The sequence below is a fragment of the Pongo abelii genome, chromosome 19 (genome assembly GCF_028885655.2).
Source record: "Pongo abelii isolate AG06213 chromosome 19, NHGRI_mPonAbe1-v2.0_pri, whole genome shotgun sequence".
NCBI classification, from domain to species: Eukaryota; Metazoa; Chordata; class Mammalia; order Primates; family Hominidae; genus Pongo; species Pongo abelii.
Window position 1 is genome coordinate 23,373,753 of NC_072004.2, and position 1,153,433 is coordinate 24,527,185.

A 1,153,433-nucleotide genomic window follows, 5' to 3' on the forward strand; every position below is an offset into this window, starting at 1 on the left:
TTCTTTTCTTCCAGTTGCAAAAGAGCAGACACCCTCCTGAATCATAAAGCTGGTTTTGATAAATTGGTGAACTGAGAGCATACACAGTATTATTAATTCTGTTCTAATTTCTGCTTCACTGTGGAGTGTCTTCACAGCATCTTAAAAGATTATTGCTATGAAATATTCTTATACATGTAACACATAACCTCTACAATTCTGCAGTTGTACTTGGCTGTCTTACCTAATAATCAGTTGCTTTGCTTCATAATATTTAAATTGGCATCTCTAATTTCCAAAAGGCATAAATACTCGTATAGATTTTTAATTAAGCCAGAAGAAAGTAGACTTTGTTTACTAACATAACTTATATGTAAAGATTTAATAAATCTCCCTGCTTCTTTTCTTTTGCATCATAACAACCACTGAAAATAATATTTCTATAGAAATTGGGTGTAAATGAACAATGACTTTTGTGGCCAGACGTGAATGGCCCAGGGGCTCCTGCACTCCAGGTCCCACTGAGCCTGCCACACAGCTGAGCACATCGGTATTTCCACACACCTATAGTGCACACTGTCCCAGAACACAGATCAGATGCTCTCCTTTATTTAAATGGATAGATTAGACTATTGTCATTGTAATTAAATTAATAAATACATATTTATACACTGTTAAAATCTGGTTGGATTTGTGTCCCTTCACAAAACAAATTACTTAAATGAAACCACAGAGTTAATATAATTGAGTACCTTTGCTTCTATGAGATGCTCTTTTAAATGGAATTAGAATCTAATTTGAAATGTCAGTTAAAAGTTTAAATATTCAACTCAATTACATTTAGATTTTTGTTTTGTTTTGTTTTGAGATGGAGTTTAGCTCTTTTCACCCAGGCTGGAGTGCAATGGCTCAATCTCAGCTCACTGCAAGCAGTTTCTCCTGGGTTCAAGTGATCCTCCTGCCTCAACCTCCCAAGTAGCTGGGATTACAGGTGCCTGCCACCACACCTGGCTAATTTTTGTATTTTCAGTAGAGATGGGGTTTCACCATGTTGGCCAGGCTGTTCTCGAACTCCTGACCTCAGGTGATCCACCCACCTCGGCCTCTCAAAATGCTTGGATTACAGAGCCACCACACTTGGCCCTTTTAGATTATTTTACTTTATTTTAGTTATTTGTTTTTATGACTTTATTGTTATAAAAATGCTAATTAAAAAATCAATCAATATAACAAAGAACATAGAAGGTGATCAACAAGCATTCCCACCTCCGTGATCTAGAAATACCTGTCATCAATCCAAAAGCTTACTCATGGTGAATCCCTTCACACCAGTTCCCAGTACAAAGTAACCCCTTGCTTGTAGAAAACATTATTATTATCATTATTATTTTTGAGATGGAATTTGTCTCTTGTAGTCTAGGCTGGAGTGCAATGGTGCGATCTCAGCTCACTGCAACCTCTGCCTCACAACTTCAAAGGATTCTCCTGCCTCAGCCTCCCAAGCAGCTGGGATTACTGGTGCACACCATCATGGCCTGCTAATTTTTTGTATTTTTGTAGAGACAGGGATTCACCATGTTGGCCAGGCTGGTCTCGAACTCCTGACCTCAGGTGATCCACTCACCTCAATCTTCCAAAGTGTTGGGATTACAGGCAGGTGCCACCACACCCAGACTAGAAAACATTATTCAATAGCAAACAATAGCAGTATGCTTGGGGGTTTTAGGATTGATTATTTTCAAATCTCTAGAAAATCTCAATGCATTACTTTGGGCTATAATCTCAGGGCAGAGTCTCATCTGTTAATGGTGGGCTGGTCTAAGGGTCCTTCCAGCTCTCAGATTAATGGTTTCCCATGTTGAACTGCTCCCTGCCGCCCACCCATCCTCGGTTTTGTTTGTTTGTCTTTACAGAGACAAGGTCTCACTATATTGCCCAGGCTGGTCTTGAACTCCTGACCTCAAGCGATCCTCCTGCCTTGGCCTCCCAAATTGCTGGAGTTACAGATGTGAGCCTCTGTGCTCAGCCCATCGTTGGCTGTTCAAGTGTGGAGGTAAACAGTAGATGCCAAATTTACCTCCAGGTCAGAAGGGGCAGATGACCCAGGGCAGAATCATAACCCTAACCAGGCCTCCCACTGCATGAAGACATTATGTTCTGAAGCTTAAACCTGGACAAAGGTGTGACCAGTAGCACTGTGTTCATGAATATCAGGTCAAAAATTTAAAACTGGGACTATCCAGAAGAACCTGGTAGATGCAGGTGCAGTCCACAGTCCAATAGTCAGCCACGATAACAGGCCACCTGTACTTTCTCTTTATCATGGAGTCCTTGATGTAAAAATTGATGACACTTTCTTGCTTCTGGTGGGCTTCCCTTTTTCATTTTCCATAAGTAGCTTTCTCCATCCCACCTCCCAACAGGCCACAGTCAATTCAGGATATTTTAACCATGAAAATGAGACTCCATAACATGAATTTAGAGGCCAGGCAGGGCGGATCATGCGTGTAATCCCAGCACTCTGGGAGGCTGAAGTGGGAAAATGGCTTGAGCTTAGGAGTTTGAGACCAGCCTGGGCAACATGGTGAACCCTGTCTCTAACAAAAATAAATAAATAAAAATAAGCCATGTATGGTGGTGCATGCTACTAGTCCCAGCTACTCAGGAGGCTGAGGTGGGAGGATTATGGAGCCAAGGAGGTCAAGTCTGGGGTGGGCCAAGATCATGCCACTGCAATCCAGCCTGGGCAATGGAGTGAGACATTATCTCAAGAAAAAAAAAAGATTTAAAGGACAGGCTGACTTTCTTGTTACAAGCCAATGCTCATTTGCCATTCCATAAATCCTAGGACACCTCTTAAGAATTATGCTAAATCTACTCTACCTGTGCTCTATAAATGGAACAACAACACTTGGATGATATCAGAGCTGTTTACCACATGGGTTACTGAGTATTTTAATCCCACTGTTGAGACCTACAGCTCAGAAAAAAAGATACATTTCAAATACTTTAGCTTTTTGACAATGTACCTGGTGACTAAAGAGCTCTAATGGAGATGTACAGGGAAACGCATGCTGGTTTCATGCCTGCCAACACAACATCTATCTGTAGCCCATGGATTGAGGCATCATTTTGACTTTCAAGTCTTATTATTTGAGAAATATATTTTATAAGGCTGTTACTGCCATAGGTCATGATTCCTTTGATGGACCTGGGCAAAGTAAATTGGAAACCTTCTGGAAAGGATTCACTGTGGTAGATGCCACTAAGAACATTCATGATTCACCAGAGGAGGTAAAAATAGCAGCATTAATAGGAGTTTGGAAGAAGTTGATTCTGACCCTCATAAATGACTTTGAGGGGTTCAAGACCTTAGCAGAGGAAGTAACCACAGTTGTGGTGAAGATAACAAGATAACTAGAATTACAAGTGGAGCCTGAAGATGTGAGTGAATTGCTGCAATCTTTTTTTTTTTTTTTTTTTGAGATGGAGTTTTGCTCTTGTTGCCCAGGCTGGAGTGCAATGGCGTGATCTTGGCTCACCGCAACCTCCGTCTCCTGGGTTCAAGTGATTCTCCTGCCTCAGCCTCCTGAGTAGCTGGCATTATAGGCATGTGCCACCACATCTGGCTAATTTTGTATTTTTAGTAGACATAGTGTTTCACCATATTGGTTAGTCTGGTCTCGATCTCACAACCTCAGATGATCCATCCGCCTCAGCCTGGGATTACAGGCACGTTCCACTGCGCCTGGCCGAATTGCTGCAATCATAATGGAAATAAATGGAATTAGTTGGAAAAAAGTTTAGCTTGGGGCTCAGGATAGGCTCTCCCTTTACTACCACATTCCTGTGCAGAGCACCAAGGAATCAGAGAATTCTACACTCGACTTTGGCCTTGTGGGTTATTATGGCAGTCTATTTATTGAAGTAGGAGAATAGAACATATTTAACTATTTGTTAGCTTCATTTATAACTCATAATTATTTAGACATAATGCAAACGTGGGCTGGAATTCATGTTCTGATTTTTTGTGGCCTTGAGCTAAGGAAGAGGGAACCAGGGAAATGGGCTTTATATGCTTGGATGGCTTCATGGAATCCCCAACTTCCTTAGCTTCTGTGACGACTCAAGATTGTTACTAAAATCCACTTTGTATTATCTTTAAAAACCAAGGGATATTATTTTTGCTTATATTATATCACATATCATATCTTACATATAATGTTATAATATATAATGTAATATAATTAATATATCATATATCATATGTATATTATATAATCATATATCATATGTATATTATATAATCATATATCATGTATATTATATAATCATATATCATGTATATTATATAATCATATATCATATGTATATTATATAATCATATATCATATGTATATTATATAATCATATATCATATGTATATTGTATAATCATATATCATATGTATATTATATAATCATATATCATATGTATATTGTATAATCATATATCATATGTATATTGTATAATCATATATCATATGTATATTATATAATCATATATCATATGTATATTATATAATCATATATCATATGTATATTATATAATCATATATCATATGTATATTGTATAATCATATATCATATGTATATTATATAATCATATATCATATGTATATTATATAATCATATATCATATGTATATTATATAATCATATATCATATGTATATTGTATAATCATATATCATATGTATATTGTATAATCATATATCATATGTATATTGTATAATCATATATCATATGTATATTATATAATCATATATCATATGTATATTATATAATCATATATCATATGTATATTATATAATCATATATCATATGTATATTATATAATCATATATCATATGTATATTATATAATCATATATCATATGTATATTGTATAATCATATATCATATGTATATTGTATAATCATATATCATATGTATATTGTATAATCATATATCATATGTATATTATATAATCATATATCATATGTATATTATATAATCATATATCATATGTATATTATATAATCATATATCATATGTATATTATATAATCATATATCATATGTATATTATATAATCATATATCATATGTATAAAATAATGTATTATTATTGCTTATTATGAGTGAGCAAAGAAAGTGGTTTCTTAGGATGGAATCTACTCCTGGTGAAGATGCTGTGAACATTGTGGAAACAACAACAAAGGACTTAGAATATTCCATAAACTTAGTTGATGGAGGAGTGGCAGGGTTTGAGAGGATTGGTTCCAATTTTGATATAAATTCTACTGTGGGTAAAATGCTACCAAACTGCATAGCATGCTACAGCGAAATCTTTTGTGAAAGGAAGAGTCAGTCAATGCAGCAAACTTCATTGTCATCTTATTTTAAGAAATTGACACTCCCTCTCCAGCCATCAGCAACCACCACCCCGATCAGTCAGTAGCTATCAACATTGAGGCAAGACCATCCAGCAGCAAAATGATGATGACTTGCTGAAGGCCCAGATGATGGTTAGCATTTTTTGGCAATCACATATTTTCAAAGTAAGGTATATACATTATATTTTAGACATCATGCTATTGCACACTTAATTGACTACAGTAGTTTAAACATAACTTTTTTTTTGAGATGGCATCTGGCTCTGTTGACCAGGTTGGAGTGCAGTGGTGCGATCTTGCCTCACTGCAAACTCTGCCTCCCAGGTTCAAACAATTCTCCTGCCTCAGCCTCCTGAGTAGCTGGGACTACAGGCACTCACCACCATTTTTGTATTTCTGGTAGACACAGGGTTTCACCATGTTGGCCAGGCTGGTCTCGAACTTCTGACCTCAGGTGATGCACCCACCTCGGCCTCCCAATGTGCTGGAATTACAGGCATGAGCCACCATACCTGGCAACATAACTTTTATGTGCACCAGAAAGCAAAAAATTTTGTGTGACTTGCAAAAAATTTCGTGTGACCTGCACTGTTGTGATATTCACCTTATTGTGGTTACTTAGAACGTGTAATATCTCCAAAGTGTGTCTGTATCCCTAAAAGCAGAGCTGGAGTAAGGACTTGGGTGTGGGTGGTTTATTTGGGAAGTGATTCCAAGAAGCAGGAGTCAGAAGTGGGAAGAGTGAGCCAGGCAAGAAAGAAAACCCAAAATAATGGCATGCTATTGAGGCTCCTGCCATGCAGTTTTTTCTGCAGGACCTTCCTAGAGGCTCTGGAATGTTATCCAGAACTGTCCACCTGAAACATGAGCCTGGAGCATTCGTCCATCTGTCCCACACTGGTTGAAGTCTTCCCCTGAGGCTGTTAACCTGCAAGTGTTTCTGGGCTGTATTTGTGCTCAGGAAAAATCCTACAATAATGGAGATGCCCTAGGGCAGAAAGTGTAGCTTGAGTTTGCTGGCAGCACAAGGGAAGCCTGCGCTTCCATGGAACTTCCCATGGTGGCTGAGACTGAATGAAAGGTGAGCTGAGAAGACATGATGCAGGCACCATTGCACTAAGCAATCATAGCCTTCGATCTGGGCAAGAAGACCTCTGCCCTGAATCCTGCGCTTGAGAAAGTGCCTCTCTGGTCCTCCACTGACTGTACTCCAGCCCACCCAGAGCTCTCACCCTGTCTTCTAGGGCACACACTGGGCACTCAGGCCCCTGGCCAAATGTGCCTGAGCCTGCATGGCCTCTTCCCTGGGTCCATTTCACAGTGCAAACTGTGCTTGTCCAAATGGTGCCCAAGGCTCTGCTGTCTGAAGGGGTGAGAATTGTGAATGGAGCTTGAATGGGGCCTAGGGAGTCCCCCACACAGGGGTATGCAAGGCTTCTCAAGAGAGGACGGGGCTAGCTACGATGAACGAAAAAAGTTTAGCTTGGGGCTGAGGATTGGCTCTCCCTTTACTACCACATTCCCATGCAGAGCACCAAGAAATCAGAGAATTCTAAACTCGACTTTGACCTTGTGGGTTATTATGGCAGTATATTTATTGAAGTAGGAGAATAGAACATATTTAACTATTTGTTAACATCATTTATAACTCATAATTATTTAGACATGATGCAAATGTGGGCTGGAATTCAAGTTCTGATTTTTTGTGGCCTTGAGCTAAGGAAAAGGTACCCAGGAGATGGGCTTTAAGTGCTTGGATGGCTTCATGGAATCCCCAACTTCATTAGCTTCTGTGACAATTCAAGATTGTTACTAAAATCCACTTTGCATTATCTTTAAAAACCAAGGGATATTATGTAGGTCAGTAGTTAGAAGGCATTTGACTCAAAATATCTAGGAACCAAAGGATACAAATGACTAAAAGCAGGAGGATTATTACCTGAAGGGGTGGAGGGTTGATCTCAGGATATCACCTGTGAGATCCTTCCTGCTGGCTCAGTGCTGGCTGAACATGAGGCAGGAGAGCACCAGGAACAACACATATCTGGGACAGGAGGGAATGCGGGGAGGAAGGAAAGAGAAATAGGCCTTTCTGTTTTTATTGACACATGACAATTATACATATTTCTAGGGTACATGTGATATTTTGATACATGCATACAACGTGTAGTGATCAAATCAGGATAATTTGCATATCCATCACCTCAAACATTTATCATTTATTTGTGTTGAGAACATTCCACATCTTTCCTCTAGTCATTTTGAAATATGTTATTGTTAATGATCGTCACCCTACTGTGCTATTGAACACTAGAAAATCTTCTGTTCCTTCCATCTAACTGTATTTTTGTGCCCATTAGCCAACTTCTGGGAAGGGCAAAAGAGTGAGTGGATGACAAGGGCCGTTTTTAAGGAAAAGTAAATTTTACGAGAAGCGAAGACATTTTAGGAGGAAAAATAAAAAGGTGGACCATGGGCTTAGAGTGGGGACTGCAGAAATTGAAAGGCAAAGAGAAAAAACCAACTTAGCTATGTGAAAATACATCTCAATGTCATTCCTTTCACAGATCCAATGTCTGATATTCTTTTGGGAAGCTGGATATGAGGTAGGAATCTTTCTTTGAGTCATACATTTTTATCATTATGATTATTGTTGAATGATAGCTGACAATTTTTGAGAGCAATTATTGAGGACAATTATTGAGCTTTGACAAGCTCTTTTCAAAGGACTTTATATATATTTTCTCCACTTCTAATTGTTAGATATTCTTATTATTCCCATTTTGTAGATGAGGGATGAACAGGCATAAAGCCTGTGTGGAGGCAGAGAGCAGCTAAGTAACCTGACCATGGCCCAACAGCAAACAAATGATGGGGCCACATGCAAATCCAGGCAGAACCCTTCTATTATATGAAGCTCAATGTTTTCTTGTTTTCATCTTGTTATGAAAACACCTATTTGCAAAGGGGTTTTGAAGCTACTTTAAAACATTTTGTGGCTGTGTGTGGTGGCTGACACCTGTAATCCCAGCATTTTGGGAGACAAAGGTGGGCAGACTGCCTGAGCTCAGGAGTTTGAGACCAGCCTGGTTAACATGGTGAAACCCTGTGTCTACTAAAAATACAAAAAAATTAGCCGGGCGTGTTGGTGTGCACCTGTAATCCCAGCTACTCTGGAGGGCGAGGCAGGAGAATCGCTTGAACCGGGGAGACGAAGGTTGCAGTAAGCCAAGATCACGCCACTGCATTTCAGCCTGGGCGACAGAGTGAGACTGTGTCTCCAAATAAACAAATAAATAAATAAGATTGAATTTTGAGCTCCTGATCATGTCCCTAGATTGTACTCGTACATATTTTGATGTCTAATAAGATTTATTCTTAGTGCATTTTTTAAGTTAAAGTATTTATTGAGCATCTACTGTATATCATGTGCTGAGATAGGCAACAGTGGTGCAGGGAACATACGGCACAGTCTCTGATCTCAGGTAACTTTCACTCTCATACATATGTATTAGGACACCAATACATGTGTGAATATAAGATAGTATGATATACATTGCAACAAATAATTATTTACTGTAAACCTATTTTATAGCATTTTAAACTTAAACTACTTTCACCCTATTTCCAAAAAAGTATTGCATAACTTTAAATGGATTCTCAGTTTGAAATCATCTTACAAACTGCAGTAGCATCTGCTGGTGAAATACTGCTTTGTATCTATTAGAATAGTCCAAACAACTGGGAGAGAACTGCATTATTAGAGCTGTAAAAGTTATTGTCTAGAAATCTCAGAAAAGAAGAGGAAGTTCTATGGTAGATGAATAAGATGACATCTAAACTGTTCTCTTAAGCTACTGAAGTTCTGTGGCTATCTCACAGCACAAAGTTCAAGTGTATGCCCACAACTCCTCATGCCACAAGATGTGACACCTTTCCAAACTCTTTTTGCAAAAGTTTCCAATTGTGTCTCTTATAAGAGTAATTTTTATACCCACATATTCTGCATTTTGTAGTGCACGCAAAGACAAGATGGGAAGGGGCTTCCATTTGTTGATGCCAGCTGCTCTATGGACCAGGCCCTGCCCATGCATCCGTGTTGGTTCTTTTATCCCCACATCAGCCGTAGCCCATAGGCATTAACCTCCATTGTACAGACGAGGAAATTGAAAGTCTAAGAGAATATGCAGTCAACCCAGAGTCATGCAGCTTGTGTATGTGAGGGTTGGAATGAAAATCCAATCTGTGTGAGTCCCAAGTCCCCTTCCACCATATGGTTTCCATTTCATTTTGCAATCAGCTTGGCTGGGATATGTCTGCCCTAAAAGACAGTAAGTAGGAATACCTGTCTCTATACCTTAACCTAACAACCATGGGCTTGCTTTTTGTATTTGGAGGTGTCATAACATTATAATAACAATTTGATTTTATTTGAATAGTGAATATTATACTACTCAGTCTAGAGATTTATGACATCCCAGTCTAAACTGGATGATAGCAATGAAGCTTCTTCAAGGAGACAAGTATGAGTAATAAGGTAGAAATAAGTTGAATTTCTATGGAGTTGCTACTTCTGAATTTAAAGCTAGCTGAGGTTAAGTAGATATTCAAAAAGATCGCTATAATCTTCACTTGAATAATATAAACATTTATTATTTTTTACATATTTATTTATTTATGGAACATAGATGTAATTTTAAAACAGAATTTTTGCAAATTGTATTAAAATACATTAAAAACATAACACATTATGACCCAACAGAGTTTTTCAAAGTAACTCAGTGTTAGTTTAAAATGTGAAATTTAATCGATATAATTCATCATAGAATACAGTGTGTATGTCAGTATAATATATATCAAAATTGGAAAGAAGTAAATTTATCTTTGTTTTTTAATAAGATGAATTTACAATTTTAATGAATTTCAACTTTCATTTTAGATTCTGGAGGGTACCTGTATAGGTTTATTACATGGGTGTATTGTGTGATGCTGAGATTTGGGGCATGAATGAAGGTGTGAGTGCCTGTCTTGAACTTGCACCAAGATCAACCTCCCCTGATCAGCAGAGGGTAAACTAACTTGAATTACACTTGAATTTTTTAGGAGAGCAGGTCACAAAGGGCAAATTGTGTCCAGAGACAAAAGTGCTCGATGGTCTAAAATGAGCCTGCCATATCACTGTGGGTACAGGTCTTCACACAAATATATTTCAGAAAGGGGTCAAACCCTTGTTTAAAGATAAGTGTAAGCTGGGTGTGGAGGCACACGTCTATAATTCCAGCGACTCAGGAGGCTGAGGCAGGTGGATCCCTTGAGTTCAGGAGTTTAAGACCAGGCTGGACAACATAGGAAGATCCCATTTCAATTTTTAAAAATGAAAAAAAAAATAGATAAACTTAAGCATATTAAATTTTTAAAGAGTTTATTTGAGCAAACAGAGATTCATGGATCAGGCAGCTCCAAACTCAAAGTGGTTGGAGGATCTACCAGAGGTGTTTGTAGGGAAGGCTTTTATAGGGTGAATATAGAAGTAGAGTAGAGAAATTGTTTCATTGGCAAAAATTTGGGCAGTTGCATTATTTGAACTATCCTGGTGGTAGGTCTCTCATTACACAGCTAATACTCAGCGGGCCACTTGTTGATGGGCTAAGCTTTTCATTTTGTCTATGTAGGAACCCAGGCCATGGGAGCTATCTCAGCCTGATGCTCTCCCATTAAGTTATTTTACACCTTCTCTCTGTATCAGGGTAAGTGGGGGTCTTCCCCAGGAGGCTTCTTACCACCCTGTTTCCCTCAGCAAAATGAAACTGTCCCTTTTGCCTCTGTAGGCAATCTTCTGAACAAGGTTTTCCTAATATTCTTATATCATCTTATTTTATTTTATCCTTTTCTCTGTACCTTGTTTACACGCTTCTGGAACACTTGTACACCTTGCACCCATGCCCTGCATTATTTAGGCAATCCTAAAAGAAGACTTCTAGGATGGATTGGTGGAGAACTGCTGGCATATTGAGCCCTCTCTCTTTGTATCTGGAACTTTCATAATTACCTTAGTTCTCCATGCCAATTTTGCAATTATCTTTGTTCTCCACTTCAAAATACATTTACCTCTGAGAGAAGCTGAGTACATAAAAGGGACCTTGTCCAGTGGTACTTATGAGGCAGGAGATGTGATATATTTAAAATTATAAACTAAAAGCTTTCTGACACCAAAAGCATAAGTAAAACACAAAAAAATAAGTAAAGTGGACTTCATCAAAATTTAAAACTTTTGTGCAATCAGAGGACAACTGGCAGAATGGAAGAAAATATTTTAAATAATATCTTTGTAAGGGATCAATATCCAGAATATATAAAGAACTCCTACAACTGAGCAATAAATAAACAACCCAATTAAAAAATAGGCAAAGGACTTACATAGAAATTTTCCCAAAAAAGATATACAACTGGCCATCAAGCCCATGAAAGACGCTCAACATCACTGGTTACTAAGGAAAAGCAAATCAAAACCATAATAAGATACCACTTCATACACATTAAGATGGCAATCATCAAAAAACCAGGGAATAATAAGTGTTGGTGAGGATGTAGCCAAATCGAAACTCTTGTGCATTGCTGGTGGACTCTACAGCGGTATAGTCATGGTGGAAAAGAGTACAGCGGTTCCTAAATTTAAAAAAAAAATGGAACATAGGCTGGGCTCAGTGGCTCATGCCTGTAATCCCAGCACTTTAGGACACCAAGGTGGCCAGATCACGAGGTCAGGAGTTCAAGACCAGCCTGACCGACATGGTGAAACCATGGGGTTTCACCCCATCTCAACTAAAAATACAAAAATTAGCTGGGCGTGGTGCTGCGTGCCTGTACTATCAGCTACTCAGGAGGCTGAGGCAACAGAATCTCTTGAACCTGGGAGGTGGGGGTCACAGTGAGCCGAGATCACACGACTGCACTCCAGCCTGGGTGACAGAGCTAGACTCCATCTCAAATAAATAAATAAATAAATAAAAATGAAACATAGAATTACCATATGAGTCAGCAAGTCCACTTCTGGGTTTAAACCCATAAGAATTGAAAGCAAGGACTTCAACAGATATTTGCAAATTCATGTGCATAGTAACATTATTCATGATAGCCAAAAGGTGGAAGCATTCATTGACAGAGGAATGGATAAACAAAATGTGGTATAGATGTACAGTGGAATATTACTTAGCCTTAAAAAGGGACATTCTGACGCATGCTACAACATGGATGGACTTTGACATAATGCCAAGTGAAAGAAGCTGGATACGAAAAACTAATACTGCCTGATTCCACTTATGTGAGGTATGTAGCATGTAATATTCATAGAAACCAAAAGTAGAATGAAATTTCCCAGTTAATGGGAAAAGAGATTAAGGAGGGGCTATTGTTTAAAGAATGCAGAGTTTTAGTTTGGGAAATTGAAAAAGAAAAACTTCTAGAGATGATGGATGGTGGTGACAGTTGTACAATCAGGTGACTGTATTTAGTGACACTGAACTATGCACTTAGAAATGGTTAAAATGGCAAATTTTATGCTATGTATATTTTGCCAAAATAAAAATTACAATCTTTTTTTAAAATTAAAAGCTTTAGAATAATTAATTAAAATAAAAGTAATTAAATCTATTTTAAAACTAAAGCTAAAATGAATTCTCCTTCAATCCCAATAACTATGTGCCAAAAGTGCTACTTCTGCTCTGATCATTCTACCTACTGTGAATATCCATGTGCGACTTTTCATAAAATAAACTTGAATGAGCATTAATTTTTTTATAATTCTCTTTCTCTATCCACTAGCTACATTCTACATCCTACAAGTTGCACACCACACCTGATACAGATGAATCATTTTTCTGCTCCCTCTCACAATTCCCTCTAGTATCTGTGATTTATATACGCCCTCCTGCTGCTCTAGGTCCAATCTCTGTGCAGTTGGATGTCTTGGTATTGGTAACTCTTGACCTGGGTAAGCAAGAAACACAGTGAAATTGATGTTTTCTCTTTGAAGTTGACCCTGAAATAGGAGAATCTTTGGGTGGTCCATCCATGTCCATTCATTCCTGTTAACAATGTTAACAAATATTTTCTGGCTTAGGACATTAAAGAAGGAGAATTTTATTTTTTAAAATTTTATTTATTCATTTTTTCATTATTATTTTTTTGAGACGGAGTCTCCCTCTGTCCCCCAGGCTGGAGGGCAGTTGCAGAATCTTGGCTCACTGCAACCTCTGACTCCCAGGTTCAAGCGATTCTCCTGCCTCAGCCTCCCAAGTAGCTGGGATTACAGACACGTGCCACCACGTCCGGCTAATGTTTTGTATTTTTAGTGGAGATGGGGTTTCACCATGTTAGCCACAATGGTCTCAATCTCCTGACCTCGTGATCTGCCCGCCTCGGCCTCCCAAAGCGCTGGGATTACAGGTGTGAGCCGCCGTGCCCGGCCTAAAGAAACAGAATTCTATTAATTTATCAGCTGAGTTTGCGTTACAGCAGCTTACAAAGAATTTGCCATTGTTTGAGGTTGCAGTGAGGACAACATGAAACATCTGATGAAAAACTTTCACAAAACCTGGTCTCTTTCCAACAGCTTAGCTATGTGAGAATAGCTTTTATAACATGACAACCGTAAAAATAAAACCATTTTAAAGTTAAAGCTGTCCTTCCAGTTTCCATTTCAAATTTTATCCCAAGAACTGAGGTGCCGTTCAGTAAAAGGCAACTACAGGCTTCTCAGCAGTAAGGCTAAGTATTTGTTTTATGTTTTCTGGTGGTGAATTTATTTCTTGTCTTTGAGTTTGCAATGACAACTATAAAAGTGATTGTCAATAGTATTAGTATAATTTAATTTCTAATAGAATGAGTTTTCCAAGTATGTGTTAGTCAGAGCTATGATATTCCTAATAATACCGGAACTTATTTTGTGCTCTATGATGATGATATTAGTCATCTGTTTTCTCAGCAATATTTTACAGTGCTTCAGACTATTAATACACTAATCTGTAGTTTTGGCTGGGTGCCGTGGCTCACGCCTGTAATCCCAGCACTTTCGGAGGCTGAGACTGGTGGATCACTCAAGCTCAGGTGTTCAAGAGAAGCCTGAGCAACATTGCGAAACCCCTTCTTTACTAAAAATACAAAAATTAGCTTGGCGTGGTGACGGGTGCCTGTAATCCCAGCTACTTGGGAGGCTGAGGCAGGAGAATCATTTGAACCTGGGAGGCAGAGGTTGGAGTGAGCTGAGATCGCACCATTGCACTTCAGCCTGGGCAACAAGAGGGAAACTTCATCTCAAAGGAAAGAAAAAGAGTAAATAGTAAGATCGGGCATGGTGGCTCATGCCTGTAATCCTAGCACTTTGGGAGGCTGAGGTGGGCTGATCACCTGAGGTTGGGAGTTCGAGGGCAGCCTGACCTACACGGAGGAACCCTGTCTCTACTACAAATACAAAATTAGCCACGCTTGGTAGTGCATGCCTGTAATCCCAACTACCTGAGAGGATGAGGTAGGAGAATTGCTTGAACCCGGGAGGTGGAGGTTGTGGTGAGCCAAGATCATGCCATTGCACTCCAGCCTGGGCAACAGGAGTGAAACTACATCCAAAATAAAATAAAATGAAATAAAATAAATAAAAAATAAATAAATAAAATAAAGAGTGAATAGTATTCCTTTGTGTGTGTGTATATATACATATATATATATCTATATATATGTATATATATCACATTTTCTTTATCTATTCATCCAATGCTGGCCTCCTACGTTGCTTCTATATCTTAGCTATTATGAATAATGCTGCAGTGAATATGGTAGTGCAGTTATCTCTTCAGTTTGCTGATTTCAATTCCTTTAGCTATACACCCACAGGAGGGATTGCTGGAACATACGGTAATTCTATTTTTAGTTTCTGATGAATCTCCATATTATTTTCCACAATGGCTGTATTAATTTACATTGGGAAATGTAATTACTTTTGATGCTGTTGGGAATGGACTGGTTTATTCAATAAACCGTGTTAGATACATTAACTAATAGTGTGTAGGAGTTAAGTTATATTTACTGAATTCTTTACATTAAGGTATAGTTAAAACAGACTGAATAATTAAATGTAAAAATGATCTGGAGAAAACCTTTTGTTTTGTTTTGTTTTCTTTTCTTTTTTTGAGATGGAGTCTCACTCTGTCATCCAGGCTGCAGTGTAGTGGGGGGATCTCAACTGACTGCAACCTCACTCTCCCAGATTCAAGTGATACTCCTGCCTCAGCCGCCTGAGTAGCTGGGATTACAGGTGTGTGCCACCATACTCGAATAATCGTATATGTTTTAAAATAGGAATAGATTTTCTAAGCTAAACTGAAGGGAAATGCTAAGGAAAGAGTGAGATTTGACTTGATAATTATGTGTCTGAATGAATCAGCCAATTAATAAAATGAAAACAGGCCGGGGACAGTGGTACATGCCAGTCATCACAGCACTTTGGGAGGCCAAGGTGGGCAGATCACTTGAGTCCAAGAGTTTGAGACCAGCCTGAGCAACATATCAAAACCCCATCTCTACAAAAAATACAAAAATTAGCCAGGTGTGGTGACTCATGCCTGTAGTCCCTGCAACTTGGGAGGCTGAGGTAGGAGGATCACCTGAGCCTGGAGATGTAGAGACTGCAGTGAGCTGTGATCTTGCTACTGCACATCCAGCTTGGGCAACAGAGTGAGACCCTGTCCCAAAAAACCTCAACTAAAATGAAATGAAAACAAACACAAGATAAAAATTGATGGACTTATTTTAACACATAGTATGATGAACACACATAGATAACAATACTAACCCAATGGATTTTTGTCAGTCAAACTCATGGCCACTAGTCTAAAGGAAATAGGAATAATGACTATGAATTCACAACCATTTGCAACATTAGAAATACAAATTATCATCAGATATATCAGACTCACAATTATTTGACCTTTAAAGAATTCATCCTGCTCTCCATAATGAATAAGAAAATATTGATAAGTCTTTTTTCCCTTAACTTAGCCTTTTGTGCTCCTGAATCTCTGAATTTGTGTTTATATCTGAAAACTCTTTTTTTGTAATTATTTTCTGCAGCTTTTTTCTCTTCACTTGAGATATCTCCTATATTCTCTTTACACTTTTCCACAAATGACTCAATTTTTTCATAAGCTTCATTGATGAGTTCCATGTATATGATGATAGTGTAATGATAAATTATCCATGTGGTTTCCCTCCAGTCTTGTTCATTATTCAAGTGACTCTCCTTGGTTTAGCAACAGGCTAGGAGGTATCTATGACATTTTGTTCAGGTTAAGCAGAAAGAAGAAAACAAAATCTACATTCTCTTTTTCATATTTTAAACACAAGCCAACAAATAATTTGGAAAGACCCATGATTAGACAGGGAGGATTTTATGCTCCTTCAAGAGTAATTGAGTTTGTTTAATTGTATGGAGGAATGAGCATATCTCAAGGGGAATCGAGAAGAGATAATATTTGGATGACAGAATCATTAAGAAGTGGCTTTGTACCCTGGCTACAACACTGCACACGGGAAATATTCAGGTGCAGTGGTGCATGCCTGTAATCCCAGCACTTTAGGAGGCTGAGGCAGGTGGATCACCTGAGGTCAGGAGTTCAAGACCAGCCTGACAAACATGGTGAAACCCCATCTCTACTAAATACAAAAAATTAGCTGGGTGTGGTGGCACATGCCTCTAATCCCAGCTACTTGGGAGGCTGAGGCAGGAGAATCACTTGAACTTGGGAGGCGGAGGTTGCAGTGAGCTGAGATCAGGCCATTGCACTCCAGCCTGGGCAACAAGAGAAAAACTCTGTCTCAAAAAAAAAAAAAAAATCACAGCCCCACCAACTTTTTCACATAGGATGATTAAGGATTCCAGAGCCCACGCTACCTCTAGGGGCTCCTACCCCTGTCACACCACACATATATCTTGACAGGGCCTGTTACAGAGAAGAAAAGCCCCAGTAAATTAATATCACAATCATCACCACATACCCACCAAAAAACTCAAATTAAAATTTTGACAAAATTAAATGTCAAGAAGAATGCGAAGATTTTGGAATTATCAGACATTGTAAGACTGTCAGTTGGTGTGCTAACATTGGGATGAAACCAATAATACCTAGTAAAACTGACGATATGTTTATCCTGTAACCTATGGTTTCACCTCTTGCTTTATACTATACATAAATACACACTAATGGTAACCAAATAGAAATACAAACATGTTCACAACAGCATCATTTGTAACTGACAAAAATGAACACAACCCACATGTCCACCAACAATGAAGGGAAACACACTGGTGTACTGTATTTTCACTTATTTTTATTTTTCATATTTATTTTATGTATATAAATATAAATTTATATTTTTTTTGAGACAGCGTCTTGCTTAGTCACCCAGGTTGGAGTGCAGTGGTGCGATCTCGGCTCACTGCAACCTCCGCCTCCCGGTTTCAAGCAATTCTCCTGTCTCAGCCTCCCGAGTAGCTGGGATTACAGGCATGTGCCACCACTCCCAGTAAATTTTTGTATTTCTAGTAGAGATGGGGTTTCACCTTGTTGGTAAGGCTGGTCTCAAACTCCTGTCCTGAGGTGATCCACCTGTCTCGGACTCTCAAAGTGCTGGGATTACAGGTGGGAGCCACTGTGCTTGGGCTTTTTTTTTTTTTTTTTTTTTTTTTTTGAGACTGTCACTCTATTGCCCAGGTTGGAGTACAGGGCACGATCTTGGCTCACTGCAACCTCCACCACCTCCCAGGTTCAACTGATTCTCCTGCCTCAGCTCTCGAATAATTGGGATTACAGGTGCACACCACCACACCTGGCTATTTTTTTTTTTTTTTAACAGAATCTAGTTCTGTCACACAGGCTGGAGTGCAGTGGCTCAAACTTGGCTCACTGCAACCTCTGCCTCCCAGATTCAAAAGATTCTCCAGCCTCAGCCTCCCGAGTAGCTGAGACTATAGGCATGTGCCACCACGGCTAATTTTTTGTATTTTTAGTAGGAATGTGGTTTCACCATGTTCACCAGGATTGTCTCCATCTTCTGACCACGTGATCCACCTGCCTTGGCCTCCCAAAGTGCTGAGATTACAGTCATTAGCCACTATGTGGCCTAATTTTTGTAGTTTTAGTAGAGACGGAGTTTCACCATGTTGGCTAGGGTGGTCTGGAACTCCTTACCTCAAGTGATCTGCCTGCCTCGGCCTCCCAAAGTGCTGGGATTATAGGCATGAGCCATCATGCCTGGCTGGTGTACTGTTTTAATAGAATGCAGAAACAATGCTAACTGTGAATCCTAAATACTTAATATTGAGTAAAAGGGGCCAGATGCACAAGGATACAGACTTTTACTCCAACTATGTAAGAGAAAAACCAGGCAAAATCAGACTTTACTTTAGGCATACAAAAATGCATAATAAGGCCAGGCACTTAGGTCAGGAGTTTGAAACCAGCCTGACCAACATGCAAAACTCCATCTCTACTACAAATACAAAAATTAGCCAGGCATGGTGGCACATGGCCCGTGCCTGTAATCCCAGCTACTTGGGAGGTTGAGGCATGAGAATCATTTGAATCCAGGAGGCGGAGGTTGCAGTGAGTCAAGATCATGCCACTACTCTCCAGCCTGGGTGACAGAGTGAGGCTCCATCTCAAAAAAAAAAAAAGAAAGAAAGAAAATACATAATAAAATTATAAAGAGAACCAAGGAGAGGACGGCAGATATCCACAGGTGGATATCTGTTGTATCTGTTACTAATAAGGGGAAGGAAGACTTTAGGATCAGTTAGGGGCATACAGAGGACTTCTTGGTGGTGATAGTGCTCTATTTCTTCATCTGGATAGGTATCACATAGATGTTTCTTTAATAACTGATGTATCCATATCTTTGTTTGTATATGTTAAAATAAGAATGAAATAGAGGAAAGGATGGTGAAAGGAAAGAGATTTCTCCATTCATCAAAATTTTAAAGTCACGTTTTTCTTCATGTTCTTCTCCAAGCTCAGTCTGAAATGGTGAAAGCAGCCAAGCGCGGTGGCTCACGCCTGCAATCTCAGCATTTTGGGAGGCTGAGGTGGATGAATCACCTGAGGTCAGGAGTTGAGACCAGCCTGGCCAACATGGTAAAACCCTGTCTCTACTAAAAATACAAAAATTAGCTGGGCATGGTGGCGGGCACCTATAATCCCAGCTACTCGGGAGGCTACAGTGAGCTGAGATCATGCCACTTGACACAAAAGGGTGAAACTCTGTCTCAAAACAAAACAACAACAACAATGACAAATGGAAACAGGAAAACATCCTAAATAATAGAGGACTTATTAAACTAGGGTGCAGCCACTCAAACTGTGTATTGATTTGTAGATTAAGGAAACTATGACCCTCCCTAGGTACTGATTTAGAGTGACATTTCTGTGAAAATAGAGAAATACTTATATATGCATAGAACACATATATGTATTTAAAATTGTATATGGGTATGACATATACATACATATTTGTGTGTATGGCAACTGCAACCTTGTACATGAAAATAACTTCTGTGTTCAGCCCTAAAAAAGAACTAGATCTTTCCATTTGCCACAACATGGATGAACCTGGAGGGCATTATACCAAGTGAAGTTGGCCAAACACAGAAAGAAAAATATTGCATGACCTTACTTATATGTGGAATGTTAAAACGATTTTCACATACAAAGGAATAGAAGGCTGGAAGCGGTGGCTCACACTTGTAATTTCAGCACTTTGGGAGGCCAAGGCGGGAAGATCACAAGGTCAGTAGTTCAAGTCCAGCCTGGCTAACACAGTGAAACTCCGACTCTACTAAAAATGCAAAAAATTAGCCAGGTGTGATGGCACGTGCCTGTAATTCCAGCTACTCAGGAGGCTGAGGCAGGAGAATCTGTTGAACCAACGAGGCAGAGGTTGCAGTGAGCCGAGATCATGCCACTGCACTCCAGCCTGGGCAACAGAGCAAGACTCTGCCTCAAAAAAAAAAAAAAAAAAAACCAGAGTGGTTACCAGGTAGAGAGGAAGGGAGGAAAATAAGAACATGTGGGTCAGAGATACAAAGTAGCAGACATGTAGGATGAACAATCCTATACATCTAATATACAACATGAGGACTATAGGTAATAAAATTGTACTGTATGTGGGATTCATGGTAAATGAGTAGATTTTGCCTTCCCTTGCCACACTAAATAAAATGTGGGTAGCTGTGAGATTATAGATATGTTAATTTGCTTCACTATAGTAGCCCTTTTACTATGTATATGTATCCTATAACATCATATTGTGTACCTTAAATATACACAATAAAATATATTTAAAAAAAGAAAAAGATTGGTCAGGCATGGGGGCTCACACGGGTAATCCCAGAACTTTGGGAGGCCGAGATGGGCAGATCACGAGGTCAGGAGTTTGAGACCAGCCTGGCCAACATGGTGAAACCCTGTCTCTACTAAAAATACAAAAAAATTGGCCAGGTGTGGTGGCACACACCTGTAATCTTAGCTACTCAGGAGGCTGGGGCAGGAGAATTGCTTGAACCTAGGAGGCAAAGTTTTCAGTGAGCTGAGATTGTAGCACTGCACTCCAGCCTGGGTGACAGAGTGAGACTCCATCTCAGAAACAAAACAAAACAAAACAAACAAAACAAAACAAAAAAACAAAAAGAAAACATTTTGGCCAGGAGTGGTGGCTCACCCCTGTAATCCCAGCACTTTGGGAGGCTGAGGCAAGTGGATCATGAGTTCAGGAGATCGAGACCATCCTGGCTAACATGGTTAAACCCTGTTTCTACTAAAAATACAAAAAAAAAAAAAATTAGCCAGGTGTGGTGGCGGGCGCCTATAGTCCCAGCTACTCAGGAGGCTGAGGCAGGAGAATGGCATGAACCTGGGAGGCAGAGCTTGCAGTGAGCCGAGATGGCACCACTGCACTCCAGCCTGGGTGACAGAGCAAGACTCCATTTAAAAAAAAAAAAGAAAAACCGAATATCCCGCGATGCAAACTAGCAATAATCTACTAGTGAAAATGCGTTGTGATGTGTGGATTCATCTCACAGAGTTAAACCTTTATTTTCATTCAGTAGGTTGGGAACACTCTTTTGGTAGAATATACAAAAAAGACATTTTGGTGAACAGTGAGACCTAATGTAAAAAACTGAGCACTTTGGGATAACAACTAAAAACTATATATCTGTAAAAATGGTTTGTGATGTGTGGATTCATCTCACAGAGTTAAACTGTTGTTTTGATTCAGCAGGTTGGAAACACTCTTTTGTAGGATCTATGAAGGGACATTTTGGAGCCGACTGTGGACTATAGTGAAAAACCTAATATCCCAGGATAAGAAGTGGAAAATCTATCTGTTAAAATAATTTGCGATGTATGGATTCATCTCACAGAGTTAAACCTTTTTTTAAATTAAGTTAAACCTTTTTTGTTGTTGTTGCTCCCCCACAATTTGGAGTCCTTCAACTTGGGCACTGGGCCATGTTGCAGAGAGCTTGGGCAATGAAGGGAATGCAGGGATGGAGTTGGTAGCAATTTCTGAGTCATCTGTCTGCAACTTTTTTGCAGCTGAAATTGTGGGACCCTATCCACACCTCAACAGATTGTACCCTCACCTGTATCTAACTTAACTGCTGCTCACACTCTTTGTCCCAGAATGAAATCACAAGATGATGGAAGAGTGCCTACCTCACGAAGTGAAGCACCTGCTTGGCTGAAAACAGAATTTGAGGTGGTTTCAGGAAGTCCTACGGACAGAACTGCTAGGGTCTGGCACTGAGTTGGCTGCAGGACAATGAGGCACTGGGAGGTGTCTGCTCTTGGGTGTGATATGCTCCTGTTCTTTATTGAAGAATGGCTGCTTTGTATGGGAAGGTGATTTGGATCCCTGTTGGTCTTAGACCGCAATTCACTGCATTCAGGAACCACGGGAAAACAAAAAGCACGCAGCCCCATAGCCCAAGCGGAGCCACACAGACAGGTGCACCAGAAGGTGGCGTGACTCGAAAAAAAAGGGCAGTGGTTCATGAGCCAAATATGCACCAGAAGGTGGAGTGATTCGAAAAAAAAGGGCAGCGGTGCATGAGCCAAATATTTTTTAGCAGATGACAATTATACACACACACACACACAGACCCACAAACACACACATACAGCCACACACTCACACACAGACATCCAAAACTCACAGCACTCACACAGAAACACACAGCTTGGCAGCTTCTGAGGCTGTGTGGTTCTGCTTCGCCAGGAAGTCCATCCGGCAAGAGCGCAGTCCTGAAAAACACAGGCGGACTTTACCTAGAAATCAGTGAGGCAACTGTCAAGGAGACACCCCGACACTGAGTAGGCAGGCCTGACGCAGCCTGCGGATCTTTTTGGACCTTAGGGATTTCGCAGTGTATTTCTGAAGCTCCGCTTGAGGTTTCCTCAGGCTGACTCCCTACTGCCATCTGCTGGGATTGTAGGACTATCACTTGGATCTTTAAAGGAAAACAGGTGAGACTCCAACGCAGACGCACGTCCACAGAGGTCTTCCTCTCCGCCAAGCCACAGATACCTGCAGCCAGGCAACGGTGACATTCACTTGACGCGAGCCTTCCCTCACGGCTTGTGCATGGTATCCCGAGACTGAAGCATGCGCATTCGCGAGGCAGCCTCAGGAGCTGAACTGTCAGGGCTGTCAGCCTGCCTAGGCAGAGAAAAATAGTATAGGCAGAGCCAGCCTGGTCTCGGGAATAAAGCTGTCTGCGACAACCACAGCGAGACCCTATAAGTCTCCACCATAGCGCCTCCTGGGGCCATATCCGTGGTCAGGCACCAGTGGAGGAGGAGAAGTTTCTAGAATTTAAGGTGGGCACTGGAAACGGCTCTTCTGTTTCCATTGCTGAAAGAGGCTGTGTGACGGAATTGGGTCCCATGGGGATGGGAATACAATCTGGTAAGATGAGGGGTCTGGGGGTGATGAAATCATCCCTTATACACCGGAGGTGGGTGTCACTGAAAGATGGCCTGGCCCTTGAGCTCACTGCCACACTTCATTCTGGGCCTCACAGATGCTCGTGCTTCTCAGCACAGCAGTCTGGGAATGGAAAGAACCAAGACAAAAAGAAGTCCAATGTGGTACCAGGTCTTTGAAGTAGAACTGGCAACACACAAGAGCAAATGAAATTGAGAGATTGTCTCAGAGGCCATCCGGGGTGGTAACAATCCTGAAGACGGTGTTCAGGAATGCTGCTGAGGGTCATTGCTGACACCACAGGGAAGCTAAGAAAAATCAGTGCTCGCCTAAAAGAACCAGAGGGCCTGCGGTAAAGTCCAAGCCACGTTGAAAGATTTCTGCTAGAAGACCCAAGAGCCTCCTGCAAAGTAAAACCAACCCTAGCCCCTACAACTAGACCACTATCCACCACCTGGAGTGCAGCCAGCCTACCCGAAGTCCCTTTTTCTCCTTGAAACCCCTGGCAGCCAAAAGATGTGTGGCAAGAGTCAGGTCCATCCAGCAACAGCCCAATGATAAACCGCCTCCACAATGAGAAAGGATGTGTAGATGAAATTAAACACAGCCTAGATTACCAGGCAAAAGCCAGACACGGCTGCACGCTCTCATCCTATAGGAATCATGCCGCCTTCTGATAGAAGTGAGAGAAAAGGCCGGGCGCGGTGGCTCAGGCCTGTAATCCCAGCACTTTGGGAGGCCGAGGCGGGCGGATCATGAGGTCAGGAGATCCAGACCATCTTGGCTAACATGGTGAAACCCCGTCTCTACTAAAAATACAAAAAATTAGCCTGGCGAGGTGGCGGGTGCCTATAGTCCCAGCTACTCGGGAGGCTGAGGCAGGAGAATGGCGTGAACCCCAGGGGGCGGAGCCTGCAGTGAGCCGAGATCGTGCCACTGCACTCCAGCCTGGGCGATAGCAAGACTCCGTCTCAAAAAAAAGAAAAAAAAGAAGTGAGAGAAAAAATAAGTTCCTGGATGGTAGATATAACACGAATTTACGATTACAAAAATATCACAGCTACCCAGTCATTAAAACGTGACAGTGTTTAGAAGGAAACACTCATGAAATGGATCTCCATGAGTGTCGTTTTCTGGCGACTGGGAAACTTTTACTGAGGAAGACTTTGAGGCAGACCCAGGAAACCCTAGACCCACGAGGAACATGGAAGTGAGGAATAGAGGAGGCCAGGGTGGAGGCCACATCCCACCCAGCATCAATCCATCCCACTCCTATGTGGCTGCGTGAAGGAAAGCCAAAATTGGGAGCTGGCCCAAATGGCCCCAGTTTGTACTCCAGCTGTTCCTCTCATGTTGGAGTCCTCCCACCTAAGCACAGGGCCATGGTGTAAACATCTTGTGCAATGAAGAGAGCAAGGATGGAATTGGAAGCACCTTCTGCCATCTCTCCGCACCTTTTTGCAGGGAAAGGTGTGGACCCCACCCACATTTCACCAGATTATATACTCACCCCAATCTGAACTTACGGCTGCTCACCCCTCCGTCTCGGAATGAAATCCGAAGACGATGGAGGATTGCCCACCTCATGACGTGAAGCACCTGTTCGGCTCAAAACCGAATTCGAGTTGGATTCAAGCGGCCCTGAGACAGGATTGCGAGCGTCTGGTTGCGAGGTTTCGACGATCGGTTGGTCCCAGGACAAAGAAGTCATGGGAGGTGTCTGCCCTTGGGTGTGGTGTGCTCCTCTTCTTTCTTCAAGAGTGGCTCTTTTGCAGGGGAATGTGATTTGGACCCTGGCGTGTCTCGGCCAGCCCCGCAATTCACCGGGGATTAAGGAAACACAGAAAAACAAAGGACATGAAGCGAGGCAGCCCAAGCAGAGCCACACAGACAGGTGCACCAGAAGCTGGGGCGAGATGAAAACGAAAGTGCTGCAGTGTGTGAGCCACACTGCTTTCAGCAGACACCACTTAGACACACACAGACACACACACACAGCCACTTACACACGGAGACATACAACACTCGCAACACTCCCAAAGCAACACACAGCCCGGCAGCTTCTGAGACTGCGCGGTACTGCTCTGCCACGAAACCTGAACGGGCACGAAACCCTACCGGGAAGAGCAGCCCCAGAAAACACAGGCGGGCTGTACCAAGAAATGACAGGCGGGCAACTTTCAAGGAGACTCACTCTCACAAGATCTAGGCAGGCCTAACGCATCCTGCGGGTCGATCCTTAGGGATTTCGCGCTGTATTTCTGAAGCTCCGCTTGAGATTTCTTCAGGTTGATTGGCTACTGCCATCTCCTAGGATGTGGGACTATCACGTGGATCCTTCAAAGAAGACAGGCGAGAGTCCAAAGCGGACGCACCCCACAGAGGTCTCTTTCTCCGCCAAGCCACAGATACTTGTTGCCAGGGAACAGTGGCAGTCACTGTGACGCGAGCCTTCCCTCACTGCTTGGGCATGGTGCTCAGATTCTGGCGCATGCGCATTCGTGAGGCAGCCTCGGGAGCTCAACTGTCAGGGGTGTCAGCCTGCCTAAGCAGAGGAAAATGGTTCAGGCAGATCCAGCCTGGTCTAGGGAGGTGTCTGTCCTTAGGTGTGGTGTGCTCCTCTTCTTTCTGCAAGAGTGGCTTCTTTGCAGGGGAATGTGATTTGGACCCAGGCATGTCCGGCCAGCCCCCCAATTCACCGTTCATTCAGGAAACAGAAAAGCAAAGGACAAGAAGTGAGGCAGTCCAAGCAGAACCACTCAGACACGCGCACCAGAAGGTGGGGCGAGTCCAAAACGAAAGCGCTGCAGTGTGTGAGCCACACTGCTTTCAGTGGACACCACTTACACACACACACACACACACACACACACACACACACACGGAAACATACATCACTCGCAACACTCCCATAGCAACATACAGCCCGGTAGCTTCTGAGACTGTTTGGTACTGCTCTACCACGAAGACGAATTGGGGAGAGAGCAGCACCAGGAAACACAGGCGGGCTGTTCCTAGAAATCACAGGGGGCAACTTTCAAGGATACTCACACCAACACCGTCTAGGCAGGCCTGACGCATCCTGCAGGCCCTTTTGGATTCTTAGGGACATCGCGCTGTATTTCTGAAGCTGCTCTTGAGATTTCTTCAGGCTAACTCTCCACTGCCATCTCTTAGGATTGTGGGAATGTCACGTGGATCCTTCAAAGAAGACAGGCTAGTGTCTAATGCGGACGCAGGTCCACAGCGGTCTCCTTTTCCGCCAAGCCACAGATATTTGTCGGCAGGCAACGGTTGCATTCACCGTGACGCAAGCCTTCGCTCACCGGTTGCACATGGTGCCCTGAGACTGGCGCATGTGCATATGCGAGGCCTGAGACTGGCGCACGCGCATATGCGAGGCAACCTCGGCCCCTGAACTGTCAGGGCTGTCAGCCTGCCTAAGCAGAGGAAAACGGGACAGGCAGAGCCAGCCTGGTTCGCGAAAAAGCTGCCTGCGCCAACCACTTCGGGGCCCTTGGCAGTCTCCCTGGTTGCTTCCCGTTGGAGGACGAGGAGTGTCAAGCATGTGCGGTGGGCGCTGGAAACTGCTCTTCTGATTCCATTTCCGAAAGAGGCTGTGTGCAGGAATTGGGTCCCATGGCGATGGGAATACAGTCTGTTGAGTTGATGAGGGGTCTGTTGGTAATGGAATCATTCCTGATACCCCTGAGGAGGATGTCAGTGAAAGATGGCCGGCCTTTGAGCTCACTTCCTCCTTTCATCCTGGGCCTCCCAGACGCTCCTGCTTGTCTGCACAGCTGTTTGGCACTGGAAGGAACCACGACAGAAACAAGTCCAATCTAGTACATGATCTTTGAACTGGAACTGGCAACCCACAAGGGCAAGTGAAGTTGAGAGAGTGTCTCAGAGTCCACTTGGGGTGATTGCAAGGCTGAAGAAGGTGTCCAGGAGTGCTGGTGAGGGTCACTGTGGAACTCTGATAGTAGCTAAGAAAAACCAGTACTGGCCGAAGAGAACCGGAGGGGCTGGGCTGGAGGCCAAACCACGTTCAAAGATTTTTCCAGAAGACCGAAGACCACCCTGCAAAGTGAAAACAACCCCAGCCCCCACAACTAGACCACTACCCACAACCTGGAGTGCAGCCAGCCTACCCCAAGTCTCTTTTGTTCCCTGAAATCCCTGGCAGCCAAAAGATCCATGGCAAGAGTTAGGAGTCAGCTAAAAGCATAATTATTAAGTCCCAACAATTGTCTGTGGATGGCAAAAAGTTTTAGGACACTAACTGTTAAAGCCAAAATTAAATAGAAAAGTTTGTTACTTCTGTTCCATACAAGAATTTTACATAACAGTTATAATTATTTATAATGTACACTAAGAAATATTACAATTATAAGAGTTTCCCATAACTTTGGAATATATAATGATAACCTATTTTTACAAATATAGCACAAAGAAATTCTAACACCATTTCATATTTGATCATGCTTCCTGTATGATTTTTATATTATATAAATCAAATATGTCATGTTTGGACTTTAGGAGACCTAATAGCTAAAAGTTCAATTAGGTCAGAAAAAGACACAATTTATAATGTGATTATGGAACATTTGTCAAATATCAAAGGTTTAAATCATTTTATATTATAAAATAGAATTCTAGGTTACCATAAGTTATACATTTAGTCAAAATGTTAACTCAAAACTTTTTAAAGGATAAAACCTATACTCATTAATAGAGGGAAAACTTAGCTTTCTAAACAATCACTTTCTTTTTCTTATTTTTCTTATAGCTTATGCAAAGGCCAACAAACTTTTCATCATTATTGAGTATCACATGAAAATCTTGTTCTAGAGGGAGAGCCAAATTTCACCTTTGCATCATGGTACTATTAATGTCAAACTCAATTCTTAATATAACTTTATAGACAAATCTATCCAAGTTTAATGTTTGACCATGAGGTAAGAGTCTCAATAAACTTTCTTATAACCCTTTACAATTTTCTCTTAAAGAGCAGATCAATGTTCCAAGAAAACTGCGTTGTGCTTTTATTTTAATGTTCAATTTATGAAAAATCTGAATACTTTTTTAACTTTAGCTAATATAGACATATACATACACACAGAATTTCTTCTACAATGTTAAATGTTTTACAAACCTTCCACAACTTGCTGAAACCTTCAGCTTTATTCTAACTTAAAACAATCCTGTAACCCACTAAAGAAGCCTGCCCACCCTCCCCCACCACCCAAATTTGCCTTCTTATAATCTTTTACCTAAACACCTTGGATGTAAAACTGTTTCTTCAGTAGTCTCAATTACATGGAACAATGCTAACTATTGGCAACTTCTAGTTTTAGTGAAAAATTTGGCAAATGTGAACCTAATATGAAATTCTAAGAACCTCCCTCCCCAACTATATGAATGAACTCCTCTTCTCGGCCAAGAGCCTTGCAGAGTTAATCAGAAAATCTAGTTCAGGCATTGTGGAAGAGGGGATTAGACATGCCTCATTATATCCCTCCAGTATTAACATTAACACAAACATTAAGTGTGATAAGAAACATTTACAATCTATTTTCTCAGAAGCCTGCTACCTGGAAGCTTCTTCTGCACAATAAAACCTTGGTTTTTACAACCCTTTATCTTGACTCAGACATTCCTTTCTACTGCTAATAACTCTTCTAACTAACTACCAATCATAATATGTTTAAATCTGGCTGAGTGTGGTTGCTCACACCTGTAATTACAGCACTTTAGGAGGCTGAGGAGGGTGGAGCCCTTGAGCTCAGGAGTTTCAGACCAATCTGGGCAACATGGTGAATCCCAGCCTCCACCGAAAAAAATACAAAAAACTTAGCCAGGCACGGTGGCATGCATCTGTGGTCCTAGCTACTTGGAACACTGAAGAGGTAGGATCACTTGAGCTCAGTGGGTAGAGGTTGCAGTGAGCCAAGATCACACCACGGCACTCCAGCCTGGGTGACACAGTGAGATCCCATATAAAAAAAATACAAAAATAAATAAAAATAAAATAAAAAGGATATGTTCAAATCTCCCTATGACCTGGAAGCCTGCACTTAGAATTGTCTTGCCCACTCAGATCAAACCAACGTAAATCTTACATGTATGGATTGATGTACTGTGTCTCTCTAAAATGTATAAAAACAAGCTGTGCCCAACCACCTTGGGCACATATCATCAGGACCCCTGAGGATGTGTCACAGGCATGTTTTTAACCTTGGCAAAATAAACTTTTTAAATTGACTGAGACCTGTCTCTGATATTTTGGGTTCCCAACTAGTAACCACAGAGAGATTCTGAGTGGAGGTGCCCCTAATCTTTGACAAATCTCCTCTCAGTGCTTCAAACCAGCTTGATCTATCCTTATGGCTCAAACCAATGAGATAATTGGCTGAGGCCTGGGGGCCCCTCCCTCAAGAGAATCCCTAATATCCCCAAATTTGGTTGACATCTAAAGTTTATTTTGCTGTACAACTTCTTTTATGGAGTTTTGCTTGCTTCCAACAGTGAAGTCAAGTTTTCCTCCTTCCATACTGATAAAAGGCAGGTAACTCCTTTCTGGGGTTTCAGCTCACCTCCAATAGAAAAGGTGAGTTTGAGTTTCTTCTTTCTTCTAAAATGGCAGAGAGCAGTCTTCAGCCAGGGCCCCATTCCTAGATATCTAGCTGAATTGGGTTTTATTTGTTTTGTAAATTCTCCTTAATGACTAAACGGTACAACTGACAACCAGCTGGTCTTAATTTTCTCTTACTATTAGAGCATTCAGTGATCATATTGTTGGCTTTTGTTGTTATTTTTCCAGTCTTTCTCCCATCTGATGTGACCAACTCTACTAGACCTGGTCAAATCCAAATGAAAATTCCAAATTATAGAGAACAAGGCCTCTGAATTGTCTGAAGTTTCTCACAGCTGCAAAAAGAAAAAACCCTGCACTTGGTTTCTGTGTTGGCTTCTTGTCTTTCTTTTCTTTCCCCTATTCCTCCTTCTCCTTTTCAATCTTTTGTACCAAGAAAAATATCTATAGCAGGCTTCTAATGACTTCAACTCCTCAAAGAACTCAAAACAAAGATGCCACTCACCCCTTTTTGAAATGCTGTGTTTTCTCTGTGGAGTTTCAAGAGCCACGGGCAGATTCTTTTTAGGTCTAAAGCTCTGCTTTCTGGTATCACATTATTTTACCTTTTTGGTTTTGGGGAGTAATAGAGATTCCATTGCATTGTGAGAGGATTTGACCTTGGCATGTGTAATGGCAGATGAGAGCTAAAAAGTTAGGGGTGACTGAGGACAGTATACAGGAAGTGGTCTTAGCTATATATATATAGCTAATGTGTATATATATATATATATATATATACACACATACAGCTAATGTGTGTGTATATATATATAGTTAATGTGTATATATCTATAGCTAATGTGTATATATATACAGCTAATGTGTATATATGTATATTTATATATATGTATGTATTTCCCCTTGGACGTTGTTTGTTTAGCATCCTAATTCTAGTTCAGAGGTGCATTCTAAAGAGTCTTTTCCATTGCCTTTTCTCTTCTAATTCATCTTTATTGGCTTGTCTGTCCATTTGGGTGAGAAACTGAAGTGTCATTTTTTTTGATAAATGAGAGACTGAGTTTCCTCAGGTCCAAACAGAAAAGGCATTTTGATTCTCCCAGCTGAAAGTTACCTTTGGGTGACTGAGGGCTGATTAGGAGTGTCTAGGGTGTTGATGTCCTGCAATGTTGCCATGGCCCTACAGGGAACTCCCAACAATTTAATTTTAAAAAGCTTCATCCAGGAAACACATATAGGAGCTGCTCACTCCACATTGTGAGCTCTTTTGCAGGTGGTAGACCTCCAGAGAGAGAAACTGAGGCACATAAGAGGCCAGAAATCACTTAGTGTTGACACACTGTGGAGTCCTATTCACAATCAGTACCTTTTGATCTACTCCACTAAATCCTAGGCCACAGCCCAGTTCTTCCTTTTAAGAAAAATCATGGGAAACAAATTAAAAATGAAGAAAGACAAGGAGAACAACCTCTCTTGGGCACCCTGTTTGGATTTATGGTGTGTCTACTTACAAGTGGTTGTGTAAATGGAAGGGCATGCCAGGTTTTCTAATACTCCAGATTGTTACACATGAGGTATGATCTTATGCACATTTTAAACTGACAGGCAAATTACATCAAGGAGAATTCAGAGCTCAAAGGTCGACCTGCAACTATTAAGTTCTCCACTTCTCGGCTTTTTTTTTCTGCCTGTTTAAGTCTGCTCTGACTTTAGACTATTAATAGTCTACTTTAAGACTTTACTTTAGACTGCTAATAGTCTAAAGTAAACTAGACTTTACTATCAAAGGAAACTACTGAGATAAAATCTAGTGTTTTCATCCAGCTTTTTCTGTTATTGTTTTTGCTAACCAATGAGTTTGTATTAATATCTCATCCTAGAGTTCTGATGTAAAAACTATAGGCTACAAATCTTTGTTTGTATGAGTGGGTATGTGCATGTTTAAGTGTATGTGCACTTTTTTATGTATTTCTGGCCACAAAGTACCAAATTTGGCTTAAACTTAAAGAGTACTCATGAATTTAATAATCAGCCCAAATGCTTTTCAAGCTCACAAGACTTATGCAAAACCTTTAATAAATAAACTAGCTTTAAAATAATTGGCAAATCAATATTAGAAATGTCAAGAATTGGCAGCATACATTTTTGTTTGTATTTATTGATTAAGCCATTTCATACTTATTCTTGCCAAATACTATATAAGACATCAAAACTGTAAACCCAGCCAAAACTAGAATGATCTTTGCTTGTATAATTTTTAAAGAAATAAGACACTAATATCATTATTATTGAAAACTGAAAGATATCAGTTTCAGAAAACTGAAAGATTCAAGTTAAATCTTAAATAATTTGTAAAGTAAACATATAATTCATCTCTTTTTTTATTTTTTATTTTTTTTGAGATGGAGTCTCACTCTGTTGCCCAGGCTGGAGTGCAGTGGCATGAATTCAACTCACTGCAACCTCTGCCTCCCAGGTTCAAGCGATTCTCATTCTTCAGTCTCCCAAGTAGCTGAAATTACAGGCGTGTGCCACCACACCTGGCTAATTTTTGTATGTTTAGTAGAGACAGGCTTTCACCATGTTGGCCAGGCTGGTCTCAAACTCCAGGCCTCAAGTGATTGACCTGCCTCAGCCTCCCGAAGTGCTGGGATTACAGGCATGAGCCACCACACCTGGACTATATTTAATCTTAAAGTTCTTACTTAGGTAATTACCTGAAATTCACAGGCTATAAAAATGGTTGAGAGAAAAATAACCTTAAATGTTGACGATCACAGTTTTCATAAATAATCTAGGTAAACTATTAAAATAATTAGGTGATATGATTTGGTTGTCTCCCTACCCAAATCTCATCTTGAATTTCCACGTGTTGTGGGAGGGACCCAGTGGAGGTAATTGGATCTTGTGGGCAGGTCTCTCCCCTGCTGTTCTCGTGATAGTGAGTAAGTCTCACGAGATCTGATGATTATTACAGGGGGCAATTTTCCTACACAAGCTCTTTTTGCTTGTTGCCATCAGTGTAAGACGTGACTTGCTGCTCTTGCCTTCTGTCGTGACTGTGAAGCTTCCCAAGCCATGTGGAACTGTAAGTCCAATAACCCTCTTTCTTTTGTAAATTGCCCAGTCTCTGGTGTGTCTTTATCAGCTGAGTGAAAACGGACTAATACACTAGGGAAATGTAATGGAATAAATATTTAGAAACAAACTTGTCATAATTTAGCACCTAAAGTTATGTTAAATATTTTATTAAATGTCTGAATTTCTAGGTACTTTCTAATTTAAAGGTATATGTATTAGTAAAACATTCTTGTTTTACTAATGTAAAGTAACATTCTTGTTACTAATGTGTTTTTAGTAACAAATTTTGGTCTAATTCTAAACTTATTTAGATGTTTTGTATAAAACAAGGTAAAAAAGGAAGCAAGAAACAAGAGCAATGTTTAAAAAAAGGTTAAAAAAATAAGGATTTTTTTTGTAAGAAAGCTTAAACAAAAGTAAATTTATGTGAGAGTCTCGTATGATAAATTTTTTCCTAAAATAAAATGACTGTGTTTTGCAAGGAAGATAAATATTTATGACCAGCCAGAAAATCCAAGCATTTTCTGAATGACCTAAATTATATCAAGGTTAGTAAAAAACAATAAAAAATTTTAAAAATGTTATGTGATTAATTGGCTATAATTAAAAAATATAATTAAGTGTTTCTAGAAATTGAACTTTGATATTATAAATACACTCATACAAAACTAAATAATTGGGTAAAACACAATTTCATTAAAATATTGTTAATACAAGAAGTTTTTAATTTTTAAATTCTATAATCTATTTCTTTTTGAAATTATTCAAATTGCTATCTCAGAAGCTGTACCCTGTTACTTCATCTTCCCTCTTTTAAGAAGGCCTTGGATGGTAATTCTCCACTTTAGCATTTGCTGTAGCTTTTTAATTAATAGTCTAAAGTAAATGAGATAATTTTTGAAAACAGGCAAATGAAAAATCTTTTGGGTCCTCTTTTGTCTGCTTGTCTGTTATATCTACTTGTTTATATGTGTCATCATGAAGTGATATTTCACTGTTAAACTGCATGAAAAATCGTGAATCAGTTGACCTAAAGAAAAGGGCCAATCAGATTGATAGAAGCTAGCTCAGATGCTTTTTAATTCACATGACTTCAGTAATCTTTTGTAAGATTAATCTGGTAAATTTAATCTTAAAATTCTCTTCATTAGTTTAAAATCTTAAAGCCAACATTAAATTAAAATCTCAGTTTTTTACACTGGGAATTTTGGTTACTGAAAGTTAAAATAGCAGGAGTGTAAAATGTGTTTTTGGTGAGGTTTATAAAAGACAAAGATGTGGATTTTGCTAAAGAAAATGTAACTTTTTCCTAGTTAGAAAACTATTTAAGAGTCACTTTAAAATAATATATATTATTTATATGTAATATATATACATATATATGTATATATATACTCACACACACATATAAAACTAAGTGGATGAAAGAAAAAAATTAAGCACCAGGGTACACCTTGAGACCTGTGGTTACCAAGAAGATAGTCAATGTGGGGTAAGGGCAAAATCAAGTAACTATTAAACCATAGGGTACAATGCAAAGAAATTGCTCCGTATTGTAGGTTAGTATCAGTTTCTTGAGCTTTATTATAATAAATTGCAAACACAACGACTTTAAGAACAAAATCCTTAACTGAAAATGCTGCAGAGTAAAAGAGATTGTTTGGGTTGATGCAGGACCTGCAGGTCACTATTAAACAATTGCTGATGAGAATATGTGATCCAAGTGCACAGGAGGGTATTCCTGCAACCAGCCTAGGGGACCAGATAAATACCACTATAAGGTCTATTCGCTCTGAGAAGGAGACTGCCCAACTCTCCCTACAAAATATCAAATGGAGCTCCCCAGATGAAGCAGTTAATATGCTTCGTATGCAAGCCCTGTGGGACTGGCTTCTATGATGTCTGGGATATTTCCCCACCAAATATGACTATTTCTTAGGTCATAATAAATATAGGGGTTAAAAAGGCCCCTTTTTCATTGGCACTCTGGGTAACATCGCTTCAGCACAATCATGTGACAGAGAAGCCTTATCAAATTTGCTGTCCCTCAGGGCTCCTACAGATGCTTGATAAATGATTAGGGTAATAAGCAAAAAAATTGGAAGGAAAAGGAAGTCAAAGGATCTGCCCCAGAAGAATCACAGATATGTTTGAATTCTTATTCATTATTTCCTCTAGATAGAAATTTTTTTAATCAAAAGGCAAAAGTTATAATGAGGAAAATGATATTGCCTGGGGCAATGTTGAGACAAATAAGATGAAGATCAACCAAAGACCCTGAGTCCTTTGGCCCAAATCCCTGATAGGGATTCAAATACTTTTGATATAGCATCTTGCTACCTGAGGAATGCAAGGAGAATAATACTCATAAGCAAAGAGCATCTGTTTGCCCATAGGACTGACTGTAACTATGTGAAGAACTGCTACATATTCAACAGTGCTTGATAGGCAGTGCCATCTCACAGGAGCTGCTTGGCTTGTGGATAGCAGTTCCAAGATGAACAAATGAAATTGTGTTTGAAAGCCACTGCTCTTGTTAAAGAAAAGTGAAGCAAATGTTTTTATTTTGAGTTATTTGTAGTTTAGAACAATTGGGTAAAGTATGTTTTTTGTGAGCAAATTTACTTTTCTCTAAGTTATCCAAAAGTTGAAAGCTATGAGTGTTCTGATTATATGACAATATAGTTGTTTGCTTCAGTAAGTACATCTTTTATTATAAAATGGGACAAGTAGGGACACTGGTTATTTTACCCAGGCTTTGACTAGAATAACACAATTTTAGGTAAAGTTCCAAAAAACCCAACTTAATAGGAGCCTATGTGGCCAATTTCTTGTTTCTGCACTTTATGTGATTACTCAGGCTGTACCAGTCCCTTCTCACACTGCTATAAAAATACTACCTGAGACTGGGTAATTTATAAACAATGGAGATTTAATTGACAGTTCTGCATAACTGGGGTGGCCTCAAAAACTTACAATTATGATGGAAAGGAAAGTAGGCACCTTCTTCACAAGGTGGCAGGAGAGACTGTGTGTGTGTGTGGGGGGGTGTGTGTAAAAGAGAAAATGTCAAACACTTATACAATCATCAGATTTCATGATAACTTACTATCATGAAAACAGCATGGGTGAAACAACTACCATGATACAATCACCTCCCACCAGGAGGGATTGCAATTCGAGATGAGATTTGGGTGAGGACACAGAGTCAACCATATCACAAGCCAATCATAATAAGCCTAAAACATTTTTCACACAAATTGGTCTTACTATGACTTCTCTTTAATAAAAAAGGAGAGCAAGGGAGAGAGATAGAGAGAAAGAGAGAGAGAGATTGTTTCAAGGGAAAAGGGTAATACTTGTTACTAAATGTCAGCTCTGCCTTTTATTTTCTTGAGTACAAATTGAATCATAAAATCTTTCTATTTTATTTTATTTTACTTAAGTTCCGGGACACATGTGCAGAATGGGAAGGTTTGTTAAATACATGTGCCATGGTGGTTTGCTATACCTATTGACCCATTCTCTAACTTTCCTCCCCTCTAGCCCCCAGTCTCTGACAGGCGCTGGTGTGTTTTGTTCCACTCCCTGTGTCCATATGTTCTCGTTGTTTGACTCCCACTTATGAGTGAGAACATGCGGTGTTTGGTTTTCTATTCCTGTGTTAGTTTGCTGAGGATGGTGGCTTCTGGCTTCATCCATGTCCCTGCAAAAGACATAACATCATTCCTTTTTTATGGCTGCATAGTATTCCATGATGTATATGTTCCACATTTTGTTTATCCAGTCTATCATTGATGGGCATTTGAACTAGTTCCATGGCTTTTCTATTGTAAATAGTGCTGCAATAAACATATGTGTGCATGTGTCTTTACAGTAGAATGATTTATATTCTTTTGGGTATATATCCAGTAATGGGATTGCTGCATCAAATGGTATTTCTGGTTCTAGAACCTTGAGGAATCATCATACTGTCTTCCCCAGTGGCTGAACTAATTTACATGCCCACTAAGAGTGTAAAAGCATTCCTATTTCTCCATAGCCTTGCCAGCTTCTATTGTTTCTTGATTTTTTAAATAATCACCACCCTGACTGGTGTGAGATGGTATCTCATTGTGGTTTTGATTTGCATTTCTCAAATGATCAGTGATGTTAAGGGTTTTTTATATGTTTATTGGCCATGTAAATGTCTTCTCTGATGAAGTGTTTGTTCATGTCCTTTGCCCATTTTTTGATTGGGTTGTTTGTTTTTGTCTTGTAAATTTGTTTAATTTCCTAGTAAATTCTGGATGTTAGACCTTTATCAGAAGGTAGATTACAAAGTTTTTCTCCCTTTCTGTTGTTTGCCTATCCACTCTGATGATAGTTTCTTTGCTGTGCAGAAGCTCTTTAGATTAATTAGACCTCATCTTTCAATTTTGGCTTCTGTTGCAATTGCTTTTGGCACTTTTCTCATGAAGTCTTTGCTCATGCCTATGTCCTGAATGGTATTGGCTAGGTTTTCTTCTAGGGCTTTTATGGTTTGGGGCTTGACATTTAAGTCTTTAATCCATTGTGAGTTAATTTTTGTATAAGGCTTAAAAAAAGGGGTCCAGTTTCAATTTTCTGCAAATGGTTAGTGAATTTTACCAGCTCCATTTATTGAATAGAAGATTCTTTCCACATTGCTTGTTTTTGTCAGGTTTGCTGAAGATCATATGGATGTAGATGTGTTGTGTTATTTCTGAGGTCTCTGTTCTGTTTCATTGGTCTACATGTCTGCCTTGGTACCAGTACCATGCTGTTTTTGTACTGTAGCCTTGTAATATAGTTTGAAGTCAGCTAGTGCGATGCCTCCAGCTTCGTTCTTTTTGCTATTCCAAACAATTGAAAAGGAGTGACTCCTCCCTAACTTATTTTATGAAGCCAGCATCATCCTGATACCAAAAACCAGGAACACACACACAGAAACACACACACACACACACACACACACACACAAACTTCAGGGCAATGTCCCTGATGAACATCGATGTACAAATCCTCAATGAAATACTAGCAAACCAAAATCAGTAGCACATCAAAGCACTTATTCACCACAATCAAGTTGGCTTCATCCCTGGGATGCAAGACTGTTTCACCATACACAAATAAATAAACCTAATCCATCACATCAACAGAACCAAAGACAAAAACCACTTGATAATTGCAATAGATGCAGAAAAGGAATTTGATAAAATTCAAGACCCTTTCATGGTAAAAACTCTCAATAAACTAGGTATTGATGGAACATATCTCAAAATAATAAGAGCTATTGATGATAAACCCACAGCCAATATCATAGTGAATGGGCAAAAGATGGAAGCATTGCCCTTGAAAACTGGTACAAGAAAAGGAAGACCTCTCTCACCATTTCTATTCAACATAGTATTGGAAATTCTGGCAAGGGCAATCAGGCAAGAGGAAGAAATAAAGTGTATTCAAATAGGAACAGAGAAAGTCAAATTGTCTCTGTTTGCAGACGGTATGCTGTTATATTTAGAAAACTCCGTCAACTCAGCCCCAAAAGTCCTTAAACTGATAAGCAACTTCAGCAGTCTCATGATACAAAATCAACGTGCAAAAATCACAAGCATTCCTTTACGCTAACAATAGATGAGCAGAAAGACAAACCATGAATGAACTCCCATCACAATCACTAAAAATGAATAAAATACCTAGAAATACAGCTAACAAGGAATGTGAAGGACCTCTTCAAGGAGAACTACAAACCACTGTTCAAGGAAATAATAGGACATAAACAAATGGAAAAACATTCCATCCTCATGGATAGAAAAAATCAATATCATAAAAATGGCCGTATTGCCCAAAGTAATTTATAGATTCAATGCTATTCCCACCGAACTACCATTGACATTCTTCACAGAATTAGAAAAATCTACTTTAAATTTCATATGGAATCAAAGAAGACTGCATACAGCCAAGACAATCCTGAGAATCATGAAATTTTTCATAGTTATAATAATCTTCCAATGATTGCAAGATTATAATTTTTCTTCATATTTTGTAATGGTGACCTAATGAAATTTTTTTTTCTCTTTTGAAACAAAAATACTCTTGATGGTCAAAATATTAATGTTATTTATCTCTCCTTGTTTTACTTCAAGGGAAACCAGAATCATGGCATTCTGAAGATTAGGGATGCAAATCTCCGTTATTTGGCATCCCACTGGACCCGATCTGTTTTTCATTGCAAATGTCCTACTGCTAAGACTCTGCAAGGACCCTCGCTCGAGGCCCAGAGACTGTTGCAGAAGAGATGGGTGCATGAGATTGTAAGGGCTGGTTTTTAGGGAGTTAGCGCAGACCCTCCAGATCAAGGAGGGTACAGAGGTGCCTAAACAGCTTATAAAACAAAGGGCTTTGCTTTCTCAGCTATTATGTGGCACCTTTTTATCCACCCCAACCATAAAAAATGTCCTGCTTCCTGGAATTAAAAGAAAATAATTACTGAGATGATAAAGATACCTCATGACCAAGCCTCCTGGGTATAATACTCCCAGTTATAAGTTCTGCAGATACATATATATATAATTATTTTTTAGAAAAATACTCATGTTTTGCATAGTTAATTGCCATAAGTCTGTAATTAAAACCAAGATTATAGTAGCTCAATGCATAGAAATTATTGAAAAGTCAGTTTTGGTAAACTCGCCGTTGACTTTTTGTTTTGGCTCTTTAAATAAATCTTTTAAGGGGTAATTAATGCCTGTCCGAGTCCATTCCTATCTGGCCTAGAACACTTACTTGTCTATAAGTCTTTTGCTTTTAAATCCCTCCACCACAGGGAGTTCCACTGAAGGACAGGATGGACACAGGGCAGGCAGCCATGCCACAGAAGCAATGCTAGGGGAAAAAAAATCAGTATCCGTTGATGTTGACTCTGGCAAATATTGGCCATAAGGGGAAGGATGTAAACCAAAAATAAAATTCTAAGCCCCTCAACCATCTGAATGTACCCCTCCTCTCAGCCAAGGGGATTCTGGAGGGAAGCTGAAAATCTAGTACAGGCCACGATGGAAGAGAGCATTGGACATGTCTCATTATATTTCTCCAGCATTAACATCAACACAGACCTTAAGACATCAACATCAGACCTAAGAGTCTGATCAGAATCATTTAACATCTATTTTCTCTGAAGCCTGCTACCTGGAGGCTTTATCTGCATGATAATATCTAGGTTTCTACAACCCCTTATCTTCACCAAGACATTCCTTTCTACTGATAATAACACCTTCAACCAATTGACAATCAGGATATGTTTAAATATACCTATGACCTGGAAGCCCCCACTTTGCACCCTCAGATCAAACTAATGTAAATCTAATACATGTATTGATTTATCGATGAAAACAGTCAAACTCATCCAGGCACAGTGGCTCACACCTGTAATCCCAGCATTTTGGGAGGCTGATGCGGGTAGATCACCTGAGGTCAAGAGTTCGACAGCAGCCTGGCCAACATGGTGAAACCACGTCTCTACTAAAATAGAAAAATTAGCCCAGCATGGTGGTGGGCACCTGTAATCTTAGCCACTCCGGAGGCTGAGGCAGGAGAATTGCTTGAACCCAGGAGGCGGAAGTTGCAGTGACCTGAGATCGTGCCATTGCACTGTAGCCTGGGTGACACAGCAAGACTCCATCTCAAAACAACAACAACAACAACAAACCAGAAAAACAGTCAAACTCTGTAAAATATTTGAAGAGATTTGTTCTGAGCCAAATATGAGTGACCATGGTCCATGACGCAGCCCTCAGAAGACCCTGAGAACATGTGTCCAAGGTAGTCAGGGTGCATCTTGGTTTTGTACATTTTAGGGAGATATGAGACTTCAAATACATTTAAAAAAAAATACATTAGTTTTGTCCAGAAAGCCAGAACCACTCAAAACAGGGGTTTCCAATTAGTTTTGTCCAGAAAGCCAGAACCACTCAAAACAGGGGTTTCCACGTTATAGGTAGATTTAAAATTTTTCTAATTGACAATTGATTGAAAGAGTTATCAATAAAAAGGAATGTCTGGGTTGTGATAAGTGGTTGTGGAGACCAAGATTCTGTCATGCAGATGAAGCCTTCAGGTAGCAGGCTTCCAAGATAACAGACTGTAAATAGTTCTCATGAGACTTAAGTTCTGTGTTAATGTTAATGGTGGAGAGGTAAAATGAGGCATATCTGACCTCCACTTCCAAAAATATCTGAGACAGGTCTCAGTTAATTGAGAAAGTTTGTTTTGCCTAGTTTAAGGGCATGCCCATGACACAGCCTCAGGAGGTCCTGACAACATGTGCCCAAGGTGGTGAGGATACAGCTTGCTTTTACATATTTTAGGAAGAAAATGCATCCGTCTGTAAACACAGAATAAAATTCTAAGGTCCCTGAACCATCTGAATGGACTTTTTTCTAGGCCAGAACACAATGAAATTGAAGAACCCAAACATTCCTTTCTATTGATAATACTTTCAGCCAATTGAGCCCATTCAGACCACAGCAAGGTGCCAGGCCAGGCAAGGGCTGACCGGAGACACTTGCCAGATGAGCCACTGGCAAAAGGCGCAGCTCCCTGGTGAGGGAGAAACACCAGGGACTAGGAGAGGTCCAGAAGGCCCTGAAGGAGTTTTGATCGGCCTGGCCATCTGCACACTTAGTGTGATGAGCTCTGACATGGCCTTGCATGGACGGATCAGGCAGGACACCCCAGTTGAGGAGGATGGCAGGAGTGATGGCACAAGGGAAAGGGTGGGCACCCCGAGGTGACAGCTCCCCACTACCTCCACTCTGTGCTGCAGCTCAGGGGCTGGCTCTTCTGCTGCAAATCAGCCCCTCTGTACAAGCCCTGGCCTCATTCCCTTGGTTCCAGCTCACCCAGCTGACCAAAGGGACTCGCCTGTACCCCTGCATCTGGGCCTACATCTGGCTCCTGGGTTGTCAGAGATGTTTGTTGGGCCAACGAGTGCACAGATGGAAACACAGACAGAAAGACAGATGGAGAGATGGTGGGTGGCCAGACAAAGGTGCAACTTGGTGAGGAATGTGCATTAGGGAATCATGGAAGAGCAGAAACTGTTTGAAGATTCCAAGTGGCAAAAGTGAGGAGGCAAAGCAGGGCTGAAGGGCCTCCCTCAGAGCCCTCTCCCACCCTGTGGTATCCCCAACCCCTTGGTCCTTCTTGTGGGAGGCACTCACTTTTTGCCCAGCCTCTTGTGGCTATAGCCCAGCAGGTCCCAGGTGGCACCAGCCAAGATGAAGGTGGCATTGAGTGCTGAAGCCTCCCTCGCCATGAAGGGATGATGAGTAGTGGGTGGGGCCTCAGGAGGAAGAAGGCCACCAACCCTACCTGGCCCCTAACCTGCTGCCTGGGGTAGGCAGGTACCAGAGGCATGGGGTGAGGCATGTTGCAGGTCGAGGACCAGGGCCACCTCCCTGCCTGAACCCATGGACTGGCTCAGGGGCCTGTCAGATAAATCTAGAGTTGAGTTGGAGGCAGGGGCAGGGGTTTGTTCCTGGGTTCAAGACCATGGAAGGAAAGGTTAAGAAGAAGGCCAGCAAGTGGGGAGGCAAGTTAAAGTGGCTGGCAGGAGAGAGAAGCCAGGACAGGTGGCTGTGGCCCTGTCCCTGAATGCAGACCCAGGAAGGAGCTAAGAGGCAGGATTCATGCCAAGCAGGCCTACCCAGCACATCTCTCCCTCACGGACATGAGAGAAAACCCTCCAGCTTGGCCCTCACATCTGCGAAACCCACAGTAATGGGGCTGACATCCTCTACCCTATGCAAGAGAGGTTTCCCGAGCACTGGCAGCAAGCGAGTGTGCACAGGATGGTGAATCCACACAGAAAACTCTGTTCTCATGTTCTTTGGAAGCACCAATTTACATTCTGACAGTTTTGTGGGGAGATGAGACCAGTAAAAGCCAGGGGACCCTGCTCATTAAGAGAACCCTTAGTGGTCTCTGCTTGGAAGCAAGGATGCAGAGAAGGGTAAGATCAAACCCACGGCTGTAGGTGATGGCTCGGGCCCTCACCTGGATTCTTCAGGAAGGACCCCCATGAATGCACCTTGAAAGGTCAGCTCCATGGGTCTCAGCTGGCTGGGCCCATTTGGGAGTTCTGTCTTTGGGGAAGGATGCTGTCCTAGGCTCTGTTCCACACTGGCCCTAGGCTCAGGCAAGGATTCAAATCACAGTCAGCTTCATGCCCAAGGAGGGCATGGCACCGCCTCCTCAAGGGCCACGGCGGGAGGGTGGAGGCCTTAATTCCATCCTGCAGGATCCCAGGTCAGGGACAAGACCCAGGGATGCTGCTTCTGGGTCTGAGCCCCAGGTATGGGTCAAGAGGGCTCCAACTTCAAGGATGAGGTTATTCTTGGTATAAGAAACTGTAAGTCTCCTAGGACATTCCCTCTTTGTAAGCAGGAAGCTGCCCCTTTGCTTCCAAGACAAACAGGTATGAGGCTGATTGTCCAGCACCGACCCACCCTAGGGCTGGAAAGGCTGGGAGGGCAGGTGGGCACATCCCCAATTTGAAGGAACCAGGTGTACTCCAGGGCAGTGGATGAAAATGCTAGCATGGGCCTGTGATTAGGCCTGAGAGGAGGTTTGGCTGCCATCAGTGGAGCTGGCTATCAGAGGATGCCTCCCTTTGGATTCTGGCCTTCAGCCTTTTCAGACCATGGTGATCGGGGTCCACCAGGAGAATGATCTCGGCTGTCATCCAGGCTTCTGGGTAGTACTGCTCCTGCAGGCAGCATTGCCCATGACATAGAAACACCTGTGCGTGGGGGCCCGGCACAGGCTGTTCTTGGCCAAAGTAAGAACAAGCTGGAGAGCCTGGGCAAAAGCCTAGTTGCCCTCATCTTCTTGCTCAGGCTCAGCAGCAGGCAACCCCAAGAGCAGAAGTCTCCCTCCATCTTGGGAGGTCATCGTCCCCTGAATCTTCCTGGAGTACATGGTCCAGGTCCGCAAGGGCTCATCCAAACACCTGCAGCTTGGGCAGGCAACCAGCAGATGAAGGTGACAGGCCCTGCTGCCACCAGCCAGGATGGCCAACCATCAGTAGCCAAGTGCCCTGCCCAGGATGCCCTGCATCCAGAAGGGTGCTGGCTTCCTGGGCAGTGGCCTTCACAGAGGACACAGAAGGAGGGAGGGAACACAGGGTCAGCCCAGAAAGGCCATCGTTCCCTCACTTGCAGAGCTCCTCTCTATAGCCAGCCTCTGCTGGCTCCCTGGGGAGTGTGAACTCCTGGGCTGCAGAGGGGCTGCCCACTTCTTCCAGAGGGCCTGGCCATGGATGAGGGCCCCGGGTAGAAGACACCCTTCCTGCAATGCCCACTCCCCTGGAAGCTGTAAAGCCCAGCTTATACCCTTGGAGGGTAAGTGGCCAACTCAGGGCCTGGCATCCTTGTCCACTGCTACTCTTCCTGGCCCCCAGATCAGGCACCTGGATTTACCTCCTCATGCTTCTCCCCCGGCTGCCCCACTGCTCCACCCACTTGATCCAGCTTCCCTTGCCTGGGTGACTGCCATGACCTCCTTCCTCTGCTCCTCAGCAAAGGACTCTCTCCAACAGGCCCTATGATACACCCAGGCAGTCAGCTCACCTCATCTACATTCCACAGGCTGCCCCAGCCTTTAGGACAGTGGCAAACATAGCCTCTGTCCATCCTGGTCTCTGAGCACCCCTTCTTACCCCAAGGTCACTTGCTAACCAATGAGCGGCTGGGGGGCCTCCTTCTCCCACTCCCACTGCATTGTGTCCAGAGTAGCCAGCACCAGCCCCAGGTGTCAGGGGTCAGTGCATTTGCCTCTGTGGGAATGGCAGAGTGGGTGCTTCCTGAAGGGCTGTGCTGGTATTGGCCCATAGCCTCCATGTGTCCCATGGGGCAGGGCCAAAGGAGGCAGTCAGTAAGTGCCATCCACCCCAGCCTGTCTCTCCCTGGGGACTGCTGGACTGAGGGTCCAGGTGGCCCAGCTCTGAGGTCTGTTGCTGGCCAGGCCTGCCCACCTCCCCTCTGTCCCCCAGGCACTTCCCTTTTCAGAGTCACGTTTGAAGCTGACTCTTTGCATCAGGGTTCAGGCAGCTGCCCACACACATCTCCTCATCTCTGACCATTTCTTCAGAGTCGACTATGAGCAGAAATCACCCAGACACCCCACAGGTAAGTCCGCTTGCCTCACATGGCTCTTTCTCTTCTCAGGAACCTACAAAGGCTCCCAGTGCCTGAGGAACAACATCTGTTGGAGACCCTGCCTTTCTTGCTGACCCTGTCACCCTCTTCTCCAGGCAGCCAGGTGATCCTCGGCACTCCTCCCCTCAAAGGAAAGCAGAGTGCACCCCAGGATTGAGCAGGGGCGCTGCTGCAGGGAGCAAACCCCACACCACTGAGGCCTGCTGTCCCTGCTGAGAAGGGGAGCAGTCCCAGGGCCCCACCTAGGTCCAGGGTCCTGGCACTATTCTGCTGGGCTCCCACAGGGAACAGCGATGGTCTCTTCCCACCAGCCTGTGAGTGACAGAAAGGCAGGACTGGGGCATGAACCCCAGTACCCCAGCTTGCTGTGTGACCCCCTGTGAGCTTAATCTCTCTGTGCCAAGCTGACCCCTGATGCAAAGATAAGAACCCACGGTAGTCATGAAGTCTCGACCAGCGCAGGCCTGGCACATCTCGGCCAGGTCCATGGCAGCAGGAGGGCACAGCCTCCGACATCTATCAGCCCCGCAGGGAAGGGCTGTCCCTCTGACCTCAGGATGACCCTCCTGTTGCTCGCGGGGAGGAGCCGCTGGCAGCACAGTCACACTGCCACCCAGAGGGGCAGCCTGTGGTCAGGGCGCAAAGCAGAAATGTGGGCACAATAACTTCCGTTTATCTTACAGGTCAGCCGGTGTGGCATGGTGACTGCCACGTTTCCAGTGTGGTTTCCTGTCACTTTCAAAACGGCTCCAGATAGTGCTGCCCAGCCCCCGCCTCTGAGCTTGGAGACCCCATCTGGCTTCCTCCTCTAGACTAAGAAACCACTGCTTCAGCTGGCTACGCACCTGCCAGGTCCCTCCTCCAAGCTCTGACACCACATCTAGGCCCTCCTCATGGCTCAGGAACCCCCAGTACCTCCTCAGAGCTCTGAGACCCAGCCGGGCCCCCTCCCCTGAGCTCCAGGTCCCCATAAATTTCTCTCAGCCCTTTCTCCTCCACATGGGCACAGCTGCTGCTTCTGCATCATGGAACTGATGCTCACACTTGTCCAGCTCAACCCCTGCATTAAATCCCTCTGATTCACCTCGCGTGGTTTCTGTTTTCCTAATTGCCCCCAAGTGATAGAACCCACTGGAGTCACTGAAGCAGAAGCAGGTGAAATCCTGCCCCAGGTCCCACCAGGGAGTGATTTTGAGTCCCTTGGACCCCAAAGTGAGCTGTGCCCTTGGGCTCCCCACCCATGCCTCTTCTTGCCTGACTTGGGGTGGGCCTCCTACAACAAAAAGCTGCCCCAGGCTGGCTCTATCCAGCTTTAAGGGGGGCCGTTCCCTCTCCTGTGCCCGAGCCACCTGAGGCTTATACAAATAAGCTGACTGGTAGGTGGCGCTGTTGGCACTAAGCCTGCCAGAGACCATCTTCCTGGGTGTCTCTTACTCTCTTACTCGGACCTGGGTGCCTCTTACTCCCACCCCGTGCCACCCCAAACCCAACTGAAATCAACCCACTGCAGGGAGTGAAGAGCTGCCCAGGCAGTGGGCCCAGGGGTCCCATGCCCGTAGTGCTGGGGAAGGGCTGGGATTGGAGATTCTGTGGGGTGCTGTGTGCACCTGGGCGAGGCCCTGTGGTTTCAATGCCTCCACGAGACATAACAGGAAATGCTGAGGTCCTGGGCGTCCGTCTTGGCCAGGCATCACAGGTCCCAAGCAGTGGCCCATTTTTCTTCTTGAGCTTGAGCAGGAACAGGGTGGAGCGTGGGAGGGAGGGGGCTGCCTCTGAAGGTGGGGCAGGGTGCAGGGTTTTCTGCAGGCAGGTGCCAACAACCTTACAGCTGCCTGTCAAGAGTTCAGGGAGGACCGACAGTGGGTGGGCCTGGGGTAGGGCTTGCAAAAGAGGTGATGAACAGGCGCAGCCCAGGAGGAAGAAGCTGGGAGCAGAGGCCACTGTGATTCCGGGCAGATCACCATACATATCCTCATTATTAACTGTTATGTAGAATAGCATAGTGTGGGTATAGTTTATTTAGCTATTCTTTTTTTCACAGAAATTATGATTGTTTCCAGTTTTTTTGCTATTACCAAGAGTGTTCACAATGAACATTCTTGTACATACCTCTTTATACGTACGTATGTGTATTATTTGAGAATAGAGAAGTGGGATTGCTGAGCTGAAAGATATGCATTTTTTTTTTTTTTTTCTGAGATGGAGTTTCACTCTTGTTGCCCAGGCTGGAGTGCAATGGCGTGACTTGGCTCACTGAAACCTCTGCCTCCCTAGTTCAACCGATGATTCTCCAGCCTCAGCCTCCCAGGTAGCTGGGATTACAGGCACCCGCCACCACGCCCAGCTAATTTTTTTGTATTTTTGGTAGAGACAGGGTTTCACTATGTTGGCCAGGCTGGTCTCCAACTCCTGAACTCATGATCCACCCACCTCAGCCTCTCAAAGTGCTGGGATTACAGGCATGAGCCACCACGCCTGGCCAAGTTTTAATTTTTGATGGAGTCAAATTTATTAGTGGGTTTTTTTTTTGTTTTTTTGTTTTTTGTCTTAATGGCTCTCCGACTTGGGTTTTCTGGTTTTTTTGTGATTTATTTCTTTTTTCTTTTCTTTTTCTTTTTTTTTTTTTTTTGAGATGGAGTTTGGCTCTGTTGCCCAGGCTGGAGTACAATGGCATGATCTCGGCTCATTGCAACCTCCACCTCCCGGGTTCAAGCAATTCTCCTGCCTCAGCCTCCTGAGTAGCTGGGATTAAAGGCTTGGCCACCACGCCCAGCTAATTTTTGTATTTTAGTAGAGAGAGGTTTTCACCATGTTGGCCAGGCTGGTCTTAAATTCCTGACCTCAGGTGATCCTTCAGCCTCAGGCCTCCCAATGTGCTGGGATTACAGGTGTGAGCCACTGCATCTGGCTGTGATTTATTTCTTGTTTGAAAATATCTTTCTGGGACTAGGTGTGGTGGTTCACACTTGTAATCCCAGCACTTTGGGATGCCACATGAGGAAGGCCACTTGAGGCCAGGAGTTTGAGACCAAACTGGGCAATACAGGGAGATCTCATATTTGCAAAAACATTTAAAAAATTAGCTTAGCAGAGCCGGGTGAGGTTGCTCATGACTGTAATCCCAGCACTTCCTGAGGCCGAGGCAGGTGGATCACGAAGTCAGGAGAATGAGACCATCCTAGCAAACATGGTGAAAGCCCGTCTCTACTAAAAATACAAAAAAATTAGCTGGGAGTGGTGGCGGGTTTCTGTAGTCCCAACTACTTGGGAACCTGAGGCAGGAGAATGGCGTGAACCCAGGAAGCGGAGCTTGCAGTGAGCCGAGATCCTGCCACTGCACTCCAGCCCAGACAACAGAGCGAGACTCCGCCTCAAAAAAAAAAAAAAAAAAATTAGCTTAGCAGCGCAATGGCTCACACCTGTAATCCCAGCACTTTGGGAAGCTGAGGCGGGTGGATCACCTGAGGTCGGGAGTTCGAAACCAGCCTGACCAACACGGAGAAACCCTGTCTCTACAAATACAAAATTTGTATTTGTACAAAATACAAAATTAGCCTGGCATGGTGGTACATGTCTGTAACCTCAGCTACTCGGGAGGCTGAGGCAGGAGAATTGCTTGAACCCGGGAGGCAGAGGGTGCAGTGAGCCAACATTGCACCATTGTACTCCAGCCTGGGCAACAAGAGCGAAACTCCATCTCAAAAAAAAATTAATTAATTAATTTAAAAAATAAATAAAAAATTAGCTTAGTGTGGCACATGCCTGAGTCCTAGCTATGCAGGAGGCTGAGGTGGGATGATAGCTTGAGCCAAGGAATTCAAGGCTGCAGTGAGCTGTGATCAAGACACTGAACTTCAGCCTAGGAGACAGAGCAAGACCCTGTCTCAAAAAAAAAAAAAATTCTTCCTTACCCAAGCTTATAAACATATTTACTTGTATTTTCTTCTACTACTTTTACAGACTTTTGTTTGTTTATTGGTTTTGTTTGTTTGTTTGTTTAAGATGGAGTCTCGCCTGTTGCCCAGTCTAGAGTGCAGTGGTGCAATCTCAGCTCACTGTAACCTCCACCTGCTGTATTCAAGCAATTCTCCTGCCTCAGCCTCCTAAGTAGGTGGGATTACAGGCACATGCCACCATGACTGGCTAATTGTTTGTATTTTTAGTAGAGACAGGGTTTCACCATGCTGGCTAGGCTGCTCTCAGACTCCTGACCTTGTGATCCACCCACCTCAACCTCCCAAAGTGCTGGGATTATAGGCATGAGCCACCACACTCGGCTATGTGTTTTTTAAACATATAGTTCTTTGATCTACAAAGAAATTTCCCCAACCTTGCTAGAGAGGTTGACATTCAAATTCAGGCAATTTAGAGAACTCCTGTGAGACAGTGGAAAAGACAACCATCCCCAAAACGCATAATCATCAGATTCATCAAGATCAATGTGAAAGAAAAAATATTAAAGCAGCTACAGAAAAGGGTTAGGTTACTTACAAAGGGAACCCCATCAGACCACAGCAGACCTTTCAGCAGAAACTCTGCCACCCAGAAGAGATTGGGAACCTATATTTAGCATTTTTAAAGAGAAAAATCCAACCAAGAATTTCACATCCTGCCAAACTGAGCTTCGAAAGTGAAGGGGAAATAAAATCCTTTTCAGATTTGCAAATGCCGAGGGAATTCATTACCACCAGACCAGCCTTGCAAGGATCCTTAAGGAACCCATTATATCAACCACACTCTCAAACCACATCACAATAAAATAGAAATTTATACCAAGAATCTCTTTCAAAACCATATAATTACATGCAAATTAAACAACCTGCTCCTGAATGACTTTGGGGAAAATTTAAATTAAGGCAGAAATAAAAAAATATTTGAAACAAATGAAAACAAAGATGCAACATACCAAAATCTTTGGGACACAGCTAAAGCCATGTTAATTTGGAAGGTTATAGTGGAAAGCACCCATATGAAAAAGTTAGAGATCTGAAATTGACAACCTAAAATCACACCTAGAGAGACGAAAATAACCAGTAGCATATTAAAAAACTAATCCACCAGCTTTATTCCTGGAATGCTAGGTTGTTTCAATATATAAAAATTAATAAATGAGATTTATTACATAAATAGAAATAAAAATAAAAACCACATGATTATCTCAAAAGACACAAAAAGGACTTTTGATAAAATTCAAAAACAATATTAAATACCCTCAAAAAATTAGGCATTAAAGGAACATATCTCAAAATAATAAGAGCTATCTATGGCAAATCCACAGCCAGCCCCATGCAGAATGGGCAAAAACTGGAAACACTCCCCTTGAGAACTGGGAACAAGACAAGGATGTCCACTCTAACCACTCCTATTCAATGTAGTACTAGAAATTCTAAACACAGCAATCAGGCAAGAGCAAGAAATAAAAGATATCCAAATAGGAAAAGAAGAATTCAAACTCTCTTTGCTGATGACATGATTCTATTACAAAATGCTAAAGAATCTACCAAAAGGCTCCTAGAATTGATAATCATTATAAGTAAAGTTTCAGGATACAAAATCGATGTGTAAAAATAAGTAGCATTTCCATACACCAACAACATCTATGCTAAGAGTGAAATCAAGAACACAATTCCACTTACAATGGACTCAAAGAAAATGAAATACCTAGGAATACAGCTAACCAAGGAGGTGAAAGATCTCTACAAGGAGAACTACGAAACGCTGCTGAAAGAAATCAGAGGTAACACAAATAAATAGAAAAAACATTCCATGCTCATGGATTGGAAGAATCAATATCATAAAATGGCCACAGTGCCTAAAGCAATTTGCATTGCTATTCCTATCAAACCACCAATGTCATTATACATGGAATTAGAAAAAAATGATTTTAAAATTCATAAGGCACTAGAAAAGAGCCCAAATAACCAAAACAATGCTAAGCCAAAAGAACAAAGCCAGAAGCATCACATTACTTGACCTCACATCATACTATAAAGCCACGGTATCCAAAATAGCTTGATGTTGGTACAAAAATAGACACACAAATGAATGGAACAGAATAGAAAAATCAGAAATAAAACCACACACCTATAACCATCTGATCTTCAACGAGGCTAACAAAAACAAGCAATGGGGAAAGGACTCCCTTCTCAATAAATGATGCTGGGATAACTGGAATTCAGTCATACACACGTTATAAAGGAGTTTAAAGTGTTACTGCAAATACATAATAATATAAATAAATTAAATTGTTCTCTATTTTTAAAGAGCTAAATCAGGTAATTTTAGTAAATGTGAATTTCCAGTTTGAAGCCGTTGCTTTAAACACAAACATTTGCATCTGTTTTTTCTGAGAGTTAGGAGGGGAAATAATAGCAAAAGTATTTCAAGCAAAGAAAAAACAGCCTAATGGTAACTGTCAATTGGCCATAATAAGTAAAATCCTAAAGTGGCAGCATGGACTGCTGAGCAGCAAAGTGACGTGCACTGTGGAACATTTGCAGGGTTCAGTAACTGGCAACATGAGGTAGGTTAGGAGAAAGGGTGAAACTTGGAAGATCGCTTGAAAGTTGGATTTTCTACTTCAAACAATCAGAAGAGGCTGTCTCTCATCATCTTAGAAAATTGAAATTTATTACCCAATCAGGTAGAAAAAGTATCTGGACCACAATGTTTCTGGCCACAGTTCTACCACAATTGAGAGGAAGAAGAATACCACACCAAAATAGGAAGTAGGGGCAGCTAAAGAGTGAAAGATTTATATTTTCAGAAACCTGATTATTCCCTCAAAAATGACCTGATACATTGACTCTGGGTATTTTGCAGTAATATTGTCTAGCTAGGTCACCACATGTGCAATCCACAAACAGCATGCCTGTGTACACATTCTCAAATAAGATTTAATTACTCTGTCTTAAACATGTGTCAAGATCACAGATACCAAAGGAATGTTCTAATATTAAACAGAGACACTTAAAGAAAGCCACTTGGAAAAAACAGAGACTATGAAGGGAGGTAACTAAAAATAAAATAGAAACAGAAAAAAGCAAAAACTTTCATCACCATTTCCGAGATAAAAGAAATGCTATCATGTCTGTGAAACAAGATTATGGTACTACATAAATACTCAGAGAACAAAAGAATTTAAGCAGAGAAATGAAATTTAGTGGAAAAACTGAAAGATATTGTTGTGATACTCTAAGAACAAAAGTGAAACTTAAAATTGCAAACCAAACCAGAACTTTTGTAGACCATATATACAAATATAATATAGACAAATTATACATGATAAGTATATGTATATTGATATATGCTTATATATAACTATATATACAATTTGTCTGTTAAAGTGTAAAGAAAAGCACAATAACACTACACTTAATTGTAGCAAGCAGTGATTCATGAATAAGGCTGCTCTAAACCAAAAGTGGCTGTGCTGAAGGAATGCCAGGGGAAGGCTTTTACACAGAGAACATGGAAGTCAAGTAACGACAATTTCTGACTCATTAAAGTCAAATATATTAACATTATTATCAATACAAAAATAGACCAATAAGGCCTTATTAGGTCTATCCTGCTGCGACATTCATAATTAACTATAATTAACTGATGGCTTTTGATTGGTTAGCCTTAAATATTAGTTTTCTTTAATATGGGTATGTAGGAGAGACAGCTCAAGTTAAATTATGTTTACAAACCAAGCAAGATTAATATAATATCACTAATGAGGCCTTAATAGCAAGATTAATATAATATCACTAATGAGGCCTTAATAGCAAGATTAATATAATATCACTAATGAGGCCTTAATGGGTTTGTCTACTCAGGGGTTCTCCAGTCGTCATCTCCATTTTACTTTAACTACATATATGTACACATACATGCACACATGCACTCACGTATATACGTGTTATACATATATGTATGTGTATACATTTACATTGTATAACAAACATATATATGTATATTTAGATATATGTTATACATCATAATTTTAATATACATTAATAAAATACCCCTGATGTATATTATATAGAATATAATAATGTAATGCATAATATAAATGCATTGATAATAATGTTAATATATATTTTAATATATTATTGAATATATAGTTAATATATTGTAAATTTAATTTAATAATGGAATACTTAGAAAGAACACAGATATAATAGAGAGTAGACAATCATTGAACAAATAATTTAAATTTCTAAGTTGCAAGGTCCCATTGAGAGACAAAAAATGGATGAAAATAGATCCATTCTCGGGCAAATAAGCCTGAAATTTAAGATTACTCGGGAAAAAAGAGAATATCCTGGTGAATTCAAAGAGGAAAAGCTAATATAGTAATGATGAAAAGTTAAATTGACACTGGATTTCTCAACAGCATCTCTGAAGCTGAGAGAGAATGATGCAATGACTTTAACTTCTGAAGCAAATTTGATTTCCAAACTTAAATTATGTCCCATGCTAACAATTAGTTGAAAGCTAAGTGTAGATTTCAGATGTACAAGGTCTCAGAAATCTTAACTCCTATGGACTTTTCTTTAGGAAACTACAGTAGAGCATACAACGAAACAAAGGAGATACTAAGAAAGGAAATAATATGCAATTCTGAACAAAAGGTGATCCAGCACCAAAGTAGGGAATGGGTAGAAGCCACGTGACACTGTCAAGATCCTCCTTCAGTACAGGATTATGTGTTACTCCCAGTGCTGGGAGGGCCACCTGCAAACAGCCCTGAGCTGCCAGCCTTTTGAGAGTGCCTTAGCTGAAGGGAGGAGCTGGCCACTCATCGTACCTTGGGATAGCTGTGTACTTTTGTATATAATTTCTATATTTCTAAATGTCATGCTTATACTCTCATTGCTCCTTGTTTTTTCTGTTTTTGTCATTAAAACAGAGCTCGAGTTGGCTACTGTGTTTTTTTTTTGTAATAGATAAATTTTGTAGATTATTTGATTCTTCAAAATGTATGTATGTTTAAAAATCAAGCTTACAATGTAATGCATTATCGTGATCCAATTGGAATCACTGGGATATATATCACCTCATGCATTTATAATTTCTTTTTATTAGAAACATTCGAATTTCATTCTTTTAGTTATTTTGAAATATACAATAAACTATTATTAACTATAGTCACCCTACTGTGCCGAACACTAGGTTGTATTGATTCTATCTAACTTTATTTTTTACCCATTAACCAATATCTCCTCATCTTCTCCTCCCCACAACACTTCCAGCCTCTGGAAACCATTATTCCATTCTTTATTCAAGATTTTAACCTTCTTAGCTTTCACATATAAGTGAGAACATGCAATATTATAAAATTAAAATAAAAAAAATAACTTATATCAAACAAGTATAAAAATGGTGACCTAAATGGAATAAGTCATGAGGTAAAAGGCATTTTCATCCCTTTTGCATTACTAAAAAGGGTGGCTATTCTAAACATCACTAAGAGTAAAGACATTTCCTGATATAAAGATGTTTCCAGAGTTTAAGAATTAGAAAAAAAATTATTGCTTCATACCTGCTTTATATATTTACAGTTTTCATAATCATTAATCTGATATATCAGAAATGAGGTACTTGCCTAAAAAAATTATAGATAGTTTTGTTGAAACAGCAGCATAGCATATTATTTGTAGCAACTCTACAATATGGTAATAATTTTATTATTCCTTTAGTCTTCTTGATGATATAAAACACTTTTTGGTGAGTATATGCTCCTCTAGAAAATCAAACACATATAACTATACTATTATGATAATAGTTTCAGAGACTAAAATTTTTATTATAGATGAAGAAAAACTCCTTAAATTATAAATCTAGGTAACTGACAATGTTTTACAGAGTAAATAAAATACCTTTGAAGTATTTATTTAGTTCAGTAATATATTTACAGTCCACTATTTAAGTATTAGAATTGTTGAAGTATTTAAATATTTACTACTGGGAAGTCACTCACTTTCATTTTTGAAGGATAAAATTCATTACAAATATAATATACAGCTTGCATTTTCCAAATTCTATTTTGTTTTAAAAACATAAAAAGAAGCCAACTGATCAGATAAAGAACTTACAGATATTTCCAAGATGAACTACCACAATGCTTTGCTTTCTTCTGCTTGTAATGAAAAGTTGAGTTAACTTGAGCGAGATCTTTTGTGTCCGTGGTTTAAGGGCACATTCCTAAAAAAGTTTATAAAAAGTATCAAAAAGTATCAAATCCAGTTGTATGTGTGTGTGTGTATGTGTGTGTGTGTGTGTGTTTGGACCCAAATATGAAATGCAAATTTTGTGTTAACTCTTTTTGTACCATCTGTCCCTGACCCACTGTACTTCCTAAGTTCTTCTGTAGCTTCTGCCCACACCCAATACTATGTATCCCGAAAGATTTGTATACTGCCTGATGATATGCTCCTTTTTAAATTATTTTATATGCAGTATCAATGTATTGGCCAATATTATATTCAAACTCTGAATTTATAAACGTGAGAAAAACACACCCCTACTAGCGGGCAACTTTCATTGCAGTACTGTTTGGATTTTAATCTTTATTTTAACAAGCCAATGGATAGCCCCATTTTTTAATATTGTCTAACATAAATATGTTCTATAAAATAAAATAATATATCTAAAATTTCAGGGGTCTGATGGCATACATATATATATATGATGGCACCATATATATATGATGGCATATATATATATATGAGTAGCAACAGATTAACTACTGGGAGTTTTCCTCATTACAGAAGTAGCCCACTCATTCTAAAGATAAAGATGTTGAACAGAAGATGAGTACAAAAGCTGATATTTTATAATTTACCTATTGTACAGCACACGTTTATTTAATGTGTTTTTCCCTGAAGCTTTGTACTCATTTTTTTTGCATATATCTCGAGCCAAACAATTTATAAAAACCAATTAGTTGGGATTTTTATATATTGTCTGATTTAGAGCCATTAACCCATTTTAGTGTCTCGGGTTCACAATTTCTAAGACAAGGGTAAAAATAATCACACGCTGAGTGATATTTAATGGCTAATAAAAGTACCATTTGAAAAGGGAATTAGTAGTATAACCTTTAAGCTCAGGCTCTCTTAGGTGTAATATACAGCCTTACGAGAAATAGTTTGCAATTAATTGTGTAAATTCAAGTTTTGTCTTTTCATCACTGTGTTCCCTTTTCAGAGAGTCAGCTATGTAATTACCGACTCAGATGAACACAGATAATTGTAACAAGTAACTATAACCAATAAGCTCCAGAAAACTGCTTTTATATCTTTTACTGATTTTTCTGTATTTTGTCTTTCTCATTCCCCAAGAAAGGTGAGAGTAATTTATTTGTCCCATCAGAGTATTTTATGTCATTATTATTTCAGACTATCATGACTAGCAGGCTAGAGGTTGAGAATTAGGTTTGAATAAAGTTTGAAATGACATTATAATTTTAATTAAATAATATATTTGATAAAATGACTTAAAATGTGTTCTCTTGAAATGAGCATTTTTCATAAAAGAATACAAGAACAACTCACTTGTGTTTAAAATTCTATCCAAAGAGGAATAAACTTTTTTATTTGGTTATAATAAACATGGCAGATAATGTATTAATATGTAGTAATTTTAACCTTCATTACCAAGACTTTTAAATAATCTGAAATATTTGCATCAAAAGCATACAACTGTGGACAATGGTATCAAAACGATATAGAAAAGCACAGCTGAGCACTTTCAAATTATAAATAAAATTTTCTTACACATGGAAACATATTTGAAAAAAGATTATTATGACCATTGATCTCTCTATTAGTCAACATAATAAACCAACGCCAATCACTGTTTACTGTTCATTTAGACCAAGTTACATATATGACAAAGTTACTTGCCTATCTGAATATTAGGTACAAAGTTACAGTTAGACAGGAAGAATAACTTCTAGTGTTTTATCACACGGTAGGTGACAATAGCTGACAATAATGCTTTATATGTTTCAGGATAACTAGAAGAGATGATCTGGTATGCTATCATCTCAAAGAAATGATAAATGTTTAATGTTAAGGATAAGCTAATCACACTGATTCAATCATTATACAATGTACACGTTACTGAAACATGATACTTTAACTCACAAATATGTACAAATATGTGTCACTTATAAGTAAAATAAAACAACAAAATCCAAAACTGTTTAAAAGCAAAAAAAAAACCCACAAGATGAATGTTGTGAGTATTACATATATTACAAATGATACAACCATTATTTTCAAGGGTAATATTTCTTCTCATATTCTATTTATATGCTGATTATTTTCTCTAATTCCAGATTCATATATCATTGTGTTTTAATTACATTTTATAAGTGTGTATTTTGTAGTTTATTTTTGTCTACCTCATGAAAGTTCTTTTCAAAAGTCACCATCAAACAATTCAGAAAAAAGACTTGTTTTAAGTGTAATGTTGGAAAAATTAGCTGATTTTATCTAGTGAATAGGCTGTTATGACTTTGAGGGAAAGAAGTAGATACTAATAATACTTTAATAATAATAATAATGAAATGTGACAGACTCATTTACTAGCTGAAAACACTATACACTATTTCTAATGAGCAAGCTGATTAGATATGATTGAAATAGATTTTACACTTACAAAAAAAATTATACTACCTAGAATACATTTTGGAATCTGGAGTCTTTGAAGTGCTATTTGATTCTATAATCTCACCATACGGAATATTCTTGATTTATATTTTACATGTTTTCAAAGTTCATAAGGTCACTAGGGTATAAGATGTTATAACAATAAAATATTTATATTTATCTTATTTAAAGTTGCATATTCTTGTTTGTCTTAATGTTTTCTCCCTCCAGTCTTACTCTCTGCCAGTACTTTTGTTTCACTAACAACGACACTCATTTTATTATATGAGCCTTTTTGGAAATCTTTTACCGTATTGCCATCCCTTAGAGGATAAATCTATCTACCAATGTTATGTTCACAGCTGCTCTTCACCCTGTTGTAGTTTTTCATCCCAGTGTTATCACTTCCTTCTCAACACTCCTTGGCATTAATGCTTTATTCTTCCTTTGCTTCCTTTGCCTAGAATGCTCTCCCCTCCCTCCCACATTATGCATCTAGTCTAGTGGCATGTCCTTTAACTTTTACAGCATAGATAAGGCTTTGCCTTTTCTACAATAACTTTTTTGAAAAATGTATTCAGTGTCAAGTGACTGTGGCTTCTTTTCTATTTACTCATATTTTTTTTACAATTAACTGTGCATATTTAAATTATAGAAGTTGGTAAGTCTTATATGTAAAAATGCATTGTATTAATACAGAGAACAAATCCATTACCTTCAAATGTTTTCTCATGTTCCTTTCCGTCTCACTCTCCTAATGCTGCCTATTTTTCATCCCCAAGGAAGCATTGCCCTGATTTTTGTCAATATGGAATAGTTTGTGTTCTCTATAATGTTACCTACATGAAACCATTTAATATTGTCTTTTTTGGAGACAGGTAATAGCTTGACTTCTTTTACTCAGTATAATTCTTGAGATTTATCAATTTTGTTGCATGTATGAAGAGTTTTTCTCTTATTGACAAATACTCTTCCACTGTATGGATATGTCCATTTTTTTCACCATTCCCCTATTCATAGACATTTGAGTTGTTTCCAGTATTGGGCTACTAGGAAAAAATTAGTTATGAAGATTAGTGTACAAGTTTTTGTATGGACATATATTATCATTTATTTTGGGTTAATATCTAAGGATGAAATAGCTGGCAGGTATTATATTCAATGTATGAAGATGCTGCCAAACTATTTTCCAAGGTGGTTATAAAGTTTGATTTTTTTACCCAAATGTGTGAGAATTTTATTTGTTCTCCATCCACAGCAACATGGGCTACGATCAATTTTGTTGATTTTAGTTCCAATAATATGTACGGTTTTCTCATGGTCATTTTAAGTTGTATCATCTCATCCCAGTTAAAATGACTTGTATGCAAAAGATAGGCAATAAAGAATGCCGGTAAGGATTTGGAGAATAGAATAATCTCATACACCATTGGTTGGAATGTAAAGTAGTATTACCACTATGAACAGCTTGGAGGTTTTTAAAAAAAAACTAAAAATAGAACTACCATATCATCCTGCAATACCACTAATGGGTGTACATCCTAAAGAAAGTCAGTGTATCAAAGAGATATCTATACTTCCACGTTTACTGCAGCAATAATATTGCAGCAATTGTTTATTGCAGCAATAATATTGCAGCAATTGTTTATTGCAGCAATAATATTGCAGCAATTGTTTATTGCAGCAATAACATTGCAGCAAGTGTTTACTGCAGCAATAATATTGCAGCAAGTGTTTATTGCAGCAATTGTTTATTGCAGCAATATTCACAATAGCAAGGTATGAAATTGGCTTAATTTTCCATCAATAGATGAACGGACAAAGAGAGTGTAGTATATATACACAATGGAGCACTATTCAGCCATAGAAATGAATGAGATCCTGTCATTTGCAACAACATGAATGGAACTGAAGAACATTATGTTAAGTGAAATAAATTAGGCTCAGAAAGACAAATATTATACCTCTTCACTCATATGTGGAAGCTGAAAAAATAAACTCATGGAGATAGAAAGTAGAAAGATGGTTTTCAGTGGCTGAGAAGGGTAGCAGAACAAGGGGATAGAGGGGAAATGGTTAGTGGGCACAAAAAAATACAATTAGAATGAATAAGATCTAGTATACAGTAGCACAATAGAGTGACTGCAGATAACAGTTGTTTGCTGTATATTTTTAAATAACTGAAAAAGTAGACTTGGAATGTTCCTAACACAAAGAAATAATAAACAATTGAGGTGATTAATATCCCAGTTACCCTGTTTTGATAATTACACATTGTATACCATTATCAAAACATCACATGTACCCCATTAATATAGACACTATTATGTACCCATAATAATTAAAAATAAATTAATAACTTTAGCCAATGGAAGGGTTTTATAATTTGTACTTATATTGTTTAAATTAAAAAAAACCATGCTTTTCAAAAAACATAAGATAACAAAAAATTAAACCATAGACAGAGACAAAGTTTCAAGTAATATTTCTAATAAAAAATTCTCAAAATTTAGTAATTATCCATTATTTTGATATAGGCCTTCCTCTGATGAATTTGATTCAACTTTTCACTTGCTTGCCTCTTAAAAGATTTACATTCCTTGAAATTAGAGAGTTTTTATATTCTAAAATTTTTTGAGTGATTGTAATAGCCCTCTCATGTAAAAGCCTCCAAAAGTTTGATAAACGCACATATAATTTGGCGTTGGTTATATAAAATCTGTATTTTTACTTACATATTTTTATTCTTGTAGTCAATAGTATCAATGAATGATAAAGTTAAAAGGTATATATTCGTATTTTTTTTTAAATTGCCAGCTAATAGGTAATGGCTTACATATGTAAATATGTATAAAGAAATAGAAGATTGTCTTATTTTTCAAATAATATTTGTGAGTAAAGATATACAAACTTAAATATATCATTAGAAATAGCTCTGATATATTTAGGCATTTGAGTGTTATTTTAAACCAGGGGAAAATTTTATGTAATCTCTTCATGTTCTTCACTGTAACATTTTAAATAACAGTTAACAAGACTATAATTTATTATTTGAATTGAAATATTGCTTTCTATGGAACTGACTTTTCAACGTCAGTGTAAAATATGGAGATAGGTTAAGAAGTTATTCTGATTATGGTAATTTGATAGCACAACACGGTGAATACAGTCAACAATAATTCATTGTACATTTTTAAATAACTAAAACAATATAATCAGACAGCTTGTAACACAAGAAAGGATGAATGCTTGAGGTGATGGATATTCCATTTGTCCTGATGTGATTTTGGTGCATTGTATACTTATATCAAAATGTCTCACATATGCCCCAGATATAAATACCTATTATGTAGCCACAAAAATAAAAAACAAAACGTTAACAAATGCACACATGGGTGCATTTGAGTTAAAATTTAGATGATTAAAGTCATATAGAAATTTTAAAAATCTGTCAAAAGTGGCCCGGTGTGGTGGCTAATGCCTCTAATCCCAGCACTTTGGGAGGCCGAGGCAGGTGGATCACGAGGTCAGGAGATCAAGACCATTCTGGCCAACATGGTGAAACCCCATCTCTACTAAAAATAAAAAAATTAAAAAAATTAGCCGGGTGTAGTGGTAGGTGCATGTAATCCCAGCTACTCAGTAGGCTGAGGTAGGAGAATCACTTGAACCAGGGAGTCGGAGGTTGCAGTAACCAAAGATCATGCCACCGCACTCCAGCCTGGCAACAGGATGAGACTCCGTCAAAAAAAAAAAAAATTTCTTCAAAAGTGAGAAGGAACTAGTAACTCTAAGATACATGGAATAGGAAGACCAGTGTTGAAGTCTTCAATTATACCAATGGTTTATTACATAACTCCTGGAGCCAAGATTAAACATAATTCCAGGGCAAATAAATGTTTATTTATTTTCAAATAAAATAAGATAAAACTCTGACTAAATGTATGAGAATTCTTCACATGAATCACAGATATCTGACTATGAAAATGAAGCAAACACGCTATTAGCCATTCTTGGAAAATGTTACAAAAAATTATTCAAAAATGTTACCCAAAGATGATTAGGAGGTTCTTAGTTTGATTTGGAAAGGTGAAATCACCTTGTATTAAACTCTTACTAGATCTTAATACTTATTAATAATTGAAATTAATAATTTATATAAGCTCCAATGCTATTCAGTAAGCACTTTTGATAAGCATCTGGGGCTAAGCTACATTTTGTAGCATCTTTCAGTGTCGTTGAATTTTGCAAATGAAAATATTTTAAGACAAATTGCTCTAAACTTCCAATGCCAGCCCAAACCATAGTGACCGTTCTGCCAAAACTAAAACACTGGACAACATATGCGAAACAGTAGCTTTCAAGACATTCACCAAAGGTTGGTAAATACTTTCTTTCAGCTTGCTTGACTAAAAGAACAAATCTACAGCTGAAACCTATGAGCTTCCCATGGCCTTTCCAACTCCATCTATATCATTTCCCCTCAGAAGCATAAGAACCAGTCCACTGAAGGTTCCTCATTAACCTAATTAATGATATTTGATGTAGGTATCTGCTTCCTAGTCTTTCTGTAATACCTCAATTCCCGAGTTGGAAACTTCCTAATATTTACATCGTGTGAGCATTTCCTTTTCGATTTTTTAGTATTATACTTTTCAGAATTTTCTTGGTCAAGAATAAATGCAGACAGTGTATATTTTGCCACTTTTTTCTCTATAATTACAAGTGGAATTTAAATTCTACAAAATTAGTTTCGCAGGGAAAAATATCTTTGTTTGTGTCTAACTAACCTTGTTGATTTACCCAGAAAGTATGACTTCCATGTGTTTCTTCCACATCATCGAAGTTCTATAATGCCAACTATTGTACCATCTCCTTATCAGTGTGCAAAGATCCACTCACAGAGGATTTTTCACTGAGTGAATTTGTTTGTTTCTTGGGGGAGAATAGAACAAGTTGATGTTCTCCCATGGGACCTAATACAACCTTATGAACCTCTCTGCCCTGAAACACTGCACTATTCCAAACCATCTTGGCAATGTTGATGATTTGTAAAAAGCCAGACCAGCTCTAATTCTTAATGAGAATTGTGAGAGAAATATGAATTAAAAGCTTGACTATATGCCATAGTTCAATTTAACACTCATTTCCTGAGTTTCTTAATTCTGGTAAGATTGTGCAATTAACATAATAATATTTAACTCTGGATTCACATAATTTCTATTTTACCTTTAAATTTAAAATATCATGCTTCAGTTAAGCAAGACTCTAAGGTTATAAATTATTTCTTGATACATATCTAAAAATTGAAGTTAAATCCACAATGGAAAGTTTTCCATAGCTTGAATTTTTTTATGTATTTCCAACTGAATTGTATCTTTTTTATATATAAAGATTATTTTATTACAATATTTTGCTTTATTTAGTTTTCTCTATTTCTTATACCTTGGATATGTATTAGACATAAACAAAGATATGCTTTTAGACATAAATTGGTATTTTACATTTCTGATATTGATAGGGTTTTTTAAATCATTCTTGCTAGTATTTGGTACTGATTAGCTTCATATCTTTATATATATTACTTTATGTTTTTATTTCTTTATCTCTAAAATAGAAATAATGGTGGTATCTGCCACAAGATAGTCTACAAGATTCCTGCTTATCTTGAATTTCACTTTACTTTCCTTTGAAATTTAAAACCACACTTATTTTAATAGCCATTTGTATATATTTCCATTTATAATATTTTAAGTAATAAAATATTATAAGCATATTTTAAGTAAATAAACTTGCTTTCTATTTCTTCTTGTTCCCAAATGCATCTCTTCTACCACTAGAGTTATACTAACATAAATCATAAGTTACAGGAAGAGTTTATATTCTTACTATAGAACTAGAACAATCAGCTGTGCCTCTAGGTTGCTTGAGGCAGATGTTATTCCAACTGACTTGAAAAGGATACTGATCTTCTGGGACCTTGACACTGATTGTACAACCGAAATGAAATATGTCTCTTTGGAAAACTCTATACTTGTCCAATATTGGAAAGTAACCTTCTTGTAAGAAAGTTAATGCCCAGATCCCCAAATGACTTGGCCTCCTCACTAGCTGTGCAGCAGTGAAGTGTAAACTGGTAGCAGGTAAAATGCTACGTTTGTTGTTTATAAAATACTCTAAAGTTTGAAAAGCACTTTTTCCTCAGCCCCAAAGGAATTTTATGAGAAAAAAGTGAGCTAAAAATATTTAGTATCTAGTGAAGAAAGTCTATTTTAAAAAATATTAAAATTGTATATTAAAACTGATGAAAATTATGGTAATAAGACTCAAGATTCTCCTCTGCAAAACTCAGGTAGGAATTATTTTCTTTGAAATTTATTATTTTAGTTTTGATGGAAATGTAGGATGGAAACTTTCTTCCAAAATTTTTAATATTATGTTATTAAGCATATTAGTGAAAATAGTTGCTCTAATATTTTTACTCTTAGAGCATTTTGATAGAAAAAGTTTTTTCCATTTCATACGAAGTATGCTGGATTATATGAAATAGTTACAAATTATTTATTATTCTTATGTTAAAAACCACACATGTTAAATTCTTCCCATCCCACTGATCTAACTCACAATATTCTTTGCACATAAAATATTTTTTCATCTGATATGTGTCTTTTAAAATAATTGCGGTTCTCAAATTCTAACGTTTTTACAAATAATCCTTTGATTCATTATCTTATACCAAAATAATCTCTTTTTTCCTCTGAAAGTGTATCTATAGGCCAGGTGCAGTGGCTCACATCTGTAACTGCAGCAATTTGGAAGCCTAAGGCAGGCAGATCACTTGAGGCTAAGGGTTTGAGACCAGCCCGGCTAACATGGTGAAACCCCTTCTCTACCAAAAATACAAAAATTAGTCAGGCATGGTGGCTCACACTTGTAATCCCAAATACTCAGGAGGCTGAGGCAGGAGAATCGCTTGAACCCAGGATTGGGAGGTTGCAGTGAGCTGAGATTGCACCACTGCACTCCAGTCTGGATGACAGAGCAAGACTCTGTCTCCCAATAAATAAATAAAATGAAAGTGTTATCTACAATTTTGTACATATTTCTGCACTTAATACATTTTAATTTACATGATTTATACCACTGACCAAAATATAATTTCTTTGAAGACAGCATGGTATTCCTGTTTTTATTTTCTAAATAATCTAACAGAATAAAATAGAGGAGCGTATAGGAAAGAATTTTATATTTCATTCACTTCCTTCTTATTGTAATTAAAGAAACTAATCGCTTTAAATTTTTTCTGTCTTATTAATAAATCAATAATTTTAATGTGTGTCTCAAAGCATGTTTTTAAATACAATAGCATTTCTGACACATAAAAGTCAGTATTTAATTGTCTATTCCTTTCCCATAGAAGTATACCCCTGATATATATACTAAATAAATGGATAATAATATTGTCAATATATATCACTGTTCTTGATCAGGTACAAATGTTGTTATGGGGAAAACACTTGAAATTTCAAGATCTTATTGAAAATTTGGGAGAGCAAGATGATTTTTTGTAAATTGAAGATTATGAGGATGGCAGTTGTTTTTCATCTTCCCTCAAAATAAAATGAACATAATGAGTTGATTAATTTTCTGGTAGTGTTACTAAAAATGTAAATGAAGTTGAGATTTCAAAATGAATTATACATTAACGAAACTTTTGCAATTCAGCATTGGTTTTCTGTTTTTTTCAAATATCCACCCTTCCCAAAATCAACGGGTTTTGTCAATCAAATTTTCTTCCACTCTCGTATTGAATATGTGATGTATAATTAAAGCTCATTAATTAGGCTTATTTCCTGGGAATCCCACTTTTAAGGAGACAGAACAAAAATTCTAGCTTATTCTTTCTTGCAGAAGAATTAAGAAAATGATGTTCAATATACCTACAAACTCCCCACTACCTTTTCTAGGTTCTTTTCTTTGTATAATATTCCCTTGATTTGGAAAACCACAGTTTACTATTTCAAGCAATTTTTTTTATTTAAGTTAACCTCATTCCATGTTTGTTACTTGAAATAAAAAAACTTAAAGTAACAATATAACTTTAAGGTAGACTTTACAAAGCACTTACCAGTTTCTATTCATATTTCCTGCAGATATTTCTAGGCTTGCTTAATAAATAGGCTCAGTCCTTCCAGTTTAAAAACTAGCCTTCTCAAAAAATGTGTCACACCCTCATAATAAAATTGTATGTTTTTAAAACTGCACTTATCACTGAAAAGTGTTTTTTAAGTATAGTTTTAAATGTACTGCCATCACTGAAATACCCCGCATTCATTCTTCAGCACACTAGGTTGTGTGAGAATTCTGAAACAACTGGCTCAAAGTTGTCAAATTCAAAATTAAATGTCAAGTGACCAGTTGTTATACATACTATTAATAGACTCTAACCCTCTGCAAAGCTGCTTGTTGTTCTAGACAAATATATAATCAAGGCATCACATCGTCTTTAAACTGCTATGTCCATTGCACAAATAAAATCATCTGTTTTGGGAGGGGTTGATTGGAGGAATAAAATAACAAAAAGAGTGGTGAGCTGCATGCAGGTAGGTATTATACTAAATGTGCATGTGATTTTTTTCATTAAAGTACATAATATTTAATAGATGTTTATTATAGTTAATATTTCTGTAAACATCTAATATTTGATTCAGTTCAAAAACAACTCTATTTTCAATAATATTGTATATTACACATTGTTCAATTACTCATACATGTAATATACTTTTGAAATCCAAAATTTAAAAGAAAGATAAGTATATGATTACTGATCATTTAAGTACTTTCTATTTTTTTATTTTTCTATATAGAGTTAGGCTGTCGACTGCATATAATTTCTTTTTTACTCAGACTAGACATGTGGGTTTCGACCATAAATTCTTGTTAAGAAAATAACAACTCAGTAAAAACATGTCAGAAATTTCATGAAAATTGTTTATAAAGTTATAACACTTCAAGGGAACTTTTATGAGTATTAAAATTCTATATATAATTAAAACAATATTTCCAAAACAACATTTGTTGGTGCCATGTAGTTGTACTGAGGTAAAAAAAACCAAAGGAGTAACCAGGTATTAGTGACAGTACTGCCTTCTCACTGCTACAGATTTGTATTCTTTATATAAGTTAAGGCATTTCAATAAAGAATGTAAAAATTAGGTGATCCTATGTTGTAAGTTGCTCACTTTTCTGCGACAGGCAATATTATTCCCAAGGTAAAATCATTTGTGTGATTTATAGTGACTTTCAACTTTATTAAAGTGTTCTTTATAAAAAACAGCCTGAATAAAGAGGACAAAGGAAAGAAAATTTAAATACAGAAGGAAAGGTTCAGTAAAGAGAGATGTCAGTTTACAGGTAAGTGGACTTTAGTTTCTAATAACTAAATCTGTCTCCAGTAGTTTTTATTTAATCTAAAGAGTTATTAGTTAAAGCTGTAAAATTATTCAATAAGCTGATTTAAAATTTAAAGTGGAGTATATTATTCGGTTGTGCCAAATTTATCAAATCAATGCAACAATTGAAAAGAACAGTATATATTTTATTTTTATATTTATAAATCCATTTGTTACTTAGCACTAAATTTAATTTTTATGACTTGTCAACTTAATATTATCCTTGAAAGCTACCATATATAATATACTTTTAGTTTCAGACACCAAATAATTTGTCACTGTGGACTAATGCATCCAACCTCAGAAGACGACTCCCATTTCAAATGGCACATTTCAAATATTATGTTTGTGTTGTAGATTTCTGAATAAATTCTGTTTTGAGAAATAATTATTTACTAAAAATGTTTGAACAGCTCATAGATAATAGGTTGATGACAGATAGATAGATCTATCATATAGATTTATGGATTTATTATATTTTGAATTTAATCATTGTACTTTGATAATAAACGTGCATAATTTGGGGAAGAAAATTTACAAGCTTGATTTCAAAATGAATTGAATTTCAATGTAACTTGAAAGAATCTTATGCAAATAGATCATATCATTGCATTGTTTCACAAGGATCTACATACACATACACACATGCTCATGTATACAGTCTTGCATTACTTAACGAGGGGGATATATTCTAAGAAATGTGTCATTAGGTAATTTTATCATTGTGTGAACATCATAGCGTGCACTTACACAAACCTAGATGGTATCACCTACTACACACCTAGGTTACATGTTATAGTCTATTCTTTCTCAGCCACAAATTTATACAGCATGTCCCTATATTAAATACTGTAGCCTGTTATAACCCATTGGTAAGTATTTGTGTACGGAAGCATAGAAAAGATTCAGTAAAAATACAGTCTTATAATCTTATGGGACTACTATTGTATGTGCAGTCCATCATTGACCAAAATGCTGTTATGTGGTGCATGACTCTATATAAACATACACTCTGTGCACATAGATATGTATACATCTATAAAACTAGGTTTTCTGAGAATATACTAGCTTCATATTTCATGTTTCTTTATTAGTCGATTATTACATATCACTATTTTTCTGAGTAAATAGTAGGCCATGTTCTTTAAAGTTTGCCTTATATTAGCTCTGAAGAGACTTAGGCTCATGACATGGAAAGAAATCTAGAAGATTTAAAGTAAATAAATAGTACACACTGAGTGATGGAACCCACAATTCCACATTCTGGTAATTTTTTTGGTAACTTTTACTGTATGTTTTGTTTGTGGTTTGGGATATTTTAATTTTCTTATTTATTCGTTTTGTTAGTTAAATGATTATAAAATTAGCATATGTTATGTGATACTCAGACAGTTAAAACATATTTTATTTTAGGAAAAAAATGGCATGTAAAATACAAGCACACATACATCTTGCGAAAAGTACTTTCTCAAGTTTTAGTTTATCTTTTATATTTCTGATATCTCAAATTCCATTAGAAGAATTATTCTTCTCCTCCATCTCATTCTCCTTACCCTTTCTCTTCTCTCTTCCTTTTCCATTGCAACTCCTTCTCCTCTACTTCTTTTTCTTCTTCACAAACTTGTTGAAAATTTATGTTACATCAATAAAAAGGTCCTTAAAAAACTAACTCCAGGATATAAATTTTATAAAGAATATCTCATTTAATCTTGACAACACATATTATTTTAATATTATTATTGTCCCATTATTTGGATTAAAGAAAAACAGCTTTGGAAAATAAATTTGTCAACTATGAAACTGATAGTATATAGCAGAGACAGGATTGTAGTATAGGTAAATCTGACTTTAGAGACTATGTGTCCTATAGTGACACATAGAAACTGTTTCTGCTGTTAATTCTATGGTAGGAAAAAAATCGATGCTATTACCTGCATATTAACATGATATATAGCTAATATAAAATTCAATTTAAGGCCATGAACATTTTCTAAATCTTATCTGTATATTGTTAAATAGATTTCTCATGGAATTAATCAATGTCATGAAGAGTATGACTTCTTGAAAATCATTGCCTCACGATTTGATCATGGTGACCACATAGTAAAGTCCAAGGCAAGAAATTTTCCAATGACTATGTCTTGTGACAGCTATAAATGTCTTAAGCTACAAATTGGATTGATACATTAAGATCTATTTTCCCTTATATATTAAAAATATAAAACATAGATAAATAATATATGTTGTATATATAATATATATAAATTATGTATAATTTATATGTAATATATAAATATTAAATATATTTATTAGAAATATATTAAAATATTTAAAATTTTATTATAATGATTTAATTATAATTTAATATATAATTTAATTATAATTTAATAAATATTTATAATTTAACCCTAACCCTAACCCAAACCCTAACTCTAACCTAATAATCCTATATTTATTTAATTATATTAAAAATATTTATAATTTTTAATCAGTCCCGTAAAAATTGTGTTAAACTAGCTTGAAAAAGAATTGTATAACTTATTAAGCTAATAGATATATATTTAGTAAATGTTATGATTGTGTATGAATCTTTTCTCCCTGTTTGTCTTAAATAATGTTTAAAACCATTGATTTTTTATTTTACGCTGTACACCATCATGCTAATAACCACTCTATTTGGGGAAACATTAAAATTTGGCAGATCTAAAACTTTTATGACTATGTCCATGTGGCAATTCTTAAATTATTATGCAAAGCCCTGATAATTTTACAATACATTTAAACAACTGATTTTCTACACTGGCCATAAATATCAATCAGGCAACAATTAGATCTTCTATGAAGCACGCTCTTATGATGTGTAACTATCTTCGGTGCTTGCTCTTTATACTCCCAGAATACACATACCATGTAAGCCTACAGAAGATACTTAAAGTCAGGTATATTGGAGCTATGAACTAAAGTTTAATTAAGCTCATGTTTCCCTTCTTTCAATAATTATTGTCTTACATAGTCTATTGTTCAATGTCTGAAATCCTTTGCTTCATATAGTACTTTAAGTTTTATAATTTTTATAACAGAAATTGCCTCAATACTTGTTACTCCATCACAGTTAAACTGTAGTATATTTTTATGGAATTCAGCTAGAATATTTAGTATCCTCATATCATTAGATTATATTTAAACAAGTACCTACATTTACATGGATATAAACATGCAACTAAATCAATAGTGATTCTTTGATATGATTATCAACATGAGCCTGAGGGACGGCCAGGCCACATTGTACTTTGTGCCCATTACAAATGGCAGCCCTTACAATATCATACACCTTGTGACAACGTCTTTGGCAAGTGGACAGGATGTCGTATTGTGTGTGTGTGTGTGTTTACTACCTTTAAGCTGTTGTGCCTGCGCCAGACAATATGTATATTAACTTTTACAGCAATAATTCCACTGGCATATTGAAGAAATCACTTGTTTTTATTTGGTATCCATCTTAGGAAGTTGTATTAGTATGTTTATAAGTAGTTACTGCTTTCTACTTCCAATTGGCTGATACAATAAGGCTTTATTGTAACCTTTTCCAAAGGTGTTCTCTGATACATTTTTCAACAAATCATATTAACAAGGGAATTACATACATTTTAATTTTGTCTGGAAGCTTACCCAGAGAAGTTTGTTAATGTTGAGTGATGTGTAAATATCTAAATTTATTCATATCTACATCAATTCCACAATTAGCAAATACAGCTTTAAATATTATCTGTAGCAACGTACATTTTCTGAAATAAAAATTTTTGTGATTTTACAAGTGTGAATCAAAAAAATGTGAGATTAAGGTTTAGCTTGCTTAAATTTAACTCTCTGATGTTACTAGAGCTTTGGAAAGAAACGTAACAACTCCCCTTTTTAGAATATTTCAAATCAGATCCAGGAGATATTCTTGCTCTTTCACAAAGCAGATAATGATTTCAGGTTTTTTTTGATATTATGGACTACTAGCCTCAACTGTGAATAAGTTTTCCTTTTCCCTGTCCCCTAGTTTTCTTAATTTTTCCCTATTTATGCTATCTGTTCTTTTATTTCAATATAATTCTTCCATTAGCTTTCAGGTCTACCACGTAAGACTGCAATATGTATCCTTAATATTTTACCACTTCACGAAAAACCTTGGAGCACTATAATTGTCCTGTCTACAAATATTGATGGTAAAGTATCTTTAAAACACAATGTGGATAAAAATATAGAAAGTTCTTTCCTTCTCAAAGGGGTGATAAACTGCTTTGGAGGGCAAATGTAATCTGCAGTCATTTTATTAAGGCAGTGTTTAAAAACAAACACAGATTGAATGGGTTTAGCCCTAAGACAGAGCAAGCAATTTCCTATTTGTGACACCAATTCTTACTATTTTATTACACCCAGACTGATCATATATTCATATAACCTGCAGGCAGGAATCTGATTTTGTGACACCTTGCAAAATACACTTTCACTAACAGAAGAAATGTGGAAAAAATATTAACAAACTAATAATAAGATATATAAGATGAAAGTAAAAATAAATATATAAGGTTTGAGGTAAAAAATCTGTTTACATTATGTTAAAAGACTTTGAGATGATAATTTTACAACCCAGTATGTTAGTTTTTAATTAAAAGATAATGAAACAGAAAAGTTAAAAATGAAATTATGCACAGGCAATGTAATTGAAGTCTTGCAATTGTCCAAGCTATTATCCAAGAATTTCTGTCAACTGGACTTTATGAACCAGAGAAATTATTTGTTCTGTCTGTATTTGTGAAATATAAGGTTATATGCAATCTGTTCCAAATCACAAAAGAAAATCACTATAAACATCAGTAGGATTTTGAAATAAATCCTTGCTTTTTGGTAAGCAGTTTGTGAGAAACAACTCTTGGCTTGCTAATGGGCCATAATATATGCTGAATGGATATGAACATAATAGTTAATCCAAAGTGCCCATTAAAAACTCTAAAATACCTCTTCAACTTTGTTATATCTGCTGTGCCCAGAATAATTTATTCCATTAATAAATGTAGGTATCACTAATGTGACTTGGCTTGAGGATGTTCTGAATGCATTCTAATTTACATAAGAAAGTTTCAACTTCTCGGCATGCCATCACTTGGCTGCATTGCCAGCTCTCCCACATCCACACTCACGACACCATCAGAATTCCCCTATGACCTGTTAACTGACAAGAAATACATTTCATCCTGTTAAATACATGGCGCTACAAAGTATGGTTGTTATTAATTGGAAATAGACAGTTGTGATGGTAATTCTTATATTTCAACTAATTTATTTTTCCTCCCTCTCCCTTTAAAATATGCATCATTTGAAGTTTTTCAAAGCAGATGCCTTGACAGAATTAGAAATTTTCAAGATTTATTAGGGGAAATTCTGAAGAGAATGAAGTGGGAGATAGCATCAGTAGGCAGTGAGAGCATTCACATTGTGATACAGGTCTGACAGCTGTGAAAGTGAGAGGAGAAAATGTCTGGGAAGAACTTCAGAGTGCAGATCAGCCAAAACTGTATGGTTTCTTGAGACAAATTTTCCTGTAGGAGGAGTTCCCTGTTAAGCAGAAATGGTCTGAACCTAGTACTCTCAGCATGTTCAGGATGTGAACCATGTTCATGCGTGAATGTGTTGCTGGAACTAAAGCAGTTAGGTTTGTCAGTCAACTCTCCTCACTGCAGTAGGTTCCACTGAAGGAGATCTGAGCTGCACACTTCCATAAGCACCATACATAAGCTCCTTTCAGAAGGATGAAGTTGGTTACTAATGCGAGACAACGTGGCTTACCTGCTTTAAACTTCAGTGTTTTCAAGCACATCATCCAAGATCTTTTCTTCACAAGTATCAGTACATCACCCCTTTCTTATCTGAGCTATGGCCATAGAGTAGATACTTGCCAAGGCTGTAACTAATTATCTTTGTAACACTATTAACTCTCACCATTAGATCCCCTCTGCGATTTTCAGCATTTGTGTGTTCTTGTTGGACAAAATTAAGAGATCTTCAAATGCTGCCATGATGGCATTCTGACTTTCATATTCTGCCCTGAGCTGACAGTTGGGTACCCTGGTATGTTTACTTTCTAGAGTTTCCATAATTTACAGTAGTAAACTTATTCCACATTGCTTCATTGTCCCTCATATCTCTCAATTCTTAGAGCTATTGCATAAGTCAGTGAATCCTAATTTAGCTGGAGCTTATCCCTATTTATTACAAGTAGGAGTCTCCATAATTTTGAAGATACATCATGAGGAGTTATCAATACTCCGAATTTCTAACAGCAATTATTTACTACTTTATCAGTTGTTTTGTTGATAAGTTATCTAATTCCAGAATATTTTACAGAATCTTTGTCTACTTTTTTAGATTGTTTCTTATACCAAATAGACCATCTCTTTTTTGTTCAGATTCCCACAGAAACAGGACCAGAGACAAAAATTCGATTGCAAGTGGGTTATTTGGGAAGTGATGCCAGGAAATACTGTTAGGAGCGGAAAAGTGAAAGGAGAGAGAGGTGTGCATTATCAAGCTAGTTACCCATATGGGCAACTAGAGCTTGATATTTCTAGGGAGTTAGAGGGCGGTGTACAATAAGGGCTTTCTAGTTATTCCATCACAGAAGTGAGGAAGCTGTGGTATTATTTACCAACTCTGTCTATAATTGTTCATTTGCAGCTACTGCCATTGTCTATACCACTTCAGCATTTTTGCCACTGATGTACTTAAAAAACATCTTTCTGTGACCAGAAAAATGACTTCAGGAAAAGCATTACAAGAGTTCGTATCATAAAGCTTCTGGTGTGCAAAAGTAAATGCTAATGAGAATGTGCTGAGCACCAATAGGACTGTCAACAGATTATGATAAAAAAATTTAAAAGTAATGTCTGTAATACAGAAAAGAGAGGCAAAATAGTAAAAACTGAAATGCATGCATGCTTCATCTATTCCAAAAGTTGGAAACATTATCGTAAATAAAATAAGCCAGACACAAAGGATAAATATCATATGATTCTGTTTACATGAAACACCTAGAATAGGAAAATTCATAGAAGCAGAATATAGATTTGAAGGTACCAGGGGAAGGAATTGGGAGTAATCGCTTAAGGGGTAGAAAGTTTCTATTTTAGATTATTAAAAAAACTGAAATAGATAGTGGTGATGGAAACACAATATTGTGGACTTATTTAATGGCACTAAATGATACACATAGAAAGGCTAAACTAGCATTTTTTAATGTTATATATGTTATAAGAAAAAGTCAATATAAAGTTCATGACCAGCCTGACCAATATGGTGAAACCCTGTCTCTACTAAAAATAGAAAAATTAGCTGGGCATGCTGGCAGGAGCCTGTAGTCCCAGATACTCAGGAGGCTGAGGCAGGAGAATTGCTTGAACCCAGGAGGCGGAGGTCGCAGTGAGCCGAGATCGCGCCATGGCACTCCAGCCTGGGTGACAGAGTGAGACTCCATCTCAAAATAAATAATTAATTAAGATAAATAAATAAAAATAAATAAAATAAAAAATAAATTTAAAAAAGAAAAAATGATAAAGGTCATCACAATTCAAAGGACAGGAAAACATAAATGAAAGAGTACATGTTGTGAATGGGAAAAACAATTGGGATTTTCAATATTTTGAGTGGTTATAAAATAACAGTGTGATACTTTATGAAAAGAAATAGACATCTCTGAAAAAGGAAAACCTCAATATCTCATTTCCAAGTTTGTATACAAGAAACTTATGCAAAGAGTTATGCAAGGAGAAACTTGGATCCGTACTCTTTGCAAATTTGTTTCTGATAGTGCAGACTGAAAACAACCTAAATATACACTAATATGGGACGGAATATTTTATTTTTGGTTCATTCAAGCCATGGAATTGTTTAAATACGTTGAAGTGAATAAGCTTTGTGAATAAACCTCAGGAATATAATTAAGTAAAAATAGCCAGAATGATGAAAATCATATTACAATTCTGGGAAAAATTAAATATTTTGAAAAATCTTACAATATATTTGATAAATAGGGTTACATATGTCAAATGTTTTAAAAAGTGTCCAAAAATTAATTCTGACTTCAAAATAGAAATACAAAGGTTCAAAGGGGCTCCTTTATACTGCAAATGTTCATTTTTAAAATAAAGAATTTAAAACAAATAGGATTACATATTAATATTCATTTAATATGATGTTGGTTAATGCATATTCATTATACTTTAAAGTTACTTTTTTCTGAATGCTTGCCTTTTTTATAAAATAGATTATTATGTTAATTATAGCCTGTACTTTTAAAATCAGAATTAATAACCCCCTTTTCAATTAGTTTATTATGACTTCAATTACATTGCCTGCGCATAATTTTATTTTTAACTTTTCTGTTTCATTATCTTTTAATTAAAAACTAACATACAGGGTTGTAAAATTATCATCTCAAAGTCTTTTAACATAATTTAAACAGATTTTTTACCTCAAACCTTCTATATTTATTTTTACTTTCATCTTATATATCTTATTATTAGTTTGTTAGTATTTTTTCCACATTTCTTCTGTTAGTGAAACTGTCTTTTATTTGCCTGTGATAGGCAAAGAAGACGGGCATGTCTTCATGTCTTCTTGAGATCTGTGCCATTTGTAGGGCTCACAAATTGTCACTGCTCCTGACAGCATGATGAGAGGCATATGCTATATAATCTATGCCTAACATGGGTATGTTTCTAATACTTGTGGTACTTTTTCTTTTTTCTTTTCTTTTCTTTTTTTCTCTTATTTTCTTTCCTTTCCTTTCTTTTCTTTATTTTTCCCTTTTCCTTTCTCCTTTTCTTTTATTTTCTCTTCTTCTTTTTTGGTAGAGTTGTAGTTTCACCATGTTGCCCAGGCTGGTCTTAAACTCCTGAGCTCAAGCAATCCGCCCTCCTCGGCCTCCCAAAGTGCTGGGATTACAGGTGTGAGCTACTGTGCCCAGTGTTGCCTGTGATACTTTTAAAATTTGTTTCAGCTAACAAGGAATACATTCTGATTTAATTTACAATATTGTTTACTATTAATGTTTAAGGATTTTTATCTCAACTGTGAGTAAGTAAAAGTGTCCACTTCCGTAGTTGACCCTTAAGCTGGTATTCATCTTTATCATCTCTTTCCCACATCATTCACTGTAGATTTTGCTTTTTCTCACACAGCCTTTTATGTAAATTAATTCACCTACAAGTTTGAATAATACAGCCCTGTGCCATTGTTTCCAATGGTCTCTTCAACAGCCCCGTAACTTTTAACATTCAAATAGAAGTGCCAAGAGACACCCCAGAGAATAACAGGTTTCAGACATACTCCTCTCTTTGTACATTGCTATCATGAGTGCGAGCTCTGCATAATTACCAGGCCTGACTCCTCCCATTGATAAACAACTCTTTTTTATCTCTCCTTGAGCAGCAGCATGAGGAGTCTATGTGGCAGTTATTGCTTCACCACATTCTGCCCCCGCCGGAAGTACCACTGACTTCCTCAGGAATCAGGCTTTCCAACTCACCAGAGTATAAGACTGTGAAAATATGAAGCATAGTTGCAATACTGCTAAGAAAAGCCATTTGTACTTTCTTCCACCCCTTCCTTTTTAGACTTACATAATTTAACTCTGTGGAACACAACACATAAAGTGGCCACTGATTCAATGCAGAACGCTGCCTCTGAGGTGATGCCTTAGCTGAGCAATCCATAGGCCATTCCAATATTCTACCAGAACAGCTCCTTCCAGTCATAGAGTATTTAATACTTCAAGTGATCTTTCACTCACTAAGCACCTAATTGACTGTGAAAAAATATTACTCTGAGGCAATGCATGTAGGGTCCCATGTTATGAATTATTCATTAGGTTATTAGGGGTTGTGTTAGAAAAATGCAAAACTCTCAGATAGTGATACTGTCAAGGAACATATTAGGGAAATAAACTCATATCCAGACTATGCATAATTTCTGATAAGAATAAATAACTCATCTTCCAGGGTAGAAGGGATTGATTATTTTATTTATTTTATTTTTTGAGACGGAGTCTCCCTCTGTCGCCCAGGCTGGAGTGCAGTGGCGTGATCTCGGCTCACTGCAAGCTCTGCCTCCCAGGCTCACGTCATTCTCCTGCCTCAGCCTCCCCAGTAGCTGGGACTACAGGCGCCCGCCGCGAAGCCCGGCTAATTTTTTTTTGTATTTTTTAGTAGAGACGGGGTTTCACCGTGTTAGCCAGGATGGTCTCTATCTCCTGACCTTGTGATCCGCCCGCCTCGGCCTCCCAAATTGCTGGGATTATAGATGTGAGCCACCGCGCCCGGCCAAAGGGATTGATTGTAATCAACACAGCAGTGAGTGATGGGCATATCTTCTTGAGATCTGTGCCATTTGTAGGGTTGAGAATTGATCACAGCTCCTGACAGGATGATGACAGGAATATGCTATGTGATCTGTGCCTAACATCCCTCAACATTAGCATTACTGCACTCTTCATGAGCCTAGAAGATTAAGTCTAAAGTGGCAGAGGATAGAAACTAGTTGACATCATTGGCTATGTTCTTAACATGTGTTGAGTGCCTCCTCTGATGCAGGTACTTTCTGGGGTCCATCGATGTGAGACCCAAAGTTTCACAAATTTTGTGCTCACTTCCATGTGTCCATCCACATGCCTCTTCCCCAGACTTCAATATATCTATCTGATTTTCTAATGCTCTTTTCATGACTCTTATCAACAAGCCAAGCCATTTAATGCTTTACAGCAGTCCGCATACCTGGGCCAGATTTCTTGGGTCACTTTACACCTTTTTACACTCATATCAAGTGGACAACAAAGAGTAATGCTTGTAACATTACTTGCTGAGAGGATTCACTTCATTAATGTATTTCAGAACCACATCCTCTGACTTGTGCAATATTACAATTGCAGTCTATTTTCATCTCATTCCAACATATCAAGTTGACCCATATGTAAACTAGGACCAATTATATTTCCTCTTCTATGAGATGATTTTAAGAAACATTCCCTCACCCATAAGGTTATAGACATGAGCTTAGAGAAATGGTCAATGCAAAAATAGGCGATGCATGCAGGGTCCCATGTTATGAATTATTCATTAGGTTACTAGGGATTGTGTTAGAAAAGTGCAATGTGCCTTCTTAACCCTGATAGCAAATTGTCATTTTAGTTATTTGATAGATTGCTACTGTACCTGATAAGTTTAGCAGATTTAATAATGCTAAAGGGTAGTTCCAGTCACATCATCACTTAATTTCTACAGGTACTCAATCGCTGTTAGTATCAGGTAGTTAATAGAATTCTAAGATAACCTCCAAGATTCTTGTCTCCGACCCGGTACACACCCTGTACATCTTCTCCCCTTGGTTGTAGGAATTCCCTGTGGAAATTATGGACTTTGATTTCTGTGATAGGGCAACGTTATATGGAAAGGTGAAAGGATTTTGCATATGCAATTAAAGTCCCAAATCAGTTTATTTTTAGTGAATTGAAAGGAAGACTATTCTGGGTGGGTAAGAATCAGTTTGGTGCAAGATGTTAAAAGAGGGGCTGAGATCATTGCTCATCTGAGAATGGTTATCCTGCTGGCTTTAAAGGTAAGTTTCTATATTGTGAGGGGGATAGAGGGATAGGAATTGAAAATGTCCTTTAGGCATTGTGAACAACATCCATGAACGGCCAGTTAAGAAAATGGAGACCCCAATTCTGCAATCAAAAGAACTAAATTATACCAACAGCCTAATGAGCTCACAAGAGGGCTATGAACTCTACATAACAACGCAGCCTGGCTAACACCTTGATTTCTACTTTGTGAGACCCTGACCAGAGAATCTAATGGTAGTTTGTCTGGATTTCTGACCTACAGAAATTGAAGCAATAAATAGGCATAGCTTTACCCTGAAAATTTGGAGAAAGTGTGTCTTGCAGCATGTAAAACTAATATAGATCATTAGCACACTAGAAGCTTCTTTTCTAATATCACGGAGTCTGTTCACTATTGAAGCAGATATTGCCCAGGGGATGAAGTTTTCATTTAAAAAATTCTCATTATCACATCTTCTCACTGTCACATTGCCTTTGCCCAATTCTCTATCATCTTCCTTCCTTCTTTTTATTCTATATATCTCTTACACTTTACTTTGTATTTCATTTTCCCTTGTTTGAGATAAACTTTTTGATTTATCTTTCAGCTCACTAGTTGTATTGTTTCTCAATTCATATATTTGAAGCTACTTACCAGACACCAGAGATTACATGGATGTGAGACTTTTATTTAAAGTGAATCACGTGGTGTAGCAATAGAAAGAGAATGAAGGCAAGCAATGGAGATCCAATTGGTAACTTCAGCGTAAGCCTTCACTTGGGCCAGTCTTACAAGCTGCACTGTATTGAGACTAGCTTGAATGATCAATATTTATGTAAAGAATCTTGGATTTGAGAGAACACATCTAAAAATCTCTCTCATTCACTCCGTGGTCAAACAGGCTTATTAAACTGAATAGGGTAATTACAAAGCAACAGTAAAGAAACTAACTAGGTGTCACAAGAAAAATTTCAGACATTGAAAAGTATATCATAAATGCCACTGCCCTTATCTTAGCCAAGAATAAAACCAACAAACCAACAATCAAACAAAGAAAGGTATCTAGGCATCCCCAGAGAAAGAGACAGAGTTTTTGTCAGCCAGCCTGAAATTAGTTCTACTTCTATATTAATCCTCCCACCTAACAGATTACTCTGCTCAGTCTTTTACTAAACTCATCTCATAGTTGTATTTTGCACTACTTACTATTGATATTTTTAATTGCAATTTTTTTGTCAAAACTTTCCAAATTATTTCCCTTTTGGTGTGTCTTCTCTATTATCTTGAACATATTAGTAACAGTAATTTAAAATTCTTTCAATTCTCAACAACCCAATCTCCTGCAGATGTGCTTTAATTAACTATTGTTGCTCTTCAGTTTTGGTCAGTAGAATACATCTTTTAGCATGGCTCTGGCTCATAATTTTTTATTGCATAATTGGCAGTGAAGATGAAAAATTCTATAGAATTGGGAAAGTGATGTTTCCAAAAAAGACACTTTATGTTTTAAAGTGGATACCAGCCTATCTTCCCAATTTTGTACAAAGTGGGCATTTGGGTTTGTAAGGTCTGTTATTTTATTCTTTTTTTAAATTAATTAATTAATTTATTATTGTTATACTTTAGGTTTTAGGGTACATGTGCGCAATGTGCAGGTTAGTTACATATGTATACATGTGCCATGCTGGTGCGCTGCACCCACTAACTCGTCAAGTAGCATTAGGTTTATTATTTTTCTTTTTGCTTCATTTTTTCTTTACATTCTTAACCATACATCTTTCAAACTCTTGGTCAGCAAACTACCGTAGGTCAATTTTTTTTCTCCTGCTTCTGATGCCTTTGTTACTTTTATACAAATGTTAGGCACTGAGTTTAGAAACATGACAGGAAATTTTGAGGGACTTGATGTTAATTTACTCTAGTAATAAACTTTTGCTTTAAGCAAATTGTTGTTGTAAAGGTGTTGTATCCACCTGAATCTGTGATTAATCTCACTGTGAAGATTGGATATTTCAAGTATACCTTTTATAAGATGTACTCCTGATGAGGCCCAAATGAAAGCCAAAAATGCTAGTTAGGTCTCATGTTTCTTAGTGGAGATTGAAGTCCAACTTTTTCACCCTTGCCAGCCTCATATGAATACCAAGAGCTATGCTGTCTATCTCAGCAACTCTCATGCTATTTTCCAATAGTCACACATTGTTTGGGGAAAACAGACAAAAAAAATGTGCTCACTTCTTTAAGCTTCTCTTCTTTGCTTTCACCTTCATCATAAACCCTTGTTGCTTCCTTTGATTGCCAATCTCTTTATACAAATTTAAAAATATTTTGTATACATATTCTGTTTACCTTGAATAAGTGCTGGTATAAAACAAACTATACTTTCATTTATAATTCATTTCATTTAAAAAATGAATAGACTATTAATGACCTTCAAGAAAATGTTATTATACATGTACTTAAAGCCCTAAAAATAGATAAAAAAGTAAATAAGCAGAAAAACATTTGAAAATACAGTGGTCAAAAATTTCCAAAATATGTTGTAAAATATAAACCTACAAATTAAAGTGCACACAAATCAACAATGATTACACAGAACTGCTTAAGCCCTCCAAATGGCTGAACATAAAACATGAAAAAGGCATTTTAGGAGCAGTCAAATTTTTTAAATGATGTTTTACATAGAAGATAAAAACAACAAACATTATAGTTGACTTCTCATTAGAAACAGTGGTGGTTGGAAGAAGATGAAATAATATATTTTTTTAACTCTGTAAAGTAATAAAATACATTATCCACTTAATTTCATGTCAACATAAAATCCCTTTAGATAAGGGCATTTTAACCTAAAATGCCAATTTTATTAATTAAATTTGAGATAATTTACTAACTGTAAACCTATACTATTGGACATAATAAAGGAAAATTATCATGCTGAAGGGAATCGACATAAAAGAAAACTTGAATTGACCTAAGAAAAAGAACATCTTAAGTAGTAATGTGTCAGTATATATAAAAGATCATATACAGATAGAAAGATAGGTAGATAGATAGATAGATAGATAGATAGATGCATAGATACATAGATAGACAGATGACAGATAGATAATATTTCCGTTAGTTCAAAATCAAGACATAAATTAAAAACATACATCATTGACTTCTGGTTCCAAAATGGTAGCAGAGAAGCAGGTTGGCTTCACTCCCTCCCACAGAAAACCAAAGGCAAATCTACATCACAGACACTATTACCAGTAATATTTCAGAAGCCAAATATGGTTCCTGGGGCTACAGAGAAGTTAAAAAACAAACAAACAAACAAAAACCCCCAAAACTCTGAGCAGGTGGTAAGAGAGAATCAGACTTCCAGATTTGCAGTGATGCTTCCCTGACTCTTCTCTACACAAAGTGTGTAAAAATTTTCCATCAACTTATGGTTTCTATGTGAATAAAACCAACAAACAAAAAACACTAATAGATAAAAATATTTGAAGGTATAAAACACATTGGTAAAATTAAGTACACGGACAAACCCAGAATAGTCTAATACCATAATTATGATGTGCAATTGATTTATAACTGTAGTATGAAGTGCAAAAGACAAATCTATTACAAAATAATATTTAATATTAACCTATTCAGAGATAGACAATATAAAATATATAAATTGAGGCAAAATAAACTCAAAATGTGAGGGGAATGAAGATAATGTTTAGAGGGTATTTTTATTGTTTTTGTATTCTTATCTGTGTTATTTCAGAAAAGATCATCTCTTTAGAAACTTTAAAAAAAATTAATAGCTTTGTGGATACAAGTGTTTTTTGGTTACATAGATGAATTGTATAGTGATGAAGTCTGAGATTTTAGTGCACCCTGAGAAGTGTCCATTGTACACAATATATGGTTTTCTAATCCCTTACCCCACTTCACCCTCTCCCTTCTGAGTTTCCAAAGTTCATTATATCACTCTGTATGCCTTTGTATACCTATAGCTTAGCCCCCATTATAAGTCAGAACATGCAATATTTGATTTTCCATTCCTGAATTACTTCACTTAGAAAATGGCCCCCAGCTACATCCCAGTTGCTACAAAAGAAATTATTTTGTTCTTTTCTATGGTTGAGTAGAATGCCACAGTGTATAAATACTACATTTCCTTTATCCACTTATTGGCCAATGGGCACTCAGATTGGTTTCATATCTTTACAATTATGAATTTTGCCAAAAATTACATGTGCAGATGTCTTTTTCATATAACTTTCCCTTTTGGTAGATACCCAGTAGTGAGATTGCTGGACCAAATGATAGATCTACTTTTAGTTCTTTAGGACATCTCAGTACTGTTTTCCATAGAGGATGTACTAATTTACTTTCCCAACAACAGTGTATAAATGTTTCCTTTTCACCACTTCCATGCCAACATCTATTGTTTTTTGACTTTTTAATAATGGCCATTCTTGCAAAGGTAAGGTAGTATCTTATTGCAGTTTTAATTTGCATTTCCCAGATGATTACTGATTTTGAGCACTCTTTCATATGTTTGGTGGCCATTTGTATTTCTTCTTTGGAGAAATGTCTATTCATGGCATTTGCCTACTTTTTGATGGAATTACTCGTTTTTGTTCTTGCTGATTGTTTGAGTTCCTTGTAGTTTCTGGATATTAGTCCTTTGTCAGATGCATAGTTTGCAAATATTTTCTCTCATTCTCTGGGGTGTCTGTGTACTCTGATGATTATTTCTTTTGCTGAACAGAAGCTTATTAGTTTAATTAGGTCTCATTTATTTATTTGTGATACATTTGCTTTTGGGGTTTTAGTCATAAATTTTTTACCTTGGCCAATTTCCAGGAGAACTTTTTCTAGGTTTTCTTCTAGAATTGTTGTGATCTCAGGTCTTAGATTTAAGTCTTTGATCCATCATGAGTTGATTTTTGTATAACATGAGAGATAAAGATCCAGTTTCATTTTTCTGCATGTCACTATCTGATTTCCCCAGCACAATTTATTAAATAGGGTGTCCTTTTTCTAATTTATGTTTTCATAGATTTGTCAAAAATCAGTTGTATGCATTTGTCATTGTTTCTGGGTTCTCTATTCTGTTCCATTGGTCGATGTGTCTACTTTTATATCAGTATCATGCTTTTTTGGTTACTGTAACCTTTTAGCATGATTTGATGTGAGGTAATGTGATGTCTTCAGATTTGGTATTTTTTCTTTTCATTAGGATGGCTTTGAATATTCAGAATTGTTTTTGGTTCCATGCAAATTTTAGAAATATTTTTTCTAATTCTGTGAAAAATGATGTTGGTATTTTGATAGGAATTGCATTGAATCTGTGGATTGCTTTGAGAAATATGATCATTTTTGAGATACTGATTTTTCCAATCCATAAGCCTGGGATGTGTTTTCATTTTTTCATGTCATCTATGATGTCCTTCCTCTGTAGTGTTTTGTAGCTATCTTTGTAGAGACCTTTTACCTCTTTAAGTGTATCCTAAAGTATTTTTTTTTTTTTTTGCAGATATTACAAAAGAGATTCAGTTCTTGTTTGACTCTCAGCTTGGTCATTGGTGTATAGCAGAGCTAGTGAATTGTGTAAATCGAAAAATAATAATATTGTTGAACAGTGATATTTTGTTTTCCTCTTTTTCAATTTGAATGCCCTTCATTTCTTTCTCTTACTTGATTGATATCGCTAAAACTTCCAGTACTAGGTTGAATAAAAGTGATGAAAGTGGGCATCCTTGAATTGTTCCTGTTCTAAGGGGGAATACATTCAACTTTTCCTCTTTCAGTATAATGTTGGTTGTGGGTTTATCATATATAGCTTATATATTATCATTATTATTATTATTATTATTATTATTGAGATGGAGTCTTGTTTTGTCACCCAGGCTGGAGTGCAGTGGCATGATCTCCGCTCACTGAAAGCTCTGCCTGCTGGGTTCATGCCATTCTCCTGCCTCAGCCTGCGGAGTAGCTGGGACTACAGGCGCCTGCCACCACGCCCGGATAATTTTTTGCATTTTTAGTAGAGTCGGAGTTTCACCGTGTTAGCCAGGATGGTCTCTGTCTTCTGACCTCGTGATCAGCCCGCCTCGGCCTCCCAAAGTGCTGGGATTACAAGCGTGAGCCACCGCGCCCGGCCTAGCTTATATTATTTTAAGGTATGTCCCTTCTATGCCTAATTTGTTGAGGGTTTTCATCACAAAGTGATGCAGAATTTAATTAAATGTTTTTTCTACATCTACTGATATGATCATATAGATTTTGTTATAAATTCTGTTTATGTGATGTATCATATTTATTGACTTGTGTGTGTAAAGCCTTCTCTGTATCCCAGAGACAAAACCCAATTGAACGTGGTGTATTATCTGTTTGATGCGCTATTGGATTCTGTTAGCCAGAGTTTTGTTGAGGATTTTTGCATCTATATTCATCAAGGATATTGGTCTGTAGCTTTTTGTTGTCGTCGTTACATTCTTTCCTGATTTTGGTATCAGGGTCATACTTGGCTTCATAGAATGAGTTAAGGAGGACTTCTTTTCTCAATCTTTTGGAATAGATTCAGTAGAATTGGTAGCAATTCTTCTTTCAGCGTGTGCTGAAATTCAGCTGTGAATTTATCTGGCCCTGGGCTTTTTGTGGTGTTGGCATTTTTTATTTTTTTTACTACTGATTCAATTTCACTGCTTGTTATTGGTCTGTTCATGGTTTCTATTTCTTTCTGATTTAATCTAGGAGGGTTGTATGTTTCCCAAAATTTATTTATTTCCTCTAAGTTTTCCAGTTTGTGTGAAAAGAGGTGTGCATAGTAGTATCAAATCATCTTTTGTATTTCTGTGGTGCCAGTTGTAAGGTCTTCATTTTCATTTCTAATCGAGTTTATTTGAATCTTCTCTCTTATTTTCTTGATAGAGCTAGCTAATTATCTATCAATTTTTATCTTTTCAAAAAATCAACTTTTTGTTTTATTTTTGTATTTTTTGTTAACTTTTCAATTTCATTGTGTTCTGCTTTCATCTTTGTTATTTCTTTTCTTATGCTAGCTTTGAGTTTTGTTTGTTCTTCTTTCTTTAGTTCTTTGAGGTGTGATGTTAATTTGTCAATTTGTAATCTGTTTTTGATGCAGGCATTTAGCACTATAAGCTCTCTTCTCAGTACTGGTTCTGCTGTATCCCAGAAGTTTTGATAACTTTTGTCACTATTATCATTTATTTCAAGATATTTTAAAATTTCTATCTTGATTTTATTGCTTACCCCAAAATCATTCACGAACAGAACGTTTAATTTCTTTGTGTTTGTATCGTTTTGATAGTTCCTTTTGCAGTTGATTTCTAGTTTTATTCCACTGTGGTCTGAGAAGATACTTGATATGATTTCAATTTTTAAAACTTCATTAAGGCACGTTTCTTGACCTCTCATATGGTCTATCTTGGAGAATGTTCCATGTGCTGATGAGAAAAATGTATAATCTGCAGTACTTGGGTGGAATATTCTCTTTATATCTGTTAGGCCCATTTGTTCTATAGTGTAGTTTACATCCATTGTTTCTTCATTGACTTTCTGTCTTGAGGGTCTGTCTAAAGCCATCAGAGAGTGATGAAATTCCCCACTATTATGTGTTGCTGTCTATACCATTTCGTAGGTCTAGTAGTATTTGTTTTATGAATCTGAAAGGTCGAGTGTTAGGTGCATATACATTTAGAATTATAATATAGTGTTGTTTGATTGATCATTTTATCATGATTTAAAGACCTTTATCTTTAAAAAAAAACTTGTTTTAAAGTCTGTTTTATCCCATTTAAGAATGGCTACTTCTACATGCTCTTGATTTCCATTCACATGAAATATTTTCTTCACCCTGTTGCCTTGAGTTAATATGAATCCTTAATATTTTAGGTGAGTCTCATGACCACAGAAGATAATTTGGTTTGTGATGTTTTTTATCCATTCTGCCATTCTGTTCTTTTAAATGGAGCATTCAAGCCACTTGTGTGCAATATTAATATTGAAATGTGAGGCCCTGTTTCAATCAACATGTTAATTGTTACCTAGACGGACACTTTGCTTGCTTCATTGTGTTACTCTTTTATAAGCACTGTTTTATGCTTTCAAGAAGTTCTCCGCTGGTGCATACCATCCTTTGTTTCAAGATTTAGAACTCCTTTTAGTATTTCTTGCAGGTCTGGTCTTGTAGTAACAAATTCCCTCAGCATTTGTTTGTCCAAAACTAAGTATATTTCTCTATCATTTATGAAAATTAATTTTGCTGGATGCAAATTTTTGGCTAATAGTTATACTGTTTAAGGAAGGTACACATAATCCCTTCTGGCTTGTAAGGTTTCTGCTGAGAAGTCTGGTGTTAGTCTGATAGATTTTTCCTTTATAGATTACCTGCTACTTTTGTCCCACAGCTCTTAGAATTATTTCCTTCATGTTGACGTTAGATAGCCTGACGACTATAGGGCTTGGTGATGTTGTTTTTGCAGTAAATCTCCCAGGAGTTCTTTGTGCTTCTTGTATGTGGGTATCTAAATCTCTAGCAAGGCCAGGGACTTTTCATCCATTATACTCTTAGATAAGTTTTCCAAATTTTTGCTTTCTCTTTTTCCGCAGGAAATCCAATTATTCTAAGGTTTGGCCATTTTACATAATCCGGTATTTTTTGGAGACTATTTTTCATATCTTTTGATATTATTTTCTTTATTTTTGTCTGATGATTGGGTTATTTTAAAAGCCTTATCTTTGAGTCCTGAAATTCTTTCTTCTACTTGGTCTAGACTATAGTTAAAACTTTCCACTACATTTTTAAATTTCATAATTGTGACTGTTGTGGGGTGGGGGGAGGGGGGAGGGATAGCATTAGGAGATACGCCTAATGCTAAATGGTGAGTTAATGGGTGCAGCACACCAGCATGGCACATGTATACATATGTAACTAACCTGTGCATTGTGCACATGTACCCTAAAACTTAAAGTATAGTATTAAAAAAAAAAAGACTTCCTGATGGAGACAACAATGTGGCTTTCAGGCCATGCTCCTCCCAGTCTGCCCACAAAGCCAGGGTGCCTAGCTCTTATGCTTGTGGCTACAGCAGACTTCCCACTTGACCCTGGTTCTGGACAAGATAATTATTCCCCACTTGAGGCTATATTACATATTTCCGTTGGAAGCTTCTCTCACCCTGAAACCGCTGCCTGAGTTACCTGGCAGACTTCTGTGAGTTTCCCTGTAATGCAAAATCAGAAACTGCTTCCCTCGGTTTGTGCTACATACTGGGGATGATGGCAAGGCCCTTCCCACTGCTGCTCCTTTTACAAGCCCACTGCTTCATAAATCTCTTCCAGCACAGGGTATGGTTAGACCTTCTCTTGTGACCTGGATTGCCAAACTAATCACTAGGAGTGTATATTCTAGGGGCAATTTCTCCCCCTCTAACACTCTGGGGACTTAAAAGTTTCTGCCTGGCTCATTGTTTAGGCAGAAGTCTGACGTTTTTTTCTAAGGGTCTGTGGTTTACTGTTAAGTTTCTGCATTGCTTCTTGGAAAACAGTTTGCAATATGGACCTCTACACACAATTGTGTTTTTCCAAGTAGGAGATGCATGCTAACACTACTTCCAATCTTCATCTTAGATGGCATCTCTTTAAAATAATATGTCATATCTAAAATTATTTTCTATAAGCCTCATGATAACCACAATTCAAAAACCCTTAATAGATTCATTAAAAATAAAATCAATAAATTAAAATATACTACCAGGGAAAATTGTTTAACCACAAAGGAAGACAGGAAGAAAAAAAATAAGTAAGAGAAGAGTTATGAAACATTCAGAAAACACACAATAAAATATTAGTAGTAAGTTCTCTACTTATCAGTATTAACACAGAATGTTAGTAAACTCAATTCTCTAATTAAAAGGCATAGAATTCTGAGTGGATAAAGAAACAACACCCAATTATATGCTGTCTACAAGAAAACTACTTCTCCTACAAAGACATATACATACTAAATGTAAAAAGGTGAAAAATAATATACCATGTAAGTAGAAACCAAAAAAGAGGAAGGATAGCTTTACTGATATCAGATAAAATAGAGTACAAGTCAAAGACTATTAAAAGAGACAAAGAATGTCACTATATAATAATAAAAAGGTCAATTCAGCAAAGGAATAAAACAATTATAAATATCCGTCTACCACAGGAGCACCCATGTATATAAAGCCAACAGTAATAGATCTACAATGAGAGATATATATCAATACAATTATGGTAGGGGACTTCAACACACCACTGTCATTAACAGACAGATAATCCAGACAGATAATTAATTAAGAAACATTGGATTTAAACTACATAGTAGACCAAATAGTTCTAATGAATGTTTATAGGACATTTCATATGGCTGCTGGGGAATGCATATTATTCCAATTACCAAATGGAACGTTGTCTAGAATAGACCACATTTTAGGCCACAAGAGATGTCTCGACAAATTTTCAAAAAACTGGAAATGATATTAAGTACCTTTTCTGATCACAAAGGAATAAAACTAGATATCAATTAAAAAAATGAAACCTCAGAAGATATACAAAACACAATAAAATTAAACAATACAATTCTGAAAGACCAGTGGGTCAATGAGGAAATTAAAAAGGAAACTAAAAAATTTCTAGAAACAAATGAAAATGGAACTATAATACACTAATATCTGGTACAGAGCAAAATCAATGCTAAAAGGAAAAAAATTAGGAAGAGCTCAAATAAAATTCCAAATAACATACCTCAAGGAACTAGAAAACCAAAAAGAAATCAATCACAAGGTTTGCATAAGGAAAGAAATAATAAAATCAAAGTATAAGTAAATGAAATTGAGAATAAAATAATTATAGGCTATTAACAAACAAAAAGTTGGGTTTTGAAAAGATAAATAAAAATCAATAAATTGTTATCTAGACTAAGGAAAAAAGAAAGTGGACTCAACTAAAAAGAATCAGAGACAAAACAGAAGACATAACACATGAGACCACAGAAGTACAAAGAATCATTAGACACTATTGTGAGCAACTCTCTCTAACAAATTGGAAAACCTAGAAGAAATGGAGAAACTTCTGAACTCACACAGCCTACCAAGATTGAACCATGAAGAAATGGAAAACCTTAACAAACCAAAAAACAAATAATGAGATCAGAGCTCTAATAAGACTCCCATCTAAGAAAGCCTAGGAACTCGTGGCTTCACTCCTGAATCTACCAAATATTTAAAGAACTAATACCAATCCTACTAGAGTTATTCCAAAAAATTGAAGTTGATTTAATACTTCCAAAATCATTGTATGAAGCCGCCATTACACTGATAGCAAAATAAGAGAAGGACACAACCAAAAAAAGGAAAGAAAACTACCAGCCAGCCAGTATCAACGATAAACATAGATACAAAAATCCTCACCAAAATGCTAGCAAACTGAATTCAACACCACATTTAAAAGGTCATGACCAAGTGGGATCCATCCAAGGATGCAAGACTCATATAGCATATGCAAATCAATAAACATGATACATCACATTAGCAGAATCAAAAACAAAAGCAAATAATCATTTCAAAAAATGCTGAAAATGTATGAAATAAAATTTAATATTACTTTAAAATAAAAACACTCAACAAATTGGTTATAGAAGAGCATAGCTTAGGATAACAAAGGCAATATATGACAAACCAATTGTTAACTTCATAAGGAAAGCAGAAGACATGAAATGCTTTTCTCAAAGATCTGTAACAAGGTAAGGATATCCACTTTCCCCACTTTTATTCAACATAATGCTGAGAGTCTTGGCTAGAGCAATTAGGCAATAGAACAAAGGAATAAAGGGCATCCAAACTGGAAAGGAAATAGTCAAATCAGCCTACTTCTCAGATGACATAATCACACACTTAGAAAACCTGACGACTCCACCAAAAAGCTGTTAGAGCCAGTAAGCAAATTCAGTAAAGCTTCAGAAAACAAGATCAACATACAAAAATCAGTAGCATTTCTATATGCCAACAGTGAACAATCTGAAAATCAATAAATCAATCCATGTATAATAGTTACAAAGAATATAAAATGCCTAGGAATCATTTTAACCTAAGAAGTGAAAGATCTCTAGAAGGAAAACTATAAAACACTGATAAAAGAAATTCAAGTGGACACACCAAAAAATGGAAATACATTCCAGGCTCAAGGACTGGAATAATTAATATTGTTTAAATGACAATGTTACCCAAAGCAATTTACAGATACAGTGCAACCCCTATCAAAACACGAGTGACGTTCCTCTTATGAATGGAAAAATCTCCTAAAATTTACGTGGAACTATGAAAGATCTGAAGTACCAAAGCAATCCTGAGCAAAGGGAACACGGTTGGAGGCATCACACTAGCTGACATCAAAATATACTACAATGTTATTATAAACAAATCAACATGATACTAACATAAAATATTCCATATAGACCAATGGAAAAGAAAACAAAACCCAAATATAAATTCACACATCTAGAGCCAATTCTTCTTCAACCAAACACTAAGTATATTCAATAAGGGAAAGATAGTGCCTTCAAAAAACTGGTGCTGAGAAACCTGGATATCTATATGCCAAAGAATGAAACTAGGCCCCTATTTCTCACCAAATGCAAAAATCAAATAAAAGTGGATTAAAGACTAAAATATAATGCCTGAAACTATAAAACTACTAAAAGAAAACATTGTAAATCTGCTTCAGGACATTGGTCTGAGCAAATATTTTTTTGTGAAAGACTTCAAAAGCACTAGTAACCAAAGTAAAAATATGCAAGTGGAATTGCATAAAGATAAAAGCTTCTGCATAGCAAAGGAAACAACATAGCGAAAAGACAACCAGCAAAATGAAAGAAAATATTTACAAAGTATGTCTGACCAGAGATTAATAACCAGAATATATAACGCCCTCAAACAACTCAATAAAAAAAATATGCCAGCCACAGAATGACACACATTGCACGCTCTTACTCATACATAGGAGCTAAATTTAAAAAATAAACTTATGGAATTGATTCAGGGAAAATGGCAGACAGGAGACAGGACTAACTTGCAGCATCCACTCGGATGGACAAAGCAGTGTGTGGAAACCCATATCTTGAACTTTTTCTCCAAGAACTACTGCAGGAACATATTAGGAATTAAAGAGAATCCACAGACCCTCTGAAGGAGGTGCGTTGCTGTGGGTTCTGTGGTTCTGTGGGACAGGTGAGAAATTGTGAGTCTGCTTGCTTTCTCCGCTGGGGAAAGTTCTCAGCCCTGCTCACCAGCTGCCTGGAAGTAAACTCGGTGCTGTTTTGGGAACACAGTGGGAGTGAGACCAGCCTTTTGGGCTGTGGGCTGCATGGGAGCTGGGTCAAGACTGTGAGGACTGTGGCTGCCAGCTTTTCCCCACTTCCCTGGTGACCTGTGTGATTCAGCAGAGACAGCCAAAATCCCTCTGGGAACATAACTCCCTTGGTCTGGGAACCACACTCCATCCCATATGGCAGTCACAGCAAGCCCCATGGAAGGAGTCTTGAACACAGACATGCCTAACCCTGACCCCACCTGATGGTCTTTCTCTACCTATCCTGGCAGCAGAAGAAGAAAACATAATCTCTTGGGAGCTCTATGACCCTGCCCACCACCTGATTACCCCTAACCTACCATAGCGGATGTGCTCTTGACAGCACAACCTCCTGCTTGAAAATGCAAAAAACACAAAACTAGTGCACTTAACAAAAATGCAACAAAAGACCCTCACAGAATCCACTTTACTCCTCTGCTACCTCCACCAGAGCAGGTGCTGGTATCCACAGCTGAGAGACCTGGAGACGGGTCACTTCACAGATCTCTTTGCAGACGTTTCCCAGTACCAACTCCGAGCCTGGTAACTCTGCTGGGTGGCTAGATCCAGACGAGAAGTAACAACCATTGTAGTAGAGCCCTCAGGTAACCCCATCCTTAGGGGAAAGGGGAGAGCACCATATCAAAGGAGCACCTTGTGGGACAAAAGAATTTGAACAGCAGCCCTTGAGTCACAGAACATCTCTCTGACATAGTCTACCCAAATAAGAGTGAACCAGAAAAACAATTCTGGTAATATGAGAAAACAAAGTTCTTTAACACCCCCTAAAAGATCATACTAGCTCACCAGCAATGAATTCAAACCAAGAAGAAATGTCTGAATTGCTAGGGAAAATAATTCAGAAGGTCAACTATTAAGCTAACCAAGGAGGCACCATAGAAAAGTGGAGTCCAATGTTAAGAAAACAATTAAAAAAAAGATACAAAATATGAATGGAAAAATCTGTTGTAAAATAGATAGCGTAAATAGAAAACCATCACAGCTACTGGAAATGAAGGACACACTTAGAGAATTGCAAAATGTACCGGAAACTCTCAGCAATAGAAAAGAACAGGTAGAAGAAAGCATTTCAGAGCTTGAAGACAAGGCTCTTGAATTAACTCAATCCTACAAAGATTAAAAAAAAAAAAAAAACAAAGACTCAAAGAAGTTTGGGATAAGGTTAAACAACCAAATCTAAGAATAATTGGTATTCCTAAAGAAGAAAAAAATCTATAAGTTTGGAAAACATATTTTGAGGGAATAATTGAGGAAAACTTCCTTAACCTTGCCAGAGATCTAGACATTGAAACACAAGAAGGTAAAAGAACACCCGGTCAATTCATCACAAAAAGATCATCACCAAAGCACATAGTCATCAGGTTATCTAAAGTTAAGAAAAATTTTAAAAATCTTAAGAGTTGTGAGTCAAAAGCCTCAGGTAAACTATAAAGAAAATTCTATCAGATTAACAGCAGATTTCCTGGCAGGAACCCTACAAGCTAGAAAGGATTGGAATCCTAAGTTAACCTTCTTAAACAGAACAATTATCAGCCAAGAATTTTGTATCCAGCAAAACTAAGCATTATAAATTAAGAAAAGATACAGTCTTTTTCAGACAAACAAATGTTGAGTGAATTTGCCACTACCAAACCGGAACTATAAGAACTGCTAAAAGGAGCTCTAAATCTTGAAACAATTTCTCAAAATACACCTAAATAGAACCTCATTAAATTGTAAATCTCACAGGTCTTATAAAAAACACAATGATAAAAACCTAAGGTTTTCAGGAAACAAACAGCATAATGAATAGAATAGTACCTCACATCTCAATACTAATATTGAATGTAAATGGACAAAATGCTTCACTTAGAAGATACAGAACAGCAGAATGGAAAATAATTCACCAACCAAATATCTGCTATCTTCAAGAGACTCACCTCACACATAAGGACTCGCATAAACTTAAGGAGAAGGGGTGAAAAAGATATTCGATGTAAATGGAAACCAAAAAACAAACAGGAACAGCTATTCTTATGTCAGACAAAACAGACTTTAAAGCAGCAGCAGTCAAAAAAGACAAAGAAGAACTGTGATGATAAAAGGAGTAGTTCAACAGAAAGATATCACAATACTAAATATATATGCACCTAACACTGGAGCTTCCATATTTTTAAAACAACTACTACTAGACCTAAGAAATAACATAGACAGCAACATAATAATAGTGGGGCTCTTCAATACTTCACTGACAGCATTAGACAGGTCATCAAGACAGAAAGTCAACAAATGAACAATAGACATAAACTATGCCCTAGAACAAATGTACTTAATAGTTATTTACGGAACATTCTACTCAACAACTGCAGAATATATGTTCTTTTTTTTTTTTTTTCCCAAGTCTCACTCTGTTGCCCAGGCTGGAGTGCAATGATGCAATGACATGATCTCTGCTCACTGCAACATCCACCTCCTGGGTTCTAGTGATTCTCCTGGCTCCACCACCCAAGTAGCTAGGATTACAGGTGTGTGCAACCACGCCCAGCTAATTTTTGTACTTTTAGTAGAGATGGGGTTTCATCATGTTTGCCAGGCTGGTCTCAAACTCCTGATCTCATGTGATCAGCCCACTTCAGCCTCCCAAAGTTCTGGGATTACAGGCATGAGCTGCAACACCCGGCGTGACATTCTTTTCACCAGCATATGGAACATTCTCCAAGAAAGATCATATGATAGGCCACAAAACAGTCTCAACTAATTTAAGAAAACTGAATTTATAACAAGTACTCTCTCAGACCACAGTGGAATAAAATTGGAAATCAAACTCAAAAACAACCCTTAAAATCCTGCAAATACATGAAAATTAAATAACCTGCTACTGATTGATTTTTGGGTGAACAATAAAATCAGGTGGAAATTAAAAATTATTTGAACTGAATGATAATAGTGATAAAGCCTATCAAAACCTCTGGGATACAGTAAATGTGGTACTAAGCGAAAAGTTTATAGCATTAAATATCTACATCAAAAAGTCTGACAGAGCACAAATAGACAATCTAAGGTCACATCTCAAGGATCTAGAGAAACAAGAACAAACCAAAGCGAAACCAAACAGAAGAAAAGAAATAACCAAGATCAGAGCAGAAATATATAAAATTAAAACAAAAAAAGCAAAAGATAAATGAAATGAAAAGTTAGTTTTTTGAAAAGATAAAATTGATAGACCATTAGCAAGAGTAACTGAGAAAAGAAGAGAGAAGATCCAAATAAACTCAATTAGCAATAAAACAGGAGATATTATAAGTGATACCACAGAAATACAAAAGATCATTCAAGGCTACCATAAACACCTTTATGTGCATAAACTAGAAAACCTAGAAGAGATAGATAAATTCCGGGAAATACACAATCCTCCTAGATTAAACAAGAGAAAAATAGGAACTCTGAACAGACCAATAACAATCAGCAAAACTGAAATGTTAATATAAACATTACCAACAAAAAAAAATCCAGTACCAGATGGGTTCAAAGCTGAATTCTATCAGTCATTCAAAAAATAATTGGTACAAAAAATATTGACACTATTCCACAAGACAAAAAAAGACAGAATCCTCCCTAAATCATTTTATGAAGCCAGTATCACCCTAGTACCAAAACCAGGAAAGGTCATAACGAAACAAGAAAAATACAGACCAATATCTCTAATGAACATAGCAAAAATTTAAACAAAATACTAGCTAACCAAATTTAACAGCATAATAAAATGCTAATCCACCATGATCAGGTGGGTTTCACATCAGGGATGCAAGGATGGATTCATATCTGCAAGTCAATAAATATGATATGCCACATAAACAGAATTAAAAACAAAAATTACAAAAATTACATGATCATCTCAATAGATTCATTTGACCAAATACAGCATTCCTTTCTATTAAAACCCTTAGCAATATTGGCATAGAAGGGACATAGCTTAAGGTAATAAAAACATTCTATGATAAACCCACAGCCAACATTATACTGAATAGGAAAAAATTATAATCATTCCCCCTGAGAACTGGAAAAAGACAAGGATGGATGCCCACTTTCACCACTTCTATTCAACTTAATACTGGAAGTCCTATCCATAGCAATCAGACAAGATGAAGAAATGTAGGACACCCAAATTGGTAAAGAAGTCGTCAAAATTTCACTGTTTTCTTATGTCATAATTGTATACCTAGGAAACCCTAAAGGCCTATTCAAAAAGCTGCCAGAACTGATAAATGAATTCAGTAAATTTCAGGATACAAAATTAATGTACACAAATTAGCAGCTCTGCTACACGCTAACGGTGACCAAGTGGAGAATCAAATCATTTATAGAATTCTGATGGAACCCAAAAAGAGTGTGCATAGCCAAAACAAGACTAAATAAAAAAAAAAAACCACACACACAAAAAACAAATCTGGAGGCATCACATTGTTCAACTGCAAACTATATTATAAGGCCATAGTCACCAAAACAATATGGTTCTGGTATAAAAACACTTATATAGGCCAATGGAACAGAATAGAGAATGCAGAAATAAGACCAAATACTTACAGTCACCTGATCTTCAACAAAGCAAACAAAAACTTAAAAGTGGGTAAGGGACAACCTATTCAACAAATTGTGCTGGGATATTTGGAAAGCCACGTGTAGAAGAATAAAACTAGATCCTCATCTGTACCTTATGCAAAAATCACCTCTAGGTGGATCACAGACTTAAATCTAAGACCTTAAACCACAAAATTCTAGAAGATAACATTGGAAAAGTCCTTCTAGACATTGGCTTAGGCAAAGACTTTATAACCAAGAACTGGAAAGAAAATGCAACCAAAAACAAAGATAAATACACAGGTCCTAATTAAACTAAAAAGCTTCTGTGCAATAATGAAATCACCAGCAGAGTAAACAGACCACCTGCAGAGTGGGAGAATATCTTGTTAATCTATACATCCAACAAAGAACCAATATTCAGAATCTACAAGCAACTCAAACAAATCAGCAAGTAAAAAACAAACAATTCTATCAAAAAGTGAACTAAGACAATAGGCAATTCTCAAAAAAAGATATACAAATGCCAACAAATATGAAAAAATGCTCAACATTACCAGTTACTAGGAAAATGTAAATCAAAACCACAATGAAATACCACCTTATTCCTGTAAGAATGGCCATAATTCTTTTGGAGGCCGAGGCAGGTGGATCACGAAGTCAGGAGTTCAAGACCAGCATGGTCAACATGGTGAAACCCTGTCTCTACTATAAATACTAAAAATAGCTGGGCATGGTGATGGATGCCTGTAATTCCAGCTACTCAGGAGGCTGAGGCAGGAGAATTGCTTGAACCCAGAAGGCGGAGTTTGCAGTGAGCCGAGATCATGCCACTGTACTCCAGCCTGGGTGACAGAGCAAGACTCCATCTCAGAAAAAATAAAAATAAAAAAATTAAAAAAAAATAGATGTTGGTGTGGATGTGGTGAAAAGGGAACACTTTTACACTCTTGATGGGAATGTAAACTAGTACATCCACTGTGGAATACAGTGTGAAGTTTTGTTAAAGAAATAAAAGTAGATCTACCATTTGATCCAGCAAGCCCCCTACAGGGTAACTACCTGGAGGAAATGAAGTCATTCTACGAAAAATATACCCACACATGCATATTTATAGCAGCACAATTCACAATTGCAAAATTATGGAACCAGCCTCAATCCCCATCAATCAAAGAGTGGTTTACTATGGTATATATACCATGGAATACTACCCAGCAATAAAAGATAATGAAATAATGGCATTTGCAGTAACCTGGATGAAATAGGAGACCATTATTCTAAATGAGGTAACTCGGGAATGGAAAAACAAACATCACATGTCCTCACTTATAACTGGAAGATATACTATAAGGACACAAATACGTAATACAATGGACTTTGGGGACTCAGAGAAATGACTGAGAGTGGGGTGAAGAATCAAAGGCTATACTTTGGGTCCAGTGTACATGGCTCAGGTGATGGGTGCTCCCAAATTTCAGAAGTTACCACTGAAAAACTTATTCCTGTAACCAAATACCACCTGTTCCCTAGAAATCAACTGAAATAAAAAAATGAAATTTTGGAGTTAAAAGATAGAATGATAGATTCCCCAGGTTGAGAATGGTTTGTGTGTAAGAGGGGGAATTAAAGAAAGATTCATTATTGGGTGCAAACATACGGTTAAGTAGAAAAATAAATTCTAATGTTCAATAGGAGATTAGAGTGACTATAGTTAGCAACAATATATTATGTATTTCACAGAAACTAGAAGAGAGGATTTGAAATAATCAATATTCAAAGACAAATATTATTTGTTCTCACTCATAATTGAAAGCTAAAAAAAATTGATTTATCAAAGATAGACTAGATTGGTGGTTATCAGAGGCCAGGAATGCAAGGGGGCAGAAGATGAAGAAAGGCTGATAAATGGAAATAAATATTCATTTTGACAGAAGAAATAATAAGTAGTGTTTGATAGACCAGCAGGGTAAATATAGTTACCAATAAACTATTGTGTATTTCAAAATAGCTAGAAGAGGAAAATTCAAGTGTTTCCAGCATAAAGAAAATATAAACATTTAAGATGATGAATGTTCCAATTCAACTGATTTGATCTTACAAATTGTGTGATTGTGTTAAATTATCATATATACCTCAAATATTGCACGTCTATTATGTATTATTTAAAAATTTAAAATATATATTGGATTGAGCCGAGAAAAAACAGAAAATTTAGATGAGATGATCTTTTCAATAACAAATGAGTCAAATAAAACCAACTAAGAAAATATTAGAAACAATATAACATTAACATTTTCTTACATACAAATGGATTAACCTTTGAAATTAAAAACTAGAGATTGTTAGACTTGGGAAAACTGCTGAGAGGCAGTATATCCTTCCTATAAGAGGCATACTTTAAATATAGATATGTAGAGACTAAATGCAAGATAAGCCTTCCAATGCATACAGTATGCAAATGAAATATAGTGTGATGATATTTATTGAAGCAACAGTGAAGTCAAGAAAATGAATATTACCAAAATAATGGATATTTTGCAATGATGATAATCAAATTACTTCAATTAGCATAACATCAAAATGAGTATGCTGCTAAATGCAAAGCTTCAAAATACACAGAGATAGCTAACAGTACTATTGGGAGAAAAATACAAATCCACAGTGACATTTACATACATTAAGACTCCCCATTTTAGAATCTACTTTTAAAAATAACTGAATCCATAAAAGTATAAATTATCTGTATGTACTTAGTACTTAAACATTTTCATTTTATTAATATCTTGGACCCTGTATTAGTTCATTCTTACAATGCTATAAATACATACTTGGGACTGGCTAATTTATGAAAAAAAGAGGTTTAATTGACTCCCAGTTCCCCAGGCCGTACAGTAAGCATGGCTGAGGAGGCCTTAGGAAACTTACAATCATCGAGGAAGGTGAAGGGGAAGCAAGCACATCTTCACATGGACACCAGGAGAGAGAGAGAAAGAGATAGAAGTGGGAAGTGCTAAACACTTTCAAACAAGTAGATCTCATGTGAACTCACTCACTATCACAAGAACACCAAGGGAGAAATCCACGCCCACAATTCAATATCTCCCACCAGGTCCCTCCCTCAACAATAGCGATTACAATTCAATTTAAGATTTGGGTAGGCACACAATGCCAAACCATATTATTTTGTCCCGGACCCTCCCAAATCTCATGTTCTTCTTACATTTCAAAACATGATTATGCCTTCTTAATAGTCTCCTGAATTCTTAACTTATTCCAGCATTAACTCAAAAGTCAAAGTCTAAAGTCTCATTTGAGAAAAGGCAAGTCCTTTCCACCTGTGAGCCTTGAGACTGTAAATTTAAAAAAAAATTGTTATTTTCAAGATATAATTGGGGTACAGTCATTGGGTATGAATTTCCATGCAAAAAGAGTGAAAGTGACAAAAACAAAGGGGCTACAGTCCCCATGCAACTCCAAAACTGAGCAGTGCAGTCATTAAATCTTAAAGCTCCAAAATAATCTTCCTTGATTCCATGTCTCACATCCAGGCCAAGTGACACAAGGGGTGGGCTCACAAGGCCTTGGGCAGCTCTGCCCCTGTGGCTGCTTTCATGGGTTGGCATGGATTCCCTGTAGCTCTTTTCAGTCACACTGTGAAAACTGTTGGTGGATCTACCATTCTGGGGTCTGAAAGTCAGTGGCCTTCTTCTCACAGCTCCATTAGGTAGTGCCTCTGTGTGAGGGCTCCAAACCCACATTTCCCCTTCACACTGTCCTAGTACAGCTTCTCCAAAAGAGCTCTATCCCTGGAGATGACTTCTGTCTGGACATTTAGGTGTTTCCACACATCCTCTGAAATCTAGGAAGAGGCTCCCAAACCTCAGTTCTGTGCACCCACAGGCTTAATACCATGTGGAAGCCTTGGTTGCCTCCAGCTTGTACCCTCTGAAGCAGTGGCCTGAGCTGTACCTTGGCCCCTTTTAGTAACAGCTGGGGCTGGAGGGGCTGGGATGCAGGCACCATGACCCCAGGATGCACAGAACAGTGAGGCCCTGGGCCTGGCACACAAAACAATTTTTGCCTCCTAGGTCTCCAGGCCTGTGATGGGAAGGGCTGTCATGAAGGTCTTTAAAATGACTTTGAGGCATCTTCCCTATTGTCTTGGGTATTAACATTTGGTGCCTCTCTGCTTTTGCAAATTTCTGCAGTCTGCTTGAATTCCTCCACAGAAAATAAGTTTTTCTTTTCTACCACTTGGCCATGCTTTAAATTTTCCAAACTTTTAAGCTTTGCTTTACTTTTAAATATAAGTTCCTGTTTCAGATGATCTCTTTGCTCTTGAATATGAGTGTATGCTGTTAAAAGCAGCCAGACCATGTCTTGAATACTTTGCTGCTTAAAATTTCTTCCACTAGATATCCTAAACCATCTCTCAAGTTCAAAGTTCCACAGATCTCTAGGACGGGGGATAATGCTGCCAGTCTTTTTGCTAAACCTCAGCAAGAGTAACCTTTTTACTCCAGTTCCCAATAAGTTCCTCATCTCCATCTGAGACCATCTCAGCCTGGACTTCATTGTCCATAACTCTAACAGTATTTTGGTCACAACAATTTAAAAAGTCTCTAGGAAGATCCAAACTTTCCCTCATCTTCCTGTTTTCTTCTGAGCCTTCCAAAGTTTTCCAACCTCTGCCCATTACCCAGTTCCAAAATCGCTTCCACATTTTCAGGTATCTTTATAGCAATGTCCACTTTTCTGGTACCAATTTTCTGTATTAGTCTGTTCCCACACTTCTATAAAGACATGGCTAATTTATGGAGAAAAGAGATTTAATTGACTAACAGTTCCACAGTCTGTACAGAAAGCATGGCTGAGAAGGCCTTAGGAAACTTACCATCATGATGGAAGGCACAGGCAAAAAAGGGCCATTTTCACATGACTGGAGGAAGAGACAGAACAAAGGGGGAAGTACTACACACTTTCAAACAACTAGATCTCATGAGAACTTACTATCATGAGAACAACAAGGGGGAGATCCACTTCCATGATCCCATCACCTCCCAACAGCTCCCTCCCCTAACACTGGAGATTGCAATTCAACATGAGATCTGGGTGAGGACAGAGCCAAACCACATCAGACCCTAAATCGAAGAACTATAAAATGAACATCTTTTAATGTCCCCATGATATGCTAAGTTAGATCACATACTGTGTCAAAAAATATGTAAAATTATCTCAACAGATTAAAATCTTAGAGTATGTTGTCTATTTCTAATAAAATTAAATTTGAAATCAATAATAAAAAGACATTAAAAAATCCTCACTTGATTTTAAATGAAGTGACACTTATAAATAATACCTGGCCAAAGCAAATAATCACAAGGGAAATTAGAAAGTGTGTCATACTAAAAAATAATAAAATCGCAAAATAAAATTTTTGTGATATGCTTTCAACACAGTGCTTAGGAAGAAATTTATAAATATAAATGTACTCATTGGATTATGTCAATTTTCTCATTTTATGTCTCCTAAACTTACACTTTATAATTCATTGCAAGAGTTCTATTTGTTAAAATTCTTACAGTGATAATGCAAATTTGAATTCTTGAGTTTTGCTTTAAACAACCACAATGTACGCCTTTTTGTTACAAAAATTTAAAAAAATAAAGTTTCCCAGTTTATACTTTATATTGTTGATGTGCAGAAGAGATAAAGGGAGGGCCTCTAATAAGTACAGGATGAAAAAAGTTAATGTTCCTCCTGGTTTTGCTGACTGTGGGCTCCTCTGGTTCCTTAATATCATATTCTCCAGATCAGGGATTTTGGGGCAAGAAATCTGTTCAGCACAATTACATCTAGTAGATGTGTTGGCCTGTGTTGGCCTGTGTTGGCCTGTGTTGCAATAAATAATAATAGACCAAACCTCAATACAGTGGAACAGCTGTCACCACAGCTAACAGTGGAGGCAATCATGAGGTCAGACGAGAACTGTAACTGGGGAGCATACATAGACCCAGCTGCCAGAGCTAACAGCACATATATATTTATATCTGGGTGGCTGTAGCTGCCAAACCTTTTCCACAAGCAGCTTTGTGTATTGACTTCAAGCCTGATAGAAAGACGGAGAAAAAAAATTGCACATTCAACAATGCTAGAAATAGAAAGAAGAATGTGTCAAATAATGGTGTAAATGTTTGATGTATGGTGAATATTATTTTCAAAGAAGAAATATGTTTTTAAAATGTTTAGTTCTTTTGGTCAAGGACTATGTCTAACTTTTTTTTGACAATTTTCATTAAGATTATTATTTATTTTATTTAGTTCTCAAGATTCTCATTGTGCTTAAGTGTTCAATTCTATTTGAACATGGAGGCTAAACTATTTCAATAATAGATACATATTACTGAAAATTATTTACTTAATTGAGATACTAAAATACTTTTTTCTATACTTTATCAAATCTATGTTCTAACTAAAAAACACTAACATTTATTGTATTGGTTGTCATTGTTCCCTTACTGTTTACATTACATTGCTAAGTAAAATGATAACTTCAGGATTGGCACAAGGGTAAATATTGCATAGAAACCACAGACCCAGGTGAAAGGTAAAATATCTTAAACTATTTGATGTTGCCCACAGTGCAGGTCATAGTGGCATAACTTTATCTGAACTTCATGTCTCTACAAATACCAACAAGATGCAAAAGAGATGCTATGATTAGAATGACTGCCCTGTGAGGTACTTTGAGGAATTTCTGCCCTCTGACTTTAAGTAACATATAAACTGTTGACCACAGATGACAATTTGGGACAGTTGTTTTATGCCAGTCTTTCCATGTACAAGTAGAATAATGGGGAAAAATTGTGCACTTCCGAGTGTTTGCTGAGAGCCAGGGTGTATTCAAAATCAAATGGCCAGGCCTCAAACAAGCGTGAGATTTTGTCCTGAAATTCTTTCTCATGAGAAGATACACTCAGTATTATAGTCACATCTTTAATAAAAAAAAATTAAAAAATTCTAAAGAATCAAAAGCTATTTCAAGTGTTTTAATAAAGTGTTATTAAAATTCATATTCCTAATATATACTTTGCAAATTTATTATCTATTTTAATAAACAATGTAATCATAAGACTGTTGTGTTCGGATCAAGTAGTCTCAGTTTACGATATGGGTCTTCACGTAAATTGGCCTAAGCAAAGAATGAGCTTGTCTTTCCTGATTTTTTTGCTCTTTGTGAAAATTGTATTTTTCAATGCAAATGGTGTAACTAGCATTTTGTTTAATATATTACTTACTTGTGAATTGTTTACAAACTGTTGTCTCTCTTGTGTCCTCTAAATTGAGAGACTGAAAACTGGGTATATTTCTATGTATGTTTAAATATCAGGTATAACAAAAGTCAAACTAAAAGATCTTTATTTTTTCATCCATCTTGCCATCAATTGACAATTCCATCATGTTGCAGAATCCTTTCTTTGTATAATGCCTAATTTTAGTGGATAAATTTCAGTGGATTAATATACCCAAGTAGTTTGGCAACTTTGGATGATAAATTAATGTGCTGAAAAAGATGCAAATTAGAAAAGAGTACCTACTAGAACAATCCCTAAAGGGTGTAACTATACATAAGTATTAGAAAGATAAACGTATGGAGAAATATTTATTAAAAGTATAAACATCTAAGGAATGTGATATTTAAATGCTGTTCTGGAACTATTTTATTACCATCCACTACTTACAGACCTCTGAGAAAGATACCTGTTTTGTATTTGAATAGTACATTGTTGAAATCTTTTAGTAATTTGTTTTTTATTCATTTTAGCCATTGAGGTGTATATACTATTATATTTTTTACATTTTGAGGAAATGCCTTTTATGCAATTTCTAATAAAGTTCTTTGCCTATTTTTCTACTGAATTGACTGTGTATGTGTGTGTGGATACAATATCACAGTATGAGTTCTATGTTATATATATACATATATGCAATGGAATTAGTGCTATATCATTATATCTGAATTGTACTCTCTCTCATTTGTTTTTTGTTACTTTCTTAATTGTATTTGTTTAGGACAGGTATTTTAAATTTTATGATAGTTAATTTATAGTGTTTTCTTTTTTTATTTTTAAAAATTTCACCTATATTGAGGTATGGAAAATAATACTCTCTTTTTCTCTAGGAGTTTTGTGGTTTATTTCCCAGTTTAGATCTCTAATCCATATAAAATGGTTTTTCTTTATGGTGTTATGTGGAGGTAAGGATAAAGTTTTCAAAACATATATCCTACTGTGATTTTTAATTTGGGAGAAACAGAGAAAGAGAGAGATATTAATTTAGCCTAAATTGACAAACTTGTGTTTATATCATAATGGCCCATATTTCTAAGTGGTACTTCAAGTGTAAGAGCAAATAGTAAGAAGACATACCTACTGAGAGAGCAAAATTAAAACTTGATTAGATCAATCACAGAATGGGTAGAAATGATCTGCTTAAAATCTGCTTTCGCAACCTACTCATCTGACAAAGGGCTAATATCCAGAATCTACAATGAACTCAAACAAATTTACGAGAAAAAAACAACCCCATGAAAAAGTGGGCAAAGGATATGAACAGACATTTCTCAAAAGAAGACATTTATGCAGCCAAAAGACACATGAAAAAATCCTCATCATCACTGGCCATCAGAGAAATGCAAATCAAAACCACAATGAGATACTATCTCATACCATTTAGAATGGCAATCATTAAAAAGTCAGGAAACAACACGTGCTGGGGAGGATGTGGAGAAATAGGAACACTTTTACGCTGTTAGTGGGACTGTAAACTAGTTCAACCATTGTGGAAGTCAGTGTGGTGATTCCTCAGGGATCTAGAACTAGAAATACCATTTGACCCAGCCATCCCATTACTGGGTATATACCCAAAGGACTATAAATCATGCTGCTATAAAGACACATGCAGACGTATGTTTATGGCGGCACTATTCACAATAGCAAAGACTTGGAACCAACCCAAATGTCCAACAATGATAGACTGGATTAAGAAAATGTGGCACATATACACCATGGAATACTATGCAGCCATAAAAAATGATGAGTTCATGTCCTTTGTAGGGACATGGATGAAATTGGAAATCATCATTCTCAGTAAACTATCGCAAGGTCAAAAAACCAAACAGTGCATGTTCTCACTCATAGATGGGAATTGAAAAATGAGAACACATGGACACAGGAAGGGGAACATCACACTCTGTGGACTGTTGAGGGGTGGGGGGAGGGGGGGGATAGCATTAGGAGATATACCTAATGCTAAATGGCGAGTTAATGGGTGCAGCACACCAGCATGGCACATGTATACATATGTAACTAACCTGCACATTGTGCGCATGTACCCTAAAACTTAAAGTATAATTAAAAAAAAAAAGCTTAAAGTTAATAAATGCTTTCTTTAAAAAAACTTTTTAGTTTTAGAGGTACAAATGCAGGTTTGTTACATAGGCAAATTTGTATCATGGCGATTTTTGCACAGATTATTTCATCACCCAGGTATTAAGCCTGGTACCCATTAGTTAATTTTTCAGATCCTCTCCCACCTCTCACCCTCCACCCTCTGAAACACCCCAGTGTGTGCTGTTCCCCTTTATGTGTCCATGTGTTCTCATCATTTAGCTCCCACTTATAAGTAAGAACTTGTGGGGTTGGGTTTTCTGTTCCTGGGTTAGTTTGCTAAGGATAATGTCCTCCAGCTCTATCCATGTCCCTGCAAAGAACATGTTCTTGTGCTTTTTTATGGCTGTATAGTATTCCATTGTGTATATGTACCACATTTTCTTTATCCAGTCTGTCATTGATGGGCATTTAGGTTGATTCCATGTCTTTGCTGTTGTGAATAGTGCTGCAATGAACATATGTGTGCATGTGTCTTTATAACAGAATTATTTATTTTCCTCTGGGTGTATACACAGTAATGACATTGCTGGGTTAAATGGTGTTTCTGTCTTTAGGTGTTTGAGGAATCACCACACTGCCTTCCACAATGGCTGATATAGTTTACACTCCTCCCAACAGTGTATAGGCATTTGGTTTTCTCCACAATCTCACCATCTGTTATTTTTTGATTTTGTAATAATAACCATTCTGACTGGTGTTACATGGTATCTCATCGTAATTTTGATTTGTTTCTCGAATCATCAGTGTTTTTGAGATTTTTGTCATATGTTTGTTGGCTGGCTGCATGTATGCCTTCCTTAGGAAAATGTCTGTTAATGTCCTTTGCCCAATTTTTTTATGGGGTGTTTGTTTATGGAAGTGCTTGATATTCAATGAAAGCCTCAAAGTATTTCTCCTATTATTCATATTTAGTAAATGACACTCATAAATATTATAACACATACCAGGAGATGTGGACAAATAATGAAAAGCCAAGAGGCAAAAAAGAAATTCATCAGCAGATTATCTAGATTTTGGAAAGATTGAGCACAAATATTAAAATAATTGTGATTAATATATGTCACAATATAGATGAATGAACAAATAATATTGCCACAAAACTGAATCTATTAAAATAATAAATTATTTGTAGATTTAAAATACAATGTCTTAGTCTGTTTTTTGTTGTCATAAAGGAATATCTGAGCCTGAGTAATTTATAAAGATAAGAGGTTTATTTGCCTCATAGTTCCACAGGCTGTTCAAGAAGCATGCTGCTGGTGACATCTGCTTCTGTTGAGAGTCTCAGGCTGCTTCCACTCATAGTGAAAGGCAAAGGGAAGTCAGCAGGTGATGTGTACAGAAATCATATAATGAGAGAGGAGGCAAGAGAGAGCAAGAATGTACCAAGTCCTTTTAAACAATCTCCTTTAATGCAAACTAACAGAGTGAGAATTCACTCACTCCAGAGGGGGGGAATTAATATACTCATGTTGGATTTACCCCCATTACTCAAACATCTCCCATCAGGCCCCACGTGTAGCACTTGGGTTCAAATTTCATATTTGGCTTGGGGTGACAAATATCCAAATCATAATATCCAATAATATAAGATTCCCAAAATATAATCACATTAAGAACCAAGTAGAAGGCTAAAGTGTCATTTAAAACATCCTAACAGAATAATAGTGAACTGAGTTACATATAAATAGAAAATACTGGACTAGGCACGGTGGCTCATACCTGTAATTTCAGCACTTTGGGAGACCGAGGTGGGTGGGAGTTCGAGACCAGCCTGGCCAATATTGTGAAACCCCATCTCTGCTAAAAACAGAAACATTGGCTGGGCATAGTGGCAGGCTCCTGTAGTCCCAGCTACTTAGGAGGTTGAATCAGGAGAATCACTTGAACCCGGGAGGCAGAGGTTGCAGTGAGCTGAGATGATGCCACTGCACACCAACCTGGGTGACAGAGTGAGATTCCATCTCAAAAAAAAAAGAAAGAAAAGAAAATATCCCTCTTGATGTCCAGAGACAAAAAAGAAGGGAAAACTTTATAAAAATACAGGATAGGATGGCTATGGTCTAAATATTTATGTCTCTCCAAAATTCATATGTTGATATCTTCTATGGTTTGAGTATGTCCCCCAAAAAGCATGCATTAGAAACTTAATATCAAATGCAAGTGTTGGGAGGTGAGGCCTAATAGGAGGTGATATGGTTGGCTTTGTATCCCCACCCAAAACCCATGTCGAATTGTAATTTTTAATGTTGGGGGAGGAACCTGGTGAGAGATGATTGAATCATGTCGGCAAATTTCCCCCTTGCTGTTCTCATAATAACGACTGAGTCCTCATGAGATCTGCTTGTTAAAAGTGTGTAGCACTTCTTCTTTCACTCTCTCATGCTCCACCATAGTAAGACATGCTTGCCTCCCCTTTGCCTTCCACCATGATTATAAATTTCCTGAGGCTGCCCAGCCATGCTTCCTTTACAGCCTGTTGTACCGTGAGTCAATTAAATCTCTTTTCTTCATAAATTACCCAGTCTTAGGTAGTTCTTTTTAGCAGAGTGAGGATGGACTAATGCAGGAGGTTTTTAAGTCATGAGTGTGATGCGTATCACAGATGGATTATGCCTATTACAAAAGGGCTTGGGGCTGTAAGTTTGATCTCCTGCTTTCTCCCACCCTCTCCTTCACTTTTACTGTCTGTCATGGGATAATGCAGCAAGAAAGCCCTTGCCAGAATCCAGCCCCTCAATCTTAGCCTTCCTACCCTACAAAACATGAGTCAGTAAATTTCTGTTCATTACAAATTATTTAGTCTCAGGTAAAAAATGAACTAAGACAGAAAACTGGTATCAGAGAAGTGGGGTGTTGCTATAAAAATATATAAACATGTGAAAGTGGCTTTGGAACTTGACAATGAATAGAGATTAGAAAAGTTTGGAGAAACATGCTAGAAAACCCTAGATTGCAATAAACAGAGGGTTAAGGAGTTTCAGCAGAATTGCTGAGTGCTCAGAAGCAAAGAACTGTAAGGAAAGATTGAAACATCTTAGAGATTACCTAATGATTTTGATCAAAATGTTGGTAGGAAAATGAATGATAAAGCCAATACTAATGAGGTCTCAGATAGAAATAAGGAATAACCTATTAGAAACTGGAGGAAAGGTCATACGCATTATAAAGTGACTCAGGATTTGGTTGTTTCCATGCCCAAGGGCATTTTGAAAGGCAGAATGCAAGAGCTATCAACTAGCATATCTGTTGGAACGCATAATCTAAACAGCAAAGCATTCAGGGTGCTATGTGACTTTTTTTCAATTTTGTACAGTAAAATAACAGGACAAAACGTAATGTAAAGACAGAATTTTAATTAAAAAAAAAAAAAGTGGTTAGAGATTTGAAGGATTTTCACCTTGGTCTTGTGGTACAGAATGAACAAGCATTTTTAGTAGAGGGAACCTAGGTTGTAGCCAAGAGAATGTTTAATAAGAAGTTGAGTATGGATAGTATAAAGCCAGAGGTTATTTATTAAGACAGTGGGAGAAGGACCCCAAAGATATTTGAGAAATCTTTTAGACTGCTCTTCCCATTGCAGGCCCAGAGCTCAAGAATGGCAGAATGGTTTCAGGGGGCAAACCTGGGGTGCCTTATATAAACTCATTGCCCAGGTCCACCTCAGAACTCTGTTCCCCGCATTCTGGTGCACAACGCTCCTTGGTCACCCCAGGTAGGGCCCAAGATAACCCAAGTGTGGCTCACACCAGAGCACTGGAAGATGCAAGTAGCAAATCTTGGTGACCTCCATGTGGATTTAAGTCTTTAGTCTCATATAATGCAAGAGCTGTAGGTGCATGTCCTCCTCCATCTAGATTTCAACAGATACAACAAACAGCCTGAGAGACAAGGCAGAAACCTGTAGCAGGGGTGGAGCCATTGAAGAGAACTTTTATTAGGCCAATGCCCTGTAGAATCATAGGGTCTGAGCCACTGCAAAGAGTCCCCATTAGGGCAGTACCGCATGGAGTTACAGGGGTGGGGTTGTCACCAAGTCTCAGGACTGCAGAGCTAGCTGTGTGTAACACCAGCCTTGGGAGAACCACAGGCAAGAAGAACCTTCGACCCGTGACAGCTGCAACATGGGCTGAGCCCTCCAAAACCATGAGTTTTTGGCCCTTCAAGGCTTCAGAAGTCCAACCTCTACCCCAGTGTGGCAGAAGTATGGAATGGAGCCAAGGAAGATTATTCTGGAACCCTAAAGATGTGACGTTTCTCCCATTGGGTTTTGTACTTGCTTGGGACCAGTTAACCCCCTTTTTATGGCTATTTCTCTCTTTGAAATGAGAATGTCTATAAAATTCCTGTCTCATTATTGTGTTTTGTGAAGATTTTACTCATTTTACCTCACAAGCTTATGGCTGGAGAGCAATATGCCTCTGGATAAATCATGATTTGAGTCTCACTCACATGATGTTACAAGAGAATTTCAATTATGGAGTTGGTACTGGAATGAGTAAGAATTTGTGGGTAGTGGGGTGGAATGAATGTGTTTTGCACTTTGAAAATAACACAAAGTTTGGAAGTTAGGGTTGAAATTCTGTGGTTTGACTCTGTGCCCCAAAATGCATGTGTTGTAAACAGAATCCCCAATACAATAGTGTTGGGAGGTGGGGCCTAATTGGTGGAGTTGAGATAATGAGAACTCCACCCTCATTAATAGATTATTCTATATTATAAAAGGGCTTGAGGCTGCAAGTTCAATCTCTTCTTTTTTGCCCTTCTGCTTTTTACCATTAGATGATGCAGCAAGAAAGCTTTTGTGACATGGCAGCCTCTCAGTTTTGGACTTTTCAGCTTCCAAAACCATAAGCCAATACATTTCTGTTCCTTATAAATTATCCAGTCTCAGATATTCCATAATTAAGACAACACTCAAACATTAATGCAATAATATTAAGAGGTGAGGACTTTAGGGTGTGATTAGGTCATAACAGCAGAATTCTTATGGATAAGATTAGTGCCCTTGTAAAAGAGGTTCAAGGGAGCTCATTCTCCCCTTTTCACCTATGAAGAATTTTGCCCTCATCTGACATTGATTCTGCTAGTGCCTTGATCTTGGACATTCCAGTCTCCAGAACTGTAAGAAATAAACTTATGTTACTCGTAAATTACCCATTCTAAGGTATTTTTGTTATAGCAGCTCCAACAAACTAAGGCATAGTATAAACTGTTTCAATAAATATTTAGTTTGTGTCTTAAGAGGAATGATGAATAGGAATAAGGTAGAGATAATATGTGATGAAAGATTGGTCAAAAATATTCCTTAACAAAATAATTTATTTTTAAATTAAAATTTGTACCTACTTCAAGAAAGGTAAATCAGTTTTTTATTATTGTATATTGAAAAAAAACTTCCCTCAAAATATAAACATTTATTTAGCTTATAATTCTGTGGTTAAACTATTTGCTTTGGGATGACATGAAAGGTTCTTTTGTCACCAGCTGGGAGCAACCATGTATGTAGAATCATCTGACATTTAGACAGCTCTGTTTCTGGAGAGTGAGTAGCATTAGCTGAATTGATGGGAGTAACTAGTCTATGTGGTGTTTGGTCTTTCATTCCAGTCTTGATCAATGTAAGGAAGCATCCAAAAGCATCAAGAGACTGTAAGCTCCAAGGTATAAACATTTTTCCAAGTTTCTGTTTCCATTGATCTTCCTTTTCCATTACACAATGCAAGTCACATGGGCAGAGTAGGAGTCAATGTAAAAATGTCTGCACAAAAAATACAGGGATGCAAGAATAAATTAGGGGCCACTACTATAACTATGCTACAGACCATCTCTAATCCTAATGATGGGTAACTTTCCCATAGAAATGCTTCCATCTTTGACAAAATACAGCAGAATCACATTTAATTATGGGATTACATTTGAAATCTAGAACCATGCATAATTCAAACAAGTCAGTAACTCCTCATTTGCAATTCTTCTTAATACAGAGATCTAAACTCAAAAGAAAGGTACAAATCTAAACTAAAAAGAAAAACTATCTGTCCACCAAACACTCAACATATAAAGTGAAATAAAGATGAATTAACTATAATAGACACCTTCATTTTGTCTGGTTAGTTACTCTATGGGAAAGGAATAGTCATTGACATTGTTAAGATCTTGATATTATTCTATTCCAAGGGAGTATTTCCCCATTTCTTGTTTTTTATAACTTTTGGGCTCACTTTTTTGGCTTTTGGCTTCTCCATTTGGGGTATCAATCATAGTATATTAAAGTGGTCCAAGTTTGTAACCGAGAAGCTTTCTCAGCCCGCTTAATTATCATGCAGAGTTTGGAACCCAGAAGTCTCCTGCACTTTACTCAAATCTGAGACTGTATTTGCTGCTCCCTTAAAGCCTTTGCAGAGTGATGTAACAGAAACTAACAAAGTAGGGATATCAAATAATTTGTCTGTCCAATGAAGGAATCATTAAGCTAATAAAAAAGACAGAATCCATTTTTCAAGAACTCCAGAATCTAATTTTTAAAACTTACGGTAATTGAAGGAGTGCTTTAAAAAGAGAAAGGCTGCTAAACTTCAGTAGAAAAATATTGTAGTGCTTTCGCTTACCCACTTACCATTTTCTCCCTATTTGCCGGTAGGGAAGCAGCTGTGGGGGCAGCAGTAGACATTTCTGGCATGGCTTGCTGGTATTAGAATTTAATAGGATCTGTTCTCAAAAACGGTGCGTATGCATTTTGACATATCTGGTGTTTCCCTGAGGAGTCAATGCAGTGGCTGACCATTGTTTCATCCCTCTCAGACTGAAACAATAGTCTTGGTAGTGATGGTGCCTGTCAAAAGTACTTAAAAGACATAAACTACTCATAGTTGTCTGAGGCAAGAGATGGCATATGGGGCAAGTAAAAGAAAAATTCAAAAGGCTGGGAAGGGGAAAACTAAGAAGAAAAATTCTTGGTGGATAAAGAATTTGAAGAGATATTGTGTATAGTATGGAATTTGGAGTGTAACATGCATATATACCAACAGCTGAATGCATGCTTAGAAAAGACCTAAAATGATTCTACAGTTATAAAACTGATGGATCTGTGGGTTCCATGCAAGATTATGAAGGCTGGTTTGTCTTAGCATTAAAGGAGTGCCACAGCTTACAGTGAATTTGCAGACTGAGAGAGATTATTGTACGTTTATTTTATTTGTTGATTGGTTTTCTCCATATGTTTAGCCAATCTTGGTCAAGTGATCAACTGACCACTAAGAAAATAGAATAAAGACTTCAGAGGCCACACACAGACATGAATACAGTATCTGCAAAAAATAGTTTGGAGAATTCATTTTAAAGTCAGATGACTGCAGCAAATAACAGTTGACATCAGTAAACCCTTGAATTATGTATAATCTAATTCCTAGAGTTACTGCATTACAATCTTCAAAATATTTAGTTTTCAATAATCACAAAAGTTAAAAATCATACAAAGAAATGGAAAAGAATGACCAACTTATAAAGAAAAAATTAAACATGTCAGAAGCCATGCCTGAGGAAACCTAGACTTTGGACTTGCTAGACAAGGCCTTTAAGTCAATTATCTTAAATATATTCCAGGAGATAAAGAAAACTAAAGAGAAAGAATGAGGGGAAACCAATAGAACAATATATAAAAAGATAAATATCAATAAAGAGCTATAACTACTTAAAAAGAACCCAGAAAATATTTTTTTAAATTATACTTCAAGTTCTAGGGTAAATGTGCACAACATGCAGGTTTGTTACATATGTATTCATGTGCCATGTTGGTGTGCTGCACCTGTTAACTTGTCATTTACATTAGGTATATCTCCTAATGCTATCCCTCCCTACTCTTCCCATCCCACGACAGGCCCCGGTGTGTGATGTTCCCCACCCTGTGTCCAAGTGTAAAAAGAACCCAGAAAATGATTTAAACTGAAGTGTATAATAATGGAAATGAGAAATTAATTAGGAGAGTTCTACAGCAGATGTGAGCAGGCAGAAGAAGAAATAAGTAAACAAGAAGATAAGAGATTTAAAATTATCCCATCTGAGGAAGAGAAAAAAATAAAAGATTAACTGGAAATTAACAGATGGGTTTATGGGACACCACATAGCATGCCAAAATACACATTATGAGAGTAACAGGGAAAGGGGCAGAAAGAATATGTAAAGAGTTGGGCAAAAACTTCCCAAATTTGATCAAAGGCAGTAATCCATAATCCAAGAAAGCAGACACACATGCAACAGGTTAAACAAAAAGAGATCTACACCAGGACATATTACAACCAAAACGCTGAAAGCCATAGTCAACGAGAGAATTTTGAAAGCAGCCAGAGAGAATCAGCTCATCACATTAAATGGATTTTTTTTTTTCTTGAGGTGCAGTCTCATTCTGTTGCCTAGGCTGGAGTACAGTGGGGCGATCTCAGCTTACTGCAACCTCCATCTCCCGGGTTCAAGCGCCTCAGCCTCTTGAGTAGCTGGGACTACAGGCATGCGCCATGATGCCTGGCTAATTTTTGTGTTTTTAGAAGAGATGGGGTTTCGCCATGATGGCCAGGCTGGTCTTGAACTGTTGACCTCAGGTGATCTGCCCACATCAGCCTCCCAAAGTGCTAGGGTTACCGTGACTGGCCTAAATGGATTCTTAGTAAGATTTCTTACCAGAAACCATGGAGAGCAGAAGGAATTGGGATGATTAAAGTTCTGAAAGAAAAAAAAACAGTCTACTAAGAATTCTGTCTGTGACAAAACTAAACTTCAAAAATGAAGACATTTTGAGATATTCAAAAGCTGGGGCAGTTTGTCAGTGGTAAACACGACTTACAAGAAATGTTAATGGGAGTCTTTTAGGCTGAAATTAAGTCACTAAACAATAACTCAAAGCCACATATAAATATACTATTATATATATATACACATATAAATAAATATACAATACACACATACATAAAATGAAGAATTCAACAAAAGTAACTTCATAGGTAAGTACAAAAGTATTAAAGTATTTTTGGATGTAACTTCTTTTTTGTTTCCTATATGATTTAAAAACAAAAACTATAAATACAGGTTGATGGACACACAATGTATAAACATGTAATGTATAATAGGAGCAATCTAAAAGTGATGACAGCTGTATAGGAGCAGAGTTTTTAAGATATCATTGAAACTAAATTCAAACGCAATTGTTAGAAATGTAGGATATTAATTAAAATTCACATACTAACCACTGAGAAGTTGCTCAAACACAAGAGAAGGCAGTATTAAAAGAAATGAGGAACAATAGTATGTGTTTATACATGTTTTTATATTTGTGTATGTGCATATATATGTAAATGTATATAAATGTATGAATGGGTGTGCATATATATAAATATATATAAATATAGGCCATATAGAAAGTAAATTGGAAAATGGCACAAATGTCTTAGTTTGTTTGTGCTGCTATTAAAAAAAATGCCAGAGAATAGGTAATTTATAAAGAACAGAAATTCATTTTATCTTGGATCTGGAGTCTGGGAAATCCACGGTGAAGCGCTGGTGATGAAGCACTGGCATATTCAGTATCTAGCAAAGGCTCGTCCCTCATAGACAGCACTATCTACATGTCCTCACATTATGGAAAGAATAGAAGGGCAAACAGGGTGTTCTTCCATGGGGGAATGGACACAAGTATAAACAGGAATGCACATTTTTGGCTATACAATATGTTACACTAGAAAAGAAGTCTTAATTCAAAAAGACTGAGATTATACAAGTTATTTTTTCTGATCGCTATAAAATAAAGCTACAAATAAAAACTGGAAAACTTATAAATGCATGGAAATTGAACAACTTACTATTAAGTAACCAATGGGTGAAAGAGGAATTCACATGGGCAATAATAAAATACTTTGAGTTGAATTTAAACAAAAATACAACATATCTAAATTTAAAGGATGCAACAAAAGCAATGCTCTGAGGAAAACTTATAGCCGTAAATGAGCACATTAAAAAAAAGTCAATAAATACCCTAACTTTACCAAGGAACTAGAAAAAGAACAACAAACTGAAGCCAAAGCTAGCAGAAGGAAGGAAATAAAGATTACAGCTTAAGTAAATAACATAGAAAATGGCAAAACAGAGAAAATCAACACAACCAAAACTTCATACTTGGTAAAAACAAAAAAAAAAACACGACACACTGTTATTTAGACAAACAAAGAAACAAAGAGAGGGGATACAAAAACTAAAACCAGAAATAAAAGCAGAGATAGTACTATTTTATTTGTCGATAAAGAACATGGAGATGTTTCTCGAACCTAAATAGAAAGGTACAGGGCCTGGACACAACCAAGAATCTTTACATGGATGGATCTGATAATAAAATAATATATACCCCTTCTCTATCTATTATTTTAAATATTCATTAAAAATAGTATCTTACATTAGATCATAGATTTTCTAATGCACTTGTGACCAAATTGTTTATATGTACGGGGTCCTGTCTGCAAAATAAACAAAGAAACAAAAAAACGTTTGCTTGAGGTTCTGCAAACCTACAGACAGGCCTGAAAATGACTCCTGTCTTAGGTCTGCTGTGGACTTTGAGTTTAGCTTCACTGTCACAGTTCATCCACCTTAAGAAATCTTAATATGTATTATCAGGAGAAAAGTTTGTTCATTCTTCCTTGTATATTAGCTTAGCAGTTTTCTAAGTCTTTTTCACTGTTAAGTCATTTACCATGACTTTTTTTTCTAGATGAGGGTTTAGCCAAATACCTTAGCCAGCCCTTGACAGAAATAGTATATCCTATATTTCAATTTTTAATTTTAAACTTTATGCTGCTATGCTTAAAGTTTGTGTATGTCTCCTAGTATACATATGCAAAAAATTTATCTGGGGTGTATACATAAGAGTAGAACTAATGTGTCACCAGCTATTCATATTCTCTACTTAAGTAGATATTGTCAAGTAATTCCCCAAATATATTAGCACCATGTACACTACCTCTAGAATTTTTCTATTGCCCTATGTAACAAATTTCATATTTTCAGAATTAAAAATAAAAGCCAATCAGATAAGTAGGTTGGCATTACCTATATATTTGAAATCATATCAAGTTTTGATCAGTTTGAATTTCTTTCCTTAATAGCCAATTGAGTTTGTTGTTTGTTTTCATAACACACTTGCTCATTTCATTAGTCTATTTCTCAAGTTAGATTTCTGGGGTTTTGTTGATTTGCATACTAATACTTTAGAAGTGTTACAAATACCATCAACCAATATGTAACTTGTCTGACATTTTTATGATCTCATAAATAAAAAAAACTATTATAAATTTGATGTACTTAAAATCATCCATTGTTTCACTTGTGATTTATGGTTTTTATATATTATTATTCTACATCATAAAGATGTCTTATGATTATTTTTGGAGGGGGAAAAAAGAAACATCTGAGAAAGAAACACAGTGAATCTGAACAAAAGAAATTATATATTGATTTAAAAATAAGTAAAATGTAGAGGTGTTAATTTTCTTCATAAAAATAAATATTAAAAAGGAGCTTACTGTTTCCCCCTAAAGTTTACCAAACATTTCAGATTGTTGTACTTAGTATTTCAATATCTATTTGAAAGTTTAGCTGATGGTTTAATATATGAAATATGAATGACTTTCACTTTAGATAGCTAAAATGCATGGCTGAATTACTACAGAACAACAGGAAATGTACCTGGTAGTTCAAGTTCAAACTATGACATTAGCTTTGATGTAACACATATGAATTGTAAGTAATTGATTGTTTTTGAACCCTATGAATTTTGCTTCAATTAATTTTTTTCAAAGAATTCTATTAATATAATCATAAATGATATCTCCCTTTTCGTGTTGTCCAGGTTCAATTCCCTTTGGCTGTCAAATAAATACTCCTTTTATTTTGTCCTTTGCTACTTTATAGATATAAGCTTCAGAAGGGGAAATTCCTTATGAAACATTTTACAAAACAAGGTTTCCTTTAAGCTATGAGCTGCATTACAGAGATTTAAAAATAGACATACCACAAGTTTCAAAAGCACTTATTTTTTATTAGTTTATTTACCAATCTTGCTACCCATTCCCTTTCTTTGCAACTTTCAAAGCTGTAGAGCTATAGAATTACAGTGCGATATGAGGAATAGAAAAAAGATAAACTTAAATAAGGCTCATCCTTTGAATCTTTTATTAAAATAAATTTGTTGTATATATATTTTCAAAAAAGGAAAGAAAATTAATACAGATTATTATGTGCCAGCCATTGTTCTAAAAATAGTATTAAAAACTATCAATTGGCCAGGAGTGGTGGCTCACACCTGTAATCCCCACACTTTGGGAGGCCGAGGCGGGTGGATCACGAGGTCAGGAGATCGAGACCATCCTGGCTAACATGGTGAAACCCCATCTCTAATAAACATACAAAAAAATCAGCCGGGTGCAGTGGCTGGTGCCTGTAGTCCAAGCTACTAGGGAGACTGAGGCAGGAGAATGGTGTGAACCCAGGAGGCGGAGCTTGCAGTGAGCAGAGATCATGCCACTGCACTCCAGCCTGGGTGACAGAGTGAGACTCTGTCTCAAAAAAAAAAAAAAGCTATCAATTAAATAATAAAAATAATAAAAATATTGATTTATTTTAGTCAAATAAAGAGTTGTAACTATTTTGAAACCATAAGCCATCTTCTTTTACTCTTTATATTGAGGTATAATGGACAAATAAAATGTGTATATTCCAGGCATACAATGTGTCGTTTTTGTATATGTGCACATTGTGAAACCATTACCACAATCAAGCTAAATATATCCATTAACTGCCACAGTTACTCTGTGTGTGTGTGTGTTAACAATACTTAAAATCTACTGTCTTATTTCAAGTATGCAAAACATTATTATTAACTATAGTTATCATGGTATATATTAGGTCTCCAGAGCTTATTCATCTTAAATTGGAAGTCTGTATCCTTTGACCAGTATCTCACTATTTCCCAAACCTCCAACCCCTGATTGCCACCTATAAATTAATTTTTTTTGGAGTCCACATATAAATAAGATTATGCAGTATTTTTGTTCCTATGTCTGGCTTATTTTACTTTACATAATTTCATCCAGTTTCATCTTTATTGTTGCAAATGGCAAGATTTCCTAAAAAAAAAATACCCAAGTCTTGGAAACAAATAAGTTTGTGTGTCTATGGAAAAATAAGTTGAATTTTTAAAATGTGGTTACGGGTATTAATGGAATGCCATTCAGTTTTTCTTACTTTATTAAAGATAAAATAAATTAAAAAGAGAAAATTTGCTTGTAAAACCCAGATATTACTCATTGCTTACAAAATATTAATTGTTTAAAAATGTTTAATGTGCTGCTGACTTTTTAAATTTCTGCATAAAACATAAATATTATATTTGAAGGTAATATAACACATAGAAGGGAATATCTATAAGTGCATATAGTTAGACATATGTGATCAAATATATCCATAAATGTAAAAATAGGCATAAGAATGTACACAAATATACATAAGGATAGTAACTTTCTTTGTTGCTCTCATTTTTTTTTTGTTAATAAATAGCTACTGGTGGTAGGCTTAGAGGTTCATGCCTATAATCTCAACACTTTGGAAAGCTGAGGGGGAGGATTGCTTGAGCCCAGGATTTCAAGATTGGCCTGGGCAACATGCCAAGACCCAGTCTCTACAAAAAATAAAAAGTTGAAAAATTAGCGAGGTGTGGTGGCATAAGGCTGTAGTCCCAGCTACTCAGGAGGCTGAGGCAGGAGAATTGCTGGCTCTCAGGAGGTTATGGCTGCAGTGAGCCATGTTTGCACCAGTGCACTCCAGCATGGGCAACAGAACAAGACCCTATCTCAAAAATAAATGAATACATACATACAGGTAGCCATTGAAAAATTTTCAATAATACTGAATTATGTATTGATAAAATTAAAGATGACTATTTTGAGTTTTAAAAAGTAAAATGATAAAATCTATGTTGAGTTTATCAAATAACACAATGACTTTGAAAGCACCTGTTAAAATGCTGTGTTATATAAACAATAACCATTTTAACTGAATGAATTTCCACACATGGCCTTAATATACAAAATATTTTTTAAAAGTTGTGACTGCATCTAAATAATATGCATTATATATAAAATTATTTTTAAGATACCCGGAGAGAGAAAGACAGGAAGTGAGTGGAAGATAGAAAGGGTAAGATAAATATATGAGAAATGAGAACGAAAAAAAAAGGGGAAAGGGAAAATACAGAAAATTTTCAAGCTAAAGATATTGAGTCAAAATCTAGACCAGCAGTCTCATTTCAGAGTGTGAACAATAGCTACCAAGTACATCAGTAACACAGCTATTAGTACTTGACGAATCTACTGAATAACTTCTAGAGTGACAAATTAGAATTAAAGAAAACTGTCTAGTTGTAAATGAAAAATCAGCACTGTAACAATATAAGAGCAGAAACTTTAAAAAAAATCTGCTACGTCTTTAACAAAAAATGACAAAATAATCATAATTAGCATCAGCATAAACAAAAACAAAACAAAACAGGATTTTAGAGCAGCAGTCCACTTTCATAGGAAACAATAACAATAGGATTAACATAGTGTTGTTGTTTCAAAAAATTCACTATATCTAAAAGAAAATCTCTAAACATCTGGGTGATATCCCTCATCTTGAATTCTGTAGTTTAATTAAGACTCTTGGAGGGCCTTTACCTTATCTCTTCAAAAATAAGTGATATTATTTTAGATAACTAAAAAAGTTCATAGCAGACATTATACATTCTTTGCTGGTAGTGATTAGTTTGACGAATGCTTGAAATATGTATCTAAGAAGTGTATTAGAAGGGAAGATAGGAAAGTTTGTATGAAGAACTTTTGTAGGACTTCAAGTTTGATTTCAAATATTCCACAGTCTCTTAACACTTTTGATTTAGTACCTCATCTCATCAGGCATAGTCAGAATTCAAATTCCTGTGTGCCCCACAGCTCCCATTCTAAATATTCTCAGGCAAGCATGATCCAAGGGTGCAGTTTCCAGTTTCAAGTGACCAGCATTGCAGGGCCTTTGTGTTTTGTTCCACTAGAAGACTACCAAAAGAGTGCTATATGTGTCCCCAATATTTCACCGAGTTTTGATGAAATACTCCTCACAATGTTGAGTTGTCCTTCTGCTCTCAATTTTCTTATACACTCTTGTAACAATCACTAAACCATGCAATACATTTGTGTGATTAAAAGCCAGGATCCTGGCAGGAAAGAGAATTCATCACAAAGACTTGCAACAGTGGAAGTTAATAACACCCAAAAGGGACAACAAGAGGAAAACAAGGACAAAATACTCCAGTCCTTTATACTCTTCTTCCCCTTTATCTTCTTTTGATGCCTCCTTTTTGTCAAACTTAACTTGATGTCTGCTGAAAACTAAGCCTGAGAGATGAAATCTGCAGAGATTAGCATCTGGACAGAAGGATGGAGCATGTATATAAGAGGCAGAGAAAGAAACAGAAGCAGAAAATCACTATATTTTTTCTGACAATGAAGAATTTTTGCTTTATCTAACTCATTACCCAAAGTAGAGTTCTTTTCAGGAAGGTATTTAATTACACATATCAATAGTTCTCTTTGCCAGATATAATCCAAAACATGCAAATTAAAATAGAGGTACAATATGCAAGGTATACCAAAACAATGAAAATACCAAGTGAAAAGAACTATGACTGAGTCAAGGATTACAGAGAAATAAGAAAATATCACTTTAATTAGTCAAGGGGAATTCATACAGTGTTGGAATCTTGAAGGATTACAGAGAGATAAAGTATCACAGAGGGGGAGAGTGTAAGAAAGGATAATAATCTAAAAAATATAGATGGGTTTTAATAAGATTTAAATGTTGGTAACATGGAAGAAACTACGAAGAAAATGATAGCTCAATTAAGCAAAAGGAAAGTCATGGATAACCATTTACACTGAGATAAGAAATTTTAATTTTACTTTACAGAAATTGAAATAATTGAATCAGGTGAGTGGCATGGTTAGCTTTCTATGACAGAAAGACTGCTCTGTAAGTTTGGAAAGAGGCAAACTGGAGGCTAAAAGCAGCCCAGGCATTAGCAATCTGGGAGAGCAATGTACGTTTAAATCACAGATGTGAAAGTGAGCATGAAAAAGGCGGCTATATTTTATGTGGGACAAAGTTGAATCTGTACCTATTATTTCTCAGAGTAACTACTTTTACTTGTATTGACTAATATCTATAGAACACTTTGTTTTAAAATATGTTGGTGAGTCTCTAAATAGATCTATAAAAATGTTGGCAGTGCTCATGTGAGTTTAGGGTGAGGATTCATTGGTGGGAGTATTTTTATTTGTGAGTATTTTTATTTATTGTTTTCAGTGACAACTTTTATGAATTGTTTACTGGGACAAAAATTATCTGAACTGTAAAAGAAATAGAGATTTTGTCTAACATCCATCAGGGTTGTTACCAAGCGTATGTAAACTGTGGAAGCCCTTATCTTGGAGAATAGCTTAAAATAGGCATTTGATAAATGTATCCTTCCACCGCGCTTTCTTACATTACTCTGAGTGGAATCTGTAAATGCCTGAGTCTGCTGAGTTATGCTGAAAGAAAATAATACTTGAATTGCAAAAAAAAAAGTTCGGTATAAGTTAGAAAGCTATTTTGTTTAGTTTTCTGTATACACTCATATATTTACATAATCAGTGTTTATCAACTTGCATCATGTTTTGTGATGTGTGGATATTAGATAAAAATATAGGTATATATATGTACATATAGGTATACATATATTTACACACACATATATATATAGACAGAGGAGCGAGCAGTAATTTTTATCTTTTATGTAAAGATTGCAAGACAGTGTTATCTTAGTCGAATAAACTGAGGCATTTATGTCTTCCTGTTTATCGAAATAGTACTCTATTGCCATATTGTCTTAGCACAAAACATAAAAACATAAGATATCTTTTTCTGCCAACCTATTTCACAGAAGCTCATTTATCCATCTATTCATTCACAGATTGAAATACTGAGAGACTTTATGCTAAACCTACAAAGAAGCTTTTCTTTAGAAAAATATATTTCAGCAATTGCTTAGTAATGTAGATCAAGCTGTAAATATAACATGCTCCCTAGAAATACTCTAAGGGGAAAACAAATATTGCATACCTTTTTGGGTTGTTCATTCAAAAAACCAAAGTAGCATCTGTTTAGGTAGGGAGGGATAAATGGATTTTCGATTAAAGGGACTTTTCAACAAAAACAGTAGAAAGGAGACCTTTCATTTGAAGAAGTCTTTATAACAAACAACACTTTGTTATCTTAGTAAGAAAGACTATTTTCTTCTCAGGAACCAATACCTAACAACTAAAAACAGAAGATAAAGATGTATTGTTCAGAGCAATTACGCCGGCAAGAAACATGAATAAAGACAGTGGCTTTGTGTCATTTTCAAACACATCTCTTGAGGAAGAAACCAGAAACACTGTAGTTATGAGGCTTCAAAAACTGAAAGTAGGACATTTAAAAAAATATGTAAATCTACTCTTCGGTTCCATTTTTATCTTGAACCAAAAGATTAAGAATAAAAAAATCAAAGCAACTAAAAGTTATAAGTTCAATACACAAAATAAATATTTTCATTTTAAAATAGTCAAAAAGCATGAAGTGAAATAATTACATAATAAAATTGAAATTTTTCTAATATGTATGTTTCTCTAACTGCATAAAATAGACTATTCCATTTTATTTTTAAATTTTTCCATAACACTTGTTTCTTTCTATAATACTACATGAGATATTTGTTTCTTACATCTGCTGTTGATTTTCTCTGTATCTCTACATCTCTATTCATTATCCACCTAATCTTCATTTAGGCAGACATATTTTGTCTGCTTTTTTCTGACAATATTAGATGCTATATTAGTAGAACCTGGTGATTGATTCTGTGTTAGGCTTATGGTAATTAGAAGGAATCAATGGTGACATCTTAGCTTCTGGTGGTGTGTGTTGTCATTTAGCATAACTTAGAATGCCAAAGGAGGAGTAAGTTTTCTTGGTAAGACGATGACTTGAGTTTTGGAAGCTTGTATCTGTTGTTCTTGTGGCTCATCCAATTGTAAATGTCTAATACACAGTTTAAAAAATGTTTTCTGGGTCTCAGAAAAAAAACCCAAAGTCTGAGCTGGGCAGTATTGGATGAAATAAAATAAGTTCAGATATTGAGATTTGTGTGAAAATAAATTAGCATATTTTAAAATGAACTGTAGTAATACATCAAAATATTTGCCTAGGCTTCATTAGTCTAAATATTTGATCCATACCATGAGGAATTGATTGTGTTCTGTTTACAATTGTTTATTTTTGTATATAGGAACAAAATTGATAAATGCATGCTGAATAAATAAATGTGCTAGGAAATGAGTATCAATGCTTAGGAGTTATTTTGTTACCACTCAATCTTTAAACATATTTTGTTTTTCTAGATAGGAGACCTAACTCAGGTTAGCACATTCTCATATTCGTTCATTGGGCATTTTATATTAAAGCACGGTTTTTTTTTGTTTTTTTTTTTTGAGAAGGAGTCTCACTCTGTCGCCCAGGCTGGAGTTCAATGGCACAATCTGGGCTCAGTGCAAGCTCTGCCCCCCAGGTTCATGCCATTCTCCTGCCTCAGCCTCCCAAGTAGCTGAGACTACAGGCGCCCGCCACCACGCCCAGCTATTTTTTTGTATTTTTAGTAGAGACAGGGTTTCACCGTGTTAGACAGAATGGTCTGGATCACCTGACCTCGTGATCCACCCGCCTTGGCCTCCCAAAGTGCTGGGATTACAGGCGTGAGCCACCGTGCCTGGCTATTAAAGCAATCTTTACAAGTTCTGATAATTTATACAAGTTTTGATACATGGCTACCCAATGCTAGTCCAACCCAGGGCCAGAATTCACTGGCTGCTGTTGCATGTACTTGCTGAAACCAAATAAACTGCCTTTTTATTGAAAGCATTATAGAAATCAATTTGGGTTTATCATCACATATTTGAGGCTTTTTATCTGGGCTATAACAAAAAAAAAAAAAAACGGGGAAGGAAGCATGGACAAATGGTAAATTTAAAGATTAAGCAGAAGGTATTTATTTTATTATGAAGTCTTTCTGGGGACCTCAAATTAAAATAAAATTTAATGTAAAACATTTGTTATCATATTAGAGTTCCCAGGTATGGAAACATTAATATACACACAAATCATGAACTAACTCAGAGATTACTCATTTAACTTTCATTGTATATATTATAAAGCAAGGACTTCACATGATCTTAACCAAAAGGCTGAGAAGCAATAAAGCAAGGACTTAAAGTAATAAATGCATAGTTAATTTTATATCTACAAGCTATATTTGTCTCTTCAGCCAAGAATGCTAAGAAGGTAGTCACATCAGTTGTGAAATCTACTGTGTGATCTGGCAATTTCCTCTTTAAGAATCAGACTTTAACAATCAATTCATTTCAAAGAGGCCAATAAATATCCAGAGGTTCTAAACACAGAATATTGCACATACTAATTAAAATTTTCGAAGATTGCCTAATGAAATTGTCTTACATCTCGGTGAAGAGAACAACAGTTTCCTTTGATTCAATTATCATCTGATATTATTAGTAGTGCTTTTCAGAATTGTTATCACTCTTCCTGATAGAGGAGGGCACATTTATTCATTTGAGGTGTCTCTATGTAGGCCATTACAAGAGAAATAGAATTCAAATGGTTGCCTTAAATTCTTTACAAAGAGACAAAATCAAATTCAATTAGGATAAGTGCACTTGAATCAAGACAAGGTATAAATAAAATACCTAAAATAATAATACCTAGACTCAAAATATAAATCATGGCATCATGAGTAGGTAATACAGTTCTATGTTTAGCACATCAATAAGTTATTACCATATTTAGGAGCTCAGATGGGTGGAAAGACATAACAGTGTGCTTAACTATCAATCTAGAATTCAAAGTTACACATAATTAACTATATCCTTTAACTTTGGTAGCATTACTAAATTTCATAAACCATTTCTTAATATTTTAAAAACAGTATTAGTATCATATTAATATGTAAACATGTAATACCCATCAATTTGTAGGTACCCTTATAGCACTTAATTTCATATGTCGAAATCTTGTAAACTTGGTTGTAATGACTGCAGTGCAAAAGTAATTAAGTGTACCAGACAGCAACACCTATCAGGTAGTCAAAGCATTTCCCATTGTATAATGAGATGAAGCAGAAAGAGTGTATCTTAAGACAATGTGCAGAGCAGCCCCATATGCAGAGGAAGCAGTGAGGCGAATTTTTTTCTTCTTCTTCAGAGAAGTCCCAGGAAACGGAAATTAAGCAAGCTTCAGCCTATTATGTAGTGCATTTTCCATAAATAGAGAATGAAACCTTACTGCTTTAACATGCTTCAAAAGCCCCAGTGGAGACAGTGAAGTAAAGTGATACAAGTTTTGCGGCAGATTTCAGGGTCCCAGGGAAGTGGAGTTGACTGTCAGTGACAAAGCTGTTTTATTTAAGTAGGAAAAATGAATCATTATCACCTTTGACTAGAAAAATAACATTATCACCCTCACACATGGAGCACTGAAAACCGACATTTCACAATTCCACTTGTAAGGGATTTACTAAATGTCTTTTGTGTCATATGAAGCACACAGGTTTTCATTAACTCCTTGTTGTAGAAGGTTCTATCACGGGTATTTGTTTTTTTGGACACGCTCATGGAATTTTTTTTCTGTAGCTACAGAAAGCCTTCAGTTATCCCATTTACCAGCAAGATGAGTCCTTGCCTCATTTTCACCATTCAGTCCAGAGGTTTCTAATGAACACATTTTTAAATACGGATTGGACACTATTCAAAAGACTGACCTGCCTTCGAAACAAGGGCTTCCACATCTCCCAGATATGTGACTGTTTATGAAGGTGTGTCAAGAACCTCCACGTTTTCCCACTTCTTCCTTGCAGTTCAGAGACATTTGATTCTCTATCCACTAGTTTAATTATGCATATCTTAATTACCTTGTAGGCATTTTGTGAAATGAATAAAGTCACTCCTAATTTTGTTGATCAAATCACTTTTTGTCTTTAGACAAAAGTTGTGTCCCAATGAAGACATTTTATGCAGCTACCAAGTACTATATGCTGGAGGCTGAGTTCAAAGTATAAAAACTCTCATTCTCTAATCTTGAGGAGCTAATGATCTTGTATCTAGGCATGGGTGACTGACTGAAAGAATGAACGAAATTCTGAAAAATTGAGTAATGAAGTATATACATCATGGACCCCAAGAAAGCACTAGTTTAATCTCCTTGATAGGATTGAGAAAGTTTTCATATATAAGGTAGAATTTTAGCTGGAGTTTGGAAGATTGGTCAAATTTAGTTTGAAAAGAAGAGGTAAATGGTTGTAATTTAATAAAATAGGATGAGCTAGATTTGTCTGTTGTTTTGGTATGCATAGATACAGTTTAAAATCACATGAAAACCATGCTGGTATAATGAAACTTTTTCTGTAGGCAATGTAAGATTATGTAGAAACATTTATTAGCTTTCTCATTCAATGTTAACAGGCTAGGGGTGACAGAGGAAAAGACAAACCAAAAGAGACAAAGGGGATCGTTATTCTCAAAACAAAGTTCTTGTAATTGTAATTTTTGTACTTCTAACGACGTTTTCATGTCCTCTAAAGAAACCTAATGTGTTGTACAACTGCTACAAATTGTGTTCATTAGGAAAACCTACAATTCATTGTGGTTTAATGTGTTTTGTTTTATAATTGTGGCTAAAATAAAATGACTTTTTATATATAATAGAAACTTTCATATTAATAAGCATCTGTCTAGTCATATTAGGAAGAATAACAAAATGGAAGATAGATTTTGATTCAAGAAAACTGGGCGCACTTGGGTTTCAATCCCAACTATTACTTCTACTTGCCATGTGACAATGTTCAAATTATTTAGGCATTTTAAGTCTTCTTTTTCTCAAGTCCAAAACTGGTTTAAAATTTATATCTCAGATGTTGTTAAATATTAAATGAGATAATGTATGTAAAATGTTTGGAGAAAATACTACTTATTAAACTTTACTGCGATTCATGAGCTCATGAAAATATCTTTAAGATGGAGGGTGACTATAATTGTCATATTTAGCATTATATATATTGCAATTGTATTTCCCAGCTTTAGGAGAAACTAAAGCAGACTAATATATTGAATTTCATATATATATGTGGAATATATAGATTGATTTCCATATATGTGTGTATATATAAAGAGACAGAGAGCGAGAGAGACAATGACAGAGAAACAGAAAAACAAAAAGTCTATGACCTGAATTCTGTTATAATTGGTATAGAGTACAAAAGACTTAAGCAATTGTACATTACTATTTATTTCCTTCCCTCCCAAGAAAAATTAAATAAAAAAATTATACTCACTTTAAGATCTTATACTTCAATTTTCACAATTTTTTCCTTTACCTGAGGTTATCATCTTTGAAATTCAATATTGGGGCCCCTGTTCTCATATTTAAAACTTTGGCAACAGGCCCACAGACTTTTTCTTAACCTTAATTTATTTTTTAATCTTTGTTGAAAACTTCTAGTGAATGATGCATCCAATACCATACCTCTGTTCTTGAACTTCTTGTTTCTAATAACTATTCCTCACCATCATTTCAGATACCTATTCCAGGGACATATCTTTTTTATACCTATAATTATTTTAGCTGGAAAATCAATCATGCAAATATTCAATTCCTTAACTCCTTTACTTTCCACCTTACAGCTTATTTATTCAAATATTCCTACTCTGATTTTATCAGAAGCCTGAATTTATTAAGCCATAGGTTATCACCAATTTCAAAAATCCTCTTCTTAGTATGATTCTTTTTTCAGCTTATATTCCATGGCTCATAGTTCAATAAGATTTTTTACATTATTCTAAAGGCCCGTGCTTTTTTTTTCTTTCCATTATACTAATCTGAAGAAAAAGCTGATTTCTGTCTACATAAAATATCAGGACACATTATTCCTACTACAAAATGATCATCCCAAAATTGAAATAATCCCTCATCACTTCAATTCTAGCAAGATATCAGGTCAACTAATCTTCATTCTATTTCAAATCTTTCAAAGATTTTTCATACACTTCAAAATCTATTTCTATCTTTTCTATTAGACAAGTAGTCATTTTCTCTGAATATCAAATTTATATACATATTTTACATTTGGATGCAATCTGTTCTGTTATAATAAAGTAGCTGTTTCTTCTGCTATCTACTCTTTGTATTGAATTACATATTTTTTTGTCTCTCAAGAAAATTATTCTATCAATTCTCTTGTCTCTCTCTGTCCTTCTTTCCACCCTATTTGTTTTCTTCCTTTGAAGCTTCCTGAGACATGCAATCCTGTTTCACCTTCTATTTCCCCAGCATATAATAATGCTTATCAGTTACATGTAATATACACTTTTATTTAGTAATAAATGCCAATATAAATAATTTCAAAGAAGATATTACAGTGCTATAAAGTAGGAAAGTTTAATTGAATGTTAATTCTGCCTTTCAAGAGACTCATGTATGTGTTCATTAAGCATCAATTATTGTGAACATTACACAGATTTAGGATTTAAGAATTCTATTTTAAAATTGTTATTGTGTTTAAATACATATAAAATAAAATTTTGTATTTGACCTTTTTCTCAATGCATAATTCAGAAGCATGACTTGCATTCACAATGTTGTGAAACCATAATCATTACCTATTTTTAAAACTTTTTCATCACCCAAATAGAACTGCATAACAAACAATAACTTTCCATTCTCTCTTCTCTCAGCCCCTGAGAACCTCTAATCTCTTTCTCTATAATTTTACTTGTTGTAGATATTTTATACAAGTGTGTCAGAAAATATTTGTCCTTTTATGTCTGGCTTTTTTCACTTGGTATAATGTTTTCTAGGTTATACCTGTTAATGGCAATACATCAGAACTTCATTCCATTTTCTGGCTGAATAATATTCTACTCTATATATACATCAACTTTTGTCCATTCATTTGTTTGTTGATGAACACCTGGATTGTTTTCATCTTTTGGCTCTGTGAATAATGCCACATTAAGCAGTGACATACAAGTATGTGAAACTTTGTTTCCAGTTTTGGGGGGTATATAACAAAGTCTAAAATTGTTTGGGTTATATGGTAATTCTATGTGTAGCTTTCTGAGAGACCGTAAAACTCTTTTCAACAGTGACTGCACCATTTTACATTTCTGCCAGGAAAGTGCAATTGTTCTAATTCCTCCACATCCTTGCCAACACGCGTTATTTTCTTTTATTTTATTATAGCTATCCTAGTAGGTATGAAGTAGTATCTTATAGTTTAGGTTTCCCTAAAGACTAACAATATTGGACATGCTTGCATGTGCTTATTTGTATATCTTCTTTGTATAGATGTTTATCAAGTCCTTGGGTCATTTTATAAATTGGGTCATATGTTATTTTGTTGAGTTTTAGGAGTTCTTTATATCTTAGGTATTAATTTCCATAAGATATGTGTTTTAGAGATATTTTATCCCAATCTATAGCTTTACTTTTTCACTTTCTTGATCATATCCTTTAATAAATAAAATATTTTAATTTTGTAAAGTCAAATACATATATTTGACTTTCAAATTTATATACATACTTCTACATTTCGATGCAATCTGTCCTGTTATACATTGTTTTTGTATTATACATTGCTACTGTATTATGCATGCTTTTGTATTATACATTGAGAAGAAGGTATAATAGGAAATTTTATTTTATACATATTTAACCACAATAACAATTTAAAAAACAGAATTCTTTTTTTTTTTTGAGATAGAGTCTCGCCCTGTCCCCCAGGCTGGAGTGCAGTGGTGCGATCTGATCTCGGCTCACTGCAAGCTCCACCTCCCGGGTTCACGCCATTCCCCTGCCTCAGCCTCCCAAGTAGCTGGGACTACAGGCGCCTGCCAGCACTCCCAGCTAATTTTTTGTGTTTTTAGTAGAGCCGGGGTTTCACCGTGTTAACCAGGATGGTCTCGATCTCCTGACCTCGTGATCCACCCGCCTCAGCCTCCCAAAATGCTGGGAGTACAGGCTTGAGCCACCACGCCTGGCTAAAATATAAAATTCTTAAAGAAATCCTAAATCTGTGTAACGTCCACAATAATTGATGCTTTATGAACTGGTACATGAGTCTCTTGAAAGTCAAATATTATATATATTTAATTATATATACATATATATATATATAGTTACTCATGCTTTGGTGTCATATGTAAAAATCCATTGACAAATCTAAGGCCCAGAATGTTTATGCCTATGTCGTCTTCTAAAAGTTTTTTGATGTTAACTCTTACATTTATATCATTGATTCATTTTGAGTTAATGTTTTATATGGTGCGAGGTAGGGGACCAGCTTCATTCTTCTTAATGTGGAAGTCCAGTTGGGCCAACACCTTTTGATGAAGATGCTGCTTTTCTATTATGGACTTGTCACCCTTTTCAGAAATCGGCTGCTAATAGACACATAAATTTATTTCTGACTCTCAAATATTGAATTGATCTGTATAACTATCCTTATGCCAATCCCAAATGGTTTTTATTAGGGCTTCTTTGTAATAATTTTTAAAATTTAGAAATTGTGAGTCCTCTAAATTTTTCTTTCTCAAAATTGTTTTGACCATTTGGATCTCCTTGCAATTTCATGTAACGTAAGGATCAGCTTTTTGCATTTCTGCAAAAAAAAAAAAAAAGACTGTTGCAATTTTGATATGGATTGTCTTGAATTTGTAGATAACTCTACGTGGTACTGATGTCTTAAAATATTAAGTCTTCGACCCCATGAACATGGGCTGCCTTTCCATTTAAATAAATGTTTAGTTTTTTTCATCAGTGCTTTATATTTTTCAGTGTATATTAAAATGTTTGTTAATCTTTCTTGGTTAAATTTGTTCTAAAGTATTTTAATGTTTTGAATGATATTGTACATTGAATTACTATTTAAATTTCCTTTGCAAATTGTTCATTGCAAATGTGTAGAAATACATTCAATTTGTGTATGTTGATTTTGCACCTGGCAATTGGACTGAATTTGTTTCTTAGTAATTTTCTTGTGGATTTTGAGAGATTTTTCTACATATAACAACATGTCATATGTGAATGGATATATCTTTATTTTTTCCTTTTAAATTAGGGGACCTTTTATTTATTGTCCTTGCCAACTTGCTCTGTCTAAAACTTCCAATATAATGTTGAATAGCAATGATGAAAGTGGGCATCTTTGTCTTGTTTCTGTCTTAGTGGAAGGCTTTCATTTTGACTTTGGGTACAATATACAGAGGGCAAAAAAAAGGAAAAACTGTGCTTCTTAAAACCTCTTAAAACAAATTTGCTAAATATTTTATTACTGATTATTTTTAAATGATGTTTTATATCCTAAAAATTCAGGAACCACGTATTAAAATATTTAAAATGTTAAAATACTAGAACAGTTGCCTAGGACCAAATTTACCCAACATCAAAAGCTTATCAAAGCTCTTCATTTTATAACTTTCAGGAGGATCTCATATATGTGAGTGGAAACACTTACATTAATTGTAATACAACATTAGTTGAAAGTATTTTCAAGTTCTTAGCAATTTTTGCTGTTAGTAGATCTTAACAAATATTTCAAAGTTTTTTGCTTTATTGCTGAGTGAATAATCATGTATAAAGTTATCCTCACTTCATTGTTAAAGATTAAAATATTATCTAGGCTTTTATAAAGCACATTAAGATTGCATGCAATGCACTAAATTAACAAATATGGTTTTTAAGAAATAAAAATAGTTAGATAAAATGATGATGCAATAAGGATATCTTAGAGAGTCAGTTGCTTTTATACAAACAACAATAATGAGCATAGCTGAATGTGCTGATTCTCTGAATCCATGATAAAAATAATAGATTTTTATCTTATCCATGGACAACAATCCATGATTCTCTGAATTCACGATGAAAAAACATTTTATTAACCTTTAGACTACAAAATCAATAAGAAAAAAGTGAAAACTTTAGAGATTTCAGACAATTAAAATAATTGAAGGATGTCAAATTCACTAAGCAGTCTTAGGCATTAAAAAACAATGGCATGACGCTTTCAAGTAGATCAACAAAAGTAAACAAAAAAATAACATGGGGTTTGAGGATTCACTTGTGGTTGTAATGGATAAATTAAAATATCAAAGCTAGTTTCTTCTCATTCAGAGTTGCAAACACTAAAATAACCAAAAGATTATAATAACCAATATGTTAATTAAATATATCTGTGATTATATAAAACACATTTCTGTTTGAAAATATTGCTGAAAGTGCACGCATTATTTGTCAACAATTTATTTCCCAAATTAGAATAGTTTATTACACTCTGAACAATTTATATGCTTTAAATGTAAATAATCTAATTGTGGTTGAATTTTCAAAATCGCCTCTATGTAAAATTCCAAAGTTGCTTATTTTCTCCTTCAATAAAATGATGTAAAGTATTAGTTCACTTAATATAATGAAAGTAAAGAGTATTGTTCACAAGTTGATCGTAGAAGAAAAACATACAGGCAGCTCTCCATGTCATTGGTCAATACCATATTTTCTTAAAAGATCAGAGTCTGGAAGTATAGATGTAAAGTTGATTTCAATACATCTTGTCTTAAAATGCAGGCTATCTTAGTCAGCCACTGAAACTTTCCACCTGGGACATGTATATAAATGGATCAGAGTTCTGTTGGCTGAAGTAATTTAATCAAATTCTGCACATTTACAACTGGCTTTATACTAAGCTGTTTGATTTGTCCTTCTTGAATGTATTATAGATTATTAAATCTATTTAACATCTTATCTAATGTCAGTAAGTTTTACAGATAATTCTGGATCACTTTACTCATCGAATCTAAATGTTCCTCCCATTACAAACTTAAATAAAAATACTCCAGTGTGCAGCTTTACTAGAAATTTCATCAAATATCTCACCTTCACAGATAAAAAGCTGCATTGGGAACAACATAGATTTTATTCCTTATAACAGATATAAGATCCTTGAGAATAAAAATTTTATAAGAGAATAATTTAACATATCTCATATTATTTCCCTAACAAGACAACTCCTTATTAAGGTTTAAAGAATGTCAAATGAAGCGGGATTCTTTCATTTACATTATATCGCTTAATAATTCTACAAAATAAGAGAACATTGTATGGTCCCAGAGGTACAGTAAGAGATTTGAATATACACTTAGACAAACCTTCTAGATATAGGTAAATTTCTTTAATTCTCATAAAATTACCAACGAAGAACCAATCCATTGCATGATTCACTTAAATCTTTATAAATTAACATTTTTGGTATGTGAGTGTTATTCCATATGTCAAAAAATATCCTTTATAATTAATGGCACTGTTTAATACAGTAATTTCAAAAATTGATTATCACTTATTACAATTATATTAATAACACTCATGGTAATTATACGATCATAATCATGGTAAAATACTTATTGAGAACTGTAAGTTCTAGGCACTGTATTACATACTTTACAATTTTCTCATATGATTCTTAAAAAAACAAGTGGTAGCTGTTATTATGAGCATGTTTTACATATAATCACATAGGCTAAGGATGTTAAGTATACTTTTTAAGGTAACAAAGCTACTAAGCTTTGGGAACAGAGATTCAAATATCAGTCTGACCCAATAAATTGCATAATAAATACAAGTGACAAGGAACTAATATCAATAAGTTTTTCAAAATGCAAACCACAATCTCTTAATAGTTCATGAACTCAACTAAGGCTCATCATCAGTATTCTTTAAAATAATAAAATTTAATAAGTTATAAATATTAGACCATATCATAATAGTAAGGATATAATTGATTCATGAATTTATTTTCAGATATATTCCACTGATGAATTAACACAAAATGAGAGTTAAACATTTTTGCAATGCTGAGTTCTATTAACTCCATGAAGGAGTACATGCACCATTTAAAAAATTACCAAGTCATCTGCAGAAGGCAAAAAGTCAGTTTTTAAGTGCTAGAAAGTGAGAGTTCATGAACGTTGTGCTTATTAAGCATTAAAAATTAGTATGCTGGAGAGGATAGAAATCAAATGACCTGCATATAGGTGGATAAAATGAATTTCACTCTTCATTGATCAGGAAAAAGTCTTCACTTTGTGTCCAGTAAGGGTTTGTAATCTTGGGGATATTCAATAGTCATGGTCCTTTACAAGCTTTGATTGATTAATTACAGCAGTGATAAACACAATAATCATTTTTGATATTTCATAGGGAATTGCCACTATAGGTTGTATGTTCAAAGTAAGCAACAATTTTATTATGGTCCTTTCCTTAATCTCTGTTGTAGAGAAATGATACAAGGAACAATATATGGTCAGACATTTTTGGTCAATACTTACATCTTGGGTTTAGATTTTTAGTGGATATGTTTTGTTTATCCATATACCTTCAATTTCACTTTAATGCACGATCCATAAAATAGCTACTCTACTAGAACTGTTAATAATACCCTGATCACAGCAACAATTAATCATAATCATATTCTTTCATTTGTACATGGCTGAATCATTAAAAAAAGATCCTGAGGGCAGGTGTGTCATATTCTGGAAAACCAATTGGCTTCCTTATTAATTTTACATAGAGTCTTCTTAACCTACTGTCAAGGATTTCAAAGGGTTAAATATTTAATCTACTTACAAGTTAACAAGTTAGCTTGCCACAATTTCATGGACAATGGGAAAAGATAAAATATTTCTATGTGAGAGACAAAGGACGTTATTACTGATAATGCAGAGTTCAATGGGGAGATACATATGGGTTACTTTCCCTTGCCCCAGAGTCCAATGGGGAGAAACACATGGGCTCAGGTAGAAGCCAGCACACAGAGTGAGTTGTGTTCAGAAAGAAGCTGAGTTTTAGGGAATGTGGATCTCTTATAATGGGTAGGAAGCATATCTACCCTTCACTCTGGTAGAAGACATCCCCTTCTATTTTCTAAGGCTCTTAATATGAGACCAACAGCAACATGCAACATACATGAAAAATTTTCTCTCAACGCTTACCTTGGAGCATTTATCCAAATAACAGGAGACTAAATAGTATAGAAAATATTGTGATAAGTAAATTCCGTTTTGGAATTGTGAATAAAGTGATTCTGTTGTTCAGTACTCTTGCAAGAAAAATGTGCAAGAAATTTTGTTGAACCTGTATCGCAGGGACAACATATGGCTTCCTTTGCTGTGATTTCTTCTGTCATAGAGCTTCAATGCAGTATTCAAATATAGGAGTATCAAGGCCAATAAAGACAACTTCTCAGGAATTAGCGGATACAAATATCTCTGATACAGCCTGAAAGTTTTATACTTCAACAGGCATGTTCATAGATCATGTGAAATACTACCATTATAGATTTACAAAAATTTAAACAGAGCATATCAACTCTAAGATAGTAGACTTATTTGTCTCCACAATCAATATTGTGATACAATATATCTTGGTGCATATATATGCAAGTCATAAAGAGCACAATCTATAGTTTTTGTAGTTATCTGAGGAAATTGAGAGTTGTTTTAACCAAATAATTCTAAATTGACAGCAGGACAAGTATAACTAGTTCACACAGTTCAAGGATATTTTTTCTTAATTAGTTGAGTGCATATATGTTGTTAGTGATTTCCTGTGATATGGAACAATTGTCAATATTTTCAGTTATCTGGCTTTACAGAAAGAATATTATATAACTATGATATTAATGTCATATAAGAAATAAGGTAATAACATCATATGCTATAAAATGATGCTTATTTTAACTAAAGATTTTTTTTAGCTAAAAACATTGGTTGCTGAAAAGTTTCAGCCTGGAAGAAGTAATTACCAATGTTACTAACGTTGGGCTGATGAGAAAACAAACTTCTCTGGATGAACTTTATGAAAACTGTAGTTGTAATAATTTTAGCAGAATATTACAATAATAGAAAAAGTATGACAAATTCAACAGCTTAACTTGTGTGGCAAATTATACCTGCCTTGAATCATAAAAATTATTTGTTTTTTTAAACACCTTTATTGAGGTGTAACTGATATACAAAAGCTTTCACATATTCAGTGTATACAATTTGACGAGTTTGAAAATATGCATACACCTGTGAAACCATCAGCACAATCAAAGTAATCTCTGAGAGGTAGCTGCTCTCCCATGTATACTACAGCATTATTTACAATGGTCAAAATATAGAAACAACCTAAATGTCCACTGACAAAAAAGAAGATAAAGAAGATGTGATATGTCACCGAACAATGGAATATTGTTCAGTATTTAAAAAGATGAAAATGTTATCTTTTGTGAAAACATGGATGAAAGTAGAGAACATTATGAAAAGTGAAATAAGCCTGTCAGAGAAAGACATATGTTGCATGATTCCGTCTATACAGGATATCTAAAACAGTCAAACTCAAAGAAGCAGAGAGTAGAACGGTGGCTGCCAGGGAATGGGTGAATAGGGAAATGGAGACTTGTTGCTCAATTGATATAAAGTTTTGGTTACCCAAGATGAAAAAGTTTTAGAGATCCGCTGTACAACTTTAGATTTATAGTTAACAATGTAACATTTAGCACTCCAAAGTTTAAGAGGGTAGATTTCATTTTACGTGCTTTCGCCATGCCCACACACACACATTCAGACATGTGAGCATGCAGCACGCAAACACAAAAGACAGTAATTCATCAAAATGTATACATTAAAATGTGCAGTTATTTTTATATCAATTATAACTCAATAAAGCCTTAAAAAGAACAAGATAACATTAGATATCAGAAATTGTAAGAAAAAAGTCTTTTTTACAATATTTCTTTAGCCTCATCCAATTTGCAGCAAATTTGAAGTGACAATTATTTCATAGAAAATAATTACTATCTTAAGATTTACTTTGATTAGTTATATTTATAGAAATTTAATACCTTTTTACAAATATAGAACAATTTTTAGTCACTGAATGACTTGCATTTTTTATCTCCTTTATCTCCTAACTAAGATAAGCAACCAAAGTGTTCACCTTTAATGCAGCTACAGTTTCCTTTTTATTAAAAAAAAAATATATTGTTTCCATAATTAAAGACACAACCAGGCAGTTATTCTTAGAAGAAGCCAGCTAGACATTTTAAGCATTAGTAATTAATTTTAAAAAATCTTTGTGAACTTTGTGCTATTTTAAAATTACGTATTTATAAGTTTCAGTAAACCAATTAGCATTAGAGTTACCATGAAATTTAAGAGACTTTGTAATAAGTTTCATTGTTTTTTTTCTACTTAGTTTTATGTAGACCTGGGCTAGATATTCCTGGACTATGCATATATAATGACAGACTTTAAAAGCAATTTAAAAGGCCGACTGTTGTCAAATTAAAAAGTCCCCACAGGAGAGTGAGGGTACAGGGTAATAACGGTTTGACACTGTAGTTCCTATGTTAACCACATAACAGACCGAAATGTTATCTGTGACAGCTAAAATATAGAATTAGGAAAGCACCAGAAAAGAGAGCAACTGATTCTCTTTTCCCAAGCAATCACCAAAAAATAAGAAACAAAATAAGACTGAAAGCTCAGTGACAGATGACTGATGGTCAAAATCATATTGGCCATGCAGGGTGGCTCAGGCCTATATAATCCCAGCACTTCGGGAGGCTGAGGCAGGCAGATCACAAGATCAGGAGATGGAGACCATTCTGGCCAACATGGTGAAACTCCGTCTCTACTAAAATACAAAAAATTAGCCAGGTGTGGTGGCAGGCGCCTGTAGTCCCAGCCACTCGGGAGGCTGAGGCAGGGAAATCGCTTGAACCCGGAAGTTGGAGGTTGCAGTGAGCTGAGATTGCGCCACTGCACTCCAGCCTGGCAACAGAGCAAGTCTTTGACTCAAAAAAAAAAATTCATATATAAGTTATGAGCTATGGTAATTCAAAGCTACAGTTTCTCAAACTGTCCCAGTAAATGTAATCAATTTAAGGGGGTCTCCAAGAAGAATCAAATCTTAGTTAGTCGCCACTGCAATTGTACCTGAAGACCAAAACAGAGGACCAAAAGGCACAGGTAAGAATGTTGTTTCCGGTCTTAAGGCTGGCAACACCAGCACCACTAAGTGAGGCCGACAAGGCAATTTTGGTGGATCTCCTAAAATGTCTGATAAAATAAGACCAGGGCTAAGTACTACTATGACTATGACTATGACTATGACTACGTCTACAACTAATCATACTACTACCTGTAATAATAATTACAAACCTGCTGAGTCTATTAACTTGCCAGGCAAAGGAACACTCAACAGTTAAGAAATTTACTAAGTCTCTGCAGCGTATAATCAGGGTTCCTTAAGTGATTAAAAAAAGGGAATTCACAATAGTTACGCTAAGAGCCAAAACTAAAACACCAAATTAAGTGAAATGAGTTTATATGTCTGCACTGTCCATTCATCAGGAAAGACTTTAGTTTGTTGTAATAAATAAATGTTCATTCAGGTCACTCAAATTCATGACATCTTACCAGCTTTAGCTGGTTAGAGCCAGTTATCATGTAACGAAACAATCAGTTTTGTTATATTCTAGGGAAGTGGTATTGTAGATATGTTTATGTGTGAACTAGATTGGTATGTAAACTGCATGTCTTAGCATGAGTTTCTGCCAAAAAAATTGAGTACCACTAGTTTAGATGTTGGGCAAAATTAATTATTTGTCATATATTTTTTGACTCTTCTCTAGATCCTAAATGCTTAGAAAGTTAATTATTTTAAAATCACAGTTTTTTAAAGATAAAATAAAAAACACGCTGATAGTCTTTATGAGGAATTTTTGGCTAAAATTAGGTTAGAATATACGCTATGTTTCCTTTTCTTTGCTGATCTGTTTGTAGTAGAGGGATATAAGAAAATGAACTTCTCATAATTTTGTAAATGCATCAAATAAAGGAGAATGGACAAAAGCTATCAGTGCTGCACATTGTTAAAAGCAGCTTTACTAACCTTGGCGTAGAAAAGATGTCCAAGGTGTTTATCAGCAAATTGAATTGCAAATGAAAAGCCAAGGAAAAGTTCTACAATGCAAAGCTGAAATCAGGATCAGATCATTTTGAGGCATCTGGGTTCCCTTTTCACAGGTATATACATAAGCTTGATTAGACAGGAGTAAAATGGAAATCATGAATTCACAGGCAGGGGTACATACGTTTAAAATAATGAAATTGGTCTGCATGGAGTAGCTTAGCTAGCAGATTGTCACAGTATGATCTCTCATTAGGATATTTCCTTGAAGCTTAAGATTGTTAGCGCAAACAAGGCAAAAATATCCAGGTGATAGTGGCTAGACACAGGTATTCATCTTCAAACTTAACTGTTCTTTGAAGAATTATATGGTCCACAGAAATCCTGATAGATATACTGTGAATATCAAACACAATAAGTATTATCACAAACTGTAAATAAGCACAGTGGCCCCAGCTTACTTAAAGTTTATGAGACTAATTGTCTTCCCTTACATACAGATATTTGAATAAGCCATGTCCAAAGTATATTTTACTTCTGAAATTTATTTTTGCTTAAATTGGAGCTAATGTCTGACTGGCTTTGCAGTTGAGATATTCATATAAATATCCAGTGTCATATTTAAAGCCGGATTTCAAAATTCTTTATGGTTTTGACTATTTCAGCTTCTTTGTATGTTTTGGAAATACAATAGAATTCAAAAATTCAGATTTTTTTGGTTGCAAAATTGCATTTCCTAATATTAGGACTCAAATATGTCATATGAAATCTAGAGAAAGTTTTTACAACTCCTGTCAATTTTTCAAGAATTTGAGTTTGTTTTATGCATTAATATATTTGAAAATGTTTACATTTTAATGAATTAAAATCTCATGTTAAATAATATAGTTTACCTCTATTGATGTAAATCCTTTATCTCTTCCTTTATATACATTTTAGAGTTTACATGCTCTAAAAGTTACATGCTATTGTCTCTAGCAAACTCCAAGTGGGTTGTTCACTGTTCAAAGTCTTTTGAAATATATATTTTTTCCTTCATAAGATACTGTATTAAATAAAATATTTAGGTCAAACCCGTATTTATGCCTCATAAAGGTATATTTGCAGAAGGCATGATGATGAAAGAGCTACTTTTCCTTTTTTAGATTTTGAATAAAAGACTGTGCTTCGGGAAGAAAATAAGGATGTAAAAGTGAGCAAGATTAGCTACGATAGCTATAAATGAGTGTCCTTCAGTAGTAATCCAACTTCTAGTCTAAATATTAGTGAGATAAGAGGCCAGGCAGTGTTTCTATTCAATTAATCATGGCTACCTTTCTTATACAATTCTTATTTCGTCATTAATTTTTAAAATATTCTTTTACTCCTTAATTTTAAGAATACAAATTATAAATCTTTTGTGAGTACAAATAACAACAGCATATATGCAAGCAATAATACTTAGTAAAATGGATAATATCAACCTGTCAGTAATTCAATAAATGCAGTATTATTTATACCATTGAAGGTCCTTTATGCTCATCATAGAGGCAATACCCCTGCCGCCCTTTTAGAGTTAACCACTGAGCTAATTTGTGTGTTTCTACTGCTTTTCATTATAACGAAAATACACACCAATACACCCACACATGTTCTTATGTATGTTCTTATAATTTAATACATATTAATCTGTCAATTGTAAATATTCTCAAAAAATGTTTGCTAGTTGTACCAGTAAATAATGCAAAAACATTTGTCACAGTTTGATGTATTAGCTAATTTGAACTAATGATTATTTTCTGTCTCTCTGTCATTACTTGCTATTGTATGTCCTCCATTAGAAACTCCAGGAAAGCACATATATGTTTTGGCTCTCTTGCTTTGTTGTGGGAATGAAGGACTGGAGAGACCACAGGGTGAGACAGGAGAATTTTATTGAGTGCAGTGAGGCCCAGCAGATTAACATCCAAAAACTGAGCCAAGAACACACACAGGTCTTGGCTTTTATACACACTTCAAAAAGGGGGTTGGCTAGTTTGAAACAAGCTTACAGTGGCATGAAGCGTAGGGGCACAAAAGCAAGTGTGCAGAACGAAGCAGAACAAAGACAGCTAATCAAACTGTGACAGGTGCATAACTCAGGATTACATATGACATCTTGCTATGTGGCTGAGATGGCTGTTACCTAGGTTTTACTCAAGTGCCTTGCACGGGCTTATCTCATAACCTTCGCTATGGTGCCCAGGTGGCTGTAGTTCAGGCCTGCTCAGGCTTCTCATGAACCTCAATGTGACGCCTAGATAAAACAGAATACTTGAAGGTACTAGTTACAGAGAATAGAAATCCATAAACTCGTAGGTTTACTCACATCACAAGAGAAGGGAAAATTTGTTTTTTCTTCTCCCTATGTTGAGGGAGTGCTGGGAGAGTCTCCAGAGCACATTCCTTTGAGCCCTGGTTTCTTAGATAACATTATTGGAACTTTTGCCTGGGTCTGGGTTTTGCCTGTCACTGCCTTTGGGATGATCAGCCTAATACAGACAGCTTATTTCTTTCTCTTTTTAATTTTATTTTTCTTTCTTTCTCTAATTTCTGTCTCAGTTTAATGCTCAAATTCCCCAAATTAGCATATATTAGGAAAGAAACAAAATGCTCACAACCCTTTTCTCTTTTTTCATTTACAGCAATATTTATGCAAAACATAGTTTATCTGCATCTAATTTTTCATATATGACTTCATTGAATCCACTCCCACCATTTTTTTGCTGCTACTACCCCAGAGAAACTGCTCTTGTCCTGGTCTCCAATTGTCTTCATGTTTCTACCTTCAGATTTTCCTTCTACTTTATTTCTAATTCTACTCCTCTCTGAACATCTTAAAAAGTGTCCCAAGTTTCAAACTCTTCTATTTAGAGTCACTTTCGTGATGTTACTACATGTTTCTTTTTTTTATACTTTTGAGTAAAATCTGTACACTTAGAACTCCCAAATTTATAAATTCAGCTTTGCAATCTCCTTTGAGTTACAGACTCTCAGGCACAGGTGCCTATTTAACGTCACTTCTCAGATGCCTACTAGGCATACAAAATGCCAATATGATTCTTCTATTCACCCCTAAAATGTGTGCTTCTTATACTCTTTCTCATTTCAGTTAGTGACACATCCCTTCTGTTACTTAGGCCAAACTCTTTGAGTCATCCATAGTGTTTTAACATCTTCTCACATTACAATTTAATTCCTAATTCCTCAAAAAAAAAAGAAAAGTGGGTTCTTTCTAACAACATATCTGAAATTTGACCAATTCTCTCTATCTCTGCTGTTTTCATCATGATAAACTCTGTATTGTTCCTTTCCTGAATTATAGTGAGTTTCTCCTAATTGATTTTTTTTGTATCATACTTGACTCCAAGAACATACTCTCAATTCAAGGGCTAAAGTGTCCTTCAAATTATGTTACATCGTGTTGCTACTATGTTCAACACTTCCCGATGACTTCCCAACTCATCCACAGTGAAATTCCAAATCATCACAATGGCTTACCAGGCCTATGAGATGCACTCTCACCACATCCTCATTATTTATCTAATCACATTTCTTCTTTCTCATTCATTCACAGACCTTTCTTTGAAGCTAACAGTCAACTTGTGATTATTCTGTTGTGTTCTACCTATTGTGTTGCTGAATTAAAATGCTCTTCCTCACAATATGAAAATGGCTCATTCCCTCAACACATTCCATTTTTTAGTCAGCAGCATTTTTATGAAAGTATTTCCTTACTACCCTATTTAAAATTGAAGCCCTTAACACTCCTAATTATCTGTTCCTGTTTTTTGTTCCTCACAAAAAACATGACACATACTTTTAAAATTTCAGTTGTTTCTCTTTCAATGTGAAAATGTATGTACTATGACGTTAGGGAAATATTGTTCATTTTGCCATCACAAGCAAGACATGGTGTTTAATAAGCATTTGTTGAATAAATAAACAAATATTTGTTGAACAAATAAATGACTGACTGATTTCACTGTTCCTAACCACTAGGACCATCTCGATCAATGTGAAGATATGAAAAACATCAGAAAGAGAAAAATGTTGTCAACTGTTGCCAGAGCACCGTAAAAGTCAAACACCACACCACATTCTGCCCTCACATAGAATTAACACAAAATAATTTTGTAGAAAGGAGAGACACCTTAACTAACAAGGTTAAATTTGAAATTGGTGAAAGAAAGAAAAGCACATACATATATGATCTAGAGACAGAACCCATGTTTTACAAGGGAGAATAAAACAGTTACATTTATTGTATGCCTGAATTTCATGGTTTCACTGTATCATATTGGCTGTATATGGGACTAATTTCTGATTACAAAAAAGTCTTATGCCGTTTGCATAGAGATTTGAAAACACAAGGCTAAAACTATAGGGTTATCATCCTAAATGCATGTTTGTAAATGTTTTCTAGAATTGTGACCCCTTGGTGATATTGCTGGGCAGAGAAGTTACTTTCAGAATTTATTGCTTATTTTATGAAACATAGATTCTGATAACACTAGCTCTAAATGTCTAGTTACTCTAGAGTGTTCTAAATTTTATGTCAAGATAGGTTGCAAAAGGAGACAAAGGAATAGAATACCATTTTTGGAGGGTATTGATGAGCCTAAATTTGAGGCTCAATAAATCATCTATAAACAGAGGCACATTTCTAGTTACTAAAAGGCCAAATTTGGAATTAGGTCTTTTTTTGAATTTGAACTTTTATCCCAAATGAGCAGTGTCAAGGCAAATATTTCACTAGACAAAGTTAAACAGCAGCGAATACTTTATCCAAAGGGTGTTGCAATTGTGGAGAGGCCAGCATTCAATCTGGGCTCTACTCTACACAAAGAACTGAAGCATTTTTAAGATGTAAGGTAAGAGGATCATAAGCCACATGTGTTTGCTAATTGGCTTTACTGAAAGGAAAAATGGACATTTTAATGTTTTTATGACAGGAAGTAGTTTCACAACTTGGCTCAAGGCACCAGTACTAATGTAAGTTTTACCCTCCCATAGAAACTGGTAGATAGGGGTACTCAACTTGATGATTACATTTGAAAGGGATGGGGCTCAGGTCCTTGAGAAAATGCCCCTGGGTTGTTAAACTGGTAAGAGGCTGCAAAAATATTTACATTTCAAAGGGACAGAGAAAGAATTGACAGTTTCAAGTGTTCTAAATCAAATGGTATACAAAAGGGAAGGTCAGTGGCCTAGAACAGGAACAAGCCTGTATAAACTTTCGAAGCTGAGAGGAATAAATACTAACATTCTCTTGGTCATGACTACTGCGTACATCAGCATCTGCTCATCCCTAAAGGCAGATCAACACTGCCAGCCGAGCAAACCAGCATGCCTTTATCATCTTGTGGTTTGTAATTGACTGAGAACCACATGCTATAAACATTTTTTGTTTTTTCACAGCACTGACTTCTCAAGATGACAACTTTTAGATTCTCAACATTTGTAGATAGTCTTTGTTGCTTTTTTTCCCACATGACACACTTTTTAGTAACTCTATGGGATATGAAACTAATAACTGAATTGCAATGGTGATGACCCCAACCTATTAACTTCAGCCTTCAGTAACAGCAGGGACATGCCAGGATATAGACAAGAAAAATATAATTGTCTTCAGTATTTTTTCTTCTCACTAAGCATAGTCCTTGTTGGAAAGGACATAGTCAAAATAATCTTTATAATTTATTTTAAGAAATTTTCTGTGGTAGTTCTACATTAGTATGAACCTTTGTTTTAAAAATATTATTGTGTGTGTATATATATATATAAGATGTAAATAATGATTTTGATACACATATAGATAGTAAAAAGGATTTTTTTTTAGATAAAACCCTGAAGACAGTATAACATTATTGAGTTTTCTACGGAATTTTATTGTATTTCTTTTTAATTATAGTTTTAGTTGACATGTAATAATTACACATATTTATGGGGTACATAACAATATTTCGATACATGTATACAAGGACCTTAGTATTTTTCATTCTAATTATAATCTTTAATGGGGGGATGTCATTAAGAGTATCTTCATAATTTATTTCAAGAAATTGTCTCTAGTGGTTCTACATTTTATTAGTTTGAACATATTTTATATCTAGACAGCTTTCCCCAGTGTATGTGGCTCTGTGCCTCATTGTCAGAGCTGATAGTAATTCCAACCACCATCTAAGTTTGTCATTTGTTTACAGCATTTATTTCTCACAGGAGAATAAAGCCAAAATTTTTTAATCAAGTTAGAAGACATCGTTTGATAATTACATTGCTTTTTAATGTGTATGAATCTTAGCACCTTGAATTAGGAAAGATTGTCAATGACTGAATTAAACTGATAATACCTAAAAAAAAAATCCTGACAATTTTATAGTACTTATTATGTATTATACATTAATTAACTCATTTATTCTTCACAATATTACTAAAGACAATATGTTATTGTTATTTTCAAAATAAGGAAACTGTGGCACAAAATGTTAAGTAATTTGCCTAAAATCATAAATTAGTACTTGACGAGTTTTGATCCCAAGCTGTCTGAATTTAATTTTATAATCAAAAATTCATAAACTGTCCTGCATCTCCTAAAACTTCTAAGAGAACCACATATAAAATTTAATTTTAAATATAACTTGAAACATGTCATTTTCCTGAGTGTCTGTCTTATCTAATATATAATATCAGAATCAAATGTTGATACTACTTAATAATTTTATGTAACAAAATATAAAAAAGACTATTAGCACAGATTGTGTGCATTTCATCATGCCAGTATTATATCATTAACATATTAATTTCACTTATAATGCAATTAGATATTGTGTAAGTTTTGTCTCAAATACAATTATGCAAAAATTCTATCTAACACAAATTCATTTTAGTTTTACATGTTTTGTCTCAGCTGATTTAATTTTGTGGAGGGAACCAATATTTTACAAACAATAAAACAGAAATGCGTAACACCAGTTAATACTGTAAATCGACATCTGAAAATACCAATATTTTATTTTAAAAATATTCTAAGATCTATATCTGTATCTAGCTATGCTACTTAGCTTGTGATAATCACTTCACAATGTATACCTACATAAATCCTCACATTTTCAGCCTTAAATATGTACGTTTTATTTTTCAATTCTACCTCAGTAAAGCTGAATGTATATAAATTCATTTTTTATAGCTATATATAAAATAAAATATATACAACTATATATATTTTATAATATACATATTATTATAAAAAAGCTAAAATGTATATATATTTGGGGAACCAAAAAGAAAAAGCATACGAAAAGGCATTTGTCCAAATATATTTTACTTTAAAAATCAATGAGGAAACCACATTTTAAAAGGTGTATAATTTATGAAAATAATTTTTCTGTTCTTTAATTGAGTTGACATACACCCACGCATCTTTGAAAATATAATTCTACAGGCCGGGCGCGGTGCTCACGCCTGTAATCCCAGCACTTTGGGAGGCCGAGGCGGGTGGATCACGAGGTCAGGAGATCGACACCACAGTGAAATCCCATCTTCACTAAAAATACAAAAAATTAGCTGGGTGCGGTGACGGGTGCCTGTAGTCCCAGCTACTCTGGAAGCTGAAGCAGGAGAATGGCATGAACCCAGGAGGCGGAGCTTGCAGTGACCTGAGATCCCGCCACTGCACTCCAGCCTGGGCAACAGAGCGAGACTCCATCTCAAAACAAAAAAAAGAAGAAAACACAATTCTACATATTGTAAAACATTTTATTTTAAAAAGCAGCATGTGCTTTGCTTTCTTTTCCCCCTAGTTATTTTGCATCTGACGCGCAATACTAGATGCTCCATTTATTGGCATATCTTGTGTATGCATCTGCATGTATAAAGGTGGCACATTTCTTCTTTATTTTAGGATGTCCGGATTAATGGGAAACCAATTAGACTTAAATTGAAGGGTCAGAGGTTTCTGGTGTCTTTCTTAACGTTGCCTAGGGGGATACTTCTCACCGCAGAAATTTCACATTCAATCACAGTATACCCTGGGGTCATTTGTCATGGTCTTGACAGGTTAGATAAATAGTTATTAAAAATAAGGACAAGTCTGAGGTAGCTAAATTAAAAGCAAAATACCAGTTATAGTGTTACTTGAACTAGTTAAGTTCAAATAGAGCAGAATCACAACTGTCAGATTATAGATTTACAAAAGCATATTTTGACTCTATGGTAAAAGGCAATTTAAATCAAAAATCTATTTTTGTACAAGGTTATTCTCAGGACCTGTGAGAACCTGTTATCTTCCTATCACATATATGATTTGTTGAGCAGGATTGATTAAAAAAATGAATTAAGTCAGAATAAAAAACAAAATGGGGAGGAAAATTAGAGGAGTGCATGATAAATGAAAACTATGAGTCAATTCAAAGTGACTTTTATTAATTTATGAGTACAGAAGTGTTAGTTCCTTTATTTCTGACTAGAAATTTTTAGCAACAAGTAGAATCTAATTAATCATTCATTATGCATTATTAAATATGTATTAACCACTGTGCTAAAATTATGTCATAGTTCCTACAGTCACAAAGTATAATCTACTTAAGTCATTCATTAATTGGAAGAAAAATCATTGTTTTCTTATAAAATACTATCATAGAGAAAACTGGGAGACCAACTTTTAATAAATATATAAATAAACGAATACATTTATTAATATAGTGTTACATATTTTGAAGAAAATTTAAATATAGAGATATTACTTATGGGGTCTGGTGGGATGGGCAGCATTGTATATAGTGCTTAGAGAAGATCTTTCTGAAGAGCTAATGTTATTTATGAGATTTAAATGGTGAGAAAGAGACAGAGCTTAGAAGACAAGAGATTTAGACAGAAAGATTATCTAGGGCAGAGGCTCTAAGGCAAGGATGAATGACAAGAATGTTTAAAGGGAAGATCAAAGAGCAAAGTGGAAATGATAGAGTATAAGTTATCAGCAAAGGTGTTATAAGCACTCTACAGAGCCTCAGTGGCTTGTACCTAAGTAGAAGATAGGTAAAACTTTTCTACTCAAGAACACTTGAGTTGATAATTTATGACAATCAATGACAAAGCAGGGTGCAAACTATTTTGGTAAAATATCAAATAGTAAAAGTTTTAGGCTTCATTGGTCAAAAGGCAAAATTGAGGATATCATTATGTCTGCTTATATATCAAACAAGAAGACACATTTCCACATTTTTGTTGACCAAAATAAAAACATAATAATAATCAGACTTATTATATAATATGAATCTACTGATAAAAACAACTGAATTCTTTACTGGGAAATAGCATTTTGCTTAATTGAGATTCAGGGTTTATTTTATCTATCATCAAAATTGATTGCAAATGCTCATCTGTTAATACTCATCTATAATGAAATTTTACATATTTTATCTTTGATTTTTTTTTTTTTTTTTTGACATGGAGTCTCACTCTGTTGCCCAGGCTGGAGTACCGTGGTGCAATTTTGGCTCACTACAGCCTTCGCCTCCCGGGTTCCAGTAATTCTCCTGCCTCGGCTTCCAGAACAGCTGAGATTACAGGCCTGCACCACTACACCCAGGTAATTTTTGCATTTTTAGTAGAGATGGGGCTACATCATGCTGGCCAGGCTGGTCTCGAACTCCTGACCTCAGGTGATCCGCCTACCTTGGCCTGCCAAAGTGCTAGGATTACAGGAATGAGCCACTGTGCCCCACCTGATATTGTTTTTAACACAGAGATACCGCCAAATAATTGATATCAGTTCATAAGCATATTATTAATTTTAATTGAGCACATAAAACATTTGGAAGGTATTCTACTAGATTCTTCTCTTGATATTTGCCTTTTAGCGTATCATTATATTATTATATTGCAGAGTTTTCACTTCCAGTTGAAGGTTAGGTAGGAGTTTCTCAATTGTATAATTACATTCATTTTGAAATATTAAACTTTCTTTTATAGCTACATCAATTTTCAAATACCAGTCCTGAAATTGGAGTTTGAACTCAGAGAAAATACATTTTACTGCAAATTTGCATGGGAATGAAGAACAACCTTTTTGTTATAACTTATGAAAGCACAGAGAGAATGTACAGCAGATTGACATGTTGCTAAATGATCTGTCTAGTTGTTGAAATTACATTATAGTACTCAACAATTTTCATATAAGCACTATTTTGCTTTGTAATTTTTGAATTAATCTTGATAAATATCTACAAATGTTTACACTAAAAGCTAATTTCAAAGCCTTTCAATGAAGTGATTGGGGTGATTCTTCTTTAGAAAAATTTCAATCATGTCGATCTGTCCAAATAATCAGTATAAAATGTTACCACTGCTAAATGATCTAATTATTATGCAGGTAGGTTAGGATTCTTCAATTTTCCATAAAAATATTTATAGAATTGACAATGGTTACATAGACAAGAATGAATGAAGTTCATGTGATAGATTGAAACATTTTCTTCAACTATATGCTGGTAATAAGGAGTGACAAAAGATTTTATATACCTTGCATTTTCACATACTATAAATTTTTCCAATTATGTACTTTTCGATGCACATACATTTTAACCACCAATATTTGTAAACCATCTTAGCAGATTCCATTTCTGGATATACGAAATTAGTTTTAACTTGACATATTTGAAAAAATTCAAGTGAGAATATTTTCACTTGAATTTTTTCCTTGTAGACTACAAAGAGAAATTAATTCTCCAAATACCTCAAACTGGTCATTAACCTACTGAAAAATCTATCACAGTTGAAGAGTGTTAATAATACCTCTCAACTCATCAAATACCATGGACCACCACCCTAAGTCATATCCTTTACTTTTATTTAAAATAATTATATAATATTCTGCTCTAAATTTCATCTTGAATGAATTCGATAGCTACTCTTGTATACTTGGCATATGTCATGTTCCTTTGTTTTTCAACATTGAAATTTCATTTATATCTGGAAAATAAGACTTACCTATGAGGACAAGGGACTTATATATTGTGAGTTAAGAAAGTCATTTTTAGAAAAATTCTGCCGGGCTCAGTGGCTCATGCCTGTAATCCCAGCACTTTGGGAGGCAGAGGCGGGTGGATCATGAGGTCAGGAGTTAAAGACCAGCATGGACAAAATGGCGAAACCCCTTCCCTTCTAAAAACAGAAAAATTAGCCAGGCGTGGTGGCAGGAACCTCTAATCCCAGCTACTTGAGAGGCTGAGGCAGAGAATTGTGTCATCCCTGGAGGCAGAGGTTGCAGTGAGCCAAGATTGTGCCACTGCATTCCAGCCTGGGTGACAGAGTGAGACTCCATCTCAAAAAAAAAAAAAAAAAAAAAAAAAAAAAATCCACATTCTTAAAATCCAGGGCAAGTTCCTCTGCTTTAAATTTGGCCATTTGATTCTTTCATATGGGACTTTGTAGTTGGGGCAAGTGATTCAATGGTTGAGAAATAGTTTGAATTTTATTAATGAGTATAGGCATTGTATATAGGATTTTTTTTTTTTTTTTTAAATACAGAATCTTGCTCTGTCACCCAGGCTGGAGTGTAGTTGCACCATCTCAGCTCACTGCAACCTCCTCCTCCCGAGTTCAAGCTATTCTCCTGCCTCAGCCTCTCAACTAGCTTGGAGTACAGGGCACGCCACCACTCCCAGATAATTTTTTTGTAGTTTTAGTGGAGACAAGGTTTCACCACGTTGGCCAGGATGGTCTCCATCTCCTGACCTCATGATCTGCCCACCTCAGCCTCCCAAAGTGCTGGGATTACAGGAGTGAGCCACCGCACCGGGCCTGTAGATCAAATTTTTGAAAGAATCTCTATTCTTTTTTTGATCTTTTCGAGCAACAGCCCTTGGTACTAATGTAAGTATCATGGAACACATGTAACCAGAATATTTATTTCTCTCAGTCAGTATGACATTATGTGATCCACAAAGTATAAAGACAGGCATTACTAGTAGCCCTTCATCATCAAGTCCACTTAGAGAACCCTAACATAGTCTCTTAAAATTGACTATGATTGTTTTAAGGGAAAGAAAAAAAAGTTCTAGCAGGGCTTCTGTTTTGCTCTGCAGAGTGTGTTTATTCCAAAAAGGGATGTTACTAAAGTAGGATAGGAATATAAATGTTTCCCATGGAAAGATTTTGTATAGAACATCTTCACTGCTCACTTTGGTATAGAGGAGTAAGTCACAAGGTTAGGACCTATACCAATAAATAAGCAATGGCAAATAAATGCCCTGGATTCATGTGACATTCACAGATAATAGCCTAAGTTGCATTTTTGTCTTCTGTAAAATAACCATAATTATCATAAAGAAAACCATCTTCCAGCTTTAAAAAAACGTGTCTCTCAGGGCCATTGTAGCCAAGAATACTAGGAGACATAGTTATACCAATGAAATATAAACGAAATGCACCGGAGAAGCATTTTGAGAATACTCTTTTAAATATACCTAATTGACTAGCATGTATTATTTTTCCCAGGTCTAGAAAATAGGTGCAATATTTAAGTGGAAGAGCCTTTCTCAGACTATGAAGCAACAAACTGCAGTCAAATGGTAATTGAATATAATTTTATGGAGAGTGTAAGGGTTTTATACTCATGGAACTGTTCTAAATATACTGGCATACTTTCACTTAAGAAAAATAAAATGTCAAATTTATTTAAACCATGTTTTATTTAGATTTAATTTTACTTACAGCTCTTTTATCATATAGACAATAGGACAGATCTGACTAGATATGACACATAGAATAATTTGGATTTATTTTCTTCACCTTTTTTTTTTTTTTTTGAGATGGAGTCTCACTCTGTCACCAGGCTGGAGTGCAGTGGCACGATATCAGCTCACTGCAACCTCTGACTCCCTGGTTCAAGTGATTCTCCTGCCTCAGCCTCCCAAGTTTCTGGGATTACAGGCATGTGCCACCACAACCAGTTAATTTTTCTATTTTTAGTAGAGACGGGAATTCACCATTTTGGCCAGGATGGTCTCGATCTCCTGACCTTGTGATCCACCCACCTCAGCCTCACAAAGTGCTGGGATTACAGGTGTGAGCCACCGCACCCGGCTTTCTTCACCCTTTTGCTTTCTGCCATGGCATCATGCATCAAAAAGGCCCTTGAAAGTTTTACCAGCCCTTTCACCTTGGACTTCCTGGTCTCTAGAATGGTAAGAAATAAATTTATGTGCTTCATAATTTACAGTCTCAGGTATTCCATTATAGTGACACAAAATGAATACATGCATAGACAATGATAAATAATAACAAATGTTTTGAAAGCTGTTTCTTTATATTTTGGAGGGTGATCAGCTACTCCATCTATGACATCACAAAAATAATTATAGATTGATTGCAAAACAGTTGTGGAACATTCCTTCAGAGGTCATAAACCTTAGAATTGTATGGGTAATTAAAACTAGTCTGGTTTTCCAAATTAGGGTATTTTAATGGCTTTTAGTATATTACATTAACTTTTGAGAAGGCTATGTTTTGATATTATATAAATAGATTACAATTTGAAAAATGCTGAACAGGATAAAATGCTACCATGTTTTTCAAATAATTATCTGTTTCTTTCCAGGGCCGTATAGCTTCATCATAGTAATCCCTAGCCCAAAATAAGTAGCCAGTGAGTCACTAAGAAAACTGGAGTACTGAGGCTGCCTATTGGGAGATGATCAATCTATCAACAAGAACTTCTTATCTTGTTGAAAGTCATTGACATTTAATGAGATATGACATAATGATATTCCACCAAATACAGTAAAATTTGGCAGATTAATCTGGGGAATTTGACATCTTTGTAATGATTTTTTTCATCCCATCTGTTATAATTACCATATATTGTGTAACACAAATGTATACATACTGCTTTAGCTGCCTTTCACAAGTTTCAAAAAGTAATATTTACATACTGAGTTCTAAGGAATTTTATTTATATTATTTCTGTATGCGCTTATTAAATTTTTATGTCCAAAGGGTCTTTTATGTTATTTTACTGTTGTTACTAATGTCTATAGTGATAACAATATGGGTGAATAATAAGGCCTATGATACTAATTTTTTAATAAGATATGACCAGCACATTATTATCCAAATATATCATGGAGTTTTGAAACCGTGTATATGCTTTAGTTTGGAAGGGCTGTGATATGGTTTGGCTCTGTGTCCCCACCCAAATCTCATCTCGAATTTTATCCCCATGTGTTGAGGGAGGGACCAAGTGGGAGGTGACTGGACCATGGAGAGAGATTTGCCCTTTGCTGTTCTCCTGATAGTGAGTTCTCAGGAGATCTGATGGTTTAGAAGTGTGGCACTTCTCCCTTCACTCTTTCTCTGTCTCCTGCCTCTGTGGGAAGATATGCCTTGCTTCCCCTTTGCCTTCCACCATGATTGTAGGTTTCCTGAGGCCTCCCCAGCCATGCAAAACTGTGAGTCAATTAAACCTATTTTCTTCATAAATTACCCAATCTCAGATAGTTCTTTGTAGTATTGTGAAAACAGACTAATACAGGTTGCATTTTATGTATTTTCTTCAGCTTAAACGTATTTTGTTGTTTAAATTTTTATACATATATTGAACTATATATACATTTACTTCATCATTGACATAGCTATCCTTGTTCTATGATTTTTGCTTTGTATATTTTTAAGCTCTTTTATTACTGTAAATTTAAAACAAATGTATCTAATATGTACTAAAACTTTTTGAGTCTGTATTGGTCTTGATCTTGAGTTACAGGTTTTGTTTTGGTTTGTTCTCTCATCATTGTTTTGCCTTGAAGTTTATTCTACTGGTAATAGCCTATGTAGAATAAGATTCTTGTGATTAGTACTCACCTGAGATATTTCTCAGTTATTATACTTTTGACCATCTTTAAGCATTAGAAAGTTTTTCTTTAAATAGCGTAAATTTGGATTTTATTTTTTTATTTAGTCTGAAAATTTTTTTGTTTATTTTAGAGACAGGGTCTTGCTAGATTGCCCAGGTTGGGCATCACCTTCTGGGCTCAGGCAATTCTCTTACCTTAACCTGTCTCATACTCTTCAGCCATGAAACTGTGTTTATGCATGAAACTCAACTGGCAATTTTTTTTTTCTTAGAGGGAATTTTTAAGGCATTTTACCATTAATCTTTTTAAAATAGTTAATATTTTCATCTATTTCTATAATTTTATATTTTGCTTTCTTTTACACATCAATTTTCATATTATTTTTTAAATTTTGACTTAGAGTGATAGTGATAGGTTGGTTTTTAATTTATTTGGCCCCTGCCCCAAATCTGAGGATTGGCGTTTTTCAACAATTCTGAGAAACAATCATTCTGATGTGGGCTACGACTTTATTTACATAGGCTGTACACCAAGTAACCAATGGGAGACCTCTAGAGGGTTTCCTCAGAAAACTGTGTAATCAGGCTCTTGAGCACCTTTTCTCAGGCCAGCTCCTACCCCGTAGAGTGTACTTTCATTTTTTTGTTGCTTCATTCTTTCCTTGCTTTGTTTGTGCATTTTGTCCAGTTCTTTGTTCAAAACGCCAAGGATCCAGACAAGCTCCACCAGTAACAATTAGATTGTGTCTCTAGAAACTTAGTGGAGACTTTTAGCTTTTATTTTCGATTTCTACTCAATATTATTGTCAATATGGGCAAATACATTATCTTTTGTTTTTGTTAACAAGTGGGCATTTTTGTGCACTCAGGAGATCATTCCCTGTGGGGTCTCGTCTCTAAACTAAACTTTCACTCTTTATAGGCTCCAGGTTTGGTAGTTTCTCTCTCAACTTGTGCAAAAAAAAGAAAAGAAAAGAAATATATATATATGTATATATATCCACTAAGATTCAGTTCTAGGCCAAAAGTATTCAACAGATGTTCTGTGTTAATACCAGTTACAGTACTATCTTACTTCTCTGCATTTGTGTTTATTATTATTATGATTTATGGCCTTTATTTTTATCTATTCAGCTAAGCGTTTTGGTTTTCTTAAGCCATCCTATGTCTCTAATATTTGTTTAGACTTTAAATATGTCGTATCTTTTTGCATATAGAAATTCAAAAATATGACAAATTCTTGTTTTGTAAGCTAGATATTTACCATGTGTTTTTATATGTTTCTTTTGAATTTTTGTGTTATCCTTCTCCTATGTATGCAATGCCCATATACACAAACTTAGGAGGGCCAATATAATAATGCATTGTTTAACATTTTAACAAACCTCCCCCCTAGAAATTATTTTTCCCATAATACTTACTGAGACGAAAGCATAAAAACTAGTTTAAGATTAAACAGTTATTAAGTGGAAGAAACTGCATGCTGAACTCTTTGTACATAAACAAATAGTGGACTCATCCAACTACACCATAAAAAGACATGTCAAAATATTATAAAATTTTAAAGAGCTATATATTGGGAAATACTCTAAAGAAGGAGGTAATAAAATGTGAATTGGGTGTATTGAGATCTCATTTATAATTTTGAGAAAATGGCTTCATATTACAATGACAAAATTTTGTTAATTACCCAATATAAATGTTGTCAAACTGGATACTTCCTTTAAAATTTATCAATTTATTTATAATTTATAATTATTTATAATTTATCAATTATTATTTAAATTTACAGTTTAGGAACTAATTGTACTAAAAATAAAGTATAAATTGTTTCCACAATTTCAGGATTCAAAATTATGTTTTTGTATTACAACTGTTATGTTTGTTTTTGGAAGCCAGTAGTTTGATATACATTTTGTATGTACTTCATTTATATCAAGAGGAAATCTTCTTGAAACATTCTATGAATATCAAGCTTTATGTATCAAACAGTATTAATCTAAGCATATATTTTGGAAAAAGGAAATAACAAATTTTTCTTAAAAAGTAACAAATTATTTCATTTATGTATCAAAAATTTCTGTAAATAAAGTGAAATCACACATATTAAATAGAAAAGTCCCCTTAGTGTTGAAAAAAATCTAAACATTAGATGTTTGATTTATAATTTTAAGGAGTTTTCTTGTACATCATCCATCTTTATAAAGGTGAAATACTCTTTTGACTTGAAAGTTATGGTATTATTTTATGTTTTTTATATAATCCGATCTCAGATTCAATGTGATATAGAGTAAATTTAACGAGAAAGTTATACTTTGTTTACAGTATAACTTGTACTTAATAGCTTGAAGGCACTGAAACTTAAAATTCAGTATATGTTTTCATTAATGATAAAATAATGTCACATCTAATTTACATAATTGTATAAAGCTTTGGAATATTTAAACTTATGCAATCATACATTATATGTGGTGGCACAAAGTGTTAAATATTATTGCATGAATCATTTTAATTATATTTATTAAAACTTTTCATCTCCCAATAATTTTTTGACACGTCAGTAAAAAATTAAAATGATAAAAATGACGTTTTGATGTTATAATTCAAAATTTCCATTGTCTTGAACATATCAGATTGACTAAAAGGAATATTAGCACATCTACTACAATATAGAATTTACTGGTTTTTAAATATATCAAAAATACCTAACTATTTGTCATTCATCATGTTTTATTCCTGATTTAAAACTGAAAACATAATGCATGAAAATATGTATTTTTAATTTTTGGGTCATGTACTAATGAAAGACATACAATCCTAAGAAATGTCTTTATCCAACCTGCCTGAAATAATATTCACATGGTCTTGATTTTCTCAAGAGTTTATTTACTTTTTACATCATCATAAGTTTAATTTTAATAAGATAGTAGTATGTAATTAAAATTTATAAGTGCATTATCAATTCCAATTTTCAGATTTTATACATGATCGTGTCATTTTAAAAGGCATCGCTTCCATGTAAATAAATGTAAATAAATGTAAATAAAGTGAGCATTCCATATATATTGTAAAGATTATATTCGTAATTGGATTATCTATCTTCAAGGATAAGGAAAAAGTTTTAAACACAAAACATTAAATATAAGGTGAAGGTGTAATATTGACTTATTTGTAATTAGAAAACTAGATCAAAATGTTCTCTTAGCAAAAGTAGGTGAACCCTTCTGGAGTAAATTACTAATATAAATTATTTGGAGGTAAACGTCAGTTTTGCACTTAATGCACACTTATTCATATTTCTTTATAATGAATGATTACTAGGAATTCATATACTATGCACAAGTAAGCATTTCCACAGGCTGTCAACCTAAAATATGCATATGCAAAATATTAGGGCTGTATACACGTATTGTTTTAAAATAATAGTTCACTTCCATAAATTTTGAGATTTTAATACAGAAGATAAAAATGCTTTATTGTTTCTGGTTTTATACAAATAACATTTATCAGTTCACACCATTTGTAACTGATAATCTATCTGTACTTAAAATTTTCAAGCTTCCTTGTTAATTTAAATATTGTTATTCTTCCATGAAGAAATCTATCATTGTATCATTTTAGAGATAAGTCTTGGTAAATTTCTAAAAGTCTGTACTACAGAAGAATTTTCTTGAGGTTTTCACATCATCCACTGTAATAGGTAATAACTGGTACCTAAATTTTTTCCTTAAGCATTGGGAAATGAACACAGTTATTGACTCACATAAAAATATTTATCCTGTATCTCATATTTTAAGTTGGCTGAATGTCAATATTTGAGTCTAATGTATTTGCAGAAAATGTGTAAGCTATATAAACACAACACTAAAAAATGACAAAGGAAGTTTCCTGTTATGTTGAAATTGAAACCTAATTCACTTTAGAGTCTACAATTTTTTTGCACTATATTTATTACTGTTTTTAAAAAAACAAGCTCTTTTATTTAAAGGTGAATATTTAACTTGGTTAAGATGTGCAAATATGATTATCTAATTGAGATAAAAGTTGAACAATTCATTGTCTCAAATCTATTTTACTTTTTTTCATGTGAGTATATATCTATTTTTGAGCCAGTGTTTCCTTAACCTTAAATGCAGTGCATATGTCCTCAGAGTAAAACACTCATGCCCAGTATTTCTCCGTATTTATTAAAAAAAATTATCTAGACAACATATAATTTTACTACTAAATTGGAAAATGCATTTACTTAGGAAAATGTGCCTTACTCTTCCTGTGAAGCTTGACCTAATTTTCTTCTTTACCTCACCCATTTCTCTTTTCAAAAGATCTCAGAGAGGTCCTTCCGGATAATTCCATCTAAAATATCCCTGTCCCAACTCTACTTCCCTCACACACATTATATCTTTTACTCTTAGAAATTTGTTGTATACTTATTTGTTTCTAGATAGTTATTTTTGTGCTGATAAGAATGCCAGCTCTGTAAGGACTCTGTCATTTCTGCACCTTATATTCCTACTAAGATAATTACCTGGCACACAAAAAATCAATTAGCATATGTACAGTTGTAATACATGGAGAAACCACAAAAATACTTCCTCATAAAATTCTCCTAATCCAATATGAGTAATTTTAACTTTTCTTAGCATTTTTATTACAACTTTCTTAGAAGAAATTTATGAACTGAATTTTAGGTGTGTTAAATATCAGCATCCTGTACAACATCTGATTGTCAAAATCTATTATTGTTTGGGTGTGTACGAATAAAAAGATGCCATCTGTGCTAGTAAGGAAGATTTAGGAGTTACTATTAATATAATAGTGGGGTCAATTAAAGTTAATACAATTGCCCAGTGAAGTATAAAACATAGAAGAAAAGAGAATATAGTCAAACACTGAAGAACACTAGTATTTATGGTGGGGACAAAGGAAAGGAAATGGAAGAAGCTGGTCCAGGCTGTCCAACAGATTTTGTGTAGGGTGGGAGCTCATTACACATTTTTCTACCAGCAACCAAGAAACCAAACAATTCAGGTACTCTGCTTTTTTTTTTTTTGTCTCATCTACTATCAAATCCAGAGTCTCAATGGCTCCTCCTGCCAATAAAAAGTAGTAATAAAGGGGAAAAACTAGTGGAGATCAGTATTGTGGAAATCAAGAAGAGAGCAATTTTCAAGAAGAATAGGTTATGAAATATCGAAGAGAAATCAGAAAAATCAGAAAAGTATCTATTAATTTGTTCAATACTAATTTTTTAAAAACTTAAGGCACGGATCAATTTTCATTTACTTCAATTTTCCCCGAGGTTTGCTCTACTGAAAAGATTTTATCTGCTGTGTACTTCTTTTTCGCCTATCTCCTCTGAAGGACTCTCCTTAACAACGAGCTTCCCGATATGTGTCCTGCTCATCACACTAAGACATCATGACTCTCTTGTGCTCTAATTTTTATAATTTCAGTCACTAAGATTTGAGAGGTTTAGATATCTTACCAAAATTTTGAGGGATGCCAAGAGGTGTTACATTAAGTACAGGCCAGAGTATCTATTTTTCTAATTCAGTTTGACTAAAACTTTTAAATTTGTTCCTTTTTATATTCTCAATGTAACAAAGCCTGCAAGCCTGCCATCACAAGACTTTCTCCTTTGCACGTATGAAGTTCAAATCTCCTTCTGCCCTGGGAGTATATTCTTCCTACGAAATTCCAACTGCTTCATGTTGCATACACTGAACAGATCAACCCCTTTACCCCACACCCCTTTAGCTGATCCTGTTGAATAAAGAGTGTATTGTTCTTTGATATTATCTAATGCTTCTTTGCGAGCATAACTTTGTCAGATTCTTGAAGGACATGATGTGGATACAACAGAAATGACTGAGTCTATACCATATTATCTAGAATACAGTGGCATTTGATTAATGTTTGTTGAGTTCTTAAAAACATATTTTTCTCTTAACAGTACTGGCACAATTTCGGTATTTAAAAAGTATGTGTGTATTTTACAGCAGTTTGTCCTGCTCATTCTCTAAATAAAATATAAAGTTGTCTGTCAACTTCAGCATTTCCATATCTCCTCTTTCTCATTCCCCAAGCCACCAGGAATGACTCTAATAGTTTTATACACTTGAGCTTAAATATATCTAGAGCAAGGATTTCTTTCTAAAATGAGTAACATGAAAATATATTATGTGGCAGTCTACTGTGTGATGATACAACTCATTAATATATGTAACAGTAACTTGTGCAACACCAGTGTAATCCACAGGAAAAAAAAGATAAATAATCTTTATTTGGGTATAATCGTAGAGTATCATTGAGAAGAACAGAGGATGTTAAATGCTACTTCAGATGTCAGGTAGAATAGAGAGCTACTAATCACATGTAGCAGAAAATGCAAAGAGTTGGTGAAAAGAGTGTCCCAGTTGTCAGTCCTCAGAACATGTTTAGTTTTCTACAAGGGCCCACCAAAACAAACAAACATACATGTGGGAAATGTTCTTTGGGTACTCTTAGTGTTAACAGTGTGGAATTTATGTAAGGCTGAATGTTCACAGAAATAGATTGGAGTCTAATAAATACTTTTTTTGTAATTGTTTTTAGTTACCTATTTTTAATCCAAGAATGGTGTAGCCTAAAAACATACAAACAAACAAACAACATAAAACGCTGGGTGCCATGGCTCACGCCTGTAATCCTAGCACTTTGGGAGGCCGAGGCGGGCGGATCACGAGGTCAGGAGATCGAGACCATCCTGGCTAACACGGTGAAACCCCGTCTCTACTAAAATATAAAAAATTAGCCAGACGTGGTGGCATGTGCCTGTAGTTCCAGCTACTTGGGAGGCTGAGGCAGGAGAGTCGCTTGAACCCCGGAGGTGGAGGTTCAGTGAGCCGAGATCATGCCACAGCACTCAGCCTGGGTGAAAAACAAAAAAAAAAAAACAAAAAACAAAGAACAAAAAACAAAGAAAAAGCAAACCAAAACAAACCTATTTTACGTTTATATCGACTGATTGCTAGATGAGTTGGGATTAGGGCCAGTTTAATTCAAAGGTGAAAACAATCATTTACATGAGTTGCTTACATACACACACACAGAAATTATCCTCTTTTTAAAGTTTACTGCTTTCACAATATTATGAGTCTTCTGCTTGCCTTGGGATAAACACTGTAAGCTGTTTTTTTTAATTTCTGTTTCCTAAGTTACCATAAAATTTTGAGTAAATAAAATATTTAGAGGTAAGAATGAAATACTGTCTACCTACTTAAGTGAATATAGATAGAAGAATATAAATATATATAATAAATATATATACATGTATATATACATGTATATATATTTATATATACATGCATATATTTATATATACATACATTATATATACATACATATATTTATATATTTATACATACATATTTTTTATGTACATGTATATGTATTTTATGTACGTATTTTATGTATGTATGCACATATATACATAAATTTATATATCTATATATACATATATAATATATATCCACATAAATATATATACATAAATATGTATATAATATATAAAAATATATACAGAAAATATATATAAATATATACATAAATATAAATATATATACATAAATGTAAACATATATATACACATAAATGAAAGGTATTACCCTGGGGCAGAGGGAAGTAAATCTTGTGAGGTTCCCTGAGCGCATTTGGACATACTGTGTACCTGAAGATAAGGGGTATATTGTTGCATAGTTTCCAGTTCTTAAGCAAGCTACCATGTTCCCAACACTTGCAAATGTTAAATCTGAATGCTGAGCCAAACTAAAACATATTCCACTTATAACTGTTGAAGTTATATGTGCTTATTATAGTTGATATTTTGGCCAACAAAATATTTGCATAGGAACATAAATATTAATTGTATGTACCACGAGATGCATGCTTAACCTTGGTCAACAAATATTTAACGTTAGAGATGTTAAAATATTTTCCTATATTACAAAAAGGGAAGAATTGAAAAGCTTGTTTATTTTTTCTGAAAAATAAAGAGCTAAGAACTGTGTTTGGCACCGTGGAAATATGAAAAAATAGTATCTATGATTAAAAGTTTTCCAATAATATTATAATTAATATTATTATTTTATCTTTTATTCATTCCTATTGAGTAATGACCGTATGTAATTTCTCCTACTAAGAATAAGCAATAAATTGGTAAATAAAGCTTTTATAGTGTACTTCCAGAGATATATATGTAAGAAGACATTTGCAGGCTGGGAATATATATGCAAAGGAAGAAGTGGGTATTGCCATTACACTGTATAGAAAGGGCACCTAACAATTTTGGAGCCAACGGATTTATTATCAGTGTAATTAATATCTACTTTGAAATATGTATCATAATTTGCCAGGTGATGATTGGGTGAAGTTTTGCAGGAACCAACTGCATACAAAAAGAAAAAATACTGGCAGCGAAAGAGCATAATTAGTGGGCTAGTAGGTGACACCAAAAAAAAATTTCTTAATTTGCTGTGGTTTCACAATGGCAATGTGGTAATCATAAAAACAAACCCTTCTTCAGAGATGATTAGTGAGCTATTTACAGTATTGCACCATTGCAGTTATTTATGATCTTCAAAGTAAACATAAGGAACTACAGAGTAAAAAATGAAACACTATTGGCAAAATGTTGAGAACACTGCAAATAAGGCATAGGCACATGAGTCTTTAGTAAACCTCGCTCTAACTTGGTGTGTATGAAATATCTCCATAACAAAAATTTGAAGAAAAAAATTAGAAGTAAAAATTAGAAGAAAAACCCAACAGAGAATGAAAGAGAATTTATAATCTGTGAAAGTTATTTGAATTCTAAAAACAAAAAATCGCAATATATAGATGTGTTAATTATTCCTAAGAAAACTATAGACAACTTCAAAATTATAGGCAATAGGTTTTCATAGAAAAGTAATTATCAATGACTTATATAATTAGTAATCATGAAAATGTAAATTAGGACCAAAATGAGATGTTTCATATCAAATTGACAACAATTAAGAAGCTTACTAATAAATATCGAGCATTAGTAACAATTTTCATCAGTAGATAGTTTCATTGCTCTTACTAGGCTTTTAAACTGATACAAGTACATTAATAATGTGACAGCCATGTAAAGTTAAATATCCATAAACTTCCAAAAGCAGTAATTTCACTGTTAGAGTCATAGATCTTTGGTAACTCTTGTACGTCACCACCAGTGTTTCCATAAGAATGTGATTGTAGTTAAGTGGGAGAGAAAAAACGGTTCAGAGGACTGACTGGCTGTATACAATGTAGTATATTTGCCAAAGAAATACTATAGATCAGAGAAAATACAGTTATAGAACACATCTCACAAATAAAATATATGAATGAAAAAGAATGCTGTAAGACTATTTATAGCATAATTTTTATTGTCAGCAAAATTATAAAAGAACCACATAAACACCTAAATATGTACACAAATAAATGCAGATGAATATACCCATATGCATATATATTATGAACTTTAGGAACTTTACATGTGTGATTAAATATTTTTAAATCTAAAAAATTTCTGCGCATATATATGTATATATTCAGGTTATTGGTTAACCTGGGATAGAGGAAAACCTTAGGATACAGTAAAAAGAAACAAAAATCCATATAGCAATACCATTGGCCTTCTGCTTGATGGGTTGAGTAGGTGATTCCTGAGACTTTATTTATTTATTTATTTATTTTTAATTATTGTGCTTTAAGGTTCACATGTGTGATGCATAGTTCTGACTAGTGTATTCCAACTGGATGGTTGTAATTAATTTGTCCAGATATGAACATGTGACCCAATCTAGACATAAAATTAAATCTTAGCTATTCCCTAGATGAGAGAAATAAAATTCTGACCACATCATTTTATTTCCTGACTCTAAAACTAACTATAATTCTAGACTTTTTAGTTATACAAATTGTGTTTGACAGCTCTCTCATATCAACTTGTGAGATCCAACTATTAAATTTTTAGAAATTTTTTGAGGTCATTTTTAGACAGAAATTATTAAAAATAAACATGTTAATTTATAATTAAATTATATTAAAAGTAAGGAAAATTAATTAAATTCATCACTTCCTAAGTATTTCACTATATTTTGCTGTGATTTATGCTACCGAAAATATTTACATGGATGTTTATATCATAGCAACACTATATAATGGCAAGCTAATGTGCATCTCTCCAGCTTCCTGTTAGTGGCCTTAGGTTGCAGCTTGTAATTCAGTCATAAAGAGAGTATTTACAGCATGAAAATTAACCCCGCATATCAGGGTTAGATTTAATATTTTGTTGATTGTGTAGAATTAATAAAAGTAATTAATAAAAGTAAAAATAGAGAATGAATAAAAGTATGGAAATAATGCAAATTATTTTTTAAATTGTGTCTGTAACCATTACATTGTGAATCACCCCAACATACAAGGACATATCCTTGTATTAAAAAATCATGATTCTCAGGAAAGTGATTCTATCATTGGTGAACAAGTAAAGGTTTTAATTAATTTTACTTTTATCTTACCACTAATGTATAAAAAAAAAACCAATATTCATATTGAAACTCTATTCATTTGCTAATTGCAGTCACTTATCTATGGATTTAAGAGTTTGGCAAAAATTAACAAAAACTCCCCCTGAAAAGGGAACTAATATTTTATTACTTGTGCATTATATGCTATGCATCTTTATATTAGTAAAACATAAAAAATTGCATATAAAACTTTTTTGAGCGATAACTTTTTTTTTTTTTCCTGAGATGGAGTCTCACTCTGTCACCCAGGCTGGAGTGCAGTGGCTCAGTCTCAGCTCACTGCAAGCTCCGCCTCCCGCATTCATGCCATTCTCCTGCCCCAGCCTCCTGAGTAGCTGGGACTGCAGGTGCCCGCCACCATGCTCGACTAATTTTTTTTTGTATTTTTAGTAGAGACGGGGTTTCGCCGTGTTAGCCAGGATGGTCTCTATCTCCTGACCTTGTGATCCACCCGCCTCAGCCTCCCAAAGTGCTGGGATTACAGGTGTGAGCCACGGTGCCTGGTGCCCGGCGGAGAGATGATTCTTAAATATTTACTTGCTCACACTGGTTACAAGCTAGTTATTAAGAGAGTTAAGTAGTATTTTTACCATATGTTCCTGAGTCAGTTGTACTTGTTAAAGGAGTGTTGCAAGTAATAAACTTTAGCAAGCACAATTAGATTTATTAATTGAGATGAGATATGTAGCAGAAAAGTGGTTTAATTTCCAAGTAGGAAGTGGATAATACCTGTTGAATGATGTATACATTAAATATTAAAGAGTTAACTGCTAAAGCTCAGATATCAGATCATGTGCCTATCTATAAAGATATTTTAATGTGTCTTGTTATAAAATGCCAGAATATTTGTAAAAGAAAAAAAATCAATATGCTTGCCAAGAGAAGTTGTATCAAATAAAGACAGATAAATGTGTTTATTATAGGATTAAGAAAGCTGAATTCTCCATTTTAAATGGTATATTGTATAAGAAAATTCAAAGAGGAGTGAGATACAGCAGAAAACAAAATTGGCATCTGGGGAAATCTGGTATTAATGCTCCTTACTAGTTCTTTCTGGCAACTTTATAACCATGCCTGACAAAGTGACAGTTACTCAAACTTTAAAGAGCCAGCTTCTGTGACCAGCATGGGGTGCATGGGAAAAGATTATTTATATCTCTCTTTCTGGCCTAATACTTCACATTGCTCTTGGACAGAAAAGAATGAAGATCATTTAAATAACGTCTAGCAACATGCACTGAGTTTTAACTACTTTTGTTAAGAGACGGAAACCTCCAGATTGTGGTTTTGTTTCAGGAACCATGGCTCAATAAAATATCTACCCCTTTTGTTATTAATTTATGAAGCACATAGAAATAAATTGACTAGAAGTAAGTGAATTTTTAGGTGTTGAATTTTTTTTTTTTTTTTTTGAGATGGAGTCTCACTCTATCACCCAGGCTGGAGTGCAGTGGCGCAATCTGGGCTCACTGCAAGCTCCGCCTCCTGAGTTCATGCCATTCTCCTGCCTCAGCCTCCTGAGCAGCTGGGAATACAGGTGCCCGCCACCACGCCCGGCTAATTTTTTTATATTTTTTTAGTAGAAACTAGGTTTCGCCGTCTTAGCAAGGATGGTCTCAATCTCCTGACCTTATGATCCACCTGCCTCAGCCTCCCAAAATGCAGGGATTACAGGAATGAGTCATCGCACCCAGCCAGATTCTGAATTTTTAGAGAAGCTACAAGCCTACTCAAAAAAAGGCTATTATTGCTCAACCTCTAAGGCAAATTCTGTGATGTGAATCTCAAGTTGTTACTTACTAAAGTATGACATTTCTCAGGAAGACAACTTTTCTCAATACCTTTCTAAAATATGATCAACATTTAAAAAAAAACAAACAAGACCTGTCTATCTGATGTCTTCAAGAGACCCATCTCACATCTAATGGCATCCATAAGCTCTAAGTAAAGGGTTGGAGAAAGATCTACCACACACATGGAAAATATAAAAGTGCAGAAGTCACTGTTCCTACATCAGATAAAACAGACTTCAGACCAATAAACAGTGAAAAAGAGCAAAGAAAGGCATTACATAATGATAAAGGTTTCAATTCAAGAAGACGACTAAAGTAGACTAAACTATCTTAATTATATATGCATCCAATATTGGAGCACCCATATTCATAAAACACGTACTTCTATATCTACAAGGAGCCCTAGACAGCCCACAGAATAACTGTGGGAAACTTCAACAACTCACCAACAGTATTAAACAAATCATCAAGGCTGAAAACTAACAAAGAAATTCTGGACTTAAGATTGACATTTGGTCAGCTGGACCTAATAAGACATCTACAGAATTTTCCATTCATCGATGACAAAATACACATTTTTCTCATCTATATATAGAACATATTTCAAGATGGACCACATGCTCAGCCATAAAGCAAGTCTCAATAAATTAAAAAAAATATAGAGGTCATACCAACCACATTCTTGGAACACAGAGGAAAAAATATAAATCAATGCCAAGAAGATATCTGAAAATCACAAAATTGCAAGGAAATTAAACAACTTGCTCCTGAATAACTTTCAGGCAAACAACAAAATATAGGCAGAAATGAAAAATATTCTTTGAAATAAGTGAAGAGAGACACAACATATTAAAATTTCTCGGATATGGTGAAAGCAATGTTAAGAGGAAAGTTTATAGCTAAATAACTACCCCAAAAATTTAGGAAGATCGCAAACTAAAGATCTAACATCACATCTAGAGGAACTAGAAAAAGAATAACAAGCTAACTCCAAAGCTGGCAGAAGAGAAGTAGTAACTAAAATCATTGTGGAGCTGAATGAAATTGAGACCCCAAAACCCGTACAAACAATTAACACAGCCAAAAGTTTATTTTTTGAAAATATAAACAGGACTGTTAGACCACTAGCTAGATTAACAGAACAGAGGGAAGGTCTAATTATGCACAAACAGAAACAACAGAGGTGACATTACAACTAATCACACAGAAATACAAAAGATCCTCAGAGACTATTATAAGCACCTCTATGCACCCAAACTAGAAAACCTAGAAGAAATAAATTTCTAAGAACATGCAGTCTTCCGAGATCGAATTGGAAAGATATTGAAACACTGAACAGACCAATATTGAGTTCTGAAATTGAATCAGTGATTAAAAAAAAACCAACTAATCAAAACAACTCTGGACCAAGTGGATTCACAGCCAAATTCTACCAGATGTATGTAGAAGAGTTGTTACAAATTCTACTGAAACTATTTCAAAAAATTAAGAAGAAAGGACTCCCCGACAAGTCATTTTACAAAGCCAGCATCACCCTAATATCAATGCCTGGCAAAGACACAACAACAACAAAGAAAACTACAGGCCAATATCTCTGATTAATAGAGATGCAAAAATCTTCAACAAATTACTAAGAAACCAAATTGAATAGCACATCAGTTAATTCACCAAGATCAAGTAGGCTTCATTCCTGGGATGGAAGGTTGGTTCAACATGTGGGATTTAATAAATGTGATTTGCCACATAAACAATTTAAAACAAAAAAAAATGACCATCTCAAGAGATGCAGAAAAATATTTCAATAAAATCCAACATCTGTTCATGATAAAAATTCTCGACACTAGATATTAAAGGAACATGCTCCTTAATAACAGCCATCTATGACAAACCCATGGCTCACACCATACTGAACAGGCAAAAACTGGAAGCATTCCCTTAAGAGCTGGAACAAAATATGGATGGCCACTCTCACCACTCCTATTCAACATAGTTCTGAAAGTGCTAGCCAGAGGAATCAGCAAGAGAAAAAAAAAAAGGATATCCAAATAGAAAAAGAAGTCAAACTACCTCTCTTCACCTGATATTATTCTACACCTAAAGACTCCTACAAAAGTCTCCTGAACTGATAAATTGTTTCGGGAAAGCTTCAGGATACAAAACCAATGTAAAAAATCAGTCAAATTTGTGTACCCCAGTAACATTCAAGCTAAGATTGAAAACAAGAATATAATGTCACTTAAAATAGTTACAAAAAGTAAAATATCTAGAAATACACCTAACCAAGGAGACAAAAGATCTCTAAAAACTGTAAAACACTGGTAAAAGAACTCATATATGACACAAATGCAAAATTATTCCATGCTCATGAATTGGAAGAATCAATATTGTTAAAATGGCCATATTGTCCAAAGCAATATACAAATTCAATGCTATTCCTACGAAACTATGAATACCATTTTTCACAGAATTAGAAAAAAAAAACGATTCTAAAATTCATTTGGAGCCTCTAAAAGCCTGAGCAGTCAAAGCGATTCTATTAAGAAAGAACAAAACGTAAATATCTAATATCCAAATTGTAGTTGTAGGTAAGCCATGGCATTTTGCCTATGCCCTTTCCTTTTCCCTCCGTAGTAGGTTTTACAATTGCAAATGTCTCACGTGTGTGCATACATATCTGTGTATGTGTGTGCATGAGTGTGCGTAAACTAAGAAAGCCCTTTTAGTCCACATTACCTGGGAGCAATTAATAGTCATATGATAAAAATAAGTATACAAAAATAAAAATTACATTTACAGAAGCTAAAAATCAACAGATTGTAAAAGTCAACACAATATTCATAGAAATGTGGAGACACACCCTCTATTTCCATAAGATGTCCAAACAATGTTTGAGTTAAGCTTCTCGAATTCTTAATATGTTACACGGATGTCAGTTCATAAGCAGTACACATAGAACAGGGCGACTTGTATAATTCCTGAAGGGCTAATTTACAAATGGATGGATTAGGGTTGGGGTAGACATACCACAAAGGATAGTGAAGTAAACTGTCACTTCCTAGCAGCCATTTCCTTACCACAAGCACATCTGAAGGAGAAGGTACATTACTCATAATCAGAAGTAGAACATCCTGTACTGTCTGTGCTTTGTTTGAATCAGTGGTTAAAGATGTAGCTACTCACAGAGAAGAAGCAAGATGAATTAGTGTATTGGTCTAACTCTTCATCCTTCGCAGCTCCTGTTAAGGGTTCACCATGAGCTGAGGCCATTTAGAAGTCAGAGGACCCAGAAGACATAATGTACATTAAAAAAGGTAATGGGAAAAAGTGGCACATGAATTTAAAGGAGTAAATAAGGTATCTTTCACAGTTTAGAAACATTAGCTTTCATAGAGATAACTTTTTCAAACACATACATGAGATAGTGTCTCTAAAATGCTTAGGACAACGTCTGGCTTGCATGAAAGAGGTTCAAAAAAATTTTCAGGTTTGGCAGGGCGCAGTGGCTCACGCCTGTAATCCCAGCACTTTGGGAGGCGGAGGCAGCGGCAGCGATCACCTGAGGTCAGGAGCTTGAGACTAGCCTTGACCAACATGGAGAAACCCCGTCTGTACTAAAAACACAAAATTAGTCGGGAGTGGTAGCGCATACCTATAATCCCAGCTACTCGGGAGGCTGAGGCAGGAGAATCGCTTGAACCCAGGAGGCAGAGATTGCAGTGAGCCAATATTGTGCCATTGCACTCCAGGCTGCGCAACAAGAGCAAAACGCCGTCAAAAAAAAAGAAAATTATTAGATTCATTGTTCTTCCTATATTTGCAAAATTTTCCAGCAAGAATGAGTAAATAGAAGAATCAAGGGCCCTTTTGTCTCAGAAGAAAGCATTTGCTATGTTAAAGGGACACAAGCTGCATGTTGATGATACATCATTACATAAATATTTGACATCTGCTCCTTTATGAAGTAATTGGCATCAAGATTTAATCTATCAAATACATTTACTATGTGCCATTTTGTATAAAACATATTTATATTGCTTTGAAATGAGCAGATATTTGCAATGATACTTTCCTTGATTGGAGAGTTCATATTACTTTAATTTGGTCTGATAATAGTGGGTAGCAAACTCTGATGGTTGTGGGACACAAACTCTGTTAACATTGCTAACAGGTACACATTCAACTAGTTTTGTATATACTTAATAGTTTTTGATGCTTCCTGGTGTACCTCTTGCTGTGGATTTCAAGCTAGTGCCAAAGATCTTGTCTGCATATACATATATTGAGGAGATATAGCAAAGTAAATAGTTTCTGCAGGACTCCATGTCATTGATTTCACACCGTGATAGGCAGCAGTTGTTCCAGGATCTCTGCTAAAACTCCTCATATCTAATAGCACTGCAAATAAGAGAATGGACTTTATTCATGCCGAAGTCAAACAGAATCCTCTAAAAATTTTAGGGAATAATGGTTTTAATGCAAATATTTCTTTTTTGATTTCTAAAATATAGCTTTAGAAATTTATTGGAAAAAAATATATATCGTCTACTCTTGATACCTTGAAGAAAAATCTGTCCCGAATTTTTGTACATGTTTTTCTCTAGACATAAATGAAAAAGAATTTTAGAAGACTACTTTACCAGAACTGTTAACATCTAGCATCTTTCAGTTGTATGTGATTTGGGGAAAGAGAAGAGGAAAGAGATAAAACGTATTAGATACATTTTTGCCAATGACAGTTAGTAGACAAAATTAAAATAATATGGGCATAACATCTCTAGCCAAGCACAATTTCGTTGCAAATATCTGTTCAGCTCAAAGCAATATAAATCTATTTTATACAAAATGTTATGCAGCAAATATATTCAATAGCTTCAATCTTGATGACAATTACTTTATAAAGGAAAAATATTTCAAACATTTATGCAATGATACATTGTCAACATGCAACTTGCCCATGCCAAATATACACTTCATTGTTTTCATTATCAACAATAATTCTTTATATCTCCTCTTGTTCTAGCTGCCACTTAATTTGTCAGCAGAATTTTCTAGAAAGGTCTTAGAGATCAAGAATGTTTTTTAAAATGCTGATGATAGAGAAAAAGGACACGATTAGGAAAGAACAAAGTTGGTAATAACCAATTTTAACATTTTTCACAATACAAAAGTAAAACAAAAATGATAATAGATTCATGTTATGACATGTAAAAAAAAGTATGCTTAAGAAGTGTTTCTGTTTTTTGTTTTGTCTACCTACTGGCAACCTCCTCTGTCTGCTGTGAAATGCTGCTAGGAAAAGACGTTGTAGAGAACTTATAGATATTTGCATAATTTTATATCTCATTTTAAAAAGTATGCCAATGACCAATAGATGTATACTAATTAAGCTAATCTGCGTGGATCAAATTGAGCACCCCAGATTTCAAAAAATATTTAAAATAAATTACCTATGTGTATCTTGATTCTGGTAGAGGCTGTCCGTAGACTTGCTGGTCAGTGAGTAATTACATCATAGTAAAAACCATGTTGGTTCAATTAAACAAAATATTATTTCTTTAAAAATATAACAGTATGCCTCAAATATGTATGTATAAAATATATTTCTACTCTGATATACAAAAACCCAATTTTCTAATATATTGTGTACAAGAAGCATGATAGTTTGATGTTGCAAACCAGTTGGGTGGTCTGTTAGATTTTACAATAAACATACTGCTCAGTAGGATCACAGAGGAATGTGTGGGAATCAGGTAAGAGTGATGAGATGAATATATTGGCAACCTGGAGGTTTCAAAAAGACATCTGAGCAATTCTTCTAATTCTTTATATTTCCAAACTATATAGCAAAAGCAGAATTAAGCACAGAAAAAAATGGTAAGACAAAAAGAAGAAAACATGATATCCTTTCATTGTCTAGCATGATTTTTTGCATGATCCATGGAATAAAAATATAAAAAATTAACTTTCATAAGCAATATAATCTAACTTGCTTATAAACAAAAAAAGCTGTCTTGATCATTAAGATCATGTTTAATCTGCATTAATTTTCATTTAGGGAATTTTATAGATTCTTTGAAGTATCAAAATATCTGTACATAATTATAGCACCAATTATATGAGTCGCAGAGGTAAATTCTGCTTGAGCAAACGTAAGAAAAGAGAGCGTGTTTTCTTTATTTTTTTGCTTCATAGATACTTTTTCTTTTTAGAATAAAACTCTCTTCAACCAGAAAAATATATTTCAATATGGTTTTTAATTTAAAAATAAGTCATGTGGTTCTTCATGATTAGTCTCTGATTTGAAAGCTTAGTCATTTGGGAAAAAATAAATACTGTTCAATCAACACTACAGTATTTTCTTCTTTAAACTTTTTATTCACATCTTTTAGTTTACCAGTACCAATCCTGAAATACCTAAGACTGAGGGTTTAAACATTTCGCGTCTTTAATATTCCTTTTTAAATTAATGCCCCTTTTAACATCCAGAACTCATTGCCTAGTGAATTCCTTAATGTAGTCTCCAATGCATAATACATAGCTAAGCTTGCATTGAACAGGTAATATCATCTCCTTTTTGATTGATTAAAAGAAGTAATACAAAGTATTAAGTAAAACACTAATTGAAATATAAATATTTTAGATTATATAACCATCAAAAAATTATTCATACATGAAATCGAAACCATTTCATTGCATGTATTTTACTGATTACAGGATTTGTAATGCATGTTCTACCCTGTGAAGAATAAAAATATCTTTCCAGAGTATCAAATATGTCATTGAGAATTTTACAGAATATGCTGCCTGGGAAGAAGTAGAATCACCTGACATTGTTAAACACTGGCAAAGACAGAAATAACAGCTTGTGCCAATGCACAATGCCTGGAAGTTTGTTGATATAGATGAACATGGACAGATATTTCTTTAAGCAGTATCATCATTGGTTTTCCACTTAACAGAAATGAAGGACCTCATATTTATGACATATTAGAAATCATGACAATGAAGTTGTTCATTTTTCTTCTAATACTTTTCTCTATCAAATAGACACTACTAGGAGAGTGCATAGTGAGTACTTACCGACAGGGTAGAGTTAAAGTTATCCATTCTGTTTAGGTGATCTTGCCCAAATCATCGTCCAATATAGTATTCCACTCTTGCAGTAAAGAGTGGTTATCCACCGATTTTTAAAGTTCTAAGTCTATATCCTTATTGGAAGATGCGGACAGAAGAGGGAATTGTTTCAAGTTTATGAGTGTACAGTAGAGAAAAGTAGCACATGCTTGCATTTTACTTAAGAGTTGTCTGGGTGGTCATAAAATCAAACTACCTGTTTAGGGATAAGAAGTACTTAGTTTTAACAGACATCGATAAGACAGAACACATCTCCAATGACCCCAGAAGGAGAAGATGCATGAAGAGCTATTGCAAAAGGTTAAAACTAAAGGAGAGAACAGGGATCAGAGAAACAGGAAGATGTGTACAGTGATAGTTCTGAGAAAGGTTATTTTACCTTAAAATGGCTTTTTTTGTTTTTGTTTGTTTTTTTTTTCTTTTTGAGACGGAGTCTGGCTCTATCACCCAGACTGGACTGCAAGCTCTGCCTCCCGGGTTCACGCCATTCTCTTGCCTCAGCCCCCCAAGTAGCTGGGACAACAGGTGCCTGCCACTACGCCAGGCTAATTTTTTGTATTTTTAGTAGAGACGGGGTTTCACTGTGTTAGCCAGGATGGTCTTGATCTCCTGACCTCGTGATCCGCCCACCTCGACCTCCCAAAGTGCTGGGATTACAGGCGTGAGCCACCACACCCAGCCCCTAAAATGGCTTTTAAGTATTTCCTTGAATGAAAACACCAGATATATTCAACACCAATACTAACACAACAAGACTTGGCAGCTGGGCACGGTGGCGCACACCTGTAATCCCAGCACTTTGGGAGGCTGAGGCAGATGGATTCATTGAGGTCAGGAGTTCAAGACTAGCCTGACCAACATAGTGAAACACCATCGCTACTAGAAATACAAAATTAGCTGGGCATGATGGCGGTTGCCTGTAATCCCAGCTACTCAGGAAGCTGAGGCGGGAGAATTGCTTGAATCCAGGAGGCAGAGGTTACAGTGAGCCAAAATCATGCCACTGCACTCAAGTCTGGGTGACAGAGCAAAATTCCATCTCAAAAAAAAAACAAAACAAAACAACAAAACAAAAAGTCTTGGCAAACAAACCATTGTCATTCTTTGGATAACAATTTTTTAACCATTTCCAATTTAAGGTCCAAGTGTCCTGACCCCCACGTCTGTAAGAGATCATTGCTAGTCACAAACATTCAGGAAAACAATAATCCTAGCTTGTACTTCTCAATAACTAATTAGAAGTGTCTCTTCTGCAATTTGATTGAATCATCTCCAAGGAAAAACACTGTTGTAAAAAATAAATATACATATAATTATGTATATATAATGTACAATTTTAAATATATTTCATTACATTGATATTTTAAATATATATTTCATTACATTGATATTTTAAATATATTTCATTACATTGATGTACTCTCAAAAATAGTAAACATGCAAACTAAACTCCTAACTGTTGCTTAGACCACACTATAGATACATATAAGTCAATAACCTTTCTCCTGAACTGTAATCTCACTGAAATAAACTGATCTTTAACCCAAAGAAATGTGAAGATCATCAGTATGGGATTACATTTCCTTTACAATGGCTTTAATCAAGTGTAACTATAGTGCTGAGTATAACTACAATTGCATTAAATTGCAATTTAATTGAGAATATTCAAGAGTCCTTAAATTTTCAAAATATAAATAAAACCTAACAATATTAAAACTGATTTTCAACAGAAAATGTTTTTACCTTGTATTGAAATTATTAAACACACTACAATTACCCAACTTAAACCTATTCCAGGTAGATATTCTTCTGAATCCAGAAGCTAGTAACATATATCTGTACATAACATCTTTACAAGATAGTTTTAAATATGACATATTTACAATCACTTAAATTTTGTTTTTGCTACCGATTGACTAGTGATAATTCATACAATATCCTCATTTTTCAAGTAATAAGCTATTTTATAGTAGTTAGCATTGAGATTACTCCACAGTCAATTTTCCTCAAACTATATTTTCTTCCTCTGGAATCCAAATTAATCATAGATGGTAATATCTTTCGTGGAAGGACAACTAAGGAGAAGACTTATTGGGTGATTAGTGGACAATTATCTTAGTTCTTTTTACAAAATAAGACGACTTAATTTTTAAAACAAATTCAAAATCTTTTTTATATTTGAATATCTTATCCACAGCTTGGTTATGAAAACTTTATTTTTTATGTTTCTACACTGTAGTTTTGAGTTACCTTTGTGCCATAATCAATTATGGACAAAAAATAAAAATACTAATAGAGCACAAAATTTAAGAATGAAACATAATCCTTACCCCACCCCTTCACCATTTCTGAAAAAGAAAATAATAACAAGAATGACTATAAAAATGCATATGTAGCATAAAAACTATTTTCATATCCTGATTCTATTGCTGATAAGAAGGATATGGCATCTCTGTGGCATTTTAAAAATATAGCCACGAATACTTTGAATGCCCTGACATCGAAGGGTAGACATCATGTTTCTTCCCCCTAAGTCAGACAGGCTGTGATTGCTTAAACTAACTGAGCATTAAAGTAATTCTATGTGACTTCTGAGGCAAGATTATTAAAGGCAATACATTGACCCATTAACTGAAACACTCAGGAAAGCTACCTGTATGATTCCACGCTGTGAGGGAGCTCAAGTTACATGAAGAAGCAATATTCAGACACTCTGGTTAAGAGATTATTTTGAGCCCAGCTTTTAAGTCATACCAATGTAGAAGCCAAACATGTAAATGAAGCAGCTTTCAGAAGATTTCATTGTCCAACGTTGAATTCATTCCTAGACATCTAGGACTTCTCAGAGGCCCCAAATACTGTAGACCACAGAAATGTCACCCCACTTTGCATTTTCAACCCCCTGACCCCAAAATATATGAGGATGACAAAATGGTTATTGCATCATGCCACTGAATTTGAGCAGTTTGTTTTGCAGAAATAACTAGCAGAAGCAATCACAAATAGAAATGTTTTCTTTCTCCACAATTTGGAAGATGATGGTCTTAAGAAAGACAAAAAGGAAAGAGGAGAAAATGTGGCATAGGACAAACCTGAGTCTTCCATTTCATAGCTGTCAATTTTGGCAATTGGTATTTAAATCATGGATGATATTTTCATATTCTGGGCATTTACGAAAGGTTAAATTAGATAGCATAATTAAAGTATCAGACACAACTGTGCTTTCAACAAAAAAATGCATAATTGTTTCATCCCTCCCCTTACTAAATAAATTTTAATAGGTCTTTTTATAGGTGAAACATTAGTGCCAGAAAAGAATTTCAAACTATGTAAATAACAAAAAAATAATGTTTGGCTTTTTTGAAACTAAGGAAAATTTCATAGTGCAAGAGGTATTGGTAATGCAGTCTATAGAGATAAAAAATCATTCATTTTAATAAATACATGACAATCTCACAGGAAGAATACGAAGTTTGAGATACACAGGTACATACACAGGTAAATAAAAGGGTTGCATTTCCAGTCCTCATGGAATTTAGAATCTAGCAGGTAAATAAATGGGAATCACAAACAATTTTTAGCCTGATGAATTTTTAATAAAAAGACCACAATACTATAGGAATATAGAGCAGCAAAATTTGCCCTTGTCTCCTCGAAAATAAACCATTAAACTGATTCAAAATAATAAACAGTAGCTAGTAAATACTAGAGAAGTATGCCTTGCAGCAGCAGCAATAGACATATAAGCTGTGAGAAGAAAGAATGCAGAACATCTTGGCGAAATCGAGAGACAACTAGTGTGTGTGGGTCACAGACACCAGTAAGCATACGTGACTGGAGAGAGAAGTCAGGGCTATATGAAAAGGACCTTTAGTAGATTACCAAATTTCTCTTAAGGGCAATAGTGTATTATTCAAAGGGGTTAAGCAAGTGATTTCAGATATTAGTTTAAAAATGTTAGCTAAAGAATGCACAATCTGTATGACTCTCCAGACTAAAACTTTTAAGGATTTTCATACTTTTCTTTCCCTTTTGATGCTCATGACATACCCTCATTCAAAAAAGGTTTGGGCATTATTCTTCTATAATTATATAACAGACATAAGAATACTTGATGTATGATTTGTACTGTCATGCCCTGATTTAGGAAACAGAAATATAAAGCCTTTTTATCACACACATGATACAACTGGAAAAACTATTTAAATTTATCGCTATGTTGTTTCATGATTAAAAAAAAAAAATCTACAAACTGAGTTTACACTCCAAACTCTATCCCAAGTATAGCAGGAATTTCACAGAAATTAAGAGGATTGGTTAAGTTTTGAAAAACTAGTATGTAGCTTTATATAATTACTAAACTGAAGAACAAAATATTATATTATGATAAACCTCTCATATTATTTTTTGTCATAGTTTCAAATGTCTATATATTTGCTTCACATTTAACTATTGACACTTGTGGTTTGAAAGCCTCTTAGTCTTTCTTGCTGTCTAATGGATGTTTGCTTAATAGGCCTTGATACTACTGTAGGCTTGAATTTCTATAAATCTTACCTCCAGAACACACAATATAATAACTACCTATCCTATACAGAGGGTCCAGATGTTCTACCTGTCTTTCTGGTCTCATTCATAGAACTTATTTCTCCTACTGGGACACTCTTCTCATGAGAAAACAAACAAAAAACAAAAACAAAAACAAGTCTACTTCCTCTTCACTCTCTTGCTTCTGCTCCCTGTCTCATGAATTCAGTTTGCTGCTTCTTTGCTCATGGAAAGGTTGCTTGGATCCAGAATGTGACTTTCCTTTCTGTGGTACTGGCTCTTCTGCTAGCTTCTTTCCTTTTATCCTTTTACTAAAAACTATTCGAACATATTTTATTTTCAGCATAATTTCTACCAACATTCATCAGAATTAGTAAGGAATCTCTGATTAAAGTTTATGGCTATGTAAGTTAAATGAAAGTTGAGTATATTCAACATGTATAAATATTGGCATAAACATAGCATCCAAGGACATACTCTTACAAGATAACTGAAACACTTAACTTTGATATGTGAGGGCTTGTTTTGTAAATGAAACTCTACACCCACACACAAACATAACATTTACCAGAAAATTTTCAAGTTATTTTTTTCAAAGGAATGTCACCTACTATGATCACAAAAGTTGGATGTCAGGAGTAATTAATTATCTCATACTTTTAACCACAATTCTTAGACAGTAGGAATTAAAAGTTTTAAATTGGGACATAAATCTCAAAAAAAAGTTAAATTGGCTCTGTGGGATCTTATGTATAACTAAGAATGCTTATATTTTTCATCAAACTATTCTCTTTTAAAGGTTTGCTTTATAGCCAATTAGTTTTGCTGTATTCCGAGTCATATTTAATAATGAGAAAATAACGTTTTCTATATGTTGTTTTAGAAGAGATGGAAAAGCACTTCAGAATTTTGATACATAGTTGTTTTCTGACAAAGTAATTTTTCACTTTGTTACAAATTGGAGTGTGTCAACATCTACTCTATATATTAAAGTCTATTCAACACATGCATAATAGAATTAATATAATTCCATTATATCATATATAATGGAAATAATATAAAATACAAATGACTGTGCAAATAAGTTGACAAATTGTTGAAAGTTATTTGCTAGAACATGAAAGTCAAGTAATAGAAGTTGGGGAATACCAAAATATCATGTGCTTTTTTATCTGTCTGGGGAGATTGATTACTTAATCCACTTCTTTTTAAAGCTTCACGAGCACTCAAATATATTTTGTAACTCTTTCTGAATGAAAAGATAATATTCATACAATGAATGTTAGAGTTTCATGTTCATCTTCCTATTGTCTTTTGTTTAACAACAAAATAACCTTTCAAAGATAACAATATAAAACAAAAATTATTTGAATATCTAGTAGACTTCTCTTGGAGAAAGAAATACACTGAGACCCAATTTGCTGTAGAGAGTGAGATTCCAATGCATATTTTAGAAGAAAGAAGAGAAATTAAAGAAAACCTTAATTTCCTTGCATAAGAAATAAATGCAGAAGTTCCACCTCTAGAATGGCAATGTGAAGAGCTCCATGGATCTTTTATAAAATTGTTGAAAATTATAAAACAACCATCACCTATGTCACTTGAAAAGTCATAATGGTACGTAGAAAATGATGAAGTATTTATTCAAGAAAATCTACTGAAACTCACTAAGAACAGTGAGAGTTTTTTTGCATTTGATCCACAACCCATTCTTACCTCTCTTTCTCACAGCCTATCTTGATATAAACTCTACTCAATGCAATGTAGCCAAGAACACAGAACTTTTACTAGACCCTATTGAGGGGCTATAGTATCTTTTTGGGAGTAACAGTACATTAGAATTTTTCATTTCTACCCCCACCTGCTGCCACTACCTGTTCTTGAGGTTAAGCTTTTGCTGAATATGGTCAAGAAGTAGGTTGTCACTTCCTCCTACCAGCTTTAATTCATGGAATGAGGACTGTTTGGGTGCAACACACTGAGAACACTGAGCCCTGATTGCCTTCTTTCTGGTTTGTAAGGCAAAGTTCTCATTCCAGGAGTGGCAGACTGAGATTACCAACGGCTACTTCTCATCCCAGTGACCCAGTCTCAAAGTAGGGCTGTCACTCCGAGATGAGAATGCTGCTCTCTTTGCTGCAATCACCAGAGCCAAAGCTCAGAAGTTTTGCCCAAAGGAAGGGGCAGAACATACAGCAGAGAGTGTAAAGCTTTTCCCAAAAGAAGAGTCTGAGGAAATTTCAACTTCATTGAACAACAATGAAGTGGTGGTAAAAAGCAAGTAAGAGAGACTGGCACTTTATTGCAGACATGCTTTGAAACACAGGTCAGCTAGTTTACCAGGAATAACCCATGAAAAAGACAGCTAAGAAGAGCCCTTCTGGTGTCAGGAAGAAGCTTCAAATGCTGAACAAATGAAAAGACCTGAAATAATAAAGACTGTTAATATAACAAAAACTGTAAATACCTAGTATGTTTCTTTTTATCTTTTTTTGAGATATAAAATTATGTCAAGTGCGTTAGTCTGTTCATGCTGATACATATATATACCAGAGACTGAGAAATTTGTAAAGATGAAATTTATTTCTCATAGTTCTGCAGGCTGGAAGTTTAAGACCAATTTGCTGGCAGGTTTGGTGTCTGCTGAGGTGCCTTGAATACTGCATCCTCCAGAGGGGATGAATGCTGTATTTTCATATGGTGAAAAGGATGAAAAGGCAAAGGGTCCTAATTCCCTCCAGCCCTTCTATAAGACACTCATACCATCCATGAGGACAGGTTCCAGCTCTTAATGCTGTCACATTGAAATTAAGTTTCAACATGAACTTTGGAGAGGACAAAACAACAAACCATATCATCAAGTAACAGTTATAACAAATTATTGGGTATATAGCATATATAGATGTAATGTGTACGGCAATAATAGCACAAACAGAAGGAGAGCCAAAGTATACAAAAGTGAACAAAAGTAAAATTTATATATACATAGGTCACTAGAATTGCTATGCATCTAAAATTGATTCTGTTAAGATGTATACAGTAAACCCTAAACAAGGGAAACATTGAAAAAATATAGATAAATTATTAAATTTAAATTAAATGTTTTTTAGAAAATACCTAATTCAGAAGAAAGCAGTAGAGGAGGAATAGAGGGATGAAAAAAACATAAAGTATACAGAAAACTGAAGTAAAATGATGGATGTAAATGTAACTATACTAGTAACCTCAAGTGAAAATGAATTTAAATATTCAAATAAAGGAAATATTGTCAGACTGGAGGAAAAACAAATTAATTAAACAAGATCCATCCACATGTTGTCTGCAGGAGACACACTTTAGATCCGAAGATGAAAATTCATACAAAAAAAGGATGGAAAATTTGTATGATGCAGGCAGTAACCCCAAGAAAGCTGGAATTGTTATATTAATATCAGAAAAAAATAGACTTTGAAACAAAAGGGGTTAGAGGTAAAGAGAGATTTCATAAAAATAAAAGGACCAATATCTCAAATATAAATAATTATAAGCATATATATGTGTGATGAAAGGCTTCAAAATCCATTGACATAGAAACCTCCAAAAATGAAGATTAGACAATTTAACATACTTCTTGCAGCCTTGGATACTCACTTTCACAAATGGATAAAATGACTAGGCAGAAGATCAACAAAGAAATACAACACTTGAACAATACTATAAAATAACCAGACTGATTAGATATTTAAGGAACACTGTAACAACAGTAGATTCTCAAGTGCACACGCAACATTATCCAGGAATACCATATCCCAGGCCATAAAATAGACCTCAATGAATTTAAACATTGGAATAATACAAAGCATATTTTCAGACAATAATTGAGTAAAATAATAAATCAGCAATAGGAAAATTTGGGAAACTCAGAATTATGTGGAAATTAAACAACATGCTATTAAATAACCAATGGGTCCAAGAAGAAATAAATTAGAAAATACTTTAAGAATGCATATCTCCTATGTGATGCAATAAAAGTAGTTCTCATACTCAAAAATTACATTCTCTAACCTGCCACCATAAGGCACTGAAAAAAGAGAAAATTGAAACTACAGCAACCACAAGTAAGTATTAGGGTATACAAATTACTGAAACAGAAAAACAATTGAGAACCTCAACAAAGCCAAAAATTGTTTCTTTGAACACATCAACAGTGGCCACAATTTATATAGACCAACCAACAAGGAAGAGAAACTATTCAAGTATTAATGAAATTTTTAAAAGGACACTAAACAAATAAAAATTTATTATAAAAGTACCCTATGAACAATTATATCTAAAATTTAGATATTTTTTAAGAACTGGACAAATTCTAAGAAAGATTCAAATTAGCAAAAATGAGTCAAAGAGAAATACAAAATCTTATCAAGTAAAGGGATTAAGTTAGTAATCAAAGCTACCACCTCGGGAAACTGACAATAGCAACAAAATCTTCTAGCCAAGAATGCCTCTACCAAACTTTTAAAGTTGAATTAATACAATTATTTACAAACTCTTGCAAAAAAAAGAGAATACACTTCCCAGTTTATTCTATGAAGCTAGTTACCCTAATAACAAAACCAGACAAAACATCAAAAAAAAAAAAAAACACAAACACAGAACAATATCTTTAACAAAAATAGATGAAAAAAATCCTCAGCAAAATGCTAATGACCAAAATCCAGCAATACATAAAACATAATATACTATAACCAGGCAGGACTTATCTCAGGAATGGAAAAAAATATAAAATAAATGCATCATTAACTAGAGTCAATTATACTGAGTTTCATTTTCCCTATTGATTACCTACTAAGTTGCTTCCAGTTTTACAGTATTTTGTATCGCCATTCCTAGACTCATATCTGGACTGTTTCACAGTATCGACTTTAGAGAATATAGAGGGATAATCTTGAAAATAGAGAAACAATATTGTTCATTGATTTTAAAAGCATATATATACACACAAGTGGTCAAAAAGTCATTTTAGCCAAAATGAATTCCATGTCAATGTAAATAAAATAACGAAATGATACCATCAATCAAAAAGAGATGAGAAAATGGAGGAAATGAATATTGGAAAATAGAGTCACTGACTTAATTGTTGGATTTCTGGTGAAGCAGGAAAACAAATTAAATTCTCTTCTGTAGAGTTATCCTATCTAGGGCCACATGTCTTTAACCTGGCACCAACGAAGTACTAAAACCATATAACAAAACATTCTTTTATTAATTCCATATTCATCAAATGATTTTCTGGTATACATTTGGGTCCTCATGTAACTTTATCTAGAAAGGACACTTTTGTTAATTTAAAAGGAATATTTCAGTTCCTACGCATTTCTTTACATTAACTGGCTTAAACACCGATCTCCGTTAGTTAATGTTAGTATACCCCCTACCCAAAACTGGATTAATAATCAGGTATCTGGGCAGGAAATGCTGTGCCGCAGGGTCTACCAGCAGTGAATGAGTAAGGAAATGATTTTGTGTCTTTCTGTAGTAAGGCATTCATAGCTTCTGTTTTACAAAGCATAATTATAGCTACCAATATTCTGGAGCCATAAATCATCAGTAAAAGGCTATATTTGTGTGCAAAACATTTGATATAAAAAGTTAAGGCTTCCAGTCTTATTTTATTTTGTTATAACTTTTCTAATTACATGGTACTATATTTTCAGATATGAGTACACACAATGAGAACAATTAAAAAAACAAAATTACCATTCACAGTTTGCCTTCTTTTCATCAAATTGGTCTCATGTCATATAAACGTTGTTTATTTTAGAGATGCAGTGTTCCTCTGTATTCATACCATCATCACTCAAGATGGTATTATGGTGAACATTTGGGTCATTACACTGGCTTATACTTTAACAGACTGCTATGAAATTGGATATTATCCCTTAAGCTCCAATGTCTGTATGGCCCTGATAATGCTGAAAATGCAGTCCTCATTGTACCTAACCTTAGGAAATGAATAAATGGCTATATGGAGTCCTGCCTCCCTTTGTGCTTTTGTATTCCTGAGGGCATGATTTTATAATACTTCACAGAATATGTCAAAGACTAATTGTGAAATATTTGGATGTAAGTTATTTGGATGTCCCTGATTACACAACATCTGCATGTAAGATAATACACTATTTTCAATTATGATTTTGTCAAGTTCTTAAAATACAGGATTGGCTTTTAACTGAAACTATTTCTGTGTGCCGGCGTAATACCATTTGTGCTATTTTCTTATATTTATTCTGTATATTAAAGAGACATTAATTAAAAGGGCTTTTGTGCTTATTTTAGACAATAAAGAAATTTATTATGAAAGTTTGCACATAAATATGCTGGATAGTCATTTCATAATAAAGTATGACATCATTTTATTTATGTCTCCCAAAGGGTAAAGATCATTCAAGCAGAAATGTCTCCTGTATCGGTATTTATTCACCTAAATAGACTGTTTTGGTTAAAATTTTAATGAAAAGTCATGCTTATATTACTGTATAATTTAGTATATGCATGGATATTTATCTGTTCAAAGTAGAGATGTAGTTGACATGAAGGGATGTCTGCCTAGTTCACAAAAGTATGACCATAAAAATATCATTTCTATGATACTCACTCCTTATGGGAGCCATCCCTTTGTCACTCCAACCTTGAAACTGTAATGTCAGAGATTATAGTATCTACTTCCCTGTGCAGTACTTTTTGATCCAAGTAATAGGTCCATGATCTGAGAATAGTCAAAGTGCATCTCAGATTTTTCAAGGGTTGGAGAGGGTGAAGGTTTCACTTCTGATGGTATATGTTGTAAGAATGAGTCTGTGTCTGTCAGTGCCAAAGAAGGATGGAATAATAAAGCTGATGCTCAGAGAAGAGGGAATGAGAGAGGTAACATTGACTATTTAAAATCCGTCCTGAGGTCAGACCCACAAATGCATTTTCTGTTATTTTATTTCAATGCTGATAAAACCTTTTTATGTTTATAGTTAGGTCAAATTAGTTTTTTGTATTTCAATTGAAATAACAGGTGTAAAAAAACACAAAAGTACCCCATTTCCCCTTGCAGATGTATTGTTCTGAAGCTAGACTGATGTTGAAATACTCGAGGTCAACTTAAAATGATACTATTTTACTGATGCCTTCATTTTTAGTATCTTTTCCTTAGATTTTTCAAGAGGTAAAAACATCTACTACAGATGTGTTACCTTTTGAGGTTGCTTTTCGTCTTGTTATCTGGTGTGTGTGTGGCTGGGACAATGGAACACGATGGAAAGACTGAAAATGATACAATTCTAAAAAGCTGTTTTTACAGTTTGAAGCCTAGCCTCAGAGTAAAATCCCAATACTATCATGCAAAAAATTACTAGGTTTGCACCAAGGATGAATAGGTTGGAAAACTAAAAAGGCCTGTGAGGCCCTATAAGAAGAACTTTATTAGTGTTTAATAAAGGTAAAGGTAAAGTACAACAGAAATAAAATGCAGGAAATCATTGAAAGTCTGTCTTTCGGGATCCTTTCTCAGTCTCACGGACACATTTTATCTGTATATTATGAACCTTCAAGATTTGAGCTTACTATAATAATTTAAAGTGCAGAAAAGTCTTTTTGGCAGGCTCCCTCATACATTGCTGGTCATATACTTAAGCCACGTTGTGTAAACCATCAAACTAAACATTCTCAACGATGTAGACCAGTTGGCACTAAACTTAAAAGCAACATATTACAAATCACTAACTAGCACATGCCATTTTCATCTTGCTCACGGTCAGTGTTATGCTTCCAATGCATCTCTAGATATAAATATCAAGCTGTTCCAGTCCAACTGTAAAAGCCCTCTCTTATGTAACCATACATTGACATATATGAGAATATAAAATCTGTTGAGGAAAAAGTATCAAAGGATTGAGAAATCTACATAAATTTTAAAAAGAATTAAGAGAAAGCCAGGCTATATTTAATGTCATCAAAGATAATTCTAGTGCATTGGCAATTTTTTCACATGACTTTTCTTTCTTTTCCCCTTGACTGATTCTCTCCTAACTAGTTTTAATCAATTTTATAGAGTAATTTGCATATAAGGCACACATTTGTCCAGTTCAGTTTTACAAATTTATAAAGCTAGATAATCACCTACACAATCAAATATAGAATATTCCCTTCACCTACACATTTATTGCACGACCTTTGCCAATGAAATTCCCCACTTCAACCCCAGAAAGGTTTAATGCATTCTGTCTTGGGAATTTCAAATTTTATTAACATGGAAGCATACAGTATTTATTATTTAGTATCTGCCTTCTTTCCTCTAGTATATGATAAAAATTCCCCTTTAATTTTTTTTTGTATAAAGGAATGACAATCCTTCAACTGTAAAAACCAAAGAACATGCCACCCAATTAATCACATGCCTTAGGGTATATTTCTGAGAAATAAGATACATATTTTAAAAGCAACTTTATTAAAACTCAGGGCTATTAATGTATGTATACAAATACAACACCAGAAAATAAAGTTGTTTCCAGGCCGGGAGCAGTGGCTCTCACCTGTAATCCCAGCACTTTGGGAGGCCGAGGTGGGCGGATCACGAGATCAGGAGATTGAGACCATCCTGGCTAACACGGTGAAACCCTGACTCTACTAAAAACACAAAAAATTAGCTGGGCTTGGTAACCTGCGCCTGCAGTCCCAGCTACTTGGGAGGCTGAGGCTGCAGAATGGCCTGACCCCGGGAGTCGGAGCTCGCAGTGAGCTGAGACCATGCCACTGCATTCCAGCCTGGGCAACAGAGTGAGACTCCGTCTCGAAAAAAAAAGAGAAAAGCTTCTGCAAAGCAGAGGAAGCAATCAGTAGAATAAAGAAACAGGCCGGGAGCGGTGGCTCACCCCTGTACACCCAACACTTTGGGAAGCTGAGCCTCGCCAATCACGAAGCCAGGAGATCGAGACCATCCTGGCTAACACGGTGAAACCCTGTCTCTACTAAAAAGACAAAAAAAGTCCCGGTGTGGTGGCAGGCGCCTATAGTCCCAGCTATTCGGGAGGCCAAGGCAGGAAAATGGAGTGAACCCAGGAGGCAGAGCTTGCAGTGAGCGGAGATCGCGCCACTGCACTCCAACCTGGGCGACAGAGCAAGACTCCGTCTAAAAATAATTAAATTAAAATTTAAAAAAAATGAAACAACCCAGAGAATGGAAGCAAGTATTTGCAAACTATGCCTCAGGCAACGGGTTCATACACGAAATACATAACTCAAACTGCTCAAAAGCAAAAATACAAATGATCTTATTTAAAAAAACTACCCGAAACTTTGTCCCCCACCATTATTTCCCTACCTTCTTTTCCCGACCGCCTTTGGCCCCCTCCCTCTCACCACCCTTTTTCTTCCATCTGCCCCCAAAACTTCCATCATTTTTTTCCCACCCTCATTTCACAAAGCCTTCTCTACTCTCGTGCTCAACACCCTTTTCCCCATCCATCTACCCAAACCCTTTCCCCAGTTTCTTCCCACCGTCTTTTCCCCTTACCCCTGGCCACCCTCTTTTTCCCCCTCCCGCTCTCATCACCCTCTTTTGCTGCTTTAAGCAAAAACATTTTCCTCCGTCTTTTCCCAAAACCTTCTCTCCACTCCTGCTCACTACCCTCTTTTCCCCCTTCATCCACCCAAAAACTGTTTTCTTCATCATCTTTCCCCCTGTTCCTCCTTGCCATTCTCTTTCCCTTCTCCGTCTACCCAAAAACATTTCCCTGGTCTTTTCACAAAGCCTTCTCCCCACTCCTATTCACCTCCCTCTTTCCACTTCCATCTACACCCCAAAACTTTCCCCCTTTTCAAAGTCTCCCCCCTTTACCACTCGTGCTCTTTCCCTTATCCTGCTTGCCACCCTGTTTTTTGCCCTCCATCTACCCCAAACCATTTTTCCGTCGTTTTCCCAACCCCCTATCCCTGGCTCCCTCTCGCCACCCACCCTCTTTCCTCCTCCTCGTCACCGTCTTTCCCCACTATATCTATCCAAACAATTTTTACCCACCGTCTTTTCTTTCCCCACCGTCTTTCTTTCCTACCACTGTCTTTTCACAAAACCTTGTCTTCCTCTTGCTGGCTACCCTCTTTTCCCTTCTCCCACTTGCTACCCTCTTTTGCTCCTCAACACAAAAACTCCCCCCCACCCCACTGTATTTTCTCCCCACCGTCTTTTCACAAAACCTTCTCTCCCTACTGCTAGCCCCATTTTCCCCCCATCACCTCCCCGTTTTTCCTTCTCCCACTTGCCACCCTCTTTTCCACCTCCATCTACCCTTAAACTTTTTACCCACCATCTTTCTGCAAAACCTTTCTTCCCTCTCACTCCCCACCCTGTTTTTACACCTCCATCTACCCAAAAACTTTTTTCCCCACCATCTTTTCGCCGACATCTTTCTGCAACACCTTCTCCGGCTAAGCTATCCTTTTTTCGCTTTGGCACTAACTACCGTCTTTACTCCCCTCCATCTATCCCAAAACTGTTTTCCTTCTCCTACCGCTCCAGCCGCGCTGCTATCTCTCCGTTGCTGCCAACAACCGCAGCGAGGCGAGCCACGCTGCCCCGGCTGCAGCCTCCAGCATACCGCAAGTGACTCCTGATTCCTAGTCCTCTACGTCGGGCAGCGAGCAACTCCACAGCAAAATACAGGAACCTGAAAACGCCTGATCACTCTTCAGCATCATTTATATACTGCGGTTATGCCCACGGAGGTTCCTGGACTGCATGTTTTGATTGGATGAGAAAAAAACCTCCAGGCTTACTCTGATTGGACTTTATGATCATGTTCTGACTGGATAAGAGCAAGTCTGAACACAACCAATCACAGAATGAAAATAAAGTCCAATCAGAGTAGGCCTAGAGGTTTTTTTCTTGTCCAACCAGAACATGTAATCCAGGAACTGTATTTGCATAACCTCGTATATAAAGTATGCTGAGGTCGCGTCAGGTCATTTCAGGCTGTCTTGTGTCCAGCCCTGCTGGACACAGAAACTTGCCCTGCTGGATATGAAACCTCATAATACTAGAGTAATTTGAAAAGTGTGGCATTGGCACAAGAAAAGACAGACAAATCAAATTAGTCTAGAATTGTGGACAAGTAGGAATATACTTTATAATGAAGATGGCTTTGTTTTTCTTTCTTTCTTTTTTTTTTTTTTTGAGATGGAGCCTCACTCTGTTGCCCCGGCTGGTGTGCAATGGCATGATCTCGGCTCACTGCAACCTCCACCTCCCAGGCTCAAGTGATTCTCCTGCCTCAGCCTCCCAAGTAGCTGGGATTACAGGTGCATGTCACCATGCCTGGCTAATTTTTGTATTTTTAGTAGAAAAGAAGTTTCACCATGTTGGCCAGGCTGGTCTCGAACTCCTGACCTCAAGTGATCCACCCGCCTCAGCCTCCCAGAGTGCTGGGATTACAGGAGCCACCGCTCCTGGCCTTCTTTTTCTTTATTTGCTTTTTCAGTTCCATAGACGCATGCAAAGAGTAACATAACAAATGTCCATCTACCTACCATCTGTGATTACAAAACTTAGTATTTTATCATTCTTGGTTCAGAATTATTTAATAAAGACAATACTTCCTCTGCACAAATGCTTACCTTAAAACCACTCTTGAATTCTTTTCACAATTGACTTATCAACTCTCAAATTTAAAACCATGTGTTTTTGTCTTTATATTCCTCAGACATTTATAGAAAGGTATTTACTGAGCGGTTACTATGTGCCAGATATTATGCTGTTTTTATATACTGTTTTTACTTTATATAGCTAATTACATTATTTGTCACATATTAACCTATTTTAAATATGAAAAGAAATGATGTATTAATATTTTCAAATCTTGATAACTTTTATTAAGTAAATACTTGAGAGGAAGCTTTTACAGGTAATTGTGGTTTTATTTATGTAGATATAGTTATAATTTATTAGAAGTACACTTGGTGTTTTAGTTCTTATTAATTCTATTTTTTTCCCATCCTGTTTAGATGGTTTCCTAGAAACATGATTATTTATTGGCGTTGATCTCACAGTCTGGTGAGGACTTCTTTGCTGATAATGTCAAGTTCAGGTTATCCTCCCAACCAAGGAGCATTCAGCACAGAACAAAGTCATTATCCTCCTCACTCTGTAAGGTATACATTTCCCAGCACCCACCACCAGCAGGTAAGGAACAAATACTATGCCAATTGCACATGTTTTTTGTGTTTTTCTTTACTTTTCCTATTTAATACACATGTTGGTAGAAACCACCAAATTTACCCTTTTTTTTTTAAAGTGGCAAGAGCTATTTACAAAGACGAGGAACCAAAGGTTGGGAATTAATTATTTCTGTCTTCTTACTGTGGCTTTATGCCGATTTGAAGAGTTGAACTTGTCTTTGCTTTTGATGACAGGAGTTGATGATAAATAGAAAACTTATCAATTCTCTAGAATTTCTAGGGTAAGACCTTTATTTATACTCCCAAGTTGTGGTTGAGTTTTAAGCTGGCCAGATAACTTGGCATGTCTCGAGTGATGGCCAGGATAGAGACCCCTGTCTTCTTGAGAGACTGATGGTAGGAAGATGTGTATAGTAGGTAGGAAGGAAGGGATGGTAGACAGGAAGGAAGACTTTATCATAGGAAGAGTTTGTAAGAGATTGATTTACCTTGTGAAAAATAAAGTATGAGGTGAAATAATCATCTCAGAGTAGACCAAGGATATGGGTATAAGAGGTTTAAAGAAAAATAGGAAAGGACGGGAAAAAACGGTCATCTCAGAGACTGAGAAAGCAGATTTGTCATCAGAATGTACTACGGGGTCCTACTGAGGACTCCTGTGAAGTGCAGTCATGATTGCAGTTAGAATGGACATTCCTACGTTGTTCCTGTGTAGGGAGGCATTTAGTCTTTCACCATTACGTGTAATGTTAGTTGCACGTTTTTGTTGATGCCTTTTTTGGTTGAAGAGGTTGCTTTCTGTTCCTAGTTTCAGAATTTCTGTCATGATTGGATGTTGAATTTTGCTTGTGTCGTCCCCCTACCCCAGTGTTATTCATCTGATTACCAATTTTCCGGATTATTGTTGCTGCTGGTTTTTTCATAAAATCAGGCCGGGCGCAGTGGCTCACGCCTGTAATCCCAGCACTTTGGGAGGCTGAGGCGGGTGGATCACTTGAGGTCAGGAGTTTGAGATCAGCCTGGCCAACATGGTTATACCCCATCTCTACTAAAAATATGAAAAAATTAGCCAGGCATTGTGGCAGGCACCTGTAATCCCAGCTACTTGGGAGGCTGAGGCTGGAGAATCGCTTGAACCCGGGAGGCAGAGGTTGCAGTGAGCCAAAATCGTGCTGGTGCACTCCAGCCTGGGCAACAAAAGTGAAACCCCATCTTAAAAAAAAAACAAAATCAACTTTGCAGTTGAGTTTATATATATACACATATATCTATATTAGAATGCACTTATTATATGTGTACATTGTAACAAATTTTGACAAATTCATGAACTCATAGAACCATCACCAAAATGAAGATGAACAACATTTCTAACACTCCAGCACGTTCCTTGGCACCCCATCCTCCTTGGCACCCACCCGTGTCAGTCCTCCTCCCCCACTTCCTACTAACCTCAGCTCCTAGGAAACCACTGATCTGCTCTCTATCATAAAACATTGTATATGTTCTGAGCTTCATGGGAACTCTTTTGTCTATGACCTCTTTTGCTTCCCATAGTACTTCTGTGATCTACCCATGTCTGGCATGTCTCAGTTCTTTCCTTTTTATTGTTGAGTATGGGTATACCACAATTTGTTTACCCAGTCACCTATTACAGTTTTTGATTTGATTTTATTTTATTATTATTATACTTTAAGTTTTAGGGTACATGTGCAAAATATGCAGGTTAGTTACATATGTATACATGTGCCATGCTGGTGTGCTGCACCCATTAACTCATCATTTAGCATTAGGTATATCTCCTAATGCTATCCCTCCCCCCTCCCCCCACCCCACAACAGTCCCCAGAGTGTGATGTTCCCTTCCTGTGTCCATGTGTTCTCATTGTTCAATTCCCACCTATGAGTGAGAACATGTGGTGTTTGGTTTTTTGTCCTTGTGATAGTTTACTGAGAATGATGATTTCCAATTTCATCCATGTCCCTACAAAGGACATGAACTCATCATTTTTTATGGCTCTCCAAAGGATACTGTTAAGAAAATGAGGCAATACTTCTTTTAATTATCTAGATACAACAGATATATAGATATGTGTTTTCTAAGTAATTTTACTTCTATAATAATCAAAAACTGGACCATCGAGGCTAGGTCCAGTTTTTGATTATTATAGGTAAAATTACTTAGAAAACAAATATTTGTTGTATCTAGATTATTAAAAGAAGTATTGCTTCATTTTCTTAACAGTATCCTTTGGAGAGCATACATTTTTTATTTGTATCAAGTCCGATGTACTTTTTTTTTTGGAGATAGAGTCTTGCTCTGTTGCCCAGGCTGGAGTGCTATGGTGCCATCTCAGCTCACTGCAACCTCTGTCTCCCAAGTTCAAGAAATTCTCCTGCCTCAGCCTCCTGAGTAGCTGGAATTATAGGCATGTGCCACCACGCCCAGGTAATTTTTCTATTTTTAGTAAAGGTGGAGTTTCACCGTGTTGGCACGGCTGGTCTCGAACTTCTGAACTCAAGTGATCCGCCCACCTCAGCCTCCCAAAGTGTTGGGATTATAGGCATGAGCCACTGCACCTGGCCTTTTCTTTCTTTCTTCCTTCCTTCCTTCCTTTCTTTCTTTCTTTCTTCTTTTTCTTTCTTTTTCTTCTTTTTCTTCCTTTCTTTCTTTCTCTCTCTCTTTCTCTCTCTGCCCTCTTTCTCCACTTTCTTTCTTTGAGTCTCACTCTGTCACCCAGACTAGAGTGGGCAGTTGTGTGATCCCGGCTCACTGCAACCTCCTCTTCCTCGTTCAAGCAATTCTCCTGCTTCAGCCTCCCAAGTAGCTGGGATTACAAACACCTGCCACCATGCCTGGCTAATTTTTTGTATTTTTAGTAGGGTTTCGCCATGTTGGCCAGGCTAGTCTCGAACTCCTGACCTTAGGTGATCTACCCGCCTCAGCCTCCCAAAGTGCTGGGATTTCAGGTGTGAGCCCACTATGTGTGGCCGGGATTGATACTTTTTCATCTTAGATATTTGATAGAATTTGTCAGTGAAACTGTTGGGCCCAGAATTTTTTTTTGTGGGAAGAATTTAAATATGAACTCAATTTCTTTCATAGTTATAATTCAGATACTCAATTTTTTCTTGAGTCAGTTTCGGTATATTTTGTTGTTTAAGGTATCAGATTTATTGACATAATTTGTCTCAATATTTCCTCATCATTTCAGTGCCTTTGAGATATGTTGAGATGTTGTTCCTCATGTTCATAATGTTTGTTTTTATTATTTTTTAATCAGTCCACCTAAAGGTTTATCAATTTAATAGATTCTTGAAGAGCTAGCTTTGGTTTCAATCATTTTCACTATTTTTTTATTTCACTGATTTCTACTCTTTATTGTTTTTTTTCTTCTCTAATTGCCTGTATATATATCATTTCTGACATCCTTCTTTCTTTTTGTGTCTTCAAGTTTTCTTCTGATATTATTGTGTTTTTGCCTGAAGCACTTCATTTCTCTCAGTTTAGGTCTTTTGGCAATTAATTCTCTCAGCTTTTATTTGCCTGAAAAAGTTTTTATTTCTGAAGACAATTTTCTCTAGATATAGAATTCTAAGTTGACAGTTTCAGTATTTTAAGAGATGTCATATCATTGTATTCTGGCTTGTATGGTTTCTGACTAGAAGCCTGTGGTCATTCTTCATTTTTGTTCATTAATATATAAAACACATTTTCCCCCCTGTGGCTACTTTTTTTTTTTTTTTGAGGCATTATTGCTCTGTCATTCAGGCTGAAGAGCAGTGGTACGATCTCGGCCCACTGCAACCTCCGCCTCCCGGGTTCAAGCAATTCTCGTGCCTCAGTCCCCTGAGTAGCTGGGGCTACAGGCACGCACTACGATGCCCAGCTATTTTTTTTTTTTTTTGAGACAGAGTTTCACTCTTGTTGCCCAGGCTGGAGTGCAATGATGCGATCTTGGCTCACCACAACCTCCGCTTCCCGGGTTCAAGTGATTCTCCTGCGTCAGCCTCCCAAGTAGCTAGGATTATAGGCATGCGCCACCATGCCTGGCTAATTTTGTATTTTTTAGTAGAGACGGGGTTTCACCATGTTGTTCAGGCTGGTCTCAAACTCCTGACCTCAGGTGATCCATCCGCCTCAGCCTCCCAAAGTGCTGGGATTACAGGCATGAGCCACTGTGCCTGGCCCCAGCTAATTTTTTGTATTTTTATTAGGGACAAGTTTTCACTATGTTGGCCAGGCTGGTCTCGAACTCCTGGCCTCAAGTGATCTGCCTGCCTAACATATTCTAATATTTTTCCCAGTGTCTTTTTGTTTCAATTTTTCTTTTTTTTTTAAAGCATACTGAAGTTTAAAATGTTTTTACTGCCATCAAATCTTTTTTCTATAATGTTTATTAACCTTTATGCCTAATTGCCCTTTCTTCCCTGATATCAGATAAATAAGTACCCACACATTTTCTTTGAGTTCTCATGCAATGAAGAGTAATTTAAAAGATAATAAATGTATCTACAATTTATTTTCAAATAGTTCAGCCAAAATGAAGTTTTAGGCACATACACAGAGACAAACAGAAAGCAAATATGTTAAAATGTTAACTACTGGTGAATCTAGATGAAGGATAAATGAGTGTCCATTATACTGTTCCTTCAACTTTTAAGTGAATTTGAAATTTTTCAAAATAGTAAGTTGGATGGGGAAAAATTCTTTGCTGTAAGCTAGAAATTAGCTAAGCTTCTAGGTGTTTTGTGACCCACCTAATCATGTGAAACATCTTTATCATACAGTAGTCTGTGGGGTTTATAAGAAATGTTCTGCTGCATTAAAAAAAAGAAATTTAAAATTATAGTGAATAAAGGTCATCTTCCATGGCTGAATACATTACCACAAATGTAATTTATTGAATTTCATTTTTTAGCAGAAAAGTGTCTTAAAAACTGATTCATTAAAATGAGACATGTTGTGTTGTAGTGTGACCCATTTCCATGTTATAGTTGAGAAACTGGATGTTCAGAAAAATTAAGTGACCTAGGTACCTGAGTTGGAATTAACCCAGGACCCCTGACTCTAGTCCTGCTTTTTTCCTCTAAAGTGTAAACCATTACTACTACTGCTAACTAATACTTCTCTTTCCGTCTCCCTCTCCCCATTCTCTCCCAACTGCCCACCTCCAGAAGTAGGGATTTAAAAAGAACTAACATTTCTTAGATTTTTTTAAAATGTTAAGCCTAGGTATATCATTTATAGAAGAATTAAATAAGCTTGAAAGAAAAAATTACCTACAGTTTTACCACTTAAAAGTTATTAACATTTTCATGTTGATTCTTCCCTAATTGTGTGTGTATTATGTTAATTTTAATTTAATTTTATTTTATTTTATGGGTTTTTTTATTTATTTTTTTTGATGCTGCTCCTTGTGGAACAGGGCTAACCCATAGGCAGTGTGTCCAGAGTCAGCCCGTACGAATATTTTAATGTGCTCACTTTGTACATTCTGTTTAACTTTACTTTTGCTTAAATACGTGCTTAGCTTCTTTTTGTGCCAATAAGTTTACAACTGTATTGTTAGTGGCTACTTAGTATTCCACATGTGAATAAATAAAGTTCACTGATTAAATGAAGTTATTTCCTTAATCAAACATCATACATTCAGGTTACCTGTTTGTTCAGAAGTACGGTGTTGTGACATGCATTTTTTTTTTTTTTTTGAGACGGAGTCTCACTTTGTTGCCCAGGCTGGAGTGCAGTGGCACGATCTTGGCTCACTGCAACCTATACCTCCCAGTGATTCCCTGCCTCAGGCTCCTGAGTAGCTGGGACTACAGGCGCATGCCACCAAGTTCAGCTAATTTTTGTATTTTTAGTGGAGATGAGGTTTCACCATGTTGGCCAGGCTGGTCTCGAACTCCTGACCTCAGGTGATCTGCCCACCTTGGCCTCCCAAAGTGCTGGGATTATAGGTGTGAGCCACTGCAGCTGGCCCATACATTATTTAGGTTGTTTTTTTTTTGTATGCATTCTTACTTATTTCCTTAAGGTAGACTTCTTTTAGTATAATTAATTACAGACCAGGTTGATTTTTAAGGTTCAGTGGGTATTTCCAGATTGTCCTGCAAAAGAGTAGGGCCAGTTCTTAACTCCTGACAAAAGTGTATAAAGGTACCCACTTCTTGGCCGGGCGCAGTGGTTCACGCCTGTAATCTCAGCACTTTGGGAAGCTGAGGCAGGCAGATCACCAGAGGTCAGGAGTTCGAGACAAGCCTGGCCAACATGGTGAAACCCCGTCTCTACTAAAAATACAAAAATTAGCCGGGCCTGGTGGCAGGCGCCTGTAATCCCAGCTACTCAGGAGGTTGAGGCAAGAGAATCACTTGAACCTGAGAGGCAGAGGTTGCAGTGAGCTGAGATTGCGCCATTGCACTTCAGCCTGGGGGACAAGAGTGAGACTTCGTCTCAAAAAATAAAAAATAAAAATAAAAATAAATAAAGGTACCCACTCCTTCTGTATCCTTGCTGACACCACGTTTATTGTTTTACAAAAAGATTGTTAATTTGATGAATGATTGTTTTTAAGTTATTATTTGTTAGTAAAATTTAACATTTTTTATTTGTTTATTGGTTATTTTTCCTGTTTTGTAAATTGTTTTTTCATATATGTTGCCCATTTTTTTGTTGGTTTATTTTATATTGAGTTGTTAGAGTGCATGTTTTGCAAATGTTTTCCCTGTTCATTCATTTGCATTTTTAATTTGTTATTACTGATTTGATAAGCAGAAGATTGTGTTTTTGCGTGTGTGTGTGTTTTTTTTTTTTTTTTTTTTGAGACGGTGTCTTCCTCTGTCACCCAGGTTGGAGTGCAGTGGTGCCATCTCTGTTCACCGCAACCTCAGCCTCCCAAGTAGTTGGGATTACAGGCTCGCACCACCACATCTAGCGATTTTTGTATTTTTAGTAGAGATGGGGTTCTACCATGTTGGCCAGGCTGGTCTCGAACTCCTCACCTCAAGTGATCTGCCTGCCCCGGCCTCCCAAAATGCTGGGATTACAGGTGTGAGCCATCGTGCCCAGCAGAAGATTGTTTTTTATTTTGTCCATCAATCTCTATTTTTTGAAAACTAATGTCTTTTATATCTTTTGCTTTTGGCCTTCCTGAACCCAAGATAATGTGAATCTTTTTTTTTTTAACTTGAGGTTTTTTTTGATTTGCTAATAAGCCTCTTATAAATGTTTGCTATTACTTGACTTTGTTTTTTTGATGTAAGATATGAGGTAAGAATCTAATTCTTTTTCTTCAGGATTGGTATCTGGCTGTTTCAACCCAAGATTGTAAACTTCATGAAGGCAGATATCTTGTCTGTTTTGATCCACCACCCTATTCCTGTTATATAAGTAGGCACTTGAGGATTTGGTTTCTTATTAAATATTTAATATTTAGAAAGGAAGTCAGTGGAAAATATTTCTTTGTAATATTAATTGTTTGGGCATGCATCAGAATCACCTGAGGAGCACTTTTGAAGTCTGCTGAATCAAAATGTAATCTCTTTTGCTATTATATATGTTTCTGTAACACAAATTTACTCATATGCATATAGTGGGAGAATGATATTCATGTATCATGAAAGCCCTGGTGGTTCACCAAAGATCTTTCTTTATGCATTAACATTTCTAAGTTCTCAGGAGTACGCTGTCTCATAATGAAAGAAAAAGGCTTCACAACACATGAAGACTTAAAAGTATTTCAACATTCTGCATTTAGGTTTCATTTAGTGCAAGTAGTAACTGGTTTAGTGAATTTAAGAACTGTTGTGCTTTTCACAGTGTTAGTGAAGATTCGAGCATTGAAAAGACAATGTGAAGACAAATTTTCTTGTATGTTTTTAACGTTGATAAAGGAGGGAGGGGGAGAAAAAGAGGTTGATAAAGATGGTTGTATGCCAAGTCTGAGGTTTTTTTTCTTTTATTTGAGACGGAGTCTCACTCTGTCACCCATGCTGGAGTGCAGTAGTGCAATCTCAGCTCACTGCAACCTCTCCCTCCTGGGTTCAAGCCATTCTCCTGCCTCAGCCTCCTGAGTAGCTGGGACTACAGGTGCCCGCCACCACGCCCAGCTAATTTTTGTATTTTTTAGTAGAGATGGGGTTTCACCATGTTGGTCAGACTGGTCTTGAACTCCTGACCTTGTGATCTGCCCGCCTTGGCATCCCAAAGTGCTGGGATTACAGGCATAAGCCACCATGCCCGGCCACTGATATTTTGTTTAGATGAAACATACTGGTTTATTTTGGAAGCCAACGACCTCACGGATTTACATCTTAAGAGAGGAATCATAAACTGTAGAGCTTAAAGCTGCCAAAGATTGACTGTATGCCAGATGCAAAGGATACTGGAGCTTTAACTCTATTAAGTCTATTAGAATTGTTATTGCTTTTATTGGTGCTTTCCTTACAGAATTGTACAGGTTTTAGGGTGTAGCCATAATCTTATTTTCCCAGAAGGCCTCTTAGATTCAGTGCATACTATTACAGAATATGAGGCTTTTCCTCAGTGTATATTAGCTGAAATATCTGTACTAAGGTGTTTTGAAGCAACTGTCCAGTTATCTCCTGTATGCATTCTTGGCTCAGAACTATTGACTTTTCACAGTTCCTTAATCATTATTTAATACATTTTAGGATTCTGTAATCCTGTGAACTACCCTCATTGTAGGTTTCTCATAGTCTAAGTAAAATTAGTACTCTAAAAGTTATCTGTTTTATAATATTGCTTATATCTTTACAGCAGACTGGAAATTAATAGGGTGTGTGTGGATGTGTGTTGGAGGGTAGTGGATTTTGGGTGAAGGGGCTTTCATTCTGCTACAGCTCTGCTGATTTGGAGGTGTAATGGGATGTTTTTGGCTAAGGAAATGTTACGTACGCTGTAGTGTGGGCTTTATGAAAGTAGGCCCAGAGATAGTAGCAGCTGAAGTTCCTAGGTCACTTCTCTGACTTTTGTACCTCAGTTTTGGTTTGGAAAGCCTGAAAACTTTTGATAGGAACACTTGGCCATGTTATAGTTGTTAAGTTGGGTGGACACACAGGTTTTGCCTGGAATAATACTATTTCCCAGCCAGTTGTTCAGACCATTTGAAGAGCCATTGCAAGGAAACGGCTGAGAAGTTGGTATCTTCCTTTGTCGTGATTGCATTATTTACCTATAAATTCTCTATAATTTCAGTATTGTTACACTAGAGGCTGATCAACACTAACTCACCTGACTTTGTATAGCTTTTAGGCTCTTCAAAATAGTACATGGTATATCTAAACTATAAAAGTGAGGTGAGAATTTGCATATATGTAAATATGAAAGTTACTACTAAAGGTTTCATTGGACACATAGTACACATGGCTCTGCTGTGGTTTAAAACCGACTTTTTCATTTAAGGCAATCTGGACTCTATTAGTGAGAAATAAATTGTTTTTCTTGGTTTTATTCTCTAAAGGATCCAGCATTCGGAGGCAAACATGGAGCTCCATCCTCTCCAATATCAGGGCAACCATGTGGAGATGATCAAAATGCTTCACCTTCAAAACTTTCAAAGGAAGAGTTAATACAGAGTATGGGTCGTGTAGATCGAGAAATTGCAAAAGTAAAACAGCAGATCCTTAAACTGAAAAAGAAACAAGTAAAAGTCTTTGTCTAATATATTCTAAGAATGTATGTTTTTCTCCCTACAGAAGGTATTTTTGAGTTTTCTATATTTTGAAACTTTACATAAAAGGAATCATGCGTTATATATTCTGACTTGCTGGTTTTTGCTACTATTGTGGTTTTCTTACATTCATTCATTTTCCTTGCTGCACTGTCTGATTATATGATTGTAGACAGTGAAATTTGTGTGTCCATTCTATTTTTGATTTTTTTTTATAATCCATACAATGGTGCTGGTTTTTGGTTCACATGTAGAGATTTTCCAGGGCATGTGCCCAGGAATGGCAGTGCTTGGCCCAAGATTACGCACAGTGAACTATTTAATAGAGGATACCAAATTTGCTAAGAAGTAACACCATTTTACATTCCCACTGGCAGCTTATGTGAGTACTGGTTTGTGCACATTCTTGCCTTTACTTGATACCATTTTTTCAGTTGGATATGAGATAGTCTTCTGTGGTTTGGAAGGAGGCTGAGCTTATTTTCATTTGTTTATGGGTTATTTGGGTTCCTTATGTGCATGTTCAAGTCTTTTGTCTATAGTCTCCTATTTCATCATTGAAACTTTTAGGATTTCCTGAAGTCCCTTGTCAGATATGTGTATAGAAGATTTGCCTAGTTTGTGGCCTGTAACTTCACTTTTAGCCCAGTATCCACTCTAAGTGTACACGAAGTGCATTTTTTTTTCCGGATTTGGAGTCTCACTCTTTCACCCAGGCTGGAGTGCAGTGGTGTGATCTTGGCTCACTGCAACCTCTGCCTCCCAGGTTCAAGCGATTCTCCTGCAACAGCCTCCCAAGTAGCTGGGACTGTAGGCGCTTTAAGTGCTTTTAATGTATTCATAAAGTTGTATAGCTATTACCACTCTCTAACTCTAGAATACTTTTATCATTTCAAAAAGAAACTCCATACTTACTAGCAGTTACTCCCCATTTCCCCCTTTCCCCAGCCCCTGGCAACCACTAGTCTATTCTCTGTCTCTATGGACTAGCATATGCCAAATATCAGAAAAAACAGAATCATATGTGACCTTTTGTGTTTGGCTTCATTTATTTAGCATGTTGTTCTGATTCATCCATGTTGTATCTTGTGTCAGCACTTCATTGCTTTATATGCCTGAATCCCATTGCATGAGTATACTATGTTTTGTTTATCCATTTATTTAGTTGATGGATATTTGAGTTGTTTTCATTTTTTGACTATGATTAATAATGTACTGTGATGAGATTCATGTACTCGTTTTTGTGTGGACATATTTTTACAATTTTCTTTATATATCTAGGAGTAGGCATATGGTAAATCTATGTTTAAATTTTTGAAAAACTTCAAAACTATTTTCCAAAGTCTCTGTACCATTTTATATTATTACCAGCAGCGTATGGAGGTTCCATTTTTTTCCTACCTCCTTGCCAACATCTGTTATTTTCCTTTTTTAAAAAAATATAGCCATCCTTGTTGATGTGAAGTAGTATCTAGTGGTAGTTTTCATTTGCATATCCTTAATGACTAATGATGTTGAGCATCTTTTCATGTGCTGATTGGCTATTTGTATATCGTTTTAGAGAAATGTTCATTTAGATTGTTTCCTCATTTAATTGGGTTGTCTTTTTGTTATTCTAAGAATTCTTTATATATCCTGGACATTAGTTCCTCATCAGATGTATGACTTAATAGATATTTTCTCTCATTCTGTGGGTTCTTTTCACTTTCCTGATAGTATCCTTTGATGTTCAAAAGTTTTGAATTTTGTTAAAGTCCAGTTTGTTTTTTCCTTTTGTCACTCTTGCATTTGGTGTTGTATCTAAGACCCACTGCCTAATTCACGGTCACAGATTTATAACTATGTTTCCTTCTACGAATTTTATAGTTTTACCCCTTATATTTGGGTCTTTGATCCTGATAGTGTTTTTCTGGTGAACATAATTTGTTTAGGTTTTATATGAAAACCAACTGGGGCTATTAAGGTAGTTTTACTATATTATCTTTAGAAGTTTTATGGTTTTGCTTCTCATCTTATTCTTAATCCACTGGAAACTACATGTTGCATAGTCAGTGTTCATTTATATTTACTCACATATTTGTCTTCTTACGTGCTCACCATTTCTGCTCGCAACTCAAGTCTTCCATCTAGGGGAACACCCTTCTACTGAAGAACATCTCTTAGAATTTCCTTTAGTGAAGGTCTCTTAGTTAGCAAACTCAGTATTTGTTTGGTTTTTATGACTTAAATATTGTCTTATATTTGGCCTGTTTATTAAAAGATACATTAATTTCGTATATGATTATTTTTTCTTAGTACATTGTCTTCTTGCTTCCAGTTTTAAGACATTATCTCTTGGTCTAAATCCACATTCTTTCATGGATAATGTGAATTTTCTCTCCGGTTGTTTTCAAGATATTCTTTTCTTCAGGGTTCCATTATTTTTATGATGATACATTTAGGTGGTTTTTTTTTCCTTTTAAATCTGTCCAACTTGAGCTTCTTGAATATGAAGGGTAGAGTTTTTCATCACTTTGGGAAAATTCCATGCCATTATCTTTTTTACAAAACTTTTCTAACAGTTTATTGTTCTACTTCTGAAATACTGTTAGAAGATATCTTATCACTCATGTCTTTCATGTCTCTTGTTTCTTTCTTATTTTTTACTTCTTTGGGCTTCATTCTGAGCAATTTCTTCAGCCTGTCTTCCAGTTTACATTTTCCTTTTCAATTATATGTAATCTGCTGTCAAATCTGTCTTCAATTTCAACAATTATGTTTTTATTTCTGGAATTTGTTTGGCTCCTTCTCAAATCTGCCTGGTCGTTTTTAGAATGTTTTTTTGCTTTCATTGAGTTGTATTAAATTTTCATTATATGCCCAACAATTCTATTTAAGTCTTTATCGGTTTGATTTTGCTGAGTCTCTTTTCTTTTGTCTTTATTTTCTTTACTTGTACAATGGTAATAATCTAGTAATAACACCAACTAAATCACATGATTGTTGTATGAATTGAGATAATGAATATATTGCATAATATGTGGTACGTAGTAAATGTACATGCAATCCATCATAATAATTAGAAATAATGAAATATAATGTATGATTATTATGAAATGTACCAGAGCCACAAATTTTATTGAGCGATGTGAAAGACAACTAGAGAAAACAAAGAAATATGCCATAGCTGGATGGAAACAGTAATAATAATGTTCTGTGTTCATCTTGGACTAAATCATGTCTCATACAATTTCAATAAAATTCCAATTAAATTTATTTTTAAAACATGGCAAATACATTGTAAAGTTAATGTAAAAGAACAAACAGGGCCAGGCTCAGTGGCTCAACCTGTAATCCCAGCACTTTGGGAGGCTGAGGCGGGCATATCACGAGTTCAGGAGATCGAGACCATCCTGGCTAACATGGTGAAACCCCATCTCTACTATAATACAAAAAATTAGCCGGGCGTGGTTGCAGGTGCCTGTATTCCCAGCTACTCAGGAGTCTGAGGCAGGAGAATGGCGCGAACACAGGAGGAGGAGCTTGTGGTGAGTGGAGATCATGCCACTGCACTCCAGCTTGGGCGACAGAGCGAGATTCCGTCTCAAAAATAAAATAAAATAAAATATAAAAAGAAAAAGAATTTGTATCTTGTTTCCTCATTAATGTTGGTTGAAAGCATGTTTGCATTTGTCTTTGACTTGTGTTTTATTAACATCGATTGGCATATTAAAAGTCCCTCTGAGTTTACCTTCTCTAAAAAAATGTAAGAAAAAGGGCCTGTGGGAAGGACTATGGGGCAGAGGGGCCTGTGGGAAGGACTATGGGGCAGAGGGGCTTGTGTGAGCACATGCTGGGCAGGAGGAAAGAGGTAATGACCAGGACCAGGGAAATCCCCAAGCCCAGCAAGTCAGGGAGCCAAATGAAAGCCTTTCATCCTGTATCGGCCACCTAACCCCATCGACACTCCAAGTGAGCATTCTTTTTAGAGATACTCATTGTCCTATTTTTTTTTTTGTAATCTTGTAAAGGAATCTGATTTCTCCCATTAGCCTTTCACCAGACTAAAATTTCACATTAGAATGCTATTCTTTAGAAGGCATCTTCTTAGATTAGGCTGCAAGGAGATTGAGGAAGTTACTGTCAGTCACTTATACCCCACAGGGACATGCATTCACCAGAGCTTTGGTGGGGGAGTAGAGGAACTCATTACAAGCAGGTCTGGATGCTGCACGAGTGTAAAGGGGACAGAAGTTCCAGGACACCTAGGCCTGGAGATAGCGCCAATGCTGGGAGGTACCGTTATTATCCCCATTTTACAGAGGAGGAAACAGACACAGGCAGGTAATGTGATCAAGACCATGTTGCCCCGCAGTACAGGAGGCAGGATCTAAACCCAGGCAGGCTGCCTTGCCATCAGAGCTCTCACCCATAACCTCATGCTCCCATTAAGCAGGATTGCCCTGTGGCTAGGGGCACAGCCTCTGGGTTCATGTTCCAGCTTCTCTACCATTTCCAGCTGTGTGACCTTGGGCAAGTTACTTGTCTGTGCTCAGTGTCCTCTGCATAGTGGGTATAGCAATACCTGCCTCATGGAGTCCCTTAATTGAGTTAATAGCTGTAACATGCTTAGAATGGTGCCATGCACATCGTCACCATCCAGTACATATGAGCCATCATGCCTGAATCCCAGATGGACACATATCCTTGAAGGGTCTAAAATCTAGGATCCTGAAATGCCTGGCAGTGGGATCCTGAAATCCTCTGGCAGCATTCTAACGTCTTTTGACTGCAGAATTGTACCCTGCTTCCCAGGGCTAGAAGGTGTCGGATAACCTGCTCACCCAGTTCAGCCCCAAAGTAGGCAAAGAAAATTTTGTCACAGGCTTGCCTGGGGCCCAGCCCCTGTAACCTCCTCCATCCCTCCTTTGCATGCTCCCTCACCCAGATTCACACATGCACTCCAGGTCTTCTGGACCCCAAGGGAAGGAGAGAGGGTGGGGAGTGGGTTCACTGGTCCACCGAAGCCTGCTGCCTCCAGCCCTGCTGAACTGGTGGGTCCAGGGAATGGGCCTGGAGCTGAAGGGGTATTGCTCTCCCTTTAACTTTAAGCCTTCATTTGCAGTGACCTAAGAGCTTCACTTCTTCCTGTGAGCCTGTCTGGATGTTTATGCTGGATGGCACGGGCCCCTTTTGGCAGGGGTGCACAGGCCAGGGCGTGGCTGGCAGCCATGACAGGTGAGGAGACCTTGGCAGATGAGAAGACCTTCTGCTTCAGCTTCAATGTATGGGTCTTCTCCTGGCTCTCAGTACATTCCTCCTGAGTCATGATGGGCCCCAATTCAATGAAACCTTCTGCAGCAGCATCATGGTGTCCAGGAGTTTAATCTGTAGCATGTGCCAGTGCTACCCCAAGGTATATGGTGGTGGGGCTGAGTGGAGCCAGAAGGGCTGGATCTTGTTCCTTTCTTCCTTGTATGAGTCCCATCCTTCAATCATCTTCTTGTTCTTTTCATTTTGACTCCCTATTTTATTCTGTCTTCTCTTCTGAACATCCATCCATTCATTTATGCATTCATCCATCTATTCATCCCTCCATTCATCCCAGCATTAATCTATCAATCCATGCATTCATCCATTCATTTATCCAACCACCCATCCATCTATCTGTCCATCATTTAGCATAAGGATTGATCAGAAGCCTCCTGGTTCTGGAGCCACGGACCAGACACCATGGGGAGACATGATGAAAAACAACATATGATTTGTGTGCTTGAAACAAAAGTTAATGAGTACTTACCACCTGCCTGGCAGTCCTGCATTCAGGGTGCAGTTCTCCGCTCATCCTGAGCTTTTTGGTACCTTCTGTAGTTTCATTTTGTAGTAGAGAATGCTGAGCCTCACAAAGTGTGGTCGCTCAGCTGCATAGTGGAGTTTGGATTGGAGCTCAGATGTGTGTGACTTAGACATCACCCTCTGCCTTGAGTCCTCCACTCCAGGGTCCCACAGCTGCTGAGCATTCTGGGGTTGGTCAGCTCTAACCTTGGTGGCATGCATTGAGCAACTCTCCATATTTTGGAGTCTTAATGTATTCTTAGCCTTAGTGATGGCAAGGACCCTGCTTTGGGAGACCTGGGTTCTAGTTCCAGTTCTGTCCCAAACTTGCTGTGTGATCTTTGTCTTTCTGAGCCCAGTATTTGCATTTGCATAATAGGACACAAGCACCAATTTTCACAGCCTCACGGGGTATTACAGAGGTCAGAGAAGAGAAGAGACATGAATATTTGTAGACTATAGAGTGTTTTGTTTGGGTGAAGGGCTGTCAGATCCTGACAACCCTCTGGAATGAAGATGTTAGAAGTTGTAAGCCTTCAATGCCCAGAGAGGTGGAGTGACTCTTCCAAGGTCACATAGTTAGCCAGAGACAGACCTAGGGGAAAAAAGAAGAGAAACATGGATTCTAACTTGGGCTCTGTCTCTAACTGCCTGGGAGACTGCTCAAGCCCCTTCCCTCTCTGGGCCTCAGTTTCCTTGTTTTTACAATATGTGAGAAAGGATGAGGGGATGTATGGGGAGGATATCTGGGGGCCCTGCTAGAACTCACCTCTAGGGCCCAGGCTTGGGAATCCCCAGAACCCCCATATTGTCCTTTACACCTGGGTGGCTGTGCTCAAGGGCTCAGGGAGGGGGGACTCTTGCGGCCCTGGACTTCCTAGCCCTTCCCCTTCTGTGGGCCCACCCTAGGCTGTCAGCATGTTACGTGCTGGAAGGGTCTGAGCTGGTTTGTAGTCATTTCCGGGGCAGTTTATGGTCGCCTCCCCTCTGTCCGTGCCATGTCCTGAGCAGAGGCCCCAGGGAGAAGAAGTCCTGGGGGCCAGAGCAACCCATGTCACCACTAGCCATGGTAGTCCTCTTCCCCATGAGGAGGGTGCACCCTGGGAGATGGCATTGGGTGGAATGGAGCATCTGTCCTGACCTCCCCGTTAAGCAGAGGTGGCTCTGGGGCTCTGGGCAGGGATACTGGAGTGGCAGTGGGAAGCGAAGTGGGGGAGGAAATATTGCTGGGTACTAATGAGTCACAGTTGATAGCCTCATGTCTTCATGTGCTGTGGAGGCAGTGTGGTGGGGTGCAGATGGCATATGTTTTGGTGATCTACAGGCTTACATTCAAATAGCTGTTACCTGATGTTCCACGTCTGTGACCTTGGCAGGGGGAGCTCCTCAACCCCGAACTTTGCACAGCTGAGTGGGAGAAACCAGAGGGGTCTTGTGTTGTCGGGGACCTGGCATCATGCCTGGCTCAGAGCACTTGCAAAATCTTCATTCTCAAGATTGGCATTCGTAGCTCTGGGGGATACACACAGAGGTCTCTGTATGTATGGGCAGGCACATGTGGATAGGTGTGGGTCTGTTTGTGTGTATGAGAGTGCATGTTTCAGGGACACAGGCTATCAAAACCAGCACAAGTTGAGACTAATAAGGGAAGGGAGGAAAGCGCATGGTAAACCAGGAAGACACGCTAGAGATGAGGCTTCCTGCACCCCTCATGGTCTCTTGGTGCCTGTGCCATTGTAGCCTTCAGTGCTCATGCTTGTCCTACCCTCAGGGTCCTCCCCTGGATCTCAGTGTGTGGCCTTTGGAAAGCTTCAGTAAATGGGGAAACGTAAATATAAGGCAATATAACTAGCTAATTAGGGTAATTAAGTGAGGAGTAGCCATTTCCAACATATATTAAGCTGTCCCTGATTTTTAGGGCCTGGAGGTCTAGTGAGGGAGACAATTTGCAGCATGATGGGGAGGAAGTAGGATTCACAGAGAAGGTGAACTGGGCTTTGTAGGTGAAGTAGAAATTCAGCAGGCAGAGAAGATGTAGGAAGACGCTCCAGGCAGAAGAGCAACAGGATCAAAGCCATGTAGTGAAAGAACAAGGCAAGTGGGTCAGCAATGCTACTAGAGGGGGAGGGGAACAAGTCAAGGTGGAAATGGAGGGGCCTCAGCTCCTCAGTGCCTGGGGTGTCATGCTAAGGGATTTGGATCTTACCCTTTAGTCAATGGGACAAGGGAGGGACATGACCAGGTTTGCAGTTTGAGAAAATTATCAGGATGGTATCTGGAAAGAGGAAGGTCTGGGGCAGTGAGACCAATGGGAGGCTTCTCTGCTCAGGTGAGAGAAGGTGATCATCTGGATTAGGGAGAATTTGAACCCAAGGCTGTAGAAACTGAGAAGACAGTTCCAGTTTACCATATGTGGAGTACCTGCTGTGGCTGGCAGGGCACCAGCACTTCTACTCAGGTTATTTCATTAAAATTCTAAAGTAGACCTGGTCAGCTCTGGAAGCCACCTGGGCCTCAGGCATGAGAGAGGAGAAGGAATTGGGGCAAATCTAGTGGGTGGGTGCAGTTGGAGATGCTGAGCCTATTAGCAAAGATGGGACAGGAAAGTGGGGAGCAGGGAAAGGAGTGGCAGGGAGAGTGAGGTCTTTCCCTGCCTGGCTGCAGCCTTTACCCATGATCCTCCCATTCCTCATTCCTGCCAGATCTGCTGGACCCAGGACCAGGACCCTGGTTGGTGTTGAAGGTTCTGTCTCCTCTGTGGGCTTCCCTCCCTCTGCTTCTTCCTTCTGAGGATTGCTCAATGTTCTGCCTAAACACGAATCTGACTGCATACTCTCCTGCTGATAAATCTTCAAGGATGCCTCTTATTCTGGGCAAAGCCTGAGCTTCTTAGTTTTATGTTCTGGGGGTCTCCATTGTTTGATATGCCCTCCCCAGCTTCCACTCTGCCTGTTCCTCCTCATCAAAGTATCTGTATTTTAATATGCTACCTCCTCTCCTTTTCCTCCAAGATTTTCATAATTGTGGTTGTGATGATGATGATGATGGTGATGATGGTGATGGTGAAGATGGTGATAATGACAGTGATATTTGTGTTGAGGATGATGGTGAGAATAGTGATGGTGATAATGTTGGTGATGGTGAGGAAGGTGATGTTGAAGGTGGTGACCATGATAGTGATAGTTATGCTGAGGATGATGATGATGATGATGCTGAGAATGGTGAAGGTGAGCATGGTGATGGTGATGATAAGGATGGTGATGGTAAGGTGATAATGATGGTGATGGTGAGGAGGATGATGGTGAAGGTGGTGATAATGATAGTGATAGTTATGCGAGGATGATGGTGATAACGGTGAGAATGGTGAAGGTGAGCATGGTGATGGTGATGGTAATGGTGGTGATGATGAAGTGATAATGATAGTGATGGTAAGGATGGTGATGATGAGGTGATAATGATGGTGATGGTCAGGATGGTGATGGTGAAAATAGTGGTGGTGATGATGATGATGGTGATGGTGAGGATGGTGATGGTGAAGGTGGTGATGATACTGTGATAGTTATGGTGAGGATGCTGCTGCTGATGCTGGTGAGAATGGTGAGGGTGAGACTGATGATGATAATGAGGATGGTGATGGTGAGTATGGGGATGGTGATGGTGCACCCTTTGATTTGGCAATTCGGCATCTAAGAATTGTTCATTTTTTCTACGTTTTTTCTGGTTTTTTGGGTCAAGACTTCCCTATGTTGCCCAGGCTGGCCACGAGCTACTGGCCACGAGTGATCCTCCCACTTTGGCCTCCTGAGTAGCTGTGATTACAGGCATGGAACAGGGTGCCTAGATTTACCCTAGGAATTTATCCTGAGGAAATAATCAGACAAGTGTGCCAAAGCGGTACTTAGAGAAGGGTATTTATTGTTGCACTGATGATAGTAGGTAAGATGTGCGAAGAATGTAAATGACCAGCAATAAGAGATTGGCTAAATAATTGTGCTACAGCTAGACAAGGGGCTGGCTTATGGCCATTCAGAACACAGACCCTCCTGATTGAGTCAAATCTCCCATCACTGCTCTCACACACCACACATCTCCGTCCTTTTCAGCACAAATTACAATCGTAATTTTACATTTCTTTGTGAACCTCTTTGATGAATTTCTGTATCCCTCATTAGATGCTAAGGTCCATGGAGGCAAGGGGTATACTATGTTCATTATTGTGTCCTCCATGCCAAGTTAAGTTCCTGGAACACAGTACACTCTCAATAATTTGTTGTTAACTGAATGACTGAATCTGTATTTCTTAGTATGGAAAGATGTTTGAAATATGCAATTAAGAGAAAGAGCAGATTATAAAGCAGCACGCATGCTATAGTACACACTGCAAATTCCCTCCTTTCTTGATCTTATTTGGGGGACCACATGCGCACTCTCAGTCAATGAATTATGATTGATCCAAAGTCAATCATGACAATGCTATTCTCTACTGCTAGGGATGGTCATGAGATCAAGTTCTGGCCAATCAAAACACAGATTTCCAGACCTAAAGAGGAATCCTCTGGGGGTCACCTCTGAAGTTCTTGCTTTTCTAATAAGAATACAGAAATTACTGCTTTTGCTGGCCTTGTAAACTCATGTAGTGGTTGGAGCTGCAGTAGCCGTCTTACAGCCATGAGCTAAATTCCAATAGACTCACAAAGATGCTGGGCCTAACATTGTTGAACCAGTGAACCATAGCCAGGAACCATAGATACTCTAACTATGTAAGAAAAATGAACGTGTCTTTGTTTAAGTGACTGAACTTTCAGATTAATGCACTCCCAACAGATACAGAGCATGATCCCATCTATACCTCTATGTGCAAATATGAATACAAAAATAATTAAAGTGATTATCTCTGTGTGGTAGGATTCTCCTTCATATTTTTTTATTTTATAAAGTTTTCCCAAAGGGCATGTAAATAATAATCAGACAAATATTTCTGTACATTCAGAAAATAAACAATGGTACTAATTTTATTTTTAAAAAATAAACGAAATATTGGGGCCCCAGAAGGTAGTTCACTACCATATGGTAAGTTAATTAGCCACGACCGAGATGAACACTTCTGGGTATCCTGGAGGACAGGTTCTACAGCAGTGAGAGGTCCCCTCCGGAAGAGTATGTGGTTCCAAACTCCTGAGGGAGGCGGGGCAGACCCCAAGGAAGTAGATGAGAACCTGAGTGAGGCTCTGTGGGGAGAGAGGATGTTCCTCAGCCCTCACAAGGACATGTCAGTTTCACCTGAGATTAAGCCCCAGCCTTGGCTGGGCAGCCTGCCAGGCAGGTTCTCAGCAGCATGGGGTGATAACAGGAGGAGGGGAAGCCTGGCAAGCTGGGGCAGCTCTGGAGTCTTCAGGTGTGGCTATCTCCAGCAGCAACTGTGTTGGCTGTAAACACAGATTTCCAGGAAGCAGAGCGTTGCCATCTCTCCCATCACAAACCTGGACCATCAGGGATGTTTCCATAGCAGCATCCATGCCAGTGAGACATCTGGACATGATCTGTGATCCCCTCTCCCACTTTTCCTTTTCTCTTAGAATGGGACAGAGCAGCCTGGAGCAGCTAGTGTCCTGTAGTGACTCCAGTTTGCTGCTCTCTTCCTCATCTTCTTCCTCCTGTCCTCTGTCTCCTCTGCATCCTTCACCTTCTACATCAGGAAGCTCAAGTCACCGGGCTGAGCCTGGGCTTCTCGTCTAAATCACGGAGTGCCAGTCAATGCCTCCCTTCCTCTTCCCAGGGAGCAACTTCAGTCTTCCCTGCCTCCAGTGGGGAGCTAGACCCTGCTCCTTATTCCCTGTGGGACCATCCGCAGCCTGTTTCCTCACCCCTGTAATGGGACTGCAGTCCTCCCTGCCCACCTGGCAGTGCTAATTCCAGGCCGGGAGCCCTCCTGGGAAAATCACCAGTGTGGGTGATACGGTGGGTGTTTGTGTGTGTGGAGGAGTGGGGCTGCCACCTGGCCATTTACAGACCCCACCCCTCTCTCCCTGTGTTTGTCGCACGTCAGGAATCCCTCTCCTTTGTGCCATGAAACATAAGGCATTTTCAGATCCATCATCTCACTGAGCCTTGCATCTCCTTGGTGAAGTTGGAGTTATTGTCACCATTTTACTGATGAGTAAACTGAGGCTCAGAAAGGGGAAAGTCGTTGTCAGGGTTCCGCTGTGGACTTATAGCGGAGCTGGGATTACGATGCGTGTTCTGGATTCCTGGCGGGGTCCTGGCCCATCTGCAGCTAAGGCCTGTCTTTCTGCTCCCATGAGGTCCCTTTTCCATTCCTTTCCTCCCCATGACAGCCACTGTCACCACCACTCACGGTGTCTGCTCACTGTCACACCACCCCTCGCTGACCCCTGCGTCTGGGCTGGAACCCACCATGTCCATCAGATGGATTTTCCTCAGTGGTGGTTGGGCTCCAAATCCACTCTCCCCAGACTGACACAAATTGCACTACAGGGGGCCGCAAGTGTAGGCATTTCTGGTCTAGAGAGAGAGAGATGGTCCCATAGAAATGTCAACATCACTTGGTGAAGAGGAGAGTGGAAACACAGGACAAAGTTCAGGGAGTGACATCAGGAGGAGGTGGCCCTTGAGTTGGGTCTTGAGGGATGTGTAAGAGTTACCAGGCAAGCAATGCTGGGAAGGGCATTCCAGGAGGAAAGAGCAGCATTCTGCAAGGCTCAGACTTGTCTGGTGGCTACAAGGTAGAGCTGGGTGACCTGGACCCCTTGAGACAGTGCTCCCTTTTCAGGAGGAAATCTGCAGTTCCCATACTTTGGGATGTCTCAGAGTCCCCTAGAGATCTTGGGAAATTCCTGGGTCCAGTTCCCGGGCATTCTAGTCCAGGCAGAGGAATCCGCACTTCTCACAGGCAGGGGCTGTGACCTCACCCCACAGTTCTGATGCAGTTGGTCCCTGGATCACTCTTGGAGAAATACAAGCAGGACTGAGAGGCTTTGACCCAAGCACAGTGCAGGGGGTGGGATGGGGATAGATGTGGAATGGGCCAGAGGAATAGTGGTTGGAGCTATACCCTCCTGGACCACCTTGTCAAAATTGTGGCTCTCCCATCTCCCTTTCCCACTGACACATTCTATCCTCTTTCACTTTTCCTTTATTTTATTTCATTTTATTTTATTTTTTGTAGATACAGAGTCTCACTATGTTACCCAGACTGGTCTCAAATTCCTGACCTCAACCATCCTCACATCTCGGCCTCCCAAAGCACTAGGATTACAGGCATGAAGCACCATGCTCTCATCACCAACTCACATGCTGAACATTTGACTAGTTTATTTATTACCTGTTTCACTCTACTAGCATGAGGTCTACATGAGGAAAGGGACTTTGTCTATGTCATTCACTGCTGTAGCCAAGTGTCTACAATGTGTAAGGTCATGGAAGCTTTTTCTGTTTTGGTTTGTAATTCTAATTTTGGGAAGCAGAAGATATGTGAGTGGACTCAGTGGCTGACAGGAAAAGGGAGAACAGTCTTGGTGTGCACAAGAGTGACAGGGAGGCCTAGACAGAGAGATGTCAGAGGACAGTTCCTGGAAGAGGCTGATGGAAAGGTGGGGCAACTGGGGAGGGTCTGTCTGGACATGAATTCCTTTGAAGCTGGCAGGGAGGGAGGAAGTGCATGGGTGGAGAGGAATGCCTGAAGAACACCTCCTTGGCTTCCATATTCTTCATGAAGTGACAGGTGAGGGGCTTCCTGGGAAGAGAGGGCAGGAGGGGAGCAAATGTAGGCTGGTGATGGTGGGCCTGCAGCAGTGCCCCAGGATGAAGGGGTGAATGCATTACTGAGGCTGGACCCTGGTCATGATCCTTGCCTTGGCCTCAAGACTCATTAAAAACCAGCCTCCTCCAGTGAGCTTAGATCGTGCCACTGCACTCCAGCCTGGAGACAGAGTGAGACTCCGTCTCAAAAACTAAAACAATAAAAAAGCCTCCAGTCCCAATGTGCCCAGCTGGACCATGCGCTTCTTCCTGGAGGCGCCACCAACACAATTGGAACACAAATCCTGAGTCACTGCCTCTAGAAAGCCTGCCTGGATTCAGTGCCCATCAGACTGGGCTCCTGCAGCACCTGGTCTGCCACTACTATGTGACTTGCCTCTGCCTGCCTCTTACCACAGGTGCCTGTGTTTTTACCTGCCTCAGTGAGGGCTGTTGAGGACCAGGCCAGGCTGATCCATCTTAGGGGCTACAGCAGGTGCCAGCAATGGCTGGGTTGTGTCAGGGCTGGGCAGTAGGCAGCCCAGGTTCTCACGCTGGGCACTGGGTGCCCTTTGTGGGCTCAACTGGGCATGACCACTGCTTCTGAGTGGCCAGAAGATTCCTGGGAGAGGCCTGGTTATCTTGGGCTGACCCTCGCTCCCCAGATCCTTCCTCCCTCCCTTGCTGAAACCCTTTTGCATGTCCTCAAAATCCTGCTCCAGCACCAGCAGTCCCCTGGTTTTCAGCAGCCTCAGGGAACTCTTCCTTTTCTTCCTTGCTGTGAGTAAGAGGCCCAATCCCCTGAAGACACTGCTGCCTTGCAGTCCTCTGCTGCAGCCCTTCCCTGGGCCTGAGCAGGATAGGTCCTCCTTGCTTCTCATTGCCTCCGTCTTTCAGCTCATCATCCTTCTCTCCCATAAAAATACATTCATGTGCCACAAAATGATGTTTCCATCAACCCAGACCCCATGTGCAGTGGTGGACCCATGAAACTATAATGGAGCCGAAAGACACCTACTGCCTAGCCCAGTGACATAACAATTGTAACGTTATGGCACAGTTACTTTAAAAACATATTTATTTAAAAAGATTTATAATTCTGTAGAAAAATAAATATATATCTCGTAGTGTAGCCTAAGTGTCCCGTGTTTATAAAGTCTACAGTAGTACACAGTCATGCCCTACGACTTCACCTTCACTCACCACTCACTAACTCACCCAGAGAAGCTTCCAGCCCTGCACGTTCCATTCATGGTAAGTGTCCTAGACCAGTGCACCATGTCTAGGTACCATACTATATTTTTACATAGTGCAATACTATGTTTTTACTGTACTTTTCATGATATGTTTGGATGCACAAGTACTGACCATTGTGCTACAACTGCCAACAGTATTCACTGCAGTAACCTGTGCCCAGGTGTGCAGCCCGAGAGCAGTAGGCTGTGCCATAGAGCCTAGGTGTACAGTAGGTACAATATTGAGGTGTGTGTAAGCACACTCTGTGACGTTCGCCCAAAGAAAAATTACCCAAGGACACGGTGACACACGAAGGGAATCAGTATTGAAGCTCTTGCCCTCAGATTGCACCCAGGACAACATCCCTATGCAATGAAGACTTATCTCCCAGTTCATGGGCACTTTCTCCTGCTGAGGTGATGCCAACATGCACATAGAGAGTCCTCTTCATGCTCAGGCTCTTGGTCCCTCCACCCCTAGAGACCTTGTCTCCACCCTCCCTGAGTCACCCACTCCTACCTGTATATTCTTGTCCTTGTCACTGCAGAAACTGTAGCTACTCCAGACCCTCAATTTCAAACACCCTTTTTTTGACCATCACTTTCCTTTTTCCCGCTGCCTCCCAACTCCAACACACTTCAATGACTCCAAATTTTCACTTTTGTGTCTCACTCACTTTCTTGTAAATTTCCCCTCCTCCCAGCTGAGACTATATGGTCCAGCCTGTCATCCACCCTCTCTAACACTCTCCACTCTCTTGCCCTACAATTGATTGTACTCCCAGGGCAAAATTGCACTCTGCTGAAAATCAGCCACCCGCTCCCTCTGCTCCTGCACTCAGGTGGCTGAGCACAGCCAGAGAGAAACACACATGCCTTTTGCTCTCATTTAATCATGAAGCCCAAACCTCCAGGTGGCCCTGGATGATGTCCTACAAACTCACTCATTTCCTGAGTCCATAAGTCTGCCAGACTTCTTTATTTGTTATCTTCATAAAAATATATATAATCTAAGCACATTATGAATACCAACTGATTTAATTATCACAAAACTCTATGAATCTGTTCTATAATAATCACCATTTCACAGCTGAGGAGATGCTGGCACAGGAAGAGATGAAGTGACTTGCCCTGGAGCCCAGGCACCCAGTTCTGGAAGTGCTGCCCTGTCCCCAAGCAACAGTATCGTGCCTTCTCCTTCCTCCTTAAACCTCTAAAACCTTCCCCAGCCTTCCTTACACCTGCTGCCTTGCTTCCTATTTCAATTTGAAAATAGATGCAATAAAGAGAGAACCTTCCCTGGATCCCACCCCCACATCTCCCCAGCTGCTTGCCTCTGTGCTTCCTTCTCCACCTCCGCTTGATTGTAGCTGGAGTGTCTGCACTCATGTTAGGGGAGACTTTTCTCCATCATATCCACAGCTCAACCCTCAGGTTCTTTCCTGAGTTTCCGCTTTGCACACTGCCCAATTCCGCAATGCAGCTCTCCCACCCATCTCACACCCTGCATGCTTACTTATTCGTCATCTGTTCTGCTCTACTACAGTGAGGGCTACACAGGGGCAGGGATTCTGGGTAACTTATTCACTGCAGATTCCAGCATATGGAGCAGTACCTGGCACCTAGAAGGTGTTGGTATTCAATGAAGTCAGTCATTTTATATGTCAGGTTCTGGCCTGCTGCTGGGGACACTAGGGTGATTCAGATAGGTCCCTGCTTATACCAAGTTTACAGTCCCATAGGGGAGACAAACACATTACCTGACAAATTTGCAGGCAGCCATTTATATTTTTCATCTTACAAAGCAGCCCTTATTGTACTTGAGAGGAAATGTACTCAAGCCGTGAGCTGTAGCCCCACCTCCCCTACTTCAGGACAGAAAGCCCCTGGCTCCAGCCCTTACATTCCTGGGCCTCCGGGGCTACCTGAACTTTAGGAAACAGCTAGTAAGGAAGTCCAAGTCCACTTTGACTCAGAGCTGTGGGATGTCAACAAGGTGCTTCCCCTCTCTGGTCCTCAATGTCTTTGTCTATTACAAGAGATGATGGTGCCAGCTCAGCAAGCTCCACGGGGCTGGGGCAAATGGGACAGAGAGGGTGACAATGCTTTGTGGACAGAGAGGAGGAGTTCTGAATGGCTACTGGAAAGGCACCATGTTTATCTGACAATTTCAAACATGGGAGAACTGCAGAACACAGACATCAAGACTCCCCTGTAATTCCATTTGGATTCTAAAGCTTAGATGTTGTTTTGTTTAAGCAGTGGCAAACATTATGTATAGATATAGATGTGGGATCATAAAATGTGTTTAAAGTTATTGATGTGGGATGACTTTGCCTATCAATATACAAGCATTTATTTTGTTTTAATAGCTGTGAAATATCCCACTGTATGAAGAGACTAAAATCGTCCTTCCATTGTGGATATTTGGATTGATGAACCATTGGACCAAAACAGAGAGGGCAATCAAAGCATTTGACAGCCTGGCAGATCAAAGTGAGAGGTTTATTACAGAAGACAGTAATGCTCAAAGGGGAGGAGAGCTAAGTGAATCCACCTACTGCAATCAGAGCCCAGAATCCCACCACCCTAAGAGGCAGGAGACAACGTGGCTAAAAGGGCAGAGGCCCCCAGGGCTCCCAGCAGTGCCAGATGCAAACTTGTCATCCCACCCTGTGTGTGGGCTTCCTATGCCCTGGACAGTCTTTCCTAAGGCAGAGGCTGTTTTAAGAGCTTAGAGCACCCATTCTACAGCAGATTTTCTTATGAATGAGGTCCGTGTTCTGTGCTCCTCACCTATCCTGGGCCCTTTTCCCAACTTGACTTTGGGTAGTGGGTGGATATAGGCCCCAGATAAACACCAGGCCCCAGGTGGACATCAGGGCTCAAGTGGACACACAGGCTCCAAGTGTATACCAGGCCCCAGGTATATACCATTTTCCTGGTACGTATTAGTAACCAAGGGGATTAGTAACCAAGTCCAGGTGTACATCAAGCTCACAAGTGGACACCCAGGCCCCATATGGACACCAGCCTACAGATGAGCATCAGGCTGCAGGAGGATACCCAGGCCTTAGGTAGATATCAGGCCCTATAAGGACACCAGGCCTCATGTGGACATCAGGGCCTAACTGGGGACTCAGGTTCTAGGAAGACACCTAGGCCTCAAGTAGCATCAGGGCCAAGGCAGATACTAGACTCCAGGTGGACATCAGGCCCCAGTTGGACACTAGGCCCTAGGTGGACACCTGGGACCCTGGTGACCATCAAGCCCCAGATTAACACTAGGCCTTAGGTGAATATCTGATCCTAGTTGTATATCAGGCCCCAGGAGAACATCAGTCCCCAGGTGGATATCAGCTTCCAAGTTGACATCAGGCCACAAGTGGACACTGGACTTGAGGTGTACATTAGGCCTCAGATGGACACCCAGGCCCCAGGTTTACACCAGGCTCAGGTGGAAATCAAGGCACAGGTAACACCATGCCCTAGGTGGTTACCTAGGCTTCAGGTAGACATCAGATCCCAGGTGGACACCTGGGTCTCAGGTGGTCATCAGGCCCTAGGTAGAAACTCAGGTCCCAGGTGCACATCACGTTCCAAGTGGACACCCAGGCCCCATGGTGATACCCAGGTTCCAGGTGGGCACTGGGCCCCAGATGAACACCAGGCTCCGGATGGATACCAGAACCTAGGTGGACACCCAGCTCTGAGGTGGATATCGGGCTCCAGGTGGACATCAAGCCTCGGGTAGATATCTAGTCCCCAGGTGGACATAAGGCCCCAGTTCAACACCAGACCCTGGGTGGATACCTAGGTCTCGGGTGGATGCATCTCCAGCTGAACATCAGGCTCCAGGTGGACACCCAGGCCCTAGGTGAACACTAGGTCTTAGGTGGACATTAGGCCCCAAGTGGACAACCAGGCTCCAGGTGGACACCCAGCCTTAACATGGACATCAGGCCCTAGGTAGATGGCAGGTTCAAGGTGCATATGAGGCTCCCGATAAACACCAGTCCCCAGGGAGACCCTTGTCCCCAGGTGAACACCAGCACCCAGGAAGACATCCACCTCTACCTGCACATCATTCCCCAGGTGTATACCTAGGCCCTATGGGAGCACCAGGCCCCAAGTGAGTACACAGATCCCTGGTGGCCTTTAGGCACCAGGTTGACATGCAAGGCTTAAGTGGACATGAGGCCCCAGATGAATGCTAGTCCCCAGGTGGATAAATAGGCCCCAGGCATACATCAGGTCTGAGGTCTATACTCAGTCTTCAGGTGGACACTAGGCCCCATGCAGACACCAGACCCCAGATGGATACCAGGCCCTATGCAGACACAAGTTTGCAGGTGGACAGCAGGCCCCAAGAAGACATTATGCCCTGGGTTGACACCTAGGCTTCAGGGGAACACTAGGCCACAAGTGGTCCCCTATGCCCCCGGTGGACATCAAGCCTTAGTGGAATTCCTAGTCACCAACTGAACATCAGGCCGCAGGTGGATGCCCAGGCTCTAGGTGAATACCAGGTCTCACATGGACATTCGGCCCCAGGTGAACATCAAGCCCCAAGTGAATACCTAGGTTCCTGGTGAACATCAGGAACCAGGTGGCACTCAGGTCGTACACTCAGGCCGTAGGAAATCAGAACATATGTGGACACTCAGGGCCCAGGTGGCTATCAGGCCCCAGGTTTATATCACTTTCCTGGTAGACATCAGTATCCAGGTAGATACTGGACTTCAGGTATACATCAGGTTCCTAGGTGGACACCCAGGCCCCAGGTGGACACCAGCCTACAAGTGGACATCAGACCACAGGAGTACACCCAGGCCCCAGATAGATATCAGTCTGCAGAAGAACACCCAGGCCTCAGGTGGACATCAGGTCCCAGGTTAATTCCAGACCCCATATGGAACTCTGGCCCCACCTGGACACAAGTCCCTAGGTAGATACATAGGCCCTGTAGGCCCTGGGGAACATCAGGCCTTAGGTGAAGTTCTAGGCTACAGGTGGACATCTTGCTCCAGTTGGACATCTGGTCCCAAGTGCATATCAGTCTCCAGGTGGACACAAAGTCCCAAGTTGGACATCAGGCACCAGGATGACTTTTGTCCTCTGGTGAACACTAGCTCCCAGGTTGACATCAGGCTACAAGTTGACACCTAGGGCCCAGATGGACACGTGGCCCCATATGAACACTAGTCCCCAGTCAGCTAGGGCCTGGGTCCACCTGGAGCCTGATGCTTAGCTAGAAACTGCATATCCACCTGAGGCCTAGGTATCTACCCAGGGACTGGTGTCAAAGTGGGCCCTGATATCCACCTGGGGACAAGGTATCCACCTGGGGCTTGATATCCACCTCGAGCCAGATGACCTTCTGGAGTCTGATGTCCACCACAGGCCTGGGTGTCCATCTGGGGCCTGGTGTTGATTTGGATTCCAGCGTCTACCTGGAACCTGGGGTCATGTTGTCCACTTGGAGCCTGGAGTTTTCACCCGGGGCCTGGTAGACATCTGGCCCCAGTAAACATCAGCCTGGGGCCTGGTTGTCCACTTAGAGCCTGGAGTTTTCACCTAGGGCCTGAAGATCACCTGAGACCCAGGTGTCCAGCTGGGACACCAGACTCCAGGTGTACGCCCAGGCTCCAGGGTACAACAGACCCCCAAAGAACTCTGGGCCATATTAAACATCAAGTCTCAGGTGGATGCACAGGACCCATGTGTACACCAGGCCCCAGGTAGACAGTGGACGCCAGCTGAACATCAGCCCCAAGGTTGACACCCACACTACAGATGGATATCAGGCCCCAGGTGAAAACCTATGCTTCAGGTGTGCATCAGTCCCCAGGTGAACATAAGGCCACAGATAGACATCAGGCCTCAGGTGCACATCTGGCTCCAGGTAAACATCAGGCCTTAGGTGGATACCCAATCCCCAGGTGGACATCAGAGACCAGGTTGACACAAAACAATCCCAGTGGGTATCATGTCCCAGTGGACATTCAGGCTCCAGGTAAACACACCAGCCCCACCGTAACCGTAACCACCGTAACGAGAAATGGTAGGTCTAAGTACCATCATGCTCCTTGCTCACAAAAGGATGCTTAGCTATTTTATTCAAAATACAACTCCATTCATCACTCTAAGCAGCGATGTGTAGAAAGGAAAAGAAAAATAAACCAGGCCTCAAGGAATCCATCCAAAATGAGGTAGATAATATAAGGGACAGAAATCCCCAAATGAAATGTTATAGTTGACATAGAATAGTCTTTAAAACCCATTAGTTTTCTCGCACATTTGATACAGAGCATTATTTCCAGAGACTGAACTTAGAAAGAATTGCTTAAGACTAGAAGTCTTGTTCCGGCCTAGATTCCACACTGTTGAACATCTATACTTAGTACACCACATTATACATAGCACTGACATGACCTGGGTGCATTTAATTTTCTAATACTTGTTCATCTCTGGCATACTTTATATATATATATATATGTACAACATATATTATGTACATACATACAAGTACACACACACACAAAGTATATAAGGGTAGGATAGTATAATTGTGCAGTAACGTTTCTTGTGAAAGTGGTGGAAAGTGAATTGCGTTGGCGACATGCTGGAATGTGCTTCCATTGGCAGACGTAAGGCTTTCAAAACTAGTCGTTTTCATTTTTCTTTAGCAACTGGGAATATTGATAATTGAAGATGTGTTGGTATAAGAATAATCATAATAATCACAATGAAGTGGTGTTAATAATTATATCACAAGATATAATAAACATTACAGATATTATAAGATGTCAAAAAAAAGATGTCATAAAATCTTTGAGATGATTGACACGTTAAATGCGGCCTCCTGTGCCGCCCTCGGGCGCCACTCTCGTTGGGTTCTTGGCGGTGCTCACCCTACTCCACCTGCTCAGCCTAGGCTCCTGCGCCCCCGGAGTCGCGCCATGGGAGCGAGGACCTTGCCTAGGCCCTAGACAAGGACAATGAGGAGGGGGTGCACGTGGAGTCCCCGCGGAGAGGCTGGATGCCGTGCAGGAGCCTTTGCGGGAGTGCACAGCCTCCTCTGGAAGCCTTGGTCGCTGCCCAGTGCCTGCTGCGCCCTGCGAGCTCCGCGGCGGTGGAGCCAGGCCTGCGCTGCCGGCTCTCGGCCCCGCCTGCGGAGCCTCTGCTCTTTGTCTTGTCCCTGGGGCCCGGGCCTCAGCTGGCCCGGGGTTCCTGATGTTAGCTGACGATGGGCTGGCCTCTGGGACTGGGTCGTGGGCCTCGCGCAGTGGCCGCCGCGTCACCAGCGCCAGGCCTTCCCGCGGTGCTGCTGGCGATGCGGGAGGCCCGGGCTCGGGGTCTGCTGGGCCCCCTGGCGCTGCGAACCCCGTCACCTTCCGTCGCGGCCACCATGCTGCCCGCTGGTCAGCCCTGGTCTGCAGCCTTCCTGGGACCCCTCCGGCCCCAAGGAGGCATCACTCACAGCCGCTTGCGACACCAGGGCCGTCTGAACCTCCGCCAGGGCTGCGCCGCCCAAGTGGCTCCAGCCAGCCAGCCCTGGCCCATGAACGAGACTTTCCGCTCCCCGAGAAGATCGCCCTCGGCAGGGATACACGGCTATGAAGGATGCAGCGGATACCTTCCAAAGTTTGTGGACACTCTTCTGCCACACCAAAAGTTTCGCCATCAGCTGCGATGCCGACTGGGGCGCAGAGACCCCTCCGGGAGGTGGACCAGGCAGTGCCTTTGTTGGGCATCCGCAGTGCTGACCACCCCAAGTGCAGATCCCCACTTCGTGTTCCTCCTACTCCACGTTCCACATCCAAAGTTCTCTCACCATTTCTAAGCAGGAGAAATCAAAAGAAACTGAAATCAGAAAGAAAGAGAGAGAGAGAAAGCCATGAGCCAAAAAAGAGCAAAACCTTTTGGAAAGCATAAAACGCCCCAAAGCCAAAAACTAATTCTTATCTCTTTTAAACCTTCTGCACTTCGCCAATGATGAATGATTTATTTATTTTTAACCACTGGCAATTCGTAATTATTAACTTCTCTGGCATTAATGAATAGAAGTTGAATCACATGTGGTAGTATAATTTGTATTATATGAAGCTTTCCATATTTTAAAAAATAATTGTCCAGTTTTTCTCCATGGATTAACAATTAATGGAAAAATTTCAACATTGCTGTGTTAATGTCTCCTGAGATAATTAGATGTGAGTAATTTTTATAAACAGAATTTCCTGGGTGGAATTTCTCATCTTCAGGAGCTCCATAAATAACCATATCCCAAGAGAACTGTGAATTTGGGAACTGAAAGAACTGAGTCCCAACTGGTCCAGCCTGGAAGCTTTTGGGTGATCACTCTTGCAGGTGACTTCACTGCCTTCTGTTGAAGGGCCAGTGACAGCCTGGGGGTTTCAACTTGCAAGAGCCTTACCATTTTAGGGTTAGCATTAACAATGAGGAAAAGGCATACTTTTTTGATATTCTCTGTATGTAATAAAATAGTTACCAAAACAAAGCAAAGTGTGAGTGGTGACTATTGAGAGGACCCTTTCTATCTTTGCTGGATTCCCAGAGATTTCTGGGTTTCTTTTGGAGTCAATAGTATTTCCATGTTAATTCTGAGCTCTTAAAACCCACAATATGAGTTGCAGCCAGTGACTAGAGTTGCAGCCAGTGACTAGAGTTGCAGCCAGTGACCAGTGTTGCAGCTTGTTAAACTGATCACTGGTGGTAGAGCCTTTTCATTCTGCTCACTTCTTAAAAGGTCAGCTTGGTCAGGGATTAGTGCTACCCTGCCAGAAATAAGCAGTTAGGAATCAAGTAAAGGAGTCAGCTAAAAGCGTAATTACGAAGTAGTGAGGTCACAGCCAGATGGTTGTTTATCTCATTTTCTCTCTGCTGCTGATTTCAAGGCTTTATACCGTGTTTTGATGTAACACAGAATGTATACTATGAAGGACAAACAGTCTGTTAGCTTCTTGGAGATATACTCCGTTACTGGAGCAGGGGACAACAATTTGAAGGACATTATTACTTAGTTTAATCTGCCTTTGGCTAGGATAAACTTCAAGTTCCAAGGGCTGGGTTCAGTTGTTATGCAAATTTAGACTGTTGCGGTAAAATTTCCAGAAAAAAAGGATAGGACTCTTTAGATGAAATAAGAATTTAACTGTATTTGAACCCTGTTGAAGGCCAGACAAGTTTAGGCAAAATCCCATGACTGATGAGTCCCTTTAAATTCCAACATATAATCGATGTTGGTAAATATGATACGTGCACTGGAAAAGGACGTGTATTCAGTAGTCGTTGAGTGTCGCGTTCTGTATATGTCGGTTTATGTCAAGTTTGTTCATTGCGTTCATCAAATCTCCCTTTCTCTTATGGATTTTTTTCTGTTGATTCCATCGGTAATTGAAAGGTATGTTAAAATCTACATTGTAGATTAGTCCATGTTTCTTTTAGTTATATCAGTTTCTGTAGTAAATAATTTGAAGGGATATTTTATATTTAGACATATTTAACATTGGCATACTTTTCTGGTGACTGACATCGTAAAACCTTTTTTATCTTAGCAATATTTCTTGGCTTAAGTCTAAACTGTCAATAATAACATAGCAACATGAACTTTGTGCTGATTAGTGTTTGCAGGCATGTTTTCCATTGTTTTACTTCCAAATGTCTGGATTATTGTTTTCAGATAAATTAATTAAAACATAAAAATTAAATATACTATAAAACATTAAAAAGTGAATATTCTAAAAATCCAGCCAGAGATGTTTCACTTTTAATTGAAGTGTTTAGGACCACGGCTCTCACACTGTGTGCTAAGGTGCTCTAAGATGCTGTGTTTAACTGACAGGGGCACCAGCGGATAGCGTGTGGGTATGTGTATGTGTGTGTGTGTGTTTGAGATGGGGGTCTCACTCTGTCCCCCAGGCTGGAGTGGAGTGGTAAGGTCTAGACTCACTGCAGCCTCTGCCTCCCTGAGTAGCTGGGACAACAGGCAAGCACCACCATGCCTGGCTAAGTTTTGTAATTTTAGTAGAGACGGGGTTTTGCCATGTTGCCCAGGCTGTATATTTTTGAGGGAAACAAAGCAACATTTGCTGGAGACCTTAAGAACTACTAGCCTGAGGCAGTTCATAGTTTCAAAAGTAGTTAGAAGTGCATTTCTTTAGCTTTAAGGTGGGTGTTGTTAATTACCGTGATGAAAGGAAGTATTGTGCTAAAGTCAGTGTGGAATAGGAATAAGGTCCAGTGGTTGAGATCCAGTCCGATTTTAAGATTTGAAAATTTGTGCTGTGTGCCCAACAGGCACACACATCCCATTAGTAAGTAAATTGGGCTTTTTTAAGAAAGAAACAAAAATACTGTTTCTACTTCCATTGCGTGTTATTTTTTATATGTACTTGCAAATCCATCACCAAAATAAAAATAATGAACATATCCAGCACTTATAAAAGTTTCCCCTTGCCCTTTTATAATCCCAAACTTTCTGTATCTTCCTACCTTACCACTCTCCCTGACAATCACCAATCTGTCACTATAAAAGAGTTTGCCTTGTCTAGACATTTATATAAATGAAGTGTAGTATGGACCCTTTTTTGGAGGGGTCTGGCATCTTTCACACAACATAATTATTTTGAGATTCAGCTATATTGCAGGCATCAATGGGTCATTAATTTTATTACTGAGTAGTATTCTATTGTGCAGATCGGTCACAACTTATATATCCGTTTGCCTGTTGATCGGTTTTTGCATTGCTTCCAGTTTGGGACTTACACAAATACATTTGCAATGAACATTCATGTACATAAGTTCTTATAACTTTGAGTAAACATTAGGAGTGTAATAGCTAATAGGTTTAGGTTTAGTTTTAATAGACTGTCAAAATGTTTGCCAAAATGGTTGTACCATTTTATATTTTTATCAGCAGTATCTAAGAATTCCACACTCTTGCCAACACTTTGTATGGGTCTTCTTTTAAAATTTTAGACATTTTCATGTGTGTACAATAGTATTTTATTGTGGATCCATAATGCCTAATAATATGTAGTATCTCTTTATGTACTTATATGCCATCTGTATATATTTGGTAAAGTGTATGTTCACATTTTTTTTGCTTCTTCCTTTTTTGTTTTTTTCTTTGCTTATTTTCTCATTATTAAATTTTAATAGTTTCTTTATATACTCTGGATTCAAATCCCTTATTAGATATGAGACTTGCCGGTATTTTCCCCTTGAGTTTTCTTTTTTGTTCTCATAACACTATCTTTCAAAGAGCAGATGCTCTGAATATTGATGGGGTCCAATTTATTAATTGTTCTTGTGCATTTGGTTTTTGGGGCTTCATCTAAGACATTTTTGATTAATTGAATATTACAAAGATTTTTTTCTGTATTTTCATCTAAAAGTTCAAAGCTTTTAATACTTTATTTTATATTTAAGTCAATGGTCCTATAAGTGACAGAGCTTTAACCCAAGTCGCTGTCATGCATAGCTGGACCCAGGGGCTTATATAAAATCATCAAGAAATGTTCTCCTTCTTTCTCTTGACACTTTTCCTTTTGTTTTAGCCTCATTTTTTCCTTCTGAAGATGACTCTCCTCTCTCTCTGTAACAAGAGATAGTGCGACAAATAACCCATTTTACTTTGAACTCGCAGACCACAGTGGTAGAAAAAGCAAGAGTCCTTCCTGATGATTCCAAAAAAAAAAGTACTGAAACAGTTGCTATGATCCAAGGGTAGAGTCTTTTGCCAGAGCTGGGCATCATGATCACCTCTAGGGCTGGGGCTGGTAGGTTGGGTCAGGCCCAGTTGGTGCTCATTGAAATGGTCCTCAAAGAAAAGGGGGGCTCTCAAGAGGAGAGTTGCTTAACACCCCTCCAAAAAATAGCCACTGTGTACATACCTACAATTCCTTGCCATTTTATAAGCAACTGATTGGGTGGAAAATGACTAGAAATTCAGTTGTCATTAACTTTCCTTTATAATGTCAGTAGAATGAGCCATACATTTCACATGTTGTGGGTTATGTCCATGATGGTCATTTCTGTATATTAGGTATCAATTTGGAGTATCATGTGAAGAAATATACTATTTTGTGACGTTATTCTTAAATTAATATTTTTAGGATAAAGAATTATAGGATGAAAGAAAAGTCTAGGATAGAAACAAAAGAATAGGGAAAATGGGAGCATGGATATACTGCAGAAAATGGCCAAACAGGAAAAGTACTTGTGAGAGGTATTGAAGTACATAATTGATATCACATAGACCTCCAGGAAATTACAACTACTGGCATAAGAACAAACTATCTGAATAGTCTTTGCTAATACTGAGTCTTTTCTGCTTGCAAAAGAAGTAAGAATGGTAAGGAATTGGGACATTGTTCAGATAGGCCTGAATGCATTTATTCATTTACCTGTTGATGGGGTTTGGGGGTATTAATGAAGGATGTTAATAAATAATAATGGGCATGTTAGGTAATCATAATTGATTTGTCCAATTGGTCTGAAGAAAATTTTGCCTACCTTCTTTTTTGTCGAGGGATTCATTTTTAATGTCATGTTGGATTCTATGGCTTACTGAATGTGTAATTGCCTATTTATGGATTCTGAAGAATTTTATAAAATGTATTTGCCAAACATTTTGAAAACTTAGAACTTCTCCAAGGAAGAAGTTCTTTAGTGCTTAGTGCTGCCCTGACAAATATGGTAGCCACAGCCATGTGAATATTGAGCACTTGAAATATGACGAGGCTGGACTGAGATGTGCTGTCAGGGTAAAACACACACCAGATTTTGAAGACTTGGTAGGAAATAAAATTAAACATATCTAATTAATAACTTTTATATTGGTTAGACATTGAAATAATATTTTGTATATATTTTACATATAAATATACATTCATGTGTATGTGTAATTAATATCTTCATATGAAATACTTCTCAATTACAATTGGAAGAATGATGACTTTGTGGTGGAGAAATCTGGCACAAACTTGATCATGTGCCTCCTGCTGTGGTGTCCTAGGAAGACCACAGCAGTATTTCTGTGGTTTTCTTGTGAAAGATACATGACCTAAGTCTGGATGTGGAAACACATCAGATGGAAAAAGACGAACACATCCTTCATAAATGCTTATGCTCTTTAAAACTCTTAAGGTTATGAAAAATAGGGCAAAACAGAGGAACTGTTTGAAGTTGAAGGAGCTTAAGAGACATGACAATTAATGCAATGGGAAATCCTGGATTGGATCCTGGATCACAAAGTTCAAAAAAAATGTATTTAGGGCACAACTGAGAAAATTTGGATGAGATTATAGCATCTGTTGATTGGACAGCAGTGTTGGGTGAATGCTGATATCCTGATATGGATGATTATGTTCTGGTTATGAGAACTTTTCCCAGATTCCTCATCGTCTGCCCAGTGGGTTCATGGACAATGTGGCGATGGTAGCAGGAGAAGATGCTACATGTTTCCAATAACATGAACTTCCCTGCAGCAGTGCTGCCTACTGCCCAGATGAGTGCCCTGACTGCTGACAATGAGCAATGCTGAGACCCTGGAAAGAGGAACTGCCTTGCCTAGACCGGACAGATTTCTGGTAATGTTGTAATAATATTTTCTCCCTTCCTTCATGGAAGTGGTAAAGAATTGCCGTCACTGGAATAGATGCATATTGGAATATGGACTCTGCTTCATATGCTTCTCATAGCATCAAATTATTTACATTTGCTGAGTTCTTATTCTCTGCTATCATACAATTACTACTGATGATGGAGCTTATTTTACAAAAAAAGAAGTGATGCGATGGGCTTCAGCCCATATTTATTGGTCTTGTGACATCCCACATCACCCAGAGGAACATGACCTCACAAGAATCAGTTACTTCACCAACTGTGAGACCCTGAGGGGCTGGGTTTCTATCCTACGAGATGTGTTAGATGCCCTGACCCAAGAGCCCTCCTACCCAGAATGCATGGTTCCATGAAGCAAGGATCATTGTGATGGTGGTGATGATGATGGTGAAGATGGTGATGGTGAAGGTGGAGGTGGTGATAATGAAGTGATAGTTATGTTGAGGATGATGAAGGTGATGATGATGGTGAGAATGGTAAAGGTGAACATGGTGATGGTGAGAATGGTGATGGTGGTGATTGTGATGGTGATGATAAGGATGGTGATGGTGAAAGTGGTGATGATAACAGCGATAGTTATGGTGAGGATAATGGTGATGATGATGAGGATGATGATGGTGAGAATGGTGATAGTGACGATGATAGTGATGGTAATGTTGATAATGATTATGATTATGAGGATGGGGAGGGTGACAATAATTATTATGGTGAGGATGGTGATGGTGAAGGTGGTGATAATGATAGTGATAGTTATGGTGAAGATGCTGGTGTTGATGATGGTGAGAATGGTGAGGGTAAGAATGGTGATGGCGATGATGATAGTGTTGGTGATTGTAAGGATGGTGATGGCGATCATGGTGATGATGATAATGGTGCTGACTGGGCTATGAGGTAATGGAGGCAGAAAAGTGGCAGTTTCTAGGAAGTATAGAGCCAGCTGGGAACTGCAAGGCAACCTTAGTGGGAGTGGAAGATGTCGGGCCTCTGCCTCATTTCTAGACATCTGGGGAAAGCTCACCCCTCACAGTAGTTCCAGGAACCCCTCCATCCAGCATTTCCTTCTCGCAATCAGCATGGAGCTTTTGGGGTGCAGAGAAGTGTCTTCTATTCACTGCACTCTGTGGGAAGGGAAAAGGGGGAGTGGTATTTATGAACCCAGTATAATACAGTAGGGTCTCATCTAATATATTTTGGGAGAATTTTCAGCTGAAGAGAGCAAGCCTCAGAGAAGTCAGGTAACTTTATCTTCAATAGCATCCAGTTGTGATTTATTGAGCAGTTACTATGTGCCAGGCAACATGCTGGGTGGTTCCTTATATGTTATCTCATGAAATCCTACAGCAACACAAGAAGACAGGCATAACTACCCCATTATAAAAACTGTGGTAAAATAAACTAAAATTTACTGTGTAACTATGTTTAAGTTTACATTTCAGTGGCACTAAATACATTCACAATGTTGTGCAACCAATTTCCAGAATGCTTTTCATCTTGTAAAACTACAATTCTGTAACTCATTTAAAAACAACTTCCCAATCACCACCCTCCCCAGGACCTGGTAGCAATCATTCTCCTGTGTGTCTCTATGGATTTGACTACTCTAGGTGCCTTGAAAAAGTGGAATAATACAGCATTTGTCTTTTTGGTCTGGCTTATTTTGCTCAGTCTAATATCCTCAAGGTTCATTCTTGATGCAGCAGGCATCAGAATCTCCTTCATTTTCAAGGCTGAACACTATTCCACTGTATGAATAGTCAGCATTTTGTTGATCCGTCCATCCATCCATGGACACTTGGGTTGCTTCCACCTTTTGGTTATTGTGGATGATGCTGCTCTGAACATGGTTGTGCAAGTATCTCTTCCAGGCTAGCCCCATTATACAGAAGAGCATAGAGAGATTCTGGGAGGAGGGATGACCTGCCCGGGGCCTTTGGTGAGGTCCTGGTGGAGGATCTTCCAGACCTCAAAGGCAGAGCTCCTCTCCTCACCTCACTGCCTTTCTCAGGACCTGCCTCCTGCCCCACCACACAGTGCCCACTCCCTGGTACTAGACTTCCTAAGGCCTCTTGATCCCTGAAAATTCAGGGACAGGAACTGGTGGGCACAAATACAGTCTCTCACTTCTCTGTCACCTACTGCAGATTCTGTGCCAAACAATACATGATAATGACCTGCTTTCCACTCTTTCACCAGATGTGGATGAGGCGCCTATTGCATGCCAGGCATGTGTGGTCACTGGACGGAGACCCCTGGGAAATGAGAAGATGTGAGCTCCTCAAGGCCAGGGGCAGCCCTTTCACTTGCTGCTACCATGTGAGGGATGGAGGGGAACCCTGAAGCATTGGAGAAGTGCATGAGTGACCTAGCTCAGTTGATGATATCATAGTAACCCTGTTTATTATCACCTACCGTGTGCCAGGCATTGTGCGAAGTACTTTGCACACATTACCTGCTGTAAAGCTCAGAGACAACTGTAGGAGTGAATCTGTTATACCTCCCACTTTACAGGGGAGGAAACTGATGCCCAGAGATGTGAACCAGTCTTCCCCAGGCCTTGCAGCTAGTCTGTGGGATGCAAATCCAGGCGGTCTGACTCAGAGATCCCTTCATCCTCTTGGTTTTTGCCCCTGCAGCCCTCTGGCCTGTCTCCAGAGCCCTGTACCCTGGGCCACCCCGAAGATGACCTGGACATGGGTTTCAGCAAAGGCAGCAACCCCAGCACATCTCCATTTGATAGGGAGGAACCTCAGGCCCACCACAGGAGCCCTGGGCTTCAGGTGGTGTAGGTGCTGGCTGAACCACAATGCACCCATGTTGGAGGATGCACCCTAGGATGGGCAGCAGCAGGAGGTCTCCCTGCCCAACAACTGGTAATGGTACCTGAGAACAAAGGAGGAGAAGGAGGCTTTGAACACAGGTGTGGAGAAGCCCAAGGAGGAAGAAGAAGACTTGGACTATGGGCTGCTGGATGGCCTCAAGGACCCCCTCCCAGAAAAGGAACTTTGAGACTTATACCCAGGGCTGAGATGAAAGTGCTCCCTATTTTCTGTCCTGGTACTGCTGCAAACCTCAGTGTGACATCACAGGGCCTCATTTCCCTATTTGTAAAATGGGATTATATAGGGGTTCCAATGAGACACTGGGCCGAGAGCATTTTGAGAATTGTAAAAAATGTACAGTGAGGGAATAATTATTATCAATGGACAATTGCTCTTCCAATAGTTAGTATTCTTTAGCAAATATTTGAAGGTAAAATATGATTTGTTGAGGAGGTTTGCAGCAGCTGAGACCCTCAAGAGTCTTTTCTGTCTCCGTTCAAAGCTGGCCTCTGACAGGGACCTTCTTGGTGCCACCCCTGGGCCTCTCATCCTTTGTGCAGGCTTCTCAGGGTTCTTATTTCTATTGCATCTTGTGGTTCCCTAGTGGATGGTGTGCTCCATCTTCACTCAGAGCTAACTGCATCTCCTCCAGGCCCATGTCCCTTGTGCAGCACCCACTGCTCCCTCACCAGGATTCAAATCCTTCTGTGACTGACCTCTGTTGACCTCCCTCATTCTTTCTGCTCCTCCAGTTCCATGCCTGTGCCCCTCAATCTCATGGATCACACTCTCACCCAAGCTGTTCTCCATCGGGATTTCCTTGGCTCCCTTTTCTGCTCGGCAAATTCGTGTTCATCCTTCCAAGCCCTGCACAGATGTCCTCCTCTCAAAGCTCTCCCTGAGGTCACACAGTCCAGGAACAAGGTAGTCCTTGCTCCTCTGCTGCCTCTGGGTTTTGTGCCTTTATCACTTTGGTGTGACTGCCTGCCTCTTCCTGAATGGAGGCATTTTGGCTTTACTCACCTCAGTATCTCCTGGGTCCAACTGGGTGTCTGGCCTGGCCCAGAATCGGTGCTCATCGAGGGTGTATAGAACTCACAAGGACCAAGTAATGTCTTGCAAATAATACCACCCTCCCACACTTCTCCAATGTTTACCTTCTAAGCTCCTTTATTCTTTGACATTCAAATTTCTAAATGGCCTGTATGTATTTACAAAGCCTGGGAAAACGCCTTCAGAGGACAAACACATCCCACTGGCAGAATGTATTTGCATTGACTAGGATTATGGATGAAATTCAGCTTTCTGGCAAATGAATCATTTGGCACTGGCTGAGTATCTGCTCTGTGCCGGATACTAAGCTGTGATCTCTAGAAAGAGACATTTACTACTGACACAGTCCTTGACTCTGAAGAGCTCAGAATCCAGTGAGCTTGATTTCTTGTAAGTTAGAGACAGAGTTCAGAGCAGAAGCTCAGGCAGGAGGAGAGAAGTAAAATGGACATACCAGAGGCAGTGACAGCCACACAGCTGTCTGGGGACACTGAGTGCAGCAACAAATAGCTTAGGCTGCCTTGGCAGCCCACAAAGGTATCACGGTTTGCTATTGCAGCATCTCAGTGATGCTTTTGTTATGCTGATCTCTGCAAAGCCCCTCTGTGCCCCAGCCCAGGATGGTGGCAGCCATGCTGTGGAGAAAAGGGCAGTGACCAGGACCACAGGCTCAGAGCTTGTACCCTGGACCACCTGGGAATGTGAGCCCTTCACATGTTCTCTGCCTCTGTGTTCAGGTTGGGGGTCCTGGCCAAGGAAGGGAGATGACCCCCATACTGAGTCAAAAGGACACACTCCCGGGAACAGACTGTCTCTTCTTTCTGGGTAATTTCTGCCTCTGCAGTGAATGGTGAAACCAGACACATCCTCTCTGTTGGTGTGACACAAAGACAGGCGTTCCTGCTCATGGGCTGAATCTTCAGTTGAGGGGAGGTGTAGCACACTCCTGTGGTCTGCTGACTAAGGCAGGGACAAATGTCACCCCATCAGAATGAGTGCCAGACCAATGGCTAAAATAAAATCATTTCCAATATTCAAAGGAGTCACCTTCATTCATCTACAAATACTTTTCCTTTTCTTTTCTTTTCTTTTTTTTTTTTTTTGAGATGGAGTCTTGCTCTGTCACCTAGGCTGGAGTGCAGTGGCATGATCTTGGCTCACCACAACCTCCGCCTCCTGGGTTCAAGCGATTCTCCTGCCTCAGCATCCCGAGTAGCTGGGACTACAGGCGCCCACCACCACATCTGGCTAATTTTTGTATTTTTCATAGAGACAAGGTTTCACTATATTTTCCAGGCTGGTCTTGAGCTCCTGACCTTGTGATCCACCCGCCCTGGCCTCCTAAAGTGCTGGGATTACAGGTGTGAACCACCGTGCCTGGCCCAAGTTTTTTTCTATAAAACGACCTATTGCACTCAGGGTAGGGTAAATGAGGCATCATGCCTGCTGGCAACATGGGCCCTATCTGGAAAGCGAGTGCCCACCACCATGGCACAGTGCTGTGCAGTGCCTGTGTGGTGCTGAATCTCAGGAGCAGCCCCCATCCTGTGAACCACAACTACAGGGACCTTAGACATAAGCAAAGACCTCTGGTGGCCAGGCCTGCCAGCAAGCAGATGCTGACTCTGTCCCGGGGGTCTGCAGGGAGGTCGGGCCAGTGGAGAGGAGGTGAGACCCATGTGTGGTCTCCCCCACTCCTGCCCATGCTATGCAATGGGGGCGACCACACACCCGATCTGCCTGGGAGGGTCCTGGTGTGCCCACTGCCTCACTGAGTTATGAGGGGTGCTGCCTCTCACATCTCACCGGTATCGCATTTGAAGGACAAATTATGTCTTCCCTTCTCCACCCTGCGGAACTCCGTTTCCTCATGTGCAAGTGGGGGATGATGTGCTTACATGGTTCTGCAGTGGGGGTATCGATGGGATCCATCTGCCAATACCCTGCATCCAGTGACCACCTGGAGCACACCTGCAGCTCGCAAGCTGGGCTTCCTGCTGCAGGGAGGTGAGGAAGCACTGCCTGGAGCCAGGGAGCTTCTCTGAAGGAGGTGTTGGAAAGGACTTGTTCCAGAATTTGGGCTTGTATTGGAAGCTTGGGGGAGGGTTGAAAGAAGACTTTGCTCCAGATTGGATGCTGCTAGAGGCAGGGTGTATTCTATCATCTGGCATCTTCCCCAATCTTACCTAGAAGGAAGGAAGACAAGACCAAAGCTAACGCTGCAATTGACAAAGAGGTAGCGGTCATGACATAGACATAGGAGAGGGGGTGTGAGGTCATTTTTGTCCATGTTTTGCATGAGCTGAGCCATGATAGCTACCAAGTGACCTTGCTTTGTCTTGACCCATCATGGTCACAGAGCGACCTTGTCTGATGCTGACAACCTGTGCAGTTCAAAAGGAGAACACCAACGCCTTGCCAGCAGTGGTTGCTGTCCTCCTGAGGCCTCGCTGCTCCTCCTCTGGGACCGACTGCTGACCATGGGAGGTGTGGAGTGGGATGGGAATATGCCGTGGGTTTTTTTTTTTGCAGAGCAAGGGCAGAGGACTCTGATGCCTTCAGCTCTGGCTTCCCCTGCTTCCTACACCACCCGCAATCCCACCATGCTGCTGCAGTCACTGCCAACTCATAGTGCCTTCTAAGGGCCCCAGTGTCTCTGGGACACCCCCTCTCCCCTGGGAGGGAAGCAAGGTGCTCATGAAGGTCCCAGGTGGAGGTGCTGAAAGAGTGTGGAGGTGGCTTCTTGAGTGTCAAAGTCTGGGATTCCAGCTTTCAGCCTCAGGCTCCAGGTGTGTGTGCTGAAATGGAATTTTCTGCTCTCATTCACTCTCCTGTCTGGTCAGAGGAACTTGGGGAGTTTCCTCTCTAGGGGAGGGAAAGGCCCTGGAGAGGTGGCCTTGCCGTGAACTGGGAACGGGTGGGCACGGGAAAGCAGGGGCCTGGGCTCTGCCTACTGCTCGCTGACAGCTTGGGCACAGCACTGCCCTCCCTGGGCTCCTGTCTCTTTTCTCTGTATGATTAGGTGGAGGTGGATGGGATTCTGCTTCTACTCCTGGTCCTTGGGCACCATGTCAGGTACTCACACACTTATGACCCCATCTGGTCCTTGGAACAGCACTGGGGGATGGATCTGTCAAACTCACGTTGCAAATGTTTGTTCTAAATCCCACACTCTGAAGTCAGAAAGACCTGGGTTTGCCCTCAGCCACGGACGGTTGCTTGCTATGTGACCTTGGACAAGTCACTGCCCTTCTCTGAGCCTCAACACCCACATTTACACAGGGGAAGAATAATACCTCCCTCTTGGGCTGCTGTGAAGCAGAGCTAATGGGTACATTGCCTCAGGCACATTGAAGGTGCTCAAAATGTTGATCTTTCCTTCCCTTTCTAGGTCTCCATTTCCTCATCTACACAGTGGGGAGCAGCACTACAGCAGTGGCACGGTAACACCTACCCTCGGCAGCCCCTGAATTTTCAGGGTTCTGCTCTCCACGACTACAACCCACTGGTGAGAGAGCAGCCCACGGACACATAAGCAAACCTCTCCTTTTTTGAAGAGACTCACTGGCACACCGTCCGTGCAGGCCTGAGGCTGGGATCCCGCGCTGCTTCCCCGGCCCTCTGCCGGCAGTTTCTTCCTCCTGGACGACCCTCCGTGAATCCCGGCCTCCAGAGACCATCCTGTTGATGCCCTGGCCAGGACTGGTCTTAGCCCCGACTCTGACTAATCCCTCTAGTCCTAGGTACCCGGGAGGTGGAGGCAAGAGAATCACTTGAACCTGGGCGGCAGAGTTTGCAGTCAGCTGAGATCTCGCCACTGCACTCGACTGAGTGACAGAGTGAGACTCCGACTATAATGAAAAAAAAAAAGAAAGAAAAGAAAAATGATCCCGGAGCGGCGGCTGCGGGGACTGGGGCGGCGGTGGGTGAAGTGAAGTTTGGGAGAGGGGTCTCGTCGACCCTCCCCGAATCCAGGCCTGAGGCTGGGATCTCGTGCTGCCGCCCTAGCGATACGCCTGAGATTTCTTCCTTCTGAGGTTTTTTCCTGGTGGTCGACCCTCGGAGAATCCCAGGCTCCGGAGACCATCCTGTTAATGCCGTGGCCAGGACTGCTCTCAGACCCGACTCTGACGCACTATCACACGGGGCTCCTACTTCGCAAAGTCTCAGGGACCCATCCCCGGGCAAAGGTGGCAATCACTACGACCAAAGCGGTGGCTCAGGCCTTGCGCTTGCGCACTGGCGAGGCCGAATCTCCGCTTGCTCCGGAGAGTCAGGCTGCTGATCCTTTAAAAAATGGCGGCGACGCGCGGCTGAGGGGACTGGGGCAGCGGTGGCGGCGGCAGCGCAGTCCGAAGCCGCGGGTGGGAAGAGGACTACGAGAGGGTCCTGGGGGAGACCTAAGGGTTGGACCCATAGAGGTCCTGTCATCAGGACTTTCTTGATCGGTCTTCTTCTTTGGTTCCCTGTGGAGGAGGAGTTTCAGGGTGCGGCTGGGCTCTCTGGACTCCTCTTCAAATCTGACTATGGATCGCACGGGGTGATCAGGAATGGGGTTACAATGCAGTGAGGCGGGAAGGGTCTCACTGGGGCACAGAAAGATCCTAAGGGCTGCAAGGTGTACTGTCAGCTGAAAATGCACTGACCTATGAGCCCACCGCCTCCCTCCTTCCTAGGTGGAGCAGTGGCCTGACTTCATCTCCAAGGTCCGGGACTCTGGCATCCTGACACTGCTTTCCGCGGCATGTGCAAGGACAGACAGAGGCGAGTCCAAGATGGAGCCAATGTGACCACAAGTGGCACTAATGTTTCCCAAGAGCAGATGGAGTCAGTGTGTGTCTTTGATTGCAGTATGGGGCGATGCTGAGACGGATAGTGACGTCCAGGTGTGCGCAGGTGGGTCACTGGGACCTCCCACACAAATCCAAGGAAAAGCCAAGCACACTAGAAAAGCTGTGAGACAGGGCCTGTGCCTGAGTCCAAGCCACATTCAGGGATGACTGCCAGAGGGGCCAAGAGGTTTCGACAAACTACACCGCACCGACATCCCGCCACCTGTAGGTACCCCTGACTCCACCTCCCCTGCACCCAGCAAAACCCAGTCCCTTTGGCTCCTTGACATCCGTGGCAGCCAAAAGATTCAGTGCCTGAAGGCACTTTCCCCAGGAGCAGAGGAACCGGATGGCCCTCAGGAATGAGAGAGGAAGGGCAAGTGGGATGTAACACTAACTTTCCTTGAAGGCAAAGGTCAGCCATGGTGGGGTTGCTTCGCGCTCTTCCTGGACTGACCATGAAGCAATTACTTGGGACATGCAGACCAAGGGAGCTTCCCTGTCCAAGACAGGTACGGAAGCCCAGAACTCCAGGATCATCACTCCCTATCATCCAGAAATCGGTTTGGAGAGGGAAGCAATCATAAAAGGGACCCCAACGAAATTTCTCCCTAATGGACTGGGAAGTGTTCTTTGTTGAAGACATTGAGCCAGACTAAGAAGCCTCTAAGCTTCACAGGAGCTGGGCAGACAGAGCAAGAGGGAGGACACAGCAGAGGCCAATGTCACAACACAATGCCACTATCACTAGCATCCAGGAAAAAGTGCCAAATGGGTGACTTGGTGAGGAAGGCCAGTGTTTGAGTGACAGACATGCTTGCCCCATCTTGTTGCCATCTTCCTTCTCCATCCCAGTGTATAGCTTTGGGTAGATTTCTCAATGAGGGCAAAGGGCGAGAGGAGTGAGAACCGTCTTCTTGAAGGTCTGTGGGCACACTCCTGCGGGTGGACAATGAGCACCTGTGAGGCCTTTGTCCTTGGCGGGGATGCCGTCATCTTGGTCCTAGCAAGGAGGCAGCACACAATGGGAAGGGTATTAAAACTCCTGCAAGACAGGCCGGAGGCACGAAGCCCCTTCACTGAAGCACAGCCATGGAGAACTCCTGCTATGCCAAAATTCAGGGACTGGATATTAAGACAACAGTGGAAATCACTGTGAAGAGAGAGTCAGCTACAGCCTTGCGGAGGCACATTGGCTGGGCCGACTAAAGCTCTGGTGTTGGAAGTCAGGCTGCTGCTCCTTTAAACAATGGCAACTTCCCGGTAGCAGAGGGGCTCCTGTTGAAGCCTCCGCAGCGACTGGATCCGGGGTCCAGTTTGGGGCAGCCTGGGAGAGGGTGCCGCGGGTGTCCTGTCCCAGGGCCAAACCCCCAGGAGTCCTGTCCTCCGGACCTTCTTAAGGCGACTTCCACCGAGGGAGGGGGAGCTTCAGGACTCCTGCTGGGTTCTCGGGACTCCCATTCAGATCCGATTTTGGCCCCCTCCGAGTGAGATAGGATGGGCTCACCACATCTGGTGAGGCAGGCAGGGCCTCGTTGCAGCACAGAATGATCCCATGGGTCTCAAGGCGTGGCGTCAGCTCAAAATTCACTGATCCAACAGCTCTCTGCCTCCCTCCTCCTTTGAAAGAGCACTGGCCTGCCCGGCTTCTAAAAGCCCTGGGGCTCCGGAAGTCGACAGCAATTTACAGGACACGTGCAAACAGGAAAAGGGACAAATCCCAGGTGGAGACCATGCGACGACACGTGACACTGGCCCATCCCACAGCAGATGGCATGAATGTGTGTAACCAGAGGAATGTGGGGCAACACCAAAACAAACGTGGTGTCTAGATATGTGCCCAGTGGAAGGGGGGAAAAAGTGACACTTCCATCACAGCAATGGAAAATTGAAGAATACCCGGGAACGAGGAGGGGGCCTGTGACTGACTGGAGCCACATTTTGAAATTAATGCCAGAGGAGCAAAGAGGTTTCTGGAAAACGCACCCCACTGCCAAAGCCCCATCACCCAGGTAGCCCTCACAAAACGTCCCCTGCACCAAGCTCCAGCACCAGCCCCAGACACAGCCCCAGCCCCAGACCCAGACCCAGAGCCAGCCAAGTCCCCCTGGTTCCCTGACATTTGGTACAGACAAAAGATCTAGGGAGCCAGTCCACACAGGAGCAGAGGAGACGATGTCCCTCAAGAACGGGACAGGAAGTGCAGAGGAAATGCGACACGATCCGTGCAAGAAGACAAGGCCAGTCACGGTCGCCTGGCGCTCATTCTGGGCATTCCACCAACCCATGAGGGGAAACATGGAAACAAGCAAGCTTTGCTTCCTGATAAATTTACGGAAGCGAAGAGCTCTACGGTCATGAGACCTGCCTAATCAAGCAGAAACAGGTTTGGAGAGAGAAACAATCATGACAGGGATCTCCAGGAAGTGTCTCCCTGACAGACTGGGAAGTCAAGGACAGGGAAGTCCCTGACAGACATGGAAGACATTAGGCAAGAGAGATAGGCATCTAGGCCAGGGGAGGCAGAGCAAGAGAAAGGAAAGAGCAGAGGGAAGACAGAGCAAGAGGGAGGACAGAGCAGAGGCCAGAGTCGAGGCAGGATACAGCATCATGCAACATCCGTGGGCATAAGGGGAGGGGTTCTAAAAGGCAGGGCCTCGCTGCAGCACAGAATGATCCCATAGGTCTCAAGGCGCAGGGTCAGCTGAACCTTCACTGATCCATCAGCCCTCTGCCTCCCTCCTCCTTCGAAAGAGCAGGGGCCTGCCCCGTTTCTAAAAGCCCTGGGGCTCCGGAAAGCCGACCGCGCTTTACAGGACACGTGCGGGCAGGAACAGGGGCGAATCCGAGGTGGAGACCATGTGACCACGCGTGGCACTGGCGTATCCCACAGCAGATGGTGTGAATGTGTGTCACCGGAGGCATATCGGGAGACAGCGAAACAAACGGTGGTGTCCAGGTATGTGCCAGTGGAAGGGGGGAACAAGTGACCCTTCGGTCAATGCCAAGGGAAATCAAAGAACACCTGGGATTCGGTGGGTGGGGGGCCTGTGCCTGACCCAAGCCAGGTTTTCAAATGCCTATCAGAGGAGCAAAGAAGTTTCTGCAGAATTCGCCCCACACCCAACCCTCCTCCTCCCTGGTAGCCCTGATGTAACTTCCCCTGCAACCAGCCACAGCCCCAGCCCCAGGCCCAGCCCCAGCCCCAGCCCAGTCCCTCTGGTTCCCTGACATTCGTTTCGGCCACAAGATCAAGGGAATCAGTCCACCCAGTAGCAGAGGACAGGAGGTCCCTCAAGAATGAGACAGGAAGTGCAGAGGAAATGCGACACCACCTGTCCCAGAAGACAAGGCCAGTCACGGTCGCCTAGCGCTCATTCTAGGCAATCCACCCACCCATGAGGAGAAACCTGGAGAACAAGGAAGCTTCCCTGTCTGAGACACGTATGGAAGCCAAGAAATCCAGGGTCATGAGACCTGCCCAATGAAGCAGAAAGACGCTTGGAGAGAGATACAATCATGACATGGATCTGCAGGAAGTGTGTCCCTGACGCACTGGGAAGTCATCTTTGTTGAAGACATTTGGCCAGAGCGAGAGGCATCCAGGCCCCTGAGAAACACGTGACTCAGAGCAAGAGGAAGGATAGAGCAGAGGCCAGGGCCCCGGCAGGATACAGAGCCGTGCCACCGCCAGGGGCATAAGGGGAGGGGTTCCAAAAGGGTGGCTTGTCCAGAGAGGCCAGCATTCCAGGGACAAGGATTGTTGCCATCTCCCATTCCCGGCTTCTTCTTCTACACGGTATCGTGGTGTGGCTTCATTCCTCAGAGAAGAGCCGTGAAAAGATACAACCATCTTCTCTGATGTGGTTCTGCTCCCCTACTGCAGGACAAAGAGCTCCCGTGGGGCTCTTTTCCTTGGTTGCTGTGTGGTCATCTTGATCTTAGAAAAGAGGCAGCTCATGATGGGGATGAGATTTCAATTGCTCCGGGACCCATGCATCTCCTCACGTGGGCCAGGCCTTCACACACACAAAGCGGATGCGCGGCGCCGAAAACGATTGACAACCGGCCTCATGACCCAGGCAGAGACGCAGAAAGAGGCTCAGCAAAGACAGGCCGAAATGCCAGAAATCGCTTTGTGGTGCACAGGGCACATTCAGCCAAAGACACACACGCACAATGGCACACACACACTAACCGACAGAGAGAGGGAAAGAAAGACACAGAGACTGAGAGACAGAAAGAGAAGAGAGAATAGGAGAAACACACACACACACACACACACAGAGTCATACAGCAGAGGCATTGAAATACACCCCCCCAGGCAACCCCCGAGGCTGTGGGGTTCTGCTCTCGACGAGAAGGACCCTCGGGTGGGAGAGCAGCCCAGGGGCACGCAGGCCGACCCATCCTCGAGATGACGGCGGAACGACTTTTGGGGAGACTCACCCCAAAAGCGTCCGGGCAGGTCTGAGGCTGGGATGGCGTGCTGCTTCCCCCGGACTCCGCCTGGGGTTTCCTCATCCTGGTCGGCCCTTTGCGACTCCTGGCATCCGGAGACGTTCCCGTCGACCCCGTAGAGATGTCAGGCCGGAGCCTCAGAGCCCCGCCACCCAAGCACTGCCACGGAGGGCTCCTGCTTTGCCGAGCCTCAGGGACCGGTTTCTAAGACAACCGTGGGAAGCACTGTGACGGCAGAAGCCGCTCGCGCCTCCCGCATGCGCATTGGCTGGACCGACTCGCGCTCCGCTCCTGGCAGTTGGGCTGCGTCCCCTTTAAATAATGCCCCCGCTGCGCGGCTGCAGCGAGGCTCCTGCTGCCGTATCCTGCGGCGGCGTGAGGATACCGGGTCCAGCTTGGGACGCAGTGGGAGAGGGGACCGCCGGTTCCCTGTCCCAGGGCCAAACCCCCAGCAGCCCCTCCCTCAGGATCTCCCTGAGCCGACTTCCACCGAGGGAAGGGGAGCTTCAGGACGCCTGCTGTGTTCTGGGGACTCCCGTTCAGATCCGATTTTGGCCCCCTCCCAGTGAGATAGGATGGGCTCACCACATCTGGTGAGGCAGGCAGGGCCTCGCTGCAGCACACAATGATCCCATAGGTCTCAAGGCGCAGCGTCAGCTGAAACTTCACTGATCCATCAGCCCTCTGCCTCCCTCCTCCTTCGAAAGAGCAGTGGCCTGCCCCGCTTCTAAAAGCCCTGGGGCTCCAGAAAGCCGACCGCGCTTTACAGGACACGTGCAGGCAGGAACAGGGGCGAATCCGAGGTGGAGACCGTGTGACCACGCGTGGCGGCTGGCGTATCCCACAGCAGATGGTGTGAATGTGTGTCACCGGAGGCATATCGGGAGACGGCGAAACAAACGGTGGTGTCCAGCTATGTGCCAGTGGAAGGGGAGAACAAGTGACCTTTCGGTCAATGCCAAGGGAAATCAAAGAACACCTGGGATTCGGTGGGTGGGGGGCCTGTGCCTGACCCAAGCCAGGTTTTCAAACGCCTATCAGAGGAGCAAAGAAGTTTCTGCAGAATTCGCCCCACCCCCAACACTCCTCCTCCCTGGTAGCCCTGACGCAACTTCCCCTGCACCCAGCCCCAGCCCCAGCCCCAGCCCCAGCCCCAGCCGCAGCCCAGTCCCTCTGGTTCCCTGACATTCGTTTCGGCCACAAGATCAAGGGAGTCAGTCCGCCCAGGAGCAGAGGAGAGGATGTCCCTCAAGACTGAGACAGGAAGTGCAGAGGAAATGCGACACCACCTGTCCTAGAAGACAAGGCCAGTCACGGTCGCCTAGCGCTCATTCTAGGCAATCCACCCACCCATGAGGGGAAACATGGAGAACAAGGAAGCTTCCCTGTCTGAGACACGTATGGAAGCCAAGAACTCCAGGGTCATGAGACTTGCCCAATGAAGCAGAAAGACCTTTGGAGAGAGATACAGTCATGACACGGATCTACAGGAAGTGTGTCCCTGACGGACTGGGAAGTCATCTTTGCTGAAGACGTTTGGCCAGAGCGAGAGGCATCCGGGCCCCTGAGAAACAGGTGAGGCAGAGCAAGAGGGAGGATAGAGCAGAGGCCAGGGCCCCGGCAGGATACAGCGCCGTGCCACCGACACGGGCATAAGGGGAGGAGTTCCAAAAGGGTGGCTTGTCCAGAGAGGCCAGCGTTCCAGTGACAGGGATTGTTGTCATCTCCCATTCCCGGCTTCTTCTTCTACACGGTATCGTGGTGTGGCTTCATTTCTCAGAGAAGAGCCGTGAAAAGATACCACCATCTTCTCTGATGTGGTTCTGCTCCCCTACTGCAGGACAAAGAGCTCCCGTGGGGCTCTTTTCCTTGGTAGCTGTGTGGTCATCTTGATCTTAGAAAAGAGGCAGCTCATGATGGAGATGAGATTTCAATTGCTGCGGGACCGATGCATCTCCTCACGTGGGCCAGGCCCTCACACACCCAAAGCGGATCCGCGGCGGCGAAAACGATTGAAACCGGCCTCATGACCCAGGCAGAGACGCAGAAAGAGGCTCATCAGCAAAGACAGGCCGACATGCCAGAAATCGCTTTGTGGTGCACAGGGCACATTCGGCCAAAGACACACACGCACAAGGGCACACACACACTAACCGACAGAGAGAGGGAAAGAAACACACAGAGACTGAGAGACAGAGAGAGAAGAGAGAATGGGAGACACTCACACAGACACAGACACACACACCGACACAGACACACACACACACGCGCGCACGCACACACACACACACACACACACACACACACACACACACACACAGAGGCATACAGCAGAGGCATTGAAATACACCCCCCCAGGCAACCCCCGAGGCTGCGGGGTTCTGCTCTCGACGAGAAGGACCCTCGGGTGAGAGAGCAGCCCAGGGGCACGCAGGCCGACCTATCCTCGAGATGACGGCGGAACGACTTTTGGGGAGACTCACCCCAAAAGCGTCCGGGCAGGTCTGAGGCTGGGATGGCGTGCTGCTTCCCCCGGACTCCGCCTGGGGTTTCCTCATCCTGGTCGGCCCTTTGCGACTCCTGGCATCCGGAGACGTTCCCGTCGACCCCGTAGAGATGTCAGGCCGGAGCCTCAGAGCCCCGCCACCCAAGCACTGCCACGGAGGGCTCCTGCTTTGCCGAGCCTCAGGGACCGGTTTCTAAGACAACCGTGGGAAGCACTGTGACGGCAGAAGCCGCTCGCGCCTCGCGCATGCGCATTGGCTGGACCGACTCGCGCTCCGCTCCTGGCAGTCGGGCTGCGTCCCCTTTAAATAATGCCCCCGCTGCGCGGCTGCAGCGAGGCTCCTGCTGCCGTATCCTGCGGCGGCGTGAGGATACGGGGTCCAGCTTGGGACGCGGTGGGAGAGGGGACCGCCGGTTCCCTGTCCCAGGGCCAAACCCCCAGCAGCCCCTCTCTCAGGATCTCCCTCAGCCGACTTCCACCGAGGGAAGGGGAGCTTCAGGACGCCTGCTGTGTTCTGGGGACTCCCGTTCAGATCCGATTTTGGCCCCCTCCCAGTGAGATAGGATGGTCTCACCACATCTGGTGAGGCAGGCAGGGCCTCGCTGCAGCACACAATGATCCCATAGGTCTCAAGGCGCAGCGTCAGCTGAAACTTCACTGATCCATCAGCCCTCTGCCTCCCTCCTCCTTCGAAAGAGCAGTGGCCTGCCCCGCTTCTAAAAGCCCTGGGGCTCCAGAAAGCCGACCGCGCTTTACAGGACACGTGCAGGCAGGAACAGGGGCGAATCCGAGGTGGAGACCGTGTGACCACGCGTGGCGGCTGGCGTATCCCACAGCAGATGGTGTGAATGTGTGTCACCGGAGGCATATCGGGAGACGGCGAAACAAACGGTGGTGTCCAGCTATGTGCCAGTGGAAGGGGAGAACAAGTGACCTTTCGGTCAATGCCAAGGGAAATCAAAGAACACCTGGGATTCGGTGGGTGGGGGGCCTGTGCCTGACCCAAGCCAGGTTTTCAAACGCCTATCAGAGGAGCAAAGAAGTTTCTGCAGAATTCGCCCCACCCCCAACCCTCCTCCTCCCTGGTAGCCCTGACGCAACTTCCCCTGCACCCAGCCCCAGCCCCAGCCCCAACCCCAGCCCCAGCCCAGTCCCTCTGGTTCCCTGACATTCGTTTCGGCCACAAGATCAAGGGAGTCAGTCCGCCCAGGAGCAGAGGAGAGGATGTCCCTCAAGACTGAGACAGGAAGTGCAGAGGAAATGCGACACCACCTGTCCTAGAAGACACGGCCAGTCACGGTCGCCTAGCGCTCATTCTAGGCAATCCACCCACCCATGAGGGGAAACATGGAGAACAAGGAAGCTTCCCTGTCTGAGACACGTATGGAAGCCGAGAACTCCAGGGTCATGAGACCTGCCCAATGAAGCAGAAAGACCTTTGGAGAGAGATACAATCATGACACGGATCTGCAGGAAGTGTGTCCCTGACGGACTGGGAAGTCATCTTTGCTGAAGACGTTTGGCCAGAGCGAGAGGCATCCGGGCCCCTGAGAAACAGGTGAGGCAGAGCAAGAGGGAGGATAGAGCAGAGGCCAGGGCCCCGGCAGGATACAGCGCCGTGCCACCGCCACGGGCATAAGGGGAGGGGTTCCAAAAGGGTGGCTTGTCCAGAGAGGCCAGCGTTCCAGTGACAGGGATTGTTGCCATCTCCCATTCCCGGCTTCTTCTTCTACACGGTATCGTGGTGTGGCTTCATTTCTCAGAGAAGAGCCGTGAAAAGATACCACCATCTTCTCTGATGTGGTTCTGCTCCCCTACTGCAGGACAAAGAGCTCCCGTGGGGCTCTTTTCCTTGGTAGCTGTGTGGTCATCTTGATCTTAGAAAAGAGGCAGCTCATGATGGAGATGAGATTTCAATTGCTGCGGGACCGATGCATCTCCTCACGTGGGCCAGGCCCTCACACACCCAAAGCGGATCCGCGGCGGCGAAAACGATTGAAACCGGCCTCATGACCCAGGCAGAGACGCAGAAAGAGGCTCATCAGCAAAGACAGGCCGACATGCCAGAAATCGCTTTGTGGTGCACAGGGCACATTCGGCCAAAGACACACACGCACAAGGGCACACACACACTAACCGACAGAGAGAGGGAAAGAAACACACAGAGACTGAGAGACAGAGAGAGAAGAGAGAATGGGAGACACTCACACAGACACAGACACACACACCGACACAGACACACACACACACGCGCGCACGCACACACACACACACACACACACACACAGAGGCATACAGCAGAGGCATTGAAATACACCCCCCCAGGCAACCCCCGAGGCTGCGGGGTTCTGCTCTCGACGAGAAGGACCCTCGGGTGAGAGAGCAGCCCAGGGGCACGCAGGCCGACCTATCCTCGAGATGACGGCGGAACGACTTTTGGGGAGACTCACCCCAAAAGCGTCCGGGCAGGTCTGAGGCTGGGATGGCGTGCTGCTTCCCCCGGACTCCGCCTGGGGTTTCCTCATCCTGGTCGGCCCTTTGCGACTCCTGGCATCCGGAGACGTTCCCGTCGACCCCGTAGAGATGTCAGGCCGGAGCCTCAGAGCCCCGCCACCCAAGCACTGCCACGGAGGGCTCCTGCTTTGCCGAGCCTCAGGGACCGGTTTCTAAGACAACCGTGGGAAGCACTGTGACGGCAGAAGCCGCTCGCGCCTCGCGCATGCGCATTGGCTGGACCGACTCGCGCTCCGCTCCTGGCAGTCGGGCTGCGTCCCCTTTAAATAATGCCCCCGCTGCGCGGCTGCAGCGAGGCTCCTGCTGCCGTATCCTGCGGCGGCGTGAGGATACGGGGTCCAGCTTGGGACGCGGTGGGAGAGGGGACCGCCGGTTCCCTGTCCCAGGGCCAAACCCCCAGCAGCCCCTCCCTCAGGATCTCCCTGAGCCGACTTCCACCGAGGGAAGGGGAGCTTCAGGACGCCTGCTGTGTTCTGGGGACTCCCGTTCAGATCCGATTTTGGCCCCCTCCCAGTGAGATAGGATGGGCTCACCACATCTGGTGAGGCAGGCAGGGCCTCGCTGCAGCACACAATGATCCCATAGGTCTCAAGACGCAGCGTCAGCTGAAACTTCACTGATCCATCAGCCCTCTGCCTCCCTCCTCCTTCGAAAGAGCAGTGGCCTGCCCCGCTTCTAAAAGCCCTGGGGCTCCAGAAAGCCGACCGCTCTTTACAGGACACGTGCAGGCAGGAACAGGGGCGAATCCGAGGTGGAGACCGTGTGACCACGCGTGGCGGCTGGCGTATCCCACAGCAGATGGTGTGAATGTGTGTCACCGGAGGCATATCGGGAGACGGCGAAACAAACGGTGGTGTCCAGCTATGTGCCAGTGGAAGGGGAGAACAAGTGACCTTTCGGTCAATGCCAAGGGAAATCAAAGAACACCTGGGATTCGGTGGGTGGGGGGCCTGTGCCTGACCCAAGCCAGGTTTTCAAACGCCTATCAGAGGAGCAAAGAAGTTTCTGCAGAATTCGCCCCACCCCCAACCCTCCTCCTCCCTGGTAGCCCTGACGCAACTTCCCCTGCACCCAGCCCCAGCCCCAGCCCCAACCCCAGCCCCAGCCCAGTCCCTCTGGTTCCCTGACATTCGTTTCGGCCACAAGATCAAGGGAGTCAGTCCGCCCAGGAGCAGAGGAGAGGATGTCCCTCAAGACTGAGACAGGAAGTGCAGAGGAAATGCGACACCACCTGTCCTAGAAGACAAGGCCAGTCACGGTCGCCTAGCGCTCATTCTAGGCAATCCACCCACCCATGAGGGGAAACATGGAGAACAAGGAAGCTTCCCTGTCTGAGACACGTATGGAAGCCAAGAACTCCAGGGTCATGAGACCTGCCCAATGAAGCAGAAAGACCTTTGGAGAGAGATACAATCATGACACGGATCTGCAGGAAGTGTGTCCCTGACGGACTGGGAAGTCATCTTTGCTGAAGACGTTTGGCCAGAGCGAGAGGCATCCGGGCCCCTGAGAAACAGGTGAGGCAGAGCAAGAGGGAGGATAGAGCAGAGGCCAGGGCCCCGGCAGGATACAGCGCCGTGCCACCGCCACGGGCATAAGGGGAGGGGTTCCAAAAGGGTGGCTTGTCCAGAGAGGCCAGCGTTCCAGTGACAGGGATTGTTGCCATCTCCCATTCCCGGCTTCTTCTTCTACACGGTATCGTGGTGTGGCTTCATTTCTCAGAGAAGAGCCGTGAAAAGATACCACCATCTTCTCTGATGTGGTTCTGCTCCCCTACTGCAGGACAAAGAGCTCCCGTGGGGCTCTTTTCCTTGGTAGCTGTGTGGTCATCTTGATCTTAGAAAAGAGGCAGCTCATGATGGAGATGAGATTTCAATTGCTGCGGGACCGATGCATCTCCTCACGTGGGCCAGGCCCTCACACACCCAAAGCGGATCCGCGGCGGCGAAAACGATTGAAACCGGCCTCATGACCCAGGCAGAGACGCAGAAAGAGGCTCATCAGCAAAGACAGGCCGACATGCCAGAAATCGCTTTGTGGTGCACAGGGCACATTCGGCCAAAGACACACACGCACAAGGGCACACACACACTAACCGACAGAGAGAGGGAAAGAAACACACAGAGACTGAGAGACAGAGAGAGAAGAGAGAATGGGAGACACTCACACAGACACAGACACACACACCGACACAGACACACACACACACGCGCGCACGCACACACACACACACACACACACACACACAGAGGCATACAGCAGAGGCATTGAAATACACCCCCCCAGGCAACCCCCGAGGCTGCGGGGTTCTGCTCTCGACGAGAAGGACCCTCGGGTGAGAGAGCAGCCCAGGGGCACGCAGGCCGACCTATCCTCGAGATGACGGCGGAACGACTTTTGGGGAGACTCACCCCAAAAGCGTCCGGGCAGGTCTGAGGCTGGGATGGCGTGCTGCTTCCCCCGGACTCCGCCTGGGGTTTCCTCATCCTGGTCGGCCCTTTGCGACTCCTGGCATCCGGAGACGTTCCCGTCGACCCCGTAGAGATGTCAGGCCGGAGCCTCAGAGCCCCGCCACCCAAGCACTGCCACGCAGGGCTCCTGCTTTGCCGAGCCTCAGGGACCGGTTTCTAAGACAACCGTGGGAAGCACTGTGACGGCAGAAGCCGCTCGCGCCTCGCGCATGCGCATTGGCTGGACCGACTCGCGCTCCGCTCCTGGCAGTCGGGCTGCGTCCCCTTTAAATAATGCCCCCGCTGCGCGGCTGCAGCGAGGCTCCTGCTGCCGTATCCTGCGGCGGCGTGAGGATACGGGGTCCAGCTTGGGACGCGGTGGGAGAGGGGACCGCCGGTTCCCTGTCCCAGGGCCAAACCCCCAGCAGCCCCTCCCTCAGGATCTCCCTGAGCCGACTTCCACCGAGGGAAGGGGAGCTTCAGGACGCCTGCTGTGTTCTGGGGACTCCCGTTCAGATCCGATTTTGGCCCCCTCCCAGTGAGATAGGATGGGCTCACCACATCTGGTGAGGCAGGCAGGGCCTCGCTGCAGCACACAATGATCCCATAGGTCTCAAGGCGCAGCGTCAGCTGAAACTTCACTGATCCATCAGCCCTCTGCCTCCCTCCTCCTTCGAAAGAGCAGTGGCCTGCCCCGCTTCTAAAAGCCCTGGGGCTCCAGAAAGCCGACCGCTCTTTACAGGACACGTGCAGGCAGGAACAGGGGCGAATCCGAGGTGGAGACCGTGTGACCACGCGTGGCGGCTGGCGTATCCCACAGCAGATGGTGTGAATGTGTGTCACCGGAGGCATATCGGGAGACGGCGAAACAAACGGTGGTGTCCAGCTATGTGCCAGTGGAAGGGGAGAACAAGTGACCTTTCGGTCAATGCCAAGGGAAATCAAAGAACACCTGGGATTCGGTGGGTGGGGGGCCTGTGCCTGACCCAAGCCAGGTTTTCAAACGCCTATCAGAGGAGCAAAGAAGTTTCTGCAGAATTCGCCCCACCCCCAACCCTCCTCCTCCCTGGTAGCCCTGACGCAACTTCCCCTGCACCCAGCCCCAGCCCCAGCCCCAACCCCAGCCCCAGCCCAGTCCCTCTGGTTCCCTGACATTCGTTTCGGCCACAAGATCAAGGGAGTCAGTCCGCCCAGGAGCAGAGGAGAGGATGTCCCTCAAGACTGAGACAGGAAGTGCAGAGGAAATGCGACACCACCTGTCCTAGAAGACACGGCCAGTCACGGTCGCCTAGCGCTCATTCTAGGCAATCCACCCACCCATGAGGGGAAACATGGAGAACAAGGAAGCTTCCCTGTCTGAGACACGTATGGAAGCCGAGAACTCCAGGGTCATGAGACCTGCCCAATGAAGCAGAAAGACCTTTGGAGAGAGATACAATCATGACACGGATCTGCAGGAAGTGTGTCCCTGACGGACTGGGAAGTCATCTTTGCTGAAGACGTTTGGCCAGAGCGAGAGGCATCCGGGCCCCTGAGAAACAGGTGAGGCAGAGCAAGAGGGAGGATAGAGCAGAGGCCAGGGCCCCGGCAGGATACAGCGCCGTGCCACCGCCACGGGCATAAGGGGAGGGGTTCCAAAAGGGTGGCTTGTCCAGAGAGGCCAGCGTTCCAGTGACAGGGATTGTTGCCATCTCCCATTCCCGGCTTCTTCTTCTACACGGTATCGTGGTGTGGCTTCATTTCTCAGAGAAGAGCCGTGAAAAGATACCACCATCTTCTCTGATGTGGTTCTGCTCCCCTACTGCAGGACAAAGAGCTCCCGTGGGGCTCTTTTCCTTGGTAGCTGTGTGGTCATCTTGATCTTAGAAAAGAGGCAGCTCATGATGGAGATGAGATTTCAATTGCTGCGGGACCGATGCATCTCCTCACGTGGGCCAGGCCCTCACACACCCAAAGCGGATCCGCGGCGGCGAAAACGATTGAAACCGGCCTCATGACCCAGGCAGAGACGCAGAAAGAGGCTCATCAGCAAAGACAGGCCGACATGCCAGAAATCGCTTTGTGGTGCACAGGGCACATTCGGCCAAAGACACACACGCACAAGGGCACACACACACTAACCGACAGAGAGAGGGAAAGAAACACACAGAGACTGAGAGACAGAGAGAGAAGAGAGAATGGGAGACACTCACACAGACACAGACACACACACCGACACAGACACACACACACACGCGCGCACGCACACACACACACACACACACACACACACAGAGGCATACAGCAGAGGCATTGAAATACACCCCCCCAGGCAACCCCCGAGGCTGCGGGGTTCTGCTCTCGACGAGAAGGACCCTCGGGTGAGAGAGCAGCCCAGGGGCACGCAGGCCGACCTATCCTCGAGATGACGGCGGAACGACTTTTGGGGAGACTCACCCCAAAAGCGTCCGGGCAGGTCTGAGGCTGGGATGGCGTGCTGCTTCCCCCGGACTCCGCCTGGGGTTTCCTCATCCTGGTCGGCCCTTTGCGACTCCTGGCATCCGGAGACGTTCCCGTCGACCCCGTAGAGATGTCAGGCCGGAGCCTCAGAGCCCCGCCACCCAAGCACTGCCACGGAGGGCTCCTGCTTTGCCGAGCCTCAGGGACCGGTTTCTAAGACAACCGTGGGAAGCACTGTGACGGCAGAAGCCGCTCGCGCCTCGCGCATGCGCATTGGCTGGACCGACTCGCGCTCCGCTCCTGGCAGTCGGGCTGCGTCCCCTTTAAATAATGCCCCCGCTGCGCGGCTGCAGCGAGGCTCCTGCTGCCGTATCCTGCGGCGGCGTGAGGATACGGGGTCCAGCTTGGGACGCGGTGGGAGAGGGGACCGCCGGTTCCCTGTCCCAGGGCCAAACCCCCAGCAGCCCCTCCCTCAGGATCTCCCTGAGCCGACTTCCACCGAGGGAAGGGGAGCTTCAGGACGCCTGCTGTGTTCTGGGGACTCCCGTTCAGATCCGATTTTGGCCCCCTCCCAGTGAGATAGGATGGGCTCACCACATCTGGTGAGGCAGGCAGGGCCTCGCTGCAGCACACAATGATCCCATAGGTCTCAAGGCGCAGCGTCAGCTGAAACTTCACTGATCCATCAGCCCTCTGCCTCCCTCCTCCTTCGAAAGAGCAGTGGCCTGCCCCGCTTCTAAAAGCCCTGGGGCTCCAGAAAGCCGACCGCTCTTTACAGGACACGTGCAGGCAGGAACAGGGGCGAATCCGAGGTGGAGACCGTGTGACCACGCGTGGCGGCTGGCGTATCCCACAGCAGATGGTGTGAATGTGTGTCACCGGAGGCATATCGGGAGACGGCGAAACAAACGGTGGTGTCCAGCTATGTGCCAGTGGAAGGGGAGAACAAGTGACCTTTCGGTCAATGCCAAGGGAAATCAAAGAACACCTGGGATTCGGTGGGTGGGGGGCCTGTGCCTGACCCAAGCCAGGTTTTCAAACGCCTATCAGAGGAGCAAAGAAGTTTCTGCAGAATTCGCCCCACCCCCAACCCTCCTCCTCCCTGGTAGCCCTGACGCAACTTCCCCTGCACCCAGCCCCAGCCCCAGCCCCAACCCCAGCCCCAGCCCAGTCCCTCTGGTTCCCTGACATTCGTTTCGGCCACAAGATCAAGGGAGTCAGTCCGCCCAGGAGCAGAGGAGAGGATGTCCCTCAAGACTGAGACAGGAAGTGCAGAGGAAATGCGACACCACCTGTCCTAGAAGACAAGGCCAGTCACGGTCGCCTAGCGCTCATTCTAGGCAATCCACCCACCCATGAGGGGAAACATGGAGAACAAGGAAGCTTCCCTGTCTGAGACACGTATGGAAGCCAAGAACTCCAGGGTCATGAGACCTGCCCAATGAAGCAGAAAGACCTTTGGAGAGAGATACAATCATGACACGGATCTGCAGGAAGTGTGTCCCTGACGGACTGGGAAGTCATCTTTGCTGAAGACGTTTGGCCAGAGCGAGAGGCATCCGGGCCCCTGAGAAACAGGTGAGGCAGAGCAAGAGGGAGGATAGAGCAGAGGCCAGGGCCCCGGCAGGATACAGCGCCGTGCCACCGCCACGGGCATAAGGGGAGGGGTTCCAAAAGGGTGGCTTGTCCAGAGAGGCCAGCGTTCCAGTGACAGGGATTGTTGCCATCTCCCATTCCCGGCTTCTTCTTCTACACGGTATCGTGGTGTGGCTTCATTTCTCAGAGAAGAGCCGTGAAAAGATACCACCATCTTCTCTGATGTGGTTCTGCTCCCCTACTGCAGGACAAAGAGCTCCCGTGGGGCTCTTTTCCTTGGTAGCTGTGTGGTCATCTTGATCTTAGAAAAGAGGCAGCTCATGATGGAGATGAGATTTCAATTGCTGCGGGACCGATGCATCTCCTCACGTGGGCCAGGCCCTCACACACCCAAAGCGGATCCGCGGCGGCGAAAACGATTGAAACCGGCCTCATGACCCAGGCAGAGACGCAGAAAGAGGCTCATCAGCAAAGACAGGCCGACATGCCAGAAATCGCTTTGTGGTGCACAGGGCACATTCGGCCAAAGACACACACGCACAAGGGCACACACACACTAACCGACAGAGAGAGGGAAAGAAACACACAGAGACTGAGAGACAGAGAGAGAAGAGAGAATGGGAGACACTCACACAGACACAGACACACACACCGACACAGACACACACACACACGCGCGCACGCACACACACACACACACACACACACACACACAGAGGCATACAGCAGAGGCATTGAAATACACCCCCCCAGGCAACCCCCGAGGCTGCGGGGTTCTGCTCTCGACGAGAAGGACCCTCGGGTGAGAGAGCAGCCCAGGGTCACGCAGGCCGACCTATCCTCGAGATGACGGCGGAACGACTTTTGGGGAGACTCACCCCAAAAGCGTCCGGGCAGGTCTGAGGCTGGGATGGCGTGCTGCTTCCCCCGGACTCCGCCTGGGGTTTCCTCATCCTGGTCGGCCCTTTGCGACTCCTGGCATCCGGAGACGTTCCCGTCGACCCCGTAGAGATGTCAGGCCGGAGCCTCAGAGCCCCGCCACCCAAGCACTGCCACGGAGGGCTCCTGCTTTGCCGAGCCTCAGGGACCGGTTTCTAAGACAACCGTGGGAAGCACTGTGACGGCAGAAGCCGCTCGCGCCTCGCGCATGCGCATTGGCTGGACCGACTCGCGCTCCGCTCCTGGCAGTCGGGCTGCGTCCCCTTTAAATAATGCCCCCGCTGCGCGGCTGCAGCGAGGCTCCTGCTGCCGTATCCTGCGGCGGCGTGAGGATACGGGGTCCAGCTTGGGACGCGGTGGGAGAGGGGACCGCCGGTTCCCTGTCCCAGGGCCAAACCCCCAGCAGCCCCTCCCTCAGGATCTCCCTGAGCCGACTTCCACCGAGGGAAGGGGAGCTTCAGGACGCCTGCTGTGTTCTGGGGACTCCCGTTCAGATCCGATTTTGGCCCCCTCCCAGTGAGATAGGATGGGCTCACCACATCTGGTGAGGCAGGCAGGGCCTCGCTGCAGCACACAATGATCCCATAGGTCTCAAGGCGCAGCGTCAGCTGAAACTTCACTGATCCATCAGCCCTCTGCCTCCCTCCTCCTTCGAAAGAGCAGTGGCCTGCCCCGCTTCTAAAAGCCCTGGGGCTCCAGAAAGCCGACCGCTCTTTACAGGACACGTGCAGGCAGGAACAGGGGCGAATCCGAGGTGGAGACCGTGTGACCACGCGTGGCGGCTGGCGTATCCCACAGCAGATGGTGTGAATGTGTGTCACCGGAGGCATATCGGGAGACGGCGAAACAAACGGTGGTGTCCAGCTATGTGCCAGTGGAAGGGGAGAACAAGTGACCTTTCGGTCAATGCCAAGGGAAATCAAAGAACACCTGGGATTCGGTGGGTGGGGGGCCTGTGCCTGACCCAAGCCAGGTTTTCAAACGCCTATCAGAGGAGCAAAGAAGTTTCTGCAGAATTCGCCCCACCCCCAACCCTCCTCCTCCCTGGTAGCCCTGACGCAACTTCCCCTGCACCCAGCCCCAGCCCCAGCCCCAACCCCAGCCCCAGCCCAGTCCCTCTGGTTCCCTGACATTCGTTTCGGCCACAAGATCAAGGGAGTCAGTCCGCCCAGGAGCAGAGGAGAGGATGTCCCTCAAGACTGAGACAGGAAGTGCAGAGGAAATGCGACACCACCTGTCCTAGAAGACACGGCCAGTCACGGTCGCCTAGCGCTCATTCTAGGCAATCCACCCACCCATGAGGGGAAACATGGAGAACAAGGAAGCTTCCCTGTCTGAGACACGTATGGAAGCCGAGAACTCCAGGGTCATGAGACCTGCCCAATGAAGCAGAAAGACCTTTGGAGAGAGATACAATCATGACACGGATCTGCAGGAAGTGTGTCCCTGACGGACTGGGAAGTCATCTTTGCTGAAGACGTTTGGCCAGAGCGAGAGGCATCCGGGCCCCTGAGAAACAGGTGAGGCAGAGCAAGAGGGAGGATAGAGCAGAGGCCAGGGCCCCGGCAGGATACAGCGCCGTGCCACCGCCACGGGCATAAGGGGAGGGGTTCCAAAAGGGTGGCTTGTCCAGAGAGGCCAGCGTTCCAGTGACAGGGATTGTTGCCATCTCCCATTCCCGGCTTCTTCTTCTACACGGTATCGTGGTGTGGCTTCATTTCTCAGAGAAGAGCCGTGAAAAGATACCACCATCTTCTCTGATGTGGTTCTGCTCCCCTACTGCAGGACAAAGAGCTCCCGTGGGGCTCTTTTCCTTGGTAGCTGTGTGGTCATCTTGATCTTAGAAAAGAGGCAGCTCATGATGGAGATGAGATTTCAATTGCTGCGGGACCGATGCATCTCCTCACGTGGGCCAGGCCCTCACACACCCAAAGCGGATCCGCGGCGGCGAAAACGATTGAAACCGGCCTCATGACCCAGGCAGAGACGCAGAAAGAGGCTCATCAGCAAAGACAGGCCGACATGCCAGAAATCGCTTTGTGGTGCACAGGGCACATTCGGCCAAAGACACACACGCACAAGGGCACACACACACTAACCGACAGAGAGAGGGAAAGAAACACACAGAGACTGAGAGACAGAGAGAGAAGAGAGAATGGGAGACACTCACACAGACACAGACACACACACCGACACAGACACACACACACACGCGCGCACGCACACACACACACACACACACACACACACACAGAGGCATACAGCAGAGGCATTGAAATACACCCCCCCAGGCAACCCCCGAGGCTGCGGGGTTCTGCTCTCGACGAGAAGGACCCTCGGGTGAGAGAGCAGCCCAGGGGCACGCAGGCCGACCTATCCTCGAGATGACGGCGGAACGACTTTTGGGGAGACTCACCCCAAAAGCGTCCGGGCAGGTCTGAGGCTGGGATGGCGTGCTGCTTCCCCCGGACTCCGCCTGGGGTTTCCTCATCCTGGTCGGCCCTTTGCGACTCCTGGCATCCGGAGACGTTCCCGTCGACCCCGTAGAGATGTCAGGCCGGAGCCTCAGAGCCCCGCCACCCAAGCACTGCCACGGAGGGCTCCTGCTTTGCCGAGCCTCAGGGACCGGTTTCTAAGACAACCGTGGGAAGCACTGTGACGGCAGAAGCCGCTCGCGCCTCGCGCATGCGCATTGGCTGGACCGACTCGCGCTCCGCTCCTGGCAGTCGGGCTGCGTCCCCTTTAAATAATGCCCCCGCTGCGCGGCTGCAGCGAGGCTCCTGCTGCCGTATCCTGCGGCGGCGTGAGGATACGGGGTCCAGCTTGGGACGCGGTGGGAGAGGGGACCGCCGGTTCCCTGTCCCAGGGCCAAACCCCCAGCAGCCCCTCCCTCAGGATCTCCCTGAGCCGACTTCCACCGAGGGAAGGGGAGCTTCAGGACGCCTGCTGTGTTCTGGGGACTCCCGTTCAGATCCGATTTTGGCCCCCTCCCAGTGAGATAGGATGGGCTCACCACATCTGGTGAGGCAGGCAGGGCCTCGCTGCAGCACACAATGATCCCATAGGTCTCAAGGCGCAGCGTCAGCTGAAACTTCACTGATCCATCAGCCCTCTGCCTCCCTCCTCCTTCGAAAGAGCAGTGGCCTGCCCCGCTTCTAAAAGCCCTGGGGCTCCAGAAAGCCGACCGCTCTTTACAGGACACGTGCAGGCAGGAACAGGGGCGAATCCGAGGTGGAGACCGTGTGACCACGCGTGGCGGCTGGCGTATCCCACAGCAGATGGTGTGAATGTGTGTCACCGGAGGCATATCGGGAGACGGCGAAACAAACGGTGGTGTCCAGCTATGTGCCAGTGGAAGGGGAGAACAAGTGACCTTTCGGTCAATGCCAAGGGAAATCAAAGAACACCTGGGATTCGGTGGGTGGGGGGCCTGTGCCTGACCCAAGCCAGGTTTTCAAACGCCTATCAGAGGAGCAAAGAAGTTTCTGCAGAATTCGCCCCACCCCCAACCCTCCTCCTCCCTGGTAGCCCTGACGCAACTTCCCCTGCACCCAGCCCCAGCCCCAGCCCCAACCCCAGCCCCAGCCCAGTCCCTCTGGTTCCCTGACATTCGTTTCGGCCACAAGATCAAGGGAGTCAGTCCGCCCAGGAGCAGAGGAGAGGATGTCCCTCAAGACTGAGACAGGAAGTGCAGAGGAAATGCGACACCACCTGTCCTAGAAGACACGGCCAGTCACGGTCGCCTAGCGCTCATTCTAGGCAATCCACCCACCCATGAGGGGAAACATGGAGAACAAGGAAGCTTCCCTGTCTGAGACACGTATGGAAGCCGAGAACTCCAGGGTCATGAGACCTGCCCAATGAAGCAGAAAGACCTTTGGAGAGAGATACAATCATGACACGGATCTGCAGGAAGTGTGTCCCTGACGGACTGGGAAGTCATCTTTGCTGAAGACGTTTGGCCAGAGCGAGAGGCATCCGGGCCCCTGAGAAACAGGTGAGGCAGAGCAAGAGGGAGGATAGAGCAGAGGCCAGGGCCCCGGCAGGATACAGCGCCGTGCCACCGCCACGGGCATAAGGGGAGGGGTTCCAAAAGGGTGGCTTGTCCAGAGAGGCCAGCGTTCCAGTGACAGGGATTGTTGCCATCTCCCATTCCCGGCTTCTTCTTCTACACGGTATCGTGGTGTGGCTTCATTTCTCAGAGAAGAGCCGTGAAAAGATACCACCATCTTCTCTGATGTGGTTCTGCTCCCCTACTGCAGGACAAAGAGCTCCCGTGGGGCTCTTTTCCTTGGTAGCTGTGTGGTCATCTTGATCTTAGAAAAGAGGCAGCTCATGATGGAGATGAGATTTCAATTGCTGCGGGACCGATGCATCTCCTCACGTGGGCCAGGCCCTCACACACCCAAAGCGGATCCGCGGCGGCGAAAACGATTGAAACCGGCCTCATGACCCAGGCAGAGACGCAGAAAGAGGCTCATCAGCAAAGACAGGCCGACATGCCAGAAATCGCTTTGTGGTGCACAGGGCACATTCGGCCAAAGACACACACGCACAAGGGCACACACACACTAACCGACAGAGAGAGGGAAAGAAACACACAGAGACTGAGAGAGAGAGAGAGAAGAGAGAATGGGAGACACTCACACAGACACAGACACACACACCGACACAGACACACACACACACGCGCGCACGCACACACACACACACACACACAGAGGCATACAGCAGAGGCATTGAAATACACCCCCCCAGGCAACCCCCGAGGCTGCGGGGTTCTGCTCTCGACGAGAAGGACCCTCGGGTGAGAGAGCAGCCCAGGGGCACGCAGGCCGACCTATCCTCGAGATGACGGCGGAACGACTTTTGGGGAGACTCACCCCAAAAGCGTCCGGGCAGGTCTGAGGCTGGGATGGCGTGCTGCTTCCCCCGGACTCCGCCTGGGGTTTCCTCATCCTGGTCGGCCCTTTGCGACTCCTGGCATCCGGAGACGTTCCCGTCGACCCCGTAGAGATGTCAGGCCGGAGCCTCAGAGCCCCGCCACCCAAGCACTGCCACGGAGGGCTCCTGCTTTGCCGAGCCTCAGGGACCGGTTTCTAAGACAACCGTGGGAAGCACTGTGACGGCAGAAGCCGCTCGCGCCTCGCGCATGCGCATTGGCTGGACCGACTCGCGCTCCGCTCCTGGCAGTTGGGCTGCGTCCCCTTTAAATAATGCCCCCGCTGCGCGGCTGCAGCGAGGCTCCTGCTGCCGTATCCTGCGGCGGCGTGAGGATACGGGGTCCAGCTTGGGACGCGGTGGGAGAGGGGACCGCCGGTTCCCTGTCCCAGGGCCAAACCCCCAGCAGCCCCTCCCTCAGGATCTCCCTGAGTCGACTTCCACCGAGGGAAGGGGAGCTTCAGGACGCCTGCTGTGTTCTGGGGACTCCCGTTCAGATCCGATTTTGGCCCCCTCCCAGTGAGATAGGATGGGCTCACCACATCTGGTGAGGCAGGCAGGGCCTCGCTGCAGCACACAATGATCCCATAGGTCTCAAGGCGCAGCGTCAGCTGAAACTTCACTGATCCATCAGCCCTCTGCCTCCCTCCTCCTTCGAAAGAGCAGTGGCCTGCCCCGCTTCTAAAAGCCCTGGGGCTCCAGAAAGCCGACCGCGCTTTACAGGACACGTGCAGGCAGGAACAGGGGCGAATCCGAGGTGGAGACCGTGTGACCACGCGTGGCGGCTGGCGTATCCCACAGCAGATGGTGTGAATGTGTGTCACCGGAGGCATATCGGGAGACGGCGAAACAAATGGTGGTGTCCAGCTATGTGCCAGTGGAAGGGGAGAACAAGTGACCTTTCGGTCAATGCCAAGGGAAATCAAAGAACACCTGGGATTCGGTGGCTGGGGGGCCTGTGCCTGACCCAAGCCAGGTTTTCAAACGCCTATCAGAGGAGCAAAGAAGTTTCTGAAGAATTCGCCCCACCCCCAACCCTCCTCCTCCCTGGTAGCCCTGACGCAACTTCCCCTGCACCCAGCCCCAGCCCCAGCCCCAACCCCAGCCCCAGCCCAGTCCCTCTGGTTCCCTGACATTCGTTTCGGCCACAAGATCAAGGGAGTCAGTCCGCCCAGGAGCAGAGGAGAGGATGTCCCTCAAGACTGAGACAGGAAGTGCAGAGGAAATGCGACACCACCTGTCCTAGAAGACAAGGCCAGTCACGGTCGCCTAGCGCTCATTCTAGGCAATCCACCCACCCATGAGGGGAAACATGGAGAACAAGGAAGCTTCCCTGTCTGAGACACGTATGGAAGCCAAGAACTCCAGGGTCATGAGACCTGCCCAATGAAGCAGAAAGACCTTTGGAGAGAGATACAATCATGACACGGATCTGCAGGAAGTGTGTCCCTGATGGACTGGGAAGTCATCTTTGCTGAAGACGTTTGGCCAGAGCGAGAGGCATCCGGGCCCCTGAGAAACAGGTGAGGCAGAGCAAGAGGGAGGATAGAGCAGAGGCCAGGGCCCCGGCAGGATACAGCGCCGTGCCACCGCCACGGGCATAAGGGGAGGGGTTCCAAAAGGGTGGCTTGTCCAGAGAGGCCAGCGTTCCAGTGACAGGGATTGTTGCCATCTCCCATTCCCGGCTTCTTCTTCTACACGGTATCGTGGTGTGGCTTCATTTCTCAGAGAAGAGCCGTGAAAAGATACCACCATCTTCTCTGATGTGGTTCTGCTCCCCTACTGCAGGACAAAGAGCTCCCGTGGGGCTCTTTTCCTTGGTAGCTGTGTGGTCATCTTGATCTTAGAAAAGAGGCAGCTCATGATGGAGATGAGATTTCAATTGCTGCGGGACCGATGCATCTCCTCACGTGGGCCAGGCCCTCACACACCCAAAGCGGATCCGCGGCGGCGAAAACGATTGAAACCGGCCTCATGACCCAGGCAGAGACGCAGAAAGAGGCTCATCAGCAAAGACAGGCCGACATGCCAGAAATCGCTTTGTGGTGCACAGGGCACATTCGGCCAAAGACACACACGCACAAGGGCACACACACACTAACCGACAGAGAGAGGGAAAGAAAGACACAGAGACTGAGAGACAGAGAGAGAAGAGAGAATGGGAGACACTCACACAGACACAGACACACACACCGACACAGACACACACACACACGCGCGCACGCACACACACACACACACACACAGAGGCATACAGCAGAGGCATTGAAATACACCCACCCAGGCAACCCCCGAGGCTGCGGGGTTCTGCTCTCGACGAGAAGGACCCTCGGGTGAGAGAGCAGCCCAGAGGCACGCAGCCCGACCTATCCTCGAGATGACGGCGGAACGACTTTTGGGGAGACTCACCCCAAAAGCGTCCGGGCAGGTCTGAGGCTGGGATGGCGTGCTGCTTCCCCCGGACTCCGCCTGGGGTTTCCTCATCCTGGTCGGCCCTTTGCGACTCCTGGCATCCGGAGACGTTCCCGTCGACCCCGTAGAGATGTCAGGCCGAAGCCTCAGAGACCCGCCACCCAAGCACTGCCACGGAGGGCTCCTGCTTTGCCGAGCCTCAGGGACCGGTTTCTAAGACAACCGTGGGAAGCACTGTGACGGCAGAAGCCGCTCGCGCCTCGCGCATGCGCATTGGCTGGACCGACTCGCGCTCCACTCCTGGCAGTCGGGCTGCGTCCCCTTTAAATAATGCCCCCGCTGCGCGGCTGCAGCGAGGCTCCTGCTGCCGTATCCTGCGGCGGCGTGAGGATACGGGGTCCAGCTTGGGACGCGGTGGGAGAGGGGACCGCCGGTTCCCTGTCCCAGGGCCAAACCCCCAGCAGCCCCTCCCTCAGGATCTCCCTGAGCCGACTTCCACCGAGGGAAGGGGAGCTTCAGGACGCCTGCTGTGTTCTGGGGACTCCCGTTCAGATCCGATTTTGGCCCCCTCCCAGTGAGATAGGATGGGCTCACCACATCTGGTGAGGCAGGCAGGGCCTCGCAGCAGCACACAATGATCCCATAGGTCTCAAGGCGCAGCGTCAGCTGAAACTTCACTGATCCATCAGCCCTCTGCCTCCCTCCTCCTTCGAAAGAGCAGCGGCCTGCCCCGCTTCTAAAAGCCCTGGGGCTCCAGAAAGCCGACCGCGCTTTACAGGACACGTGCAGGTAGGAACAGGGGCGAATCCGAGGTGGAGACCGTGTGACCACGGGTGGCGGCTGGCGTATCCCACAGCAGATGGTGTGAATGTGTGTCACCGGAGGCATATCGGGAGACGGCGAAACAAACGGTGGTGTCCAGCTATGTGCCAGTGGAAGGGGAGAACAAGTGACCTTTCGGTCAATGCCAAGGGAAATCAAAGAACACCTGGGATTCGGTGGCTGGGGGGCCTGTGCCTGACCCAAGCCAGGTTTTCAAACGCCTATCAGAGGAGCAAAGAAGTTTCTGCAGAATTCGCCCCACCCCCAACCCTCCTCCTCCCTGGTAGCCCTGACGCAACTTCCCCTGCACCCAGCCCCAGCCCCAGCCCCAGCCCCAGCCCCAGCCCAGTCCCTCTGGTTCCCTGACATTCGTTTCGGCCACAAGATCAAGGGAGTCAGTCCGCCCAGGAGCAGAGGAGAGGATGTCGCTCAAGACTGAGACAGGAAGTGCAGAGGAAATGCGACACCACCTGTCCTAGAAGACAAGGCCAGTCACGGTCGCCTAGCGCTCATTCTAGGCAATCCACCCACCCATGAGGGGAAACATGGAGAACAAGGAAGCTTCCCTGTCTGAGACACGTATGGAAGCCAAGAACTCCAGGGTCATGAGACCTGCCCAATGAAGCAGAAAGACCTTTGGAGAGAGATACAATCATGACACGGATCTGCAGGAAGTGTGTCCCTGACGGACTGGGAAGTCATCTTTGCTGAAGACGTTTGGCCAGAGCGAGAGTCATCCGGGCCCCTGAGAAACAGGTGAGGCAGAGCAAGAGGGAGGATAGAGCAGAGGCCAGGGCCCCGGCAGGATACAGCGCCGTGCCACCGCCACGGGCATAAGGGGAGGGGTTCCAAAAGGGTGGCTTGTCCAGAGAAGCCAGCGTTCCAGTGACAGGGATTGTTGCCATCTCCCATTCCCGGCTTCTTCTTCTACACGGTATCGTGGTGTGGCTTCATTTCTCAGAGAAGAGCCGTGAAAAGATACCACCATCTTCTCTGATGTGGTTCTGCTCCCCTACTGCAGGACAAAGAGCTCCCGTGGGGCTCTTTTCCTTGGTAGCTGTGTGGTCATCTTGATCTTAGAAAAGAGGCAGCTCATGATGGAGATGAGATTTCAATTGCTGCGGGACCGATGCATCTCCTCACGCGGGGCAGGCCCTCACACAATCAAAGCGGATCCGCGGCGGCGAAAACGATTGAAACAGGCCTCATGACCCAGGCAGAGACGCAGAAAGACGCTCATCAGCAAGGACAGGCCGACATGCCAGAAATCGTTTTGTGGTGCACAGGTCACATTCGGCCAAAGACACACACGCACAAGGGCACACACACACTAACCGACAGAGAGAGGGAAAGAAAGACACAGAGACTGAGAGACAGAGAGAGAAGAGAGAATGGGAGACACTCACACAGACACAGACACACACACCGACACAGACACACACACACACGCGCGCACGCACACACACACACACACACACAGAGGCATACAGCAGAGGCATTGAAATACACCCACCCAGGCAACCCCCGAGGCTGCGGGGTTCTGCTCTCGACGAGAAGGACCCTCGGGTGAGAGAGCAGCCCAGAGGCACGCAGCCCGACCTATCCACGAGATGACGGCGGAACGACTTTTGGGGAGACTCACCCCAAAAGCGTCCGGGCAGGTCTGAGGCTGGGATGGCGTGCTGCTTCCCCCGGACTCCGCCTGGGGTTTCCTCATCCTGGTCGGCCCTTTGCGACTCCTGGCATCCGGAGACGTTCCCGTCGACCCCGTAGAGATGTCAGGCGGAAGCCTCAGAGACCCGCCACCCAAGCACTGCCACGGAGGGCTCCTGCTTTGCCGAGCCTCAGGGACCGGTTTCTAAGACAACCGTGGGAAGCACTGTGACGGCAGAAGCCGCTCGCGCCTCGCGCATGCGCATTGGCTGGACCGACTCGCGCTCCGCTCCTGGCAGTCGGGCTGCGTCCCCTTTAAATAATGCCCCCGCTGCGCGGCTGCAGCGAGGCTCCTGCTGCCGTATCCTGCGGCGGCGTGAGGATACGGGGTCCAGCTTGGGACGCGGTGGGAGAGGGGACCGCCGGTTCCCTGTCCCAGGGCCAAACCCCCAGCAGCCCCTCCCTCAGGATCTCCCTGAGCCGACTTCCACCGAGGGAAGGGGAGCTTCAGGACGCCTGCTGTGTTCTGGGGACTCCCGTTCAGATCCGATTTTGGCCCCCTCCCAGTGAGATAGGATGGGCTCACCACATCTGGTGAGGCAGGCAGGGCCTCGCAGCAGCACACAATGATCCCATAGGTCTCAAGGCGCAGCGTCAGCTGAAACTTCACTGATCCATCAGCCCTCTGCCTCCCTCCTCCTTCGAAAGAGCAGTGGCCTGCCCCGCTTCTAAAAGCCCTGGGGCTCCAGAAAGCCGACCGCGCTTTACAGGACACGTGCAGGTAGGAACAGGGGGCGAATCCGAGGTGGAGACCGTGTGACCACGGGTGGCGGCTGGCGTATCCCACAGCAGATGGTGTGAATGTGTGTTACCGGAGGCATATCGGGAGACGGCGAAACAAACGGTGGTGTCCAGCTATGTGCCAGTGGAAGGGGAGAACAGGTGACCTTTCGGTCAATGCCAAGGGAAATCAAAGAACACCTGGGATTCGGTGGCTGGGGGGCCTGTGCCTGACCCAAGCCAGGTTTTCAAACGCCTATCAGAGGAGCAAAGAAGTTTCTGCAGAATTCGCCCCACCCCCCACCCTCCTCCTCCCTGGTAGCCCTGACGCAGCTTCCCCTGCACCCAGCCCCAGCCCCAGCCCCAGCCCCAGCCCAGTCCCTCTGGTTCCCTGACATTCGTTTCGGCCACAAGATCAAGGGAGTCAGTCCGCCCAGGAGCAGAGGAGAGGATGTCCCTCAAGACTGAGACAGGAAGTGCAGAGGAAATGCGACACCACCTGTCCTAGAAGACAAGGCCATTCACGGTCGCCTAGCGCTCATTCTAGGCAATCCACCCACCCATGAGGGGAAACATGGAGAACAAGGAAGCTTCCCTGTCTGAGACACGTATGGAAGCCAAGAACTCCAGGGTCATGAGACCTGCCCAATGAAGCAGAAAGACCTTTGGAGAGAGATACAGTCATGACACGGATCTGCAGGAAGTGTGTCCCTGACGGACTGGGAAGTCATCTTTGCTGAAGATGTTTGGCCAGAGCGAGAGGCATCCGGGCCCCTGAGAAACAGGTGAGGCAGAGCAAGAGGGAGGATAGAGCAGAGGCCAGGGCCCCGGCAGGATACAGCGCCTTGCCACCGCCACGGGCATAAGGGGAGGGGTTCCAAAAGGGTGGCTTGTCCAGAGAGGCCAGCGTTCCAGTGACAGGGATTGTTGCCATCTCCCATTCCCGGCTTCTTCTTCTACACGGTATCGTGGTGTGGCTTCATTTTTCAGAGAAGAGCCGTGAAAAGATACAACCATCTTCTCTGATGTGGTTCTGCTCCCCTACTGCAGGACAAAGAGCTCCCGTGGGGCTCTTTTCCTTGGTAGCTGTGTGGTCATCTTGATCTTAGAAAAGAGGCAGCTCATGATGGAGATGAGATTTCAATTGCTGCGGGACCGATGCATCTCCTCACGTGGGCCAGGCCCTCACACACCCAAAGCGGATCCGCGGCGGCGAAAACGATTGAAACCGGCCTCATGACCCAGGCAGAGACCCAGAAAGAGGCTCATCAGCAAAGACAGGCCGACATGCCAGAAATCGCTTTGTGGTGCACAGGGCACATTCGGCCAAAGACACACACGCACAAGGGCACACACACACTAACCGACAGAGAGAGGGAAAGAAAGACACAGAGACTGAGAGACAGAGAGAGAAGAGAGAATGGGAGACACTCACACAGACACAGACACACACACCGACACAGACACACACACACACGCGCGCACACACACACACACACACACACACACACACAGAGGCATACAGCAGAGGCATTGAAATACACCCCCCCAGGCAACCCCCGAGGCTGCGGGGTTCTGCTCTCGACGAGAAGGACCCTCGGGTGAGAGAGCAGCCCAGAGGCACGCAGGGCGACCTATCCTTGAGATGACGGCGGAACGACTTTTGGGGAGACTCACCCCAAAAGCGTCCGGGCAGGTCTGAGGCTGGGATGGCGTGCTGCTTCCCCCGGACTCCGCCTGGGGATTCCTCATCCTGGTCGGCCCTTTGCGACTCCTGGCATCCGGAGACGTTCCCGTCGACCCCGTAGAGATGTCAGGCCGGAGCCTCAGAGCCCCGCCACCCAAGCACTGCCACGGAGGGCTCCTGCTTTGCCGAGCCTCAGGGACCGGTTTCTAAGACAACCGTGGGAAGCACTGTGACGGCAGAAGCCGCTCGCGCCTCGCGCATGCGCATTGGCTGTACCGACTCGCGCTCCGCTCCTGGCAGTTGGGCTGCGTCCCCTTTAAATAATGCCCCCGCTGCGCGGCTGCAGCGAGGCTCCTGCTGCCGTATCCTGCGGCGGCCTGAGGATACGGGGTCCAGCTTGGGACGCGGTGGGAGAGGGGACCGCCGGTTCCCTGTCCCAGGGCCAAACCCCCAGCAGCCCCTCCCTCAGGATCTCCCTGAGCCGACTTCCACCGAGGGAAGGGGAGCTTCAGGACGCCTGCTGTGTTCTGGGGACTCCCGTTCAGATCCGATTTTGGCCCCCTCCCAGTGAGATAGGATGGGCTCACCACATCTGGTGAGGCAGGCAGGGCCTCGCTGCAGCACACAATGATCCCATAGGTCTCAAGGCGCAGCGTCAGCTGAAACTTCACTGATCCATCAGCCCTCTGCCTCCCTCCTCCTTCGAAAGAGCAGTGGCCTGCCCCGCTTCTAAAAGCCCTGAGGCTCCAGAAAGCCGACCGCGCTTTACAGGACACGTGCAGACAGGAACAGGGGCGAATCCGAGGTGGAGACCGTGTGACCACGCGTGGCGGCTGGCGTATCCCACAGCAGATGGTGTGAATGTGTGTCACCGGAGGCATATCGGGAGACGGCGAAACAAACGGTGGTGTCCAGCTCTGTGCCAGTGGAAGGGGAGAACAAGTGACCTTTAGGTCAATGCCAAGGGAAATCAAAGAACACCTGGGATTCGGTGGCTGGGGGGCCTGTGCCTGACCCAAGCCAGGTTTTCAAACGCCTATCAGAGGAGCAAAGAAGTTTCTGCAGAATTCGCCCCACCCCCAACCCTCCTCCTCCCTGGTAGCCCTGACGCAACTTCCCCTGCACCCAGCCCCAGCCCCAGCCCCAGCCCCAGCCCAGCCCAGTCCCTCTGGTTCCCTGACATTCGTTTCGGCCACAAGATCAAGGGAGTCAGTCCGCCCAGGAGCAGAGGAGAGGATGTCCCTCAAGACTGAGACAGGAAGTGCAGAGGAAATGCGACACCACCTGTCCTAGAGGACAAGGCCAGTCACGGTCGCCTAGCGCTCATTCTAGGCAATCCACCCACCCATGAGGGGAAACATGGAGAACAAGGAAGCTTCCCTGTCTGAGACACGTATGGAAGCCAAGAACTGCAGGGTCATGAGACCTGCCCAATGAAGCCGAAATACCTTTGGAGAGAGATACAGTCATGACACGGATCTGCAGGAAGTGTGTCCCTGACGGACTGGGAAGTCATCTTTGCTGAAGACGTTTGGCCAGAGCGAGAGGCATCCGGGCCCCTGAGAAACAGGTGAGGCAGAGCAAGAGGGAGGATAGAGCAGAGGCCAGGGCCCCGGCAGGATACAGCGCCGTGCCACCGCCACGGGCATAAGGGGAGGGGTTCCAAAAGGGTGGCTTGTCCAGAGAGGCCAGCGTTCCAGTGACAGGGATTGTTGCCATCTCCCATTCCCGGCTTCTTCTTCTACACGGTATCGTGGTGTGGCTTCATTTCTCAGAGAAGAGCCGTGAAAAGGTACAACAATCTTCTCTGATGTGTTTCTGCTCCCCTACTGCAGGACAAAGAGCTCCCGTGGGGCTCTTTTCCTTGGTAGCTGTGTGGTCATCTTGATCTTAGAAAAGAGGCAGCTCATGATGGAGATGAGATTTCAATTGCTGCGGGACCGATGCATCTCCTCACGTGGGCCAGGCCCTCACACACCCAAAGCGGATCCGCGGCGGCGAAAACGATTGAAACCGGCCTCATGACCCAGGCAGAGACGCAGAAAGAGGCTCATCAGCAAAGACAGGCCGACATGCCAGAAATCGCTTTGTGGTGCACAGGGCACATTCGGCCAAAGACACACACGCACAAGGGCACACACACACTAACCTACAGAGAGAGGGAAAGAAAGACACAGAGACTGAGAGACAGAGAGAGAAGAGAGAATGGGAGACACTCACACAGACACAGACACACACACCGACACAGACACACACACACACGCGCGCACGCACACACACACACACACACACACAGAGGCATACAGCAGAGGCATTGAAATACACACCCCCAGGCAACCCCCGAGGCTGCGGGGTTCTGCTCTCGACGAGAAGGACCCTCGGGTGAGAGAGCAGCCCAGGGGCACGCAGGCCGACCTATCCTCGAGATGACGGCGGAACGACTTTTGGGGAGACTCACCCCAAAAGCGTCCGGGCAGGTCTGAGGCTGGGATGGCGTGCTGCTTCCCCCGGACTCCGCCTGGGGTTTCCTCATCCTGGTCGGCCCTTTGCGACTCCTGGCATCCGGAGACGTTCCCGTCGACCCCGTAGAGATGTCAGGCCGGAGCCTCAGAGCCCCGCCACCCAAGCACTGCCACGGAGGGCTCCTGCTTTGCCGAGCCTCAGGGACCGGTTTCTAAGACAACCGTGGGAAGCACTGTGACGGCAGAAGCCGCTCGCGCCTCGCGCATGCGCATTTGCTGGACCGACTCGCGCTCCGCTCCTGGCAGTCGGGCTGCGTCCCCTTTAAATAATGCCCCCGCTGTGCGGCTGCAGCGAGGCTCCTGCTGCCGTATCCTGCGGCGGCCTGAGGATACGGGGTCCAGCTTGGGACGCGGTGGGAGAGGGGACCGCCGGTTCCCTATCCCAGGGCCAAACCCCCAGCAGCCCCTCCCTCAGGATCTCCCTGAGTCGACTTCCACCGAGGGAAAGGGAGCTTCAGGACGCCTGCTGTGTTCTGGGGACTCCCGTTCAGATCCGATTTTGGCCCCCTCCCAGTGAGATAGGATGAGCTCACCACATCTGGTGAGGCAGGCAGGGCCTCGCTGCAGCACACAATGATCCCATATGTCTCAAGGCGCAGCGTCCGCTGAAACTTCACTGATCCATCAGCCCTCTGCCTCCCTCCTCCTTCGAAAGAGCAGTGGCCTGCCCCGCTTCTAAAAGCCCTGGGGCTCCAGAAAGCCGACCGCGCTTTACAGGACACGTGCAGGCAGGAACAGGGGCGAATCCGAGGTGGAGACCGTGTGACCACGCGTGGCGGCTGGCGTATCCCACAGCAGATGGTGTGAATGTGTGTCACCGGAGGCATATCGGGAGACGGCGAAACAAACGGTGGTGTCCAGCTATGTGCCAGTGGAAGGGGAGAACAAGTGACCTTTCGGTCAATGCCAAGGGAAATCAAAGAACACCTGGGATTCGGTGGCTGGGGGGCCTGTGCCTGACCCAAGCCAGGTTTTCAAACACCTATCAGAGGAGCAAAGAAGTTTCTGCAGAATTCGCCCCACCCCCAACCCTCCTCCTCCCTGGTAGCCCTGACGCAACTTCCCCTGCACCCAGCCCCAGCCCCAGCCCCAGCCCCAGCCCAGTCCCTCTGGTTCCCTGACATTCGTTTCGGCCACAAGATCAAGGGAGTCAGTCCGCCCAGGAGCAGAGGAGAGGATGTCCCTCAAGAATGAGACAGGAAGTGCAGAGGAAATGCGACACCACCTGTCCTAGAAGACAAGGCCAGTCACGGTCGCCTAGCGCTCATTCTAGGCAATCCACCCACACATGAGGGGAAACATGGAGAACAAGGAAGCTTCCCTGTCTGAGACACGTATGGAAGCCAAGAACTCCAGGGTCATGAGACCTGCCCAATGAAGCAGAAAGACCTTTGGAGAGAGATACAATCATGACACGGATCTGCAGGAAGTGTGTCCCTGACGGACTGGGAAGTCATCTTTGCTGAAGACGTTTGGCCAGAGCGAGAGGCATCCGGGCCCCTGAGAAACAGGTGAGGCAGAGCAAGAGGGAGGATAGAGCAGAGGCCAGGGCCCCGGCAGGATACAGCGCCGTGCCACCGCCACGGGCATAAGGGGAGGGGTTCCAAAAGGGTGGCTTGTCCAGAGAAGCCAGCGTTCCAGTGACAGGGATTGTTGCCATCTCCCATTCCCGGCTTCTTCTTCTACACGGTATCGTGGTGTGGCTTCATTTCTCAGAGAAGAGCCGTGAAAAGATACCACCATCTTCTCTGATGTGGTTCTGCTCCCCTACTGCAGGACAAAGAGCTCCCGTGGGGCTCTTTTCCTTGGTAGCTGTGTGGTCATCTTGATCTTAGAAAAGAGGCAGCTCATGATGGAGATGAGATTTCAATTGCTGCGGGACCGATGCATCTCCTCACGCGGGGCAGGCCCTCACACACCCAAAGCGGATCCGCGGCGGCGAAAACGATTGAAACAGGCCTCATGACCCAGGCAGAGACGCAGAAAGACGCTCATCAGCAAGGACAGGCCGACATGCCAGAAATCGCTTTGTGGTGCACAGGACACATTCGGCCAAAGACACACACGCACAAGGGCACACACACACTAACCGACAGAGAGAGGGAAAGAAAGACACAGAGACTGAGAGAGAGAGAGAGAAGAGAGAATGGGAGACACTCACACAGACACAGACACACACACCGACACAGACACACACACACACGCGCGCACGCACACACACACACACACACACAGAGGCATACAGCAGAGGCATTGAAATACACCCACCCAGGCAACCCCCGAGGCTGCGGGGTTCTGCTCTCGACGAGAAGGACCCTCGGGTGAGAGAGCAGCCCAGAGGCACGCAGCCCGACCTATCCTCGAGATGACGGCGGAACGACTATTGGGGAGACTCACCCCAAAAGCGTCCGGGCAGGTCTGAGGCTGGGATGGCGTGCTGCTTCCCCCGGACTCCGCCTGGGGTTTCCTCATCCTGGTCGGCCCTTTGCGACTCCTGGAATCCGGAGACGTTCCCGTCGACCCCGTAGAGATGTCAGGCCGAAGCCTCAGAGACCCGCCACCCAAGCACTGCCACGGAGGGCTCCTGCTTTGCCGAGCCTCAGGGACCGGTTTCTAAGACAACCGTGGGAAGCACTGTGACGGCAGAAGCCGCTCGCGCCTCGCGCATGCGCATTGGCTGGACCGACTCGCGCTCCGCTCCTGGCAGTCGGGCTGCGTCCCCTTTAAATAATGCCCCCGCTGCGCGGCTGCAGCGAGGCTCCTGCTGCCGTATCCTGCGGCGGCGTGAGGATACGGGGTCCGGCTTGGGACGCGGTGGGAGAGGGGACCGCCGGTTCCCTGTCCCAGGGCCAAACCCCCAGCAGCCCCTCCCTCAGGATCTCCCTGAGCCGACTTCCACCGAGGGAAGGGGAGCTTCAGGACGCCTGCTGTGTTCTGGGGACTCCCGTTCAGATCCGATTTTGGCCCCCTCCCAGTGAGATAGGATGGGCTCACCACATCTGGTGAGGCAGGCAGGGCCTCGCAGCAGCACACAATGATCCCATAGGTCTCAAGGCGCAGCGTCAGCTGAAACTTCACTGATCCATCAGCCCTCTGCCTCCCTCCTCCTTCGAAAGAGCAGTGGCCTGCCCCGCTTCTAAAAGCCCTGGGGCTCCAGAAAGCCGACCGCGCTTTACAGGACACGTGCAGGTAGGAACAGGGGCGAATCCGAGGTGGAGACCGTGTGACCACGCGTGGCGGCTGGCGTATCCCACAGCAGATGGTGTGAATGTGTGTTACCGGAGGCATATCGGGAGACGGCGAAACAAACGGTGGTGTCCAGCTATGTGCCAGTGGAAGGGGAGAACAAGTGACCTTTCGGTCAATGCCAAGGGAAATCAAAGAACACCTGGGATTCGGTGGCTGGGGGGCCTGTTCCTGACCCAAGCCAGGTTTTCAAACGCCTATCAGAGGAGCAAAGAAGTTCCTGCAGAATTCGCCCCACCCCCAACCCTCCTCCTCCCTGGTAGCCCTGACGCAGCTTCCCCTGCACCCAGCCCCAGCCCCAGCCCCAGCCCCAGCCCAGTCCCTCTGGTTCCCTGACATTCGTTTCGGCCACAAGATCAAGGGAGTCAGTCCGCCCAGGAGCAGAGGAGAGGATGTCCCTCAAGACTGAGACAGGAAGTGCAGAGGAAATGCGACACCACCTGTCCTAGAAGACAAGGCCAGTCACGGTCGCCTAGCGCTCATTCTAGGCAATCCACCCACCCATGAGGGGAAACATGGAGAACAAGGAAGCTTCCCTGTCTGAGACACGTATGGAAGCCAAGAACTCCAGGGTCATGAGTCCTGCCCAATGAAGCAGAAAGACCTTTGGAGAGAGATACAGTCATGACACGGATCTGCAGGAAGTGTGTCCCTGACGGACTGGGAAGTCATCTTTGCTGAAAACGTTTGGCCAGAGCGAGAGGCATCCGGGCCCCTGAGAAACAGGTGAGGCAGAGCAAGAGGGAGGATAGAGCAGAGGCCAGGGCCCCGGCAGGATACAGCGCCTTGCCACCGCCACGGGCATAAGGGGAGGGGTTCCAAAAGGGTGGCTTGTCCAGAGAGGCCAGCGTTCCAGTGACAGGGATTGTTGCCATCTCCCATTCCCGGCTTCTTCTTCTACACGGTATCGTGGTGTGGCTTCATTTTTCAGAGAAGAGCCGTGAAAAGATACAACCATCTTCTCTGATGTGGTTCTGCTCCCCTACTGCAGGACAAAGAGCTCCCGTGGGGCTCTTTTCCTTGGTAGCTGTGTGGTCATCTTGATCTTAGAAAAGAGGCAGCTCATGATGGAGATGAGATTTCAATTGCTGCGGGACCGATGCATCTCCTCACGTGGGCCAGGCCCTCACACACCCAAAGCGGATCCGCGGCGGCGAAAACGATTGAAACCGGCCTCATGACCCAGGCAGAGACGCAGAAAGAGGCTCATCAGCAAAGACAGGCCGACATGCCAGAAATCGCTTTGTGGTGCACAGGGCACATTCGGCCAAAGACACACACGCACAAGGGCACACACACACTAACCGACAGAGAGAGGGAAAGAAAGACACAGAGACTGAGAGACAGAGAGAGAAGAGAGAATGGGAGACACTCACACAGACACAGACACACACACCGACACAGACACACACACACACGCGCGCACACACACACACACACACACACACAGAGGCATACAGCAGAGGCATTGAAATACACCCCCCCAGGCAACCCCCGAGGCTGCGGGGTTCTGCTCTCGACGAGAAGGACCCTCGGGTGAGAGAGCAGCCCAGAGGCACGCAGGGCGACCTATCCTTGAGATGACGGCGGAACGACTTTTGGGGAGACTCACCCCAAAAGCGTCCGGGCAGGTCTGAGGCTGGGATGGCGTGCTGCTTCCCCCGGACTCCGCCTGGGGATTCCTCATCCTGGTCAGCCCTTTGCGACTCCTGGCATCCGGAGACGTTCCCGTCGACCCCGTAGAGATGTCAGGCCGGAGCCTCAGAGCCCCGCCACCCAAGCACTGCCACGGAGGGCTCCTGCTTTGCCGAGCCTCAGGGACCGGTTTCTAAGACAACCGTGGGAAGCACTGTGACGGCAGAAGCCGCTCGCGCCTCGCGCATGCGCATTGGCTGGACCGACTCGCGCTCAGCTCCTGGCAGTTGGGCTGCGTCCCCTTTAAATAATGCCCCAGCTGCGCGGCTGCAGCGAGGCTCCTGCTGCCGTATCCTGCGGCGGCCTGAGGATACGGGGTCCAGCTTGGGACGCGGTGGGAGAGGGGACCGCCGGTTCCCTGTCCCAGGGCCAAACCCCCAGCAGCCCCTCCCTCAGGATCTCCCTGAGCCGACTTCCACCGAGGGAAGGGGAGCTTCAGGACGCCTGCTGTGTTCTGGGGACTCCCGTTCAGATCCGATTTTGGCCCCCTCCCAGTGAGATAGGATGGGCTCACCACATCTGGTGAGGCAGGCAGGGCCTCGCTGCAGCACACAATGATCCCATAGGTCTCAAGGCGCAGCGTCAGCTGAAACTTCACTGATCCATCAGCCCTCTGCCTCCCTCCTCCTTCGAAAGAGCAGTGGCCTGCCCCGCTTCTAAAAGCCCTGGGGCTCCAGAAAGCCGACCGCGCTTTACAGGACACGTGCAGACAGGAACAGGGGCGAATCCGAGGTGGAGACCGTGTGACCACGCGTGGCGGCTGGCGTATCCCACAGCAGATGGTGTGAATGTGTGTCACCGGAGGCATATCGGGAGACGGCGAAACAAACGGTGGTGTCCAGCTATGTGCCAGTGGAAGGGGAGAACAAGTGACCTTTCGGTCAATGCCAAGGGAAATCAAAGAACACCTGGGATTCGGTGGCTGGGGGGCCTGTGCCTGACCCAAGCCAGGTTTTCAAACGCCTATCAGAGGAGCAAATAAGTTTCTGCAGAATTCGCCCCACCCCCAACCCTCCTCCTCCCTGGTAGCCCTGACGCAACTTCCCCTGCACCCAGCCCCAGCCCCAGCCCCAGCCCCAGCTCAGCCCAGTCCCTCTGGTTCCCTGACATTCGTTTCGGCCACAAGATCAAGGGAGTCAGTCCGCCCAGGAGCAGAGGAGAGGATGTCCCTCAAGACTGAGACAGGAAGTGCAGAGGAAATGCGACACCACCTGTCCTAGAGGACAAGGCCAGTCACGGTCGTCTAGCGCTCATTCTAGGCAATCCACCCACCCATGAGGGGAAACATGGAGAACAAGGAAGCTTCCCTGTCTGAGACACGTATGGAAGCCAAGAACTCCAGGGTCATGAGACCTGCCCAATGAAGCCGAAAGACCTTTGGAGAGAGATACAGTCATGACACGGATCTGCAGGAAGTGTGTCCCTGACGGACTGGGAAGTCATCTTTGCTGAAGACGTTTGGCCAGAGCGAGAGGCATCCGGGCCCCTGAGAAACAGGTGAGGCAGAGCAAGAGGGAGGATAGAGCAGAGGCTAGGGCCCCGGCAGGATACAGCGCCGTGCCACCGCCACGGGCATAAGGGGAGGGGTTCCAAAAGGGTGGCTTGTCCAGAGAGGCCAGCGTTCCAGTGACAGGGATTGTTGCCATCTCCCATTCCCGGCTTCTTCTTCTACACGGTATCGTGGTGTGGCTTCATTTCTCAGAGAAGAGCCGTGAAAAGGTACAACAATCTTCTCTGATGTGGTTCTGCTCCCCTACTGCAGGACAAAGAGCCCCCGTGGGGCTCTTTTCCTTGGTAGCTGTGTGGTCATCTTGATCTTAGAAAAGAGGCAGCTCATGATGGAGATGAGATTTCAATTGCTGCGGGACCGATGCATCTCCTCACGTGGGCCAGGCCCTCACACACCCAAAGCGGATCCGCAGCGGCGAAAACGATTGAAACCGACCTCATGACCCAGGCAGAGACGCAGAAAGAGGCTCATCAGCAAAGACAGGCCGACATGCCAGAAATCGCTTTGTGGTGCACAGGGCACATTCGGCCAAAGACACACACGCACAAGGGCACACACACACTAACCGACAGAGAGAGGGAAAGAAAGACACAGAGACTGAGAGACAGAGAGAGAAGAGAGAATGGGAGACACTCACACAGACACAGACACACACACCGACACAGACACACACACACACGCGCGCACGCACACACACACACACACACACACACACAGAGGCATACAGCAGAGGCATTGAAATACACCCCCCCAGGCAACCCCCGAGGCTGCGGGGTTCTGCTCTCGACGAGAAGTACCCTCGGGTGAGAGAGCCGCCCAGAGGCACGCAGGCCGACCTATCCTCGAGATGACGGCGGAACGACTTTTGGGGAGACTCACCCCAAAAGCGTCCGGGCAGGTCTGAGGCTGGGATGGCGTGCTGCTTCCCCCGGACTCCGCCTGGGGTTTCCTCATCCTGGTCGGCCCTTTGCGACTCCTGGCATCCGGAGACGTTCCCGTCGACCCCGTAGAGATGTCAGGCCGGAGCCTCAGAGCCCCGCCACCCAAGCACTGCCACGGAGGGCTCCTGCTTTGCCGAGCCTCAGGGACCGGTTTCTAAGACAACCGTGGGAAGCACTGTGACGGCAGAAGCCGCTCGCGCCTCGCGCATGCGCATTGGCTGGACCGACTCGCGCTCCGCTCCTGGCAGTCGGGCTGCGTCCCCTTTAAATAATGCCCCCGCTGCGCGGCTGCAGCGAGGCTCCTGCTGCCGTATCCTGCGGCGGCGTGAGGATACGGGGTCCAGCTTGGGACGCGGTGGGAGAGGGGACCGCCTGTTCCCTGTCCCAGGGCCAAACCCCCAGCAGCCCCTCCCTCAGGATCTCCCTGAGCCGACTTCCACCGAGGGAAGGGGAGCTTCAGGACGCCTGCTGTGTTCTGGGGACTCCCGTTCAGATCCGATTTTGGCCCCCTCCCAGTGAGATAGGATGGGCTCACCACATCTGGTGAGGCAGGCAGGGCCTCGCTGCAGCACACAATGATCCCATAGGTCTCAAGGCGCAGCGTCAGCTGAAACTTCACTGATCCATCAGCCCTCTGCCTCCCTCCTCCTTCGAAAGAGCAGTGGCCTGCCCCGCTTCTAAAAGCCCTGGGGCTCCAGAAAGCCGACCGCGCTTTACAGGACACGTGCAGACAGGAACAGGGGCGAATCCGAGGTGGAGACCGTGTGACCACGCGTGGCGGCTGGCGTATCCCACAGCAGATGGTGTGAATGTGTGTCACCGGAGGCATATCGGGAGACGGCGAAACAAACGGTGGTGTCCAGCTATGTGCCAGTGGAAGGGGAGAACAAGTGACCTTTCGGTCAATGCCAAGGGAAATCAAAGAACACCTGGGATTCGGTGGCTGGGGGGCCTGTGCCTGACCCAAGCCAGGTTTTCAAACGCCTATCAGAGGAGCAAATAAGTTTCTGCAGAATTCGCCCCACCCCCAACCCTCCTCCTCCCTGGTAGCCCTGACGCAACTTCCCCTGCACCCAGCCCCAGCCCCAGCCCCAGCCCCAGCCCAGCCCAGTCCCTCTGGTTCCCTGACATTCGTTTCGGCCACAAGATCAAGGGAGTCAGTCCGCCCAGGAGCAGAGGAGAGGATGTCCCTCAAGACTGAGACAGGAAGTGCAGAGGAAATGCGACACCACCTGTCCTAGAGGACAAGGCCAGTCACGGTCGTCTAGCGCTCATTCTAGGCAATCCACCCACCCATGAGGGGAAACATGGAGAACAAGGAAGCTTCCCTGTCTGAGACACGTATGGAAGCCAAGAACTCCAGGGTCATGAGACCTGCCCAATGAAGCCGAAAGACCTTTGGAGAGAGATACAGTCATGACACGGATCTGCAGGAAGTGTGTCCCTGACGGACTGGGAAGTCATCTTTGCTGAAGACGTTTGGCCAGAGCGAGAGGCATCCGGGCCCCTGAGAAACAGGTGAGGCAGAGCAAGAGGGAGGATAGAGCAGAGGCTAGGGCCCCGGCAGGATACAGCGCCGTGCCACCGCCACGGGCATAAGGGGAGGGGTTCCAAAAGGGTGGCTTGTCCAGAGAGGCCAGCGTTCCAGTGACAGGGATTGTTGCCATCTCCCATTCCCGGCTTCTTCTTCTACACGGTATCGTGGTGTGGCTTCATTTCTCAGAGAAGAGCCGTGAAAAGGTACAACAATCTTCTCTGATGTGGTTCTGCTCCCCTACTGCAGGACAAAGAGCCCCCGTGGGGCTCTTTTCCTTGGTAGCTGTGTGGTCATCTTGATCTTAGAAAAGAGGCAGCTCATGATGGAGATGAGATTTCAATTGCTGCGGGACCGATGCATCTCCTCACGTGGGCCAGGCCCTCACACACCCAAAGCGGATCCGCAGCGGCGAAAACGATTGAAACCGACCTCATGACCCAGGCAGAGACGCAGAAAGAGGCTCATCAGCAAAGACAGGCCGACATGCCAGAAATCGCTTTGTGGTGCACAGGGCACATTCGGCCAAAGACACACACGCACAAGGGCACACACACACTAACCGACAGAGAGAGGGAAAGAAAGACACAGAGACTGAGAGACAGAGAGAGAAGAGAGAATGGGAGACACTCACACAGACACAGACACACACACCGACACAGACACACACACACACGCGCGCACGCACACACACACACACACACACACACACAGAGGCATACAGCAGAGGCATTGAAATACACCCCCCCAGGCAACCCCCGAGGCTGCGGGGTTCTGCTCTCGACGAGAAGTACCCTCGGGTGAGAGAGCCGCCCAGAGGCACGCAGGCCGACCTATCCTCGAGATGACGGCGGAACGACTTTTGGGGAGACTCACCCCAAAAGCGTCCGGGCAGGTCTGAGGCTGGGATGGCGTGCTGCTTCCCCCGGACTCCGCCTGGGGTTTCCTCATCCTGGTCGGCCCTTTGCGACTCCTGGCATCCGGAGACGTTCCCGTCGACCCCGTAGAGATGTCAGGCCGGAGCCTCAGAGCCCCGCCACCCAAGCACTGCCACGGAGGGCTCCTGCTTTGCCGAGCCTCAGGGACCGGTTTCTAAGACAACCGTGGGAAGCACTGTGACGGCAGAAGCCGCTCGCGCCTCGCGCATGCGCATTGGCTGGACCGACTCGCGCTCCGCTCCTGGCAGTCGGGCTGCGTCCCCTTTAAATAATGCCCCCGCTGCGCGGCTGCAGCGAGGCTCCTGCTGCCGTATCCTGCGGCGGCGTGAGGATACGGGGTCCAGCTTGGGACGCGGTGGGAGAGGGGACCGCCGGTTCCCTGTCCCAGGGCCAAACCCCCAGCAGCCCCTCCCTCAGGATCTCCCTGAGCCGACTTCCACCGAGGGAAGGGGAGCTTCAGGACGCCTGCTGTGTTCTGGGGACTCCCGTTCAGATCCGATTTTGGCCCCCTCCCAGTGAGATAGGATGGGCTCACCACATCTGGTGAGGCAGGCAGGGCCTCGCTGCAGCACACAATGATCCCATAGGTCTCAAGGCGCAGCGTCAGCTGAAACTTCACTGATCCATCAGCCCTCTGCCTCCCTCCTCCTTCGAAAGAGCAGTGGCCTGCCCCGCTTCTAAAAGCCCTGGGGCTCCAGAAAGCCGACCGCGCTTTACAGGACACGTGCAGGCAGGAACAGGGGCGAATCCGAGGTGGAGACCGTGTGACCACGCGTGGCGGCTGGCGTATCCCACAGCAGATGGTGTGAATGTGTGTCACCGGAGGCATATCGGGAGACGGCGAAACAAACGGTGGTGTCCAGCTATGTGCCAGTGGAAGGGGAGAACAAGTGACCTTTCGGTCAATGCCAAGGGAAATCAAAGAACACCTGGGATTCGGTGGCTGGGGGGCCTGTGCCTGACCCAAGCCAGGTTTTCAAACGCCTATCAGAGGAGCAAAGAAGTTTCTGCAGAATTCGCCCCACCCCCAACCCTCCTCCTCCCTGGTAGCCCTGACGCAACTTCCCCTGCACCCAGCCCCAGCCCCAGCCCCAACCCCAGCCCCAGCCCAGTCCCTCTGGTTCCCTGACATTCGTTTCGGCCACAAGATCAAGGGAGTCAGTCCGCCCAGGAGCAGAGGAGAGGATGTCCCTCAAGACTGAGACAGGAAGTGCAGAGGAAATGCGACACCACCTGTCCTAGAAGACACGGCCAGTCACGGTCGCCTAGCGCTCATTCTAGGCAATCCACCCACCCATGAGGGGAAACATGGAGAACAAGGAAGCTTCCCTGTCTGAGACACGTATGGAAGCCGAGAACTCCAGGGTCATGAGACCTGCCCAATGAAGCAGAAAGACCTTTGGAGAGAGATACAATCATGACACGGATCTGCAGGAAGTGTGTCCCTGACGGACTGGGAAGTCATCTTTGCTGAAGACGTTTGGCCAGAGCGAGAGGCATCCGGGCCCCTGAGAAACAGGTGAGGCAGAGCAAGAGGGAGGATAGAGCAGAGGCCAGGGCCCCGGCAGGATACAGCGCCGTGCCACCGCCACGGGCATAAGGGGAGGGGTTCCAAAAGGGTGGCTTGTCCAGAGAGGCCAGCGTTCCAGTGACAGGGATTGTTGCCATCTCCCATTCCCGGCTTCTTCTTCTACACGGTATCGTGGTGTGGCTTCATTTCTCAGAGAAGAGCCGTGAAAAGATACCACCATCTTCTCTGATGTGGTTCTGCTCCCCTACTGCAGGACAAAGAGCTCCCGTGGGGCTCTTTTCCTTGGTAGCTGTGTGGTCATCTTGATCTTAGAAAAGAGGCAGCTCATGATGGAGATGAGATTTCAATTGCTGCGGGACCGATGCATCTCCTCACGTGGGCCAGGCCCTCACACACCCAAAGCGGATCCGCGGCGGCGAAAACGATTGAAACCGGCCTCATGACCCAGGCAGAGACGCAGAAAGAGGCTCATCAGCAAAGACAGGCCGACATGCCAGAAATCGCTTTGTGGTGCACAGGGCACATTCGGCCAAAGACACACACGCACAAGGGCACACACACACTAACCGACAGAGAGAGGGAAAGAAAGACACAGAGACTGAGAGACAGAGAGAGAAGAGAGAATGGGAGACACTCACACAGACACAGACACACACACCGACACAGACACACACACACACGCGCGCACGCACACACACACACACACACACAGAGGCATACAGCAGAGGCATTGAAATACACCCCCCCAGGCAACCCCCGAGGCTGCGGGGTTCTGCTCTCGACGAGAAGGACCCTCGGGTGAGAGAGCAGCCCAGGGGCACGCAGGCCGACCTATCCTCGAGATGACGGCGGAACGACTTTTGGGGAGACTCACCCCAAAAGCGTCCGGGCAGGTCTGAGGCTGGGATGGCGTGCTGCTTCCCCCGGACTCCGCCTGGGGTTTCCTCATCCTGGTCGGCCCTTTGCGACTCCTGGCATCCGGAGACGTTCCCGTCGACCCCGTAGAGATGTCAGGCCGGAGCCTCAGAGCCCCGCCACCCAAGCACTGCCACGGAGGGCTCCTGCTTTGCCGAGCCTCAGGGACCGGTTTCTAAGACAACCGTGGGAAGCACTGTGACGGCAGAAGCCGCTCGCGCCTCGCGCATGCGCATTGGCTGGACCGACTCGCGCTCCGCTCCTGGCAGTTGGGCTGCGTCCCCTTTAAATAATGCCCCCGCTGCGCGGCTGCAGCGAGGCTCCTGCTGCCGTATCCTGCGGCGGCGTGAGGATACGGGGTCCAGCTTGGGACGCGGTGGGAGAGGGGACCGCCGGTTCCCTGTCCCAGGGCCAAACCCCCAGCAGCCCCTCTCTCAGGATCTCCCTGAGCCGACTTCCACCGAGGGAAGGGGAGCTTCAGGACGCCTGCTGTGTTCTGGGGACTCCCGTTCAGATCCGATTTTGGCCCCCTCCCAGTGAGATAGGATGGTCTCACCACATCTGGTGAGGCAGGCAGGGCCTCGCTGCAGCACACAATGATCCCATAGGCCTCAAGGCGCAGCGTCAGCTGAAACTTCACTGATCCATCAGCCCTCTGCCTCCCTCCTCCTTCGAAAGAGCAGTGGCCTGCCCCGCTTCTAAAAGCCCTGGGGCTCCAGAAAGCCGACCGCGCTTTACAGGACACGTGCAGGTAGGAACAGGGGCGAATCCGAGGTGGAGACCGTGTGACCACGCGTGGCGGCTGGCGTATCCCACAGCAGATGGTGTGAATGTGTGTCACCGGAGGCATATCGGGAGACGGCGAAACAAACGGTGGTGTCCAGCTATGTGCCAGTGGAAGGGGAGAACAAGTGACCTTTCGGTCAATGCCAAGGGAAATCAAAGAACACCTGGGATTCGGTGGGTGGGGGGCCTGTGCCTGACCCAAGCCAGGTTTTCAAACGCCTATCAGAGGAGCAAAGAAGTTTCTGCAGAATTCGCCCCACCCCCAACCCTCCTCCTCCCTGGTAGCCCTGACGCAACTTCCCCTGCACCCAGCCCCAGCCCCAGCCCCAGCCCCAGCCCCAGCCCAGTCCCTCTGGTTCCCTGACATTCGTTTCGGCCACAAGATCAAGGGAGTCAGTCCGCCCAGGAGCAGAGGAGAGGATGTCGCTCAAGACTGAGACAGGAAGTGCAGAGGAAATGCGACACCACCTGTCCTAGAAGACAAGGCCAGTCACGGTCGCCTAGCGCTCATTCTAGGCAATCCACCCACCCATGAGGGGAAACATGGAGAACAAGGAAGCTTCCCTGTCTGAGACACGTATGGAAGCCAAGAACTCCAGGGTCATGAGACCTGCCCAATGAAGCAGAAAGACCTTTGGAGAGAGATACAATCATGACACGGATCTGCAGGAAGTGTGTCCCTGACGGACTGGGAAGTCATCTTTGCTGAAGACGTTTGGCCAGAGCGAGAGGCATCCGGGCCCCTGAGAAACAGGTGAGGCAGAGCAAGAGGGAGGATAGAGCAGAGGCCAGGGCCCCGGCAGGATACAGCGCCGTGCCACCGCCACGGGCATAAGGGGAGGGGTTCCAAAAGGGTGGCTTGTCCAGAGAAGCCAGCGTTCCAGTGACAGGGATTGTTGCCATCTCCCATTCCCGGCTTCTTCTTCTACACGGTATCGTGGTGTGGCTTCATTTCTCAGAGAAGAGCCGTGAAAAGATACCACCATCTTCTCTGATGTGGTTCTGCTCCCCTACTGCAGGACAAAGAGCTCCCGTGGGGCTCTTTTCCTTGGTAGCTGTGTGGTCATCTTGATCTTAGAAAAGAGGCAGCTCATGATGGAGATGAGATTTCAATTGCTGCGGGACCGATGCATCTCCTCACGCGGGGCAGGCCCTCACACACCCAAAGCGGATCCGCGGCGGCGAAAACGATTGAAACAGGCCTCATGACCCAGGCAGAGACGCAGAAAGACGCTCATCAACAAGGACAGGCCGACATGCCAGAAATCGTTTTGTGGTGCACAGGTCACATTCGGCCAAAGACACACACGCACAAGGGCACACACACACTAACCGACAGAGAGAGGGAAAGAAAGACACAGAGACTGAGAGACAGAGAGAGAAGAGAGAATGGGAGACACTCACACAGACACAGACACACACACCGACACAGACACACACACACACGCGCGCACGCACACACACACACACACACACAGAGGCATACAGCAGAGGCATTGAAATACACCCACCCAGGCAACCCCCGAGGCTGCGGGGTTCTGCTCTCGACGAGAAGGACCCTCGGGTGAGAGAGCAGCCCAGAGGCACGCAGCCCGACCTATCCACGAGATGACGGCGGAACGACTTTTGGGGAGACTCACCCCAAAAGCGTCCGGGCAGGTCTGAGGCTGGGATGGCGTGCTGCTTCCCCCGGACTCCGCCTGGGGTTTCCTCATCCTGGTCGGCCCTTTGCGACTCCTGGCATCCGGAGACGTTCCCGTCGACCCCGTAGAGATGTCAGGCCGAAGCCTCAGAGACCCGCCACCCAAGCACTGCCACGGAGGGCTCCTGCTTTGCCGAGCCTCAGGGACCGGTTTCTAAGACAACCGTGGGAAGCACTGTGACGGCAGAAGCCGCTCGCGCCTCGCGCATGCGCATTGGCTGGACCGACTCGCGCTCCGCTCCTGGCAGTCGGGCTGCGTCCCCTTTAAATAATGCCCCCGCTGGGCGGCTGCAGCGAGGCTCCTGCTGCCGTATCCTGCGGCGGCGTGAGGATACGGGGTCCAGCTTGGGACGCGGTGGGAGAGGGGACCGCCGGTTCCCTGTCCCAGGGCCAAACCCCCAGCAGCCCCTCCCTCAGGATCTCCCTGAGCCGACTTCCACCGAGGGAAGGGGAGCTTCAGGACGCCTGCTGTGTTCTGGGGACTCCCGTTCAGATCCGATTTTGGCCCCCTCCCAGTGAGATAGGATGGGCTCACCACATCTGGTGAGGCAGGCAGGGCCTCGCAGCAGCACACAATGATCCCATAGGTCTCAAGGCGCAGCGTCAGCTGAAACTTCACTGATCCATCAGCCCTCTGCCTCCCTCCTCCTTCGAAAGAGCAGTGGCCTGCCCCGCTTCTAAAAGCCCTGGGGCTCCAGAAAGCCGACCGCGCTTTACAGGACACGTGCAGGTAGGAACAGGGGGCGAATCCGAGGTGGAGACCGTGTGACCACGGGTGGCGGCTGGCGTATCCCACAGCAGATGGTGTGAATGTGTGTCACCGGAGGCATATCGGGAGACGGCGAAACAAACGGTGGTGTCCAGCTATGTGCCAGTGGAAGGGGAGAACAGGTGACCTTTCGGTCAATGCCAAGGGAAATCAAAGAACACCTGGGATTCGGTGGCTGGGGGGCCTGTGCCTGACCCAAGCCAGGTTTTCAAACGCCTATCAGAGGAGCAAAGAAGTTTCTGCAGAATTCGCCCCACCCCCCACCCTCCTCCTCCCTGGTAGCCCTGACGCAGCTTCCCCTGCACCCAGCCCCAGCCCCAGCCCCAGCCCCAGCCCAGTCCCTCTGGTTCCCTGACATTCGTTTCGGCCACAAGATCAAGGGAGTCAGTCCGCCCAGGAGCAGAGGAGAGGATGTCCCTCAAGACTGAGACAGGAAGTGCAGAGGAAATGCGACACCACCTGTCCTAGAAGACAAGGCCAGTCACGGTCGCCTAGCGCTCATTCTAGGCAATCCACCCACCCATGAGGGGAAACATGGAGAACAAGGAAGCTTCCCTGTCTGAGACACGTATGGAAGCCAAGAACTCCAGGGTCATGAGACCTGCCCAATGAAGCAGAAAGACCTTTGGAGAGAGATACAGTCATGACACGGATCTGCAGGAAGTGTGTCCCTGACGGACTGGGAAGTCATCTTTGCTGAAGATGTTTGGCCAGAGCGAGAGGCATCCGGGCCCCTGAGAAACAGGTGAGGCAGAGCAAGAGGGAGGATAGAGCAGAGGCCAGGGCCCCGGCAGGATACAGCGCCTTGCCACCGCCACGGGCATAAGGGGAGGGGTTCCAAAAGGGTGGCTTGTCCAGAGAGGCCAGCGTTCCAGTGACAGGGATTGTTGCCATCTCCCATTCCCGGCTTCTTCTTCTACACGGTATCGTGGTGTGGCTTCATTTTTCAGAGAAGAGCCGTGAAAAGATACAACCATCTTCTCTGATGTGGTTCTGCTCCCCTACTGCAGGACAAAGAGCTCCCGTGGGGCTCTTTTCCTTGGTAGCTGTGTGGTCATCTTGATCTTAGAAAAGAGGCAGCTCATGATGGAGATGAGATTTCAATTGCTGCGGGACCGATGCATCTCCTCACGTGGGCCAGGCCCTCACACACCCAAAGCGGATCCGCGGCGGCGAAAACGATTGAAACCGGCCTCATGACCCAGGCAGAGACGCAGAAAGAGGCTCATCAGCAAAGACAGGCCGACATGCCAGAAATCGCTTTGTGGTGCACAGGGCACATTCGGCCAAAGACACACACGCACAAGGGCACACACACACTAACCGACAGAGAGAGGGAAAGAAAGACACAGAGACTGAGAGACAGAGAGAGAAGAGAGAATGGGAGACACTCACACAGACACAGACACACACACCGACACAGACACACACACACACGCGCGCACACACACACACACACACACACACACACACAGAGGCATACAGCAGAGGCATTGAAATACACCCCCCCAGGCAACCCCCGAGGCTGCGGGGTTCTGCTCTCGACGAGAAGGACCCTCGGGTGAGAGAGCAGCCCAGAGGCACGCAGGGCGACCTATCCTTGAGATGACGGCGGAACGACTTTTGGGGAGACTCACCCCAAAAGCGTCCGGGCAGGTCTGAGGCTGGGATGGCGTGCTGCTTCCCCCGGACTCCGCCTGGGGATTCCTCATCCTGGTCGGCCCTTTGCGACTCCTGGCATCCGGAGACGTTCCCGTCGACCCCGTAGAGATGTCAGGCCGGAGCCTCAGAGCCCCGCCACCCAAGCACTGCCACGGAGGGCTCCTGCTTTGCCGAGCCTCAGGGACCGGTTTCTAAGACAACCGTGGGAAGCACTGTGACGGCAGAAGCCGCTCGCGCCTCGCGCATGCGCATTGGCTGGACCGACTCGCGCTCCGCTCCTGGCAGTTGGGCTGCGTCCCCTTTAAATAATGCCCCCGCTGCGCGGCTGCAGCGAGGCTCCTGCTGCCGTATCCTGCGGCGGCCTGAGGATACGGGGTCCAGCTTGGGACGCGGTGGGAGAGGGGACCGCCGGTTCCCTGTCCCAGGGCCAAACCCCCAGCAGCCCCTCCCTCAGGATCTCCCTGAGCCGACTTCCACCGAGGGAAGGGGAGCTTCAGGACGCCTGCTGTGTTCTGGGGACTCCCGTTCAGATCCGATTTTGGCCCCCTCCCAGTGAGATAGGATGGGCTCACCACATCTGGTGAGGCAGGCAGGGCCTCGCTGCAGCACACAATGATCCCATAGGTCTCAAGGCGCAGCGTCAGCTGAAACTTCACTGATCCATCAGCCCTCTGCCTCCCTCCTCCTTCGAAAGAGCAGTGGCCTGCCCCGCTTCTAAAAGCCCTGAGGCTCCAGAAAGCCGACCGCGCTTTACAGGACACGTGCAGACAGGAACAGGGGCGAATCCGAGGTGGAGACCGTGTGACCACGCGTGGCGGCTGGCGTATCCCACAGCAGATGGTGTGAATGTGTGTCACCGGAGGCATATCGGGAGACGGCGAAACAAACGGTGGTGTCCAGCTCTGTGCCAGTGGAAGGGGAGAACAAGTGACCTTTAGGTCAATGCCAAGGGAAATCAAAGAACACCTGGGATTCGGTGGCTGGGGGGCCTGTGCCTGACCCAAGCCAGGTTTTCAAACGCCTATCAGAGGAGCAAAGAAGTTTCTGCAGAATTCGCCCCACCCCCAACCCTCCTCCTCCCTGGTAGCCCTGACGCAACTTCCCCTGCACCCAGCCCCAGCCCCAGCCCCAGCCCCAGCCCAGCCCAGTCCCTCTGGTTCCCTGACATTCGTTTCGGCCACAAGATCAAGGGAGTCAGTCCGCCCAGGAGCAGAGGAGAGGATGTCCCTCAAGACTGAGACAGGAAGTGCAGAGGAAATGCGACACCACCTGTCCTAGAGGACAAGGCCAGTCACGGTCGCCTAGCGCTCATTCTAGGCAATCCACCCACCCATGAGGGGAAACATGGAGAACAAGGAAGCTTCCCTGTCTGAGACACGTATGGAAGCCAAGAACTGCAGGGTCATGAGACCTGCCCAATGAAGCCGAAAGACCTTTGGAGAGAGATACAGTCATGACACGGATCTGCAGGAAGTGTGTCCCTGACGGACTGGGAAGTCATCTTTGCTGAAGACGTTTGGCCAGAGCGAGAGGCATCCGGGCCCCTGAGAAACAGGTGAGGCAGAGCAAGAGGGAGGATAGAGCAGAGGCCAGGGCCCCGGCAGGATACAGCGCCGTGCCACCGCCACGGGCATAAGGGGAGGGGTTCCAAAAGGGTGGCTTGTCCAGAGAGGCCAGCGTTCCAGTGACAGGGATTGTTGCCATCTCCCATTCCCGGCTTCTTCTTCTACACGGTATCGTGGTGTGGCTTCATTTCTCAGAGAAGAGCCGTGAAAAGGTACAACAATCTTCTCTGACGTGTTTCTGCTCCCCTACTGCAGGACAAAGAGCTCCCGTGGGGCTCTTTTCCTTGGTAGCTGTGTGGTCATCTTGATCTTAGAAAAGAGGCAGCTCATGATGGAGATGAGATTTCAATTGCTGCGGGACCGATGCATCTCCTCACGTGGGCCAGGCCCTCACACACCCAAAGCGGATCCGCGGCGGCGAAAACGATTGAAACCGGCCTCATGACCCAGGCAGAGACGCAGAAAGAGGCTCATCAGCAAAGACAGGCCGACATGCCAGAAATCGCTTTGTGGTGCACAGGGCACATTCGGCCAAAGACACACACGCACAAGGGCACACACACACTAACCTACAGAGAGAGGGAAAGAAAGACACAGAGACTGAGAGACAGAGAGAGAAGAGAGAATGGGAGACACTCACACAGACACAGACACACACACCGACACAGACACACACACACACGCGCGCACGCACACACACACACACACACACACAGAGGCATACAGCAGAGGCATTGAAATACACACCCCCAGGCAACCCCCGAGGCTGCGGGGTTCTGCTCTCGACGAGAAGGACCCTCGGGTGAGAGAGCAGCCCAGGGGCACGCAGGCCGACCTATCCTCGAGATGACGGCGGAACGACTTTTGGGGAGACTCACCCCAAAAGCGTCCGGGCAGGTCTGAGGCTGGGATGGCGTGCTGCTTCCCCCGGACTCCGCCTGGGGTTTCCTCATCCTGGTCGGCCCTTTGCGACTCCTGGCATCCGGAGACGTTCCCGTCGACCCCGTAGAGATGTCAGGCCGGAGCCTCAGAGCCCCGCCACCCAAGCACTGCCACGGAGGGCTCCTGCTTTGCCGAGCCTCAGGGACCGGTTTCTAAGACAACCGTGGGAAGCACTGTGACGGCAGAAGCCGCTCGCGCCTCGCGCATGCGCATTTGCTGGACCGACTCGCGCTCCGCTCCTGGCAGTCGGGCTGCGTCCCCTTTAAATAATGCCCCCGCTGTGCGGCTGCAGCGAGGCTCCTGCTGCCGTATCCTGCGGCGGCCTGAGGATACGGGGTCCAGCTTGGGACGCGGTGGGAGAGGGGACCGCCGGTTCCCTATCCCAGGGCCAAACCCCCAGCAGCCCCTCCCTCAGGATCTCCCTGAGTCGACTTCCACCGAGGGAAAGGGAGCTTCAGGACGCCTGCTGTGTTCTGGGGACTCCCGTTCAGATCCGATTTTGGCCCCCTCCCAGTGAGATAGGATGAGCTCACCACATCTGGTGAGGCAGGCAGGGCCTCGCTGCAGCACACAATGATCCCATATGTCTCAAGGCGCAGCGTCCGCTGAAACTTCACTGATCCATCAGCCCTCTGCCTCCCTCCTCCTTCGAAAGAGCAGTGGCCTGCCCCGCTTCTAAAAGCCCTGGGGCTCCAGAAAGCCGACCGCGCTTTACAGGACACGTGCAGGCAGGAACAGGGGCGAATCCGAGGTGGAGACCGTGTGACCACGCGTGGCGGCTGGCGTATCCCACAGCAGATGGTGTGAATGTGTGTCACCGGAGGCATATCGGGAGACGGCGAAACAAACGGTGGTGTCCAGCTATGTGCCAGTGGAAGGGGAGAACAAGTGACCTTTCGGTCAATGCCAAGGGAAATCAAAGAACACCTGGGATTCGGTGGCTGGGGGGCCTGTGCCTGACCCAAGCCAGGTTTTCAAACACCTATCAGAGGAGCAAAGAAGTTTCTGCAGAATTCGCCCCACCCCCAACCCTCCTCCTCCCTGGTAGCCCTGACGCAACTTCCCCTGCACCCAGCCCCAGCCCCAGCCCCAGCCCCAGCCCAGTCCCTCTGGTTCCCTGACATTCGTTTCGGCCACAAGATCAAGGGAGTCAGTCCGCCCAGGAGCAGAGGAGAGGATGTCCCTCAAGAATGAGACAGGAAGTGCAGAGGAAATGCGACACCACCTGTCCTAGAAGACAAGGCCAGTCACGGTCGCCTAGCGCTCATTCTAGGCAATCCACCCACACATGAGGGGAAACATGGAGAACAAGGAAGCTTCCCTGTCTGAGACACGTATGGAAGCCAAGAACTCCAGGGTCATGAGACCTGCCCAATGAAGCAGAAAGACCTTTGGAGAGAGATACAATCATGACACGGATCTGCAGGAAGTGTGTCCCTGACGGACTGGGAAGTCATCTTTGCTGAAGACGTTTGGCCAGAGCGAGAGGCATCCGGGCCCCTGAGAAACAGGTGAGGCAGAGCAAGAGGGAGGATAGAGCAGAGGCCAGGGCCCCGGCAGGATACAGCGCCGTGCCACCGCCACGGGCATAAGGGGAGGGGTTCCAAAAGGGTGGCTTGTCCAGAGAAGCCAGCGTTCCAGTGACAGGGATTGTTGCCATCTCCCATTCCCGGCTTCTTCTTCTACACGGTATCGTGGTGTGGCTTCATTTCTCAGAGAAGAGCCGTGAAAAGATACCACCATCTTCTCTGATGTGGTTCTGCTCCCCTACTGCAGGACAAAGAGCTCCCGTGGGGCTCTTTTCCTTGGTAGCTGTGTGGTCATCTTGATCTTAGAAAAGAGGCAGCTCATGATGGAGATGAGATTTCAATTGCTGCGGGACCGATGCATCTCCTCACGCGGGGCAGGCCCTCACACACCCAAAGCGGATCCGCGGCGGCGAAAACGATTGAAACAGGCCTCATGACCCAGGCAGAGACGCAGAAAGACGCTCATCAGCAAGGACAGGCCGACATGCCAGAAATCGCTTTGTGGTGCACAGGACACATTCGGCCAAAGACACACACGCACAAGGGCACACACACACTAACCGACAGAGAGAGGGAAAGAAAGACACAGAGACTGAGAGACAGAGAGAGAAGAGAGAATGGGAGACACTCACACAGACACAGACACACACACCGACACAGACACACACACACACGCGCGCACGCACACACACACACACACACACAGAGGCATACAGCAGAGGCATTGAAATACACCCACCCAGGCAACCCCCGAGGCTGCGGGGTTCTGCTCTCGACGAGAAGGACCCTCGGGTGAGAGAGCAGCCCAGAGGCACGCAGCCCGACCTATCCTCGAGATGACGGCGGAACGACTATTGGGGAGACTCACCCCAAAAGCGTCCGGGCAGGTCTGAGGCTGGGATGGCGTGCTGCTTCCCCCGGACTCCGCCTGGGGTTTCCTCATCCTGGTCGGCCCTTTGCGACTCCTGGAATCCGGAGACGTTCCCGTCGACCCCGTAGAGATGTCAGGCCGAAGCCTCAGAGACCCGCCACCCAAGCACTGCCACGGAGGGCTCCTGCTTTGCCGAGCCTCAGGGACCGGTTTCTAAGACAACCGTGGGAAGCACTGTGACGGCAGAAGCCGCTCGCGCCTCGCGCATGCGCATTGGCTGGACCGACTCGCGCTCCGCTCCTGGCAGTCGGGCTGCGTCCCCTTTAAATAATGCCCCCGCTGCGCGGCTGCAGCGAGGCTCCTGCTGCCGTATCCTGCGGCGGCGTGAGGATACGGGGTCCGGCTTGGGACGCGGTGGGAGAGGGGACCGCCGGTTCCCTGTCCCAGGGCCAAACCCCCAGCAGCCCCTCCCTCAGGATCTCCCTGAGCCGACTTCCACCGAGGGAAGGGGAGCTTCAGGACGCCTGCTGTGTTCTGGGGACTCCCGTTCAGATCCGATTTTGGCCCCCTCCCAGTGAGATAGGATGGGCTCACCACATCTGGTGAGGCAGGCAGGGCCTCGCAGCAGCACACAATGATCCCATAGGTCTCAAGGCGCAGCGTCAGCTGAAACTTCACTGATCCATCAGCCCTCTGCCTCCCTCCTCCTTCGAAAGAGCAGTGGCCTGCCCCGCTTCTAAAAGCCCTGGGGCTCCAGAAAGCCGACCGCGCTTTACAGGACACGTGCAGGTAGGAACAGGGGCGAATCCGAGGTGGAGACCGTGTGACCACGCGTGGCGGCTGGCGTATCCCACAGCAGATGGTGTGAATGTGTGTTACCGGAGGCATATCGGGAGACGGCGAAACAAACGGTGGTGTCCAGCTATGTGCCAGTGGAAGGGGAGAACAAGTGACCTTTCGGTCAATGCCAAGGGAAATCAAAGAACACCTGGGATTCGGTGGCTGGGGGGCCTGTTCCTGACCCAAGCCAGGTTTTCAAACGCCTATCAGAGGAGCAAAGAAGTTTCTGCAGAATTCGCCCCACCCCCAACCCTCCTCCTCCCTGGTAGCCCTGACGCAGCTTCCCCTGCACCCAGCCCCAGCCCCAGCCCCAGCCCCAGCCCAGTCCCTCTGGTTCCCTGACATTCGTTTCGGCCACAAGATCAAGGGAGTCAGTCCGCCCAGGAGCAGAGGAGAGGATGTCCCTCAAGACTGAGACAGGAAGTGCAGAGGAAATGCGACACCACCTGTCCTAGAAGACAAGGCCTGTCACGGTCGCCTAGCGCTATTTCTAGGCAATCCACCCACCCATGAGGGGAAACATGGGGAACAAGAAAGCTTCCCTGTCTGAGACACGTATGGAAGCCAAGAACTCCAGGGTCATGAGACCTGCCCAATGAAGCAGAAAGACCTTTGGAGAGAGATACAGTCATGACACCGATCTGCAGGAAGTGTGTCCCTGACGGACTGGGAAGTCATCTTTGCTGAAGACGTTTGGCCAGAGCGAGAGGCATCCGGGCCCCTGAGAAACAGGTGAGGCAGAGCAAGAGGGAGGATAGAGCAGAGGCCAGGGCCCCGGCAGGATACAGCGCCGTGCCACCGCCACGGGCATAAGGGGAGGGGTTCCAAAAGGGTGGCTTGTGCAGAGAGGCCAGTGTTCCAGTGACAGGGATTGTTGCCATCTCCCATTCCCGGCTTCTTCTTCTACACGGTATCGTGGTGTGGCTTCATTTCTCAGAGAAGAGCCGTGAAAAGATACAACCATCTTCTCTGATGTGGTTCTGCTCCCCTACTGCAGGACAAAGAGCTCCCGTGGGGTTCTTTTCCTTGGTAGCTGTGTGGTCATCTTGATCTTAGAAAAGAGGCAGCTCATGATGGAGATGAGATTTCAATTGCTGCGGGACCGATGCATCTCCTCACGTGGGCCAGGCCCTCACACACCCAAAGCGGATCCGCGGCGGCGAAAATGATTGAAACCGGCCTCATGACCCAGGCAGAGACGCAGAAAGAGGCTCATCAGCAAAGACAGGCCGACATGCCAGAAATCGCTTTGTGGTGCACAGGGCACATTCGGCCAAAGACACACACGCACAAGGGCACACACACACTAACCGACAGAGAGAGGGAAAGAAAGACACAGAGACTGAGAGACAGTGAGAGAAGAGAGAATGGGAGACACTCACACAGACACAGACACAGACACCGACACAGACACACACATACGCGCGCACGCACACACACACCCACACACACACACAGAGGCATACAGCCGAGGCATTGAAAGACACACCCCCAGGCAACCCCCGAGGCTGTGGGGTTCTGCTCTCGACGAGAAGGACCCTCGGGTGGGAGAGCAGCCCAGGGGCACGCAGGCCGACCCATCCTCGAGATGACGGCGGAACGACTTTTGGGGAGACTCACCCCAAAGGCGTCCGGGCAGGTCTGAGGCTGGGATGGCGTGCTGCTTCCCCCGGACTCCGCCTGGGGTTTCCTCATCCTGGTCGGCCCTTTGCGACTCCTGGCATCCGGAGATGTTCCCGTCGACCCCGCAGAGATGTCAGGCCGGAGCCTCAGAGCCCCGCCACCCAAGCACTGCCACGGACGGCTCCTGCTTTGCCGAGCCTCAGGGACCGGTTTCTAAGACAACCGTGGGAAGCACTGTGACGGCAGAAGCCGCTGGCGCCTCGCGCGTGCGCATTGGCTGGACTGACTCGCGCTCCGCTCCTGGCAGTCGGGCTGCGTCCCCTTTAAATAATGCCCCCGCTGCGCGGCTGCAGCGAGGCTCCTGCTGCCGTATCCTGCGGCGGCGTGAGGATACGGGGTCCAGCTTGGGACGCGGTGGGAAAGGGGACCGCCGGTTCCCTGTCCCAGGGCCAAACCCCCAGCAGCCCCTCCCTCAGGATCTCCCTGAGCCGACTTCCACCGAGGGAAGGGGAGCTTCAGGACGCCTGCTGTGTTCTGGGGACTCCCGTTCAGATCCGATTTTGGCCCCCTCCCAGTGAGATAGGATGGGCTCACCACATCTGGTGAGGCAGGCAGGGCCTCGCTGCAGCACACAATGATCCCATAGGTCTCAAGGCGCAGCGTCAGCTGAAACTTCACTGATCCATCAGCCCTCTGCCTCCCTCCTCCTTCGAAAGAGCAGTGGCCTGCCCCGCTTCTAAAAGCCCTGGGGCTCCAGAAAGCCGACCGCGCTTTACAGGACACGTGCAGGCAGGAACAGGGGCGAATCCGAGGTGGAGACCGTGTGACCACGCGTGGCGGCTGGCGTATCCCACAGCAGATGGTGTGAATGTGTGTCACCGGAGGCATATCGGGAGACGGCGAAACAAACGGTGGTGTCCAGCTATGTGCCAGTGGAAGGGGAGAACAAGTGACTTTTCGGTCAATGCCAAGGGAAATCAAAGAACACCTGGGATTCGGTGGCTGGGGGGCCTGTGCCTGACCCAAGCCAGGTTTTCAAACGCCTATCAGAGGAGCAAAGAAGTTTCTGCAGAATTCGCCCCACCCCCAACCCTCCTCCTCCCTGGTAGCCCTGAGGCAACTTCCCCTGCACCCAGCCCCAGCCCCAGCCCCAGCCCCAGCCCAGTCCCTCTGGTTCCCTGACATTCGTTTCGGCCACAAGATCAAGGGAGTCAGTCCGCCCAGGAGCAGAGGAGAGGATGTCCCTCAAGACTGAGACAGGAAGTGCAGAGGAAATGCGACACCACCTGTCCTAGAAGACAAGGCCACTCAAGGTCGCCTAGTGCTCATTCTAGGCAATCCACCCACCCATGAGGGGAAACACGGAGAACAGGGAAGCTTCCCTGTCTGAGACACGTATGGAAGCCAAGAACTCCAGGGTCATGAGACCTGCCCAATGAAGCAGAAAGACTTTGGAGAGAGATACAGTCATGACACGGATCTGCAGGAAGTGTGTCCCTGACGGACTGGGAAGTCATCTTTGCTGAAGACGTTTGGCCAGAGCGAGAGGCATCCGGGCCCCTGAGAAACAGGTGAGGCAGAGCAAGAGGGAGGATAGAGCAGAGGCCAGGGCCCCGGCAGGATACAGCGCCTTGCCACCGCCACGGGCATAAGGGGAGGGGTTCCAAAAGGGTGGCTTGTCCAGAGAGGCCAGCGTTCCAGTGACAGGGATTGTTGCCATCTCCCATTCCCGGCTTCTTCTTCTACACGGTATCGTGGTGTGGCTTCATTTCTCAGAGAAGAGCCGTGAAAAGATACAACCATCTTCTCTGATGTGGTTCTGCTCCCCTACTGCAGGACAAAGAGCTCCCGTGGGGCTCTTTTCCTTGGTAGCTGTTTGATCATCTTGATCTTAGAAAAGAGGCAGCTCACGATGGAGATGAGATTTCAATTACTGCGGGACCGATGCATCTCCTCACGTGGGCCAGGCCCTCACACACCCAAAGCGGATCCGCGGCGGCGAAAACGATTGAAACCGGCCTCATGACCCAGGCAGAGACGCAGAACGACGCTCATCAGCAAAGACAGGCCGACATGCCAGAAATCGCTTTGTGGTGCACAGGGCACATTCGGCCAAAGACACACACGCACAAGGGCACACACACACTAACCGACAGAGAGAGGGAAAGAAAGACACAGAGACTGAGAGACAGAGAGAGAAGAGAGAATGGGAGACACTCACACAGACACAGACACACACACCGACACAGACACACACACACACGCGCGCACGCACACACACACACACACACACACACAGAGGCATACAGCAGAGGCATTGAAATACACCCCCCCAGGCAACCCCCGAGGCTGCGGGGTTCTTCTCTCGACGAGAAGGACCCTCGGGTGAGAGAGCAGCCCAGGGGCACGCAGGCCGACCCATCCTCGAGATGACGGCGGAACGACTTTTGGCAGACTCACCCCAAAAGCGTCCGGGCAGGTCTGAGGCTGGGATGGCGTGCTGCTTCCCCCGGACTCCGCCTGGGGTTTCCTCATCCTGGTCGGCCCTTTGCGACTCCTGGCATCCGGAGACGTTCCCGTCGACCCCGCAGAGATGTCAGGCCGGAGCCTCAGAGCCCCGCCACCCAAGCACTGCCACGGAGGGCTCCTGCTTTGCCGAGCCTCAGGGACCGGTTTCTAAGACAACCGTGGGAAGCACTGTGACGGCAGAAGCCGCTCGCGCCTCGCGCATGCGCATTGGCTGGACCGACTCGCGCTCCGCTCCTGGCAGTCGGGCTGCGTCCCCTTTAAATAATGCCCCCGCTGCGCGGCTGCAGCGAGGCTCCTGCTGCCGTATCCTGCGGCGGCCTGAGGATACGGGGTCCAGCTTGGGACGCGGTGGGAGAGGGGACCGCCGGTTCCCTGTCCCAGGGCCAAACCCCCAGCAGCCCCTCCCTCAGGATCTCCCTGAGTCGACTTCCACCGAGGGAAGGGGAGCTTCAGGACGCCTGCTGTGTTCTGGGGACTCCCGTTCAGATCCGATTTTGGCCCCCTCCCAGTGAGATAGGATGGGCTCACCACATCTGGTGAGGCAGGCAGGGCCTCGCAGCAGCACACAATGATCCCATAGGTCTCAAGGCGCAGCGTCAGCTGAAACTTCACTGATCCATCAGCCCTCTGCCTCCCTCCTCCTTCGAAAGAGCAGTGGCCTGCCCCGCTTCTAAAAGCCCTGGGGCTCCAGAAAGCCGACCGCGCTTTACAGGACACGTGCAGGCAGGAACAGGGGCGAATCCGAGGTGGAGACCGTGTGACCACGCGTGGCGGCTGGCGTATCCCACAGCAGATGGTGTGAATGTGTGTCACCGGACGCATATCGGGAGACGGCGAAACAAACGGTGGTGTCCAGCTCTGTGCCAGTGGAAGGGGAGAACAAGTGACCTTTCGGTCAATGCCAAAGGAAATCAAAGAACACCTGGGATTCGGTGGCTGGGGGGCCTGTGCCTGACCCAAGCCAGGTTTTCAAACGCCTATCAGAGGAGCAAAGAAGTTTCTGCAGAATTCGCCCCACCCCCAACCCTCCTCCTCCCTGGTAGCCCTGACGCAACTTCCCCTGCACCCAGCCCCAGCCCCAGCCCCAGCCCCAGCCCCAGCCCCAGCCCCAGCCCCAGCCCAGTCCCTCTGGTTCCCTGACATTCGTTTCGGCCACAAGATCAAGGGAGTCAGTCCGCCCAGGAGCAGAGGAGAGGATGTCCCTCAAGACTGAGACAGGAAGTGCAGAGGAAATGCGACACCACCTGTCCTAGAAGACAAGGCCAGTCACGGTCGCCTAGCGCTCATTCTAGGCAATCCACCCACCCATGAGGGGAAACATGGAGAACAAGGAAGCTTCCCTGTCTGAGACACGTATGGAAGCCAAGAACTCCAGGGTCATGAGTCCTGCCCAATGAAGCAGAAAGACCTTTGGAGAGAGATACAGTCATGACACGGATCTGCAGGAAGTGTGTCCCTGACGGACTGGGAAGTCATCTTTGCTGAAAACGTTTGGCCAGAGCGAGAGGCATCCGGGCCCCTGAGAAACAGGTGAGGCAGAGCAAGAGGGAGGATAGAGCAGAGGCCAGGGCCCCGGCAGGATACAGCGCCTTGCCACCGCCACGGGCATAAGGGGAGGGGTTCCAAAAGGGTGGCTTGTCCAGAGAGGCCAGCGTTCCAGTGACAGGGATTGTTGCCATCTCCCATTCCCGGCTTCTTCTTCTACACGGTATCGTGGTGTGGCTTCATTTTTCAGAGAAGAGCCGTGAAAAGATACAACCATCTTCTCTGATGTGGTTCTGCTCCCCTACTGCAGGACAAAGAGCTCCCGTGGGGCTCTTTTCCTTGGTAGCTGTGTGGTCATCTTGATCTTAGAAAAGAGGCAGCTCATGATGGAGATGAGATTTCAATTGCTGCGGGACCGATGCATCTCCTCACGTGGGCCAGGCCCTCACACACCCAAAGCGGATCCGCGGCGGCGAAAACGATTGAAACCGGCCTCATGACCCAGGCAGAGACGCAGAAAGAGGCTCATCAGCAAAGACAGGCCGACATGCCAGAAATCGCTTTGTGGTGCACAGGGCACATTCGGCCAAAGACACACACGCACAAGGGCACACACACACTAACCGACAGAGAGAGGGAAAGAAAGACACAGAGACTGAGAGACAGAGAGAGAAGAGAGAATGGGAGACACTCACACAGACACAGACACACACACCGACACAGACACACACACACACGCGCGCACACACACACACACACACACACACACAGAGGCATACAGCAGAGGCATTGAAATACACCCCCCCAGGCAACCCCCGAGGCTGCGGGGTTCTGCTCTCGACGAGAAGGACCCTCGGGTGAGAGAGCAGCCCAGAGGCACGCAGGGCGACCTATCCTTGAGATGACGGCGGAACGACTTTTGGGGAGACTCACCCCAAAAGCGTCCGGGCAGGTCTGAGGCTGGGATGGCGTGCTGCTTCCCCCGGACTCCGCCTGGGGATTCCTCATCCTGGTCAGCCCTTTGCGACTCCTGGCATCCGGAGACGTTCCCGTCGACCCCGTAGAGATGTCAGGCCGGAGCCTCAGAGCCCCGCCACCCAAGCACTGCCACGGAGGGCTCCTGCTTTGCCGAGCCTCAGGGACCGGTTTCTAAGACAACCGTGGGAAGCACTGTGACGGCAGAAGCCGCTCGCGCCTCGCGCATGCGCATTGGCTGGACCGACTCGCGCTCAGCTCCTGGCAGTTGGGCTGCGTCCCCTTTAAATAATGCCCCAGCTGCGCGGCTGCAGCGAGGCTCCTGCTGCCGTATCCTGCGGCGGCCTGAGGATACGGGGTCCAGCTTGGGACGCGGTGGGAGAGGGGACCGCCGGTTCCCTGTCCCAGGGCCAAACCCCCAGCAGCCCCTCCCTCAGGATCTCCCTGAGCCGACTTCCACCGAGGGAAGGGGAGCTTCAGGACGCCTGCTGTGTTCTGGGGACTCCCGTTCAGATCCGATTTTGGCCCCCTCCCAGTGAGATAGGATGGGCTCACCACATCTGGTGAGGCAGGCAGGGCCTCGCTGCAGCACACAATGATCCCATAGGTCTCAAGGCGCAGCGTCAGCTGAAACTTCACTGATCCATCAGCCCTCTGCCTCCCTCCTCCTTCGAAAGAGCAGTGGCCTGCCCCGCTTCTAAAAGCCCTGGGGCTCCAGAAAGCCGACCGCGCTTTACAGGACACGTGCAGACAGGAACAGGGGCGAATCCGAGGTGGAGACCGTGTGACCACGCGTGGCGGCTGGCATATCCCACAGCAGATGGTGTGAATGTGTGTCACCGGAGGCATATCGGGAGACGGCGAAACAAACGGTGGTGTCCAGCTATGTGCCAGTGGAAGGGGAGAACAAGTGACCTTTCGGTCAATGCCAAGGGAAATCAAAGAACACCTGGGATTCGGTGGCTGGGGGGCCTGTGCCTGACCCAAGCCAGGTTTTCAAACGCCTATCAGAGGAGCAAATAAGTTTCTGCAGAATTCGCCCCACCCCCAACCCTCCTCCTCCCTGGTAGCCCTGACGCAACTTCCCCTGCACCCAGCCCCAGCCCCAGCCCCAGCCCCAGCCCAGCCCAGTCCCTCTGGTTCCCTGACATTCGTTTCGGCCACAAGATCAAGGGAGTCAGTCCGCCCAGGAGCAGAGGAGAGGATGTCCCTCAAGACTGAGACAGGAAGTGCAGAGGAAATGCGACACCACCTGTCCTAGAGGACAAGGCCAGTCACGGTCGTCTAGCGCTCATTCTAGGCAATCCACCCACCCATGAGGGGAAACATGGAGAACAAGGAAGCTTCCCTGTCTGAGACACGTATGGAAGCCAAGAACTCCAGGGTCATGAGACCTGCCCAATGAAGCCGAAAGACCTTTGGAGAGAGATACAGTCATGACACGGATCTGCAGGAAGTGTGTCCCTGACGGACTGGGAAGTCATCTTTGCTGAAGACGTTTGGCCAGAGCGAGAGGCATCCGGGCCCCTGAGAAACAGGTGAGGCAGAGCAAGAGGGAGGATAGAGCAGAGGCTAGGGCCCCGGCAGGATACAGCGCCGTGCCACCGCCACGGGCATAAGGGGAGGGGTTCCAAAAGGGTGGCTTGTCCAGAGAGGCCAGCGTTCCAGTGACAGGGATTGTTGCCATCTCCCATTCCCGGCTTCTTCTTCTACACGGTATCGTGGTGTGGCTTCATTTCTCAGAGAAGAGCCGTGAAAAGGTACAACAATCTTCTCTGATGTGGTTCTGCTCCCCTACTGCAGGACAAAGAGCCCCCGTGGGGCTCTTTTCCTTGGTAGCTGTGTGGTCATCTTGATCTTAGAAAAGAGGCAGCTCATGATGGAGATGAGATTTCAATTGCTGCGGGACCGATGCATCTCCTCACGTGGGCCAGGCCCTCACACACCCAAAGCGGATCCGCAGCGGCGAAAACGATTGAAACCGACCTCATGACCCAGGCAGAGACGCAGAAAGAGGCTCATCAGCAAAGACAGGCCGACATGCCAGAAATCGCTTTGTGGTGCACAGGGCACATTCGGCCAAAGACACACACGCACAAGGGCACACACACACTAACCGACAGAGAGAGGGAAAGAAAGACACAGAGACTGAGAGACAGAGAGAGAAGAGAGAATGGGAGACACTCACACAGACACAGACACACACACCGACACAGACACACACACACACGCGCGCACGCACACACACACACACACACACACACACAGAGGCATACAGCAGAGGCATTGAAATACACCCCCCCAGGCAACCCCCGAGGCTGCGGGGTTCTGCTCTCGACGAAAAGTACCCTCGGGTGAGAGAGCCGCCCAGAGGCACGCAGGCCGACCTATCCTCGAGATGACGGCGGAACGACTTTTGGGGAGACTCACCCCAAAAGCGTCCGGGCAGGTCTGAGGCTGGGATGGCGTGCTGCTTCCCCCGGACTCCGCCTGGGGTTTCCTCATCCTGGTCGGCCCTTTGCGACTCCTGGCATCCGGAGACGTTCCCGTCGACCCCGTAGAGATGTCAGGCCGGAGCCTCAGAGCCCCGCCACCCAAGCACTGCCACGGAGGGCTCCTGCTTTGCCGAGCCTCAGGGACCGGTTTCTAAGACAACCGTGGGAAGCACTGTGACGGCAGAAGCCGCTCGCGCCTCGCGCATGCGCATTGGCTGGACCGACTCGCGCTCCGCTCCTGGCAGTCGGGCTGCGTCCCCTTTAAATAATGCCCCCGCTGCGCGGCTGCAGCGAGGCTCCTGCTGCCGTATCCTGCGGCGGCGTGAGGATACGGGGTCCAGCTTGGGACGCGGTGGGAGAGGGGACCGCCGGTTCCCTGTCCCAGGGCCAAACCCCCAGCAGCCCCTCCCTCAGGATCTCCCTGAGCCGACTTCCACCGAGGGAAGGGGAGCTTCAGGACGCCTGCTGTGTTCTGGGGACTCCCGTTCAGATCCGATTTTGGCCCCCTCCCAGTGAGATAGGATGGGCTCACCACATCTGGTGAGGCAGGCAGGGCCTCGCTGCAGCACACAATGATCCCATAGGTCTCAAGGCGCAGCGTCAGCTGAAACTTCACTGATCCATCAGCCCTCTGCCTCCCTCCTCCTTCGAAAGAGCAGTGGCCTGCCCCGCTTCTAAAAGCCCTGGGGCTCCAGAAAGCCGACCGCGCTTTACAGGACACGTGCAGGCAGGAACAGGGGCGAATCCGAGGTGGAGACCGTGTGACCACGCGTGGCGGCTGGCGTATCCCACAGCAGATGGTGTGAATGTGTGTCACCGGAGGCATATCGGGAGACGGCGAAACAAACGGTGGTGTCCAGCTATGTGCCAGTGGAAGGGGAGAACAAGTGACCTTTCGGTCAATGCCAAGGGAAATCAAAGAACACCTGGGATTCGGTGGCTGGGGGGCCTGTGCCTGACCCAAGCCAGGTTTTCAAACGCCTATCAGAGGAGCAAAGAAGTTTCTGCAGAATTCGCCCCACCCCCAACCCTCCTCCTCCCTGGTAGCCCTGACGCAACTTCCCCTGCACCCAGCCCCAGCCCCAGCCCCAGCCCCAGCCCAGTCCCTCTGGTTCCCTGACATTCGTTTCGGCCACAAGATCAAGGGAGTCAGTCCGCCCAGGAGCAGAGGAGAGGATGTCCCTCAAGACTGAGACAGGAAGTGCAGAGGAAATGCGACACCACCTGTCCTAGAAGACAAGGCCAGTCACGGTCGCCTAGTGCTCATTCTAGGCAATCCACCCACCCATGAGGGGAAACATGGAGAACAAGGAAGCTTCCCTGTCTGAGACACGTATGGAAGCCAAGAACTCCAGGGTCATGAGACCTGCCCAATGAAGCAGAAAGACGTTTGGAGAGAGATACAGTCATCACACGGATCTGCAGGAAGAGTGTCCCTGACGGACTGGGAAGTCATCTTTGCTGAAGACGTTTGGCCAGAGCGAGAGGCATCCGGGCCCCTGAGAAACAGGTGAGGCAGAGCAAGAGGGAGGATAGAGCAGAGGCCAGGGCCCCGACAGGATACAGCGCCTTGCCACCGCCACGGGCATAAGGGGAGGGGTTCCAAAAGGGTGGCTTGTCCAGAGAGGCCAGCGTTCCAGTGACAGGGATTGTTGCCATCTCCCATTCCCGGCTTCTTCTTCTACACGGTATCGTGGTGTGGCTTCATTTCTCAGAGAAGAGCCGTGAAAAGGTACAACCATCTTCTCTGATGTGGTTCTGCTCCCCTACTGCAGGACAAAGAGCTCCCGTGGGGCTCTTTTCCTTGGTAGCTGTGTGGTCATCTTGATCTTAGAAAAGAGGCAGCTCATGATGGAGATGAGATTTCAATTGCTGCGGGACCGATGCATCTCCTCACGTGGGCCAGGCCCTCACACACCCAAAGCGGATCCGCGGCGGCGAAAACGATAGAAACCGGCCTCATGACCCAGGCAGAGACGCAGAAAGACGCTCATCAGCAAAGACAGGCCGACATGCCAGAAATCGCTTTGTGGTGCACAGGGCACATTCGGCCAAAGACACACACGCACAAGGGCACACACACACTAACCGACAGAGAGAGGGAAAGAAAGACACAGAGACTGAGAGACAGAGAGAGAAGAGAGAATGGGAGACACTCACACAGACACAGACACACACACCGACACAGACACACACACACACGCGCGCACGCACACACACACACACACACACACAGAGGCATACAGCAGAGGCATTGAAATACACACCCCCAGGCAACCCCCGAGGCTGCGGGGTTCTGCTCTCGACGAGAAGGACCCTCGGGTGAGAGAGCAGCCCAGGGGCACGCAGGCCGACCTATCCTCGAGATGACGGCGGAACGACTTTTGGGGAGACTCACCCCAAAAGCGTCCGGGCAGGTCTGAGGCTGGGATGGCGTGCTGCTTCCCCCGGACTCCGCCTGGGGTTTCCTCATCCTGGTCGGCCCTTTGCGACTCCTGGCATCCGGAGACGTTCCCGTCGACCCCGTAGAGATGTCAGGCCGGAGCCTCAGAGCCCCGCCACCCAAGCACTGCCACGGAGGGCTCCTGCTTTGCCGAGCCTCAGGGACCGGTTTCTAAGACAACCGTGGGAAGCACTGTGACGGCAGAAGCCGCTCGCGCCTCGCGCATGCGCATTGGCTGGACCGACTCGCGCTCCGCTCCTGGCAGTCGGGCTGCGTCCCCTTTAAATAATGCCCCCGCTGCGCGGCTGCAGCGAGGCTCCTGCTGCCGTATCCTGCGGCGGCGTGAGGATACGGGGTCCAGCTTGGGACGCGGTGGGAGAGGGGACCGCCGGTTCCCTGTCCCAGGGCCAAACCCCCAGCAGCCCCTCCCTCAGGATCTCCCTGAGCCGACTTCCACCGAGGGAAGGGGAGCTTCAGGACGCCTGCTGTGTTCTGGGGACTCCCGTTCAGATCCGATTTTGGCCCCCTCCCAGTGAGATAGGATGGGCTCACCACATCTGGTGAGGCAGGCAGGGCCTCGCTGCAGCACACAATGATCCCATAAGTCTCAAGGCGCAGCGTCAGCTGAAACTTCACTGATCCATCAGCCCTCTGCCTCCCTCCTCCTTCGAAAGAGCAGTGGCCTGCCCCGCTTCTAAAAGCCCTGGGGCTCCAGAAAGCCGACCGCTCTTTACAGGACACGTGCAGGCAGGAACAGGGGCGAATCCGAGGTGGAGACCGTGTGACCACGCGTGGCGGCTGGCGTATCCCACAGCAGATGGTGTGAATGTGTGTCACCGGAGGCATATCGGGAGACGGCGAAACAAACGGTGGTGTCCAGCTATGTGCCAGTGGAAGGGGAGAACAAGTGACTTTTCGGTCAATGCCAAGGGAAATCAAAGAACACCTGGGATTCGGTGGGTGGGGGGCCTGTGCCTGACCCAAGCCAGGTTTTCAAACGCCTATCAGAGGAGCAAAGAAGTTTCTGCAGAATTCGCCCCACCCCCAACCCTCCTCCTCCCTGGTAGCCCTGACGCAACTTCCCCTGCACCCAGCCCCAGCCCCAGCCCCAACCCCAGCCCCAGCCCAGTCCCTCTGGTTCCCTGACATTCGTTTCGGCCACAAGATCAAGGGAGTCAGTCCGCCCAGGAGCAGAGGAGAGGATGTCCCTCAAGACTGAGACAGGAAGTGCAGAGGAAATGCGACACCACCTGTCCTAGAAGACACGGCCAGTCACGGTCGCCTAGCGCTCATTCTAGGCAATCCACCCACCCATGAGGGGAAACATGGAGAACAAGGAAGCTTCCCTGTCTGAGACACGTATGGAAGCCGAGAACTCCAGGGTCATGAGACCTGCCCAATGAAGCAGAAAGACCTTTGGAGAGAGATACAATCATGACACGGATCTGCAGGAAGTGTGTCCCTGACGGACTGGGAAGTCATCTTTGCTGAAGACGTTTGGCCAGAGCGAGAGGCATCCGGGCCCCTGAGAAACAGGTGAGGCAGAGCAAGAGGGAGGATAGAGCAGAGGCCAGGGCCCCGGCAGGATACAGCGCCGTGCCACCGCCACGGGCATAAGGGGAGGGGTTCCAAAAGGGTGGCTTGTCCAGAGAGGCCAGCGTTCCAGTGACAGGGATTGTTGCCATCTCCCATTCCCGGCTTCTTCTTCTACACGGTATCGTGGTGTGGCTTCATTTCTCAGAGAAGAGCCGTGAAAAGATACCACCATCTTCTCTGATGTGGTTCTGCTCCCCTACTGCAGGACAAAGAGCTCCCGTGGGGCTCTTTTCCTTGGTAGCTGTGTGGTCATCTTGATCTTAGAAAAGAGGCAGCTCATGATGGAGATGAGATTTCAATTGCTGCGGGACCGATGCATCTCCTCACGTGGGCCAGGCCCTCACACACCCAAAGCAGATCCGCGGCGGCGAAAACGATTGAAACCGGCCTCATGACCCAGGCAGAGACGCAGAAAGAGGCTCATCAGCAAAGACAGGCCGACATGCCAGAAATCGCTTTGTGGTGCACAGGGCACATTCGGCCAAAGACACACACGCACAAGGGCACACACACACTAACCGACAGAGAGAGGGAAAGAAAGACACAGAGACTGAGAGACAGAGAGAGAAGAGAGAATGGGAGACACTCACACAGACACAGACACACACACCGACACAGACACACACACACACGCGCGCACGCACACACACACACACACACACAGAGGCATACAGCAGAGGCATTGAAATACACCCCCCCAGGCAACCCCCGAGGCTGCGGGGTTCTGCTCTCGACGAGAAGGACCCTCGGGTGAGAGAGCAGCCCAGGGGCACGCAGGCCGACCTATCCTCGAGATGACGGCGGAACGACTTTTGGGGAGACTCACCCCAAAAGCGTCCGGGCAGGTCTGAGGCTGGGATGGCGTGCTGCTTCCCCCGGACTCCGCCTGGGGTTTCCTCATCCTGGTCGGCCCTTTGCGACTCCTGGCATCCGGAGACGTTCCCGTCGACCCCGTAGAGATGTCAGGCCGGAGCCTCAGAGCCCCGCCACCCAAGCACTGCCACGGAGGGCTCCTGCTTTGCCGAGCCTCAGGGACCGGTTTCTAAGACAACCGTGGGAAGCACTGTGACGGCACAAGCCGCTCGCGCCTCGCGCATGCGCATTGGCTGGACCGACTCGCGCTCCGCTCCTGGCAGTCGGGCTGCGTCCCCTTTAAATAATGCCCCCGCTGCGCGGCTGCAGCGAGGCTCCTGCTGCCGTATCCTGCGGCGGCGTGAGGATACGGGGTCCAGCTTGGGACGCGGTGGGAGAGGGGACCGCCGGTTCCCTGTCCCAGGGCCAAACCCCCAGCAGCCCCTCCCTCAGGATCTCCCTGAGCCGACTTCCACCGAGGGAAGGGGAGCTTCAGGACGCCTGCTGTGTTCTGGGGACTCCCGTTCAGATCCGATTTTGGCCCCCTCCCAGTGAGATAGGATGGGCTCACCACATCTGGTGAGGCAGGCAGGGCCTCGCTGCAGCACACAATGATCCCATAGGTCTCAAGGCGCAGCGTCAGCTGAAACTTCACTGATCCATCAGCCCTCTGCCTCCCTCCTCCTTCGAAAGAGCAGTGGCCTGCCCCGCTTCTAAAAGCCCTGGGGCTCCAGAAAGCCGACCGCTCTTTACAGGACACGTGCAGGCAGGAACAGGGGCGAATCCGAGGTGGAGACCGTGTGACCACGCGTGGCGGCTGGCGTATCCCACAGCAGATGGTGTGAATGTGTGTCACCGGAGGCATATCGGGAGACGGCGAAACAAACGGTGGTGTCCAGCTATGTGCCAGTGGAAGGGGAGAACAAGTGACCTTTCGGTCAATGCCAAGGGAAATCAAAGAACACCTGGGATTCGGTGGGTGGGGGGCCTGTGCCTGACCCAAGCCAGGTTTTCAAACGCCTATCAGAGGAGCAAAGAAGTTTCTGCAGAATTCGCCCCACCCCCAACCCTCCTCCTCCCTGGTAGCCCTGACGCAACTTCCCCTGCACCCAGCCCCAGCCCCAGCCCCAACCCCAGCCCCAGCCCAGTCCCTCTGGTTCCCTGACATTCGTTTCGGCCACAAGATCAAGGGAGTCAGTCCGCCCAGGAGCAGAGGAGAGGATGTCCCTCAAGACTGAGACAGGAAGTGCAGAGGAAATGCGACACCACCTGTCCTAGAAGACAAGGCCAGTCACGGTCGCCTAGCGCTCATTCTAGGCAATCCACCCACCCATGAGGGGAAACATGGAGAACAAGGAAGCTTCCCTGTCTGAGACACGTATGGAAGCCAAGAACTCCAGGGTCATGAGACCTGCCCAATGAAGCAGAAAGACCTTTGGAGAGAGATACAATCATGACACGGATCTGCAGGAAGTGTGTCCCTGACGGACTGGGAAGTCATCTTTGCTGAAGACGTTTGGCCAGAGCGAGAGGCATCCGGGCCCCTGAGAAACAGGTGAGGCAGAGCAAGAGGGAGGATAGAGCAGAGGCCAGGGCCCCGGCAGGATACAGCGCCATGCCACCGCCACGGGCATAAGGGGAGGGGTTCCAAAAGGGTGGCTTGTCCAGAGAGGCCAGCGTTCCAGTGACAGGGATTGTTGCCATCTCCCATTCCCGGCTTCTTCTTCTACACGGTATCGTGGTGTGGCTTCATTTCTCAGAGAAGAGCCGTGAAAAGATACCACCATCTTCTCTGATGTGGTTCTGCTCCCCTACTGCAGGACAAAGAGCTCCCGTGGGGCTCTTTTCCTTGGTAGCTGTGTGGTCATCTTGATCTTAGAAAACAGGCAGCTCATGATGGAGATGAGATTTCAATTGCTGCGGGACCGATGCATCTCCTCACGTGGGCCAGGCCCTCACACACCCAAAGCGGATCCGCGGCGGCGAAAACGATTGAAACCGGCCTCATGACCCAGGCAGAGACGCAGAAAGAGGCTCATCAGGAAAGACAGGCCGACATGCCAGAAATCGCTTTGTGGTGCACAGGGCACATTCGGCCAAAGACACACACGCACAAGGGCACACACACACTAACCGACAGAGAGAGGGAAAGAAAGACACAGAGACTGAGAGACAGAGAGAGAAGAGAGAATGGGAGACACTCACACAGACACAGACACACACACCGACACAGACACACACACACACGCGCGCACGCACACACACACACACACACACACACACACACAGAGGCATACAGCAGAGGCATTGAAATACACTCCCCCAGGCAACCCCCGAGGCTGCGGGGTTCTGCTCTCGACGAGAAGGACCCTCGGGTGAGAGAGCAGCCCAGGGGCACGCAGGCCGACCTATCCTCGAGATGACGGCGGAACGACTTTTGGGGAGACTCACCCCAAAAGCGTCCGGGCAGGTCTGAGGCTGGGATGGCGTGCTGCTTCCCCCGGACTCCGCCTGGGGTTTCCTCATCCTGGTCGGCCCTTTGCGACTCCTGGCATCCGGAGACGTTCCCGTCGACCCCGTAGAGATGTCAGGCCGGAGCCTCAGAGCCCCGCCACCCAAGCACTGCCACGGAGGGCTCCTGCTTTGCCGAGCCTCAGGGACCGGTTTCTAAGACAACCGTGGGAAGCACTGTGACGGCAGAAGCCGCTCGCGCCTCGCGCATGCGCATTGGCTGGACCGACTCGCGCTCCGCTCCTGGCAGTCGGGCTGCGTCCCCTTTAAATAATGCCCCCGCTGCGCGGCTGCAGCGAGGCTCCTGCTGCCGTATCCTGCGGCGGCGTGAGGATACGGGGTCCAGCTTGGGACGCGGTGGGAGAGGGGACCGCCGGTTCCCTGTCCCAGGGCCAAACCCCCAGCAGCCCCTCCCTCAGGATCTCCCTGAGCCGACTTCCACCGAGGGAAGGGGAGCTTCAGGACGCCTGCTGTGTTCTGGGGACTCCCGTTCAGATCCGATTTTGGCCCCCTCCCAGTGAGATAGGATGGGCTCACCACATCTGGTGAGGCAGGCAGGGCCTCGCTGCAGCACACAATGATCCCATAGGTCTCAAGGCGCAGCGTCAGCTGAAACTTCACTGATCCATCAGCCCTCTGCCTCCCTCCTCCTTCGAAAGAGCAGTGGCCTGCCCCGCTTCTAAAAGCCCTGGGGCTCCAGAAAGCCGACCGCTCTTTACAGGACACGTGCAGGCAGGAACAGGGGCGAATCCGAGGTGGAGACCGTGTGACCACGCGTGGCGGCTGGCGTATCCCACAGCAGATGGTGTGAATGTGTGTCACCGGAGGCATATCGGGAGACGGCGAAACAAACGGTGGTGTCCAGCTATGTGCCAGTGGAAGGGGAGAACAAGTGACCTTTCGGTCAATGCCAAGGGAAATCAAAGAACACCTGGGATTCGGTGGGTGGGGGGCCTGTGCCTGACCCAAGCCAGGTTTTCAAACGCCTATCAGAGGAGCAAAGAAGTTTCTGCAGAATTCGCCCCACCCCCAACCCTCCTCCTCCCTGGTAGCCCTGACGCAACTTCCCCTGCACCCAGCCCCAGCCCCAGCCCCAACCCCAGCCCCAGCCCAGTCCCTCTGGTTCCCTGACATTCGTTTCGGCCACAAGATCAAGGGAGTCAGTCCGCCCAGGAGCAGAGGAGAGGATGTCCCTCAAGACTGAGACAGGAAGTGCAGAGGAAATGCGACACCACCTGTCCTAGAAGACAAGGCCAGTCACGGTCGCCTAGCGCTCATTCTAGGCAATCCACCCACCCATGAGGGGAAACATGGAGAACAAGGAAGCTTCCCTGTCTGAGACACGTATGGAAGCCAAGAACTCCAGGGTCATGAGACCTGCCCAATGAAGCAGAAAGACCTTTGGAGAGAGATACAATCATGACACGGATCTGCAGGAAGTGTGTCCCTGACGGACTGGGAAGTCATCTTTGCTGAAGACGTTTGGCCAGAGCGAGAGGCATCCGGGCCCCTGAGAAACAGGTGAGGCAGAGCAAGAGGGAGGATAGAGCAGAGGCCAGGGCCCCGGCAGGATACAGCGCCGTGCCACCGCCACGGGCATAAGGGGAGGGGTTCCAAAGGATGGCTTGTCCAGAGAGGCCAGCGTTCCAGTGACAGGGATTGTTGCCATCTCCCATTCCCGGCTTCTTCTTCTACACGGTATCGTGGTGTGGCTTCATTTCTCAGAGAAGAGCCGTGAGAAGATACCACCATCTTCTCTGATGTGGTTCTGCTCCCCTACTGCAGGACAAAGAGCTCCCGTGGGGCTCTTTTCCTTGGTAGCTGTGTGGTCATCTTGATCTTAGAAAAGAGGCAGCTCATGATGGAGATGAGATTTCAATTGCTGCGGGACCGATGCATCTCCTCACGTGGGCCAGGCCCTCACACACCCAAAGCGGATCCGCGGCGGCGAAAACGATTGAAACCGGCCTCATGACCCAGGCAGAGACGCAGAAAGAGGCTCATCAGCAAAGACAGGCCGACATGCCAGAAATCGCTTTGTGGTGCACAGGGCACATTCGGCCAAAGACACACACGCACAAGGGCACACACACACTAACCGACAGAGAGAGGGAAAGAAAGACACAGAGACTGAGAGAGAGAGAGAGAAGAGAGAATGGGAGACACTCACACAGACACAGACACACACACCGACACAGACACACACACACACGCGCGCACGCACACACACACACACACACACAGAGGCATACAGCAGAGGCATTGAAATACACCCCCCCAGGCAACCCCCGAGGCTGCGGGGTTCTGCTCTCGACGAGAAGGACCCTCGGGTGAGAGAGCAGCCCAGGGGCACGCAGGCCGACCTATCCTCGAGATGACGGCGGAACGACTTTTGGGGAGACTCACCCCAAAAGCGTCCGGGCAGGTCTGAGGCTGGGATGGCGTGCTGCTTCCCCCGGACTCCGCCTGGGGTTTCCTCATCCTGGTCGGCCCTTTGCGACTCCTGGCATCCGGAGACGTTCCCGTCGACCCCGTAGAGATGTCAGGCCGGAGCCTCAGAGCCCCGCCACCCAAGCACTGCCACGGAGGGCTCCTGCTTTGCCGAGCCTCAGGGACCGGTTTCTAAGACAACCGTGGGAAGCACTGTGACGGCAGAAGCCGCTCGCGCCTCGCGCATGCGCATTGGCTGGACCGACTCGCGCTCCGCTCCTGGCAGTTGGGCTGCGTCCCCTTTAAATAATGCCCCCGCTGCGCGGCTGCAGCGAGGCTCCTGCTGCCGTATCCTGCGGCGGCGTGAGGATACGGGGTCCAGCTTGGGACGCGGTGGGAGAGGGGACTGCCGGTTCCCTGTCCCAGGGCCAAACCCCCAGCAGCCCCTCTCTCAGGATCTCCCTGAGCCGACTTCCACCGAGGGAAGGGGAGCTTCAGGACGCCTGCTGTGTTCTGGGGACTCCCGTTCAGATCCGATTTTGGCCCCCTCCCAGTGAGATAGGATGGTCTCACCACATCTGGTGAGGCAGGCAGGGCCTCGCTGCAGCACACAATGATCCCATAGGCCTCAAGGCGCAGCGTCAGCTGAAACTTCACTGATCCATCAGCCCTCTGCCTCCCTCCTCCTTCGAAAGAGCAGTGGCCTGCCCCGCTTCTAAAAGCCCTGGGGCTCCAGAAAGCCGACCGCGCTTTACAGGACACGTGCAGGCAGGAACAGGGGCGAATCCGAGGTGGAGACCGTGTGACCACGCGTGGCGGCTGGCGTATCCCACAGCAGATGGTGTGAATGTGTGTCACCGGAGGCATATCGGGAGACGGCGAAACAAACGGTGGTGTCCAGCTATGTGCCAGTGGAAGGGGAGAACAAGTGACCTTTCGGTCAATGCCAAGGGAAATCAAAGAACACCTGGGATTCGGTGGGTGGGGGGCCTGTGCCTGACCCAAGCCAGGTTTTCAAACGCCTATCAGAGGAGCAAAGAAGTTTCTGCAGAATTCGCCCCACCCCCAACCCTCCTCCTCCCTGGTAGCCCTGACGCAACTTCCCCTGCACCCAGCCCCAGCCCCAGCCCCAACCCCAGCCCCAGCCCAGTCCCTCTGGTTCCCTGACATTCGTTTCGGCCACAAGATCAAGGGAGTCAGTCCGCCCAGGAGCAGAGGAGAGGATGTCCCTCAAGACTGAGACAGGAAGTGCAGAGGAAATGCGACACCACCTGTCCTAGAAGACAAGGCCAGTCACGGTCGCCTAGCGCTCATTCTAGGCAATCCACCCACCCATGAGGGGAAACATGGAGAACAAGGAAGCTTCCCTGTCTGAGACACGTATGGAAGCCAAGAACTCCAGGGTCATGAGACCTGCCCAATGAAGCAGAAAGACCTTTGGAGAGAGATACAATCATGACACGGATCTGCAGGAAGTGTGTCCCTGATGGACTGGGAAGTCATCTTTGCTGAAGACGTTTGGCCAGAGCGAGAGGCATCCGGGCCCCTGAGAAACAGGTGAGGCAGAGCAAGAGGGAGGATAGAGCAGAGGCCAGGGCCCCGGCAGGATACAGCGCCGTGCCACCGCCACGGGCATAAGGGGAGGGGTTCCAAAAGGGTGGCTTGTCCAGAGAGGCCAGCGTTCCAGTGACAGGGATTGTTGCCATCTCCCATTCCCGGCTTCTTCTTCTACACGGTATCGTGGTGTGGCTTCATTTCTCAGAGAAGAGCCGTGAAAAGATACCACCATCTTCTCTGATGTGGTTCTGCTCCCCTACTGCAGGACAAAGAGCTCCCGTGGGGCTCTTTTCCTTGGTAGCTGTGTGGTCATCTTGATCTTAGAAAAGAGGCAGCTCATGATGGAGATGAGATTTCAATTGCTGCGGGACCGATGCATCTCCTCACGTGGACCAGGCCCTCACACACCCAAAGCGGATCCGCGGCGGCGAAAACGATTGAAACAGGCCTCATGACCCAGGCAGAGACGCAGAAAGAGGCTCATCAGCAAAGACAGGCCGACATGCCAGAAATCGCTTTGTGGTGCACAGGGCACATTCGGCCAAAGACACACACGCACAAGGGCACACACACACTAACCGACAGAGAGAGGGAAAGAAAGACACAGAGACTGAGAGACAGAGAGAGAAGAGAGAATGGGAGACACTCACACAGACACAGACACACACACCGACACAGACACACACACACACGCGCGCACGCACACACACACACACACACACAGAGGCATACAGCAGAGGCATTGAAATACACACCCCCAGGCAACCCCCGAGGCTGCGGGGTTCTGCTCTCGACGAGAAGGACCCTCGGGTGAGAGAGCAGCCCAGGGGCACGCAGGCCGACCTATCCTCGAGATGACGGCGGAACGACTTTTGGGGAGACTCACCCCAAAAGCGTCCGGGCAGGTCTGAGGCTGGGATGGCGTGCTGCTTCCCCCGGACTCCGCCTGGGGTTTCCTCATCCTGGTCGGCCCTTTGCGACTCCTGGCATCCGGAGACGTTCCCGTCGACCCCGTAGAGATGTCAGGCCGGAGCCTCAGAGCCCCGCCACCCAAGCACTGCCACGGAGGGCTCCTGCTTTGCCGAGCCTCAGGGACCGGTTTCTAAGACAACCGTGGGAAGCACTGTGACGGCAGAAGCCGCTCGCGCCTCGCGCATGCGCATTGGCTGGACCGACTCGCGCTCCGCTCCTGGCAGTCGGGCTGCGTCCCCTTTAAATAATGCCCCCGCTGCGCGGCTGCAGCGAGGCTCCTGCTGCCGTATCCTGCGGCGGCGTGAGGATACGGGGTCCAGCTTGGGACGCGGTGGGAGAGGGGACCGCCGGTTCCCTGTCCCAGGGCCAAACCCCCAGCAGCCCCTCCCTCAGGATCTCCCTGAGCCGACTTCCACCGAGGGAAGGGGAGCTTCAGGACGCCTGCTGTGTTCTGGGGACTCCCGTTCAGATCCGATTTTGGCCCCCTCCCAGTGAGATAGGATGGGCTCACCACATCTGGTGAGGCAGGCAGGGCCTCGCTGCAGCACACAATGATCCCATAGGTCTCAAGGCGCAGCGTCAGCTGAAACTTCACTGATCCATCAGCCCTCTGCCTCCCTCCTCCTTCGAAAGAGCAGTGGCCTGCCCCGCTTCTAAAAGCCCTGGGGCTCCAGAAAGCCGACCGCTCTTTACAGGACACGTGCAGGCAGGAACAGGGGCGAATCCGAGGTGGAGACCGTGTGACCACGCGTGGCGGCTGGCGTATCCCACAGCAGATGGTGTGAATGTGTGTCACCGGAGGCATATCGGGAGACGGCGAAACAAACGGTGGTGTCCAGCTATGTGCCAGTGGAAGGGGAGAACAAGTGACCTTTCGGTCAATGCCAAGGGAAATCAAAGAACACCTGGGATTCGGTGGGTGGGGGGCCTGTGCCTGACCCAAGCCAGGTTTTCAAACGCCTATCAGAGGAGCAAAGAAGTTTCTGCAGAATTCGCCCCACCCCCAACCCTCCTCCTCCCTGGTAGCCCTGACGCAACTTCCCCTGCACCCAGCCCCAGCCCCAGCCCCAACCCCAGCCCCAGCCCAGTCCCTCTGGTTCCCTGACATTCGTTTCGGCCACAAGATCAAGGGAGTCAGTCCGCCCAGGAGCAGAGGAGAGGATGTCCCTCAAGACTGAGACAGGAAGTGCAGAGGAAATGCGACACCACCTGTCCTAGAAGACAAGGCCAGTCACGGTCGCCTAGCGCTCATTCTAGGCAATCCACCCACCCATGAGGGGAAACATGGAGAACAAGGAAGCTTCCCTGTCTGAGACACGTATGGAAGCCAAGAACTCCAGGGTCATGAGACCTGCCCAATGAAGCAGAAAGACCTTTGGAGAGAGATACAATCATGACACGGATCTGCAGGAAGTGTGTCCCTGACGGACTGGGAAGTCATCTTTGCTGAAGACGTTTGGCCAGAGCGAGAGGCATCCGGGCCCCTGAGAAACAGGTGAGGCAGAGCAAGAGGGAGGATAGAGCAGAGGCCAGGGCCCCGGCAGGATACAGCGCCGTGCCACCGCCACGGGCATAAGGGGAGGGGTTCCAAAGGATGGCTTGTCCAGAGAGGCCAGCGTTCCAGTGACAGGGATTGTTGCCATCTCCCATTCCCGGCTTCTTCTTCTACACGGTATCGTGGTGTGGCTTCATTTCTCAGAGAAGAGCCGTGAGAAGATACCACCATCTTCTCTGATGTGGTTCTGCTCCCCTACTGCAGGACAAAGAGCTCCCGTGGGGCTCTTTTCCTTGGTAGCTGTGTGGTCATCTTGATCTTAGAAAAGAGGCAGCTCATGATGGAGATGAGATTTCAATTGCTGCGGGACCGATGCATCTCCTCACGTGGGCCAGGCCCTCACACACCCAAAGCGGATCCGCGGCGGCGAAAACGATTGAAACCGGCCTCATGACCCAGGCAGAGACGCAGAAAGAGGCTCATCAGCAAAGACAGGCCGACATGCCAGAAATCGCTTTGTGGTGCACAGGGCACATTCGGCCAAAGACACACACGCACAAGGGCACACACACACTAACCGACAGAGAGAGGGAAAGAAAGACACAGAGACTGAGAGAGAGAGAGAGAAGAGAGAATGGGAGACACTCACACAGACACAGACACACACACCGACACAGACACACACACACACGCGCGCACGCACACACACACACACACACACAGAGGCATACAGCAGAGGCATTGAAATACACCCCCCCAGGCAACCCCCGAGGCTGCGGGGTTCTGCTCTCGACGAGAAGGACCCTCGGGTGAGAGAGCAGCCCAGGGGCACGCAGGCCGACCTATCCTCGAGATGACGGCGGAACGACTTTTGGGGAGACTCACCCCAAAAGCGTCCGGGCAGGTCTGAGGCTGGGATGGCGTGCTGCTTCCCCCGGACTCCGCCTGGGGTTTCCTCATCCTGGTCGGCCCTTTGCGACTCCTGGCATCCGGAGACGTTCCCGTCGACCCCGTAGAGATGTCAGGCCGGAGCCTCAGAGCCCCGCCACCCAAGCACTGCCACGGAGGGCTCCTGCTTTGCCGAGCCTCAGGGACCGGTTTCTAAGACAACCGTGGGAAGCACTGTGACGGCAGAAGCCGCTCGCGCCTCGCGCATGCGCATTGGCTGGACCGACTCGCGCTCCGCTCCTGGCAGTTGGGCTGCGTCCCCTTTAAATAATGCCCCCGCTGCGCGGCTGCAGCGAGGCTCCTGCTGCCGTATCCTGCGGCGGCGTGAGGATACGGGGTCCAGCTTGGGACGCGGTGGGAGAGGGGACTGCCGGTTCCCTGTCCCAGGGCCAAACCCCCAGCAGCCCCTCTCTCAGGATCTCCCTGAGCCGACTTCCACCGAGGGAAGGGGAGCTTCAGGACGCCTGCTGTGTTCTGGGGACTCCCGTTCAGATCCGATTTTGGCCCCCTCCCAGTGAGATAGGATGGTCTCACCACATCTGGTGAGGCAGGCAGGGCCTCGCTGCAGCACACAATGATCCCATAGGCCTCAAGGCGCAGCGTCAGCTGAAACTTCACTGATCCATCAGCCCTCTGCCTCCCTCCTCCTTCGAAAGAGCAGTGGCCTGCCCCGCTTCTAAAAGCCCTGGGGCTCCAGAAAGCCGACCGCGCTTTACAGGACACGTGCAGGCAGGAACAGGGGCGAATCCGAGGTGGAGACCGTGTGACCACGCGTGGCGGCTGGCGTATCCCACAGCAGATGGTGTGAATGTGTGTCACCGGAGGCATATCGGGAGACGGCGAAACAAACGGTGGTGTCCAGCTATGTGCCAGTGGAAGGGGAGAACAAGTGACCTTTCGGTCAATGCCAAGGGAAATCAAAGAACACCTGGGATTCGGTGGCTGGGGGGCCTGTGCCTGACCCAAGCCAGGTTTTCAAACGCCTATCAGAGGAGCAAAGAAGTTTCTGCAGAATTCGCCCCACCCCCAACCCTCCTCCTCCCTGGTAGCCCTGACGCAACTTCCCCTGCACCCAGCCCCAGCCCCAGCCCCAACCCCAGCCCCAGCCCAGTCCCTCTGGTTCCCTGACATTCGTTTCGGCCACAAGATCAAGGGAGTCAGTCCGCCCAGGAGCAGAGGAGAGGATGTCCCTCAAGACTGAGACAGGAAGTGCAGAGGAAATGCGACACCACCTGTCCTAGAAGACAAGGCCAGTCACGGTCGCCTAGCGCTCATTCTAGGCAATCCACCCACCCATGAGGGGAAACATGGAGAACAAGGAAGCTTCCCTGTCTGAGACACGTATGGAAGCCAAGAACTCCAGGGTCATGAGACCTGCCCAATGAAGCAGAAAGACCTTTGGAGAGAGATACAATCATGACACGGATCTGCAGGAAGTGTGTCCCTGATGGACTGGGAAGTCATCTTTGCTGAAGACGTTTGGCCAGAGCGAGAGGCATCCGGGCCCCTGAGAAACAGGTGAGGCAGAGCAAGAGGGAGGATAGAGCAGAGGCCAGGGCCCCGGCAGGATACAGCGCCGTGCCACCGCCACGGGCATAAGGGGAGGGGTTCCAAAAGGGTGGCTTGTCCAGAGAGGCCAGCGTTCCAGTGACAGGGATTGTTGCCATCTCCCATTCCCGGCTTCTTCTTCTACACGGTATCGTGGTGTGGCTTCATTTCTCAGAGAAGAGCCGTGAAAAGATACCACCATCTTCTCTGATGTGGTTCTGCTCCCCTACTGCAGGACAAAGAGCTCCCGTGGGGCTCTTTTCCTTGGTAGCTGTGTGGTCATCTTGATCTTAGAAAAGAGGCAGCTCATGATGGAGATGAGATTTCAATTGCTGCGGGACCGATGCATCTCCTCACGTGGACCAGGCCCTCACACACCCAAAGCGGATCCGCGGCGGCGAAAACGATTGAAACAGGCCTCATGACCCAGGCAGAGACGCAGAAAGAGGCTCATCAGCAAAGACAGGCCGACATGCCAGAAATCGCTTTGTGGTGCACAGGGCACATTCGGCCAAAGACACACACGCACAAGGGCACACACACACTAACCGACAGAGAGAGGGAAAGAAAGACACAGAGACTGAGAGACAGAGAGAGAAGAGAGAATGGGAGACACTCACACAGACACAGACACACACACCGACACAGACACACACACACACGCGCGCACGCACACACACACACACACACACAGAGGCATACAGCAGAGGCATTGAAATACACACCCCCAGGCAACCCCCGAGGCTGCGGGGTTCTGCTCTCGACGAGAAGGACCCTCGGGTGAGAGAGCAGCCCAGGGGCACGCAGGCCGACCTATCCTCGAGATGACGGCGGAACGACTTTTGGGGAGACTCACCCCAAAAGCGTCCGGGCAGGTCTGAGGCTGGGATGGCGTGCTGCTTCCCCCGGACTCCGCCTGGGGTTTCCTCATCCTGGTCGGCCCTTTGCGACTCCTGGCATCCGGAGACGTTCCCGTCGACCCCGTAGAGATGTCAGGCCGGAGCCTCAGAGCCCCGCCACCCAAGCACTGCCACGGAGGGCTCCTGCTTTGCCGAGCCTCAGGGACCGGTTTCTAAGACAACCGTGGGAAGCACTGTGACGGCACAAGCCGCTCGCGCCTCGCGCATGCGCATTGGCTGGACCGACTCGCGCTCCGCTCCTGGCAGTCGGGCTGCGTCCCCTTTAAATAATGCCCCCGCTGCGCGGCTGCAGCGAGGCTCCTGCTGCCGTATCCTGCGGCGGCCTGAGGATACGGGGTCCAGCTTGGGACGCGGTGGGAGAGGGGACCGCCGGTTCCCTGTCCCAGGGCCAAACCCCCAGCAGCCCCTCCCTCAGGATCTCCCTGAGTCGACTTCCACCGAGGGAAGGGGAGCTTCAGGACGCCTGCTGTGTTCTGGGGACTCCCGTTCAGATCCGATTTTGGCCCCCTCCCAGTGAGATAGGATGGGCTCACCACATCTGGTGAGGCAGGCAGGGCCTCGCAGCAGCACACAATGATCCCATAGGTCTCAAGGCGCAGCGTCAGCTGAAACTTCACTGATCCATCAGCCCTCTGCCTCCCTCCTCCTTCGAAAGAGCAGTGGCCTGCCCCGCTTCTAAAAGCCCTGGGGCTCCAGAAAGCCGACCGCGCTTTACAGGACACGTGCAGGCAGGAACAGGGGCGAATCCGAGGTGGAGACCGTGTGACCACGCGTGGCGGCTGGCGTATCCCACAGCAGATGGTGTGAATGTGTGTCACCGGACGCATATCGGGAGACGGCGAAACAAACGGTGGTGTCCAGCTCTGTGCCAGTGGAAGGGGAGAAAAAGTGACCTTTCGGTCAATGCCAAAGGAAATCAAAGAACACCTGGGATTCGGTGGCTGGGGGGCCTGTGCCTGACCCAAGCCAGGTTTTCAAACGCCTATCAGAGGAGCAAAGAAGTTTCTGCAGAATTCGCCCCACCCCCAACCCTCCTCCTCCCTGGTAGCCCTGACGCAACTTCCCCTGCACCCAGCCCCAGCCCCAGCCCCAACCCCAGCCCCAGCCCAGTCCCTCTGGTTCCCTGACATTCGTTTCGGCCACAAGATCAAGGGAGTCAGTCCGCCCAGGAGCAGAGGAGAGGATGTCCCTCAAGACTGAGACAGGAAGTGCAGAGGAAATGCGACACCACCTGTCCTAGAAGACAAGGCCAGTCACGGTCGCCTAGCGCTCATTCTAGGCAATCCACCCACCCATGAGGGGAAACATGGAGAACAAGGAAGCTTCCCTGTCTGAGACACGTATGGAAGCCAAGAACTCCAGGGTCATGAGACCTGCCCAATGAAGCAGAAAGACCTTTGGAGAGAGATACAATCATGACACGGATCTGCAGGAAGTGTGTCCCTGATGGACTGGGAAGTCATCTTTGCTGAAGACGTTTGGCCAGAGCGAGAGGCATCCGGGCCCCTGAGAAACAGGTGAGGCAGAGCAAGAGGGAGGATAGAGCAGAGGCCAGGGCCCCGGCAGGATACAGCGCCGTGCCACCGCCACGGGCATAAGGGGAGGGGTTCCAAAAGGGTGGCTTGTCCAGAGAGGCCAGCGTTCCAGTGACAGGGATTGTTGCCATCTCCCATTCCCGGCTTCTTCTTCTACACGGTATCGTGGTGTGGCTTCATTTCTCAGAGAAGAGCCGTGAAAAGATACCACCATCTTCTCTGATGTGGTTCTGCTCCCCTACTGCAGGACAAAGAGCTCCCGTGGGGCTCTTTTCCTTGGTAGCTGTGTGGTCATCTTGATCTTAGAAAAGAGGCAGCTCATGATGGAGATGAGATTTCAATTGCTGCGGGACCGATGCATCTCCTCACGTGGACCAGGCCCTCACACACCCAAAGCGGATCCGCGGCGGCGAAAACGATTGAAACAGGCCTCATGACCCAGGCAGAGACGCAGAAAGAGGCTCATCAGCAAAGACAGGCCGACATGCCAGAAATCGCTTTGTGGTGCACAGGGCACATTCGGCCAAAGACACACACGCACAAGGGCACACACACACTAACCGACAGAGAGAGGGAAAGAAAGACACAGAGACTGAGAGACAGAGAGAGAAGAGAGAATGGGAGACACTCACACAGACACAGACACACACACCGACACAGACACACACACACACGCGCGCACGCACACACACACACACACACACACACACACACAGAGGCATACAGCAGAGGCATTGAAATACACTCCCCCAGGCAACCCCCGAGGCTGCGGGGTTCTGCTCTCGACGAGAAGGACCCTCGGGTGAGAGAGCAGCCCAGGGGCACGCAGGCCGACCTATCCTCGAGATGACGGCGGAACGACTTTTGGGGAGACTCACCCCAAAAGCGTCCGGGCAGGTCTGAGGCTGGGATGGCGTGCTGCTTCCCCCGGACTCCGCCTGGGGTTTCCTCATCCTGGTCGGCCCTTTGCGACTCCTGGCATCCGGAGACGTTCCCGTCGACCCCGTAGAGATGTCAGGCCGGAGCCTCAGAGCCCCGCCACCCAAGCACTGCCACGGAGGGCTCCTGCTTTGCCGAGCCTCAGGGACCGGTTTCTAAGACAACCGTGGGAAGCACTGTGACGGCAGAAGCCGCTCGCGCCTCGCGCATGCGCATTGGCTGGACCGACTCGCGCTCCGCTCCTGGCAGTCGGGCTGCGTCCCCTTTAAATAATGCCCCCGCTGCGCGGCTGCAGCGAGGCTCCTGCTGCCGTATCCTGCGGCGGCGTGAGGATACGGGGTCCAGCTTGGGACGCGGTGGGAGAGGGGACCGCCGGTTCCCTGTCCCAGGGCCAAACCCCCAGCAGCCCCTCCCTCAGGATCTCCCTGAGCCGACTTCCACCGAGGGAAGGGGAGCTTCAGGACGCCTGCTGTGTTCTGGGGACTCCCGTTCAGATCCGATTTTGGCCCCCTCCCAGTGAGATAGGATGGGCTCACCACATCTGGTGAGGCAGGCAGGGCCTCGCTGCAGCACACAATGATCCCATAGGTCTCAAGGCGCAGCGTCAGCTGAAACTTCACTGATCCATCAGCCCTCTGCCTCCCTCCTCCTTCGAAAGAGCAGTGGCCTGCCCCGCTTCTAAAAGCCCTGGGGCTCCAGAAAGCCGACCGCTCTTTACAGGACACGTGCAGGCAGGAACAGGGGCGAATCCGAGGTGGAGACCGTGTGACCACGCGTGGCGGCTGGCGTATCCCACAGCAGATGGTGTGAATGTGTGTCACCGGAGGCATATCGGGAGACGGCGAAACAAACGGTGGTGTCCAGCTATGTGCCAGTGGAAGGGGAGAACAAGTGACCTTTCGGTCAATGCCAAGGGAAATCAAAGAACACCTGGGATTCGGTGGGTGGGGGGCCTGTGCCTGACCCAAGCCAGGTTTTCAAACGCCTATCAGAGGAGCAAAGAAGTTTCTGCAGAATTCGCCCCACCCCCAACCCTCCTCCTCCCTGGTAGCCCTGACGCAACTTCCCCTGCACCCAGCCCCAGCCCCAGCCCCAACCCCAGCCCCAGCCCAGTCCCTCTGGTTCCCTGACATTCGTTTCGGCCACAAGATCAAGGGAGTCAGTCCGCCCAGGAGCAGAGGAGAGGATGTCCCTCAAGACTGAGACAGGAAGTGCAGAGGAAATGCGACACCACCTGTCCTAGAAGACAAGGCCAGTCACGGTCGCCTAGCGCTCATTCTAGGCAATCCACCCACCCATGAGGGGAAACATGGAGAACAAGGAAGCTTCCCTGTCTGAGACACGTATGGAAGCCAAGAACTCCAGGGTCATGAGACCTGCCCAATGAAGCAGAAAGACCTTTGGAGAGAGATACAATCATGACACGGATCTGCAGGAAGTGTGTCCCTGACGGACTGGGAAGTCATCTTTGCTGAAGACGTTTGGCCAGAGCGAGAGGCATCCGGGCCCCTGAGAAACAGGTGAGGCAGAGCAAGAGGGAGGATAGAGCAGAGGCCAGGGCCCCGGCAGGATACAGCGCCATGCCACCGCCACGGGCATAAGGGGAGGGGTTCCAAAAGGGTGGCTTGTCCAGAGAGGCCAGCGTTCCACTGACAGGGATTGTTGCCATCTCCCATTCCCGGCTTCTTCTTCTACACGGTATCGTGGTGTGGCTTCATTTCTCAGAGAAGAGCCGTGAAAAGATACCACCATCTTCTCTGATGTGGTTCTGCTCCCCTACTGCAGGACAAAGAGCTCCCGTGGGGCTCTTTTCCTTGGTAGCTGTGTGGTCATCTTGATCTTAGAAAAGAGGCAGCTCATGATGGAGATGAGATTTCAATTGCTGCGGGACCGATGCATCTCCTCACGTGGGCCAGGCCCTCACACACCCAAAGCGGATCCGCGGCGGCGAAAACGATTGAAACCGGCCTCATGACCCAGGCAGAGACGCAGAAAGAGGCTCATCAGCAAAGACAGGCCGACATGCCAGAAATCGCTTTGTGGTGCACAGGGCACATTCGGCCAAAGACACACACGCACAAGGGCACACACACACTAACCGACAGAGAGAGGGAAAGAAAGACACAGAGACTGAGAGACAGAGAGAGAAGAGAGAATGGGAGACACTCACACAGACACAGACACACACACCGACACAGACACACACACACACGCGCGCACGCACACACACACACACACACACAGAGGCATACAGCAGAGGCATTGAAATACACACCCCCAGGCAACCCCCGAGGCTGCGGGGTTCTGCTCTCGACGAGAAGGACCCTCGGGTGAGAGAGCAGCCCAGGGGCACGCAGGCCGACCTATCCTCGAGATGACGGCGGAACGACTTTTGGGGAGACTCACCCCAAAAGCGTCCGGGCAGGTCTGAGGCTGGGATGGCGTGCTGCTTCCCCCGGACTCCGCCTGGGGTTTCCTCATCCTGGTCGGCCCTTTGCGACTCCTGGCATCCGGAGACGTTCCCGTCGACCCCGTAGAGATGTCAGGCCGGAGCCTCAGAGCCCCGCCACCCAAGCACTGCCACGGAGGGCTCCTGCTTTGCCGAGCCTCAGGGACCGGTTTCTAAGACAACCGTGGGAAGCACTGTGACGGCACAAGCCGCTCGCGCCTCGCGCATGCGCATTGGCTGGACCGACTCGCGCTCCGCTCCTGGCAGTCGGGCTGCGTCCCCTTTAAATAATGCCCCCGCTGCGCGGCTGCAGCGAGGCTCCTGCTGCCGTATCCTGCGGCGGCCTGAGGATACGGGGTCCAGCTTGGGACGCGGTGGGAGAGGGGACCGCCGGTTCCCTGTCCCAGGGCCAAACCCCCAGCAGCCCCTCCCTCAGGATCTCCCTGAGTCGACTTCCACCGAGGGAAGGGGAGCTTCAGGACGCCTGCTGTGTTCTGGGGACTCCCGTTCAGATCCGATTTTGGCCCCCTCCCTGTGAGATAGGATGGGCTCACCACATCTGGTGAGGCAGGCAGGGCCTCGCAGCAGCACACAATGATCCCATAGGTCTCAAGGCGCAGCGTCAGCTGAAACTTCACTGATCCATCAGCCCTCTGCCTCCCTCCTCCTTCGAAAGAGCAGTGGCCTGCCCCGCTTCTAAAAGCCCTGGGGCTCCAGAAAGCCGACCGCGCTTTACAGGACACGTGCAGGCAGGAACAGGGGCGAATCCGAGGTGGAGACCGTGTGACCACGCGTGGCGGCTGGCGTATCCCACAGCAGATGGTGTGAATGTGTGTCACCGGACGCATATCGGGAGACGGCGAAACAAACGGTGGTGTCCAGCTCTGTGCCAGTGGAAGGGGAGAAAAAGTGACCTTTCGGTCAATGCCAAAGGAAATCAAAGAACACCTGGGATTCGGTGGCTGGGGGGCCTGTGCCTGACCCAAGCCAGGTTTTCAAACGCCTATCAGAGGAGCAAAGAAGTTTCTGCAGAATTCGCCCCACCCCCAACCCTCCTCCTCCCTGGTAGCCCTGACGCAACTTCCCCTGCACCCAGCCCCAGCCCCAGCCCCAGCCCCAGCCCCAGCCCCAGCCCCAGCCCCAGCCCCAGCCGCAGCCCAGTCCCTCTGGTTCCCTGACATTCGTTTCGGCCACAAGATCAAGGGAGTCAGTCCGCCCAGGAGCAGAGGAGAGGATGTCCCTCAAGACTGAGACAGGAAGTGCAGAGGAAATGCGACACCACCTGTCCTAGAAGACAAGGCCAGTCACGGTCGCCTAGCGCTCATTCTAGGCAATCCACCCACCCATGAGGGGAAACATGGAGAACAAGGAAGCTTCCCTGTCTGAGACACGTATGGAAGCCAAGAACTCCAGGGTCATGAGACCTGCCCAATGAAGCAGAAAGACCTTTGGAGAGAGATACAGTCATGACACGGATCTGCAGGAAGTGTGTCCCTGACGGACTGGGAAGTCATCTTTGCTGAAGACGTTTGGCCAGAGCGAGAGGCATCCGGGCCCCTGAGAAACAGGTGAGGCAGAGCAAGAGGGAGGATAGAGCAGAGGCCAGGGCCCCGGCAGGGTACAGCGCCTTGCCACCGCCACGGGCATAAGGGGAGGGGTTCCAAAAGGGTGGCTTGTCCAGAGAGGCCAGCGTTCCAGTGACAGGGATTGTTGCCATCTCCCATTCCCGGCTTCTTCTTCTACACGGTATCGTGGTGTGGCTTCATTTTTCAGAGAAGAGCCGTGAAAAGATACAACCATCTTCTCTGATGTGGTTCTGCTCCCCTACTGCAGGACAAAGAGCTCCCGTGGGGCTCTTTTCCTTGGTAGCTGTGTGGTCATCTTGATCTTAGAAAAGAGGCAGCTCATGATGGAGATGAGATTTCAATTGCTGCGGGACCGATGCATCTCCTCACGTGGGCCAGGCCCTCACACACCCAAAGCGGATCCGCGGCGGCGAAAACGATTGAAACCGGCCTCATGACCCAGGCAGAGACGCAGAAAGAGGCTCATCAGCAAAGACAGGCCGACATGCGAGAAATCGCTTTGTGGTGCACAGGGCACATTCGGCCAAAGACACACACGCACAAGGGCACACACACACTAACCGACAGAGAGAGGGAAAGAAAGACACAGAGACTGAGAGACAGAGAGAGAAGAGAGAATGGGAGACACTCACACAGACACAGAGACACACACCGACACAGACACACACACACACGCGTGCACACACACACACACACACACACACACACACAGAGGCATACAGCAGAGGCATTGAAATACACCCCCCCAGGCAACCCCCGAGGCTGCGGGGTTCTGCTCTCGACGAGAAGGACCCTCGGGTGAGAGAGCAGCCCAGAGGCACGCAGGGCGACCTATCCTTGAGATGACGGCGGAAAGACTTTTGGGGAGACTCACCTCAAAAGCGTCCGGGCAGGTCTGAGGCTGGGATGGCGTGCTGCTTCCCCCGGACTCCGCCTGGGGATTCCTCATCCTGGTCGGCCCTTTGCGACTCCTGGCATCCGGAGACGTTCCCGTCGACCCCGTAGAGATGTCAGGCCGGAGCCTCAGAGCCCCGCCACCCAAGCACTGCCACGGAGGGCTCCTGCTTTGCCGAGCCTCAGGGACCGGTTTCTAAGACAACCGTGGGAAGCACTGTGACGGCAGAAGCCGCTCGCGCCTCGCGCATGCGCATTGGCTGGACCGACTCGCGCTCAGCTCCTGGCAGTTGGGCTGCGTCCCCTTTAAATAATGCCCCCGCTGCGCGGCTGCAGCGAGGCTCCTGCTGCCGTATCCTGCGGCGGCCTGAGGATACGGGGTCCAGCTTGGGACGCGGTGGGAGAGGGGACCGCCGGTTCCCTGTCCCAGGGCCAAACCCCCAGCAGCCCCTCCCTCAGGATCTCCCTGAGCCGACTTCCACCGAGGGAAGGGGAGCTTCAGGACGCCTGCTGTGTTCTGGGGACTCCCGTTCAGATCCGATTTTGGCCCCCTCCCAGTGAGATAGGATGGGCTCACCACATCTGGTGAGGCAGGCAGGGCCTCGCTGCAGCACACAATGATCCCATAGGTCTCAAGGCGCAGCGTCAGCTGAAACTTCACTGATCCATCAGCCCTCTGCCTCCCTCCTCCTTCGAAAGAGCAGTGGCCTGCCCCGCTTCTAAAAGCCCTGGGGCTCCAGAAAGCCGACCGCGCTTTACAGGACACGTGCAGACAGGAACAGGGGCGAATCCGAGGTGGAGACCGTGTGACCACGCGTGGCGGCTGGCGTATCCCACAGCAGATGGTGTGAATGTGTGTCACCGGAGGCATATCGGGAGACGGCGAAACAAACGGTGGTGTCCAGCTCTGTGCCAGTGGAAGGGGAGAACAAGTGACCTTTAGGTCAATGCCAAGGGAAATCAAAGAACACCTGGGATTCGGTGGCTGGGGGGCCTGTGCCTGACCCAAGCCAGGTTTTCAAACGCCTATCAGAGGAGCAAAGAAGTTTCTGCAGAATTCGCCCCACCCCCAACCCTCCTCCTCCCTGGTAGCCCTGACGCAACTTCCCCTGCACCCAGCCCCAGCCCCAGCCCCAGCCCCAGCCCAGTCCCTCTGGTTCCCTGACATTCGTTTCGGCCACAAGATCAAGGGAGTCAGTCCGCCCAGGAGCAGAGGAGAGGATGTCCCTCAAGACTGAGACAGGAAGTGCAGAGGAAATGCGACACCACCTGTCCTAGAAGACAAGGCCAGTCACGGTCGCCTAGCGCTCATTCTAGGCAATCCACCCACACATGAGGGGAAACATGGAGAACAAGGAAGCTTCCCTGTCTGAGACACGTATGGAAGCCAAGAACTCCAGGGTCATGAGACCTGCCCAATGAAGCAGAAAGACCTTTGGAGAGAGATACAATCATGACACGGATCTGCAGGAAGTGTGTCCCTGACGGACTGGGAAGTCATCTTTGCTGAAGACGTTTGGCCAGAGCGAGAGGCATCCGGGCCCCTGAGAAACAGGTGAGGCAGAGCAAGAGGGAGGATAGAGCAGAGGCCAGGGCCCCGGCAGGATACAGCGCCGTGCCACCGCCACGGGCATAAGGGGAGGGGTTCCAAAAGGGTGGCTTGTCCAGAGAAGCCAGCGTTCCAGTGACAGGGATTGTTGCCATCTCCCATTCCCGGCTTCTTCTTCTACACGGTATCGTGGTGTGGCTTCATTTCTCAGAGAAGAGCCGTGAAAAGATACCACCATCTTCTCTGATGTGGTTCTGCTCCCCTACTGCAGGACAAAGAGCTCCCGTGGGGCTCTTTTCCTTGGTAGCTGTGTGGTCATCTTGATCTTAGAAAAGAGGCAGCTCATGATGGAGATGAGATTTCAATTGCTGCGGGACCGATGCATCTCCTCACGCGGGGCAGGCCCTCACACACCCAAAGCGGATCCGCGGCGGCGAAAACGATTGAAACAGGCCTCATGACCCAGGCAGAGACGCAGAAAGACGCTCATCAGCAAGGACAGGCCGACATGCCAGAAATCGCTTTGTGGTGCACAGGGCACATTCGGCCAAAGACACACACGCACAAGGGCACACACACACTAACCGACAGAGAGAGGGAAAGAAAGACACAGAGACTGAGAGACAGAGAGAGAAGAGAGAATGGGAGACACTCACACAGACACAGACACACACACCGACACAGACACACACACACACGCGCGCACGCACACACACACACACACACACAGAGGCATACAGCAGAGGCATTGAAATACACACCCCCAGGCAACCCCCGAGGCTGCGGGGTTCTGCTCTCGACGAGAAGGACCCTCGGGTGAGAGAGCAGCCCAGAGGCACGCAGCCCGACCTATCCTCGAGATGACGGCGGAACGACTATTGGGGAGACTCACCCCAAAAGCGTCCGGGCAGGTCTGAGGCTGGGATGGCGTGCTGCTTCCCCCGGACTCCGCCTGGGGTTTCCTCATCCTGGTCGGCCCTTTGCGACTCCTGGAATCCGGAGACGTTCCCGTCGACCCCGTAGAGATGTCAGGCCGAAGCCTCAGAGACCCGCCACCCAAGCACTGCCACGGAGGGCTCCTGCTTTGCCGAGCCTCAGGGACCGGTTTCTAAGACAACCGTGGGAAGCACTGTGACGGCAGAAGCCGCTCGCGCCTCGCGCATGCGCATTGGCTGGACCGACTCGCGCTCCGCTCCTGGCAGTCGGGCTGCGTCCCCTTTAAATAATGCCCCCGCTGCGCGGCTGCAGCGAGGCTCCTGCTGCCGTATCCTGCGGCGGCGTGAGGATACGGGGTCCAGCTTGGGACGCGGTGGGAGAGGGGACCGCCGGTTCCCTGTCCCAGGGCCAAACCCCCAGCAGCCCCTCCCTCAGGATCTCCCTGAGCCGACTTCCACCGAGGGAAGGGGAGCTTCAGGACGCCTGCTGTGTTCTGGGGACTCCCGTTCAGATCCGATTTTGGCCCCCTCCCAGTGAGATAGGATGGGCTCACCACATCTGGTGAGGCAGGCAGGGCCTCGCAGCAGCACACAATGATCCCATAGGTCTCAAGGCGCAGCGTCAGCTGAAACTTCACTGATCCATCAGCCCTCTGCCTCCCTCCTCCTTCGAAAGAGCAGTGGCCTGCCCCGCTTCTAAAAGCCCTGGGGCTCCAGAAAGCCGACCGCGCTTTACAGGACACGTGCAGATAGGAACAGGGGCGAATCCGAGGTGGAGACCGTGTGACCACGCGTGGCGGCTGGCGTATCCCACAGCAGATGGTGTGAATGTGTGTTACCGGAGGCATATCGGGAGACGGCGAAACAAACGGTGGTGTCCAGCTATGTGCCAGTGGAAGGGGAGAACAAGTGACCTTTCGGTCAATGCCAAGGGAAATCAAAGAACACCTGGGATTCGGTGGCTGGGGGGCCTGTTCCTGACCCAAGCCAGGTTTTCAAACGCCTATCAGAGGAGCAAAGAAGTTTCTGCAGAATTCGCCCCACCCCCAACCCTCCTCCTCCCTGGTAGCCCTGACGCAGCTTCCCCTGCACCCAGCCCCAGCCCCAGCCCCAGCCCCAGCCCAGTCCCTCTGGTTCCCTGACATTCGTTTCGGCCACAAGATCAAGGGAGTCAGTCCGCCCAGGAGCAGAGGAGAGGATGTCCCTCAAGACTGAGACAGGAAGTGCAGAGGAAATGCGACACCACCTGTCCTAGAAGACAAGGCCTGTCACGGTCGCCTAGCGCTATTTCTAGGCAATCCACCCACCCATGAGGGGAAACATGGGGAACAAGAAAGCTTTCCTGTCTGAGACACGTATGGAAGCCAAGAACTCCAGGGTCATGAGACCTGCCCAATGAAGCAGAAAGACCTTTGGAGAGAGATACAGTCATGACACCGATCTGCAGGAAATGTGTCCCTGACGGACTGGGAAGTCATCTTTGCTGAAGACGTTTGGCCAGAGCGAGAGGCATCCGGGCCCCTGAGAAACAGGTGAGGCAGAGCAAGAGGGAGGATAGAGCAGAGGCCAGGGCCCCGGCAGGATACAGCGCCGTGCCACCGCCACGGGCATAAGGGGAGGGGTTCCAAAAGGGTGGCTTGTGCAGAGAGGCCAGTGTTCCAGTGACAGGGATTGTTGCCATCTCCCATTCCCGGCTTCTTCTTCTACACGGTATCGTGGTGTGGCTTCATTTCTCAGAGAAGAGCCGTGAAAAGATACAACCATCTTCTCTGATGTGGTTCTGCTCCCCTACTGCAGGACAAAGAGCTCCCGTGGGGTTCTTTTCCTTGGTAGCTGTGTGGTCATCTTGATCTTAGAAAAGAGGCAGCTCATGATGGAGATGAGATTTCAATTGCTGCGGGACCGATGCATCTCCTCACGTGGGCCAGGCCCTCACACACCCAAAGCGGATCCGCGGCGGCGAAAATGATTGAAACCGGCCTCATGACCCAGGCAGAGACGCAGAAAGAGGCTCATCAGCAAAGACAGGCCGACATGCCAGAAATCGCTTTGTGGTGCACAGGGCACATTCGGCCAAAGACACACACGCACAAGGGCACACACACACTAACCGACAGAGAGAGGGAAAGAAAGACACAGAGACTGAGAGACAGAGAGAGAAGAGAGAATGGGAGACACTCACACAGACACAGACACACACACCGACACAGACACACACACACACGCGCGCACGCACACACACACACACACACACACAGAGGCATACAGCAGAGGCATTGAAATACACCCCCCCAGGCTACCCCCGAGGCTGTGGGGTTCTGCTCTCGACGAGAAGGACCCTCGGGTGGGAGAGCAGCCCAGGGGCACGCAGGCCGACCCATCCTCGAGATGACGGCGGAACGACTTTTGGGGAGACTCACCCCAAAAGCGTCCGGGCAGGTCTGAGGCTGGGATGGCGTGCTGCTTCCCCCGGACTCCGCCTGGGGTTTCCTCATCCTGGTCGGCCCTTTGCGACTCCTGGAATCCGGAGACGTTCCCGTCGACCCCGTAGAGATGTCAGGCCGGAGCCTCAGAGCCCCGCCACCCAAGCACTGCCACGGAGGGCTCCTGCTTTGCCGAGCCTCAGGGACCGGTTTCTAAGACAACCGTGGGAAGCACTGTGACGGCAGAAGCCGCTCCCGCCTCGCGCATGCGCATTGGCTGGACCGACTCGCGCTCCGCTCCTGGCAGTTGGGCTGCGTCCCCTTTAAATAATGCCCCCGCTGCGCGGCTGCAGCGAGGCTCCTGCTGCCGTATCCTGCGGCGGCGTGAGGATACGGGGTCCAGCTTGGGACGCGGTGGGAGAGGGGACCGCCGGTTCCCTGTCCCAGGGCCAAACCCCCAGCAGCCCCTCCCTCAGGATCTCCCTGAGCCGACTTCCACCGAGGGAAGGGGAGCTTCAGGACGCCTGCTGTGTTCTGGGGACTCCCGTTCAGATCCGATTTTGGCCCCCTCCCAGTGAGATAGGATGGGCTCACCACATCTGGTGAGGCAGGCAGGGCCTCGCAGCAGCACACAATGATCCCATAGGTCTCAAGGCGCAGCGTCAGCTGAAACTTCACTGATCCATCAGCCCTCTGCCTCCCTCCTCCTTCGAAAGAGCAGTGGCCTGCCCCGCTTCTAAAAGCCCTGGGGCTCCAGAAAGCCGACCGCGCTTTACAGGACACGTGCAGGCAGGAACAGGGGCGAATCCGAGGTGGAGACCGTGTGACCACGCGTGGCGGCTGGCGTATCCCACAGCAGATGGTGTGAATGTGTGTCACCGGAGGCATATCGGGAGACGGCGAAACAAACGGGGGTGTCCAGCTATGTGCCAGTGGAAGGGGAGAACAAGTGACCTTTCGGTCAATGCCAAGGGAAATCAAAGAACACCTGGGATTCGGTGGGTGGGGGGCCTGTGCCTGACCCAAGCCAGGTTTTCAAACGCCTATCAGAGGAGCAAAGAAGTTTCTGCAGAATTCGCCCCACCCCCAACCCTCCTCCTCCCTGGTAGCCCTGACGCAACTTCCCCTGCACCCAGCCCCAGCCCCAGCCCCAGCCCCAGCCCCAGCCCAGTCCCTCTGGTTCCCTGACATTCGTTTCGGCCACAAGATCAAGGGAGTCAGTCCGCCCAGGAGCAGAGGAGAGGATGTCCCTCAAGACTGAGACAGGAAGTGCAGAGGCAATGCGACACCACCTGTCCTAGAAGACAAGGCCAGTCACGGTCGCCTAGCGCTCATTCTAGGCAATCCACCCACCCATGAGGGGAAACACGGAGAACTAGGAAGCTTCCCTGTCTGAGACATGTATGGAAGCCAAGAACTCCAGGGTCATGAGACCTGCCCAATGAAGCAGAAAGACGTTTGGAGAGAGATACAATCATGACACGGATCTGCAGGAAGTGTGTCCTTGACGGACTGGGAAGTCATCTTTGCTGAAGACGTTTGGCCAGAGCGAGAGGCATCCGGGCCCCTGAGAAACAGGTGAGGCAGAGCAAGAGGGAGGATAGAGCAGAGGCCAGGGCCCCGGCAGGATACAGCGCCGTGCCACCGCCACGGGCATAAGGGGAGGGGTTCCAAAAGGGTGGCTTGTCCAGAGAGGCCAGCGTTCCAGTGACAGGGATTGTTGCCATCTCCCATTCCCGGCTTCTTCTTCTACACGGTATCGTGGTGTGGCTTCATTTCTCAGAGAAGAGCCGTGAAAAGATACCACCATCTTCTCTGATGTTGTTCTGCTCCCCTACTGCAGGACAAAGAGCTCCTGTGGGGCTCTTTTCCTTGGTAGCTGTGTGGTCATCTTGATCTTAGAAAAGAGGCAGCTCATGATGGAGATGAGATTTCAATTGCTGCGGGACCGATGCATCTCCTCACGTGGGCCAGGCCCTCACACACCCAAAGCGGATCCGCGGCGGAGAAAACGATTGAAACCGGCCTCATGACCCAGGCAGAGACGCAGAAAGAGGCTCATCAGCAAAGACAGGCCGACATGCCAGAAATCGCTTTGTGGTGCACAGGGCACATTCGGCCAAAGACACACACGCACAAGGGCACACACACACTAACCGACAGAGAGAGGGAAAGAAAGACACAGAGACTGAGAGACAGAGAGAGAAGAGAGAATGGGAGACACTCACACAGACACAGACACAGACACCGACACAGACACACACATACGCGCGCACGCACACACACACCCACACACACACACAGAGGCATACAGCCGAGGCATTGAAATACACACCCCCAGGCAACCCCCGAGGCTGTGGGGTTCTGCTCTCGACGAGAAGGACCCTCGGGTGGGAGAGCAGCCCAGGGGCACGCAGGCCGACTCATCCTCGAGATGACGGCGGAACGACTTTTGGGGAGACTCACCCCAAAAGCGTCCGGGCAGGTCTGAGGCTGGGATGGCGTGCTGCTTCCCCCGGACTCCGCCTGGGGTTTCCTCATCCTGGTCGGCCCTTTGCGACTCCTGGCATCCGGAGATGTTCCCGTCGACCCCGCAGAGATGTCAGGCCAGAGCCTCAGAGCCCCGCCACCCAAGCACTGCCACGGAGGGCTCCTGCTTTGCCGAGCCTCAGGGACCGGTTTCTAAGACAACCGTGGGAAGCACTGTGACGGCAGAAGCCTCTGGCGCCTCGCGCGTGCGCATTGGCTGGACTGACTCGCGCTCCGCTCCTGGCAGTCGGGCTGCGTCCCCTTTAAATAATGCCCCCGCTGCGCGGCTGCAGCGAGGCTCCTGCTGCCGTATCCTGCGGCGGCGTGAGGATACGGGGTCCAGCTTGGGACGCGGTGGGAAAGGGGACCGCCGGTTCCCTGTCCCAGGGCCAAACCCCCAGCAGCCCCTCCCTCAGGATCTCCCTGAGCCGACTTCCACCGAGGGAAGGGGAGCTTCAGGACGCCTGCTGTGTTCTGGGGACTCCCGTTCAGATCCGATTTTGGCCCCCTCCCAGTGAGATAGGATGGGCTCACCACATCTGGTGAGGCAGGCAGGGCCTCGCTGCAGCACACAATGATCCCATAGGTCTCAAGGCGCAGCGTCAGCTGAAACTTCACTGATCCATCAGCCCTCTGCCTCCCTCCTCCTTCGAAAGAGCAGTGGCCTGCCCCGCTTCTAAAAGCCCTGGGGCTCCAGAAAGCCGACCGCGCTTTACAGGACACGTGCAGGCAGGAACAGGGGCGAATCCGAGGTGGAGACCGTGTGACCACGCGTGGCGGCTGGCGTATCCCACAGCAGATGGTGTGAATGTGTGTCACCGGAGGCATATCGGGAGACGGCGAAACAAACGGGGGTGTCCAGCTATGTGCCAGTGGAAGGGGAGAACAAGTGACCTTTCGGTCAATGCCAAGGGAAATCAAAGAACACCTGGGATTCGGTGGGTGGGGGGCCTGTGCCTGACCCAAGCCAGGTTTTCAAACGCCTATCAGAGGAGCAAAGAAGTTTCTGCAGAATTCGCCCCACCCCCAACCCTCCTCCTCCCTGGTAGCCCTGACGCAACTTCCCCTGCACCCAGCCCCAGCCCCAGCCCCAGCCCCAGCCCAGTCCCTCTGGTTCCCTGACATTCGTTTCGGCCACAAGATCAAGGGAGTCAGTCCGCCCAGGAGCAGAGGAGAGGATGTCCCTCAAGACTGAGACAGGAAGTGCAGAGGAAATGCGACACCACCTGTCCTAGAAGACAAGGCCACTCAAGGTCGCCTAGTGCTCATTCTAGGCAATCCACCCACCCATGAGGGGAAACACGGAGAACAGGGAAGCTTCCCTGTCTGAGACACGTATGGAAGCCAAGAACTCCAGGGTCATGAGACCTGCCCAATGAAGCAGAAAGACTTTGGAGAGAGATACAGTCATGACACGGATCTGCAGGAAGTGTGTCCCTGACGGACTGGGAAGTCATCTTTGCTGAAGACGTTTGGCCAGAGCGAGAGGCATCCGGGCCCCTGAGAAACAGGTGAGGCAGAGCAAGAGGGAGGATAGAGCAGAGGCCAGGGCCCCGGCAGGATACAGCGCCTTGCCACCGCCACGGGCATAAGGGGAGGGGTTCCAAAAGGGTGGCTTGTCCAGAGAGGCCAGCGTTCCAGTGACAGGGATTGTTGCCATCTCCCATTCCCGGCTTCTTCTTCTACACGGTATCGTGGTGTGGCTTCATTTCTCAGAGAAGAGCCGTGAAAAGATACAACCATCTTCTCTGATGTGGTTCTGCTCCCCTACTGCAGGACAAAGAGCTCCCGTGGGGCTCTTTTCCTTGGTAGCTGTGTGGTCATCTTGATCTTAGAAAAGAGGCAGCTCACGATGGAGATGAGATTTCAATTACTGCGGGACCGATGCATCTCCTCACGTGGGCCAGGCCCTCACACACCCAAAGCGGATCCGCGGCGGCGAAAACGATTGAAACCGGCCTCATGACCCAGGCAGAGACGCAGAACGACGCTCATCAGCAAAGACAGGCCGACATGCCAGAAATCGCTTTGTGGTGCACAGGGCACATTCGGCCAAAGACACACACGCACAAGGGCACACACACACTAACCGACAGAGAGAGGGAAAGAAAGACACAGAGACTGAGAGACAGAGAGAGAAGAGAGAATGGGAGACACTCACACAGACACAGACACACACACCGACACAGACACACACACACACACGCGCGCACGCACACACACACACACACACACACACACAGAGGCATACAGCAGAGGCATTGAAATACACCCCCCCAGGCAACCCCCGAGGCTGCGGGGTTCTTCTCTCGACGAGAAGGACCCTCGGGTGAGAGAGCAGCCCAGGGGCACGCAGGCCGACCCATCCTCGAGATGACGGCGGAACGACTTTTGGCAGACTCACCCCAAAAGCGTCCGGGCAGGTCTGAGGCTGGGATGGCGTGCTGCTTCCCCCGGACTCCGCCTGGGGTTTCCTCATCCTGGTCGGCCCTTTGCGACTCCTGGCATCCGGAGACGTTCCCGTCGACCCCGCAGAGATGTCAGGCCGGAGCCTCAGAGCCCCGCCACCCAAGCACTGCCACGGAGGGCTCCTGCTTTGCCGAGCCTCAGGGACCGGTTTCTAAGACAACCGTGGGAAGCACTGTGACGGCAGAAGCCGCTCGCGCCTCGCGCATGCGCATTGGCTGGACCGACTCGCGCTCCGCTCCTGGCAGTCGGGCTGCGTCCCCTTTAAATAATGCTCCCGCTGCGCGCCTGCAGCGAGGCTCCTGCTGCCGTATCCTGCGGCGGCGTGAGGATACGGGGTCCAGCTTGGGACGCGGTGGGAGAGGGGACCGCCGGTTCCCTGTCCCAGGGCCAAATCCCCAGCAGCCCCTCCCTCAGGATCTCCCTGAGCCGACTTCCACCGAGGGAAGGGGAGCTTCAGGACGCCTGCTGTGTTCTGGGGACTCCCGTTCAGATCCGATTTTGGCCCCCTCCCAGTGAGATAGGATGGGCTCACCACATCTGGTGAGGCAGCCAGGGCCTCGCTGCAGCACACAATGATCCCATAGGTCTCAAGGCGCAGCGTCAGCTGAAACTTCACTGATCCATCAGCCCTCTGCCTCCCTCCTCCTTCGAAAGAGCAGTGGCCTGCCCCGCTTCTAAAAGCCCTGAGGCTCCAGAAAGCCGACCGCGCTTTACAGGACACGTGCAGGCAGGAACAGGGGCGAATCCGAGGTGGAGACCGTGTGACCACGCGTGGCGGCTGGCGTATCCCACAGCAGATGGTGTGAATGTGTGTCACCGGAGGCATATCGGGAGACGGCGAAACAAACGGGGGTGTCCAGCTATGTGCCAGTGGATGGGGAGAACAAGTGACCTTTCGGTCAATGCCAAGGGAAATCAAAGAACACCTGGGATTCGGTGGCTGGGGGGCCTGTGCCTGACCCAAGCCAGGTTTTCAAACGCCTATCAGAGGAGCAAAGAAGTTTCTGCAGAATTCGCCCCACCCCCAACCCTCCTCCTCCCTGGTAGCCCTGACGCAACTTCCCCTGCACACAGCCACAGCGCCAGCCCCAGCCCCATCCCAGCCCAGTCCCTCTTGTTCCCTGACATTCTTTTCGGCCACAAGATCAAGGGAGTCAGTCCGCCCAGGAGCAGAGGAGAGGATGTCCCTCAAGACTGAGACAGGAAGTGCAGAGGAAATGCGACACCACCTGTCCTAGAAGACAAGGCCAGTCACGGTCGCCTAGTGCTCATTCTAGGCAATCCACCCACCCATGAGGGGAAACATGGAGAACAAGGAAGCTTCCCTGTCTGAGACACGTATGGAAGCCAAGAACTCCAGGGTCATGAGACCTGCCCAATGAAGCAGAAAGACCTTTGGAGAGAGATACAATCATGACACGGATCTGCAGGAAGTGTGTCCCTGACGGACTGGGAAGTCATCTTTGCTGAAGACGTTTGGCCAGAGCGAGAGGCATCCGGGCCCCTGAGAAACAGGTGAGGCAGAGCAAGAGGGAGGATAGAGCAGAGGCCAGGGCCCCGGCAGGATACAGCGCCGTGCCACCGCCACGGGCATAAGGGGAGGGGTTCCAAAAGGGTGGCTTGTCCAGAGAGGCCAGAGTTCCAGTGACAGGGATTGTTGCCATCTCCCATTCCCGGCTTCTTCTTCTACACGGTATCGTGGTGTGGCTTCATTTCTCAGAGAAGAGCCGTGAAAAGATACCACCATCTTCTCTGATGTGGTTCTGCTCCCCTACTGCAGGACAAAGAGCTCCCGTGGGGCTCTTTTCCTTGGTAGCTGTGTGGTCATCTTGATCTTAGAAAAGAGGCAGCTCATGATGGAGATGAGATTTCAACTGCTGCGGGACCGATGCATCTCCACACGAGGGCCAGGCCCTCACACACCCAAAGCGGATCCGCGGCGGCGAAAACGATTGAAACCGGCCTCATGACCCAGGCAGAGACGCAGAAAGAGGCTCATCAGCAAAGACAGGCCGACATGCCAGAAATCGCTTTGTGGTGCACAGGGCACATTCGGCCAAAGACACACACGCACAAGGGCACACACACACTAACCGACAGAGAGAGGGAAAGAAAGACACAGAGACTGAGAGACAGAGAGAGAAGAGAGAATGGGAGACACTCACACAGACACAGACACACACACCGACACAGACACACACACACACGCGCGCACGCACACACACACACACACACACACACACAGAGGCATACAGCAGAGGCATTGAAATACACCCCCCCAGGCAACCCCCGAGGCTGCGGGGTTCTGCTCTCGACGAGAAGGGCCCTCGGGTGAGAGAGCAGCCCAGGGTCACGCAGGCCGACCTATCCTCGAGATGACGGCGGAACGACTTTGGTGGAGACTCACCCCAAAAGCGTCCGGGCAGGTCTGAGGCTGGGATGGCGTGCTGCTTCCCCCGGACTCCGCCTGGGGTTTCCTCATCCTGGTCGGCCCTTTGCGACTCCTGGCATCCGGAGACGTTCCCGTCGACCCCGTAGAGATGTCAGGCCGGAGCCTCAGAGCCCCGCCCCCCAAGCACTGCCACCGGCGGCTCCTGCTTTGCCGAGCCTCAGGGACCGGTTTCTAAGACAACCGTGGGAAGCACTGTGACGGCAGAAGCCGCTCGCGCCTCGCGCATGCGCATTGGCTGGACCGACTCGCGCTCCGCTCCTGGCAGTTGGGCTGCGTCCCCTTTAAATAATGCCCCCGCTGCGCGGCTGCAGCGAGGCTCCTGCTGCCGTATGCTGCGGCGGCGTGAGGATACGGGGTCCAGCTTGGGACGCGGTGGGAGAGGGGACCGCCGGTTCCCTGTCCCAGGGCCAAACCCCCAGCAGCCCCTCCCTCAGGATCTCCCTGAGCCGACTTCCACCGAGGGAAGGGGAGCTTCAGGACGCCTGCTGTGTTCTGGGGACTCCCGTTCAGATCCGATTTTGGCCCCCTCCCAGTGAGATAGGATGGGCTCACCACATCTGGTGAGGCAGGCAGGGCCTCGCTGCAGCACACAATGATCCCATAGGTCTCAAGGCGCAGCGTCAGCTGAAACTTCACTGATCCATCAGCCCTCTGCCTCCCTCCTCCTTCGAAAGAGCAGTGGCCTGCCCCGCTTCTAAAAGCCCTGAGGCTCCAGAAAGCCGACCGCTCTTTACAGGACACGTGCAGGCAGGAACAGGGGCGAATCCGAGGTGGAGACCGTGTGACCACGCGTGGCGGCTGGCGTATCCCACAGCAGATGGTGTGAATGTGTGTCACCGGAGGCATATCTGGAGATGGCGAAACAAACGGTGGTGTCCAGCTATGTGCCAGTGGGAGGGGAGAACAAGTGACCTTTCGGTCAATGCCAAGGGAAATCAAAGAACACCTGGGATTCGGTGGCTGGGGGGCCTGTGCCTGACCCAAGCCAGGTTTTCAAACGCCTATCAGAGGAGCAAAGAAGTTTCTGCAGAATTCGCCCCACCCCCAACCCTCCTTCTCCCTGGTAGCCCTGACGCAACTTCTCCTGCACACAGCCCCAGCCCCAGCCCCAGCCCCAGCCCCAGCCCAGTCCCTCTGGTTCCCTGACATTCGTTTCGGCCACAAGATCAAGGGAGTCAGTCCGCCCAGGAGCAGAGGAGAGGATGTCCCTCAAGACTGAGACAGGAAGTGCAGAGGAAATGCGACACCACCTGTCCTAGAAGACAAGGCCAGTCACGGTCGCCTAGCGCTCATTCTAGGCAATCCAATCACCCATGAGGGGAAACACGGAGAACTAGGAAGCTTCCCTGTCTGAGACACGTATGGAAGCCAAGAACTCCAGGGTCATGAGACCTGCCCAATGAAGCAGAAAGACCTTTGGAGAGAGATACAATCATGACACGGATCTGCAGGAAGTGTGTCCCTGACGGAATGGGAAGTCATCTTTGCTGAAGACGTTTGGCCAGAGCGAGAGGCCTCCGGGCCCCTGAGAAACAGGTGAGGCAGAGCAAGAGGGAGGATAGAGCAGAGGCCAGGGCCCCGGCAGGATACAGCGCCGTGCCACCGCCACGGGCATAAGGGGAGGGGTTCCAAAAGGGTGGCTTGTCCAGAGAGGCCAGCGTTCCAGTGACAGGGATTGTTGCCATCTCCCATTCCCGGCTTCTTCTTCTACACGGTATCGTGGTGTGGCTTCATTTCTCAGAGAAGAGCCGTGAAAAGATACAACCATCTTCTCTGATGTGTTTCTGCTCCCCTACTGCAGGACAAAGAGCTCCCGTGGGGCTCTTTTCCTTGGGAGCTGTGTGGTCATCTTGATCTTAGAAAAGAGGCAGCTCATGATGGAGATGAGATTTCAATTGCTGCGGGACCGATGCATCTCCTCACGTGGGCCAGGCCCTCACACAACCAAAGCGGATCCGCGACGGCGAAAACGATTGAAACCGGCCTCATGACCCAGGCAGAGACGCAGAAAGAGGCTCATCAGCAAAGACAGGCCGACATGCCAGAAATCGCTTTGTGGTGCACAGGGCACATTCGGCCAAAGACACACACGCACAAGGGCACACACACACTAACCGACAGAGAGAGGGAAAGAAAGACACAGAGACTGAGAGACAGAGAGAGAAGAGAGAATGGGAGACACTCACACAGACACAGACACACACACCGACACAGACACACACACACACGCGCGCACGCACACACACACACACACACACACAGAGGCATACAGCAGAGGCATTGAAATACACACCCCCAGGCAACCCCCGAGGCTGCGGGGTTCTGCTCTCGACGAGAAGGACCCTCGGGTGAGAGAGCAGCCCAGGGGCACGCAGGCCGACCTATCCTCGAGATGACGGCGGAACGACTTTTGGGGAGACTCACCCCAAAAGCGTCCGGGCAGGTCTGAGGCTGGGATGGCGTGCTGCTTCCCCCGGACTCCGCCTGGGGTTTCCTCATCCTGGTCGGCCCTTTGCGACTCCTGGCATCCGGAGACGTTCCCGTCGACCCCGTAGAGATGTCAGGCCGGAGCCTCAGAGCCCCGCCACCCAAGCACTGCCACGGAGGGCTCCTGCTTTGCCGAGCCTCAGGGACCGGTTTCTAAGACAACCGTGGGAAGCACTGTGACGGCAGAAGCCGCTCGCGCCTCGCGCATGCGCATTGGCTGGACCGACTCGCGCTCCGCTCCTGGCAGTCAGGCTGCGTCCCCTTTAAATAATGCCCCCGCTGCGCGGCTGCAGCGAGGCTCCTGCTGCCGTATCCTGCGGCGGCGTGAGGATACGGGGTCCAGCTTGGGACGCGGTGGGAGAGGGGACCGCCGGTTCCCTGTCCCAGGGCCAAACCCCCAGCAGCCCCTCCCTCAGGATCTCCCTGAGCCGACTTCCACCGAGGGAAGGGGAGCTTCAGGACGCCTGCTGTGTTCTGGGGACTCCCGTTCAGATCCGATTTTGGCCCCCTCCCAGTGAGATAGGATGGGCTCACCACATCTGGTGAGGCAGGCAGGGCCTCGCTGCAGCACACAATGATCCCATAGGTCTCAAGGCGCAGCGTCAGCTGAAACTTCACTGATCCATCAGCCCTCTGCCTCCCTCCTCCTTCGAAAGAGCAGTGGCCTGCCCCGCTTCTAAAAGCCCTGGGGCTCCAGAAAGCCGACCGCGCTTTACAGGACACGTGCAGGCAGGAACAGGGGCGAATCCGAGGTGGAGACCGTGTGACCACGCGTGGCGGCTGGCGTATCCCACAGCAGATGGTGTGAATGTGTGTCACCGGACGCATATCGGGAGACGGCGAAACAAACGGTGGTGTCCAGCTCTGTGCCAGTGGAAGGGGAGAACAAGTGACCTTTCGGTCAATGCCAAGGGAAATCAAAGAACACCTGGGATTCGGTGGCTGGGGGGCCTGTGCCTGACCCAAGCCAGGTTTTCAAACGCCTATCAGAGGAGCAAAGAAGTTTCTGCAGAATTCGCCCCACCCCCAACCCTCCTCCTCCCTGGTAGCCCTGACGCAACTGCCCCTGCTCCCAGCCCCAGCCCCAGCCCAGTCCCTCTGGTTCCCTGACATTCGTTTCGGCCACAAGATCAAGGGAGTCAGTCCGCCCAGGAGCAGAGGAGAGGATGTCCCTCAATAATGAGACAGGAAGTGCAGAGGAAATGCGACACCACCTGTCCTAGAAGACAAGGCCAGTCAAGGTCGCCTAGCGCTCATTCTAGGCAATCCACCCACCCATGAGGGGAAACATGGAGAACAAGGAAGCTTCCCTGTCTGAGACACGTATGGAAGCCAAGAAATCCAGGGTCATGAGACCTGCCCAATGAAGCAGAAAGACGTTTGGAGAGAGATACAATCATGACACAGATCTGCAGGAAGTGTGTCCCTGACGGACTGGGAAGTCATCTTTGTTGAAGACATTTGGCCAGAGTGAGAGGTATCCAGGCCCCTGAGAAACAGGTGAGGCAGAGTAATGGGGAGGATAGAGCAGAGGCCAGAACCCCGGGAGGATGCAGCTCCGTACCACCGCCACGGGCATAAGGGGACGGGTCCCAAAAGGGTGGCTTGTCCAGAGAGGCCAGCGTTCCAGTGACAGGGATAGTTGCCATCTGCCATTCTCGGCTTCCTCTTCCAGATTGTATGGTGGTGAGGCTTCATTTCTCAGAGCTCCTGTGGGAATCTTGTCCTTGGCTGCAGTGTGTTCATCTTGATCCCAGAAAAGAGGCCGCTCAGGATGGGGATGGGATTTCGATTGCTCTGGAACCGACGTATCTCCTCACGTGGACCATGTCTTCACACACCCAAAGCGGATCCGCGGCGGCGAAGACGATTGAGAACCGGCTCCATGACCCAGGCAGAGACGCACAAAGAGGCTCAGCAAAGACAGGCCGACATGGTGGAAAACGGTTTGTGGCGCACAGGGTACTTTCGGCCAAAGACACACACGCACACGGGCGGACACACACGCAGACACACACGCAAACCGACAGAGAGAGGGAAAGAAACACACAGAGACTGAGAGACACAGAGAGAAGAGAGAATGGGAGACACACACACACAGACACACACACACACACACACACAGACACAGACACTCACACAGAGTCATAGAGCAGAGCCATTGAAACACACACCCGCAGGCAACCCCTGAGGCTGCGGGGTTCTGCTCTAGACCAGAACGACCCTCGGGTGAGAGAGCAGCCCAGGGGCACGCAGGCCGACCTGTCCTCGAGATCACGGCGGCAGGACATTTGGGGAGACTCACCGCAACACCGTCAGGGCAGGCCTGAGGCTGGGATGTCGTGCTGCTTCCTGCGGACTCCGCCCGGGGTTTCCTCATCCTGGTCGGCCCTTTGCGACTCCTGCCATCCGGAGACGTTCCCGTCGACCCCGTGGAGAGGTCAGGCCGGAGCCTCAGAGCCCCGACACCCAAGCACTGCCACGGAGGGCTCCTGCTTTGCCAAGCCTCAGGGACTGGTTTCTAAGGCAACCGTGGGAAGCACTGTGACGGGAGAAGCCGCTCGCGCCTCGCGCATGCGCACTGGCTGGGCCGACTCGCGCTCTGCTCCTGGCAGTCAGTCAGGCTGAGTCCCCTTTAAATAATGGCGGCTGCGTGGCGGCAGGCGAGCTCCTGCGGCAGCTGTGGCTGGGGCTGGATCCGGGGTCCAGTTTGGGGCCGCGTGGGAGAGGGGTCCGCGGATGTCCCAGGGCCAAGCCCCCAGGAGTCCCGTCTTCAGGTCCTCCTTGAGCCGACTTCCTCCGATGGAGGGGGAGCTTCAGGGCGGCTGCTGGGTTCTGAGAACTCCTCTTCACATCCGAGTTTGGACCCTCCGGGTGTGAAAGGATGGGCTCAGCATATCTGGTGAGGCAGCCAGGGCCTCCCTGCATCACAGAATGATCCCATGGCCCTGAAGGCATGGTGTCCGCTGAAAGTTCACTGATCCGTGATCCCTCTGCCTCCCTCCTCCTCTGAAAGAGCAGTGGCGTGCCCCACTTCTAAAAGCCCTGGGGCTCCTGCAAGCCGACACCGCTTCCAGGACAGGTGCAAACAGGGACGGGGCGAATCCGAGGTGGAGACAATGCGATCACGCTTGGCACTAGTGTATCCCAGAGCAGATGGTGTGAATGTGTGTCACCGGGGGCATATGGTGCGATGGCGAAACCAACAATGGTGTCCACGCATGTGCCCCTTGGAAGGGGGGTAAAGGTGACCTTTCCATCAATGCCCGGGAAAGACAAAGAACACCTGGAGGCCACCGCCATGGGCATAAGGGGAGGAGTGCCAAAGGGGTTACTTGTCCTTAGAAGCCAGGATTCCGTTGACCGGAATCCTGCCGTGTCCAGTTCTCAACTTCTGTAAGATTTCTGTGTGGGGCTTCGTTTCTCAGAGAAGAGCCACAAGGAGATAGCACTGTCTCTTTTCACGTGGGTCTGCTCCCCTCCTGCAAGACAAGTAGCTCCAGTGAGGCTTTTGTTGTTGTTGTTTTCCTATAGTGTGATCATGTTGATCGTAGAAAAGAGGCAGCTCAGGATTGGTATGAAATTTCAATGTCTTTTTGGAAGACGCATCTCCTCACATCGTCGAGGCCTTCAGAAACCAATGTGGAACCGCCCCGGAAACGATGGACAACTGGCAACATGAGCCAAGCAGAAATGCAGAAAGAGGCTGCATAAAGACACGCTGACATGCAAGAAACCTCTTCGTAACTCACTGGGCACATTGTTCCCAACACACACACACACACACACACACACACGGGCACACACACAGAGACAGAGAAAGCAAGAGACACAGACAGAGAGTGAGAGACATAGACAGAAGAAAGAATGGGAGACACAGGTCCACAGACATAGAGCAGTGGCCGAGAAACGCACACCCCCAGGCAATCCCTGAGGCTGCGGGGTTCTGCTCTTCAGGAGTACGACCCTAGGGTGGAGTGCAGCCCACGGGCACACAGGCTGACCTGTCCTCGAGATCACGGGGAGCACGTGTTTTGGGGGCACTCACCTGAACACTGTCCGTGCAGGCCTGAGGCTGTGAGGCTGCGCTGTTTTCCCTGGACTCCCTCTGTTCTTTCTGCATCGTGGTCGGCTCTCCGTGTATTGTGGTGTCCTGAAACTGTTTTGTCGACCCACAGGATTGGGCAGCCTGGAGCCTCAACACCAACGCACTGCCACGAAGGGCTCCTGCTTTGATAAGGTTCAGGGAGTCGTCCTCAGCCAACCGTTGGAGTCACTGTGACAGGATAATGGGCTCGCGCCTCGCGCATGCGCATTTCCCAGGGCAACGCCTGGTTTGCTCTTCAAAGTCCGGCTGAGGCCCATTTAAACAGGTTCTGTGATGCGTGGACGGGGGTTTCTGTGGCAGTCGCCTTGGTGGCTGGAGCGGGGATGTAGTAGGGGGAATCGTGGGAGTGGGGGCTTCCGGCTCCCCAGGGCAAGACCCCGGGAGTCCTGTCCTCAGGACCTCCTTGAGCCGATTTCTACCGGTGGAGGTGGACCCTGCTTGAGGGTGCCGTTTCGGGTCTCCGGACTCACAGGCTGGCGTGCATTGTTGTGATCACAGCTCACTACAGCCTCAATCTCCCAGGCTTAAGCAATTTTCTTGCCTCAGCCTCCCACGTACCTGGGACTACAGATATGTGTCCGCACACTCAACTACTTTTCTTCAAAAACATTTTTGTACGAATGGGGACTTACTATGTTGCCTGCCTCATGTCAAATACCTAGGCTCAAGCCGTCCTCCTGCGTTGGCCTCCCAAAGTGCTGAGATTACAGGTGTGAGCTTCACATGCAGCTAAATTCTTATATCTTAAATCCCTACCTCCCACAATAAGCAGATGTTAGGCACACTTATTTTATAACTTTTTGTTGTTTATGTCTCTTTTTGTCCCTGGATACAGGGATTAGCAGCCAAATTTCAAATCGTTAGGGGCATTATGCTGTGTCCAGGAGTGGCTGAGGCTTCAAGGCCCTGCTGCTCTAACATAGGCCTGCTGAGGAGTACAATTCATCTTGTGTTTCTGTGTTGTTTAACAACCTTCCTGAGCTCCTCTAAGTCAGTCCATCCTGCCACAACTGGGAAGAATCAAGAAAATCTCCAGGAGAATGTTTCTCACTTGCCTGTTGTCAAGTAGAAGACAGGTCTGCTGACCATGGCAGGCATGGCAGCGCATGGCAGTGAGCGCCCGTCACTATGTTTGCTGTTCACTGCATGTTCCACCTGAACTTTCCCATCTGCTCAGTGAGTCTTGATAGTGGGGTAAAGGGGTTTCACTCTCAAAGACCAAGGCTGACCCTCTCTGAATACAATGCCATGACCTAGTTACTGTCACTGTGGTTTTGTCTTCAGGGACTAAAGGATACAATAAGAATTTGTTCCTTTAATTTTCCTGTTGATGCACAAAATACTTAAGTGCTTCTACATAGGTCTGCACTTTTGTGCCACAGAGCACTAAGGAAAGTCCCCACAATAAAGGTGCTTTTCACCTGAGCTGCTACGTGTTACAGTTATGCAGCTAAAGGTTAAAAAAAAATCAAAGCTCCCCAAATGTTGTGGGTATGACAGCTGGTCCAACTTCACGGTCTGTACTTTCCCTCTGTAACAGTATGGATAAATACAGAGATAACTAGCAACTGATACCCTAGTGTGCCAAGCAATCAATGTATCTGTGTGATTAAAAACCAGCATTTAACCATACTCTAGATACTTTAAAAATCACCTCCACACTCATGGACTGTAATTCTACTTTGCTTCCAGATGGCAGTTACAATTGGAAAGGAAATACCTAGTTTACAGGAGGCATTAATACTTTATTGTTGCGGAAATGGAACCCTTAAAAGAATGTATTCTGGACTTTCTGACCTGGATACTAATCGTGGAAAATATGTATCTAAGAATACACTCGGAACAGAAATGTGAAAAACCAAAAGTAAGAGATATTATGAAGGATCAAATATAAAATGACCCAGTGCTAAAGAGGCAACAAAGAAAATTGTAGAAGAAAATGATAAGAGGCATTATGCCTTAATGAGTTTGTGCTACTATATAAGAAAATACACTAGGCTGGGTAATTTCTGAAGAACAGAAATGTATTTCTCACAGTTCCATAGGCTAGAAGTCCAAGATCAAGGTCCCAGCAGGACTGGTGTCTGGTGAGGGCCTGGTCTCTGCATCCAAGATGGTACCTTGTGCACTGTGTCTTCAGAAGGAGATGCACTGTGTTCTCACATGGCAGAAGGCAGAAGGGCAAAACAGGGGAAGCCCACTCCCTCCAGTCCTTGTGTAAGGATCCTAAACTCATTCGTGAAGATTCTCCCTTCATGACTGAATCACTACCTAAAAGCCCTACTTCCTAATCCTATGACATTGGTGATTAATTTTAGGGGGACACATTCAGAGCATAGCACCCTATATTCAATTTCTTAAAAATTATTTTGTTGTTTTGCTTTTCTGTTTTTCAAATGGCTTAAAGTGCACAAAATTGGATTAATCATAATCCTTGGCTCATAGCACACCTTGGCTCCTATTTCATCCTTGTTTGTGCCTGGGCCTCTGTGTAAATGTATTTGAACAATACGGTAATCATTTGTGAACCCACAACACAACCAAAGAACTAAGGTTCTGACCCTAACATCTGCTCTTCCTCTGTCCTTTTTCCTGATTTTCACCCTTCAGCCCGAGGGTAACTACTACCCTGAATTTATGTTTAGGATTCTCTTCCTTTAAAGAAAACATTGTTTTATTGCATACATATGATTACCCTAAATGACATATTATTTAGTTTTTAAGGGTATAATTTATTTACCCATTCTCCTATTAATTTACCCATTCTCCTATTAATGAACATTTGACTTATTTGCAGATTTTTGCTATTATGAATGGCATTACATGAACTTTTTTTTAACTACTTCTGGTACATATTGTCAAGAGTTTCTCCAGGGCCTATGGTAGAGGAATTACTTTGTCATAACGTATGAGAATGCTCAAATTTATAAGATAATCCAAATTGCTTTCCCAAGTGGTTGTTCTAATTTAAACTCTCACCTCCTGTATTAGTTTGAGATGATCTTGTTGATTCAGTCTCTCCATATTTGGTGATATGGTTTGGCTGTGTCCACACCCAAATCTCAGCTTGAATTCTATCTCCCAGAATTCCCACATGTTATGGGAGGGACCCAGGGTTAGGTAACTGAATCACAGAGGCCAGTCATTCCTGTGCTATTCTCATGATAGTGAATAAGTCTCATGAGATCTGATGGGTTTATCAGGGGATTCTGCTTTGGCTTCCTCCTCATTTTCTCTTGCTGCTGCCATGTAAGAAGTCCCTTTTACCTCCTGCCATGACTCAGAGGCCTCCCCCACCATGTGGGACTGTAAATCCAATTACAGTTCTTTTTCTTTACACCTCTTTTTCTTCTCAGAATTGAGTGTCTTTGTCAGCAGTGTGAAAACAGAGTAATACAGTAAATTGATGCCAGTGGTGTGGGGTGCTCCTGAAAAGATACCCAAAAGTGTGCAAGCGACTTTGAAACTTGGCAACATGCAGAGGTTGGAACAGTTTGGAGGGCTCAGAAGGGCACTGGAAAAGGTGGGAAAATTTGGAACCTCCTGAGACATGTTGAATGACTTTGACAAAAATGCTGATAGTGTTTTGAACAGTAAGGTCCAGGCTGAGGTGGTCTCAGATGGAGATGAGGAACTTGTAGTGAACTGGAGCAAATGTAACTCTCGTTGTTTTAGCAAAGAGAATGGCAGCATTTTGCCCCTGTCCTAGAGATTTGTGGAACTTTGAACTTGAGAGTGATAATTTAGGGTATCTGCTGGAAAAAATTTCTAAGCAGTAAAGCATTCAAGAGGTGACTTGGGTGATGTTAAAGGTCTTCGGTTTTATAAAGGAAGCAGAGCATACAGTTGGAAAATTTGCAGCCTGACAATGTGGTAGAGAAGAAAATCCCATTTTCTGAGGATAAATCCAAGCTGTCTGCAGAAATTTGCATAAGTAACAAGAAGCTGAATGTGAATCCCAAAAACAATGGGGAAAATGTCTACAGGATATGTCATAGGTCATCACAGCAGCCCCTCCCATCACAAGCCTGGGGCCTAGGAGGATAAAATGGATTTCTGGGCTGGGCCAGGTTCACTGTGCTGTGTGTAGCCTAGGGCCTGGTTTCTCTGCATTTCAGCCCCTCCAGCCATGGCTGAAAGGGGACAACATAGAACTCAGGCCATGACCTTGAGAGTGCAAGCACCAAGCCTTGGCAGCTTCCACGTTGTGTTCAGCCTGCACATGCATATAAGTCAAGAATTGAGGTTTGGAAACCTCCACCTAGATTTCAGAGGATGTTTGAAAACACCTGGGTATCCAAGCAGGAGTTTGCTGCAGGGGTGGTGCTCTGATGCAGAACCTCTGCTAGTGCTGTGCAGAAGGGAAATGTGGGGTCAGAGCCCCTACACAGAGTCCCTACTGGGGAACTTCCTAGTGGAGCTGTGAGGAGAGGGCCACTCTTCTCCAGACCCCAGAATGGTAGATTGACTTACAGCTTGCACCATGAGCCTGGAAAAGCTGTGGACACTCAACATCAGCCCATGTAAACAGCCACGAGGTGGGCTATACCCTCTAAAACCACAGGGGCAGAACTACCCAAGGCTGTGGGAGCTGATGTCTTGCATCAGCATGACCTTGATGTGAAACATGGAATCAAAGGAGATCATTTTGGATCTTTAAAATTGGACTACCTTGCTGGATTTTGGACTTGCATGGGGCCTGTAACCCCTTTGTTTTGGCCAATTACTCCCATTTGGAACAGCTGTATTTACTCAATTACCTGTACCCCCATTGTATCTAGGAAGTAACTAGCTTGATTTGGATTTTACAGGGTCATAGGCAGAAGAGACTTGCCTTGTCTCAGATGAGACTTTGGACAGTGGACATTTGGGTTAATGCTGAAATGAGTTAAGACTTTGGGGGACTGTTGGGAAGGCATGATTGGTTTTGAAATGTGAGGACATGAGATTTGGAGGGGCCAGGAGCAGAACAATATGGTTTGGCTATGTCCCTACCCACATCTCAACTTGAGCTGTATTGATCAGGATTCCCATGTGTTCAGGGAGGGAACCAGGACAGGTAGTTGAATCTTTGGGGCTGGTCTTTCCCATGCTATTCTTGTGATAGTGAATAAATCTCACAAGATCTGATGGGTTAGTGGCTTCGTCTTTTGCTTCTTTTGCCTCCTTCTCATATTCTCTTGCCACTGCCATGTAAGAATTGCTGTTCATCCACCGCCATAACTCTGAGGCCTCCTCAGCCATGTGGATCCCTTAATCCAATTAAGCCTCTTTTTCTTCCCTGTCTCAGGTATGTCTTTGTCAGCAGTGTGAATGTGGACTAATACATTTGGTATTGTCAATCTTTGTAATATTTTTGGAGAGAATAGATGGTAGTATCTTGTGCCTTTCCCTGATTACTAATGAGGTTGAGAAAATTTTTATGTTTTGCAGGCTTTCTCTTTTGTGAAATCCCTATTAATGCCTTTTCCCAATTTTGTGTTGGGTTACTATTTTTAAAATTAATTCATAGGAGCTTCTTATACTTAGTTGATATGATATTAATTTTTGTAGCTTATAGGTACTGCAAATATCTTCTCTAATTTATAGTTTATGTTTTGACTTTTTACTTTTATTTTTTAATTTCTATTTTTTGTTTTTGAGACAGAGTCTGGCTCTGTCATTCAGGCTGGAGTGCAGTGGCTCACTGCAACCTCCACCTCCCGGGTTCAGACCATTATCGTGCCTCAGCTTCCCAAGTAGCTGGGATTACAGGTGTCTGCCACTAATGCCCGGCTAATTTCTTGTATTTTTAGTAGAGATGGGGTTTCACCATGTTGGCCAGCCTGGTCTCAAACTCCTGACCTCAGGTGATGTACTGTTGGGATTACAGGCTTGAGACATGGTGCCCAGCCTATCTTTCCACTTTTTGATGTAAAAAGTTCTTAATTTTGTGATAGTCAAAATGTCTAATCTTTTTTAATGGTTAAGGGGCTTTTTGTGTCTCATTCACTTACATTTTCTACTAAAAGTTTTAAAGTTTTGTTTCTGACATGTAAGTCTTTGTCCATCTGGAATTTAATGTTTGTATATAGAGTGAAATAGGAATATAATTTCACTTTGTTTCTTATATCAATAACCATTATTTTTCTATTCTATTTATTGAAAAGTCCTTTCTTTCCTTGCTGATCTGCCATGTCACCTACGTCACATATCGAAGATTAAATTTGTGTAGATTTGCTTGGGAGCTCTCTATTCTGTTTCATTCATCAGTTTATCAGTGAGGACCACACTGTCTTAATTGTTGTAGCTTTATAAAAGTTCTGATATTTGGCAGGACAAATCTTTCCTCTTCTTCAATGTCTTTGATATTCTTGGCCCTTCCCTTTTCCATATATATTTAGAGAGAGAGAGAGAGAGAAAGACAGAGGTCTCACTTTGTTGCCCAGGCTTGAGGACAGTGGTGCAATCATAGCTTACTTCAGACTTGAACTCCTGGGATCAAGAGCTCCTCCTACCTCAGCCTCCCAAGTAACTGGGACTCTAAGGCATGCACCACCACATCCAGCTAATTTTTAAAAAAATTATTATTTTTTGCAATGGTGGGGATCTTGCTATGCTGCCCAGGCTGGTCTCAAACATTTGGCCTCAAGCAATCCTCCCACCTCAGGCTCCCAAAGTGCTGGGATCACAAGAGTGAGCCACCACACCTGGCTTCATTTTCCATATTTAAAGACCATTTTTAAAAAGCTGCTCAAGACTGCTTTTTTCTCTTGGTGTTACTTGCAACCCCCTTACTTAGCCTTGGAAATAGTGTTAGTGAAGAAAATCTAAAGAGTCAAAAAATAAAATATTCTTTCTTTTCTTCCAATTGCAAAAGAGCAGACACCCTCCTGAATCATGAAGCTAGTTTTGATAAATTGGTGAACTGAGAGCATACACAGTATTATTAATTCTGTTCTAATTTCTGCTTCACTGTGGAGTGTCTTCACAGAGTCCTAAAAGATTATTGCTATGAAATATTCTTATACATGTAACCCATAACCTCTCCAATTCTGCAGTTGTACTTGGCTGTCTTACCTAATACTCAGTTGCTTTGCTTCATAATATTTAAATTGGCATCTCTAATTTCCAAAAGGCATAAATACTAGTATAGATTTTTAGTCAAGCCAGAAGAAAGTAGACTTTATTTACTAACATATCTTTTATGTAAACGTTTAATAAATTTCCCTGCTTCTTTTCTTTTGCATCATAACAACCACTGAAAATAATATTTCTATAGCAGCTGGGGGTAAATGAACTATGACTTTTGTGGCCAGAGGTGAATGGCCCAGGGGCTCTTGCACTCCAGGTCCCCCTGAGCCTGCCACACAGCTGAGGGCATCGGTATTTCCACACACCAATAGTGCACGCTGTCCCAGAACACAGATCAGATGCTCTCCTTTATTCAAATGGGGAGTTGAGAGTATTGTCGTTCTAATTAAATAAATAAATACATATTTATACACTGTTAAAATCTGGTTGGATTTGTGTCCCTTCATAAAACAAATTGCTTAAATGAAACCACAGAGTTAATATAATTGAGTACATTTGCTTCTATGAGATGCTTTTTTAAATGGAATTAGAATCTAATTTGAAATGTCGATTAAAAGTTTAAATATTCAACTCAATTACATTTAGATTTTCATTTTGTTTTGTTTTGAGACAGAGTTTAGCTCTTGTCACCCAGGCTGGAGTGCAATGGCACAATCTCAGCTCACTGCAAGCACCTTTCCTGGGTTCAAGCGATTCTCCTGCCTCAACCTCCCGAGTAGCTGGGATTACAGGTGCCTGCCACCACACCCGGCTAATTTTTGTATTTTCAGTAGAGATGGGGTTTCACCACGTTGGCCAGGCTGGTCCCGATCTCCTGACCTCAAGGGATCCACCCACCTCGGCCTGCCAAAGTGCTGGGATTACAGGTGTGAGCCACCACGCTTGACCTTTTTAGGTTACTTTACTTTATTTTAGTTACTTATTTTTATGACCTTATTGTTATAAAAATGCTAATTTTAAAAAATCAATCAATATAACAAACAACATAGAAGATGATCAACAAGCATTCCCACCTCTGTGATCTAGAAATAACTGTCATCAATCCAAAAGCTTACACATGGTGGATCGTTTCACACTAGTTCACAGTACAAAGTAACTCCTTGCTTGTAGAAAACATTATTATTATCATTATTTTTGAGATGGAATTTGACTGTTGCAGCCCAGGCTGGAGTGTGATGGTGAGATCTCGGCTCACCATAACCTCTGCCTCTCAGGATCAAAAGATTCTCCTGTCTCAGCCTCCCAAGCAGCTTGGATTACCGGCGCGCAACAGGTTGGCCTGCTAATTTTTTGTATTTTTGTAGAGACGGGGATTCACCATGTTGGCCAGGCTGGTCTCGAACTCCTGACCTCAGGTGATCCACTTGCCTCAACCTTCTAAAGTGTTGGGATTACAGGCAGGAGCCACCACACCCAGACTAGAAAACATTATTCAATAGCAAACAGTAGCAGTATGCTTGGGGGTTTTAGGATTGATTATTTTCAAATCTCTAGATAAGCTCAATGCATTACCTTAGGCTATAATCTCAGGGCAGAGTCTCCTCTGTTAACGGGGGCTGGTCTAAGGGTCCTTCCAGCTCTCAGATTAATGGTTTCCCATGTTGAACTGTTCTCTGTCACCCACCCATCCTCAGTTTTGTTTGTTTGTTTTTACAGAGATGAGGTCTCACTATATTGCCCAGGCTGGTCTTGAACTCCTGGCCATAAGTGATCCTTCTGCCTCGGCCTCCCAAAGTGCTGGAGTTACAGATGTGAGCCTCTGTGCTCAGCCCATCCTTGCCTGTTCAAGTGTGGAGGTAAGTAGTAGATGCCAAGTTTACCTCCAGTTCAGAAGGGGCAGACACCCCAGGGCAGAATCATAACCCTAACCAGACCTCCCACTGCATGAAGACATTATGTTCTGAAGCTTAAACCTGGACAAAGGTCTGACCAGTAGCACTGTGTTCATGAATATCAGGTCAAAAATTTAAAACTGGGACTATCCAGAAGAACCTGGTAGATGCAGTTGCAGTCCATAGTCCAATGCTCACCCATGATAACAGGCCACCTGTACTTTCTCTTTATCATGGAGTCCTTGATGTAAAAATTGATGACACTTTCTTGCTTCTGGTGTGCTTCCCTTTCTTCTTCATTTTCCATAAGTAGTTTCCTCCATCCCACCTCTCAACAGGCCACAGTCAATTCAGGACATTTTAACCATGAAAATGAGTCTCCATAATATGAATTTAGAGGACAGACTGGGTGGATCACGCCCGTAATCCCAGCACTCTGTGAGGCTGAAGTGAGAGAAAGGCTTGCGCTTAGGAGCTTGAGACCAGCCTGGGCAATATGGTGAAACCCTGTCTCTAACAAAAAATAAATAAATAAATGAATAAATAAAAATAATCCATGTATGGTGGTGCATGCTACTAGTCCCAGCTACTCAGGAGGCTGAGGTGGGAGGATTGTGGGGCCAAGGTGGTCAAGTATGGAGTGGGCCAAGATCATGCCACTGCAATCCAGCCTGGGTAATGGAGTGAGACCTTATATCAATTAAAAAAAAAAAGATTTAAAGGACAAGCTGACTTTCTTGTTACAAGCCAATGCTCATTTGCTATTCCATAAATCCTAGGGCACCTCTTAAGAACTATGCTTAATCTACTCTACCCGTGCTCTAAAAATTTAACAACAACACTTGGATGATAGCAGAGCTGCTTAGTGCATAGGTTACTGAGTATTTTAATCCCACTGTTGAGACCTACAGCTCAGAAAAAAAGATTCATTTCAAATACTTCAGCTCTTTGACAATGTGCCTGGTGACTAAAGAGCTCTAATGGAGATGTACAGGGAAACGCATGCTGGTTTCATGCCTGCCAACACACCATCTATTCTGTCTTCCATGGAGTGAGGCATCATTTTGACTTTCAAGTCTTATTATTTGAGAAATGTATTTTATAAGGCTGTTACTGCCATAGGTCATGATTCCTTTGATGGATCTGGGCAAAGTCAATTGGAAACCTTCTGGAAAGGATTCACTGTGATAGACGCCACTAAGAACATTCATGATTCACCAGAGGAGGTAAAAATAGCAGCATTAATAGGAGCTTGGAAGAAGTTGATTCCGACCCTCATAAATGACATTGAGGGGTCAAGAACTTAGCAGAGGAAGGAACGACAGTTGTGGTGAAGATAGCAAGAGAATTAGAATTACAAGTGGAGCCTGAAGATGTGAGTGAATTGCTGCAATCTTTTTTGTTTGTTTGTTTTTTTGAGATGGAGTTTTTCTTTGTTGCCGAGGCTGGAGTGCAATGGCACGATCTCGGCTCACCACAACCTCCGCCTCCTGGGTTCAAGTGATTCTCCTGCCTCAGCCTCCTGAGTAGCTGGCATTATAGGCATATGCCACCTCATTTGGCTAATTTTGTATCTTTAGTAGACAGGGTGTTTCACCATGTTGGTTAGGATGGTCTCCAACTCCCAATCGCAGATGATCCGTCTGACTCAGCCTCCCAAAGTGCTGGGATTATAGGCATGAACCACCGCACACGGCCAAATTGCTGTAATCTTAATGGAAATAAATGGAATTAGATGGAAAAAAGTTTAGCCTGGGGCTCAGGATCAGCTCTCCCTTTACTACGACATTAGCTTGCAGGGCACCAAGGAATCAGAGATTTCTACACTCGACTTTGACCTTGTGGGTTATTATGGCAGTATATTTATCAAAGTAGGAGAATGGAACATATTTAACTATTTGTTAGCTTCATTTATAACTCATAATTATTTAGACATACTGCAAATGAGGTCTGGAATTCATGTTCTGATTTTTTGTGGCCTTGAGCTAAGGAAAAGGGACTCAGGGAAATGGGCTTTATATGCTTGATTGGCTTCATGAAATCCGCAACTTCTTTAGCTTCTGTGACAACTCAAGATTGTTACTAAAATCCACTTTGTATTATCTTTAAAAACCAAGAGATATCATTTTTGCTCATATAATATGGAATATTATAATACATATTATATTCTGATATAGAATATTATAATACATATTATGATATAGAATATTGTAATATATATTATATTATGATATGGAATATTGTTATATATATTATATTATGATATAGAATACTGTAATATATATTAAATTATGATAAAGAATCTTGTAATATATATTAAATTATGATATAGAATATTGTAATATATTTTTTATTATGATATAGAATATTGTAATATATATTCTCTCATGATATAGAATATTGTAATATATATTCTATTATGATATAGAATATTGTAATATATACTATTATGATATAGAATATTGTAATATATATTCTATTATGATATAGAATATTGTAATATATATTCTATTATGATATAGAATATTGTAATATAATATGGAATATTATTATACATTATATTATAATATAGAATATTATACAGAATATTATATTATAATATAGAATATTATAATATAATATAGAATATTATAATGTATATTATTTTATAATATAGAATATTATAATATATATTATGTTATAATATAGAATATTATTATATGTTATGTTATAATATAGAATACTATTATATATTATATTATAATATAGAATACTATAATATATTTTATTAAAATATAGAATCTTATTATATATCATATTATAATATAGACTATTATTTTATATCATATTATAATATAGACTATTATTATATATCATATTATAATATAGACTATTATTATATATCATATTATAATATAGAATATTATTATATATCATATTATAATACAGACTATTATTATATATCATATTATAATATAGAATATTATTATATATCATATTATAATATATAGAATATTATTATATATTCTACTATAATATATAGAATATTATTATATCTTATATTATAATATATAGAATATTCTTATATCTTACATTATAATATATAGAATATTCTTATATCTTACATTATAATATATAGAATATTCTTATATCTTACATTATAATATATAGAATATTCTTATATCTTACATTATAATATATAGAATATTCTTATATCTTATATTATAATATATAGAATATTCTTATATCTTATATTATAATATATAGAATATTCTTATATCTTATATTATAATATATAGAATATTCTTATATCTTATATTATAATATATAGAATATTATTATATCTTATATTATAAAATATAGTATATTATTATATCTTATATTATAATATATAGAATATTATTATATCTTATAATACATAGAATATTATTATATCTTATATTATAATATATAGAATATTCTATATAATATCATATAGAATATTATAATATATTATATTATGATATATATCATATCATAATGTATAATAATATATAATATCATAATATATTAAAATATATAATATCATAATATATGATATTATAATATATAATATCATATAACATATATTATTATACATCATAATATAACACATATCATGATATTATACATCATAATATAACACGTATCATGATATTATACATCATAATATTACACGTATCATGATACTATACATCATAATATTACACGTATCATGATACTATACATCATAATATTACACGTATCATGATACTATACATCATAATATTACATGTATCATGATACTATACATCATAATATTACACGTATCGTGATACTATATATCTTAATATTACACGTATCGTGATGTTACATATCATAATATTACACGTATCGTGATGTTACATATCATAATATTGCACGTATCGTGATGTTACATATCATAATATACCACGTATAGTGATGTTACATATCATAATATACCACGCATCGTGATGTTACATATCATAATATACCACGCATCGTGATGTTATATATCATAATATACCACGCATCGTGATGTTATATATCATAATATACCACGTATCGTGATGTTATATATCATAATATACCACGTATTGTGATGTTATATATCATAATATACCACATATTATGATGTTATATATCATAATATAGCAAGTATTATGATGTTATATATTATAATATACCATGTATTATGGTATTATATATTATAATATAATATGTAGTATGATATTTTATATATTATAATATAATATGTAGTATGATATTATACATATTATAATATAATATGTAGTATGATATTATACATATTATAATATAATATGTATGATATTATACATACGATAATATAATATGTATGATATTATACATATGATAATGTAATATATATTGATATTTTATATTATATAATGATATATATTATGATATTTTATATTATATAACTTTATATATATTATGATATTATATATTATATATATTATAATATTATATATTATGATATTCTATATACTATTATATATGATAATATTATATATTATGATATTATATATGATAATATTATATATTATGATATTATATATGATAATATTATATATTATGATATTATATATGATATTATATATTATGATACTATATATTATGATATTATATATTTTAATATACATTATGATATTATATATTATTATACATTATGATATAATATATATCATAATATATAATATTATAATATATAATATCATAATATATAATATTATAATATATATAATATATAATATCATAATATATATAAAGTTATATAATATAAAATATCATAATATATAGTATTATGTAATATAAAATATCAGTATATATTACATTATCATATGTATATCATACATATTATATTATCATATGTATAATATCATACATATTATATTATCATATGTATAATATCATACATATTATACTATCATATGTATAATATCATACTACATATTATATTACAATATGTATAATATCATACTACATATTATATTATAATATGTATAATATCATACTACATATTATATTATAATATATAAAATATCATACTACATATTATATTATAATATATAATACCATAATACATGGTATATTATAATATATAACATCATAATACATGCTATATTATGATATATAACATCATAATACGTGGTATATTATGATATATAACATCAGAATACGTGGTATATTATGATATATAACATCACAATGCGTGGTATGTTATGATATATAACATCACGATGCGTGGTATGTTATGATATATAACATCACGATACGTGGTATATTATGATATATAACATCACGATACGTGTAATATTATGATATATGACATCACGATACGTGTAATATTAAGATATATAGTATCACGATACATGTAATATTATGATGTATAGTATCACGATACATGTAATATTATGATGTATAATATCATGATACATGTAATATTATGATGTATAATATCATGATACATGTTATATTATGATGTATAATAATATATGTTATATGATAACATATAATAATATATGTAATATTATAATATATATCATAATATATATTATGATATACATTATAATATCTATTATTATATATTATAATATATAAGAGTATAAAATATATTATAATATGTAAGATTATAATATGTATTATATAATTATAATATTATATATTATAATTATATATATCATATTATTATATATTATAATTGTATTATTATATATTATTATATATAATGTAATATAATATAATATAATATATAACATAATATAATATAATATGATAATATATATTATTATATATAATATGATATAATTAATATATAAGATAATTTATATTATATAATAATACATATAATATATATATAAAATAATATATTATTGTTGCTTATTTTGAATGAGGAAAGAAAGTGGTTTCTTGGGATGGAATCTACTATTGGTGAAAATGTTGTGAACATTGTGGAAACAACAACAAAGGACTTAGAATATTCCATAAACTTAGTTGATGGAGGAGTGGCAGGGTTTGAGAGGATTGGTTCCAATTTTGATATAAATTCTACTGTGGGTAAAGTTCTACCAAACTGCATAGCATGCTACAGTGAAATCTTTTGTGAAAAGAAGAGTCAGTCAATGAGTAAACTTCATTGTCATCTTAATTTAAGAAATTGCCACTCCCTCTCCAGCCCTCAGCAACCACCACCCCGATCAGTCAGTAGTTATCAACATTGAGACAAGACCATCCAGCAGCAAAATGATGATGACTTGCTGAAGGCCCAGATGATGGTTAGCATTTTTTGGCAATCACGTATTTTCAAAGTAAGGTATATACATTATATTTTAGACATAATGCTATTCCACCCTTAATTGACTACAGTAGCTTAAAGATAACTTCTTTATTCAGATGTCATCTGGCTTTGTTGCCCAGGTTGGAGTGCAGTGGTGCGATCTTGGCTCACTGCAAACTCTGCCTCCCAGGTTCAAACAATTCTCCTGCCTCAGCCTCCTGAATAGCTGGGACTACAGGCGCGTACCACCATTTTTGTCTTTCCAGTAGACACAGGGTTTCACCATGTTGGCCAGGCTGGTCTCGAAATTCTGACCTCAGGTGATGCACCCACCTCGGCCTCCCAATGTGCTGGGATTACAGGTGTATGCCACCATGCCTGGCAACATAACTTTTATATGCACCAGAAAGCAAAAAAATTCGTGTCACTTGTGCTGTTGTGATATTCGCCTTATTGTGGTTACCTAGATCCAAACCTGCAATATCTCCAAGGTGTGCCTGTATCCCTAGAAGCAGAGCTGGAGTAAGGACTTGGGTGTGGGGGGTTTATTTGGGAAGTGATTCCAAGAAGCAAGAGTCAGAAGTGGGAAGAGTGAGCCAGGCAAGAAAGAAAACCCAAAATAATGGCTTGCTATTGAGGCTCCTGCCATGCAGTTTTTTCTGCAGGACCTTCCGAGAGGCTCCGGAAAGTTATCCAGAACTTTCCACCTGAAACATGAGCCTGGAGCATTTGTCCACCTGTGCCACACTGGTTGAGGTCTTCCCCTGAGGCTGTTAACCTGCAAGTGTTTCTGGGCTCTATTTGTGCTCAGGCAAAATCCTACAATAATGGAGATGCCCTAGGGCAGAAAGTGTAGCTTGAGTTTGCTGGCAGCACAAGGGAAGCCTGCGCTTCCATGGAACTTCCCACGGTGGCTGAGACTGAATGAAAGGTGAGTTGAGAAGACATGACGCAGGCGCCATTGCACTAAGCAATCGTAGCCGTCGATCTGGGCAAGAGGACCCCTGCCCTGAATCCTGCACTTGAGAAGGTGCCTCTCTGGCCCTCCACTGACTGTACCCTGGCCCACCCCGAGCTCTCACCCTCTCTTCTAGGGCACACACTGGGCACTCAAGCCCCCGGCCAAATGTGCCTGAGCCTGCATGGCCTCTTCCCTGGGTCCATTTCAAAGCACAAACTGTGCTTGTCCAAATGGTGCCCAAGGCTCTGCTGTCTGAAGGGGTGAGAATTGTGGATGGAGCTTGCATGGGGCCTAGAGAGTCCCCCACACAGGGGTATGCAAAGCTGCTCAAGTGAGGACAGGGCTACCTACGATGAAAGAAAAACGTTTATCCTGGGGCTGAGGAACGGCTCTCCCTTTACTACACATTCATGTGCAGAGCACCAAGAAATCAGAGAATTCTACACTCAACTTTGACCTTCTGGGTTATTATGGCAGTATATTTATCAAAGTAGGAGAATAGAACATATTTAACTATTTGTCAGTTTCATTTATAACTCATAATTATTTAGACATACTGCAAATGTGGTCTGGAATTCAAGTTCTGATATTTTGTGGCCTTGAGCTAAGGAAAAGGGGCCCAGGAAATGGGCTTTATATGCTTGGATGGCTTCATGGAATCCCCAACTTCATTAGCTTCTGTGATGACTCAATATTGTTACTAAAATCCCCTTTGTATTATCTTTAAAAACCAAGGGATATTATGTAGGTCAGTAGTTAGAAGGCACTTGACTCAAAATATCTATGAACCAAAGGATATAAATGACTAAAATCAGGAGGATTATTACCTGAAGGGGTGGAGGGTCGATCTCAGGATATGACCTGTGAGATCCTTCCTGCTGGCTCAGTGCTGGCTGAATGTGGGGCAGGAGAGCCCCAGGAGCAACACATATCTGGGACAGGAGGGAATGCGGGGAGGAAGGAAAGAGAAATAGGCCTTTTTATTTTTATTGATACATGACAATTATACATATTTCTAGGGTACATGTGATATTTTGATCATGCATACAATGTGTAGTGATCAAATCAGGATAATTTGCGTATCCATCACCTCAAACATTTATCACTTATTTGTGTTGAGAACATCCCCCATCTTTCCTCTAGTCATTTTGAAATATATAAGTTATTGTTAATGATCCTCACCCTACTGTGCTATTGAACACTAGAAATTCTTCTGTTCCTTCCATCTAACTGTATTTTTGTGCCCATTAACCAACTTCTGGGAAGGGCAAAAGAGTGGGTAGATGAAAAGGGCCCTTTTTAAGGAAAAGTAAATCTTACAAGAAGGGAAGACATTTTAGAAGGAAAAATAAAAAGGTGGACCATGGGCTTAGAGTAGGGACTGCAGAAATTGAATGGCAAAGAGAAAAAACCAACTTAGCAATGTGAAAATGCATCTCAGTGTCATTCCTTTCACAGGTCCAATGTCTGATATTCTTTTGGGAAGCTGGATATGAGGTAGGAATCTTTCTTTGAGTCATACATTTTTATGATTATGATTATTATTGAATAATAGCTGACATTTATTGAGAGCAATTATTGAGGACAATTATTGAGCTTTGACAAGCTCTTTTCAAAGGCCTTTACATATATTTTCTCCACTTCTAATTGTCAGATATTCTTATTATTCCCATTTTGTAGATGAGGGATGCACAGGCATAAAGCCTGTGTGGAGGCAGAGAGCAGCTAAGTAACCTGACCACAGCCCAACAGCAAATGATGGGGCCACATGCAAATCCAGGCAGAACCCTTCTATTATATGAAGCTCAATGTTTTCTTATTTTCATCTTGTTATGAATACACCTATTTGCAAATGGGTTTTGAAGCTACTTTAAAACATTTTGTGGCTGTGCGTGGTGGCTGACACCTGTAATTCCAGCATTTTGGGAGACCAAGGTGGGCAGATTGCCTGAGCTCAGGAGTTTGAGACCAGCCTGGCCAACATAGTGAAACCCTGTGTCTACTAAAAATACAAAAAAAATTAGCTGGGCTGTTGGTGTGCACCTGTAATCCCAGCTACTCTGGAGGCTGAGGCAGGAGAATCACTTGAACCTGGGAGAGGAAGGTTGCAGTAAGCTGAGATCATGCCACTGAACTCCAGCCTGGGCGACAGAGTGAGACTCTGTCTCCAAATAAAAAACAAATGAGATTGAATTTTGAGCTCCTGACTATGTCCCTAGATTGTACTCATACATATTTTGATGTCTAATAAGATTTATTCTTAGTGCGTTTTTTAAGTGAAAGTATTTTTCGAGTATCTACTGTATATCATGTGCTGAGGTAGGCACCAGTGGTGCAGGGAACATATGGCACAGTCTCTGACCTCAGGTAACTTTCACTCTCATACATATGTATTAGGACACCAATACATGTGTGAATATAAGATAGTATGATAGATATTGCAACAAGTAATTATTTACTGTAAATCTATTTTATAGGATTTTAAACTTAAACTACTTTCACCCTATTTCCAAAAAATGTATTGCATAACTTTAAAGGGATTCTCAGTTTGAAATCATCATATGAACTGCAGTAGCATCTGCTGGTGAAATACTGCTTTGTATCTACTAGAATAGTCCAAACAATTGGGAACGAACTGCATTATTAGAGCTGTAAAAGTTACTGTCTGGAAATCTCAGAAAAGAAGAGGAAGTTCTTTATTTCCTTCTTCTGCCTAATTGCCCTGGCCAGAACTTCCAACACTATGTTGAATAGGAGTGGTGAGAGAGGGCATCCCTGTCTTGTGCCAGTTTTCAAAGGGAAGGCTTCCAGTTTTTGCCCATTCAGTATGATATTGGCTGCAGGTTTCTTATAGATAGCTCTTATTATTTTGAGATAGGTCCCATCAGTACCTAATTTATTGAGAGTTTTTAGCATGAAGGGTTGTTGAATTTTGTCAAAGGCCTTTTCTGCATCTATTGAGATAATCATATGGTTTTTGTCTTTGGTTCTGTTTACATGCTGGATTACATTTATTGATTTGCATATATTGAACCAGCCTTGCATCCCAGGGATGAAGTCCACTTGATCATGGTGGATAAGCTTTTTCATGTGCTGCTGGATTCGGTTTGCCAGTATTTTATTGAGGATTTTTGCATCAATGTTCATCAAGGATATAGGTCTAAAATTCTCTTTTTTGGTTGTGTCTCGGCCCGGCTTTGGTATCAGGATGATGCTGGCCTCATAAAATGAGTTAGGGAGGATTCCCTCTTTTTCTATTGATTGGAATAGTTTCAGAAGGAATGGTAGCAGTTCCTCCTTGTACCTCTGGTAGAATTCGGCTGTGAATCCATCTGATCCTGGACTCTTTTTGGTTGGTAAGCTATTGATTATTGCCACAATTTCAGATCCTGTTATTGGTCTATTCAGCGATTCAACTTCTTTCTGGTTTAGTCTTGGGAGAGTGTATGTGTCCAGGAATTTATCAATTTCCTCTAGATTTTCTAGTTTATTTGCATAGAGGTGTTTGTAGTATTCTCTGATGGTAGTTTGTATATCTGTGGGATTGGTGGTGATATCCCCTTTATCATTTTTTATTGCATCTATTTGATTCTTTTTTTTTCTTTATTAGTCTTGCTAGCGGTGTATAAATTTTGTTGATCTTTTCAAAAAACCAGATCCTGGATTCATTAATTTTTTGAAGGGTTTTTTGTGTCTCTCTTTCCTTCAGTTCTGCTCTGATTTTAGTTATTTCTTGCCTTCTGCTAGCTTTTGAATGTGTTTGCTCTTGCTTTTCTAGTTCTTTTAATTGTGATGTTAGGGTGTCAATTTTGGATCTTTCCTGCTTTCTCTTGTGGGCATTTAGTGCTATAAATTTCCCTCTACACACTGCTTTGAATGTGTCCCAGAGATTCTGGTACGTTGTGTCTTTGTTCTCATTGGTTTCAAAGAACATCTTTATTTCTGCCTTCATTTCATTATGTACCCAGTAGTCATTCAGGAGCAGGTTGTTCATTTTCCATGTAGTTGAACAGTTTTGAGTGAGTTTCTTAATCCAGGGTTCTAGTTTGATTGCACTGTGGTCTGAGAGACACTTTGTTATAATTTCTGTTCTTTTACATTTGCTGAGGAGACCTTTACTTCCAACTATGTGGTCAATTTTGGAATAGGTGTGGTGTGGTGCTGAAAAAAATATATATTCTGTTGATTTGGGGTGGAGAGTTCTGTAGATGTCTATTAGGTCCGCTTGGTGCAGAGCTGAGTTCCATTCCTGGGTATCCTTGTTAACTTTCTGTCTCGTTGATCTGCCTAATGTTGACAGTGGGGTGTTAAAATCTCCCATTATTATTGTGTGGGAGTCTAAATAAAGGGTGTTCAGTTAGGAAAACAGGGAGTCAAATTGTCCCTGTTTGCAGATGACATGATTGTATATCTAGAAAACCCCATCGTCTCAGCCCAAAATCTCCTTAAGCTGATAAGCAACTTCAGCAAAGTCTCAGGATACAAAATCAATGTACAAAAATCACAAGCATTCTTATACACCAATAACAGACAGAGAGCCAAATCATGAGTGAACTCCTATTCACAATTGCTTCAAAGAGAATAAAATACTTAGGAATACAACTTAGAAGGGATGTGAAGGACCTCTTCAAGGAGAACTACAAACCACTGCTCAATGAAATAAAAGAGGATACAAACAAATGGAGGAACATTCCATGCTCATGGGTAGGAAGAATCAATATCATGAAAATGGCCATACTGCCCAAGGTAATTTATAGATTCAATGCCATCCCCATCAAGCTACCAATGACTTTCTTCACAGAATTGTAAAAAACTACCTTAAAGTTCATATGGAAGCAAAAAACAGCCTGCATCACCAAGTCAATCCTAAGCCAAAAGAACAAAGCTGGAGGCATCACGCTACCTGACTTCAAACTATACTACAAGACTACAGTAACCAAAACAGCATGGTACTGGTACCAAAACAGAGATATAGATCAATGGAACAGAACAGAGGCCTCAGAAATAATGCCACATATCTACAACTATCTGATCTTTGACAAACCTGAGAAAAACAAGCAATAGGGAAAGGAATCCCTATTTAATAAATGGTGCTGGCAAAACTGGCTAGCCATATGTTGAAAGCTGAAACTGGATCCTTTCCTTACACCTTATACAAAAATTAATTCAAGATGGATTAAAGACTTAAATGTTAGACCTAAAACCATGAAAACCCTAGAAGAAAACCTAGGCATTACCATTCAGGACATAGGCATGGGCAAGGACTTCATGTCTAAAACACCAAAAGCAATGGCAGCAAAAGCCAAAACTGACAAATGGGATCCAATTAAACACAAATTGGGAGAACATTTTCTCAACCTACTCATCTGACCAAGGGCTAATATCCAGAATCTACAATGAGCTCAAACAAATTTACAAGAAAAAAACAAACAACCCCATCAAAATGTGGGCAAAGGATATGAAGAGACACTTCTCAAAAGAAGACATTTATGCAGCCAAAAGACACATGAAAAAATGCTCATCATCACTAGTCATCAGAGAAATGCAAATCAAAACCACAATGAGATACCATCTCACACCAGTTAGAATGGCGATCATTAAAAAGTCAGGAAACAACAGGTGCCGGAGAGGATGTGGAGAAATAGGAAAAGTTTTACACTGTTGGTGGGACTGTAAACTAGTTCAACCATTGTGGAAGTCCGTATGGCGATTCCTCAGGGATCTAGAACTAGAAATACCATTTGACGCAGCCATCCCATTACTGAGTATATACCCAAAGGACTATAAATCATGCTGCTATAAAGACACATGCACATGCATGTTTATTGCGGCACTATTCACAAGAGCAAAGACTTGGAACAAACCCAAATGTCCAACAATGATAGACTGGATTAAGAAAATGTGGCACATATACACCACGGAATACTATGCAGCCATAAAAATTGATGAGTTCATGTCCTTTGTAGGGACATGGGTGAAATTGGCAATCATCATTCTCAGTAAACTATCACAAGGACAAAAAACCAAACAGCACATGTTCTCACTCATAGATTGGAATTGAACAATGAGAACGCATGGACACAGGAAGGGAAACATCACACTCTGGGGACTGTTGTGGGGTGGGGGGAGGGGGGAGGGATAGCATTAGGATATTTACCTAATGCTAAATGTCAAGTTAATGGGTGCAGCACACCAGCATGGCACATGTATACATATGTAACTAACCTGCACATTGTGCACATGTACCCTAAAACTTAAAGTATAATAATAATAAAAAAAAAGAAGAGGAAGTTCTATGGTAGATGAATAAGATGACATCTAAACTGTTCTCTGAAGCTACTGAAGTTCTGTGGATACCTTACAGCACAAAGTTCAAGTGTATGCCCACAACTCCTCATGCCACAATCTCTTTTTGCAAAAGTTTCCAATTGTGTCTCTTTTAAGGGTACTTTTTATACCCACATATTCTGGATTTTATAGGGCACGCAAAGACAAGATGGGAAGGGGGCTTCCATTTGTTGATGCCAGTTGCTCTATGGACCAGGCCCTGCTCATGCATCCATGTTGGTTCTTTTATCCCCACATCAGCCATAGCCCATAGGCATTAACTGCCATTGCACAAATGAGGAAATTAAAACTCTGAGATGATATGCAATCTACCCAGAGTCATGCAGTTTGTGTATGTAAGTGCTGGAATGAAAATCCAATCTGTGTGAGTCCCAAGTCCCCTTCCACCATATGGTGTCCATTTCATTTTGCAATCAGCTTGGCTGGGATATGTCTGCCCTAAAAGATAGTAAGTAGGAATACTTGTCTCTCTACCTTAACCTGACATCCATGGGCTTGCTTTTTGTATTTGGAGGTGTCATAACATTATAATAATAATTTGACTTTATTTGAACAATGAATATTATACTACTCAGTCTAGAGATTTATGGCATCCCAGTCTAAACTGGATGATAGCAATGAAGATTCTTCAAGGAGACAAGTATGAGTAATAAGGTAGTAATAAGTTGAATTTCTATGGAGTTGCTACTTCTAAATTAAAACTAGTTGAGGTTAAGTAGATATTCAAAAATATTGCTATAATCTTCACTTGAATAATACATTTATTATTTTTTACATATTTATTTATTTATGGAACATAGATGTAATTTTAAAATAGAATTTTTGCAAATTGTATTAAAATATATTAAAAACATAATACATTATGACCCAATAGAGTTTTTCAAAGTAATACAGTGTTAGTTTAAAATGTGAAATTCAATCAGTATAATTCATCATAGAATACAGAGTGTACGTCAGTATAATATATATATCAAAACTGGAAAGAAGTAAATTTATCTTTGTTTTGTAATAAGGTGAAATTAAAATTTTAATGAATTTCCACTTTCATTTTAGATTCCGGAGGGAACCTGTGCAGGTTTATTACATGGGTGTATTGTGTGATGCTGAGATTTTGGGTACCAATGAAGATGTGAGTGCCTGTCTTGAAATTGCACCCAGAGAAATCTCCCCTGATCAGCAGAGGGTAAACTAACTTGAATTGCACTTGAATTTCTTAGTAGAGCAGGTCACAAAGGGCAAATTGTGGTCCAGAGACAAAAGTGCTCGATGGTCTAAAATGAGCCTGCCATATCACTGAGGGTACAGGTCTTCACAGAAATATATTTCAGAAAGGGGTCAAACCCTTGTTTAAAGATAAATGTAAGCTGGGTGTGGAGGCACACATCTATAATTCCAGCTACTCAGGAGGCTAAGGCAGAAGGATCCCTTGAGATCAGGAGTTTAAGACCAGCCTGGACAACATAAGAAGATTCCATCTCAATTTTTAAAAATGAGAAAAAAATAGGTAAACTTAAGCCTATAAAATTTTAAAGAGTTTATTTGAGCAAACAGAGATTCATGGATCAGGCAGCACCAAACTGAAAGTGGTTGGAGGATCTACTGGAGGTGTTTGTAAGGAAGGCTTTTACAGAGTGAATATAGAAGTAGAGTAGAGAAATTATTTGATTGGCAAAAATTTGGGCAGTTGCATTATTTGAACTATCCTGGTGGTAGGTCTCTCATTACACAGCTACTACTCAGTGGGCCACTTGTTGATGGGCTAAGCTTGTTTCATTTTGTCTATGTAGAAACCCAGGCCATGGGAGCTATCTCAGCCTGATGCTCTCCCATTACAATATTTTACACCTTCTTTCTGTATGAGGGTAAGCGGGGGTCTTCCCCAGGAGGGTTCTTACCACCCTGTTTCCCTCAGCAAAATGAAACTGTCCCTTTTGCCTCTGTAGGCAATCTTCTGAACAAGTCATTCCTAATATTCTTATCTTATTTTATCTTATTCTCTTCTCTGTACCTTGTTTACATGTTTCTGGAACACTTGTGTGTCTTGCACCCATCTCCTGCATTATTTAGGCAATCCTAAAAGAAGAATGCTAGGATGGATTGGTAGAGAACGGCTGGCATATTGAGCCCTCTCTCTTTGTATCTGGAACTTTCATAATTACCTTAGTTCCCCATGCCAATTTTGCACTTATCTTTGTTCTCCACTTCAAAATACACTTACCTCTGACAGAAGCTGAGTAAATAAAAGGGACCTTGTCCAGTGGTACTTATGAGGCAGGAGACATGATATAGTTAAAATTATAAACTATAATCACTGTATAATTATATAATATATATAATCACTATATCACTCCCAGGTTCAAGTGATACTCCTGCCTCAGCCTCCTGAGTACCTGGGATTACAGGCATGTGCCACCACACTCGATTAATCCTATATGTTTTAAAATAGGAATAGATTTTCTCAGCTAAACTGAAGGGAAATGCTAAGGAAAGAGTGAGATTTGACTTGATAATGATGTGTCTGAATGAATCAGCCAATTAATAAAATAAAAACAGGCTGGGGACAGTGGTGCATGCCAGTCATCCCAGCAATTTGGGAGGCCAAGGTGGGCAGATCACTTGAGTCCAAGGGTTTGAGACCAGCGTGAGCAACATATCAAAACCCCGTCTCTACAAAAGATACAAAAATTAGTCAAGTGTGGTGGCTTATGCCTGTAGTCCCTGCTACTTGGGAGGCTGAGGTAGGAGGATCACCTGAGCCTGGAGATATACAGGCTGCAGTGAGCTTCAATCATGCCACCGCACTTCCAGCCTGGGTGACAGAGTGAGACCCTGTCCAAAGAAACTAAACTAAAATGAAATGAAAGCAAACACAAGACAAAAATTGATGGACTTATTTTAACACATAGCATGATGAACACACATAGATAACGATACTAACCCAATGGGTTTTTGTCAATCAAACCCATAATCACTAGTCTAAAGGAAATAGGAATAATGACTGTGAATTAATAACCATTTACAATATTAGAAATACAAAATACAAATTATCATCAGATATATCAGACTCACAATTATTTGACCTTTTAAGAATTCATCCTGCTCTCCATAATGAATAAGAATATATTGATAACTATTTTTTCCCTTAACTTAGCCCTTCATGCTCCTGAATCTCTGAATTTGTATTTACATCTTAACACTCTTTTTTTTGTAATTATTTTCTGCAGCTTTTTTCTCTTCACTTGAGACATCTCCTATATTCTCTTTACACTTTTCCACAAATGACTCAATTTTTTTCATAAGCTTCATTGATGCATTCCATGTATGTGATGATAGTGTAATGATAAATTATCCATGTGGTTTCCCTCCAGTCTTGTTCATCATTCAAGTGACTCTTCTTGGTTTAGCAACAGGCTAAGAGGTATCTATGACATTTTGTTCAGGTTAAGCAGAAAGAAGAAAACAAAATCCACATTCTCTTTTTTATATTTTAAACACAAGCCAACAAATCATTTGGAAGGACACATGATTAGACAGGGAGGATTTTATGCTCCTTCAAGAGTAACTGAGATTGTTTAATTGTATGGAGGAAAGAGCATATCTCAAGGGGAATCCAGAAGATATAATATTTGGATGACAGAATCATTAAGAACTGGCTTTGTACACTGGCTACACCATTGCACACAGGAAATATTAGGGTGCAGTGGTGCATGCCTGTAATCCCAGCACTTTAGGAGGCTGAGGTGGGTGGATCACCTGAGGTCAGGAGTTCAAGACCAGCCTGACAAACATGGTGAAACCCCATCTCTACTAAATACAAAAAATTAGTTGGGTGTGGTGGCACATGCTTCTAATCCCAGCTACTTGGGAGGCTGAGGCAGGAGAATCACTTGAACTTGGGAGTCAGAGGTTGCAGTGAGCTGAGATAGTGCCATTGCACTCCAGCCTGGGCAACAAGAGCGAAACTCTGTCTCAGAAAAAAAAAAAAAAAAAAAAAAAAAAATTCACTGCCCCACCAACTTTTTCACATAGGATGATTAAGGATTCCAGAGCCCATGCTATCTCTAGGGGCTCCTACCCCTGCCACACCACACATGTATCTTGACAGGGCCTGTTACAGAGAAGAAAAGGCCAAGTAAATTAATATCACAATCATTGCCACATACCCACCAAAAGACTCAAATTAAAATTTTGACAAAATTAAGTGTCAAGAAGAATGCAAAGATTTTGGAATTATCAGACATTTTAAGACTGTCCGTTGGTGTGTTAACATTGGGATGAAACCAATAATACCTAGTAAAACTGAAGATATGTTAACCCTGTAACCTATGGTTTCACCTCTTGCTTTATACTGTACATAAATACACACTAATAGTAACCAAATAGAAATACAAACATGTTCACAACAACATCATTTGTAACTGACAAAAATGAACACAACCCACATGTCCACCAACAATGAAGGGATACACACTGGTGTACTGTATTTTTATTTATTTTTTTATATTTATTTTATGTATACAAATATAAATTTCTATATATTTTTTGAGACAGACTCTTGCTTAGTCACCCAGGTTGGAGTGCAGTGGTGCGATCTCAGCTCACTGCAACCTCTGCCTCCCAGGTTCAAGCAATTCTCCTGTCTCAGCCTCCCCAGTAGCTGGGATTACAGGTGCATGCAGCCACTCCTGGTAAATTTTTATATTTCTACTAGAGATGGGGTTTCACCTTGTTGGTAAGGCTGATCTCAAACTCCTGTCCTGAGGTGATCCACCTATCTCAGACTCCCAAAGTGCTGGGATTACAGGTGGCAGGCACTGCGCCTGGGTATTTTTTTTTTTTTTTGAGACTGTCACTCTATTGTCCAGGTTGGAGTACAGGGTGCCATCTTGGCTCACTGCAACCTCCACCACCTCCCAGGTTCAACTGATTCTCCTGCCTTAGCCTCTCAAATAACTGGGATTACAGGTGCACAGCACCACACCTGGCTAATTTTTTTTTTTTAACAGAGTCTTGTTCTGTCACCCAGGCTGGAGTGCAGTGGTGCAAACTCGGCTCACTGCAACCTCTGCATCCCAGATTCAAGTGATTCTCCAGCCTCAGCCTCCTGAGTAGCTGAGACTACAGGCATGTGCCACCACTCCTGGCTAATTTTTGGTATTTTTAGTAGAGATGTGGTTTCACCGTGTTCGCCAGGATTACCTCCATCTCCTGACCTTGTGATCCACCTGCCCTGGCCTCCCAAAGTGCTGAGATTACAGTCATTAGCCACCACATGGCCTGATTTTTGTAGTTTTAGTAGAGATGGAGTTTCACCATGATGGCTAGGGTGGTCTGGAACTCCTGACCTCAAGTGATCTGCCTGCCTCGGCCTCCCAAAGTTCTGGGATTATAGGCATGAGCCATATGCCTGGCTGGTGTACTGTTTTAATAGAATGCAGAAACAATGCTAAGTGTGAATCTTAAATACTTAATATTGAGTAAAAGGGGCCAGATGCACCAGGATACAGACTTTTACTCCAATTATGTAAGAGAAAAACCAGGCAAAATCAGACTTTACTTTAGTCATATAAAAAATGCATAATAAGGCCAGGCACTGAGGTCAGGAGTTCTAAACCAGCCTGACCAACATGCAAAACCCCATCTCTACTACAAATACAAAAATTATCCAGGCATGGTGGCACATGGCCCATGCCTGTAATCCCAGCTACTTGGGAGGTTGAGGCATGAGAATCTCTTGAATCTGGGAGGTGGAGGTTGCAGTGAGTCAAGATCATGCCACTACACTCCAGCCTGGGTGACAGAGCGAGGCTTCATCTCCAAAAAAAAAAAAGACATAAAATACATAATAAAATTATAAAGAGAACCAAGGAGAGGATGGCAGATATCCACAGGTAATGTGGATATCTGTTATATGTGTTACTAATAAGGGGAAGGAAGACCTTAGGATCAGTTAGGGGCATACAGAGGACTTCTCAGTGGTGATAGTGCTCTATTTCTTCACCTGGATAGGTAGGTATCACACAGATGTTTATTTAACAACGATGTATCCATATCTTTGTTTGTATATTTTAAAATAAGAATGAAATAGAGGAAAGGAAGGTGAATGGAAAGAGATTTCTCCATTCATCAAAATTTTAAAGTCGTGTTTTTCCTCAGGTTCTTCTCCAAGCTCAGTCTGAAATGGTGAAAGCAGCCAAGCGTGGTGGCTCATGCCTGTAATCTCAGCATTTTGGGAGGCTGAGGTGGATGGATCACCTGTGGTCAGGAGCTAAGACCAGCCTGGCCAACATGGTAAAACCCTGTCTCTACTAAAAATACAAAAATTAGCTGGGCGTGGTGGTGGGCACCTATAATCCCAGCTACTCAGGAGGTTACAGTGAGCTGAGATCACACCACTTGACTCAAAAGAGTGAAATTCTGTCTCAAAACAAAACAACAACAACAATGACAAAGGAAACAGGAAAACATCCTCAATAATAGAGGACTTATTAAACTAGGGTGCAGCCACTCATACTGTGTCTTGATTTGTAGATTAAGAAAATGATGACCCTCCCTAGGTACTGATTTAGAGTGACATTTCTGTGAAAATAGAGAAATACTTACATATCCATAGAACATATATATGTATTTAAAATTGTATATGAGTATGACATACACATACATATTTGTGTGTAGGCATCTGCATCCTTGTATGTTTAAATACAATCTGGCAATTGCATTCTTTGGTATATACCCAAATATTTGAAAACTTATATCCACTCAAATCCTGCACATGAATGTTTACAGCAGCTTATACACAACTGAAAAAGACTGGAAGTAACCAAGATATCCTACAATAGAGAAATGGATAAACTAACTCTGAAACATTCATACAATGGAATGTTCTTCATGAATAAAAAGAAATGAACTACCAAGGCATGAAAAGACATGGAGGAATCTTAAACATGTATTTCTAAGTGAAATAAGCCAATACAGAAAGGCCACATAGTATAGAGTTCCAATTATATGGAATACTAGAAAAGGCAAAACCAGGCAGATGGTATTATAAAATGTTCAGTGGTCGCCAGAGGCTTGAGCAGAGGGAAGGATGAATAGGTGGAGCACAGAAGATTTTTAGGGCAGTGAAACTTTTCTGTGTGATGCTATAATGGTGGATATATGTTCTTAAGCATTTGTCAAAGCCCATAAATGGTAGAACACAGAGAGTGAATCTTAATATTAGCCATGAACTTAATAATATCCATATTGGCTCATCAAGCATAACAAATTACCACACTAACAAGATGATAATAGAGGAAGTGTGTGTACTATGGTGTGAGGTAGATATTAGAGCTCAATATGCCTTCTGCTCTATTTTTCTGTACACCTACAACTGTCCTAAAAATTATCTCAGTTATTTATTTATTTATTTTTATTTATTGAGATGGAGTCTCACTCTGTCACCCAGGCTGGAGTGCAATGGCCTGATCTTGGCTCATGGCAATCTCTGCTTCCCGGGTTCAAGCGATTCTTCTGCCTCAGCCTCCTGAGTAGTTGGGATTACAGGCACCAGCCACCATACCTGGCTAATTTTTTGTATTTTTAGTTGAGACGGGGATTCACTGTGTCAGCCAGGATGTTCTTGATCTGCTGACCTCGTGATCCACCCACCTTGGCCTTCCAAAGTGCTTGGATTACAGACATAAGTCACCACACCTGGCCTTATTTATCTTTTTGAGACAGGTTTTATCTCTTTCACTCAGGCTGGAGTGCAGTGGTGCAATCATGGTTCAATGCAGCCCCAACCTCCAGGGCTCAAGTAACCCTCCTGCCTCAGCCTCTTGAGTAGCTGGGACCACAGGCATGTGCCACCATGCCCAGCACATTTCGTAGACCTCTGAAAAGATGCTCAACACCATATATCACAAGGGGATTCAAATTAAACAACGATGTGATACCATTACACATCTCTTAGATTGGCTTGAATGCAAATACCAACACCAAATGCTGGTGAAGATATGGAGTGACAGGAACTCATCTCTATTTCTGCTGAGAATGCAAAGTGGGACAGCCATTGTGGAAGGCCATTTTGCAAGTTCCTGCCAGACTAAACATATGCTTACCATACAATCCGGCAAAAAAATGAAATTTTAAAAATATATTTTATATACTTAAAACATATACATTTAAATAAATATATAATTTATATATATTTTAAAAGTATATATATTTTTATTTTTTGTAGAGACAGTCTCTACAGACTATAGCCTGCAGAAGCTATTAATTTTAAAAGCATTTTAAACTCTTGAACAAGAAATTATTTGAAGAGTGAAAAATAAAATGATAGAGTATTGATTGGTAAATTCCAAATGTTGTATATTACATAATTTGGATTAATTTTAAATTCCAAAAAGTGAAACTTTGAAAAATATTTTTAAAATTTCCTAATCTGAAGTCCATCCTAGTTCAACACATTCAAGAGCTGATTTCAACGGAGAGATAAGTGGTCAACAAGTTCTTAGGTTTTGACTTTGTTTTCTGACTATTTGTGTTTGTGAACGGTGAATTTTTAGATTTTGTTCCTTTCTTCTTAGGGTATTGACTAATATTTTATTAAGTCAGAGAGACAGTAAATTAGAATTATCTGTTTGTCCATTTTATCTGTTATAAATATTTCCTCCAAATTCACTTATCTAAAGTTTTTGGTTTATTTAGTGGTGTGCGGTGGCTCACGCCTGTAATCTCAGCACTTTTGGAGGCTGAGGTGGGGGATCACTTGAGGTCAGGAGTTCAAGATCAGCCTGGCCAACATGGCAAAACCCCATGCCTACTACCATACAAAAATTAGTTGGGCGGCTTGGCATGGTGGCTCACTCCTATAATCCTAGCACTTTGGGAGGCCAAGGTGGGCAGATCACCTGAGGTCGGGAGTAAAGAAACAGAGAGTAAAGAATTTCTGAGACCAAAAAGTCTGAGAACAGCTGCTCAATATATTCATTCAACAAATATTTGTCTCCTTACCTTGTGCGTGGTACAGTTCTAGGCTCTAGGGATAAATAGCATTGAACAAAATTGGCAATATCGCCTGCTCTCATTAAGTTTACATTCTAGTGGACATAATATAAGAACAGAGATGATTTGTCAAAAATCAGTCCAGGCACAGTGGCTCATGCCTGTAATCCCAACACTTTGGGAGGCCGAGGCAGGGAGATCACTTGAGGTCAGGAGTTCGAGATCAGCCTGGCCAATATGGTGAAACACTGTCTCCACTAAAAATTCAAAAATTAGCCAGGGCTGGGTGTGGTGGCTTACCCCTGTAATCCCAACACTTTGGGAGTCCAAGGTGGTTTGGATCACCTGAGGTAAGGGGTTCAAGACCAGTATGGCCAACATGGTGAAACCCCATCTCTACTAAAATACAAAAAAAAAAAAATGTTAACCAGGAGTAGTGGCAGATGCCTGTAATCCCAGCTTCTTGGGAGGCTGAGGCAGGAGAATCACTTGAACCTGGGAGGCGGCGGTTGCAGTGAGCCGAGATCAAACCAGTGCACCCCAGCCTGGATGACAGAGCGAGACTCCATCTCAAAAAAAAAAAAAAGAAAGGTTTTAAGTGCTATGGAAAAAAAAGGGAAGTGGTAAATAGTTTCAATTTCAGATAGGATGATCTCTGACAAGGCAAGAATCATTGTAAGACATGAAGAAAATTAAGACAAAGATCCTTGCAGGCATATCGGGGAAGAGCTTCTTTTCTTTCCTTTTCTGTTTTATTTATTTATTTATTTTTTTTAGACAGAGTTTCACTCTTGTTGCCCAGGCTGCAGTGCAGCGGCACCATCTCAGCTCATTGCAACCTCCACCTCCTGGGTTCAAGTGATTCTCCTGCCTCAGCTACTCTTCCGAGTGAAAGGTGACCAAGAGAGCCATTGAAAATAGTGAGAGTGGCCGGGTGTGGTCCCAGCCCTTTGGGAGGCCAAGATGGGTGGATGATGAGGTCAGGAGTTTGAGACCAACCTGGCTGAGAGTGTGAAACCCCGTCTCTACTAAAAATACAAAAATTAGCCAGGCATGGTGGTGTGCCCCTGTAATCCCAGCTACTCCGGAGGCTGAGCCAGGAGAATCACTTGTATCTGGGAGGTGGAGGTTGCAGTGAGCCCAGATCATGCCACTGCACTCTAGCCTGGGTGACAGAGCAATATTCTGTCTCAAAAAAAAAAAAAAAAAAAGAAAAAGAAAATGGTAAGAGCACCATGTTTGAAAAGTGGTCCAGGCACTGGGGTAAGGGGTGAGTGTCAGCCAAGTCATCAGCTATCAGAACAGGAAGCCATCAGGTAACAAATCAAGTTGATATATTGAGAAGGAGCAAGATCTACCTATTATATAATATAGAGATAAGCACTTAGATATATAGATTAGAAATAGTTTAGAAAATTTAAACATTTGATTATTCAGGAAGTAGACCTGGGAGCATTGGAGAAACAGGGTGGGGGAGTAGACTGCATGGAAAGCTCTGTCTTAGTTTGTGATTTTTCAATTATACACATACGTTTCTTACATAACATGGAAAATTCAATTAAAGAAGAAACAACATTGTGTTCTGAGGTCCCAAAGGTTTAGTGATTAATTAGAAAGACTCACAAAACCGAGTGAAGCTGTTATACTCACACTTTATTACAACAAAAAGATACAGATTAAAATCAGCAGCAGAAAAACGTGCATAGGGCAGAGTCCAGGAGAGACAAAGCACAAGCTTCCAGTTGTCCTCTCCCAGTGACATCGTGTGGACAGTGCTTAATTCACCCAGCGATATGTGGCAAAAAGTACAGAATATACTCCCCAACAAGAAGCTTACCTGAGCCTTGGGGTTGAGCATTTTACTGGAGGTTGGTCACATGGACAAGAGCACCCACTTGGATGACCTTAGTTTCTCTGTCTCCACCCTTCCCAAGGTCAAGCTGACACTGCATGGTCCAAGGTCCTCACAATAAATCACGTTGTTAACTCCCAGATAGGCAGGAGATTCCAAGGACTTAGAAGTTATTTCCCGTGAGCTAGGATAGAGTCAAACCTTTCTTTGGAGTGTGCCAGGTTTGGGCAATTCAGGCCTACTAAGTTTCCTTGACTTCACACAAGTGATAATATGTAGGAAATGAGTAGTCACATATATTGCTGGTGAAAGTACAGTGTTATATAACCCTTTGGAAAGAAATCAAGTGTGTACCACATAAACATTATATTTGGTTTGTTTTTGTCTGAGACAGGGTCTCACTCTGTCACCCACTGGGGTGCTGTGGCATGATCACAACTCACTGTAGCCTCGACCTCCCAGGCTCCAGCTATCCTCCCACCTCAGTCTCCTGAGTAGCTGGGAGCACAGGCACCTGCAACTACACCTAGCTAATTTTTGTGTTTTTTTGTACAGATAGGGTTCACCATGTTGCCCAGGCTGATTTCAAACTCCTGGGTTCAAACAATCCCCTACCTTAGCTCCCCAAAGTGCTAGGATTACAGGAGTGAGCCACTGCACCCAACCTATATTTGTATATACATTAAATTGTATATGTTAGGCCAGACATGGTGGCTCACGCCTGTAATTCCAGCATTTTGGGAGGCCAAGGTGGGTGGATCACTTGAGGTCAGGAATTTGAGAGCAGCCTGGCCAACATGGTGAAAACCCATCTCCATTAAAAAAACAAAGTTAGCTGGACATGGTGGCAGATGCCTGTATTCCCAGCTACTCAGGAGGCTGAGGCAGGAGAATCACTTGAACCAAGCAGTGGAAGTTGCAGTGAGCCGAGATCATGCCACTGCACTCCAGCCTAGATGAGAGAGCAGAACTCCATCTCAAAAAACAAAACAAAAAATTGTATATGTTACTGTACGTATGTGTATGTATTAAGTTTTATATACACACATTAAATATATATACATATATTACACTTTATACACATACATTTGTTTCCTCTTGCAATTTGTTTCAGCAGAAGTAAAAATTAATAAAGATATAAGTAAAAGAATATTTACAGAAGCACTATTTTTGGTGGCAAATGTATTTTAATGTCTTAAATGCTCATATAATGAAAGATACTTTAACTCTTACAAAGAATGAGTTAGCTTTTTATCTACTATAAAGGCATCCTAATATCTTTATACCTAAAGTGATATATGTGGCCAATTGTTATAATAAGAAAGGAGAATGCTTTATAATTAAAGAAAAAAGAAAGAAACGTTATATAGTAGCCCTCCCTTATCTGCAGGAGACGTGTTCTAAGACCCGCAGTGGATGCCTGAACCTAGGGTAGCATTGACCCAATTGCTGTCCATCAGAACACATTTCTGTTTATGATTTCCATGCACAAATTTAATGCCTTTTTCATCTTAACTAAGCGCCTATCACACACGTGGCTGTACTTTTTAGAGCTTGGGGTGCAACAAACAAGACTAACAGAAATTTCCTTTTCCTTCTTACATTTTCTCCGCTAGAGGATTTGTTCTTACCATCCATCTTAGCAACCTGAGCACACTACTTCTCTCTTTTTCTTTCTTTCTTTCTTTCTTTCTTTCTTTCTTTCTTTCTTTCTTTCTTTCTTTCTTTCTTTCTTTCTTTCTTTCTTTCTTCCTTTCTTTCTTCCTTTCTTTCTTTTCTTTCTTTCTTTCTTTCTTTCTTTTTCTTTCTCTTTCTTTCTCTTTCTCTCTTTCTTCTTTCTTTCCTTTCTTTCATCTTTATTTTTTTCTCTTTATTTTATGTACTTACTTGTTTATTGAGATGGAATCTCAGTCTGTCACCCAGGTTGAAGTGCAGTAATGCGATATTGGCTCACTGCAACCTTCTTCTCCTGAGTTCAAGAGATTCTCGTGCTTCCGCCCCACAAGTAGCTGGGATTAAGGCGCTCGCCACCATGCCCAAATAATTTTTGTATTTTTTGTAGCGATGGGGTTTCACCATGTTGGCCAGGTTAGTCTCGAACTCCTAACCTCAAAAGATCCACCCGTTTCAGTCTCCCAAAGTGCTGGGATTACAGGTATGAGCCACCATGCCTGGCCTATATATTCTGTTGTTTGCTGGCCAATACTTATATGAATCTTGGAGAACATCATGGAAAGATGCTCATCATCTTGTTACTTGGTTATTTCAAGAGTGGAACTGGAGGGGGAATATGCCTTTCCTGTGTATTTATTTGTAATGTTTCATTTTCATTATGAACATGTATTATTTTAATATGTTTGAATATTAATAAAGACAGGTAAATATATGTTTTTACCTGCTTGAATATGATTTTAATTCAAGCTGAAATCCTCAAGGCAATCACATATAATTAAATAGATGGAGGAAAGAAAACATTTAAAATCCCTGAAGGAAAAGGAGGGAAGTCCGGGCAAGGAGGCTCATGCCTATGTCAGCACTTTGGGAGGCCAAGGCAGGTGGATCACTTGGGGTCAGAATTTCGAGACCAGTTTAGCCAACATTGTGAAATCCTGTCTCTACTGAAAATACAAAAATTAGACAGGCATGATGGCATGTGCCTGTAATCCCAGCTACTTGGAAGGTTGAGGCAGGAGAATCGCTTGAACCCAGGAGGCAGAGGTTGCAATGAACCGAGATTGTGCCACTGCAGTTCAGCCTGGGTGACACAGCGAGACTCTGTGTCAATCAATCAATAAAAGGAGGGGGAAAACACAAGTAAAAAATAAGTGATTCGAAAGTAGCAATGTACCATAATGCCTAAATTTGTGGGATTGGTGGGGTGTGATGGCTCCCACCTGTAATCTCAGCACTTTGAAAGGCCAAGGTGGGTCGATCACCTGGTCAGGAGTTTGAGACCAGCCTGACCAACATTGTGAAACCCTGTCTCTACTAAAAATACAAAATTTAGCAAGGTGTGGCGGTGGACACCTGTAGTCCCAGCTACTAGGGAGGCTGAAGCAGGAGAATCACTTGAACCTGGGAATCAGAGGTTGCAGTGAGCTAAGATTGCTCCACTGCCCTCCAGCCTGGGTGACAGAGCGAGACTCCCTCCAAAATAAATAAATAAGTAAATAACACTTTGTGGGACCAATTCCAGTCGAGTCCAGGGGAGCACAAACTGGCGACCAACATCCCCCCTCAGGTCCCTTCAGGGTCGAGAGAGTGCCTCTGGAACAGACTGGGAAACTCCAGCAGGCAAAGTAAGGGGCCAGGAATAGACACCACCTGACACATTCTCCATGTTCCTTCCACCCACCCCTCTCCCCACCAGAATTCCATCGGGCTCCAATTCTGCACTCTCCCCAAGAACCTCAGATTGAAACATTGCAAGGAAGACACCGATACTCAAAGTCACAGGCTTAGGAATCTGAGCTACAAAGAAAAATGAGCCCCTGCTCCCCCAACTACCCGGTACTCCCCTCAGCACTGCTGCCCTGCACCTGCCCCCTCCTCCATAATTTGAGCTGTCCTCACAGAAGCTGGAGAGATGGCCCACCTGTCAGGAAAGAGAGGACCAGCATGTGGCAAATGCCTGGGGTATGTAGGAGCAGATGGTGAGATTAGCACAGGGATGTAAGAAACAAGTGGTTCTCAGACCAAAGAAGACTTTGCGGGAGAGGGCACATTAGGCCTTCATAGGGGCGTGTGCTGGACAGGAGCTCCCCCAGTTACCGAAATAATTATCTGAGAAAGGCTCTGATCTGACCCAAAACGCCCTTGAATCCCATGGCAACGCCTCAGCATCTGGCAATAACAGGCTTCTGTGCCCAGAATCTCTATGTCTGGAGGTGCTGCCTCCACCAGCCTCTCACAGTCCAGAGGTACCTCCCATTGGCGCCTGATGGGTTAGGGAGGCTGTTCTTCCAGCTGTGACAGATCCAGCTGAGGAACGCTCCCGGGTCTTCTTAGTTGTTTCTTCCCACACACCTGCCACTCAAAGCCACAACCCACTTGCACGCCACCTTGAGGACAACTTAAAACGACCGTCTAGATCTGAACTGCACTGAGGGAATGGTCAGCTTTACTCCCATTAGATGGCTTGGCCCACAGGACCTAATGACCACCCAGACAAAAAGTTCTTCCTAAAAGCTGCATGTGTCTGTGCTCTCTAAGAGGCAAAACTACATCCTAAAGAAAAAGCCAGCCCACCCCCACCTCCACCACAAAACAAAACAAAAACAAAACCCACCACCAACCCACCTTTCATGTGAGGAGTCCTTGAGAAGGGCCTCTCCAGCCAGGACCAGGCAAGGGAATCTGTGCACTTGGCCAGACCCAGAACACACAGTGTCAGGGACCTGACAGTCACACTCTGACCCCCCATAGAATTTTCACCACTGACACACAGATCAGGATGTGTCAGCCTGAGAGATGACACCACAAATCTGGCTTTCACAGACTGATTCCACACACATCCCATCACTGACACCAGATTCCCTCATCACTGACCCTACATATCCACAAGAATTGATTCCATGGACCTCATCACTATCCCAAAGACCACCCATCACTAGAGATCATCATCTCTCACCCCAGGGACCCCACAGATTACCCATCCCTGATTCCAGGATCTATAGAACCTCATCTCTTGCCCCCACAGACCTATTAATAAAAGGATACATTTATAGGGGACTGTGTTGACCATTTTACACATCCATTGCGCGTGTGTGTGTGTGTGTGTGCGCTGATTAATGGACTTAGGTAAACTTTAGCGTTTTGGTAGGCAATGCAATTTTTCAATGCCTTTTCTTTCTTTTTCTTGTACATCTTTAAAGGCCTTACTCCAGTAAGTGTGCATTGCAGTTTATTAATGGCTATCCCTTATTGAGTCCTTGTCATGGATATTTGTTATTCATCATAATTCACAATTCTTATAATTCAGAGACACCAGAGATTCACATAAGAAGAAAGGCTTTGGATTTTTATTTATTTATTTGTTTTGGTTTCTGTAGATTATCAAATTCATTCATTTGTATCAAGTGGCTAAGTGTATACTTTGTTTTCTAAAAAAAAAATTCCAATTAATTTTTTTTTTTTAACACAGGGTTATCACTCTGTCACCCAGGCTGGAGTGCAGTGGTATAATCATGGCCACTGTAGCCTCAACATCCTGGGCTGAAGTGATCCTCCCTCCTCAGCCTACGTAGTAGCTGAGACCACAGGCATGCACCAATATGCCCACCTAATTAAAATTTTTTTTGTAGATATGTGTGTCACACTATGTTGCAGAGACTGGTCTTGAACTCCTGGGCTCAACTGATCCTCCCACCTTGGCCTCCCAAAGTGTTGAGATTACAGGTGTGAGCCACTGTACTCAGCTGATAAAATCTTAAACAGAGGAAAATACTTTGGGACCTAATGTAAAATTTCCACTGAGATGATGCGTCAGAAATTAAGGTAGAATAAGATGGCCCTAGGGCATCAAAACAACAGAAACTAAATCTTGGGCTGGGTGCAGTGGCTCACGCCTGTAATCCCAGGAATTTTGAGACCAAGGTGGGGGACTCACTTGAGGTCAGAAGTTTGAGACGAGTCTAGCCACCATGGTGAAACACTGTCTCTACTAAAAATACAAAAATTAGCCTGGAGGTTGCACTGAGCCAAGATTGTGCCAATGCACTCCAGTGTGGGCAACAGAGGGAGATTCTGTCTCAAAAAAAAAAAAAGAAGAAGAAGAAGCAAAATCTTAATTGCTTCATCAATTGTAAAAAATATGGACTGGACTCTGGAGGAATAATACACAAAAAGACACATAGGCACTATTTTTTTTGAAGTTTTATTGAGAAATATTGATAACATACCACAGAAGCCACTGATTTAAAGTGTAAAATTCAATGGTTTTCAGTATATTTGCACTGTTATGCAAACATCACCACAACAAATTTTAGATCATTTTCATTACCCTGAAGTAAACACCATATCCCTACATTTCCCCCCAACTCCCCTAACCCTGGGCCACCATGAATCTACTTTCTGTTTCTATGTATTGGCCTATTTTGGACATTTTATTTAAATGGAATTACATAACATGTGGTCCTTTGTGACTGGCTTGTTTCACTTAGCATAATATTTTCAAGGTTTATTCAATCTTGCATGTGCAGAGGGGGCACATTACATAAGGATAAACCTGGGATGGGGGGTGCTTACTGATTGATTTGGAAACTTCCCTCCAAAATTGTAAAGGGAAATGATTGGTTTCAAATAGAGGAAAAACCTATTCAGGCTAGAATCCTGTTTTCAGCAGTTTGTAATGTGGGGTTTTATTGCAAAGAATGGCAAGATTTTTAGGCTTATTTTCCGCAAATTCTCCCTGTGTTTGGGGAACAGTCACAGAATGTGTAGGAATGGGCTTCTAGGCTGTGTGGCTGGAGATTCGCGTCCAGGAGAACTCAGGTCCCAGGGTAGGCAGAGAAAAACAGTGGAAGAGTGCCAACAGAATGCTTTGAAATGGAAAATTTTAAATGTTCCCTCCAAAAGGAGTCCCAGATAACCACACAAAAGAGGACTTTGCTGGGCAGGTCCATCGCAATGGTTCAATAGCAAGACACAGACAGACTGGGAAAGAAGGAAGTTTATTTCTGCAGCCACTTACAGGGAGAAGCTCCAGGTAACTCACCAGATCAACTCAAAGTTACAAGTTTTTTTTTTCCTAGTGCTTATATACATCTTAAGCTCCATGTGGGATTGCACCTACAAGCAGGAGTGTTTCATTCAATCAACATCTAATCTTTAACTTGGGTCTAGCATCTGGAAAGATTTCTTTAGAGTCTTGGAAAGTTTCTGAATCTTAAGACAGGCCGAGGTGAATGTGTAAGAATGCTATCATTATTCGATCAGACTTTAGGGTCTGAGAAAACCCAGGCGGGGTCTCAATGGGTTTGTTTTCACATTCCATCCCTGATACTCAGGCACCAGTTTCTCCATTTCTTTAACGTTAACTTATGCATTCATCAAAATTATAGTAAAGGGTTAGTAGAAACTGTTCTTGTTGCTATGGAAACCTGGCCTGCCACACTGCCATAGGAACTGAAGCCCAGTACAGAACATTGAAAATGCCTGCAAACACTCACTTTACTGACCAGTCAATTAAATTGCAGAAAAGCAAGCTCACGCTGCCTCCCTGATCTGTCCTCCAGAATTACTAGTTAGAAACGTGCACATTGTCCTAGGTTCAGTTTTGCAAAGATGGAGCCTGGCAGTGAAAGCATTTGTTTGAGTTCATGTATTAAGGTTTGCTTTGTCTATTTCTTTTATATTTATTTATTTGTTTTTTTTTTTTTTTTTTGAGACGGAGTTTCAGTCCTCTTGCCCAAGCTGGAGTGCAATGTGGTGGTCTCGGCTCACTGCAACTTCCACCTCCTGGGTTGAAACGGTTCTCCTGCCTCAGCCTCCCAAGTAGCTAGGATTGTAGGCATGCACCACCATGCCCGGCTAATTTTTGCATTTTTAGTAGACATGGGGTTTCACCATATAGGCCAGGATGGTCTTGAACTCCTGAGCTCAGGCAATCCACCTGCCTCGACGTCCAAAGTGCTGTGATTACAGGCATGAGCACCCTCGGTTGGCCTATTTTATTTTAAGATGAAGTCTCGCTCTATCACCCAGGCTGGAGGGCAGTGTCACGAGCTCGGCTCACTGCAACCTCTGCCTCTGGGATTCAAGCGATTCTTGAGCCTCTGCCTCACAAATAGCTGGGATTACAGGCGCCTGCCACCATGCCTGGCTAATTGTTTATTTTTAGTAGAGACGGGGTTTCACCATGTTGGCCAGACTGGCCTCAAACTTTTGACCTCAAGTGACTCGCCCTCCTCAGCCACCAAAATTGCTGGAATTACAGGCGTGAGCCACCACACCCGGCCCCATTTCCTTTATTTTATTTATTATTTCGAGAAGGAGTTTCGCTCTTGCCATCCAGGCTGGAGTGCAGGGTTGCGATCTCGGCTCACTGAAACCTTCACTTCCTGGGTTCAAGCGATTTTCCTGCATCAGCCTCCGGAGTAGATGGGATTACAGGCGCATGCCACCACGCCCAGCTACATTTCCTTTATTTTATTTTTTATAATTTACTAGCCTGTTTGTTGAAAACAAGACTGGCGGTGCTCAAGGTTGTGTCTCGGTGATCACGGGGCGGTGGGCGTGGACCAGGTGGGAGGGTCTCCAGTGCCTGGTACAAATCTGCAAGGAAGGGCAGGAAACGGCACTAAGGGTGTTAGTAAAGTTTTGGTTTGGCGGGGCGGGTAGGCGTTCCAGCGCAGAAATGCGCAGGAAAGGTTTTGCTGTGCTTGTAGGCAGGTCATCCCCAAGCGCTTCTTATTGGCTTGCAGTGAGACCAGATCGCGCCACTGCACTCCAGCCCGGGCTACAGAGTGGGACTCTGTATCAAAAAATAAATAAATAAATAGTGAATTAATATCCATTGATGTATGAAATGGCTGCATGAAAGGAAAACTAGCCAAGAAAAGACAAGGCAAAAAAAGTCAAGGATCAGTATGAAAAATTAATATATTTTAAAAGATTTGATTTTAAAGCAACAACACGGGTTTAAATTTTAAAATGAAAGTAGCTCCAAGATAGAGGAAACAGGATGGCTTCTGAAGAAGGGAATGTTATTCTTTGAAATGGAAAGAAATTATGACAAGAGGGTAGCAAAGACTGAAGAGGGGGAGGTAAAAGGGGGTTCTTGGCCAGACACAGTGGCTCACACCTGTATTACCAGCACTTGCGGAGGCCAAGGCAGGTAGATCACCTGAGGTCAGGAGTTCGAGGCCAGCCTAGCCAACATGGTGGAACCCCGTCTCTACTAAAAATACAAAAATTAGCTGGGCATAGTGGCAGGCACCTATCATGCCAGTTCCTTTAGAGGCTGAGGCAGGAGAATCACTTCAACCCGGTGCCGGAGGTTGCAGTGAGCCGAGATCGCATCACTGTTCTCCAGCCTGGGTGACTGAGCAAGTCTCTCTCTCAAATTAAAAAAATTTTTAAAAAAGTGTGTGTGTCGGGGGGTATCCTGACTTTTCTCCATGTGTCTTAGGCCACAACTCTTACACGGGACCTTGCGGAAGAGATTCCTCAACCAATACCTTTATGGTGCTGCCTCCCTGATGGGCTGGGTTCTAAACAGCACTGCCTTCCCCATCTGCTCAGTCCTTACTCACCTGGACACCTTCCTCCTGGTACGTTCCTTGAAACCATCCAGGGCCCTTTCCCTTGCTCCAGTAAGGACATCACATCAGGCTTTGGGATATAGAGACCTGTTTATAAGAAAAGAAGTGAGATGGCCAGGCATAGTGGCTCACTCCTGTAATCCCAGCACTTTGGGAGGCCAAAACAGCTGGATTGCTTGAGGTCAGGAGTTCAAGTACAGCCTGACCAACATGGTGAAAGCCCGTCTCTACTAAAAACACAAAAATTGGCCAGGCATGGTGGTGGGTGCCTGTAATCCCAGCTACTCAGGAGGCTGACACATGAGAATCGCTTGAACCCAAGATGAAGGTTGGAGTGAACCAAGATCACGCCATTGCACTCCAGCCTGGGAGATAGAGTGAGACTTCATCTCAAAAAAAGAAAGAAAGAAAGAAGGAAAGAAAGAATGAATGAAAGAAAGAAAAGAAAAGAAAAGAAAAGAAAAGAAAAGAAAGAAAAGAATAAGACATAATCGTGCTGTTCCTGAATTCAAAGTTAGTCCCTTATACTCACAAAGGACAAGAGGAAGGTGTAAAGGTCTGAAGCATGGAGAAGATGGAGGGACCCCAAAGAGCTGCCCATCTATTAATCAACAAAACACAAAACAATTCTCTAGGCAGCAGGTGAAAAGTCACCCAGGCAAGTGAAAGCTACACCCAAAATTCATGAGTTATTTGGGGATAGACATCCTTACCTAATGAGACCAGGCTGCTATAGTTCTCCATCATTACATCTCTGTATAAGTCCTTCTGAGCAGCGTCCAGGCACTCCCATTCCTCCTGAGAGAAGTCTGTAGACAGATCCTGGAACATGCCCAACCCCTGAAATGACAAACCCAGGCAGCACTGTTGAAATTAAAGGAAAGGTTTTTAAGATGAAGGAAGAGATGGAAGGGTGCTGAAGTATGGAGAGAATATAGTGAGCAGACCGGCTAGGCTGAGAGTGGAGAAGAGTAAAAAAAATAGTGTAACTTCAACAAAGTACCTCCATGTTCATGAATATTCCTATTGTGGCTGGCAAACCTCCTTCATAGAATGGGACATTCCCAGTATTCCATGGTTAGAGCTGGGAATGAATAAAGTACATTGATATATTATTTCCCAAATAAATGAAATAGAGTTGAAAAGCACACAGGAAGCTGTAGGCCTGCCAAAGCTTCAAGAATATTACAGTAAACATCTGATATGCAAGTTACTATTTACAACAAAAGCTTAATAAATAAGCACTTCCCACTTACCATTTTCTTTCTTGTTTTTTTTTCTCTTGTTTCATTTTTTTGTTGTTGTTTTTTTTTCACTTTGAGACAGGGTCTCGTTCTGTTGCCCAGGCTGGAGTGCAGTGGCACAATCACAGCTCACTGCAGCCTCAACCTCCCAGGCTCAGGTGATCCTCCCACCTCAGCCTCTGTATTAGCTTTGACTATAGGCATGTGCCATCATGCCCAGCTAATTTTTTTTTTTTTGTATTTTTAGAAGAAACGAGGTTTTGCCATTTGGCGAGGCTACTTTCAAACTCCCGAGCTCAAGCAATCCACCTGCTTTGGCCTCCCAAAGTGCTGGGATTACAGGCATGAGCCACCACACCCAGCCTTGTCTCTTTTCTTAAAGGAAGACAGGATCTTTCAAAAATGTCTACAAAAAGTTTAAAAACCTCTATTGGCCGGGCACAGTGGCTCACACCTGTAAACCCAGAACTTTGGGAGGCCAAGGTGGATGGATGACCTGAGGTCAGGAGTTCAAGACCAGCCTGACCAACATGGAGAAACCATTTTAGTCTCTACTAAAAATATAAAATTAGCTGGGTGTGGTGGCACATGTCTGTAATCCCAGCTACTTGGGAGGCTGAGGCAGGAGAATCGCTTGAACCTGGGAGGTGGAGGTTGCAGTGAGCCGAGATCTCACCACTGCACTCCAGCCTGGGCAATAAGAGTGAAACAATGTCTCAAAAGAAAAACAACAACAACAACAACAAAACCTCTATTGCACTTTGATAATTAGTACTTCCATAAAATAGTATAGATAGTACTTTGATAATTAAATGTACATTGGCTGGGTGTGGTAACCCACACCTGTAATCACAGCACTTTGGGAGGCCAAGGCAGGTGAATTGCTTGGGCTCAGGAGTTCAAGATCAACCTGGTAAACACGGCAAAACCCTATCTCTACAAAAACATATATCATATACAAATTAGCCCGATGTAGAGGGACATGCCTCTAGTCCCAGCTACTTGGGAGGCTGAGGTGGGAGGATTGCTTGAGCCTAGGAGGTCAAGGCTGCAGTGAGCTGTGATCCTACCACTGGACTCCAGCCTAGGCACCAGAGCAAGATCCTGTCTCAAAAAAAAAAAAAGGCCAGGCGCTGTGGCTCACGCCTGTAATCCCAGAACTTTGGGAGGCGGAGTAGGGCAGATCATGAGATCAAGGGATCAAAACCATCCTGGCCAACATGGTGAAACTCTGTCTCTACTAAAAATACAAAAATTAGCTGGGCATGGTGGCGTGGGCCTGTAGTCCCAGCTACTTGGGAGGCTGAGGCAGGAGAATTGCTTGAACCCAGATGGTGGAGGTTGCAGTGAGCCAAGGTCGTGCCACTGCACTCCAGCCTGGTAACAGATCGAGAATGCGTCTCAAAAAAAAAAAAAAAAAAAAGAGTGCGTATCATGATAGGAATAAACTGCACACAGGTCAGACAAAAGTTACAAGGGCATCTGCCAGTATAAACAAGCTTCCTGTCAGACACCTGGTCATGGGTCAGATACTTGAGCATTAGGCTGTGGGCCAGGAAAAAGAAATTTCTGGTGAAAGGCTACTCTAAAGACCTACAGGCCCCTCCGCTAGAGCCCCATTAGAGTGAGGTAGAGTTTATAGCCATTCTCCTGAGAGACCTCAAGACCCAATTAGAAGAAAACCATAACATTTATTATATACAAGGCATTTTCCAAAGAGTAGTTCAAAGAGAAAAGATATTGTCTTCCTTTGGGTATAAAAAATATCTCAAGATACACCAAAACTGTTTTGGTTTTACTGAATAATTTTTGTGCATATGTGTTTAGCTGCAAGTGGCTAACATGCTGTGATTTTCTTTCCTTTCCTTTCCCTTTTTTTTTTCTTGAGACAGTCTTGCTCTGTCACCCAGGCTGAAGTGCAGTGACCTGATCTTGGCTCACTGCAACCTCAGCCTCCCACAGCTGGGATTACAGGTTCCTGCCACCACACCCAGCTAATTTTTGTATTTTTGGTGGAGACGGGGTTTCACTGTGTTGCCAAGGCTGGTCTCAAACTCGTGGCCTCAAGTGATCCACCCACGTTGGCTCCCAAAGTACTAGGATTACAGCTGCGAGCCACCATGCCTGGCCAACTCTGATTTTCTAACTTGCCTCATGTATTAGGTTCATACTGGGAAAAAAACAGGTCAGAGCCATTGGAGCCACGTGTACAGATGTGCAATAGCTCTGCTAGCAACACTGCTGCTTGCTTCAGCTCTTAAGACAAGAGCTCTGCCCTTGCTCTGGCTGTCTCTGATTCCCCCCAACAGATGCACAATCATGTCACTCCATTAGATTGGCTTTGGATATCCCATCATTAGATTAAAACCAGCAGGCCAAAAAGATAACTTGAGGAAATGCTTTCACATCCACAGTATTCTCATAGGGCCAGTATCATTTAGACATTTCAGGACCGTGGTTGCAGGGGACAGAATGAAGTGTCATCCTTAACTGGCCATCCAATGTCATCAGCATGAACAGGAGGACTTTATAGGATATTATCTGATGTTTTCTGAACATTACCTTACAAATGCTGCTTTATTTATAACTTAAGAATAGGGACCCTGTCTTTTAAAGCTTTATACATCCTCAAGTAAAGGTTTTTCATATTAAATCCATTAATAATATCTAAGGGCTGGCGTGGAAATTACATTTCTAAGTATTTATCCAAAGTAAAGATTTTTTCTCTTTTTTTGAGATGGAGTTTTGCTCTTGTTGCCCAGGCTGGAGTGCAGTGGTGTGATCTTGGCTCACCGCAACCTCTGCCTCCTGGGTTCAAGCGATTCTCCTGCCTCACCCTCCCGAGTAGCTGGGATTACAGGCATGCACCACCACACCCAGCTAATTTTGTATTTTTAGGAGAGACGGAGTGTATCCATATTAGTCAGGCTGGTCTCAAACTCCTGACCTCAGGTGATTCACCCACCTTGGCCTCCAAACGTGCTGGGATTACAGGTGTGAGCCACCACGTCCTGCCAAGAATTTTTTTTTTTGAGACAACTCTCAATCTGTTACCCAGGCTACAGTGCAGTGAGGTGATCACAGCTCACTGCAACCTCTGCCTCCTGGGTTCAAGTGATTTTTGTGACTCAGCCATCCAAGTAGCTTGGAATACAGGTACACACCACCATACCCAGCTAATTTTTTTTGGTATTTTTGGTAGAGAGCAGGTTTCACCGCGTTGGCCAAGCTGGTCTCAAACTCCTGGCCTCAAGCAAGGCCACTTTGGGAGGCCAAGGTGGGCAGATCATCTGAGGTCAGTTCATGACCAGCCTGGCCAACATGGTGAAACCCTGTCTCTAATTAAAATACAAAAGGTAGCCAGGCATGGTGGCAGGTGCCTGTAATACCAGGTACTCAGGAGGCAGAGGCAGGAGAATCACTTCAGCCTGGGGGGCAGAGGTTGCAGTGAGCCAAGACTGTGCCACTGCACTCCAGCCTGGACAACAGAGCAAGACTCTCTATCAAAATATAAATAAATATAAAAATATAAAAAATCCAGGCACAGTGGCTCATGCCTGTAATCTCAGCACTTTGGGAGGCCGAGGCAGGCGGATGACTTGAGATCAGGAGTTCCAGACCAGTCTGGCCAACATGGGAAAACACTGTCTCTACTAAAAATACAAAAATTAGTTGGGTATGGTGGCTCACCCTCTAATCCCAGCTACTTGGGAGGCTGAGGCAGGAGAATCGCTTGAACCTGGGAGGCAGAAGTTGCAGTGAGCAGAGTTCATGCCATTGCTCTCCAACCTAGGCAACAAGAGCGAAACTCCATCTCAAAAAAAAAAAAAAAGGATACAAAAAATTAGTGGGGTGTAGTGGCACATGCCTGTAATCTAGGCTACTCAGGAGGCTGAGGCAGGAGAATCACCTGAACCTGGAAGGTGAAGGTTACAGTGGTCTGAGACTGCAGCACTGCACTCCAGCCTGGGTCACAAGAGCCAAGAGCAAGAATCCATCTAAAGAAAAAAAAAAGAATTTCTATTTGGGGGACAAAATAAAAGAAATGGAGTGAAAGGGATGTAAGGAAATTGAAAGTCAACAGGCTAATAATGCCAATAAATAATGATGAAGCAAAGAAATCAGTATTGGCTAAATAAAACCAACGTGTTTTTTAATATTTATTCAAAATTTAGACAAAGCTTTCCAGTACACTGAGACACTTCTACTATCAAGACTATAATATTAGCTGAGCCCAGTGGCTTATGCCTATAATCCCAGCACTTTGGGATGCCAAGGCAGGAGGATCACTTGAGCCCAGAACTTCAAGTCAAGCCTGGGAAATATAGGGAAACACTGTCTCTGCAAATATAAAATGAAATAAAATAAAATAAAATAATAAGCCAGGCATGGTGGTATTCATCTGTGAGCTGTGACCACCCCATTGCACTCTAGGCTGTGTAACAGAGCAAGACCCTGTCTCAACAAAAAAAACTAGAATATAGAATAAATGACATTTGGGAAAGTGGAATATTAGGTGTTCAATAAACATAGGTTATTCCCTCCCTATCTCCATAGAATCATCAATTTTTTAAAAAAGAGAAGTTTTGATTAGAATCTAAAAATATCGTTACTTCTCTTTCCAAAAAAGGAGGGAGGATTTAAATATAACAATTTCTTGGTTATTTCTATTTATTTTCATTGTTGCTTAATATTACTCAGTAATGAAAATGCAATTGCTCTCTTTCAAACATAGTTTTAATTAGTTGCACAAAATGCCACCTTATAGTCTGATGTCCTTCAAATTTCCGTATCTATGAAGGCTAAATTTGGATATTATCATCTCAAGGATATTATAATCTCTGTCTTTAAATCTATCTAGGGTTCTACCTTTTCTGTAAGCCTTAGTGAATCTCATTATAGTCCTCCTTCCCTTTAAAAATGGAGTGATAGGCCGGGTGCAGTGGCTCTTCCCTGTAATCCCAGCACTTTGGGAGGCTCAGGTGGGAAGATTGCTGGAGCTCAGGAGTTCAAGACCAGACAGGGCAACATGGCAAAACCCCATCTGTGCAAAAATTGCAAATATTAGCCTGGCCAGGTGCCATATGCCTACAATCCAGGTACTTGGAAGGCTGAGGAGGGGGGATTCCTTCAGCCCCGGAGGTCAAGCCTGCAGTATGCCCTGATCCTGCCACTGCACTTTTGGAGGCTGAGGCAGGTGGATCACCTGAGATCAGGAGTTCGTGACCAGCCTGGCCAATATGGTGAAACCCTGTCTCTACTAAAAATACAAATACTGACTGGGTGTGGTGGCGGGCACCTGTAATCCCAACTATCCAGGAGGCTGAGACAGGAGAATCACTTGAACCTGGGAGACGGAGGCTGCAGTGAGCCGAGATTGCACCACTGTAGTTCAGCCTGGGCAAGGCAGAGTGAGACTCTGTCAAAAAAAAAAAAAAAAGAAGAAAGAAGAAAAAGAAAATCAGTGATAGGTGAGGCAGCTCATGCCTGTAATCATAGTACTTTGGAGGCAGAGGGAGAGGATCACTTGAACTCAGGAGTTCAACACCAGCCCAGACAACATAGTGAGTCTTCTTCTCTACTGAAAATTATTTTTAATTATGCCACAGTGCTAGTGTGTGCCTCTGGTTTCAGCTTATTTGGCAGGCTGAGGTAGAAGGATCACTTGAGCATAGGAGATCAAGGCTGCAATGAGCTGAGATCGTGCCACTGCACTCCAGCCTGGGAGACAGAGTGAGACCCTACCTCAAAAATAAAAATAAATACATGAATAAAAATTCAGTGATGGAGTTGATGGATTTGAGGTTGAGGACCCCCAATGTGAACCCATTTGGAAAAAACTCAACCTGTGTTCTTCCTCTGCTTCACACCAAAACCACAACAATCAACCCAGAAGACTTCTGTGGCCTCAAAATATGAGGAGATTTCTCCCTTTCAGCAAGCAAGGAATCAGTTCTGCAGCAGACACCACGTGGGTATCCACCAATTCAATTCTGACACTATCTACCATGAGACAGTGTCACCCTAATCATTGAGGGCTCAGCCCCCAAAACTGCCCCCCTTTCAGACACCAGTCACAAGTCCCAGACTCTGGAAATTCTGACTGACGGGTTTTATTTGGAGTTCCTACGACCCCCTCTTTGGGTGTGATTAATTTGCTAGAATGGAATGGCTCACAAACCTCAGGGAAACACATTTACTGTTTGATTATAAGGATATTCCAAAGGATATAGATGAAGAGATGCCTAGCACGAGGTATGGGAGAAGGGGCACAGAGCTTCCATCCCCTCCCTGGGCATGACCCTCCAGGAACCTGCATGTGTTCAGCTCTCTGGAAGCTCTCCGAATCCACTCCTTTTGGATTTGTAAGGAGGCTTCATTACATAGGCATGATTGATTAAACCACTGACCACTTGCCATCAACTCAATCCTCAGTCCCCTCCACTCCCCAGGGGTGGGAGGGTAGGGGCTGAAAGTCCCAACCCTCTAATCCTGCCTTGGTCTTTCTGATGACCAGCCCACATCCTGAAGCTGTCGGTCAATCACTAACATATAAAAAGCCAAAGCCTGGGTGCGTTGGCTCACGCCTGTAATCCCAACACTTTGGGAGCCCAAGGCAGGCAGATCACTTGAGGTCAGGAGTTCGAGACCAGACTGGCCAATATGTTGAAACCCCATCTCTACTAAAAAAGAAAACAAAGAAAAAAATTAGCCGGGTGTGGTGGCACATGTCTGTAGTCTACTCGGGAGGCTGAGGCAGAAGAATTGCTTGAACCCAGGAGGCAGAGGTTGCAGTGAGTGGAGATTGCACCACTGCACTCCAGCCTGGGTGACAGAGCAAGATTCCGTTTCAAAAAAAAAAAAAAAACAACAAAAATCAACAAAAAAAGCAAGCATGTAGCACATTCCAAGGATTTTAGGAGTTGTATGCCAGGAAATAGGGACAAAGACCACATCTGTATTTGACAAAATCACAGAACCATATGAGTATTTAATTCAATACAGACATGGAAAGTGGCCCAAGCATTTACTCACAGATGACTGGGCAAATCCCTGGTCCTGTGGGTACAAACTATTGATCAAACCCCAATCTCATTCCTACGCCTAAAATACAGCAAAGTGAAAGATCTTATTACCTATTTGGACTGAGATTAACACCACCCCTTAAACTGCATGGCTTTCAATCCCAGGGCTATGGCATGTGATGCCACATAGAATATGCACGAATCTTCTCTCCAGCAATTGAGTTGTTAGGATAAAGACTCTTGGCTTTGCCTTCTTTCTCTCACAGCCAAGAATGTTAAGGAAGGAGGACACAAAGGATGAGGTTGGAACGGAAGTTTAATAAGCAAAAGAAGAAAGCTCTCCCCAGCGGAGAGGGGACCCGAAAGAGGGTTGCCAACTAGGAGGCTGAATCTGGGGGTTTTGTGACCTGGGAAGGGGAAGAATGTGCTCACTGGTCTGTGGGCTGTCTTGGAGAAAGCACTACTTCGTTTGGCCCGGTACCTTAGCCTGGGACCAATCAGCGGCTGAAGTGAAAGCTTGGCCCAGGACCAATCAGGGGCTTAAGTGAAAGTTGGGCCCAGGACCAATCAGGGGCTGAAGTGATGATTCATAGAGGTTCGGCTCACAGTCCAAAGCATGTCCAGAAAAGGAAAGTGGCCACCGGAGCCTGTTAGTCCAAGCTGCACCGTTTTGTAAGCCCCCACCATTTCACAGACCCTGGTCAGAGGGAAATATTCCACTGGGGTTTGGGTTGCGAGAAACATCCTCCTCAACCGCCTGACTTCCTTATCACATCCTGCTGGGAAAAGGCCCAAGAAACATCCTTATCAACATTCTCCCAGGCAATCAGCCATACTGCCCAGACCCCTCCTGCCCAGGCCTATAATTACTCCAGGCTGTAAGTGGCAGTGGGCTCTGGCATTTAGTTGGTCCCCTCCATAGAGCCGCCAACTCTCTCTCTTTAACCTTCACCTTCCCTTCAAAATCTAACAGAGCTCACCGTATACATGCCCACAAAAAACTATTTCCGGGAAGCCCGCTGGTCACGCAAAGGACAAAGGCATTTCTATGTTGGGCCTCGGTTCCTTATCAATGCAGCTGAGGAATGTCTTTAGGACAACCCCCTTTGCGAGTTTTCCTTCTCTGTGCCTGAAGCCTGATTTTTCAGGCTGTTTCTCTGTCTAAAGGAGTTTTACCAAGGACCCGCCCTAACACCCTAAAGGGTTTTTTCTCTCAAGGGGACACACAAAGTTCCAATCGCACACATGCCTCCCCACATCCACTTACCCTCTGCCTCACAGCCAATCACACTCTCCTCTCTCACACAGACCACGGGGCCACACAAGTTGCACCTGCACAGACCTGAAACTCATGCACACACAGTACTGCACACAGGCAAAGTTACACACCCACCCTGGGACACGCAGCCCCAACCATACAGTCACCGGTTTTCCCAATCCGCACACACAACGCGGCTCGTCCAGGACACACACATCCACTCCGAGCGCGCACAGTCACAAGCGCCCACCTTATCACCCAGAGTCAGCACCACACAGCCACAGTCACAGACCACGAAGACCCACGGCAACCATCGCAATCACACACGCAAACTCCTCTCCTCAGCCCTCCACACACAAAAAGACCGGAGCGGGATTCCTCACCCTCAGCTTTCTCTAGTTCCGCTTGGGGCCAGCCTGGCCAAGTTACTCCGGACTCCAAGGCGCGGCAGCAGCTAATTGCGCCCAGCGAAAGATTCTGCCACCTGGCTAAGAGGAAGCCGAAATCTCGCGAGACGTGGTGTTGGCCTGCGGGATCCTCCGGGAAATGTAGTCCAGAGCCCGACTGCTCCCCTACAAAAAATACAAAAATTAGCCGGGCCTGGTGCTGGGCGCCTGTAATCTCAGCTTCTTGGAAGGCTGGGGCAGAAGAATCGCTTGAACCTGGGAGGTGGAGGTTGCAGTGAGCCGAGATCGCGCGAGACTCATAAAAAAAGTAAGCAGACGTGTCTGCTGCCCGCGTGAGGTTTACATTCTAGTCTGGAGAGAAAAAAAAAAGATTTTAAATTAAAAGGGGAAAATGAAGTAATTTTATATTGTGATAAATACTATGAAATAAATCAATAGGTGGTATAAGCAGTAACTTGAGGGATACTTCCCGTAGCATTGATAGGACTGGTGTCTGAGAGAGAACCCTCGAGCTTTGGTGGTGAGGAGCCAGCAGTGTGGAAGGGTATTCCAAGCAGAGGCACAGTTACACTGAAGACCCTGAAAAATCAGAGAGCACTTGGAGCATTCCAGAAACAGAAAGCAGCCTGGTGTGACTGAAGCTTAGCAAGTGAGTGGGAAATTAGTTTAGATTTAGGATGCAGAGGTCGGCATTTTCCGATTCATATGAGAAAATGATAGTGCTGAGATTACAGGCGTGAGCCACTGCACCCAGCCCCAAACCAAGTTTTTATAGCAGCAAGAATAGATATTCTGGTAGGGTCAGCGTCTAAAGATTTTACAAACAATATCACTTCTTCTAGTTTGCAGTCATTATTGAAATAACAAACATAATCCTATTGTCAGGCCTTACTCTCAGTAACTGATTTCATTGATCTGAATAGGAAACTTACTCGATTAATCAGCTACTCTTTGGTATTACCTGACATCTCATTAATGCATCTTTGAATTGAATTATTGCTCAATAGGAGTGATTGTGAAATAGTGGCAATGTGTTACATCACTATTGAAGTTACCGTCTCTAATGTGGGTCTTATGACAGTTTCAGCAAGTATAAAGCACTGTGGGGTTTTACAATGATTTCTGTAATCTTTTCTTTTTTTTTTTTGAGACAGAGTCTCGCTCTGTTAGCCAGGCTGGAGTGCAGTGGCATGATCTCAGCTCACTGCAAGCTCCGTCTCCGAGGCTCAAGTGATTCTCCTGCCTCAGCCTCCCGAGTAGCTGGGATTACAGGCGTGTGCCACCATGCCCGGCTAACTTTGTATTTTTAGTAGAGACGGGGTTTCACCATGTTGGCCAGACTGGTCTGAAACTCCCAACCTCAGGTGATGCACCTGCCTCGGCCTCCCAAATTGCTGGGATTACAGGCGTGAGTCACCGCGCCTGGCCTATTTCTGCAATTTTATAAGGCAATTATTTCATCGTAATTTGTTTGCTTATCCTTTTTTTTTTTTTTTTTTTTTTTTTTTTGAGATCGAGTGTTGCTGTATAGTCCAGGCTGGAGCATGGTGCTGCAATCTCGGCTCACTGCATCCTCCGCCTCTCAGGTTGAAGCGAGTCTCCTGCCTCAGCCTCCCGATTACCTGGAATTACAGGTGCACACACCATGCCCGGCTAGTTTTTGTGTTTTTAGTAGAGACAGGGTTTCACCATATTACCCAGGCTGGTCTCCAACACCTGGACTCACGTGATACACCCACTTTGGCCTCCGAAAGTGTTGGGATTACAGGTGTGAGCCACCTCACCCCGTGGCTTGTCCTTCTTAAATAAGAAGTAACAGTGTTACAGTTCAAAATTCTATTTTAAACTTTTTAAATATTCTGTTTCTCGACTTTATCAGGATGTTTCTTTTTTTGATGATCCACAAATCTTGATGATTTCATAGCCCTGTTTGTAAAAACAAACAAAAAACAAACAAATAAAAGCTATTATTCATAAGAAACAAGCTGTTTTGAGTTAAATGGGCTTTTCAATAAAACCATAATCTACGCTAGGCACCATGGCTCATGCCTGTAATCCTAGCACTTTGGGAGGCTGAGGTGGGTGGATTGCCTGAACTCAGGGTTTCGAGACCAGCCTGGGCAACAGGGTGAAACCCCGTCTTTATTAAAATACAAAAAATTAGCTGGGTGTGGTGGCATGTACCTACAGTCCCTGCTACACAAGAGGCTGAGACAGGAGACTTGCTAGAACCCAGGAGGTGCAGGTTACAGTGAGCCAAGATCATGCCACTGCATTCCAGCCTGAGCAACAGAGTGAGACTCCATCTCTAAAAACAAAAACAAACAAACAAACAAAAAACAAAACCAGTTGGCCAGATATTCCCTCATTCAGATGTAGTCAACTCTTTTCATTTCAACACTTAACACAATTAATGCTAGGTTGAATTACTTTCATAATAAAGTAATATTTCAAATTATTTCATAATATGAAATAAAGTATATATTTCATAATATGAAATAAAGTATATATTTCATAATATGAAATAAAGTGTATATTTCATATTATGAAATAAAGTATATATTTCATAATATATGCTTTCAATATAAAAGATAAACTATTTTACATACTTCCCAAAGCACTGAGGATCAATCATAAATACTATCCACAAGGCAGTCAACAGACACACACAGACCACCTCTCATAAAACTTTGGGATAGAGTATTCAATTAAGAAAAAGTCTTCCAGGTATAGCCATCAATTTGCCATCATTTTGTAGCACTGATCTTGCAATGATTATTTTTTGAGGTGGAGGCTCACTCTGTCACCCAGGATGAAGGGCAGTGGCACGATCCACTCACTGCAACCTCTGCCTCCTGGGTTCAAGCGATTTTCCTGCTTCAGCCTCCCATGTAGCTGGGATTACAGGCAGGTGCCACCACTTCCGGGTAATTTGTTTTGTATTTTTAGTTGACACAGGGTTTTACTATGTTGGCCAGGCTGGTCTTGAACTCCTGAGTTTCAGTGATCCACATTCCTTGGCCTCCCAGAGTGCTGGGATTACAGGTGTGAACCACTGTGCATGGCCTGATCTTGCATGGATTTTTTGTCTTCCATAAAATGATTAATGCTGCCCATAATATTTGAGAGAAATTAAATACCAAGGAGTAAAATTTTGTGCAATAGGCCAGGCACGGTGGCTCATACCTGTAATCCCAGCATTTTGGGAGGCCGAGGCAGGCAGATCACTTGAGATCAGTAGTTCTAGACCAGCCTGGCCAACATGGTGAAACTCCATCTCTACAAAAAATACAAAAATTAGCTGAGTGTAGTGGTGTATGCCAGTAATCCCAGCTACTTGGGAGACTGAGGCAGGAGAATCGCTTGAACCCAGGAGGCAGAGGTTGCAGTGAGCAGAGATTGCAACACCACACTCCAGCCTGGGTGACAGAGTGAGCCTCCATCTGCGAAAAAAAAACTGTGGAAGGCCACAAACCATTGCAACAACTATAATTCATTTTACCTTCAATAACCAATGTTCACCCTCTTAAGGGCAATATCACTCCCATTAAGAATGCTTGGCCAGGCACAGAAGCCCATGCCTATCATTCCAGCACTTTGGGAGGCCAAGGGGGGCAGATCCGCCGAGGTCTGGAGATCCAGACCAGCCTGGCCAACAGGGTGAAACCCTGTCTCAACTAAAAATTCAAAAATTAGCCAGGCATGGTGGCATGCACCTGTAGTCCCAACTACTCAGGAGGTTGAGGCAGGAGAATCACTTGAACCTGGGAGGTGGAGGTTGCATTGAGCTGAGATTATGCCACTGCTCTCCAGCCTAGGTGACAGAGTGAGAACCTGTCTCAAAAAAGAAAAAAAAAAAATGAATGCTTCCAGTAAGGCTAAATAAATATACAAATTAGGCATGTGGCATGTGTGTTAGTATATGTACAATATATTTCCTAGTTCTGCCCACTAAGAGGGCCTAGAAGCAATGACACAGCCATAGCAATGAGCAAACGTGTCACCCCGATCTTGGTGATTTTGTTTTTGTTTAGTTTTTAAAAATAGAGATGGGGGTCTCACTGTGTTGCCCAATCTTGTCTCAAACTCTTGGCCTCAAGGGATCCTCCTGCCTCAGCCTCCAAAAGTGTTGAGATTACAGACCTGAGCCAGCACACCCAGCCCAAGATTTTGGTGCTTTGTAAATAATACTTTTCAATAAAAGAAACCAAGGATCTTTAAATAAATGGTTTATTCCACATCTGGGTCAGGGAAAATACCAGATGAATCAAAACACTTTATGGTGCCAGAAAGTTGGGAATTAGTCCCACACCCCAACCCCGATAAAGGCATGGTATAAATAGAACACAGGAGCCAACCTAAAGAAATGCCCAAGGCCAATGTTTTTTGTTTTTTGTTTTTTGTTTTTTTCTTGATGCAGTTTCACTCTTGTCGCCCAGGCTGGAATGCTGTGGTGTGATCTTGGCTCACTGCAACCTCCACCTCCCGGGTTCAAGCGATTCTCCTGCCTCAGCCTCCCGAGTAGGTAGAATTACAGGTCCCTGCCACCACACCTAGCTAATTTTTTGTACTTTTAGTAGAGATGGGGTTTCAGCAGTTTGGCCAGGCTGGTCTCAAACTCCTGACCTCAGGTGTTCTCCATGCCTCGGCCTCCCAAATTGCTAAGATTACAGGCATCAGCTCCTGGCCTATGTTCATATTGTTTTCAATATCATAACCACATACAAGTTCAATTGCACATATACTATGTTCTCTACAAATATGCAGTTTGGACCTGACTCATCTTGGTACTCTACAACAAGAGCATTGCATTGTCACACAGGTAGACAATGAATTGACTCAGAATCACAAATACTTGTACTGGGGACATGTAGGGAGAAGCGAAGCCCTAGGAAGAGTACCAGGTCATCATCTGGGAAAGCAAATATTAGGAGTATTTGGGGTGTGAATAGTACTGTATTGAATTACAATTCATTTCAAAATATATTTCACAGATTATCACAAACCAGGAAATAAGTTGTGTGTATTTTTCTTTGTTTTGATTTGTTTGTTTGTTTGTTTGTTTAGAGAAAGTTTTACTCTTGTTGCCCAGGCTGTAGTGCAATGCCACGATCTTGGCTCACCTCAACCTCCACCTCCCTGAAACCTCTGCCTCCCAGGTTCAAGTGATTCTCTTGCCTCAGCCTCCCAAGTAGCTGGGATTACAGGCATGTGCCACCATGCCTGGCTAATTTTGTATTTTTAGTAGAGATGGAGTTTCTCCATGTTTATTATTATTATTATTTTTTTGAGACAGATTCTCACTCTATTGCCCAGGCTGGAGTGCGGTGGTGAGATCTCAGCTCACGGCAACCTCTGCCTCCTGGGTTCAAGCAATTCTTCTGCCTCAGCCTCCCAAGTAGCTAAGATCACAGGTGACTGCCCATGTGCCTGGCTAATTTTTGTATTTTTTTAGTAGAGTCGGGGATTCACCATCTTGGCCAGGCTGCCTCAGCCTCCTAAAGTGCTGGGATTACAGGCGTGAGCCACTGAGCCTGACCAGTTTGGGTTTTTTGAGACAGAGTCTTACTCTGTCATCCAGGCTGGAGTGCAGTGGCATGATCGTGGCTCACTGCATCCTCTGCCTCCCGGATTCAGGTGATTCTTCTGCCTCAGCCTCCCGAGTAGCTGCGATTATAGGTGCATGCCACCAATCCTGGCTAATTTTTTTGCATTTTTGGTAGAGATGGGGTTTCACCGTGTTGGCCAGGATGGCCTCGATTTCCTGACCTCATGATCCACCCACCTCGGCCTCCCAAAATGCTGGGATTACAGGCATGAGCAAGGATGCCCAGTGAACTGTGACCATTTTCAAAGCCATGATTTATGGGAATAGCAGTCCTTTCTCTTTGTGTAAATAAACAGAGGCCACCAAAATAAGAACAAAGAGAGGCTTATGCATACAGAACTTGCTACAGAGTAAGGGTTCTGTTTGAGTTCCATTTCTTTAAGTTGTTTATAGATTCTGAATATTATTAGGCCTTTGTTGGATACATCATTTGAGAGTATCTTCTCCCATTCTGTAGTTTTGCTCTGTTGATAGTTTGTCTTGTTGTGTTTATGCTTTTATTTTACTTTAATTTTTTTTTTTTGAGGCAGAGTCTCACTCTGTCACCCAGGCTGGAGTGCAGCGGTGTGATCTCAGCTCACTGCAACCTCTGCCTTATGGGTTCAAGCGATTCTCCTGCCTCAGCCTCCTGAATAGCTGGGATTACAGGTGTGTGCCACCACCACCTAATTTTTGTATTTTTCTTAGAGACAGCATTTCACCATGTTGGTCAGGCTGGTCTCAAACTCCTGACCTTGTGATCTGCCCCACCTGGCCTCCAGCTTTTGGTTTAATTAAGTACCACTTGTCTATTTTTGTTTTTGCTGTGATTGCTTTTTTGGAATCTTAGCCAAAAATTCCTTGCCAAGGCCGATGTTGAGAAGACTATTTCCTAGACTATTGTCTTCCAGGATTTTTATAGTTTGAGGTCTTATATTTAAATCTTTAATCCATTTGGAGTTAATTTTTGTATATGGTGTCTGGTTAGGGGGCCCAGACTCAGTCTTCTGCATGTGGGTAGCCAGTTATCCCAGAATCATTTATTGAATAGGGAGTCGTTTCCCCATTGCTCGCTTTTGTTGACTTTGTCAAAGATCAGTTGGTTGTAGGTGTGTGACTTTATTTCTGGGTTCTCTAACCTATCCCATTGGTCTATGTGTCTGTTTTTGTACCACTAGTATGCTATTTTGGTTACTGTAGCCTAGTAGTATAGTTTGAAGCTGCATATATGATTCCCATTAGCAGTGGACTGGATAACGAAAATGTGGTAATTATACACCATGGAACACAACATAGCCATAGAAAAAGAAACCATGTCCTTTGAAGCAACATGGATGCAGCTGGAGGCCATTATCCTAAATGAATTAATGCAGCATCAGGTAACCAAATACCCCATGGTCTCACTTATAAGTGGGAGCTAAACATTGAGTACACATGGACACATAGATGGGATCAATAGACACGGGGGCCTGCTTGAGTGGGGAGGGTGGCATGAGGCTATGGGTCAAAAAACTATTGGGTACTGTGGTCACTACCTGGGTGATGATCTCATTTGTACACCAAACACCAGTGACATGCAATTTACCCATGTAACAAGCCTGCACATGTACCCCTTAAACATAAAAATAGAAAAATTAAAAATAAATAAATAAATGAGGTATGTCTATTTGTTGAATGTTGTGAATGGTAACCAACAGAGCCATTGAAAATAGTGAGAGTGGCCGGGTCGGTGGCTCACGCCTGTAATCCCAACACTTTGGGAGGCTGAAGTGGGTGGATCACGAGATCAGGAGTTCGAGACCAGACTGGCCAAGATGGTGAAACCCCACTTCTAGTAAAAATACAAAAATTAGCCAGGCTTGGTGGCTCGTGCCTGTAATCTCAGCTACTCATGAGGCTGAGGCAGGAGAATCACTTGAATCTGGGAGGCAGAGGTTGCAGTGAGCCAAGACTGCACCACTGCACTCTAGCCTGGGCAACAGAGCAAGACTCTGTCTCAAAAAAAAAAAAAAAGAAAAAAGAAAAAAGAAAATAGTGAGAGCACCACATAAGGAAAGTGGTTCAGGCACTGGAGTAAGGGGTGAGTGTCAGCCAAGTCATCAGCTATCAGAACAGGAAGCCATCAGGTAATATATCAATATATCAAGTTGATATATTAAGAACGAGGGGCCAGGCGTGGTGGCTCACACCTGTAATCCCAGCACTTTGGGAGGCTGAGGCAGGCGGATCACAAGGTCAGGAGATCGAGACCATCCTGGCTAAAACAGTGAAACCCCGTATCTACTAAAAATACAAAAAAATTAGCCAGGTGTGGTGGCGGGCACCTGTAGTCCCAGCTGCTGGGGAGGCTGAGGCAGCAGAAGGGAGTGAACCTGGGAGGCAGAGCTTGCAGTGAGCTGAGATCGCACCACTGCACTCCAGCCTGGGTGACATAGCAAGGATCTGTCTCAGAAAAAATAAAAATAAAAAACAGAAGGAAGAGGATCTACCTATTATATAACAGAGATAAGCACTCAGATATATAGATTATAAATAGTTTAGAAAATTTAAACATTTGATTTTTCAGAAAGTAGACTTGGGAGAATTGGAGAAACGATGGGGGAGTAGACTGCATGGAAAGCTCTTTCTTAGTGTGGGATTTTCAGTTATGCACATAGGTTTCTTACATAATGTGGAAAATTCAATTAAAGAAGAAACAACGTTGTGTTTTGGGGTCCCAAAAGTTCAGCGATTGATTAGAAGGACTCATAAAACTGAGTCAAGCTGTTATACTCATAGTTATAATTTGTTACAACAAAAGGATACAGATTGAAATCAGCAGCAGAAAAGGGTGCATAGGGCAGAGTCCAGGAGAGACGAAGCACAAGCTTCCAGTTGTCCTCTCCCAGTGGCATCATGTGGATAGTGCTTAATTCACCCAGCGATATGTGGCAGAAGGTACAGAAAATACTCCCCAACAAGAAGCTTACCTGAGCCTTGGGGTTGAGGGTTTTACTGGAGGTTGGTCACATGGACAAGAGCACCCATTTGGATGACCTTAGTTTCTCTGTCTCCACCCTTCCCAAGGTCAAGCTGACACTGCATGGTCCAAGGTCCTCACAATAAATCACATTGTTAACTCCCAGATAGGCAGGAGACTCCAAGGACTAGACGTTATTTCCCAGGAGCTAGGATAGAGTCAAACCTTTCTTTGGAGTATGCCAGGTTTGGGCAATTCAGGCCTACTAAGTTTCCTTGACTGCACACAAGTGATAGTGAATATGTAGGAAATGAGTAGTCGCATATATTGCTGGTGAAAGTACAGTGTTATATAACCCTTTGGAAAGAAATCAAGTGTGTAGTGCATAAACATTATATTTGGTTTGATTTGTTTTTGTCTAAGACAGGGTCTCACTCCGTCACCCACACTGGAGTGCAGTGGCATGATCACAACTCACTGCAGCCTCGACCTGCCTGGCTTCAGCTATCCTCCCACCTCAGTCTCTTGAATAGCTGGGAGCACAGGCACGTGCCACCACACCCAACTCACTTTTGTGTTTTTTGTACAGATAGGGTTTCACCATGATGCCCAGGCTGATTTCAAACTCTTGAGTTCAAACAATCCCCTACCTCAGCTCCCCAAAGTGCTAGGATTACAGGAGTGAGCCACTGCACCCAACCTATATTTGTATATACATTAAATTGTATATGTTAGGCTGGGCGTGGTGGCTCACATCTGCAATTCCAGCACCTTGGGAGGGCAAGGTCGGTGGACCACTTGAGGTCAGAAGTTCGAGACCACCCTGGCCAACATGGGGAAAACCTATCTCCACTAAAAAGACAAAGTTAGCTGGACTTGGTGGCAGATGCCAATATTCCCAGCTACTCAGGAGGCTGAGGCAGGAGAATCACTGGAATCCAAGATGTGGAGGTTGCAGTGAGCCAACATCATACCACTGCACTCCAGCCTGGGTGACAGAGCAAAACTCCATCTCAAAAAACAACAAAAAAAATGGGTATATTATTGTATGTATGTGTGTATATTAAGTTGTATATACACATATTAAGTATATATACATATGTTGCATTTTATACACATACATTTGTTTCCTCATGCAATTTGTTTCAGCAGAAGTAAAAATTAATGAAGATATAATTAAAAGAATATTTACAGAATCACTTTTTGGTGGGAAAAGTAGTTTAGCATTTTAAATGCTCATATAATGGAAGATACTTTTAAAAATAATGAGTTAGCTTTTTATCTACTATAAAGACATCCTAATGCCTTTATACCTAAAGTGATATCAATGGCAAATTGTTATATAAAAAAGGAGAATGCTTTATAATTAAAGAAAAAAAGAAAGAAACATTATATAGTAGCCCTCCCTTATCTGCAGGAGACATGTTCTAAGACCCGCAGTGGATGCCTGAACCTTGGATCGCATTGACCCAATTGCTGTCAATCAGAGCGCATTTCTGTTTACGATTTCCACGCACAAATTTAATTTCTTTTTCATCTTAACTAAGCACTTATCACACACATGGCTGTACTTTTTAGAGCTTGGGGTGCAACAAACAAGACTAACAGAAATTTCTTTTTCCTTCTTACACTTTCACCATTAAAGGATTTGTTCTTACCATCGATCTTAGCAACCGGAGCACACGACTTCTCTCTTTCTATTTTTCTTTCTTTCTTTCTTTCTTTCTTGCTTGCTTGCTTGCTTTCCTGCTTCCTTGCTTCCTTTCTCTGACTCTTTCTCTCTTTCTTTCTTTTTTCTTTGTTTCTTTCATCTTTCTTTCTTTATCTTTATTTATTTATTTATTGAGATGGAATCTCACTCTCTCACCCAGGTGGCAGTTAAGTAATGCGATATTGGCTCCCTATAACCTTCATCTCCCAGGTTCAAGTGATTCTCGTGCCTCTGCCTCCCAAGTAGCTGGGAATACAGGCGCCCGCTACCACGCCCAAATAATTTTGTGTTTTTTTTAGCGATGGGGTTTCAACATGTTGGACAGCCTAGTCTTGAACTCCTGACCTCAAATGATCCACCCGGCTCAGTCTCCCAAAGTGCTGGGATTACATGTGTGAGCCACCGCACCTGGCCCATATATGCCATTGTATGATTGCAAATAATTATATGAATCTTGGAGAACATCATGGAAAGATGTTCATCATCTTGTTATCTGGTTATTTCAAGAGTGGAACTGGAGGGGGAATACTGCCTTTCCTGTGCATTTATTTGTAATGTTTCATTTTCATTATGAACATGTATTATTTTAATATGTTTAAATATTAATAAACACAGGCAAAAATATGTAATTTTAATTCAAGCTGAAATCGTCAAGGCAATCATACATAACCGATGGAGCCAATAAAACATTTAAAATCCCTGAATGAAAAAGAGGGGATGCCGGGCACGGTGGTTTATGCCTATAATCCCAGCACTTTGGGAGGCCGAGGCAGGCGGATCACTTGGGGTCAGAAGTTTGAGACCACCTTGGCCAACATGGTGAAACCCTGTCTCTACTGTAAATACGAAAATTAGCCGGGGGTGATGGCATGCACCTGTAATCCCAGCTACTCGGAAGTCTGAGACAAGAGAATTGCTTGAACCTGTGAGGTGGAGGTTGCAGTGAGCCGAGATCATGCCACTGCACTCCAGGCTGGCTGACACAGTAAGACTCTGTCTCAATAAATAAGTAAACAAACAAACAAATGGAGGGGAGAAAACACAATATACAAACCAAGTGATCTAAAAGTACCAATATATCATAATGCCTAAATATGTGTATTTGGTGGGGCGTGGTGGCTCCAATGTATCATAATGTCTAAATTTGTGGGATTGGTGGGGCGTGATGGTTCCCACCTGTAATCCCAGCACTTTGCGAGGCCAAGGCCAGTGGATCACCTGAAGTCAGGAGTTTGAGACCAGCCTGACCAACATTGTGAAACCCTGTCCCTGCTAAAAATAGAAAAAAATTAGTCAAGTGTTGTGGCGGACACCTGAAGTCCCAGCTACTAGGGAGGCTGAGGCAGGAGAATCGCTTGAACCCAGGAGGCAGATGTTGCAGTGAGCCGAGATCACCCCATTGCACTCCAGCCTGGGTGACAGTGTGAGACTCCCTCAAAAAAAAAGTTTGTGGGACCAATTCCAATCGAGTCCAGGGGAGCACACACTGGCAACTAACAAGCCTCCTCAGGCCTCCTCTGGCCCCCTCAGGGTCTAGAGAGTGCATCTGGAACAGACTGGGAAACTCCAGTAGGCAAAGTAAGGTGCCAGGAATCAAGACACCTCCTGAAATATTCTCCACGTTCCCTCCACCCACTCCTCTCCCCACCATTCTTCCACCCGGCTCCAACTCTGCCCTCTCCCCAAGAGCCTCAGATTGAAACGTTGCAAGGAAGACAGAGATTCTCAAAGTCACAGGCTTGGGAATCTGAGCTACAAAGAATAATGAGCCCCTGCTCCCCCAACTCCTCCGTACTCCCCTCCGCACTGCTGCCCTGCACCTCTCCCTCCTCCATAATTTGAACTGTCCTCCCAGAAGCTGAAGAGGTGGCCCGCCTGTCAGGAAAGAAAGGATCAGCATGTAGCAAATGCCTGAGCTACGTAGGAGCAGACGGCAAGATTAGCGCAGGCATTTAAGAAACAAGTGGCTCTCAGACCAAAGAAGACTCTGCCCGAGAGGGCACACTAAGCATTCACAGGGGAGTGCGCTGGACAGGAGCTCTCCAGTTACCCAAAGAATTGTCTGAGAAAGGATCTGATCTGACCCGAAAGGCCCTTGGTTCCCACGGCAACGCCTCAGTGTCTGGCAGTAATAGGCTTCTGTGCCCAGACTTTCTGGGTCTGGAAGTCCCGCCTCCGCCAGCCTCACACAGCCCAGAGGCACCTCCCATTGGCTCCTGATGGGTTAGGGAGGCTGTTTTTCCAGCTGTGCCAGATGCAGCCTGAGGACAGCTCGTGTGTCTTTCTTAGTTGTTTCTTTCCGCTCACTTGCCACTCAAAGCCACAATCCACTTGCACGCCCCCTTGTGGACACCTTTAAGCGACCGTCTAGATCTGAACTGCTCTGAGGGAATGGTCAACTTCGTTCCCATTAGATGGCTTGGCCCAAAGGACCTAGCGATCGCCCAGACAAAAATGTCTTCCTAAAAGCTGCATGTGTCTGTGGTCTCTAAGAGGCAAAACCAAACCCTAAAGAAAAAGCCAACCCACCCAGCCCTATCACAAAACAAAACAAAACAAAAACAAAAACCGCCGACAACCCACCTTTCACATGAGGAGTCCGTGAGAAGGACCTCTCCAGCCAGGATCAGGTAAGGGAATCTCTGCACTTGACTGGACCCAGAACACCCAGTGGCAGGGACCTGACTGTCACACTCTGACCCCATAGAATTTCCACCACTGACACACAGATCAGGATGCGTCAGCCTGAGAGATGACACTACAAATCTGGCCTTCACAGATTGATTCCACACTCTCTCATTGATTCCATACACATCCCATCACTGACACCAGATTCCCTCATCACTGACCCTACATATCCACAAGAATTGATTCCATGGACCTCATCACTATCCAAAAGACCACCCATCACTAATCTACAGACCCTCATCTCTCACCCCAGGGACCCCACAATTTCCCCATCCCTGATTCCAGGATCTATAGAACCTCATCTCTTACCCTCACCGACCTATTAATAAGAGGACACATTCACGGGAGACTGTGTTGACCATTTTACACATGCATTGTGTGTGTGTGTGTGTGTGTGTGTGTGTGTGCTGATTAATGGACTTAGGTGAACTTTAGCATTTTGGTAGCCAACGCAGTTTTTCAATGCCTTTTCTTTTTCTTGTACAACTTTAAAGAGCTTAGTCCAGTAAGTGTGGTTTGCAATTTATCAATGCCTATCTCTTATTGAGTCCTCGTCATGCATATTTGTTATTAATCACAATTCACAATTCTTACAACTCAGAGACAACAGAGACTCACATAAGAAGAATGGCTGTGGGTTTATATTATTGTTATTTTTTGGTTTCTGTAGATTATAAAATTCATTCATTTGTATCAAGTCACTAAGCGTATATTTTGTTTTCTTAAAAAAATGTAATTAAAAATATTTTCTCTGGAATGCAGTGGTATAATCATGGCCACTGTAGCCTCGACCTCCTGGGCTCAAGTGATCCTCCCACCTCAGCCTACCTACTGGCTGAGACCACAGGCATGCAACAATACACCCACCTAATTAAACAATTTTTTTTTTTTTGTAGAGATGGGCGCCTCACTATGTTGCAGAGATTGGTCTTGAATTCCTGGGCTCAACTGATCCTCCCACCTTGGCCTCCCAAAGTGTTGCAGTTAGAGGTGTGAGCCACTGTACCCAGCTGATAAAATCTTAAACAGAGTAAAATACATTGGGAACTAATGTAAAATTTCCACTGAGATGATGCATCAGAAATTAAAGTTGAATAAAATGGTCCTAGGGCATCTGAAACAATGGAAACTAAATCTTGAGCCAGGTGCAATGGCTCACGCCTGCAATCCCAGCACTTTGGGAGGCCAACGTGGTGGACTCATTTGAGGTCAGAAGTTCGAGACCAGCCTAGCCAACATAGTGAAACACCGTCTCTACTAGAAATACAAAAATTAGCTGGGAGGTTGCAGTGAGCTGAAATCGTGCAACTGCACTCCAGCCTGGGAAAGAGAGGGAGACTCTGTCTCAAAAAATAAAATAAATAAAATAAAAATAAAGAAGAAGAAGAAACAATATCTTGATTTCTTCATCAAGTGTAAAAATGTGGACTCTGGAGGCACACAGGTACTCTTTTCCTTGAAGTTTTATTGAGAAATATTAACATATCACAGAAGCCACCCATTTAAAGTGTAAAATTCAATGATTTCAGTATATTTGCACAATTTTGCAAACATCACCACAGTAAATTTTAGATCATTTTCATTACCCCAAAGTAAACCCCATATCCCTCCATTTCCCCAACTCCCCTAACCCTGGGCCACCACTAATCTACTTTCTGTCCTATGCATTCATGTATTTTGGACATTTTATTTAAATGGAATTACATGTGATATTTCGTGACTGGCTTCTTCCACTTAGCATGATATTTTCAAGGTTCATTTAATCCTGCATGTGCAGAGGGGGCACTTTACGTAACGATAAACCTCAGGGGGTGCTTACTGATTGATTTTGAAACTTTGCTTCAAAATTGTGTGTGTGTGTGTGTGTGTGTGTGTGTGTGTGTGTGTGTGTATATATATATATATTTTTTTTTTTGAGACAGAATCTGGCTGTGTTGCCAGGCTGGAGTGCAGTGGTGCAATCTCGGCTCTCTCCAACCTCCGCCTCCTGGGTTCAAAGGATTATCCTGCCTCAGCCTCCTGAGTAGTTGGGATTACAGGCATGTGCCACCACACCTGGCTACTTCTGTATTTTTAGTAGAAACGGGGCTCTTCCATGTTGGTCGGGCTGGTCCTGACCACCACCATGCCCAGCTAATTTTTTTTTTAAGACAGGGTCTCACTCTGTTACCCAGGCTGGAGTGCAGTGGCACAATGTCAGCTCACTGCAGCCTCGACCTCCAGGGCTCAAATGATCCTCCCACCTCAGCCGCCCAAGTAGCTGTGACCACGAACATGTGCCACCACTCCTGACTAATTTTTGTATTTTTAAAATACAAAAAACCCTGTTAAGACAGGGTTTTGGCATGTTGTCCAGGCTGGTCTTGGACTCCAGAGCTCAAGTGATCCACCTACCTTGGCCTCCCAAAGTGCTGGGATTACAGGTGTGAGCCATTGCACTTGGCCTAATTTTTTTTTTTTTTTTTTTTCTGAAGAGATGAGGTCTTGCTGTGTTGCCCAGACTGGTCTCAAACTCCCGGCTCAAGCAATCCTCCCGCCGGGGCCTTCCAAAATGCTGGGATTACAGGTGTGAGCCCCCACACCACCCCATTCTTTCTTTTATACTGAGAATTCAGAATTTTTTTTAAATGTGTTTTCCACTTACAGCATTTCTCAGATTGAAATAGCCATCTTTCAAGTGTTCAGCAACCTTATTGGACAACACAGCTCTGGAGGGTGATTTTATGTACATTCCCACTGCTCTCTCTGCCTCCTTGATTCCCGTCTACCCCACACCCCTGCAGTCTGTGACTACCGTGTCCCTCTCTCCTCTCTGTCTCTTGTATTCCTTTAATATGGAGAATTATTTCCAATTCCTTAACATCATGCCCTGATTTTTTTCTGTCTTACATTCAAGGGTCACAGTTTTCTTCTCACCATCATTTCAATCTTTTCCCATAAGATGTGACATGCCATTTTGTCTTGGTTGAGTATTTATTTGCAATACATGAATGATTGTTTTATTTGATACATTAGTGACCTTTTCTTTTCTTTTTTTTTTTTTTTTCTGAGATGGAGTCTCACTCTGTCGCCCAGGCTGGAGTACAGTGGCATGATCTCAGCTCACTATAACCTCTGCCTTCCAGGTTCAAGTGATTCTGCCACCTCGGCCTCCCAAGTAGCTGGGATTACAGATGTGCACCACCATGCCTGGCTAATTTTTGTCTTCTTAGTAGAGACAGAGTTTTGCCATTTTGGCTAGGCTGGTCTCCACCTCCTGACCTCAGGTAATCCACCTGCCTTGGCCTCCCAAAGTGCTAGGATTATAGGTGTGAGTCACCTCACTTGTCCAGTCTGCACTATTCCTTAGTGTCAGACAATTTGAGCCAAACAATGTCTTTCTCATTCAGATGTGACCTTCAGGGTCTAATTTTTCTATTTTTAGACAAGGTTTCCTTCCTTTCTTTCTTTCTTTCTTTCTTTCTTTCTTTCTTTCTTTCTTTCTTTCTTTCTTTCTTTCTTTTCTTTTCTTTTCTTTCTTTCTGTTTTGTTGAGACAGAGTTTCACTCTTGTCACCCAGGCTGGAGTGCAGTGGCATGATCTCAGCTCAGTGCAACTTTCACATCCTGGGTTCAAGTGATTCTCCTGCCTCAGCTTGCTGGGTAGCTGGGGATTACAGGCACCTGCCACCACACCTGGCAATTTTTTGTATTTTTAGTAGAAACTGGGATTCACCATGCTGGGCAGACTGGTCTTGAACTCCTGACCTTAGGTGATCCACCCACCTCAGCCTCCCAAAGTGTGGGGTTACAGGCATGAGCCAGCGCCTGACCTCTCCTGGCTAATTCTTTGTATTCCTTAAGAGACGGGGTTTCATCATCTTGGCCAGAATGGTCTTGATTTCCTGATCTCATGATCTGCTGACCTCACCCTCCCAAAGAGCTGGGATTAGAGGTGTGAGCCACTGCACTCAGCCTCAATGTAGCTTTTTATCAAAGTATTTATTTAGTAAAAATTAATCAAAGGACACAAGCATTTCAATACTTAGGTTATTTAAGATGAAATTTGTGACCAGAAGAGTGCCAGACACACATGAAATGTTGTGTGCATGAAGGAACCACAAATTAGATAAACAAATTTGAAGGAACCAAGTAACAAATAATTTTCTGTTGTTTGTTTTGGTATGTTATTTTGGGAATGTGATTAATCATGTATGTCAAGGGCATTGGGAAGAATTTCCAGATACTCTGATAAGAATGACATCTTAATCATATGAAATAAAGCAAGGCTATCTTAGGAAATTAGGTATCACTGCCAAGGACCTTTACATGAGAAGATAAATTAAAATTACTATTAAATTTGTAACAATCAGATGGGCTGGCAGTCAAGATGTGTCATTTTTTCTCAGTATTTTTTCTTTTCCTTGATTCAATAAAACAAACTTAAACGCCAGCTATCTGCAGAACCCTCACTAGACTATGTTTAATGATATGTGAAACACAGCCTGTACACTCACAGATCCTTGCCATGTCCCGTTCCCATCCTCTCAAAACCTGTGTTACCCTGTGGCTAGATTTCTCAATGAGATGAAAGAGAGAGACGAATGGGAACCAGCTTTTTTCAGGTCACTCTACACAGCTCCTGCAGGTAGACGATGACCTCTCCGTTGAGGCTTTTATCCTTGGCTAGGGGGTGGAGGCCTTAATCCTAGAAAAGAGGCCTCAGGGTGGGGAGGTCATTTAAATCCTTATGAGATAGACGAAGCTCCCCACCTCACCAGACCTTCACAAACCCAAACTGGAACCACCAGAAAAACGACTGACAACCGGCCACACAACCCAGGCAGAGACGCGGAGACAGGCTGACCAGAAGAAAGGCCGAAGTACAAGATACTGCCCTCTGGCGCACAGGGCACATGTGTCCCAACACACACACACGCGCACACAGGACACAGAGCGAAAGAGCGAGAAAGGGAAGAGAGAGAAATAAGAGAGAGACTTACGCACACACACAAATGTACAAAGACATAGGGCAGTGGCACGGTAACACCCACCCCCAGGCAGTCCCTGAATTTTCCGGGTTCTACTCTCCGCAACTACCACCCACTGGTGAGAGAGCAGCCCAGAGGCACACAAGCAAGCCTCTCCTTTTTTGAAGAGACTCACTGGCACACCGTCTGTGCAGGCGTGAGGCTGGGATCCCGCGCTGCTTCTTCGGCCCTCTGCCTGCGGTTTCTTCCTCTTGGACGACCCTCCGTGAATCCCGGCCTCCAGAGACCATCCTGCTGATGCCCTGGCCAGGACCGGTCTTAGAGCCAATTCTGAATAATCCTCTAATCCCAGGTACTCGGGAGGTGGAGGCAAGAGAATCATTTGAACCCCAGCGGCAGAGTTTGCAGTGAGCTGATATCCCACCACTGCACTCCAGACTGGGTGACAGACTGAGACTCCAACTGTTAAAAAAATAATAATAAAATAAATGATGGTGGAGAGGCGGCTGCGGGGACTGGGGCGGTGGCTGGTGAGGTGAAGATTGGGAGAGGGGCCTCATCGACCCTCGGCAAATCCTGGCCTGAGGCTGGGATCACGCGCTGCCTCCCCTGTGATCTGCCTGAGGTTTCTTGCTCCTGAGGTTTTTTCCCTGGTGGTCGATCCTCCGAGAATCCCGATCTCCGGAGACCAACCTGTTAACACCCTGGCCAGGACTGCTCTCAGCCCCCACTCTGACGCACTATCACACAGGGCTCCTACTTCGCCAAGTCTCAGGGACCCACTTCTGGGCAACAGTGGCGGTCACTGTTACCAAAGCGGTGGCTCGGGCCTCCCGCATGCGCTCTGGCGAGGCCGACTCCCCCCTTGCTCCCTAGAGTCAGGCTGCGGACCCCTTAAAAAATGGCGGCGACACGACAGGCTGCGGAGACTGGGGCGGCGGCGAAGTCCGAGATGGCGGGTGGCAAGAGTACTAGGAAGGGGCCTGCAGGAGACCCTGGGTTGGACCCATAGGAGTCCTGTCATCAGGACCTTCTTGATCGGTCTTCTGTTTCAGTTCATAGTGGTGGAGGAGCTTCAGGGTGCCGGCTGGGCATTCCAGACTCCTCTTCGGATCTGATTATGGATCCGAACGGGTGATCAGGAATGGGATTACAATGTAGTGAGGCGGGAAGGGTCTCGGTGGGGCACAGAAAGATCCCAAGGGCCGCAAGGCATACTGTAGGCTGAAAATGCACCGACCCATGAGCCCACCGCCTCCCTCCTTCCTGGGTGGAGCAGTGGCCTGCCTTTATCTCCAAGGCCCGGGGCTCTGACATCCCAAAACTGCTTTCCGCGACATGTGCAAAGAGAGACAGAGGCGAGTCCGAGATGGAGCCAATGTGACCACACGTGGTACTGACGTCCCCCAAGGGCAGATGGAGTGAGCGTGTGTCTCTGAGGCCGTATGGGGTGATGCCGAGACAGATAGCGACGTCCAGGCATGCCTCCGTGGGCCACTGGGACCTTCCACACAAAGCTGAGGAAAAGCCAAGCACACCTGAAAACATGCGAGGCAGGGCCTGTGCCTGAGTCCAAGCCACATTCAGGGATGCCTGCCAGAGGGGCCCAGAGGTTTCGAAAAACGACACCACAGTGACACCCCGCCACTGGGTAAGAACCCCTGACGTCACCTCCCCTAAACCCAGCAAAACCCAGTCCCTTTGGCTCCCTCACATCAGTGGCAGCCAAAAGATTCAGTGCTTGAAGGCACTTTCCCCAGGAGCAGAGCAACCGGATGGCCCTTAGGAATGAGAGAGGAAGCACAGGTGGGATGCAACACTGCCTTTCCTAGAAGGCAAAGGTCAGCCACGGTGGGGTCACCTCCTGCTCTTCCTGGACCGACCACGCAGCCATCACTTCCGACATGGAGACCAAGGGAGCTTCCTGTCCAAGACAGGTATGGCAGCCCAGAGCTCCAGGATCATCACACCTGCCCAATCATCCAGAAATAGGTTTGGAGAGGGAAGCAATCATGAAACGGACCCCAAAGAAATTTCTCCCTGATAGACTGGGACGTGTTCTTTGTTGAAGACGTTGAGCCAGACTAAGAAGCCTCTAGGATTCCAAGAAACTGGGCAGACAGAGAAATAAGGAGGAGAGAGCAGAGGCCAGCGCCCAGGCAGGATACGGCAAAATGCCACCATCACGGGCATCCGGGAACAAGTGCCAAATGGGTGACTTGGCCAGGAAGGCTAGCGTTTGGGTGACAGAAATGCTTGCCGCATCCCGTTGCCGGCTTCCTTCTCCGTCCCTGTGTCTAGCTGTGGCTAGATTTCTCAACGAGGGCAAAGTGCGAGAGGAGTGGAAACCATCCTCTTGAAGGTCTGTGGGCACCCTCCTGTGGGTGGACAATGAGCAACTGTGAGGCCTTTGTCCTTGGCTGGGGTGTGGTTGTCTTGATCCTAGCAAAGAGGCAGCTGAGGATGAGAAGGGTATTAAAACCCTTGCGAGTCAGGCTGGAGGCTCAGAGCCCCGACAATGAAGCAGGGCCACGGAGAACTCCTGCTTTGCCAAGCCTCAGGGACTGGATTCTAAGACAACCATGGAAATCAATGTGACGGGAAAATCAGCTAGAACCTCGTGGATACGCATTTGCTGGGCCGACTCGCGCTCCACTCCTGGAAGTCAGGCTGTGGCCCCTTTAAACAATGGCGACTGGCGGTGGCAGGGGGAATCCTGCTGCAGCCTCGGCGATGGTGGGATGCAGGTTCCAGTAGGGGGCAGCAGGGGAGAGAGGGCCGCGGGGGTCCCAGGGCCAAACCCCGGGGAGTCCTGTCTTAAAGACTTCCTTGAGCTGACTTCCACCGGTGGAGAGAGAGCTTCAGGGCACCTGCTGGCGTCTCAAGACCCCTCTTCAGATCCCATTTTGGATCCCTCCGGGTGAAGAAGGTTAGGCTCACCACATCTGCTGAGAAAGGAAGGGCCTCGTTGCAGGACAGAATGATCGCATGGGCCTCAAGGGGTGGTGTCAGCGGAAAAATCACTGATCCATGAACCCTTTTCCTCCCTCCTCCTTTGAAAGAGCAGTTGCCTGCCCCACTTGTAAAAGTTCTGGGGCCCTTGCAAGCTGATACCTCTTTCCAGGACACATGCAAACAGAGACAAGGGCAACTCCAAAGTGGAGCCAATGCCAACACATGTGGGACTGCTGTATCCCAGAATAGACAGTGTGAATATGTGTCACTGAAGTCATATGGGGCAATGGCGAAACACAAGATGGTGTTCAGGCATGTGCCAGGTGGAAGGGGGGCACAAGTGACCTTTCCATCAATGTCAAGGAAAATCAAAGAACACCTGGATCCAGGAGGGGGACAAAACATTCAGGGAGTCAGTCCACCCAGGAGCAGAGGAGAGAATGTTTCTCGAGAATGAGACTGGAAGTGCAGAGGAAATGCAACACCACCTGTCCCAGAAGACTAGGCATGTCACAGTGGCCTACTGCTCATTCTAGGCAATCCACCCACTGATGAGGTGAAACATGGAGACCAAGGTAGCTTGCCTGTCTGAGACACCTATGGAAGTCAAGCTCTCCAGGGTCATCCAACCAGCCCAATCCAGCAGAAACAGGTTGGGAGAGAGAAACAATCATGACATGGATGTCCACCAACTGTCTCCCTGATGGACAGGGAAGTGAGCTTTGTTGAAGACATTCAGCCAGATCAAGAGGCATCTAGGCCTCTCAGAAACAGGGGAGACAGAGTAACAGGGAGGCCAGAGCAGAGGTCAGAGCCCAGGGAGGATACAGCACCGTGCCACTGCCTTGGACTTAAGGGGAGAGGTGCCAAACGGGTGACTTGTCCAGAGAGGCCAGCGTCACAGGGACAGGGATTGAGGGATTGCTGCCATCTCCCATTCCCGGCTTCTTCTTCTACATGGTATCATGGTGTGGCTTCATTTCTTAGAGAAGAGCTGTGAAAAGATACAGCTATCTTCTCTGACGTGGGTCTGCTCCTCTCCTGCAGGACAATGAGCTCCTGTGGGGCCTTTGTCCTAGGCTGGAGTGTGGTCATCTTGATCCTGGAAAAGAAGCTGCTAAGGATGGGGATGATAGTCCAATTGCTCCGGGACAAACACATCTCCTCATGTGTCCAGGCCTTCACAAACCCAAAGTGGAAGGGCCAGGAAAATGATTGACAACCTGTCACATGAACCAGGCAGAGATGCAGAAAGAGGTTCACCAAATACCGGCCGACATGGAAGAAATCGCTTTCTGGCACACAGGGCACATTTGTCCAAAGACACACACGCACAAGGGCACACACACACACACACACACACACACACACATACAAACTGACAGAGAGAGGGAAAGAAACTGACAGAGTGACAGACAGCGAGAGAGGAGAGAATGGGAGTAACCCCCCCACACGCACACACAGACACATACACAGTCAGAGCAGTGGCACGGAAACACCCCCTCCTCAGCCCACAGGCAGCCCCTGAGGCTGCGGGCTTCTGCTCTCAACGAGAACGACTGTTGGGTGAGAGTAGCCCAAGGCCACGCAGTCCGACTTGTCCTAGAGATCATGGGGGCACAACTTTTGGGGAGACTCACCCAAACACCGTCCGGGCAGGCCTGAGGCTGGTCTGTCGCGGTGTTTCCCCTGGACTCCGTCGAGGGTTTCTTCATCCTGGTCGGCCCTTTGCGAGTCCTGGCATCCGGAGACATTCCTGTCGACCCCGTGGAGAGGTCAGGCTGGAGCCTCGGAGCCCCAACACCCAAGCACTGCCCTGGAGGTCTCCTGCTTTGCCAAGCTTCGGGGACTGGTTTCTGACAACCGTGGGAATCACTGTGATAGCAGAAGCAGCTGGTGCTTCACACATGCGCATTGGCGGGGCCAACTGGGTCTCCGCTCCTGGGGATCAGGCTGCGTCCCCTTGAAACAATGGCGGCCGTGCGGCTGCAGGGGCGCTCCTGCTGCAGCCTCAGCCACCGCTGGATCCGGGATCCAGTAGGGGGCGGCGTGAGAGAGGAGGCCACAAGTGAATAGCGCCAAACCCTCAGGAGTCCTGTCTTCAGGACTTCCTTCAACCGACTTCCACCAGTGGAGAGGGAGCTCAAGGGCACCTGTTGGGGTCTCAGGACTCCTCTTCAGGTCCGATCTTGGACCCACCCGGTGAGAATGGAGGGGGAGCTTCAGGGCGCCTGCTGGGGTCTCGGGACTCCCCTTCAGATCCGATTATGGACCCCTCCGGGTGAGAAAGGATGGGCTCACCACATCTGGTGAGGCAAGCAGGGCCTCGCTGCAGCACAGAATGACCCCATGGGCCTCAAGGAGTGGTGTCAGCTGAAAATTCACTGATCCGTGAGCCCTCTGGCTCCCTCCTCCTTTGAAAGAGCAGTGGCCTGCCCCGCATCTAAAAGCCCTGGGGCTCCTGCAAGCCAACACCGCTTTACAGAACCCGTGCAAGCACGGACGGGGGGAATCCGAGGTGGAGACAATGTGACCACGCGTGGCACTGGCATATCCCGGTGCAGGTGGTGTGAATTTGTGTCACCGGAGTCATCTGGGGCGACGGTGAAACAAACAATGTTGTCCAGGCATGTGCCCGATGGAAGGGGTGAAAAAGTGACCCTTCCATCAATGCCAAGGAAAATCAAAGAACACCTGGGAACCAGGAGGTGGCCTGTGCCTGAGTCCAAGCCACATTTTGAAACATCTGCCAGAGGAGCAAAGAGGTTTCTGCAACATTCACCCCACTCCCAACCCTCCACCGTCCAGGTAGCCCTGATGCAACCTCCCCTGCACCCAGCCCCAGCCCCAGCCCAGTCGTTTTGGCTCCCTGACGTTCGATACGGCCAAAAGATCCAGGGAGTCATTCCACCCAGGAGCAGAGGAGAGAATGTCCCTCAAGAATGAGACAGGAAATGCAGAGGAAATGAGACACCACCTGTCCTAGAAGGCAAGGCCAGTCATGGTCGCCTAGCGATCATTCGAGGCAATCCACCCACCTATGAGGGGAAACATGCAGAGCAAGGAAGCTTCCTTGTCTGAGACACATATGGAAGCCAAGAGCTCCAGGGTCATCAGACCTGCCCAGTCAAGCAGAAACAGGCTTGCAGAGAGAAACAATCATGACACAGGTCTCCAGGAAGTGTCTCCCTGATGGACTGGGAAGTCATCTTTGTTGAAGACATTCAGCCAGAGCGAGAGGCAACCAGGACCCTGAGAAACAGGGGAGACAGAGCAACAGGGAGGCCAGAGCAGAGGCCAGAGCCCAGGAGGATACAGCACCATGCCACCGCCACGGGCATAAGGGGAGGGGTGCCACCAGGGTGGCTTGTCCAGAGAGGCCAGCGTTCCAGTGACAGGGATTGTTGCCATCTCCCTTTAATGGCTTCCTCTTCCAGACTGTATTGTAGTGTGGCTTCATTTCTCAGAGAAGAGCTGTGAAAAGATACAACCATCTTCTCTGATGTGCGTCCGCTCCTCTCCTGCAGGACAATGAGCTCCTGTGGGGATTTTGTCCTTGGCTGCAGTGTGGTCATCTTGATCCTAGAAAAGAGTCCGCTCAGGATGGGGATGAGATTTCAATTGCTCCGGGACCGACGCATCTCCTCATGTGGTCAAGGCCTTCACAGACCCAAAGTGGAACCGCGGCGAAAACGATTGACAACCGGCCACATGACCCAGGCAGAGACGTAAAAACAGGCTCATGAAAGAGGACAAAAATCAAGAAGTCGCTTTTTGGCACACAGGGCACTTTCTTCCAAAGTCACTCGCAGACGGGAACACACACACACACACACAATGACAGAGAGAGAGATAGAAGCCCACAGAGAGTGAGAGACAGAGAGAAGAGAGAATGGGAGACACGCCCACACACACACACACACGTACACACACACACACAATATCATACAGCAGTGGCACGAAGCATACACCCCCACGCAACTCCTGAGGCTGCGGGGTTCTGCTCTCTGCGAGAACGACCCTTGGATGAGAAAGCAGCCTAGCGACACGCAGGCCGACCTGTCCTCGAGATCACGGGGACAGGACTTTTGGGGAGACTCACTCGAACACCGTCCTGGCAGGCCTGAGGCTTGGATGCCTCGCTGGTTCCCCCGGTCTCTGCCTGTGGTTTCGTCATCATGGTCGGCCCTTTGCGACTCCTGGCATCCGGAGATGTTCCTGTCGACCGCGTGGAGAGGTCAGGCCGCAGCCTCGGAGCCCCGACACCCAAGCATTGCCACGGAGGGCTCCTGCTTTGCCAAGCCTGGGGGACTGGTTTCTAAGACAACCGTGGGAATCACTGAAGGCAGAAGCCGCTGGCGCCTCGCGCATGCGCATTGGTGGGGCCAACTCGCGCTGGGCTCCTGGCAGTCAGGCTGCGTCCCCTTGAAACAATGGAGGCTGCGCGGCGGCAGGCACGCTCCTGGTGTAACCTCGGCCGCGGCTGGATCCCGGATCCAGTAGGGGGCATCGTGGGAGAGGGGTCCGCGGGTGACCTAGGGCCAAACCCTCAGGAGTCCTGTCTTCAGGACCTCCTTGAGCCGACTTCCACTAGTGAAGAGAGAGCTCTAGGGCTCCTGCTGGAGTCTCAGGACTCCTCTTCGGATCCGATCTTGGACCCCTCTGGGTGAGAAAGGATGGGCTCACCACATCCGCTGACCAGGCAGGGCCTCGCTGCAGCGCAGAATGTTCCCATGGGCCTCAAGACTGTAGTGTCAGCTGAAAATTCACTGACCCATGAGCCCTCTGCCTCCCTCCTCCTTTGAAAGAGCAGTGGCCTGCCCCGCTTCTAAAAGCCCAGGGGCTCCTGCAAGCTGATACCACTTTCCAGGACACATGCAAACAGGGACGGGGCTATTCCGAGGTGGAACCAAGGTGACCACGCATGGCAGTGGCGTATCCCAGAGCAGATGATGTGGATGTGTGTCACTGAGGTCATATGGGGTGATGGCGAAACAAGCAATGGTGTCCAGGCATGTGCCCAGCTGAAGGGGGGTACAAGTGACCTTTCCATCAATGCCAAGCAAAAACAAAGAACACCTGGGATCCAGGAGGGGGCCAAAAGATTCAGGGAGTCAGTCTACCCAGGAGCAGAGGAGAGGACGTCCCTCAAGAATAAGACAGGAGATGCAGAGGAAATGCGACACCGCAGCTGTCATAGAAGACAAGGCCAGCCATGGTCGTTTACCGTTGCTTCTAGGCAATCCACCCACCCATGAGGTGAAACATGGAGACCAAGGTAGCTTCCCTGTCTGAGACACATGTGGAAGCTAAGAGCTCCAGGGTCATCAAACCTGCCCAATCAAGCAGAAACAGGTTTGGAGAGAGACACAATCATGAAACGGATGTCCACCAACTGACTCCATGATGGACTGGGAAGTGATCTTTGTTGAAGACATTCAGCCAGACCTAGAAGCATCTAGGCCCCTCAGAAACAAGGGAGACAGAGTAAGAGGGAGGACAGAGCAGGGGCCAGAGCCCAGGCAGGATACAGCACTGTGCCACTGCCACGGGCATAAGGGGAGGGGTGCCAAACGGGTAACTTGTCCAGAGAGGCCACCATGACAGAGATTGTTGCCATCTCCCATTCCTGGCTTCCTCTTCAAGACTGTATCGTGCTGTGGCTTCATTTCTCGGAGAAGAGCGGTGAAAAGATACAGCCATCTTCTTGGACGTGGATCTGCTCCTCTCCTGCAGGACAGTGAGCTCCTGTGGGGCTTTTATCCTTGGCTGGAGTGTGGTCATCTTGATCCTAGAAAAGAGGCCACTCAGGATGGGGATGAGATTTCAATTGCTCCAGGACCGACACATCTCCTCACGTTGTAGAGGCCTTCACAAACCCAAAGTGGAACCGCCAGGAAAATGATTGACAACCGGCCACATGACCCAGGCAGAGATGCAGAAAGAGGCTCACCAAAGACCGGCTGACATGCAAGAAATCGCTTTCTGGCGCACAGGGCACATTCATCCAAACACACACACGCACAAGGGCACACACTCACACACACAAACACACACTGACAGAGAGACGGAAAGAAATAGACAGAGAGTGACAGCGAGAGAGGAGAGAATGGGACACACACACGCGCGCACACAGTCATACAGCGGTGTCACGGAAACACCCCCACCTCAGCCCTCAGGCAACCCCTGAGGCTGCGGGGTTCTGCTCTCCACGCGAACGACCCTCGGGTGAGAGAGCAGCCCACGGACACACAGGCAGACCTGTCATCCAGATTACGGGGGCACGACTTTTGGGGAGACTCACCCGAACACCGTCCGGGCAGGCCTGAGGATGGGATGCCTCTCTGCTTCCCCGGACTCTGCCTGTGGTTTCGCCATCCTGGTTGGCCCATTTCAAGTCCTGGCATCTGGAGACGTTCCTGTGGACCCCGTGGAGAAGTCAGGCCGGAGCCTCAGAGCCCTGACAACGAAGCCCTGCCACGGAGGGCTCCTGCTTTGCCAAGCCTCAGGGAGTGGTTTCTACCACAACCCTGGGAATCGCTGTGACGGGGAGAGGCAGCTCGCTCCTCGCGCATGCGCATTTACTGGGCCGAGTCTTGCGTAGCTCCTGGAAGTCAGGCTGAGGTCCCTTTAAACAATGGCAGCTGCGCGGAGGCAGTGGGGCTGTTCTTTCTGTAGCAGCGGTGGCGGCTGGGTACGGGGCCCAGTATGGGGCGGCGTGGGAGAGGGGACCGCGGACGTCCAGTACCAAACCGTGTCACCTGGAGTGACTGGCTCTCCAAGGGCCAGCTGGCCATCGTATCCTGGAGATGGTCAACAAAGCTTTGACCCTGACCAGAAAGGAAAATGCTGGCAGTGCCCTGGACTGAGGACAACCAGCACATATCATGCTTTCCTGGGAAGAGCCCATACACAAAGGCTCCTGGAGAAGCAAAGGGCCTGTCACCAAGATGATCAACATCTGGGGATTGTGACCCTGGGGACTGGCTGTGTGGGTGTACTGTGTGAGCTGCCCCAAAATGCCACCCAGAAAGTGGAAATGGCCCTGGAAAGCTGTAGCAGGCAAACCCCTCACTGGTGAGTTATTCTCCACCTGCCTCCCTCTGTTCCTGGCAGCCCTGCCCCATCTCGATTTTCAACCCCAGCTCTGTCTGCCTGGAGGGTGGCATGGCCAGCGTTAGTATTTCCTTCTACAGCTCAGTGATGGGCTCCAGCAGCCCTCACCATGCCTCAGAACCTGAGGCCCTTAGGGAAGGACAGGACATGCTGCAAACACAAACCCGGTGAGAGAGGGTCCTCCGGCCACAGAGGTCACAGGTAGGGGTCTACAGACTCCAGTTCTCAGTTCCTGACCAGGTTTCAACCATCAGCATGCTCTTTAACCTTATTATTTCTTGTCATTCCCATCTGTGACATGGGGAAGGCACCCACCTCAGAGGTTTTGTGAGCAAGAAATGAATATGATTAAAGTGCCTTTCCTGGTGCTACACATAAAGCCAGGCATGAGTCCTCGTGCAGCTGCCCCACACGTCCAGGTCCCACAGGCTAGCCCAGACCCCAACATTGGGCCAGTTCTCAACAGATGCCTGGATGCCAGGCCCCCCTGGAGATACTGGGACCCTGGCCTGGGCCTGGACAGAAGGTCTTGCTGTGCCATTTGGAGATGACCGCATAGGTGAGGACTGGGGCCTATGTGGCCCTGTGAAGGGGTGTGCCCTAAGGCGGGGCTTGGGCGCCTCGCTGGGAGGGCACAGGATGGAAGGTCCGGCAGGTGAGACCCAAGGCCACTCTATACCACGTTTTGAACAAACCTGTCACTCTCCACCTGCAGACTCAGCTCTGCATATTTAAGACACTATTGGGCCCTTAGTTAAAAAATGATATTTTGCTTGCACACTCAGCATTCTCATCCAACATCAGTGGGGAATCAAAAATCTTTTATTTGGAAACAACAAGTAAGGGAAGCAATGTTGAAAATTTGTCATGGCTCCATAACCCACACCACCTCTGGGGATTAATTATTTTCTTAAAATGCAACGTGTACTGTTAGTTTAAATAATCCCAACTGTGATAACACTCTTTAAATCTTCAGTAAACCTTTGCATTTAAACCACCTGCAGTTGAGAGTAAATCTGTTAGGTGAGAGAAGAGTGAGCACTCAGTGGAGGTGAAATAAAATCAGGTAATAAGAACTTAGATTGTGGTCTCTTGACACCTCCCGCCCACCCCACCGGAATGTGGCAGCTGAACAAGGAGACATGGCAGGCCTGGCCACAGTGCCCAGTGGGGCTGCCCACCCCAGCTCTTAGGAAACTGGATACTTGGGGCCAGTGGCCACCCAGAGCCTGCTGTCCACCTGGGTCCTAGGGGTAAACCTAAGACCTGTGTCCACCTGTGTCTTAGGAGTAGACCTAAGACCTGTATTTCCCCTGGGGCCTGATGTCCACCTGAAGACTGGAGTTCACCTGTGCCCTACTGTCCAACTGGGGCCTGAGGTCACTAAGGTTGTAGGTATCCCTCTGAGGCCTGGTGCCCACTTGTCCCTGATTTCTACCTGGATCCTGGGTATCCACCTGGAGCCATATATCCATCATAAGCCTGGTTACCTTCCTGGGGCCTGAGCATCAACTGGGGACCTAATGTACACCTGGAGTTCAGTGTCCACCTGGGGCCACAGTTCTATGAGGAGCCTGGTCTTTACCTCGGGCCTATCTCTCTCTCTCTCTGTGTAATCTCACTTTCTATGAATAGTTTTGAAAAATAACTTTCTGGGTTTTTTTTTGTTATTGCTCTTACACAGTTAAATTTCACATAAATGGACACATTGATTTGTTTCTCTCTTCTCATTTTTTCTTATCACCTTGCTTCAGTTGCTTTATTATTTCTATTCATCACCACTTGAAGGGCCAATCAGAGGATACCAAAAACGACTTTATAAGGAACAGTGGTAAAGAAACATTGATAAAAAATATGAAAATCTGTAACATAAGTATAATTAAAAGTATAATTTTGAAATTTTAATTTAAACAAGTGGGATAGGGAAATAGGTAGAAAATTAATTTTAACTAGTTCTTTGGTAAGCCAGCACAATAATATTGAAAATCAAAAGTAAAAAAGCTGAAAAGGATGTAAATAACACGGTCAATAACTTTATCTAAAAGTATACAAATGTACATTTGTATTTCATCATGTTTTCAAATGTAGGTCATGAATTAGACAACAAATGAGTAATCAATGTATTCTAAATCGTCAATATCATATTGTATTCCTCAAAGCCAGCAATAATTAAAATTTTCAGATATTTGGAAATCACTAAGACCATTATTAAGCAATCTTGAAGTTAGAGAGAAAACAGTAGGTGAATTATGAAAACAATGTAGTATAATGATAAATACCTTTAGATATGTAAGTTTTTGAGAATGCATTTAAACAGAAATTGGAGGTATATTTCTATCTTTAAGTACATTTTTTAGAAAAAACTGAAAATCTAATAAAATCTGAAAATCATCCATCTGAAAACCTAGAAAAAGCATACAAGTAAACAAAAATCATAACAAATTTAAGTAACATAAACTAAGAAATAACAGAAGACAAAATATTAAAATAAGAAAATAATTTTTGATATTAGTAGCAATACTAATTAAGAACATAAGATATGCAGATGAAACAGAATTTTGAAAAAGCTATTACTGGAAATGTAACATAGATAAAAAATGTGGCCTTCAAATAGCAAGAAAAAATGTTTATCCTGGTTCCTTTCACAAATTCCTCCAAACTCTCAGATACACAGAAAGCAACAAATATGAACAAATGGAAAATAGAAAAGCACAACAAAATAAACCTGTCCATTTCACACACTCCTATTAAGTTGGTGTAAAACTTATTGCAGTTTTTGCCATTAAAAGTAATGTCAAAAACAGCAATAATTTTCACGCCAACCTAATAACAATCTTTTGTTTATAATTTGCCTTTTTCTGCATATGGGGCTAATCCAAGTATTTAGTTTCCATATGGGCATTATGATCGGCATGGGTTTGTGGGTGGTGGACATATAGTGTTGGCACAATTTGCTATGTAGGGTTTGCTCTTAGACATCCAGATAGAGTTACCAGGCAGTAGCCTATCTATTCTCTGAGTCTGGAGGTCTGAGAACAGGGTGCGTAGGAGAATATAGAGAGAACTCTGTGAGGAATTAGAGATATGGGGGTTACACTCTTGACCTACGTGTAGCCAGCAAGCCCTATTCAATGTGCTAAGTTTAGAGAAAGGCTCAGACAAGGGCCTAGAGCATGGGCAGGAGAATCCACAAGCTTCCCAGCCAGGGCCATGCCCAGCACAGCCTTGAAAGGAGAGAACTGGGGTCCTGCAGTCCACGTCTGTGGGCACCTGGAATTACGACCATCCCACCTGCCCTAGTGTAGACAGGGGCTACAGGAGATGAAGCCTCCGTTTTCTCCTGTATATAATGTGAGGTGCTTAGAGCATGAAACCATAGGGTTCCACATGCTCTGATAGTGCTTGTTGACCTTGGTTTTTTATGAATGACCCCGTGTTTGCTGAGACACTTGAAAAAAGCTATTCACTCTGGGGGTCCTTCAGAGCAGAGAGAGGCTCGGTGGTTCGGGTGGATGAGGATTTGGGATAGGACAGAATGTGCCCAGGCACTGGACCCTGTGTCAAAAGTCCCGGAACACGATCAAACCTCATTTGGAAGTTGGGGGAAATTGCTGCCCTGGCTGTGGTGAGGACGCCTCGAGAGTGAACTGCACATCCCAGAAACTGGAGGCAAAGAAGGAACAAAAGAGACTGCTGAGGTCCTTCTTACTGCCCTTGGAGCCTGCAGATCCTGCTCCTTTGCCTCCTGGGACCCTAGAGAGCCACTGACTTGAGGAATCCTAAATGCAGGTCCCTGTTTTGTTCTGTGATGCTCCTGCCTGAGGCTGCAGTGCTGACGCTCGCTATGGGGTGGGTGGGAGGACAGTGTTCTGTGTTCCTGGTGTCCACTGAGCTGTTCTCATGCATCTGGAGCCAGGGGAGAGTCATGCTGAGGTCATGCAGTTCCTGTTCTTATGAATGATCTCCACATTATGAGGTGGCCAGAAGCAAGAAGAGGCATTTGACATCCTCCCATTTATTCACTCAGCAACTCTGCCCTTAGCATTAGTCCTGTGTGCCAGGTGCCCTGGTGGGCCCAGCATACGGTACTGAAAATGTCCACGTGGTCCCTACCCCCAGGGGCCACAGTCTGAGGACAGGTAGACATCAAGCCCCAAGTTGATACCTAGGTGTCTGGTGGACATCATGCCCCAGATGGACACCCTGGCCAGAGGTACACTTCAGGTCCCAAATGGAAATTCAGCCATAGGTGGATATCTGGCCGCAGGTGGATAGCCAGTCTCAGGTGGACATCAGGCTCCAGGTTGACATCAGTCCCCAAGAGGATATCTAGGCCCCAGGTGGATGCCCATTGCATACTTGTAAATTGTCAAGACTGTCTTTTTTTTTTTTAAAGCAAGTGAGAGCTATCATAAAGCATGATAACTTTTAGTAGATTTTGAATATTCCTAAACTCCATGAGAAATCATAATACATATTTTAAAAATCAGCGTGTATATGGAATGAGTATTTTTAAATGTATCTTTCATGTTAAAAGATTTAGAATAAAATGTTACAAAAGTTATCTGTGTTATTCATAGAAAATGTAGACAATGAAAAAAATCAGAGACTAAAAATACCTATATTTTTGGCTATGAGATAATCGGTGCTATGGCACATTCCTTCTAACCTTATTGCCATAGATTTTTTATACCTAATATTGATTTTATGCCACACATTTCATTACATATGCAATGGAGTATTACTTATTCATTACTAAATCACAAAGAGTTTGATTGATTGTGTGTATATTTAAAAAGGCAAAGGAGAGAGATAAATTTACATAATTCAGGTTTTTCCACTTAGCATTTTATCAATAAACATATGTGGTTGAGTGCATATGCATGAGAGATTTGGTTCTGCATTTATTTTGGATGGTCTCATGTCCTATGTGCTTATCACTAAATATGATTCTATTGTAAACCATATGCATTTATTTTTACATATGTCCTTAAAGGAACAAAAACATTTACCTTTGATGTTAAAGCAAATGAACAACAACAATCTGTTCTAATGCCAGAGGAACAGCAAACTGAGGGTGATTGTAAAATTATATATATGAATACATCACTTTAGAGGACCCTTAATTTTTTTCCAAGGGGATCTTTGACTATATGTCATTTGTATTTTATTTAATGATTTTATAATTTAACCCCTAAATTATAAATCTAGAATTTAGAAAGTATATTTCCTTGCTGGATTACATTTTTGGAAATATTATTTTATATGTGTACAAATATTACAAGTCATTGTAGACACTGGAAAAGTATATTACTATTTAAAGGCAATAAAGATTCTACAATAAACTGTTATACCAAATAAAATTGTTGGTGCATTTTTTCCAGTAGATTTTGTACATATTACATATTTAACCTTTTTTATTCAGCACATAATTTTTGAGTATTTACTAAGTGTCTGCATTACGAACTGTGTTTAAAGAGTGAAATAACAGACATGGCCTCGAACATTAAAAATTAAAGTTAGGTCCCCTATTTATATATTTAAAAATGGTAATTATGAAAACTTGTTGAGATTTTTACCTAGATAACATTACAATAATACGCTTGATGTTAATATTTGCAAGTGAGCAAAAAAGAAAATAAAAAGATGGTTTAATTCATTCAATGTACACTTTAAAATTGCAGAAAATAGTCAAGTTTCTTTGCTTTGCAATTGAATGTCTATGTGTTTTTCTCTGCAACTTGGCTTTTGTGGAGTGAGAGAAACAATTATTCTTCCAGCCCAATAAAGGCAGAAGAGTAACAATAAATCTAATATTTTAAATGCTGATCAAAAGATAGTAAACATGTTATTTCAGAATACTGAGATCAATAAGTTGATCTACAAAAAAAGCCAAACTGACAGTATAACTGAATAAGAAAAGGCCCAAAAGAGACAAAATACTTTTTGTTTTGTTACCTCGGTATGACACAACTTACCCTAACTATAAAGACCCTAAATTACCAAGATGGGTGGCTTATAATATGGAGAGTAAACAAAGTCATTTCACTTTTAGCATTTTTATTTCTCTAAGAATAAAATGTGTATGAGGAATTTATAAAAAAAATTGACACTATATGTTAATACTGCAATGAGCACTTTTCGAGAAAAGACTTTTTTACTCTCTTACCAACATGATGTTAGCAGTATTTATTTTCTCCAGAAATAATGCGGCAATAAAAATATCAGTATGTGGGTAAAATTGGTGTAGTTTCTTAAAGAAATGAGTTAGGCCACAGGCTAATTATGTGTATTTCACTGGTATTTGAATGCCTACAATCATATTCTTTATAAGGTACAGAGAAGATTTTCCAAAAAAACAAATATGCGAACCTGAAAAGTAATTACCACTTGGTAGTGACAATATGGATAGGGTAAAGGGCATCATCAGGAAGCAATGAAAAAGATACATTTGCAGTTAAATTTGAAAACCATGATGTTTAACACATATGGTAATAAAAAATACTTTCTCCTGTTTCAAAATTATTATAGACTTCAAGATAGAAGCTAAAATATCTAGGGATAATGATATGGTTAATCACAAATTAAAAATTAAAGGATATTTTGAGTATTAAAAGTTAAGAATGAGATCTTATTACCCAATGAAAAGGGAATAATTCATTATGCTCCATCTACATTGAATTAAAAGGCCCCATAACCTGGGTAATTTAAAAGTTTAATTTGATTTAAAAGTCTTGTTTTGTTCATCAAGCTGAAGGGTTTGCTCTCAGAAATATTCTAGGATTGCATATCCCCAACTCTGTATGAAGTATACAAAGAATGTTATAAGGGCCACCATCTAAATGTTATTATGTAAATAATTTAGTACCATTTCATTTGCCTTTGTAGATTTAAATATGTAAATGGCTTTCTCATATTAGGAAACATCATTTTTCAAAACCCAGATAAACATAATATATTGCAGGAGAATAATTATTTATTTATTTAAAAAGAAATGCTGGATGCTAAGTCCAAAAGACATAAATTATTTTATACTAATAACTACTAACATTTTATTCATTAACACATAAAGGTCAAAGATTTTAAAATAATCTTTAAATGATTAGCAACATGTTGATCTTTTTCTTTTTTCATAAACCTTTTTGAGTCTTACAAACACTAAATTATACAAGCAATATTAAATATTAAATTCAATGAACTTGAATTAAAATATTCAAATTTACTAGAATATGGACACTGGAAAAATGAAAGTAAACAGAAGCATAAAGCAGCATATGTAAAATTAAGAAAGCTACTGAGAGTGTTTAAAGTACATATTCATCTGTAGTCTAACTTCTGCCATAAATAAGGTGTCTTCTCAGTAAAACACAAACTGTTCATGAAGGGAAAAAGCATGTTGTATTAGGGAATATTCAACATAATTTTTTTAGTACTAACTTGTGCCTTGAATTTTATTTGATTTTGTGTTATAAAATTATGCACTTGATAATTTCTTTTTTCTTAAAAAAATGTATTTACAACTCTATTCAAAAGCAGTTTTTTTTTTTGGTTTTTTTTTTTTGAGACAGAGTTTCGCTCTTATCACCTAGGATGGAGTGTAATGGTGTGATCTTGGCTCACAGCAACCTTTGCCTCCCTGATTCAGGCGATTCTCTTGCCTCAGCCTCCTGAGTAGCTAGGACTACAAGCATGCACCAACATGCCTGGCTAATTTTGTTTTTAGTAGAAATGGGGTTTTGCCATGTTGGCCAGGCTAGTCTCGAACTCCTGACCTCAGGTAATCCACCCACCTTGGCCTCCCAAAGTGCTGGGATTACAGGCAAGAGCCACCATGCCAGGCCTCAAAAGCAGTTTTTAAAAGCAAACACAATATAACACCAAAGTTGATGAATCTATGCTCACTGAATTTTGCCAGGTTTAAAAAATTATTTACAGAATACTGCATCAAAAATAAGGCAATAACCCAAAATATACCATTAAAGATGTATTCACTCCTACAACTAGAAAGAACTAATCTATCTGGTAGCAAATAATACTTCATTCAGTTTCAGCATGTCTGAAATCTTTTTTTTTTTTTTTTTTTTTTGAGACGGAGTCATGCTCTGTCACCCAGGCTGGAGTGCAGTGGCGCGATCTCAGCTCACTGCAAGTTCTGCCTCCTGGGTTCAGACATTCTCCTGCCTCAGCCTTCCACATAGCTGGATTACAGGTGCCCGCCACCACACCTGGCTACTTTTTTTGTGTTTTTGGTAGAGATGGGGTTTCACCGTGTTAGCTAGGATGGTCTCGATCCCCTGATCTCGTGATCTACCCACCTCGGCCTCCCAAAGTGCTGGAATTACAGGCGTGAGTCACCAAGCTCGGCCTCAGCATGTCTGAAATCTTTAAGGAAAAAAGTGATAAAACGTGATCCTCATTCTTCATTACACTCTTAGAACACTTGAGGGAAAATAATTTCCAAAGCACAAATTGGTAAAGAGGTGTAATCTTTCAAAAAGATATTCAGTGTTCAAAATCCAAGAATGCAATATCAGGCTGGGCGCAGTGGCTTATGCCTGTAATCCCAGTACTTTGGGAGGCCAAGGTGGGTCGATCACCTGAGATCAGGAGTTTGAGACCAGCCTGGACAACATGGTGAAACCCCGACCCTACTAAAAATACAAAAATTAGTGAGGCGTGGTGGTGTGCACCTGCAGTCCTAGCTGCCTGGGGAGCTGAGGCAGGAGAATTGCTTGAACCTGGGAGTTGGAGGTTGCAGTGAACCAAGATCATGCCACTGCACTCCAGCCTGGGTGACAGAATGAGATTCCATCTCAGAAAAAAAAAAAAGAATGTAGTATCGGTATACACAGCTAATATACTGAATGAAAGAAATAGAATAATTTGAAGAGCTATCCTGACGAAAAAGGAGTCATGAGGAAAGTTGTATTCATGTCTCTGAATGAAGGAAATTGCAATGTGAGAAATTAGTACTATGACTACTATACTAAAAGCTTATTGCTAACATGTGTTGAGTTATTAACGTGTGTTAGGCAGAGTACCATACAATTTAAATGTGTTATCTCATTTATTGTAGGCAAAATGTAATTTTGAACTCTGGGATTATAAATGAATTAACTGGAATAAACTTCTATTTAAGTGGTCATCTATAAATTGGTATCTAGGAACAGGGTGATACAGTGCCCAAGTTTTCTAAGTATTCTTACTAACAGTTGTTTTTCTTGGATATTGCTCTTTTTTGGTCATTTTGATTTTTTTTATTTTAGAAAACTAATAAATTCACTCTTCTTGGTACTGACACTTGGGTTTCATAGAAGAAAAAGTAGTTAAATTCTGTACTTTTAATTTTATTTCATTTTTTCTCTTTTAAAATTATTTTTAATTGGCATGTAATAATTGTACAGGTTTATGGGTTACAGAGTGATATTTTGATATATTTATGCAATGTGTAATGATCAAGTCAGAGTCATTAGAATATCCATTACCTAAATCATTTATTATTTCTTTGCAGGAGAATATTAAAAATCTTTTCTTCTAGTTATTTGAAAACACACAATAAATTCCCTTTAACTACAGTCACCCTGCAGTGCGGTAGAGAACTATAACTTATTCCTTCTCTCCAGCTGTAATTTTGTATGTGTTAACCAAATTTTTCTTATACTCCCCTTTCTCTTTCCTGTATATGGTAACCAATACTCTACTATCTAAGCTTCCATACGTGAGAACATGTAGTTATGTGCTGTTTATTTCTCTCTTTTTTTTTTTTTTTTTTTTGAGACGGAGTCTTGCTCTTTCTCCCAGGCCAGACTGCAGTGGCGCTATCTTGGCTCACTGCAAGCTCCGCCACCCGGGTTCAAGCCATTCTCCTGCCTGAGCCTCCCGAGCAGCTGGGACTACAGGTGCCTGCCACCTCGCCCGGCTAATTTTTTTTTGTATTTGTTGTAGAGACGGGGTTTCACTGTGTTAGCCAGGATGGTCTCGATCTCCTGACCTCGTGATCCGCCTGTCTTGGCCTCCCAAAGTGCTGGGTTTACAGGCATGAGTCCCCGCTCCTGGCCTGTGGTGTTTATTTTTCTATACCAGGCTTATTTCACCTAAGCTAATGCCCTCCAGTTGCATTCATGTTGCCACAAATGACAGGATTTTGTTCTTTATTATAACTCAATAGTATTCCATTATATAGGTATGTTACATTTTCTTTATTCATTCATCTGTTGATGGACACTTATGTTGATTCTATATCTTGGCTATTGTGAATAGTGCTGTAATAAACATGGGGGTGCAGGTAACCCTTTGATATATTGATTTTCTTTCCTTTGGATATATATTGAAAACCATACGATTAAATCAATAAACACAATGAAAGCATTTGGCAAAATTAAACATTCTTACATGACAAAAGCCTCTCAACAATTTAGTATAGAAAACATATGCTTCAACACAAAAGGGCATAAAGACAAACCCACAGCTAAGATCATACTGAATATGGAAAAGGTGAAAAATGAAAACTGGAGCAAGAAAAGGAGGCCCACTTTCACCACTCATATTTCACATACTGAAAGTCTTAGCCAGGGCAATTCAGTTAGAGAAAGAAATAAAGGGTGTCTGAATTGGAAAGGAGACAGTCAAATTGTCCCTGTTTGCAGACAATGTGATTTCATACACAGAAAAAACTAAAGACTCTACCAAAAACTTCTTAGAGTGATAAATGAATTTAATAAATTTAATAAAGTTGAAGGATATAAAATCAACATACAAAAAACAGTAGCATTTCTATATGTTGCTAGTAAACTAGCTGAAAAAAAATTCAGGAAGCTATTTCTTTTACAATAGCTACAAAAATGTAGCTATTGTAGAAATAAACTTAACCGAGGAAGTAAAAGATTTCTACAACAAAAATTACAAACATCAATGAAAGAAATTAAAGAAAACACAGAAAAGGAAAGACATCCAGGTTTACGGACTGAAATAATTAATATTCTAAAATGACTCACTATCCTACGTGATTTACAAATTCAGTATAATCACTAGCTTGTATTTTCAAAAGCACCTTAGCTGCATATTCTTAAGTCATTCAAATGACAATGCCTGGATTTAAGTGTAAGAGGTATTTTTATATCTATTTTATATTGGGCACAATATAGTGTGCTCGACCTCAAATTTGCTCAAAGATTGGAGCAGGTACTGACAGCGAGGAGAACCCAGACAGTGGGCGCAGGCACTTCTGAGCCTGTGGGGTCACGGGGGCCCTCCCAGGCACCAAGAGTGCAGAGTGCCTGGGTCTGCAGCCGTGGCTTGAAAGGCTCCAGCTGTACCTGGGAGGGTGGGGCTCCTGCCTTCTCCTGGCTCCCAAGAGCACAGGACTGCCTGGGTCGCAGACCCTCCTTGGGCAGCTGCAGTTGCGCCTGGGGAGTTACTGCCCTGGCAATTTGGAAGGGGCTGGGCTCCCACTTGTCCCCAGCTCCCACTGGCTCCATAGAGTGTGCAGCCCTGGCCGTGACTCCTCTCTGCGTTTTCCCTGCAGTAGTGCACGGGCGAGGTGCAGGTGGCATGGGGGCCCTGGCTAATGCCGCACAAATGAACCTGATGCTCCTGGGGCCAATCCTGCAAGACCCGGCTGCCAGCGCTGATGGGTTCCCAGATGTGGTGGGAAGCGAAGTTGAGGCCACCATGGAGGGTCTGCACCTGGGAGTGGGTCCTGCCCAGCCATTAGGGGGCGGCTCAGTCAGATGCCTTGGGACAAAGGGAACGGGGACCTACCACTGCCACTGCTGCTCCTGCTGCTGCTCCTGCTGCTGCTCCTGACAACACTGCCCGTGCGGCCCAAGTGCTACTGACATGATGGCAACTGCCACTCCAGATGGCCAGCCGCTCCCATCAATAGTGTCCATATCTGGGAAGAAAAGTCAGGAAATAAATTATTGGTCAATAAAAATAATAGCAATAATAGTCCATGTTAAATTGACTGATCAACAGTGTTTGCTTTTGTTTAGGATTTTATTTTTTGCTTCATATTTATTAAACACATTTTATTTTATTGAGAACAAAATGTTAGATTTTTGGAAATTCATTTAGTACTTGTAAGTGTACTCTAGCAATGAAATTCTTAGCCAAACAGTTTAGACTCTAGTTAATATTTTATTGGTCAGAAATATTGTGTAATTTTAAAAATCTTGGTATATGTCTACATATGTTTAGTTGCAATTTAACTTTACCTACAGTCAGGTTTAATAGCTATCCTTTTATGAAAGGATGATATCTTACCCTTTGTAGATCCACAGTGCCTATCAACAATGTTTACTTGCAACATGTTGACAACTAACAGAAGCAAGGTATTAATTTGCTAATAACTTATTATCCTGGGGGACAGTACTATTCATTCCCAGGCACTTAAATTTCTACCAAGACACATTTATATATAGCTGGAAAGAAATTAAAGAAAGCACAAAAAAGGAAAGACATCCAGGACTGTATTATTTTTATTAATTAATTATTAAATTAACGTTTCAATTATCTTGAGTGCTTTCTCATATGAGATTTGTCTGGAATAGTAACCTACCAGGACTTCTGCTTTGGAATTTCCTTTTTTCTGAATTTCTTTTTTTTGTGTGACAACTTAGCATTTTTTTAATATCTTTCTAAGTTGATACTGTTTTATTATTTCCTTCAAGAATTGAGAATGTACTTACATATTGAGCATACGAAATTTCCCATTATATCAAATCTTTATTTATTACAAAATTCAAATAAGCTAATAGATCCTAATGTTGCCATTGTTTGCATTTTCCTCTAGCCTAAAATTATTTTTATTTCAATTTTTGGAAAATTATAACTCTTGTTTAATATCATCTCCCAACTCAAAACCAGATAAATAAAGCAATAAAGAAAACAGAGGCCAGGCACAGTGGCTCATGCCTGTAATCCCAGCACTTTGGGAGACCAGGAATAGTTGATCACTTGAGCCCAGGAGTTCAAGACCAGCCTGAGTAATATAACAAAACCCTATCTCTACTAAAAATACAAAAATTAGCCACGTGTGCTGGTGCATGCCTGTAGTCCCAGCTACTTGGGAGGCTGAGGGACAAGAATCACTTGAACTTGGGAGGCAAAGGTTACAGTGAGTGGAGCTGGTGCCACTGTCCTCCAGCTTGGGTGGCAGAGCCAGACCTTTTCTCTGAAAAAAAAAAAAAAGAAAAGAGAAAAAAATGTTTCCTAATTAGTAAAGATAGTTTATAGACAAGATCAATAATAAACAAGATGTTTATGAATAGCCACAATTGCATAAGTTGGAAAACAATCATTTAGGTAAAGTTCTGGTGGTGTTGTATGTCCCTGTATGTGTGATAACATTTATCTATTAATCTTAATGTCATGCAAGGACAGTATCTTGATTTCTGCACTCCAAATTATTCCTTTTTAGTAAATAAAAAATAAGTTTATCAGCTAGCAAATATTGCTTAAAAACTTGAAACACAAAAACATTGATATTATATGTATATATTTGTCAACACATAAAATATTCTGCATTTGTCATTTGCTCAAGTCTGAATGCTTTGGTTAGAAAAAAAGCTTCTAAATTTTATTTCTAGAAGATCACAATCTAAATTTCATATTCCCAAAGTTAATAAACAAACATAGTTGATAATTTTTCACAGCTGAAAGATAGGCATTATGATATATAAAATAGAAAAAAGTGAAGATTTATGTGGTTTAGCTGAGTCAATGAGTCAAAAATGTGGAATGCTGAAAAAAATAATGAAGTATTTTATCCCATTCATAGAAGCACTTCTTCAAATTATAATTTTCAGAGATGATCATAGTACATTCAAAATTAATTTTTAAATTTTGGTAACTGCTTTAATAAGGGTGATTGAGAAACTGCAGTGTATTAAGAATATAATATTAGGGAACTAGGAACATCAGCCCTGACTCAGATTTCACCCGTAACTACAGAAAATGATAAAGAGAGGTTGGGGTGACATGATTCATATATTTGAATGTCTATCATGCTGAAAATTTCATTTTATTTTAATTTCTTAATTGAAGGATAAAATTTTATGTATTTATTTTGTACAACATGATATTTTGAGGTATATTTACGTTGTGAGGTGACTAAATCTAGCTAATTAGCATATGTATTACCTTATATTGTTATGAATTTTGTGGTAATTAACATCCAAAATATATAAGAAATTCAAACAACTCAATAGCAAGAAGGCAAATGAACTGATTAAAATATAAGCAAAAGATCTGAGCAGACATTTCTCAAAAGAAGACATACAAATGGCCAAGTAGGCATATGCAAAAAATGTTCAACATCACAATTATTATGGAAATGCAAACTACAGCTCCACTCTGCTGTCATCTCACACCTATTATAATGGTTATTATCAAAAATACAAGAATTAAACGTGTTGATCACGGTGTGGAGACCAGGGAACCCTTGTACACTATTGGTGGGAATATATTCACTTCGTGTAAAAGTAATTGCAGTTTTGCTATTACATTCAATGGCAAAAACTTCAATTACTTTTGCACTAACCTAATAAATTAGTACAGCCGCTATGTATTAAATATTAAGTTTTAGGCCGCTAAGTATTATGGTTCTCCAGAAATTTAAAAATTGAACTACTATATGATCCAGTGATCCCACTGCTGGGTATCTACCTATCCAAAGGATATAAAATCAGTATATGGAACAGATATCTGCACTCCCATGTTTATTGCAGTATTATTCACAGCAGTCATGATATGGAATCAACTTGTGTCCATCGATGGGGGAATGGATAGAGAAAATGCGGCATATACATACAATGAAATACATTCAGCCACAGAAAAGAAGGAAATTCTGTCATTTGTGAAAACGTGGATGAACCTGCAGAATATTATGAGCTAGGCCAGAAAGACAATTATCACATAGTCTAATTTGTACGCGGAATCTAAAAAAGTTAAGAAGTAGAGAGCAAAATGTTTTTTTGCCAGCAGCTAACGTGGTTGGGAATGGAGTTTTGTAGATGTTGGTCAAAGGATACACAACTATAGTCAGAGAGAAGGAGTAAAATTCAAGAGATCTATTGTGCAATGTGCTGACTATTGTTAGCAACTTAATGTATTTTTGAGAAATTCTGAGAGTGGATTAGTGTTCTAAACCAAAATGATAACTATGTGAGATGATGCTGGAAACTAATGGAAACATTTCTTTTTGTATGAAGACAGGACTGTGAACAAGGGTGATTGTAGCATTGTTGGTTGAAATGCAGATGAAGGCCATTGACTTCTTTCAGTGTTCTTCAAGAGCTTTGGAATGCAAGGAACCAACGTGGTATGGAGAAAAAAATGTTACGTATAGTGTCAGAAAACTCAGATGATAAACTTAATAAATGCATGAATTTGGGAAGATAATTTACATCTCTCAGGATCAGTTACTTCATACCAAGGTTTATACGTGGGTTATTAGGAAGTCTGATTTAAATGATGTAAGTGAAATGTCTGAAACATAAATTATTCTCAGTAATATTATAGTTATTTAACACAACATTTTAATGGGCATATGGTGTTAATGATACATTAAATTATATTTTAATATTTTAAGAAAATATTTTCATAAAGGAGTTTCATTCTTGTTGAAGAGGCTGGAGTGCAATGGCATGATCTCAGCTCACTGCAACCTCTGCCTCCTGGGTTCAAGCTATTCTCCTGCCTCAGCCTCCCGGGTAGCTGGGATTACAGGCATGCGCCACCATGCATGGCTAATTTTGTATTTCTAGTAGAGACGGCATTTTGCCATGTTGGCCAGGCTGGTTTTGAATTAGTGACCTCAGGTGATCCACCCACCTTGGCATCTCAAAGTGTTGAGATTACAGGCGTGAGCCACTGCAGCCAGCCGAAAATAATTTTATTACACTTAAAACACTAATAAAACTTATTTAATCTACATTTTCTTATGTTACAAAATTATGGTTGCAGTATGAATTCAGATGGTTTACACGTTAAAATTACTAACCTCTATGGCTGAAAAAGTTACCTATAAATGTTCATCGCCTTTAATTGATATTCACTCATATATGAAAATATATCACACTAATCAAATTGCAGATGTAGTAATAAAAAAGCAAAACTGTGCTATGAGTTTTGAACACCAATTTAATTTGACAGAACTTAAGTGACCAGAAAGAAAATAGAATTATTTGCAACTGCGGAACTTGCTGCTGGGTTAAAATTGAAAAAGCCCACCTTTTGACACTCCCCTCCCCCACATTGGCAACTGTTGGAATCAATTGTCATGCTCCCAAGGCAAATTATTGTCCATAATATCACAAAAAGTAATGAGAGCAAAAGAATTTCTGTAAGAACATGAGGCTTTCCTAAGCACTAAACTAACAAAGCTTGAACTTAGCCAAGAAATGGGAAGCCGCAGACACTGCACATCAGCAAAATGTGCAAGATGGACATGCAGAAGTGCAATCACTGACTTATTTATTTTCCACTCTAGGGGACACCAATATGAAAGTGAGTAATATCGGATAATCATTCCCAGAACCAATTAAACATAGCATGCCATTTCTTGTGGAGAATATTTCATGCTCAGGGAAATTAAACCATTTTATTATGATTAAGTTTCCTTAGTCAAACATGCTTTAAACTTACATTCTCACACTGTTAACTAGGTGGGTATGAATTTACTTTCCTATGGTGTACAGGTGATTTCTGGAGGGAAATAGATGAAGTGCTCATGTGGAATGGAACTAGAGTATGGTTCTTTTTGTATTCTACTTTGCATTAATTGAAATATGTAGTGTATTGATCTCATTTCCCAAATGAATAAAACGGAGTTCTGAAAGCTTATGTGATTTGCAAATTGAGGCAGAGCTGATAACACACAGTGTTGTTTTGGCAGTGCAAGTTTCTGACTTCAAATCCATTTAGACCACACAGTGTTATCTATACAGCATAATTATCACCAGATCTAAAAAATCAAATTCTAAAACAATACAGACTATATTTTGATGATGTTTTACTATATGATCAAGAACAATAAGTAAGGATACATTTAATTGACTTTAGTATGTTTCATCGGTTTAATTTTTATGACTGCACTGTGAATTATAGGCATTTTAAACTTATTTTAATTGTATTTTCCAAATGTGAATTGGACAAATATTTAAAATTGTTGTATTCTCACCACAAAAATGGTATGTAAGGCAATGCATATGTTCATTAGCTAGGTTGAATCATTCCACAATATATATACTTTAAAATATCATATTGTACACAACATGTACAATGGTATCTACAAATTAAAAATGAAAATAATAATAATAAATTATGTCTTAGGCAAATATTCACTGATATTGGAAATAATATTTATGCATCTCATTGACTCAATTTATACTAAAAGGCAAATAGCCATCTTCCTTAATAATAGTTGTAGTATTTTCATAGCCATCTCTGTTTATCTCTGCAGTTTACTGTGGAGCAAATTTTCATACTTCTCTTCAACACTCAGAGGAATACTTCAAAGGAAAATTGAGATATGAAAGTTGGTTGAAGGTTTTATGGGGTAAACTGGGTTATTTGTGGATAGATGTCATAGCACACAACCGTGTAGCAACTTATACTCAAGTACGATTCAAATATCTCCTCCTCACAAAATGTCTTCTGCTCCCTCGATTCCTTTCTTTAGGCATCTCCTGGTCTCTCATGGGAAGAATATATAATAATAGTCAAGAGGGCTTGGGAGGAAAACAGACTAGTATTGGCTAATCCATTACACACTCTGGGTAAATTGTTTGAACCATATTCACACCCTGTTAATAAAACCTATCCCATATGGTTAAAATGGATATTCAATAACATGTCTTTAATGTGTTTAGCACAACACCCAGCTAACTGTACCAATTGTGATAATGGTAACAAAGAAGTGGTCTGAAGCAAACAGAGAGGGAAAGCCCTTATTCCACTTCACATAATCTCCATCATTCTTGCCCCAAAGAGTATGTAACATACAATATAATTAAAAATGAGTATACGACATTTAAGATTTCCAGGCTTATCTTCTGATCAACTTGCCATTAACTTCTTCTGCTGCAGATATTATAGACACTTTATAAAGTAAGCACTCAAAATCCTCGTCTCCCTGGTCGTCCTCATGTTTGTTTGCCACTGGCATCCTAGAGAATGAACTGGCCTTCTCAATAACACTTTTTTTTTTTTTTTTTGAGAAGGAGTCTTCCTCTTTCGCCCAGGCCGGACTGCAGTGGCACAATCTCGGCTCACTGCAAGCTCTGCCTCCCGGGTTCACGCCATCCTCCTGTCTCAGCCTCCCGAGTAGCTGGGACTACAGGCGCCCGCCATGGTGCCCGGCTAATTTTTTTGGTATTTTTAGTGGAGACGGGGTTTCACCTTGTTAGCCAGGATGGTCTCGATCTCCTGACCTCGTGATCCGCCCGCCTCGGCCTCCCAAAGTGCTGGGATTACAGGCATGAGCCACCGCGCCCGGCCCTCAGTTACATTTTGACTTGATCTGTCAAGGCGCTTTCGTCAGTGCTTCTGGGCCGCAGCCGCCACCTACAGCCTCCACAGTGCCCTGCGTCCCGGAACTGGCCCCACTCCAGCTCCTGAGCACCAAGGCCACAGAAGCTGAGGCCCCTGACGGAGGCGCCAAGGCCCTGGGGTTGGTTGCCCGAGTCCCGCACCTGTCTCCTGAAAGGCCAAGGGTGGCCTGCACCTCGCTGACGGCTGTTCCTTGCGCTGTTCAGCCCCTCCTGGGAAGCCAGTGGCAACCCCTGCAGCATGCACTCAGCTGCTCCTGCCCCGCAGGTGGGGCTCACTTGCCTCCAGCCCCACTCCAGCTCCTGAGACTAGAAGGAACCGGACGAGGAGGTGTGCAACCTGACCAAGGTGGTCCTAGCGGGGAGCTTCGCTCCAGCGCTCTTCCGGGGAGGCTGGCTCACTTCTGGGACATTGGCCAACCAAGGCCTGCGACCATCTGCCGAGCCGCTGCCCGACGCCGCCCGACCCTCCCTCGCCCGCCAGGGCCCAACTCCCGTTGGACGAATCCCTGCTGCACAGCGGGCTCTGGTACCTGCCGTGCCTCATTTAACGGGACGCCAGGGCCAGGCGCCTCTGGCCGTGCTTTCAGCCCCAAGATTTCTGCGGCTTGGATCCCGCTGTGCGAGCTGCTCAGTGAGATCTGCTGCTGGAGGGTTGGCCTGCATCTAGGAGGGGTTGATGGTGTCTCATCCCTGCAGTCCTATGGAAACAGGCTGTCTCAGAGAGGGGAGATGGGCAAGCCAGCTGTGGATACCCGGCTGGATGGCCTGGACGCAGCCCTCAGCAGCCTGGAGGAGAAGCTGGAGGGCTAGGTACCCACAGACGGGCTGGAAGCCTGGCCACTGTCACAGAAGTCAAGGAGTGTCCCCAAATCTCCCAGCCCCAGAAGCTGACCCTGAAGGGCTGAGGCCAGCACTGGGAGCTGTTCAAGCAAGACATGCAATTCTGCCATGAGAGCCAGGCCACGCCCCAGTGGACACCCACCCCACACCCTCGGCAGCTCAACCTCAAGGGCTGTGAGGGCATTTCTGGTGTTAGCGTTTCTGGCTGCAAGTTCTGCATCCAACTCACAGGAGGCAAGCGACTCCCACCTTCGGGGCAGGAGCAGCCAGGTGCATGCCGCAGGGGCTGCCACTGGCTTCCCAGGAGGGGCTGCACCATGCAGGGAACAGCAGCCAGCGAGATGCAGGCCTTCCAGCAGAAAGGCACCAGGTTAGGCAACCACCCCCAGGGCAGTGGCGCCATTGTCAGGGGCCTCAGCCTCTGTGGTCTTGGTACTCACTCCACACCCCTAACCCTGCACTTCCACAAAAGTTCAAGGCCAAGCAGCTCATCCCACGGATCCTGGAAGCCCCCAGAATGTGGCCTGGCTCTTGCCGACCAGGCCCAGTTGTGCCTCTATCAGGCCCGGCAATCCTTGCCTGACTTTGGCATCTACTACCTCATGGTCAGGCTCAAGAGCAGAAAAGATCCTGGGACTCATCAACAATCAATAGTTCACATCGACTTGACCGTTGGTGATGTGGTGACCTGGCGTTTCAGTGATATGTGGTACTGGGATGTCAAACTGGGATACCAGCAGGCGGTTATCAACATGGCCTTCAGCTGCGTGTCTCCCATCTGTCCAGTTATGCACAACCACATCAGGGGCTACATTTTCCTGTTGATCCAGTGTGGGCCCCTGGGGAGGAGCTGGATGAGGGGATCTCTTCCTGCAGCTCAGGGGTGGAGGCCTTCTAAGGGCTGTCTGACTGTGCCCGTCCTGCTCATCCTCTGTGGCTAGGCTCCCAAGCCCACACCCACTGGTTCTGGCTGCCCCACACCTGCTCCAGGCAATCACTGAGCTGGGCATGTTCACCTGGTGCCACTGGCTTTGTGCAGGCCAGGGACCTGGCTGAGCCAGACTCTGCCATCATCCAGGTTAGGGACAGGGGTCCTGAGCTCATAAGGCACCCGCTTCCCTTGTCCAAGAGGCTGAGGCCAACACCCCTGACCTCTCTGTAGTCCCTGAGCACACAAAGAAATCCAACTCTAGCTATGGGATGATGAGTCCTGGTTTCAAACTGAAGTTTATGTCTTCTTACTTTTAAAGACTAGTAATCACTGTAACTCCCCAAGAAGATAAGGTGTCATGAATGTATTTTTTAGTTGTCGTAGACTTATTGAAGTGAGTTTTGCAGTTCTAGTAATCCACAGAACACATTTAAAAAAATTGAATAATCTACCTTTGTTTCAGTGTCAGGTACTGATCTTGGTATGGCATTGGAAAGTAAACATGATGTAAAAAATTGCTGGTCTTATATAATTTATATTCTAGCAGGTAAGAGAAACAAACTGTGCATTAGTAAAATATACAGTGCATCAGGTGGTTCTAAGGAGGAAAACAAAGCAGGGCAGAAAAATGAAGTGCTTAGAAAAACTTTTAGTAATATGATTAAGGTAGGCACCACTTTGAGGAAACATTTGAGCAAAATGATGAACACGGTAAATATTCATTAGGAAAAAATGGAATTTTTGTAAACTGAGAGATGATGTAGGTGAAGAATTTGACAGTTATGGATATATTAATTTTGGGATTTCCATTAAATAGTTAATTGGAGATGTTAAGTAAGCATTTAAATATATAAATCTGAAACTCAGGGGAGAGTTCTGGCCTGGATGTAAAATGTTGAAAATCATTGCTATATTGTTCTTTTGGGCATGTTCAGCTGCATGGGTGCTGGCAAGGATTAGACACACAGACAGTTGCATTTAACCAAGGTTGTAATTTTGGCAGTAGAGTTGAATAAAGCAAGGGAAAGATAAATGAATTGAAGTTGCATAAGCTCTACAAATTTCAAGTTGATAATTAACTTCAATTTGTTTGAGGTAGATGGGAAGCAAAGGGATTATGGATAGTAAAAAGTTGATAGAAACAGTAGATCATTGTTTCTTTGAAGCTCACACTTTGTTTCTAGATATATTGTTTTATGGCCAAATGGAGATACTAGCATAAAAAAATAGAATGGTTTTTATTAAATAACATTAAATGGAAAAATGTATTTGGAGTTGTCACTTTATATAAAAAAGTTGAAGAGACATAAGAGTTTTAGTGATTTACATGTTTATAAGGTATTTTTAAAGAGAGATTTGAGGAACGATGAAGGTTAAATGATTAACACACAAACTAAGATTAAATGAGCTGGGCATGGTGACCCATGCCTGTAATCCCAACATTTTGGGAGGCTGAGGTGGGTGGATCGCTTGACCCCAGGAGTTTGAGACCAACCTGAGTAACATAGTGAGACCCTGTCTCTACAAAAAATACAAAAATTAGCCAAGTGTTGTTTCATGCACTTGTAGTCCCAGCTACTGAGGCTGAGTTGGGAGAAATGCTTCAGTCTGGGAGGTTGAGGCTGCAATGAACTATGATTGCACTACTGCACCCCAGAGTGGGTGACAGACTGAGATCCTGTGAAAGAAAAGAAAAGAAGATGAGAGAAGGGAGAAAAGAGGAGGAGAGGGGAGGGAGAGAAGAGAGAAGAAGAGAAGAGAACGAAGAGAAGAGAGAGAAGAGAAGGGAAAGAAAAAGTAAAAAGGGAGAGAGAAGAAAGGAGAAAGGGGAAGAGAGAAAAAAACAACAACAACAACAACAAAAATGACAATCAAATCAAACAACACATAGATTTACTGAAGCAGAAAGAAAGACCTGAGTCTATAGACCAACAGGTTGGAGCTCCAGATGACAGTGCTGAGAAAAAAAAATCCCCATGGAATCACATGCTAAAGAATACGTGTTTGATTAGGAACTCCAGAGAAGGGGTAGATGCCAATAATGAAATGGAAAGAGTAACAAGGGAAGAAAAAGGAAATTAATAACTAGAGTGATCAATAACCAGAGGAAAAAACCCACAAGGTAAACCAATAAATGTAAAATAAGCCAAAAGAAATAAAATCAACTACAGTAGATCAATTGTTTAATGAAATGTGAACAGATGAATTCCCACTGAAAGACAAAGGTCAGCTTGGGTTTAAAAATACAGTGATAACTGGGCAATATGGTGAGATCCCCATCTCTCCAAAAGAAAAAAAAATACAAAAAATTAGCTGGATGTAATGGTGCATGCCTGTAGTCCCAGCTACTGTAGAGTCTGAGGTGGGGGGATCACCTCAAACTAGAAGGCCAATGCTGAAGTAAGCTGTGATGGTGCCACTGCACTCCAGCCAGGGCAACAGAACAAGACCTTGTCTCAATCAACACCATCACCAACAAAAAAACCCAGTGATGTATATATACAAGAAAAACACTTAAACAATGATAATGGTGGAAAATAAAAGAATGCCAAGAGATACCAGGAAAGTGCAAAAGCTAAAGTAAAATCAAGAGTGGCCATAATAATAATAGAGGGGTGGAATTTAAGGTTAAGCACTGAAATGGGATAAAGAGGGACACCGTGTAATGACAGGCACAATTTGTAATGAGAGAACACTCGAAATCTGCATGCTCCCAACAGCATCATGGTAAATACAAAAAGCAAAATCTAGTAAAAGATGAGATTTATAGAGAAAATTATAGAGAACACTCAAAATCTGCATGCTCCCCACAGCATCATAGTAAATATAAAAAGCAAAAACTAGTAAAAGAAGAGATTTATAGAGAAAATTTGAGTGGAAGGCTAAATCTCTGTTAGAACTAGAGTAAAAGCCTCCTCCCTCAAAGGATACAAAAGAAGTGAAAGTTTGAATAACCAAAAACTTGATTTGGTATATATGGGACCTTATATCCCTTAAATAGAAAATACACATTTTTTCTATATCTATGAAAATCTGAGAAAAATCATTTGTTTGGCCACAAAGAAATTCATAATAAATTTTAAAAGTGGAGAGTTTACACATTTGGAGAAAATGAATGCTTTCCTAGTAAAATATAAAGTGCCCCTAATGAACTAGATAATGAGTAGAAACTTAATTACCACTGACGAGAAAAACATCTCCCACTGAAAAAAGTACCAGGTCCAGATGGTTTCATGAGAAGGAACTGTAGAAACCTTTAGAATTCACCTCTGTCAACACCTTCCTCCTCTGGGAAGCACTCCTGGATTTCCCTCTTGCTGATAAGATCCTGGGAGAATGGCTTCTCCATCATGTCCCTGACACAGCTCCTTGAAGATGTACCATATCATATCATAACCATATGATATCATATCTGCATATCACATCCTAACTGGATTTGATGGCCATTCTGTCTGGGACAATAAGCTACCTGAGTGTAGGAATGACACTTTTTTATTGGTTCCTAGTGCCTGGTACAGCAGCTGACACTGGGTGACTAGGTGAATACGGTAAGTGAAAAAGCAGAATGCACAATCATCAGTACTCTGTGATGCCCCTATGGGAAATCCCCAAGACACACACATAGGAAGGAGAATAAATGAAAAGAAACCAAAATGCTAACAGTAATTAGATTGAGATTTCCCCCATTATCCAAATATTTGTGATGGAGTTAAACAATTTTTATAGGGGTGAATAGTAATTTATACAACCACCTGGGCCAAGGAGTAGAAAAGGAGGAGGAAGGCTCAGAGGATCTTCAGGCAGGCCCTTCTGCTACCTTGGCTTCCTTTCTCCAGCCAGGTGGTCCAGCCCCCAGGCAGACATGAAGGCCCTGACAGGGGCCTCTGCCCCACCACCTTCATGCCTCATAGGGGACCTCTAGCTAGGAGAAGGTGATGAAACAGGGTGGGTACCCATCGGGAGCCTAAGCTGGAGAGAAGGGTCCCGTGGGTCTTACCTGGCCCAGGCAGCAGCTCTGGAAATTCTATCAACACTAGATTCCTTCAAACAGAGCCTCCTAAATTTTAGCAAGAGCTCCTATGCCCTTCAGCCCCAGGGCCTTAGTCTTGTCAGCCCCATCTTCCCCTCAATATAAACCAACAGCCACTGTCCCCTCACTCCGTGGCCCAGATCCAGCTCTGAGTCTCCCTGGCATTCAGGCATGGAGCCCCAACTGCATTCCTGGTGATCAGCTACCCCTGGTCATGACCAAGGTCTTTCCTATGCCCCAGAGCCTGGCACTGACCATCCATCTAGGCTGGCATTCCAGACTAATGCCCACCCTCCCTCTACTGGACACAGTCAGCTCTAGGAAGGGCAGAGAAAATCCATCTAGAATGAGGGCAACTGCTGTGGCTGAGGAAAGATGGGACAGGGCAGATGAGCTTGTCCTGGTCCATCTCAGGCCCCTGCAGGCTGCAGGGAGCCAGGGACTAAGAGGTGAATAACAGGTGTAGCCTTCAGGGAGATCCCCAGAGGACCATGGGACCTGAAAGGAAGGGAGGGGTGGATGGAGAGAGCTCTTGGTGGACAGGAATGTGAAGCGAAGATGGAGGGAGACCCAAGAACCTGCTCTCTCAGAGGTCAGACACTAGACAGGCAGCGGGGCTTCTGGGTCAGCCTGGGTCAGCAGGTGAGTCTGGGGAGGGAAAGGTTGGGCCAGGCGTAATCCAGCTGAACCACCCCAGGGAGGCTTCTCCAGCTTGGGGGAGGGGGAGTTGCTGTAGGAAGAAGTACAGGCAAGGGGACTCACTGGAGTCCCCTCAACCTGGCTTCAGCTTCCTGCTGATACCAGCTTCCCTTTCCAAAGGCCCCCAGCTGGCCCCAGAGTAGAACAGATGGGTCTGTCCTGGAGCCAGTTTCTTTCTCTCAATCACAGCGACTTTGGGCTGCCCTTGAAGTTTGACCTAGGAAGTGGGTGCAGGGCCTGGATCCAGAGAGGAGGGGTCACCGGATGGGTTATAGGATGGGGGAAGGGGAGGTCCAGGTGGAAGTTCAGGAGGGAGGGGAGAGAGTGAGGAAACTGCTGCGGCCCTCTCCTGGTCCTTCATGGGTGAGGGCTCACTCACAGTTCCCACAAGAGGAGGAGGAACAAGGGCTCCCAGCTCCTTCCAGTCCGGGCTACCAGCTCAGATGTGGGGCCTCCAGAGCTGCTTGTACAAGAAGTTGCAGCAGCTAGGATCCACCATCCTGGGCTTTCCCCTATTGAGGTGGGAATGATGACTGCACCCTGAAATCCCCGAGTCAGGACCACAGCAGTGGGGAGGAGGCTCAGAGGCCCCTTTATTCCACAGGCTTTTGCCTGGCTTCCCTGGGATTCCTGAGTGGCCTCCTTTGAGGGAGGGGAAGAGTTGTCCCTTCTTACCTTCCCCTTGCCACCCTCTCTCTCCTTCAAGAGGGCTTGCTTTCTGCCCTCTCCTAGGCAGCCAGGGAACAGGAGACATCCCTCTCCTGGGACATCAAATTCTCCAACTACACCCTCAGCTGCAGATGGCAAGGTCATGATTTGGAATTCCTGTCTCCAACCCTGCTTCCCATGCCCACAACAGGGCTGGGCACACAGAGGATGCTCAGAAGAATGAGCACGTGCTTGCCTTTGGCTTGCATTCTTCTTGCCGAGTCGAACAGTGTGGTCAACCCTGAAGGCCACCTGGCTGAAACTGAACCCGGTGGCCTGGGTGGGTTTTATGGGCAGGAGACCTGGAACTGTCCTGGACACAGCCATTTCCTGGCAGCGTGACCTTCGGCCAGTCACTAAACCTCTCTGAACATCTGTTTGTACTCAAGGCAAATGGAGGTGCCTATGTCTGCCTTCCAACTTGTTAGAAGCTTAACCCTGGGTTCAAGCCTTTGAGTAAGAGGCCACAGTACTCTTCACCCCTTTGGGACTGTGTCTTATCATATTTTATGTCCCCTGTGTCCAACACAGTGACCAGTACATACCAAGTACTCAATATGTGAAATTAGAGTGCATGGTGAATGACAAGACTGTGCCATACATGGCAGGAGCTCCTCTCTTCTAGGGGTCTGTGGGCTTGCCCAGTAGCCTGCCCTAAGCCATGAGCCGATGCCCAACAGACAGGTGTCCCCATACACTCCCCAATGACCCTGTGTCACTGCCACCCTCACATCGTTGCCCCCTCTGTTCTGCTCCACCTCTCCTTTCTTACGAGATCCCTTCTCAGCAATGATCTCCTGCCCATCCACCTAAACTTGGGGATATTTCCATCTATGACCCTACACCCTGTCTATCCACACCATCTCTCTCCCCTTCTGCCTGTTGTCTACACTCTCGATCTGCATCCTCACCTTCACTCCTGACCCACTGTCCTCTGCCTTCAGCAACACCCTTGACCAGCTGGCCTTCTGGTGGCCACATTGGATAGGTGTACTATGGCCTTCATCTAACTTGACCTTTCTGTAGCCCCCTTCTTCTGGACACTTCTTGCCCTTTGGGCCGGCACTCTTGTGCTTCTCCTCCTTGATCTGTGCCTGCTGCTTCCTCTCAGGCTTCTCTTTTCCTCCCTTTGTCTGGCATCTACCTTCAGGCAGGCCCGGTGTTTCCTCCATTCTACTCTTCCTTAAGTCATCTCCCCTCAGTAAATAGCACCACTGTCTGCCCATGACTGCAAACTGGGAAGCTAGAACTTGGTCTGATTTCCCTTAGATGCCCCTTGACCACCAGACCCTGCCTACTCTACTTCTCAAAACCTCCGGTCATTGCCACGTGCCCATGGTACCACCAAGGATCTTAGCCATTCTTGCAGCCCTGGCCATGGCAATTTTTTTTCTCAATCCCACTCCCTTCTCTGCTAAAAGCCTTACAATGGAAACAGGATGGCATGCACATTCCTGGCAAGGGCCCATGAGACCATGCCCAGGTGGGCACTAGCCACTTGCAACTCCCTACTCCACTCTTGAACCTGACCCACATATCCTCTCCTGCTGGCCTCCCATCTAAGAGGGTGAGACCCCCAGGACCATGGCTGTGTCTTAGTTCTCTCTAGATCTAAAAGCTCACCTGGGTCTTGGCAGGTGTTCAATTAGTTCATGCCTAATGATTAGGTGAACGGACCTGGAGGATCATGGTGGGGAAAGGGGATAGAGAGGGCCGGCTTTTCCTGAACCCTCTGAGGAGATAACAGGCAGGCTCACCTTTCAGGATATTCCTTCCCAAAATGCTGCTGGAAAATATAAGATCAGGGGTGGAGGTCCAACTAACTCCCGACACTGGACTTTGTTGGGGATAGAGTGTCAGGGAGGCCCACAGCTGACTCCTGAATAAAACACAGTCACAGGGACTGTGGTATTATTGTACCCATCACATAGTAGGGGTGGGGGTGGGGGAAACAGGACCAGAGATACTGAATGACTTGTGGAGGTCACACAGTAAATTAGGGACACAATTGGGCTCAGGGAGCAGCCTCTTTGGCCAATGTCCTAGTTCCTTCCTGCGAAAGTCCCTGGCCCCATCACCTGCACCCCTCCCGCACAGGCCACTGCAACCATGAACCTGCTGGGAGACACAGGAAAGATGGGCAGAGGCACTATCCAACAGGCACCCTGGTACTGGGATGATGTCTTCTCAGAAGATGCTGGGACCTGGGATGCGGCGTTCATCTTAGGGCCTGGGCCCTGGGATGTTGGCCCTTGGGCGGACCTGCAGAGCACTGGCTCATAGGTAAAGGGCTGCCACTCCTCCACCCTCCTCAACACACACCCTGTGTACTCTGTCTGAGCCAGATACTGGGCCAGAAGTGAGGTTCAAAGGTCATGGCCATTTCCCAACCTCCAGGGACACCTTTCAGAGGGGCAGACACTCCCACCATCACCAGGACAGAGAATGTGGAGAGGCCTGGAAGTCTGCCACCACGAGCCAGTGCAGGAAACAGAGGGGTGCCAGGACAAGAGCACTGGCATCCAGCCACCCATCTCAGAGATGCTGCCTGGCCGACTGGCAGGGGCTCCAGACAGGGACCCGCTTAGTCCCTATGCCCTCCTGCCAGTTGCTGTTTTCCAGCCTGGTCACAAGGTGACGGGCTGCCTCTGCAGGAGCCTGAGTGAAGGTGGCACAGACCTGGAGGGAAGAAGACCAAGGCCTACCCAGAGAGTCTAGGTGGACCACCTGCTGCTGCCAAGCACTTCCAAGTCTCCCCTTGCATAAGGCTCACAGCAACCCTAATTGTGTATTGTGCTTACATATAGGGATGTTGGGCCTGGAGGAATTAAGTGGCTGTCAACAGCTGGCAGGTGACCCAGTGGAGTCAAATTCATGTTTTCCTAGCCTCAAAACCTGAACTCTGCATTATAATGAGAAGGGTGGATGGAAGACCTATTAGCAGGCTCAGGGGAACGGTGCCTCCTTCCTCTGGGCATCCAGGACTCAGGCCTGGCACATGGCAGGCATCAATGTTCATTGTAATGACATCAACTACAAAGAAAGAAATCAAAGGCACCCAAGGTTCAGAGGTAATCTGTCCACCCCACTCCCTTTGGGCGAAAGAACAAGCCAAGACCCTGAGAAAGGAAGTGAAAGCCAGGAAAATAGGAGGCCAGTGCAGAGGCCACATTCCACCCAGCATCCATCCATCCCAATCTCAAGTGGAATGAAAGCCCAAATCGGGAGCTGACCAGAATGACCCAAGTTTGCACTCCAGCTGTTCCCTGCATGTTGGAGTGCTCCCAACTGGGCACCGGGCTATGTGTGGACTGCCTTTGTAATGAAGGGAATGCGAGGATGGACTTGGAAGCACCTTCTGTGTCATCTGTCTGCATCTTTTTTGCAGGTGAAGGTGCAGGACCCCATCCATACCTCACCAGATTGTATCCTCTCCCCTACCTGACCTTATTGCTGCTCACACTCTCCATCCCTAGATGTAATCCCAATACAAGGGAGGAGTGTCCCCCTCACGATGGGAAGCACCTGCTTGGCTGGAAACCCAATCCGAGGTAAATTCAAGGAGTTCTGTGAACAGGACTGCTAGGGTCTGGCTCTGGGTTGGCCACAGGATAATGAAGCACTGGGAGTTGTCTGTTCTTGGGTGTGGTGTGGTCCTTTTCTTTCTAGAAGAGTGGCTCCTTTGCAGGGGGAGGTGACTTAAACCCCGGCGGGTCTCAGCCAGTCTCCCAATTCATCGCGGATTCAGGAACCACAGAAACGCAAAGGACATGGAGTCCCACAGCCCAAACAAAGCCACACAGATAGGCCACGAAAAGATGGGGGAAAAAAAATCTGTAGTGCGTTAGCCACATTCCTTTAAGCCGACTCCACTTACAGGCGCGCACACACACAGGCACACACACACGCACACACATACACAAAGCCACACACACACGCAGACATCCAACACTTGCAACACTCCCTCAGAAACACACAGCCTGGCAGCTTCTGAGGCTGGGTGGTTCTGAAGGAAGCCCCACCTGGAGACAGCAACCCCGCGGAAAACAGGGGGCTATACCTAGAAATCAAAGTGGGGCAAGTTTCAAAAAGACTCACCCTTACAACGACTAGGCAGGCCTGAGGCATCCTGCAGATCCTTTAGGATCCTTAGGGATTTCACGGTTTAGTCCTGGGGCTCTGCCTTGCGTTTCTTCAGGCTCGTTCACATCTGCCCTCTCCTAGGATCCTCGGACTATCCTGTGGATCCCACGGAGAAGACAGGTGAGAGTCCACCGCCTTCGCACCTCCACGGTGGTCTCCTTCCCAGCTAAGCCGCACAGATTTGTCGTTAGGCAACAGTGGCATTCATTGTGATGCTAGCCAGAGCTCACAGCTCAGGCCTGGTGCCCTGAAACTAGTGCATGCGCATTAGCGAGGCAGGCCGGAGCACCGGACTGTCAGAGCTGTCAGCCTGCCCAAGCAGAAGAAAATGGTACAGGCAGAGCCGGCCCGGTATCGGGAAAAGGGCTGCCTGCCATAACCCACTGCGGGACCCTAAAAGTCTTGACCTTAGGGACCCCTCGGGTCGTCTCCTTTGTCGGGTCCCGCTGGACGAGGAGGCGTTTCAAGAGTGCGAGTTGGTCGCTGGAAACTGCTCTTCTGACTCCCTTCCTGAAAGAGGTTGTTTGCAGGAATCAGGTCCCATGGGGATTGGAATATAGTCTGGTGAGTTGTTGAGGGGTCTTTGGGTGATGGAATCCAAACTGAGACCCCAGAGGCCGGTGTCAGCAAAAGATGGACGGGCCCTTGGCCTCACTGCGTTACTTCATCCTGGGCCTCGCAGAGGATCTCTGGGAAAGGCAGAAACCGTGACAAATGCAAGTCCAAGGTGGAGCAGTGTTCTCACACCTCGAACTGGCCTCTCATGGCTGCAGATGAGGTTGAGACATTGTCTCAGAAGTTGTCTGTGGTGATTGAAAGCCTGAAAAGGGTGCCCAGCAGTGCTGTTGATGGGCACTGTTGACCCTCCATGAAAGCCAACAAAAATCAAGGCTCGCCTGAGAGAGCGAGCTGACTTGTGCTGGAGTCCAAGCAATGTTCAAAGATTCCTGTCAGAAAACCCAAAACGCTCCTGCAAAGTGCAAACAACCTCAGCCCCAAAAGGAGACCATGACCCACAACCTGGAGGTCAGCCTGCCTACCTGAAGTCCCTTTTGCTGCCTGAAATCCCTGGCAGCCAAAAGATTTATGGCGAGAGGCAGTCCCACGTAGCAACAGCCCAATGAAAGAACCTCTCCACAATGAGAAAGGACGTGCCGATGAAATGAAACAGAGCCTAGATTATCAGGCAAAAGCCAGCCATGGCTGCCTGCTACTCATCCTATAGTAATCATGCAGCCCTTCAATAGAAGTGGGAGAACGAGAGTTTCCCTGTTGGCAAATGTAATGGGAATTTATGGTTTTAAAAGTATAACAGCTGCCAGTCATTAAAACGTGACAGCGTTTAGAAGAAAACACTCATGTAATGGATTCCCATGAGGATCATCCTCTGTGAACTGGGAAACATTTAGTGTGTAAGACATTGAGCCAGCCCCAGGAAACCCTAGGCCAACGAGGAACATGGAAGTCAGCAAAAGAAGAGGCAAGTGGGGTGGCCACATCCTACCCAGCATCAACCCATCACACTTCTATTTGGCTCTAGGTATGAAAGCCCCCAAATCAGGAGTTTGCCAGGATGGCCTCAGTTTGCACTCCAAATGTTCCCTGCACCTTGGAGTACTCCCACCTGAACACTGGGCCATGGGTGTACTGTTTGTGCAATTAAGGTATTGAGGGGATGCAGTTGGAAGCACCTTCATCTGTCTTCACCTTTTTTGCAAGTAAAGGTGTGGGACCTCATCCACCCCACAACAGATTGTGTCCTCTCCCCTAACTGACCTTATTGCTGCTCACACTCTCTGTCCCTGAATGAAATCCGAAGATGATGGAGGAGTGCCCCGTCATGACGGGAAGTACCTGCTCGGCTGGGAACCAAATTCGATGTAAATTCAAGGGGCCCCGCGGACAGAACTGCTAGTGTCTTACAGTAAAACACTGGTATATGTCCTTTCTTGGGTGTGGTGTGTTCTGTTCTTTCTAGAAGCGTGGCTTTTTTTTTTTTTTTTTTTTTTTTTTTTGCAGTGGAGGTGATTTTGACCCAGGTCGGTCTCAGCCAGCCTCCCAATTCACTGCGGATTCATGATCCACAGAAAGATAAAGAACACCGCATATTCTCACTCATAGGTGGGAATTGAACAATGAGAACACATGGACACAGGAAGGGGAACATCACACTTCGGGGACTGTTGTGGGGTGGGGGGAGGGGGGAGGGATAGCATTGGGAGATATACCTAATGCTAGATGACGAGTTAGTGGGTGCAGCGCACCAGCATGGCACATGTATACATATGTAACTTACCTGCACATTGCGCACATGTACCATAAAAGCTAAAGTATAATAAAAAAAAAAAAAAAAAAAGAACACCGAGCCCTGCAGACCAAGCGGAGCCACACAGACAGGACAACAAAAGGTTGGGAGACTCAAAAAAAAGAAGCGCTGCAGTGCATTAGCCACATTCCTTTAAGTCGACTACACTTACAGGCACACACACACACACACACAAAGCCACACACACATGCAGACTTCCAACACTCGTAACACTCCCACAGAACACACAGACCGGCAGCTTCTGAGGCTGCATGTTTATGAAGGAAGCCCCACCTAAGAGAGCAACCCTGAGGAACACAGGTGGGCTGTATCTAAAAATCACAGTGGGGCAAGTTTCAAAAAGACTCACCCCTACAATGACTAGGCAGGCCTGAGGCATCCTGCAGATCCTTTTGGATCCTTAGGGATTTCACGGTTTATTCCTGGGGCTCTGCTTGACGTTTCTTCAGGCTGGCTCACGTCTGCCCTCTCCTAGGATCATGGGACTATCCCGTAGATCCCACAGAGAAGACAGGGGAGAGTCCACCGCCTAGGCACCTCCACAAAGGTCTCTGTCTCCGCCAAGCCGCAGGGATTTGTCGCTAGGTGACGGTGGCATTCATTGTGACGCTAGCCAGAATTTACAGCTCAGGCCTGGTGCCCTGAGACTAGCGCATGCGCATTAGCGAGGCAGTCTCGGGCGCCCAGATGTCAGAGCTGTCAGCCTGCTTAAGCGGAGGAAAATGGTACAGGCAGAGCTGGCCTGGTATCAGGAAAAAGGCTGCCTATGATAACCCACTGCAGGACCGTACAAGTCTCGGCCGTAGGGCCCCCTCGGGCCGTCTCCGTGGTCGAGTCCCATGGAAGAAGGAGGCATTTGGAGAGTGTGAGTTGGTCTCTGGAAACTGCTCTTCTGACTCCCTTCCCGGAAGAGGCTGCGTTCAGGAACTGGGTCCCATGGGGATTGGAATATAGTCTAGTGAGCTGTTGAGGGGTCTTTGGGTGATGAACTCATACCTGAGACCCCAGAGGCAGGTGTCAGCGAAAAATGGCCGGGCCTTTGACCTCATTGCCTCCCTTCATCCTGGGCCTCGCAGGGGCTCCCTGGGAAAGGCAGGAACTATGGCAAAGGCAAGTCCAAGGTATAGCAGTGTTCTCACACCTTGAACTGGCCTCTCACGGATGCAGAGGAGGTTGAGACATTGTCTCAGAGGCCGTCTGTGGCGATTGCAAGCAGTGAAAGGGTGTCCAGCAGTGCTGTTGAGGGGCACTGTTGACCCCCCATTAAAACAAGGGAAAATCAAGATTCGAATGAGAGAACGAGCTGACCTGTGCTGGAGTCCAAGCAACGTTCAAGGATTCCTGTCAGAGGACCCAAAAGTCTCCTGCAAAGTGGAAACAACCTCAGGCACCACAACGAGATCATAATACACAACCTGGAGCACAGCCTGCCTACCCGAAGTCCCTTTTGCTCCCTGAAATCCCCGGCAGCCAATAGAACTGTGGCGAGAGGCAGTCCCACCCAGCAACAGCCCAATGAAAGAGCCTCTCCGCTATGAGAAAGGACGTGCAGACGAAATGAAACAGAGCCTAGATTACCAGGCAAAAGCCAGCCACGGCTGCCTGCTTTTCATCCTATAGGAATCATGCAGCCCTCCAATAGGAGAAGGAGAACAAGAGTTTCCTTTTTGGGGGATATGGTGAAAATGCTTTGTGATGTGTGGATTGATTATATAGAGTTAAACCTTTGTTTTGATTCAGAAGGTTGGATACACTCTTTTGAAATGTCCCCTCATTTGGAATGTCCCCTCATAGATTTGTACAATCTTTTGAAATGTCCCCTCATTTGAAATGTCCCCTCATAATTTTGTACTATCTATGAGGGAACATTTCAAAATTTTTTGAGGCATATAGTGAAAAACTGAATATCCTGGGATAAAAACTACAAAGAAGCTATGTATGAAAATGCTTTCTGATGTCTGATCTCATCTCACAGAGTTAAACCTTTCCTGAGATTCAGCAGGTCAGAAACACTTTCTTTCTAGAATCTATGAGGGGACATTTTTGAGCAAATTGAGGCCTATAGTAAAAAACTGATTATCTTGTGATAAAAACTAGAAACAAGCCTTCAGTGAAATGATTTGCGATTTCTGGATTCATCTTATGAAGCTAAATCTTTGTTTTGATTCAGCAGTTTTTAAGACTTTTTTTGTAGAATTTGTGAAGGGATATTTGGCCGCCCTTTGATACCCATTGAGAAAAACAGAATATCCCCTGATAAAAACTTCATTCAAGCTATCTGTCAAAAGGCTTTAGAATGTGTGCATTTATCTCACAGAGTTAACCTTTGTCTTGATTCAGCAGGTTGGAAGCACGTTTTTTGCAGAACCTAAGAAGAGACATTTCAAAGCACATTGAGGCCTATAGTGAAAAACCGAAAATCCCGTGATAAAAACTACAAACAAACTATCTGTGAAAATGCTTTGTGACGTGTGAAATTATGTTACACATTTAAAGATTTGTTTTAATTCAGTAGTTTGGAAACACTCTTTTTGTAGGATCTACGAGGGGACATTTCAGAGCCCATGCAGTCCTATAGTGAAATAACGAATATCCCATGGTAAAAACTAGAAACAAGCTGTCTGTGGAAATGCTTTAGGATTTGTGGGCTCATCTCAAAGAGTTAAACCTTTGTTTTGATTCAGCAGGTTGGAAACACTCCTTTTGTAGAATCTACGAATAAACTTTGTGGAACCCATTGAGGCATATAGTGAAAAACAAAATATTCTGCAATGAAAACTAAAGGCTTGCTATCTGTGAATATGCTTTGTGATGTTTGGATTCATCTTACAAAGGTAAAACTTCCTTTTGATTGAATAAGTTAAAAACACTCATTTTGTAGAATCTGCAAAGGAAAGTTTCAGAGCCCATTGAAGCCTATACTAAAAAACCAAATATTTCACGATATAAAGTAGAAACAAGCAATCAGTGAAACCACTTTCCTGTGTGTGAATTCATCTCACAGAGTTAAACTTTTTTTTTTTTTTAGTAGGTTGGAAAAACTCTTTCTGTAGAATCTGCAAAGGGACATTTTAAAGCCCATTGAGGCGTATAGTGAAAAACTGTATATCCTGTGATAGAAAGTAGAAACAAGCTATCAGTGAAAATGTTTTGCAATGTGTGGATCTGTCTCACAGAGTTAAACCTTTGTTTTGTTTCAACAGGTTGCAAACACTTTAATTGTGGAAACTATGAAGAGCCTTTTCGTAGCTCATTAAGGCCTATAGTGAAAAATTGATTATCCCACCATAAAAACTAGAAACCCTATTTGTAAAAATGCTTTGCAATGTGTGGATTCATCTCACAGAGTTAAACTTTTGTTTTCACTCAGCAGGTTGGAAACTCGTTTTTGGTAGAATTTCAGAAAAGTTATTTGGAAGCCCATTGAGGCCTATAGTGAAAAACTGAATATTTGCAATAAAAAACTAAAAGGAAGCTTTTTGTGAAAATGCTTTGCAATCTGTGGTTTCATCTCACAGTGTTAAACCTTTCTTCTGATTCAGCAGATTGTTAACACTTTTTTTTGTAGAATCTAGGAAAACACGTTTCGGAGCCCATTGAGGCCTATAGTGAAAAACAGAATGTCTCATGATAAAAACTAGAAGCAAGTGATCTGTGAGAACACTTTGTGATATTTGGATTTATCTGATAGAGTTAAACCTTTGCTGTGATTCTGCAAGTTGGATACACTCTTTGTACAGTCTACGAAGGTACATAGACCCCTTGAGAAGTATAGTGAAAAAACAAACATTCATCAACAAAAACTAAAAAGAAACTATGTCTGAAAATGCTTTGCAATGTGTGATTTCATCTCACAGAGCTAAACCTCTCTTTTATTCAGCAGATTGTGAACACTTGTTTTATAGAATATACAAAGGGACATTTCACACCCATTGATGCCTATAGTAATAAACCAAATATTTTTTGATAGAAACAATAAAAAATCTATCTCTGAATATGCTTTGCCATGTGTGGATTCATCTCGCAGAGTTAAACCTTTGTTATTATTCAGCAGGTTGGAAACAATTTTTTTTGGAGAATCTAAGAAGGGACATTTTGGAGGTCATTGAGACCTGTAGTGAAAAACCGAATATCCCGTGGTAAAAACTAGAAACAAGCCACCTGTGAAAATGTTTTACATTGTGTGGATTCATCTTGCAGACTTAAACCTTTTTTCTGATTCAGCAGATTGAAAAATTTCCTTTTGTAGATTCAAGAAAGAAACATTTCAGAGCCCATTGACAAACCAAACATCACACAATAAAAACTAAAAACAAACTATCTGTGAAAATACCTTGAGGTGTGTGGATTTATCTCACAGAATTAAACCTTTGTTTTGATTCAGCTCTTTGGATACACTCTTTTTGTACAATCTATGAAAAGAGTTTTAGAAGCCTGTTGAAGCCTACAGAGAAAAGCTGAATGGCCCACTACAACAATAACAAATAACTATGTCTGAAAATTATTTGCCATGTGTGATTCCATCTCACAGAGTTACACCTTTTTGTGATTCAGCACGTTGATGAACAACCCATTATCCCATAATGAAAACTAGAAACAGGCTCTAAGTAAAAATTTTTGGCAATGTGTGTATTCATCTCATAGATTGAATCCTTTGTCTTGATTCAGCAGATTGGAAAATATCTTTTTGTAAAATCTATGAAGGGATGTTTTGAAGCCCATTGAGGCCCATAGTGAAACACTGATTATCCTGCAATAAAAAGTAGAAACAATCTATCTTTGAAAATGCTTTGCAATATGTGGATTCATCTCACAGAGTTAAACCTTTGTATTTATTCAACAGGTTAAAAAATACTTTTTAAAATAGAATATACAAAGGACATTTCATACCCATTGATGCCTATAGTAAAAAACTGAATATTTTGCAATAAAAATAATAAAAATTCTATCTCTGAAAATGCTTTACAATGTGTGGATTCATCTCACAGAGTTAAATCTTTGTTTTAATTAAGCAGGTTGGAAACAATCTCTTTGTAGAATCTAAGAAAAGACATTTTGGAGCCCATTAGGGCCAATAGTGAAAAACCAAATATCCCACAATTAAAAACCAGAAAAAACCTACCTGTGAAAATGCTTTGTGATGTTTGGATTCATCTGATAGAGTTAAACCTTTGTATTTATTCAGCACATTGGAAACAGTCTTTTTGTACCATCTCCGTGGGACATTTCAGAGGCCATTGAGGCCTACAGTGAAAAACCGAATATCCCACTAAAGAAACTAGAAACAACCTATCAGTAAAAATTCTTTGCCATGTGTATATTTATCTCACAGAGTTAATCCTTTGTCTTGATTCAGCAGGTTGGAAACACTCTTCTTGTAGAATCTGCAAGGGTACATTTTGGAGCCAATTTTGGTCTATAGTGAAAAACCAAATATCCCGCAATAAAAACTAGAAACAAGCTATCTTTGAAATTGCTTTGCGATGTGTCAATACTTCTCACAGAGTTAAACATTTGTTTTGATTTAGCAGGTTGGAAACACTCTTTTTATAGAATCTATGAAGGGACATGTCAGAGTCCATTAAGGCCAAGAGTCAAACACTGAATATCCCACGATAAAAACCAGAAAGAAACTGTGAAAATGCTTTGTGATGTGTGAATTCATCTCAAAAAGATAAACCTTTGTTTTGATTCAGCAGGACGGAATCACTCTTTTTTTCCCTTTGTCTACAGAGGTACATTTCAGAACCCATTGAGGCCTACAGTGAAAAACTGAATATCCCACAATAAAAACTAGAAACAAGCTATCTGTAAAAATGCTTTGCCATGCAGGGATTCATCTCTCAGAGTTAAACATTTGTTTTGATTGAGCAGAATAAAAAGACTGTTTTTCTAGTATCTACAAAAGGACATTTCGGAGCCCGTGGACGAGTATAGCAAAAAATCAAATATCCCGCAACGTAAAATAGAGAAAAGCTATCTGTGAAAACGCTTTGAAATGTGTGCATTCATTTTACAGAGTTAAACCTTTGTTTTGATCCAGCAGTTTGGAAACTCTTTTTGTAGAATCTATGAAGTGATATTTCGGAGCCCATGGAGAAGTACATGGAAAAAGTAAATATCCTTTGATGAAAAGGAGAAAGAAGCTATTTGTGAAAATGGTTTGGGATGTGTGGATCCATCTCACAGAGTTAAACCCTTGTTTTGATTCAGCAGGCTGGAAACACTCTTTTTGTAGATTCTATGAAAGGATATTCCAAAGCTAATTGAGACCTATAGTGAAAAGTTGACTATCCCACGATGAAAACTAGAAACAAGCTATCTGTCAAAAGGTCTTGTGATGTGTGGAATAATCTATTATAGTTAAATCTTTGTTTTTATTCAGCAGGTTGGAAACATTCTTTTTGTAGAATATACCAAGAAACATCTTGGAGCCCATGGATGAGTATATTGAAACATTGAATATCTTGCAATAAAAACTACAAAGAAGCTATCTGTAAAAATGCTTTTTATTGTGTGGATTCATCTTACAGAGTTAAACACTCATTTTGATTCAGCAGGTTGGAAACACTCTTTTTGTAGAATGTGCTAAGGGCCATATCAGAGCCCATTGAGGCCTACAGTGAAAGACCGAATGCCCTGCCATGAAAACTAGAAACAAGCTATCTATGAAAATGCTTTGCATTGTGTGGATTCATCTCACAGAGTTAAACCTGTTTTTCAGTCAGCAGGTTAAAAAAACTCTTTTTGTATAATATATGAAAAATACTTAAAAATGTATTGAAGCCTGTATTGAAAAACAAAATATGTGGAGATAAAAACTAGAAATAAGCTGTCAAAATGCTTTGCAATGTATAGATTCATATCACAGAATTAAAACTTTGTTTTGATTAAGCAAGTTGTCAACAGTCTGTTTGTAGAATCTACAGGACATTTTGGTACACATTGAGGCCTATAGTAAAAGCTGAATATCCCATATCAAAAATGAGAAACAACTTATCTGTGAAAATCCTTTGTGATGTGTGGATTCAACTCATAGAGGTAAAACTTTGTTTTGATTTAGCCTATAGGAAACACTCTTTCTGTAGAATCTATAAAGGGACATTTCAGAGCCCATAGAGAAATAAATGGAAAAAGTGAATATTCTTTGATAAAAAGTAGGAACAAGCTATCTATGAAAATGCTTTGGGATTTGTGAATCCATCTCAAAGAGTTAAATGTTTGTTTTGATTCAGCAGACTGGAAACACTCTACTTGTAGATTCTATGAAAAGACATTACAAAGCTTATTTAGGCCTATGGTGAAAAGCTGAATATCCCCTGCTGAAACTAGAAACAGGCTATCAATCAAAAGATATTGTGATGTGTGGAATCATCTCTCAGAGTTAAACAGTTGCTTTTATTCAGCAGGCTGGAAACACTTTTTGCAGAATATACGAAGGGACATTTCAGAACCTATAAATGAGTATACTGAAACACTGAATATAATATCCTGCAATAAAAACTAAAAACAAGCTACCTCTGAAAATGCTTTGCATTGTATGGATTCATCTCACAGAGTTAAATATTTATTTTGATTCAGCAGGTTGGAAACACTCTTTTTGTAGAATCAACTAAAGGCCATTTTGGAGCCCATTTGGGCCTACAGTGAAAGAACAAATATCCTGCAATAAAAACTAGAAACAAGCTATCTGTGAAAATGCTTTGTGATGTGTGGATTCATCTCACAGAGTTAAACCTTTGTTTTAATTCAGTAGGTTAAAAAAAAATCTCTTTTTGTAGAATCTACAAAGAAACATTTCAAAGCCCATTGAAGCTTGCAGTGAAAAACAAAATATGTGGAGATAAAAACTGGAAACAAGCTATCCATCAAAATACTTTGTGATGTGTGGATTCATATTACAGAATTAAAACTTTGTTTTGATTAAGCAGATTGTAAACAGTCTGTTTGCAGAATCTACGACAAGACATTTTGGTGCACATTGAGGCCTATAGTAAAAATTGAATATCTGCGTTAAAAATGAGAAACAAGCTATCTGTGATAATGCTTTGAAATGTGTGGATTCAACTCACAGAGGTAAACCTTTGTTTTGATTTAGCATTTAGGAAACGCTCTTTTTGTAGAATCTATGAAGGGACATTTCGGAGCCCATGGAGAAGTAAATAGAAAAATTGAATATCCTTTCATAAATAGTAGAAACAAGCTATCTATGAAAATGCTTTGAGATGTGTGGATCCATCTCACAGAGTTAAATATTTGTTTTGATTCAGAAGGCTGGAAATGCTATTTTTGTAGATTATACTAAAGGACATTACAAAGTTCATTGAGGCCTATAGTGAAAAGCTAAATATCCCGCAATGAAAACTAGAAACAGGCTATCTGTAAAAAGGTCCTGTGATGTGTGGAATCATCTCTCAGAGTTAAACCTTTGTTTTTATTCAGCAGATTGGAAACACTCTTTTTGTAGAATATACAATGGGACATTTTGGAGCCCATAAACAAGTACATTGAAACACCAATATCCTGCAATAAAAATTAAAGACAAGCTACTTCTGAAAATGTTTTGCATTGTGTGGATTAATCTCACAGAGTTAAACATTCCTTTTCATTCAGCAGATTGGAAATACTCTCTTTGTAGAATCTACTAAAGGCCATTTTGAAGCCCATTTAGGCCTACAGTGAAAGACCAAATATCCCATGATAAAGACTAGAAACAAGCTATCTGTGAAAATGTTTTGTGATGTGTGGATTCATCTCACAAAGTTAAACCTTCATTTTAATCCAGCAGTTTGGAAAACTCTTTTTGTAGAATCTATGAAGAAACATTTTAAAGCACATTGAAGCCAATAGTGAAAAAAAAACGTGGAAATAAAAACTAGAAACAAGCTATCTGTGAAAATGCTTTAGAATGTGTTAATTCATATCACAGAGTTAAACCTTTGTTTTGATTAAGCAGGTTGGGAACAGTCTGTTTGTAGAACCTACGAGAAGATATTTTGCTGCACATTAAGGCCTACAGTGAAAAACCAAATATTTCACAATAAAAATGAGAAACAAGCTATCTGTGGAAATGCTTTCCAATGTGTGGATTCATCTCATGGAGTAAAACCTTTGTTTTGATTCAGCACATGGAAAGCACTCCTTTTGTACAATCTACAAGGGGACATTTGGGAACCTATTGGGGTCTATAGTGGAAAACCAAATATCCCCATGATAAAAGCTAGAAACAAGCTATTTGTAAAAATGCTTTGCAATGTGTGGATACATCTCACAGATTTAAAGCTCTGTTTTGTCAGCAGATTGGAAACACTCTTTTTGTAGAATCTACAAAATGAAATTTGGGAATCCACAAAGGCCAATAGTGAAAAACCGAATATCTGGTGACAAAAACTAGAAAAAAGCTATCTGTGAAAATGCTTTGCAATGTGTCAATTCATGTCGCAGAGTTAAACCTTTATCTTGATTCAGCAGGTTGGAAACACTTTTTCTGTAGAACCTAAGAAGGCACATTCAGAGAACATTGAGCCCTACAGTTAAAAACTTTATATCTCAAGATAAAAACTAGAAACAAGCTATATATGAGAATGCTTTGTGATGTGTGGATTCAACTCACAGAGTTAAGCCTTTGTTTTGATTCAGCCGGTTGGAAATATTTTTTGTAGAATCTATGAAGGGACATTTCAGATCCCATGAAGAAGCATATGAAAAAAACCAACATCCTGTGATAAAAACTAGAAACAAGGTATTTGTGAAAATTCTTTGAGATCTGTGGATTCACCTCACAGAGCTAAACCCTTGTTTTGATTCAGCAGGCAAAAATCTCTCTTTTTGTAGTCCTGAATGGACATTTTGGAGCCCAGTGTGGCCTGTAGTGGAAAACTGAATACCCACGATAAAAACCAGAACCAAGCTATCTATGAAAATTCTTTATGATGTGTCATTTCATGTCACAAAGTTAAAACTTTGTTTTGATTAATCATGTTGAAAGCACTTGTTTTTGTAGAATCTATGAGGGGATATTTGAGAGCCTATTGAGGTCTGCAGTGAAAAACCAAACCAAATATCCAGTGATAAATACTAGAAACATACTATACATGAAAACGCTTTGTGATGTGTGGACTCATCTCACAAAATTAAACCTTTGCTTTGAGGAAGCAGGTTTGAAGCACTCTTCTTGTAGAAACCATGAAGGTACATTTTAAAGCCCATTGAGGCCTATAGTCAAAAACTGATTATCCTGCAATAAAAACTTGAAACAAGCTGTCAGCGAAAATGCTTTGTGATGTGTGGATTTCTCTCTCAGAGTTATATATTTGTTTTGATTCAGCCAGTTGGAAACACTATTTTCATAGAATCTATGAAGGGATATTTCAGAGCCCTTTGAGGCCTGTATTAAAAAACCAAATATCCCACAATTAAACCTAGAAACAACCTATCTGTAAAAGTGTCTTGCAAAGTTTGGAATGATCTCTCAGAATTAAACCTTTGGTTTGATTCTGCAGGCTGGAAACACTCTTTTTGTAGAATCTACATAGGGATTTTTCAGATCTCAATGGGACCTCAAATGAAAAACAGAGTATCCTATGAAAAAACTAAAAATAATCCTTCTGTGAAAATGCTTTATGATGTGTGCACACATCTCACAGGGTTAAACCTTTGTTTTTATACAGCAAATTGGATACTTTTTTAAGAATCTACAAAGGAACACTTAGGGGCCTATTGAGGCCTCTAGTGGAAAACCAAATATCTCGTGATAAAAACTAGAAACAAGCCATCTGTGAAAATGTTTGTGATGCGCAGATATTTCTCCCAGAGTTAAGCCTATATTTATATACAGCAGGTGGAAAACATTCTTTATGCAGAATCTAAAAGAAGACATTTCTGAGCTCTCTGTGGCCTATAGTAAAAAACAAAATATCCCCCTATAAAAACTAGAACAATCTGTGAAAGTGCTTTATGATGTGTAGATCTATCTCATACAGTTAAAACCTTGTTTTGATTCAGCAGGTTGGAAATACTTTTTTGTAGAACCTACAAAGGGAAATTTTGGATCCCATTGGGCCTATAGTGAATAATCAAATATTGCACGATAAAAACTAGAAAAAAAACTATCAGTGAAAATGTTTTGTGATGTGTGGATTTACCTCACAGAGTTAAACCTCTGTTTGTATTCAGCAGGTTGAAAACCCTCATTTTGTGGAATCTACAAAGGGACATTTCGGAGACCTTTGAGGCCTATAGTGAAAAACCGAATATCTCATGATAAAAACAAGAAATAATCTATGTCTGAAAATGGTTTGCAATGTGTAGGTTCATCATACAGAGTTAAAACTTTATTTTTATATGGCATTTTGGAAACACTGTTTTAGTAGAATCTAAGAGGGAACAATTCTGAGCTAGTGAGGCCTATGGTAAAAAAACGAATATCTCGTGATAAAAACTTGAAACAAGCTATCTGTGAAATTGATTTGTGATGTGTGGATTCAACTCAAAGAGTTGAACTATTGCTTTGATTCAGCAGATTAGAAAAATTCTTTTTGTAGAATCTTTGAGGGGCACTTCTGAGCCCACTGAGGCTTACACTTAAAAACTGAATATTCCATGATAAAAACTAGAAAAAATGATATTTGTGAAAATGCTTTGCAATAGGTGGATTCACCTCACAACATTAAAACTTTTTTTTTATTCAGCAGGTTGGAAACTCTTTTTTTGTGCAATCTATGAAGAGACATTTTAAAGCTGATTGAGCTTACAGTGAAAAACCAAATATCCAGTGATAAATCTATATGAAGCTGTCCTGAAAATGCTTTGCAATGTGTGATTTAATCTCACAGAGTTAAATCTTTCTTTTGATTCAGCGGTTGGAAACATTCTTTGTGTAGAATATTCAATAAAACATTTCAGAGCAATTTGAGGCCTACAGTGATAAACTGAATATCCAGCAATAAAAGCTAAAAACAAACTATGTTTTAAAAATGCTTTGCAAATGTAGATTCATCTTACAAAGTTAAATTTTCTTTTGCTTCATTAGCTTGGAAGCTTGGTGTTTGTAGAATCTATGAGGGGACAATTCAAAGACAATATTGACCTGTAGAGAAAAACCAATATCCTGCAATAAAAACTAGAAACAAGCCTCTGTGAAAATGCTTTGAGATGTGTGGATTCATCTCAAAAATTTAAACGTTGTTTTGATTCAGCAGGTCAAATCTGTACAATCTATAGAGGGATGTTTCAAAGCCCATTGAGCCTTAGTGAAAAACTAAACATCCTGTGATAAAAACTAGAAACAAGCTATCTGTGAATATGCTTGGTGATGTGTGAGTTTATCCCACAGAAGTATACCTTTGTTTTCATACTGCAGGTATGAAAAACTCTTTTACTTGAATCTAAAAGAATAAATTTCTGAGGCCTTTGAGTCTTGTAGTGTAAAACCAAATATTCCATCATAAAAACTAGAAATAAGCTATCTGTGAAGATGCTTTGCAATGTGTGAATTCATCTCTCAGTGTTAAACCTTAGTTTTGTTTCAGCAGGTTGGAAACACTTTATTTGTAGACTCTACGAAGGGACATTTTGGAACCCATTGAGACCTATAGTGAAACACTGAATATTTTGCAATGAAAACTGAAAACATGTTATCTATGAAAACGCTTTGCATGTGCAGATTCTACTCAGACAGGTAAACCTTTCTTTATATATAGTAGGTTGGAAACACTGTTTTCGTAAATTGTAAGAGAGGGTAATTTAGAGTCCATTGAGGCCTATAGTGAAAAATGCAATATTCCGTGAGAAAAACTAAAAAAAGTTTATCTGTGAAAATGCTTTGTAATGTGTGGATTCATCTTACTGATTTAACCATTGTTTGTATTCAGGAAGTTGATAATAGTCTCTTAGTAAAATCTAAGAAGGAACATTTTGAAGCCCATTGATGCTTATATTGAAAAACCAGTTAATACACGATAAAAACCAGAAACAAGCTATTTGTGAAAAATGCTCTGTGATGTGTGGATTCATCTCAAAGAGTTAAAATTTTGTTGAGGCCAATCCTGAAAAACCAAATATTTTGTGGTATAAACTATAATAAAACTATCTCTGAAAATGCTTTCTGATGTGTGACTTCATCTCACAGAGTTTAACTTTTCTTGATTCAGCAGGTTGGAAACACTTTTTTTTGTAGAATCTATGAAAGGGCATTTCAGAGCCTATTGAGTCATACAATAAAAAAGTGAATATCCCTTGATAAAAACTTAAAAAAGCTGTCTGTGAAAATGCTTTGCAAGGTGTGAGTTGATCTCAAGGCTTATATTGAAAAACCAATATCTGGTGATAAAAATTAGAAATAAGCTATCTGTGAATTAGCTTTGCAATGTGTGGATTTATCTCACAGAGTTAAACCTATGTTTATATACAGAGGTTGGAAACACTCTTTTAGTAGAATCAGAAAAAAGTCATTTCTGAGCCCTTTGAGGCCTGTAAAGAAAAATCAAATATTTCCCAATAAAAACTGAAAAAAACTATCTGTAAAAACACTTTGCCATGTGTGGATTCATCTCACAGATTTAAAGCCTTGTTTTGATTCAGCAGGTGGTAAATGCTTTTTTTGTAGAATCCACCAAGGGACATTTCAGAGCCCATGAAGGCCTACAGTAAAATACCAATAAAAACTAGAAACAAGCTGTGTGGTAAAATGCTTCATGATGTGTGGAATCATCTCACATAATTAAACCTTTGTTTCTATTAAACAGGTTGGAAACACTCTTTTAGTAGAATCTATGAAGGATCATTTTGGAGCCCATTGAGGCCTATAGTAAAAACTGGATATCCCATGATAAAAACTAGAAACAAGCTGTCTGTGAAAATGCTTTGTGATGTGCAAATTCATCTCATAGAGTTAAACCTTACTTTTAATTCAGAAGGTTGGAAACACTTTTTTTTGTAGAATCTAAGAGACATTTCAAAGCCCATTGAGTCCTATGGTAAATAACCAAATATTCCCTGATAAAAACTAGAATCAAGCTATCTGTGAAAATGCTTTGCAATGTGTGGATTTTTCTTACTGAGTTAAGCCCTCGTTCTGATTCCATAGTCTGGAAACACTAATTTTGTAGACTGTATGAGAGGACATTTTGGAGCCCCTTGAGGCCAATTCTGAAAAACTGAATATATCTTGATAAAAACTATAAAGAAGCTATCTCTGAAAATGCTTTATGATGTGTGATTTCAACTCACAGAGTTAAATTTTTCTTCTGATTCGGCAGTTTGTAAACGCTTTTCTTGTAGAATCTATGAGGTGATATTTCAGAGCCCAGTGAGTGTGACAATAAATAAATGAATATCCCTTGACAAAAACTACAAACAAGCTATCTGTGAAAACACACTGAGATGTGTGAATTCATCTCACAGAGTTTAAACTTTGTTTTGATTCAAAAGGTTGGAAACACTTTTTTTGTAAAATCAACCAAAAAATATTTCTGAGCCTGTTGAGGCCTATAGTGAAAAACCAATATGCCATGATAAAGTCTAGAAACAAGCTGCCTGTGAATTATCTTTGAAATGTTTGGACTCATTCCACAGAGGTAAACCCTTTTTTGTTTTTGATTCAGCAGGTTGTAAACTGCTGTATAATCTATGAGGAGACATTCTGGAGCCCATTAGGTCCTATAGTGAAAAACCAAATATCTTTTGATAAAAACTAGAAACAAACTAACTGTGAAAATGTTTGTGATATGTGGCTTTATCTCAGAGTTAAACCTATGTTTATATACAGCAGGTTGGCAACACTCTGTTAGTAGAATCTAAAAGAAGAAATTTCTGAGTCCTTTGAGGCCTATCATGTAAAAGCAAATACCCCCAATAAAAACTGAAAAAACATTATCTGTGAAAATGCTTTAAGATTTGTGGATTCATCTCACAAAATTAAACCTCTGTTTTGATTCAGAAGGTTGGAAACACTGTTTTTGTAGCATCTACAGAAGTAAATTTCGGAGCTCATAGTGGCCTATACTAAAAAAAACAGATATCCTGTGATAAAAACTAGAAACAAGCTGTGTGTGAAAATGTTTTGTAATGTGTGGATTCATGTCACAGAGTTAAATTATTCTTTTCATTTAGCAGGTTGGAAACACTGTTTTTGTAGCATCTATGAAGGGACATTTCAGAGCTTATTGAGGCCTATAGTGAAAAACCGAACATGCCATGATAAAATCTAGAACAAGATCTCTGTAAAAATGTTCTGCAATATGTGATTTCATCTCACAGATTTTAATTTTTGTTTTGACTCAGCAGGTTGGAAACACTCTTTTTGTAGAATCTATGAAGGTACATTTCTCAGTCAGCTGAGGACTATAGTGAAAGGCTGAATATACTGTGATAAAAACCAGAAAGAAGTTATCTGTGAAAATTCTTTGCAATTTGTGGATTTATCTCATGATGTTAAACTTTTCTTTTGATTCAGCAGTTTGGAAACTCTCCTTTTTTACAATCGACTAGGAGATATTTCAAAGCCCATTGAGGCTTGTCATGAAAAACCTAATATCCTGCTATAAAAACAATAAAGAAATTATCTCTGAAAATGCTTTGCAATGCGTAATTTTACCTCACAGAGTTAAACCTTTCTTTTGATTCAGCAGGTTAAAAACACTCTTTGGCCGGGCACGGTGGCTCATGCCTGTTATCCAAGCACTTTGGGAGGCCGAGGCAGGTGGATCACGAGGTCAAGAGATCAAGACCATCCTGGCCAACATGGCGAAATCCTGTCTCTACTAAATATACAAAAAATTAGCCAGGCATGGTGGCAGGCACCTGTAGTCCCAGCTACTCAGGAGGCTGAGGCAGGAGAATGGCATGAACCCGGGAGGTGGAGCTTGTGGAATATATGATAGGACATTTCAGAGCAAACTGAGGCATATAGTGATAAACCAAATATACTGTGATAAAAACTAGAAACAAGGTATCTGTAAAAATGCTTTGTGATGTGTAGATTCATCCTACACAGTTAAAACTTTGTTTTACATCAGCACTTTGAAAACACCCTGCCTGTACATTCTACAAGGGGACAATTTGGAGCCCATTTTGGCATGTAGTGAAAAATCAATATCCCACAATAAAAACTATAAACATCTATCTGTGAAAATGTTTGTGATGTGTGGATTTATCTCAAAGAGTTAAAACTTTGTTTTGATTCAGCAGGTTGGAAACACTTTTTTTTTGGTAGGATCTAAGCAGGTACATTTTGGAGATATTTGAGGCCTATAGTGAAAACGGAATATCTCACAATAAAAACTAGAAGCAATGTATCTGCGAAAATGCTTTGTGATGTGTGGATTCATCTCACAGAGTTAAACCTTTCTTCTGATTCAGCAGGTTGGAAATACTGCTTTTATAGAATCTATGAAACAATATTTCAGAGTCCATTGAGGTCTACAGCAAAAAATCCAATGTCTCACAATGAAGACTAGAAAAAAGCTATCTATGAAAATGATTTGCGACGTGTGGATTCATCTCACAGAGTTAAGCTTTGGTTTTGATTCAGTAGTTTTGAAACACTTTTTTTGTAAAATCTATGAAGGAACATTTTGGAGCCCATTGAGGCTTATAGAGAAAAATGGAATATCCCGTGATAAAAACTCAAAGCAAGCTATCTGTGAAAATGTTTTGCCATGAGTAAATTCGTCTCACAGAGTTAAACCTTTGTTTTGATTCAGTAAGTTGGGAATGCTCTTTTATACAATCTATGAGGGGATATTTTGAAGCCCATTGAGGCATACAGTAAAAAACCAAATGTCCCATAATAAAAAACTATAAAAAGCTATGTCTGAAAATTCTCTGTAATGTGTGATTTTATCTCAACTTTGAAAATGCTTTCTGTTGTGTGGGTTTCTTTCACAGAGTTATACCCTTGCTTTGAATCAGCAGGTTGGAAACACTATATTTTCAGAATCCATGAAGCAACATTTCAGAGCCCATGGAGGACTATATTGAGAAACCAAATATCCTGCAATGAAAACTAGAAATAAGCTATCTGTGAAAATGCTTTGTGATATGTGGATTCATCTCATAAAGTTAAACTTTGGTTTTGATTCAACAGGCTAGGAACACTGTTTTTTTGTAGAATCTACAAAGGGACATTTTGGAGCCCATCGAGGCCTATGGTGAAAAACTGAATATTCCCTATAAAAAATAGAATGAAGCTATCTGTGAAAATGCTTTCTAATATGTGGATCTCAGAATTAAAACTTTATTTTGATTCAGCAGTTTAAAAACACCCTTTTTGAAGCATCAACAAAGGGATATTTCAGAGCCCATGTGCATGTATATTGATAAACCAAATATCCTATGACAGAAACTAACAACTATTTATTTGTGAAAATGCTTTGCAATGTGTGGATTTATCTCAGAGAGTTAAACCTTTATTTTCACTAAGAAGGTTGGGGCAGTTATTTTGTAGAATACACAAAAAACACATTTTGGAGCCTATTGAGGCCTACAGTAAAAAATTGAATATTTCACAACAAAAACTAAAAACAATCTGTTTGTGAACCTGATTGGCAATGTGTGGATTCATCTCATGGAGTTAAACCTTTGTTTTGATTCAGCAGGTTGGAAATGCTTTTTTTTTGTGGAATCTATGAAGGGTCATTTTGGAGCCCATTGAGGCCTATAATAAAAAACCGAATATTTCATGATTTAAGCTAGAAACAAGCTATCCGTGAAAATATTTGTTGATGTGTGGATTAATTTTACAAAGTTAAATCTTTGTTTTTATTCAGCAGGTTAGAAATGCTCTTTTTGTAGAATCTGTGAAGGGACATTTCAGTGCCCATTGAGGCCTACAGAGGCCTACAGTAGAAAACAAAATATCCCACAATAAAAAATAGAAACAAGCTCTATGTGAAAATGCTTTGTAATGTGTTCATTCATTTTACAGAGTTAAACCTTTGCTTTCATTCAGCAGGTTGAAAAAACTCTTTTCTAGAATCTACAAACCAACATTTCTAAGCCGATTCAGGCCTACGGTGTAAGGGCGAATATCTCGTGATTAAAACTAGAAACAAGCTATCTGTGAAAATAATTTGTGCTGTTTGCATTCATTTTACAGAGGTAAACCTTTATTTTGATTCTGTAGGTAGGAAAAACTCTTTTTGTAGGATCTACAAAGGGACATTTCAGAGCCCATTTAGGTCTGCAGTGAAAAATCCAACATCCCATGATAAAAACTAGAAACAAGCTATCTGTGAACATGCTTTGCGATGTGTGAGTTCATCTCACAGAGTTAAAACTTTGTTTTGATTTAGTAGGTAGAAAAAACTGTTCTTTTTTATTATTATACTTTAAGTTTTAGGGTACATGTGCACAATGTGCAGGTTAGTTACATATGTATAGATAGACGCAATAAAAATGATAAAGGGGATATCACCACCAATCCTACAGAAATACAAATTACCATCAGAGAATACTACAAACACTTCTACACAAATAAACTAGAAAATCTGGAAGAAATGGATAAATTCCTCGACACATTCACCCTCCCAAGACTAAACCAGGAAGAAGTTGAATCTCTGAATAGACCAATAACAGGTTCTGAAATTGTGGCAATAATCAATAGCTTACCAACAAAAAGAGTCCAGGACCAGATGGATTCACAGCCGAATTCTACCAGAGGTACAAGGAGAAATGGGTACCATTCCTTCTGAAACTATTCTAATCAATAGAAAAAGAGGGAATCCTCCCTAACTTATTTTATGAGGCCAGCATCATCGTGACACCAAAGCCGGGCAGAGAAACAACAAAAAAAGAGAATTTTAGACCAATATCCTTGATGAACATTGATGCAAAAATCCTCAATAAAATACCAGCAAACCGAATCCAGCAGCACATCAAAAAGCTTATCCACCATGATCAAGTGGGCTTCATCCCTGGGATACAAGGCTGGTTCAATATACACAAATCAATAAATGTAATCCAGCATATACACAGAACCAAAGACAAAAACCACATGATTATCTCAATAGATGCAGAAAAGGCCTTTGACAAAATTCAACAACGCTTCATGCTAAAAACTCTCAATAAATTAGGTATTGATGGGACATATCTCAAAATAATAAGAGCTATCTATGACATACCCACAGCCAATATCATACTGAATGGGCAAAAACTGGAAGCATTCCCTTTGAAAACTGGCACAAGACAAGGATGCCCTCTATCACCACTCCTATTCAACATAGTGTTGGAAGTTCTGGCCAGGGCAATTAGGCAGGAGAAGTAAATAATGGGTATTCAATTAGGAAAAGAGGAAGTCAAATTGTCCCTGTTTGCAGATGACATGATTGTGTATCTAGAAAACCCCATTGTCTCAGCCCAAAATCTCCTTAAGCTGATAAGCAACTTCAGCAAAGTCTCAGGATACAAAATCAATGTACAAATATCACAGGCATTCTTATACACCAATAACAGACAAACAGAGAGCCAAATCATGAGTGAACTCCCATTCACAATTGCTTCAAAGAGAATACAATACCTAGGAATCCAACTTACAAGGGATGTGAAGGACCTCTTCAAGGAGAACTACAAACCACTGCTCAATGAAATAAAAGAGGATACAAACAAATGGAAGAATGTTCCATGCTCATGGGTAGGAAGAATCAATATCATGCAAATGGCCATGCTGCCCAAGGTAATTTATAGATTCAATGTCATCCCCATCAAACTACCAAAGACTTTCTTCACAGAATTGGGAAAAACTACTTTAAAGTTCATACGGAACCACAAAAGAGCCCACATCACCAAGTCAATCCTAAGCCAGAAGAACAAAGCTGGAAGCATCACGCTACCTGACTTCAAACTATACTACAAGGCTACAGTAATCAAAACAGCATGGTACTGGTACCAAAACAGAGATAGAGATCAATGGAACAGAACAGAGCCCTCAGAAATAATGCCGCATATCTACAACTATCTGATCTTTGACAAACCTGAGAAAAACAAGCAATGGGGAAAGGACTCCCTATTTAATAAATGGTTCTGGGAAAACTGGCTAGCCATATGTAGAAAGCTGAAACTGGATCACTTCCTCACACCTTATACAAAAACTAATTCAAGATGGATTAAAGACTTAAACATTAGACCTAAAACCATAAAACCCTTAGAAGAAAACCTAGGCATTACCATTCAGGACATAGGCATGGGCAAGGACTTCATGTCTAAAACACCAAAAGCAATGGCAACAAAAGCCAAAATTCACAAATGGGATCTCATTAAACTAAAGAGCTTCTGCACAGCAAAAGAAACTACCATCAGAGTGAACAGGCAACCTATAAAATGGGAGAAATTTTTCGCAACCCCCTCGTCTGACAAAGGGCTAATATCCAGAATCTACAATGAACTCAAACAAATTTACAAGAAAAAAACAAACAACCCCATCAAAAAGTGGGCAAAGGACGTGAACAGACACTTTTCAAAAGAAGACATTTATGCAGCCAAAAAACACATGAAAAAATGCTCACCATCACTGGCCATCAGAGAAATGCAAATCAAAACCACAATGAGATACCATCTCACACCAGTTAGAATGGCGATCATTAAAAAGTCAGGAAACAACAGGTGCTGGAGAGGATGTGGAGAAATAGCAACAATTTTACACTGTTGGTGGGACTGTAAACTAGTTCGACCATTGTGGAAGTCAGTGTGGCAATTCCTCAGGGATCTAGAACTAGAAATACCATTTGACCCAGCCATCCCATTACTGGGTATATACCCAAAGGACTATAAATCATGCTGCTATAAAGACACATGCACGCGTATGTTTATTGCAGCACTATTCACAACAGCAAAGACTTGGAACCAACCCAAATGTCCAACAATGGTAGACTGGATTAAGAAATTGTGGCACATATACACCATGGAATACTATGCAGCCATAAAAAATGATGAGTTCATGTCTTTTGTAGGGACATGGATGAAATTGCAAATCATCATTCTCAGTAAACTATCGCAAGGACAAAAAACCAAACACCACATGTTATTACTCATACATGAGAATTGAACAATGAGAACACATGTACACAGGAAGGGGAACATCACACTCTGGGGACAGTTGTGGGGTGGGGGGAGGGGGAAGGGATAGCATTAGGAGATATACCTAATGCTAAATGATGAGGTAATGGGTGCAGCACGCCAGCATGACACATGTATACATATGTAACTAACGTGCACATTGTGCACATGTACCCTAGAAATGGATATTTTAAGAAAAGGGCAATAAACCCTAAAATAAATCTCAAAACTTTTTTTCATTAATTTAAGTAGAAGAAACAGGATGTTTTTAGCTACTTATTCATCTTAGAAATTCTTGCATGGTTTAATTGGCCCTGCATATACATGGAGTGATAGGTGGTAGTTCCCTCCCTTCTGCTCCGAATTAGGGGGCCGGAATACCACTTCCCTTCTTTTCTCATGGCCTTATTGGCATTACACTGTGTTTTGATGATAGCTGGTTTAAGGCAAAAGACATAAAGGGAATACTAATGGTCTGCATTTACGTGGTTTAAAGAAATCATATATTGTTGTATATTAAAGGTATCAATGTAAATATAATTATGCCCTTTTGCTACATTAAAACTTGACTGTAACATTGAGGGCTATGGTTTGAAAACAGGTTATGTGAGTGGAAACGCATGGTTCCTGAAACTATTTTCACATTCCCTGAGGTTTAGTAGAAGCTTCAAATTTCCTGTTTCTCCAATTGAACTTCAATGCTTATCTAAGGTCCATGTTAAAGTAGCTGAAAAGCTTTCTTTTGAAAAAGAAAGATATCCATAGCTAAAGTGTAGTTGGAAACCTCCATGAAATTCTTTACCTTCACATACCATATTTTTATGTTGTTTCCTCTTTATAACAATTTAAATCAATCTTGAACATTTTGTTGACTTTATTATGTTTTCTTTGCCCAGATGCTTTCTTCAGTCTACAACTCCCACATTTTCCATAACACCACTTATCACATTGTACATTTATTTTCTTAGCATTATGTAGAACAAAATTTCACAACTGGCCATGAAACAAGGGCACAGGGAGAACTGGGGCAAACATAGTATTTGGGAGTGTACCTCAGTGAGAGAGAAATATATCTAATTGATATAGACAAGGTCTAGATAATAAGTAAGCAGCAGGTGTCTCTTTCATGCACAATCCCCCTCTAAAAGCACTTGAAAGGGTTAAATTTTGAGACAAAAGAGACAATTCTAAAACTTCAGGATCTCGGCTTACTCTTGGTCATTGCTCGTGTTCTACCAGACATTGTCCCAAACAGCTAAAAGTGTAAGCCTTGATCTCTGTGGTATTTTATAACTTCAAAACAAAGGAGCTCAGAGACGGAAAACTGAGGCTCAGAGAAGTCAGGACAAGGTGGTATCACAAAAGAGGAACACTTGAAATACCAATTGATCTTTCCTCCTACTTTTAAGTTGAATGGCTCATAAATTATCTCATATGTCTCCACATATTACAAGAAATAAAACTATATGGTTGCATGGTCCTATGACTAAAATTCCCATTAGAAATCTACAGACAAAAATCTCTTCTTCATGTTTCTCATATGAAGTCTAAGCTACATCTGACTTCAGTGAAGATGGCAAATAGCTGTTCCTCTTCCTTAAGCTCACCTTATATTTAACAAAAACTCTATTAAATAGCCCTTCCTCTCTCTTCCTTAAGCTGCAATTAAATTATATGTTATCATTATTTTAGGTTGGCATTTATCTTACACAATTAGCCTCTTTTTCTGTTCTGTGTCTTTTGACAAGGAGTTTTGTAGGTCATAACGTGAGTCAGTGCAACATGAAGATAAATTGCTTGGAGTAGGGAAAAAACAGAAAAAAAAATGGGATTGACAAAGAGGAAAGGAAATTGGTCAGGTTAGCTAATGAGCCAAGAATGTGAGAACATATATTTACTTATCTTTTTTCTTCCTTTCTGCATCTATAATGTATCTCCATTTAACAACCTCCTGGGCTTACAAATGTATAACAAGAAAAAAATAAGTGAAGATTACTTTACTGTCCCTAATTACCAATTTTGCCCTGGCAACCATCTACTAAAACTAATAATAAAAAGAAGCATGATTTGTTTCTCCTACAGTTGGCTGAATTTAGTTAAATTAAAAATAAAGTGTTATTGACATTAGCTTCAGAAAATAAAGACCCAAGCTGACTTGAGCAGTGATTTAACCAGAAAGCGATTAAATTCTATGAATATATATGACGGGCCTTATGTCTGAAGATTTTTATATTGACTCTTCTTATGGGCCTTGTTTTAAAAGATGCCAGAAAAAATATCTAATAATCTAAGGCAATGGCTAATGGAAATACTACTGTTACAGCTCAAGGGTAACATATTTGTTTAAGAAATAGGTGTACTAGCCTTCCCTGAGACTCTTTTTCTGTAATTAATGATTAGTTGTATTTGTACTATAAATGATGGCGTTTGGATAATGATTACTGACCCGTATGCAGCTCCCAAACCACAGCAAACTTTGAAAATTCAATTACAAGTCCAGATGCTGTATACTGCATATGTAAACTGTTTCAGGAAGGAAGATTGCATATTAATAATTTAGTCTATGTGGGTTATCTCTGCAGGCTAGTGGATATTTTGCAGAAATAGTTCTTGGGGAAAGCAAAAGGTATACGTATACAGACACTAGACTGTTTCAAGTTTATTTCAACATACAGCTACATTACATGTTTACTCTTATAATTAGTATTTTTGTGTCAATTATTAAAATCTCTCCATTTTTTAAAATTACTTATTTGATTAATATCTTTCAAAGATAAAAATAAGTCTGAAGTATCAAGCTGTGTATTCTTGATGCCACAGAATATTATGTCATTTTTATGTGCTCAAACTGACTTCCTTCTGATTATAGAGTACAGAATATCAATTGACATTTTTTGGAAAACTGTAAAAACCAACACTTTCATAAATGAAGACCACCACCAACCAAAATTTATATCTAGTAGTAGACATGTACAATTTTAAAAAAAATTAGCATTTATTAAGTTTTACTGCTTATTATAGTTATTAATTAAACTATTTACCCAATCATGTATTTTCTAGACACCTCCTATGAACCAGGATCTGTACTTGCTGTCCCAGTTATAAAGTAAAACAGCCTGTCCTTCCTGCACTCAAGGAGACAGCTCCGTAAGTGGGGAGCTTGTTGAAAATGCAGAATTTGGGGAACTATTCACAGAAATTTTATTAAGTTACACTGAAAAAAGCCTGAGAATAGCTATGATCTCCTGTCTGGTGATTTGGATGTGATAGTCTCTTAAACATATTTTGAAATACACTTGCCCAAAGAATGGTGAAATACCCAGCCATCCCTCCTCATGTGGCTGCTGAGGGAGATATATGCATAATAAAAAAAACTGCCAAAAACAAAGTCTCCTGTTCCTTTTTTTTCCATTTATTTTTTTCTACCACTTCAGTTCACATCTTATTTTCTTCCATTTAATAGTTTTCTGCTGTTAGACAAGAGGAAATTTGGATGCTCCATTCCACACCAAATGAATCAGGACCTCCAGGTGAAAAAAAAAAAAAGTGGAGATCTGCTTTCTCTTCTTTTTCTTTCTTCTTTTCATTAATTTCTATTTGGAGAAACACTGGTCTTGGAAATGAATTGACATAGTAACGTGACCTTAGACAAATCAATTAAGTTTCTTGACCCCTGACATTTCTTTTATCTGTATAATGCTATTTTTACTAAGGATTTATTAATGTCCTTCCAGCTCTGGTATTTTCTTATTGATTCCAATTACATTTCAGCTTTATTCATTTTCTTTTTGATACAAATTCCTTTGATGGGAATGTCTTTAAACAAAAGTTTTGAGATTTAACAAAACTGTAATCTTTGATAACTTCTACATTTATCATCCTCCTTATTTTAAATTTATTTTCTCTTGTTTATCACTAGCTAGTCTTCAAGTCTTGAAGTCAACTCAGACTGGAAAATATATGAAAGCCCAGTTCTTGTTTCTTTCCTATGTGCATTTGCTTTTTATAGAAATCTGGAAAAATTAACAAATTATAAAATGGTTTAATAATTATTTCAAATATCTTTTCTAGGGTTTCTAATTGCTTTTCATTCATTGGATATGACAGTTCCAAATATATTCACCTTTGTAAATGAAGAGGATTGAATTTTAATCGGAAGAATGAGAAAATAAAAGTGCTATGATTAGAAAAGCTTGAGGATTATTCTAACCAGCAAGCAAACATCTTTAAAATCTTCAGAAGAATTGCAAAATTAAAAAAAAAATTATGTGGCAAGAACTCTCCATTGGATAGATAAATACAGGTAATAGATATCTTTGAGGTAAAATAGAACCTCAAATTAAATAGATTAATGTAAGAATTTAAAAAATGCTGATGAACTTGATATATTACAATAATGCTTCCTGGGCTGAAGGAAATATAAATAGGAGCAAGCCACAGTGGAAAAAACATACAATCTGTCTCACTGGGTGAGAGGGTTGTCCGGAAAACATCTGACACCTGGAATGACCTTTTCTCCAAGTATGCAAGTCCTCCAAATATCCTGAGGCTAATATAATGCCATCAAGTAAATGAACTTTGTTTATATACATGGGAACTTTTTAAGAAATCAAAACAGATTAAAATTCTCGAAAGCAGTATGATTGATCAATAACTAAATCTATCCATAACTGAGAATTTGCACAACCTGGGCAACAAGCATTTTCCAGGAATAAATTGCTATTCATCCATAGTGTGTAAATGACTCTTCCAAACGATTTTGAGCGATGTCACCATTTTATCTTATTTTTTACTTCCTGTTCCATCTTCCACTGTCTCAAACTCTCTTTACTTCGTTCCTCAGGAACAGCTTTCATCTGCTCTTACTTCCTTTAAATATGTGATAATCTTTGCTCATTGACTCTATTTTCCTAAGATATGGTTGTTCTAATTGATTTTACCTCAGCTGACATTAGGAGCATTGTAAAAATTAATAACAATCTTACACAAGAATCTTTCTTAATACTATGAAATATAATCAGGTTTAACATTTTTATAAATCTCTTTGTTTAGAGTAAAACAGGTGATGATATGGCTTTATCATCAAGGGATTCACCTCAGTGCTAACCTAAAAAGAGAAGAAATTAGTTCTGATATAGGATCCAAACACAATTAAACATTTTAACTCATTCATACAACAATCTGTCTCAATCAACTGCTACTCTTCTGTTTTACAATGAATTTCCTTCTTTCAATTATTTTCTAAGAAGCATTCTATTTTTGTCATAAAATATTGATTTCCCTGAACAAAAATTCATGAAGGTACCGCATAAGCGTGAAGACTTTAGATTTATGTATGATTTCTGAGCAGGGGCTATTAATTTTTGTTGACTTTGAGAGAACATTTGAATTGATTAGTATTAACTATTTTTAAATCAGTAGAGACTGAGTTATCATATACATATAGATGTGTATATGCATATGTGTGTATGTTTCTTCTTTTTTTAAATAGTGGGAGTAATGGGGTAAGATAAACTCGTATAGACTAAAGAAAATAAACTCGTATAGATTAAAAAACTAAGTTGACAAATTTGAATTGTAGTATACAGAAGTACAACCTATTATAAATGTATATATGTATTAAGTATGATGAGTAACTACTCCTGTAATAACTATGTCTCCAAAAATCCTTCCTGGAAAATTGTTTTCTCCTAAATGTGCTGCTGCAGTTAACTTGTATTTTCCTATTGAAGCACTATTGCAATATGCTATGTTGCTTACTTGCTTGAGTACACGTTACTTGAGTAAACTCTGTGACAGCAGGGAGGGACCACACCTCTCTTTTTCTCATTCTTTTTTGTCCAACACCTTGTCTAATATATGAACAGAGTTGTGGCTTCATAAATACCCACTGAAATAAATGAGCCGCATATTTTAGGCCCTGGTCACTTCTGCAAAGTCATGCTCAACCTCAATGCCAGTAATCTGGTATGTTATTTTTTGTTATCTTTTTTTTCTAACAGTGGAATAAGTATTGCAGTGATTTTATATTATTATGTCCTATGTTATTGACCTTAACACTTCCATTGGATACCTTAACACCATCTGTTCTATGCATCACTGCAGAGAAAGGTTGATGAAAGATTGATACCTGTCATCTTAGGAAGTCATTTGTGCACTGATTAAAGCAATTATAGGTGGGATAGTCTCTGAAAAATGTCCATTTTCCTTTTGTAAAGTAATTCTGTTATTTATGTCATGTCTCCATTGATGAGCCCACTGTCTCTCAAACTATTCACTAGCCAGTTTCTAATTTTATAATCTCCAAACCTTTGGAATTTGCCAACACAATAGAGCATTAGATGATTTTCTTGGACTTCATGCTTGATCTGCTTCAATCTATACTATTTGTTATAAACCTTGATGACTGACAGATCAGACCTATCATCTTGGATCCTCTGTAGTGGCATAATTTTGTCTTTGACAGATTATAACTTAAAATGGCTGAGAATACTTTGTCAACTTTAAAGTGTATCTGCAACATTTTCAAGTATATCATTTTTGTCTTAAGTACTACAAAATACATTTCCCTTATGAGAGTCAGTTAACTATTTTTAACTAGTTGCATTAAAAAGTGAAAACTAGGTTGCATTAAAAAGTGAAAACTAGTTTTCATTTCTAAATATGCTATTCTCTTCTAAGTAAATTAGGATAAAGTACTTTCTACTGAAAATCAAAATTATAAATCTGTTATCTTCAAACTTACTATGTACTTGTGAGTTTTTTATGTTAGGGAGTGCTTGAGTATAATGGGAGATGAATATAAAACCTCGTTTAAGAAACAATTTTGCATCTGAAATGATGCCTAATAGCTGAGGCAGTAGAAGTGGTGACCATTCCTGATAAAATTCTTCTTCATGAGTAAAAAAAATTCAAGACCAATGTATTATGAATCTGATTTTTTTCATATTTATACCAAAATAAAGAATGTTACATTATGAAATCATGGCTTGTTTTTACTGAGAGTGTTAAATTGTGGAGAACCAGTTATTTTCTCATAAGGCTTTTTGTCTGTGGTTACTGTTCAGTTACAATTGATGTCCCTAATGGCAGCGGAAACATCCATATCCACCATATCAGTCACATTCCAAGTAGCTGACTGTTGAATGCTTGGTGCATTAAGTAAGAGGCATCGACCAAGAATATTGAGAAAATTAAAGGGTTGTTAGAATAGAAAAAAGTTGAAAAAATATGGTTAGTGAGAAATCCTTTAAATTTGACAGAAAAGTTGATTTCATCGAGAGTAGAAGTGTGGTTACAGTGTCATTTTTAACATAAGTTGAATATGTACTTAATTTTTAGTAGGAATGGTGTATTCTCTGAATTTGTAGATAAAAGTTATTTTTATTTAATCAGTTTCTACAGCCTTTCACCTTTCTTATCCATTTTATCTATCTATAAATGTTTATCATTTATTATCTTGTATATCTTCTTTTACATTTCTTATATGGATCTCTTGGAGTGAAGCGACCAGATGGTAGACACTCTTTATGAGTAGCTGTGATGTGGGTGTGCTGGGAAGGGAAGGGCATGGTCCCTTTAAATGATACGGAAGTGGGGAAGGGAAGTGCTGGGTAAAGGAGGGCATGGTCCCTGCCTAGGGCTTCACCTGCCTTCTGCCCAAATGTTGCATTTCCTAAGACCACTCTTGGCTGCTATGCCCCCATCCTGTGTCTATAAAAATCTCTGAGACCCTAGCAGGCAGACACACAAGCGGCTAGACATCGAGAGGATGTCAAGAGGAGCATGCAGGTAGAAGATACCGGCAGTCCAGCAGGCCATCGGCCAGCAGAATGATGCAGAATTTGGCCAGAGCAGTTGGAGAAGCTCCACAGCCCCATATCAGGGAAAAACCATCTCCCTTCTGGCTCCCTCATCTGCTGAGAGAGACTGCCACTAAATAAAACCTTGCACTCATTCTCCAAGCCCAGGTGTGCGCCAATTCTTCCAGTATATCAAGGCAAGAACCTGGGGTACAGAAAAGCCCTCTGTCCTTTCAAGAAAGTAGGGGGTGTAATTGAGGTGGTTAACACAAGCCTATAGACGGCAAAACTAAAAGAGCACCCTGTAACACTCGCCCACTGGGGCTTCAGGAGCTGTAAACATTCACCCCTGGACACTGCCATGGGGTCAGAGCCCCACAGCCTGCCCATCTGTATCCTCCCCGAGAGGTTTGAGCAGGGCACTGAAGCAGCAAGCTGCTTCCTCTGTCACATGCCCTGCAAGGGGGACAAGGAAACCTTTACCCTTTCAGGTGCTATCACATTAACTGTATAAGTAGTCATTCCACAAATATAACTTGAGCTAAATTTAATAGATGTATTACAGAGATTAATTGGAATAAAAAATGCTTCAAGTACAATCATTTCTTTTCCTCTGTTATCTGGGACATAACCAAAAGTTAGAAGTTCAATATTAAAAAGATGATTCTCACACAAACCTAGGATAAACGTATTATAAGACTATATATAACTCATTAATGAGGGAACCAAAAAGAAGGTAAAACTGGTTTAAAATACATTTTGTGGAACTGGCATATAAAGAAAGACAATGTAGGGAGAAATGTTAAAATAAGACTGCTAGATAAAATACAGCACTTGTTAACGGCCTATAAAATAATATGTTAATCTTTCATGTTTTCTTTTCTACAAAGAAAAATCTACAAGTTGGCAGTAAATTCATACAAAGTTATATACATATATTAATTGTTCTGTTGGTGTGTTTGTAAGCCAATGTTCAAGCTTTAATGTTCAAGTTTCAATGTTCAATGTTGAGCATTGAAAGTTACTTCCACATTGTCTGTGCTTTTTTTTTTTGAAGTTTTTAATGATTTTGTTAAACAGAGTCAATAAACTCTTAAATAGGGCCTAATAAAAATGTCTGCTTTTTCCCCAACTGTTTATATGGAAGAAATCTTTAACTCCTTTATCCAAAAGAAAACAACTGCTATCATGTTTGCCTCTCTAGGCTGTGAATTGTAGACTTGAATCCCAAAATCTAAGGGCCCACCATAAACTGCAACCAGAATGTAAGAAGACTTAATGAATTCATTTTCTCAAGAATTTTGCAGAAGAGTCTCGGTAGAGGAATTAAGAAATTAGTCACTCTAATATACAGACATTGGTGAATAAAGAGTAATAGATGAGACCTATATAAGGGGTCTGGAGAAGAAAAACAGACATTTCTTTCCAGAGCCTTGGGGTGGTGGGAGGGGAGAGGGACGCAAGGAGAAGCATATGAATACACAGCCATACTTGGATTGTTTTAATCTCATTCCAGTAGAATTGAATGACTGGTTTGCAAGAACACTGCTAAAGGTCAAAAGTATAGGCTACTCCGAAGTAATCTCTGAATATCTAAAAGATGCTGTGTAAATCAAGCCCTCCAACATGATTGTATTAATATGTTTAAATGCATATGCAAAGGCAAAGACATGTTGTCTCATTTGTTAATTACTTCAAAGCATTAGGTCTTGGGTTCACTAAATTTTAAAACTTGATATTTTTATATATTACTGTATCTAAAAAGAAAAGCAAAAAATATGAAAAAGCAAAATCAAATATTTTATAATATAAAGTGAAAAAAGGGCATTATATCAAATTTGATGTATTGCGATACTAACATGTCACATCTAGTTTAGTCAGATGTCCTGTTAGGCTTCATTGCCTACATGCTACCATAACTAGAGGTGACAGTTTAGAACATTTTATGTGTTAAAAGGCATAAATAGAAGTAAATTCTTTACAATATCAGGCAGGGAATTTTAAGTCAATTGGTCTAGGCTATCAAATACAAGTGAAAAAATTTCTAAGTGCACAAGGAAAAGGAAAAGCTTAGCTTCAAAAGTTGTGCTACTTTATGCTATCAAATTACGTTTGAAAGAGGACTGATTATTTCAATGCTGAAACATATACACACAAGGCAAAAGATCATTTTTAAACACAGCAGGCTTCTCTAAGTCCTGCTACAGGATCCTACTTAAAATGGCAAATGCAGATTTCATTGTGATGTTGATACTCTCTTCCTTCCCCCAAGGCTTGCTTTTCAACTTTTCTTGCTTGCAAATTTTCATCCTATGGTGTCAAGTAAGCATTTAGAGGATTTCACTTGGGATAATTCATTCTTACAGTCAGACTCAGTTGTGTGTGCAACAATGGCCTATCTATTCTGACATTATCGGAAATGAAGAAATGATTTTTTTTCTTTCAGCAGATGGTAAGCCTCATAAAATCTTTGTTTCAAACACCTTAAGAGTCCCTATGTATTTCCTAGCTACTTTTAGCTTAAAGTATTGTACTATTTGGTGACATGTTCAGCGTAAAAATATTTACATCCTATAGATTCAAATAAAAAATTGCTATAAATCATAGGCAAAAATTAGTGGTTAGATCATCCGTTAGAATATCTGCCAATGACAAGGTTATTTCAATATCTAGATTGATTTTATATGTTGAAAATAAAATGCTACAACCCTTTTCTCTGGAGGGCAAATTTAAAAATAAATTTAACCTATTTATGGGGGCATTAATTTAAAAATCAGTTACTTGTTTTACAAATGAGGTGTGGAAGAAATACAGAATGTTAGAATTTAAGTTTTTTTTTAAAGTATTCAGCCTACTATATCATTTTATTTATGTATTTTATATTGCGATGAATATACATTTAAACAGGGACAAGTAATTTTTCTAAAAGATAAATTGAAAAGATAAAAGTGAGAATATCCAATGAGTAGACATAATTTCAGCACACTGGTATCACAAATTTTAATACCTAGCCTTATAATTTCTAAAGAATGTATTATTAAAAGAAAGAAAATTATTATTTAAAAGATAGAGTAAACTTTGCTCCCCCAGGCTGACTTCCGATGTCCTTGATTTTTTTTTATACTTCGTATTTTAGACAATTTTATCTTCTTATTTTCTGTTCACGATATCTTCTACTTCTAACTATGTTGCTAGCCATATTTCATCTATGTTAATAAATACCTAAAGATATCCAGTGACCTTTAGATTACATCATTTTCATTGATAGGATCCTAATTCCCAGCCCCAAGTTCTTCCTTCAGACAATGTTGGTTCTAATTTTCAGAATTTGAGCGAGTAGAAGAATAAGAAAAAGACTTGGTGTTCGGGACAAGGGATACATGTTATAGTGACACAGTTGAGAGTATCAGAAAGTGTATAGAACTAAATTGGCCCCACAACAGTGGAGGGCCCGAATGTTTAACAGCAATGACCCCTACATAGTAGAGTTTCAGGTGACAATTTTATTTTCAGATTAATTGATTAGTTGGCTTGCCTTTATTGGATAATTTTACTATTTTGGACTTGTATTACCTATAAAATATTGGCAAATTCATTTTTAAAAAAGACACTTAGAGATGACTGGGATTCCATATATTTGGAGTAGCAGAAAAATCCCCAATTAAACAGTGACTACAAACTATTGGAAGCAAATCTAATGAAGTTCACTATCTACCTGGAATATATGGATTTGGGAAGAAAAGCTTCATCAAGCCAGATAGACCTAAAATAAACAAAAATAAAGGCATTTGCAACTTTTTCTTTTGATAAGTTTTTTTCTACTAATTTTTCATGTGTCCCCAGCTTCAGCTTATTACTTGCCACTCTAGTCTTCTCTTTCTTTTTTCATTATTGAAACATAGTCAATCACATGTTTTTGTCTAATCAACTTACTATTTATTGATCTCCTAAAGAAGACATTCTTCATATATTAGAACCCTGTTCTACAGTTTTTATCATAGATTGATAGTACCTCTCACTTATTTTCATGTTCTAGGCAATGGGTAGCTTTGTTCTGCAGCTAAAATATTCTATGAAACTATGATCAAAAGTGCCACGAACAAAAGTGAATGGACTTTTGATGAGAATGTGGGGTTCACTAAGTGTGTTGCATTCTATATGTAAAATGTAAGTTTTGGAGTCAAGATTGGAATACAGATTTTAACATATATTATAATCTACCATTACAAAGTAAAAGTAATCTGCCATTGTTTTTAGTGGCAAAACCACAATTGCTTTTGCACCATCCTAATACTTTCCATATATGATCTTAAATAGAAAGATATAACTAGAGACTTACTCATATTTAAAATGAAGATAAATAATAATATTGATAAAGTTGTCTTATTTTATCAAATGAGATAATATGTAAAATTTTAAGCACAATGTTTGAAATATAGTAAATTTTCAATGAATATATTCTCACTACTAGTTAGTATTTTATACTGTAGGTGTGTATTTTTGGAAAGAGTATGCAATAAATATTTAGCAGTTCTTTTTGTCAATTTTCTTTGATGGAATAATGTTTCTAAGTTTGAATCAATGAGGTTTAGGTGAACCTGATAAATCTGCAAATTGTAGAAGTTGTCCATGACCCAGTTCTGAGTAGTGCATTCTAACTGGATGGTTGTAATTAATTTGTCCAGATATGAACATGTGACCCAATCTAGACGTAAGATTAAATCTTAGCTATTCCCTAGATGAGAGAAATAAAATTCTGACCACATCATTTTATTTCCTGACTCTAAAACTAGCTATTAATTCTAGACATTTTAGTTATACACAATTGTGTTGGAGAGCTATCTCATATCAACTTATGAGATCTGACTATTAAATTTTTGGAAATATTTTGAGGTCATTTTTAGACACAGAAATTATTTAAAATAAACATTTTAATTTATAATTAAATTATATTAAAAATAAGGAAAATAAATTACTTAAATTCATCACTTCCCAAGTATTTTGCTACATTTTGCTGTGATTTATGCTACCGAAAATATTTACATAGATGTTTGTATCATGGCAACACTATATAATGGCAAGCTAATGTGCAGCTCTCCAACTTCCTATTAGTGTCCTCAGGTTGTAGCTTGTAATTCAGTCATGAAGAGAGAATTTACAGCATGAAAATTAACACCACATATCAGGGTTCGATTTAATATTTTGTTGATTGTGTAGAATAAAAGTAATTAATAAAAGTAAAAATAAACAATGAACAAAAGTATGTTAATAATGCAAATTATTTTTTAAATTACGTCTGTAACCATTAAATTGTGAACTGCCCCAACATACACAGACATATTATCCTTGTATTAAAAAATTATGATTCTCAGAACAGTGATTGTATCATTGGTGAACAAGTAAAGGTTTTAATTTTACCTTTATCTTACCATTAACGTATATAAAAATAGTAACCAATATTCATATTGAAACTCTATTCATTTGCTAATTGCAGTCAGTTATCTATGGATTTAAGAGTCAGGCAAAAATTAACAAAAACTCCCCCTGAAAAGGGAACTAATATTTTATTACTTGTACATTATATGCTATGCATGTTTGTATAAGTAAAACATAAAAAAAAATTGCATATAAAATTTTTGAGTGATAATTCCTTTTTTTTTTTTTTCTGAGGTGGAGAGTTGCTCTGTCGCCCAGGCTGGAGTGCTGTGGCGCAGTCTCGGCTCACTGCAAGCTACGCCTCCCAGGTTCACGCCATTCTCCTGCCCCAGCCTCCTGAGTAGCTGGGACTGCAGGCACCCACCACCATGCCCGGCTAATTTTTTTGTGTGTTTTTAGTAGACGAGGTTTCACCGTGTTAGCCAGGATGGTCTCGATCTCCTGACTTCGTGATCCACCTGCCGCGGCCTCCCAAAATGCTGGGATTACAGGCATGAGTCATCACGCCCGGCCAGATTCTGAAATTTTAGAGAAGCTACAAGCCTAGTCAAAAAAAGGTTATTATTGCTCAACCTCAAAGGCAAATTCTGTGATGTGAATCTCAAGCTGTTACTTACTAAAGTATGACATTTCTCAGGAAGACAACTTTTCTCAATACCTTTCTAAAATATGATCAATGTTAAAAAAAAAGAAAACCCAAGACCTGTCTATCTGATGTCTTCAAGAGACCCATCTCACATGTAATGGCATCCATAAGCTCCAAGTAAAGGGTTTGAGAAAGATCTACCACACACAGAAAATACAAAAGTGCAGGAGTCACTATTCCTATATCAGAAAAAAGACTTCAAACCAATAACAGTAAAAAAGAGCAAAGAAAGGCATTACATAATGATAAAGGGTTCAATTCAACAAGACTAAGCTATCTTAATTATATTTGCACCCAACATTGGAGCACCCATATTCATAAAACACATACTTCTAGATCTACAAGGAGCCCTAGACAGCCCACACAATAATTGTGGGGAACTTCAACAACTCACCAGCACTATTAGACAAATCATCAAGGCAGAAAACTAAAAAAGAAATTCTGGACTTAAGCTTCACATTTGGTCAGCTGGACGTAATAGACATATACAGAATTTCCCATTCATCAACGACAAAATACACATTTTTCTCATCTGTATACAGAACATATTTCAAGATGGACCACATGCTCAGCCATAAAGCAGGTCTCAATAAATTTAAAAACTATATAGAAGTCATACCAACCACATTCTCGGAACACAGAGGAAAAAATATAAATCAATGCCAAGAAGATATCTTAAAATCACAAAATTGCAAGGAAATTAAACAACTTGCTCCTGAATAACTTTCAAGCAAACAACAAAATATAGGCAGAAGTGAAAAATATTCTTTGAAACAAGTGAAGAGAGACAAAACATATTAAAATTTCTGGGATATGGTGAAAGCAGTGTGAAGAGGAAAGTTTATAGCTAAACACCTACCTCAAAAATTTAGGAAGATTGCAAACTAATGATCTAACATCACATCTAGAGGAACTAGAAAAACAATAACAAGCTAACTCCAAAGCTGGCAGAAGAGAAGTAGTAATTAAATCATTGTGGAGCTGAATGAAATTGAGACCCCAAAACCCATACAAAGAATTAACAAAACCAAAAGTTTATTTTTTGAAAATATAAACAAGATTGTTAGACCACTAGCTAGATTAACAGAACAGAGGGAAGGTCTAATTATGCACAAAGAGAAATGAGAGGTGACATTACAACCAATCACACAGAAATACAAAAGATCCTCAGAGACTATTATAAGCACCTCTATGCACAAAAACTAGAAAATCTAGAAGAAATAAATTCCTGAGAACATGCAATCTTTAAAAATTGAATGGGAAAGATATTGAAACACTGAACAGACCAATATTAAGTTCTGAAATTGAATCAGTGATTTAAAAAAAAAAAAAACCTGCTAATCAAAACAACTCTAGACCAACTGGATTCACAGCCAAATTCTACCAGATGTATGTAGAAGAGTTGTTACAAATTCTACTGAAACTATTTCAAAAAATTAAGAAGAAAGGATGTCCCCCACAAGTCATTTTACAAAGCCAGCATCACCCTAATATCAATGCCTGGCAAAGACACAACAACAAAGAAAACTACAGGCCAATATCTCTGATTAATATAGATGCAAAAATCTTCAACAAATTACTAGGAAACCAAATTCAATAGCACATCAGTTAATTCACCAAGATTAAGTAGGCTTCATTCCTGGGATTCAAGGTTGGTTCAACATGTGGGATTTAATAAATGTGATTTACCACATAAACAGAATTTAAAACAAAAAAAAATGACCATCTCAAGAGATGCAGAAAAATATTTTAATAAAATCCAACATCTGTTTATGATAAAAATTCTCAAGACACTAGATATTACAGGAACATGCTCCTTAATAACAGCCATCTATGACAAACCAATGGCTGACATCATACCGAACAGGCAAAAACTGGAAGCATTCCCTTAAGAGTTGTAACAAATTATGGATGGCCACTCTCACCACTCCTATTCAACATAGTTCTGAAAGTGCTAGCCAGAGGAATCAGCAAGAGAAAAAAAAAAAAAAAAAGGCATCCAAATAGAAAAAGAAGTCAAACTCTCTCTCTTCACCTGATATTATTCTACACCTAAAGACTCCTACAAAAGGCTCCTGAACTGATAAATTATTTCAGAAAAGCTTCGGGATACAAAACCAATGTACAAAAATCTGTCACATTTGTGTACCCCAATAACGTTCAAGCTAAGATTGAGAACAAGAACATAATCTCATTTAAAATAGTTACAAAAATTAAAATACCTAGAAATACATCTAACCAAGGAGGCAAAAGATCTCTAAAAACTGTAAAACACTGGTAAAAGAACTCATATATGACACAAATGCAAAATTATTCCATGCTTATGAATTGGAAGAATCAGTCAGTATTGTTAAAATGGCCATATTGTCCAAAGCAATCTACAGATTCAATGCTATCCCTATGAAACTATGAATATCATTTTTCACAGAATTAGAAAAAAAAAAGACGATTCTAAAATTCATTTGGAGCCTCTAAAAGCCTGAGTAGTCAAGGCAATTCTATGAAGAAAGAACAAAAGATAAATATCTAATATCCAAATTGTAGTTGTAGGTAAGCCATGGCATTTTGCCTATGCCCTTTCCTTTTCATTCCGTAGTAGGTTTTACAATTGCCAATGTCTCACGTGTGTGCATACATATCTGTGTATGTGTTTCCATGAGTGTGCATAAACTAAGAAAGCCCTTTTAGTCCACATTACCTGGGAGCAATTAATAGTCATATGATAAAAATAAGTATACAAAAATAAAAATTACCTTTACAGAAGCTAAAAATCAAGAGTAAAAGTCATCATTCTTAATATTCATGGAAATGTGGAGACACACCCTCTATTTCCATAAAATGTCCAAACAATGTTTGAGTTAAGCTTCTCGAATTCTCAATAGTTTACACAGATGTCAGTTCATAAGCAGTACACATAGAACATGGAGACTAGTATAATTCCTGAAGGGTTAATTTACAAATGGATGGATTAGGGTTGGGGTAGAGATACCACAAAGGATAGTGAAGTAACCTGTCACTTCCTAGTAGCCATTTCCTTACCACAAGCACATCTGAAGGAGAAGGTGCATTACTCATAATCAGAAGTAAAACATCCTGTACAGTCTGTGTTTTGTTTGAATCAGTGGTTAAAGATGTAGCTACTTACAGGGAAGAGGTAACATGGATTAGTATATTGGTCTAACTCTTCATCCTTCGCAGCTCCTGTTACAGGTTCACCATGAGCTGAGGCCAACCAGGAGTCAGAGGACGCAGAAGACACAATGTACATTAAAAAAGGTAATGGGAAAAAATGGCACATGAATCTAAAGAAGCGAATAAGGTATCTTTCACAGTTTAGAAACATTAGCTTTCATAGAGATAACTTTTTCAAACACATACATGAGATAGTGTCTCTAAAATGCTTAGGACAATGTCTGGCTTGCATGAAAGAGGTTCTAAAAATTTGTTAGGTTTGGCGGGGCACAGTGGCTCACACCTGTAATCCCAGCACTTTGGGAGGCCGAGGCAGCGATCACCTGAGTTCAGGAGATTGAGACTAGACTGACCAACACGGAGAAACCCCGTCTGTACTAAAAACACAAAATTAGTCAGGAGTGCTAGCACATACCTATAATCCCAGCTACTTGGGAGGCTGAGGAAGGAGAATCGCTTGAACCCAGGAGGCAGAGGTTGCAGTGAGCCAATACTGTACCATTGCACTCCAAGCTGGGCAACAAAATCAAAATGCCGTCAAAAAAAAAAAAGAAAATTAGATTCATTTTTCTTCCTATATTTGCAAAATTTTCCAGCAAGAATGAGTAAATAGAAGAATCAAGGGCCCTTTTCTCTCAGAAGAAAGCATTTACTATGTTAAAGGGACATAAGCTGCATGTTGATGATACATCATTACATAAATATTTGACAACATCTGCTCCTTTATGAAGTAATTGGCATCAAGATTTAATCTACCAAATACATTTACTATGTGCCATTTTGTATAAAACATATTTATATTGCTTTGAAATGAGCAGATATTTGCAATGATACTGTCCTTGAGTGGAGTGTTCATATTACTTTAATTTGGTCTGATAATAGTGGGTAGCAAAATCTAATGGTTGTGGGACACAAACTCTGTTAACATTGCTAACTGAGGTACGCATTCAACTATTTTTGTATATACTTAATAGTTTTTGATGCTTCCTGGTGTACCTCTTGCTGTGGATTTCCAGCCAGTGCCAAAGATCTTGTTTGTATATACACATATTGAGTAGATATAGCAAAGTAAATAGTTTCTACAGGACTCCATGTCATTGATTTCACACCGTGATAGGCAGCAGTTGTTCCAGGATCTCTGCTAAAACTCCTCATATCTAATAGCACTGCAAATAAGAGAATGGACTTTATTCATGCCAAAGTCAAACAGAATCCTCTGAAAATTTAAGGGAATAATGGTCTTAATGCAAATATTTCTTTTTTGAATTCTAAAATATAGCTTTAGAAATTTATTGGAAAAAAATATATGTATCGTCTACTCTTGATACCTTGAAGAAAAATCTGTCCTGAATTTTTGTACATTTTTCTCTCTAGAAATAAATGAAAAAGTATTTTAGAAGACTACTTTACCAGAACTGTTAACATCTAGCAACTTTCAGTTGTATGTGATTTGGGGAAAGAGAAGAGGAGAGAGATAAGGTATTAGATACATTTTGGCCAATGACAGTTAGTAGAAAAAATTAAAATAATATGGGCATAGCATCTCTAACCAAGCACAATTTCATTGCAAATATCTGTTCAGCTCAAAGCAATATAAATCTATTTTGTATCAGCTCAAAGCAATATAAATCTATTTTATATAAAATGTTATACAGGAAATATATTCAATAGCTTCAATCTTGATGACAATTACTTCATAAAAAAAATTTCAAACATTTATGCAATGATACATTGTCAACATGCAACTTGCCCTTGCCAACTGTATACTTCATTGTTTTCATTATCAACAATTCTTTATATCTCCTCTTGTTCTAGCTGCCACTTAATTTGTCAGCAGAATTTTCTAGAAAGGTGTTAGAGATCAAGAATGTTTTTTAAAATGCTGACGATAGAGAAAAAGGACATGATTAGGAAAGAACAGAGAAACAGTGGTAATAACCAATTTTAACATTTTTCAGAATATGAAAGTAAAAAAAATGATAGTAGATTCATGTTATGACATGTAAAAAAAAGTATGCTTAAAAAAGAAGTGTTTCTGTTTTTCATTTTGTCTACCTACTGGCAACCTCCTCTGTCTGCTGTAAAATGCTGCTAGGAAAAGATGTTGTAGAGAACTTATAGATCTTTGTATAATTTTATATCTCATTTTAAAAAGTATGCCAATGACCGATACATGTATACTAGTTAAGGTAATCTGAGTGGATCAAATTGAGCACCGCTGATTTCAAAAAATATTCCAAATAGATTACCTATGTGTATCTTGATTCTGGTAGAGACTCTCTGTAGACTTGATGGTCAGTCAGTAATTACATCATAGTAAAAATCATGTTGGTTCAATTAAATAAAATATTATTTATTTAAAAATATAACAGTATGCCTCAAATATGTATGAAATATATTTCTACACTGATATACAAAAACCCAATTTTCTAATATATTGTGTACAAGAAGCATATAGTTTGATGTTGCAAACCATAGTTGGGTGGTCTGTTAGATTTTACAATAAACATACTGCTCAGTAGGATCACAGAGGAATGTGTAGTAATCAGGTAAGAGTGATGAGGTGAATATATTGGCAACCTGGAGGTTTGAAAAAGACATCTGAGCAATTCTTGTAATTCTTTATATTTCCAAACTATATAGCAAAGGCAGAATTAAGCACAGAAAAAAAATGATAAGGCAAAAAGAAGAAAACACGATATGTTTTCATTGTCTAGCATGATTTTTTGCATGATCCATGGAATAAAAATATAAGAAATTAACTTTCATAAGCAATATAATCTAACTTGCTTATAAACACAAAAAGCTGTCTTGATCATTAAGATCATGTTTAATCTACAATAATTTTCATTTAGGGAATTTTATAGATTCTTTGAAGTATCAAAATATCTGTACATAATTATAGCACCAATTATATGAGTTGCAGAGGTAAATTCTGCTTGAGCAAACATAAGAGAGCATATGTTTTCTTTTTTTTTTGCTTCATAGACATTTTTTCTTTTTAGAATAAAACTCTCTTCACAACCAGAAAAATATATTTCAATCTGGTTTTTAATTTAAGTCATGTGGTTCTTCATGATTAGTCTCTGATTTGAAAGCTTAGTCATTTGGGAAAAAGTAATTACTGCTCAATCAACACAGTATTTTCTTCGTTAAACTTTTTATTCATGTCTTTTAGTTTACCAGTACCAATCCTGAAATATCTAAGACTGAGGGTTTAAAAATTTCGCATCTTTAATATTCTTTTTTAAATTAATGCCCCTTTTAACACCTAGAACTCATTGCCTAGTGAATTCCTTAATGTAGTCTCCAATGGGTAATACATAGCTAAGCTTCCATTGGACAGGTAATATCTCCTTTTTGATTGATTAAAAGGGAGTAATACAAAGTATTAAGTAAAACACTAATTGAAATACAAATATTTTAGATTATATAACTATCAAAAAATTATTCATACATGAAATTGAAACCGTTTCATTGCACGTATTTTACTGATTACAGAATTTGTAATGCATGTTCTACCCTGTGAAGAATAAAAATATCTTTCCAGAGTATCAAATATGTCATTGAGAATTTTATAGAATATGCTGCCTGGGAAGAAGTAGAATCAACTGACATTGTTAAACACTGGCAAAGACAGAAATAACAGCATTTGCCAATGCACAATGCCTGGAAGTTTGTTGATATAGATGAACATGGACAGATCTTTCTTTAAGCAGTATCATCATTGGTTTTCTACTTAACAGAAATGAAGGACCTCATATTTATGATGACATATTAGAAATCATGACAATGAAGTTGTTCATTTTTCTTCTAATACTTTTCTCTATCAAATAGACACTACTAGGAGAGTGCACAGTGAGTACTTACCGACAGGGTAGAGTTAAAGTTATCCATTCTGTTTAGGTGATATTGCCCAAATCATCGTCCAATATAGTATTCCACTCTTGCAGTAAAGAGTGGTTATCCACTGATTTTTAAAGTTCTAAGTCTATATCCTTATTGGAAGATGCGGACAGAAGAGGGAATTGTTTGAAGTTTATGAGTGTACAGTAGAGAAAAGTAGCACATGCTTGCATTTTATTTAAGAGTTGTCTGTGTCTGGGTGGTCTTAAAATCAAACTCCCTGTTTAGGGATAAGAAGTACTTAGTGGTAACAGACATCAATAAGACAAAACACATCTCCAATGACCCCAGAAGGAGAAGATGCATGAAGAGCTATTACAAAAGGTTAAAACTAAAGGAGAGAACAGGGATCAGAGAAACAGGAAGATGTGTACAGTGATAGTTCTGAGAAAGCTTATTTTACCTTAAAATGGCTTTTTTTTTTTTTTTTTTTTTTGGAGACAGAGTCTGGCTCTATCGCCCAGACTGGACTGCAAGCTCTGCCTCCCAGGTTCACGCCATTCTCTTGCCTCAGCCCCCCGAGTAGCTGGGACAACAGGTTCCTGACACTACGCCAGGCTAATTTTTTGTATTTTTAGTAGAGACGGGGTTTCACCGTGTTAGCCAGGATGCTCTTGATCTCCTGACCTCGCGATCCGCCAGCCTCCACCTCCCAAAGTGCTGGGATTACAGGCGTGAGCCACCACACCCAGCCCCTAAAATGGCTTTTAAGTATTTCCTTCAATGAAAACACCAGATATATTCAACACCAATTCTAACACAAAAAGACTTGGTAGCTGGGCGCGGTGGCACACACCTGTAATCCCAGCACTTTGGGAGGCTGAGGCAGATGGATTCATTGAGGTCAGCAGTTCAAGACTAGTCTGACCAACATGGTGAAACACCATCTCTACTACAAATACAAAATTAGCTGGGCATGATGGTGGTTGCCTGTAATCCCAGCTACTCAGGAAGCTAGGGCGGGAGAATTGCTTGAATCCAGGAGGCAGAGGTTACAGTGAGCCAAAATCATGCCACTGCACTCAAGTCTGGGTGACAGAGCAAGATTCCATCTCAAAAAAAAAAAAAAAAAAAACAAAGCACAACAAAACAAAAAGTCTTGGCAAACAAACCATTGTCATTCTTTGGATAACAATTTTTTAACCATTTCCAATTTAAGGTCCAAGTGTCCTGACCCCCATGTCTGTAAGAGAACATTGCTAGTCACAAACGTTCAGGAAAACAATAATCCTAGCTTGTACTTCCCAATAACTAATTAGAAGTGTCTCTTCTGCAATTTGATTGAATCATCTCCAAGGAAAAACACTGTTGTAAAAAATAAATATATATATAATTATGTATATATTATGTACAATTTTAAATATATTTCATTACATTGATATTTTAAATATATATTTCATTACATTGATATTTTAAATATATTTCATGACATTGATGTACTCTCAAAAATAGTAAACATGCAAACTAAACTCCTAACTGTTGCTTAGACCATACTATTGATACATGTAGTCAATAACCCTTCTCCTGAACTGTAATCTCACTGAAATAAACTGATCTTTAACCCAAAGAAATGTGAAGATCATCAGTATGGGATTACATCTCCTTTATAATGGCTTTAGTCAAGTGTAACTATACTACTGAGTATAACTACAATTGCATTAAATTGCAATTTAATTGAGAATATTCAAGAGTCCTTAAATTTTCAAAATATAAATAAAACCTAAATATTAAAACTGATTTTCAACAGAAAATGTTTTTACCTTGTATTGAAATTATTAAACACACTACAGTTACCCAATTTAAACCTATTCCAGGTAGATATTTTTCTGAATCCAGAAGCTAGTAACATATAATATCTCTGTATATATCATCTTTACAAGATAGTTTTAAATATGACATATTTACAATCACTTAAATTTTGTTTTTGCTACCGATTGACGTGATAATTCATACAATATCCTCATTTTTCAAGTAATAAGATATTTTATAGTAGTTAGCATTGAGATTGCTCCACAGTCAATTTTCCTCAAACTATATTTTCTTCCTCTGGAATCCAAATTAATCATAGATGGTAATATCCTTCGTGGAAGGACAACTAAGGAGAAGACTTAATGGGTGATTAGTGGACAATTATCTTAGTTCTTTTTACAAAATAAGAAGACTTAATTTTTAAAACAAATTCAAAATATTTTTTATATTTGAATATCTTATCCACAGCTTGGATATGAGAACTTGTATTTTTTATGTTTCTACACTGTAGTTTTGAGTTACCTTTGTGCCATAATCAATTATGGACAAAAAATAAAAATACTAATAGAGCACAAGATTTAAGAATGAAACGTAATCCTTACCCCATCACCCTTTCTGAAAAAGATAATAATAACAAGAATGATTATAAAAATGCATATGTAGCATAAAAACTATTTTCATATCCTGATTCTATTGCTGATAAGAAGGATATGGCATCTCTTTAAAAAGAAGATAACTGTGGCATTTTAAAAATATAGCCACGAATACTTTGAATGTCCTGACATCGAAGGGTAGACATCATGTTTCTTCCCCCTAAAGTCAGACAGGCTGTGATTGCTTAAACTAACTGAGCATTAAAGTAATTCTATGTGACTTCTGATGCAAGATTATTAAAGGCAATACATTGACCCATTAACTGAAACACTCAGGACAGCTACCTGTATGATTCCATGCTGTGAGGGAGCTCAAGTTACATGAAGAAGCAATATTCAGACACTCTGGTTAAGAGATCATTTTGAGCCCAGCTTTTAAGTCATACCAATGTAGAAGGCCAACATGTAAATGAAGAAGCTTTCAGAAGATTTCACTGTCCAACATTTAATTCATTCCTAGACATCTAGGACTTCTCAGAGGCCCCAAATGCTGTAGACCACAGAAATGTCACCCCACTTTGCATTTTCAACCCCCTGACCCCAAAATATATGAGGATGACAAAATGGTTATTGCATCATGCCACTGAATTTGAGCAGTTTGTTTTGCAGAAATAACTAGCAGAAGCAATCACAAATAGAAATGTTTTCTTTCTCCACAATTTGGAAGATGATGGTCTTAAGTAAGACAAAAAGGAAAGAGATGAAAATGTGGCATAGGACAAACCTGAGTCTTCCATTTCATAGCTGTCAATTTTGGCAATTGGTATTTAAATCATGGATGATATTCTCAGATTCTGGGCATTTATGAAAGGTTAAATTAGATAGCATAATTAAAGTATCAGACACAACTGTGCTTTCAACAAAAAAATGCATAATTATTTCACCCCTCCCCTTATTAAATAAATTTTAATAGGTCCTTTTATAGGTGAAACATTAGTGCCAGAAAAGAATTTCAAACTATATAAATAAAAAAATAATGTTTGGCTTTTTTGAAATTAAGGAAAATTTCATAGTGCAAGAGGTATTGGTAATGCAGTCTATAGAGATAAAAAAATCATTCATTTTAATAAATACATGACTATCTCACAGGAAGAATACAAAGTTTGAGATACACAGGTAAATAAAATGGTTGCATTTCTAGTCCTCATGGAATTTAGAATCTAGCAGGTAAATAAATGGGAATCACAAACAATTTTTAGCCTGATGAATTTTTAATAAAAAGACCACAATAGTATAGGAATATAGAGCAGCAAAATTTGCCCTTGTCTCTTTGAAAAAAAACCATTAAACTGATTCAAAATAATAAACAGTAGCTAATGAATATTAGAGAAGTATGCCTTGAAGCAGCAGCAATAGACATAAAAGCTGTGAGAAGAAAGAATGCAGAACATCTTAGCAAAATTGAGAGACAACTAGTGTGTTTGGGTCATAGACACCAGTAAGCACACGTGACTGGAGAGAGAAGTCAGGGCTATATGAAAAGGATCTTTAGTAGATTACCAAATTTCTCTTAAGGGCAATAGTATATTATTCAAAGGGGTTAAGCAAGTGATTTCAGATATTAGTTTTAAAATGTTAGCTAAAGAATGCACAATCTATATGACTCTCCAGACTAAAACTTTTAGGGATTTTCATACTTTTTTTTCCCTTTTGATGCTCACGACATACCCTCATTCAAAAAAGTTTGGGCATTATTCTTCTATAATTATATAACAGACATAAGAATACTTGATTTATGATTTGTACTGTCATGCCCCAATTTAGGAAACAGAAATATAAAGCCTTTTTATCACACACGATACAACTGGCAAAACTATTTAAATTTATCGCTATGTTGTTTCATGATTTAAAAAAAAAAGAAATCCTACAAACTGAGTTTACACTCCAAACTCTATCCCAAATATAGCAGGAAATTTCATAGAAATTAAGAGGATTGGTTAAGTTTTGAAAAACTAGTATGTAGCTTTATATAATTACTAAACTGAAGAACAAAATATTATATTATGATAAACCTCTCATATTATTTTTTGTCATAGTTTCAAATGTCTATATATTTGCTTCACATTTAACTATTGACACTTGTAGTTTGAAAGCCTCTTAGTCTTTCTTGCTGTCTAATGGATGTTTGCTTAATAGGCCTTGATACTACTGTAGGCTTGAATTTATATAAATCTTACCTCCAGAACACACAATATAATAACTACCTATCCTATACAGAGGGTCCAGATATTCTACCTATGTCTTTCTGGTCTCATTCATAGAACTTATTTCTACTACTGGTACACTCTTCTCATGAGAAAACAAACAAAAAACAGAAACAAAAACAAGTCTACTTCCTCTTCACTCTCTTGCTTCTGCTCCCTGTCTCATGAATTCAGTTTGCTGGTTCTTTGCTCATGGAATGGTCGCTTGGATCCAGAATGTGACTTTCCTTTCTGTGGTGCTGGCTCTTCTGCTAGCTTCTTTCCTTTTATCCTTTTATTAAAAACTATTCTAACGTATTTTATTTTCAGCATAATTTCTACCAACATTCATCAGAATTAGTAAGGAATCTCTGATTAAAGTTAAGCATTATGGCTATGTAAGTTAAATGAAAGTTGAGTATATTCAACATGTATAAATATTGGCATAAGCATAGCATCCAAGGACATACTCTTACAAGATAACTAAAACACTTAACTTTGATATGTGAGAGCTTGTTTTGAAAATGAAACTCTACACCCACACACAAACATAACATTTACCAGAAAATTTTCAAGTTATTTTTTTCAAAGGAATGTCACCTACTATCATCACAAAAGTTGGATGTCAGGAGTAATTAATTATCTCAAACTTTTAGCCACAATGCTTAGACAGTAGAACTAAAAGTTTTAAATTGGGACATAAATCTGAAACAAAAAGTTAAATTGGCTCTGTGGGATCTTATGTATAACTAAGAATGCTTATATTTTTCATCAAACTATTCTGTTTTAAATGTTTGCTTTATACCCAATTAGTTTTGCTGTATTCCGAGTCATATGTTTAATAATGAGAAAAAAACGTTTTCTATATGTTGTTTTAGAAGACATGGAAAAGCACTTCAGAATTTTGATACATACTTTTTTTTTGACAAAGTAATTTTTCACTTTGTTACAAATTCGAGTGTGTCAACATCTACTCTATATATTAAAGTCTATTCAACACATGCACAATAGAAATAATATAATTCCATTATATCATATATAATGGAAATAATATAAAATACAAATGACTGTGCAAATAAGTTGACAAATTGTTGAAAGTTATTTGCTAGAATATGAAAGTCAAATAATAGAAGTTGGGGAATACCAAAATATCATGTGCTTTTTTATCCGTCTAGGGAGATTGATTACTTAATCCACTTCTTTTTAAAGCTTCATGAGCACTCAAATATATTTTGTAACTCTTTCTGAATGAAAAGATAATATTCATACAATGAATGTCAGGGTTTCATGTTGATCTTCCTATTGTCTTTTGTTTAACAACAAAACAACCTTTCAAAGATAACAATATAAAACAAAAATTATTTGAATATCTTGTAGACTTCTCTTGGAGAAAGAAATACACTGAGACCCAATTTGCTGTAGAGAGTGAGATTCCAATGCATATTTTAGAAGAAAGAAGAAAAATTAAAGAAAACCTTAATTTCCTTGCATAAGAAATAAATGCAGATGTTCCACATCTAGAATGGCAATGTGAAGAGCTCCATGGATCTTTTATAAAATTGTTGAAAATTATAAAACAACCATCACCTATGTCACTTGAAAAGTCGTAATGGTACGTAGAAAATGAAGTATTTATTCAAGAAAATCTACTGAAACTCACTAAGAACAGTGAGAGTTTTTTTTTGCATTTGATCCACAACCCATTCTTACCTCTCTTTCTCACAGCCTATCTTGATATAAACTCTACTCAATGCAATGTAGCCAAGAACACAGGACTTTTACTAGACCCTATTGAGAGGCTGTAGTATCTTTTTGGGAGTAACAGTACATTAGAATTTTTCATTTCTACCCCCAACTGCTGCCACTACCTGTTCTTGAGGTTAAGCTTTTGTTGAATGTGGCCAAGAAGTAGGATGTCACTTCTTCCTACCAGCTTTAATTCATGGAATGAGGACTGTTTGGGTGCAACACACTGAGAACACTGAGCCCTGATTGCCTTCTTTCTGGTTTGTAAGGCAAAGTTCTCATTCCAGGAGTGGCAGACTGAGATTACCAACGGCTACTTCTCATCCCAGTGACCCAGTCTCAAAGTAGGGCTGTCACTCTGAGAGGAGAATGCTGCTCTCTTTGCTGCAATCACCAGAGCCAAAGCTCAGAAGTTTTGCCCAAAGGAAGGGGCAGAACATACAGCAGAGAGTGTAAAGCTTTTCCCAAAAGAAGAGTCTGAGGAAATTTCAACTTCATTGAACAACAATAAAGTGATGGTAAAAAGCAAGTAAGAGAGACTGGCACTTTATTACAGACATATGCTTTGAAACAAAGGTCAGCTAGTTTACCAGGAATAACCCAGGAAAAAGACAGCTAAGAAGAGCCCTTCTGGTGTCAGGAACAAGTTTCAAATGCTGAACAAATGAAAAGACCTGAAATAATAAATAAGACTGTTAATATAACAAAAGCTGTAAATACATAGTATGTTTCTTTTTATCTCTTTTTTTAAGATATAAAATTATGTCAAGTGTGTTAGTCTGTTCATGCTGATACATATATATACCAGGGACTGAGAAATTTGTAAAGAAGAAATTTATTTCTCATAGTTCTGCAGGCTGGAAGTTTAAGACCAATTTGCTGGCAGGTTTGATGTCTGCTCAGGTGCCTTGAATACTGCATCCTCCAGAGGGGATGAATGCTGTATTTTCATATGGTGAAAAGGATGAAAAGGCAAAGGGGTTCTAACTCCCTCCAGCCCTTCTATAAGACACTCATACCATCCATGAGGACAGGTTCCAGCTCTTAATGCTGTCACATTGAAATTAAGTTTCAACATGAACTTTGGAGAGGACAAAACAACAAACCATATCATCGAGTAACAGTTATAACAATAAATTATTGGGTATATAGCATATATAGATGTAATGTGTACAGCAATAATAGCACAAACAGAAGAAGAGCCAAAGTATACAAAAGTGAACAAAATAAAAATTTATATATACATAGATCACTAGAATTGTTATGCATCTAAAATTGATTCTGTTAAGATGTATACAGTAAACCCTAAAGTAACAAGGGAAACATTGAAAAAATATAGATAAATTATTAAATTTAAATTAAATGTTTTATAAAAAATACCTAATTCAAAAGAAAGCAGTAAAGGAGGAATAGAGGGATGAAAAGACATAAGGTATACAGAAAACTGAAGTAAAATGACGGATGTAAATCTAATTATACTAGTAACCTCAAGTGAAAATGAATTTAAATATTCAAATGAAGGAAATATTGTCAGACTGGAGGAAAAACAAATTAATTAAACAAGATCCATCTACATGTTGTCTGCAGGAGACACATTTTAGATCCGAAGATGAAAATTCATAGAAAAAAAAGGATGGAAATGTTATATGATGCAGGCAGTAACCGCAAGAAAGCTGGAATTGTTATATTAATATCAGAAAAAAATAGACTTTGAAACAAAAGGGGTTACAGAGGTAAAGAGAGATTTCATAAAAATAAAAGGACCAATATCTCAAAAATAAATAATTATAAACATATATATGTGTGTGATGAAAGGCTTCAAAATCCATTGACATAGAAACCTCCAAAAATGAAGATTAATTAGACAATTTAACATACTTCTTGCAGCCTTGGATACTCACTTTCACAAATGGATAAAATGACTAGGCAGAAGATCAACAAAGAAATACAACACTTGAACAATACTATAACATAACCAGACTGATTAGATATTTAAGGAACACTGTAACAACAGTAGATTCTCAAGTGCACATGCAACATTATCCAGGAATACCATATCCCAGGCCATAAAATAGACCTCAATGAATTTAAACATTGGAATAATACAAAGTATATTTTCAGACAATAATTGAGTAAAATAATAAATCAGCAATAGGAAAATTTGGGAAACTCAGAATTATGTGGAAATTAAACAACATGCTATTAAATAACCAATGGGTCCAAGAAGAAATAAATTAGAAAATACTTTAAGAATGCATATCTCCTATGTGATGCAATAAAAGTAGTTCTTATACTCAAAAATTACATTCTCTAACCTGCCACCATAAGGCACTGAAAAAAGAGCGAATTGAAACTACAGCAACCACAAGAAAGTATTAGGGATATACAAATTACTGAAATAGAAAAACAATTGAGAACCTCAACAAAGCCAAAAATTGTTTCTTTGAACACATCAACAGTGGCCACAATTTAAATGGACCGACCAATGAGGAAGAGAAACTATTCAAGTATTAATGAAATTTTTAAAAGGACACTAAACTTAAATAAAAAATTATTATAAAAGTACCTATGAACAATTATATCAAAAATTTAGATATTTTTTTAAGAACTGGACAAATTCTAAGAAACATTCAAATTAGCAAAAATGAGTCAAGGGGAAGTATAAAATCTTATCAAGTAAAGAGATTAAGTTAGTAATCAAAGCTACCACCTCGGGAAACAATGACAACAGCAACAAAATTTTCTTCTAGCCAAGAATGCCTCTACCAAACTTTTAAAGTTGAATTAATACAATTATTTACAAACTCTTGCAAAAAATATAGAGAATACACTTCCCAGTTTATTCTATGAAGCTAGTATTACCGTAATAACAAAACCAGACAAAAGCATCAAAAAAAAAAAAACCACAGAACAATATCTTTAACAAAAATAGATGAAAAAAAGTCCTCAGCAAAATGCTAATGATCAAAATCCAGCAATACATAAAACCTAATATACTATAACCAGGCAGGACTTATCTCAGGAATGCAAGAAAAATATAAAATAAATGCATCATTAACTAGAGTCAATTATACTGAGTTTCATTTTCCCTATTGATTACCTACTAAGTTGCTTCCAGTTTTACAGTATTTTGTACTGCCATTCCTAGACGCATATCTGGACTGTTTCACAGTATCGACTTTAGAGAATATAGAGGGATAATCTTGGAAATAGAGAAACAATATCATTCATTGATTTTAAAAGCATGTATATGCATACAAGTAGTCAAAAAGTCATCTTAGCCAAAATGAATTCCATGTCAATGAAAATAAAATAACGAAATGATACCATCAATCAAAAAGAGATGAGAAAATGGAGGAAATGAATATTGGAAAATAGAGTCACTGACTTCATTGTTGGATTTCTGGTGAAGCAGGTAAACAAATTAAATTCTCTTCTGTAGAGTTATCTTATCTAGGGCCACATGTCTTTAACCTGGCACCAACGAAGTACTAAAACCATATAACAAAACATTCTTTTATTAATTCTATATTCATCAAATGATTTTCTGGTATGCATTTTGGTCCTCATGTAACTTTGTCTATCTAGAAAGAACACTTTTGTTAATTTAAAAGGAATATTTCAGTTCCTACGCATTTCTTTACATTAACTGGTTTAAACACCGATCTCCGTTAGTTAATGTTAGTATACCCCCTACCCAAAACTGGATTAATAATCAGGTATCTGGGCAGGAAATGCTGTGCCGCAGGGTCTACTAGCAGTGAATGAGTAAGGAAATGATTTTGTGTCTTTCTGTAGTAAGGCATTCATAGCTTCTGTTTTACAAAGCATAGTTATAGCTACCAATATTTTGGAGCCATAAATCATCAGTAAAAGGCTATATTTGTGTGCAAAACATTTGATATAAAAAGTTAAGGCTTCCAGTCTTATTTTATTTTGTTATAACTTTTCTAATTACATGGTACTATATTTTCAGATGAGTACACACAATGAGAACAATTAAAAAAACAAAATTACCATTCACAGTTTGCCTTCTTTTCATCAAATTGGTCTCATGTCATATAAACGTAGTTTATTTTAGAGATGCAGTGTTCCTTTGTATTCATAGCATCATCACTCAAGATGGTATTATGGTGAACATTTGGGTCATTACACTGGCTTATACTTTAACAGATTGCTATGAAATTGGATGTTATCCTTAAGCTCCAATGTCTGTATGGCCCTGATAATGCTGAAAATGCAGTCCTCATTGTACCTAACCTTAGGAAATGAATAAATGGCTATATGGAGTCCTGCCTCCCTTTGTGCTTTTATATTCCTGAGGGCATGATTTTGTAATACTTCACAGAATATGTCAAAGACTAATTGTGAAATAGTTGGAGGTAAGTTATTTGGATGTCCCTGATTACACAACATCTGCATGTAAGATAATACACTATTTTCAATTATGATTTTGTCAAGTTCTCAAAATACAGGATTGGCTTTTAACTGAAAGTATTTCTGTGTGCTGGCGTAATACCATTTGTGCTATTTTCTTATATTTATTCTGTATATTAAAAAGAGACATTAATTAAAAGGGCTTTTGTGCTTATTTTAGACAATAAAGAAATTTATTATGAAAGTTTACACATAAATATGCTGGATAGTCATTTCATAATAAAGTATGACATTATTTTATTTATGTCTCTCCAAGGGTAAGGATCATTCAAGCAGAAATATCTCCTGTATCGGTATTTATTCACCTAAATAGACTGTTTTGGTTAAAATTTTAATGAAAAGTCATGCTTATATTACTGTATAATTTTGTATATGCATGTATATTTATCTGTTCAAAGTAGAGATGTAGTTGACATGAAGGGATGTCTGCCTAGTTCACGAAAGTATGACCATGAAAATATCATTTCTATGATACTCCCTCCTTATGGGAGCTATCCCTTTGTCACTCCAACCTTGAAACTGTAATGTCAGGGATTATAGTATCTACTTCCCTGTGCAGTACTTTTTGATCCAAGTAATAGATCCATGATCTGAGAATAGTCAAAGTGCATCTCAGATTTTTCAAGAGTTGGAGAGATTGAAGGTTTCACTTCTGATGGTATATGTTGTAAGAATGAGCCTGTATCTGTCAGTGCCAAAATAAGAAAGATGGAATAAGAATAAAGCTGATGCTCAGAGAAGAGGGAATGAGAGAGGTAGCACTGACTATTTAAAATCCTTCCTGAGGTCAGACCCACAAATGCATTTTCTGTTATTTTATTTCAATACTGATAAAATCTTTTTATGTTTATAGTTAGTTCAAATTAGTTTTTTTTCTATTTCAATTGAAATAACAGGTGTAAAAAAACACAAAAGTACCCCATTTCCCCTTGCAAATGTATTGTTCTGAAGCTAGACTGATGTTGAAATACTCGAGGTCAACCTAAAATGATACTGTTTTACTGATGCCTTCATTTTTAGTATATTTTCCTTAGATTTTACAAGAGGTAAAAACATCTAGTACAGATGTGTTTCCTTTTGAGGTTGCTTTTCATCTTATCTGGTGTGTGTGTGGCTGGGACAATGGAACACGATGGAAAGACTGAAAATGATAGCGTCCCAAAAAGCTGTTTTTACAGTGTGAAGCCTAGCCTCAGAGTAAAATCCCAATACTATCATGCAAAAAAATACTAGGTTTGCAGCAAGTATGAATAGGTTGGAAAACTAAAAAGGCCTATGAGGCCCTATAAGAACCCTGTTAGTGTTTAATAAAGGTAAAGGTAAAGTACAACAGAAATAAAATGCAGGAAATCATTGAAAGTCTGTCTTTCAGGATGCTTTCTCAGTCTCACGGACACATTTTATCTGCATATTATGAACCTTCAAGATTTGAGCTTACTATAATAATTTAAGGGAAGTGCAGAAAAGTCTTTATAACAGGCTCCCTCATACATTGTTGGTCATATACTTCTTAAGCCACGTTGTGTAAACCATCAAACTAAACATTCTCAACGATGTAGACCAGTTGGCACTAAACTTAAAGCAACATATTATGAATCAGTAACTAGCACATGCCATTTTCATCTTGCTCACTGTCAGTGTTATGCTTCCAATGCATCTCTAGATATAAATATCAAGCTGTTCCAGTCCAACTGTAAGAGAGCCCTCTCTTACGTTGCCATACATTAACATATATAAGAATATAAGATGCATTGAGGAAAAAGTATCAAAGGATTGAGAAATCTGCACAAATTTTAAAAAGAATTAAGAGAAGGCCAGGCTATATTTAATGTCATCCAAGATAATTCTAGTGCATTGGCATTGTTTTTTCACGTGCCTTTTCTTTCTTTTCCCATTGACTGATTGTCTCCTAACTAGTTTTAATCAATTTCATAGAATTTGCGTATAAGGCACACATTTTAGTCCAGTTGTTTTACAAATTTATAAAGCTAGATAATCACCTACACAATCAAATATAGAATATTCCCTTCACCTACACATTTATTGGACGACCTTTGCCAATGAAATTCCCCACTTCAACCCCAGAAGGTTTAATGCATTCTGTCTTGGGAATTTCAAATGTTATTTACATGGAAGCATACGGTATTTATTATTTAGTATCTGCCTTCTTTTCTCTAGTATGTGATAAAAATTCACCTTTGATTTTTTTCTTTGTATAAAGGAATGACAATCCTTCAATTGTAAAAACTAAAGAACATAACACCCAACTAATCACATGCCTTAGGGGTGTATTTCTGAAAAATAAGATACATATTTTAAAAGCAACTTTATTAAAACTCAGGGCTATTAATGTATATATACAAATACAACACTAGAAAATAAAGTTGTTTCCAGGCCGGGAGCAGTGGCCCACACCTGTAATCCCAGCACTTTGGGAGGCCGAGGTGGGCAGATCACGAGATCAGGAGACTGAGACCATCCTGGCTAACAGGGTGAAACCCTGACTCTACTAAAAATACAAAAAATTAGCTGGGTTTGGTAACCTGCACCTGCAGTCCCAGCTACTGGGGAGGCTGAGGCTGGAGAATGGCGTGAACCCAGGAGTCGGAGCTTGCAGTGAGCTGAGACCATGCCATTGCATTCCAGCCTGGGCAACAGGAAAAAAAAAAAAAAAAAAAAAACAACAACAAAAAACAGCTTCTGCAAAGCAGAGGAAGCAATCAGTAAAATGAAGAAACAGGCAGGGAGCGGCGGCTCTCGCCTGTACACCCAGCACTTTGGGAAGCTTGAGGGGTGCCAATCACGAGGCCAGGAGATGGAGAACATCCTGGCTAACACGGTGAAACCCTGTCTCTACTAAAAAGACGAAAAAATGTCCGGGCGTGGTGGCAGGGGCCTGTAGTCCCAGCTACTCTGGAGGCCAAGGCAGGAAAATGGCGTGAATCCAGGAGGCAGAGCTTGCAGTTAGCGGAGATCGCGCCACTGCACTCCAACCTGGGCGACAGAGCAAGACTCCGTCTAAAAAAAATTAAATTAAATTAAAACTTTAAAAAAATGAAAAAACAACCCAGAGAATGGAAGCAAGTATTTGCAAACTATGCATCAGGCAAGGGGTTCATACACGAAATATATAAAGAACTCAAACTGCTCAAAAGCAAAAATACAAATGATCTTATTTAAAAAATCTACCCAAAACCTTTGTCCCCCACCATTATTTCCCTACCTTCTTTTCCCGACCGCCTTTGGCCCCCTCCCTCTCACCACCCATTTTCTTCCACCATCTGCCCCCCAAACTTCATCATTTTTTGCCCACCCTCATTTCACAAAGCCTTCTCTACTCTCCTGCTCAACACCCTTTTCCCCATCCATCCACCCAAACCCTTTCCGCAGTTTCTTCCCACCGTCTTTCCCCCTTATCCCTGGCCGCCCTCTTTTTCCCATCCCGCTCTCATCACCCTCTTTTGCTCCTTTATCTAAGCAAAAACATTTTCCCCCATCTTTTCCCAAAACCTTCTCTGCACTCCTGATGCTCACTACCCTCTTTTCCCCCTTCATCCACCCTGTTCCTCCTTGCCATTCTTTCCCTTCTCCATCTACCCAAAAACATTTCCCCCGTCTTCTCACAAAGCCTTCTCCCCACTCCTATTCACTTCCCTCTTTCCCCCTCCATCTACACCCCAAAACTTTCCCCCTTTTCAAAGTCTCTCTCCTTTACCACTCGTGCTCTTCTTTCCCCTATCCTGCTTGTCACCCTCTTTTTTGCCCTCCATCTACCCCAAACAGTTTTTCCGTCATTTTCACAACCCCCTATCCCTGGCTCCCTCTCGCCACCCTCTTTCCCCCCTCCATCTATCGAAACACATTTTTACCCACCGTCTTTTCTTTCTCCACCGTCTTTCTTTTCTACCACTGTCTTTTCACAAAACCTTGTTTTCCTCCTGCTGGCTACCCTCTTTTCCCTTCTCCCACCTGCTACCCTCTTTTGCTCCTCAAGCCAACCCCCCCCCCACTGTATTTTTTCCCCACCGTCTTTTCACAAAACCTTCTCTCCCTGCTGGTCGCCCCGTTTTCCCCCATCACCTCCCTCTTTTTCCTCCTCCCACTTGCCACCCTCTTTTCCCCCTCCATCTACCCTTAAACTTTTTACCCACCGTCTTTCTGCAAAACCTTCCTTCCCTCCCACTCCCCACCCTGTTTTTACACCTCCATCTACCCCAAAATTTTTTTCCCCCACCATCTTTTCGCCGCCATCTTTTTGCAACGCCTTCTCTGGCTAAGTTATCCTTTTTTCGCTTTGGCACTACCTACCATCCTTACTCCCCTCCATCTATCCCAAAACTGTCTTGCTTCTCATACCGCTACAGCCGCGCTGCTATCTCTCCGTTGCTGCCAACAGCTGCAGCGAGGCGAGCCGCGCTCCAGCGGCTCCAGCCTCCAGCATACGGCCAATGACTCCTGATTCTTAGTCCTCTATGTTGGGCAGCAAGCAACTCGACAGGAATATACGGGAACCTGAAAACACATGATCACTTTTCAGCATCATTTATATGCTGCCCTTATGCCCACGGAGGTTCCTGGACTGCATGTTTTGACGGATGAGAAAAAAACCTCCAGGCTTACTCTGACTGGACTTTATGATCATGTTCTGATTGGATAAGAGCAAGTCTTAACACAACCAATCACAGCATGAAAATAAAGTCCAATCAGAGTAGACCTAGAGGTTTTCTTCTTGTCCAATCAGAACATGTAATCCAGGAACTGCATTTGCATAACCTCCTATATAAAGTATGCTGAGGTCGCATCAGGTCATCTCAGGCTCTTCTGTGTCGAGGGGAGGAGCTACTCTGTGCCTAGTTTAGAGGACTAGAAGAGGCCGCAACCTTCCGCCTGCTAGAGGTTGGAGGATGGATGGAGGCTGAAGGATGGATGGAACCTGGAGCCTGGGTCACTACCTCGCTACGGTTGGTGGTGGCGATAGAGCAGTAGGAGGGCGGTGGGCAGCAGGAGCTTCTCCTGCTGGGCTGGAGGACTAGAAGGAAGAGGCACCACCACATGCTGGAGGCTGAAACCTGTGCCACCATGGCTCGCCTCGCTGTGGTTGTCGGTGATGTCGGAGACTGCAGCTCAGCCACAGTGGTAGAAATGTGATGGGGTAGGTGAGTTTCCGGGCCTGCCCTGTACACCTCTGGGGGCAAGGGTTGGGTGTCTCTTTGGGGCTCACTGCTAGAGGCTACCCTGCCTGTGGCAGTGGTCTGGTTGGGGGCACTCTCCAGGTTTGCATTGCTGGCTGTGGGGCAGGTTGGCTGGCTATCTGGGGCTATACTGCCCGTGGTGGCAGGGGTGGTGGGGGATGCAGATTGTGTACACTAGCGTGTATTGCGGTGGCTGGTGAAGGGTTAGGGACGCTGTCTTCTGCTGCACTGCCTGCCGCCAGGGGTGGGTTGGGTGGAGTTATCGGGCTACGATGCTGGCAGTGGGGGGTGTTTTAGGGGCGTTGTTGGGTGCTGCACTGCCTGTGACTGGGGGGTGCACCATCAGGAGCTGAACTGCCCATGGCTGCATCAGATTGTAGGCACTATTGGGTGGTATGCTCCCTGAGGTGTGGAGGGTATTGAGGTTACATTGCCTGAAACTGTAGGGTGTGTTGGATGTGCTATCCGGGGGCTACACTGCTAGTGGCAGGGGGCAGATTAGGGGTGCCATGGGGGCTACACTGCCAGTGGTGTTGGCGAGCTGAGGAGGTGGCTGCGGCAGCAACAGCAGTGGCCTCCTTCTTCTGGTAGCCTCCAAGTAAGGGATAGTTCTCCTTTTCTCGGACTCCGGACTCTAGAAGTCGATTTTCTCCCGTGTGAGCTAGATTGCACAGCAGGGCCCCCACACCCACTGTGGTTTCCCGGCCCGCCCTCATGCTGTGTTGTGAAGACCACCTGGGACTACGAGGCAGGGAGTAGTAGGCACCATGGGGGAAGTGGGAGACAGGGCACTGTGGGTGGAGGTGTCAGGAATGGGAACCAGCCCTTGGGTGGGGAGGGCTGGCTGGGTCTGAGTTTCTCCTACTCAGGCTCCCCCAGGAGGACAGCCTTGGTGGGCCCAGCAATTGTTGGCCAGCTGGACTTGGCCAGGGGCCGGTTTCAGTGAAGGCACTCACTCCGACCCCAAGCCCCAGTTCCTGGCCAGCTTTTGCCAGAAGGAGAGGTTGGACTTTGGAAGGTGGCTGTGAGTGCCTTCAATGAAACTGATCCCTGACATCCAGTCACCAGCATGACAAGGTGAGGCTCTAACGGTTCCACTCCCTGAGTCCTGTTTTGTGTTCTTCTGGCTTTGCCTGCCCATCTGCTGCAAGCCAGGCTAAAGGAGGAGAAGGAGGAATCGCCTGTGGTAAGGTGGAGCAGATGACGTGGCTCTGCAGCTTGCCTCATGCAGTTGGGTGCAGTTGGTGGTGGAGATGGAGACTGCAGCTCGACTGGAGCGGTAGGAGGGCACCCACGGGGGCCAGGTGGTAGGAGCCTGGTAGGGTGGGCTGGTACGTTGAGGGTGACTGGTTGTGTTGGCATTGGCGCTAGTGGTGGTAGCAGTAGGAAGTCTGGGGCCCGGGACGGGGGAGTAGGAGCACTGCAGGGCCCATCCCTTTCTGGGGTGGGGAGGAACCTGTGGATGCTGTAACGAAGGTCTCGGTGGCAGTGGTGGTGGTACGCCTAGGGCAAAGAGGAGTCCTCCCCCTTCTCCTGCAATCTTGGGAGTGTGCCCTCCTCCTGCTGGTTCCTGAGCTAGGCGTGAGTGGCAGCATTATCTCATTCTTAACAAAATTTAGGGGGTGACTATTTGTGTATCCTTTTGCTTGTTTTCTGTTGTAATACTCTTGGAGTTACTCAAATTTTATGAATCGAGGAGAGGATAAAAGGTATCATAATAGGCCTTCTACTTCTCACACCTGTTCTTTTTCCTTTCTTCCATTATGTATTTTCTTCTCATTTTCTTGTTTCTCTTCATTTTCTTTTGCTGCTGCTTCTATTTCATGTTTGTATTCTTGTTTCTCCTCCTGTTTTTTTTTTATGCCAAGCAATGGCCTTAAAACACCAAAACTCAGTTAAAAATAAAATACTTATCACTGTTGTATTTTTTGAATAACTGATCCCTTACTATGTTTTAGAGATGAGGAAAAAAAAAAGTCAGTTGTATAATTAGTTACTTGAATAGCTATGCTTTCATAATTGTGTCAACCCACTTATGCCTAGTGTTCCACGCTAAGCATGTGGGAATTACTTATATCCTACTGCTAAATGTCATCAACAGGTCTGATTTTTCACTTATGCAAAAATTCAAAACATTGCAACCTCTGCCATAAATAGGCTAATGCGTTCAGTGTTACTCAAGGAATAAAAAAATGAAGCATCACATAAAATATTGGTAGCAAACAGCCATTTCATGTCCCTCACATATTTTTTCTGGAGCTATGCAAGAGTCACAGGGGTAATAAATTGTAATTTATGAGATGATTAAGTGAACCATATTCCCTTCATATTTTTCTCTGCCACCATTTTCAAGAGTATTGTCATCTGCACGAGCAAACCTGGTTCATCACCACACCTTTGCAAGAGGAAAAAGAAGGGGGGAGAATCATGTGTATAATGTTGTTAAGGCAAATATTCACAACCAAAAACAAGGTTTTATTAACTTTCACCTTTAAGAACCTGCAGTGTTTAGCCCTCTTTGATTCCTAGTATTACTACCTTTGATATGAACTCTTTTTAAACTGATCACTCTAGAAGTTTATGCATTTTGTATCATTTTTCAAGCCAACAGAATCATGTAAGGCCTATAATTCTGACACTTTTTAGTTATTTTTAAGGCTATGAGCATGTAAGATACTCTTGATATATGGAAGAATATGTATAAATACCACTAGGTAGCTTATTTTGAAGAGATAGCATCTAAATATTTGTCCAGAGTAGATTGGTTGCAGTTTCTTAGGTGTGTTTCTTAATACTTTGCCTCAATGTTTTAAATCATGTAGAAATTTGAATACAGTTTAACTTCATATAGTCCTTTGTTTATAGGTTTAATATTTCTAAAGACTAAAGACATCACAGCTCCGTTTAAGATTCAGTAATATTAATAAAATTTTAGAAATATAGGGTTAGAATCCAACAAATTCAGAGGAAATTTGTTAAATTATATAGCTGTAGAGCAGGAATGAAACCCAGGTTCTAAGCTCTAAGGGGGCCATGAGGTACCATACAGGTGCATCAGTGACTGGGCATAGATTAGGCAAAATTACAGGATGGTTAAGAGAGTGAGCTGTGGAGCCCAACTCTATGTAACGTGAATTTTTAAACTGCATGGTGCCACAGTTTTTCCATCTTTACAGTGGGGACTGTAGTAAGTTTTTCTTTTTCTGCTCAGTTGTCTGTCTTGTTGCCAGCTGTTCCCTAGTCTGTCTTGTTGCCACTCCGTGCCCACATGACAGGACCTAAGGTAATTTCTGACAGGCTGAGACTCGTTAAAGAAAAACAGAAGGTGCTAGTAACCCCATTTTAGGAGAAACCTCTGTTGTCCTCATGGAACCCCCAAGAACTTCAGGCAGACAGGTCTCTCTCAAAATCTAAGGCTCTCCTCTGTTTTGCTTTGTGTTATCTGACCTTTTAGGAGTCGGTGGGCATCAGAAATCAGTTGGGGAGAGAGATCTAAAGAAAGTTGTGGATATGAAGATGCATTTATGGTAAGAAAAGTTATGAAGGAAAGAAATGTTACATGAGAGGATCTGGTATGGCAAATTTTTGTCCTAAAGTAGAATGACTAATTATGAAAGAGGGAAATACAGGAAAAGTCAGAAAGTTCGTGTCATAGATGATCTGTGGAAATTGTGTTAGAGTTCATAAAATGAAAAAGAAAAACTTACAACTGCTAGATCTTTTCCTGTCTAGAAATGTTGTGTATGTGATGTATATATAAAGGAGCCCTACTTACTTGGCTTAGAAGAAAAGGAAGGCTCTTAAATATTTTTTCAGAAAAATAGAATCTCTAATGCCTTTTATTTCACATGACTTCAGTAATCTTTGGGAAATAAAGACAGTGTTAAAATCATTATTTAGTAGAGACAGGGTTTCTCCGTATTGGTCCGACTAGTCTCTAACTCCCGACCTCAAGTGATCTGCCCATCTTGGCCTCCCAAAGTGCTGGGATTACAGGCTTGAGCCACCACGCCCCGGCCTACAAATAGGTTAAATTATTTTGTAAATTAGCTCTTGTTTGTTTTGTCTACTCTCAGACTTCTGGATTTTTTTTTAAGTATGAAGGATTTCAATTGTCATATTAATATAAAAGCTTAGATAAATAGCACAAACATGAATTTTTTTTTTGACAGAGTCTTGCTCTGTTGCCCAGGCTGGAGTGCAGTGGCACAATCTCAGTTCACTGCAACCTCCCCTTGCCAGGTTCAAGCGATTCTCGCGCTTAGCCTCCCAAGTAGCTGGGATGACAGGCATATGCCACCATGCCTGGCTAATTTTTGTATTTTTAGTAGAGACGGAGATTCGTCATGTTGGCCAGGCTGATCTCGAACTCCTGGCCTCAAGTTATCTGCCCGCCTTGGCCTCCCAAAGTGTTGATATTACAGGCATGAGCCATCGAACTTGGCTGACTGTATTGTTTATGAATTTTTTTACATCAAAAAGCTCATTTGTAGTATTCATTTTCTGTATGTATTCATGCCATAAAATTTATTTTATTTTATTTTAATTTTTTAAAAATACAGATGGGGTCTGATTGTTTTGCCCAGCCTGGTCTTGAATTCTGGGCTCAAGTAATCCTCTCACCATGGCCTCCCGAAGTGCTGGGATTACAGGCATGAGCCACCATGCCCGGCCTAGAAAATTTATTGTAAAGGAAAAGGCATATTTTTATTAAGCTGATAATCTTTACATAAATATTGAAGCATGGCATATTTCTTTATTCCACTTGGGCTATTTCATGTTGCATTAAGAAGAATTTTTTGTTTGTTTTTTCTTGTTACTATGCTTGTTTCTGGAATACTCCTTTCCTCCCTTACTCTTCCAAACTCTACTACGTCTAGATTTATCCTATTTTTCAAGGGTTTGATCACATATTACATCAGCCAGGAAATGTCTCTCCTATTCCCTCTTCTCCAAAATGTATACTTTTTTTTCTGGAAACTCTTGATCCTTTGCCTCTAGACCATAAGCCCTTTGTAGGCATGTGTGAATCTGAGTTTTTAAATTTCTTTTTCCTCTTTTCCCACTCCCAGAATAACACCCTGTGTCCAGGAGTAGTAGATACTTGTTGAATGCATAAAAGAGCTTGGCAGCTAGAGTTAGTGTGGATGCTGTAGAAGATGTTTGATACAAATGTGGCAGTTTGATGCTGAATAGGTTTTGGAAATTAAAAAACAGGTAGAAATTTCACCAATGTCAGTGACTAACATAGCTGTAATTAGTAAATTATCAAAATATTTCTTTTTTTTTCTTTTTTACAGAGAGGGTCTCTCTCTGTCCCAGGCTGGAGTGTAGTGGTATGATCATAGTTCAATGCAGCCTCCGAGTCCTGGGCTCACGCGGTCCTCCCGAGTAGCTGGGACTACAGGTGTGTGCCACCACACCTGGTCAATTTCTTTTATTTTGTAGAAACAGGGTCTCATTATGTTGCCCAGGCTGACCTCAAATTGCTGGGCTCAAGTGATCCTCACACCTTGGCCTCCTGAAGTGCTGGGATTATAGGTTCAGGCCACTGATCCCAGTTAAAAGCATTTCTTTAAAAAAGAAAAAAACATTCTGTTTATTGGGATTTGGGGGAGGAAGAGAAAGTAAATATGGGATTGGTTCATCCTAGACAGCACTCATGGTTCTAGATAATTTTAGAATGCAATAATGTTTTAATTTATATATGCAGGAAATTTTGGAGTAGTTTCAATCCTAGGAAAAAACTGGGAGTTAGAAATATGGGAAGATTGGCCGACACGATGGCTCATGCCTGTAATCCCAGCACTTTGGGAGGCTGAGGCAGGTGGATCACAAGGTCAAGAGATCGAGACCATTCTGGCCAACATGGTGAAACCCCGTCTCTACTAAAAATACAAAAAAAAAATAAAAAAAATAAAACTAGCTGTGCATGGTGGCACATGCCTGTAGTCCCAGCTACTCGGGAGGCTGAGGCAGGAGAATCACTTGAAACTGGGAGGTGGAGGTTGCCGTGAACCATGCCACTGGACTCCAGCCTGGGTGACAGAGTGAGACTCTGTTTCAAACAAAAAAAAAGAATATACCATAATTTGCTTAATCAACTTATGGTCACTGGATTTTTTTTTTTTTTTTTGCCAGAAAAACAAAGCTGTAAACAATTGTGTGTGTGTGTATGAATATTTATGCACATGTACATATGTATATGTATTTTGTGTACTTGTACAAACAGCTTTGTAGGATAGATACCTAGAAGTGGAGTTGCTGAAATCAAAAGATGTGAATAATGTAGATTTGGATAGATATTTATACTTTTTCCTTCCAAAAGGTTGTTGTACCAATTTGTAAAGCTACCAGTAGTATTCAGGTATGCCCCATACCCTCTCCAATACTAGATATTACAGTTTAAAACATTTTGACAATTTAGGAACTGAAAAAATGTGATTGTGATTGGCCTTTTATCAATCACTATTGAGGCTGAACATTTTTTAATATGGAGAGAGTTGTATTTCTTTCTTTCTTTTTTTTTTTTTTTTTTTTTTTGAGACGGAGTGTTGCTCTTGTTGTCCGGGCTAGAGTGCAATGGCTTGATCTCAGCTCACCGCAACCTCTGCATCCTGGGTTCAAGCAATTCTCCTGCCTCATCCTCCCTAGTAGCTGGAATTATAGGCATGCACCACCACTCCCGGCTAATTTTATATTTTTAGTAGAGATGGGGTTTCTCCATGTTGGCCAGGCTGGTCTCAAACTCTCGAGCTCAGGTGATCCACCTGCCTTGGCCTGCCAAAGTGCTGGGATTACAGACGTGAGCCACCGCACCTGCCTTTTTTTTTTAGACAGAGACTTGCTCTTGTTGCCCAGGCTGGAGTGCAGTGGCACGATCTCGGCTCACTGCAACCTCCGCCTCCCATGTTCAAGTGATTCTCCTGCCTCAGCCTCCCAAGTAGCTGGGATTACAGGCATCTACCACCATGCCCAGCTAATTTATGTATTTAGTAGAGACGGGATTTCACCATGTTAGTTAGGCTGGTCTTGTACTCCTGACCTGAGGTGATCCACCCACCTCAGCCTCCCGAAGTGCTAGTATTACAGGTGTGCGTCACTGCGCCTGGCCATATATCTTTTATAAATTGCCTACTTTTGTTCTTTGTTTGTTTTCTGATGGGGCTACTGGTTTTTAACAGGTTAAAAGTTCTCTACATATTCACTTTTTTATTTCTTTCTTTTTCTTTTCTTTTCTTTTTTTTTTTTTTTTTTTTTTTGAGACAGAGTTTTGCTCTTGTTGCCTGGGCTGGAGTGCAATGGCGTGATTTCAGCTCACCTCAAACTCCGCCTCCTGGGTTCAAGTGATTCTCCTGCCTCAGCCTTCTGAGTAGCTGGGGTTACAGGCCTGCACCACTATGCCTGGCTAATTTTGTATTTTTACTAGACATGGGGTTTCTCCATGTTGGTCAGGCTGGTCTGAAACTCCCGACTTCAGGTGATCCACCCGCCTGGGCCTCCCAAAATGTTGGGATTACAGGCATGAGCCAATGTGCCTGACCTTATTCACTTTCGTACGTGTGCACATATCCCCCTAACTATTCTTTTGTAATGTTATGTAGTCAGATAAATCCAAACCCGGCACTGTGTTGCGCGGGACCTTGGGCACATGATTTAACCTCTGTACACCTTAATTTCCTTATTTGTACAATGGAGACAATGTAAATAGCATTAAGCATAGTGGCTGGCACAAAGTAAGTAAATAATAAATGTTAGCTGTGACTCTTATTAATTTATTTATGTGAACTTTGTGTTTTGTGCTCTACTTAAGACTTTCCTTGCTCCGAAATGTAAAATATTCACCTATCTACAAAACTAGAAAAACAAAGTGAAGAACATTATATGCCTCTATGTGTCTTTGCTTTAAAGATGAAAAACAATGTATATATTTTTGCTTGTATATCACAGGATATATGATACTTGGAAACATTGGTTGTCATAGTAAGAAGAATGAGTGAGAGGAAGACTTTTTTAACTGCATGCATTTTTGTATTTTTAAAACAAAGAAGTCCCCAGATTGTATTTAATACTTCAATGGTTTCTTTTTTTCCTTTTCCTTCCCTTTTTCAAACTTCTAATTCTTTGATCCATCTGGCATTTATTTCTGGTATAAGAAGTGAGACATATTTTGGGGGATAAAATTGTGTGTGAATTCTACCCCAACTAGCTAGTTGTGTCAGCACCATTTAGTGAACAATCTGGTTTTTGCCCCACTATTAGGATTGTAGCTTTTGTCATTTACTATATGTGTTTGGGACTATTTCTGGTTGGTCTTGTTATTTTGGTCTCTTGTGTATTACCATACACTTTAAATTACTGTCATTTTATAATTTTAATACAGATGGGGTTAGTTACCTGTTCAATACTCTTTTTTTTTCAGACTTTGACAATTCTGGTCTATGTGTTCTTCTAGATGAACTTTAGAATCATTCTGTGACATTCAAAAGGAAATCATAGAGATTTTTATGGAATACTGAATATTGATTGGGAGTACTGAAATTGTAGGTGAAGTTTGGGGAAATTGACATCTTCATGTACCTTCTGTCCTGTGTTCTAATAGATTTTTATGTCTCTCAGTAGATTTTCAAGCTTTGCTTCAAATAAGTCCTGTACAAGTAAGTCTTGTATATTTCTTGTTTATTTATTTTAAAAAACATCAGACCTATGAATGGGAGTTTGTTTATTTTATTCAACAAATATTATAGAGAATTAAACAGGTAGTTTTTATTCTAGTGAGAGAAGACAGAATATACTCAAATAAAATGAAGTACATAATCCGTTTCAGATTATGATAAACCTATAAAGGAACCAAAAGGGTGATGGGATTGAGAGTAACTAGTGGGAGCTTACCTTATATGTAGGGTGGTTGGAAAGACTCTTCTGAGATGACATTTGAACTGAGACCTTAAGTTTGAGGAGGAGCTAGACACCTGAATGAGCCAGGAACAGTGTTCCTGGCAGAGAGTAATGAAGGACGAAGGTCCAGCTAGGAAGGACCTGGCAGAGAAGGGCTCCTGAAGAAACTGAAAGGAAACTTATGTTCCTAGGGCCTAGTGAGCAATCTGGAAAGTAAGCAGGCCAAATCAAGTAGGGCCTTGGGTCATCGTAAGTGTTTAGACTTTATTTGCAGTGCGTAGGAAATCCTTGGGGAATCTGAAGCAGGAGAGTGACATGTTCTGATTTAAGGTTTAAAAAGAACACTTGGCTTTTTGACTTGAGAAAGTATTGAAGTGGGAAGCCCAGTTAGGAGTTTTTGCAGCAAGAGGTAAGGATGGTGGTAGTTAGATGGAGAGGCCTGGGAAGCTTCAGAGTCTGTGTGTGTGCGTGTGTGTGTGTGTGTGTGTGTGTAAGGAACAGCTAAACAACTTGCTGTTGGAGTGGGTGCTACTGAGAGCTAAGTACTGCTAGCTGCTGCAGAAGCTGTGTAGAGCAGAACAGAGCTGATCTTTGCCTTCACAGGTGTTTGATAGTTCTGTTTGTTTCTAAGGTGTGTACCAAAATAAAGTAGGCTAAGAGCATTTGACTTTAAGATTTGTGGAGCTCAGGATTGCTGAGGGGGATGCAGCAAAAAACAAAGTCTGTTAATAACCCTTGTTTTATATTGCTTAAATACCTGTAGTCTCTGTTAGTGGGTCAAAGGGGAGGCAGCAGCAGACGATCTTTAAGGTATGTGTCTTTGAGTTAGAAAAACATAGCTTGAGGAAGTTATGTAGCTTCCCTACAGCCTTAGAGCTAATAGTGGAGCCAGACTTTTAGGTGAGCTCATGAACACACCAAGTCTTAGCACACTGCCTAGTATATATCTAGAGCTCAATAAATGGTAACTCTTTTAGTAATATCCACTTAGATATTGTTATATCTATTAATTCAGGCCAAATATCTACATTAAAATTTTTCTTATCTCAATTTCTTTGTTGTTCTTTTGTGTTAATCAAGGAGGGAATTGGCATGTAGTCATCCATTTTGCTTGTGAAATATATTTGTTCTTTTGTTTGTTTGTTTGTTTGTTTGTTTTGAGATGAAGTCTTGCTCTGTCATCCAGCCTGTGCAGGGGTGTGATTTCGGCTCACTGCAATCTCTGCATCCCAGCTTCAAGTGATTCTCACGCCTCAGCTTCCTGAGTAGCTGGGATTACAGGTGTGCACCACAATGCCTGGCTAATTTTTTGTATTTTTTTTTTTTTGAGATGGAATCTCACCCTGTCACCCAGGCTGGAATACAGTGGTGTGATCTCTGCTCACTGCAACCTCTGCCTCCCGGGTCCAAGCGAATCTCCTGCACCAGCCTCCCAAGTAGCTGGGATTAGAGGCACATGCCACTACGCCCGGCTAATTTTTATAATTTTAGTAGAGATGGGGTTTTACTTGTTGGTCAGGCTGGTCTTGAACTCTTGACCTTGTGATCCTCCCGCCTCAGCCTCCCAAAGTGCTGGGATGACAGGTGTGAGCCACCATGCCCAGCCATATTTTTTGTATTTTTAGTAGAGACAAGGTTTCACCAGGTTGGCCAGACTGGTCTTGAACTCCTGACCCCAAGTGATCCACCTTCTTCTGCTTCCCAGAGTGCTGGGATTAGAGATGTGAGCCACTGCCCTTGGCTGGTTTTGAAATATATTTGTTCTTAGAAGTTGAGTGAGTGAGTGTTGTTCAGTTCAGAGAATTAGTTCAATGTAGTGCCGACATACCACAGAGTTCTCAGTTGGATATTGTTACATCGTACTGCTGTCTTGGGACAGCACTTTATGTAGAGGTAAAGTAACATCATCTTTCTTTCATTTAAGCATTACGTATTTTTCATTATTTTTTGAGATAGAGTCTTGTTCTGTTGCTCAGGCTGGAGTGCAGTGGCACGATCTTGTCTCACTGCAACCTCTACCTCCTGAGTTCAACTGATTCTCATGCTCAGCCTCGTGAGTAGCTGGGATTACAGACATGTGCCACCACGCCCGGTTAGTTTTTGTGTTTTTAGTGTAGATGGGGTTTCGCCTTTTTCGCCAGGCTGGTCTCAAACTCCTGGCTTCTAGTGATCCACTTGCCTCGGTCTCCCAAAGTGCTGGGATTACAGGCATAAGCCACTGTGCCTGGCCAGAATTACTTATTGAATATGTGTACCCATAGATTTATCAAATAATTATATCCTTATTAAAATTTTTCTTTCAATATCATACTTTATAAGAGGTAAAATAGGTTAACTAAAAAGCATTTTCTTTAGCTTCCATTTGTTTCTCAGCCTTTAAGTAAGATGTTATGATGTCAAAAGAGGCTGCCAATAAAATACCTTGTCAATGGCATTCCGCCAGATTAGATCTTAACCAAAAGGCTGAGAAGCAGTAGCTTTTTTTTCCCCCCAAAGGGAAGAATGCTTTAGTTTATTTTACAGGAGAAAATTTATTCCAGTACAGCACCACTTTGGTCTTGTATAAATTACAGGATTCACTTAGATAATTTCTAGTCTTTCCTCTCCTGGATGCTGGACTCTGTAATAAGTTTAGGAGGTCAGCTTTCTTTAAATTATCCCCAGGTTGGAGGATTTTAGGTGTTGGGATGCCCAGGGTGGTGGTCCTTCTTAGCCTTGTCTTGCCTAACATACTTTTAGAATTGGTCTAGAGCTGGACAGCTTCGTGGGAACTGGTGTGACCTAATTTGCTTCAGTTTAATAACTAATATTTTAGCATTTGAATGTCATAGAGGCATTGCCCTATCCGATACTTTTGTATCAGGAGGTTTTATTATTTTATCAGTTAAAAATTGCATATTTAGGGGGATCCTTTTTCTGCTTTAGTGAAATGTAGGCTTCACCTCTATTGTGATGCTTGGTGGATTCATTCTTGCTCATCTGAAGTGGCAGCTGCCGTCCTGCCACAGTGAAATATATTTTTAGCTTTTTTTTTTTTTTTTTTGAGATGGAGTCTCGCTCTGTTGTCAAGCTGGAGTGCAGTGGCACGATGCCAGCTCATTACAACCTCTGCTTCCCGGATTCAAGTGATTCCCCTGCCTCAGCCTCCTGAGTAGCTGGAACTACTGGTGTGTGCCACCATGTCCAGCTAATTTTTTTTTGTATTTTAGTAGAGATGGAGTTTCACCATGTTGGCCAGGATGGTCTTGATTTCCTGACCTTGTGATTCGCTGGCCTTGGCCTCCCAAAGTGCTGGGATAACAGGTGTGAGCCACTGTGCCTGGCCATTTTTAGCTTTTTTTCCAAGGTAGCTTAGGCCACCTTGAACACCTTGGCATAACACACTTTGATTATGCAAATGTTGTGGACCAAAAGCCGGGAGTTCCTGCTGAGAGGAAAAATTGCTTGTTTTTTGGCAGGATAGTATTTGAAATTTTCTTGTTGCAAGATTTTCCTGTTGAGTAAATATGTGTGTGTTTATTTAATATGAGAAGATTTAAAAAGGAACTTAAATAGATCAATTTCATTTTGCAATATTTTATTACCTGTTTGCAATATATAAGAGGCTAGTTCTGGGTTTATCTGTTTAATTCAGTTAGAAGTGCTATTGTCTTTTATGACAGTGACATATAATTATTACTATATTATTCTCATCCTAAAACATTATATGTTGATATTTAAGAGATGAGGAAGTTGCTTATAAAATCTTGATCAGATTTCTTAAACAATTCATAGAATTTTTTTAGTTCATGAGTCAACCATGTAACTACCCTGAGATAATGAGTTTTGGTGCTAAGAACTGAAATTATAATTTGATACTGCCACTTAAGGTGCTCCCTTCCCCTTCAGTCTGAACTTTAGATTCTTTCATTTCGGTGGGTTTCAAATGTAAAGTATTCTGCCCAGGTATCTTAGTGAGCCAGGACTGGAGTGAAGGGTGGAGGGAGGGATGGGGAAGGGCAGGGGGAGACTGAAAAGATGAATCCTAGCTCTCCCATTCTCGCTAGATGAGAATGTTTCTCCATTGTACCTTTTGTACACTTAGCTTTCATTTAAGACTTTGGAGGAAAACATTCTGGTTAAAAAACAAGATCTGAGCGCTGTTGCCGTGTAGCTGGTGGATAAGTTTTGAGGAAGGAGGTTGTAGTGGTCTCCAGGCTGCAGTTCATGTGAGGACAGGAAGGGCTTGCTTTGACCTGTCGATTTGTATGCCAGTAGGGGCTAATTTCCTGATTTTGCTAGTGTTTTTTTTTTTTTTTCTTCTGTATTGGGCGAATTGTACTTTTAAATAAAACTGACTTTTTTGGTTTTTTTTTTTGAGATAATAAAATTAAACATCTTTAAAGTCATACCACAAAACTAGGACAACAGGAAGGATTACTGAGATGAGGGAAAAAATGGAGAAGTCACTTAACTTGTGACTTTGAGTGACATTGAGTGTAATAGTTGAACTCAGGACTCACCATAGCTGAAAGTTAAACAATCTGCATTAAAAAATTGTACCTCATGGGTTTCTAATCATTTAGGCCACTGTTAGAAAAAAATGGGATGACTCTGAGTTAAAATCCTTTTTTTTTGCCTCTGCATTCCATTTATAGCTTTATTTATTTGGGATGTCTGAGTTGAGAGGAGAGCGCAGAGATAGATCACTTAAAGCATGTTTTAGGACAGCAGATCAGAATTAGTTGGAAAACTTTTACAAAATGCATGAACGTTCATATAGTGAAATACTCTTTTGTTTTCGAACAGAGTTTCACTCTTGTTGCCCAGGCTGGAGTACAATGGCACGATCTCAGCTCACCGCAACCTCTGCCTCCCGGATTCAAGCGATTCTCCTTCCTCAGCCTCTCAAGTAGCTGGGATTACAGGCATGTGCCACCATGCCTGGCTAATTTTTGTATTTTCAGTAGAGATGGGGTTTCAGCATGTCGGCCAGGCTGGTCTCGAACTCTCGACCTCAGGTGATCCACCCGCGTCAGCCACCCAAAGCGCTGGGATTACAGGCGTAAGCCACCACGCCTGCCCCATATAGTGAAATACTCTTTAGCAACAGAAAGAACCATAGATGCATGAGAATAATTGCCAAGTTGTATGGTTTTTTTTTTTTTTTTTTGGAACGGAGTCTCGCTCTGTCACCCAGGCTGGAGGTTGGTGATGTGATCTCAGCTCACTGTAAGCTCTGCCTCCTGGGTTCATGCCATTCTGCCCACCTCAGCCTCCTGAGTAGCTGGGACTATAGGCTCCAGCCCCCATGCCTGGCTAAATTTTTTGTATTTTTAGTAGAGACGGGGTTTCACCGTGTTAGCCAGGATGATCTTGATCTCCTGACCTCGTGATCCACCCGCTTCAGCCTCCCAAAGTGCTGGGATTACAGGTGTGAGCCACCGCGCCAGGCCAACCATGATGTATTAAGTAATAAAAGCAAGATACAGAACAGTGTGTTTCTAGTATGCCACCATTTACATAGGGGAAAAAGTGTGAGTGTATGTATGTGTAGGATATTTTTAAAGGACACTCTAGAAACTAGTAACTTTGGTTGCCTTCTGGGAGGGTAACTGGGTAGCAGCTGGAGGAGAAGGGCGAGGAGATTTTTCACTTTGTATTCTGTGGTACTTTTAAAAACTCTTAAGTCCAGCATATAATGTTTATTTCCAAAAAGATCAACCCTCCCCACAATGCCACATGTTGGCTTTTCCCCTTCCACCTGGAGCAGTTGCAGGTGTATAGATGAGGAGGAAGCTCCTCAGGTGCTTTTAATGTGTGGTCTCACGGAACATCTCAGCTCCTCCTAGTTCACTACTTGCTGAGAAAGCCGCAAAGCATTGCAGAAAACATTAGTTTTTCCCATTTTGCCACAGACAATTTTGTGATATTGGAGGAATTATTGACTTTCTCTGCTCTTCACATTTCTCACCTGTCAAATCAGTGTTGGGTAATCTCAACCTTCCAATCCTTAAGATTTGCTGATCTCCATGCCTCGGGCCTTGGAAGGGAGCAGGGAGAAAACAGACTGAGGGACAGCTGGTCAGTCTTCTGACTTTTCTCCTGGTCAGCTTTCACAACAGCAGGAAACGTGACATCACGAGAAAGGATGATATATTTATTTAAAATATTTATATATCACATGGTACCACATGCAATTTTTAAAGTTCTTTCTTTTTTTTTTTTTTTTGAGATAGAGTCTGGACCCCTCACCCAGGCTGGAGTGCAGTGGCACCATCTCAGCTCACTGCAACCTCCACCTCCCAGCTTCAAGTGATTCTCCTGCCTCAGCCTCCCAAGTAGCTGGGTTTACAGGCGTGTGCCACCATGCCTGGCTAATTTTTTGTATCTTTAGTAGAGACTGGGTTTCATCATGTTGGCCAGGCTGGCCTTGAACTCCTGACCTCATGATCTGCCCGCGTTGGCCTCCTAAAGTGCGTGAGCCATGACGCCTGGCCTTAAAGTTCTCTCTATAAGTTTTTTCTTTTATTTTTTGAGTCAGAGTTTCATTGTGTCACCCAGGCTGGAGTGCAGTGGCACAATCACGGCTCACTGCAGTCTTGACTTCCTGGGCTCAAGTGATCCTCTTGCCTCAGTCTCCCAGGTAGCTGGGACCATGGGTGTGTACCGCCATGCCTGACTAATTCTTTTTTTCTTTTTTTGAGACAGAGTCTTGCTCTGTCGCCCAGGCTGGAGTGCAGTGGCCCGATCTTGGCTCACTGCAAGCTCCACCTCCCGGGTTTATGCCATTCTCCTGTCTCAGTCTCCTGAGTAGCTGGGACTACAGGTGCCCACCACCATGCATGGCTACTTTTTTGTATTTTTAATAGAGATGGGGTTTTACCATGTTAGCCAGGATGGTCTCGATCTCCTGACCTCATGATCTGCCTGCCTCGGCCTCCCAAAGTGCTGGGATTACAGGTGTGAGCCACCACACATGGCCGCCTAACTAATTATTATTATTATTATTTTAATTTTCTTGTAGAGATAGGTCTGGCTTCATTGCCCAGACTGGTCTTGAACACCTGGCCTTAGGAGATCCTCCGATCTTGACTTCCCAAAGTGCTGGGATTACAGGTGTGAGCCACTGTGGCCAGCCTGTAAGTTTTGTTTTAAAGTTAGATTGAATGCCAATTCCCTAGAAAATTTTATTTTCTAAATCTAACTGGATAAAGAATATATCGATAAAAACTGGGAAACTGATCAATTTGTCATACTGAATTATTTTTGGAATTTGCCCTCTTCCCAAATACCTTGAAAGGATGGAAACAGAATTGAAACTTTACTAATAAAGTATTAAATGGGTGGAGATTTTATATATATAAAATTATATATGTTATATTTTTATGTATACAATTATATAATTTTCATCTTATATTTAAATTCTATTTTTTTAAAACCACCCAATTAGGTAATAATAGAACTCTGGTCTTAAAGTAAGAGTGTATGTACACACGTGCACATGTGTATATGTGTATATAAAATTTTTGTCATGGGAGTTTTATATATAATTAAGATAGAAGTTATATATTATGGCACACTTTCATACATGTGTAATATTCTCTACCATATGTATGTAAAAAACTCCCATATTAATTATGTAAAACATAAATATTTGTGTTATCCTGAAACATAAACATAGATAATCATGTTTCAGGATGGGAATACTCAGGAGTATAAGGGTACCTGTTCTCCCATTAGTCAGTCTGTGAATTCAATATTTATGTGTTCTCATCCAGAATTTCTCTGGGACCTGACAAGCTGACTCTGATGCTTGTGTGTAAGAGGAAATGTGCTAGAATAGCTGGGAAGGTGGTGAAAGTAGCAGCAACAACAAAGCACAGTGAGGCGAAACTTGCCCTGCTGGATATGAAACCTCATAATACTAGAGTAATTTGAAAAGTGTGGCATTGGCACAAGAAAAGACAGACAAATCAAATTAGTCTAGAATTGTGGACAAGTAGGAATATACTTTATAATGAAGATGGCTTTGTTTTTCTTTCTTTCTTTCTTTCTTTTTTTTTTTTTTTTTTTTTTGAGATGGAGTCTCACTCTGTTGCCCCAGCTGGTGTGCAATGGCATGATCTCAGCTCACTGCAACCTCTGCCTCCCAGGCTCAAGTGATTCTCCTGCCTCAGCCTCCCAAGTAGCTGGGATTATAGGCGCATGTCACCATGCCCGACTAATTTTTGTATTTTTAGTAGAAAAGAAGTTTCACCATGTTGGCCAGGCTGGTCTTCAACTCCTGACCTCAAGTGATCCGCCGGCCTCAGCCTCCAAGAGTGCTGGGATTACAGGAGGAGCCACCGCTCCCGGCCTTCTTTTTCTTTATTTGCTATTTCAGTTCCATAGAAGCATGCAAAGAGTAACATAACAAATGTCCATCTACCTACCATCTGTGATTACAAAACTTAGTATTTTATCATCCTTGCTTCAGAATTATTTAATAAAGACAATACTTCCTCTGCATAGATGCTTACCTTAAAACTACTCTTGAATTCTTTTCACAATTGACTTATCAACTCTCAAATTTAAAACCATGTGTTTTTGTCTTTATATTCCTCAGACATTTATAGAAAGGTATTTACTGAGCAGTTACTATGTGCCAGATATTATGCTGTTTTTGTATACTGTTTTTACTTTATATAGCTAATTATATTATTTTTCACATATTAACCTATTTTAAATATAAAAAGAAATGATGCATTAAGGTTTTCAAACCTTGGTAACTTTTATTAAGTAAATACTTGAGAGGAAGCTTTTACTGGTAATTGTGGTTTTATTTATGTAGCTGTAGTTATAATTTATTAGAAGTACACTTGGTGTTTTAGTTCTTACTAATTCTATTTTTTTCCCATCCTGTTTAGATGGTTTCCTAGAAACGTGATTGTTTACTGGCATTGATCTCACAGTCTGGTGAGGACTTCTTTACTGATAATGTCAAGTTCAGGTTATCCTCCCATCCAAGGAGCATTCAGCACAGAACAAAGTCGTTATCCTCCTCACTCTGTAAAGTATACGTTTCCCAGCACCCACCACCAGCAGGTAAGGAACAAATACTATGAGAATTGCACATGTTTTTTGTGTTTTTCTTTACTTTTCCTATTTAATACACATGTTGGTAGAAACCACCAAATTTACCCTTTTTTTTAAGTGGCAAGAGCTATTTACAAAGATGAGGAACCAAAGGTTAGGAATTAATTATTTCTGTCTTCTTACTGTGGCTTTATGCCGATTTGAAGAGTTGAACTTGTCTTTGCTTTTGATGACAGGAGCTGATGATAAATAGAAAACTTATCAATTCTCTAGAATTTCTAGGGTAAGACCTATATTTATACTCCCAAGTTGTGGTTGAGTTTTAACTGGCCAGATAACTTGGCACGTCTTCAGTGATGGCCAGGATAAAGACCCCTGTCTTCTTGAGAGACTGATGGTAGGAAGATGTGTATAGTAGGTAGGAAGGAAGGGATGGTAGACAGGAAGGAAGACTTTATCATAGGAAGAGTTTGTAAGAGATTGATTTACCTTGTGAAAAATAAAGTATGAGGTGAAATAATCATCTCAGCGTAGACCAAGGATATGGGTGTAAGAGGTTTAAAGAAAAATAGGAAAGGACGGGATAAAATGGTCATCTCAGAGACTAAGAAAGCAGATTTGTCATCAGAATGTACTACGGGGTCCTCCTGAGGACTCCTGTGAAGTGCAGTCATGATTGCAGAGTTAGAATGGACATTCCCACGTTGTTCCTGTGTAGGGAGGCGTTTAGTCTTTCACCATTACGTGTAATGTTAGTTGCACGTTTTTGTTGATGCCTTTTTTGGTTGAAGAGGTTGCTTTCTGTTCCTAGTTTGAGAATTTCTGTCATGATTGGGTGTTGAATTTTGCTTGTGTCGTCCCCCTACCCCAGTGTTATTCATCTGATTACGAATTTTCCGGATTATTGTTGCTGCTGGTTTTTTCATAAAATCAGGCCGGGCGCAGTGGCTCACGCCTGTAATCCCAGCACTTTGGGAGGCTGAGGGGGATGGATCACTTGAGGTCAGGAGTTTGAGACCAACCTGACCAACATGGTGAAACCACATCTCTACTAAAAAATACGAAAAAATTAGCCAGGCGTCATGGCAGGCACCTGTAATCCCAGCTACTTGGGAGGCTGAGGCTGGATAATCCCTTGAACCCGGGAAGCAGAGGTTGCAGTGAGCCAAAATCATGCTGGTGCACTCCAGCCTGGGCAACAAGAGTGAAACCCCGTCTTAAAAAAAAACAAAATTAACTTTGCAGTTGAGTTTATATATATACACATATATCTATATTAGAATGCACTCATTATATGTGTACATTGTAACAAATTTGGACAAATTCATAAACTCATAGAACAATCACCAAAATGAAGATGAACAACATTTCTAACACTCCAGCACGTTCCTTGGCACCCCATCCTCCTTGGCACCCACCCGTGTCAGTCCTCCTCCCCCACTTCCTACTAACCTCGGCTCCTAGGAAACCACTGATCTGCTTTCTATCATAAAACATTGTATACGTTCTGAGCTTCATGGGAACTCTTTTGTCTATGACCTCTTTTGCTTCCCGTAATACTTCTGTGATCTATCCATGTCTGGCATGTCTCAGTTCATTCCTTTTTATTGTTGAGTATGGGTATACCACAACTTGTTTATCCAGTCACCTATTCCAGTTTTTGATTATTATAGGTAAAATTACTTAGAAAACATATATCTATATATTTGTTGTATCTAGATTATTAAAAGAAGTATTGCCTCATTTTCTTAACAGTATCCTTTGGAGAGCATACATTTTTTATTTTTATCAAGTCCGATGTACTTTTTTTTTTGAGACAGAGTCTTGCTCTGTCACCCAGGCTGGAGTGCTGTGGTGCCATCTCAACTCACTGCAACCTCTGCCTCCAAGGTTCAAGCAATTCTTCTGCCTCAGCCTCCTGAGTAGCTGGAATTACAGGCATGTGCCACCACACCCAGGTAATTTTTGTATTTTTAGTAGAGATGGAGTTTCACCATGTTGGCCAGGCTGGTCTCGAACTCCTGACCTCAGGTGATCCGCCCTCCTCGGCCTTCCAAAGTGCTGGGATTACAGGTGTGAGCCACTGCACCCAGCCCCGATGTATTATTTTTATTGTTCATTTTTTGTGCTTTTTGTGTCAAACCTAAGACATTTTTGTCAAATTCAAGGTCACTAAGATTTTCACTTACGTTTTCTTTTTTTCCATTTTTGTTTTGTTTTGTTTTTGTTTTTGTTGTTTTCTTGAGACGAAGTCTTACTCTGTCTCCCAGGCTGGAGTGTAGTGGTGCAATCTCGGCTCACTGCAAGCTCCACCTCCCGGGTTCACACTATTCTCCCGCCTCAGCCTCCCGAGTAGCTGGGACTACAGGCACCCACCACCACGCCCAGCTAATTTTTTTTGTATCTTTAGTAGAGATGAGGTTTCACCCTGTTAGCCAGGATGGTCTCAATCTCCTGACCTCGTGATCCACGCGCCTTGGCCTCCCACAGTGCTGGGATTACAGGTGTGAGCCATCGCGCCCGACCAATTTTCACTTAGGTTTTCTTCTCTAAGTTTTATAATTATAGGTCTTTCATTTAGGTAAATTACCTATTTTGAATTAAAATTTTACATGTGGTGTGGTAAGCCTTGAGTTTCAGCCTTTTCTGTGTTAAGAATGATGTTAGCTTGGAGAGTGCTCTTTACTCCTGTGTTTTCTTAAGGGGTTTGTGTAGGATTGGTACTTTTCTTTGAGATGGAGGCTTGCTCTGTCATCCAGGCTGGAGTGCAGTGGTGTGATCTTGGCTCACTGAAGGAGAATTGCTTGAACCAGGAAGAGGAGGTTGCAGTGAGCCGAGATCACGCAATTGCCCACTGTAGCCTGGGTGACAGAGCGAGGCTCAAAGAAAGAAAGAGGAGAAAGAGGTGAGAGAGAGAGAGAGAAAGAGAGGTTCAAGCGATTCTACTGCCTCAGCCTCCTGAGTAGTTGGAACTACAGGTGCTTGCCACCACACCTGGCTAAATTTTGTATTTTCAGTAGAGATGGGGATTCACCGTGTTGGCCAGGCTGGTCTCCAACTTCTGAACTCAAGTGATCCGCCCGCCTCAGCCTCCCAAAGTGTTGGGATTATAGGCATGAGCCACTGCGCCTGGCCTTTTCTTTCTTTTTTCTTTTTCTTTCTTTCTTTCTTTCTCTCTTTCTTTCTTTCTCTCTTTCTTCTCTTTCTTTCTTTTTTCTTTTTCTCTCTTCCTTCCTTTCTTTCTCTCTCTCTTCCTTCCTTTCTTTCTCTCTCTCTTTCTTTCTCTCTCTCTCTTTCTCTCTCTCTCTGTCTCTTCTTTCTCCTCTTTCTTTCTTTGAGTCTCGCTCTGTCACCCAGACTAGAGTGGGCAATTGCGCGATCTCGGCTCACTGCAACCTCCTCTTCCTGGTTCAAGCAATTATCCTGCTTCAGCCTCCCAAGTAGCTGGGATTACAGGAACCCGCCACCATGCGTGGCTAATTTTTTGTATTTTTAGTACGGTTTTGCCATGTTGGCCAGGCTGGTCTCGAACTCCTGGCCTTAGGTGATCTAGCTGCCTCAGCCTCCCAAAGTGCTGGGATTTCAGGTGTGAGCCCACCACGTGTGGCCGGGATTGATACTTTTTCATCCTTAGATATTTGATAGAATTTATCAGTGAAACTGTTGGGTCCAGAATTTTTTTTGTGGGAAGAATTTAAATATGAACTCAATTTCTTTAATAGTTATAATTCAGATACTCAATTTTTTCTTGAGTCAGCTTGGGTATATTTTGTTGTTTAGGGTATCAGATTTATTGACATAATTTGTCACAATATTTCCTCATCATTTCAGTGCCTTTGAGATATGTTGCGATGTTGTTCCTCATGTTGATAATTTTTTTTTATTTTTTTTTAATCAGTCCTCCTAGAGGTTTATCAGTTTAATAGATTCTTGAAGAACTAGCTTTGGTTTCAATCATTTTCACTATTTTTCTATTTCACTGATTTCTACTCTATATTGTTTTTTTCCTTCTCTAATTGCCTGTGTATATATCATTTCTGACATCCTTCATTATTTTTGTGTATTCAAGTTTTCTTCTGATATTATTGTGTTTTTGCCTGAAGCACTTCATTTCTCTCAGTTTAGGTCTTTTGGCAATTAATTCTCTCAGCTTTTATTTGCCTGAAAAAGTTTTTATTTCTGAAGACAATTTTCACTAGATATAGAATTCTAAGTTGACAGTTTCAGTATTTTAAGAGATGTCATATCATTGTATTCTGGCTTGTATGGTTTCTGACTGGAAGCCTGTGGTCATTCTTAATTTTTGTTCATTAATGTATAAAACACATTTTCCTGCCTGCGGCTACTTGTTTTTTTTGAGGCATTCTTGCTCTGTCATTCAGACTGGAGAGCAGTGGTACGATCTCGGCCCACTGCAACCTCCACCTCCCGGGTTCAAGCAATTCTCATGCCTTAGCCCCCTGAGTAGCTGGGGCTGCAGGCACATACTAACATGCCCAGCTATTATTTTTTTTTTTTTGAGACAGAGTTTCACTCTTGTTGCCCAGGCTGGAGTGCAATGATGCTATCTTGGCTCACCACAACCTCCGCCTCCTGGGTTCAAGTGTTTCTCCTGCCTCAGCCTCCCAAGTAGCTGGGATTACAGGCATGCACCACCATGCCTGGTTAATTTTGTATTTTTAGTAGAGACTGGCTTTCTCCATGTTGGTCAGGCTGGTCTGGAACTCCTGACCTCAGGTGATCCATCCGCTTCAGCCTCCCAAAGTGCTGGGATTACAGGCGTGAGCCACTGTGCCCGGCCCCAGCTAATTTTTTGTATTTTTAGTAGGGACAAGTTTTCGCTATGTTGGCCAGGCTGGTCTCGAACTCCTGGCCTCAAGTGATCTGCCTGTCTAACATATTCTAATATTTTTCCCAGTGTCTTTTTGTTTCAATTTTTCTTTTTTTTAAAGCATACTGAAGTTTAAGATGTTTTTACTGCCATCAAATCTTTTTTCTATAATGTTTATTAAACTTTATGCCTAATTGCCCTTTCTTCCCTGATGTCAGGTAAATAAGTACCCACACATTTTGAGTTTTCATGCAATGAAGAGTAATTTAAAAGATAATAAATGTATCTACAATTTATTTTCAAATGGTTCAGCCAAAATGAAGTTTTATACACATACACAGACACACACAGAAAGCAAATATGTTAAAATGTTAACTCCTGGTGAATCTAGATGAAGGATAAATGAGTGTCCATTATACTGTCCTTCAACTTTTAAGTGAATTTGAAATTTTTCAAAATAGTAAGTTGGATGTGGAAAATTCTTTGCCGTAAGCTAGAAATTAGCTAAGCTTCTAGGTGTTTTGTGACCCACCTTATCATGTGAAATATCTTTATCATACAGTAGTCTGTGGGGTTTATAAGAAATGTTCTGCTGCATTAAAAAAAAAAGAAATGTAAATATATAGTGAATAAAGGTCATCTTCCATGGCTGAATACATTACCACAAATGTAATTTATACAATTTTGTTTTTTAGCAGAAAAGTGTCTTAAAAACTGATTCATTAAAATGAGACATGTTGTGTTGTAGTGTGACCCATTTCCATGTTACAGTTGAGAAACTGGATGTTCAGAAAAATTAAGTGACCTAAGTAGTACCTCCTGAGTTGGAATTAACCCAGGACCCCTGACTCTAGTCCTGCTTTTTTTCCTCTAAAGTGTAAACCATGACTACTACTGCTAGCTAATACTTCTCTTTCCATCTCCCTCTCCCCATTCTCTCCCAACTGCCCACTTCCAGAAGTAAGGATTTAAAAAGGACTAACGTTTGTTAGATTTTTTTTTAAAATGTTAAGCCTAGGGTATATCATTTATAGAAGAGTTAAATAAGTTTGAAAGAAAAAATTACCTACAGTTTTACCACTTAAAAGTTGTTAACATTTTCATGTTTATTCTTCCCTATTTGTCTATTATTTTAATTTTAATTTAATTTTATTTTATTTTATGGGTTTTTTTTTTTTTTTTTTTTGCTGCTGCTCCTTGTGGAACAGGGCTAACCCATAGGCAGTGTGTCCAGAGTCAGCCCGTACGAATATTTTAATGTGCTCATTTGTACATTCTGTTTAACTTTACTTTTGCTTAAATACGTGCTTAGCTTCTTTTTGTGCCAACAAGTTTACAACTGTATTGTTAGTGGCTACACAGTATTCCATATATGAATAAATAAAGTTCACTGATTAAATAAAGTTATATATTTAATCAATCGTCATACATTTAGGTTACCTGTTTGTTCAGAAGTACAGTGTTGTGACATGCATTTTTTTTTTTTTTTGAGACGGAGTCTCACTTTGTTGCCCAGGCTGGAGTGCAGTGGCATGATCTTGGCTCACTGCAACCTATACCTCCCAGCGATTCTCCTGCCTCAGGCTCCTGAGTACCTGGGACTACAGGCACATGCCACCAAGTTCAGCTAATTTTTGTATTTTTAGTGGAGATGAGGTTTCACCATGTTGGCCAAGCTGGTCTCGAACTCCTGACCTCAGGTGATCTGCCCACCTTGGCCTCCCAAAGTGCTGGGATTATAGGCGTGAGCCACTGCAGCTGGCCCATACATTATTTAGGTTTTTTTTTTTGTATGCATTCTTACTTATTTTCCTAAGGTAGATTTCCTTTAGTATAATTAATTACAGACCAGGTTGATTTTTAAGGTTCAGTGGGTATTTCCAGATTGTCCTGCAAAAGAGTAGGGCCAGTTCTTAACTCCTGAAAACAGCGCATAAAGGTACCCACTTCTTGGCTGGGCGCAGTGGTTCACGCCTGTAATCCCAGCACTTTGGGAGGCCGAGGCAGGCAGATCACCAGAGGTCAGGAGTTCGAGACCAGCCTGGCCAATGTGGTGAAACCCCATCTCTACTAAAAATACAAAAATTAGCTGGGCGTGGTGGCAGGCGCCTGTAATCCCAGCTACTCAGGAGGCTGAGGCAAGAGAATCACTTGAACCTGGGAGGCGGAGGTTGCAGTGACCTGAGATTGCGCCATTGCACTCCAGCCTGGGGGACAAGAGCAAGACTTTGTCTCAAAAAATAAAAAATAAAAATAAAAATAAATAAAGGTACCCACTCCTTCTGTATCCTTGCTGACACCACGTTTATTGTTTAACAAAAAGATTGTTAATTTGATGAATGATTGTTTTTAACTTATACTTATTATTTCGTAGTAAAATTTAACATTTTTAAATTTGTCTATTGGTTATTTTTCCTGTTTTGTAAATTGTTTTTTCATATATGTTGCCCATTTTTCTGTTGGTTTATTTTATATTGAGTTGTTAGAGTACATGTTCTGCAAATGGTTTTCCTATTTAATCATTTGCCTTTTTAATTTGTTATTACTGTTTTGATAAGCAGAAGATTGTGTTTTTGCATGTGCGGTATTTTTTTTGTTTTTTTTTTTTTTTTTGAGACGGAGTCTTCCTCTGTCACCCAGATTGGAGTGCAGTGGTGCCATCTCTGCTCACTGCAACCTCTCCCTCCTGGGTTCAAGCCATTCTCCTGCCTGAGCCTCCCAAGTAGCTGGGACTACAGGTGCCCACCAACACGCCCAGCTAATTTTTGTATTTTTTAGTAGAGACAGGGTTTCACTATGTTGGTCAGGCTGATCTTGAAATCCTGACCTTGTGATCTGCCCGCCTTGGCATCCCAAAGTGCTGGGATTACAGGCATGAGCCACCATGCCCGGCCACTGATATTTTATTTAGATGAAACATACTGGTTTATTTTGGAAGCCAATGACCTCACGGATTTACATCTTAAGAGAGGAATCATAAACTGTAGGGCTTAAAGCTGCCAAAGATTGACTGTATGCCAGATGCAAAGGATATTGGAGCTTTAACTCTATTAAGTCTATTAGAATTGTTATTGCTTTTATTGGTGCTTTCCTTACAGAATTGTACAGGTTTTAGGGTATAGCCATAATCTTATTTTCCCAGGAGACCTCTTAGATTCAGTGCATACTATTATAGAATATGAGGCTTTTCCTCAGTGTATATTAGCTGAATTATCTGTACTATGGTGTTTTGAAGCAACTGTCCAGTTATCTCCTGTATGCATTCTTGGCTCAGAACTATTGACTTTTCATAGTTCCTTAATCACTATTTAATACATTTTAGGATTCTGTAATCCTGTGAACTACCCTCATTGTAGGTTTCTCATAGTCTAAGTGAAATTAGTACTCTAAAAGTTATCTGTTTTATAATATTGCTTATATCTTTACAGCAGACTGGAAATTAATAGGGTGTGTGTGGATGTGTGTTGGAGGGTAGTGGATTTTGGGTGAAGGGGCTTTCATTCTGCTACAGCTCTGTTGATTTGGAGGTGTAATGGGATGTTTTCGGCTAAGGAAATGTTACGTACGCTGTAGTGTGGGCTTTATGAAAGTAGGTCCAGAGATAGTAGCAGCTGAAGTTCCTAGGTCACTTCTCTGACTTTTGTACCTCAGTTTTGGTTTGGAAAGCCTGAAAACTTTTGATAGGAACACTTGGCCATGTTATAGTTTTTAAGCTGGGGGGACACACAGGTTTTACCTGGAATAATACTATTTCCCAGTCAGTTGTTCAGACCATTTGAAGAGCCATTGCAAGGAAACGGCTGAGAAGTTGGTATCTTCCTTTGTCGTGATTGCATTATTTACCTATAAATTCTCTATAATTTCAGTATTGTTACACTAGAGGCTGATCAACACTAACACACCTGACTTTGTATAGCTTTTAGGCTCTTCAAAATAGTACGTGGTATATCTAAACTATAAAAGTGAGGTGAGAATTTGCATATATGTAAATATGAAAGTTACTACTAAAGGTTTCATTAGACACATAATACACATGGCTCTGCTGTGGTTTAAAACTGACTTTTTCATTTAAGGCAATCTGGACTCTGTTAGTGAGAAATAAATTGTTTTTCTTGGTTTTATTCTCTAAGGGATCCAGCATTCGGAGGCAAACATGAAGCTCCATCCTCTCCAATTTCATGGCAACCATGTGGAGATGATCAAAATGCTTCCCCTTCAAAACTTTCAAAGGAAGAATTAATACAGGGTATGGATCGTGTAGATCGAGAAATTTCAAAAGTAAAACAGCAGATCCTTAAACTGAAAAAGAAACAAGTAAATGTCTTTGCCTAATATATTCTAAGAATGTATGTTTTTCTCCCTACAGAAGATATTTTTGAGTTTTCCATATTTTGAAACTTTACATAAAAGGAGTCATGCCATGGTGTATATGTGCCACATTTTCTTAATCCAGTCTATCATTGTTGGACATTTGGGTTGGTTCCAAGTCTTTGCTATTGTGAATAATGCGGCAATAAACATATGTGTGCATGTGTCTTTATAGCAGCATGATTTATATACACCGTGGAATACTATGCAGCCATAAAAAATGATGAGTTCATGTCCTTTGTAGGGACATGGATGAAATTGGAAATCATCATTCTCAGTAAACTATCGCAAGAACAAAAAACCAAACACCGCATATTCTCACTCATAGGTGGGAATTGAACAATGAGAACACATGGACACAGGAAGGGGAACATCACACTTCGGGGACTGTTGTGGGGTCGGGGGAGGGGGGAGGGATAGCATTGAGAGATATACCTAATGCTAGATGACGAGTTGGTGGGTGCAGCGCACCAGCATGGCACATGTATACATATGTAACTTACCTGCACATTGCGCACATGTACCATAAAATCTAAAGTATAATAATAATAATAATAATAATAATAAAAGAAAAAAAAAAGGAGTCATGCCTTATATATTCTGACTTGCTGGTTTTTGCTACTATTGTGGTTTTCTTACATTCATTTCCTTGCTGCACTGTCTGATTCTATGATTTTAGAGAGTGAAATTTGTTTGTCCATTCTATTTTTGATTTCTTTTATAATCCATACATTGGTGCTGGTTTTTGGTTCACATGTAGAGATTTTCCAGGGCATGTGCCCAGGAATGGCAGTGCTTGGCCCAAGATTATGCACAGTGAACTATTTAATAGATGATACCAAATTTGCTAAGAAGTAACACCATTTTACATTCCCACTGGCAGCTTATGTGGGTACTGGTTTGTGTACATTCTTGCCTTTACTTGATATCATTTTTTCAGTTGGATATGAGATAGTCTTCTCTGTGGTTTGGAAGGAGGCTGAGCTTATTTTCATTTGTTTATGGGTTATTTGGGTTCCTTATGTGCATTGTTCAAGTCTTTTGTCTATAGTCTCCTATTTCATCATTGAAATTTTTAGGATTTCCTGAAGTCCCTTGTCAGATGTGTGTATAGAAGATTTGCCTAGTTTGTGGCCTGTAACTTCACTTTTAGCCCAGTATCCACTCTAAGTGTTCACTAAGTGCATTTTTTTTTCCGGATTTGGAGTCTCACTCTGTCACCCAGGCTGGAGTGCAGTGGTGCGATCTTGGCTCACTGCAACCTCTGCCTCCCAGGTTCAAGCGATTCTCCTGCAACAGCCTCCTGAGTAGCTGGGACTATAGGCGCTATAAGTGCTTTTAATGTATTCATAAAGTTGTACAGCTATCACCACTCTCTAACTCTAGAACATTTTTATCATTTCAGGAAGAAACTCCATACTTACTAGCAGTTACTCCCCATTTCCCCCTTTCCCTAGCCCTTGGCAACCACTAGTCTATTCTCTGTCTCTATGGACTAGCATATGCCAAATATCAGAAAAAACAGAATCACATGTGACCTTTTGTGTTTGGCTTCACTTATTTAGCATGTTGTCCTGATTCATCCATGTTGTATCTTGTGTCAGCACTTCATTGTTTTATATGCCTGAATCCCATTGCATGAGTATACTATGTTTTCTTTATCCATTCATTAGTTGATGGATGTTTGAGTTGTGTTCATTTTTTGACTATGATTAATCATGTACTGTGATGAGATTCATGTACTCCTTTTTGTGTGGACGTATTTTTACAATTTTCTTTATATATCTAGGAGTGGGCATATGGTAAATCTATGTTTAAATTTTTGAAAAACTTCAAAACTATTTTCCAAAGTCTCTGTACCATTTTATATTCTTACCAGCAGTGTATGGAGGTTCCATTTTTTCCTACCTCCTTGCCAACATCTCTTATTTTCCTTTTTTTAAAAAAAATATAGCTATCTTTGTAGACGTGAAGTGGTATCTAGTTGCAGTTTTCATTTGCATATCCTTAATGACTAATGATGTTGAGCATCTTTTCATGTGCTGATTGGCCATTTGTATATCTTTTTAGAGAAATGTCCATTTAGATTATTTGCTCATTTAATTGGGTTGTCTTTTTGTTATTCTAAGAATTCTTTATATATTCTGGACATTAGTTCCTTATCAGATGTATGACTTAATAGATATTTTCTCTCATTCTGTGGGTTCTTTTCACTTTCCTGATAGTATCCTTTGATGTTCAAAAGTTTTGAATTTTGTCAAAGTCCAGTTTGTTTTTCCTTTGGTCACTCTTGCATTTGGTGTTGTATCTAAGACTCACTGCCTAATTCACGGTCACAGATTTATACCTGTGTTTTCTTCTACAAATTTTATAGTTTTACCCCTTATATTTGGGTCTTTGATCCTGATAGTGTTTTTCTGGTGAACAGAATTTCTTTAGGTTTTATATGAAAACCCACTGGGGCTATTAAGGTAGTTTTACTATATTATCTTTAGAAGTTTTATAGTTTTGCTTCTCATCTTATTCTTACTCCACTGGAAACTACATGTTGTATAGTCAGTGTTCATTTATATTTACTCACATATTTGTCTTCTTACCTACTCATCATTTCTTCTCGCAACTCAAGTCTTCCATCTAGGGGAGCAGCCTTCTACTGAAAAACATCTCTTAGAATTTCCATTAGTGAAGGTCTCTTAGTTAGCAAATTCAGTATCTGTTTGGTTTTTATGACTTAAATATTGTCTTATATTTGGCCTGTTTATTAAAAGATATAGTAATTTCGTATGTGATTATTTTTTCTTAGTACATTGTCTTCTTGCTTCCATTTTTAAGGCTTTAGCTCTTGGTCTAAATCCATATTCTTTCAAGGATAATGTGAATTTTCTCTGGTTGTTTTCAATGTATTCTTTTCTTCAGGGTTCCATTATTTTTATGATGATACATTTAGGTGTTTTTTTTTTCTTTTAAATCTGTCCAACTTGAGCTTCCTGAATATGAAAGGTGGAGTTTTTCATCATTTTGGGAAAATTCCAAGCCATTATCTTTTTTACAAAACATTTCTAACAGTTTATTATTCTACTTATGAAATCCTGTTAGTTGTAATATCTTATCACTCTTGTCTTCCATGTCTCTTGTTTCTTTCTCATTTTTTACTTCTTTGGGCTTCATTCTGAGCAATTTCTTCAGCCTGTCTTCCAGTTTACATTTTCCTTTTCAATTATATGTAATCTGCTGTCAAATCTGTCTTTAATTTCAACAATTATGTTTTTATTTCTGGAATTTCTGTTTGGCTCCTTCTGGAAAATCTGCCTGCTCATTTTAAAAATGTTTTTTTGCTTTCATTGAGTTCTATTACATTTTTATTATATGCCCAATAATTCTAATTAAGTCTTTATTGGTTGATTTTGCTGAGTCTCTTTTCTTTTGTCTTTATTTTCTTTACTTCTACAATGGTAATAATCTAGTAATAACACCAACTAAATCACATGATTGTTTTATGAATTGAGATAATGAATATATTGCATAATATCTGGTACATAGTAAATAGTAAATGTACATGCAATCCATTATAATAATTAGAAATAATGAAATATAATGTATGATTATGAAATGTACCAGAGCCACAAATTTTATTGAATGATAGAAAAGACAACTAGAGAAAACAAAGAAATATGCCATAGCTGGATGGAAACAGTAATAATAATGTTGTATATTCATCTTGGACTAAATCATGTCTCATACAATTTCAATAAAATTCCAATTAAATTTATTTTTAAAACATGGCAAATACATTGTAATGTTAATGTAAAAGAACAAACAGGGCCAGGCTCAGTGGCTCAACCTGTAATCCCAGCACTTTGGGAGGCTGAGGTGGGCATATCACGAGGTCAGGAGATCGAAACCATCCTGGCTAACACGGTGAAACCCCATCTCTACTATAATACAAAAAATTAGCCTGGCGTTGTTGCGGGCGCCTGTATTCCCAGCTACTCAGGAGTCTGAGGCAGGAGAATGGCGTGAACACAGGAGGAGGAGCTTGTGGTGAGTGGAGATCACGCCACTGCACTCCAGCTTGGGTGACAGAGCAAGATTCCATCTCAAAAATAAAATAAAATAAAATATAAAAAGAAAAAAATTTGTGTCTTCTTTCCTCATTAACGTTGGTTGAAAGCATGTTTGCACTTGTCTTTGACTTGTGTTTTATTAACATCGATTGGCATATTAAAAGTCCCTCTCAGCTTACCTTGTCTAAAAAAATGTAAGAAAAAGGGCCTGTGGGAAGGACTATGAGGCAGAGGGGCTGGTGTGAGCACATGCTGGGCAGGAGGAAAGAGGTAACAACCAGGACCAGGGAAATCCCCAAACCCAGCAAGTCAGGGAGCCAAATGAAAGCCTTTCATCCTGTATCAGCCACCTAACCCCATCGATACTCCAAGGGAACATTCTCTTTTAGAGATACTCATTGTCCTGTGTTTTCTGTCATCTTGTAAAGGAATCTGATTTCTCCCATTAGCCTTTCACCAGACTAAAATTTCACATTAGAATGCTATTCTTTAGAAGGCATCTACTTAGATTAGGCTACAAGGAGATTGAGGAAGTTACTGTCAGTCACTTATACCCCACAGGGGCATTAATTCACCAGAGCTTTGGTGGGGCAGTAGAGGAGCTCATTACAAGCAGGTCTGGATGCTGCACGAGTGTAAAGGGGACAGAAGGATCCAGGACACCTAGGCCTGGAGATAGCGCCAATGCTAGGAGGTACTGTTATTATTCCCATTTTACAGAGGAGGAAACAGACACAGGCAGGTAATGTGATCAAGACCATGCTGCCCCACAGTACAGGAACCAGGATCTAAACCCAGGCAGCCTGCCTTGCCATCAGAGCTCTCACCCATAACCTCGTGCTCCCGTTAAGCAGGATTGCCCTGTGGCCAGGGTCACAGCTTCTGGGTTCACGTTCCAGCTTCTCTACCATTTCCAGCTGTGTGACCTTGGGCATGTTACTTGTCTGTGCTCAGTGTCCTTTGCATAGTGGGTATAGCAATACCTGCCTCATGGAGTCCCTTAATTGAGTTAATAGATGTAACTTGCTTAGAATGGTGCCATGCACATCGTCACCATCCAGTACATATGGGCTGTCATGCCTGAATCCCAGATGGATACATATCCTTGAAGGGTCTAAAATCTAGGATCCTGAAATGCCAGGCAGTGGGATCCTGAAATCCTCTGGCAGCATTCTACCATATTTTGGCTGCAGAATTGTACCCTGCTTCCCGGGGCTAGAAGGTGTGGGATCAGCTGCTTACTCATTTCAGCCCCAAAGTAGGCAAAGAAGGTTTTGTCACAGGCTTGCCTGGGGCCCAGCCCCTGTAACCTCCCCTTGTCCCTCCCTTGCATGTTCCCTCCCCCAGATTAACACATGCACTCCAGGCCTTCTGCGCCCCAAGGGAAGGAGAGAGGGTGGGGAGTGGGTTCACTGGTCCACCAAAGCATGCTGCCTCCAGCACTGCTGAACTGATGGGTCCAGGGAATGGGCCTGGAGCTGAAGGGGTCTTGCCCTCCCTTTAACTTTAAGCCTTGATTTGCAGTGACCCAAGAGCTTTATCTCTTCCTGTGAGCCTGTCTGGATGTTTATGCTGGATGGCACAGGCCCCTTCTGGCAGGGATGCACAAGCCAGGGCCTGGCTGGCAGCCATGGCAGGTGAGGAGACCTTGGCAGATGAGAAGACCTTCTGCTTCAGCTTCAATGTATGGGTCTTCTCCCAGATCTCAGTACATTCCTCTTGAGCCATGCTGGGCCCCAGTTTAATGAAACCTTCTGTGGCAGCATCATGGTGTCCAGGGGTATAATCTGGAGCATGTGCCAGTGCTGCCCCAAAGTATGTGGTTGTGGGGCTGAGTGGAGCCAGAAGGGCTGGATCTTGTACCTCTTCCATGTATCAGCCCCATCCTTCAATCATCTTGTTATTTTCATTTTGACTCCCTGTTTTATTCTTTCTTCTCTTCTGAGCACCCATCCATTCATTTATCCATTCATCCATCTATTCATTCATCCATCTATTCATCCATCCATTCATCCCAACATCAATATATCAATCCATGCATCCATCCATTTATTTGTCCAACCACCCATCCATCTATCTTTCCATCATTTAGCATAAGGATTGATCAGAAGCCTCCTTGTTCTGGAGCCGCAGACCAGACACCATGGGGAGACACGATGAAAAACAACATATGATTTGTGGGCTTGAAACAAAAGTTAATGAGTGCTTACCACCTGCCTGGCAGTCCTGCATTTAGGGTGCAGTTCTCCCCTCATCATGAGCTTTTTGGTACCTTCTATAGTTTCATTTTGTAGTAGAGAAGGCTGAGCCTCATAAAGTGGGGTCACACAGCTGCGTAGTGGAGTTTGGACTGGAGCTCAGATGTGTGTGACTTAGGCATCACCCTCTGCCTTGAGTCCTCCACTCCTGGGTCCCAGAGCTGCTAAGCATTCTGGGGTTGGTCAGCTCTATCCTTGGTGGCATGCATTGAGCAACTCTCCATATTTTGGAGTCTTAATGTATTCCTAGCCTTAGTGATGGCAAGGACCCTGCTTTGGGAGACTTGGGTTCTAGTTCCAGTCCTGTCCCAAACCTTCTTTGTGATCTTTGTCTTTTTGAGTCCAGTATTTGCATCTGCATAATAGGACACAAGCACCAATTTTCACTGCCACATAGGGGTATTACAGAGGTCAGAGAAGAGAAGAGATATATGAATATTTGTAGACTGTAGAGTGTTTTGTTTAGGGGAAGGGCTGTCAGGTCCTGACAACCCTCTGGAATGAACATGTCAGAAGTTGTAAACCTTCAATGCCCAGAGAGGTGGAGTGATCCTTCCAAGGTCACATAGCTAGTCAGAGACAGACCTAGGGGAAAAAAATGAGAGAATCATGGATTCTAACTTGGGCTCTGTCTCTTAACTGCCTGGGAGACTGCTCAAGCCCCTTCCCTCTCTAGGCCTCAGTTTCCTTGTTTTTACAATATGTGAGACAGGATGAGGGAATGGATGGAGAGGATATCTGTGGGCCCTGCTAGAACTCACCTCTAGGGACCAGGCTTGGGAAACCCCAGAACCCCCATATTGTCCTTTACACCTGGGTGGCTGTGCTCAAGGTCTCAGGGAGGGGGGGACTCCTGTGGCCCTGGACTCCTTAGCCCTTCCCCTTCTGTGGGCCCACCCTGGGCTGTCAGCATGTTGGGGTGCTGGAATGGTCTGAGCTGGTATTCATTACTCAGAATGGTAGTCATTTCTGAGGCAGTTTATGGTAACCTCACCTCTGTCCATGCCATGTCCTGAGCAGAGGTCCCGGGGAGAAGTCCTGGGGGCCAGAGCCACCCATGTCACCACTAGCCATGGTAGTCCTCTTCCCCATGAGGAGGCTGCACCCTGGGAGATGGCATTGGGTGGAACGGAGCATCTGTCCTGACCTCCTCGTTAAGCAGAGGTGGCTCTGGGACTCTGGGCAGAGATACTGGAGTGGCAGTGGGAAACGAAGTGGAGAAGGAAATATTGCTGGGTACTAATGAGTCACAGTTGATAGACTCATGTCTTCATGTGCTGTGGAGGCACTGTGGTGGGGTGCAGATGGCATATGTTTTGGTGACCTACAGGCTTACATTCAAATAGCTGTTACCTCATGTTCCACGTCTGTGACCTTGGCAGGGGGAGCTCCTCAACCCTGAACCTTGCACAGCTGAGTGGGAGAAACCAGAGTGGTCTTGTGTTGTCAGGGACCTGGCATCATACCTGGCACAGAGCACTTGCAAAATCTTCATTCTCAAGATTAGCATTTGTAGCTCTGGGGGATACACAGAGATGTCTGTTTATGTATGGGCATGTATATGTGGATAGGTGTGGGTCTGTTTGTGTGTGTGGGAGTGCATGTTTCAGGGACAGAGGCTATCAAAACCAGCACAAGTTGACTCTAATAAGGGAAGGGAGGAAAGTGCATGGTAAACCAGGAAGACACTCTAGAGATGAGGCTTTATGCACCCCACATGGTCTCTTGGTGCCTGTGCCATTGTAGCCTTCAGTGCTCATGCCTGTCCTACCCTAAGGGTCCTTCCCTGGATCTCAGTGCCTGGCCTGTGGAAAGCTTCAGTAAATAGGGAAACAAATATAAGGGAATATAACTAGCTAATTAGGTTAATTAAGTGAGGAGTAGCCATTTCTAACATGCATTAAGCTGTCCCTGATTTTTAGGCCCTGGAGGTCTAGTGAGAGAGATAATTTGCGGCATGATGGGGAGGAAGTAGGATTCACAAAGAGGGTGAGCCGGGCTTTGTAGGTGAAGTAGAAATTCAGCAGGCAGAGAAGATGTAGGAAGACGCTCCAGGCAGAAGAGCAACAGGATCAAAGCCATGTGGTGAAAGAACAAGGCAAGTGGGTCAGCAATGCTACTAGAGGGGGAGGGGAACAAGTCAAGGTGGAAATGGAGGGGCCTCAGCTCCTCAGTGCCTGGGGTGTCATGCTAAGGAATTTGGATCTTACCCTTTAGTCAAACGGACAAGGGAGGGACATGACCAGGTTTGCAGTTTGAGAAAATTATCAGGCTGATATCTGGAAAGAGGAAGGTCTAGGGCAGCAAGACTAATGTGAGGCTTCTCTGTTCAGGTGAGAGACAGTGGTCATCTGGATTAGGCAGAATTTGAAACCAAGGCTGTAGGAACTGAGAAGACAGTTCCAGTTTACCATATGTGTAGTACCTGCTGTGGCCGGCAGGGCACCAGCACTTCCACCCAGATTATCTCATTAAAATTCTAAAGCAGACCTGGTCAGCTCTGGAAGCCACCTGGGCCTCAGGCATGAGAGAGGAGGAGGAATTGGGGCAAATCTAGTGGGTGGGTGCAGTTGGAGATGCTGAGCCTATTAGCAAAGATGGGACAGGAATGTGGGGAGCAGGGAAAGGAGTGGCAGGGAGAGTGAGGCCTTTCCCTGCCTGGCTGCAGCCTTACCCATAAGCCTCCCATTCCTCATTCCTGACAGATCTGCTGGACCCAGGACCAGGAACCTGGTTGGTGTTGAAGGTTCTGTCTCCTCTGTGGGCCTCCCTCCCTCTGCTTCTTCCTTCTGAGGATAGCTCAATGTTCTGCCTAAACATGAATCTGACTACATACTCTCCTGCTGATAAATCTTCAAGGATTCCTCTGATTCTGGGCAAAGCCTGAGCTTCTTAGTTTTATGTTCTGGGGGTCTCCATTGTTTGATATCCCCTCCCCAGCTTCAACTCTTCCTGCTCCTCCTCATCAAACTACCTGTATTTTAATATGCTACCTCCTCTCCTTTTCCTCCAAGATTTTCAGAATTGTGGTTGTGATGATGATGATGATGGTGAGGATGGTGAGGGTAAGAATGGTGATGGCGATGATGATAGTGTTGGTGATTGTAAGGATGGTGATGGCGATCATGGTGATGATGATAATGGTGCTGACTGGGCTATGAGGTAATGGAGGCAGAAAAATGGCAGTTTCTAGGAAGTATAGAGCCAGCTGGGAACTGCAAGGCAACCTTAGTGGGGGTGGAAGATGTCGGGCCTCTGCCTCATTTCTAGACATCTGGGGAAAGCTCACCCCTCACAGTAGTTCCAGGGACCCCTCCATCCAGCATTTCCTTCTCGCAATCAGCATGGAGCTTTTGGGGTGCAGAGAAGTGTCTTCTATTCTTGCGCTCTGTGGGAAGGGAAAAGGGGGAGTGGTATTTATGAACCCAGTATAATACAGTAGGGTCTCATCTAATATATTTTGGGAGAATTTTCAGCTGAAGAGAGCAAGCCTCAGAGAAGTCAGGTAACTTTATCTTCAATAACATCCAGGTGTGATTTATTGAACAGTTACTGTGTGCCAGGCAACATGCTGGGTTGTTCCTTATATGTTATCTCATGAAATCCTACAGCAACACAACAAGACAGGCATAACTACCCCATTATAAAAATTGTGGTAAAATAAACTAAAAGTTACTGTCTAACTATGTTTAAGTTTACATTTCGGTGGCATTAAATACATTCACAATGTTGTGCAACCAATTTCCAGAATGCTTTTCATCTTGTAAAACTACAATTCTGTAACTCATTTAAAAACAACTCCCCAATCACCACCCTCCCCAGGACCTGGTAGCCACCATTTTCATGTCTGTCTCTATGGATTTGACTACTCTAGGTGCCTTGGAAAAGTGGAATAATACAGCATTTGTCTTCTTGGTCTGGCTTATTTTGCTCAACCTAATGTCCTCAATGTTCATTCTTGACGCAGCAGGTGTCAGAATCTCCTTCTTTTCAAGGATGAACACTATTCCACTGTATGCATAGACAGCATTTTGTCGATCCGTCCATCCATCCATGGACACTTGGGTTGCTTCCACCTTTTGGTTATTGTGGATGATGCTGCTCTGAACATGGTTGTGCAAGTATCTCTTCCAGGCTAGCCCCATTATACAGAAGAGCATAGAGAGATTCTGGGATGAGGGATGACCTGCCTGGGGCCTTTGGTGAGGTCCTGGTGGAGGATCTCCCAGACCTCAAAGGCAGAGTTCCTCTCCTCACCCCACTGCCTTTCTCAGGACCTGCCTCCTGCTCCACCACACAGTGCCCACTCCCTGGTACTAGACTTGCTAAGGCCGCTTGATCCCTGAAAATTCAGGGACAGGAACTGGTGAGCACAACTACAGTCACTCACTTCTCTGTCCCCTACTGCAGATTCTGTGCCAAACAATACATGATAATGACCTGCTTTCCACTCTTTCACCAGATGTGGACGAGGCACCTGCTGCATGCCAGGCATGTGTGGATACTGGATGGAGACCCCTGGGAAATGAGAAGATGTGAGCTCCTCAAGGCCAGGGGCATCCCTTTCACTTGCTGCTACCCTGTGAGGGATGGAGGGGAACCCTGAAGCATTGGAGAAGTGCATGAGTGACCTAGCTCAGATGATGATATCATAGTAACCCTGTTTATTCTCACCTACCATGTGCCAGGCATTATGCGATGTACTTTGCACACATTACCTGCTGTAAAGCTCAGAGACAACTGTAGGAGTGAATCTGTTATGCCTCCCACTTTACAGGGGAGGAAACTTATGCCCAGAGAGGTGAACCAGTCTTCCCCAGGCCTTGCAGCTAGTCTCTGGGATGCGGATCCAGGCGGTCTGACTCAGAGATCCCCTCATCCTCTTGGTTTTTGCCCCTGCAGCCCTCTGGCCTGTCCCCAGAGCCCTGTATCCTGCGCCACCCCGAAGATAACCTGGACATGGGCTTCAGCAAAGGAAGCAACCCCAGCACATCTCCATTTGATAGGGAGGAACCTCAGGCCCACCACAGGAGCCCTGGGCTTCAGGTGGTATAGGTGCTGGCTGAACCACAATGCACCCATGTTGGAGGATACACCCTAGGATGGACAGCAGCAGGAGGTCTCCCTGCCCAACACCTGGTAGTGGTACCTGAGAACAAAGGAGGAGAAGGAGGCTTTGGAAACAGGTGTGGAGAAGCCCAAGGAGGAAGAAGAAGTCTTGGACTATGGGCTGCTGGATGGCCTCAAGGAACCCATCCCAGAAAAGGAACTTTGAGACTTATACCAAGGGCTGAGATGAAAGTGCTCCCTATTTTCTATCCTGGAACTGCTGCAAACCTCGGTGTGACATCACAGGGCCTCATTTCCCTATTTGTAAAATGGGATTATATGGGGGTTCCAATGAGACACTGGACCGACAGCATTTTGAGAATTGTAAAAAATGTACAGTGAGGGAATAATTATTATCAATGGAGCATTGCTCTTCCAATAGTTAGTATTCTTTAGCAAATATTTGAAGGTAAAATATGATTTGTTGGGGAGGTTTGCAGCAGCTGAGACCCTCAAGAGTCTTTTCTGTCTCCGTTCAAAGCTGGCCTCTGACAGGGACCTTCTTGGTGCCACCCCTGGGCCCCTCATCCTTTGTGCAGGCTTCTCAGGGTTCTTATTTCTATTGCATCTTGTGGTTCCCTAGTGGATGGCGTGCTCCATCTTCACTCAGAGATAACTGCATCTCCTCCAGGCCCATGTCCCTTGTGCAGCACCCACTGCTCCCTCACCAGGATTCAAACCTTCTGTGACTGACCTCTGCTGACCTCCCTCATTCTTTCTGCTCCTCCAGTTCCATGCCTGTGCCCCTCAGTCCCGTGGCTCACACTCTCACCCAAGCTGTTCTCCATCGGGATTTCCTTGGCTCCCTTTTCTGCTCGGCAAATTTGTGTTCATCCTTCAAGCCCTGCACAGATGTCCTCCTCTCAAAGCCTCCCTGAGGTCACACAGTCCAGGAACAAGGTAGTCCTTGCTCCTCTGCTGCCTCTAGGTTTTGTGCCTTTATCACTTTGGTGTGACTGCCTGCCTCCTGCTGAAGGGAGGCATTTTGGCTTTACTCACCTCAGTATCTCCTGGGTCCAGCTGAGTGTCTGGCCTGACCCAGAATCCGTGCTCATCAAGGGTTTATAGTACTCACAAGGATCCAGGAATATTTTGCAAATAATACCACCCCCCCGCCAACGCTTCTCCAATGTTTACTTTCTCAGCTCCTTTACTCTTTGACATTCAAATTTCTAAATGGCCTGTATGTATTTACAAAGCCTGGTAAAACGCCCTAGGATTATGGATGAAATTCAGCTTTCCGGCAAATGAATCATTTGGCATTGGCTGAGTATCTGCTCTGTGCCAGATACTAAGCTGTGATCTCTAGAAAGAGTCATGAACTACTGACACAGTCCTTGACCCTGAAGAGCTCAGAATCCAGTGAGCTTGATTTCTTGTAAGTTAGAGACAGAGTTCAGAGCAGAAGCTCAGGCAGGAGAAGAGAAGTAAAAGAGACACACCAGAGGCAGTGACTGCCACACAGCTGTCTGGGGACACTGAGTGCAGCAACAAATAGCTTAGGCTGACTTGGCAGCCCACGAAGGTATCACGGTTTGCTATTGCAGCATCTCACTGATGCTTTTGTTATGCTGAGCTCTGCAAAGCCCCTCTGTGCCCCAGCCCAGGATGGTGGCAGCCATGCTGTGGAGAAAAGGGCAGTGACCAGGACCACAGACTCAGAGCTTGCACCCTGGGCCACCTGCGAATGGGAGCCCTTCACATGTTCTCTGCCTCTGTGTTCAGGTTGGGGGTCCCGGCCAAGGAAGGGAGATGACCCCCATGCTGCGTCAAAAGGACCCATTCCTGGGAACAGACTATCTCTTCTTTCTGGGTAGTTTCTGCCTCTGCAGTGAGTGGTGAAACCAGACACATCCTCTCTGTTGGTGTGACACAAAGACAGGCGTTCCTGCTCGTGGGCTGAATCTTCAGATGAGGGGAGGTGTAGCACACTCCTGTGCTCTGCTGACTAAGGCAGGGACACATGTCACCCCATCAGAATGAGTGCCAGACCAATGGCTAAAATAAAATCATTTCCAATATTCAAAGGAGTCACCTTCATTCATCTACAAATACTTTTCCTTTTCTTTTCTTTCTTTCTTTTTTTTTTTTTTGAGATGGAGTCTTGCTCTGTCGCCTAGGCTGGAGTGCAGTGGCATGATCTTGGCTCACCGCAACCTCTGCCTCCTGGGTTCAAGTGATTCTCCTGCCTCAGCCTCCGGAGTAGCTGGGACTACAGGCACCCACCACCACATCTGGCTAATTTTTGTATTTTTCATAGAGACAAGGTTTCACTATATTAGCCAGGCTGGTCTTGAGCTCCTGACCTTGTGATCCACCCGCCTTGGCCTCCTAAAGTGCTGGGATTACAGGTGTGAGCCACCGCGCCTGGCCCAAGTTTTTTTCTATAAAACGACCTATTGCACTCAGGGTAGGGTAAATGAGGCATCATGCCTGCTGGCAACATGGGCCCTATCTGGAAAGTGAGTGCCCACCACCATGGCACAGTGCTGTGCAGTGCCTGTGTGGTGCTGAATCTCAGGAGCAGCCCCCATCCTGTGAACCACAACTACAGGGACCTTAGACATAAGCAAAGACCTCTGGTGGCCAGGCCTGCCAGCAAGCAGATGCTAACCCAGTCCTGGGGGTCTGCAGGGAGGTCAGGCCAGTGGAGAGGTGGCGAGACCCATGTATGGTCTCCCGAACTCCTGCCCATGCTATGCAATGGGGGCGACCACACACCTGATCTGCCTGGGAGGGTCCTGGTGTGCCCACTGCCTCACTGAGTTATGAGGGGTGCTGCCTCTCACATCTCACCAGTATCGCATTTGAAGGACAAATTATGTCTTCCCTTCTCCATCCTGTGGACCTCTGTTTCCTCATGTGCAAGTGGGGGATGATGTGCTTACATGGTTATGCAGTGGGCATATCGATAGGATCCATCTGTCAATACCCTGCATCCAGTGACCACCTGGAGCACACCTGCAGCTCGCAAGCTGGGCTTCCTGCTGCAGGGAGGGGAGTAAGCACTGCCTGGAGCCAGGGAGCTTCTCTGAAGGAGGTGTTGGAAAGGACTTGTTCCAGAATTTGGGCTTGTATTGGGAGCTTGCGGGAGGGTTGAAAGACGCCTTTGCTCCAGGTTGGATGCTGTCAGAGGCAGGGTGGATTCTATCACATGGCATCTTCCCCAATCTTACCTAGAAGGAAGGAAGACAAGACCAAAGCTAACGCTGCAATTGACAAAGAGGTAGTGGTCATGACATAGACACAGAGGAGGGGGTGTGAGGTCACTTTTGTCCATGTTTTGCATGAGCTGAGCCATGATAGCTACCAAGTGACCTTGCTTTGTCTTGACCCATCATGGTCACAGAGCGACATTGTCTCATGCTGACAACCTGTGCAGTTCAACAGGAGAACACCAATGCCTTGCCAGCAGTGGTTGCTGTCCTCCTAAGGCCTCGCTGCTCCTCCTCTGGGACCGACTGCTGACCGTGGGAGGTGTGGAGTGGGAGGGGAATATGCCGTGGGTTTTTTTTTTGCAGAGCAAGGGCAGAGGACTCTGATGCCTTCAGCTCTGGCCATCCTGAGTGTTGTGATCTGCTTCCCCTGCTTCCTACACCACCCGGAATCCCACCACGCTGCTGCAGTCACTGCCAACACATAGTGCCTTCTAAGGGACCCAGTGTCTCGGGGACACCCCCTCTCCCCTGGGAGGGAAGCAAGGTGCTCATGAAGGTCCCAGGTGGAGGTGCTGAAAGAGTGTGCAGGTGGCTTCTTGAGTGTCAAAGTCTGGGATTCCAGCTTTCAGCCTCAGGCTCCAGGTGTGTGTGCTGAGGTGGAATTTTATGCTCTCATTCACTCTCCTGTCTGGTCAGAGGAACTTGGGGCATTTCCTCTCTAGGGGAGGGAAAGGCCCTGGAGAGGTGGCCTTGCCCTGAACTGGGAAGGGGTTGGCATGGGAAAGCAGGGGCCTGGGCTCTGCCTACTGCTTGCTGACAGCTTGGGCACAGCACAGCCCTCCCTGGGCTCCTGTCTCTTTTCTCTGTATGATTAGGTGGAGGTGGATGGGATTCTGCTTCTACTCCAAGTCCTTGGGCACCATGTCAGGTACTCACACACTTATGACCCCATCTGCTCCTTGGAACAGCACTGGGGGATGGATCTGTCAACCTCATGTTGCAAATGTTTGTTCTAAATCCCACACTGTGAAGTCAGAAATACCTGGGTTTGCCCTCAGCCACTGACGGTTGCTTGCTATGTGACCTTGGACAAGTCACTGCCCTTCTCTGAGCCTCAACACCCACATTTACACAGGGGAAGAATAATACCTCCCTCTTGGGCTGCTGTGAAGCAGAGCTAATGGGTACATTGCCTCAGGCACATTGCAGGTGCTCAGAGTGTTGGTCTTTCCTTCCCTTTCTAGGTCTCCATTTCCTCATCTACACAGTAAGGAGCAACTCTATCCTGATTATAAATAAGACAATAGGTGAATGCACTCAGCAAGGCTGGGGGCAGGGATGCATAGAGAAGCTTCTTGCAAAGGTGAAGAATGTGTGCTCTGTGCCCCGTGCTGAGAGGCAGGTGAGAGGACAACAAGCCCAGCGACTGAGGCCTACAAAATGCCCCCTGCAGAGAGGGAGGAGGAGCAGTGTTCTAAGGTGTGTGGTTGGCAGCATCCCCAGTGCTTTTAGGAGAAGCAGGACTGCTTGTACTTGCTCAGGTGGGTGGTAGGTTAGGTTCTAAGGCATCTGCTGGGTATCAGATGTTGCACAAGCATCATCTCCGTGAATTCAATCTTTCCATCATCCCTGAGAGCTGGGCATTACAGGAGCATAGTGGGATTGAAACACAGGTCCTCTGAGCCTGTGCCTTTTCTACAAGGCAACTTGGTTCACAAGTAATAATAGGACCCAAAAATACACCCGCTATGCTGTGCTCACCTGATTTCATAACATCCTTGTGACCTGCGAGGTTGCTATACTGTCCTCATTTTATGGATGAGAAAACTGAGGCTCAGAGAGGCTGAATAATCTGCTCATCCTTCCAAAGATCTAAAGGGAAGAGAGGTGCTATAGCTGTGGGGCCTTCTATTCCTGGCAGGATGTGTGCAGTGCCCCAGGCCATTCTGACCCTACTGCAGGCAGGAGAAAGGGCACATGAACAAATCCAGCAGCAAGCTTCCACTGAGGGCCTCCCTGGCCTTTGCTTGCGCTAGTGCTGAGGGAGAAACAGCCTTGTTCCTTCACATAACATGGTTTCCTGCCGCCCCCAGGATAAAGGTCAGAGTCCTCAGGTCTGTGTTTGAGACTCTTCATGGTCTGCTCCCACCTGCATTTCCAGCCAAATTCTCCACTACCGCACCAGTGCAGCAGCCCTGGCCATCTGTCCCATCCCACCATCCTGCCTTGGCTCAAGCTGTTCCCTCTGTCCCATGCTATTCACACATAGAACAAGGAGAAGCTTGATAGAGGCTAGCCTGAATTTTCCATTTGAGAGCATTTTCAGCTTCTGGAAACAGACATTTAACCCAAAATTCCAGATTCCCTGCTTCTCTGAAAATAAATAAATAAATACATACATACATATATACATACATACATACATACATAAATCTGCTTTTACTCTGCACTATTCTATTTTTTGAGACAGAGTATCACTCTTGTTGCCCAGGCTGGAGTGCAGTGGTGCGATCTCCGCTCACCGCAACCTCTGCCACCCGGGTTCAAGTGAGTCTCCTGCCTCAGCCTCCTGAGTAGCTGGGATTTACAGGCATGCACCACCATAGCCAGCTGATTTTCATGTACTTTTTTTAGTAGAGATGGAGTTTCACGATGTTGGTCAGGCTGGTCTCCAACTCCTGACCTCAGGTGATCCATCAGCCATGGCCTCTCAGAGTGCTGGGATTACAGGTGTCAGTCACCTCGCTTGTCCAATCTGCACTATTCCTTAGTGTCAGACTATTTGAGCCAAACAATGTCTTTCTCATTTGGACGTGAACTTCAGGGTCTAATTTTTGTATTTTTAGTATAGATCAGGTTTTTTTTTTTTTCCACAGAGTTTAATTCTTCTCACCCAGGCCAGAAGGTGCAGTGGCATGATCTCAGTTCTATGCAACCTCCGCCTCCTGGGATCAAGAGATTCTTCTGCCTCAGCCTCCAGAGTAGCTGGGATTACAGGTGTATGTCACCATACAAGGCTAATTTTTTGTATTTTTAGTAGAAACAGTGTTTTGCCATATTGGGAAGACTGGTCTCGAACACCTGACCTTAGGTGATGAACCCTCCTTAGCCTCCCAAAGTGTGGAATTACAGGCATGAGCCAGAGCCTGGCCTCACCTGGCTAAATCTCTGTATATATGAAGAGACAGTGTTTCACCGTGTTGGCCAGGATGGTCTTCATCGCCTGACTTCGTGATCCGCTGGCCTCACCTCAGCCTCCCAAAGAACTGGGATTAGAGGTGAGAGCCACCGCACCCAGCCTCAATGTAGCTTATTATCAAAGTATTTACATAGAAATATTAATCAAACGGCACAAGCACAGATCCGATTTTGGCCCCCTCCCAGTGAGATAGGATGGGCTCATCACATCTGGTGAGGCAGGCAGGGCCTCGCTGCAGCACAGAATGATCCCATAGGTCTCAAGGCGCAGCGTCAGCTGAAACTTCACTGATCCATCAGCCCTCTGCCTCCCTCCTCCTTCGAAAGAGCAATGGCCTGCCCCGCTTCTATAAGCCCTGGGGCTCCGGAAAGCCGACCGCGCTTTACAGGACACGTGCGGGCAGGAACAGGGGCGAATCCGAGGTGCAGACCATGTGACCACGGGTGGCACTGGCGTATCCCACAGCAAATGGTGTGAATGTGTGTCACCGGGGGCATATCGGGAGACGGCGAAACAAACGGTGGTGTCCAGGTATGTGCCAGTGGAAGGGGGGAACAAGTGACCATTCGGTCAATGCCAAGGGAAATCAAAGAACACCTGGGATTCGGTGGGTGGGGGCCCTGTGCCTGACCCAAGCCAGGTTTTCAAATGCCTATCAGAGGAGCAAAGAAGTTTCTGCAGAATTCGCCCCACCCGCAACCCTCCTCCTCCCTGGTAGCCCTGACACAACTTCCCCTGCACCCAGCCCCAGCCCCAGCCCCAGCCCCAGCCCCAGCCCCAGCCCCAGCCCCAGCCCCAGCCCAGTCCCTCTGGTTCCCTGACATTCGTTTCGGCCACAAGATCAAGGGAGTCAGTCCGAACAGGAGCAGAGGAGAGGATGTCCCTCACCAATGAGACAGAAAGTGCAGAGGAAATGCGACACCACCTATCCTAGAAGACAACGCCAGTCACGGTCGCCTAGCGCTCATTCTAGGCAATCCACCCACCCATGAGGAGAAACCTGGAGAACAAGGAAGCTTCCCTGTCTGAGACACGTATGGAAGCCAAGAAATCCAGGGTCATGAGACCTGCCCAATGAAGCAGAAAGACGCTTGGAGAGAGATACAATCATGACACGGATCTGCAGGAAGTGTGTCCCTGACGCACTGGGAAGTCATCTTTGCACAAGGGCACACACACACTAACCGACAGAGAGAGGGAAAGAAAGACACAGAGACTGAGAGACAGAGAGAGAAGAGAGAATGGGAGACACACACACACACACACACACACACACACACACAGAGTCATACAGCAGAGGCATTGAAACACACCCCTCCAGGCAACCTCTGAGGCTGCGGGGTTCTGCTGTCGACGAGAACGACCCTCGGGTGAGAGAACAGCCCAGGGGCACGCAGGCCGACCTGTCCTCGAGATGACGGCGGCACGACTTTTGGGGAGACTCACCCCAACAGCGTCCGGGCAGGCCTGAGGCTGGAATGCCGTGCTGCTTCCCCCGGACTCCGCCTGGGGTTTCCTCATCCTGGTCGGCCCTTTGCGAATCCTGCCAACCGGAGACGTTCCCGTCGACCCCGTAGAGATGTCAGGCCGGAGCCTCAGAGCCCCGCCACCCAAGCACTGCCGCGGAGGGCTCCTGCTTTGCCGAGCCTCAGGGACCGGTTTCTAAGACAACCGTGGGAAGCACTGTGACGGCAGAAGCCGCTCGCGCCTCGCGCATGCGCATTGGCTGGACCGACTAGCGCTCCGCTCCTGGCAGTCAGGCTGCGTCCCCTTTAAATAATGCCCCCTCTGCGCGGCTGCAGCGAGGCTCCCGCTGCAGCCGCGGCGGCGTGTGGATACGGGGTCCAGCTTGGGACGCCGTGGCAGAGGGGGCCGCCGGTTCACTGTCCCAGGGACAAACCCCCCAGCAGTCCGCCCTCAGGATCCCCTTGAGCCGACTTCCACCGAGGGAAGGGGAGCTTCAGGACGCGTGCTGTGTTCTGGGGACTCCCGTTCAGATCCGATTTGGGCCCCCTCCCAGTGAGATAGGATGGGGTCACCACATCTGGTGAGGCAGGCCGGGCCTCGCTGCAGCACAGAATGATCCCATAGGTCTCAAGGCGCAGCGTCAACTGAACCTTCACTGATCCAACAGCCCTCTGCCTCCCTCCTCCTTCGAAAGAGCAGGGGCCTGCCCCGCTTCTAAAAGCCCTGGGGCTCCGGAAAGCCGACCGCGCTTTACAGGACACGTGCGGGCAGGAACAGGGGCGAATCCGAGGTGGAGACCATGAGACCACGCGTGGCACTGGCGTATCCCACAGCACATGGTGTGAATGTGTGTCACCGGAGGCATATCGCGAGACGGCGAAACAAACGGTGGTGTCCAGGTATGGGCCAGTGGAAGGCGGGAACAAGTGACCCTTCGGTCAATGCCAAGGGAAATCAAAGAACACCTGGGATTCGGTGGGTGGGGGTCCTGTGCCTGACCCCAGCCAGGTTTTCAAATGCCTATCAGAGGAGCAAAGAAGTTTCTGCAGAATTCGCCCCACACCCAACCCTCCTCCTCCCTGGTAGCCCTGACGCAACTTCCCCTGCACCCAGCCCCAGCCCCAGCCCCAGCCCCAGCCCCAGCCCCAGCCCAGTCCCTCTGGTTCCCTGACATTCGTTTCGGCCACAAGATCAAGGGAGTCAGTCCACCCAGGAGCAGAGGACAGGAGGTCCCTCAAGAATGAGACAGGAAGTGCAGAGGAAATGCGACACCACCTGTCCTAGAAGACAAGGCCAGTCACGCTCGCCTAGCGCTCATTCTAGGCAATCCACCCACCCATGAGGAGAAACCTGGAGAACAAGGAAGCTTCCCTGTCTGAGACACGTATGGAAGCCAAGAAATCCAGGGTCATGAGACCTGCCCAATGAAGCAGAAAGACGCTTGGAGAGAGATACAATCATGACACGGATCTGCAGGAAGTGTGTCCCTGACGCACTGGGAAGTCATCTTTGCACAAGGGCACACACACACTAACCGACAGAGAGAGGGAAAGAAAGACACAGAGACTGAGAGACAGAGAGAGAAGAGAGAATGGGAGACACACACACACACACACACACACACACACACACAGAGTCATACAGCAGAGGCATTGAAACACACCCCTCCAGGCAACCTCTGAGGCTGCGGGGTTCTGCTGTCGACGAGAACGACCCTCGGGTGAGAGAACAGCCCAGGGGCACGCAGGCCGACCTGTCCTCGAGATGACGGCGGCACGACTTTTGGGGAGACTCACCCCAACAGCGTCCGGGCAGGCCTGAGGCTGGAATGCCGTGCTGCTTCCCCCGGACTCCGCCTGGGGTTTCCTCATCCTGGTCGGCCCTTTGCGAATCCTGCCAACCGGAGACGTTCCCGTCGACCCCGTAGAGATGTCAGGCCGGAGCCTCAGAGCCCCGCCACCCAAGCACTGCCGCGGAGGGCTCCTGCTTTGCCGAGCCTCAGGGACCGGTTTCTAAGACAACCGTGGGAAGCACTGTGACGGCAGAAGCCGCTCGCGCCTCGCGCATGCGCATTGGCTGGACCGACTAGCGCTCCGCTCCTGGCAGTCAGGCTGCGTCCCCTTTAAATAATGCCCCCTCTGCGCCGCTGCAGCGAGGCTCCCGCTGCAGCCGTGGCGGCGTGTGGATACGGGGTCCAGCTTGGGACGCCGTGGCAGAGGGGGCCGCCGGTTCACTGTCCCAGGGACAAACCCCCCAGCAGTCCGCCCTCAGGATCCCCTTGAGCCGACTTCCACCGAGGGAAGGGGAGCTTCAGGACGCGTGCTGTGTTCTGGGGACTCCCGTTCAGATCCGATTTGGGCCCCCTCCCAGTGAGATAGGATGGGCTCACCACATCTGGTGAGGCAGGCAGGGCCTCGCTGCAGCACAGAATGATCCCATAGGTCTCAAGGCGCAGCGTCAACTGAACCTTCACTGATCCAACAGCCCTCTGCCTCCCTCCTCCTTCGAAAGAGCAGGGGCCTGCCCCGCTTCTAAAAGCCCTGGGGCTCCGGAAAGCCGACCGCGCTTTACAGGACACGTGCGGGCAGGAACAGGGGCGAATCCGAGGTGGAGACCATGAGACCACGCGTGGCACTGGCGTATCCCACAGCACATGGTGTGAATGTGTGTCACCGGAGGCATATCGCGAGACGGCGAAACAAACGGTGGTGTCCAGGTATGGGCCAGTGGAAGGCGGGAACAAGTGACCCTTCGGTCAATGCCAAGGGAAATCAAAGAACACCTGGGATTCGGTGGGTGGGGGTCCTGTGCCTGACCCCAGCCAGGTTTTCAAATGCCTATCAGAGGAGCAAAGAAGTTTCTGCAGAATTCGCCCCACACCCAACCCTCCTCCTCCCTGGTAGCCCTGACGCAACTTCCCCTGCACCCAGCCCCAGCCCCAGCCCCAGCCCCAGCCCCAGCCCCAGCCCAGTCCCTCTGGTTCCCTGACATTCGTTTCGGCCACAAGATCAAGGGAGTCAGTCCACCCAGGAGCAGAGGACAGGAGGTCCCTCAAGAATGAGACAGGAAGTGCAGAGGAAATGCGACACCACCTGTCCTAGAAGACAAGGCCAGTCACGCTCGCCTAGCGCTCATTCTAGGCAATCCACCCACCCATGAGGAGAAACCTGGAGAACAAGGAAGCTTCCCGGTCTGAGACACGTATGGAAGCCAAGAAATCCAGGGTCATGAGACCTGCCCAATGAAGCAGAAAGACGTTTGGAGAGAGATACAATCATGACACGGATCTGCAGGAAGTGTGTCCCTGACGCACTGGGAAGTCATCTTTGTTGAAGACATTTGGCCAGAGCGAGAGGCATCCAGGCCCCTGAGAAACACGTGAGGCAGAGCAAGAGGAAGGATAGAGCAGAGGCCAGAGCCCCGGCAGGATACAGCGCCGTGCCACCGCCAGGGGCATAAGGGGAGGGGTTCCAAAAGGGTGGCTTGTCCAGAGAGGCCAGCATTCCAGGGACAGGGATTGTTGCCATCTCCCATTCCCGGCTTCTTCTTCTACACGGTATCGTGGTGTGGCTTCTTTCCTCAGAGAAGAGCTGTGAAAAGATACAACCATCTTCTCTGATGTGGTTCTGCTCGCCTACTGCAGGACAAAGAGCTCCTGTGGGGCTCTTTTCCTTGGTTGCTGTGTGGTCATCTTGATCTTAGAAAAGAGGCAGCTCATGATGGGCATGAGATTTCAATTGCTCCGGGACCGATGCATCTCCTCACGTGGGCCAGGCCTTCACACACCCAAAGCGGATCCGCGGCGGCGAAAACGATTGACAACCGGCCTCATGACCCAGGCAGAGACGCAGAAAGAGGCTCAGCAAAGACAGGCCGACACGCCAGAAATCGCTTTGTGGTGCACAGGGCACATTCGTCCAAAGACACACACGCACAAGGGCACACACACACTAACCGACAGAGAGAGGGAAAGAAAGACACAGAGACTGAGAGACAGAGAGAGAAGAGAGAATGGGACACACACACACACACACACACACACACACACACACACACACACACACAGAGTCATCCAGCAAAGGCATTGAAACACACCCCTCCAGGCAACCCCTGAGGCTGCGGGGTTCTGCTCTCGACGAGAACGACCCTCGGGTGAGAGAACAGCCCAGGGGCACGCAGGCCGACCTGTCCTCGAGATGACGGAGGCACGACTTTTGGGGAGACTCACCCCAACAGCGTCCGGGCAGGCCTGAGGCTGTGATGCCGTGCTGCTTCCCCCGGACTCCGCCTGGGGTTTCCACATCCTGGTCGGCCCTTTGCGACTCCTGGTATCCGGAGACGTTCCCGTGGACCCCGTAGAGATGTCAGGCCGGAGCCTCAGAGCCCCGCCACCCAAGCACTGCCGCGGAGGGCTCCTGCTTTGCCGAGCCTCAGGGACCGGTTTCTAAGACAACCGTGGGAAGCACTGTGACGGCAGGAGCCGCTCGCGCCTCGCGCATGCGCATTGGCTGGATCGAATCGCGCTCCGCTCCTGGCAGTCAGGCTGCGTCCCCTTTAAATAATGAACCCTCTGCAGGGCTGCAGCGAGGCTCCCGCTGCAGCCGCGGCGGCGTGTGGATACGGGGTCCAGCTTGGGACGCCGTGGGAGAGGGGGCCGCCGGTTCCCTGTCCCAGGGCCAAACCCCCAGCAGTCCCGCCCTCAGGATCCCCTTGAGCCGACTTCCACCGAGGGAAGGGGAGCTTCAGGACGCCTGCTGTGTTATGGGGACTCCTGTTTATATCCGATTTTGTCCCCCTCCTAGTGAGATAGGATGGGCTCATCACATCTGGTGAGGCAGGCAGGGCCTCGCTGCAGCACAGAATGATCCCATAGGTCTCAAGGCGCAGCGTCAGCTGAAACTTCACTGATCCATCAGCCCTCTGCCTCCCTCCTCCTTCGAAAGAGCAATGGCCTGCCCCGCTTCTATAAGCCCTGGGGCTCCGGAAAGCCGACCGCGCTTTACAGGACACGTGCGGGCAGGAACAGGGGCGAATCCGAGGTGCAGACCATGTGACCACGGGTGGCACTGGCGTATCCCACAGCAAATGGTGTGAATGTGTGTCACCGGGGGCATATCGGGAGACGGCGAAACAAACGGTGGTGTCCAGGTATGTGCCAGTGGAAGGGGGGAACAAGTGACCATTCGGTCAATGCCAAGGGAAATCAAAGAACACCTGGGATTCGGTGGGTGGGGGCCCTGTGCCTGACCCAAGCCAGGTTTTCAAATGCCTATCAGAGGAGCAAAGAAGTTTCTGCAGAATTCGCCCCACCCGCAACCCTCCTCCTCCCTGGTAGCTCTGACACAACTTCCCCTGCACCCAGCCCCAGCCCCAGCCCCAGCCCCAGCCCCAGCCCCAGCCCCAGCCCCAGCCCCAGCCCAGTCCCTCTGGTTCCCTGACATTCGTTTCGGCCACAAGATCAAGGGAGTCAGTCCGAACAGGAGCAGAGGAGAGGATGTCCCTCACCAATGAGACAGAAAGTGCAGAGGAAATGCGACACCACCTATCCTAGAAGACAACGCCAGTCACGGTCGCCTAGCGCTCATTCTAGGCAATCCACCCACCCATGAGGAGAAACCTGGAGAACAAGGAAGCTTCCCTGTCTGAGACACGTATGGAAGCCAAGAAATCCAGGGTCATGAGACCTGCCCAATGAAGCAGAAAGACGCTTGGAGAGAGATACAATCATGACACGGATCTGCAGGAAGTGTGTCCCTGACGCACTGGGAAGTCATCTTTGCACAAGGGCACACACACACTAACCGACAGAGAGAGGGAAAGAAAGACACAGAGACTGAGAGACAGAGAGAGAAGAGAGAATGGGAGACACACACACACACACACACACACACACACACACAGAGTCATACAGCAGAGGCATTGAAACACACCCCTCCAGGCAACCTCTGAGGCTGCGGGGTTCTGCTGTCGACGAGAACGACCCTCGGGTGAGAGAACAGCCCAGGGGCACGCAGGCCGACCTGTCCTCGAGATGACGGCGGCACGACTTTTGGGGAGACTCACCCCAACAGCGTCCGGGCAGGCCTGAGGCTGGAATGCCGTGCTGCTTCCCCCGGACTCCGCCTGGGGTTTCCTCATCCTGGTCGGCCCTTTGCGAATCCTGCCAACCGGAGACGTTCCCGTCGACCCCGTAGAGATGTCAGGCCGGAGCCTCAGAGCCCCGCCACCCAAGCACTGCCGCGGAGGGCTCCTGCTTTGCCGAGCCTCAGGGACCGGTTTCTAAGACAACCGTGGGAAGCACTGTGACGGCAGAAGCCGCTCGCGCCTCGCGCATGCGCATTGGCTGGACCGACTAGGGCTCCGCTCCTGGCAGTCAGGCTGCGTCCCCTTTAAATAATGCCCCCTCTGCGCGGCTGCAGCGAGGCTCCCGCTGCAGCCGTGGCGGCGTGTGGATACGGGGTCCAGCTTGGGACGCCGTGGCAGAGGGGGCCGCCGGTTCACTGTCCCAGGGACAAACCCCCCAGCAGTCCGCCCTCAGGATCCCCTTGAGCCGACTTCCACCGAGGGAAGGGGAGCTTCAGGACGCGTGCTGTGTTCTGGGGACTCCCGTTCAGATCCGATTTGGGCCCCCTCCCAGTGAGATAGGATGGGCTCACCACATCTGGTGAGGCAGGCAGGGCCTCGCTGCAGCACAGAATGATCCCATAGGTCTCAAGGCGCAGCGTCAACTGAACCTTCACTGATCCAACAGCCCTCTGCCTCCCTCCTCCTTCGAAAGAGCAGGGGCCTGCCCCGCTTCTAAAAGCCCTGGGGCTCCGGAAAGCCGACCGCGCTTTACAGGACACGTGCGGGCAGGAACAGGGGCGAATCCGAGGTGGAGACCATGAGACCACGCGTGGCACTGGCGTATCCCACAGCACATGGTGTGAATGTGTGTCACCGGAGGCATATCGCGAGACGGCGAAACAAACGGTGGTGTCCAGGTATGGGCCAGTGGAAGGCGGGAACAAGTGACCCTTCGGTCAATGCCAAGGGAAATCAAAGAACACCTGGGATTCGGTGGGTGGGGGTCCTGTGCCTGACCCCAGCCAGGTTTTCAAATGCCTATCAGAGGAGCAAAGAAGTTTCTGCAGAATTCGCCCCACACCCAACCCTCCTCCTCCCTGGTAGCCCTGACGCAACTTCCCCTGCACCCAGCCCCAGCCCCAGCCCCAGCCCCAGCCCCAGCCCCAGCCCAGTCCCTCTGGTTCCCTGACATTCGTTTCGGCCACAAGATCAAGGGAGTCAGTCCACCCAGGAGCAGAGGACAGGAGGTCCCTCAAGAATGAGACAGGAAGTGCAGAGGAAATGCGACACCACCTGTCCTAGAAGACAAGGCCAGTCACGCTCGCCTAGCGCTCATTCTAGGCAATCCACCCACCCATGAGGAGAAACCTGGAGAACAAGGAAGCTTCCCGGTCTGAGACACGTATGGAAGCCAAGAAATCCAGGGTCATGAGACCTGCCCAATGAAGCAGAAAGACGTTTGGAGAGAGATACAATCATGACACGGATCTGCAGGAAGTGTGTCCCTGACGCACTGGGAAGTCATCTTTGTTGAAGACATTTGGCCAGAGCGAGAGGCATCCAGGCCCCTGAGAAACACGTGAGGCAGAGCAAGAGGAAGGATAGAGCAGAGGCCAGAGCCCCGGCAGGATACAGCGCCGTGCCACCGCCAGGGGCATAAGGGGAGGGGTTCCAAAAGGGTGGCTTGTCCAGAGAGGCCAGCATTCCAGGGACAGGGATTGTTGCCATCTCCCATTCCCGGCTTCTTCTTCTACACGGTATCGTGGTGTGGCTTCTTTCCTCAGAGAAGAGCCGTGAAAAGATACAACCATCTTCTCTGATGTGGTTCTGCTCGCCTACTGCAGGACAAAGAGCTCCTGTGGGGCTCTTTTCCTTGGTTGCTGTGTGGTCATCTTGATCTTAGAAAAGAGGCAGCTCATGATGGGCATGAGATTTCAATTGCTCCGGGACCGATGCATCTCCTCACGTGGGCCAGGCCTTCACACACCCAAAGCGGATCCGCGGCGGCGAAAACGATTGACAACCGGCCTCATGACCCAGGCAGAGACGCAGAAAGAGGCTCAGCAAAGACAGGCCGACACGCCAGAAATCGCTTTGTGGTGCACAGGGCACATTCGTCCAAAGACACACACGCACAAGGGCACACACACACTAACCGACAGAGAGAGGGAAAGAAAGACACAGAGACTGAGAGACAGAGAGAGAAGAGAGAATGGGACACACACACACACACACACACACACACACACACACACACACACACACACAGAGTCATCCAGCAAAGGCATTGAAACACACCCCTCCAGGCAACCCCTGAGGCTGCGGGGTTCTGCTCTCGACGAGAACGACCCTCGGGTGAGAGAACAGCCCAGGGGCACGCAGGCCGACCTGTCCTCGAGATGACGGCGGCACGACTTTTGGGGAGACTCACCCCAACAGCGTCCGGGCAGGCCTGAGGCTGTGATGCCGTGCTGCTTCCCCCGGACTCCGCCTGGGGTTTCCACATCCTGGTCGGCCCTTTGCGACTCCTGGTATCCGGAGACGTTCCCGTGGACCCCGTAGAGATGTCAGGCCGGAGCCTCAGAGCCCCGCCACCCAAGCACTGCCGCGGAGGGCTCCTGCTTTGCCGAGCCTCAGGGACCGGTTTCTAAGACAACCGTGGGAAGCACTGTGAGGGCAGGAGCCGCTCGCGCCTCGCGCATGCGCATTGGCTGGATCGAATCGCGCTCCGCTCCTGGCAGTCAGGCTGCGTCCCCTTTAAATAATGAACCCTCTGCAGGGCTGCAGCGAGGCTCCCGCTGCAGCCGCGGCGGCGTGTGGATACGGGGTCCAGCTTGGGACGCCGTGGGAGAGGGGGCCGCCGGTTCCCTGTCCCAGGGCCAAACCCCCAGCAGTCCCGCCCTCAGGATCCCCTTGAGCCGACTTCCACCGAGGGAAGGGGAGCTTCAGGACGCCTGCTGTGTTATGGGGACTCCCGTTCATATCCGATTTTGTCCCCCTCCTAGTGAGATAGGATGGGCTCATCACATCTGGTGAGGCAGGCAGGGCCTCGCTGCAGCACAGAATGATCCCATAGGTCTCAAGGCGCAGCGTCAGCTGAAACTTCACTGATCCATCAGCCCTCTGCCTCCCTCCTCCTTCGAAAGAGCAATGGCCTGCCCCGCTTCTATAAGCCCTGGGGCTCCGGAAAGCCGACCGCGCTTTACAGGACACGTGCGGGCAGGAACAGGGGCGAATCCGAGGTGCAGACCATGTGACCACGGGTGGCACTGGCGTATCCCACAGCAAATGGTGTGAATGTGTGTCACCGGGGGCATATCGGGAGACGGCGAAACAAACGGTGGTGTCCAGGTATGTGCCAGTGGAAGGGGGGAACAAGTGACCATTCGGTCAATGCCAAGGGAAATCAAAGAACACCTGGGATTCGGTGGGTGGGGGCCCTGTGCCTGACCCAAGCCAGGTTTTCAAATGCCTATCAGAGGAGCAAAGAAGTTTCTGCAGAATTCGCCCCACCCGCAACCCTCCTCCTCCCTGGTAGCCCTGACACAACTTCCCCTGCACCCAGCCCCAGCCCCAGCCCCAGCCCCAGCCCCAGCCCCAGCCCCAGCCCCAGCCCCAGCCCAGTCCCTCTGGTTCCCTGACATTCGTTTCGGCCACAAGATCAAGGGAGTCAGTCCGAACAGGAGCAGAGGAGAGGATGTCCCTCACCAATGAGACAGAAAGTGCAGAGGAAATGCGACACCACCTATCCTAGAAGACAACGCCAGTCACGGTCGCCTAGCGCTCATTCTAGGCAATCCACCCACCCATGAGGAGAAACCTGGAGAACAAGGAAGCTTCCCTGTCTGAGACACGTATGGAAGCCAAGAAATCTAGGGTCATGAGACCTGCCCAATGAAGCAGAAAGACGCTTGGAGAGAGATACAATCATGACACGGATCTGCAGGAAGTGTGTCCCTGACGCACTGGGAAGTCATCTTTGCACAAGGGCACACACACACTAACCGACAGAGAGAGGGAAAGAAAGACACAGAGACTGAGAGACAGAGAGAGAAGAGAGAATGGGAGACACACACACAAACACACACACACACACACACACAGAGTCATACAGCAGAGGCATTGAAACACACCCCTCCAGGCAACCTCTGAGGCTGCGGGGTTCTGCTGTCGACGAGAACGACCCTCGGGTGAGAGAACAGCCCAGGGGCACGCAGGCCGACCTGTCCTCGAGATGACGGCGGCACGACTTTTGGGGAGACTCACCCCAACAGCGTCCGGGCAGGCCTGAGGCTGGAATGCCGTGCTGCTTCCCCCGGACTCCGCCTGGGGTTTCCTCATCCTGGTCGGCCCTTTGCGAATCCTGCCAACCGGAGACGTTCCCGTCGACCCCGTAGAGATGTCAGGCCGGAGCCTCAGAGCCCCGCCACCCAAGCACTGCCGCGGAGGGCTCCTGCTTTGCCGAGCCTCAGGGACCGGTTTCTAAGACAACCATGGGAAGCACTGTGACGGCAGAAGCCGCTCGCGCCTCGCGCATGCGCATTGGCTGGACCGACTAGCGCTCCGCTCCTGGCAGTCAGGCTGCGTCCCCTTTAAATAATGCCCCCTCTGTGCGGCTGCAGCGAGGCTCCCGCTGCAGCCGTGGCGGCGTGTGGATACGGGGTCCAGCTTGGGACGCCGTGGCAGAGGGGGCCGCCGGTTCACTGTCCCAGGGACAAACCCCCCAGCAGTCCGCCCTCAGGATCCCCTTGAGCCGACTTCCACCGAGGGAAGGGGAGCTTCAGGACGCGTGCTGTGTTCTGGGGACTCCCGTTCAGATCCGATTTGGGCCCCCTCCCAGTGAGATAGGATGGGCTCACCACATCTGGTGAGGCAGGCAGGGCCTCGCTGCAGCACAGAATGATCCCATAGGTCTCAAGGCGCAGCGTCAACTGAACCTTCACTGATCCAACAGCCCTCTGCCTCCCTCCTCCTTCGAAAGAGCAGGGGCCTGCCCCGCTTCTAAAAGCCCTGGGGCTCCGGAAAGCCGACCGCGCTTTACAGGACACGTGCGGGCAGGAACAGGGGCGAATCCGAGGTGGAGACCATGAGACCACGCGTGGCACTGGCGTATCCCACAGCACATGGTGTGAATGTGTGTCACCGGAGGCATATCGCGAGACGGCGAAACAAACGGTGGTGTCCAGGTATGGGCCAGTGGAAGGCGGGAACAAGTGACCCTTCGGTCAATGCCAAGGGAAATCAAAGAACACCTGGGATTCGGTGGGTGGGGGTCCTGTGCCTGACCCCAGCCAGGTTTTCAAATGCCTATCAGAGGAGCAAAGAAGTTTCTGCAGAATTCGCCCCACACCCAACCCTCCTCCTCCCTGGTAGCCCTGACGCAACTTCCCCTGCACCCAGCCCCAGCCCCAGCCCCAGCCCCAGCCCCAGCCCCAGCCCAGTCCCTCTGGTTCCCTGACATTCGTTTCGGCCACAAGATCAAGGGAGTCAGTCCACCCAGGAGCAGAGGACAGGAGGTCCCTCAAGAATGAGACAGGAAGTGCAGAGGAAATGCGACACCACCTGTCCTAGAAGACAAGGCCAGTCACGCTCGCCTAGCGCTCATTCTAGGCAATCCACCCACCCATGAGGAGAAACCTGGAGAACAAGGAAGCTTCCCGGTCTGAGACACGTATGGAAGCCAAGAAATCCAGGGTCATGAGACCTGCCCAATGAAGCAGAAAGACGTTTGGAGAGAGATACAATCATGACACGGATCTGCAGGAAGTGTGTCCCTGACGCACTGGGAAGTCATCTTTGTTGAAGACATTTGGCCAGAGCGAGAGGCATCCAGGCCCCTGAGAAACACGTGAGGCAGAGCAAGAGGAAGGATAGAGCAGAGGCCAGAGCCCCGGCAGGATACAGCGCCGTGCCACCGCCAGGGGCATAAGGGGAGGGGTTCCAAAAGGGTGGCTTGTCCAGAGAGGCCAGCATTCCAGGGACAGGGATTGTTGCCATCTCCCATTCCCGGCTTCTTCTTCTACACGGTATCGTGGTGTGGCTTCTTTCCTCAGAGAAGAGCCGTGAAAAGATACAACCATCTTCTCTGATGTGGTTCTGCTCGCCTACTGCAGGACAAAGAGCTCCTGTGGGGCTCTTTTCCTTGGTTGCTGTGTGGTCATCTTGATCTTAGAAAAGAGGCAGCTCATGATGGGCATGAGATTTCAATTGCTCCGGGACCGATGCATCTCCTCACGTGGGCCAGGCCTTCACACACCCAAAGCGGATCCGCGGCGGCGAAAACGATTGACAACCGGCCTCATGACCCAGGCAGAGACGCAGAAAGAGGCTCAGCAAAGACAGGCCGACACGCCAGAAATCGCTTTGTGGTGCACAGGGCACATTCGTCCAAAGACACACACGCACAAGGGCACACACACACTAACCGACAGAGAGAGGGAAAGAAAGACACAGAGACTGAGAGACAGAGAGAGAAGAGAGAATGGGACACACACACACACACACACACACACACACACACACACACACACACACACACACACAGAGTCATCCAGCAAAGGCATTGAAACACACCCCTCCAGGCAACCCCTGAGGCTGCGGGGTTCTGCTCTCGACGAGAACGACCCTCGGGTGAGAGAACAGCCCAGGGGCACGCAGGCCGACCTGTCCTCGAGATGACGGCGGCACGACTTTTGGGGAGACTCACCCCAACAGCGTCCGGGCAGGCCTGAGGCTGTGATGCCGTGCTGCTTCCCCCGGACTCCGCCTGGGGTTTCCACATCCTGGTCGGCCCTTTGCGACTCCTGGTATCCGGAGACGTTCCCGTGGACCCCGTAGAGATGTCAGGCCGGAGCCTCAGAGCCCCGCCACCCAAGCACTGCCGCGGAGGGCTCCTGCTTTGCCGAGCCTCAGGGACCGGTTTCTAAGACAACCGTGGGAGGCACTGTGAGGGCAGGAGCCGCTCGCGCCTCGCGCATGCGCATTGGCTGGATCGAATCGCGCTCCGCTCCTGGCAGTCAGGCTGCGTCCCCTTTAAATAATGAACCCTCTGCAGGGCTGCAGCGAGGCTCCCGCTGCAGCCGCGGCGGCGTGTGGATACGGGGTCCAGCTTGGGACGCCGTGGGAGAGGGGGCCGCCGGTTCCCTGTCCCAGGGCCAAACCCCCAGCAGTCCCGCCCTCAGGATCCCCTTGAGCCGACTTCCACCGAGGGAAGGGGAGCTTCAGGACGCCTGCTGTGTTATGGGGACTCCCGTTCATATCCGATTTTGTCCCCCTCCTAGTGAGATAGGATGGGCTCATCACATCTGGTGAGGCAGGCAGGGCCTCGCTGCAGCACAGAATGATCCCATAGGTCTCAAGGCGCAGCGTCAGCTGAAACTTCACTGATCCATCAGCCCTCTGCCTCCCTCCTCCTTCGAAAGAGCAATGGCCTGCCCCGCTTCTATAAGCCCTGGGGCTCCGGAAAGCCGACCGCGCTTTACAGGACACGTGCGGGCAGGAACAGGGGCGAATCCGAGGTGCAGACCATGTGACCACGGGTGGCACTGGCGTATCCCACAGCAAATGGTGTGAATGTGTGTCACCGGGGGCATATCGGGAGACGGCGAAACAAACGGTGGTGTCCAGGTATGTGCCAGTGGAAGGGGGGAACAAGTGACCATTCGGTCAATGCCAAGGGAAATCAAAGAACACCTGGGATTCGGTGGGTGGGGGCCCTGTGCCTGACCCAAGCCAGGTTTTCAAATGCCTATCAGAGGAGCAAAGAAGTTTCTGCAGAATTCGCCCCACCCGCAACCCTCCTCCTCCCTGGTAGCCCTGACACAACTTCCCCTGCACCCAGCCCCAGCCCCAGCCCCAGCCCCAGCCCCAGCCCCAGCCCCAGCCCCAGCCCCAGCCCAGTCCCTCTGGTTCCCTGACATTCGTTTCGGCCACAAGATCAAGGGAGTCAGTCCGAACAGGAGCAGAGGAGAGGATGTCCCTCACCAATGAGACAGAAAGTGCAGAGGAAATGCGACACCACCTATCCTAGAAGACAACGCCAGTCACGGTCGCCTAGCGCTCATTCTAGGCAATCCACCCACCCATGAGGAGAAACCTGGAGAACAAGGAAGCTTCCCTGTCTGAGACACGTATGGAAGCCAAGAAATCTAGGGTCATGAGACCTGCCCAATGAAGCAGAAAGACGCTTGGAGAGAGATACAATCATGACACGGATCTGCAGGAAGTGTGTCCCTGACGCACTGGGAAGTCATCTTTGCACAAGGGCACACACACACTAACCGACAGAGAGAGGGAAAGAAAGACACAGAGACTGAGAGACAGAGAGAGAAGAGAGAATGGGAGACACACACACACACACACACACACACACACACACAGAGTCATACAGCAGAGGCATTGAAACACACCCCTCCAGGCAACCTCTGAGGCTGCGGGGTTCTGCTGTCGACGAGAACGACCCTCGGGTGAGAGAACAGCCCAGGGGCACGCAGGCCGACCTGTCCTCGAGATGACGGCGGCACGACTTTTGGGGAGACTCACCCCAACAGCGTCCGGGCAGGCCTGAGGCTGGAATGCCGTGCTGCTTCCCCCGGACTCCGCCTGGGGTTTCCTCATCCTGGTCGGCCCTTTGCGAATCCTGCCAACCGGAGACGTTCCCGTCGACCCCGTAGAGATGTCAGGCCGGAGCCTCAGAGCCCCGCCACCCAAGCACTGCCGCGGAGGGCTCCTGCTTTGCCGAGCCTCAGGGACCGGTTTCTAAGACAACCGTGGGAAGCACTGTGACGGCAGAAGCCGCTCGCGCCTCGCGCATGCGCATTGGCTGGACCGACTAGCGCTCCGCTCCTGGCAGTCAGGCTGCGTCCCCTTTAAATAATGCCCCCTCTGAGCGGCTGCAGCGAGGCTCCCGCTGCAGCCGTGGCGGCGTGTGGATACGGGGTCCAGCTTGGGACGCCGTGGCAGAGGGGGCCGCCGGTTCACTGTCCCAGGGACAAACCCCCCAGCAGTCCGCCCTCAGGATCCCCTTGAGCCGACTTCCACCGAGGGAAGGGGAGCTTCAGGACGCGTGCTGTGTTCTGGGGACTCCCGTTCAGATCCGATTTGGGCCCCCTCCCAGTGAGATAGGATGGGCTCACCACATCTGGTGAGGCAGGCAGGGCCTCGCTGCAGCACAGAATGATCCCATAGGTCTCAAGGCGCAGCGTCAACTGAACCTTCACTGATCCAACAGCCCTCTGCCTCCCTCCTCCTTCGAAAGAGCAGGGGCCTGCCCCGCTTCTAAAAGCCCTGGGGCTCCGGAAAGCCGACCGCGCTTTACAGGACACGTGCGGGCAGGAACAGGGGCGAATCCGAGGTGGAGACCATGAGACCACGCGTGGCACTGGCGTATCCCACAGCACATGGTGTGAATGTGTGTCACCGGAGGCATATCGCGAGACGGCGAAACAAACGGTGGTGTCCAGGTATGGGCCAGTGGAAGGCGGGAACAAATGACCCTTCGGTCAATGCCAAGGGAAATCAAAGAACACCTGGGATTCGGTGGGTGGGGGTCCTGTGCCTGACCCCAGCCAGGTTTTCAAATGCCTATCAGAGGAGCAAAGAAGTTTCTGCAGAATTCGCCCCACACCCAACCCTCCTCCTCCCTGGTAGCCCTGACGCAACTTCCCCTGCACCCAGCCCCAGCCCCAGCCCCAGCCCCAGCCCCAGCCCCAGCCCAGTCCCTCTGGTTCCCTGACATTCGTTTCGGCCACAAGATCAAGGGAGTCAGTCCACCCAGGAGCAGAGGACAGGAGGTCCCTCAAGAATGAGACAGGAAGTGCAGAGGAAATGCGACACCACCTGTCCTAGAAGACAAGGCCAGTCACGCTCGCCTAGCGCTCATTCTAGGCAATCCACCCACCCATGAGGAGAAACCTGGAGAACAAGGAAGCTTCCCGGTCTGAGACACGTATGGAAGCCAAGAAATCCAGGGTCATGAGACCTGCCCAATGAAGCAGAAAGACGTTTGGAGAGAGATACAATCATGACACGGATCTGCAGGAAGTGTGTCCCTGACGCACTGGGAAGTCATCTTTGTTGAAGACATTTGGCCAGAGCGAGAGGCATCCAGGCCCCTGAGAAACACGTGAGGCAGAGCAAGAGGAAGGATAGAGCAGAGGCCAGAGCCCCGGCAGGATACAGCGCCGTGCCACCGCCAGGGGCATAAGGGGAGGGGTTCCAAAAGGGTGGCTTGTCCAGAGAGGCCAGCATTCCAGGGACAGGGATTGTTGCCATCTCCCATTCCCGGCTTCTTCTTCTACACGGTATCGTGGTGTGGCTTCTTTCCTCAGAGAAGAGCCGTGAAAAGATACAACCATCTTCTCTGATGTGGTTCTGCTCGCCTACTGCAGGACAAAGAGCTCCTGTGGGGCTCTTTTCCTTGGTTGCTGTGTGGTCATCTTGATCTTAGAAAAGAGGCAGCTCATGATGGGCATGAGATTTCAATTGCTCCGGGACCGATGCATCTCCTCACGTGGGCCAGGCCTTCACACACCCAAAGCGGATCCGCGGCGGCGAAAACGATTGACAACCGGCCTCATGACCCAGGCAGAGACGCAGAAAGAGGCTCAGCAAAGACAGGCCGACACGCCAGAAATCGCTTTGTGGTGCACAGGGCACATTCGTCCAAAGACACACACGCACAAGGGCACACACACACTAACCGACAGAGAGAGGGAAAGAAAGACACAGAGACTGAGAGACAGAGAGAGAAGAGAGAATGGGACACACACACACACACACACACACACACACACAGAGTCATCCAGCAAAGGCATTGAAACACACCCCTCCAGGCAACCCCTGAGGCTGCGGGGTTCTGCTCTCGACGAGAACGACCCTCGGGTGAGAGAACAGCCCAGGGGCACGCAGGCCGACCTGTCCTCGAGATGACGGCGGCACGACTTTTGGGGAGACTCACCCCAACAGCGTCCGGGCAGGCCTGAGGCTGTGATGCCGTGCTGCTTCCCCCGGACTCCGCCTGGGGTTTCCACATCCTGGTCGGCCCTTTGCGACTCCTGGTATCCGGAGACGTTCCCGTGGACCCCGTAGAGATGTCAGGCCGGAGCCTCAGAGCCCCGCCACCCAAGCACTGCCGCGGAGGGCTCCTGCTTTGCCGAGCCTCAGGGACCGGTTTCTAAGACAACCGTGGGAAGCACTGTGACGGCAGGAGCCGCTCGCGCCTCGCGCATGCGCATTGGCTGGATCGAATCGCGCTCCGCTCCTGGCAGTCAGGCTGCGTCCCCTTTAAATAATGAACCCTCTGCAGGGCTGCAGCGAGGCTCCCGCTGCAGCCGCGGCGGCGTGTGGATACGGGGTCCAGCTTGGGACGCCGTGGGAGAGGGGGCCGCCGGTTCCCTGTCCCAGGGCCAAACCCCCAGCAGTCCCGCCCTCAGGATCCCCTTGAGCCGACTTCCACCGAGGGAAGGGGAGCTTCAGGACGCCTGCTGTGTTATGGGGACTCCCGTTCATATCCGATTTTGTCCCCCTCCTAGTGAGATAGGATGGGCTCATCACATCTGGTGAGGCAGGCAGGGCCTCGCTGCAGCACAGAATGATCCCATAGGTCTCAAGGCGCAGCGTCAGCTGAAACTTCACTGATCCATCAGCCCTCTGCCTCCCTCCTCCTTCGAAAGAGCAATGGCCTGCCCCGCTTCTATAAGCCCTGGGGCTCCGGAAAGCCGACCGCGCTTTACAGGACACGTGCGGGCAGGAACAGGGGCGAATCCGAGGTGCAGACCATGTGACCACGGGTGGCACTGGCGTATCCCACAGCAAATGGTGTGAATGTGTGTCACCGGGGGCATATCGGGAGACGGCGAAACAAACGGTGGTGTCCAGGTATGTGCCAGTGGAAGGGGGGAACAAGTGACCATTCGGTCAATGCCAAGGGAAATCAAAGAACACCTGGGATTCGGTGGGTGGGGGCCCTGTGCCTGACCCAAGCCAGGTTTTCAAATGCCTATCAGAGGAGCAAAGAAGTTTCTGCAGAATTCGCCCCACCCGCAACCCTCCTCCTCCCTGGTAGCTCTGACACAACTTCCCCTGCACCCAGCCCCAGCCCCAGCCCCAGCCCCAGCCCCAGCCCCAGCCCCAGCCCCAGCCCCAGCCCAGTCCCTCTGGTTCCCTGACATTCGTTTCGGCCACAAGATCAAGGGAGTCAGTCCGAACAGGAGCAGAGGAGAGGATGTCCCTCACCAATGAGACAGAAAGTGCAGAGGAAATGCGACACCACCTATCCTAGAAGACAACGCCAGGCACGGTCGCCTAGCGCTCATTCTAGGCAATCCACCCACCCATGAGGAGAAACCTGGAGAACAAGGAAGCTTCCCTGTCTGAGACACGTATGGAAGCCAAGAAATCCAGGGTCATGAGACCTGCCCAATGAAGCAGAAAGACGCTTGGAGAGAGATACAATCATGACACGGATCTGCAGGAAGTGTGTCCCTGACGCACTGGGAAGTCATCTTTGCACAAGGGCACACACACACTAACCGACAGAGAGAGGGAAAGAAAGACACAGAGACTGAGAGACAGAGAGAGAAGAGAGAATGGGAGACACACACACACACACACACACACACACACACAGAGTCATACAGCAGAGGCATTGAAACACACCCCTCCAGGCAACCTCTGAGGCTGCGGGGTTCTGCTGTCGACGAGAACGACCCTCGGGTGAGAGAACAGCCCAGGGGCACGCAGGCCGACCTGTCCTCGAGATGACGGCGGCACGACTTTTGGGGAGACTCACCCCAACAGCGTCCGGGCAGGCCTGAGGCTGGAATGCCGTGCTGCTTCCCCCGGACTCCGCCTGGGGTTTCCTCATCCTGGTCGGCCCTTTGCGAATCCTGCCAACCGGAGACGTTCCCGTCGACCCCGTAGAGATGTCAGGCCGGAGCCTCAGAGCCCCGCCACCCAAGCACTGCCGCGGAGGGCTCCTGCTTTGCCGAGCCTCAGGGACCGGTTTCTAAGACAACCGTGGGAAGCACTGTGACGGCAGAAGCCGCTCGCGCCTCGCGCATGCGCATTGGCTGGACCGACTAGCGCTCCGCTCCTGGCAGTCAGGCTGCGTCCCCTTTAAATAATGCCCCCTCTGAGCGGCTGCAGCGAGGCTCCCGCTGCAGCCGTGGCGGCGTGTGGATACGGGGTCCAGCTTGGGACGCCGTGGCAGAGGGGGCCGCCGGTTCACTGTCCCAGGGACAAACCCCCCAGCAGTCCGCCCTCAGGATCCCCTTGAGCCGACTTCCACCGAGGGAAGGGGAGCTTCAGGACGCGTGCTGTGTTCTGGGGACTCCCGTTCAGATCCGATTTGGGCCCCCTCCCAGTGAGATAGGATGGGCTCACCACATCTGGTGAGGCAGGCAGGGCCTCGCTGCAGCACAGAATGATCCCATAGGTCTCAAGGCGCAGCGTCAACTGAACCTTCACTGATCCAACAGCCCTCTGCCTCCCTCCTCCTTCGAAAGAGCAGGGTCCTGCCCCGCTTCTAAAAGCCCTGGGGCTCCGGAAAGCCGACCGCGCTTTACAGGACACGTGCGGGCAGGAACAGGGGCGAATCCGAGGTGGAGACCATGAGACCACGCGTGGCACTGGCGTATCCCACAGCACATGGTGTGAATGTGTGTCACCGGAGGCATATCGCGAGACGGCGAAACAAACGGTGGTGTCCAGGTATGGGCCAGTGGAAGGCGGGAACAAGTGACCCTTCGGTCAATGCCAAGGGAAATCAAAGAACACCTGGGATTCGGTGGGTGGGGGTCCTGTGCCTGACCCCAGCCAGGTTTTCAAATGCCTATCAGAGGAGCAAAGAAGTTTCTGCAGAATTCGCCCCACACCCAACCCTCCTCCTCCCTGGTAGCCCTGACGCAACTTCCCCTGCACCCAGCCCCAGCCCCAGCCCCAGCCCCAGCCCTAGCCCCAGCCCAGTCCCTCTGGTTCCCTGACATTCGTTTCGGCCACAAGATCAAGGGAGTCAGTCCACCCAGGAGCAGAGGACAGGAGGTCCCTCAAGAATGAGACAGGAAGTGCAGAGGAAATGCGACACCACCTGTCCTAGAAGACAAGGCCAGTCACGCTCGCCTAGCGCTCATTCTAGGCAATCCACTCACCCATGAGGAGAAACCTGGAGAACAAGGAAGCTTCCCGGTCTGAGACACGTATGGAAGCCAAGAAATCCAGGGTCATGAGACCTGCCCAATGAAGCAGAAAGACGTTTGGAGAGAGATACAATCATGACACGGATCTGCAGGAAGTGTGTCCCTGACGCACTGGGAAGTCATCTTTGTTGAAGACATTTGGCCAGAGCGAGAGGCATCCAGGCCCCTGAGAAACACGTGAGGCAGAGCAAGAGGAAGGATAGAGCAGAGGCCAGAGCCCCGGCAGGATACAGCGCCGTGCCACCGCCAGGGGCATAAGGGGAGGGGTTCCAAAAGGGTGGCTTGTCCAGAGAGGCCAGCATTCCAGGGACAGGGATTGTTGCCATCTCCCATTCCCGGCTTCTTCTTCTACACGGTATCGTGGTGTGGCTTCTTTCCTCAGAGAAGAGCCGTGAAAAGATACAACCATCTTCTCTGATGTGGTTCTGCTCGCCTACTGCAGGACAAAGAGCTCCTGTGGGGCTCTTTTCCTTGGTTGCTGTGTGGTCATCTTGATCTTAGAAAAGAGGCAGCTCATGATGGGCATGAGATTTCAATTGCTCCGGGACCGATGCATCTCCTCACGTGGGCCAGGCCTTCACACACCCAAAGCGGATCCGCGGCGGCGAAAACGATTGACAACCGGCCTCATGACCCAGGCAGAGACGCAGAAAGAGGCTCAGCAAAGACAGGCCGACACGCCAGAAATCGCTTTGTGGTGCACAGGGCACATTCGTCCAAAGACACACACGCACAAGGGCACACACACACTAACCGACAGAGAGAGGGAAAGAAAGACACAGAGACTGAGAGACAGAGAGAGAAGAGAGAATGGGACACACACACACACACACACACACACACACACACACACACACACACACAGAGTCATCCAGCAAAGGCATTGAAACACACCCCTCCAGGCAACCCCTGAGGCTGCGGGGTTCTGCTCTCGACGAGAACGACCCTCGGGTGAGAGAACAGCCCAGGGGCACGCAGGCCGACCTGTCCTCGAGATGACGGCGGCACGACTTTTGGGGAGACTCACCCCAACAGCGTCCGGGCAGGCCTGAGGCTGTGATGCCGTGCTGCTTCCCCCGGACTCCGCCTGGGGTTTCCACATCCTGGTCGGCCCTTTGCGACTCCTGGTATCCGGAGACGTTCCCGTGGACCCCGTAGAGATGTCAGGCCGGAGCCTCAGAGCCCCGCCACCCAAGCACTGCCGCGGAGGGCTCCTGCTTTGCCGAGCCTCAGGGACCGGTTTCTAAGACAACCGTGGGAGGCACTGTGACGGCAGGAGCCGCTCGCGCCTCGCGCATGCGCATTGGCTGGATCGAATCGCGCTCCGCTCCTGGCAGTCAGGCTGCGTCCCCTTTAAATAATGAACCCTCTGCAGGGCTGCAGCGAGGCTCCCGCTGCAGCCGCGGCGGCGTGTGGATACGGGGTCCAGCTTGGGACGCCGTGGGAGAGGGGGCCGCCGGTTCCCTGTCCCAGGGCCAAACCCCCAGCAGTCCCGCCCTCAGGATCCCCTTGAGCCGACTTCCACCGAGGGAAGGGGAGCTTCAGGACGCCTGCTGTGTTATGGGGACTCCCGTTCATATCCGATTTTGTCCCCCTCCTAGTGAGATAGGATGGGCTCATCACATCTGGTGAGGCAGGCAGGGCCTCGCTGCAGCACAGAATGATCCCATAGGTCTCAAGGCGCAGCGTCAGCTGAAACTTCACTGATCCATCAGCCCTCTGCCTCCCTCCTCCTTCGAAAGAGCAATGGCCTGCCCCGCTTCTATAAGCCCTGGGGCTCCGGAAAGCCGACCGCGCTTTACAGGACACGTGCGGGCAGGAACAGGGGCGAATCCGAGGTGCAGACCATGTGACCACGGGTGGCACTGGCGTATCCCACAGCAAATGGTGTGAATGTGTGTCACCGGGGGCATATCGGGAGACGGCGAAACAAACGGTGGTGTCCAGGTATGTGCCAGTGGAAGGGGGGAACAAGTGACCATTCGGTCAATGCCAAGGGAAATCAAAGAACACCTGGGATTCGGTGGGTGGGGGCCCTGTGCCTGACCCAAGCCAGGTTTTCAAATGCCTATCAGAGGAGCAAAGAAGTTTCTGCAGAATTCGCCCCACCCGCAACCCTCCTCCTCCCTGGTAGCCCTGACACAACTTCCCCTGCACCCAGCCCCAGCCCCAGCCCCAGCCCCAGCCCCAGCCCCAGCCCCAGCCCCAGCCCCAGCCCAGTCCCTCTGGTTCCCTGACATTCGTTTCGGCCACAAGATCAAGGGAGTCAGTCCGAACAGGAGCAGAGGAGAGGATGTCCCTCACCAATGAGACAGAAAGTGCAGAGGAAATGCGACACCACCTATCCTAGAAGACAACGCCAGTCACGGTCGCCTAGCGCTCATTCTAGGCAATCCACCCACCCATGAGGAGAAACCTGGAGAACAAGGAAGCTTCCCTGTCTGAGACACGTATGGAAGCCAAGAAATCTAGGGTCATGAGACCTGCCCAATGAAGCAGAAAGACGCTTGGAGAGAGATACAATCATGACACGGATCTGCAGGAAGTGTGTCCCTGACGCACTGGGAAGTCATCTTTGCACAAGGGCACACACACACTAACCGACAGAGAGAGGGAAAGAAAGACACAGAGACTGAGAGACAGAGAGAGAAGAGAGAATGGGAGACACACACACACACACACACACACACACACACACAGAGTCATACAGCAGAGGCATTGAAACACACCCCTCCAGGCAACCTCTGAGGCTGCGGGGTTCTGCTGTCGACGAGAACGACCCTCGGGTGAGAGAACAGCCCAGGGGCACGCAGGCCGACCTGTCCTCGAGATGACGGCGGCACGACTTTTGGGGAGACTCACCCCAACAGCGTCCGGGCAGGCCTGAGGCTGGAATGCCGTGCTGCTTCCCCCGGACTCCGCCTGGGGTTTCCTCATCCTGGTCGGCCCTTTGCGAATCCTGCCAACCGGAGACGTTCCCGTCGACCCCGTAGAGATGTCAGGCCGGAGCCTCAGAGCCCCGCCACCCAAGCACTGCCGCGGAGGGCTCCTGCTTTGCCGAGCCTCAGGGACCGGTTTCTAAGACAACCGTGGGAAGCACTGTGACGGCAGAAGCCGCTCGCGCCTCGCGCATGCGCATTGGCTGGACCGACTAGCGCTCCGCTCCTGGCAGTCAGGCTGCGTCCCCTTTAAATAATGCCCCCTCTGCGCGGCTGCAGCGAGGCTCCCGCTGCAGCCGTGGCGGCGTGTGGATACGGGGTCCAGCTTGGGACGCCGTGGCAGAGGGGGCCGCCGGTTCACTGTCCCAGGGACAAACCCCCCAGCAGTCCGCCCTCAGGATCCCCTTGAGCCGACTTCCACCGAGGGAAGGGGAGCTTCAGGACGCGTGCTGTGTTCTGGGGACTCCCGTTCAGATCCGATTTGGGCCCCCTCCCAGTGAGATAGGATGGGCTCACCACATCTGGTGAGGCAGGCAGGGCCTCGCTGCAGCACAGAATGATCCCATAGGTCTCAAGGCGCAGCGTCAACTGAACCTTCACTGATCCAACAGCCCTCTGCCTCCCTCCTCCTTCGAAAGAGCAGGGGCCTGCCCCGCTTCTAAAAGCCCTGGGGCTCCGGAAAGCCGACCGCGCTTTACAGGACACGTGCGGGCAGGAACAGGGGCGAATCCGAGGTGGAGACCATGAGACCACGCGTGGCACTGGCGTATCCCACAGCACATGGTGTGAATGTGTGTCACCGGAGGCATATCGCGAGACGGCGAAACAAACGGTGGTGTCCAGGTATGGGCCAGTGGAAGGCGGGAACAAGTGACCCTTCGGTCAATGCCAAGGGAAATCAAAGAACACCTGGGATTCGGTGGGTGGGGGTCCTGTGCCTGACCCCAGCCAGGTTTTCAAATGCCTATCAGAGGAGCAAAGAAGTTTCTGCAGAATTCGCCCCACACCCAACCCTCCTCCTCCCTGGTAGCCCTGACGCAACTTCCCCTGCACCCAGCCCCAGCCCCAGCCCCAGCCCCAGCCCCAGCCCCAGCCCAGTCCCTCTGGTTCCCTGACATTCGTTTCGGCCACAAGATCAAGGGAGTCAGTCCACCCAGGAGCAGAGGACAGGAGGTCCCTCAAGAATGAGACAGGAAGTGCAGAGGAAATGCGACACCACCTGTCCTAGAAGACAACGCCAGTCACGCTCGCCTAGCGCTCATTCTAGGCAATCCACCCACCCATGAGGAGAAACCTGGAGAACAAGGAAGCTTCCCGGTCTGAGACACGTATGGAAGCCAAGAAATCCAGGGTCATGAGACCTGCCCAATGAAGCAGAAAGACGTTTGGAGAGAGATACAATCATGACACGGATCTGCAGGAAGTGTGTCCCTGACGCACTGGGAAGTCATCTTTGTTGAAGACATTTGGCCAGAGCGAGAGGCATCCAGGCCCCTGAGAAACACGTGAGGCAGAGCAAGAGGAAGGATAGAGCAGAGGCCAGAGCCCCGGCAGGATACAGCGCCGTGCCACCGCCAGGGGCATAAGGGGAGGGGTTCCAAAAGGGTGGCTTGTCCAGAGAGGCCAGCATTCCAGGGACAGGGATTGTTGCCATCTCCCATTCCCGGCTTCTTCTTCTACACGGTATCGTGGTGTGGCTTCTTTCCTCAGAGAAGAGCCGTGAAAAGATACAACCATCTTCTCTGATGTGGTTCTGCTCGCCTACTGCAGGACAAAGAGCTCCTGTGGGGCTCTTTTCCTTGGTTGCTGTGTGGTCATCTTGATCTTAGAAAAGAGGCAGCTCATGATGGGCATGAGATTTCAATTGCTCCGGGACCGATGCATCTCCTCACGTGGGCCAGGCCTTCACACACCCAAAGCGGATCCGCGGCGGCGAAAACGATTGACAACCGGCCTCATGACCCAGGCAGAGACGCAGAAAGAGGCTCAGCAAAGACAGGCCGACACGCCAGAAATCGCTTTGTGGTGCACAGGGCACATTCGTCCAAAGACACACACGCACAAGGGCACACACACACTAACCGACAGAGAGAGGGAAAGAAAGACACAGAGACTGAGAGACAGAGAGAGAAGAGAGAATGGGACACACACACACACACACACACACACACACACACACACACACACAGAGTCATCCAGCAAAGGCATTGAAACACACCCCTCCAGGCAACCCCTGAGGCTGCGGGGTTCTGCTCTCGACGAGAAAGACCCTCGGGTGAGAGAACAGCCCAGGGGCACGCAGGCCGACCTGTCCTCGAGATGACGGCGGCACGACTTTTGGGGAGACTCACCCCAACAGCGTCCGGGCAGGCCTGAGGCTGTGATGCCGTGCTGCTTCCCCCGGACTCCGCCTGGGGTTTCCACATCCTGGTCGGCCCTTTGCGACTCCTGGTATCCGGAGACGTTCCCGTGGACCCCGTAGAGATGTCAGGCCGGAGCCTCAGAGCCCCGCCACCCAAGCACTGCCGCGGAGGGCTCCTGCTTTGCCGAGCCTCAGGGACCGGTTTCTAAGACAACCGTGGGAGGCACTGTGACGGCAGGAGCCGCTCGCGCCTCGCGCATGCGCATTGGCTGGATCGAATCGCGCTCCGCTCCTGGCAGTCAGGCTGCGTCCCCTTTAAATAATGAACCCTCTGCAGGGCTGCAGCGAGGCTCCCGCTGCAGCCGCGGCGGCGTGTGGATACGGGGTCCAGCTTGGGACGCCGTGGGAGAGGGGGCCGCCGGTTCCCTGTCCCAGGGCCAAACCCCCAGCAGTCCCGCCCTCAGGATCCCCTTGAGCCGACTTCCACCGAGGGAAGGGGAGCTTCAGGACGCCTGCTGTGTTATGGGGACTCCCGTTCATATCCGATTTTGTCCCCCTCCTAGTGAGATAGGATGGGCTCATCACATCTGGTGAGGCAGGCAGGGCCTCGCTGCAGCACAGAATGATCCCATAGGTCTCAAGGCGCAGCGTCAGCTGAAACTTCACTGATCCATCAGCCCTCTGCCTCCCTCCTCCTTCGAAAGAGCAATGGCCTGCCCCGCTTCTATAAGCCCTGGGGCTCCGGAAAGCCGACCGCGCTTTACAGGACACGTGCGGGCAGGAACAGGGGCGAATCCGAGGTGCAGACCATGTGACCACGGGTGGCACTGGCGTATCCCACAGCAAATGGTGTGAATGTGTGTCACCGGGGGCATATCGGGAGACGGCGAAACAAACGGTGGTGTCCAGGTATGTGCCAGTGGAAGGGGGGAACAAGTGACCATTCGGTCAATGCCAAGGGAAATCAAAGAACACCTGGGATTCGGTGGGTGGGGGCCCTGTGCCTGACCCAAGCCAGGTTTTCAAATGCCTATCAGAGGAGCAAAGAAGTTTCTGCAGAATTCGCCCCACCCGCAACCCTCCTCCTCCCTGGTAGCCCTGACACAACTTCCCCTGCACCCAGCCCCAGCCCCAGCCCCAGCCCCAGCCCCAGCCCCAGCCCCAGCCCCAGCCCCAGCCCAGTCCCTCTGGTTCCCTGACATTCGTTTCGGCCACAAGATCAAGGGAGTCAGTCCGAACAGGAGCAGAGGAGAGGATGTCCCTCACCAATGAGACAGAAAGTGCAGAGGAAATGCGACACCACCTATCCTAGAAGACAACGCCAGTCACGGTCGCCTAGCGCTCATTCTAGGCAATCCACCCACCCATGAGGAGAAACCTGGAGAACAAGGAAGCTTCCCTGTCTGAGACACGTATGGAAGCCAAGAAATCCAGGGTCATGAGACCTGCCCAATGAAGCAGAAAGACGCTTGGAGAGAGATACAATCATGACACGGATCTGCAGGAAGTGTGTCCCTGACGCACTGGGAAGTCATCTTTGCACAAGGGCACACACACACTAACCGACAGAGAGAGGGAAAGAAAGACACAGAGACTGAGAGACAGAGAGAGAAGAGAGAATGGGAGACACACACACACACACACACACACACACACACACAGAGTCATACAGCAGAGGCATTGAAACACACCCCTCCAGGCAACCTCTGAGGCTGCGGGGTTCTGCTGTCGACGAGAACGACCCTCGGGTGAGAGAACAGCCCAGGGGCACGCAGGCCGACCTGTCCTCGAGATGACGGCGGCACGACTTTTGGGGAGACTCACCCCAACAGCGTCCGGGCAGGCCTGAGGCTGGAATGCCGTGCTGCTTCCCCCGGACTCCGCCTGGGGTTTCCTCATCCTGGTCGGCCCTTTGCGAATCCTGCCAACCGGAGACGTTCCCGTCGACCCCGTAGAGATGTCAGGCCGGAGCCTCAGAGCCCCGCCACCCAAGCACTGCCGCGGAGGGCTCCTGCTTTGCCGAGCCTCAGGGACCGGTTTCTAAGACAACCGTGGGAAGCACTGTGACGGCAGAAGCCGCTCGCGCCTCGCGCATGCGCATTGGCTGGACCGACTAGCGCTCCGCTCCTGGCAGTCAGGCTGCGTCCCCTTTAAATAATGCCCCCTCTGCGCCGCTGCAGCGAGGCTCCCGCTGCAGCCGTGGCGGCGTGTGGATACGGGGTCCAGCTTGGGACGCCGTGGCAGAGGGGGCCGCCGGTTCACTGTCCCAGGGACAAACCCCCCAGCAGTCCGCCCTCAGGATCCCCTTGAGCCGACTTCCACCGAGGGAAGGGGAGCTTCAGGACGCGTGCTGTGTTCTGGGGACTCCCGTTCAGATCCGATTTGGGCCCCCTCCCAGTGAGATAGGATGGGCTCACCACATCTGGTGAGGCAGGCAGGGCCTCGCTGCAGCACAGAATGATCCCATAGGTCTCAAGGCGCAGCGTCAACTGAACCTTCACTGATCCAACAGCCCTCTGCCTCCCTCCTCCTTCGAAAGAGCAGGGGCCTGCCCCGCTTCTAAAAGCCCTGGGGCTCCGGAAAGCCGACCGCGCTTTACAGGACACGTGCGGGCAGGAACAGGGGCGAATCCGAGGTGGAGACCATGAGACCACGCGTGGCACTGGCGTATCCCACAGCACATGGTGTGAATGTGTGTCACCGGAGGCATATCGCGAGACGGCGAAACAAACGGTGGTGTCCAGGTATGGGCCAGTGGAAGGCGGGAACAAGTGACCCTTCGGTCAATGCCAAGGGAAATCAAAGAACACCTGGGATTCGGTGGGTGGGGGTCCTGTGCCTGACCCCAGCCAGGTTTTCAAATGCCTATCAGAGGAGCAAAGAAGTTTCTGCAGAATTCGCCCCACACCCAACCCTCCTCCTCCCTGGTAGCCCTGACGCAACTTCCCCTGCACCCAGCCCCAGCCCCAGCCCCAGCCCCAGCCCCAGCCCCAGCCCAGTCCCTCTGGTTCCCTGACATTCGTTTCGGCCACAAGATCAAGGGAGTCAGTCCACCCAGGAGCAGAGGACAGGAGGTCCCTCAAGAATGAGACAGGAAGTGCAGAGGAAATGCGACACCACCTGTCCTAGAAGACAAGGCCAGTCACGCTCGCCTAGCGCTCATTCTAGGCAATCCACCCACCCATGAGGAGAAACCTGGAGAACAAGGAAGCTTCCCGGTCTGAGACACGTATGGAAGCCAAGAAATCCAGGGTCATGAGACCTGCCCAATGAAGCAGAAAGACGTTTGGAGAGAGATACAATCATGACACGGATCTGCAGGAAGTGTGTCCCTGACGCACTGGGAAGTCATCTTTGTTGAAGACATTTGGCCAGAGCGAGAGGCATCCAGGCCCCTGAGAAACACGTGAGGCAGAGCAAGAGGAAGGATAGAGCAGAGGCCAGAGCCCCGGCAGGATACAGCGCCGTGCCACCGCCAGGGGCATAAGGGGAGGGGTTCCAAAAGGGTGGCTTGTCCAGAGAGGCCAGCATTCCAGGGACAGAGATTGTTGCCATCTCCCATTCCCGGCTTCTTCTTCTACACGGTATCGTGGTGTGGCTTCTTTCCTCAGAGAAGAGCCGTGAAAAGATACAACCATCTTCTCTGATGTGGTTCTGCTCGCCTACTGCAGGACAAAGAGCTCCTGTGGGGCTCTTTTCCTTGGTTGCTGTGTGGTCATCTTGATCTTAGAAAAGAGGCAGCTCATGATGGGCATGAGATTTCAATTGCTCCGGGACCGATGCATCTCCTCACGTGGGCCAGGCCTTCACACACCCAAAGCGGATCCGCGGCGGCGAAAACGATTGACAACCGGCCTCATGACCCAGGCAGAGACGCAGAAAGAGGCTCAGCAAAGACAGGCCGACACGCCAGAAATCGCTTTGTGGTGCACAGGGCACATTCGTCCAAAGACACACACGCACAAGGGCACACACACACTAACCGACAGAGAGAGGGAAAGAAAGACACAGAGACTGAGAGACAGAGAGAGAAGAGAGAATGGGACACACACACACACACACACACACACACACACACACACACACACACAGAGTCATCCAGCAAAGGCATTGAAACACACCCCTCCAGGCAACCCCTGAGGCTGCGGGGTTCTGCTCTCGACGAGAACGACCCTCGGGTGAGAGAACAGCCCAGGGGCACGCAGGCCGACCTGTCCTCGAGATGACGGCGGCACGACTTTTGGGGAGACTCACCCCAACAGCGTCCGGGCAGGCCTGAGGCTGTGATGCCGTGCTGCTTCCCCCGGACTCCGCCTGGGGTTTCCACATCCTGGTCGGCCCTTTGCGACTCCTGGTATCCGGAGACGTTCCCGTGGACCCCGTAGAGATGTCAGGCCGGAGCCTCAGAGCCCCGCCACCCAAGCACTGCCGCGGAGGGCTCCTGCTTTGCCGAGCCTCAGGGACCGGTTTCTAAGACAACCGTGGGAGGCACTGTGACGGCAGGAGCCGCTCGCGCCTCGCGCATGCGCATTGGCTGGATCGAATCGCGCTCCGCTCCTGGCAGTCAGGCTGCGTCCCCTTTAAATAATGAACCCTCTGCAGGGCTGCAGCGAGGCTCCCGCTGCAGCCGCGGCGGCGTGTGGATACGGGGTCCAGCTTGGGACGCCGTGGGAGAGGGGGCCGCCGGTTCCCTGTCCCAGGGCCAAACCCCCAGCAGTCCCGCCCTCAGGATCCCCTTGAGCCGACTTCCACCGAGGGAAGGGGAGCTTCAGGACGCCTGCTGTGTTATGGGGACTCCCGTTCATATCCGATTTTGTCCCCCTCCTAGTGAGATAGGATGGGCTCATCACATCTGGTGAGGCAGGCAGGGCCTCGCTGCAGCACAGAATGATCCCATAGGTCTCAAGGCGCAGCGTCAGCTGAAACTTCACTGATCCATCAGCCCTCTGCCTCCCTCCTCCTTCGAAAGAGCAATGGCCTGCCCCGCTTCTATAAGCCCTGGGGCTCCGGAAAGCCGACCGCGCTTTACAGGACACGTGCGGGCAGGAACAGGGGCGAATCCGAGGTGCAGACCATGTGACCACGGGTGGCACTGGCGTATCCCACAGCAAATGGTGTGAATGTGTGTCACCGGGGGCATATCGGGAGACGGCGAAACAAACGGTGGTGTCCAGGTATGTGCCAGTGGAAGGGGGGAACAAGTGACCATTCGGTCAATGCCAAGGGAAATCAAAGAACACCTGGGATTCGGTGGGTGGGGGCCCTGTGCCTGACCCAAGCCAGGTTTTCAAATGCCTATCAGAGGAGCAAAGAAGTTTCTGCAGAATTCGCCCCACCCGCAACCCTCCTCCTCCCTGGTAGCCCTGACACAACTTCCCCTGCACCCAGCCCCAGCCCCAGCCCCAGCCCCAGCCCCAGCCCCAGCCCCAGCCCCAGCCCCAGCCCAGTCCCTCTGGTTCCCTGACATTCGTTTCGGCCACAAGATCAAGGGAGTCAGTCCGAACAGGAGCAGAGGAGAGGATGTCCCTCACCAATGAGACAGAAAGTGCAGAGGAAATGCGACACCACCTATCCTAGAAGACAACGCCAGTCACGGTCGCCTAGCGCTCATTCTAGGCAATCCACCCACCCATGAGGAGAAACCTGGAGAACAAGGAAGCTTCCCTGTCTGAGACACGTATGGAAGCCAAGAAATCCAGGGTCATGAGACCTGCCCAATGAAGCAGAAAGACGCTTGGAGAGAGATACAATCATGACACGGATCTGCAGGAAGTGTGTCCCTGACGCACTGGGAAGTCATCTTTGCACAAGGGCACACACACACTAACCGACAGAGAGAGGGAAAGAAAGACACAGAGACTGAGAGACAGAGAGAGAAGAGAGAATGGGAGACACACACACACACACACACACACACACACACACAGAGTCATACAGCAGAGGCATTGAAACACACCCCTCCAGGCAACCTCTGAGGCTGCGGGGTTCTGCTGTCGACGAGAACGACCCTCCGGTGAGAGAACAGCCCAGGGGCACGCAGGCCGACCTGTCCTCGAGATGACGGCGGCACGACTTTTGGGGAGACTCACCCCAACAGCGTCCGGGCAGGCCTGAGGCTGGAATGCCGTGCTGCTTCCCCCGGACTCCGCCTGGGGTTTCCTCATCCTGGTCGGCCCTTTGCGAATCCTGCCAACCGGAGACGTTCCCGTCGACCCCGTAGAGATGTCAGGCCGGAGCCTCAGAGCCCCGCCACCCAAGCACTGCCGCGGAGGGCTCCTGCTTTGCCGAGCCTCAGGGACCGGTTTCTAAGACAACCGTGGGAAGCACTGTGACGGCAGAAGCCGCTCGCGCCTCGCGCATGCGCATTGGCTGGACCGACTAGCGCTCCGCTCCTGGCAGTCAGGCTGCGTCCCCTTTAAATAATGCCCCCTCTGAGCGGCTGCAGCGAGGCTCCCGCTGCAGCCGTGGCGGCGTGTGGATACGGGGTCCAGCTTGGGACGCCGTGGCAGAGGGGGCCGCCGGTTCACTGTCCCAGGGACAAACCCCCCAGCAGTCCGCCCTCAGGATCCCCTTGAGCCGACTTCCACCGAGGGAAGGGGAGCTTCAGGACGCGTGCTGTGTTCTGGGGACTCCCGTTCAGATCCGATTTGGGCCCCCTCCCAGTGAGATAGGATGGGCTCACCACATCTGGTGAGGCAGGCAGGGCCTCGCTGCAGCACAGAATGATCCCATAGGTCTCAAGGCGCAGCGTCAACTGAACCTTCACTGATCCAACAGCCCTCTGCCTCCCTCCTCCTTCGAAAGAGCAGGGGCCTGCCCCGCTTCTAAAAGCCCTGGGGCTCCGGAAAGCCGACCGCGCTTTACAGGACACGTGCGGGCAGGAACAGGGGCGAATCCGAGGTGGAGACCATGAGACCACGCGTGGCACTGGCGTATCCCACAGCACATGGTGTGAATGTGTGTCACCGGAGGCATATCGCGAGACGGCGAAACAAACGGTGGTGTCCAGGTATGGGCCAGTGGAAGGCGGGAACAAGTGACCCTTCGGTCAATGCCAAGGGAAATCAAAGAACACCTGGGATTCGGTGGGTGGGGGTCCTGTGCCTGACCCCAGCCAGGTTTTCAAATGCCTATCAGAGGAGCAAAGAAGTTTCTGCAGAATTCGCCCCACACCCAACCCTCCTCCTCCCTGGTAGCCCTGACGCAACTTCCCCTGCACCCAGCCCCAGCCCCAGCCCCAGCCCCAGCCCCAGCCCCAGCCCAGTCCCTCTGGTTCCCTGACATTCGTTTCGGCCACAAGATCAAGGGAGTCAGTCCACCCAGGAGCAGAGGACAGGAGGTCCCTCAAGAATGAGACAGGAAGTGCAGAGGAAATGCGACACCACCTGTCCTAGAAGACAAGGCCAGTCACGCTCGCCTAGCGCTCATTCTAGGCAATCCACCCACCCATGAGGAGAAACCTGGAGAACAAGGAAGCTTCCCGGTCTGAGACACGTATGGAAGCCAAGAAATCCAGGGTCATGAGACCTGCCCAATGAAGCAGAAAGACGTTTGGAGAGAGATACAATCATGACACTGATCTGCAGGAAGTGTGTCCCTGACGCACTGGGAAGTCATCTTTGTTGAAGACATTTGGCCAGAGCGAGAGGCATCCAGGCCCCTGAGAAACACGTGAGGCAGAGCAAGAGGAAGGATAGAGCAGAGGCCAGAGCCCCGGCAGGATACAGCGCCGTGCCACCGCCAGGGGCATAAGGGGAGGGGTTCCAAAAGGGTGGCTTGTCCAGAGAGGCCAGCATTCCAGGGACAGGGATTGTTGCCATCTCCCATTCCCGGCTTCTTCTTCTACACGGTATCGTGGTGTGGCTTCTTTCCTCAGAGAAGAGCCGTGAAAAGATACAACCATCTTCTCTGATGTGGTTCTGCTCGCCTACTGCAGGACAAAGAGCTCCTGTGGGGCTCTTTTCCTTGGTTGCTGTGTGGTCATCTTGATCTTAGAAAAGAGGCAGCTCATGATGGGCATGAGATTTCAATTGCTCCGGGACCGATGCATCTCCTCACGTGGGCCAGGCCTTCACACACCCAAAGCGGATCCGCGGCGGCGAAAACGATTGACAACCGGCCTCATGACCCAGGCAGAGACGCAGAAAGAGGCTCAGCAAAGACAGGCCGACACGCCAGAAATCGCTTTGTGGTGCACAGGGCACATTCGTCCAAAGACACACACGCACAAGGGCACACACACACTAACCGACAGAGAGAGGGAAAGAAAGACACAGAGACTGAGAGACAGAGAGAGAAGAGAGAATGGGACACACACACACACACACACACACACACACACACACACACACACACACACAGAGTCATCCAGCAAAGGCATTGAAACACACCCCTCCAGGCAACCCCTGAGGCTGCGGGGTTCTGCTCTCGACGAGAACGACCCTCGGGTGAGAGAACAGCCCAGGGGCACGCAGGCCGACCTGTCCTCGAGATGACGGCGGCACGACTTTTGGGGAGACTCACCCCAACAGCGTCCGGGCAGGCCTGAGGCTGTGATGCCGTGCTGCTTCCCCCGGACTCCGCCTGGGGTTTCCACATCCTGGTCGGCCCTTTGCGACTCCTGGTATCCGGAGACGTTCCCGTGGACCCCGTAGAGATGTCAGGCCGGAGCCTCAGAGCCCCGCCACCCAAGCACTGCCGCGGAGGGCTCCTGCTTTGCCGAGCCTCAGGGACCGGTTTCTAAGACAACCGTGGGAGGCACTGTGACGGCAGGAGCCGCTCGCGCCTCGCGCATGCGCATTGGCTGGATCGAATCGCGCTCCGCTCCTGGCAGTCAGGCTGCGTCCCCTTTAAATAATGAACCCTCTGCAGGGCTGCAGCGAGGCTCCCGCTGCAGCCGCGGCGGCGTGTGGATACGGGGTCCAGCTTGGGACGCCGTGGGAGAGGGGGCCGCCGGTTCCCTGTCCCAGGGCCAAACCCCCAGCAGTCCCGCCCTCAGGATCCCCTTGAGCCGACTTCCACCGAGGGAAGGGGAGCTTCAGGACGCCTGCTGTGTTATGGGGACTCCCGTTCATATCCGATTTTGTCCCCCTCCTAGTGAGATAGGATGGGCTCATCACATCTGGTGAGGCAGGCAGGGCCTCGCTGCAGCACAGAATGATCCCATAGGTCTCAAGGCGCAGCGTCAGCTGAAACTTCACTGATCCATCAGCCCTCTGCCTCCCTCCTCCTTCGAAAGAGCAATGGCCTGCCCCGCTTCTATAAGCCCTGGGGCTCCGGAAAGCCGACCGCGCTTTACAGGACACGTGCGGGCAGGAACAGGGGCGAATCCGAGGTGCAGACCATGTGACCACGGGTGGCACTGGCGTATCCCACAGCAAATGGTGTGAATGTGTGTCACCGGGGGCATATCGGGAGACGGCGAAACAAACGGTGGTGTCCAGGTATGTGCCAGTGGAAGGGGGGAACAAGTGACCATTCGGTCAATGCCAAGGGAAATCAAAGAACACCTGGGATTCGGTGGGTGGGGGCCCTGTGCCTGACCCAAGCCAGGTTTTCAAATGCCTATCAGAGGAGCAAAGAAGTTTCTGCAGAATTCGCCCCACCCGCAACCCTCCTCCTCCCTGGTAGCCCTGACACAACTTCCCCTGCACCCAGCCCCAGCCCCAGCCCCAGCCCCAGCCCCAGCCCCAGCCCCAGCCCCAGCCCCAGCCCAGTCCCTCTGGTTCCCTGACATTCGTTTCGGCCACAAGATCAAGGGAGTCAGTCCGAACAGGAGCAGAGGAGAGGATGTCCCTCACCAATGAGACAGAAAGTGCAGAGGAAATGCGACACCACCTATCCTAGAAGACAACGCCAGTCACGGTCGCCTAGCGCTCATTCTAGGCAATCCACCCACCCATGAGGAGAAACCTGGAGAACAAGGAAGCTTCCCTGTCTGAGACACGTATGGAAGCCAAGAAATCCAGGGTCATGAGACCTGCCCAATGAAGCAGAAAGACGCTTGGAGAGAGATACAATCATGACACGGATCTGCAGGAAGTGTGTCCCTGACGCACTGGGAAGTCATCTTTGCACAAGGGCACACACACACTAACCGACAGAGAGAGGGAAAGAAAGACACAGAGACTGAGAGACAGAGAGAGAAGAGAGAATGGGAGACACACACACACACACACACACACACACACACACACACAGAGTCATACAGCAGAGGCATTGAAACACACCCCTCCAGGCAACCTCTGAGGCTGCGGGGTTCTGCTGTCGACGAGAACGACCCTCGGGTGAGAGAACAGCCCAGGGGCACGCAGGCCGACCTGTCCTCGAGATGACGGCGGCACGACTTTTGGGGAGACTCACCCCAACAGCGTCCGGGCAGGCCTGAGGCTGGAATGCCGTGCTGCTTCCCCCGGACTCCGCCTGGGGTTTCCTCATCCTGGTCGGCCCTTTGCGAATCCTGCCAACCGGAGACGTTCCCGTCGACCCCGTAGAGATGTCAGGCCGGAGCCTCAGAGCCCCGCCACCCAAGCACTGCCGCGGAGGGCTCCTGCTTTGCCGAGCCTCAGGGACCGGTTTCTAAGACAACCGTGGGAAGCACTGTGACGGCAGAAGCCGCTCGCGCCTCGCGCATGCGCATTGGCTGGACCGACTAGCGCTCCGCTCCTGGCAGTCAGGCTGCGTCCCCTTTAAATAATGCCCCCTCTGCGCGGCTGCAGCGAGGCTCCCGCTGCAGCCGTGGCGGCGTGTGGATACGGGGTCCAGCTTGGGACGCCGTGGCAGAGGGGGCCGCCGGTTCACTGTCCCAGGGACAAACCCCCCAGCAGTCCGCCCTCAGGATCCCCTTGAGCCGACTTCCACCGAGGGAAGGGGAGCTTCAGGACGCGTGCTGTGTTCTGGGGACTCCCGTTCAGATCCGATTTGGGCCCCCTCCCAGTGAGATAGGATGGGCTCACCACATCTGGTGAGGCAGGCAGGGCCTCGCTGCAGCACAGAATGATCCCATAGGTCTCAAGGCGCAGCGTCAACTGAACCTTCACTGATCCAACAGCCCTCTGCCTCCCTCCTCCTTCGAAAGAGCAGGGGCCTGCCCCGCTTCTAAAAGCCCTGGGGCTCCGGAAAGCCGACCGCGCTTTACAGGACACGTGCGGGCAGGAACAGGGGCGAATCCGAGGTGGAGACCATGAGACCACGCGTGGCACTGGCGTATCCCACAGCACATGGTGTGAATGTGTGTCACCGGAGGCATATCGCGAGACGGCGAAACAAACGGTGGTGTCCAGGTATGGGCCAGTGGAAGGCGGGAACAAGTGACCCTTCGGTCAATGCCAAGGGAAATCAAAGAACACCTGGGATTCGGTGGGTGGGGGTCCTGTGCCTGACCCCAGCCAGGTTTTCAAATGCCTATCAGAGGAGCAAAGAAGTTTCTGCAGAATTCGCCCCACACCCAACCCTCCTCCTCCCTGGTAGCCCTGACGCAACTTCCCCTGCACCCAGCCCCAGCCCCAGCCCCAGCCCCAGCCCCAGCCCCAGCCCAGTCCCTCTGGTTCCCTGACATTCGTTTCGGCCACAAGATCAAGGGAGTCAGTCCACCCAGGAGCAGAGGACAGGAGGTCCCTCAAGAATGAGACAGGAAGTGCAGAGGAAATGCGACACCACCTGTCCTAGAAGACAAGGCCAGTCACGCTCGCCTAGCGCTCATTCTAGGCAATCCACCCACCCATGAGGAGAAACCTGGAGAACAAGGAAGCTTCCCGGTCTGAGACACGTATGGAAGCCAAGAAATCCAGGGTCATGAGACCTGCCCAATGAAGCAGAAAGACGTTTGGAGAGAGATACAATCATGACACGGATCTGCAGGAAGTGTGTCCCTGACGCACTGGGAAGTCATCTTTGTTGAAGACATTTGGCCAGAGCGAGAGGCATCCAGGCCCCTGAGAAACACGTGAGGCAGAGCAAGAGGAAGGATAGAGCAGAGGCCAGAGCCCCGGCAGGATACAGCGCCGTGCCACCGCCAGGGGCATAAGGGGAGGGGTTCCAAAAGGGTGGCTTGTCCAGAGAGGCCAGCATTCCAGGGACAGAGATTGTTGCCATCTCCCATTCCCGGCTTCTTCTTCTACACGGTATCGTGGTGTGGCTTCTTTCCTCAGAGAAGAGCCGTGAAAAGATACAACCATCTTCTCTGATGTGGTTCTGCTCGCCTACTGCAGGACAAAGAGCTCCTGTGGGGCTCTTTTCCTTGGTTGCTGTGTGGTCATCTTGATCTTAGAAAAGAGGCAGCTCATGATGGGCATGAGATTTCAATTGCTCCGGGACCGATGCATCTCCTCACGTGGGCCAGGCCTTCACACACCCAAAGCGGATCCGCGGCGGCGAAAACGATTGACAACCGGCCTCATGACCCAGGCAGAGACGCAGAAAGAGGCTCAGCAAAGACAGGCCGACACGCCAGAAATCGCTTTGTGGTGCACAGGGCACATTCGTCCAAAGACACACACGCACAAGGGCACACACACACTAACCGACAGAGAGAGGGAAAGAAAGACACAGAGACTGAGAGACAGAGAGAGAAGAGAGAATGGGACACACACACACACACACACACACACACACACAGAGTCATCCAGCAAAGGCATTGAAACACACCCCTCCAGGCAACCCCTGAGGCTGCGGGGTTCTGCTCTCGACGAGAACGACCCTCGGGTGAGAGAACAGCCCAGGGGCACGCAGGCCGACCTGTCCTCGAGATGACGGCGGCACGACTTTTGGGGAGACTCACCCCAACAGCGTCCGGGCAGGCCTGAGGCTGTGATGCCGTGCTGCTTCCCCCGGACTCCGCCTGGGGTTTCCACATCCTGGTCGGCCCTTTGCGACTCCTGGTATCCGGAGACGTTCCCGTGGACCCCGTAGAGATGTCAGGCCGGAGCCTCAGAGCCCCGCCACCCAAGCACTGCCGCGGAGGGCTCCTGCTTTGCCGAGCCTCAGGGACCGGTTTCTAAGACAACCGTGGGAGGCACTGTGACGGCAGGAGCCGCTCGCGCCTCGCGCATGCGCATTGGCTGGATCGAATCGCGCTCCGCTCCTGGCAGTCAGGCTGCGTCCCCTTTAAATAATGAACCCTCTGCAGGGCTGCAGCGAGGCTCCCGCTGCAGCCGCGGCGGCGTGTGGATACGGGGTCCAGCTTGGGACGCCGTGGGAGAGGGGGCCGCCGGTTCCCTGTCCCAGGGCCAAACCCCCAGCAGTCCCGCCCTCAGGATCCCCTTGAGCCGACTTCCACCGAGGGAAGGGGAGCTTCAGGACGCCTGCTGTGTTATGGGGACTCCCGTTCATATCCGATTTTGTCCCCCTCCTAGTGAGATAGGATGGGCTCATCACATCTGGTGAGGCAGGCAGGGCCTCGCTGCAGCACAGAATGATCCCATAGGTCTCAAGGCGCAGCGTCAGCTGAAACTTCACTGATCCATCAGCCCTCTGCCTCCCTCCTCCTTCGAAAGAGCAATGGCCTGCCCCGCTTCTATAAGCCCTGGGGCTCCGGAAAGCCGACCGCGCTTTACAGGACACGTGCGGGCAGGAACAGGGGCGAATCCGAGGTGCAGACCATGTGACCACGGGTGGCACTGGCGTATCCCACAGCAAATGGTGTGAATGTGTGTCACCGGGGGCATATCGGGAGACGGCGAAACAAACGGTGGTGTCCAGGTATGTGCCAGTGGAAGGGGGGAACAAGTGACCATTCGGTCAATGCCAAGGGAAATCAAAGAACACCTGGGATTCGGTGGGTGGGGGCCCTGTGCCTGACCCAAGCCAGGTTTTCAAATGCCTATCAGAGGAGCAAAGAAGTTTCTGCAGAATTCGCCCCACCCGCAACCCTCCTCCTCCCTGGTAGCCCTGACACAACTTCCCCTGCACCCAGCCCCAGCCCCAGCCCCAGCCCCAGCCCCAGCCCCAGCCCCAGCCCCAGCCCCAGCCCAGTCCCTCTGGTTCCCTGACATTCGTTTCGGCCACAAGATCAAGGGAGTCAGTCCGAACAGGAGCAGAGGAGAGGATGTCCCTCACCAATGAGACAGAAAGTGCAGAGGAAATGCGACACCACCTATCCTAGAAGACAACGCCAGTCACGGTCGCCTAGCGCTCATTCTAGGCAATCCACCCACCCATGAGGAGAAACCTGGAGAACAAGGAAGCTTCCCTGTCTGAGACACGTATGGAAGCCAAGAAATCCAGGGTCATGAGACCTGCCCAATGAAGCAGAAAGACGCTTGGAGAGAGATACAATCATGACACGGATCTGCAGGAAGTGTGTCCCTGACGCACTGGGAAGTCATCTTTGCACAAGGGCACACACACACTAACCGACAGAGAGAGGGAAAGAAAGACACAGAGACTGAGAGACAGAGAGAGAAGAGAGAATGGGAGACACACACACACACACACACACACACACACACACACACAGAGTCATACAGCAGAGGCATTGAAACACACCCCTCCAGGCAACCTCTGAGGCTGCGGGGTTCTGCTGTCGACGAGAACGACCCTCGGGTGAGAGAACAGCCCAGGGGCACGCAGGCCGACCTGTCCTCGAGATGACGGCGGCACGACTTTTGGGGAGACTCACCCCAACAGCGTCCGGGCAGGCCTGAGGCTGGAATGCCGTGCTGCTTCCCCCGGACTCCGCCTGGGGTTTCCTCATCCTGGTCGGCCCTTTGCGAATCCTGCCAACCGGAGACGTTCCCGTCGACCCCGTAGAGATGTCAGGCCGGAGCCTCAGAGCCCCGCCACCCAAGCACTGCCGCGGAGGGCTCCTGCTTTGCCGAGCCTCAGGGACCGGTTTCTAAGACAACCGTGGGAAGCACTGTGACGGCAGAAGCCGCTCGCGCCTCGCGCATGCGCATTGGCTGGACCGACTAGCGCTCCGCTCCTGGCAGTCAGGCTGCGTCCCCTTTAAATAATGCCCCCTCTGCGCGGCTGCAGCGAGGCTCCCGCTGCAGCCGTGGCGGCGTGTGGATACGGGGTCCAGCTTGGGACGCCGTGGCAGAGGGGGCCGCCGGTTCACTGTCCCAGGGACAAACCCCCCAGCAGTCCGCCCTCAGGATCCCCTTGAGCCGACTTCCACCGAGGGAAGGGGAGCTTCAGGACGCGTGCTGTGTTCTGGGGACTCCCGTTCAGATCCGATTTGGGCCCCCTCCCAGTGAGATAGGATGGGCTCACCACATCTGGTGAGGCAGGCAGGGCCTCGCTGCAGCACAGAATGATCCCATAGGTCTCAAGGCGCAGCGTCAACTGAACCTTCACTGATCCAACAGCCCTCTGCCTCCCTCCTCCTTCGAAAGAGCAGGGGCCTGCCCCGCTTCTAAAAGCCCTGGGGCTCCGGAAAGCCGACCGCGCTTTACAGGACACGTGCGGGCAGGAACAGGGGCGAATCCGAGGTGGAGACCATGAGACCACGCGTGGCACTGGCGTATCCCACAGCACATGGTGTGAATGTGTGTCACCGGAGGCATATCGCGAGACGGCGAAACAAACGGTGGTGTCCAGGTATGGGCCAGTGGAAGGCGGGAACAAGTGACCCTTCGGTCAATGCCAAGGGAAATCAAAGAACACCTGGGATTCGGTGGGTGGGGGTCCTGTGCCTGACCCCAGCCAGGTTTTCAAATGCCTATCAGAGGAGCAAAGAAGTTTCTGCAGAATTCGCCCCACACCCAACCCTCCTCCTCCCTGGTAGCCCTGACGCAACTTCCCCTGCACCCAGCCCCAGCCCCAGCCCCAGCCCCAGCCCCAGCCCCAGCCCAGTCCCTCTGGTTCCCTGACATTCGTTTCGGCCACAAGATCAAGGGAGTCAGTCCACCCAGGAGCAGAGGACAGGAGGTCCCTCAAGAATGAGACAGGAAGTGCAGAGGAAATGCGACACCACCTGTCCTAGAAGACAAGGCCAGTCACGCTCGCCTAGCGCTCATTCTAGGCAATCCACCCACCCATGAGGAGAAACCTGGAGAACAAGGAAGCTTCCCGGTCTGAGACACGTATGGAAGCCAAGAAATCCAGGGTCATGAGACCTGCCCAATGAAGCAGAAAGACGTTTGGAGAGAGATACAATCATGACACGGATCTGCAGGAAGTGTGTCCCTGACGCACTGGGAAGTCATCTTTGTTGAAGACATTTGGCCAGAGCGAGAGGCATCCAGGCCCCTGAGAAACACGTGAGGCAGAGCAAGAGGAAGGATAGAGCAGAGGCCAGAGCCCCGGCAGGATACAGCGCCGTGCCACCGCCAGGGGCATAAGGGGTGGGGTTCCAAAAGGGTGGCTTGTCCAGAGAGGCCAGCATTCCAGGGACAGGGATTGTTGCCATCTCCCATTCCCGGCTTCTTCTTCTAAACGGTATCGTGGTGTGGCTTCTTTCCTCAGAGAAGAGCCGTGAAAAGATACAACCATCTTCTCTGATGTGGTTCTGCTCGCCTACTGCAGGACAAAGAGCTCCTGTGGGGCTCTTTTCCTTGGTTGCTGTGTGGTCATCTTGATCTTAGAAAAGAGGCAGCTCATGATGGGCATGAGATTTCAATTGCTCCGGGACCGATGCATCTCCTCACGTGGGCCAGGCCTTCACACACCCAAAGCGGATCCGCGGCGGCGAAAACGATTGACAACCGGCCTCATGACCCAGGCAGAGACGCAGAAAGAGGCTCAGCAAAGACAGGCCGACACGCCAGAAATCGCTTTGTGGTGCACAGGGCACATTCGTCCAAAGACACACACGCACAAGGGCACACACACACTAACCGACAGAGAGAGGGAAAGAAAGACACAGAGACTGAGAGACAGAGAGAGAAGAGAGAATGGGACACACACACACACACACACACACACACACACAGAGTCATCCAGCAAAGGCATTGAAACACACCCCTCCAGGCAACCCCTGAGGCTGCGGGGTTCTGCTCTCGACGAGAACGACCCTCGGGTGAGAGAACAGCCCAGGGGCACGCAGGCCGACCTGTCCTCGAGATGACGGCGGCACGACTTTTGGGGAGACTCACCCCAACAGCGTCCGGGCAGGCCTGAGGCTGTGATGCCGTGCTGCTTCCCCCGGACTCCGCCTGGGGTTTCCACATCCTGGTCGGCCCTTTGCGACTCCTGGTATCCGGAGACGTTCCCGTGGACCCCGTAGAGATGTCAGGCCGGAGCCTCAGAGCCCCGCCACCCAAGCACTGCCGCGGAGGGCTCCTGCTTTGCCGAGCCTCAGGGACCGGTTTCTAAGACAACCGTGGGAGGCACTGTGACGGCAGGAGCCGCTCGCGCCTCGCGCATGCGCATTGGCTGGATCGAATCGCGCTCCGCTCCTGGCAGTCAGGCTGCGTCCCCTTTAAATAATGAACCCTCTGCAGGGCTGCAGCGAGGCTCCCGCTGCAGCCGCGGCGGCGTGTGGATACGGGGTCCAGCTTGGGACGCCGTGGGAGAGGGGGCCGCCGGTTCCCTGTCCCAGGGCCAAACCCCCAGCAGTCCCGCCCTCAGGATCCCCTTGAGCCGACTTCCACCGAGGGAAGGGGAGCTTCAGGACGCCTGCTGTGTTATGGGGACTCCCGTTCATATCCGATTTTGTCCCCCTCCTAGTGAGATAGGATGGGCTCATCACATCTGGTGAGGCAGGCAGGGCCTCGCTGCAGCACAGAATGATCCCATAGGTCTCAAGGCGCAGCGTCAGCTGAAACTTCACTGATCCATCAGCCCTCTGCCTCCCTCCTCCTTCGAAAGAGCAATGGCCTGCCCCGCTTCTATAAGCCCTGGGGCTCCGGAAAGCCGACCGCGCTTTACAGGACACGTGCGGGCAGGAACAGGGGCGAATCCGAGGTGCAGACCATGTGACCACGGGTGGCACTGGCGTATCCCACAGCAAATGGTGTGAATGTGTGTCACCGGGGGCATATCGGGAGACGGCGAAACAAACGGTGGTGTCCAGGTATGTGCCAGTGGAAGGGGGGAACAAGTGACCATTCGGTCAATGCCAAGGGAAATCAAAGAACACCTGGGATTCGGTGGGTGGGGGCCCTGTGCCTGACCCAAGCCAGGTTTTCAAATGCCTATCAGAGGAGCAAAGAAGTTTCTGCAGAATTCGCCCCACCCGCAACCCTCCTCCTCCCTGGTAGCCCTGACACAACTTCCCCTGCACCCAGCCCCAGCCCCAGCCCCAGCCCCAGCCCCAGCCCCAGCCCCAGCCCCAGCCCCAGCCCAGTCCCTCTGGTTCCCTGACATTCGTTTCGGCCACAAGATCAAGGGAGTCAGTCCGAACAGGAGCAGAGGAGAGGATGTCCCTCACCAATGAGACAGAAAGTGCAGAGGAAATGCGACACCACCTATCCTAGAAGACAACGCCAGTCACGGTCGCCTAGCGCTCATTCTAGGCAATCCACCCACCCATGAGGAGAAACCTGGAGAACAAGGAAGCTTCCCTGTCTGAGACACGTATGGAAGCCAAGAAATCCAGGGTCATGAGACCTGCCCAATGAAGCAGAAAGACGCTTGGAGAGAGATACAATCATGACACGGATCTGCAGGAAGTGTGTCCCTGACGCACTGGGAAGTCATCTTTGCACAAGGGCACACACACACTAACCGACAGAGAGAGGGAAAGAAAGACACAGAGACTGAGAGACAGAGAGAGAAGAGAGAATGGGAGACACACACACACACACACACACACACACACACACAGAGTCATACAGCAGAGGCATTGAAACACACCCCTCCAGGCAACCTCTGAGGCTGCGGGGTTCTGCTGTCGACGAGAACGACCCTCGGGTGAGAGAACAGCCCAGGGGCACGCAGGCCGACCTGTCCTCGAGATGACGGCGGCACGACTTTTGGGGAGACTCACCCCAACAGCGTCCGGGCAGGCCTGAGGCTGGAATGCCGTGCTGCTTCCCCCGGACTCCGCCTGGGGTTTCCTCATCCTGGTCGGCCCTTTGCGAATCCTGCCAACCGGAGACGTTCCCGTCGACCCCGTAGAGATGTCAGGCCGGAGCCTCAGAGCCCCGCCACCCAAGCACTGCCGCGGAGGGCTCCTGCTTTGCCGAGCCTCAGGGACCGGTTTCTAAGACAACCGTGGGAAGCACTGTGACGGCAGAAGCCGCTCGCGCCTCGCGCATGCGCATTGGCTGGACCGACTAGCGCTCCGCTCCTGGCAGTCAGGCTGCGTCCCCTTTAAATAATGCCCCCTCTGCGCGGCTGCAGCGAGGCTCCCGCTGCAGCCGTGGCGGCGTGTGGATACGGGGTCCAGCTTGGGACGCCGTGGCAGAGGGGGCCGCCGGTTCACTGTCCCAGGGACAAACCCCCCAGCAGTCCGCCCTCAGGATCCCCTTGAGCCGACTTCCACCGAGGGAAGGGGAGCTTCAGGACGCGTGCTGTGTTCTGGGGACTCCCGTTCAGATCCGATTTGGGCCCCCTCCCAGTGAGATAGGATGGGCTCACCACATCTGGTGAGGCAGGCAGGGCCTCGCTGCAGCACAGAATGATCCCATAGGTCTCAAGGCGCAGCGTCAACTGAACCTTCACTGATCCAACAGCCCTCTGCCTCCCTCCTCCTTCGAAAGAGCAGGGGCCTGCCCCGCTTCTAAAAGCCCTGGGGCTCCGGAAAGCCGACCGCGCTTTACAGGACACGTGCGGGCAGGAACAGGGGCGAATCCGAGGTGGAGACCATGAGACCACGCGTGGCACTGGCGTATCCCACAGCACATGGTGTGAATGTGTGTCACCGGAGGCATATCGCGAGACGGCGAAACAAACGGTGGTGTCCAGGTATGGGCCAGTGGAAGGCGGGAACAAGTGACCCTTCGGTCAATGCCAAGGGAAATCAAAGAACACCTGGGATTCGGTGGGTGGGGGTCCTGTGCCTGACCCCAGCCAGGTTTTCAAATGCCTATCAGAGGAGCAAAGAAGTTTCTGCAGAATTCGCCCCAAACCCAACCCTCCTCCTCCCTGGTAGCCCTGACGCAACTTCCCCTGCACCCAGCCCCAGCCCCAGCCCCAGCCCCAGCCCCAGCCCCAGCCCAGTCCCTCTGGTTCCCTGACATTCGTTTCGGCCACAAGATCAAGGGAGTCAGTCCACCCAGGAGCAGAGGACAGGAGGTCCCTCAAGAATGAGACAGGAAGTGCAGAGGAAATGCGACACCACCTGTCCTAGAAGACAAGGCCAGTCACGCTCGCCTAGCGCTCATTCTAGGCAATCCACCCACCCATGAGGAGAAACCTGGAGAACAAGGAAGCTTCCCGGTCTGAGACACGTATGGAAGCCAAGAAATCCAGGGTCATGAGACCTGCCCAATGAAGCAGAAAGACGTTTGGAGAGAGATACAATCATGACACGGATCTGCAGGAAGTGTGTCCCTGACGCACTGGGAAGTCATCTTTGTTGAAGACATTTGGCCAGAGCGAGAGGCATCCAGGCCCCTGAGAAACACGTGAGGCAGAGCAAGAGGAAGGATAGAGCAGAGGCCAGAGCCCCGGCAGGATACAGCGCCGTGCCACCGCCAGGGGCATAAGGGGAGGGGTTCCAAAAGGGTGGCTTGTCCAGAGAGGCCAGCATTCCAGGGACAGGGATTGTTGCCATCTCCCATTCCCGGCTTCTTCTTCTACACGGTATCGTGGTGTGGCTTCTTTCCTCAGAGAAGAGCCGTGAAAAGATACAACCATCTTCTCTGATGTGGTTCTGCTCGCCTACTGCAGGACAAAGAGCTCCTGTGGGGCTCTTTTCCTTGGTTGCTGTGTGGTCATCTTGATCTTAGAAAAGAGGCAGCTCATGATGGGCATGAGATTTCAATTGCTCCGGGACCGATGCATCTCCTCACGTGGGCCAGGCCTTCACACACCCAAAGCGGATCCGCGGCGGCGAAAACGATTGACAACCGGCCTCATGACCCAGGCAGAGACGCAGAAAGAGGCTCAGCAAAGACAGGCCGACACGCCAGAAATCGCTTTGTGGTGCACAGGGCACATTCGTCCAAAGACACACACGCACAAGGGCACACACACACTAACCGACAGAGAGAGGGAAAGAAAGACACAGAGACTGAGAGACAGAGAGAGAAGAGAGAATGGGACACACACACACACACACACACACACACACACACACACACACACACACACAGAGTCATCCAGCAAAGGCATTGAAACACACCCCTCCAGGCAACCCCTGAGGCTGCGGGGTTCTGCTCTCGACGAGAACGACCCTCGGGTGAGAGAACAGCCCAGGGGCACGCAGGCCGACCTGTCCTCGAGATGACGGCGGCACGACTTTTGGGGAGACTCACCCCAAAAGCGTCCGGGCAGGCCTGAGGCTGTGATGCCGTGCTGCTTCCCCCGGACTCCGCCTGGGGTTTCCACATCCTGGTCGGCCCTTTGCGACTCCTGGTATCCGGAGACGTTCCCGTGGACCCCGTAGAGATGTCAGGCCGGAGCCTCAGAGCCCCGCCACCCAAGCACTGCCGCGGAGGGCTCCTGCTTTGCCGAGCCTCAGGGACCGGTTTCTAAGACAACCGTGGGAAGCACTGTGACGGCAGGAGCCGCTCGCGCCTCGCGCATGCGCATTGGCTGGATCGAATCGCGCTCCGCTCCTGGCAGTCAGGCTGCGTCCCCTTTAAATAATGAACCCTCTGCAGGGCTGCAGCGAGGCTCCCGCTGCAGCCGCGGCGGCGTGTGGATACGGGGTCCAGCTTGGGACGCCGTGGGAGAGGGGGCCGCCGGTTCCCTGTCCCAGGGCCAAACCCCCAGCAGTCCCGCCCTCAGGATCCCCTTGAGCCGACTTCCACCGAGGGAAGGGGAGCTTCAGGACGCCTGCTGTGTTATGGGGACTCCCGTTGATATCCGATTTTGTCCCCCTCCTAGTGAGATAGGATGGGCTCATCACATCTGGTGAGGCAGGCAGGGCCTCGCTGCAGCACAGAATGATCCCATAGGTCTCAAGGCGCAGCGTCAGCTGAAACTTCACTGATCCATCAGCCCTCTGCCTCCCTCCTCCTTCGAAAGAGCAATGGCCTGCCCCGCTTCTATAAGCCCTGGGGCTCCGGAAAGCCGACCGCGCTTTACAGGACACGTGCGGGCAGGAACAGGGGCGAATCCGAGGTGCAGACCATGTGACCACGGGTGGCACTGGCGTATCCCACAGCAAATGGTGTGAATGTGTGCCACCGGGGGCATATCGGGAGACGGCGAAACAAACGGTGGTGTCCAGGTATGTGCCAGTGGAAGGGGGCCACTGGGATTCGGTGGGTGGGGGCCCTGTGCCTGACCCAAGCCAGGTTTTCAAATGCCTATCAGAGGAGCAAAGAAGTTTCTGCAGAATTCGCCCCACCCGCAACCCTCCTCCTCCCTGGTAGCCCTGACACAACTTCCCCTGCACCCAGCCCCAGCCCCAGCCACAGCCCCAGCCCCAGCCCCAGCCCCAGCCCCAGCCCCAGCCCAGTCCCTCTGGTTCCCTGACATTCGTTTCGGCCACAAGATCAAGGGAGTCAGTCCGAACAGGAGCAGAGGAGAGGATGTCCCTCACCAATGAGACAGAAAGTGCAGAGGAAATGCGACACCACCTATCCTAGAAGACAACGCCAGTCACGGTCGCCTAGCGCTCATTCTAGGCAATCCACCCACCCATGAGGAGAAACCTGGAGAACAAGGAAGCTTCCCTGTCTGAGACACGTATGGAAGCCAAGAAATCCAGGGTCATGAGACCTGCCCAATGAAGCAGAAAGACGCTTGGAGAGAGATACAATCATGACACGGATCTGCAGGAAGTGTGTCCCTGACGCACTGGGAAGTCATCTTTGCACAAGGGCACACACACACTAACCGACAGAGAGAGGGAAAGAAAGACACAGAGACTGAGAGACAGAGAGAGAAGAGAGAATGGGAGACACACACACACACACACACACACACACACACACACACACACACACACACAGAGTCATACAGCAGAGGCATTGAAACACACCCCTCCAGGCAACCTCTGAGGCTGCAGGGTTCTGTTGTCGACGAGAACGACCCTCGGGTGAGAGAACAGCCCAGGGGCACGCAGGCCGACCTGTCCTCGAGATGACGGCGGCACGACTTTTGGGGAGACTCACCCCAACAGCGTCCGTGCAGGCCTGAGGCTGGAATGCCGTGCTGCTTCCCCCGGACTCCGCCTGGGGTTTCCTCATCCTGGTCGGCCCTTTGCGAATCCTGCCAACCGGAGACGTTCCCGTCGACCCCGTAGAGATGTCAGGCCGGAGCCTCAGAGCCCCGCCACCCAAACACTGCCAAGGAGGGCTCCTGCTTTGCCGAGCCTCAGGGACCGGTTTCTAAGACAACCGTGGGAAGCACTGTGACGGCAGAAGCCGCTCGCGCCTCGCGCATGCGCATTGGCTGGACCGACTAGCGCTCCGCTCCTGGCAGTCAGGCTGCGTCCCCTTTAAATAATGCCCCCTCTGCGCGGCTGCAGCGAGGCTCCCGCTGCAGCCGTGGCGGCGTGTGGATACGGGGTCCAGCTTGGGACGCCGTGGCAGAGGGGGCCGCCGGTTCACTGTCCCAGGGACAAACCCCCCAGCAGTCCGCCCTCAGGATCCCCTTGAGCCGACTTCCACCGAGGGAAGGGGAGCTTCAGGACGCGTGCTGTGTTCTGGGGACTCCCGTTCAGATCCGATTTGGGCCCCCTCCCAGTGAGATAGGATGGGCTCACCACATCTGGTGAGGCAGGCAGGGCCTCGCTGCAGCACAGAATGATCCCATAGGTCTCAAGGCGCAGCGTCAACTGAACCTTCACTGATCCAACAGCCCTCTGCCTCCCTCCTCCTTCGAAAGAGCAGGGGCCTGCCCCGCTTCTAAAAGCCCTGGGGCTCCGGAAAGCCGACCGCGCTTTACAGGACACGTGCGGGCAGGAACAGGGGCGAATCCGAGGTGGAGACCATGAGACCACGAGACCACGCGTGGCACTGGCGTATCCCACAGCACATGGTGTGAATGTGTGTCACCGGAGGCATATCGGGAGACGGCGAAACAAACGGTGGTGTCCAGGTATGGGCCAGTGGAAGGCGGGAACAAGTGACCCTTCGGTCAATGCCAAGGGAAATCAAAGAACACCTGGGATTCGGTGGGTGGGGGTCCTGTGCCTGACCCCAGCCAGGTTTTCAAATGCCTATCAGAGGAGCAAAGAAGTTTCTGCAGAATTCGCCCCACACCCAACCCTCCTCCTCCCTGGTAGCCCTGACGCAACTTCCCCTGCACCCAGCCCCAGCCCCAGCCCCAGGCCCAGCCCCAGCCCCAGCCCAGTCCCTCTGGTTCCCTGACATTCGTTTCGGCCACAAGATCAAGGGAGTCAGTCCACCCAGGAGCAGAGGACAGGAGGTCCCTCAAGAATGAGACAGGAAGTGCAGAGGAAATGCGACACCACCTGTCCTAGAAGACAAGGCCAGTCACGCTCGCCTAGCGCTCATTCTAGGCAATCCACCCACCCATGAGGAGAAACCTGGAGAACAAGGAAGCTTCCCTGTCTGAGACACGTATGGAAGCCAAGAAATCCAGGGTCATGAGACCTGCCCAATGAAGCAGAAAGACGTTTGGAGAGAGATACAATCATGACACGGATCTGCAGGAAGTGTGTCCCTGACGCACTGGGAAGTCATCTTTGTTGAAGACATTTGGCCAGAGCGAGAGGCATCCAGGCCCCTGAGAAACACGTGAGGCAGAGCAAGAGGAAGGATAGAGCAGAGGCCAGAGCCCCGGCAGGATACAGCGCCGTGCCACCGCCAGGGGCATAAGGGGAGGGGTTCCAAAAGGGTGGCTTGTCCAGAGAGGCCAGCATTCCAGGGACAGGGATTGTTGCCATCTCCCATTCCCGGCTTCTTCTTCTACACGGTATCGTGGTGTGGCTTCTTTCCTCAGAGAAGAGCCGTGAAAAGATACAACCATCTTCTCTGATGTGGTTCTGCTCGCCTACTGCAGGACAAAGAGCTCCTGTGGGGCTCTTTTCCTTGGTTGCTGTGTGGTCATCTTGATCTTAGAAAAGAGGCAGCTCATGATGGGCATGAGATTTCAATTGCTCCGGGACCGATGCATCTCCTCACGTGGGCCAGGCCTTCACACACCCAAAGCGGATCCGCGGCGGCGAAAACGATTGACAACCGGCCTCATGACCCAGGCAGAGACGCAGAAAGAGGCTCAGCAAAGACAGGCCGACATGCCAGAAATCGCTTTGTGGTGCACAGGGCACATTCATCCAAAGACACACACGCACAAGGGCACACACACACTAACCGACAGAGAGAGGGAAAGAAAGACACAGAGACTGAGAGACAGAGAGAGAAGAGAGAATGGGACACACACACACACACACACACACACACACACACACACACACAGAGTCATCCAGCAAAGGCATTGAAACACACCCCTCCAGGCAACCCCTGAGGCTGCGGGGTTCTGCTCTCGACGAGAACGACCCTCGGGTGAGAGAACAGCCCAGGGGCACGCAGGCCAACCTGTCCTCGAGATGACGGCGGCACGACTTTTGGGGAGACTCACCCCAACAGCGTCCGGGCAGGCCTGAGGCTGTGATGCCGTGCTGCTTCCCCCGGACTCCGCCTGGGGTTTCCACATCCTGGTCGGCCCTTTGCGACTCCTGGTATCCGGAGACGTTCCCGTGGACCCCGTAGAGATGTCAGGCCGGAGCCTCAGAGCCCCGCCACCCAAGCACTGCCGCGGAGGGCTCCTGCTTTGCCGAGCCTCAGGGACCGGTTTCTAAGACAACCGTGGGAAGCACTGTGACGGCAGGAGCCGCTCGCGCCTCGCGCATGCGCATTGGCTGGATCGAATCGCGCTCCGCTCCTGGCAGTCAGGCTGCGTCCCCTTTAAATAATGAACCCTCTGCAGGGCTGCAGCGAGGCTCCCGCTGCAGCCGCGGCGGCGTGTGGATACGGGGTCCAGCTTGGGACGCCGTGGGAGAGGGGGCCGCCGGTTCCCTGTCCCAGGGCCAAACCCCCAGCAGTCCCGCCCTCAGGATCCCCTTGAGCCGACTTCCACCGAGGGAAGGGGTGCTTCAGGACGCCTGCTGTGTTATGGGGACTCCCGTTGATATCCGATTTTGTCCCCCTCCTAGTGAGATAGGATGGGCTCATCACATCTGGTGAGGCAGGCAGGGCCTCGCTGCAGCACAGAATGATCCCATAGGTCTCAAGGCGCAGCGTCAGCTGAAACTTCACTGATCCATCAGCCCTCTGCCTCCCTCCTCCTTCGAAAGAGCAATGGCCTGCCCCGCTTCTAAAGCCCTGGGGCTCCGGAAAGCCGACCGCGCTTTACAGGACACGTGCGGGCAGGAACAGGGGCGAATCCGAGGTGCAGACCATGTGACCACGGGTGGCACTGGCGTATCCCACAGCAAATGGTGTGAATGTGTGTCACCGGGGGCATATCGGGAGACGGCGAAACAAACGGTGGTGTCCAGGTATGTGCCAGTGGAAGGGGGGAACAAGTGACCATTCGGTCAATGCCAAGGGAAATCAAAGAACACCTGGGATTCGGTGGGTGGGGGCCCTGTGCCTGACCCAAGCCAGGTTTTCAAATGCCTATCAGAGGAGCAAAGAAGTTTCTGCAGAATTCGCCCCACCCGCAACCCTCCTCCTCCCTGGTAGCCCTGACACCACTTCCCCTGCACCCAGCCCCAGCCCCAGCCACAGCCCCAGCCCCAGCCCCAGCCCCAGCCCCAGCCCCAGCCCAGTCCCTCTGGTTCCCTGACATTCGTTTCGGCCACAAGATCAAGGGAGTCAGTCCGAACAGGAGCAGAGGAGAGGATGTCCCTCACCAATGAGACAGAAAGTGCAGAGGAAATACGACACCACCTATCCTAGAAGACAACGCCAGTCACGCTCGCCTAGCGCTCATTCTAGGCAATCCACCCACCCATGAGGAGAAACCTGGAGAACAAGGAAGCTTCCCTGTCTGAGACACGTATGGAAGCCAAGAAATCCAGGGTCATGAGACCTGCCCAATGAAGCAGAAAGACGCTTGGAGAGAGATACAGTCATGACACGGATCTGCAGGAAGTGTGTCCCTGACGCACTGGGAAGTCATCTTTGCACAAGGGCACACACACACTAACCGACAGAGAGAGGGAAAGAAAGACACAGAGACTGAGAGACAGAGAGAGAAGAGAGAATGGGAGACACACACACACACACACACACACACACACACACACACACACACAGAGTCATACAGCAGAGGCATTGAAACACACCCCTCCAGGCAACCTCTGAGGCTGCGGGGTTCTGCTGTCGACGAGAACGACCCTCGGGTGAGAGAACAGCCCAGGGGCACGCAGGCCGACCTGTCCTCGAGATGACGGCGGCACGACTTTTGGGGAGACTCACCCCAACAGCGTCCGGGCAGGCCTGAGGCTGGAATGCCGTGCTGCTTCCCCCGGACTCCGCCTGGGGTTTCCTCATCCTGGTCGGCCCTTTGCGAATCCTGCCAACCGGAGACGTTCCCGTCGACCCCGTAGAGATGTCAGGCCGGAGCCTCAGAGCCCCGCCACCCAAGCAGTGCCGCGGAGGGCTCCTGCTTTGCCTAGCCTCAGGGACCGGTTTCTAAGACAACCGTGGGAAGCACTGTGACGGCAGAAGCCGCTCGCGCCTCGCGCATGCGCATTGGCTGGACCGACTAGCGCTCCGCTCCTGGCAGTCAGGCTGCGACCCCTTTAAATAATGCCCCCTCTGCGCGGCTGCAGCGAGGCTCCCGCTGCAGCCGTGGCGGCGTGTGGATACGGGGTCCAGCTTGGGACGCCGTGGCAGAGGGGGCCGCCGGTTCACTGTCCCAGGGACAAACCCCCCAGCAGTCCGCCCTCAGGATCCCCTTGAGCCGACTTCCACCGAGGGAAGGGGAGCTTCAGGACGCGTGCTGTGTTCTGGGGACTCCCGTTCAGATCCGATTTGGGCCCCCTCCCAGTGAGATAGGATGGGCTCACCACATCTGGTGAGGCAGGCAGGGCCTCGCTGCAGCACAGAATGATCCCATAGGTCTCAAGGCGCAGCGTCAACTGAACCTTCACTGATCCAACAGCCCTCTGCCTCCCTCCTCCTTCGAAAGAGCAGGGGCCTGCCCCGCTTCTAAAAGCCCTGGGGCTCCGGAAAGCCGACCGCGCTTTACAGGACACGTGCGGGCAGGAACAGGGGCGAATCCGAGGTGGAGACCATGAGACCACGAGACCACGCGTGGCACTGGCGTATCCCACAGCACATGGTGTGAATGTGTGTCACCGGAGGCATATCGGGAGACGGCGAAACAAACGGTGGTGTCCAGGTATGGGCCAGTGGAAGGCGGGAACAAGTGACCCTTCGGTCAATGCCAAGGGAAATCAAAGAACACCTGGGATTCGGTGGGTGGGGGTCCTGTGCCTGACCCCAGCCAGGTTTTCAAATGCCTATCAGAGGAGCAAAGAAGTTTCTGCAGAATTCGCCCCACACCCAACCCTCCTCCTCCCTGGTAGCCCTGACGCAACTTCCCCTGCACCCAGCCCCAGCCCCAGCCCCAGCCCCAGCCCCAGCCCCAGCCCAGTCCCTCTGGTTCCCTGACATTCGTTTCGGCCACAAGATCAAGGGAGTCAGTCCACCCAGGAGCAGAGGACAGGAGGTCCCTCAAGAATGAGACAGGAAGTGCAGAGGAAATGCGACACCACCTGTCCTAGAAGACAAGGCCAGTCACGCTCGCCTAGCGCTCATTCTAGGCAATCCACCCACCCATGAGGAGAAACCTGGAGAACAAGGAAGCTTCCCGGTCTGAGACACGTATGGAAGCCAAGAAATCCAGGGTCATGAGACCTGCCCAATGAAGCAGAAAGACGTTTGGAGAGAGATACAATCATGACACGGATCTGCAGGAAGTGTGTCCCTGACGCACTGGGAAGTCATCTTTGTTGAAGACATTTGGCCAGAGCGAGAGGCATCCAGGCCCCTGAGAAACACGTGAGGCAGAGCAAGAGGAAGGATAGAGCAGAGGCCAGAGCCCCGGCAGGATACAGCGCCGTGCCACCGCCAGGGGCATAAGGGGTGGGGTTCCAAAAGGGTGGCTTGTCCAGAGAGGCCAGCATTCCAGGGACAGGGATTGTTGCCATCTCCCATTCCCGGCTTCTTCTTCTAAACGGTATCGTGGTGTGGCTTCTTTCCTCAGAGAAGAGCCGTGAAAAGATACAACCATCTTCTCTGATGTGGTTCTGCTCGCCTACTGCAGGACAAAGAGCTCCTGTGGGGCTCTTTTCCTTGGTTGCTGTGTGGTCATCTTGATCTTAGAAAAGAGGCAGCTCATGATGGGCATGAGATTTCAATTGCTCCGGGACCGATGCATCTCCTCACGTGGGCCAGGCCTTCACACACCCAAAGCGGATCCGCGGCGGCGAAAACGATTGACAACCGGCCTCATGACCCAGGCAGAGACGCAGAAAGAGGCTCAGCAAAGACAGGCCGACATGCCAGAAATCGCTTTGTGGTGCACAGGGCACATTAATCCAAAGACACACACGCACAAGGGCACACACACACTAACCGACAGAGAGAGGGAAAGAAAGACACAGAGACTGAGAGACAGAGAGAGAAGAGAGAATGGGACACACACACACACACACACACACACACAGAGTCATCCAGCAAAGGCATTGAAACACACCCCTCCAGGCAACCCCTGAGGCTGCGGGGTTCTGCTCTCGACGAGAACGACCCTCGGGTGAGAGAACAGCCCAGGGGCACGCAGGCCAACCTGTCCTCGAGATGACGGCGGCACGACTTTTGGGGAGACTCACCCCAACAGCGTCCGGGCAGGCCTGAGGCTGTGATGCCGTGCTGCTTCCCCCGGACTCCGCCTGGGGTTTCCACATCCTGGTCGGCCCTTTGCGACTCCTGGTATCCGGAGACGTTCCCGTGGACCCCGTAGAGATGTCAGGCCGGAGCCTCAGAGCCCCGCCACCCAAGCACTGCCGCGGAGGGCTCCTGCTTTGCCGAGCCTCAGGGACCGGTTTCTAAGACAACCGTGGGAAGCACTGTGACGGCAGGAGCCGCTCGCGCCTCGCGCATGCGCATTGGCTGGATCGAATCGCGCTCCGCTCCTGGCAGTCAGGCTGCGTCCCCTTTAAATAATGAACCCTCTGCAGGGCTGCAGCGAGGCTCCCGCTGCAGCCGCGGCGGCGTGTGGATACGGGGTCCAGCTTGGGACGCCGTGGGAGAGGGGGCCGCCGGTTCCCTGTCCCAGGGCCAAACCCCCAGCAGTCCCGCCCTCAGGATCCCCTTGAGCCGACTTCCACCGAGGGAAGGGGTGCTTCAGGACGCCTGCTGTGTTATGGGGACTTCCGTTGATATCCGATTTTGTCCCCCTCCTAGTGAGATAGGATGGGCTCATCACATCTGGTGAGGCAGGCAGGGCCTCGCTGCAGCACAGAATGATCCCATAGGTCTCAAGGCGCAGCGTCAGCTGAAACTTCACTGATCCAACAGCCCTCTGCCTCGCTCCTCCTTCGAAAGAGCAATGGCCTGCCCCGCTTCTATAAGCCCTGGGGCTCCGGAAAGCCGACCGCGCTTTACAGGACACGTGCGGGCAGGAACAGGGGCGAATCCGAGGTGCAGACCATGTGACCACGGGTGGCACTGGCGTATCCCACAGCAAATGGTGTGAATGTGTGTCACCGGGGGCATATCGGGAGACGGCGAAACAAACGGTGGTGTCCAGGTATGTGCCAGTGGAAGGGGGGAACAAGTGACCATTCGGTCAATGCCAAGGGAAATCAAAGAACACCTGGGATTCGGTGGGTGGGGGCCCTGTGCCTGACCCAAGCCAGGTTTTCAAATGCCTATCAGAGGAGCAAAGAAGTTTCTGCAGAATTCGCCCCACCCGCAACCCTCCTCCTCCCTGGTAGCCCTGACACCACTTCCCCTGCACCCAGCCCCAGCCCCAGCCACAGCCCCAGCCCCAGCCCCAGCCCCAGCCCCAGCCCCAGCCCAGTCCCTCTGGTTCCCTGACATTCGTTTCGGCCACAAGATCAAGGGAGTCAGTCCGAACAGGAGCAGAGGAGAGGATGTCCCTCACCAATGAGACAGAAAGTGCAGAGGAAATACGACACCACCTATCCTAGAAGACAACGCCAGTCACGGTCGCCTAGCGCTCATTCTAGGCAATCCACCCACCCATGAGGAGAAACCTGGAGAACAAGGAAGCTTCCCTGTCTGAGACACGTATGGAAGCCAAGAAATCCAGGGTCATGAGACCTGCCCAATGAAGCAGAAAGACGCTTGGAGAGAGATACAGTCATGACACGGATCTGCAGGAAGTGTGTCCCTGACGCACTGGGAAGTCATCTTTGCACAAGGGCACACACACACTAACCGACAGAGAGAGGGAAAGAAAGACACAGAGACTGAGAGACAGAGAGAGAAGAGAGAATGGGAGACACACACACACACACACACACACACACACACACACACACAGAGTCATACAGCAGAGGCATTGAAACACACCCCTCCAGGCAACCTCTGAGGCTGCGGGGTTCTGCTGTCGACGAGAACGACCCTCGGGTGAGAGAACAGCCCAGGGGCACGCAGGCCGACCTGTCCTCGAGATGACGGCGGCACGACTTTTGGGGAGACTCACCCCAACAGCGTCCGGGCAGGCCTGAGGCTGTGATGCCGTGCTGCTTCCCCCGGACTTCGCCTGGGGTTTCCACATCCTGGTCGGCCCTTTGCGACTCCTGGTATCTGGAGACGTTCCCGTGGACCCCGTAGAGATGTCAGGCCGGAGCCTCAGAGCCCCGCCACCCAAGCACTGCCGCGGAGGGCTCCTGCTTTGCCGAGCCTCAGGGACCGGTTTCTAAGACAACCGTGGGAAGCACTGTGACGGCAGGAGCCGCTCGCGCCTCGCGCATGCGCATTGGCTGGATCGAATCGCGCTCCGCTCCTGGCAGTCAGGCTGCGTCCCCTTTAAATAATGAACCCTCTGCAGGGCTGCAGCGAGGCTCCCGCTGCAGCCGCGGCGGCGTGTGGATACGAGGTCCAGCTTGGGACGCCGTGGGAGAGGGGGCCGCCGGTTCCCTGTCCCAGGGCCAAACCCCCAGCAGTCCCGCCCTCAGGATCCCCTTGAGCCGACTTCCACCGAGGGAAGGGGAGCTTCAGGACGCCTGCTGTGTTCTGGGGACTCCCGTTCAGATCCGATTTTGTCCCTCTCCCAGTGAGATAGGATGGGCTCATCACATCTGGTGAGGCAGGCAGGGCCCCGCTGCAGCACAGAATGATCCCATAGGTCTCAAGGCGCAGCGTCAGCTGAAATTTCACTGATCCATCAGCCCTCTGCCTCCCTCCTCCTTCGAAAGAGCAATGGCCTGCCCCGCTTCTATAAGCCCTGGGGCTCCGGAAAGCCGACCGCGCTTTACAGGACACGTGCGGGCAGGAACAGGGGCGAATCCGAGGTGGAGACCATGAGACCACGCGTGGCACTGGCGTATCCCACAGCACATGGTGTGAATGTGTGTCACCGGAGGCATATCGGGAGACGGCGAAACAAACGGTGGTGTCCAGGTATGGGCCAGTGGAAGGCGGGAACAAGTGACCCTTCGGTCAATGCCAAGGGAAATCAAAGAACACCTGGGATTCGGTGGGTGGGGGTCCTGTGCCTGACCCAAGCCAGGTTTTCAAATGCCTATCAGAGGAGCAAAGAAGTTTCTGCAGAATTCGCCCCACACCCAACCCTCCTCCTCCCTGGTAGCCCTGACGCAACTTCCCCTGCACCCAGCCCCAGCCCCAGCCCCAGCCCCAGCCCCAGCCCCAGCCCAGTCCCTCTGGTTCCCTGACATTCGTTTCGGCCACAAGATCAAGGGAGTCAGTCCACCCAGGAGCAGAGGACAGGAGGTCCCTCAAGAATGAGACAGGAAGTGCAGAGGAAATGCGACACCACCTGTCCTAGAAGACAAGGCCAGTCACGCTCGCCTAGCGCTCATTCTAGGCAATCCACCCACCCATGAGGAGAAACCTGGAGAACAAGGAAGCTTCCCGGTCTGAGACACGTATGGAAGCCAAGAAATCCAGGGTCATGAGACCTGCCCAATGAAGCAGAAAGACGTTTGGAGAGAGATACAATCATGACACGGATCTGCAGGAAGTGTGTCCCTGACGCACTGGGAAGTCATCTTTGTTGAAGACATTTGGCCAGAGCGAGAGGCATCCAGGCCCCTGAGAAACACGTGAGGCAGAGCAAGAGGAAGGATAGAGCAGAGGCCAGAGCCCCGGCAGGATACAGCGCCGTGCCACCGCCAGGGGCATAAGGGGAGGGGTTCCAAAAGGGTGGCTTGTCCAGAGAGGCCAGCATTCCAGGGACAGGGATTGTTGCCATCTCCCATTCCCGGCTTCTTCTTCTACACGGTATCGTGGTGTGGCTTCTTTCCTCAGAGAAGAGCCGTGAAAAGATACAACCATCTTCTCTGATGTGGTTCTGCTCCCCTACTGCAGGACAAAGAGCTCCTGTGGGGCTCTTTTCCTTGGTTGCTGTGTGGTCATCTTGATCTTAGAAAAGAGGCAGCTCATGATGGGGATGAGATTTCAATTGCTCCGGGACCGATGCATCTCCTCACGTGGGCCAGGCCTTCACACACCCAAAGCGGATCCGCGGCGGCGAAAACGATTGACAACCGGCCTCATGACCCAGGCAGAGACGCAGAAAGAGGCTCAGCAAAGACAGGCCGACATGCCAGAAATCGCTTTGTGGTGCACAGGGCACATTAGTCCAAAGACACACACGCACAAGGGCACACACACACTAACCGACAGAGAGAGGGAAAGAAAGACACAGAGACTGAGAGACAGAGAGAGAAGAGAGAATGGGACACACACACACACACACACACACACACACACACACACACAGAGTCATCCAGCAAAGGCATTGAAACACACCCCTCCAGGCAACCCCTGAGGCTGCGGGGTTCTGCTCTCGACGAGAACGACCCTCGGGTGAGAGAACAGCCCAGGGGCACGCAGGCCGACCTGTCCTCGAGATGACGGCGGCACGACTTTTGGGGAGACTCACCCCAACAGCGTCCGGGCAGGCCTGAGGCTGTGATGCCGTGCTGCTTCCCCCGGACTCCGCCTGGGGTTTCCACATCCTGGTCGGCCCTTTGCGACTCCTGGTATCTGGAGACGTTCCCGTGGACCCCGTAGAGATGTCAGGCCGGAGCCTCAGAGCCCCGCCACCCAAGCACTGCCGCGGAGGGCTCCTGCTTTGCCGAGCCTCAGGGACCGGTTTCTAAGACAACCGTGGGAAGCACTGTGACGGCAGGAGCCGCTCGCGCCTCGCGCATGCGCATTGGCTGGATCGAATCGCGCTCCGCTCCTGGCAGTCAGGCTGCGTCCCCTTTAAATAATGAACCCTCTGCAGGGCTGCAGCGAGGCTCCCGCTGCAGCCGCGGCGGCGTGTGGATACGGGGTCCAGCTTGGGACGCCGTGGGAGAGGGGGCCGCCGGTTCCCTGTCCCAGGGACAAACCCCCAGCAGTCCCGCCCTCAGGATCCCCTTGAGCCGACTTCCACCGAGGGAAGGGGAGCTTCAGGACGCCTGCTGTGTTCTGGGGACTCCCGTTCATATCCGATTTTGTCCCTCTCCCAGTGAGATAGGATGGGCTCATCACATCTGGTGAGGCAGGCAGGGCCCCGCTGCAGCACAGAATGATCCCATAGGTCTCAAGGCGCAGCGTCAGCTGAAATTTCACTGATCCATCAGCCCTCTGCCTCCCTCCTCCTTCGAAAGAGCAATGGCCTGCCCCGCTTCTATAAGCCCTGGGGCTCCGGAAAGCCGACCGCGCTTTACAGGACACGTGCGGGCAGGAACAGGGGCGAATCCGAGGTGGAGACCATGTGACCACGCTTGGCACTGGCGTATCCCACAGCACATGGTGTGAATGTGTGTCACCGGGGGCATATCGGTAGACGGCAAAACAAACGGTGGTGTCCAGGTATGTGCCAGTGGAAGGGGGGAAAAAGTGACCATTCGGTCAATGCCAAGGGAAATCAAAAAACACCTGGGATTCGGTGGGTGGGGGCCCTGTGCCTGACCCAAGCCAGGTTTTCAAATGCCTATCAGAGGAGCAAAGAAGTTTCTGCAGAATTCGCCCCACCCGCAACCCTCCTCCTCCTTGGTAGCCCTGACACAACTTCCCCTGCACCCAGCCCCAGCCCCAGCCGCAGCCCCAGCCCCAGCCCCAGCCCCAGCCCAGTCCCTCTGGTTCCCTGACATTCGTTTCGGCCACAAGATCAAGGGAGTCAGTCCGAACAGGTGCAGAGGAGAGGATGTCCCTCAACAATGAGACAGAAAGCGCAGAGGAAATGCGACACCACCTATCCTAGAAGACAAGGCCAGTCACGGTCGCCTAGCGCTCATTCTTGGCAATCCACCCACCCATGAGGAGAAACCTGGAGAACAAGGAAGCTTCCCTGTCTGAGACACGTATGGAAGCCAAGAAATCCAGGGTCATGAGACCTGCCCAATGAAGCAGAAAGACGTTTGGAGAGAGATACAATCATGACACGGATCTGCAGGAAGTGTGTCCCTGACGCACTGGGAAGTCATCTTTGCACAAGGGCACACACACACTAACCGACAGAGAGAGGGAAAGAAAGACACAGAGACTGAGAGACAGAGAGAGAAGAGAGAATGGGAGACACACACACACACACACACACACACACACACACACAGAGTCATCCAGCAAAGGCATTGAAACACACCCCTCCAGGCAACCCCTGAGGCTGCGGGGTTCTGCTCTCGACGAGAATGACCCTCGGGTGAGAGAACAGCCCAGGGGCACGCAGGCCGACCTGTCCTCGAGATGACGGCGGCACGACTTTTGGGGAGACTCACCCCAACAGCGTCCGGGCAGGCCTGAGGCTGTGATGCCGTGCTGCTTCCCCCGGACTCCGCCTGGGGTTTCCACATCCTGGTCGGCCCTTTGCGACTCCTGGTATCCGGAGACGTTCCCGTGGACCCCGTAGAGATGTCAGGCCGGAGCCTCAGAGCCCCGCCACCCAAGCACTGCCGCGGAGGGCTCCTGCTTTGCCGAGCCTCAGGGACCGGTTTCTAAGACAACCGTGGGAAGCACTGTGACGGCAGGAGCCGCTCGCGCCTCGCGTATGCGCATTGGCTGGATCGAATCGCGCTCCGCTCCTGGCAGTCAGGCTGCGTCCCCTTTAAATAATGAACCCTCTGCAGGGCTGCAGCGAGGCTCCCGCTGCAGCCGCGGCGGCGTGTGGATACGGGGTCCAGCTTGGGACGCCGTGGGAGAGGGGGCCGCCGGTTCCCTGTCCCAGGGCCAAACCCCCAGCAGTCCCGCCCTCAGGATCCCCTTGAGCCGACTTCCACCGAGGGAAGGGGAGCTTCAGGACGCCTGCTGTGTTATGGGGACTCCCGTTGATATCCGATTTTGTCCCCCTCCTAGTGAGATAGGATGGGCTCATCACATCTGGTGAGGCAGGCAGGGCCTCGCTGCAGCACAGAATGATCCCATAGGTCTCAAGGCGCAGCGTCAGCTGAAACTTCCCTGATCCATCAGCCCTCTGCCTCCCTTCTCCTTCGAAAGAGCAATGGCCTGCCCCGCTTCTATAAGCCCTGGGGCTCCGGAAAGCCGACCGCGCTTTACAGGACACGTGCGGGCAGGAACAGGGGCGAATCCGAGGTGCAGACCATGTGACCACGGGTGGCACTGGCGTATCCCACAGCAAATGGTGTGAATGTGTGTCACCGGGGGCATATCGGGAGATGGCGAAACAAACGGTGGTGTCCAGGTATGTGCCAGTGGAAGGGGGGAACAAGTGACCATTCGGTCAATGCCAAGGGAAATCAAAGAACACCTGGGATTCGGTGGGTGGGGGCCCTGTGCCTGACCCAAGCCAGGTTTTCAAATGCCTATCAGAGGAGCAAAGAAGTTTCTGCAGAATTCGCCCCACCCGCAACCCTCCTCCTCCCTGGTAGCCCTGACACAACTTCCCCTGCACCCAGCCCCAGCCCCAGCCACAGCCCCAGCCCCAGCCCCAGCCCCAGCCCCAGCCCCAGCCCAGTCCCTCTGGTTCCCTGACATTCGTTTCGGCCACAAGATCAAGGGAGTCAGTCCGAACAGGAGCAGAGGAGAGGATGTCCCTCACCAATGAGACAGAAAGTGCAGAGGAAATGCGACACCACCTATCCTAGAAGACAACGCCAGTCACGGTCGCCTAGCGCTCATTCTAGGCAATCCACCCACCCATGAGGAGAAACCTGGAGAACAAGGAAGCTTCCCTGTCTGAGACACGTATGGAAGCCAAGAAATCCAGGGTCATGAGACCTGCCCAATGAAGCAGAAAGACGCTTGGAGAGAGATACAGTCATGACACGGATCTGCAGGAAGTGTGTCCCTGACGCACTGGGAAGTCATCTTTGCACAAGGGCACACACACACTAACCGACAGAGAGAGGGAAAGAAAGACACAGAGACTGAGAGACAGAGAGAGAAGAGAGAATGGGAGACACACACACACACACACACACACACACACACACACACACACACACACACAGAGTCATACAGCAGAGGCATTGAAACACACCCCTCCAGGCAACCTCTGAGGCTGCGGGGTTCTGCTGTCGACGAGAACGACCCTCGGGTGAGAGAACAGCCCAGGGGCACGCAGGCCGACCTGTCCTCGAGATGACGGCGGCACGACTTTTGGGGAGACTCACCCCAACAGCGTCCGGGCAGGCCTGAGGCTGGAATGCCGTGCTGCTTCCCCCGGACTCCGCCTGGGGTTTCCTCATCCTGGTCGGCCCTTTGCGAATCCTGCCAACCGGAGACGTTCCCGTCGACCCCGTAGAGATGTCAGGCCGGAGCCTCAGAGCCCCGCCACCCAAGCACTGCCGCGGAGGGCTCCTGCTTTGCCGAGCCTCAGGGACCGGTTTCTAAGACAACCGTGGGAAGCACTGTGAGGGCAGAAGCCGCTCGCGCCTCGCGCATGCGCATTGGCTGGACCGACTAGCGCTCCGCTCCTGGCAGTCAGGCTGCGTCCCCTTTAAATAATGCCCCCTCTGCGCGGCTGCAGCGAGGCTCCCGCTGCAGCCGTGGCGGCGTGTGGATACGGGGTCCAGCTTAGGATGCCGTGGCAGAGGGGGCCGCCGGTACACTGTCCCAGGGACAAACCCCCCAGCAGTCCGCCCTCAGGATCCCCTTGAGCCGACTTCCACCGAGGGAAGGGGAGCTTCAGGACGCGGGCTGTGTTCTGGGGACTCCCGTTCAGATCCGATTTGGGCCCCCTCCCAGTGAGATAGGATGGGCTCACCACATCTGGTGAGGCAGGCAGGGCCTCGCTGCAGCACAGAATGATCCCATAGGTCTCAAGGCGCAGCGTCAACTGAACCTTCACTGATCCAACAGCCCTCTGCCTCCCTCCTCCTTCGAAAGAGCAGGGGCCTGCCCCGCTTCTAAAAGCCCTGGGGCTCCGGAAAGCCGACCGCGCCTTACAGGACACGTGCGGGCAGGAACAGGGGCGAATCCGAGGTGGAGACCATGAGACCACGCGTGGCACTGGCGTATCCCACAGCACATGGTGTGAATGTGTGTCACCGGAGGCATATCGGGAGACGGCGAAACAAACGGTGGTGTCCAGGTATGGGTCAGTGGAAGGCGGGAACAAGTGACCCTTCGGTCAATGCCAAGGGAAATCAAAGAACACCTGGGATTCGGTGGGTGGGGGTCCTGTGCCTGACCCAAGCCAGGTTTTCAAATGCCTATCAGAGGAGCAAAGAAGTTTCTGCAGAATTCGCCCCACACCCAACCCTCCTCCTCCCTGGTAGCCCTGACGCAACTTCCCCTGCACCCAGCCCCAGCCCCAGCCCCAGCCCCAGCCCCAGCCCCAGCCCAGTCCCTCTGGTTCCCTGACATTCGTTTCGGCCACAAGATCAAGGGAGTCAGTCCACCCAGGAGCAGAGGACAGGAGGTCCCTCAAGAATGAGACAGGAAGTGCAGAGGAAATGCGACACCACCTGTCCTAGAAGACAAGGCCAGTCACGCTCGCCTAGCGCTCATTCTAGGCAATCCACCCACCCATGAGGAGAAACCTGGAGAACAAGGAAGCTTCCCGGTCTGAGACACGTATGGAAGCCAAGAAATCCAGGGTCATGAGACCTGCCCAATGAAGCAGAAAGACGTTTGGAGAGAGATACAATCATGACACGGATCTGCAGGAAGTGTGTCCCTGACGCACTGGGAAGTCATCTTTGTTGAAGACATTTGGCCAGAGCGAGAGGCATCCAGGCCCCTGAGAAACACGTGAGGCAGAGCAAGAGGAAGGATAGAGCAGAGGCCAGAGCCCCGGCAGGATACAGCGCCGTGCCACCGCCAGGGGCATAAGGGGAGGGGTTCCAAAAGGGTGGCTTGTCCAGAGAGGCCAGCATTCCAGGGACAGGGATTGTTGCCATCTCCCATTCCCGGCTTCTTCTTCTAAACGGTATCGTGGTGTGGCTTCCTTCCTCAGAGAAGAGCCGTGAAAAGATACAACCATCTTCTCTGATGTGGTTCTGCTCGCCTACTGCAGGACAAAGAGCTCCTGTGGGGCTCTTTTCCTTGGTTGCTGTGTGGTCATCTTGATCTTAGAAAAGAGGCAGCTCATGATGGGCATGAGATTTCAATTGTTCCGGGACCGATGCATCTCCTCACGTGGGCCAGGCCTTCACACACCCAAAGCGGATCCGCGGCGGCGAAAACGATTGACAACCGGCCTCATGACCCAGGCAGAGACGCAGAAAGAGGCTCAGCAAAGACAGGCCGACATGCCAGAAATCGCTTTGTGGTGCACAGGGCACATTCATCCAAAGACACACACGCACAAGGGCACACACACACTAACCGACAGAGAGAGGGAAAGAAAGACACAGAGACTGAGAGACAGAGAGAGAAGAGAGAATGGGACACACACACACACACACACACACACACACAGAGTCATCCAGCAAAGGCATTGAAACACACCCCTCCAGGCAACCCCTGAGGCTGCGGGGTTCTGCTCTCGACGAGAACGACCCTCGGGTGAGAGAACAGCCCAGGGGCACGCAGGCCAACCTGTCCTCGAGATGACGGCGGCACGACTTTTGGGGAGACTCACCCCAACAGCGTCCGGGCAGGCCTGAGGCTGTGATGCCGTGCTGCTTCCCCCGGACTCCGCCTGGGGTTTCCACATCCTGGTCGGCCCTTTGCGACTCCTGGTATCCGGAGACGTTCCCGTGGACCCCGTAGAGATGTCAGGCCGGAGCCTCAGAGCCCCGCCACCCAAGCACTGCCGCGGAGGGCTCCTGCTTTGCCGAGCCTCAGGGACCGGTTTCTAAGACAACCGTGGGAAGCACTGTGACGGCAGGAGCCGCTCGCGCCTCGCGCATGCGCATTGGCTGGATCGAATCGCGCTCCGCTCCTGGCAGTCAGGCTGCGTCCCCTTTAAATAATGAACCCTCTGCAGGGCTGCAGCGAGGCTCCCGCTGCAGCCGCGGCGGCGTGTGGATACGGGGTCCAGCTTGGGACGCCGTGGGAGAGGGGGCCGCCGGTTCCCTGTCCCAGGGCCAAACCCCCAGCAGTCCCGCCCTCAGGATCCCCTTGAGCCGACTTCCACCGAGGGAAGGGGTGCTTCAGGACGCCTGCTGTGTTATGGGGACTCCCGTTGATATCCGATTTTGTCCCCCTCCTAGTGAGATAGGATGGGCTCATCACATCTGGTGAGGCAGGCAGGGCCTCGCTGCAGCACAGAATGATCCCATAGGTCTCAAGGCGCAGCGTCAGCTGAAACTTCACTGATCCAACAGCCCTCTGCCTCGCTCCTCCTTCGAAAGAGCAATGGCCTGCCCCGCTTCTATAAGCCCTGGGGCTCCGGAAAGCCGACCACGCTTTACAGGACACGAGCGGGCAGGAACAGGGGCGAATCCGAGGTGCAGACCATGTGACCACGGGTGGCACTGGCGTATCCCACAGCAAATGGTGTGAATGTGTGTCACCGGGGGCATATCGGGAGACGGCGAAACAAACGGTGGTGTCCAGGTATGTGCCAGTGGAAGGGGGGAACAAGTGACCATTCGGTCAATGCCAAGGGAAATCAAAGAACACCTGGGATTCGGTGGGTGGGGGCCCTGTGCCTGACCCAAGCCAGGTTTTCAAATGCCTATCAGAGGAGCAAAGAAGTTTCTGCAGAATTCGCCCCACCCGCAACCCTCCTCCTCCCTGGTAGCCCTGACACAACTTCCCCTGCACCCAGCCCCAGCCCCAGCCACAGCCCCAGCCCCAGCCCCAGCCCCAGCCCCAGCCCCAGCCCAGTCCCTCTGGTTCCCTGACATTCGTTTCGGCCACAAGATCAAGGGAGTCAGTCCGAACAGGAGCAGAGGAGAGGATGTCCCTCACCAATGAGACAGAAAGTGCAGAGGAAATGCGACACCACCTATCCTAGAAGACAACGCCAGTCACGGTCGCCTAGCGCTCATTCTAGGCAATCCACCCACCCATGAGGAGAAACCTGGAGAACAAGGAAGCTTCCCTGTCTGAGACACGTATGGAAGCCAAGAAATCCAGGGTCATGAGACCTGCCCAATGAAGCAGAAAGACGCTTGGAGAGAGATACAGTCATGACACGGATCTGCAGGAAGTGTGTCCCTGACGCACTGGGAAGTCATCTTTGCACAAGGGCACACACACACTAACCGACAGAGAGAGGGAAAGAAAGACACAGAGACTGAGAGACAGAGAGAGAAGAGAGAATGGGAGACACACACACACACACACACACACACACACACACACACACACAGAGTCATACAGCAGAGGCATTGAAACACACCCCTCCAGGCAACCTCTGAGGCTGCGGGGTTCTGCTGTCGACGAGAACGACCCTCGGGTGAGAGAACAGCCCAGGGGCACGCAGGCCGACCTGTCCTCGAGATGACGGCGGCACGACTTTTGGGGAGACTCACCCCAACAGCGTCCGGGCAGGCCTGAGGCTGGAATGCCGTGCTGCTTCCCCCGGACTCCGCCTGGGGTTTCCTCATCCTGGTCGGCCCTTTGCGAATCCTGCCAACCGGAGACGTTCCCGTCGACCCCGTAGAGATGTCAGGCCGGAGCCTCAGAGCCCCGCCACCCAAGCACTGCCGCGGAGGGCTCCTGCTTTGCCGAGCCTCAGGGACCGGTTTCTAAGACAACCTTGGGAAGCACTGTGACGGCAGAAGCCGCTCGCGCCTCGCGCATGCGCATTGGCTGGACCGACTAGCGCTCCGCTCCTGGCAGTCAGGCTGCGACCCCTTTAAATAATGCCCCCTCTGCGCGGCTGCAGCGAGGCTCCCGCTGCAGCCGTGGCGGCGTGTGGATACGGGGTCCAGCTTGGGACGCCGTGGCAGAGGGGGCCGCCGGTTCACTGTCCCAGGGACAAACCCCCCAGCAGTCCGCCCTCAGGATCCCCTTGAGCCGACTTCCACCGAGAGAAGGGGAGCTTCAGGACGCGTGCTGTGTTCTGGGGACTCCCGTTCAGATCCGATTTGGGCCCCCTCCCAGTGAGATAGGATGGGCTCACCACATCTGGTGAGGCAGGCAGGGCCTCGCTGCAGCACAGAATGATCCCATAGGTCTCAAGGCGCAGCGTCAACTGAACCTTCACTGATCCAACAGCCCTCTGCCTCCCTCCTCCTTCGAAAGAGCAGGGGCCTGCCCCGCTTCTAAAAGCCCTGGGGCTCCGGAAAGCCGACCGCGCCTTACAGGACACGTGCGGGCAGGAACAGGGGCGAATCCGAGGTGGAGACCATGAGACCACGCGTGGCACTGGCGTATCCCACAGCACATGGTGTGAATGTGTGTCACCGGAGGCATATCGGGAGACGGCGAAACAAACGGTGGTGTCCAGGTATGGGCCAGTGGAAGGCGGGAACAAGTGACCCTTCGGTCAATGCCAAGGGAAATCAAAGAACACCTGGGATTCGGTGGGTGGGGGTCCTGTGCCTGACCCCAGCCAGGTATTCAAATGCCTATCAGAGGAGCAAAGAAGTTTCTGCAGAATTCGCCCCACACCCAACCCTCCTCCTCCCTGGTAGCCCTGACGCAACTTCCCCTGCACCCAGCCCCAGCCCCAGCCCCAGCCCCAGCCCCAGCCCCAGCCCAGTCCCTCTGGTTCCCTGACATTCGTTTCGGCCACAAGATCAAGGGAGTCAGTCCACCCAGGAGCAGAGGACAGGAGGTCCCTCAAGAATGAGACAGGAAGTGCAGAGGAAATGCGACACCACCTGTCCTAGAAGACAAGGCCAGTCACGCTCGCCTAGCGCTCATTCTAGGCAATCCACCCACCCATGAGGAGAAACCTGGAGAACAAGGAAGCTTCCCGGTCTGAGACACGTATGGAAGCCAAGAAATCCAGGGTCATGAGACCTGCCCAATGAAGCAGAAAGACGTTTGGAGAGAGATACAATCATGACACGGATCTGCAGGAAGTGTGTCCCTGACGCACTGGGAAGTCATCTTTGTTGAAGACATTTGGCCAGAGCGAGAGGCATCCAGGCCCCTGAGAAACACGTGAGGCAGAGCAAGAGGAAGGATAGAGCAGAGGCCAGAGCCCCGGCAGGATACAGAGCCGTGCCACCGCCAGGGGCATAAGGGGAGGGGTTCCAAAAGGGTGGCTTGTCCAGAGAGGCCAGCATTCCAGGGACAGGGATTGTTGCCATCTCCCATTCCCGGCTTCTTCTTCTACACGGTATCGTGGTGTGGCTTCTTTCCTCAGAGAAGAGCCGTGAAAAGATACAACCATCTTCTCTGATGTGGTTCTGCTCCCCTACTGCAGGACAAAGAGCTCCTGTGGGGCTCTTTTCCTTGGTTGCTGTGTGGTCATCTTGATCTTAGAAAAGAGGCAGCTCATGATGGGGATGAGATTTCAATTGCTCCGGGACCGATGCATCTCCTCACGTGGGCCAGGCCTTCACACACCCAAAGCGGATCCGCGGCGGCGAAAACGATTGACAACCGGCCTCATGACCCAGGCAGAGACGCAGAAAGAGGCTCAGCAAAGACAGGCCGACATGCCAGAAATCGCTTTGTGGTGCACAGGGCACATTAGTCCAAAGACACACACGCACAAGGGCACACACACACTAACCGACAGAGAGAGGGAAAGAAAGACACAGAGACTGAGAGACAGAGAGAGAAGAGAGAATGGGACACACACACACACACACACACACACACACACACACAGAGTCATCCAGCAAAGGCATTGAAACACACCCCTCCAGGCAACCCCTGAGGCTGCAGGGTTCTGCTCTCGACGAGAACGACCCTCGGGTGAGAGAACAGCCCAGGGGCACGCAGGCCGACCTGTCCTCGAGATGACGGCGGCACGACTTTTGGGGAGACTCACCCCAACAGCGTCCGGGCAGGCCTGAGGCTGTGATGCCGTGCTGCTTCCCCCGGACTTCGCCTGGGGTTTCCACATCCTGGTCGGCCCTTTGCGACTCCTGGTATCTGGAGACGTTCCCGTGGACCCCGTAGAGATGTCAGGCCGGAGCCTCAGAGCCCCGCCACCCAAGCACTGCCGCGGAGGGCTCCTGCTTTGCCGAGCCTCAGGGACCGGTTTCTAAGACAACCGTGGGAAGCACTGTGACGGCAGGAGCCGCTCGCGCCTCGCGCATGCGCATTGGCTGGATCGAATCGCGCTCCGCTCCTGGCAGTCAGGCTGCGTCCCCTTTAAATAATGAACCCTCTGCAGGGCTGCAGCGAGGCTCCCGCTGCAGCCGCGGCGGCGTGTGGATACGGGGTCCAGCTTGGGACGCCGTGGGAGAGGGGGCCGCCGGTTCCCTGTCCCAGGGCCAAACCCCCAGCAGTCCCGCCCTCAGGATCCCCTTGAGCCGACTTCCACCGAGGGAAGGGGAGCTTCAGGACGCCTGCTGTGTTCTGGGGACTCCCGTTCAGATCCGATTTTGTCCCTCTCCCAGTGAGATAGGATGGGCTCATCACATCTGGTGAGGCAGGCAGGGCCCCGCTGCAGCACAGAATGATCCCATAGGTCTCAAGGCGCAGCGTCAGCTGAAATTTCACTGATCCATCAGCCCTCTGCCTCCCTCCTCCTTCGAAAGAGCAATGGCCTGCCCCGCTTCTATAAGCCCTGGGGCTCCGGAAAGCCGACCGCGCTTTACAGGACACGTGCGGGCAGGAACAGGGGCGAATCCGAGGTGGAGACCATGAGACCACGCGTGGCACTGGCGTATCCCACAGCACATGGTGTGAATGTGTGTCACCGGAGGCATATCGGGAGACGGCGAAACAAACGGTGGTGTCCAGGTATGGGCCAGTGGAAGGCGGGAACAAGTGACCCTTCGGTCAATGCCAAGGGAAATCAAAGAACACCTGGGATTCGGTGGGTGGGGGTCCTGTGCCTGACCCAAGCCAGGTTTTCAAATGCCTATCAGAGGAGCAAAGAAGTTTCTGCAGAATTCGCCCCACACCCAACCCTCCTCCTCCCTGGTAGCCCTGACGCAACTTCCCCTGCACCCAGCCCCAGCCCCAGCCCCAGCCCCTGCACCAGCCCCAGCCCAGTCCCTCTGGTTCCCTGACATTCGTTTCGGCCACAAGATCAAGGGAGTCCGTCCACCCAGGAGCAGAGGACAGGAGGTCCCTCAAGAATGAGACAGGAAGTGCAGAGGAAATGCGACACCACCTGTCCTAGAAGACAAGGCCAGTCACGCTCGCCTAGCGCTCATTCTAGGCAATCCACCCACCCATGAGGAGAAACCTGGAGAACAAGGAAGCTTCCCGGTCTGAGACACGTATGGAAGCCAAGAAATCCAGGGTCATGAGACCTGCCCAATGAAGCAGAAAGACGTTTGGAGAGAGATACAATCATGACACGGATCTGCAGGAAGTGTGTCCCTGACGCACTGGGAAGTCATCTTTGTTGAAGACATTTGGCCAGAGCGAGAGGCATCCAGGCCCCTGAGAAACACGTGAGGCAGAGCAAGAGGAAGGATAGAGCAGAGGCCAGAGCCCCGGCAGGATACAGCGCCGTGCCACCGCCAGGGGCATAAGGGGAGGGGTTCCAAAAGGGTGGCTTGTCCAGAGAGGCCAGCATTCCAGGGACAGGGATTGTTGCCATCTCCCATTCCCGGCTTCTTCTTCTACACGGTATCGTGGTGTGGCTTCTTTCCTCAGAGAAGAGCCGTGAAAAGATACAACCATCTTCTCTGATGTGGTTCTGCTCCCCTACTGCAGGACAAAGAGCTCCTGTGGGGCTCTTTTCCTTGGTTGCTGTGTGGTCATCTTGATCTTAGAAAAGAGGCAGCTCATGATGGGGATGAGATTTCAATTGCCCCGGGACCGATGCATCTCCTCACGTGGGCCAGGCCTTCACACACCCAAAGCGGATCCGCGGCGGCGAAAACGATTGACAACCGGCCTCATGACCCAGGCAGAGACGCAGAAAGAGGCTCAGCAAAGACAGGCCGACATGCCAGAAATCGCTTTGTGGTGCACAGGGCACATTAGTCCAAAGACACACACGCACAAGGGCACACACACACTAACCGACAGAGAGAGGGAAAGAAAGACACAGAGACTGAGAGACAGAGAGAGAAGAGAGAATGGGACACACACACACACACACACACACACACACACACACACACAGAGTCATCCAGCAAAGGCATTGAAACACACCCCTCCAGGCAACCCCTGAGGCTGCGGGGTTCTGCTCTCGACGAGAACGACCCTCGGGTGAGAGAACAGCCCAGGGGCACGCAGGCCGACCTGTCCTCGAGATGACGGCGGCACGACTTTTGGGGAGACTCACCCCAACAGCGTCCGGGCAGGCCTGAGGCTGTGATGCCGTGCTGCTTCCCCCGGACTCCGCCTGGGGTTTCCACATCCTGGTCGGCCCTTTGCGACTCCTGGTATCTGGAGACGTTCCCGTGGACCCCGTAGAGATGTCAGGCCGGAGCCTCAGAGCCCCGCCACCCAAGCACTGCCGCGGAGGGCTCCTGCTTTGCCGAGCCTCAGGGACCGGTTTCTAAGACAACCGTGGGAAGCACTGTGACGGCAGGAGCCGCTCGCGCCTCGCGCATGCGCATTGGCTGGATCGAATCGCGCTCCGCTCCTGGCAGTCAGGCTGCGTCCCCTTTAAATAATGAACCCTCTGCAGGGCTGCAGCGAGGCTCCCGCTGCAGCCGCGGCGGCGTGTGGATACGGGGTCCAGCTTGGGACGCCATGGGAGAGGGGGCCGCCGGTTCCCTGTCCCAGGGACAAACCCCCAGCAGTCCCGCCCTCAGGATCCCCTTGAGCCGACTTCCACCGAGGGAAGGGGAGCTTCAGGACGCCTGCTGTGTTCTGGGGACTCCCGTTCATATCCGATTTTGTCCCTCTCCCAGTGAGATAGGATGGGCTCATCACATCTGGTGAGGCAGGCAGGGCCCCGCTGCAGCACAGAATGATCCCATAGGTCTCAAGGCGCAGCGTCAGCTGAAATTTCACTGATCCATCAGCCCTCTGCCTCCCTCCTCCTTCGAAAGAGCAATGGCCTGCCCCGCTTCTATAAGCCCTGGGGCTCCGGAAAGCCGACCGCGCTTTACAGGACACGTGCGGGCAGGAACAGGGGCGAATCCGAGGTGGAGACCATGTGACCACGCTTGGCACTGGCGTATCCCACAGCACATGGTGTGAATGTGTGTCACCGGGGGCATATCGGTAGACGGCAAAACAAACGGTGGTGTCCAAGTATGTGCCAGTGGAAGGGGGGAACAAGTGACCATTCGGTCAATGCCAAGGGAAATCAAAAAACACCTGGGATTCGGTGGGTGGGGGCCCTGTGCCTGACCCAAGCCAGGTTTTCAAATGCCTATCAGAGGAGCAAAGAAGTTTCTGCAGAATTCGCCCCACCCGCAACCCTCCTCCTCCTTGGTAGCCCTGACACAACTTCCCCTGCACCCAGCCCCAGCCCCAGCCACAGCCCCAGCCCCAGCCCCAGCCCCAGCCCAGTCCCTCTGGTTCCCTGACATTCGTTTCGGCCACAAGATCAAGGGAGTCAGTCCGAACAGGTGCAGAGGAGAGGATGTCCCTCAACAATGAGACAGAAAGCGCAGAGGAAATGCGACACCACCTATCCTAGAAGACAAGGCCAGTCACGGTCGCCTAGCGCTCATTCTTGGCAATCCACCCACCCATGAGGAGAAACCTGGAGAACAAGGAAGCTTCCCTGTCTGAGACACGTATGGAAGCCAAGAAATCCAGGGTCATGAGACCTGCCCAATGAAGCAGAAAGACGTTTGGAGAGAGATACAATCATGACACGGATCTGCAGGAAGTGTGTCCCTGACGCACTGGGAAGTCATCTTTGCACAAGGGCACACACACACTAACCGACAGAGAGAGGGAAAGAAAGACACAGAGACTGAGAGACAGAGAGAGAAGAGAGAATGGGAGACACACACACACACACACACACACACACACACACACAGAGTCATCCAGCAAAGGCATTGAAACACACCCCTCCAGGCAACCCCTGAGGCTGCGGGGTTCTGCTCTCGACGAGAACGACCCTCGGGTGAGAGAACAGCCCAGGGGCACGCAGGCCGACCTGTCCTCGAGATGACGGCGGCACGACTTTTGGGGAGACTCACCCCAACAACGTCCGGGCAGGCCTGAGGCTGTGATGCCGTGCTGCTTCCCCCGGACTCCGCCTGGGGTTTCCACATCCTGGTCGGCCCTTTGCGACTCCTGGTATCCGGAGACGTTCCCGTGGACCCCGTAGAGATGTCAGGCCGGAGCCTCAGAGCCCCGCCACCCAAGCACTGCCGCGGAGGGCTCCTGCTTTGCCGAGCCTCAGGGACCGGTTTCTAAGACAACCGTGGGAAGCACTGTGACGGCAGGAGCCGCTCGCGCCTCGCGTATGCGCATTGGCTGGATCGAATCGCGCTCCGCTCCTGGCAGTCAGGCTGCGTCCCCTTTAAATAATGAACCCTCTGCAGGGCTGCAGCGAGGCTCCCCCTGCAGCCGCGGCGGCGTGTGGATACGGGGTCCAGCTTGGGACGCCGTGGGAGAGGGGGCCGCCGGTTCCCTGTCCCAGGGCCAAACCCCCAGCAGTCCCGCCCTCAGGATCCCCTTGAGCCGACTTCCACCGAGGGAAGGGGAGCTTCAGGACGCCTGCTGTGTTATGGGGACTCCCGTTGATATCCGATTTTGTCCCCCTCCTAGTGAGATAGGATGGGCTCATCACATCTGGTGAGGCAGGCAGGGCCTCGCTGCAGCACAGAATGATCCCATAGGTCTCAAGGCGCAGCGTCAGCTGAAACTTCACTGATCCATCAGCCCTCTGCCTCCCTTCTCCTTCGAAAGAGCAATGGCCTGCCCCGCTTCTATAAGCCCTGGGGCTCCGGAAAGCCGACCGCGCTTTACAGGACACGTGCGGGCAGGAACAGGGGCGAATCCGAGGTGCAGACCATGTGACCACGGGTGGCACTGGCGTATCCCACAGCAAATGGTGTGAATGTGTGTCACCGGGGGCATATCGGGAGATGGCGAAACAAACGGTGGTGTCCAGGTATGTGCCAGTGGAAGGGGGGAACAAGTGACCATTCGGTCAATGCCAAGGGAAATCAAAGAACACCTGGGATTCGGTGGGTGGGGGCCCTGTGCCTGACCCAAGCCAGGTTTTCAAATGCCTATCAGAGGAGCAAAGAAGTTTCTGCAGAATTCGCCCCACCCGCAACCCTCCTCCTCCCTGGTAGCCCTGACACAACATCCCCTGCACCCAGCCCCAGCCCCAGTCACAGCCCCAGCCCCAGCCCCAGCCCCAGCCCCAGCCCCAGCCCAGTCCCTCTGGTTCCCTGACATTCGTTTCGGCCACAAGATCAAGGGAGTCAGTCCGAACAGGAGCAGAGGAGAGGATGTCCCTCACCAATGAGACAGAAAGTGCAGAGGAAATGCGACACCACCTATCCTAGAAGACAACGCCAGTCACGGTCGCCTAGCGCTCATTCTAGGCAATCCACCCACCCATGAGGAGAAACCTGGAGAACAAGGAAGCTTCCCTGTCTGAGACACGTATGGAAGCCAAGAAATCCAGGGTCATGAGACCTGCCCAATGAAGCAGAAAGACGCTTGGAGAGAGATACAGTCATGACACGGATCTGCAGGAAGTGTGTCCCTGACGCACTGGGAAGTCATCTTTGCACAAGGGCACACACACACTAACCGACAGAGAGAGGGAAAGAAAGACACAGAGACTGAGAGACAGAGAGAGAAGAGAGAATGGGAGACACACACACACACACACACACACACACACACACACACACACACACAGAGTCATACAGCAGAGGCATTGAAACACACCCCTCCAGGCAACCTCTGAGGCTGCGGGGTTCTGCTGTCGACGAGAACGACCCTCGGGTGAGAGAACAGCCCAGGGGCACGCAGGCCGACCTGTCCTCGAGATGACGGCGGCACGACTTTTGGGGAGACTCACCCCAACAGCGTCCGGGCAGGCCTGAGGCTGGAATGCCGTGCTGCTTCCCCCGGACTCCGCCTGGGGTTTCCTCATCCTGGTCGGCCCTTTGCGAATCCTGCCAACCGGAGACGTTCCCGTCGACCCCGTAGAGATGTCAGGCCGGAGCCTCAGAGCCCCGCCACCCAAGCACTGCCGCGGAGGGCTCCTGCTTTGCCGAGCCTCAGGGACCGGTTTCTAAGACAACCGTGGGAAGCACTGTGAGGGCAGAAGCCGCTCGCGCCTCGCGCATGCGCATTGGCTGGACCGACTAGCGCTCCGCTCCTGGCAGTCAGGCTGCGTCCCCTTTAAATAATGCCCCCTCTGCGCGGCTGCAGCGAGGCTCCCGCTGCAGCCGTGGCGGCGTGTGGATACGGGGTCCAGCTTAGGATGCCGTGGCAGAGGGGGCCGCCGGTACACTGTCCCAGGGACAAACCCCCCAGCAGTCCGCCCTCAGGATCCCCTTGAGCCGACTTCCACCGAGGGAAGGGGAGCTTCAGGACGCGGGCTGTGTTCTGGGGACTCCCGTTCAGATCCGATTTGGGCCCCCTCCCAGTGAGATAGGATGGGCTCACCACATCTGGTGAGGCAGGCAGGGCCTCGCTGCAGCACAGAATGATCCCATAGGTCTCAAGGCGCAGCGTCAACTGAACCTTCACTGATCCAACAGCCCTCTGCCTCCCTCCTCCTTCGAAAGAGCAGGGGCCTGCCCCGCTTCTAAAAGCCCTGGGGCTCCGGAAAGCCGACCGCGCCTTACAGGACACGTGCGGGCAGGAACAGGGGCGAATCCGAGGTGGAGACCATGAGACCACGCGTGGCACTGGCGTATCCCACAGCACATGGTGTGAATGTGTGTCACCGGAGGCATATCGGGAGACGGCGAAACAAACGGTGGTGTCCAGGTATGGGCCAGTGGAAGGCGGGAACAAGTGACCCTTCGGTCAATGCCAAGGGAAATCAAAGAACACCTGGGATTCGGTGGGTGGGGGTCCTGTGCCTGACCCAAGCCAGGTTTTCAAATGCCTATCAGAGGAGCAAAGAAGTTTCTGCAGAATTCGCCCCACACCCAACCCTCCTCCTCCCTGGTAGCCCTGACGCAACTTCCCCTGCACCCAGCCCCAGCCCCAGCCCCAGCCCCAGCCCCAGCCCCAGCCCAGTCCCTCTGGTTCCCTGACATTCGTTTCGGCCACAAGATCAAGGGAGTCAGTCCACCCAGGAGCAGAGGACAGGAGGTCCCTCAAGAATGAGACAGGAAGTGCAGAGGAAATGCGACACCACCTGTCCTAGAAGACAAGGCCAGTCACGCTCGCCTAGCGCTCATTCTAGGCAATCCACCCACCCATGAGGAGAAACCTGGAGAACAAGGAAGCTTCCCGGTCTGAGACACGTATGGAAGCCAAGAAATCCAGGGTCATGAGACCTGCCCAATGAAGCAGAAAGACGTTTGGAGAGAGATACAATCATGACACGGATCTGCAGGAAGTGTGTCCCTGACGCACTGGGAAGTCATCTTTGTTGAAGACATTTGGCCAGAGCGAGAGGCATCCAGGCCCCTGAGAAACACGTGAGGCAGAGCAAGAGGAAGGATAGAGCAGAGGCCAGAGCCCCGGCAGGATACAGCGCCGTGCCACCGCCAGGGGCATAAGGGGAGGGGTTCCAAAAGGGTGGCTTGTCCAGAGAGGCCAGCATTCCAGGGACAGGGATTGTTGCCATCTCCCATTCCCGGCTTCTTCTTCTACACGGTATCGTGGTGTGGCTTCTTTCCTCAGAGAAGAGCCGTGAAAAGATACAACCATCTTCTCTGATGTGGTTCTGCTCCCCTACTGCAGGACAAAGAGCTCCTGTGGGGCTCTTTTCCTTGGTTGCTGTGAGGTCATCTTGATCTTAGAAAAGAGGCAGCTCATGATGGGGATGAGCTTTCAATTGCTCCGGGACCGATGCATCTCCTCACGTGGGCCAGGCCTTCACACACCCAAAGCGGATCCGCGGCGGCGAAAACGATTGACAACCGGCCTCATGACCCAGGCAGAGACGCAGAAAGAGGCTCAGCAAAGACAGGCCGACATGCCAGAAATCGCTTTGTGGTGCACAGGGCACATTAGTCCAAAGACACACACGCACAAGGGCACACACACACTAACCGACAGAGAGAGGGAAAGAAAGACACAGAGACTGAGAGACAGAGAGAGAAGAGAGAATGGGACACACACACACACACACACACACACACACACACACAGAGTCATCCAGCAAAGGCATTGAAACACACCCCTCCAGGCAACCCCTGAGGCTGCGGGGTTCTGCTCTCGACGAGAACGACCCTCGGGTGAGAGAACAGCCCAGGGGCACGCAGGCCGACCTGTCCTCGAGATGACGGCGGCACGACTTTTGGGGAGACTCACCCCAACAGCGTCCGGGCAGGCCTGAGGCTGTGATGCCGTGCTGCTTCCCCCGGACTCCGCCTGGGGTTTCCACATCCTGGTCGGCCCTTTGCGACTCCTGGTATCTGGAGACGTTCCCGTGGACCCCGTAGAGATGTCAGGCCGGAGCCTCAGAGCCCCGCCACCCAAGCACTGCCGCGGAGGGCTCCTGCTTTGCCGAGCCTCAGGGACCGGTTTCTAAGACAACCGTGGGAAGCACTGTGACGGCAGGAGCCGCTCGCGCCTCGCGCATGCGCATTGGCTGGATCGAATCGCGCTCCGCTCCTGGCAGTCAGGCTGCGTCCCCTTTAAATAATGAACCCTCTGCAGGGCTGCAGCGAGGCTCCCGCTGCAGCCGCGGCGGCGTGTGGATACGGGGTCCAGCTTGGGACGCCGTGGGAGAGGGGGCCGCCGGTTCCCTGTCCCAGGGACAAACCCCCAGCAGTCCCGCCCTCAGGATCCCCTTGAGCCGACTTCCACCGAGGGAAGGGGAGCTTCAGGACGCCTGCTGTGTTCTGGGGACTCCCGTTCATATCCGATTTTGTCCCTCTCCCAGTGAGATAGGATGGGCTCATCACATCTGGTGAGGCAGGCAGGGCCCCGCTGCAGCACAGAATGATCCCATAGGTCTCAAGGCGCAGCGTCAGCTGAAATTTCACTGATCCATCAGCCCTCTGCCTCCCTCCTCCTTCGAAAGAGCAATGGCCTGCCCCGCTTCTATAAGCCCTGGGGCTCCGGAAAGCCGACCGCGCTTTACAGGACACGTGCGGGCAGGAACAGGGGCGAATCCGAGGTGGAGACCATGTGACCACGCTTGGCACTGGCGTATCCCACAGCACATGGTGTGAATGTGTGTCACCGGGGGCATATCGGTAGACGGCAAAACAAACGGTGGTGTCCAGGTATGTGCCAGTGGAAGGGGGGAACAAGTGACCATTCGGTCAATGCCAAGGGAAATCAAAAAACACCTGGGATTGGGTGGGTGGGGGCCCTGTGCCTGACCCAAGCCAGGTTTTCAAATGCCTATCAGAGGAGCAAAGAAGTTTCTGCAGAATTCGCCCCACCCGCAAGCCTCCTCCTCCTTGGTAGCCCTGACACAACATCCCCTGCACCCAGCCCCAGCCCCAGCCCCAGCCCCAGCCCCAGCCCCAGCCCCAGCCCCAGCCCCAGCCCAGTCCCTCTGGTTCCCTGACATTCGTTTCGGCCACAAGATCAAGGGAGTCAGTCCGAACAGGTGCAGAGGAGAGGATGTCCCTCAACAATGAGACAGAAAGCGCAGAGGAAATGCGACACCACCTATCCTAGAAGACAAGGCCAGTCACGGTCGCCTAGCGCTCATTCTTGGCAATCCACCCACCCATGAGGAGAAACCTGGAGAACAAGGAAGCTTCCCTGTCTGAGACACGTATGGAAGCCAAGAAATCCAGGGTCATGAGACCTGCCCAATGAAGCAGAAAGACGTTTGGAGAGAGATACAATCATGACACGGATCTGCAGGAAGTGTGTCCCTGACGCACTGGGAAGTCATCTTTGCACAAGGGCACACACACACTAACCGACAGAGAGAGGGAAAGAAAGACACAGAGACTGAGAGACAGAGAGAGAAGAGAGAATGGGAGACACACACACACACACACACACACACACACACACACAGAGTCATCCAGCAAAGGCATTGAAACACACCCCTCCAGGCAACCCCTGAGGCTGCGGGGTTCTGCTCTCGACGAGAACGACCCTCGGGTGAGAGAACAGCCCAGGGGCACGCAGGCCGACCTGTCCTCGAGATGACGGCGGCACGACTTTTGGGGAGACTCACCCCAACAGCGTCCGGGCAGGCCTGAGGCTGTGATGCCGTGCTGCTTCCCCCGGACTCCGCCTGGGGTTTCCACATCCTGGTCGGCCCTTTGCGACTCCTGGTATCCGGAGACGTTCCCGTGGACCCCGTAGAGATGTCAGGCCGGAGCCTCAGAGCCCCGCCACCCAAGCACTGCCGCGGAGGGCTCCTGCTTTGCCGAGCCTCAGGGACCGGTTTCTAAGACAACCGTGGGAAGCACTGTGACGGCAGGAGCCGCTCGCGCCTCGCGCATGCGCATTGGCTGGATCGAATCGCGCTCCGCTCCTGGCAGTCAGGCTGCGTCCCCTTTAAATAATGAACCCTCTGCAGGGCTGCAGCGAGGCTCCCGCTGCAGCCGCGGCGGCGTGTGGATACGGGGTCCAGCTTGGGACGCCGTGGGAGAGGGGGCCGCCGGTTCCCTGTCCCAGGGCCAAACCCCCAGCAGTCCCGCCCTCAGGATCCCCTTGAGCCGACTTCCACCGAGGGAAGGGGAGCTTCAGGACGCCTGCTGTGTTCTGGGGACTCCCGTTGATATCCGATTTTGTCCCCCTCCCAGTGAGATAGGATGGGCTCATCACATCTGGTGAGGCAGGCAGGGCCCCGCTGCAGCACAGAATGATCCCATAGGTCTCAAGGCGCAGCGTCAGCTGAAACTTCACTGATCCATCAGCCCTCTGCCTCCCTCCTCCTTCGAAAGAGCAATGGCCTGCCCCGCTTCTATAAGCCCTGGGGCTCCGGAAAGCCGACCGCGCTTTACAGGACACGTGCGGGCAGGAACAGGGGCGAATCCGAGGTGCAGACCATGTGACCACGGGTGGCACTGGCGTATCCCACAGCAAATGGTGTGAATGTGTGTCACCGGGGGCATATCGGGAGACGGCGAAACAAACGGTGGTGTCCAGGTGTGTGCCAGTGGAAGGGGGGAACAAGTGACCATTCGGTCAATGCCAAGGGAAATCAAAGAACACCTGGGATTCGGTGGGTGGGGGCCCTGTGCCTGACCCAAGCCAGGTTTTCAAATGCCTATCAGAGGAGCAAAGAAGTTTCTGCAGAATTCGCCCCACCCGCAACCCTCCTCCTCCCTGGTAGCCCTGACACAACTTCCCCTGCACCCAGCCCCAGCCCCAGCCACAGCCCCAGCCCCAGCCCCAGCCCCAGCCCCAGCCCCAGCCCAGTCCCTCTGGTTCCCTGACATTCGTTTCGGCCACAAGATCAAGGGAGTCAGTCCGAACAGGAGCAGAGGAGAGGATGTCCCTCACCAATGAGACAGAAAGTGCAGAGGAAATGCGACACCACCTATCCTAGAAGACAACGCCAGTCACGGTCGCCTAGCGCTCATTCTAGGCAATCCACCCACCCATGAGGAGAAACCTGGAGAACAAGGAAGCTTCCCTGTCTGAGACACGTATGGAAGCCAAGAAATCCAGGGTCATGAGACCTGCCCAATGAAGCAGAAAGACGCTTGGAGAGAGATACAGTCATGACACGGATCTGCAGGAAGTGTGTCCCTGACGCACTGGGAAGTCATCTTTGCACAAGGGCACACACACACTAACCGACAGAGAGAGGGAAAGAAAGACACAGAGACTGAGAGACAGAGAGAGAAGAGAGAATGGGAGACACACACACACACACACACACACACACACACACACACACACAGAGTCATACAGCAGAGGCATTGAAACACACCCCTCCAGGCAACCTCTGAGGCTGCGGGGTTCTGCTGTCGACGAGAACGACCCTCGGGTGAGAGAACAGCCCAGGGGCACGCAGGCCGACCTGTCCTCGAGATGACGGCGGCACGACTTTTGGGGAGACTCACCCCAACAGCGTCCGGGCAGGCCTGAGGCTGGAATGCCGTGCTGCTTCCCCCGGACTCAGCCTGGGGTTTCCTCATCCTGGTCGGCCCTTTGCGAATCCTGCCAACCGGAGACGTTCCCGTCGACCCCGTAGAGATGTCAGGCCGGAGCCTCAGAGCCCCGCCACCCAAGCACTGCCGCGGAGGGCTCCTGCTTTGCCGAGCCTCAGGGACCGGTTTCTAAGACAACCGTGGGAAGCACTGTGACGGCAGAAGCCGCTCGCGCCTCGCGCATGCGCATTGGCTGGACCGACTAGCGCTCCGCTCCTGGCAGTCAGGCTGCGACCCCTTTAAATAATGCCCCCTCTGCGCGGCTGCAGCGAGGCTCCCGCTGCAGCCCTGGCGGCGTGTGGATACGGGGTCCAGCTTGGGACGCCGTGGCAGAGGGGGCCGCCGGTTCACTGTCCCAGGGACAAACCCCCCAGCAGTCCGCCCTCAGGATCCCCTTGAGCCGACTTCCACCGAGGGAAGGGGAGCTTCAGGACGCGTGCTGTGTTCTGGGGACTCCCGTTCAGATCCGATTTGGGCCCCCTCCCAGTGAGATAGGATGGGCTCACCACATCTGGTGAGGCAGGCAGGGCCTCGCTGCAGCACAGAATGATCCCATAGGTCTCAAGGCGCAGCGTCAACTGAACCTTCACTGATCCAACAGCCCTCTGCCTCCCTCCTCCTTCGAAAGAGCAGGGGCCTGCCCCGCTTCTAAAAGCCCTGGGGCTCCGGAAAGCCGACCGCGCTTTACAGGACACGTGCGGGCAGGAACAGGGGCGAATCCGAGGTGGAGACCATGAGACCACGCGTGGCACTGGCGTATCCCACAGCACATGGTGTGAATGTGTGTCACCGGAGGCATATCGGGAGACGGCGAAACAAACGGTGGTGTCCAGGTATGGGCCAGTGGAAGGCGGGAACAAGTGACCCTTCGGTCAATGCCAAGGGAAATCAAAGAACACCTGGGATTCGGTGGGTGGGGGTCCTGTGCCTGACCCCAGCCAGGTATTCAAATGCCTATCAGAGGAGCAAAGAAGTTTCTGCAGAATTCGCCCCACACCCAACCCTCCTCCTCCCTGGTAGCCCTGACGCAACTTCCCCTGCACCCAGCCCCAGCCCCAGCCCCAGCCCCAGCCCCAGCCCCAGCCCAGTCCCTCTGGTTCCCTGACATTCGTTTCGGCCACAAGATCAAGGGAGTCAGTCCACCCAGGAGCAGAGGACAGGAGGTCCCTCAAGAATGAGACAGGAAGTGCAGAGGAAATGCGACACCACCTGTCCTAGAAGACAAGGCCAGTCACGCTCGCCTAGCGCTCATTCTAGGCAATCCACCCACCCATGAGGAGAAACCTGGAGAACAAGGAAGCTTCCCGGTCTGAGACACGTATGGAAGCCAAGAAATCCAGGGTCATGAGACCTGCCCAATGAAGCAGAAAGACGTTTGGAGAGAGATACAATCATGACACGGATCTGCAGGAAGTGTGTCCCTGACGCACTGGGAAGTCATCTTTGTTGAAGACATTTGGCCAGAGCGAGAGGCATCCAGGCCCCTGAGAAACACGTGAGGCAGAGCAAGAGGAAGGATAGAGCAGAGGCCAGAGCCCCGGCAGGATACAGCGCCGTGCCACCGCCAGGGGCATAAGGGGAGGGGTTCCAAAAGGGTGGCTTGTCCAGAGAGGCCAGCATTCCAGGGACAGGGATTGTTGCCATCTCCCATTCCCGGCTTCTTCTTCTACACGGTATCGTGGTGTGGTTTCTTTCCTCAGAGAAGAGCCGTGAAAAGATACAACCATCTTCTCTGATGTGGTTCTGCTCGCCTACTGCAGGACAAAGAGCTCCTGTGGGGCTCTTTTCCTTGGTTGCTGTGTGGTCATCTTGATCTTAGAAAAGAGGCAGCTCATGATGGGCATGAGATTTCAATTGCTCCGGGACCGATGCATCTCCTCACGTGGGCCAGGCCTTCACACACCCAAAGCGGATCCGCGGCGGCGAAAACGATTGACAACCGGCCTCATGACCCAGGCAGAGACGCAGAAAGAGGCTCAGCAAAGACAGGCCGACACGCCAGAAATCGCTTTGTGGTGCACAGGGCACATTCGTCCAAAGACACACACGCACAAGGGCACACACACACTAACCGACAGAGAGAGGGAAAGAAAGACACAGAGACTGAGAGACAGAGAGAGAAGAGAGAATGGGACACACACACACACACACACACACACACACAGAGTCATCCAGCAAAGGCATTGAAACACACCCCTCCAGGCAACCCCTGAGGCTGCGGGGTTCAGCTCTCGACGAGAACGACCCTCGGGTGAGAGAACAGCCCAGGGGCACGCAGGCCGACCTGTCCTCGAGATGACGGCGGCACGACTTTTGGGGAGACTCACCCCAACAGCGTCCGGGCAGGCCTGAGGCTGTGATGCCGTGCTGCTTCCCCCGGACTCCGCCTGGGGTTTCCACATCCTGGTCGGCCCTTTGCGACTCCTGGTATCCGGAGACGTTCCCGTGGACCCCGTAGAGATGTCAGGCCGGAGCCTCAGAGCCCCGCCACCCAAGCACTGCCGCGGAGGGCTCCTGCTTTGCCGAGCCTCAGGGACCGGTTTCTAAGACAACCGTGGGAAGCACTGTGACGGCAGGAGCCGCTCGCGCCTCGCGTATGCGCATTGGCTGGATCGAATGGCGCTCCGCTCCTGGCAGTCAGGCTGCGTCCCCTTTAAATAATGAACCCTCTGCAGGGCTGCAGCGAGGCTCCCGCTGCAGCCGCGGCGGCGTGTGGATACGGGGTCCAGCTTGGGACGCCGTGGGAGAGGGGGCCGCCGGTTCCCTGTCCCAGGGCCAAACCCCCAGCAGTCCCGCCCTCAGGATCCCCTTGAGCCGACTTCCACCGAGGGAAGGGGAGCTTCAGGACGCCTGCTGTGTTATGGGGACTCCCGTTGATATCCGATTTTGTCCCCCTCCTAGTGAGATAGGATGGGCTCATCACATCTGGTGAGGCAGGCAGGGCCTCGCTGCAGCACAGAATGATCCCATAGGTCTCAAGGCGCAGCGTCAGCTGAAACTTCACTGATCCATCAGCCCTCTGCCTCCCTCCTCCTTCGAAAGAGCAATGGCCTGCCCCGCTTCTATAAGCCCTGGGGCTCCGGAAAGCCGACCGCGCTTTACAGGACACGTGCGGGCAGGAACAGGGGCGAATCCGAGGTGCAGACCATGTGACCACGGGTGGCACTGGCGTATCCCACAGCAAATGGTGTGAATGTGTGTCACCGGGGGCATATCGGGAGATGGCGAAACAAACGGTGGTGTCCAGGTATGTGCCAGTGGAAGGGGGGAACAAGTGACCATTCGGTCAATGCCAAGGGAAATCAAAGAACACCTGGGATTCGGTGGGTGGGGGCCCTGTGCCTGACCCAAGCCAGGTTTTCAAATGCCTATCAGAGGAGCAAAGAAGTTTCTGCAGAATTCGCCCCACCCGCAACCCTCCTCCTCCCTGGTAGCCCTGACACAACTTCCCCTGCACCCAGCCCCAGCCCCAGCCCCAGCCCCAGCCCCAGCCCCAGCCCCAGCCCCAGCCCCAGCCCAGTCCCTCTGGTTCCCTGACATTCGTTTCGGCCACAAGATCAAGGGAGTCAGTCCGAACAGGAGCAGAGGAGAGGATGTCCCTCACCAATGAGACAGAAAGTGCAGAGGAAATGCGACACCACCTATCCTAGAAGACAACGCCAGTCACGGTCGCCTAGCGCTCATTCTAGGCAATCCACCCACCCATGAGGAGAAACCTGGAGAACAAGGAAGCTTCCCTGTCTGAGACACGTATGGAAGCCAAGAAATCCAGGGTCATGAGACCTGCCCAATGAAGCAGAAAGACGCTTGGAGAGAGATACAGTCATGACACGGATCTGCAGGAAGTGTGTCCCTGACGCACTGGGAAGTCATCTTTGCACAAGGGCACACACACACTAACCGACAGAGAGAGGGAAAGAAAGACACAGAGACTGAGAGACAGAGAGAGAAGAGAGAATGGGAGACACACACACACACACACACACACACACACACACACACACACACAGAGTCATACAGCAGAGGCATTGAAACACACCCCTCCAGGCAACCTCTGAGGCTGCGGGGTTCTGCTGTCGACGAGAACGACCCTCGGGTGAGAGAACAGCCCAGGGGCACGCAGGCCGACCTGTCCTCGAGATGACGGCGGCACGACTTTTGGGGAGACTCACCCCAACAGCGTCCGGGCAGGCCTGAGGCTGGAATGCCGTGCTGCTTCCCCCGGACTCCGCCTGGGGTTTCCTCATCCTGGTCGGCCCTTTGCGAATCCTGCCAACCGGAGACGTTCCCGTCGACCCCGTAGAGATGTCAGGCCGGAGCCTCAGAGCCCCGCCACCCAAGCACTGCCGCGGAGGGCTCCTGCTTTGCCGAGCCTCAGGGACCGGTTTCTAAGACAACCGTGGGAAGCACTGTGAGGGCAGAAGCCGCTCGCGCCTCGCGCATGCGCATTGGCTGGACCGACTAGCGCTCCGCTCCTGGCAGTCAGGCTGCGACCCCTTTAAATAATGCCCCCTCTGCGCGGCTGCAGCGAGGCTCCCGCTGCAGCCGTGGCGGCGTGTGGATACGGGGTCCAGCTTGGGACGCCGTGGCAGAGGGGGCCGCCGGTTCACTGTCCCAGGGACAAACCCCCCAGCAGTCCGCCCTCAGGATCCCCTTGAGCCGACTTCCACCGAGGGAAGGGGAGCTTCAGGACGCGTGCTGTGTTCTGGGGACTCCCGTTCAGATCCGATTTGGGCCCCCTCCCAGTGAGATAGGATGGGCTCACCACATCTGGTGAGGCAGGCAGGGCCTCGCTGCAGCACAGAATGATCCCATAGGTCTCAAGGCGCAGCGTCAACTGAACCTTCACTGATCCAACAGCCCTCTGCTTCCCTCCTCCTTCGAAAGAGCAGGGGCCTGCCCCGCTTCTAAAAGCCCTGGGGCTCCGGAAAGCCGACCGCGCCTTACAGGACACGTGCGGGCAGGAACAGGGGCGAATCCGAGGTGGAGACCATGAGACCACGCGTGGCACTGGCGTATCCCACAGCACATGGTGTGAATGTGTGTCACCGGAGGCATATCGGGAGACGGCGAAACAAACGGTGGTGTCCAGGTATGGGCCAGTGGAAGGCGGGAACAAGTGACCCTTCGGTCAATGCCAAGGGAAATCAAAGAACACCTGGGATTCGGTGGGTGGGGGTCCTGTGCCTGACCCAAGCCAGGTTTTCAAATGCCTATCAGAGGAGCAAAGAAGTTTCTGCAGAATTCGCCCCACACCCAACCCTCCTCCTCCCTGGTAGCCCTGACGCAACTTCCCCTGCACCCAGCCCCAGCCCCAGCCCCAGCCCCAGCCCCAGCCCCAGCCCAGTCCCTCTGGTTCCCTGACATTCGTTTCGGCCACAAGATCAAGGGAGTCAGTCCACCCAGGAGCAGAGGACAGGAGGTCCCTCAAGAATGAGACAGGAAGTGCAGAGGAAATGCGACACCACCTGTCCTAGAAGACAAGGCCAGTCACGCTCGCCTAGCGCTCATTCTAGGCAATCCACCCACCCATGAGGAGAAACCTGGAGAACAAGGAAGCTTCCCGGTCTGAGACACGTATGGAAGCCAAGAAATCCAGGGTCATGAGACCTGCCCAATGAAGCAGAAAGACGTTTGGAGAGAGATACAATCATGACACGGATCTGCAGGAAGTGTGTCCCTGACGCACTGGGAAGTCATCTTTGTTGAAGACATTTGGCCAGAGCGAGAGGCATCCAGGCCCCTGAGAAACACGTGAGGCAGAGCAAGAGGAAGGATAGAGCAGAGGCCAGAGCCCCGGCAGGATACAGAGCCGTGCCACCGCCAGGGGCATAAGGGGAGGGGTTCCAAAAGGGTGGCTTGTCCAGAGAGGCCAGCATTCCAGGGACAGGGATTGTTGCCATCTCCCATTCCCGGCTTCTTCTTCTACACGGTATCGTGGTGTGGCTTCTTTCCTCAGAGAAGAGCCGTGAAAAGATACAACCATCTTCTCTGATGTGGTTCTGCTCCCCTACTGCAGGACAAAGAGCTCCTGTGGGGCTCTTTTCCTTGGTTGCTGTGTGGTCATCTTGATCTTAGAAAAGAGGCAGCTCATGATGGGGATGAGATTTCAATTGCTCCGGGACCGATGCATCTCCTCACGTGGGCCAGGCCTTCACACACCCAAAGCGGATCCGCGGCGGCGAAAACGATTGACAACCGGCCTCATGACCCAGGCAGAGACGCAGAAAGAGGCTCAGCAAAGACAGGCCGACATGCCAGAAATCGCTTTGTGGTGCACAGGGCACATTAGTCCAAAGACACACACGCACAAGGGCACACACACACTAACCGACAGAGAGAGGGAAAGAAAGACACAGAGACTGAGAGACAGAGAGAGAAGAGAGAATGGGACACACACACACACACACACACACACACACACACACACACACACACACACACAGAGTCATCCAGCAAAGGCATTGAAACACACCCCTCCAGGCAACCCCTGAGGCTGCAGGGTTCTGCTCTCGACGAGAACGACCCTCGGGTGAGAGAACAGCCCAGGGGCACGCAGGCCGACCTGTCCTCGAGATGACGGCGGCACGACTTTTGGGGAGACTCACCCCAACAGCGTCCGGGCAGGCCTGAGGCTGTGATGCCGTGCTGCTTCCCCCGGACTTCGCCTGGGGTTTCCACATCCTGGTCGGCCCTTTGCGACTCCTGGTATCTGGAGACGTTCCCGTGGACCCCGTAGAGATGTCAGGCCGGAGCCTCAGAGCCCCGCCACCCAAGCACTGCCGCGGAGGGCTCCTGCTTTGCCGAGCCTCAGGGACCGGTTTCTAAGACAACCGTGGGAAGCACTGTGACGGCAGGAGCCGCTCGCGCCTCGCGCATGCGCATTGGCTGGATCGAATCGCGCTCCGCTCCTGGCAGTCAGGCTGCGTCCCCTTTAAATAATGAACCCTCTGCAGGGCTGCAGCGAGGCTCCCGCTGCAGCCGCGGCGGCGTGTGGATACGGGGTCCAGCTTGGGACGCCGTGGGAGAGGGGGCCGCCGGTTCCCTGTCCCAGGGCCAAACCCCCAGCAGTCCCGCCCTCAGGATCCCCTTGAGCCGACTTCCACCGAGGGAAGGGGAGCTTCAGGACGCCTGCTGTGTTCTGGGGACTCCCGTTCAGATCCGATTTTGTCCCTCTCCCAGTGAGATAGGATGGGCTCATCACATCTGGTGAGGCAGGCAGGGCCCCGCTGCAGCACAGAATGATCCCATAGGTCTCAAGGCGCAGCGTCAGCTGAAATTTCACTGATCCATCAGCCCTCTGCCTCCCTCCTCCTTCGAAAGAGCAATGGCCTGCCCCGCTTCTATAAGCCCTGGGGCTCCGGAAAGCCGACCGCGCTTTACAGGACACGTGCGGGCAGGAACAGGGGCGAATCCGAGGTGGAGACCATGAGACCACGCGTGGCACTGGCGTATCCCACAGCACATGGTGTGAATGTGTGTCACCGGAGGCATATCGGGAGACGGCGAAACAAACGGTGGTGTCCAGGTATGGGCCAGTGGAAGGCGGGAACAAGTGACCCTTCGGTCAATGCCAAGGGAAATCAAAGAACACCTGGGATTCGGTGGGTGGGGGTCCTGTGCCTGACCCAAGCCAGGTTTTCAAATGCCTATCAGAGGAGCAAAGAAGTTTCTGCAGAATTCGCCCCACACCCAACCCTCCTCCTCCCTGGTAGCCCTGACGCAACTTCCCCTGCACCCAGCCCCAGCCCCAGCCCCAGCCCCTGCCCCAGCCCCAGCCCAGTCCCTCTGGTTCCCTGACATTCGTTTCGGCCACAAGATCAAGGGAGTCAGTCCACCCAGGAGCAGAGGACAGGAGGTCCCTCAAGAATGAGACAGGAAGTGCAGAGGAAATGCGACACCACCTGTCCTAGAAGACAAGGCCAGTCACGCTCGCCTAGCGCTCATTCTAGGCAATCCACCCACCCATGAGGAGAAACCTGGAGAACAAGGAAGCTTCCCGGTCTGAGACACGTATGGAAGCCAAGAAATCCAGGGTCATGAGACCTGCCCAATGAAGCAGAAAGACGTTTGGAGAGAGATACAATCATGACACGGATCTGCAGGAAGTGTGTCCCTGACGCACTGGGAAGTCATCTTTGTTGAAGACATTTGGCCAGAGCGAGAGGCATCCAGGCCCCTGAGAAACACGTGAGGCAGAGCAAGAGGAAGGATAGAGCAGAGGCCAGAGCCCCGGCAGGATACAGCGCCGTGCCACCGCCAGGGGCATAAGGGGAGGGGTTCCAAAAGGGTGGCTTGTCCAGAGAGGCCAGCATTCCAGGGACAGGGATTGTTGCCATCTCCCATTCCCGGCTTCTTCTTCTACACGGTATCGTGGTGTGGCTTCTTTCCTCAGAGAAGAGCCGTGAAAAGATACAACCATCTTCTCTGATGTGGTTCTGCTCCCCTACTGCAGGACAAAGAGCTCCTGTGGGGCTCTTTTCCTTGGTTGCTGTGTGGTCATCTTGATCTTAGAAAAGAGGCAGCTCATGATGGGGATGAGATTTCAATTGCTCCGGGACCGATGCATCTCCTCACGTGGGCCAGGCCTTCACACACCCAAAGCGGATCCGCGGCGGCGAAAACGATTGACAACCGGCCTCATGACCCAGGCAGAGACGCAGAAAGAGGCTCAGCAAAGACAGGCCGACATGCCAGAAATCGCTTTGTGGTGCACAGGGCACATTAGTCCAAAGACACACACGCACAAGGGCACACACACACTAACCGACAGAGAGAGGGAAAGAAAGACACAGAGACTGAGAGACAGAGAGAGAAGAGAGAATGGGACACACACACACACACACACACACACACACACACACACACACACAGAGTCATCCAGCAAAGGCATTGAAACACACCCCTCCAGGCAACCCCTGAGGCTGCGGGGTTCTGCTCTCGACGAGAACGACCCTCGGGTGAGAGAACAGCCCAGGGGCACGCAGGCCGACCTGTCCTCGAGATGACGGCGGCACGACTTTTGGGGAGACTCACCCCAACAGCGTCCGGGCAGGCCTGAGGCTGTGATGCCGTGCTGCTTCCCCCGGACTCCGCCTGGGGTTTCCACATCCTGGTCGGCCCTTTGCGACTCCTGGTATCTGGAGACGTTCCCGTGGACCCCGTAGAGATGTCAGGCCGGAGCCTCAGAGCCCCGCCACCCAAGCACTGCCGCGGAGGGCTCCTGCTTTGCCGAGCCTCAGGGACCGGTTTCTAAGACAACCGTGGGAAGCACTGTGACGGCAGGAGCCGCTCGCGCCTCGCGCATGCGCATTGGCTGGATCGAATCGCGCTCCGCTCCTGGCAGTCAGGCTGCGTCCCCTTTAAATAATGAACCCTCTGCAGGGCTGCAGCGAGGCTCCCGCTGCAGCCGCGGCGGCGTGTGGATACGGGGTCCAGCTTGGGACGCCGTGGGAGAGGGGGCCGCCGGTTCCCTGTCCCAGGGCCAAACCCCCAGTAGTCCCGCCCTCAGGATCCCCTTGAGCCGACTTCCACCGAGGGAAGGGGAGCTTCAGGACGCCTGCTGTGTTCTGGGGACTCCCGTTCATATCCGATTTTGTCCCTCTCCCAGTGAGATAGGATGGGCTCATCACATCTGGTGAGGCAGGCAGGGCCCCGCTGCAGCACAGAATGATCCCATAGGTCTCAAGGCGCAGCGTCAGCTGAAATTTCACTGATCCATCAGCCCTCTGCCTCCCTCCTCCTTCGAAAGAGCAATGGCCTGCCCCGCTTCTATAAGCCCTGGGGCTCCGGAAAGCCGACCGCGCTTTACAGGACACGTGCGGGCAGGAACAGGGGCGAATCCGAGGTGGAGACCATGTGACCACGCTTGGCACTGGCGTATCCCACAGCACATGGTGTGAATGTGTGTCACCGGGGGCATATCGGTAGACGGCAAAACAAACGGTGGTGTCCAGGTATGTGCCAGTGGAAGGGGGGAACAAGTGACCATTCGGTCAATGCCAAGGGAAATCAAAAAACACCTGGGATTCGGTGGGTGGGGGCCCTGTGCCTGACCCAAGCCAGGTTTTCAAATGCCTATCAGAGGAGCAAAGAAGTTTCTGCAGAATTCGCCCCACCCGCAACCCTCCTCCTCCTTGGTAGCCCTGACACAACTTCCCCTGCACCCAGCCCCAGCCCCAGCCCCAGCCCCAGCCCCAGCCCCAGCCCCAGCCCAGTCCCTCTGGTTCCCTGACATTCGTTTCGGCCACAAGATCAAGGGAGTCAGTCCGAACAGGTGCAGAGGAGAGGATGTCCCTCAACAATGAGACAGAAAGCGCAGAGGAAATGCGACACCACCTATCCTAGAAGACAAGGCCAGTCACGGTCGCCTAGCGCTCATTCTTGGCAATCCACCCACCCATGAGGAGAAACCTGGAGAACAAGGAAGCTTCCCTGTCTGAGACACGTATGGAAGCCAAGAAATCCAGGGTCATGAGACCTGCCCAATGAAGCAGAAAGACGTTTGGAGAGAGATACAATCATGACACGGATCTGCAGGAAGTGTGTCCCTGACGCACTGGGAAGTCATCTTTGCACAAGGGCACACACACACTAACCGACAGAGAGAGGGAAAGAAAGACACAGAGACTGAGAGACAGAGAGAGAAGAGAGAATGGGAGACACACACACACACACACACACACACACACACACACACAGAGTCATCCAGCAAAGGCATTGAAACACACCCCTCCAGGCAACCCCTGAGGCTGCGGGGTTCTGCTCTCGACGAGAACGACCCTCGGGTGAGAGAACAGCCCAGGGGCACGCAGGCCGACCTGTCCTCGAGATGACGGCGGCACGACTTTTGGGGAGACTCACCCCAACAGCGTCCGGGCAGGCCTGAGGCTGTGATGCCGTGCTGCTTCCCCCGGACTCCGCCTGGGGTTTCCACATCCTGGTCGGCCCTTTGCGACTCCTGGTATCCGGAGACGTTCCCGTGGACCCCGTAGAGATGTCAGGCCGGAGCCTCAGAGCCCCGCCACCCAAGCACTGCCGCGGAGGGCTCCTGCTTTGCCGAGCCTCAGGGACCGGTTTCTAAGACAACCGTGGGAAGCACTGTGACGGCAGGAGCCGCTCGCGCCTCGCGCATGCGCATTGGCTGGATCGAATCGCGCTCCGCTCCTGGCAGTCAGGCTGCGTCCCCTTTAAATAATGAACCCTCTGCAGGGCTGCAGCGAGGCTCCCGCTGCAGCCGCGGCGGCGTGTGGATACGGGGTCCAGCTTGGGACGCCGTGGGAGAGGGGGCCGCCGGTTCCCTGTCCCAGGGCCAAACCCCCAGCAGTCCCGCCCTCAGGATCCCCTTGAGCCGACTTCCACCGAGGGAAGGGGAGCTTCAGGACGCCTGCTGTGTTCTGGGGACTCCCGTTGATATCCGATTTTGTCCCCCTCCCAGTGAGATAGGATGGGCTCATCACATCTGGTGAGGCAGGCAGGGCCCCGCTGCAGCACAGAATGATCCCATAGGTCTCAAGGCGCAGCGTCAGCTGAAACTTCACTGATCCATCAGCCCTCTGCCTCCCTCCTCCTTCGAAAGAGCAATGGCCTGCCCCGCTTCTATAAGCCCTGGGGCTCCGGAAAGCCGACCGCGCTTTACAGGACACGTGCGGGCAGGAACAGGGGCGAATCCGAGGTGGAGACCATGTGACCACGCGTGGCACTGGCGTATCCCACAGCACATGGTGTGAATGTGTGTCACCGGGGGCATATCGGGAGACGGCGAAACAAACGGTGGTGTCCAGGTATGTGCCAGTGGAAGGGGGGAACAAGTGACCATTCGGTCAATGCCAAGGGAAATCAAAAAACACCTGGGATTCGGTGGGTGGGGGCCCTGTGCCTGACCCAAGCCAGGTTTTCAAATGCCTATCAGAGGAGCAAAGAAGTTTCTGCAGAATTCGCCCCACCCGCAACCCTCCTCCTCCCTGGTAGCCCTGACACAACTTCCCCTGCACCCAGCCCCAGCCCCAGCACCAACCCCAGCCCCAGCCCCAGCCCAGTCACTCTGGTTCCCTGACATTCGTTTCGGCCACAAGATCAAGGGAGTCAGTCCGAACAGGAGCAGAGGAGAGGATGTCCCTCAACAATGAGACAGAAAGTGCAGAGGAAATGCGACACCACCTGTCCTAGAAGACAAGGCCAGTCACGCTCGCCTAGCGCTCATTCTAGGCAATCCACCCACCCATGAGGAGAAACCTGGAGAACAAGGAAGCTTCCCGGTCTGAGACACGTATGGAAGCCAAGAAATCCAGGGTCATGAGACCTGCCCAATGAAGCAGAAAGACGTTTGGAGAGAGATACAATCATGACACGGATCTGCAGGAAGTGTGTCCCTGACGCACTGGGAAGTCATCTTTGTTGAAGACATTTGGCCAGAGCGAGAGGCATCCAGGCCCCTGAGAAACACGTGAGGCAGAGCAAGAGGAAGGATAGAGCAGAGGCCAGAGCCCCGGCAGGATACAGCGCCGTGCCACCGCCAGGGGCATAAGGGGAGGGGTTCCAAAAGGGTGGCTTGTCCAGAGAGGCCAGCATTCCAGGGACAGGGATTGTTGCCATCTCCCATTCCCGGCTTCTTCTTCTACACGGTATCGTGGTGTGGCTTCTTTCCTCAGAGAAGAGCCGTGAAAAGATACAACCATCTTCTCTGATGTGGTTCTGCTCCCCTACTGCAGGACAAAGAGCTCCTGTGGGGCTCTTTTCCTTGGTTGCTGTGTGGTCATCTTGATCTTAGAAAAGAGGCAGCTCATGATGGGGATGAGATTTCAATTGCTCCGGGACCGATGCATCTCCTCACGTGGGCCAGGCCTTCACACACCCAAAGCGGATCCGCGGCGGCGAAAACGATTGACAACCGGCCTCATGACCCAGGCAGAGACGCAGAAAGAGGCTCAGCAAAGACAGGCCGACATGCCAGAAATCGCTTTGTGGTGCACAGGGCACATTAGTCCAAAGACACACACGCACAAGGGCACACACACACTAACCGACAGAGAGAGGGAAAGAAAGACACAGAGACTGAGAGACAGAGAGAGAAGAGAGAATGGGACACACACACACACACACACACACACACACACACACACACAGAGTCATCCAGCAAAGGCATTGAAACACACCCCTCCAGGCAACCCCTGAGGCTGCGGGGTTCTGCTCTCGACGAGAACGACCCTCGGGTGAGAGAACAGCCCAGGGGCACGCAGGCCGACCTGTCCTCGAGATGACGGCGGCACGACTTTTGGGGAGACTCACCCCAACAGCGTCCGGGCAGGCCTGAGGCTGTGATGCCGTGCTGCTTCCCCCGGACTCCGCCTGGGGTTTCCACATCCTGGTCGGCCCTTTGCGACTCCTGGTATCTGGAGACGTTCCCGTGGACCCCGTAGAGATGTCAGGCCGGAGCCTCAGAGCCCCGCCACCCAAGCACTGCCGCGGAGGGCTCCTGCTTTGCCGAGCCTCAGGGACCGGTTTCTAAGACAACCGTGGGAAGCACTGTGACGGCAGGAGCCGCTCGCGCCTCGCGCATGCGCATTGGCTGGATCGAATCGCGCTCCGCTCCTGGCAGTCAGGCTGCGTCCCCTTTAAATAATGAACCCTCTGCAGGGCTGCAGCGAGGCTCCCGCTGCAGCCGCGGCGGCGTGTGGATACGGGGTCCAGCTTGGGACGCCGTGGGAGAGGGGGCCGCCGGTTCCCTGTCCCAGGGACAAACCCCCAGCAGTCCCGCCCTCAGGATCCCCTTGAGCCGACTTCCACCGAGGGAAGGGGAGCTTCAGGACGCCTGCTGTGTTCTGGGGACTCCCGTTCATATCCGATTTTGTCCCTCTCCCAGTGAGATAGGATGGGCTCATCACATCTGGTGAGGCAGGCAGGGCCCCGCTGCAGCACAGAATGATCCCATAGGTCTCAAGGCGCAGCGTCAGCTGAAATTTCACTGATCCATCAGCCCTCTGCCTCCCTCCTCCTTCGAAAGAGCAATGGCCTGCCCCGCTTCTATAAGCCCTGGGGCTCCGGAAAGCCGACCGCGCTTTACAGGACACGTGCGGGCAGGAACAGGGGCGAATCCGAGGTGGAGACCATGTGACCACGCTTGGCACTGGCGTATCCCACAGCACATGGTGTGAATGTGTGTCACCGGGGGCATATCGGTAGACGGCAAAACAAACGGTGGTGTCCAGGTATGTGCCAGTGGAAGGGGGGAACAAGTGACCATTCGGTCAATGCCAAGGGAAATCAAAAAACACCTGGGATTCGGTGGGTGGGGGCCCTGTGCCTGACCCAAGCCAGGTTTTCAAATGCCTATCAGAGGAGCAAAGAAGTTTCTGCAGAATTCGCCCCACCCGCAACCCTCCTCCTCCTTGGTAGCCCTGACACAACTTCCCCTGCACCCAGCCCCAGCCCCAGCCACAGCCCCAGCCCCAGCCCCAGCCCCAGCCCAGTCCCTCTGGTTCCCTGACATTCGTTTCGGCCACAAGATCAAGGGAGTCAGTCCGAACAGGTGCAGAGGAGAGGATGTCCCTCAACAATGAGACAGAAAGCGCAGAGGAAATGCGACACCACCTATCCTAGAAGACAAGGCCAGTCACGGTCGCCTAGCGCTCATTCTTGGCAATCCACCCACCCATGAGGAGAAACCTGGAGAACAAGGAAGCTTCCCTGTCTGAGACACGTATGGAAGCCAAGAAATCCAGGGTCATGAGACCTGCCCAATGAAGCAGAAAGACGTTTGGAGAGAGATACAATCATGACACGGATCTGCAGGAAGTGTGTCCCTGACGCACTGGGAAGTCATCTTTGCACAAGGGCACACACACACTAACCGACAGAGAGAGGGAAAGAAAGACACAGAGACTGAGAGACAGAGAGAGAAGAGAGAATGGGAGACACACACACACACACACACACACACACACACACACAGAGTCATCCAGCAAAGGCATTGAAACACACCCCTCCAGGCAACCCCTGAGGCTGCGGGGTTCTGCTCTCGACGAGAACGACCCTCGGGTGAGAGAACAGCCCAGGGGCACGCAGGCCGACCTGTCCTCGAGATGACGGCGGCACGACTTTTGGGGAGACTCACCCCAACAGCGTCCGGGCAGGCCTGAGGCTGTGATGCCGTGCTGCTTCCCCCGGACTCCGCCTGGGGTTTCCACATCCTGGTCGCCCCTTTGCGACTCCTGGTATCCGGAGACGTTCCCGTGGACCCCGTAGAGATGTCAGGCCGGAGCCTCAGAGCCCCGCCACCCAAGCACTGCCACGGAGGGCTCCTGCTTTGCCGAGCCTCAGGGACCGGTTTCTAAGACAACCGTGGGAAGCACTGTGACGGCAGGAGCCGCTCGCGCCTCGCGTATGCGCATTGGCTGGATCGAATCGCGCTCCGCTCCTGGCAGTCAGGCTGCGTCCCCTTTAAATAATGAACCCTCTGCAGGGCTGCAGCGAGGCTCCCCCTGCAGCCGCGGCGGCGTGTGGATACGGGGTCCAGCTTGGGACGCCGTGGGAGAGGGGGCCGCCGGTTCCCTGTCCCAGGGCCAAATCCCCAGCAGTCCCGCCCTCAGGATCCCCTTGAGCCGACTTCCACCGAGGGAAGGGGAGCTTCAGGACGCCTGCTGTGTTATGGGGACTCCCGTTGATATCCGATTTTGTCCCCCTCCTAGTGAGATAGGATGGGCTCATCACATCTGGTGAGGCAGGCAGGGCCTCGCTGCAGCACAGAATGATCCCATAGGTCTCAAGGCGCAGCGTCAGCTGAAACTTCACTGATCCATCAGCCCTCTGCCTCCCTTCTCCTTCGAAAGAGCAATGGCCTGCCCCGCTTCTATAAGCCCTGGGGCTCCGGAAAGCCGACCGCGCTTTACAGGACACGTGCGGGCAGGAACAGGGGCGAATCCGAGGTGCAGACCATGTGACCACGGGTGGCACTGGCGTATCCCACAGCAAATGGTGTGAATGTGTGTCACCGGGGGCATATCGGGAGATGGCGAAACAAACGGTGGTGTCCAGGTATGTGCCAGTGGAAGGGGGGAACAAGTGACCATTCGGTCAATGCCAAGGGAAATCAAAGAACACCTGGGATTCGGTGGGTGGGGGCCCTGTGCCTGACCCAAGCCAGGTTTTCAAATGCCTATCAGAGGAGCAAAGAAGTTTCTGCAGAATTCGCCCCACCCGCAACCCTCCTCCTCCCTGGTAGCCCTGACACAACTTCCCCTGCACCCAGCCCCAGCCCCAGCCACAGCCCCAGCCCCAGCCCCAGCCCCAGCCCCAGCCCCAGCCCAGTCCCTCTGGTTCCCTGACATTCGTTTCGGCCACAAGATCAAGGGAGTCAGTCCGAACAGGAGCAGAGGAGAGGATGTCCCTCACCAATGAGACAGAAAGTGCAGAGGAAATGCGACACCACCTATCCTAGAAGACAACGCCAGTCACGGTCGCCTAGCGCTCATTCTAGGCAATCCACCTACCCATGAGGAGAAACCTGGAGAACAAGGAAGCTTCCCTGTCTGAGACACGTATGGAAGCCAAGAAATCCAGGGTCATGAGACCTGCCCAATGAAGCAGAAAGACGCTTGGAGAGAGATACAGTCATGACACGGATCTGCAGGAAGTGTGTCCCTGACGCACTGGGAAGTCATCTTTGCACAAGGGCACACACACACTAACCGACAGAGAGAGGGAAAGAAAGACACAGAGACTGAGAGACAGAGAGAGAAGAGAGAATGGGACACACACACACACACACACACACACACACACACACACACACACACACACACACAGAGTCATACAGCAGAGGCATTGAAACACACCCCTCCAGGCAACCTCTGAGGCTGCGGGGTTCTGCTGTCGACGAGAACGACCCTCGGGTGAGAGAACAGCCCAGGGGCACGCAGGCCGACCTGTCCTCGAGATGACGGCGGCACGACTTTTGGGGAGACTCACCCCAACAGCGTCCGGGCAGGCCTGAGGCTGGAATGCCGTGCTGCTTCCCCCGGACTCCGCCTGGGGTTTCCTCATCCTGGTCGGCCCTTTGCGAATCCTGCCAACCGGAGACGTTCCCGTCGACCCCGTAGAGATGTCAGGCCGGAGCCTCAGAGCCCCGCCACCCAAGCACTGCCGCGGAGGGCTCCTGCTTTGCCGAGCCTCAGGGACCGGTTTCTAAGACAACCGTGGGAAGCACTGTGAGGGCAGAAGCCGCTCGCGCCTCGCGCATGCGCATTGGCTGGACCGACTAGCGCTCCGCTCCTGGCAGTCAGGCTGCGTCCCCTTTAAATAATGCCCCCTCTGCGCGGCTGCAGCGAGGCTCCCGCTGCAGCCGTGGCGGCGTGTGGATACGGGGTCCAGCTTAGGATGCCGTGGCAGAGGGGGCCGCCGGTACACTGTCCCAGGGACAAACCCCCCAGCAGTCCGCCCTCAGGATCCCCTTGAGCCGACTTCCACCGAGGGAAGGGGAGCTTCAGGACGCGGGCTGTGTTCTGGGGACTCCCGTTCAGATCCGATTTGGGCCCCCTCCCAGTGAGATAGGATGGGCTCACCACATCTGGTGAGGCAGGCAGGGCCTCGCTGCAGCACAGAATGATCCCATAGGTCTCAAGGCGCAGCGTCAACTGAACCTTCACTGATCCAACAGCCCTCTGCCTCCCTCCTCCTTCGAAAGAGCAGGGGCCTGCCCCGCTTCTAAAAGCCCTGGGGCTCCGGAAAGCCGACCGCGCTTTACAGGACACGTGCGGGCAGGAACAGGGGCGAATCCGAGGTGGAGACCATGAGACCACGCGTGGCACTGGCGTATCCCACAGCACATGGTGTGAATGTGTGTCACCGGAGGCATATCGGGAGACGGCGAAACAAACGGTGGTGTCCAGGTATGGGCCAGTGGAAGGCGGGAACAAGTGACCCTTCGGTCAATGCCAAGGGAAATCAAAGAACACCTGGGATTCGGTGGGTGGGGGTCCTGTGCCTGACCCAAGCCAGGTTTTCAAATGCCTATCAGAGGAGCAAAGAAGTTTCTGCAGAATTCGCCCCACACCCAACCCTCCTCCTCCCTGGTAGCCCTGACGCAACTTCCCCTGCACCCAGCCCCAGCCCCAGCCCCAGCCCCAGCCCCAGCCCCAGCCCAGTCCCTCTGGTTCCCTGACATTCGTTTCGGCCACAAGATCAAGGGAGTCAGTCCACCCAGGAGCAGAGGACAGGAGGTCCCTCAAGAATGAGACAGGAAGTGCAGAGGAAATGCGACACCACCTGTCCTAGAAGACAAGGCCAGTCACGCTCGCCTAGCGCTCATTCTAGGCAATCCACCCACCCATGAGGAGAAACCTGGAGAACAAGGAAGCTTCCCGGTCTGAGACACGTATGGAAGCCAAGAAATCCAGGGTCATGAGACCTGCCCAATGAAGCAGAAAGACGTTTGGAGAGAGATACAATCATGACACGGATCTGCAGGAAGTGTGTCCCTGACGCACTGGGAAGTCATCTTTGTTGAAGACATTTGGCCAGAGCGAGAGGCATCCAGGCCCCTGAGAAACACGTGAGGCAGAGCAAGAGGAAGGATAGAGCAGAGGCCAGAGCCCCGGCAGGATACAGCGCCGTGCCACCGCCAGGGGCATAAGGGGAGGGGTTCCAAAAGGGTGGCTTGTCCAGAGAGGCCAGCATTCCAGGGACAGGGATTGTTGCCATCTCCCATTCCCGGCTTCTTCTTCTACACGGTATCGTGGTGTGGCTTCTTTCCTCAGAGAAGAGCCGTGAAAAGATACAACCATCTTCTCTGATGTGGTTCTGCTCCCCTACTGCAGGACAAAGAGCTCCTGTGGGGCTCTTTTCCTTGGTTGCTGTGAGGTCATCTTGATCTTAGAAAAGAGGCAGCTCATGATGGGGATGAGATTTCAATTGCTCCGGGACCGATGCATCTCCTCACGTGGGCCAGGCCTTCACACACCCAAAGCGGATCCGCGGCGGCGAAAACGATTGACAACCGGCCTCATGACCCAGGCAGAGACGCAGAAAGAGGCTCAGCAAAGACAGGCCGACATGCCAGAAATCGCTTTGTGGTGCACAGGGCACATTAGTCCAAAGACACACACGCACAAGGGCACACACACACTAACCGACAGAGAGAGGGAAAGAAAGACACAGAGACTGAGAGACAGAGAGAGAAGAGAGAATGGGACACACACACACACACACACACACACACACACACACACAGAGTCATCCAGCAAAGGCATTGAAACACACCCCTCCAGGCAACCCCTGAGGCTGCGGGGTTCTGCTCTTGACGAGAACGACCCTCGGGTGAGAGAACAGCCCAGGGGCACGCAGGCCGACCTGTCCTCGAGATGACGGCGGCACGACTTTTGGGGAGACTCACCCCAACAGCGTCCGGGCAGGCCTGAGGCTGTGATGCCGTGCTGCTTCCCCCGGACTCCGCCTGGGGTTTCCACATCCTGGTCGGCCCTTTGCGACTCCTGGTATCTGGAGACGTTCCCGTGGACCCCGTAGAGATGTCAGGCCGGAGCCTCAGAGCCCCGCCACCCAAGCACTGCCGCGGAGGGCTCCTGCTTTGCCGAGCCTCAGGGACCGGTTTCTAAGACAACCGTGGGAAGCACTGTGACGGCAGGAGCCGCTCGCGCCTCGCGCATGCGCATTGGCTGGATCGAATCGCGCTCCGCTCCTGGCAGTCAGGCTGCGTCCCCTTTAAATAATGAACCCTCTGCAGGGCTGCAGCGAGGCTCCCGCTGCAGCCGCGGCGGCGTGTGGATACGGGGTCCAGCTTGGGACGCCGTGGGAGAGGGGGCCGCCGGTTCCCTGTCCCAGGGACAAACCCCCAGCAGTCCCGCCCTCAGGATCCCCTTGAGCCGACTTCCACCGAGGGAAGGGGAGCTTCAGGACGCCTGCTGTGTTCTGGGGACTCCCGTTCATATCCGATTTTGTCCCTCTCCCAGTGAGATAGGATGGGCTCATCACATCTGGTGAGGCAGGCAGGGCCCCGCTGCAGCACAGAATGATCCCATAGGTCTCAAGGCGCAGCGTCAGCTGAAATTTCACTGATCCATCAGCCCTCTGCCTCCCTCCTCCTTCGAAAGAGCAATGGCCTGCCCCGCTTCTATAAGCCCTGGGGCTCCGGAAAGCCGACCGCGCTTTACAGGACACGTGCGGGCAGGAACAGGGGCGAATCCGAGGTGGAGACCATGTGACCACGCTTGGCACTGGCGTATCCCACAGCACATGGTGTGAATGTGTGTCACCGGGGGCATATCGGTAGACGGCAAAACAAACGGTGGTGTCCAGGTATGTGCCAGTGGAAGGGGGGAACAAGTGACCATTCGGTCAATGCCAAGGGAAATCAAAAAACACCTGGGATTCGGTGGGTGGGGGCCCTGTGCCTGACCCAAGCCAGGTTTTCAAATGCCTATCAGAGGAGCAAAGAAGTTTCTGCAGAATTCGCCCCACCCGCAAGCCTCCTCCTCCTTGGTAGCCCTGACACAACATCCCCTGCACCCAGCCCCAGCCCCAGCCCCAGCCCCAGCCCCAGCCCCAGCCCCAGCCCCAGCCCCAGCCCAGTCCCTCTGGTTCCCTGACATTCGTTTCGGCCACAAGATCAAGGGAGTCAGTCCGAACAGGTGCAGAGGAGAGGATGTCCCTCAACAATGAGACAGAAAGCGCAGAGGAAATGCGACACCACCTATCCTAGAAGACAAGGCCAGTCACGGTCGCCTAGCGCTCATTCTTGGCAATCCACCCACCCATGAGGAGAAACCTGGAGAACAAGGAAGCTTCCCTGTCTGAGACACGTATGGAAGCCAAGAAATCCAGGGTCATGAGACCTGCCCAATGAAGCAGAAAGACGTTTGGAGAGAGATACAATCATGACACGGATCTGCAGGAAGTGTGTCCCTGACGCACTGGGAAGTCATCTTTGCACAAGGGCACACACACACTAACCGACAGAGAGAGGGAAAGAAAGACACAGAGACTGAGAGACAGAGAGAGAAGAGAGAATGGGAGACACACACACACACACACACACACACACACACACACAGAGTCATCCAGCAAAGGCATTGAAACACACCCCTCCAGGCAACCCCTGAGGCTGCGGGGTTCTGCTCTCGACGAGAACGACCCTCGGGTGAGAGAACAGCCCAGGGGCACGCAGGCCGACCTGTCCTCGAGATGACGGCGGCACGACTTTTGGGGAGACTCACCCCAACAGCGTCCGGGCAGGCCTGAGGCTGTGATGCCGTGCTGCTTCCCCCGGACTCCGCCTGGGGTTTCCACATCCTGGTCGGCCCTTTGCGACTCCTGGTATCCGGAGACGTTCCCGTGGACCCCGTAGAGATGTCAGGCCGGAGCCTCAGAGCCCCGCCACCCAAGCACTGCCGCGGAGGGCTCCTGCTTTGCCGAGCCTCAGGGACCGGTTTCTAAGACAACCGTGGGAAGCACTGTGACGGCAGGAGCCGCTCGCGCCTCGCGCATGCGCATTGGCTGGATCGAATCGCGCTCCGCTCCTGGCAGTCAGGCTGCGTCCCCTTTAAATAATGAACCCTCTGCAGGGCTGCAGCGAGGCTCCCGCTGCAGCCGCGGCGGCGTGTGGATACGGGGTCCAGCTTGGGACGCCGTGGGAGAGGGGGCCGCCGGTTCCCTGTCCCAGGGCCAAACCCCCAGCAGTCCCGCCCTCAGGATCCCCTTGAGCCGACTTCCACCGAGGGAAGGGGAGCTTCAGGACGCCTGCTGTGTTCTGGGGACTCCCGTTGATATCCGATTTTGTCCCCCTCCCAGTGAGATAGGATGGGCTCATCACATCTGGTGAGGCAGGCAGGGCCCCGCTGCAGCACAGAATGATCCCATAGGTCTCAAGGCGCAGCGTCAGCTGAAACTTCACTGATCCATCAGCCCTCTGCCTCCCTCCTCCTTCGAAAGAGCAATGGCCTGCCCCGCTTCTATAAGCCCTGGGGCTCCGGAAAGCCGACCGCGCTTTACAGGACACGTGCGGGCAGGAACAGGGGCGAATCCGAGGTGGAGACCATGTGACCACGCGTGGCACTGGCGTATCCCACAGCACATGGTGTGAATGTGTGTCACCGGGGGCATATCGGGAGACGGCGAAACAAACGGTGGTGTCCAGGTATGTGCCAGTGGAAGGGGGGAACAAGTGACCATTCGGTCAATGCCAAGGGAAATCAAAAAACACCTGGCATTCGGTGGGTGGGGGCCCTGTGCCTGACCCAAGCCAGGTTTTCAAATGCCTATCAGAGGAGCAAAGAAGTTTCTGCAGAATTCGCCCCACCCGCAACCCTCCTCCTCCCTGGTAGCCCTGACACAACTTCCCCTGCACCCAGCCCCAGCCCCAGCACCAACCCCAGCCCCAGCCCCAGCCCAGTCACTCTGGTTCCCTGACATTCGTTTCGGCCACAAGATCAAGGGAGTCAGTCCGAACAGGAGCAGAGGAGAGGATGTCCCTCAACAATGAGACAGAAAGTGCAGAGGAAATGCGACACCACCTGTCCTAGAAGACAAGGCCAGTCACGCTCGCCTAGCGCTCATTCTAGGCAATCCACCCACCCATGAGGAGAAACCTGGAGAACAAGGAAGCTTCCCGGTCTGAGAGACGTATGGAAGCCAAGAAATCCAGGGTCATGAGACCTGCCCAATGAAGCAGAAAGACGTTTGGAGAGAGATACAATCATGACACGGATCTGCAGGAAGTGTGTCCCTGACGCACTGGGAAGTCATCTTTGTTGAAGACATTTGGCCAGAGCGAGAGGCATCCAGGCCCCTGAGAAACACGTGAGGCAGAGCAAGAGGAAGGATAGAGCAGAGGCCAGAGCCCCGGCAGGATACAGCGCCGTGCCACCGCCAGGGGCATAAGGGGAGGGGTTCCAAAAGGGTGGCTTGTCCAGAGAGGCCAGCATTCCAGGGACAGGGATTGTTGCCATCTCCCATTCCCGGCTTCTTCTTCTACACGGTATCGTGGTGTGGTTTCTTTCCTCAGAGAAGAGCCGTGAAAAGATACAACCATCTTCTCTGATGTGGTTCTGCTCGCTTACTGCAGGACAAAGAGCTCCTTTGGGGCTCTTTTCCTTGGTTGCTGTGTGGTCATCTTGATCTTAGAAAAGAGGCAGCTCATGATGGGCATGAGATTTCAATTGCTCCGGGACCGATGCATCTCCTCACGTGGGCCAGGCCTTCACACACCCAAAGCGGATCCGCGGCGGCGAAAACGATTGACAACCGGCCTCATGACCCAGGCAGAGACGCAGAAAGAGGCTCAGCAAAGACAGGCCGACACGCCAGAAATCGCTTTGTGGTGCACAGGGCACATTCGTCCAAAGACACACACGCACAAGGGCACACACACACTAACCGACAGAGAGAGGGAAAGAAAGACACAGAGACTGAGAGACAGAGAGAGAAGAGAGAATGGGACACACACACACACACACACACACACACACACACACAGAGTCATCCAGCAAAGGCATTGGAACACACCCCTCCAGGCAACCCCTGAGGCTGCGGGGTTCTGCTCTCGACGAGAACGACCCTCGGGTGAGAGAACAGCCCAGGGGCACGCAGGCCGACCTGTCCTCGAGATGACGGCGGCACGACTTTTGGGGAGACTCACCCCAACAGCGTCCGGGCAGGCCTGAGGCTGTGATGCCGTGCTGCTTCCCCCGGACTCCGCCTGGGGTTTCCACATCCTGGTCGGCCCTTTGCGACTCCTGGTATCTGGAGACGTTCCCGTGGACCCCGTAGAGATGTCAGGCCGGAGCCTCAGAGCCCCGCCACCCAAGCACTGCCGCGGAGGGCTCCTGCTTTGCCGAGCCTCAGGGACCGGTTTCTAAGACAACCGTGGGAAGCACTGTGACGGCAGGAGCCGCTCGCGCCTCGCGCATGCGCATTGGCTGGATCGAATCGCGCTCCGCTCCTGGCAGTCAGGCTGCGTCCCCTTTAAATAATGAACCCTCTGCAGGGCTGCAGCGAGGCTCCCGCTGCAGCCGCGGCGGCGTGTGGATACGGGGTCCAGCTTGGGACGCCGTGGGAGAGGGGGCCGCCGGTTCCCTGTCCCAGGGACAAACCCCCAGCAGTCCCGCCCTCAGGATCCCCTTGAGCCGACTTCCACCGAGGGAAGGGGAGCTTCAGGACGCCTGCTGTGTTCTGGGGACTCCCGTTCATATCCGATTTTGTCCCTCTCCCAGTGAGATAGGATGGGCTCATCACATCTGGTGAGGCAGGCAGGGCCCCGCTGCAGCACAGAATGATCCCATAGGTCTGAAGGCGCAGCGTCAGCTGAAATTTCACTGATGCATCAGCCCTCTGCCTCCCTCCTCCTTCGAAAGAGCAATGGCCTGCCCCGCTTCTATAAGCCCTGGGGCTCCGGAAAGCCGACCGCGCTTTACAGGACACGTGCGGGCAGGAACAGGGGCGAATCCGAGGTGGAGACCATGTGACCACGCGTGGCACTGGCGTATCCCACAGCACATGGTGTGAATGTGTGTCACCGGGGGCATATCGGGAGACGGCGAAACAAACGGTGGTGTCCAGGTATGTGCCAGTGGAAGGGGGGAACAAGTGACCATTCGGTCAATGCCAAGGGAAATCAAAAAACACCTGGGATTCGGTGGGTGGGGGCCCTGTGCCTGACCCAAGCCAGGTTTTCAAATGCCTATCAGAGGAGCAAAGAAGTTTCTGCAGAATTCGCCCCACCCGCAACCCTCCTCCTCCCTGGTAGCCCTGACACAACTTCCCCTGCACCCAGCCCCAGCCCCAGCCCCAGCCCCAGCCCCAGCCCCAGCCCCAGCCCCAGCCCCAGCCCAGTCCCTCTGGTTCCCTGACATTCGTTTCGGCCACAAGATCAAGGGAGTCAGTCCGAACAGGAGCAGAGGAGAGGATGTCCCTCAACAATGAGACAGAAAGTGCAGAGGAAATGCGACACCACCTATCCTAGAAGACAACGCCAGTCACGGTCGCCTAGCGCTCATTCTAGGCAATCCACCCACCCATGAGGAGAAACCTGGAGAACAAGGAAGCTTCCCTGTCTGAGACACGTATGGAAGCCAAGAAATCCAGGGTCATGAGACCTGCCCAATGAAGCAGAAAGACGCTTGGAGAGAGATACAATCATGACACGGATCTGCAGGAAGTGTGTCCCTGACGCACTGGGAAGTCATCTTTGCACAAGGGCACACACACACTAACCGACAGAGAGAGGGAAAGAAAGACACAGAGACTGAGAGACAGAGAGAGAAGAGAGAATGGGAGACACACACACACACACACACACACACACACACACACAGAGAGTCATACAGCAGAGGCATTGAAACACAACCCTCCAGGCAACCTCTGAGGCTGCGGGGTTCTGCTGTCGACGAGAACGACCCTCGGGTGAGAGAACAGCCCAGGGGCACGCAGGCCGACCTGTCCTCGAGATGACGGCGGCACGACTTTTGGGGAGACTCACCCCAACAGCGTCCGGGCAGGCCTGAGGCTTGAATGCCGTGCTGCTTCCCCCGGACTCCGCCTGGGGTTTCCTCATCCTGGTCGGCCCTTTGCGAATCCTGCCAACCGGAGACGTTCCCGTCGACCCCGTAGAGATGTCAGGCCGGAGCCTCAGAGCCCCGCCACCCAAGCACTGCCGCGGAGGGCTCCTGCTTTGCCGAGCCTCAGGGACCGGTTTCTAAGACAACCGTGGGAAGCACTTTGACGGCAGAAGCCGCTCGCGCCTCGCGCATGCGCATTGGGTGGACCGACTAGCGCTCCGCTCCTGGCAGTCAGGCTGCGTCCCCTTTAAATAATGCCCCCTCTGCGCGGCTGCAGCGAGGCTCCCGCTGCAGCCGTGGCGGCGTGTGGATACGGGGTCCAGCTTGGGACGCCGTGGCAGAGGGGGCCGCCGGTTCACTGTCCCAGGGACAAACCCCCCAGCAGTCCGCCCTCAGGATCCCCTTGAGCCGACTTCCACCGAGGGAAGGGGAGCTTCAGGACGCGTGCTGTGTTCTGGGGACTCCCGTTCAGATCCGATTTGGGCCCCCTCCCAGTGAGATAGGATGGGCTCACCACATCTGGTGAGGCAGGCAGGGCCTCGCTGCAGCACAGAATGATCCTATAGGTCTCAAGGCGCAGCGTCAACTGAATCTTCACTGATCCAACAGCCCTCTGCCTCCCTCCTCCTTCGAAAGAGCAGGGGCCTGCCCCGCTTCTAAAGCCCTGGGGCTCCGGAAAGCCGACCGCGCTTTACAGGACACGTGCGGGCAGGAACAGGGGCGAATCCGAGGTGGAGACCATGAGACCACGCGTGGCACTGGCGTATCCCACAGCACATGGTGTGAATGTGTGTCACCGGAGGCATATCGGGAGACGGCGAAACAAACGGTGGTGTCCAGGTATGGGCCAGTGGAAGGCGGGAACAAGTGACCCTTCGGTCAATGCCAAGGGAAATCAAAGAACACCTGGGATTCGGTGGGTGGGGGTCCTGTGCCTGACCCAAGCCAGGTTTTCAAATGCCTATCAGAGGAGCAAAGAAGTTTCTGCAGAATTCGCCCCACACCCAACCCTCCTCCTCCCTGGTAGCCCTGACGCAACTTCCCCTGCACCCAGCCCCAGCCCCAGCCCCAGCCCCAGCCCCAGCCCCAGCCCAGTCCCTCTGGTTCCCTGACATTCGTTTCGGCCACAAGATCAAGGGAGTCAGTCCACCCAGGAGCAGAGGACAGGAGGTCCCTCAAGAATGAGACAGGAAGTGCAGAGGAAATGCGACACCACCTGTCCTAGAAGACAAGGCCAGTCACGCTCGCCTAGCGCTCATTCTAGGCAATCCACCCACCCATGAGGAGAAACCTGGAGAACAAGGAAGCTTCCCGGTCTGAGACACGTATGGAAGCCAAGAAATCCAGGGTCATGAGACCTGCCCAATGAAGCAGAAAGACGTTTGGAGAGAGATACAATCATGACACGGATCTGCAGGAAGTGTGTCCCTGACGCACTGGGAAGTCATCTTTGTTGAAGACATTTGGCCAGAGCGAGAGGCATCCAGGCCCCTGAGAAACACGTGAGGCAGAGCAAGAGGAAGGATAGAGCAGAGGCCAGAGCCCCGGCAGGATACAGCGCCGTGCCACCGCCAGGGGCATAAGGGGAGGGGTTCCAAAAGGGTGGCTTGTCCAGAGAGGCCAGCATTCCAGGGACAGGGATTGTTGCCATCTCCCATTCCCGGCTTCTTCTTCTACACGGTATCGTGGTGTGGTTTCTTTCCTCAGAGAAGAGCCGTGAAAAGATACAACCATCTTCTCTGATGTGGTTCTGCTCGCTTACTGCAGGACAAAGAGCTCCTTTGGGGCTCTTTTCCTTGGTTGCTGTGTGGTCATCTTGATCTTAGAAAAGAGGCAGCTCATGATGGGCATGAGATTTCAATTGCTCCGGGACCGATGCATCTCCTCACGTGGGCCAGGCCTTCACACACCCAAAGCGGATCCGCGGCGGCGAAAACGATTGACAACCGGCCTCATGACCCAGGCAGAGACGCAGAAAGAGGCTCAGCAAAGACAGGCTGACACGCCAGAAATCGCTTTGTGGTGCACAGGGCACATTCGTCCAAAGACACACACGCACAAGGGCACACACACACTAACCGACAGAGAGAGGGAAAGAAAGACACAGAGACTGAGAGACAGAGAGAGAAGAGAGAATGGGACACACACACACACACACACACACACACACACACACACACAGAGTCATCCAGCAAAGGCATTGAAACACACCCCTCCAGGCAACCCCTGAGGCTGCGGGGTTCTGCTCTCGACGAGAACGACCCTCGGGTGAGAGAACAGCCCAGGGGCACGCAGGCCGACCTGTCCTCGAGATGACGGCGGCACGACTTTTGGGGAGACTCACCCCAACAGCGTCCGGGCAGGCCTGAGGCTGTGATGCCGTGCTGCTTCCCCCGGACTCCGCCTGGGGTTTCCACATCCTGGTCGGCCCTTTGCGACTCCTGGTATCCGGAGACGTTCCCGTGGACCCCGTAGAGATGTCAGGCCGGAGCCTCAGAGCCCCGCCACCCAAGCACTGCCGCGGAGGGCTCCTGCTTTGCCGAGCCTCAGGGACCGGTTTCTAAGACAACCGTGGGAAGCACTGTGACGGCAGGAGCCGCTCGCGCCTCGCGTATGCGCATTGGCTGGATCGAATCGCGCTCCGCTCCTGGCAGTCAGGCTGCGTCCCCTTTAAATAATGAACCCTCTGCAGGGCTGCAGCGAGGCTCCCGCTGCAGCCGCGGCGGCGTGTGGATACGGGGTCCAGCTTGGGACGCCGTGGGAGAGGGGGCCGCCGGTTCCCTGTCCCAGGGACAAACCCCCAGCAGTCCCGCCCTCAGGATCCCCTTGAGCCGACTTCCACCGAGGGAAGGGGAGCTTCAGGACGCCTGCTGTGTTATGGGGACTCCCGTTGATATCCGATTTTGTCCCCCTCCTAGTGAGATAGGATGGGCTCATCACATCTGGTGAGGCAGGCAGGGCCTCGCTGCAGCACAGAATGATCCCATAGGTCTCAAGGCGCAGCGTCAGCTGAAACTTCACTGATCCATCAGCCCTCTGCCTCCCTTCTCCTTCGAAAGAGCAATGGCCTGCCCCGCTTCTATAAGCCCTGGGGCTCCGGAAAGCCGACCGCGCTTTACAGGACACGTGCGGGCAGGAACAGGGGCGAATCCGAGGTGCAGACCATGTGACCACGGGTGGCACTGGCGTATCCCACAGCAAATGGTGTGAATGTGTGTCACCGGGGGCATATCGGGAGATGGCGAAACAAACGGTGGTGTCCAGGTATGTGCCAGTGGAAGGGGGGAACAAGTGACCATTCGGTCAATGCCAAGGGAAATCAAAGAACACCTGGGATTCGGTGGGTGGGGGCCCTGTGCCTGACCCAAGCCAGGTTTTCAAATGCCTATCAGAGGAGCAAAGAAGTTTCTGCAGAATTCGCCCCACCCGCAACCCTCCTCCTCCCTGGTAGCCCTGACACAACTTCCCCTGCACCCAGCCCCAGCCCCAGCCACAGCCCCAGCCCCAGCCCCAGCCCCAGCCCCAGCCCCAGCCCAGTCCCTCTGGTTCCCTGACATTCGTTTCGGCCACAAGATCAAGGGAGTCAGTCCGAACAGGAGCAGAGGAGAGGATGTCCCTCACCAATGAGACAGAAAGTGCAGAGGAAATGCGACACCACCTATCCTAGAAGACAACGCCAGTCACGGTCGCCTAGCGCTCATTCTAGGCAATCCACCCACCCATGAGGAGAAACCTGGAGAACAAGGAAGCTTCCCTGTCTGAGACACGTATGGAAGCCAAGAAATCCAGGGTCATGAGACCTGCCCAATGAAGCAGAAAGACGCTTGGAGAGAGATACAGTCATGACACGGATCTGCAGGAAGTGTGTCCCTGACGCACTGGGAAGTCATCTTTGCACAAGGGCACACACACACTAACCGACAGAGAGAGGGAAAGAAAGACACAGAGACTGAGAGACAGAGAGAGAAGAGAGAATGGGAGACACACACACACACACACACACACACACACACACACACACACAGAGTCATACAGCAGAGGCATTGAAACACACCCCTCCAGGCAACCTCTGAGGCTGCGGGGTTCTGCTGTCGACGAGAACGACCCTCGGGTGAGAGAACAGCCCAGGGGCACGCAGGCCGACCTGTCCTCGAGATGACGGCGGCACGACTTTTGGGGAGACTCACCCCAACAGCGTCCGGGCAGGCCTGAGGCTGGAATGCCGTGCTGCTTCCCCCGGACTCCGCCTGGGGTTTCCTCATCCTGGTCGGCCCTTTGCGAATCCTGCCAACCGGAGACGTTCCCGTCGACCCCGTAGAGATGTCAGGCCGGAGCCTCAGAGCCCCGCCACCCAAGCACTGCCGCGGAGGGCTCCTGCTTTGCCGAGCCTCAGGGACCGGTTTCTAAGACAACCGTGGGAAGCACTGTGACGGCAGAAGCCGCTCGCGCCTCGCGCATGCGCATTGGCTGGACCGACTAGCGCTCCGCTCCTGGCAGTCAGGCTGCGTCCCCTTTAAATAATGCCCCCTCTGCGCGGCTGCAGCGAGGCTCCCGCTGCAGCCGTGGCGGCGTGTGGATACGGGGTCCAGCCTAGGATGCCGTGGCAGAGGGGCCCGCCGGTACACTGTCCCAGGGACAAACCCCCCAGCAGTCCGCCCTCAGGATCCCCTTGAGCCGACTTCCACCGAGGGAAGGGGAGCTTCAGGACGCGGGCTGTGTTCTGGGGACTCCCGTTCAGATCCGATTTGGGCCCCCTCCCAGTGAGATAGGATGGGCTCACCACATCTGGTGAGGCAGGCAGGGCCTCGCTGCAGCACAGAATAATCCCATAGGTCTCAAGGCGCAGCGTCAACTGAACCTTCACTGATCCAACAGCCTTCTGCTTCCCTCCTCCTTCGAAAGAGCAGGGGCCTGCCCCGCTTCTAAAAGCCCTGGGGCTCCGGAAAGCCGACCGCGCCTTACAGGACACGTGCGGGCAGGAACAGGGGCGAATCCGAGGTGGAGACCATGAGACCACGCGTGGCACTGGCATATCCCACAGCACATGGTGTGAATGTGTGTCACCGGAGGCATATCGGGAGACGGCGAAACAAACGGTGGTGTCCAGGTATGGGCCAGTGGAAGGCGGGAACAAGTGACCCTTCGGTCAATGCCAAGGGAAATCAAAGAACACCTGGGATTCGGTGGGTGGGGGTCCTGTGCCTGACCCAAGCCAGGTTTTCAAATGCCTATCAGAGGAGCAAAGAAGTTTCTGCAGAATTCGCCCCACACCCAACCCTCCTCCTCCCTGGTAGCCCTGACGCAACTTCCCCTGCACCCAGCCCCAGCCCCAGCCCCAGCCCCTGCCCCAGCCCCAGCCCAGTCCCTCTGGTTCCCTGACATTCGTTTCGGCCACAAGATCAAGGGAGTCAGTCCACCCAGGAGCAGAGGACAGGAGGTCCCTCAAGAATGAGACAGGAAGTGCAGAGGAAATGCGACACCACCTGTCCTAGAAGACAAGGCCAGTCACGCTCGCCTAGCGCTCATTCTAGGCAATCCACCCACCCATGAGGAGAAACCTGGAGAACAAGGAAGCTTCCCGGTCTGAGACACGTATGGAAGCCAAGAAATCCAGGGTCATGAGACCTGCCCAATGAAGCAGAAAGACGTTTGGAGAGAGATACAATCATGACACGGATCTGCAGGAAGTGTGTCCCTGACGCACTGGGAAGTCATCTTTGTTGAAGACATTTGGCCAGAGCGAGAGGCATCCAGGCCCCTGAGAAACACGTGAGGCAGAGCAAGAGGAAGGATAGAGCAGAGGCCAGAGCCCCGGCAGGATACAGCGCCGTGCCACCGCCAGGGGCATAAGGGGAGGGGTTCCAAAAGGGTGGCTTGTCCAGAGAGGCCAGCATTCCAGGGACAGGGATTGTTGCCATCTCCCATTCCCGGCTTCTTCTTCTACACGGTATCGTGGTGTGGCTTCTTTCCTCAGAGAAGAGCCGTGAAAAGATACAACCATCTTCTCTGATGTGGTTCTGCTCCCCTACTGCAGGACAAAGAGCTCCTGTGGGGCTCTTTTCCTTGGTTGCTGTGTGGTCATCTTGATCTTAGAAAAGAGGCAGCTCATGATGGGGATGAGATTTCAATTGCTCCGGGACCGATGCATCTCCTCACGTGGGCCAGGCCTTCACACACCCAAAGCGGATCCGCGGCGGCGAAAACGATTGACAACCGGCCTCATGACCCAGGCAGAGACGCAGAAAGAGGCTCAGCAAAGACAGGCCGACATGCCAGAAATCGCTTTGTGGTGCACAGGGCACATTAGTCCAAAGACACACACGCACAAGGGCACACACACACTAACGGACAGAGAGAGGGAAAGAAAGACACAGAGACTGAGAGACAGAGAGAGAAGAGAGAATGGGACACACACACACACACACACACACACACACACACACAGAGAGTCATACAGCAGAGGCATTGAAACACAGCGCTCCAGGCCACCTCTGAGGCTGCGGGGTTCTGCTGTCGACGAGAACGACCCTCGGGTGAGAGAACAGCCCAGGGGCACGCAGGCCGACCTGTCCTCGAGATGACGGCGGCACGACTTTTGGGGAGACTCACCCCAACAGCGTCCGGGCAGGCCTGAGGCTGTGATGCCGTGCTGCTTCCCCCGGACTCCGCCTGGGGTTTCCACATCCTGGTCGGCCCTTTGCGACTCCTGGTATCTGGAGACGTTCCCGTGGACCCCGTAGAGATGTCAGGCCGGAGCCTCAGAGCCCCGCCACCCAAGCACTGCCGCGGAGGGCTCCTGCTTTGCCGAGCCTCAGGGACGGGTTTCTAAGACAACCGTGGGAAGCACTGTGACGGCAGGAGCCGCTCGCGCCTCGCGCATGCGCATTGGCTGGATCGAATCGCGCTCCGCTCCTGGCAGTCAGGCTGCGTCCCCTTTAAATAATGAACCCTCTGCAGGGCTGCAGCGAGGCTCCCGCTGCAGCCGCGGCGGCGTGTGGATACGGGGTCCAGCTTGGGACGCCGTGGGAGAGGGGGCCGCCGGTTCCCTGTCCCAGGGACAAACCCCCAGCAGTCCCGCCCTCAGGATCCCCTTGAGCCGACTTCCACCGAGGGAAGGGGAGCTTCAGGACGCCTGCTGTGTTCTGGGGACTCCCGTTCATATCCGATTTTGTCCCTCTCCCAGTGAGATAGGATGGGCTCATCACATCTGGTGAGGCAGGCAGGGCCCCGCTGCAGCACAGAATGATCCCATAGGTCTCAAGGCGCAGCGTCAGCTGAAATTTCACTGATCCATCAGCCCTCTGCCTCCCTCCTCCTTCGAAAGAGCAATGGCCTGCCCCGCTTCTATAAGCCCTGGGGCTCCGGAAAGCCGACCGCGCTTTACAGGACACGTGCGGGCAGGAACAGGGGCGAATCCGAGGTGGAGACCATGAGACCACGCGTGGCACTGGCGTATCCCACAGCACATGGTGTGAATGTGTGTCACCGGAGGCATATCGGGAGACGGCGAAACAAACGGTGGTGTCCAGGTATGGGCCAGTGGAAGGCGGGAACAAGTGACCCTTCGGTCAATGCCAAGGGAAATCAAAGAACACCTGGGATTCGGTGGGTGGGGGTCCTGTGCCTGACCCAAGCCAGGTTTTCAAATGCCTATCAGAGGAGCAAAGAAGTTTCTGCAGAATTCGCCCCACACCCAACCCTCCTCCTCCCTGGTAGCCCTGACGCAACTTCCCCTGCACCCAGCCCCAGCCCCAGCCCCAGCCCCTGCCCCAGCCCCAGCCCAGTCCCTCTGGTTCCCTGACATTCGTTTCGGCCACAAGATCAAGGGAGTCAGTCCACCCAGGAGCAGAGGACAGGAGGTCCCTCAAGAATGAGACAGGAAGTGCAGAGGAAATGCGACACCACCTGTCCTAGAAGACAAGGCCAGTCACGCTCGCCTAGCGCTCATTCTAGGCAATCCACCCACCCATGAGGAGAAACCTGGAGAACAAGGAAGCTTCCCGGTCTGAGACACGTATGGAAGCCAAGAAATCCAGGGTCATGAGACCTGCCCAATGAAGCAGAAAGACGTTTGGAGAGAGATACAATCATGACACGGATCTGCAGGAAGTGTGTCCCTGACGCACTGGGAAGTCATCTTTGTTGAAGACATTTGGCCAGAGCGAGAGGCATCCAGGCCCCTGAGAAACACGTGAGGCAGAGCAAGAGGAAGGATAGAGCAGAGGCCAGAGCCCCGGCAGGATACAGCGCCGTGCCACCGCCAGGGGCATAAGGGGAGGGGTTCCAAAAGGGTGGCTTGTCCAGAGAGGCCAGCATTCCAGGGACAGGGATTGTTGCCATCTCCCATTCCCGGCTTCTTCTTCTACACGGTATCGTGGTGTGGCTTCTTTCCTCAGAGAAGAGCCGTGAAAAGATACAACCATCTTCTCTGATGTGGTTCTGCTCCCCTACTGCAGGACAAAGAGCTCCTGTGGGGCTCTTTTCCTTGGTTGCTGTGTGGTCATCTTGATCTTAGAAAAGAGGCAGCTCATGATGGGGATGAGATTTCAATTGCTCCGGGACCGATGCATCTCCTCACGTGGGCCAGGCCTTCACACACCCAAAGCGGATCCGCGGCGGCGAAAACGATTGACAACCGGCCTCATGACCCAGGCAGAGACGCAGAAAGAGGCTCAGCAAAGACAGGCCGACATGCCAGAAATCGCTTTGTGGTGCACAGGGCACATTAGTCCAAAGACACACACGCACAAGGGCACACACACACTAACCGACAGAGAGAGGGAAAGAAAGACACAGAGACTGAGAGACAGAGAGAGAAGAGAGAATGGGACACACACACACACACACACACACACACACACACACAGAGAGTCATACAGCAGAGGCATTGAAACACAGCGCTCCAGGCCACCTCTGAGGCTGCGGGGTTCTGCTGTCGACGAGAACGACCCTCGGGTGAGAGAACAGCCCAGGGGCACGCAGGCCGACCTGTCCTCGAGATGACGGCGGCACGACTTTTGGGGAGACTCACCCCAACAGCGTCCGGGCAGGCCTGAGGCTGTGATGCCGTGCTGCTTCCCCCGGACTCCGCCTGGGGTTTCCACATCCTGGTCGGCCCTTTGCGACTCCTGGTATCTGGAGACGTTCCCGTGGACCCCGTAGAGATGTCAGGCCGGAGCCTCAGAGCCCCGCCACCCAAGCACTGCCGCGGAGGGCTCCTGCTTTGCCGAGCCTCAGGGACGGGTTTCTAAGACAACCGTGGGAAGCACTGTGACGGCAGGAGCCGCTCGCGCCTCGCGCATGCGCATTGGCTGGATCGAATCGCGCTCCGCTCCTGGCAGTCAGGCTGCGTCCCCTTTAAATAATGAACCCTCTGCAGGGCTGCAGCGAGGCTCCCGCTGCAGCCGCGGCGGCGTGTGGATACGGGGTCCAGCTTGGGACGCCGTGGGAGAGGGGGCCGCCGGTTCCCTGTCCCAGGGCCAAACCCCCAGCAGTCCCGCCCTCAGGATCCCCTTGAGCCGACTTCCACCGAGGGAAGGGGAGCTTCAGGACGCCTGCTGTGTTCTGGGGACTCCCGTTCATATCCGATTTTGTCCCTCTCCCAGTGAGATAGGATGGGCTCATCACATCTGGTGAGGCAGGCAGGGCCCCGCTGCAGCACAGAATGATCCCATAGGTCTCAAGGCGCAGCGTCAGCTGAAATTTCACTGATCCATCAGCCCTCTGCCTCCCTCCTCCTTCGAAAGAGCAATGGCCTGCCCCGCTTCTATAAGCCCTGGGGCTCTGGAAAGCCGACCGCGCTTTACAGGACACGTGCGGGCAGGAACAGGGGCGAATCCGAGGTGGAGACCATGTGACCACGCTTGGCACTGGCGTATCCCACAGCACATGGTGTGAATGTGTGTCACCGGGGGCATATCGGTAGACGGCAAAACAAACGGTAGTGTCCAGGTATGTGCCAGTGGAAGGGGGGAACAAGTGACCATTCGGTCAATGCCAAGGGAAATCAAAAAACACCTGGGATTCGGTGGGTGGGGGCCCTGTGCCTGACCCAAGCCAGGTTTTCAAATGCCTATCAGAGGAGCAAAGAAGTTTCTGCAGAATTCGCCCCACCCGCAACCCTCCTCCTCCCTGGTAGCCCTGACACAACTTCCCCTGCACCCAGCCCCAGCCCCAGCCACAGCCCCAGCCCCAGCCCCAGCCCCAGCCCCAGCCCCAGCCCAGTCCCTCTGGTTCCCTGACATTCGTTTCGGCCACAAGATCAAGGGAGTCAGTCCGAACAGGAGCAGAGGAGAGGATGTCCCTCAACAATGAGACAGAAAGTGCAGAGGAAATGCGACACCACCTATCCTAGAAGACAAGGCCAGTCACGGTCGCCTAGCGCTCATTCTAGGCAATCCACCCACCCATGCGGAGAAACCTGGAGAACAAGGAAGCTTCCCTGTCTGAGACACGTATGGAAGCCAAGAAATCCAGGGTCATGAGACCTGCCCAATGAAGCAGAAATACGCTTGGAGAGAGATACAATCATGACACGGATCTGCAGGAAGTGTGTCCCTGACGCACTGGGAAGTCATCTTTGCACAAGGGCACACACACACTAACCGACAGAGAGAGGGAAAGAAAGACACAGAGACTGAGAGACAGAGAGAGAAGAGAGAATGGGACACACACACACACACACACACACACACACACACACACAGAGTCATCCAGCAAAGGCATTGAAACACACCCCTCCAGGCAACCCCTGAGGCTGCGGGGTTCTGCTCTCGACGAGAACGACCCTCGGGTGAGAGAACAGCCCAGGGTCACGCAGGCCGACCTGTCCTCGAGATGACGGCGGCACGACTTTTGGGGAGACTCACCCCAACAGCGTCCGGGCAGGCCTGAGGCTGTGATGCCGTGCTGCTTCCCCCGGACTCCGCCTGGGGTTTCCACATCCTGGTCGGCCCTTTGCGACTCCTGGTATCTGGAGACGTTCCCGTGGACCCCGTAGAGATGTCAGGCCGGAGCCTCAGAGCCCCGCCACCCAAGCACTGCCGCGGAGGGCTCCTGCTTTGCCGAGCCTCAGGGACCGGTTTCTAAGACAACCGTGGGAAGCACTGTGACGGCAGGAGCCGCTCGCGCCTCGCGCATGCGCATTGGCTGGATCGAATCGCGCTCCGCTCCTGGCAGTCAGGCTGCGTCCCCTTTAAATAATGAACCCTCTGCAGGGCTGCAGCGAGGCTCCCGCTGCAGCCGCGGCGGCGTGTGGATACGGGGTCCAGCTTGGGACGCCGTGGGAGAGGGGGCCGCCGGTTCCCTGTCACAGGGACAAACCCCCAGCAGTCCCGCCCTCAGGATCCCCTTGAGCCGACTTCCACCGAGGGAAGGGGAGCTTCAGGACGCCTGCTGTGTTCTGGGGACTCCCGTTCATATCCGATTTTGTCCCACTCCCAGTGAGATAGGATGGGCTCATCACATCTGGTGAGGCAGGCAGGGCCCCGCTGCAGCACAGAATGATCCCATAGGTCTCAAGGCGCAGCGTCAGCTGAAACTTCACTGATCCATCAGCCCTCTGCCTCCCTCCTCCTTCGAAAGAGCAATGGCCTGCCCCGCTTCTATAAGCCCTGGGGCTCCGGAAAGCCGACCGCGCTTTACAGGACACGTGCGGGCAGGAACAGGGGCGAATCCGAGGTGGAGACCATGTGACCACGCGTGGCACTGGCGTATCCCACAGCACATGGTGTGAATGTGTGTCACCGGGGGCATATCGGGAGACGGCGAAACAAACGGTGGTGTCCAGGTATGTGCCAGTGGAAGGGGGGAACAAGTGACCATTCGGTCAATGCCAAGGGAAATCAAAAAACACCTGGGATTCGGTGGGTGGGGGCCCTGTGCCTGACCCAAGCCAGGTTTTCAAATGCCTATCAGAGGAGCAAAGAAGTTTCTGCAGAATTCGCCCCACCCGCAACCCTCCTCCTCCCTGGTAGCCCTGACACAACTTCCCCTGCACCCAGCCCCAGCCCCAGCACCAACCCCAGCCCCAGCCCCACCCCAGTCACTCTGGTTCCCTGACATTCGTTTCGGCCACAAGATCAAGGGAGTCAGTCCGAACAGGAGCAGAGGAGAGGATGTCCCTCAACAATGAGACAGAAAGTGCAGAGGAAATGCGACACCACCTGTCCTAGAAGACAAGGCCAGTCACGCTCGCCTAGCGCTCATTCTAGGCAATCCACCCACCCATGAGGAGAAACCTGGAGAACAAGGAAGCTTCCCGGTCTGAGACACGTATGGAAGCCAAGAAATCCAGGGTCATGAGACCTGCCCAATGAAGCAGAAAGACGTTTGGAGAGAGATACAATCATGACACGGATCTGCAGGAAGTGTGTCCCTGACGCACTGGGAAGTCATCTTTGTTGAAGACATTTGGCCAGAGCGAGAGGCATCCAGGCCCCTGAGAAACACGTGAGGCAGAGCAAGAGGAAGGATAGAGCAGAGGCCAGAGCCCCGGCAGGATACAGCGCCGTGCCACCGCCAGGGGCATAAGGGGAGGGGTTCCAAAAGGGTGGCTTGTCCAGAGAGGCCAGCATTCCAGGGACAGGGATTGTTGCCATCTCCCATTCCCGGCTTCTTCTTCTACACGGTATCGTGGTGTGGCTTCTTTCCTCAGAGAAGAGCCGTGAAAAGATACAACCATCTTCTCTGATGTGGTTCTGCTCCCCTACTGCAGGACAAAGAGCTCCTGTGGGGCTCTTTTCCTTGGTTGCTGTGTGGTCATCTTGATCTTAGAAAAGAGGCAGCTCATGATGGGGATGAGATTTCAATTGCTCCGGGACCGATGCATCTCCTCACGTGGGCCAGGCCTTCACACACCCAAAGCGGATCCGCGGCGGCGAAAACGATTGACAACCGGCCTCATGACCCAGGCAGAGACGCAGAAAGAGGCTCAGCAAAGACAGGCCGACATGCCAGAAATCGCTTTGTGGTGCACAGGGCACATTAGTCCAAAGACACACACGCACAAGGGCACACACACACTAACCGACAGAGAGAGGGAAAGAAAGACACAGAGACTGAGAGACAGAGAGAGAAGAGAGAATGGGACACACACACACACACACACACACACACACACACAGAGTCATCCAGCAAAGGCATTGGAACACACCCCTCCAGGCAACCCCTGAGGCTGCGGGGTTCTGCTCTCGACGAGAACGACCCTCGGGTGAGAGAACAGCCCAGGGGCACGCAGGCCGACCTGTCCTCGAGATGACGGCGGCACGACTTTTGGGGAGACTCACCCCAACAGCGTCCGGGCAGGCCTGAGGCTGTGATGCCGTGCTGCTTCCCCCGGACTCCGCCTGGGGTTTCCACATCCTGGTCGGCCCTTTGCGACTCCTGGTATCTGGAGACGTTCCCGTGGACCCCGTAGAGATGTCAGGCCGGAGCCTGAGAGCCCCGCCACCCAAGCACTGCCGCGGAGGGCTCCTGCTTTGCCGAGCCTCAGGGACCGGTTTCTAAGACAACCGTGGGAAGCACTGTGACGGCAGGAGCCGCTCGCGCCTCGCGCATGCGCATTGGCTGGATCGAATCGCGCTCCGCTCCTGGCAGTCAGGCTGCGTCCCCTTTAAATAATGAACCCTCTGCAGGGCTGCAGCGAGGCTCCCGCTGCAGCCGCGGCGGCGTGTGGATACGGGGTCCAGCTTGGGACGCCGTGGGAGAGGGGGCCGCCGGTTCCCTGTCCCAGGGACAAACCCCCAGCAGTCCCGCCCTCAGGATCCCCTTGAGCCGACTTCCACCGAGGGAAGGGGAGCTTCAGGACGCCTGCTGTGTTCTGGGGACTCCCGTTCATATCCGATTTTGTCCCTCTCCCAGTGAGATAGGATGGGCTCATCACATCTGGTGAGGCAGGCAGGGCCCCGTTGCAGCACAGAATGATCCCATAGGTCTCAAGGCGCAGCGTCAGCTGAAATTTCACTGATGCATCAGCCCTCTGCCCCCCTCCTCCTTCGAAAGAGCAATGGCCTGCCCCGCTTCTATAAGCCCTGGGGCTCCGGAAAGCCGACCGCGCTTTACAGGACACGTGCGGGCAGGAACAGGGGCGAATCCGAGGTGGAGACCATGTGACCACGCGTGGCACTGGCGTATCCCACAGCACATGGTGTGAATGTGTGTCACCGGGGGCATATCGGGAGACGGCGAAACAAACGGTGGTGTCCAGGTATGTGCCAGTGGAAGGGGGGAACAAGTGACCATTCGGTCAATGCCAAGGGAAATCAAAAAACACCTGGGATTCGGTGGGTGGGGGCCCTGTGCCTGACCCAAGCCAGGTTTTCAAATGCCTATCAGAGGAGCAAAGAAGTTTCTGCAGAATTCGCCCCACCCGCAACCCTCCTCCTCCCTGGTAGCCCTGACACAACTTCCCCTGCACCCAGCCCCAGCCCCAGCCCCAGCCCCAGCCCCAGCCCCAGCCCCAGCCCCAGCCCAGTCCCTCTGGTTCCCTGACATTCGTTTCGGCCACAAGATCAAGGGAGTCAGTCCGAACAGGAGCAGGGGAGAGGATGTCCCTCAACAATGAGACAGAAAGTGCAGAGGAAATGCGACACCACCTATCCTAGAAGACAACGCCAGTCACGGTCGCCTAGCGCTCATTCTAGGCAATCCACCCACCCATGAGGAGAAACCTGGAGAACAAGGAAGCTTCCCTGTCTGAGACACGTATGGAAGCCAAGAAATCCAGGGTCATGAGACCTGCCCAATGAAGCAGAAAGACGCTTGGAGAGAGATACAATCATGACACGGATCTGCAGGAAGTGTGTCCCTGACGCACTGGGAAGTCATCTTTGCACAAGGGCACACACACACTAACCGACAGAGAGAGGGAAAGAAAGACACAGAGACTGAGAGACAGAGAGAGAAGAGAGAATGGGAGACACACACACACACACACACACACACACACACACAGAGTCATACAGCAGAGGCATTGAAACACACCCCTCCAGGCAACCTCTGAGGCTGCGGGGTTCTGCTGTCGACGAGAACGACCCTCGGGTGAGAGAACAGCCCAGGGGCACGCAGGCCGACCTGTCCTCGAGATGACGGCGGCACGACTTTTGGGGAGACTCACCCCAACAGCGTCCGGGCAGGCCTGAGGCTGGAATGCCGTGCTGCTTCCCCCGGACTCCGCCTGGGGTTTCCTCATCCTGGTCGGCCCTTTGCGAATCCTGCCAACCGGAGACGTTCCCGTCGACCCCGTAGAGATGTCAGGCCGGAGCCTCAGAGCCCCGCCACCCAAGCACTGCCGCGGAGGGCTCCTGCTTTGCCGAGCCTCAGGGACCGGTTTCTAAGACAACCGTGGGAAGCACTTTGACGGCAGAAGCCGCTCGCGACTCGCGCATGCGCATTGGCTGGACCGACTAGCGCTCCGCTCCTGGCAGTCAGGCTGCGTCCCCTTTAAATAATGCCCCCTCTGCGCGGCTGCAGCGAGGCTCCCGCTGCAGCCGTGGCGGCGTGTGGATACGGGGTCCAGCTTGGGACGCCGTGGCAGAGGGGGCCGCCGGTTCACTGTCCCAGGGACAAACCCCCCAGCAGTCCGCCCTCAGGATCCCCTTGAGCCGACTTCCACCGAGGGAAGGGGAGCTTCAGGACGCGGGCTGTGTTCTGGGGACTCCCGTTCAGATCCGATTTGGGCCCCCTCCCAGTGAGATAGGATGGGCTCACCACATCTGGTGAGGCAGGCAGGGCCTCGCTGCAGCACAGAATGATCCCATAGGTCTCAAGGCGCAGCGTCAACTGAATCTTCACTGATCCAACAGCCCTCTGCCTCCCTCCTCCTTCGAAAGAGCAGGGGCCTGCCCCGCTTCTAAAGCCCTGGGGCTCCGGAAAGCCGACCGCGCTTTACAGGACACGTGCGGGCAGGAACAGGGGCGAATCCGAGGTGGAGACCATGAGACCACGCGTGGCACTGGCGTATCCCACAGCACATGGTGTGAATGTGTGTCACCGGAGGCATATCGGGAGACGGCGAAACAAACGGTGGTGTCCAGGTATGGGCCAGTGGAAGGCGGGAACAAGTGACCCTTCGGTCAATGCCAAGGGAAATCAAAGAACACCTGGGATTCGGTGGGTGGGGGTCCTGTGCCTGACCCAAGCCAGGTTTTCAAATGCCTATCAGAGGAGCAAAGAAGTTTCTGCAGAATTCGCCCCACACCCAACCCTCCTCCTCCCTGGTAGCCCTGACGCAACTTCCCCTGCACCCAGCCCCAGCCCCAGCCCCAGCCCCAGCCCCAGCCCCAGCCCAGTCCCTCTGGTTCCCTGACATTCGTTTCGGCCACAAGATCAAGGGAGTCAGTCCACCCAGGAGCAGAGGACAGGAGGTCCCTCAAGAATGAGACAGGAAGTGCAGAGGAAATGCGACACCACCTGTCCTAGAAGACAAGGCCAGTCACGCTCGCCTAGCGCTCATTCTAGGCAATCCACCCACCCATGAGGAGAAACCTGGAGAACAAGGAAGCTTCCCGGTCTGAGACACGTATGGAAGCCAAGAAATCCAGGGTCATGAGACCTGCCCAATGAAGCAGAAAGACGTTTGGAGAGAGATACAATCATGACACGGATCTGCAGGAAGTGTGTCCCTGACGCACTGGGAAGTCATCTTTGTTGAAGACATTTGGCCAGAGCGAGAGGCATCCAGGCCCCTGAGAAACACGTGAGGCAGAGCAAGAGGAAGGATAGAGCAGAGGCCAGAGCCCCGGCAGGATACAGCGCCGTGCCACCGCCAGGGGCATAAGGGGAGGGGTTCCAAAAGGGTGGCTTGTCCAGAGAGGCCAGCATTCCAGGGACAGGGATTGTTGCCATCTCCCATTCCCGGCTTCTTCTTCTACACGGTATCGTGGTGTGGCTTCATTCCTCAGAGAAGAGCCGTGAAAAGATACAACCATCTTCTCTGATGTGGTTCTGCTCCCCTACTGCAGAACAAAGAGCTCCTGTGGGGCTCTTTTCCTTGGTTGCTGTGTGGTCATCTTGATCTTAGAAAAGAGGCAGCTCATGATGGGCATGAGATTTCAATTGCTCCGGGACCGATGCATCTCCTCACGTGGGCCAGGCCTTCACACACCCAAAGCGGATCCGCGGCGGCGAAAACGATTGACAACCGGCCTCATGACCCAGGCAGAGACGCAGAAAGAGGCTCAGCAAAGACAGGCCGACATGCCAGAAATCGCTTTGTGGTGCACAGGGCACATTCGTCCAAAGACACACACGCACAAGGGCACACACACACTAACCGACAGAGAGAGGGAAAGAAAGACACAGAGACTGAGAAACAGAGAGAGAAGAGAGAATGGGACACACACACACACACACACACACACACACACACACACAGAGTCATCCAGCAAAGGCATTGGAACACACCCCTCCAGGCAACCCCTGAGGCTGCGGGGTTCTGCTCTCGACGAGAACGACCCTCGGGTGAGAGAACAGCCCAGGGGCACGCAGGCCGACCTGTCCTCGAGATGACGGCGGCACGACTTTTGGGGAGACTCACCCCAACAGCGTCCGGGCAGGCCTGAGGCTGTGATGCCGTGCTGCTTCCCCCGGACTCCGCCTGGGGTTTCCACATCCTGGTCGGCCCTTTGCGACTCCTCGTATCCGGAGACGTTCCCGTGGACCCCGTAGAGATGTCAGGCCGGAGCCTCAGAGCCCCGCCACCCAAGCACTGCCGCGGAGGGCTCCTGGTTTGCGGAGCCTCAGGGACCGGTTTCTAAGAGAACCGTGGGAAGCACTGTGACGGCAGGAGCCGCTCGCGCCTCGCGCATGCGCATTGGCTGGATCGAATCGCGCTCCGCTCCTGGCAGTCAGGCTGCGTCCCCTTTAAATAATGAACCCTCTTCAGGGCTGCAGCGAGGCTCCCGCTGCAGCCGCGGCGGCGTGTGGATACGGGGTCCAGCTTGGGACGCCGTGGGAGAGGGGGCCGCCGGTTCCCTGTCCCAGGGCCAAACCCCCAGCAGTCCCGCCCTCAGGATCCCCTTGAGCCGACTTCCACCGAGGGAAGGGGAGCTTCAGGACGCCTGCTGTGTTCTGGGGACTCCCGTTCATATCCGATTTTGTCCCCCTCCCAGTGAGATAGGATGGGCTCATCACATCTGGTGAGGCAGGCAGGGCCCCGCTGCAGCACAGAATGATCCCATAGGTCTCAAGGCGCAGCGTGAGCTGAAACTTCACTGATCCATCAGCCCTCTGCCTCCCTCCTCCTTCGAAAGAGCAATGGCCTGCCCCGCTTCTATAAGCCCTGGGGCTCCGGAAAGCCGACCGCGCTTTACAGGACACGTGCGGGCAGGAACAGGGGCGAATCCGAGGTGGAGACCATGTGACCACGCGTGGCACTGGCGTATCCCACAGCACATGGTGTGAATGTGTGTCACCGGGGGCATATCGGGAGACGGCGAAACAAACGGTGGTGTCCAGGTATGTGCCAGTGGAAGGGGGGAACAAGTGACCATTCAGTCAATGCCAAGGGAAATCAAAAAACACCTGGGATTCGGTGGGTGGGGGCCCTGTGCCTGACCCAAGCCAGGTTTTCAAATGCCTATCAGAGGAGCAAAGAAGTTTCTGCAGAATTCGCCCCACCCGCAACCCTCCTCCTCCCTGGTAGCCCTGACACAACTTCCCCTGCACCCAGCCCCAGCCCCAGCCCCTGCCCCAGCCCCAGCCCCAGCCCCAGCCCCAGCCCCAGCCCCAGCCCAGTCACTCTGGTTCCCTGACATTCGTTTCGGCCACAAGATCAAGGGAGTCAGTCCGAACAGGAGCAGAGGAGAGGATGTCCCTCAACAATGAGACAGAAAGTGCAGAGGAAATGCGACACCACCTATCCTAGAAGACAACGCCAGTCACGGTCGCCTAGCGCTCATTCTAGGCAATCCACCCACCCATGAGGAGAAACCTGGAGAACAAGGAAGCTTCCCTGTCTGAGACACATATGGAAGCCAAGAAATCCAGGGTCATGAGACCTGCCCAATGAAGCAGAAAGACGCTTGGAGAGAGATACAATCATGACACGGATCTGCAGGAAGTGTGTCCCTGACGCACTGGGAAGTCATCTTTGCACAAGGGCACACACACACTAACCGACAGAGAGAGGGAAAGAAAGACACAGAGACTGAGAGACAGAGAGAGAAGAGAGAATGGGAGAGACACACACACACACACACACACACACACACACACAGAGAGAGTCATACAGCAGAGGCATTGAAACACACCCCTCCAGGCAACCTCTGAGGCTGCGGGGTTCTGCTGTCGACGAGAACGACCCTCGGGTGAGAGAACAGCCCAGGGGCACGCAGGCCGACCTGTCCTCGAGATGACGGCGGCACGACTTTTGGGGAGACTCACCCCAACAGCGTCCGGGCAGGCCTGAGGCTGGAATGCCGTGCTGCTTCCCCCGGACTCCGCCTGGGGTTTCCTCATCCTGGTCGGCCCTTTGCGAATCCTGCCAACCGGAGACGTTCCCGTCGACCCCGTAGAGATGTCAGGCCGGAGCCTCAGAGCCCCGCCACCCAAGCACGGCCGCGGAGGGCTCCTGCTTTGCCGAGCCTCAGGGACCGGTTTCTAAGACAACCGTGGGAAGCACTGTGACGGCAGGAGCCGCTCGCGCCTCGCGCATGCGCATTGGCTGGATCGAATCGCGCTCCGCTCCTGGCAGTCAGGCTGCGTCCCCTTTAAATAATGAACCCTCTGCAGGGCTGCAGCGAGGCTCCCGCTGCAGCCGCGGCGGCGTGTGGATACGGGGTCCAGCTTGGGACGCCGTGGCAGAGGGGGCCGCCGGTTCACTGTCCCAGGGACAAACCCCCCAGCAGTCCGCCCTCAGGATCCCCTTGAGCCGACTTCCACCGAGGGAAGGGGAGCTTCAGGACGCGTGCTGTGTTCTGGAGACTCCCGTTCAGATCCGATTTGGGCCCCCTCCCAGTGAGATAGGATGGGCTCATCACATCTGGTGAGGCAGGCAGGGCCTCGCTGCAGTACAGAATGATCCCATAGGTCTCAAGGCGCAGCGTCAACTGAACCTTCACTGATCCAACAGCCCTCTGCCTCCCTCGTCCTTCGAAAGAGCAGGGGCCTGCCCCGCTTCTAAAAGCCCTGGGGCTCCGGAAAGCCGACCGCGCTTTACAGGACATGTGCGGGCAGGAACAGGGCCGAATCCGAGGTGGAGACCATGAGACCACGCGTGGCACTGGCGTATCCCACAGCACATGGTGTGAATGTGTGTCACCGGAGGCATATCGGGAGACGGCGAAACAAACGGTGGTGTCCAGGTATGGGCCAGTGCAAGGCGGGAACAAGTGACCCTTCGGTCAATGCCAAGGGAAATCAAAGAACACCTGGGATTCGGTGGGTGGGGGTCCTGTGCCTGACCCAAGCCAGGTTTTCAAATGCCTATCAGAGGAGCAAAGAAGTTTCTGCAGAATTCGCCCCACACCCAACCCTCCTCCTCCCTGGTAGCCCTGACGCAACTTCCCCTGCACTCAGCCCCAGCCCCAGCCCCAGCCCCAGCCCCAGCCCCAGCCCAGTCCCTCTGGTTCCCTGACATTCGTTTCGGCCACAAGATCAAGGGAGTCAGTCCACCCAGGAGCAGAGGACAGGAGGTCCCTCAAGAATGAGACAGGAAGTGCAGAGGAAATGCGACACCACCTGTCCTAGAAGACAAGGCCAGTCACGCTCGCCTAGCGCTCATTCTAGGCAATCCACCCACCCATGAGGAGAAACCTGGAGAACAAGGAAGCTTCCCGGTCTGAGACACGTATGGAAGCCAAGAAATCCAGGGTCATGAGACCTGCCCAATGAAGCAGAAAGACGTTTGGAGAGAGATACAATCATGACACGGATCTGCAGGAAGTGTGTCCCTGACGCACTGGGAAGTCATCTTTGTTGAAGACATTTGGCCAGAGCGAGAGGCATCCAGGCCCCTGAGAAACACGTGAGGCAGAGCAAGAGGAAGGATAGAGCAGAGGCCAGAGCCCCGGCAGGATACAGCGCCGTGCCACCGCCAGGGGCATAAGGGGAGGGGTTCCAAAAGGGTGGCTTGTCCAGAGAGGCCAGCATTCCAGGGACAGGGATTGTTGCCATCTCCCATTCCCGGCTTCTTCTTCTACACGGTATCGTGGTGTGGCTTCATTCCTCAGAGAAGAGCCGTGAAAAGATACAACCATCTTCTCTGATGTGGTTCTGCTCCCCTACTGCAGAACAAAGAGCTCCTGTGGGGCTCTTTTCCTTGGTTGCTGTGTGGTCATCTTGATCTTAGAAAAGAGGCAGCTCATGATGGGCATGAGATTTCAATTGCTCCGGGACCGATGCATCTCCTCACGTGGGCCAGGCCTTCACACACCCAAAGCGGATCCGCGGCGGCGAAAACGATTGACAACCGGCTTCATGACCCAGGCAGAGACGCAGAAAGAGGCTCAGCAAAGACAGGCCGACATGCCAGAAATCGCTTTGTGGTGCACAGGGCACATTCGTCCAAAGACACACACGCACAAGGGCACACACACACTAACCGACAGAGAGAGGGAAAGAAAGACACGGAGACTGAGAGACAGAGAGAGAAGAGAGAATGGGACACACACACACACACACACACACACACACACACACACACACACACAGACACACACACAGAGTCATCCAGCAAAGGCATTGAAACACACCCCTCCAGGCAACCCCTGAGGCTGCGGGGTTCTGCTCTCGACGAGAACGACCCTCGGGTGAGAGAACAGCCCAGGGGCACGCAGGCCGACCTGTCCTCGAGATGACGGCGGCACGACTTTTGGGGAGACTCACCCCAACAGCGTCCGGGCAGGCCTGAGGCTGTGATGCCGTGCTGCTTCCCCCGGACTCCGCCTGGGGTTTCCACATCCTGGTCGGCCCTTTGCGACTCCTCGTATCCGGAGACGTTCCCGTGGACCCCGTACAGATGTCAGGCCGGAGCCTCAGAGCCCCGCCACCCAAGCACTGCCGCGGAGGGCTCCTGCTTTGCCGAGCCTCAGGGACCGGTTTCTAAGACAACCGTGGGAAGCACTGTGACGGCAGGAGCCGCTCGCGTCTCGCGCATGCGCATTGGCTGGATCGAATCCCGCTCCGCTCCTGGCAGTCAGGCTGCGTCCCCTTTAAATAATGAACCCTCTGCAGGGCTGCAGCGAGGCTCCCGCTGCAGCCGCGGCGGCGTGTGGATACGGGGTCCAGCTTGGGACGCCGTGGGAGAGGGGGCCGCCGGTTCCCTGTCCCAGGGCCAAACCCCCAGCAGTCCCGCCCTCAGGATCCCCTTGAGCCGACTTCCACCGAGGGAAGAGGAGCTTCAGGACGCCTGCTGTGTTCTGGGGACTCCCGTTCATATCCGATTTTGTCCCCCTCCCAGTGCGATAGGATGGGCTCATCACATCTGGTGAGGGAGGCAGGGCCCCGCTGCAGCACAGAATGATCCCATAGGTCTCAAGGCGCAGCGTGAGCTGAAACTTCACTGACCCATCAGCCCTCTGCCTCCCTCCTCCTTCGAAAGAGCAATGGCCTGCCCCGCTTCTATAAGCCCTGGGGCTCCGGAAAGCCGACCGCGCTTTTCAGGACACGTGCGGGCAGGAACAGCGGCGAATCCGAGGTGGAGACCATGTGACCACGCGTGGCACTGGCGTATCCCACAGCACATGGTGTGAATGTGTGTCACCGGGGGCATATCGGGAGACGGCGAAACAAACGGTGGTGTCCAGGTATGTGCCAGTGGAAGGGGGGAACAAGTGACCATTCGGTCAATGCCAAGGGAAATCAAAAAACACCTGGGATTCGGTGGGTGGGGGCCCTGTGCCTGACCCAAGCCAGGTTTTCAAATGCCTATCAGAGGAGCAAAGAAGTTTCTGCAGAATTCGCTCCACCCGCAACCCTCTTCCTCCCTGGTAGCCCTGACACAACTTCCCCTGCACCCAGCCCCAGCCCCAGCCCCAAACCCAGCCCCAGCCCCAGCCCCAACCCCAGCCCCAGCCCCAGCCCAGTCACTCTGGTTCCCTGACATTCGTTTCGGCCACAAGATCAAGGGAGTCAGTCCGAACAGGAGCAGAGGAGAGGATGTCCCTCAACAATGAGACAGTAAGTGCAGAGGAAATGCGACACCACCTATCCTAGAAGACAAGGCCAGTCACGGTCGCTTAGCGCTCTTTCTAGGCAATCCACCCACCCATGAGGAGAAACCTGGAGAACAAGGAAGCTTCCCTGTCTGAGACACGTATGGAAGCCAAGAAATCCAGGATCATGAGACCTGCCCAATGAAGCAGAAAGACGCTTGGAGAGAGATACAATCATGACACGGATCTGCAGGAAGTGTGTCCCTGACGCACTGGGAAGTCATCTTTGCACAAGGGCACACACACACTAACCGACAGAGAGAGGGAAAGAAAGACACAGAGACTGAGAGACAGAGAGAGAAGAGAGAATGGGAGACACACACACACACACACACACACACACAGAGAGTCATACAGCAGAGGCATTGAAACACAGCCCTCCAGGCCACCTCTGAGGCTGCGGGGTTCTGCTGTCGACGAGAACGACCCTCGGGTGAGAGAACAGCCCAGGGGCACGCAGGCCGACCTGTCCTCGAGATGACGGCGGCACGACTTTTGGGGAGACTCACCCCAACAGCGTCCGGGCAGGCCTGAGGCTGGAATGCCGTGCTGCTTCCCCCGGACTCCGCCTGGGGTTTCCTCATCCTGGTCGGCCCTTTGCGAATCCTGCCAACCGGAGACGTTCCCGTCGACCCCGTAGAGATGTCAGGCCGGAGCCTCAGAGCCCCGCCACCCAAGCACTGCCGCGGAGGGCTCCTGCTTTGCCGAGCCTCAGGGACCGGTTTCTAAGACAACCGTGGGAAGCACTGTGAGGGCAGAAGCCGCTCGCGCCTCGCGCATGCGCATTGGCTGGACCGACTAGCGCTCCGCTCCTGGCAGTCAGGCTGCGTCCCCTTTAAATAATGCCCCCTCTGCGCGGCTGCAGCGAGGCTCCCGCTGCAGCCGTGGCGGCGTGTGGATACGGGGTCCAGCTTAGGACGCCGTGGCAGAGGGGGCCGCCGGTTCACTGTCCCAGGGACAAACCCCCCAGCAGTCCGCCCTCAGGATCCCCTTGAGCCGACTTCCACCGAGGGAAGGGGAGCTTCAGGACGCGTGCTGTGTTCTGGGGACTCCCGTTCAGATCCGATTTGGGCCCCCTCCCAGTGAGATAGGATGGGCTCACCACATCTGGTGAGGCAGGCAGGGCCTCGCTGCAGCACAGAATGATCCCATAGGTCTCAAGGCGCAGCGTCAACTGAACCTTCACTGATCCAACAGCCCTCTGCCTCCCTCCTCCTTCGAAAGAGCAGGGGCCTGCCCCGCTTCTAAAAGCCCTGGGGCTCCGGAAAGCCGACCGCGCCTTACAGGACACGTGCGGGCAGGAACAGGGGCGAATCCGAGGTGGAGACCATGAGACCACGCGTGGCACTGGCGTATCCCACAGCACATGGTGTGAATGTGTGTCACCGGAGGCATATCGGGAGACGGCGAAACAAACGGTGGTGTCCAGGTATGGGCCAGTGGAAGGCGGGAACAAGTGACCCTTCGGTCAATGCCAAGGGAAATCAAAGAACACCTGGGATTCGGTGGGTGGGGGTCCTGTGCCTGACCCAAGCCAGGTTTTCAAATGCCTATCAGAGGAGCAAAGAAGTTTCTGCAGAATTCGCCCCACACCCAACCCTCCTCCTCCCTGGTAGCCCTGACGCAACTTCCCCTGCACCCAGCCCCAGCCCCAGCCCCAGCCCCAGCTCCAGCCCCAGCCCAGTCCCTCTGGTTCCCTGACATTCGTTTCGGCCACAAGATCAAGGGAGTCAGTCCACCCAGGAGCAGAGGACAGGAGGTCCCTCAAGAATGAGACAGGAAGTGCAGAGGAAATGCGACACCACCTGTCCTAGAAGACAAGGCCAGTCACGCTCGCCTAGCGCTCATTCTAGGCAATCCACCCACCCATGAGGAGAAACCTGGAGAACAAGGAAGCTTCCCGGTCTGAGACACGTATGGAAGCCAAGAAATCCAGGGTCATGAGACCTGCCCAATGAAGCAGAAAGACGTTTGGAGAGAGATACAATCATGACACGGATCTGCAGGAAGTGTGTCCCTGACGCACTGGGAAGTCATCTTTGTTGAAGACATTTGGCCAGAGCGAGAGGCATCCAGGCCCCTTAGAAACACGTGAGGCAGAGCAAGAGGAAGGATAGAGCAGAGGCCAGAGCCCCGGCAGGATACAGCGCCGTGCCACCGCCAGGGGCATAAGGGGAGGGGTTCCAAAAGGGTGGCTTGTCCAGAGAGGCCAGCATTCCAGGGACAGGGATTGTTGCCATCTCCCATTCCCGGCTTCTTCTTCTACACGGTATCGTGGTGTGGCTTCTTTCCTCAGAGAAGAGCCGTGAAAAGATACAACCATCTTCTCTGATGTGGTTCTGCTCCCCTACTGCAGGACAAAGAGCTCCTGTGGGGCTCTTTTCCTTGGTGGCTGTGTGGTCATCTTGATCTTAGAAAAGAGGCAGCTCATGATGGGGATGAGATTTCAATTGCTCCGGGACCGATGCATCTCCTCACGTGGGCCAGGCCTTCACACACCCAAAGCGGATCCGCGGCGGCGAAAACGATTGACAACCGGCCTCATGACCCAGGCAGAGACGCAGAAAGAGGCTCAGCAAAGACAGGCCGACATGCCAGAAATCGCTTTGTGGTGCACAGGGCACATTAGTCCAAAGACACACACGCACAAGGGCACACACACACTAACCGACAGAGAGAGGGAAAGAAAGACACAGAGACTGAGAGACAGAGAGAGAAGAGAGAATGGGACACACACACACACACACACACACACACACACACACACACACAGATTCATCCAGCAAAGGCATTGAAACACACCCCTCCAGGCAACCCCTGAGGCTGCGGGGTTCTGCTCTCGACGAGAACGACCCTCGGGTGAGAGAACAGCCCAGGGGCACGCAGGCCGACCTGTCCTCGAGATGACGGCGGCACGACTTTTGGGGAGACTAACCCCAACAGCGTCCGGGCAGGCCTGAGGCTGTGATGCCGTGCTGCTTCCCCCGGACTCCGCCTGGGGTTTCCACATCCTGGTTGGCCCTTTGCGACTCCTGGTATCTGGAGACGTTCCCGTGGACCCCGTAGAGATGTCAGGCCGGAGCCTCAGAGCCCCGCCACCCAAGCACTGCCGCGGAGGGCTCCTGCTTTGCCGAGCCTCAGGGACCGGTTTCTAAGACAACCGTGGGAAGCACTGTGACGGCAGGAGCCGCTCGCGCCTCGCGCATGCGCATTGGCTGGATCGAATCGCGCTCCGCTCCTGGCAGTCAGGCTGCGTCCCCTTTAAATAATGAACCCCCTGCAGGGCTGCAGCGAGGCTCCCGCTGCAGCCGCGGCGGCGTGTGGATACGGGGTCCAGCTTGGGACGCCGTGGCAGAGGGGGCCGCCGGTTCACTGTCCCAGGGACAAACCCCCCAGCAGTCCGCCCTCAGGATCCCCTTGAGCCGACTTCCACCGAGGGAAGGGGAGCTTCAGGACGCGTGCTGTGTTCTGGGGACTCCCGTTCAGATCCGATTTGGGCCCCCTCCCAGTGAGATAGGATGGGCTCATCACATCTGGTGAGGCAGGCAGGGCCTCGCTGCAGTACAGAATGATCCCATAGGTCTCAAGGCGCAGCGTCAACTGAACCTTCACTGATCCAACAGCCCTCTGCCTCCCTCGTCCTTCGAAAGAGCAGGGGCCTGCCCCGCTTCTAAAAGCCCTGGGGCTCCGGAAAGCCGACCGCGCTTTACAGGACATGTGCGGGCAGGAACAGGGCCGAATCCGAGGTGGAGACCATGAGACCACGCGTGGCACTGGCGTATCCCACAGCACATGGTGTGAATGTGTGTCACCGGAGGCATATCGGGAGACGGCGAAACAAACGGTGGTGTCCAGGTATGGGCCAGTGCAAGGCGGGAACAAGTGACCCTTCGGTCAATGCCAAGGGAAATCAAAGAACACCTGGGATTCGGTGGGTGGGGGTCCTGTGCCTGACCCAAGCCAGGTTTTCAAATGCCTATCAGAGGAGCAAAGAAGTTTCTGCAGAATTCGCCCCACACCCAACCCTCCTCCTCCCTGGTAGCCCTGACGCAACTTCCCCTGCACTCAGCCCCAGCCCCAGCCCCAGCCCCAGCCCCAGCCCCAGCCCAGTCCCTCTGGTTCCCTGACATTCGTTTCGGCCACAAGATCAAGGGAGTCAGTCCACCCAGGAGCAGAGGACAGGAGGTCCCTCAAGAATGAGACAGGAAGTGCAGAGGAAATGCGACACCACCTGTCCTAGAAGACAAGGCCAGTCACGCTCGCCTAGCGCTCATTCTAGGCAATCCACCCACCCATGAGGAGAAACCTGGAGAACAAGGAAGCTTCCCGGTCTGAGACACGTATGGAAGCCAAGAAATCCAGGGTCATGAGACCTGCCCAATGAAGCAGAAAGACGTTTGGAGAGAGATACAATCATGACACGGATCTGCAGGAAGTGTGTCCCTGACGCACTGGGAAGTCATCTTTGTTGAAGACATTTGGCCAGAGCGAGAGGCATCCAGGCCCCTGAGAAACACGTGAGGCAGAGCAAGAGGAAGGATAGAGCAGAGGCCAGAGCTCCGGCAGGATACAGCGCCGTGCCACCGCCAGGGGCATAAGGGGAGGGGTTCCAAAAGGGTGGCTTGTCCAGAGAGGCCAGCATTCCAGGGACAGGGATTGTTGCCATCTCCCATTCCCGGCTTCTTCTTCTACACGGTATCGTGGTGTGGCTTCATTCCTCAGAGAAGAGCCGTGAAAAGATACAACCATCTTCTCTGATGTGGTTCTGCTCCCCTACTGCAGGACAAAGAGCTCCTGTGGGGCTCTTTTCCTTGGTTGCTGTGTGGTCACCTTGATCTTAGAAAAGAGGCAGCTCATGATGGGCATGAGATTTCAATTGCTCCGGGACCGATGCATCTCCTCACGTGGGCCAGGCCTTCACACACCCAAAGCGGATCCGCGGCGGCGAAAACGATTGACAACCGGCCTCATGACCCAGGCAGAGACGCAGAAAGAGGCTCAGCAAAGACAGGCCGACATGCCAGAAATCGCTTTGTGGTGCACAGGGCACATTCGTCCAAAGACACACACGCACAAGGGCACACACACACTAACCGACAGAGAGAGGGAAAGAAAGACACAGAGACTGAGAGACAGAGAGAGAAGAGAGAATGGGACACACACACACACACACACACACACACACACACACACACAGAGTCATCCAGCAAAGGCATTGAAACACACCCCTCCAGGCAACCCCTGAGGCTGCGGGGTTCTGCTCTCGATGAGAACGACCCTCGGGTGAGAGAACAGCCCAGGGGCACGCAGGCCGACCTGTCCTCGAGATGACGGCGGCACGACTTTTGGGGAGACTCACCCCAACAGCGTCCTTGCAGGCCTGAAGGTGGGATGCCGTGCTGCTTTCCCCGGACTCCACCTGGGGTTTCCTCATCCTGGTCGGCCCTTTGCGACTCCTGGCATCCGGAAACGCCTGCCTAGCCACAAACTTCCTCTCTGGGAAGGGAAGTCATCCCACTGCAGAACAGGAACCACTCAGGAGCTGGGCCAGATTCCAAGCGCTCCCGTGGTCTCCTGGGTGAGGCTCTGGAATGTGGCGATAAAGGAGCGCTCTGCTCTGAGTGGGGCTGTGGCAGGCGTGTCCCAGATGCCTCCAACGTGCCCCCACATCCACACTGACAGCAGGGCAGGCCAGGGTATCTCCCTGGGCAGACCTCGCACACTAGCACGCCGGTGCAGGCTCAGCATTCAGCAGTCGGCAATCTCAGGCCTCTGACTGGGCAGCTCAGTTCCCTTTTGGGCACTTCTAACTGAAAACACGGGGGCCCAAACTCAGAGGAAAAGAGGAGGTACTGTTGACGTTATCTGAGGCCACCCAAGCCAACTGGCCACAGAGGCGGCCAGAGAGCTTGCTAACAACATGTCAGACCATCACTGAGCTCTTCCCCAAAAAGAGGTCGGTAAGTTAAGACTCCTCCAGCTTGCAAACCAATAAAGGCATTCCTGGACAAATCCTGAGCGACATTCCTTGCCGGGTTAAAGCATCCGTTCTGCTGATTATTCCACTCCATAACGCCCTCTCCTCCTGGCTAGCACCAGCTCTTTCCCTCTGGAAATCTTGGCGAGTTGGTAAATCTCAGCAGGCACACAGCTCAGTTTCAGGTTTTTGTAGCATTACAGAAGCCATACACATGCACACATGCACACGCACACTCTCCACAAAGGCACAGACACATGCACACATACGCACGCACACACACACGCACACACAAAAGCTCTCTGCTTACCTTCCTTCAAAACAGCCCAGCGGCTCTCTCAGTCTACACCTCTGAGCCCAGTTTTCCTTGACACAGCCTTTCACAGCAGGACAGTGGCATGCCAGGGGAGGGCGGGGGCATGCCACCTCCCTCCCAGGCACCTGGCCTCCCACTAGCATAGAAGGTAAAAGATCTCCTTGGCTATGTGGGGACTTTGATTCCACCAAAAAGGCCAGGGCAATGTAAACACGAGGGTGGGGTTTGGTGCACTCAGGTTGAGTGAAATTTGAACTCCGGAGGCTGAGGAGGTGGAGAAAGGAGCTCCTCCTGGGAGTCCCTCACCAGGTTTCTGTGTTCACTCCTGAGCATTCTGAACTGATGTCCAGGAGCCAGCACCAACCCACGCAGCTTACAAAGCACAGTTTCCGCCTCCTTTTGCTTTCTTCAAGGCAACCAGGTGGAAAATCTTTGCCACACACGCTCCATCTCCCGGGAGCTGTCTCTCTGTCTTTTGTGTGGGATGTGGCTAAGAGTACAGTGTGAATGTTCACTGCACACAGCATATTTTGTGTGGTTAGCCCAGACCTCCACGTTCTGTGTTCAGTGTAGCAGATCCTTTTCATCTCAGCCTCTTTACATTCAGTGTAGGTGGGCTTCAGCCAGTGGCTTACTCTTTGCTTTGGCTCAACATGGGTCACAACACCAACCACACACTTTTACTCTTTAAATAAACAGAATATGACACAGCAAACAAGCAAAAGCCCATTCTGATGCCTTCAGGTTCCCACAGCACAATGGAAACCCTTTTAAAAATCACCAATCAGCCATCCGGGGGAGACAGGACATACCCGGGCTGTAAGCGCACGCAGAGGGTAACAAGTCTTTTAAATCACCTGAGATGGCCACATTGGCATATGTCGCTTACAGGAGGTTAAGGTAAAACTCAGCGCACCCTTGGGAGAAACAATCTCTTTTATGATGAGACATAATGCACTTATTGTGCAAAAAGTTCTATTAAATTTGGTATTCTTTAAAGGGTATTGGCTAACCCACCTTCCTATCAAGAGAACAGAAATTATTGTTACCATTCTGCAAATGACGTGATCGCTGCAATAAAGGCAGTGACTAATTTATCACAAAATAGTTTGCTTTAATGAATACACATCAAAAGAAAAGAGATTAGAAGTAGTGAATACAACGCAATGTATGTCCGAGTCTCTCCTGAGCACCGGGGTCTTGCCAAACTGTAGCTAACTGTATGTCTAGATATGGCTAGGGGGTCCCAGCCTCCTACAGGATACAAATCTTAAAATCAGACCATTGCATCACAAAATTGTGCAAGAAAAGCAACGGCCAAGGTACCTTTATCCATTTCTAATGGAAAGAGGTGGCAGGATTAGTTGTATGTTCAAAAGGAGTGTCTCCTTTCATGTTGTTCTGGGTTGGGCTTGATTTTGGTGGGGCTGGGGTTTTTGTTGTTTTGTTTTTCGGTGGCTGAGGGCAAATTTTCTTCATGTGGATGACAGCTTTGTAAACGGTCTGCCATAAGCCTTTGTGAATATATGGCAACAGGCACCCACTGGTCTTCAGATCTTGTTTATGTAGCTGGCGGCCACTGAGCAGGCAGGCTCAGAACGCTCTCATTTTCTACACGTTCCCTGCTAATGGGTCTTGATTACATGGAGCCTGTTCAGGCTGTTAGTATTAACTTTTCTTGAAACAACGCGGTCTTTTGAAGCTTTGCTGATGTTTGGCCAGAAGGCAGTTCTGTGGCTCAGAGTGTTTTGAAAGGCCCCAAGCCTTTTCACCCTGAAGGGTTGTAATTTTGTGCAGGAGGCTGGCCAGTCAACCCTTAGTATATGCGGGGGATTGGTTCCAAGACACCAGCACCCCCCAGTCCCCCACCACCCCCCGTGAGTATACCAAATCTGTACATACTCAAATCCTGCAGTCGACCTCGAGGAACCTGAGTATAGGAAAAGTAGGCTCTCCATATACACAGAATTCTCATCCTAAATACACCGTATTTTCCATCTGTGTGTTGGCTGAAAAAAATCTGCATATAAGTGGACTCACACAGTTCAATTATCATTCAAGGGACCACTGTGTAGCTAATGAAGAAAAGACTTGTTGAGTTTCCCGAATATCTCTGAAAATAGCAAGTGGGACAGAAGGTTGGCAGTATGTTTAGTGCCACTTCTGTTTGGGACTCCCTAAAGGCAGAAGAAAATTCCAGAATGGGAAACCAATTAGAAGGATGAGAAAACACATGGAAATTTCAAAAAGTAGTGGGAAAGATTAGAGGTATAAGAATATCCTAGGGCCAAAACACAGACAAGAATGTTCACAGGCAGCGTTATTCATAGTAGACAAAAAGTGTTAAGAGCCCAAATGCACACCAGCTGACAAATGAATAGGCAGAGCATGGTGTGTCCACACAGGGGCACACCACAGCCATGAAAGGATGGAGCATAACAAGGATGAAGCTGGAACACAGGCTGAGTGAAAGAAGCAAATCACAGAAGGCCACTCATTGCACGACTCCACTGAGTGAGACGTCTGGAATGGGAAACAGAGAGAAGGAAAGTAGCTTCGTGGTTGCCAGGGGCTGAGGAAAGGAGGAACTGGGAGTGACTGCTAATGAGTACAGGGCTTCTTTTGGGGTGATGAAGATGTTCCGGAATTAGATAATGGTGACAGTTCCACAACCTTGTGAACATACTAAAAATCAATGCATCGTATACTTTAAAATGATTAGAATGGTAAATTTACGTGCTATGAATCTGATCTCAATAAATAAAAGTAAGAACATTCTCAGGCTAGAAACCACATGGTAAAAAGAGCATATTTAGAAAGCAACGGCAACCAGCCCGAGGCTCGCACATGCCCTCAGGTTTTATACAAAGAGTCTGGGGACAGAGGCAGGCTCTGACCCCAGGTAGACAGGGGATTTCTGCAACAGAGCCTGGAGCACACAACATTCAAGGAGACAGAAGACACTCTTCTGTGCGCTGGTCACTGGAATGAAACCGATGCTGTGATCACACACTGCACCCTCTAGTGCAGGGTTCCAGGCCGAAAGAAAGCTGCCCACCTAGACAGATCAGTGTGTGGCTTCTGAGGAGGCCATTACCTGGACTGCAGGTCAGAAAGTGACACGCAGGGCCTCCCGTGAAGTTCCTCCTCATGAGGAGAGACACATGAAAGTGACATCTAAATTCACATAGCTTCTGGTAGAAAGTTCTGATTTGAAAACATGACACCACCAACTTTCAACAAATGCAGGTCCCTCCAGCCCTTGACCACCCATTCTCTCCTCACTGTCTCTACCGTTTGCTCCTCTCCCAACTTTCTTTCCAAGGATTCGTCCTCCCGAGCTGACATCCCTACCTGTCCACCACACTGAGCCTGTGTGATCCTGCTCCAATGTCAGGCCCCTCCCCACCCACCTAGGCAGACAGGCCTGTCCCAGGGGATCTCTGGAGGGGCAGCTGTGTGCCCAGAGGCCGGGAAGGGGCAGCCTGTGCCTCCTGCACTCCACTTCAGAACACTTTCACCCAAAACTCATTTCTCTCTGGAAACTGGTACCCCTGGCTACAGCGTTCTCCAGCCCTGTGGGCTACCATTGCCCCTCACTTCCCAGCCCATCCCCCAAACGTCCATGCCTCCCTTGGTCCAGGTTCAAACACTCTCATCACAGGCATTTATGTGGCTTCTCCTGGGAAACCATCAACATTTTATTGGGGCCCTGGCCTTGACTCTTTGGACTTTAGATAACATTCTTTGGTTTGACTTTAGAATTTCTCATGACATACCCTCAACTTCCACCAAACGTTGAAAGCCTTGAGCTCTTCAGGAGTGGTGGCCAGGCCTCTCCTTTCTCTAGCAGCTGCTACAGCTCCCTGGCTCCTGCTCTTCTCTGCATGTATCCAGCCCTTCCCTCAGCACAGTGGAGTCAGAGCCAATGTATGTTTAACTCCAGCACCAAATTTAAGACATTGAGGGCAACACAGATCCATGGTGCTTCCTCTCCTAGCCCATCTAGACCCACAAGGCCTGCTGTCTCCCTCACCTGTGGCCCATGTCCATGCCCCTGCTGATGTGCATGCCTCTGAAATCACAGAGGCCATACCAGTGTGGCGTCCACACATCACTGAGCACACCACACTGCTCACCCAACAATCACCTGTTGCCAGGGAAAGCTCCTCCAAGCTGTCCCAGCTCTCAACACCTCCACTCCCCAGACTGTTGTCCATTCCCAGCAGACAACCTCGCCTGCCTTGCACAGGTCAAGTGATGCCACAGCCAGTGAACTCATTCCCAGTCTGCTCTCTACCCTTCTCTGCATCCTGGCTTCTGCACCAGGCACCCTGCCTTGGACACACTCATGGTGCTCTCAGCCTCCTGCCTCTGTCAATCCAGTCCCTGACTGAAATGAGCTCGGCACATCAGCAGAAGGAGATTCACAGCCGGCGACCAAGCCCCCACTCCTGGCTTCACCAACTAGCCCTCTGACCCCTCAGTGTGGTAAAGATTTGATATGTTAATGCAGGCTGCATGCTCAGAAGGTTGTGCAGCTCATAAGCAGCACTCAGCAAGGGTGAGCTCTGACAACAACAACCATTAGCCAATCCAGCCCTATCCTGGCTTCTGCACGGAGCTGTGCCATCCAATTCAGCTCTGTATCTGCAGTATCCAGCACTGCCGATGTTCAGAGAGGCAGGGAGGAGATGGAGACTGCATCCTGGATCCTACAGAGCCTGCCTGACAAGCACACGTGGCCTCTGGTTTTCTTTCATGAGCTTCCCAGAAGGTGACACTCTGTCTTCACTTCCCAGGTGACCTATTGGAATCCTCCGACTTATGATTAACAAGAGAGCAATATCTTACGTGTACAGGAATAAAGAATGAACTCCCAATACTACGAGAAAGATGGTTTCCTCGCAGCCTCTGCCCACCCTTGGGAAAGCACCGATAGTGCCCATCACTCAGTGGCTCCCCCGCTGCTTTTCCTTCTGCCTCATCCTAGTCAGGGTCCCAGCAGCATCCCAGACTCACTGCTATGAGTTCAGGGGCAATGTACGGCTACTGCTGCCACCAAAGGACAGCTGTTGAGATCTTGGCAGAATTCCCTCAATCAATCAACACCAAATCTTGCTATTGCTCTAACCATTTGGCCTAATTTCAGTGAGAATATATCCCAGGTCACAAATTAGCTCACATTCACACTGACAAAAACAAATACTATTGAATTTTCATAGTATAATTTTCCATAGACTGTCACCATCATGAATCGTAAATTAATTCAACTTTCCATGGTGAAGTCTGAAAGAACACAATGTCAAAGGGTATATTTTCCTTGTTAAGAAATCACCACTATGCACTTATAAAGAAACACTAAACACATCTCTGGCTCTTGCTATGTGGAAGAAAACTTCCTGGGGACAGTTGTACTCTCTGCCTAGGCCCTATCAACTGGAGGGGGTCCCCCCACATCCACAACAGGTAGGTGCAGGCAGAGCACACACAGGACATTTGCTGGGGATGCCCTCCTCGTGTCCACAGAAACCTGTTTTCCCAGCTCCTGGGGTCAATGGCTTTCCCTGCACTTTGCGTCAGTCTCTCAGGCCCTAGGGATTTAAATCTGGGCTCCCAGTTCCAGCCAGAGAAACTGTCACTGGGTGTCCACCCTTGACAGGCCTTGACCTTGGCTCCCTCTCTGTGACATGCTCTAATCACACTCCTGGCTCACATAGCAAAGAGGTTACCGTGTCTCTTACCCTGATCCATGGACCTCCATGCCAGCTCTCCCCGACAGACAGCCAAGCTCTAGGTATATGGCTGTGCTGAGGCAACAAGCTGAGGCAGTCTCAGCTTTGCTCGGCCTGGCATGCGTCCCCACCCAGCACAGCGTCTGCAGGGGGAAAGGAGTGCTGTGGAAACCAGCTTTCATCCCCAAAGTAGGTCAGAATTGCTCCTATCAGCAAGATAAACTGAGCAAGTCTGAAGATCCATTAAAGCTCGCTTTTCTTACATAACAGCACAAGCTGCCATTATGTCAACCCTGTTTTTCAAGAAATAGCTGGATGTTTTACATAAAATATCCTCTGCAGTCTGTGCTATGTTAAAAAATTTAAGTAAGGAACACACCCACTAGTCTCTGACACCTATGCCTTCTACCTCACATGCCCTGCCCTCCATGGCATCTTAGATAATAGTAATGGAATACAACAACTGCATCCCCTCTGTCCTTGGACTTCCAGAGAGATTAAGTGACAATTTACATGCAACTGAATGCGTGTTTAACATCAAGTAGCTTGTTTGTCAACACTTAAATACAACTTTAACTATCTAAAGTCCCAGAATCAACAGTACAAGGCCAGAGTTCCCAACTTTCAATAGCAGAACTTGATCTTCAAACAAATCTTTATGCAGAAACCCAATATAAAAACAGAAAAAGATCAAGGTGGGGCTGGGGCTGCGGAGGGTTCTGACAGGAGTGGATGGAGAGAGGCTGGGGCTGCTCCTTAATAACCAACTTGGAATCCTGGAGCCACAGGCATAGAGTTTGAAAGCTGTTGACCCCAAGAATATTGTTACTCCTAAGGTCAATGCCAGCACCAAGAACATCACCGTAAAAGGCAGGAGAATCATTTGCTTAAAGGGAGCGTGCATGTGGATGGTGGTCTCCTAGCCCAGATGGCCGAATGGGGTCAGAGATGCAGGCCGTGAGGGTGCACCTCCATGTAAGGGTCCCTGGCCCCACAAGGACAAAAAACCCAAGTCAAAGAGATTGTCCCAGCTGCCTCTTTTGTATGAACACCTCCCTTTTCCCCTAAGTCATCCACAACCTTTCCCTCCCCTAGGAAGCACTGGCAGCTCTGTCTTGCAGCACTTTCCAAAGAAAGGAGTAGATGAGACAGTCTTGCATGCATAATCTAAAAGGCCTCCCCAGACATTCCTTTAAGCCTGAAAGAGAAGAGCCAGAACACGCACAAGTTCTACTCTTCCAACCAAGGGCTGAGGAAGATGGTGAGGATGACCCTGTGGGCCGGGCACACAGAAGCGTGTGCATGTGAGGAAGAGACTCTGCTTTTCTTCAGTCCCAGCCTCGTTCTCTCTCACATTTTGGTTCTGTTTATCAAATACTTAAAGTCAGCAGGTGCTCTCTTTCCCCGACTTGGCACAAGTGCAATTGCAGGCTCTTACAGAGAGGCAAAATGAAGTTGCAGCCCTGACTCTTCCAGGCAATGGAGAGAAAGGTTTTACCCAAGGAAGACACAGATGGAAACTCAGCAGGTTTGATCGAGTGCCATTCTGGCCCCCTACTCCTACCAGGAGATGGGCAGAAGAGCACATCTGGGAAGAGGGGCTTGACTGAGATGTGACTTGGAAAGAGGTGGCAGCAAGGGCCTTGTAAGAAGAATAAGGACCAAACCCTCATTACACCAGGGTCTACACACACACACACAAACACACACACACACTGCTGCTCACGCTGGGTGTGGGAAGCTTCGTGGCTCAGGGTCCCAGGAAGACTGTGGGGATGGAGCCGTCTTCCAGGTTCACGTCTCAGGGAATCCACCAACAGAAGAACAGTCAAGGTTGTAGTCCCCATAGGTGGGAATTAGAGTCCAAAGATCTGCAGCTTTGGGGAAGGAATGCAGGACAGGGGCATGAATCATTGCATGCATGTTGGTTAAGTGGGCAGGGTCACCAAAGAGCAATGGAGATACTGACCACAAATAGCAGAGGAAAGTGAAAAGAGATTAAGAAGCACAGCTCCTCTGGACTCTAAGAAGACATAGTAGGTGAGGCGCGGTAGCTCACACCTGTAATCCCAGCACTTTGGGAGGGTTAGGTGGGCAGGTCACCTGAGGTGAGGAGATCAAGACTAGCCTGGCCAACATAGTGAAAACCCCATCTCTACTGAGAATACAAAAATTAGCTGGGCATGGTGGCAGGCACCTGTGGTCCCAGCTACTTGGGAGGCTGAGGCAGGGACAACTGCTTGAACTCAGGAGGTGGAGGTTGCAGTGAGCCAAGATTGGGCCGCTGCACTCCAGCCTGGATGACAGAGTGAGATTCTCTCTCAAAGAAAGAAAAAAAAGAAAAAGAAGAAGAAGAAGGGGAGAGAGAGGGAGGAGAAGAGAAGAAGAAGAAGCAGAAGAAGCAGAAGCAGAAGCAGAAGCAGAAGAAGCAGAAGAAACAGCAGCAGAAGCAGCAGCAGAAGCAGCAACAGCAGCAGCAGCAGCAGCAGCAGCAGCAGAAGCAGCAGCAGCAGCAGAGGAAGAAGAGGAAGAAGAAGAGGAGGAAGAGGAGGAGGAGGAAAGAAGAAAGAAGAAAGAAGAAAGAAAGAAGGAGAAGGAGGAGGAGAAGGAGGAGGAGGAGGAGAAGGAGAAGGAGAAGGAGAAGGAGAGGAAGAAGAAGGAGAAGAAGAAGAAGGAGAAGACACAGTAACTGCAGAAATACAAACAAGCCATCCACCTTGTAGACCCCTGTATGCATGCACAGGGCACCCCATCCAGTGGGATATCGGGGGTACCCTTCCTCCCAGGAAGCAGAGGAGGCCCAAGGTTTGTGTGCCGACTGGGGGTTGGGGGCCCCTGAGGACCCAGGACAAATCCAGCCAACTCTCAGCACCTCTTTCACTGTCCCAGGGGGTGATGCTACTTAACTATTAAGGCCACTCTCGTGGACTGATTTCTGCAAACTTGTACAGGACAACATAGAACTTGAGCCAATTCCTCTGATTACTGTCGGATCCGAAAAGTAAGAACACTTAATGAGATGGCGGCTCAGGGACTCGAACAACTCTTTTGACTGCCCCCAATGCCACCCTCACTCTTCTGATGGAGTGTATCAATTTTTTAAAGTAACACCCACACGACTTGATCCTGGTTTTAACAGAGGGTAGGCCTCTCACACTTGAGACAGGAGGAAGCCGGCACCCCCAGGCCACTCTCTCAGGTGACATTCAGGAAGATTTGCTGTTTGGTCTGCGATCACGCCTGCAAGGGGGTCCTTTGGTGTTTGTGGGTTGGAGGCTTGCAGCCTCAATTCACAATCAAGAGATGCAGAGGGAGGAAATCTCAGGCTCAGAACAGGACTACACGCCCATCTGGCCCGTTTCTGTCTCATACAACTTCAGTTGCCTGATGACAGCTGCTTTTCACTAGAGCTATCCAAGCAAGCAATGCCTAGAAAAGCCTGGTTTGGGGGCAAGACCCAAAGAAATATTCTTCTGCCTGGTGCAGAGTCAAATGTCACAGGGTGGCTGAACACCATGCAAAGTGCCCTGGAGCAGCTCTGGATGCTGGGGGGCAGCACCCCATCTTGCCAACAAGGACCAGGCTGCAGACACAAGGCACTGTGTATACCCAAGCACTCAGCAAAGAGCAGAGCCAGGACTGAAGGATCTGTCAGGTGCCATCGGCCCCCTCCTCCACTAAAATTGTCAAAGTTTACTTCAATTTCCAAATCTTAAAACCCAACAACATCTGGGGAGGAAAGTTTTCAAATCCATTTTCAAAGTGGCAACACTTGAATGGTCTCAGCTTGATCCGGCACTTCCCGGCCAGCTCTGCACACTGCAGCCAGCGCTTCCTGACCCAACATGTCCTCATCGTAGCCCATTCCTGGAGCTCGGAACAGTATTCTGAGAACACGGTATGGCCACTTCAGGACTGTGTCTTATTGCGAAGGCTGCAGACAAATGTGAATCTCCTCTGTCTGCCTGCTTTAGCAGCCCCATGGGAGCCCCAAAGCCTGGACTCTGGGAATGTTCATCAAGGTATCCACTTAAAGTGGCAGAGCCCAGACCTGGCAATGCCACGGCCCTCGTCCTGCACACTCTTGGATTGGTAAGAGTTTGAGCTGCACTCAAAAAGTCCTAGGTCAAGGCAAGAAACCAAGGACAAGAGTGACAGAGCAGGCCTTCATCTCCAACCCTCAGCCATTCTTGAAGCTTCCCTGCTGCTCAACCCTTCCTCTAAATCTGTCATAGAGTCTTACTCATCTACCTCCTAAATATCTAAAGGCCCCTACTCTCCATCGCCAGAGCCACACCCAAGTCCAGGCCTCCATCAGTTCTTAGCTGGGGAGTCCAGAAGCCCATTCTCTACTCTCCTTCCTCTCCAGACTCTGCCTCCCCCAGGGAGTCCTCCAGCCCCTTTGTTATCTTTCTGTATCCTCCAGTCATGTGGCTCCTGGGATCCTCACTGTCACCCGGCAAAGGAGCCAGGCTCAGGAAAGGAAGCTGACGTTCCCCGATCTCATGATCCATCACACACAGCACCTCTTACTTCCTCCTGCACACACCAGCCAGGTGGAACAAACTTCCACCCCATGAATATGTGCTGCTCACTTATGCCCCATGCCCAGGGCTAGGCATACCCTGTCTGCATTCCCTACCTGCAAGGGCCGTCCTCTTCGTGAATCTCCTTGGATTGTACAGGCAAAGTGGTTGTTTCTCTTCAATTCTTTCCTAATTCCTGGTATACCCCAATTATGGTACACGGTGCACCCTGTGGCAACAACTAATGTATATCTGTGTCTTCCCAATTAGAGGGTCTGCTGTGTTTCTTCCTGCGCCCACCCCAGCATTAGAGCCATGGCAATTCCCAAGAAAATACGAGATGTGTGAATATGACAAATGGTGTGTATGATAACAAAAATCTCAGAGTTGGAGGGAGGTATCTTTAGAGTCATCCAATTACAACAGTCCACTTTACAGACTGGGAAAGTCAAAGAGAATGTGGCTTATGAGAGCAAGTAGAAAGCATCCCGATGGGGAGTGTGGCCACTGACACGGATGCTCCAGAGACGTCCAGCGAGGAAAATGAGATGTTCTCCATGGGGCTCAGCAACATGGGGGTCCAGGGCTTTGCAGATCCTCCCTGAAGGGTACTGTGGGGAGAATCCTGTCTGGAGGGGCTGAGGCCCAATGGTGGGGAGAAAAAGGAAGTGAGGCCATCTTTCATCACTCTCAGCCATGGAGAGGAGGGAGCAGTGGGATCTGTCTACACGCTGCGTTCTTGGTGGTGACATTACAAATCCAGGGACACATATGTTGCTGTGGGCATTCCCTTAGACCATCACAGCAAGTCTGATACTGAAAAAGCTGGTACATCCTACTAGGGTAAGAAATTCCCCCACCCACAGCCCTCTTGTGTGACAAGGAGGTGGGGCACCCAGTGAGACTCAGCCCAGTCTCACTGAGTCTCAAAGTCTCAAAGTGGAAAGTCAAGGGTATGAGCCCTGTCCTGCACGGTCTCCAGCACAAGACACACTCTGAGTCACAGCTGCCATCGCCGACAGTGTACAACTCCAGAAGGCTACCAGGGTCCCTGGCCTAGCTTCTGATTTCTCTTTGGATCTGCTCTCTTTATCTCTAAAATGGGCTCACAAGCTCTCTCGAGGATTAAAATACCATAGTGAGGCTTCCGGCAGGCTGCCACACTGTGTGCGGTGAGACATTTTTCCTTCTCCTCAGGGACAGCAACCACCCCAGGGAACACTGACACGACTGCCATCCCCCACAGCCATCATCTGCCAGGACCACAGACCCACGGGGAGACCAGGGCCATGTGCTCCTCTCTGTGCTGAAGACGGGGCGTTTGTAATCACTTGCCCACACTGGAACGGATTCAAGGCCGGCTCTTTTCTGAGTATAGAAGCAGAATGTTACGCTCACACATCAAAGCAGGCACTCCCCGAACACAGGCCCAGATTGAAGGCAGCTGCAGAGGGCTCCATTCCAGGACGGCAACCACTGCTAGAGATAAATGCGGCTTAAGTCAACACTTTTGGGGTTTTTAACCAGGCAGGGGTGGGGATAGAAAATGCAGGGGCAGGGGTGGAAAAGAGAGTGCCGCAATACATCATTTTCCCAGCTAAAAGATAATGTTTCAGAGGCTGCCAAACCTTCCTTAACTCCTCAAAGCATTGGACAGCTCTGAAGACTAAAGCCCTGGTGGGAATGCGGCTGGGACTCCGCCTTTCACCCGCCAGGTGGCGTCCAGTCCAGGGACCCGAGCCAGGCACTGCTGACCACAGGCAAGAGCGAAGGCTGCCTGGAGTAAGAGCTCACCAATGCAGCAAACCGGCCTCCACGCCAAAGAGAGGCTGAGGAGGGCTGCAGAGTGGAAGAGAGGAGGGAAATTCAGCAAGGATGAGTTTTCTATCCACAGGTGACTACTCTTTCTGAGGAACACCTTCTCAAAAGGACCCAAGCCTGGGGATTCTGCAGAGCTTTGATGGCAGAGGTGGTGATGGCAGCCTCGTGTCTCCCAGGCAGAACTTGGAAACCCTGCAGGAGTGCAGCAATAACATCAAACGCACTTTGGAAGCCCCTCTAAGGGAATCCAGTGTGCTCAGTGAGAAGGACATGGGAAGAAAAGTTTAAAGATGTGCAAAGATGCTCAAGGAGGTGGGTTAAGTGAAAAATTCAGGCTATAAAACAATGCACAGGCTGATCCTATTATGACAAATCACATGATATTTAGAAATCATGCCGAAAATACACCAGTGACGAGTGCTTCATCTTTAGATGGTAAGATGGGGGTAATTATTCCTTCTTTTTGATAATTTACATCTTCAAAAAGTATTGATACAATCTTAAATGTATGTAAAAGAAAGAAAGAAAAGCATAAAACTCACTCCATTGAATCAGGTACCCCAGACACGCCAGACAGCACATGGGGATGGAGGGGATTCAGGAGGAGGGGATGCAGATTTGAGGAAAGGCTCCGTGCTTGTCTGTAACTCAGGAGCTGGAATTCTCAAGAATGCTCAGGCAGTGGTTCAAGGGAAGGTTGCTGAGATCCAGTTTTGGGAGACGACTCAGATTCCGTGTGGTGGGTTCTGGGCTAAGCATCCGGATACCAGTCCTGAGCTCGCTCTGAGTCCTCCCCTGTCCCTCCATCTCCCTGGGGGTGCTCATGGGCTTCAGATATCATCGAGGCTGCAAGGGATGAACCAGGCACTGGGAGGAGGCTGCACTCTCACCCACTATATCCCTGAGGAGTCTGGGCGTGACTCTGCCCATAAAGGGGGTCTCTGCTGCTTTATGAAGCCTGGAAGCAGTGATGACAAAGCTGTGAATCTGGCTGCAAAGTGTACCTGGCTGCCTTGGCGCCCTATCCGACTCCTCACCCTCCTGTCTGGGAACCACTCTCTCCAGGGTGTCCTTCCCACTCTGCCCTGTCTTTCTCAGTTTCTTTCCAGAACTCCTATGCACCCACTCCCGACTGGCTCCACCCTTTGCATGGCAATGCCAGACCTTCTCTACTCGCCCCTAGACCCAACTCTTGGTGACACAGAGTCCCAAGTGGATGCCCAGACCATCACCTGCATGGCTCCACCACCTCCAACCACACAGTCCACAGCAGTCTCCCGCCTGCTCACACCACTGGCTCAGAAGATGCTGCCTGAAAAATACACCAATGAGAATTGTGATTTGTAATTTCAGGGCCTTAGATATTTAAAGTTCAAATTGCTTCTCTAATCATTCATTCAAGAAACACGCATTGAGTATCTGCTGTGGACTGAATATCTGTGTCCCCTAAGATTCATACATCAAAACCTAATCCCCAGTGTGATGGTATTAGGAGGCAGGACCTTTGGCAGTGCTCAGAGCATAAGGGTGGAGCCCCTATAAGTGGGATTGATGCCCTCAGAAAGGAGGCCCCAAGGAGCTTCCTCTCCTCACCACCACGTGGAGACACAAGAAGGCAGGAGTTGGCAACCAGATGACAGCTCTCACCAGAATCCGCCAGGCTGGCTGCCTGATCTTGGACTTCCCAGCCTCTCAAAGTAGGAGAAATACACGTTTGTTGTTTAAGACACCCAGGTTATGGTCATCTGTTAAGGCAGCATGAATGGGCTGAGAGGGCCTCTAAGTAAAGAAGTATCTCCCTCTGCATCTTCAGGAGACGCTGAGGTGGCTGAGTCTTTAAGACTGAATTCTGTCTATTTCACCCAGTGATAACGGCAAGTCCTCTACAACATATGGATCTATACACACACGTTCACACACGTAATTCCACAGATTCTCTGTAAAGTTTCATGTAACCCCTAAAGGATGGTGAACACTCAACTGATTTTCTGTCTATATGTTTTCTACATAAAATCAACGTAGGTCCTTCACCACCTGTGAGTGACGTGCTGCAGGAGCCCAGCTTTCAGTTCCCTGGTTGTGACATGGGAAGGATAAAGTCTGCCCCGCAGGCAGGTCACAGGCTCAGCTGGGAGCCAGCTTGGGGACAACAGCGGGGCACCCACAGCGGGACTAAGCACAGAGCCGCCCTCCACAGCATGCTCCTCACAGGAGCTGGGGCTCCTCCACACTGTCCACTGGACTTCACTGCTCCCCTCTTATGGCATTGGCACAGAGAACACCCACCTGTGTTTTAGAACCCCTGCCTCCCACATGGTCAATAACCCTCCAGGCTCGCCCCTCCCTTGGCAAGCAAGGAACCTCCCAGCATCACGAGAATGACCTTTCCACAACTCGCTTCCCTGTTCTCCAGGAGACTCGGCACAGCCACCAAATCTTCACATCAGGACAGAGCGCTGTTCACTGGCTCCCATGCAGCAAGGGACCTCTCTGGTAAAATCTACTCGCCTCAGTCTGGAATTTAGGATGCTAAGTCAGCTGTCCTCAGAGTCCCCATCCAGCTCTCCAAATTAGCCCCTTTCCCCATCTTGCCTTGCGCTGATTATTTACACACTTCACCAGCCACCGCTTCACCCTTCTCTCCTCCAGTGGAAAACATCACCATGTGATAGACAGAGTATAGCTATGCAGACGCAAACAGACGTTACTGGAAAAAGGGCTCTGTGATCAAAAAGTTTGATAATTGTTGTTTGATAAATCTTATGAAATTATTCTCACAGCTTTAAGATTCCAGTGTGCACTGTGATCTTTTGAGAGACAATGTATCATTTTCCAAGAGTTTTCAGCTACATTTCTTTTAACGTGCTGGTTATCTGGAAGGACTGGTGTGCTGAATAATTCACACCAGCAAAGAACACTCTGTTTACTTTACAGGCCAGAGAAAGGCTCTCCCCATCCACAACAACTTGCCCACTAGCCCCAGATTTCATCTGTGTTTTAATGTCCTTACCATCAGCATTCCGTCTGTGGGTCTCCACCTCTGGTCCAGGTGTATTTGCATTGCAACAATTCCTTGAGTTGAAATTCCATCCCACAAGGCCTATGAAGGAGCAAGCTTTTCCCCAGGGCAACAGAGAGGAGCCGTGTGCTGCCCTGGGACACACAATTGGTGTCCTTTCTCACTAACCACAGACACCACCTTCCTGGAGTCATGGGAAGCTCAGCGAGCCACAAAGATGGGGCGCTACTGCAGTTCTTTCCACAACACTTGCTTTTAGCTATTTTACATCTGGATGTAACTAATCTGACAAAAAGTGTTTTAATTTCTTTCCCAAAGCAAGTCTGATTCTCAGTCGGTGGTTGAAAAAGACAAGAGATCAGCATGACATGCCAGGAAAAGCCTCAATTCCCCTCCTTTGAAATCAGCCTCCAGTTGTGTCTTGTGGAGATTCCAGCACACAGCTGCCCCTTCCTTCCTTTCCTCCATCACGCTCCTAGCTATGACCCAATGTGCGTATTCCACAGGTGAACAGAGGACATGTTTGGGTGAGATGGTTTCATGAAAACAGAGATTTAAATGATATAGCCATAAATCAGGAACACTAGACTAACAAGCAAACAGAAATTAAAACAAGATGTCTGTTGCATTTGGGGCCATATAACAGTAGCTAGGCTGGCTGTGGCCAGCGCTTGGCATCCCCATATGCAAAGAGGAAGGGAGGGAAGAAGGGGGAATGGTCCCTGGCATTATACATACACACAAGTTCAGGCCAAGGAGCTCCTCGATATAACTTCACGGACAGCTCATCCACCCGTTACAGCTTCACGAAAAGCCCTGACCCAAACTCACCATGACTTATTCTCACGAAGACCCTCAAAACTCACAACAGTGTCACACAAAGGTGTGATTCTGAACCTCTGAGAAAACAGGGATTTTTTTCTTCTTAGCAGACTGCAAAACACTTCAGATCTTTGAGTGGGCTGTCTTCCCTGCACCCTTAACCTCCATAACTGCACACAAGATGACCACACGCACCTTCTCCATCTGCACTGAGGTTCTCGTACGAGTCCCAGCATATCAGTGGGTCTGTTGTGTTGTAGTCCACAATCACACTGTGGTCGTTGTACAAGTGTTCGGACCCTGCACAGGGCACAGGCAGCAACATTAGTCCCAGTGAAACCCATCACCTCCATCCACCGGACTCCACCATAAGGACAGGTGAGCAGCCTGACTTGAGCAGGAGAGAGAAGCCACTCCATCCTCCACCCTCCTGCCAGGAGCCACGACACTAATCAGAGACTGTGGAGGATTTTCCACAGATAGAACCATAGTTAAAACCACGAGGGGAAAGGGATAAGTAAGCACTGATTTTTTGCCCACTGTGTCCCAGGCTTGGACACTTCTGCAAAACAGGAGTCTTCAGACCACCTCACTGATGAGGACACAGAGGCCCGATAAGCTGTCTCTGAGCCTCAGAGCCCACAGATTTGAATCCAGGCTCCAGGCTCTCAGATCCACACTCCTCCCTTCAAGTCTTTTTAGGAACACCAAGGGGATTTTTAACACACAAGCCATGTATTTAAAGGTTTTTGCCTAAATCTATGACAATGAACATAGAAAAAGCATGATTATTTACATAGCTATTAAAAAGGGAAACAAAACTCCCATGTATGTGGATCTTGGTGATGAATCTGGACAATTCACCTTGATGATAAAGGGACTGGTTTCTTTTGAAATATATTTTTTAGGGAAAAAATTTGTTTTGCACATAATACTTGCAGCCTACTATACTTCTAATTCTCTTTTTAAAATGCTGGTTACTTAATGAAGAAATCATGATGGAAATTTAAAAATTCCTTGAAATGAATGATAATAGTGACACAAGTTATCAAAACCTCTGGGATACAGCAAAGCCAGTGCTAAGAGAAAAGTTTATAGCACTAAATGCCTACATCAAAAAGTCTGAAAGATTACATATTGACAACCTAACGTCAAACCTCAAGGAACTAGAGAAGTAAGAATAAACTAAACACAAAGCTAGTAGAAGAAAATAAAAAACAAAAATCAGTGCAGAACTAAATGAAATTCAAACAAAATACAAAAGATCAATGAAACAAAAAGCTGGTATTTTTAAAAGATAAACAAAATTGATAGACCATTAGCTAGATTAACCAAGAAGAGAGAAGATTCAAATAAATTCAATTAGAAATAAAACTTGAAACATTACAACCAGCACGAAAGATCATTCAAGACTACTATGAACACCTTTATGTATATGAACTAGAAAACTGAGAGAAAATTGGTCAATTCCTGGACACAGACAACCCTCCTCGATTAAATCAGGAAGAAACGGAAACCCTGAACAGACTAGTAACAAGCAGTGAAAATGAATCAATAATTTTTTTTAATGCCAATAAAAAAGAGCCCAGGGCCAGATGGGTTCACAGCTGAATTCTACCATCCATTCAAAGAAGAATTGGTGCCAACCCTACTGAACAATTCCAAAGACTGAGAAAGAGGAATTGTCCCTAACTAACTCATTCTATGAAGCCAGTATCAGCCTGATACCAAAACTGGGAAAGAATATAAAACACACACACAAACACAAAAAGAAATCACAGACAAATATCCCTGATGAACATAGATGCAAAAATCTTCAACAAAATACTAGCTAACTGAATCTAACAGCACATTAAAAAGATAATACACCATGATCAAGTGGATTTCATCCCAGGAAAGCAGGGATGATTTAACATATAGAAGTCAATAAATGTGATACACCATACAAACAGAATTAAAAACAAAAACCATATGTCATTTCAGTAGATGCGAAAAAGGCATTCGATAAAATCTAGCATCCCTTTATGATAAAAACACTCAACAAACTAGGCAGAGAAGGGACTTACCTCAAAATAATAAAAGCCATGTATGACAAACCCACAGCCAATGTCATGCTGAATGGGGAAAGGTGGAAAGCATTCCCCCTGAGAAGTGGAACAAGACAAGGATGCCTACTTTCACCACTTCTATTCAACATAGTACTGGAATAGTACTGCCAGAGCAATCAGCTAAGAGAAAGAAATAAAGGGCACCTAAATTGGAAAAGAGGAATTAAAACTGTTGCTATTTGCCAATGATATGATCATATACCTAGAAAACACTAAAGACTCCTCCAAAAGACTTCTAGATTTGATAAACGAATTCAGTAAAGTATCAGGTTTCAAAATCAATGTAAACATATCAGTAGCACTGCTATACACCAACAATGACCAAACTGACAATCAAATTAAGAACTCAATTCTTTTCAAGACAGCTAAGAAAAAAAAAAAACTAGAAATATACTTAATCAAAAGGTGAAAGATCCATACAAGGAGAACTACAAAACACTGCTGAAAGAAATCAGAAATGGCACAAACAAGTGGAAACACATCCCATGCTCATGGATTGGAAGGATCAATATACTGAAAATGACCATACTGTCCAAAGCAATCTACAGATTCAATGCAATTCCTATCAAAATACTAACATCACTTTTCACAAAACTAGAAAAAAAAATCCTAAAATTCATATGGAACCAAAAAGGGACCCAAATGGCCAAAGCAATCCTAAAAACAAAACAAAACAAAAATCTGGAGGCATCATATTATTGGATTTCAAACTATACTAAAAGGCTATAGTTACCAAAACATCATGGTATAAAAGTAGACACACAGATCAATGGAACAGAATAGAGAATCCAGAAATACAACTGACTACAACCGATTGATCTTCAACAAAGCATACAAAAACATAAACTGGGGAAAGAATACCCTATTTAACAAACGGTGCTGGGAAAACTGGCTAGCCACATGTAGAAGAATAAGACTGGATCCCCATTTCTCACCTTATATTATAAAAATCAACTCAAGATGGATCCAAGATTTAAATCTAAGACCTGAAACCATAAAAAGTCTAGAAGACAACCTAGGAAAAACTCTTCTGGGCATTTGCTTAGGCAAATAATCCATGACTAAGACCCCAAAAGCAAATGCAACAGAACAAAAATAAGTAAATGGGACCTAATTAAACTAAAAATCTTCTGTACCACAAAAGAAATAATCATCAGAGTAAACAGAACCCACGGAGTGAGAGAGAATATTTGCAAACTATGCATCTGACAAAGAGCTAATATCCAAAATCTGCAAGGAACTCGAACAAATCCTCAACAAAAATAAATAATCTCATCAAAAAGTGGGCAAATGATATGAACAGACATTTTTCAAAAGATATACAAATGACCAACAAAACACACGAAAAAATGCTAAACATCACTAACCACCAGGGAAATGCAAATTAAAACCACAATGCAATACCACCTTACTCCTACAAGAACGGCCAGTCATGCCCAAGGCTCTCCTGGCTGAGTGGCTGTGAGCAAGTCACGCCACTTCTGGGGCTTACTGACACAAGTGGGCCTTCTTGTTCCACTATCCAATATCCTGAATTTAAATAAAATTAATCACAGAAATCTCCAAATATGCACAAAGGCAGGAGACTAGTACTACAGCCCCAGTGTAGCCATCATGCACCTTTCACCAGTGTCAACAAGGACCTCCCCGTATTCCACCAAGCTACACACCTTGAATCTTCTCAGGCGTGGCAGAGAAGACTAATTCAACCTTCCCATAGTCAGGAAAACGGTCATCTGAAAAAAAACAATGTGTTTTAACACATTTGTGGAGATGATTAACTGGAAAAGGATGGACTAACTTTGTCCTTTATTCCAACCAGTGCAGCACCACTCGCAAATCTGCAATAAAGACGCCCCATGATACAGAAAGTATAGGCAGTTTCATTGGTTATCCATAATTTTTCCCCCCAAAGATCAGTGATCACTTTCTCCTGATTTGGGAACAATTTTGTCAGTAGGCTGAATTTCGGAAAGCGGGTAGAGAGGATAGTGAAAGAATCAACCAAGGAGATTCAACCACAGCTGCCCACCGGCACAGGGCTGCCAGCTCCGCGCCTCACCTTTGCTGGCATTGTCCAGATCCTCCTTCCCAAACACCAGCCCGTAGCCCTGCACAGCCCCAGTGTGAAACTGCAGGTGGAAAATGACATCACGGGTGGCCGAGCGGTATTTCTTGTGGTAGCATTTCACCTGGGTTAGAGAGACAAAACAAAACAAAACAAAGCAGCTGCAGCGGGGACACATGCTCCCGGCAAGGAACACACTCTGCGGAGGCCAGCACAGCAGGGCCTCCCCTCTGGACTCTGGCTGGGAGTTCACGCTTTGGAGTGGAACTTCAGCCCTGGGGGACAGGCGCCTGCAGACAGCTGGGGTGCAGGCAGAGGCACCACACTGCTGCTGCTGGGTGCGGGGCTCCACTGGAGGCTTCAATGTGTTCCCTGTGCTGCTCCTGTGGAACCACAGCTCTGAACACCACTATCGCTAGTCCTCAGAGAGGCCACACCTAAACCCTTTCAGACCACGTGAATGTGCCCTGTTTTGGAACACATCTGAAAAATGGAATTCCATGGTCTCTTTTTTCTAGACTTTAACAACTGATTGTGATAGCTTTTCTTTGATCTCAACGCTCCATGTTGCAACTTAAAGCTTTTTGTTTTCCAAAAAGAAGCAGCTGGTCATTACTGTGTGTACTATCCTAAATGATTATGTGCATGCTGTAATTTAGAGACAGAGACACAAAGAAGGAGGAAGGGAGAGAGGGAGACAGAGAGGGTGTTGGCATTTAGCTTCCCATGCCTGACTGTCCAGAGGTCCTGTCAGGGGTCGTGTGAGACAAGTGTTCAGAATCACCCTGATGTGATTTGAACTCAAGCTAGGGTTCATGAGGTCCCCAGGGTGCAGCTCAAGTACCCTAAATGATTGTGCCAATGAGCCAAAGGGTAGAGCCCCTCCTTGCAGATGCCTGGCATGTGGGGAACGGTGGGCAGAGCAGGCGCCTGAGTGTCCCGACCTGCCTTTATAACTGGGGCCCCCCTGCTTCTTGTGACCGTGCGCAGCACTGGCATCATTGGGAGGGTTCTCAGGCCACAGCTGGGAGAGCTGCAGGGACAGGGACACCCCTCACTCAGAGATCAGGGGCAGGACCACCAGGTAGTGGCACTTTCCCAAATCCCCAGAAGGTCGAAGGCCCTGGACAGGCTAGATTCTGCTCTCAGACCAAACCGTGCACAGGCGGGCACCTCCCCCACCCCGAGGCTGAGGGGTAGTGACTAGCAGAGACAGCCACATTCCCGTAAAAGAGACTTTTCTTGGAGAGAGATGGCTTTAAAATATCACATGCCTCACAACAGTAAATGAGAAGCCACCGCAGCAGATATGATCCAGACCAGCACGCAGGAGAACGTGGCAGGGAGGGCTCTGTCTTCCCTAACCAGATGAACGTCCACCAGAGGAACAAAAGACCCAGAAGCCCAGCCAAGGAGGCAGGGAGCTGTGACTCCAGGCAGACCCAGAAGATGTTTACTCTTGTGCTATCTACAAGGAAAGGGACGGGTAAACAAACCAAAAAATATAATTAAGACCGTAGAAGGATGTTCCCTGTTGACAAACATGACTGGGTCTCCCTTGTACGGCCTGGCGCTAGCCAGGGGTGCCGTAAACATGGGGCTCAGACTCAGGCCTGGCCTCCAGGGGCCCAGGAACCAGGGTGTTTGCAAGTAGAGAGAACTGGCATTGTGAAGAAATGTTGCCTCAATTTGCTTTCCAACAGCCAATGGCACGTTGGCCACAAATCTACCACCTCTGTCTGAGACTGTCTGACTTCTCAGCAAGACTCAATCAAAGGCTGCCCTTGCAGGGATCCTTCCAGGATGTTCTGAGAGTATCTGGGCCCCTCCTTTGAGCTCCACATGCCCCACACTCAGTACACTGACCACCCCTCAAATGCTTCAACCTGGGGCATATTGTAGAGATCCCCAGAGGGAGGTCCTTCTGGCCAAGGGTAAATCCACACATGCGTCCCCACTGCTAGAGATGATAGCACCCACCTCTCCCTGTCTGCCTTCTTCCCACTGGTGCCTTGCAAACGGGGAGTGAAAAGTGGTTAGGGAAGGGAAAAGGAAAAGAGAGGCCCCAATTCAAGCCAGTCTTGCTCTCAAATTTTATAAATATTTAAGGGAACCAGAGATTTAAAAAAATAAAAACAACAACACGATGTCAGCTGATAGCTCACGCAGCCTGTGCTGACATGGGCACCAACATCTGCCCACAGGAGTCAGGAAATTCCTCAGGAGGCAGCTGTGGGCTCGGTCCTGGCAGGCAGGGAGTGTCCTGGGTGAAAACAGAGGGAGCTGTGGGCTCCAGTACAGGCCGCATAAGGGGCACAGTGGAATCTCCCCAACCGCAGCTCACTGTGCCCCTCCCGTCAGTACCGCCCCGCCCAGCGCAGGGCCTCCTTCCAGGCCAGGTCCTGCCCTCCCTCTTCAGGAATCCAGGATGCTCCCCCAGGTCCCCCCACTGCTCCTCATAGCAGCTACACACAAACACACTGCACCTCCCGCAGCAATCCCAGCTCCCTCCACATACCAGAAGGGAGGAGAAGGCAGGCCATGGTGCCCAGGAGGTACAGAGCGGCGGGAGATGGGAATCGGCCTGTCCCAAACAGGTTCCTCTCCAGGCCCCATATGATTCTCCTGTAAGATTCCTATTTTTCACAGCACAAGCTTTCAAATACTCCTAAGGCTCCACAGTGAAAGAAACAGCGGTCTATCCCACTGGCAGAGAACAACTGCTGCCTGAAATCACGTGGCCCTCCCTTCAGGGGTTTCTCTGTGTATTTTAATGCTAACTTTGTTTGCTGGCTTGAGATCCTAACGGCCTCATCGTACACACTCCCTGTTTCATATTAAATCTCTTTCCTCTTGATTAAGGGAGGTAAATACCACCCCCTCCAGTCCCCCTGACCAAATCATGAACTGACTCCGGCTTCTTCTGAAAGACACGGAAAATCACAGGATTTTCCCTAACTCGGGGCTCCCAGCAACCACCATCAACACAGCAGGTCAGATCTTGAGACAAAATCCACTCACCAACCAGGAGCCCTCCATAGTGTGCAATAAGTATGCGTTATCTACACCAACAAATCTTTTTAGGACCGATGGCAAGAGCTCAGAATTATGCTTGTAATACTTAACAGAAAGAACAATCAACATGGTACTTGGTACGAGGGCCCCCAAATGCCTCCCTTTAAGATATAATAGTAATGCAAACATTTCGTAAAGATTAGAGTGATTCAAGTCTATAATTTTCTCTTCATCCCTCCGGCTTTAACTTTATTTACCTGGGTCTCCCCAGAGTGTTTCTAGAATATGTTGATCCTTTGCCTTCAGATTTTAGAATATCTGCATTTAAAATAACAACTCAAAGATGTGCAGTCACAATTTTGTAGCATAGAAAAACGAAATAAGAAATAGCAAGCACTGCAACGAAGGCTGCGCATGGCCTGTCACCATGCTGTCATAGAGCCAACCACAAAAGTACGTGGGTGTGATGCCAACATCACAAATCACTGGGAGCACTCAGATCTTCAGAATGTTGTAGCCTCTTTAGACTTTAAATTCTCTGACTGCAAAATGAGTATTATGATATTGACCTGGCTATGTTGTTATAAAGATTAAATTAGCACTACATATTAATATAATTCATAAATCCAATAATGATATGCTATATTTATATGAATATATTATTTAAAGGGCATAAGCTTCTAGAGAGAGGGCACTTGGTACTCAAAAACATATAGGGTGAATGATGATCTCAGTGGGAAGGCCTGTAAGCACTCTTGCTTTCTTTTAGTCTGATGAGGCAATTCAGAAACCATCGCAAAAGTTTATTTTCTAATAGTGGTGTAAAAATATGCCTGTGCCGGGCCAGGCGCGGTGGCTCACGTCTGTAATCCCAGCACTTTGGGAGGCCGAGGCGGGCAGATCACAAGGTCAGGAGATCGACACCATCCTGGCTAACATGGTGAAACCCCGTCTTTACTAAAAAAATACAAAAAGTTAGCCGGGCATGGTGGCTGGCGCCTGTAGTCCCAGCTACTCGGGAGGCTGAGGCAGAAGAATGGCATGAACCCGGGAGGTGGAGCTTGCAGTGAGCCAAGATTGCACCACTGTACTCCAGCCTGGGCGACAGAGCGAGACTCCGTCTCAAAAAATAAAAATAAAAATAAAAATATGCCTGTGCCCTTGACTGGACTGGACAAGTTGCTGGTGACCAGGAACAGAGCCCTGCCTTGACCTCATTTGCTCCTGGAGTACACCAAGTCGAAGGCAGACACGTGGAATTCTCAAAGAAGTTATCCATCAATCCAGTGTTTAAAGACGCTGATGACTTGCTTAACTTTAGGCCACATAAGTGTATTTTTATTTCAAACTCTCCATCAACAAGAGAAAAAGCACCTTGTACCAAGAGGGTCAAGGCTTAAGGTATCAGCCCCAGGAATGCCAGTCCCCAATTCAGAAGTCAGCCCTCAGGTTCCTATCCTCCCCCAATGCCAGCCGTTGCTGGGCAGCTCCTATTCAGATCTGCTTCCCCTAAATTTACTAAGCAAAAGAGCAGAACCCTCAAAGCATCCCTAACAGAAAAGAGTAGCGTTCTCACTCAACGCTCCACTGGTGGCCCAGGCAACTGTCTACGTAGGCCTCAAGGAATCTGTGAACTCAGAGAATGAGTTACAGCCACATATTTGGAGGGTAGAAAGTTAGATAGCTAAGCCCCATAGGTCAAAGACTTAAGTCAGGCAGGGCCAACACTAAACCATGATTTCTTCGCTTGGAGCCGAAAATGATTTCAGATGTTTGCAATATTGTAATTCATGACCTAAAGCAATTGAAAGGTGGGTAAATACTGGCTGCAAGTGAAAACACAACCAAGTCCACTATGCTGAGACGACAGCATGGATTAAGACGCAGCCCAGTCTAAAAGCGAGAGGAAAAGACAATCACAAAATAATGCTGTGATGTGTCCAACAGAGATCTGTAGAAACCTCTCCTGGGGCAGAGTCTCAGGAGAACACTTTCATTTTCCCTGGACTTATGTAAGTGCCCTTGGTAAGAAACAACCAGGAACAGCACTGTTTGTTTGTGAAAACTTCTTGAGCAGGCAACACCTTTGTTTACAAGTTGGGTCACTGGAGCAAGGTTCTAGAGCCAGCAACCATGAACACAAAATTCAAGTGGCCGTGGATTTGCCCAAGCAGGGGGAGCAAGACGAAGCATGTGTTTACAAACTCTGGACCTGAGAGCCGAGATCAGGGAGGGAGCAAGCCGGATCAGGCCCCTGGAGCCCTGCCGGACTCCTGATGGGCCCGCATGAATTCCTGAACAGGGTTACACAAGGCCTCGGCTGCCCTCTCCATGGCACTGCCCGACAATGCCATATTTACTAAACCTCTTGAGGTTCTGCCCTTTTGAAAGGAGCAGGCTTAAGAATCTGACTTTTGGCGAAAAGCACGTTGCAAAGATGGGACGGGTCAGGTGTGCAACTGGGAGGGGCTGAGCAGGGATGGGCTGGCTGTGTGGAGGCGAAGGCAGATGGCGAGTCACGGTCAGCTTTGCTGTTGCCTGCAGCAGCTCCACCTGCTAGTAACTGAGTCCAGGGAGTGGCAAGTGGGGCTCTGTTTTCCCAAGTCACTTTCTGCAGTTAGACTTGACTCTGGCCCTTCCTTCTCTGTGAACTTGATGACTGTGATCTTTGCCAGTAAGTCCCAGTGCAGAGGCCCTCATGAGGAAAGCCAGGCAGATGTCCCTGCAGGCAAGGCAGACACCAGAACCACGGAGGGGAAAACTCAAAGAGGACAAGAGGCCTTTCGAAGGAGGAGGATGAAGGATGGCTAGCCCGCCTGGGAAGCCACTTTCCGCCTTCAAAAGTACACAGACAGCCTCAGAAAACACCCAGACTGAGAGCACCAAGACATCTGCAGTCTTCAGGGTGTAAATCTATGCACATGCTTTCTGCTCCTTAGGATCCTCTCCAAGCCATGACTGTTGCCAAAAGAAATAAAACCACCTGCATATCTGAACTTTACACAGAAAAGGCCCTGTAACTTCTTCCCCCACTGCAGCCTTCTCAACTTAAGGTGTGCTCAGTGAATCTGCAGCAGGGCACGTCAAGCAGTCACAGGGAAAAACTGAAGGGCAAAGTGAAGGCGGCGTGGGCATCCTGTGCTGAGCATGGCAGAGTGGGTCACTGGAAGGTGGGAAGAGGCTAGAGAGGATGAATCCGGCGCTACTCCTGCACTGCACACCCTCAGAACACCCAGAAGAAGCGTGAACAGGAGGAGAGGATGGCTCCCGCTCCTCTCTAGGGATGCTTTGCCAATAATGAGAAACGTGCAACCACATTTTTTTCTTCCTGTGTTGTTCCCTTAGATCGTTTTCAGAGGGAGTCAACAGCACTGAGATTTCTGGGCTTTGGCAAAAGATGCACTCCCGACTCTGATGGGAGCGCTGGCAGTGACACCCTGGGCTTCTACTCTCCAGGTCGACCACAGATGTGAGCTCTGCTGTGAAGCCACGCCTTCTCTGACACGCTGGAAATCGTCTCTCCCACCTAACCTTCAGTTCTTACCACGGCACACCTTCTGCCATGCTCAGTTCCACCTGCCCTAGCTATCTGCATGCTCATCTCCCTGGAGGACCCAGACTCCTGGGAGCAGGAGCCCTGCACTGCCCACTCTCATGTCCACCACATCCTCTCATGCAGGCCACACGCTGAACGTGCTCAGGATAAAGGCTGTTGACAAACCACAGCCACATGGACCAGGCTGTCAATGGCACCTGACTGCACTAGTAATCTTACTAAACTTTCTAAGAGAGGTTTATTTAATAAACAGAGTTGTCACAGGCTGAATGGTGTCCCTCTAAAATCCATAGGTTGAAGGTCTCAGCACTTCAGCATAGGGCTGTGTTTGGAGATGGGGTCTTCACAAAGGTAAATTAAAATGAGGTCGTTAGGCTGGGCCCGAATGAATGATAACTGGTGTCCTTGTAAGAAGAAGAGATGAGGACATAGACACACAGAGGGAAGCCCAGGTGAGGACACAGGGAGAAGACAGCCACCTCCAGGTCAAGGAGAGAGGCCTCAGGAGAAACCACCCTGCCCACACCTGGATCTCAGGCTCCCAGCCTCCAGGACTGTGGGAGAATCACCTCTGCTGTTTAAGCTGAGACCAAACGGTGAAGCCTGAGTTGAGCGATCAGGGCCAGGGTGGGTGGACAGTGCTGGATCAGCAGGGCTTGGGGACAGAATGGCGGGATCAGCTGGGGCAGCATGAGGCGGCTGGCGGGTTCTAGTGGCCTGAGGGACACACAGTCCGAATGCCAAGCAGGTTAGAGCCAGCAACAGGTAGAGGACCAGGAGGAGATGTCAGGCTGGAGAACGCCAGCCCACGGTGGCCTGGAGGCCAGTGGGAAGACTCCCAAGGGCTGCAGGTGGGACGCTGAGGAAAGGAGGCCACTGCCTCCTTCACCCACTCACGGCCCCTCTCCACCCCGCCCCACCCTGTTCCTGGGCCTGCCTCAGTTATCAAGTGCCAAACCCACACCTCCACCACACACCTTCCAAGTCCCACCCATGCCACCCACGCAAAGCCTCATTCCAACTGCTACAACAGAGATGCATGTAATGTCTACTCAGACCACACGCTTGGACTGCGGTGCCCACTACAGGGTGGGACAGGATAGGATGCAGCACCATGGGGAGAGGGCCTGTGGGGTGGGTGGGGTGCTGGGGGTTCTTCCAGAGGGAAGAGGCAGTGGCTGCCCCAAAGACTAAGCCACAGTCTGGTCTGATAGAGGAAAGTGACCTGGTGATGCCGCAGGGTCACATCGATGCCGTTTCATCCTCCGCCAGGTGCTGTCCTGGGAGACTTATGCGACTGAGTACATTTAATCCTCACAAACCCTAAGTATGGTCTTCACTGGGCAGAGGTCTAACATTTCCCAAAACAAAATATGCAAATATGTAAGCCCTACAAAATCTCGTTTCAACCTTCCAAGACAACGACTTTCCTTGCAAGACAGACATCCTAACAACAGCATCAGCCTCTGTGGGTGCCTCAAGACTGGGATGCTGCATCTCTGTTTGTATAATAACACCCCTTCCAACCTGGAGCCAACTCACAGGACACTTCCATCTGAGTCCTCCTGTGACATCTCCCACCCCGTCTCATCAAGGCCTCTGTGGGCTACACAGTAGCAGCAGGTTCCCTCCTGCCAGAAAGCCCATGTCCCCAACAGGATCCCTAGGGCAAAAACTTCACTCATGGGCCTAGAGCCAAGCACAGGGACTCAAAAAGCACAAAACATTCAAAAAAAAGACTACTGGATGAATGACAGTAGGAAGAAGGGGCCACAGAAAATAATGAGGAGGAAGGAGGGAAGGAGCAGGGAGGAGGAAAAGGAAGAAGGGCAAGAGGAGGAGGGAGAAATTTGTAAAGGTGGGGTGGGAGAGAAGAAAGGGGAGAAAGGAGGAGGAGGAGGCAGGTGGAGGAGGAGGTAGCTGGAAGAGAGGAGAGGAGCCAGGCACTTCCCAGGAGACTGCCCCATCCGCCTGGTCTCAGGAAGACCCTGCAGTTACCAGCCCATAAACAGCCCAGGGGAGAGGGCTGTCCCATGCTCTTGGTGGAGGGTAGGGGGGAAGCCACATCTTAGCCTCAGGGTCACCCTGCATGACTGAGTTGTTCAGCTGCCTCCCATGAGTCATCTTAAAGGGACTGGGTCATGGGGCCATAACTACTCATCACTGAAGATCTGGTTCGGGGAGCACCCGCCCTTGAGATGCTGCCTCCCAGGGCAGGTAGAACACTATGCAAACAAGATGAGGGCGGGTGCAAATCCTACCAGCATCGCCCCCAGCCTCTCTTGGCCTACTATTTTTTTTTTTTTTTTCTGAGACGGAGTCTCGCTCTGTCGCCCAGGCTGGAGTGCAGTGGCGCAATTTTGGCTCACTGCAAGCTCCGCCTCCTGGGTTCATGCCATTCTCCTGCCTCAGCCTCCTGAGTAGCTGGGACTACAGGCGCGCGCCACCATGCCCGGCTAATTTTTTGTATTTTTAGTAGACATGGGGTTTCACCGTGTCAGCCAGGATGGTCTCGATCTCCTGACCTCGTGATCCACCCACCTCAGCCTCCCAAAGTGCTGGAATTACAGACATGAGCCACTGCACCCAGCCCGGCCTCCTCTTTAAAGCTGGAACACTGGACCCAGTTCCAGAGTGGGTGGAGGAGTAAAGTGCTGAACATAGCCGGTGCTCAATAAAGACTCAGGCCCTTTGTCCAGCAATCCCAGGAAGTGTCCTGGGAGAAGTAGCCTCCAGGGTGAAGTCTCCTAGGAAACAAGCCCAGGGCTGCCTTCTGGACCACAGGATGTGAGAGAACACCAGAGCGGATGTCTCTCTCCCCTCCTGGTCCTCCCTCTCACTTCCAACCACAGGGATGCTGCACCATCGCTGCAGCACAGCACCGCTGAGGACAGACTTCCAGCCCAGGTCCTCCTCCTTAGGACAGTAGAACAGAGAGCTAAGGAAACGTGTCTATAAAAACGTATGATGCACCCCAAACCTCAGCTTTCTTGCCTATGAAATGGGAGGCAAGATGTTTATAAAGTGCTTACTCAATGCCTTGAAAAGGGCTGGGCCCGGCTGTTGTTCCAGATCTGCCTTCCAGGCCTGAAGAACCCCTCAATTAGGTGGTGAGCATGTGAAACAGGACAGAACTGGAGGCCCCAGAGGGACCCCGCTGGCATGGATGGGTTTAGACGGTCTCCACCTTCAATCCTCTCCACTTTTGATCCTCGCTGATTTGATTTTTGTAAGAATTCAGGACCAGCAAGGTAGGGAGTTCACCACCCACTAAGCTAAGATTTTAAAATCTAGGGGTTACGGGGAAATTAATGAATATCCTCAAAAACATTGTACAGGGCATTTATAATACAATGAAAAGCTAATTCTCAATTCACCCTACTGCCTTATAGAAGTGGGTCTTCCAAGGCCATGAAATCTTTACATTCTATGATTCTATGCATGCTGAAAGTCATGTATATGCCTTAAAAGCTTACCTTATTTCAGATAAAAAACTTTCGTAAAATTATTTTAAATGTATGAATTGTCTGTATTCAAGAAAGATAAAAGGCAAAAATGTAATGATGTAATGGCTAATCTCCTCCAAGAACCAACACACCCAAGAGTCAAAATTATCTGGAGAAATCATTGTTTTGACCATTAATCAAGCTGTAATTGCACCAGCTGTATTTCACACTTCGGCTATTAATGATACTTAAATATTCTATTTCTGCACCCACACTCTGGGAGGCCTGTGATCATGTGAAGAATGCAAATTATAGTCAGAATACAGGGGTTCTCCGAAGTGAGTGGCCAAGTTAAGACATTAATTTCCAGGTTATATATCTCAAGGGGCTCTAGAATGAAAGAGAATCAAGAATGAAGATTTGTTCTGTCCCTTTAATTAAAATAGTTTTATTCAGAAAGTTAACTAAATGCCTTAAGGCAGTGGTCACCAATCTTTTTGGCACCAGGGACTGGTTTCACAGAAGACAATTTTTCCATGGACTGGTGGAGGATGGTTTCAGGATCAAACTGTTCCGCTCACTTCTTGGCGCCTGCTCAAATTATTACAGGGCTATTCCTAACCATGCACTACTCACCAGACGCTTCAACCGCCTTCTCATCAATCGCCCACATCACTTGAGATGTAAACTATGGCTGAATTATCCGCATCTCCATGCTAACGGCGCCTCAATATTTTTACCCACCTCAGATCATCATTCTCCTAAGGAGTGTGCAACCTAGATCGCTCGCACACACAGTTCACAATAGGGTTCGCACTCCTATGAGAATCTCATGGCACCGCTGATCTGACGGGAGGCTCAGGTGGTCCTGCTCGCTCACTAGGCCCAATTCCTAACAGGCCACGGACCGATAAGGTCCACGGCCCGGGGGTGGGGGACCCCAGTGTTAAGATAAAAGCTACTTTTCATTCTTCCTACAGGGTACTTTTTTTGGGGGGTGGGGGTTACTTTTTTAACACAGAATCATGATTTCAAGTCATCACCACTGGGAGAGTGGGGACACAGACACATCTGCGGCCACGGCGGGCACTCACCATGACATCTCCCTTCGGAAGCTGGGCCGGCTCGATGATGATGCAGATCCTGCTGGGGTTTTCTGGGCCAACGTTGCTTTGGGATGAAGAAGAAGGCAGATCATTATGCAACTTCATAATTTCGTGGGAAGAATACATGTAGAGAAAAGCAACCCTACAACCAAAAACTCAGAAATTACACAGAATGCCCAATCAGCCCAGAATCTAATTCCTGAGAATCTAAATGAATCTAAAAAGGTAAAGAAAGCTCCCAGGCCATGGAGGGTCCTCATAGCATCATCACGGTCAGTGACTGACTAGAAGTGACTAAGGTCCAACTCCAGAGGCCCAAGCTTGGAGACGACCATACAGCCTTAGACGAAGGGGCCCAGGGTAGGCACAGCCACAGTTTCAGTTACAAACTGCGGGTGCAATTCCAGAGTGACATCAGTGCACACAGGGCCCACAGCAAACCCAGAAATGTGACAACAGCTCTTTGTGAGTAGTGAGATTTGTTACCTTTACTGACTTTTCATAAAATGCCTGTCCACATCCAAAAAGACAAAGAAAGCTCAGAAATATATACAAATTTGGGGGATGTGTGGCTACCTTTTGTTTAAAATGCAAAGGAGGCCGGACATGGCTCATGCCTGTAATCCCAGCAATTTGGGAAGCCAAGGCAGGCGGATCACTTGAGGTCAGGAATTTGAGACCAGCCTGGCTAACATAGTGAAACCCCATCTCTACAAAAATACAAAATTTAGCTGGGCATGATGGCAGCTGCCTGTAATCCCAGCTACTCAGGAGTCTGAGGCAGGAGAATCGCTTGAATCTGGGAAGTGGAGGTTGCAGTGAGCGGAGATCGTGCCAGAGCGAGATGCTGTCTCAAAAAAAATAAATAAATAAAAATAAAAAACAAAATGGAAAGGAGCGAGAAAGAAAAACCACAGTAGTGAGAGCCTATCGTAGGACTCTCTCCAATATGCTCACAGTTAACCTTCCCTATTCTTGGGTTCCACATTCATGGACTCAACTGACTGGGGATAGAAAATGTTGTGGGAAATAAATAAAAAACAAAAATGCAACCATAAAAAATAATAGAAGTTAAAAAACAATACATTGTAACAACTATTTTCACAGCCTTTACATTGAATTAGGTATTGTTATGTAATCTAGAGATGATTTAAAGTATACAGGAGAATGCTCATGGGTTATATGTAAATACAATGTCAGTTTTTTTTTGTTGTTGTTGTTTTATTTTTTTTGAGACAAAATCTCGCTCTGTCGCCAGGCTAGAGTGCCGTGGCACGATCTCAGCTCACTGCAACCTCTGTGTCTCAGGTTCAAGCAATTCTCCTGTCTCAGCCTCCCAAGTAGCTGGGACTACAGGCACATGCCACCACGCCCAGCTAATTTTTGTATTTTTAGTAGAGATGGGATTTCACCATGTTGGCCAGGATGGTCTCAATCTCTTGACCTCGTGATCCACCCACCTTGGCCTCCCAAAGTGATGGGATTATAGGCGTGAGCCACCAAGCCTGGCCTTTTTTTTTTTTTTTTATTCTTGCTCTGTCCCCTAGCCTGGAGTGCAATGGTGCGATCTCGGCTCACTGCAACCTCTGCCTCCCAGGTACAAGTGATTCTCCTGGCTCCACCTCGAGTAGCTGGGTTTACAGGTGCACGACCCCACAATTGGCTAATTTCTGTATTTTTAGTAGAGATGGGGTTTCACCATGATGGCCAGGGGTTCGGTGGCTCACACCTGTAATCCTGGCACTTTGGGAGGCCAAGACAGGTGGATCACTTGAGGTCAGGAGTTCAAGACAATGCTGTTTTATAAAACACACTTGAACATCCTTGGATTTGGGTAATCAAAGGGGTTCCTGGAATCAATCCCCCTTGAAAACCGAGGTGCCACCATACTCCAAAAAGCAAATGGCCCTCTCTCCCCTCAAAATTCCAGCCCCCGTGTCCTTTAATGGAGCCAACTGGTATGACAGCCCAAAGACACTTGTGCAGGGCAGGAGGGAGGGCTGAGGCGTGATGCTGGAGCACATGCCATAAGAGGGTTTTCCCCACTGGACTCTTCTTTGGCTTCTTGGCATTCTTTGACCTGAACCCTCCCAACCTCTTCCTACTAGACAGGCACCTGAGGCTCAGCTGCAATTCCCTGAGCCATCCAGATCCCACAGCAGCAGCAGCAGCAGCAGCAGCAGCAGCACTCACTAGATCCCGGAGGTGTACACAGGCTGCATGGCTTGGTAGAGCTTCAGAAAGGGCCGGCACACTGAAAGAAAGGCACAACTGTCTGTAGAGGCATGACCGGTACAGAACGAACAGGAATTTGGCAATCAGAAAGACAGAAAGGGACGAGGAGACCAGAAGACTGCACCTGCGGCCTTTGAGGTTTGGGAAGGCAGTGCATGGAGCCACAGGGTTGCTGCAGGAAAAGGCCGGACCTGGTCCTAGAAGCCTGCAGAGCAACACAGTTTGACCTTTATCCAAAGGGTGCCAAAGGCTCCTGAATTGAAGCCAGGCTGCTTCAAAACCAACTAGCAGCTTGGCAAGGTCACTCTGGCCATGATGACCCGGGGGACCTGAAGGTATAGATGTACTTCAGAGACAATAGAAACCTCTGAGCAAGTACCTGCATGGGACTGGCGAGGAGGGGCAAGGGTCCTGAATCCCAGCCATGTGCTGTGTGTGCCTGCACGGGATTGGGAAGGAGAGGACAGGGCCCTGACCCTCAGCCATGTGCCATGTGCTCCTGCATGGGACAAGGGAGGAGGGATAGGGCCCTGCTGACCCTCGGCCATATGCTCTGTGCACCGTTGGGGAACTGGGGATGTGGGGACAGGGCCCTGATCCCCAGTCATGTGCTGTGCTCATCTAAGTGGGACAGGGAGGAGGGCTCAGGGCCATCACCCTCAGCTACATGCTGTGTGCTTTCCTGTGGGGTCATTTTAAAGGAGAAGGAGGAGACGGGCTCGTGAGATGCATCAGGGGAGACTGGGTCACATTCATGCCTCTCTTACTGGGCTTCTTCCATAGCTTGTGACCTCAAGGCCAACTGCACAGCTGACCCACCAGGGCTGCAGCCCAGAAAATGCTTGTCTGCCCGAGTCACTGTGCATATACACAGGGGTATTTCTGATCCCCCTTGCTGGCTGCCAGTCCCTCCCCTGATTAAATAACTTGGCCCAACCACATAAACATGGGGCTCTGACCACTGAAGGGGGACACAGTCAATCGCCAGGGAGGCAGAGGAGCAGACCCTGGGCCCTCTCGGAAGGAAGGCAGAGGCTTATCTAAACTGAGGGGCCCAGGACCAGCTCCAAGTCTGGGCCAGCCAATTGCAGGTGCCATATCATGAAGGACACTCACCTCCACCTGTGTCGAAGTTGGGGGTGCCGTGGAGGATGACAAAATGCAGGAACAGGGGAGAGGCATTCATTTTCACTGATCCGGACGGGAGCCCACTGAGGAACTGAATGTACCTGCAAAATGGACAGCTGGGTTAGACTTCCCAGAAGTATCTTCAGCCCCTGCTGAGAAGGGAACTCAAGGAGAAACATCCTGGCTAGGTCTGGGGCTCTGGGAGAGAACCGGTCCACTGCTCACAGCCTGGGGTTGGTTCTCAGCATGGTGCTGCGCTCACAGGTCTGAGGGCTTCCCACCAGCGCACCAGGCACCAGGCACCAGGCACCAGAGACACCAAGGCATAACCGGCCTCTCGGCTTGAGCATCCCACACCTGAAAGGCCTCTGTGCCTGTCCACTGAACCTATCGCCAGACAAAGCCAGGCCACAGGCCACAGGCCATCACAATCCCCATTGGTGAGCAGCAGGAAGCAGAGGCCTGGCACACCGGTGGGTGTGTGCTCTGTCACTAGCATTGTACCTATGGCAGGGTCACGTGACCCAGGCCCAGAACCACTCACTGCACCTGCTGCTTTCTGCTCATACTCGAGAGCCCTAAGAAAAGGCTGGAGTCCATACTCCCCTCGTGTCTTGCAGCCTGCCACGCCACATCTGATAAGAGGCTCTCCTTCCTGCTGTCCCTCTCTCTTCAGGGCCCAGCTCCAAAGGTGAAGGCCATGTGGGCCGTCAGCCTTTCTGAATTCTAGGCATCAGCCTCATGCTTCCAACACCGACCACACACAACTTCCATGAGCATTTGGTGGTCAAGAGGGAAGCTCCTACACTAGGAGCATCTGACTGCTGGGGTCCTCATGAGGCATGACATGGCAGCAGTGACCACAAGACAAGCCGGAGGCTTGCCAAGCTCTCTGATGCTTCCCTGGCCCGTCCTGCCTGTTGGTGCCCTGCCTGGCGTGGCTCCTGCCCTGAGGTCCCTCACCGTGGCCACTGCACCCACACAACCTCCACTTTAGCCTCAACACCTCTCATGGAATCTGTGTTTCCATATCTGTCTCCACCAAAGTACTGTACTCTTTGCAAGAAAAACCCAAACAATCAAAAACCCCGCAATATTTAACAATCTGTGCATCTCTCTATTGCCACAGCAGACTGAGGCAGGAAGTGGCAGGTGACTGTGTTGCCAGCACCTACAACCATACTACCCCAAGCCAGAAACGGCCATCACGGATCTTGTGTTAAGAAAAAAATATCTCACTTACACTGGCAATTCACACCCAGTCCCTTATTCAAGCAGTTAAATTTGTATACAAACAAACTAAACAAGAGATTTCTGTTAAACATTATCAAAAAAAGGAAAACCCTACTTATAGTCCACCCACTAGGAAAATGTTTGAAAAGCGAGTTTGCTTTTAGTTCAGTTACAATTCATAGTGAGAAACAGGGCATGTCAGTATTTTCATCTTCCTGGCAGCAAACTTCTCTTCTGCTCTCTCAGAACAGGGCAAAACCTCACAAGAGTCTCAGAGGACAGAGACGCTCAGCCTGGAGACATGGGGACCCTGTGAGGCCAATGATCAGACTTCAGTGGACCTCCAGGCAGCTCCCACATGCCTCCCCTGCAGGGTACTTTCTACCCTGGCAACAAGACTTCTCACCCTCCGTTGTATGTACGCAGAGGAATGCATGAATTGTGTAATTTTAATCATGCAAATTTTATGCATTGTGGATTTCATGGGTCCTTTGGCTCCCTGGTTTTGAGTAAAAGTGAGGAACCACAAATGCCCGGATTGAGAGGCCTGAGTCACCTCCTCTGGGGCAGTTCCACCCTTCCTCCAGCACGGGGCAGCTCTGGTCACTGGGAAATCAGCTCAGCTTGTCCGGTTTGTCAGTGGTACACTGAGTCCTACACCGTCTGGCCATGTGCTTGGGCGGTTCTGTAGTGACCATGTGGCTGAGATGGCCCTGTTCCCTGGGGGTGTTCTCAGTGCCCCATGTGCACCCGGACCAGGCATCTAGATGAAGTCGATGTTTGTTTTATGACTTCATGCAAACATGGAAGGCTCTGGAGCACTGGGCCTGAGGGGCTCCTGTTCATGGCTGCATAAGGGGTCCAAGTAGCTAAGCCCAGAGTTAGCGCCAAGGTCCTATGAGGGGCAAACAGCCATCCTCTGGGAAACCACAGCCTCTCCCTGACCCAGGTCTTGTACCATACTGTGGTCACAGAGCTTCATTTCTGCTGATGTGGCCTCGCTGGAATTGTTGCCCCTGACACCAGACAAAGCACAAGAAGTATTTCCTTCAGATGAGGAGGGCCAAGCTGACAGCAGAAGAACTTTGTTTTGCCACGGGCTCCCAAAGAAGGCCAAAGTCCAGGGCCACAAGCCCAGGGGTGGTCAGAGGGGAAGGGAAGGAGGCTGTCACTGCCTGGGACCCAGGACTCCAGAGTCCTTTCCCCAAAACCAGTTCTCAACAGTCATCACCTCCCAGGTCAGTCTACAAAGGGCTGCTCAGGTAATAGCTTAACCAATCAAAAAGTAACCCCTTGGAATATAATTCTCATCTGTCCTTTACAGAAAACAACTTTTTATGCATCATATTTTCAGGTAAATTAAAGACATAAAATGCTAAGGTAAATGTAATTTTTTTTCTTCCTTCACATGCTTTCTTAATAAGATAAGATTCACAACAACAACAACAAAAAACCCAACATATTGTTCAAAATCCCAAATAAAAGCATGCCTTTAAAAAACATTTAAAAAATAGCAATGCCTTATAAAAACAACGAAGTTCACTGCAAATATAAGCTGTAGTGAATGCTATGAGATTGCAGAAAGATAGCCAAGCATAGGTGATAGCACTGAGTTTGTGAGTGACTTCCTAGAGAACCACCATCAGTATCAAAGAAAAGAACATTCAGGTATGGATGAAAATAAGGGAGGCCAGGCACGGTGGCTCACGCCTATAATCCCAGCACTCTGGGAGGCTGAGGTGGGCGGATCACCTGAGGTCAGGAGTTTGAGACCAGCCTAGCCAACGTGCTGAAATCCTGTCTCTACCAAAAAAATTAATTAATTAATTAATTAATTAATTAATTTTAAAAATTAGCTGGGCATGGTGGCATGCGCCTGTAATCCCAGCTACACAGGAAGCTGAGGCATGAGAATCGCTTGAACCCAGGAGGTAGAGGTTGCAGTGAGCCTAGAATGCACCACTGCACTCCAGCCTGAGTGACAGAGCAAGACCCTGTCTCAAAGTAAAAAAAGAAAAGAAGGGGAAACGAACATGACAGGACAGAATTGCACAATTAGTTCATCCCGCTGACTATGGAAAGGATCAACTTTAACTTCGTATACATGGTATTTATCTGTGGCATTAAAGGTAGATATAAATGAATCAATTGTAGAGTATCAGATGCTCTCTGAAGACCATCCCAACAGCCTTATCCAAAATAAAATGTTCCTACTTAGTCAACACAGTTTTCAGAGCTGGAAAGAGTAGAAACCAGTTACTTTATAAAAACAGCTCCATTATTTTCCCATTGCTATCTTTTCTTTCTTTTTAGGCAATAACTCCCTGGAGATGATGTTTTCCATGCTTCTTCTCAAACCAGTGAGCACATTTTAAAAACTAAAGGATTGTTTTTAACTTGTAAGCAAACGAACATAAAAGCAGCTTGAAATTTTCAGTTGTCCCTTGCATTATTCACAGTCACTTCTAACAGCAAAAACTTCCATTTGGAATCTCCATAAATCTCCCTAAACATTTGAGTTGCAGTAGACGTAAGCTTAAATCTGTCTGAAAAGTGGGTGCATAAAAATCAGCATTCAAATGTTACTTTTCCAAGCAACAGGAACCATCATCACAGGACATCTTTCCCAACAGCTTACTCATTCTACATTCCTAGCACTCACAGAGTCAGCCATGGCTGCAGGGGCAGCACCAACCGGCCAGGAAAGGTGAGCTGGGCCACCTGTTGGTGTCAGCCAAGACTGGGCTGTTTCTTAACATTCTGCTGAGCATTCCCTTCCCTCTCATATAATGGGGAGAATAATGAGACCTACACATTGGAATTGCTGCAAAGATGAGTCAGTTGCATGGACATAAGGGTCAGAGTAGACCACAACACATCTGCCACAGCCTCTGCTCTCCTGAGGTATGCTGCCAGAGTGTAGGTGGCTTGGCCCACAGAGTTGGTGACTCAGAGGGGATGTCCGGGCCCAGGCAAAGTGTGTGGCTCCCTGAGGAATGGTCACCCTTTTTCCGCAGGCTGTGGGCAGCAAGGAGGACGTGCAGGGAAGGGCCACAGGGGCATGAAGTAAAATAGTCTTTGCAAAAATTTTAACAGTGAGAGAATATGACAGTGAAAGAGATCTAATGTAACCAACTCCCATCTTGCCTTTAACCTCCTAGCTGCCCTTGGCTATTCCTGGGCTTGGACCAAACTAACTTTAGGAGAAAGTGAAGTTTATAGTTTAAGTGATAATAGCCCAGAACTAAACCACCTTTGTAAAACTAATGCAAGACTACCACATTGGGAGGATGAACGCAGCTTGAATTCTGCCCAGGTATAGACTTAAAAGATTACTCTGGGGATCACAAGATTTGCAGCTTCCTCAATTACTGCTAGAGAGAACATCACCATTGTAGAACCTAAGATTGGCCTTTTGAGATGTCTATTCAGGCTTTTGCATTTCTGACAACTGACAGCTCTACCTGACCTGCCAACTGTTCTCTGGCAACCCACCCAGAAGTGGACTCAGAGGCAAGAGGGCCATTTTCCCCTATGATTGCACCCCCAACCACTTAGCAGCACCCATTCCCTAGCCACCCTCTTCTCCCCAAAATACCTTTGAAAAACCCTAGCCTCCAAATTTTCCAGGGGGCTGATTTGGGTAGTAATAAAACTCTGGTCTCCTGTTCAGCCAGCTCTGCATGAATTAAACTCTTTCTCTACTGCAATTCCCGTCTTGGTAAATCGGTTCTATCTGGGCACTGAATAACGAACCCATTTGTCGGTTACAGAGACTACCTGAGGAGCCTCATCCTTTAGAGAATGTGGAAAACTACTCCCTTTGTATCTTTAAAGTATTCTTTCAGGCACCTGAGGTAGTGTGTCAAAAATGACAGAAATATCAAAAATCAAATAATGCCATTTTTACATGTAGTTAGACAGGCATGAGCAGGGCAGCAGTGGGCTCTTTCCGCACCCACTAGGAGAATGTCGGGTAATGGTTCGGCAATTATCACATTGCCTCTCTGAAAGTGATACACTGGCAGCCGGTGCCAGGAGGAGGCCATTTCCTGATGGTCCACGCCTATTGCACTGTTAATTGAATGCAGGCCCCAGGGAGACACAACTTCTCAGGCACATGCATTAACAGAAAAAAATGGCAGAGTATGACCTTCTCAGGGTACACCACCAGAAAAGGGAAGAAACCCTCAGATAGGCATGCGTACAACTTCCTAAACATACTGCATGTGCTCACTTCCCAAGCAAAAGGAGGGCACTATGCATGCGGGCAGCCCCCTCTAAGGGAAGAATCATGGGAAAGGGGCACAAGACATGGGAAGTGGGCCAGTCTATGAAGTCTAGACCAAGGGTAAACACCACACTTGACCTTCATGTGCCCACTTGGGTCTCTTCTAAGCGTACTTTCCTTTCTTTCTTGTTCTAAAGCCTTATAAAATAAACTTCCACTCCAGCTCTGAAACTTGTCTCTGTCCCTTTTTCTGCCTTATGCCCCTCAGTCAAATTCTTTCTTCTGAGCAGGCAAGAATTGAGGTTGCTGCAGACCTCAATTATGGATTCACTGCTGGTAACTCGGATACCTTCCACCAGTAACACTATATAGGATAATTTCTAGGACATCCTGATTTCTGCATGCCAAGACATTTGTTTGGTCTGTCTTCCCTTTACCTCAAAGGGACACCCAAATGTGCATAGACAACATGACTGATGGCCTTAGGTCTGACTCCCATGTGGGGCCTCCCAGGGTCACCTTGGTAGACAACACGCAGGAGAGATCAGCTCCCCAAAGAAACAACTGGCTACCTGTGATTTTCCCCATTAACTCAGTGATGGGGCCAAGAAACGTGTGCTGCTGTCTCAACTCTCTCAGAAAGAAAGGAAAGGCGGAAAAGAAAAGAGATGTCAGAAACGTTAATAATTTTAATATTTTTCCATGATGCTGATAATAAACTAAAACTATACCCGGATTTTTGGGGGGTAGGAGGAGACAGGGTCTAGCTCTGTCATCCAGGCTGGCATGCAGTGGGGCAATTACAGCTCACTGTAACCTCCAACTCCTGGGCTCAAGGGATCCTCCCACCTCAGCTTCCAGAGTAGCTGGGACTACAGGTGTGTGCCATCACATCCAGCTAATTTTTTTTTTTTTTTCTGATAGAGATGGGGTCTTCCTGTGTTGCTAAGGCAGGTCGCAAACTCCTAGACTCAAGGGATTGTCCTGTCTCAGCCTCCCAAAGAATCGGGATTACAGGCTAGAGTCACTGTGCCACACCCAGTATTTCTTTTTAACTACTTCTCAAAGAGGAAGGCTTCCAAGTTTAGGGAAGGAAGTTCAGGGGTGCCTCAGTAACACAATGGTGGTCATGAGCACCAACAGGAGGCCACACCGGGGTGTCAACAAGCTGCTTCTCATGATTTGCTGAAGACAAGGAAGGTATACAAACAGAAAACTTACATGGGCACGTGTAAGTTTTATGGGTCAGCTCCATGGGCCAACTGCTCCATGGTGTTTTAGTGTAACAAACAAGGTAACAAAGATTGACCTCCCATCAGAGTTGCTGTTGAGACTTCTGAGCTTCCCAGTCACAAATTCCTTGCTAATTAATTATTCTCAAGAATGATTATTACGAGTTTGACTTTAAAATGATTTCTTGAGCTCAGTCCTAAAACAGCCTGCAGTGCACCCATCCCACTTCCCAGGCCATTCAGGACAACAGAGAAACCTCCCATCACAGAGCCTATTCCCATACAAGCTGTCCTCACACGTTCTTCTGGTCTCAAACTTTCCTCCAGATCTATCTTATGCATTCATTCGTTTACATTCTCGATTACCATTTGGTGAGCATCTTTTCATGCAGGCTCTGGTCAAGATAAAAAGAAAAGAGCAAGGAATAAGGGGCATTTCCCTGATCTCAGGAGCAGAGGGATTAACCATGGTATGTAAAATTGAATCCAGCAAACATTAAACAATGCAAATGCTCTGGCTTCAAATGTGTAATGACGGGAAGGATGCATGAAATCCCTGGGCATGGGAATGTGAGAAGAGCAGGGCACGGTGGCTCACACCTGCAATCCCAGCATTTTGGGAAGCCACAGCAGAAGGATTATTCAAGCTCAGGGGTTCAAGACCAGCCTGGGCAACACAGTGAGACACTGTCTCCACAAAAATTTTTAAATTAGCTGAGCATGGTGATGTGTGCCTATAGTCTCAGCTACTCAAGAGGCTAAGGTGGGAGGATTGCTTGAGCCCAGGAGGTTGAGGCTGCTGTGAGCCAAGATTGCACCACTGCACTACAGCCTGGGAGACAGAGCAAGGCTCTGTTTCAAAAAAAGAAAAAAAAGAAAATGAGGAGATATTTTCTCCCTTTACCCATATTCTTTTAATGTTATAAACAAGCTGCTGGTGCCGTAAGAAATAAGAACAAAAAAAAAGGAAAGACGACAGCTGGACTTCCTGTGTGCCAAGCATTCTGCATGAGTTACTCCCTATTTACACATCATTTTCCATGCAGGAGGTCATATGAATGTCACAGTTTTGGAAACTGTTCAACAAAGAAATAACATTTAATGGTTCCAAAAAAAACCCAGAAGTGACTGTTTAACTAAAATATTTTATAAAATGGTAGGTTTTCTGAAAAAAAATATGCTAGGTTTTCTGCACGCAACTTGCATTGCATGTCGGCCCTGTTGCTGACCACGGTCCCACACCCTAGCCCATGTTCCTCCAACACACCCGGTTTCAAGAGAAACAGAGCCATGCCATTGGAAATAGCAAGACAAAAGGAAAAGGTGCCTCTGGTGATGCTTGAAATCCCTTTCTGCCCGTCTACCCCCGTGTCTGCTGACATAGCCCTCAGTTGCACTGGAGAAAACATACAAGGCATCAAAACTTGCATACACAAGGTCGGGTGTGCAACTACCTGTCTCCAAAACGGAACACCATTTGGCAATCACCTTGGCAATTCTCCTACAAATTCCCTGCTGTGGGCTTTGAAATATGCCATGGAGCTACCTGGTTGGCTCTAGGTGTCACCATCTGTGGAGGAAGTGCACCTGGATGGGGAGCCAGCTGTGGGTCCTTCTCACTGCCTCTCAGCCAGCCCTGCTCAGGTTCTTGACCTCAGCCTGCTGGGGCTGGTAGCAAAAGGAGAAAGTTCTGCACCCCACCATGGCTATTCCCCACCACTTACTGAGCACATTCCAGGGGCCATGCCCAGAAGTAGAGAAGGGAGAGATGGGCAGCATGACAGAAAAATACTCCGTGGCCTCAGGGAACTGATGAGCTACAAGAATTGGCCAAGTGCAACTGCTAATGTGTTTGTGTAAGTAAAGTTTTATTGGAATATAGCCACATTTCCTGATTTCCATATTGCCCAGGGCTGCTTTCATGTTAGAACAGTTGCGATAAAGATCCTGTAGCCTGCAAAGCCTAAAATATCCACTCTCTAGTCTGTTGCAGAGAGAGTTCACTGACCCCTGGTCTAGCCAATAGAACCAAGTTCCAACATAATAATGGAAATCAAAACACACTCACTGCAAGAGAGGAAAATGCCAACTGGAGCAAGTCCTCCCTCTACCTGTCAGTGCAAGCCAGCAGCATAGGGGGCTCTCTCTCACCACAGACACACAGGATGGCTAGGTCCTTAACCTCCGGGAGGGACAAGCCTCCCCACCACCTTCACAGTCTTTGGCATGACCCAAGAATACCATTTAGGTATTGGGACAGAAGAGATGCCTCTTCTGTTTTCACATTTTTATATGTAAAATTTCATTCACCTCTTCACTCTGGCTTTGGGGATGTATACATACCGTTTTTGGGAAGGCTGCATTAAAGCTGAAACTTTGTCATCATAAAACTTCTTCATTGCAATCCTGTCAAGGGCCTGGTCGGCGCTGGAGGGGAAAGAGAGAGAGAGAGAGAGATAACTCAATGGAGCTCACACCACGTGGGTGCGTGATGGGGGATGTGTCTCATGGCTGTTGAAAGCGACCAGCTCCCACAGGGGGCTTCACCCTTTGCTGCACCTGTGCACACCCAATCCACCTGTCTCCTGTTAGACTTCATTTCCCCTGCAGGAATATACTGTGCTCAAAGTGGGAGCCATAGTGCAGGGTCAGAATTCTCATCTGAAATAACAGCTCCTTATCTAAAGATATGATTCTTAAGAGTGCTGAATACCCAGCTTGCAGAAGAACCAACTGAGGCATCTCAGCAGGCAAGTGGTAGGGCTGGTGTCCAAAACTGTCCCTTGGCCACCCTACGTCCTAAATAAAGACCATTTTAAGTGGGTTCTGTGCAAGACAAGCAGGCAGACTCAAGTCTCAGGACCACAAGGATGCAGGGAGCAACCCAGGGCAGGAGAGTCAACGGACCCCCCCATGAAGTCCCAAGAGGCACCCTCAAGACACAAGTGGGCCAGCCTGTGCCCCACCAGTATGTCACTCCCAGGACTGGGCTTGAGAACACTGCAGGGCACCGGGGTTGGAAATGTATCTGAGGCCTCGGGGCTGCAGCATTGTTTTTGAAGTGATTGAAAGTAACCCTGCTTTTCAACAATATAGTTGACCTTCAATGCCAGGTCCACAGTGCTCACAGTTAGTGTCTGACAGAAACTTCCAGAAATCTCACAGCAGGGCATTCGTGGGATTTCTTGATATGACTTCAGCACAAATCCTGGAATATGAGTGCAGTGTCTTAACAATTCCAACTCATTTGGGCCAAATGCTTCCTTAAAACCCTGATAGGCCGGGTGTGGTGGCTCACACCTGTAATCCCAGCACTTTGGGAGGCCAAGGCAGGCGGATCACCTGAGGTCAGGAGTTCAAGACCAGCCTGGTCAACAGGGTGAAATCCTGGCTCTACCGAAAATAAAAATTACCGGGGCATGATGGTGGGTGCCTATAATCCCAGCTACTTGGGAGGCTGAGGTGGGAGAATCACTTGAACCCGGGAGGCGGAGGTTGTAGTGAGCAGAGATCACACCATTGCACTCCAGCCTGGGTGACAGAGTGAGATTCCATCTCAAAACAACAACAACAACAACAACAACACCTGATAAAGTGGGCCCCTTACTTAGAAAAACGTGTCTGTGCCCCTCTAGAAAAATGATGTACATAAGCACTGTGGACTTCATAAAAATACCGGTAGAGAGACAGGCAGGAGGAGAAAGAAACATACTCAAAAGTAAGTTGAGTGTGATTTGACTTTCACAGAATGCTATAAAATGGACAACTTGCTACGTGCATTTACTAGGCAAGGGGCTGTGCTGGTGGCGCAGTTACAAACAGAAGGGCCCACTTTAGCACCGAGTCCATCACATACTGAGCAGGAGAATGCAGCTCCATAGCCTCCCGGTGACTTTTAAGCATTCCTTTTTCTGAAATTTACTTGTTTTATGAAATGCTGAGAATACATTTTGACCAATGTTTATTTTCCATAGTAATATTAGTAGTAGTAATAATATTAGTACTGGTTTTGTCTTTATAACTCTTATTTTTATGGTGTTGATACAAGACTGTTCTTCTTCTCTGGTGACTTGAAGTTTCTGTTTTCTTCTGTTTGCAGTTTGTGATAAAGATCTCAAACATGTGCTTGTGCTATCTGGGATTACTCTACTTCTGAAATATAATCTAAGAGGGAACATTGTAGAAATGATCAAAGATGTATGTATAAGAATGTGTTCATCATGGCAAGCTTTGCAGTAGAAAACAACTGGAAGCAACCTTAATTACCAAAAAAAAAAAAAAAAAAAAAAAAAACACTTGGGAGGCCAAGGTGGGCAAATCGCAAGGTCAGGAGTTCAAGACCAGCCTGGCCAACATGGTGAAACTACGTCTCTACTAAAAATACAAAAGATTAGCTGGGCATAGTGGCGGGTGCCAGTAATCCCAGCTACTTGAGAGGCTGAGGCAGGAGAATCACTTGAACCTGGGAGGTGGAGGTTACAGCGAGCCAAGATCACGCCATTGCACTCCAGCCCCGGTGACAGAGTGAGACTTCGTCTTAAACACACACACACACGCACACACACACACACAAAACTGACAAAACTGGAAGCAACTTGGATAGGCAAAATCAACAAATGCTTAAATACATAACATATCCGTTGAATAAAGTGCTATGCTGCCACTGAAATGATGTCGGGAAACGATGCGTATAAAATGATATTAATGTAGAAAAGCAAGTCACAAAGAGCATGTGGTATCAGCCCATTTAATTGAAAGGCACTTAATACTATTACTCCTACTAATCACAGCAGCGTTAATGGTAGCCAATACCTGAGTACTGATGCTGTTCTAAGTGCTTCTTGTGTAACATATGTTGAACTGTCACCACATTCCGGGAAGTAGGACTACCATCATTTTCCAGGTAAGGATGCTGAGGCTTAGAGAGATTCATGTAAATTGCCTGACACATGCAGATGAAATACATATTGACTACTGAGAGAAAACAGAATTTGTAGCAAGAGGTCAAAGGGGTGTTTTTAGCCCTAAGACATCTACCCTTCCCAAAAAATCCAGGACTACCCACAGTGCATGGAACTTCGGTTCAGGCAGTACTACTTTGCTGGGGATAGAAATGCTCAGTTGCAGCTGGGCGTGATGGCTCACACCTGTAATCCCAGCACTTTGGCAGGCCGAGGCGAATAATCACCTGAGGTCAGGAGTTCAAGACCAGCCTGGCCAACATGGTGAAACCCTGTCTCTACTAAAAATACAAAAAATTAGCTGGGCATGGTGGCACACACCTATAATCCCAGCTACTCAGGAGGCTGAGGCAGGAGAATCACTTGAACCCGGGAAGCGGAGGTTGCAGTGAGCCAAGATTGCACCACTGCACTCCAACCTGGGCAACGGAGCAAGAGTCTGTCAAAAAAAAACAAAAACAAAAACAGAAGTGCTCAGGTGGTCTCTGTCCAGAACCAGCCAGGCTATGTTTAGTTACCAACCAAATGTCTTTGGCATCATTGAGGGATGGATGTGCCCAGGAATCTCGATTTTCCTGGCACACACACACACCGATGATTATTCTCACCAAGAGGGTATCTGATTTTCACTTGGGGGTTGGTTTCCTCCCTGGCAGACACCAACTCCCCAGTTGGTTTCCAGAGAAAACATTCAGAAAGTCAAATTTCACTCCTTGGTGCTAGAAAGGAAAAGGTTTATCGGCTGATATGAATAGGCTTCTATTTCCTCAGAATGGAAAGCTCAGGCTTTACAAAGAGGCCATTGAGAAGACAGGGCAGATGCAAATGCAGACCCCATAAATAATGATATTTTCTGCATTGCATTTCAGCGAGAGTGAAGATCTGCACTCTGGGAAGGGTTCAGGTGTACACCACAGCTGCCCAAGGCCAGGAGGATGGGCATAGGGCTGAGGTCCTTGTGGCCCTGCCGTGTTTGTGTCATGTCTGGCTAAGGGGACCCAAGTGGCACCTCCAAAGTCTCCATGATTACAGTTCCATCTTATGGAAACCAGCCCAGACCTGGCTCTCCACTCCTAGGCTGTGGGATCATGAGCAAGCTGCCTGGCTCCTCTGAGCCTCACCTCCCTCATCCATGCAATGGGAATGATACTAACTGCCTCATGGGTTAGTTAGGAGAATTCAGGGAGAAAAGGAAAATATTCAGTATACTTCCCAGAGGCCCAGTGCCTGCAAAAGAGGTGGCTGTCACCATCATTATATACAAGGTATGAGCTGATTTAGTGAGACCACTCTGTTCTTTTCATAATCGTGACTTTTATCTCTGTTATTTTTTATTAGAGAATTCTCTATTAAAGAACAAGGGACAGTGGGGCCACTTATTTTTTTAATGCCTCCATGGAAGTACTTAGAATCAATCATACACAGTCACCCAACCTGGAAAATGCCACTTTCACAAGTGTAAACGCTTAACTGGAAACTGGGTTTCCAGGCACTGACCACCCCAGCACTGGGGGATGGGAAACACAGGTCAGCCAAGCCCTTGGTATCCAGAACAGCTCCTGCGCAGACAGCCTTCAGCCCCATGCAGGCTCAGCTTTTAGCACCTGAAGACAGCGAGCTGACATCATCCTACCTGGCTGAGATGTTGGTGAAATGCATGTAGGATGATATGACCACTCCTATGCATCCTTTCCCGCCCTGCAGGAGACAAAAGATCAGCTGATTTTCTCTGAAATCCCACAGCAGAGATGTAATTAGAACAGGAAAAGACTCACTAGTGGACAAAATAATAGAGAGCCTGCCTTGGAGGTAAGGCCAGCATTACCCACAGCCTTCCTGTCTGGGAAAGTCAGTACCCAGTGCAACTGGAGTCTCTGCAACAGGGAACCGAACCTGCATGCTGGGTGCAAACAGTAAGAGCGGGTGCTAACTGGAGCAGCCGTAGAAGCCCAGGAGGGCAGACCAACACAGCAGCTGCCTGTCATTTTACCCAATTAGGCTGGAAGAAACTGTGCCAGGAGCTGCAGCAATTAGCATGACTTAATTATCCAGGTCAGACAGAAGTGAACGCCTGCCTGCTAACGGGCTGACAACGATCAGGGCTGCAAACACAGCTCAGCATGATGGGACACAGATTCCAGCTCACTGGCAGCACTGCCAGCACCTGAGCTCCACGTACACCCCCGTAGCCCGCCCTCACTACACATAGAGGAACCATTGTCCCAGGCAGAAGTTCTGGAAAAGGACCCACTCAAACCATAACCACAGACACCAACAGCCCAGCCCACAGACCAGCAACACCAGCAGGAGAAGCAGAAAGTATTGGACAGGCCACCCTCACCCAGGGCCATAGAGTGCCACCTTCTAGAACATACTCTTACAACCTACAACAGCAGATTGCAAACCACAGCCCAGGAGCTACTTCTGCCCATTACCTACTTTCCCACAACTTGTGAGCTAAGAGTAGTTTTACATTTTCTAACTATTAAGAAAAAATTTTGAAAAGAGAAGATTCCACGCCATGTGAAAATGTGTTGAAGTTCAGATTTCAGTTGTCCATATACAAAGTTTGACTAGAACATGGCCATTCCCATCTGTTCACCTACATCCAGGGCTGCTTTCACTCTCTCTGCAGGGGTAGGTTTGAGTATTTGCAGCAAGACCACGGGGACTGAAAAGCGTAAAATACAATCTGGCTCTTTTTTTTTTTTTTTTTGGAGACGGAGTCTCACGCTTTGTCGCCCAGGCTGGAGTGCAGTGGCACAATCTCGGCTCACTGTAAGCTCCGCCTCCCAGGTTCACGCCATTCTCCTGCCTCAGCTTCCCAGGTAGCTGAGACTATAGGCGCCCGCCACCACGCCCGGCTAATTTTTTGTGTTTTTAGTAGAGACGGGGTTTCACCATGTTAGCCAGGATGGTCTCGATCTCCTGACCTCGTGATCCACCCGCCTCAGCCTCCCAAAGTGCTGGGATTACAGGCGTGAGCCACCGCGCCCGGCCTAATCTGGCTGTTTTTAAAAATATTTGCCAACCCCTTATCTGGAATCATATAAAGCCAAAAAGGCAGGGCCTCTAATATGTAGCTCCCTAACTTCTTGAGAAGAAACTACTGATCAAATTCAAGTCACAATTCTGATAAGCCCAGTCACACATGAATGTCACCCAGGAGCATCCTCTCTGTCAGTGAAAGTCAAGAGCATGCCTTATAGGTACTCAATGCGGGCACTTGATACACTCTTTGCAGCTGAATCCTGGCACGTGCAAATTATTAACAGTATGGCTACTAGTATGCCTCTTGCATAAAACTGTATTTGACAGCAATTCACCTACAAAGAAACAACACTTCAGCCAAAACAGGCACACATGGCGGTAACATTTACCCCATTACCAATCGCTTTTGTGGCACTATTTATGGATATATAAAGCAAGTATTTTTTTTCTTTTTTTTTTTTTTTTTGAGACAGAGTTTCGCTTTTGTTGCCCAGGCTGGAGTGCAATGGAACGATCTCGACTCACGGCAACCTCCGCCTCCCAAGTTCAAGTGATTATCCTGCCTCAGCCTCCCAAGTAGCTGGAATTACAGGCATGCATCACCATGCCCGGCTAATTTTTTGTATTTTTAATAGAGACAGGGTTGTTCCATGTTGATCAGGCTGATCTCGAACTCCCGATGTCAGATGATCCCCCCACCTTGGCCTCCCAAAGTGCTGGGATTACAGGCATGAGCCACTGCGCCCGGCCTATAAAGCAAATATTAAAAGATCTGAAGGGACAGATAGAAATGCCACAACCGTAGGGGACTTCAGTACCGCATTTTCAACAATGGACAGATCACCTAAACCAATAAGAAAACAGGGTACTCAACCTGCACTTTAGACCAAACAGACCTTACAGACATATACAGAACACTGCATCAGAATATGCATTCTTCTGAAGTGCACACAGAAGGTTCTCCAGGATAGATGGCACGTTAGGCCACAAAACAAACCTTAACGAATTTAAGGAGACTGAAATCATATCCAGTATCTTTTCTTTTTTTCTTTTTTTTTTTTAATGGAGTCTCCCTCTGTCGTCCAGGCTAGAGTGCAGTGGCAAGATCTCAGCTCACTACAACCTCCACTGCCTGGGTTCAAGCGATTCTCGTGCCTCAGCCTCCCGAGTAGCTGGGAATACAGGTGCATGCCACCATGCCCAGCTAATTTTTTTGCATTTTTAGTAGAGACGGGGTTTTACCATGTTGGCCAGGCTGGTCTCGAACTCCTGACCTCAGGTGATCTGCCCGCCTTGGCCTCCCAAAGTGCTGGGATTACAGGCATGAGCCACCGCGCCTGGCCTCAAGTATCATTTCTGACCACAGTGGTATGAAACCAGAAATCAATAACAGGAGGAATCTTGGAAAATTCACAAGTTTATGGAAATTAAACAACATACTCCTAAATAACTACTGGGTCAAAGAAAAAAGTCAGAAGAGAGGTTTAGAAATATCTTGGGAGAAACAAAAATTGAAACACAACACACCAAAAACTTATGGGATGCAGCAAAAGCAGTTGTAAGAGGAAAGTTTATGGCAATAAATGCCTATGTTAAAAGAAAAAACTCTCAAATAAAAAAACCTAATGTTAGGCCGGGAGCGGTGGCTCACGCCTGTAATCCCAGCACTTTGGGAGGCCGAGGTGGGTGGATCACGAGGTCAGGAGATCAAGATCATCCTGGCCAGCATGGTGAAACCCCGTCTCTATTAAAAATACAAAAATTAGCTCATTGTGGTGGCACGTGCCTGTAATCCCAGCTACTAGGGAGGCTGAGGTAGGAGAATCACTTGAACCAGGGAGTTGGAGGTTGCAGTGAGCCGAGATCACGCCACTGCACTCCAGCCTGGTGACAGAGTGAGACTCTGTCTCAAAAAACAAAACAAAACAAAAAACCTAATGTTGCACCTGAAGGAACAAAGAACAAACTAAACCCCAAATTAGCAAAGGAAGGAAAAAACAAAGGTTGGAGCAGAAACAAATAAAGGAGAGACTAGAAAAACAATAGAAAAGATCAACAAAACTAAGGGTTGGGTTTCCTGAAGACTAACAAAATTGACAAATCTTTACCTAGACTAACATAAAAAGAGAAAACTCAAAATCAGAAATGAAAGAGCAGTCATCATAACTGATGCCATTTAGACACAAAGAAACACAAAAAACTACAAACAATTACATAGCAATAAATTGGATAACCTGGAACAAACTCATAAATTCCTAGACACATACCACCTACTAAGACTGAATCATGAAGAAACAGAGAATCTGAACAAAACAATAACAAGTAAGGAGATTGAATCAGTAATATAAACTCTCCGACAAAGAAAAGCCCAGGACCTGATCACTTAACTGATGAATTCCATCATCGAAAAAAAGAGAAAACTTTGCTATGGTTTAAATATTAGCCCCTTCCAAAACTCATGTTGAAATTTAATCTCCAATGTGGCAGTATTGAGTGGTGAGGCCTTTAAGAGATGACTGGGTCATGGGGAACCTTGCCTTCATGAATGGGTTAATACATCTGCGGATTAATTAACTAATGGGTTAACGAGTTATCACAGGAGCGGAACTGGTGGCTTTCTAAGAAGAGGAAGAGAGACCTGAGCTAGCACCCTCAGCCCCCTCGCCATGTGATGCCCCGTGCAGCCTCAGGACCTCTGCAGAGTCCCCAAGAGCAAGAAGGCGCTCACCAGACGCAGCCCCTTGAGCTTGGACATCTCAGCTCCTATAAATTTTAATATAAGAAATAAATTCCTTTTCTTTACAAATTACCCAGTTTCACATATTCTGTTATAAGTAACAGAAAACAGACTACTGCAAACTCTGCCAGAAAGCTGAAGAAATGCAAACACTTTCAAACTCATTTTACAAGGCCAGCAGTACCCTGATATGAGGTCTTTCTTAATGCAATAGTAAGTATTTAAGGTTTTGCAGGCTGCAAAGTCTTGTTTCAACCATTCAAACCTACCCCTGCATTGTGGGTGGAAGCAGCCATGGATGTACGTGAACAGATGGAGGTGGCCATGTTCCACTCAAACTACGTATGGAACTGAAGTAGGACATCTTCATGTAATGTTCATGTAAATAAAGCTCTTAGCTCACAGGATGTAGAAAACACAAGAGGGCACGATAGGCTCATGGACTGTTACGTTTTAGTGCAAGCTGCATTCTTTTGGACTTGGAACTGTTCTTAACAAAAATCACAGAATCACTAATTGCACAATTTTCCATGGGTATTCTTCACCATGGACTCAGAAACAAAAGGCATGGTGTGGATGAAATCTCCCAAAAGAACTGCAGGCCATTTCTGGTCAGTCAATAACCAGGATGTGGAGGGGTGAGGAGGAGACTGCACACACCCACACAAACACAAGCCTCTGCATCACACAGCAGAATGGGAAGCATAGCAGGACTGACCCTCACTCTGTTCCCGCCCAGGCTGAGACACGCCCAGCTATGCTAGAAATTCCTGGCATGTGTGGAAGGATACGCGCATTCTGCAAAGCAGGCGGATTTCGCCAAATGTCAGCGATTTCACCCCTGCAGTGATGATGATGAACTTCTGTTAACATCGACATCAGCAATTTCAAATTAAAAGAGGGCTTATCTCTCAGGGCACAATTTCTAAGCTTTTCAAAAATGATTTACATGGCACCAGAAGAGGGCAAGCGATTAGCAAATCACTTCTGAGAAGTTTCAACATGTTCCCATGAATTCCACTAACAAGAGCTGTCCAGAAAGCCTAAAGTTGCTTAGCAAAATGATGAATTTTAGAAAGCTCTAGGTGGTCCCCACTAGGACCCATATGTTTTAAATAATCTCATCATTTCTTTCAATTTCATCTAAAAAATTGAAGTGAACAACAACTAAAATGGAATAAATGGCCAAGGATGGCACTTTTCAAGTCCAGCAACTCCAAGAGTCTTCTGACAATGCAGCTGGCAGCAGGTCTGGGTGCGCCCTAGAACCTGCACTTTCCACAGGTGCTGCTGCTGGGCCCAGGCTCACAGCTCAGGAATGCTGCTTAGAACAGCTTGCTACGTGATCCTGGGCAATGATGATCCATCAATATCAGGCTCACTGTGTCAAGATCACCACACCAAGCCTGAAAAGCATAGGTTGTTTTAATTAACAAGAATTACATTGATTTAAAAGTCTGTCTGACTCTCTCTCTCTCTCTCTCTTTTTCTCTCTCTTAGTTTGCACCAAAACACAATTTGGGTGGAGGATCCATAATTTAACATAATACTTGAAAAGATCAGGTCATCATAGACAATTTGGTGGTCCTAATGGGTGTGCCTGTCCATTTGGGGGGAAAATATGATCAAGTTAGATGTGAGGAAAGAGACAATACCAGAGAGAAGCAAATAACATCTGTGTGTCCCTGATGGAAGTTTTCTGCACATCGAATGGTCATCAAATGCCTTACAGCTGTAAACAGCATCCACAGGCCGGCCTACCTAGTGCCTTTGCGGGAAAGATATACTGAGAGTCTAACATAACTCAAATGGAAGCTTCTTTCAAACTAAATTCCATAATACAATGGATTTCTGTGCAGTTTTTTAGTGTGAAAGAGTCCGGAAGAAAAAAAAAACACTTCTATCTTGAACCGTCAACACTTCCTAGATACTTTGATGGTCCTAAGAATGCTTTGTCAAACACACAAAACAGGGAGCTGCCCATTAACGAACAGCGACCCCAGCCCCCTGGCTACATCCTTTCCCAAAGGATTCCTCCCTGACTCAAGGTGTGACTGGGATAAGAGCTTTTCTCTAATAGTAAGTTTCTGGCAGGAGGGTTAAGCTTCACACGCTTACCCCTCAGTGAGTTTGCTTTCAGTCCAACCCCTTTCAACACCAATCACATTTGAGGAGCAGTGCAAAGCAGCTGAGAAAACTGGGAATTAAGAGGAAAGATCCCAGGAGGTAGGAGGAGGAAGCATGGAAGGAACCCGATGCAGCCAGGAGGAGGAGTGCCCACCAGCTATGCACCTGGGCTGCCGGCATCCACCAAGCCTGCTGGGGCTGACACACAGACAGTCCCAGCCACTCTGTGAAGATGCACAGGCCACATCTGCACTGCAATGGCTCCACATGGAAAGGACGACATGTTTACTGCAATGGCATCATGCCATCATCTAGTCTATCAACTGATTACCATAACTCAAGACGGCATGGAAAGTCTGACACAGTCCATCTGAAAAGGGCATAGCTGTTTTGAAAAGGAGGGCTTTCCATGAAAAATAAAATTTAATAAAAACGAAACGATTTGCTCTCATAACTGTGGTCAATTTGGGGTCAATAGTTTCAAATGTCCAGCTACACATTCAGGGACCACAATCCTATAAATTCTAAGGCCAAACTTGGGGAGGTGTGATAACTCTTTGTTTCCTTCTTTAAGAGCAAGTAGGAAAACCTAAAGACAAACCCATAAGGAGTGCATCACACCAGCTCAAAGCGGAAATGTGCTCATATGCAGCAGTTGTCTCCATCTCAACTCCAAAGGCTAAAGCCTAGCCAGACCCCCAAATGTGAGAGGGGGTGCGCTCACCCTGCAGTGAATGGCGACCACATGCTGGGGGTTGCTGTTCAGCCAGGACTCCTGTGCCTTGCATATGGTACACATCTTATCCAGGGGCAGTGCGTGGAGCTCCGGCCAGCCCACATCCATGATGTGCAACAAGAGAGGGGAGCTCCCTCAGTTTCCATTTCCTGAAACCTTCTGAGGCCATCTCACAATGACTTCTTTCATCATCGATACATTTCATTTGGGAGTAAAGAACATGCTGGGTGACCCTTTCCTAAAACTCAGTGAGCACGAGGACCAACTTCCTTCACTGGGAAGAAAAAATAAAGCATTATACTGCCCACGTGATGCCTCTTCCTCTAGGGGCTCATCTGCTCTTCTGCAGCTGGGGTGACAATTCTAGAAAGGTCTTTGAGTTGCCGATGGTGCAGGTTGTGTGAAGAGGGCTGCAGTCCAGTGAGATCTCAAACAGCAGTCCTAGGCCCAAGCTGCTGCCAAAATCTCCCCACTCGGGTTAAAATCCCAGTTTGGAGAGTGCAGCCAGCCATCTCCCACACTGTGCAGACAACACCTCAGAGACAATCTCCTGGAAAGGCAGGACTTAAGGAGGAAGCACCTTCAAAACCCTGATTAAGTTTGGTGCTTGGACAAAGAAAATCACCACCATGTGCTAAAGACACAGTGACTCGGTACAGAACTGCAGCTCTGAGCATCCTGAGGCACACAGAAGTCCACAGTGGCCTGTGGCCACATGGGGGTGTTGCTTTTCCTTTGATTTCCTTTTGTCAGTAGGGTGAGGACAAGGGGCTCTATCTTACGATGAAAGTCGTAGAAATAGTGTAAGATTGTTGGAAATTTCAGAAAACTGCCAGGAAGTAGGAAAAGTCACTACCGCTGCCACCACTCAAAGATAACCACTGCAATGTTTTCATGAATCCCTTAGTCTCTTTTCCATATACATTTAGCATAATTGAGATACCATTATACATAAATTCTATACTCTACTATTGATAACTAGTATTAAAATAGGCAACTTATCATGTTTCCGCTCTGTTACTCTAATGGCTGCAAAATATTTCAACATATAGAATATACATATATTACCACAACTTATGTTGACTGAGTCTTAAAATTATCCCAAGCTTTGCTATTGAAAATGATCATGAAGGGTGAGGGGCAAGGGGAATGAGAGCATTAGGACAAATACCTAATGCGTGAGGAGCTTAAAACCTAGATGACAGGTTGATAGGTGCAGCAAATCACCATGACACATGTATATCTATATAACAAACCTGCACGTTCTGCACCTGTATCCCAGAACTTAAAGTAAAATTTGAAAAAATTTTAACAATTTTTTAAAAAATGAAAATTATCATGAAAGGAGTGGATTACTATGACCATAAAGAGATACTAGGAGAAGAGAGCCCCATGCTGATGGAAATGTTTTGTCTCTTGTTTGTGGTGGCTTAACAAATCTATACACATGATGCAGTTTAGATTTGTTCTATACATATATTTGTTATAGATTTGTTCCATGCATATATATATGCAGTATATATGAAAGATCCCAGGAGGCGGGAGGAGGAAGCATCACGTGTATAGATTTGTTCTATACATATATATGTAGTATTTATCATCTATACACACGATGCCGAGAAACACACATGTACGCAAAACCAGGGAAATGTGAGTGAGGTCCGTGGACTATACCAATGCCAACTTCCTGACCTAGATATTTTACTATTAGTGTTGTAAGAGTCTCCCACCGGAAAGACTGGGTGAGAAGTACAGGAGATCTCTGTATTATTTTCACAACTTCCTATGAATCTCTAACTATTTCAAACTGAAAAAAAAAGTAATTAAAACAATTGATATGAACAATTCCTAATACTCCTTATCAAGTCACATTCCACAAAGACTAGTAGCAAATTATTTTTGCACAAAATAAGCATTGTTTACATTTTTCAAAAATGCAGAATATAAAGGGATGAACTCCATACCTTTGGGTTAAGCTTTGTAAGGTCATATCTCTTTTCTGAAAGATTCAATACCTATAAAAGAGAGAAAAAATGCCTTGCGTAAAATAGATTTTAATATTTTAAAAAATTAATACTTTAATTTTTATTTAATTTTAATTAATACTAATTTTTTAAAAAAATATCTAAAATCTTCACACTCACAAATTGGGGGATAAAAAGCTTTTAGACAAATCCTTGACATCAGAGATGAAAGGAGAAAACACACTGCATTTTTACATGATGTTTCCCTTCCAGGTACTGAGGATCAGAAAAGATTGAAAAATATAGACGTGTGTGGTCACAGAATACAAAACAAATAAAATAAATAAGATAAGGATGGCATACAGAACCCTTACACATAAAGTCTATATTCTACTTCGTTAACTAGTATTAAACCAGGCAATTTACCATGTTACTATTTTTTTTTTAATTCTCATGGCTACAAAATATCCCAACATACAGGATATATATATGTACACATATATATACACACACACACACATAAAAAATATATAATATAAAATATATACACATATATATATAAAATAAATTCCATGGTCTTGCTCCTGACAACACAAACTGACCCAATAGAGAGGTGGCACATGGTGGGGAAGGCAGTCCCTCCTCTATGGCCTGGTGGCCCCAGGCCTGGAAAGGGCTGAGTTCATGCCCAGCCAAGAGCCACGGCCTAAGTTCACTGAAAAAATCACAGCCATTTGTGGAACCTTGCTAAATACTCCAGTAGTTCAAAATGAAAAAAATAATAACAATAATGTTCCAGCAACAAGGAGCCTTAAAAATTAACTAAACGTCCCTCTCACTTCAGAGTCAGAGATGTGAGGAAAGTGAAGGGTGGGGGCTTGTCCTGGTCACCCAGCAAGCCCTGTTTATGACAAGGGGGGGCGCTGCTTTGAGACCCACAGTTCATTTCTTAACCCTGCACAAGAAAAAGATCCCTGCCATAGCCATTTTGCAGGGAGAGCTCTGGCCCTGACAAGGCCCCACAGACAGGTGCTGGCCAGGGCTCCAGGCCCTCTGCATGGTCTCTTTGGGGAAGGTGGACTGGGGAAGAGGGGAAGGATGGCCAGAGAGGAGACTCGGGATGTGCTGACCAGCCTGGGAGTGGCTTCCAAAGGAAGGAGCCATGGTCCTGCAGAGCACACTGCCTCAGTGATGAAGGAGGAAGCCCTGGGGAGGAGAGGGCCCCTGGTGAGAGGCACCACCATCAGATGGGGCTTGGCCACCACTTCCTGTCCACTGCCAGGTCACAGACAAGATGGGCTTCAAGACGAGAAAGAGGCAGGAGCCTGAGTGAATCAAGGATTGGGGAGGGGTCAGGACACAGGAAGCACCCGGGCCAGGGCTGCTCTGGCATCAGACGGAGGCCACATCCTACTCTGCCACTTGGGTCCACCTCTCCCAGCCACTGGTGCCCCAGTCATTGGAGCAGACCAACAAGGAAGACAATGACCACCTTGTAGGCTTGCGGGGCAGATTAGCTTTACCACAGATAAGGAGGCCTCCTTACTAGAGATAAGAAGGCAGGTAGAGAGAGGGTGCCAGGGAGCTGTCATTCAATCCCATTAGTGACTGTTGACAGCAGAAGGAAGTCAGCCTCCACCTGGGCTACCAACCATGGGAACAGAAAACAAGGGGCCAATCAGAGGGTGAGAGATGGTGAGAAGCTGTTCTGTATTATTTATTCCTCAGATGTGGCTCCACCATCAACTCGACACGTGTGTTTTGAAAATCAAGCTGTCTCCTTGTCTCCAGGGCAGCCCCTGGTTTCTTGGGTGCCCACCTAATTTGTCTTCCTAATTTCTGGCTCAGGAGGAGAGTCACAAGTTTGTCTTTTGATACCAGGGATGCAGCATGGGAGTGCAGGGGTGGCTGGCCGGGGACATGTCCCAAGGCACTGGGGAGCCAGCCTCACTGATGAGTGCAGGACGAGGCAACAGCCATCCCTGTGGTCAGCAGTCGTGTGTCCCTGAAAGCTACCTACAGAGACACATAAGGCTCCTCCCCAGGCGTGGCAGCAGAGAGACACAGGACGAGGGCGACATGGACAGCTGTGTGAGCCCAGGCCCTTGAGCTTCTCCCTCATGTGTAAACCAGTGTTCTGTGAGTGCCCATCCCTACACAGTGCCTGTTGCAGAGCCTGCCCAAAGGCTCCCGGAGCTGCCCACCTCTCACCAGGTAGTTGTCCCCATGCTTGGACTTGAGCATGCGCGTGACCTCCTGCAGGTTGTGCAGGTAGGATTCCTCGGAGCAGCCGGCGGGGAAGGACACGGCGATGATGCGCTCCGTGATGTAAGTGAGGTCCAGCCCATGGCCCTCCTCCATGGTGGGACTCAGGATGACGAGCCTGCGAGAGAGCAGTGGGCAGATCAGAAGCAGGGTAAGGAGACAACAGACATCCCCTAGGAAAAAGGTGAAGACGACGGACACTCATCCCCTGGGTGTTCACACCAGCACCTGGGCGGCCAGCTACGGGAATTTACAGTGTGCACAGCCTCTGCGCTGTGTTCCCATAACGGTGGGCAGTGTGGGGAGGGGCACAAGATTGAATTTTCCTAGCAGGGCATGACAGGGTACCGCAAGCTGCAGCCAGGGAACGCACAAAGAGAAAGCAACCCAGAGCAGTGACACATGGGCTCAGATGCAAAAGCACGAAGGCGGGAAGGACTTTTTGTGGTTTCACTGGGAGCAGGAACAGGGTTCCAGGTGGGACTCCTGGAGAGGGAGCCTCAACCCTGCTCCGAGGTATCAAGGTCGGCATGAGGGGACACCGGGACGGGGCCGGGAGGAAGAGGAGATGGTGTGAGAAGAAGCCAAACATCAGCAAGCAGCTCCTCGTGTCCGTATGTGGCATCCTGGGGCAGGTGCGGCCAAGGATGAGGCTGGTGAGGTGGCCAGCTATGGTCGTGGAGGACCCTGCAGGCCCAAGAAGGAGGCAGGACCTCACGTGGAGAGGGGACCAGCTGGGGCATAATCAAAGCGGCCTTTCATCTACTGAACAGCAACTCAGCAGACTCCTATCAGAAGGCTGAGAGCTCCATGGGGCCCCGCTGGGACGCCACCCAGCTAACCACAGGCCAGGTGGATGCAGAGTAGAATGTGGGGCTGGCCACCCAGCCAGGGGCCCAGGTGGCCAGGGCAGGTCCCCAAGTGTGAGATGAAGACTGTGGAGGAGGGAAGAGGGAAGAGGGTAGAAATGGTCATGTCATGGCCAGCAGCCTGAGGACGTGGGCAGGACTGGCAGTGTGGGAGCCAGGCACCCAATGTGACTGGAGACAAGGGCCTCCCACAGACCACAGATTCTCCACCAGCCCTGTGGTTCCCAGGGAGGCCTGAGCCCCTCCCAGGAGGGCTCCTAACATTAGGGCTGAGGGTGGTATCCAGGAGGAGGTGGAAAAGGTTCCAGGGAGAGGGGATGAGGTCAAACCCAATCGGTGCCCCCATGAGGTAAAGCCAGAGGCATGGGTCCACAGGACGTGTCCTTAAGTCCCTCCAAAGTGCTGCCACCAGCTTTGGAGTTTTCATTTTTACTACTCCTATGTGTTCCTCTCTTTCTTTTAATTTTAGAAAAATTCAAAACCATATAAAATGGTTTTACAAACCTCCATGTACCCACATCACCTAACTTCAAAATTACCGACACACAGCTAACCTTTGTCCATCAATACCCCCAGCAATCTCCTCCACCACTTTGATTGCTTTAAAGCAATCCCAGATACTATGTAATTTCATTTATAAATCTTGCAGTATTGATTTCTAAAAGATAAGGGCACTTTTTGATTAAAATGTCTACAATGCCATTATCACACCTTGAAAAGAAATAATAACATCAAACATCCAATACCATACATTTATTTTTATTTTTATTTATTTTTACTTTTTCGAGACAGAGTCTCACTCTGTCGCCAGGCTGGAATGCAGTGGCACAATCTCGGCTTGCTGCAATCTCTGCCTCCCGGGTTAAAGGGATTCTCCTGCCTCAGCCTCCCGAATAGCTGGGATTACAGGCATGCACTACCACACCCGGCTAATTTTGTATTTTTAGTAGAGATGGGTTTTCACTATGTTGGCCAGGATGGTCTCGATCTCTTGACCTTATGGTCTCCTCACCTCAGCCTCCCAAAGTGCTGGGATTACAAGCGTGAGCTACTGCGCCCGGCCCATACATTTATTTTTTAAGGTTGATTTGTTCAAATCAGCATCCAAACAATTCCCAAGGATTTTGTTTTCTCTACCTTATTTATCAGACATGGATTTAATTCCAAGTCAAATTGAACACTGTTAGAACAGAAATGAAGCGCTTCCTACGGTCATGAGGATCCACAGTGAGTGCCTCTCCAGAAAATGCTGGCTCAGGGCCCCCATCATCTGCTCTAAAGGGGCTCTTGCCAGCACACCCTGGAGTCTCCCCCAAAAGTGACACTTGCACAATCAGGCCTCAGCAGTGCAATTATTTATTCAAAGACAATCACAGGTGTTTCTACCAGCTGGGCTTCTGACCCTGACACAGCATTTAGAAACGGATAGAAAACGTGGCCTGTATCACCTTTGATTGGCAATGTTTACAACCAAAACAGAAATTATGATTTCTACAGAATAAAATGATGCCATGCCCAAGTTTCCTCTGTGGAGAGCTGACCTACAGCCAGAGACACAGGAATGCATGACCCACACAGACACTCACCACAGAGGTTTATCATGGCAGAGAGAACTGGACAGTGTGGAACTCCCTGGAGCCTGCAAATAACAAAACAAGGGTCATTTTGAAGTTTCCTTTCCTGCCAGTCTACATGACACAGACACCACTGAGAGGGAACAATGACAGCTGTCCCATAGTTTAATTATAAACTGCAAGTCAATCATAACTGCTAGCTCACCTTATCACCTCAGAAGGGTCTACACCATGTTGTGTGCTTCAGCTCACCAGAGGACGCAATGCCACTAACCAGCATCAGGACGGGCTTCCACAGGAGCCAGTGAGGCCACCCTCCAGTCAGGGCAAGGTAGGCATCACTTGGCGTGCAAACAGTGCCCTGCCATCCAACACGGGAGGTGCCAGATGACACCAGCACTATGACTATCATGGCTGCTATTATTTACTTGAAAGAACCAATTAATGAGTGACTTTCAGGAATTGTCAATCATATCTACTCTTTTTTAAAGAGCCTATTCAACAGAGAGAAAAGACTCGGGTTATAATTACTTTACAGTTATATAACCCTTCCTTGTGCATAAGGGTTGTTATATACTATGGTGACAGAGATCTACTATTTCAGGAAAAATGCCCAGCAACTGTATGAGTAAGAAGGCTCTCCAATATTTCAGAAGTGAGGAAATTGGGGCTCAAAGAGGGAAGCGATCTTGTCAGATGGCAGAGGTGAATGGGGAAACCCAGACACCCCCTACAGGGCTCCCTCGAAGTCTCTTTCTGGCCCAAGCCAGGTAATGCTGCACACATGAGCCCAGAGACCCCCGAGTTGGGGGGACACAGAGCCTCCAGCACTCCTCCTGCTCCCCGATCAAAGCAGGCCCACAGACACCACCATCAGAGGTATCAACACCCCCGATCACACCTGGGATCCCACTCAGGCAGGTGCAGCTCACCTGGACTCCTTTGGCAAGAAATGAACAGAAAACAAATTCTATGTATATTTCGGAGACCAACAATACAGATGTTTTCCTGAAATCATAGCAATGCAAAGCCTAGTACCAATTCCAAAACAGCAGAGATCATCGTCTCAGCCTCCCAAGACAGGGGCAGGATCTAGGGGTGTGCTCTTGAGTTCTACACCAAGGTGCTGGTGAGCTCAGCCCTGGGTCCACCTCCTCATTGCTTTCCCTGGGCAAGCCCCTTGGTCACTCCACTTCTTTGTCTCCTGCCTTTTGAAGTGAGAATAGTAACAGACAGGGCCAGTCTCATGGAGCTGTCCAGGGATTCACTGAGGTAATTCTGTCAATGGCTTGGAACCCAGCCTGGCACCGCATGGCCACTGCCCGTGCTGGGCAGACCTGGTCAAGTGAAGTCCCGTGGTCTCCAGACCCCGCCCACCCCGACTTCTGAGGTGCACCCCCTGCTCATCCCCTGTGCCCACAAAGCTGCAGGAGGCTCTAAACATGTTCCTCTGATCTTCTCAAAGCCCTAACCCAAAGCCTTTCACAGCTCAGACTAGACAGCTACAAAACAGGAGACTACTCTTTTGCCTAGTAGAGCAGCAAAAATAAAAATCTTGAAAACATTTTTTAAAGTTTTGGTGAAATATAAACAGATGCAAGATTTCAGAGGACAACTTGTCAGTGTGTATAAAAAGTATTTAGAATACGGCCGGGCACAGTGGCTCACACCTGTAATCCCAGCACTTTGAGAGGCCGAGGTGGGCAGATCACTTGAAGCCAGGAGTTCAAGACCACCCTGGCCAACATGGTGAAACGACGTCTCTACTAAAAATACAAAAATTAGCCTGTGTGGTGGCGCACACCTGTAATCCCAGCTACTCAGGAGGCTGAGGCACAAGAATCACTTGAACCTGGGAGGAGGAGGTTGCAGTGAGCCGAGATCGTGCCACTGCACTCTAGCCTGGGCAACAGAGCAAGGCTCTGTCCCAAACAAATAAACAAAAAAAAAAAGTATTTAGAATGCAATCCCAGAAGCAAACTGAATGCACTAAAATGAAGTCTCCGAAAAGTAAGGAAATGATACATCAAAAACCCGTTTAGGTTAATTCATACAACCTGTACATGTAAGACTCAAATTCAAGCAGCTCAGATGCAATCCTAATAGAACCAATCCCATCAAAGGGAAATTCAGCTTAACCAGGGTCCCATTTACTTCAAAAAAGTGTTCAATAAGCCAACATCTCAGGGGAGAACAGCAAGGAGTTTGACCGACCATGGTCCTGGGTCTTATATGAACCCACCAGGATCTGACTATATGTGTCCCACATCTTGACCAGACCACACATCCAAAATACAGTGACTCCCATTGCAATGCCATGCTGGAGTACACTGGCCCAGTTCCTACAAGTGGGCTGTTGCTTCAGACCCTATGTCACGCTTATCATTTGACCGTGAAAGCCTGGCATGCAACTTAACATACAAACAGCATTATATAACTCACTGGGCAAAGCTATTTAACTTTCACATGGCACGTCATTCCAAGATGACAACCACACAAATACGTGACTGCTCACTGCCGGCACCAACGTGATGGGGTAGGAGTGTCACTGTCCCTCAGGCAGGGCCCTGACGGCAGGAGGGAAGGAGGGAAGGGTCCCAGAAGGCATGAGGACTCTGCTGTCCCTGACGGGACCCAGGGCCCATTTCCTCAGCTGCAGAGTGAGAAGGGCAGGTCAGACAGACCCACGGGATCTTCTCAATCCAATAATCTCTGAATCCAATTCAGCATTATACGCCTTGATACAGTAACTCCAATGTTCAAACCCGGAAACCATACAAATTGCAACCACTGCCAAAAAAAGAAACAAAAAAAACCTTTTAAATCAATAGTTACATAATTTCTAAGGTCAAGGCCAATGGAGGAAACTGTAATCTGTGCTATCACCACAGGGAGGCCCCAGCACCTGAGCTGGTGAAAAGTCAGAAAAAGTGTTGAATTGCACAAAGTTGCTTCCATGAAGTGTTCAGAAATGCAGGGTTCCTGTGAAGTGTCCCAGCATTGCCCAGAGACACTCCTTCCTTAACCTCTGTATTGGGAAGAGGGGTAGGAAGGAGGAACTCAGCCCATCCCCCAACATGCCCAATTTTCTATGTAAGTCTACATCCACTTAAAATCGAGGCGAGACCCAGCACATCTCAGGGCCACCCTCCAAGAACACAGAGAGTTCAACACCCACTCGAATCCCCAGCCCCAGACCCGCATCTGTCCACCTCATGCCTCCAGATGTGCAAACCCAGGCCTGGCCACCTCCAAGGCATGTGGTGCTCAGCAGCTTCCATAGCACAACCCTGAAGAGCATTGCACGGAGCCCAGCAGAAACCCCAGTAAGCAGACATCACCATCCCTATGTTACATGTTACAGGATGGTAACATACGGATGGTGATGAGGAAACGAGGATTTGGTGGGCGGGCGTGTTGGAATCCCACAGTTAAGCTGCAGTAGCACCTTCTGATGCCGAAACTCTGTTCTCCTTCCATCTCCTGGCTTTTGAGTGGTCCACACCCTCTCCTGCACAGGCTGCCCCTGAATCACATGAACATCAGTGAGGATAAAAGACTCTTGCTTGGGGGAGCTGTTCTAGCCCTGTGCCAAAAAGGGGAGAGAAACTATGGCCCTTCCGTCACTTCCAAGTCAGCATCTGAGATCTGATGTGCACTAAAATCCCCCTGAATCATTCAGGGGTTAAATCTGGAATCAAGTAGAGGACATGCCTATGACAGGTCCCCCTGACACACTGGGGTAGAACCCCCTCAGCTGCTTTGACTTGGACTAAAATGAGAACCAAGCCCCATACTGAACTGGAACTACTGCCAAGAGTTTCCAAAATACTGTGCTTGTCAAGAGGAGACTCAGGGATATGATGTCCCTTTGAGTCTTTATTTGAAAGTAAACAATATACCTACACTTGGGTTGCACAAATCTAAACCCTGTGTGTGCACAATAATGCATTTCATGACTGTAGGATGACTGAGAAACTAACTTGCTATAGGTTTATTAAACCTGGCTCCTGAGAAACCCGAAATCCTAACCTCATACAAGGTTTAAAAAACTCTCTCTACTTGTAGGCACCAGTCCTGCAAATCTGTGTTGCAAACTCACTATCTCTAGGTGTTTTTTTTGTTTGTTTGTTTGTTTGTTTGTTTGTTTTTTTTGAGACAGAGTCTTACTGTCGCCCAGGCTGGAGTGCAGCGGCATGATCTCAGCTCACTGCAAGCTCCACCTCCCAGGTTCCTGCCATTCTCCTGCCTCAGCCTCCCAAGTAGCTGGGACTACAGGTGCCTGCTACCACGCCCAGCTAATTTTTTTGTATTTTTAGTAGAGACGGGGTTCCACTCTCTAGGTGTTTTGAAAAGAGAGCTGCCCGCTCACGTCCTCAGAAGCCTTCCCAAGCTGTGGTTTCCTTCTGGACCCTAGCACCGATGGCGATCAAATCCAAGCCCTTCGTGATTAGAGTTCCCATGAGATAGAAACACAAGTTGCTTCTTTTTTTCTCTTGTTTTCCAGGGTGAAAAAACCCAGACAGCAAAGCCTCCCACCCAGCCTCTGCCCAGCCCATGCCTCCCTCACCTGTGTCCCTGTTGGCATGCTCTTACCACAGCCTTCAACACCCAAATAAGAGAAAGGGAAAAGGGGGGCCCAAGTAGAATCTGTGGTTAAGGTTAAACCTGCAGAAGGTAAGCCTGCAAAGACCGCCCTGTTCCAGGCTGCTTTTTTTTTTTTTCTTTTTTTTTTGAGTCAAGCTCTCACTGTCGCCCAGGCTGGAGTGCAGTGGCGTGATCACGGCTGACTGCAGCCTCTCAGTGACTTCTTGGGCTCAAGTGATCATCCCACCTCATCCTCCCAAGAAGCTGGAACTACATGCATGTATCACCAAATACGGCTAATTTTTGTATTTTTTTTGTAGAGATGGGGGTCTCGCCATGTTGTCCAGGCTGCTCTGACGCTCAAGCAATCCACTGGCCTCAGTCTCCCAGAGTGCTGGGATCACAGGCGTGAGCTTCCGTGCCCGGCCAGACTGCTCTTTAGAAGCATTTTCCTTCTACAGGTCCTGGAGCTCATCCTGGCCATGTGACAAACTGGCCCCATGGACTCAATGAGGTCACTAAACTCCCTTTCTCTTCTGGTAAAATGACAGCTGTGGATCAAACACTTGGAGGTCATCCCAGCCCTGGACTCCCTGAGTCAGTGAGTGAAAAGGGAGGAGAGGCATTCCTCAGATAAAGAATTAGATGCACTGCCTGGAGGGTCATTCTGGTTCCACATATGTTTGTTTGTTTGTTTTGAGATGGAGTCTCGCTCTGTTGCCCAGGACAGAGCACTTCCTAGTGTGTCACACGCAGTGGGTGAGAGCAGACTAAGCGGCAGGAAGGCAAAAACACCTCTTTTGGGAGAAAGCAGCCTAGCCTCATGGCAAAGCACACAGGCTCCACATCAGGCAGTCTGGGTCCAAGTTAAGGGTCCACCGCTTGGCACCTGCAGCCTTAGGAAAGGTCCTCCACTCGCCTCAGCCTCATCTCCCTCCTCTTGCCAGGACTGTGTGCTCATGTCCCGATCTCACCTTGGAGTTAGCAATCCACGCATGGCACACTAGGGCAAACCTGCTTTTCACAGTGGCCCTATGGCACATGGTCCTGCAGTGACCCTACAGTTCTCGGTCCCAATGTGCCCTCCTGCAGGGCGCCATCCTGCAGTGCGCTATCCTAGCACACCCTAGGCTTCACCCTAAAGACCCTACCCTAAAGCCTCATCTCATCCCACAGCGCCCCACCCCACCGCGTGCCATTTGCCAAGACCAGCGGACAACTCTAGAACATGTGGTGATGCTCGCTCTAGTATCTCTATGAGAACCATGCTTTCCACTGTGAACTGTGGCTTCTTGCTCAGGAGGACAGGCCTGATCAGAAGGAAGACCTGAGCTTCAAAGAGTCTTTCTGCACATCTGGGAGCAGACCGAGGGAAGAGCCAAGCAAATCCACCTAACGAAGGCAGAGAAGACAGCAGGAGGCCGGGGGCCCTGGCGGAAGGAGGCGAGGCCGTGGACTGCTGGGACTGAAAAGGCCACTGGAGATTCCCCAAGGCCACTGCCAAAGCACATTTCCAGAGCAGCCAACCCTGGAGCTGCTCCCTTGGCTGTCACATCAACACCATGGCCACCACCCGGGCAGGAGTAAGCACACTCACCAGAAAGCCAGCAGCCTCCTCTGCACTCACCCATGTGGGGCATGCAGAGGGGGAGCACAGGGAGGAGGGAAGAGTGAAAGACACAGGCCCCATTCCCTCTGCAACAAAGCTTCCTTGAAGTCCACGACGTCCCAGGGAGACATGGGATCCTCCCCAGGCGGGATGGGATTCCAGTTGGTTTGATGTTTGTCTCCACAGGTGAGGATCTGGGAGCCCCCACCTGACAGGAAGGTTAATTTCGAGACAAGCTTGTAATCAATGAGAGCCCAACTCTGGTGGGGATTTGATTTTTTTTTTTTTTTTTTTTTTGAGACAGAGTCTCACTCTGCCACCCAGGCTGGAATGGAGTGGCACAATCTCGGCTCACTGCAACCTCCACCTCCTGGGTTCAAGCGATTGTCCTGCTTCAGCCTCCCTAGTAGCTAGGATTATAAGCACCCACCATCACACCTGGATAAATTTTGTATTTTTAGTAGAGACAGGGTTTCACCATGTTGGCCAGGCTGCTCTCGAAGTCCTGACCTCAGGCAATCCACCCACCTCGGCTTCCAATGCTGGGATTACAGGCGTGAGCCACCGTACCCAGCCAGAATTTGGTTCTTTTTTAACCTATGTCCTTCGACTGCTTGTTTGAACAAATCAAAAGTTTCCAAAACCTCACAGTATAGTAATGAAATCTGGCATCAGACAGACCTGGGTGTGAGTCCCACACCACCTGCCAGCTACAGAATCTTGGGCCAGGGCACTCATGAGCCTCAGTGACCCCATCTGTGGAGCGGGATAATGATGTCTGCCTTGTCAGGCTGTTCATAGAATAAAGACAAAAAAGTCCAATGCCTGCCTGAGACTAACAAGCTAGCCTTGCTCACTGCAGATTGTCCCTGAGCCTTGCACTGTATGTTGCCGATGCATCCAGTTAAACTGTACAGAATCTCCATTGCCCAGGGAAGTCACTGCTCGACGTTCAGCACTGTGCACCTGGCATGGGTGCGTATCCTGCAGGTGGAAGGCAGTCCGAAGAGTAGAGCTCAGCTGCAGCAAACCAAGCCTGTGTCATGCAATTAATGCTAGTGCAGCATTTCAAATGGAGTATCCTTCACTGACGTCCCATTGCCATGGGGTGAAAGGCAGGTGCTCAGCCTGGTCCTCAGAGCCCTGGGTAAGCCAGCCCCTGCCTCCTCGTGTGCCTCCCTCACTCCCTGTCCCTACCTTACCCGCTCTGCTTCCTCCTGCCCCAGGTTCTTTGCACATACCACACACAGTTTAGAATGCTCCTCATCATGTATCCCAGTTTTACCTGGTTAACTCCTGTGATTTCTCAAAGCACTTGGCTCAGATGGCAACTTCCAGCAAAGCATAATCTGATCTCCCTACCCGACCTGAGTCGGGATGCCATTAATATATTCTTTCTACTTTGGTCTCCTTTTTGTTTTGTTTTTTTTTTTTGTTTGTTTTTTTGTTTGTTTGTTTGAGACAGGGTCTCACTCTGTTGCCCAGGCTGGAGTGCAATGGGGTGATCTTGGCTCACTGCAACCTCCATCTGCCGGGTTCAAGTGATTCTCCTGCCTCAGCCTCCAGTAGTTGGGATTACAGGTGCCTGCCACCACACCTGGCTAATTTTTGTATTTTTAGTAGAGATGGGGTTTCACCAGGTTGGCCAGGCTGGTCTTGAACTCCTGACCTCAGGTGATCTGCCCTCCTCGGCCTCCCAAAGTGTTGGGATTACAGGCGTGAGCCACCACGTCCAGCCCTGGTCTACTTTATTGTGTCGACCACAACTACAAGAAAACAACTAACTGTGAATTGTCGTCTGAGCTCTACAGCCCCCTCCCATGCAGATCCAGCAGAGGCACTGGCAGTCTAGCTCCCAGAGGTATCTCTAGCCTCTCGGGTGGCACTCTGCACGCAATAGCCACCCAGCACAGCAGTCTGTAGAATGAAGAAAGGAAGAAATGAACCACTAATCCCAAAGTGGCTGTGGAGTCATCTGGCCATCTGAAGAGGCATGAGGATGCTGTTGTTAGATTTCAATAACAGACAGCTAGTTAGCTTTAGTTTTGGGTTAACAAAAATAAATGTACCCACTGACTTTAACAGGCTTATCTAAAAGAAGAGTAGGATGAAAAGCAGTGACATCTGCTCCTTCCCAAGGTTATAACATGGAATAACTGGGGCCTATTTAGGAAGACAGTGCCCACAGAATAGCAATGTGGTTAAGTATCAGCTTGACAGCTGGGTAAAAGCTAATATTGTGACTCGGATACACATGACTATAAACTACGGATTTTTCTCACCCACTGAGCTGAACTCAGTATCCTGTGCCTACTCAAGTACTGAAAACGGTAATACATATTTTTTAAGTGCTTTCTCATGTAATTCCCCAAGACTACCCTTTAAGAAGCAGTCCCCTTAGCATCTCTGCCTCCCTAAGACCCAAGACCCTGGAGTGGAGGTGACCATCCCTCTTCCCAGGGGGGCTCTGACCACTGGCAGAAAGCAGGTCTCCACTATCTGCCAGGCCTCTAGCTACAGCCCAGGCTGGCCAAAGAAGCAGTGACTAGCACTGGCCCTCGCTCCTGCTTACCCACGGGCCAATATGGGTGCAGGGCAGTGCCAGGATCCTTGAGCCAGGGTCGGTTAAACATGGCACCCCGTTCCCTGCCTCTCCTTGTCCTCACTGGCTTTTGGTGAAGAGGAAAGAAAAGAAGCCCTTGGCAGGGCATGGTGGCTCACACCTGTAATCCCAGCACTTTGAGAGGCCAAGGCAGGGGATCACAAGGTCAGGAGTTCAAGACCAGCCTGGCCAACGTGGTGAAACCCAGTCTCTACTAAAAATACAAAAATTAGCCAGGTGTGGTGGTAGGTGCCTGTAAACCCAGCTACTTGGGAGACTGAGGCAGGAGGATTGTTTGAACCCGGGAGGAGGAGGTTGCAATGAGCTGAGATCGTGCCATTGCACTCCAGCCTGAGACGCTGTCTGAAAAAAAAGAAAAAGAAGCCCTTTTATGGACGTCATGTTAGGAATCCCAGCAAGGCCTAAGCCTGCAGTGAGAATATCAGCTCCCCTGGTTGTCCCCAGGGCCTGTGCGCTGCTCCTAGCAGCCTCACCCGCCCTGAAAACTAGCAATGTAAACAGCTCTGTAAAAAGAAACAAAAGGCCAGGCACAGTGGCTCACGTCTGTAATCCCAGCATTTTGGGAGGTGGAGGCAAGTGGATCACTTGAGGCCAGGAGTTCAAGACCAACCTGGCCAACATGGCGAAATCCTGTCTCTACTAAAAATACAAAAAATTAGCCAGGCGTGGTGGTATGTGGCTGTAGTCCCAGTTACTCCGGAGGCTAAGGCAGGAAAATCGCTCAAACCCAGGAGGTGGAGATTGCAGTGAGCCGAGATGGTGCCACTGAACTCCAGCTTGGGCAACAGAGCGAGACTCCATCTCCAACAAATAAATAAATCAAAAGAAACAAAAGCAACGGACAAATCCGCAAGGAAGCAGGACTATGAAGGGCATGGTGACGAGAGACACAGATCACAGCTGCCGGGCTATGTGTGAGGTGGGGACAATTAAACAGGTTGGGCTGAGACACCTCTGCACATTCTGTTTTTGTTTCACCAAGCAAATGGAGAATAAATACATGTAAAATCTTTTTCAAAGGCAACAACCTGAACAACATTCAGTTGGCAAATTTCAAGGCATTTATTTGTTCATCCTTCATTGATTCCTCCACCATCCAGCACATACGATTTGGGGGTTTAGCGCACACTCTTTGGAATACTAATGCCTGGGTAGGCAGCCAGCTCTACTGCTCGAGTAAGCCATCTGATCTTGGGAATTTACTTGCCCTCTGTGTGACTCAGTTTCCTCATCTGGAAAAGGGAGACAGAAACAGCATTCTTGGAAGGATTAAATAAGGAAACATAAACATAGGGCTTAGAACAGTGCCTGGCCAGTAATAAGTGCCAAAGAAATATTAGCTACTTATTCCATTATCTTATTTCTGTGTCTGGCCTGTGTGAGGCCCTGGAAATGCACTTTATCCACAAGTGCATTGTGGGATCCCCCTTAGATCACAAAACTAACTGTGACCACAATGCCCATTTAACAGTAGGAGAAACAACGCTCAGAGAGGGTAAGTGATTTTCCCAAAGCCACAGGGTTAATAAGACATTTTTTCCCTTCCAGAACAAGAATACCAGGAACCAATTAATTATCAGGATTGCCCAGCTTGATTTTCTGCTTAATGCTTTTAAACATAAGCAGCAATCATTAAGAACTGCCAGAGAAAGTACACCCCATGGAGGGTGGGAAACTAAAATAAAGTAATCTTGTCATTTTACCTTCACATTCAACTATGAGAAACAACAGACTAAGATCGTATCTCTATTTATTTGTAACCAAATAGTCACAGGATCCTGCCTCCCTGGCCAGGAGCTCAGGCTGGTTTGGAACCATATGGAAAGAGGCATCTCAGGAAGACTGGCAGCAGGGAGAGGTAAGCAACGCTCGGGGAGGACACAGAGATGTCAGCATTTCCAAAGAAGTCGGAAGCTCCCCTTTGCTCTTCTCACAGATAAGTTTCCCAAGAAGGGGCAGATGGGGCGGACGGTTCTTAGGACACAAGATCCCACCGAACATCTGCAGCATTGAAGTGAAAGGGGAAAAATGACTTGGAAATGCCCCTTCACTGCAAAGCAGCCAGTACCGGAGGCCACAGAGGAGGGTGGCCAGGGACAGACAAAGTGCCCAGTGCCAGCCCAGCCAAGAGGCGGCACCTGGGGAGTTGGGAACTTACTGTGCTGGGCCTGGGCAGGGACCACCGGCCAGGGCTGCTTTTCCCTTCCAGAAACAGCTCCTCCTACGTTTCGCTCCTTCCCCTGCTTTAGTCAAGCACACCCCTCTTCATGTTAATGTCTCGGCAGCTCTGGGCATAAAGGAGGCAGCTGGAATAGCCCACCAGGTGGGAGAGCCTGGTGAGTGTGGGAATCCCCAGGACCACAGCCAGGAGCAGCTGGCAGGTGTGCCCGGCCCCACGGTGAGCATGCAGGCACGGAGCTCACAGGACAATGTCCGCCCGGGGCTGAGGGCCAGCCTGCCAAGGGCCTGAGGGACAGGAACAAGAACAGCACTCTCCGGGAGAACCCTCTGACCAGGAAGCTGAGTGGCTGTGCCTTCCTGGGGACTAGCCACTAGGGAGAACCGCCTCTCAAAAGTTCCCCCAGGAAAAACAAAACCTACTTCGAGTTGCTGAGAGGGCAGGTTACTCACCTCTGTATCCCAGGTAACAGATGCCTGATGCCCACTGGCCTTCCTCCCTCCCTCTTTCCTTCCTCTCCCCCAACCCCATTCTCTCCTTTACCACTTCCTTCCTTAGTTTGTTTTTGCTCCACTTCATTCCAAATAGAATTTGAGATGACTCATCGAATGAATTGAACATAATTAAATAGTTTTTAAAATAAAAACCAAACCAATAAACAAGCACAAAAACAGGGTTAAAGACAGAGTGGCCGGGCCAGAGAGAAGGAAAGGTATGCAGCGAAACCTCAATTATGGGAATGAGGCACCAGACAGGTTCTGAGTTACAAAACGGGAGATGGAGGCTGGATACACGGCAGATCTTGGTGACATAGAGTCCCAGACCTGCCTGAGGAGGGCTTATTACCTCACTTAGCACTCAGAGCTAAGAGGAAGGGTGGCCAGCCCAGGCCACGTCGTGTCCTCAGCTGTTAGACTCACCCAGGCAGCTGTTTAAACTGATCTCACTGATCTCATGACTACATGGTCAGTCACGTCCCTTTAACTGAGGGAGATTTGTGTGTGCTTTTTTGTAACTTCTTACATGCACTTACATTCTTTTATTTTTATCAGTTATTTCATAACGAAAACATTTCTTCACATAGAAAAGTGGACCAAGGGAGGGGAGGTGGGGAGGGCCTCATTGGGCCCCCAGCATAACCCTATCAGTGGGCAGGGTGTTCTGGGGGCGCCCGTTCCACTGGAAACCACGTGGTGTCTCCTTCCAGGCTGAACACAAATGGGGGGCCCCAGTTTATAACTAGCCAGGGGTGCACTGCTCAGACCAGGCTCAGCTCCACAGGGCAGCCTGTGCTTCCTGCCACCTGCCCACCATTTGGCAGGGGCAGACAGAGCAGTGACAGCAGGGGGTCAAAATAGGACCACCTGTCCCTTTACTGGCCACAGTCCTCAGACCCGGAGACACTAAACAGGACTTTAACTCCTCCGAGCAAACGAGTTGACAACACCACCAGCCTCCCAGGATCTCTGTGGGGACTAAGAAGATGCCTCAAGGCACCAAGCCCAAGCCAGCAGCACTCATCATCAGCCCTGGGGGAGAGAGGAGGGTTGCATGTGTTGTTTCCAGTCCCACTCCCGCATTTTACAATGGAGGAAAGGTCATGGAGAGGGGCTGCTCTGGGGGGCAACAGCTGGGCAGGGTGTGGCACCCTGAGGACAGGCCAGTTTATTCCTTACTTCATGGTGACAGAAAACAGGCAGAGCCCTAGAGAGCCAGCTCTCCCAAAGTACCCCCAATGGGAGTGTCCTCAACCGCAGGCAGCGGCCAGCCAGGCAGAGCCAGGCAAGGGGCTCCCATCCATAGGCGAGAAAGTCAGCAAGGGCGGCCTGGGAGGGAAGTGCCTTCTCTAGAAGGTGACAACATTGTTAATGAGCCCGTGTTAATGTCAGTCATCTCGGGAGTCTGAAAGTGCCCTGCAGCAGGTGGGAGGGGTTATGTATGCTGAGTCCACTCTGGAGAGTGCCCTGCAGAGCTGTGTTCTGTCCTGTTAGATGTCCCACCCAAACTCACACAGATCCCCCTGCAGAGAGCCTGGAAACCAGCCCCTCAGGGCACAGCACAGGCATCCCATGGACAGCCCCACCAAACCCCCAGCATACAGACACCTGGTCCTGTCCACATGGGACGTCGGCAGTGCTGAGGGGGGCAAGACCCACAGATGCTGGCCACCATGGGCCACAGAGATAGGTCCCTGGCCCTGCAGCCAGCTGGTTCTATACAATAGCTCAATGTTTGCAAGGCTGAGGGAAGGGCCTAATTCACCCACCCCAGCCTGGCAAACTCTGATGGGCAAAGGGGCTGCCCAGAGAATGCTGAGAGGATCACCCCAACTCAGGCCAGGACCATACCTGCCTCCACACCCAGAAGGGCACAGTAGGGCTTTTGCTTTAGAATGAAGAGCTAACGAATTGCACTGACACTGACAGAGCAGCCTTAATCTGGAGTTTATCCTGCAATAATCAGATTCACATGGATAACCCGGGAAAGAACAAGCAGAGAGGGCTCTGAGCAGCCCTGCTTCCCTTTCATATCCACGAATGCAAACACGTATTTGCAGGAGGGCCAGCCCATTTCAGGCACTGCAGGGAGAATGCAGGTGTGACAGAAGGGAAAGACCAGGATGGACTGAAAACTGAATGGATGAGAATCCTGTCCTGGAGGTGCTGGATAAGTACACATTTAAGACCCCATAAAGGAGAGAGAAGGCAGTGCCAGAGGTGGCGGTGATGGGCACCTGGGAGAGGAAGAGCTCGTCTCCAGCTCTAGAAACCATGGCCACTTTGCAGATCCATCAGGGCAGCTCTTGGGATAGGCCAGGATGGCTAGAAAGCAACTGATACAAAGTGAGCGCCTGTGGCAGAGGCGGGGCAGGAGGAGCAAATTCCTTCAGAGGACAGAGTCTGGGCAGAGAAATGGAGACACACTGCATGTAGTGGGTGGGGGCAGCCAGGAGTGACACACACCATGCTCACAGGATGCATGAGAAAGAGGCTTAAGTCCGGGCTCAAGGAGCCCAAATGCCAGGTGATAAATCCATGACGATGAAAGGTGTCAGAAGTTTCTGCATAGGGGAGTGACACAATCCCAATGTTTTTAACAAGGTTTAGTGGTAGCAGCAGCAAGATTAATATAAGGGGAACACTGGGCAGTGACGAGATAGGTGGAAATGTCAGGCCCAAGAGCAGACAGCTGCTGACCTGGACCTCATCTGTTAGTGGCATCAGGAGTGGCTCCAGCAGGCTCCAGGAGCCCAGGGTGCACTTCCCAGACATCAGGTTGGAGGTTGAAATCAGCAATGGGGGGAGTATTTATACCAAAGAAATCAGCAAACACTGCCGACCGAGCTTTTACCTGGAAAGCCTCTATTAAACATTCACCAGCAACCCCCTGATATTCGTCCTCTAGAAGCCTCAGATTCCCTACCTGGGGAATGGGGGTGGAAATGGCACATAATGCAGAGTTCTAGGAAGATCAAGCAAGGTGAGCATGCAAAGTGCTTAATACTGTGCCTGGAACACCACACATGCTCGACACGTGCCAGCTTTTACTACTATGTTACATCATTACTATTGGGGCAGTCAATGGAGGCCAGGAGGGCATCCATTCAGGATGTGAGGAGAAGGAAGACAAGGCCAACAGAACCAGGTCCCCTGAAGCTGAGGAGGTAAATGATGCTGAGACAGCAACAGGGAACGTGCAAGGACCAGCATGTACAGGTGCAGGCCCGGCAAGCACACACAAAACACAGCCCATGAGACATTCACTGCCCCACACCTGCTGCTCACCTCAGCCAACTCCCTCCACATCTGGAGCTCCAAGAGTGAGAACCAACTGGGCAACAACAGGTCCCCATTCCTTAAGGATGCTTTCAGCTCTTCTTCCTCGAGTGTTTCTCAGCCCTTTTGAAGGTTATGAGTATTAGTGAATGACATTAACAAGACTGTCTTCCAAGGACTCTCATTGTGTAGGACAATTCAGTATCATAGTAACTTCCTCCCTACCTTACCCCTTTCTTTTAAGAAAATGATAACCTCTCTTTATAAATGTCTTTTAAAATATTCAATGTGGGCTCAATTCTTCCCATATCATTCTCCCTGGAGGTGTGCTGGTAAAGGGGAGGGGAAGGGAGGGGAGGGGAGGGGAGGGGAGAGGCAACCACCTCGATGTATCCTCTGTCCATTCCTGTGGTATAAACACTCCCGCCGTGATTCATTCTAAGCTAGCTGGGTAATTCCCCTGAAGACGGAGTGGGGATGTGTGAGTGATCTTACTCAATTCCTCACTAAAATGTTCTCTTTTTACAGGTGTGGAAATGATGTCCTTGATATCTAATTGACCTGTCCAAGGTCATCTGGTTAGTCAGCAGAAGCCACATATGGCCAGGATCAGTGCTCTAGGCCAGGGCCTACAGCTCCTCCCCACTTCCACACACATGTCATGGATAGGCAACCTATCTCAGAGACAGGCCCTTCTCACTCCGAATAGCTTCAACAGCCTCCAAGAGGCCACTCCTCCTAATCACTCTCCCTTTCATCTTCCCACTTTCTCCACTAAATTAACTTCGTTACCACTTCTGAAACCCAAGCTATCAAAAACCCATCACGACCATGGTTTCCTGCCACTCAAGCACCTAGAATGCTGCCTATTTCTATAGAGCTCCAAATCAGTCCCCTCCAACCACTACACACTATGGTGCCCTCCATCCATCCTCCGCCATCCGCAGAGCGTATTACAGTTGAAGGACCATGGGAAAGGACTTGGAGGCAGGGAGCCCGACTCAAATCCTAGCTCTGCCCTACAGACAGGGTACTCCGGATAGTCAGTGAGCCCTGTCGCCTCAGTGTCCTCATCTGTAAAAAGGGGGACAATGACAGGGACCCAGCACTATCCTGAGGTGCACCCTGCACTTGTTCCTAGCAGCTCACAAGCAGAAGCTTGAGTCTATCAGGAGACTCTGGGAAGAGGACATAGTCTGAGGCACCAAAAAGGAAGTATATCTGCTCAGGTCAATTCTAAAATCTATTGAGACAATATGTCTCATGCCAAAATAATGTCAATATGCCACATACATGAAGTTTACACTACACAGAAACATGGGTCATCTTACTCAATTTCTTACAGGTGAGGAAATAATGTCCTTGGTATCTAACTGGCCCGTCCAAGGTCATCTGGTTAGTCAGCTAAGGCCACATCTGCCCAGGATCAGTGTTCTAGGCCAAGGCCCATGGCTCCTCCCAACTCCCACACACAGGCCATGGGACAGTCACCTGGGGCTCTGCCAAAGGGCAGCTTCACTAGCTGAGCACAGGGTATCCATTTCCCTTTTAAAGACGGGGACAGATGTGTCCTCTAACCTCTGAGGCTTCCATCTGGAAGTGCCTCATGAGTCAGTGGCTCACGTTTAGAACGGCTGTGCCTCCTGGATGCCCCAGGCTTTTCTCCCCCTCATTTCTATCTCAGAGAGATTAGATGTCCTGTACAAATTGGATCTGAAAATGATAATATAATAAAATGTAATATAAAACAAGATGAAATAAAGTCAGGCTGCGCTGGGATGAGCTGTGAAAAATGGGGCTGCTCCAGCCGCCTCCTGTGAGCAGAAGCCAACCGCAGACGAAGCCTTCTGCGTGAGGAACAAGCAGTCCCTTCCCGCAGATTCAAGCTTGCAGCTTGGGAGTCAGACCCCAGGCATGCAGGCCCCAGGCCATCTGAGGAGCCTGTGTAGACCCCTGTGGCTGAAGAGCAGGGCCTCACTGCCCTTGAGAGGCTAGCTCTGAGAACCAGCTTTTTAAATAACAAGTACCACCTGCTTTCATTCTTATGATAAAAGTTACTTTGTTACAGAAAATTCAGAAAGTAGACATATACAAAAAGAAGCAGACAGAATCAGCCTCTCCCTCCCTCCCATACCCCAAGATAACCAACTTTAGCCAAATAGGATGGACCCCTAAATAAGTAAGGGCGACTTTCTTCCGCCCATACTTATTTAAAAGCCAAATGGTGCTTTATGTCCATATCACTATATTTTCTTCTGCACTGCAATTTTTAACAGCGGCATAGTACTCAATTGTCCAGATGGAACCGAATCCCCCTTTAACAGCATGTTTTTTGGTCTCCAATTTCCCACTCTTATGAATGAGGCTATGAGAAACATTCTATAGTTTAAAATGTTAACATCCTTAGTGGCTGCCTCGGGATAAACACCCAGAGATGCCATGTGCCTTGGGGTCCACATCGCTAGGACTTCCTCTAGAAAGTGCTGTGACTTCCAGGACCACATGCATCATCCTAGAGAAGAGGAAACATACAAAACATGAAACCCATTCCATCTTTTTCTATTTAAGCATATTTTATCCCCTTTCCAAAAAAGAAACTATCTTGTCAAAGGTAAAGGGACTTGAAGTGTCTGGATAGTTATGAAACCAGTGTCCCACAGAACAGAGCAGAGCAGAAAACGGCACCTCCAACCCTCTCTGCAAGCACCTTCATCCCCTCCCAGGTCAGTCTCAGGCCCCAAGTGGACTATGCCACTGGAGTGTCCTAGAATGTAAATTCCCCCACAAGAGAACCACGGCAGGCCTCCACATCCCCACACAGGGCCCAGTGCCTGGTGCATCAGAGGTTCCCCAGGACATAAATATTTATAAACCGATTGATTAATGAAGGAGGGGCAGTGGAAGAGAGGACTCATCTGTTCCATAATCAAGACCATAACTTCAAGTTTATGATTTATTACCCACCATATCTGGCAAAGGTAGCACCGTCCTCCTCCCCATTGGAGACTGACAAAATGCCTGGTGTCATCTGTTAATGAATGAAATGCATTCCCACAAACATCCATATGTTGAAGTCCTAGCGCCCAGGACCTCAGAGGGTGACAGTTTGGAAACAGGATCTTTAAAGAAACGATTAAGTTAAAATGACACCATTAGGGTGGCCCTAATCCAGTATGAGTGGTGTCTTTATAAAAAGAAGAGATTATCCTGGCTAACGCGGTGAAACCCCGTCTCTACTAAAAATACAAAAAATTAGCCGTGCATGGTGGTGGGCGCCTGTAGTCCCAGCTACTCGGGAGGCTGAGGCAGGAGAATGGTGTGAACCTGGGAGGCGGAGCTTGCAGTGAGCCAAGATCGCACCACTGCACTCCAGCCCGGGTGACAGAACGAGAGTCCGTCTCAAAAAAAAAAAAAAAAGAAGAGGAGATTAGGACACAGACACACATAGAGGGGCAGCCATGTGAGGGCACAGGGAGAAAATAGCCACCTACAAGCCAATGAGAAAGCTCTCAGGAGAATCCAACCCTGCAGACACCCTCATTTCAGCCTTCCAGCCTCCAGGACTGAGGGTGATAACCGCCCATTGCTGCAGCCACCCCACACGGTGGTGCTTTGTCTTGGCAGCCTAAGCTGACTAAGACGCCATCTGAAAGCTCTGAGATGTCTGGTGGGTGTTTGGGAAATGCTGCTGCCAGGAGCAACCTTCAGCTCCCAGGATGGGCAGGTGGCCTGGAGATGCTCACCTGCCACCCTGCGCTCCCCTCACTTCACGCTCTCTCGGCAGGAAGCCAGGCTGACTGTGAACAGCAGCAATAAAGCAAGGAGTGGTGTAAGGTGTGGGGCCGTAATGGCCCCTAGCCACACGTGGAAACATTGCCTCCTCCTTCTGAATGTGTTAAATAAAAGGGAGAGGCAGTGGGGAAAACAATCCAGTAAGTTAAACTGGTTAACGTAACTAGGAAGATTGGACAATTTGATGGACGTGCCAAAATATTGAAGGAGGAGGAACAGCAGGAGCATCAAGACACAAGATATCCAACTACTTTCGGCGCTTCCTCTACCTAGTAACTTCCAATAAAGCTGAAGGAGGATGTGCTCTAAACCAGAGAGGTTTTATGTGCATCATATAACTTAATATTACAGATCTATAGATCCCGCCATGAGAAAATAAGTTTATTGAGCAATTAACTTCAAAATTTATTTTCCAGCTGTTAGAATGTGTCCAGCCTCACTGAAAATGCTGGAGTTGAAAAAAAACGGGAAAGAGAATATTCCCGCCTTTGGGAAGCTTACGGTGAGATGAGGGGACACAGGCAGGTGTAAACATAAGACAGTGAGCCCTGCATTAAGTGCTGTATGTCGAGAAATAAGTACATTGGAAGCTGAACCAGGCTGAGCAAAGCCACATTCACGTGTGAGTCTTTTCTGCTTACTGCTTAGAATGAAACTGCATGTTGCCCTCCAAGAACCACATAAATGAGGTCACTCCAAAACCACCTCTACAGGCTTCCCACCAACCATGGATCTGCTGTCTCCCTGTTCGTTCTGTGAGACAATATGGAATGCATGGCCTGAGCCAGCTGGCTGGGCTCCACAATGGAGCACTAGAGAATTGGCTGTCCCCGCTCCCACTGAGGGGCTCAGTCAGCCAAGACTCTAGCAGTGCAGAAGTAGGAACTAGATGAAGACCGAAGGGGCCCAGGGCCTTCCTCATCACCCCTGTCCAGGAACATCATTATTACTACTGAGGAGCCGGGCACTGCATGCCCACTGCATGCCCACTGCATGCCTGGAGCCAGCAGGCTGGGCTCTGCAGTCCCGCACTGTGTTTCTTCTGTCAACTCAAAAGCTGACCAAATGACCACTGCGTCTGCTCCCAACCCTACAAATGCCGGTTGTACCAGTTATTGTAATTGCAGAGTTTAATAAAATACTGCAGAAATCAATGAAATGTGAGCAAAAAAGGATTTGTTACTGCTGCAAACACTGAGGTTTTTGAGAGCCTGGCGTGAGGCAGTCAGTAAAACTCATCAAGTTTCTGTAAGGCAGCTGGGGCAGAGTCCAGAGGATTTCTATGCTCCGATTATTCCTAAGTATCTTTAAGCTTTCTTACACTCTGAGGAACCCCAAATGGGAAATTTCAATGGCTCATTGTAGATGTACACTATGTAAAAACAGGACAGGGAACCCCAGACCCTGGAGAGAACTCAAAGACAGGGTGGGATGGTACGTCAAAGACAGGTGGCTACTTTTACCAGTTTTCAGACACAATGGAATGCTAAAGTGAAAAGTTCAGGATTCTGCAAGTTAACTGATATTTCAGTTCAATAATCACTTATAAATTCTGATCCCTTTAAATGAGAGGTTCTGCCTGGATGTGAAGCCAAATGCATAGTAAGTGACATGCAAGCAGCAATTACCCTCCTCTTTGCCCCTGTATTAATACCAGTAACGATCATTGTCACAGCAAGTTATTCCACATCCACTCTATTCCTGACATAATGCAACATGATTTGCTTGTATTCTCTCTCCATCCTTGTAGCAGCCTGCTGAGCAAGGAACCCTTATCATCCCCACTTTCAAACAGGCATAAGCCACTGCACCTGGCCGAGGTTATGTGTTGATCAGTTGGTGAAAACACTGTGACTAGAGCTCGCAGGACCCTACCCTTTATTTCTCCTGGAGACAGAAGCTCAGTGTTGGCTAAATCAGTGTTTGCAGCAACTTTATCGAACACGACTACCACCAATAATGAGAATCTACTGTAATTGATTAGGTATTGACTAGGGGTCCATAGTAAGACAGCCCCATTGTCAGGTTGTCACTTCATCTAGTTCAAACCCAGGACCAGGCTTGGCCACCTGAGGCCATTTGCAGCGAGGGGAGTGCTAGGACACAGGCCAGGTCTGTCTTAGCTTTCACTCCACCACGAGAGACCACCGACTTTCCTACCTCCCTAGAACTCCACAGCCAAGAATAGTTAGCCCTCTGCCCTGATTCCTCCCCACTGTGCCTCTCTTCTCCCTGCCTCTCCAGTTTGTAAGCAAATTGCCTATCATAGGTTCACAGAAGGCGGCCAGAAAGTGGGCTTGGATCTGTTCTCTCAGATAGTAAACTCAGGGAAAGAACCATTAAGTGAAAACCTGACAGTGGGGCTGTCCTACTATGGACCCTAATCAATTACAGTTGATTTTCGTTATTGCAGGTAGTCGTGTTCTATAAAGTTGTTGCAAACACTGATTTGACCAACACTGAGCTTCTGTCTCTAGGAGAAATACAGGGTTAGGGTCCTTCGAGCTCTAGTCACAGCATTTTCACCAACCGATTCAACGCATAACCTTGGCCGGGTGCAGTGGCTCACACCTGTAATCTCAGCACTTTGAGAGGCCTAGGCGGGTGGATCACCTGAGGTCAGGAGTTCCAGACCAGCCTGGCCAATGTGGTGAAACCTCGTCTCTACTAAAAATGGAAAAATTGTCGGGAGTGGTCGTGCATGCCTGTAATCCCAGTTACTCGGGAAGCTGGGGCATGAGAATTGCTTGAACCTGGGAGGCAGAGGTTGCAGTGAACAGAGATCATGCCACAGCACTCTGGCCTGAGTGACAAAGAGAGACCCTAATTTAATAAATACTGTGGATTCATTAACATGAAACTCTCAGCCATTGGTGCTGTAACTCACACCTGAAGGAAGGACTGTCTAACACATGTGCTTTCTCCAGCAGGCACAGGACAGTCCTCTTGTGCTTAGGGACAATGGACATCACATCAGCAATGCACTTGCATTTTAAACAGCATAATCAACAACAGAAGCACAAAAAAGGGGGAAATGTGGCACTAAATAGACTGTGGAAAGGATGCCTGTCTGCAGTATGAGTTCAAACAAGGAAGAGTTTTGCTTTTTCAGTGTCAGACGGGAACATGCAGGTGGACAACCCGAATTTTGAGTCTTTTTGCTCATGTCTTCAAATGATCACAAAATTGTCCTTGGTATTGATTTTGAGGTTACAAATAAATTGTATCCAGGAGTCTAATTTGCAAATATGGAATCCACAAGCAATGAAAATCAACTATAATTTAATCTTTAAATTTGTAGATTTAAAATTGCTAGAAACTTGCCAGTTTCTAATTCTAATGCCCCTACTTAATACACTGTTACTCTAACATTATTAAAAGGGCCATAATCACAGCCTAGTCCACCCATAATTTTTATCTACCTGACTCTACTTCTTTATTCTTAGGATGCCTCATGCTGCTACAGAAAGCAAAGCCTTCGAGGAATCCTTCCTCCTGACAAGGAAGCTCCAGGGTGGCAAGTTCATGCTGCGGATGCCTTCTAAAGACGTGCATTTCTCTTCCAGATTTATGTTCCCTACCTGAGGACCTCTATTGATTTGGCAATGCCTTGCCTTGAGAAGCTTAAAGTATTTTCTAGGCAAACACATTGAGGAATCTGGCATCAGAATATTTTCTGGAGCACGTATGACAGAAGCCAATAGTCATCTGCCCGGGATGAAAAGGAGAAAGGCATCAGAGAATGCAAGTTTCCCAGATGGAAGGAAATCATAAACGTCAGGTCACCCAAACCCCAGAGGCTTCCGAGTTCTCAGTAACCCTATGCCCCGAGCACCCTCAACACCTCCAGGATTGCTCAAGGTGGTCCCGGGTGGCAGCCCCACCCCAGCAAGTCATCTCCTAGAACAGGCTGAACAAACTTCAGCTTGCATCAGAACCAGCAGGAGGGCACATTAGGAGAGAGATTTAGGGATCGTATCCCAGAATTTCTGATTCAACAGGTCTGAGTGGGCACAAAGAGTTTGTATTTCTAAATTCCCAGGTTTATGTTGATGCTGCTGGTCTTAGATGACACTCTGTGATCCACTGACCTAAAATATTTGTACATCAGTGTGGTTTATACTAACGACCTTGTCACCACGTACAATGCGGGCTACATTACTGCATCCTCTGCCATCATTCGCACTCAGTCTCCCAATCACCCTAAGAAGGAATACGGCAACATAACTTCCAGCCACTTCTTAAATGGCACCAATGATGGGGAGCTCAGGACCTCATACAAGTCCAAGTCCATGTTTAACTCCCCTAATTTTCCAAAGTGCTTCGCTCTCTTGAATCACAATCTGTGCTCACTGGATGCCTGCGCCTTGGCCCTATTTCCTTCCATGCACAAAACCTATCAAGGCTGATCTCCCCGGTGAGTGACTTGTACGATTTTCCCAGGGGAAAAAAAGTAAAAATGTACCTGGCTAGTGTGAAACAACCCTTTATTCAGAATGATTTCTTTAGAGGCTTTACAAAGCAAGTGTTACTATTTTACAAAGCAGCCTGTGAACTCTGCGCCATGTGTCGACAAACCCAGTGGGTTTTCAGTGAAACATTTCATCAAATAAGACACATTGTAGCACTGCTGAGGGGATATCACCCAGATGTCAACGGCTCAATGCCACACACGAGACTTGTGGGAAAGTCATAAGCCATTAGGTCATGGAAGTTAACTGCAAGATGGGGAAAGGACGCTGGCTTGGAAAACATTGGTGTGTCATGTGATAAAAACAGTGACCAGCCAGCCTGAGCTCTGTGCCTGAACACATCATCTGCGCCCTGCACAATGTTCCTGTGAAGTAGAGACATATGGATCAGGAGCCCCAGGTCCCACCACTTTGTTTCCAGTCACCAACTTGTCCCCAGATGAACTGCATCCATACACCAACACCCCCCACCCAACTGTGCCACTTAAAGCTAACCCTAGATTTCACATCACTTCATCCATAAATATCTCAGTACATATCTTTAAAAGTCAAGCCGGGCACAATGGCTCACGTCTGTAATCCCAGCACTTTGGGAGGCTGAGGTGGGAGGATCACCTGAGGTCAGGAGTTCGAGACAAGCCTGGCCAACATGGAGAAACCCCATCTCTACTAAAAATACAAAATTAGCTGGGTGTGGTGGTGCATGCCTGTAATCCCAGCTACTCAGGAGGCTGAGGCAGGAGAATCGCTTGAACCCAAGAGGCGGAGGTTGCTGTGAGCCGAGATCACACCATTGCCCTCCAGCCTGGGCAACAAGAGCGAAACTCCACCTAAAAATAAATAAATAAATAAATAAATAATAATTTTTTAAAAATGAAAGTCAAGAACATTTTAAAATGTAGAACAAACTGCCAGAATTGTGAAGAATAATTCCTTAAAATATCTAATTCATGTTCAAATTTCTCTGCCATAAGTGTTTTGGGGTTGTCTGGATTTATTTTTATAGTCTAAGTTATAGTCTGAATAAAGTCTTACGATGTTTATTTAATATGTCACTTCAGTTCCTTTCTTTTTTATTTTGATACGGAGTCTCTGTCGCCCAGGCTGGAGTGCAGTGGTACAATCTCAGCTCACTGCAATCTCTGCCTCCTGGGTTCAAGCCATTCTCCTGCCTCAGTCTCCCAAGTAGCTGGGATCACAGACGCACACCACCAAGACCAGCTAATTTTTGTATTTTTAGTAGAGACGGGGTTTCACCATGTTTGCCAGGCTGGTCTCCTGACCTCAAATGATCCGCCTGCCTCGGCCTCCCAAAGTGCTGGGATTACAGGCGTGAGCCACAGCACCCGACCCAGTTCCTTTTTCTTTCTCCTCTTTTTGCAATGTATTTGAAAAAGACTGGGGTTGTTTCTACACAGTAGAATTCCCTCTGCCCTGGATTTCGCTGAGCCCTGCAGTACAGCTTCACAGATGTCCTGGCCCCTGGACTTCCTGTCAGTTGCAGATGGATCTGAGGCTGGGTCTGATTCTGGTTTGATTCTGGTGAGGACTTGGCTAGGGTGAGGACTCAGCTGTGTACTTCCTGCAAGGAGGCTTACAACCCTATGACCCGTGGTCTAACTCCCCTTTTGTGATAGTGCAGGTTACAGAAGACCAGAGCCTAGAGCCAGACAGTCATTTATTAGGAGTTTGGAAAGGGCACTATGTTAACCCTATCACATTTTCAAGGTTTATTAGCTGGAATTCCTCTTTCAATACAACTTTCCCTCTTCCTTTATTTGGAAACTCCAAAGAACAGTTCCCAAAGGTTAAATGCTCTATTGCTTCTCTTTATTTACCAAATCAGAATGAGTTGGTTCCCTAGCATCCCCCAAAGGTAACTAACTAGTGAGTGCTGTGGTGATGACGGTGGTAATGGTGGTGATGATGGTGGTGGTGATGGTGTAAGTAGTACTTTTGAAAGTCTGTTGCATACGTTAGAAAATTACATATGTGTCCAAAGTACAAAGCTAACAGCTATTACAACCTGGATGCAAGCACAGCCTGCCCCTGTGAAGTCCCTCATCTTCCATGACCCCAGGTTCTCTTCAAATTCTATAATTTCTGGAAAGACAGGCCATGGGGCTACCCCGGGGCCTGAGGGCCAGAGGGCCAGAGAGGACGGGATGGGGAGTGCTAGTGGTCATCATGCTGGGAAACGAAGTGTTAGTTAAATAGAGAAAAACTTCCCACTAAAGCAGAAAATACTCATCCAATTAAACATGTTTCTCCTTATTCTTTCTTTACAATTGAGCCTCCAAATATGACAAGGTTTCCAGGAGGACTTTTTTTTAATTTTTTAACAAAAATTGTTTCCTGATACTCTCGGGAAAGTGCACAAAAGAAACTTGTTATGAGTTTCTTGTTATGAGAATGAGACAATTATCACAGCAGCTATGAGGACCAGGAGCCCATGAAGTTTCAGATTTTGAAGCCAACAGTTGCCCTGATGCTGGCAGACTGACACCCAGACTTGAGTCCCCAGCAACACACAGTATGAGTCAAGTTTCTGCCCAAAAAGCTCAAGATGCCTTCAGTGACCTGAGGAAACCGCCATGGCACCTGCTTCTCTAAAACAGGACAATTGAGCCACAGGAGACCACAGATTCATAGCCAAGCAACCCCCATATTTGAAGATAAGAAAACAGGTTAGAAAACAAGGCCATATATAACGGGAGGGGCCTGAGCCTAGACCTTGGCTCCTGGACCAAGTCAGCTCCCTCCCACAGCACGCTGGCTGTCCCGCAAGTGGATGTAGGTTGGAGATGTTGTTGTGTGTGGTTTTCTACATGAGTATCCCTTTTGCAGGTAAAATACACTCAGGTAATATAAATAATGCACCAATCAAATGCCTCCTCTGACCTGGAATCTGTAACGCCTCCTTGTCACATGCCAACTTCTCTCCAACTGCAGACATTTAAAAAAAAAAAATCAGCACTTTGAGAGGCTGAGGCAGGCAGATCACTTGAGATCAGGAGTTCAAGACCAGCCTGGCTAACACAGTGAAACCCCATCTTTACTAAAAATACAAAAATTAGGCCGGGCATGGTGGCTCACACTTGTAATCCCAGCACTTTAGGAGGCAGGCAGAATTACCTGAGGTCAGGAGTTTGAGACCAGCCTGGCCAACATGATGAAACCCCGTCTCTACTAAAAATACAAAAATCATCCAGGCGTGGTGGCACATGCATATAATCCCAGTTACTCAGCCCCTGGCTCCTGGGGCCTATGACAAGCCTGAGGAAATCAGTCACAAACCGCAGCCTGTCAAAACCAACTACAAACACATGCCCCCAAGTCCCCCCACGCCCCCTACTCCTCCACCCCCTTGTCGGCGGTGAGTGCCACAGAAGGAATGGAGTGAGAGTGGACCACAGGCCTGGGGGCACGGCTGAGGCCAGCAAGGACGGCCGGGCAGGCGCCCGCCCCGGATGGCCTCAGCTCTTGATGCTGCAACATGTTTCTCACAGTTTGTCAATATTTTAGGTTTCTGGGTGAGATTTTTTTTTAAAGTTCCTATGACCTCAAATGCATACTTTGCTCTTCCATAAGCAAAGAGACCACACCACACGACAGCATTAAAAGGAGCATAATAAGGGCACCCCACCTGTGGCCAGGCTTCTGTGACAGGCCTGACCCCGTAGTCCCTCTTCTCTCATCTGCAGCTAGGTTAGAGAGCACCTCTATGGCCATCGCATAAAGGAGAAAACCGAGGCTCAGCTGGGCAGGGGCGAGGGCATGGCCCGGCCACTCAAGTGATGAGGTTAGAGAGCCACCCCCACACCCACTGGGTAAAGGAGGAAACCAAGGCTCAGGTGGGCAGGGGGCAAGGGCAAGGCCCAGCCACTGGAGCCAGGATCTGATCTTGACTTCATCAAAGCAGGGAAGCTGCCACACGGGCGCCGCTGGCTGAGCCTAGGGAAGGATGTCCTACTGCACCACAAGATAGAGCCAGTTAGCCAGTTCCATGTCTGGAGGCCACCAGGCTCACAACCCAGAAAGACTGCCAAATCTCCGGCAGAACACCCCAGATTCTGTGTATGGTGAAGCTAGGGGGAGTCAAGGGCAGAAAGCCCTGCCCTACTTGAGAAGTACAGGGAACAACACACCTGACAGATGCCCAGGAGGAACCACAGGGTGCACCTGTTTCCTTACCCCACCGGGGAGGCCCAGACCTGCACACACTTCCCCAGCAGCAAGAGGCAGCTTCCCATTTGCCTCCCAGGGAGTCGCTTCTGACTTGCAGTGAGAGAAGAGGGTCCTGTGTCCTGCTGTCTAGGCACAGTGAGCCTTTCAGTTATCCTGCAAGCTGCTAATAAGCCCTCGGAAACAAAGCTTCACCCACTCAGCTCCAAAGGGTGGAAGCAAAGAAAACACCAGGAGGTACCACGACCTTCCAAGGAGCTGCATTTGAAAAGCAGACAGCAATTTAAATTTGCCTAATCACAAGCCAAAGAGAAAGTGCTATTGTGTTTACCTTCAATCTGATTTGAACACACACACACACCCAGTATTTGTCAGAGCTGGATGTCAGTCTACAAACCACTGCACTATATTGTCCACAGCCACCTGGCGACCCAGGCACCCTCACTGTCCAGGTTTTTATCACTAAGACAACAGACTTGTGCTGTCTTCACTTTATAGCCAAGGAAAGTCGGCTCAGGGAGATTCGTCCCGAAGGTAACTATTACTGATAGAAAGGCAGCTCCCGCAAAGGCGCAGCGGATCCTCTTCTCTAAAAAACCATGCAAATGGCCAGTGCAGCATGGTCAAAGGTCCTCAGAGAGAGCCTTGTGAATGCAAGCTACGGGTCAAAGGGAGGGCATGGATCTTAGAGGAAGCTAAAAGATCCCCAAAGAGGGCGCAGCTTCAAGAAAGGACTTAGTCCCACAGGATGGAACAATGGAGCCAAAGAAATGCAAAGGGCTTACCTGTTCCAGTTGGACTTGCACACCGCAGGGAATCACCACCTTTCAAAGAGAGAAGAAACAGATAAGCAAATGGATTCTCCAGGAAAAAATTAGCATAATAATCAAGCCAGGCTCCCAAAGGCATGAAACTGTCTCTAACCTCACTCTGGCCACAAAGCTGTAGCAGATCAAGACTGACAAGATTTAGGGTTAAGAGAGTCCAGAGTTTTGTTCACTTTTGGAAAGTCCCTGTCCTTTTTGCTAATGTCATGGAAACCATGGGGCCTCCCCTTCCAGAAAAATGCAAATCAAGCATAGATACAAAATTTAGCCCCCACTTTCACAAAGAACTGGTAGACCTCAAGGATGGAAACCTCTGAGTCGGTCTGTGCTTGGGGAGCTTGGGAGCAGGGCCCAGAGAAGGAGGTGGAAGGCTCTGCCTGGTGGTCTTCAAGCCCCCACTCCTCCCATCCTCACCCAGGGGCATGCATTCTCTACACAAGGGGCCACCTTTTCTAGAACTATTTCTACAAGTAGAACTGAAGAGTCTGAATGTGGCAATGTCAACGTGGTTATTCCATTCCGCACAAGAGACGGGGAGAGGAGACTTTGACTCCACCATAGTCTCTGAAGACCGAGAGCTCCCTGGGAAAGACAAAGAAAGTAACGAAGGCGAGGCGGTTCAAACACAGTCAGGAGAGGCAGTTAGTAACAGGCACAGGGAGCCACCAGTCCTGCAGGGCAAAGACCTCACCTTGGGCAGGATCTCCACCACTTACTAGCCACAAGACCTTGGCCTTTAATCTCTCTGTGCCTCAGTTTCCACATCTGAAAACTGCAGGTAACAACAGTGCCTTCCAGGCAGGTTCACGGTGAGAATTAAGAGATGGCACGTGAGGAGCTCAGAAGAGTGGCACAGGTCAAGGGCTAAGGGAGCCAGACAGGCATTGCGCTGCTCTGGGGGGCCGCTCAGGAGCCAGGCGCCAGCAAACAGGATTCAGTTCCTGGTGAGTGACCTCACTCCTTAGCTTTCTTCTGGCACTACCCCCTCCAGATCCCTGGCACCTGCCTTCTCATAGAGTTGTCTGAAAATGTGCAAAGGAAGGAGAATCGTAGAGAATCTCAGAGATCTGACTAATTGTACTTGTGGTTTGGGGTGGGCGGCGGCGTTACCTTGGCCCTTACCAGGACAACTATTTATAGCCTCTTGCTTATCTTACGCAGTCCAGTCCTCAGGGAGTATGTGACACATGGCCGTTCCTGTGTCTGGGACACATCATTACTCCACCATGGCTCTGACTCAGACGGATGTCTGGGGCAGGGATCCTCTCTCAGGGCCCCTTTAAAGTTTGATGAATGGATGAGAGAATAAGTAAACAAATAAATGTAAAGCAAAACAAAACAAAAACGGCTTTGGAAACAGAAGGAGTCACAGACAAAACCTTACAGGATGGTGGAAACAGCCGGACAAGGAGACCCCATGGTTAACAGAGCGGTGTGACTTATCTCCGCCCGAGCACGGTATCTACTCAATGCACACATGCATCTTGTTGCCTCACTCCACATGTGACATGCAGGCAAGAAATGTGCGAAGAATCAGGGCCCCTGCCTTTCAAACTCACTACCAGCATTCCTGCAATGGCATGTCAAGCATGACGAAAAAAAAAATGAGCTATGAAGGCAGGAAAACAAAAAGAGGAAACTTAAATGCATATTACTAAGTGAAAGAAGCCACTCTGAAAAGGTCACATACTGTATGATTTCAACTCTGTGACATTCTGGAAAAGGCAAAACTATGGGACAGTGAAAAGGTCAGTGAAAGCCAGGGATTAGGAGGGAGAGAGGAACAGGCAGAGCACAGAGACTCTTTAGGGTCATGAAGCTATTCTGCTTGATACTATAAGGATGGACGCATGTCATTCTGCATTTGTCTAAACCCACAGAATGTACAACACCAGGAGAGAATCCTAATGTAAACCAGGGGCTCTGGTTACTAAGACTGTATCAATATTGGCTAATCAAGTGCAACAAATGTACCGCAGGAATGGAAAATGTTTATATATGAAGAGGAAGAAGAGTGTGTCCAATTTTTTTTTTTTTTTTTTTTTTTTTTTTGAGACGAAGTCTCACTCTGTCACCCAGGCTAGAGTGTAGTCGCGCCATCTTGGCTCACTGCAAGCTCCGCCTCCCGGGTTCATGCCATTCTCCCGCCTCAGCCTCTCGAGTAGCTGGGACTACAGACGCCCGCCACCACGCCTGGCTAATTTTTTGTATTTTTAGTAGAGATGGGGTTTCACTGTGTGAGCCAGGATGGTCTCGATCTCCTGACCTCATGATCCACCTGCCTCGGCCTCCCAAAGTACTAGGATTACAGGTGTGAGCCACCACGCCGGGCCTGAGTGTGTCCAATTTTTGTATAAATCTAAAACTGTCTTAAAAATAGAGTCTATAATACATTTTTTAAATTCACTGTCTGGAAGCACACATTTGTTGAGACAATGAAAAGAAAAGCCCTGTGCAATGTCAGAAACCTGAGTTTTAAAGATGGCAGCCACTTAAGGATTTGGTCCAGAAGCCAGGTCTGTGTGTTCCCACATCCCTCTGTGGCCAGATGGGGTGCAATAACTGCCCACCACCTGGCTTGGCCCCAGGGTGTCCTACAGAAAAGGAGAGGTGAGCTCTGTAAGCCGTGACTGCCCGAATCCCATCTCGCCCCAGACCATCCACGGCTTATGTGGCTAACGGGCTCGCCCGATAAGTTGGCACGCCCAATCTTGTCGAACTCCATCCATCACTTGTCCCGCACATTTTCACTGACAGCCTTCTCCTGCCAGGACTTCACTTGGAAATGAAGCAGACTGGTCCCCAACCCCACAGAGCTTATGGCTCACGTAATAGAAACTGCATAAAATGAATCATTTTTAAGAAAGCGAGCTGGGGAACAGTGGGGAGTGAGCAGCTCCCAGGTTCTGCAGAGCAAATGGCAGGCAGCCTGGCCCTGAGCCTCCACATTCACATCCTACTGAACTTGCTTCTCTCTTCCAAGAGAATCGGTCACAGGCCCTACTGTCTGAAAATGCAGACAAAAATGTCTCAGGAAAGACCTTTTGTGGGAGTGGATTTGCAAATAAAAATGCACATGGAGCACCAACCAGAGAAAAAGGGACATTCTAGAGGCAAAGAGTCACTTGTTGATAAAGAGAAAACTCATCATTTATATAAGTACAAACATCTTATTTAGTAAAAACCATGACCAAGTGAACACAGAGGGCACTTGTTCCTTCAATGTGGCTAAAACCAGATTCCAGGACAGGAAGTCCCTGAAAAGAGACTGTATTTCTGTCACACTTTTCCTCCCTTATACTAAGGCAAGTAAGCTGACCACAGACAGAACCACAGGACGAGGCGGCCAGGCTAGGGATGCTCACACCGGCCTGCTCAGCACCAAGGAACCTATGGGGACTGTGCGACGGTGCGATCAGCTGCATTTGCTGGACAGTCAGGTGTCACTTGCAGTTCTTCGGCCTTAGCAGAAGCAGAAGCACAGTGCTTCCGTGCACAGAGCTGCATCCCTGCCAGAGCGCACACAGCTCTCCACTGATCTACAGGCTGCTCTGCCTCCCATGCATCAGGAGGGTATCTCCTGTGGATGGAGCCAGGTAAGGGAGTGAGGCACACCTGCTTGCTCTCCTCACCTCAAACTCCAGCTCTGATCACATATTCCCCGGCACTGTGGGGTTCTTTCACTGTTTTCACTGGACAGAGGGAAGCACTGTGGGTTGGGGCCAACTCCAGGTGGGCTTGGCCTTCCTCGGCACGAAGAAGCTGACACTTCTTTAGCACTTATGTTCTTCACATGCCAGTCTGACTTACAGAGAGAGCAGCCACCCAACGCTGCAGGGCTGGGAGGGTCCCGGTGCACTGCATCCCCTGAGACTGTCCTGCAGACACCAACCAGAAGCCTCTGAGCTGCGCCTGGCCCCATCAGTGCACAGCCAGCATGGCTGGGATGTGTGCGGTGGCATGGCCAGGAGTCTAGATGGGCACCCACTGGCCTTGCGCTTTGCCTGCTCTGTAACATGATGCTAAGTGAGCTGCAGGGGTGTGAGAGGATGAGACAAAAACCAGGCAGCGTTCCCTGTATCAAGGCACACTCCTGGGGAGGCCCACGGCTCATCCAATGTGTGGACTCGAATCAGCTGGATAAAAACGGAACAGTGCCCTGTCTGCAGGTCTTTCTCTGTAGCCCTCACAATAAGGCCAGCAAGCCCCCACTCTGTGTATGTGAAGCTGCATCTGAGAGAGGGCCAGGCCAGCCATGGGAACTCTCACAGAGACGACGCCAACTGGTGCCCCAGCTCCAGGCTCCTCTCCTGATAGGAGCTGCACCCTCTCTCATAATGAGCAGCTCCCTCAGGGGTTAGGGTGACAAGAGGTGACAACAGTGAGACAAGGAAGGGGGCAGAGCAGCTCCCGTTAGCAGCTACTGAAGGCTGGAGAGAAGGCAGTGGGTCATGGGCTGTGGGCCAAAAGCCATGGGCTGTGGCATCCCCGGGATCCGTCCCTCCCCTGGTGGAGGCGAGGGCCCCTCTGAGAAGCCTGTTTGGGAGCCTCTTTATTGCCTTCTTTCAGCTATCCTGGGATCCTAATCTACTGTTCCTAAGGAAACCACAAACACACACTGCTGTGCCTGCCCCACACCTGGCTACGTGGGTGCCTGGGTACGCTGGCATCAATAACCTTGTCTCCAAGCCAGCAGGTCCACAGGAGAGAGGGGCAGAGGGACAAGGGCTTGCCACCAAGTCATGACTGTGTCCTTGGGAATGTGAGTGTGTGAGTGAGCATATGTGTGAATGTGGGTGAGTGTGAGTGTGGGTGTGTGAGTGTGGGTAAGTGTGGGTGTGTGAGTGTGGGTGTGTGAGTGTGGGTGTGTTGGTGAGTGTGGGTGACTGTGTGTGTGAGAGTGACTATATGTGGTGGTGTCTGTGTTTGACTAGGTATATTTTGCTGTGGATATCTGCAAATGTATTCTTTTGTGTGAATGTGTTTAAGTTTGAGAGTGTTGTGAGTTTGCATATGAGTGGGTGAGTCAGTGGTTATGTGCATGGGAGTGTAAAAGTGGGGGTGTGAGCGTGTGTGCTTGTGAGAAAAGGGGGAGTGTGAGTGTGTGTGCTTGTGAGAATGTATGAATGTGCATGTTTGAAACTGAGTTTTGTTAAGTGTGTCTGCGTGTGTTTCTATGTATACCCTGCCTCATGTGAGTGTATCGATGTGAGAGCGTGTCTGTGTGTGTCTCCGTGTGTGAGTGTATATACCTGTATGTGTCCCTGTGTGTTTGTGTGTGTGCACACACAACAAAGCTTAGCCCTGCAGTTCCATCCCCCAAGGTGAATGAAAGCACTTCAGCTAACAAGCACATTCTGCCTTAGAAAGTGCTTTCACCCAAGGTGTACCGGCCCGGCCACCATTACCCCCAGTGCTGACAGACACAGGGCTTGGGTGCAGATCTTCCTCAGTAAGGAGTGAGATCAACTCTTCAAACCTGAACCAATCCCTCTCTGCTTACTTCTGGGAGATCCAAGTCCTGGGAGAAATAAAGGACAACTCAGTTCTCCTCGTGCTTGACAGACATTGCTTTCCTTTTGATGAACACAATAAAACTCCAAACTCAGCTTTTATTATTGTTTCTTATTAAATTTCGCTTTGTAAACAGCCATATGGAAAGTGACATTTTTCCATCAGTTTCTCTAAAATCCTGTGGGTATAACTGATGCACTACATATTCTATAAACATGCATATTCTGTATAAAGAGAATAAACGTAAATTTCAATTCTATCTTTTCCAAATCATCAAAAATTCCAGTCATGGTGGGTCACGTGAATCAGCTTCCTAGAACCTCACAGAAACATGAAGTAAGGACTGAAGAGAGGCCGGGCACAGTGGCTCAAGCCTGTAATCCCAGCACTTTGGGAAGCCCAGATGGGCAGATCACCTGAGGTCAGGAGCTCGAGACCAGCCTAGTCAAAAAGGCAAAACCCCGTCTCTACTAAAAATACAAAACTTAGCAGGGCATGGTGGCGCGTGCCTGTAATCCCAGCTACTCGGGAGGCTGAGGCAGGAGAATTACTTGAACCTGGGAGGTTGCAGTGAGCTGGGATCGTGCCACTGCACACCAGCCTGGGCAACAGAGCAAGATTCTGTCTCAAAAGAAAAAAAAAAAAAAAGAACCGAAGCGAGCACCCTCAAGTATCAAGCATGCTTTTACACATCCGGCAGCTACAGGGAAAGCCCGGATGCTTGGCTTCTCTAACCGTTTCTTCCTGCTAGTTCTCCAGATCATTCTGCCCACATGTGAAGTCTCTACTCTACTCTGGTAACAAGCAGGCCTGGACAAACCTTGTTGATGTCAGGATTCTGGAGGGGAGAATCAGCCCAACACTACCAACTCACAGCAATGAAATGCGTTCCACAAATGCACACACACCACACACCACCGAATGCCAATCCTTGGGCCAGCATTCAGGTGCAAAACAAGTGGAAACTGAGTAGAGACAAACGGGCCAGCCACTGACCTTGCCAAACCTTGCAGACAAGGGAGAAAGCAATTCACTGAGTTAAGCCAAGTACAGAGACATCACCTTATGCACAAGTTCTATCATACATAAAATTACTTTAATCATAATAGTTTTAACGCTAAGATAAGTTGCAAAGACTCAGAAATGAAGTTTACTTTTATTTTATCTTTACAAAAACAATTCTTTTTAAAGAAACTTCGTGATGACGCCAAGATGGCAGTACTTTCTTTCCTAAGTCATGAAAACAGTCAGAGGTAACCTACCTCTGAGGCCCTGAACTAGCCAGGGAAAAACAGATACGGACGCCAAATATTTGCTGACCACCAGGACCTTACGATACAATTGGGGGTTGGGACTCTTCTCTAATCTCTACACGGAGTAGCAGCCTGGTTGCAAGGAGGGTGGAGCTTTTACGAAGGACCACTTCTATTATACCACAGCTTTGACTTCTTACATTGTATGTTACTGATCAATAAAATAGCAAGATCTATAATTCACCCATTAGTTAAGATTGAAAAAGGATACACTGTTCATGTGTTTGTATTACCATTATTATCATTTATTATAAGGGCAAGGTAAGGAGAATAATCACAGAAGGAAAGTCCCCTCATTCCCAGTGCTGACACTGACCAAAGTATTTATCTGCTTAAATAACCAACAGTCTTAGCTTGAGTGAGGGGCGGCTGCCGCAACAACATACCACAGAATGGGCAGCTGACACCACAGCCGTTTATCCTCCCATAGTCCTGGAGGCTAGGAGGCTGAGATGAAGATGTGGGCAGGGTGGTTCCTCCTGAGGCCTCTCTCCCGGGCCTGCAGATGGCCACCTTCTCCCAGTGTCCTCACGTGGCCATTCCTTGTGTGTGTCTGTGTCCCAGTCTTTCTAAGGACACCAGTCATACTGGATTAGGCCCACCCTAATGACCCTATTTTAACCTAATTACCTCTTTAAAGACCTTATCTCCAAATCCTGCCACATTCTGGGGTCCTGGGGATTTGGACTTCAACATTTGAATTTGCGGGAACAAAATGCAACCCCCCAGCACTAACAAAGGTCTGATAGGACGGGTGGAGACGTCAGGTCGACACAGAACGTTCTGGGCACACCAATAGGAGCTGGGTCCCCCAGGTGAGGCCGGGGGCTCCTGACATGCCAAAGGTGGCCTTACTCATCATTCAAGCCTGCTCTTCCAATGGTGCCTGGGGACAGGGGTCTACGTAGAGGGTTGAAGAGAGGCCCAGGGTCAGACTTTCAACACAAGCCTGCAAACAACAGCAGATCTATACAAAGAATGGCAGTACAAAATGAGGACATTTGAGACTTTATTAACTTTCTTTGCTGCCTTCAAGAGCTCGCCCTAACTTTGCTTCTGTGTCTCCTTTGTCAGGCTTGACCCTGGAATCCCTAATTAGGTTCACATTCCTCAGGAAGCTCTGTTATCCCACTAAGCGTAAAAGCCCAATTTAGTCTGCTCTAATCCCCATGAGAAAACACCCGCCCGGCAGACGCAATTAAACCTTTGAGAACGAGACAGGAGCGGAAGAGAAAGAGAAGGAAAATTCCCAGAATCAGGTCATTATATTTTTCCTTACAGTTAACAAGCAGCTAGTGAAGATCATGTCTGTGGCATAGTAAAACAAAAAAAGAAAGGCTCAGGCTTTCCCAGTCCTTGATCTTGGCTTGGTCTCGGCTCTCCTCACCTCTGGGGGCCTCAGTTTCCCCTTTCAATCCAACTCTATGGAATCTAATAATTTTTAGACAAAAGAGTTGTGCCCCTATCCCAGATGGGCTTAGCTGAACCTATTGGAACCTTCTTTTTCATTCTTTACTTAGGCTGTGTAGCTGTTTGGCATTGGCTACCTTTACCCAGTTGAGGCCTATGGCCCACAACGCAGGGCCAGGCCTTCCCTGGCCTCAGGCAAACAAGTTACCACTGGTAGGGAATATAATAGATTTAAAGCAAAAGCATAGTATCCTGTATCCATTATGTCACCATTATTTGTCTCAGATCAGAAATCAAATGTGAACCTCTTGTTGGAACAATGTCCAGAGGATTCTCGAAGTGGCTGAAAAGCACTTTCAGGATCCCTTGCGTGCTGTATACACGAGTCCCAGCAAAGGGCACAGGACAGGATCGCTCGAGGGCCCAAACACCTGCCTGCAGTGAGTCTGTCTTACAAGACCAGGGCTGAGCAGGGAGGCCAAGCGTCTCATGGTGCAGCTGAGGTCTGCAGAAGCAGAATCGGGGTCCACAGACCCCTGAAGGCCAACACTTACCACAGTCCTACGCCTTAACTTTTTAAAAAGAGAAAGAGGACATCTGGTGATTGATAACATGCTAATGGCTTGCAAAAAAAACAAGAAGAAAAACTCATAAATCATAAATCCAACCTAATTGCAGAAAGATTAAAAGGCAGTATTGAGTTGTTGAATGGTCTTTTTATTAGAGCATTATAATGCCAAGGACCAAGATTTAACTGCATCAACATTACTGGATCCACTTCCACAAGGAAAATCCAGGTCCCAACTCATGTACTCCTCACTAGCTACATCTGATCAGCCTATAATTCTCACTGGCCACCTATAATTAATAATAAAGTAATAAAGTACTGACACTGACATTTGTGAGTAATTTACATTTTAATTCATCAGAAGAGATTGATGATTACCTCTACAATAACATCCCTGCATGCTATTGCCTGAGTAAGTTTAGTAGGTTGTGTTTTCAAAGATGGTGGCATCACACAGGGTCTTCTGTAAAGGAACTCTGCCATTCCCCCATCAAGAGGTAGAGTCTGTCCCTGTTCCTCTTGAGTCTGGGCTCGTCCTGGGTTTGCCCTGTGGCCTGCTGTGAGTGGTGGAATATGGTAGAACTCTGAAGCCTGGCCTTAGACAGCTGCAGTTGCCGCCTTCGCCCGGAGCATCCCATTCTTGGGCCCAGCCCCCATAATGAAGGGAAGCCTGAAGAGCCGCACGGAGACACCTACAAGGGGGCACCGAGGTGTCCAGTGCCAATCGTTGGAAATGGGCATGAGGGCATTTGTGACCTTCTGGCCACCCCTGTCCCCCTGTCAGCACCACATGAAGCAAGCACTGTCCAGCCAGCTCACAAATCCATCACAGCTTGTTGGTTTCAGCCACTGAGTGTACAGGGGATTTGTTAGGCAACAACAGGGAACAGAAATAGTGTGCCCAGCAATGCGCACATCCCCAGCATGCCCAGATGAGTGTGTTGGGCACCAGAATGCCATCCTTCAGTGCTGTGTGTCAGGAAGTGGAGGAAAGGGGCTCAAAATCAGCACTTGAAAAAGCCAACAGCAGCAATGAGGCCATGAGCTGTCACAGATGAGGAGATTTCAGCCACCGATGGTGGGAGCAAGAGGCTGACAGAGCGCGGCTGTGGCTTCAGCACGAGGCGGGCAGACATGACCCAGGACACCAGCCAGTGGGCGGAGAGGCAGAGGGGCAGCTTCTCGTCCATCTACACTGTGATTCACCAAAAAACGCATCAGGCTGAACATGCACGGTATGTGGTGTTCTTGAATGTAAGCTTCGGGTTTAAACAAACATGTATTTTAAACCATATATATACTGTTTCAAGCCCCAGAGTGACTGGACAGAGCTGAAAAAGCTCTGTCTTTGCATCCAGAGACTGAAATTAGGGCACGACCTCCGCTTCTCCCAGCTGGCTCTGATGAATTTACGGAGACTGTCCTCTGTGAACTCAATTTTCCTCCTCATCTGTGAAATAGGGATAATACGACGTCGTGGGGTGGATGTGAACCTCAAGCTCATAGCAAAGTCTTGACAGTGGGACTATATCAAATATACACTGTCAGATTGGAGTGAGGGTGAAAGGGACCCCACGGCCTTTCAAAGACAGCAGCATAGTGACTGAAGGCTATCTCAGACCACACATAGTGACCGAAGGCCATCTCGGCCATACAGACTTTGCCTCTCTCCTGACACACAAACTCCATATTGTTCAGACTAGGCATTTCCTGGACAGTTTTCTGATGATGAAGCTGCAGCAATGATACTGATTCATGATAATACTTAACCAGGGGCAAAACAGACATGTCCCTCGCCCCACCCTGTTCACCTGAAGGAAGGCAGGAAGGAACCAGTGCCCAAGGCCATAGGCCTGACTGGGACAGTGAAACCCGAGAGTCATGTCCTACAGAGATGGCCCCGGGTTCATGTTGATGTGTGCATGGCCCCATCAATCACAGCCAGTTCTGAGAGCGATCCTACAGGCTCCTGGAAGGACGGGTCCGGATGCCATGCCTGACACCATGAACATTCTAAAACACTCAACTGGTAGTCTAAGCAAATGAAGGAACGCTTTTTGATTTTGCTTTGATTTATTCATGTTTAACATACAAGTTAAAATACCTGACTCTGAAGAAGCTGTATGAGCCTACTGAATGGGGACCTTAATTATTGGCACCAGAAATGGCTCCCTTTCCAACTGTGTGCCAGTGACTCCTAATCCCACTCACGAATGACAGGGAGTCATCATCTCATGTCCACCCTATGCTGGCTTTCTGTCGTGGCTCTGGCCACCCCATAGTGGGGGCAGCCCCTCACCACAGCTCTCTGTTTGGCCAGCAGCAGGAAGGCTGGGTTTGGGGCCCATGTGCCTGGTGCGCAGGCCTTCACGGAGGACACAGCCGCACGTCGGCAGGCCGCCCCGCTTGCCACATGGTAGATTCCAGGGCCTGGCACTGTCAGCTCCCCACACCTGATCTCTTCTTCTCCTCTGTCCTCACCTGCAGACAACATAGTCCAGGCTCAACTCCCTTGCCTAACCCCACCTCCCACCTGTGAGCCTCAGCCCAGGCTGCTCCCTCTGCCTGGAAAACCACCTGCCCACCTCCTACTGGGCAGGTGCCTGTGCTTCAAGGCCCAGTGGCAAGGCCCCTTCTTCAGGAGACACACAAGTAAGATGTGCTTTTATTTCTGCTTCAAGAGACGAGCACAGAAATGTTATGACCCTCCCTCCTGTGATTTTGTAATACCCTCTTCTTATTTCAAAGGAAAAGGTCCAAGGAGGCAGTAACACTAAAACAAAGCACAGTTTTCAGAGGCTTTTAAAATGAGGGGTGGGCCCCACATCCACCAGGGAGCAGGCAAGCAGGTGTTTGTATTTTCAACCACACCAGCCTCATGCTGAGAAAGGCGGGGTTCCGGTCACGGAGCTCTGGAGCAGGAGGAGCTCCCACTGCCCCTGAGAGCCGAGGCCCGTTCATCAGAACGGCACTGAGCTCACAGGGAGCAGAGCCTCGGGCGATGACATCAGCTAATGCCACCCCCAGCTCCTACTTCTTGGGGGTCTGTAGCATCTGAGGTTTCCATATGAAATCAATAGCAGGCTCTTCACATCAAGCCCTGGCTTCCACTGACCTGTTGCTAATGACAAGGCAGAGGAAGTGGTCACCCCTAGGGAGGGGATCACAGGATCTCGAATAAAACCACCCTCCAGAGTGAAGCGCAGAGCTCTGACAGTCAATGTTCAGTGGTCATCCGTAAAGAAAAGGAATAGCACAAATAAATGAGCTGGTCACTTCTCCAAACTTTGGGTCAGTTGTCTCAACCTCTTATTCATTCATTCATTGCAGAATGGCATATCAAATATCACACTTCAGGGCACTCAGAGATGAGAAAGAATTAGTAGTTGTCTTCGAAATTCAGTTTAAAATGAAAGAAAAGGTACAAATATACGACAGTTATTCAGGGAAGAAAATGGTAAATTCCACAAAGGTAGGCACCAGAGAAATTTTCCCTGAAATACATTTTGGCAAGAGTGTTTAAGAATCACATGATGAACAGTTTGGGTTTAACCAACTGTCCTTTGATCTAAAGAAGGCTGACAAGAGGCCGGGCGCGGTGGCTTACACCTGTAATCCCAGCACTTTGGGAGGCCAAGGCGTGTGGATCACGAGGTCAGGAGATTGAGACCATCCTGGCTAACACGCTGAAACCCTGTCTCTACTAAAAATACAAAAAAAAAAAAAAAAAAAAAAAATAGCCGGGCATGGTGGTGGGCGCCTGTAGTCCCAGCTAATTGGGAGGCTGAGGCAGGAGAATGGCGTGAACTCAGGAGGCAGAGCTTGCAGTGGGCCGAGATCGAGCCACTGCACTCCAGCCTGGGCAGCAGAGGGAGACTCCATCTCAAAACAAAAAAAAAAAAAGAAAGCTGACAAGAAAAGAAAACGTGAGAAACCCTAAGAGTTCACAACTTATCGAATCTTTTAAAATTAAGCACTGGGCTGCAAATGGCCAACTGGCCAACTCTAATGTCCACATAAACATATTCCATGAAACCCAAATTAGTTCCTGCTGGTCTGAAGCTAAACTGCCACCCCTGTTCACAAAATCTTGATAATGGCATTCCATTTAACTCTAATGTCCACATAAACATATTCCATGAAAACTAAACTGGTTCCTGCAGGTCTAAAGCTAAACTTCCACCCATGTTAACAAAATCCTGCCAATGGCATTCCTCTCTGCCCGGTGTCTCAAATTCAAAACCTAAGGATTACTCACGAGCCGTGCCTCTGACCCACCGGGTGGGTACGCCAATCCTAACAGGTCTACCTTTAAAATGCCCACAAGTCTACTTCCTACTGACCCCACCTATTGTTCAAGGTTGGGCCACCCCAGCTCTTGCTGGGCAGCGCTAAGCTTTCTAACCAACCTCCCAAGGTTCAATCAACTCCCCTCCAAATGCTTTTTAGAAGTAAAGAAACCTCTGAAAAATCAAAAGGTTTTAGATAAAGATTCTGAAAGCAGAATTTCTCACATCACAGTATTGCAACCATTCAGCCATTCTATCCACTCCACCTCCCCTGAAAGACGCAGTTGTGAGTTTATTATTCTAAAGACCTTCTGAACAGGGGGCAGTTTCCAGTGATAAAGGAGGGTTAACAGCTAGATCCTTGCACACCGCTTTATTAAGAACAGAAGGGAAGCCTGCGGGCTTCGGAAAGTTCCAGGGTAATTTGGAGTTGAGGGTGCACGGACACACACACAGTGCGCAGAAAGGCAGGAGTTGAAATGCCTAGAAACACACAAAACTGAACTCCGCCAGCTGCTCCCGGGAGGCGGAGAGAGGGCGCCCCGCGAGCTATTTCTGTGCCTGGCAGAAAATGGGAGCAGGCACTTCCTGAATCCCTGCCTAAAATTAACTGCTTTACAAAAGGGGGGAAGGGGAAACCCATGGTGAAACAAGTTTTATTTTACAATTCAAAATCTGGAGGTGGGGATTTGAATACTTCATTATGGGTTTTGGCCCCGCTGATAAAAATGTGGCTGAAAAAGAGAAGAAATGGGGGCTTTACTAGGAAACCTATCCTTCAGAAGTAGCCCCACAAAAATAAAGCCAGAGGTTTGATGAGAAACGTTCTCCTCCCCATGGAACATGAAGCCATGTCTCAACGAGAGGCGTGAAGGCACATGCACAGCAACACTGGTGCGGTCGCCAGAGAGGACAGGCTTCAGTCCTGCACATCAACTAAGTGCCTGTCCTGTGGTCTAGGAGGCTGAGACTCACGGACACACATGCTGACAACATGAGAGGGCAGTGTCTGGGGCAGGGGCTGCACAAGACAGAGTGGGGTGTCTGGAAGTATGGTGCGCACAGGGCCACAGCCCCCACCCTGAGGACGAGGCCTGCAGAGGTCTCCCCTTGCCTGACAGGGATGGTTATGTCCCAACAGGGGCGGGCTTCCAGCACCTCTCCCAGCCTGAACTCAGGCTCTGGAAGACCTGAGTCTGAACGGGCCATAGAGAGGCCTCAGGAACAAGATCCCACTGGGAACCTACACTCAGAGCCAGAACCTACACTCAGAGCCAGAATGCAGTCTCCCAGCCAGAGCCAGGGCCCAGGACTGCCAGAAAGTCCCGGAGATAAGCTTCTGCAGAGATGACATTGCTAGATGCCAGGGTGGGTGGCATCCATGTGGAATAATGACCGTAGTAGAAATTTTAAAAAGATGCACTGCATATGGTGTCTAAACATTAAAAGAGAACAGGCTGTTCTGCAGCTCCCCAACTGCAGCACACCTTCCTCCTCCATCTCAGCAGAGGGAAGGGTAAGGACAGACCACTCAGGAGAGCAGTGGACCAAACCACACACATTATGACAAGTGGATTTCTAACCTGGACAGAGCCAGAGTCAGGGTCAGAGAAGAAGAGCTGTGATTCAAAAGGAGCACACGGTGCCACAGGGCTGGGGAGAGGCCCCGATGCCGCCCAGCCCAGAAGCCCAGAGGTGAAGAGGCCCTGGATTGAGGAGCGCAGAGGACCCCAGTGAGCCTGGAGGCGGAGTGACAGGATAATGGGAGGAAGCATACATTATAGACTCTGAGCAGTTCACAAACTGAATGGTGGTCTGAAAAAAGGGGTAGTAAGAAAAGCACGTCAGAAAAAGGACATCACTGAACAGGATGTGAGCTCACACAGGGGAATACAGAGTTTGGGGTCTTCTAGAAAGGGGCCAAGGGCTCCTGCAGGTGGCAGCCAGAGTCAGCAGAAAGAGCGCCTGGGGCCACACGTGTGGAAGGAGGGACGTTTCGCCTGTGACCAGAGCTGATGGGCAGGAGGTGCTGGAGCCGAACAGGGCATTTGCAGGAGTGTTTCAAGCTGATTAATGTCAGGCTGGTAGCTTGGAAGCAGGCCGGGGGAGGGGGTGTATTTCCACCAGAGGAATCAGCAGAGGCTGCCAATCAGCCCGCTGCACCCCCAGCAGGGTATAAACCCTCATCTGCACACCACTGGCCAGAACCTGTTTCAAGAGAAGCGAGAGTAAAAGCGATGGTGGCCAACGCAAACAGAGGCTGAGTGGGAGAGTCCACGCACACGCAGTACAGAACGCCAGACACAGGTGAGAGAGGCGGAGGGCTGGGGTTGCATCTGTACCTGCTCATCAGGGGCTTGTGGGAAATCACATCAGAAGCCCAAGACCAAGCAGGCAGGGACACCTGCAGCACCCAGCTCTGCCCTAGGCCCAGACACCGTGGCTGCAGCGACCTGGGCCAGGACTACAGAAGTCCTCCGTGGGGTGAGCCAAGGCAGGGTGAGCCTGTGCAAATGCAGGAGGCTGGGGGGAGTAGAAAGAAGGGCAGCCAGTTAGGGGAAAGGTCACAGAGCTGGCCAGAACCAAGGCAGCATTGAGCAAGAGGCACTTGGATTCCAGTGTGAGAAAATATTAAGCCCACGGCTCTGCCATTAGCCATATGGAACCACTTTCAGGTGGGCCCAGGCTAAGTCTGAGGCACTAATTAAGCCTACTAAATGGAATTTGTTTGCTTAAAAGAGCAGATCCCATTCTCAGAAGAAAATTTAGGAAATATATATACTTTCTTGTCGTTTAACAGTTAATAAATAAAATGCATAGTGATTTATGCTAGCGGTAGGCAACATTTCATGAAATAAATCTACTAGTGCCAGTACCACAACCGCAGACAGAGTAGTTTCCAGCAACTGACACTGTAGACATCTACAGTGATTCCTAATACAATGATGCAGATTAAGGTATTAAAAAGGGGAAAGAGCACTCCTGCAGAAGCCACCAGGCCCTGTGCTTGGGGAGCTGTTGAATTCAGTTCTCAGCAGTCCTCTTAGTAGGGGTTAATTCCTGTTTTATAGAGGAAGAAACTGAAGCCCAAGGTCACATGGGTAAGACAAAGCAGAGTCAGGATCCAGACCCAGGTCTGTTATTCATTCTTCTCTTTTATGAGTCCTCACAGTTTCAGAAGCTGCTTCTGAGAGCTACACATGCAAATTTCCATTTCGTTCTTCTGCTCTCCCAAAGAGGCCAGGCGAGAGAAAATAAGTGATCACCTAGTACAGAGTTTCACGTATAGAGCGCACCCACACACACACGGAGCAGGAAATGTTCACCGCGTGCTCTTTTCTTTTGTTTTTGTTTACATTGGAGCGACGTGTGCCCATGGATGCCTGGCCTTGCTGCTCTGTCCCCTGCCCCTCGAGCTATATGGGGCTCCCTCCAGGACCAGGTTCCCCACCGTGGTCTGTCTGACCCAGTCAGGGCAGTCACTCAAACATTCATTATTGTCACCATGAAAGTGGCATCTGTTTTGAATTCAGGGGCCTCATCTTCTCTGGGTGTCCCACTCTGTCATCAGAGCCTGGCTGCATGAGGTCAGCTGGCCCTTCTCTCCTCCATGACACCCCTGGTAAACAGACACCCAACAACATCCCGCAGGGTGGAGGTGGGGAGTGAACCTTAACCAACAGCACACTTGCCCAAATTATTTCTCAAGTAATGGAGGGTCTGCAGGGAGTGCTTCTTTCTCAAGTTAGAACTGGTCAAAAGACACAGAGGTGGGGTTCAGAAGAAGATTTCCAGGGCACCTCGAAAGCCCTAGTTTAATCAATAAAACACACTCGCAGCCACGGGGTGCCCTTGCCAACAGCCTCTTACGCTCTCATGTAACCACAGTGCCATGGAAAGTTACCCTCATTTCACAGATGCCGAGAGTCAAGACAGACAGGCCTGGCCTGAGCCACGTGCAGGACGCAGGGACCCACATTCTCCCTCCGGCTGCACCTTCTAGCCTCCTGCCCAGGAGACAGATACAGATGCTGGCTGCAGGGCTGCTAATTAGGTCACTGGCCATGTAGTTAAAATGATGTGGCAAATAGGTGCAGATTCATTCCAGGTATGTGTGGTTTCATCTGTTACAACACAATATGGAATGAAAACTGATGATTCAGAGAAAACACAGGATACATTTTAAAATTATGTTATTTATTTAAAACAAATATCTTGTTTCAAAAGATTATAATTCTCTTTTGGCCTCTTTTTGGGGCAGGGCTAGGACTTCCTACACAAATATAGCTTACACTTATGCCACACTAAAAAACAAACCTGCCATCACAGGGCGAGAACTACACTCATAACCAGACAGTCAACATGGTCCCGTCAGCCCGGCCAAAGGTCACCACCAGTTTCAAATACCTGCTTCCTCTGGTGTAAAATGGTGAACCCAGTGACTTCCCAGCCTGTGGATGCCAGCAGGGTCACCATAAAGCCCCGCAGATGCCGAGACGGTGCAAGGAGCAGAACCCCACAGGGCAAGGCCCCGAGCTGCTGGCAGCTGGTGTCGCCCGGCTGACGCACTTCCTTAGTTGACAGTGGCTTGGTCCTGCTGGCCACCTTCGAGTCCAAGAAAGGCCTAGAAGTCCACAATCAATGCCTCTGATTGAGGCTTAGATTATTAGGGATTTAGAAACCTTAATTCTTTTGTACAAAGTATAACCGTGCTGACATGAAAAGCCAAACATGGCTTGCTGACTTTGAGAGTGAGCCTAGAGCCCACACTGTGGCTTTGGCTGGTGGGATTCACACAGTGGGGCCACTCCTCAGACTCTGGGAGTCAGGAATAATAGTTCCCAGTAGAAAAAGAGACACAGGTATAAACATGCCTCTAGTAAGGTGTTAATGTGTAAAGTGACTTTCTAATTAAAATGAGTCAAAAAAGATTGGTGAGGACAGCCTACCAGAAAAGGGATCTTACAGGAAAAGGAATAAAAGTGTCCTCAAAAAGAACAGAATTTAAGGATGCTTCATGGTTCTTCTGACAGTAGTGACAACTAGCAAAAAAGAAAGATATGGAAGCCACCGATCAGTACCCACCTTCAGTAGGTGAATAGAGGGTAAACTGTGGCACATCCAGACGACAGAGTGTTATTCAGCTGAAAAGAAATGAGCTATCAAGCCAAGAAATGACAGGGAAGAAATTTAAATACATATTATCAAGTGAAGGAAGCCCATCTGAAAAGGCTACACATGTATGATTCCAACCCTATGGCATTCTGGAAAAGGCAACACTATGAAGACAGTGAAAAGGTCAGCGGCTGCCAGGGTGCAGGAGAGAGAAGCGCAGCACAGAGGATTTCTAGGGCAGCAAAACTACTCCATACGGTACTGTCATGGTGGATGTGACTTATGATGCACCTGTCCAAACCCATGGAATGTACAACACCCAGAGTGAGCCCTAACGTAGACTGTGGACTCATCAATACTGGTTCATCAATTCTAACAAATGTGCTGTTCTGGTGCGGCGATGCTGACGGCAGGAGAGTGTGTCTCTGTGCGTGAATATGCATGCGTGTGAACATGTAAGCACGTGTGTGTGAGCCCTTGGTTCTTTCCCCTCAATTTTGCGGCAAATCTGAAACTGCTCTAAAAATAACATCTTCTAATTTTAAAAACCATTTTAAAAGCTGTCAAACATTAAAACACACACACACACACACACACACACACACTTGGCAAACATAGGTGGAGACCTGCAATCATCTGGCAGAATCGGACTCTCACTTCACCCTGTGGGGCTGCAGACAGAAGCTCCCTGTGGACAGCATGCTGCATCTGGGTCCAGCTCTGTGCACAGCCAAGAGCTACACTCAGGAAATGTCTGCTGAGCTGGCTGGCTTAAAAATTAACTGCCTCCACCCTTAGAGCAAGAAGTGGGGAGGGAGGAGAAGGGACGCCCGTGTAAACATTTACTGAGACGGCAGAGAGAGGAAGAGCCCGTGCTGGCCGCGTGAGTTGGGGCAGGACCATTGCAGGCTTTAGCAAGAGGTGCAACTGCTCGGTCCCAGCCCTGTCACCTGTAAGAGGGAGCAGAACAAGCCTCCTCAGAGAGAAGTGTGAGGCATAAATGACAGAGCATATCTAAAGCGCTCAGCAGGGTCCTGCAGATCCCTCAACAACGCTGACTGAATGGCATTCCTTCTGCACAGGCTGGACGTGGAGAGATGTATCTCATGACATCCCTAAAAATCCTATGCTCAAATGAAGAAGCTGAGTTCAGAGGGAGTAACCATCTTCCTGAAGCTATTGTAAAGGGTACAAATAGGGGCAGGAAAGAGATGAACTCACAAACAACAAAAGAGCTTTTACACGCAGGACCAGGGATTTTCCTTTTGGTTATGAAAAACGTATTGGTCCTGGCTGGGCTCAATGGCTCACACTAGAATCCCAGCACTCTGGGAGGCCAAGGTGGGTGGATCACTTGAGGTTAGGAGTTTGAGACCAGCCTGGCCAATATGGTGAAACCTCGTCTCTACTAAAAATAAAATCTAAAAAAAATAGCCAGGCGTGGTGGCACACGCCTATAACCCCAGCTACTTGGGAGGCTGAGGCAGAAGAATCCCTTGAATCCAAGAGGTGGACGTTGCTGTGAAAAATCGCACCACTGCATTTCAGCCCGGGTGATGGAGGGAAGAAACAAAGACAGAAAGAGAGAAAGAGAGAAAGGGAGAAAGAAAGAAGAGGAGAAAGGGAGGAAGAGAGGAAGGGAGGAAGGGAGGAAGGAAAGAAAGGGAGGAAGAAAGAAGAGGAGAAAGGGAGGAAGAGAGGAAGGGAGAAAGGGAGGAAGGAAAGAAAGGGAGGAAGAGAGGAAAGGAAGGAAGGAAGGAAGGAAGGAAAGGAGAAAGGAAGAGAGAAAGAGAGAAAGAAATAATTTATTAGGCCTTGTTACTAACAAATTCAGATCATTCGTTCCTAGTGAAGACCATATGAAAAAAGGCCACTACTTAAACCTTTTGGGGAGGTTAAAGCTGACACCCCAACCTTAAAAGCTGTGGCAATGAGCTTCAACCAGATTCCATCCTCCACCAAGAGCCCAGGGAGCACCAACCCTGCTGAAGGTGGGGACGAGAGTCTGCAGCCTCCGTGCCCTGTGTCCTGGCAGGAAAGACAGGCCCCTGCCCTAAGCAGAGCAGAGCTGGCTGGTGGGATGCTGGAGAGTGGAGGCTCTGGGGCCATAGACAGGGTAAGGTCTGGACATGGAAGATGAGACAGGCTCAGAGAATGCAGTAACCGAGAGCTCAGGGTCAGCAAAACAGCAGCTCCCACAGCCTCCCTCCTTGTGCACGGGTGAGAAGGTCCAAAACAGAAACACACAGCTGCGACAGCTGAGGCCCCTGCAGGGTTGCAAAGAGCTATGGGAATTGGGGAGAGATACTGCCCCTGCTCACTGTCTCGTGGGAGGACTGGGAGTCTCGGACAAGATGCCACGGATGTATGAGCAGAGCCTTCACGGGGAAGAAGAGCCCTGAGCCATGCAGGAGTCAGAGAATTCTCAGGCATCATTTCATGAAAGAGAAATAGAAATGCAGCCCAGGAGGAGTGAGCCCCAAGCCAAGCGGGAGAGACGCTCATCTTGTGTTTTAGAGAAGTTGGCCCTGGAGCTGGAGTTCACAAGAGGCATAGTAGGTTTTGTAGGCATACGAGCAAGGTAGGCTAAAGTCACCCACACAAACCTCAGCTCCATTTCTGATACATGAAGATGGCAAAGCACCAAAAAGAACACATGGAACAGCAAAAATCAGAGCTTTGAAATGCAACACCCATGAATTCTGGGCCTCAGAAGCTAGGTGACAATAGGTAAGTTGTTTCACCTCCCTGGGGTCTTGAGGTTTTTCAGAGGGGGCTGGACAGGTCAATCCCTGGGACCCAGCAGGCCCGTATCCTACTGCACGGCAGCTGCGGCTCTTAGCATGCAGAGAAAAGGAGTGATCTGAAGATGAAAGTTAACTGCCAGACAGAAGTTAGTGGTTGAAACTTATCAGTTAGGCCACTGAGCGTCTGTTGACGCCAAGGATGAATGTCTAGGGACAGTTTCTGAAGAAGCCATAAACTCTAGGTCCCGTGTTTTCCATGGCAGAGGACCAAGTCTTTGCCCTGGGCCTGTCTGGTGGAAGTGCTCCTGCATCAGCCGCAGCCAGGACATGGGGATCCCTGATAGGAGAGCCCAGCAAAGGCCCCCAGGGCAGCAGGCAATGAGGGCAGCAGGAGGTTCCGCTGACTTCCCCAGGACCTCCTGTAGCCTCAGCTTAAAAAGAGCAGCAAGCCTATCACAAAGTTCTCTCCCTCAAGCAGCCAGCTGGAGAGAGGGGAAAGGCTCCTGGCTTGGCAACTGCCCAGATGGAGCACCGGGACAGTGGAAGAAGACGCTGAGGCCACCTGCAGGAGCCAAGAGGCTGGACAGAGCCTGGGACCTCTCTCCTCTTGCTGCATTCTCCTTCTACAGACTCAGCAAGGAGGCAACACCAGCACTCCTGTATTTTATATCCAAGAAGGGTGCAAACCGAGGCACGTGCAGAGAGAGAAACAGCAAGCTGGACCTTCACAGCCAGGCTGCAAAGGCTGAGGATGAGCCAGGGGGTCTGAGAGCATTGGAGCCCAGGGGGCAGGAGGTTCTGTGTTTTTCCTGGATTAAAGGGGGAGCTGTGCATCGGGACCCTCTGCAGGGCGTCTCCCAACATTACTCCTGCACATGTTCCCCTCACTAACTCCTGCATGTGGTCCCTACATGGGGTCTTAAGTTTACCAAAAAATTACCTGCTGGTCTATTTCTCCTCTGATGATTCAAGATGATACTCAATACCCTACACATTCTCCTCTGATGATTCAAGATGATACTCAATACCCTACACAAAGTGCAACTCTAAGGAGCAAATGTGTCTGCAAGTGGGCAGAGGCGGAAGAGGCATCTCACCATGATGCCAGGCTGCAGGTTTCAAGGATAGGATTCCCGTGCCTCCATCTGCTTGCCTAAGCTCCACAGAACCTCCCTTTCATTTCCTTTAGTGGGGCACCACCTGCCACCCTTTCCTCCCTCTTCTCCCCTCCCCAACATCTGCTTTCCTACAACTGCTTCATTTCTCGTACTTCTTTTTTCACTCTTGCCGGTAAGTCAAGTGACAGCCAGGAAAAAAGCAAGTCATGATGCCCACACAGCTCATGTGGCTCACATGAATAAGCACTGCATTCCAGGAAGCAAAATAGTTGAAATCCCAAACTTTCAAGTGATTGTACATACATTATTTGACTTCCCTGAAACTTAAGTAAGTATTATCATAACCAACAGCTAAGAGAAAGTTATTTTTCTGTTTATTATAGAAAACTATTATTCACTTTTTTTATGCAAGAAGAAAGTGAGGCTCAGGGCCTATCTAAGTCCACGTGGGCTGCTAAAACAAAATATTGGAAGGCTTATAAACAACAGAAATATACTTCCCAAGGTTCTAGGGTTGGGAAGTACAAGATCAAGGCACCAGCAGATTCAGTGTCTGATGTGGGCCCTTTTCAGGGTTCATAGAGGATGCCTTCTTGCCATGTATGCACATAGCAGAAGAGGTAAGGGATCTCTCTGGGGTACCTTTTATAAAGGCACTAATCCCATTCATAGACACTCCACCCTCACGACCTAATCATCTCCCCAAAGGCCTCCATTTCCAGCTACCATCACCTTGGGGATCAGGTTTCAACACAGGAATCTGGGGGAGACACAAACATCAAGACCATAGCAAGGGGAACTAGAAAGGCTTTGGGAGACAAAAAGCCCCACTGGGATCCAAGTCCAGGTCTCTGCCTCCATCTACCCACTGAGCTGCATGGCCTGGCCTGAGAGGACATACTGTCCAATGGCTCAAGAAGAGAGTGACAGCAGTCTTTTGGGGCTTCTCAAAATGTCGCAACAATGGCTCTGCCTCCCTGCCTGATCCCCCAGCTGCTGTCTCGGTCCCCATTTCTGCAGGATGGTTCCTCCACATCGTCAGTGCCACAGAAGGGGCTCTGAGGGCCTGGACAGGAGGAGCCTGTGACAATGTCACTGACAGCAGCAGATCAACAGCTGTGGCCTTTAGCACCACCACACACCAGCCACATGCTCCAGGGCATGTGCGGAGCCTGTAGACACAGGCGCAAGTGCTCCCACACAGAGGGGAACACCATCGAGGGGGTTTAACACAGCACACACTACCACCCAGTCTCGGGTCTGATGCCAGACAAAGCCTATTAGCTGAACCAAGGCTTCATACTTGCCTGAGCAATCTGAGTGCAGCATCTAAGGAGCCCACTGGGCGATATATGTAAACACAGTAATCAAGGACTCAAAAGCCGAGTGCAATAATGTGGGAGAAGCCACAGCCATATTCAGTTCCTGGAAGACCGAGCCGCTCCCTTAGCCAAGTACCCTGCAGGAGCAGCTGGGGAGTTATGGCCCTCATATCCCCAACAACGATGGCATTATATTTTTGGAATGAGAAGGTGCTTTGTTATTGCCAGTGGCTTACTCCCCTGCGGTTCAAAGCTGTATTATAAAAAAAAATGAACATGGATATATTTCCCCGCACTGTGATCTGATAGGAATAGGAGCTTATCCATCCCTCAGCAAACTGCCAATGGTTGCCGTTAGAAATTCCATATTCAGTGATAGTTAAGGATTTTGGAATACACTTTGAACCAAAGAATTCAATCCCTTAAGCAGCCGGCGACAGGCTTCATTTAAGAAATGGAAGGAACAACAGCAGGCTCATCTCTGCGGCTGCAGCTCAGAGGTGGCTGGGCCCACAACAGAGTCAGGAAAAGCAGCCCACCCCCTCCTCCTACTCTGCAGCTGACCCGAGATGCAAGCAATGAGGACAAAGGCACCACACAACAGGGTTAAGGGACAACACATCCCAGTCCTCCTAGAGGAGGGGGAAGCTCTCCAAGTCTGAAATGCTCCCCCAAAGGTACAATCTTTCCACTCACCACTGCATTCAGAAGCACTGCTCCCACACCACTGAAGGTGCACAGCACCCCAGGAAAGGAGCCTATCTGTGGACAAAAAACCTCAAATAAACCATGGTCAGAAATCAGCTACACCTAAGAGTGTGTGAACAAGAAACGCCTACTCCTCTGGAAAAGGGGAAGCCCTCTCCAGAGCAGGGTGGAAAGCAAGAGGAGAAGCACTCCACACAGCCCCAAGGAGTCCTGAGAAGTGCACCCCACGTGACATCTGGAGGAGACAGCCAGCAAGGAGGTGTGGCCAGGTCACAGGGGCTGCTGGTCTGGGGTTCAGGAAGCGGGCAGCAAGGCCCTGTGCCATCCTCTCTGCTCCTGCACGTGCTCAGCATTCTCCATAATGAAAACTTAAAAAGTCTCTTGGGAGAAAAGAAATAGAGCTATACTAGTCTAGTTCTTCCAACTTTGTGTGTGTGTGTGTATTTGTGTGCACACATATGCATGTGTGCGTGTGAGCACAAATGTGTTTGTGTGCATGTGTATTTATGTGCACGCACATGTGCGTATTTATGCATGTGTGTGTTTGTGTATGCCTGAGATCGGGAGTGTCGGGGAAACCAACCCCCCTAGTCCTCACATGGAAAGCAGACCCACACGCAGTGAGTTCATGGTAACGTGAAGTCAGCTTCCAGCACAGCCTTCCACTCGGAGCCCAAGGCAGGGATAGAAATGATCAAAACAGCTGACCCATGAGGTCTGTAACAGTAGCAAAATCCCAAGACTCTAAAACTCCTCTTCCCTGGACCTACAGCCATGGAGACAACCTGTCAGGACACCTACGGAGCCCCCATAGGCAGGGCCAAACAGTAGATAGGGCAAAACACTGCTGACACCCTGACTGCAAACCCAAATCATACCTGGGGATTCTGTAAGTACAGCCACCATCCCCAGGAGATCTGAAGGTGTGAGCACCAAGACAAGGTAGAAAACCATGTGCTTCTTCCTTGGGGTGTCTGTCACTTCCCACACGGCACTTCCAGGCCACCTCACTTCCCCACTCACCAAAACCCTAAGCCCAACAGGACATAGCCAGGCCTCCTTTGGTCATAGGGGCCTTCGGGCAATTTAACCTCTCCAGAGACTCACAAACCTCAGTGAACATCACTAAACCTTACTCCAGGGTTCCCAGGTTTCCGTGGCAGCTGAAAACCCCAATCCATCTATGCACAACTATCTCCAAAATGAAGCAGAAAAGTCCCCAGGCCAGGGGAATGCCCTGGATATCCCTGCTCCTGCCCTCTCTCTGCTGAGAGGCAGTATGACAAGGCAGTGAGAAACCAGGGACCGTGCGCCACTGAGAAGGAGCCGTTGATGTGGCCAGGGGACAACTGTTGAATTCTTATCTGAAATCAAATTCTTAAGAATTATTTTCCATAATTAAAATCGTGGATTTCAAAGCTCTTTGGTTTATCCTTGAGATGAAAGGTATACACCGTATCCCAGCCCTGGCTTTCCTAAAGAGTTTTCTTTCCGTGGCTGCAGTCCAAAGAGGCCCCCCCCACACATATCATTCAATGAAGGCCAAGTCAGCTTTAAAAAGTCCCATGGGAAAGCAATGGAATGCTTACCTTGGCTTCACATTTCTTGTGGCAGGAATACTTGCAGTCTGGAAAAAAAAAGAGAGAAAGAATGTGTGTCGAGCAGTCTCTCTAGCAAGAATTCTTACATCTTCAAACCCTCTCAATCCTTCAAAATCTCTGGCTTGAAGATCCCATAGGTGGCCTCTCTCTGGCACGAGGGAGATTTTTACATATGACACACGGCAGTGTGGACAGAAGGCAGTGAGGACGTGGTGTGCAAGAGCAGAGTTACAACTGTTGTCTGTTAGCAACAGCTCAGGTGGCTCAGGTAGGAATGTCTTGGGAGCAGGGTCACGAGCAGATTGGTTTTCCAAGGGGTATGTACGTCCAGCCAAACTGGATCCCTAAAGAAGAATAGTGAATTTCAGCGGCAGAAAGCATTCATGTATGCCCAGAAATTATGACTGATCCCTGAAAAAAGAAGAGAAACCGGAAAATGCCCCTTAAGAATCAGAATTTAAAGTGTCCATGAAAGACCGGATTGGAGCCTTTAAATTTGTGAGAAAGTCATGCATCTGGATTTCATGCTTCCACTTCCTGCCAACCTGAGAACTGACTGTCAGAATAAATTCATGTCTAAATTCCTATAGGAGAATCCTTCCAGAGGGGCCACTGTGAGAACGGAGCAAGTCCTGTGTCCCTTCGAGTCCTGTGTCCCTTCGAGTCCTGTGTCCCTTTGGAGGCCCTAACAATGCAATGCGGAGCTGGAACTAATGTGGATTTCACAGGCCCTTCTGCCCAGAGGCTGCAGCTGTGATGATGAGGCATAAACCTCCCCACGAGCACCATGAGCATGCTGCAGTCAGGCCTTGCAGGACAGGGAAAGAGAAATGAACCAGCAACACCTAATAATCCCAACACAGCCTCCTGTGCCAGCTCCAAGGGAGTGTCGGGTACATGCCCTCCCTTCCCCCAAGTTTGCCAGCTCACAGGGACAGCTGTGGGAGAAAAGAAAGAGACTTGGGTTGGGGAACAGTGACCAAAGCCTCCTATCCAGGCTCTGCCCCTCTAGCTGGGTCTTTGTTTCCTCCCACGGAGCTATCATGGGTCAAATGGAATCCTTCAAGGGACCCTGTTTTGAAACTAGAAAGCAATGTCCACATGCAGAAGTGTGTGGGACCTGAAGACCAAGGCCTCAGAAGTCAGGGAGAGGGGCCCCACATCCCAGCTCTGCGTGTCGACACCCTGTGACTCCCCCTCCTGCACTCTGTTTTCAATGACGTATCAAAGTCAAAAAGGTTTGTGTAGGGTTGAATGAGGATGAAACAGATAAGGTCACTTGCCCATGCATGGCAATTATTAGAACTCCAGTAGTTACAGCTAGGTTGTTATCTTTGTATGATCTATGTTTTTGAATTGCTGAATTGTCGTTCTATACCTTGAGGTTTGTAAGATTATTCACAAAGTCATGTATTTATCCTACACCTTCTAATGGGCAAAACACACAAAGGTGATCAGTGATTTTCAAATCAAGAGAGACTTGCCATTGGGAAACAAGGGGCTTCCACACAAGATTAAAAGTTCAGACAGAAACCGTCCCTGGCAGAGGCCAGCACAAAGGACTGAGATAAGGAGAAGGGCAGTGGGCAGGCCTCTGGCCTCTGGCTGAGTGAGAGTCAGGCAAAGAATTCTGCCCACACACGTTTAGCAGCATGTCACAAGACCACGACATCATGCAGCGGTTAGCCTTCCAGATGGCCTGGGTGACCTCATCTCTTGGCCCCCATATCGGTGTATAGCCCCCTCCCACAGTGAATCAGCTGGGCTGTGTGACAGTGCAACCTGGCAGAGGGGACGGTGTGTGACTTTTGTGGCTAAAAGGCATCATGGCTTCTGTCCTGGTCTCCAGGATCACTCATTCTGAGGACAGCCAGACGCCATGTTGTGAGGACACTCAAGCAGCCCTATGGAGAGGCCCCCATGGAGAGGAGCTGAGGCTTCCCACCAACAGCTGGCCCCAGCTTCCCAGCCACAGAAGTGCACCACCTCGGAAGCTGGTCTCCAACCCCAACCAAGCCTTCAGATGGTGCAGCCTCTCCAGAGACCCTGAGCCAGAACTGCTCAGTCACCTATGTCCCAAATTTCTGATCATTGACACAGTGGGAGATAACAGATGCTTACTGTTATGCTAAGGTACTAACTTTGGGAATCATTTGTCATGCAACATTCCAACTCAACACAAAAAAATGGCCCTGGTCAGTGCAAGGGTGGCACTGGTATGATACATCCATGGTGGGTGGCCTACTCGGCCACCAGACAGCCATCGGCACCGTAGGACAAAATCATTAAATTCAATTATCATAGTGAAATCATATAAACTGCCCATGAGCCAAGACTACAATCCTGAGAGGCAGGGCCATTGTTTCTGGTACGTAGAAAGTGACCCTCAAAGTTTTACATATGTTTGGACTAGGACTTCACATTCGATTGCCAGCAGCATGGGTAATCCTCAGAGTAGCAAGTCCACCGTCAATCTATCTGTGGCCCAGCTCTGGTCAGCACCGCACCAGGCAGTATACGAGATACTTTCCCATATGTTACTGCACTTGCTCCTCATAAGCACCTCTCAGGGAGAAACTGTAAGGGTGACTCAGTCAAGGGGGCAGCCGTGGTCCATGAAGGTGGGACTCCAGCCCGTCTGCGCATCAAATTCAGTGTTTTCATCCACCCATACTCTCCCTGCCTTTCTGACATATTACAAAATATGAATCTAACAGTGCCCAGGCCCAGCTTCCTATCCTGCCACCCACAGGAGACAGCTCCCTGCCTGCCCTAACCCTGCCCATACCAACCTCAGCTCCTCATTCACGCCATCCTGCACCCACCTCCTGGGCCCAGCTCAGCTGCCTCCATTCCTGAATTCACACCCTTCTGTGCCACTGACCCATCATGGCAGGTCATCATGGCTTGTCACATCATGATGATCTCCCTGTGTCCATCTCTCCCGATGGGCTGCAAGCTCATCAAGCGACAGCGTCTCTGTGGTGCATGACCAGGGTCTCACAATAGCAGCGCTAACAGGAGTGACAGGCAGCTGATACACTCAGCACCTAAAAGCTTGCACTGCATGGGTATTACCAAATTTCCACCACACCCTGGAAAGAAGCTACCTATCTTCACCTGTTTTACTAATGTGAGACTGGGGTTTGTGGATGAGACTGAGGATTCATGTGCTGGACAACTGTGTCCCAATCCTGACCTGTTCCAGGTCTGCTTTCAGAAGCCCATAGCCAGCAGGCCCACACGCTGTGGAGACCTCATTACCTGATCACCACTTAGGGATTTGGGGCTGTGAAGGTGCTGGCCACAAGCGAGGCTCCAAAACAGCAGAAGAACTTCACACCAAAATCCATCTCTGAAGCACACAGGCCCAGAAGAGGCCACAGGTCACTTTGACCCTCAGCCACGCAGACCTGCCTCCTTTTTGGAATAGCACTTGTGTGAGCTGGCAGCTAAACCAGCCACCTTCTCAGGGAATGTCATTTTTATTTGAAAGAACTCCTAGCAGACAAAATGTGGTTATTCAGACTCAAGTGCTTGTCATTTTCTCAAAAATGAAGTGAGTCTGTCATCATAAACCAATGTCAAAATTTGAGATTTCAAGTGAAAATTAGAATTTTAGAAGACTAGTACCCAGGCCAGATGTGGTGGCTCACGCGTGTAATCTCAACACTTTGGGAGGCTGAGGTGGGCAGATCACTTGAGGTCAGGAGTTTGAGACTAGCCTGGCCAACATAGTCAAACCCCATCTCTACTAAAAATACAAAAAATTAGCTGGGCATGATGATGCATGTCTGTAATCCCAGCTACTTGGGAGGCTGAGGCACATGAATCTCCTGAACCCAGGAGGCAGAGGTAGCAGTGAGCCGAGATCATGCCCTGGGTGACAGAGTAAGACCCTGTCTTAAAAAAAAAAAAAAGACTTGTACCCGTCACCAGGGCCTAACAACTCCTAGGATATTTCTGTTAAAATCAACAATAATATTAACAAATGTGGGGATTTTCCTGAGATTGTATAACAAATATGTCAACAATTAGAAGTTCTGCGAAATTGTCAGTGAACCAATAATTTCCAAATGTCCAGTGCATGGTGTTCCACACCGGGTAAAAGATACACTTGGTGTGCAAGACAGGCCAGTGGATTTTAATAAAACAGAGTAGGAAAAACTCTACTGATACAATTTCAGATTCCACAGTGAAATTGAACTTCAAGCAACTGTCACTTGAGTTCTGGTGTAGAATCAAAATGGATTATCTACAATGGCCTGAAAAGCCTATTAAAATGCTTCCTTTTCCAAGTAGATATGTTTATGGTGCTAGATTGTTTTCAATGCTTCAAACCAAACATTGCAGAAGACTGCACGCAGGGGGAACCAGCCTCTTGATTAAGGCTGCGTAACAGAATCACAAAAAAAAATGCCCCTCCTCTCATTTTGTTGTTTTGAAACATACAGTTATTTTTTATTAAGCATATGTTCATTTTAACATATAATTGGTTCATTACCATTGTTTTTAACTGGCTTAAATATTTTAAATACTCATCAGTTTCCCATTTCTAATAGGGTAAATCATGATGAATACAAACCACACTGACAGGAGCCCTTTAGGGTCTTCTAGGACCCTAGCAGTGGGTGCCCGAGACCCGCAGCCCGAGGGCAACCCTGTTCATTCTCCTTGCCTGAGGCTCTCAGAATGGGGTAAGGACCCAATTTTGACCAACAGAAAGGTAAGTGAATTCTCCCAGGGGCTTCTGGCGCAGACCTTCCCACTCCTGTGAATGAAGCAAGAGAAGGAAAATGCCTCAGCCTCTGGAACCTCCCCCTCTGAGCATGGAGCTGGACCCACAGGAAGAACCTGTAGAACTCGGGCTGCAGAACCGGGGCCCAGGCACACTGCCCGGAGCCCGCCGGCCGCCGCACCTCCCCCTGCAGAAGACACATGCCCTGCTGGCTGGGAGAGGCTCCACCCATGCAGCCCCGTTATTGGCTGCTACGGTGCCTTCCACGAAGCTCCATGTACTTTAGACGCCTTGTTCCACCTGTTCCCATGGGGACCAGGGAGAAAGGCACATTCTCACTCCGTTGTACGAATAGCAAACTGCAGCACAGAGCAGAAGCTGCCTGCCCTGGGTGACAGAGCAGGTTAAGCAGTGACACCAGCTGCCAGCCCAGCTCTACGTGGGCAGAGCCCACCTCCCAGAGCTGGACTGGAACAGCCAGTGAGCTGGTGTGCAAAGGCTCTTCTGTGCCTGGTGCAAAAACTGGGGCTCCACATGCATGAGCCCACTAAAGCAAACATCCACCATGAGCTACACACCAGGACCAGGAGCAGGTGTCCAGGGACCTCAGGAGTCTGAACTCACATGCTCACTCCAGCCCCTCTCCAAGGATCCATGCCAGTCATGTCCCCTCTGGCACCCATTTCCCCTTCTGTAATTAGGAGTAGAACAGGGTGATAGCCAAGATTCCTCTCTGCCATGAAAAGAAAAGTTTACCTAAGCAATAAAAAGATAAAATAACATATATATACAAACAAAATATTAGGTAGCTATTGAAAAATTATGATCTTAAACTATTTCACATGTGAGAGTTCTTATAAAAGGCAAGACTAACAGATATACAGCGCTCTGTATTGTATGAAATAAACTTTGTGACAGACGGACATATGCGGTGTCCTCATCCATAGGAGAGAAAATGACACTGGAGAGACACATCACAACTCAGAAAGAAAGGAGGAGCCAGACAATAAAACTGGGAACACTGGTTACTCCATGAAAAACATCATCATAATAATAACAGAAATACCATGAATTTTAGATGCATCAATCATGGAACTGATTCGGAATTGGAAAAGCTGAAATGAATATTAGAATAAATATCAGAGAACATCTTTGTGACCTTGGAGAAGGGCAGGCATTCTAAAACAAGGAACAAGAGTATGAACTAAATGAAAAGATGAGTAGATCTGAACAAACCAAACATTACAACTTTTGTGTGACAAACAGGCCACAAACAAACTTAGACAAGCAACTGACTGGAATGTTTGCAATGCACAAAGTGGAAAGATAAGAAACTGACCTTTTCTGAGGACAAATGTCATCAGAAATTGGCAAAAGTTCTGCCTAATATCACAGATAAGATTTAGTATTCATAATATAGTGAAGTCTTAGAAATTTAAAAAAATGATTTTTAAATTTATTAATTTTCAAAATGTTATTTATTTATTTTTTTTCTTTTTAGAGATGAGGTCTCACTCTGTCACCCAGGCTGGAGTGCAGTGGCATGATCACAGCTCACTGCAGCCTCAAATTTCTAGGTGCAAGCAATCCTCCTGCCTCAGCCTCTAGAGTAGCTGGGACCACTGGTGCGTGCCACTGTGCAGGCCGATTTTTAAATTTTTTGTAGAAATGGGGTCTTGTTTTGATGCCTAGGCTGGTCTCGAACTCCCGGTTTCAATCGATTCTCCTGCCTCGGCGTCCCAAAATGCTGGGATTACAAGCATAAGCCACCTCACCACGCCCTAAAATAATCTAATTATTAAATAAGCAATGAGCAAAGGATTTGAAAGGCTGCTTTGCTAAGTAAACAGAAATGCTGCAGGCAGCTTTTCTGTATCTTTTTAGATGTTCAACCTCATGTAATCACCAGATGAATGAAAAACATAATAAAAAGGAGACATCACTTTTCATCCATCAACTTGCAAAACTGAAAAGCTGAAATATCTCAAGTGAGAGTCAATGACATTCCATGCAAGTAGGCACCACCAAAAGCATTTTCCTGTAAGGAGCCTGTCCCTCCTCCAGCCCAGCTTACCCTCCGGCATCTGAGCTGGTGTGTGGCAGGCCCCTTCTCATGGCTTTGCCTGAACACTCAGCTCCACAGCTGACAGTCTGCAAACCACACATCAGTTCCCTTGTCAGATGAGGTTTCCAGACTCATGTTTAGGAATCCTGACTCCCGCTACAGCAGTTACAGCACAGAGCTGTCTGGCTTGCAAACGCCCAACATTTTTATATGTTGTCTTGGAACTGCTATTCTTCACGTCTCCACGAGCCTTGGGAATCCAGGCCACTGTCTTACAGGGTTGTCAGAATCTTTTATACACTTGACACATATTGACCAAGTTATAAACAAGCCTGTGAGTCACCCTCTGCTTCTCCTAGCATCAATTGTCAAGTTTGCCAGCCTCTCTGTGTCCCAGTAACAGGCTCCACAAGGCAGGAGGGGAGTGACTGACCCACAGCGGGGGACCGCCAGACAAGGCAGTCACATTCACTGCTCGACCCCATGATCCCATTGTTGCCTTGTTAGTTTTAAATAACTACCATGTTCTCCTGGAGTCCTAATACTGCATCTGGCCCAAAGCAAAAAACACACACCTACCGACCTGCCCATCTATCTCCAAACTTTTTTCTGTAATCACTTAGTGTATTGCTGACTCTGTCAGACTCAAAGACAGGACACAAAACTCTCATCTTTCTCTCCTAGCAGGTGCTTAATAATGTTGGGTTAACCGTGTGGAATAACCCATTACCAAATCTTTCTTACAAAACTCCCTTCATCCCATTTTCCCTCTGGTCTCCTTTCTCAGCTTTCTCCTTGCTTCTTTTCTCCTTTCTCAGCTTTCTCCTTGCTTCTTTTCTCCTTTCTCCTTGCTTCCTTTCTCAACTCTCATCTCCTTTAGGCCTTCCCTACAGCTGTCTCTCTTGTTGCAGCGCTTCTTTATTCTGTGCCATCCTGTCTAATTCCATGATAGTCTCGCTGATTCCACTATTAGATCCCAGAAAACCATCTCTCAAATGGGGAGCATTTATGCGTGGCCTGATCCTGGATCCTCCCTGGATCTTCCTTCTTCCAGGGACCAAGTCCCACAAAACTTGTAACTTTTGGGGCCGAATCTACTCAACTCCAGAATGCCGAGACTCACCCATAACAGAGCCTTCCTCTGTCCTCTGTGAAATACAACCAGTTTGGGATATCAGTGGCAACTGGACCATGTTAGGCCACCCAAGGGAACTCAGTGACATGTAGTGAGAACGGATTGCCTCAGAGTCCTAACTGATGGTATGAGCACACCAGCAAGGTTTTGAGCAGTGTAAGAAAAACCACAACTGGACACTTAACCCCATTGCTCAATGTCATTTCTATCTTTTCTTTCCCTTACTTAAAGTTCCAAGAGTAGAGATAACAGGGCCCTTACATGTTAACATAACAGTTTTTAAAACATGAAATGTTTTCTTTCATCTTAACCACACATGAAATTTGCATGTAAATAGGAGGTTAAAATGTGAAAGTCAGGGACCTGAAAGTCCAAGGATGAGCCAGAAAAGGAATGGTAGAAATACTGGCCTGCATCACAGAATATGCCCCTAACCCTTCTCCATCTATCATCACCATCAGTATCATTATGATCAGCATCATCATCACAATCGTTACCATTGCCATTGTTACTATCACCATCAACTACACTACCACTATCACCATCACCAGTCACAGCACTATCATTACTGTCATCACCATCATCATCACCATCATTGTCACCATTCATCAACATCGTCACCATCACCATCATCATGTCTACATAATCACTAGTGCCACTGTCACCATCAACCACACCATCACCATCATCATCTCCATCAATTACACCATCACCACTCACCATCACCATCATGATCATCTTCACCATCACCACCTTCACCAACATCATACCATCATCATCACCATCCCCATCAACACCATCATCACTAATATACCATCATCATCAATTACGCCACCATCCACCATCACCATCATCGTTACCGTCATCACCATCAATTACAACATCATTATCGGCATACCATTGTCACCCTCATCACCATCACTAACAACATCATCATCATCATCGTCATTACTGACACCATTGAACACTTTCTGGAGCTCCTCAGTGTTTGTGTTTCATGTGTATTTACCCTGCTATTCCTCACAATGACTCTAAGCAGAAAGAGGCAGAGCAGGAATGCTGGCAGGCTGTCTCCACCATCCACCTCAGCTCCACCATGCTCTACTGCTTCCCCAGAAATAAGCCAAAGAAAGAACACCTCTACCAAAACGTCACATCACTGTGATGCATGATTACTTACATAATCTATGTAAAGGGAATACCTTGTTGTCTCCAGGTAGCATGTACACAAAGGGATCAAAATGCAAAAGTGTATGACATATGTGAATTATTACTAGAGAACACTATGAAATTGTCTATTTGTGGAGTGGTCTCTATATAGTCTATTAAGAAAGAGAAAATCCTAGAGATTAACTACTCTAATGTACAAATTGTAAAGATCACGGCACTGAGGAACAGAAATAGGGTGCAACTGTCCAGGGCCACAGCTTCCTGTGGAGCAGCCCATCCCTGACTCTGCCAGGCTCCCATCTACACTTGCAGTGACTGCCAGGACCCCATCTCAACTCAGTGAGCAGAGTCCTCACATCCTACCTCTGTCCCGTCTAAACTTGCAGTGACTGCCAGGACCCCATCTCAACTCAGTGAGCAGCATCTTCCCACCCTGCCTCCGCCTTATCTACACCTGCAGTGACTATCAGGACCCCATCTCAACTCAGTGAGCTGCAGCATCCCCACATCCTGCCTCTACCCCATCTACACCCACAGTGACTGTGCCCGGCTCCTGGCTCCAACTCAGTAAACAGCATCCCCTACCCTGCGAATGCCCCATCTACACATGCGGCAGCACCTAAGGAGATGGGCCAGGTCCATCCTCCTCCTACTACACTGACAAGAGCAATGGCTAAAATGATTTCCTGTGAAGATACACAAACACACACAAATAAAAATCTAGCTCATGTGGGTCAGGTGCAGTGGCTCACGGCTATAATCCCAGCACTTTAGGAGGCCGAGGTGGGTGGATCATCTGAGGTCAGGAGTTCAAGACCAGCCTGGCCAACATGGTGAGACCCCACCTCTACTAAAACTGCAAAAATTAGCCGGGTGTGGTGGTGGGCACCTGTAATCCCAGCTACTTGGGAAGCTGAGGCAGGAGAATCACTTGAACCTGGGAGGCGGAGGTTGCAGTGAGCCGAGACCACAGCATTGCACTCTAGCCTGGGCAACAAGAGCAAAACTCCATCTCAAAAACAAACAAACAAACAAAAATCTAGCTCATGTATTGTATCCCAGTTCAGCCTGGTGTACTTACACAGGCTCTTTTTCCTTCACAGTGTCATGGGGTGTGCCAATTCTATGGTCCTACTGGAGCCTGGCCAATGTTGACTGACGACAAGAATGTCCAACCTTGCAATAGAAACCCTGCTGTGCTGTTTTCCTGGATGGTCTCCACAAGCCCCGTTTCAAATCACACTCATCTTACCAGGGCTACCAGCCACAGCATCCTGCAGCCCCATGCTTGACAAAAGAAACCTAGAGGAAAGGTGTCATTACCAATCTTTACCCACAAAAGCCACCCACAGGGCAAGCCTCAGATAAGTCTCATCGGGAAAGGGAAGGGGAAGAGCTCACCTGCAGGGATCTTCACCACCTCCAACAAACCAGATGTTTGTAAAGATGCAAAGTTAACCACAAGTTAATACTCACCAAACTAAATACTTCTGCCTTTTATTCCCTCATTAGTTCCACCGGTATTCATTAATACCCAGAGCTGAAACATTTTGTAACCCTATAAATATGTCCTGGAAACCTACAACAGGGCAGAAACTGATCTGGGCCTGGATACAATTGGGAACACAGAAAACATTCATGAATGTACACTGCAGTGCAAGAGGAAAGGAAAATCAACAGGAACCGTAGATTCAATCAGGATGACATGAGGTACAGGAAAGTAACTCCAGGAAGGTGCAGAGGGAGCCTAAAGGCAGAGGGAGGGTTCCACACTCATTTCTGTATCAGGGGTCAAGAAAAGTCTGAAGAGACAAGAAGAAAAATAGCAGCAAATGGGTGAGAAGGTGACAGGGAGCTGGGTCAAACAGCCTCAGGGAGGCCAGCACCCAAAAGGCGCTATAAAATTAATTGTTGAGGGCATCAACCAATCAATAATCAATCAATCAAGAATCAGTCAACAATCAATAATCAATCAATCAAGAATCAGTCAACCAAGATAGTCACTCTCACAAACTCCAGTATTTGCACAGGCCTTTGTGGCAGGTCGACTGGGGTTGCGGAGACCCCAAGACTCTTGGCTGCACCCAGACTGCCTCCCACAGCACCATTTCCTCAGCCAGGTGCCTCCTAAAAGGGAAGTTAAACCCTCCAGACCATCCTCTGTTGAACATGAACTCAGGAATGGGGATAAGGCTCAAGATGCTCCCATTTGAGCCAGAGCAGCCGTCTCTGTGTGCCCGTGTGGCACAGGTAGGATTCGATGTCGCTGCATGGTCCCTCCGCTGATGTCAGAGGGCGGCCATCTCCATGCTCTTATCTATTTGCTGTTCTCACTCTCTTCACAGATCCTCACCTCCCCACGCCAGATCTGCCCAAGAACACTGAACCACACTTCAAGACAACAGCCCCTAAAAACTCTTGAAGTTTTCATCCCCAGATATTCAGTTTTACTCTTTCTCTCTCATTCTTTCCATGTAATGATTTTCTTTTCTCGAAAAATTATCGTTGGGGCCAGGCACAGCGGCCGACGCCTGAATTCCCAGCACTTTGGGAGGCGAAGTTGGCAGGCTTATTTGAGGTTGTGAGTTGGAAAACAGCCTGGGCAACAGTAAGACCCCCATCTCTACAAGAAAGAATATAAATAAGTAAGTAAGTAAGTAAATAAATAAATAAATAAATAAATAAGTAAATCATTATCTCCCTCAAGGGATTCTTATCGTATGGGCATGATTCACGTGCTCAGATATGAATCTGATCCTCACACAACCCCTTGATGAGTTTCAGTTATTGTCCTCATGTGGCAGACCAGGAAACTGAAGCACAGAGAGGCAGTGGAGCTGAGGTCTGAACTCACATCAGCCTGGCTCTGGAGATCACAGGTTTAACTTTTGAGCCTCTCAGAAATCAATCAAGGTGGACTTAATCTTCACAAATAGGACACTGAATCAGCTGCGGCACTGACTAATGTTGATGAAGCACTCAGGAGCTGACAGAGTCCTTTTACGTCCCTTGACTCACATGTTCCTCCGAACAGCCTGTGAGTAGGGCCAGCCAGGCCTTACTGCCCACTTCACAGTCCAGAGAATCAAGCCCAGAGTCAGTGAGACCCGCTGGGGCCCCACCTGCTGCTTCGTCTCGGGGCGCCAGCTCCCATCCCTAACATTACTTACATAATCTATGTATAGGACGTACCTTGTTGTCTCTTTACCTTGTTGTCAACCTGCCCCCCATTTAAGATATCCCCCCCAACAGAAGGCACAGGTGCAAAGGAGAATGTCTCTGCATCTCCATCAGATATTCAAAGGGATCATAATATAGAATACTGCAAAATGAAAGGCAAGAGAGAAGATGGTACCAATCCCTCAAAAACATCTTAAGTCTAACTCAGGAAACCCTCTTAGTAATTGTCTACTTCAAATACACGTTTGGAAGGAAACAAGTCCCCCACCTCACTCTGTGTGTGAGCAGACCCCAGTGGTGGGGCCACTCATCACCATGTAAACCAAGAGCACCCTCCCAAGAACCCCAGTCCCCCACACACATGGGTGTGACTGTCCAGGACTTCTTTGTCCCTCACTAGCCCAGCAGCCTGGTGGCAGATGTCCACCTGTGTGTTGGTGGCCAGCACCTGACACAGTAGGCACCTCCTAGACCCATGCTAGCCACAGTGAGCTGGTTGGAGGGGCGAGGGTGATAGGGGAGCCTGCCTGTCCATGCTCACCCTAGGTTAGGGGCCATCTGGCTGACTCATGCAGAGGCCAGGCTTTGACCCCATCCTCTGGAAAAGAGCTCCTCACATTTCTTTTTTTTTTTTTTTTGAGACAGTGTCTCACTCTGTTGCCCAGGCTGGAGTGCAGTGGCGCAATCTCGGCTCACTGCAAGCTCTGCCTCCCGGGTTCATGCCATTCTCCTGCCTCAGCCTCCCGAGTAGCTGGGACTACAGGCGCCTGCCACCACGTCCGCTAATTTTTTGTATTTTTTTTTAGTAGAGATGGGGTTTCACCATGTTATCCAGGATGGTCTCGATCTCTCGACCTAGTGATCCGCCCACCTCAGCCTCCCAAAGTGCTGGGATTACAGGCGTGAGCCACCGCGCCCGGCCGCTCCTCACATTTCTAAACACTTCAAGCCTGCTAGTGTCCCAGGGTAGCCGATACACACGTGCGCTCCGTGAAGCACAGCACTGCCTCTTCCCTGGCTTCGAGGATGTGGAATCAGAAGTTGCCACTTGGCCTTGTCCCCCTGCCACACCTAGGCAGACCTTGCACACCCAGAGAGCAGCATTATATCCATCTGAATAAACCGACAGAAAACAACCCCACAACTTAACATAAAATTCCAGTTACTGGAATCCAGTTACTGCAAAACAAATACTTGGATTTATGAGCTTGGCTACATTACTCAGTGAGTATTAAGAATCAAAATCCACCAGCACAATCAACTAACACATCCCAGACGTCCCTGGCATGCAGAAACCCCAAATCCTGACAACCCAGACCGTTGAGAAACATCTGGGAGGGGTCCAGGCCTTCTTCCCAGCCACAGAGTTAGAAAACAGGAAGGATTTCAGGCAAAATCCAAGAGTAAAGTCAGTGTGGAGGCGGCTGAGAAAGGCTTTGTACTGCAACAGAGGAGCAGAATTTAGAGGCAGGGAAGTGCTGCTTCCCATCGGATAACCACCACCGACCAGAAATTACTCAGATGAAATTTGACCTGGGGGCCTCCTTCCCCTTTGGGAGCTTCTGGAAGATTCTGTCGTGTTGCCACTTCTCTGGATGGGGCAAGTCTGATGGGATGGCTGAGCTCAGTTCCCCGGTGGGAGTCAACCCCACGGTGGGGCTGGGCTTGGCCTCAGGGTGGGAGTCTCACCACCTCCAATTGTTCTGGAAAGAACTTTGGAAATAACATCTGGAGCCATTTCACATGGATTTGCCAGACAAGAGCAGATCAATGAGCCAGGTGTTTATCTGCACAAATTCATCTGGATTGTCATGCAACTTACATTGTCTGTGCACCTACTGGGCTCTAGGCCCTTTGCTGAGACTCAGGATACCCAAGTAACAGCAGTGCATCACATCATAGTGGGGGCAGTCGGCCCAGGGGAGCAGATACATTCATAAACAAATGATCAGAATACAGCAGTTCCTCCATCGTCCTGACAATGCCCACACTCCCTGCCCACCCACCTCCCCAGAATTTCCTGTCCCTCCTCTGTGCTCCCAGGGCGGCTGCAAATACCTCTGATAAAGCACTCCTCACACGGGATCCTGTTCGTGCTCACTGCTCCAGCCCACTAGACTCCGAGCCCTTCGAAGCCTTGGTCACCGTGGGCATCGCAATGCACCAGACGCCGCACCTGCTCAGTAAAAGTGTGCTGGTGAGGGTTCACCCTGCAAGACAAGACAGCACTCCACTTTGGGACGGAGGTGTCTGCCCTGTGCACAGGCACCTGGTGAACAACACAGAGCCAGCCCTTCATGCCTCCTGGGCTCCAGCTGAGGGCAGAGAATCACTGCCCCAGTGAACATCCAGATGGCTGGCTAGTCACTGGCCATGGATAGTTCTGGAGGGAAAAGGGCAGATGCTAGGGGACACAGTGGCAGGGCAGGGAGGCACCTTCCTGAGGACCTGGTGCTGAGCTGAAACCTAAAGGATGAGGGTCAGCAGGCAGAGCAGCACAGTCCAGCAAAAGGTCAAAAATGAGCCCTGTGCAGCCGGCCTCTCAAAGCACCTGGGGGATTCAGGAGAGACCAAACAAGGCAGGCACAGCCTCAAAGGGCCACCATGAGGATGCAGGCACACATTCTTCCCGCTGGATGGTTTACAGTTTCCCAGAGCCGTTCTCTGAGTACAAACAGGAGAGGAGCAGAGAGGCAAACAGGAGAGTGAATCTCAAGGGCATCCCAGCCTGGGCAGACAAAGGGCCAGATCCAGGGAAGCTGGGTTAGGAAGGAGGAATGGGAGGTCTGCAGGGTGATGGAGACCGGGGCCCAGCCTCCAGGAAGAAGGCCAGCAAGGGTGGAGCAGCAGGCAGGGCTGGGGGCCAGAGCCTGGCCGGGGCTCTCCCATTCAGTGGATCTGGGTCCCAGGTATCAGCAGGGATGGGATGCCTGCCCCCCAAAAGTGGGTACACCATATCCCCCTGCCTCCTCAGAGGCAAGCAGGATCATAGATTTATTGCTTGCGTTAAGTTAAAAAACTAAAGCCTCTGCAGCAGCAGCTTTTGCAGGCCAAGGGCTCTCAACGGGTGACATTCCCTGGTGTGTCTCCCTAAGGCATTTCAGATCTGCCCACCTCTAAGCCCCAAGCCTCTGCACTGGAAGGTAGTCCCATCCACACCCCCAGGCCAGCCTCATGGCCTCCACGTAACTTCCCATCCCCCAGTACTCCTGCTCTGATGATGGGGGCTTATCTCAGCCGCCTCAGCCTACACCATGACACCTCCTGTCCACAGGGTGCCTTGGCCTCAACAGACCATGGCACCTCAGGCTTGGGAGCACCCCTGTCACCTCAGGCTTGGCAGCATCCCCGAACACCTCCTGGTCTCTAGCACACACATTAACTTAACATAACTGAAAAAGCTAATGAAAACAATCATGCCTAAAAGACTTCTGAAACATGGAATCCTGTATGTTTTTTAAAAAGAGTTTCTAGGCCGGGCGCAGTGGCTCACGCCTGTAATCCCAGCACTTTGAGAGGCCGAAGTGGGTAGATCACAAGGTCAGGAGATTGAGACCACCCTGGCTAACACAGTGAAACCCCGTCTCTACTAAAAATACAAAAAAATTAGCCGGGTGTGGTGGCAGGAGCCTGTAGTCCCAGCTACTCGGGAGGCTGAGGCAGGAGAATGGCATGAACCCGGGAGGTGGAGCTTGCAGTGAGCTGAGATCCCACCACTGCACTCCAGCCTGGGTGACAGAGTGAGACTCCATCTCAAAAAAAAAAAAAAAAGAGTTTCTATTGTTTATTAACATAATTCCTAGAGCTATGTGCACAAAAACATAATGTCTCCCCCAGTTTGGGCTATTTAAAAATTACCCTAAACTAGGTGGCTTATAAACAGTTGCTTATTTCTCACAGCTCTGGAGGCTGCAAGTCCAAGGTCAAGGCACCACAGATGCGGTGTCTGGGGAGGACCCACTTCCTGGTTCATAGATGGCGCCTCCTTACTGCATCCTCACCTAGCCAAAGGGGTGAGAGAGCTTTCTAGGGTCCCCTTCATAAGGGCCCTAATCCCACCCATGAGGCTCCACTCGCAAAACGTAATCACCTCCCCAAGGCCCCACCTCATAATGCCACCATCCCATGGAGGGTTAGAATGTCAACATAGGAATTTTGGGGAGACACAAACGTTCTGACGGTAACACAGGGCACACGTGAGGCAGTTCCAAAAAACTATCCCACAGAAAGAAGACAGACACTTCTCTAACGGAAGTCCTCAAGATCTCAGTGCACACATGCCCAAGGGCACAACACTCACCACGTGCTTAAGTCAACAGCACCAGAAACCAGAGGTGGGCCCGTCCCTTGAGTCAGAATGCCTCTGCCTCCAACGGTGCCCATGGCTGCTCTTTCCTCCCAATGCCTCCACCAAGCGCCTTGAGTGGGGGTCCCTCCTCGGGGATGGAGCCTGCAAGTGCTCCCTGAAGGGCAGTGACCCTCCTTTCTCCAGAAGGCAAAGGTTTTCCTTCATCTGGGCCAGTTCCTGGTTCCTTCTCCTGATAATGGGCCTCCTGCCATGAACTCAACAGGACATGCAGCTTCCTGAGCCTACCACATCCTCAGCTTCTGCCAGTTCTCTCTGCAAAAAGCAGCTGTGTGCTTGCCATCACCCACCACAAAGAAAGGACCCAGGGACCATGGGGACAGACCCTACTGAAGCCCACCAGCCCAGAGGGCTCAAGGCAGAAGAGCTTCACCATATGGGACCACTAAGAGGAGAGCAAGGAGTGAGGGAGGAATTCAGACACACACACACACACACAAGAACACACATGCATGCACTGCAGGCACCCAGGCTGGAAAGGTGTGCACAACTCAACACACCATCCCCAGGATTCACAGCCACCAAGCTCATGGCAACTCTTTGGGGAGAGGCTGAACCAGCGCCCTCTGAAAGGCAGCACATCCAGGATGCAGTGCAGCACTGCCTGCCAGCACGAAGCAGCCGTCCCCTGGGAAGGCGGTGGTCCTGCCCTGCACCTCACTGGCCTGGCAGACCAGGCCCTTTCACGTACACCCCTCCCTGAGTCCCAGCTCTGCACCACTGGATCTGCATTTTCATGCCCATTTTAGGGTTGAGAAAATGGGCTTCATAAAAGCCTACTGTCTAAAACTGCCCAGAGTGAGAGTGGCACAGCCAGAACTTGACCCCACATCCTGATCTCTTTCTACTGCCTCTAGACAAGATATCCTATCCTAGCTGAGGGGCCCAGAGCCACAGACAGGGACACAGCGGGAGCAGGTGCCTGTGTGCCCATAATACCTGCATCCTGGCTGCCCCTGGAAAGGAACCAGCCTAAAAAGGCAATGGGAGCAGCAATGTGTCTCTGCGGTGGAAAGTAAGCTGTGGGGGAGGAGGAGGTAAAGAAGAAAGGGATAAACCAGGCATGAGAAGAGGGGTGAAGTCACCTAACATCATACCTGTCCATGAGTGATTTTCTTCAAGGGATAAAAAAATGTATATGGCTTTTTTTCCCCTTGTTACCTCCACTGACCAAGAATCTATTTCACCAGTGAGAAAAACCAGTGCTATACTGGGTTCCCTGGAGTAGAGGAGCATTAGCCAAACAGGACAGAAGATAATGCTGCACTAGGACAGAGCTGGCAGCCCCATTGCTTGTCCATGTTGGGTACGTGTGGGGTCCTCCAGGCCAAAGTGGGCCTTGAATCCTCAGAGGTGATGCTCTAGGTGTCTCGCTGCCTCACACTGAAGCAGAACTCCAGAGAGTTCCAAGAGGAGGTGGGAAAGCATCAATACCAACAGAAACCAGTAGACGGGCTGTGGGGCCACCACACTGGGCCTTGTTCTCATGAGTGCCTGGATGTTGCCAGAAGCATGTGAAATTTAAACCATTATCTGGAGATAGCATGCCTTACTTCATCTTCCTTAACAACCAGATGACACACAGCAAGATAAGCCTGTTGAACATCTTGTCCAGATAGGGCACTATTTATTCCCTCTCTTCTCTTTCAAGAACAAAAGCTGCTCCTGTGCGCATGCACATTTTCTGTTTCTATCTCCCTCAAGATAAGATAATGGACGTCGTAGAGCAGCTGAACTCTACAAAGTGGTCTGAACAGAAGGGATGCTCTCACATGTTCCCTCACAATGTGGAATATCTGTGTGCTCAAGCAAATGCATTCACTCAGACGCATGCACGCATGCACACACATGCAATCACAGGTGTGTGCACTGCTTGTCCTCATATGCATGAACTCAATCATGCATGCATGCACCGCACACATAGCCATGCATATGTGCACCCACACACTCAGGCACATACACACCACTCTGGCAGGCCTCCTCACCCCTCCCTAATATTTCACACACCACATATTTAAAATGCCACAAAACAGAGTTCATTTGGAACCAGATGACGAATCTGGGGTCCTTCCCTGGCCCTTTTGAGTGTGTGCAACTGCAGGACAGAGGAAGAGACACAAGTCCCAACCCAGGGAAGGCACTAAGACGATGATCCTCCAGATAAAGAAAGAAGACAGCTCCCCACCGTCCAAGACGCGCTTGCGTGTTTCACAGCTGGAGGCCGTGCTTTCTTCAAGCTCTTCTCTTTCATTGGTTACATTTACTTTGAAAATAGTCAATGCTACTTGAATGGCAGGAACAGAATACTGAAGTACTAAAAAGGATGTCTGAGATAACTCTTCAGTAAACTCAGTTTTCATTTATACAAAGAAGGAAAAATTACTCCTCAAGCAGTATAACCAACCTAGTGCAGCCCAAGCCACTGTGGTAAGTTGTGCAAAAGGCCTCTGTGTCTAAGCAGCTCCCCCACTGGATTACAGCTCAAGGATGTGTGGTGCAGAGGCTAACCAAACACACATGCGGCATCAGCCATATGGAGCTACCCACAGTGGGTTCCCTTCAGAGCAATCCTAACACCAATAACAAAACTAAGTGCCACAACGCTGGCTGTGCACTTTAAGCCTGACTTCTGCCCTTGGAACAGCCCTAAGTCCTAGACCCAGAGTGAGGAGACTTTGCCCATGTCAGGGGCAGGGCCAGGACCCAGCTCTGTCTGACCTCCGCCTTTGCTCCCAAATCAGACCTGTCCCCACATAGCACCTGACAGGCAGAAGTCAGTTCATGGGGAACCTTTGGTTTGCAGCTTTGCCTGAGATGTCATCACAGGATGAGGAAGCCGAGAACAAGCCCAGGGTGTCCCTGCTGGTGCCATGCTGCTCATGACAGCTCTCCCAGTATCGCCCAGTGGCTCCGCTGGCACAGGACCAGGGCTCTAGGATCAACACCAGGCCCTTATAGCTCTGATTCCCAGGCTCTCTGGGCTGCTGGTTTCATGGTTCCAATTCAACCACGACTTTCCTTTTCCTTCTTTTCACACTTGAGAGTCAAAGTTAGAGACCAAAATTTTAAAATATGAGCATTTCTGGCCGGGCGCCGTGGCTCACGCCTGTAATCCCAGCACTTTGGGAAGCCGAGGCGGGTGGATCACAAGTTCAGGAGATGGAGACCATCCTGGTTAACATGGTGAAACCCCATCTCTACTAAAAATACAAAAAAAAAAAAAAAATTAGCCTGGCATGGTGGCAGGCACCTGTAGTCCCAGCTGCTGGGGAGGCTGAGGCAGGAGAATGGCGTGAACCTGGGAGGCAGAGCTTGCAGTGAGCCGAGATCGTGCCACTGCACTGCAGCCTGGGTGACAGAGCAAGATTCCATCTCAAAAATAAATAAATAAATAAATAAATAAATAAATAAATAAATAAATAAAATATGAGCATTTCTATGAGAATGACATTCAAAGATGGGGAGACTCCTTGGGCTTCTATTTTTGCCATGTTCCTGGAAAGGCACAAAGCCCCTACTGGACCCTGTAGGGTATGTGGGACACAGAGGGGCTGCTATGTTTGCCCACAGACATTTTAGAGCAAGCTTGATGGAGGATGCCTGTCCAAGAGCATCAGTGCAATTTCTCATCACTTTACAACTGCAGGCCCCAAACACAAAGGGCCACCACATTTGGCTGACATGGCCCTCCTGAACTGGACAAGCTATGCAGGGGAATGGCCAGTGACAGGCCACAGCATTCACAGATGACCAAGACATCACCCAGTGCAGTGCCATTTGCAAATATGGGCTTATAACAATGGCTCACACCTGTAATCCCAGCACTTTGGGAGGCTAAGGCAGGAAAATCACTTGGGGCCAAGAGTTCCAGACCAGCCTGGACAACAGAATGAGACTTTGTCTCCAAAAAAGTAAGAAAATTAGCTGGGCCTGTGGCCCATGCCTATAGTCCAGCTACTGGAGAGGCTGAGGTGGGAGGATGGCTTGGGCCCAGGAGGTCAAGGCTGCAGTGAGCCCTGATCATCCCACCGCACTCCTACCTGGATGACAGGGCGACATCCTGTCTCAAAAAAAAAAAAAAGTTTTGAATCACAGGATGTCCTATCAGTTGGCTCAGAGTACACTATAGCCCATGTTCTCTGCCTTGGATGCAGATCTAGATGAATTACACAAATGGCTCCCTGGTCTCTGGCTTCTACTTAGCGACCAGGGTGGCCGGTACCCACCATTCATCCAACACATTCTTTAGCACTGACTTCTCCAAGGGGCCGAATCAGAGGAGGGGCACCCCAGTCTTCTCACCCACACTCAGGCCTTTGAACTGTAAAAGAATCCCAAGAGCCCCTTAGAGGCCCCTGGTCACATCCTCAACCCATTAAGGTTTGACTGCATGCATCTTTCCATCATAGGCACCCTAGTCTAAAGTGGCTATCAGGGACCACCTGCTGGGGGTCTGCAGGGAAGGAGGCACTGAGGGGGAGGTCCTAACACCACAGAAGCCCACAGGCTGAGACTCTGCACATTTTCTAGAGGAAATCCCCAACCCCGCAGATGAAATGATGCCAAAGAGCAGCCCCCGCACTCTCCAAGGGCCTGGTCCTCCTAGTGACTCCCTCTGTGTGGTTACCCCACTGGTCCGCCCAGCAGTCCCTGCCCCCCGACCATTCCCACATTCATTACAGTCACACATCTCTTACTAGATTTATTAATGTGCAGTCACAAAAGAATTGGCAAGTTCCATTCATTACTTGACGTCTAAATATCTAGTACCCAAGCTGGTGGCTTAGTTTAGTGACAGGATCTGAAAGGGGCCATACCAAAATGAACCTGAATTCTAAAGATAGAAACATTTCATTCGCAAACTTGAGTAAGAGATCTGAAAGTCAAACTAAATTACCTGAGTTACTGACACTTCAGAGCAGACCCGAGAATAAATGATTAATTTACAAATTGCTGCCTCCTCTCCCATCGGGGAACTCTGCTCTTTCTGTAAAAATGTCCTCAAGAGCACTTATCTGTGTAAATACGGTTGGCCCCTGCTAAGTAAGGGGGTGGGGGGTTGGGGGACATATAAACTAAGAAGGGGAATTCCATGATTTAACTTTCGGAAACTCCCGAAAAAAAGTTTTCGTTTTGTTTTTTGTTTGTTTTGCCTTGGATTAATCGGCGAAGAGAATCATAAACACAGAATTACCTTGGCATAAAATACCTTGACCGTCAATAATTTGTTTGCAAACTCCACACACTTTGGATTTTTTAAAGGCCTTGTTCTTAAAAGTGTGCAGACTCGAGGTTAATTCTTCTGGCTGAAAAAGTAAAGGAAGAAATTGTCAACGTTTCATCTCATAGTTTGTTTCTTTTTCCTTTTCGGGAGATAATAAATCTAGTGGAATTTGTAAAGAGCAAAAACAGGAATATTACCAAGCAAACACAGAACAAGAAACCATCTTGGTGATGCTAAAATTCCCAAGACGACCCACGGATACCCTGTTAGCATTCCCAATTCCAGAGCCCTAGACGGACGTTCACTTTCACCCAACTCATCAATCACCACATGGGGTGCCTAGAAACATTACATCAACCAACATCATTATGTGAAAATGCACTCCCTTCCAGACTTGAGCTGTAGAGCCACCTACTTCTGTGACAAAGTAATCCACATACACTTCTAGACTCTCAACCCTTTTTCTTCTGGAAAAAGTAATTAGCTAAACAGCACAATTATGTTATGAGGAAGTCAACTGGCTTTCCTGGTTCAAAGGTGTTCCAGAATCACCACTAAGCTCTTGAGCCTCTCTGAGCTCTCCTGCAGAAGAAGAGACAGTCCAGCCTGTGACACACATGTGGTTCTTCTTCAAACACAATTACAAGCATTAGCACTTGGAAAAACTAACCACTCGGCTACCTATTCATGTTTGTAGAGCCAAGGCTCCCAGCTATATGATAACCTTGTAAGAATTCAATTTGCTTTTAGAGTCAAGCACTAATCATATCTATTTGCTGATATGTGACCGTGTATTCCATCAGTACTTAATATCTATATGGATTCATTGAGGCCATTACTCACCCACTGGAATAATTAAATTTATTTGAAAACATGAAATGGTATTTAGAATGTGGAATAAATGGTACAACTTCTTTAGAAAATGGTTTGACAATTTCTTATAAACTTAAACACACCTGTCCTATGACTCAGCAATTCCATTCTTATTTACACTAAAGAGAAATAAAAACCTATGTCCACAAGAGAAAGAATGGTCATAACAACTTTATATAACCCAAATGTCCATCATAATAACTATTCTATATGCTGGAAGGTTAAGTAGAGACCTGAAAAACATAAAAAGATCCAAATCAAACATTCATTGAGGAAAATGTAAGAATATGAGATGCAAGATACACTGGATGAGATTACGGGCAGGTTAGAGCCTGCCAGAAGCACAGGTGAATGAACTTGAAGACCTCACAGTACAAACCTCCCAACACAAAGCACACAGAGATGAGACAACCTAAATAAATAAATAAACAAGCATCAGTAAGCTGCGGGAGAACTTTAAACAACATAACATATGTGTAATGGAGACTGACGGAGAAGGGCAGGGAAGGGGGGATATTTGAAAAAATAATGGCTGAAACTTTTTCAAACCAGGAGGAAAACTATAAACCCACAGATCCAAGAAACTCAAGAAATTTCTTGGCCAGGCACGGTGGCTCAAACCTGTAATCCGAGCACTTTGGGAGGCAGAGGCGGGTGGATCACCTGAGGTCAGGAGTTCCAGACCAGCCTGGACAACACGGTGAAACCCCGTGTCAACTAAAAATACAAAAAATTAGCTGGGCATGGCGGTGGTGCCTGTAATCCCAGCTACTTGGGAGGCTAAGGCAGGAAATCGCTTGAACCCAGGAGGTGGAGGTTGCAGTGAGCCGAGATCGTGCCATTGCACTCCAGCCTGGGCAACAAGAGTGAAACTCCATCTATATATATATATATATATATATATATATATATGTGTGTGTGTGTATTTCTAGCACAAGAAATGTGACAGGAACTACCCCCAAGGCATACAATAATCAAATTGCTTAAACCCAGTAACAAAGAGAAAGACCTTAAAAACAACCACAGGGCCAAAAGACACATTACATGCAGGGAACCAACCATTAGGATAACAGGTTTCTCATTGTTTTAAAAAATATAAGTGAGAAGACAGCAGTATAATAGAAAATACTGAAAGATGGACACAAAGAAGGGAACAGACACCAGGGCCTACTTGAGGGTGGAGGGTGGAAGGAGGGTGAAAATTGAAAAACTACCTATCGAGTACTATGCTTATTACCTGGGGGAGGAAATAATCTGTACACCAAACCCCCATGACACAAAATTTACCTATATAATAAACCCGCACATGTACCCTGAACCTAAAAGTTAAAAAAATAAACAAAATAAAATAAAACAAAAAACTGAAAGAAAATGTGTCAATCTAGAATCCTGTACCCAATAAAAATAGCTCTTAAAAATAAAAGTGAACCAAAAACTTCTTAAAATATGTAAAAAAAGATATACAATTAAAGCCCAAAAAAAATCATCACCAGCTGACACATATGACATATTAAAGACAGTGCTTGGGCAAAAAGGACATGGCAGATGGAATTACGGCTTTACACCAACAAATGAAGAGCACCAGAAATGCTAATTACACAGGTAAATTTACGAGTTTTTCTTATTATTTAAAGCTCACCAAAAGATAATTAACTGTTTAAACAATAGTGTAATGTGACATATGACATATCTAAAAGTAAATTTTCTGATAAAATAGCACAAAGTTCAGGAAAGAAGAAAAGGAAATATACTATTGATGACAGTGGTTGCTACATCACACTGGCTGCAGCAGGGAGGTGCGGCTGGGGCTGCACTCTCCATGGAGCCGGTGGGAGCTCCGCCTCTTCTGAGTTGGGGTGGGAACTCCCTGGGTGCCACTGCAGCTGCCCAAACTGCAGCTGTAGATCCAATCCTCCCTGTGTTCTTGAGTGGGGCCAGGAGCAGGCAGGATCTGTCCCCCGGGGTGCAGCTGCAGCCACCATCCACGGCTGCAGACCTGGGCCTCCTACTCCAAGCAGGCGGGAGCTGGGGAAAAGCAGGAGCTCCCTGAGTGCAGGCAGCTGCAGCCACCCTCCCAGGCACAGGACCCAGGCATCTCTGCGGCCTGCACCCTCGGGGGCATGGAAGCCCCCCCCACCCCACCATCCCTGCTGGCTCAGGAGTGTCTGTTCTGGCTGCCTGGCCTGTCTCCTCTCCCGGCCCCCCACCTCTGATCTCAGAGCGGGATTGGGGACAAGTTCCAGGGCCTTGAATGACAGCAGTAGGCAAAGTCCTGGACAGAACGGGGTGGGTCCTCAGTAAGGCCCCACCTTCAGGCAAGGGAGGGCCTGTAGGCTGGGGACGGGCTGCCAGTCCCACAGACTGGAGTGGGGACTCATGGTGCCTCTTCCAGCCCACCCATGGCCGCCCATGGACCAATCAGCAGGCACTTCCTCCCCTCCAAGGGCTTTTCCATGTTCAGCCAGAGCAAGAGAGAGGACAGAGAGAATGGAGAGCCCACAAGAGACCAGCTGCACAGAGGACCTACCCTCTCTGCCGAGAGCTTCAGAGACCTGCAGAGATGTTGGGACTTCCAGCTGCAGAGCGGAACCACCCTCTCCAGGGCCTCCTCTCTGCTGAGAGCAGCAGAGTTCGGGATGACCTGCCTACAGAGAGGACACTGTGGGTCTCCTCTGAGCTGTTTAACACTTAATAAAGCTTATCTTCATCTTCTTCACCCTTCCCCTGTCTGCGTATCTCATTCTTCCTGGACACAGGACAAGAACTCAGGCAAAGGTGCCACTGGCCACAGAGGTTTCCAGTCAGAAATTGGACATCCCAAAGATTCCATAAGACTATTATAAGGCTCTCATAGTATTCATGAAGTGGATATAATATCACTTGAAGGTAGCCTGTGATGTTACAGAGGTATAGTATAAACCCTAGAGCAACCACTAAAATCATGAATTGTAGGTAATAAACAAACAAGAGAGATAAAATGAAATAAAAATTATTCAATTAATCTAAATGGCAAAAGGAAATAAAAGAAAAGCAGAACAAATAATAGGTAGGAGAAATAGAAAACAAGTAGCAGGATGACAGAGTCAAACCTTGCCATATTAATAATCATATTTATGTAAATAGTCTAAATATCTCAATTATAAGGCAACAAAAGTCATCAGATTATATAAGTATATTTTCTTTTGAGATGGAGTCTCACCCTGTCACCCACACTGGAGTGCAGTGGCGCAATCTTGGCTCACTGCAACATCTGCCTCCCGAGTTCGAGCAATTCTCTGCCTCAGCCTCCCAAGTAGCTGGGATTACAGGCAACCGCCACCACACCTCGCTAATTTTTGTATTTTTAGTAGAGACAGGGTTTCACCATATTGGTCAGGCTGGTCTCAAACTCCTGACCTCATGATCCATCCGCTTTGGCCTCCCAAAGCGCTGGGATTACAGGTGTGAGCCACTACACCTGGTCTTTTTTTTTTTTTTTTTAAGACAAAGGCTAAAAAAAAGAAGTACCTTGCTGATGTTAATCAAAGGGAAGTGGGAGTGGCTATATCAGACAAAGTAGGCTACAGATCAAAGAACATTAACAAGGATATAGAAAGTCCTCCCACAACAATAAAAGGACTGATTCATCAAGAACACAAAACAATCCTAAACATTTAATCACTGATATGGTTTGACTGTGTCCCCATCCAAATCTCATCTTGAATTCCCACCTGTTGTGAGAGGGATCCAGTGGGAGGTAACCGAATCATGGGGGCAGGTCTTTCCTGTGCTGTTCTCGTGATAATGAATAATTATCATGAGATCTGATGGTTTTATAAGAGGGAGTTCCTCTGCACAAGCTCTCTCTCTTTGCCTGCTGCCATGTGAAATGTGCCTTTCACCTTCCAAAATGATTGTGAGGCCTCCCCAGCACTTGCAACTGTGAGTCCATTAAGCCCTTTTTCCTGTATAAATTGCCCAGTTTTGCGGATGTCTTCATCAGCAGCATGAAAATATACTAATACAATCACCTAATAAAAAACTTCATGGCCAGGCACAGTGGCTCATGCCTGTAATCCCAGCACTTTAGGAGGCCAAGGCGGGTGGATCACTTGAGCTCAGGAGTTCAAGACCAGCCTGGCCAACATGGTGAAACCCCGCCTGTACTAAAAATACAAAAATTAGCTGGGTGTGGTGGTGGGCACCTGTAATCCTAGCTACTCGGGAGGCTGAGGCAGGAGAATCGCTTGAACCCAGGAGTCGGAGGCTGCAGTAGGCTGAGATCATGGCACTGCACTCCAGCCTGAGTTGACAGAGTGAGACTCCATCTCAAAAAAAAAAGAAAAAAGAAATAAACTAAGGGAAAGGGTCCTGAACCAAGCAGAAGCCTTCATGTAAGTTCTGATACCTACACTACAAGCTCTGTGGCCCAGGACAAGTCACAACCTCTCTTAAATAGAAAAGATATCCTCCCCCTCTTGTCTCTTAACAGCTATTGTAAATGACCAAACGCTATACCATCTATCAGTTCATAAGAATCACTGGGGCAGCTTTTAAAACAGCTGACCCAGGCTCCACCCCAGACCAATTAAATCAGATTACCTGGAGGCTGAATCAGAACACTGGACTGTTGTCAAACCCCCCACCCCAACTCCATCCCGTGATTCCAATTTGCGGCCAAGACAGAATCACCACTGTATATAACAGACTATATTATAAGTATCTATATACATTTAAGGCACTGTTATTATGTAGTTGTTCCTATGTCGGTATCTGGTTTTTTCAAAGAGATTGCATCCTTTCTGATAACAGAGATTGTGTGTTCAATGCTCTGCAAAAGAAGGATAATGATGCTGCTAATTATGCAGTTGGTAACATTAGCCAAGTGCTTCTGTGTCATTACTGTAATCACCACTAGTCTACAAACCGTGATGGTGAGATGCAAAACCGAGATGCAGCACCACACAGCCAATGGATGAGGCATATGGGACTCAGGCCCCATATGCCTCAAGCCCCAGTCTCACGCTCAGACAAGAGTAGCATTCAAACACCTAACAAACACATCTCTCTATTGCAATGCAGCAGCTGGTACTTACTTTTCACTCGTATTGCAGTTATTTGTTTATATGCCTTCTCTCCTGTGCTAGATTGCAGTTTCCTAGATGCAGGACACCAGGCTCTTTCCCCTTTGTCCTCTTAGGGCCCTGCCCAGCGCCTGGCAGACAGTGGACCATGGACCCTCAATTAATACCTGTTGACCAAATGAATTAGCCACAGTCTGTGGGCCAAGGAAAGATACTGTGACCTTTTATTCCTTACAAATACCTTTATTCCAACCAGGGAGAAAGAGGCACTGTTTTCCTGCAGCTTTCTTGCCCAGTGGTCCACAGCTAGAAAACTTAAAGAGGGAAACAGCATAAGCACTGTTGCGAGGGCTCAGCCATTTGAATTGCTGGATCCCTGAGGAGTTCATTTAAGATAGTGTAATAACATCTGCTCACGCTTCATCTGTACATAACATCTCTATTGTGAAATGAGACCAGACGGGATTAGACTGCCCTTGTTTTCACCTGATACTGTGCTTTCATTTCTCCCAAAGGGGGAGAGGAGGCAGCAATGCTGAAGCATTTAGCAGGCTCAGTTCAGGAATCTAAATTGCACTTAATTGTTAGGAACAAAATGTTGGAAGGGTAGAGAGCAGGCTGCTGGTTCCACAAGGACTCCCTGAGGGGGACACAGTAATTAGTGCTGGTCTTGATTGTGAGGTCTCTTTTGAGAAAGAAAAATCTCTGCAAAATTGAACAGGGAAGTGCTCCACATGAATGCTCCACTCTGCCGAAATGCAAAACCGCAGGGACCTCTCGGATAGGTTCTCCCGGCTAAAGGTCGCCCTGGCAAAATGGTTACACACGCAAAAGTGCAAAGCTGCATCAGCACAATCCCAGCTACGTTTTCCTTCAGGAAATATTCAGCTCCACCATAGTAAGAGGATTTAGGTGGGCATTCAGGCACCTGGGAAACCTTCAGAGGCATTCTGGAGAGGCAGACACTGATCAAAAACACATTCCCAGCCCAACTTCACTCTGATGTTAAACAGCCAGGAACACTTCCAGGCCTCGGGGATATTTCCCAGCCCACAGGGGGGCGGTATCTGGGGCAAGAGGGACACCCTCCACATCCAGCACACATATTGTTCCCACACTTCCAGGCAGCAGCGTTTGACCACTAAACTTTAAAAGGGAATGCAGTACACCTCAAGTAACCAGCTGAAATTTTGACAGTTTTTCACTCCACAGAACCTTATAAAAGTTTCAGAAAAACAAATGCAATGACTTGGGGAAAGGGAGGCTGAACCTAGCGGGGAGCCAACTAGCACTGCTCTGTTTAATTCAAACACCGTGAAGGGCCGTCTTGTGGACCACAGAGCACCGCTGGAACCCATGCGGTCCCCAGGGAACCTGTAAGGATTCCTACATCCCAGCGCATCCCCCACGTCATTGCAGAGCTCAAATGCCCTTTACCTTTGCAAGAAACACGCGAGGGATAGCAGGTCTGCGCAATGGCCAGTATCCCAATTCCATTGCAGGGAAAGGAACCCAAGAAGCCTTTTCAAGAGGCAGTTGGGTTAGAAAGAGCTAAGCCCCAACCCTCTTCCACGCTTACCAGAAGACTCCCCCATTAGGCAAAGCTCCACTGGCCCTCTCGCTCCTTGTCCTGCGCGCGCACACACAAGGGTACACACGCACCCACCAGGACTCAGGCACGGACCAGCGCACACATGCCTGCACACACAGACGCGCGCTCACAAGCACACACGCGTGGACGTGCAGACGGGGTGCACAAACACACACCGACATACGCGCACTGACAAGGGCACACGCATACACATGAGCACAAGCGGGTACACACCGGCACAGCGTCCACGGGCACCAGTGCACACCCGGCGCAGCCCACGTGCATGCAGCCCTGAAGGCGCCCGTGCCTCGCGCCCCTGGCCCTGCACACCAGCTCCGGGCTGCACTCACCTGGCGCCGGCGCTGGCGCGACCGGGTTCCGCGCGCGAACCCTCGCGGTGGCCTGGGGGTCAGGGCGCGCAGCCGCATGGCCGCCCCTGCCGCCCGCGGGGAGCCGGGTCCGGCCAGGCGAGGACGGCCGCTGACCCCTCCCCAGCGGGTATCGGTGGGGGGAGGATGCCTCCCGAGTCCCCTGCGGACACAAGTCCCAGGAAATGGCCAACACGGGAGGGGCCAAGGGCTCTCCGTGGCCGCCGGCCCAGGTCCCAGCCGCGCGCCGCCGCCTCCGCAGCCACTCCTGCCCGTCAGAAGTCAGACGCCGGGAACAAAAGCCAGGCGCGAGCGCACGGTCCCGCACGGCGTCCCTCCATCTGACACGAATTAGCCCTCCCTCCCCCGCCCGCCCCAACCGCAGCTCTGAACAAGCGCGGAGGCACAGGCTGAGCCGCCAAACACTGGGAAAGTGGGTGAAGAAACGCCTTCCAGGCGGGGGGAGCGGGGTCTTGCAGCCGCCATCTGACTGGAATTACCGACGCGCCGCGCTTGGCGCAGGGTTCAGCTTTACTAGGATTTCAAACCGCTCCGAGAACGCTGGCTAGGTGCTTAAAAGAATCAAAACCGAGCAAGCTCTTTGGCTTTCGGAATTTCTAAATCTTGATTATTATCCGGTCAACTCTGCATCTGTAATGAACAGTAATCTACACTACCCTGATAATCTAACTAGCAAACAGGGCATTTGGAGTGGAAAGCAGGGAAACACCGAGGCAGAAAGGCTTTTTTTCTAATTTGCCTCTTCAACTAAGAAAAACTAGGAGCCTGGCCTTGCAGAGAGGGACACGCCTAACCAGGTGAGGATTTCAAGCAAAGGTCAAAGCACAGGACCGCCCGGGGCCTTGCACACCTGGGGGCTGGGCTGCACCTCCCTGCCCCCCTCCCTATCTCCCAGCCTATCCCTCCCTCACCCCCCCCGACCCCCACCCCCCGCCATCCTGCTCCTGGCAAATCAGGACAATTCACAACACATCTGAAGTGCCTTCTTCCTTTATGGGTCTGCGATTTTAGAAGGAAATTAGAAACCCGAAGTTCAGGAGGTGAAGATGACAGGGTGATGGCAGAAGATGGACAAGCCAGGATCCTGAAGGAAGGGTCACTTAGAAACGCCAGGAGGAGAGGCGGGCAAGATCCACAGGCAGATCCCGCCTTTCAATGCCTGTCGGACTTCACCAGCCTTCCCGGGGCAGTGGATCTTGGCTGTCTACAAGAAGCTTTGTGGCAAGTCTAAAACTAAAAGAACATGTTTAAGATGAAGCCACTACCTGTGGTCTACGGGGGGCAGCGGAAGAGACCCCTGCCTCAGAGCAGGATAGGGGGCCTTCTAGTCTCAGGCCAGCTAACCCTGTACTCCTACCACTGGCCTTCACTCCAGGCCCAGCCTAGGGGAAGTGTCCCAGAGCTCAGCCTTTGTGGCTCCAACACCCTAACTTCAGATCTACAGCTCCACTTGCAACTCCACATGCCTTGGATGTGGGGAGCAGTCTGGGTGGGCTAAGTCGTGGCCTTTATGGCTGACATATGTGCAAATTCCAGCCATCAATTCAACTGGCCGACGTTAACCTCTCAAGTTCCGGCACTAAATATCCATCTTTCTGCTTCTGCAGTAGAAGAGTAAAGCTGCTCTTCAACTTTCAACTACAAAGCAAAAAACCTCCTCCTAGAACACACCATTCTGGGTTCCAATTCCTCACTAAATCATCACCTGGCAGACAAGCAGGCATTCTTATTTCCCCCTGTCCTTCAAATGACACTATTATTCACCTTTTTCTATATTCATTCCTTCATTTATTTTTCTGTATTCGTTCATCATTGTTTTCCTATAGCATATCCAAACTCTAGTCTTTTCAAACATCCTTCCCTGAGAACACATCTGTATCGTATTCATTCCAGATTCCTTCACATCTGACACAATACGAGGTACATAGCAGTGCCTACAAACAGCTAAGAACAAGATGTGCTGCTGTCATGGTTTACCCAGGGCAAACACGCCCAGAGGTCAGCTGGATCTACCACCGCCCTTACCACGGTGCCCACAGGAACCGGCCAAAGAAATCTGAATTCAGCAATGAACAGATAGCCCCCAGCAGGATAAAAATCCTCCAACCTGAGTACCAGGATTCACACTCTCTGGGGTCCACCCAGGAACAATGGCCAGGAGCACAGGCCAGCCCACTGCCTATGCAAGCCAGAGTGGAAGGCAAATGGTTGAAGGTGGCTTTTTATTACAGGGATACCCTGAATCTGCTCTTACTTATTTAAAAGAGTAGCCATTCAGAAAACTCCCACACTTCATTACTAGTACCAAATAACATGCATGTGATAAACCTCCCCGGTGAGGACAACAAACTGATTTTTCACTGGCAAGAAACAGTGCTCAATCCTAAGGCGAATCTGCGTTCATCAGCAGGCCACCTCTCCAGCCCCTCTCCCTGCCCCCCCACTCTGACCGCCTCCTGCCAGGCTTGCAATCTAGGCTCTTACACTCCAGGGTCCTTCTGCTCTGCGCCCTTGGGCTCACTTGGGGTTTCTCCCAAGGCAGTTTCCCATTCTCCTTTCTGGCTGAAAACCGCTGTCCTAGGCTCAGTTGAAGATCTGCCTCCCATCGGACCTCCCAGACTGGTTTATCATCCTCCATGGCTGAGCCACCCAAGGATGGTTGGGGCCCTGACACTCTAGTGTGGTCATAAGTCTTGTGCCTCCAATAGGAAGTCCTAACCTTGTCTGGGATTTTCTACACACAGCACCAAGCAGGAGCAATAAACACTGGTGCAGGAATGAAAACATTCTGCTTTGCTGTATTTCCACCACATCAACACTGGTGTTCACTGCCTGTCTCAGACCACACCCTTCTGAGTCCTCCCAGAAGTAAGCTGTAGCTGAGGGTCTGGGGATGCGAAGAGACTCAGAAGCCAGGGCACAGACTCCTCCAGGCACAGACCCTCACCTCAAAACTTGGGTGGCAGACTGGCCTCACTCCATCTTAAGGCCACAGTGAGCTCTGCGCTGCTGCCCAGCTTCCAATTTTCTTCATGCTTTGCCACAATCCTTTGTGCTTTATACTCGCCGGGTTGTCTCCCCCTAGCTTCTGACTGCACTTGGTTCCCAGGAACAAAACAAGGTTCTTCCCAGGAACAAAATGAGGTTCTTCCCAGGGAGGATGAATTCCAGACGGCTAAGGCAGACATCAGCAAACCAGCCATCAGGAAGAGAGGCTACATCTCAACCTGGGTTGGAAACCCCGCTGGAACTAGGGACATGAGCCCCTCCATGAGTCAGACTTTAACACCAAGTACAAGGTTCCCTGGGGGAGAGCTGAGGGGCCACTCGTGCCCTTGTTTTGTCACTGGAAACTGGAGGCTGCTTCTATGTGTCCATTCCCTCACACGATCATGTATTCAACCACAGATATGTGAACAACGTGTGTGCTCGATGTCAGAGGAAATACAGCGGCTGGCTCACTCCGCCCCTTCCAGAGGGACGATCTACACACAGCATTAGGAGGGGGCACGGAGTCCACAGATCATGGGAAGAACTCCATGAATGGGCTGTGACTTGAAGCAGAAGCAGACACTTTCCAGACAGGAAAAGAGGTGAAGAGAGGCAAGGGTGGTAAAGCGCCATATTTTTGGTGAACTGGCCAAAGGCTGGGTGGCTAATGCACAGCTGTGTTGGGACACTGAGGGTAGACAGGGCTCAAGAAGCAAGGACAGGGTGGTGAGCAGGATTGCACAAAGCAGTGACAAGGAAGGAGGCCCCAGTACCGAGCTGGGCTGGACTCCAACGTCACAGGGAGCTATAACTGGAAAAAAGGAAAAAGCATCACAGGTGTATGTTCATCCTGGAGGACCCCTGGCAGTCCTGGGAGGACACTCAGGAGAAAGCAGGAGTGGACATGGAAACTCTAGGTAAGAGAACCTCAGCCTTGGGCAACAGCCCTAGAAACACAGATAAATGTACAGGGGAGAGGACGGCCATAGCAGTGGAGAGGTGACGGGAGATTGGTCATGCACAGGAAGATTGAGCATAAGGATCTGTGAGAACAAAAATGGGAGCCACCTTCCTTTCCATTGGGGAGGAGCTTGCTAGTCTAGAAAGGGGAACATTATACTAAGCCCTGTGTTGGGAGACAGGAATCAGGTATTGGTGTGACTCAGAGTTTCCAATCTAGAGACGTAGATACATCTAGAAATCAAAGTAGATGTGAATGTGTGTATACGCACCAGTGCACATGCATACACACACAGAGATACTCCCAGATCTGTCCTTGGAGGGTGGGGAGGCTCCAATAGCAACAGTCACCCCCAATGAGCCTGAAATCTCTTCTTTTTGGCCAGAAAGTAAGACAGCGCTCACAGAGCAATGGGTTTTTTAACAAAAAGACACAGGGGCCAGCCTGAAGAGGCTCCCACCAGGCAAACTGTAAACGACTTGGACGTCAAAATAGTGATAATATTGGATTACGACCCATTGAATACAATATGAATCCAAGACTCTTTGAGTCCCTACTGATAGAAGCAAATGACCAAGGCCGGGTGCAGTGACTCACGCCTGTAATCCCAGCACTTTGTGAGGCCGAGGCGGTGGATCACGAGGTCAGAAGATGGAGACCATCCTGGCTAACAGGGTGAAACCCCGTCTCTACTAAAAATAGAAAAAAAAAATTAGCTGGGCGTGGTGGCGGGCGCCTGTAGTCCCAGCTACTCGGGAGGCTGAGGCAGGAGAATGGCGTGAACCCAGGAGGCGGAGCTTGCAGTGAGCCGAAATTGCACCACTGCACTCCAGTCTGGGTGACAGAGCGAGACTACATCTCAAAAAAAAAAAGCAAATGACCACAGAGACAGTCTCTGAGAGGCAATGGAAGGCCTGAGAGCAGGTTATTAGGAAGAGTAAAGGTCTCAGCTTCCATGCGTCGTGGGATGGGAGACTCGGGAGTTATGTGCAGTGGAGAGACAGAATCTAATGGGCTGTCACTGGTTGATTTTTAGAGAGAATACATAGTCTCTAAATATTTTCCTTTATTTACTATAAAAGGGAAAAGAGTAAGTCAACAACAGAGAAGCCTTCAGTCTCCACCTAATCAAGGGGTCAAGGTGACCATGACCTTGGATGGGACAAGCCATGGTTGGTACCATCTGTGATTCAGAGAGGAGAACATGCATTACCACTGGGTGTTTCTGCAGAGAGGCATCATCTAAACCAAATCCTCACCACACCTTGGCCAGACAACCCAAGTGAGGGGTGGAGAGTCCAAATCCTTAGTCCCTCTGATGTGTGCTCACAGAGCCACTGCCCTGGCAGGATCCAGCCCTGATTCCTGATTCCTAGCCTCAGTGCTCTGCAGTTGGGGCCACCAGATACTCTGGGCAGATGACTCCCAGCTCTCCTCTACCCACTACATGTGCGTCGACACGAAATGTAACACGGCCAGTCCCTCTGCTCCATGGCTTGAAGGTGTTCGAGTGTGAGGGAGTTCCTATGTGCCACCTAAAGCACATTTAAAAGCACTTTACGGCCGAGCACGGTGGCTCACACCTGTAATCCCAACACTTTGGGAGGCTGAGGAGGGCAGATCATGAGGTCAGGAGTTCCAGACGAGTGTGGTCAACATAGTGAAATCATGTCTTTACTAAAGATACAAAAAATTAGCCAGGTGTGGTGGTGGGCATCTGTAATCCCAGCTACTTGGGAGGCTGAGGCAGGAGAATCACGTGAACCCAGGAGGCAGAGATTGCAGTGAGCCGAGATCACGCCATTGCACTCCAATCACAGGGAACAGTGTAAGACTGTCAAAAAAAAAAAAAAAAAAAGCACTTTGCCTCTGATATTGAAAAAGACTGCCTTCAGTTTAAGGAATTTCTGACATCAGCAAGTTGTTGCCAGCTCTCATCTGCAGAAATTGAGCCTGGCCCTCTCTCCTTGTCCAAAGGCGGGAACACTGGTCCCTGGGCAGCAGGAGTCCCAGACTCTGTCTCTAGGGGCAGGTCTTGTACCTGGGCCCTGTCCAAACACAGACTTTGGGAAAATCCTCCCTCTTGTCTCTTTCCTTGTGCAGCCAGCTTGTGCTCCATCCGAAATCCAGAAGGGACAGTGTAACAGTGTGCCTCCCAGGGCACTCACCCTCTGGGACATTCAGGAAGTGTTCAGGCACACTTGCATCTCACCTATCCAGCAAACATCTTCCCACCTGTTCCCCAGGACCATGCGGGAGGAGGAAGACCAGCAGAGGACTTTCGGGTACATGAGGTCCCAGGGGCTCAGGATATGTGCATGGGGCACCTGAAATACTGGAGAGCTGGGGAGCTGGCTTCCAGTCCCTGCAGTGAGGGGGCTTTCGCCCAGGCTCTTACTGACCCAGCAACATCCTAGGGGATGAGGAGTCCAACTCCCAGAGTGGTATTAATGATCAAAGATGCCATTTGTGAAGTGCCTGACCCTCAAGATGGTCCAAAGCCGGAGTTATCCACTCGGGTGGAAGCAGCACTTGAAAGCAGTACTGCTTTGTCCTTTACACAACACTGTTTCTCATGAAAATCACACAGACACTCAGTAGATATGTGATGAATGAGAGTCCACTGGCCACAGAGGAGAGTGTATGTATTCCACCAGTTTAACCAAAACATCTCCATTGGCTACAAAGTTCCCGGGCACGCAGCCTGTCCCCACCCATGGGAGTCCCCTGGGGTGTGCAGGCTCAGGCTGTCAATGAAATGTCATTCTGCGACTGCCACACTTCGGGGCTTCTTCTGACAAACAGATGGTGACTTCTGACATCCTTTGCATGGTGTTTTTGCCTGCCCTGGGGAAACTAGCATTTGTTCTCCGTTTCCCTCTGCTCTGACTCATCACAGAGTTCCTTCCCCCGACTTTGAGAAGTAAATAAAAAATGCTTTCCTTACAAAATTCACCTCCAGTGGGTGCTTCTTCCCTCTTCTCTGCTCAAAACAGAGCTGTTTCATTACAGACTGTGCAGAAGAGAGCAAAAAAAAGTGTTAAATTAAAGTGGCTCCCCAGCCCCCTCCAGCTAAGTCCCTGGTAGGATCTTGCCCCCTTCCCTCCCTTCAGAGGAGCAGGAAGAGTCAGGGGCTGGTGCCAAGAGGAGCATCTTCCTTCCTTCACCTACCCATGGGTCGGGGGTGGGGGTGCCCGGCCAGAGAGATAAACAAGGGCCCATTTGTCTCCACCCCTCACTAGCACAGAGCACGCCTTTCTCATGGTAAAACGGACCCCCATAGCTAATGGGCTGTCTGTGTGCCTCCAAAATCCATATACTGAAATCCTCACCCACGAGGTGATGATATTAGGAGGTAAGGCCTTTGGGAGGTGCTTAGGTCATGAGGGGAGACTCTGCATGAATGGGGTTAATGCCTTTAAAAAAGGGACCCCACAAGACCCTTCACCCATTCTGCCATGGGAGGACACAGACAGAAGGTGCCTTGGATGAACCAGGAGCCAGCCCTCACCAGACAATCTGCCAGAGCCTTGATCTTGGACTTCCAGCCTCCAACTGTGATAGCTTCCAGAACTGCCTGAGGTCGCAGAGCTAAATAACCACAAGCCCAAGTCCCCAGGTCCAGCTTACAGACCTACTGCTACCAATGGGTGTCCCAGGACCCAGGCACGGATCAGTAGAGCATCCCCGCACTTCCGACAGGCCAGTTTCCTCCTGTCAAATGAGCTGCCCCACCTATTCTAACCGAAAATGAGAACACAGGAAACTGTCTAGTTAAGAGGTGCCCTGTGCTGAGGACATCATGATTTACTTTTTACTTTTCCACTCCTTGCCAAGCATTTCTTCACCATCAAGTTGACTCCAAGCAGAAGAACCCTGCTGAGTTAGTTTGTACGAAAAGCCTGGACCAGATCCACAGTGTTAGGACTTACTCTGCCACTTTGAGCACCTCGAATACTAAAATCAGAGAGAGGTATGTTCACTTCCTCCAGGGGGGTGGAGAAAAAGGACGCAGTTGTTGGTGTTGTGCCTGGCCTTTTAAACTCTTCCGTGATAATACATTGAGATGTATAAGAGGGCATTTTCTTTTCTTTTTTTTTTTTTTGAGATGGAGTCTCGCTCTGTCGCCTGGAGTGCAGTGTGGCGCAATCTCGGCTCACTGCAACCTCCACCTCCCAGGTTCAAGCGATTCTCCTGCCTCAGCCTCCCGAGTAGCTGGGACTACAGGCATGTACCACCATGCCCAGCTAATTTTTGTATTTTTAGTAGAGACAGGGTTTCACCATATTGGCCAGACTGGTCTCTTCTAGAACACTGAGGAAGAGCTAGATGGTAGTGCATGCCACTGGTCACAAAAGGGGAGGGCTTTCTACACTCCCCTCCCATAGAAATCTCTGTTACTCCGTTTGATGTGGACAAGGTGCCCAAGGCTCTAGCAAGTTTAACAACCTGCTCAGCTTCAAAACCTGTGCCAGATCCTTAAAAAGGGTGCTGGCGGCAAGAGGACCCAGCCTGGTCTCCCCTCCCTTGGGGGGCTCCCATGGGGAGGCTGGGGCAGTGGGAGGCGGGTCACCCACAGATAGCCATCTCAGTTACCAGTGTCCTTTCGGAAACCTCTCTAATCGACCCCCATCCTTTCACACCTCCCCGGTTTCTTCCTGACTGAAAATGCCCCAACATTCCCTGACTTAGATCAGAAAATGACCACTGGACCACATCTGGAACTGTGGGTAATGAAGCCCTAGGGGATCCCACCTGGGGGCAGCCTGAGCAGTTCTTAGCCAACACTGCTCCTCAAATCCCCTGCAGAAGCTGGTTAAAAACATACCAACATCACACAAACTCCACCCCTACCACTTACACCACTGTGAGGGGACACCACAGACTTGGGGGAACCCTAGGCAGTGATATTTCTTCACAGTCTTCCCAGGGGCTCTGATTTGTAGTTGGGTTAAGAAGCACAGAGCCATGAGATTTGGGGATAGAGGCAGTTCCCTGCTCTCCTGTAGCCTGGAGCCTCCCCCAGGAGGCCTGGACCGAGGTGGGCCAGAGAGCTGCGGCGGACCCTGACCCCACTCCTCTACTCACTGCCTGCGGGTTTATTATTAATTATTATGGGCCACAGTTTCTTCATCTGCTAAAGCGGATGATCAAATTGCAACCGACCTCAAAAGCTTCTAATGAGGGGCTGAGGCTCAGACCTTAAGCATCTTACCTGAGCCACTTGTCTCACATGGCGTCCACGTCGGGCACCCCCTGGCCTCGCATACAGTCACCGCACAGCAGCACTGCTGTTCCGGAGCTGGACTGAGCTCCCAGGACCTGCCATCACTGCAGGAGAGCTCCTTCCTTACAGTCTTCCTGTGTCCCAGCCCTGTGCACATCTACTGCATAAGAGCCTGAGGAAACCCCCTCCCCCACCACCAGGTGGCCCAGGACAATGAGGTGTTGAGGCTGGGAGCCTGTGGCAATTTCTACACATCTGTTTTCAGCTTCCTAAAAGGTTCGATGTATTGCTCTCATAATTTTTTTTAAATATCACTAAAGTATACTTACAGCATAGTACTCACAATCCTCTTATCCTCCTTATTAAAAAAAAATGTTTTTAAATGTTATTCAAGCAAAGAAAAAGGCAGTTCAAGTCCCACCTCACCACTGAAGCTTCTCATCCTGTGTCTGCAGTGACAGCCATCACTGTCCACCCAGGCTAGCAGGGAACAGACATGGCCTTGCGGCATACCCCACTCATACTATAAACTACGCGTGTGCCAAGACCATGGTCTCTCAGTGTGTGCGCTCAGCACCCGCCTGGTAAGACACGGCTGTACTCAAAAGGCGCTGCGGATGGAATGGCTAAACCAACAAAGTCAGACGCCACGTTTTAAGGTCACCCACTTGACTACCACACCCCTCAGTCATGCCCTGGGCTGGGCCTTTGGAACACCCTGAGCTGTGGCCTCCTATCTGCTGCCCTTTGAGTTTCTGATTAGATGGTTTACAATTATACTGGCAGGGTTCATCTGTCCATTCATTCATTCCTGAGTTTCTAGCCTAGAAAGGAGCAGAGAGAAGATAAAGCCAAGGAGGCGGTGGACCCTCCAGGGTGAGGAGGGAGGGAGGCAGTGTGTGTCGGGCTCCAGTGTAGACTGGGCCTTGCCCAAAACAGGTAAGCAGAGGCTCAGGAGCAAAGGGTGGAGTGGGGTGGAGGGCAAAGCGAAGAATTGTGTTGACTTCAACTGGACTAAGAATTTAAGAGAGATAAGGGGCCTGTGTCGGGGAGTGGAGGGCAAGCGTGGGTGGGACCTGAAGGAGTAACCAGCACTCAGTGGAGCCCTGGGGACATTAGGTTTGCACGCATGCTTCTGCTGAAATTGCTGAAATTGCAGGGGACAGCAGCACACACTGGACACGAAGACACTTGTATCAATGCGGTTCCGGGAGCTGCTCCTCCCAGCCCTCTAGGTGTCCACTGTTAGTCACCAGTACAAGGTACTGGGGACAATCCTATAGTTCCATCAGCTGGCCAGGTCCACATTGTGCATCTTCCCTGCATGAGGTCGGGAAGATGAAGGTCAGAGGGACAGCAAGCCAAGGTCACCGTATTCCAGGAGCCCTCAGCATGGCCCTGAGTCTACGCCGCCATCCACCCCTCCACAGTCCTTACTCATCAGTGCATAGCTGCTCTGTGCAGCAAGACACGCAAGCTAAAGCCTCCCAACAAACCTCAGCCCAGAAGAAAGTGGAGACCACTGCAGTTCACCAGCTCATGTGCATCGCTGCCGGTGCCAAACCCAGATGCACATGCACAGTGGGCTCCAGCATTGTCCCCAGCCACCCTGGCTCTCATTCTCCAACTCCTGATGGAGTCTCACTCTGTCGCCCTAGCTGGAGTGCAGTGGCGTGATCTCAGTTCACTGCAACCTCTGCCTCCCAGGTTCAGGCGTTTCTCCTGTGTCAGTCTCCCAAGTAGCTGGGACTACTGGCATGCACCACCACACCCGGCTAATTTTGTATTTTTAGTAGAGTTGAGGTTTCACCATGTTGGTCAGGCTGGCCTCGAACTCCTGACCTAAGGTGATCCACCCGCCTTGGCCTCCCAAAGTGCTGGGATTATAGGGGTGAGTCACCACCCACCCCGCCCCCCCAGCTCCTAACCTTCACGTTTTTCTTGCCTGTGCCAACTTTCCCAGTGGCATACAGCCTGCTGTAACACATCCCATCTTTGAAATCACAACCCTCCTTGGATGCCCACCCAGCCTTCCCATACCTGGCCTGTTTCTCTGCTGTTCCCCTTACAGGAAGCCTTCCTCAAAGGCTGACTATAGTCACTGCCCCTTACCCAAAGGCTCATGGGCTCCAGAATCCATGTTCAACCCATCTCACTGCAACTTTCCATAAGTCACCACCTAGCCATAGCCTGTCAGACCCAGTAAGGGACACTTGTCCCTCACTTTATTCCAATCCCAGCCGCATTTGAACACACCATCTCCTGACGCATTTTCTTCCCTGGTTGCTGTGACCCCATGCCCTACCTCACTGGTCCTGCCTTTGTCTCCTTTGGAGGGTCTTATCCCCTTGGGTACTTCTAAGTTTCAGGGTGCCTGGGCTCTGACCTAAAGGTCCTCTGTGGGCATGCACCCCTAGGCAGGCTGTCACCCTTCCCACCACCTGTCTGCCGGCTGACGGTCCTGACCGCTCCAAGCTTCTTCTCCCCTGACCTGCTGAGTCCTGAGCACCACCTGCTCCCACCTTCACTGGGCCATCCCTGAAGCACTGCTCACTTCAACCCTCCAAATAAGAACTCCCAGTTTTCTCCCCAACATGTCCTCCCTGCTGCTCTGTCTGCACAAATAGCACCCACTTCCCCACACAGTCAAGTCTCAACCTTCGGGCTCCTTCTCTTTCTCTTACAGCACACAGCCAATCTGTCAGCAAGCCCCGCAAAATAAAGCCCCAAAAAGGCCCAGTTCCCCGGTCTCCACTCTCACCATCCTGGTCCATCCACCACTGAACTGACCATCTCTCTGCATCCACAGGCCAACCAAATGGAGCTTCTTAAGACAGGAATCAGGACATGACAACGTAGCACAAAACCCTCTCCCAGCTTTTAGAATCTATACCCTTAAAAAATAAATAAATAAAAGTTCTTTTGGCCAGGCGCGGTGGTTCACACCTGTAATCCCAGCACTTTAGGAGGCCAAGGTGAGCAGGTCACGAGGTCAGGAGATTGAGACCATCCTGGCCAACATGGTGAAACCCCGTCTCTACTAAAAATACCAAAAAAACTTAGCCAGGTGTGGTGGTGGGTGCCTGTAATCCCAGCTACTCAGGAGGCTGAGGCAGGAGAATCACTCAAAACCAGGAGGCGGAGGTTGCAGTGAGCTGAGATCACGCCATTGCACTCCAGCCTGGCGACAGAGGGAAACTCCGTCTCAAAAAAAAAAAGTTCTTTTCATGAGCCCACAGACCAACGCGATCTAGCCCCTGCCAATCTCTGGCCTGCTCTCCAACTTCCTCAGCCAGGTGCTGCCTCAGGACATTAGCACTTGCTGTTCCTTGCACACAGGACTCACTTCCCCCAGATCCCTGCTCAGTTTATGCCACTCCTGCATGAGGCCCTAGGGAAAAGTCCATCCACCTTGGTCTTATAGTCATCGGGTATGAAAAACTCACCTCTAAGAGGGCATAAACTCTAGTCCATCTGTCCACCCAGTTCACAGAGATCCCCCTGCCTAGAACACAGCTAAGGATTTGCTGAATGAATGAGTGATACTCCTGATGGTCCCTGGCACACAGACCGCCTACTGGGCCATTCCAGGTTTTTCATGCTCTGACCAGAACACTGCCGTATCAACTCTACCCACGTCCCTGCCCTCCCACCCCCATCCCCACAACCTAGTTACTTTGTCTGGCTCTTGACAGGGGTGCCAGACCCATGCCTTGGTCTCCTTTCCCCTCTTCCATCCCTCCCACCCATCCCCACTCAGCTGAGCATTGGTCCCCAAATGCAACACTGAGGTCTCCCTTGCAAGGCCTTCTCAGGGAGGATCAGGCAAGGTCTTCTGGCCCCAGGCCTCAGGGCCCCACAAAAGTTCTTACATCACAGAGAAACCCTGCACCCTCACCCTGCCCTTCATCTATCCAAGGCCCGGACATGAGAAGGGGCCCATGCCTGTTTGCTGAATTAATAAAGGAAGGAAGAAGGGAAATAGGAATAGAAACACAGCCCCATGGTTCCATGGCCAGCAATGTCCACAGTAAGCCTGGATGTATGGAGAGGGCTTGGTGAACTTCACAGCCCTTTGCAAAAGATAAACTTGTAGAACAAATGGGTGAGCAACCAGACCATAGGATCTGTCCTGGAAGGCAGTAACCTTGACTTGCTGCCCCTCTGACCTTCACCTTCCCAACTATGCTGTCCCTAGTTGTCCCACAGCAAGACAGCTAGGACCAGGAGACAGAAGCACAAAGACACATTTGCAGCAGGGTCTCAATGGGCAAGGCACATGCAAACAAAATCTCTATGATCTCATTTAAAACACTTATCACAATGGTCAATTCTCCTTCAAGGAATGTGTTCTAAGGCAATGACCATGCCTGGAAAGATCTACGTGGAAGGGCAGGCTACAGAATTATGCACAACAAAAAAAGCTGGAAGCAGTTTTAATAGCCAGCAACTGGGCTCTGGTCATTTTATGGTACTAACATAGAATGGGATTCAAATACTATGAAGTCACTAAAAATAATAATCACATCCATATTCACTTATACGGAAAACACCCATGGGATATTAACAAAGTTACAAAACAAAACAAACCTAAGTTTTGGTCATTCCTAAACAGTCTTATCCCACTCCTGAGGATTCACGCCACCCCAAAGAGACAGAATTTTGCTGTGGAGTGACTGAGCACATCTCCCAAGTCTGCACCCAGCCAAGGAAGATGAGCTCACTCAGAAAAGAGGTGAGGAGGGGCTCAGCCTCTTGGGAGCCTGGGTGAATACCATTCACCAGACCTGCGGGAAGCGCCAGGAAGATCTTCCTAAAACACCCGGTTCCTTCAGGAAGCGTTTCCTCGGAGTGCCCCTGCTTCTTTCTCAAATGGGCAAGCTGGGCTCACTGCCACACAGAGGGCAGACAAGCTTTAGCACCTGAGCTCCCGGGCAGAAGGCTGGCCTGGTGTCCACTTCCTGCCGCTGGACTCGGGAACAGAGCACGAGCAGGTGGCTAGACCCTGGGCACGTCCTGAAGGTGGAGGCCCAGTGGGGCCAAGCCATGGACTGGATGGTTCTGTCTCGATCCAGGTGTTTCCTTAAGCAAATGGGGAGACCATGGAGGAGGTGGGTGAGGGCACAAAACGTCATGTGGCTGGAGCCCTGGGTGTGGCCACCTCAGGCCAAAGGGAAGGAACTAGAGTTCCAGCATAGCCACCAAGAGCAGGGGAGCCTTTGGCTAGGCCAGGGTTCAAAACTACAGGCAAGGAGACCCCCAGTGGAATAATTCATGCCTTGAGGAGCACTTTGAAAAGTCATTGGACAGTCTACAATGAGAACTACGAAAACATTTGCACTGCAGACCTCGCTCTTTCCACACCTGTGAATCTAAACTCGATAAGTGTCCACAGACAGGAGAGAAACAACATCCCACACAGGCAAAGTTAAGTCAACAGACCAAGGTTCACACTGTGCACATGTGTGTTAGATGAGTGGAGAGTAAGAAGTGTGCAAATTCGTGGAATGGAAGTATGGTTGTTATCACCCTAAATTCTTGCACTTGCAGAGACTGAAATAACAGGGAATGACGTCTGCTAAGGCACAACTGGAGAGGGGCAGGGGTGGGGTGGGGAAGGAGGCTACAAAATCATGTGTCCACGGGGACCGATCCTTGGCCTCTCTGCAAATGCACTTCTTCTGTTAGAGTGCCTTTACAAGGAAAATGGAAACATTTAAACATTCATTGAAAAGGAGCGACATTCTTACCCACCATATTTATCTGCATAAACCTCCCCACGACCATCACATTCTTCTGGCACACCTAATTCATTTCTTTTTTTCATTATTTTTCTCCTGAGGCTATTTTGGCTGCAAGATAGATTCTAAGAGAATAACAGGGATTTGACAAATAAAAGGGATGCTTAGAGATGCGTTAAAAGTAATCTTGCCAAGCCAGGAAGCCGTTTAGAGCATGGCACATGAGTGAAGGCGAGAAACAATTTGCCTGGAGAAAGAAGAAGAAAAATAACAACAAAAAATCACTCTCTGCCTCCGTTGCAGAAATCAACAAGACACAAACAGGCAGACATACCTTGTTTTATTGTGCTTTGCTTTATTGAACTTTGCAGATACTGAGACTTTTTTTTAACAAACTGAAGGTTTGTGGCAGCGCCAGACCAGTCCCTCTGGTTCCCTGACATTCGTTTCGGCCACAAGATCAAGGGAGTCAGTGCACCCAGGAGCAGAGGAGAGGATGTCCCTCAAGAATGAGACAGGAAGTGCAGAGGAAATGCGACACCACCTGTCCTAGAAGACAAGGCCAGTCACGCTCGCCTAGCGCTCATTCTAGGCAACCCACCCACCCATGAGGGGAAACATGGAGAACAAGGAAGCTTCCCTGTCTGAGACACGTATGGAAGCCAAGAAGTCCAGGGTCATGAGACCTGCCCAATGAAGCAGAAAGACGTTTGGAGAGAGATACAGTCATGACACGGATCTGCATGAAGTGTGTCCCTCACGCACTGGGAAGTCATCTTTGTTGAAGACATTTGGCCAGAGTGAGAGGCATCCAGGCCCCTGAGAAACAGGTGAGGCAGAGCAAGAGGGAGGATAGAGCAGAGGCCAGAGCCCCGGCAGGATACAGCGCCGTGCCACCGACAGGGGCATAAGGAGAGGGGTTCCAAAAGGGTGGCTTGTCCAGAGAGGCCAGCGTTCCAGTGACAGGGATTGTTGCCATCTCCCATTCCCGGCTTCTTCTTCTACACGGTATCGTGGTGTGGCTTCATTTCTCAGCGAAGAGCCGTGAAAAGATACAACCATCTTCTCTGATGTGCTTCTGCTCCCCTACTGCAGGACAAAGATCTCCTTTGGGGCTCTTTTCCTTGGTGGCTGTGTGGTCATCTTGATCTTAGAAAAGAGGCAGTCCATGATGGGGATGAGATTTCAAATGCTCCGGGGCCGATGCATCTCTTCACGTGGGCCAGGCCTTCACACACCCAAAGAGGATCTGCGGCGGCGAAAACGATTGACAACCGGCCTCATGACCCAGGCAGAGACGCAGAAAGAGGCTCAGCAAAGACAGGCCGACATGCCAGAAATCGCTTTGTGGTGCACAGGGCATATTCGGCCAAAGACACACACGCACAAGGGCACACACACACTAACCGACAGAGAGAGGGAAGGAAAGACACACAGACTGAAAGAAAGAGAGAGAAGAGAGAATGGGAGACACACACACACACACACAGACACACACACACACACAGAGTCATACAGCAGAGGCATTGAAACACACACCCGCAGGCAACCCCTGAGGCTGCGGGGTTCTGCTCTCGACCAGAACGACCCTCGGGTGAGAGAACAGCCCAGGGGCACGCAGGCCGACCTGTCCTCGAGATCACGGCGGCAGGACTTTTAGGGAGACTCACCCCGACACCATCAGGGCAGGCCTGAGGCTGGGATGCCGTGATGCTTCCCGCGGACTCCGCCCGGGGTTTCCTCATCCTGGTCGGCCCTTTGCGACTCCTGCCATCCAGAGACGTTCCCGTCGACCCCGTGGAGAGGTCAGGCCGGAGCCTCAGAGCCCCGACACCAAAGCACTGCCACGGAGGGCTCCTGCTTTGCCGAGCCTCAGGGACTGGTTTCTAAGACAACCGTGGGAAGCACTGTGACGGGAGAAGCCGCTCGCGCCTCGCGCATGCGCACTGGCTGGGCCGACTCGCGCTCCGCTCCTGGCAGTTAGGCTGCGTCCCCTTTAAATTAGGCCACCGCTGCGCGGCGGCGGCAGCAGCGAGGCTCCTGCTGCAGCCGCGGAGGCGGCTGGATCCGGGGTCCAGTTTGGGGCGGCGTGGGAGAGGGGGCCGCGGGTGTCCTGTCCCAGGGCCAAACCCCAGGAGTCCTGTCCTCAGGATCTCCTTGAGCCGACTTCCACCGAGGGAGGGGGAGCTTGAGGACGCCTGCTGTGTCCCCGGGACTCCCCTTCAGATCCGATTTCGGCCCCCTCCGAGTGAAATAGGATGGGCTCACCACACCTGGTGAGGCAGGCAGGGCCTCGCCGCAGCACAGAATGATCCCATAGGTCTCAAGGTGTAGTGTCAGCTGAAAATTCACTGATCCATCAGCCCTCTGCCTCCCTCCTCCTCTGAAAGAGCAGTGGCCTGCCCCGCTTCTAAAAGCCCTGGGGCTCCGGAGAGCCGACCGCGCCTTACGGGACACGTGCAAACAGGAACAGGGGCGATTCCGAGGTGGAGACCATGTGACCACGCGTGGCACTGGCGGATCCCACAGCAGACGGTGTGAACGTGTGTCACCGGAGGCATATGGGGCGGGGCGACGGCGAAACAAACTGTAGAGTCCAGGCATGGTCCGGTGGAAGGGGGGAACAAGGGACTTTCCATCAATGCCGAGGAAAATCAAAGAACGCCTGGGAACCGCGGAGGTGGGGGTGCCTGTGCCTGACCCAAGCCGCGTTTTCAAATGCCTACCAGAGGAGCAAAGAGGTTTCTGCAAAATTCGCCCCATCCCCAACCCTCCACCGTCCTGGTAGCCCCGACGAAACCTCCCCTGCACCCAGCCCCAGCCCCAGCCCCAGCCCAGTCCCTTTGGTTCCCTGACATTCGTTTCGGCCCGAACATCAAGGAAGTCAGTCCACCCAGGAGCAGAGGAGAGGATGTCCCTCCAGAATGAGACAGGAAGTGCAGAGGAAACGCGACACCACCTGTCCTAGAAGTCAAGGCCAGTCACGGTCGCCTAGCGCTCATTCTAGGCAATCCACCCACCCATGAGGGGAATCGTGGAGAAGAAGGAAGCTTCCCCGTCTGAGACACGTATGGAAGCCAAGAGCTTCAGGGTCATGAGACCTGACCAATGAAGCAGAAACACGTCTGGAGAGAGAAAGAATCATGACAGGGATCCCCAGGAAGTGTCTCCCTGACGGACTGGGAAGTCATCTTTGTTGAAGACATGTGGCCAGAGCGAGAGGCATCCGGGCCCCTGAGAAACAGGGGAGGCAGAGCAAGAGGGAGGACAGAACAGAGGCCAGAGCCCAGAGCCCAGGCAGGATACAGAACCGTGCCACCGCCACGGGCATAAGGGGAGGGGTCCCAAAAGGGTGGCTTATCCAGAGAAGCCAGCGTTCCAGTGACAGGGATAGTTGCCATCTCCCATTCCCGGCTTCCTCTTCCAGACTGTATGGTGGGGTGGCTTCATTTCTCAGAGCTCCTGTGGGGATCTTGTCCTTGGCTGCAGTGTGTTCATCTGGATCCCAGAAAAGAGGCCGCTCAGGACGGGGATGAGATTTCCATTGCTCCGGGACCGACGTATCTCCTCACGTGGACCAGGTCTTCACACACACAAAGCGGATCCGCGGCGGCGAAGACGATTGACAATCGGCTCCATGACCCAGGCAGAGATGCACAAAGAGGCTCACCAAAGACAGGCCGACATGGTGGAAATCGGTTTGTGGCGCACAGGGTACTTTCGGCCAAAGACACGCACGCACACGGGCGCACACACACACAAACCGACAGAGAGAGGGAAAGAAACACACAGAGACTGAGAGACACAGAGAGAAGAAAGAATGGGAGACACACACACAAACGACACACACACACACAGACACACACACACAGACACACACACACACAGACACTCACACAGAGTCATAGAGCAGAGCCATTGAAACACACACCCGCAGGCAACCCCTGAGGCTGCGTGATTCTGCTCTCGACCAGAACGACCCTCGGGTGAGAAAGCAGCCCAGGGGCACGCAGGCCGACCTGTCCTCGAGATCACGGCGGCAGGACTTTTGGGGAGACTCACCACAGCACCGTCAGGGCAGGCCTGAGGCTGAGATGCCGTGCTGCTTCCCACGGACTCTGCCTGGGGTTTCCTCATCCTGGTCGGCCCTTTGCGACTCCTGCCATCGGGAGACGTTCCCGTCGACCCCGTAGAGAGGTCAGGCCGGAGCCTTAGAGCCCCGACACCCAAGCACTGCCACGGAGGGCTCCTGCTTTGCCAAGCCTCAGGGACTGGTTTCTAAGACAACCGTGGGAAGCACTGTGACGGGAGAAGCCGCTCGCGCCTCGCGCATGCGCACTGCCTGGGCCGACTCGCGCTCAGCTCCTGGCAGTCAGGCTGCCTCCCCTTTAAATAATGGCGGCTGCGCGTCGGCAGGCGGGCTCCTGCTGCAGCTGTGGCTGGGGCTGGATCCGGGGTCCAGTTTCGGGAGGCGTTGGAGAGGGGGCCGCGTATGTCCCAGGGCCAAGCCCCAAGGAGTCCCTTCTTCAGGTACTCCTTGAGCCGACTTCCACCGATGGAAGGGGAGCTTCAGGGCGGCTGCTGGGTTCTGAGAACTCCTCTTCAGATCCGAGTTTGGACCCCTCCGTGTGAGAAAGAATGGGCTCAGCATATCTGGTGAGGCAGACAGGGCCTCCCTGCATCACAGAATGATCCCATGGCCCTCCAGGCATGGCGTCAGCTGAAAGTTCACTGATCCGTGATCCCTCTGCCTCCCTCCTCCTTTGAAAGAGCAGTGGCGTGCCCCACTTCTAAAAGCCCTGGTGCTCCTGCAAGCCGACACCGCTTTCAGGACAGGTTCAAACAGGGACGGGGCGAAACCGAGGTGGAGACAATGCGATCACGCGTGGCACTAGTGTATCCCAGAGCAGATGGTGTGAATGTGTGTCACCGGGGCATATGGTGCGATGGCGAAACCAACAATGGTGTCCACGCATGTGCCCCTTGGAAGGGGGGTAAAGGTGACCTTTCCATCAATCCACGGGAAAGACAAAGGACACCTGGAAACCACCGCCACGCGCATAAGGGGAGGAGTGCCAAAGGGGTTACTTGTCCTTAGAGGCCAGGATTCCGTTGACCGGAATCCTGCCATGTCCCGTTCTCAACTTCTGTCAGATTTCGGTGTGGGGCTTCTTTTCTCAGAGAAGAGCCACAAGGAGATAGCACCGTCTCCTTTCAAGTCGGTCTGCTCCCCTTCTGCAAGACAAGTAGCTCCAGTGAGGCTTTTGTTGTTGTTGTTGTTTTCCTATAGTGTGGTCATGTTGATCGTAGAAAAGAGGTAGCTCAGGATCGGTATGAAATTTCAATGTCTTTGTGGAAGACGCATCTCCTCACATCGTCGAGGCCTTCAGAAACCAATGTGGAACCGCCCCGGAAACGATGGACAACTGACAACATGAGCCAAGCAGAAATGCAGAAAGAGGCTGCATGAAGACACGCTGACATGCAAGAAACCTCTTCGTAGCTCACTGGGCACATTGTTCCCAACACACACACACACACACACACACACACACACGGGCACACACACAGAGACAGAGAAAGCAAGAGACACAGACAGAGAGTGAGAGACATAGAAGAGAGAGTGGGAGACACAGGTCCACAGACATAGAGCAGTGGCCGAGAAACGCACACCCCCAGGCAATCCCTGAGGCTGCGGGGTTCTGCTCTTCAGGAGTACGACCCTAGGATGGAGTGCAGCCCACGGGCACATAGGCTGACCTGTCCTCGACATCGCGGGGGGCAGCTGTTTTGGGGGCACTCACCTGAACACTGTCCGTGCAGGCCTGAGGCTGTGAGGCTGAGCTGTTTTCCCTGGACTCCCTCTGCTCTTTCTGCATCGTGGTCGGCTCTCCGTGTATTGTGGTGTCCTGAAACTGTTTTGTCGACCCACAGGATTGGTCAGGCTGGAGCCTCAACACCAACTCACTGTCACGAAGGGCTCCTGCTTTGATAAGGTTCAGGGAGTCGTCCTCAGCCAACCGTTGGAGTAACTGTGACAGGATAATGGGCTCGCGCCTCGCGCATGCGCATTTCCCAGGGCAACGCCTGGTTTGCTCTTCAAGGTCTGGCTGCGGCCCTTTTAAACAGGTTCTGTGATGCGTGGACGGGGGTTTCTGTGGCAGTCGCGGTGGTGGCTGGAGCGGGGATGTAGTAGGGGGCATTGTGGGAGTGGGGGCTTCCGGCCCCCCAGGGCAAGACCCCGGGAGTCCTGTCCTCAGGACCTCCTTGAGCCGATTTCTACTGGTGGAGGTGGACCCTGCTTGAGGGTGCCGTTTCGGGTCTCCGGACTCACAGGCTGGCGTGCATTGTTGTGATCATAGCTCACTACAGCCTCAATCTCCCAGGCTTAAGCAATTTTCTTGCCTCAGCGTCCCACGTACCTGGGACTACAGGTATGTGCCCGCACACTCAACTACTTTTCTTCAAAAATATTTTTGTACGAATGGGGACTTACTGTGTTGCCTGGCTCATGTCAAACACCTGGGCTCAAGCCGTCCTCCTGCGTTGGCCTCCCAATGTGCTGAGATTACAGGTGTGAGCTTCCACATGCAGCTAAATTCTTATATCTTAAATCCCTACCTCCCACAATAAGCAGATGTTAGGCACACTTATTTTATAACTTTTTGTTGTTTATGTCTCTTTTTGTCCCTGGATACAGGGATTAGCAGCCAAATTTCAAATCATTAGGGGCATTATGCTGTGTCCAGGAGTGGCTGAGGCTTCAAGGACCTGCTGCTCTAACATAGGCGTGATGAGGAGTACAATTCGTCTTGTGTTTCTGTGTTGTTTAACAACCTTCCTGAGCTCCTCTAAGTCAGTCCATCCTGCCACAACTGGGAAGAATCAAGAAAATCTCCAAGAAAATGTTTCTCACTTGCCTGTTGTCAAGTAGAAGACAGGTCTGCTGACCATGGCAGGTATGGCAGTGCATGGCAGTGAGCCCCTGTCACCATGTTTGCTATTCACTGCATGTTCCACCTGAACTTTCCCATCTGCTCAGTGAGTCTTGATGGTGGGGTAAAGGGGTTTCTCTCTCAAAGACCAAGGCTGACCCTCTCTGAATACAATGCCATGACCCAGTTACTGTCACTGTGGTTTTGTCTTCAGGGACTAAAGGATACAATAAGAATTTGTTCCTTTAATTTTCCTGTTGATGCACAAAATACTTAAATGCTTCTACATAGGTCTGCACTTTTGTGCCACAGAGCACTAAGGGAAAGTCCCCACAATAAAGATGCTTTTCACCTGAGCTGCTACGTGTTACAGTTAAGCAGCTAAAGGTTAAAAAAAAATCAAAGCTCCCCAAATGTTGTGGGTATGACAGCTGGTCCAACTTCATGGTCTGTACTTTCCCTCTGTAACAATATGGATAAATACAGAGATAACTAGCAACTGATACCCTAGTGTGCCAAGCAATCAATGTATCTGTGTCATTAAAAACCAGCATTTAACCATACTCTAGATACTTTAAAAATCACCTCCACACTCATGGACTGTAATTCTACTTTGCTTCCAGATGGCAGTTACAATTGGAAAGGAAATACCCAGTTTACAGGAGGCATTAATACTTTATTGTTGCAGAAATGGAACCCTTAAAAGAACATATTCTGGACTTTCTGACCTGGATACTAATCGTGGAAAATATATATCTAAGAATACACTTGGAACAGAAATGTGAAAAACCAAAAGTAAGAGATATTATGAAGGATCAAATATAAAATGACCCAGTGCTAAAGAGGCAACAAAGAAAATGGTAGAAGAAAATGATAACAGGCATTATGCCTTAATGAGTTTGTGCTACTATATAAGAAAATACACTAGGCTGGGTAATTTCTGAAGAACAGAAATGTATTTCTCACAGTTCCATAGGCTAGAAGTCCAAGATCAGGGTGCCAGCAGGACTGGTGTCTGGTGAGGGCCTGGTCTCTGCATCCAAGATGGTATCTTGTGCACTGTGTCTTCAGGAGGAGATGCACTGTGTCCTCACATGGCAGAAGGTGGAAGGGCAAAACAGGGGAAGCCCACTCCCTCCAGTCCTTGTGTAAGGATCCTAAACTCATTCGTGAAGACTCTCCCTTCATGACTGAATCACTACCTAAAAGCCCTACTTCCTAATCCTATGACATTGGTGATTAATTTTAGGGGGACACATTCAGAGCATAGCACCCTATATTCAATTTCTTAAAAATTATTTTGTTGTTTTGCTTTTCTGTTTTTCAAATGGCTTAAAGTGCACAAAATTGGATTAATCATAATCCTTGGCTCATAGCACACCTTGGCTCCTATTTCATCCTTGTCTGTGCCTGGGCCTCTGTGTAAATGTATTTGAACAATATGGTAATCATTTGTGAACCCACAACACAACCAAAGAACTAGGGTTCTGACCCTAACATCTGCTCCTCCTCTGTCCTTTTTCCTGATTTTCACCCTTCAGCCCGAGGGTAACTACTACCCTGAATTTATGTTTAGGATTCTCTTCCTTTAAAGAAAACATTGTTTTATTGCATACATATGATTACCCTAAATGACATATTATTTAGTTTTTAAGGGTATAATTTATTTACCCATTCTCCTATTAATTTACCCATTCTCCTATTAATGAACATTTGGCTTATTTGCAGATATTTGCTGTTATGAATGGCATTACATGAGCATTTTTTTTTAACTACTTCTGGTACATATTGTCAAGAGTTTCTCCAGGGCCTATGGTAGAGGAATTACTTTGTCATAACATATGAGAATGCTCAAATTTATAAGATAATCCAAATTGCTTTCCAAAGTGGTTGTTCTAATTTAAACTCTCACCTCCTGTATTAGTTTGAGATGATCTTGTTGATTCAGTCTCTCCATATTTGGTGATATGGTCTGGCTGTGTCCACACCCAAATCTCAGCTTGAATTCTATCTCCCAGAATTCCCACATGTTATGGGAGGGAACCAGGGTGAGGTAACTGAATCACAGAGGCCAGTCTTTCCTGTGCTATTCTCATGATAGTGAATAAGCCTTATGAGATCTGATGGGTTTATCAGGGGATTCTGCTTTGGCTTCCTCCTCATTTTCTCTTGCTGCTGCCATGTAAGAAGTCCCTTTTACCTCCTGCCATGACTCAGAGGCCTCCCCCACCATGTGGGACTGTAAATCCAATTACAGTTCTTTTTCTTTACACCTCTTTTTCTTCTCAGAATTGAGTGTCTTTATCAGCAGTGTGAAAACAGACTAACACAGTAAATTGATGCCAGTGGTGTGGGGTGCTCCTGAAAAGATACCCAAAAATGTGCAAGCGACTTTGAAACTTGGCAACATGCAGAGGTTGGAATAGTTTGGAGGGCTCAGAAGGACACTAGAAAAGGTGGGAAAATTTGGAACCTCCTAGAGACTTGCTGAATGACTTTGACAAAAATGCTGATAGTGTTTTGAACAATAAGGTCCAGGCTGAGGTGGTCTCAGATGGAGATGAGGAACTTGTAGTGAACTGGAGCAAATGTAACTCTCGTTTTAGCAAAGAGAATGGCAGCATTTTGCCCCTGTCCTAGAGATTTGTGGAACTTTGAACTTGAGAGTGATAATTTAGGGTATCTGCTGGAAGAAATTTCTAAGCAGTAAAGCATTCAAGAGGTGACTTGGGTGATGTTAAAGGTCTTCAGTTTTATAAAGGAAGCAGAGCATACAGTTTTGGAAAATTTGCAGCCTGACAATGTGGTAGAGAAGAAAATCCCATTTTCTGAGGATAAATCCAAGCTGTCTGCAGAAATTTGCATAAGTAACAAGAAGCTGAATGTGAATCCCAAAAACAATGGGGAATATGTCTACAGGACATATCATAGGTCATCACAGCAGCCCCTCCCATCACAAGCCCGGGGCCTAGGAGGATAAAATGGATTTCTGGGCTGGGCCAGGTTCACTGTGCTGTGTGTAGTCTAGGGCCTGGTTTCTCTGCATTTCAGCCCCTCCAGCCATGGCTGAAAGGGGACAACATAGAACTCAGGCCATGACCTTGAGAGTGCAAGCACCAAGCCTTGGCAGCTTCCAAGTTGTGTTCAGCCTGCACATGCATAGAAGTCAAGAATTGAGGTTTGGAAACCTCCATCTAGATTTCAGAGGATGTTTGAAAACACCTGGATATCCAAGCAGAAGTTTGCTGCAGGGGTGGTGCTCTGATGGAGAACCTCTGCTAGGGCTGTGCAGAAGGGAAATGTGGGGTCAGAGCCCCTACACAGAGTCCCTACTGGGGCACTTCCTAGTGGAGCTGTGAGGAGAGGGCCACTCTCCTCCAGACCCCAGAATGGTAGATTGACTTACAGCTTGCACCATGAGCCTGGAAAAGCTGTGGACACTCAACATCAGCCCATGTAAACAGCCACGAGGTGGGCTATACCCTCTAAAACCACAGGGGCAGAACTACCCAAGGCTGTGGGAGCTGACGTCTTGCATCAGCATGACCTTGATGTGAAACATGGAGTCAAAGGAGATCATTTTGGAGCTTAAAAATTGGACTACCTTGCTGGATTTTGGACTTGCATGGGGCCTGTAACCCCTTTGTTTTGGCCAATTACTCCCATTTGGAACAGCTGTATTTACTCAATTACCTGTACCCCCATTGTATCTAGGAAGTAACTAGCTTGATTTGGATTTTACAGGGTCATAAGCAGAAGAGACTTGCCTTGTCTCAGATGAGACTTTGGACAGCGGGCATTTGGGTTAATGCTGAAATGAGTTAAGACTTTGGGGGACTGTTGGGAAGGCATGATTGGTTTTGAAATGTGAGGACATCAGATTTGGAGGGGCCAGGAGCAGAATAATATGGTTTGTCTATGCCCCTACCCACATCTCAACTTGAGTTGTATTGATCAGGATTCCCATATGTTCAGGGAGGGAACCAGGAGAGGTAGTTGAATCTTTGGGGCTGGTCTTCCCCATGCTATTCTTGTGATAGTGAATAAATCTCACAAGATCTGATGGGTTAGTGGCTTTGTCTTTTGCTTCTTTTTCCTCCTTCTCATATTCTCTTGCCACTGCCATGTAAGAATTGCTGTTCATCCACCGCCATAACTCTGAGGCCTCCTCAGCCATGTGGATCCCTTAATCCAATTAAGCCTCTTTTTCTTCCCTGTCTCAGGTATGTCTTTATCAGCAGTGTGAATGTGGACTAATACATTTGGTATTGTCAATCTTTTTAATATTTTTGGAGAGAATAGATGGTAGTATCTTGTGCATTTCCCTGATTACTAATGAGGTTGAGAAAATTTTTATGTTTTGCAGGCTTTCTCTTTCGTGAAATCCGTATTACTGTCTTTTCCCAATTTTGTGTTGGGTTACTATTTTTAAAATTAATTCACAGGAGCTCCTTATACTTAGTTGATATGATATTAATTTTTGTAGCTTATAGGTACTGCAAATATCTTCTATAATTTATAGTTTATCTTTTGACTTTTTTACTTTTATTTTTTAATTTCTATTTTTTGTTTTTGAGACAGAGTCTCACTCTGTCATTCAGGCTGGAGTGCAGTGGCTCACTGCAACCTCCATCTCCCGGGTTCAGACCATTCTCGTGCCTCAGCTTCCCAAGTAGCTGGGATTACAGGTGTCTGCCACTAATGCCAGTCTAATTTCTTGTATTTTTAGTAGAGATGGGGTTTCACCATGTTGGCCAGCCTGGTCTCAAACTCCTGACCTCAGGTGATGTACTGTTGGGATTACAGGCTTGAGACATGGTGCCCAGCCTATCTTTCCACTTTTTGGTGTAAAAAATTCTTAATTTTGTGATAGTCAAAATGTCTAATCTTTTTTAATGGTTAAGGGGCTTTTTGTGTCTCATTCACTTACATTTTCTACTAAAAGTTTTAAAGTTTTGTTTCTGACATGTAAGTCTTTGTCCATTTGGAATTTAATGTTTGTATATAGAGTGAAGTAGGAATATAATTTCACTTTGTTTCTTATATCAATAACCATTATTTTTCTATTCTATTTATTGAAAAGTCCTTTCTTTCCTTGCTGATCTGCCATGTCACCTACAACACATATCGAAGATTAAATTTGTGTAGATTTGCCTGGGAGCTCTCTATTCTGTTTCATTAGTCAGTTTATCAGTGAGGACCACCCTGTCTTAATTGCTGTAGCTTTATAAAAGTTCTGATATTTGGCAGGACAAATCTTTCCTCTTCTTCAATGTCTTTGATATTCTTGGCCCTTCCCTTTTCCATATGTGTGTTTATATATATATATATATATATATATATATGTATATTTAGAGAGAGAGAGAGAGAGAGAGAGAAAGAGAGAGGTCTCACTTTGTTGCCCAGGCTTGAGGCCAGTGGTGCAATCACAGCTTACTTCAGACTTGAACTCCTGGGATCAAGAGCTCCTCCTACCTCAGCCTCCCAAGTAACTGGGACTCTAAGGCATGCACCACCACATCCAGCTAATTTTTAAAAAAATTATTATTTTTTGCAATGGTGGGGATCTTGCTATGCTGCCCAGGCTGGTCTCAAACATTTGGCCTCAAGCAATCCTCCCACCTCAGGCTCCCAAAGTGCTGGGATCACAAGAGTGAGCCACCACACCTGGCTTCATTTTCCATATTTAAAGACCATTTTTAAAAAGCTGCTCAAGACTGGTTTTTTCCCTTGGTGTTACTTGCAACCCCCTTACTTAGCCTTGGAAATAGTGTTAGTGAAGAAAATCTAAAGAGTCAAAAAATAAAATATTCTTTCTTTTCTTCCAATTGCAAAAGAGCAGACACCCTCCTGAATCATGAAGCTAGTTTTGATAAATTGGTGAACTGAGAGCATACACAGTATTATTAATTCTGTTCTAATTTCTGCTTCACTGTGGAGTGTCTTCACAGAGTTCTAAAAGATTATTGCTGTGAAATATTCTTATACATGTAACCCATAACCTCTACAATTCTGCAGTTGTACTTGGCTGTCTTACCTAATACTCAGTTGCTTTGCTTCATAATATTTAAATTGGCATCTCTAATTTCCAAAAGGCATAAATACTAGTATAGATTTTTAGTCAAGCTAGAAGAAAGTAGACTTTATTTACCAACATATCTTTTATGTAAACGTTTAATAAATCTCCCTGCTTCTTTTCTTTTGCATCATAACAACCACTGAAAATAGTATTTCTATAGCAGGTGGGGGTAAATGAACAATGACTTTTGTGGCCAGAGGTGAATGGCCCAGGGGCTCCTGCACTCCAGGTCCCCCTGAGCCTGCCACACAGCTGAGGGCATCGGTATTTCCACACACCTATAGTGCACACTGTCCCAGAACACAGATCAGATGCTCTCCTTTATTCAAATGGGGAGTTGAGAGTATTGTCGTTGTAATTAAATTAATAAACACATATTTATACACTGTTAAAATCTGGTTGGATTTGTGTCCCTTCATAAAACAAATTGCTTAAATGAAACCACAGAGTTAATATAATTGAGTACATTTGCTTCTATGACATGCTTTTTTAAATGGAATTAGAATCTAATTTGAAATGTCGATTAAAAGTGTAAATATTCAACTCAATTACATTTAGATTTTCATTTTGTTTTGTTTTGAGACAGAGTTTAGCCCTTGTCACCCAGGCTGGAGTGCAATGGCACAATCTCAGCTCACTGCAAGCACCTTCTCCTGGGTTCAAGCGATTCTCCTGCCTCAACCTCCCGAGTAGCTGGGATTACAGGTGCCTGCCACCACACCCGACTAATTTTTGTATTTTCAGTAGAGATGGGGTTTCACCACGTTGGCCAGGCTGGTCCTGAACTCCTGACCTCAAGGGATCCACCCACCTCGGCCTGCCAAAGTGCTGGGATTACAGGTGTGAGCCACCACGCTTGACCTTTTTAGGTTACTTTACTTTATTTTAATTACTTATTTTTATGACCTTATTGTTATAAAAATGCTAATTTAAAAAAATCAATCAATATAACAAACAACATAGAAGATGATCAACAAGCATTCCCACCTCTGTGATCTAGAAATAACTGTCATCAATCCAAAAGCTTACACATGGCGGATCATTTCACACTAGTTCACAGTACAAAGTAACTCCTTGCTTGTAGAAAACATTATTATTATCATTATTTTTGAGATGAAATTTGACTCTTGCAGCCCAGGCTGGAGTGTGATGGTGTGATCTCGGCTCACCGTAACCTCTGCCTCCCAGGATCAAAGGATTCTCCTGTGTCACCCTCCCAAGCAGCTTGGATTACCAGCGTGCAACAGGTTGGCCTGCTAATTTTTTGTATTTTTGTAGAGACGGGGATTCACCATGTTGGCCAGGCTGGTCTCGAACTCCTGACCTCAGGTGATCCACTTGCCTTAACCTTCTAAAGTGTTGGGATTACAGGCAGGAGCCACCACACCCAGACTAGAAAACATTATTCAATAGCAAACAGTAGCAGTATGCTTGGGGGTTTTAGGATTGATTATTTTCAAATCTCTAGAAAAGCTCAATGCATTACCTTAGGCTATAATCTCAGGGCAGAGTCTCCTCTGTTAATGGGGGGGCTGGTCTAAGGGTCCTTCCAGCTCTCAGATTAATGGTTTCCCATGTTGAACTGTTCCCTGTCACCCACCCATCCTCAGTTTTGTTTGTTTGTTTTTACAGAGAAGAGGTCTCACTATATTGCCCAGGCTGGTCTTGAACTCCTGGCCATAAGTGATCCTCCTGCCTTGGCCCCCCAAAGTGCTGGAGTTACAGATGTGAGCCTCTGTGCTCAGCCCATCCTTGCCTGTTCAAGTGTGGAGGTAAGTGGTAGATGCCAAGTTTACCTCCAGGTCAGAAGGGGCAGATGCCCTAGGGCAGAATCATAACCCTAACCGGGCCTCCCACTGCATGAAGGCATTATGTTCTGAAGCTTAAACCTGGACAAAGGTCTGACCAGTAGCACTGTGTTCATGAATATCAGGTCAAAAATTTAAAAATGGGACTATCCAGAAGAACCTGGTACATGCAGTTGCAGTCCACAGTCCAATGGTCACCCATGATAACAGGCCACCTGTACTTTCTCTTTATCATGGAGTCCTTGATGTAAAAATTGATGACACTTTCTTGCTTCTGGTGTGCTTCCCTTTCTTCTTCATTTTCCATAAGTAGTTTCCTCCATCCCACCTCTCAACAGGCCACAGTCAATTCAGGACATTTTAACCATGAAAATGAGTCTCCATAACACGAATTTAGAGGACAGACTGGGTGGATCACGCCCGTAATCTCAGCACTCTGTGAGGCTGAAGTGGGAGAATGGCTTGCGCTTAGGACCTTGAGACCAGCCTGGGCAATATGGTGAAACCCTGTCTCTAACAAAAAATAAATAAATAAATAAATAAATAAATAAAAATACGCCATGTATGGTGGTGCATGCTACTAGTGCCAGCTACTCAGGAGGCTGAGGTGGGAGGATTGTGGGGCCAAGGAGGTCAAGTATGGAGTGGGCCAAGATCATGCCACTGCAATCCAGCCTGGGTAATGGAGTGAGACCTTATATCAAGAAAAAAAAAAGATTTAAAGGACAAGCTGACTTTCTTATTACAAGCCAATGCTCATTTGCTATTCCATAAATCCTAGGGCACCTCTTAAGAACTATGCTTAATCTACTCTAACCGTACTCTAAAAATTTAACAACAACACTTGGATGATATCAGAGCTGCTTAGTGCATGGGTTACTGAGTATTTTAACCCCACCGTTGAGACCTACAGCTCAGAAAAAAAGATTCATTTCAAATACTTCAGCTCTTTGACAATGTGCCTGGTGACTAAAGAGCTCTAATGGAGATGTACAGGGAAACACATGCTGGTTTCATGCCTGCCAACACACCATCTATTCTGTTGTCCGTGGATTGAGGCATCATTTTGACTTTCAAGTCTTATTATTTGAGAAATGTATTTTATAAGGCTGTTACTGCCATAGGTCATGATTCCTTTGATGGATCTGGGCAAAGTCAATTGGAAACCTTCTGGAAAGGATTCACTATGATAGATGCCGCTAAGAACATTCATGATTCACCAGAGGAGGTAAAAATAGCAGCATTAATAGGAGTTTGGAAGAAGTTGATTCCGACCCTCATAAATGACATTGAGGGGTTCAAGACCTTAGCAGAGGAAGGAACCACAGTTGTGGTGAAGATAGCAAGAGAACTAGAATTATAAGTGGAGCCCGAAGATGTGAGTGAATTGCTGCAATCTTTTTGTTTGTTTGTTTTTTGGAGATGGAGTTTTTCTTTGTTGCCCAGGCTGGAGTGCAATGGCACGATCTCGGCTCACCACAACCTCCGCCTCCTGGGTTCAAGTGATTCTCCTGCCTCAGCCTCCTGAGTAGCTGGCATTATAGGCATATGCCACCTCATTCAGCTAATTTTGTATCTTTAGTAGACACGGTGTTTCACCACGTTGGTTAGGATGGTCTCGAACTCCCAACCGCAGATGATCCGTCTGACTCAGCCTCCCAAAGTGCTGGGATTACAGACATGACCCACCGCACCCGGCCAAATTGCTGCAATCTTAATGGAAATAAATGGAATTAGATGGAAAAAAGTTTAGCCTGGGGCTCAGGATCAGCTCTCCCTTTACTACCACATTAGCTTGCAGGGCACCAAGGAATCAGAGATTTCTACACTCGACTTTGACCTTGTGGATTATTATGGCAGTATATTTATCAAAGTAGGAGAATGGAACATATTTAACTATTTCTTAGCTTTATTTGTAACTCATAATTATTTAGACATACTGCAAATGAGGTCTGGAATTCATGTTCTGATTTTTTGTGGCCTTGAGCTAAGGAAAAGGGACTCAGGGAAATGGGCTTTATATGCTTGGATGGCTTCATGGAATCTGCAACTTCTTTAGCTTCTGTGACAACTCAAGATTGTTACTAAAATCCACTTTGTACTATCTTTAAAAACCAAGAGATATCATTTTTGCTTATAAAATATAGAATATTATAATACGTATTCTATTATGATACAGAATATTATAATACATATTCTATTATGATACAGAATATTATAATACATATTCTATTATGATACAGAATATTATAATACATATTCTATTATGATACAGAATATTATAATACATATTCTATTATGATACAGAATATTATAATACATATTCTATTATGATACAGAATATTATAATACATATTCTATTATGATACAGAATATTATAATACATATTCTATTATGATACAGAATATTATAATACATATTCTATTATGATACAGAATATTATAATACATATTATATTATGATATAGAATATTATAATACATATTATATTATGATATAGAATATTATAATATATATTATATTATGATATAAACTATTAAAATACATATTATATTATAATATAGAATATTATAATACATATTATAATATAGAATATTATAATACATATTATAATATAGAATATTATAATACTTATTATCTTATGATATAGAATATTATACTTATTATCTTATGATATAGAATATTGTAATATCTATTATATTATGATATAGAATATATATTCTATTATGATACAGAATATTGTAACATATATTCTACTATGATACAGAATATTGTAACATATATTCTATTATGATACAGAATATTGTAACATATATTCTATTATGATACAGAATATTGTAATATATATTCTATTATGATACAGAATATTGTAATATATATTCTATTATGATACAGAATGTTGTAATATATATTCTATTATGATAAAGAATGTTGTAATATATATTCTATTATGATAAAGAATGTTGTAATATATATTCTATTATGATACAGAATGTTGTAATATATATTCTATTATGATACAGAATGTTGTAATATATATTCTATTATGATACAGAATATTGTAATATATATTCTATTATGATATAGAATGTTGTAATATAATATAGAATATTATTATACATTATATTATAATATAGAATATTATATAGAATATTATAATATAATATTATAATATAATATAGAATATTATAATATAGACTCTTATAATATATATTATGTTATAATATAGAATATTATTCTATATTATATAATAATATATTATTATATTATAATATAGAATATTATTCTATATTATATTATAATATCGAATATTATTATATATTATATTATAATATAGAATATTATTACATATTTCATTATAATATAGAATCTTATATATTATATTATAATATAGACTATCATTATATATTATATTATAATATAGACTATTATTATATATTATAATGTAATATAATATATTATAATATATAATAATGTAATATAATATATTATAATATATAATAACGTAATATAATATATTATAATATATAATAACATAATATAGATTACAATATATAATTTAATATAATTAATGTATAATAGAATTTATATTATATAATAATACATATATAATATATATAAAATAATATATTATTGTTGCTTATTATGAATGAGGAAAGAAAGTAGTTTCTTGGGATGGAATCTACTCCTGGTGAAAATGTTGTGAACATTGTGGAAAAAGCAACAAAGACTTAGAATATTCCATAAACTTAGTTGATGGAGGAGTGGCAGGGTTTGAGAGGATTGATTCCAATTTTGATATAAATTCTACTGTGGGTAAAGTGCTACCAAACTGCATAGCATGCTACAGTGAAATCTTTTGTGAAAAGAAGTCAGTCAATGTGCAAACTTCATTGTCATCTTCATTAGATTCTGTTATGACTCAATATTGTTACTAAAATCCCCTTTGTATTATCTTTAAAAACCAAGGGATGTTATGTAGGTCAGTAGTTAGAAGGCACTTGACTCAAAATATCTATGAACCAAAGGATATAAATGACTAAAAGCAGGAGGATTGTTACTTGAAGGAGTGGAGGGTTGATCTCAGGATATGACCTGTGAGTTCCTTCCTGCTGGCTCAGTGCTGGCTGAACATGAGGCAGGAGAGCACCAGGAACAACACATATCTGGGACAGGAGGGAATGTGGGGAGGAAGGAAAGAGAAATAGGCCTTTTTATTTTTATTGATACATGACAATTATACATATTTCTAGGGTACATGTGATATTTTGATACATGCATACAATGTGTAGTGATCAAATCAGGATAATTTGCATATCCATCACCTCAAACATTTATCATTTATTTGTGTTGAGAACATCCCCCATCTTTCCTCTAGTCATTTTGAAATATATAAGTTATTGTTAATGATCATCACCCTACCGTGCTATTGAACACTAGAAATTCTTCTGTTCCTTCCATCTAACTGTATTTTTGTGCCCATTAACCAGCTTCTGGGAAGGGCAAAAGAGTGGGTAGATGAAAAGGGCCCTTTTTAAGGAAAAGTAAATCTTACAAGAAGGGAAGACATTTTAGGAGGAAAAATAAAAAGGTGGACCATGGGCTTAGAGTAGGGACTGCAGAAATTGAAAGGCAAAGAGAAAAAACCAACTTAGCAATGTGAAAATGCATCTCAGTGTCATTCCTTTCACAGGTCCAATGTCTGATATTCTTTTGGGAAGCTGGATATGAGGTAGGAATCTTTCTTTGAGTCATACATTTTTATGATTATGATTATTATTGAATAATAGCTGACATTTATTGAGAGCAATTATTGAGGACAATTATTGAGCTTTGACAAGCTCTTTTCAAAGGCCTTTACATATATTTTCTCCACTTCTAATTGTCAGATATTCTTATTATTCCCATTTTATAGATGAGGGATGCACAGGCATAAAGCCTGTGTGGAGGCAGAGAGCAGCTAAGTAACCTGACCACGGCCCAACAGCAAATGATGGGGCCACATGCAAATCCAGGCAGAACCCTTCTATTATATGAAGCTCAATGTTTTCTTATTTTCATTTTGTTATGAATACACCTATTTGCAAATGGGTTTTGAAGCTACTTTAAAACATTTTGTGGCTGTGCGTGGTGGCTGACACCTGTAATTCCAGCATTTTGGGAGACCAAGGTGGGCAGATTGCCTGAGCTCAGGAGTTTGAGACCAGCCTGGCCAACATGGTGAAACCCTGTGTCTACTAAAATTCCAAAAAAAATTAGCTGGGCTGTTGGTGTGCACCTGTAATCCCAGCTACTCTGGAGGCTGAGGCAGGAGAATCACTTGAACCTGGGAGAGGAAGGTTGCAGTAAGCTGAGATCATGCCACTGAACTCCAGCCTGGGCGACAGAGTGAGACTCTGTCTCCAAATAAAAAATAAATAAGATTGAATTTTGAGCTTCTGACTATGTCCCCAGATTGTACTCATACATATTTTGATGTCTAATAAGATTTATTCTTAGTGCGTTTTTTAAGTGAAAGTATTTTTTGAGCATCTACTGTATATCATGTGCTGAGGTAGGCACCAGTGGTGCAGGGAACATATGGCACAGTCTCTGACCTCAGGTAACTTTCACTCTCATACATATGTATTAGGACACCAATACATGTGTGAATATAAGATAGTATGATAGATATTGCAACAAGTAATTATTTACTGTAAATCTATTTTATAGGATTTTAAACTTAAACTACTTTCACCCTATTTCCAAAAAATGTATTGCATAACTTTAAAGGGATTCTCAGTTTGAAATCATCATATGAACTGCAGTAGCATCTGCTGGTGAAATACTGCTTTGTATCTACTAGAATAGTCCAAACAATTGGGAAAGAACTGCATTATTAGAGCTGTAAAAGTTACTGTCTGGAAATCTCAGAAAAGAAGAGGAGGTTATTTATTTCCTTCTCCTGCCTAATTGCCCTGGCCAGAACTTCCAACACTATGTTGAATAGGAGTGGTGAGAGAGGGCATCCCTGTCTTGTGCCAGTTTTCAAAGGGAAGGCTTCCAGTTTTTGCCCATTCAGTATGATATTGGCTGCAGGTTTCTCATAGATAGCTCTTATTATTTTGAGATACGTCCCATCAGTACCTAATTTATTGAGAGTTTTTAGCATGAAGGGTTGTTGAATTTTGTCAAAGGCCTTTTCTGCATCTATTGAGATAATCATGTGGTTTTTGTCTTTGGTGAAGGGTTGTTGAATTTTGTCAAAGGCCTTTTCTGCATCTATTGAGATAATCATGTGGTTTTTGTCTTTGGTTCTCTTTATATGCTGGATTACATTTATTGATTTGCATATATTGAACCAGCCTTGCATCCCAGGGATGAAGCCCACTTGATCATGGTGGATAAGCTTTTTGATGTGCTACTGGATTCGGTTTGCCAGTATTTTATTGAGGATTTTTGCATCAATGTTCATCAAGGATATTGGTCTAAAATTCTCTTTTTTGGTTGTGTCTCTGCCCGGCTTTGGTATCAGGATGATGCTGGCCTCATAAAATGAGTTAGGGAGGATTCCCTCTTTTTCTATTGATTGGAATAGTTTCAGAAGGAATGGTAGCAGTTCCTCCTTGTACCTCTGGTAGAATTCGGCTGTGAATCCATCTGGTCCTGGACTCTTTTTGGTTGGTAAGCTATTGATTATTGCCTCAATTTCAGATCCTGTTATTGGTCTATTCAGAGATTCAACTTCTTTCTGGTTTAGTCTTGGGAGAGTGTATGTGTCCAGGAATTTATCCATTTCCTCTAGATTTTCTAGTTTATTTGCATAGAGGTGTTTGTAGTATTCTCTGATGGTAGTTTGTATATCTGTGGGATCAGTGGTGATATCCCATTTATCATTTTTTATTGCATCTATTTGATTCTTCTTTTTTTTCTTTATTAGTCTTGCTAGCGGTCTATCAATTTTGTTGATCCTTTCAAAAAACCAGCTCCTGGATTAATTATTTGAAGGGTTTTTTGTGTCTCTCTTTACTTCAGTTCTGCTCTGATTTTAGTTATTTCTTGCCTTCTGCTAGCTTTTGAATGTGTTTGCTCTTGCTTTTCTAGTTCTTTTAATTGTGATGTTAGGGTGTCAATTTTGGATCTTTCCTGCTTTCTCTTGTGGGCATTTAGTGATATAAATTTCCCTCTACACACTGCTTTGATGTGTCCCAGAGATTCTGGTACGTTGTGTCTTTGTTCTCATTGGTTTCAAAGAACATCTTTATTTCTGCCTTCATTTCATTATGTACCCAGTAGTCATTCAGGAGCAGGTTGTTCAGTTTCCATGTAGTTGAGTGGTTTTGAGTGAGTTTCTTAATCCAGAGTTCTAGTTTGATTGCACTGTGGTCTGAGAGACAGTTTGTTATAATTTCTGTTCTTTTACATTTGCTGAGGAGAGCTTTACTTCCAACTATGTGGTCAATTTTGGAATAGGTGTGGTGTGGTGCTGAAAAAATATATATTCTGTTGATTTGGGGTGGAGAGTTCTGTAGATGTCTATTAGGTCCGCTTGGTGCAGAGCTGAGTTCCATTCCTGAGTATCCTTGTTAACTTTCTGTCTCGTTGATCTGCCTAATGTTGACAGTGGGGTGTTAAAATCTCCCATTATTATTGTGTGGGAGTCTAAATAAAGGGTATTCAATTAGAAAAACAGGGAGTCAAATTGTCCCTGTTTGCAGATGACATGATTGTATATCTAGAAAACCCCACTGTCTGAGCCCAAAATCTCCTTCAGCTGATAAGCAACTTCAGCAAAGTCTCAGGATATAAAATCAATGTACAAAAATCACAAGCATTCTTATACACCAATAACAGACAAACAGAGAGCCAAATCATGAGTGAACTCCTATTCACAATTGCTTCGAAGAGAATAAAATACCTAGGAATACAACTTACAAGGGACGTGGAGGACCTCTTCAAAGAGAACTACAAACCACTGCTCAATGAAATAAAAGAGGATACAAACAAATGGAGGAACATACCATGCTCATGGGTAGGAAGAATCAATATCGTGAAAATGGCCATACTGCCCAAGGTAATTTATAGATTCAATGCCATCCCCATCAAGCTACCAATGACTTTCTTCACAGAATTGGAAAAAACTACCTTAAAGTTCATATGGAAGCAAAAAACAGCCTGCATCACCAAGTCAATCCTAAGCCAAAAGAACAAAGCTGGAGGCATCACACTACCTGACTTCAAACTATACTACAAGGCTACAGTAACCAAAACAGTATGGTACTGTTACCAAAACAGAGATATAGATCAATGGAACAGAACAGAGCCCTCAGAAATAATGCCACATATCTACAACTATCTGATCTTTGACAAACCTGAGAAAAACAAGCAATAGGGAAAGGAATCCCTATTTAATAAATGGTGCTGGAAAACTGGCTAGCCAGATGTAGAAAGCTGAAACTGGATCCCTTCCTTACACCTTATACAAAAATTAATTCAGGATGGATTAAAGACTTAAATGTTAGACCTAAAACCATAAAAACCCTAGAAGAAAACCTAGGCATTACCATTCAGGACATAGGCATGGGCAAGGACTTCATGTCTAAAACACCAAAAGCAATGGCAAGAAAAGCCAAAATTGACAAATGAGATCTAATTAAACACAAATTGGGAGAAAATTTTCTCAACCTACTCATCCGACAAAGGGCTAATATCCAGAATCTACAATGAACTCAAACAAATTTACAAGAAGAAAACAAACAACCCCATCAAAATGTGGACAAAGGATATGAAGAGACACTTCTCAAAAGAAGACATTTATGCAGCCAAAAGACACATGAAAAAATGCTCATCATCACTGGCCATCAGAGAAATGCAAATCAAAACCACAATGAGATACCATCTCACACCAGTTAGAATGGCGATCATTAAAAAGTCAGGAAACAACAGGTGCTGGAGAGGATGTGGAGAAATAGGAACACTTTTACACTGTTGGTGGGACTCTAAACTAGTTCAACCATTGTGGAAGTCAGTATGGCGATTCCTCAGAGATCTAGAACTCGAAATACCATTTGACCCAGCCATCCCATTACTGGGTATATACCCAAAGGACACTATAAATCATGCTGCTATAAAGACACATGCACACGCATGTTTATTGTGGCACTATTCACAAGAGCAAAGACTTGGAACAAACCCAAATGTCCAACAATGATAGACTGGATTAAGAAAATGTGGCACATATACACCACGGAATACTATGCAGCCATAAAAATTGATGAGTTCATGTCCTTTGTAGGGACATGGGTGGAATTGGCAATCATCATTCTCAGTAAACTATCACAAGGACAAAAAACCAAACAGCGCATGTTCTCACTCATAGATGGGAATTGAACAATGAGAACACATGGACACAGAAAGGGAAACATCACACTCTGGGGACTGTTGTGGGGTGGGGGGAGGGGGGAGGGATAGCATTAGGATATATACCTAATGCTAAATGCCAAGTTAATGGGTGCAGCACACCAGCATGGCACATGTATACATATGTAACTAACCTGCACATTGTGCACATGTACCCTAAAACTTAAAGTATAATAATAATAAAAAAAAGAAGAGGAAGTTCTATGGTAGATGAATAAAATGACATCTAAACTGTTCTCTGAGGCTACTGAAGTTCTGTGGATACCTTACAGCACAAAGTTCAAGTGTATGCCCACAACTCCTCATGCCACAAGATGTGACACCTTTCCAATCTCTTTTTGCAAGAGTTTCCAATTCTGTCTCTTTTAAGGGTACTTTTTATACCCACATATTCTGGATTTTGTAGGGCACGCAAAGACAAGATGGGAAAGGGTCTTCCATTTGTTGATGCCAGTTGCTCTATGGACCAGGCCCTGCTCATGCATCCATGTTGGTTCTTTTATCCCCACATCAGCCATAGCCCATAGGCATTAACTGCCATTGCACAAATGAGGAAATTAAAACTCTGAGAGAATATGCAATCTACCCAGAGTCATGCAGCTTGTGTATGTAAGTGCTGGAATGAAAATCCAATCTGTGTGAGTCCCAAGTCCCCTTCCACCATATGGTGTCCATTTCATTTTGCAATCAGCTTGGCTGGGATATGTCTGCCCTAAAAGATATTAAGTAGGAATACTTGTCTCTATACCTTAACCTGACATCCATGGGCTTGCTTTTTGTATTTGGAGGTGTCATACATTATAATAATAATTTGACTTTATTTGAACAGTGAATATTATACTACTCAGTCTAGAGATTTATGGCATCCCAGTCTAAACTGGATGATAGCAATGAAGCTTCTTCAAGGAGACAAGTATGAGTAATAAGGTAGTAATAAGTTGAATTTCTATGGAGTTGCCACTTCTGAATTAAAATTAGTTGAGGTTAAGTAGATATTCAAAAATATTGCTATAATCTTTACTTGAATAATACATTTATTATTTTTTACATATTTATTTATTTATGGAACATAGATGTAATTTTAAAACAGAATTTTTGCAAATTGTATTAAAATATATTAAAAACATAATACATTATGACCCAATAGAGTTTTTCAAAGTAATTCAGTGTTAGTTTAAAATGTGAAATTCAATCAGTATAATTCATCATAGAATACAGAGTGTACATCAGTATAATATATATATCAAAATTGGAAAGAAGTAAATTTATCTTTGTTTTATAATAAAGTGAAATTAAAATTTTAATGAATTTCCACTTTCATTTTAGATTCCGGAGGGAATCTGTGCAGGTTTATTACATGGGTGTATTGTGTGATGCTGAGATTTGGGTACCAAAGAAGATGTGAGTGCCTGTCTTGAACTTGCACCCAGAGCAATCTCCCCTGATCAGCAGAGGGTAAATTAACTTGAATTACACTTGAATTTCTTAGTAGAGCAGGTCACAAAGGGCAAATTGTGGTCCAGAGACAAAAGTGCTCGATGGTCTAAAATGAGCCTGCCGTGTCACTGAGGGTACAGGTCTTCACAGAAATATATTTCAGAAAGGGGTCAAACCCTTGTTTAAAGATAAATGTAAGCTGGGTGTGGAGGCACACATCTATAATTCCAGCTACTCAGGAGGCTGAGGCAGAAGTATCCCTTGAGATCAGGAGTTTAAGACCAGCCTGGACAACATAGGAAGATTCCATCTCAATTTTTAAAAATGAGAAAAAAAATAGATAAACTTAAGCCTATAAAATTTTAAAGAGTTTATTTGAGCAAACAGAGATTCATGGATCAGGCAGCACCAAACTGAAAGTGGTTGGAGGATCTACTGAAGGTGTTTGTAAGGAAGGCTTTTATAGGGTGAATATAGAAGTAGAGTAGAGAAATTATTTGATTGGCAAAAATTTGGGCAGTTGCATTATTTGAACTATCCTGGTGGTAGGTCTCTCATTACACAGCTAATACTCAGTGGGCCACTTGTTGATGGGCTAAGCTTGTTTCATTTTGTCTATGTAGAAACCCAGGCCATGGGAGCTATCTCAGCCTGATGCTCTCCCATTATGATATTTTACACCTTCTTTCTGTATCAGGGTAAGCGGGGGTCTTCCCCAGGAGGGTTCTTACCACCTTGTTTCCCTCAGCAAAATGAAACTGTCCCTTTTGCCTCTGTAGGCAATCTTCTGAACAAGACATTCCTAATATTCTTATCTCATCTTATTTTATCTTATCCTCTTCTCTGTACCTTGTTTAGATGTTTCTGGAACACTTGTGTGTCTTGCACCCATCTCCTGCATTATTTAGGCAATCCTAAAAGAAGAATGCTAGGATGGATTGGTAGAGAACTGCTGGCATATTGAGCCCTCTCTCTTTGTATCTGGAACTTTCATAATTACCTTAGTTCCCCATGCCAATTTTGCACTTATCTTTGCTCTCCACTTCAAAATACACTTACCTCTGACAGAAGCTGAGTACATAAAAGGGACCTTGTCCAGTGGTACTTATGAGGCAGAAGACATGATATAGTTAAAATTATAAACTATAATCACTATATAGTTATATACTATATATAATCACTATATCACTCCCGGGTTCAAGTGATACTCCTGCCTCAGCCTCCTGAGTACCTGGGATTACAGGCATGTGCCACCACACTCGAATAATCCTATAGGTTTTAAAATAGGAATAGATTTTCTCAGCTAAACTGAAGGGAAATGCTAAGGAGAGAGTGAGATTTGACTTGATAATTATGTGTCTGAATGAATCAGCCAATTAATAAAATAAAAACAGGCTGGGGATCACTTGAGTCCAAGGGTTTGAGACCAGCGTGAGCAACATATCAAAACCCCATCTCTACAAAAAATACAAAAATTAGTCAAGTGTGGTGGCTTATGCCTGTAGTCCCTGCTACTTGGGAGGCTGAGGTAGGAGGATCACCTGAGCCTGGAGATATACAGGCTGCAGTGAGCTTTGGTCATGCCACTGCACTTCCAGCCTGGGTGACAGAGTGAGACCCTGTCCAAAGAAACTAAACTAAAATGAAATGAAAGCAAACACAAGACAAAAATTGATGGACTTATTTTAACATACAGCATGATGAACACACATAGATAATGATACTAACCCAATGGGTTTTTGTCAATCAAACCCATAGTCACTAGTCTAAAGGAAATAGGAATAATGACTGTGAATTTATAACCATTTACAACATTAGAAATACAAAATACAAATTATCATCAGATATATCAGACTCACAATTATTTGACCTTTTAAGAATTCATCCTGCTCTCCATAATGAATAAGAAAATATTGATAACTATTTTTTCCCTTAACTTAGCCCTTCATGCTCCTGAATCTCTGAATTTGTATTTACATCTTAACACTCTTTTTTTGTAATTATTTTCTGCAGCTTTTTTCTCTTCACTTGAGACATCTCCTATATTCTCTTTACACCTTTCCACAAATGACTCAATTTTTTTCATAAGTTTCATTGATGCATTCCATGTATGTGATGATAGTGTAATGATAAATTATCCATGTGGTTTCCCTCCACTCTTGTTCATTATTCAAGTGACTCTTCTTGGTTTAGCAACAGGCTAAGAGGTATCTATGACATTTTGTTCAGGTTAAGCAGAAAGAAGAAAACAAAATCTACATTCTGTTTTTTATATTTTAAACACAAGCCAACAAATAATTTGGAAGGACCCATGATTAGACAGGGAGGATTTTATGCTCCTTCAAGAGTAATTGAGATTGTTTAATTGTATGGAGGAATGAGCATATCTCAAGGGGAATCGAGAAGATATAATATTTGGATGACAGAATCATTAAGAACTGGCTTTGTACCCTGGCTACACCATTGCACACAGGAAATATTAGGGTGCAGTGATGCATGCCTGTAATCCCAGCACTTTAGAAGGCTGAGGTGGGTGGATCACCTGAGGTCAGGAGTTCAAGACCAGCCTGACAAACATGGTGAAACCCCATCTCTACTAAATACAAAAAATTAGCTGGGTGTGGTGGCACATGCTTCTAATCCCAGCTACTTGGGAGGCTGAGGCAGGAGAATCACTTGAACTTGGGAGGCAGAGGTTGCAGTGAGCTGAGATAGTGCCATTGCACTCCAGCCTGGGCAACAAGAGCTAAACTCTGTCTCGAAAAAAAAAAAAAATCACAGCCCCACCAACTTTTTCACATAGGATGATTAAGGATTCCAGAGCCCATGCTACCTCTAGGGGCTCCTACCCCTGCCACGCCACACATGTATCTTGACAGGGCCTGTTACAGAGAAGAAAAGGCCAAGTAAATTAATATCACAATCATTGCCACATACCCACCAAAAGACTCAAATTAAAATTTTGACAAAATTAAGTGTCAAGAAGAATGCAAAGATTTGGGAATTATCAGACATTGTAAGACTGTCCGTTGGTGTGTTAACATTGGGATGAAACCAATAATATCTAGTAAAACTGAAGATATGTTTACCCTGTAACCTATGGTTTCACCTCTTGCTTTATACTGTACATAAATACTCACTAATGGTAACCAAATAGAAATACAAACATGTTCACAACAACATCATTTGTAACTGACAAAAATGAACACAACCCACACGTCCACCAACAATGAAGGGATACACTCTGGTGTACTCTATTTTTATTTATTTTTTTATATTTATTTTATGTATACAAATATAAATTTGTATATATTTTTTGAGACAGAGTCTTACTTAGTCGCCCAGGTTGGAGTGCAGTGGTGCGATCTCGGCTCATAGCAACCTCTGCCTCCCGGGTTCAAGCAATTCTCCTGTCTCAGCCTCCCCAGTAGCTGGGATTACAGGTGCATGCAGCCACTCCTGGTAAATTTTTATATTTTTACTAGAGATGGGGTTTCACCTTGTTGGTAAGGCCGATCTCAAACTCCTGTCCTGAGGTGATCCACCTATCTCAGACTCCCAAAGTGCTGGGATTACAGGTGGCAGTCACTGCGCCTGGGTATTTTTTTTTTTTTGACACTGTCACTCTATTGCCCAGGATGGAGTACAGGGTGCCATCTTGGCTCACTGCAACCTCCACCACCTCCCAGGTTCAACTGATTCTCCTGCCTTAGCCTCTCAAATAACTGGGATTACAGGCACACACCGCCACACCTGTCTAATCTTTTTTTTTTTTTTTAACAGAGTCTTGTTCTGTCACCCAGGCTGGAGTGTAGTGGTGCAAACTTGGCTCACTGCAACCTCTGCATCCCAGATTCAAGTGATTCTCCAGCCTCAGCCTCCTGAGTAGCTGAGACTACAGGCATGTGCCATCACGCCTGGCTAATTTTTGGTATTTTTAGTAGAGATGTGGTTTCACCGTGTTCGCCAGGATTGCCTCCTTCTCCTGACCTTGTGATCCACGTGCCTTGGCCTCCCAAAGTGCTGAGATTACAGTCATTAGCCACCACATGGCCTAATTTTTGTAGTTTTAGTAGAGATGGAGTTTCACCATGATGGCTAGGGTGGTCTGGAACTCCTGACCTCAAGTGATCTGCCTGCCTCGGCCTCCCAAAGTTCTGGGATTATAGGCATGAGCCATATGCCTGGCTGGTGTACTGTTTTAATAGAATGCAGAAACAATGCTAAGTGTGAATCTTAAATACTTAATATTGAGTAAAAGGGGCCAGATGCACCAGGATACAGACTTTTACTCCAATTATGTAAGAGAAAAACCAGGCAAAATCAGACTTTACTTTAGGCATATAAAAAATGCATAATAAGGCCAGGCACTGAGGTCAGGAGTTCTAAACCAGCCTGACCAACATGCAAAACCCCATCTCTACTACAAATACAAAAATTATCCAGGCATGGTGGCACATGGCCCATGCCTGTAATCCCAGCTACTTGGGAGGTTGAGGCATGAGAATCGCTTGAATCTGGGAGGTGGAGGTTGCAGTGAGTCAAGATCATGCCACTACACTCCAGCCTGGGTGACAAAGTGAGGCTCCATTTCCAAAAAAAAAAAAAAAATATAAAATACATAATAAAATTATAAAGAGAACCAAGGAGAGGATGGCAGATATCCACAGGTAATGTGGATATCTGTTATATCTGTTACTAATAAGGGGAAGGAAGACTTTAGGATCAGTTAGGGGCATACAGAGGACTTCTCGGTGGTGATAGTGCTCTATTTCTTCACCAGGATAGGTATCACACAGATGTTTATTTAATAACTATGTATCCATATCTTTGTTTGTATATTTTAAAATAAGAGTGAAATAGAGGAAAGGAAGGTGAATGGAAAGAGATTTCTCCATTCATCAAAATTTTAAAGTCATGTTTTTCCTCAGGTTCTTCTCCAAGCTCAGTCTGAAATGGTGAAAGCAGCCAAGCGTGGTGGCTCATGCCTGTAATCTCAGCATTCTGGGAGGCTGAGGTGGATGGATCACCTGTGGTCAGGAGCTAAGACCAGCCTGGCCAACATGGTAAAACCCTGTCTCTACTAAAAATACAAAAATTAGCTGGTCGTGGTGGTGGGCACCTATAATCCCAGCTACTCAGGGGGCTACAGTGAGCTGAGATCACACCAGTTGACTCAAAAGAGTGAAATTCTGTCTCAAAACAAAACAACAACAACAATGACAAAGGAAACAGGAAAACGTCCTCAATAATAGAGGACTTATTAAACTAGGGTGCAGCCACTCATACTGTGTCTTGATTTGTAGATTAAGAAAATGATGACCCTCCCTAGGTACTGATTTAGAGTGACATTTCTGTGAAAATAGAGAAATACTTACATATCCATAGAACATATATATGTATTTAAAATTGTATATGAGTATGACATACACATACATATTTGTGTGTATGGCATCTGCATCCTTGTATGTTTAAATACAATCTGGCAATTGCATTCTTTGGTATATACCCAAATATTTGAAAACTTATATCCACTCAAATCCTGCACGTGAATGTTTACAGCAGCTTATACACAACTGAAAAAGACTGGAAGTAACCAACATATCCTACAATAGAGAAATGGATAAACTAACTCTGAAACGTTCATACAATGGAATATTCTTCATGAATAAAAAGAAATGAACTACCAAGGCATGAAAAGACATGGAGGAATCTTAAACACATATTTCTAAGTGAAATAAGCCAATACAGAAAGGCCACATAGTATAGAGTTCCAATTATATGGAATACTAGAAAAGGCAAAACCAGGCAGATGGTATTATAAAAAGTTCAGTGGTCGCCAGAGGCTTGAGCAGAGGGAAGGATGAATAGGTGGAGCACAGAAGATTTTTAGGGCAGTGAAACTTTTCTGTGTGATGCTATAATGGTGGATATATGTTCTTAAGCATTTGTCAAAGCCCATAAATGGTAGAACACAGAGAGTGAATCTTAATATTGGCCATGAACTTAATAATATCGATATTGGCTCATCAAGCATAACAAATTACCACACTAACAAGACGATAATAGAGGAAGTGTGTGTACTATGGTGTGAGGTAGATATTAGAGCTCAATATGCCTTCTGCTCTATTTTTCTGTACACCTACAACTGTTCTAAAAATTAAGTCATTTATTTATTTATTTATGTTTATTTATTGAGATGGAGTCTCACTCTGTCACCCAGGCTGGAGTGCAATGGCCTGATCTCGGCTCATGGCAACCTCTGCTTCCCGGGTTCAAGCGATTCTTCTGCCTCAGCCTCCTGAGTAGTTGGGATTACGGGCACCAGCCACCATACCTGGCTAATTTTTTGTATTTTTAGTTGAGATGGGGATTCACTGTGTCAGCCAGGATGGTCTTGATCTGCAGACCTCGTGATCCATCCACCTTGGCCTTCCAAAGTGCTTGGATTACAGACATAAGTCACCACACCTGGCCTTATTTATCTTTTTGAGACAGGTTTTATCTCTGTCACTCAGGCTGGAGTGCAGTGGTGCAATCATGGCTCAATGCAGCCCCAACCTCCAGGGCTCAAGTAACTCTCCTGCCTCAGCCTCTTGAGTAGCTGGGACCACAGGTATGTGCCACCATGCCCAGCACATTTCTTAGACCTCTGAAAAGATGCTCAACACCATATATCACAAGGGGATTCAAATTAAAACAACGATGTGATACCATTACACATCTCTTAGACTGGCTTGAATGCAAATACCAACACCAAATGCTGGTGAAGATATGGAGTGACAGGAACTCATCTCTATTTCTGCTGAGAATGCAAAGTGGGACAGCCATTGTGGAAGGCAGTTTTGCAAGTTCCTGCCAGTCTAAACATATGCTTACCATACGATCTGGCAAAAAAATGAAATTTTAAAAATATATTTTATATACTTAAAACATATACATTTAAATAAATATATAATTTATATATATTTAAAAGTATATATATTTTTATTTTTTGTAGAGACAGTCTCTACAGACTATAGCCTGCAGAAGCTATTAATTTTAAAAGCATTTTAAACTCTTGAACAAGAAATTATTTGAAGAGTGAAAAATAAAATGATAGAGTACTGATTGGTAAATTCCAAATGTTGTATATTACATAATTTGGATTAATTTTAAATTCCAAAAAGTGAAACTTTAAAAAATATTTTAAAAATTTCCTAATCTGAATTCCATCCTAGTTCAAAACATTCAAGAGCTGTTTTCAACGGAGAGATAAGTGGTCAACAAGTTCTTAGGTTTTGACTTTGTTTTCCGACTATTTGTGTTTGTGAAGGGTGAATTTTTAGATTTTGTTCCTTTCTTCTTAGGGTATTGACTAATATTTTATTAAGTCAGAGAGACAGTAAATTAGAATTATCTGTTTGTCCATTTTATCTGTTATAAATATTTCCTCCAAATTCCCTTATCTAAAGTTTTTGGTGTATTTAGTCGTGTGCGGTGGCTCATGCCTGTAATCTCAGCACTTTTGGAGGCTGAGGTGGGGGATCACTTGAGGTCAGGAGTTCAAGATCAGCCTGCCCAACATGGCAAAACCCGGTGCCTACTACCATACAAAAATTAGTTGGGCGGCTTGGCGTGGTGGCTCACTCCTATAATCCTAGCACTTTGGGAGGCCAAGGTGGGCAGATCACCTGACGTCGGGAGTAAAGAAACAGAGAGTAAAGAATTTCTGAGACCAAAAAGTCTGAGAACAGCTGCTCAATATATTCATTCAACAAATATTTGTCTCCTTACCATGTGCATGGTACAGTTCTATGCTCTAGGGACAAATAGCATTGAACAAAACTGACAATATCTCCTGCTCTCATCAAGTTTACATTCTAGTGGACATAATAGAAGAACAGAGATGATTTGTCAAAAATCAGTCCAGGCACAGTGGCTCATGCATGTAATCCCAACACTTTGGGAGGCCAAGGCAGGGAGATCACTTGAGGTCAGGAGTTCGAGATCAGCCTGGCCAATATGGTGAAACCCTGTCTCCACTAAAAATACAAAAATTAGCCAGGGCTGGGTGTGGTGGCTCACCCCTGTAATCCCAACACTTTGGGAGTCCGAGGTGGTTTGGATCACCTGAGGTAAGGGGTTCAAGACCAGCCTGGCCAACATGATGAAACTGTGTCTCTACTAAAATACAAAAAAAAAAAAAATGTTAAACAGGCATGGTGGCTGATGCCTGTAATCCCACCTACTTGGGAGGCTGAGGCAGGATATCACTTGAACCTGGGAGGCGGAGGTTGCAGTGAGCCAAGATCACACCAATGCACTCCAGCCTGGGTGACAGAGCGAGACTCCATCTCAAAAAAAAAAAAAAAAAAAAAAAATTTAAGTGCTATGGAAAAAAAGGGAAGCAGTAAATAGTTTCAATTTCAGATAGGATGATCTCTGACAAGACAAGAATGATATTAAGACATGAAGAAAATTAAGACAAAGATCCTTACAGGTATATGGAGGAAGAGCTACTTTTCTTTCCTTTTCTGTTTTATTTATTTATTTATTTATTCATTTTTTAGACAGAGTTTCATTCTTGTTGCCCAGGCTGCAGTGCAATGGCACCATCTCAGCTCACTGCAACCTCCACCTCCCGGGTTCAAGTGATTCTCCTGCCTCAGCTACTCTCCCGAGTGAAAGGTGACCAAGAGAGCCATTGAAAATAGTGAGAGTGGCCGGGTGCGGTCCCAGCACTTTGGGAGGCTGAGATGGGTGGATCATGAGGTCAGGCGTTCAAGACCAGCCTGGCTGAGAGTGTGAAACCCCGTCTCTACAAAAAATGCAAAAATTAGCCAGGCGTGGTGGTGTGCCCCTGTAATCCCAGCTACTCCAGAGGCTGAGGCAGGAGAATCACTTGAATATGGGAGGTTGAGGTTGCAGTCAGCCCAGATCATGCCACTGCACTCTAGCCTGGGTGACAGAGCAATATTCTGCCTCAAAAAAAAAAAAAAAAAAAGAAAAGAAAAGAAAAATAAAATGGTGACAGCACCATGTTTAAAAAGTGGTCCAGGCACTGGGGTAAGGGGTGAGTGTCAGCCAAGTCATCAGCTGTCAGGAAGACATCAAGTAATATATCAAGTTGATATATTGAGAAGGAGGATCTGCCTATTATATAATACAGAGATAAGCACTCAGATATATAGATTAGAAATAGTTTAGAAAATTTAAACATTTGATTATTCAGGAAGTAGACCCGGGAGCATTGGAGAAACAGGGTGGGGGAGTAGACTGCATGGAAACCTCTTTCTTAGTTTGTGATTTTTCAGTTATGCACATAGGTTTCTTACATAACATGGAAAATTCAATTAAAGAAGAAACAACATTGTGTTCTGAGGTCCCAAATGTTTAGTGATTAATTAGAAAGACTCACAAAACCGAGTGAAGCTGTTATATTCATAGTTTATTACAACAAAAAGATACAAATTAAAATCAGCAGCAAAAAAAGATGCACAGGGCAGAGTCCAGGAGAGACAAAACACAAGCTTCCAGTTGTCCTCTCCCAGTGACATCGTGTGGACAGTGCTTAATTCACCCAGCGATATGTGGCAAAAAGTACAGAATATACTCCCCAACAAGAAGCTTACCTGAGCCTTGGTGTTGAGCATTTTACTGGAGGTTGGTCACATGGACAAGAGCACCCACTTGGATGACCTTAGTTTCTCTGTCTCCACCCTTCCCAAGGTCAAGCTGACACTGCATGGTCCAAGGTCTCCATCATAAATCACGTTGTTAACTCCCAGATAGGCAGAAGATTCCAAGGACTTAGACGTTATTTCCCGGGAGCTAGATTAGAGCCAAACCTTTCTTTGGAGTGTGCCAGGTTTGGGCAATTCAGGCCTACTAAGTTTCCTTGACTGCACACAAGTGATAGTATGTAGGAAATGATTACTCGCATATATTGCTGGTGAAAGTACAGTGTTATATAACCCTTTGGAAAGAAATCAAGTGTGTAGCACATGAACATTATATTTGGTTTGTTTTTGTTTTTGTCTGAGACAGGGTCTCACTCTGTCACCCACACTGGGGTGCTGTGGCATGATCACAACTCACTGCAGCCTCGACCTCCCAGGCTCCAGCTATCCTCCCACCTCAGTCTCCTGAGTAGCTGGGACCACAGGCACCTGCAAGTACACCCAGCTAATTTTTGTGTTTTTTGTACAGATAGGGTTTCACCATGATGCCCAGGCTGATTTCAAACTCCTGGGTTCAAACAATCCCCTACCTCAGCTCCCCAAAGAGCTAGGATTACAGGAGTGAGCCACTGCACCCAACCTATATTTGTATATACATTAAATTGTATATGTTAGGCCGGGCACGGTGGCTCATGCCTGTAATTCCAGCATTTTGGGAGGCCAAGGTGGGCTGATCACTTGAGGTCAGGAGTTTGAGAGCAGCCTGGCCAACATGGTGAAAACCTATCTCCACTAAAAAAACGAAGTTAGCTGGACATGGTGGAAGATGCCTGTATTCCCAGCTACTCAGGAGGCTGAGGCAGGAGAATCACTTGAACCAAACAGTGGAAGTTGCAGTGAGCCGATCACACCACTGCACTCCAGCCTGGATGAGAGAGCAAAACTCCATCTCAAAAAAACAAAACAAAAAAATTGTATGTTATTGTATGTATGTGTATATATTAAGTTGTATATACACATATTAAATATATATACTTATATTACACTTTATACACATACACTTGTTTCCTCATGCAATTTGTTTCAGCAGAAGTAAAAATTAATAAAGATATAAGTAGAAGAATATTTACAGAAGCGCTATTGTTGGTGGCAAAAGTACTTTAATATCTTAAAATGCTCATATAATGAAAGATACTTTAACTCTTACAAAGAATGAGTTAGCTTTTTATCTACTATAAAGGTATCCTAATATCTTTATACCTAAAGTGATATATGTGGGCAATTGTTATATTAAAAAAGGAGAACGCTTTATAATTAAAGAAAAAAGAAAGAAACGTTATATAGTAGCCCTCCCTTATCTGCAGGAGATGTGTTCTAAGACCCGCAGTGGATGCCTGAAACTTGGGTAGCATTGACCCAATTGCTGTCAATCAGAACACATTTCTGTTTATGATTTCCAAGCACAAATTTAATGCCTTTTTCATCTTAACTAAACACTTATCACACACATGGCTGTACTTTTTAGAGCTTGGGTTGCAACAAACAATACTAACAGAAATTTATTTTTCTTTCTTACATTTTCACCATCAGAGGATTTGTTCTTACCATTGATCTTAGCAACCTGAGCACATGACTTCTCTCTTTTTCTTTCTTTCTTCCTCCCTTCCTCTTTCTTTCTTTCTTTCTTCTTTCTTTCTTTTTCTTTCTTTCATCTTTCTTTTTTTCTCTTTATTTTATGTATTTACTTATTTATTGAGATGGAATCTCAGTCTGTCACCCAGGTTGGAGTGCAGTAATGTGATATTGGCTCACTGCAACCTTCTCCTCCTGGGTTCAAGAGATTCTCGTGCCTCTGCCTCCCAAGTAGCTGGGATTAAGGTGCTCGCCACCGTGCCCAAATAATTTTTGTACTTTTTATAGTGATGGGGTTTCACCATATTGGCCAGGTTAGTCTCGAACTCCTAACCTCAAAAGATCCACCCGTTCCAGTCTCCCAAAGTGTTGGGATTACAGGCATGAGCCACCACACCTGGCCTATATATTCTGTTGTTTGCTGGCCAATACTTATATGAATCTTGGAGAACATCATGGAAAGACACTCATCATCTTGTTAACTGGTTATTTCAAGAGTGGAACTGGAGGGGGAATACTGCCTTTCCTGTGTATTTATTTGTAATGTTTCATTTTCATTATGAACATGCATTATTTTAATATGTTTAAATATTAATAAAGAGAGGTAAATATATGTAATTTTAATTCAAGCTGAAATCCTCAAGGCAATCACATATAATTAAATAGATGGAGGAAAGAAAACGTTTAAAATACCTGAAGTAAAAGGAGGGAAGTCCGGGCAAGGAGGCTTATGCCTATGTCAGCACTTTGAGAAGCCAAGGCAGGTGGATCACTTGGGGTCAGAAGTTCGAGACCAGTTTAGCCAACATGGTGAAACCCTGTCTCTACTGAAAATACAAAAATTAGCCAGGCATGATGGCATGCACCTGTAATCCCAGCTACTTGGAAGGTTGAGGCGGGAGAATCGCTTGAACCCGGGAGGCAGAGGTTGCAATGAACTGAGATTGTGCCACTGCAGTTCAGCCTGGGTGACACAGTGAGACTCTGTGTCAATCAATCAATAAAAGGAGGGGGAAAAACACAAGTAAAAAATAAGTGATTCAAAAGTAGCAATGTACCATAATGCCTAAATTTGTGGGATTGGCAGGGTGTGATGGCTCCCGCCTGTAATCCCAGCACTTTGAGAGGCCAAGGTGGGTCGATCACCTGGTCAGGAGTTCAAGACCAGCCTGACCAACATTGTGAAACCCTGTCTCTACTAAAAATAAAAAATTTAGCAAGATGTGGTGGTCGACACCTGTAGTCCTAGCTACTAGGGAGGCTGAAGCAGGAGAATCACTTGAACCTGGGAATCAGAGGTGGCAGTGAGCTAAGATTGCCCCACTGCACTCCAGCCTGGGTGACAGCAAAACTCCCTCCAAATAAATAAATAAATAAATAAATAACACTTTGTGGGACCAATTCCAATTGAGTCCAGGGGAGCACAAACTGGCGACAAACATCCCCCCTCAGATCCCTTCAGGGTCGAGAGAATGCATCTGGAACAGACTGGGAAACTCCAGCAGGCAAAGTAAGGTGCCAGGAATAGACACCACCTGACACATTCTCCATGTTCCCTCCACCCAGCCCTCTCCCCACCAGGCTTCCATCGGGCTCCAATTCTGCACTCTCCCCAAGAGCCTCAGATTGAAACATTGCAAGGAAGACACCGATACTCAAAGTCACAGGCTTAGGAATCTGAGCTACAAAGAAAAATGAGCCCCTGCTCCCCCAACTGCCCGGTACTCCCCTCAGCACTGCTGCCGTGCACCTGCCCCCTCCTCCATAATTTGAACTGTCCTCACAGAAGCTGGACACATGGCCCGCCTGTCAGGAAAGAGAGGACCAGCATGTGGCAAATTCCTGGGGTATGTAGGAGCAGATGGTGAGATTAGCACAGGAATGTAAGAAACAAGTGGTTCTCAGACCAAAGAAGACTTTGCGGGAGAGCGCACATTAGGCCTTCACGGGGGCGTGCGCTGGACAGGAGCTCCCCAGTTACCGAAATAATTATCTGAGAAAGGCTCTGATCTGACCCGAAATGCCCTTGAATCCCGTGGCAATGCCTCAGCGTCTGGCAGTAACAGGCTTCTGTGCCCAGAATCTCTATGTCTGGAGGTCCTGCCTCCACCAGCCTCTCACAGTCCAGAGGTACCTCCCATTGGCGCCCGATGGGTTAGGGAGGCTGTTCTTCCAGCTGTGACAGATCCAGCCAAGGAGCGCTCCCGGGTCTTCTTAGTTGTTTCTTCCCACACACCTGCCACTCAAAGCCACAACCCACTTGCACGCCACCTTGAGGACACCTTAAAACGGCCGTCTAGATCTGAACTGCACTGAGGGAATGGTCAGCTTTACTCCCATTAGATGGCTTGGCCCAAAGGACCTAGTGACCACCCAGACAAAAATTCTTCCTAAAAGCTGCATGCGTCTGTGGTCTCTAAGAGGCAAAACTACATCCTAAAGAAAAAGCCAACCCACCCAGACCTACAACACAAAACAAAACAAAAAGAAAACCCACCACCAACCCACCTTTCATGTGAGGAGTCCTTGAGAAGGGCCTCTCCAGCCAGGACCAGGCAAGGGAATCTGTGCACTTGGCCAGACCCAGAACACACAGTGTCAGGGACCTGACCGTCACACTCTGACCCCATAGAATTTCCACCACTGACACACAGATCAGGATGTGTCAGCCTGAGAGATGACACCACAAATGTGGCTTTCACAGATTGATTCCACACACATCCCATCACTGACACCAGATTCCCTCATCACTGACCCTACATACCCACAAGAATTGATTCCATGGACCTCATCACTATCCCAAAGACCACCCATCACTAGAGATCATCATCTCTCACCCCAGGGACCCCATAGATTCCCCATCCCTGATTCCAGGATCTATAGAACCTCATCTCTTGCCCCCACAGGCCTATGAATAAAAGGATACATTTATAGGGGACTGTGTTGACCATTTTGCACACCCATTGCACGTGTGTGTGTGTGTGTGTGTGCTGATTAATGGACTTAGGTAAACTTTAGCGTTTTGGTAGGCAATGCAATTTTTCAATGCCTTTTCTTTCTTTTTCTTGTACATCTTTAAAGGCCTTACTCCAGTAAGTGTGCATTGCAGTTTATTAATGCCTATCCCTTATTGAGTCCTTGTCATGCATATTTGTTATTAATCGTAATTCACAATTCTTGTAATTCAGAGACACCAGAGATTCACATAAGAAGAATGGCTTTGGGTTTTTATTTATTTATTTGTTTTGGTTTCTGTAGATTATCAAATTCATTCATTTGTATCAAGTCACTAAGCGTATACTTTGTTTTCTAAAAAAAAATTCCAATTAATGTTTTTTAAGACAGGGTATCACTCTGTCACCCAGGCTGGAGTGCAGTGGTATAATCATGGCCACTGTAGCCTCAACCTCCTGGGCTCAAGTGATCCTCCCTCCTCAGCTTACACAGTAGCTGAGACTACAGGCATGAACCAATATGCCCACCTAACTAAAATTTTTTTTGTAGGTATATGTGTCACACTATGTTGCAGAGACTGGTCTTGAACTCCTGGGCTCAACTGATCCTCCCACCTTGGCCTCCCAAAGTGTTGAGATTACAGGTGTGAGCCACTATACTCAGCTGACAAAATCTTAAAAAGAGGAAAATACTTTGGGGCCTAATGTAAAATTTCCACTGAGATGATGCGTCAGAAATTAAGGTAGAATAAGATGGCCCTAGGGCATCAAAACAACAAAAACTAAATCTTGGGCTGGGTGCGGTGGCTCATGCCTCTAATTCCAGCAATTTTGGAGACCAAGGTGGGGGACTCACTTTAGCTCAGAAGTTTGAGACCATCTAGCCACCATGGTGAAACACTGTCTCTACTGAAAATACAAAAATTAGCCTGGAGGTTGCACTGAGCCAAGATTGTGCCAATGCACTCCAGTCTGGGCAATAGAGGGAGATTCTGTCTCAAAAAAAAAAAAAAAAAAAAAAGAAGAAGAAACAAAATCTTAATTTCTTCATCAAATGTAAAAAATATGGACTGGACTCTGGAGGAATAATACACAAAAACACACATAGGCACTATTTTCTTTGAAGTTTTATTGAGAAATATTGATAACATACCACAGAAGCCACTGATTTAAAGTGTAAAATTCAATGGATTTCAGCATATTTGCACTGTTATGCAAACATCACCACAACAAATTTTAGATCATTTTCATTATCCTGAAGTAAACACCATATCCCTCCATTTCCCCCCAACTCCCCTAACCCTGGGCCACCACTAATCTACTTTCTGTTTCTATGTATTGGTCTATTTTGGACATTTTATTTAAATGGAATTACATAACATGTGGTCCTTTGTGGCTGGCTTCCTTCACTTAGCATAATATTTTCAAGGTTTATTCAATCTTGCATGTGCAGAGGGGGAACATTACATAAGGATAAACCCGGGATGGGGGGTGCTTACTGATTGATTTGGAAACTTCCCTCCAAAATTCTAAAGGGAAATGATTGGTTTCAAATAGAGGAAAAACCTATTCAGGCTAAAACCCTGTTTTCAGCAGTTTGTAATGTGGGGTTTTATCGCAAAGAATGGCAAGACTTTTAGGCTTATTTTCCACAAATTCTCCCTGTGTTTGGGGAACAGTCACAGAATGTGTAGGAATGGGCTTCTAGGCTCTGTGGCTGGAGATTCAAGTCCAGGAGAACACAGGTCCCAGGGTAGGCAGAGAAAAACAGTGGAAGAGTGCCAACAGAATGCTTTGAAATGGAAAATTTTAAATGTTCCCTCCAAAAGGAGTCCCAGATAACCACACAAAAGAGGACTTTGCTGGGCAGGTCCATCGCAATGGTTCAATAACAAGACACAGACAGACTGGGAAAGAAGGAAGTTTATTTCTGCAGCCACTTACAGGGAGAAGCACCGAGTAACTCACCAGATCAACTCGAAGTTACAAGTTTTTTTTTTTTTCTAGTGCTTATATACTTCTTAAGCTCCACGTGGGATTGCACCTACAAGCAGGAGTGTTTCATTCAATCAGCAGCTAATTTTTAACTCGGGTCTAGCGTCTGGAAAGATTTCTCTAGAGTCTTGGTAAGTTTCTGAATCTTAAGACAGGCCCAGGTGAATGTGTAAGAATGCTATCATTATTCTATTCAGAATTTAGGGTCGGAGAAAACCCAGGTGGGGTCTCAATGGGTTGGTTTTCACATTCCATCCCTGATACTCAGGCACCAGTTTCTTCATTTCTTTAACGTTAACTTATGCATTCATCAAAATTATAGTAAAGGGTTAGTAGAAACTGTTCCGGTTGCTATTGGAAACCTGGCCTGCCACACTGCCATAGGAACTGAAGCCCACTACAGAACATCGAAAATGCCTGCGAACACTGACTTTACTGACCATTCAATTAAATTGCAGAAAAGCAAGCTCACGCTGCCTCCCTGATCTGTCCTCCAGAATTGCTAGTTAGAAACGTGCACATTGTCCTAGGTTCAGTTTTGCAAAGATGGAGTCTGGCAGTGAAAGCATTTGTTTGAGTTCATGCATTAAGGTCTGCTTTGTCTATTTCTTTTATATTTGTTTACTTGTGTCTTTTTGAGACGGAGTTTCAATCCTCTTGTCCAAGCTGGAGTGCAATGTGGTGGTCTCGGCTCACTGAAACTTCTGCCTCCTGGGTTGAAACCGTTCTCCTGCCTCAGCCTCTCAAGTAGCTGGGATTACAGGCATGCGCCACCATGCCCGGCTAATTTTTGCATTTTTAGTAGAGATGGGGTTTCACCATGTAGGCCAGGATGGTCTTGAACTCCTGAGCTCAGGCAATCCACCCGCCTCGGCGTCCAAAGAGCTGTGATTACAGGCATGAGCACCCTCGGCCGGCCTATTTTATTTTAAGATGAAGTCTTGCTCTGTAGCCCAGGCTGGAGTGCAGTGGCACGAGCTCGGCTCACTGCAACCTCTGCCTCCGGGATTCAAGCAATTCTTGTGCCTCCACCTCACAAATAGCTGGGATAACAGGCGCCCGCCACCATGCCTGGCTAATTCTTTATTTTTAGTACAGACGGAGTTTCACCATGTTGGCCAGACTGGCCTCGAACTTCTGACCTCAAGTGATCCGCCCACCTCGGCCACCAAAATTGCTGGAATTACAGACGTGAGCCACAACACCCAGCCCCATTTCCTTTATTTTATTTATTATTTCGAGAAGGAGTTTCGCTCTTGCCATCCAGGCTGGAGTGCAGTGGCGCGATCTCGGCTCACTGCAACCTTCACCTCCTGGGTTCAAGCTCTTCTCCTGCATCAGCCTCCGGAGTAGCTGGGATTACAGGCGCATGCCACCATGCCCAGCTACATTTCCTTCATTTTATTTTTTATAATTTACTAGCCTGTTTGTTGATAACAAGACTGGCGGTGCTCAAGGTTGGTCTGGGTGCTCACCGGGCGGTGGGCGTGAACCAGGTGGGAGGGTCTCCAGTGCCTGGTACAAATCTGCAAGAAAGTGCAGGAAACGGCACTAAGGGTGATAGTAAAGTTTTGGTTTGGTGGGGCGGGTAGGCGTTCCAGAGCAGAAATGCGCAGGAAAGGTTTTGCTGCGCTTGTAGGCAGGTCATCCCCAAGAGCTTCTTATTGGCTTGCAGTGAGACAAGATCGCGCCACTGCACTCCAGCCCGGGCTACAGAGTGAGACTCTGTATAAAAAAAAAAAAAAAAAAATAGTGAATGAATATCCATTGACGCATGAAATGGCTGCATTAAAGGAAAACTAGCCAAGAAAAGACAAGGCAAAAAAAAGTCAAGGATCAGTATGAAAAATAAATATATTTTAAAAGATTTGTTTTTAAAGCAACAACACGGGTTTAAATTTTAAAGGGAAAGAAGTAGCTCCGAGATAGAGGAAACAGGATGGCTTCTGAAAAGGGAACATTATTCTTTGAAATGGAAAGAAATTATGACAAGAGGGTAGCACAGACTGAAGAGGTGGAGGTAAAAGGGGGTTCTTGGCCAGACACAGTGGCTCACACCTGTAATACCAGCACTTTCGGAGGCCAAGGCAGGTGGATCACCTGAGGTCAGGAGTTGGAGGCCAGCCTAGCCAACATGGTGAAACCCCGTCTCTACTAAAAATACAAAAATTAGTTGGGCATGGTGGGTGCCTATAATGCCAGTTCCTTTAGAGGCTGAGGCAGGAGAATTGCTTCAACCCAGGGGCGGAGGTTGCAGTGAGCCGAGATAGCATCACTGTTCTCCAGGCTGAGTGACTGAGGAAGACTCTCTCTCAAATTAAAAAAATTTTTTAAAAAGTGTGTGTGGTGGGGGTATCTTGATTTTCTCCATGTGTCTTAGGCCACAACTCTTACATGGTACCTTGCGGAAGAGATTCCTCAACCAATACCTTTACGGTGCTGCCTCCCTGATGGGCTGGGTTCTAAACAGCAGTGCCTTCCCCATCTTCTCAGTCCTTACTCACCTGGGCACCATCCTCCCAGTACATCCCTTGAAACCCTCCAGGGCTCTTTCCCTTGCTCCAGTAAGGAAATCACTTCAGGCTTTGGACAGAGAGACCTGTTTATAAGAAAAGAAGTAAGATGGCCAGGCACAGTGGCTCACTCCTGTAATCCCAGCACTTTGGGAGGCCAAAACAGGTGGATTGCTTGAGGTCAGGAGTTCAAGACCAGCCTGACCAACATGGTGAAACCCCGTCTCTACTAAAAACACAAAAATTAGCCAGGCCTAGTGGCGGTTGCCTGTAATCCCAGCTACTCAGGAGGCTGAGACATGAGAATCTCTTGAACCCGAGATGAATGTTGGAGTGAACTGAGATCGCGCCATTGCACTCCAGCCTGGCTGACAGAGTGAGACTTCATCTCAAAAAAAAAAAAAAAAAAAAAAAAAAAGAAAGAAAGAAAAGAAGTAAGACATACTCGTGCTGTACCTGAATTCAGTTAGTCCCTTAGTACTCATGAAGGACTAGAGAAAGGTGTAAAGTTCTGAAGCATGGAGAAGATGGAGTGACCCCAAAGAGCTCCCCATCTATTAATCTACAAAACATAAAACAATTCCCTAGGCAGCAGGTGAAAAGTCACCCAGAGAAGTGAAAGCTACACCCAAAATTCATGAGTTCTTTGGGGATAGACATCCTTACCTAGTGAGACCAGGCTGCTATACTTCTCCATCATTACATCTCTGTATAAGTCCTTCTGAGCAGCGTCCAGGCACTCCCATTCCTCCTGAGAGAAGTCTATAGACAGATCCTGGAACATGCCCAACCCCTGAAATGACAAACCTAGGCAGCACTGTTGAAATTAAAGGAAAGGTTTTTAAGATGAAGGAAGAGATGGAAAGGTGCTGAAGGATGGAGAGAATATAGTGAGTGGACCAGCTAGGCTGAGAGTGGGGAAGAGTAAAAAAATTAGTGTAACTTCAACAAAGTACCTCCGTGTTCATGAATATTCCTGTTGTGGCCAGCAAACCTCCTTCATAGAATGGGACATTCCCAGTATTCCATGGTTAGAGCTTAGAATGAATAAAGTACATTGATATATAATATTATTTCCCAAATAAATGAAATAGAGTTGAAAAGCACACAGCAAGCTGTAGGCCTGGCAAAGCTTCAAGAATATTACAGTAAACATCTGATATGCAAGTTACTATTTACAACAAAAGCTTAATAAATAGGCACTTCCCCCTTACCATTTTCTTTCTTGTTTTTTTTTCTCGTTTCATTTTTTTGTTTTTGTTTTCACTTTAAGACAGGGTCTCGTTCTGTTGCCCAGGCTGGAGTACAGTGGCACAATCACAGCTCACTGCAGCCTCAACCTCCCAGGCTCAGGTGATCCTCCCACCTCAACCTCTGTATTAGCTTTGACTATAGGCATGCGCCACCATGCCCAGCTAATTTTTTTTTGTATTTTTAGTAGAAACGAGGTTTTGCCATTTGGCCAGGCTGCTCTCAAACTCCTGAGCTCAAGCAATCCATCTTTGGCCTCCCAAAGTGCTAGGATTACAGGCATGAGCCACCACACCCAGCCTTGTCTCTTTTCTTAAAGGAAGACAGGATCTTTCAAAAATATCTACAAAAAGTTTAAAAACCTCTATTGGCCAGGCATAGTGGCTTGCACCTGTAAACCCAGCACTTTGGGAGGGCAAGGTGGATGGATCACCTGAGGTCAGGAGTTCGAGACCAGCCTGACCAACATGGAGAGACCATTTTAGTCTCTACTAAAAATACAAAATTAGCTGGGTGTGGTGGCACATGCCTGTAATCCCAGCTACTTGGGAGGCTGAGGCAAGAGAATCGCTTGAACCTGGAAGGTAGAGGTTGCAGTGAGCCGAGATCGCACCACTGCACTCCAGCCTGGGAATAAGAGTGAAACTCTGTCTCAAAAGAAAAACAACAATTACAACAACAACAAAACCTCTATTGCACTTTGATAATTAGTACTTCCATAAAATAGTATAGATAGTACTTTGATAATTAAATGTACATTGGCTGGGTGTGGTAACCCACACGTGTAATCACAGCACTTTGGGAGGCCAAGGCAGGTGAACTGCTTGAGCTCAGGAGTTCAAGATCAACCTGGGCAACATGGCAAATCCCTATCTCTACAAAAATATATATCATATACAAATTAGCCAGATGTAGTGGGACATGCCTCTAGTCCCAGCTACTTGGGAGGCTGAGATGGGAGGATTGCTTGAGCCTAGGAGGTCAAGGCTGCAGTGAGCTGTGATCCTGCCACTGCACTCCAGCCTAGGCACCAGAGCAAGATCCTGTCTCAAAAAAAAAAAAAAAAAAAGTCAGGCGCGGTGGCTCACGCCTGTAATCCCAGAACTATGAGAGGCTGAGTAGGGCAGATCATGAGGTCAAGGGTTCAAAACCATCCTGGCCAACATGGTGAAACTCTGACTGTACTAAAAATACAAAAATTAGTTTGGCATGGTGGTGCGTGCCTGTAGTCCCAGCTACTCAGGAGGCTGAGGCAGGAAGAATTGCTTGAACCCAGATGGTGGAGGTTGCAGTGAGCCAAGGTCGTGCCACTGCACTCCAGCTTGGTAACAGATCGAGACTGCATCTCAAAAAAAAAAAAAAAAAAAAGTGTGGGTATCATGGTAGGAATAAACTGCACACAGGTCAGACAAAAGTTACAAGGGCCTCTGACAGTATAAACAAGCTTCCTGTGAGACACCTGGTCATGGGTCAGACACTTGAGCATTAGGCTGTGGGCCAGGAAAAAGAAATTTCTGGTGAAAGGCTACTCTAAAGACCCACAGGCCCCTCCCCTAGAGCCCCATTAGAGTGAGGTAGAGTTTATAGCCATTCTCCTGAGAGACCTCAAGATCCAATTAGAAGAAAACCATAACATTTGTTATATAGAAGGCATTTTCCAAACAGTAGTTCATAGATAAAAGATATTGTCTTCCTTTGGATATAAAACAAAATCTCAAAATACACCAAAACTGTTTTGCTTTTACTGAATAATTTTTGTGCATATGTGTTTAGCTGCCAGTGGCTAACAAGCTGTGATTTTCTTTCCTTTCCCTTTTTTTTTTCTTGAGACAGTCTTGCTGTGTCAACCAGGCTGAAGTGCAGTGGCCTGATCTTGGCTCACTGCAACCTCAGTCTCCCATAGCTGGGATTACAGGTGCCTGCTGCCACACCCAGCTAATTTTTGTATTTTTAGTAGAGATGGGGTTTCACTGTGTTGCCAAGTCTGGTCTCGAACTCGTGGCCTCAAGTAATCCACCCACGTTGGCTCCCAAAGTACTAGGATTGCAGGCATAAGCCACCATGCCTGGCCAACTCTGATTTTCTAACTTGCCTCATGTATCAGGTTCATACTGGGAAAAAAACAGGTCAGAGCCATTGGAGCCATGTGTACAGATGTGCAGTAGCTCTGCTAGTAACACTGCTGCTTGCTTCAGCTCTTAAGACAAGAGCTCTGCCCTTGCTCTAGCTGTCTCTCATTCCCCCTAACAGATGGACAATCATGTTACTCCATTAGATTCACTTTCAATATCCCATCATTAGATTAAAACCAACAGGCCAAAAAGATAACTTGAGGAAATGCTTTCACATCCGCAGTGTTCTCATAGGGCCAGTATCATTTAGACATGTCAGGACCATGGTTGCAGGGGACAGAATGGAGTGTCATCCTTAACTGGCCATCCAATGTCATCAGCATGAACAGGAGGACTTTATAGGATATTATCTGATGTTTTCTGAATATTACCTTACAAATGCTCCTTTATTTATAACTTAAGAATAGGGACCCTGTCTTTTAAAGCTTTATACATCCTCAAGTAAAGGTTTTTCATATTAAATCCATTAATAATATCTAAAGGCTGACCTGGAAATTCCATTTCTAAGTATTTATCCAAAGTAAAGAAGTTTTTTCTTTTTTTGAGACGGAGTTTCTCCCTTGTTGCCCAGGCTGAAGTGCAGTGGTGTGATCTTTGCTCACTGCAACCTCTGCCTCCTGGGTTCAAGCGATTCTCCTGCCTCACCCTCCCGAGTAGCTGGGATTACAGGCACGCACCACCACGCTCAGCTAATTTTGTATTTGTAGGAGAGACGGGGTTTCTCCATATTAGTCAGGCTGGTCTCAAACTCCTGACCTCAGGTGATCCACCCACCTTGGCCTCCCAAATTGCTGGGATTACAGGTGTGAGCCATCACATCCTGCCAAGATTTTTTTTTTTTTGAGACAAGTCTCAATCTGTTACCCAGGCTACAGTGCAGTGAGGTGATCACAGCTCACTGCAACCTCTGCCTCCTGGGTTCAAGTGATTTTTGTGACTCAGCCATCAAAGTAGCTTGGAATACAGGCACACACCACCATACCCCGCTAATTTTTTTTGGTATTTTTGGTAGAGAGCAGGTTTCACCATGTTAGCCAGGCTGGTCTCAAACTCATGGCCTCAAGCAAGGCCACTTTGGGAGGCTAAGGTGGGCAGATCATCTGAGGTCAGGAGTTCAAGACCAGCCTGGCCAACATGGTGAAACCCTGTCTCTAATTAAAATACAAAAGGTAGCCAGGCATTGTGGCAGGTGCCTGTAATACCAGCTACTCGAGAGTCAGAGGCAGGAGAATTGTTTCACCCTGGGAGGCGGAGGTGGCAGTGAGCCAAGACTGTGCCACTGCACTCCAGCCTGGGCAACAGAGCGAGACTCTCTACCAAAATATAAATAAATATAAAAATACAAAAAAGCCAGGCACAGTGGCTCATGCCTGTAATCCCAGCACTTTGGGAGGCCGAGGCAGGCGGATGACTTGAGATCAGGAGTTGCAGACCAGTCTGGCCAACATGGCAAAACCCTGTCTCTACTAAAAATACAAAAATTAGTCAGATGTGGTGGCTCACCCTCTAACCCCAGCTACTTGGGAGGCTGAGGCAGGAGAATCGCTTGAACCTGGGAGGCGGAAGTTGTAGTGAGCAGAGTTTGTGCCATTGCACTGCAGCCTGGGCAACAAGAGTGAAACTCCATCTCAAAAAAGAAAAGGATACAAAAAATTAGTGGGGTGTAGTGGCACATGCCTGTAATCTAGGCTACTTAGGAGGCTGAGGCAGGAGAATCACCTGAACCTGGAAGGTGAAGATTACAGTGAGCTGAGACTGCACCACTGCACTCCAGCCTGGGTCACAAGAGCCAAGAGCGAGAACCCATCTAAAAAAAAAAAAAGAATTTCTATTTGGGGGACAAAGTAAAAGAAATGGAGTGAAAGAGATGTAAGGAATTTGAAAGTCAACAGGCTCATAAAGCCAATAAATAATGATGGAACAAAGAAATCACTATTGGCTAAATAAAACCAACGTGTTTTTAAATATTTTTTCAAAATTTAGACAAAGTTTTCCAGTACACTGAGACACTTCTACTATCAAGACTATAATATTGGCTGTGCACAGTGGCTTATGCCTATAATCCCAGCACTTTGGGATGCCAAGGCAGGAGGATCGCTTGAGCCCAAAAGTTCATGTCAAGCCTGGGAAATATAGGGAAACACTGTCTCTGCAAAAATAAAATAAAATAATAAGCCAGGCATGGTGGTATACATCGGGGAGCTGTGACCACCCCACTGCACTCTAGGCTGTGTAACAGAGAAAGACCCTGTCTCAACAAAAAAACTAGAATATAGAATAAATGACATTCAGGTAAGTGGAATATTAGGTGTTCAATAAACATAGGTTATTCCTTCCCCATCTCCATAGAATCATCAATTTTTTTTTAAAAGAGAAGTTTTGATTAGAATCTAAAAATATCAATACTTGTCTTTCCAAAAAAGGAGGGAGGATTTAAATATAACAATTTCTTGGTTATTTCTACTTTTTTCATTGTTGCTTAATATTAGTAATGAAAATGCAATTGCTCCCTTTCAAACATAGTTTTAATTAGTTGCACAAAATGCCACCTTATAGTCTGATGTACTTCAAATTTCCCTATCTATGAAAGCTAAATTTGGATATTATCATCTCAAGGATATTAAAATCTCTGTCTTTAAATCTATCTAGGGTTCTACATTTTCTGTAAGCCTTAGTGAATCTCACTATAGTCCTCCTTCCCTTTAAAAATGCAGTGATAGGCTGGGTGCAGTGGCTCTTCCCTGTAATCCCAGCACTTTGGGAGGCTCAGGTGGGAAGATTGCTGGAGCTCAGGGGTTCAAGACCAGACTGCGCAACATGGCAAAACCCCGTCTGTGCAAACATTACAAATATTAGCCCGGCATGGTGCCATACGCCTACAATCCAGCTACTTGGGAGGCTGAGGAGGGAGGATCCCTTCAGCCCTGGAAGTCAAAGCTGCAGTATTCCATGATCCTGCCACTGCACTTTTGGAGGCTGAGGCAAGTGGATCACCTGAGATCAGGAGTTCGTGACCAGCCTGGCCAATATGGTGAAACCCTGTCTCTACTAAAAATACAAAAATTGGTTGGGTGTGGTGGCAGGTACCTGTAATCCCAACTATTCAGGAGGCTGAGACAGGAGAATTACTTGAACCTGGGAGGCGGAGGCTGCAGTGAGCTGAGATTGCACCACTGCAGTTCAGCCTGGGCAAGGCAGAGTGAGACTTTGTCAAAAAAATAAAATAAAATAAATAAAAAATAAATAAAGAAAGAAAGAAAGAAAGAAGAAAAAGAAAGAAAGAAAAAGAAAATCAGTGATAGGTGAGTCACCTCATGCATGTAATCATAGCACTTTGGAGGCAGAGGGGGAGGATCACTTGAACTCAGGAGTTCAAGACCAGCCCAGACAACATAGTAAGTCTTCTTCCCTACTGAAAATTATTTTTAATTACGCCACAGTGCTAGTGTGTGCCTCTGGTTTCAGCTTATTTGGCAGGCTGAGGTAGAAGGATCATTTGAGCATAGGAGATCAAGGCTGCAATGAGCTGAGATCGTGCCACTGCACTCCAGCCTGGGAGACAGAGTGAGACCCTACCTCAAAAATAAAAATAAATACATGAATAAAAATTCAGCGATGGAGTTGATGGACTTGAGTTTGAAGACCCCCAACGTGTACCCGTTTGGAAAAAACTCAACCTGTGTTCTTCCTCTGCTTCACACCAAAACCACAACAATCAACCCAGAAGACTTCTGTGGCCTCAAAATATGAGATTTCTCCCTATCAGCAAGCAAGGAATCAGTTCTGCAGCAGACACCAGCTGGGTGTCTACCAATTCGATTCTGACACTATCTACCATGAGATAGTGTCACCCCACAGATTGCGGGCTCAGCCCCCAAAACTGCCCCCCTTTCAGACACCAGTCACAAGTCCCAGCCTCTGGAAATTATGACTGATGGGTTTAATTTGGAGTTCCTATGACCCCCTCTTTGGGTTTGATTAATTTGCTAGAATAAAATGCCTCACAAACCTCAAGGAAACACATTTACTGTTTGATTATAAGGACATTCCAAAGGATATAGATGAAGAGATGCCTAGCACGAGGTATAGGAGAAGGGGCACAGAGCTTCCATCCCCTCCCTGGGCACGACCCTCCAGGAACCTCGTGTTCAGCTCTCTGGAAGCTCTCCGAATCCACTCCTTTTGGGTTTGTAAGGAGGCTTCATTACGTAGGCATGATTGATTAAACCATTGACCACTTGCCATCAACTCAATCCTCAGTCCCCTCCACTCCCCAGGGGTGGGAGGGTAGGGGCTGAAAGTCCTAACCCTCTAATCCTGCCTTGGTCTTTCTGATGACCAGCCCACATCCTGAAGCTATTGCTCAATCACTAACATATAAAAAGCCAAAGCCTGGGTGCAGTGGCTCATGCCTGTAATCCCAACACTGGGAGCCTGAGGCAGGCAGATCACTTGAGGTCAGGAGTTTGACATCAGACTGGCCAATATGTTGAAACCCCGTCTCTACTAAAAAATAAAACAAAGACAAAAATTCGCCGGGTGTGGTGGCACATGCCTGTAGTCTACTCGGGAGGCTGAGGCAGAAGAATTTCTTGAACCCAGGAGGCAGAGGTTGCAGTGAGTGGAGATTGCACCACTGCACTCCAGCCTGGGTGACAGAGCAAGACTCCGTTTTCAAAAAAAACAAAAAACAAAAAACAACAAAAAAAGCAAGACCTTAGGACATTCCAAGGATTTTAGGAGTTGTATGCCAGGAAATTGGGACAAAGACCAAATCTGTATTTGACAAAATCACAGAACCGTATGAGTATTTAATTCAATACAGACATGGAAACTGGCCCAAGCATTTACTCACAGATGACTGGGCAAATCCCTGGTCCTGTGGGTACAAACTATTGATCAAACCCCCAATCTCATTCCTACGCCTAAAATACAGCAAAGTGAAAGATCTTATTACCTATTTGGACTGAGATTAGCACCATCCCATAAACTGCATGGATTTCAATCCCAGGGCTATGGCGTGTGATGCCACATAGAATATGCACGAATCTTCTCTCCAGCAATTGAGTTGTTAGGATAAAGACTCTTGTCTTTGCCTTCTTTCTCTCACAGCCAAGAATATTAAGGAAGGAGGACACAAAGGATGAGGTTGGAACAGAAGTTTGAGAAGCAAAAGAAGAAAGCTCTCCCCAGCGGAGAGGGGACCCGAAAGAGGGTTGCCAACTAAGAGGCTGAATCTGGGGGTTTTGTGAACTGGGAAGGGGAAGAATGTGTTCATTGGTCTGTGGGCTGTCTTGGAGAAAGCACTACTTCGTTGGGCCCGGGACCTTAGCCTGGGACCAATCAGCGGCTGAAGTGAAAGCTTGGCCCAGGACCAATCAGTGGCTTAAGTGAAAGTTGGGCCCAGGACCAATCAGGGGCTGAAGTGATGATTCATTGAGGTTCAGCTCACAGTCCAAAGCATGTCCAGAAAAGGAAAGTGGCCGCCGGAACCTGTTAATCCAAGCTGCACCGTTTTGTAAGCCCCCACCATTTCACAGACCCTGGTCAGAGGGAAACATTCCACTGGGGTTTGGGTTGCGAGAAACATCCTCCCCAACCGCCTGACTTCCTTATCACATCCTGCTGGGAAAAGGCCCAAGAAACATCCTTATCAACATTCTCCCAGGCAACAAGCCATACTGCCCAGACCCCTCCTGCCCAGGCCTATAATTACTCCAGGCTGTAAGCGGCAGTGGGCTCTGGCATTTAGTTGGTTCCCTCCATAGAGCCGCCAACTCTCTCTTTCTTTAACCTTCACCTTCCCTTCAAAATCTAACAGAGCTCACCGTATACATGCCCACAAAAAAGCTACTATTTCCTGGAAGCCCGCTGGTCACACAAAGGACAAAGGCATTTCTATGGTGGGCCTCGGTCCCTTATCAATGCAGCTGAAGAATGTCTTTAGGACAACCCCCTTTGCTAGTTTTCCTTCTCTGTGCCTGCAGCCTGATTTTTCAGGCTGTTTCTCTGTTTAAAGGAGTTTTACCAAGGACCCACCCTAACTCCCTAAAGGGTTTTTTCTCTCAAGGGGACACACAAAGTTCCAATCGCACACATGCCTCCCCACATCCACTTACCCTCTGCCTCACAGCCAATCACACTCTCCTCTCTCACACAGACCACGGGGCCACACAAGTTGCACCTGCACAGACCTGCAACTCACGCACACACAGTACTGCACACACGCAAAGTTACACACCCACCCTGGGACACGCAGCCCCAACCATACAGTCACCGGTTGTCCCAATCCGCATACACAACGCGGCTCGTCCAGGACACACACATCCACTCCGAGCGCGCACAGTCACAAGCGCCCACCTTATCACCCAGAGTCAGCACCACACAGCCACAGTCACAGACCACGAAGACCCACGACAACCATCGCAATCACACACGCAAACTCCTCTCCTCAGCCCTCCACACACAAAAGGACCGGAGCGGGATTCCTCATCCTCAGCTTTCTCTAGTTCCGCTCGGGGCCAGCCTGGCCAAGTGACTCCGGACTCCAAGGCGCGGCAGCAGCTAATTGCGCCCAGCGAAAGATTCTGCCACCTGGCTAAGAGGAAGCCGAAATCTCGCGAGACTTGGTGTTGGCCTGCGGGATCCTCCGGGAAATGTCCAGAGCCCGACTGCTCCCTTACAAAAAATACAAAAATTAGCCGGGCCTGGTGCTGGGCGCCTGTAATCTCAGCTTCTTGGAAGGCTGGGGCAGGAGAATCGCTTGAACCTGGGAGGTGGAGGTTGCAGTGAGCCAAGATCGCGCCGTTGCACTCCAGCCTGGGTGACAGAGCGAGACTCAAAAAAAAAAGTAAGCAGACGTGTCTGCTGCCCACGTGAAGTTTACATTCTAGTCTGGAGAAAAAAAAAAGATTTTAAATTAAAAGGGGAAAATGAAGTAATTTTATATTGTGATAAATACTATGAAATAAATCAATAGGTGGTATAAGCAGTAACTTGAGGGATACTTCCCGTAGCATTGATAGGACGGGTGTCTGAGAGAGAACCCTCGAGCTTTGGTGGTGAGGAGCCAGCAGTGTGGAAGGGTATTCCAAGCAGAGGCACAGTTACACTGAAGACCCTGAAAAATCAGAGAGCACTTGGAGCGTTCCGGAAACAGAAAGCAGCCTGGTGTGACTGAAGCTTAGCAAATGAGTGGGAAATTAGTTTAGATTTAGGATGCAGAGGTCGGCATTTTCCAATTCATATGAGAAAATGATAGTGCTGAGATTACAGGCGTGAGCCACTGCACTCAGCCCCAAACCAAGTTTTTATAGCAGCAAGAATAGATGTTCTGGTAGGGTCAGCGTCTAAAGATTTTACAAACAATATCTCTTCTTCTAGTTTGCAGTCATTATTGAAATAACAAACATAATCCTATTGTCAGGCCTTACTCTCAGTAACTGATTTCATTGATCTGAATAGGAAACTTACTTGATTAATCAGCTACTCTTTGGTATTACCTGACATCTCATTAATGCATCTTTGAATTGAATTATTGCTCAATAGGAGTGATTGTGAAATAGTGGCAATGTGTTACATCACTATTGAAGTTACCGTCTCTAATGTGAGTCTTATGACAGTTTCAGCAAGTATAAAGCACTATGGAGTTTTACAATGATTTCTGTAATCTTTTCTTTTTTTTTTTTGAGACAGAGTCTCGCTCTGTTAGCCAGGCTGGAGTGCAGTGGCATGATCTCAGCTCACTGCAAGCTCCTTCTCCGGGGCTCAAGTGATTCTCCTGCCTCAGCCTCCCGAGTAGCTGGGATTACAGGCGTGTGCCACCACGCCCGGCTAACTTTGTATTTTTAGTAGAGACAGGGTTTCACCATGTTGGCCAGACTGGTCTCAAACTCCCAAACTCAGGTGATGCGCCTGCCTCGGCCTCCCAAATTGCTGGGATTACAGGTGTGAGTCACCGCGCCTGGCCTATTTCTGCAATTTTATAAGGCAATTATTTCATCATAATTTGTTTGCTTATCCTTTTTTTTTTTTTTTTTTTGAGATCGAGTGTTGCTGTATAGTCCAGGCTGGAGCATGGTGCTGCCATCTCGGCTCACTGCATCCTCCGCCTCTCAGGTTGAAGCGAGTCTCCTGCCTCAGCCTCCCGATTACCTGGAATTACAGGTGCACACATCATGCCCGGCTAGTTTTTGTGTTTTTAGTAGAGACAGGATTTCACCATATTACCCAGGCTGGTCTCCAACACCTGGACTCATGTGATACACCCACTTTGGCCTCCGAAAGTGTTGGGATTACAGGTGGGAGCCACCACACCCCGCGGCTTGTCCTTCTTAAATAAGAAGTAACAGTGTTACAGTTCAAAATTCTATTTTAAACTTTTTAAATATTCTGTTTCTCGACTTTATCAGGATGTTTCTTTTTTTGATGATCCACAAATCTTGATGATTTCATAGCCCTGTTTGTAAAAACAAACAAAAAACAAACAAATAAAAGCTATTATTCATAAGAAACAAGCTGTTTTGAGTTAAATGGGGTTTTCAATACAACCATAAGCTAGGCTAGGCACCATGGCTCATGCCTGTAATCCTAGCCCTTTGGGAGGCTGAGGTGGGTGGATTGCCTGAACTCAGGATTTCAAGACCAGCCTGGGCAACAGGGTGAAACCCCGTCTTTATTAAAATACAAAAAATTAGCTGGTTGTGGTGGCATGTACCTATAGTCTCTGCTACACAGGAAGCTGAGACAGGAGACTTGCTAGAACCCAGGAGGTGGAGGTTACAGTGAGCCAAGATCATGCCACTGCATTCCAGCCTGGGCAACAGAGTGAGACTCCATCTCTAAAAACAAAAACAAACAAACAAACAAAAAACAAAACCAGCTGGCCAGATATTCACTCATTCAGATGTAGTCAACTCTTTTCATTTTCAACACTTAAAACAATTAATGCTAGGTTGAATTACTTTCATAATAAAATAATATTTCAAATTATTTCATAATATGAAATAAAGTATATATTTCATAATATATGCTTTCAATATAAAATATAAACTATTTTACATAATTCCCAAAGCACTGAGGATCAATCATAAATACTATCCACAAGGCAGCCAACAGACACACACAGACCACCTCTCATATAACTTTGGGATAGAGCATTCAATTAAGAAAAAGTCTTCCAGGTATAGCCATCAATTTGCCATCATTTTGTAGCACTGATCTTGCAATGATTATTTTTTGAGGTGGAGGCTCACTCTGTCACCCAGGATGAAGGGCAGTGGCACGATCCACTCACTGCAACCTCTGCCTCCTGGGTTCCAGCGATTTTCCTGCTTCAGCCTCCCATGTATCTGGGATTACAGGCAGGTGCCCCCACTTCCGGGTAATTTGTTTTGTATTTTTAGTTGACACAGGGTTTTACTATGTTGGCCAGGCTGGTCTTGAACTCCTGAGTTTCAGTGATCCACCTTCCTTGGCCTCCCAAAGTGCTGGGATTACAGGTGTGAACCACTGTGCATGGCCTGATCTTGCATGGATTTTTTATCTTCCATAAAATGATTAATGCTTCCATAAAATATTAATTATTAATATTTGAGAGAAATTAAATACCAAGGAGTAAAATTTTGTGCAATAGGCCAGGCACGGTGGCTCATACCTGTAATCCCAGCACTTTGGGAGGCTGAGGCATGCAGATCACTTGAGATCAGTAGTTCTAGACCAGCCTGGCCAACATGGTGAAACTCCATCTCTACAAAAAACACAAAAATTAGCTGAGCGTGGTGGTGTATGCCAGTAATTCCAGCTACTTGGGAGACTGAGGCAGGAGAATCGCTTGAACCCAGGAGGCAGAGGTTGCAGTGAGCAGAGATTGCAACACCGCACTCCAGCCTGGGTGACAGAGTGAGCCTCCATCTCTGAAAAAAAAAACTGTGGAAGGCCACAAACCATTGCAACAACTATAATTCATTTTACCTTCAATAACCAATGTTCACCCTCTTAGGGGCAATATCACTCCCATTAAGAATGCTTGGTCAGGCACAGAGGCCCATGCCTGTAATTCCAGCACTTTGAGAGTCCAAGGGGGGCAGATCCGCTGAAGTCAGGAGTTCCAGACCAGCCTGGCCAACATGGTGAAACCCTGTCTCAACTAAAAATTCAAAAATTAGCCAGGCATGGTGGCATGCACCTGTAGTCCCAACTACTCAGGAGGTTGAGGCAGGAGAATCACTTGAACCTGGGAGGTGGAGGTTGCATTGAGCCGAGATTATGCCACTGCTCTCCAGCCTAGGTGACAGAGTGAGACCCTGTCTCAAAAACAAAAAAAAAAAAAAAAGAATGCTTCCAGTAAGGCTAAATAAATATACAAATTAGGCATGTGGCATGTGTGTTAGTATACGTACAATATATTTCCTAGTTCTGCTCACTAAGAGGGCCTAGAAGCAATGACACACCCATAGCAATGAGCACACGTGTCACCCCGATCTTGGTGATTTTGTTTTTGTTTTGTTTTTAAAAATAGAGACGGGGGTCTCACTGTGTTGCCCAATCTTGTCTCAAACCCTTGGCCTCAAGCGATCCTCCTGCCCCAGCCTCCAAAAGTGATGAGATTACAGACCTGAGCCACCTCACCCAGCCCAAGATTTTGGTGCTTTGTAAATAATACTTTTCAATAAAAGAAACCAAGGATTTTTAATAAATGGTTTATTCCACATCTGGGTCAGGGAAAATACCAGATGAATCAAAACACTTTATGGTGCCAGAAAGTTGGGATTTAGTCCCACACCCCAACCCCCTGATAAAGGCATGCTATAAATAGAACACAGGAGCAAACCTAAAGAAATACCCAAAGCCAGTGGTTTTTTTTTTTTTTTTTCTTGACGCAGTTTCACTCTTGTCACCCAGGCTGGAATGTAGTGGTGTGATCTTGGCTCACTGCAACCTCCACCTCCCGGGTTCAAGCGATTCTCCTGCCTCAGCCTCCCAAGTAGGTAGAATTACAGGTGCCTGCCACCATGCCTAGCTAATTTTTTGTACTTTTAGTAGAGATGGGGTTTCAGCAGGTTGGCCAGGCTGGTCTCAAACTCCTGACCTCAGGTGATCTCCATGCCTCAGCTTCCCAAAGTGCTAAGATTACAGGCATCAGCCATTGCTCCTGGCCTATGTTCGTATTGTTTTCAGTATCACAACCACATACAAGTTCAATTGCACATATACTATGTTCTCTACAAATGTGCAGTTTGGACCTGACTCGTCTTGGTACTCTACAACAAGAGCATTGCATTGTCACACATGTAGACAATGAATTGACTCAGAATCACAAATACTTGTACTGGGGACCTGTAGGGAGAAGCCAAGCCCTAGGAAGAGTGCAAGGTCATCATCTGGGAAAGGAAATACTAGGAGTATTTGGAGTGTGAATAGTACTGTATTGAATTCCAATTCATTTCAAAATATATTTCACAGATTATCACAAACCAGGAAATAAGTTGTGTGTATTTTTCTTTGTTTTGTTTTGTTTGTTTGTTTGTTTTTTTAGAGAGAGTTTTACTCTTGTTGCCCAGGCTGTAGTGCAATGCCACGATCTTGGCTCACCTCAACCTCCACCTCCCTGAAACCTCTGCCTCCCAGGTTCAAGTGATTCTCTTGCCTCAACCTCCCAAGTAGCTGGGATTACAGGCATGTGCCACCATGTCTGGCTAATTTTGTATTTTTAGTAGAGATGGAGTTTCTCCATGTTTATTATTTTTTTTTTTTGGGGGACAGATTCTCACTCTATTGCCCAGGCTGGAGTGCGGTGGTGAGATTTCAGCTCACTGCAAACTCTGCCTCCTGGGTTCAAGCGATTCTCCTGCCTCAGCCTCCCAAGTAGCTAGGATCACAGGTGCCTGCCACCGTGCCTGGCTAATTTTTGTATTTTTTAGTAGAGTTGGGGATTCGCCATCTTGGCCAGGCTGGTGTTGAATTCTTGACCTCATGATCCACCTGCCTCAGCCTGCCAAAGTGCTGAGATTACAGGTGTGAGCCACCGAGCCTGACCAGTTTGGGTTTTTGGAGACAGAGTCTTACTCTGTCTTCCAGGCTGGAGTGCAGTCTCATGATCTCGGCTCACTGCATCCTCTGCCTCCCAGATTCAGGTGATTCTTCTGCCTCAGCCTCCCGAGTAGCTGCGATTATAGGTGCATGCCACCAATCCCGGCTAATTTTTTTGTATTTTTGGTAGAGATGGGGTTTCACCGTGTTGGCCAGGATGGCCTCGATCTCCTGACCTCATGATCCACCCGCCTCAGCCTCCCAAAATGCTGGGATTACAGGCATGAGCAAGGATGCCCAGTGAACTGTGACCATTTTCAAAGCCATGATTTATGGGAATAGCAATCCTTTCTCTTTGTGTAAATAAACAGAGGCCACCAAAATAAGAACAAAGAGAGGCTTATGCATACAGAACTTGCTACAGAGTAAGGGTTCTGTTTAAGTTCCATTTGTTTAAGTTGTTTATAGATTCTGAATATTATTAGGCCTTTGTTGGATACATCATTTGAGAGTATCTTCTCCCATTCTGTAGTTTTGCTCTGTTGATAGTTTGTCTTGTTGTGTTTACGCTTTTATTTTACTTTAATTTTTTTTTTTTTTTTTGAGGCAGAGTCTCGCTCTGTCACCCAGGCTGGAGTGCAGCGGTGTGATCTCAGCTCACTGCAACCTCTGCCTTATGGGTTCAATGGATTCTCTTGCCTCAGCCTCCTGAATAGCTGGGATTACAGGTGTGCACCACCACCACCTAATTTTTGTATTTTTATTAGAGACAGCATTTCACCATGTTGGTCAGGCTGGTCTCAGACTCCTGACTTTGTGATCGCCCCACCTGGCCTCCAGCTTTTGGTTTAATTAAGTACCACTTGTCTATTTTTGTTTTTGCTGTGATTGCTTTTTTGGAATCTTAGCCAAAAATTCCTTGCCAAGGCCGATGTTGAGAAGACTATTTCCTAGACTATTGTCTTCCAGGATTTTTATAGTTTGAGGTCTTATATTTAAATCTTTAATCCATTTGGAGTTAATTTTTGTATATGGTGTCTGGTTAGGGGGCCCAGACTCAGTCTTCTGCATGTGGGTAGCCAGTTATCCCAGAATCATTTATTGAACAGGGAGTCATTTCCCCATTGCTCGCTTTTGTTGACTTTGTCAAAGATCAGATGGTTGTAGGTGTGTGACTTTATTTCTGGGTTCTCTAACCTATTCCATTGGTCTATGTGTCTGTTTTTGTACCACTAGTATGCTATTTTGGTTACTGTAGCCTAGTAGTATAGTTTGAAGGTGCATATATTATTCCCATTAGCAGTGGACTGGATAACGAAAATGTGGTAATTATATACCATGGAACACAACATAGCCATAGAAAAAGAAACCATGTCCTTTGAAGCAACATGGATGCAGCTGGAGACCATTATCCTAAACGAATTAATGCAGCATCAGGTAACCAAATACCCCATGGTCTCACTTATAAGTGGGAGCTAAACAATGAGTACACATGGACACATAGATGGGATCAACAGACACTGGGGCCTGCTTGAGTGGGGAGGGTGGCATGAGGCTATGGGCCAAAAAACTATTGGGTATTGTGGTCACTACCTGGGTGATGATCTCATTTGTACACCAAACACCAGTGACATGCAATTTACCCATGTAACAAGCCTGCACATGTACCCCTTAAACATAAAAATAGAAAAATTAAAAATAAATAAATAAATGAGGTATGTCTAATTGTTGAATGTTGTGAATGGTAACCAACAGAGCCATTGAAAATAGTGACAGTGGCCGGGTCGGTGGCTCACGCCTGTAATCCCAACACTTTGGGAGGCTGAAGTGGGTGGATCACGAGATCAGGAGTTCGAGACCAGACTGGCCAAGATGGTGAAACTCCGCTTCTACTAAAAATACAAAAATTAGCCAGGCTTGGTGGCTCATGCCTGTAATCCCAGCTACTCATGAGGCTGAGGCAGGAGAATCACTTGAACCTGGGAGGCAGAGGTTGCAGTGAGCCAAGATTGCACCACTGCACTCTAGCCTGGGTGACAGAGCAAGACTCTGTCTCAAAAAAAAAAAAAAAAAAACAAAACAAAAGAAAAAAGAAAATAGTGAGAGCACCACATAAGAAAAGTGGTTCAGGCACTGGATTAAGGGGTGAGTGTCAGCCAAGTCATCAGCTATCAGAACAGGAAGCCATCAGGTAATATATCAAGTTGATATATTAAGAAGGAGGGGCCAGGCATGGTGACTCACACCTGTAATCCCAGCACTTTGGGAGGCTGAGGCAGGCAGATCACGAGGTCAGGAGATCGAGACCATCCTGGCTAAAACAGTGAAACCCCGTCTCTACTAAAAATACAAAAAAATTAGCCAGGTGTCGCGGCGGGCACCTGTAGTCCCAGCTGCTGGGGAGACTGAGGCAGCAGAAGGGAGTGAACCTGGGAGGCGGATCTTGCAGTGAGCTGAGATCACGCCACTGTACTCCAGCCTGGGTGACATAGCAAGACTCTGTCTCAGAAAAAATAAAAATAAAAAACAGAAGGAAGAGGATCTACCTATTATATAACAGAGATAAGCACTCAGATATATAGATTATAAATAGTTGAGAAAATTTAAACATTTGATTATTCAGAAAGTAGACTTGGGAGCATTGGAGAAACGGTGGGGGAGTAGACTGCATGGAAAGCTCTTTCTTAGTGTGGGATTTTCAGTTATGCACATAGGTTTCTTACATAACATGGAAAATTCAATTAAAGAAGAAACAACGTTGTGTTTTGGGATCCCAAAACTTCAGTGATTGATTACAAGGATTCTTAAAACTGAGTCAAGCTGAAGATACTTTAACTCTTACAAATAATGAGTTAGCTTTTTATCTACTATAAAGACATCCTAATACCTTTATACCTAAAGTGATATCAATGGCAAATTGTTGTATAAAAAAAGAGAATGCTTTATAATTAAAGAAAAAAAGAAAGAAATGTTACATAGTAGCCCTCCCTTATCTGCAGGAGACACGTTCTAAGACCCGCAGTGGATGCCTGAACCTTGGATCACATGGACCCAATTGCCGTCAATCAGAGCGCATTTCTGTTTACGATTTCCACGCACAAATTTAATGCCTTTTTCATCTTAACTAAGCACTTATCACACACATGGCTGTACTTTTTAGAGCTTGGGGTGCAACAAACAAGACTAACAGAAATTTATTTTTCCTTCTTACACTTTCACCATTAAAGGATTTGTTCTTACCATCGATCTTAGCAACCTGAGCACACGACTTCTCTCTTTCTTTCTATTTTTCTTTTTCTTTCTTTCTTTCTTTCTTTCTTTCTTGCTTGCTTGCTTGCTTGCTTGCTTGCTTGCTTTCTTGCTTCCTTGCTTCCTTTCTCTGACTCTTTCTCTCTCTCTTTCTTTTTTCTTTGTTTCTTTCATCTTTCTTTCTTTATCTTTATTTATTTATTTATTGAGATGGAATCTCACTCTCTCACCCAGGTGGCAGTTAAGTAATGCGATATTGGCTCCCTGTAACCTTCATCTCCCAGGTTCAAGTGATTCTCATGCCTCTACCTCCCAAGTAGCTGGGAATACAGGCGCCCGCCACCACGCCCAAATAATTTTTGTGTTTTTTTTAGCGATGGGTTTTCACCATGTTGGACAGCCTAGTCTTGAACTCCTGACCTCAAATGATCCACCCGGCTCAGTCTCCCAAAGTGCTGGGATTACATGTGTGAGCCACCGCACCTGGCCCATATATGCCATTGGATGATCGCAAATAATTATATGAATCTTGGAGAACATCATGGAAAGATGTTCATCATCTTGTTATCTGGTTATTTCAAGAGTGGAACTGGAGGGGGAATACTGCCTTTCCTGTGCATTTATTTGTAATGTTTCATTTTCATTATGAACATGTATTATTTTAATATGTTTAAATATTAATAAACACAGGCAAAAATATGTAATTTTAATTCAAGCTGAAATCGTCAAGGCAATCATACATAACCGACGGAGCAAATAAAACATTTAAAATCCCTGAATGAAAAAGAGGGGATGCCGGTGCACGGTGGCTTATGCCTATAATCCCAGCACTTTGGGAGGCCGAGGCAGGTGGATCACTTGCGGTCAGAAGTTTGAGACCACCTTGGCCAACATGGTGAATCCCTGTCTCTACTGTAAATACAAAAATTAGCCGGGGGTGATGGCATGCACCTGTAATCCCAGCTACTCGGAAGTCTGAGGCAGGAGAATTGCTTGAACCTGTGAGGTGGAGGTTGCAGTGAGCCTAGATCGTGCACTGCACTCCAGGCTGGCTGGCACAGTGAGACTCTGTCTCAATAAATAAGTAAACAAACAAACAAACAAATGGAGGGGAAAAAACACAATATAAAAACCAAGTGATCTAAAAGTAGCAATATATCATAATGCCTAAATATGTGTAATTGGTGGGGCGTGGTGGCTCCAATGTCTCATAATGTCTAAATTTGTGGGATTGGTGGGGCGTGATGGTTCCCACCTGTAATCCCAGCACTTTGCGAGGCCAAGGCCAGTGGATCACCTGAAGTCAGGAGTTTGAGACCAGCCTGACCAACATTGTGAAACCCTGTCCCTGCTAAAAGTAGAAAAAAGTTAGTCAGGTGTTGTGGCGGACACCTGAAGTCCCAGCTACTAGGGAGGCTGAGGCAGGAGAATCGCTTGAACCCAGGAGGCAGATGTTGCAGTGAGCCGAGATCACCCCATTGCACTCCAGCCTGGGTGACAGTGTGAGACTCCCTCAAAAAAAAGTTTGTGGGACCAATTCCAATCGAGTCCAGGGGAGCACACACTGGCAACTAACAAGCCTCCTCAGGCCTCCTCAGGCCCCCTCAGGGTCCAGAGAGTGCGTCTGGAACAGACTGGGAAACTCTAGTAGGCAAAGTAAGGTGCCAGGAATAAAGACACCGCCTGACACATTCTCTACGTTCCCTCCACCCACTCCTCTCCCCACCATTCTTCCACCCGGCTCCAACTCTGCCCTCTCCCCAAGAGCCTCAGATTGAAACGTTGCAAGGAAGACAGAGATTCTCAAAGTCACAGGCTTGGGAATCTGAGCTACAAAGAATAATGAGCCCCTGCTCCCCCAACTCCTCCGTACTCCCCTCCGCACTGCTGCCCTGCACCTCTCCCTCCTCCATAATTTGAACTGTCCTCCCAGAAGCTGGAGAGGCAGCCCGCCTGTCAGGAAAGAAAGGATCAGCATGCAGCAAATGCCTGGGCTACGTAGAAGCAGACGGCAAGATCAGCGCAGGGATTTAAGAAACAAGTGGCTCTCAGACCAAAGAAGACTCTGCCCGAGAGGGCACATAAGCATTCACAGGGGCGTGCGCTGGACAGTAGCTCTCCAGTTACCCAAAGAATTGTCTGAGAAAGGCTCTGATCTGACTCAAAAGGCCCTTGGTTCCCACGGCAACGCCTCAGTGTCTGGCAGTAATAGGCTTCTGTGCCCAGACTTTCTGGGTCTGGAAGTCCCGCCTCCGCAGCCTCACACAGCCCAGAGGCACATCCTATTGGCGCCTGATGGGTTAGGGAGGCTGTTTTTCCAGCTACGCCAGATGCAGCCTGAGGACAGCTCGTGTGTCTTTCTTAGTTGTTTCTTTCCGCTCACTTGCCACTCAAAGCCACAATCCACTTGCAGGCCCCCTTGTGGACACCTTTAAGCGACCGTCTAGATCTGAACTGCTCTGAGGAAATGGTCAGCTTCGTTCCCATTAGATGGCTTGGCCCAAAGGACCTAGAGATCGCCCAGACAAAAATGTCTTCCTAAAAGCTGCATGTGTCTGTGGTCTCTAAGAGGCAAAACCAAACCCTAAAGAAAAAGCCAACCCACCCAGCCCTATCACAAAACAAAACAAAACAAAAGCAAAAACTGCCGACAACCCACCTTTCACATGAGGAGTGCGTGAGAAGGACCTCTCCAGCCAGGATCAGGTAAGGGAATCTGTGCACTTGACTGGACCCAGAACACCCAGTGGCAGGGACCTGACTGTCACACTCTGACCCCATAGAATTTCCACCACTGACACACAGATCAGGATGCAACAGCCTGAGAGATGACACTACAAATCTGGCCTTCACAGATTGATTCCACACACATCCCATCACTGACACCAGATTCCCTCATCACTGACCCTATATATCCACAAGAATTGATTCCATGGACCTCATCACTATCCAAAAGACCACCCATCACTAATCTACAGACCCTCATCTCTCACCCCAGGGACCCCACAATTTCCCCATCCCTGATTCCAGGATCTATAGAACCTCATCTCTTATCCTCACAGACCTATTAATAAGAGGATACATTCACGGGAGACTGTGTTGACCATTTTACACATCCATTGTGTGTGTGTGTGTGTGTGTGTGTGTGTGTGTGTGTGCTGATTAATGGACTTAGGTGAACTTTAGCATTTTGGTAGCCAATGCAGTTTTTCAATGCCTTTTCTTTTTCTTGTACAACGTTAAAGAGCTTAGTTCAGTAAGTGTGGTTTGCAATTTATCAATGCCTATCCCTTATTGAGTCCTCATCATGCATATTTGTTATTAATCATAATTCACAATTCTTACAACTCAGAGACACCAGAGACTCACATAAGAAGAATGGCTGTGGGTTTATATTATTGTTATTTTTCGGTTTCTGTAGATTACAAAAGTCATTCATTTGTATCAAGTCACTAAGCATATATTTTGTTTTCTTAAAAAAATGTAATTAAAAATATTTTTTCTGGAATGCAGTGGTATAATCACGGCCACTGCAGCCTCGACCTCTTGGGCTCAAGTGATCCTCCCACCTCAGCCTACCTACTGGCTGAGACCACAGGCATGCAACAATACACCCACCTAATTAAACAACTTTTTTTTTTTTTTTGTAGCGATAGGTGTCTCACTATGTTGCAGAGACTGGTCTTGAATTCCTGGGCTCAACTGATCCTCCCACCTTGGTCTCCCAAAGTGTTGCAGTTAGAGGTGTGAGCCAGTGTACCCAGCTGATAAAATCTTAAACAGAGTAAAATACTTTGGGAACTAATGTAAACTTTCCACTGAGGTGATGCATCAGAAATTAAAGTTGAATAAAATGGTCCTAAGGCATCTAAAACAATGGAAACTAAATCTTGAGCCAGGTGCAGTGGCTCATGCCTGCAATCCCAGCACTTTGGGAGGCCAAAGTGGTGGACTCATTTGAGGTCAGAAGTTCAAGACCAGCCTAGCCAACGCAGTGAAACACTGTCTCTACTAGAAATACAAAAATTAGCTGGGAGGTTGCAGTGAGCTGAAATCGCGCAATTGCACTCCAGCCTGGGAAAGAGAGGGAGACTCTGCCTCAAAAAATAAAATAAATAAAATAAAAATAAAGAAGAAGAAGAAACAATATCTTGATTTCTTCATCAAGTGTAAAAATGTGGACTCTGGAGGCACACAGGTACTCTTTTCCTTGAAGTTTTATTGAGAAATATTAACATATCACAGAAGCCACCCATTTAAAGTGTAAAATTCAATGATTTCAGTATATTTGCACAGTTGTGCAAACATCACCACAATAAATTTTAGATCATTTTCATTACCCCAAAGTAAACCCCATATCCCTCCATTTCCCCAAACTCTCCTTACTCTGGGCCACCACTAATCTACTTTCTGTCCTATGCATTCGTGTTTTTTGGACATTTTATTTAAATGGAATTACATGTGATATTTCGTGACTAGCTTCTTCCACTTAGCATATTTTCAAGGTTCATTTAATCCTGCATGTGCAGAGGGGGCACTTTACGTAAGGATAAACCTCGGGGGGTGCTTACTGATTGATTTTGAAACTTTGCTTCAAAATTGTGTGTGTGTGTGTGTGTGTGTGTGTGTATATATATATATATATATATATTTTTTTTTTTTTTTTTTTTTTTTTGAGACAGAGTCTCACTGTGTTGCCAGGCTGGAGTGCAGTGGTGCAATCTCGGCTCTCTCCAACCTCCACCTCCCGGGTTCAAAGGATTATCCTGCCTCAGCCTCCTGAGTAGCTGGGATTATAGGCATGGCCCACCACACCTGGCTACTTCTATTTTTAGTAGAAACGGGGCTCTTCCATGTTGGTCAGGCTGGTCCTGACCACCACCATGCCCAGCTAATGTTTTTTTAAAGACACGGTCTCACTCTGTCACTCAGGCTGGAGTGCAGTGGCACAATGTCAGCTCACTGCAGCTTCAACCTCCAGGGCTCAAATGATCCTCCCACCTCAGCCGCCCAAGTAGCTGTGACCACAAACATGTGCCACCACGCCTGACTAACTTTTGTATTTTTAAAATACAAAAAACCCTATTAAGACAGGGTTTTGGCATGTTGTCCAGGCTGGTCTCGAACTCCAGAGCTCAAGTGATCCACCTACCTTGGCCTCCCAAAGTGCTGGGATTACAGGTGTGAGCCATTGCACTTGGCCTAATTTTTTTTTTTTTTCTGAAGAGATGAGGTCTTGCTGTGTTGCCCAGACTGGTCTCAAACTCCAGGCTCAAGCAATCCTCCCACCTGGGCCTTCCAAAATGCTGGGATTACAAATGTGAGCCCCCACACCACCCCATTCTTTCTTTTATACTGAGTATTCAGAATTTTTTTAAAATGTGTTTTCCACTTACAGCATTTCTCAGATTGAAATAGACATCTTTCAACTGTTCAGCAACCTTATCGGACAACACAGCTCTGGAGGGTGATTTTATGTACATTCCCACTGCTCTCTCTGCCTCCTTGATTCCCGTCTAACCCACACCCCTGCAGTCTGTGACTACCGTGTCCCTCTCTCCTCTCTGTCTCTTGTATCCCTTTAATATGGAGAATTATTTCCAATTCCTTAACATCGTGCCCTGATTTTTTTCTGTCTTACATTCAAGGGTCACAGTTTTCTTCTCACCATCATTTCAATCTTTTCCCATAAGATGTGACATGCCTTTTTGTCTTGGTTGAGTATTCATTTGCAATACATGAATGACTGTTTTATTTGATACATTAGTGACCTTTTCTTTTTTTTTTTTCTGAGATGGAGTCTCGCTCTGTCGCCCAGGCTGGAGTACAGTGGCATGATCTCAGCTCACTACAACCTCTGCCTTCCAGGTTCAAGTGATTCTGCCACCTCAGCCTCCCAAGTAGCTGGGATTACAGATGTGCACCACCACGCCTGGCTAATTTTTGTCTTCTTAGTAGAGACAGAGTTTTGCCATCTTGGCTAGGCTGGTCTCGACCTCCTGACCTCAGGTAATCCACCTGCCTTGGCCTCCCAAAGTGCTGGGATTATAGGTGTGAGTCACCTCACTTGTCCAGTCTGCACTATTCCTTAGTGTCAGACAATTTGAGCCAAACAATGTCTTTCTCATTCAGATGTGACCTTCAGGGTCTAATTTTTGTATTTTTAGACAAGGTTTCATTTCTTTCTTTCTTTCTTTCTTTCCTTCTTTCCTTCTTTCTTTCTTTCTTTCTTTTCTTTTCTTTCTTTCTGTTTTGTTGAGACAGAGTTTCACTCTTGTCACCCAGGCTGGAGTGCAGTGGCGTGGTCTCAGGTCAGTGCAACCTTCGCATCCTGGGTTCAAGTGATTCTCCTGCCTCAGCTTGCTGGGTAGCTGGGAATTACAGGCACCTGCCACCACACCTGGCTAATTTTTTGTATTTTTAGTAGAAACAGGGATTCACCATGCTGGGCAGACTGGTCTTGAACCCCTGACCTTAGGTGATCCACCCACCTCAGCCTCCCAAAGTGTGGGGTTACAGGCATAAGCCAGTGCCTGGCCTCTCCTGGCTAATTCTTTGTATTTCTGAAGAGACGGGGTTTCACCATCTTGGCCAGAATGGTCTTGATCACCTGATCTCGTGATCTGCTGGCCTCAGCCTCCCAAAGAGCTGGGATTAGAGGTGTGAGCCACTGCACCCAGCCTCAGTGTAGCTTTTTATCAAAGTATTTATTTAGTAAAAATTAATCAAAGGGCACAAGCATTTCAATACTTAGGTTATTTAAGATGAAATTTGTGACCAGAAGAGTGCCAGACACACAAGAAATGTTTTGTGTATGAAGGAACCACAAATTAGATAAACAAATTTGAAGGAACCAAGTAACAAATAATTTTCTGTTGTTTGTTTTGGTATGTTATTTTGGGAATGTGATTAATCACATATGTCAAGGGCATTGGGAAGAATTTCCAGATACTCTGATAAGCATGACATCTTAATCATAGGAAATAAAGCAAGGCTATCTTAGGAAATTAGGTATCACTGCCAAGGACCTTTACATGAGAAGATAAATTAAAATTACTATTAAATTTGTAACAATCAGATGGGCTGGCAGTCATGATGTGTCATTTTTTCTCAGCATTTTTTCTTTTCCTTGATTCAATAAAACAAACTTAAATGCCAGCTATCTGCAGAACCCTCACTAGACTACGTTTAATGATATGTGAAACACAGCCTGCACACTCATAGATCCTTGCCATGTCCCGTTCCCATCCTCTCAAAACCTGTGTTACCCTGTGGCTAGATTTCTCAACGAGAAGAAAGAGAGAGAGGAATGAGAACCATCTTTTTTCAGGTCGCTCTACACAGCTCCTGCAGGTAGACAATGACCTCTCCGGTGAGGCTTTTATCCTTGGCTGGTGGGTGGAGGCCTTAATCCTAGAAAAGAGGGCTCTCAGGGTGGGGAGGTGATTTAAATCCTTATGAGATAGACGCAGCTCCCCACCTCACCAGACCTTCACAAACCCAAACTGGAACCACCAGAAAAATGACTGACAACCGGCCACAGGACCCAGGCAGAGAGGCGGAGACAGGCTGACCAGAAGAAAGGCCGACGTACAAGATACTGCCCTCTGGCACACAGGGCACATGTGTCCCAACACACACACACGCGCACACAGACAGACACAGAGCGAAAGAGCGAGAAAGGAGAGAGAGAGAAATAAGAGAGAGACTTACGCACACACACAAACGCACAAAGACGTAGGGCAGTGGCACTGTAACACCCACCCCCAGGCAGTCCCTGAATTTTCCGGGTTCTGCTCTCCGCAATTATGACCCACCGGTGAGAGAACAGCCCACGGGCACACAAGCAAGCCTCTCCTTTTTTGAAGAGACTCACTGGCACACCGTCTGTGCAGGCGTGAGGCTGGGATCCCGCGCTGCTTCTTCGGCCCTCTGCCCGCGGTTTCTTCCTCTTGGACGACCCTCCGTGAATCCCGGCCTCCAGAGACCATCCTGCTGATGCCCTGGCCAGGACTGGTCTTAGCCCCGATTCTGATTAATCCTCTAATCCCAGGTACTCGGGAGGTGGAGGCAAGAGAATCATTTGTACCCAAGTGGCAGAGTTTGCAGTGAGCTGAGATCCCGCCACTGCACTCCAGACTGGGTGACAGAGCGAGACTCGGACTGTTAAAAAAATAATAATAAAATAAATGATGGTGGAGAGGCGGCTGCGGGGACTGGGGCGGTGGCTGGTGAGGTGAAGATTGGGAGAGGGGCCTCATCGACCCTCGGCAAATCCTGGCCTGAGGCTGGGATCTTGCGCTGCCTCCCCTGTGATCTGCCTGAGGTTTCTTGCTCCTGAGGTTTCTTCCTGGTTTTTGACCCTCCGAGAATACCGGTCTCCGGAGACCATCCTGTTAACACCCTGGCCAGGACTGATCTCAGCCCCCACTCTGACGCACTATCACGCAGGGCTCCTACATCGCCAAGTCTCAGGGACCCACTTCTGGGCAACAGTGGCGGTCACTGTTACCAAAGCGGTGGCTCGGGCCTCCTGCATGCGCACTGGTGAGGCCGACTCCCCCCTTGCTCCCTACAGTCAGGCTGCGGACCCTTTAAAAAATGGCGGCGACACGACGGGCTGCGGGGACTGGGGCGGCGGCGAAGTCCGAGATGGCGGGTGGGAAGAGTACTAGGAGGGGGCCTGCAGGAGACCCAGGGTTGGACCCATAGGAGTCCTGTCATCAGGACCTTCTTGATCGGTCTTTTGTTTCAGTTCCTAGTGGTGGAGGAGCTTCAGGGTGCCGGCTGGGCATTCCAGACTCTTCTTCGGATCTGATTATGGATCCGAACGGGTGATCAGGAATGGGGTTACAATGTAGTGAGGCGGGAAGGGTCTCGGTGGGACACAGAAAGATCCCAAGGGCCGCAAGGCATACTGTAGGCTGAAAATGCACCAATCCATGAGCCCACTGCCTCCCTTCTTCCTGGGTGGAGCAGTGGCCTGCCTTTATCTCCAAGGCCCGGAGCTCTGGCATCCCGAAACTGCTTTCTGCCACATGTGCAAAGAGAGACAGAGGTGAGTCTGAGATGGAGCCAATGTGACCACACGTGGTACTGACGTCCCCCAAGAACAGATGGAGTGAGCGTGTGTCTCTGAGGCCGTATGGGGCGATGCCGAGACAGATAGTGACGTCCAGGCATGCCTCCGTGGGCCACTGGGACCTTCCACACAAAGCTGAGGAAAAGCCAAGCACACCTGAAAACATGCGAGGCAGGGCCTGTGCCCCAGTCCAAGCCACATTCAGGGATGCCTGCCAGAGGGGCCCAGAGGTTTCGACAAACGACACCACACTGACACCCCGCCACCGGGTAGGAACCCCTGACGCCACCTCCCCTAAACCCAGCAAAACCCAGTCCCTTTGGCTCCCTCACATCAGTGGCAGCCAAAAGATTCACTGCTTGAAGGCACTTTCCCCAGGAGCAGAGCAACCGGATGGCCCTTAGGAATGAGAGAGGAAGCACAGGTGGGATGCAACACTGCCTTTCCTAGAAGGCAAAGGTCAGCCACGGTGGGGTCGCCTCCCGCTCTTCCTGGACTGACCACGCAGCCCTCAATTCCGACATGGAGACCAAGGGAGCTTCCTGTCCAAGACAGGTATGGCAGCCCAGAGCTCCAGGATCATCACACCTGCCCAATCATCCAGAAATAGGTTTGGAGAGGGAAGGAATCATGAAACGGACCCCAAAGAAATTTCTCCCTGATAGACTGGGACGTGTTCTTTGTTGAAGACGTTGAGCCAGACTAAGAAGCCTCTAGGATTCCAAGAAACTGGGCAGACAGAGAAATAAGGAGCAGAGAGCAGAGGCCAGCGCCCAGGCAGGATACGGCACAATGCCACCATCACGGGCATCCGGGAACAAGTGCCAAACGGGTGACTTGGCCAGGAAGGCTAGCGTTTGGGTGACAGAAATGCTTGCCGCATCCCGTTGCCGGCTTCCTTCTCCGTCCCTGTGTCTAGCTGTGGCTAGATTTCTCAAGGAGGGCAAAGTGCGAGAGGAGTGGAAACCATCTTCTTGAAGGTCTGTGGGCACCCTCCTGCGGGTGGACAATGAGCAACTGTGAGGCCTTTGTCCTTGGCTGGGGTATGGTCGTCTTGATCCTAGCAAAGAGGCAGCTGAGGATGAGAAGGGTATTGAAACCCTTGCCAGTCAGGCTGGAGGCTCAGAGCCCCGACAATGAAGCAGGGCCACGGAGAACTCCTGCTTTGCCAAGCCTCAGGGACTGGATTCTAAGACAACCATGGAAATCAATGTGACGGGAAAATCAGCTAGAGCCTCGTGGATACGCATTTGCTGGGCCGACTCACGCTCCACTCCTGAAAGTCAGGCTGTGGCCCCTTTAAACAATGGCGACTGGCGGTGGCAGGGGGAATCCTGCTGCAGCTGCGGCGATGGTGGGATGCAGGTTCCAGTAGGGGGCGGCAGGGGAGAGAGGGCCGCGGGGGTCCCAGGGCCAAACGCCGAGGAGTCCTGTCTTAAAGACTTCCTTGAGCTGACTTCCACCGGTGGAGAGAGAGCTTCAGGGCACCTGCTGGCGTCTCAAGACCCCTCTTCAGATCCCATTTTGGACCCCTCCGGGTGAAGAAGGTTAGGCTCACCACATCTGCTGACAAAGGAAGGGCCTCGTTGCAGGACAGAATGATCGCATGGGCCTCAAGGCGTGGTGTCAGTGGAAAAATCACTGATCCATGAACCCTCATTCTCCCTCCTCCTTTGAAAGAGCAGTCGCCTGCCCCACTTGTAAAAGCTCTGGGGCCCTTGCAAGCTGATACCTCTTTCCAGAACACATGCAAACAGAGACAAGGGCAACTCCAAAGTGGAGCCAATGCCAACACATGTGGAACTGCCGTATCCCAGAGTAGATGGTGTGAATATGTGTCACTGAAGTCATATGGGGCAATGGCAAAACACAAGATGGTGTTCAGGCATGTGCCAGGTGGAAGGGGGGCACAAGTGACCTTCCCATCAATGCCAAGGAAAATCAAAGAACACCTGGATCCAGGAGGGGGCCAAAACATTCAGGGAGTCAGTCCACCCAGGAGCAGAGGAGAGAATGTTTCTCGAGAATGAGACTGGAAGTGCAGAGGAAATGCAACACCACCTGTCCCAGAAGACTAGGCCTGTCACAGTGGCCTACTGCTCATTCTAGGCAATCCACCCACTGATGAGGTGAAACACGGAGACCAAGGTAGCTTGCCTGTCTGAGACACCTATGGAAGTCAAGCTCTCCAGGGTCATCCAACCAGCCCAATCCAGCATAAACAGGTTGGGAGAGAGAAACAATCATGACATGGATGTCCACCAACTGTCTCCCTGATGGACAGGGAAGTGAGCTTTGTTGAAGACATTCAGCCAGATCAAGAGGCATCTAGGCCTCTCAGAAACAGGGGAGACAGAGTAACAGGGTGGCCAGAGCAGAGGTCAGAGCCCAGGGAGGATACAGCACCGTGCCACTGCCATGGACATAAGGGAAGAGGTGCCAAATGGGTGACTTGTCCAGAGAGGCCAGCGTCACAGGGACAGGGATTGCTGCCATCTCCCATTCCCGGCTTCCTCTTCAAGACTGTATCGTGGTATGGCTTCATTTCTCAGAGAAGAGCCGTGAAAAGATACAGCCATCTTCTCTGACGTGGGTCTGCTCCTCTCCTGCAGGACAATGAGCTCCTGTGGGGCCTTTGTCCTAGGCTGGAGTGTCATCATCTTGATCCTGGAAAAGAAGCTGCTAAGGATGGGGATGATAGTCCAATTGCTCCGGGACAAATGCATCTCCTCATGTGTCCAGGCCTTCACAAACCTAAAGTGGAAGGGCCAGGAAAATGATTGACAACCGGTCACATGAACCAGGCAGAGACGCAGAAAGAGGTTCACCAAAGACCGGCCGACATGGAAGAAATCGCTTTCTGGCACACAGGGCACATTTGTCCAAAGACACACACGCACAAGGGCACACACACACACACATACAAACCGACAGAGAGAGGGAAAAAAACTGACAGAGTGACAGACAGCGAGAGAGGAGAGAATGGGAGTCACCCCCCCCACACGCACACACAGACACATACACAGTCAGAGCAGTGGCACGGAAACACCTCCTCCTCAGCCCACAGGCAGCCCCTGAGGCTGCGGGGTTCTGCTCTCAACGAGAACGACTGTTGGGTGAGAGAGTAGCCCAAGAGCACGCAGTCCGACTTGTCCTAGAGATCATGGGGGCACAACTTTTGGGGAGACTCACCCGAACACCGTCCGGGCAGGCCTGAGGTTAGTCTGTCGCGGTGTTTCCCCTGGACTCCGCCGAGGGTTTCTTCATCCTGGTCGGCCCTTTGCGAGTCCTGGCATCCGGAGACATTCCTGTCGACCCCGTGGAGAGGTCAGGCTGGAACCTCGGAGCCCCAACACCCAAACACTGCCATGGAGGTCTCCTGCTTTGCCAAGCCTCGGGGACTGGTTTCTGACAACCGTGGGAATCACTGTGATAGCAGAAGCAGCTGGTGCTTCACACATGCGCATTGGCGGGGCCGACTGAGGCTCCGCTCCTGGGGATCAGGCTGCGTCCCCTTGAAACAATGGCGGCTGTGCGACTGCAGGGGCGCTCCTGCTGCAGCCTCAGCCACCGCTGGATCCGGGATCCAGTAGGGGGCGGCGTGAGAGAGGAGGCCGCAAGTGAATAGCGCCAAACCCTCAGGAGTCCTGTCTTCAGGACTTCCTTCAGCCGACTTCCACCAGTGGAGAGGGAGCTCAAGGGCACCTACTGGGGTCTCAGGACTCCTCTTCAGGTCTGATCTTGGACCCACCCGGTGAGAAAGGAGGGGGAGCTTCAGGGCGCCTGCTGGGGATCCTTCAGATCCGATTATGGACCCCTCCGGGTGAGAAAGGATGGGCTCACCACATCTGGTGAGGCAGGCAGGGCCTCGCTGCAGCACAGAATGACCCCATGGGCCTCAAGGCGCAGCGTCAGCTGAAAATTCACTGATCCGTGAGCCCTCTGGCTCCCTTCTCCTTTGAAAGAGCAGTGGCCTGCCCCGCATCTAAAAGTCCTGCAGCTTCTGCAAGCCGACACCGTTTTACAGAACCCGTGCAAGCACGGACAGGGGGGAATCCGAGGTGGAGACAATGCGACCACGCGTGGCACTGGCGTATCTCAGTGCAGGTGGTGTGAATGTGTGTCACCGGAGTCATCTGGGGCGATGTTGAAACAAACAGTGGTGTCCAGGCATGTGCCCAATGGAAGGGGTGAAAAAGTGACCCTTCCATCAATGCCAAGGAAAATCAAAGAACACCTGGGAACCAGGAGGTGGCCTGTGCCTGAGTCCAAGCCACATTTTGAAACATCTGCCAGAGGAGCAAAGAGGTTTCTGCAACATTCACCCCACCCCCAACCCTCCACCGTCCAGGTAGCCCTGATGCAACCTCCCCTGCCCCCATCCCCAGCCCCAGCCCCAGCCCCAGCCCAGTCGTTTTGGCTCCGTGACGTTCAATACGGCCAAAAGATCAAGGGAGTCCTTCCACCCAGGAGCAGAGGAGAGAATGTCCCTCAAGTATGAGACAGGAAGTGCAGAGGAAATGCGACACCACCTGTCCTAGAAGGCAAGGCCAGTCATGGTCGCCTAGCGCTCATTCTAGGCAATCCACCCACCCATGAGGGGAAACATGCAGAGCAAGGAAGCTTCCTTGTCTGAGACACATATGGAAGCCAAGAGCTCTAGGGTCATCAGACCTGCCCAGTCAAGCAGAAACAGGCTTGCAGAGAGAAACAATCACGACACAGGTCTCCAGGAAGTGTCTTCCTGACGGACTGGGAAGTCATCTTTGTTGAAGACATTCAGCCAGAGTGAGAGGCATCCAGGCCCCTGAGAAACAGGGGAGACAGAGCAAGAGGGAGGCCAGAGCAGAGGCCAGAGCCCAGGAGGATACAGCACCGTGCCACCGCCACGGGCATAAGGGGAGGGGTGCCACTAGGGTGGCTTGTCCACAGAGGCCAGCGTTCCAGTGACAGGGATTGTTGCCATCTCCCTTTAACGGCTTCCTCTTCCAGACTCTATCGTGATGTGGCTTCATTTCTCAGAGAAGAGCTGTGAAAAGATACAACCATCTTCTCTGACGTGGGTCGGCTCCTCTCCCGCAGGACAATGAGCTCCTGTGGGGATTTTGTCCTTGGCTGCAGTGTGGTCATCTTGATCCTAGAAAAGAGGCCGCTTAGGATGGGGATGAGATTTCAATTGCTCCGGGACCAACGCATCTCCTCACGTGGTCAAGGCCTTCACAGACCCAAAGTGGAACCGCGGCGAAAACGATTGACAACCAGCCACATGACCCAGGCAGAGACCTAAAAAGAGGCTCATGAAAGACAGACCAAAAATCAAGAAGTCGCTTTTTGGCGCACAGGGCACATTCTTCCGAAGTCACTCGCAGATGGGAACACACACACACACAATGACAGAGAGAGAGAAAGAAGCCCACAGAGAGTGAGAGACAGAGAGAAGAGAGAATGGGAGACACGCACACACACACACACACGTACACACACACACACAGTCATACAGCAGTGGCACAGAAGCATACACCCCCACGCAACTCCTGAGGCTGCGGGGTTCTGCTCTCTGCGAGAACGACCCTTGGATGAGAAAGCAGCCTAGCGACACGCAGGCCGACCTGTCCTCGAGATCACGGGGACAGGACTTTTGGGGAGACTCACCCGAACACCGTCCTGGCAGGCCTGAGGCTGGGATGCCGCGCTGGTTCCCCAGGTCTCTGCCTGTGGTTTCGTCATCATGGTCGGCCCTTTGCGACTCCTGGCATCCGGAGATGTTCCTGTCGACCGCGTGGAGAGGTCAGGCCGCAGCCTCGGAGCCCCGACACCCAAGCACTGCCACGGAGGGATCCGGCTTTGCCAAGCCTGGGGGACTGGTTTCTAAGACAACCGTGGGAATCACTGAAGGTAGAAGCTGCTGGCGCCTCGCGCATGCGCATTGGCGGGGCCAACTCGCGCTGGGCTCCTGGCAGTCAGGCTTCGCCCCCTTGAAACAATGGAGGCTGCGCGGCGGCAGGCGCGCTCCTGGTGTAACCTCGGCCGCGGCTGGATCCGGGATCCAGTAGGGGGCATCGTGGGAGAGGGGTCCGCGGGTGACCTAGGGCCAAACCCTCAGGAGTCCTGTCTTCAGGACCTCCTTGAGCCAACTTCCACTAGTGAAGAGAGAGCTCTAGGGCTCCTGCTGGAGTCTCAGGACTCCTCTTTGGATCGGATCTTGGACCCCTCTGGGTGAGAAAGGATGGGCTCACCACATCCGCTGACCAGGCAGGGCCTCGCTGCAGCACAGAATGTTCCCATGGGCCTCAAGACTGTAGTGTCAGCTGAAAATTCACTGACCCATGAGCCCTCTGCCTCCCTCCTCCTTTGAAAGAGCAGTGGCCTGCCCCGCTTCTAAAAGCCCAGGGGCTCCTGCAAGCTGATACCACTTTCCAGGACACAGGCAAACAGGGACGGGGCTATTCCGAGGTGGAACCAAGGCGACCACGCATGGCAGTGGCGTATCCCAGAGCAGATGATGTGGATGTGTGTCACTGAGGGCATATGGGGTGATGGCGAAACAACCAATGGTGTCCAGGCATGTACCCAGCTGAAGGGGGGTACAAGTGACCTTTCCATCAATGCCAAGCAAAATCAAAGAACACCTGGGATCCAGCAGGAGGCCAAAAGATTCAGGGAGTCAGTCTACCCAGGAGCAGAGGAGAGGACGTCCCTCAAGAATGAGACAGGAGATGCAGAGGAAATGCGACACCACAGCTGTCACAGAAGACAAGGCCAGCCATGGTCGTTTACCGTTGCTTCTAGGCAATCCACCCACCCATGAGGTGAAACATGGAGACCAAGGTAGCTTCCCTGTCTGAGACACATATGGAAGCTAAGAGCTCCAGGGTCATCAAACCTGCCCAATCAAGCAGAAACAGGTTTGGAGAGAGACACAATCATGAAATGGATGTCCACCAACTGACTCCATGATGGACTGGGAAGTGATCTTTGTTGAAGACATTCAGCCAGACCTAGAAGCTTCTAGGCCTCTCAGAAACAAGGGAGACAGTGTAAGAGGGAGGACAGAGCAGGGGCCAGAGCCCAGGCAGGATACAGCACTGTGCCACTGCCACGGGCATAAGGGGAGGGGTGCCAAACGGGTAACTTGTCCAGAGAGGCCACCATGACAGAGATTGTTGCCATCTCCCATTCTCAGCTTCCTCTTCAAGACTGTATCATGGTGTGGCTTCATTTCTCAGAGAAGAGCGGTGAAAAGATACAGCCATCTTCTTGGACGTGGGTCTGCTCCTCTCCTGCAGGAGAGTGAGCTCCTGTGGGGCTTTTATCCTTGGCTGGAGTGTGGTCATCTTGATCCTAGAAAAGAGGCCACTCAGGATGGGGATGAGATTTCAATTGCTCCAGGACCCACGCATCTCCTCACGTTGTAGAGGCCTTCACAAACCCAAAGTGGAACCGCCAGGAAAATGATTGACAACCGGCCACATGACCCAGGCAGAGATGCAGAAAGAGGCTCACCAAAGACCGGCCGACATGCAAGAAATCGCTTTCTGGCGCACAGGGCACATTCGTCCAAACACACACACGCACAATGGCACACACACACACATACACATACACACAAACTGACAGAGAGACGGAAAGAAGTAGACAGAGAGTGACAGCGAGAGAGGAGAGAATGGGACACACACACACACACACACACACACACAGTCATACAGCGGTGTCACGGAAACACCCCCACCTCAGCCCTCAGGCAACCCCTGAGGCTGCCGGGTTCTGCTCTCCACGCGAATGACCCTCGGGTGAGAGAGCAGCCCACGGACACACAGGCAGACCTGTCATCCAGATTACGGGGGAATGACTTTTGGGGAGACTCACCCGAACACCATCCGGTCAGGCCTGAGGATGGGATGCCGCTCTGCTTCCCCGGACTCTGCCTGTGGTTTCGCCATCCTGGTTGGCCCATTTCAAGTCCTGGCATCCGGAGACGTTCCTGTGGACCCCGTGGAGAAGTCAGGCCGGAGCCTCGGAGCCCCGACACCGAAGCCCTGCCACGGAGGGCTCCTGCTTTGCCAAGCCTCAGGGAGTGGTTTCTACCACAACCCTGGGAATCGCTGTGACGGGGAGAAGCAGCTCACTCCTCGCGCATGCGCATTTACTGAGCCGAGTCCCGTAGCTCCTGGAAGTCAGGCTGAGGTCCCTTTAAAGAATGGCAGCTGCGCGGAGGCAGTGGGGCTGTTCTTTCTGTAGCAGCGGTGGCGGCTGGATACGGGGCCCAGTATGGGGCGGCGTGGGAGAGGGGACCGCGGACGTCCAGTACCAAACCGTGTCACCTGGAGTGACTGGCTCTCCAAGGGCCAGCTGGCCATCGTATCCTGGAGATGGTCAACAAAGCTTTGACCCTGACCAGAAAGGAAAATGCTGCCAGTGCCCTGGACTGAGGACAACCAGGACATATCACGCTTACCTGGGAAGGGCCCATACACAAAGGCTCCTGGAGAAGCACAGGGCCTGTCACCAAGATGACCAACATCTGGGGATTGTGACCCTGGGGACTGGCTATGTGAGTGTACTGTGTGAGCTGCCCCAAAATGCCACCCAGAAAGTGGAAATGGCCCTGGAAAGCTGTAGCAGGGAAACCCCTCACTGGTGAGTTATTCTCCACCTGCCTCCCTCTGTTCCTGGCAACCCTGCCCCATCTCGATTTTCAACCCCAGCTGTGTCTGCCTGGAGGGTGGCATGGCCAGCGTTAGTATTTCCTTCTACAGCTCAGTGATGGGCTCCACCAGCCCTCACCATGCCTCAGAACCTGAGACCCTTAGGGAAGGACAGGACATGCTGCAAACACAAACCCGGTGAGAGAGGGTCCTCTGGCCACAGAGGTCACAGGTAGGGGTCTACAGACTCCAGTTCTCAGTTCCTGACCAGGTTTCAACCATCAGCATGCTCTTTAACCTTATTATTTCTTGTCATTCCCATCTGTGACATGGGGAAGGCACCCACCTCAGAGGTTTTGTGAGCAACAAATGAATACGATTAAAGTGCCTTTCCTGGTGCTACACATAAAGCCAGGCATGAGTCCTTGTGCAGCTGCCCCACACGTCCAGGTCCCATAGGCTAGCTCAGACCACAGAGGTCACAGGTAGGGGTCTACAGACTCCAGTTCTCAGTTCCTGACCAGGTTTCAACCATCAGCATGCTCTTTAACCTTATTATTTCTTGTCATTCCCATCTGTGACATGGGGAAGGCACCAACCTCAGAGGTTTTGTGAGCAACAAATGAATACGATTAAAGTGCCTTTCCTGATGCTACACATAAAGCCAGGCATGAGTCCTTGTGCAGCTGCCCCACACGTCCAGGTCCCATAGGCTAGCTCAGACCCCAACGTTGGGCCAGTTCTCAACAGATGCCTGGATGCCAGGCCCCCCTGGAGATACTGGGACCCTGGCCTGGGCCTGGACAGAAGATCTTGCTGTGCCATTTGGAGACGACCGCATAGGTGAGGACTGGGGCCTATGTGGCCCTGTGAAGGGGTGTGCCCTAAGGCGGGGCTTGGGTGCCTCGCTGGGAGGGCACAGGATGGAAAGGCCGGCAGGTGAGACCCAAGGGCACTCTATACCACGTTTTGAACAAACCTGTCACTCTCCACCTGCAGACTCATCTCTGCATATTTAAGACACTATTGGGCCCTTAGTTAAAAAATGATATTTTGCTTGCACACTCAGCGTTCTCATCCAACATCAGTGGGGAATCAAAAATCTTTTATTTGGAAACAACAAGTAAGGGAAGCAATGTTGAAAATTTGTCATGGCTCCATAACCCACACCTCCTCTGGGGATTGATTATTTTCTTAAAATGCAACGTGTACTGTTAGTTTAAATCATCCCAACTGGATAACACTCTTTAAATCTTCAGTAAACCTTTGCGTTTAAACCACCTGCAGATGAGAGTAAATCTGTTAGGTGAGAGGAGAGTGAGCACTCAGTGGAGGTGAAATAAAATCAGGTAATAAGAACTTAGATTGTGGTCTCTTGACACCTCCCGCCCACCCCACCAGAATGTGACAGCTGAACAAGAAGACATGGCAGGCCTGGCCACAGTGCCCAGTGGGGCTGCCCACCCTAGCTCTTAGGAAACTGGATACTTGGGGCCAGTGGCCACCCAGGGCCTGTTGTCCACCTGGGTCCTAGGGGTAAACCTAAGACCTGTGTCCACCTGTGTCTTAGGAGTAGACCTAAGACCTGTATTTCCCCTGGGACCTGATGTCCACCTGAAGACTGGAGTTCACCTGTGGCCCTACTGTCCAACTGGGGCCTGAGGTCACTAAGGTCGTAGGTATCCCTCTGAGGCCTGGTGCCCACTTGTCCCTGATTTCTACCTGGATCCTGGGTATCCACCTGGAGCCATATACCCTTCATAAGCCTGGTTACCTTCCTGGGGCCTAAGCATTAACTGGGGGCCTAATGTACACCTGGAGTTCAGTGTCCACCTGGGGCCAGAGTTCTATGAGGAGCCTGGTCTTTACCTCGGGCCTGTCTCTCTCTCTCTGTGTGTAATCTCACTTTCTATGAATAGTTTTGAAAAATAACTTTCTGGGTTTTTTTTTTGTTATTGCTCTTACACAGTTAAATTTACATAAATGGACACATTGATTTGTTTCTGTCTTCTCATTTTTTCTTATCACCTTGCTTCAGTTGCTTTATTATTTCTATTCATCACCACTTAAAGGGCCAATCACAGGATACCAAAAACGACTTTATAAGGAACAGTGGTAAAGAAACATTGATTAAAAAATATGAAAATCTGTAACATAAGTATAATTAAAAGTATAATTTTGAAATTTTAATTTAAACAAGTGGGATAGGGAAATAGGTAGAAAATTAATTTTAACTAGCTCTTTGGTAAGCCAGCACAATAATATTGAAAATCAAAAGTAAAAAAGCTGAAAAGGATGTAAATAACACGGTCAATATCTTTATCTAAAAGTATACAAATGTACATTTGTATTTCATCATGTTTTCAAATGTAGGTCATGAATTAGACAACAAATGAGTAATCAATGTATTCTAAATCGTCAATATCATATTGTATTCCTCAAAGCCAGCAATAATTAAAATTTTCAGATATTTGGAAATCACTAAGACCATTATTAAGCAATCTTGAATTTAGAGAGAAAACAATAGGTGAATTATGAAAACAATGTAGTATAATGATAAATACCTTTAGATATGTAAGTTTTTGAGAATTCATTTAAACAGAAATTGGAGGCATATTTCTAACTTTAAGTACATTTTTAAGAAAAAACTGAAAATCTAATAAAACAACTAAATCATCCATCTGAAAACCTAGAAAAAGCATACAAGTAAACAAAAATCATAACAAATTTAAGTAACATAAACTAAGAAATAACAGAAGACAAAATATTAAAATAAGAAAATAATTTTTGATATTAGTAGCAATACCAATTAAGAACATAAGGTATGCAGATGAAACAGAATTTTGAAAAAGCTATTACTAGAGATGTAACATAGATAAAAAATGTGGCCTTCAAATAGCAAGAAAAAATGTTTATCCTGGTTCCTTTCACAAATTCCTCCAAACTCTCAAAGATACACAGAAAGCAACAAATATGAGCAAATGGAAAATAGAAAAGCACGACAAACTAGACCTGTTCATTTCACACACTCCTATTAGGTTGGTGTAAAAGTTATTGCAGTTTTTGCCATTAAAAGTAATGTCAAAAACAGCAATAATTTTCACACCAACCTAATAACAATCTTTTGTTTATAATTTGCCTTTTTCTGCATATGGGACTAATCCAAGTATTTAGTTTCCATATGGGCATTATGATCGGCATGGGTTTGTGGGTGGTGGATATATAGTGTTGGCACAATTTGCTATGTAGGGTTTGCTCTTAGACATCCAGATAGAGTTACCAGGCAGTAGCCTATCTATTCTCTGAGTCTGGAGGTCTGAGAACAGGGTGGGTAGGAGAATATAGTGAGAACTCTGTGAGGAATTAGAGATATGGGGGTTACACTCTTGACCTACGTGTAGCCAGCAAGCCCTATTCAATGTGCTGAGTTTAGAGAAAGGCTCAGACAAGGGCCTAGAGCATGGGCAGGAGAATCTGCAAGCTTCCCAGGGTTCTGCCTGGGCCAGGGCCATGCCCAGCACAGCCTTGAAAGGACAGAACTGGGGTCCTGCAGTCCACCTCTGTGGGCACCTGGAATTACGACCATCCCACCTGCCCTAGTGTAGACAGGGGCTACAGGAGATGAAGCCTCCGTTTTCTCCTGTATATAATGTGAGGTGCTTAGAGCATGAAACCGTAGGGTTCCACATGCTCTGATAGTGCTTGTTGACCTTGGTTTTTTATGAATGACCCCGTGTTTGCTGAGACACTTGAAAAAAGCTATTCACTCTGGGGGTCCTTCAGAGCAGAGAGAGGCTTGGTGGTTCGGGTGGATGAGGATTTGTGATAGGACAGAATGTGCCCAGGCACTGGACCCTGTGTCAAAAGTCCCGGAACACGATCAAACCTCATTTGGAAGTTGGGGGAAATTGCTGCCCTGGCTGTGGTGAGGACGCCTCGAGAGTGAACTGCACATCCCAGGAACTGGAGGCAAAGAAGGGACAAAAGAGACTGCTGAGGTCCTTCTTACTGCCCTTGGAGCCTGCAGATCCTGCTCCTTTGCCTCCTGGGACCCTAGAGAGCCACTGACTTGAGGAATCCTAAATGCAGGTCCCTGTTTTGTTCTGTGATGCTCCTGCCTGAGGCTGCAGTGCTGATGCTCGCTACGGGGTGGGTGGGAGGACAGTGTTCTGTGTTCCTGGTGCCCACTGAGCTGTTCTCATGCATCTGGAGCCAGGGGAGAGTCATGCTGAGGTCACGCAGTTCCTGTTCTTATGAATGATCTCCACATTATGAGGTGGCCAGAAGCAAGAAGAGGCATTTGACATCCTCCCATTTATTCACTCAGCAACTCTGCCCTTAGCATTAGTCCTGTGTGCCAGGTGCCCTGGTGGGCCCAGCATACGGTACTGAAAATGTCCACGTGGTCCCTACCCCCAGGGGCCACAGTCTGAGGACAGGTAGACATCAAGCCCCAAGTTGATACCTAGGTGTCCGGTGGACATCATGCCCCAGATGGACACCCTGGCCAGAGGTACACTTCAGGTCCCAAATGGAAATTCAGCCATAGGTGGATATCTGGCAGCAGGTGGATAGCCAGTCCCAGGTGGACATCAGGCTCCAGGTTGACATCAGTCCCCAAGAGGATATCTAGGCCCCAGGTGGATGCCCATTGCATACTTGTAAATTGTCAAGACTGTTTTTTTTTTAAAGCAAGTGAGAGCTATCATAAAACATGATAATTTTTAGTAGATTTTGAATATTCCTAAACTCCATGAGAAATCATAATAAATACTTTAAAAATCAGCGTGTATATGGAATGAGTATTTTTAAATGTATCTTTCATGTTAAAAGATTTAGAATAAAATGTTACAAAAGTTATCTGTGTTATTCATAGAAAATGTAGACAATGAAAAGAATCAGAGACTAAAAATACCTATATTCTTGGCTATGAGATAATCGCTGCTATGGCACATTCCTTCTAACCTTATTGTCGTAGATTTTTTATACCTAATATTGATTTTATGCCACACATTTCATTACATATGCAATGGAGTATTACTTATTCATTACTAAATCACAAAGAGTTTGATTGATTGTGTGTATATTTAAAAAGGCAAAGGAGAAAGATAAATTTACATAATTCAGGTTTTTCCACTTAGCATTTTATCAATAAACATATGTGGTTGAGAGCATATGCATGAGAGATTTGGTTCTGCATTTATTTCGGATGGTCTCATGTCCTATGTGCTTATCACTAAATATGATTCTATTGTAAACTATATGCATTTATTTTTACATATGTCCTTAAAGGAACAAAAACATTTACCTTTGATGTTAAAGCAAATAAACAACAACAATCTGTTCTAATGCCAGAGGAACAGCAAACTGAGGGTGATTGTAAAATTATATATATGAATACATCACTTTAGAGGCCACTTAATTTTTTTCCAAGGGGATCTTTGACTATATGTCATTTGTATTTTATTTAATGATTTTATAATTTAACCCCTAAATTATAAATCTAGAATTTAGAAAGTATATTTCCTTGCTGGATTACATTTTTGGAAATATTATTTTATATGTGTACAAATATTACAAGTCATTGTAGACACTGGAAAAGTATATTATTATTTAAAGGCAATAAAGTTTCTACAATAAACTGGTATACCAAATAAAATTGTTGGTGCATTTTTTCCAGTAGATTTTGTACATATTACATATTTAACCTTTTTTATTCAGCACATAATTTTTGAGTATTTACTAAGTGTCTGCATTACGAACTGTGTTTAAAGAGTGAAATAACAGACATGGCCTCGAACATTAAAAATTAAAGTTAGGTCCCCTATTTATATATTTAAAAATGGTAATTATGAAAACTTGTTGAGATTTTTACCTAGATAACATTACAATAATACGCTTGATGTTAATATTTGCAAGTGAGCAAAAAAGAAAATAAAAAGATGGTTTAATTCATTCAATGTACACTTTAAAATTGCAGAAAATAGTCAAGTTTCTTTGCTTTGCAATTCAATGTCTATGTGTTTTTCTCTGCAACTTGGCTTTTGTGGAGTGAGAGAAACAATTATTCTTCCAGCCCAATAAAGGCAGAAGAGTAACAATAAATCTAATATTTTAAATGCTGATCAAAAGATAGTAAACATATTATTTCAGAATACTGAGATCAATAAGTTGATCTACAAAAAAAAGCCAAACTGACAGTATAACTGAATAAGAAAAGGCCCAAAAGAGACAAAATACTTTTTGTTTTGTTACCTCGGTATGACACAACTTACCCTAACTATAAAGACCCTACATTACCAAGATGGGTGGCTTATAATATGGAGAGTAAACAAAGTCATTTCACTTTTAGCATTTTTATTTCTCTAAGAATAAAATGTGTATGAGGAATTTATAAAAAAAATTGACACTATATGTTAATACTGCAATGAGCACTTTTCGAGAAAAGACTTTTTTACTCTCTTACCAACATGATGTTAGCAGTATTTATTTTCTCCAGAAATAATGCGGCAATAAAAATATCAGTATGTGGGTAAAATTAGTGTAGTTTCTTAAAGAAATGAGTTAGACCACAGGCTAATTATGTGTATTTCACTGGTATTTGAATGCCTACAATCATATTCTTTATAAGGCACAGAGAAGATTTTCCAAAAAAACAAATATGCGAACCTGAAAAGTAATTACCACTTGGTAGTGACAATATGGATAGGGTGAAGGGCGTCATCAGGAAGCAATGAAAAAGATACATTTGCAGTTAAATTTGAAAACCATGATGTTTAACACATATGGTAATAAAAAATACTTTCTCCTGTTTCAAAATTATTATAGACTTCAAGATAGAAGCTAAAATATCTAGGGATAATGATATGGTTAATCACAAATTAAAAATTAAAGGATATTTTGAGTATTATAAGTTAAGAATGAGATCTTATTACCCAATGAAAAGGGAATAATTCATTATGCTCCATCTCCATTGAATTAAAAGGCCCCATAACCTGGGTAATTTAAAAGTTTAATTTGACTTAAAAGTCTTGTTTTGTTCATCAAGCTGAAGGGTTTGCTCTCAGAAATATTCTAGGATTGCATATCCCCAACTCTGTATGAAGTATACAAAGAATGTTATAAGGGCCACAATCTAAATGTTATTATGTAAATAATTTAGTACCATTTCATTTGCCTTTGTAGATTTAAATATGTAAATGGCTTTCTCATATTAGGAAACATCATTTTTCAAAACCCAGATAAACATAATATATTGCAGGAGAATAATTATTTATTTATTTAAAAAGAAATGCTGGATGCTAAGTCCAAAAGACATAAATTATTTTATACTAATAACTACTAACATTTTATTCATTAACACATAAAAGTCAAAGATTTTAAAATAATCTTTAAATGATTAGCAACATGTTGATCTTTTTCTTTTTTCATAAACCTTTTTGAGTCTTACAAATACTAAATTATACAAGCAATATTAAATATTAAATTCAATGAACTTGAATTAAAATATTCAAATTTACTAGAATATGGACATGGGAAAAATGAAAGTAAACAGAAGCATAAAGCAGCATATGTAAAATTAAGAAAGCTACTGAGAGTGTTTAAAGTACATATTCATCTGTAGTCTAACTTCTGCCATAAATAAGGTGTCTTCTCAGTAAAACACAAACTGTTCATGAAGGGAAAAAGCATGTTGTATTAGGGAATATTCAACATAATTTTTTTAGTACTAACTTGTGCCTTGAATTTTATTTGATTTTGTGTTATAAACTTATGCACTTGATAATTTCTTTTTTCTTAAAAAAAGTATTTACAACTCTATTCAAAAGCAGTTTTTTTTTTTTGTTTTTTTTTTTTTTGAGACAGAGTTTCGCTCTTATCACCTAGGATGGAGTGCAATGGTGTGATCTTGGCTCACAGCAACCTTTGCCTCCCTGATTCAGGCGATTCTCTTGCCTCAGCCTCCTGAGTAGCTAGGACTACAAGCATGCACCGACATGCCTGGCTAATTTTGTTTTTAGTAGAAATGGGGTTTTGCCATGTTGGCCAGGCTAGTCTCGAACTCCTGACCTCAGGTAATCCACCCACCTTGGCCTCCCAAAGTGCTGGGATTACAGGCAAGAGCCACCATGCCAGGCCTCAAAAGCAGTTTTTAAAAGCAAACACAATATAACACCAAAGTTGATGAATCTATGCTCACTGAATTTTGCCAGGTTTAAAAAATTATTTACAGAATACTGCATCAAAAATAAGGCAATAACCCAAAATATACCATTAAAGATGTATTCACTCCTACAACTAGAAAGAACTAATCTATCTGGTAGCAAATAATACTTCATTCAGTTTCAGCATGTCTGAAATCTTTTTTTTTTTTTTTTTTTTTTGAGACGGAGTCATGCTCTGTCACCCAGGCTGGAGTGCAGTGGCACGATCTCAGCTCACTGCAAGTTCTTCCTCCTGGGTTCAGACATTCTCCTGCCTCAGCCTCCCATGTAGCTGGATTACAGGTGCCCGCCACCAAACCTGGCTACTTTTTTTGTGTTTTTGGTAGAGATGGGGTTTCACCGTGTTAGCTAGGATGGTCTCGATCCCCTGATCTCGTGATCTACCCGCCTCGGCCTCCCAAAGTGCTGGAATTACAGGCGTGAGTCACCAAGCTCGGCCTCAGCATGTCTGAAATCTTTAAGGAAAAAAGTGATAAAACGTGACCCTCATTCTTCATTACACTCTTAGAACACTTGAGGGAAAATAATTTCCAAAGCACAAATTGGTAAAGAGGTGTAATCTTTCAAAAAGATATTCAGTGTTCAAAATCCAAGAATGCAATATCAGGCTGGGCGCAGTGGCTTATGCCTGTAATCCCAGTACTTTGGGAGGCCAAGGTGGGTCGATCACCTGAGATCAGGAGTTTGAGACCAGCCTGGACAACACGGTGAAACCCCGACCCTACTAAAAATACAAAAATTAGTGAGGCGTGGTGGTGTGCACCTGTAGTCCTAGCTGCCTGGGGAGCTGAGGCAGGAGAATTGCTTGAACCTGGGAGTTGGAGGTTGCAGTGAACCAAGATCATGCCACTGCACTCCAGCCTGGGTGACAGAATGAGATTCCATCTCAGAAAAAAAGAAAGAATGTAGTATCGGTATACACAGCTAATATACTGAATGAAAGAAATAGAATAATTTGAAGAGCTATCTTGACGAAAAAGGAGTCATGAGGAAAGTTGTATTCATGTCTCTGAATGAAGGAAATTGCAATGTGAGAAATTAGTACTATGACAACTATACTAAAAGCTTATTGCTAACATGTGTTGCGTTATTAACGTGTGTTAGGCAGAGTACCATACAATTTAAATGTGTTATCTCATTTATTGTAGGTAAAATGTAATTTTGAACTCTGGGATTATAAATGAATTAACTGGAATAAACTTCTATTTAAGTGGTCATCTATAAATTGGTATCTAGGAACAGGGTGATACAGTGCCCAAGTTTTCTAAGTATTCTTACTAACAGTTGTTTTTCTTGGATATTGCTCTTTTTTGGTCATTTTGATTTTTTTTATTTTAGAAAACTAATAAATTCACTCTTCTTGGTGCTGACACTTGGGTTTCATAGAAGAAAAAGTAGTTAAATTCTGTACTTTTAATTTTATTTCATTATTTCTCTTTTAAAATTATTTTTAATTGGCATGTAATAATTGTACAGGTTTATGGGTTACAGAGTGATATTTTGATATATTTATGCAATGTGTAATGATCAAGTCAGAGTCATTAGAATATCCATTACCTAAATCATTTATTATTTCTTTGCAGGAGAATATTAAAAATCTTTTCTTCTAGTTATTTGAAAACACACAATAAATTCCCTTTAACTACAGTCACCCTGCAGTGCGGTAGAGAACTATAACTTATTCCTTCTCTCCAGCTGTAATTTTGTATGTGTTAACCAAATTTTTCTTATACTCCCCTTTCTCTTTCCTGTATATGGTAACCAATACTCTGCTATCTAAGCTTCCATACATGAGAACATGTAGTTATGTGCTGTTTATTTCTCTCTTTTTTTTTTTTTTTTTGAGACAGAGTCTTGCTCTTTCTCCCAGGCCAGACTGCAGTGGCGCTATCTTGGCTCACTGCAAGCTCCGCCTCCCGGGTTCAAGCCATTCTCCTGCCTGAGCCTCCCGAGTAGCTGGGACTACAGGTGCCTGCCACCTCGCCCGGCTAATTTTTTTTTGTATTTGTTGTAGAGACGGGGTTTCACTGTGTTAGCCAGGATGGTCTCGATCTCCTGACCTCGTGATCCGCCTGTCTTGGCCTCCCAAAGTGCTGGGATTACAGGCATGAGTCCCCGCTCCTGGCCTGTGGTGTTTATTTTTCTATGCCAGGCTTATTTCACCTAAGCTAATGCCCTCCAGTTGCATTCATGTTGCCACAAATGACAGGATTTTGTTCTTTATTATAACTCAATAGTATTCCATTATATAGGTATGTTACATTTTCTTTATTCATTCATCTGTTGATGGACACTTATGTTGATTCTATATCTTGGCTATTGTGAATAGTGCTGTAATAAACATGGGGGTGCAGGTAACCCTTTGATATATTGATTTTCTTTCCTTTGGATATATATTGAAAACCATACGATTAAATCAATAAACACAATGAAAGCATTTGGCAAAATTAAACATTCTTACATGACAAAAGCCTCTCAACAATTTAGTATAGAAAACATATGCTTCAACACAAAAGGGCATAAAGACAAACCCACAGCTAAGATCATACTGAATATGGAAAAGGTGAAAAATGAAAACTGGAGCAAGAAAAGGAGGCCCACTTTCACCACTCATATTTCACATACTGAAAGTCTTAGCCAGGGCAATTCAGTTAGAGAAAGAAATAAAGGGTGTCTGAATTGGAAAGGAGACAGTCAAATTGTCCCTGTTTGCAGACAATGTGATTTCATACACAGAAAAAACTAAAGACTCTACCAAAAACTTCTTAGAGTGATAAATGAATTTAATAAATTTAATAAAGTTGCAGGATATAAAATCAACATACAAAAAACAGTAGCATTTCTATATGTTGCTAGTAAACTAGCTGAAAAAAAATTCAGGAAGCTATTTCTTTTACAATAGCTACAAAAATGTAGCTATTGTAGAAATAAACTTAACCGAGGAAGTAAAAGATTTCTACAACAAAAATTACAAACATCAATGAAAGAAATTAAAGAAAACACAGAAAAGGAAAGACATCCAGGTTTATGGACTGAAATAATTAATATTCTAAAATGACTCACTATCCTACGTGATTTACAAATTCAGTATAATCACTAGCTTGTATTTTCAAAAGCACCTTAGCTGCATATTCTTAAGTCATTCAAATGACAATGCCTGGATTTAAGTGTAAGAGGTATTTTTATATCTATTTTATATTGGGCACAATATAGTGTGCTCGACCTCAAATTTGCTCAAAGATTGGAGCAGGTGCTGACAGCGAGGAGAACCCAGACAGTGGGCGCAGGCACTTCTGAGCCTGTGGGGTCACGGGGGCCCTCCCAGGCACCAAGAGTGCAGAGTGCCTGGGTCTGCAGCCGTGGCTTGAAAGGCTCCAGCTGTACCTGGGAGGGTGGGGCTCCTGCCTTCTCCTGGCTCCCAAGAGCACAGGACTGCCTGGGTCGCAGACCCTCCTTGGGCAGCTGCAGTTGCGCCTGGGGAGTTACTGCCCTGGCAATTTGGAAGGGGCTGGGCTCCCACTTGTCCCCAGCTCCCACTGGCTCCATAGAGTGTGCAGCCCTGGCCGTGACTCCTCTCTGCGTTTTCCCTGCAGTAGTGCACGGGCGAGGTGCAGGTGGCATGGGGGCCCTGGCTAATGCCGCACAAATGAACCTGATGCTCCTGGGGCCAATCCTGCAAGACCCGGCTGCCAGCGCTGATGGGCTCCCAGATGTGGTGGGAAGCGAAGTTGAGGCCACCATGGAGGGTCTGCACCTGGGAGTGGGTCCTGCCCAGCCATTAGGGGGCGGCTCAGTCAGATGCCTTGGGACACAGGGAACGGGGACCTACCACCGCCACTGCTGCTCCTGCTGCTGCTCCTGAAAACACTGCCCGTGAGGCCCAAGTGCTACTGACATGATGGCAACTGCCACTCCAGATGGCCAGCCGCTCCCATCAATAGTGTCCATATCTGGGAAGAAAAGTCAGGAAATAAATTATTGGTCAATAAAAATAATAGCAATAATAGTCCATGTTAAATTGACTGATCAACAGTGTTTGCTTTTGTTTAGGATTTTATTTTTTGCTTCATATTTATTAAACACATTTTATTTTATTGAGAACAAAATGTTAGATTTTTGGAAATTCATTTAGTACTTGTAAGTGTACTCTAGCAATGAAATTCTTAGCCAAACAGTTTAGACTCTAGTTAATATTTTGTTGGTCAGAAACATTGTGTAATTTTAAAAATCTTGGTATATGTCTACATATGTTTAGTTGCAATTTAACTTTACCTACAGTCAGGTTTAATAGCTATCCTTTTATGAAAGGATGATATCTTACCCTTTGTAGATCCACAGTGCCTATCAACAATGTTTACTTGCAACATGTTGACAACTAACAGAAGCAAGGTATTAATTTGCTAATAACTTATTATCCTGGGGGACAGTACTATTCATTCCCAGGCACTTAAATTTCTACCAAGACACATTTATATATAGCTGGAAAGAAATTAAAGAAAGCACAAAAAAGGAAAGACATCCAGGACTGTATTATTTTTATTAATTAATTATTAAATTAATGTTTCAATTATCTTGAGTGCTTTCTCATATGAGATTTGTCTGGAATAGTAACATACCAGGACTTCTGCTTTGGAATTTCCTTTTTTCTGAATTTCTTTTTTTTGTGTGACAACTTAGCATTTTTTTAATATCTTTCTAAGTTGATACTGTTTTATTATTTCCTTCAAGAATTGAGAATGTACTTACATATTGAGCATACGAAATTTCCCATTATATCAAATCTTTATTCATTACAAAATTCAAATAAGCTAATAGATCCTAATGTTGCCATTGTTTGCATTTTCCTCTAGCCTAAAATTATTTTTATTTCAATTTTTGGAAAAGTATAACTCTTGTTTAATATCATCTCCCAACTCAAAACCAGATAAATAAAGCAATAAAGAAAACAGAGGCCAGGCACAGTGGCTCATGCCTGTAATCCCAGCACTTTGGGAGACCAGGAATAGTTGATCACTTGAGCCCAGGAGTTCAAGACCAGCCTGAGTAATATAACAAAACCCTATCTCTACTAAAAATACAAAAATTAGCCACGTGTGCTGGTGCATGCCTGTAGTCCCAGCTACTTGGGAGGCTGAGGGACAAGAATCACTTGAACTTGGGAGGCAAAGGTTACAGTGAGTGGAGCTGGTGCCACTGTCCTCCAGCTTGGGTGGCAGAGCCAGACCTTTTCTCTGAAAAAAAAAAAAGAAAAGAAAAAAAAAGTTTCCTAATTAGTAAAGATAGTTTATAGACAAGATCAATAATAAACAAGATGTTTATGAATAGCCACAATTGCATAAGTTGGAAAACAATCATTTAGATAAAGTTCTGGTGGTGTTGTATGTGCCTGTATGTGTGATAACATTTATCTATTAATCTTAATGTCATGCAAGGACAGTATCTTGATTTCTGCACTCCAAATTATTTCTTATTAGTAAATAAAAAATAAGTTTATCAGCTAGCAAATATTGCTTAAAAACTTGAAACACAAAAACATTGATATTATATGTATATATTTGTCAACACATAAAATATTCTGCATTTGTCATTTGCTCAAGTCTGAATGCTTTGGTTAGAAAAAAAGCTTCTAAATTTTATTTCTAGAAGATCACAATCTAAATTTCATATTCCCAAAGTTAATAAACAAACATAGTTGATAATTTTTCACAGCTGAAAGATAGGCATTATGATATATAAAATAGAAAAAAGTGAAGATTTATGTGGTTTAGCTGAGTCAATGAGTCAAAAATGTGGAATGCTGAAAAAAATAATGAAGTATTTTATCCCATTCATAGCAGCACTTCTTCAAATTATAATTTTCAGAGATGATCATAGTACATTCAAAATTAATTTTTAAATTTTGGTAACTGCTTTAATAAGGGTGATTGAGAAACTGCAGTGTATTAAGAATATAATAGTAGGGAACTAGGAACATCAGCCCTGACTCAGATTTCACCCGTAACTACTGAAAATGATAAAGAGAGGTTGGGGTGACATGATTCATATATTTGAATGTCTATCATGCTGAAAATTTCATTTTATTTTAATTTCTTAATTGAAGGATAAAATTTTATGTATTTATTTTGTACAACATGATATTTTGAGGTATATTTACGTTGTGAGGTGACTAAATCTAGCTAATTAGCGTATGTATTACCTTATATGGTTATGAATTTTGTGGTAATTAACATCCAAAATATATAAGAAATTCAAACAACTCAATAGCAAGAAGGCAAATGAACTGATTAAAATATAAGCAAAAGATCTGAGCAGACATTTCTCAAAAGAAGACATACAAATGGCCAAGTAGGCATATGCAAAAAATGTTCAACATCACAATTATTATGGAAATGCAAACTACAGCTCCACTCTGCTGTCATCTCACACCTATTATAATGGTTATTATCAAAAATACAAGAATTAAACGTGTTGATCACGGTGTGGAGACCAGGGAACCCTTGTACACTATTGGTGGGAATATATTCACTTCGTGTAAAAGTAATTGCAGTTTTGCCATTACATTCAATGGCAAAAACTTCAATTACTTTTGCACTAACCTAATAAATTAGTACAGCCGCTATGTATTAAATATTAAGTTTTAGGCCGCTAAGTATTATGGTTCTCCAGAAATTTTAAAATTGAACTACTATATGATCCAGTGATCCCACTGCTGGGTATCTACCTATCCAAAGGATATAAAATCAGTATATGGAACAGATATCTGCACTCCCATGTTTATTGCAGTATTATTCACAGTAGTCATGATATGGAATCAACTTGTGTCCGTCGACGGGGGAATGGATAGAGAAAATGTGGCATATACATACAATGAAATACATTCAGCCACAGAAAAGAAGGAAATTCTGTCATTTGTGAAAACGTGGATGAACCTGGAGAATATTATGAGCTAGGCCAGAAGGACAATTATCACATAGTCTCATTTGTATGTGGAATCTCAAAAAGTTAAGAAGTAGAGAGTAAAATGTTTTTTTTGCCAGCAGCTAGTGTGGTTGGGAAGGGAGTTTGGTAGATGTTGGTCAAAGGATACACAACTATAGTCAGAGAGAAGGAGTAAAATTCAAGAGATCTATTGTGCAATGTGCTGACTATTGTTAGCAACTTAATGTATTTTTGAGAAATTCTGAGAGTGGATTAGTGTTCTAAACCAAAATGATAACTATGTGAGATGATGCTGGAAACTAATGGAAACATTTCTTTTTGTATGAAGACAGGACTGTGAACAAGGGTGATTGTAGCATTGTTGGTTGAAATGCAGATGAAGGCCATTGACTTCTTTCAGTGTTCTTCAAGAGCTTTGGAATGCAAGGAACCAACGTGGTATGGAGAAAAAAATGTTACATATAGTGTCAGAAAACTCAGATGATAAACTTAATAAATGCATGAATTTGGGAAGATAATTTACATCTCTCAGGATCAGTTACTTCATACCAAGGTTTATACGTGGGTTATTAGGAAGTCTGATTTAAATGATGTAAGTGAAATGTCTGAAACATAAGTTATTCTCAGTAATATTATAGTTATTTAACACAACATTTTAATGGGCATATGGTGTTAATGATACATTAAATTATATTTTAATATTTTAACAAAATACTTTCATAAAGGAGTTTCATTCTTGTTGAACAGGCTGGAGTGCAATGGCACGATCTCAGCTCACTGCAACCTCTGCCTCCTGGGTTCAAGCTATTCTCCTGCCTCAGCCTCCCGGGTAGCTGGGATTACAGGCATGCGCCACCATGCATGGCTAATTTTGTATTTTTAGTAGAGACAGCATTTTGCCATGTTGGCCAGGCTGGTTTTGAATTAGTGACCTCAGGTGATCCACCCACCTTGGCATCTCAAAGTGCTGGGATTACAGGCGTGAGCCACTGCAGCCAGCCGAAAATAATTTTATTACATTTAAAATACTAGTAAAACTTATTTAATCTACATTTTCTTATGTTACAAAAATATGGTTGCAGTATGAATTCAGATGGTTTACACGTTAAAATTACTAACCTCTATGGCTGAAAAAGTTACCTATAAATGTTCATCGCCTTTAATTGATATTCACTCATATATGAAAATATATCACACTAATCAAATTGCAGATGTAGTAATAGAAAAGCAAAACTGTGCTATGAGTTTTGAACACCAATTTAATTTGACAGAACTTAAGTGACCAGAAAGAAAATAGAATTATTTGCAACTGAAGAAATTGCTGCTGGGTTAAAATTGACATTGAAAAAGCCCACCTTTTGACACTCTCCTCCCCCACATTGGCAACTGTTGGAATCAATTGTCATGCTCCCAAGGCAAATTATTGTCCATAACATCACAAAAAGTAATGAGAGCAAAAGAATTTCTGTAAGAACATGAGGCTTTCCTAAGCACTAAACTAACAAAGCTTGAACTTAGCTAAGAAATGGGAAGTTGCAGACACTGCACATCAGCAAAATGTCTTGGCAGAAGATGGACATGCAGAAGTGCAATCACTGTCTTATTTATTTTCCACTCTAGGGGACACCAATATGAAAGTGACTAATATCGGATAATCATTCCCAGAACCAATTAAACATAGCATGCCATTTCTTGTGGAGAATATTTCATGCTCAGGGAAATTAAACCATTTTATTATGATTAAGTTTCCTTAGTCAAACATGCTTTAAACTTACATTCTCACACTGTTAACTAGATGGGTATGAATTTACTTTCCTATGGTGTACAGGTGATTTCTGGAGGGAAATAGATGAAGTGCTCACGTGGAATGGAACTAGAGTGTGGTTCTTTTTGTATTCTACTTTGCATTAACTGAAATATTTAGTGTATTGATCTCATTTCCCAAATGAATAAAATGGAGTTCAGAAAGCTTATGTGATTTGCAAATTGAGGCAGAGCTGATAACACACAGTGTTGTTTTGGCAGTGCAAGTTTCTGACTTCAAATCCGTTTAGACCACAGAGTTTTATCTATACAGCATAATTATGACCAGATCTAAGAAATCAAATTCTAAAACAATAGAGACTATATTTTGATGATGTTTTACTATATGATCAAGAACAATAAGTTAGGATACATTTAAATGACTTTAGTGTGTTTCATCGGTTTAATTTTTATGACTGCACTGTGAATTATAGGCATTTTAAACTTATTTTAATTGTATGTTCCAAATGTGAATTGGACAAATATTTAAAATTGTTGTATTCTCACCACAAAAATGGTATGTAAGGCAATGCATATGTTCATTAGCTAGATTGAATCATTCCACAATATATATACTTTAAAATATCATATTGTACATGATATGTACAATGGTATCTACAAATTAAAAATGGAAATAATAATAAATTATGTCTTAGGCAAATATTCACTGATATTGGAAATAATATTTATGCATCTCATTGACTCAATTTATACTAAAAGGCAAATAGCCATCTTCCTTAATAATAGTTGTAGTATTTTCATAGCCATCTCTGTTTATCTCTGCAGTTTACTGTGAAGCAAATTTTCGTACTTCTCTTTAACACTCAGAGGAATACTTCAAAGGAAAATTGAGATATGAAAGTTGGTTGAAGGTTTTATGGGGTAAACTGGGTTATTTGTGGATAGATGTCATAGCACACAACCGTGTAGCAACTTATACTCAAGTACCATTCAAATATCTCCTCTTCACCAAACGTCTTCTGCTCCCTCGATTCCTTTCTTTAGGCATCTTCTGGTCTCTCATGGGAAGAATATATAATAATAAAGAGGGCTTGGGAGGAAAACAGACTAGTATTGGCTAATCCATTACATACTCTGGGTAAATTGTTTGAACCATATTCACACCCTGTTAATAAAACCTATCCCATATGGTTAAAATGGGTATTCAATAACATGTCTTTAATGTGTTTAGCACAACACCCAGCTAACTGTACCAATTGTGATAATGGTAACAAAGAAGTGGTCAGAAGCAAACAGAGAGGGAAAGCCCTTATTCCACTTCACATAATCTCCAACATTCTTGCCCCAAAGAGTATGTAACATACAATATAATTAAAAATGAGTATAGGACATTTAAGATTTCCAGGCTTATCTTCTGACCAACTTGCCATTAAGTTCTTCTGCTGCAGATATTATAGACACTTTATAAAGTAAGCACTCAAAATCCTCGTCTCCCTGGTCGTCCTCATGTTTGTTTGCCACTGGCATCCTAGAGAATGAACTGGCCTTCTCAATAACACCTTTTTTTTTTTTGAGACGGAGTCTTGCTCTTTCGCCCAGGCCGGACTTCAGTGGCATAATCTCGGCTCACTGCAAGCTCTGCCTCCCGGGTTCACGCCATCCTCCTGACTCAGCCTCCTGAGTAGCTGGGACTACAGGCGCCCGCCATGGCGCCCAGCTAATTTTTTTGGTATTTTTAGTGAAGACGGGGTTTCACCGTGTTAGCCAGGATGGTCTCGATCTCCTGACCTCGTGATCCGCCCGCCTCGGCCTCCCAAAGTGCTGGGATTACAGGCATGAGCCACCGCGCCCGGCCCTCAGTAACATTTTGACTTGATCTGTCAAGGCGCTTTCGTCAGTGCTTCTGGACCGCAGCCGCCACCTACAGCCTCCACAGTGCCAGGCGTCCCTGAGCTGGCCTCACTCCAGTTCCTGAGCACCAAGACCACAGAAGCTGAGGCCCCTGACGGAGGCGCCAAGGCCCTGGGGGTGGTTGCCCGAGTCCCGCGCCTGTCTCCTGAAAGGCCAAGGGTGGCCTGCACCTCGCTGACGGCTGTTCCCTGCGGTGTTCAGCCCCTCCTGGGAAGCCAGTGGCAGCCCCTGCAGCATGCACTCAGCTGCTCCTGCCCCGCAGGTGGGGCTCGCTTGCCTCCAGCCCCACTCCAGCTCCTGAGACTAGAAGGAACCGGACGAGGAGGTGTGCAACCTGACCAAGGTGGTCCTAGCGGGGAGCTTCGCTCCAGCGCTCTTCCGGGGAGGCTGGCTCACTTCTGGGACAGTGGCCAACCAAGGCCTGCGACCACCTGCCGAGCCGGTGACCGACGCCGCCCGACCCTCCCTCGCCCGCCAGAGCCCAACGCCCGTTGGACGAATCGCTGCTGCACAGCGGGCTCTGGTACCTGCCGTGCCTCATTTAACGGGACGCCAGGGCCAGGCGCCTCTGGCCGTGCTTTCAGCCCCAAGATTTCTGCGGCTTGGATCCCGCTGTGCGAGCTGCTCAGTGAGATCTGCTGCTGGAGGGGTGGGCTGCATCTAGGAGGGGTTGATGGTGTCTCATCCCTGCAGTCCTATGGAAACAGGCTGTCTCAGAGAGGGGAGATGGGCAAGCCAGCTGTGGATACCCGGCTGGATGGCCTGGACGCAGCCCTCAGCAGCCTGGAGGAGAAGCTGGAGGGCTAGGTACCCATAGACGGGCTGGAAGCCTGGCCACTGTCACAGAAGTCAAGGAGTGTCCCCAGATCTCCCAGCCCCAGAAGCTGACCTCGAAGGGCTGAGGCCAGCACTGGGAGCTGTTCAAGCAAGACATGCAATCCTGCCATGAGAGCCAGGCCACGCCCCAGTGGACACCCACCCCACACCCTCCACAGCTCAACCTCAAGGGCTGTGAGGGCATTTCTGGTGTTAGCGTCTGTGGCTTCAAGTTCTGCATCCAACTCACCCGAGGAAAGCGACCCCCACCTGCGGGGCAGGAGCAGCCGGGTGCATGCTGCAGCGGCTGCCACTGGCTCCCCAGGAGGGGTTGCACCTTGCAGAGAACAGCCGCCAGCGAGATGCAGGCCTTCCAGCAGACAGGCACCGGGTTCGGCAACCACCACCAGGGCAGTGGTGCCGTTGTCAGGGGCCTCAGCCTCTGTGGTCTTGGTACTCCCTCCACACCCCCAACCCTGCACTTCCACAAATGTTCAAGGACAAGCAGCTCATCCCACGGATCCCGGAAGCCCCCAGAATGTGGCCTGGCTCTTGCCGACCAGGCCCAGCTGTGCCTCCATCAGGCCTGGCAATCCTTGCCTGACTTTGGCATCTACTACCTCATGGTCAGGCTCAAGAGCAGAAAAGATCCTGGGACTCGTCAACAATCAACAGTTCACATCGACTTGACTGTTGGTGATGTGGTGACCTGGCGTTTCAGCAATATGTGGTACTGGGACGTCAAACTGGGATACCAGCAGGCGGTTATCAACATGGCCTTCAGCTGTGTGTCTCCCATCTGTCCAGTTATGCACAACCACATCAGGGGCTACATTTTCCTGTTGATCCAGAGTGGGCCCCTGGGGAGGAGCTGGATGAGGGGATCTCTTCCTGCAGCTCAGGGGCGGAGGCTTTCTAAGGGCTGTCTGACTGCCCCTGTCCTGCTCATCCTCTGCGGCTAGGCTCCCAAGCCCACATCCATTGTGTCTGGCTGCCCACACCTGCTCCAGGCAGTCACTGAGCTGGGCTTGTTCACCTGGTGCCACTGGCTTTCTGCTGGCTCTGCCAGGGACCTGGCTGAGCCAGACTCTGCCATCATCCAGGCTAGGGACAGGGGTCCTGAGCTCATAAGGTGCCCGCTTCCCTTGTCCAAGAGGCTGAGGTCAACACCCCTGACCTCTCTGTAGTCCCTGAACACACAAAGAAGTCCAACTCTAACTGTGGGATGATGAGTCCTGTTTTGAAACTGAAGTTTATGTCTTCTTACTTTTAAAGACTAGTAATCGCTGTAATTCCTCAAGAAGATAAGGTGTCATGAATGTATTTTTTAACTGTCGTAGACTTATTGAAGTGAGTTTTGCAGTTCTAGTAATCCACAGAACACATTTAAAAAAATTGAATAATCTACCTTTGTTTCAGTGTCAGGTACTGATCTTGGTACGGCATTGGAAAGTAAACATGACGTAAAAAATCGCTGGTCTTATATAATTTATATTCTAGCAGGTAAGAGAAACAAACTGTGTATTAGTAAAATATACAGTGCATCAGGTGGTTCTAAGGAGGAAAACAAAGCAGGGCACAAAAATGAAGTGCTTAGAAAAACTTCTAGTAATACGATTAAGGTAGGCACCACTTTGAGGAAACATTTGAGCAAAATGATGAACACGGTAAATATTCATTAGGAAAAAATGGAATTTTTGTAAAATGAGAGATGATGTAGGTGAAGAATTTGACAGTTATGGATATATTAATTTTGGGATTTCCATTAAGTAGTTAATTGGAGATGTTAAGTAAGCATTTAAATATATAAATCTGAAACTCAGGGGAGAGTTCTGGCCTGGATATAAAATGTTGAAAATCATTGTTATATTGTTCTTTTGGGCATGTTCAGCTGCATGGGTGCTGGCAAGGATTAGACACAGACAGTTGCATTTAACCAAGGTTGTAATTTTGGCAGTAGAGTTGAATATATCAAGGGAAAGAAATGAATTGAAGTTGCATAAGCTCTAGAAATTTCAAGTTGATAATTAACTTCAATTTGTTTGAGGTAGATGGGAAGCAAAGGGATTATGGATATTAAAAAGTTCATAGAAACAGTAGATCATTGTTTCTTTGAAGCTCACACTTTGTTTCTAGATATATTGTTTTATGGCCAAATGGAGATATTAGCATAAAAATAGAATGGTTTTTATTAAATAACATTAAATGGAAAGATGTATTTGGAGTTGTCACTTTATATAAAAAAGTTGAAGAGACATAAGAGTTATAGTGATGTACATCTTTATAAGGTATTTTAAAAGAGAGATTTGAGGAATGATGAAGGTTAAATGATTAACATAAAAACTAAGATTAAATGAGCTGGGCATGGTGACCCATGCCTGTAATCCCAACATTTTGGGAGGCTGAGGTGGGTGGATCGCTTGACCCCAGGAGTTTGAGACCAACCTGAGTAACACAGTGAGACCCTGTCTCTACAAAAAATACAAAAATTAGCCAAGTGTTGTTGCATGCACTTGTAGTCCCAGCTACTGAGGAGGCTGAGTTGAGAGAAATGCTTGAGTCTGGGAGGTTGAGGCTACAATGAGCTATGATTGCACTACTGCACTCCAGCGTGGGTGACAGACTGAGATCCTGTGAAAGAAAAGAAAAGAAGATGAGAGAAGGGAGAAAAGGGGAGGAGAGGGGAGGGAGAGAAGAGAGAAGAGAAGAGAACGAAGAGAAGAGAGAGAAGAGAAGGGAAAGAAAAAGGAAAAAGGGAGAGAGAAGAAAGGAGAAAGGGGAAGAGAGAAAATAAACAACAATAACAACAACAAAAATGACAATCAAATCAAACAACACATAGATTTACTGAAGCAGAAAGAAAGACCTGAGTCTATAGACCAACAGGTTGGAGCTCCAGATGACAGTGCTGAGAAAAAAAATCCCCATGGAATCACATGCTAAAGAATATGTGTTTGATTAGGAACTCCAGAGAAGGGGTAGAAGCCAATAATGAAATGGAAAGAGTAACAAGGGAAGAAAAAGGAAATTAATAACTGGAGTGATCAATAACCAGAGGAAAAAAACCCACAAGGTAAACCAATAAATGTAAAATAAGCCAAAAGAAATAAAATCAACTACAGTAGATCGATTGTTTAATGAAATGTGAACAGATGAATTCCCATTGAAAGACAAAGGTCAGCTTGGGTTTAAAAATACAGTGATAACTGGGCAATATGGTGAGATCCCCATCTCTCCAAAAGAAAAAAAAATACAAAAAATTAGCTGGATGTAATGGTGCATGCCTGTAGTCCCAGCTACTGTAGAGGCTGAGGTGGGGGGATCACCTCAAACTAGAAGGCCAATGCTGAAGTAAGCTGTGATGGTGCCACTGCACTCCAGCCAGGGCAACAGAACAAGACCTTGTCTCAATCAACACCATCACCAACAAAAAAACCCAGTGATGTATATATACAAGAAAAACACTTAAACAATGATAATGGTAGAAAATAAAAGAATGCCAAGAGATACCAGGAAAGCACAAAAGCTAAAGTAAAATCAAGAGTGGCCATAATAATAATAGAGGGGTGGAATTTAAGGTTAAGCACTGAAATGGGATAAAGAGGGACACCATGTAATGACAGGCACAATTTGTAATGAGAGAACACTCAAAATCTGCATGCTCCCAACAGCATCACGGTAAATACAAAAAGCAAAATCTAGTAAAAGGTGAGATTTATAGAGAAAATTACAGAGAACACTCAAAATCTGCATGCTCCCCACAGCATCACAGTAAATATAAAAAGGAAAAACTAGTAAAAGAAGAGATTTATAGAGAAAATTTGAGTGGAAGGCTAAATCTCTGTTAGAACTAGAGTAAAAGCCTCCTCCCTCAAAGGATACAAAAGAAGTGAAAGTTTGAATAACCAAAAACTTGATTTGGTATATATGGGACCTTATATCCCTTAAATAGAAAATATACATTTTTTCTATATCTATGAAAATCTGAGAAAAATCATTTGTTTGGCCACAAAAAATTCATAATAAATTTTAAAAGTGGAGACTTTACACATTCGGAGAAAATGAATGCTTTCCTAATAAAATATAAAGTGCCCCTAATGAACTAGACAATGAGTAGAAACTTAATTACCACTGATGAGAAAAAAATCTGCCACTGAAAAAAGCACCAGGTCCAGAGGGTTTCATGAGAAGGAACTGTAGAAACCTTTAGAATTCACCTCTGTCAACATCTTCCTCCTCTGGGAAGCACTCCTGGATTTCCCTCTTGCTGACAAGATCCTGGGAGAGTGGCTTCTCCATCATGTCCCTGACACAGCTCCTTGAAGATGTACCATATCATATCATAACCATATGATATCATATCATAACCATATGATATCATATCTGCATACCACACCCTAACTGGATTTGATGGCCATTCTGTCCTGGACAATAAGCTACTTGAGTGTAGGAATCACGCTTTTTTATTGGTTCCTAGTGCCTGGTACAGCAGCTGACACTGGCTGACTAGGTGAATATGGTAAATGAAAAAGCAGAATGCACAATCATCAGTACTCTGTGATGCCCCTATGGGAAATCCCCAAGACACACACATAGGAAGGAGAATAAATGAAAAGAAACCAAAATGCTAACAGTAATTAGATTGAGATTTCCCCCATTATCCAAATATTTGTGATGGAGTTAAACAATTTTTATAGGGGTGAATAGTAATTTATACAACCACCTGGGCCAAGGAGTAGAAAAGGAGGAGGAAGGCTCAGAGGATCTTCAGGCAGGCCCTTCTGCTACCTCGGCTTCCTTTCTCCAGCCAGGTGGTCCAGCCCCCAGGCAGACATGAAGGCCTTGACAGGGGCCTCTGCCCCACCACCTTCATGCCTCATAGGGGACCTCTAGCTAGGAGAAGGTGATGAAACAGGGTGGGCACCCATTGGGAGCCTAAGCTGGAGAGAAGGGTCCCGTGGGTCTTACCTGGCCCAGGCAGCAGCTCTGGAAATTCTATCAACACTAGATTCCTTCAAACAGAGCCTCCTAAATTTTAGCAAGAGCTCCTATGCCCTTCAGCCCCAGGGCCTTAGTCCTGTCAGCCCCATCTTCCCCTCAATATAAACCAACAGCCACTGTCCCCTCACTCCATGGCCAGGATCCAGCTATGAGTCTCCCTAGCATTCGGGCATGGAGGCCCAACTGCATTCCTGGTGATCACCTATCCCTGGTCATGACCAAGGACTTTCCTATGCCCCAGAGCCTGGCACTGACCATCCATCTAGGCTGGCATACCATACTAATGCCCACCCCTCCCTCTACTGGACACAGTCAGCTCTAGGAAGGGCAGAGAATATCCATCTAGAATGAGGGCAACTGCTGTGGCTGGGGAAAGATGCGACAGGGCAGATGAGCTTGTCCTGGTCCATCTCAGGCCCCTGCAGGCTGCAGGGAGCCAGGGACTAAGAGATGAATAACAGGTGTAGCCTTCAGGGAGATCCCCAGAGGACCATGGGGCCTGAAGGGAAGGGAGGGGTGGATGGGGAGAGCTCTTGGTGGAGAGGAATGTGAAGTGAAGATGGAGGGAGACCCAAGAACCTGCTCTCTCAGAGGTCAGACACTAGACAGGCAGCGGGGCTTCTGGGTCAGCCTGGGTCAGCAGGTGAGTCAGGGGAGGGAAAGGTTGGGCCAGGCATAATCCAGCTGAACCACCCCAGGGTGGCTTCTCCAGCTTGGGGGTGGGGGAGTTGCTGTAGGAGGAAGTACAGGCAAGGGGACTCGCTGGAGTCCCCTCAACTTGGCTTCAGCTTCCTGCTGATACCAGCTTCCCTTTCCAAAGGCCCCCAGCTGGCCCTGGAGTAGAACAGATGGGTCTGTCCTGAAGCCAGTTTCTTTCTCTCAATCACAGCGACTTTGGGCTGCCCTTGGAGTTTGACCTAGGAAGTGGGTACAGGGCCTGGATCCAGAGAGGAGGGGTCACCGGATGGGTTACAGGATGGGGGAAGGGGAGGTCCAGGTGGAAGTTCAGGAGGGAGGGGAGAGAGTGAGGAAACTGCTGCGGCCCTCTCCTGGTCCTTCATGGGTGAGGGCTCACTCACAGTTCCCACAAGAGGAGGAGGAACAAGGGCTCCCAGCTCCTTCCAGTCCGGGCTGCCAGCTCAGATGTGGGGCCTCCGGAGCTGCTTGTACAAGAAGTTGCAGCAGCCTCGCTCTGCCGGGCTGGGCTTTCTCCTTTTGAGGTGGGAATGATGACTGCACCCTGAAATCCCCGAGTCAGGACCACAGCAGTGGGGAGGAGGCTCAGAGGCCCCTTTATTCCATGGGCTTTTGCCTGGCTTCCCTGGGATTCCTGAGTGGCCTCCTTCAAGGGAGGGGAAGAGTTGTCCCTGCTTACCTTCCCCTTGCCACCCTCTCTCTCCTTCAAGAGAGCTTGCTTTCTGCCCTCTCCTAGGCAGCCAGGGAACAGGAGACATCCCTCTCCTGGGACACCAAATTCGCCAACTACACCCTCAGCTGCAGATGGCAAGGTCACAATTTGGAATTCCTGTCTCCTGCCCTGCTTCCCATGCCCACAACAGGGCTGGGCACACAGAGGATGCTCAGAAGAATGAGCACGTGCTTGCCTTTGGCTTGCATTCTTCTTGCCGAGTCGAACAGTGTGGTCAACCCTGAAGGCCACCTGGCTGAAACTGAACCTGGTGGCCTGGGTGGGTTTTATGGGCAGGAGACCTGGAACTGTCCTGGACACAGCCATTTCCTGGCAGCGTGACCTTCGGCCAGTCACTAAACCTCTCTAAACATCTGTTTGTACTCAAGGCAAATGGAGGTGCCTATGTCTGCCTTCCGACTTGTTAGAAGCTTAACCCTGGGTGCAAGCCTTTGAGTAAGAGGCCACAGTACTCTTAGCCCCTTTGGGACTGTGTCTTATCATATTTTATGTCCCCTGTGTCCAACACAGTGACCAGCAGATACCAAGTACTCAATATGTGAAATTAGAGTGCATGGTGAATGACAAGACTGCGCCATACATGGCAGGAGCTCCTCTCTTCTAGGGGTCTGTGGGCTTGCCCAGCAGCCTGGCCTCAGCCATGAGCCGATGCCCAACAGACAGGTGTCCCCACACACTCCCCAATGACCCTGTGTCACTGCCACCCTCACATCGTTGCCCCCTCTGTTCTGCTCCACCTCTCCTTTCTTACGAGATCCCTTCTCAGCAATGATCTCCTGCCCATCCACCTAAACTTGGGGATATTTCCATCTATGACCCTACACCCCCTCTATCCACACCATCTCCCTCCCCTTCTGCCTGTTGTCTACACTCTCAATCCGCATCCTCACCTTCACTCCTGACCCACTGTCTTCTGCCTTCAGCAACACCCTTGACCAGCTGGCCTTCTGGTGGCCACATTGGATAGGTGTACTATGGCCTTTATCTAACTTGACCTTTCTGTAGCCCCCTTCTTCTGGACACTTCTTGCCCTTTGGGCCAGCACTCTTGTGCTTCTCCTCCTTGATCTGTGCCTGCTGCTTCCTCTCAGGCTTCTCTTTTCCTCCCTTTGTCTGGCATCTACCTTCAGGCAGGCCCGGTGTTTCCTCCATTCTACTCTTCCTTAAGTCATCTCCCCTCAGTAAATAGCACCACTGTCTGCCCATGACTGCAAACTGGGAAGCTAGAACTTGGTCTGATTTCCCTTAGATGCCCCTTGACCACCAGACCCTGCCTACTCTAATTCTCAAAACCTCCGGTCATTGCCACGTGCCCATGGTACCACCAAGGATCTTAGCCATTCTTGCAGCCCTGGCCATGGCAATTTTTTTTTCTCAATCCCACACCCTTCTCTGCTAAAAGCCTTACAATGGAAACAGGATGGCATGCACATTGCTGGCAAGGGCCCATGAGACCATGCCCAGGTGGGCACTAGCCACTTGCAACTCCCTACTCCACTCTTGAACCTGACCCACATGTCCTCTCCTGCTGGCCTCCCATCTAAGAGGGTGAGACCCCCAGGACCATGGCTGTGTCTTAGTTCTCTCTAGATGTAAAAGCTCACCTGGGTCTTGGCAGGTGTTCAATTAGTTCATGCCTAATGATTAGGTGAACGGACCTGGAGGATCATGGTGGGGAAAGGGGATAGAGAGGGCCGGCTTTTCCTGAACCCTCTGAGGAGATAACAGGCAGGCTCACCTTTCAGGATATTCCTTCCCAAAATGCTGCTGGAAAATATAAGATCAGGGGTGGAGGTCCAACTAACTCCCGACACTGGACTTTGTTGGGGATAGAGTGTCAGGGAGGCCCACAGCTGACTCCTGAATAAAACACAGTCACAGGGACTGTGGTATTATTGTACCCATCACATAGTAGGGGTGGGGGTGGGGGAAACAGGACCAGAGATACTGAATGACTTGTGGAGGTCACACAGTAAATTAGGGACACAATTGGGCTCAGGGAGCAGCCTCTTTGGCCAATGTCCTAGTTCCTTCCTGCGAAAGTCCCTGGCCCCATCACCTGCACCCCTCCCGCACAGGCCACTGCAACCATGAACCTGCTGGGAGACAGAGGAAAGATGGGCAGAGGCACTATCCAACAGGGACCCTGGTACTGGGATGATGTCTTCTCAGAAGATGCTGGGACCTGGGATGCCGCGTTCATCTTAGGGCCTGGACCCTGGGATGTTGGCCCTTGGGCAGACCTGCAGAGCACTGGCTCATAGGTAAAGGGCTGCCACTCCTCCACCCTCCTCAACACACACACCGTGCACTCTATCTGAGCCAGATACTGGGCCAGAAGTGAGGTTCAAAGGGCACGGTCATTTCCCAACCTCCAGGGACACCTTTCAGAGGGGCAGACACTCCCACCATCACCAGGACAGAGAATGTGGAGAGGCCTGGAAGTCTGCCACCACGAGCCAGTGCAGGAAACAGAGGGGTGCCAGGACAAGAGCACTGGCATCCAGCCACCCATCCCAGAGATGCTGCCTGGCCGACTGGCAGGGGCTCCAGACAGGGACCCGCTTAGTCCCTATGCCCTCCTGCCAGTTGCTGTTTTCCAGCCTGGTCACAAGGTGACGGGCTGCCTCTGCAGGAGCCTGAGTGAAGGTGGCACAGACCTGGAGGGAAGCAGACCAAGGCCTACCCAGAGAGTCTGGGTGGACCACCTGCTGCTGCCAAGCACTTCCAAGTCTCCCCTTGCATAAGGCTCACAGCAACCCTAATTGTGTATTGTGCTTACATATAGGGATGTTGGGCCTGGAGGAATTAAGTGGCTGTCAGCAGCTGGCAGGTGACCCAGTGGAGTCAAATTCATGTTTTCCTAGTCTCAAAACCTGAACTCTGCATTATAATGAGAAGGGTGGATGGAAGACCTATTAGCAGGCTCAGGGGAACGGTGCCTCCTTCCTCTGGGCATCCAGGACTCAGGCCTGGCACATGGCAGGCATCAATGTTCACTGTAATGACATCAACTACAAAGAAAGAAATCAAAGGCACCCAAGGTTCAGAGGTAATCTGTCCACCCCACTCCCTTTGGGCGAAAGAACAAGCCAAGACCCTGAGAAAGGAAGTGAAAGCCAGGAAAATAGGAGGCCAGTGCAGAGGCCACATTCCACCCAGCATCCATCCATCCCAATCTCAAGTGGAATGAAAGCCCAAATCGGGAGCTGACCAGAATGACCCAAGTTTGCACTCCAGCTGTTCCCTGCACGTTGGAGTGCTCCCAACTGGGCACCGGGCTATGTGTGGACTGCCTTTGTAATGAAGGGAATGCGAGGATGGACTTGGAAGCACCTTCTGTGTCATCTGTCTGCATCTTTTTTGCAGGTGAAGGTGCAGGACCCCATCCATACCTCACCAGATTGTATCCTCTCCCCTACCTGACCTTATTGCTGCTCACACTCTCCATCCCTAAATGTAATCCCAATACAAGGGAGGAGTGTCCCCCTCACGATGGGAAGCACCTGCTTGGCTGGAAACCCAATCCGAGGTAAATTCAAGGAGTTCTGTGAACAGGACTGCTAGGGTCTGGCTCTGGGTTGGCCACAGGATAATGAAGCACTGGGAGTTGTCTGTTCTTGGGTGTGGTGTGCTCCTTTTCTTTCTAGAAGAGTGGCTCCTTTGCAGGGGGAGGTGACTTAAACCCCGGCGGGTCTCAGCCAGTCTCCCAATTCATCGCGGATTCAGGAACCACAGAAACGCAAAGGACATGGAGTCCCACAGCCCAAACAAAGCCACACAGATAGGCCACGAAAAGGTGGGGGAAAAAAATCTGTGGTGCGTTAGCCACATTCCTTTAAGCCGACTCCACTTACAGGCGCGCACACACACAGGCACACACACACGCACACACATACACAAAGCCACACACACACGCAGACATCCAACACTTGCAACACTCCCTCAGAAACACACAGCCTGGCAGCTTCTGAGGCTGGGTGGTTCTGAAGGATGCCCCACCTGGAGACAGCAACCCCGCGGAAAACAGGGGGCTATACCTAGAAATCAAAGTGGGGCAAGTTTCAAAAAGACTCACCCTTACAACGACTAGGCAGGCCTGAGGCATCCTGCAGATCCTTTAGGATCCTTAGGGATTTCACGGTTTAGTCCTGGGGCTCTGCCTTGCGTTTCTTCAGGCTCGTTCACATCTGCCCTCTCCTAGGATCCTCGGACTATCCTGTGGATCCCACGGAGAAGACAGGAGAGAGTCCACCGCCTTCGCACCTCCACGGTGGTCTCCTTCCCAGCTAAGCCGCACAGATTTGTCGTTAGGCAACAGTGGCATTCATCGTGATGCTAGCCAGAGCTCACAGCTCAGGCCTGGTGCCCTGAAACTAGCGCATGCGCATTAGCGAGGCAGGCCGGAGCACCGGACTGTCAGAGCTGTCAGCCTGCCCAAGCAGAAGAAAATGGTACAGGCAGAGCCGGCCCGGTATCGGGAAAAGGGCTGCCTGCCATAACCCACTGCGGGACCCTAAAAGTCTTGACCTTAGGGACCCCTCGGGTCGTCTCCTTTGTCGGGTCCCGCTGGACGAGGAGGCGTTTCAAGAGTGCGAGTTGGTCGCTGGAAACTGCTCTTCTGACTCCCTTCCTGAAAGAGGTTGTTTGCAGGAATCAGGTCCCATGGGGATTGGAATATAGTCTGGTGAGTTGTTGAGGGGTCTTTGGGTGATGGAATCCAAACTGAGACCCCAGAGGCAGGTGTCAGCAAAAGATGGACGGGCCCTTGGCCTCACTGCGTTACTTCATCCTGGGCCTCGCAGAGGATCTCTGGGAAAGGCAGAAACCGTGACAAATACAAGTCCAAGGTGGAGCAGTGTTCTCACACCTCGAACTGGCCTCTCATGGCTGCAGATGAGGTTGAGACATTGTCTCAGAAGTTGTCTGTGGTGATTGAAAGCCTGAAAAGGGTGCCCAGCAGTGCTGTTGATGGGCACTGTTGACCCTCCATGAAAGCCAACAAAAATCAAGGCTCGCCTGAGAGAGCGAGCTGACTTGTGCTGGAGTCCAAGCAATGTTCAAAGATTCCTGTCAGAAAACCCAAAACGCTCCTGCAAAGTGCAAACAACCTCAGCCCCAAAAGGAGACCACGACCCACAACCTGGAGGTCAGCCTGCCTACCTGAAGTCCCTTTTGCTGCCTGAAATCCCTGGCAGCCAAAAGATTTATGGCGAGAGACAGTCCCACGTAGCAACAGCCCAATGAAAGAACCTCTCCACAATGAGAAAGGACGTGCCGATGAAATGAAACAGAGCCTAGATTATCAGGCAAAAGCCAGCCATGGCTGCCTGCTACTCATCCTATAGTAATCATGCAGCCCTTCAATAGAAGTGGGAGAAGGAGAGTTTCCCTGTTGGCAAATGTAATGGGAATTTATGGTTTTAAAAGTATAACAGCTGCCAGTCATTAAAACGTGACAGCGTTTAGAAGAAAACACTCATGTAATGGATTCCCATGAGGATCATCCTCTGTGAACTGGGAAACATTTAGTGTGTAAGACGTTGAGCCAGCCCCAGGAAACCCTAGGCCGACGAGGAACATGGAAGTCAGCAAAAGAAGAGGCAAGTGGGGTGGCCACATCCTACCCAGCATCAACCCATCACACTTCTATTTGGCTCTAGGTATGAAAGCCCCCAAATCAGGAGTTTGCCAGGATGGCCTCAGTTTGCACTCCAAATGTTCCCTGCACCTTGGAGTACTCCCACCTGAACACTGGGCCATGGGTGTACTGGTTGTGCAATTAAGGTATTGAGGGGATGCAGTTGGAAGCGCCTTCATCTGTCTTCACCTTTTTTGCAGGTAAAGGTGTGGGACCTCATCCACCCCACAACAGATTGTGTCCTCTCCCCTATCTGACCTTATTGCTGCTCACACTCTCTGTCCCTGAATGAAATCCGAAGATGATGGAGGAGTGCCCCGTCACGACAGGAAGTACCTGCTCGGCTGGGAACCAAATTCGATGTAAATTCAAGGTGCCCCGCGGACAGAACTGCTAGTGTCTTTCCGTGACTTGGAAGCAAGACAGTAAAACACTGGTATATGTCCTTTCTTGGGTGTGGTGTGTTCCTGTTCTTTCTAGAAGCGTGGCTTTTTTTTTTTTTTTTTTTTTGCAGTGGAGGTTATTTTGACCCAGGTCGGTCTCAGCCAGCCTCCCAATTCACTGCGGATTCATGATCCACAGAAAGATAAAGAACACCGCATATTCTCACTCATAGGTGGGAATTGAACAATGAGAACACATGGACACAGGAAGGGGAACATCACACTTCGGGGACTGTTGTGGGGTGGGGGGAGGGGGGAGGGTTAGCATTGGGAGATATACCTAATGCTAGATGACGAGTTAGTGGGTGCAGCGCACCAGCATGGCACATGTATACATATGTAACTTACCTGCACATTGTGCACATGTACCATAAAACCTAAAGTATAATAAAAAAAAAAAAAAAAAAAAAGAACACCGAGCCCCGCAGACCAAGCGGAGCCACGCAGACAGGACAACAAAAGGTTGGGAGACTCAAAAAAAAGAAGCGCTGCAGTGCATTAGCCACATTCCTTTAAGTCGACTACACTTACAGGCACACACACACACACACACAAAGCCACACACACATGCAGACTTCCAACACTCGTAACACTCCCACAGAACACACAGACCGGCAGCTTCTGAGGCTGCATGTTTATGAAGGAAGCCCCACCTAAGAGAGCAACCCTGAGGAACACAGGTGGGCTGTATCTAAAAATCACAGTGGGGCAAGTTTCAAAAAGACTCACCCCTACAATGACTAGGCAGGCCTGAGGCATCCTGCAGATCCTTTTGGATCCTTAGTGATTTCACGGTTTATTCCTGGGGCTCTGCTTGACGTTTCTTCAGGCTGGCTCACGTCTGCCCTCTCCTAGGATCATGGGACTATCCCGTGGATCCCACAGAGAAGACAGGGGAGAGTCCACCGCCTAGGCACCTCCACGAAGGTCTCTGTCTCCGCCAAGCCGCAGGGATTTGTCGCTAGGTGACGGTGGCATTCATTGTGATGCTAGCCAGAATTTACAGCTCAGGCCTGGTGCCCTGAGACTAGCGCATGCGCATTAGCGAGGCAGTCTCCGGCGCCCAGATGTCAGAGCTGTCAGCCTGCTTAAGCGGAGGAAAATGGTACAGGCAGAGCTGGCCTGGTATCAGGAAAGAGGCTGCCTATGATAACCCACTGCAGGACCGTACAAGTCTCGGCCGTAGGGCCCCCTCGGGCCGTCTCCGTGGTCGAGTCCCATGGAAGAAGGAGGCATTTGGAGAGTGTGAGTTGGTCTCTGGAAACTGCTCTTCTGACTCCCTTCCCGAAAGAGGCTGCGTTCAGGAACTGGGTCCCATGGGGATTGGAATATAGTCTAGTGAGCTGTTGAGGGGTCTTTGGGTGATGAACTCATACCTGAGACCCCAGAGGCGGGTGTCAGCGAAAGATGGCCGGGCCTTTGACCTCATTGCCTCCCTTCATCCTGGGCCTCGCAGGGGCTCCCTGGGAAAGGCAGGAACTATGGCAAAGGCAAGTCCAAGGTATAGCAGTGTTCTCACACCTTGAACTGGCCTCTCACAGGTGCAGAGGAGGTTGAGACATTGTCTCAGAGGCTGTCTGTGGCGATTGCAAGCAGGGAAAGGGTGTCCAGCAGTGCTGTTGAGGGGCACTGTTGACCCCCCATTAAAACAAGGGAAAATCAAGGTTCGAATGAGAGAACGAGCTGACCTGTGCTGGAGTCCAAGCAACGTTCAAGGATTCCTGTCAGAGGACCCAAAAGCCTCCTGCAAAGTGGAAACAACCTCAGGCACCACAACGAGATCATAATACACAACCTGGAGCACAGCCTGCCTACCCGAAGTCCCTTTTGCTCCCTGAAATCCCCGGCAGCCAATAGAACTGTGGCGAGAGGCAGTCCCACCCAGCAACAGCCCAATGAAAGAGCCTCTCCGCTATGAGAAAGGACGTGCAGACGAAATGAAACAGAGCCTAGATTACCAGGCAAAAGCCAGCCACGGCTGCCTGCTTTTCATCCTATAGGAATCATGCAGCCCTCCAATAGGAGAAGGAGAACAAGAGTTTCCTTTTTGGGGGATATGGTGAAAATGCTTTGTGATGTGTGGATTGATTATATAGAGTTAAACGTTTGTTTTGATTCAGAAGGTTAGATACACTCTTTTGAAATGTCCCCTCATTTGGAATGTCCCCTCATAGATTTGTACAATCTTTTGAAATGTCCCCTCATTTGAAATGTCCCCTCATAATTTTGTACTATCTATGAGGGAACATTTCAAAATTTTTTGAGGCATATAGTGAAAAACTGAATATCCTGGGATAAAAACTACAAAGAAGCTATGTATGAAAATGCTTTCTGATGTCTGATCTCATCTCACAGAGTTAAACCTTTCCTGAGATTCAGCAGGTCAGAAACACTTTCTTTCTAGAATCTATGAGGGGACATTTTTGAGCAAATTGAGTCCTATAGTAAAAAACTGATTATCTTGTGATAAAAACTAGAAATAAGCCTTCAGCGAAATGATTTGCGATTTCTGGATTCATCTTATGAAGCTAAATCTTTGTTTTGATTCAGCAGTTTTTAAGACTTTTTTTGTAGAATTTGTGAAGGGACATTTGGCTGCCCTTTGATACCCATTGAGAAAAACAGAATATCCCCTGATAAAAACTTCATGCAAGCTATCTGTCAAAAGGCTTTAGAATGTGTGCATTTATCTCACAGAGTTAACCTTTGTCTTGATTCAGCAGGTTGGAAGCACGTTTTTTGCAGAACCTAAGAAGAGACATTTCAAAGCACATTGAGGCCTATAGTGAAAAACCGAAAATCCCGTGATAAAAACTACAAACAAGCTATCTGTGAAAATGCTTTGTGACGTGTGAAATTATGTCACACATTTAAAGATTTGTTTTAATTCAGTAGTTTGGAAACACTCTTTTTGTAGGATCTACGAGGGGACATTTCAGAGCCCATGCAGTCCTATAGTGAAATAACAAATATCCCATGGTAAAAACTAGAAACAAGCTATCTGTGGAAATGCTTTAGGATTTGTGGGCTCATCTCAAAGAGTTAAACCTTTGTTTTGATTCAGCAGGTTGGAAACACTCCTTTTGTAGAATCTACGAATAAACTTTGTGGAACCCATTGAGGCATATAGTGAAAAACAAAATATTCTGCAATGAAAACTAAAAGCTTGCTATCTGTGAATATGCTTTGTGATGTTTGGATTCATCTTACAAAGGTAAAACTTCCTTTTGATTGAATAAGTTAAAAACACTCATTTTGTAGAATCTGCAAAGGAAAGTTTCAGAGCCCATTGAAGCCTATACTAAAAAACCAAATATTTCACGATATAAAGTAGAAACAAGCAATCAGTGAAACCACTTTCCTGTGTGTGAATTCATCTCACAGAGTTAAACTTTTTTTTTTTTTTTTTAGTAGGTTGGAAAAACTCTTTCTGTAGAATCTGCAAAGGGACATTTTAAAGCCCATTGAGGCATATAGTGAAAAACTGTATATCCTGTGATAGAAACTAGAAACAAGCTATCAGTGAAAATGTTTTGCAATGTGTGGATCTGTCTCACAGAGTTAAACCTTTGTTTTGTTTCAACAGGTTGCAAACACTTTAATTGTGGAAACTATGAAGAGCCTTTTTGTAGCTCATTAAGGCCTATAGTGAAAAATTGATTATCCCACCATAAAAACTAGAAACACTATTTGTAAAAATGCTTTGCAATGTGTGGATTCATCTCACAGAGTTAAACTTTTGTTTTCACTCAGCAGGTTGGAAACTCGTTTTTCATAGAATTTCAGAAAAGTTATTTGGAAGCCCATTGAGGCCTATAGTGAAAAACTGAATATTTGCAATAAAAAACTAAAAGGAAGCTTTTTGTGAAAATGCTTTGCAATCTGTGGTTTCATCTCACAGTGTTAAACCTTTCTTCTGATTCAGCAGATTGTTAAGACTTTTTTTTGTAGAATCTAGGAAAACACGTTTCGGAGCCCATTGAGGCCTATAGTGAAAAACAGAATGTCTCATGATAAAAACTAGAAGCAAGTGATCTGTGAGAACACTTTGTGATATTTGGATTTATCTGATAGAGTTAAACCTTTGCTGTGATTCTGTAAGTTGGATACACTCTTTGTACAGTCTACGAAGGTACATAGACCCCTTGAGAAGTATAGTGAAAAAACAAACATTCATCAACAAAAACTAAAAAGAAACTATGTCTGAAAATGCTTTGCAATGTGTGATTTCATCTCACAGAGCTAAACCTCTCTTTTATTAAGCTGATTGTGAACACTTGTTTTATAGAATATACAAAGGGACATTTCACACCCATTGATGCCTATAGTAATAAACCAACTATTTTGTGATAGAAACAATAAAAAATCTATCTCTGAATATGCTTTGCCATGTGTGGATTCATCTCGCAGAGTTAAACCTTTGTTATTATTCAGCAGGTTGGAAACAATTTTTTTTGGAGAATCTAAGAAGGGACATTTTGGAGGTCATTGAGACCTGTAGTGAAAAACTGAATATCCCGTGGTAAAAACTAGAAACAAGCCATCTGTGAAAATGTTTTACATTGTGTGGATTCATCTCACAGAGTTAAACCTTTTTTCTGATTCAGCAGATTGAAAAATTTCCTTTTGTAGATTCAAGAAAGAAACATTTCAGAGCCCATTGACAAACCAAACATCACACAATAAAAACTAAAAACAAGCTATCTGTGAAAATACCTTGCGGTGTGTGGATTTATCTCACAGAATTAAACCTTTGTTTTGATTCAGCTCTTTGGATACACTCTTTTTGCACAATCTATGAAAAGAGTTTTAGAAGCCTGTTGAAGCCTACAGAGAAAAGCTGAATGGCCCACTACAACAATAACAAATAACTATGTCTGAAAATTATTTGCCATGTGTGATTCCATCTCACAGAGTTACACCTTTTTGTGATTCAGCACGTTGATGAACAACCCATTATCCCATGATAAAAACTAGAAACAGGCTCTAAGTAAAAATTTTTGGCAATGTGTGGATTCATCTCATAGATTGAATCCTTTGTCTTGATTCAGCAGATTGGAAAATATCTTTTTGTAAAATCTATGAAGGGATGTTTTGAAGCCCATTGAGGCCCATAGTGAAACACTGATTATCCTGCAATAAAAAGTAGAAACAATCTATCTTTGAAAATGCTTTGCAATATGTGGATTCATCTCACAGAGTTAAACCTTTGTATTTATTCAACAGGTTAAAAAATACTTTTTAAAATAGAATATACAAAGGACATTTCATACCCATTGATGCCTATAGTAAAAAACTGAATATTTTGCAATAAAAATAATAAAAATTCTATCTCTGAAAATGCTTTACAATGTGTGGATTCATCTCACAGAGTTAAATCTTTGTTTTAATTAAGCAGGTTGGAAACAATCTCTTTGTAGAATCTAAGAAAAGACATTTTGGAGCCCATTAGGGCCAATATTGAAAAACCAAATATCCCACAATTAAAAACCAGAAAAAACCTACCTGTGAAAATGCTTTGTGATGTTTGGATTCATCTGATAGAGTTAAACCTTTGTATTTATTCAGCACATTGGAAACAGTCTTTTTGTACCATCTCCGTGGGACATTTCAGAGGCCATTGAGGCCTACAGTGAAAAACCGAATATCCCACTAAAGAAACTAGAAACAACCTATCAGTAAAAATTCTTTGCTATGTGTATATTTATCTCACAGAGTTAATCCTTTGTCTTGATTCAGCAGGTTGGAAACACTCTTCTTGTAGAATCTGCAAGGGTACATTTTGGAGCCAATTTTGGTCTATAGTGAAAAACCAAATATCCCACAATAAAAACTAGAAACAAGCTATCTTTGAAATTGCTTTGCGATGTGTCAATACTTCTCACAGAGTTAAACATTTGTTTTGATTTAGCAGGTTGGAAACACTCTTTTTATAGAATCTATGAAGGGACATGTCAGAGTCCATTAAGGCCAAGAGTCAAACACTGAATATCCCACGATAAAAACTAGAAAGAAACTGTGAAAATGCTTTGTGATGTGTGAATTCATCTCAAAAAGATAAACCTTTGTTTTGATTCAGCAAGACGGAATCACTCTTTTTGTCCCTTTGTCTACAGAGGTACATTTCAGAACCCATTGAGGCCTACAGTGAAAAACTGAATATCCCACAATAAAAACTAGAAACAAGCTATCTGTAAAAATGCTTTGCCATGCAGGGATTCATCTCTCAGAGTTAAACATTTGTTTTGATTGAGCAGAATAAAAAGACTGTTTTTCTAGTATCTACAAAAGGACATTTCGGAGCCCATGGACGAGTATAGCAAAAAATCAAATATCCCGCAATGTAAAATAGAGAAAAGCTATCTGTGAAAACGCTTTGAAATGTGTGCATTCATTTTACAGAGTTAAACCTTTGTTTTGATCCAGCAGGTTGGAAACTCTTTTTGTAGAATCTATGAAGTGATATTTCGGAGCCCATGGAGAAGTACATGGAAAAAGTAAATATCCTTTGATGAAAAGGAGAAAGAAGCTATTTGTGAAAATGGTTTGGGATGTGTGGATCCATCTCACAGAGTTAAACCCTTGTTTTGATTCAGCAGGCTTGAAACACTCTTTTTGTAGATTCTATGAAAGGATATTCCAAAGCTAATTGAGACCTATAGTGAAAAGTTGACTATCCCACGATGAAAACTAGAAACAAGCTATCTGTCAAAAGGTCTCATGATGTGTGGAATAATCTCTTATAGTTAAATCTTTGTTTTTATTCAGCAGGTTGGAAACATTCTTTTTGTAGAATATACCAAGAAACATCTTGGAGCCCATGGATGAGTATATTGAAACATTGAATATCTTGCAATAAAAACTACAAAGAAGCTATCTGTAAAAATGCTTTTTATTGTGTGGATTCATCTTACAGAGTTAAACACTCATTTTGATTCAGCAGGTTGGAAACACTCTTTTTGTAGAATGTGCTAAGGGCCATGTCAGAGCCCATTGAGGCCTACAGTGAAAGACCGAATACCCTGCCATGAAAACTAGAAACAAGCTATCTATGAAAATGCTTTGCATTGTGTGGATTCATCTCACAGAGTTAAACCTGTTTTTCAGTCAGCAGGTTAAAAAAACTCTTTTTGTATAATATATGAAAAATATTTAAAAACGTATTGAAGCCTGTATTGAAAAACAAAATATGTGGAGATAAAAACTAGAAATAAGCTGTCAAAATGCTTTGCAATGTATAGATTCATATCACAGAATTAAAACTTTGTTTTGATTAAGCAAGTTGTAAACAGTCTGTTTGTAGAATCTACAGGACATTTTGGTACACATTGAGGCCTATAGTAAAAGCTGAATATCCCATATCAAAAACGAGAAACAAGTTATCTGTGAAAATCCTTTGTGATGTGTGGATTCAACTCATAGAGGTAAAACTTTGTTTTGATTTAGCCGATAGGAAACACTCTTTCTGTAGAATCTATAAAGGGACATTTCAGAGCCCATAGAGAAATAAATGGAAAAAGTGAATATTCTTTGATAAAAAGTAGGAACAAGCTATCTATGAAAATGCTTTGGGATTTGTGAATCCATCTCAAAGAGTTAAATGTTTGTTTTGATTCAGCAGACTGGAAACACTCTACTTGTAGATTCTATGAAAAGACATTACAAAGCTTATTTAGGCCTATGGTGAAAAGCTGAATATCCCCTGCTGAAACTAGAAACAGGCTATCAATCAAAAGATATTGTGATGTGTGGAATCATCTCTCAGAGTTAAACAGTTGCTTTTATTCAGCAGGTTGGAAACACTTTTTGCAGAATATACGAAGGGACATTTCAGAACCTATAAATGAGTATACTGAAACACTGAATATAATATCCCGCAATAAAAACTAAAAACAAGCTACCTCTGAAAATGCTTTGCATTGTGTGGATTCATCTCACAGAGTTAAATATTTTGATTCAGCAGGTTGGAAACACTCTTTTTGTAGAATCAACTAAAGGCCATTTTGGAGCCCATTTGGGCCTACAGTGAAAGAACAAATATCCTGCAATAAAAACTAGAAAGAAGCTATCTGTGAAAATGCTTTGTGATGTGTGGATTCATCTCACAGAGTTAAACCTTTGTTTTAATTCAGTAGGTTAAAAAAAAATCTCTTTTTGTAGAATCTACAAAGAAACATTTCAAAGCCCATTGAAGCTTGCAGTGAAAAACAAAATATGTGGAGATAAAAACTGGAAACAAGCTATCCATCAAAATACTTTGTGATGTGTGGATTCATATTACAGAATTAAAACTTTGTTTTGATTAAGCAGGTTGTAAACAGTCTGTTTCCAGAATCTACGACAAGACATTTTGGTGCACATTGAGGCCTATAGTAAAAATTGAATATCTGCGTTAAAAATGAGAAACAAGCTATCTGTGATAATGCTTTGAAATATGTGGATTCAACTCACAGAGGTAAACCTTTGTTTTGATTTAGCATTTAGGAAACGCTCTTTTTGTAGAATCTATGAAGGGACATTTCGGAGCCCATGGAGAAGTAAATAGAAAAATTGAATATCCTTTCATAAATAGTAGAAACAAGCTATCTATGAAAATGCTTTGAGATGTGTGGATCCATCTCACAGAGTTAAATATTTGTTTTGATTCAGAAGGCTGGAAATGCTATTTTTGTAGATTATACTAAAGGACATTACAAAGTTCAGTGAGGCCTATAGTGAAAAGCTAAATATCCCGCAATGAAAACTAGAAACAGGCTATCTGTAAAAAGGTCCTGTGATGTGTGGAATCATCTCTCAGAGTTAAACCTTTGTTTTTGTTCAGCAGATTGGAAACACTCTTTTTGTAGAATATACAATGGGACATTGTGGAGCCCATAAAAAAGTACATTGAAACACAAATATCCTGCAATAAAAATTAAAGACAAGCTACTTCTGAAAATGTTTTGCATTGTGTGGATTAATCTCACAGAGTTAAACATTCCTTTTCATTCAGCAGATTGGAAATACTCTCTTTGTAGAATCTACTAAAGGCCATTTTGAAGCCCATTTAGGCCTACAGTGAAAGACCAAATATCCCATGATAAAGACTAGAAACAAGCTATCTGTGAAAATGTTTTGTGATGTGTGGATTCATCTCACAAAGTTAAACCTTCATTTTAATCTAGCAGTTTGGAAAACTCTTTTTGTAGAATCTATGAAGAAACATTTTAAAGCACATTGAAGTCAATAGTGAAAAAAAATGTGGAAATAAAAACTGGAAACAAGCTATCTGTGAAAATGCTTTAGAATGTGTTAATTCATATCACAGAGTTAAACCTTTGTTTTGATTAAGCAGGTTGGGAACAGTCTGTTTGTAGAACCTACGAGAAGATATTTTGCTGCACATTAAGGCATACAGTGAAAAACCAAATATTTCACAATAAAAATGAGAAACAAGCTATCTGTGGAAATGCTTTCCAATGTGTGGATTCATCTCATGGAGTAAAACCTTTGTTTTGATTCAGCACATGGAAAGCACTCCTTTTGTACAATCTACAAGGGGACATTTGGGAACCTATTGGGGTCTATAGTGGAAAACCAAATATCCCCATGATAAAAGCTAGAAACAAGCTATTTGTAAAAATGCTTTGCAATGTGTGGATACATCTCACAGATTTAAAGCTCTGTTTTGTCAGCAGATTGGAAACACTCTTTTTGTAGAATCTACGAAATGAAATTTGGAATCCACAAAGGCCAATAGTGAAAAACCGAATATCTGGTGACAAAAACTAGAAAAAAGCTATCTGTGAAAATGCTTTGCAATGTGTCAATTCATGTCGCAGAGTTAAACCTTTATCTTGATTCAGCAGGTTGGAAACACTTTTTTTGTAGAACCTAAGAAGGCACATTCAGAGAACATTGAGCCCTACAGTTAAAAACTTTATATCTCAAGATAAAAACTAGAAACAAGCTATATATGAGAATGCTTTGTGATGTGTGGATTCAACTCACAGAGTTAAGCCTTTGTTTTGATTCAGCCGGTTGGAAATATTTTTTGTAGAATCTATGAAGGGACATTTCAGATCCCATGAAGAAGCATATGAAAAAAACCAACATCCTGTGATAAAAACTAGAAACAAGGTATTTGTGAAAATTCTTTGAGATCTGTGGATTCACCTCACAGAGCTAAATCCTTGTTTTGATTCAGCAGGCAAAAATCTCTCTTTTTGTAGTCCTGAATGGACATTTTGGAGCCCAGTGTGGCCTGTAGTGGAAAACTGAATACCCACGATAAAAACCAGAACCAAGCTATCTATGAAAATTCTTTATGATGTGTCATTTCATGTCACAAAGTTAAAACTTTGTTTTGATTAATCATGTTGAAAGCACTTGTTTTTGTAGAATCTATGAGGGGATATTTGAGAGCCTATTGAGGTCTGCAGTGAAAAACCAAACCAAATATCCAGTGATAAATACTAGAAACATACTATACGTGAAAACGCTTTGTGATGTGTGGACTCATCTCACAAAATTAAACCTTTGCTTTGAGTAAGCAGGTTTGAAGCACTCTTCTTGTAGAAACCATGAAGGTACATTTTAAAGCCCATTGAGGCCTATAGTCAAAAACTGATTATCCTGCAATAAAAACTTGAAACAAGCTCTCAGCGAAAATGCTTTGTGATGTGTGGATTTCTCTCTCAGAGTTATATATTTGTTTTGATTCAGCCAGTTGGAAACACTATTTTCATAGAATCTATGAAGGGATATTTCAGAGCCCTTTGAGGCCTGTATTAAAAAACCAAATATCCCACAATTAAACCTAGAAACAACCTATCTGTAAAAGTGTCTTGCAAAGTTTGGAATGATCTCTCAGAATTAAACCTTTGGTTTGATTCTGCAGGCTGGAAACACTCTTTTTGTAGAATCTACATAGGGATTTTTCAGATCTCAATGGGACCTCAAATGAAAAACAGAGTATCCTATGAAAAAACTAAAAATAATCCTTCTGTGAAAATGCTTTATGATGTGTGCACACATCTCACAGAGTTAAACCTTTGTTTTTATACAGCAAATTGGATACTTTTTTTAGAATCTACAAAGGAACACTTAGGGGCCTATTGAGGCCTCTAGTGGAAAACCAAATATCCCGTGATAAAAACTAGAAACAAGCCATCTGTGAAAATGTTTGTGATGTGCAGATATTTCTCCCAGAGTTAAGCCTATATTTATATACAGCAGGTGGAAAACATTCTTTTTGCAGAATCTAAAAGAAGACATTTCTGAGCTCTCTGTGGCCTATAGTAAAAAACAAAATATCCCCCTATAAAAACTAGAACAATCTGTGAAAGTGCTTTATGATGTGTAGATCTATCTCATACAGTTAAAACCTTGTTTTGATTCAGCAGGTTGGAAATACATTTTTGTAGAACCTACAAAGGGAAATTTTGGATCCCATTGGGCCTATAGTGAATAATCAAATATTGCACGATAAAAACTAGAAAAAAAACTATCAGTGAAAATGTTTTGTGATGTGTGGATTTATCTCACAGAGTTAAACCTCTGTTTGTATTCAGCAGGTTGAAAACCCTCATTTTGTGGAATCTACAAAGGGACATTTTGGAGACCTTTGAGGCCTATAGTGAAAAACAGAATATGTCATGATAAAAACAAGAAATAATCTATGTCTGAAAATGGTTTGCAATGTGTAGGTTCATCATACAGAGTTAAAACTTTATTTTTATATGGCATTTTGGAAACACTGTTTTAGTAGAATCTAAGAGGGAACAATTCTGAGCTAGTGAAGCCTATGGTAAAAAAACGAATATCTCGTGATAAAAACTTGAAACAAGCTATCTGTGAAATTGCTTTGTGATGTGTGGATTCAACTCAAAGAGTTGAACTATTGCTTTGATTCAGCAGATTAGAAAAATTCTTTTTGTAGAATCTTTGAGGGGCATTTCTGAGCCCACTGAGGCTTACACTTAAAAACTGAATATTCCATGATAAAAACTAGAAAAAATGATATTTGTGAAAATGCTTTGCAATAGGTGGATTCACCTCACAACATTAAAACTTTTTTTTTATTCAGCAGGTTGGAAACTCTTTTTTTGTGCAATCTATGAAGAGACATTTTAAAGCTGATTGAGCTTACAGTGAAAAACCAAATATCCTGTGATAAATCTATATGAAGCTGTCCTGAAAATGCTTTGCAATGTGTGATTTAATCTCACAGAGTTAAATCTTTCTTTTGATTCAGCGGTTGGAAACATTCTTTGTGTAGAATCTTCAATAAAACATTTCAGAGCAAATTGAGGCCTACAGTGATAAACTGAATATCCAGCAATAAAAGCTAAAAACAAGCTATCTTTTAAAAATGCTTTGCAAATGTAGATTCATCTTACAAAGTTAAATTTTCTTTTGCTTCATTAGCTTGGAAGCTTGGTGTTTGTAGAATCTATGAGGGGACAATTCAAAGACAATATTGACCTGTAGAGAAAAACCAATATCCTGCCATAAAAAGTAGAAACAAGCCTCTGTGAAAATGCTTTGAGACGTGTGGATTCATCTCAAAAATTTAAACGTTGTTTTGATTCAGCAGGTCAAATCTGTACAATCTATAGAGGGATGTTTCAAAGCCCATTGAGCCTTAGTGAAAAACTAAACATCCTGTGATAAAAACTAGAAACAAGCTATCTGTGAATATGCTTGGTGATGTGTGAGTTTATCCCACAGAAGTATACCTTTGTTTTCATACTGCAGGTATGAAAAACTCTTTTACTTGAATCTAAAAGAATAAATTTCTGAGGCCTTTGAGTCTTGTAGTGTAAAACCAAATATTCCATCATAAAAACTAGAAATAAGCTATCTGTGAAGATGCTTTGCAATGTGTGGATTCATCTCTCAGTGTTAAACCTTAGTTTTGTTTCAGCAAGTTGGAAACACTTTATTTGTAGACTCTACGAAGGGACATTTTGGAACCCATTGAGACCTATAGTGAAACACTGAATATTTTGCAATGAAAACTGAAAACATGTTATCTATGAAAACGCTTCGCATGTGCAGATTCTACTCAGACAGGTAAACCTTTCTTTATATATAGTAGGTTGGAAACACTGTTTTTGTAAATTGTAAGAGAGGGTAATTTAGAGTCCATTGAGGCCTATAGTGAAAAATGCAATATTCCATGAGAAAAACTAAAAAAAGTTTATCTGTGAAAATGCTTTGTAATGTGTGGATTCATCTTACTGATTTAACCATTGTTTGTATTCAGGAAGTTGATAATAGTCTCTTAGTAAAATCTAAGAAGGAACATTTTGAAGCCCATTGATGCTTATATTGAAAAACCAGTTATCCCACGATAAAAACCAGAAACAAGCCATTTGTGAAAAATGCTCTGTGATGTGTGGATTCATCTCAAAGAGTTAAAATTTTGTTGAGGCCAATCCTGAAAAACAAAATATTTTGTGGTATAAACTATAATAAAACTATCTCTGAAAATGCTTTCTGATGTGTGATTTCATCTCACAGAGTTTAACTTTTCTTGATTCAGCAGGTTGGAAACACTTTTTTTTGTAGAATCTATGAAAGGGCATTTCAGAGCCTATTGAGTCATACAATAAAAAAGTGAATATCCCTTGATAAAAACTTAAAAAAGCTATCTGTGAAAATGCTTTTCAAGGTGTGAGTTGATCTCAAGGCTTATATTGAAAAACCAATATCTGGTGATAAAAATTAGAAATAAGCTATCTGTGAATTAGCTTTGCAATGTGTGGATTTATCTCACAGAGTTAAACCTATGTTTATAAACAGAGGTTGGAAACACTCTTTTAGTAGAATCAGAAAAAAGACATTTCTGAGCCCTTTGAGGCCTGTAAAGAAAAATCAAATATTTCCCAATAAAAACTGAAAAAAACTATCTGTAAAAACACTTTGCCATGTGTGGATTCATCTCACAGAGTTAAAGCCTTGTTTTGATTCAGCAGGTGGTAAATGCTTTTTTTGTAGAATCCACCAAGGGACATTTCAGAGCCCATGAAGGCCTATAGTAAAATACCAATAAAAACTAGAAACAAGCTGTGTGGTAAAATGCTTCATGATGTGTGGAATCATCTCACATAATTAAACCTTTGTTTCTATTAAACAGGTTGGAAACACCCTTTTAGTAGAATCTATGAAGGATCATTTTGAAGCCCATTGAGGCCTATAGTAAAAACTGGATATCCCATGATAAAAACTAGAAACAAGCTATCTGTGAAAATGCTTTGTGATGTGCAAATTCATCTCATAGAGTTAAACCTTACTTTTAAATCAGAGGGTTGGAAACACTTTTTTTTGTAGAATCTAAGAAGAGACATTTCAAAGCCCATTGAGTCCTATGGTAAATAACCAAATATTCCCTGATAAAAACTAGAATCAAGCTATCTGTGAAAATGCTTTGCAATGTGTGGATTTTTCTTACTGAGTTAAGCCCTCGTTCTGATTCCATAGTCTGGAAACACTAATTTTGTAGACTGTATGAGAGGACATTTTGGAGCCCCTTGAGGCCAATTCTGAAAAACTGAATATATCTTGATAAAAACTATAAAGAAGCTATCTCTGAAAATGCTTTATGATGTGTGATTTCATCTCACAGAGTTAAATTTTTCTTCTGATTCGGCAGTTTGTAAATGCTTTTCTTGTAGAATCTATGAGGTGATATTTCAGAGCCCAGTGAGTGCGACAATAAATAAATGAATATCCCTTGACAAAAACTACAAACAAGCTATCTGTGAAAACACACTGAGATGTGTGAATTCATCTCACAGAGTTTAAACTTTGTTTTGATTCAAAAGGTTGGAAACACTTTTTTTGTAAAATCAACCAAAAAATATTTCTGAGCCTGTTGAGGCCTATAGTGAAAAACCAATATGCCATGATAAAGTCTAGAAACAAGCTGCCTGTGAATTATCTTTGAAATGTTTGGACTTATTCCACAGAGGTAAACCCTTTTTTGTTTTTGATTCAGCAGGTTGTAAACTGCTGTATAATCTATGAGGAGACATTTTGGAGCCCATTAGGACCTATAGTGAAAAACCAAATATCTTTTGATAAAAACTAGAAACAAACTAACTGTGAAAATGTTTGTGATATGTGGCTTTATCTCAGAGTTAAACCTATGTTTATATACAGCAGGTTGGCAACACTCTGTTAGTAGAATCTAAAAGAAGAAATTTCTGAGTCCTTTGAGGCCTATCATGTAAAAGCAAATACCCCCAATAAAAACTGAAAAAACATTATCTGTGAAAATGCTTTAAGATTTGTGGATTCATCTCACAAAATTAAACCTCTGTTTTGATTCAGAAGGTTGGAAACACTGTTTTTGTAGCATCTACAGAAGTAAATTTCGGAGCTCATAGTGGCCTATACTAAAAAAAACAGATATCCCATGATAAAAACTAGAAACAAGCTGTGTGTGAAAATGTTTTGTAATGTGTGGATTCATGTTACAGAGTTAAATTATTCTTTTCATTTAGCAGGTTGGAAACACTGTTTTTGTAGCATCTATGAAGGGACATTTCAGAGCTTATTGAGGCCTATAGTGAAAAACCGAACATGCCATGATAAAATCTAGAACAAGATCTCTGTAAAAATGTTCTGCAATATGTGATTTCATCTCACAGATTTTAATTTTTGTTTTGACTCAGCAGGTTGGAAACACTCTTTTTGTAGAATCTATGAAGGTACATTTCTCAGTCAGCTGAGGACTATAGTGAAAGGCTGAATATCCTGTGATAAAAACCAGAAAGAAGTTATCTGTGAAAATTCTTTGCAATTTGTGGATTTATCTCATGATGTTAAACTTTTCTTTTGATTCAGCAGTTTGGAAACTCTCCTTTTTTACAATCGACTAGGAGATATTTCAAAGCCCATTGAGGCTTGTCATGAAAAATCTAATATCCTGCTATAAAAACAATAAAGAAATTATCTCTGAAAATGCTTTGCAATGCGTAATTTTACCTCACAGAGTTAAACCTTTCTTTTGATTCAGCAGGTTAAAAACACTCTTTGGCCGGGCATGGTGGCTCATGCCTGTAATCCCAGCACTTTGGGAGGCCAAGGCAGGTGGATCACGAGGTCAAGAGATCAAGACCATCCTTGCCAACATGGCGAAATCCTGTCTCTACTGAATATACAAAAAATTAGCCAGGCATGGTGGCAGGCACCTGTAGTCCCAGCTACTCAGGAGGCTGAGGCAGGAGAATGGCATGAACCCGGGAGGTGGAGCTTGTAGAATATATGATAGGATATTTCAGAGCAAACTGAGGCATATAGTGATAAACCAAATATACTGTGATAAAAACTAGAAACAAGGTATCTGTAAAAATGCTTTGTGATGTGTAGATTCATCCTACACAGTTAAAACTTTGTTTTACATCAGCACTTTGAAAACACCCTGCCTGTACATTCTACAAGGGGACAATTTGGAGCCCATTTTGGCATGTAGTGAAAAATCAATATCCCACAATAAAAACTATAAACATCTATCTGTGAAAATGTTTGTGATGTGTGGATTTATCTCAAAGAGTTAAAACTTTGTTTTGATTCAGCAGGTTGGAAACACTTTTTTTTTGGTAGAATCTAAGCAGGTACATTTTGGAGCCATTTGAGGCCTATAGTGAAAACGGAATATCTCGCAATAAAAACTAGAAGCAATGTATCTGTGAAAATGCTTTGTGATGTGTGGATTCATCTCACAGAGTTAAACCTTTCATCTGATTCAGCAGGTTGGAAATACTGCTTTTATAGAATCTATGAAACAATATTTCAGAGTCCATTGAGTTCTACAGCAAAAAATCCAATGTCTCACAATAAAGACTAGAAAAAATCTATCTATGAAAATGATTTGCGACGTGTGGATTCATCTCACAGAGTTAAGCTTTAGTTTTGATTCAGTAGTTTTGAAACACTTTTTTTGTAAAATCTATGAAGGAACATTTTGGAGCCCATTGAGGCTTACAGAGAAAAATGGAATATCCCGTGATAAAAACTCAAGGCAAGCTATCTGTGAAAATGTTTTGCCATGAGTAAATTCGTCTCAGAGAGTTAAACCTTTGTTTTGATTCAGTAAGTTGGAAATGCTCTTTTATACAATCTATGAGGGGATATTTTGGAGCCCATTGAGGCATACAGTAAAAAACCAAATGTCCCATAATAAAAAACTATAAAAAGCTATGTCTGAAAATTCTCTGTAATGTGTGATTTTATCTCACAGAGTCAAACCTTTCTTTTGATTTAGCAGGTTGGAAACACTCTTTTTCTTGAATGTGCGAAAAGACATTTTGGAGCAAATTGAGGCCTACACTGAAAAACTGAATATCCCATGATAAAAACTAGAAACAAGCTATCTTTGAAAATGCTTTCTGTTGTGTGGGTTTCTTTCACAGAGTTATACCCTTGCTTTGAATCAGCAGGTTGGAAACACTATATTTTCAGAATCCATGAAGCAACATTTCAGAGCCCATGGAGGACTATATTGAGAAACCGAATATCCTGCAATGAAAACTAGAAATAAGCAATCTGTGAAAATGCTTTGTGATATGTGGATTCATCTCATAAAGTTAAACTTTGGTTTTGATTCAACAGGCTAGGAACACTGTTTTTTTGTAGAATCTACAAAGGGACATTTTGGAGCCCATCAAGGCCTATGGTGAAAAACTGAATATTCCCTATAAAAAATAGAATGAAGCTATCTGTGAAAATGCTTTCTAATATGTGGATCTCAGAATTAAAACTTTATTTTGATTCAGCAGTTTAAAAACACCCTTTTTGAAGCATCAACAAAGGGATATTTCAGAGCCCATGTGCATGTATATTGATAAACAAAATATCCTATGACAGAAACTAACAACTATTTATTTGTGAAAATGCTTTGCAATGTGTGGATTTATCTCGGAGAGTTAAACCTTTATTTTCACTAAGAAGGTTGGGGCAGTTATTTTGTAGAATACACAAAAAACACATTTTGGAGCCTATTGAGGCCTACAGTAAAAAATTGAATATTTCACAACAAAAACTAAAAACAATCTGTGTGTGAACCTGATTGGCAATGTGTGGATTCATCTCATGGAGTTAAACCTTTGTTTTGATTCAGCAGGTTGGAAATGCTTTTTTTTTGTGGAATCTATGAAGGGTCATTTTGGAGCCCATTGAGGCCTATAATAATAAACCGAATATTTCATGATTTAAGCTAGAAACAAGCTATCCGTGAAAATATTTGTTGATGTGTGGATTAATTTTACAAAGTTAAATCTTTGTTTTTATTCAGCAGGTTAGAAATGCTCTTTTTGTAGAATCTGTGAAGGGACATTTCAGTGCCCATTGAGGCCTACAGAGGCCTACAGTAGAAAACAAAATATCCCACAATAAAAAATAGAAACAAGCTCTATGTGAAAATGCTTTGTAATGTGTTCATTCATTTTACAGAGTTAAACCTTTGCTTTCATTCAGCAGGTTGAAAAAACTCTTTTCTAGAATCTACAAACCAACATTTCTAAGCCGATTCAGGCCTACGGTGTAAGGGCGACTATCTCGTGATTAAAACTAGAAACAAGCTATCTGTGAAAATAATTTGTGCTGTTTGCATTCATTTTACTGAGGTAAACCTTTGTTTTGATTCTGTAGGTAGGAAAAACTCTTTTTGTAGGATCTACAAAGGGACATTTCAGAGCCCATTGAGGTCTGCAGTGAAAAATCCAACATCCCATGATAAAAACTAGAAACAAGCTATCTGTGAACATGCTTTGCGATGTGTGAGTTCATCTCACAGAGTTAAAACTTTGTTTTGATTTAGTAGGTAGAAAAAACTGTTCTTTTTTATTATTATACTTTAAGTTTTAGGGTACATGTGCACAATGTGCAGGTTAGTTACATATGTATAGATAGACGCAATAAAAATGATAAAGGGGATATCACCACCAATCCCACAGAAATACAAATTACCGTCAGAGAATACTACAAACACCTCTACACAAATAAACTAGAAAATCTAGAAGAAATGGATAAATTCCTCGACACATTCACCCTCCCAAGACTAAACCAGGAAGAAGTTGAATCTCTGAATAGACCAATAACAGGTTCTGAAATTGTGGCAATAATCAATAGCTTACCAACAAAAAGAGTCCAGGACCAGATGGATTCACAGCCGAATTCTACCAGAGGTACAAGGAGAAATGGGTACCATTCCTTCTGAAACTATTCTAATCAATAGAAAAAGAGGGAATCCTCCCTAACTTATTTTATGAGGCCAGCATCATCTTGATACCAAAGCCGGGCAGAGAAACAACAAAAAAAGAGAATTTTAGACCAATATCCTTGATGAACATTGATGCAAAAATCCTCAATAAAATACCGGCAAACCAAATCCAGCAGCACATCAAAAAGGTTATCCACCATGATCAAGTGGGCTTCATCCCTGGGATACAAGGCTGGTTCAATATACACAAATCAATAAATGTAATCCAGCATATACACAGAACCAAAGACAAAAACCACATGATTATCTCAATAGATGCAGAAAAGGCCTTTGACAAAATTCAACAACGCTTCATGCTAAAAACTCTCAATAAATTAGGTATTGATGGGACATATCTCAAAATAATAAGAGCTATCTATGACAAACCCACAGCCAATATCATACTGAATGGGCAAAAACTGGAAGCATTCCCTTTGAAAACTGGCACAAGACAAGGATGCCCTCTATCACCACTCCTATTCAACATATTGTTGGAAGTTCTGGCCAGGGCAAATAGGCAGGAGAAGTAAATAATGGGTATTCAATTAGGAAAAGAGGAAGTCAAATTGTCCCTGTTTGCAGATGACATGATTGTGTATCTAGAAAACCCCATTGTCTCAGCCCAAAATCTCCTTAAGCTGATAAGCAACTTCAGCAAAGTCTCAGGATACAAAATCAATGTACAAAAATCACAGGCATTCTTATACACCAATAACAGACAAACAGAGAGCCAAATCATGAGTGAACTCCCATTCACAATTGCTTCAAAGAGAATACAATACCTAGGAATCCAACTTACAAGGGATGTGAAGGACCTCTTCAAGGAGAACTACAAACCACTGCTCAATGAAATAAAAGAGGATACAAACAAATGAAAGAACGTTCCATGCTCATGGGTAGGAAGAATCAATATCATGCAAATGGCCATGCTGCCCAAGGTAATTTATAGATTCAATGTCATCCCCATCAAACTACCAAAGACTTTCTTCACAGAATTGGGAAAAACTACTTTAAAGTTCATACGGAACCAAAAAAGAGCCCACATCACCAAGTCAATCCTAAGCCAAAAGAATAAAGCTGGAAGCATCACGCTACCTGACTTCAAACTATACTACAAGGCTACAGTAACCAAAACAGCATAGTACTGGTACCAAAACAGAGATATAGATCAATGGAACAGAACAGAGCCCTCAGAAATAATGCCGCATATCTACAACTATCTGATCTTTGACAAACCTGAGAAAAACAAGCAATGGGGAAAGGACTCCCTATTTAATAAATGGTTCTGGGAAAACTGGCTAGCCATATGTAGAAAGCTGAAACTGGATCACTTCCTTACACCTTATACAAAAACTAATTCAAGATGGATTAAAGACTTAAACATTAGACCTAAAACCATAAAACCCTTAGGAGAAAACCTAGGCATTACCATTCAGGACATAGGCATGGGCAAGGACTTCATGTCTAAAACACCAAAAGCAATGGCAACAAAAGCCAAAATTCACAAATGGGATCTCATTAAACTAAAGAGCTTCTGCACAGCAAAAGAAACTACCATCAGAGTGAACAGGCAACCTACAAAATGGGAGAAAATTTTCACAACCCCCTCATCTGACAAAGGGCTAATATCCAGAATCTACAATGAACTCAAACAAATTTACAAGAAAAAAACAAACAACCCCATCAAAAAGTGGGCAAAGGACGTGAACAGACACTTCTCAAAAGAAGACATTTATGCAGCCAAAAAACACATGAAAAAATGCTCACCATCACTGGCCATCAGAGAAATGCAAATCAAAACCACAATGAGATACCATCTCACACCAGTTAGAATGGTGATCATTAAAAAGTCAGGAAACAACAGGTGCTGGAGAGGATGTGGAGAAATAGCAACACTTTTACACTGTTGGTGGGACTGTAAACTAGTTCGAACATTGTGGAAGTCAGTGTGGCAATTCCTCAGGGATCTAGAACTAGAAATACCATTTGACCCAGCCATCCCATTACTGGGTATATACCCAAAGGACTATAAATCATGCTGCTATAAAGACACATGCACGCGTATGTTTATTGCAGCACTATTCACAACAGCAAAGACTTGGAACCAACCCAAATGTCCAACAATGGTAGACTGGATTAAGAAATTGTGGCACATATACACCATGGAATACTATGCAGCCATAAAAAATGATGAGTTCATGTCTTTTGTAGGGACATGGATGAAATTGCAAATCATCATTCTCAGTAAACTATCGCAAGGACAAAAAACCAAACACCACATGTTATTACTCATACATGAGAATTGAACAATGAGAACACATGTACACAGGAAGGGGAACATCACACTCTGGGGACAGTTGTGGGGTGGGGGGAGGGGGAAGGGATAGCATTAGGAGATATACCTAATGCTAAATGATGAGTTAATGGGTGCAGCACACCAGCATGGCACATGTATACATATGTAACTAACCTGCACATTGTGCACAAGTACCCTAGAAATGGATATTTTAAGAAAAGGGTAATAAACCCTAAAATAAATCTCAAAACTTTTTTTCATTAATTTAAGTAGAAGAAACAGGATGTTTTTAGCTACTTATTCATCTTAGAAATTCTTGCATGGTTTAATTGGCCCTGCATATACATGGAGTGATAGGTGGTAGTTCCCTCCCTTCTGCTCCGAATTAGGGGGCCAGAATACCACTTCCCTTCTTTTCTCATGGTCTTATTGGCATTACACTGTGTTTTGATGATAGCTGGTTTAAGGCAAAAGACATAAAGGGAATACTAATGGTCTACATTTACGTGGTTTAAAGAAATCATATATTGTTGTATATTAAAGGTATCAATGTAAATATAATTATGCCCTTTTGCTACATTAAAACTTGACTGTAACATTGAGGGCTATGGTTTTAAAACTGGTTATGTGAGTGGAAATGCATGGTTCCTGAAACTATTTTCACATTCCCTGAGGTTTAGTAGAAGCTTCAAATTTCCTGTTTCTCCAATTGAACTTCAATGCTTATCTAAGGTCCATGTTAAAGTAGCTGAAAAGCTTTCTTTTGAAAAAGAAAGATATCCATAGCTAAAGTGTAGTTGGAAACCTCCATGAAATTCTTTACCTTCACATACCATATTTTTATGTTGTTTCCTCTTTATAACAATTTAAATCAATCTTGAACATTTTGTTGACTTTATTATGTTTTCTTTGCCCAGATGCTTTCTTCAGTCTACAACTCCCACATTTTCCATAACACCACTTATCACATTGTACATTTATTTTCTTAGCATTATGTAGAACAAAATTTCACAACTGGCCATGAAACAAGGGCACAGGGAGAACTGGGGAAAACATAGTATTTTGGAGTGTACCTCAGTGAGAGAGAAATACATCTAATTGATATAGACAAGGTCTAGATAATAAGTAAGCAGCAGGTGTCTCTTTCATGCACAATCCCCCTCTAAAAGCACTTGAAAGGGTTAAATTTTGAGACAAAAGAGACAACTCTAAAACTTCAGGATCTCGGCTTACTCTTGGTCATTGCTCATGTTCTACCAGACATTGTCCCAAACAGCTAAAAGTGTAAGCCTTGATCTCTGTGGTATTTTATAACTTCAAAACAAAGGAGCTCAGAGACGGAAAACTGAGGCTCAGAGAAGTCAGGACAAGGTGGTATCACAAAAGAGGAACACTTGAAATACCAATTGATCTTTCCTCCTACCTTTAAGTTGAATGGCTCATAAATTATCTCATATGTCTCCACATATTACAAGAAATAAAACTATATGGTTGCATGGTCCTATGACTAAAATTCCCATTGCAAATCTACAGACAAAAATCTCTTCTTCATGTTTCTCATATGAAGTCTAAGCTACATCTGACTTCAGTGAAGATGGCAAATAGCTGTTCCTCTTCCTTAAGCTCACCGTATATTTAACAAAAACTCTATTAAATAGCCCTTCCTCTCTCTTCCTTAAGCTGCAATTAAATTATATGTTATCATTATTTTAGGTTGGCATTTATCTTACACAATTAGCCTCTTTTTCTGTTCTGTGTCTTTTTACAAGGAGTTTTGTAGGTCATAACGTGAGTCAGTGCAACATGAAGATAAATTGCTTGGAGTAGGGAAAAAACAGAAAAAAAAATGGGATTGACAAAGAGGAAAGGAAATTGGTCAGGTTAGCTAATGAGCCAAGAATGTGAGAACATATATTTACTGATCTTTTTTCTTCCTTTCTGCATCTATAATGTATCTCCATTTAACAACCTCCTGGGCTTACAAATGTATAACAAGAAAAAAATATGTGAAGATTACTTTACTGTCCCTAATTACCAATTTTGCCCTGGCAACCATCTACTAAAACTACTAATAAAAAGAAGCATGATTTGTTTCTCCTACAGTTGGCTGAATTTAGTTAAATTAAAAATAAAGTGTTATTGACATTAGCTTCAGAAAATAAAGATCCAAAGCTGACTTGAGCAGTGATTTAACCAGAAAGCGATTAAATTCTATGAATATATATGACAGGCCTTATGTCTGAAGATTTTTATATTGACTCTTCTTATGGGCCTTGTTTTAAAAGATGCCAGAAAAAATATCTAATAATCTAAGGCAATGGCTAATGGAAATGCTACTGTTACAGCTCGAAGGTAACATATTTGTTTAAGAAATAGGTGTACTAGCCTTCCCTGAGACTCTTTTTCTGTAATTAATGATTAGTTGTATTTGTACTATAAATGATGGCGTTTGGATAATGATTACTGACCCGTATGCAGCTCCCAAACCACAGCAAACTTTGAAAATTCAATTACAAGTCCAGATGCTGTATACTGCATATGTAAACTGTTTCAGGAAGGAAGATTGCATATTAATAATTTAGTCTATGTGGGTTATCTCTGCAGGCTAGTGGATATTTTGCAGAAATAGTTCTTGGGGAAAGCAAAAGGTATACGTATACAGACACTAGACTGTTTCAAGTTTATTTCAACGTACAGCTACATTACATGTTTACTCTTATAATTAGTATTTTTGTGTCAATTATTAAAATCTCTCCATTTTTTAAAATTACTTATTTGATTAATATCTTTCAAAGATAAAAATAAATCTGAAGTATCAAGCTGTGTATTCTTGATGCCACAGAATATTATGTCATTTTTATGTGCTCAAACTGACTTCCTTCTGATTATAGAGTACAGAATAGCAATTGACATTTTTTGGAAAACTGTAAAAACCAACTTTCATAAATGAAGACCACCACCAACCAAAATTTATATCTAGTAGTAGACATGTACAATTTAAAAAAAAATTAGCATTTATTAAGTTTTACTGCTTATTATAGTTATTAAACTATTTACCCAATCATGTATTTTCTAGACACCTCCTATGAACCAGGATCTGTACTTGCTGTCCCAGTTATAAAGTAAAACAGCCTGTCCTTCCTGCACTCAAGGAGACAGCTCCATAAGTGGGGAGCTTGTTGAAAATGCAGAATTTGGGGAACTATTCACAGAGATTTTATTAAGTTACACTGAAAAAAGCCTGAGAATAGCTATGATCTCCTGTCTGGTGATTTGGATGTGATAGTCTCTTGAACATATTTTGAAATACACTTGCCCAAAGAATGGTGAAATACCCAGCCATCCCTCCTCATGTGGCTGCTGAGGGAGATATATGCATAATAAAAAAAACTGCCAAAAACAAAGTCTCCTGTTCCTTTTTTTTCCATTTATTTTTTTCTACCACTTCAGTTCACATCTTTTCTTCCATTTAATAGTTTTCTGCTGTTAGACAAGACAACAGGAAATCTGGATGCTCCATTCCACACCAAATGAATCAGGACCTCCAGGTGAAAAAAAAAAAAAGTGGAGATCTGCTTTTTCTTCTTTTTCTTTCTTCTTTTCATTAATCTCTATTTGGAGAAACACTGGTCTTGGAAATGAATTGACATAGTAACGTGACCTTAGACAAATCAATTAAGTTTCTTGACCCCTGACTTTTTTTTTTATCTGTATAATGCTATTTTTACTAAGGATTTATTAATGTCCTTCCAGCTCTGGTATTTTCTTATTGATTCCAATTACATTTCAGCTTTATTCATTTTCTTTTTGATACAAATTCCTTTGATAGGAATGTCTTTAAACAAAAGTTTTGAGATTTAAAAAAACTGTAATCTTTGATAACTTCTACATTTATCATCCTCCTTATTTTAAATTTATTTTCTCTTGTTTATCACTAGCTAGTCTTCAAGTCTTGAAGTCAACTCAGACTGGAAAATATATGAAAGCCCTGTTCTTGTTTCTTTCGTATGTGCATTTGCTTTTTATAGAAATCTGGAAAAATTAACAAATTATAAAATGGTTTAATAATTATTTCAAGTATCTTTTCTAGGGTTTCTAATTGCTTTTCATTCATTGGATATGACAGTTCCAAATATATTCACCTTTGTAAATGAAGAGGATTGAATTTTAATCAGAAGAATGAGAAAATAAAAGTGCTATGATTAGAAAAGCTTGAGGATTATTCTAACCAGCAAGCAAACATCTTTAAAATCTTCAGAAGAATTGCAAAATTAAAAAAAAAATTATGTGGCAAGAACTCTCCATTGGATAGATAAATACAGGTAATAGATATCTTTGAGGTAAAATAGAACCTCAAATTAAATAGATTAATGTAAGAATTTAAAAAATGCTGATGAACTTGATATATTACAATAATGCTTCCTGGGCTGAAGGAAATATAAATAGGAGCAAGCCACAGTGGAAAAAACATACAATCTGTCTCACTGGGTGAGAGGGTTGTCCTGAAAACATATGACACCTGGAATGCCCTTTTCTCCAAGTATGCAAGTCCTCCAAATATCCTGAGGCTAATATAATGCCATCAAGTAAATGAACTTTGTTTATATACATGGGAACTTTTTAAGAAATCAAAACAGATTAAAATTCTCGAAAGCAGTATGATTGATCAATAACTAAATCTATCCATAACTGAGAATTTGCACAACCTGGGCAACAAGGATTTTCCAGGAATAAATTGCTATTCATCCATAGTGTGTAAATGACTCTTCCAAACGATTTTGAGCGATGTCACCATTTTATCTTATTTTTGTCTTCCTGTTCCATCTTCCACTGTCTCAAACTCTCTTTACTTCGTTCCTCAGGAACAGCTTTCATCTGCTCTTACTTCCTTTAAATATGTGATAATCTTTGCTCATTGACTCTATTTTCCTAAGATATGGTTGTTCTAATTGATTTTACCTCAGCTGACATTAGGAGCATTGTAAAAATTAATAACAATCTTACACAAGAATCTTTCTTAATACTATGAAATATAATCAGGTTTACCATTTTTATAAATCTCTTTGTTTAGAGTAAAACAGGTGATGATATGGCTTTATCATCAAGGGATTCACCTCAGTGCTAACCTAAAAAGAGAGGAAATTAGTTCTGATATAGGATCCAAACACAATTAAGCATTTTAACTCATGCATACAACAATCTGTCTCAATCAACTGCTACTCTTCTGTTTTACAATGAATTTCCTTCTTTCAATTATTTTCTAAGAAGCATTCTATTTTTGGCATAAAATATTGATTTCCCTGAACAAAAATTCATGAAGGTACCGCATAAGCGTGAAGACTTTAGATTTATGTATGATTTCTGAGCAGGGGCTATTAATTTTGGTTGACTTTGAGAGAACATTTGAATTGATTAGTATTAACTATTTTTAAATCAGTAGAGACTGAGTTATCATATACATATAGATGTGTATATGCATATGTGTGTATGTTTCTTCTTTTTTTAAATAGTGGGAGTAATGGGGTAAGATAAACTCATATAGACTAAAGAAAATAAACTCGTATAGATTAAAAAAATAAGTTGACAAATTTGAATTGTAGTATACAGAAGTACAACCTATTATAAATGTATATATGTATTAAGTATGATGAGTAACTACTCCTGTAATAACTATGTCTCCAAAAATCCTTCCTGGAAAATTGTTTTCTCCTAAATGTGCTGCTGCAGTTAACTTGTATTTTCCTATTGAAGCACTATTGCAATATGCTATGTTGCTTACTTGCTTGAGTACACGTTACTTGAGTAAACTCTGTGACAGCAGGGAGGGACCACACCTCTCTTTTTCTCATTCTTTTTTGTCCAACACCTTGTCTAATATATGAACAGACTTGTGGCTTCATAAATACCCACTGAAATAAATGAGCCGCATATTTTAGGCCCTGGTCACTTCTGCAAAGTCATGCTCAACCTCAATGCCAGTAATCTGGTATGTTATTTTTTGTTATCTTTTTTTTCTAACAGTGGAATAAGTATTGCAGTGATTTTATATTATTATGTCCTATGTTATTGACCTTAACACTTCCATTGGATACCTTAACACCATCTGTTCTATGCATCACTGCAGAGAAAGGTTGATGAAAGATTGATACCTGTCATCTTAGGAAGTCATTTGTGCACTGATTAAAGCAATTATAGGTGGGATAGTCTCTGAAAAATGTCCATTTTCCTTTTGTAAAGTAATTCTGTTATTTATGTCATGTCTCCATTGATGAGCCCACTGTCTCTCAAACTATTCACTAGCCAGTTTCTAATTTTATAATCTCCAAACCTTTGGAATTTGCCAACACAATAGAGCATTAGATGATTTTCTTGGACTTCATGCTTGATCTGCTTCAATCTATACTATTTGTTATAAACCTTGATGACTGACAGATCAGACCTATCATCTTGGATCCTCTGTAGTGGTATAATTTTGTCTTTGACAGATTATAACTTAAAATGGCTGAGAATACTTTGTCAACTTTAAAGTGTCTCTGCAACATTTTCAAGTATATCATTTTTGTCTTAAGCACTACAAAATACCTTTCCCTTATGAGAGTCAGTTAACTATTTTTAACTAGTTGCATTAAAAAGTGAAAACTAGGTTGCATTAAAAAGTGAAAACTAGTTTTCATTTCTAAATATGCTATTCTCTTCTAAGTAAATTAGGATAAAGTACTTTCTACTGAAAATCAAAATTATAAATCTGTTATCTTCAAACTTACTATGTACTTGTGAGTTTTTTATGTTAGGGAGTGCTTGAGTATAATGGGAGATCAATATAAAACCTCGTTTAAGAAACAATTTTGCATCTGAAATGATGCCTAATAGCTGAGGCAGTAGAAGTGGTGACCATTCCTGATAAAATTCTTCTTCATGAGTAAAAAAAATTCAAGACCAATGTATTATGAATCTGATTTTTTTCATATTTATACCAAAATAAAGAATGTTACATTATGAAATCATGGCTTGTTTTTACTGAGAGTGTTAAATTGTGGAGAACCAGTTATTTTCTCATAAGGCTTTTTGTCTGTGGTTACTGTTCAGTTACAATTGATGTCCCTAATGGCAGCGGAAACATCCATATCCACCATATCAGTCACATTCCAAGTAGCTGACTGTTGAATGCTTGGTGCATTAAGTAAGAGGCATCGACCAAGAATATTGAGAAAATTAAAGGGTTGTTAGAATAGAAAAAAGTTGAAAAAATATGGTTAGTGAGAAATCCTTTAAATTTGACAGAAAAGTTGATTTCATCGAGAGTAGAAGTGTGGTTACAGTGTCATTTTTAACATAAGTTGAATATGTACTTAATTTTTAGTAGGAATGGTGTATTCTCTGAATTTGTAGATAAAAGTTATTTTTATTTAATCAGTTTCTACAGCCTTTCACCTTTCTTATCCATTTTATCTATCTATAAATGTTTATCATTTATTATCTTGTATATCTTCTTTTACATTTCTTATATGGATCTCTTGGAGTGAAGCGACCAGATGGTAGACACTCTTTATGAGTAGCTGTGATGTGGGTGTGCTGGGAAGGGAAGGGCATGGTCCCTTTAAATGATACGGAAGTGGGGAAGGGAAGTGCTGGGTAAAGGAGGGCATGGTCCCTGCCTAGGGCTTCACCTGCCTTCTGCCCAAATGTTGCATTTCCTAAGACCACTCTTGGCTGCTATGCCCCCATCCTGTGTCTATAAAAATCTCTGAGACCCTAGCAGGCAGACACACAAGCGGCTAGACATCGAGAGGATATCAAGAGGAGCACGCAAGTAGAAGATACCTGCAGTCCAGCAGGCCATCGGCCAGCAGAATGATGCAGAATTTGGCCAGAGCAGTTGGAGAAGCTCCACAGCCCCACATCAGGGAAAAACCATCTCCCTTCTGGCTCCCTCATCTGCTGAGAGAGACTGCCACTAAATAAAACCTTGCACTCATTCTCCAAGCCCAGGTGTGCGCCAATTCTTCCAGTATATCAATTCAAGAACCTGGGGTACAGAAAAGCCCTCTGTCCTTTCAAGAAAGTAGGGGGTATAATTGAGGTGGTTAACACAAGCCTATAGACGGCAAAACTAAAAGAGCACCCTGTAACACTTGCCCACTGGGGCTTCAGGAGCTGTAAACATTCACCCCTGGACACTGCCGTGGGGTCGGAGCCCCACAGCCTGCCCATCTGTATCCTCCCCGAGAGGTTTGAGCAGCAGGGCACTGAAGCAGCAAGCCACTTCCTCTGTCACATGCCCTGCAAGGGGGACAAGGAAACCTTTACCCTTTCAGGTGCTATCACATTAACTGTATAAGTAGTCATTCCACAAATATAACTTGAGCTAAATTTAATAGATGTATTATGGAGATTAATTGGAATAAAAAAATGCTTCAAGTACAATCATTTCTTTTCCTCTGTTATCTGGGACATAACCAAAAGTTAGAAGTTCAATATTAAAAAGATGATTCTCACACAAACCTAGGATAAACGTATTATAAGACTATATACAACTCATTAATGAGGGAACCAAAAAGAAGGTAAAACTGGTTTAAAATACATTTTGTGGAACTGGCATATAAAGAAAGACAATGTAGGGAGAAATGTTAAAATAAGACTGCTAGATAAAATACAGCACTTGTTAACGGCCTATAAAATAATATGTTAATCTTTCATGTTTTCTTTTCTACAAAGAAAAATCTACAAGTTGGCAGTAAATTCATACAAAGTTATATACATATATTAATTGTTCTGTTGGGTGTTTGTAAGCCAATGTTCAAGCTTTAATGTTCAAGTTTCAATGTTCAATGTTGAGCATTGAAAGTTACTTCCACACTGTCTGTGCTTTTTTTTTGAAGTTTTTAATGATTTTGTTAAACAGAGTCAATAAACTCTTAAATAGGGCCTAATAAAAATGTCTGCTTTTTCCCCAACTGTTTATATGGAAGAAATCTTTAACTCCTTTATCCAAAAGAAAACAACTGCTATCATGTTTGTCTCTCTAGGCTGTGAATGGTAGACTTGAATCCCAAAATCTAAGGGCCAACCATAAACTGCAACCAGAATGTAAGAAGACTTAATGAATTCATTTTCTCAAGAATTTTGCAGAAGAGTCTCGGTAGAGGAATTAAGAAATTAGTCACTATAATATACAGACATTGGTGAATAGAGAGTAATAGATTAGACCTATATAAGGAGTCTGGAGAACAAAAACAAACATTTCTTTCCAGAGCCTTGGGGTGGTGGGAGGGGAGAGCGACACAAGGAGAAGCATATGAATACACAGCCATACTTGGATTGTTTTAATCTCATTCCAGTAGAATTGAATGACTGGTTTGCAAGAACACTGCTAAAGGTCAAAAGTATAGGCTACTCCGAAGTAACCTCTGAATATCTAAAAGATGCTGTGTAAATCAAGCCCTCCAACATGATTGTATTAATATGTTTAAATGCATATGCAAAGGCAAAGACATGTTGTCTCATTTGTTAATTACTTCAAAGCGTTAGGTCTTGGGTTCACTAAATTTTAAAACTTGATATTTTTATATATTACTGTATCTTAAAAGAAAAGCAAAAAATATGAAAAAGCAAAATCAAATATTTTATAATATAAAGTGAAAAAAGGGCATTATATCAAATTTGATGTATTGCGATACTAACATGTCACATCTAGTTTAGTCTGATGTCCTGTTAGGTTTCATTGCCTACATGCTACCATAACTAGAGGTGACAGTTTAGAACATTTTATGTGTTAAAAGGCATAAATAGAAGTAAATTCTTTACAATATCAGGCAGGGAATTTTAAGTCAATTGGTCTAGGCTATCAAATACAAGTGAAAAAATTTCTAAGTGCACAAGGAAAAGGAAAAGCTTAGCTTCAAAAGTTGTGCTACTTTATGCTATCAAATTACATTTGAAAGAGGACTGATTATTTCAATGCTGAAACATATACACACAAGGGCAAAAGATCATTTTTAAACACAGCAGGTTTCTCTAAGTCCTGCTACAGGATCCTACTTAAAATGGCAAATGCAGATTTCATTGTGATGTTGATACCCTGTTCCTTCCCCCAAGGCTTGCTTTTCAACTTTTCTTGCTTGCAAATTTTCATCCTATGGTGTCAAGTAAGCATTTAGAGGATTTCACTTGGGATAATTCATTCTTACAGTCAGACTCAGTTGTGTGTGCAACAATGGCCTATCTATTCTGACATTATCGGAAATGAAGAAATGATTTTTTTTCTTTCAGCAGATGGTAAGCCTCATAAAATCTTTGTTTCAAACACCTTAAGAGTCCTATGTGTTTCCTAGCTACTTTTAGCTTAAAGTATTGTACTATTTGGTGACATGTTCAGCGTAAAAATATTTACATCCTATAGATTCAAATAAAAAATTGCTATAAATCATAGGCAAAAATTAGTGGTTAGATCATCCGTTAGAATATCTGCCAATGACAAGGTTATTTCAATATCTAGATTGATTTTATATGTTGAAAATAAAATGCTACAACCCTTTTCTCTGGAGGGCAAATTTAAAAATAAATTTAACCTATTTATGGGGGCATTAATTTAAAAATCAATTATTTGTTTTACAAATGAGATGTGGAAGAACTACAGAATGTTAGAATTTAAGTTTTTTTTTAAAGTATTCAGCCTACTATATCATTTTTTTTATGTATTTTATATTGCAATGAATATACATTTAAACAGGGACAAGTAATTTTTCTAAAAGATAAATTGAAAAGATAAAAGTGAGAATATCCAATGAGTAGACATAATTTCAGCACACTGGTATCACAAATTTTAATACCTAGCCTTATAATTTCTAAAGAATGTATTATTAAAAGAAAGAAAATTATTATTTAAAAGATAAACTTTGCTCCCCCAGGCTGACTTCCGATGTCCTTGATTTTTTTTATACTTCGTATTTTAGATAATTTTATCTTCTTATTTTCTGTTCACGATATCTTCTACTTCTAACTATGTTGCTAGCCATATTTCATCTATGTTAATAAATATCTAAAGATATCCAGTGACCTTTAGATTACATCATTTTCATTGATAGGATCCTAATTCCCAGCCCCAAGTTCTTCCTTCAGACAATGTTGGTTCTAATTTTCAGAATTTGAGCGAGTAGAAGAATAAGAAAAAGACTTGGTGTTCGGGACAAGGGATATATGTTATAGTGACACAGTTGAGAGTATCAGAAAGTGTATAGAACTAAATTGGCCCCACAACAGTGGAGGGCCCGAATGTTTAACAGCAATGACCCCTACATAGTAGAATTTCAGGTGACAATTTTATTTTCAGATTAATTGATTAGTTGGCTTGCCTTTATTGGATAATTTTACTATTTTGGACTTGTATTACCTATAAAATATTGGCAAATTCATTTTTAAAAAAGACACTTAGAGATGACTGGGATTCCATATATTTGGAGTAGCAGAAAAATCCCCAATTAAACAGTGACTACAAACTATTGGAAGCAAATCTAATGAAGTTCACTATCTACCTGGAATATACGGATTTGGGAAGAAAAGCTTCATCAAGCCAGATAGACCTAAAATAAACAAAAATAAAGGCATTTGCAACTTTTTCTTTTGATAAGTTTTTTTCTACTAATTTTTCATGTGTCCCCAGCTTCAGCTTATTACTTGCCACTCTAGTCTTCTCTTTCTTTTTTCATTATTGAAACACAGTCAATCACATGTTTTTGTCTAATCAACTTACTATTTATTGATCTCCTAAAGAAGACATTCTTCATATATTAGAACCCTGTTCTACAGTTTTTATCATAGATTGATAGTACCTCTCACTTATTTTCATGTTCTAGGCAATGGGTAGCTTTGTTCTGCAGCTAAAATATTCTATGAAACTATGATCAAAAGTGCCACGAACAAAAGTGAATGGACTTTTGATGAGAATGTGGGGTTCACTAAGTGTGTTGCATTCTACATGTAAAATGTAAGTTTTGGAGTCAAGATTGGAATACAGATTTTAACATATATTATAATCTACCATTACAAAGTAAAAGTAATCTGCCATTGTTTTTAGTAGCAAAACCACAATTGCTTTTGCACCATCCTAATACTTTCCATATATGATCTTAAATAGAAAGATATAACTAGAGACTTACTCATATTTAAAATGAAGATAAATAATAATATTGATAAAGTTGTCTTATTTTATCAAATGAGATAATATGTAAAATTTTAAGCACAATGTTTGAAATATAGTAAATTTTCAATGAATATATTCTCACTACTAGTTAGTATTTTATACTGTAGGTGTATATTTTTGGAAAGAGTATGCAATAAATATTTAGCAGTTCTTTTTGTCAATTTTCTTTGATGGAATAATGTTTCTAAGTTTGAATCAATGAGGTTTAGGTGAACCTGATAAATCTGCAAATTCTAGAAGTTGTCCATCACCCAGTTCTGACTAGTGCATTCTAACTGGATGGTTGTAATTAATTTGTCCAGATATGAACATGTGACCCAATCTAGACGTAAGATTAAATCTTAGCTATTCCCTAGATGAGAGAAATAAAATTCTGACCACATCATTTTATTTCCTGACTCTAAAACTAGCTATTAATTCTAGACATTTTAGTTATACACAATTGTGTTGGAGAGCTATCTCATATCAACTTATGAGATCTGACTATTAAATTTTTGGAAATATTGTGAGGTCATTTTTAGACACAGAAATTATTTAAAATAAACATTTTAATTTATAATTAAATTATATTAAAAATAAGGAAAATAAATTACTTAAATTCATCACTTCCCAAGTATTTTGCTATATTTTGCTGTGATTTATGCTACCGAAAATATTTACATACGTTTGTATCATGGCAACACTATATAATGGCAAGCTAATGTGCAGCTCTCCAACTTCCTATTAGTGTCCTCAGGTTGTAGCTTGTAATTCAGTCATGAAGAGAGAATTTACAGCATGAAAATTAACACCACATATCAGGGTTCGATTTAATATTTTGTTGATTGTGTAGAATAAAAGTAATTAATAAAAGTAAAAATAAACAATGAACAAAAGTATGTTAATAATGCAAATTATTTTTTAAATTACGTCTGTAACCATTATATTGTGAACTGCCCCAACATACACAGACATATTATCCTTGTATTAAAAAATTATGATTCTCAGAACAGTGATTGTATCATTGGTGAACAAGTAAAGGTTTTAATTTTACCTTTATCTTACCATTAACGTATATAAAAATAGTAACCAATATTCATATTGAAACTCTATTCATTTGCTAATTGCAGTCAGTTATCTATGGATTTAAGAGTCAGGCAAAAATTAACAAAAACTCCCCCTGAAAAGGGAACTAATATTTTATTACTTGTACATTATATGCTATGCATCTTTGTATAAGTAAAACATTAAAAAAATTTGCATATAAAATTTTTGAGTGATAATTCCTTTTTTTTTTTTTTCTGAGGTGGAGAGTTGCTCTGTCGCCCAGGCTGGAGTGCAGTGGTGCAGTCTCGGCTCACTGCAAGCTACGCCTCCCAGGTTCACACCATTCTCCTGCCCCAGCCTCCTGAGTAGCTGGGACTGCAGGCACCCGCCACCATGCCCGGCTAATTTTTTTGTGTGTTTTTAGTAGACGAGGTTTCACCATGTTAGCCAGGATGGTCTCGATCTCCTGACCTCGTGATCCACCTGCCGCGGCCTCCCAAAATGCTGGGATTACAGGCGCGAGTCATCACGCCCGGCCAGATTCTGAAATTTTAGAGAAGCTACAAGCCTAGTCAAAAAAAGGTTATTATTGCTCAACCTCAAAGGCAAATTCTGTGATGTGAATCTCAAGCTGTAACTTACTAAAGTATGACATTTCTCAGGAAGACAACTTTTCTCAATACCTTTCTAAAATATGATCAATGTTAAAAAAAAAGAAAACCCAAGACCTGTCTATCTGATGTCTTCAAGAGACCCATCTCACATGCAATGGCATCCATAAGCTCCAAGTAAAGGGTTTGAGAAAGATCTACCACACACAGAAAATACAAAAGTGCAGGAGTCACTATTCCTATATCAGAAAAAAGACTTCAAACCAGTAACAGTAAAAAAGAGCAAAGAAAGGCATTACATAATGATAAAGGGTTCAATTCAACAAGAAGACTAAGCTATCTTAATTATATTTGCACCCAACATTGGAGCACCCATATTCATAAAACACATACTTCTAGATCTACAAGGAGCCCTAGACAGCCCACACAATAATTGTGGGGAACTTCAACAACTCACCAGCACTATTAGACAAATCATCAAGGCAGAAAACTAACAAAGAAATTCTGGACTTAAGCTTCACATTTGGTCAGCTGGACCTAATAGACATCTACAGAATTTCCCATTCATCAACGACAAAATACACATTTTTCTCATCTGTATATAGAACATATTTCAAGATGGACCACATGCTCAGCCATAAAGCAGGTCTCAATAAATTTAAAAAATATATAGAAGTCATACCAACCACATTCTCGGAACACAGAGGAAACAATATAAATCAATGCCAAGAAGATATCTTAAAATCACAAAATTGCAAGGAAATTAAACAACTTGCTCCTGAATAACTTTCAAGCAAACAACAAAATATAGGCAGAAGTGAAAAATATTCTTTGAAACAAGTGAAGAGAGACAAAACATATTAAAATTTCTGGGATATGGTGAAAGCAGTGTGAAGAGGAAAGTTTATAGCTAAACACCTACCTCAAAAATTTAGGAAGATTGCAAACTAATGATCTAACATCACATCTAGAGGAACTAGAAAAACAATAACAAGCTAACTCCAAAGCTGGCAGAAGAGAAGTAGTAACTAAAATCATTGTGGAGCTGAATGAAATTGAGACCCCAAAACCCATACAAAGAATTAACAAAACCAAAAGTTTATTTTTTGAAAATATAAACAAGATTGTTAGACCACTAGCTAGATTAACAGAACAGAGGGAAGGTCTAATTAGGTACAAAGAGAAATGAGAGGTGACATTACAACCAATCACACAGAAATACAGAAGATCCTCAGAGACTATTATAAGCACCTCTATGCACAAAAACTAGAAAATCTAGAAGAAATGAATTCCTGAGAACATGCAATCTTTAAAAATTGAATGGGAAAGATATTGAAACACTGAACAGACCAATATTGAGTTCTGAAATTGAATCAGTGATTTAAAAAAAAAAAAAACCTGCTAATCAAAACAACTCTAGACCAACTGGATTCACAGCCAAATTCTACCAGATGTATGTAGAAGAGTTGTTACAAATTCTACTGAAACTATTTCAAAAAATTAAGAAGAAAGGATCTCCCCCACAAGTCATTTTACAAAGCCAGCATCACCCTAATATCAATGCCTGGCAAAGACACAACAACAAAGAAAACTACAGGCCAATATCTCTGATTAATAGAGATGCAAAAATCTTCAACAAATTACTAGGAAACCAAATTCAATACCACATCAGTTAATTCACCAAGATTAAGTAGGCTTCATTCCTGGGATTCAAGGTTGGTTCAACATGCGGGATTTAATAAATGTGATTTACCACATAAACAGAATTTAAAACAAAAAAACATGACCATCTCAAGAGATGCAGAAAAATATTTTAATAAAATCCAACATCTGTTTATGATAAAAATTCTCAAGACACTAGATATTAAAGGAACATGCTCCTTAATAACAGCCATCTATGACAAACCCATGGCTGACATCATATCGAACAGGCAAAAACTGGAAGCATTCCCTTAAGAGCTGTAACAAATTATGGATGGCCACTCTCACCACTCCTATTCAACATAGTTCTGAAAGTGCTAGCCAGAAGAATCAGCAAGAGAAAAAAAAAAAAAAAAGGCATCCAAATAGAAAAAGAAGTCAAACTCTCTCTCTTCACCTGATATTATTCTACACCTAAAGACTCCTACAAAAGGCTCCTGAACTGATAAATTATTTCAGGAAAGCTTCAGGATACAAAACCAATGTACAAAAATCTGTCACATTTGTGTACCCCAATAACGTTCAAGCTAAGATTGAGAACAAGAACATAATCTCATTTAAAATAGTTACAAAAATTAAAATACCTAGAAATACATCTAACCAAGGAGGCAAAAGATCTCTAAAAACTGTAAAACACTGGTAAAAGAACTCATATATGACACAAATGCAAAATTATTCCATGCTTATGAATTGGAAGAATCAGTCAGTATTGTTAAAATGGCCATATTGTCCAAAGCAATCTACAGATTCAATGCTATCCCTATGAAACTATGAATATCATTTTTCACAGAATTAGAAAAAAAAAAAAAGACGATTCTAAAATTCATTTGGAGCCTCTAAAAGCCTGAGTAGTCAAGGCAATTCTATGAAGAAAGAACAAAAGATAAATATCTAATATCCAAATTGTAGTTGTAGGTAAGCCATGGCATTTTGCCTATGCCCTTTCCTTTTCATTCCGTAGTAGGTTTTACAATTGCAAATGTCTCACGTGTGTGCATACATATCTGTGTATGTGTTTCCATGAGTGTGCATAAACTAAGAAAGCCCTTTTAGTCCACATTACCTGGGAGCCATTAATAGTCATATGATAAAAATAAGTATACAAAAATAAAAATTACCTTTACAGAAGCTAAAAATCAACAGAGTGAAATCATCATTCTTAATATTCATGGAAATGTGGAGACACACCCTCTATTTCCATAAGATGTCCAAACAATGTTTGAGTTAAGCTTCTCGAATTCTCAATAGTTTACACAGATGTCAGTTCATAAGCAGTACACACAGAACATGGAGACTAGTATAATTCCTGAAGGGTTAATTTACAAATGGATGGATTAGGGTTGGGGTAGAGATACCACAAAGGATAGTGAAGTAACCTGTCACTTTCTAGCAGCCATTTCCTTACCACAAGCACATCTGAAGGAGAAGGTGCATTACTCATAATCAGAAGTAAAACATCCTGTACAGTCTGTGTTTTGTTTGAATCAGTGGTTAAAGATGTAGCTACTTACAGGGAAGAGGTAAGATGGATTAGTATATTGGTCTAACTCTTCATCCTTCGCAGCTCCTGTTACAGGTTCACCATGAGCTGAGGCCAATCAGGAGTCAGAGGACGCAGAAGACACAATGTACATTAAAAAAGGTAATGGGAAAAAATGGCACATGAATCTAAAGCAGCAAATAAGGTATCTTTCACAGTTTAGAAACATTAGCTTTCATAGAGATAACTTTTTCAAACACATACATGAGATAGTGTCTCTAAAATGCTTAGGACAATGTCTGGCTTGCATGAAAGAGGTTCTAAAAATTTGTTAGGTTTGGCGGGGCACAGTGGCTCACACCTGTAATCCCAGCACTTTGGGAGGCCGAGGCAGCGATCACCTGAGTTCAGGAGATTGAGACTAGACTGACCAACACGGAGAAACCCCGTCTGTACTAAAAACACAAAATTAGTCAGGAGTGCTAGCGCATACCTATAATCCCAGCTACTTGGGAGGCTGAGGAAGGAGAATCGCTTGAACCCAGGAGGCAGAGGTTGCAGTGAGCCAATACTGTACCATTGCACTCCAAGCTGGGCAACAAAATCAAAATGCCGTCAAAAAAAAAAAGAAAATTAGATTCATTTTTCTTCCTATATTTGCAAAATTTTCCAGCAAGAATGAGTAAATAGAAGAATCAAGGGCCCTTTTCTCTCAGAAGAAAGCATTTACTATGTTAAAGGGACATAAGCTGCATGTTGATGATACATCATTACATAAATATTTGACAACATCTGCTCCTTTATGAAGTAATTGGCATCAAGATTTAATCTATCAAATACATTTACTATGTGCCATTTTGTATAAAACATATTTATATTGCTTTGAAATGAGCAGATATTTGCAATGATACTGTCCTTGAGTGGAGTGTTCATATTACTTTAATTTGGTCTGATAATAGTGGGTAGCAAAATCTAATGGTTGTGGGACACAAACTCTGTTAACATTGCTAACTGAGGTACGCATTCAACTATTTTTGTATATACTTAATAGTTTTTGATGCTTCCTGGTGTACCTCTTGCTGTGGATTTCCAGCCAGTGCCAAAGATCTTGTTTGTATATACATATATTGAGTAGATATAGCAAAGTAAATAGTTTCTACAGGACTCCATGTCATTGATTTCACACCGTGATAGGCAGCAGTTGTTCCAGGATCTCTGCTAAAACTCCTCATATCTAATAGCACTGCAAATAAGAGAATGGACTTTATTCATGCCAAAGTCAAACAGAATCCTCTAAAAATTTAAGGGAATAATGGTCTTAATGCAAATATTTCTTTTCTGAATTCTAAAATATAGCTTTAGAAATTTATTGGAAAAAAATATATGTATCGTCTACTCTTGATACCTTGAAGAAAAATCTGTCCTGAATTTTTGTACATTTTTCTCTCTAGAAATAAATGAAAAAGTATTTTAGAAGACTACTTTACCAGAACTGTTAACATCTAGCAACTTTCAGTTGTATGTGATTTGGGGAAAGAGAAGAGGAGAGAGATAAGGTATTAGATACATTTTTGCCAATGACATTTAGTAGAAAAAATTAAAATAATATGGGCATAGCATCTCTAACCAAGCACAATTTCATTGCAAATATCTGCTCAGCTCAAAGCAATATAAATCTATTTTGTATCAGCTCAAAGCAATATAAATCTATTTTATATAAAATGTTATACAGGAAATATATTCAATAGCTTCAATCTTGATGACAATTACTTCATAAAAAAAATTTCAAACATTTATGCAATGATACATTGTCAACATGCAACTTGCCCATGCCAACTATATACTTCATTGTTTTCATTATCAACAATTCTTTATATCTCCTCTTGTTCTAGCTGCCACTTAATTTGTCAGCAGAATTTTCTAGAAAGGTGTTAGAGATCAAGAATGTTTTTTAAAATGCTGACGATAGAGAAAAAGGACATGATTAGGAAAGAACAGAGAAACAATGGTAATAACCAATTTTAACATTTTTCAGAATATGAAAGTAAAAAAAATGATAGTAGATTCATGTTATGACATGTAAAAAAAAGTATGCTTAAAAAGAAGTGTTTCTGTTTTTCATTTTGTCTACCTACTGGCAACCTCCTCTGTCTGCTGTAAAATGCTGCTAGGAAAAGATGTTGTAGAGAACTTATAGATCTTTGTATAATTTTATATCTCATTTTAAAAAGTATGCCAATGACCGATACATGTATACTAGTTAAGGTAATCTGAGTGGATCAAATTGAGCACCCCTGATTTCAAAAAATATTCCAAATAGATTACCTATGTGTATCTTGATTCTGGTAGAGGCTGTCTGTAGACTTGATGGTCAGTCACTAATTACATCATAGTAAAAATCATGTTGGTTCAATTAAATAAAATATTATTTATTTAAAAATATAACAGTATGCCTCAAATATGTATGAAATATATTTCTACACTGATATACAAAAACCCAATTTTCTAATATATTGTGTACAAGAAGCATATAGTTTGATGTTGCAAACCATAGTTGGGTGGTCTGTTAGATTTTACAATAAACATACTGCTCAGTAAGATCACAGAGGAATGTGTGGTAATCAGGTAAGAGTGATGAGGTGAATATATTGGCAACCTGGAGGTTTGAAAAAGACATCTGAGCAATTCTTGTAATTCTTTATATTTCCAAACTATATAGCAAAGGCAGAATTAAGCACAGAAAAAAAATGATAAGGCAAAAAGAAGAAAACACGATATCTTTTCATTGTCTAGCATGATTTTTTGCATGACCCATGGAATAAAAATATAAGAAATTAACTTTCATAAGCAATATAATCTAACTTGCTTATAAACACAAAAAGATGTCTTGATCATTAAGATCATGTTTAATCTAAAATAATTTTCATTTAGGGAATTTTATAGATTCTTTGAAGTATCAAAATATCTGTACATAATTATAGCACCAATTATATGAGTTGCAGAGGTAAATTCTGCTTGAGCAAACATAAGAGAGCATATGTTTTCTTTACTTTTTTGCTTCATAGACATTTTTTCTTTTTAGAATAACACTCTCTTCACAACCAGAAAAATATATTTCAATCTGGTTTTTAATTTAAAAATAAGTCATGTGGTTCTTCATGATTAGTCTCTGATTTGAAAGCTTAGTCATTTGGGAAAAAGTAAATACTGTTCAATCAACACAGTATTTTCTTCGTTAAACTTTTTATTCATGTCTTTTAGTTTACCAGTACCAATCCTGAAATATCTAAGACTGAGGGTTTAAAAATTTCGCATCTTTAATATTCTTTTTTAAATTAATGCCTCTTTTAACACCTAGAACTCATTGCCTAGTGAATTCCTTAATGTAGTCTCCAATGGGTAATACATAGCTAAGCTTCCATTGGACAGGTAATGTCTCCTTTTTGATTGATTAAAAGGGAGTAATACAAAGTATTAAGTAAAACACTAATTGAAATACAAATATTTTAGATTATATAACCATCAAAAAATTATTCATACATGAAATTGAAACCGTTTCATTGCACGTATTTTACTGATTACAGAATTTGTAATGCATGTTCTACCCTGTGAAGAATAAAAATATCTTTCCAGAGTATCAAATATGTCATTGAGAATTTTATAGAATATGCTGCCTGGGAAGAAGTACAATCACCTGACATTGTTAAACACTGGCAAAGACAAAAATAACAGCATTTGCCAATGCACAATGCCTGGAAGTTTGTTGATATAGATGAACATGGACAGATCTTTCTTTAAGCAGTATCATCATTGGTTTTCCACTTAACAGAAATGAAGGACCTCATATTTATGATGACATATTAGAAATCATGACAATGAAGTTGTTCATTTTTCTTCTAATACTTTTCTCTGTCAAATAGACACTACTAGGAGAGTGCACAGTGAGTACTTACCGACAGGGTAGAGTTAAAGTTATCCATTCTGTTTAGGTGATCTTGCCCAAATCATCGTCCAATATAGTATTCCACTCTTGCAGTAAAGAGTGGTTATCTACTGATTTTTAAAGTTCTAAGTCTATATCCTTATTGGAAGATGCGGGCAGAAGAGGGAATTGTTTGAAGTTTATGAGTGTACAGTAGAGAAAAGTAGCACATGCTTGCATTTTATTTAAGAGTTGTCTGTGTCTGGGTGGTCTTAAAATCAAACTACCTGTTTAGGGATAAGAAGTACTTAGTGGTAACAGACATCAATAAGACAGAACACATCTCCAATGACCCCAGAAGGAGAAGATGCATAAAGAGCTATTACAAAAGGTTAAAACTAAAGGAGAGAACAGGGATCAGAGAAACAGGAAGATGTGTATAGTGATAGTTCTGAGAAAGCTTATTTTACCTTAAAATGGCTTTTTTTTTTTTTTTTTTTTTTTTTTTTTTTTTTTTGAAGACAGCGTCTGGCTCTATCGCCCAGACTGCACTGCAAGCTCTGCCTCCCAGGTTCACGCCATTCTCTTGCCTCAGCCCCCGAGTAGCTGGGACAACAGGTTCCTGACACTACGCCAGGCTAATTTTTTGTATTTTTAGTAGAGACGGGGTTTCACCGTGTTAGCCAGGATGCTCTTGATCTCCTGACCTTGCGATCCGCCAGCCTCCACCTCCCAAAGTGCTGGGATTACAGGCGTGAGCCACCACACCCAGCCCCTAAAATGGCTTTTAAGTATTTCCTTCAATGAAAACACCAGATATATTTAACACCAATTGTAACACAAAAAGACTTGGTAGCTGGGCGCGGTGGCACACACCTGTAATCCCAGCACTTTGGGAGGCTGAGGCAGATGGATTCATTGAGGTCAGCAGTTCAAGACTAGCCTGACCAACATAGTGAAACACCATCTCTACTACAAATACAAAATTAGCTGGGCATGATGGCGGTTGCCTGTAATCCCAGCTACTCAGGAAGCTAGGGTGGGAGAATTGCTTGAATCCAGGAGGCAGAGGTTACAGTGAGCCAAAATCATGCCACTGCACTCAAGTCTGGGTGACAGAGCAAGATTCCATCTCAAAAAAAAAAAAAAAAACAAAGCACAACAAAACAAAAAGTCTTGGCAAACAAACCATTGTCATTCTTTGGATAACAATTTTTTAACCATTTCCAATTAAAGGTCCAAGTGTCCTGACCCCCACATCTGTAAGAGATCATTGCTAGTCACAAACTTTCAGGAAAACAATAATCCTAGCTTGTACTTCCCAATAACTAATTAGAAGTGTCTCTTCTGCAATTTGATTGAATCATCTCCAAGGAAAAACACTGTTGTAAAAAATAAATATACATATAATTATGTATATATGATGTACAATTTTAAATATATTTCATTACATTGATATTTTAAATATATATTTCATTACATTCATATTTTAAATATATTTCATTACATTGATGTACTCTCAAAAATAGTAAACATGCAAACTAAACTCCTAACTGTTGCTTAGACCACACTATAGATACATATAAGTCAATAACCTTTCTCCTGAACTGTAATCTCACTGAAATAAACTGATCTTTAACCCAAAGAAATGTGAAGATCATCAGTATGGGATTACATTTCCTTTACAATGGCTTTAGTCAAGTGTAACTATAGTGCTGAGTATAACTACAATTGCATTAAATTGCAATTTAATTGAGAATATTCATGAGTCCTTAAATTTTCAAAATATAAATAAAACCTAACTTAATATTAAAACTGATTTTCAACAGAAAATGTTTTTACCTTGTATTGAAATTATTAAACACACTACAATTACCCAACCTAAACCTATTCCAGGTAGATATTCTTCTGAATCCAGAAGCTAGTAACATATATCTCTGTACATAACATCTTTACAAGATAGTTTTAAATATGACATATTTACAATCACTTAAATTTTGTTTTTGCTACCGATTGACTAGTGATAATTCATACAATATCCTCATTTTTCAAGTAATAAGCTATTTTATAGTAGTTAGCATTGAGATTGCTCCACAGTCAATTTTCCCCAAAATATATTTTCTTCCTCTGGAATCCAAATTAATCATAGATGGTAATATCTTTCGTGGAAGGACAACTAAGGAGAAGACTTAATGGGTGATTACTGGACAATTATCTTAGTTCTTTTTACAAAATAAGAAGACTTAAATTTTAAAACAAATTCAAAATCTTTTTTATATTTGAATATCTTATTCCACAGCTTGGATATGAAAACTTGTATTTTTTATGTTTCTACACTGTAGTTTGGAGTTACCTTTGTGCCATAATCAATTATGGACAAAAAATAAAAATACTAATAGAGCACAAGATTTAAGAATGAAACATAATCCTTACCCCACCCCTTCACCATTTCTGAAAAAGATAATAACAAGAATGACTATAAAAATGCATATGTAGCATAAAAACTATTTTCATATCCTGATTCTATTGCTGATAAGAAGGATATGGCGTCTCTGTGGCATTTTAAAAATATAGCCACGAATACTTTGAATGTCCTGACATCGAAGGGTAGACATCATGTTTCTTCCCCCTAAGTCAGACAGGCTGTGATTGCTTAAACTAACTGAGCATTAAAGTAATTCTATGTGACTTCTGAGGCAAGATTATTAAAGGCAATACATTGACCCATTAACTGAAACACTCAGGAAAGCTACCTGTATGATTCCATGCTGTGAGGGAGCTCAAGTTACATGAAGAAGCAATATTCAGACACTCTGGTTAAGAGATTATTTTGAGCCCAGCTTTTAAGTCATACCAATGTAGAAGCCAAACATGTAAATGAAGAAGCTTTCAGAAGATTTCATTGTCCAACGTTTAATTCATTCCTAGACATCTAGGACTTCTCAGAGGCCCCAAATGCTGTAGACCACAGAAATGTCACCCCACTTTGCATTTTCAACCCCCTGACCCCAAAATATATGAGGATGACAAAATGGTTATTGCATCACGCCACTGAATTTGAGCAGTTTGTTTTGCAGAAATAACTAGCAGAAGCAATCACAAATAGAGATGTTTTCTTTCTCCACAATTTGGAAGATGATGGTCTTAAGAAAGACAAAAAGGAAAGAGGAGAAAATGTGGCATAGGACAAACCTGAGTCTTCCATTTCATAGCTGTCAATTTTGGCAATTGGTATTTAAATCATGGATGATATTTTCATATTCTGGGCATTTATGAAAGGTTAAATTAGATAGCATAATTAAACTATCAGACACAACTGTGCTTTCAACAAAAAAACGCGTAATTGTTTCATCCCTCCCCTTACTAAATAAATTTTAATAGGTCTTTTTATAGGTGAAACATTAGTGCCAGAAAACAATTTCAAACTATATAAATAACAAAAAAATAATGTTTGGCTTTTCTGAAACTAAGGAAAATTTCATAGTGCAAGAGGTATGGGTAATGCAGTCTATAGAGATAAAAAAAATCATTCATTTTAATAAATACATGACAATCTCACAGGAAGAATACGAAGTTTGAGATACACAGGTAGATACACAGGTAAATAAAAGGGTTGCATTTCCAGTCCTCATGGAATTTAGAATCTAGCAGGTAAATAAATGGGAATCACAAACAATTTTTAGCCTGATTAATTTTTAATAAAAAGACCACAATACTATAGGAATATAGAGCAGCAAAATTTGCCTTTGTCTCCTCGAAAATAAACCATTAAACTGATTCAAAATAGTAAACAGTAGCTAGTAAATATTAGAGAAGTATGCCTTGAAGCAGCAGCAATAGACATAAAAGCTGTGAGAAGAAAGAATGCAGAACATCTTAGCGAAATCGAGAGACAACTAGTGTGTTTGGGTCACAGACACCAGTAAGCACACGTGACTGGAGAGGGAAGTCAGGGCTATATGAAAAGGACCTTTAGTAGATTACCAAATTTCTCTTAAGGGCAATAGTGTATTATTCAAAGGTTAAGCAAGTGATTTCAGATATTAGTTTTAAAATGTTAGCTAAAGAATTCACAATCTATATGACTCTCCAGACTAAAACTTTTAAGGATTTTCATACTTTTTTTTACCTTTTGATGCTCATGACATACCCTCATTCAAAAAAGGTTTGGGCATTATTCTTCTATAATTATATAACAGACATAACAATACTTGATTTATGATTTGTACTGTCATGCCCTGATTTAGGAAATAGAAATATAAAGCCTTTTTATCACACACATGATACAACTGGCAAAACTATTTAAATTTATCGCTATGTTGTTTCATGATTTAAAAAAAAAAAACCCTACAAACTGAGTTTACACTCCAAACTCTATCCCAAGTATAGCAGGAATTTCACAGAAATTAAGAGGATTGGTTAAGTTTTGAAAAACTAGTATGTAGCTTTATATAATTACTAAACTGAAGAACAAAATATTATATTATGATAAACCTCTCATATTATTTTTTGTCATAGTTTCAAATGTCTATATATTTGCTTCACATTTAACTATTGACACTTGTAGTTTGAAAGCCTCTTAGTCTTTCTTGCTGTCTAATGGATGTTTGCTTAATAGGCCTTGATACTATTGTAGGCTTGAATTTATATAAATCTTACCTCCAGAACACACAATATAATAACTACCTATCCTATACAGAGGGTCCAGATGTTCTACCTGTCTTTCTGATCTCATTCATAGAACTTATTTTTACTACTGGGACACTCTTCTCATGAGAAAACAAACAAAAAACAAAAACAGAAACAAGTCTACTTCCTCTTCACTCTCTTGCTTCTGCTCCCTGTCTCATGAATGCAGTTTGCTGGTTCTTTGCTCATGGAAAAGTTGCTTGGATCCAGAATGTGACTTTCCTTTCTGTGGTGCTGGCTCTTCTGCTAGCTTCTTTCCTTTTATCCTTTTATTAAAAACTATTCGAACATTTTATTTTCAGCATATTTTCTACCAACATTCATCAGACTTAGTAAGGAATCTCTGATTAAAGTTAAGCATTATGGCTATGTAAGTTAAATGAAAGTTGAGTATATTCAACATGTATAAATATTGGCATAAGCATAGCATCCAAGGACATACTCTTACAAGATAACTAAAACATTTAACTTTGATATGAGAGCTTGTTTTGAAAATGAAACTCTACACCCACACACAAACATAACATTTACCAGAAAATTTTCAAGTTATTTTTTTCAAAGGAATGTCACCTACTATGATCACAAAAGTTGGATGTCAGGAGTAATTAATTATCTCATACTTTTAGCCACAATGCTTAGACAGTAGGAATTAAAAGTTTTAAATTGGGACATAAATCTCAAAAAAAAGTTAAATTGGCTCTGTGGGATCTTACGTATAACTAAGAATGCTTATATTTTTCATCAAACTATTCTCTTTTAAAGGTTTGCTTTATAGCCAATTAGTTTTGCTGTATTCTGAGTCATATTTAATAAGAAAATAACGTTTTCTATATGTTGTTTTAGAAGACATGGAAAAGCACTTCAGAATTTTGATACATACTTTTTTTCTGACAAAGTAATTTTTCACTTTGTTACAAATTCGAGTGTGTCAACATCTACTCTATATATTAAAGTCTATTCAACACATGCACAATAGAAATAATATAATTCCATTATATCATATATAATGGAAATAATATAAAATACAAATGACTGTGCAAATGAGTTGACAAATTGTTGAAAGTTATTTGCTAGAACATGAAAGTCAAATAATAGAGGTTGGGGAATACCAAAATATCATGTGCTTTTTTATCTGTCTAGGGAGATTGATTACTTAATCCACTTCTTTTTAAAGCTTCATGAGCACTCAAATATATTTTGTAACTCTTTCTGAATGAAAAGATAATATTCATACAATGAATGTTAGAGTTTCATGTTGATCTTCCTATTGTCTTTTGTTTAACAACAAAATAACCTTTCAAAGATAACAATATAAAACAAAAATTATTTGAATATCATCTAGTAGACTTCTCTTGGAGAAAGAAATACACTGAGACCCAATTTGCTGTAGAGAGTGAGATTCCAATGCATATTTTAGAAGAAAGAAGAGAAATTAAAGAAAACCCTAATTTCCTTGCATAAGAAATAAATGCAGAAGTTCCACCTCTAGAATGGCAATGTGAAGAGCTCCATGGATCTTTTATGAAATTGTTGAAAATTATAAAACAACCATCACCTATGTCACTTGAAAAGTCATAATGGTAACGTAGAAAATGATGAAGTATTTATTCAAGAAAATCTGCTGAAACTCACTAAGAACAGTGAGAGTTTTTTTGCATTTGATCCACAACCCATTCTTACCTCTCTTTCTCACAGCCTATCTTGATATAAACTCTACTCAATGCAATGTAGCCAAGAACACAGGACTTTTACTAGACCCTATTGAAGGGCTGTAGTATCTTTTTGGGAGTAACAGTACATTAGAATTTTTCATTTCTACCCCCACCTGCTGCCAGTACCTGTTCTTGAGGTTAAGCTTTTGTTGAATGTGGTCAAGAAGTAGGATGTCACTTCTTCCTACCAGCTTTAATTCATGGAATGAGGACTGTTTGGGTGCAACACACTGAGAACACTGAGCCCTGATTGCCTTCTTTCTGGTTTGTAAGGCAAAGTTCTCATTCCAGGAGTGGCAGGCTGAGATTACCAACGGCTGCTTCTCATCCCAGTGACGCAGTCTCAAAATAGGGCTGTCACTCCGAGATGAGAATGCTGCTCTCTTTGCTGCAATCACCAGAGCCAAAGCTCAGAAGTTTTGCCCAAAGGAAGGGGCAGAACATACAGCAGAGTGTAAAGCTTTTCCCAAAAGAAGAGTCTGAGGAAATTTCAACTTCATTGAACAACAATGAAGTGATGGTAAAAAGCAAGTAAGAGACTGGCACTTTATTACAGACATGCTTTGAAACAAAGGTCAGCTAGTTTACCAGGAATAACCCAGGAAAAAGACAGCTAAGAAGAGCCCTTCTGGTGTCAGGAAGAAGCTTCAAATGCTGAACAAATGAAAAGACCTGAAATAATAAATAAGACTGTTAATATAACAAAAACTGTAAATACCTAGTATGTTTCTTTTTATCTTTTTTTAAGATATAAAATTATGTCAAGTGTGTTAGTCTGTTCATGCTGACACATATATATACCAGAGACTGAGAAATTTGTAAAGAAGAAATTTATTTCTCATAGTTCTGCAGGCTGGAAGTTTAAGACCAATTTGCTGGCAGGTTTGGTGTCTGCTCAGGTGCCTTGAATACTGCATCCTCCAGAGGGGATGAATGCTGTATTTTCATATGGTGAAAAGGATGAAAAGGCAAAGGGTCCTAATTCCCTCCAGCCCTTCTATAAGACACTCATACCATCCATGAGGACAGGTTCCAGCTCTTAATGCTGTCACATTGAAATTAAGTTTCAACATGAACTTTGGAGAGGACAAAACAAAAAACCATATCATCAAGTAACAGTTGTAACAAATTATTGGGTATATAGCATATGTAGATGTAATGTGTACAGCAATAATAGCACAAACAGAAGGAGAGCCAAAGTATACAAAAGTGAACAAAAGTAAAATTTATATATACACAGGTCACTAGAATTGCTATGCATCTAAAATTGATTCTGTTAAGATGTATACAGTAAACCCTAAAGTAACAAGGGAAACATCGAAAAAATATACATAAATTATTAAATTTAAATTAGATGTTTTTTAGAAAATACCTAATTCAAAAGAAAGCAGTAAAGGAGGAATAGAGGGATGAAAAAAGACATAAGGTGTACAGAAAACTGAAGTAAAATGATGGTTGTAAATGTAACTATACTAGTAACCTCAAGTGAAAATGAATTTAAATATTCAAATAAAGGAAATATTGTCAGACTGGAGGAAAAACAAATTAAACAAGATCCATCTACATGTTGTCTGCAGGAGACACACTTTAGATCCGAAGATGAAAATTCATAGAAAAAAAGGATGGAAAATTTGTATGATGCAGGCAGTAACCCCAAGAAAGCTGGAATTGTTATATTAATATCAGAAAAAAATGGACTTTGAAACAAAAGGGGTTACAGAGGTAAAGAGAGATTTCATAAAAATAAAAGGACCAATATCTCAAATATAAATAATTATAAGCATATATATGTGTGATGAAAGGCTTCAAAATCCATTGACATAGAAACCTCCAAAAATGAAGATTAATTAGACAATTTAACATACTTCTTGCAGCCTTGGACACTCACTTTCACAAATGGATAAAGTGACTAGGCAGAAGATCAACAAAGAAATACAACACTTGAACAATACTATAAAATAACCAGACTGATTAGATATTTAAGGAGCACTGTAACAACAGTAGATTCTCAAGTGCACACGCAACATTATCCAGGAATACCATATCCCAGGCCATAAAATAGACCTCAATGAATTTAAACATTGGAATAATACAAAGTATATTTTCAGACAATAATTGAGTAAAATAATAAATCAGCAATAGGAAAATTTGGGAAACTCAGAATTATGTGGAAATTAAACAACATGCTATTAAATAACCAATGGGTCCAAGAAGAAATAAATTAGAAAATACTTTAAGAATGCATATCTCCTATGCAATAAAAGTAGTTCTCATACTCAAAAATTACATTCTCTAACCTGCCACCATAAGGCACTGAAAAAAGAGAAAATTGAAACTACAGCAACCACAAGAAAGTATTAGGGTATACAAATTACTGAAACAGAAAAACAATTGAGAACCTCAACAAAGCCAAAAATAGTTTCTTTGAACACATCAACAGTGGCCACAATTTAAATAGACCAACCAACAAGGAAGAGAAACTATTCAAGTATTAATGAAATTTTTAAAAGGACACTAAACTTAAATAAAAATTTATTATAAAAGTACCTATGAACAATTATATCTAAAATTTAGATATTTTTTAAGAACTGGACAAATTCTAAGAAAGATTCAAATTAGCAAAAATGAGTCAAGGAGAAATATAAAATCTTATCAAGTAAAGGGATTAAGTTAGTAATCAAAGCTACCACCTCCGGAAACAATGACAATAGCAACAAAGTCTTCTAGCCAAGAATGCCTCTACCAAACTTTTAAAGTTGAATTAATACAATCATTTACAAACTCTTGCAAAAAAAATAGAGAATACACTTCCCAGTTTATTCTATGAAGCTAGTTACCCTAATAAAACCAGACAAAAGCATCAAAAAAAAAAAAAAAAAAAACACAGAACAAAATCTTTAACAAAAATAGATGAAAAAAATCCTCAGCAAAATGCTAATGATCAAAATCCAGCTGTAATACATAAAACATAATATACTATAACCAGGCAGGACTTATCTCAGGAATGGAAGAAAAATATAAAATAAATGCATCATTAACTAGAGTCAATTATACTGAGTTTCATTTTCCCTATTGATTACCTAATAAGTTGCTTCCAGTTTTACAGTATTTTGTACCGCCATTCCTAGACTCATATCCGGACTGTTTCACAGTATCGACTTTAGAGAATACAGAGGGATAATCTTGGAAATAGAGAAACAATATTGTTCATTGATTTTAAAAGCATATATATACACACAAGTGGTCAAAAAGTCATTTTAGCCAAAATGAATTCCATGTCAATGTAAATAAAATAACGAAATGATACCATCAATCAAAGAGAGATGAGAAAATGGAGGAAATGAATATTGGAAAATAGAGTCACTGACTTAATTGTTGGATTTCTGGTGAAGCAGAAAAACAAATTAAATTCTCTTCTATAGAGTTATCCTATCTAGTGCCACATGTCTTTAACCTGGCACCAACGAAGTACTAAAACCATGTAACAAAACATTCTTTTATTAATTCCATATTCATCAAATGATTTTCTGGTATACATTTGGGTCCTCGTGTAACTTTGTCTATCTAGAAAGGACACTTTTGTTAATTTATAAGGAATATTTCAGTTCCTACGCATTTCTTTACATTAACTGGCTTAAACACCGATCTCCGTTAGTTAATGTTAGTATACCCCTTACCCAAAACTGGATTAATAATCAGGTATCTGGGCAGGAAATGCTGTGCCGCAGGGTCTACTAGCAGTGAATGAGTAAGGAAATGATTCTTTGTGTCTTTCTGCAGTAAGGCATTCATAGCTTCTGTTTTACAAAGCATAATTATAGCTACCAATATTTTGGAGCCATAAATCATCAGTAAAAGGCTATATTTGTGTGCAAAACATTTGATATAAAAAGTTAAGGCTCCCAGTCTTATTTTATTTTGTTATAACTTTTCTAATTACATGGTACTATATTTTCAGATATGAGTACACACAATGAAAACCATTAAAAAAACAAAATTACCATTCACAGTTTGCCTTCTTTTCATCAAATTGGTCTCATGTCATATAAACGTAGTTTATTTTAGAGATGCAGTGTTCCTCTGTATTCACAGCATCATCACTCAAGATGGTATTATGGTGAACATTTGGGTCATTACACTGGCTTATACTTTAACAGACTGCTATGAAATTGGATCTTATCCTTAAGCTCCAATGTCTGTATGTCCCTGATAATGCTGAAAATGCAGTCCTCATTGTACCTAACCTTAGGAAATGAATAAATGGCTATATGGAGTCCTGCCTCCCTTTGTGCTTTTATATTCCTGAGGGCATGATTTTAAAATACTTCACAGAATATGTCAGACTAATTGTGAAATATTTGGATGTAAGTTATTTGGATGTCCCTGATTACACAACATCTGCATGTAAGATAATACACTATTTTCAATTATGATTTTGTCAAGTTCTCAAAATACAGGATTGGCTTTTAACTGAAACTATTTCTGTGTGCTGGCATAATACCATTTGTGCTATTTTCTTATATTTATTCTGTATATTAAAAAGAGACATTAATTAAAAGGGCTTTTGTGCTTATTTTAGACAATAAAGAAATTTATTATGAAAGTTTGCACATAAATATGCTGGATAGTCATTTCATAATAAAGTATGACATTATTTTATTTATATTTCCCAAAGGGTAAAGATCATTCAAGCAGAAATGTCTCCTGTATCGGTATTTATTCATCTAAATAGACTGTTTTGGTTAAAATTTTAATGAAAAGTCATGCTTATATTACTGTATAATTTAGTATATGCATGGATATTTATCTGTTCAAAGTAGAGATGTAGTTGACATGAAGGGATGTCTGCCTAGTTCACAAAAGTATGACCATAAAAATATTTCTATGATACTCACTCTTTATGGGAGCTATCCCTTTTTCACTCCAACCTTGAAACTGTAATGTCAGAGATTATAGTATCTACTTCCCTGTGCAGTACCTTTTTATCCAAGTAATAGGTCCACGATCTGAGAACAGTCAAAGTGCATCTCAGATTTTTCAAGGGTTGGAGAGGGTGAAGGTTTCACTTCTGATGGTATATGTTGTAAGAATGAGTCTGTATCTGTCAGTGCCAAAGAAAGATGGAATAAGAATAAAGCTGATGCTCAGAGAAGAGGGAATGAGAGAGGTAACATTGACTATTTTAAATCCGTCCTGAGGTCAGACCCACAAATGCATTTTCTGTTATTTTATTTCAATACTGATAAAACCTTTTTATGTTTATAGTTAGGTCAAATTAGTTTTTTGTATTTCAATTGAAATAACAGGTGTAAAAAAACACAAAAGTACCCCATTTCCCCTTGCAGATGTATTGTTCTGAAGCTAGACTGATGTTGAAATACTCGAGGTCAACCTAAAATACTATTTTACTGATGCCTTCATTTTTAGTATCTTTTCCTTAGATTTTTCAAGAGGTAAAAACATCTACTACAGATGTGTTACCTTTTGAGGTTGCTTTTCGTCTTGTTATCTGGTGTGTGTATGGCTGGGACAATGGAACACAATGGAAAGACTGAAAATGATACAATTCCAAAAAGCTGTTTTTACAGTTTGAAGCCTAGCCTCAGAGTAAAATCCCAATACAATCATGCAAAAAATTACTAGGTTTGCACCAAGTATGAATAGGTTGGAAAACTAAAAAGGCCTATGAGGCCCTATAAGAACTTTATTAGTGTTTAATAAAGGTAAAGGTAAAGTACAACAGAAATAAAATGCAGGAAATCATTGAAAGTCTGTCTTTCAGGATCCTTTCTCAGTCTCACAGACACATTTTATCTGTATATTATGAACCTTCAAGATTTGAGCTTACTATAATAATTTAAAGTGCAGAAAAGTCTTTATAGCAGGCTCCCTCATACATTGTTGGTGATATACTTAAGCTACGTTGTGTAAACCATCAAACTAAACATTCTCAATGATGTAGACCAGTTGGCACTAAACTTAAAAGCAACATATTATGAATCACTAACTAGCACATGCCATTTTCATCTTGCTCACGGTCAGTGTTATGCTTCCAATGCATCTCTAGATATAAATATCAAGCTGTTCCAGTCCAACTGTAAAAGCCCTCTCTTATGTAGCCATACATTGACATATATGAGAATATAAAATGTGTTGAGGAAAAAGTATCAAAGGATTGAGAAATCTACATAAATTTTAAAAAGAATTAAGAGAAGGCCAGGCTATCTTTAATGTCATCAAAGATAATTCTAGTGCATTGGCAATTTTTTCACATGACTTTTCTTTCTTTTCCCCTTGACTGATTCTCTCCTAACTAGTTTTAATCAATTTTATAGAATAATTTGCATATAAGGCACACATTTGTCCAGTTCAGTTTTACAAATTTATAAAGCTAGATAATCACCTACACAATCAAATATAGAATATTCCCTTCACCTACACATTTATTGCACGACCTTTGCCAATGAAATTCCCCACTTCAACCCCAGAAAGGTTTAATGCATTCTGTCTTGGGAATTTCAAATTTTATTAACATGGAAGCATAGCATACAGTATTTATTATTTAGTATCTGCCTTCTTTCCTCTAGTATATGATAAAAATTCCCCTTTAATTTTTTTTTGTATAAAGGAATGACAATCCTTCAACTGTAAAAACTAAAGAACATGCCACCCAATTAATCACATGCCTTAGGGTATATTTCTGAAAAATAAGATACATATTTTAAAAGCAACTTTATTAAAACTCAGGGCTATTAATGTATGTATACAAATACAACACCAGAAAATAAAGTTGTTTCCAGGCCGGGAGCAGTGGCTCTCACCTGTAATCCCAGCACTTTGGGAGGCCGAGGTGGGCGGATCACGAGATCAGGAGATTGAGACCATCCTGGCTAACACGGTGAAACCCTGACTCTACTAAAAACACAAAAAATCAGCTGGGCTTGGTAACCTGCGCCTGCAGTCCCAGCTACTTGGGAGGCTGAGGCTGCAGAATGGCGTGACCCCGGGAGTCGGAGCTCGCAGTGAGTTGAGACCATGCCACTGCATTCCAGCCTGGGCAACAGAGTGAGACTCCGTCTCAAAAAAAAAGAAAAAGACAAAAGCTTCTGCAAAGCAGAGGAAGCAATAAGTAGAATAAAGAAACAGGCCAGGAGGTGGCTCACGCCTGTACACCCACCACTTTGGGAAGCTGAGGCTCGCCAATCACGAAGCCAGGAGATCGAGACCATCCTGGCTAACACGGTGAAACTGTGTCTCTACTAAAAAGAAAAAAAAATGTCCCGGTGTGGTGGCAGGCGCCTATAGTCCCAGCTATTCGGGAGGCCAAGGCAGGAAAATGGCGTGAACCCAGGAGGCAGAGCTTGCAGTGAGCGGAGATCGCGCCACTGCACTCCAACCTGGGCGACAGAGCAAGACTCCGTCTAAAAATAATTAAATTAAATTAAAATTTAAAAAAAATGAAACAACCCAGAGAATGGAAGCAAATATTTGCAAACTATGCATCAGGCAAGGGGTTCATACACAAAATACATAACTCAAACTGCTCAAAAGCAAAAATACAAATGATCTTATTTTAAAAAATCTACCCGAAACTTTGTCCCCCACCATTATTTCCCTACCTTCTTTTCCCGACCGCCTTTGGCCCCCTCCCTCTCACCACCCTTTTTCTTCCACCATCTGCCCCCAAAACTTCATCATTTTTTGCCCACCCTCATTTCACAAAGCCTTCTCTACTCTCGTGCTCAACACCCTTTTCCCCATCCATCTACCCAAACCCTTTTCCCCAGTTTCTTCCCACCGTCTTTTCCCCTTATCCCTGGCCACCCTCTTTTTCCCCCTCCCGCTCTCATCACCCTCTTTTGCTCCTTTAAGCAAAAACATTTTCCTCCGTCTTTTCCCAGAACCTTCTCTCCACTCCTGCTGCTCACTACCCTCTTTTCCCCCTTCATCCACCCAAAAACTATTTTCTTCATCGTCTTTCCCCCGGTTCCTCCTTGCCATTCTCTTTCCCTTCTCCATCTACCCAAAAACATTTCCCCGGTCTTTTCACAAAGCCTTCTCCCCACTCCTATTCACCTCCCTCTTTCCCCTTCCATCTACACCCCAAAACTTTCCCCCTTTTCAAAGTCTCCCCCCTTTACCACTCGTGCTCTTTCCCCTATCCTGCTTGCCACCCTCTTTTTTGCCCTCCATCTACCCCAAACCATTTTTCCGTCGTTTTCCCAACCCCCTATCCCTGGCTCCCTCTCGCCACCCTCTTTCCCCACTATATCTATCCAAACAATTTTTACCCACTGTCTTTTTTTTCTCCACCGTCTTTCTTTCCTACCACTGTCTTTTCACAAAACCTTGTCTTCCTCCTGCAGGCTACCCTCTTTTTCCTTCTCCAACTTGCTACCCTCTTTTGCTCCTCAACACAAAAACTTCCCCCCCACCCGTATTTTCTCCCCACCGTCTTTTCACAAAACCTTCTCTCCCTACTGCTAGCCCCATTTTCCCCCCATCACCTCCCCGTTTTTCCTTCTCCCACTTGCCACCCTCTTTTCCACCTCCATCTACCCTTAAACTTTTTACCCACCGTCTTTCTGCAAAACTTTCTTCCCTCCCACTCCCCACCCTGTTTTTACACCTCCATCTACCCAAAAACTTTTTTCCCCACCATCTTTTCGCCGACATCTTTCTGCAACACCTTCTCCGGCTAAGCTATCCTTTTTTCGCTTTGGCACTAACTACCGTCTTTACTCCCCTCCATCTATCCCAAATCTGTTTTCCTTCTCCTACCGCTCCAGCCGCGCTGCTATCTCTCCGTTGCTGCCAACAACAGCAGCGAGGCGAGCCGCGCTGCCGCGGCTCCAGCCTCCAGCATACGGCAAGTGACTCCTGATTCCTAGTCCTCTACGTCGGGCAGCGAGCAACTCCACAGCAAAATACAGAAACCTGAAAAAACGTGATCGCTCTTCAGCATCATTTATGTACTGCGGTTATGCCCACGGAGGTTCCTGGACTGCATGTTTTGATTGGATGAGAAAAAAAACCTCCAGGCTTACTCTGATTGGACTTTATGATCATGTTCTGACTGGATAAGAGCAAGTCTGAACACAACCAATCACAGAATGAAAATAAAGTCCAATCAGAGTAGGCCTAGAGGTTTTTTCTTGTCCAATCAGAACATGTAATCCAGGAACTGTATTTGCATAACCTCGTATATAAAGTATGCTGAGGTCGCCTCAGGTCATTTCAGGCTCTCCTGTGTCCAGCCCTGCTGGACACAGAAACTTGCACTGCTGGATATGAAACCTCATAATAGTAGAGTAATTTGAAAAGTGTGGCATTGGCACAAGAAAAGACAGACAAATCAAATTAGTCTAGAATTGTGGACAAGTAGGAATATACTTTATAATGAAGATGGCTTTGTTTTTCTTTTTTTTTTTTTTTTTTTTTTTGAAATGGAGTCTCACTCTGTTGCCCCGGCTGGTGTGCAATGGCATGATCTCGGCTCACTGCAACCTCCACCTCCCAGGCTCAAGTGATTCTCCTGCCTCAACCTCCCAAGTAGCTGGGATTACAGGTGCATGTCACCATGCCTGGCTAATTTTTGTATTTTTAGTAGAAAAGAAGTTTCACCATGTTGGCCAGGCTGGTCTCGAACTCCTGACCTCAAGTGATCCGCCCGCCTCAGCCTCCCAGAGTGCTGGGATTACAAGAGCCACCGCTCCTGGCCTTCTTTTTCTTTATTTGCTTTTTCAGTTCCATAGACGCATGCAAAGAGTAACATAACAAATGTCCATCTACCTACCATCTGTGATTACAAAACTTAGTATTTTATCATTCTTGCTTCAGAATTATTTAATAAAGACAATACTTCTCTGCACAAATGCTTACCTTAAAACCACTCTTGAATTCTTTTCACAATTGACTTATCAACTCTCAAATTTAAAACCATGTGTTTTTGTCTTTTATTCCTCAGACATTTATAGAAAGGTATTTACTGAGCGGTTACTATGTGCCAGATATTATGCTGTTTTTATATACTGTTTTTACTTTATATAGCTAATTACATTATTTGTCACATATTAACCTATTTTAAATATGAAAAGAAATGATGTATTAATGTTTTCAAACCTTGATAACTTTTATTAAGTAAATACTTGAGAGGAAGCTTTTACAGGTAATTGTGGTTTTATTTATGTAGCTATAGTTATAATTTATTAGAAGTACACTTGGTGTTTTAGTTCCTATTAATTCTATTTTTTTCCCATCCTGTTTAGATGGTTTCCTAGAAACATGATTATTTATTGGCTTTGATCTGACAGTCTGGTGAGGACTTCTTTGCTGATAATGTCAAGTTCAGGTTATCCTCCCAACCAAGGAGCATTCAGCACAGAATAAAGTCGTTATCCTCCTCACTCTGTAAGGTATACATTTCCCAGCACCCACCACCAGCAGGTAAGGAACAAATACTATGCCAATTGCACATGTTTTTTGTGTTTTTCTTTACTTTTCCTATTTAATACACATGTTGGTAGAAACCACCAAATTTACCCTTTTTTTTTTAAGTGGCAAGAGCTATTTACAAAGATGAGGAACCAAAGGTTGGGAATTAATTATTTCTGTCTTCTTACTGTGGCTTTATGCCGATTTGAAGAGTTGAACTTGTCTTTGCTTTTGATGACAGGAGTTGATGATAAATAGAAAACGTATCAATTCTCTAGAATTTCTAGGGTAAGACCTATATTTATACTCCCAAGTTGTGGCTGAGTTTTAAGCTGGCCAGATAACTTGGCATGTCTCGAGTGACGGCCAGGATAAAGACCCCTGTCTTCTTGAGAGACTGATGGTAGGAAGATGTGTATAGTAGGTAGGAAGGAAGGGATGGTAGACAGGAAGGAAGACTTTATCATAGGAAGAGTTTGTAAGAGATTGATTTACCTTGTGAAAAATAAAGTATGAGGTAAAATAATCATCTCAGAGTAGACCAAGGTCATGGGTGTAAGAGGTTTAAAGAAAAATAGGAAAGGATGGGATAAAACGGTCATCTCAGAGACTAAGAAAGCAGATTTGTCATCAGAATGTACTACGGGGTCCTACTGAGGACTCCTGTGAAGTGCAGTCATGACTGCAGAGTTAGAATGGGCATTCCTACGTTGTTCCTGTGTAGGGAGGCATTTAGTCTTTCACCATTACGTGTAATGTTAGTTGCACGTTTTTGTTGATGCCTTTTTTGGTTGAAGAGGTTGCTTTCTGTTCCTAGTTTGAGAATTTCTGTCATGATTGGGTGTTGAATTTTGCTTGTGTTGTCCTCCTACCCCAGTGTTATTCATCTGATTACCAATTTTCCGGATTATTGTTGCTGCTGGTTTTTTCATAAAATCAGGCCGGGCGCAGTGGCTCACGCCTGTAATCCCAGCACTTTGGGAGGCTGAGGGGGGTGGATCACTTGAGATCAGGAGTTTGAGATCAGCCTGGCCAACATGGTTATACCCCATCTCTATTAAAAATATGAAAAAATTAGCCAGGCATTATGCCAGGCACCTGTAATCTCAGCTACTTGGGAGGCTGAGGCTGGAGAATCACTTGAACCCGGGAGGCAGAGGTTGCAGTGAGCCAAAATCGTGCTGGTGCACTCCAGCCTGGGCAACAAGAGTGAAACCCCATCTTAAAAAAAAACAAAATTAACTTTGCAGTTGAGTTTATGTATATACACATATATCTATATTAGAAGGCACTTGTTATATGTGTACATTGTAACAAATTTTGACAAATTCATAAACTCATAGAACCATCACCAAAATGAAGATCAACAACATTTCTAACACTCCAGCACGTTCCTTGGCACCCCATCCTCCTTGGCACCCACCCGTGTCAGTACTCCTCCTCAACTTCCTACTAACCTCAGCTTCTAGGAAACCACTGATCTGCTCTCTATCATAAAACATTGTATATGTTCTGAGCTTCATGGGAACTCTTTTGTCTATGACCTCTTTTGCTTCCTGTAATACTTCTGTGATCTATCCATGTCTGGCATGTCTCAGTTCATTCCTTTTTATTGTTGAGTATGGGTATACCACAATTTGTTTACCCAGTCACCTATTCCAGTTTTTGATTTTTTTTTATTTTATTATTATTATACTTTAAGTTTTAGGGTACATGTGCAGAATATGCAGGTTAGTTACATATGTATACATGTGCCATGCTGGTGTGCTGCACCCATTAACTCATCATTTAGCATTAGGTGTATCTCCTAATGCTATCCCTCCCCCCTTCCCCCACCCCACAACAGTCCCCAGAGTGTGATGTTCCCCTTCCTGTGTCCATGTGTTCTCATTGTTCAATTCCCACCTATGAGTGAGAACATATGGTGTTTGGTTTTTTGTCCTTGAGATAGTTTACTGAGAATGATGATTTCCAATTTCATCCATGTCCCTACAAAGGACATGAACTCATCATTTTTTATGGCTCTCCAAAGGATACTGTTAAGAAAATGAGGCAATACTTCTTTTAATAATCCAGATACAACAAATATATAGATATATGTTTTCTAAGTAATTTTACCTATAATAATCAAAAACTAGACCATCGAGGCTAGGACCAGTTTTTGATTATTATAGGTAAAATTACTTAGAAAACAAATATTTGTTGTATCTAGATTATTAAAAGAAGTATTGCTTCATTTTCTTAACAGTATCCTTTGGAGAGCGTACATTTTTTATTTGTATCAAGTCTGATGTACTTTTTTTTTTGAGATAAGAGTCTTGCTCTTTCGCCCACGCTGGAGTGCTATGGTGCCATCTCAGCTCACTGCAACCTCTGTCTCCCAAGTTCAAGCAATTCTCCTGCCTCAGCCTCCTGAGTAACTGGAATTACAGGCATGTGCCACCACGCCCAGGTAATTTTTCTATTTTTAGTAAAGGTGGAGTTTCACCGTGTTGGCCAGGCTGGTCTCGAACTTCTGAACTCAAGTGATCCGCCCATCTCAGCCTCCCAAATTCTTGGGATTATAGGCATGAGCCACTGCGCCTGGTCTTTTCTTTCTTTCTTCCTTCCTTCCTTCCTTTCTTTCTTTCTTTCTCTTTCTTTCTTCTCTTTCTTTTTTTTCTTTTTCTTCCTTTCTTTCTTTCTCTCTTTCTCTCTCTGTCCTCTTTCTCCACTTTCTTTCTTTGAGTCTCACTCTGTCACCCAGACTAGAGTGGGCAGTTGCGTGATCCCAGCTCACTGCAACCTCCTCTTCCTTGTTCAAGCAATTCTCCCGCTTCAGCCTCCCAAGTAGCTGGGATTACAAACACCTGCCACCATGCCTGGCTAATTGTTTGTATTTTTAGTAGGTTTTTTCCATGTTGGCCAGGCTAGTCTCGAACTCCTGACCTTAGGTGATCTACCCGCCTCAGCTTCCCAAAGTGCTGGGATTTCAGGTGTGAGCCCACTATATGTGGCCGGGATTGATACTTTTTCATCCTTAGATATTTGATAGAATTTGTCAGTGAATCTGTTGGGCCCAGAATTTTTTTTGTGGGAAGAATTTAAATATGAACTCAATTTCTTTCATAGTTATAATTCAGATACTCAATTTTTTCTTGAGTCAGTTTGGGTATATTTTGTTATTTAAGGTATCAGATTTATTGACATAATTTGTCTCAATATTTCCTCATCATTTCAGTGCCTTTGAGATATGTTGCGATGTTGTTCCTCATGTTCATAATGTTTGTTTTTATTATTTTTTAATCAGTCCACCTAAAGGTTTATCAATTTAATAGATTCTTGAAGAACTAGCTTTGGTTTCAATCATTTTCACTATTTTTTTATTTCACTGATTTCTACTCTTTATTGTTTTTTTTCTTCTCTAATTGCCTGTATATATATCATTTCTGACATCCTTCATTCTTTTTGTGTTTTCAAGTTTTCTTCTGATATTATTGTGTTTTTGCCTGAAGCACTTCATTTCTCTCAGTTTAGGTCTTTTGGCAATTAATTCTCTCAGCTTTTATTTGCCTGAAAAAGATTTTATTTCTGAAGACAATTTTCTCTAGATATAGAATTCTAAGTTGACAGTTTCAGTATTTTAAGAGATGTCATATCATTGTATTCTGGCCTGTATGGTTTCTGACTAGAAGCCTGTGGTCATTCTTCATTTTTGTTCATTAATATATAAGACACATTTTCCCCCCTGTGGCTACTTGTTTTTTTTTTTGAGGCATTCTTGCTCTGTCATTCAGGCTGAAGAGCAGTGGTACGATCTCGGCCCACTGCAACCTCCACCTCCCGGGTTCAAGCAATTCTCGTGCCTCAGTCCCCTGAGTAGCTGGGGCTACAGGCACGCACTACGATGCTCAGCTATTTTTTTTTTTTTTTTGAGACAGAGTTTCACTCTTGTTGCCCAGGCTGGAGTGCAATGATGCGATCTTGGCTCACCACAACCTCCACCTCCCGGGTTCAAGTGATTCTCCTGCGTCAGCCTCCCAAGTAGCTACGATTATAGGCATGCGCCACCATGCTCGGCTAATTTTGTATTTTTTAGTAGAGACGGGGTTTCACCATGTTGTTCAGGCTGGTCTCAAACTCCTGACCTCAGGTGATCCATCCGCCTCAGCCTCCCAAAGTGCTGGGATTACAGGCATGAGCCACTGTGCCTGGCCCCAGCTAATTTTTTGTATTTTTATTAGGGACAAGTTTTCACTATGTTGGCCAGGCTGGTCTCGAACTCCTGGCCTCAAGTGATCTGCCTGCCTAACATATTCTAATATTTTTCCCAGTGTCTTTTTGTTTCAATTTTTCTTTTTTTTTTTAAAGCATACTGATGTTTAAAATGTTTTTACTGCCATCAAATCTTTTTTCTACAATGTTTATTAACCTTTATGCCTAATTGCCCTTTCTTCCCTGATATCAGATAAATAAGTACCCACACATTTTCTTTGAGTTCTCATGCAATGAAGAGTAATTTAAAAGATAATAAATGTATCTACAATTTATTTTCAAATAGTTCAGCCAAAATGAAGTTTTAGGCACATACACAGACACACACAGAAAGCAAATATGTGAAAATGTTAACTACTAGTGAATCTAGATGAAGGATAAATGAGTGTCTGTTATACTGTTCCTTCAACTTTTAAGTGAATTTGAAATTTTTCAAAATAGTAAGTTGGATGGGGAAAAATTATTTGCCGTAAGCTAGAAATTAGCTAAGCTTCTAGGTGTTTTGTGACCCATCTTATCATGTGAAACATCTTTATCATACAGTAGTCTGTGGAGTTTATAAGAAATGTTCTGCTGCATTAAAAAAAAGAAATTTAAAAATATAGTGAATAAAGGTCATCTTCCATGGCTGAATACATTACCACAAATGTAATTTATTGAATTTCATTTTTTAGCAGAAAAGTGTCTTAAAAACTGATTCATTAAAATGAGACATGTTGTGTTGTAGTGTGACCCATTTCCATGTTATAGTTGAGAAACTGGATGTTCAGAAAAATTAAGTGACCTAGGTAGTACCTCCTGAGTTGGAATTAACCCAGGACCCCTGACTCTAGTCCTGCTTTTTTCCTCTAAAGTGTAAACCATGACTACTACTGCTAACTAATACTTCTCTTTCCGTCTCCCTATCCCCATTCTCTCCCAACTGCCCACCTCCAGAAGTAAGGATTTAAAAAGAACTAACATTTGTTAGATTTTTTTTAAATGTTAAGCCCTAGGTATATCATTTATAGAAGAATTAAATAAGCTTGAAAGAAAAAATTACCTACAGTTTTACCACTTAAAAGTTATTAACATTTTCATGTTGATTCTTCCCTAATTGTGTGTGTATTATTTTAATTTTAATTTAATTTTATTTTATTTTATGGGTTTTTTTTTATTTTTTTTGCTGCTGCTCCTTGTGGAACAGGGCTAACCCATAGGCAGTGTGTCCAGAGTCAGCCCGTATGAATATTTTAATGTGCTCACTTTGTACATTCTGTTTAACTTTACTTTTGCTTAAATACGTGCTTAGCTTCTTTTTGTGCCAATAAGTTTACAACTGTATTGTTAGTGGCTGCTTAGTATTCCACATATGAATAAATAAAGTTCACTGATTAAATGAAGTTATTTCCTTAATCAAACATCATACATTTAGGTTACCTGTTTGTTCAGAAGAACGGTGTTGTGACATGCATTTTTTTTTTTTTTGAGACAGAGTCTCACTTTGTTGCACCGGCTGGAGTGCAGTGGCACGATCTTGGCTCACTGCAACCTATACCTCCCAGTGATTCCCTGCCTCAGGCTCCTGAGTAGCTGGGACTACAGGTGCTTGCCACCAAGTTCAGCTAATTTTTGTATTTTTAGTGGAGATGAGGTTTCACCATGTTGGCCAGGCTGGTCTCGAACTCCTGACCTCAGGTGATCTGCCCACCTTGGCCTCCCAAAGTGCTGGGATTATAGGTGTGAGCCACTGCAGCTGGCCCATACATTATTTAGGTTGTTTTTTTTTTGTATGCATTCTTACTTATTTCCTTAAGGTAGACTTCTTTTAGTATAATTAATTACAGACCAGGTTGATTTTTAAGGTTCAATGGGTATTTCCAGATTGTCTTGCAAAAGAGTAGGGCCAGTTCTTAACTCCTGACAAAAGTGTATAAAGGTACCCACTTCTTGGCCGGGCGCAGTGGTTCACGCCTGTAATCTCAGCACTTTGGGAAGCTGAGGCAGGCAGATCACCAGAGGTCAGGAGTTCTAGACCAGCCTGGCCAACATGGTGAAACCCCGTCTCTACTAAAAATACAAAAGTTAGCTGGGCCTGGTGGCAGGCGCCTGTAATCCCAGCTACTCAGGAGGCTGAGGCAAGAGAATCACTTGAACCTGAGAGGCAGAGGTTGCAGTGAGCTGAGATTGCGCCATTGCACTTCAGCCTGGGGGACAAGAGTGAGACTTCGTCTCAAAAAATAAAAAATAAAAATAAAAATAAATAAAGGTACCCACTCCTTCTGTATCCTTGCTGACACCACATTTATTGTTTAACAAAAAGATTGTTAATTTGATGAATGATTGTTTTTAAGTTATTATTTGTTAGTAAAATTTAACATTTTTTATTTGTTTATTGGTTATTTTTCCTGTTTTGTAAATTGTTTTTTCATATATGTTGCCCATTTTTTTGTTGGTTTATTTTATATTGAGTTGTTAGAGTGCATGTTTTGCAAATGTTTTCCCTATTTAATCATTTGCCTTTTTAATTTGTTATTACTGTTTTGATAAGCAGAAGATTGTGTTTTTGCATGTGTGTTTTTTGTTTTTTTTTTCAGACAGAGTCTTCCTCTGTCACCCAGGTTGGAGTGCAGTGGTGCCATCTCTGTTCACCACAACCTCAGCCTCCCAAGTAGTTGGGATTACAGGCTCGCACCACCACATCTAGCGATTTTTGTATTTTTAGTAGAGACAGGGTTTTACCATGTTGGCCAGGCTGGTCTCGAACTCCTCACCTCAAGTGATCTGCCTGCCCCGGCCTCCCAAAATGCTGGGATTACAGGTGTGAGCCATCGTGCCCAGCAGAAGATTGTTTTCTATTTTGTCCATCAATCTCTATTTTTTGAAAACTAATGTCTTTTATATCTTTTGCTTTTGGCCTTCCTGAACCCAAGATAATGTGAATCTTTTTTTTTTTTTAACTTGAGGTTTTTTTTGATTTGCTAATAAGCCTCTTATAAATGTTTGCTATTACTTGGCTTTTTTTTTTTTGATGTAAGGTATGAGGTAAGAATCTAACTCTTTTTCTTCAGGATTGGTATCTGGCTGTTTCAACCTAAGATTGTAAACTTCATGAAGGCAGATATCTTGTCTGTTTTGATCCACCACCCTATTCCTGTTATATAAGTAGGCACTTGAGGATTTCATTTCTTATTAAATATTTAATACTTAGAAAGGAAGTCAGTGGAAAATATTTATTTGTAATATTAATTGTTTGGGCATGCATCAGAATCACCTGAGGAGCACTTTTGAAGTCTGCTGAATCAAAATGTAATCTCTTTTGCTATTATATATGATTCTGTAACACAAATTTACTCATATGCATATAGTGGGAGAATGATATTCATGTATCATGAAAGCCCTGGTGGTTCACCAAAGATCTTTCTTTATGCATTAACATTTCTAAGTTCTCAGGAGTACGCTGTCTCATAATGAAAGAAAAAGGCTTCACAACACATGAAGACTTAAAAATATTTAAACATTCTGCATTCAGTTTTCATTTAGTGCAAGTAGTAACTGGTTTAGTGAATTTAAGAACTGTTGTGCTTTTCACAGTGTTAGTGAAGATTCGAGCATTGAAAAGACAATGTGAAGACAAATTTTCTTGTATGTTTTTAACGTTGATAAAGGAGGGAGGGGGAGAAAAAGAGGTTGATAAAGATGGTTGTATGCCAAATCTGAGGTTTTTTTTCTTTTTTTTGAGATGGAGTCTCGCTCTGTCACCCATGCTGGAGTGCAGTAGTGCAATCTCAGCTCACTGCAACCTCTCCCTCCTGGGTTCAAGCCAATCTCCTGCCTCAGCCTCCCGAGTAGCTGGGACTACAGGTGCCCGCCACCACGCCCAGCTAATTTTTGTATTTTTTAGTAGAGATGGGGTTTCACCATGTTGGTCAGGCTGGTCTCGAACTCCTGACCTTGTGATCTGCCCGCCTTGGCATCCCAAAGTGCTGGGATTACAGGCATGAGCCACCATGCCCGGCCACTGATATTTTATTTAGATGAAACATACTGGTTTATTTTGGAAGCCAACGACCTCACGGATTTACATCTTAAGAGAGGAATCATAAACTGTAGAGCTTAAAGCTGCCAAAGATTGACTGTATGCCAGATGCAAAGGATACTGGAGCTTTAACTCTATTAAGTCTATTAGAATTGTTATTGCTTTTATTGGTGCTTTCCTTACAGAATTGTACAGGTTTTAGGGTATAGCCATAATCTTATTTTCCCAGAAGGCCTCTTAGATTGAGTGCATACTATTACAGAATATGAGGCTTTTCCTCAGTGCATATTAGCTGAAATATCTGTACTAAGGTGTTTTGAAGCAACTGTCCAGTTATCTCCTGTATGCATTCTTGGCTCAGAACTATTGACTTTTCACAGTTCCTTAATCATTATTTAATACATTTTAGAGTTCTGTAATCCTGTGAACTACCCTCATTGTAGGTTTCTCATAGTCTAAGTAAAATTAGTACTCTAAAAGTTATCTGTTTTATAATATTGCTTATATCTTTACAGCAGACTGGAAATTAATAGGGTGTGTGTGGATGTGTGTTGGAGGGTAGTGGATTTTGGGTGAAGGGGCTTTCATTCTGCTACAGCTCAGCTGATTTGGAGGCGCAATGGGATGTTTTTGGCTAAGGAAATGTTACATATGCTGTAGTGTGGGCTTTATGAAAGTAGGCCCAGAGTTAGCAGCAGCTGAAGTTCCTAGGTCACTTCTCTGACTTTTGTACCTCAGTTTTGGTTTGGAAAGCCTGAAAACTTTTGATAGGAACACTTGGCCATGTTATAGTTGTGAAGTTGGGTGGACACACAGGTTTTACCTGGAATAATACTATTTCCCAGCCAGTTGTTCAGACCATTTGAAGAGCCATTGCAAGGAAATGGCTGAGAAGTTGGTATCTTCCTTTGTCGTGATTGCATTATTTACCTATAAATTCTCTATAATTTCAGTATTGTTACACTAGAGGCTGATCAACAGTAACTCACCTGACTTTGTATAGCTTTTAGGCTCTTCAGAATAGTACATGGTATATCTAAACTATAAAAGTGAGGTGAGAATTTGCATATATGTAAATATGAAAGTTACTACTAAAGGTTTCATTGGACACATAGTACACATGGCTGTGCTGTGGTTTAAAACTGACTTTTTCATCTAAGGCAATCTGGACTCTATTAGTGAGAAATAAATTGTTTTTCTTGGTTTTATTCTCTAAAAGATCCAGCATTCGGAGGCAAACATGAAGCTCCATCCTCTCCAATATCGGGGCAACCATGTGGAGATGATCAAAATGCTTCACCTTCAAAACTTTCAAAGGAAGAGTTAATACAGAGTATGGATCGTGTAGATGGAGAAATTGCAAAAGTAAAACAACAGATCCTTAAACTGAAAAAGAAACAAGTAAAAGTGTTTGTCTAATATATTCTAAGAATGTATGCTTTTCTCCCTACAGAAGATATTTTTGAGTTTTCCATATTTTGAAACTTTACATAAAAGGAATCATGCCTTATATATTCTGACTTGCTGTTTTTTGCTACTGTTGTGGTTTTCTTACATTCATTCATTTTCCTTGCTGCACTGTCTGATTATATGATTGTAGACAGAGAAATTTGTTTTTCCATTCTATTTTTGATTTTTGTTTTCTATTCCATACAGTGGTGCTGGTTTTTGGTTCACATGTAGAGATTTTCCAGGGCATGTGCCCAGGAATGGCAGTCCTTGGCCCAAGATTATGCACAGTGAAATATTTAATAGATGATACCAAATTTGCTAAGAAGTAACACCATTTTACATTCCCACTGGCAGCTTATGTGGGTAGTGGTTTGTGCACATTCTTGCCTTTACTTGATACCATTTTTTCAGTTGGATATGAGATAGTCTTCTGTGGTTTGGAAGGAGGCTGAGCTTATTTTCATTTGTTTATGGGTTATTTGGGTTCCTTATGTGCATGTTCAAGTCTTTTGTCTATAGTCTCCTATTTCATCATTGAAACTTTTAGGATTTCCTGAAGTCCCTTGTCAGATATGTGTATAGAAGATTTGCCTAGTTTGTGGCCTGTCACTTCACTTTTAGCCCAGTGTCCACTCTAAGTGTACATGAAGTGCATTTTTTTTTTTTCCGGATTTGGAGTCTCACTCTTTCACCCAGGCTGGAGTGCAGTGGTGTGATCTTGGCTCACTGCAACCTCTGCCTCCCAGGTTCAAGCGATTCTCCTGCAACAGCCTCCCAAGTAGCTGGGACTGTAGGCGCTTTAAGTGCTTTTAATGTATTCATAAAGTTGTACAGCTATCACCACTCTCTAACTCTAGAATACTTTTATCATTTCAAAAAGAAACTCCATACTTACTAGCAGTTACTCCCCATTTCCCCCTTTCCCCAGCCCCTGGCAACCACTAGTCTATTCTCTGTCTCTATGGACTAGCATATGCCAAATATCAGAAAAAACAGAATCACATGTGACCTTTTGTGTTTGGCTTCATTTATTTAGCATGTTGTTCTGATTCATCCATGTTGTATCTTGTGTCAGCACTTCATTGCTTTATATGCCTGAATCCCATTGCATGAGTATACTATGTTTTCTTTATCCATTTATTTAGTTGATGGATATTTGAGTTGTTTTCATTTTTTGACTATGATTAATAATGTACTATGATGAGATTCATGTACTCCTTCTTGTGTGGACGTATTTTTACAATTTTCTTTATGTATCTAGGAGTAGGCATATGGTAAATCTATTTTTAAATTTTTGAAAAACTTCAAAACTGTTTTCCAAAGTCTCTGTACCATTTTATATTATTACCAGCAGCGTATGGAGATTCCGTTTTTTTCCTACCTCCTTGCCAACATCTGTTATTTTCCTTTTTTAAAAAAATATAGCCATCCTTGTTGATGTGAAGTGGTATCTAGTTGTAGTTTTCATTTGCATATCCTTAATGACTAATGATGTTGAGCATCTTTTCATGTGCTGATTGGCTATTTGTATATCTTTTTAGAGAAATGTTCATTTAGATCGTTTGCTCATTTAATTGGGTTGTCTTTTTGTTATTCTAAGAATTCTTTATATATTCTGGACATTAGTTCCTCATCAGATGTATGACTTAATAGATATTTTCTCTCATTCTGTGGGTTCTTTTCACTTTCCTGATAGTATCCTTTGATGTTCAAAAGTTTTGAATTTTGTTAAAGTCCAGTTTGTTTTTTCCTTTTGTCACTCTTGCATTTGGTGTTTTATCTAAGACCCACTGCCTAATTCACGGTCACAGATTTATAACTATGTTTTCTTCTACAAATTTTATAGTTTTACCCCTTATATTTGGGTCTTTGATCCTGATAGTGTTTTTCTGGTGAACAGAATTTGTTTAGGTTTTATATGAAAACCCACTGGGGCTATTAAGGTAGTTTTACTATATTATCTTTAGAAGTTTTATGGTTTTGCTTCTCATCTTATTCTTAATCCACCGGAAACTACATGTTTTATAGTCAGTGTTCATTTATATTGACTCACATATTTGTCTTCTTACGTGCTCACCATTTCTGCTCGCAACTCAAGTCTTCCATCTAGGGGAACACCCTTCTACTGAAGAACATCTCTTAGAATTTTCTTTAGTGAAGGTCTCTTAGTTAGCAAACTCAGTATTTATTTGGTTTTTATGACTTAAATATTGTCTTATATTTGGCCTGTTTATTAAAAGATATATTAATTTCATACGTGATTATTTTTTCTTAGTACATTGTCTTCTTGCTTCCAGTTTTAAGACATTATCTCTTGGTCTAAATCCACATTCTTTCATGGATAATGTGAATTTTCTCTCTGGTTGTTTTCAACATATTCTTTTCTTCAGGGTTCCATTATTTTTATGATGATACATTTAGGTGATTTTTTTTTTCCTTTTAAATCTGTCCAACTTGAGCTTCTTGAATATGAAGGGTGGAGTTTTTCATCACGCTGGGAAAATTCCAAGCCATTATCTTTTTTACAAAACCTTTCTAATAGTTTATTGTTCTACTTCTGAAATCCTGTTAGAAGATATCTTATCACTCATGTCTTACATGCCTCGTGTTTCTTTCTTATTTTTTACTTCTTTGAGCTTCATTCTGAGCAATTTCTTCAGCCTGTCTTCCAGTTTACATTTTCCTTTTCAATTATATGTAATCTGCTGTCAAATCTGTCTTCAATTTCAACAATTATGTTTTTATTTCTGGAATTTGTTTGGCTCCTTCTCAAATCTGCCTGGTCGTTTTTAAAATGTTTTTTTGCTTTCATTGAGTTGCATTAAATTTTTATTATATGCCCAACGATTCTAATTAAGTCTTTATTGGTTTGATTTTGCTGAGTCTCTTTTCTTTTGTCTTTATTTTCTTTACTTGTACAATGGTAATAATCTAGTAATAACACCAACTAAATCACATGATTGTTGTATGAATTGAGATAATGAATATATTACATAATATGTGGTACATAGTAAATGTACATGCAATCCATCATAATAATTAGAAATAATGAAATATAATGTATGGTTATTATGAAATGTACCACAGCCACAAATTTTATTGAGCGATGTAAAAGACAACTAGAGAAAACAAAGAAATATGCCATAGCTGGATGGAAACAGTAATAATAATGTTGTGTGTTCATCTTGGACTAAATCATGTGTCATACAATTTCAATAAAATTCCAATTAAATTTATTTTTAAAACATGGCAAATACATTGTAAAGTTAATGTAAAAGAACAAACAGGGCCAGGCTCAGTGGCTCAACCTGTAATCCCAGCACTTTGGGAGGCTGAGGTGGGCATATCACAAGGTCAGGAGATCCAGACCATCCTGGCTAACATGGTGAAACCCCATCTCTACTATAATACAAAAAATTAGCCAGGCGTGGTTGCAGGTGCCTGTAGTCCCAGCTACTCAGGAGTCTGAGGCAGGAGAATGTCATGAACACAGGAGGAGGAGCTTGTGGTGAGTGGAGATCACGCCACTGCACTCCAGCTTGGGTGACAGAACGAGATTCCATCTCAAAAATAAAATAACTTATAAAAATAAAAATAATTTGGGTCTTCTTTCCTCACTAATGTTTGTTGAAAGCATGTTTGCACTTGTGTTTGACTTGTGTTTTATTAACATCGATTGACATATTAAAAGTCCCTCTGAGCTTACCTTCTCTAAAAAAATGTAAGAAAAAGGGCCTGTGGGAAGGACTATGGGGCAGAGGGGCCTGTGGGAAGGACTATGGGGCAGAGGGGCTGGTGTGAGCACATGCTGGGTAGGAGGAAAGAGGTAATGACCAGGACCAGGGAAATCCCCAAACCCAGCAAGTCAGGGAGCCAAATGAAAGCCTTTCATCCTGTATCGGCCACCTAACCCCATCGACACTCCAAGTGAACATTCTTTTTAGAGATACTCATTGTCCTATTTTTTTTCTGTCATCTTGTAAAGGAATCTGATTTCTCCCATTAGCCTTTCACAGCACAAAAATTTCACATTAGAATGCTATTCTTTAGAAGGCATCTTCTTAGATTAGGCTGCAAGGAGATTGAGGAAGTTACTGTCAGTCACTTATACCCCCCAGGGACATTAATTCACCAGAGCTTTGGTGGGGGAGTAGAGGAACTCATTACAAGCAGGTCTGGATGCTGCACAGTGTAAAGGGGGCAGAAGTTCCAGGAAACCTAGGCCTGGAGATAGCGCCAATTCTGGGAGGTACCATTATTATCCCCATTTTACAGAGGAGGAAACAGACACAGGCAGGTAATGTGATCAAGACCATGTTGCCCCGCAGTACAGGAGCCGGGATCTAAACCCAGGCAGCCTGCCTTGCCATCAGAGCTCTCACCCATAACCTCATGCTCCCGTTAAACAGGATTGCTCTGTGGCTAGGGGCACAGCCTCTGGGTTCACGTTCCAGCTTCTCTACCATTTCCAGCTGTGTGACCTTGGGAAAGTTACTTGTCTGTGCTCAGTGTCCTCTGCATAGTGGGTATAGCAATATCTGCCGCATGGTGTCCCTTAAGTGAGTTAATAGCTGTAACATGCTTAGAATGGTGCCATGCGCATCGTCACCATCCAGTACATATGAGCCATCATGCCTGAATCCCAGATGGACACATATCCTTGAAGGGTCTAAAATCTAGGATCCTGAAATGCCTGGCAGTGGGATCCTGAAATCCTCTGGCAGCATTCCAACGTCTTTTGACTGCAGAATTGTACCCTGCTTCCCAGGGCTAGAAGGTGTCAGATAACCTGCTCACCCAGTTCAGTCCCAAAGTAGGCAAAGAAAGTTTTGTCACAGGCTTGTCTGGGGCCCAGCCCCTGTAACCTACCCCATCCCTCCTTTGCATGCTCCCTCACCCAGATTCACACATGCACTCCAGGTCTTCTGGGCCCCGAGGGAAGGAGAGAGGGTGGGGAGTGGGTTCACTGGTCCACCGAAGCCTGCTGCCTCCAGCCCTGCTGAACTGGTGGGTCCAGGGAATGGGCCTGGAGCTGAAGGGGTCTTGCTCTCCCTTTAACTTTAAGCCTTCATTTGAAGTGACCTAAGAGCTTCACTTCTTCCTGTGAGCCTGTCTGGATGTTTATGCTGGATGGCACGGGCCCCTTTTGGCAGGGGTGCACAGGCAAGGGCATGGCTGGCAGCCATGGCAGTTGAGGAGACTTTGGCAGATGAGAAGACCTTCTGCTTCAGCTTCAATGTATGGGTCTTCTCCTGGCTCTCAGTACATTCCTCCTGAGCCATGATGGGCCCCAGTTCAATGAAACCTTCTGCAGCAGCATCATGGTGTCCAGGGGTTTAATCTGTAGCATGTGCCAGTGCTACCCCAAGGTATACGGTGGTGGGGCTGAGTGGAGCCAGAAGGGCTGGATCTTGTTACTTTCTTCAGTGTATGAGCCCCATCCATCAATCATCTTCTTGTTCTTTTCACTTTGACTCCCTGTTTTATTCTGTCTTCTCTTCTGAACATCCATCCATTCATTTATCCATTCATCCATCTATTCATCCCTCCATTCATCCCAGCATTAATCTATCAATCCGTGCATTCATCCATTTATTATCCAACCACCCATCCATCTATCTGTCCATCATTTAGCATAAGGATTGATCAGAAGCCTCCTGGTTCTGGAGCCATGGACCAGACACCATGGGGAGACATGATGAAAAACAACTTATGATTTGTGTGCTTGAAACAAAAGTTAATGAGTGCTTACCACCTGCCTGGCAGTCCTGCATTCAGGGTGCAGTTCTCCCTCATCTGTAGTTTCATTTTGTAGAGAATGCTGAGCCTCACAAAGTGTGGTCGCTCAGCTGCATAGTGGAGTTTGGATTGGAGCTCAGATGTGTGTGACTTAGACATCACCCTCTGCCTTGAGTCCTCCACTCCAGGGTCCCAGAGCTGCTGAGCATTCTGGGGTTGGTCAGCTCTAAACTTGGTGGCATGCATTGAGCAACTCTCCATATTTTGGAGTCTTAATGTATTCTTAGCCTTAGTGATGCCAAGGACCCTGCTTTGGGAGACCTGGGTTCTAGTTCCAGTTCTGTCCCAAACTTGCTGTGTGATCTTTGTCTTTCTGAGCCCAGTATTTGCATTTGCATAATAGGACACAAGCACCAATTTTCACAGCCTCATAGGGGTGTTGCAGAGGTCAGAGAAGAGAAGAGACATATGAATATTTGTAGACTATAGAGTGTTTTGTTTAGGTGAAGGGCTGTCAGATCCTGACAACCCTCTGGAATGAAGATGTCAGAAGTTGTAAGCCTTCAATGCCCAGAGAGGTGGAGTGACTCTTCCAAGGTCACATAGCTAGCCAGAGACAGACCTAGGGGAAAAAAGAAGAGAAACATGGATTCTAACTTGGGCTCTGTCTCTAACTGCCTGGGAGACTGCTCAAGCCCCTTCCCTCTCTGGGCCTCAGTTTCCTTGTTTTTACAATATGTGAGACAGGATGGGGGGATGGATGGGGAGGATATCTGGGGGCCCTGCTAGAACTCACCTCTAGGGCCCAGGCTTGGGAATCCCCAGAACACCCATATTGTCCTTTACACCTGGGTGGCTGTGCTCAAGGGCTCAGGGAGGGAGCCTCTTGCTGCCCTGGACTCCCTAGCCCTTCCCCTTCTGTGGGCCCACCCTGGGCTGTCAGCATGTTACGTGCTGGAATGCTCTGAGCTGGTTTGTAGTCATTTCCGGGGCAGTTTATGGTCGCCTCACCTATGTCCGTGCCATGTCCTGAGCAGAGGCCCCGGGGAGAAGAAGTCCTGGGGGCCAGAGCCACCTGTGTCACCACTAGCCATGGTAGTCCTCTTCCCCATGAGGAGGGTGCACCCTGGGAGATGGCATTGGGTGGAATGGAGCATCTGTCCTGACCTCCCCGTTAAGCAGAGGTGGCTCTGGGGCTCTGGGCAGGGATACTGGAGTGGCAGTGGGAAGCGAAGTGGGGGAGGAAATATTGCTGTGTACTAATGAGTCACAGTTGATAGACTCATGTCTTCATGTGCTGTGGAGGCAGTTTGGTGGGGTGCAGATGGCATATGTTTTGGTGATCTACAGGCTTACATTCAAATAGCTGTTACCTGATGTTCCACGTCTGTGACCTTGGCAGGGGGAGCTCCTCAACCCCGAACTTTGCACAGCTGAGTGGGAGAAACCAGAGGGGTCTTGTGTTGTCGGGGACCTGGCATCATGCCTGGCTCAGAGCACTTGCAAAATCTTCGTTCTCAAGATTGGCGTTTTTAGCTCTGGGGGATACACAGAGAGGTCTGTGTATGTATGGGCAGTTACATGTGGATAGGTGTGGGTCTGTTTGTGTGTGTGGGAGTGCATGTTTCAGGGACACAGGCTATCAAAACCAGCACAAGTTGACACTAATAAGGGAAGGGAGGAAAGCGCATGGTAAACCAGGAAGACATGCTAGAGATGAGGCTTCCTGCACCCCTCATGGTCTCTTGGTGCCTGTGCCATTGTAGCCTTCAGTGCTCATGCTTGTCCTACCCTCCGGGTCCTCCCCTGGATCTCAGTGCCTGGCCTGTGGAAAGCTTCAGTAAATGGGGAAACATAAATATAAGGCAATATAACTAGCTAATTAGGGTAATTAAGTGAGGAGTAGCCATTTCCAACATATATTAAGCTGTCCCTGATTTTTAGGGCCTGGAGGTCTAGTGAGGGAGACAATTTGCAGCATGATGGGGAGGAAGTAGGATTCACAGAGAAGGTGAACTGGGCTTTGTAGGTGAAGTAGAAATTCAGCAGGCAGAGAAGATGTAGGAAGACGCTCCAGGCAGAAGAGCAACAGGATCAAAGCCATGTGGTGAAAGAACGAGGCAAGTGGGTCAGCAATGCTACTAGAGGGGGAGGGGAACAAGTCAAGGTGGAAATGGAGGGGCCTCAGCTCCTCAGTGCCTGGGGTGTCATGCTAAGGAATTTGGATCTTACCCTTTAGTCGATGGGAAAAGGAAGGGACATGACAGGTTTGCAGTTTGAGAAAATTATCAGGATGGTATCTGGAAAGAGGAAGGTCTGGGGCAGTGAGACCAATGGGAGGCTTCTCTGCTCAGGTGAGAGATGGTGATCATCTGGATTAGGGAGAATTTGAACCCAAGACTGTAGAAACTGAGAAGACAGTTCCAGTTTACCATATGTGGAGTACCTGCTGTGGCTGGCAGGGCACCAGCACTTCTACTCAGGTTATTTCATTAAAATTCTAAAGTAGACCTGGTCAGCTCTGGAAGCCACCTGGGCCTCAGGCATGAGAGAGGAGAAGGAATTGGGGCAAATCTAGTGGGTGGGTGCAGTTGGAGATGCTGAGCTATTAGCAAAGATGGAACAGGAAAGTGGGGAGCAGGAAAAGGAGTGGCAGGGAGAGTGAGGCCTTTCCCTGCCTGGCTGCAGCCTTTACCCATGAGCCTCCCGTTCCTCAGTCCTGCCAGATCTGCTGGACCCAGGACCAGGACCCTGGTTGGTGTTGAAGGTTCTGTCTCCTCTGTGGGCTTCCCTCCCTCTGCTTCTTCCTTCTGAGGATTGCTCAATGTTCTGCCTAAACATGAATCTGACTGCATACTCTCCTGCTGATAAATCTTCAAGGCTGCCTCTGATTCTGGGCAAAGCCTGAGCTTCTTAGTTTTATGTTCTGGGGGTCTCCATTGTTTGATATCCCCTCCCCAGCTTCCACTCTGCCTGTTCCTCCTCATCAAAGTATCTGTATTTTAATATGCTACCTCCTCTCCTTTTCCTCCAAGATTTTCATAATTGTGCTTGTGATGATGATGATGATGGTGATGATGGTGATGGTGAAGGTGGTGATAATGACAGTGATATTTATGTTGAGGATGATGGTGAGAATAGTGATGGTGATAATGTTGGTAATGGTGAGGAAGGTGATGTTGAAGGTGGTGACCATGATAGTGATAGTTATGCTGAGGAAGATGATGATGATGATGATGATGATGGTGAGAATGGTGAAGGTGAGCATGGTGATGGTGATGATAAGGATGGTGATGGTAAGGTGATAATAATGGTGATGGTGAGGATGATGATGGTGAAGGTGGTGATAATGATAGTGATAGTTATGCGAGGATGATGGTGATAACGGTGAGAATGGTGAAGGTGAGCATGGTGATGGTGATGGTAATGGTGGTGATGATGAAGTGATAATGATGGTGATGGTAAGGATGGTGATGATGATGTGATAATGATGGTGATGGTCAGGATGGTGATGGTGAAAATAGCGGTGGTGATGATGATGATGGTGATGGTGAGGATGGTGATGGTGAAGGTGGTGATGATACTGTGATAGTTATGGTGAGGATGCTGCTGCTGATGCTGGTGAGAATGGTGAGGGTGAGACTGGTGATGATAATGAGGATGGTGATGGTGAGTATGGGGATGGTGATGGTGCACCCCTTGATTCGGCAATTCAACATCTAAGAATTGTTCATTTTTTCTACGATTTTTTCTGTTTTTTTGGGTCAAGACTTCCCTATGTTGCCCAGGCTGGCCACGAACTACTGGCCACGAGTGATCCTCCCACTTTGGCCTCCTGAGTAGCTGTGATTACAGGCATGAACCACGGTGCCTAGATTTACCCTAGGAATTTATCCTGAGGAAATAATCAGACAAGTGTGCCAAGTGGTACTTAGAGAAGGGTATTTATTGTTGCACTGATGATAGTAGGTAAGATGTGGGAAGAATGTAAATGACCAGCAATAAGAGATTGGCTAAATAATTGTGCTACAGCTAGACAAGTGGCTGGCTTATGGTCATTCAGAACACAGACCTTCCTGATTGAGTCAAATCTCCCATCACTGCTCTCACACACCACACATCTCCATCCTTTGCAGCACAAATTACAATCGTAATTTTACATTTCTTTGTGAACCTCTTTGATGAATTTCTGTATCCCTCATTAGATGCTAATCTCCATGGAGGCAAGGAGTATACTATGTTCATTATTGTGTCCTCCATGCCAAGTTAAGTTCCTGGAACTCAGTACACTCTCAATAATTTGTTGTTAAATGAATGACTGAATCTGTATTTCTTAGTATGGAAAGATGTTTGAAATATGCAATTAAGGGAAAGAGCAGATTATAAAGCAGCATGCATGCTGTAGTACACACTGCAAATTCCCTCCTTTCTTGATCTTCTTTGGGGGACCACATGCGCACTCTCAGTCAATGAATTATGATTGATCCAAAGTCAATCATGACAATGCTATTCTCTACTGCTAGGGATGGTCATGAGATCAGGTTCTGGCCAATCGAAACACAGATTTCCAGACCTAAAGAGGAATCCTCTGGGGGTCACCTCTGAAGTTCTTGCTTTTCTAATAAGAATACAGAAGTGACTGCTTTTGCTGGTCTTGTAAACTCATGTAGTGGTTGGAGCTGCTGTAGCCGTCTTACAGCCATGAGCTAAATTCCAATAGACTCACAAAGATGCTGGGCCTAACATTGTTGAACCAGTGAACCATAGCCAGGAACCATAGATACTCTAACTATGTAAGAAAAATGAACCTGTCTTTGTTTAAGTGACTGAACTTTCAGATTAATCCACTCCCAACAGATACAGAGCATGATCCCATCTATACCTCTATGTGCAAATATGAATAGAAAAATAATTAACATGATTATCTCTGTGTAGAAGGATTCTCCTTCATATTTTTTTATTTTATAAAGTTTTCCCAAAGGGCATGTAAATAATAATCAGACAAATATTTCTGTACATTCAGAAAATAAACAATGGTACTAATTTTATTTTAAAAAAATAAAAAAATATTGGGGCCCCAGAAGGTAGTTCACTACCATATGGTAAGTTAATTAGCCACGACCGAGATGAACACTTGTGGGTATCCTGGAGGACAGGTTCTGCAGCAGTGAGAGGTCCCCTCCAGAAGAGTATGTGGTTCCAAACTCCTGAGGGAGGTGGGGCAGACCCCAAGGAAGTAGATGAGAACCTGAGTGAGGCTCTGTGGGGAGAGAGGATGTTCCTCAGCCCTCACAAGGACATGTCAGTTTCACCCGAGATTAAGCCCCAGCCTTGGCTGGGCAGCCTGCTAGGCAGGTTCTCAGCAGCATGGGGTGATAACAGGAGGAGGGGAAGCCTGGCAAGCTGGGGCAGCTCTGGGGTCTTCAGCTGTGGCTATCTCCGGCAGCAACTGTGTTGGCTGTAAACACAGATTTCCCGGAAGCAGAGCGTTGCCATCTCTCCCATCACAAACCTGGACCATTAGGGATGTTTCCATAGCAGCATCCATGCCAGTGAGGAATCTGGACATGATCTGTGATCCCTTCTCCCACTTTTCCTTTTCTCTTAGAATGGGACAGAGCAGCCTGGAGCAGCTAGTGTCCTGTAGTGACTCCAGTTTGCTGCTCTCTTCCTCATCTTCTTCCTCTTGCCCTCTGTCTCCTCTGCATCCTTCACCTTCTACATCAGGAAGCTCAAGTCACCGGGCTGAGCCTGGGCTTCTCATCTAAATCACGGAGTGCCAGTCAATGCCTCCCTTCCTCTTCCCAGGGAGCAACTTCAATCTTCCCTGCCTGCAGTGGGGAGCTTGACCGTGCTCCTTATTCCCTGTGGGATCATCTGCAGCCTGTTTCCTCATCCCTGTAATGGGGCTGCAGTCCTCCCTGCCCACCTGGCAGTGCTAATTCCAGGCCGGGGGCCCTCCTGGGAAAATCACCAGTGTGGGTGATACGGTGGTGTTTGTGTGTGTGGAGGAGTGGGGCTGCCACCTGGCAATTTACAGACCCCACCCCTCTCTCCCTGTGTTTGTCGCATGTCAGGAATCCCTCTCCTTTGTGCCATGAAACATAAGGCATTTTCAGATCCATCATCTCACTGAGCCTTGCATCTCCTTGGTGAAGTTGGAGTTATTGTCACCATTTTACTGATGAGTAAACTGAGGCTCAGATAGGGGGAAGTCGTTGTCAGGGTTCCGCTGTGGACTTATAGCGGAGCTGGGATTACGATGCGTGTTCTGGATTCCTGGCGGGGTCCTGGCCCATCTGCAGCTAAGGCCTGTCTTTCTGCTCCATGAGGTCCCTTTTCCATTCCTTTCCTCCCCATGACAGCCACTGTCACCACCACTCAGGGTCTGTGCTCACTGTCACACCACCCCTCACTGACCCCTGCGTCTGGGCTGGAACCCACCATGTCCATCAGACAGATTTTCCTCAATGGTTGTTGGGCTCCAAATCCACTCTCCCAAGACTGACACAAATTGCACTACAGGGCGCCGCAACTGTAGGCATTTCTGGTCTAGAGAGAGAGAGATGGTCCCATAGAAATGTCAACATCACTTGGTGAAGAGGAGAGTGGAAACACAGGAGAAAGTTCAGGGAGTGACGTCAGGAGGAGGTAGCCCTTGAGTTGAGTCTTGAGGGATGTGTAAGAGTTACCAGGCAAGGAATGCTGGGAAGGGCATTCCAGGAGGAAAGAGCAGCATTCTCCAAGGCTCAGACTGGTCTGGTGGCTAAAAGGTAGAGCTGGGTGACCTGGACCCCTTGAGACAGTGCTCCCTTTCCAGGAGGAAATCTGCAGTTCCCATACTTTCGGATGTCTCAGAGTCCCCCAGAGATCTTGGGAAATTCCTGGGTCCAGTTCCCAGGCATTCTAGTCCAGGCAGAGGAATCCCCACTTCTCACAGGCAGGGGCTGTGACCTCACCCCACAGTTCTGATGCAGTTGGTCCCTGGATCACTCTTGGAGAAATACAAGCAGGACTGAGAGGCTTTGACCCAAGCACTGTGCAGGGGGTGGGATGGGGATAGATGTGGAATGGGCCAGAGGAATAGTGGTTGGAGCTATACCCTCCTGGACCACCTTGTCAAAATTGTGGCTCTCCTATCCCCCTTTCCCACTGACACATTCTATCCTCTTTCACTTTTCCTTTATTTTATTTCATTTTATTTTATTTTTTGTAGATTCAGGGTCTCACTATGTTACCCAGACTGGTCTCAAATTCCTGACCTCAACCATCCTCACATCTCAGCCTCCCAAAGCACTAGGATTACAGGCATGAAGCACCATGCTCTCATCACCAACTCACATGCTGAACATTTGACTAGTTTATTTATTACCTGTTTCACTCATGAGGGCTACATGAGGAAAGGGACTTTGTCTATGTCATTTGCTGCTGTAGCCAAGTGTCTACAATGTGTAAGGTCATGGAAGCTTTTTCTGTTTTGGTTTGTAATTTTAATTTTGGGAAGCAGAATATATCTGAGTGGACTCAGTGGCTGACAGGAAAAGGGAGAACAGTCTTGGTGTGCACAAGAGTGACAGGGAGGCCTAGACAGAGAGATGTCAGAGGACAGTTCCTGGAAGAGGCTGATGGAAAGGTGGGGCAACTGGGGAGGGTCTCTCTGGACATGAATTCCTTTGAAGCTGGCAGGGAGGGAGGAAGTGCATGGGTGGAGAGGAATGCCTGAAGAAGACCTCCTTGGCTTCCATATTCTTCATGAAGTGACAGGTGAGGGGCTTCCTGGGAAGAGAGGGCAGGAGGGGAGCAAATGTAGGCTGGTGATGGTGGGCCTGCAGCAGTGCCCCAGGGTGAAGGGGTGAATGCATTACTGAGGCTGTACCCTGGTCATGACCCTTGCCTTGGCCTCAAGACCCATTAAAAACCAGCCTCCTCCAGTGAGCTTAGATCATGCCACTGCACTCCAGCCTGGAGACAGAGCGAGACTCCGTCTCAAAAACTAAAACAGTAAAAAAGCCTCCAGTCCCTTTGTGCCCAGCTGGACCATGCACTGCTTCCTGAATGTGGCACCATCACAACTGGAACACAAATCCTGAGTCACCACCTCTACAAAGCCTGCCTGGATTCAGTGCCCATCTGACTGGACTCCTGCAGCACCTGGTCTGCCACTACTATGGGACTTGCCTCTGCCTGCCTCTTACCACAGGTGCCTGTGTTTTTACCTGCCTCAGTGAGGGCTGTTGAGGACTGGGCCAGGCTGATCCGTCTTAGGGGCTACAGCAGGTGCCAGCAATGGCTGGACTGTGTCAGGGCTGGGCATTAGGCAGGCCAGGTTCTCACGCTGGGCACTGGGTGCCCTTTGTGGGCTCAACTGGGCGTGACCACTGCTTCTGAGTGGCCAGAAGATTCCTGGGAGAGGCCTGGTTATCTTCGGGTGACCCTCGCTTCCCAGTTCCTTCCTCCCTCCCTCCCTTGCCGAAACCCTTTTGCATGTCCTCAAAATCCTGCTCCAGCACCAGCAGCCCCCTGGTTTTCAGCAGCCTCAGGGAACTCTTCCTTTTTTTCCTTGCTGTGAGTAAGAGGCCCGATACCCTGAAGATACTGCTGCCTTGCTGTCCTCTGCTGCAGCCCTTCCCTGGGCCTGAGCAAGATAGGTCCTCCTTGCTTCTCATTGCCTCCCTCTTTCAGCTCATCATCCTTCTCTCCCATCAAAATACATTCATGTGCCATGAAATGATGTTTCTGTCAACCCAGACCGCGTGTGCAGTGGTGGACCTATGAAACTATAATGGAGCCGAAAGACACCTACTGCCTAGCCCAGTGACATAACAATTGTAACGTTATGGCACAGTTACTTTAAAAATATATTTATTAAAAAAGATTTATAATTCTATAGAAAAAGAAATATATATCTTGTAGTGTAGCCTAAGTGTCCGGTGTTTATAAAATCTACAGTAGTGCACAGTCATGCCCTACAACTTCACCTTCACTCACCATCACTGACTCACCCAGAGAAGCTTCCAGCCCTGCATGTTCCATTCATGGTAAGTGTCCTAGACCAGTGCACCACGTCTAGGTACCATACTATATGTTTATATAGTGCAATACTATGTTTCTACTGTACTTTTCATGATATGTTTAGATGCACAAGTACTGATCATTGTGCTACAACTGCCAACAGTATTCACTGCAGTAACCTGTGCCCAGGTGTGCAGCCTGAGAGAACTAGGCTGTGCCATAGAGCCTAGGTGTACAGTAGGTACAATATTGAGGTGTGTGTAAGCACAATCTGTGACATTCACACAAAGAAAAATTACCCAAGGACACGGTGACACACGAAGAGAATCAGTATTGAAGCTCTTGCCCTCAGATTGTACCCAGGACAACATCCCTATGCAATGAAGACTTATCTCCCAGTTCATGGGCACTTTCTCCTGCTGAGGTGATGCCAAAATGCACATAGAGAGTCCTCCTCATGCTCTGGCTCTTGATCCCTCCACCCCTAGAGACCTTGTCCCACCCTCCCTGAGTCACCCACTCCTACCTGTATATTCATGTCCTTGTCACTGCAGAAACTGTAGCTACTCCAGACCCTCAATTTCAAACACGCTTTTTTTGACCACCACTTTCCTTTTTTCCAGCTGCCTCCCAACTCCAACACACTTCAATGACTACAAATTTTCACTTTTGTGTCTCACTCACTTTCTTGCAAATTTCCCCTCCTCCCAGCTGAGACTATATGGTCCAGCCTGTCATCCACCCTCTCTAACACTCTCCACTCTCTTGCCCCACAATTGATTGTACTCCCAGGGCAAAACTGCACTCTGCTGAAAATCAGCCACCCACTCCCTCTGTTCCTGCACTCTGGTGGCTGAGCACAGCCAAAGAGAAACACACATGCATTTTGCTCTCATTTAATCATCAAGCCCAAACCTCCAGTGGGCCCTGGATGATGTCCTACAAACTCACTCATTTCCTGAGTCCATAAGTCTGCCAGACTTCTTTATCTGTTATCTTAATAAAAAAATATATAATCTAAGCATGTTATGAATACCAACTGATTTAATTATCATAAAACTCTATGAATCTGTTCTATAATAATCACCACTTCACAGCTGAGAAGATGCTGGCACAGGAAGAGATGAAGTGACTTGCCCTGGAGCCCAGGCACCCAGCTCTGGAGGTGCTGCCCTGTCCCCAAGCAACAGTATCCTACCTTCTCCTTCCTCCTTAAACCTCTAAAACCTTCCCCAGCCTTCCTTACACCTGCTGCCTTGCTTCCTATTTCAATTTGAAAATAGATGCAATAAAGAGAGAACCTTCCCTGGATCCCACCTCCACATCTCCCCAGCTGCTTGCCTCTGTGCTTCCTTCTCCACCTCCGCTTGATTGTAGCTGGAGTGTCTGCACTCATGTTAGGGGAGACTTTTCTCCATCATATCCACAGCTCAACCCTCAGGTTCTTTCCTGAGTGTCCGCTTTGCACACTGCCCAATTCCGCAATGCAGCTCTCCCACCCATCTCACACCCTGCATGCTTACTTATTCATCATCTGTTCTGCTCTACTACATGAGGGCTACACGGGGGCAGGGATTCTGGGTAACTTATTCACTGCAGATTCCAGCATCTGGAGCAGTACCTGGCACCTAGAAGGTGTTGGTATTCAATGAAGTCAGTCATTTTATATGTCAGGCTCTGGCCTGCTGCTGGGGACACTAGGGTGATTCAGACAGGTCCCTGCTTATACCAAGTTTACAGTCCCATAGGGGAGACAAACACATTACCTGACAAATTTGCTGGCAGCCATTTATATTTTTCATCTTACAAAGCAGCCCTTATTGTACTTGAGAGGAAATGCACTCAAGCCGTGAGCTGTAGCCCCACCTCCCCTACTTCAGGACAGAAAGCCCCTGGCTCCAGCCCTTGCATTCCTGGGCCTCCAGGGCTACCTGAACTTTAGGAAACAGCTAGTAAGGGAGTCCAAGTCCACTTTGACTCAGAGCTGTGGGATGTCAACAATGTGCTTCCCCTCTCTGGTCCTCAACGTCTTTGTCTATTACAAGAGATGATGGTGCCAGCTCAGCAAGCTCCACGGTGCTGGGGAAAATGGGACAGGGATGGTGACAATGCTTTGTGGACAGAGAGGAGGAGTTCTGAGTGGCTACTGGAAAGGCACCATGTTTATTTGACAATTTCAAACATGGCAGAACTGCAGAACACCGACATCAAGACTCCCCTGTAATTCCATTTGGAGTCTAAAGCTTAGATGTTGTTTTGTTTAAGCAGTGGCAAATATTATGTATAGATATAGATGTGGGATCATAAAATGTGTTTAAAGTTATTGATGTGGGATGACTTTGCCTATCAATATACAAGCATTTATTTTGTTTTAATAGCTGTGAAATATCCCACTGTATGAAGAGACTAAAATCTGTCCTTCTATTGTGGATATTTGGATTGATGAACCATTGGACCAAAACAGAGAGGGCAATCAAAGCATTTGACAGCCTGGCAGATCAAAGTGACAGGTTTATTACAGAAGACAGTAATGCTAAAAGGGGAGGAGAGCTAAGTGAATCCACCTGCTGCAATCAGAGCCCAGAATCCCACCACCCTAAGAGGCAGGAGACAATGTGGCTAAAAGGGCAGAGACCCCTAGGGCTCCCAGCAGTGCCAGATGCAAACTTGTCATCCCACCCTGTTTGTGGGCTTCCTATGCCCTGGACAGTCTTTCCTGAGGCAGAGGCTGTTTTAAGAGCTTAGAGCACCTATTCCACAGCAGATTTTCTTATGAATGAGGTCCGTGTTCTGTGCTCCTCACCTATCCTGGGCCCTTTTCCCAACTTGACTTTGGGTAGTGGGTGGATATAGGCCCCAGGTAAACATGAGGCCCCAGGTGGACATCAGGGCTCAAGTGGACACACAGGCTCCAAGTGTATATCAGGCCCCAGGTATATACCATTTTCCTGGTATGTATTAGTAACCAAGGGGATTAGTAACCAAGCCCAGGTGTACATGAAGCTCACAAGTGGACACCCAGGCCCCATATGGACACCAGCCTACAGGTGAGCATCAGGCTGCAGAAGGATACCCAGGCCTTAGGTAGATATCAGGCCCTATAAGGACACCAGGCCTCATGTGGACATCAGGGCCTAATTGGGGACTCAGGTTCTAGGAAGACACCTAGGCCTCAAGTAGCATCAGGGCCAAGGTGGATACTAGACTCCAGGTGGACATCAGGCCCCAGTTGGACACTAGGCCCTAGGTGGACACCTGGGACCCTGGTGACCATCAGGCCCCAGATTAACTCTAGGCCTTAGGTGAATATCTGATCCCAGTTGTAAATCAGGCCCCAGGAGAACATCAGTCTCCAGGTGGATATCAGCTTCCAAGTTGACATCAGGCCACAAGTGGACACTGGACTTGAGGTGTACATTAGGCCTCAGATGGACACCCAGGCCCCAGGAGTACACCAGGCTCAGGTGGAAATGAAGGTACAGGTAACACCATGCCCTAGGTGGTTACCTAGGCTTCAGGTAGACATCAGACCCCAGGAGGACACCTGGGTCTCAGGTGGTCATCAGGCCCTAGGTGGAAACTCAGGTCCCAGGTGCACATCACGTTACAAGTGGACACCCAGGACCCATGGTGATACCCAGGTTCCAGGTGGGCACTGGGCCCCAGATGAACACCAGGCTCCGGGTGGATACCAGAACCTAGGTGGACACCCAGCTCTGAGGTAGATATCGGGCTCCAGGTGGACATCAAGCCTCGGGTAGATATCTAGTCCCCAGGTGGACATAAGGCCCCAGTTCGACACCAGACCCTGGGTGGATACCTAGGTCTCGGGTGGATGCATCTCCAGCTGAACATCAGGCTCCAGGTGGACACCCAGGCCCTAGATGAACACTAGGTCTTAGGTGGACATTAGGCCCCAAGTGGACAACCAGGCCCCAGGTGGACACCCAGCCTTAACATGGACATCAGGCCCTAGGTAGACGGCAGGTTCAAGGTGCATATGAGGCTCCCGATAAACACCAGTCCCCAGGGAGACCCTTGTCCCCAGGTGAACACCAGCACCCAGGAAGACATCCACCTCCACCTGCACATCATTCCCCAGGTGTATACCTGGGCCCTATGGGAGCACCAGGCCCCAAGTGAGTACACAGATCCCTGGTGGCCATTAGGCACCAGGTTGACACCCAGGGCTTAAGTGGACATGAGGCCCCAGATGAATGCTAGTCCCCAGGTGGATAAATAGGCCCCAGGCATACGTCAGGTCTGAGGTCTATACTCAGTCTTCAGGTGGACACTAGGCCCCGTGCAGACACCAGACCCCAGATGGATATCAGGCCCTATGCAGACACCAGTCTGCAGGTGGACAGCAGGCCCCAAGAAGACATTATGCCCTGGGTTGACACCTAGGCTTCAGGGGAACACTAGGCCACAAGTGGTTCTCTATGCCCCCGGTGGACATCAAGCCTTAGTGGAATTCCTAGTCACCAACTGAACATCAGGCCGCAGGTGGATGCCCAGGCTCTAGGTGAATACCAGGTCTCACATGGACATTCGGCCCCAGGTGAACATCAAGCCCCGAGTGAATACCTAGGTTCCTGGTGAACATCAGGACCCAAGTGGCACTCAGGCCCTACACTCAGGCCGTAGGAAATCAGAACATATGTGGAAACTCGGGGCCCAGGTGGCTATCAGGCCCCAGGTTTATATCACTTTCCTGGTAGACATCAGTACCCAGGTAGATACTGGACTTCAGGTATACATCAGGTTCCTAGTGGACACCCAGGCCCCAGGTGGACACCAGCCTACAAGTGGACATCAGACCACAGGAGGACACCCAGGCCCCAGATAGATATCAGTCTCCAGAAGAACACCCAGGCCTCAGGTGGACATCAGGTCCCAGGTTAATTCCAGACCCCATATGGAACTCGGGCCCCACCTGGACACAAGTCTCTAGGTAGATACATAGGCCCTGTAGGCCCTGGGGAACATCAGGCCTTAGGTGAAGTTCTAGGCTACAGGTGGACATCTTGCTCCAGTTGGACATCTGGTCTCAAGTGGATATCAGTCTCCAGGTGGACACAAAGTCCCAAGTTGGACATCAGGCACCAGGAGGACTTTAGTCCTCTGGTGAACACCAGCTCCCAGGTTGACATCAGGCTACAAGTTGACACCTAGGGCCCAGATGGACACGTGGTCCCATATGAACACTAGTCCCCAGTCAGCTAGGGCCTGGGTCCACCTGGAGCCTGATGCTTAGCTAGAAACTGGATATCCACCTGAGGCCTAGGTATCCACCCAGGAACTGGTGTCAAAGTGGGGCCTGATATCCACATGGGGACTAGGTATCCACCTGGGGCTTGATATCCACCTCGAGCCAGATGACCTTCTGGAGTCTGATGTCCACCACAGGCCTGAGTGTCCATCTGGGGCCTGGTGTTGATTTGGATTCCAGTGTCTACCTGGAACCTGGGGTCATGTTGTCCACTTGGAGCCTGGAGTTTTCACCTGGGGCCTGGTAGACATCTGGCCCCAGTAAACATCAGCCTGGGGCCTGGTTGTCCACTTAGAGCCTGGAGTTTTCACCTAGGGCCTGAAGATCACCTGAGACCCAGGTGTCCAGCTGGGACACCAGACTCCAGGTGTACGCCCAGGCTCCAGGGTACAACAGGCCCCAAAAGAACTCTGGGCCATATTAAACATCAAGTCTCAGGTGGATGCCCAGGCCCCATGTTTACACCAGGCCCCAGGTAGACAGTGGATGCCAGCTGAACATCAGCCCCAAGGTTGACACCCACACTACAGGTGGATATCAGGCCCCAGGTGAAAACCTATGCTTCAGGTGCGCATCAGTCCCCAGGTGAACATAAGGCCACAGATAGACATCAGGCCTCAGGTGCACATCTGGCTCCAGGTAAACATCAGGCCTTAGGTGGATACCCAATCCCCAGGTAGACATCAGAGGCCAGGTTGACACAAAAAAATCCCAGTGAGTATCATGTCCCAGTGGACATTCAGGCTCCAGGTAAACACACCAGCCCCACCGTAACCGTAACCACCTTAACGAGAAATGGTAGGTCTAAGTACCATCATGCTCCTTGCTCACAAAAGGATGCTTAGCTATTTTATTCAAAATACAACTCCATTCATCACTCTAAGCACCGATGTGTAGAAAGGAAAAGAAAAATAAACCAGGCCTCAAGGAATCCATCCAAAATGAGGTAGATATTATAAGGGACAGAAATCCCCAAATGAAATGTTATAGTTGACATAGAATAGTCTTTAGAACCCATTAATTTTCTCACACATTTGATACAGAGCATTATTTCCAGAGACTGAACCTAGAAAGAATTGCTTAAGACTAGAAGTCTTGTTCCAGCCTAGATTCCACACTGTTGAACAGCAATACTTAGTACACCACATTATGCATAGCACTGACATGACCTGTGTGCATTTAATTTTCTAATACTTGTTCATCTCTGGCATACTTTATATATATATATATATATTACATATATAATGTACATACATACAAGTACACACACACAAAGTATATAAGGGTAGGATAGTATAATTGTGCAGTAACATTTTTTGTGAAAGTGGTGGAAAGTGGATTGCGTTGGCGACATGCTGGAATGTGCTTCCATTGGCAGAAGTAAGGCTTTCAAAACTAGTCGTTTACATGTTTCTTTAGCAACTGGGAATATTAATAATTGAAGATGTGTTGGCATAAAAATAATCATAGTAATCACAATGAAGTGGTGTTAATAATTATATCACAAGATATAATAAACATTACAGATATTATAAGATGTCAAAAAAAGATGTCATAAAATCTTTGAGATGATTGACACGTTAAATGCGGCCTCCTGTGCCGCCCTGGGGCGCCACTCTCGTTGGGTTCTTGGGTGCTCACCCTACTCCACCTGCTCAGCCTAGGCTCCTGCGCCCCCGGAGTCGCGCCATGGGAGCGAGGAACTTGCCTAGGCCCTAGACAAGGACAATGAGGAGGGGGTGCACGTGGAGTCCCCGCGGATAGGCTGGACGCCGGGCAGGAGCCTTTGCGGGGGTGCACAGCCTCCTCTGGAAGCCCTGGTCGCTGCCCGGTGCCTGCTGTGCCCTGCGAGCTCCGCGGCGGTGGAGCCAGGCGTGCGCTGCCGGCTCTCGGCCCCGCCTGCGGAGCCTCTGCCCTTTGTCTTGCCCCTGGGGCCCGAGCCTCAGCTGGCCCAGGGTTCCTGATGTTAGCTGACGATGGGCTGGCCTCTGGGACTGGGTCGTGGGCCTCGCGCAGTGGCCGCCGCGTCACCAGCGCCAGGCCTCCCCGAGGTGCAGCTGGCGATGCGGGATGCCCGGGTTCGGGGTCTGCTGGGCCCCATGGCGCTGCGAACCCCGTCACCTTCCATCGCGGCCACCATGCTGCCTGCTGGTCAGCCCTGGTCTGCAGCCTTCCTGGGACCCCTTCGGCCCCAAGGAGGCATCACTCACAGCAGCTTGCGACACCAGGGCCGCCTGAACCTCCGCCAGGTCTGCGCCGCGCAAGTGGCTCCAACCAGCCAGCCCTGGCCCATGAACGAGACTTTCCGCTCCCCGAAAAGATCGCCCTCGGCAGGCATACACGGCCATGGAGGATGCAGCGGATACCTTCCAAAGTTTGTGGACACTCTTCTGCCACACCAAAAGTTTCGCCATCAGCTGCGATGCCGACTGGGGCGCAGAGACCCCTCCGGGAGGTGGACCAGGCAGTGCCTTTGCTGGGCATCCGCAGTGCTGACCACCCCAAGTGCAGAACCCCACTTCGTGTTCCTCCTACTCCACGTTCCACATCCAAAGTTCTCTCACCATTTCTAAGCAGGAGAAATCAAAAGAAACTAAAATCAGAAAGAAAGAGAGAGAGAGAAAGCCATGAGCAAAAAAAGAGCAAAACCTTTTGGAAAGCATAAAACGCTCCAAAGCCAAAAACTAATTCTTATCTCTTTTAAACCTTCTGCACTTCTCCAATGATGAATGATTTATTTTTTTTTAACCACTGGCAATTCGTAATTATTACCTTCTCTGGCATTAATGAATAGAAGTTGAATCACATGTGGTAGTATAATTTGTATTATATGAAGCTTTCCATATATTAATAAATAATTGTCCAGTTTTTCTCCATGGATTAACAATTAATGGAAAATTTTCAACATTGCTGTGTTAATGTCTCCTGAGATAATTAGATGTGAGTAATTTTTATAAACAGAATTTCCTGGGTGGAATTTCTCATCTTCAGGAGCTCCATAAATAACCATATCCCAAGAGAACTGTGAATTTGGGAACTGAAAGAACTGAGTCCCAACTGGTCCAGCCTGGAAGCTTTTGGGTCATCACTCTTGCAGGTGACTTCACTGCCTTCTGTTGAAGGGCCAGTGAGAGCCTGGGGGTTTCAACTTGCAAGAGCCTTACCATTTTAGGGTTAGCATTAACAATGAGGAAAAGGCATATTTTTTGATATTCTCCGTATGTAATAAAATAGTTACCAAAACAAAGCAAAGTGTGAGTGGTGACTATTGAGAGGACCATTTCTATCTTTGCTGGATTCCCAGAGATTTCTGGGTTTCTTTTGGAGTCAATAGTATTTCCATGTTAATTCTGAGCTCTTAAAACCCACAATATGAGTTGCAGCCAGTGACTAGAGTTGCAGCCAGTGACTAGAATTGCAGCCATTGACCAGTGTTGCAGCTTGTTAAACTGATCACTGGTGGTAGAGCCTTTTCATTCTGCTCACTTCTTAAAAGGTCAGCTTGGTCAGGGATTAGTGCTACCCTGCCAGAAATAAGCAGTTAGGAATCAAGTAAAGGAGTCAGCTAAAAGCTTAATTACGAAGTAGTGAGCTCACAGCTAGATGGCTGTTGATCTCATTTTCTCTCTGCTGCTGATTTCAAGGCTTTATACCGTGTTTTGATGTAACACAGAATGTATACTATGAAGGACAAACAGTCTGTTAGCTTCTTGGAGCTATACTCCGTTACTGGAGCAGCGGACAACAATTTGAAGGACATTATTACTTAGTTTAATCTGCCTTTGGCTAGGATAAACTTCGAGTTCCAAGGGCTGGGTTCAGTTGTTATGCAAATTTAGATTGTTGAGGTAAAATTTCCAAAAAAAAGGATAGGACTCTTTAGATGAAATAAGAATTTAACTGTATTTGAACCCTGTTGAAGGCCAGATAAGTTTAGGCAAAATCCCATGACTGATGAGTCCCTTTAAATTCCAACATATAATCTATGTTGGTAAATATGATACGTGCACTGGAAAAGGATGTGTATCCAGTAGTCGTTGAGTGTCCCGTTCTGTATATGTCAGTTTATGTCAAGTTTGTTCATTGTGTTCATCAAATCTCCCTTTCTCTTATGGATTTTTTTCTGTTGGTTCCATCGGTAATTGAAAGGTATGTTAAAATCTATATTGTAGATTAGTCCATGTTTCTTTTAGTTATATCAGTTTCTGTAGTAAATAATGCGAAGGGATATTTTATATTTAGACATATTTAAAATTGGCATACTTTTCTGGTGACTGACATCATAAAATCTTTTTTATCTTAGCAATATTTCTTGGCTTAAGTCTAAACTGTCAATAATAACATAGCAACGTGAGCTTTGTGCTGATTAGTGTTTGCAGGCATGTTTTCCATTGTTTTACTTCCAAATGTCTGGATTATTGTATTCAGATAAATTAATTAAAACATAAAAATTAAATACAATATAAAATATTAAAAAGTGAATATTCTAAAAATCCAGCCAGAGATGTTTCACTTTTAATTGAAGTGTTTAGGACCACGGCTCTCACACTGTGTGCTGAGGTGCCCTGAGATGCTGTGTTTAACTGACAGGGGCAGCAGCGGATAGCGTGTGAGTATGTGTATGTGTGTGTGTATGTTTGAGATGGGGGTCTCACTCTGTCCCCCAGGCTGGAGTGGAGTGGTAAGGTCTAGGCTCACTGCAGCCTCTGCCTCCCTGAGTAGCTGGGACAACAGGCAAGCACCACCATGCCTGGCTAAGTTTTGTAATTTTAGTAGAGATGGGGTTTTGCCATGTTGCCCAGGCTGTATATTTTTGAGGGAAACAAAGCAACATTTGCTGGAGACCTTAAGAACTACTAGCCTGAGGCAGTTCATAGTTTCAAAAGTAGTTAGAAGTGCATTTCTTTACCTTTAAGGTGGGTGTTGTTAATTACTGCGATGAAAGGAAGTATTGTGCTAAAGTCAGTGTGAAATAGGAATAAGGTCCAGTGGTTGAGATCCAGTCCGATTTTAAGATTTGAAAAGTTGTGCTGTGTGCCCAACAGGCACACACATCCCATTAGTAAGTAAATTGTGCTTTTTTAAGAAAGAAACAAAAATATTGTTTCTACTTCCATTGCGTGTTATTTTTTATATGTACTTGCAAATCCATTACCAAAATAAAAATAATGAACATATCCAGCATTCATAAAAGTTTACCCTTGCCCTTTTATAATCCCAAACTTTCTGTATCTTCCTACCTTACCACTCTCCCTGGCAATCACCAATCTGTCACTATAAAAGAGTTTGCCTTGTCTAGACATTTATATAAATGAAGTGTAGTATGGACCCTTTTTTGGAGGGGTCTGGCATCTTTCACACAACATAATTATTTTGAGATTCAGCTATATTGCAGGCATCAATGGGTCATTAATTTTATTACTGAGTAGTATTCTATTGTGCAGATTGGTCACAACTTATATATCCGTTTGCCTGTTGGTGGGTTTTTGCATTGCTTCCAGTTTGGGACTTACACAAATACATTTGCAATGAACATTCATGTACATAAGTTCTTATAACTTTGAGTAAATATTAGGAGTGTAATAGCTAATAGGTTTAGGTTTAGTTTTAATAGACCATCAAAATGTTTGCCAAAATGGTTGTACCATTTTATACTTTTATCAGCAGTATATAAGAATTCCACACTCTTGCCAACACTTTGTATGGGCCTTCTTTTAAAATTTTAGACATTTTCATGTGTGTACAATAGTATTTTATTGTGGTTCCATAATGCCTAATAATATGTAGTATCTCTTTATGTACTTACATGCCATCTGTATATATTTGGTAAAGTGTATGTTCACATTTTTTTTGCTTCTTCCTTTTTTGTTTTTTTCTTTGCTTATTTTCTCATTATTAAATTTTAATAGTTTCTTTATATACTCTGGATTCAAATCCCTTATTAGATATGAGACTTGCCAGTATTTTCCCCTTGAGTTTTCTTTTTTGTTCTCATAACACTATCTTTCAAACAGCAGATGCTCTGAATATTGATGGGGTCCAATTTATTAATTGTTCTTGTGCATTTGGTTTTTGGGGCTTCATCTAAGACATTTTTGATTAATTGAATATTACAAAGATTTTTTTTCTGTATTTTCATCTAAAAGTTCAAAGCTTTTAATACTTTATTTTATATTTCAGTCAATGGTCCTATAAGTGACAGAGCTTTAACCCAAGTCGCTGTCATGCATAGCTGGACCCAGGGGCTTATATAAAATCGTCAAGAAATGTTCTCCTTCTTTCTCTCGACACTTTTCCTTTTGTTTTAGCCTCATTTTTTCCTTCTGAAGATGACTCTCTTCTCTCTCTGCAGCAAGAGATAGTGCGACAAATAACCCACTTTACTTTGTCCTTGCAGACCACAGTGGTAGAAAAAGCAAGAGTCCTTCCTGATGATTCCAAAAAAAAAGTACTGAAACAGTTGCTATGATCCAAGGGTAGAGTCTTTTGCCAGAGCTGGGCATCATGATCACCTCTAGGGCTGGGGCTGGTAAGTTGGGTCAGGCCCAGTTGGTGCTCATTGAAATGGTCCTCAAAGAAAAGGGGGGCTCTCAAGAGGAGAGTTGCTGAACACCCATCCAAAAAATAGCCACTGTGTACATACCTACAATTCCTTGCCATTTTATAAGCAACTGGTTGGGTGGAAAATGACTAGAAATTCAGTTGTCATTAAATTTCCTTTATAATGTCAGTAGAATGAGCCATACATTTCACATGTTGTGGGTTATGTCCATGATAGTCATTTCTGTATATTAAGTATCAATTTGAAGTATCATCTGAAGAAATACACTATTTTGTGATGTTATCCTTAAATTAATATTTTTCGGATAAAGAATTATAGGATGAAAGAAAAGTCTAGGATAGAAATAAAAGAATAGAGAAAATGGGAGCATGGATATACTGCAGAAAATGGCCAAACAGGAAAAGTACTTGTGAGAGGTATTGAAGTACATAATTGATATCACATAGACCTCCAGGAAATTACAACTACTGGCATAAGAACAAACTATCTGAATAGTCTTTGCTAATACTGAGTCTTTTCTGCTTGCAAAAGAAGTAAGAATGGTAAGGAATTGGGACATTGTTCAGATAGGCCTGAATGCATTTATTCATTTACCTGTTGATGGGGTTTGGGGGTATTAATGAAGGATGTTAATAAATAATAATGGGCATGTTAGGTAATCATAATTGATTTGTCCATTTGGTCTGAAGAAAATTTTGTCTACCTTCTTTTTTGTAGAGGGATTCATTTTTAATGTCATGTTGGATTCTATGGCTTACTGAATGTGTAATTGCCTATTTATGGATTCTGAAGAATTTTATAAAATGTATTTGCCAAACATTTTGAAAGCTTAGAACTTCTCCAAGGAAGAAGTTCTTTAGTGCTTAGTGCTGCCCTGACAAATATGGTAGCCACAGCCATGTGAATATTGAGCACTTGAAATGTGGCGAGGCTGGACTGAGATGTGCTGTCAGGGTAAAACACACACTAGATTTTGAAGACTTAGTAGGAAATAAAATTAAACATATCTAATTAATAACTTTTATATTGGTTAGACATTGAAATAATATTTTGTATATATTTTACATATAAATATACATTCATGTGTATGTGTAATTAATATCTTCATATGAAATACTTCTCAATTACAATTGGAAGAATGGTGACTTTGTGGTGGAGAAATCTGGCACAAACTTGATCATGTGCCTCCTGCTGTGATGTCCTAGGAAGACCACAGCAGTATTTCTGTGGTTTTCTTGTGAAAGATACATGACCTAAGTCTGGATGTGGAAACACATCAGATGGAAAAAGGTGAACACATCCTTCATAAATGCTTATGCTCTTTAAAACTCTTAAGGTTATGAAAAATAGGGCAAAACAGAGGAACTGTTTGAAGTTGAAGGAGCTTAAGAGACATGACAATTAATGCAATAGGAAATCCTGGATTGGATCCGGGATTACGAAGTTCAAAAAAAATGTATTTAGGGCACAAGTGAGAAAATTTGGATGAGATTATAGCATCTGTTGATTGGACAGTAGTGTTGGGTGGATGCTGACATCCTGATATGGATGATTATATTCTGGTTATGAGAACTTTTCCCAGATTCCTCATCGTTTGCCCAGTGGGTTCATGGACAATGTGGCGATGGTAGCAGGAGAAGATGCTACATGTTTCCAATAACATTAACTTCCCTGCAGCAGTGCTGCCCACTGCCCAGATGAGTGCCCTGACTGCCGACAATGAGCAATGCTGAGACCCTGGAAAGAGGAACTGCCTTGCCTAGACCGGACAGACTTCTGGTAATGTTGTAATAATATTTTCTCCTTTCCTTCATGGAAGTGGTAAAGAATTGCCGTCACTGGAATAGATGCATATCGGAATATGGACTCCGCTTCATATGCTTCTCATAGCATCAAATTATTTACATTTGCTGAGTTCTTATTCTCTGCTATCATACAATTACTACTGATGATGGAGCTTATTTTACAAAACAAGAAGTGATGTGATGGGCTTCAGCCCATATTTATTGGTCTTGTGACATCCCACATCACCCAGAGGAACATGACCTCACAAGAATCAGTTACTTCACCAACTGTGAGACCCTGAGGGGCTGGGTTTCTATCCTACAAGATGTGTTAGATGCCCTGACCCAGGAGCCCTCCTACCCAGAATGCATGGTTCCATGAAGCAAGGATCACTGTGATGGTGGTGATGATGATGGTGAGGATGGTGATGGTGAAGGTGGAGGTGGTGATAATGAAGTGATAGTTATGTTGAGGATGATGAAGGTGATGATGATGGTGAGAATGGTAAAGGTGAACATGGTGATGGTGAGAATGGTGATGGTGGTGATTGTGATGGTGATGATAAGGATGGTGATGGCGAAGGTGGTGATGATAACAGCGATAGTTATGGTGAGGATAATGGTGATGGTGATGAGGATGATGATGGTGAGAATGGTGATAGTGATGATGATAGTGATGGTAATGTTGATAATGATTATGATTATGAGGATGGGGAGGGTGACAATAATTATTATGGTGAGGATGGTGATGGTGAAGGTGGTGATATTGATAGTGATAGTTATGGTGAAGATGCTGGTGTTGATGGTGAGAATGGTGAGGGTAAGAATGGTGATGGCAATGATGATAGTGTTGGTGATTGTAAGGATGGTGATGGCGATCATGGTGATGATGATAATGGTGCTGACTGGGCTATGAGGTAATGGAGGCAGAAAAGTGGCAGTTTCTAGGAAGTACAGAGCCAGCTGGGAACTGCAAGGCAACCTTAGTGGGGGTGGAAGATGTCGGGCCTCTGCCTCATTTCTAGACATCTGGGGAAAGCTCACCCCTCACAGTAGTTCCAGGAACCCCTCCATCCAGCATTTCCTTCTCGCAATCAGCATGGAGCTTTTGGGGTGCAGAGAAGTGTCTTCTATTCACTGCACTCTGTGGGAAGGGAAAAGGGGGAGTGGTATTTATGAACCCAGTATAATACAGTAGGGTCTCATCTAATATATTTTGGGAGAATTTTCAGCTGAAGAGAGCAAGCCTCAGAGAAGTCAGGTAACTTTATCTTCAATAACATCCAGGTGTGATTTATTGAGCAGTTACTGTGTGCCAGGCAACATGCTGGGTGGTTCCTTATATGTTATCTCATGAAATCCTACAGCAACACAAGAAGACAGGCATAACTACCCCATTATAAAAACTGTGGTAAAATAAACTAAAATTTACTGTCTAACTATGATTAAGTTTACATTTCAGTGGCACTAAATACATTCACAATGTTGTGCAACCATTTTCCAGAATGCTTTTCATTTTGTAAAACTACAATTCTGTAAGTCATTTAAAAACAACTCCCCAATCACCACACTCCCCAGGACCTGGTAGCCACCATTCTCCTGTCTGTCTCTATGGATTTGACTACTCTAGGTGCCTTGGAAAAGTGGAATAATACAGCATTTATCTTTTTGGTCTGGCTTATTTTGCTCAGCCTAATGTCCTCAAGGTTCATTCTTGATGCAGCAGGCATCAGAATCTCCTTCCTTTTCAAGGCTGAACACTATTCCACTGTATGCATAGACAGCATTTTGTTGATCCGTTCGTCCATCCATGGACACTTGGGTTGCTTCCACCTTTTGGTTATTGTGGATGATGCTGCTCTGAACATGGTTGTGCAAGTATCTCTTCCAGGCTGGCCCCATTATACAGAAGAGCATAGAGAGATTCTGGGAGGAGGGATGTCCTGCCCAGGTCCTTTGGTGAAGTCGTGGTGGAGGATCTCCCAGACCTCAAAGGCAGAGCTCCTCTCCTCACCCCACTGCCTTTCTCAGGACCTGCCTCCTGCCCCACCACACAGTGCCCACTCCCTGGTACTAGACTTGCTAAGGCCTCTGGATCCCTGAAAATTCAGGGACAGGAACTGCTGGGCACAACTACAGTCACTCACTTTTCTGTCACCTACTGCAGATTCTGTGCCAAACAATACATGATAATGACCTGCTTTCCACTCTTTCACCAGATGTCGATGAGGCACCTATTGCATGCCAGGCATGTGTGGTCACTGGACGGAGACCCCTGGGAAATGAGAAGATGTGAGCTCCTCAAGGCCAGGGGCAGCCCTTTCACTTGCTGCTACCCTGTGAGGGATGGAGGGGAACCCTGAAGCATTGGAGAAGTGCATGAGTGACCTAGCTCAGATGATGATATCATAGTAACCCTGTTTATTATCACCTACCATGTGCCAGGCATTGTGCGAAGTACTTTGCACACATTACTTGCTGTAAAGCTCAGAGACAACTGTAGGAGTGAATCTGTTATACCTCCCACTTTACATGGGAGGAAACTGATGCCCAGAGAGGTGATCCAGTCTTCCCCAGGCCTTGCAGCTACTCTCTTGGATGCAAATCCAGGCGGTCTGACTCAGAGATCCCCTCATCCTCTTGGTTTTTGCTCCTGCAGCCCTCTGGCCTGTCCCCAGAGCCCTGTACCCTGGGCCACCCCGAAGATGACCTGGACATGGGCTTCAGCAAAGGCAGCAACCCCAGCACATCTCCATTTGATAGGGAGGAACCTCAGGCCCACCACAGGAGCCCTGGGCTGCAGGTGGTGTAGGTGCTGGCTGAACCACAATGTACCCATGTTGGAGGATGCACCCTAGGATGGGCAGCAGCAGGAGGTCTCCCTGTGCAACAACTGGTAGTGGTACCTGAGAACAAAGGAGGAGAAGGAGGCTTTGAACACAGGTATGGAGAAGCCCACGAAGGAAGAAGAAGACTTGGACTATGGGCTGCTGGATGGCCTCAAGGACCCCCTCCCAGAAAAGGAAATTTGAGACTTATACCCAGGGCTGAGATGAAAGTGCTCCCTATTTTCTATCCTGGAACTGCTGCAAACCTCGGTGTGACATCACAGGGCCTCATTTCCCTATTTGTAAAATGGGATTATATGGGGGTTCCAATGAGACACTGGACCGAGAGCATTTTGAGAATTGTAAAAAATATACAGTGAGGGAATAATTATTATCAATAGACCATTGCTCTTCCAATAGTTAGTATTCTTTAGCAAATATTTGAAGGTAAAATATGATTTGTTGAGGAGGTTTGCAGCAGCTGAGACCCTCAAGAGTCTTTTCTGTCTCCGTTCAAAGCTGGCCTCTGACAGGGACCTTCTTAGTGCTACCCTTGGGCCTCTCATCCTTTGTGCAGGCTTCTCAGGGTTCTTATTTCTGTTGTGTCTTGTGGTTCCCTAGTGGATGGCATGCTCCATCTTCACTCAGAGGTAACTGCGTCTCCTCCAGGCCCATGTCCCTTGTGCAGCACCCACTGCTCCCTCACCAGGATTCAAAACCTTCTGTGACTGACCTCTGCTGACCTCCCTCATTCTTTCTGCTCCTCCAGTTCCATGCCTGTGCCCCTCAATCCCGTGGCTCACACTCTCATCCAAGCTGTTCTCCACCGGGATTTCCTTGGCTCCCTTTTCTGCTCGGCAAATTTGTGTTCATCCTTCCAAGCCCTGCACAGATGTCCTCCTCTCAAAGCTCTCCCTGAGGTCACACAGTCCAGGAACAAGGTAGTCCTTGCTCCTCTGCTGCCTCTGGGTTTTGTGTCTTTAGCACTTTGGTGTTACTGCCTGCCTCCTGCTGAAGGGAGGCATTTTGGCTTTACTCACCTCAGTATCTCCTGGGTCCAGCTGGGTGTCTGGCCTGGCCCAGAATCGGTGCTCATTGAGTGTGTATAGAACTCACAAGGACCAAGTAATGTCTTGCAAATAATACCACCCTCCCACACTTCTCCAATGTTTACTTTCTCAGCTCCTTTACTCTTTGACATTCAAATTTCTAAATGGCCTGTATGTATTCACAAAGCCTGGGAAACGCCTTCAGAGGACAAACACACCCCACTGGCAGAATGTATTTGCACTTACTAGGATTATGGATGAAATTCAGCTTTCCAGCAAAAGAATCATTTGGCATTGGCTGAGCATCTGCTCTGTGCCAGATACTAAGCTGTGATCTCTAGAAAGAGACATGAACTACTGACACAGTCCTTGACCCCGAAGAGCCCAGAATCCAGTGAGCTTGATTTCTTATAAGTTAGAGACAGAGTTCAGAGCAGAAGCTCAGGCAGGAGAAGAGAAGTAAAACGGACACACCAGAGGCAGTGACAGCCACACAGCTGTCTGGGGACACTGAGTGCAGCAACAAATAAATTAGGCTGCCTTGGCAGTCCATGAAGGTATCACGGTTTCCTATTGCAGCATCTCAGTGATGCTTTTGTTATGCTGATCTCTGCAAAGTCCCTCTGTGCCCCAGCCCAGGATGGTGGCAGCCATGCTGTGGAGAAAAGGGTGGTGACCAGGACCACAGGCTCAGAGCTTGTACCCTGGACCACCAGGGAATGGGAGCCCTTCACATGTTCTCTGCCTTTGTGTTCAGGTTGGGTGTCCTGGCCAAGGAAGGGAGAGGACCCCCATGCTGGGTCAAAAGTACACACTCCCGGGAACAGACTGTCTCTTCTTTCTGGGTAATTTCTGCCTCTGCAGTGAATGGTGAAACCAGACACATCCTCTCTGTTGGTGTGACACAAAGACAGGCATTCCTGCTCATGGGCTGAATCTTCAGATGAGGGGAGGTGTAGCACACTCCTGTGCTCTGCTTACTAAGGCAGGGACACAAGTCACCCCATCAGAATGAGTGCCAGACCAATGGCTAAAATAAAATCATTTCCAATATTCAAAGGAGTCACCTTCATTCATCTACAAATACTTTTCCTTTTCTTTCCTTTCCTTTTTTTTCTTTCTTTCTTTCTTTTTTTTTTTGAGATGGAGTCTTGCTCTGTCGCCTAGTCTGGAGTGTAGTGGCATGATCTTGGCTCACTGCAACCTCTGCCTCCTGGGTTCAAATGATTCTCCTGCCTCAGCCTCCTGAGTAGCTGGGACTACAGGCGCCCACCACCACATCTGGCTAATTTTTGTATTTTTCATAGAGACAAGGTTTCACTATATTAGCCAGGCTGGTGTTGAGCTCCTGACCTTGTGGTCTGCCCGCCTTGGCCTCCTAAAGTGCTGGGATTACAGGTGTGACCCACCGCGCCTGGCCCAAGTTTTTTTCTATAAAACCAACTATTGCACTCAGGGTAGGGTAAATGATGCATCATGTCTGCTGGCAACATGGGCCCTATCTGGAAAGCGAGTGCCCACCACCATGGCACAGTGCTGTGCAGTGTCTGTGTGGTGCTGAATCTCAGGAGCAGCCCCCATCCTGTGAACCACAACTACAGGGACCTTAGACATAAGCAAAGACCTCTGGTGGCCAGGCCTGCCAGCAAGCAGATGCTAACCCTGTCCTGGGGGTCTGCAGGGAGGTCGGGCCAGTGGAGAGGTGGCGAGACCCTTGTGTGGTCTCCTGAACTCCTGCCCATGCTATGCAATGGGGGCAACCACACACCCAATCTGCCTGGCAGGGTCCTGGTGTGCCCACTGCCTCGCTGAGTTATTAGGGGTGCTGCCTCTCACATCTCACTGGTATCGCATTTGAAGGACAAAATATGTCTTCCCTTCTCCACCCTGTGGACCTCTGTTTCCTCACGTGCAAGTGGGGGATGATATGCTTACATGGTTATGCAGTGGGGGTATCGATGGGATCCATCTGTCAATACTCTGCATCCAGCAGCCACCTGGAGCACACCTGCAGCTCACAAACTGGGCTTCCTGCTGCAGGGAGGGGAGCAAGCACTAGCTGGAGCCAGGGAGCTTCTCTGAAGGAGGTGTTGGAAAGGACTTGTTCCAGAATTTGGGCTTGTATTGGGAGCTTGCGGGAGGGTTGAAAGAAGCCTTTGCTCCAGATTGGATGCTGTCAGAGGCAGGGTGGATTCTATCACCTGGCATCTTCCCCAATCTTACCTAGAAGGAAGGAAGACAAGACCAAAGCTAATGCTGCAATTGACAAGGAGGTAGTGGTCATGACATAGACACAGGGGAGGGGGTGTGAGGTCATTTTTGTGCATGTTTTGCATGAGCTGAGCCATGATAGCTACCAAGTGACCTTGCTTTGTCTTGACCCATCATGGTCACAGAGCGACCTTGTCTGATGCTGACAACCTGTGCAGTTCAACAGGAGAACACCAACGCCTTGCCAGCAGTGGTTGCCGTCCCCCTGAGGCCTTGTTGCTCCTCCTCTGGGGCTGACTGCTGACCATGGGAGGTGTGGAGTGGGAGGGGAATGTGCCGTGGGTTTTTTTGTTTGCAGAGCAAGGGCAGGGGACTCTGATGCCTTCAGCTCTGGCCATTCTGAGTGCTATGATCTGCTTCCCCTTCTTCCTACACCACCCGGAATCCCACCACGCTGCTGCAGTCACTGCCAACACATAGTGCCTTCTAAGGGCCCCAGTGTCTCTGGGACACCCCCTCTCCCCTGGGAGGGAAGCAAGGTGCTCATGAAGGTCCCAGGTGGAGATGCTGAAAGAGTGTGGAGGTGCCTTCTTGAGTGTCAAAATCTGGGAATCCAGCTTTCAGCCTCAGGCTCCAGGTGTGTGTGCTGAGGTGGAATTTTATGCTCTCATTCGCTCTCCTGTCTGATCAGAGGAACTTGGGGAGTTTCCTCTCTAGGGGAGGGAAAGACCCTGGAGAGGTGGCCTTGCCATGAACTGGGAAGGGATGGGCACGGAAAAGCAGGGGTCTGGGCTCTGCCTACTGCTTGCTGACAGTTTGGGCACAGCACTGCCCTCCCTGGGCTCCTGTCTCTTTTCTCTGTATGATTAGGTGGAGGTGGATGGGATTCTGCTTCTACTCCCGGTCCTTGGGCACCATGTCAGGTACTCACACACTTATGACCCAATCTGGTCCTTGGAACAGCACTGGGGGATGGATCTGTCAACCTCACGTTGCAAATGTTTGTTCTAAATCCCACACTCTGAAGTCAGAAAGACCTGGGTTTGCCCTCAGCCACTGACGGTTGCTTGTTATGTGACCTTGGGCAAGTCACTGCCCTTCTCTGAGCCTCAACACCCACATTTACACAGGGGAAGACTAATACCTCCCTCTTGGGCTACTGTGAAGCAGAGCTAATGGGTACATTGCCTCAGGCACATTGAAGGTGCTCAAAGTGTTGGTCTTTCCTTCCCTTTCTAGGTCTCCATTTCCTTATCTACACAGTAGGGACCAACTCTGTCCTGATTATAAAGAATACAATAGTTGAATGCACTCAGCAAGCCTGCGGACAGGGTTGCATAGAGAAGCTTCTTGCAAAGGTGAAGAATGCATGCTCTGAGCCCCGTGCTGAGAGGCAGGTGAGAGGACAGCAAGCCCAGTGACTGAGGCCTATAAAATGCCCCCTGCAGAGAGGGAGGAGGAGCAGTGTTCTAAGGTGGGTGGTTGGCAGCATCCCCAGTGCTTGCAGGAGGAGCAGGACTGCTTGTGCTTGCTCAGGTGGGTGGTAGGTTAGGTGCTTAGGCATCTGCTGGGTATCAGATGCTGCACAAGCATCATCTCCGTGAATTTAATCTTTCCATCATCCCTGAGAGCTGGGCATTACAGGGGCATAGTGGGATTGAAACACAGGTCCCCTGAGCCTGTGCCTTTTCTACAAGGCAACTTGGTTCACATGTAATAATAGGACCCAAAAATACACCTGCTATGCTATGCTCACCTGATTTCATAACATCCTTGTGACCTGCGAGGTTGGTGTACTGTCCTCATTTTATGGATGAGAAAACTGAGGCTCAGAGAGGCTGAATAATTTGCTCATCTTTCCAAAGAACTAAAGGGAAGAGAGGTGCTATAGCTGTGGGGCCTTCTATTCCTGGCAGGAAGTGTGCAGTACCCCAGGCCATTCTGACCCTACTGCAGGCAGGAGAAAAGGCACATCAACAAATCCAGCAGCAAGCTTCCACTGAGGGCCTCCCTGGCCTTTGCTTGCACTAGTGCTGAGGGAGAAACAGCCTTGTTCCTTCACATAACATGGTTTCCTGACGCCCCCAGGATAAAGGTCAGAGTCCTCAGGTCTGTGTTTGAGACTCTTCATGGTCTGGTCCCACCTGCATTTCCAGCCAAATCCTCCCCCACCACACCCAGTGCAGCAGCCCTGGCCATCTGTCCCATCCCACCATCCTGCCTTGGCTCAAGCTGTTCCCTCTGTCCCATGCTATTCACACATAGAACAAGGAGAAGCTTGATAGAGGCTAGCCTGAATTTTCCATTTGAGAGCATTTTCAGCTTCTGGAAACAGACATTTCATCCAAAATTCCAGATTCCCTGCTTCTCTGAAAATACATACATACATGCATTCGTACATACATACATACATATATCTGCTCTTACACTGCACTATTCTGTTTTTTGAGACAGAGTTTCACTCTTGTTGCCCAGGCTGGAGTGCAGTGGTGTGATCTCCACTCACCACAACCTCTGCCACCCGGGTTCAAGCGAGTCTCCTGCCTCAGCCTCCTGAGTAGCTGGGATTTACAGGCATGAACCACCATAGCTGGCTAATTTTCATGAACTTTTTTTTAGTAGAGATGGAGTTTCACGATGTTGGTCAGGCTGGTCTCCAACTCCTGACCTCAGGTGATCCATCAGCCATGGCCTCCCACAGTGCTGGGATTACAGGTGTCAGTCACCTCACTTGTCCAGTCTGCACTATTCCTTAGTGTCAGACAATTTGAGCCAAACAATGTCTTTCTCATTTGGATGTGACCTTCAGGGTCTAATTTTTGTGTTTTTAGTATAGATCAGCTATTTTTTTTTTTTTTTGACAGAGTTTCACTCTTGTCACCCAGGCCCGATGGTGCAATGGCATGATCTCAGCTCAATGCAACCTCTGCCTCCTGGGTTCAAGGGATTCTTCTGCCACAGCCTCCCGAGTAGCTGGGATTACAGGCACCTGCCACCACACCCGGCTAATTTTTTGTATTTTTATTAGAAACAGGGTTTTGCCATGTTGGGCAGACTGGTCTCGAACTCTTGACCTTAGGTGATATACCCTCCTCAGCCTTCCAAAGTGTGGAATTACAGGCATAAGCCAGAGCCTGGCCTCACCTGGCTAATTCTTTGTATATTTGAAGAGACAGCGTTTCACCGTGTTGGCCAGGATGGTCTTGATCTCCTGACTTTGTGATCCACTGGCCTCAGCCTCCCAAAGAACTGGGATTAGAGGTGTGAGCCACTGCACCCAGCCTCAATGTAGCTTATTATCAAAGTATTTACATAGAAAAATTAATCAAAGGGCAGAAGCATTTCAATACTTGGGTTAAGATGAAATCTGTGCCCGGATGAGTGCCAGACACACATGAAATGTTTTGTGCATGAAGCAACCACAACTTAAAATGATTTTCTATTATTTGTTTTGGTATGTTATTTTGGGAATGTGATTAATCACCTATGTCAAGGACGTTGGGAAGAATTTCCAGATACTCTGATATGCATGACATCTTAATCATACAATATAAAGCAAGGCTATCTTAGGAAATTAGGTATCACTGCCAAGGACCTTTACAATTGAAGATAAATTAAAATTACTATTAAATTTGTAACAGTCACATGGGTTGGCAGGCAAGATGTGTCATTTTTTTCTCAGGATTTTTTCTTTTCCTTGATTCAATAAAACAAACTTAAACGCCAGCTATCTGTAGAACCCTCACTAGACTATGTTTAATGATATGTGAAACACAGCCTGCGCACTCACAGATCCTTGCCACATCCCATTCCCATCCTCTCAAAACCTGTGTTACCCTGTGGCTAGATTTCTCAAGAAAATGAAAGAGAGAGACGAACGAGAACCATCTTCTTTCAGGTCGCTCCACACTGCTCCTGCGGGTAGACAATGACCTCTCCGGTGAGGCTTTTATCCTTGACTGGGAGGTGGAGGCCTTAATCCTAGAAAAGAGGCCTCTCAGGGTGAGGAGGTGATTTAAATTCTTACTAGAGAGATGCAGCTCCCCACTTCATCTGGACCTTCACAAACCTAAACTGGAGCCGCCGGAAAAATGACCGACAATAGGCCACACAAGCCAGGCAGAGACGCGGGGAGAGGCTGACCACAAGAAAGGCGGACGTAGAAGATACCGACCTCTGGCGCACAGGGCACATGTGTCCCAACACACACACATGCACACACAGACGGACACAGAGCAAAAGAGTGAGAAAGGGGAGAGAGAGAAACAAGAGAGAGACAACATACGCACACACACAAACGCACAAAGACATACAGCAGTGGCACGGTAACACCTACCCTAGGCAGCCCCTGAATTTTCAGGGTTCTGCTCTCCACGACTACAACCCACTGGTGAGAGAGCAGCCCACGGACACATAAGCAAACCTCTCCTTTTTTGAAGAGACTCACTGGCACACCGTCCGTGCAGGCCTGAGGTTGGGATCCCGCGCTGCTTCCCCGGCCCTCCGCCCGCAGTTTCTTCCTCCTGGACGACCCTCCGTGAATCCCGGCCTCCAGAGACCATCCTGTTGATGCCCTGGCCAGGACTGGTCTTAGCCCCGACTCTGACTAACCCCTCTAGTCCTAGGTACTCGGGAGGTGGAGGCAAGAGGATCACTTGAACTTGGGCTGCAGAGTTTGCAGTCAGCTGAGATCCCGCCACTGCACTCGACTGAGTGACAGAGTGAGACTCCGACTATAAAAAAAAAAAAAAGAAAGAAAAGAAAAATGATCCCGGAGCGGCGGCTGCGGGGACTGGGGCGGCGGTGGGTGAAGTGAAGTTTGGGAGAGGGGTCTCGTCGACCCTCCCCGAATCCGGGCCTGAGGCTGGGATCTCGTGCTGCCGCCCTGGCGATATGCCTGAGGTTTCTTCCTTCTGAGGTTTTTTCCTGGTGGTCGACCCTGCGAGAATAAGAGGCTCCGGAGACCATCCTGTTGATGCCCTGGCCAGGACTGCTCTGACCCGACTCTGAGGCACTATCACACGGGGCTCCTACTTCGCAAAGTCTCAGGGACCCATCCCCGGGCAAAGGTGGCAATCATTACGACCAAAGCGGAGGCTCAGGCCTTGCGCTTGCGCACTGGCGAGGCCGAATCTCCGCTTGCTTCGGAGAGTCAGGCTGCTGATCCTTTAAAAAATGGCGACGCGCGGCTGAGGGGACTGGGGCAGCGGTGGCGGCTGCAGCGCAGTTCGAGGTGGCGGGTGGGAAGAGGACTACGAGAGGGTCCTGCGGGAGACCGAAGGGTTGGACCCATAGAGGTCCTGTCATCAGGACCTTCTTGATCGGTCTTCTTTGGTTCCCTGTGGAGGAGGAGTTTCAGGGTGCGGCTGGGCTCTCTGGACTCCTCTTCAGATCTGACTATGGATCGCACGGGGTGATCAGGAATGGGGTTACAATGCAGTGAGGCGGGAAGGGTCTCACTGGGGCACAGAAAGATCCTAAGGGCTGCAAGGCATACTATCAGCTGAAAATGCACTGACCTATGAGCCCACTGCCTCCCTCCTTCCTAGGTGGAGCAGTGGCCTGACTTCATCTCCAAGGTCGGGGTCTCTGGCATCCCGACACTGCTTTCTGCGGCATGTGCAAGGACAGACAGAGGCGAGTCCACGATGGAGCCAATGTGACCACACGTGGCACTAATGTTTCCCAAGAGCAGATGGAGTCAGTGTGTGTCTTTGATTGCCGTATGGGGCGATGCTGAGACGGATAGTGACGTCCAGGTGTGCGCAGGTGGGTCACTGGGACCTCCCACACAAAGCCAAGGAAAAGCCAAGCACACTAGAAAAGCTGTGAGACAGGGCCTGTGCCTGAGTCCAAGCCACATTCAGGGATGACTGCCAGAGGGGCCAAGAGGTTTCGACAAACTACACCACACCGACATCCCGCCTCCGGTAGGTACCCCTGACGCCACCTCCCCTGCACCCAGCAAAACCCAGTCCCTTTGGCTCCTTGACATCCGTGGCAGCCAAAAGATTCGGTGCTTGAAGGCACTTTCCCCAGGAGCAGAGGAACCGGATGGCCCTCAGGAATGAGAGAGGAAGGGCAAGTGGGATGTAACACTAACTTTCCTTGAAGGCAAAAGTCAGCCATGGTGGGGTTGCTTCCCGCTCTTCCTGGACTGACCACGAAGCAAATACTTGGGACATGCAGACCAAGGGAGCTTCCCTGTCGAAGACAGGTATGGAAGCCCAGAACTCCAGGATCATCACACACTATCATCCAGAAATCGGTTTGGAGAGGGAAGCAATCATAAAAGGGACCCCAACGAAATTTCTTCCTAATGGACTGGGAAGTGTTCTTTGTTGAAGACATTGAGCCAGACTAAGAAGCCTCTCGGCGTCACAGGAACTGGGCAGACAGAGCAAGTGGGAGGACACAGCAGAGGCCAATGTCACAACACAATGCCACTATCACTAGCATCCAGGAAAAAGTGCCAAATGGGTGACTTGGCGAGGAAGGCCAGTGTTTGAGTGACAGACATGCTTGCCCCATCTTGTTGCCATCTTCCTTCTCCATCCCAGTGTATAGCTTTGGGTAGATTTCTCAGTGAGGGCAAAGGGCGAGAGGAGTGAGAACCATCTTCTTGAAGGTCGGTGGGCACACTCCTGCGAGTGGACAATGAGCACCTGTGAGGCCTTTGTCCTTGGCGGGGATGCCGTCATCTTGGTCCTAGCAAGGAGCCAGCACACAATGGGAAGGGTATTAAAACTCCTGCAAGACAGGCCGGAGGCACGAAGCCCCTTCACTGAAGCACAGCCATGGAGAACTCCTGCTATGCCAAAATTCAGGGACTGGATATTAAGACAACAGTGGAAATCACTGTGAAGAGACAGTCAGCTAGAGCCTTGCGGAGGCACACTGGCTGGGCCGACTAAAGCTCTGGTGCTGGAAGTCAGGCTGCTGCTCCTTTAAACAATGGCAACTGCGCGGTAGCAGAGGGGCTCCTGTTGCAGCCTCCGCAGCGACTGGATGCCGGGTCCAGTTTGGGACAGCCTGGGAGAGGGTGCCGCCGGTGTCCTGTCCCAGGGCCAAACCCCCAGGAGTCCTGTCCTCCGGACTTCCTTAAGGCGACTTCCACCGAGGGAGGGGGAGCTTCAGGACGCCTGCTGGGTTCTTGGGACTCCCCTTCAGATCCGATTTTGGCCCCCTCCGAGTGAGATAGGATGGGCTCACCACATCTGGTGAGGCAGGCAGGGCCTCGTTGCAGCACAGAATGATCCCATGGGTCTCAAGGCGTGGCGTCAGCTCAAAATTCACTGATCCATCAGCTCTCTGCCTCCCTCCTCCTTTGAAAGAGCACTGGCCTGCCCGGCTTCTAAAAGCCCTGGGGCTCCGGAAGTCGACAGCAATTTAAAGGACACGTGCAAACAGCAAAAGGGACAAATCCCAGGTGGAGACCAGGCAATGACGCGAGGCACTGGCCCATCCCACAGCAGACGGCATGAATATGTGTAATCAGAGGAATGTGGGGCAACACCAAAACAAACGGTGGTGTCTAGACATGTGCCCAGTGGAAGGGGGGAAAAAGTGACATTTCCATCACAGCAATGGAAAATTGAAGAATACCCGGGAACGAGGAGGGGAACTGTGACTGACTGGAACCACATTTTGAAATTAATGCCAGAGGAGTAAAGAGGTTTCTGCAAAACACACCCCACAGCCAAAGTTCCGTCACCCAAGTAGCCCTCACAAAACGTCCACTGCACCAAGCTCCAGCACCAGCCCCAGCCCCAGCCCCAGCCCCAGACCCAGACCCAGCCAAGTACCATTGCTTCCCTGACATTCGTTAAGGTCAAAAGATCTAGGGAGCCAGTCCACCCATTAGCAGAAGAGAGGATGTCCCTCAAGAATGAGACAGGAAGTGCAGAGGAAATGCGACACGATCCGTGCAAGAAGACAAGGCCAATCACGGTCGTCTAGCGCCCATTCTAGGCATTCCACCCACCCATGAGGGGAAACATGGAAAAAAGCAAGCTTTCCTGCCTGATAGACTTATGGAAGCGAAGAGCTCTACGGTCATGAGACCTGCCCAATCAAGTAGAAACACGATTGGAGAGAGAAACAATCATGACAGGGATCTCCAGGAAGTGTCTCCCTGACAGACTGGGAAGTCAAGGACTGGGAAGTCCCTGACAGGGAAGACATTCGGCCAGAGAGATAGGCATCTACGCCAGGAGAGGCAGAGGAAGAGGGAGGAGAGCTCAGAAGGACCAAGAGGAAGGAAAGAGCAGAGGGAAGACAGAGCAAGAGGGAGGACACAGCAGAGGCCAGAGCTGAGGCAGGATACAGCACCCTGCAACCGCTGCGGGCATAAGGGGAGGGGTTCAGAGCCCCACCACCCAAGCACTGCCACGGAGGGCTCCTGCTTTGCCGAGCCTCAGGGACCGGTTTCTAAGACAACCGTGGGAAGCACTGCGACGGCAGAAGCCGCTCGCGCCTCGCGCATGCGCATTGGCTGGACCGATTCGCGCTCCGCTCCTGGCAGTCAGGCTGCGTCCCCTTTAAATAATGTCCCCGCTGCGTGGCTGCAGCGAGGCTCCCGCTGCAGCCGCGGCGGCCTGTGGGTACGGGGTCCAGCTTGGGACGCCGTGGGAGACGGCGCCGCCCGTTCCCTGTCCCAGGGCCAAACCCCCAGCAGTCCCGCCCTCGGGATCTCCTTGAGCCGACTTCCACCCAGGGAAGGGGAGCTTCAGGACGCCTGCTGTGTTCTGGGGACTCCCGTTCAGATCCGATTTTGGCCCCCTCCCAGTGAGATAGGCTGGGCTCGCCACATCTGGGGAGGCAGGCAGGGCCTCGCTGCAGCGCAGAATGATCCCATAGGTCTCAAGGCGCAGCGTCAGCTGAAACTTCACTGATCCATCAGCCCTCTGCCTCCCTCCTCCTTCGAAAGAGCAGTGGCCTGCCCCGCTTCTAAAAGCCCTGGGGCTCCGGAAAGCCGACCGCGCTTTACAGGACACGTGCAGGCAGGAACAGGGGCGAATCCGAGGTGGAGACCATGTGACCACGCGTGGCACTGGCGTATCCCACGGCAGACGGTGTGAATGTGTGTCACCGGAGGCATATCGGGAGACGGCGAAACAAACGGTGGTGTCCAGGTATGTGCCAGTGGAAGGGGGGAACAAGTGACCTTTCTGTCAATGCCAAGGGAAATCAAAGAACACCTGGGATTCCGTGGGTGGGGGGCCTGTGCCTGACCCAAGCCAGGTTTTCAAATGCCTATCAGAGGAGCAAAGAAGTTTCTGCAGAATTCGCCCCACCCCCAACCCTCCTCCTCCCTGGTAGCCCTGACGCAACTTCCCCTGCACCCAGCCCCCGCCCCAGCCCCAGCCCAGTCCCTCTGGTTCCCTGACATTCGTTTCGGCCACAAGATCAAGGGAGTCAGTCCACCCAGGAGCAGAGGAGAGGATGTCCCTCAAGAATGAGACAGGAAGTGCAGAGGAAATGCGACACCACCTGTCCTAGAAGACAAGGCCAGTCACGGTCGCCTAGCGCTCATTCTAGGCAATCCACCCACCCACGAGGGGAAACATGGAGAACAAGGAAGCTTCCCTGTCTGAGACACGTATGGAAGCCGAGAAATCCAGGGTCATGAGACCTGCCCAATGAAGCAGAAAGACGTTTGGAGAGAGATACAATCATGACACGGATCTTCAGGAAGTGTGTCCCTGACGGACTGGGAAGTCATCTTTGTTGAAGACATTTGGCCAGAGCGAGAGGCATCCAGGCCCCTGAGAAACAGGTGAGGCAGAGCAAGAGGGAGGATAGAGCAGAGGCCAGAGCCCCGGCAGGATACAGCGCCGTGCCACCGCCACGGGCATAAGGGGAGGGGTTCCAAAAGGGTGGCTTGTCCAGAGAGGTCAGCGTTCCAGTGACGGGGATTGTTGCCATCTCCCATTCCCGGCTTCTTCTTCTACACGGTATCGTGGTGTGGCTTCATTTCTCAGAGAAGAGCCGTGAAAAGATACAACCATCTTCTCCGATGTGGTTCTGCTGCCCTACCGCAGGACAAAGAGCGCCTGTGGGGCTCTTTTCCTTGGTTGCTGTGTGGTCATCTTGATCTTAGAAAAGAGGCAGCTCATGATGGGGATGAGATTTCAATTGCTCCGGGACCGATGCATCTCCTCACGTGGGCCAGGCCTTCACACAGCCAAAGCGGATCCGCGGCGGCGAAAACGATTGACAACCGGCCTCAAGACCCAGGCCGAGACGCAGAAAGAGGCTCAGCAAAGACAGGCCGACATGCCAGAAATGGCTTTGTGGTGCACAGGGCACATTCGGCCAAAGACACACACGCACGAGGGCACACGCACACTAACCGACAGAGAGAGGGAAAGAAAGACACAGAGACTGAGAGACAGAGAGAGAAGAGAGAATGGGAGATACACACGCAGACACACACACACACACACACACACAGAGTCATACAGCAGGGGCCTTGAAACACACCATCCCAGGCAACCCCTGAGGCTGCGGGGTTCTGCTCTCGACGAGAACGACCCTCGGGGGAGAGAACAGCCCAGGGGCACGCAGGCCGACCTGGCGTCGAGATGACGGCGGCACGACTTTTGGGGAGACTCACCCCAACAGCGTCCGGGCAGGCCTGAGGCTGCGATGCCGTGTTGCTTCCCACGGACCCCGCCTGGGGTTTCCTCATCCTGGTCGGCCCTTTGCGACTCCTGGCATCCGGAGACGTTCCCGTCGACCCCGTAGAGATGTCAGGCCGGAGCCTCAGCGCCCCGCCACCCAAGCACTGCCACGGAGGGCTCCTGCTTTGCCGAGCCTCAGGGACCGGTTTCTAAGACAACCGTGGGAAGCACTGTGACGGCAGAAGCCGCTCGCGCCTCGCGCATGCGCATTGGCTGGACCGACTCGCGCTCCGCTCCTGGCAGTCAGGCTGCGTCCCCTTTAAATAATGCCCCCGCTGCAGCCGCGGCGGCGTGTGGGTACGGGGTCCAGCTTGGGACGCCGTGGGAGACGGGGCCGCCCGTTCCCTGTCCCAGGGCCAAACCCCCAGCAGTCCCGCCCTCGGGATCTCCTTGAGCCGACTTCCACCCAGGGAAGGGGAGCTTCAGGACGCCTGCTGTGTTCTGGGGACTCCCGTTCAGATCCGATTTTGGCCCCCTCCCAGTGAGATAGGATGGGCTCGCCACATCTGGGGAGGCAGGCAGGGCCTCGCTGCAGCGCAGAATGATCCCATAGGTCTCAAGGCGCAGCGTCAGCTGAAACTTCACTGATCCATCAGCCCTCTGCCTCCCTCCTCCTTCGAAAGAGCAGTGGCCTGCCCCGCTTCTAAAAGCCCTGGGGCTCCGGAAAGCCGACCGCGCTTTACAGGACACGTGCAGGCAGGAACAGGGGCGAATCCGAGGTGGAGACCATGTGACCACGCGTGGCACTGGCGTATCCCACGGCAGACGGTGTGAATGTGTGTCACCGGAGGCATATCGGGAGACGGCGAAACAAACGGTGGTGTCCAGGTATGTGCCAGTGGAAGGGGGGAACAAGTGACCTTTCTGTCAATGCCAAGGGAAATCAAAGAACACCTGGGATTCCGTGGGTGGGGGGCCTGTGCCTGACCCAAGCCAGGTTTTCAAATGCCTATCAGAGGAGCAAAGAAGTTTCTGCAGAATTCGCCCCACCCCCAACCCTCCTCCTCCCTGGTAGCCCTGACGCAACTTCCCCTGCACCCAGCCCCCGCCCCAGCCCCAGCCCAGTCCCTCTGGTTCCCTGACATTCGTTTCGGCCACAAGATCAAGGGAGTCAGTCCACCCAGGAGCAGAGGAGAGGATGTCCCTCAAGAATGAGACAGGAAGTGCAGAGGAAATGCGACACCACCTGTCCTAGAAGACAAGGCCAGTCACGGTCGCCTAGCGCTCATTCTAGGCAATCCACCCACCCACGAGGGGAAACATGGAGAACAAGGAAGCTTCCCTGTCTGAGACACGTATGGAAGCCGAGAAATCCAGGGTCATGAGACCTGCCCAATGAAGCAGAAAGACGTTTGGAGAGAGATACAATCATGACACGGATCTTCAGGAAGTGTGTCCCTGACGGACTGGGAAGTCATCTTTGTTGAAGACATTTGGCCAGAGCGAGAGGCATCCAGGCCCCTGAGAAACAGGTGAGGCAGAGCAAGAGGGAGGATAGAGCAGAGGCCAGAGCCCCGGCAGGATACAGCGCCGTGCCACCGCCACGGGCATAAGGGGAGGGGTTCCAAAAGGGTGGCTTGTCCAGAGAGGTCAGCGTTCCAGTGACGGGGATTGTTGCCATCTCCCATTCCCGGCTTCTTCTTCTACACGGTATCGTGGTGTGGCTTCATTTCTCAGAGAAGAGCCGTGAAAAGATACAACCATCTTCTCCGATGTGGTTCTGCTGCCCTACCGCAGGACAAAGAGCGCCTGTGGGGCTCTTTTCCTTGGTTGCTGTGTGGTCATCTTGATCTTAGAAAAGAGGCAGCTCATGATGGGGATGAGATTTCAATTGCTCCGGGACCGATGCATCTCCTCACGTGGGCCAGGCCTTCACACAGCCAAAGCGGATCCGCGGCGGCGAAAACGATTGACAACCGGCCTCAAGACCCAGGCCGAGACGCAGAAAGAGGCTCAGCAAAGACAGGCCGACATGCCAGAAATGGCTTTGTGGTGCACAGGGCACATTCGGCCAAAGACACACACGCACGAGGGCACACGCACACTAACCGACAGAGAGAGGGAAAGAAAGACACAGAGACTGAGAGACAGAGAGAGAAGAGAGAATGGGAGATACACACGCAGACACACACACACACACACACACACAGAGTCATACAGCAGGGGCCTTGAAACACACCATCCCAGGCAACCCCTGAGGCTGCGGGGTTCTCCTCTCGACGAGAACGACCCTCGGGGGAGAGAACAGCCCAGGGGCACGCAGGCCGACCTGGCGTCGAGATGACGGCGGCACGACTTTTGGGGAGACTCACCCCAACAGCGTCCGGGCAGGCCTGAGGCTGCGATGCCGTGTTGCTTCCCACGGACCCCGCCTGGGGTTTCCTCATCCTGGTCGGCCCTTTGCGACTCCTGGCATCCGGAGACGTTCCCGTCGACCCCGTAGAGATGTCAGGCCGGAGCCTCAGCGCCCCGCCACCCAAGCACTGCCACGGAGGGCTCCTGCTTTGCCGAGCCTCAGGGACCGGTTTCTAAGACAACCGTGGGAAGCACTGTGACGGCAGAAGCCGCTCGCGCCTCGCGCATGCGCATTGGCTGGACCGACTCGCGCTCCGCTCCTGGCAGTCAGGCTGCGTCCCCTTTAAATAATGCCCCCGCTGCAGCCGCGGCGGCGTGTGGGTACGGGGTCCAGCTTGGGACGCCGTGGGAGACGGGGCCGCCCGTTCCCTGTCCCAGGGCCAAACCCCCAGCAGTCCCGCCCTCGGGATCTCCTTGAGCCGACTTCCACCCAGGGAAGGGGAGCTTCAGGACGCCTGCTGTGTTCTGGGGACTCCCGTTCAGATCCGATTTTGGCCCCCTCCCAGTGAGATAGGATGGGCTCGCCACATCTGGGGAGGCAGGCAGGGCCTCGCTGCAGCGCAGAATGATCCCATAGGTCTCAAGGCGCAGCGTCAGCTGAAACTTCACTGATCCATCAGCCCTCTGCCTCCCTCCTCCTTCGAAAGAGCAGTGGCCTGCCCCGCTTCTAAAAGCCCTGGGGCTCCGGAAAGCCGACCGCGCTTTACAGGACACGTGCAGGCAGGAACAGGGGCGAATCCGAGGTGGAGACCATGTGACCACGCGTGGCACTGGCGTATCCCACGGCAGACGGTGTGAATGTGTGTCACCGGAGGCATATCGGGAGACGGCGAAACAAACGGTGGTGTCCAGGTATGTGCCAGTGGAAGGGGGGAACAAGTGACCTTTCTGTCAATGCCAAGGGAAATCAAAGAACACCTGGGATTCCGTGGGTGGGGGGCCTGTGCCTGACCCAAGCCAGGTTTTCAAATGCCTATCAGAGGAGCAAAGAAGTTTCTGCAGAATTCGCCCCACCCCCAACCCTCCTCCTCCCTGGTAGCCCTGACGCAACTTCCCCTGCACCCAGCCCCCGCCCCAGCCCCAGCCCAGTCCCTCTGGTTCCCTGACATTCGTTTCGGCCACAAGATCAAGGGAGTCAGTCCACCCAGGAGCAGAGGAGAGGATGTCCCTCAAGAATGAGACAGGAAGTGCAGAGGAAATGCGACACCACCTGTCCTAGAAGACAAGGCCAGTCACGGTCGCCTAGCGCTCATTCTAGGCAATCCACCCACCCACGAGGGGAAACATGGAGAACAAGGAAGCTTCCCTGTCTGAGACACGTATGGAAGCCGAGAAATCCAGGGTCATGAGACCTGCCCAATGAAGCAGAAAGACGTTTGGAGAGAGATACAATCATGACACGGATCTTCAGGAAGTGTGTCCCTGACGGACTGGGAAGTCATCTTTGTTGAAGACATTTGGCCAGAGCGAGAGGCATCCAGGCCCCTGAGAAACAGGTGAGGCAGAGCAAGAGGGAGGATAGAGCAGAGGCCAGAGCCCCGGCAGGATACAGCGCCGTGCCACCGCCACGGGCATAAGGGGAGGGGTTCCAAAAGGGTGGCTTGTCCAGAGAGGTCAGCGTTCCAGTGACGGGGATTGTTGCCATCTCCCATTCCCGGCTTCTTCTTCTACACGGTATCGTGGTGTGGCTTCATTTCTCAGAGAAGAGCCGTGAAAAGATACAACCATCTTCTCCGATGTGGTTCTGCTGCCCTACCGCAGGACAAAGAGCGCCTGTGGGGCTCTTTTCCTTGGTTGCTGTGTGGTCATCTTGATCTTAGAAAAGAGGCAGCTCATGATGGGGATGAGATTTCAATTGCTCCGGGACCGATGCATCTCCTCACGTGGGCCAGGCCTTCACACAGCCAAAGCGGATCCGCGGCGGCGAAAACGATTGACAACCGGCCTCAAGACCCAGGCCGAGACGCAGAAAGAGGCTCAGCAAAGACAGGCCGACATGCCAGAAATGGCTTTGTGGTGCACAGGGCACATTCGGCCAAAGACACACACGCACGAGGGCACACGCACACTAACCGACAGAGAGAGGGAAAGAAAGACACAGAGACTGAGAGACAGAGAGAGAAGAGAGAATGGGAGATACACACGCAGACACACACACACACACACACACACACAGAGTCATACAGCAGGGGCCTTGAAACACACCATCCCAGGCAACCCCTGAGGCTGCGGGGTTCTCCTCTCGACGAGAACGACCCTCGGGGGAGAGAACAGCCCAGGGGCACGCAGGCCGACCTGGCGTCGAGATGACGGCGGCACGACTTTTGGGGAGACTCACCCCAACAGCGTCCGGGCAGGCCTGAGGCTGCGATGCCGTGTTGCTTCCCACGGACCCCGCCTGGGGTTTCCTCATCCTGGTCGGCCCTTTGCGACTCCTGGCATCCGGAGACGTTCCCGTCGACCCCGTAGAGATGTCAGGCCGGAGCCTCAGCGCCCCGCCACCCAAGCACTGCCACGGAGGGCTCCTGCTTTGCCGAGCCTCAGGGACCGGTTTCTAAGACAACCGTGGGAAGCACTGTGACTGCAGAAGCCGCTCGCGCCTCGCGCATGCGCATTGGCTGGACCGACTCGCGCTCCGCTCCTGGCAGTCAGGCTGCGTCCCCTTTAAATAATGCCCCCGCTGCAGCCGCGGCGGCGTGTGGGTACGGGGTCCAGCTTGGGACGCCGTGGGAGACGGGGCCGCCCGTTCCCTGTCCCAGGGCCAAACCCCCAGCAGTCCCGCCCTCGGGATCTCCTTGAGCCGACTTCCACCCAGGGAAGGGGAGCTTCAGGACGCCTGCTGTGTTCTGGGGACTCCCGTTCAGATCCGATTTTGGCCCCCTCCCAGTGAGATAGGATGGGCTCGCCACATCTGGGGAGGCAGGCAGGGCCTCCCTGCAGCGCAGAATGATCCCATAGGTCTCAAGGCGCAGCGTCAGCTGAAACTTCACTGATCCATCAGCCCTCTGCCTCCCTCCTCCTTCGAAAGAGCAGTGGCCTGCCCCGCTTCTAAAAGCCCTGGGGCTCCGGAAAGCCGACCGCGCTTTACAGGACACGTGCAGGCAGGAACAGGGGCGAATCCGAGGTGGAGACCATGTGACCACGCGTGGCACTGGCGTATCCCACGGCAGACGGTGTGAATGTGTGTCACCGGAGGCATATCGGGAGACGGCGAAACAAACGGTGGTGTCCAGGTATGTGCCAGTGGAAGGGGGGAACAAGTGACCTTTCTGTCAATGCCAAGGGAAATCAAAGAACACCTGGGATTCCGTGGGTGGGGGGCCTGTGCCTGACCCAAGCCAGGTTTTCAAATGCCTATCAGAGGAGCAAAGAAGTTTCTGCAGAATTCGCCCCACCCCCAACCCTCCTCCTCCCTGGTAGCCCTGACGCAACTTCCCCTGCACCCAGCCCCCGCCCCAGCCCCAGCCCAGTCCCTCTGGTTCCCTGACATTCGTTTCGGCCACAAGATCAAGGGAGTCAGTCCACCCAGGAGCAGAGGAGAGGATGTCCCTCAAGAATGAGACAGGAAGTGCAGAGGAAATGCGACACCACCTGTCCTAGAAGACAAGGCCAGTCACGGTCGCCTAGCGCTCATTCTAGGCAATCCACCCACCCACGAGGGGAAACATGGAGAACAAGGAAGCTTCCCTGTCTGAGACACGTATGGAAGCCGAGAAATCCAGGGTCATGAGACCTGCCCAATGAAGCAGAAAGACGTTTGGAGAGAGATACAATCATGACACGGATCTTCAGGAAGTGTGTCCCTGACGGACTGGGAAGTCATCTTTGTTGAAGACATTTGGCCAGAGCGAGAGGCATCCAGGCCCCTGAGAAACAGGTGAGGCAGAGCAAGAGGGAGGATAGAGCAGAGGCCAGAGCCCCGGCAGGATACAGCGCCGTGCCACCGCCACGGGCATAAGGGGAGGGGTTCCAAAAGGGTGGCTTGTCCAGAGAGGTCAGCGTTCCAGTGACGGGGATTGTTGCCATCTCCCATTCCCGGCTTCTTCTTCTACACGGTATCGTGGTGTGGCTTCATTTCTCAGAGAAGAGCCGTGAAAAGATACAACCATCTTCTCCGATGTGGTTCTGCTGCCCTACCGCAGGACAAAGAGCGCCTGTGGGGCTCTTTTCCTTGGTTGCTGTGTGGTCATCTTGATCTTAGAAAAGAGGCAGCTCATGATGGGGATGAGATTTCAATTGCTCCGGGACCGATGCATCTCCTCACGTGGGCCAGGCCTTCACACAGCCAAAGCGGATCCGCGGCGGCGAAAACGATTGACAACCGGCCTCAAGACCCAGGCCGAGACGCAGAAAGAGGCTCAGCAAAGACAGGCCGACATGCCAGAAATGGCTTTGTGGTGCACAGGGCACATTCGGCCAAAGACACACACGCACGAGGGCACACGCACACTAACCGACAGAGAGAGGGAAAGAAAGACACAGAGACTGAGAGACAGAGAGAGAAGAGAGAATGGGAGATACACACGCAGACACACACACACACACACACACACAGAGTCATACAGCAGGGGCCTTGAAACACACCATCCCAGGCAACCCCTGAGGCTGCGGGGTTCTCCTCTCGACGAGAACGACCCTCGGGGGAGAGAACAGCCCAGGGGCACGCAGGCCGACCTGGCGTCGAGATGACGGCGGCACGACTTTTGGGGAGACTCACCCCAACAGCGTCCGGGCAGGCCTGAGGCTGCGATGCCGTGTTGCTTCCCACGGACCCCGCCTGGGGTTTCCTCATCCTGGTCGGCCCTTTGCGACTCCTGGCATCCGGAGACGTTCCCGTCGACCCCGTAGAGATGTCAGGCCGGAGCCTCAGCGCCCCGCCACCCAAGCACTGCCACGGAGGGCTCCTGCTTTGCCGAGCCTCAGGGACCGGTTTCTAAGACAACCGTGGGAAGCACTGTGACGGCAGAAGCCGCTCGCGCCTCGCGCATGCGCATTGGCTGGACCGACTCGCGCTCCGCTCCTGGCAGTCAGGCTGCGTCCCCTTTAAATAATGCCCCCGCTGCAGCCGCGGCGGCGTGTGGGTACGGGGTCCAGCTTGGGACGCCGTGGGAGACGGGGCCGCCCGTTCCCTGTCCCAGGGCCAAACCCCCAGCAGTCCCGCCCTCGGGATCTCCTTGAGCCGACTTCCACCCAGGGAAGGGGAGCTTCAGGACGCCTGCTGTGTTCTGGGGACTCCCGTTCAGATCCGATTTTGGCCCCCTCCCAGTGAGATAGGATGGGCTCGCCACATCTGGGGAGGCAGGCAGGGCCTCGCTGCAGCGCAGAATGATCCCATAGGTCTCAAGGCGCAGCGTCAGCTGAAACTTCACTGATCCATCAGCCCTCTGCCTCCCTCCTCCTTCGAAAGAGCAGTGGCCTGCCCCGCTTCTAAAAGCCCTGGGGCTCCGGAAAGCCGACCGCGCTTTACAGGACACGTGCAGGCAGGAACAGGGGCGAATCCGAGGTGGAGACCATGTGACCACGCGTGGCACTGGCGTATCCCACGGCAGACGGTGTGAATGTGTGTCACCGGAGGCATATCGGGAGACGGCGAAACAAACGGTGGTGTCCAGGTATGTGCCAGTGGAAGGGGGGAACAAGTGACCTTTCTGTCAATGCCAAGGGAAATCAAAGAACACCTGGGATTCCGTGGGTGGGGGGCCTGTGCCTGACCCAAGCCAGGTTTTCAAATGCCTATCAGAGGAGCAAAGAAGTTTCTGCAGAATTCGCCCCACCCCCAACCCTCCTCCTCCCTGGTAGCCCTGACGCAACTTCCCCTGCACCCAGCCCCCGCCCCAGCCCCAGCCCAGTCCCTCTGGTTCCCTGACATTCGTTTCGGCCACAAGATCAAGGGAGTCAGTCCACCCAGGAGCAGAGGAGAGGATGTCCCTCAAGAATGAGACAGGAAGTGCAGAGGAAATGCGACACCACCTGTCCTAGAAGACAAGGCCAGTCACGGTCGCCTAGCGCTCATTCTAGGCAATCCACCCACCCACGAGGGGAAACATGGAGAACAAGGAAGCTTCCCTGTCTGAGACACGTATGGAAGCCGAGAAATCCAGGGTCATGAGACCTGCCCAATGAAGCAGAAAGACGTTTGGAGAGAGATACAATCATGACACGGATCTTCAGGAAGTGTGTCCCTGACGGACTGGGAAGTCATCTTTGTTGAAGACATTTGGCCAGAGCGAGAGGCATCCAGGCCCCTGAGAAACAGGTGAGGCAGAGCAAGAGGGAGGATAGAGCAGAGGCCAGAGCCCCGGCAGGATACAGCGCCGTGCCACCGCCACGGGCATAAGGGGAGGGGTTCCAAAAGGGTGGCTTGTCCAGAGAGGTCAGCGTTCCAGTGACGGGGATTGTTGCCATCTCCCATTCCCGGCTTCTTCTTCTACACGGTATCGTGGTGTGGCTTCATTTCTCAGAGAAGAGCCGTGAAAAGATACAACCATCTTCTCCGATGTGGTTCTGCTGCCCTACCGCAGGACAAAGAGCGCCTGTGGGGCTCTTTTCCTTGGTTGCTGTGTGGTCATCTTGATCTTAGAAAAGAGGCAGCTCATGATGGGGATGAGATTTCAATTGCTCCGGGACCGATGCATCTCCTCACGTGGGCCAGGCCTTCACACAGCCAAAGCGGATCCGCGGCGGCGAAAACGATTGACAACCGGCCTCAAGACCCAGGCCGAGACGCAGAAAGAGGCTCAGCAAAGACAGGCCGACATGCCAGAAATGGCTTTGTGGTGCACAGGGCACATTCGGCCAAAGACACACACGCACGAGGGCACACGCACACTAACCGACAGAGAGAGGGAAAGAAAGACACAGAGACTGAGAGACAGAGAGAGAAGAGAGAATGGGAGATACACACGCAGACACACACACACACACACACACACAGAGTCATACAGCAGGGGCCTTGAAACACACCATCCCAGGCAACCCCTGAGGCTGCGGGGTTCTGCTCTCGACGAGAACGACCCTCGGGGGAGAGAACAGCCCAGGGGCACGCAGGCCGACCTGGCGTCGAGATGACGGCGGCACGACTTTTGGGGAGACTCACCCCAACAGCGTCCGGGCAGGCCTGAGGCTGCGATGCCGTGTTGCTTCCCACGGACCCCGCCTGGGGTTTCCTCATCCTGGTCGGCCCTTTGCGACTCCTGGCATCCGGAGACGTTCCCGTCGACCCCGTAGAGATGTCAGGCCGGAGCCTCAGCGCCCCGCCAACCAAGCACTGCCACGGAGGGCTCCTGCTTTGCCGAGCCTCAGGGACCGGTTTCTAAGACAACCGTGGGAAGCACTGTGACTGCAGAAGCCGCTCGCGCCTCGCGCATGCGCATTGGCTGGACCGACTCGCGCTCCGCTCCTGGCAGTCAGGCTGCGTCCCCTTTAAATAATGCCCCCGCTGCAGCCGCGGCGGCGTGTGGGTACGGGGTCCAGCTTGGGACGCCGTGGGAGACGGGGCCGCCCGTTCCCTGTCCCAGGGCCAAACCCCCAGCAGTCCCGCCCTCGGGATCTCCTTGAGCCGACTTCCACCCAGGGAAGGGGAGCTTCAGGACGCCTGCTGTGTTCTGGGGACTCCCGTTCAGATCCGATTTTGGCCCCCTCCCAGTGAGATAGGATGGGCTCGCCACATCTGGGGAGGCAGGCAGGGCCTCGCTGCAGCGCAGAATGATCCCATAGGTCTCAAGGCGCAGCGTCAGCTGAAACTTCACTGATCCATCAGCCCTCTGCCTCCCTCCTCCTTCGAAAGAGCAGTGGCCTGCCCCGCTTCTAAAAGCCCTGGGGCTCCGGAAAGCCGACCGCGCTTTACAGGACACGTGCAGGCAGGAACAGGGGCGAATCCGAGGTGGAGACCATGTGACCACGCGTGGCACTGGCGTATCCCACGGCAGACGGTGTGAATGTGTGTCACCGGAGGCATATCGGGAGACGGCGAAACAAACGGTGGTGTCCAGGTATGTGCCAGTGGAAGGGGGGAACAAGTGACCTTTCTGTCAATGCCAAGGGAAATCAAAGAACACCTGGGATTCCGTGGGTGGGGGGCCTGTGCCTGACCCAAGCCAGGTTTTCAAATGCCTATCAGAGGAGCAAAGAAGTTTCTGCAGAATTCGCCCCACCCCCAACCCTCCTCCTCCCTGGTAGCCCTGACGCAACTTCCCCTGCACCCAGCCCCCGCCCCAGCCCCAGCCCAGTCCCTCTGGTTCCCTGACATTCGTTTCGGCCACAAGATCAAGGGAGTCAGTCCACCCAGGAGCAGAGGAGAGGATGTCCCTCAAGAATGAGACAGGAAGTGCAGAGGAAATGCGACACCACCTGTCCTAGAAGACAAGGCCAGTCACGGTCGCCTAGCGCTCATTCTAGGCAATCCACCCACCCACGAGGGGAAACATGGAGAACAAGGAAGCTTCCCTGTCTGAGACACGTATGGAAGCCGAGAAATCCAGGGTCATGAGACCTGCCCAATGAAGCAGAAAGACGTTTGGAGAGAGATACAATCATGACACGGATCTTCAGGAAGTGTGTCCCTGACGGACTGGGAAGTCATCTTTGTTGAAGACATTTGGCCAGAGCGAGAGGCATCCAGGCCCCTGAGAAACAGGTGAGGCAGAGCAAGAGGGAGGATAGAGCAGAGGCCAGAGCCCCGGCAGGATACAGCGCCGTGCCACCGCCACGGGCATAAGGGGAGGGGTTCCAAAAGGGTGGCTTGTCCAGAGAGGTCAGCGTTCCAGTGACGGGGATTGTTGCCATCTCCCATTCCCGGCTTCTTCTTCTACACGGTATCGTGGTGTGGCTTCATTTCTCAGAGAAGAGCCGTGAAAAGATACAACCATCTTCTCCGATGTGGTTCTGCTGCCCTACCGCAGGACAAAGAGCGCCTGTGGGGCTCTTTTCCTTGGTTGCTGTGTGGTCATCTTGATCTTAGAAAAGAGGCAGCTCATGATGGGGATGAGATTTCAATTGCTCCGGGACCGATGCATCTCCTCACGTGGGCCAGGCCTTCACACAGCCAAAGCGGATCCGCGGCGGCGAAAACGATTGACAACCGGCCTCAAGACCCAGGCCGAGACGCAGAAAGAGGCTCAGCAAAGACAGGCCGACATGCCAGAAATGGCTTTGTGGTGCACAGGGCACATTCGGCCAAAGACACACACGCACGAGGGCACACGCACACTAACCGACAGAGAGAGGGAAAGAAAGACACAGAGACTGAGAGACAGAGAGAGAAGAGAGAATGGGAGATACACACGCAGACACACACACACACACACACACACAGAGTCATACAGCAGGGGCCTTGAAACACACCATCCCAGGCAACCCCTGAGGCTGCGGGGTTCTGCTCTCGACGAGAACGACCCTCGGGGGAGAGAACAGCCCAGGGGCACGCAGGCCGACCTGGCGTCGAGATGACGGCGGCACGACTTTTGGGGAGACTCACCCCAACAGCGTCCGGGCAGGCCTGAGGCTGCGATGCCGTGTTGCTTCCCACGGACCCCGCCTGGGGTTTCCTCATCCTGGTCGGCCCTTTGCGACTCCTGGCATCCGGAGACGTTCCCGTCGACCCCGTAGAGATGTCAGGCCGGAGCCTCAGCGCCCCGCCACCCAAGCACTGCCACGGAGGGCTCCTGCTTTGCCGAGCCTCAGGGACCGGTTTCTAAGACAACCGTGGGAAGCACTGTGACGGCAGAAGCCGCTCGCGCCTCGCGCATGCGCATTGGCTGGACCGACTCGCGCTCCGCTCCTGGCAGTCAGGCTGCGTCCCCTTTAAATAATGCCCCCGCTGCAGCCGCGGCGGCGTGTGGGTACGGGGTCCAGCTTGGGACGCCGTGGGAGACGGGGCCGCCCGTTCCCTGTCCCAGGGCCAAACCCCCAGCAGTCCCGCCCTCGGGATCTCCTTGAGCCGACTTCCACCCAGGGAAGGGGAGCTTCAGGACGCCTGCTGTGTTCTGGGGACTCCCGTTCAGATCCGATTTTGGCCCCCTCCCAGTGAGATAGGATGGGCTCGCCACATCTGGTGAGGCAGGCAGGGCCTCGCTGCAGCGCAGAATGATCCCATAGGTCTCAAGGCGCAGCGTCAGCTGAAACTTCACTGATCCATCAGCCCTCTGCCTCCCTCCTCCTTCGAAAGAGCAGTGGCCTGCCCCGCTTCTAAAAGCCCTGGGGCTCCGGAAAGCCGACCGCGCTTTACAGGACACGTGCAGGCAGGAACAGGGGCGAATCCGAGGTGGAGACCATGTGACCACGCGTGGCACTGGCGTATCCCACGGCAGACGGTGTGAATGTGTGTCACCGGAGGCATATCGGGAGACGGCGAAACAAACGGTGGTGTCCAGGTATGTGCCAGTGGAAGGGGGGAACAAGTGACCTTTCTGTCAATGCCAAGGGAAATCAAAGAACACCTGGGATTCCGTGGGTGGGGGGCCTGTGCCTGACCCAAGCCAGGTTTTCAAATGCCTATCAGAGGAGCAAAGAAGTTTCTGCAGAATTCGCCCCACCCCCAACCCTCCTCCTCCCTGGTAGCCCTGACGCAACTTCCCCTGCACCCAGCCCCCGCCCCAGCCCCAGCCCAGTCCCTCTGGTTCCCTGACATTCGTTTCGGCCACAAGATCAAGGGAGTCAGTCCACCCAGGAGCAGAGGAGAGGATGTCCCTCAAGAATGAGACAGGAAGTGCAGAGGAAATGCGACACCACCTGTCCTAGAAGACAAGGCCAGTCACGGTCGCCTAGCGCTCATTCTAGGCAATCCACCCACCCACGAGGGGAAACATGGAGAACAAGGAAGCTTCCCTGTCTGAGACACGTATGGAAGCCGAGAAATCCAGGGTCATGAGACCTGCCCAATGAAGCAGAAAGACGTTTGGAGAGAGATACAATCATGACACGGATCTTCAGGAAGTGTGTCCCTGACGGACTGGGAAGTCATCTTTGTTGAAGACATTTGGCCAGAGCGAGAGGCATCCAGGCCCCTGAGAAACAGGTGAGGCAGAGCAAGAGGGAGGATAGAGCAGAGGCCAGAGCCCCGGCAGGATACAGCGCCGTGCCACCGCCACGGGCATAAGGGGAGGGGTTCCAAAAGGGTGGCTTGTCCAGAGAGGTCAGCGTTCCAGTGACGGGGATTGTTGCCATCTCCCATTCCCGGCTTCTTCTTCTACACGGTATCGTGGTGTGGCTTCATTTCTCAGAGAAGAGCCGTGAAAAGATACAACCATCTTCTCCGATGTGGTTCTGCTGCCCTACCGCAGGACAAAGAGCGCCTGTGGGGCTCTTTTCCTTGGTTGCTGTGTGGTCATCTTGATCTTAGAAAAGAGGCAGCTCATGATGGGGATGAGATTTCAATTGCTCCGGGACCGATGCATCTCCTCACGTGGGCCAGGCCTTCACACAGCCAAAGCGGATCCGCGGCGGCGAAAACGATTGACAACCGGCCTCAAGACCCAGGCCGAGACGCAGAAAGAGGCTCAGCAAAGACAGGCCGACATGCCAGAAATGGCTTTGTGGTGCACAGGGCACATTCGGCCAAAGACACACACGCACGAGGGCACACGCACACTAACCGACAGAGAGAGGGAAAGAAAGACACAGAGACTGAGAGACAGAGAGAGAAGAGAGAATGGGAGATACACACGCAGACACACACACACACACACACACACAGAGTCATACAGCAGGGGCCTTGAAACACACCATCCCAGGCAACCCCTGAGGCTGCGGGGTTCTGCTCTCGACGAGAACGACCCTCGGGGGAGAGAACAGCCCAGGGGCACGCAGGCCGACCTGGCGTCGAGATGACGGCGGCACGACTTTTGGGGAGACTCACCCCAACAGCGTCCGGGCAGGCCTGAGGCTGCGATGCCGTGTTGCTTCCCACGGACTCCGCCTGGGGTTTCCTCATCCTGGTCGGCCCTTTGCGACTCCTGGCATCCGGAGACGTTCCCGTCGACCCCGTAGAGATGTCAGGCCGGAGCCTCAGCGCCCCGCCACCCAAGCACTGCCACGGAGGGCTCCTGCTTTGCCGAGCCTCAGGGACCGGTTTCTAAGACAACCGTGGGAAGCACTGTGACGGCAGAAGCCGCTCGCGCCTCGCGCATGCGCATTGGCTGGACCGACTCGCGCTCCGCTCCTGGCAGTCAGGCTGCGTCCCCTTTAAATAATGCCCCCGCTGCAGCCGCGGCGGCGTGTGGGTACGGGGTCCAGCTTGGGACGCCGTGGGAGACGGGGCCGCCCGTTCCCTGACCCAGGGCCAAACCCCCAGCAGTCCCGCCCTCGGGATCTCCTTGAGCCGACTTCCACCCAGGGAAGGGGAGCTTCAGGACGCCTGCTGTGTTCTGGGGACTCCCGTTCAGATCCGATTTTGGCCCCCTCCCAGTGAGATAGGCTGGGCTCGCCACATCTGGTGAGGCAGGCAGGGCCTCGCTGCAGCGCAGAATGATCCCATAGGTCTCAAGGCGCAGCGTCAGCTGAAACTTCACTGATCCATCAGCCCTCTGCCTCCCTCCTCCTTCGAAAGAGCAGTGGCCTGCCCCGCTTCTAAAAGCCCTGGGGCTCCGGAAAGCCGACCGCGCTTTACAGGACACGTGCAGGCAGGAACAGGGGCGAATCCGAGGTGGAGACCATGTGACCACGCGTGGCACTGGCGTATCCGACGGCAGACGGTGTGAATGTGTGTCACCGGAGGCATATCGGGAGACGGCGATACAAACGGTGGTGTCCAGGTATGTGCCAGTGGAAGGGGGGAACAAGTGACCTTTCTGTCAATGCCAAGGGAAATCAAAGAACACCTGGGATTCCGTGGGTGGGGGGCCTGTGCCTGACCCAAGCCAGGTTTTCAAATGCCTATCAGAGGAGCAAAGAAGTTTCTGCAGAATTTGCCCCACCCCCAACCCTCCTCCTCCCTGGTAGCCCTGACGCAACTTCCCCTGCACCCAGCCCCCGCCCCAGCCCCAGCCCAGTCCCTCTGGTTCCCTGACATTCGTTTCGGCCACAAGATCAAGGGAGTCAGTCCACCCAGGAGCAGAGGAGAGGATGTCCCTCAAGAATGAGACAGGAAGTGCAGAGGAAATGCGACACCACCTGTCCTAGAAGACAAGGCCAGTCACGGTCGCCTAGCGCTCATTCTAGGCAATCCACCCACCCACGAGGGGAAACATGGAGAACAAGGAAGCTTCCCTGTCTGAGACACGTATGGAAGCCGAGAAATCCAGGGTCATGAGACCTGCCCAATGAAGCAGAAAGACGTTTGGAGAGAGATACAATCATGACACGGATCTTCAGGAAGTGTGTCCCTGACGGACTGGGAAGTCATCTTTGTTGAAGACATTTGGCCAGAGCGAGAGGCATCCAGGCCCCTGAGAAACAGGTGAGGCAGAGCAAGAGGGAGGATAGAGCAGAGGCCAGAGCCCCGGCAGGATACAGCGCCGTGCCACCGCCACGGGCATAAGGGGAGGGGTTCCAAAAGGGTGGCTTGTCCAGAGAGGTCAGCATTCCAGTGACGGGGATTGTTGCCATCTCCCATTCCCGGCTTCTTCTTCTACACGGTATCGTGGTGTGGCTTCATTTCTCAGAGAAGAGCCGTGAAAAGATACAACCATCTTCTCCGATGTGGTTCTGCTGCCCTACCGCAGGACAAAGAGCGCCTGTGGGGCTCTTTTCCTTGGTTGCTGTGTGGTCATCTTGATCTTAGAAAAGAGGCAGCTCATGATGGGGATGAGATTTCAATTGCTCCGGGACCGATGCATCTCCTCACGTGGGCCAGGCCTTCACACAGCCAAAGCGGATCCGCGGCGGCGAAAACGATTGACAACCGGCCTCAAGACCCAGGCCGAGACGCAGAAAGAGGCTCAGCAAAGACAGGCCGACATGCCAGAAATGGCTTTGTGGTGCACAGGGCACATTCGGCCAAAGACACACACGCACGAGGGCACACGCACACTAACCGACAGAGAGAGGGAAAGAAAGACACAGAGACTGAGAGACAGAGAGAGAAGAGAGAATGGGAGATACACACGCAGACACACACACACACACACACACACAGAGTCATACAGCAGGGGCCTTGAAACACACCATCCCAGGCAACCCCTGAGGCTGCGGGGTTCTGCTCTCGACGAGAACGACCCTCGGGGGAGAGAACAGCCCAGGGGCACGCAGGCCGACCTGGCGTCGAGATGACGGCGGCACGACTTTTGGGGAGACTCACCCCAACAGCGTCCGGGCAGGCCTGAGGCTGCGATGCCGTGTTGCTTCCCACGGACTCCGCCTGGGGTTTCCTCATCCTGGTCGGCCCTTTGCGACTCCTGGCATCCGGAGACGTTCCCGTCGACCCCGTAGAGATGTCAGGCCGGAGCCTCAGCGCCCCGCCACCCAAGCACTGCCACGGAGGGCTCCTGCTTTGCCGAGCCTCAGGGACCGGTTTCTAAGACAACCGTGGGAAGCACTGTGACGGCAGAAGCCGCTCGCGCCTCGCGCATGCGCATTGGCTGGACCGACTCGCGCTCCGCTCCTGGCAGTCAGGCTGCGTCCCCTTTAAATAATGCCCCCGCTGCAGCCGCGGCGGCGTGTGGGTACGGGGTCCAGCTTGGGACGCCGTGGGAGACGGGGCCGCCCGTTCCCTGACCCAGGGCCAAACCCCCAGCAGTCCCGCCCTCGGGATCTCCTTGAGCCGACTTCCACCCAGGGAAGGGGAGCTTCAGGACGCCTGCTGTGTTCTGGGGACTCCCGTTCAGATCCGATTTTGGCCCCCTCCCAGTGAGATAGGCTGGGCTCGCCACATCTGGTGAGGCAGGCAGGGCCTCGCTGCAGCGCAGAATGATCCCATAGGTCTCAAGGCGCAGCGTCAGCTGAAACTTCACTGATCCATCAGCCCTCTGCCTCCCTCCTCCTTCGAAAGAGCAGTGGCCTGCCCCGCTTCTAAAAGCCCTGGGGCTCCGGAAAGCCGACCGCGCTTTACAGGACACGTGCAGGCAGGAACAGGGGCGAATCCGAGGTGGAGACCATGTGACCACGCGTGGCACTGGCGTATCCGACGGCAGACGGTGTGAATGTGTGTCACCGGAGGCATATCGGGAGACGGCGATACAAACGGTGGTGTCCAGGTATGTGCCAGTGGAAGGGGGGAACAAGTGACCTTTCTGTCAATGCCAAGGGAAATCAAAGAACACCTGGGATTCCGTGGGTGGGGGGCCTGTGCCTGACCCAAGCCAGGTTTTCAAATGCCTATCAGAGGAGCAAAGAAGTTTCTGCAGAATTCGCCCCACCCCCAACCCTCCTCCTCCCTGGTAGCCCTGACGCAACTTCCCCTGCACCCAGCCCCCGCCCCAGCCCCAGCCCAGTCCCTCTGGTTCCCTGACATTCGTTTCGGCCACAAGATCAAGGGAGTCAGTCCACCCAGGAGCAGAGGAGAGGATGTCCCTCAAGAATGAGACAGGAAGTGCAGAGGAAATGCGACACCACCTGTCCTAGAAGACAAGGCCAGTCACGGTCGCCTAGCGCTCATTCTAGGCAATCCACCCACCCACGAGGGGAAACATGGAGAACAAGGAAGCTTCCCTGTCTGAGACAAGTATGGAAGCCGAGAAATCCAGGGTCATGAGACCTGCCCAATGAAGCAGAAAGACGTTTGGAGAGAGATACAATCATGACACGGATCTTCAGGAAGTGTGTCCCTGACGGACTGGGAAGTCATCTTTGTTGAAGACATTTGGCCAGAGCGAGAGGCATCCAGGCCCCTGAGAAACAGGTGAGGCAGAGCAAGAGGGAGGATAGAGCAGAGGCCAGAGCCCCGGCAGGATACAGCGCCGTGCCACCGCCACGGGCATAAGGGGAGGGGTTCCAAAAGGGTGGCTTGTCCAGAGAGGTCAGCATTCCAGTGACGGGGATTGTTGCCATCTCCCATTCCCGGCTTCTTCTTCTACACGGTATCGTGGTGTGGCTTCATTTCTCAGAGAAGAGCCGTGAAAAGATACAACCATCTTCTCCGATGTGGTTCTGCTGCCCTACCGCAGGACAAAGAGCGCCTGTGGGGCTCTTTTCCTTGGTTGCTGTGTGGTCATCTTGATCTTAGAAAAGAGGCAGCTCATGATGGGGATGAGATTTCAATTGCTCCGGGACCGATGCATCTCCTCACGTGGGCCAGGCCTTCACACAGCCAAAGCGGATCCGCGGCGGCGAAAACGATTGACAACCGGCCTCATGACCCAGGCCGAGACGCAGAAAGAGGCTCAGCAAGGACAGGCCGACATGCCAGAAATGGCTTTGTGGTGCACAGGGCACATTCGGCCAAAGACACACACGCACGAGGGCACACGCACACTAACCGACAGAGAGAGGGAAAGAAAGACACAGAGACTGAGAGACAGAGAGAGAAGAGAGAATGGGAGATACACACGCAGACACACACACACACACACACACACAGAGTCATACAGCAGGGGCCTTGAAACACACCCCCCCAGGCAACCCCTGAGGCTGCGGGGTTCTGCTCTCGACGAGAACGACCCTCGGGGGAGAGAACAGCCCAGGGGCACGCAGGCCGACCTGGCGTCGAGATGACGGCGGCACGACTTTTGGGGAGACTCACCCCAACAGCGTCCGGGCAGGCCTGAGGCTGCGATGCCGTGTTGCTTCCCACGGACTCCGCCTGGGGTTTCCTCATCCTGGTCGGCCCTTTGCGACTCCTGGCATCCGGAGACGTTCCCGTCGACCCCGTAGAGATGTCAGGCCGGAGCCTCAGCGCCCCGCCACCCAAGCACTGCCACGGAGGGCTCCTGCTTTGCCGAGCCTCAGGGACCGGTTTCTAAGACAACCGTGGGAAGCACTGTGACGGCAGAAGCCGCTCGCGCCTCGCGCATGCGCATTGGCTGGACCGACTCGCGCTCCGCTCCTGGCAGTCAGGCTGCGTCCCCTTTAAATAATGCCCCCGCTGCAGCCGCGGCGGCGTGTGGGTACGGGGTCCAGCTTGGGACGCCGTGGGAGACGGGGCCGCCCGTTCCCTGACCCAGGGCCAAACCCCCAGCAGTCCCGCCCTCGGGATCTCCTTGAGCCGACTTCCACCCAGGGAAGGGGAGCTTCAGGACGCCTGCTGTGTTCTGGGGACTCCCGTTCAGATCCGATTTTGGCCCCCTCCCAGTGAGATAGGCTGGGCTCGCCACATCTGGTGAGGCAGGCAGGGCCTCGCTGCAGCGCAGAATGATCCCATAGGTCTCAAGGCGCAGCGTCAGCTGAAACTTCACTGATCCATCAGCCCTCTGCCTCCCTCCTCCTTCGAAAGAGCAGTGGCCTGCCCCGCTTCTAAAAGCCCTGGGGCTCCGGAAAGCCGACCGCGCTTTACAGGACACGTGCAGGCAGGAACAGGGGCGAATCCGAGGTGGAGACCATGTGACCACGCGTGGCACTGGCGTATCCGACGGCAGACGGTGTGAATGTGTGTCACCGGAGGCATATCGGGAGACGGCGATACAAACGGTGGTGTCCAGGTATGTGCCAGTGGAAGGGGGGAACAAGTGACCTTTCTGTCAATGCCAAGGGAAATCAAAGAACACCTGGGATTCCGTGGGTGGGGGGCCTGTGCCTGACCCAAGCCAGGTTTTCAAATGCCTATCAGAGGAGCAAAGAAGTTTCTGCAGAATTCGCCCCACCCCCAACCCTCCTCCTCCCTGGTAGCCCTGACGCAACTTCCCCTGCACCCAGCCCCCGCCCCAGCCCCAGCCCAGTCCCTCTGGTTCCCTGACATTCGTTTCGGCCACAAGATCAAGGGAGTCAGTCCACCCAGGAGCAGAGGAGAGGATGTCCCTCAAGAATGAGACAGGAAGTGCAGAGGAAATGCGACACCACCTGTCCTAGAAGACAAGGCCAGTCACGGTCGCCTAGCGCTCATTCTAGGCAATCCACCCACCCACGAGGGGAAACATGGAGAACAAGGAAGCTTCCCTGTCTGAGACACGTATGGAAGCCGAGAAATCCAGGGTCATGAGACCTGCCCAATGAAGCAGAAAGACGTTTGGAGAGAGATACAATCATGACACGGATCTTCAGGAAGTGTGTCCCTGACGGACTGGGAAGTCATCTTTGTTGAAGACATTTGGCCAGAGCGAGAGGCATCCAGGCCCCTGAGAAACAGGTGAGGCAGAGCAAGAGGGAGGATAGAGCAGAGGCCAGAGCCCCGGCAGGATACAGCGCCGTGCCACCGCCACGGGCATAAGGGGAGGGCTTCCAAAAGGGTGGCTTGTCCAGAGAGGTCAGCGTTCCAGTGACGGGGATTGTTGCCATCTCCCATTCCCGGCTTCTTCTTCTACACGGTATCGTGGTGTGGCTTCATTTCTCAGAGAAGAGCCGTGAAAAGATACAACCATCTTCTCCGATGTGGTTCTGCTGCCCTACCGCAGGACAAAGAGCGCCTGTGGGGCTCTTTTCCTTGGTTGCTGTGTGGTCATCTTGATCTTAGAAAAGAGGCAGCTCATGATGGGGATGAGATTTCAATTGCTCCGGGACCGATGCATCTCCTCACGTGGGCCAGGCCTTCACACAGCCAAAGCGGATCCGCGGCGGCGAAAACGATTGACAACCGGCCTCAAGACCCAGGCCGAGACGCAGAAAGAGGCTCAGCAAAGACAGGCCGACATGCCAGAAATGGCTTTGTGGTGCACAGGGCACATTCGGCCAAAGACACACACGCACGAGGGCACACGCACACTAACCGACAGAGAGAGGGAAAGAAAGACACAGAGACTGAGAGACAGAGAGAGAAGAGAGAATGGGAGATACACACGCAGACACACACACACACACACACACACAGAGTCATACAGCAGGGGCCTTGAAACACACCATCCCAGGCAACCCCTGAGGCTGCGGGGTTCTGCTCTCGACGAGAACGACCCTCGGGGGAGAGAACAGCCCAGGGGCACGCAGGCCGACCTGGCGTCGAGATGACGGCGGCACGACTTTTGGGGAGACTCACCCCAACAGCGTCCGGGCAGGCCTGAGGCTGCGATGCCGTGTTGCTTCCCACGGACCCCGCCTGGGGTTTCCTCATCCTGGTCGGCCCTTTGCGACTCCTGGCATCCGGAGACGTTCCCGTCGACCCCGTAGAGATGTCAGGCCGGAGCCTCAGCGCCCCGCCACCCAAGCACTGCCACGGAGGGCTCCTGCTTTGCCGAGCCTCAGGGACCGGTTTCTAAGACAACCGTGGGAAGCACTGTGACGGCAGAAGCCGCTCGCGCCTCGCGCATGCGCATTGGCTGGACCGACTCGCGCTCCGCTCCTGGCAGTCAGGCTGCGTCCCCTTTAAATAATGCCCCCGCTGCAGCCGCGGCGGCGTGTGGGTACGGGGTCCAGCTTGGGACGCCGTGGGAGACGGGGCCGCCCGTTCCCTGTCCCAGGGCCAAACCCCCAGCAGTCCCGCCCTCGGGATCTCCTTGAGCCGACTTCCACCCAGGGAAGGGGAGCTTCAGGACGCCTGCTGTGTTCTGGGGACTCCCGTTCAGATCCGATTTTGGCCCCCTCCCAGTGAGATAGGATGGGCTCGCCACATCTGGGGAGGCAGGCAGGGCCTCGCTGCAGCGCAGAATGATCCCATAGGTCTCAAGGCGCAGCGTCAGCTGAAACTTCACTGATCCATCAGCCCTCTGCCTCCCTCCTCCTTCGAAAGAGCAGTGGCCTGCCCCGCTTCTAAAAGCCCTGGGGCTCCGGAAAGCCGACCGCGCTTTACAGGACACGTGCAGGCAGGAACAGGGGCGAATCCGAGGTGGAGACCATGTGACCACGCGTGGCACTGGCGTATCCCACGGCAGACGGTGTGAATGTGTGTCACCGGAGGCATATCGGGAGACGGCGAAACAAACGGTGGTGTCCAGGTATGTGCCAGTGGAAGGGGGGAACAAGTGACCTTTCTGTCAATGCCAAGGGAAATCAAAGAACACCTGGGATTCCGTGGGTGGGGGGCCTGTGCCTGACCCAAGCCAGGTTTTCAAATGCCTATCAGAGGAGCAAAGAAGTTTCTGCAGAATTCGCCCCACCCCCAACCCTCCTCCTCCCTGGTAGCCCTGACGCAACTTCCCCTGCACCCAGCCCCCGCCCCAGCCCCAGCCCAGTCCCTCTGGTTCCCTGACATTCGTTTCGGCCACAAGATCAAGGGAGTCAGTCCACCCAGGAGCAGAGGAGAGGATGTCCCTCAAGAATGAGACAGGAAGTGCAGAGGAAATGCGACACCACCTGTCCTAGAAGACAAGGCCAGTCACGGTCGCCTAGCGCTCATTCTAGGCAATCCACCCACCCACGAGGGGAAACATGGAGAACAAGGAAGCTTCCCTGTCTGAGACACGTATGGAAGCCGAGAAATCCAGGGTCATGAGACCTGCCCAATGAAGCAGAAAGACGTTTGGAGAGAGATACAATCATGACACGGATCTTCAGGAAGTGTGTCCCTGACGGACTGGGAAGTCATCTTTGTTGAAGACATTTGGCCAGAGCGAGAGGCATCCAGGCCCCTGAGAAACAGGTGAGGCAGAGCAAGAGGGAGGATAGAGCAGAGGCCAGAGCCCCGGCAGGATACAGCGCCGTGCCACCGCCACGGGCATAAGGGGAGGGGTTCCAAAAGGGTGGCTTGTCCAGAGAGGTCAGCGTTCCAGTGACGGGGATTGTTGCCATCTCCCATTCCCGGCTTCTTCTTCTACACGGTATCGTGGTGTGGCTTCATTTCTCAGAGAAGAGCCGTGAAAAGATACAACCATCTTCTCCGATGTGGTTCTGCTGCCCTACCGCAGGACAAAGAGCGCCTGTGGGGCTCTTTTCCTTGGTTGCTGTGTGGTCATCTTGATCTTAGAAAAGAGGCAGCTCATGATGGGGATGAGATTTCAATTGCTCCGGGACCGATGCATCTCCTCACGTGGGCCAGGCCTTCACACAGCCAAAGCGGATCCGCGGCGGCGAAAACGATTGACAACCGGCCTCAAGACCCAGGCCGAGACGCAGAAAGAGGCTCAGCAAAGACAGGCCGACATGCCAGAAATGGCTTTGTGGTGCACAGGGCACATTCGGCCAAAGACACACACGCACGAGGGCACACGCACACTAACCGACAGAGAGAGGGAAAGAAAGACACAGAGACTGAGAGACAGAGAGAGAAGAGAGAATGGGAGATACACACGCAGACACACACACACACACACACACACACACAGAGTCATACAGCAGGGGCCTTGAAACACACCATCCCAGGCAACCCCTGAGGCTGCGGGGTTCTGCTCTCGACGAGAACGACCCTCGGGGGAGAGAACAGCCCAGGGGCACGCAGGCCGACCTGGCGTCGAGATGACGGCGGCACGACTTTTGGGGAGACTCACCCCAACAGCGTCCGGGCAGGCCTGAGGCTGCGATGCCGTGTTGCTTCCCACGGACTCCGCCTGGGGTTTCCTCATCCTGGTCGGCCCTTTGCGACTCCTGGCATCCGGAGACGTTCCCGTCGACCCCGTAGAGATGTCAGGCCGGAGCCTCAGCGCCCCGCCACCCAAGCACTGCCACGGAGGGCTCCTGCTTTGCCGAGCCTCAGGGACCGGTTTCTAAGACAACCGTGGGAAGCACTGTGACGGCAGAAGCCGCTCGCGCCTCGCGCAGGCGCATTGGCTGGACCGACTCGCGCTCCGCTCCTGGCAGTCAGGCTGCGTCCCCTTTAAATAATGCCCCCGCTGCAGCCGCGGCGGCGTGTGGGTACGGGGTCCAGCTTGGGACGCCGTGGGAGACGGGGCCGCCCGTTCCCTGACCCAGGGCCAAACCCCCAGCAGTCCCGCCCTCGGGATCTCCTTGAGCCGACTTCCACCCAGGGAAGGGGAGCTTCAGGACGCCTGCTGTGTTCTGGGGACTCCCGTTCAGATCCGATTTTGGCCCCCTCCCAGTGAGATAGGATGGGCTCGCCACATCTGGGGAGGCAGGCAGGGCCTCGCTGCAGCGCAGAATGATCCCATAGGTCTCAAGGCGCAGCGTCAGCTGAAACTTCACTGATCCATCAGCCCTCTGCCTCCCTCCTCCTTCGAAAGAGCAGTGGCCTGCCCCGCTTCTAAAAGCCCTGGGGCTCCGGAAAGCCGACCGCGCTTTACAGGACACGTGCAGGCAGGAACAGGGGCGAATCCGAGGTGGAGACCATGTGACCACGCGTGGCACTGGCGTATCCGACGGCAGACGGTGTGAATGTGTGTCACCGGAGGCATATCGGGAGACGGCGATACAAACGGTGGTGTCCAGGTATGTGCCAGTGGAAGGGGGGAACAAGTGACCTTTCTGTCAATGCCAAGGGAAATCAAAGAACACCTGGGATTCCGTGGGTGGGGGGCCTGTGCCTGACCCAAGCCAGGTTTTCAAATGCCTATCAGAGGAGCAAAGAAGTTTCTGCAGAATTCGCCCCACCCCCAACCCTCCTCCTCCCTGGTAGCCCTGACGCAACTTCCCCTGCACCCAGCCCCCGCCCCAGCCCCAGCCCAGTCCCTCTGGTTCCCTGACATTCGTTTCGGCCACAAGATCAAGGGAGTCAGTCCACCCAGGAGCAGAGGAGAGGATGTCCCTCAAGAATGAGACAGGAAGTGCAGAGGAAATGCGACACCACCTGTCCTAGAAGACAAGGCCAGTCACGGTCGCCTAGCGCTCATTCTAGGCAATCCACCCACCCACGAGGGGAAACATGGAGAACAAGGAAGCTTCCCTGTCTGAGACAAGTATGGAAGCCGAGAAATCCAGGGTCATGAGACCTGCCCAATGAAGCAGAAAGACGTTTGGAGAGAGATACAATCATGACACGGATCTTCAGGAAGTGTGTCCCTGACGGACTGGGAAGTCATCTTTGTTGAAGACATTTGGCCAGAGCGAGAGGCATCCAGGCCCCTGAGAAACAGGTGAGGCAGAGCAAGAGGGAGGATAGAGCAGAGGCCAGAGCCCCGGCAGGATACAGCGCCGTGCCACCGCCACGGGCATAAGGGGAGGGGTTCCAAAAGGGTGGCTTGTCCAGAGAGGTCAGCGTTCCAGTGACGGGGATTGTTGCCATCTCCCATTCCCGGCTTCTTCTTCTACACGGTATCGTGGTGTGGCTTCATTTCTCAGAGAAGAGCCGTGAAAAGATACAACCATCTTCTCCGATGTGGTTCTGCTGCCCTACCGCAGGACAAAGAGCGCCTGTGGGGCTCTTTTCCTTGGTTGCTGTGTGGTCATCTTGATCTTAGAAAAGAGGCAGCTCATGATGGGGATGAGATTTCAATTGCTCCGGGACCGATGCATCTCCTCACGTGGGCCAGGCCTTCACACAGCCAAAGCGGATCCGCGGCGGCGAAAACGATTGACAACCGGCCTCATGACCCAGGCCGAGACGCAGAAAGAGGCTCAGCAAGGACAGGCCGACATGCCAGAAATGGCTTTGTGGTGCACAGGGCACATTCGGCCAAAGACACACACGCACGAGGGCACACGCACACTAACCGACAGAGAGAGGGAAAGAAAGACACAGAGACTGAGAGACAGAGAGAGAAGAGAGAATGGGAGATACACACGCAGACACACACACACACACACACACACACAGAGTCATACAGCAGGGGCATTGAAACACAACCCCCCAGGCAACCCCTGAGGCTGCGGGGTTCTGCTCTCGACGAGAACGACCCTCGGGGGAGAGAACAGCCCAGGGGCACGCAGGCCGACCTGGCGTCGAGATGACGGCGGCACGACTTTTGGGGAGACTCACCCCAACAGCGTCCGGGCAGGCCTGAGGCTGCGATGCCGTGTTGCTTCCCACGGACTCCGCCTGGGGTTTCCTCATCCTGGTCGGCCCTTTGCGACTCCTGGCATCCGGAGACGTTCCCGTCGACCCCGTAGAGATGTCAGGCCGGAGCCTCAGCGCCCCGCCACCCAAGCACTGCCACGGAGGGCTCCTGCTTTGCCGAGCCTCAGGGACCGGTTTCTAAGACAACCGTGGGAAGCACTGTGACGGCAGAAGCCGCTCGCGCCTCGCGCATGCGCATTGGCTGGACCGACTCGCGCTCCGCTCCTGGCAGTCAGGCTGCGTCCCCTTTAAATAATGCCCCCGCTGCAGCCGCGGCGGTGTGTGGGTACGGGGTCCAGCTTGGGACGCCGTGGGAGACGGGGCCGCCCGTTCCCTGTCCCAGGGCCAAACCCCCAGCAGTCCCGCCCTCGGGATCTCCTTGAGCCGACTTCCACCCAGGGAAGGGGAGCTTCAGGACGCCTGCTGTGTTCTGGGGACTCCCGTTCAGATCCGATTTTGGCCCCCTCCCAGTGAGATAGGATGGGCTCGCCACATCTGGTGAGGCAGGCAGGGCCTCGCTGCAGCGCAGAATGATCCCATAGGTCTCAAGGCGCAGCGTCAGCTGAAACTTCACTGATCCATCAGCCCTCTGCCTCCCTCCTCCTTCGAAAGAGCAGTGGCCTGCCCCGCTTCTAAAAGCCCTGGGGCTCCGGAAAGCCGACCGCGCTTTACAGGACACGTGCAGGCAGGAACAGGGGCGAATCCGAGGTGGAGACCATGTGACCACGCGTGGCACTGGCGTATCCCACGGCAGACGGTGTGAATGTGTGTCACCGGAGGCATATCGGGAGACGGCGAAACAAACGGTGGTGTCCAGGTATGTGCCAGTGGAAGGGGGGAACAAGTGACCTTTCTGTCAATGCCAAGGGAAATCAAAGAACACCTGGGATTCCGTGGGTGGGGGGCCTGTGCCTGACCCAAGCCAGGTTTTCAAATGCCTATCAGAGGAGCAAAGAAGTTTCTGCAGAATTCGCCCCACCCCCAACCCTCCTCCTCCCTGGTAGCCCTGACGCAACTTCCCCTGCACCCAGCCCCCGCCCCAGTCCCAGCCCAGTCCCTCTGGTTCCCTGACATTCGTTTCGGCCACAAGATCAAGGGAGTCAGTCCACCCAGGAGCAGAGGAGAGGATGTCCCTCAAGAATGAGACAGGAAGTGCAGAGGAAATGCGACACCACCTGTCCTAGAAGACAAGGCCAGTCACGGTCGCCTAGCGCTCATTCTAGGCAATCCACCCACCCACGAGGGGAAACATGGAGAACAAGGAAGCTTCCCTGTCTGAGACACGTATGGAAGCCGAGAAATCCAGGGTCATGAGACCTGCCCAATGAAGCAGAAAGACGTTTGGAGAGAGATACAATCATGACACGGATCTTCAGGAAGTGTGTCCCTGACGGACTGGTAAGTCATCTTTGTTGAAGACATTTGGCCAGAGCGAGAGGCATCCAGGCCCCTGAGAAACAGGTGAGGCAGAGCAAGAGGGAGGATAGAGCAGAGGCCAGAGCCCCGGCAGGATACAGCGCCGTGCCACCGCCACGGGCATAAGGGGAGGGGTTCCAAAAGGGTGGCTTGTCCAGAGAGGTCAGCGTTCCAGTGACGGGGATTGTTGCCATCTCCCATTCCCGGCTTCTTCTTCTACACGGTATCGTGGTGTGGCTTCATTTCTCAGAGAAGAGCCGTGAAAAGATACAACCATCTTCTCCGATGTGGTTCTGCTGCCCTACCGCAGGACAAAGAGCGCCTGTGGGGCTCTTTTCCTTGGTTGCTGTGTGGTCATCTTGATCTTAGAAAAGAGGCAGCTCATGATGGGGATGAGATTTCAATTGCTCCGGGACCGATGCATCTCCTCACGTGGGCCAGGCCTTCACACAGCCAAAGCGGATCCGCGGCGGCAAAAACGATTGACAACCGGCCTCATGACCCAGGCCGAGACGCAGAAAGAGGCTCAGCAAGGACAGGCCGACATGCCAGAAATGGCTTTGTGGTGCACAGGGCACATTCGGCCAAAGACACACACGCACGAGGGCACACGCACACTAACCGACAGAGAGAGGGAAAGAAAGACACAGAGACTGAGAGACAGAGAGAGAAGAGAGAATGGGAGATACACACGCAGACACACACACACACACACACACACACAGAGTCATACAGCAGGGGCATTGAAACACACCCCCCCAGGCAACCCCTGAGGCTGCGGGGTTCTGCTCTCGACGAGAACGACCCTCGGGGGAGAGAACAGCCCAGGGGCACGCAGGCCGACCTGGCGTCGAGATGACGGCGGCACGACTTTTGGGGAGACTCACCCCAACAGCGTCCGGGCAGGCCTGAGGCTGCGATGCCGTGTTGCTTCCCACGGACTCCGCCTGGGGTTTCCTCATCCTGGTCGGCCCTTTGCGACTCCTGGCATCTGGAGACGTTCCCGTCGACCCCGTAGAGATGTCAGGCCGGAGCCTCAGCGCCCCGCCACCCAAGCACTGCCACGGAGGGCTCCTGCTTTGCCGAGCCTCAGGGACCGGTTTCTAAGACAACCGTGGGAAGCACTGTGACGGCAGAAGCCGCTCGCGCCTCGCGCATGCGCATTGGCTGGACCGACTCGCGCTCCGCTCCTGGCAGTCAGGCTGCGTCCCCTTTAAATAATGCCCCCGCTGCAGCCGCGGCGGTGTGTGGGTACGGGGTCCAGCTTGGGACGCCGTGGGAGACGGGGCCGCCCGTTCCCTGTCCCAGGGCCAAACCCCCAGCAGTCCCGCCCTCGGGATCTCCTTGAGCCGACTTCCACCCAGGGAAGGGGAGCTTCAGGACGCCTGCTGTGTTCTGGGGACTCCCGTTCAGATCCGATTTTGGCCCCCTCCCAGTGAGATAGGATGGGCTCGCCACATCTGGTGAGGCAGGCAGGGCCTCGCTGCAGCGCAGAATGATCCCATAGGTCTCAAGGCGCAGCGTCAGCTGAAACTTCACTGATCCATCAGCCCTCTGCCTCCCTCCTCCTTCGAAAGAGCAGTGGCCTGCCCCGCTTCTAAAAGCCCTGGGGCTCCGGAAAGCCGACCGCGCTTTACAGGACACGTGCAGGCAGGAACAGGGGCGAATCCGAGGTGGAGACCATGTGACCACGCGTGGCACTGGCGTATCCGACGGCAGACGGTGTGAATGTGTGTCACCGGAGGCATATCGGGAGACGGCGATACAAACGGTGGTGTCCAGGTATGTGCCAGTGGAAGGGGGGAACAAGTGACCTTTCTGTCAATGCCAAGGGAAATCAAAGAACACCTGGGATTCCGTGGGTGGGGGGCCTGTGCCTGACCCAAGCCAGGTTTTCAAATGCCTATCAGAGGAGCAAAGAAGTTTCTGCAGAATTCGCCCCACCCCCAACCCTCCTCCTCCCTGGTAGCCCTGACGCAACTTCCCCTGCACCCAGCCCCCGCCCCAGCCCCAGCCCAGTCCCTCTGGTTCCCTGACATTCGTTTCGGCCACAAGATCAAGGGAGTCAGTCCACCCAGGAGCAGAGGAGAGGATGTCCCTCAAGAATGAGACAGGAAGTGCAGAGGAAATGCGACACCACCTGTCCTAGAAGACAAGGCCAGTCACGGTCGCCTAGCGCTCATTCTAGGCAATCCACCCACCCACGAGGGGAAACATGGAGAACAAGGAAGCTTCCCTGTCTGAGACAAGTATGGAAGCCGAGAAATCCAGGGTCATGAGACCTGCCCAATGAAGCAGAAAGACGTTTGGAGAGAGATACAATCATGACACGGATCTTCAGGAAGTGTGTCCCTGACGGACTGGGAAGTCATCTTTGTTGAAGACATTTGGCCAGAGCGAGAGGCATCCAGGCCCCTGAGAAACAGGTGAGGCAGAGCAAGAGGGAGGATAGAGCAGAGGCCAGAGCCCCGGCAGGATACAGCGCCGTGCCACCGCCACGGGCATAAGGGGAGGGGTTCCAAAAGGGTGGCTTGTCCAGAGAGGTCAGCGTTCCAGTGACGGGGATTGTTGCCATCTCCCATTCCCGGCTTCTTCTTCTACACGGTATCGTGGTGTGGCTTCATTTCTCAGAGAAGAGCCGTGAAAAGATACAACCATCTTCTCCGATGTGGTTCTGCTGCCCTACCGCAGGACAAAGAGCGCCTGTGGGGCTCTTTTCCTTGGTTGCTGTGTGGTCATCTTGATCTTAGAAAAGAGGCAGCTCATGATGGGGATGAGATTTCAATTGCTCCGGGACCGATGCATCTCCTCACGTGGGCCAGGCCTTCACACAGCCAAAGCGGATCCGCGGCGGCAAAAACGATTGACAACCGGCCTCATGACCCAGGCCGAGACGCAGAAAGAGGCTCAGCAAGGACAGGCCGACATGCCAGAAATGGCTTTGTGGTGCACAGGGCACATTCGGCCAAAGACACACACGCACGAGGGCACACGCACACTAACCGACAGAGAGAGGGAAAGAAAGACACAGAGACTGAGAGACAGAGAGAGAAGAGAGAATGGGAGATACACACGCAGACACACACACACACACACACACACACAGAGTCATACAGCAGGGGCATTGAAACACACCCCCCCAGGCAACCCCTGAGGCTGCGGGGTTCTGCTCTCGACGAGAACGACCCTCGGGGGAGAGAACAGCCCAGGGGCACGCAGGCCGACCTGGCGTCGAGATGACGGCGGCACGACTTTTGGGGAGACTCACCCCAACAGCGTCCGGGCAGGCCTGAGGCTGCGATGCCGTGTTGCTTCCCACGGACTCCGCCTGGGGTTTCCTCATCCTGGTCGGCCCTTTGCGACTCCTGGCATCTGGAGACGTTCCCGTCGACCCCGTAGAGATGTCAGGCCGGAGCCTCAGCGCCCCGCCACCCAAGCACTGCCACGGAGGGCTCCTGCTTTGCCGAGCCTCAGGGACCGGTTTCTAAGACAACCGTGGGAAGCACTGTGACGGCAGAAGCCGCTCGCGCCTCGCGCATGCGCATTGGCTGGACCGACTCGCGCTCCGCTCCTGGCAGTCAGGCTGCGTCCCCTTTAAATAATGCCCCCGCTGCAGCCGCGGCGGTGTGTGGGTACGGGGTCCAGCTTGGGACGCCGTGGGAGACGGGGCCGCCCGTTCCCTGTCCCAGGGCCAAACCCCCAGCAGTCCCGCCCTCGGGATCTCCTTGAGCCGACTTCCACCCAGGGAAGGGGAGCTTCAGGACGCCTGCTGTGTTCTGGGGACTCCCGTTCAGATCCGATTTTGGCCCCCTCCCAGTGAGATAGGATGGGCTCGCCACATCTGGTGAGGCAGGCAGGGCCTCGCTGCAGCGCAGAATGATCCCATAGGTCTCAAGGCGCAGCGTCAGCTGAAACTTCACTGATCCATCAGCCCTCTGCCTCCCTCCTCCTTCGAAAGAGCAGTGGCCTGCCCCGCTTCTAAAAGCCCTGGGGCTCCGGAAAGCCGACCGCGCTTTACAGGACACGTGCAGGCAGGAACAGGGGCGAATCCGAGGTGGAGACCATGTGACCACGCGTGGCACTGGCGTATCCCACGGCAAACGGTGTGAATGTGTGTCACCGGAGGCATATCGGGAGACGGCGAAACAAACGGTGGTGTCCAGGTATGTGCCAGTGGAAGGGGGGAACAAGTGACCTTTCTGTCAATGCCAAGGGAAATCAAAGAACACCTGGGATTCCGTGGGTGGGGGGCCTGTGCCTGACCCAAGCCAGGTTTTCAAATGCCTATCAGAGGAGCAAAGAAGTTTCTGCAGAATTCGCCCCACCCCCAACCCTCCTCCTCCCTGGTAGCCCTGACGCAACTTCCCCTGCACCCAGCCCCCGCCCCAGTCCCAGCCCAGTCCCTCTGGTTCCCTGACATTCGTTTCGGCCACAAGATCAAGGGAGTCAGTCCACCCAGGAGCAGAGGAGAGGATGTCCCTCAAGAATGAGACAGGAAGTGCAGAGGAAATGCGACACCACCTGTCCTAGAAGACAAGGCCAGTCACGGTCGCCTAGCGCTCATTCTAGGCAATCCACCCACCCACGAGGGGAAACATGGAGAACAAGGAAGCTTCCCTGTCTGAGACACGTATGGAAGCCGAGAAATCCAGGGTCATGAGACCTGCCCAATGAAGCAGAAAGACGTTTGGAGAGAGATACAATCATGACACGGATCTTCAGGAAGTGTGTCCCTGACGGACTGGTAAGTCATCTTTGTTGAAGACATTTGGCCAGAGCGAGAGGCATCCAGGCCCCTGAGAAACAGGTGAGGCAGAGCAAGAGGGAGGATAGAGCAGAGGCCAGAGCCCCGGCAGGATACAGCGCCGTGCCACCGCCACGGGCATAAGGGGAGGGGTTCCAAAAGGGTGGCTTGTCCAGAGAGGTCAGCGTTCCAGTGACGGGGATTGTTGCCATCTCCCATTCCCGGCTTCTTCTTCTACACGGTATCGTGGTGTGGCTTCATTTCTCAGAGAAGAGCCGTGAAAAGATACAACCATCTTCTCCGATGTGGTTCTGCTGCCCTACCGCAGGACAAAGAGCGCCTGTGGGGCTCTTTTCCTTGGTTGCTGTGTGGTCATCTTGATCTTAGAAAAGAGGCAGCTCATGATGGGGATGAGATTTCAATTGCTCCGGGACCGATGCATCTCCTCACGTGGGCCAGGCCTTCACACAGCCAAAGCGGATCCGCGGCGGCGAAAACGATTGACAACCGGCCTCAAGACCCAGGCCGAGACGCAGAAAGAGGCTCAGCAAAGACAGGCCGACATGCCAGAAATGGCTTTGTGGTGCACAGGGCACATTCGGCCAAAGACACACACGCACGAGGGCACACGCACACTAACCGACAGAGAGAGGGAAAGAAAGACACAGAGACTGAGAGACAGAGAGAGAAGAGAGAATGGGAGATACACACGCAGACACACACACACACACACACACACAGAGTCATACAGCAGGGGCCTTGAAACACACCATCCCAGGCAACCCCTGAGGCTGCGGGGTTCTGCTCTCGACGAGAACGACCCTCGGGGGAGAGAACAGCCCAGGGGCACGCAGGCCGACCTGGCGTCGAGATGACGGCGGCACGACTTTTGGGGAGACTCACCCCAACAGCGTCCGGGCAGGCCTGAGGCTGCGATGCCGTGTTGCTTCCCACGGACTCCGCCTGGGGTTTCCTCATCCTGGTCGGCCCTTTGCGACTCCTGGCATCCGGAGACGTTCCCGTCGACCCCGTAGAGATGTCAGGCCGGAGCCTCAGCGCCCCGCCACCCAAGCACTGCCACGGAGGGCTCCTGCTTTGCCGAGCCTCAGGGACCGGTTTCTAAGACAACCGTGGGAAGCACTGTGACGGCAGAAGCCGCTCGCGCCTCGCGCAGGCGCATTGGCTGGACCGACTCGCGCTCCGCTCCTGGCAGTCAGGCTGCGTCCCCTTTAAATAATGCCCCCGCTGCAGCCGCGGCGGCGTGTGGGTACGGGGTCCAGCTTGGGACGCCGTGGGAGACGGGGCCGCCCGTTCCCTGACCCAGGGCCAAACCCCCAGCAGTCCCGCCCTCGGGATCTCCTTGAGCCGACTTCCACCCAGGGAAGGGGAGCTTCAGGACGCCTGCTGTGTTCTGGGGACTCCCGTTCAGATCCGATTTTGGCCCCCTCCCAGTGAGATAGGCTGGGCTCGCCACATCTGGTGAGGCAGGCAGGGCCTCGCTGCAGCGCAGAATGATCCCATAGGTCTCAAGGCGCAGCGTCAGCTGAAACTTCACTGATCCATCAGCCCTCTGCCTCCCTCCTCCTTCGAAAGAGCAGTGGCCTGCCCCGCTTCTAAAAGCCCTGGGGCTCCGGAAAGCCGACCGCGCTTTACAGGACACGTGCAGGCAGGAACAGGGGCGAATCCGAGGTGGAGACCATGTGACCACGCGTGGCACTGGCGTATCCGACGGCAGACGGTGTGAATGTGTGTCACCGGAGGCATATCGGGAGACGGCGATACAAACGGTGGTGTCCAGGTATGTGCCAGTGGAAGGGGGGAACAAGTGACCTTTCTGTCAATGCCAAGGGAAATCAAAGAACACCTGGGATTCCGTGGGTGGGGGGCCTGTGCCTGACCCAAGCCAGGTTTTCAAATGCCTATCAGAGGAGCAAAGAAGTTTCTGCAGAATTCGCCCCACCCCCAACCCTCCTCCTCCCTGGTAGCCCTGACGCAACTTCCCCTGCACCCAGCCCCCGCCCCAGCCCCAGCCCAGTCCCTCTGGTTCCCTGACATTCGTTTCGGCCACAAGATCAAGGGAGTCAGTCCACCCAGGAGCAGAGGAGAGGATGTCCCTCAAGAATGAGACAGGAAGTGCAGAGGAAATGCGACACCACCTGTCCTAGAAGACAAGGCCAGTCACGGTCGCCTAGCGCTCATTCTAGGCAATCCACCCACCCACGAGGGGAAACATGGAGAACAAGGAAGCTTCCCTGTCTGAGACAAGTATGGAAGCCGAGAAATCCAGGGTCATGAGACCTGCCCAATGAAGCAGAAAGACGTTTGGAGAGAGATACAATCATGACACGGATCTTCAGGAAGTGTGTCCCTGACGGACTGGGAAGTCATCTTTGTTGAAGACATTTGGCCAGAGCGAGAGGCATCCAGGCCCCTGAGAAACAGGTGAGGCAGAGCAAGAGGGAGGATAGAGCAGAGGCCAGAGCCCCGGCAGGATACAGCGCCGTGCCACCGCCACGGGCATAAGGGGAGGGGTTCCAAAAGGGTGGCTTGTCCAGAGAGGTCAGCGTTCCAGTGACGGGGATTGTTGCCATCTCCCATTCCCGGCTTCTTCTTCTACACGGTATCGTGGTGTGGCTTCATTTCTCAGAGAAGAGCCGTGAAAAGATACAACCATCTTCTCCGATGTGGTTCTGCTGCCCTACCGCAGGACAAAGAGCGCCTGTGGGGCTCTTTTCCTTGGTTGCTGTGTGGTCATCTTGATCTTAGAAAAGAGGCAGCTCATGATGGGGATGAGATTTCAATTGCTCCGGGACCGATGCATCTCCTCACGTGGGCCAGGCCTTCACACAGCCAAAGCGGATCCGCGGCGGCAAAAACGATTGACAACCGGCCTCATGACCCAGGCCGAGACGCAGAAAGAGGCTCAGCAAGGACAGGCCGACATGCCAGAAATGGCTTTGTGGTGCACAGGGCACATTCGGCCAAAGACACACACGCACGAGGGCACACGCACACTAACCGACAGAGAGAGGGAAAGAAAGACACAGAGACTGAGAGACAGAGAGAGAAGAGAGAATGGGAGATACACACGCAGACACACACACACACACACACACACACAGAGTCATACAGCAGGGGCATTGAAACACACCCCCCCAGGCAACCCCTGAGGCTGCGGGGTTCTGCTCTCGACGAGAACGACCCTCGGGGGAGAGAACAGCCCAGGGGCACGCAGGCCGACCTGGCGTCGAGATGACGGCGGCACGACTTTTGGGGAGACTCACCCCAACAGCGTCCGGGCAGGCCTGAGGCTGCGATGCCGTGTTGCTTCCCACGGACTCCGCCTGGGGTTTCCTCATCCTGGTCGGCCCTTTGCGACTCCTGGCATCTGGAGACGTTCCCGTCGACCCCGTAGAGATGTCAGGCCGGAGCCTCAGCGCCCCGCCACCCAAGCACTGCCACGGAGGGCTCCTGCTTTGCCGAGCCTCAGGGACCGGTTTCTAAGACAACCGTGGGAAGCACTGTGACGGCAGAAGCCGCTCGCGCCTCGCGCATGCGCATTGGCTGGACCGACTCGCGCTCCGCTCCTGGCAGTCAGGCTGCGTCCCCTTTAAATAATGCCCCCGCTGCAGCCGCGGCGGCGTGTGGGTACGGGGTCCAGCTTGGGACGCCGTGGGAGACGGGGCCGCCCGTTCCCTGTCCCAGGGCCAAACCCCCAGCAGTCCCGCCCTCGGGATCTCCTTGAGCCGACTTCCACCCAGGGAAGGGGAGCTTCAGGACGCCTGCTGTGTTCTGGGGACTCCCGTTCAGATCCGATTTTGGCCCCCTCCCAGTGAGATAGGATGGGCTCGCCACATCTGGTGAGGCAGGCAGGGCCTCGCTGCAGCGCAGAATGATCCCATAGGTCTCAAGGCGCAGCGTCAGCTGAAACTTCACTGATCCATCAGCCCTCTGCCTCCCTCCTCCTTCGAAAGAGCAGTGGCCTGCCCCGCTTCTAAAAGCCCTGGGGCTCCGGAAAGCCGACCGCGCTTTACAGGACACGTGCAGGCAGGAACAGGGGCGAATCCGAGGTGGAGACCATGTGACCACGCGTGGCACTGGCGTATCCCACGGCAGACGGTGTGAATGTGTGTCACCGGAGGCATATCGGGAGACGGCGAAACAAACGGTGGTGTCCAGGTATGTGCCAGTGGAAGGGGGGAACAAGTGACCTTTCTGTCAATGCCAAGGGAAATCAAAGAACACCTGGGATTCCGTGGGTGGGGGGCCTGTGCCTGACCCAAGCCAGGTTTTCAAATGCCTATCAGAGGAGCAAAGAAGTTTCTGCAGAATTCGCCCCACCCCCAACCCTCCTCCTCCCTGGTAGCCCTGACGCAACTTCCCCTGCACCCAGCCCCCGCCCCAGCCCCAGCCCAGTCCCTCTGGTTCCCTGACATTCGTTTCGGCCACAAGATCAAGGGAGTCAGTCCACCCAGGAGCAGAGGAGAGGATGTCCCTCAAGAATGAGACAGGAAGTGCAGAGGAAATGCGACACCACCTGTCCTAGAAGACAAGGCCAGTCACGGTCGCCTAGCGCTCATTCTAGGCAATCCACCCACCCACGAGGGGAAACATGGAGAACAAGGAAGCTTCCCTGTCTGAGACACGTATGGAAGCCGAGAAATCCAGGGTCATGAGACCTGCCCAATGAAGCAGAAAGACGTTTGGAGAGAGATACAATCATGACACGGATCTTCAGGAAGTGTGTCCCTGACGGACTGGGAAGTCATCTTTGTTGAAGACATTTGGCCAGAGCGAGAGGCATCCAGGCCCCTGAGAAACAGGTGAGGCAGAGCAAGAGGGAGGATAGAGCAGAGGCCAGAGCCCCGGCAGGATACAGCGCCGTGCCACCGCCACGGGCATAAGGGGAGGGGTTCCAAAAGGGTGGCTTGTCCAGAGAGGTCAGCGTTCCAGTGACGGGGATTGTTGCCATCTCCCATTCCCGGCTTCTTCTTCTACACGGTATCGTGGTGTGGCTTCATTTCTCAGAGAAGAGCCGTGAAAAGATACAACCATCTTCTCCGATGTGGTTCTGCTGCCCTACCGCAGGACAAAGAGCGCCTGTGGGGCTCTTTTCCTTGGTTGCTGTGTGGTCATCTTGATCTTAGAAAAGAGGCAGCTCATGATGGGGATGAGATTTCAATTGCTCCGGGACCGATGCATCTCCTCACGTGGGCCAGGCCTTCACACAGCCAAAGCGGATCCGCGGCGGCGAAAACGATTGACAACCGGCCTCAAGACCCAGGCCGAGACGCAGAAAGAGGCTCAGCAAAGACAGGCCGACATGCCAGAAATGGCTTTGTGGTGCACAGGGCACATTCGGCCAAAGACACACACGCACGAGGGCACACGCACACTAACCGACAGAGAGAGGGAAAGAAAGACACAGAGACTGAGAGACAGAGAGAGAAGAGAGAATGGGAGATACACACGCAGACACACACACACACACACACACACAGAGTCATACAGCAGGGGCCTTGAAACACACCATCCCAGGCAACCCCTGAGGCTGCGGGGTTCTGCTCTCGACGAGAACGACCCTCGGGGGAGAGAACAGCCCAGGGGCACGCAGGCCGACCTGGCGTCGAGATGACGGCGGCACGACTTTTGGGGAGACTCACCCCAACAGCGTCCGGGCAGGCCTGAGGCTGCGATGCCGTGTTGCTTCCCACGGACCCCGCCTGGGGTTTCCTCATCCTGGTCGGCCCTTTGCGACTCCTGGCATCCGGAGACGTTCCCGTCGACCCCGTAGAGATGTCAGGCCGGAGCCTCAGCGCCCCGCCACCCAAGCACTGCCACGGAGGGCTCCTGCTTTGCCGAGCCTCAGGGACCGGTTTCTAAGACAACCGTGGGAAGCACTGTGACGGCAGAAGCCGCTCGCGCCTCGCGCATGCGCATTGGCTGGACCGACTCGCGCTCCGCTCCTGGCAGTCAGGCTGCGTCCCCTTTAAATAATGCCCCCGCTGCAGCCGCGGCGGCGTGTGGGTACGGGGTCCAGCTTGGGACGCCGTGGGAGACGGGGCCGCCCGTTCCCTGTCCCAGGGCCAAACCCCCAGCAGTCCCGCCCTCGGGATCTCCTTGAGCCGACTTCCACCCAGGGAAGGGGAGCTTCAGGACGCCTGCTGTGTTCTGGGGACTCCCGTTCAGATCCGATTTTGGCCCCCTCCCAGTGAGATAGGATGGGCTCGCCACATCTGGGGAGGCAGGCAGGGCCTCGCTGCAGCGCAGAATGATCCCATAGGTCTCAAGGCGCAGCGTCAGCTGAAACTTCACTGATCCATCAGCCCTCTGCCTCCCTCCTCCTTCGAAAGAGCAGTGGCCTGCCCCGCTTCTAAAAGCCCTGGGGCTCCGGAAAGCCGACCGCGCTTTACAGGACACGTGCAGGCAGGAACAGGGGCGAATCCGAGGTGGAGACCATGTGACCACGCGTGGCACTGGCGTATCCCACGGCAGACGGTGTGAATGTGTGTCACCGGAGGCATATCGGGAGACGGCGAAACAAACGGTGGTGTCCAGGTATGTGCCAGTGGAAGGGGGGAACAAGTGACCTTTCTGTCAATGCCAAGGGAAATCAAAGAACACCTGGGATTCCGTGGGTGGGGGGCCTGTGCCTGACCCAAGCCAGGTTTTCAAATGCCTATCAGAGGAGCAAAGAAGTTTCTGCAGAATTCGCCCCACCCCCAACCCTCCTCCTCCCTGGTAGCCCTGACGCAACTTCCCCTGCACCCAGCCCCCGCCCCAGCCCCAGCCCAGTCCCTCTGGTTCCCTGACATTCGTTTCGGCCACAAGATCAAGGGAGTCAGTCCACCCAGGAGCAGAGGAGAGGATGTCCCTCAAGAATGAGACAGGAAGTGCAGAGGAAATGCGACACCACCTGTCCTAGAAGACAAGGCCAGTCACGGTCGCCTAGCGCTCATTCTAGGCAATCCACCCACCCACGAGGGGAAACATGGAGAACAAGGAAGCTTCCCTGTCTGAGACACGTATGGAAGCCGAGAAATCCAGGGTCATGAGACCTGCCCAATGAAGCAGAAAGACGTTTGGAGAGAGATACAATCATGACACGGATCTTCAGGAAGTGTGTCCCTGACGGACTGGGAAGTCATCTTTGTTGAAGACATTTGGCCAGAGCGAGAGGCATCCAGGCCCCTGAGAAACAGGTGAGGCAGAGCAAGAGGGAGGATAGAGCAGAGGCCAGAGCCCCGGCAGGATACAGCGCCGTGCCACCGCCACGGGCATAAGGGGAGGGGTTCCAAAAGGGTGGCTTGTCCAGAGAGGTCAGCGTTCCAGTGACGGGGATTGTTGCCATCTCCCATTCCCGGCTTCTTCTTCTACACGGTATCGTGGTGTGGCTTCATTTCTCAGAGAAGAGCCGTGAAAAGATACAACCATCTTCTCCGATGTGGTTCTGCTGCCCTACCGCAGGACAAAGAGCGCCTGTGGGGCTCTTTTCCTTGGTTGCTGTGTGGTCATCTTGATCTTAGAAAAGAGGCAGCTCATGATGGGGATGAGATTTCAATTGCTCCGGGACCGATGCATCTCCTCACGTGGGCCAGGCCTTCACACAGCCAAAGCGGATCCGCGGCGGCGAAAACGATTGACAACCGGCCTCAAGACCCAGGCCGAGACGCAGAAAGAGGCTCAGCAAAGACAGGCCGACATGCCAGAAATGGCTTTGTGGTGCACAGGGCACATTCGGCCAAAGACACACACGCACGAGGGCACACGCACACTAACCGACAGAGAGAGGGAAAGAAAGACACAGAGACTGAGAGACAGAGAGAGAAGAGAGAATGGGAGATACACACGCAGACACACACACACACACACACACACACAGAGTCATACAGCAGGGGCCTTGAAACACACCCCCCCAGGCAACCCCTGAGGCTGCGGGGTTCTGCTCTCGACGAGAACGACCCTCGGGGGAGAGAACAGCCCAGGGGCACGCAGGCCGACCTGGCGTCGAGATGACGGCGGCACGACTTTTGGGGAGACTCACCCCAACAGCGTCCGGGCAGGCCTGAGGCTGCGATGCCGTGTTGCTTCCCACGGACTCCGCCTGGGGTTTCCTCATCCTGGTCGGCCCTTTGCGACTCCTGGCATCCGGAGACGTTCCCGTCGACCCCGTAGAGATGTCAGGCCGGAGCCTCAGCGCCCCGCCACCCAAGCACTGCCACGGAGGGCTCCTGCTTTGCCGAGCCTCAGGGACCGGTTTCTAAGACAACCGTGGGAAGCACTGTGACGGCAGAAGCCGCTGGCGCCTCGCGCATGCGCATTGGCTGGACCGACTCGCGCTCCGCTCCTGGCAGTCAGGCTGCGTCCCCTTTAAATAATGCCCCCGCTGCAGCCGCGGCGGCGTGTGGGTACGGGGTCCAGCTTGGGACGCCGTGGGAGACGGGGCCGCCCGTTCCCTGTCCCAGGGCCAAACCCCCAGCAGTCCCGCCCTCGGGATCTCCTTGAGCCGACTTCCACCCAGGGAAGGGGAGCTTCAGGACGCCTGCTGTGTTCTGGGGACTCACGTTCAGATCCGATTTTGGCCCCCTCCCAGTGAGATAGGCTGGGCTCGCCACATCTGGGGAGGCAGGCAGGGCCTCGCTGCAGCGCAGAATGATCCCATAAGTCTCAAGGCGCAGCGTCAGCTGAAACTTCACTGATCCATCAGCCCTCTGCCTCCCTCCTCCTTCGAAAGAGCAGTGGCCTGCCCCGCTTCTAAAAGCCCTGGGGCTCCGGAAAGCCGACCGCGCTTTACAGGACACGTGCAGGCAGGAACAGGGGCGAATCCGAGGTGGAGACCATGTGACCACGCGTGGCACTGGCGTATCCCACGGCAGACGGTGTGAATGTGTGTCACCGGAGGCATATCGGGAGACGGCGAAACAAACGGTGGTGTCCAGGTATGTGCCAGTGGAAGGGGGGAACAAGTGACCTTTCTGTCAATGCCAAGGGAAATCAAAGAACACCTGGGATTCCGTGGGTGGGGGGCCTGTGCCTGACCCAAGCCAGGTTTTCAAATGCCTATCAGAGGAGCAAAGAAGTTTCTGCAGAATTCGCCCCACCCCCAACCCTCCTCCTCCCTGGTAGCCCTGACGCAACCTCCCCTGCACCCAGCCCCGGCCCCAGCCCCAGCCCAGTCCCTCTGGTTCCCTGACATTCGTTTCGGCCACAAGATCAAGGGAGTCAGTCCACCCAGGAGCAGAGGAGAGGATGTCCCTCAAGAATGAGACAGGAAGTGCAGAGGAAATGCGACACCACCTGTCCTAGAAGACAAGGCCAGTCACGGTCGCCTAGCGCTCATTCTAGGCAATCCACCCACCCACGAGGGGAAACATGGAGAACAAGGAAGCTTCCCTGTCTGAGACACGTATGGAAGCCGAGAAATCCAGGGTCATGAGACCTGCCCAATGAAGCAGAAAGACGTTTGGAGAGAGATACAATCATGACACGGATCTTCAGGAAGTGTGTCCCTGACGGACTGGGAAGTCATCTTTGTTGAAGACATTTGGCCAGAGCGAGAGGCATCCAGGCCCCTGAGAAACAGGTGAGGCAGAGCAAGAGGGAGGATAGAGCAGAGGCCAGAGCCCCGGCAGGATACAGCGCCGTGCCACCGCCACGGGCATAAGGGGAGGGGTTCCAAAAGGGTGGCTTGTCCAGAGAGGTCAGCGTTCCAGTGACGGGGATTGTTGCCATCTCCCATTCCCGGCTTCTTCTTCTACACGGTATCGTGGTGTGGCTTCATTTCTCAGAGAAGAGCCGTGAAAAGATACAACCATCTTCTCCGATGTGGTTCTGCTGCCCTACTGCAGGACAAAGAGCGCCTGTGGGGCTCTTTTCCTTGGTTGCTGTGTGGTCATCTTGATCTTAGAAAAGAGGCAGCTCATGATGGGGATGAGATTTCAATTGCTCCGGGACCGATGCATCTCCTCACGTGGGCCAGGCCTTCACACAGCCAAAGCGGATCCGCGGCGGCGAAAACGATTGACAACCGGCCTCAAGACCCAGGCCGAGACCCAGAAAGAGGCTCAGCAAAGACAGGCCGACATGCCAGAAATGGCTTTGTGGTGCACAGGGCACATTCGGCCAAAGACACACACGCACGAGGGCACACGCACACTAACCGACAGAGAGAGGGAAAGAAAGACACAGAGACTGAGAGACAGAGAGAGAAGAGAGAATGGGAGATACACACGCAGACACACACACACACACACACACACACACAGAGTCATACAGCAGGGGCCTTGAAACACACCCCCCCAGGCAACCCCTGAGGCTGCGGGGTTCTGCTCTCGACGAGAACGACCCTCGAGGGAGAGAACAGCCCAGGGGCACGCAGGCCGACCTGGCGTCGAGATGACGGCGGCACGACTTTTGGGGAGACTCACCCCAACAGCGTCCGGGCAGGCCTGAGGCTGCGATGCCGTGTTGCTTCCCACGGACTCCGCCTGGGGTTTCCTCATCCTGGTCGGCCCTTTGCGACTCCTGGCATCCGGAGACGTTCCCGTCGACCCCGTAGAGATGTCAGGCCGGAGCCTCAGCGCCCCGCCACCCAAGCACTGCCACGGAGGGCTCCTGCTTTGCCGAGCCTCAGGGACCGGTTTCTAAGACAACCGTGGGAAGCACTGTGACGGCAGAAGCCGCTGGCGCCTCGCGCATGCGCATTGGCTGGACCGACTCGCGCTCCGCTCCTGGCAGTCAGGCTGCGTCCCCTTTAAATAATGCCCCCGCTGCAGCCGCGGCGGCGTGTGGGTACGGGGTCCAGCTTGGGACGCCGTGGGAGACGGGGCCGCCCGTTCCCTGTCCCAGGGCCAAACCCCCAGCAGTCCCGCCCTCGGGATCTCCTTGAGCCGACTTCCACCCAGGGAAGGGGAGCTTCAGGACGCCTGCTGTGTTCTGGGGACTCCCGTTCAGATCCGATTTTGGCCCCCTCCCAGTGAGATAGGCTGGGCTCGCCACATCTGGGGAGGCAGGCAGGGCCTCGCTGCAGCGCAGAATGATCCCATAGGTCTCAAGGCGCAGCGTCAGCTGAAACTTCACTGATCCATCAGCCCTCTGCCTCCCTCCTCCTTCGAAAGAGCAGTGGCCTGCCCCGCTTCTAAAAGCCCTGGGGCTCCGGAAAGCCGACCGCGCTTTACAGGACACGTGCAGGCAGGAACAGGGGCGAATCCGAGGTGGAGACCATGTGACCACGCGTGGCACTGGCGTATCCCACGGCAGACGGTGTGAATGTGTGTCACCGGAGGCATATCGGGAGACGGCGAAACAAACGGTGGTGTCCAGGTATGTGCCAGTGGAAGGGGGGAACAAGTGACCTTTCTGTCAATGCCAAGGGAAATCAAAGAACACCTGGGATTCCGTGGGTGGGGGGCCTGTGCCTGACCCAAGCCAGGTTTTCAAATGCCTATCAGAGGAGCAAAGAAGTTTCTGCAGAATTCGCCCCACCCCCAACCCTCCTCCTCCCTGGTAGCCCTGACGCAACTTCCCCTGCACCCAGCCCCCGCCCCAGCCCCAGCCCAGTCCCTCTGGTTCCCTGACATTCGTTTCGGCCACAAGATCAAGGGAGTCAGTCCACCCAGGAGCAGAGGAGAGGATGTCCCTCAAGAATGAGACAGGAAGTGCAGAGGAAATGCGACACCACCTGTCCTAGAAGACAAGGCCAGTCACGGTCGCCTAGCGCTCATTCTAGGCAATCCACCCACCCACGAGGGGAAACATGGAGAACAAGGAAGCTTCCCTGTCTGAGACACGTATGGAAGCCGAGAAATCCAGGGTCATGAGACCTGCCCAATGATGCAGAAAGACGTTTGGAGAGAGATACAATCATGACACGGATCTTCAGGAAGTGTGTCCCTGACGGACTGGGAAGTCATCTTTGTTGAAGACATTTGGCCAGAGCGAGAGGCATCCAGGCCCCTGAGAAACAGGTGAGGCAGAGCAAGAGGGAGGATAGAGCAGAGGCCAGAGCCCCGGCAGGATACAGCGCCGTGCCACCGCCACGGGCATAAGGGGAGGGGTTCCAAAAGGGTGGCTTGTCCAGAGAGGTCAGCGTTCCAGTGACGGGGATTGTTGCCATCTCCCATTCCCGGCTTCTTCTTCTACACGGTATCGTGGTGTGGCTTCATTTCTCAGAGAAGAGCCGTGAAAAGATACAACCATCTTCTCCGATGTGGTTCTGCTGCCCTACCGCAGGACAAAGAGCGCCTGTGGGGCTCTTTTCCTTGGTTGCTGTGTGGTCATCTTGATCTTAGAAAAGAGGCAGCTCATGATGGGGATGAGATTTCAATTGCTCCGGGACCGATGCATCTCCTCACGTGGGCCAGGCCTTCACACAGCCAAAGCGGATCCGCGGCGGCGAAAACGATTGACAACCGGCCTCAAGACCCAGGCCGAGACGCAGAAAGAGGCTCAGCAAAGACAGGCCGACATGCCAGAAATGGCTTTGTGGTGCACAGGGCACATTCGGCCAAAGACACACACGCACGAGGGCACACGCACACTAACCGACAGAGAGAGGGAAAGAAAGACACAGAGACTGAGAGACAGAGAGAGAAGAGAGAATGGGAGATACACACGCAGACACACACACACACACACACACACACACAGAGTCATACAGCAGGGGCCTTGAAACACACCCCCCCAGGCAACCCCTGAGGCTGCGGGGTTCTGCTCTCGACGAGAACGACCCTCGGGGGAGAGAACAGCCCAGGGGCACGCAGGCCGACCTGGCGTCGAGATGACGGCGGCACGACTTTTGGGGAGACTCACCCCAACAGCGTCCGGGCAGGCCTGAGGCTGCGATGCCGTGTTGCTTCCCACGGACTCCGCCTGGGGTTTCCTCATCCTGGTCGGCCCTTTGCGACTCCTGGCATCCGGAGACGTTCCCGTCGACCCCGTAGAGATGTCAGGCCGGAGCCTCAGCGCCCCGCCACCCAAGCACTGCCACGGAGGGCTCCTGCTTTGCCGAGCCTCAGGGACCGGTTTCTAAGACAACCGTGGGAAGCACTGTGACGGCAGAAGCCGCTCGCGCCTCGCGCATGCGCATTGGCTGGACCGACTCGCGCTCCGCTCCTGGCAGTCAGGCTGCGTCCCCTTTAAATAATGCCCCCGCTGCAGCCGCGGCGGCGTGTGGGTACGGGGTCCAGCTTGGGACGCCGTGGGAGACGGGGCCGCCCGTTCCCTGTCCCAGGGCCAAACCCCCAGCAGTCCCGCCCTCGGGATCTCCTTGAGCCGACTTCCACCCAGGGAAGGGGAGCTTCAGGACGCCTGCTGTGTTCTGGGGACTCCCGTTCAGATCCGATTTTGGCCCCCTCCCAGTGAGATAGGCTGGGCTCGCCACATCTGGGGAGGCAGGCAGGGCCTCGCTGCAGCGCAGAATGATCCCATAGGTCTCAAGGCGCAGCGTCAGCTGAAACTTCACTGATCCATCAGCCCTCTGCCTCCCTCCTCCTTCGAAAGAGCAGTGGCCTGCCCCGCTTCTAAAAGCCCTGGGGTTCCGGAAAGCCGACCGCGCTTTACAGGACACGTGCAGGCAGGAACAGGGGCGAATCCGAGGTGGAGACCATGTGACCACGCGTGGCACTGGCGTATCCCACGGCAGACGGTGTGAATGTGTGTCACCGGAGGCATATCGGGAGACGGCGAAACAAACGGTGGTGTCCAGGTATGTGCCAGTGGAAGGGGGGAACAAGTGACCTTTCTGTCAATGCCAAGGGAAATCAAAGAACACCTGGGATTCCGTGGGTGGGGGGCCTGTGCCTGACCCAAGCCAGGTTTTCAAATGCCTATCAGAGGAGCAAAGAAGTTTCTGCAGAATTCGCCCCACCCCCAACCCTCCTCCTCCCTGGTAGCCCTGACGCAACTTCCCCTGCACCCAGCCCCCGCCCCAGCCCCAGCCCAGTCCCTCTGGTTCCCTGACATTCGTTTCGGCCACAAGATCAAGGGAGTCAGTCCACCCAGGAGCAGAGGAGAGGATGTCCCTCAAGAATGAGACAGGAAGTGCAGAGGAAATGCGACACCACCTGTCCTAGAAGACAAGGCCAGTCACGGTCGCCTAGCGCTCATTCTAGGCAATCCACCCACCCACGAGGGGAAACATGGAGAACAAGGAAGCTTCCCTGTCTGAGACACGTATGGAAGCCGAGAAATCCAGGGTCATGAGACCTGCCCAATGAAGCAGAAAGACGTTTGGAGAGAGATACAATCATGACACGGATCTTCAGGAAGTGTGTCCCTGACGGACTGGGAAGTCATCTTTGTTGAAGACATTTGGCCAGAGCGAGAGGCATCCAGGCCCCTGAGAAACAGGTGAGGCAGAGCAAGAGGGAGGATAGAGCAGAGGCCAGAGCCCCGGCAGGATACAGCGCCGTGCCACCGCCACGGGCATAAGGGGAGGGGTTCCAAAAGGGTGGCTTGTCCAGAGAGGTCAGCGTTCCAGTGACGGGGATTGTTGCCATCTCCCATTCCCGGCTTCTTCTTCTACACGGTATCGTGGTGTGGCTTCATTTCTCAGAGAAGAGCCGTGAAAAGATACAACCATCTTCTCCGATGTGGTTCTGCTGCCCTACCGCAGGACAAAGAGCGCCTGTGGGGCTCTTTTCCTTGGTTGCTGTGTGGTCATCTTGATCTTAGAAAAGAGGCAGCTCATGATGGGGATGAGATTTCAATTGCTCCGGGACCGATGCATCTCCTCACGTGGGCCAGGCCTTCACACAGCCAAAGCGGATCCGCGGCGGCGAAAACGATTGACAACCGGCCTCATGACCCAGGCCGAGACGCAGAAAGAGGCTCAGCAAAGACAGGCCGACATGCCAGAAATGGCTTTGTGGTGCACAGGGCACATTCGGCCAAAGACACACACGCACGAGGGCACACGCACACTAACCGACAGAGAGAGGGAAAGAAAGACACAGAGACTGAGAGACAGAGAGAGAAGAGAGAATGGGAGATACACACGCAGACACACACACACACACACACACAGAGTCATACAGCAGGGGCCTTGAAACACACCCCCCCAGGCAACCCCTGAGGCTGCGGGGTTCTGCTCTCGACGAGAACGACCCTCGGGGGAGAGAACAGCCCAGGGGCACGCAGGCCGACCTGGCGTCGAGATGACGGCGGCACGACTTTTGGGGAGACTCACCCCAACAGCGTCCGGGCAGGCCTGAGGCTGCGATGCCGTGTTGCTTCCCACGGACTCCGCCTGGGGTTTCCTCATCCTGGTCGGCCCTTTGCGACTCCTGGCATCCGGAGACGTTCCCGTCGACCCCGTAGAGATGTCAGGCCGGAGCCTCAGCGCCCCGCCACCCAAGCACTGCCACGGAGGGCTCCTGCTTTGCCGAGCCTCAGGGACCGGTTTCTAAGACAACCGTGGGAAGCACTGTGACGGCAGAAGCCGCTCGCGCCTCGCGCATGCGCATTGGCTGGACCGACTCGCGCTCCGCTCCTGGCAGTCAGGCTGCGTCCCCTTTAAATAATGCCCCCGCTGCAGCCGCGGCGGCGTGTGGGTACGGGGTCCAGCTTGGGATGCCGTAGGAGACGGGGCCGCCCGTTCCCTGTCCCAGGGCCAAACCCCCAGCAGTCCCGCCCTCGGGATCTCCTTGAGCCGACTTCCACCCAGGGAAGGGGAGCTTCAGGACGCCTGCTGTGTTCTGGGGACTCCCGTTCAGATCCGATTTTGGCCCCCTGCCAGTGAGATAGGATGGGCTCGCCACATCTGGTGAGGCAGGCAGGGCCTCGCTGCAGCGCAGAATGATCCCATAGGTCTCAAGGCGCAGCGTCAGCTGAAACTTCACTGATCCATCAGCCCTCTGCCTCCCTCCTCCTTCGAAAGAGCAGTGGCCTGCCCCGCTTCTAAAAGCCCTGGGGCTCCGGAAAGCCGACCGCGCTTTACAGGACACGTGCAGGCAGGAACAGGGGTGAATCCGAGGTGGAGACCATGTGACCACGCGTGGCACTGGCGTATCCCACGGCAGACGGTGTGAATGTGTGTCACCGGAGGCATATCGGGAGACGGCGATACAAACGGTGGTGTCCAGGTATGTGCCAGTGGAAGGGGGGAACAAGTGACCTTTCTGTCAATGCCAAGGGAAATCAAAGAACACCTGGGATTCCGTGGGTGGGGGGCCTGTGCCTGACCCAAGCCAGGTTTTCAAATGCCTATCAGAGGAGCAAAGAAGTTTCTGCAGAATTCGCCCCACCCCCAACCCTCCTCCTCCCTGGTAGCCCTGACGCAACTTCCCCTGCACCCAGCCCCCGCCCCAGCCCCAGCCCAGTCCCTCTGGTTCCCTGACATTCGTTTCGGCCACAAGATCAAGGGAGTCAGTCCACCCAGGAGCAGAGGAGAGGATGTCCCTCAAGAATGAGACAGGAAGTGCAGAGGAAATGCGACACCACCTGTCCTAGAAGACAAGGCCAGTCACGGTCGCCTAGCGCTCATTCTAGGCAATCCACCCACCCACGAGGGGAAACATGGAGAACAAGGAAGCTTCCCTGTCTGAGACACGTATGGAAGCCGAGAAATCCAGGGTCATGAGACCTGCCCAATGAAGCAGAAAGACGTTTGGAGAGAGATACAATCATGACACGGATCTTCAGGAAGTGTGTCCCTGACGGACTGGGAAGTCATCTTTGTTGAAGACATTTGGCCAGAGCGAGAGGCATCCAGGCCCCTGAGAAACAGGTGAGGCAGAGCAAGAGGGAGGATAGAGCAGAGGCCAGAGCCCCGGCAGGATACAGCGCCGTGCCACCGCCACGGGCATAAGGGGAGGGGTTCCAAAAGGGTGGCTTGTCCAGAGAGGTCAGCGTTCCAGTGACGGGGATTGTTGCCATCTCCCATTCCCGGCTTCTTCTTCTACACGGTATCGTGGTGTGGCTTCATTTCTCGGAGAAGAGCCGTGAAAAGATACAACCATCTTCTCCGATGTGGTTCTGCTGCCCTACCGCAGGACAAAGAGCGCCTGTGGGGCTCTTTTCCTAGGTTGCTGTGTGGTCATCTTGATCTTAGAAAAGAGGCTGCTCAGGATGGGGATGAGATTTCAATTGCTCCGGGACCGATGCATCTCCTCACGTGGGCCAGGCCTTCACACAGCCAAAGCGGATCGGCGGCGGCGAAAACGATTGACAACCGGCTCCATGACCCAGGCCGAGACGCACAAAGAGGCTCACCAAAGACAGGCCGACATGGCGGAAATCGGTTTGTGGCGCACAGGGTACTTTCTTCGAAAGACACACACGCACTCGGGCGCACACACACACAAACCGACAGAGAGAGGGAAAGAAACACACAGAGACTGAGAGACACAGAGAGGAGAGAGAATGGGAGACACACACACACACAGACAGACACACACACACACACACACAGACACACACACACACACACTCACACAGAGTCATAGAGCAGAGCCATTGAAACACACACCCGCAGGCAAACCCTGAGGCTGCGGGGTTCTGCTCTCGATCAGAACGACCCTCGGGTGAGAGGGCAGCCCAGAGGCACGCAGGCCGACCTGTCCTCGATATCACGGCGGCAGGACTTTTGGGGAGACTCACCCCAACACCGTCAGGGCAGGCCTGAGACTGGGATGCCGTGCTGCTTCCCGCGGACTCCGCCCGGGGTTTCCTCATCCTGGTCGGCCCTTTGCGACTCCTGCCATCCGGAGACGTTCCCGTCGACCCCTTGGAGGGGTCAGGCCGGAGCCTCAGAGCCCCGCCACCCAAGCACTGCCACGGAGGGCTCCTGCTTTGTCAAGCCTCAGGGACTGGTTTCTAAGACAACCGTGGGAAGCACTGTGACGGGAGAAGCCGCTCCCGCCTCGCGCATGCGCACTGGCTGGGCCGACTGGTGCTCCGCTCCTGGCAGTCAGGCTGCGTCCCCTTTAAATTAGGCCACCGCTGCGCGGCGGCGGCAGCTGGATCCGGGGTCCAGTTTGGGGTGGCGTGGGAGAGGGGCCGCGGGTGTCCTGTCCCAGAGCCAAACCTCCAGGAGTCCTGTCCTCAGGACCTCCTTGAGCCGACTTCCACCGAGGGAGGGGAAGCTTGAGGACGCCTGCTGTGTCCTCGGGACTCCCCTTCAGATCCGATTTCGGCCCCCTCCGAGTGAAATAGGATGGGCTCACCACACCTGGTGAGGCAGGCAGGGCCTCGCCGCAGCACAGAATGATCCCATAGGTCTCAAGCCGTAGTGTCTTCTGAAAATTCACTGATCCATCAGCCCTCTGCCTCCCTCCTCCTCTGAAAGAGCAGTGGCCTGCCCCGCTTCTAAAAGCCCTGGGGCTCCGGAGAGCCGACAGTGCCTTACGGGACACGTGCAAACAGGAACAGGGGCGAATCCGAGGTGGAGACCATGTGACCACGCGTGGCACTGGCGGATCCCACAGCAGACGGTGTGAACGTGTGTCACCGGAGGCATGTGGGGCGGGGCGACGGCGAAACAAACGGTGGTTTCCAGGCATGGTCCGGTGGAATGGGGGAACAAGGGACTTTCCATCAATGCCGAGGAAAATCAAAGAACGCCTGGGAACCGCGGCGGTAGGGGGGCCTGTGCCTGACCCAAGCCACGTTTTCAAATGCCTACCACAGGAGCAAAGAGGTTTCTGCAATATTCGCCCCACCCCCAACCCTCCACCGCCCTGGTAGCCCCGGCGAATCCTCCCCTGCACCCAGCCCCAGCCCCAGCCCCAGCCCCGTCCCTTTGGTTCCCTGACATTCTTTTCGGCCCGAACATCAAGGAAGTCAGTCCACCCAGGAGCAGAGGAGAGGATGTCCCTCCAGAATGAGACAGGAAGTGCAGAGGAAACGCGATACCACCTGTCCTAGAAGACAAGGCCAGTCACGGTCGCCTACCGCTCATTCTAGGCAATCCACCCACCCATGAGGGGAAACGTGGAGAAGAAGGAAGCTTCCCTGTCTGAGACACGTATGGAAGCCAAGAGCTTCAGGGTCATGAGACCTGACCAATGAAGCAGAAACACGTTTGGAGAGAGAAAGAATCATGACACGGGTTCCCAGGAAGGGTCTCCCTGAGGGACTGGGAAGTCATCTTTGTTGAAGACATGTGGCCAGAGCGAGAGGCATCCAGTCCCCTGAGAAACAGGGGAGGCAGAGCAAGAGGGAGGACAGAGCAGAGGCCAGAGCCCAGAGCCCAGGCAGGATACAGAACCGTGCCACCGCCACGGGCATCAGGGGAGGGGTCCCAAAAGGGTGGCTTGTCCAGAGAAGCCAGCGTTCCAGTGACAGGGATAGTTGCCATCTCCCATTCCCGGCTTCCTCTTCCAGACTGTGTGGTGGTGTGTCTTCATTTCTCAGAGCTCCTGTGGGGATCTTGTCCTTGGCTGCAGTGTGTTCATCTTGATCCCAGAAAAGAGGCCGCTCAGGATGGGGATGAGATTTCCGTTGCTCCGGGACCGACGTATCTCCTCACGTGGGCCAGGTCTTCACACACCCAAAGCGGATCCGCGGCGGCGAAGACGATTGACAACCGGCTCCATGACCCAGGCAGCGACGCACAAAGAGGCTCACCAAAGACAGGCCGACATGGTGGAAATCGGTTTGTGGCGCACAGGGTACTTTCGGCCAAAAACACACACGCACACGGGCGCACACACACACAAACCGACAGAGAGAGGGAAAGAAACACACAGAGACTGAGAGACACAGAGAGGAGTGAGAATGGGAGACACACACACACACACAGACACACTCACACAGACACACACACACACACACACACACAGACACACTCACACAGAGTCATAGAGCAGAGCCATTGAAACACACACCCGCAGGCAAACCCTGAGGCTGCGGGGTTCTGCTCTCGACCAGAACGACCCTCGGGTGAGAGAGCAGCCCAGTGGCACGCAGGCCGACCTGTCCTCGAGATCACGGCGGCAGGACTTTTGGGGAGACTCACCCCAACACCGTCAGGGCAGGCCTGAGACTGGGATGCCGTGCTGCTTCCCGCGGACTCCGCCCGGGGTTTCCTCATCCTGGTCGGCCCTTTGTGACTCCTGCCATCCGGAGACGTTCCCGTCGACCCCGTGGAGAGGTCAGGCCGGAGCTTCAGAGCCCCGACACCCAAGCACTGCCACGGAGGGCTCCTGCTTTGCCAAGCCTCAGAGACTGGTTTCTAAGACCACCGTGGGAAGCACTGTGACGGGAGAAGCCCCTCGCGCCTCGCGCATGCGCACTGGCTGGGCCAACTAGCGCTCCGCTCCTGGCAGTCAGGCTGCGTCCCCCTTAAATTAGGCCACCGCTGCGCGGCGGCGGCAGCAGCGAGGCTCCTGCTGCAGCCGCGGCGGCGGCTGGATCCGGGGTCCAGTTTGGGGCGGCGTAGGAGAGGGGGCCGCGGATGTCCCAGGGCCAAGCCCCAAGGAGTCCCGTCTTCAGGTCCTCCTTGAGCCGACTTCCACCGATGGAGGGGGTGCTTCAGGGCGGCTGCTGGGTTCTGAGAACTCCTCTTCAGATCCGAGTTTGGACCCCTCCGGGTGAGAAAGGATGGGCTCAGCATATCTGGTGAGGCAGACAGGGCCTCCCTGCATCACAGAATGATCCCATGGCCCTCAAGGCATGACGTCAGCTGAAAATTCACTGATCCCTGATCCCTCCGACTCCCTCCTCCTTTGAAAGAGCAGTGGTGTGCCCCACTTCTAAAATCCCTGGTGCTCCTGCAAGCCGACATCGCTTCCAGGACAGGTGCAAACAGGGATGGGGCGAATCCGAGGTGGAGACAATGCGATCACGCGTGGCACTAGTGTATCCCAGAGCAGATGGTGTGAATGTGTTTCACCGGGGGCATATGGTGCGATGAAGAAACCAACAATGGTGTCCACGCATGTGCCCCTTCGAAGGGGGGTAAAGGTTACCTTTCCATCAATGCCCGGGAAAGTCAAAGAACACCTGGAAACCACCGCCACGCGCATAAGGGGAGGAGTGCCAAAGGGGTTACTTGTCCTTAGAGGCCAGGATTCCGTTGACCGGAATCCTGCCATGTCCCGTTCTCAACTTCTGTAAGATTTCGGTGTGGGGCTTCTTTTCTCAGAGAAGAGCCACAAGGAGATAGCACCGTCTCCTTTCAAGTCGGTCTGCTCCCCTCCTGCAAGACAAGTATCTCCAGTGAGGCTTTTGTTGTTGTTATTGTTTTCCTATAGTGTGGTCATGTTGATCGTAGAAAAGAGGTAGCTCAGGATCGGTATGAAATTTCAATGTCTTTGTGGAAGACGTATCTCCTCACATCATCGAGGCCTTCAGAAACCAATGTGGAACTGCCCCGGAAACGATGGACAACTGGCAACATGAGCCAAGCAGAAATGCAGAAAGAGGCTGCATAAAGACATGCTGACATGCAAGAAACCTCTTCGTAGCTCACTGGGCACATTGTTCCCAACACACACACACACACACACACATGGGCACACACACAGAGACAGAGAAAGCAAGAGACACAGACAGAGAGTGAGAGACATAGAAGAGAGAATGGGAGACACAGGTCCACAGACATAGAGCAGTGGCCGAGAAACGCACACCCCCAGGCAATCCCTGAGGCTGAGGGGTTCTGCTCTTCAGGAGTACGACCCTAGGGTGGAGTGCAGCCCACGGGCACACAGGCTGACCTGCCCTCGACATCACGGGGGGCAGGTGTTTTGGGGGCACTCACCTGAACACTGTCCGTGCAGACCTGAGGCTGTGAGGCTGCGCTGTTTTCCCTGGACTCCCTCTGCTCTTTCTGCATTGTGGTCGGCTCTCCGTGTATTGTGGTGTCCCGAAACTGTTTTGTCGACCCACAGGATTTGTCAGGCTGGAGCCTCAACACCAACGCACTGCCACGAAGGGCTCCTGCTTTGATAAGGTTCAGGGAGTCGTCCTCAGCCAACCGTTGGAGTCACTGTGGCAGGATAATGGGCTCGCGCCTCGCGCATGCGCATTTCCCAGGGCAACGCCTGGTTTGCTCTTCAAGGTCCAGCTGCTGCCCTTTTAAACAGGTTCTGTGATGCGTGGACGGGTGTTTCTGTGGCAGTCGCGGTGGTGGCTGGAGCGGGGATGTAGTAGGGGGCATTGTGGGAGTAGGGGCTTCCGGCCCCCCAGGGCAAGACCCAGGGAGTCTTGTCCTCAGGACCTCCTTGAGCCGATTTCTACTGGTGGAGGTGGACCCTGCTTAAGGGTGCCGTTTCGGGTCTCCGGACTCACAGGCTGGCGTGCATTGTTGTGATCATAGCTCACTACAGCCTCAATCTTCCAGGCTTAAGCAATTTTCTTGCCTCAGCATCCCACGTACCTGGGACTACAGGTATGTGCCCGCACACTCAACTACTTTTCTTCAAAAATATTTTTGTACGAATGGGGACTTACTATGTTGCCTGGCTCATGTCAAACACCTGGGCTCAAGCCGTCCTCCTGCGTCGGCCTCCCAAAGTGCTGAGATTACAGGTGTGAGCTTTCACATGCAGCTAAATTCTTATATCTTAAATCCCTACCTCCCACAATAAGCAGATGTTAGGCACACTTATTTTATAACTTTTTGTTGTTTATGTCTCTTTTTGTCCCTGGATACAGGGATTAGCAGCCAAATTTCAAATCATTAGGGGCATTATGCTGTGTCCAGGAGTGGCTGAGGCTTCAAGGACCTGCTGCTCTGACATAGGCCTGCTGAGGAGTAGAATTCATCTTGTGTTTCTGTGTTGTTTAACAACCTTCCTGAGCTCCTCTAAGTCAGTCCATCCTGCCACAACTGGGAAGAATCAAGAAAATCTCCAAGAAAATGTTTCTCACTTGCCTGTTGTCAAGTAGAAGACAGGTCTGCTGACCATGGCAGGCATGGCAGTGCATGGCAGTGAGCCCCTGTCACCATGTTTGCTATTCACTGCATGTTCCACCTGAACTTTCCCATCTGCTCAGTGAGTCTTGATGGTGGGGTAAAGGGGTTTCACTCTCAAAGACCAAGGCTGACCCTCTCTGAATACAATGCCATGACCTAGTTACTGTCACTGTGGTTTTGTCTTCAGGGACTAAAGTATACAATAAGAATTTGTTCCTTTAATTTTCCTGTTGATGCACAAAATACTTAAATGCTTCTACATAGGTCTGCACTTTTGTGCCACAGAGCACTAAGGGAAAGTCCCCACAATAAAGATGCTTTTCACCTGAGCTGCTACGTGTTACAGTTAAGCAGCTAAAGGTTAAAAAGAAACCAAAGCTCCCCAAATGTCGTGGGTATGACAGCTGGTCCAACTTCACGTTCTGTACTTTCCCTCTGTAACAGTATGGATAAATACAGAGATAACTAGCAACCGATACCCTAGTGTGCCAAGCAATCAATGTATCTGTGTGATTGAAAACCAGCATTTAACCATACTCTAGATACTTGAAAAATCACCTCCATACTCATGGACTGTAATTCTACTTTGCTTCCACATAGCAGTTACAACTGGAAAGGAAATACCTAGTTTACATGAGGCATTAATACTTTATTTTTGCAGAAATGGAACCCTTAAAAGAACGTATTCTGGACTTTCTGACCTGGATACTAATCGTGGAAAACATATATCTAAGAATACACTTGGAACAGAAATGTGAAAAACCAAAAGTAAGAGATATTATGAAGGATCAAATATAAAATGACCCAGTGCTAAAGAGGCAACAAAGAAAATTGTAGAAGAAAATGATAAGAGGCATTATGCCTTAATGAGTTTGTGCTACTATATAAGAAAATACACTAGGCTGGGTAATTTCTGAAGAACAGAAATGTATTTCTCACAGTTCCATAGACTAGAAGTCCAAGATCAAAGTGCCAGCAGGACTGGTGTCTGGTGAGGGCCTGGTCTCTGCATCCAAGATGGTATCTTGTGCACTGTGTCTTCAGGAGGAGATGCACTGTGTCCTCACATGGCAGAAGGCAGAAGGGCAAAATAGGGGAAATCCACTCCCTCCAGTCCTTGTGTAAGGATCCTAAACTCATTCGTGAAGACTCTCCCTTCATGACTGAATCACTACCTAAAAGCCCTACTTCCTAATCCTATGACATTGGTGATTAATTTTAGGGGGACACATTCAGAGCATAGCACCCTATATTCAATTTCTTAAAAATTATTTTGTTGTTTTGCTTTTCTGTTTTTCAAATGGCTTAAAGTGCACAAAATTGGATTAATCATAATCCTTGGCTCATAGCACACGTTGGCTCCTATTTCATCCTTGTCTGTGCCTGGACCTCTGTGTAAATGTATTTGAACAATACAGTAATCATTTGTGAACCCACAACACAACCAAAGAACTAGGGTTCTGATCCTAACATCTGCTCCTCCTCTGTCCTTTTTCCTGATTTTTACCCTTCAGCCCAAGGGTAACTACTACCCTGAATTTATGTTTAGGATTCTCTTCCTTTAAAGAAAACATTGTTTTATTGCATACATATGATTACCCTAAATGACATATTATTTAGTTTTTAAGGGTATAATTTATTTACCCATTCTCCTATTAATTTACCCATTCTCCTATTAATGAACATTTGGCTCATTTGCAGATATTTGCTGTTATGAATGGCATTACATGAGCATTTTTTTTAACTACTTCTGGTACATATTGTCAAGAGTTTCTCCAGGGCCTATGGTAGAGGAATTACTTTGTCATAACATATGAGAATGCTCAAATTTATAGGATAATCCAAATTGCTTTCCAAAGTGGTTGTTCTAATTTAAACTCTCACCTCCTGTATTAGTTTGAGATGATCTTGTTGATTCAGTCTCTCCATATTTGGTGATATGGTCTGGCTGTGTCCACACCCAAATCTCAGCTTGAATTCTATCTCCCAGGATTCCCACATGTTATGGGAGGGACCCAGGGTGAAGTAACTGAATCACAGAGGCCAGTCTTTCCTGTGCTATTCTCATGATAGTGAATAAGCCTTATGAGATCTGATGGGTTTATCAGGGGATTCTGCTTTGGCTTCCCCCTCATTTTCTCTTGCTGCTGCCATGTAAGAAGTCCCTTTTACCTCCTGCCATGACTCAGAGGCCTCCCCCACCATGTGGGACTGTAAATCCAAATACAGTTCTTTTTCTTTACACCTCTTTTTCTTCTCAGAATTGAGTGTCTTTATCAGCAGTGTGAAAACAGACTAACACAGTAAATTGACGCCAGTGGTGTGGGGTGCTCCTGAAAAGATACCCAAAAATGTGCAAGCGACTTTGAAACTTGGCAACATGCAGAGGTTGGAATAGTTTGGAGGGCTCAGAAGGACACTGGAAAAGGTGGGAAAATTTGGAACCTCCTAGAGACTTGCTGAATGACTTTGACAAAAATGCTGATAGTGTTTTGAGCAATAAGGTCCAGGCTGAGGTGGTCTCAGATGGAGATGAGGAACTTGTAGTGAACTGGAGCAAATGTAACTCTCGTTTTAGCAAAGAGAATGGCAGCATTTTGCCCCATCCTAGAGATTTGTAGAACTTTGAACTTGAGAGTGATAATTTAGGGTATCTGCTGGAAGAAATTTCTAAGCAGTAAAGCATTCAAGAGGTGACTTGGGTGATGTTAAAGGTCTTCGGTTTTATAAAGGAAGCAGAGCATACAGTTTTGGAAAATTTGCAGCCTGACAATGTGGTAGAGAAGAAAATCCCATTTTCAGAGGACAAATCCAAGCTGTCTGCAGGAATTTGCATAAGTAACAAGAAGCTGAATGTGAATCCCAAAAACAATGGGGAAAATGTCTACAGGACATGTCATAGGTCATCACAGCAGCCCCTCCAATCACAAGCCCGGGGCCTAGGAGGATAAAATGGATTTCTGGGCTGGGCCAGGTTCACTGTGCTGTGTGTAGCCTAGGGCCTGGTTTCTCTGCATTTCAGCCCCTCCAGCCATGGCTGAAAGGGGAAAACATAGAACTCAGGCCATGACCTTGAGAGTGCAAGCATCAAGCCTTGGCAGCTTCCAAGTTGTGTTCAGCCTGCACATGCATAGAAGTCAAGAATTGAGGTTTGGAAACCTCCACCTAGATTTCAGAGGATGTTTGAAAACACCTGGATATCCAAGCAGAAGTTTGCTGCAGGGGTGGTGCTCTGATGGAGAACCTCTGCTAGGGCTGTGCAGAAGGGAAATGTGGGGTCAGAGCCCCTACACAGAGTCCCTACTGGGGCACTTCCTAGTGGAGCTGTGAGGAGAGGGCCACTCTCCTCCAGACCCCAGAATGGTAGATTGACTTACAACTTGCACCATGAGCCTGGAAAAGCTGTGGACACTCAACATCAGCCCATGTAAACAGCCACGAGGTGGGCTATACCCTCTAAAACCACAGGGGCAGAACAACCCAAGGCTGTGGGAGCTGACGTCTTGCATCAGCATGACCTTGATGTGAAACATGGAGTCAAAGGAGATCATTTTGGAGCTTTAAAATTGGACTACCTTGCTGGATTTTGGACTTGCATGGGGCCTGTAACCCCTTTGTTTTGGCCAATTACTCCCATTTGGAACAGCTGTATTTACTCAATTACCTGTACCCCCATTGTATCTAGGAAGTAACTAGCTTGATTTGGATTTTACAGGGTCATAGGCAGAAGAGACTTGCCTTGTCTCAGATGAGACTTTGGACAGCGGGCATTTGGGTTAATGCTGAAATGAGTTAAGACTTTGGGGGACTGTTGGGAAGGCATGATTGGTTTTGAAATGTGAGGACATCAGATTTGGAGGGGCCAGGAGCAGAATAATATGGTTTGTCTATGCCCCTACCCACATCTCAACTTGAGTTGTATTGATCAGGATTCCCATATGTTCAAGGAGGGAACCAGGAGAGGTAGTTGAATCTTTGGGGCTGGTCTTTCCCATGCTATTCTTGTGATAGTGAATAAATCTCACAAGATCTGATGGGTTAGTGGCTTCATCTTTTGCTTCTTTTTCCTCCTTCTCATATTCTCTTGCCACTGCCATGTAAGAATTGCTGTTCATCCACCGCCATAACTCTGAGGCCTCCTCAGCCATGTGGAACCCTTAATCCAATTAAGCCTCTTTTTCTTCCCTGTCTCGGGTATGTCTTTATCAGCAGTGTGAATGTGGACTAATACATTTGGTATTGTCAATCTTTGTAATATTTTTGGAGAGAATAGATGGTAGTATCTTGTGCACTTCCCTGATTACTAATGAGGTTGAGAAAATTTTTATGTTTTGCAGGCTTTCTCTTTTGTGAAATCCGTATTAATGTCTTTTCCCAATTTTGTGTTGGGTTACTATTTTTAAAATTAATTCACAGGAGCTCCTTATACTTAGTTGATATGATATTAATTTTTGTAGCTTATAGGTACTGCAAATATCTTCTATAATTTATATTTTATCTTTTGACTTTTTTACTTTTAGTTTTTTAATTTCTATTTTTTGTTTTTGAGACAGAGTCTCGCTCTGTCATTCAGGCTGGAGTGCAGTGGCTCACTGCAACCTCCATCTCCCGGGTTCAGACCATTCTCGTGCCTCAGCTTCCCAAGTAGCTGGGATTACAGGTGTCTGCCACTAATGCCCGTCTAATTTCTTGTATTTTTAGTAGAGATGGGGTTTCACCATGTTGGCCAGCCTGGTCTCAAACTCCTGACTTCAGGTGATGTACTGTTGGGATTACAGGCTTGAGACACGGTGCCCAGCCTATCTTTCCACTTTTTGATGTAAAAAATTCTTAATTTTGTGATAGTCAAAATGTCTAATCTTTTTTAATGGTTAAGGGGCTTTTTGTGTCTCATTCACTTACATTTTCTACTAAAAGTTTTAAAGTTTTGTTTCTGACATGTAAGTCTTTATCCATGTGGAATTTAATGTTTGTATATAGAGAGAAGTAGGAATATAATTTCACTTTGTTTCTTATATCAATAACCATTATTTTTCTATTCTATTTATTGAAAAGTCCTTTCTTTCCTTGCTGATCTGCCATGTCACCTACATCACATATCGAAGATTAAATTTGTGTAGATTTGCCTGGGAGCTCTCTATTCTGTTTCATTAGTCAGTTTATCAGTGAGGACCACACTGTCTTAATTGCTGTAGCTTTATAAAAGTTCTGATATTTGGCAGGACAAATCTTTCCTCTTCTTTAATGTCTTTGATATTCTTGGCCCTTCCCTTTTCCATATGTGTGTTTATATATATATATGTATATTTAGAGAGAGAGAGAGAGAGAGAGAGAAAGAGAGAGGTCTCACTTTGTTGCCCAGGCTTGAGGACAGTGGTGCAATCATAGCTTACTTCAGACTTGAACTCCTGGGATCAAGAGCTCCTCCTACCTCAGCCTCCCAAGTAACTGGGACTCTAAGGCATGCACCACCACATCCAGCTAATTTTTTAAAAAATTATTATTTTTTGCAATGGTGGGGATCTTGCTATGCTGCCCAGGCTGGTCTCAAACATTTGGCCTCAAGCAATCCTCCCACCTCAGGCTCCCAAAGTGCTGGGATCACAAGAGTGGGCCACCACACCTGGCTTCATTTTCCATATTTAAAGACCATTTTTAAAAAGCTGCTCAAGACTGCTTTTTTCTCTTGGTGTTACTTGCAACCCCCTTACTTAGCCTTGGAAATAGTGTTAGTGAAGAAAATCTAAAGAGTCAAAAAATAAAATATTCTTTCTTTTCTTCCAATTGCAAAAAAGCAGACACCCTGCTGAATCATGAAGCTAGTTTTGATAAATTGGTGAACTGAGAGCATACATGGTATTATTAATTCTGTTCTAATTTCTGCTTCACTGTGGAGTGCCTTCACAGAGTTCTAAAAGATTATTGCTATGAAATATTCTTATACATGTAACCCATAACCTCTACAATTCTGCAGTTGTACTTGGCTGTCTTACCTAATACTCAGTTGCTTTGCTTCATAATATTCAAATTGGCATCTCTAATTTCCAAAAGGCATAAATACTAGTATAGATTTTTAGTCAAGCCAGAAGAAAGTAGACTTTATTTACTAACATATCTTTTATGTAAACCTTTAATAAATCTCCCTGCTTCTTTTCTTTTGCATCATAACAACCACTGAAAATAGTATTTCTATAGCAGCTGGGGGTAAATGAACAATGACTTTTGTGGCCAGAGTTGAATGGCCCAGGGGCTCCTGCACTCCAGGTCCCCCTGAGCCTGCCACACAGCTGAGGGCATCGTTATTTCCACACACCTGTAGTGCACGCTGTCCCAGAACACAGATCAGATGCTCTCCTTTATTCAAATGGGGAGTTGAGAGTATTGTCGTTGTAATTAAATTAATAAACACATATTTATACACTGTTAAAATCTGGTTGGATTTGTGTCTCTTCATAAAACAAACTGCTTAAATGAAACCACAGAGTTAATATAATTGAGTACATTTGCTTCTATGACATGCTTTTTTAAATGGAATTAGAATCTAATTTGAAATGTTGATTAAAAGTTTAAATATTCAACTCAATTACATTTAGATTTTCATTTTGTTTTGTTTTGAGACAGAGTTCAGCTCTTGTCACCCAGGGTGGAGTCCAATGGCACAATCTCAGCTCACTGCAAGCACCTTCTCCTGGGTTCAAGCGATTCTCCTGCCTCAACCTCCCGAGTAGCTGGGATTACAGGTGCCTGCCACCACACCCGGCTAATTTTTGTATTTTCCGTAGAGATGGGGTTTCACCATGTTGGCCAGGCTGGTCCTGAACTCCTGACCTCAAGGGATCCACCCACCTCGGCCTGCCAAAGTGCTGGGATTACAGGTGTGAGCCACCACGCTTGACCTTTTTAGGTTACTTTACTTTATTTTAATTACTTATTTTTATGACCTTATTGTTATAAAAATGCTAATTTTAAAAAATCAATCAATGTAACAAACAACATAGAAGATGATCAACAAGCATTCCCACCTCTGTGATCTAGAAATAACTGTCATCAATCCAAAAGCTTACACATGGCGGATCATTTCACACTAGTTCACAGTACAAAGTAACTCCTTGCTTGTAGAAAACATTATTATTATCATTATTTTTGAGATGGAATTTGACTCTTGCAGCCCAGGCTGGAGTGTGATGGTGTGATCTTGGCTCACCGTAACCTCTGCCTGCCAGGATCAAAGGATTCTCCTGTTTCACCCTCCCAAGCAGCTTGGATTACTGGCGTGCAACAGGTTGGCCTGCTAATTTTTTGTATTTTTGTAGAGACAGGGATTCACCATGTTGGCCAGGCTGGTCTCGAACTCCTGACCTCAGGTGATCCACTTGCCTCAACCTTCTAAAGTGTTGGGATTACAGCCAGGAGCCACCACACCCAGACTAGAAAACATTATTCAATAAACAGTAGCAGTATGCTTGGGGGTTTTAGGATTGATTATTTTCAAATCTCTAGAAAAGCTCAATGCATTACCTTAGGCTATAATCTCAGGGCAGAGTCTCCTCTGTTAATGGGGGGGCTGGTCTAAGGGTCCTTCCAGCTCTCAGATTAATGGTTTCCCATGTTGAACTGTTCCCTGTCACCCACCCATCCTCAGTTTTGTTTGTTTGTTTTTACAGAGACGAGGTCTCACTATATTGCCCAGGCTGGTCTTGAACTCCTGGCCATAAGTGATCCTCCTGCCTTGGCCCCCCAAAGTGCTGGAGTTACAGATGTAAGCCTCTGTGCTCAGCCCATCCTTTCCTGTTCAAGTGTGGAGGTAAGTAGTAGATGCCAAGTTTACCTCCAGGTCAGAAGGGGCAGACGCCCCAGGGCAGAATCATAACCCTAACCAGACCCCTCACTGCATGAAGACATTATGTTCTGAAGCTTAAACCTGGACAAAGGTCTGACCAGTAGCACTGTGTTTATGAATATCAGGTCAAAAATTTAAAACTGGGACTATCCAGAAGAACCTGGTAGATGCAGTTGCAGTCCACAGTCCAATGGTCACCCATGATAACAGGCCACCTGTACTTTCTCTTTATCATGGAGTCCTTGATGTAAACATTGATGACACTTTCTTGCTTCTGGTGTGCTTCCCTTTCTTCTTCATTTTCCATAAGTAGTTTCCTCCATCCCACCTCCCAACAGGCCACAGTCAATTCAGGACATTTTAACCATGAAAATGAGTCTCCATGACACGAATTTAGAGGACAGACTGGGTGGATCACGCCTGTAATCCCAGCACTCTGTGAGGCTGAAGTGGGAGAATGGCTTGCGCTTAGGAGCTTGAGACCAGCCTGGGCAACATGGAGAAACCCTGTCTCTAACAAAAAATAAAAAAATAAATAAAAATAAGCCATGTATGGTGGTGCATGCTACTAGTCCCAGCTACTCAGGAGGCTGAGGTGGGAGGATTGTGGGGCCAAGGAGGTCAAGTATGGAGTGGGCCAAGATCATGCCACTGCAATCCAGCCTGGGTAATGGAGTGAGACCTTATATCAAGAAAAAAAAGGATTTAAAGGACAGGCTGACTTTCTTATTACAAGCCAATGCTCATTTGCTATTCCATAAATCCTAGGGCATCTCTTAAGAATTATGCTAAATCTACTCTACCTGTGCTCTATAAATGGAACAACAACACTTGGATGATACCAGAGCTGCTTACCGCATGGGTTACTGAGTATTTTAATCCCACTGTTGAGACCTACAGCTCAGAAAAAAAGATTCATTTCAACTACTTTACCTTTTTGAAAATACACCTGGTGACTTAAGAGCTCTAATGGAGATGTACAGGGAAACGCATGCTGGTTTCATGCCTGCCAACACAACATCTATTCTGTAGTCCATGGATTGAGGCATCATTTTGACTTTCAAGTCTTATTATTTGAGAAATGTATTTTATAAGGCTGTTACTGCCGTAGGTCATGATTCCTTTGATGGGTCTGGGCAAAGTCAATTGGAAACCTTCTGGAAAGGATTCACTATGATAGATGCAACTAAGAACATTCATGATTCACCAGAGGAGGTAAAAATAGCAGCATTAATAGGAGTTTGGAAGAAGTTGATTCTGACCCTCATAAATGACTTTGAGGGGTTCAAGACCTTAGCAGAGGAAGTAACCACAGTTGTGGTGAAGATAGCAAGAGAACTAGAATTACAAGTGGAGCCTGAAGATGTGAGTGAATTGCTGCAATCTTTTTTTTTTTTTTTTTTGAGATGGTGTTTCGCTTTGTTGCCCAGGCTGGAGTGCAATGGCGCGATCTCGGCTCACCACAAACTCCACCTCCTGGGTTCAAGTGATTCTCCTGCCTCACCCTCCTGAGTAGCTGGCATTATAGTCATGTGCTACTGCATTCGGCTGATTTTGTATTTTTAGTAGACACGGTGTTTCACCATGTTGGTTAGGATGGTCTTGAACTCCCAACCGCAGATGATCCGTCTGCCTCAGCCTCCCAAAGTGCTGGGATTACAGGCATGAACCACCGCACCCGGCCAAATTGCTGCAATCTTAATGGAAATAAATAGAATTAGATGGAAAAAAGTTTAGCCTGGGGCTCAGGATGGGCTCTCCCTTTACTACGACATTCCCTTGCAGGGCACCAAGGAATGAGAAAATTCTACACTCGACTTTGACCTTTTGGGTTATTATGGCAGTATATTTATCAAAGTAGGAGAATGGAACATATTTAACTATTTGTTAGCTTTATTTATAACTCATAATTATTTAGACATAATGCAAATGTGGGCTGGAATTCATGTTCTGATTTTTTGTGGCATTAAGCTAAGGAAAAGGGACCCAGGGAAATCGGCTTTATATGCTTGGATGGCTTCATGGAATCCGCAACTTCTTTAGCTTCTGTGACAACTCAAGATTGTTACTAAAATCCACTGTGTATTATCTTTAAAAACCAAGGGATATCATTTTTGCTTATACAATATATAATATTATAATATATATTACATTATAATGTATAATATTATAATATATGTTACAATATAATATATAATATTATAATATATTATAATATATAACATTATAACATATAATATAATATATATTACCTTCTAATATATAATATTATAATATATATTACATTCTAATGTATAATATCATAATATATATTACATTCTAATATACAATATTATATATATAACAATGTATATGATATTATAATATATATTACATTATAATATATATGATATTATAATATATATCACATTATAATAGATATTACATTATTATATATTATAATATATATTACATTATAATATATAATCTTATAATATATATTACATTATAATATATAATTTTTCAATATAATTACATTATAATATATATTACATTATAATATATAATCTTAAAATATATATTACATTATAATATATAATATTACAGTATATATTACATTATAATATAAAATATTACAATATATATTACATTACAATATATAATATTACAATATATATTACAATATATATTATAATATATAATATTACCATATATAATAATATATATTACTATATA

At 46.4% G+C, this 1,153,433-nt stretch overlaps 3 protein-coding genes, 10 long non-coding RNA genes, 1 other non-coding gene and 1 pseudogene across 65 annotated transcripts; 4 read left to right on the forward strand and 11 right to left on the reverse strand.

Annotated features, from left to right (window-relative positions):
* Positions 1 to 2,430: 2,430 nt before the first annotated feature.
* Positions 2,431 to 13,442, reverse strand: LOC134760526 (uncharacterized). Its single transcript, XR_010138117.1, has 4 exons — positions 13,246 to 13,442; positions 11,808 to 11,878; positions 7,330 to 7,434; positions 2,431 to 3,739 (listed from the first exon to the last, which is right to left on the reverse strand). It is a non-coding gene; the product is annotated as an uncharacterized LOC134760526 (long non-coding RNA).
* LOC134760527 (uncharacterized) lies at positions 7,009 to 20,473 on the forward strand. Its single transcript, XR_010138120.1, has 3 exons — positions 7,009 to 7,996; positions 15,578 to 15,699; positions 19,452 to 20,473. It is a non-coding gene; the product is annotated as an uncharacterized LOC134760527 (long non-coding RNA).
* Positions 13,603 to 26,576, reverse strand: LOC129051293 (uncharacterized). 8 transcript variants are annotated; one of them, XR_008515415.2, is made up of 4 exons: positions 25,618 to 26,576; positions 24,934 to 25,329; positions 22,154 to 23,152; positions 13,603 to 13,856 (listed from the first exon to the last, which is right to left on the reverse strand). It is a non-coding gene; the product is annotated as an uncharacterized LOC129051293 (long non-coding RNA). The 8 variants fall into 8 exon arrangements; XR_010138103.1 differs by lacking the exon at positions 13,603 to 13,856 and adding an exon at positions 17,857 to 18,221 and having other exon boundaries at positions 21,348 to 23,156; XR_010138104.1 differs by lacking the exon at positions 13,603 to 13,856 and having other exon boundaries at positions 20,939 to 23,156; positions 24,950 to 25,216.
* Positions 26,577 to 36,498: 9,922 nt separating this feature from the next.
* LOC129051243 (uncharacterized) lies at positions 36,499 to 190,414 on the reverse strand. The gene is made up of 3 exons (XR_008515326.2): positions 190,149 to 190,414; positions 39,889 to 39,987; positions 36,499 to 36,808 (listed from the first exon to the last, which is right to left on the reverse strand). It is a non-coding gene; the product is annotated as an uncharacterized LOC129051243 (long non-coding RNA).
* Positions 190,415 to 230,977: 40,563 nt separating this feature from the next.
* LOC129051253 (tensin-3-like) lies at positions 230,978 to 866,720 on the reverse strand. 39 transcript variants are annotated; one of them, XR_010138090.1, is made up of 18 exons: positions 866,322 to 866,720; positions 837,652 to 837,763; positions 815,792 to 815,829; positions 790,057 to 790,095; positions 762,061 to 762,113; positions 759,552 to 759,723; positions 757,341 to 757,391; positions 748,419 to 748,483; positions 744,168 to 744,251; positions 735,117 to 735,229; positions 733,959 to 734,019; positions 731,754 to 731,829; positions 720,637 to 720,766; positions 720,245 to 720,310; positions 716,662 to 716,766; positions 715,636 to 715,725; positions 713,858 to 713,937; positions 230,978 to 231,077 (listed from the first exon to the last, which is right to left on the reverse strand). XR_010138090.1 is itself a non-coding variant. In XM_063718434.1 (17 exons), the coding sequence occupies exons 1-17, from the start codon at positions 866,718 to 866,720 to the stop codon at positions 550,857 to 550,859; spliced, it is 1,722 nt and encodes a 573-aa protein (XP_063574504.1). In that variant the 3' UTR covers positions 544,571 to 550,856. The 39 variants fall into 39 exon arrangements, 24 of the variants coding, with proteins under 24 accessions (XP_063574509.1, XP_063574504.1, XP_063574506.1 ...); XR_010138089.1 differs by lacking the exon at positions 230,978 to 231,077 and adding an exon at positions 553,620 to 553,718; XR_010138087.1 differs by lacking the exon at positions 230,978 to 231,077 and adding an exon at positions 709,395 to 713,471.
* Positions 233,907 to 346,281, reverse strand: LOC129051254 (uncharacterized). Of its 2 annotated transcripts, none has more exons than XM_063718463.1 (3): positions 243,113 to 243,314; positions 235,730 to 236,017; positions 233,907 to 234,791 (listed from the first exon to the last, which is right to left on the reverse strand). In XM_063718463.1, exons 1-3 carry the CDS (start codon positions 243,185 to 243,187, stop codon positions 234,372 to 234,374), a joined length of 783 nt encoding a protein of 260 aa, XP_063574533.1. In that variant the 5' UTR covers positions 243,188 to 243,314; the 3' UTR covers positions 233,907 to 234,371. The 2 variants fall into 2 exon arrangements, with proteins under 2 accessions (XP_063574533.1, XP_063574532.1); XM_063718462.1 differs by lacking the exon at positions 243,113 to 243,314 and adding an exon at positions 346,036 to 346,281 and having other exon boundaries at positions 233,910 to 234,791.
* On the reverse strand, positions 387,070 to 389,858 carry LOC129051260 (zinc finger protein 850-like). The gene is made up of 3 exons (XM_063718464.1): positions 389,425 to 389,858; positions 388,703 to 388,798; positions 387,070 to 387,722 (listed from the first exon to the last, which is right to left on the reverse strand). Exons 1-3 carry the CDS (start codon positions 389,540 to 389,542, stop codon positions 387,604 to 387,606), a joined length of 333 nt encoding a protein of 110 aa, XP_063574534.1. The 5' UTR covers positions 389,543 to 389,858; the 3' UTR covers positions 387,070 to 387,603.
* Positions 459,548 to 462,782, forward strand: LOC129051311 (uncharacterized). 3 transcript variants are annotated; one of them, XR_010138118.1, is made up of 4 exons: positions 459,548 to 459,726; positions 461,202 to 461,460; positions 461,549 to 461,695; positions 462,065 to 462,782. It is a non-coding gene; the product is annotated as an uncharacterized LOC129051311 (long non-coding RNA). The 3 variants fall into 3 exon arrangements; XR_010138119.1 differs by having other exon boundaries at positions 459,579 to 459,726; positions 461,205 to 461,460; XR_008515475.2 differs by lacking the exon at positions 459,548 to 459,726 and having other exon boundaries at positions 461,148 to 461,460.
* LOC134760528 (uncharacterized) lies at positions 768,497 to 777,188 on the reverse strand. Its single transcript, XR_010138121.1, has 2 exons — positions 776,832 to 777,188; positions 768,497 to 772,099 (listed from the first exon to the last, which is right to left on the reverse strand). It is a non-coding gene; the product is annotated as an uncharacterized LOC134760528 (long non-coding RNA).
* LOC112131812 (uncharacterized) lies at positions 866,627 to 917,303 on the forward strand. 2 transcript variants are annotated; one of them, XR_008515328.2, is made up of 8 exons: positions 866,627 to 866,951; positions 874,665 to 874,778; positions 875,164 to 875,303; positions 880,032 to 880,070; positions 886,064 to 886,192; positions 891,106 to 891,240; positions 902,430 to 902,548; positions 913,426 to 917,303. It is a non-coding gene; the product is annotated as an uncharacterized LOC112131812 (transcript). The 2 variants fall into 2 exon arrangements; XR_010138107.1 differs by lacking the exons at positions 902,430 to 902,548; positions 913,426 to 917,303 and having other exon boundaries at positions 891,106 to 891,713.
* On the reverse strand, positions 903,498 to 906,073 carry LOC129051247 (uncharacterized). The gene is made up of 3 exons (XR_008515334.2): positions 905,597 to 906,073; positions 904,922 to 905,016; positions 903,498 to 903,943 (listed from the first exon to the last, which is right to left on the reverse strand). It is a non-coding gene; the product is annotated as an uncharacterized LOC129051247 (long non-coding RNA).
* A 12,032-nt stretch (positions 917,304 to 929,335) lies between the features above and the next one.
* On the reverse strand, positions 929,336 to 975,033 carry LOC134760523 (uncharacterized). Of its 3 annotated transcripts, none has more exons than XR_010138110.1 (4): positions 974,217 to 975,031; positions 953,374 to 953,494; positions 940,541 to 940,655; positions 929,336 to 935,428 (listed from the first exon to the last, which is right to left on the reverse strand). It is a non-coding gene; the product is annotated as an uncharacterized LOC134760523 (long non-coding RNA). The 3 variants fall into 3 exon arrangements; XR_010138111.1 differs by lacking the exon at positions 929,336 to 935,428 and adding an exon at positions 937,147 to 938,442 and having other exon boundaries at positions 974,217 to 975,033; XR_010138112.1 differs by lacking the exon at positions 929,336 to 935,428 and adding an exon at positions 937,147 to 940,015 and having other exon boundaries at positions 974,217 to 975,030.
* On the forward strand, positions 974,470 to 977,817 carry LOC129051305 (uncharacterized). Its single transcript, XR_008515455.2, has 3 exons — positions 974,470 to 974,732; positions 976,555 to 976,701; positions 977,074 to 977,817. It is a non-coding gene; the product is annotated as an uncharacterized LOC129051305 (long non-coding RNA).
* Positions 977,818 to 997,721: 19,904 nt separating this feature from the next.
* Positions 997,722 to 1,013,689, reverse strand: LOC134760525 (uncharacterized). Its single transcript, XR_010138115.1, has 5 exons — positions 1,013,123 to 1,013,689; positions 1,012,081 to 1,012,157; positions 1,006,564 to 1,006,611; positions 1,000,079 to 1,000,158; positions 997,722 to 998,663 (listed from the first exon to the last, which is right to left on the reverse strand). It is a non-coding gene; the product is annotated as an uncharacterized LOC134760525 (long non-coding RNA).
* Positions 1,013,690 to 1,064,467: 50,778 nt separating this feature from the next.
* LOC129051276 (protein FAM182B-like) lies at positions 1,064,468 to 1,069,213 on the reverse strand (annotated as a pseudogene).
* Positions 1,069,214 to 1,153,433: the final 84,220 nt, after the last annotated feature.

Coding starts and splice junctions, on each gene's coding strand:
- LOC129051254 (XM_063718463.1), bottom strand. CDS start 243,187: ATGAGGAAACCCCAGGCGGAGTCCGGGGGAAGCAGCACGCCATCCCAG. Junction 236,018..243,112: donor CCTGCCCGGACGCTTTTGGG/GTGAGTCTCCCC, acceptor CCTTCCTTCTAG/GTAAGATTGGGGAAGATGCC. Junction 234,792..235,729: donor TACCCCCACTGCAGAACCAT/GTAAGCACATCA, acceptor TCCCTGCCTTAG/TCAGCAGACCACAGGAGTGT.
- LOC129051253 (XM_063718432.1), bottom strand. CDS start 866,720: ATGCCCCCTACTACATCCCCGCTCCAGCCACCACCGCGACTGCCACAG. Junction 762,114..790,056: donor TGCAAGTCCAACTGGAACAG/GTAAGCCCTTTG, acceptor TGTTATTTGCAG/GCTCCAGGGAGTTCCACACT. Junction 720,311..720,636: donor TCTGGACAATGCCAGCAAAG/GTGAGGCGCGGA, acceptor GTTTTTTTTCAG/ATGACCGTTTTCCTGACTAT.
- LOC129051260 (XM_063718464.1), bottom strand. CDS start 389,542: ATGTTCCAGGATCTGTCTACAGACTTCTCTCAGGAGGAATGGGAGTGC. Junction 388,799..389,424: donor TAGCAGCCTGGTCTCATTAG/GTAAGGATGTCT, acceptor TCTTATAAACAG/GTCTCTATATCCCAAAGCCT. Junction 387,723..388,702: donor ACCAGGAGGAAGGTGTCCAG/GTGAGTAAGGAC, acceptor CCTTCCTTGCAG/ATTTGTACCAGGCACTGGAG.